A 1,128,375-nucleotide genomic window follows, 5' to 3' on the forward strand; every position below is an offset into this window, starting at 1 on the left:
GCCTGGACAGAGTCCTGACCTCAACACAACAGAACACCTTGGGGATGAATTAGAGCAAAGACTGTAGGTCAGGCCTTCTCGTCCAACATCAGTGGCTGACCTCACAAATGCACTTGGAAGAATGGTCAAACATTCCCATAGACACACTCCTAAACCTTGTGGACAGCCTTTCCAGAAATGTTGAAGCTGTTATAGCTGCAAAGGGTGGGCCAAATGAGTTTTGGACTTTAGATCGGAAGCTCATTGCAGCCAGGGACTGATGTTAATGTTTATTAGCCCTAATCATGCCCAGGGACTTGGACATTTCAAATTTTAGGGTTTACACTGCACGGGTACATATGCTTAGAAACCTGTTGCTTTGTTTATGTGGATGCAAATGGACTTCGATCTTTGGCCTGTAGTTGGAGATTTGATGCACATAGCCAAGGGCTAACAGAGTTGCAAATAGTATTATGTGTTCCTGCTCATCAGGTGCAATCACTTTAGACATACATGAAGAGACAGATTGAAAGATACTGGTCGGCGTGTACTTCTATTGGGTGTGTCAGTGTGCTAACAATACAACCTCTCTTATATAAAGGCCTGCAGTAGTGGGGTTCGTTTGGCCTGAGAAGGTCAGGTTTTTTGCTGTGATTTGTGGAGAGAAGGAATTATATTGTGCCTATTGACAAATGCTCAACTAGGGATATTTGCTGAAATTCTTGTGCATTTTTTCAATCAAAAGTGGGTTTATGTGGCCATGCTGTCAATGTTGTGTGTGTATTGTTCCTGTCAGATCATGCAAACATCGTTTGGAAGCATCTGCTGACCTTCTACTCTTTTTGATTCTCGTTGTTTAATCGTGTACACCAAAATGAGCTTCCAGCAGAACATGGTCACCAATGTATGTACGTGTGGATTGTGGGCTGGTGGTGGGTGTTTTGAATAAGTCTTTTTTAATATTGTGTTGGAATGCTTTGTAAGAATAATGACTGTTAAGTATATTTCTATAATCTTGCAGATAAAAATGTGATATGTTGCCCGTTATACACTGAAAGTAAAGCTGTGTCCACGCTAAGGTTTTGTCAAATTTTAGATTGTAAGCTCCTATGAGCAGGGACCTTAAAATCCTATTGCTAAATGTAGCACCATATATTCTGTCCAAATGTTTTAGAAGATAGTAAATTTGTGTGTGTGTGTGTGTGTGTGTGTGTGTGTGTGTGTGTGTGTGTGTGTGTGTGTGTGTGTGTGTGTGTGTGTGTGTGTGTGTGTATGTATGTATGTATGTATGTATGTATGTATATGTATATGTATGTATATATATATATATATATATATATATATATATATATATATATAAAAATATAATTTTTTTTTTTTTTTTTCTGCTGTTAAAATAAAAGTACATTATTGAGCTTTGTTTTTGTGGGTTGTGGTGGTTTTGGGAAAGTGCAGTATCACTTATATCTTATTTCAATATGTATTTGTGCACCAAAAAACTAATCTCTTCGCCCTGGTTCGCATTGATGCTACTTTGACATCGCACTACTTCACTTGAAGTAGCACGATTTCAAAGTAGCAAGGTCAGCGTGATTTCAGGTGCTACTTGATAGACATCCGTGTGGCTTTATACACAGATGTCTATTGAAGTCGCACCTGAAATCAGCCAAAGTCGTGCAGCGCCATAAAATTGGTGTTGCATTGATTGGAACAGTGCCATTGCTGCCAATAGTCATGCGATTTGATCTCTCAAATCACACGACAAATCGCTCCAATGTAAACCTAGGCTTCTGCACACCTGCAAGTAAATGATAAAGGTGGAATCTTTATATATAACAGCTGTGGAGAATTGCAGGTAATGAATTCAGCTGGTGGATAGGCAGTGTTGTATGTGTCAGCTCTAGTTCACATTGGTGCGATTTCACATGTCAAATCGGTGGCAATTGCACCATTTTAATTGGTGCGACTTTGGGGTGCAATTTGTATTGAAATCAGTGCAGAAACCTGCACCGATGTCTCTGAAATTGTGTGATTTCAGCTGAACTATTTCCTACCTCTGTCAGTGTGTACCAGGGCTCAAACTGGGCCTTTTGTTTTTGTCATTCACTTGCTGTTAACCCAGGGACACCATTTCTTATCAAACGCCTTTAAATATCAGTAGAAATACAAATTTGCATATCTGCAAATAAACAAAAATAATAAAATTCTAATCGTGGTTGCGATCAAAAGTTCGCATCAGCGATCAAAAGAGCGTGGTTTCGCCTTCTGACCCAGAAATAAGTCATCATAATCACCCGGTAGTTCCTGTGCTGGTCAGGATCTCCATCTAGGTGGACATGGTGAGGTCCCTCTTTAGCAAAGAGGAGGAGCTGCTCATTTTCCAGATAAGGGTATGATATGTATTTGTGCTTAATCAATGCAGGGGTGGATGTGGTAGTTAGATTTGGTGTGGGTGGGGTTCATTGATTTGTTTGGCATCCGCACACATTTGCTTCTGGCCCATGTGCACACATCACTTCCTGCATTTGTTCTGCTGATGTAAATGCAAGTATAAATGAGAGCTCCTTTCTATTAAAATATATATGACTTGTTTCACAGTTGGACGACTTTGGACCCTCGAGTTGCTTGACAAGTTGTACCCCATGATTCTCAATGATAACTATGAATGGGCCGAACACCCCCCTGTTCGGTTCGCAGCAGAACATGCGAACAGGTAAAAAATGTGTTCGAACACGCAAACACAAGTCATTTAAAAGTGTTAGCACTAGTGCTGGTGTTCTGCCGAGAAAGTTCCCCCCGGCGGATAAGGACTCCCCTGTACTGCGCAGGCGCAGCGCTTGCGCAGTACGAGATCCCGAAAATAGCCGAAGCTGAACACCTGTGAGTCAGCTGTACACAGCTTCGCTCGGCATATTTTTATTCTTACTCTATGTCCGCTTGGATGGTTGGGGTTGAACCTGGACTCGGGGCAGAATGTAGTGCGCAGGCGCTGTGTAGAGCTGACGATCAGCTGTTCAACTTCGGAGACTTTCGGCGGCTCTGTAGTCGTTCGTACTGTGCATCCGCAATACAGGGGGGTCCGTATCCGCCCGGGATACGGAGAAAGAAGCCGCCATGACATGATCCGCCTCCATGGGAGGAGCCCACTGAATGATGCTAGACCTGCCGTGACAGTTCTTAAATAGCTGAGGGTGGGGCCACCCGTGACATGCGCTGGTGACCCCGCCCCCCTCTGACGCAACGGGGAAACACCGCGGGGTTACCAGTGACATGTGCATCAGAGGGGGGTGGGGTCACCTGTACATGTCACTGGGTAACCCCGCGGTGTTTTCCCGTTGCGTCAGAGGGGGCGCGGTCGCCCGCGCACGTCACAAGGTGCCCCCCCTTAGCTATTTAAGAACTGTCATGGCAGGTCTAGCGTCATTCAGCGGGCTCCTCCCATGGAGGCAGATCGTGTTGTGGCAGCGTCTTTCTCTGTACCCCGCCCCCCTCTGACGCAACGGGGAAACACCGCGGGTTACCAGTGATGTGTGCATCAGAGGGGGGTGGGGTCACCTGTACATGTCACTGGGTAACCCCGCAGTGTTTTCCCGTTGTGTCAGAGGGGGCGTGGTCAACCGCACACGTCACAAGGTGCCCCCCCTTAGATATTTAAGAACTGTCATGGCAGGTCTAGCGTCATTCAGCGGGCTCCTCCCATGGAGGAGTTGTGTTGTGGCAGCATCTTTCTCCTTATCCCGGGACAAGGAAGTATTACATCGCTGGAATTTTTTTTTTTTTCGTTTTTAATAAAGGACTTCTCCCATGCTGTGTCTGTGTTTTTTACAATTTTTTTACACTTTTTTTGTGAAATGGTAGGAGTACAATGTACCCGTTACCATTTCACACAGGGGGGCCGGGATCTGGGGGTCCCCTTGTTAAAGGGGGCTTCCAAATTCAGATAAGCCCCCCCGCAGACCCCCACAACCACCGGCAAGGGTTGTGGGGATGAGGCCCTTGCCCCCATCAACATGGGGGCATCCTCCCCATGTTGAGGGCATGTGGCCTGGTACGGTTCAGGAGGGGGGGTGCTCTCTTGTCCCCCCCTCTTTTTCTGCGGCCTGCCAGGTTGTGTGCTCGGATAAGGGTCTGGTATGGATTTTTAGGGGGGACCCCCACACCATTTTTTTTTTTAATTTTGGCGCGGGGTTTCCTTTAAAATCCATACCAAACCTGAAGGGCCTGGTATGGAATTTGGGGGGACCCCCACGCCATTTTTTTTTTAATTTTGGTTTGGGGTTCCCCTTAATATACATACCAGCCCCAAAGGGCCTGGTAATGCACTGTGGGGGATCCCAGGCCGTTTTTATCAATGAACCTTTATGTGTATGGTCGGGACCGTGAATTCATTAATAGCCAGCACTAGCGCTAGCACTTTTAAATGACTTTTTTTCCTTTTAGAAATGTCATTTTGCTCTCAGACTGTTCCAAACAAGGGAAACATGCTCCACTTTACAGGCATACTATAGACACCCCCCAGGTACGAAATTTAAAGGAATATTACACTTTTACTATTTCACTCTAAGCATTATTAAAATCGCTGCTCCCGAAAAAACGGCCATTTTTAAAACTTTTTTTTGCATTGATACATGTTCCCTGGGGCAGGACCCGGGTCTCCAAACACTTTTTATGGCAAAGAACTTGCATATAAGCCTTCGGTGAGAAATTTGGATTTTGCAGGTTCGAGCCCCATTGACTTCCACTATTCCAGCATATGTGATCTGACAGGCATTATTGCCGGCAATAGAGCTGCTTTCCATTTGCATTAGCACTGATTTTCTGAGAGTTGAAGTCTTTCTGGCCTTTTTTGAGAGCTATTTTTTGGCACTGCAGGATAACTTTTTGGCGCTATAGTAAATGACCCCCCTATATGTTTAGTATATACAGTATCTCAAAAAGTGAGTACACCCCTCACATTTTTGTAAATATTTTATTATATCTTTTCATGTGACAACACTGAAGAAATGACACTTTGCTACAATGTAAAGTACTGAGTGTACAGCTTGTATAACAGTGGAAGTTTGCTGTCCCCTCAAAATAACTCAACACAGCCATTAATGTCTAAACCACTGGAAACAAAAGTGAGTACACCCGTAAGTGAAACTGTCCAAATTGGGCCCAATTAGCCATTTTCCCTCCCCGTGTCATGTGACTCGTTAGTGTTACAAGGTCGCAGGTGTGAATGGGGAGCAGGTGTGTTAAATTTGGTGTTATCACTCTCACTCTCTTATACTGGTCACTGGAAGTTCAACATGGCACCTCATGGCAAAGAACTCTCTGAGGATCTAAAAAAAAGAATTGTTGCTTTACATAAAGATGGCCAAGGCTATAAGAAGATTACCAAGACCCTGAAACTGAGTTGCAGCACGATGGCCAAGACCATACAGCGGTTTAACAGGACAGGTTCCACTCAGAACAGGCCTCGCCATGGTCGACCAAAGAAGTTTATCCAGAGGTTGTCTTTGGGAAATAGACGTATGAGTGCTGCCAGCATTGCTGCAGAGGTTGAAGGGGTGGGGAGGTCAGCCTGTCATTGCACAGACTATACGCCGCACACTGCATCATATTGGTCTGCATGACTGTTGTCCCAGAAGGAAGCCACTTCTAAAGATGATGCACAAGAAAGCCTGCAAACAGTTTGCTGAAGACAAGCAGACTAAGGACATGGATTACTGGAACCATGTCCTGTGGTCTGATGAGACCAAGATAAACTTATTTGGTTCAGATCGTGTCAAGCGTGTGTGGTGGCAACCAGGTGAGGAGTACAAGACAAGTGTGTCTTGCCTACAGTCAAGCATGGTGGTGAGAGTGTCATGGTCTGGGGCTGCATGAGTGCTGCTATCACTGGAGAGCTACAGTTCATTGAGGGAACCATGAATGCCAATACGTACTGTGACATACTGAAGCAGAGCATGATCCCCTCCCTTCGGAGACTGGGCCGCAGGGCAGTATTCCATCATGATATTGACCCCAAACACACCTTCAAGACGACCACTGCTTTGCTAAGGAAGCTGAGGGTAAAGGTGATAGACTGGCCAAGCATGTCTCCAGACCTAAACCCTATTGAGCATCTGTGGGGCATCCTTAAATGGAAGGTGAAGGAGCGCAAGGTCTCTAACATCCACCACCTCCATGATGTTGTCATGGAGGAGTGGAAGAGGACTCCAGTGGCAACCTGTGAAGCTCTGGTGAACTCCATGCCAAAGAGGGTTAAGGCGGTGCTGGAAAAATAATGGTGGCCACACAAAATCTTGACACTTTGGGCTCAATTTGGACATTTTCACTTAGGGGTATACTAACTTTTGTGTCCAGCGTTTTAGACATTAATGGCTGTGTGTTGAGTTATTTTGAGGGAACAGCAAATTTACATATGAAAAGATGTAATAAAATATTTACAAAAATGTCAAGGGTGTACTCACTTTTGTGAGATATTGTATATCTCATTGTCCTGTTTTACTAATTATTATTTTCTTTCTTGATTTATATTTTTTGGATTAATTTGTTGTTGTGAGCTACTTTAGTGATTGGCAGCAGTTTTCTGGCCCTAATTGGGAAAAATTAAAAAATTAATGGAGAAAAAAACGTAACCTTGGGTGGCATGTGTGATTTTTTTTTTTTTTTTTTTGACCGGTATTTGAGAGAGGGAGTGAATCCATTGGGACTCCGAGTACAAATCTTTCCATCATTTGATGTGACTGATGCCACTTTTGGTGAAAAATGGGAAAGAAATTTTACACAATGTTCTGCAACAATGATGGAAATATTGAGGGACAAACATAGGTTAGATTCGGTATATCTAGACAGGGACATTGAGACATTACGTGCCAGTGGAAGTCAGTTTGTTCAAATTCCTGACTGTAAAAAGAAAGAACAAGACCTGGTACAACATCTGGAAATACAATAAAAATTTAGTGGTGAAAAAGACCAAAAATTCTACAAGGATAAACTTGCTTTCTCGGGGGGCTATGCATACAGATGGCAGAAAGGGTCTAATAGTAGAAGAGGTAAACCTTTTAGACAGAAACCCTAATCAAGAAACATCAATGTATAGATCCGATTCTGACCTTTCTGTTTCCTCCTTTGTTTCTTCCCAGAGATCAGACGATACGGCACAGGGAATGTGGTAATGGTAGTGGGTATGACACACAAGGTGGCACCAATAAGAAGCGTATTGTTTCACCTCAGGCACCCATTCCAGGACCAAAACATGGGGGAAATATTGGGACACCAGTAGCTACGCGTGGTGAATCGGGGACGGGCACAACCCTGATGTCGATGTTTGGGGATGAGAATAATGTTAATCCAAATACATATAAAGAACAAGGAGCAACCCCAAAAGCCAATCAAACAAAACCAATTACCAACTCTTTGGGCCTAACTCACACCCCTCAAACCCCCATGGTACAGACATATATGGGGAAAATAGACCCATTTGTAGTCAAACAGATTCACCAGGATTAGATATAGTTAACCTATCCTCCTATCCTTTGTCCACAATTATAACTGAGGTACTCAAGTTGGGCCTCAGTTTTTGTCCCCTTCAAAAGATTACCAAGTTCAAATTGCTAAAAGATCTGCACTTATTTGCAAGAAATCTAACTTAGAAATATATCTTTGACAAAATAGGGGGCAAACAGGAAAACAGGAGGAGGATATTTATAAAGGTTTCAAGGAGCAGAACTTCCACACTTTAAAAACTCTCATACAGCTACTGGTGGAGCTGAGCAAATGGCTCTCTCCTCTTTGGATGAAGAGGACATAGATATAGAGGTGGAACCAGAACCAGTGAAATTTAAAGCTAAGTCTTAAAAATTCCCTCAGCTTCAGACATGCCCAGCCATCTGGGCTTTTCTTTAGCAAATCATGAAGGAAATTGATAGTTTTTCCCTCCCACACCAAATTACCAAATTATCTCACACAAGTGCAGCAACAGGCTATAGCAAGCCTCATCCAGAATGACCAGATTATTATTAAACCAGCCCATAAGGGTGGTAATGTAGTTGTGATGGATAGGAATCAGTACATACAGATGTGTGACACAATTTTGACTAACACAGAGTGGTATCAAGTGGTTTCCGAGGATTTGCTAACTGATTTCAGGTCTTAGTACAAAGCTATTATAGTTCAGGCATTTCAGAAATGTCTCATTGATAAGGATCTGCTAGAGTATTTGGAAGTTAAATGGCCCATTACATTCACCTTTTACACCTTCCCGAAGGTCCACAAAAATCTTAACAACCCCCCTGGACGCCGATAGTTTCGGGAATTGGATGCCATTGCTAAAAGATCTGCACTTATTTGCAAGAAATCTAACTTGAAATATATCTTTGACAAAATAGGGGGCAAACAGGAAAACAGGAGGAGGATATTTATCAAGGTTTCAAGGAGCAGAACTTCCACACTTTAAAAACTCTCATACAGCTACTGGTGGAGCTGAGCAAATGGCTCTCTCCTCTTTGGATGAAGAGGACATAGATATAGAGGTGGAACCAGAACCAGTGAAATTTAAAGCTAAGTCTTAAAAATTCCCTCAGCTTCAGACATGCCCAGCCATCTGGGTAAATATGTAGACAGCCAACTAAGACCCCACATCATGGGATTACCATTATATTTGAAAAACACTCTGGAGTTGTTAAAAGTAATTGAAGGCCTTACTGTTCCAGCTGGAGCAATTTTAGTGGCTATTGACATCAAGGCCCTATACTCCAGCATCCACCATAGTAAGGGGATTTAGGTAGTTTCAGGCTTTCTGAGGGAACAGGATAGAAATAATGGGTAATTATGTAACTTTGTTACAACATTGTTGGAACATATTTTGACATTCAATATCTTCCTGTTTAATGGGTTCACCTACCGCCAGGTGCAGGGGGTTGCGATGGGGGCTTTGTGTGACCCATCATATGCCAGCCTGTGCCTGGGGGGGGTGACGGTGCCTTGATCTACTTCCGCCACATCGATGATGTGCTGGTCATCAGGACAGGAACATTAAATGAACTCTCTGAGTTTATGACATTCATCTCAGTTAATCAATTTAACTTGAAATTTACTATGCAGTCAGATTCATCTAGCATCCTTTTTTGGATCTACGACTGTTTCTAAATCCATTTTACATTACTCTAGTGCCCATCCTCGTTCTCTGGTATGTAGTATTCTATTCAGTCAGTACCTCAGGCTACGTCGCAACTGCGCCAGATAGGAGGATTTAGAAACTGAAGCTAAAGCCCTTTTGGGCACTTATTAACTGCCCCTTGTGGACGAGGAGGTTCCCTTCTCCTCGGCACCCATCTGCCTATATCATCTTGGTGGATGGGTGGCGCTGTGTGCATAGCTCTCTGACCACAGTCTATGACGTGGCTGATGGCTTGGCGCATGCCCTCTTTACAGGGGCATCCGCACCGGAAGTGACATCGGTGAGCCTTTCAGTCATTTCCGGCGGGATCGTGTCCTATAAAGGCAGAAGTGACAGTCAGAGGCATTGGGACGAGTTGTGGTGAAGAAGGCACTGTTCCAAGTGAAGAACTTGTCCCTAAAATATCTCCTATATTAGGACATCACTTAGCCTCTTGATGGACTGTATATTTTATCTAATATTTATCAATTCATAATTTAATTTCACTTGCACTGTTCTCACTATTGTAGGTAGCACACTTAGTTTCTTTTTTACATTGGGACGCATACCACGGTGACAGCGAAGCACTGATCCAAGATTGAGGAACACTTGGACGTTGTTCATCCATATTACTATGCAGCATATTTCTGCCACACCGAGGTAACTAGCACTGGACCGTGACCACTCCTTATAATCACGCTTAGGCAGTTAAGATATTGGCTTTAACCACTCCTTATAAACACGCTTAGGCATTTAAGATATTAGCCCTTGCTGATCTTAGGTGGACCCTTCCAGTTCTTGGCGGGCTACATTTCTATGGCCACTCTAGCTACTGGATGTTTTTTACACTGTCCCTAATTATGTAACATTGTGGGATATGTAGGCAGTAGGTTGTATTGATAGCTCCATTTGGTTATGCTTGTGGCCCGGAGATGTATATCCACACTATTGGGTAGTCACCTTTAGCCACTTATTATGGTGGCTCTTGTTGTATCCAGTGGCGGGAGATTTTGCTTTGTATAAATGGAGATGCTTAATAGTTAACCTAGGGGGGTAGAGAGCACTGCTGTAAGGGGATGTAGGGGCCAATTCTGTTGAGGGGATAATGTAAAGGGGGGAGTGATGTGACAACAATACTGGGGAGGGCAGTGCTATGGGGGGGGTGTGAAGGGGGGTACAGAACACTATAGAGGACACTGACGTAAGAACAGGATTGTGATAAGAGGATGGGGGCTGTGATGTGAAGGACCAGAGTCATTGGGCAAACATGCGATTCGGAACTCTGCTGGAAGAAAATTTTACTGATCGGAGCTCCATGAGTTTTAATTCAATATCCCCGATATACAGTATACAGTGCCTTGAAAAAGTATTCACAATCCTTGAAATTTTCTACATTTTGTCATGTTACAAACAAAAATGTAAATGTATATTATTGGGATTTTATGTCATAGACCGACACAAATTGGCACAAATTGTTTAGTGGAAGGAAAATGATAAACGATTTTCAAAATGTTTTACAAATAAATATGTGAAAAGTATGGCATGCATTAACCACTTGCTCACCAGCGGCCGTACTTCTACTGCGGCAGGTTGGCTCTTTTGCGTGAACTGACGTACCTGTATGCCGGTCTGTGCATGTGAGATTGCGGGCGCACGCGATCACTGTAAACAGAGGCAGGACGGGAATCTGCCATTGTAAACAAGGCGGATCACCGTTCTGACAGGGGACATCTCAGAAATCTGCTGTTCCCAGTGATCGGGAACAGCTATCTATAGTTAGAACACGCTGAGGGAACACATTTGATCAACCCCTTGATCGCCCCCTACTGGAAGGTGAACCTCTGCCCCAGTCTCAAGTCTTTTGCAGACTCTAACAGGTTCAATCCCAATGCCGCATACACACGAGCGGACTTTTCAGCATCAAAGGTCCGACGGTCTTTCCGACGGACTTTCGACGGAGTTACGACGGACGTTTGAACGACCGGACTTGCCCACACACGAACGGACTAAAGTCCATTCGAAAGTCTGTTGGTTTGAACATGATGATGTACGAAGGGAATAGAATATGGAAGTTCATAGCCAGTAGCCAATAGCTGCCCTTGCGTCCTTTTTTGTCTGTCGGACTAGCATACAGACGAACTGATTTTTCATGTTCCAAATCTAAAGACCGTCTGATTTTCGACAGAAAAAGTCTGCTGAAGGTCCAATGAAGCCCACACACAGTCGTATTGTCCAACGGATTCGTTCCGTCGGACCAGTCTGGTCAAAAAGTCCGATCGTGTGTACACGGCATTAGACTGCTCTGTATTTGGCTCCATCCATCTACCCATAAACTCTGACCACCTTCCCTATTCCTGCTGAAGAAAAGCATCCCCACAACTTGATGCTGCCACCACCATGTTTCACGGTGGGAGGGTGTGTTCTGGGTGATTTGCAGTGTTATGCCCCGTACACACGGTCGGATTTTCCGATGGACAATGTCCGATCGGAGTGTGTTGTCGGAAATTCCGACCGTGTGTGGGCGCCATCGGACATTTTCCATCGGATTTTCCGACACACAAAGTTGGACAGCAGGAGATAAAATTTTCCGACAACAAAATCCGATCGCGTCAATTCGACCGTGTGTGGCCTGTTCCGACGCACAAAGTGCCACGCATGCTCAGAAGATACACACGGTCGGATTTTCCGATGGACAATGTCCGATCGGAGCGTGTTGTCGGAAATTCCGACCGTGTGTGGGCGCCATCGGACATTTTCCATCGGATTTTCCGACACACAAAGTTGGACAGCAGGAGATAAAATTTTCCGACAACAAAATCCAATCGCGTCAATTCCGACCGTGTGTGGCCTGCTCCGACACACAAAGTGCCACGCATGCTCAGAAGAAAATCTGACACGGGACAGCTCGTTCTGGTAAACTTAGCATTCGCAATGGATACAGCACTTTCGTCACGCTGCAATGTAAAAAATGGTTTAATACAGCGCACTCTCTTCTTCTTTATAATGTGACAAGAATTAAGTAGTTTTGCTGCTCATATTCACACACACTTCTCACAAACTTTTATTTGTGTTTTTTTAGTGGGATTCCCTGAATATATTGTTATTAGTTGTCACATCTGACAGTTTTATATTTTTTATGTTTTTTTTTTTTTTTTTTTTATTTTAAGCCTTTTTTTTTCTTTAATGTTTGGATTTTTTCCAAGGCTGATCTTTGTTCAATGTTGTTTTTATTTTTACTCCAGAATATTTTTGTGTGTGTTTTGTGTGTCAAGTTACCCCAACACCATTGATATATTTTATTATTTAATCTCAAGGAGATTGTTTGTTGTTGGTGACCCTTGTTCATTTCACATTGTATATTTGAAATGTACCTGAATCCTCACAAACCAACTGTCCTTTTTGAAGTAAAACACATAGGAGAGTATAATTCAAAACAAAAATCCTTTATTAAGGGATCAGAACCAAACAAAGAGGAAGGCAACACTGGATCAACAGCAGAAATTAGCGAAGCCTGGGACCCCCACGGCAGACATCAATTCTTAAACATCAAAATTGGTGGCCTGAGGAGTCCATATGTAAGGGAGGGCAGTCTGGTCCGGGATTCACAGAGACTCGGATAGCAGCAGATGACATCTGTGTCCGCAGGCTGTGGTACCACAAGAGGTTGCATCTTTTGGCCGACCAGACTGGATCCAGGGCAATCACTCTCTGGTCTTCCTTTCACACTTCCTTCCGGGCTGTGGCTGTGCAGTTGGAGATGTGGCAGGAGGAGGAGTAGGACCTGGAGGAGGAGTAGGACCTGCAGGAGGAGGAGGAGGACCATCCCAAAGCTGTGTGTGAGGTGTAATTTGGCCCCTCACACCTTTCGCCAGAGCCTCAGATATGAGGGCCTCACACATGGCTTTTTGGCCCTCCTCCATCCTCTGCATTTTATATGCTATGAATGCAGCAATGTTCTCCTGCCTGGTGTGTGGTGCTCCCAGGACCTCTGTAGCCCTACAAAAAAATCTGATAGCCGCCTCCTCTAGGGCACTCCTCCTACTGCCACTTTCTCTTTCCAGGGGGGGTGGAGGGACCTGCAGATCAGCCAGCCGGCTCGGCCTGGCCACCTCCTGGCTGAGACTTCCCTGTGTATGAAAAAGGGACATAGTTGTAATGTTTTGCATCATCAATCACAATCCTTAATTAGTACTCCCAACTAACATATAGTTCACATCATTAATTGGACAAGCAGAAATATTTAGAGGAATGCTATACCTGGCTCAATCTGGGCTCCTCTACATGTGGCCTGGAAGGCCCAGGTTGGGCGTCAGAAGCCTCAGCCGGGGGGGAAGGAAGCGTGGAAGGAAGACTGGAGAGGGATGGCCTGGGTTCAGTCTGGCCTGCCAGAAAGTGCAGCCTGTCGTAGTACAACATCCTGGGGACATAGATGTCACCTGCTGCTCCGGATCTCTGTGAATCCAGGACTTTATTGCGCTCCCTTAGATATGTGCTCCTCAGGCCACCAATGAAAATCTTTAAAAAAGTGATGTCTGCCGTGGGGATCACCTGCTTCACAATTTCACACAATTGCTCCAGTGCTGCCTTCCTCTTTGTTTGGTTCTTGTAATGGGGGTGTTTAATCTCCCACAGACAGGGCAGCTCCCTTAGCATCTCTATGAAGACTGAAATGAAGTCCTTATCTTTCAGGACCATATCCATGTTCACTGCAAGACACAACACAAGACAAAGCCTAATGTCACACCAAACTCTCCTAATCTTGTTACAATATAGGCCTCAATCTATAGAAGCAGTAGAGGCCCAAGTTTGTCTCTTACCTTCGTTCTTACGATCGCCGCGTCCAATGCTCCTTCCTCCGCTCACAGATCAAACGTAATACGCACGCGTGTTACGCTTTATATACACTGCGCATGCGTGTAACTCCGCCCGCCCCTGACGTTCTTTCTAGTGTATTCCCCGCCCCTTTTCGTTCGGCGCAGTGGGGAAAGAGCATGATGGCGGACATACAGCAGGTGCGGGCTAATTGTAGCAACGAGGAGGAGGAGGAGGAAAGGGCGGATCCAGGCACATCCCGATCCAGAAGGAGACGTTTTAAGGCCACAAATATGTCGTTTGGGGAGATGTTGGAGATGGACGACATCATGAGGAAGTCCGACTATGACGGAAAATATGGGCCTTACCCCAACCCGAACATCCGAAAGGCCAAGATCATGGCGAAAGTGGTCAGGAGTCTTGAGCGGAATTTCGGGGTACGAAGGTCTAAAGATCAGCTCAGGAAGCAGTGGTCGGACCTGAAGTTGAGAGAGCCAGAGCAGTACCGAAAGATCCGGAGAGTGCTGCAAAAAAGTAAGTAGTTGTGCTGTGTTCCTATTCTTTCTGTCTTTATTACGTTCGTTCTGCTCCATATGCTTTTATTAGTTGTAACGTTTCAAAAGGTCAACTTTAATGTTCATGGGCACATTATACGTTCGTATCAAACATTTTTCTTTCGGCCTCTAGAACACCATTGTTTAGGCCATATGCATTTTCACACATTTTTGGGGGCCTACTTGGATGCCAAATATTTGTTTGTGTAGATGGGTTTGTTACTAGAATGAAATGCAAACTAGATTGTGTGTAAGGAGAGGACACTGAGCAGCTGTTTTCACATCTGGACACTGGAGCACTAGTGTGGGACACAAGAACACCATTTTTATTAGGGGGGGCCACACAGGTGCTCCAGTGTATACTATAGGGGGGGTTACATCTGTGAAGCTTGTACCAAACAGGTAAAGTATTGCAGCTTGACAAAGGGCAATAAAAAATATATATCTTGGAACTCTGCTAAAATAGACAATTGTACCCCACTTCCAAGCAATGTTTCCTATTTCTATAGTTCTGCCATCAAATATCTGTGTGCTAAGTATACCATTTTTGTTTTACATAGGGGATAAAAGACTCGGAGGACACCCCTCATCCCAGGAGACCAGAGACCCCCCCCTCTGGAAGAAGGGGAAATACCCCCAACCCAAGAAGCTGAGCAGGAGGAAGAAGAAGACGTGGTGGAGATTGGCACCACAACAGGTGAGTGTCTGCGACCACAGACTCAGGTAAAAGAGATGGATGGTGGCAGATTTTTGAGACCTTTTTTTTTGTTCTTTATCTCTTTTTAGGTGATCGTGATCCAGAACGCTTTACATCTGAAAGTGCCCAGATACTGATCGGGGAGATCATGGGGTGTAATCTCCAACTGCAAAACATCCAGCAACAAATCAGTGATGTTATTAAAAAAAATAATAACATCATTGATGTTTTGGGGCGAATTTAAACCCCACAAAATCACCTGTTTTATCGTACCAAACTTTTTTAAATGTTTAGAAAAGCCAAATTTGGAGGATGCACACAGTGTGCCAACATGTGCTATCTGCCATCACGGGAGATCAATGGACGCGTTTTGGGGGTGCAACCCCTTCCTCAATTATAAAGTAGCGTTGAGGAAGGGCTTGCTTCCCCAAACACGTCCCTTGATCCCCCCTGATGGCAGATAGCACATGTTGACATTCGTAAATTGGTGTGCATCTTCCAAATTTGGCTTTTCCAGGGGTGATTTCCCTCCATCTGAACGCTACATCAAACCCAGTTCCTAAATACTGATGTCTGATATAGCCTTCAGGTTTTACCTAATGTGAACTTTGTAAGTTCAAGTTTTTTGGCTTTCTTGTTGGTTTTACACAGGCCTGTTTTATCTGAAATGGATATTTTGATTTTTCATAATGCTACTGCAAACATTGTTATACAACAAACATGTTGGTTTGTTTTAAAAACCTTTGGGAAATGCACATGTGATTGTGCAGGTATAAAAAAGTGCCTTACTCAAGAATGTGTGGATTATTGTCTCAACACTACAACACTTTTGGGGTGATGTAATTGTTGTTTTATGCAAAAATGGGGGTTATTTCCTAAGGGCAAATACTCTTTGCACTACAAGTGCAGGTTCAGTGCAGTTGCAAGTGCACTTGTAGTGAAATGTGTTTTTGCATTTAGGAAGTACCAGCCAACACTGTTTTTTATAAGGTTACCCAATCACAACATTTTCTGCACTCAACACATTTCTGTCAGGGTCAGCTAAAACAAACACAAGCAGTAAATGTCCACCAAGAATTTCTTTTGGTTGTTTTTTATTTGAAAAGGGTGTCACAGATTTCTGGCATATTGATAGCCCCCCTACCCGCAAAGAACTCCAGGTAGCGTAACCGGACATCACGGGCATTCAGGGAGGGCAAGGCAGGACGGCCACTTTCAAGCGCCGTCAGTGTTGATGGATTTGGGATTCCGGCCTCAGGCCCAACTGAGCCAGCATAGTTGGCTGAATGTTTTCTTAAAAAATTATGGAGAACACAGCAGGCAAGTATTATATGGTTCAGTTTATACTCCGCCATATGGATGGGTGTCATAAATAATCGGAACCGGCTGGCCAGGATTCCAAATGTGTTCTCCACCACTCTTCGGGCTCTGGCCAGCCGGTAATTAAAAACCCTCTGTTCCGGGGTGAGGGTCCTCATCGGGAATGGCCGCATCAGGTGGTCCCCCAGCGCAAATGCTTCATCAGCAACGAACACAAATGGGAGACCTTCAACATTGTCCTCTGGAGGTGGCAAGTCCAAGCTGCCATTCTGGAGACGCCTGTAGAACTCCGTCTGGGCGATCACTCCACCATCGGACATCCAGCCATTCTTCCCCACGTCCACATACAAGAACTCGTAATTAGCCGACACCACCGCCAACATCACTATACTATTAAACCCCTTGTAATTATAATAGTACGACCCCGAGTTGGGTGGTGGGACGATGTGGACGTGTTTCCCATCAATTGCCCCTCCGCAGTTAGGAAAGTCCCACCGCTGGGCAAAGTGGGAGGCCACAGTCTGCCATTCCTGTGGCGTTGAAGGAAACTGTTGAGGAAAAAAAAATAAACCTTACTATTTTTTCACAGAAACATGGCAAGCAAATTAGACACAAACATTATGGGGCAACCTCCAGATAGCATTTACTAAGGGGAATTTAACAAGGCCAAAGTATAAGGTACACCTATCATATTCCCCTCCCCCCCTCTCATGGGCCATTTCTAACATTATAGGGGGGGGGGAACTCTTGGACAGGTGGCTTGAACAGTGCTCCGTGAGCTATTGAAAGCTTGGGATATTTTTGTTTATAATCTAACCCTGCTTTAAACTTCTCCACAACTTTATCCCTGACCTGTCTGGTGTGTTCTTTGGCCTTCATGATGCTGTTTGTTCACTAAGGTTCACTAACAAACCTCTGAGGGCTTCACAGAACAGTTGTATTTATACTGAAATTAAATTACACACAGGTGGACTCTGTTTACTAATTAGGTGGTTTCTGAAGGCAATTGGTTCCATTAGATTTTAGTTAAGGGTATCAGAGTAAAGGGGGGTGAATACAAATGCTTTTCAGATATTTTTGTGTAAAAAAGTTTGAAAACCATTTATCACTTTCCTTCCACTTCACAAATATGTGATACTTTGGGGTTGATTTACTATAGGCAAATCCACATTGCACTACAAGTGCACTTGGAAGTGCAGTCGCTGTAGATCTGAAATGAGGGGGAGCGCTGCTGATTTTATCATCCAATCAAAATCCCAATAAAATACATTTACGTTTTTGGTTGTAACATGACAAAATGTGGAACATTTCAAGGGGTATAAATACTTTTTCAGGGCACTGTAACTAGTCTATAAGTAATTCAATAAATATCACAGAACAATGCAATTAATGTATCACATTCATTTTTTGGGATTAAAACTTGTCAAAACCTGTGGAACAACTAAATTGATCTGACTGACATCACAGACACATAAGGGACTAGAGTGCATGCAAGAGATAGGCCGGACGCAATTACACAGGCAAGGTTGTGAGGTGGAGAGATCCTGATGCTAGTCGAAGAGACAGAAAATGTAACAAATAATTTATTTTACTTGGTTTTAATAAAGCTTATAGAAAAGGTGAAGAGAGCCTGCAATGTGTTGTGCGTTTATTGTTATTTGTCTTTGCTTGAAATTTTGATGATAATTCTCTTCCTGGGTCCCACTACAGAACCAAATTTTTAACTTGGGCCCTCGGATTAAAAAGTTTAAAACTCCCTCAATTAGGCAGGTGTAGCAGCTATGGCCCCTCAACTGAGCAACAGGAATATGCCTTGTGTGTTAGAGGGGGGCTGTCACGTACCTGGTCTTGAAGCCGAAGTGATGAGAGGCCTCTCCTTGTGGCTAAGTGCTTTGTGTCCCTGAGGGTGGTGACAAGGAACACTGAGCCCAGAGAAGCAGGGATTACCAACTCTGTCAAGGTAAAAGATATATAAATAAGTTGCGCTCATTAAACCTTAAATATCATAAAAGTCCAAAAATTTGATCAAGTCAGTCCAAATATAAATATGGATTGAATAAATAATTAATAAGGGCATCAAAATAAAGTGCTTTGGGAAGCAAATAAAAAGAAATCCTCCATCATGTGATGTCACCAACATTGAAGTCAGGATGTGCTCTTACCACAATGGGTGGACCCTCTATTATGGAAGGTCAAATGCGCATTGGGATATACCAGCTGTTAGGTATCAAAGGAAGATACAGTGCAGATGATGCACCAGCCATTCGTCCTGCACTTCTTTAAATCGTCCAGATAACTCAGCAGTACCCAAAAATAAACAAGGGACTCCAATAGTGTAAAAACCCTTAGTGTTTATTGAAAAACAATGCACTCAGACACATGGGTGGTTATTTACGAAAGGCAAATCCACTTTGCACTACAAGTGCACTTGAAAGTGCACTTGGAAGTGCAGTCACTTTAAATCTGAGGGGAAGATCTGAAATGAGGGGAAGCTCTGCTGATTTTATCATCCAATCATGTGCAAGCAAAAGTGCTGTTTTTTATTTTCCTTGCATGTCCCCCTCAGATCTACAGCAACTGCACTTCCAAGTGCACTTTTAGTGCACTTGTAGTGCAAAGTGGATTTACATTTAGTAAATAACCCCCATGGCCACAAAATGTGCATGTAAGATAAAAAGCTGCAGTAATCTATTCACAGTAAAAAGTTGCAGTGACTGTTTAGTGAATCCTCGCCCAGGGCGAGGATACACTGAACAGTCACCGCAATTTTTTACTGCACCGTTGTGTCAAGGTAGTTGATGCTGTATCGGTGATCCCTCTGCAGATAGGCTCCAGATGAGAAGGGCAGCTGGACCTGGAATAGGCGCTGGATCATGATGGCAGCACACAGCAGCAGGATGGTACAGCAAGCTGGACACGGCAGACAAGTATATCAAGTGGATCTCAGCAGGCAGGGTAAGACAGGAGGAGTGATCAGGAGCAGGTGCCAAGGTCTGACTACCAGGAGTCAGCAAGGAGAGGATCAAAGCGTGGTCAGGCTAGCCAAAGTCAAACACAGGAAGCAGTCAGGAACAGATCCATGGAACAAGCTGAGGTCAGATCCAGGAGAGAGAGACAAGGGAGAATCCAGAAGCAAGCCGAGTCAGTAATGGGAAGTCCAGAAGTATAAGCACACGGGAACACAGACATCAGGGAGCTGAAGACCAGTCAGCAAGGTCCATGAGCAAGTGTCTCCCTTATAAAGGCAAGAGGGTGCCAAGAACTATCGCACGTGACTTGCATCAGTGCATACAAGCGTATGCGCCCTGAACAAACATCTGTGTGCAGTGAATGAATATTCGTGTGCCATAAACGAATGTGACCATGCTGGGTATTGACAAGCATGCCAGGCTTTTGAGCCAATCTTCTCTGGCTTATCCCCTGACAGGAACTCTGGACTAGCGATAAGCTGGGTTTGGTTCAAACTGAATCAGTTCTGCAGAAGTCCAGAGGTCATGGGAAGCTGTCACAAGATTACATCTCCATTGGCCCAGTCAGCTGCAGTCAGGGCATTCTCCGTTCTGTAGTTGCATGTATACAAATAGGCAGGGATGCTCATTATATAACCTATATAATATGGCCACAGGGCCATATGTGGCCATTGTCAATGGTGTTTGGACAAAACCCAACTGTGGACAAAAATAACAAAACTTTTCCCAGAATACCAGCTAGTGCTAGACAAGAGAGGAGATACAGGACCAGAAGCCATATTAGGAAGTCATAGTCTTCTGGGGGAGAGGTGCTTGAGCACTGGAACACTTTTTATTCACAGTGGAGAGATTGAACTTTCTTGAGAAGAGTTTATTTAAAATTGTTGCAGGATGAACTAATCTTTATTTGAGCACTTTTCATTCATGGTGGAAAGACTGAACTTTCAAGTTTATTTAGAACTGTTGCAGGATGGACCTATCTTTATTTGTCACACACTCTACTACTTTGGTTTTTACAGTGGTGTTTATTTGATACAATGCATCTTTTATGTCCGCAGCGTCCTTTTTTTTTTTGTTATATTGTGTTACATATGTAAAAAATATTTATCTGAAACTAATAAAAGGTCACTGCCATTTTTATTACTGATATACGTATATAGTCTGTTTGTGCTTTTATTTATGTTTTTATTTTTTTATTTTTAGGGCTCATTCACACTACAACACATACGGTAACGCAGGATCGTTGGGCTGCAGTGCATTTCTTTGTAACGCATTGTAATGTGTTGGCAAGTGTTTTACATGTGTTGCCTTTTTTGTTTATTGGGGTTTTTTTTTGCTTTGTTTATCTTAATTTCCCTTGCATTTATGCACCTTTGTGTGCATTTGAATGTGTTGCGTTGCGCTGCACAAGTAGTGCATGCTGTATGTTTTTCAGTGCTGGGCAAACGCAACGCAACAATGTTTAAGTGCTATATTATATATCCCAATATAGCTACGCTAGGTGCAACATCAAAATCTATCTATCTATCTATCTATCTATCTATCTATCTATCTATCTATCTATCTATCTATCTATCTATCTATCCCCACACAATCAAAGAAGTATATAATAAATATAGTGAATATGGTGAACCAATATGCAGTAAATCAAGTCTCCATCAATAAACTGTCCATGCAATGCTCAGTGCTCTTCAGTGTTATTTTGGTAAAACAAACAAATCTTCAGTCAAAATAAAATCACCCTTGTGCCACCACCTTTAACACAAGCAATTCACCGGACCAGCATGACCACCTATTGAATGTGAGTCATGTTATTTTCCCCTTTAAGGGTGGGGAACCCTGGATCAGCCACTCTTTTCTCCTCCAAAAGGACTGATTCTCATCTGATTAAGATGTTAGCCAAAAAAGTAAAAAAGCTTACATAATGTAAAATCCTCACTTTATTGTGAATTGACAATTAAAACCTTACAAGTTCTCGCTCACATTAAAATGTGCACGGCCCTGCACCAGGGGTTTCAGCATGCAAACACCTAAACCATCGGCTCTGCCATTACTACCGTTCTGCAGCGATAGTTTATGGTATACCTCTCTTTCCTGGGCCATGACAGCGGGATGAGGTCACTTCCTGATGGCCCTCTGATTAGTTTAAATGCAACGCAACACACTGGTGTGAATTGCATTCATAGGGAACCATTATTTTTTGATTGCCATGCATTGAGAATGTGCTCACAAATGCTCCTTAGCGCATCTGGTGTGAATTAAACCTTAGGGCTGGTTCACACTGAATACGGTGGGTTCTAATCCATACTGTATTTTTTCTTTAAAGAGATTTCACTGAATTCATTAAAGGGATGCTAGATAATGATCACGCTGAAGTTGCAGGACCACTTGAAACAGACAGGGAACACTGGTATCTACCAATGTTCGGTGTTTACCATCCACACAAACTTGACCAAATCAGAATAGTGTTTGATTCCAACGCAGAGTATAAAGGAGTCTCTTTAAATGACGTACTGTTGAGTGGCCCTGACCTAAACAATACCTTGCTAGGTGTCCTCATGCGCTTCAGAAAAGAACCCGTTGCTTTCACAGCAGATGTGCGCCAAATGTTTTATTGCTTTCTCGTCAGAGAAGACCACAGAGACTTTTTACGTTTTCTCTGGTACAAAGACAATGACAGACAAAGAAACTGCTAAGTCAGCTGATCCCAATTCTCTATCTATCCTCAACCATCTATCTGCTGACTTTGCCAAACCCATACACACTATACCCATCTAGAAATAGGTGGAAGCCTTCACTTTACCCGATTGTTGAGATGCTCTAATCAATGACAGCTCGAGCACTTCCTGATAGTGTTAGGGCTTGCCTGCTCCCTCCCACTTTTCGCATATTCCTATTGGCTAATATGGCAGCCCCGTAATAGTGACAGGCCATTTACCAGTTCCCGGTGTGCATATTTGTGGCCTCTCGACAGGTGGGCTTTTTGTGCTGAGAGCACGCTCCCGGCAAAGTTATGGAGCGGGTACCGGAAAGCTCCCAATGCATACTGCATCCGTAACACACAACTGCGTATGTGACAGGTAAGTGTCACATAATGTGCTAGTATGCGATGCATACTAGCACATTATACTTATACTTTGCAGGAGCAAAGGAAGGAAGTAAAACTAATCAGGGTTTACCTCCTCTTTAAATGAAATTTTAAATGCAAGCATTGTAACCACCCTAATTGGACAGTCAGTCTTATGCAGTCCCTGTACAGCAGAGCTGAAGAGTGAGAGGAAGAAGCAGCACAAGGACCCAAGCAGTTTGTTTACTGGCAAGAAGCGTGTTGATAAGAGAAAAAAAGCAGATTGACAGAGAGATGAGTTCTTCACTATGCTACTTCTCATTTCACTGATCAAACACAGGTTACGGTGGGTCCAAGATGGTCTGGGCTCCGAGCAAGGGAGTTGAATGATGTTGGCCATCAGACGGAGCACACTGAGTGGCAGAAAAAGAGAACAAGAATGTATTATATTGTAGTTTACCAATCTTTAGATGAGGTGGTTGCATTTGTTTTTTCCTTTATTTTCACCGATTGATCCTGCCAGTAACTCACTTTCTGTGTTGAGGTGTCTCCACTCTGCATAGAGAAGCAATAAAGACACTTTGGGCAGGAACATTGTTATGGGGAGAGGGTAGTGTTAGATGCACATTTAGGTGGAGTTGACCAACAAATTAAAACTCCTGTCAACACTTTTTAAGCAGTTACAGCAACGCTTTTTTTCCTTTTGGGATAATTTTTTACATAAATTAATAAAAATGGATCATTGTAAGCACCTCATGAACAGCAAAGGCTCACTCTGGTACCTGTCAAAATTCCTATACTGTTAGTAAAAGTGTAAAACATCCCCCAATGCGTTGAGACTTTAATGGCAGAAACGCACAAACTTACAAAAATGACATCAATCCAATTTGTATCAACAAACAAGTAAAAGTTATAATAAAAGAAAGGTTTAACGGCTGTTGTTTTTTCATACAAATACACTGAACTATTGCTGTCGTACAATCAATTACAATTTTTCTTTTTATGACAACTTGGTCTGCAAAGATTATTTCATGAAATACCAAACACGTTTCAAAGTCAAAAAGGTCCTTCTTCAGGGTTGGCTTTGCTAGAAGTGCAGTGTAGTACAATTAAGAACAAATTGGGGAATAGAAAACCAGCCGTGTCATAAAAGCGGGGTAGTTTGGCACAATTTCTCTCTCTGTGTCAGGGCAGGAGGAGGACTCTAGGGCCCAGCATCTGTCAGGGCAGGAGACGGGCTCTAGGACCCACCGTCTCCACCAGCACATCACACAGGTCTTTCTAAGGAAGCCAGCCCTTGGCTGAAGTGCTGTTTGATCATCAGCTTGTTACCTGTGTTCCCTTGCTCCTGTGATCCTTAGTTACCGACCTGGCTTGTTCCTGACCTCCTCCTGCTTGCTCCAGTCTTCGACCCCGGCTTGTCTTACAGATACCCTATTGGCCTGTACACACGATCGGATTTTCCGATGGAAAAAGTGCGATCGGATTGTGTAGTCGGAAATTCGTGTGTGGGCTCCATCGGACTTTTTCCGTCTGAATTTTTGACACACAAAGTTTGAGAGCAGGATATAAAATTTTCCGACAACAAAATCCAATCATTTAAATTCCGAACGTGTGTACACAAATCTGACGCACAAAGTGCCACGCATGCTCAAAACAACGAGAGACGAAAGCTATTGGCTACTGCCCCGTTTATAGTCCCGATGTACGTGTTTCACGTCACCGCGTTCAGAACGATTGGATTTTCCGTCAACTTTGTGCGACCGTGTGTATGTAAGACAAGTTTGGCCCAAAATCCGTCAGAAAAAATCAGATTTTGTGGTCGGAATATCTGATCAATGTCCGATCGTGTGTACAGGGCATAAGCCTTCTGTGTTTGACCTTGGCTTTCCACCTGACTTGAATGTATTACAGCAGTAGTGCAATGCATTTGTATGAAAAAACAACAGCTGTTAAAACTTTTTATTATAACTTTTTTATATAACTTTTAATTGTTTGTTGATACAATAATGTACAATGTAATTTTATTTATTTTTTTTAAACAATAAGCTTTTATTGATGCTTAGGAATAACATTTGTACAATCATATTAACATTTGTACAGGAGTATCATATGAAAATACAACAGTGTATAATTTAATTCAATGGTAGAGTATTTTACTAGTAAACCAACAGAATGGCTTCGTAATCAGCCAATCGTTACATCGATAATTATTTAGAAATACTCTAAATTTGTATAGAAAAATCTATTATTTAATTTGAAAAAAGGAATAAATTTGTGGTCCTCTGAGAGGTGCCCCTAGAAGTAAATGATATCATAAATGAAAGTAAAAAGAGAAAAAGAAGGATAAATAAAATGGAAAAAAGATATCAACCATTCATGTTTCTCTATGTTTAAAAGGTCTATCTCTATGTGAATGTGGCATAAGAATCAGAATATTTAAAGATGATCCATGGCTGCCATATTTTATTGAAATTTTCTGTATTCCCTTGTGTTGTTGCCCTGATCTTCTCCATACCTTTGAGGAGCTGTATCTCTTGCAGCCATTCCTTGATTGTAGGGGCGGTGGTGCTTCTCCAGTGTCTAGGTATCACTGTTTGCTGCTGTGATTAAGAATCTAGTCAAGGAGTTTTTGTATTTTCTCAAGGTGTAATTGGTGATATTTATAAGACAGCAGGCAGCGTCTAAATGAATTTTCGTTTCTGTAATGTGTTTTCTGATCTTGATTACTTGGTTCCAAAGGGGTTTAATCAAGTTACATTCCCACCAGATGTGGTATTGGTATTGGCCTTCTTCCCAGTTGCAGCGCCAACGACCAGGTATTGTTGAAAACCATTTGTGTAATTTATTTGGTGTGATGTACCAATTTGTTAGGATTTTGAATGATGTTTCTTGCAATCTTGCACTGATTGCACATTTGTGTGCGAACACACAAGATTGTAGCCATTGGTCTTTTGTAAAGGATTTGTTTAGGGTTGATTCCCAGAAAATGTTATGTCTGTTAGGTTCCCTTAAATCATTGGACTTGCTACCAACTGGTATATGTTAAGGAGATGTTCTTAGTGGTCGTAGTAGCCAAAAAACATATAGTTTTGAAGGGTGTTAAGGGTCTAATGAAATGTTTTTGTCTCTGCGTGTTCATGATGTAGTCATATATTTGTTGGTTTTCCCTGGGGTATAGAGGTGTTTGTCCTAAGTCTTTTTGTAAATCTGATTTAAACTTGATTTTGTTATTCTTTAAGCAATGTGCGACTATAAGTGGTGTGTCTCTGTTGCAAAGCGATTGGATAGAGCCATCCATTCCTGAGGGGAAGTCAGGGTTTGTTGTCAGTGGGGTTAGTGGCCCCATTGAAGAGGTGAGTGAGTGTCTCTGATTAATTGTTTGTAGATTTTTTAGTGTTTCCCCTATGAGGGAATGTTGTTTCCATTGTTTCGAACACAGATTCAAGGTATCCATGGAGTATGCGATATCGGGATAGGTCCTATGCTATTTTCCAGTCCCACACAATCTTTATTCTCTTTGTGGCAGGTCCATTCTATGATTCTAGTTAGATGTGTAGCTAGATAATAATTTTTAAAATTAGAAAAACCCATGCCTCCATTTTGTTTATTCATGGTAAGTAGGTTTAGTACAATGTAATTTTATAATAGTTTGTGCATTTATGCCATTAAAGTCCCAAGGCATTGGGGGATGTTTTACACTTTTGCTAATTGTATGCACCTCTATCATTGGTAAATGGTTTGTCTCAACCCTCTAACAACCAATTTCCTCTATCATTGGTAAATGGTTTGTCTCAACCCTCTAACAACCAATTTCGCTGGACAGCTTGTTCTGCGAAAGGAAGTTTAAAAATAACAGTCTTACTGGCAGGTTCAGCAGGTAAAAAATAAAGGCCTTTGCTCTACTTTGGCAGAGAGAAACACTTAGCAACCATCCTATAGCAGTTTCACTGCTACAGGGCGGCAGCTGTGCGCCGGATCACATATATATACATAATTCCAGACTACCCCCTGCAGGTGCGCAAGTGCCGCTGGTGGGCCAATTCTGCTGTGAAAATTTGCAGCAGAAGCCGATCTGCGGGTGTCGAGCACTTGCTGTTGTCCCACACCCCCGATTGCCGGTAAACTACACAGAAAAAGGATCTGCCTATGTAATCAAGGCAGATGCCAGTTCTGACGGGGGACGTCATTAATTCTGTGCTCCTGCAAAGCAGGGACTGGAATCAATGTCTTCCCCTAGTAAGAGCAGCACACATAGTAAACACAAACACTGGCTAGGCACACATTTACCCTTTGATCTCCCCTGACATTTAATCTCTTCCCAGCCAGTGTCATTAGTACAGGGACAGTGCATATTTTTAGCACTGATCACTGTATTAGTATCACTGGTTCCCGAAAAAGGGTCAGTTAAAGTCTGATTCGATTGTCCACCGCAATATCGTAGTCCCGCTATAAGTCGCTGATCTCAGCCATTACTAGTGTAAAATAAATAAATAAATGTATATTCCATAAATATATCCCATAGTTTGTAGAGGCAATAACGTTCATGTAACCCAATCAATAAATGCTTTTTTTTTAACAGAAAAGTTTTTATTCGTCTCCAAAGGGAGAAATTTAGACATACAATCAAACTTATTGCGGCTGTACGGAACATATATACAATTTACAGTAAATAGTGTCATATATGTAACGATCAAACATTTTTGTACAAAGTTATGCATGGATCATATAGCAGATATGTTTATATCATTGGAATAAAGTCATTACTGCTTACATTGGTGCATAGTAATATAGTTAACTCTACCGTATTTTTAACGTATAGTTTGTGCTAGGATCCCATCTGCCATCTGACATCTGAGGAATCTAATTGTAAGGTAGAGGAGGAGAGAAAAGAAAGGGGGGGGTAGGGAGGGGGGGGAAAGGCGAGAAGAGAGAGGGAGAAAGAGTCACCAGAAGCATATTCAAGGGTCTTTATTTCTTAGTCCATGCCTCCCAGATCTTCTCAAATTTCTTAGGGCATTTGCGGTTTATATAAGTAAGTTTATAGAGTGGTAGAGTTCACCAGGACTTTCCATTGGGAGACCATGGGAGGGTCAGGTTGCTTCCACTTAATTAAGATAGCTTTCCTAGCATTGAATGAGGTATAGAACACAAATAGTCTCTTATGCGCGTTAGGTATGACATTATAATCAAAGGTATGCCACCAAGTTAGATTATAGGGGTATTTTATCATTAATAGGTACCATTATCCTTAATATATATAAAGTAGTATTTGGTTGAAAAAGAGGGCAGCTAGGACCTCTCCAATTGAGTCCTACCTCTTTCAGAAGGTTTTTAGGACTGTTGCGGTACCAAGGGAATATAGACCAGAATATATATTAAATCTTTTAGTTTATTAAAGGGTAAGACATTAAGTCCATATAAGGACACATTTTTAGAAGAACAATAACATAATAACAAAAAACTGTTTACAGCAATGTTGACAAAGGAGTTATGTTTGTAATGCCCGCACAGGTAGATGAAGGCAGGTTATTTTGTACTTGCGGACGTGACCTACAGTTTCGCGGTCAAGCCGCTTCTTCAGGAGGCATCTTAGTACATTTTCTACAGAATGAAAAGAATCAACATTACAGAAAATCATCACTAAATATTTAGGTGAGAAGATGTATAGACATATACAGTGTTAACATTGGAGAAAATAATCATTGATTAATATGGCACTCGCCACCCTTGGCCCATGAAGGGCTAGAACGACACTGTGAGATGCCCACAACGGGCGTTCCCCCGGGGGCGAGCAAGGGGGGCACTTAGGAAATACTATTGTGAAAAATAAAATATAGAAAAAATATATATAAATAATTGTACACAAGGGGTTCTTGAAAAGAGGGAACCACCTAGGTGCATGAAATAAAAGTGGTGGGAGTGGGAGGAAAGGGGGGAAGGGAAGGAAAAGGAAACAGGAAGAGAGGAAGAAAGGGACGGGGGGGGGGGAGAGAAAAGGAAAATAAAAGGAAGGGGAAGAAAAAGATGAAAGGAGAGAGGGGGAGGGGACAGGGAGGAAGGACTGGAACAAGAAAGGGAAAGAAAACAGGGGGGGGGGGGGGGGAAGGGGAGAAGGAATGGGGGAGGGAAAGAAAAGAAAAAAAAAAGAAGGGGGGGGGGAAGAAGGCGAGGGGAATTGGAGGGGGGGGCTGGGAAAGGGGGGAGGGGGGGCTGGGAAGGAATAAAGGCAAGAAAAGACAAATGGGGGACCCTTCCACCTTACTGAAGATAGTATTAAGGAAACAGACTGGGGGGGGGGGTTTTACTAGGTACCCACTGTTGCTATGATGTAAAAGTTATAACAGGCTTGATGGCTATCCACACCCAGAAACTATGGTAGGGAACCAGCAGCCGCATAAACCAGGCGCATTATGCCATTACAGGAAGCCTTGAACGGTAAACAAATGGCATAGTATTTGTATCCACATTTGCTGAAAGAGTTTTTCAACAGAAAGAAATGCTTTCAAGTAAATAACAAAAGGCAGCTGGATAGAAATAGCAAGGGGGAAAAAAAAGGACATGGTGAAGTCCCCCCCGTATGATAGTTTACTTACAGGCTTCCAAAAAGAGGGATGCTGGTCAGCCGGGTGTGTGCCTCTCATTGCAGACAGAAAGGTCTGCTACCTTATATGCCCCCTACCCAGAAGTTAAGCGGCGCTGAAACCATCAGCCGCCGCCGTTTCCGGGTCCGGCTCCCCACTACTGCGCATGCGCGAGGAATGATCCAGCGCAAGCGCGTAGCTCCACAACTAATGATGCTGGAGGCGTCAATCTGGAGAAGCAATGGTTGCTCTGCAAAGAGCCCCGCCCACTGCCGGAGAGTCGCAAGCCCGCCGTGTGGGGGAGAATAAACTCCTCACGTCGTTCAGAAGGAGGGGAGCAAGTGCAAGTGCATAAACAGAAAGTAATTGATAATATTTACAATCAGCAGATAAATAGATAATAATTCCCTTGGTACCGCAACAGTCCTAAAAACCTTCTGAAAGAGGCAGGACTCAATTGGAGAGGTCCTAGCTGCCCTCTTTTTCAACCAAATACTACTTTAGGTATGACATTGTCGCATACTCCTAAAAGGAGAACAATTGGGTTCATATCTAATTGTAGACGGTTTATTGATAGTGTCTACCACTTGCGACCAGAATTTTTGTATAACAGGGCAAGACCACACAACGTGCATAAAAGTACTCAGCTCATTATTGCATTTAGGGCATCTATCTGTTTGGTTTGGGTATATTCTAGAGAGTCTCTGTCGCGTATAATATGCCCTATGGAGAAATTTGAGCTGAATATACCTATCCCTCGCTGAGACCATCGGGGGATATACTGTTGGATCCCTTCTTGCCAATCATCATCAGCCAGGGCAGGTAAATCTACCTTCCACTTAGCAAACAGTCTAGTCCCACCATTAGTACCATCGCATGATATCCTAAAATACAAAGAGGAAAGGATGCGTGAGTTTCTCTACCCCATGTGATTGTATGGTAACCCCTGTTGGGAACCTTACCTGTACTGCATGTCGCAATTGTAGGTACCTGAAAAACATTTTGGAGGGGAGCTAAAAGTTAGTCTTCAGTGTATCGTAGGGGAGAATTCTACACCTGACATAACTTGTTGGACAACTTTAATGTCATAGCTAGCCCACAATACCGGGTCCGGAACCATCTGCAGATGGTTTAGTTTAGGGTTGCCCCATAGTGGTGTAAATGGGGAGATGGTGTTGGGACCATTAAGTTTTACAGACATTTGTTCCCAGACTCTAATGCCCCGTACACACGATCGCACCTTCCGACAACAAAATCCATGTTTTTCTTTCTGACGAATGTTGGCTCAAACTTGTCTTGCATACACACAGTCACACAAAGTTGGTCGGAATTTGCGAACGTCAAGAACGCGGTGACGTACAACACGTACGAAGGCACTAGAAAAGGTTCAATACCAAGTGCGCCACCTTTTGGGCTCCTTCTGCTAATCTCGTGTTAGTAGAAGTTTGGTGAGAGGCGATTTGTGCTTTTCAGCCTCGTGCTTTTCAGATCGTTACTGCTCTTCAGTCTGTGCTTGTGAGTTCGTATCTGTTCTTCAGTGCATGTAGTCAGTTCGCATTTGTTTGTCAGTGCGTATTATTATTATTATAGTACGTATATGATTTTCAGTGCGTTCTTGTCCGCTTGTTTCTGATTTTCAGCTCGCTTTTCTCAGGCCTTTCTGTTTTTCAGTGCTTTCTGTTAGTTCGTTCTCACCAGCCGACCATTTTGAAGCCATGTTTCAGTTACGTACTCATTGTAGAGTTCGTGCTATGCGGGGGCTTAGTGTTGGGGTTCTTGCTTTGACCCAAGCCCAGTCCATGAACAGGGTGGGGAGGAGTTCATGGACCAAGAGTTGGTTGCTCCAGCGTGACCAATTCTCTCATATGTCTTTGTTTTCAGGAATTATCTCTGGATGATGGACCCCGTTTTTCACCGTTTGTTGGCTTTGCTGTCCTCTAATGCCCCGTACACACGGTCGGATTTTCCGACGGAAAATGGGCGATCGGTGCTTGTTGTCAGAAATTCTGACCGTATGTGGGCTCCATCGGACTTTTTCCATCTGATTTTCTGACACACAAAGTTTGAGAGCAGGCTATAAAATTTTCCGACAACAAAATCCGATCGCGTCAATTCCGACCGTGTGTGGACAATTCCGACACACAAAGTGCCACGCATGCTCAGAAGAAATTCCGAGACGGAACAGCTCGGTCTGGTAAAATTAGCGTTCGGAATGGATATAGCACTTTTGTCAGGCTGCAATGTTTAAAATTGTTTAATGCAGCACACTCTCTTCTTCTTTATAATGCTAGAAGAATGAAATAGTTTTGCTGCTCATATTCACACAGACTTCTCAAACTTCTTTCTTTATTATTTCTCGTGATTCTCTCAATATATTTTGATTTGTCACATCTGACCAAAAATCTCTCTATATTTTTTTTTGGTTTGTATTTTTTTCAAGGCTGATGGTTTTTTTTTAGTTTTTTTTTTACTCCAGAATATTTTTGTGTGTGTTTTGTGTGTCAAGTGTCCACAACACCATTATTATCTTGTATTATTTAATCTCAAGGAGATTGTTTGGTGTTGGTGTCTCTTGTTAATTTCACATTGTATTTTTGAAATGTACCTGCCTCCTCACAAACAAACTGTCCTTTTTGAAGGAGAACACACATAGGCGAGTATAATTGAACCAAAAATTCCTTTATTAAGGGCTCAGAACCAAACAAAGAGGGAAGCAACGCTGGATAAACATCATAAATTGGCGAAGCCTTTGACCCCCAGGGCACACATCAATTACTTTACAGCAAAATTGGTGGCCTGAGGAGTCCATATCTAAGGGAGTGCAGTCTGGTCCAGAAGTCCAAGAGATCATGAAAGCAGCAGATGACATGTATGTTCCCAGGCTGTGGTACTACAAGAGGCTGCATATTTTGTCAGACCAGACTGAACTCAGGGCCATCACTCTCTGGATTTCCTTCCACGCTTCCTTCCCTGCTGTGGCTCTGGTGTTGGAGGTGTAGCAGGAGGAGGAGTAGGACCTGGAGGAGGAGGAGGAGGAGTAGGATCTGGAGGAGGAGGAGGAGGAGGAGGACCATGGGTGAGGTGACAAATGTGGGTTGCACATGTGAGTTGGCCCCTCAACCCCTTATTTAGAGCTTCCAAAATTACAAACTCACATATGAGTCGTTGGCCCTCCTCCATCTGCATAATTTTGCATGCAGTTATGGCAGCAAAGTCCTCCTCCACACTGTGGGGTGTTCTGAGGGCCTCAGTAGCCTTCCAAAATATGCCTATTGCTGCCTCCTCCAGGTTACTCCTCTTCCTGCCACTTTGTCTTTGAAGGTGGAGGGGAGAGACCTGGATATCAGGCAGCCTGCTTGGCATGGCCACCTCCTGGCTGAGACTTCCCTGTGTATGAAAAAGGGACATGGTTTTAGTTTTTGCTTCATCAATCACAATCATAAATTAGTACTCCAAAATAACATCTATTTAACATCATTGATTGGACAACCAGAAATATTTTGAAGAATGCTATACCTGGCTCATGCTGGGCTCCTCCACATGTTGCTGCCTGGAAGGCCCAGGTTGGGCGTCAGAAGCCTCAGCTGAGGGGGAAGAAAGCATGGAAGGAAGAGCGGAGAGTGCTGGCCTGGGTTCAGTCTGACCTGCCAGAAAATGCAGCCTGTCATAGTACCACAGCCTGGGGAGATAAATGTCATCTGCTGCTCCTGATCTCTGGGAATCCTGGACCTTCTTGCGCTCCCTTAGATAAGTGCTCCTCAGGCCACCAATTAGGATCTTCAAATAGGTGATGTCTGCCGTGGGGATCACCGGCTTCACAAATTCCAGCAATTCATCCAGCGCTGCCTTCCTCTTTGTTTGGTTCTTATATTCAGGGTGGTTTATCTGCCATAGACAAGGCAGCTCCCTAAACATATCTATGAAGACTGGCATAAAGTCATGATCCTTCAAGATATCCATTTTAACTGCATGATACAACACAAGACAAACCCTAATGTCAGCCTAAAGTCTTCTAAACTTGTGCAAATACAGGCTTCAATCTAGAAGCAGTATAGGCCCAATGTTAAATCTTACCTTCGCAATCACGATCGGCGCCTCCGTTACTCCTTCCTCCGCTCACAGATCGTACGTACTACGCGCGCGTTTTACGCTTTATAGACACTGCGCATGCGTGAAACTCCGCCCGCCCCTGACATTCTTGCTAGTCTATTCCCCGCCCCTTCTCGTTCGTCGCAGTGGGGGAAGCCCACATGGCGGAGACAGAGCAGGTGTCTGATAATTACACCAACGAAGAGGAGGAAAGCCCGGAGCCAGAAACATCCCGGAAGAGACGATTTAAGGCCTCAAATATGTCCTTTGGGGAGATGTTGGAGATGGTCGACATCCTGAAGAAGGCCGACTATGACAGGAAGTATGGACCTTACCCCAACCCCAATGTCAGAAAAGCCAAGATCATGGCGAAAGTGGTCAAGAGTCTGCACCGGAATTTCGGGTACGGCGATCCAAGAATCAGCTCAGGAAGCGGTGGTCGGACCTGGAATTAAGGGAGCACAATCAGTATAGAAGGATCAGGAGAGTGCTGCAAAAAAGTAAGTAGTTGTGCTGTGTTCCTATTCTTTATGTTTATTACGTTCGTGCTGCTCCATGTGCTTTTCTTAACTGTTGTACAGTTTAAAATGGCAACTTTCATGTTCATGGGCACATTATTCGTTCGTATGAAACATTGTTCGTTCGGCCTAGAAAACAGCATTGTTTTGGCAATATGCATTTGAATACATTTTTAATGGCCTACTTCTCTTTAAAAAATTTGGTTGTGTAGATGGGTTTGTAACTAGAATGAAATGCAAAGTAGATTCTGTGTAAGGAGAGGACACTCAGCAGCAGTTTTCACATCTGGACGCTGGAGCACTAGTGTGGGACACAAGAACACCCGTATTATTATTATTATTATAGTACGTATGTGATTTTCAGTGCGTTCTTGTCCGCTTGTTTCTGATTTTCAGCTCGCTTTTCTCAGGCCTTTCTGTTTTTCAGTGCTTTCTGTTAGTTCGTTCTGACCAGCCGACCATTTTGAAGCCATGTTTCAGTTACGTACTCATCGTAGAGTTCGTGCTATGCGGGGGCTTAGTGTTGGGGTTCTTGCTTTGACCCAAGCCCAGTACATGAACAGGGTGGGGAGGAGTTCATGGACCAAGAGTTGGTTGCTCCAGCGTGACCAATTCTCTCATATGCCTTTGTTTTCAGGAATTATCTCCGGATGATGGACCCCGTTTTTCACCGTTTGTTGGCTTTGCTGTCCTCTAATGCCCCGTACACACGGTCGGATTTTCCGACGGAAAATGGGCGATCGGTGCTTGTTGTCAGAAATTCTGACCGTATGTGGGCTCCATCGGACTTTTTCCATCTGATTTTCTGACACACAAAGTTTGAGAGCAGGCTATAAAATTTTCCGACAACAAAATCCGATCGCGTCAATTCCGACCGTGTGTGGACAATTCCGACACACAAAGTGCCACGCATGCTCAGAAGAAATTCCGAGACGGAACAGCTCGGTCTGGTAAAATTAGCGTTCGGAATGGATATAGCACTTTTGTCAGGCTGCAATGTTTAAAATTGTTTAATGCAGCACACTCTCTTCTTCTTTATAATGCTAAAAGAATGAAATAGTTTTGCTGCTCATATTCACACAGACTTCTCAAACTTCTTTCTTTATTATTTCTCGTGATTCCCTCAATATATTTTGATTTGTCACATCTGACCAAAAATCTCTCTATATTTTTTTTTGGTTTGTATTTTTTTCAAGGCTGATGGTTTTTTTTAGTTTTTTTTTTACTCCAGAATATTTTTGTGTGTGTTTTGTGTGTCAAGTGTCCACAACACCATTATTATCTTGTATTATTTAATCTCAAGGAGATTGTTTGGTGTTGGTGTCTCTTGTTAATTTCACATTGTACTTTTGAAATGTACCTGCCTCCTCACAAACAAACTGTCCTTTTTGAAGGAGAACACACATAGGCGAGTATAATTGAACCAAAAATTCCTTTATTAAGGGCTCAGAACCAAACAAAGAGGGAAGCAACGCTGGATAAACATCATAAATTGGCGAAGCCTTTGACCCCCAGGGCACACATCAATTACTTTACAGCAAAATTGGTGGCCTGAGGAGTCCATATCTAAGGGAGTGCAGTCTGGTCCAGAAGTCCAAGAGATCATGAAAGCAGCAGATGACATGTATGTTCCCAGGCTGTGGTACTACAAGAGGCTGCATATTTTGTCAGACCAGACTGAACTCAGGGCCATCACTCTCTGGTCTTCCTTCCACGCTTCCTTCCCTGCTGTGGCTCTGGTGTTGGAGGTGTAGCAGGAGGAGGAGTAGGACCTGAAGGAGAAGGAGGAGGAGTAGGATCTGGAGGAGGAGGAGGACCATGGGTGAGGTGACAAATGTGGGTTGCACATGTGAGTTGGCCCCTCAACCCCTTATTTAGAGCTTCCAAAATTACAAACTCACATATGAGTCGTTGGCCCTCCTCCATCTGCATAATTTTGCATGCAGTTATGGCAGCAAAGTCCTCCTCCACACTGTGGGGTGTTCTGAGGGCCTCAGTAGCCTTCCAAAATAGGCCTATTGCTGCCTCCTCCAGGTTACTCCTCTTCCTGCCACTTTGTCTTTGAGTGGTTTTAGTTTTTGCTTCATCAATCACAATCATAAATTAGTACTCCAAAATAACATCTATTTAACATCATTGATTGGACAACCAGAAATATTTTGAAGAATGCTATACCTGGCTCAAGCTGGGCTCCTCCACATGTTGCTGCCTGGAAGGCCCAGGTTGGGCGTCAGAAGCCTCAGCTGAGGGGGAAGAAAGCATGGAAGGAAGAGCGGAGAGTGCTGGCCTGGGTTCAGTTTGACCTGCCAGAAAATGCAGCCTGTCATAGTACCACAGCCTGGGGAGATAAATGTCATCTGCTGCTCCTGATCTCTGGGAATCCTGGACCTTCTTGCGCTCCCTTAGATAAGTGCTCCTCAGGCCACCAATTAGGATCTTCAAATAGGTGATGTCTGCCGTGGGGATCACCGGCTTCACAAATTCCAGCAATTCATCCAGCGCTGCCTTCCTCTTTGTTTGGTTCTTATATTCAGGGTGGTTTATCTGCCATAGACAAGGCAGCTCCCTAAACATATCTATGAAGACTGGCATAAAGTCATGATCCTTCAAGATATCAATTTTAACTGCATGATACAACACAAGACAAACCCTAATGTCAGCCTAAAGTCTTCTAAACTTGTGCAAATACAGGCTTCAATCTAGAAGCAGTATAGGCCCAATGTTAAATCTTACCTTCGCAATCACGATCGGCGCCTCCGTTACTCCTTCCTCCGCTCACAGATCGTACGTACTACGCACGCGTTTTACGCTTTATAGACACTGCGCATGCGTGAAACTCCGCCCGCCCCTGACATTCTTGCTAGTCTATTCCCCGCCCCTTCTCGTTCGTCGCAGTGGGGGAAGCCCACATGGCGGAGACAGAGCAGGTGTCTGATAATTACACCAACGAAGAGGAGGAAAGCCCGGAGCCAGAAACATCCCGGAAGAGACGATTTAATGCCTCAAATATGTCCTTTGGGGAGATGTTGGAGATAGTCGACATCCTGAAGAAGGCCGACTATGACAGGAAGTATGGACCTTACCCCAACCCCAATGTCAGAAAAGCCAAGATCATGGCAAAAGTGGTCAAGAGTCTGCACCGGAATTTCGGGGTACGGCGATCCAAGAATCAGCTCAGGAAGCGGTGGTCGGACCTGGAATTAAGGGAGCACAATCAGTATAGAAGGATCAGGAGAGTGCTGCAAAAAAGTAAGTAGTTGTGCTGTGTTCCTATTCTTTATGTTTATTACGTTCGTGCTGCTCCATGTGCTTTTCTTAACTGTTGTACAGTTTAAAATGGCAACTTTCATGTTCATGGGCACATTATTCGTTCCTATGAAACATTGTTCGTTCGGCCTAGAAAACAGCATTGTTTTGGCAATATGCATTTGAATACATTTTTAATGGCCTACTTCTCTTTAAAAAATTTGGTTGTGTAGATGGGTTTGTAACTAGAATGAAATGCAAAGTAGATTCTGTGTAAGGAGAGGACACTCAGCAGCAGTTTTCACATCTGGACGCTGGAGCACTAGTGTGGGACACAAGAACACCCTTTTTATTAGGGGGTCCCACACAGGTGCTCCAGTGTATACTATAGGGGTGTCTCCATCTGTGAAGCTTGTACAAAACAGGTAAGTATTCAAGCTTGACAAAGGACAAAATATTTCTTCATCTTGGAACTCTGCCATAACAGACAATTGTACCCCACTTCCAAGCAATGTTTCATATTTCTATTTCTGCCATGAAATATCTGTGTGCTAAGTATACCTATTTTTTTTAACATAGGGGAGAAAAGACTCAGAGGACACCCCTCATCCGAGGAGACAACAGACCCCCCACCTCTGGAAGAAGGGGAAATCCCACAAAGCCAACAGGAGGAGGAGGAGGAAGGAGACGTGGTGGAAATAGTCACCACATCAGGTAAGAGATGGATGCCGGCATATTTATAATACATGGTGTGTTTTTGTTTCTATCTTTTTAGGTGATCGTGATGTTGAGGATCCAGATCATTTCACCTCTGAAAGTGCACAGATCCTGATCGGTGAGATCATGGGGTGTAATAGGGACTTGGAAAACATCCAGAAAAATATCAATGATGTTAAAAAAAATTAAGATGTTTTATGGAGAGTTTAAAATCCCTCCAAATCCCTTCCCTTAAAGTAGATGGGAGGAAGGGGCTGCACCCCCAAAACACGTCCCTTGATCCCCCGTGATGGTAGCTAGCACATGTTGACATTCGGCAATTTGTGTGCATCTTCAAAATTTGGCTTTTCCAGGGGTGACTTCATCCCATCTGAACGCAATATCAAACACACTTTGTAAATACTCATGTCTGATATTGCCTTCAATTTCTTTAAAAGTTGAACTTTGTAAGTTCAAGATTTGTGTCTTTCTTGTTGGTTTTAAACATGCCTGTTTTATCTTAAATGGACATTTCTACTTTTTCTAATGTGACCCAAAAAAATTGTTATACAACAAACATGTTGGTTTGTTTTAAAAACCTTTTACAAATGCACATGTGATTGCGCTGGTATTAAAAAGATTGATAATCAAGAATGTGTGGATTATTGTTTCAATGCTCCAAAACATTTGTTGTGCTCTAATTGGTGTTTACTGTGACAATGGGGGTTAGTTCCTAAGGGAAAATCCACTTTGCACTACAAGTGCAGTTTCAAGTGCACTTGTAGTGCAAAGTGTCTTTGCCTTTAGTAAATAACACCCAACAGTGCTTTTTAATGTTACACAATCACGCCATTTTCAGGACTCACCACATATCTGTCAGGGTCAGTTAAAAGAAACACAAGCAGTAAATGTCACCAAAGATTTTAGTAGTTAAAATTATTTTTTTATTTGAAAAAGGTTTCAGACATTGTCTGGCATATTGATGGCCCCCCTACCCGCAAAATATTCAAAGTATCTAAGACAGACCTCACGGGCACTCAGGGGGGGCAAGCCAGGATGGCCACTTTCAAGCGCCGTCAGGGTTGGTTCATTAGGAATTCCGGCCTCAGGCCCAACTGAGCCAGCATAGTTGCCAGAATTTTGCCGTAAAAAGTTGTGTAGAACACAGCATGCCAGGATGATATGATTCAGTTTGTACTCCGCCATGTGTATGGGTGTAAGAAATAGGTGGAACCGGCTGGCCATGAATCCAAATGTGTTCTCCACCACTCTTCTGGCTTCTGAGGGTCCTCATCGGGAATGGCCGCATAAGGTGGTCCCCCAGCGCAAACGCTTCATCCGCAACAAAGACGAATGGGAGTCCTTCCACATTGTCTTCTGGAGGTGGCAAGTCCAAGCTGCCATTCTGGAGACGCCTGTAGAACTCCGTTGGGTGATGACTCCACCATCGGACATCCGGCCATTCTTCCCCACGTCCACATACAGGAACTCGTAAGTAGCCGACACCACTGCCAACATCACAATACTATTGAACCCCTTATAATTATAATAGTATGACCCCGAGTTGGGTGGTGGGATGATGTGGACATGTTTCCCATCAATTGCCCCTCCACAGTTAGGAAAGTCCCACCGCTGGGCAAAGTGGGAGGCCACAGTCTGCCATTCCTGTGGGTTGGAAGGAAACTGTGGAGTCAAACAAGAAAACAAATTAATCATTTTGCACATAAACAGGGAATGCAGACTAGACACAAACATTCTTTCCCAACATCAGTATAACATTTATTTTAGGGAGTTTTGAAAGACCAAGGTATAAGGTCCACCTATCAGATTCCCCCTCCGACCCTCTCATGGGCCATTTCTAACATTATGGGGGGATTCATGGACAGGTAACCCTCTCTACTTCATTGAGAGATGAATGCCTAAATAATGGGTATTACTTTGGCCAGCCCCTCCTTAGTTACACTATTGACAGCCCACTGGACAGGTAAGAATTGTCATAATACAAAGATATAAATACACATTGTACACATTTGAGCACATCTGGAAATTCTGCTATTACCTATCAAGATAACAATAGGATACAAAAACTTTAAACAGTACCATTTGAAAGTATACAGGCAGGCCCTTGCACTACATGCTTTGGGGAATTCATCCATAAATCTGACCACAAAAGAGATGGGTATAGTGTGTATGGGTTTGGCAAAGTCAACAGATAGATGATTGAGGATAGATAGAGAATTGGTATCAGCTGACTTAGCAGTTGGGGGGGAGGGAGGGTTCCATATGATTTGGGGACCCCCCCAAAAAAAACCTCTGGCACTCTGCCTGAATTTAAAGCACACATCACATTTGTAAACATTTTAGGGGGTATTTAGGGTAAAGCACTACTATGGAGCTGATAAAATACATTGTTAAGTGACTACATGGGGTGAATATAGGGTCAGGAGAGCATGCTGGGGAGGTAAGTGAAGGCAAATATGTATTAAGGACAAAAAAATAATTACATAAAAATCCAGCATGCATGAGGACAAAGGGGACATATACAGCATATTACAATCATGGTAATTAGGGAATGAGGAAAGAAATCCAATATATTATCAAACATTAAATACAATAAAATGTGATATTAAAGGATAAAAATCTTACTTTAATATACTCCTTCTGCAGGACCTGGATGATGGCAGAACAGGTCTCTGGGATAATGATTCCCAGAGCCTGGGGGGAGATGCCTGTCGAGAACTTCAAGTCCTGCAGGCTTCTCCCCGTCGCCAAGTACCGCAGGGTGGTGACTAGCCTCTGCTCCGGAGTGATGGCTTGCCTCATGCAGGTATCCTGCTTGCTAATATAGGGGGTCAGCAAAGCCAACAAACGGTGAAATACGGGGTCTGTCATCCTGAGAAATTTCCTGAAATCATCAGGATTATTCTCACGGATCTCACGGAGCAAAGGCATATGACAAAACTGGTCACGCTGAAGCAACCAATTCTTGGTCCATGAACTCCTCCCCACCCTGTTCATGGACTGGGCTTGTGTCAAGGTAAGTACCCCAACACCAAGCCCCCGCACAGCACGAACTCTACTAGGAGTATATATATGCAACATGGCTAGAAAACAGTCGGCTGCTCAGAACGAAGTAACAGAACGCACTGAAGAACAGCAAGGCCTGTGAAGAGCGACCTGAAAAACAGCAACTAGCGGACAAGATTGCACAGAAAACTCCAATACGAACTGACTGCACGCACTGAAGAGCAGATACAAACCCACAAGCACAAGCTGAACAGCAGAAAACAATCTGAAAACCACGAGTCTGAAAAAGCGTGAATCGTCTCTCACCAAACTTTTACTAACATGAGATTAGCAAAAGGAGCCCAAAGGGTGCCGCGCTTGGTTCGGACCTGCCCTTTTCTAGTCTCGTCGTACGTGGTGTACGTGACCGCGTTCTCGGCGATCGGAAATTCCGACAACTTTGTGCGACCGTGTGTATGCAAAACAAGTTTGAGCCAACATCCGTCTGAAAAAATCCATCCGATCAATGTCCGATCATGTGTGCAGGGCATTATATTAGCAGGCAGGACACCTGCATGCGGCAATCCATCACTCCTGTGCAGAGGCTAGTCGCCACGTTGCAGTACTTGGCGACAGGGAGAAGTCTCCAGGACATCAAGTTCTCGACAGGCATCTCCCCCCAAGCTCTGGGTATCATTATTCCAGAGACCTGTTCTGCCATCATTCAGGTCCTGCAGAAGGACTATATTAGGGTAAGTTTTCTCCTTTATCATCATATTCTATGTATTTCATGTTTGCTAATGTATTGTATTCATCATTCATCATTCCCTAATTGCCATGATTGTAATATGCTGTGAATGTCCCCTTTGTCTTCATGCATTCTGCAAGCTTTTAAACTTACTTTTTTGTCCTTCATGCATATTTGCCTTCACTAACCTCTCCAACATGCTATCCTGGGCCCATACACACCTAGCCTAGTCACGTAACAATGTATTTTGTCAGCTCCATAGTAGTGCTTTAGCCTAAACACCCCCTAAAATGCTTGCAATGTTTATGTGCAAAATGACAAATTTTTATTTTTCTTGTTTGACTCCCCAGTTTCCTTCAACGCCACAGGAATGGCAGACTGTGGCCTCCCAGTTTGCCCAGTGGTGGGACTTTCCCAACTGCGGAGGGGCAATAGATGGGAAGCACATCCACATCGTCCTACCCCCCCCAACTCGGGGTCATACTATTATAACTATAAGGGGTTTAATAGTATTGTGATGTTGGCGACATATGAGTTCCTGTATGTGGACGTGAGGAAGAACGGCCGAATGTCGGATGGTGGAGTCATTGCCCAGACCGAATTTTAGAGACGGCTCCAGAATGGTGGCTTGGGATTGCCACCTGCTGAAGAGAACATGGAAGGACTCCTGTTCGTCTTTGTCGCTGATGAAGCATTTGGTCCGGGTGAACACCTGATGCGGCCGTTTCTGATGAAGACCCTCACCCCGGAGCAGAGGGTTTTTAACTACTGGCTGGCCAGAGCCAAGTTTCCATTTCATTCTAGTTACAAACCCATCTAGAAAACAAATTTCTTTTAATACAAATAGGCACGAACAAATGTAGTTAACCTGCACCTGCCAAAAACATCTTATAAGATGGCGAACTAACGATGTTTCCTACGACCGATTACTGAGCCCATGAACATGAAAGTTGCCATTTTAAACTGTACAACAGTAAAGAAAAGCACATGAAGCAGCATACAAGTAATAATAATAATAGGAACACATGACAACTACTTACTTTTTTGAAGAACTCTCTTGATTCTTCTGTACTAATCCTGCTTCCTCAATTTGAGATCTGACCATCGTTTCCTCAGTTGATCCTTGGATCGTCGTACCCCAAAATTCCTGTGCAGACTTTTCACAACTTTAGTTATGATCTTGGCCTTTCACACATTTGGGTTTAGGTACGGTCTTCTTCAAGATGTCCACCATCTCCACCATCTCTTCAAAGGACATATTTGAGGCCTTCTCCTCCGGGATCAGGACATTCGTGGCTCCGGGCTTTCGTTGTTGCTGCTCTCCTCTGCATGCACCTGCTGTGTCTCCGCCATATTCTCTACCCACTGCGCCAAAGGACACGCATGCGCATGGAGGACGGAATAGCAGAAGCGACGATCGTTATAACAAAGGTACAATTTGAAGTCCGAATTTCAGGTATTTTCGTTATCGTTTTAACAAACGATAACAAAAGTGCAGTATCCGAAAGATCCGACAAAAAAAAAATGCTTTATTTTCGTTTTCATTGCTACAACAGTTCGATATAGATAGGAGGTTCGATGATGACAATAACAATCTGTGTCCATCAAACCTGTGGTGGAATGTGCCTAACCTTAATTCTATTAGCCCAAGATTATTCTACATAGAGAGAAAAGATTCGACATAGAGAGAAAAGATTTGACGTAGGGGAGAAAAGATTCGACGTAGGGGAGAAAAGATAAATAAAAATAATGATGATGATGAATGTTATTGGCTGATTGTAACCAAAGAGGAGGAGCAGTAAAATAGCTAGAACTAAGTACACACGTACTTTGGCTTATGGTGTCTGTTGAATGTTCTAAGAAGATTCGACGGAGCAGGTAAACTATACGGCGTCGTACAGTTTACTGTAGCTGCTCCGTCAAATCTTCTTTGAACATTCGACAGACACCATAAGCCTTCAATGACAGTTTCGACCTTAATTTGGATTTTCGGACGACTGTAATTTTTAACGAAAAAAGAAATAAATAAAAACGAATTTCGGGAGTAACTAAATAAATGTATTTTTCGGACGAAAACGAAATTCCAAAACAAAATATTTCAGTCTGCATATGTCTAGTGACCTATACTACTTATAGATTGAGGCCTATATTGGGTCTAGATTAGTTTCGCCTGACATTAGGGTTTGTCTTGTGTTGTGCAGAGAAAATGGATGGGTTCAAAGACACACAGTTTCCTCCTAATATTCATTGATAAATACAGGGAGATGCCCTGTCTGTGGCAGGTCAAACAACCGCATTTTAATAACAAAATAAAGAGGCAGGCAGCGATGGAGAAACTGCTGGAGTTGGTGTTTAATCTGCTTGCAATATTTATGGTGAAGCCGCAGGTCCCCACAGCAGACATCACCTATTTAAAAAAAATTGGTGGCCTGAGGTGCACATATAATCGTGAGCGTACTAAGGTCCAGAAATCCATGAGATCAGGAGCAGCAGCAGATGACATTTATGTCCCCAGGCTGTGGTACTATGAGAGACTTCATTTTCTGGCAGACCAGACTGAAGTCAGGGAATCCCTCTCAACCCTACCTTCCACGTTTCCTTACACCCCAGCTGAGGCTTCCGACGCCCACCCTGGGCCTTCCAGCCAGGAAGAAGTGGAGGAGCCCAGCTTGAGCCAGGTATAGCATTGTTCAACATATTTCTTGTCGTAAAATAAATGATGTGAAATAGATGTTATTATTGATCACTAATTGCTGATTTAATAAAGTGTTATATATATATATATATATATATATATATATATATATATATATATATATATCAATAGATAGTAGTGGCCGAAAATGTAAGGGACAAGAATTAAAAATGCTTGGGTCCGAATGATAGTCTTTTCTATTTATTAAAATTAAATTTGCAACAGTCATTAGCTGAAATCTGTGTGTGATTGATGAACAATAAATTAAAACTATGTCCCTTTTTCAGACACAGGAAAGCCTCAGCCAGGAGGAGGCTGTGGAAAGTGGCAGACAGGAGGAAGCTGGGGAATGTGGCAGCCAGGAGGTGGCGGGGGTAAGTGGCAGCCAGGAGGTGGCCGTGCCCAGTAGGAGCCTCACAGAATCCCAGGTCCCTCCCCTCCGCCTTCCAAACAAAAGGCCAGGAAGGGGAGTAACGTGGAGAAGGCAGCGCTCAGGTTGATTAGGGAGGCTAATGAGGCCCTCAAAGCCAACCCCACTCTCCAAGACTGCATACAAATTGCAGCAAATGGAGGAGGGCCAACGCCTTTTGTGTGAGGAACTTATGGTGATCACCCAAAGTAAGGGGTTGAGGGGCCAACTCACAAAAAAGCCCACCTGTGTGAGTTCGACCATCCTCCTCCTCCTCCACCACCTCCTGCCACACCTTCAACACCACAGCCAAAGCCTGGTAGGAAGCATGTAAGGAAGACAAAAAAGTGATGGCCTGGGTTCTGTCTGGGCTGGCAAAAGATGCAGGCTGTGTATGACCACAGCCTGGGGACATAGATGTCATCTGCTGCTGTTCCTGATCTCTTGGAGTCCTGGACCGGATTGTGCTCACTATTATATGGACTCCTCAGGCCACCAATTTTGGCTGGCAAATAGTTGATTTGTGCCCTGGGGTACAAAGTCTTTGCCAATTTCAGCAGTTTCTCCAGCGTTGCCTTCTTCTTTATTTGGTTATGACCCAGAATAAATGGCTATTTTTTTTTCGGAAATACTTGCCTATGTGCTTTACTTCAAAAAGGACAGTCTGTTTGTGAGTAGGCAGGTACATTTCCAAAATACAAGTTCAAATTAACCAGGGACACCAACACCAACCAACCTCCTTGAGATTAAAAAATACAAGATAATAATCGTGTTGTGGTAACTTGACACACAAAACGAAAAAACATATTATGGAGATCACTAGAAAAAAAAAATAGGAGATCTTAAAAAAAAAAAATAAATAAATAATTATATAGAAACAAAAATTAGAAACATTATTATGGAGAGCTGATGAAAAAAATAAATAATATTATTCAGGAGATCACGAGAAATAATAAAGAAATCAGTTTGTAAGAACTCTGTGTGAATATAAGCAGCAAAACAACTTCATTGTTCTAGCATTATAAAGAAGAAGAGAATGCGCTGCATTAAACTATTTAAAAAACTGCAGTGTGACGAATGTGCTATCTCCATTAGGAACGCTAGTTTTACCAGACCGAGTGCTTCCGTCTCGTAATTTATTCTGAGCATGCGTGGCACTTTCTGCGTCAGAATCGGAATTCACGACAACGGATTTTGTTGTCGGAAAATTTGAGATCCAGATCTCAAATTTTGTGCGATGGAAATTCCGATGGAAAATGTCCGATGGAGCCTACACACGGCCGTAATTTCCGATAAAAAGCTTCCATCAAACATTTTCTGTCGGAAAATCCGACCGTGTGTATGGGGCATTACAGTTGTTCTCATGGGAGTTGTGATTTCGGCATGTGATTTGGGCCCCCTGAATACCAAATTACTCAGTGCCGAGTATGATCCCAAAATGCTTCCAGATTAATCGAGGGGTTTGATTTTGGTTGGGAGAACCACCACCTGACTGTAACAGTAACCGCTGCCCAATAGTACTGCTTAAAGCAGGGGTGTGCCAGACCCCCCCAGTGAAAGGGGGGGCTGTAGGGTGGTTTGCGCAACCCTAGGGGCCACCCCTCCCCAGACAAAGGTAGTTATTATTTGGTCCAGTTTCCTGAAAAATGAACTAGGGACAGGGATTGGAGTGTTGCGAAAGACATAAAGAAATTTACAGTAGGCAGGAATGTCATTTTAACCACTTGCTTACTAGGCACTTAAACCCCCCTCCTATCCAGACCAATTTTCAGCTTTCAGTGCTCTCACACTTTGAATGACAATTACTCAGTCATGCAACACTGTACCCAAATGATTTTTTTGTCCTTTTTTTCATACAAATAGAGCTTTATTTTGGTGGTATTTGATCACCTCTGGGTTTTTTATTTTTTGCGCTATAAATGAAAAAAGACCTAAAATTTTGAAAAAAAACGAATTTTTCCTAATTTCTGTGATAAAATTTTGCAAATTCGTAATTTTTCTTCATAAATTTTGGCCACAATTTATACTGCTACATATCTTTGGTAAAAATAACCAAAAATTTGTGGAAATTATTTGGTCTGTGTGAACGTTTTAGAGTCTACAAGCTATGGTGCAAATCATAAAAAAATTATCACATCTGATACTGGTGGCCTATCTCATTTCCTGAGACCCTAACAAGCCAGGAAAGTACAAATGCCCCCCAAATAACCCCTTTTTGGAAAGTAGACATTTCAATGTATTTAGTTAGAGGCATGGTGAGTTATTTGAAGTTGTATTTTTTTCCCACAATTCTTTGCAAAATTGAGATTTTTTTTTCCCCACAAAATTGTCATTGTAATAGCTTATTTCTCTCACATGGCATGTGTATACCACAAATGACACCCCAAAATACATTCTGCTACTCCTCCTGAGTATTACGATATCACATGTGTGTGACTTTTTCACTGCCTGGCCACATGCAGAGGCCTAACATGCATGGAGCACCATCAGGTGTTCTAGGAGCATAAATTACACATCACATTTCTCAACCACCTATTACATTTTTGAAGGCCCTGGAGCACCAGGACAATGGAAACACCCACAAAATGACCCCATTTTGGAAAGCTAACACCCCAACGTATAATCTATGAGGCATAATGAGTCTTTTGAATGGTTTATTTTTTTCCAGAAGTTTTTGGAAAATGTGGAAAAAAATGAAAACGCATTTTTTTTTACACAAAGTTGTCCATTTATAAGATATTTCCAACACATAGCATTTAGATAGCAAAAATGACACCCCAAAATACATTTTGCTACTCCTCCTGAGTATTACAATACCACATGTGTGTGACTTTTTCACTGCCTGTCCACATACAGGGGCCCGACATGCATGGAGCACCATCAGGTGTTCTAGGAGCATAAATTACACATCACATTTCTCAACCACCTATTACACTTTTGAAGGCCCTGGAGCACCAGGACAATGGAAACACCCACAAAATGACCCCATTTTGGAAAGCTAACACCCCAACGTATAATCTATGAGGCATAATGAGTCTTTTGAACGGTTTATTTTTTTCCAGAAGTTTTTGGAAAATGTGGAAAAAAATGAAAACGCATTTTTTTTTTTACACAAAGTTGTCCGTTTATAAGATATTTCCAACACATAGCATTTGGATAGCAAAAATGACACCCCAAAATACATTCTGCTACTCATCCTGAGTATGGCGATACCACATGTGTGAGACTTCTACACAGCCTGGCCACATACAGAGATCCAACATGCAAGGAGCACCGTCAGGTGTTCCAGGGACACATAGCATGCACATACCAAGAATTACACCCCAAAATACATTATGCTGAGCAAAGCGTAAACAAAAGATTACCTGTGGTTGTAGTAGTGCAGTTGTACACAGGAGGATAGCACTGGTCCAGCCAGCAGGCAGGGACTTGGTCAGCAGCAGCGAACACAATTGTCCAGGCAGCAGGCAGGGTTACTGTCCATATAAATTCCAGGGTCAGTGCAGGCAGAGATATTGTCCGCAGTGCCAAAAATATTGGTCCTGGTAGTAGGCAGGTCCATGTGGTGTGGTCAGTGCGACAGGCAGAGGCATGACGGCAGTAAGTCCTACAGGCAGAAGTAGGGCCTCGTTCAGGACAGAATGGGGACGGGGTAGAGGCTTCTCCCACCCAAATCTCTTTGAAGCCTCCGAGTCTCCAGACCCTAATCTAGGATTGAGAAAACAAAAAAAATTGTTTTCTTCATCCAGAAAAACAATTCTGGAGCCACTCACATATGTGAGACCCCTGTGTTGAATCCCACTAGTCCAGTATCAGGGTACAAGATCAGTCCAAGAGGCAGGCAAATATCATGGTCAAACAGTCCAAGGTCAGTTCCAGATCAGGCAGATGTATGTACAGAATCGTTAGGCAGAAGCATAGTCGAATAACAGTCCAGGGTCAGTTCCAGATCAGGCAGAGGTATGTGCAGAATCGTTAGGCAGAAGCATGGTCGAATAACAGTCCAGGGTCAGTTCCAGATCAGGCAGAGGTATGTACAGAATCGTTAGGCAGAAGCGTGGTCAAATAACAAGCCAGGGTCAGTTACAGAGGAGGCAGTGGCATAAGGGGTGTGAGGGTAAATTGCAGGAACGGAGGCTTACGTTTACCATACTTCACTAATAATTTAGTGAAGTATGGTAACGACGAAAACATTCACCTACGCAGAGGCCTGGTTCAGAAGGACATTGTGCACAATAATAAGATGTGTCTCTTCTGAATCCTGCTCTGGTACACACCTTACATTTTTTTTGCCGTCATTGGCCTGTTGGTTTGGGAGGGATCTTATCGGGAAAGTGGCGTTCGGAGAGTCGACTTAGAACATCTGATCGGATATTTTCTGGTGGGCCGTTCGGGAATGTAAGGGCAGTGAAAACTTCCTCCTGGTAGCCAAGGAAGCGTTTGGGGTTTTGGGTGGAGTTACGATAAATGACATATGAATTGTAGCTGGCCAAATGAAAAAAATAAATTGCGACTTTCTTATACCAATGGTATGTCCATCTTGTAGCAAGGTACGGTTCCAGCGTCTGGTCATTCAAGTCGACTCCCTCCATAAACAAATTATAATCAAAGATGCATTTAGGTTTCTGTATGGGGCCATTTCTTCTGGGGATTTCCATGAAGGTATCATCGTGGATTGAAGACAACATGTACACATCTCTTTTGTCTCTCCACTTCACTGCCAAAATCTCGTTGTTTCGTAGACTTGCCGTTTCTCCTTTTCTCAATTTCTTATTCACCAGACTTTGAGGAAAGCCCTTCCGGTTCTTTTTAACGGTACCACATGCAGGCGTCTTCTTCCGATGAAGGTTGTGGAACAGGGGCAGAGATGTGTAGAAGTTGTCTACATACAGGTGGTAGCCTTTCTCCAGTAGGGGGTATGCGAGGTCCCAAATAATTTTCCCGCTTGATCCCAAGTAGTCTGGGCAGTTAGGGTGTTGCAGCTGGGTGTCCTTCCCTTCGTACACTTTGAAGGCATACAAGTAACCTGTGACTCTGTCACATAATTTGTATACCTTCACCCCATAGCGGGCCCTTTTACTGGGAATATATTGTTTTATTTTTAGCCTGCCACTAAACTTAACAAGGGACTCATCCACACATATGTTTTTGTCTGGGGTAAACAGCAGGGGGAATAGTGCAGAAAAATAATTTAAAAGTGGCCGAATTTTGAAAAGTCTGTCATAGTTTGGGTCATTTCTGGGGAGGGCACTGGGTATTGTCATTGAAATGAAGAAACCCCAATATCATGAGGTATCTGTTTCTGGGCATTACCTTGGAGTATACTGGCATGTGGTGGAGGGGGTGGGTTGACCAATAGGACAGCAAAGTGTTTTTTTTTGTGAGTCCAATGTTAAATGTGAGCCCTAAAAAAACCTTCAACTCCTCCACCGTTAGGTCTCTCCACTCATAGGGACGGGCATAGTAGGACGTTGGATTATTCAAAATGAATTGCTGTGCATAAACTTTGCACTGGGCCACAATATTTGACAGCATGTCCTCGGTAAAAAATAAATTAAAAAAATCTATTGGGGAAAAATTCTCCGTGTTCCCCTGGACTCCTGGCTGGGCAATGAAAGGGGGAATGTTGGCTTCTCCTGAATTAGGAGGAAGCCACAAGGGGGTTCTGCAGGGCATAGGGAAGGCTGGCATGGGTCCTTGGCCTTTCTTGCCGAGGCACTGCGGTGCTGGTGGATGGGACTGCGGTGCTGGTGGATGGGACTGCCATGCTGGTGGATGGCACTGCGGTGCTGGTGGATGGGACTGCGGTGCTGGTGGATGGGACTGCCGTGCTGGTGGATGCCACTGCGGTGCTGGTAGATGCCACTGCCTCCCAACCAGAACGCCTTCATTTGGCGGGCCGAATCTCTTCCTCCTCTGAGTCACTCAGTGTTCCACTACTGAGGACTGGCTCATAATTTATGTCCGACTCAGAATCGGAGTCGGAAAGGGAATCCGAAAAAGAGAGCTCCCCGTTGCTCTCGTCGGCCTGGGACAATATTTGGTACGCCTCCTCGGCGGAAAAGCTTCTTTTGGACATGGTTGCTAAGCCTGCACTGATGGGCACTGATGAGGCGGCACTGATGAGCACAGATGGGCACTGAGGTGGCACAGAGGGGCACTAATGAGGTGGAACAGATGTGCACTGATGAGGTGGAACAGATGTGCAGATGTGCACAGATGAGGCGGCACAGGTGGGCACTGATGAGGCGGCACAGATGGGCACTGAGATGGCACAGATGTGCACTGATGAGGTAGCACAGATGTGCACTGATGAGGTGGAATAGATGTGCAGATGTGCACTGATGAGGCGGCACAGGTGGGCACTGATGAGGCGGCACAGGTGGGCACTGATGAGGTGGAACAGATGTGCACTGAGATGGCACAGATGTGCAAGCACAGATGTGCACTGATGAGGTGGCACAGCTGGGCACTGATGGGACGGCACAGATGGGGCGGCACAGATGGAGCGGCACAGATGGGGCGGCACAGATGGAGCGGCACAGATGGGGCGGCACAGATGGAGCAGCACAGATGGGCACTGATGAGGCGCCACAGATGTGCACTGATTGCACAGATGTGCACTGAGGCAGCACAGGTGGGCACTGATGAGGTGGCACAGGTGGGCACTGATGAGGTGGCACAGGTGGGCACTGATTGTGCAGATGTGCAGCTGGACACTGATCACCGCTGGGCAGACAGGTGGGCACCGATTGGCACAGGTGGGCACTGATTGGCACAGGTGGGCACCGATTGGCACTGTACTGATGGTGCACTGTAATGATGGGCACTGTAATGATGGGCACTGTGGGCACTGTAGGCACAGTAAAACGCACAGTAAAACTCACAGATTGCTGACAGATCTCTCTCTCCTCACACGCTGTCTCTGTGTGAGGAGAGAGAGCCAGCAATGAGAGATGGTCTCAAATGTTTACATTTGAGATCATCGCTCATTGGCCATGGCGATCGCGCTGTAAATGGCCGCTGTGATTGGCCATTTACAGCGATCTGTGATTGGCTGTGTCCAAGGGACACGGCCAACACAGAATTTCCCCGTTGCGCGCTCGTGAGCACACACGGGGAGCGAGGAAAGGGGAGGCCGTCATATGACGGCCTCCCGGGAATTGACATCCGCGCTGTAGCCGTCATTCGGCTACGGCCGGATGTCAGGAGGTTAAGGAGATTAATTCATCCTACAGGGGAAAGGGGAAGAGATTTCCAAGCCTGGCACCTAGCGATAAGTTTATGTAGGACCGGGTATAAATTGTCTGTCAGGTATAAAGAGGGTTCCCTTTGGATCTCGATCCCTAGATACCTAAATCTGGAGACCATTGTAAGAGGTATCAGTGGCCCCAGGGGTAGGGGAGTCTGAGATAGGGAAAAGAGGGTAAATTTAGTCCAATTAATCCGGATGCCTGAGAAGGATCCATAGTGATCGATAATTTCCAGGGGAGCCGTCAGGGACACCGATGCGTCTGGGAGGTACAGCAAAGTATCATCGGCATATAGGGAAAGTTTTTCAGTCAGGGGACCTACTACCTTTTACTGTTGGGGAGGATCAGAGGAGGATGGCTAGGGACGCTATGGCTGAGGCAAATAGCCCTGGGAATAGAGGGCATCCCTGCCTGGTTCCCCTACTCAGGGAGAAGGAGGGGGAAAGCCTGCCATTTGTGCGGACTCTTGCAGAGGGGTGCCTGTACATTAGTTTAACCCAAGAAACAAACTTGGGACCAAAGTTAAATCTGTCAAGTACTTGCCATAGAAACTCCCACTTCACGGAGTCAAAGGCCTTCTCGGCATCTAGAGAGGCCACAACATTCGGGGAGTCCACCCTCTCAGCCTGAGATATATTTGTGCACAAACGACGTAGATTTATATCTGTACCTTTACCTAGCATAAATCCTGTTTGATCACCATGGACTAAGGATAGGATGACCGAGTTCAGTCTAGTTGCAAGGATTTTAGTGGTTATTTTAGTGTCTACATTTAAGAGCGATATAGGGCGGTAAGAGGCACAGGCCACAGGGCCGCTACATTGACTCATATTTACAACCACTAGTCAAAAAAACACCATCATATTTAAAAGACACCACAGATACCATAAGACGGTTGGAGGATGTCCAGCTAAAAGGAGATTATTTGATAGCCACGGCGGACGTGGCCTCACTCTACACGTGTATTCCACACGATTTGGGGATTGAGACAGTCACGTACTATTTAAATAAGGACTTGTCACTTACTTAATACCCAAAGATTATTTATTGTGGAATTATTAGAGTTCGCCACGTCACACAACTATTTTTGGTTTGATGACAAGTTTTTTTTGCAACACAAAGGCGTAGCAATGGGGGCTAAGTTTGCCCCCAGCCTTGCAAACCTTTTTATGGCCAAGTGGGAGGAGGATGTCGTCTATTCAGAACAGAGACCTAATCTGATCCTCTTGGCTAGGTACATAGACGACATCCTCCTCCTATGGGATGGTCCCCTAGAATCCCTTGAGAGCTTCTTCTCTTTTCTCAATAGAAATGATAGGGGAATCTCTCTCACCCTCGAGTACAATTCTACCAAGGTTCACTTTTTAGATCTGGATATAGAGATCAATTCTCGACAATTTAAATTTCAAACTCACTTTAAAGCGACTGATCGCAACAGTTTTATACCTATGGATAGTTGCCATCACAGATCCTGGTTGCGATCAGTCCCTCGTAGCCAGTTTCTAAGGTTACGACGGAATTGTAGCAATACTGATACATTTCAAGTACAAGCATTATCTTTGAAACAAAGGTTTTTAGACAAAGGTTATGACTCTGTCACCCTTGAGGCTGAGATGCAACATGTTTTAGGAACAGAAAGGAGATCACTTCTTAGTCCTAAAACCCCCCGTACACCCAGTGACACCTATAAATATTCTTTGATGACTTCTTTTTCAACTCAACACAAAGATATAAAGACTATTATAGAACTCCGCTGGGAAGTATTGAAAAGTGATCATGTTTTAGGGAACATCCTACCAGCAAGACCCAAAATCATTTACAGGGGGGCTCCCTCTATACAAAATAGAGTTGCCCCAAATATAATTGATCCCCCAATACGCCCCACTTTCTTTCATGAATTAGTGGGCTATTTTCCGTGCAAAAAATGCACAGTGTGCCAATATAACACCAGTGGTAGACGTAAAACACTTGAATTCCGGTCAAATGTGACTAATTAAACATATCCAATAAGAATGTTCTGCACATGTGCAACTAAACATGTTGTTTACCTTATTACCTGCCCGTGTGGAAAACAGTATGTGGGCCGCACCACTCGGACCTTTTCCACTCAGGTAGGGGAACACGTGGCAAAAATCATTGGGGGCAATACCAAACATACGGTCCCCAGACACTATAGACAGTACCACAATCGAGATCCATCTGGAACACAATTTCTTATTATCGATAGATACATCCCTCCATGGCGTGGGGGGGCTCTAACCCGTGGTGTATCACAATTGGAAACTTATTGGATATATGAGATCCAGTCCCACTCGCCATTGGGACTCAATGTCGAGTGGGACATTAACGCCTTCATTAACCAATCTTAAGACAATTTTGCCTTCTTTTATCTGTCTTTGACTTATTCCCCTTTTGATCTACTTTATGTTTTTGTTTAATTTTAACTTTCATTTGTCACTGTACGGTTTAATATTATTAATATTTAGATTGTGATCATATGACATATACTGGTTATCTCTGAAAATATTTGATATGACGGACCTTCATGTTGGGCCGTGGATCCTTTTGAGTTTTTATAAATATTTAAAAAAAAAATAAAATGTTTTCTTTTTATCTGTATCCCTCTGTGTGTGTTTGGTACTATGGTTTATATCAAGCCATGGGCGCCATGCACATATATAGGGGACTTATTAATCTGTATGACATTTAAGAGCCAACAGAGGAGATGTGCCTTTGTGCTGCCCTCAATTTTAATTATATGTTTATATAGGCTTTTTATGGTATTGATATATCTCTTAATCAAAAAATCCTTTCGTTTCATCCTGGTTTCCAGTTTGAGAGATTGACAATTGATTCTAGGGCTTCCCCTCAATTTTCTTCCATTCTCGGATCTGTGATACAGCGTTGTGACGCTTTCCCTCACTCACACACTGATTCACAGTATTAAGATGTGGTTTAGTTTATGTCAGCACCTCCCAGTGAGCCGTGGAGCGCATGATGCTGTGACCCGTGCACTCCATTCCCTCTTGTTGAAAGCGAGGCTTGGGACGCGCGCGGCCGGCGCCATGTTGCTGATACCCGGAGGTTGTATTAGTGACGCTGTGACCTGTGAGCTCCATCTCCTCTGTCTGAGAGTGAGGTTTGGGACGCACGCGGCCGGCGCCATTTTGGTTGATACCCGGAAGTTACCCTAAATCGAGCGACGGAGCTAATTGGAGCCACGGCTCAATATGGGGGCCCTTTAGTATATATAATGGCAATGTTTGGGGTGGTGCAGCACCCCAGATGATGTCCCCTAGGACGAAACGCGTCGGGACTAGCTGCTGACACCACCAACATTGCCTGAGATCTACATTTTAACAAGCGCTGTTTTTTCTTCCAAAATGTGAGTGTTTTTACTTTCAATAAACAAGCTTTAAACCGTCTATACAGTATTATGCTATGTATCTTTGCATTTCTTCTATATACACATTGGAAGCCTGAGTGGATCTATCCCCTATACTATTTACAATATCCGTGAGCACCTGGGTCACCTGGATTAACGCTTACGCAATACAGACAGCATCGTGGATCCCCACAGTTACAAGCTAGATTGACCCAGTGGGTGTACACCCATCTGTGTCCAATCTTTCTGGTAAGCCCCCAACATAACAGGTGGTGGATCTTCTATCAACACACATACAAAAGTTTCTTCACGATTTTTTGGTGCTATATACTTTTTATGAACTTTCCTACTTTTTGCCTTTGAAGATTGTATGATTAGTGTATCATTGGCACTTCCTTTTTTTTTTTTTTTTTTTTTATTGTGGACTCATTGTGCACTGGTTTCTAATGATTACTATATACATCTATGTATCATACACATTATAATTATTGATTATGTTTATAACTGTTAGCGCTACACTTTTTTCTATTTGGTTGTAACTACAGGATTAGGTCACTTGTATGTGTTAGCTGCTTACTTACATTTGTTCTTTCTGACAGAGCGATATTTATTTATATGTATTCTCCACAGTGTCTTTGTTGGGCTTGGGTATTACCACGATCACCGCCTCCAACATAGAGGGAGGAAGGAACCCTTCCTCCAGCATGGTCAGTAGCAGGCCATGGAACTTAGGGACCAAGACTTTACTGTTCGTTTTGTAGAACTCCGCTTGGAAGCAATAAGGACCTGGAGTTTTTGCCAATTGAAGTGCTGCCACTGCGGCCTGCACCTCCTTGACTGTGATGGGGGCGTCAAGGGTACGGCGAGCCTCGTCTGAAAGCTGTGTGAATTCTATTTGATCCAAAAAGTTATATAGGCTATCAGGGGTAAAGTCAGCTCTAGATGTATAAAGGTGTTCATAATACCTAGCAAATTGAGAATTAATAACTGCAGGGTCAGGATGTATCACCCCATTGTCATCCTTAACCATACAGGGCACTTATACGCCTTCCTGCCCAGACCAATTTTCAGCTTTCAGTGCTGTCGCAGTTTGAATGACAATTGCGCGTCATGCTGCACTGTACCCAAACTAAATTTTTCTCATTTTGTTCCCACAAATAGAGCTTTCTTTTGGTGGATCACCTCTGCGTTTTTTATTTTTTGCGAAACAAATAAAAAAAGACCGAAAATTTTGAAAAAAATAAAAGTTTTGCTTTTGTTTCTGTTAAAAATTTTTGTAAATAAGTAAGTTTTCTCTTTCACTGATGGGCACTGATATGGCGGCACTGACAGGCACTGATAAGGCGGCACCAATGAGCGGGCACTGACGATGGGCACTGATGGGTGGCACTGATATGCAGCACTGATGGGCATTGATAGGCGGCACTGATGGGCACTCATGGGTGGCACTGGGTGGCACTGGTGGGCACTGATGGGCACTAATAGACGATACTGATGGGCACTGAAAGGCTGCAAAGATGGGTTCTTATGGGTGGCACTGATGGGCACTGATAGGCGGCACTGATGGGCACTGATGGACACTGATAGGCGGCACTGCTGGGCACTGATGGGCACTGATATGTGGCACTGATGGGCACTGATACGCGGCACTGATAGGCATCCCTGGTGGCACTGGCAGTGGTAGGCATTGTGAGTGGACACTGATTGGCAGCTGCCTGGGCATTTATGGGCAGCTGCCTGGGCACAGATTAGTATTTCCCTGGGGGTCTAAGGGAATACCTGGTGGTCCAGTGTGGATGGCTTCCCTGGTGGTCCTGGGCGGCTTCCCTGGTGGTCCTGGGTGGAATCCAAGGGGGGGATGTGCTGATAAACAATCAGCACAGACCCCCCCCGTCAGGAGAGCAGCCGATCGGCTCTCCTCTACTCACGTCTGTCAGGCGCGTGTGAGGAAAAGCCGATCAGCGACTCTTTCTATTTACATCGTGATCAGCCATGATTGGACACGGCTGATCATGCGGTAAAGAGTCTCCATCAGAGACTCTTTACCTAGATCGGTGTTGCGGGGTGTCAGACTGACACCCCGCAACAACGATCGCTGCGATGCGCGCCCCCGGGGGCGTGCAGCGGCTCAATATCCTGAGGACGTCATATGACGCCCAGTCAGGATGTTGAAACCACTTTGCCGCCGTCATTCTGCTATATGGCGGGCGGCAAGTGGTTAATGTGTGCAATATGTGGTGTGGAAGAGCGCTCCTTGGCCAGCCATGCCAGCAGTCTACCCATTTTTTCTCCTTGTTCATAAATTCTCTGTGACTGAGAGTTACTGTTTCCTGGTGTTCTCCCCTCTTAATAAGGATATTTCTCTGTGGAGGGACTGCATAGCATCATATGTCAGTGCGTCCTTAGTGGTCACATAACTGTCCTCTAGCAACCCAACCTTCTTTTCCGCTTCCTCTAATGCTAGATTCATATCTTTCCTTAACCTCCCAATGGCTGTTTTGTATTGCCCTCTAGTATATGCTTTAAAGGCATCCCAGAGCATCGGGGGAGGGGCCGTGCCACTATTGTGTACCCAGTAGACTCCAAGCTCCCCCTAAACCAGGGGGGCCACCCGCTCGTCAGTAACCCATAGGCCGGATAACCGCCAAAGTGCAGATCCTGCTGGCAGGTCTGTTTGTAATGTCAATAAGAGAGGTGCATGATCTGAAATGCCACGAGGCAGTATCTCCACCTCCTGTATCCGGGAGAGCAGGGAGTCAGTGGTATAGATTAAATCAATTCTGGAGAAGAAAGCATAAGTGGCCCAGTGACACGTAAATTGTTTCTTCCCCGGGAGTCTCAGCCTCCAGACATCGGTAAACCCGTAATTCTCTGCCCACTGAGATAGAAGGGAGTCACCCAGGGGTCCCGCATTAAGTCTGTCCAGAACAGGTTTAGGGGTCATGTTAATGTCCCCTGCTAGTATTACACCAGCTGAGGGATATTGTGCTATCAGTGGGGTAAGTTTCCGTAGAATGTCAGGAGTGGCCGGGGGAGGTATATAGAGACCCACAATTAGAAGTTCCAGTCTATCACACATAGCATGGAGGGCCACATATTTCCCCTCTGGGTCAAGGAGGAGATCCAACAAAGTAAATCCAAGGGACTTGTGAACCAGGATTCTGACACCCCTAGAGAAGGAAGAATGGGTAGAATGATAATGTGCTCCCACCCAGGGCTTCCGGAGGGCCAACGTCCTGCTCCCCACTAAATGAGCCTCCTGCAGTATACATACATGAGGAGTGTATTTCTTTAGGTAATTAAACACCAGTGACTGCTTGATCTTAGAGTTCAAACCATTCCAAAATGAAATAGTCAGGGGAGTCATCACAGTGTTGCTAAATATCTCAGAGGGCGACAGAGCATCATAAGCAACTTGGAGGCTATGAGCATGCACAGAGGTAACATTACATTATTCACTTGTATGAGAACATCACCATGAGGATCTCCCAAGCCACCTGGTGGAGAGAGATCAGACCCGCAAACATTCCTGAGAAAAAAAACATAAGCATAAAGTATCACAAATACATATTGGTGAAAAAAGACCCAACAGGGAGTAAAAACCCATACTCCAGCAACATCCCCCCCCACACCACCCCCCAAACTTCGGTGTGCTTTCTTCCCAAAAATAATCATGCCAATGGGGGAATGAAGAGAGGGACACCTGAGTGTCACAGTACATACAATGAGTCCTCTAGTGTTTATGAATGGATTAACGGTCCCTGCAGAATATAAAATCACCCGGAAAGGAAAAAGATTCCAGGGGTACAAAACTTAGAACTGTTGCAAACTGTTTCAGAGTTAAAAAAAAAAAATAGGTAACGTCTCTTGACGGCAGCATATAGCGCAAAAAGAAAAATTAAAGTTACGTACCGGTAACGTCTTTTCCTGTAGTCTTTCAGGACAGCCACAATAGAGAGATAGTCTCCTCCCCTTCCTCTGGAAAAACTGCGCCAGCCCATAAATTCTCTCCTCCCCTGCCGGACCTCAGTTCTTTCAAGAGTACCTCCGGCCAGCTGGGGAGACACAAGAACACATTAATAACATACCAATCAATATCATTACCATATTGCGTTCTGGTCTTTAATAAGACCCCCCCAAGCTTAGGGTGGGTAACTAGGGCTGTCCTGAAAGACTACAGGAAAAGACGTTACCGGTACGTAACTTTAATTTTCCCTTTTCGTCATTTCAGGACAGCCACAATAGAGAGGATAATCGAGCACTTACCAATTAGGGTGGGACTACAGCTTGCAGAACTTTTCGCCCAAAAGCCTGCTCACCTGCCGCCACCAAGTCCACTCTGTAATGTCTAACGAAAGTGGAGTAGCTGGACCAGGTTGCTGCCTTGCATATTTGCTCTGGCGTTGCTCCAGCCTTCTCTGCCTGGGAAGTTGCCACTGCTCTGGTGGAGTGTGCCTTTATGCCTCTAGGGATCTCCTTCCCTGCTAAAGAATATGCCTGCCCAAAAGCTAATCTAAGCCACCTGGCAATCGTGCGTCGGGACGCTCTAAGACCCTTTCTGGCCCCAGAAAACAAAATAAATAGAGAATCAGACTTCCTTATTGTTTTAGTCATCTCTAGGTATTGTAGGATACACCTCCTTACATCTAAAAAATGAAATTTTAGTTCCCTTTCACCTGAAGGATTGGGACAAAACGAGGGTAGGACTATTTCCTGGCTTCTGTGAAAACCTGACGCCACTTTAGGCAAAAAAGCTGGATCAGTCTTAAGGACTATCCTGTCTGGCAAAATAACACAAAAAGGAGGTCTAATTGATAACGCCTCAATTTCGCTGACCCTCCTGGCAGTTGTCACTGCTACTAAAAATACTGTTTTTAGGGTAAGCTCCCTTAACAGGCACCTGTCCAATGGCTCAAAGGGATTTCCCGTAAGGCTCTGTAAAACCAGAGATAGGTCCCACCCGGGAAAGGGAGGACCCCTGGTAGGTCTCTGTCTTGACAGTGCCCTAAAGAATCTGACCACCCATGGATTGGTAGCCAGAGGCTTCTCCAGATAAGCGCTGAGTGCCAAAACCTGATTTTTAAGGGTACCTACAGATAAACCCTTGTCCGCTCCACACTGCAGAAACTCCAACACAGCTACGGGACTCTGCACCGAGAAGGAGTTTTCTATGCACCATTTGTTGAAAAGGAGCCAGACCTTTTTGTAAATCCTACGTGTCTCCTTTTTCCTACTGTTGAGGAGGGTAGAGATTAAGCTCTCCGAAAACCCCTTGGATCTTAATATACCCTCCTCAGTAGCCAGGCCGCTAATTTCCACTGCTGCACCTGTGGGCAGAGGACTGGACCCTGCGACAGAAGATCCTTTCGAGGTGGAAGGAAAAGGGGCGGCTCCGCTGCTAACTGACTGAGGATTGAAAACCATGCCCTTTTCGGCCAATGTGGAGCTACTAGAATGAGAGAGGTGCTCTCTAGTTGAAACTTCCTCAAAACCGCCGGTAACAGCACCGGAGGAGGGAAGGCATAGCATGTCCTGAAATGCCAATTCTGAGACAATGCGTCCACCCCCAGTGCTCCTTCCCCTGCATTTAGGGAGAAAAACCAGGGGGTTTTCGCGTTGTCTTTTGAAGCGAAAAGATCCACTTCCGGGGGTCCCCATTTCTTGGATATGAGATTGAAGACCTCCTGGTTGAGGGCCCAATCTCCTTCCTTTAGACTCCTCCGGCTGAGGAAATCTGCGATTATATTCCTCTCCCCTCTCAAAAAAACCGCTGAGAGTGAGAGGGTGTTGGACTCGGCCCAGCTTAGAATATCTTTTGCTAGAGCCAACAGACTTCCGCTCCTGGTGCCTCCCTGCTTGTTTATATAGGCCACGGTGGATGAGTTGTCCGACCGTACCTGTACATGGTGGCCCTGGAGTTCCTTTTTGAAAAATCTGAGGGCTAGGCCTACTGCCCTCAGCTCTTTCCAGTTGGAAGACCTTTGCAGTTCGTCGCCCTTCCATGTGCCCTGCGCTAGAAGGGATCCCAAATGTGCCCCCCAGCCTTTGCCACTTGCGTCCGTGGTTACGATCTGCGGGACTGGGATAAGCCACAGACGTCCCTGTGACAAGTTCACTTCCTTCCTCCACCACCAAAGAGATCTTTTTATTTGATGGGGAACCTGTACTAAGGTGTCTAGATCCCTCTGACTGTGGTCCCATACTCTTAGTACATATGACTGCAGGGGACGAAAATGTAATCCTGCCCACTGCACCGCTGGAAGAGTAGACGTTAGAAGGCCTAACGTTGACATTATGGACCTTTTTGACACCAGATGGTTGCACTGGAGGGAGAAAACTGCTCTGTCCAGGTTTAGAATCTTTTCCCTTGGAAGGAAAACCCTCAAAAGCGTAGTGTCCAGCAGGTATCCCAGGTACACAATGCGCTGTGAGGGAATGAGACTGGACTTTTCTAAGTTCAGCAGCCACCCCAACCCTGTTAGTACCCGCTTTGTAAGATCGAGGTCCTTGATCAACTGTTCTGGGGATACTGCGAATAGGAGCAGGTCATCCAGATAGGCTATGACTGACACCCCCTGGAGTCGCAGGAAGGCCAACGCCTCTGCCAGTACCTTTGTGAATATGCGGGGCGAGGAGGATAGCCCGAAAGGCAGTGCTTGAAACTGTAGATGCAGTATTGTACCTTTCAGGTCTATTGCTAACCGGAGAAACTTTTGGGAGGTTTCTGCGATAGGGACGTGTAAATATGCGTCTCTGAGGTCCAGAGACACCATGTAACCGTTGTGTGGCAGCAGGGCCCTGACGGTAAAAAATTGACTCCATGCGGAATCTTTTGTAGCAAATTGACCTGTTTAAGGGTTTTAAATTCAGAATCAACCTGAATTTCCCTGAGGGTTTTTTCACCACAAATACATGGGAATAGAACCCCTCTCCTTCCTGCCCCTTTGGTACTCTGTGAACTACGTTCTTAATCTCCAGTTCCTTCAGGGCGTCTACCAAAGCTTCGGCCCTTGCTGTGCAGGTGGAAAGCTGCGTAACAAGGAACCTTTGCGGGGGGGGCTTTGAGAATTCCAAGAGATACCCCCTTCTTATGACCCCCAAGATAAATCGATTGGGTGAGAGGGTCTCCCACTGTGGAAGGAAGGCCCCCAATCTTCCTCCCACCGTGCCTAGAGAGTCATTGATCTTTGCGGGCTTTCTCAGGAGGGCGAAAAATTGCCCCTCCTCTGCCCTTGCCTCTTTGGCCCCAAGCTTTCTTCCCTCGTTTGGGAGATTCCTTGCCTTTTTTCGGACTAAACCCCTTCCTTGCCTGAGCTGGGGCTTTCCGTTTAAGCGGAAAGGACTTCTTTTTGTCCGCTGTACGGTCTAAGACCGTCTCTAACCCAGGGCCAAAGAGTAGATCACCTGTCAGGGGTATCCCGCACAATTTGACTTTAGAGGCGGTGTCCCCCGGCCAAGTTTTCAGCCAGAGCGCTCTTCTGGCCGAATTTGCCAGCGCCGCTGATCTGGCCGACATACGGACTGACTCTGCCGAGGCGTCTGCAATGTATGCGATTCCTCGCAGAATCGTGGGGAACGAAGCTAGGATAGTTTCCTTGGCTGTGCCAGCTTCAATATGCTCCTGAATCTGGAAAAGCCAATGTTCTAAATTGCGGGCTACCACAGTAACAGCCATTTCTGGCTTTAAATTACCCACAGTTGAATCCCACGTCTTTTTTAGAAGTGAGTCTATCCTCTTGTCCATGACATCCGACAAGGCCCCCATATACTCGAATGCCAGGTCTGTGTGTCTAGAGACCTGAGAGAAGGCGGCGTCCAATTTGGGATTTTTATTCCAAATGGGCCCTGGATCCTCTGAAAATGGGAACCTTCTTTTAAGGGAGCTAGAAAAAAAGGGTTTCCTCTCAGGATCCTGCCACTCCTTTTTAATCGTTTCCACCAGAACTTCATGTACTGGAAAAACTTTTCTTTTTTGATCTCCCAAGCCCTTATACATAAGGTCATGGAGGGATAGGGGTTTCTTATCCTCGTGTATACCGAGGGTTGTATATATTGCCCCTAAGAGGTCTTCCACCTCATCCAGGGACAATTTATACCTGGAGATTTTTCTGGACTCCCCGTCCTGGTCTTCCCCTTCTGACTCCTCATGGGAGTCAGACGTGCCACTGTCCGGTTGCCTCAGCTCCACCCCGGAAGGGCCTGACATTTCCTCTGCCATAACTAAATTAGAAGATCTGGCAGGTGCAGAGCCCTGAGCATGAGGCGGGGTTGTATCCTGCTGAATGGGTTTAGAGGGAAGCTGAAACGTCTCAAAAAACATTTTAAAGGATGAAAAGGTGGATGACAGCTCCTTCACAGAAGCTGCCAAACCAGACTGCTGTTCAGATTCCCTTTCCTTAACCAGGGAGTCTATGCATTCTTTACACAAAACCTTAGTCCATGCTTCCCCTAAACTGTCTCTGCAAGAGGCACACTTCCTTTTAGAGACATGAGTGGACTTTGTTTTTTCCGTAGATTTCTGAAATTACATACAAAAACCACATATTACATTCAGCATGTTTAAGTGGAAACAACCCTGGGAGTGTACCAGAACCACCTTAAGGGAACTGCGCACACCCCCCCCACCCCCTGACCACCCAGGGGGTCTGCCCCCCCTCTAAGTAAGGAACCATACATGAGGAGGAGCAATCCTTAGATAGAGAGGACCCTTCCCCAGGGAACTCTTACCTTTGGAAGGCTGGAGATAGCGTCCGTATGGGTTGCAGCATCTGCCTCAGACATGACTGCAGGTGGTTGCCTGTGTAGAGTCTCACACTGTCTCCACGTGTAGCGACTCACTCCAGCCTGAGCCCGGCCCCCTATCAGCACCGTGACCCGGAACCGGAAGTCGCGGATCAAAGGGAAAGCGTCCGCCCCCCACCGGAAATGACGTCACCCGTCGTCCGGCCCGCTGGTTCCAAATTTTGCAGTACAGGGAGAGCGGACAGTCTCCATGCTGCGGCCCTGTGGACGCGATAGGGGTCCCCCACGACCTGATGCCGCGCTCAGCAAGGAAGGGGTGGCTTCAGCTGCGGTAAGCACCGCCACTCTTTATCCTGGAAGCCCCTGCTTCCCTAGGGATGTTTCTTCAAAAAGAAAGGCCACAGTCTCCCTGACTGCACCCGGCCTGGTTCCTCTGCACAGTGTCTCCCCACCGGAGGAAACACTAATAACTGAGGTCCGGCAGGGGAGGAGAGAATTTATGGGCTGGCGCAGTGTTTCCAGAGGAAGGGGAGGAGACTATCTCTCTATTGTGGCTGTCCTGAAATGACGAAAAGGGAAAAAAGGGAAGGGGGGCAGGGGTGTTGGTCAGGTGCATGTGCAGGTCAAACATGCCGGTCCCTCTCCTGGCATTAATAGAGTTCCAGATCCAGACATGACTGTCTGTAGCAAATATCACCCCTAGCACATTTCAGTCATGCATACCAAGGAAGTCAGGTAGGTAGAGAAGTGAAAAAGGGTAAATCAGACATACCACATAACTCTGGATACTTGTTATCTACTAGGCAGGATCTCCAGCCAGTGTGATGCATCTTCATGGGAAGTAAAAAATCACCATCCTGGACACATAGCCTGCTGGGAAAAGCATGCTGTATTTAATTTTTTTATTGCGCAGATTAACCACTTCAATACCAGGCACTTAGACACCTTCCTGCCCAAGCCAATTTTCAGCTTTCAGCGCTGTCGCAATTTGAATGACACTTGCGCGGTCATACAACACTGTACCCAAACAATTTTTTTATCATTTTGTTCCCACAAATAGAGTTTTCTTTTGGTGGTGTTTGATCACCTCTGCGGTTTTTATTTTTTGCGCAGCAAATAAAAAAAGACCGAAAATTTTGAAAAAACAAGTTTCTTTATCGTACATCACGGGACACAGAGCACCATAGTAATGACTATCTGGGTTATATGCTACCTTTAGGTGATTGGACATTGGCAACCAATAGTAAGAAGGTTTCTCCCATATAACCCCTCCCATACAGGAAGTACCTTTAGTTTTTTGCCAGTGTCTTGAAGGTGATGGTCACGGCTGTGGAAGCTCTTTCTTCAAATAATGTCCCAGTGAGGATGTTATAATCGGATCCATTCGGATGGCGTATCATGCTAAAGTGGATGGTACCCGAGCCCTGGTTCAAGAACAGGGTTTTGCCTGTAACGTGTCCTTATGGAGCTGGAACCTTGTGATATGGTATTCCTGGTCTTTTACTTGCCCAAGGAAACCTAAAGGGTGCTTTACAGGTCCAGGGGTGTGGACCCTAAACAAAAGGGGACCCAGTCCCTGAAGGACCTCAGTGACACTACCCGCGGTGATGGGGGAAGATTGGGCCTATCTCAGGCCCTGCTGCGAGGATCGGTGAGTGCTTCCTTTGGAGGCCCCATTTATTACATTGTTGCTAAATGTTATTATGACCATATTTTGTGCCCACTGTGATAGTTCCAGAGAGACCACAAGATGCACTCAGGCGGAGTTCCCGCTCGGGGACCGCGCGCACGCAGGAAACATGTGCGTGCATTGGATTCCTGTGTGTGCTTAGCGTATGTGGGATGGCGGGGCCGCGTGCACGCAGCATAGCGGCTTGCCGCGTGTTCCCCGCGGGCTTGCGCGTGCGCAGTAAGGTTCCGGGCGTGCGTTCGTCACGTGATGGCGCACGCAGATAGAGGGAAGTCGGGCACCTGCGTGTGTCAGTGCTTGTCATATTGGCTCAGGTGAGCCGGGAGCCTGTTGCAGTGGGACACAGAGGTGGGCACGTGAGTCGGGCATTTGCAACTCTTTAAAGGAGGCTATAGTTTTTGCTTTTGCTGATTCAGCCATATAGCACAGTGAGTTTTCCTCTAAACCTTGTAAGCAATGTCTTCCAGAAAATGAGGCACGGGGAACAGGGCTAGTCCAGGGGTTAAAATGACTCCTTCAAAAACAGGAGATCAACCTCAGGCTACTGCAGCACCTATCTCCCCTGAAAGACCTGTGGCATTTGGCCTGGCTGAGCCATTGCATTTGTCAGGCGTAGTGGCCACCACCAATATCCCTGTGTCGGCTTATGTTACTAAAGATGACTTAACGTCAGCCCTAGCTGGCCTTGAAGGCAAAATAGCGGGTATGATTGCCTCAGTAACACAGGGAGGGAAGAAACGGCATAGATCTCCCTCTCCTGAGTCTGGTCCCAGTGCTGAGTCACTTGAGCACCAGGACTCCCTTAGCCAATTGGATCCTTGTGATTTGGATCCAGAATGGGCAGAGGATTTTGAGGAGGTGGCCGTAGGGAATAAAGAAGCAGAGGCTGAAGAGTCCTCAGCGGGGGAACCTGAAGAACCATCGTCGGCTTCGCAATCCCAAAAATTGTTTATCCAGTCTTTAGCTGAAATGGTGAGAGCAGGATTTAAGTTCCCCCCTGTACAGGGGCCAGAACTTTCCTGTTCTACATTGGGATCCTTGCAACCTCAGTAAGGTTCCCGGGCGTTTCCTATGCATCCATTATTGGAGCAGCTGATTTACGCTGACTGGGACCACCTGGACAGAATATACTTACCTCCAAAGAGGTTCTCTTTTTTGTACCCTATGGAGGAAAAATTCAAGAAAAGGTGGGATACGCCTTTAGTGGCTGCTGCTATTTCTTCAGTAAATAAAAGCTTAACCTGTCCAGTGGATAATGCCCAAGGGTTTAAAGATCCAGCAGGTAAAAAGCTGGAATCCTTACTAAAGGCCTTCTTTGCGGTGGCTGGGTCAGCAGTACAACCGGCTGTTGCGGCTATTGGGATCTGCCAATCCCTGAAGGACCATTTTAAAAGATTGGTCAGGAACTTGCCTGTTCAGGAGGAATATTCTGACGAATTGTTAGAACTTCCTTGCGCTTTATGTTTTGCAGTAGACGCATTAAAGGACTCAATCCAGCAGATGTCTCGCTTTGCGCTATTCTCAATACATATGCGCAGAGTCTTGTGGCTAAAGAACTGATCAGCCGAGATGCCATGCAAAAGGCTGCTTGTGGCTTTTCCTTTTCATGGGGAACGTTTGTTTGGAGAAGATCTGGATTAGTATATCCAAAAAATCTCAGGCGGAAAGAGCTCCTTGCTTCCTGTTAAGAGAAGGAATAAGCAGCCCTCCTTTAAAATTCCTAATGCTCCTGGGCCAGGCGCCTCTTCTCCCAAGAAGTATCGACGGCCTCAACCACCTGCCTTTACGAAACCTCAAGGTCAAAAGAGACCTTGGATTCAGAAGCCGAACAATGCCAATTCCAAGTCCTCCTTGTGAAGGGGCGCCCCCACTCTTACAGGTGGGGGGCAGACTGCGGCGGTTTGCAGATGCTTGGGCAAGGTTGGTGCAGGACAGGTGGGTCATTTCCACTATAACACAAGGTTACAAAATAGAATTCCAGGATTTTCCCCCAAATCGGTTTCTGGTATCAAGAGTCCCATCGGACCCAGAGAAAAAGAAAGGCCTATTCCTAGCCTTAGAACAGCTAAAAAGGCAAGGGGTGATTATCGAGGTTCCGCACAAAGAAAAATTCAAAGGGTTCTATTCGAACCTATTTACAGTGCCGAAGCCGAATGGGGAGGTAAGGCCCATTCTGGACCTCAAGTCTCTCAGTTCCTTTCTAAAGGACCTAACCTTCCGTATGGAATCAGTTCGTTAGGTAGTCACATCCTTAAAAAAAGGGGATTTTTTAGCATCCATAGACATCAAGGATGCGTACCTGCATGTGCCGATTTTCAGTCCACATCAAAGATTTCTATGCTTCGCAGTAGAGGGGGGTCATTTCCAGTTTGTAGCACTTCCATTCGGTCTGGCTACGGCCCCTTGAGTCTTCACAAAGGTGTTGGCTCCAGTATTGGCTTCTCTAAGGTCCCAAAAGATATCGGTGATAGGATATCTAGACGACCTTCTGTTAAAGGACCAGTCCTATTCCACCCTGATTGAAAACGTTTCAACTACTGTTCATTTTCTGAGATGCCTAGGCTGGATTCTGAATATGGACAAATCGGCCCTTCATCAAGTTCAAATCTTGATGTATCTAGGCCTGATCCTGGATACGACCCAGGAAAGGGTGTTTTTACCCCCCGTAAAGGTCAGCTCAATAGTGGAGCTGGTCAGGAAAGTCAAAAGGGTAGAAAGACCCTCAATTCGATTGTGCATGAGACTGCTGGGCCAGATGGTGTCATCTTTCAGCGCAGTTACTTATGCGCAGTTTCACTCCAGGTTGTTCCAGAAAACTATCCTGGAGGATTGGAATAAGTCTGTTCTAACCTTGGATCATCCAATGTCTCTATCCCCAAGGGTAAAACAGGACCTCTCTTGGTGGTCAAAGACCAGCAACTTGAAAAACGGGAAGTCCTTTCCGCCGGTAACCTGGAAGGTAGTAACTTCAGACGCCAGTCATCTCGGCTGGGGAGCGATATTGGAAGAGGCCTCCGTACAGGGAAAATGGTCCCAGGTAGAGAAGACCTTGCCTATCAATCTGCTGGAGATTCGAGGGTCTCCGGTCAGAGTCCAGTCCGACAATTCCACGGTGGTGGCATACATCAACCACCAAGGGGGTACCCGAAGCTGGGCAGCCCAAAAAGAAATAAATCACATATTGACTTGGGAGACACGTGCCGTTTCTGTCAGCAGTCTTTATTCCAGGGGTGGACAATTGGCAGGCAGACTACTTAAGTCGGCAGCAATTGTTACCGGGGGAATGGTCCCTTCACCCCAAGGTTTTCCTTCAAATATGTCAGCGTTGGGGGATACCAGAGGTGGATCTCCTGGCATCCAGATTCAATGCCAAGGTGGACAGCTTCGTGTCCAGGAACAGGGATCCACTTGCCGTGGGGACGGATGCATTGGTGGTTCCCTGGGATCAGTATTCTCTAATTTAGCTTTTCCTCAGATCCAGATGCTGCCGCAACTGTTACGCAGGATACAGGAAGAACAGAAATCAATTATTCTGGTGGCCCCACGGTGGCCAAGGAGGTCTTGGTACTCACAGATTGTGAGGATGGCGGTAGGGGACCCATTGTGCCTTCCATTCCACCCAGACCTGCTGTCCCAAGGTCCCATATACCATCTTTCTTTACGGTTGCTGAATTTGATGGCATGGCTATTGAGACCAGAGTACTAAGAGACCGTGGTATCACAGGTTCTGTTCTGTCTACTTTGATAAATGCTAGAAAGCCAGTGTCTAGAAAAATTTACCATAGAGTCTGGAAGTCGTACATCTCATGGTGTGAGAAGAGAAGATGGCACCCTCACAAGTATACAATTGGGAGGGTCCTTGCCTTTCTGCAAACAGGAATTGATTTAAACTTATCCCTAGGAACCATTAAGGGACAAATTTCGGCCTTATCGTTTTTTTTTCCAGAGGCCAATCGCATCTCATTCCTTGGTACGAACCTTTGTCAAGGGAATACTACACTTAAGGCCGCCAATTAAGCCACCCTTATGCCCATGGGACTTGAACTTAGTGCTTTCAGCTCTACAGAGTCAACCCTTTGAACTATTAAGCATATTCCTTTGATCCTATTAACTAGGAAATTGGTCTTTTTGGTGGCTATAACCTCAGCTAGAAGGGTGTCTTTTCTTGTGAAAACCCTTTTTGTTTATTCATCAGGACAAGGTGGTAATGCGGCCTCGTCCAGATTTTTTACCCAAGGTGGTTTCCAGTTTTCACTTGAATCAGGATATCATTTAACCTTCCTTCTTTCCTAAGGTTTACTTAGATATGTCAGCCCCTTTTCGGAAGTCTGACTCACTTTTTGTTCTGCCTGAGGGTCCTAAGAAGGGACAGGCAGCAACTAGTTCTACAATCTCCAGGTGGATTTGTCAAGTCATTGTCCAGGCCTATGAATTAAAACACAAGGTTCCACCTTGATATCTCAAGGCCCACTCTACCAGAGAAGTTAGTACGTCATGGGCAGTGCGCCAACAGGTGTCTATGCCTCAGGTTTGCAAAGCGGCCTCTTGGTCTTCGGTTCATACATTCACCAGGTTTTACTGACTGGATGTTAGGTCTCAGAGAGAGACTATTTTTGGCCAGAGCATGCTGCAAGCAGCTTTATAGTCTGGAGCCTAAAACAGGGGATCCAGGGATGTTATGTTCCCTCCCCTCTAAGGCATTGCTTTGGGACATCCTAGATAGTCATTACTATGGTGCTCTGTGTCCCGTGATGTACGATAAAGAAAAATGGACTTTTTAAAACAGCTTACCTGTAAAATCCTTTTCTTGGAGTACATCACGGGACACAGAGGTCCCTCCCCTCTTTTTCTGGGATATTCATTGCTTGCTACAAAACTAAAGGTACTTCCTGTATGGGAGGGGTTATATGGGAGAAACCTTCTTACTATTGGTTGCCAGTGTCCAATCATCTAAAGGTAGCATATAACCCAGATTGTCATTACTATGGTGCTCTGTGTCCCGTGATATACTCCAAGAAAAGGATTTTACAGGTAAGCTGTTTTAAAAATCAATTTTTTTCTTTGTTTCTGTTTTATTTTTGTAAATAAGTAAGTTTTCTTCTTCAATGATGGGCACTGATATGGCTGCACTGATGTGCACTGATAAGGCGGCACTGAGGGGCACCAATGAGGTGGCACCAATGAGGTGGCACTGATGAGGTAGCACTGACGGGCACTGATGATGGGCACTGATAGGTGGCACTGATGGGCACTGATAGGTGGCACTGATGGGCACTGATAGGTGGCCCTGGTATGCGGCACTGATGGGCACTCATAGGCGGCACTGATGGGCACTCATAGGCGGCACTGATGGGTACTTATGGGTGGCACTGATGGGTACTTATGGGTGGCACGGATAGGCACTGATGGGCACTGATAGGTGGGCACTGATGGGCATGGATGCACACTGATAGGTGGCACAGATGGACACTGATGGGTTGCACTGTTGACACTGATTGATGGCACTGGTGAAATTGATGGGTGGCATTGCTGGGCATCACTGCTTTATAATAGTGCCAGTCAGTGCCCATTTGTGGGCACTGATTGGCACAGATTGGGCATAGACTGGACACATTGGACACATACCTAGAGAAAAAAAGCACCTAGAAAAAAAAAAGCTTTTGAAAATTTGTTTGCAATAACTCCATCAGTATCACCAGCAAATCAGCTTCATTATTATTCCATTAAAGAAGAAGAGAATATTTGCTGCATTTTGAGATTTTATAATTTGCCACGTCACGAATGTTAATTCTCCACTACGAACGTTAGTTTACAAGACCAACCGCTTCTGGGTCATCCTTGCTTCCGAGCATGCGTGTTTGTACTTTGGACTTTTCTCCGATGGACTTGTGTACACATGCTCGGAAAATCCTACAGTAGACATTTGTCCGCGGAAAATTTTAAAACCTGCCATCCAACATTTGTCCATGGAAAATCCGACAACAATTGTCCGATGAAGCATACAAATGGTCGGATTTTTCCCCCCAACAGCCTGTCATCGCATATTTACCATCGGAAAATCTGATCGTGTGTACGCGGCTTTGGGCTTGGTTCACACTACTGCGAATTGGATGCAGATTTTCCCGCATCTAATTCGTATGTCAGGAGATTGTGACCGGCTCTCTATTGAGCCGGTTCACACATCTCCGAAGCGGCTCTGATGCAAATTGCACAGTAGTCCTGTACATCTTCTCGTTCGTTTCAGGTCTGAATTCAGCCAAAAATTCGGACCTGAAACGATAAACGCGGACGCACCGGACACCTGCTGTGAGCCACTCCGTGCTGCAGTGTGAACCCAGCCTTACCTGCTTAGTTGCAGAAGGTTTGGAGTACTACCTCTTGAGACCTATGATGTGTAGAGACGACTTTGGGTAGCTAGGGTCATTCTATCTGAAAGTATGGTAGGAAAAGTTCTTCTTTAACCACTTGACCTCCGGGAAGATTTACCCCCTTCATGACTAGGCCATTTTTTGCGATACGGCACTGTGTTAATTTACCTGAAAATTAACTAAGATTAAAACCCTGGAAGCCCATGCTGAAGATGCCGAGAACCGGAACAGAAGGTTAAATAATAATGATTTGATTTGTTATATTTTCTATATTTTTGGATGCATAGAATGCACTTTTGGTTAAGTTCTATTGGTAGATAGCATGTCTGATTTTATTTGTTTTCTTTTTTTAATGCACACTAGAAATATTGTGGAGAATAATACTTGGCTATGTGTTTTACTTCAAATGACAATTTGAAAGTAGGCAGTTACATTTAAAAAATACATTGCAAAATTGACAAGGGACACCAACATAGTTGTATCTTTGATCTTAAAAACCACGGAATAATGATGTTGTGGTAACTTGACCAAAAAAAAAAAAAAAGCATAATAATATTATTCTTTAATTTAATTTCCTGTTTTCTAATTATTTTTCTAATTAGAATCTAATTTCTAATAAATCCTTTGCAAGGATTGCAAGAGTAATCTCCAGGTACCCACTCTTCTCAGTGGTGGTAAGGGGGCCAAAGATGACAATCTGTTCGTTAAAAGTATTTATTTCCCATTTTTCACTTAGTACTAATCAACATTTGGTGATTTATTTTACATTAAAACTGTATCAGAATCAAGTGCCTAATTATACTTCTTTGAAAAAATAATCACTCTGAGAGACATGGAAGCCTCCAAAAACTTTTCCTGATTTCCAATATATAAGGAAAGAAGTCTTACCTGTCCCCTAACCATAAGAGTGGCACTTGGTGCCTTAGTGATTTTACCAGGTGTGACTTCTGTTAGGAAGGTAAGGAGCTTTATTTTGTACAGATACCAACATCCTAGCTTGCAAAGAAAATATTGTGTGGTCCAACATTGCTAGATGGTTCTCACAAAAAGGTGCAATCAAGCTTTTTGTCCAAGTATTATATTTGTTACATGTGTCATACCCAATACAGGTTTACTTTAAAGCAGAATTAAATTACATTTTTCATTTTGCATTATCCACATTCTTATTATACATATGCGAGTGGGAGGTGAAAAAATGCTGCTACCATCTGAGAGAAGTGTTTTAATCATTCCCTTATAGAATGTTCTCCATAGGAACCCTTATTATTCATTGCCAAAAATCAGATTTGTAATAGGGGAGTTCTATCCCTCTTAAAGTGGTTGCAAAGGCAGAAGGTTTTTATCTTAATGTATTCTATGCATTAGGTTAAAAAACCTTCAGTGTGCAGCAGCCCCCTCAGCCCCCCTAATACTTACCTGAGCTCCATCTTAATCCAGCGATGTTGCATGAGAAACTCTGCTGTCTGGGACTCTCCCTCCTCATTGGCTGAGACAGCAGTGAAACGCCATTGGCTCCTGCTGCTATCAAAGTCCCTTTCTTCTGCTCTTTTATTAGCCACTTTTCAGTTGCTTGACTAAAAACATCTGAAAATCATATGAGATGGGAGGACACAGGACAGGACTGTGAGTTGTAACACTGTTCTGTGCAGTAATTGTCTTTACTGTTTATCTAAATGTAGGATGCAATGACTTGTACCCATGAATGTGAATGTACCCAATCATTCACATTCATTTTCAAAAAATGTAACTCTTTCATTACATATGCTTTTCTACACACAGCACGCCCTAAAGAAAGACTTCAGGAGTACAGTATATAATGTACTTATTGATGAGAAAAAGAAAAAGTGTAGCGCTATATTGTGCAAAGAAATGTGTCATATATAACACCTGTGTGCATATCAGATACTAGGTCCTGCTAGACCCAGCAGGTGAACAGGTTATTAGTGGCCTGTATATGAAAAAATCAAGTGATCTAAATAGTCATTAGTATCAACATATAATGTAGTGAAAACATGTGGATTGTGTATACACGATATGAATAATCGCAAACCCTTAAATCAAAAACACAAACAAATATGTTGCGAATTGGGTTGGGGGTAAATGGCAAGTCCCTGGGGTATTGAACAGTTCATTCAATTTAACAAAAGAATCCTGGACCATAGATGTAAATATCACAGTAGCATCTATATCACAGTAGCAATCAAAAACACAAACAAATATGTTGCGAATTGGGTTGGGGGTAAATGGCAAGTCCCTGGGGTATTGAACAGTTCATTCAATTTAACAAAAGAATCCTGGACCATAGATGTAAATATCACAGTAGCATCTATTCCTGTTCTCAATAGACTTTTCCAATGCTTGACTCGACAAAAAAGTGATATAAAATGCCCTTACCGGACGAGGTGGACTCACAGGCCGTTGGCGGTGAGTCGTATGAGCTTGCACCGTTATGTACGGTAAGGTTACAGTTGTCCTTGATCCATGACAAAACCCCAGTTGAAGTCTTTTTAAGACGAAACGCGTTGGGTCTATGACGCCATCTCGATCATCTGTACACTGCGCTACATGTACCTTTGTTACTTTTATGAACTTTGTTTTTACCCGAATTTTTATTGGAATTTTTTTATAATGCAATAAAATTTCCTGGTAATCCGGAATTTACACTATGTGGAGCCTCTTTTCTCCTTATCCCCTTGTCTCAATTGCATGAGACCCAAACGTTCGCTGGAGGAGGAATCCGTGGTACCGTTTGGGGTTGGGAACCCTTCCAGGACCCTCTTGTCATGGATCAAGGACAACTGTAACCTTACCGTACATAACGGTGCAAGCTCATACGACTCACCACCAACGGCCTGTGAGTCCACCTCGTCCGGTAAGGGCATTTTATATCACTTTTTTGTCGGGTCAAGCATTGGAAAAGTCTATTGAGAACAGGAATAGATGCTACTGTGATATTTACATCTATGGTCCAGGATTCTTTTGTTAAATTGAATGAACTGTTCAATACCCCAGGGACTTGCCATTTACCCCCACCCCAATTCGCAACATATATGTTTGTGTTTTTGATTTAAGGGTTTGCGATTATTCATATCGTGTATACACAATCCACATGTTTTCACTACATTATATGTTGATACTAATGACTATTTAGATCACTTGATTTTTTCATATACAGGCCACTAATAACCTGTTCACCTGCTGGGTCTAGCAGGACCTAGTATCTGATATGCACACAGGTGTTATATATGACACATTTCTTTGCACAATATAGCGCTACACTTTTTCTTTTTCTCATCAATTAATACAATTAGTCTAATTGTTGGTGTTGGCTGCTTGGTTTTGTTTTGTTTGGTTGGCGCAGCAGATTTTCCTTATTATATAATGTACTTAGTGGATTGTTCAGGAGTATGTCATAAAGACACAGCAGCTAGCCACTTCAGCCCCGGAAGGATTTACCCCCTTAATGACCAAGCCAATTTTTGTGATATGGCACTGCGTCGCTTTAACTGACAATTGCGCGGTAATGCGATGCTGTACACAAACAAAATTGATGTCCTTTTTTTCCCACAAATAGAGCTTTCTTTTGGTGGTATTTGATCACCTCTGCGTTTTTTTTTGCACTATAAACAAAAAAAGACGGACAATTTTGAAAACAAAACAAAATTTTTTACTTTTTGCTATAATAAATGTCCCCCAAAAAATAAATTAAAAACATTTCCTTATCAGTTTAGGCCAATATGTATTCTTCTACATATATTTGGTAAAAAAAATAAGCGTATATTGATTGGTTTGCGCAAAAGTTATAGCGTCTACAAAATAAAGCATTGGTTTATGGCATTTTTATTATTATTATTTTTTTACTAGTAATGGCGGTGATCAGCGATTTTTAGAGGGACTGCGACATTGCGGTGGACAGATCGGACACGTTTAACACCTTTTTGGGACCAGTGACATTATTTCAGTGATCAGAGCTAAAAATAGCAACTGATCACTGTATAAATGGCACTGGCAGGGAATGGGTTAAGACTAGGGGATGATCAAGGGGTTAAGTGTGTCCTAGGGAGTTGTTTCTAACTGTGGGGGGAGTTTAGTGACAGGGAGTACAGAGAGATCGCTAGGAACAGACCATCACTCTGTACTCCCCTGTCAGAACGGGGATCTGTTTTTTAAATTGACAGATCCCTGTTCTGGCTCTCTGTGGAGCGATCGCGGGTGGCCGGTGGACATCGTGGCCGGCGTCACATGCACCTGCTATAGCTGTTAAAGGGACCGACGTACAGCTACAGCGATTCGCGCAGCCGAGCCAACCTGCTGCAGTATAACTACGGTGGCTGGTCGGCAATCGGCTAGAGAAGGATAGAGCACACTGCGCATGCATGCAGTTTAAATAGGCTGGAGTGGCGCACAATTTTAGTTTCCAGCCCATCCTGCAAATTACATGCCGGAGTGGGATTAAGGAGCTAGCAGTTTCTGCAGAGAGCCTCCCCCCAACCTCTACCATGGCTGCATACAGTATGTAAATGGAGGTGCAGCATTTGAAAATGAGGAGTGGTATGTACTATTCAGGAGAGCTGAAACCGTATAGGAGGCTTTATGTAAAATGTTGATAAAGGTGAACTTACACTTTAAATCCCCCGCATGACCCAGAAAACTAAATGTAGCACCCTCCTAGATAGGTGCTAGGGTTAGATAGATTTAGTGCTGGCTCACTGTGTTTGTGGAGCTGTATTTCTGTATAGCTTGTCACACTAATGCCCTGTACACATGATAGGATTTTCCGACAACAAATGTTCGATGGGAGCTTGTTGTCAGAATTCCGACCATGTGTAGGCTCCATTGGACATTTTCCGTTGGAATTTCCGACAAACAAAATTTGAGATCTGGATCTCAAATTTTCTGACAGCAAAATCCGTTGTCGGAAATTCCAATCATGTGTACACAATTCCGACGCACAAAATTCCACGCATGCTAGGAATCAAGCAGAAGAGCCGCACTGGCTATTGAACTTCATTTTTCTCTGCTCGTTGTACATGTTGTACGTCACCGCGTACACCGCGTCACTGCGCCATGTCAGAATTCCTGACAAGATTTGTGTGACCGTGTGTATGCAAGACAAGTTTGAGCCAACATACGTCGGAAAAAAAACATGGATTTTGTTGTCGGAAAATCCTATCGTGTGTACAGGGCATTGGTCTGGCTGCAATTGCTGTGCTAGCAAAAATTTAGTTGCTCACTGTACCAGTGCCTTTGACTAGTTAGGTCTGCTCAGTGTTCTCAGCTGCTGCTAGTCTGTTTACTCTTCCTGCTGTCCAGAAAAGCTGTGAGAACTTGGACTTGGAGCTATGCAGATGGCAGCATAAAAATGTATACAGCCCTGGCCAGTCCAAGGGAGCTAGGCCCATGCTGTCAGATGGTATAGCGTGCCTTGAAAATGTATTCATACCCTTTGAAATATTCCATATTTTGTCATGTTATAACCAAAAAAAGGTAAAAGTATTTTATTGGGATTTTATGTGATAGACCAACACAAAGTGGCACATAATTGGGAAGTGGAAGGAAAACGATAAATGTTTTTTAAAATATTTTACAAATAAATAGTGTGGTGTGCATTTGTATTCAGCCCCCTTTACTCTGACACCCCTAATTAAAATCTAGTGGAACCAATTGCCTTCAGAAGCCACCTAATTAGTAAATAGAGTCCACCTGCGTGTTATTTAATCTCAATATAAATACAGCTGTTCTATGAAGCCCTCAGAGGTTTGATAGAGAACCCTAGTGAGCAAACAGCACCATGAAGGCCAACGAACACACCAGACTGGTCAGGGATAAAGTTGTGGAGAAGTTTAAAGCAGGGTTAGGTTATAAAAAAATATCCCAAGCTTTGAACATCTCACGGAGAACTGTTCAATCATCATCCGAAAATGGAAAGAGTATGACACAAATGCAAACCTACCAAGACATGACCGTCCACCTAAACTGACAGGCTGGGCAAGGAGAGCATTAATCAGCCAAGTAACCAAGAGGCCCATGGAAATGCTGGAGGAGCTGCAGAGATCCACAGCTCAGGTGGGAGAATCTGTCCACAGGACAACTGTTAGTTGTGCACTCCAAAAATGTGGCCTTTATGGAAGAGTGGCAAGAAGGAAGCCATTGTTGAACGAAAGCCATAAGAAGTCTCATTTGAAGTTTGCAAGAAGCCATGTTGGGGGACACAGCTAACACGTGGAAGAAGGTGCTCAAGTCAGATGAGGCTAAAATTTTACTTTTTGGCCTAAAAGCAAAATGCTATGTGTGGCAGAAAACTAACACTGCACATCACCCTGAACACACCATCCCCACCGTGAAACATGGTGGTGGCAGCATTATGTTGTGGAGATGCTTTTCTTCAGCAGGGACAGGGAAGCTGGCCAGAGTTGATGGGAAGATGGATGGAGCCAAATCTAACAAATCTTATGCCGCGTACACACGGCCGGACTTCCTGACAGAAAAAGTCCGACGGGAGCTTTCGGTCGGACATTCCATCTGACTTTTTCTGTCGGCATTTCCGACGGACTCAGATATAAAACATATTCAAAATCTTTTTGTCGGAAATGCCGACGGCGTTTAGCCCATTGGCAAGTCCGGCCGTGTGTACGCGGCATTAGAAGAACCTGTAATGCCCTGTACACACAACCGGTTTTGCCGTTGGAATAAACTCTGAAGGTTTTTACGACGGAGTTCTGACGGAATTCCGCTCAAGCTGTCTTGCATACACATTATGTTTTTGATTGTAACATGACTGTGTAGAATTTCAAAGGTATAAATACATTTTCAAGGCACTGTAAATTCTCTGAGCTCATTTGGCTTTGGGTCTTTTCCTGCAGAGGATCAGTCCAGCCTGGAGGGCTTGCTGCCCCCCAGGGCAGTGCTGCCATGTGTTTGCTGTTTGTGAGGCCTTAGGTGGGTGACCTGAGGGCCTGGATGCTGAAGCTCCATAGAGCTGACTGAGGGGCTGTCTGCTGAAGATCTAGTCTGGTATCACTGGAGAAAGGAGGTTGGAAGGACGCAACCAGCTTTCCCTGGACATTTTGTGAGTACAGACTGCTGAAAGTTCTTAGAGACTTTTGGGCTGCTGCCACCCTTCTTGTGTTTGAGAGTCAGCTGTGTCCTTGCTAACAGCTGGTGTCCTGAAGAGCTTAGTTTATCTAATTCCTTGTGAAGGGACTATGCTCTTATTGTTCTAAAAGAAAGAAGCCTGTATTTAACTGCTTCTACTACAAGCCAAGTCCACAGTTTGCTATATGCAAGGACTTCTGCTTCAGCTCTGCATTTAACTGTTTCTACTACAAAGCCAAGTTCACAGTCTGCTATATGCAAGGACTTCTGCTTCAGCTTTTCAGAAAAGAGTTCACTGTCCTCAACCTGTACATAGTTTCTGGTTTTGGAGTATGTCACTCAGTTCCCTTAGCCCTATCCAAGTTCTCCAAAAATAAAAAGAACAACAACAACGCCCCTAGACTGGTTATTGAGGAAAAGTGTGTCTGAGATTATGTGCCTGGCCATGAGGCAATCCACTGGGGAAGAACCTGGGCAAATTTCCAGTGGCTCCTACAGGAGTAAGCGCTACATAAAGAAAGACTCTGAATACATGAATGCATAGCATCATGGCCATGATCCCTGAGAAGGCATCATCAGGGTGTAACAGTGCAGCAAATGGTACGGTGGTATGGTATGGAATGGTGAGGTTAGCACATCACTACATTATTGAAGGACCACAGAGCTCAAATAGAAGAGGAAGAAGAAAAAGTCTTTAGCATCACGTGACCAACCTTAAGAGTTGGAATCCTGGACCTGGAAAAACGTGAGTATATAAAGAAATTGAAAAACCTACAGCTTAAGGAGCCTTAAGTGGAAGGGGGGGGGCATTATTGGGGGGGATGAGTATATGGTTTGCAATGCTAACTGTCTTTACAATTGCTCATCACCTAGCTGTAGAACTGAGACATTGGCTTCAACACTTTTAGATTCACTGGCCTGTATATCATATATGTGGATAAGGAAATTCAACAAAAGTCATAAGTCCTTATCTGTAAGTGTGATCTGTAACGCAAAGCATTTGAGCCAGTGGGTGAACATGGCCATCAAGTAACTAGCATTTTCAGATGTATGGTTAGGAAAGGCAGTCTTCCTTTAAATCCTTATTCCTTGAGGCCTATGCAATGCTTTCGTCAATTGTACGTAGTGCGAATGAGAATATGGTATGTACAAAAGGGCTGCTATTGTTATTCATATAAGGCTCGATTCACATATGAGCCGCATGCAGCGCGCAGCAGGGGTCCGGTACGTGCTGGTTCACCATTTCAGGTCCGATTTCAGAGCGAATTTTGGACTGAATTGGCACCTGAAACGAACCAAAAGACGCACAGCATTTTTCTGCAAAACGCTTCGGACCTCCTGCGGAGATATATGAACCGGCTCCATAGAGAGCCAATCAAAATCTCCTGCTATTGTGAATTGGATGCGGTGATCCCTTATCCGATTCGCAATGATGTGAACCCAGCCTAAGACTCCTTAGCCATTTGAAATTTTCAACTATAGAAGCAATTTTTTTTTTTGCCACTAGAAACCTTTTAGTCTAACATGACAGATATTTAAATTTGGATTAGATGATTTCAGAAATTGCTTTTATGGCAGAAACTCAAGCTTGTTCTCTTTCATCTTTTTAATTAGTATTTTCTGAGCTCTTTTTAGTTGCTAATTTCACAAAGCCTGGAATAACTTCAGCCATTTTATTGTATTATTGATTGTGCTTAGAGAATTGTCAAGCTAGGCTAATCTATGTAAAATGACATAAAATATGTAAAACCTATTGTGTTTGGAATACAATACTGTGTACCTAGGTGTAACCTGACAAAATATTATAGGAAATTCTATTATCAAGCTCCAAATAGCATTTTCAAACATTACCAAACATTAAAGCATTTCTTTTCTCAAAATATTTTGTAGGATTCACTCCCGGAGAGGCTGCTGGGAATATGCCCAGGTCTCCCCTAGGTCTCCCTTAGGTTTTCCCCTTCCACACGGGGAGGGCTCCATTTAAGTCTGCCTGTTCAGCGGGTAATCTGTCTGCTGACCCCTGCTGAGCAGGTGGATGGCTGGTCCATGTCCACTCCGCTTATGCAGAGTGGACACACATGCAGACCACTCTCCTCTATGGGTAGTCGGATTTACACAGACCGCCTGTTCTTTTACACCCGACTGACATTCAATCCGATCTGCCAGAAGGCTGGGGAATGGGTACCCATCCAGGGCCATCTTTAAGGCGGGACAAATGGGGCACTTGGCCTGGGCCCAATCTTTGTTGGGGTGCGCACACTACCCACGAATTGGGGCCCCGTTGACAGCTTTGCAGTGTGCACAGAGGACACGGGAGGCTGTATTCCCGAGCTGGCCAGCAGGGAGGGGACGGGGCCGGGAGCTCTGCCCCCAGAGCAGAGCAGCTGTATTGAGAGAATGATCAGAGTGGGAGCATCAGTGGAGCTCCCGGCCCAGCCCCACTATAATAGCTGGGGAATACAGAGGTCCGGGGGCGGGGCCAGGAGCTCCACTGACGCTCTAACCCTGCCTCATGAAGCCTGTATGCTCAGGGTGGAGCAGTTGTAGTGAGAGCAGAGAGTGGAAGCCCTGCCCCTATACCTCTAAATGTATGTAGGAAGCTCGGCTGGCCAGGTATGTCCTTACACCCATAAAATGCCTGACTGCTGAAACCCTGAACTGTGTTATTCAACTGTAAAGCTGTGCATTGCTGAAAGTTCTCTGACCATCTCCTGTGGTATGTCTGCAGTATCAGTTTGTCTACTGTAGTATGTTCGCAGTCTCAGATTGTCTCCTGTAGTATGTCCACAGTCTCTGATTGTCTCCTGTAGCATGTCCGCAGTCTCTGACCCTCTCCTGCAGTATGTTTGCAGTCTCTGATGCTCTCCTGCAGTATATTTGTAGTCTCTGATGCTCTCCTGTAATATTTTGCACTCTCTGACCCTCTCCTGTAGTATGTGTATTAATGTGCCACTTTACTTGCTCAATTGTTTGGAATTGCTCCACTGCATAGTGAGTGGTAATGATGTGTATTAACCTGTAGCAACCAATCAGTTAACAGTAGTGAAAATGATGTGTTGTAACCTCTAGCAACCAATCAGTGAGTAATAATAATGTGCTGTAACCCCTAGCAACCAATTGGTGAGCTCTACTAATGTGCAGTAACCTCTAGCAACCAATCGGCAAGCAGAAATGATGTGTTGTAACCTCTAGCAACCAGCCAGTGAGCGGTAAGGATAGGCTGGAACCTCTGGGAACCAACTGCAATCGTTGCATGATCTACTGCAGTAAACTGATTTTGAGTCTACCTGCTATTTTTTGTATGTCTCAGAATGGAGGGGGGGGCAAGAAAATGTTTGCCCAGGGCCCAATTAATATTAAAGACGGCCCTGTCCCCATCCATTTATTTTTAGCAGATAGGATTGGATCGGATGTCAGCTGGTGTCAATCCTCCCTTATTCTATCCAGAATGAAAAAAAGTTTTGCCTATAGTGTAATGTAAATTTTTCAATACCAGTGTAGCTGCAGGTTCATTTACATTTGACTTCAAGCAATCTATAAAACTAACAGGAAATATTTTGCTAACGCAAAAAAAAAAAAAAAGCATTTTAGGCTTCATTCACACGATTGTAAAAATGTTACTGCTGTTGTTACATGTGTTTTCTAGGAGAAAAGTTTCTGCGTAAGAATCAGTAAAGAACTTGTGTATAGATGCATTTAAACATGTAAAGACTCGTATGCTACTTTATTTGTTCTTTGTGGCAATTGCGTAGTAATGGCTTTCTTCTGGCGACTTGAAACAGCCACACCGCATGTTTTCAGAGAGTCCTGTATTTCACCTGAAGTTATTTGTGGGTTTTTCTTTGCATCCCGAACAATTTTCCTGGCAGTTGTGGCTGAAATTTTAGTTGGTCTGCCTGACTGTAGTTTGGTTTCAACAGAACCCCTCATTTTCCACTTCTTGATTAGAGTTTGAACACTGCTGATTGACATTCTCAATTCCTTGGATATCTTTTTATATCCCTTTCCTGTTTTATACAGTTCAACTACCTTTTCCCACAGATCCTTTGACAATTCTTTTGCTTTCCCATGACTCAGAATCCAGAAACATCAGTGCAGCACTAGATGAAAGATACAAGGGTCTGTCAGGAGTTCAGAAACTCATTGACCTTTTATACACACACACTAATTACAAACAAACAGATCACAGGTGAGGATGGTTACCTTTAATAGCCATTCAAACCCCTTTTGTGTTAACTTGTGTGCATGTTATCAGGCCAAAATCACCAGGGTATGTAAACATTTGGGTAGTTTCTGTTGTGATTATGATTTAAAAATAGTAAACACAGTTGATTGATAATAAATGGCTTCAGCCAAACACTAACCATGAGTAAAAGAAAAGTTTTTGTGTTATCAGTCATAGTCTCTAAAAAATGGCCAAGAAATCATAAATTCTGTCAGGGTATGTAAACTTATGAGCACAACTGTATATACACAGTATATACTTACCTTACAGCTTCTCACAAGAGAGGGTGAGATGAAAATCCTTCCTCCAAGAACACGGGAACACTGAGTATCCCATATGTTACAAGAAGACATTGCAGCACAATGCAGAAGCATCTTCTTGTGAGATTTGTGATCCTCCGTATTTCCAGGATCTCCCTGGATGGGGATGCAGAGGCTGTACAAACAAAGATGCAGGTCCCAATTTGACAGGTATCCTGAAGCGGTTGGATGGTCACACACCAGCACCTGCATACCTGTCAAATTAGGATGCGCAGCTGTGTCCATACAGCTGCTGTGTCTCCATAGAGTAACATGCTGCCTGCACATAGCTTCAGGTGCCTCCAACAGCATAAACAATGAAGGCTGTATACAGTAAGGCCAAGTATTTGTCACCTTTCACACAGGAGGTGCATGAAAACCTAACCCATATAGCCATTTTGATTTATTATTTGCTGAATTCATAACTTGTACAATCTATAAAATACATGTTTAGTTAGCAGATCCAGCAATGATCCAAGCAATCCTTTGTAATGCACAACATTTAAAAGACTGCTGATTTGTATAAGAGTCGTTGCCCAAGACATCAGCATAGTTAAGTACACCTCGGAATTCTTATTGAAATATTTTTGAGAACATTTTAAACTAGAAAGCATATTGACAAATATGTTCTCTGAATATCTTTAAAAACGACTGTGCCCATAGAGGCATACATATTCATGATAGCATTTGTAGCTATATAAAATATTTACAGCATTTTCTTCTGAGCTTGTATTATTAGAAAGTGCAAACCTATCAAGCTGTATAAGCAAGAAAAAAGGGAAAGTAAAATGTCTGTATAGGATTTACCATCAAACATTTCATTTTAAAAGCTGCTCTCCAGTAAACTAAAAAGTCCTACTCTGCATGCAGTGGGGCTGTACCCGCACTGCAAGGGATAACTGCTTGTTTAGTCTGGGGAAAATGAAAAGAACTTTTACTTTTAGCATTAACTTTTTAACTTACCCAATCTTGCGCTTCTCAGCAAATAGCGTTCTCCTTCATTCTCGTGGTAGACTGCCTCTTGACGTCCTGATATCTAGTTGAGGGACCTGCATAGGTCTTGATGACATCAGAGGATCTTAGATGACCAGGGCACAGGAGAAGAGGCTGCAGGGACCAGTCAACAGTGTGGAGGAGCCTGCTGGAGAAAGATAAGGAAAGTAAAACTTCTTTACCAAGTTCTATTGGCAAAAAAGATGAGTTAATCCTTGCAGTGCAGGTACAGCCCCAGTGCAAGGGAGGACTTTTTAGTTTCCCAGATTTCAGCTTTAACACTGGGGAAAAAGTTGGAGGTGGGTGCCAGAACAGCAGCAATCAGTTGTTATATTTAAGCAAATTTACAGTTGTGCTCCAACTGGTTACTAATCATCTGCTTCTCACAGTTATTGGAGGCTGCCAAGGACAGGAATCAGGAACAGGTTTATAGTAGTAGCTGGGGCTTTGTGGTGGTGCAGGTCACAGAGGTGTTACTTGAAGGGTATCGGTTCCCTGAGGGTCACCAAGTGGCAGCAGAAGTAAGTGACACTGGGTGACTCTAAATACTCCAAAGTAGAAAGGAACTGGACTCAGAGTGTCTGCATGTTCAATGATGATAAGAGCCCTAAAAAGGGCCAAGCAAGACACAGGCTAAGAAGCCACCTGCTATACGCAACAGCAACCCACAAGGACTAATGAACTTTGCTGCTGATGACTCCCAGGTTGCTTTCCTCTAACTCACCCTAAAAGGAACCTCTTGAGTACGAAGTATGGGAGCATGGGAGTAAGAGAATCTGGGAGCACTAGTGCGCTGGGATCACAGGACATTGACGTGAGAGCCTCTTGCAGCACCAAACTTCTGCACCCCCAGCAAACAGCATTCTCCTTCATTCTGATGGTGGACTGCCACTTGGTGTGCTCAAATCTAGTTCAGGGCTCTGCTTTGGTCTTGATGATGTCAAAGGGTCTTAGAAAACCAGGGCACAGGAGAAGAGGCTGCAGGGACCAGTCTAGCAGTGTGGAGGATCCTGCTGGAAGAGGATCAGGAATTTAAAACTGCTTTACCCGGTCCTATTGGCAGAAATGATCAGTTATCCCTTGCAGTGTGGGTGCAGCCCCAGTGCAAGAGAGGACTTTTTAGTTTTTTCGATTTCATCTTTAACACTGTAGAAAAAGTTTGAGGTGGGTACCATAACAGCTGCAATCAGTTATTGTGTTCTATGTTATGTATGTGATGATAAGAGCTCTAAGAAGCCACATGCTGTACACAAGAGCACCCCACAAGGAGTGATGGACTTTGCTGCTGACGACTCCCAAGTTGCAACCCTCTGACTCACCCAAAAAAGAACCTCTTGAGTAGGAAGTATGGGAACACGGGAGTAAGACAACCTGGGAGCACTGATGCGCTGCAATCACAGGACACTGACGTGAGAGCCTCTCACAGCACCAATCCTCCGCTCCCCAGCAAACAGCATTCTCCTTCATTCTGGTGCTGGACTGCCACTTGGTGTCCTCATATCTAGTTCAGGGCTCTGCTTTGGTCTTAATGATGTCAGAGGATCTTAGATGACTAGGGCACAGGAGAAGAGGCTGCAGGGACCAGGCTAGCAGTGTGGAGGATCCTGCGGGAGGAGGATCAGGAAATTAAAACTGCTTTACCCGGTCCTATTGGCAGAAACGATCAGTTATCCCTTGCAGTGCGGGTGCAGCCACAGTGCAAGGGAGGACTTTTTAGTTTTTTCGATTTCATCTTTAACACTGTAGAAAAAGTTTGAGTGGGTGCAATAACAGCTGCAATCAGTTATTGTGTTTTATGTTATGTATGTGATGATAAGAGCCCTAAGAAGCCACATGCTATACACAAGAGAACCCCACAAGGAGTGATGGACTTTGCTGCTGATGACTCCTAGGTTGCGACCCTCTGACTCACCCAAAAAGAAACCTCTTGAGAATGGGAACATGGGAATAAGAGAATTTGGGAGCATTGGTGTGCTTGGTTCACAGAACACTCATGTCTTTTACAGCACTGGGTTGCTGGGAACACATAACAGTGATGGAAGAGTCTTTCGCAGAACTAGAGGACACTGATATGAGAGACTCTGAAAATACAGAGTGCAGCAATGCTGAGAGCTTATTGGGAGTACACAGGTGCAGGAACACTGGAAGTTCTTTTGGAGTACATAGGGCACACAGTTGCAGGAACGCTGGAAGTTCACTTGAAGTACACAGGGTACATAGGTTCAGGAACACTGGAAGCTCACTTAGGGGTACACAGGGCACACAGGTACAGGAACGCTGGAAGCTCTCTTGGGGTAAACAGGGACCACAGGTACAGGAATGTTGAAAGCTCTCTTGAAGTACACAGCAGGGCACACAGGTGCAGGAACGCTGGAAGTTTTTCTGAAGTACACAGGGTACACAGGTGCAGGAACGCTGGAAGTACACTTGGGGTACACAGGACACACAGGTACAGAAACGTTGAAGTTCTCCTGAAGTACTTAGGTGCAGGAACACTGGGAGCTCACTTGTGGTACACAGAGCACACAGGTACGGGAATGCTGCTAGCTCTCTTGGAGAACACAGCACACACAGGTACAGGAACGCTGGAAGCTCTCTCCATGAGTACACAGGGCACACAGGTACAGAAATGGTAAAAGCTCTTTTGGAGTACACTGGTGCACAAATACTGGAAGTCAAATGGGAACACAAGGATTCACAGAAACAAGAGACAACCTCTCAAGACTGTTGTATCATGTGTTTTTTTTAATGAATTTTTGGTTGATATTCTGTTTCTATCATTTAAAATACACCTAATGCACTTGATAAAAATTATAGACCCTTAATTTTTCTTCCTCCAAATATGGAGGCATTAACTCGACTCGCCGTTTTTGAAGGAAGAAAACTGCTGACTATGACCCTAAGAACACCATCTCTACAGTCAAGCACGGAGGTGGGAACATGATGCTTTGAGGCTATTTCTTTGCTAAAGGTACTGGCCAACTTTGCCGCATTGAGGGGACAATGGATGGGGCCATGTATTGTAAAATCTTGGATGAGAACCATCTTCCCTCAGTCAGAACACTGAAGGTGGGTTGTGGATGGGTCGTCCAGCATGACAATGACCCAAAACATACAGCCAAGGCAACAAAGGAGTGGCTCAAGAAGAAGCACATTAAGGACATGGAGTGGCCTAGTCTGAAGACCTTAATCCTATAGAAAATTTATGGAGGGAGCTAAACTTCAAGTTGCCAAGAGACAGCCAAGAAACCTTAAAGCGGACCTTCAGTCATTTTTTAAACTTTCCATCTATTAAATCTTCTGCCCTTGTTGTTTTAACTTTGGATAGTAAAACATTTTATGTTTTGCCAGTAAATACCTTATACAGTCCACTTCCTCTTTCTTGTCTGGTCATTAGCCTAGGTTTATGACATCATGCACAGCTCTCTCTCTCACTCTTGTGAGAGTTTGCCAGGAAGGGAGAGGGGATGAGTCATAAGAGGGTCAATGAAAGCTGCAGGGCTACAGAGCTGGAGGTGTGCCTCTGTGTGTCTGTGTAAATCCAGGAAGTGAACAGCCAGCAGCTTCAGCTGCCCACATTTAAAATGGCTGCAGCCAGACTTGGTGGAGGGAGATTTCTGCAGCATATTTGGCAAGTACAGAATCACAGTATATATAAAATAATATGCAAAGTGGAAGCTTCAGAATTACTAAGGTGTTTTTATTACAAACTATTCGAGCAGACTGCAGTTCCTCTTTAAGGATTTAGAGAAGATCTATAAAGAAGAGTGGACCAAAATCCCTCCTGAGAAAGTACTGTCATGTTTCGCTCGGGGATCAAATATTTATTTTACTCACTGAAATGCAATTCAATTTATAACATTTGTATCTCTGTGTTTTTTTCTGGATTTTTGGTTAATATTCTGTCTCTATCATTTAAAATACACCTATGATAAAAATTATAGACCCTTCATTTCTTTGTAAGCGGGAAAATTTACAAAATCTGCAGGGGATCAAAACATTAATTTCCCCACTATATGTACATTTTTTTACCGTGATAGTATGAACGAGCCCTGGAGCTCAAACATGTAGCACAGTGCTACCTCATCAGTTCTTTCTCAAGCAGTGAAAAGAGACAAAACGATGAGGTCAGCAGTATCAAAAGCAACAGATACTAGCCTACAGTGATTGTATTGTGGCATAGGCCAAACTTGTTTAAATTGTTATCACTCTCCCTCCCTTATTGTTGGTTTCTGCCTCCTTGTAATATCCTTCATAAACTACGAAACCTCTCCTTTTCCCCCTTACTTTTGTTTGGAACAAGAAGTGCATTTTAGCTGCAGTCGTGTGCCCTGCTCCATGCACACCACATATCTCTTAGCCCATAGTCCATAGTCCATTTTGGGAGGGAGAAAAAAAGGGTGGTTACGTTTTTACATACTGAGGGACTATGGAGAACGTATGTACAATAGCCACCCTCTATCTATCAGATCACAGCAGCAAAAAAATAAATAAATATAGATATATATATATATATATATATAGGAAAGGATAAGGTACTAGCACAAAAAGCAATAATTCATACGAATGGAAATTAAATAAATAAATAAAAATAAAGTCTATAAACATGCGTTATAATTCCATCAACATGCATTCAGATCTTCTGTGTGCCAATAAATGATCTTCCCAACGTGCCACCATAAATCACCAACCACAGTGAAAAGTGGGCACTCACCATCAAACCAGCATCATAACGCATTTTTATGGACTTCATTTTTTTTTTTTCATGTTCATTTGTGTTTCACTTTTTATGAATTATTGCTTTTTGTGCTGCTTTGTGCTAGCACCTTATCCTTTCCTTTATTTTGCTTATAGAGTGTATTATTTTCACTTTAAAGGGGGCAGCTTCACTGGTTTGAATTTAAGGGTATAAAATGTATAGTTTAGATCTTTGGAAGAGGCTGAGAGCAATAAAAGATACTTTTCAGAATCAAGAATACAAACCTAAATAAAACATTAAAAAAAAAAAAAAAAAAAAAAAAAAGAGTTGTTAGTGTCACCTTAAGGCTAGGTTCAAACTAGCCTGCACAGTAAAACGCAGTCTTTTACCATGAAATCTAAAGTCTGTCAGCACCAGCATGGAGCTGTGCCATGTGCGCACCAGTGTATCACGCAGCTATTTTACATTTTTTTTCTTACTAAAACTTTGTTTATGTCACTGCACACCAGTGTGGTGCATTGGGCTGCTGTATGGTGACATGCGATAGCGATCCAGTGTGGTGTGGGGAAATGCAGACATGCTGCATGTTTCTTCACTGCACTTCAGCGTGCATCACACTCCAGTGTGGAAAAACGCAGGTCACATATGCATATGGTGTGAACGAGCCATAAATCAGTGGAGGTTCTGCAGCATCTGTAACTTGTAAGGGCTCATCCGCAGGGGCGTACTACAGCGTGTATACCCGTGAGAGAGCTACATTTGCCCGCACACGGATGCATGGGTGTTCTGTGTATCCCTGTGCAGCCAATCCTATTCATGCCAATTGGGATGTAGCGGTCGTACAGCCACCATAGCCCCCGCTGACAAACATGGCCCTCGCTTGGGTGTACGATGTGCTACACCTATGTGAACGAGGCCTGACTGACAACTGACCTCCTGAATTAGTGTAAAACATTAAAAAAAGGCAGACTTGGGCTATCTCCTCCCAGCAATCAGGCCACCAAGCAGGCCGAGCAGCTTCCTATTCACATGGAATAGATGTATCAGTTGGTCAGGGGAAGTTGTAAGCAGTCTGTTGCTATGGTTACCATGCCTGCACAGCATGTTTCAGTTTCCTAGTGAAATTCCTATGGGAGTTGTGACTAAGCGGAGCTAGAGGGGTCTTTATATAATCCCCATAACTCACAGCAGGCTCAGTCATTTCTATTGCCAGGTATGTGAAGTGTCCATTTCTTTTTGTCTGTCAGGGGAATAGCACAGAGATTGACAGAGTTAATTGCAGGGCAGGGAGCGATACACAAACACACCTTGTGGTCTGTATGTCCCATAGCACGTTACTTAGTTACCAAAGTTTAGACTGACGCTTTAGAAGTCATTCAGCTCAGGCTTGTATCTAGCACAGGCTGGCTAGTTAGACGCGGCGCAGTAAAAAATAATCCTAAATCTAGACGTGTGATGGGACATTGGATAGGGAAGAGTTGCTGATTTGTACTCAGATTTTGCACTTCTGTCAAGAAACCTTCACATTACAATGCAGTCCTCACTGACTCCGAGGCTGCTCAAGGTAAGGCCATCTTCCTTTTATTAGTCGCTGACTGCTTTAATGTTCGCTTTCTGCTTGACCTATAGACCCCTTTTACACTGAAGGCGTTTTAGCGCTAAAAATAGCGTCTGTAAAGCACCTGAAAAACGTCTCCCCAGTCTGAAAGCCTGAGTGCTTTCACACTGGGGCGGTGTGCTTGCAGGATGATAGAAAAAGTCCTGAAAGCAGCATCTTTGGGGCGGTTTGGGAGTGCTGTATACACTGCGAATGGGCAGCGCTGCTGCAACACGAGCGCTTTTAACCCTTTATTTAGCCGCTAGCAGGGGTTAAAGGAGCACAGCTAGTGTCCGAAAAGCACCGATAAAACTAGTGGCGCTTTACCGCTAACACGGCTGAGCGTGAAAGGGGTAATAATGATCTGGTCATATGCAGCTGTTTGCATTTAAAAGAGGCTGCACTAAGGTTGGCACCTCATCCCTTTAAAACCAAACATATATTACACAGGTTCTGTGGCTGATTAAGATGGTAATTAAACTCACCTGGTGCCTTATTTGCAATAAATTAGCCTCAGAACCTGTATAATTCATATGTATTTGGGTTTAAAGGGATGAGGTGGCAGCCCTAAGCTGCACACGTGCAAATGGAAAATGTAGTGCTTGACCAGAAAATGCCACATTTTACTTGCTGTGCCTGCAATTGAAATTCACCTTTAAGTTGAACAAAACTTGAGAAAATATTCACTACCACCTTCCAGTGATGAGATGGTTAAATCCTGTACCGGCCGCTGTCATCTTCCCCCCGGGCTACCTCCAGATACCGAGTTTCCAGTATCTTGATTGGCTGGAGAGGATGATGTTCATGCATGTGCACAGGAGTCCGTTATTCTGCCACAGTTAGGGCTCGTTCACACAGGAAGTGCCCTCTAAAGAGTGATCTGCATTTGGATTGCTCTTCAAAGGGCATTTGAAAGGAGGTGAGGAGGCGTTATGTTATGTCGCCTTATTTAATCCATAAATGTCACACTACTGCACCGTAATCAAATATAGTTAAGGGGTAGTTGCGCCACAGCTCCATAGGCTTGTATGGGTCGCAGTACCCGCCAAATGTGATATGCGGTTACATTTTTGCTGCCACATCTATACAGATCTTAGCGGCTGCATTTCAATGTTCAGGCAGGCAGTTAGGGGGAAGTAAAACCGCTGCTCAACCACCCGTTTTTATTGCCTTCTAGCCTTTAGAGCTCCCATACGCAGCTTGGTATAATACAACAACAGAAGCCTGGTCAGGAGGCAGCGTGTCTCATTGCAGAAAAGACATGGCATATAGAGCCACCACTCAGTTTTTTACATTTACGATTTAGTTCTGCTTTAATAGGCCCCAAAAAAACACAGTGCAACGCAAAGCAGATCAAGCGCAGCCTCTAAACCGTCACATGTACTCTCCACTAAAGTCAATGGCAAAATGCTGATCTGCGTTTGATGTGTGCTTCAATCACATGCAACATCTCCCACTGACATAAGCCCTAAATACCATTATAGGCTCAACTCACTAGGATGAAAGTCATATTAAATTGTTACTAAATCTAAAAATAAAAACTGCTAAAATAGTAGCTTACCTGCCACTTGTTCCAGCAACAACATTGATTTTCACATTAGCCTCCTCCTGTGTTTGGTTTTTTTAAATGCAGGAGAAATATCTGGGAAGAATAAACACACATTATGCTTTCCAGATCGAGTTCTCCTGTGTTTAAGAGCTCATGTACATGGGTGTATTGGGCCATATAGTGTACATTATTACAGTATACAGCTGTATGCAGGCATACGCTTGTATTTGCATAAGCCTCTGGGCTTTAAATCTCAGTTCAGAGCCATACATCTGTATGTATCTCTATGTATCTGTATGTTCTGTATGTGTGTTCACCTGTACATGTATTTACGCAAGCTGAAATATTCTATTTACACTATATATTTATAGTACACTATATGGTGCAATGCGCCCATGTTCATGAGCCCTTAATATGTGTTTACACACATTTAGATGCATCAGAGTATCTTATCTGCACCTGGACGCACATCATTCTATTTCCGCTAAACTGAATGTACCTAATGTTCAATAAACGACGTGAACTGTAGCATTTAAAATCATTATATGCAATAATTTGCATAGAGAAATGTCCTATAAAGTATGTATAGCAGTGCCAGTATAAATGAAGCCTAAATAACATTATAACCTCAGCTCACTTAGGCCCCTTTCACACTGAGGCGCTGATAAACCGCCAGTAAAACACTTTTGAAGAGCTTTTCAGGCGCTTTTTTTAGCGTAAAAGTGTCTGAAAAGCGCCTCAGTGTGAAAGGGGTCTTAGGCCATTTTCACACAGGCTTTCCAATCAGGTCCGCCTGTCAGTATTTCAGGTGAGGTAGGCCAATGAGGAGGGAGCTACAATAGTCAAGGCGCGAGATAACAAGGGAGTGGATAATGTTTAGTGGTCTCAATGGTTAGAAAGGGACGTATTTTGGAGATATTTTGGAGGTGGACAGTGATTGGATTTGGGGTTGAAAAGGACAGGTCAGAGTCTAGGATTACACCTAGTACCTTGGCATGAGGGGAGGCACTGATGGTTGTATTATTGATCTTGATGGAGAAGTCAGGGGGAGGGGCACGGGCTGGAGGAAAGATTGAGTTTTAGAAAGATTAAGTTTGAGGAATTGGTGTGACATCTATATTGATATGTCAGTTAGTAAAAAAAAAAAAAAAAAAAATGTAGACATTTCTAAAACTCTGTTTTCACTTTGTCTAAATGGGGTACTGAGTGTAGATTACCACTTGCTTACTGGGCACCTAAACCCCCCTCCTGCCCAGACCAATTTTCAGCTTTCAGCGCTGTCACTCTTTGAACAACAATTGCGCGGTCATACAACACTGTACCCAAATGAAATTTTTATCATTTTTTTCCCACAAATAGAGCCTTTTTTCATGGTATTTGATCACCTCTGGGTTTTTTATCTTTTGTTAAAAAAATAAAAAAAGACTGATTTAAAAAAAAAAAAAATACAAAACGGTTTTTATATTTTGTTAATAAATTTTGCAAACAGGTAATTTTTCTCCTTCGTTGGTGTACGCTGATGAGGCTGCATTGAAGGGCACCGATAGGCTGCATTGATGGGCACTAATAGGCAGCATTGGTGGGTACTGTTAGGTGACATTGGTGGGCACTGATGGGTGACACTGGGCGGCACTGAAGGGTATTGATAGGTGGCACTAATAGGTGGCACTGATAGCGGGCACTGATTGGTGGCAGTGATGGGCACTGCTAGATGGCACTGATGAGGCACCACTGGTGGACATTGATAGATGGCACTCATGGGCATTGATAGGTGGCACTGATTGCTGGCACTTATGTACTGGTGGGCACTGATTCATGGCACTGTGGACACTGGCAGGTGGCACTGGCGGGCACAGATGAGGCGGCTTCGCCTCTTCCTCTTCGGGACCGATGTCCCTTGCACAGAAGCCGGTGATCGGCTTTTTTTCTCCTCACGCTGAGGAGAAAAAGATGATTACCGATCTTCTGTTTACATCACTTGATCAGCTGTCATTGGCTGACAGCTGATCACGTGGTAAGAAGCTGGGATCAGCCCCTTACTCTGAGCTGTGATCACCCAAGTCTCACCCAAGTCTCATTGACTTGGTGAGCACAGCAGAACTCCGCTTTAATGAGAAAGTAAAATGAATTCAAACAACTGTAGTATCAGGCAGCAACATGACAAAATTGAAAAAAGTGAAGGGGGTCTGAATACTTTATGAATGCACTGGACTGTATACATTTGTCACTATGTTTGAGGAAGGAAACCCGCGTGGCACTAAAATGTTGGCATTAGCTTTCCAATGCAAATTTTTTGACAATAAAACACTAACTTTCCTATGCAGTGCTGGTGACCTTTTGATGCTTTACAAAACTGTTTGCAGAGGAACTTCATCCCCCTTACTTTTTTTGCTCAACATACAGTACTAATATGCCACGAATATCTAGCATAGTCCTGCTGAGATCCGCAGCTCCACCAATACATGCCATTATGAGCCAGCTGTCACTTCCAGGTCTTTACAGCTGCCCCCCAATGACAAGACTCTGGGTCTTTCTCCCTACAACAGATCATTTAACTTTGTGCCACTTTAAGTTGACCATACATTGGTAGATTTTTGAACAAAAATTCTTATGCCGCGTACACACAGTCGGACTTTTTGTCTACAAAAGTCCCACGGACGCCAACAGACCAATCCGATCGTGTGTGGGCTTCCCCGGACTTTCAGCGGACTTTTCCAGCAGCAAATCTGATGGACTTTAGATTTGGAACATGTTTCAAATCTTTATGTTGTAACTCCGCCGGACCCAGAAATCCGCTCGTCTGTATGCTAGTCCGACGGACAAAAACCGACGCTAGGGCAGCTATTGGCTACTGGCTATCAACTTCCTTATTTTAGTCCGGTGTACATCATCACGTACGAATCCGTCGGACTTTTGTGTGATCGTATGTAGGCAAGTGCGTTCGTTAGAAAGTCCTCCGCAAGTCCGCCAAAAGTCCGTCGAAAGTTTGTCGGACGGGCTGTCGAACTTTTGTAGCCGAAAAGTCCGACCGTGTGTACGCCCCATAACAAACTTTCCTACGAAACTTCTCAGTACATTTGATGACTTGACAAATGTCATTTGAAAGTACTTCAAAAATGTGTCTGCTTTTAACAATTGATTTTTGAAATGAATGGACTTTAATAAGCGAAATACACTGTTTGAAACATGTTGTTTCGAGAAACATGTCCTGCTTTTTCGAATTTTCTCGTCACTGTATTAGAAAATGAATGTCGACTTGACCCCACTGATAACTGAAAAATTGAATGAACTTTACTAAAATTAAAATTTTTTAACAAAATTTTACTAGATCATGGCCAGTTTTATTGATTCTTTCCAGTCCACAATCTCTTTATTAACAGTCCCCAGCCCGATGCCCTGTGTCAGGGATACATTAATAAACGTCTTTCCCTTTTGAGAGTCAGCAGTCTGAGAGCTGCTAGCTCCCAATCCTGGCTGTCACTGACAGCTGAGATCTCCATTGACGATTGGAATCCAGTCAGCCCATGGTGTTGAGCACCGATTTATTGTAGAGCAATTGTCCCTGGAAAGTTTCTTCACCTCCATTTTCTGCGTCTCCCGTGGTGCTCAGTGCTCACCCTTTGACCACCTATATTGCTACTGTGTCCTTTAGTGGTATGGGGGGGGGGGGGGGGGGGTAGTGGGAGTAACTGAGTGCTGTGGGAAATACAGGAGATGAATACTGCTGGAAGTGCTGGTTTTTGAAGAGTCTTTGGAGGACATTTTCTCTGTAATGGATCAGTGTTTTGTGTCATGGGTAGCAGGAGTGCTACCTTCTTTTGACTCCTTTCTTACAGGCTTTCCTGTCAGTTTTTCATACAAGGCTATGGGTAGGTGGGTATAAACTAGGGTTGCACCGATACCACTTTTTAAGACCGAGTGCTAGTACTGATACTTTTTTAAAGTACCGATTAGCGATTATTTTTTTAAAATGTCATGTGACAGTGGCACTAATATGCAGCACTGATAGGTGGCACGGATGAGCACTGGACGGCATTGGTGGTCTAAACAGACCGCCGACTATGGTGAGACCCCTGACATCTCCCCTTTGAGACAGAGAAAGGGACTGAGGATAGAGATTCCCCAGTCCCTTTCTCTGCAGCCTCAGCTGCACTGAAGATGAATGGACAGGAGACAGAGGCTCCTCTCCATTCCTAAACGGAAGCCTCGTAAACACAGTTTACAATGCTCAGTTATGAATGGACAGAGTCAGTGACTCTGTCCATTCAGAAAAGAAGGGAGCCGGTAAACGACATATATACCGCCTCCTTCCTCCACTCATCATCCTAAAAGATCTGGGAGGGGGGGGGAGGGAGCACAGAGGGGGATCAGGGAAGGACACGGGGGGACCGGATGAGCACACAGAGGAGCACATGGAGTAGGACAAAGAGGGGGGACCAAAGGAGGACACGGGGGGGGGGGGGGGGACCAGATGAGCACACAGAGGAGCACATGTCGGAGGACACAGAAGGGGACCGGAGAAAGACATGGGGGGGACCGGATAAGCACACGGAGGAGGACACACAGGGGGACCGGAGGAGAACACAGAGGAGGACAAAGGGGGGGACTGGACCGGAGGAGGACACGGGGGGGGGGGGGACTGGACCGGAGGAGGACGGGGGGGGGAGCACACGGAGGAGGGCGCAGAGGGGGACCGGAGGAGAACACAGAGGAGCACACAGAGGGGGACCGGACTGGAGGAGGACATGGGAGCTTGATGAGCACACAGAGGAGCACATGGAGGAGGACACGGAAGGGGACCGGGAGGACACGGGGGACCAGAGGAGCGCATGGAGGACACAGGGGACAGTCAAGAATGATTAGTGTGGCGATGGGGTGAGTTACAATCACCGATCTCCCTGCGCGGCTTTCAACAAAGCAGCTGAAAGCCACAGAGGAGGAGACGGAGCTGTCAGCTGCTTATTTGAAAGCCATGCACGGAGATCGGTGATTGTAACTCTCCCCACCACCGCACCGATCATTCCTGACTGTCCAAGTATCAGGTCAAGTATCGGAGCATTTGCACGAGTACAAGTACTCATGAAAATGCTCGTATTGGCACCGATACCAATACTAGTATCGGTATCGGTGCAATCCTAGTATAAACGGCTGTGGGTCTGCTTACATCCACCTACCTCTGAGTCTGTCCAGGTATTTTTTTGTTTCTCAGTACCTAAACATGACAGTTTAGCAGTATAAACAGACACAATTCCATTTACAAGCCTATAGATCTAACACAGGTCTGCAAATGCACATTGTCAAAATGTGGACAATAAACCTGAATGGACATCTTTATTTGGAATTCCATTTAAGCAAGAGGGTTGCTTTTAAGTGTATATACTGGCAACATAGCGTAAAAAGACTGTCTTCTCTGATCCTTCCCTTCTTCCCCAGTCCCCAAACCATCTCTAGATAGTACAGAGGCTAGGGGACAAGCTCAGCACAAGCACATGCTCAGTTTGGTGTGTATTGCTAGAGGGTTTTTTTTTTTTTTTTTTTTTTTTTTTTGGGAGGGTGCATGTGATTAGCACAGGATCAATCAGCACTGTCCAGACAGCGGGTCAGGGTCCTGCATCCTCATAGGACAATCATAGAAGAATGAAAACTCCTCCTACAAGCTTTAACCAGACACTGATAGAAGTCACAAGACTGCTCTAACTGCTGATGATAAAAGGTATTTAACAGTTTATATTTACTAAAACTATTGCATTTCTATGTTCTGTGTACTGTGGGAGACCAGATATAGTGAAGGCAGGGTCCTGGGTTTAGTAACACTTTAAATAGCATATTGTATTCTGTTTTATTTATTGCTTTACTGCTAAACATACCAGTTGATCCTGGCAGTAAATGAAGGAGTTTGAGCTTTTTGTATAACGGTGACGTTACTTATGCAGCCTTTCTAATTCTCCACAGTGATGTAAGTTTTTAGTCTGTGCAGCAGCCGCAGAACTACAAGATCATGTGGTGATGCATCCTCAAGGCTTTATGGAAAATGAAAATTAATGTTCATGCCTCAATTGGTTTAGCAGCTTGTATATTCAGTAAGATCACTTGACTGTGTCTTTTAAGATCCCCTTTTTTGCCTCCAGGTATCATTTACTTTAATTGAAGGCCATAATGTAATTTTGTTTTCTGACATTCCATAAACGTTTCCTAGCTACTAAACAAATGTCTCAATTACACTGGCTTGTGGTTAGAATGTTGCCTACTTGCTGGTAAGACATTGGGCATTGGAGGTGGAGGAGGAGCTGTAAAGAGGGTTGCTAGAGATGGAAGAAAGAAGCAGCACACAGGGGTGTTTGAACCGGAGGGGGCAAGGGGACATAAGGGACAATGGAGGTACAGGAGGGGAAAGATAGGAAGAGCAGTATTGTGGTGGAGGAAATAGGTAATATGATGGGGGGTTATCAAAGACACGAGGAACGGTATGGTTGGTGCTGGAGGCAGATGGGAGAAGAAATTCACTGGCGGCACTGAAAACAGATCAGAAGAGCAATACCAGGGGGATGCTAAGGAAAGGGGAAGTATCCCAGATAGCAAGCAATTGAGCTGCAAGTTTGAAAATGACTTGCTAAGCTATTGCTAAACTTTCCAGGCTTCACAAGCTTGTTACACAATTGCAGCAAGTCCACATTGCATGACTCCGGGTCAACTTTCTTTGCAAACATTTTGCAAGTCTGCTGCAATTTCTGGTTCAGTTACGTTGTGCAATAGGCATCCCACCACAAGGGTCACTGTGGCTGAATGTTCATGCTGTACACTTGCAGAGCTCTTGCTGTGGACTCACCACTGCAACTTTGCTCTTGCTAGAGACTTGGCACACAAATGTGTTACACATTGGAAAAGTGTCAACTAGAACTTGTGCTTCAAGTGTACAACTTGCCAATGAAATTGTGCAACAAGACTTACAATTCAACACTGCTTCAAATTATTGGCAAGCTATACTTGCTATTTGCGATAGTGGTGCTGTATATAATTTCTGTATTTTCAAAAAAAAAAAATACATTCAATTTCTTTTTCTGCCTTTAAATATTAATAAATTGCATTTATATTTAACCTAAAAATTGTCTGCCATACAGCAGCAAAAACATCTAAAGGATTTCTTTGTCAAATTTTGTTTATTGAAGTTTTATAAGTCAGGGAACAGGTTCAAAAGCAATACAGGAATATACAATAGTAAGGTACAGTATAACATTATTATATGACAAAAGATAAAGTTGTCTCTTACTTTAAACAAAAAATTGTCAACTTACCACTGACCACGCAAATATGCCCTGAGCTAGAAATACAATAATGTAGCAGGGGTTCCCCAAGACATGAAAATGATTTCAAGGGTATTAAAAGTTTGAGAAAGTTTGCTCTAAATTGTGAGGATTATTTTCCTGTAGTGACATCAAGGAATATGCTTCCTGGTTTTGTGTGTTTTGTGTTGAGGAAGCATGGCTGATTTCACAATGCTGTTTGCAGCTGCCACAGCTGCGTCTTCAGTGTCTTATTAGTGTAGCCAAGTCCCGGGGCCCCTGAGGCCTAATGCCCCGTACACACGGTCGGTTTTTCCGAAGGAAAATGTGTGATAGGACCTTGTTGTTGGAAATTCCGACCGTGTGTAGGCTCCATCACACATTTTCCATTGGACAGACAAAGTTTGAGAGCAGGATATAAAATTTTCCGACAACAAAATCCGTTGTCGGAAATTCTGATCGTGTGTACACAAATCCGACGGACAAAGTGCCACGCATGCTCAGAATAAATAAAGAGATGAAAGCTATTGGCCACTGCCCCGTTTATAGTCCCGACGTACGTGTTTTACGTCACCGCGTTTAGAACGATCGGATTTTCCGACAACTTTGTGTGACCGTGTGTATGCAAGACAAGTTTGAGCCAACATCCGTCGGAAAAAATCCTAGGATTTTTTTCTGCGGCTTTTATTTTTTGCAATATAAACGGAAAAAGACCGAAAATTTTGAAAAAAAATGATATTTTCTACTTTTTGTTATAAAAAAAAAATCCAATAAACTCAATTTTAGTCATACATTTAGGCCAAAATGTATTCGGCCACATGTCTTTGGTAAAAAAAATTTCAATAAGCGTATATTTATTGGTTTGCGCAAAAGTTATAGCGTCTACAAACAAAGGGTACATTTTCTGGAATTTACACAGCTTTTATTTTATGACTGCCTATGTCATTTCTTGAGGTGCTAAACTGGCAGGGCAGTACAAACCCCTCCCAAATGACCCCATTTTGGAAAGTAGACACCCCAAGGAAATTGCTGAGAGGCATGTTGAGCCCATTGAATATTAATTTTTTTTTGTCCCAAGTGATTGAATAATGACAAAAAAAAAAAAAAATACAAAAAGTTGTCACTAAATGATATATTGCTCACACAGGCCATGGGCATATGTGGAATTGCACCCCAAAATACATTTAGCTGCTTCTCCTGAGTACGGGGATACCACATGTGTGGGACTTTTTGGGAGCCTATCCGCGTACGGGGCCCCGAAAACCAATCACCGCCTTCAGGATTTCTAAGGGCGTAAATTTTTGATTTCACTCCTCACTACCTATTACAGTTTTGAAGGCCATAAAATGCCCAGATGGCACAAACCCCCCCAAATGACCCCATTTTGGAAAGTAGACGCCCCAAGCTATTTGCTGAGAGGCATGGTGAGTATTTTGCAGCTCTCAATTGTTTTTGAAAATGAAGAAAGACAAGAAAAAACATTTTTTTTTTTTTCTTTTTTCAATTTGTAAAACTTTGTGACAAAAAGTGAGGTCTGCAAAATACTCACTATACCTCTCAGCAAATAGCTTGGGGTGTCTACTTTCCAAAATGGGGTCATTTGGGGGGGGGGGGGGGTTTGTGCCACCTGGGCATTCCATGGCCTCCGAAACTGTGATAGGCAGTGAAGAGTGAAATCAAAAATTTACGCCCTTAGAAAGCCTGAAGGCAGTGCTTGATTTTCGGGGTCCCGTACGCGGCTAGGCTCCCAAAAAGTCTCCCTGTCTCAGGAGAAGCAACGGAATGTATTTTGGGGTGTAATTTCACATATTCCCATGGCATGTTTGAGCAATATATCATTTAGTGACAACTTTGTGCAAAAAAAAAAAAAATTGTCTCTTTCCCGCAACTTGTGTCACAATATAAAATATTCCATGGACTCGACATGCCTCTCAGCAAATAGCTTGGGGTGTCTACTTTCCAAAATAGGGTCATTTGGGGGGGGGGGGGTTTGAACTGTCCTGGCATTTTATGCACAACATTTAGAAGCTTATGTCACACATAACCCACTCTTCTAACCACTTGAAGACAAAGCCCTTTCTGACACTTTTTGTTTACATGCAAAAATATTTTTTTTTGCAAGAAAATTATTTTGAACCCCCCAAACATTATATATTTTTTTAAAGCAAATGCCCTACAGATTAAAATGGTGGGTGTTTCATTTTTTTTTTCACACAGTATTTGCGCAGCGATTTTTCAAACGCATTTTTTGGGGAAAAAACACACTTTTTTAAAATTTTAATGCGCTAAAACACACTATATTGCCCAAATGTTTGATGAAATAAAAAAGATGATCTTAGGCCGAGTACATGGATACCAAACATGACATGCTTTACAATTACGCACAAACGTGTAGTGGCAACAAATTAAATACATTTTTAAAAGCCTTTAAAAGCCTTTACAGGTTACCACTTTAGATTTACAGAGGAGGTCTACTGCTAAAATTACTGCACTCGATCTGACCTTCGCGGTGATACCTCACATGTATGGTGCAATTGCTGTTTACATTTGACGACAGACCGATGCTTGCGTTCGCCTTAGTGCGAGAGCAGGGGGCGACAGGGGTGCTTTATTTATTTTTATTGTTATCTCAGGGAATGTAAATATCCCCTATGATAGCAATAGGTAGTGACAGGTACTCTTTTTTGAAAAAATTAGGGTCTATTAGACCCTAGATCTCTCCTCTGCCCTCAAAGCATCTGACCACACCAAGATCGGTGTGATAAAATGCTTTCCCAATTTCCCAATGGCGTTGTTTACATCCGGCGAAATCTAAGTCATGAATTGCTCGTAGCTTCTGGTTTCTTAGGCCATAGAGATGTTTGGAGCCACTCTGGTCTCTGATCAGCTCTATGGTCAGCTGGCTGAATCACCGGCTGCATTCTCAGGTTCCCTGTTGAGACAGGAGAGCCAGAGAAAAACACGGAAGACAGTGGGGGGGGGGCATTCCCTCCCACTGCTTGTAAAAGCAGTCTAGAGGCTAATTAGCCACTAGGATTGCTTTTACATGAAAGCCGACCGCTGGCTGAAAAGAATGATACCAAGATGATACCTAAACCTGCAGGCATCATTCTGGTATAACCACTCAAAGTCGTGAATTGCATACCTGAAGACAAAAAAATGGTTAACAATAAAACACAGTAAACGGTAAAGTATAAAAAATTGCATACCTGAAAAGCAAACATGATAAAACATAATAACAATAAAACATTGCAGAATAGAATACAGTAAAAAAGAGCAGAACAATAGAGAGAGAGAACAATAAAACGACAACTATTTTTTTTTTATTTTATATATATATTTTTTTTTTTTTACACTTTTTTTTTGTAACTACCGTATTTATCGGCATATAACACGCACTTTTTTCCCCTGAAAATCAGGGGGAAATCGTGGGTGCGTGTTATAGGCCGATCCCCGCCGATTTTGTGTTATCGGAGCGATCGCGGCAATTGCCGCGGTCGCCGCCGACATACACAGCCGTGGGTAGATTCAAATATGACGGAGCCGAGATACACATACCCGAGTGTTCTCGGCTTTTTTCGGCGCCGCTCACAGTCACGCCCAGTCCCGCCCTATGATGGATATAACACAGGTCCAGGGGCGGGACTGGGCGTGACGGCGGCGCCGAAAAAAGCAGAGAACACTTGGGTATGTGTATCTCAGCTCCGACGAATCCCTGCAGTCTCGGCGCCATATTTGAATCTAATCTATCACAAAGCTGCACTGACATGGCTGGATTGGGGCAAAGTTGCACGGGCAAGGCTGCACTGGGGCAAAGCTGCACTGACAAGGCTGCACTGACAAGACTGCACTGGGGCAAGGCTGCACTGACACTGAAAAGGCTGCAGATGGACAGATAAGGCTGCATTGATGGGCATTTTAATGTAAGTTTTTTTCCTTAAACTTCCCTCCTAAATTTTTTTTTCCTTAAAATTCCCTCCTAAACTTGGGGTGCGTGTTATACGCTGGCGCGTGTTATACGCCGATAAATACGGTAACTTTTATAACTGTAACCGGTTCCAGGTTCGGGTCTCTCAAAATGCGATGGCATCTTGGGAGACCCTGTGAAAGTGTGCCTAGTCTGTGCAATGCTGTACCCTACGTTAATACTCAACTAGTGTATGGTAGCGTTCAAAACATTCACCAATGCAAAAACCAGGATTGTCAGGACAGGAGGGACAATAATAGGAGGTGTCACGCCTATATCCGCGCTTGCTGCAGACACAACATCTTTTTTGGGGGGGTTCCTTGGGTAGGGGTACTCGGGAGGACATAAAAATGCCTCTCATGCAGCCGACTGCATTTGGTTGGGGATGTGAATGGGGGAAGTACGTGTGCTGCAGAAGTGGTGGGTTCCTAATTAGGATTGGCGAATGCAGCAGGAAGGGCATTATGGGCACGACGGGCCTGTGTTTGTCTTCTTCTTGGTGGCAGCAGGACAGTACTTGTGCTTGCCACCTCACCAGCTTGAACTGCACTTATGGGACTCGCCACGTCACCAAGTGTTACTGCAGTGCTGGTTTGACTACGACCGGGGTATACTAGGCCGCTGGTGCTTGCCAGTTCACCAAAACGCTGCCAAAAAAACTGTTAGCGATCGCAGGGATCAGGCCTGACTCTGCGAACGCTGCAGTTATGCGTTTAGTGTTCTGGGCGGAGGGGCAAACCGTATACTGCTGGGGACGCTAATATAGATCTGATCGGATCAGATATTGATCCGTTCAGGCACTATACCACTAAGGGAGGCGTATGCTGCGTGCGTGGGTGTTAGCGGTACTGGCGCTAATCTGAAGCTGCCTGGGGCAACGCATATCACCGCCGGGCGATCAGGGGGCTAAACCTTTATTCGGTAATAAACAGCGGGTGCCCTGACACTATAAAAAATAAACGAACTAACCAGCGTCACCCGTAACGGTTATACGGTGATCAGTGGTGAAAGGATTAACTAGGCGGCAATCAAGGGGTTAAAACCTTTTATTAGGTAGTATATGGGGGTCCCTGACGCTATAAAACGCTGACAGCGAACCTAAATATTTACCTCCCTAACTAGCGTCACCAGTGACACTAATACAGCGATCAGAAAAACGATTGCTTAGTGACACTGGCGACGGGGGGTGATCAAGGGGTTAAAACTTTATTAGGGGGGGTTAGGGGGGTACCCTAGACCTAAAGGGGGCTAACCCTAACTGCTCTAACACACTAACTGTCACAAACTGACACCATGCAGTAATCAGAAAAAAAAACTGCTTGGTGTCAGTGTGACAGGGGGGGGGGGAGGGGTCATTGGGGGGTGATGGGGGTGGGGTGGGGGGTGTTTTGTGTGCCTGGCATGTTCTATGGTGTGTGTGTTTTACACTCACAGTGATGTCTTCTCTCCTCGGCGCCAGAACGGAAAATACTGAGCCGAGGAGAGATGACATCATTTCCTTTGCTGCTGTTTAGCATACAGCAGCATAGGAATGATTCGATTGGCCAGCGGCGATCGCGAGGGGGGGGCCACGAATGGATGGCCTCCCCCTCACCTCCGATCGCCGCTGGACAAAAGCCGACCGCCTCGGGCACCGGGGGGGGTCCGATCAGACCCCCCACCCGCGGGAGGCAGATCACGTACAGGTACATGATTCTGCTTGCCCGTGCCATTCTGCCGAAGTACATCGTCGTGAGGCGGTCGGCAAGTGGTTAAACAGAACTGTGGGAGAGAGGGTTGGGGCCAGGACACCCTTAAGTAGGTGCAATGTTAATTGGAAGACTCAGAGACTTCTATTGGTAGACAACCTTGCAGGGAAAGGTATCTAGCCAGACACCACATCCGCATGTCTCCTATGGCAACAGTCTTGTAACAGTTTTTCTAACATAGTTTGGAATGACCTCTTCCGCTTCTTCTACAATCTCCTATTGTAGAACTTCACTTCCACTGAGCCCTCAGTCTTTCACTAGACTTACTGATCCACTGCCACTGGATCCCCTGAGCTCTTCCAATTTAGCACTCAGTATCTTCCTCAAGCGTCACCCCCGCTTTACTGCTAGGTCCCTGGCTTGGCACTCACAGATACTCCGCAAGCTTCACCCTTGCTGACACATTAAGTCCCTGGCTTGGCTGGCACTGATGGGCAGCATTGAAGAGCACTGATGGGCAGCATTGAAGAGCACTGATGGGCAGCATTGAAGAGCACTGATGGGCAGCATTGAAGAGCACTGATGGGCAGCATTGAAGAGCACTGATGGGCAGCATTGAAGAGCACTGATGGGCAGCATTGAAGAGCACTGATGGGCAGCATTGAAGAGCACTGATGGGCAGCATTGAAGAGCACTGATGGGCAGCATTGAAGAGCACTGATGGGCAGCATTGAAGAGCACTGATGGGCAGCCTTGAAGAGCACTGATGGGCAGCATTGAAGAGCACTGATGGGCAGCATTGAAGAGCACTGATAGGTGGCACTGATGGACGCTGTTAGGCGGCATTGATGAGCGCTGATAGGCAGCCTTAATGGGCACTAATAGGTGGCATTGATGAGCACTGATAGGTGGTACTGATGATTGGGGCACTGATTATCAGTGTAAACAATTTACTGATGTTCTTGACGGTTAACGGCAGTCCTTTACTCACACAGACACAGCGTGGGAGGAAAGGGTTGCAGATAACTGGCAAGTATGTTTACATGTGATCAGATCAAATGGTAAAAGGCCGCTGTAATTGCGCTGGATGCAGGTTTCCAGGGGACACGCGGGAAGCAGGGTTCTGGGAGGATGTCCATGCACACCCTCCCAAAATTGGAAGCCCGGGGCTCGGATGGAAGGGGGGCCCATCATGGTTTCTTGCATCGGGGCCCTGAAGGTTTTAATTACACCTCCTAGAAGTGGTAGAGCAGTGGATCCAGGCATTCAGGAGACGATACTGATGTAAATATGTGTTTTTCTCATGAGTGCAGCACAATCCTATTGCGGAATGGAACTGGGGGGATATGGGGAATAATTTTGCTTTGCAGCCTCCGCATGTGTACAACCCCAAGCGACTACATAATATTTTTTTTAGGTGGGTTCAACCGCCTGTGCTTTATTATACATGTTTTTTGTGCATTTTAAAGTACATATAAAAATGTGAACCAGGCCTTACAGCTAATGGATTTAAGATCCAGACCAAAGCAGGGTCCTAAATTTTTTCTTCTACCCCATGCATTTTGGAAAAGCATATGTGCTGCTTAATAGGTGTTTACATATGTATGTGCATCCAAACTGTATGTATGTGTAGGCTTGTAGGTGTGTATGATGGTAATTATTTTTTTATACTTTCATATTTTTTAATCCCCCCCTAGTGTGGGACAGATTGAACCTTCTACTGGTGGGGGGCACCAACAAGGGGAACAATGTAATTGAATATAAATGATTTAGTTGGGCTACTTCATTGTGCTACTCCCAGTAATGCAAGTGTGAACTATGTGGTGTGATTAATTTCAGCCCCATTGTTCAGGTGGAAAGATTCTGAACTGTCTGCCAAGCACTTTCATTTGCCACCCATGTAAGTCCAGCCTTAGTGCCAAGCGACCCAGACAGTTTAGTTACTTGCTACAGTGTAATTTAACCTCTTGTCTGCAACCATGTAATTTAGAGCACAATGAAAGTAGTGTTTTGAAAATAAAGTGACCCCTGACAAGTGCTCATTAGCAAATGAATTAAATTTCCTGTGTAGTTTAGCTGGCACAAACAGCAAGGAATATCAACGCAAACCAGAACAATTAGTTTTTAAAGCTTTACTTCGGACAGACACACACACATATATACAGTCAGGTCCATAAATATTGGGACATCGACACATTTCTAATCTTTTTGGCTCTATACACCACCACAATGAATTTGAAATGAAACGAACAAGATGTGCTTTAACTGCAGACTTTCAGCTTTAATTTGAGGGTATTTACATCCAAATCAGGTGAACGGTGTAGGAATTACAACAGTTTGTATATGTGCCTCCCACTTTTTAAGGGACCAAAAGTAATGGGACAGATTAACAATCACCCATCAAACTTTCACTTTTTAATACTTGGTTGCAAATCCTTTGCAGTCAATTACAGCCTGAAGTCTGGAATGCATAGACATCACCAGACGCTGGGTTTCATCCCTGGGGATGCTCTGCCAGGCCTCTACTGCAACTGTCTTCAGTTCCTGCTTGTTCTTGGGGCATTTTCCCTTCAGTTTTGTCTTCAGCAAGTGAAATGCATGCTCAATCGGATTCAGGTCAGGTGATTGACTTGGCCATTGCATAACATTACACTTCTTTCCCTTAAAAAACTCTTTGGTTGCTTTCGCAGTATGCTTCGGGTCATTGCCCATCTGCACTGTGAAGCACCGTCCAATGAGTTCTGAAGCATTTTGCTGAATATGAGCAGATAATATTGCCCAAAACACTTCAGAATTCATCATGCTGCTTTTGTCAGCAGTCACATCATCAATAAATACATTGGCAGCCACACATGCCCACGTCATGACACTACCACCACCATGCTTCACTGATGAGGCGGTATGCTTTGCATCATGAGCAGTTCCTTTCCTTCTCCATACTCTTCTGTTCCCATCACTCTGGTACAAGTTGATCTTGGTCTCATCTGTCCATAGGATGTTGTTCCAGAATGGTGAAGGCTTTTTTAGATGTTGTTTGGCAAACTCTAATCTGGCCTTCCTGTTTTTGAGGCTCACCAATGGTTTACATCTTGTGGTGAACCCTCTGTATTCACTCTGGTGAAGTCTTCTCTTGATTGTTGACTTTGACACACACACACCTACTTACTGGAGAGTGTTCTTGATCTGGCCAACTGTTGTGAAGGGTGTTTTCTTCACCAGGGAAAGAATTCTTCGGTCATCCACCACAGTTGTTTTCCGTGGTCTTCCAGGTCTTTTTGTGTTGCTGAGCTCACCAGTGCGTTTTTTCTTTTTAAGGATGTTCCAAACAGTTGATTTGGCCACACCTAATGTTTTTGCTATCTCTCTGATGGGTTTGTTTTGTTTTTTCAGCCTAATGATGGCTTTCTTCACTGATAGTGACAGCTCTTTGGATCTCATATTGAGAATTGACAGCAACAGATTCCAAATGCAAATAACACACTTGAAATGAACTCTGGACCTGAAAGTCTGCAGTAAAAGTACATCTTGTTCGTTGTATTTCAAATCCATTGTGGTGGTGTATAGAGCCAAAAAGATTAGAATTGTGTCGATGTCACAATGTTTATGTATGCGTGTGTGTGTGTGTGTGTGTGTGTGTGTGTGTGTGTGTGTGTGTGTATATATATATATATATATATATATATATATATATATATATATATATATATATATATATATATATATTTATTATATGTTATGTACTCATTAAAAATCAATAAAGCAGAGCAAAGTTTTTTTTTTTTTTTTTCTAAATGCAAACATTGAACTTGCAATTTGAAAATATAGCATTCACACTAACACAACTCAGGGGTATTCAATAAAGCCCCAAGGACACTTTTTCTGGTGGTATGGCCCTTTTAAAATGGCCTATGCCAAAATAAGATTCCTGCTGCCTTTCTCAGTAGCTTAGATTTTTGGGTCAAAGCTTAATTGAACAAGCTGACGTTAGAAGCTGATTGGCTACCATGCATGGCTGCATCAGATTTAGCATTCTCCATTTTTAGTAAATCAAACTAATGTCTCAGCTGGGAGGATTCCTTTTATCCACCTTGCTTGTGTGGATAGAGGAATCCATTTGTTTTTATGCTGTGTAGCAGGCAGCTTATTTTTTGCCTCTACCTCCTCCCATTCCACTTGTCACTGGACATTAAACCCTTCGCGCCTAAAGGGTAAAACAAATCTTAATGCCTAAGCCCAATTTTGCAAATTTGACGTTTTAGTAAACCTGTACATATCATAACAACTACTTTTGTGCATCCAGTTGGATCATACCTTGTTTTTTCAGGACAAATTTGGCTTTTATTTGGTGGTAAATGATAATGGATATCTCCTGATTTATTATTTTATTTTTTATCTAAGGAAAACTGGTCCAAAATAGTAAAAAAAAAAAAAAAAAAAAAAAAAAATTTTAAATGTAACTGTATATTTCTTGATCTAGGTATTTTTTTTATTTTTATTATTTATTTAATATATTTTTTACACACATTTTTTTTTTTTTCCTATCGCTGCAAGGACAGGGAAAAATACAATGCATCTGACTCATCCATTCACAGAAACAGAAAACACGGGGGCGGGCTTCACAGTGACTGATCACTGTGATCGCTGTGCTAGCCTCTGATTGGCTATCGGGTAACCCGGAATTGGACATTCCAAGTCCCAGTTGTTGGAACGGGGCCCAGGGCTCTCGGTGAGACCCCAGTCTCTGTACTGGGAGTGCGCCATGCGGAGCGCTCCCAGCACAAAGGGAGATGCGCAAATATGTGGCCCCACGAAAAAAAGCCCAGTCCAGTGGGGGCCGCATATTTGCGTACAGTCGGCACAAAGGGGATAAGAATGCTGTCAGCTTCACAGCCGAAAGCCTCCCATAAACCACTAATGTAGTGGGTGGAGCCACATGGGGAAGCTAAGACATTAGTTCCCAGTCAGTTCTGCTCTCTCCTTGTTATTCACAGCAAACAGTGGGTGGATTCTATATACATCAGGCCATGGATCCACCCATTGCTTTCAGTCACTCACAAGGGGAGTAGACCTGATGGGGAACTAGCATCTGTGAATTCCCATCAGGCTCCGCGCACCCCACCTTTAAATCTCCTCGGCACTGTGCTGTGACAGCTGCAGCAGCAGGAAGAAGCTCAGCTGGACTGAGGTTGACGTATATTATCTGGGAACGTCAGAATTCTAAAGAGTCTTAGACACTTTTTATGAATGCCCCCACTGTCTTGTACTATTCCATAAGGTCTCCCAGCTGCTGTGCGATCACCCGTCGGAATAAACTCTGAAGGTTGTTCCGACGGAATTCCGCTCAAGCTGTCTTGCATACACACGTTCACACCAAATTGCGACCGTCCAGAACGCGATGACGTACAACACATAGGATGGGACTATACAGTACAATAGCCAGTAGCCAATAGCTTCCGTCTCGTACTTGCTTTAGAGCATGCGTCGTTTTTGGTACGTCGCAACAGCATACAGACGAGCAGTTTTTTCCCGATAGGAATTGGTTCCGTCGGAAAAATTTAGGACATGTTCCATTTCTAGGTCCATCGGAAATTTTTGACATAAGAAGTCAGATGGGGCATACACACAATCGGAATTTACGATGAAAAGCTCCCGTTGGACTTTTTCTGTCGGAAATTCCGCTCGTGTGTACACGGCATTACTATAAAAGTGTAAGGTCAGACCGGCCATACTGACAATATACTTTGCCTGTGATAGAGAAAGCATAGGGAGATCTGGCGACAAACTGCAGGAGAGATTAGTGTAAGGCTTGCAGGTCCGTTAAAGTAGATGCGCACCATTACTGAATGTCATCCCTTGGTGAATATAATGTAGGTAGCAAAATGCTGCATATCTTATAGAACTTGGAATGAGGTGAGGGAAGGGTTTTTCCTTTTTTTTCCATTCATTTTTTCATCCTTTAATTCTCAATGCTGCTGATGTCCTGCAGATGCTTTACAGCCTGTCCCTGACCACATGCACTGCTGTGATAACAGGCTGCATATGTTTTGTTTCACATGACCTATTTCCTAATTGTTGCTGGTTGCAATTGCTTTTTTTTCACAGGCCTAGCGATTTTATATAGGAACAGCAGCCTATAGTTTTCATTGGCGAGCCTATACAGTGATTTATAGGCAGGAGAATATGCAATACAGGGACAGAACCTGTTAAACCCATTACACAAAGTGTCCACACTAGGACCTTTTTATTAGTATAACCAGTTATTTTTTTTAATGATATATAACAATTAAAGTGAAAATAAGAATAAACTTTCTAAAAAATTTAATAAAAATAGTCATGTTTTCTGCTCCAGCAACTGGGGAAAGGAGAACCTTTCCCCAGTTGCTGGGGAAGGTTGTTACTAGGGATGGAGGGGTGTTGGCGAATGCTGCTTTGAGCATCAAGGCTTCACCCTGGAGAAGGGTGGGCATCCTATGGTTGTAAGATTTTATATATAATTTTGTTGCTACCTGACCTTCCCCTTATGAACCTGGAGAAAGCCCTACAGGAAAAAGCCAAGTAGGACTGAAGGGGGATGAAACTCCCACCAGTGGGTCCCACTTGTAGCATTGGTCCCAGCTGCCAATATTTTACTCAGTTTAGTTTGCTGTGTCTGGTAGCTTGACCATTGCAGAGATGGCCTTACAGGGGAAAAAATAAATTATCCCTAATCACCACTGTGGTGAACGTGGGTGTCAGATCCCTGCCCTCCTCGTAACTTGTGACAAAGGACCGGCCAACCTCACACCACGCTCTCACTTACGTAACAACAATGCCACTCTCAGCTGCACCCAGCACAAAGATTTTCCAGCTTGTGGGACCACAATCTAGGTGCCAACAGCCTGAGAGCGATTGTCACTGGGCTAATTACACAATTAACCCTTTAACTGCCACCGCCCCCATTTTAAAAGACAGCAATACCAATTATGATTTTAGAATAAGCGTCTGCAACACACACTGCCACCACAGACAGGTCTGCTCAGAGGCCTTACTCTACAACAGTAGCGCTCTTAAAGAGGCAGGTTCGTTTTAAAGCTTGCACTAGGAGCTTTAGAGACAAGGTTAGCACTTTTCAACATAAGGGTTTATTATGAAAAGGTCAAAGTTGGAGCAAATAAAACATTTACAGAAAAAAGATGTGTCAAAGAGATAGACAATATACAGCCACAAGAAAATAAGAGAATTGGGGAAGAAGAATACTTGGGAGGGGTTGCAACACAAGGAGCTTGGACAAAGTGGGACCTAGACCACCAGACTTGGGACAGTTTTTTTGTGTTTTTTTTTTTCTTTGCAGCTCCAGATAGCAGCTGAATCCCACTGCCATTTGGAGCTTCACTGTACAGCTACCCATTTGCATCCTTTCTAAGTGCTCATGTACTGTCCTAACACTATATCAACTATACTAATAAACGGTTTTGCCACTGGCTAATTTGCAAAAGTTTCGAAATGTAGCTTTTTTTTTTTTTTTTAAGCGTAAACTTTTCTAAAGTTTTTAGATTTGTTGTGACTGCTACTTCCACTGATTTATTCAGGCCTATTGCCACTTGATTTGCCTTGCCGCAGCCAAAACCACCATAAAAAAGCTTTTATTTAAGATGATGGAATTAAATCCGGTAGCTGCTGTTGCAGGTATTGCAAACCAAATGTAAATATTCTTGTACTTTTAGCTGCAGTCCAGTCACAGTGGTCCAAAACGTATCTGACAAAGGTGCCTGGACCAAAAGACAATCCAAAAGAGTTAAAAATTGACATGAATAAATGCCTAAGAATAATGCATATTGTTTCCTTATGCGCATACCTTTAAAATTATTTTAAGTCTAATGGAATTCTCTGACATAAAACTGTTGGTACATAGATGAAAAGCAGAAATGTCAAAGTATTTTTTGATTAGAAAAACTGCTCTTCCAGCATCTCGAGGCTGTACAAATCAGGACTTGGGGGTGGAGATCGACTTGAGTGACTGGTGGAAGTGGTCTCCTCGTATGTCTAAGGGTATCATGAATACATCCCTGGTAGAGGGAGGATATAAAGTACCTTCTAGATCAGGGGTCTCAAACTTGTCATGACTCCCACAGGCAGAGAAATGATGGGACTTGTAGTTCTGCAACAGCTGGAGGGCCGCCATCTTGAGACCCCTGTTCTAGATGATACCTGGTGCCAGACTGCCTCTTGAAAATGTACCAAGGGGCTTCCTCTCTGTGCTTTCAGGGATGTGGTCAACCTGGTACAATGTTCCACATGTGGTGGACCTGTTCCAAGGTGCCCTGGTTTTGGAACAGAGTTCATTTCCTGATCTATTCAGTGACAATGAATGAATATAGTTAAAAACCCTAGGGTGGCACTTAACGAGCCTGTTGCTGACGCTCCTAAATATGTTCAGACGTTAATCTACTTTATGTTTCTTGCGGCAAAAAACGATGTAGCGACCGCTTGGATGAAACCAGTGGTATATTTGGCTATTATGAAAAATAAGTTGACATAGATCATGCTCACTGAAAAGCTGGTCAGTATCTTGAAGGATAAGTCTGCTATGTTTGACCGTGTTTGGGATCCTTGGATTAAGTATCACCAAAGTCCAGCTGACTGAGGGAGTGTGGACAATGGAGGTGGGCGTTCGGACGGTCTTTCTTCTTTCTCCTTTTGTGTTATTTATTCTTTTTCCCTCTTTCTTCTTTCCTGGTCATTTTCCTTTCTTTGTCTCTGCTTGCCTTTTGTTCTCACTTCTCCCCCCTTCTTTGTTGAACTTGCACTTCATTTTCATTTACTTATTTTGCTCACACCTATGTGCATTTTGTAAACTCACAAACATACCGGCTAGCCGGTGGGTGGTGGCGAAGCATAGGTTCTAATATTTCCCCTAGCAGGGTTTTCTTAATAGGAGCGTTGTATGCTTTATAAGAACTTTTTATCTTTTGTTGACCTTCTACTTTATACGGCAACCCTTTGGGGTTGGTTTAGTAAAGGCAAATCCATTCTGCACTTGAACATGCACTTGTAAGTGCAGTCGCTGTAGATCTGAGGGGAAGCTCTGAAATTAGGGGAAGTTCTGCTGATTTTATCATCCAATCATGTGCAAGCAAAAATGCTGTTTTTTATTTTCCTTGCATGTTCCCCTCAGATCTACAGCGACTGCACTTCCAAGTGCACTTGCAATGCAAAGTGTATTTGCCTTTAGTAAATAAACCCCTTTGTGTTGAAAATTACTGGTGGCATACTATTTGGATCCTTCTTATACTTGTTCCTAATGTTTTGATATGTTCCACCTGCATTGTGGACCTTATCCCTGATGTACCGTAATTCTTTGCCTACAATTTGTGTCCCCTTTGGAAAAAACTTTCAATAAGCATATTAAAACAGAAAAACTGCTATTCTGCTTCCCCAGGCTGGTAATAACTTGATTTTTTTTTTTTTAAGTATTGAAAGCTTTAGGATGTTTTATATGTTTATTGTGGCAATGGAAAATGGCAGCACACAAATATTTTATCTGTTAGCGAAAGATCAGAGTGCATTGCAGCTGAAAAGGTGTCATGCTAGGGGTGGCCTAGCATGCTGGATTAGCTGTTCTGGGAGAGACCACTGCATCTCAATCTGACACATGCTTCCCCAAAATGGCTACTAGAGCAGCAATTAGGGTGGCTACCTGGCTTGTATTTTATTGCCCTACATGCTAAAATTAGGACTTCTAGCCAATGTTATTAGTAGGAAACAGATCATAAAGCTTGTCCCCCCCCCCAAAAAAAATAAAAATAAATAAAAATAAAATACAACTGGCAATCAATTGAATGCAATCTGTCCATTAAGCTGATTTACTAGGATTAATTCCATAAAACATGGCCCCTGCTGCAGCATTACACAATGGCCAATAGCTGCATAAAGGAGCAGAGTGGCAGAGCCATTTGTGAAAGTCTGTTGGGCATTGAGGTGGTACCAGTGGGGCAGAGTGCATATTACCCACCTGAGGCAAAACTTAGCTCTTTATCTGACACATTTAAGTACATTTGCAATATTAATGCATATTTCATTATTAAGAAATTCTGTCTTATACCTCACTTCGAGTGAGGATGATCAAATCCCTACAGTACTGAATGAATCAAAAATTTTGTGTTTGACCTAATTTTCCTTTTCTGTTAAACAGTGACTCATTTCCTACTAGCTGCTTTTTTCAGCAGTTATTAACACAGAAGAACTAAGTGCATATGTAATATAATCTCATTCTTTTAAAAAAAATAAAATGTCTTTTCTTATTCAGTTCTGTTATAATTTTGAATAGAGTGGGGAACAGTTAGAAAGTCTGTTTTCGGTTTTATTGATGTCTGTGTGTAATGATTCTTGTGTGTTTTCCCATTTAAAGTTGTACGTTTGGTATGTTTTCCACATCAGGGCTTTTTTGTCATTCTGTATTTGTGTCTTTAACCTGTGGCTTGCACATTTTGTTTTTGATGCTATGCATCTTAAGGTGTCTGGAGTCATGAGAGAGTTGCATCTAATATCACTTTAAGGTGAACACTGAAATAGCTGAAAGGATGTGCTCACTGAAAATACATTGTAATTTTGATTTAAACTGTGCTATTTGTTACCACATATCATCCCTGTCATAAATCCTTTTGCACAGCAACTGAAAGACAGAGAGCAGGACTGATAAACCGCAGCCTGCATTGTCTGCTTTAATAATCTCTGGTTTATCATACCAGGAGGGACAGATAGATGTTAAGTCTGTATGCAGGTAGGGTAGGTTGGATTAATGTGTCAGCTGCATTGTGGAAATTGATGGAACCAATGACTGCCTGCACAAAAAAAAATTACACAATGGCCATTGTGGAAACTAGAAAAGACTATTGATTTTATTTTGACAGGTGGTCCCCTTTTTAAAAAAGTTTCAGGCTGGGTTCACACTGGGACTACACCACTGTTGTACGACGGTCATCCTACTTTGCACTGTGACATGGGTCCTACATCGGTCCTACTTCGGTCCTACTTCCATCCGACTTGATTGAACAAGATAAGATTTTGCTCCGACTTTGAGATGGTCTGACTTGTCCTTTGACCAATCAAAACAATCCCAGTGTGAGATAATTTCCTTTTTACTTCTGCTGTAATCACCATGTCAGATGTCACAAGTCGGATGGTTAATACAAGGATCCGACTTCAATCCGGCTTCAATGATATTCAATGGGCTGAAGTAGGACCAAAGTCGTACCAAAGTAGGGCAGGAACCTTTTTCAAAGTCGGACTGACTTGTGTCGTCAGACCAGTTAAGATGGCTCTCGTAGGGAATCATTGATTTACACACGTCATGTGACAGGAGATCCCAATGTCGGAGCGTTTGTTGAAACAAGTGTGAACCCGGTCTTACTCATATCAGAAGTAAAAATTTTAACCCGATTCAAATCCTTTCATATTTACGATGGTATCATTTTTGTTAGAAATATGACGGCCCCAGCGGAAATGTGGTTTCACGTGTTTTTTGTTTTTTTTTTTACTTTTTCAATTACATGTAAAGCCACACCGCCATGTCAAGGCACCGCTCTAAAGTGTGGTACCTAACTCTAATCTGAGCAACAATACATTGAAAGCAGGTATGTCTAGATCAATCCTTCAGTCCAGTAATATACCAGAAGACCAAACTCACTCAAAGTAGATAAAGTCAGTTTTCTCAATGGTTGATGTCACAGAGATGGTGCACGCACGCCCACAAACTAATCTCTTCCTTCCCCAGTGGTTTCTTCACATGCAGGACATCTTTCTTCAGTTCTCCCTCCTCACATTGCCTGCAGCCTGCAGCCTGCTTTTTCAGGGCAGTGGGCAGCATTCCAGCATTCAGGAGTTTTCTGGTCCTCTGACTTCAATGACATTTGGTCACACAACCATACCTCTCTATGCACCTTTGATCCAGAGATTCTGCTCAGCTGTTTCTGCATTTATGTATACTTGAGTGTTTTTTTGTTTTTTTCTTGGCTTCTGCTACATGTCTGTCTGTGGCCATCGGAGAACTGCTCTAAATTTTTGGGCAAACTGTAGACTCAGTACCCCTTTTGCAACATGTTTAAATCTCAGTTAGGCCCACAAAATGATTGTGCCATCTGTGATTCTTATAGAACCAAACTTCAGATCCTCACAGGTCTTCTGTACCAAGGTGTTCTTGATCCTAGCTGCTATGGCATAATGGATTCAGGGCTTTTACCCAAGCCTCTAGCTTCTGTGAACATCAAGGACACTGACCTACATGTGCATGTCGCAGTTTTTTTTCCAGCACATCAGTGTTTTCTATGCTTTGCTGTCTGACCTCTACTCTGCCCTTTGACCTCTCATCTATACCTCTAGTGTTCACTAAAGAGCTGGTCTAAGTATTAGCCCTACTGCACTCTCGGACAACCCCATTTTGGGATACTATGACAACCTTCTGTTGAAGAGAACAATGTTGTGGGCCCAATAAGACAATGTGGCTTTGAATATCCAAACAAAAGATTTTGGATGGATCCAGAAATTTCAGAAATCGTTGCTTGAACTGCTTATCATTTGGACTATTTGGGTCTAGTTCTGGACACAGCTGAAGCAAAATGTTTCTTAACAGGAGAAAATTCAAATTCTTCAATGTCAGATTCAAGTTCTCCAGTCCTCTTGTCATCCAACTTTTTGTTTTGGCATAAGAGTTCTGGGTCTGATGGCCGCCTTCCTCCAGGTAGCCCTATTTACCCAATTTCAATCCAGACCACCAACATGTAAAATTCTGTTATCCGTGGGCAAGTTAATGGAATCCCTAAATAAACCAATTAGTTTGGTACCAAAAACCTGGTTGTCCCTGGCCTTGTGCTCAGGAATTTAGGTTGGAAGTCCTTCATTCCCATCTTTTTGAGGAAACTCTTAACAGATGTCAGCCAGGTTTAGAGGAGTCCTATGCACCCTGTTGTGTAGGTTTAATATTCTGTTCAACATCCTGGACCTTTGGGCAATTTGGCTGTTTCTGTAGCATTGGACCATCCTACTGGAACGTAATCTGATTTGGATTCAGTTGGAAAATACCATTATGGTGGAATACATTAACCACCTTGGGGAAACCAGAAGGTAGACCGGATCATGCCCTGGGCAGAAATTCACATTCCCACCTTGTTCTCCATGTATATCCCAGATGTAGACCATTGGCATGCAGACTTCATCAGAAGATAGTGCTTGGACCCAGGGTAGTGGTCTCTACACCTGGAGGTGTTCTTCCAAGACCTGTGTCCTAGGTGGGGGATGCCAAATGTGCACCTTCTGACCTCCAAATTTAACAACAAACTGGACAGGTTTGTCTACAGGTTCCAGTATCCTCTAGCAGAAGCAGGATATGCTCTAGTGGCTCCATGGGATCAACGCACCCTGATCTATGCTTTTTTCTCTCCTGAAACTTCTACCATGTCTGCTTCACAGGATTGAGATGAAGGGCATTCTAATAATCCTAATTGCTTCGAACTGACCCAGGTAGATGTGGTGCGGCAGCTTAGTAAGACTCTTGGCAGACGCTCCATGGGCTCTGTCAGATGGCAAGGATTGCTGGCCTGGATGTTGAGGACCTGTTGTGCTTCTTTTTTTTTTTTTTTAATCAGAGGCATCTCTAAATCTGTTAGCTATAATGCTAACAGCTACAAAGGCTACTTTTACCTGTAAGGTCCATCATTGGACATGAAAGGCATACCTCACTTAGTGTGAGTCTCTGACCTTCCACCCATAGAGTTTCTCAGTGCAGATTTTTTCCTTTACTTCTTGTCTAGAAAATACAGCAGAAAATTAAAAGAAATCTGAGTGAAGTGAAAGAAAACTGCACTTTTTTGATAGCTGTTACTGAATCAGTTTCCCCTGCTCCATGACAATTGTGAATTTTTAAGTTTACCATCACCTTCTATACTTCTGACAAAGGTCAAAAGGAGAGTGAAGCTCCCCAACCAGGACACAGTTAGAGGTTCTAATACTTTCAAGACAAGAAGATAAAAATTATTTGCAGCTATTTCAAGTTTTTGTGTGTTCTTTGCTTTTCAGATTTCCTGCTCCGAGAGCTGTCAGATCTTGCCTTTAAGTCTGACCTACCCTTTAGTACGTATCTATGAGCAGCCTTAGATTCTGTTTTCAGAGCTCCATTATTTCTTGGAATCAGAACACTCAGGTTTGGTGATAATCATAATACAGTATCCTGGAGGAATATCCTAGTAGCACATTTTAGGTACATTATATGACATCCTTAGGACATGACTTTTGCATCCTTGGCCTGCTTTTTGATTTAACTGGTGATAATGAACAACACTGAGTGAACAAATCACATCGAAAACTATTGTATTAATAAATTTGAACATCTTCATGATTTTTGTTATATTTGATTGTTTTAATGCCAGTTGGAAGGACATAAAACAGAATTTCTCAAAAGGACTATGGGCTCCATTCATCCCATGCGGTATTTAGGTGTCCAGACACATTTTCCCTAAATATTGCATGCGATCCTGAAACTGTCAATTCACTCTGCTGTTTTGCAGTATTTACAGCAAAACGCTGAAACCGCTTGCTACTTGCCGCTTAAAAAGGCATTAATCTTAATTCACAGAAGAAAAAAAAAAATATTTAAATGTGTGCAGTAATTAAGCAGTGGTCCAGACATGCAATATTTAAGGAATATTTAAATATAATAGCCAAGTTCTCTCATAAATAATGCGTATAAACCTAAATATGGAAATCTTTGGGGTTGATTTACTTACTGTATAACTAAAAGAAAACCTTTTTCTTTTAGTTTTGGATAGGGTGGAGGTGGGGTAAAACACCTGTCATGTTTTTATTGTTTTCTGTGCCCCCATTAGGGAGATTCACCCTCTGTATTTGTCCTGTTTACCATTATGATTAAAAGTGAAAGTAAAAGAAAATCCCCAATTTTGGTTCACAGATGGCAAAAACTTAAAAAATAAAAACATGACAGGGGTTATAATCCTTTCTTACTCTATCCTTTATAATCCTCCCTTACTCTATACTTTAAGACGAATAGACTTAATTTTTCAAGTTGCTGGGGGTCTGTGTGTGGGGCGATTTTTTTAAAATTTGGAAGCCCCCTTTAATAAGGGGGCCCCCCAGTACCCCCCCATGTGAATGAGTATGGGGTTCATAGTACCCCTACCCATTCACCCCAAAAAAAAAAAATGTGTAGTGTAATAAAAATATGAGACGTTTTTGACAAGTCCTTTGTTAAAAATGACTAATGTCCCCTATGATAGCGCCAAAGTCAATCACGATGTCTTCTTCATCCGCCGCTGCCGCCGACCCACTGAAAAAAAGAACGCTCCTCCGACGCTGGCTCTCGCCATTCTGTCAGCTCCAGTGTCAGACTGTTCTTATAGAACTTTGAGGCGTGGCCATGCGGTGATGGAACTCGGAGACCCCACCCCCTTGAGACATCCCAGACCCATCATGCCTGGGTCTGTGATGTCATCACAAGGGGGCTTGGTCTCTAGGTTACAGCACCGCACGGCCACGTCCCATAGCTATATACGAACTGTCGGACATGGGAGCTGCCAGAACTGTGTTATCATTTGGGGGGGTGGAGCATTTTTTTTTTTTATCGGGTCGGCGGAGGAAGACCTTGTAATTGACATTGAGGCTACATCAGGCGACATTTATTTTTAATTTTTAAAAACTGCCTCATGTTTTTTGTTACACTACAGTTTTTGGGTGAATGGGTGGGGGTACTATGTACCCCCTACTCATTCACATGGGGGGCTGCGATCTGGGGGGCCCCTTTCCTAAAGGAGGCTTCCAGATTTCGATAGAACACCTTCCTGTGGGCAGGGGGCTTAACTGTGGGGGGATGGGCTTCCACTGACATGACAGCTATCACTGCTCCCGATGACAGGTAGCAGTAGATCTCTGTCATGTCACTAGGCAGAACAGGGAAATGCCTTGTTTACAAAGGCATCTCCCCGTTCTTCCGCTCCGTGAAACGATCACAGGCCCCAGGCGGACATCGAGTTCGTGGGACCGGCGGGCACGGTCACAGAGCACGTGGTGGGCACGCGCCCACAATGACATGATTTAAAGGGGACATACCTGATATTACCATTTGCCCAGCCGTGCCATTGTGCCGACGTACATCGTCATGCGCTGGTCAGCTAGTGGTTAAGTAAATACAAAATATATAAAGTATAAAAAAATATCAAACACATATGAATACCCTTCTTCCACCAATAAAAAAGACAACGTTTAAGAAGAAGCATATTTTTATGTGTGTGTGATGGTTGATACTGTTTTCATTCAATATTTGACATTTATAGAGATATTTTGTATTTACTTAATTTAACTAGTTGTTTTTGATACACCACGTGTGCCCCGTGAAAGCAGCTTCCCTTTGATTGGTGTCCTAGTCATCTTTTTTCTTTTGTACTAATACATATGCTGCAGGGACCACACTGACTTAGTGAGTTGGCATATTTCTACGGTTTATACCATTTTACCTCTTTATTAGCAATAAAATCTGACAGGGGTTCTAATTCTTCTCCACTGTATCCATGCCACATGATATCGATGAGAAAATACTGCATTGTTTAATGAGATAAATATTGCATATTTTGGAAAAATACTGCATGCAGTACCACTTCAGCCACAGAAGATTTGGCTGCTCAATGACCAGGCCATTTTTTGCAATATGGCACTGCGTCGCTTTAACTGACAATTGCGCGGTCGTGCAACACTGTACCTAAACAAAATTTACATCCTTTTTTTCCAACAAATAGATCTTTCTTTTGGTGGTATTTGATCATCTCTGCGGTTTTTATTTTTCTGCGCCATAAACAAAAAAAGAGCGACAATTTTGAAAAAAAACACAATATTTTGTACTTTTGGCTATAATGAATATCCCCATTTTTTTTTTAAAACAAGCACATTTTTTCCTCAGTTTAGGTGTATTCTTATATGTGTATTCTTATATGTATTCTTCTACATATTTTAGTAATAAAAATTGGAATAAGCGTATATTGATTGGTTTGCTCAAAAGTTATAGCGTCTACAAAATAGGGGATAGATTTATGGCATTTTTATTATTTATTTATTTATTTATTTATTTTTTTTTTTTTCTGCGACCTTTTTTTTTTTTTTACCGGGACTGCGACTTTATGGCAGACACATCGGACACTTTTGACACATTTTTGGGATGATTGACAATTATACAGTGATCAGTGCTATAAATAAATGCACTGATTACTGTGTATATGTCACTGGCAGGGAAGGGGTTAACACTAGGGGGCGACCAAGGGGTTAACTGCATTCCCTAGTTTGTGTTCTAACTGTGGGCGGAGGAGATTGACTGTAGGAGATGAGAGATCGTAGTTCCTAGCTATTAGGAACTCTCGATCTGTCTCTCCTCGCAGAACAGGGATTTGTGTGTTTACACACACATGTCCCTGTTCTGCCTCTCATGCCCATGATTACTCGTAGCCGGCGGTCATCACAACTGCTGGTCACGAGCATTGGCACCCCCGCAATGCTGCGGGCACGTGCACCTGCTATCCCACTTAAAGGAGCCTACGTACAGCTACGACGGTTCGCGGGATTGCGCCGACCTGCCGCCGTATAATGGCAGTGGCTGGTCGGCAAGTGGTTAAAAGCATTTTTTAGTGAATGCCAACATTTTTTACAGCATTTCTTAAAGCGTTAGATACCGCTTTGTGAATGGAGCTCTACGTTGGCCAAAACATCTTGTCAAAAGTGCAAGTTTTACTATACTGCTAAGGACTCAAAATGACAACCCTTCTTCTTTTTTATATGTCACACATACAGTAGATTTTGTGACCAGCATCAATATTCCATAAATAGATTCACTAAGGGTCCTTTCACACTGGGGCGGTTTGCAGGCGCTATTGCGCTAATAATAGCGCCTGCAAACCGACCCGAAACAGCCGCTGCTTTAATTTCAGTGTGAAAGCCCCGAGGGCTTTCACACTGGAGCGATGCGCTGGCAGGACGGTAAAAAAAACGCTCCTTTACCGCTCCTGCCCATTGAAATCAATGGGACGGCGCGGCTATACCGCCGGCAAAGCGACTCTGCAGAGGCACTTTGTGGTGGTTTTAACCCTTTCTCGGCCACTAGTAGGGGGGTAAAACCGCCCCACTAGCGGCCGCATACCGACGGTAAAGCGCCGCTTACAATAGCGGCGTTTTACCGCCGACAACGCCCCCGCCCCAGTGTGAAAGGACCCTAAGATGATAGAAAAGTAAACAAAGTCCCTTAGCTGATTCAATTAAAGTATTTTGTAAAAATTGTGAAATGGAACAGGGGTTTTCACCCCAGGCCCCACTTGGTGGGGAGACTAATCATTATCCATGCAAAAATCAAAGTGTCTCAGGTGTCCTCCATACATGTGTCTTGTGAGTTCTTCCTACAAGACCTCCTTCCACAAGGAGCTCCATGCTAAAATTCTCACTACATCACTTTGGATATATTATGGTATTAAAGGCCTTCTGTCTCTTGAAGTATCACTACGCCCTACTTCAGACAACAGGTATGATTCTCTTTACAATCTTTGTGTAATATGTACAGTTTGGAGGTGTTTTTATCTTAAATTAGAAAAGTGAGGAAAAGTATTTTTTTCTGAAATGTCTAGCACTGAAACTCAGTTCTGTTCAAATGGAACTTGGAGCACTTCTAGATTTTGATCTGCTAAAAGCTAAAGCTCGGGCAAAAAATAGAAACTAATCAATCAAAAGTTCAGGTCCCACATTGTGAGATCCATCATCCCAAGTCTGCATGTCATGGGTTGGAAAATAAACCTCACTGGATTCTAGTAAAATCAGGCAGATGACCTTTTAACACAACAATGTTAGTTATATGGGATCTGCATTAGATGAGGATGAATTCACTGCATGCAGCAATGAGCAGGAGCCTGTTTTAATAGTTTTAGATACTGGAGGAGATTTGCTAAAACTGGTGCACTCAGAATCTGGTGCAGCTGTGCATGATAGTCAATCTGATTCTAACTTCAGCCTGTTCAATTAAGCTTTGGTAATGAAACCTGAAACCTGAAAGCTGATTGGTTTCTATGCATAGTTGCACCAGATTTTTTCACACTCCAACTTTAGTAAATAACCTCCACTGCATCCTAACAACTTGGATGGATTGCACTTTTTTAATTGATAAGCACTTTTCTATAACAATTCAAGACAAAGACCTTAAAAAACCCTATACATTGCATTACACCGTTCTAAAAATGAATGCAAAATTATTGGTTACAGAAATCTTTAAAGTGTTTGTTACCCCAACACTTCATATTCCTGATATGTGCCTGCTGTTCCATGTACTTGTATGAAAAAGTATCCTGTTCTCTTTGTATTGCTTCCTTTGTGTGAAATCTCTGGTGTTCCTGCCAGTCCCTCTGATTTCCTATTAAAAACTGACCACACTAAGCAGGAGAACACAACGTGGTCAGTTCCCTAGCTGTGCTGGGAGCTTGGTGTGCTCTTCTCCAATGATCAGACTTGTCGTGACATGCCCCCCCGCTGCACAGCCATTCACTGGGAAGCTCAGTGTGCTGCTGCTTCTCCTCCTCCCCTAGCTCTTAAGCAGCTGAGAACAGAGAGAATGTGATCGCTTATTTAAAAAAAAGGGGGAAAACTGTATTTCTAATTTTTTTTTTTTTTTTTTTATAGCTATACAAAAATATTTTGCCTTTCAGTTTTGTTTTAAACTGAATGGATTGTTTTACAAGGTGATCGTTTACAATCACTTAAACAATTGAAATCATGCACTTAATGGCCTTGAAGCCATTTCAGACTACTCCATGACCCTTCCTCTTGGCTGCCTGGGTAAAGAAACACAGCTTTGCCAAACACCCCATACTTCTGGTTGTTGAATCTAAGGGTGGATACACACTATAAGAAAATTGGGCAAACAATTGTGCGGTTTTCCTTATTGTTTCACAGCAAGTCAAAACTGAGGATGGAGGTAATGTACTAAAATTCCTGTACGACAAAGGCTTTTTTATTATATACACAAACATATTTGGGGGGGCACACCCTAAAATGCGTTTAAATTCAAGATGGTGCTGCTATAAGACCAACAAACAGTACAAAACAGATTACAGCGCACACATTCAAGAATGACATTTCCTGCAAGGCTAGTTAAAAACACCTGAACATATTCAACAAAATACGGGGGTTTGGTCACACTATATGGTCATATAGTGCTAAGCCCACTTACTGCAACAAAGTACCCCGAATTAGTGGGTCCTACACTAGTAATAGAATGGAAGATCCTTTGTCTCAACCATGGGAGCTGAACTCCTCCATGTGGGAGAACTGAAGGGGATTGACTTTGTTTATTGTTTCTGATCATGCAAAGTCTTTTGTATCGTATTTTTCTCATATGACAGCTATACAAAAACAGTACACATTTAACAAAAATCATTAGTTTTGTTCACGTACGAGAAAAATTTTGGAGTTCGTCCCTTTTGAAAATTTTCATTTGGAAAGTCTGAATTGGATGTTAATAGTTGTGTACAAACTATTAAGAAAATCAAACAATCATGCCTTGTACGGAATTATTCTTCAGACTTATAGTGTGTACCCTACTTAAGAAGTGTTTGCTTTGGCAAGACTGATTAATTGATCAGTTGATGTTGGTGATTGGAGAGAGGTTACAGTTGCAAAACATTTTTCTGTTTAGGGCCTTTAAGGTTGCATTTACCCCTGAGCGTAGGGTTTTTGAGTGTTTCTTCCGACGTTTTGTTGCGCGTTTTTTCTGGCATATTTGCACGTTGTCCGGCGTTTTTGAGCTTTGGCATTTTTTTTATTAGCCAAAAGGAAAAATGATCATCTGTTTCATCATTTGTTACTATGTTGTTAGATTTTGTCATCTGCTTCCTGCTCCAAAAACGCCCAAATCTGCCCGGTTCGCGCGACAAAAAAAGGGTCCAGAACTTGTTTGAGCTTCAGGCGTAACGCTCAGGTGTAAATGGGCTCTAAAGGGCCGTACACACGATCGGACTTTTTGACAACAAACATGCAAATTAGCTGTTTTGGAGCAACATCCGACCATGTATACGCTCCATTGGACAAACTTTTTCTGTTTCCATCGGACTTTTGTTGGCTGTGCAAACGGACAAACTTTCCGGCAACAAAAGTCCGATGGAGCAAAGCCTGATCGTGTGTACACAAAGCCATCGGACTTTTGTACAAACTACAGTACGCAGCCGCGAGAATGTTTCCAGCGCAATTGGCGGCAGGGTACTGTACATCTCGCGCTAGCTGCAATAGGAAAAACACATTTTCCTACTGCGGCGGGCGCGAGAGGGAATTCCCCTCTGGAGAATACCAAGCCCTTCGGTCTGGCATGGATTTTAAGGGTAACCCCCTACGCCGAAAAAACGGCATGGGGGTCCCCCCAAGATCCATACTAGACCCTTATCCGAGCACACAGCCTGGCCAGTCAGGAAATGGGGTGGGGACGAGCGAGCGCCCCCCCCCTCCTGAGCCGTACCAGGCCGCATGCCCTCAACATGGGGGGTTGGGTGCTTTGGGGGAGGGGGGCGCCCTGCGGCCCCCCCTCCCCCAAAGCACCTTGTTGACGAGGACAAGGGCCTCTTCCCGACAACCCTGGCCGTTGGTTTTCGGGGTCTGCGGGTGGGGGGCTTATTGGAATCCGGGAGCCCCCTTTAATAAGGGGGCCTCAAGATCCCGGCCCCCCACCCTATGTGAATGAGTATGGGGTACATCGTACCCCTACCCATTCACCTAGGGAAAAAAGTGTCAATAAAAAACACAGTACACAGGTTTTTAAAGTAATTTATTAGGCAGCTCTGGGGTCTTCTTCCGACTTCGGGGGTCCTCTTCTGACTTTGGGGGTCTTCTTCCGACTTCAGGGGTCCTCTTCCGACTTCGGGGGTCTCTCCGGTGTCTTCTCCCGGTGTCCGCATCTTCTGCCGGCTCCACCGCTATCTTCTGCCGCTCTTTTGCAAGCGGTGGCCCGGACTTCTGGATCGTCTTCTTCCCTCTTCTCTTCCAGAGATGTTGACACGGCGCTCTCTCCGGCTGGAATGCTCTCTGAGCGCTCCGCAACAGACTTATATAGGCAGTGACCCCGCCCCTATGGACGCCCCGGGGCATGCTGGGACTGTGAGGTCATAAGGGGGCGTGGTCATAGGATGACATAATGATTTTCAGAAAATATGCATTATGAAGTTGGTCACAAAAAAGAAAAAAATGATTGTCATATGAACAGTCAGACTCCTTTTTTCAGAGAGCATTCATGCCTGATGAGTGAGCTCATGCCAGACAGTAAAATTTGGTGTAGGCTTATCTCTCTATTATCCGTCACAAATTATGTGAGAATAGAAAAAAATTTCCTGCCTATTCAATCAGTGTTTCTTGGAATGTTGTCTCCAGAGATGTAATAATTTTTACTCTGTATGTCATGTTGTTGCTTAAAGCTGAACTCCAGGCAGCAAATTTATGACTCTAATAATGGAAGCAAAAAAAAAGTCTTTGTTGCTCCTTTTTATATAGATCATACAGTATTTGAAGATCTAATCCCTGTAACACCATCACTGGGTCTCCAATCAAATTATCACTAGCTGAAGTCAGTGGGAGGTGCTGGAAGGGTGCCCAGCATGTCTTCCTGTGCCTATAGGGCACCCTATAGAGCCAGTAAGAGCTGGACTGTGTTGGCAGAGACAGCAGTGCCAGGACAAGGCACTCTGGCACCCAAGGCAAAGATGTTATAGTGCTCCCACCAGCTCTTTAATAATTTTGGCACTCAACTCAGCTTGTCCCTGAATAACGGGGGAAAGAGAACTCCCCTTTCAACAATGCAGCACCTTGTTATTTAAATGTGAACTGTGTCCTAAAACCAACTCTGTGCCCCTGTATAGCAGGCCCAATGTAGAGGTGATATGTCAACCACAATACTACTATTCTTTTACCCTGTTTAGCCTGTAAGAGACCTGGAATGGTCCGTGATTCCCGCCAAGCTGACTCAGGTCTCACCCTGCCCTACTTTTTTTTCAAGATGGGATATTGACATTCCTGCATTTTTGGAGGAACTCCACCATCTTTTGCCACTAAGTCTCCTTGTTTGAGGCCCACCCCCTCACACATTCCTTGCCTAAGGCCTGTTACCTGAAATAAAGAATAAACGGGGAGGGGGAGGCGCCGACCTGAGTGTAGTATTAAAATGATGACTTTAATAGAATAAGATTAAAAACACTGACAAGATGATAGAAGATGCATGCTCGTCAAAGTAAAGTGCAGTCCTGGCATTTCACATGGCTCTGTATGTCAACGAGCATGCATCTTCTATCATCTGTTTTTAATCTTATCCTATTAAAGTCATAATTTTAATACTACACTTAGGTCGGCGCCTCCCCCTCCCTGTTTTTTCCTTACATGTCTTGCAGAGTTCTGGACACACTCTGAAGGATGGCTGCCTTCCTTTTTAACCCCTTATACCCCTTTCTATGGATACATCACCATCCAGCTATTACAACCACAGACTATACCCCTAAGGATTACTCCATCTGGAGCGCCAGATAAACACTGACTATACTGCTAACTGAAATAAAGAATGTCCAGTCCAAATGATTTTTCATTGATTTATTGCATCAACTAAAGCACACAACACATCTCCTTTACAGTGTATTGTCTGAGCACAAAACACTTAGTATCACTATACAGTTTCATAATATGACTTCCGGAACTTTACAGTGTCTTTACAGTGCAAAGCACAGTACCTCTATTACACGACCTACCAAGCAATAGTCTTTACAGTGAAAGAACACTTTAATGAAGCTAACTCAAGCTCAGAATACAGCCATCTTCCCAGTTGTTTCCAATATGTCCCCCTAAGGTGGTACCACACACCAGGTGCTCCTCGGTCCTAGGCCCCAAGGCTGTCCTAAACCAAGTCACAAACCTGCTAAAGGGGCGCTACACCTGTCAGCAAGCCTTGGTGATGTTTTTGCTCCCTACTTACCTTCCCTCCCCCACCACCCTATATGGCAGGCACATTATGTGGATGAGCAAAAGGGAACAAAACCACTGTTATAGTGAGCTAAAGGTTGGGAGAGAGAGGTAGGTGATGGTTAGCAGACATGCATATTGCTGTTCTGCTGCGTCTGCCTCATTCAACAATGTCAGTATTCAGGCAACTACAATATTTTAGCAGCACTGGGCAAGGCAGCAGAACAGCAATGTTGTTGGTCCCTGTTCACCTTTCCCTTCCTCCCCATTATGGCAGGCTCATTGGGGTTGATTTACTAAAGGCAAACAGACTTTGCACTTTGCAAACTGCAGTTGCTCCAGAGCTTAGTAAATGAGGTAAACCTTCACTTTGCAAAGAATACCCAATCACATGCAAGGGAAATAAAAAAAACAAAAAAACAGCAGTATTGCTTGCACATGATTGGATGATGGAAGTCAGCAGAGATTCTGTTCATTTACTAAGCTCTGGAGCAACTTCTCTTACAGAGTGAAACTGCACTTTGCAAAGTGCACAGTCTATTTGCCTTTAATAAAACAACCCCATTGTGAGAACGAGCAGAATGTAACAGCAGAGGCCAGGAACAATAAGACTAATGTCAACTGGGTGACTTGGCTGCTAGCAATCCTGCCACTGGTGATTTGCTGAAACTACCAGCAGCAAGATTGCTAAAGGGCTGCCTGTTGTTCCCTAAGGAATCAGTCCCTCTGTAGCTGAAGCAGTGAGATGTTGCTCCCATTGTTGGCGATCGAGATTCAGCAGTGCTCAGGCAAATGACAGAGCACCCTTTCACATCTACATCTGACAACAGAGGGAGCAATCTCATATAGGGTTGCCACCTTTTCTTCAAGCCAAACCTGAACACTTTAGCGGTGGCATTTTGTTTTTGGGGGTATACGCTATACGATTGTAAAAGACCTGGGACACTTTTGGTGCTCCTGAAAGAGAGTAGTAATGTGGTGCACAGCGCACCGCGGCAAACAGTGCGCGTGGCTGAATTTTAAGTGCTATGCACGAAATGCAGTGGTCAGAAATATTTAATGTACAAAATGCAGGGGTCAGATATGTCCTGGGGAGAGGGCTAGTGCTAGCAGGGGGGTGGGGGAAGTTAGATATGTGCTGAGGGAAGTCTTTGGGAGGGGAGAGGGCTAGTGCTTACGGGGGGGGGGTTGGATGTGTGCTGGGGGGATGATTTTGGAGGGGAGAGGGCTAGAGCTAGCAAGGGAGGGGCTTAGATATTGGAGCAAGAGGGTAGGATATGTGCTGAGGGGGTGCTTGGGGGGCAGGATATGTGCTGGGGGTAGGATATGTGCTGGGGGTAGGATATTTGCTGGGGGGGTAGGATATGTGCTGGAGGGAGTCTTTGGGAGGGGAGAGGGCTAGTGCTTACAGGGGGGGTGGATGTGTGCTGGGGGGATGCTTTTGGAGGGGAGAGGGCTAGAGCTAGCAGGGGGGACTTGGATATGTGCTGGGGAGTAGGATATGTGCTGGGGGGGCGCTTGGGGGTAGAATATGTGCTGGGGGCGCTTTGAGGGTTGGATATGTGCTGGGGGGTAGGATATGTGCTGGGGGGTGCTTGGGGGGTTGAATATGTGCTAGCGGGTGCTTTGTGAGGGGAGAGGGCTAGTGCAAGGAGGGGTAGGATATGTGCTGGGGGGGGTGCTTGGGGGTTGGATATGTACTGGGGGGTAGGTTATTTGCTGTGGGGGTTAGATATGTGCTGGGAGGGCGCTTGGGGGGGTAGGATATGTGCTGGGGGGTAGGATATGTGCTGGGGGTGGGATATGTGCTGGGGGGGTGCTTGGGGGTTGGATATATGCTGGGGGGTAGGTTATTTGCTGTGGGGGTTAGATATGTGCTGGGAGGGCGCTTGGGGGGGTAGGATATGTGCTGGGGGTGGGATATGTGCTGGGGGGGTGCTTGGGGGTTGGATATATGCTGGGGGGTAGGATATGTGCTGGGGGGTTACATATGTGCTGGGAGGGCGCTTGGGGGGGGTTGAATATGTGCTGGGGGTGGGATATGTGCTGGGGGCGCTTGAGGGCTTGGATATGTCCTGGGGGGTAGTATATGTCCTGGGGGGTAGTATATGTGCTGGAGGGTGCTTTTGTGAGGGGATAGGGCTAGTGCAAGGAGGGGTAAGATATGTGCTGGGGGGGTGCTTGGGGGTTGGATATGTGCTGGGGGGTAGGTTATTTGCTGTGGGGGTTAGATATGTGCTGGGAGGGCGCTTGGGGGGGTTGGATATGTGCTGGGGGGTAGGATATGTGCTGGGGGGGGTGCTTGGGGGTTGGATATGTGCTGGGGGTTAGGATATGTGCTGGGGGGTTAGATATGTGCTGGGAGGGCGCTTGGGGGGGTTGAATATGTGCTGCGGGTGGGATATGTGCTGGGGGGGGCGCTTTGGGGGTTGGATATGTGCTGGGGGGTTAGATATGTGCTGGGAGGGCGCTTGGATATGTGCTGGGGGTGGGATATGTGCTGGGGGGCGCTTGGGGGCTTGGATATGTCCTGGGGGGTAGTATATGTCCTGGGGGGTAGCATATGTGCTGGGGGTTCGATATGTACTGCGGGGTGGGATATATGCTGGGGGGGTGCTTGGGGGGTTGGATATGTGCTGGGGGGTGGGATATGTGCTGGGGGGCGCTTTTGGGGTTGGATATGTGCTGGTGGATTAGGATATTTTTGGGGGGGGGGGGATATAAGGTTGCCACCTTTTCTTCAAGCCAAACCCAAACACTTTACTGGCATATGGCATTTTTTTTTTGTATACACTATAGACAATAGTATTTTAAAGACGTTGGAGTGAGAGTGGATGAGGAGGTAGTGAGATGTACACCAACAGACTTTGAGGGATGGAAAGATAGGACGGCGTGATTGCTTTATTGTCAATCAGCTACAATTTTTTTTTTTTAAAAATAAAAATTCTTGATGGTATTTCACTATTGTGAGTTCTGTTTCTCCTTGAAGTGCTTATATGGATTTTTATCTGTGAGATCTGCTTGCACTGTCTGTGGTGCTTAGTGTGGCAGTTGCCCCATGGATAGATGCTGAAGCGCTGTATTACATTACATTCTGATTTGGGGGGGTCAAAATTATGGGGGAACTGCTGTCTTTAGGTGTGAGGCATGGAAGAAGAATTTATCAATTTTAATATTTTTTCACATGAATGGACTTAAGTTATTGCACAGTTGGTGTTCAGTTGTTTTTAGGTATATAGGTAAATTATTAGTAATTAATTGTATGAATTATCAGATGTTCACATCAATGGAGGATTATAAATTACATACTTAGATATATAAATATCTTTAGTTATTCACATGCATAAACACACACTCAAATGCGTACAGATACTGTGGGATACACATATGCTCAATTACATACAGTACATGCACGCACATATATACACACTCAGATGTACACAATTACATGTGTGTATGTGTATATTTATTTATTTATATATATATATATATATACACATACATACATGCACTCAGATACACACAAACATGCATAAATACACTAGACACAACCACAACACACTATCAGAGGAATACATACATATGTAGTTTGGTAATGGACAGCCAGCTCCTGTCCTCCCCTCTCTGTCTTGCTGTTCCCACACTCACATCCCAGTCCATGCAGCTCCTTCCTCTTCCTGCCCACACTCACAGCTCCTCTTGCTCGGATCGGACTATCAGAGTGAGCAGTCCTGAGAGGGCTCCAGTAGCCGGAACTATAAGCAGAGCAACAGAAACTGCAGCCAGGAGGTTCTGTATCCCTCCACAGAGACAAACAAGTCCCTTGTAACTAGAACTGTTTGCATCCAGACAACTAAAAATATGTAAAGGTGACATTCTGATACATGTAATAGATGCTAGATTCTGATTAAGCTTTCATGGGGGTGTTGGAAAATTTTTTGCGAGTTCCTTGGTGTCCGGGTGTCAGGCAGCCAGAAACCTGTACAGAGGATGTAAAAAACAGACTGTCCGGGTGAATCCTGGACAGGTGGCAACCCTAATCTCATAGGGACAGACAGGCAGTCTCTGTAGCAAACCGACTGATGGCAATTTGTCTCTAGCAGAATTGCCTGTCTGACATCATCCTAGAGCTGGCCATACACTATACAATCAGATTGGACATTATCAAAACTATGTAACTATAGACAAACCTAAACAATCCATTTAATTTGTATCCAATCAGGCAGGCCTTTGTACTTTATAGTTGATGGTAGATCTATAGTACAGTAATAGATAGATAGTATAGTAGGCAATAGTACAATAAGATTGTATAGTGTATGGCCAGCTTAACACTGTTCTACTACCTTGCTGAGGATCCCTGACAGATCAAAGCAAGGGAGCAGAGCATCAGACTACCATCTACTTCCAATCACTTTTGGATCAAATGTGAAGTACACAAGAGCGGGATGGTGCTGGGCACAGAGAAGCAGCGTAAACCCTACCCATAGCTCCTCCTAACAAAATGTGACGTCCGTGCTGAACAGCAAAGGGAGCAGTGAGCCAGCCTGGCACATTTGCCTTTAAAGGTTTGACTACATCAAAAAATTGATTAAACGCATGTTCTACCTGTTGTTCAGCTTTAATTGCACTAAAACATATGACGTACAAAATTCTCAGGGTATGGAAATCTTTAAGATCAAAGACAGTAGCTACTGCATATCTGCATAACAACAATTAATGGAATGTCAAAACATAAAAACCTCTTACTCTAATAGAGAAGCCTAACATCAAACGCTGAAGCAAATGTGTCACATTGAAAAAAGATCACTGTGTTTTAGACACACTAGGAGAATTCAGACATTGCGTTTTAACTTTTTAGATTCATGCTGGTATTGCCAAGAAAACTGCAACAAAAATGAATCAATTTTCCTCACCCTTTATTTAATTCTTCATCAAAAAGCTGCAGAGTCAGAACGCTGAACACTGTTCCGTGCCTGTGCACTACAGACTATTGTTTAACATACTCAGAGTGAATGTATCATTACATTAGAAATTTAAATCAGTGTCCCTCGGAAAAACTGCTACCTTCTCTAAAAATAAAATGCTTTGACTGAAGTTAGGCTTTAAATGAAAACTAACACCTTTTGAGGACACCTTAAAGTGGTTGTTACCCTAAAACCCCCCGCCCCCCCCCCCCCCCCCCAAAAAAAATTGCAAGACAAAGGCATAATGAGCCAGTATGCATAGCTTACTAGCTTATTATGAATTACTTACCTGAGATCGAAGACCCACATCGGTCCTCGTTCACCACTCTGGCGGCCGACAGCGCTCCCGGGGGTTGCTTACGGGTATCGAGGCTCCGGCGCTGTGATTGCCCGGAGCCGAGATGACGTGCCATTGCTTCAGTTTGCTTAAGTGCGCATGTGCAGATGACGTCAGCACATGCAAATACAGGGGATATCTCCTAAACCGTGCAGGTATATCCAGTGTAGCTTCAGGTAATCCCAATTATAGGCTTGCTTGTAGTAAAAAGTGGTTGTAAAGGGTTTACAACCACTTTAAAGCTTTAAAGACTAACTCTCCACCCCTCGTTTTTGGATATTAACATTTTTTTTTCTTCTATCATACCTTTTTATGAAGTACAGCCTGTACTTCCAATCCATCCGGTCCATGGCGCAGGACTTAATTTCCTTTTGTGCGCCGAGCCCCCCCCCCCTGCTGTCTTCTGGGACCTGTGTGTGTCCCAGAAGATAGCTGGCCATTCACAAAGTGCCACGCAACTCGCGCATGCGCAGTAGGAAACAGGCAGTGAAGCCGCAAGGCTCCACTGCCACTTCCCTTAGTTAGAATGCCAGCGCTTGCACCTGATCCGATGGACGGATCAGCCTTGGGGAGCCGACATCGCTGGTTCCCTGGACAGGCAAGTGTCAAAAGTCAGCAGCTACAGTGTTTGTAGCTGCTGACTTAAAAAAATAGCTTTAAAGTGGTTGTAAAACCTTACTTATACCCAATGATGTGATTGGCCTCAGGTGATGCACAGAGATTAATCCTCCTACATAAGTTGTACCTGTTTATCTGCAGCTCTCTCTCCTCTACATCCATCCAAACTTCAGAATTTCTAAGTTTGTCTGAGCTTTCAGAAAGTGGGGACGCAGAGACGAAGAGCTCAGTGAGGAGAGCTGAGCGCTGATTGGAGGGAAAGGACATGATTCCCTTCACATATCACACAGAAACAGAGTAGGGTTGCCACCTGTACAGGATTCACCTGGACAGTCCGGGTTTTGAATCTTGTGTCTGGGTTTCAGGTGGACTGAAACCCGCAAACATTATTCAGACCAGGCTGTGGCTCCTCAAGTAACCCAGATAGTCAGACACAAATCTGTTGCTGCCAGGCAGCTGCAGACGGCTGTCTGGGGGCAGGTCTGGCATCACTGGGGGGCAGGGTGATGATGTGAGCAATTTGGCCACACCCACTGTTCGCTGCGGCATGCTATGCGCACCACATTACTACTGTCCTTGGGGCACCCATAGGTGTCCCAGGCCCCTAAAGTGTTTGGTTTGAAGAAAAGGTGTCAACCCTAGAACAGAGATGAGGCTGTCAATCACAGGATGTGTGCTGGAGCTCCCTCCCCGTCACCTTTTTTTCTTTTGGTGTCAGGAAAACTTGTCAGAAATGACTCATGCAGTCAGCAGAGGAACAAGGCAGCAGACAGAAATTACACTTAGTGCTCTAGATTGAGACACCCTTTTGAGTGATATGCTTTGTTCATATTTCATGTCAGAGGTGTACAAAAAGTAAAGATTATATATTAATGGTGCTTGAGCAAAAAAGACCCTTGTTGTCTTGAATTCCTCCTAAATAATATTGATGTACTTACAGTACTGTCAGCAATGCCTAGCAAACAGCCTAAGGGTTTACACACATGAGCAGTTTGGCCCATATGGATTTAAAAAAACAGTACAAAACTATGATACCCCTTTCACACTGGGGCGGGTTTCAGGCTCTTTAGCGCTGGAAATAGCCTCTGCTAAGCGCCTGAAAACCGCCTCCCATTCATTCAAGTGTGACTTTCCACACTCGGGCGATGCGCTTGCGGGACGTTCCGAAAAATTCTGCAAGCAGTATCTTTGGTGCAGGTTGGGAGCGGTGTATTTAGTGCTCCCAAAACGCCCTGCCCATTGGAATGAATGAGCAGCACTTCGGAAGCACCACAACACGGGAGTTTTTAACCTCATCTTTGGGGTTAAAAGCGCCCCTGCTAGCAGCCAAAAAGCGCCGCTTAAACAGCAGTAAAGCGCCGCTAAAACAAGCGGCGCTTTACCGTGATCGCAGCCATGGCCCCAGTGTGAAAGGGGTCTAATAAAAGTTTTGCCTTTTAGGACATTTTAGTTGACTAAAATGTTCTGGAGATTTAGTCGACTAAATACGACTAAAACTAAAACAATTGCAGGAGACTAAAATGGGACTAAAACTAAAATGGCATTTTAGTCCTAAGACTAAAATTAAATCAAAATTTGCTACCAAAATTAACACTACTGTAGGGTGACGTATTTCTGCTGCACACTGGGCTCTTTTTATATATCATAGGATGTACCCATCCTGACATAGAAGGAAATGTTATTTTCACATCGGGCCCTGTCTAGTTGCTTAGTTGATTACAGGCAACCAAATACATTTATAAAGGCAGATGAAATTGGAAGGTAATATCGGGCTGTTGAAATCTGGTTGAATCTCCTTTCCTGGCATATTTTATGCTTCTGGCATTATGTTTATTGTGTTACTTGTAACTGGTTGTCTGTGTAGATGTAGCTTGCCTGCAGTTTTATTATGCATGTGAAAACAAGCAACTTCAATGATTCCAAAATAAAGACATACCCATTTTATGCTAATACTGAGAAATGAGATGCAGCTGCTGAATGATTGATTTATGCATTGAATGCAATTATTCTATTATCGCCAAAAACTCTTATAAAAAAATTCTGTCTTGTTTGTTCACCAGGCACTAGGGTTAGAAGCTGAAACGAGGTTTTATTGAAAAATTAGCTAACTAATAAGCTAATGGAACATTACAAATGCAAAATATTTCTAGAATATGTTGCACACTTAGGCGTTATCTATAATTACGTACTATATACCGTAATAACATAACACATGCCGACATAATGGCGCATGTGCAGTGGGCAAGCGGCTGTGAAGCCGTAAGGAGTCACAGCTGGCTGCCCACCAGTGAAGAGCAGACACTGAGGTGTAAGGATTCAGGATGGCAGTGGGTGACGTCAGGACGTGGCTCCTCCCCTGTACGCGTTACGTTTGCAAGAACTTTGTTCTTGCGAACCCGCTGACTAAGTTCTTGCAAACGTAATGCATATGGGAGAGAAGCCACGTTCTTATGTCACCCGCTGCCATCCTGGATCCTTACACCTCAGTGTCTGCTCTGATATGCGCTGTTGCAACAAGCCCTTGTGAGTAGCCATTTTATATCAATAAAGCTTTTTGAAATACGATACCAGTGAGCACTTAGATTTGCTTTTTTCTCACCATACATACCCCTGGGGACATCATTTGGAGGTCTTGGACAATTCCTGTAGGATATACCCGCATGAGACGTGTTGTTGACCATCTGTTATTTCAGTGGTGGGGAGGTCAGCCTGTCAGTGCTCAGATTATACGCCTCCTCCCTCTCTCCCTTTCTACTGTCTCTCCCACAGCTTTATCATTTAACCACTTGCCTGCCAGGCACTTTCACCCCCTTCTTGCCCAGGACAATTTTCAGATTTCAGCGCTCTCACACTGAGCCCTGGTTCACATTGGAGCAATTTGGCATGCGATTTGACATGGCACTGATGGGCGGCACTGATGGGCGGCACTGATGGGCACTGATAGGCAGCACTGATGGGTGGTACTGAAGGGCACTGATGGGTGGTACTGAAGGGCACTGATAGGTGGCACTGATAGGCGGCACTGATAGGAGGCACTGATAGGTGGTGGCAATGATGGGCACTGGTAGGTGGCACCGATAGGCGGCACTTATGGGCAGTACTGTTTTGCACTGATGGTTGGCAATGATGGACACTGAAAAGCAGCACTGATTGGTGTCACTGATGGACACTGATTGGTGTCACTGATGGGCACAGACTGGCATCACTTGCTGGGCACTGCCTGTAATCAGTGCCTGATTATCTGTACAGTCTCCCCTGTGAGGAGATGCTGCTGATTGGCTCTCCTCACACTCTGTCATTTACCTGTGATTTGCTATTACTGGACACAGCTGATCACATGGGTAAAGAGACACGTCATTGGCTCTTTCCCAAGATTAGGGTCATGCTGTGTCATATTTGTCTTGCTTCATAACATCAATATCCATTATAAAACCAGGTGGGCATGGATGGTGAGCTGATACGGTGGTACAATGGGCCACTCGAATGGACTTGCCACTCAGGCTTAAAGCTGTCAGCCCTCCCCTGAAGACAAGTGTGTCTTGCCTACAGTCAAGCATGGTGGTGGGAGTGTCATGGTCTGGGGCTTCATGAGTGCTGCCGGCACTGGGGAGCTACAGTTCATTGAGGGAACCATGAATGCCAACATGTACTGTGACATACTGAAGCAGAGCATGAACCCCTCCCTTCGGATACTGGGCCGTAGGGCAGTATTCCAACATAACAACCCCAAACACACCTCCAAGATGATCACTGCCTTGTTAAAGAAGCTGAAGGTAAAGGTGATGGACTAGCCAAGCATGTCTCCAGACATAAACCCTATTAAGTGTCTGTGGGGCATCCTCAAACGGAAGATGGGGGAGCGTAAGGACTCTAACATCCACCAGCTCCGTGATGTCGTCATGGAGGAGTGGAAGAGGACTCCAGTGGCAACCAGTGAAGCTCTGGTGAACTCCATGCCCGAGAGGGTTAAGGCAGTGCTGGAAAATAATCGTTGACACACAAAATATTGACACTTTGGGCCCAATCTGGACATTTTCACTTAGGGATGTACTCACTTTTGTTGCCAGCGGTTTTGACATTAATGGCTGTGTGTTGAGTTATTTTGAGGGGACAGCAAATTTACACTGTTATACAAGCTGTACACTCACTACTTTACATTGTAGCAAAGTGTAATTTCTTCAGTGTTGTCACATGAAAAGATATAATAAAATATTTACAAAAATTTGAGGGGTGCACTCACCTTTGTGAGATACTGTATAAGATCGTATCACCAGACTCCCTAATCAAAAAGTATACACTCTCATATAAACACAATGTGTTCAGTGCAGTCCCTTCAAACAATACAGTGCAAATCAAGTAGTGAAATGTCAAGGGCCACATAGGGCCATCCAAACACACATGTGCTTCTAGTGTTACACAGTCTCTTTGTGTGTAAAAAAAAAAAAAAAAGCTTTCAATTACACCTGGTGCCACTCAAACTGTTCACCTTAAAAATAGACCCCTTAAATGATAGGAGGTCCATTAGTGCTTGGTTAATACATGCAATAAGTCCATTCACAGTTGGGCTCAGATGCAATAAAGGATTAACATCAGATTGCTCCAAGGATAGTATCACTCATAAAAGGGAACAGAAACCGCAGAATAAAACATTCACAAGATCGTCTTTTGGGTCATACCCTGTTATTTTAACATCTACTCCACAGTGGAGTTTTGGGGTTTGAGTGTCCATGCAATGGACACACCATCCTCAGAGAATGCAGCCCTTTGCTAACTAGGATACTGTTTGCTCTACAGCCAACTGCCCCATAAAGCTGAAAGGTTTATTTAAAGCACTTGTAAGAATTCTTATTTTCACTTCTTATTTTCACTTTTCCAATGTATTGGAGCCTTTTAATATAAATACTTGACAAATACAAGGGGGTACCAAAAAGTAACGCCTTTGAATTATGGAATATTTAATTATTCATAGATGAAAACAATGAATAGGCTATAAATTCATAGGCTATAAATTCATAGGCTATAAAATGCTCTACTCAGAGCTACCCTTTTACATAGTCACCACCTGTTTAATGAATTTGCACCATCATTTTGCCCATGCCTCAAATCCCAGTTTAAAAAAATCTACAGAGTACCCTTTGCTCCATTGTTTCAGAGCTGTTTTAATTTTCTACAGGTCCTCAAATCTTGTGCCTCTGGATGTAATCCTTCAATGGCACAAACAAGTAGAAGTCAGAAGTGCCAAACTTGGGCTGTACGACCAGCCTATTTTGCCATTCACCTGACTGGTGTCCTAAGAACTGTGTGGGCATGCATTATCATGATGCAGCTGTATAACATGGATTTTTTTCTGATGTTAACTGCTTTGGAATCCACTTCGCACAGACTTTGTGATTATCCTAAACTCTCCACCATGGCCTCTGCTGATCCATAAGACATGCACTGCATCAGAAATTTCTTGAGTGGTGATACATCTCAAATGAGATGCCGAAATGGCTCAGACTATGTGGTATCTCCTCTTTTATGGTTATATGTAGTGTTGTTGTTTAGAATCACAATTGTATGCGAATTGCACTTTTATGAATATTTTTTTCTATTAAAAGTGAATTTTTATAAAACAATTTTATTCTTTTTCTGTTCCATACCCATTATTGTATACTGATATTGAGTACCGTAATAGTCCCCTCCCTTCCTCCTGTTGGGGGTTGAGACGCTAGCTGACAGTAGCAGCAACTGCGGCTACCGCTCTACCCTCTTACTTTCCTTGATTATGACATCTCAAATGAGCTCATCATGAGGAATGAGCTCAAGCATGCTTGGATCCTAGTCCAAACCTACCTGAGTGATCCTTCCAAGAAGCTGTCACTGTACTTGGCCAATCTTACATGCCCCTTGTATATGTGCAGCTGTGGGGTGGAGAATGACTCAGCCACTTATGATTGCCATGGTACAGGTGATGGCTTCATGGTATGATTGCTCAAGTGGGCTCGAACTAGGATATGGACACACCTGAGCTCATCCTTACTTTTCAACCTTGCTGCAGTTTTCATTGGCTGAAGTTGATGAGCGACCACTCCTCGGCTTGTGAACAATTTCAGTTTCTCCCTTTTTAAACCCAATGCCTAACATTGCTGTTTGTATGGCTCTTGACAGTCGACCGTCTTTGTTTCAACCTTTTAATCCATGGTTCACTTGGTTAAATCTGACAAACAAAAGTACAGAATGGTTGAGTTACAGCATATGTATGACATATATCAGGCATTTTATCATTGTAACACTGTCCCCTTGTGCTTGCTGAGTGATGGCTTCAAAGGTCTCTCCCTGGTTACCTGCAGCTGGTTGCCGATGGTTCCCACTTTAGTACAGAGGGTTCCCACTTTGGTGCAGAGAGTTTCCCACTGTTGCTAGGGAAATTTCCACTTGGTTGCTAAGGCTTTCTCACTGTGTTGCTAGGGGTTCCTGCTGTTTGGGCTCCTACTTAATCCACCCCTTACTCCTGTTTGCTCATTACTCAAAGACCAGTCCAAGGTATTTGGGTTTTTGTATTTTATTTGGAACTTGGATGGGAGAAAGTATGAGTGGGATACTCCAACGTAAACTATTGATAAAGGATGAGCACAACTCTCATTTGACCTCACTGGATTAGTAGTAGAAGCAGTCACACTGCTTTGACCATACAGCCACATGTATGGAAGCGGTTAAGTCTTCTTGCTCTCACTAGCAGCAGACTTTATGAACTATCTTATCTTGAGGACACTCTCTAGCATCTCCTTTACCAAGACCTGTCCACTGACTCTTCTAGATGAATGGGGGGTGGCCCTCACTGGACAGGCCCCCACTCGACAGGCCCCCAAAGACACCGATCTGTACTCACAATAGGCAGAAGCAGATTATTCCTTGTGTCTCCCTTCTAGTCAGCTTTGCAGGACTTCTGGGTTCAGCTTCTCTGGCACTCTAGGCCTCTGGTTTGAGCACCCAGGGCTGCATGGCCTCCACAGGGGAGATGGCATTCGCCCCTCTCCCTCCTAGGCTTTGTTCCCTGGCTCAATGCACACTCGGCACATGTACTCTGGTATTTTATACAATATCCCACAATGCAATGCAGCACTTTCCCTCTGCCAATTGCCAGGGCTGTAATAAAGCCTGTGCACCCACTTGCCAGGTTCACTCCCACTGTCCAATATGCCTCCCTATTGGACCAGTGGGGGACAGTCAGAACAATCTGAGCTGCACCTGAGTACAATGAGCAGACCTAATTAATAGATCATACTCCCTGGTAGGCAGAGAGCACACTAAGTTTTACCTAACCATCTTCCTGGTAAGCAGAAAGACCAAAAACTATACTCTCTTCTAGCACCTACCTAGGAGGGTGCTACATCACAAATTCACATGAACAACAGATATGACACAACTTTTTGATACTTTTGTGTGTGTATATATAGTCATTAATACAATTGTTTATTCCCTTAAAAATTATGAAATGTATCTTGCATACAGCAAGCATAAGAGCCATAATCTGGCTTTATATCAATATCTGTGATCATTTGTACAACAGTATTCAGACTAAGTACGAGGGAGCACACTGAGCCAATCAGACTCTATTATATGACTATAGGTCCTTAATTCTTAGGGCTTGTTCACGCGGGGAGCTAAGGGGTGGTAAAAGCAGGCGATTACCAAGCTAAACCAACCTAAACAAAGACATGCAACTGCCCAAGGCTATGATGCTTTACTTTGTGGCTGCCATGCAGCAACTGCCTTGCAACCACACGCAATCCACATGCTTGCAACGCAGTGGTTCAGGCTTTTTAGGGTAAAACAGGCAGTGTTTTAATATAATGTATCACCTCCTTGCTGCCTGTCAAATACCCTCTGAAAAGTAATCCACCAATCTCTTTAATGGGACACAGATAGCAAAAAAATCTTACAGGGGTTATAACCCTCCTTTACTCTATCCAAAATGAAGTAAAACATTTTGCCTTTAGTTACACTTTAAAGCAAATATGTAAAAATGTTCTCTCTAGCAACATATTACAAATGTAAGTGGATATTTAATAATTGCATAACAGTAGGAAAACCACTATTGACTCATCTAGTCATTGTACCAAGATGGAATGATAAAGATCTTTCTTCAGAAGACCTAGCATAACAAAAAACATTGCTTTGTTTTCTGTTATATTGGATTTGTACTTTGGACTGCTAAATTAATGCATTTTCATAAACTTGCTATTTACAACATAATGCAGCTAGTGTTCATTTGCAAAATTTATGTTATATCAGCAGGCTGCAAAGACTAAAAAGATCTGATTTGAAGCAAACATTTTACTTAATATGAAGAACAAGTAAATAAAATGGACTCCAAAAGTAGTTTAAGTATCCCTGTACTGTCTCTAAGGCCACTTTCACACTGAGGCGCTTTACAGGCTTCACAAAAGTTTGGAACTGAATGACAAACCCCATTGAAGTCTATGGAACCTGAACGTGAAAAATAAAACGTTCTAATCTTGAAGGCTTGCAAGTAATTGGGCATACAATGGCTATGGGAGTCCGGGTCCTGCCCTGGGGGACATGTATCAATGAAAAAAAGTTTGTGAAAAAAACGTCATTTTTAAATGAGCAGTGAGTTATTGATGCTTAAAGTGAAAGCATAAAAATGAAAAATTATTTTTAATATAGTGCCTGAGGGGTCCCCTTATTCAACCTATAAATTGACACATCTGCATTGTGTCTAGAAGCTGCTGCAGCAATAGTTGCATTTTTAAAGCTCAAAAATTGAATTTTCCCTGCAAGCTTTCTTTATTTTGTAAGCAATGGCTTAGGGAGCCAGTCTGTATGATGAGGCCACAATGTAGTGTGCTGGTAACAAGATTAGAGATTTTTTGTATAAATTTGGGTCGAAAAATTGGTCTTTAGGTGTCGGTGGCACCTTCACACCATAGAGATACTCTTGATGAAAGTAAGAATTGCCCTTGCTGTCAAAAATTGCAATTATATGCACCTGTCAAAAAAAAATTGGTCTTTGGGTGTTAATTGTGCCCATGAAACCTACACCAGAAACATTCTTCCAGATAAAATCAACACCCACAACACTAGGCAGCCTAGAAGTCTTGCAGAGATTCCACGTCCCAAAAACACTTAATCGGTGACATCGGCATCAGGGGCTTCATAGCTGCTGGTAATCCAGGACTGATGCATTTTGATAAAAGTCAGATGGTCCACGGAGTCTGTGGACAGATGTGTTCTATGATCAGTAAAAAAACTCCAGCAGCACTGAATACCTTTTTCCGAAAGCACGATGGATGCAGGGCAGCCCAGTAGCTCAATAGCATACTGGGCAAGTTCTGGTCAGAGGTCTATTCTCATGACCCAGTAAGCCAGTGGATCGTCTACTAGAAAGCTCTCCATCTCTGTTTTTGCCCCTAGATAATCATCCACCATGTGATGCAGTCGCTGCCGATGGGATGTGGAAGTTGACAGCCCTGGGCGGCGAGGACTAAAAAAATTGAGAAATGCATCATTTAGGCGGCCACCTTCATCACCACCACTCTCTTGACCAACAGAAGCCTCAAAACTACATTTTCCACAACACTGTAACCTACCAGAGTTGGGAAAAGCATTCAATAAACTCCTCTTTAAGGTGTCCTCAAGAGATTTCAACTTCTGAGGACTGACCACGTTCATCTTTGTCTGTGGACACATACGCTACTGGCCCCCTTACAGTGCCATGGGAACGTCTGCCTCTCCTTGCTGTCCTTTCAGACGTGATTAGGGGGGGGTGCTTATTAACAAAATGTATTAAAGATGTGTAAATGTGTACATGTATGCACTTTAATCAATGGAAAGTGGTGTTTGGTGCACTTTAATTTGAGTATTCACTTCCCAGACACACTCCACTCAAAGGTACAGTGTTGCACAGAACTATATGGCATTAAACTTGCAGTAATGCAATGAAATATATGGCGTTGAACTTGCAGTAACGCAATGAAATGCACAGCGTTAAACTTGCAGCAATGCACAGAACTATATGGCGTTAATTTGCAGTAATCCAATGAAATATACAACATTAAACTTGCAGTAATGCACAGAACTATATAGCATTAAACTTGCAGTAACGCAATGAAATATATGGCGTTAAACTTGCAGTAACGCAATGAAATAAACAGCTTTAAGCGTGCAGGAATGCACAGAAATGTACTGCATTAAACGGCAGGTAACGCACTGAAATATACGTTGTTAAACTTGCAGTAACGCACTGAACTGTACGGTGTTAAATTTGCAGTAACGCCACTAAAATATACTGTGTTAAGCGTGCACTAATGCACAGAGATGTACTGAGTTAAATGGCACGTAACACACTGAAATGTACTGCGTTAAACTTACAGTAACGCAATAAAATATACTGTGCTAAGCGATCACTACACTCGCACTGACTGAACTATCCCTACATTCACACTAATGTAAAGATAAATAGTGGTCGCACTACTCACACTGAACTATCCCTAGATTCACACTAAACTGATATTCTACACTGACAATAGAATCAGAATAGCACACTAACTAATAGAACTGAACAGAGCCCTGTTCTATCTCTGTCCACACCGCTATCACACTACAAATGGCCGCTATGGAAAGAATAATTTTATAGGTTGGGGCGGGATTAAGAGCAATGAGCCATGATTGGATACAGTCATCATGACAGCGTCCAATCATGGCTCTGACAGTGCTATGTGCCCTAATTAGGTGAAGCTTTCATTACTTCAGCCAATAAGGACTTTCAATGCACTGTGCGGTGGCGCAGTGCATTGTGGTTGTTCGGTGGGCCGAACAAACGGTCGAACGACCCGATAATTCGGTTGTTCGGCGAACGACTGAACAGCCAAAGTTCGGCCCAAACTCATGCTCGGGCTGAATGGTTCGCCCATCCCTATTCCACAGGTTAGGTCATTTACTGAGTTATCGCTAGGAAAGGTAAGTTGGAACACCACTATGAAAGAGGACCATCATGAGATGCAAGAGTTTCCAAACGGTGAAAAAAAAGAAGCTAAGTTTAAAAAAAAAATTAAGGCCAAAAAGACAAGTTACAGGGAAGGCTTAAGAGAGCAATAGAATTTCCAGATTTGTTCTATAAAGTTATGTGATACTGTTATACTAACTCCGAGTCTAGGAGACAGTGTGTGAGGTCAGACATTTAACATAGGTAGCAATTCTCGGACTTCAGCTGACCTGCTTATTACTGTCCATTTTACTGCTTACCAGAACAATATCCCCAAATAAGTTGTCAGCCCAATTGGACTTTATTGGCAAATCTGTTTGGCTACCTAAGCTTATCAAGGCTACTGCTGTGCTGATGTAAACAACCATGGTTGAGTAATGCACAGTATGTGATACTTTTTATTTGGGCTGACAGGTCATTTTTCAGGACAAAGTTTTCAAGAGTTCCACTGCCTCGTTTTGGGTATACTAATATACAGGGGTTTAATAGGAAAAGAAAATTCTATGTTTAAAATAAAAAATTCTACAAGTTTGTTAAGAGTACTAAAATGAGCTATATAAGGATTAAAGCTAATCTCCAGACTCTTGCATGCCTCACACACTCCCCCCCACACTTTTCTAACTAATCACTGGCATATAAAAAACCATACCCAGATGCCCTTTTTACCCACCTAGATCTGCAGTCACATGACATATAAGTCCCAAGCCTGCTCTTTTTCTGTGTACAGGAGGTAGGGTTCTTTCTTTGGGGGCCTGCATTATGTGGGCACTTCCTGTTGACTATCCAGCGGAGGGGTTTTCTCCAGAAGAGGAGCCTGCAGCAATGATGTCACCAAAAAGGGGACCAGCACATACGCATTGTTGGATTACAGGTGCCTAGCAACCAGAAACAATGCCAACAAGGGACATGGATGGCAGACTTAGGTGAGAAAAACAGTGCTTCAAAAGGTATTATAAAAAAAATACCAGAGGAGTGAGGAGGTACTTGCATTTTGCCTGGAGATAGGCTTTAAAGAGTGTGCCATGGAATGAAAGAAAAGAACATAATCCTAATTCTAGTTGTCACAAAATATAATGGACTCAAAGGTTTTCCTTCCCTGAAAGGCCCTGGTTGTTGGACATTGCCTAATAACCATACCAGCCGTATGAGGTTGCATTTAGCATAAATTCATAGACTGGCCCACTTATGTAAGGGGAAGGTGTGCTCCCTGTTTCAAGCATATTTTTCTACTTAGAATATGCAATAGCCACACACTACTAAATCTTTTTTTTTTTTTTTTTTTTTTTTTTTAATCGTTTTGTTTTTGTTCAATGTATTTTTTATTGCTCATCGAAAAGGGCATCTGGTAGGGGGCTTCCTCCTCAAACAATAATGTTTATTAAAAAAAAATTTTGAGTCATGTGTGGCTGCTGTGTATTCTGTGGATTGTCAGAAGTAGATGGACCCTGCTTAGTCTTAGTACCTGTGCCTGGGAAGGGAAAGCCAGAAGTCTGCTTACAATATCGAGGAATTGTTTACAAGTTTTTCTATCTACCTGACCAGAATAACAGTAATTAAAAAAGATGTGTTAAGAAGCTTTTTAAGCTATAATAAGTATGCTACAAAAGTTTTACCGAGTTTGCCAGAACTAAATAATAATGAGGTTGTTTTTATCAATGTCTCAATAAAAATACAAAATAAATTGCGTACCAATAAACCATCACACAGTTATACTATAGTCATGTTAACTGATCTCTTTATGCATTCAGTATATTAACTCTGAAAAGTAGTCATTAACTTGGTATGGTAAAGTTTTTATTTTCTGCCAAAACTGTGTTGATTGTTGTTTTAAGAAGTTAGGAGTTCTAAAAGTATGAAAAGAAAAGGGAAATCATTGCACAAATAACATGTTGATTTCCATACCAAAGGCATCGTCTGCATTGAGTGTTACAATAGTTGCCCCCAAGCTCACATTGGTTTTCTGGAACTACTCTGGTTTTCTCCCACAATCCAAAAATATACTGGCTGGTCATTGATATCTGCACACGTCAGCTCTTGAGGACATTATCTGATTTTAATGGGTTAGGGTAAAACACTGCAAAATTTGGTAATGACATATGCATAAAACTAGATTCTTTTTATGCCTGTGTTTAAAGACCAGTCACACTTGAGTGTATTTTATATGCACTTTCAACATGTACAATTTGTACGTGGACCAACCCAAAAATTCCAGTGCAAATATGTCCACAACAAAGGCACATGATCGAGTGACGTAACACATAGAGAGGGGCCGATGGCGTCACTCCACAACTGGAAGATAGCGGAACACTATCTTGGAGCAGTACCTACAGGCTTTACATTAAAGGGAAATACAAGCTGTTATTTCTGAAGTGCACCAGACTTGTGTACAACATTATGTGAGTGAAATTTTAAAAGAAAAAACAAAGGTGAAAATACAGTGTGCATTATCAGTATTATTCTGTTTTGGGTGGGTTGTGATATTATCTCCATAAATGGCTAAGGATAGCGGTGGATAGAGTTTCCAGGAATTGGTGCAGGAGAGACCAGCTGGAAATAATAGACCCCTTTAAAGGGGACAGTGCAATAGGCCTGATTAATTTTGAGTCAAAATGAGAAAGTGAGAGCAGAGGAGTGTTGGTGATGGAATAGCATGGTGTATGAGCACATAAATTGTATATGAATAGAATTCACACGGTGTGGGTTTATATTCACAGGCACAAATAAATAATATTGCATGGAAGGATATTTATTGTATGATTTTAAAGAAAGTTTTCTGTATACCGTAATTGTATCATCATTATTTTCTTTTGTGCTTATGAGGTTTTTAAAAATTTTTTATAAATGTCTCAGTAGATATATTTGAGATATTGCACTGCACTGTTTGCTATAAATTTTATATGTTATAAAGAAAGCTTGTGTTTATAGTTTTATTAAGCAGGCCTTTAGTCATGCCTGCAGACAAATTTAAAATTCTTCTTGCATGCTTTGGGAGCCCTGAGACACTTTAAGATCTTTCTAACATTTACTTGTAATGTCTAGAGCTGGTCAGCCTTCTGCGCTTTTTTATTCTGGTGTTTTCTGTGTCACTTTGTTGCTTATCTTCATGTGATACTGATGTGGAATGTCCCTCATTTTGAAGTGTTTGTGTTAGTTCATGAAATTTTGAATACCCTGAAGTTTCAGCGACAATTACACTTATACTGATTTTTACCTTGTTTTTTGTCTTGGTGTTGAATTATGTATCCCTTTTTGAGATTCACTGTACTACACAAGTACACCTTCCTTTGCGCAAACGTCCCATTTTGTACATTTTTCTTTTGGGATGTGCACATAGGCTTTGATTCATTCCACCGTTCATATGAAGTTTTCTCAATTGCTTTTCCTGGTAGTCGATTTTGGTGATAGCTTGCAGTCATAATTGCCCCTTCCCCAGTATGTGGTTGGCATATCTCCATCAAACAGCATGGTTCTTCCACTCTCGCATAAAGTACTATTCATTCTTTTTGCAACCCTGTTTTTTCTGGGTTGTATGATACAGTAGTTTGAAATATTATGCTATGCTTTCTGAGAATCACTTGTGTGTTATCGCCTGTATATTCAGTTCCATTGTCTGTGCGCAATGCACTCAGCAAATTTGTTGCTTTTACCTGAGCCAAATACTGTTCAAGTTTTTCTGGTACTTCACTTTTGTTGTGTAAAAGATATAGTGTAGTATACCTGGAGTAATCATCTATGAAAGTGAGAAAATACCTCTTCTTTTCTGGAGTAAATTTTTCCATTGGACCGCAAAGATCTGAATGAATTAAGTCCAGAGGTTTCTTAGCTTTGCTGTTACTCTGCTTTGGAAAGGCTTTTCTTGGATTTTTTTCCTTTTAAACAGCTGGGGCACTTCATTGTTTGATCACATGTACTTATTGTTATTCCACTTGCATAGTCATTCTCAGTTAATTTCTTTATTATGTCAGGACTGTACCCAGGATGTCTGTGCCATGTGTGAATGCAGTTTGAATGTTTTTCCTCCTTGGCAGTATTCCTCATTCCTGGTGGCAGTTCAGCTGCTGCAGTTCATCTGTAATTGTAGGCTTTGCAAGTAAGATATCCCCCTAGGGGACGTTTTTTACAGGTATCTTTCTGGTGACACTCTGGGAAAATAGGACAGTAAAGAAAACTGTCTCCCCTGCCTTCTGATTCCATTATTTGCCCATTGGCTGTGGTGATTTTTTTCTGTTTTAGTCTGGTCAAGGTGAATAAACAAATTTCTGTCATTTGTTTTGTGACTCGTAGCTCCTCAACACACCGTGCCTGCAAAGATGAGGTGCAACTTTTGGATTTAAAAACATATTCATTATCTGAAGCAAATCAGTTTCTTCCTTCACACTTTTGGCCTTTTGTAGTTTAGTTTGTTTATGCCTTCTAGCTATCCAGATTCTTGGATTTGCCTTTAAATGACCTTGTTTCTTGCTCACAAAACATTCACGTGCTTTATTTTTGCATGTTACTGTTTTTATTCCTATTTTTCATCCTTAAAGCAGACTCTGCAACAGAAGCACCGTCACTATTAATGCTTTCTGTTTTACCCTTATATTCATTCACAAGCTTGCCTTTAACATATTCCAGTGTCAGATCATCATTTGGTCGTGCATCAAGTGCTGTGACAAGCATTTCAAAACCTTCTGGTAAGCCGCTGTGTATTAGTGCTGCAACATGAAACTCTTTTTATGTTTTAATGCTTGTTGCTTGATTGACTGCTTCCTGGGCAAACCCTGCTAAATGATTTCTGCATCACTATTATTACCTGTATACTGGAAAACATTTACTAGCAACTTGTTTGCTTTTCTGTTCATCTATTTAAAACCTAATCAATCCTAAATTCAACTCTTGATGCATGCCAAAAAGAAGAATAAAAAATAAACTGATAGAGCTAGCCTGTGGTTCATTTGATAAAGAATATACAAGACAACAATATCAGTAATGACTACAGTACTTTGCTTGCATTTTGCCTGTTATAATTGGACAGCTGAGACTCTAATTACTTTTTTGCTAGAATGGCAAAAGGGCAAAATCAGAGCATTTTGCACTGGACACAAAGAATTTCACAAATGTAATGGTAATTAAAGCTTTTTACTAAATTGAATATTTCAATTATTTATCTCTGAAAGGCATACAATACGCTTAAAGTCAGAGTGTCTTTGGCTTGATCGACTTCACTTGTTTCTCCATCTATGTATATTTTTTACACAGGTATTATTTGTAATAAATTATTCTTGCAGTTTATTCATTTTTGATGTATTGTAGGAGACAACATTCTGCACCTACATGCGTAATTACAAGCCTATCTTGTTACAGGACCCACCAAATATTTACATTTAATAACTTACTTATCACTGGGAGATTCATAAATTATTAATTTGCTGACGTCCTGAGATTTAATTGAAACATATATTTAAACCCATAATCCAGGAAACTGCTTATGTTGCTTTCTGCTGTGTTAACTGTGTTAACAAATGTTTATTGCATTCTAAAACTTCCCTGGTGATATTTTATGCATGTTGATATCATCTCTGCTGGTACATAATGGTGGGGTTTTGTTCAGCGTATGATATCTGGTTGTATAGTGAGGGACGACTACAAACCGTTATGTGACTTGGTGATTTGTCTTATAGTATGTATTGATTTGGAGCTTAGTATACAGCTAACATGCTTTTTAGGGGAAGTAGCCTCCCCATTCTTCAGGGCTAAGATAAAAGAACAGTAAACAATCAGAAAAATAATAGAGTTTGAGTTTTGGTGGAAGAAGTATGATATGATGGAGGATAGAAGATGAATTGAATTCCTGAGATAATTGGATCTGGAGAAACATCTGAACTTATACCTTTCTGGTTTAAAGGGAAAAGCATTTTTTGACCTAACATTAATTTGGGTCAAATACTGAAGGTGAAGGTATATATTTGTCAGTGAAGGGAAGAACACAACAGTTGGAGGAATAATCACGAGTTAAATACATGGATTTCTCATTAATCGATTAATTTGCATGAACTAATTAGGATATGAATAACATCTTTGGCACATTTATATATCAGCACTAACTTTGAGCCACACAGACTACATAGGAGGACTATACAGCTCTTACTGATTGATTAATGACATTCATTTATAAAGAAGGACATTATGCATGTTATTTAAAGTGGATGTAGACCCTCTCCTATACTCAGTGAAGTAAACAGCCTCAGATGATACACGGAGATGAAACAAATCTCCCAAAATAAGTTTTACATGTATATATGCTGTCTTCAGCTTGCTATAGTCTTTAGAATTCCAACATTATGTTAGAATTTTTACTTCCTCATTGTGCAGTAGGAGTGGTGTCTTGACATACACTGTGTGACAGCTGATTGGAGGAAAGGAACACCCCCCCCCCCCTTCCACATAGGCAGAGGAAGGAAGGAATGTGCAGAGCTGTGCTGTGAATAGACCAGCTCTCTGCTAATCTACCGACACAAATTTCAGGCTGGTTTTATCTCGGTTGTCGGAGAATTTGTCAGAAGTTATCATGCTGATAACAGAGGAATGAAACCGCAGAAAAACACAAGACTTAGGGCTTTGGAGAGAGATAAGTAAACACTGCAGATATATGTGCCCGGGTCATTTCATGAATCGGGTTTATATGCACTTTAAGTGAATATTTTATTAATGGAATTTGTTATTTTGATGTAGGTTTTGTCACACATGTTATGCTTTGAGCATGTTTGATCACATATCATAGGACAGCACTGCACTGAGATGACGGTATATTCTGATGCTTCTGTGGGAATGCATGTAGTGCTAGCTGCAGTCTAAACGCATGTCAGTTACAAGATAGTACATAACTGCGCTGAAGTTTAAAGAACCACATGGAATAAAGAAGTGTGTATGAGGCAAATGTCTTTTTTTTTTTTTTTTTATAATGCATTTTATTAATAAGATTAAGATTCATATTATTATAGGAAGAGATATAGAATGATAACAAACAATATAAAACAATATAAAATAACACAATATGAAAACAATAAACAACCTCAACTAGTTATTGTGCTATAATCAATGCCATTCAGTTCCACCCATCAGTGCCACCTATTAGTGCCCACCAGTGCCACCTCATCAGTGCCCACCAGTGCTGCCTATTAGTGTCCATCAGTGCCGCCTTATCAGTGCCCATCAGTGTCGCCCTATCAGTGCCCATTAATGCAGCCTATCAGTGCCCATCAGTGTAGCCTCATCAGCATACATCAACGAAGGAGAAAAATTACCTGTTTGCAAAATTTATTAACAAAATATAAAACGGTTTTGTATTTTTTTTTTTTTTTTATTAACAAAAAATAAATATCCCAGAGGTCATCAAATACCACCAAAAGAAAGCTCTATTTGTGGGGTAAAAATGATTAAAATTTAATTTGGGCACAGCATTGCATGACCGCGCAGTTGTCATTCAAAGAGTGACAGCTCTAAAAGCTGAAAATTGGTCTGGGCAGGAGGGGGGTTTAGGTGCCCAGTAAGCAAGTGGTTAATCCCTTTTTACTGGAGTATTCTGTTTCTCATAGGAACACACTCTACCGATTCACCTTATATTTTATTACATTATTTTGTGCAACCACAATCTTCATAAGTGTTTATAGAAAGAGGAAGCATCTTCTCTACTAAATAAATGCTTCAAAGCATTGATATGTATAACTTTGTCAGATGTCCAATAAATGCCTCTACTTAATCAAAAATCATACATAGAAAATTCATAATAAAACGTAATTGATAGTAATAAGTGGGGATTCATAATACATATTTCAGGTTATGAGACCCCTAATCTCCCAGGCCCTTTAAGCTTTCATCCTGGATTGCTGTGGTTATAGCTATGCCCTTTAGCATCCTACCCAGTACTGTGTTTCCTGTCCGTTTTTGACAGGCACTCACTCCCACTTTGAGCACATGAGTGGTAGAGTGCCAGCTGTGAAATAAACCAGCTACAGGAAGACAGCGCTGGACTCCAGGAACTGGTAAGTACCTCATTTTAAAAAGTCAGCAGCTATAGTATTTGCAGCTTTTTTTTTTTTTTAAACGGTGAAGTTCCTCTATAAGCTTTAGTCTGTAGTATGTTTTCATTCTCAGTGTATTGGAATTGCTTTCTCCCTAATTAAATCATAAAACTTGCCCATGATATTAAACTATATTTTAGAAACCCTTTCTTATTCTCATATGACTTATTTTTTTTATATATGCCATTTGTTGTTCCAGTGTTTTTTTTTTTTTTTTTTTATTATTTAAATTTATTTTTTACATTATTATTCTTTGACTTTGCTGATATTGTATTGTATATTGATATTGTTATTATATTGATATTGATATTGTAGTAATATAAATAAACTTTTTATTTTTTTTCAGCCAAAGGTGGACTCCGAACACAACATGAGCCTCAACAAAGGACTCTCAGGGTTACCTCCTTTGCATGAAATATCCACTAGAGAGCCATCAGATTTATATCAGGTCTGTAGAGCAACTAATATTTTATTTGTTAGTCCTCATGCACACGGACGTTTTTACAGCTGCTTTTTTGAGCTTTTTTTGCAGCTTAAAAAGGCCTGTCTATGTTAGTCTATGGCTTCATGCCCACCTAGGCGTTTTTGAGCTGCAAGTGGCATAGGCGTTTTTAAGCTGTAAGAAAAACCCAGGACCAGTGGGTTCTGAGAGACGTTTTTCAGCTGTAAAAACGCTCTAACGCTGAAAAACGCTCAAAAACGCTCAAAAACGCTTAAAAACGTCATTCACCAACGTTTTTTAGCGTTTTTGATCCATTGAAAAAAAAAAAAAAAATAACGCTCAAAAACGCTAATGCGGAAAAACACTCAAAAACGCTCAAAAACGCTAAAAAACGCTAATGCAAAAACGCTGAAAAAAGCTGAAAAAAGTAAAAAAAAAATCACTGCAAAGATACTGGCGTTTTCATAACGTTTTTTTAACAGCCTGTGTGCATGAGGGCTAAAATAAGAACTTAAACTGTTCTACACTTTTTTCAAATTGAAGGTCAAAGTCACAAAAATAGATATTTAGGAATATATTGTGTAGTCCAGTAGGCACCAGAGAATGATCCAGCGTACTATGTATTTTAACAGACCTAGTCAGACATGTTTACTTACAATTCTGTGTAAGGATGCCTGTAATGAGAGTGTGGCTGCTATATGCCAGTCATAGAGCTCTGGAGTGGAAGGTAGGAAGAGTATTTCTACTAAGAATAAAAACATATTTAAAGAAGAATCCCAGCCTTCTGGAAGTGACATGTATTTCTGTGAGCTCAGATTGTGTAAGAATGTATCCCCAGACAGAGATGAAGCTAGACATTCTTTCACCCGGGGCAAAGACTCAGTTTGGCTCCCCCCACCCGAAGAGGACGGTGTCAGTAGGGCAGAGGTTGGTGTCAGTAGGAAAGAGAATGATGTTAGTAATTTTTTACAATTAAATTATTTTTTAATAAGAGTCTCACAGATATGTATAATCCCTAGCACAATATTAAAAAAATAAAATAAAACTCTTCCATTACAAATGATTTTGCGTACACTGAAAATACTTAGAGCTAACATTTTATGTAAACCTACCTTAAAGAAGACCTTCACTAAAATAGTAAGGGACTGCTTAACTACCAGTAACTGTTGAGACAATTAACACTTTGGTGAGAAATACTGTATGTAATGTACAATATAGTGCAAGAGTGTGTAATGTACAATATAGTTTATATAGTGCAGGAGTGTGTTAAACGAGCCATAGATGGTTTGATTTTTCACAACTACCCTGCCCCCTTAGCTCAGCCCACACAGCCCCCTCCCCAGTTCGGCTCACACAGTCCTCCCCATCTTAGACTGCAGAGCATCCCCATCTCAGTCTGCAGAGCCTCCCCATCTCATACTGCACAGCCTTCCCCCCTTTTCAGTCTGCAAAGCCTACCCATCTTACTCTGTCCGCAAAGCCTCCCCATCTCACTCTGCACAGCCCCCCAGCTCAGTCCACACAGCCCCCATCTTAATCTGCACAGTCCCCCAGCTTTGTCTGCAAGATCCCCTAATCTTACTCTGAACAGCCCCCCCAGCGTAGTCTGCACAATCCCCTAATCTTACTCTGAACAGCCCCCAATCTTATTCTGCACAGCCTCCCCATCTCAGTCTGCACAGCCTCCCCATCTCAGTCTGCACAGCCTCCCCATCTCGGTCTGCACAGCCTCCCCATCTTACTCTGCGCAGCCCTCCCCATTCAGTCCACACAGCCCCCATCTTACTCTGCACAGCACCATCTTAATCTGCACAGTCCCCCAACTTTGAACAGCTCCCCAGATCAGTCTGCACAGCCTCCTTATCTTTCTCTGCACTCCCCCCTCCCCCCCAGTCTGCATAGCCTCCCCATCTTACTCTGCACAGCCTCCCCATCTCAGTCTGCACAGCTTCACCATCTCAGTCTGCACAGCCTCCCCATATCTCAGTCTGCACAGCCTCCCCATATCTCAGTCTGCACAGCCTCCCCATATCTCAGTCTGCACAGCCTCCCCATCTCAGTCTGCACAGCCTCCCCATCTCAGTCTGCACAGCCTCCCCATCTCAGTCTGCACAGCTTCACCATCTCAGTCTGCACAGCCTCCCCCCTTCTCAGTCTGCACAGCCTCCCCATCTTACTCTGCGCAGCCCTCCCCGCTCAGTCTGCACAGCCCCCCAGCTCAGTCCTCACAGCCCCATCTTAATCTGCACAGTTCCCCAGCTTTGTCTGCACAATCCACTAATCTTACTCTGAACAGCCCCCCCAGCCTAGTCTGCACAATCCCCTAAACTTACTCTGAACAGCCCCCCATCTTACTCTGCACAGCCGCCCTAGTTCAGTCTGCACAGCCTCCCCATCTTACTCTGCTCAGCCCCCCTGCTCAGTCTGCATAGCCCCCCAGATCAGTGTGCACAGCCCCCCCATCTTACTCTGCACAGCCCCCCATCTATCTCAGCACAGCCACCCTAGCTCAGTCTGCACAACCTCCCCATCTTACTCTGCGTAGCCCCCCTCACTCAGTCCACACAGCCCCCCATCTTACTCTGCACAGCCCCTTATCTTACTCTGCACCAGCCCCCCAGCTCAGTCTGCACAGCCCCCCATCTTGCTCTGCATAGTCCCCCAGATCAGTCTGCACAGCCTCCCTATCTTTCTCTGCACTGCCCCCCCATCTTACTCTGCACAGTCCCCCAGATCAGTCTGCACAGCCCCTCATCTTTTTTTCACTCAAATAATTGTTATTGAATTTTTTTATTATACAACAAAAAACGCATAAAACGTTTTTTCCATCTTATATCCCAACCCAACATCAATGCCTAAAGAAAAAAAACAAAAAAACTTCCATATCTGCGCTCACCAAACTATATTACAATCTTTACTCAGACCCCTCCAACACATTACTCTGCACAGCCGCCCCTCCAGCTCAGTCTGCACAGCCCCCCCATCTTATTCTGCACAATCCCCCCCAGCTCAGTCTGCACAGCCCCCCATCTTATGCCCCGTACACACGGTCGGATTTTCCGATGGAAAATGTGTGATAGGACCTTGTTGTCAGAAATTCCGACCGTGTGTGGGCTCCATCACACATTTTCCATCGGAATTTCGGACACACAAAGTTTGAGAGCTTGTCGGAAATTCCGATCGTGTGTACACAAATCTGACGCACAAAGTGCCATGCATGCTCATAATAAATTAAGAGACGAAAGCTATTGGCCACTGCCCCGTTTATAGTCCCGACATACGTAATTTACGTCACCGCGTTCAGAACGATCGGATTTTCCGACAACTTTTTGTGACCGTGTGTATGCAAGACAAGTTAGAGCCAACATCTGTCGGAAAAAATCCATGGATTTTGTTGTCGGAATGTCCGATCAATGTCCGACCATGTGTACAGGGCATTAATGTAACTTCCGCAAACCTACTACTATTATTATTCTTTTGTTTTGTTTTTAGGGTTTGTGATTTCTTTGTGTGAGATATATGTTTTTAATACTACTAATAATTCTGTTATTTGCTCATTGCGACTGTTTTGTGCAACCCCCCCAGCTCAGTCTGCACAGCTCCATCTTACGCTGCACAACCCCCATCTCAGTCTGCACAGCTCCCCAGCTCAGTCTACACAACCCCCATCTTACTCTGTGCAGCCCCCCATCCTAATCTGTGTAGTCCCCTAATCTTACTCTGCACAGTCCCCTAATCTTACTCTGCACAGCCCCCCATCTTACTCTGCACAGCCCCCCATCTTACTCTGCACAGCCCCCCATCTTCCTCAGCACAGCCGTCCTAGCTCAGTCTGCACAACCCTCCCATCTTACTCTGCGTAGCCCCCCTCGCTCAGTCTGCACAGCCCCCAGATCAGTCTGCACAGCCCCCATCTTTTTTTTTCACTCAAATAATTGTTATTGAATTTTTCCATTACATACAATAAAAAACACATAAAACATTTCCATCCCATATCCCCACCCAAAATCAATGCAAAAAGAAAAAAAAAACTAAAAACTTCCATATCTGCGCTCACCAAACTATATTACAATCTTTACTCGGACCCCTCCAACACATTGCTCTGCACAGCCCCCCAGATCAGTCTGTATAGCCTCCCTATCTTTTTCTGAACTGCCCCCCAGATTACTCTGCACCAGCCCCCCAGCTCAGTCTGCACAGCCCCCATCTTACTCTGCACAACCCCTAAGCTCAGTCTGCACAGCCCCATCTTACTCTGCCTAACCCCCATCTCAGTCTGTACAGCTCCCCAGCTCAGTCTGCACAGCCCCCATCTTGCTCTGCGCAGCCCCCCATCCTAATCTGTGCAGCCCCCAAGCTCAGTCTGCACAGCCTCCCCCAGCTTACTCTGCACAGCCCCCCATCTTTCTTGGCACAGCCAGCCCAACTCAGTCTGCGCAGCCTCTCCATCTTACTCTGTGCAGCCCCCCCCCTCAGTCTGCACAGCCCCCCAGATCAGTCTGAACAGCCCCCCAGCTCATTTCACACAGCCCCTTACTCTCTTACTCTGCACAACCTCCCATCTTATGCTGTACAAGACCCCCAGCTCAGTCTGCATAGCCCCCTCTCTTACTCTGCACATTTCCTATTACCCGAGCATAGGAGTAGTAATACCGCTGTTCCTACTCTTGTCAGCAGTGGCACCCTTTTCAGTACAGTGCCCAGGGCATATACCCCTCAGTTTTGGCCCTGCCCCTATGGATGTGTCCATGACAGCCAGTGCCGGCACTCCCACTAGAAAAACTAGACAGCCACCTAGGGCACATTGCCACCTAGGGGCGCAACCACAGCCGCTGGATCGCCTCCAGAGGATCGGATCCCCCCCGGTGGGTGGTGGCTGGTGCGGTGCGGAGTGTGGCGTAAGGCGGCTCCCATGGCTGGATGCAGAGTGGCTGGGTGGGGAGAAGGTGCAGGCAGATCCCCCTCCCCTTCCCCGGAGCCAGGGGCGACCATGCTGATGTCCAGCAGCCGTGGGTGTCAGATCTCTGCCCACCCCGCCTCCCTACCTGGGTGATGTATAGCCACTGGAGGAGCAGGGCGGGCAGCATTGTGCACAGAGACAGCCGGGGCAGATCCACCTGACTCCATCCCCCCACCTGACGGCACACCCCCTCCTATCCACCTGGCTTATCCCTCCACCTGACTCCACCCCCCCCACCTGGCTGTACCCCTCTCCTGTCCACCTGGCTCCATCCCTCCACATGGCTGCACCCCCCTCCTGTCCACCTGGCTCCATCCCCCCACATGGGTGCACCCCCCTCTCCTGTCCACCTGGCTCCATCCCTCCACCTGGCTGCACCCCCTCTTTTGTCCACCTGACTGCACCCCCTCTCCTGCCCACCTGGCTCCATCCTTCCACCTGGCTGCACCCCCTCTACTGTCCACCTGGCTCCATCCCTCCACCTGGCTGCACCCCCTCTTTTGTCCACCTGTCTGCTCCCCCTCTCCTGTCCACCTGGCTCCATCCTTCCACCTGGCTGCACCCCCTCGTCTGTCCACCTGGCTCCATCCCCCACCTGGCTGCACCCCCTCTCCTGTCCACCTGGCTCCATCCCTCCTCCGGGAGTTCTGGTACTAAAATTATTGAATTCACTTTGATTTTTTTGGGGGGGGCGCACAAGTAGCTGGTGTCGCCTAGGGTGCAAAATAGTCTAGCACCGGCCTTGATTACAGCCTGGGATCACAAAAAGTGCTGGACGTCATTCAACCTAGAAGATGAGCACTACGTTCCATTCTAAATGTTTGTTAACTTTATATATTAGACACTATCATTAGTATAATTTTATTTGATCAGCAGTTTGAAAGTACAGAGAATATATTAACAATGAATCTGTGTGCTTCACATAAACCACTAAGTTCTATATTAATAATATATTACAGTATGTATTATCCAGACTGGTTAGACTGGTAAAGCGGTGTGCTGCATGAATTGCCATCAATATGTAAATCCATCCTTAAGTGTCTGTATTAGACCTTTTATTAAAATTCATTTAAAAGCCAATGCAACACAGAAAGATGCTCCCAGGAGACTGCAGGCAATATTAGAGGAAAGCAACGCTTATCTTCAGTAAAGTCATAGGAGAACTTACCAGATGTGCTGGACCGTGCAGGTACAGAACTTCATTTCATAGCATTACGTCACTAGGTAGTCCAACATGGAATCTTACGGAGCTACAGGGGTGAACAGAGAAGAGAGAAGAATATCAGGGGCAGGGGGTTCCTACATACAAGAAAACCTTTTCCCTGAATAGGCAAAGTGTCAGACTCGATTTACCTTGATATTAATGCTACATATTTGCTTTACTTAAAAGCTGTTATTTTGTATATAAACTTACTAAAAATAATATATAGATATTTGAAATTTCATTGATAAAATCATCAAAACTAGTGAATCATTGAATTTCCCCCAAAAAAATTATCTAAAGCTTAATAATTATGTGGTGCTAACCCAAAATATTTATGAACTATAATAAGTGTTATATTTGTAACCAACTATATAAATGAACTATAGATATTAAATGATTATTATTGATCATATTCAAAAGAAGTTTGTATTTTAATATTATGCTGTATTCTGCAGTACATGCAGTACTTTGGCCCATCTTCCTAGGTACTGTCTAAAGGCTCGTGCACACTATAAGAAAATCGGGCGAATATTTTCGTCAGAGGAACTTTCGTACGGTTTCCGTATAGTGTGTGCACAACTTTCGACAGCCAATTCCGACTTTTCGGACGAAAATTCCCGAAGGGACAAACTCCAAAATGTTTCTCATACAGGAACAGAATGAACAATTTTCTTTTTAACCACTTCAGCGCAGGAAAATTTTACCCCCTCCCTGCCCGGATCACTTTTTGCGATTCGGCACTGCCTCGCTTTAACTGACAAATGCGTAGTCGTGCGACGTTGCACTCAAACAAAATTGATGATTTTCCACAAATAGAGCTTTCTTTTAGTGGTATTTGATTGCCTCTGCGGTTTTTATTTTTTGCGCTATAAACAAAAAAAGAGCGTAGATTTTGAAAAAAACGCAATATTTTTTACTTTTTGCTGTAATAAATATCCCCAAAAAATATATAAAAAAACATATTTTTTTTCCTCAGTTTAGGCCGATACGTATTCTACATATTTTTGGTAAAAAAAATTGCAATAAGCGTATATTGATTGGTTTGCACAAAAGTAATAGCGTCTACAAAATAGGAGATAGTTTTATGGCTTTTTTATTATTATTTTTTTTACTAGTAATGGCGGCGAGCTGCGATTTTTATCGGGACTGCGACATTATGGCGGACACATCGGACACTTTTACACATTTTTGGGACCTTTGGCATTTTTACAGCGATCAATGCTGTGAAATTGCATTAATTACTGTAAAAATGTCACTGGCAGTGAAGGGGTTAACCACTAGGGGGCAGTGAAGGGGTTAAGTGTGTCCTACTCTGTATGAACAGACGATCTGTCTGTTCTCCCCGCAGAGAACCAGAAACTGTGTTTACACACACAGATTCCTGTTCTCAGTGTGCCCCGAGCGATCGCGGGAGCCCGGCGGTGATCGCGACTGTCGGGCACATGCAACGGCTCTGTGGGCGAGCAGGGGGCGTCCTCCCCCCCGCTAGTGGCCGTCTATGGTACCGACGTACAATGATGGCGACATGTTGCCGCAGTACAACTGTGACGGCTGGTCGGCATGTGGTTAATGTGTACCATTTTCATACAAGAAAAATCAGAAAAGAAAGACTATGCATGATCTACGAGAACTTTCATACAAATTTTTGTTCATCGGTTCCAATTTTCTGTGAAACAACAAGGAAAATCAGACGATTATTCGTACGATTTTCTTAATGTGTACTCCACATTAGGCTAGCTCCGAGGTTGAACCAGATGGAACATTTCTTAATTTATGTGATATTTGAAACGCTGTATCCCTTTCTCACTGCCCAGCTGATGCTGCTTTTAGCAGAGAGATGAAGCAAAGTGACATCTTCAGGTACAAACTTCTACTGATCACCACAATAGAATGTCACGGTCACTAAATTTTCTGGAACCACACTATTATTTCCCAATAATAGACCCCAGAAGAGGATGTTCAGGGCCACTGTGCAAAACGAGCTGCACAGTGGAGGTAGGTATGATATGTAAAAACGAGCCTTTACAATCACTTTAAAGCGGGGTACCCACTTAAAAAAAAAAAAAATTAAAAGAAGCAGCTACAAATACTGCAACTGCTGACTTTTAATAATCGGACACTTACCTGTCCCAAGGTCCAACGATGTGGGGGATCAAAGCTCCGCTCATCCCCCCCTCTGCTCGGCAGCGCCGGCATTTTAACTGTGGGTGCCTGGCTGTGGCTTCACAGCCAAGCACCCACTGCACATGCGCGAGCCACGCCACGCACCGTCACTGGCCGCGCAATCATTTGGGACCGGTCACGTGTGCCAGATGATTGACAAGAGGGAGGGGGGAGAGGCTATCTCCCTACCTGCGCCAAGGGAATTGACGTCAGGAGCCCAGGCGCTGAAAGAGGCAGACTACAAGGGACCCCCTAACAGGCATTTAGAGGTGAGTAAAAAAAAAACATTTTTTCTCCAAATGTTTTTTTTTATTTTTTTTAAGCACATTCATTTTTTTTTTTTTTTGGAGGGTGAAACTCCACTTTAAATTTAGCTGTATATTTTTTACCACCAAAGAACAGCATAAAATAAATTCTCCTGCTCCTATCACAGCGATACCACATGTGACGGACCCCAAGAGTACTCAAGAGTATGTCCATCGTATAAGCTTCCCTTGCACGGTACCAGAACAATCCAAGATCCCCAAAAAAAACAGAGAAACACGTGTGAGAGTACCTAAGGCTGCACAACCCAAAAAAAGTTCAAAAAATGGAAAGTTTCCCCAGGGAGTTTTTTAAGCAGCAAAACATTTAAATATAGATATAAGAATATGAATAGATCAGAAATTCAAGAGAGATTCAAATATGCAAGGGTTTATTATAAAATACAAACTCCGGTTCACGTTAACAAACAACATAAAACATCACTCGTGTTGCATTTACAACATTAATATCCACATGAATACCCCAATGCATTTCGACCCATTCTGGTCTTCTTCAGGGGGATTTAGATTCTAGGGAAATGTATAAAAAAAAAAATACCCTTGCACGGTACCAGAACAATCCAAGATCTCTTAGCCCACCCAGTCACTTGCCTGGACACATCATAGGGTGGCTTGAAAACATCAACTGTTTATTGAAACACAGGCACAAAGAGATGTACACTCTGGGGACAATCCCCCCTTCTTTGCATAATGACACAGGACGGCGTAAACTGTATATTCAGTAACATGAGACATAGGTATATTCAAACATTTCAACAAATACTTAGTTAGTAACTGGGCATGTAGACGGGGATATAAGTCAGTAACTGGGCACGTAGACAGGGATATAATTAACATGGACTAATTAACTAGGCACTTAAACCAGCCTAGATGACCAAACTATTCGGCCCTGCAACCCTGAATACAACTTTCTGTACAATACACATTCTTATAAGCATAAAACATAACATCTCACGCTAGTTCCATAACAAGTTTAAGTGATCACAAGATTAATCTCATCTACAAGAGATGCTCGCAGACAGAAACAATAGAACAATGGGAATGACCTACTTTACAATAAACACATAACAAACCCCACCCCACTGCAATGAGACAAAGCTGATACAATGTCCCAGCAGTCTGATAAGGTGGAATTAATTTATCTTCATATATTTCTTGAGGGATATTGTTGATAAATATTACTGTCCCAAGTGAAGGAGCCTCTCCAACTTTCAACACAAACCACACATATAAGACCCAGCATAACAGGGGTAAAACAAATTGCTGGCTCCATTGGGGTTGTACTGGTTAGGGCAGACCAGACTGGGCTTCTCGGTCACCCTGTGCCCCTAATAGACACAGGGTAACTTGCACATAAAATAAGCCTGGGGAGCTGAAAAATACGTTTCCCGACCTCTCTAAGGTGAGCTGGGTTCCACGCCCCCCCCTGCCCAAAATGACTCCCATCACACCACATAATTGTAGGTTAGTTGTTGTTTGTACCCGTAGTAAAGCCCAGAAACAATGGTGTGCATTTTGCATTTTTTTTGTCCTGCCGAAGACATATTGACACTGATACTAATTTATTATTTTAATTCCACCCAAAATATGCTGACCATGACATTTGACCCTGACCTTGACCTTTGACCCCGACCTTGACCCTAGCACTAACCCTGGCAAACCCTGATCTTGCTCTGTTTTCTTTATCATTTTATTTTTATTATTCTTTATTTTACATTTAAATTTTTTACACACTTTTTTTTAATTTACAGATTTTTGTATTTACAATATATCATCCTCTCCATTCAGAAGAGGTAGTAAACATGGGGGCGGGCTCACAGTGACTGATTACTTTGATAGCCAATCGGAGACTATCTTAGCGATCAGGTGACCCGGGACTGGGAGTTTTGGGTCCCGATCGTTAGGATGAGACCCAGTTCTTTCCCAGCACAAAAAGAGATACCCATATACAGTATATGGCCCCAGGGAAAAAGACCCAATTCCGTAAGGCTGCATATATGCATACTGTCAGCGGGAAGGGGTTAAAGCAGAGCTAAACCCAAGGGAAAAAATGTATATATTTTTAGTGGAATACTGTGCCTAATGCCCCGTACACACGGTCGGACTTTGTTCGGACATTCCGACAACAAAATCCTAGGATTTTTTCCGACGGATGTTGGCTCAAACTTGTCTTGCATACACACGGTCACACAAAGTTGTCGGAAAATCCGATCGTTCTAAACGCGGTGACATAAAACAAGTACGTCGGGACTATAAACGGGGCAGTGGCCAATAGCTTTCATCTCTTTATTTATTCTGAGCATGCGTGGCACTTTGTCCGTCAGATTTGTGTACACACGATTGGAATTTCGGATTTTGTTGTCGAAAAATTTTATATCCTGCTCTCAAACTTTGTGTGTTGGAAAATCCGATGGAAAATGTGTGATGGAGCCTACACACGGTCGGAATTTCCGACAACAAGGTCCTATCACACATTTTCCTTCGGAAAATCCGTCCGTGTGTACGGGGCATTAGGGTGTAGCTTCATGTCTTGGAGTCATCTAGTTTGGTGAGATATAGTAAAGCATGTTTAAGACTTGCAACCTCCAAAGTAAGAGGGGGATTCTAAATATCAGGAGACAGGTACAGAGACACCCGCGATGGGTACCATTAGATGCCTCAAAATACTCTGATCTTATCTCAGTTACTTTAACCACCATAACTTATTTGGAGCACAGTGTATTTGTTCTGCAAACAAATACACTTACCTGCCTGTTCACAGGGTCCGCCAGCGTGGAAACAGAGCTGCACATGCGCAGCTGAGCTTACTGTGGCCAGCCCGATCTCCAGTGTGCCAGAATAGTGGTCTTCTGCACATGCGCAAGAGTGGCATCATCCCGCGCTGCCCAATGAAGATGGACGATAACTGGCATACAGGAGAAGGTATTGGCAAGGGACAGGACCATTGGAGAAAGTGAGTATAAAAGTCACGTGCAAGGAAAATCATAGAACAAAAACAAGGTTTTTTCTTGCATATGATTGGCTTTGTGCACACTGGGCATTTGGACTTGGTGCATGAGGCTCTGTCTTTTATGTACAGGTGGAAGGCATGGGTGCACCATGCAGCCCTGCAGCAGATATCCTCTAAAACTCAGCTGACAGCTGTGACTGGTTGGAGCTGATAAATACGTTTGGGGCAGTATGTGCCCAGGAACAAATGCTTGGCGCACAGACTGCTGCGTTCTAAGCATTCAGCCCTGGGTGCATACTGTCCCAAACGCAAGTACCGTTAGGTGCACCGTCCAGCCATAGCAGCTGTCTGCTTCTCATAGACTTGTAGAGGCTGTCAGGAGCAGGGCTAGGCGGTGCACCTGTGCCTATCACCTGCAGCTAAACACCGGAGCTGCCTGCATTAGTGCTAACCACCCAGTGTGCATGAGGCCATTAGATGATATAAGTCCACAGAGCTTCACCTCATTTGCAAAGTGAACAGCCTATTTGCCTTTAGTAAATCAACTCCTAAGTGTCAATTGTCATTAGACACATGGTCTGCCAGTAAACCATAGCTTGGCCATATAGCTTATTTTCAATTTTTGCACTCATAGTTGTACTGTTAATGAAAAGTTAAATGAATACACACAAAACATGTTTATATTTACTGTTAACATGTACTCAATAGTAAACCAGACATACAGTTTCAGTGTGATCTCTGTGCTGGTTTCATTGTGCTATGTCTGGGCTCTGGGTGTTAATTTCAGATGCCCGCATGGTCTGAATTATCTGTTGTTGCAGAGCTCTGTGGATTTTCTTGTCCACAAAGAAAATAGTTTTAGCTCATTTAATGTTTTTTTTAATTATTACTATAATAAACTTTGATAACACTGCTGATTAGATAATATTTAACACACTTTACTTCAGTTATACAATATGTATACTATAATGCGATATACTAGTGTTCCATGCTACTATTCCCTGACTGTATCGTCAGCTGCTATAATATTATCCAAATATATTAATATACTGTATGTAAGTCACAAATACAGCGCTCATAACCTGAACCCTTCAAATACAAAATAACTATTGACTGTAAATCATCCTTATATAAAGTGCGAATGAAAAATGTGCATACAGTATATGATTTCTCCAATAAATTAGAACAAATTAATACTTATAAAGTGCAATAAAAAGCATTAGTGTAGTCTAAAATAGTGTATTAAATAATAATAATAATGATAAAGTCTATAATTAGAGCAGTCCATATAAAGTGCCAAGTCCATCTAAAGTGAAATAAACGTTTTCCATGTAAAACATAAATACTCTTCTTCAATTTAATAGTGCTTCCACTTCAGATTCAAACTTGGGACTTTTGCCTGCACACTATTTTCCTTTCAGAGATAAACTCACCAAAATATACTGACCTCTTAATTTAATATATAGGTCACAAAAACTTTTGGATATCTCCAAAAGAGATGACGTAGGTCATCATCTACTTCACTTTCCTCCAACATTCCAGCTTTTCTGGCATATATACAGTGCATTAACCTACCATAAAAGAAAGCAATTTTAATCACGCAAAAACATCTTCATTAACCTCCCTGGCGGTATGATTATTTCGGATTTTAGGTGCTGAAAGCGGTACAATTATTTTGCATGGAAATTTGGCGTTTTATATTGTAGGTCTGTAATTCTTAACAATAACACACTTAAATCTGTCCAAACAAGAGTCTAGTAGATATCCCGGGTATGATTAAGTTTGAAACACAAAAACATAAATTATAATATAATAAATAAAAATAAATAAATAAAAAAAAATTAATAATAAAATAAATTCACTATCGCTCAATTCTGCAAGTGTTCTAATTTACTATCGCTGTTTTCTAGCTGGTCTAAAGCCACTTTTGATGTAAAGGGACACTTTTTGGTTGCTATGGACAATCTCCAGTTTCCAGGCAGAAAGAACAGTATATATAACATAAAACTGCATGCAGGGCATGGGCCAAAGCACTGGGGACAAAAGGGATGTGAAATCATTTCATACAGTACTGTAATCTGTAAGATTACAGTACTGTATGTGTTATGATTTTACACTTTTTTTAATTTGCTGCCAGGCTCCGCCCCCGCAGGGAACGGAGCCTGGCATGGAGAGGCTTCGGAGGAGGACAGAGCCCGCAGACACAGCGGGGGACATCGCAGGATCCCGGGGACAAGGTAAGTAAAGCCATACCAGGATCCTGCGATGTAATCCCGAGTGTGGCTCGGGGTTACCGCTAATGGTCCTGAATTTTAACCCCGAGCCACACTCGGGAAAACCGCCAGGGAGGCTACAAGCATTCCTTAAAATGATTCAGTTTAAAACTCACCCACCCCACAAAACAGTGTCCTAATACATGCCCTGTACAGCAGTGCTCATCAACCTTGTTGTCAGGGCCCACTAACAGGCCAGGTTTGCAAGATAACTGAAATACATCACAGGTGATATTATTTGCTGCTCAGTGATTGCAGTATTCTAGTCTGCATCTCCCCAAGGTAATACATAAAACCTGGCCTGTTAGTGGGCCCTGAGGACAGGGTTGATGACCACTGCCGTACAGGATGATGTCACTATGCCATTATTCCACCCATTTATTGCTCTTTATTAGGAATTTTAAGCTTTTTTTTAAAGTCAAAATTCTATTTTTATTAAAATAAAAACGTTTTTTTACTTACCTGCTCTGTGCAATGGTATTGCACAGAGTGGCCCCTTACCTCCTTTTCTGGGGTGCCCCGTCGGTGGTCTCTGCTTCTCCTCTTCTGCGTGTGCCCTCATAGCAAGATTCAGAAAACTAGAGGTGCCGCTGCAGGCTCATTCACCACTGGTCCCATCCGGTGGCTCACACTTATGCCCCATACACACGATTGCACATTCCGACAACAAAATCCATGTTTTTTTTCCAACGGATATTGGCTCAAACTTGTCTTGCATACACAAGGTCACACAAATCTTGTCGAAAATTCCAATTGCCAAGAACGCGGTTATGTACAACACGTACGACGAGCCGAGAAAAAAAGTTCAATAGCCAGTGCGGCTCTTCTGCTTGATTCCAAGCATGCATGGAACTTTGTGTGTCAGAATTGTGTACACATGATCGGAATTTATGACAATGGATTTTGTTGTCGGAAAATTTGAGATCCAGATCTCAAATTTTGTTTTGTCGTAAATTCCAACGAAAAGTGTCCGATGGAGCCTACACATTGTTGGAATTTCCGACAATAAGCTCCCATCGAACATTTCCTGTTGGAAAATCCGACCATGTGTACGCGGCATTAGGGTGCTGGCTGGGGAGAACCTGCCCCAGCTCAGTGCACTAGATCCAGCAAGAGAAATGTTATGATTGCCACACACCAACATGCCAAACAGTCACTTAGGTAAAAGCAGCCTCTGTCCATGCGGGTGTGCTTCCAAGCTGAGCTGTGTGTGTCTATAGACAATACACAGCATGGCTTGGCCCCACCTTCTGCTCCCTCCCTTATAGATTCGACTGACAGCAGCAAGAGCCAATGGCTCCAAATGCTCTCAGTGAAGCCTGTGAGAGAGGTGAGAGCTACAGTGCTGGATCGATAAAGGAATGTTTATGGGATTGGGGGGGGCAGCTAGTGAAAGAATGCATTGGGGTAAAAAATCTTTTTACTTTAGAACCACTTTAATTTGTTCTGGTTTGTTGGAGGTATTAAATATAAACATTTTTGCATTTGTACTTTGGAGTGTAGGGATAATTTAAAGGTTACTAGTTATCTTGTATTTGAGGGGTTCAGGTTATGAGCCCTGTATTTCTGGCTTATATTTACTTCAGTTATGTTTTATCATAATATAAAATAATTTTGTAGACATGTGACTATCCATCTTCTGAGTACCACTAAAATGTCTCTTAGGAAGCTGACCTTCTTCTTTTTTGTTTTTATTTTTTGCTTGTTTGTTCAAGTAGTCTAAAAACACATTGACAAAACAGGAACACAATGAGACATTTATTCCCAGGTAAATTATTTATCTGCAAACTCATTTTTATTTGAAACGTTCAGTGTCTAAAGCAGTGTTTGAAGCATTGCAATGCAGGAAGTTCTAAATGTACTCAATAGCACTTGGTTCTGTCATCAACACTATCTATCCATATATCAGGACAGATTCAGTTGCAACTCTCCTGAATGGGAAGTCAAAACTACTGCATTAAATAATTCATTGACACTGATGTGTTTATTATTCACCCAATAGACCAAAACAAAGCTATTGCTACCTATCTCAACGGTACTTAGGATGAAGGTTTATTTGAATCATGCTAGGCAATGGTGGCAGTGATGCATACTTGATAACAATTCCCTTTTAGAGATGATTACTGATAAGCAGCGCCTTCTAGAAACTGCCAAGTGACAGTTCTGAACTGCATTGTTAAAAATGTGCAGACAACTGGAGTTGGCACAATAGCTATAGAGCATCCCAAAGGCAACATATAGATAAATAGTCTGAGAAAGATGTAAGATGACAATATCTAAGATGCTCAAAATGACAATAAGAATTTAAAGATGTTGGCTTATTTTTTATTAAATTTGAAAAGTGTGGTGGTTTTGCTTTATGGAGTAACACATTTATTTGATTATAAAGGAACATTGTTCTACCTTTAAAAAATAACAAATGTAATTTTATTGTGTTCTAAGTACTAGAACGCTCTGAGGTTTTCGAACCCACACGATCAGACCCTTTTTGTATTTTTGCAGTGCATCACATAGGACTGAACTACAGCTAAAATATTAAAATCAAACTACAGTTGACTGCAGACAGTGACATTAATTTTATGATTAATTGCCAAGATCTGCATTTGATTATTTATAACACATCTCATATCATCGTGATTAACCACTTGCCTACTGGGCACTTTTACCCCCTTCCTACCCAGGCCACTTTTCAGCTTTCAGCGCTGTCGCACTTTGAATGAAAATTGCGCGGTCACGCAACACTATACCCAAATTAAATCTTTATAATTTTTTTTTTCACACAAATAGAGATTTCTTTTGGTGGCATTTATTCACCTCTGTGTTTTTTACTTTTTGCTAAATAAACGAAGAAAAATACTGAAAAAAACAAGCAAACATTTTCATAGCTTGTTATAAAATTTTGCAATCAGGTAATTTTTCTCTTTCACTGTTGTGTGCTGATAAGGCTGCATTGATGGGCACTGATAGGCTGCACTGATGGGCACTCATGAGGTGGAACTGATGGGCACTCATGAGGTGGCACTGATGAGGCAGCACTGATGGGTACTGATAGGTGGCGCTGATGGGCAGCACTGATAGGTGACACTGACGAGGAGGCACTGATGGGCACAGATTGGCAGCACTAGTAGGCACTGATTGACAGCACTGGTGGGCACAGATTTGTAGCACTGGTGGGCAAAGATTGGCAGCACTGGTGGGACTGCACTGATAATCAGGACACTGAAAATTAGTGCCCTGATTATAATGGTAGATGTCCCTTTTAGAGAAGCCGGTTATCGTCTTCCCCTCTTCTCATTTCCTCAGCATGAGGAAAGGAGTACCGATATCCGGCATCTGTGACTGGACACAGCTGATCACGTGGTAAAGAGCTGCTAATTGGCTCTTCACCTCAATCTGTGATTAGCAGAGTCTGGAGGACACTACGATCACAGAGCGCGCTGCCCACGCCAAGCAGCGGGCAGGATCACGGGAAGCTGTCATATGAACGGTGGCGATCTGCGATTTTTATCAGGACTGCTACATTGCGGTGGACAGATCAGACACTTTTGACAACTTTTTTGAAACCATTGACATTTATACAGCGATCAAAGCTATAAATAGCCACTGATTACTGTTTAAATGTCACTGGCAGGGAAGGGGTTAACACTAGGGGGCGATCAAGGGGTTAAATGTGTTCCCTGACTGTGTGTTCTAACTGTGGGGGGAGGGGACCGATCGGTGTTCCTATATACTAGGAACACACAATCTGTCTCCTCTCCCCTGACAGGACTTGGATCTGTGTGTCTACACACACAGATCCATGTTCCTGCTTTGTCAGGAGCGTTTGCGGGTGCCCGGCGGACATCGCAGCCACCGGGCACACGCATCAGCTCCTCAGTGAGGCGACTGGCGCGCCCCCTATGCCAGCAGGAAGCTGAGGACGTCATATGACACCCGCCCAGGATGGGAGATCCCACCTGCAGACGTCATTTGACTATATGCGGGATATGAAGTGGTTAAAGCATATTCCCTTGGTAAATTAATATAGTCCTTTTACTAGCATATATTCATCAATAAAGAAAGGTTTGTACTTTAACCACTTCAGTTCCGGAAGATTTTCCCCCTTAATGACCAAACCATTTTTTGCGATACGGCACTGCATCTCTTCAACCGACAATTGCGCGGTCGTGCGACACTGTACCCAAACAAAATTGACGTCCTTTTTTTTCCCTCAAAAAATAAACGACAATTTTGAAAAACAAAAAACAATATTTTTTACATTTTGCTATAATAAATATCAAAAAAGCAAAAAAAAAACCACATATGTAAACAACATTGAGCTCCAAACCCTGAGAGGCGATCTTGCTGTTTTTTTATTCCCTGCAAAGCTGGGGAAAAAATCTGCAAAATTGCTTAGTAAAAGCAGCACATAACACACACAGTGAACATTGTTAGGCACACCTTTAACCCCTTGATTGCCCCTAGATGTTAACACCTTCCCAGCCAGTGTCATAAGTAAAGTGACAGTATATAGTAGTAGCACTATTAGCAATAGTATTAACAATAGTGCCACTATTGATGTCACTGTCAGTTTGTCAGTGTACCACCCAGCCACCATCAGCTAGTGTGAGATTGCCCGCCATACTATCACTGTCCCACTATAAGTCACTGATCACCGCCATTGCTAGTATAAAAAAATTAATAAATAAAAATTCTAGCATCTACGCTATAAGACGCTATAACTTTCAGGCAAACCAAATGATTTTTTTTTTTTTTTTTTTTTTACCAAAGACATGTAGCAGAATACATTTTGGCCTAAATTCATGAAGAAATTAGATTTTTAAATTTTTTTATTGGATATGTTATGTAGCAGAAAATATATATATATTTTTTTCTTTTTCAAAATTTCCCATGTTTTTTTATATTGCAAAAATGAATGAAAGCTCTATGAAGGGGTAAAATATTTCCAGAGGACAAGTGGTTAAAACAACAAACATTTAAACGTGTACAATATCTTTAACATACCACCTACAATATTTATTAAATTGCACATTTACCAAGCTAAGATGGGAAGTCACTGCACATTTCAAATAAAATGATGGTTACCTATAGTGATCCCAGTGTCCAGAGTTCTGAAAGGAGTTGTAAACCCTCATGGTTTTTCACCGTAATGTATTCTATGCATTAAGGTGAAATACCTTCTGCCCTGCAGCTGCCCCCCAGAGCTCCCCTTTTTCTTACCTGAGCCCGAGCCTGAGCCCGAGGTCGAGCACAGCAGCTCCAACCGCTGTCTTGTGTTCTCATTGGATAGAATGATAGCAGCGAGAGCCATTAGTTACCGCTGCTGTCAATCAACTCCAGTGACACAGGGGACGGGGGGCAGGACAGAGTCCTGCTGTCTGTGTCAATGGATACAGCAACAGGACTCAGGACCGCGCCCGCATGTGTTTTCCCCATGGAAAGTTGCTCTCCGTGGTGGCACTCAATGAAGAGGAGGAGCCAGGAGCGCTGCTGGGGGACCCCAGAAAAGGAGGATCAGGGCTGCTCTGTGCAAAACCCTTGTACAGAGCAGGTAAGTATGACATGTTTGTTATTTTAAAAAAAAGAACCTTTACAATTACTTGAAGCTCAGCACTTGAAAGTTCCATGTGTGTTTTTTGTTGTTGTTTTGTGTGTGTTTGTTTTACTGATAATAAAATGTCTTTCATCATTCAGTCCAAAAATAGAGTAGCCCCTTTAGGCAATGGTGACTGATGCTGAGGGACACCTGGCTTTGCATGATCATTAATGCCTAAGACAGAGGTGCTGATATGGGGGGTTTATGTACCTCCTGTATGTCACTATAGCAATTAAGGAAGTTATTAGCTTTTCCCCGTAAAATATATAACGTGAAAAAGTTAAAATGAACCCATTAAGCACCAAACTGTCATTATGCAGGAAATTTGCATGGGTCAAATGTGCAGTAAATGTTATATTGTCCCGAAGTCTCTGTTGTAATTAAATTTGTACAGTATGTATATACTCCTGGTACCTTGTTTCCATATAAATGTCCATATAAATGTCTTGTAGTGCCATTGCTGTCTATGTGAGTATAAAACAAAATATAGCCACCATTAATTGACCAGTAGTCATTGTCTGTTTAATGGTGCATGATTCAAGCTCACAAACATCTCTAGGCTTGTTTACAAAGGTATAGTAACTGTATGTAGCGCTAGCCTGTTTAGGTGAGTGCTATAATATAAAGTTAGGAGTAAAATAGGCCAAAAATGTCAATATTTCACCCTGTAGTGTATACTGGTGGGTTTGATGGGCATGGGTATTTTGCTAGAGTAGAGGAGGGTGTGACCCCTTGGCACTCTGCTTGGACAGCTTTATTTTCTAGGGGTTGGCTTGGAAGATAAGAGGAATACAAGTTTGGAGTGACAGGCAGATTTGGAAGACCCCTTTGGACCAATCATTAATTTGTTTGGGCGGAGGTGGGACTTCTATTTAAGGCTTGGTCACATGTTCCGGAGGTAGTTGGGTGGTTGGTGTTCTGTCTGTTTGGAAGATGTAGGAGTCAGGAGAATCCGTGAGTGCTCTCCCCTTCGGGGGAGAGGGACATGCTTTCTGGGCCCTTACGCTCATGGGAGTTGGAGAGATTCAGATGGAGGATGCGTATATCGGTACAGCTTCAGTGCTTTTCCCCTGCGGAGGAGAGGGAAGGCCAGATATGCAGATGAAAGAGAGACTACAGTAAACCCTTCTAAAGGTTGCCATTACTGACACACCAGGACTGGGGAAGGATCTTCTGTGCGCGGTATGGATGATCACTTGGAAACACATGTGAGTGTAACCCAGGGGAACAGAACTTCTGAGGGACTTTGTTGGGATTAGTGTGCGGGTTCAGGAGAACAGAGCTGGGCCTTAGAGAACTAATACCCTGGAGGAATCCGAAAGTCATCTCCTGAACGTTATTCAGAGTATCGTTCATGGAGTTAGAATCAGAAGGACTGTACAGTCAGGAAGTGGTGGCTAACAGGAGGTAGGAAAGATGCATTACCTTGTGAGGATCCAATCCAGATAGAAGCTTCACTAACGCGGGGTTTCACTTATTCTGGAGTTAAAGTTGTGTTTCTCATCTCTCAAAAAGATGCATTACCTTACAAGAATTCATGCAAGAAGGAAGTTTACTAATAAGGGCTTCTTATAATCTGGATGCAATGTTGTGTGTTTTCATCACTCTAAACACTGGAAGTTATTCAGAGTGACTTCCAGTGCAGTGCAGCATTTTACGTGGAAACCGTAATAAAGATGTACATAGTTTAACCGTTTAATGACTGTCTGTGTGTCATACTTGGCTGGGAAAGAAGGGTAATGGAAAGCGCTTCAAGCTAGAACAAACTTTTAGCCGCTCCTACGGGAGTAGGGCGCTTCATGTACATCAGCAGAATAATTGTAAATCTTCATAGTAATTGTAACTCTGTTTTAACCACGCCTTGAAGTGGATCATCTCTTTCAAGTTTAATTTTCCAGCAGCAGTTTTCTTAACATGTTATTTAGGCACAGTTACCAATTCCACTGGAATTACTTCTGTTAGAATTTTGATTTGCTATACTGTATTCATAAAAATATACCAAAAGAAAACATGGAGATTGTGCTTTCCTCAGGTGTATTCATTGAAAGCAGTGTGGAATTTGATTTTGCATTGTTGGCTACTATCACTATTGACGGTGTTAGTTACTGTACTATACAAAATTAGATCACTGTATTTTTTACCAACTGACCATTGCAATTAAACCATGCCCTCTGCCAGCCTCACAATCTCTCTTTTAACATTAATTTCAGGCTCATTGACTATATAATTAAGTGAAACTCCCATGAAAATAGAAAATTAGCTTGGCTGATAGCCCTGCACCAGGTACATAAACAGCAGCAAAAAATACAGCATTTAATTAAAAATATGAAAAAATGACCTTGCAAATTAGCTTCCAACACTCGTGGGAAGCATTATGATGTCCCCTTGCTCACTACTACTTGCAATAAGAGCTGGGTGGTTGACATCCCACGAAAATGTTTTTCATACTGTTTATGTACCTTTTTTCTACAGGTGGTGCAAGGCTGTTATAAATATACAGTATGTCACAAAAGTGAGTACACCCCTCACATTTTTGTAAATATTTTGTTATATCTTTTCATGTGATAACACTGAAGAAATGACACTTTACTACAATGTAAAGTAGTGAGTGTACAACATGTATAACAGTGTAAATTTGCTGTCCCCTCAAAAAAACTCAACACACAGCCATTAATGTCTAAACCGCTGGAAACAAAAGTGAGTACACCCCAAAGTGAAAATGTCCAAATTGGGCCCAAAGTGTCAATGTTTTGTGTGGCCACCATTATTTTCCAGCACTGTTTTAACACTCTTGGGCATGGAGTTCCCCAGAGCTTCACAGGTTGCCACTGGAGTCCTTTTCCACTCCTCCATGATGACATCACGGAACTGGTGGATGTTAGAGACTTTGCGCTCCTCCACCTTCCGTTTGAGGATGCCTCACAGATGCTCAATAGGGTTTAGGTCTGGAGACATGCTTGGCCAGTCCATCACCTTTACCCTCAGCTTCTTTAGCAAGACAGTGGTCATCTTGGAGGTGCGTTTGGGTTCGTTATCATGTTGGAATACTGCCCTGTGGCCCAGTCTCCGAAGGGATGAGATCATGCTCTGCTTCAGTATGTCAAAGTACATGTTGGCATTCATGGTTCCCTCAATGAACAGTAGCTCCCCAGTGCCGGCAGCACTTATGCTGCCCAAGACCATGACACTCCCATCACCATGCTTGACTGTAGGCAAGACACACTTGTCTTTGTACGCCTCACCTGGTTGCCGCCACACATGCTTGGCACCATCTGAACCAAAAGTTTATCTTGGGCTCATCAGACCACAGGCCATGGTTCCACCAATCCATGACCTTAATCTGCTAGTCTTCAGCAAACTGTTTGCAGGCTTTCTTGTGCATCATCTTTAGAAGAGGCTTCTTTTTGGAACGACAGCCATGCAGACCAATTTGATGCAGTGTGCAGCATATGGTCTGAGCACTGACAGGCTGACCCCCTACCCTTTCAACCTTTGCAGCAATGCTGGTAGCACTCCTATGTTTATTTTCCAAAGACAACCTCTGGATATGACACTGAGCGGGTGCACTCAACTCCTTTGGTCGACCATGGGCAGGCCTGTTCTGAGTGTAACCACGATATGGTCTTGGCCACCGTGCTGAAGTTCAGTTTCAGGGTCTTGGCAATCTTCTTATAGCCTAGGCCTAGATTATGTAGAGCAACAATTCTTTTTTTCAGATCCTCGGAGAGTTCTTTGCCATGAGGTGCCATGTTGAACTTCCAGTGACCAGTATGAGAGAGTAAGAGCGACATCACCAAATTTAACACACCTGCTCCCCATTCACACCTGAGACCTTGTAACACTAATGAGTCACATGACACCAGGGAGGGAAAATGGCTAATTGGGCCCAATTTGGACATTTTCACTTAGGGGTGTACTCACTTTTGTTGCCAGCGGTTTAGACAATTATTGGCTGTGTGTTGAGTTTTTTTGAGGTGACAGCAAATTTACACTGTTATACAAGCTGTACACTCACTACTTTACATTGTAGCAAAGTGTAATTTCTTCAGTGTTGTCACATGAAAAGATATAATAAAATATTTACAAAAAAGTGAGGGGTGTAATCACTTTTGTGAGATACTGTATATACTATGTATGTGTGTGTGGGCAGGACCAAAGAGTTGGTAAGAAATGTGGAAGAACGGTACACAGAGACCCAAAGAAATTGGCACAATTATTAATTGGTTAAATTATAAGCAAACAAAAAACAAGTACGGTACAGCACGAAAATTATTGAATTAACAGCTCCATGAAATCTATAACACCAGGAGCACAATATCAGAAGAACACAGTTGCAGAAGTTCCAGCAATGTTAGCTTTACATTGGCAAGAGTCCAGCAAATAACAGGTTGTCATTTAAGTAGGCTTACATGACCAAAGCAGCATCTGAGTAAAGGGGGTGGCTGTAGGCTAGTGGCAGAGTATCGGCAAGCAGCAGATTGATGTTAACAAATCACAGCTCAGGAGTTCTGATATTACCAGTGCTGGCAGCAGTCACCTGTTTTGTCCCTCCTCATCAGAAACCTTTACCTAGGCTATCCACTTTGCAACTGCACTCCAACTACAGCAGGGTGATGTTATTTATTAACATTGCCCTCACTAAAGATGGCTGCTGGGGCCAACCAGTGTTGCAGCATCCAATCGGAACACCACTCTCCTGGTGACACCTACAGAGGTTGCAGAGGAACAATGCTCCTCTAATCCTCAATTCCTTCTGTACATCAGTCAGCACCACATACAGAGAGGAGAGTAAACAGCACCTTCTTAAATGTTTGTTGTAGCCCCTACATGTCACAACATCTACATAAGAGAGCAACAAAGAAGTAAGTAACGTGAAACCTCCTGTATGAGTGCCTCACATACTAATGCTAATCCAGGGCAGCTTAATAACAAGTCCCTGGTGGGTGTGTCCTCGATGCCCTGGATTCACAAGAAAGTGTATAGAATAACTTTTAAAATACACAACGTTATCACTATAAGAAAGAGGGACAGTATCTACCATCCTCTTCTTTTTCTTCACAGCATTATGCTTATTATGCAAACCCTCCTATGAAATAACGCAAAATCTTTACTGCTGTTAATGGTAAAAATGTAATTTGTGTGTAGCCAGGTGCTTGGCTAGAGACAGGGAGCAATTAAGGGCACTATGCTGCAGTGCTTTGTATGTCTTCGCTGGACTTCAGGCTGAATAGGTTAACACTACCTTGCCTGCATCCACCACTCGGAGCTGACAAGCAGAGGGAGCTCAAGATAATTCATTGTGGGCAGCTTTGAATCATGCCAGATCTAGTTCAGGGGAAAGATCATGCTATGAGAGTTAATAGACTATAGAACTACAATTTCCAATGGACAGTTGCAATAAAAAGTATGTGAACCCTTTTGGAATTATATGGATTTCTGCACAAATTGGTCATAAAATGTGATCTGATCTTCATCTAAGTCACAACAATAGACAATCACAGTCTGCTTAAACTAATAACACACAAAGAATTAAATGTTACCATGTTTTTATTGAACACACCATGTAAACATTCACAGTGCAGGTGGAAAAAGTATGTGATTGGAAAGTATTGGATTTAATAACTGGTTGAACCTTCTTCGGCAGCAATAACTTCAACCAAACGTTTCCTGTAGTTGCAGATCAGACGTGCACAATGGTCAGGAGTAATTCTTGACCATTCCTCTTTACAGAACTGTTTCAGTTCAGCATTATTCTTGGGATGTCTGGTGTGAATCGCTTTCTTGAGGTCATGCCACAGCATCTCAATCGGGTTGAGGTCAGGACTCTGACTGGGCCACTCCAGAAGGCGTATTTTCTTTTGTTTAAGCCATTCTGTTGTTGATTTACTTCTATACTTTGGGTCGTTGTCCTGTTGCAACACCCATCTTCTGTTGAGCTTCAGCTGGTGGACAGATGGCCTTAAGTTCTCCTGCAAAATGTCTTGATAAACTTGGGAATTCATTTTTCCTTCGATGATGGCAATCCGTCCAGGCCCTGACGCAACCATGATGCCCCCACCACCATACTTCACAGTTGGGATGAGGTTTTGATGTTGGTGTGCTGTGCCTCTTTTTCTCTACACATAGTGTTGTGTGTTTCTTCCAAACAGCTCAACTTTGGTTTCATCTGACCACAGAATATTTTGCCAGTACTGCTGTGGAACATCCAGGTGCTCTTGTGCAAACTGTAAACATGCAGCAATGTTTTTTTTCGACAGCAGTGGCTTCCTCTGTGGTATCTTCCCATGAAATCCATTCTTGTTTAGTGCTTTACGTATCGTTAATTCACTAACAGGGATGTTAGCATATGCCAGAGACTTTTGTAAGTCTTTAGCTGACACTCTAGGATTCTTCACCTCATTTAGCAGTCTGCGCTGTGCTCTTGCAGTCATCTTTACAGGACGCCCACTCCTAGGGAGAGTAGCAGCAGTGCTGAACTTTCTCCATTTATAGACAATTTGTCTTACCTTGGACTGATGAACAGCAAGGCTTTTGGAGATACTTTTATAACCCTTTCCAGCTTTATGCAAGTCAACAATTCTTAATCGTAGGTCTTCTGAGAGCTCTTTTGTGCGAGGCATCATTCACATCAGGCAATGCTTCTTGTGAAAAGCAAACCCAGAACTGGTGTGTGTTTTTTATAGGGCAGGGCAGCTGTAACCAACACCTCCAATCTCATCTCATTGATTGAACTCCAGTTGGCTGACACCTCACTCCAATTAGCTCTTGGAGAGCTCATTAGTCTAGGGGTTCACATACTTTTTCCACCGACACTGTGAATGTTTACATGGTTTGTTCAATAAAAACATGGTAACATTTAATTATTTGTGTGTTATTAGTTTAAGCAGACTGTGATTGTCTATTGTTGTGACTTAGATAAAGATCAGATCACATTTTATGACCAATTTGTGCAGAAATCTATATCATGCCAAAAGGGTTCACATACTTTTTATTGCAACTGTAAGACAGGTATAAAAAGAGCGAGAGAACTGTATTTTCACAGGCTGAATACTGAAGGATTTCCTCTTTGGCTGTGAGCTGATTTAGGTGTGCACATCGCTGCTCCTGTGTGCGCATCAACCTGCTACATGCCTGCAGCCTTGTTGCTGAGGACTGGAGTCACTCCAGGCAGATTTACAAGTGAGCGGACATCTGACCAGCAGGAGCCCTGTTGCTGTATCACTGGGACTGGTGGAAGTACACAGCTGCATTAACCTGTTGATGCTAGCAGAGATTGAGCACATAGGGACTGGCCATCTAACTAGCAGCATTATTTATTGCATGCAGACTTTACTGGGACTGTATTCACATGCACCACCGTAAATAATGGGTCTCAATGCCTACCGGCTGATGAACTAGGGTTAAAGACTGCTCACTCAGCTGATTCACAAAAACTTTGCAGTTTGTCTATAGTAAGAGAGACCTCTTTAGGGAGTCTTAAATGTTATTGCTGCCATTCATATATAGAGTGCACTCCAAAGTTACATAGTTACATAGCAGGCGAGGTTGAAAAAAGACACAAGTCCATCAAGTCCAACCTATATGTGTGATTTTATGTCAGTGTTACATTGTATACATATCCCTGTATATTGTAGTTGTTCAGGTGCTCATCTAATAGTTTTTTGCAGGGCTTTTTTTCAGGGGGAACGTGGGGGAACGCAGTTCCGGCACCTCCAGTACTAAATTTATATAATGGCAAGGGGTGTTGGGGATGTGCTGGAGGGTCTATTGATGATTGCCGCTGGCGGATCTATAGTCTATAGCGACTACACTGGTGGGGTTCTATTTTTGCGCAGGGGTCTATTGTTGCTGGTGGAGGATCTATTGTTGCTGGGGGGGTTCATATTCCTGGGGGGTCCATTGTTGCTGAGAGGAATCTACTGTTGAGAGAGATGTCTATTGTTGCTGGCTGCTGGGAAATCTGTTGTTGCTGCTGGGGGTCTATTGTTGCTGGGGTGGATTTTTGTTGTGGGAGGGCATTGTTGTGTGAGGGATCTATTGTTGCTGGGGTATCTATTGTTGCTGGCTGCAGGGGATCTATTTTGCTGCTAACAAATTCTATACAATTTACTTAGCTCCACAGAATGATACTTGGTTCTGTATTCTCTAAAAGGGGCGGTACTGGGAGGTGGGTAAGGGGTGGAACCAAGGGACGGTGCTCGGAGGTGGGTAGGGGGTGGAGACAAGGGGTGACTTAGGGGGGTTCCTGCACCTATTCTCTGAGAAAAAGTTTTTTGAAATTATCGATGCTCCCCGCTGAAACCACTGCCTGTGGAAGAGAATTCCACATCCTAACCACTCTTACAGTAAAGAACCCTCTACGCAGTTTTAGGGTTAAACCGCTTTTCTTCTAATTTTAGTGAATGGCCGTATGTCTTATTAAATTCTATTTAACGGAAACCTTTTATCCCTATTGTGGGGTCACCAGTACGGTATTTGTACATTGAAATCATATACCCTCTCAAGCGTCTACTCTCCAGAGAGAAGTAGTTCAGTGCTTGTAACCTTTCCTCATCATTAAGGTCCTCCAGTCCCTTTATTAGTTTTGTTGCCCTTCTCTGGACTCTCTCCAGTTCCAGCACATCCTTCCTGAGGACAGATGCCCAGAACTGGACAGCATATTCAAGGTGTGGCCGGCCCAGAGTCTTGTAGAGTGGGAGAATTTTTCTCTGGAGTTAATCCCCTTTTTAATGCATGCCAATATTCTGTTTGCTTTGCTTGCAGCAGCTTGGCATTGCATGCCATTGCTGAGCCTGTCATCTACTAGGACCCCCAGGTCCTTTTCTATCCTAGATTCCCCCAGAGGTTCTCCCCCTAGTGAGTAGATTGCATTCATATTTTTGCCACCCAAATGCATTATTTTACATTTTTCTACATTAAACCTCATTTGCCATGTAGTAGCCAGATCTTGTTCAGATCTTCTTGAAAAGTTTCCACATCCTGCGGAGAAGTTATTGCCCTGCTTAGCTTAGTATTGTCTGCAAAAAAAGAGATTGAGCTGTTTATCCCATCCTCCAGGTCGTTTATGAATAAATTAAATATGATTGGTCCCAGGACAGAACCCTGGGGGACCCACTTTCCACCCCGGACCATTTGAGTACTCCCCATTTATCACTACCCTCTGAACTCGCCCTTGTAGCCAGTTTTCAATCCATGTACTCACCCTATGGTCCATGCCAACGGACTTTACTTTGTACAGTAAACGTTTATGGGGAACTGTATCACATGCTTTTGCAAAATCCAGATACACCACATCTACGGGCCTTCCTTTATCTAGCTAGCAGCTCACCTCCTCCTAGAAGGTTAATAGATTGGTTTGGCAAGAACGATTCTTCATTAATCCATACCGATTTCTACTAATGATACCGTTGTCATTACTAAAATCTTGTATATAGTACCTTATCATCCCCTCCAAGAGCTTGCATACAATTGATGTTAGGCGAACTGGTCTGTAGATCCCAGGAATGTATCTTGACCCTTTTTTAAATATTGGTACTACATTGGCTTTTCTCCAATCAGCTGGTACCATTCCAATCAGTAGACTGTTCATGAAAATTAGGAACAATGGTCTGGCAATTACTTGTCTGAGTTCCTTAAGGACCCTCAGGTGCAAGCTATCTGGTCCCGGGGACTTATTAATGTCCTCTTTTAGCCATGAGGGTGCTTCCTGTGACATGTCATGAGGATAAACATTGCCCTTTTGGTTACTGAAGCCCCCCGATTCCCTCGTGAAGACTGAGAAGAATACATTCAATACCTTCTCCATCTCTCCATCTTTAGAAACCAGATTCCCTTCATCATTCTTTATGGGACCAATATGATCTGACTTTCCTTTCTTACTATTTATGTACTTAATTATGTAAAGAATTTCTTGGGATTTTTTTTTTACTCTCCTCCACTATGTGCCTTTCATATTCTATTTTAGTCGCCCTGATTGTACTCTTACATTTCTTGTTGCATTCCTTGTAAAGTTGGAATGCTGATGATGATCCCTCAGCCTTGTATTTTTTTTACAAGGCCTTCTCTTTTGCTTTTATATGCATTTTTACATTGGAGTTAAGCCACACAGGACTTTTATTAGCTCTTTTAAATTTATTTCCCATTGGGAAGCACTGGCTAATGCCCTTATTTAATATGCTCTTAAAACATACCCATTTTCCTCCGTGTTCTTTGTTCCTAAGATTTTATCCCAATTAGTATCTTCTAGCAAGGATCGTAGTTTAGGGAGTTTGGTTCTTTTGAAATTCAGTGTCTTTGTTATGTTTCAGTGTCCCTTATGTTTCCTATTTCCTATAAAGTTGCTATAGCCTAATGTTTACAGAGGAGTTTCAGTATCTATTATCAGTGCTGTTACTTTTTTCTAATGCCATTACTTTCACTGATTTTGTGTGCCTTTTTGGATGAAATTCAAATGCAAATTTAAGAAGTGGTATATAAATGTAGGTTCATTAGAAGTACACTTAAAGAGGAAGTCCTACTACACTTTCTATGCTTTTGTCTCCCAGGCGACAAAGTGCATGTAGCCATTTGTTACATCTTTCTAGCTTGTCCCAATGTGTAGTCAGCAGTATGCAGAGGTACGGACACGTAAGCTCCTCTGTTCTATCCCAAATATTGGTTACCAGGATGCAGAGGACCATTGGAACCACCTGCTGCATCCTAGCAAGCAAGTGCACTAGATGGCAGGAGCCACCTGTGTCCTAACAACAAATAAAAAATCAGAGGTAGTGAAAGAGGGGAACTGCATGGGAGCTCAGTTCCCCTCACTTAACTTAACAGGAGGAGCTCAACCTTAGTGACGCCACAAATCGGGCTTCTATTAGGGGAAGAGCAGAAAAGCTGGAAAGCAAGAAATAAGGTGTGTTCTTCACATTTGAATACCATTTCACTGGAGAAGATAATATAAGTATTTAGACATGAATGTATGGACCTATATTTCGTTTTTAATGCTCATAAAAGCCCAGTTGTTTAGGTTAATTGTGGTTGTTTTCCTAGCATCCTAGTTTTATATATCTTACTGTACATGTAGTGCTACCCTGCAGGAGCCACATGGTAGATTGGGTTCTATGTTCCTCTTCCTTGACTCGGAGAACAACCTCCGCCCCTCTCACACACCAGGGTAAGCAAATGGTTAAGCAATGCTCCAAAAGGCTCCATGAGCTACTTTGCTGCATTTGTTGCACGTAGCACGACAAACACAGCAAAGTAGCCCATGACATGATTTTGAGTGCATTGTGGTTTGCATATTTTTTATTATGCGTTTATGACATGTTTTTGCACTCCACAAAATGCTCACTTGTTTCCACGTTTGGGGTGCAAGAAACAATTAATGGAACCAAAAGTTACAACTAGTTTTTAGATGCATAAAGGTGTCCTAAGGATGAATACCCGGAAGTAGGAGAAGTTTTCTATAGGCAGTGGCATTGCTATGGGGGTGCAGAGGGGTGACACAAGGCCTGGACAGACAACGGATGATGTTGCAAGGGCTGTGGAGGCACAGGGGCAGCACACTGCACTTGCTGGTGACAGACAGCACCTCATGAGGGCTGGAGGTCAGTAGGGGGCCGCGTAAAAGTCAGAGATAATTTAGGCAGCAAGGACTTAAGAAACCATGGAGGAGGCTGACCGGGAGCCCAGGAAAAGGGAAAAGACTGGAGAGGAGGAGCCGATGAAGGGACTGAGTGAATAATCCTTCATCCTTACAATACCTGACACTGTACACAGCTTGGTCCGGGGGCGCACACACACACAGCACATGCCATTCCCTCAGATGAAGTCTCAAGCTCTGCTGTCTTTGACCCCAATGAGGATGGCAGAGCCAGGAGTGTGCCTGGACAGGATGTGCAGGAAACCACTGAAGGGTAAGGCGAGGGGGGGAGGTGAGTAGGGGGAAGAGTCTCATCCCCCTCTCTCTCAACCCCCCTCTCTCTCAACCCCTCTCTCTCTCTCCTACTCACTCTCTCTCTCTCTCACCACCCCTCACTCACCCCCTTCTCACCCCCCCCACCCCCTCTCTCTTTCTCACCACCCCACCCCCTTCTCACCCCCTTCTCTGTTACCCCCACTTTCCTCTCTCTCTCTCTCTCTCTCTCTCTCTCTCTCACCCCCACCCCCTTATCTTACCTCCCTATCTCTCCCACACCCCATCTCTGTCACCCCTCACCCCCCACCCCCTCTCTCACCCCCCAGGTCTCTCTCTTTAAGCCCCCTCCCTCTCTCCACTTCATCCATCTCTCTCCTACTTTCCTATCTCCCCATCTCTCTCCCTTCTATCCCCCCTTCTTTATCCCTCTACCCCCTCTTTTTCTCTTAGGGCAAATTCACACTGAAACATCATGAAATTGCAGAGCAGTAGAAGCAATTTGGCGCTTTAGCCGCTCTGTGTTGTGGGCTGCTAGGTGCAGTGTGATGCACAATTCAGTGCTCTCCCTTTTCTTTTGTGCACAAGCTTTATTTGCAGTGTACAAAATGTACATTTCATTCCCCACAATGTCAGGCAGCATTTCAGGTTCTCAGTAAAAAAGGCATTCTGTCAGTAGATTTTCCATGTTTTCCCAGTGGGTAAAAAAAGTTGTGAAGTGTTGGCAATGCTGTGTTGGGGGTGGCGTTTCAGAATTCTCTGCCTATAGGCTCCTGAGATGCAAATCCAGCTTTGGAGAGAGAGGGGGAGGGGGCAACAAAGAAAAAGGGAGAGAAAGAAGTAGCGACAGAAAGAACAAGAAAGATGGATAGAGAGAGACAGAACAGGGAAAGAAAGGAGAACAGAGAGATAACAGTAGGGCAAAAAAAGATGGGAACAAAATTATTTGGGGGGTGACACCACGTTCTACCGCATCAGGTCACACCAACCCTAGTGATGCCACTGTCTATAGAAGACTTTGGATGCTGAAATTAAGCCTGCTCTAGAATATAAAGAAAGCGTTTTGTTTTCTAAAACAAAGGTACTGTAGCGCACAGATTTGTCTTGTGGTTTGATCCCTGGTTCCACATCCCACCCACTTGAGTCAGTAAACACACGGTGCAGTTCTTCTTTTGGGAGGGTTTTATTTTTGGGTAAGACTTGAATAGGGTAATGGTGAGGGCTACACCAATAACTGTAAACTTGAAAATGAAGGCACCCCCTTTTAAGTATATAGATGAACAGTACAAAACAGGGGACACGACTGGAATACAGTCCTGAGTCTACACATACTAACTGCTGATCTCCCAGAAAAGCCAAAAAAAAGCCTAAAAAAGCCTTTAGGTCCAGAAGACTAGTACTCACTGTTTCCTGATCACAGTGCAACCACATTCAAGGTTAGTCAACTTCTGTACTCCAGTTGCCTGTGCCCTGGGTTCTTATAAGGCTTAAATGCTCCAGGAGGATAGAACAGAGTTCCTTCCACCCAATGTGTCCCAGAGTCCCCGGGGAGACAGGGCGAAGTAATTGAGCCCATACATACAAAGCCCAGGGCAGACCTAACTAATCAAATAAAAAAAGATAAATTTAACAAACTGTAGCTATGTGATATATGTTCTATGATATATTGGTACATAGAGAAGCTGAAATTGGAAAAAAATAGGTGAACGTAGCCTTTAACCTTTTACAAACTCTGGAGTAATGGGTAATTTTTTTTTCTTTGATCTAATCAAAGCATGTTTCCCTTCTGTTTGCTTTCACATCAGAATAATGTTAAAGCTTGAACTTTGTGAAGCCTTTGCCTTTCTGTTTCTCAAAAACGTGTCACTATCTGGTAACGATTACCTTTAATAGTAAAACAGGTAATTCGTTTATTTGTACCCCAGAGTAACTCTTTACAGCTGTAGCCTTAGGTGATCTAAAGTGAAGAAGTTTAAAATTACTTATCTCCAAATTGGTCTCTGAAGGACAGTAAGAGCAATGGGTGAAGTTTAATCAAACTAAAAAGTAAACCGCATTGTATTTCATTCAGATCTTTTCTGCTCCTTTGCCTTCAGAATGTACCATTTTGATCAATAGTCTACTTTTATCTTTTTATAGCTCAGTGGAGTGACAACAAAGGATACCCTAGGGGCTTAAAGTGGGAATGAATTAAAAAAAGTATAGAACTGTTGTTATAGAGATAGAAGAAAACCCGCTCTAAGCGTCTGTACCTGAAAAATCACCTTCCCTGCTAAAGGGTGCTGGCTCAGAATGTATGATGCACATGAGCAAATAGGATCCGGATAGCCGCACTGATAGTGATTACCCAAACAGCAAAGCTTGAACTTAACTGGTTGACGTAAAAACCCTCATAGTTTGGATATGGTACCACAATCAATCTGAATATATGGAGGCTAAATGATATGCAAAATGCAAAAAAAAAAATAAAATAAAACTTTATTCAGACAGAAAATGTAAATATAAATATAAGCACCTCTATCATTGTTATAGAGAAAAACTCCGAGCTCAGGATAGCAACAATATTATAACAATATTATAACAGGTTGCAGCCTCCCCTAATCAGTTCCTGAGATGGAACTGAAGAAAGTAATGATATGCAGGTGTGGGGTTGGTGGCGCTACCTACTGGCTAACATATAAGGATAAATATAGTTTACATAATATAATTTTTTCCATTTTTCCTTTCTTGCACACATTGGTATGGATGCACAGAGCCTGCATTATCAGGGCAATCACAGAGCACAATGTGATAATGTCACATGTGAAATACTGGAGTATCTTGAACATGTGTGTGTCTTATGTGGTAATGATATTCTTCAATTAATCTTATCACGACATTGCAATAAAGTGTGTGCTATTTATAACACACTATAAAAATATAATCTCCTACTAATATAAGCGTCGCCATATTCGAATCCACATGTGGATATTCATTCATAAAAATGGGAAACGTCCCATTCAAAGTTCATACCCGCTGGTTTCCTTGTATTGAAAAAATAGGATTTCTTCGTCATACTTACCTGTAAAACCCTTTTCTTTGAGTACATCATGTGACACAGAGTTAGGCTAATATTCATTGCCTACTGGGTTATACGCTATCTCTAGGTGAATGGACAAAGTCTTAGACAGGAAGTGATCCCCTATATAACCCCTCCCATACAGGAAGTACAAGTATGTGAAGGATCAAGTATGGTTCCCTGCACGAAAGGGCCACCAACTCCACCAACTCCGACACCCTTCTAGCCGAGTTGATGGCCATCAGGAAGGCTAGCTTGTGTGACAGCAAGTCTAATGGAATTTCCTTGATAGGCTCAAATGATTGTTTCTGTAACACAGACAGCACCAAGTTCAAGTCCCAAGGACACATAGGTGACCTAATGGGGGGAAGCAAACGAGTTGCCCCTTGCATAAAGTTTCGGATCAGCAAATGGGAGGCTAAAGGCCTTTGGAAGAATACTGACAGGGCCGAAATCTGACCTCTGATTGTACTCGAAGCCAATAGGTCGACCTCTGGCCATCCCCAACGCTGACAAATTTCCTGGCACACCCCTGTGTGTAGGGACCATTCCCCCGGGCAGATTTGCTGGCGGCTGAGATAATCTGCCTTCCAGTTCTCTACTCCCGGGATATGGACTGCCAATAGAATCGGCACATGTCCCTCTGCCCAGGCTAGTATGTGGTTCACCTCCTTCAGAGCTGAACGACTCCTGTACTGCCTTGGTGGTTTATATAGGCAACTGCAGTGGCATTGTCAGACTGAACCCTAATAGGGTAACTCCAGGATGTTGATGGGCAGGATCTGTTCTGACCATTTCCCCTGAGCTGTGAGCCCCTCTAGGGTCGCTCCCCAGCGTGAGAGACTGGCATCTGTGGTCAGTACTCTCCAAGTTACCGGGAGGAAGGATCTTCCCTTTTGTAGGTTCTGATTCTGCAACCACCAATATAGGCTTAAGCATGCCCGAGGAGATAAGAACATTGGATAATCCAGGGCTTGTCCTCTTCTGTTCCAAGCCAAAAAGATGTCTTGATGTGCATAGGCCTGGAATGGAACTGGGCATAAGGCACTGCCTCGAAGGAGGACACCATCTTTCCTAGAAGACTCATACAGAGCCGAATGGAGGGTTGTCTGGTGCCCTTTATCTGACACACCTGATCCTTCAGGGCACAGATCCTTACGGGTGGCAAAAATACCCTTGCTTGGATCGAATCTAGGATCAGACCTAAATACTTCAGACTTTGAGCTGGTCTCAAGGCTGACTTTTCGGTATTTATGACCCAGCATAAGTTTTCCAAATAGCCCACCGTGCAGGTTATGTTGTGTTCTAGAGCTTGTAGTGAGTGATCTCTGAGCAGGAGGTCGTCCAGATACCCAAACACCAAGATTCCTTGGGCCCTTAAAAGACAGTACTGGTGCTAAGACCTTTGTGAACACCCGGGGAGCTGTGGCAAGCCCAAAGGGTAGAGCCACAAACTGAAAATGACGGCTAGAAAGTCTCCCATCTGGAATGAGGCTACAACTGAGCAGACAGACTCCATCTGAAAGGACTGGATGAGTAGATACTGGTTCAGGGATCTTAGATCCAAAATGGGCCTTGTGCCCCTGTTTGGTTTTTGAACCGTAAACAGGTTCGAATAAAACCCTGCGCCCCTTTCGGATACAGGAACCTGTAAATCACTCCTTGATGCACTAAATGTTGTAGTGCCTGAAGCAGTAAGTTTCTTTTTGGAGGATCTGAGGGAATGCTGGATTTTGGAAACCTCTGAGGTGGAACCCCCCATAACTCCAGCTTGTAACCGCGGGATATAGTCGAGGTGACCCACTCGTCCTGAACCACTGTTCTCCAAATGTCCGCAAAGTGCAGCAGCCTTCCCCCACCCGATGGAGTGGGGGAGTACCCTCAAAAGGAGGGCTTGGTGCTGGGTTTAGAAGAGCTTTGGAGCCAGGGCTTTTTCTGGCCTTGGCCTTGCGGCTTGCCCTGGCCCTAATGCCCTGTTGGCGGTGGAGCTGCCTTGGCGCTGAGGCACCTGAGGAAGCAGTCCCTGAGGTTTTAGGTGGGGGACGCCTGGTGCTTCTCTTTACAGGAAGTAGAGAGCTCTTCCCTCCGGAAATCTTTTGGATATATTTGTCCAAATCATCGCCAAACGTTCCCCATGAAAGGGGAAACCTGCCAATAACAACTTATAAGGAAGCTTGGCTGACCAGTTCTTAACCTCCCTGGCGGTATGATAATTTTGGATTTTAGGTGCTGAAAGTGGTACAATTATTTTGCATGGAAATTTGGCGTTTTATATTGTAGGTCTGTAATTCTTAACAATAACACACTTAAATCTGTCCAAACAAGAGTTTAGTAGATATCCCAGGTATGATGAAGTTTGAAACACAAAAACATAAATTATAATATAATAAATAAATATAAATAATTAAAAAAAATAATAATATAATAATAAAATACATTTCCCAACGATTCACTATCGCTCAATTCTGCAAGTGTTCTAATTTACTTTCGCTGTTTTCTAGCTGGTCTAAAGCCACTTTTGACGTAAAGGGACACTTATTGGTTGCTATGGACAATCTCCAGTTTCCAGGCAGAAAGAACAGTATATATAACATAAAACTGCATGCAGGGCATGGGCCAAAGCACTGGGGACAAAAGGGATGTGAAATAATTTCATACAGTACTGTAATCTGTTAGATTACAGTACTGTATGTGTTATGGTTTTTACATGTTTTTGAATTTGCCGCCAGGCTCTGCCCCCGTGCGTCGCGGCGCTCGCAGGGAACGGAGCCTGGCATGGAGAGGCTTCGGAGGAGACAGAGCCCGCAGACACAGCGGGGGACATCGCAGGATCCTGGGGACAAGGTAAGTAACGCCGCACCAGGATCCTGCAATGTAATCCCGAGTGTGGCTCGGGGTTACCGCTAATGGGACTGAAATTTAACCCCGAGCCACACTCGGGAAAACTGTCAGGGAGGTTAAGCCTACAGTCTGTGCATATGTACAGATGAGAGCCAAACGAGAAACCTGCTGTATTGAATCCTTTAAGGCATCAACAGCAAAACACAGCGCTCTAGGAGTATCTGTCTTATTTTCAGCAAGATCAGCCTGGTTAGGCCTGTCAGGGCAGAAAAGGAAGCTTTTAATAATGACTCCAGTTTTTTGTCAACAGGGTTTTTCAAACCCTGTGCATTATCCACCAGACAAGTTAAGTTCTTGTTCAAAGAAGACACTGCTGCATCCATGGCTGGCATGCTCCACTTCTTAGAGCCCTTTCACACTGGGGCGGGCGTCGGCAGTAAAGCGCCGCTATTGTAAGCGGCGCTTTACAGTCGGTATGCGTCCGCTAGCAGGAGCGGTTTTACCCCCCGCTAGTGGCCGAGAAATGGTTAAAAACCACCGCAAAGCGCCTCTGCTGAGGCGCTTTGCCGGCGGTATAGCCGCGCCGCCCCATTGATTTCAATGGGCAGGAGCGGTGAAGGAACGGTATACACTCCGCTCCTTCACCGCTCCGAAGATGCTGCTAGCAGGACTTTTTTTACCGTTCTGCCAGCGCATCGCTCCAGTGTGAAAGCCCTCGGGCTTTCACACTGGAATGAAAGCAGCTGCACTTTCGGGTCGGTTTGCAGGCGCTATTTAGCGCAATAGCGTCTGCAAACCGCCCCAGTGTGAAAGGACTCTTAATGAACTTTTCATCCATGGGATATAAAAGGGAAAACCTCTTAGGAAGAAGAAAAATCCTGTCAGGATGTTGCCAATCAGAATACACCGCCTGTTCCAACAGTGAGTGTAAGGGGAAAGCCTGTGCGGCCTGAAGAGGCCTCAGGGACCCCAAAGAGTACCAGGGGGGCTCAGTAACCTCTGCAAGAGGAAACTTAAAGTGGAGTTCCACCCACTTTTACAACTCTTCAGCATCCCTCACTAAACTGTGCACTGTAAACAAATTGGATATTTTTAAATTTTTTTTCTCAGCACCTACTGTATATCTACTGTATTCATTATTCACTTCCTCCTCCCTGGCCGCGGCCCATCGCATCATTTCCTGTTTGCAATGCCTTCTGGGAAGGGGCGGCAACTTCCTCTGAAACTGCCGTTGCTATGGAAACCTGACCTGAAACCTATTACACTGCTTGTGCTGCACTGAGCATGTGCGAGATCTGCAAGGATGAGATCCAGGAAGAAATACAGTCTGGCTTTAGATGCCCACACTTAAGATGGCCACGGCCTGCTATAAGTTTATAAAATAACAAACTACTGCTATAAACTAACAAAACAGACCTTAGTTTACAAACTAACTTTACTAGAATACATTAAGCTTGTGTATTATAGGGGTATTTTTATTTAAAAAGTATAATTTCGGCCGGAACACCACTTTAAAGGCAGAATGAACCATCTCGGTAAGAGTCTGGATCTAAAGCCTTTGTGACTGAGAGGCAGACACCAACTGGATATCTTCTTGTGCAGATTGCTCAGAAGCAGACTCATCCACCAGGCCCTACACCGAATCCTGAGCTTTTAGCTCTTCCCCATCCTCAACCCATTCCTGCTCCAAACTAGGGGGCTCAGGGGAGGGGGACCTGTCACGCTTCTTGCCACCCTGCGGGATGGAGGCAATCATGCCAGCAATCCTGTGCTCTAACTCGGCTAGGGCAGAGGACAGTTTATCCTTGGTGTTAAAGGGTGAAGCAGCAGCATTGACTGTAGGCACATACCAGATAGGTGCAGCGGCTCAGATTGCCCGGAAGCCTCTGGTGTTTTAGGGGATACAACACTAGGGATACGACTAGGTTCATCAGAAGCTACTGATGACATCAGTGTGCCCTTCCCTGTAGTGTTAGTCCCGCTCCTCTTTTTTGAAGACATTTACAAGCCACAAAAACCGAGTACCTGGGTGTAGTATTAACCAACCACAGAAGGGAGACCCTTTGATAGGACTCACCAAGCCCCTATGCAACAATCCTGCTAAGCACCTTAGCCTGCCAAGCAACACCTGGTGACTCACGTGACCCAGGTAAGGAGAAATGAAACCGCTGCAAATACCTGTTTCAGAGCCTGCTCTGTGTCCCACAGCTTCCTTCTGGAAGCACCGCATGCTTGGCATACACCGCTTAAATAAGCTATCTGTGCACCGGTACGTTCCATGTGCACGCACGCGCACGGTCCCGGCAAATGGGCGTGGCTGTATTCGCGTATGACGCAAATCTTTGTGCACCCAGAGTAGACTATGGCGCATGCGCGGCTTCGAGTGCGCATAACGCCCATGGTGAAGCCGCGTGCACCATGGCTGCCAAACAAACTGCTGAGCACAGCAGCACTCTTGCGAATGCACATGTGCCATTGTGAACCAAGAGGCGAAGAAACATACAGGTAAAAAACAGCCAGACACAAGCAAAAAAGGTACACTTTGCAAACACCCACAGCTATCCCAAAACTCCCCCCTTTGGTCACCACACACAGGTATCCAGCCTCTACCTAGCTTTACTGATTGTTACAATCACTGGGACACCCCACAATATGTAAATAAAGGGGTTTCACTTACCCATGCAGGTGCAGAGCAGCTTAGAAACGAAGAGCCTAATCTTCACCCATCACGGCGGGTTCCTGTCACTTGAGGACCTTCAAGGTCTGGGTACCCTTTTCATGTTTAGGGTCCACTCCCTTGGACCTGTACAGCACCCTGCAGGAATGCCTTAGTGCTGTGGTGTCCAAGGTTCCACTTCGCAGGGTCCAGTGCCCGGAGGTCACATTACAGGCAAAACCTTGCAGGATTTTGAGTGGTCTTTGCGAGGCTCGGGTACCATTTATCTAAGCATACAGAGCCTGTGTCAAATGGATCCGATTGGTCAATCCCTTGATTCATTTAAGAACCGTTTGTGGGAATAGAGACCTGGAGCTCAGAGAGCTCAAACAAATGTGCCCATCCACCTTGCAGACACTGGTAAAAAAAATGATGTACTTCCTGTATGGGAGGGGTTAGATAGGGGATCACTTGATGTCTAAGACTTTGTCTACCAGTGTCCATTCATCTAGAGATGGCGTATAACCCAGTAGATAATTAATATTAGCCTAACTCTGTGTCCCATGATGTATGAAAAATAAATAATATCCAATATACCTCTTGTTTACATTAAATTATGAATTTGTCTCCACCTCTAATTGGCATCATGATCTTTTATCTTTTCAACTGCTTGAATGCCCAAATCAGACACATCCTTCTGGCGTATGTCATTCCAATGCCTAGCTACATTGGTGTTATGATTTTTTTCAATATTTTATAAATGGTCATGAAGACGATCTCGCAACCGGCTAGTCATCCGACCGACATACTGGATTTGACATGATTTACAAGTAATGACATAAACCAGATATCTTGTGTTACAATTGATAAATGATACGATTTTAAATGATTTGTCAATAGCAGTGGCCTGGATAGTCCCACCTTTTAAAATGTGGGGACAATATGAACACCCATTGGACCCACACCTTAAACTTTAGCCAATGTGCCCGTGGTTTACTGCTTGTAAAGAGATTGGGTGGTAACGTTCCACCCAGAGAAGGGGCTCTGCGTGATACTGTCATTACTCCTTTTGAAAGAATCTGGGCATAAATAGTGTCATTAGATAAGACAGGTAGATATTTAAGGATAATGCTCCTAATTTTATCAAACTCTGTGATAAACGAAGTTGAAAAAACTGGAGTTTGGATTTGAAAGGGAAGTTTGTTCCTACCACCATTCTTATTTTTATTTTTTTAATCGTTTTTATTTCATAACTTATTCTCATGTAATACATTTTCACGTAGTGCTTTATTGGCAATCTTCATTGCTCTATGCAGAACGTGCTTAGAATAGTCTCTACTGACAAAGTGTTGAAACATATCCAATGCTTCTTGTTGGTAGTCACTTTCTTCACTGCAAAATGCGCTTTAACCTCAGGAATTGTCCTACTGGGATGCCCCCAGAGTGTATGTTTTGGATGACTGGAATCTGCTCATAAGAGCGTGTTGCCTGCCATTAACTTCCTGAAAAGACTTGAAACTACCCTATTCTCTTTTCCTTTCAAATGTACATCTAGAGTTCTAGAAATGTCAGTTGTGCCTAAGCATTACCCTGAAACATTTACCTTTTTCTCTTGAGTTTCTTCTGAAAAATATATGTGCACTTCCTGTGCCTTAAATCTAAGGGTTCATGCACCAGGGTTACACAGGTATTTTAGATGCCTAGAATAGTTTCTCTGTGCTTTCCAATGTTGGGAGGCCCTTACATGCTGCATATAGCCTGCCATACAAGTGAATATCTGCACACTCCCATGTGCTTGCAAATGCTAGTGCTTCTCTGCACGTGCAGGTAAAAGTCAATAAAAAGAAGCATCTTCATATACAAAAGTACAGTCACAGCTATTTGTACTGCAGGCTGTATTCAGCATGTGCAGTTTACTGCACACAGGAAACTGCACCAGGCATCTAAAATGTCTTTGTAAGCTCTAAGTGCATGAACTCTAATAGTGGCCAAACCTATATCGATATGATCATTCAATCAATCATTTATTGCAACTAAACCAAACATGTTGGATAATAGTTGCAAACCATTTCAAACCCTCCATTTGATCGATTTAGTGAGTTTTCAATAAATTTTGACTCTGCCAAGTCAATCGGCCATAGCAGAATTTTTACGATCAATTGAACAAATACTGTATCTACATGTGTGTCAGAGTACTGATCATAATTTAGAACAATGAAATGACAATTTTTTAATAGAATGTTCGAATTTGTAACTGAGAAATTGTATTTTCTGGCAATCTGTATGCTTTGCATCATTTTAATATTTGAATGCTAAATCATTTGTTTGCAAACCCTCATACCTGAATCAATCACAAATCACTATCTGTATGGCCACCCTAAGGTGCTAGTCCCATATGTGGAGAGGCAACCCTGTGTCACTGGGTATATTAGCAATTTCAGCCTGGTTTTTACAAAGACAGGCATGCTGATTGCACACCTGTGGGCTCGGTTTATATTCTTCGCAGGATTAGATCTCAGGGCTCAGATTTGGAGACAGCTCCACCCGGCAGACAGGAAGTCTGGCCTAGGAGGTCAGGAGTGTCCCAGTAGGAGACGGCTCCAGGAGAAAGATAGGAGGTCTCGGAGTCTAATGCCCCGTACACACGATCGGACATTGATCGGACATTCCGACAACAGAATCCATGGATTTTTTCCGACGGATGTTGGCTCAAACTTGTTTTGCGTACACACGGTCGCACAAAGTTGTCGGAATTTCTGATCGCCAAGAACGCAGTGATGTACACAACGTATGACTAGAAAAGTTTGGTGAGAGACGATTCACGGTTTTTCAGACTCGTGGTTTTCAGATCGTTTCTGCTGTTCAGTTTGTGCTCGTGGGTTTGTATCTGCTCTTCAGTGTGTGCAGCAAGCTACGCGTGACCCTGTCATTGTGTTCTTGTTCGTTCGTTACTGTTTTTCAGGTCGCTCTTCACAGGCCTTGCTGTTCTTCAGTGCGTTCTGTTACTTCGTTCTGAGCAGCCGACCGTTTTCTAGCCATGTTGCGTATACGTACTCCTCGTAGAGTTTGTGCTGTGCGGGGGCTTGGTGTTGGGGTCCTTACCTTGACACAAGTCCAATCCATGTACAGGGTGGGGAGGAGTTCATGGACCAAGAATTGGTTGCTCCAGCGTGACCAGTTCTGTCATATGCCTTTGCTCCGTGAGATCCGTGAGAATAATCCTGATGATTTCAGGAACTTTCTCCGGATGACGGACCCTGTATTTCACCGTTTGTTGGCTTTGCTGACCCCTTATATTAGTAGGCAGGATACCTGCATGAGGCAAGCCATCACTCCGGAGCAGAGGCTCGTCGCCACCCTGCGGTACTTGGCGTCGGGGAGAAGCCTGCAGGACTTGAAGTTCTCGACAGGCATCTCCCCCCAGGCTCTGGGGATCATTATCCCAGAGACCTGTTCTGCCATCATCCAGGTCCTGCAGAAGGAGTATGTTAAGGTAAGATTTTTATCCTTTAACATCACATTTTATTGTATATAATGTTTGATAATGTATTGTATTTCTTTCCTCATTCCCTAATTACCATGATTGTAATATGCTGTGAATGTCCCCTTTGTCCTCATGCATGCTGGATTTTTATGTAATTATTTTTTTCTCCTTCATACATATTTGCCTTCACTTACCTCCCCAGCATGCTCTCCTGGCCCTATATTCACCTCATGTAGTCACTTAACAATGTATTTTCTCAGCTCCATAGTAGTGCTTTACTTTAAATACCCCCTAAAATGTTTATAAATGTGATTTGTGCTTTAAATTCAGGCAGAGTTCCAGAGGCTTTTTTGGGGGGGTCCCCAAATCATTTTAACCCTCCCTCCCCCCAACTGCTAAGTCAGCTGATACCAATTCTCTATCTATCCTCAATCATCTATCTGCTGACTTTGCCAAACCCATACACACCATACCCATCTCTTTTGTGGTCAGATGTATGGATGAATTCCCCAAAGCATGTAGTGCAAGGGCCTGCCTGTATACTTTCAAATGGTACTGTTTAAAGTTTTTGTATCCTATTATTATCTTGATAGGTAATAGCAGAATGTCCAAATGTGCTCAAATATGTACAGTGTGTTTTTATATCTTTGTATTATGACACTTCTTACCTGTCCAGTGGGCTGCCAATAGTGTAACTAAGGAGGGGCTGTTCAAAGTAATACCCATTATTTAGGCATTCATCTCTCAATGAAGTGGAGAGGGTTACCTGTCCAAGAGCTCCCCCCCCCCCCCATAATGTTTTTTTTTTTTGTTTTTTTTTAACAGAAAAGTTTTTATTTATAACAAATACGAAATAATACAAAACAAAACAAAACACGGTACATCATAAGTACATCATAGCAATGTATCCTATCTAGAAATAATATATCACATTTAATTAGTACGAATGAAAGTTGACGATGCTACATAATACTACTCTGGAGTATGAGACGGAGCATGACATTCCTGCCTGACATTTGTGCTGGCTTATAACCCTAGCCTACAATTGGTAGGGGGGGATGGGAAGAGGAGAGAGGAAGGGGGATAGAAGGGAAGGGGGCTACATTGGACCCAGTTATAGTATTGCACCGTCTTGGACGTATACTTGATCATGGCAGATCAATCAAGCTCGCCGGTTAAATGCATAAAAAAAGAAAAAAAGGGGCTCACCAGTCAAACAAAACTTTAAGGGAAAGAAGAGGGCTTCATTTATAGGTCCCGATGGTTCCTAACTCATTTATATCAGCATAACGTTACAACCCAGAGTAGGTAGGCAAGCAAGGACTATCTCCATTATTTAGTTTTTATCTATGTTTCAAGGTCTGGACAATCAACTCATGTAACCCAGCAGTATCATTAGTTATTAAGCTATCTTCGGAGGCCGCCTCAAACCGAGAGTGATCTAGTGGTCACCCATGTTTTCCACACCCTATCAAATTTTTGAGGGCATTTACGGCCCAAATACGTCAGTTTATATAAGGGTAGCACCGCATCTACCATGGCACGCCATTGAGTCACCGTGGGGGGAATCGCTAGTTTCCATTGTTGGAGGAGAGCTTTTCTGGCATAGAAGCATAAATAAAATAATAGTAATTTGTCATACGTAGAGTGAGTTATCAATTCTGTAATTCCTAAAATAAGGATCCTAGGATCCAAGGGCACAGACAGGTTGGTGACACCCCCCTATAATGTTAGAAATGGCCCATGAGAGGGGGGGGGGGAATCTGATAGGTGTACCTTTATACTTTGGTCTTTAAAAACTCCCTCAAATAAATGTTTTCTTGATGTTGGCCAAGAATGTTTGTGTCTAATCTGCTTTCCCTGTTTATGTGCAAAATGACTACATTTTTTTTTGGTTTGACTCCACAGTTTCCTTCCACGCCACAGGAATGGCAGACTGTGGTCTCCCACTTTGCCAGTGGTGGGACTTTCCTAACTGCGGAGGGGCAATTGATGGGAAACACGTCCACATCGTCCCACCACCCAACTCGGGGTCGTACTATTATAATTATAAGGGGTTCAATAGTATTGTGATGTTGGCAGTGGTGTCGGCTACTTATGAGTTCCTGTATGTGGACGTGGGGAAGAATGGCCGGATGTCCGATGGTGGAGTCATCACCCAGACGGAGTTCTACAGGCATCTCCAGAATGGCAGCTTGGACTTGCCACCTCCAGAAGACAATGTGGAAGGACTCCCATTCGTCTTAGTTGCTGATGAAGCGTTTGCGCTGGGGGACCACCTTATGCGGCTATTCCCGATGAGGACACTCACCCCGGACCAGAGGGTTTTTAATTACCGGCTGGCCAGAGCCAGAAGAGTGGTGGAGAACACGTTTGGAATCATGGCCAGCCGGTTCCGCCTATTTCTTAAACCCATACACATGGCGGAGTACAAACTGAATCATGTTATCCTGGCGTGCTGTATTCTACACAACTTTTTACGGCAACATTCTGCCAACTATGCTGGCTCAGTTGGGCCTGAGGCTGGACTTCAAAATGAAACAACCCTGACGGCGCTTGAAAGTGGCCGTCCTGGCTTGCCACCCCTGAGTGCCCGTGATGTCCGGCTAAGATACGCTGAATTCTTTGCGGATAGGGGGGCTATCAATATGCCAGACAATGTCTGAAACCTTTTTCAAATAAAAAAAAAACAAATAACTACTCCAATCTTTCGTGACATTTACTGCTTGTGTTTGTTTTAGCTGACCCTGACAGAAATGTGATGAGTCCTGAAAATGGCGTGATTGTGTAACCTTACAAAGCACTGGTGGGTGTTATTTACTAAAGGCAAAGACACTTTGCACTACAAGTGCACTTGAAACTGCACTTGTAGTGCAAAGGGGATTTTACCTTAGGAAATAACACCCATCGTCACAGAAAACACCAATTAGAGCACCACAAAAGTGTTGGAGCATTGAAACAATAATCCACACATTCTTGATTAACAATCTTTTTAATACCAGCACAATCACATTTGCATTTAGAAAAGGTTTTTAAATCAAACCAACATGTTTGTTGTATAACAATTTTTGGGGTCACATTAGAATAAGTAGAAATGTCCATTTAAGATAAAACAGGCATGTTTAAAACCAACAAGAAAGACACAAATCTTGAACTTACAAAGTTCACATTTGGTAGAACTTGAAGGCAATATCAGACATGAGTATTTACAAACTGTGTTTGATATTGCATTCAGATGGGGTGAAGTCACCCCAGGAAAAGCCAAATTTTGAAGATGCACACAAATTTACGAATGTCAACATGTGCTACCTGCCATCACGGGGGATCAAGGGACGTGTTTTGGGGGTGCAACCCCTTCCTCACAGCTACTTGATTATTGAGGAAGAGGTTGCACCCCCAAAACGCGTCCATTGATCTCCCGTGATGGCAGATAGCACATGTTGACACACTGTGTGCATCTTCAAAATTTGGCTTTTCTCAAATTTGTCAACAAATGTCAAAAATTTTTAGCACACAAAAAACAAAGGGATTTTAAGGGGTTTTAATCTCTCCCTAAAACATAAATTTTTGAATAACATCATTGATGTTTTTCCTGATGTTTTCCAAGTCCCTATTACACCCCATGATCTCCCCAATCAGGATCTGTGCGCTTTCCGAGGTGAAAGGATCTGGATCCACAACATCACGATCACCTAAAAAGATAGAAACCAAAAAACACCATGTATTATAAATATGCCGGCATCCATCTCTTACCTGAGCCTGTGGTCGCAGACACTCACCTGTTGTGGTGCCAATTTCCACCATGTCTTCCTCCTCCTTCTGTGTTTGTTCTGGGTGGATTTCCCCTTCTTCCAGAGGTGAAGGGTCTCTGGTCTCCTCGGATGAGGGGTGTCCTCCGAGTCTTTTCTCCCCTATGTAAAAAAAAATAGGTCTACTTAGCACACAGATATTTGATGTCAGAACTATAAATATGAAACATTGCTTGGAAGTGGGGTACAATTGTCTGTTTTGGCAGAGTTCCAAGATGTTGCATTTTTCTTGTCCTTTGTGAATCTTCAATACTTACCTGTTTTGTACAAGCTTCACAGATGGAGACACCCCTATAGTATACACTGGAGCACCTTTGTGGCCCCCTAATAAAAAGGGTGTTCATGTGTCCCACACTAGTGCTCCAGCGTCCAGATGTGTAAACAGCTGCTGAGTGTCCTCTCCTTACACAGAATCTAGTTTGCGATTCATTCTAGTAACAAACCCATCTACACAACCAAATTAGTTTCACACAAGTAGGCCCTAAAAAATGTGGGCAAATGCATATGGCCAAAACAATGGTGTTTTAGAGGCTGAAAGAAAATGTTTGATACGAACGAATAATGTGCCCATGAACATGAAAGCTGACATTTTAAACTGGATAACAGTTAAGAAATGCACATGGAGCAGCACAAACATAATAAACACAAAAAGACTAGGAACACAGCACAACTACTTTTTTGCAGCACTCTCCGGATCTTTCTGTACTGCTCATGCTCTCTTAATTTTAGGTCCGACCACGGCTTCCTGAGCTGATCTTTCGATCGACGTACCCCGAAATTCCTGTCTGTGGTCAATTAATAAAATTACATAAAATCGCATAATAAATCGCATAAATAAGTGTTGACACTAAAAAACATTCAAGTCTTAATAATCAGCATCATGTGTATGTGAAAAAAAGTGCATAAAAAATCCTTTTCAATTGGTATATACTAAATGACAAAAAAATTACATGTTAAATCGCATAAATAAGTGTTGACACTAAAAACATATAAATCTAGATAATCATGTGTTGGTGCACAAAGAGACATAAACACTACTTCATGTGAATAATTCTAAATAAAAATACATAGAATAAATCAGAAATAACCATCAAAAACATATCCTTATAAATGGTGCAAAACGTACAAAGTGCCAGTGCTTAAAGGCGATCTAGATATCGCAAATAAAACACATCAATCCAACGCAATATGGATAATAAATAATATAAATAAATGTCCCAATAATAGTGATATAAAATATATTGTGCTGGCCTGCGAAACAAATGACCAATGACATGCCAGTAAGTGCAGCAAACTTAAAGTGTCAGTGTAAAAGTCATTGAAGGTGCAAAAGCAAGTTCTGGTGTATTCAATAAAACAACAGTGGGGTGTCTGGGATGCAATTCACTCAGTGTCCTCTTCGTGCATAAAACACTAATGTAAGCAGTGGCCCCTTACCTAGCGGTGCTAGGTCAACCGCATGAATTGTAGCTAAAACGCCAGGTCCTGAGCCTCAATCGCGTCCCTATATCCACGCTTGCCGGTGTTGGGTTATCCTAATGGCAGCTGATTACAAGTGGCTATGGTCCTATCAGGGGTCCTGGACCAGCGTGGATCCTAGCTCAGCCTCCACATCTCAGGTATGTATGTACAGGAATATGCAGGACAAAAGTACTTGATAGTGAAGTATGTATTAACCAGGTAATGCTTTATTAAAAGTCTTTAAGTAGATGTACTCACATAAAAACAATGCAGAGCAAACCTCTCTCCTACGAGCAGCGAACTCGTTCTGTGTCTAGCAATGTGAAACAGCCTATTCCGTCCCTACGCGTGACATCACCGATCACGTGACTTCTTCAGGGGATGAGCAAAATAGGCTTATTGTGGTCTTAAATAATCTCTCCCATAGTGATTAATGGGCGGCCATTTTCTCGTAGCCACGCCGGCCATTACATCACATGGGTGCAGCCATTTTGTAGGTTAGAAACGACTACCTGATCATAACAAAGCTAATAACTAGGTGTCTGATGGGCGCCGCCATTTTATAGGTTAGAGAAGACTTTATACTCATACCAAGGCAAATAGATACCGAATTGGCTGTATGTTTATGTAACGATATATTGCGTTGCTCATAAATATGGCTTAATGATATACAGAGGGGCTAATTGGCCAGAGACGGACGCATAGGTGGGCATATATTAAAAAAGAGAGAGAGATCCCGCTGTATTGGAAGCTAAAAAATGCCAAATGGTCGGAGGCTACCACTAAAAGTGCATACATGGAAATTTTAATTCGTAAAATATATTGAAAGGTAATAAAAAGGCTAAAATTAAATTATTTAATGAAATATGATTAAAAATATATGCGGGGTTAAGGTGCAAATAGCTGGAATATCCAGTAAAATTCAAATTAAAATAGCCGCGGAGGGATGATGGAATGGGCTATTTCATATCATGTATACTCGTATAAATATCACATGGAATACCTACAATCTCAACTACAGTGCAATCATAAGGAAAGGGAGGGGAGGTAAACGGGGGGGGGGGGGGGGAAGGTGGTGGGGGGAGAGGGGAAAGGTAGAGGGGGGGACGGGAAAGGGAGGGGGAAAAGGAGGGGGGAGACGTAAAGAGGTAATGGAAGGAGGGGGGGGGCGGGGGGGTAGCGAATAAATCTATAATGATAAATCACAACATGTACTATTAATAACAATATCCAAGGGCATAAGAAGAGAGAGAAGGAGGGCCAAAGCATATTCTTAAAATACTGGTGAGAGAAAAAAGAGCTGGTAATGTACACTCCTATTAAAAATCGCTTAAAAAGCAGTTCAAATCAAATTCGATGTTCAAACCTCTGGGTGCAAAAGTATCTAGGGTGAAAATCCACTTAGATTCGAGCTGGCTGAGGGTCCTAACCTTATGTCCCCCCCCGCCAGTGTCTGACATATGGTTCAATTCCCTAAAATTTTAATTGTGTGGGGTCTTTGTTGTGACACAGCAGGAAGTGTTTAGAAACACTATGTTTGTCATACCCATTCAAAATATTCTTCACGTGTTCTTTGATCCTAACTCGAAGGGGTCTTTTTGTGCGGCCTATATACTGTAGGCCGCAACTGCATTCTAGGGCGTATACCGCTCCTTCCGTGTTACAACAGATAAATTCTTTTATTTCATATGTCTCCCCTGTACTAGTCGACGTAAAGTGGGACTTCTTCTCATTGGGGCGCCTAGTTCTCAAACATGCAAAGCACCTTTTGCAAGGGAAGAAACCATTCTGGGTAAAGAAGGAGATTACTTTCTTTGGTGGATCAATTATGTTTTTCACAATTTTGTCTCTAAGGGTAGGTGCTTTCTTGTAAATGAACCTGGGATTGGGGGGTAACTTATCCTGTAATTCCTTATCTGCCAGAAGTATATGCCAGTGTCTCTTGATAATCTTCTCAATTCTCTTGTGTTGGGCGTTGAAGTCCAAGATTATCGGTGCTACCGCTAATGTCGTTTCATTTCTGGTTTTATCTCTGATTAATTCTTTTCGGTCCATTTCCTTGACTTCCAGTATTTTGTCTCTTATGAATTGTTGGTCGTAGCCTTTCTTGGCGAATCTCTGCGCAATCAGTTCTGCTTGTTCTAGATAAGGTGGGTACAGTTCCGTCTTACCCTCATAAGTTGACCTTTAGGGACATTGAACAGCCAATTCCTGTGGTGGCAGCTTTCAATAGGGAGATAACTGTTCCTGTTCACCGTTTTAAAGTGCGTGCGTGACCATAGTATACTGTTTTCTTGTATGATGTCTAAATCTAAAAATGTCACTTTTTCATCACTGGCCTCCCAAGATAATTTAATATTTCTATCATTGATGTTAAGGTTTTCCAAAAAACTGGTGAGCTGATCCAGTTCATCTTTCCAGAGTATAAAGACATCATCGATATTTCTCTTGTAAATGGCTAGTTCGGTGGGCCTGTCTCTAAAAACATTCTGTTCCTCCCACTGGGCCATGAAGAGGCATGCCACGCTTGGGGCAAATTTAGCTCCCATCGCTACTCCTGTTTGTTGATAGTAGTAATTCTTGTCATACCAGAAATAGTTGTTCTTGAGGCAGAAGTCTAAGCATTTCACTATGAACTTCCTTTGGACGCATGGTAGCTTGGTGTATGACCTAAGGCCCCATTTTGCGGCTTCGCATGCTTGATGGTGAGGTATCACTGTATATAGGGATGAAACATCCGCGGTAGCCATAATCCTTGGACCTGTTTCTTTTGGGACATCTTCTAGTATTTGCAACACCTGCTTGGTGTCTCTGAGGTATGCCTCTGTGTTCTGGACCGCTGGCTGTAGGAAATAATCTATATATTGCCCGATTCTCGACGTCAGTGAGTCTATCCCATTTACAATGAATATAGAAGGGGGGGAGATTTGGGACTTTAGATGAGGCACAATAATGTGCCTCCATCCCGATATATCGGTACACATAAAGAGGGAAGTTGGGACTTTAAATGAAGCGCTTGGGTAGTGGAGGGGAGATAGACCATAGTAGAAATGCATTAAGAAATGTTTATTGATTATAAGGAGTACCAAACAATAAAAGAGTAATCATTTCATATACAGTAAACAATTCATAAATATATGCATAGGTAATGTAGCATAGCATAAATGTAGTAAAAATTGTATATACGTGTAGCAGCACAGGGTCCAATATAAATATAAATACAGCAGTAATAAGGCGTAGTATTGCTAGCGATAACAAGCCTGATACCAACACATGCACCCACATGATAAATATGCATTTCTTAAATAAGGAAAGAGTTGATGTAATAGAGGAAAACGGATGGTAACAATGGTTCCATGTAGGATGTAGCTGGGGCATCATAAATGTAAAGCTCGACGCGTTTCGTGGGTATGTTCCCACTCATCAGGAGCTGATGCGATTGGGTTTCCTAAAGGATATATATATAAGAGTATAGTGAACCATAAAGTTCATATAAGGTAAAAATCAATATTCGATATCTATAGCTGTTTATACCAAACGGACTCACCGACTCAAGCAAAGTGCAGTGTGCTGTGGTGGGAGCAGGGTGGGCCAGGGCCATAGCCTCTCCACGGGAGCTGAGGCGGCATAAATGTAGATGCGACATCGGGCAGGAAGAAGGAGATAGAATGGAGTAGAGAGTGTCCACAAGTGAAAATGTATTGTCGTAAGAACAGGCAATTCTGGGAACAAAACAATATGTTTCATTAGGTGTATATCTAATTAATAATGATATTAAGTAAGTAATAAAAATAGATAATGTACCCAGGGAGTTCCAAAAGCGGTGATAATGTGAATAGAGAGTGTGTGTATATAGAGATCTGTGTTTATAAGTGAAGGCATAAGAGTGGGGGTAGAAGTGACCAAAGGAAGTGAAGGCGTGAGAGCAAAGAGTGTGGGAGAAATTAGAAAAGAATAGTGACAGATAAGAGAGAATAAGATAAGACCACCATAGAAATAAACACATATACCAAGAGAGAACCAAAAAACAAAGCAGGAGGGGAAAGAGAGGAAAAGGGGACATAGAACCTACCCAGATGCAGCATCAAAGGCACCAGCAACCAAACATGCAACGTAGGGCTGGTCTGCATAGACCCCAGAAAGAGACTGGCCGTGTGAACAGCCAGTTCCAAGTGGGGAGTATAAATATGCCGCCAACGCCACGTGGGTGACGCAGAGGAGGAGTCGCCGCACCTGAACCGAGTTACACTCAGCCGTCGGTGTGGAGAGGCTCCTCCCTAAGGGCACCGAGATGGAAACACGCTGAACGTCGGAGCAGTGACGTCAAAAACTGACGTCACGCGCACGACGCAGGGGGCGTGGCGCCGATGCGCAAGGGGGCGTCCGCCCGATCCCCCGATCATGCAGTAGATGGGGAGAATGGGAGGACCCACTGGCGCATCGCAGCTCCCGTAGAGAGGAGAGCCCAGCACCACCTGCACGCCCAACCATCACACACAGAGCACAAATGCTGGTCAGGTGGCAGGTGTGTCTGGGGCATATGTAAGAAAAAAACCAAGTGGGGCATGGGATCAGTGACCAAGTTGCTGCATGAAAAAAAGGTTGAAATAAAGAGTAAATTAGACAATAATATGTCCACAACTAGGGAACGTATGTGTCTGTTCACGTATAACCGGGACACTGTCCTATACATAGTGATCCCCTATGAAATAGGGGCGAACCTCACACAGGGATGGTAGGGGAACACTACCAATCCCATATAACCAATTGCTTCCATCCCGGTAATATTTGAATATAAAAGGGGGGGAGATTTGGGACTTTAGATGAGGCACAATAATGTGCCTCCATCCCGATATATCGGTACACATAAAGAGGGAAGTTGGGACTTTAAATGAAGCGCTTGGGTAGTGGAGGGGAGATAGACCATAGTAGAAATGCATTAATTAATTAAATGCATTATACTCCCCACTTGGAACTGGCTGTTCACACGGCCAGTCTCTTTCTGGGGTCTATGCAGACCAGCCCTACGTTGCACGTTTGGTTGCTGGTGCCTTTGATGCTGCATCTGGGTAGGTTCTATGTCCCCTTTTCCTCTCTTTCCCCTCCTGCTTTGTTTTTTGGTTCTCTCTTGGTATATGTGTTTATTTCTATGGTGGTCTTATCTTATTCTTTCTTATCTGTCACTATTCTTTTCTAATTTCTCCCACACTCTTTGCTCTCACGCCTTCACTTCCTTTGGTCACTTCTACCCCCACTCTTTTGCCTTCACTTATAAACACAGATCTCTATATACACACACTCTCTATTCACATTATCGCCGCTTTTGGAACTCCCTGGGTACATTATCTATTTTTATTACTTACTTAATATCATTATTAATTAGATATACACCTAATGAAACATATTGTTTTGTTCCCAGAATTGCCTGTTCTTACGACAATACATTTTCACTTGTGGACACTCTCTACTCCATTCTATCTCCTTCTTCCTGCCCGATGTCGCATCTACATTTATGCCACCTCAGCTCCCGTGGAGAGGCTATGGCCCTGGCCCACCCTGCTCCCACCACAGCACACTGCACTTTGCTTGAGTCGGTGAGTCCGTTTGGTATAAACAGCTATAGATATCGAATATTGATTTTTACCTTATATGAACTTTATGGTTCACTATACTCTTATATATATATCCTTTAGGAAACCCAATCGCATCAGCTCCTGATGAGTGGGAACATACCCACGAAACGCGTCGAGCTTTACATTTATGATGCCCCAGCTACATCCTACATGGAACCATTGTTACCATCCGTTTTCCTCTATTACATCAACTCTTTCCTTATTTAAGAAATGCATATTTATCATGTGGGTGCATGTGTTGGTATCAGGCTTGTTATCGCTAGCAATACTACGCCTTATTACTGCTGTATTTATATTTATATTGGACCCTGTGCTGCTACACGTATATACAATTTTTACTACATTTATGCTATGCTACATTACCTATGCATATATTTATGAATTGTTTACTGTATATGAAATGATTACTCTTTTATTGTTTGGTACTCCTTATAATCAATAAACATTTCTTAATGCATTTCTACTATGGTCTATCTCCCCTCCACTACCCAAGCGCTTCATTTAAAGTCCCAACTTCCCTCTTTATGTATCCCATTTACAATCGGTCTTGGTGGTGGGTTAATTTTATCTTTATGAATTTTTGGCAATGAATATATGATCGGGGTCCTACAGGAATCGGGTATCAGATATCTGGCTTCTTTTTTATTCAGTATGTTTCTCTTTACTCCTAAGCACACCACCTTTTCTAGTGCTTTTCTGCACTTGAACAATCTGCTGTAAGTCGTCTCATCTCCCAGCATCTTGGTCATACTGCTGTGGTATTGCTCTTTCGATAAAATAACAATTCCCCCTCCCTTATCTGCTGGTCGTATAACCAAGTCTTTCCTTCTTGTTAGTTTCTTGATACCACTCTTTATGTGGCTTGGTTCTTCTCTTTTCTGGCAGATAAGGAATTACAGGATAAGTTACCCCTCAATCCCAGGTTCATTTACAAGAAAGCACCTACCCTTAGAGAAAATTGTGAAAAACATAATTGATCCACCAGAGAAAGTAATCTCCTTCTTTACCCGGAATGGTTTCTTCACTTGCAAAAGGTGCTTTGCATGTTTGAGAACTAGGCGCCCCAATGAGAAGAAGTCCCACTTTACGTCGACTAGTACAGGGGAGACATATGAAATAAAAGAATTTATCTGTTGTAACACGGAAGGAGCGGTATACGCCCTAGAATGCAGTTGCGGCCTACAGTATATAGGCCGCACAAAAAGACCCCTTCGAGTTAGGATCAAAGAACACGTGAAGAATATTTTGAATGGGTATGACAAACATAGTGTTTCTAAACACTTCCTGCTGTGTCACAACAAAGACCCCACACAATTAAAATTTTGGGGAATTGAACCATATGTCAGACACTGGCGGGGGGGACATAAGGTTAGGACCCTCAGCCAGCTCGAATCTAAGTGGATTTTCACCCTAGATACTTTTGCACCCAGAAGTTTGAATATCGAATTTGATTTGAACTGCTTTTTAAGCGATTTTTAATAGGAGTGTACATTACCAGCTCTCTTTTTTCTCTCACCAGTATTTTAAGAATATGCTTTGGCCCTCCCTCTCTCTCTTCTTATGTCCTTGGATATTGTTATTAATAGTACATGTTGTGATTTATCATTATAGATTTATTCGCTACCCCCCCCGCCCCCCCCCTCCTTCCATTACCTCTTTACGTCTCCCCCCTCCTTTTCCCCCTCCCTTCCCCGTCCCCCCTCTCCCTTTCCCCTCTCCCCCCACCACCTCTTCCCTCCCCCCCCCCCCCCCGGTTTACCTACCCTCCCTTTCCTTATGATTGCACTGTAGTTGAGATTGTAGGTATTCCATGTGATATTTATACGAGTATACATGATATGAAATAGCCCATTCCATCATCCCTCCGCGGCTATTTTAATTTTAATTTTACTGGATATTCCAGCTATTTGCACCTTAACCTCGCATATATTTTAATCATATTTCATTAAATAATTTAATTTTAGCCTTTTTATTACCTTTCAATATATTTTACGAATTAAAATTTCCATGTATGCACTTTTAGTGGTAGCCTCCGACCATTTGGCATTTTTTAGCTTCCAATACAGCGGGATCTCTCTCTCTTTTTTAATATATGCCCACCTATGCGTCCGTCTCTGGCCAATTAGCCCCTCTGTATATCATTAAGCCATATTTATGAACAACGCAATATATCGTTACATAAACATACAGCCAATTCGGTATCTATTTGCCTTGGTATAAGTATAAAGTCTTCTCTAACCTATAAAATGGCGGCGCCCATCAGACACCTAGTTATTAGCTTTGTTATGATCAGGTAGTCGTTTCTAAACTACAAAATGGCCGTGCCCATGTGAGACCTAGTAATGGCCGGCGTGGCTACGATAAAATGGCCGCCCATTAATCACTATGGGAGAGATTATTTAAGACCACAATAAGCCTATTTTGCTCATCCCCTGAAGAAGTCACGTGATCGGTGATGTCACGCGTAGGGACGGAATAGGCTGTTTCACATTGCTAGACACAGAACGAGTTCGCTGCTCGTAGGAGAGAGGTTTGGTCTGCATTGTTTTTATGTGAGTACATCTACTTAAAGATTTTTAATAAAGCATTACCTGGTTAATACATACTTCACTATCAAGTACCTTTGTCCTGCATATTCCTGTACATACATACCTGAGATGTGGAGGCTGAGCTAGGATCCGCGCTCGCTGGTCCAGGACCCCTGATAGGACCATAGCCACTTGTAATCAGCTGCCATTAGGATAACCCAACACCGGCAAGCGTGGATATAGGGACGCGATTGAGGCTCAGGACCTGGCGTTTTAGCTACAATTCATGCGGTTGACCTAGCACCGCTAGGTAAGGGGCCACTGCTTACATTAGTGTTTTATGCACGAACAGGACACTGAGTGAATTGCATCCCAGACACCCCACTGTTGTTTTATTGAATACACCAGAACTTGCTTTTGCACCTTCAATGACTTTTACACTGACACTTTAAGTTTGCTGCACTTACTGGCATGTCATTGGTCATTTGTTTCGCAGGCCAGCACAATATATTTTATATCACTATTATTGGGACATTTATTTATATTATTTATTATCCATATTGCGTTGGATTGATGTGTTTTATTTGCGATATCTAGATCACCTTTAAGCACTGGCACTTTGTACGTTTTGCACCATTTATAAGGATATGTTTTTGATGGTTATTTCTGATTTATTCTATGTATTTTTATTTAGAATTATTCACATGAAGTAGTGTTTATCTCCCTTTGTGCACCAACACATGATTATCTAGATTTATATGTTTTTAGTGTCAACACTTATTTATGCGATTTAACATGCAATTTTTTTGTCATTTAGTATATACCAATTGAAAAGGATTTTTTATGCACTTTTTTTCACATACACATGATGCTGATTATTAAGACTTGAATGTTTTTTAGTGTCAACACTTATTTATGCGATTTATTATTCGATTTTATGTCATTTTATTAATTGACCACAGACAGAGATTTACAGGTCTGGTTAGCGCAGCACCTCCCCCCCTATACCTCAGTTTGATTTTGGGCTTATGTCTGACCATTGCTTCGGTGCATGCAGCTGTCCAGTCGCATACGTGCGTTTTTACTATTTTTCTGAGTTCTTGTTTTCTTTTCTTTTTCCAATCGGGACGTTTCTGCCTCTGAGCTTTCCTCCTCCTCGTTGGTGTAATTATCAGACACCTGCTCTGACTCCGCCATGTGCTCTTCCCCACTGCGACGAACGAGAAGGGCGGGGATTAGACTAGAAAGAATGTCAGGGGCGGGCGGAGTTTCACGCATGCGCAGTGTCTATAAGGCGTAACACGCGTGCATAGTACGTACGATCTGTGAGCGGAGGAAGGAGTAACGGAGGCGCCGATCGTGATTGCGAAGGTAAGATTTAACATTGGGCCTATACTGCTTCTAGACTGAGGCCTGTATTTGCACAAGTTTAGAAGACTTTAGGCTGACATTAGGGTTTGTCTTGTGTTGTGTCTTGCAGTGAAAATGGATATCTTGAAAGATAAGGACTTTATGCCAATCTTCATTGATATGTTCAGGGAGCTGCCCTGTCTATGGGAGATAAACCACCCTGAATATAAGAACCAAACAAAGAGGAAGGCAGCGCTGGATCAATTGCTGGAATTTGTGAAGACGGTGATCCCCACGGCAGACATCACCTATTTGAAGATCCTAATTGGTGGCCTGAGAAGCACTTATCTAAGGGAGCCCAAGAAGGTCCAGGATTCCCAGAGATCAGGAGCTGCAGATGACATTTATGTCTCCAGGCTACTATGACAGGCTGCATTTTCTGGCAGGTCAGACTGAACCCAGGCCAGCACTCACCAATCTTCCTTCCACGCTTCCTTCCACCCCAGCTGAGGCTTCTGGAGCCCAACCTGGGCCTTCCAGGCAGCAACATGTGGAGGAGCCCAGCTTGAGCCAGGTATAGCATTCCTCTAAATCTTCATGGTTGTCCAATCAATGATGTTAACTAGATGTTAGTTTGGAGTACTAATTTATTATTGTGATTGATGATGCAAACACTACAACCATGTCCCTTTTTCATACACAGGGAAGTCTCAGCCAGGAGGTGGCCGGCCCAAGCAGGCTGCCTGATATCCAGGTCCCTCCCCTACACCTTCAAAGACAAAGTGGCAAGAAGAGGAGTAACCTGGAGGAGGCTGCCATAGGCCTCTTTTGGAAGGCTACAGAGGCCCTGAGAAGCCCCCACAGTGTGGAGGAGGACTTTGCTGGCATAACTGCCTGCAAAATGCTGCAGATGGAGAAGGGCCAATGACTCCTGTGTGAGTCCTTAATTTTGGAAGCTCTCAATAAGGGGTTGAGGGGCCAAATAACATGTGCTACCCACATTTGTAACCTCACACATAGTCTTCCTCATCCTCCTCCCCCAGGTCCTACTACTCCTCCTACTCCTCCAGGTCCTACTCCTCCTCCTGCCACATCTCCAACACCAGAGCCACAGCTGGGAAGGAAGCATGGAAAGAAGACCAGAGAGTGATGACCCTGGGTCCAGTCTAGTCTGGCAAAAGATGCAGCCTCTTGTAGTACCACAGCTTGGGGACATAGATGTCATCTGCTGCTTTCATGATCTCTGGGACTTCTGAACCAAACTGCACTCCCTTAGATATGGACTCCTCAGGCCACCAATTGTGCAGTAAAAGAATTGATGTCTGCCCTGGGGGTCCAAGACTTCGCCAATTTATGATGTTTCTCCAGCGTTGCCTCCCTCTTTGTTTGGTTCTGAGCCCTTAATAAAGGATTTTTTGTTTCAATTATACCCGCCTATGTGTGTTTTCCTTAAAAAAGGACAGTTTGTTTGTGTGGATTCAGGTACATTTCAAAAATACAATGTGAAATTAACAAGGGACACCAACACCAAGCAATCTCCTTGAGATTAAATAATACAAGATAATAATGGTGTTGTGGTAACTTGACACACAAAACACATAAAAAAATATTATGGAGTAAAACTAAAAATAAAATAAAACAAAGATCAGCCTTGAAAAAAATACAAACCCCCCCCCCAAAAAAAAAAACGGCCTTGAAAAAAAATAAATAAATAAAACAACAAAAAAGAAATTTGGTCAGATGTGACAAATCAAAATATATTGAGGGAATCCTGATAAATAATAAAGAAAGAAGTTTGTGAGAAGTCTGTGTGAATATGAGCAGCAAAACTACTTCATTCTTCTCACATTATAAAGAAGAGAGTGCGCTGTATTAAACCATTTTTTACATTGCAGCGTGACGAAAGTGCTGTATCCATTGCGAACGCTAATTTTACCAGACCGAGCTGTTCCGTCTCAGAATTTCTTCTGAGCATGCGTGGCGCTTTGTGCGTTGGAATTGTACACACACAGTCGGAATTGACATGATTGGATTTTGTTGTCGGAAAATTTTATAGCTTGCTCTCAAACTTTGTGTGTCGGAAAATCCGATGGAAAATGCCCGATGGAGCACACACGGTCGGAATTTCCGACAACATGCTCCGATCGCACATTTTCCGTCGGAAAATCCGACCGTGTGTACGGGGCATAAGACTGTAGGTGGCAGCATGTGTGTGCAAGTTTGTAGCAGGCAGATGTGGCCCGCGACCGAACAGCACAAAGCTGATGGTGAGTAAGCCAGGAGGCTGAAGTTTGTGTTTATACAGTGATGGTGGAACCCCCCTGCGAGGGAAGATTACTGTTTGTTTGAACTTTTTTGTTACCTTTAAATAAAAATGGGCTGCCATGTACTAAAAATACAGTCTGGAGTGGCACGTTTCTGGAAAACTGCATGCACCACTTTACCTAATCACCACTATATCTTACACACTATATTTGGAGTGAGACTTGGTGATGTCACTACTGTGCTTCTTGCTGTTTTCCTTGCTGGAGAGAAGGCTTCATAGCAGGCATCTCCCTGCTTCATTCGTTCTGTGTATCTGTGCTTTCTGAACCATGCTTTTGCTTCTTGACTAGTTGCTTATCAGTCATTAGATCATTAATCATCTGACATGAGGAAGCAAAGCCCTGCAGTGCAGAACAAAGTATTGTAAGCCAATAATAGGAAAAAAATTAGCTGTAGTGAGCCTACAAGCAATACATGCAACTAGCCATCTGCTTACTTTTTTCGCTACACTTTTAACAGTTTTGCTCCTCTTTACACATCAATATGCAATGACTGCTTGAATGATACAGTGGGGACGGAAAGTATTCAGACCCCCTTAAATTTTTCACTCTTTGTTATATTGCAGCCATTTGCTAAAATCATTTAAGTTCATTTTTTTCCCTCATTAATGTACACACAGCACCCTATATTAACAGAAAAACACAGAATTGTTGACATTTTTGCAGATTTATTAAAAAAGAAAAACTGAAATATCACATGGTCCTAAGTATTCAGACCCTTTGCTCAGTATTTAGTAGAAGCACCCTTTTGATCTAATATAGCCATGAGTCTTTTTGGGAAAGATGCAACAAGTTTTTCACACCTGCATTTGGGGATCACTTCGCCATTCCTTCTTGCAGATCCTCTCCAGTTCTGTCAGGTTGGATGGTAAATGTTGGTGGACAGCCATTTTTAGGTCTCTCCAGAGATGCTCAATTGGGTTTAAGTCAGGGCTCTGGCTGGGCCATTCAAGAACATTCACAGAGTTGTTGTGAGGCCACTCCTTCGTTATTTTAGCTGTGTGCTTAGGGTCATTGTCTTGTTGGAAGGTAATCCTTCGGCCTAGTCTGAGGGCCTGAGCACTCTGGAGAAGGTTTTCGTCCAGAATATTCCTGTACTTGGCCGCGTTCATCTTCCCCTTGATTGCAACCAGTCGTCCTGTTCCTGCAGCTGAAAAACAGCCCCACAGCATGATGCTGCCACCACCATGCTTCACTGTTGGGACTGTATTGGACAGGTGATGAGCAGTGCCTGGGTTTTCTCCACACATACTGCTTAGAATTAAAGCCAAAAAGTTTTATCTTGGTCTCATAAGACCAAAGAATCTTATTTCTCACCATCTTGGAGTCCTTTAGGTGTTTTTTTAGCAAACTCGATGTGGGCTTTCATGTGTCTTGCACTGAGGAGAGGCTTCCGTCGGTCCACTCTGCCATAAAGCCCCGACTGGTGGAGGGCTGCAGTGATGGTTGACTTTCTACAACTTTCTCCCATCTCCCAACTGCATCTCTGGAGCTCAGCCACAGTGATCTTTGGGTTCTTTTTTACCTCTCTCACCAAGGCTCTTCTCCCCCGATAGCTCAGTTTGGCTGGACGGCCAGCTCTAGGAAGGGTTCTGGTCGTCCCAAACGTCTTCCATTTAAGGATTATGGAGGCCACTATGCTCTTAGGAACCTTGAGTGCAGCAGAAATTTTTTTGTAACCTTGGCCAGATCTGTGCCTTGCCACAATTCTGTCTCTGAGCTCTTCAGGCAGTTCCTTTTGAACCTCATGATTCTCATTTGCTCTGACATACACTGTGAGCTGTAAGGTCTTATATAGACAGGTGTGTGGCTTTCCTAATCAAGTCCAATCAGTATAATCAAACACGGCTGGACTCAAATGAAGGTGTAGAACCATCTCAAGGATGATCAGAAGAAATGGACAGCACCTGAGTTAAATATATGAGTGTCACAGCAAAGGGTCTGAATACTTAGGACCATATAATATTTCAGTTTTTCTTTTTTAAGAAATCTGCAAAAACGTCAACAATTCTGTGTTTTTCTGTCAATATGGGGTGCTGTGTGTACATTAATGAGGAAAAAAATGAACTTAAATGATTTAAGCAAATGGCTGCAATATAACAAAGAGTGAAAAATTTAAGGGGGTCTGAATACTTTCCGTCCCCACTGTATATAGATATGTGAGTACTGTGCTACCAAAATGTTTGCACATTTTCCTATAATGCCTGCTTTGTCTATTAAGCGTTTTCCTGTGGCCTTTTCTTACATTGGGGAAACCTCACAACTTGTAAAGAATAGAATATCATATTAAAACTATAATATAATATTAAAAGCTTATATATTCTATTTCATTTTTCTTTGTTTGATACGTTATTATTTAAGTAAAAATTGTTTAACGTGCAAAACTGATTAAATCCTTCCTTTCAAATTAGTGTAGTATGCTTTGTATCAAAAGATCAGCCTGCCTTTTATATTCTTGGTATATGTAGATGTTTATTGTGTATATCAAGCTGATCATTTCAGTGTGGGTAACATTTGTAATGACATCCAAGATCATTACATAAACTTAAAGAAAGCGTTTTTAACTTGTTATATAATCTTTTGCAGACGATCCTCAAACACAGTAACTACCCTCCACTAATGCAAAGCCAGTCTTGGACTTTGGCAGCCCCTTTCAAAGAGCAGCGTTTTCACCGCAACCCCAGCAACTCCATAGCAAATAACTACTCACCCACGGCACGTGACCTAAAGCTTGGAGAAATATACAAGAAGATGCCCTCTCCGAGACCAGGAACAGCTAGAACATCTCCTAGGCATAAAGCCTTAAACTGTATCCTTGTATTAATAGTAATACATTACTTTATCAATGTGGCTTAAGGTTACACCATTTTATCACAATGTATTATTGGTTCACAATGAAAAAGGGTTACTGCATGAATTGTGCAGTTGTGGGAATTAAGTAACCCTGTGTTTATGCATAGTTTGCAGAGTGCAAAGGTATAATGGAGCAAGGTAAAGAAACCCTGTCAGATCTCAATTATTTCCAATGGCAGGTCCTTGTAGGAGAAAAGGTAGTATACACACCTCTCACCTTCCCTCCGTTCTAGCGCCAAAGCCTCCATAAGACTCATCAGCATTCAACACTTTTAACCACTTCAGCCCCGGAAGAATTGCCTGCCAGGCCATTTTTTGCGATGCAGCACTGCGTCTCTTTAACTGACAATTGCGCTTTCGTGCGACGCTGTACCCAAACAAAATTGACATCCTTTTTTTCACACAAATAGAGCTTTCTTTTGAGGGTATTTGATCATCTCTGCGGTTTTAATTTTTTGCGCTGTAAACAAAAAAAGAGCCTCAATTTTGAAAAAAAAAACACAATATTTTGTACTTTTTGCTGTAATAAATAGCCCCAATTTTTCTTAAAAAAGCAAATTTTTTCTTCAGTTTGGCCGTTATGTACTCTTCATATTTTTGGTAATAAAAATCGCAAAAAGCATATATTGATTGGTTTGCACAAAAGTTATAGCGTCTACAAAATAGGAGATAGATTTATGGCATTTTTATTATTAATTTTTTTTTACTAGTAATGGCAGCGATCAGCGACTTTTATCGAGGCTGCGACATTATGGCGGACACATCGGACACTTTTGACACATTTTTGGGACGACTGACATTTGTACAGCCATCAGTGCTATGAAAATGCACTGATTACTGTATAAATGTCACTGGCAGGGAAGGGGTTAACACTAGGGGGCAATCAAGGGGTTAACTGTGTTCCCTATGTGTGTGTTCTAACCATGGGGGATGGGACTGACTATAGGAGATAAGAGATCGTGGTTCCCAGCTTGTAGCAACTCACAATCTCTCTGTCCTCTCCTCACAGAACAGGGATGTTTGTGTTTACACACACACGTCCCTGTTTTTCCTCTCGTGCCCGTGATCGCTCGTGACCGCCGGCCACGAGCATCGGCACATCCGGCAGCGCGCACGCACGTGCCTGCTATCCCCTTTAAAGGGACCGACGTATAGCTACGGTGGTTCATGGGATCGTGCCGACTTGCCACAGTATAATGACGGTGGCTGGTCGGCAATTGGTTATTCATGCACCTTGGCACCCGGAGAAGGGTGAGGATGCCACACACAGTGGGTATGGTCAAAATTTTGCTAACAGTGGAAGGACATAAGAGTATGATTAAATATAACCTGAGCCTACACTGTGCAGGAGTAAGTAAGGCACAGTGTGCAGGGTACAGGAGTAAGTAACGCACAGAGATCAGGAGTAAGTAACACACGGTATGCAGGGGTCAGGAGTAAGTAATGCACAGTGTTTAGGAGTAGGTAACACAGGCCAACAATGTACACACATGCCAAAGCCAAAATACTCCTAATTACTCTGCTACATGGGAAAATCTCATATAGACACATAAACATAAGTAAAAAGGATCATGATTTAAAAAAATAAACTCTTACATTACATAAGCTTTTCTGCACAAAAAATCTATCACTTTTTCTAAGCCTACCTTAAGGGTTCATTCACACTTGCGAAAGCATCGTAGTACAAATACATGTGAGAACCCCAGTAGGGGTTCCCGCAATTACCTGCGAGAGACAGCCCCATTGAAAGCAATGGGAGGGTGTCAACTCTCACAGCTAATCTCGCTCACTTGCATGTAATCTCTCATGCAGCAATCACATACAAGTGATTGGCCCTGGACGCAGGCAGGTATTAGCTGCGAGAACCGGCTGCCTTCCATTGCTTTTGGAATGGGGCTGCCTCTCACAGCTAATTCAGGGAACTTCCGATGGGGATCTCACATGTAATCAGACTGCGGGTGCATTTGCAAGTGTGAATGCACCCTAAAGAAGAACACCTTCTCAAACAGCAGCTAGATAGGGAGAGGGAAAAAGAGGGGCAAGAGGAGGCTGGTAGGGGATGGGGGGGTGTTCAGAGAGGGGGTGAGAGTTAGAGCCCATTCACACAGGGGTAACACAACTTCCAGTGTGACTTTGGGAGGCAACTTAGACACGACTTGAGTATGAATCACAGCACGACTTGGGTCAACTTTAGCGTGACTTACAACATGACTTGAAGTCACCTCCAGGGCAGGGAACTGAACATACCAGGCTCTTAGGTCTGGTATGGATGTTAAGGGGAACCCCCTATGCCGAAAAAACAGCGTGGGGGTCCCCTCAAAATCCATACCAGACCCTTATCCGAGTACGCAGCCCAACCAGTCAGGAAAGGGGTTGGGAACAAGCGAGCGCCCTGCGGCCCCCCCACCCCAAAGCACCTTGTCCCCATGTTGATGAGGACAAGGGCCTCTTCCTGACAACCCTGGCCGTTGGTTGTCGGGGTCTGTGGGCGTGGGGCTTATCGTAATCCGGGAGACCCCTTTAATAAGGGGGCCCCTAGATCCCGGCCCCCCCAACCTATGTGAATTCACCTGGGGGAAAAAAGTGTCAATAAAAAAACACACTACACAGGTTTTTAAAGTAATTGATTAGGCAGCTCTTCTTCTTCTTCTTCCAACTTCGGGGGTCTCTTCCTACTTCTCCTCACTCTCCGGCCTCTTCTCCCTGTGTCCGGTTCTTCTCCCGCTCTCCGGTTCTTCTGCCGGGCTCCTCCGCTATCTTCTGCCACTCTTTTGCTAGCAGTGGCCCGGTTTTCTCCGTCGTCTTCTTCCCTCTTCTCTTCTTCCGATGTTGACACGACGCTCTCTCCCGCTGTAATGCCGTGTACGCGGTGTGCAACGACTTATATAGGCACGGGGCGTGGTCACCGGGTGATGTCGCCCGGTGACCCCGCCCCTTATGACGTCACAGTCCCATAATGACTGTGGTGTCATAAGGGGCGGGGTCACTGGGTGACATCACCCGGTGACCACGCCCCATGCTTATATAAGTCGTTGCTCACCGCGTACACTGCATTACAGCGGGAGAGAGCGTCGTGTCAACATCGGAAGAAGAGAAGAGGGAAGAAGACGACGGAGAAGACCGGGCCACCACTAGCAAAACAGCGGCAAAAGAGCAGGAGATAGCAGAGGAGCCCGGCAGAAGTACCGGAGAGCGGGAGAAGAGGCCGGAGAGAGCGGAGAAGTCGGACGAGACCCCCGAAGTCGGAAGAAGACCCCCAGAGCTGCCTAATAAATTACTTTAAAAACCTGTGTAGTGTGTTTTTTTTATTGATACTTTTTTTTTCCACCAGGTGAATGGGTAGGGGTATGATGTACCCCATACTCATTCACATTGGGTGGGGGGTCAGGATCTGGGGGCCCCCTTATTAAAGGATTAAAGGATTCCAATAAGCCCCTCTGCCCGCAGACCCCGACAACCAACAGCCAGGGTTGTCAGGAAGAGGCCATGGGGACAAGGTGCTTTGGGGTGGGGGGGCCGCAGGGTGCCCCCCTTCCCCAAAGCACCCACTCCCCCATGTTGAGGACATGCGGCCTGTGACAGACTCACCAGGGACAGAGGCTATTGGAGAGGACTGAATGCAAGCCTCTTGCCCACCGATTATGGGCCCTAGCATTTGGGAGAATGGTGCTCTCTGTGAGCTGTATGCCTGGGGACCCTGGGGTTGGTGTTACTTTGGATTCAGCTCCATGTCCCCCCAAAACATACAGACTCTGGGAACCCTTTATATGCCATATTAGAATGATAAGACTGAATTATACTGTTGGGACACATCCTGTGAGGAGATGTTGGTGTCATCAACTCCAACTACCTGTGTTTATGTTAATTGAGTGAGCTGATCACATTAGCCACCAGCACTGGCTAGGAGACGAACTGTTGATGACTAGGCTGAGGAGGGGGGAGATTGTTGTTTGTATTGTTAATTGTAATTAGCTCCAGCTATTGTGTTTATACTACTGTGTGAAGCTAGGTGCCCACAAGTCTGTCATCTGGTCTGGGTAAATGTTTTAGTAAATTAGCTCATGTTAATTAGGTTAGCTTTGAGTCAGCCTGCTGTATAAATGTGTGTGAGATCTCAAATAAAGAGTTAGTTCTGATGTAAAAAAAAAAAAAGAAAAAAAAGTGAGTTCATGTTAGCAACAAGCAAGTGTCGCCTTGTTTTGTGCTCAGAGAGGTTGGGATATCTGTATACAGACTGGGAGGAAGTGGGATATGACGGAAGCACTCAAGCGGAGTGTGGGACGTTCCGTGGCACGGCCTGGTACAGTTGAGGAGGGGGCAGGTGCTCGCTCGTCCCCACCCCCATTTTGGGGGGACCCCCACGCCGTTTTTTCGGCATAGGGGGGTTCCCCTTAAAATCCATACCAGACCTTAGGGCCTGGTATGCTCTTGGAGGGCAACCCATGCCGGTTTTTTATTTAAAATTTGGCGTTCATGAGTTCACCCTCATGATTCATACCAAACACATGTCAGTATTGCTTGTCGCTCATTGGGAAAGGAAAAAACAAATTTTTCCTTTCCCGATGAGCGAGCCAGCTCGACGCTGGCATATCGCGGTCACTCTTCCTGGATAAATTCTTTTCTTTTCCGACTTGGAGGCGACTTCCATTGAAATCAATGGGTACAAGTCACCTAGAAGTCGGACTGAAGTAGTACAGGAACCTTTTCTGAAGTCGGAGCGACTGCAGTAGTGTGCATTTAGACGGATCCATTCACTTACATTGATTTTTTCATGTAGCGCGACTTGGGGCGACTTGAAGTCGGATCCAAAGTTGCCCCTGTGTGAATGGAGTCTTGGGGGGGGGGGGGGGGGGAGAAATACTATGGATACAATGTTTGTTCACTTTATAGACTGCATTGAAGAGGCTGTTTTTTTTAGTATTGAGTTCTCAGACAACTTCATTGCATCATCAGTTAGAAAAGTGAAAATCTATTCAAATACATTTCTGGCTTATCTGCCACAAGATGGTTTTCATGAAAGAAACCAAAATATCTGCGGCAAGCTGCTGCAAATCTTAAAGACATCTTCACTTACATAACAATGTGTTATGAGTTTTATTAAAATCTCCTGTTAAAGAAAAAAAATTGTTTTGAAAGATTATTTCCTCCATGTATTGTCCTGTGAAAGCAAAAGGGAATCTTTAAAAACTAATATCAGGGGAAAGAATAGCTTAAATAGGAAAACCAGATGCATCATACACTAATGTAAAAACAATTATTCATTCATACTTTACTGAGAGTTTGAGCTGCTGTAGATAACCAAGTAAAAGTAAACATTAGAAGGATCAAATCTTTCTTGGCTTGTGTACTAACACTTGTTACCTAAATCAATAAGTGTTCTGCAATGTCTGGCTGTAGGATGGTTGCAAAAGTATCAGTGGCTATATCCTCTGGGAGATATCTGAGATCTGTTTTGGTAGGCATGCTCCCTGCTGTAAACCTCACCACTGCTGTTGAAAAAATGATAGTATCTACCACACGTCCCACCCCCACAAGTTAAAGAAAAAGAGAATAAAGTGTACATTAAACACAAAGCCCAAAAAATGTTATGGTTGTAGTGCAGCTCAGGAGCTTGCCGTTGAAGTCCAGAGGGAGGCTTCCCATAGGAAGATTTTTTATTTGTAGCCAATCTGCAGCCTTCCAGAGTTTACACACAACTAGGTTTTTGTTGGGCTTACACTTTAACAACATACATAATCCTAGTGTGCTAGATCTTTCTGTCCTAGTGGCAGTGAACTACAGGAACAGAAAGTGATTAAAAAAATCAATGGGGACAGATACAGCAACAAAACCACATTTTAGCGGTAGCTTGGAGAAAGGTTAGAACACCTGTGAGTGAAGTTATTCGTTTATCCTGGTCATGGTATAGCAGCAGCTAGTGGTATTTTGTCCCATTCAAAGGACATATTCTGTAATATTGAACATGTTATGTAACTTCACTAAGGATAACTTCTATAGATAGAAACATGGCTGTGTTATGGGATCACCTGTATCTCCCTTTGTAGATAACCTATACTGTATATGGAGAAGGAGGAGTAAAGAGTCTTTAACTCTTTCAGGGGGAAAGTCATTGGTTCAGGTAGGTGGACAACATGTGTCAACATTAGAACATCAGAAATACATGCTTTTAGTGAGCAAATAAACAAAGTGGCAAAATACATCAAGTTTACATGGGAAGAGGTGACAAATTACTCTTTTAAACTGTATGTTACATGCACCCACACAGACCAGTATCTGCTTTTTGACTTCCACGACCCATTGGAACACTAACTGGTGTTAGAAAGCTGCAAAATCAGGATGAGATGGTAACAACAAACAGAGTCTAAAGATAAATAGCACAGAGTTCTCAGGAGTGCTGTCAAAGTTTTTGACTACCCTCATTAAAACATCCACAAAGTCCATCAAAAAACATAGGACCAGAGAACAGAAGCAGAATACATCCAATGCCCCATCATCCCATGTAGCTGGAATGTCAGAAAAAAAATTGCAAGAGTCTTTAACAAACATCAAATCTGTGGGCGAGATATACTAAAACTGGTGTACACAGAATCTGCAGCAGCTGTGCAGAGTAACCAATCAGCTTCTAACTTCAGCTTTTTCAATTAAGCTCTGACAATACAACCTAGAAGTTGATTGGTTACTATGCACAGCTGCACCGGTTTTAGTGAATCTCCCCTAATGTGTCATTCAAGCCCAGCAATACTGTCAGAGAAAAGCTTGCACAGACGACCCAATACCCAAACACAAGAAAAGTAACTTAAAAAGGATGTAAACCTGATTCATGAAATTTGTATCTGCAGTGTTTTGTTATCTTTCTTCAAAGCAATATGTCCCGTAGCTGTCTCCTGCTCTGTTCTTCTACTATCAGCCTGATAACTCCTGACATGTTCTCCGTCACATATAATAAAAGCAGCCAGAGTTTTGTGTTGGGGAGGATGCTATAAATAGATTAGTACAGAGCTCAACTATTCAACAAACACTACAGAGCTGAAAGTTTCTACCTATGAGGAGAGGGGGTGTGTGCCTTTCCTACAATCAGCTGTCTTGGCTGTATGCCCAGGCTTCACTGCAGCGTTAACCAGGAAGAGAATATCTCCTAACACAATGTGCACTTTCTAAACAGTATATAAAGCTGAAGACAACAGATATACAAGTAAAACTTATGTAGGGAGATTTGTTTTTATCTCTGTGTAACATCCAAGGCTGTTCACTTCACTGGGTATATGTGAGGGTTTACATCCACTTTAATATATGCAGTGCAGTATGCATAGACCTGTATATTGGGGAGACAAAACAAAATTTCAAGGAACTAAAGGCCCAATATAGAATGCCAAATTCAAAAGGTCAAGACCTAGCAGTTTTCTATACCTTAAAAAGATTGTAAATGATCACCTTGTAATACAACCCATTGAGTTTAAAATAGAAAAGAAAGTCAAAACATTTTTGTATTGATATAAACAAAAAAAAACATTATAGATACTATGTTTCCCTTTTTTTTATCAGTGTGTACCTTCCCTCTGTTCTCAGCTGCATAAGAGCTGGGGGAGAAGCAGCAGCAGTACACTGAGCTTTCCAGTGAAAGGCTGTGCATTGGGGGCATGACAGGGCAGATCTGATCATTGGAGGAGAGCACACTGAGTTCCCAGCATAGCTAGAGAACTGACCACGGTGTGGTCAGTTTTTAATGAGAAAGCAGAGGGACTGACAGAAACACCAGGAATTTCACACAAAGGAAGCAATACAAAGGGAAGAGCATACTTTCTCATACAAGTTCATGGTACACCAGGCACATATCAGGAATATGAGGTAACAAACACTTTAAAGAAAGGAAAATCATGTCAAAAACAGTGGACTGTACATCTTAGCCAGAGGGGGCAACTGGTTCACAAGCGGCTTGACAAAGAGGTGTGGAGGCCTTTGACACCATTTGGCTTCCACATATATATCTGTTTTAACAGTTCTATCACAGCTGGAGTATCAACCTAACGTGCACTAGAACAGAAGAAGTAGCTTGAAGAAGCTACATCTTCAACATTACAGAAGTGGTCCAGTTAATTGTAACTAACCAGCTACAACACCTGTCAGTTTTATGTTTGTCTGTATCATTCTGTCCTGATGAAATCTGTTCCACTCATGTCTTTTCCTGGTGTCACTGGGAAATGAAGCAAGCAAAAATCTGCCTTATGGGGGTCACAGACACTACTAAAAAACAAACAAAAGCTCTAATTTTCCACACTCTACTCAATAATCAATGATATACTTTGGCTTGAGTTTTAAAGAAAGTTGAAATCTAGTTGCTATGGTTAACTTGCACATCAGAACTGTTTAGAATGTTATTAAACAGTCAATATATGACAATTCATAGTTGTCAAACCTTACCTTATCATTTTGATAGATGTATAGAGAGTGTATGATGTGTCATGTGTTTGTGTGTTGTAATCAGGTTCACGCCAACCAACCAAGTAGTTTAATTGGTATCCATATCAAACTGTCAATTCCTTCATACTGATCTTATCAATTCTGGGATGGTGCGTTATCAAAGGGTGATCTGTTCAACCCCATGTAATTTGTTCCAAATGTAAACAGAAAATGATGTGTGTCTAGTTAACATTTCTAACATTAACACATTCTAAAAGATTATAATTCAAATCTAGTGTTATTTGTTCCAAATGTAAACAGAAAATTATGTGAGTCTAGTTACGTTTCTAACATTAACACATTCTAAAAAATTTGAATTCAAACCTAGTGTTATTTATTAGAGGAAGTGTTGACTAGTTCCCTGCATTTAAAACATTTCCTGTGTTCACAGTAATAATTCTGACACATACAGTGTCCTCTAGGTGTTCATTCTTTTGTAGTATCAAGATGTCTGTCAGTTTCCTTAACTAGTGAATTCAGCTTCAAAGGATGCATCAAACGTCCAGAAAAAGTCAAAGCTGTCTCCCAGGTATAAAAATAAGTATGGCAGGTGAAAAAAAGCTTGAAACTCAAACAAGCCCTAAGCATCTACATATTCTTCTAAGGAAATATTATGTGATACAAACCATAGAGAAAACGGAAAATTTATTATCAAATACATACCGTAATTTTCCTTTCCTGATGGACTCCATAGCAGCCTACATGTGGGTTAACCCCACCTCCTATCCAATGCTATAGGACCCCACTCCCATAAATTTGAGCTTACCGCTAGAGACTGCGTTCCTTAAATGGCCAACTCTTGACCAATAGATGGGACCTCTGTCTGCCATGGAGTCCATCAGGAAAGGAAAATTTACGGTTAGTATTTGATAATACATTTTCAGTTTTCCTGACAGACTCCATGGCAGCCTATGTGTGGGAAATAACTAGCCAGTCCACACAGGTGGGTATGCTGATCAAAGAAAGAAATGTAATTCAATCCGTCAACTGACAGGGCTCTTAAACCAAAGTTCACAGAAGATAGAGACGCAGACTCTATACAGTAATGTGACATAAAGGTATTAATGGAGGCCCATGAGGCTGGTGACATCTGGAGCCACATGCCAGGCTACTGCCCACAAAGCCGCAATACCCCTGGTGGAATGTGCTGTCGCCGCCAGAGTGCAAGACAAACAGGTAGTCGGAGCGTCTAAAGGAGGAAGTAGCTTGCAGGTATTCCTTCAGTAATTCACCTACATCCAGAGGATGTGCTTCAGTGGACCCTTGGGCCCTAAATGTAGGTAGGACAATTTCCCGATTTTCATGGAACACTGAGGAGACTTCTGGGTTTGAGCCGAGCATAGGGATGAGGACCACCTGGTTCGGGGGAAAAAGTCAGAAATGGTTCTACATGACTCAAGGACCCGATCTCAGAAACCCTTTTGGCCGAAGTGATGGCAACTTTTGCAGAAAGGTCCTTGACAGAAAGAGGAGCAGATCCTAAGGTACTGGAGACAGACAGTGATTTAAGAACAAGGGGAAGATCCCATTTGGGGAATCTCGGTCTTTCTGCCCCACGGAAGAACTACGGGATTAGAGGATAAACGGCCCCTTGATGTTCCAGAGAAGGCCGAGACTTGGACCCTTATGGAGCTGATGGATAGAGACAGATCTAGGATTCGAGGAAACTCAGGCTATCCTGACCTCCTGGATCTCTGAATGATCTGCCCATGGAGGATGAGAATGCACGAACTTAGCCCATATTCTCCCATAAACCTTACTGGTGCTCACCTTTCTCAAGCTCATAAGGCTGGAAATCACTCTTGAAGTGCACCTGAGAGATTCTAGCCTCTCCCTCTCAAGAACCAGACCATCACTAACCTGCACGAGAAAAGCCTCAATACCACTGAACTGGAATTGAAAACTCTACTCTCTTCTGCCTACTACCTGGAACCCACTGCAAGAGGACCCATTGAAACACATATAACGTACTGTCGGCACCTTCACTTACCCTATGCAAATGGATATTAAAATAGTATCCTTCAATGTAAACTGCCTTAACCACCCGGCCAAGAGTACCTCGGTTTGGAGAGAGGAGCTCAAACTCCAGGCCGATGTTCTCTGCATCCAGGAGACCCATTTCTTAGCCTGCAATACTCCCCACTTCTAACACAAAAAATTCCCTCACACCTTTCTGGCCTCCGCCCCTATGAAACAAAAGGGAGTTCTCATTGCCATCAAGGACTCTGTGGCCTTTACCCTGCAAGAAACCCACATTGACCCAGCAGGACAATACCTAATCCTTGTTGGAGAACTTAACAATAAACCCTACACTATTGTAAACTTGTATGCACCCAACTCCCATCAAATCCGCTTCCTGAAAAGAATGTTCCGCAGAATTGCTACCATCCAAAAAGGATCCCTAGTAATGTGTGGATACTACAATATAATGGCGTATTATACGATAGACACCACCTCTAATGCCAAATGTCCTTTTACCTATGCTACAACCTTTACTACACTCGGAAGACTTCTACGATGCCTGGAGGTGCCACCACTCGAACGAACGAGAGTACACCTTTCACTCTTCCAGGCACAATTCATATTCTAGAATTGATTTGATCCTTGTAGATAAGATGATGTTGCAAGCAGTGTCCTCCTCCACCATACACAACATCACGTGGTCCGATCATGCACCTGTGGTGGAGGGGCACACTCCAAGTCCTGCATATATATGGCGTGCCTACTCTCTTATATTTCAAATGCCTTCACATGCTGCCAGCATTGTAAAAAACCTAACTGAATTTTTTTCGATGAACACCCATTCTGTATCTGACCCTGTGATGCTGTGGTGTGCGCATAAGGCCTTTATTAAAGGAATTATCTTGCAAATCTGTTCACGGGAGAAGAGGCAGAGGCTGCAGAAACTGGACCAACTCCTCAGTGAAATTAAAACTCTAGAGTCCCTAAACAAAAACAGTGCTAATGCACATTTAGCACAGAAACTCTCCCAACATCGCTCTGATCTCAGGCTCCTGCTCATTGAGTAATATGATAAACATATCCAATCACTCAAATTATCCCACTACTCCTCCAAAAATCGCACTGGTAAATTTCTTGCCCAAAAACTCAAGATATGCAGAACCAAATAAATCCCATCCTATCAGAGAACAAAAAAATATTTAACCCCAGAGAAATTGCAAACTCTTGCTGAATATTACTCTTAATTGTACAATCTGGAGAAAGACCCCAATACTCCACAACCAACTGATGAAAGTATACAAGCTTTCTTAACAAAAATTAACCTCCCCTCCCTCTTGCAAGCACAACTTACTTCGCTTAATGCACCTATAACGGAATCTGAAATCAAGAAAGCGATTAGAACCCTACCATCGGGCAAATAACCAGGCCCTGATGGGTTGCCAAATGACTACTATAACATTTTTCAAAACAATTTATCACCAAAATTAAAGTCGGTCTATGCTGATGCAATGTCCAGACCATCAGTCTCAATATCACCGCACAAGGGTGCAGGACTGCCCCCCGAGAGAGAGGGTCCCGGAAGCTGAGCTGGATCAGGAGGGGAAACCATGGCCTGTTCGGCCAGTAAGGTGCTATCCCCACCACTTCGACCGCTTTTGTTTGGAGTCTCTGAAGAAACTTGAAGATGACCGGGTGCGGGGGAAAGGCGTATGCCCTGTTGAAGTTCCACTGATCCGAAAGAGCATCCACTCCGAAGGCCTGGCTGCAACGGTCCCGAGTGTAATACTTCTTGATCTTGAAGTTGCAGGGGGATGCAAATAGGTCCACTTTGGGATTGATTCCCAAAGACAGAATCCATTCGAACGTCTGCACATGAAGAGACCACTCGTTGTCCAACTGTTTGCGAGACAAGAAGTCCACTTGGACGTTCTGAACTCCTGGGACAAAAAACGCTGAAATGTTGGCAAGATTTTTCTGTGCCCAGGACATGATGGGCTTGACTTCTTGGAGCAGGGTGGCACGCTGGGTGCCTCCTTGCCTCTTCACATAGGAGTCTGCTGTGGTGTTGTCCATTTTCAGTAAAACCGACTCCCCTTTGATGAGATGAGTGAAAGATTGGAGGGCACACCAGGCTGCCTGTAGTTCCAGGATGTTTGGGCCCGGGTTGCGAAGATGGGCATCCCACTTGCCTTGAGCAAGCCCTGACCTGCAAAGGGCTCCCCATCTGGCACCACTGGCATCGGTCGTGACCGTGACCCATGAGACAGGGGCAATGGTGTGACAGGTGAGCAGATTTCTGCTCTGGAACCACCAGAAGAGACTGTTCCTCATCACTGAGGATATGTGAATGGACTGATTGACTTCCCCTGAATTCCATTGTTGAAGGAACCTTGTTTGAAAAGGGCATAACCTCCATAGAGACCATTTCACCATTGGGGTCGTAGAGACCATCGTGCAGATGATTCTTAGGCACTGTGAGGCTTTTAGGCATGAGGAGCTTAGAGCCTGTGAGTTTCTCCCTCGGATGATTGGGATCTTGTCCAGTGGGAGAGAGATGGTGTTTTTCACTGCGTCGAACTGGGCCCCGAAGTATACCAGGCGTTGGCGTTGGTCTGGTTCCAGATGGCTTTTATCCAAGTTTAGGAGCCACCCAAATTCGGGCAGAGTGGAGATAACTTGCTCCCTGTGTATCAACAGCCACTCCTTGTCCTGGGACAGTAACACGAGGCCATCGTGGTACAAGGGTATTCCCTTTGTTCTGATGAGGGCCACCATGGCCAGAAGAACTTTCAAAAAGACTCAGGGTGAGGTTGTCAGCCTGAAAGGGAGACCTTGCCCGACTCTGAACCGGAGGTATTTGTGGAATTCTTTCGCCACAGGCACATGAAAATAGGCATCTTTCAAATCGATTGAGATTAGCCAATCGCCTGGCTGCACTGCTTGTTGGATGGTAAACAAAATCTCCATTTTGAATTTTTCGGATATTATAAACTTGTATAGGTAAGTTAAGTCTATCACCGGGCGCCATGAACCCTCTTTCTTCTGCACAAGAAAGAGAGGGGAGTATACCCCCTGAAACTCTTAGTTTTTTGTAACAGGCACCGCAGCTCCCTGTACTAGCAGTGAATCCACATAGGTCAGTAACACATGCTTCTTTTCTTCTGACTGTGGTTGCAGGGTAGAAATGAATCTGGGGGGGAGGAATACTGATGAAGGACCATGTGTGGCCTGTGGAGACCGTCTTTATGATCCAGTAATCCAAGATTGAAGCCACCGAGACCTGCCGGAAGAGAAGAAGACTTGCCCCCACCCGACCCTCCTGGGCGGGCCCAATCTTAAAATGACTTAGCTGGCTCTTGTCCACTAGATGCCTGGCTCTTTGGAGATTTTCGGAAAGAAGTCTGACCTCTGCTCCAATTCCTTCTAAATTCCTGGCTGGGCCTGTAGGAGCGTGCTTCTCTTGAAAGCTCAGTACTGTGTCTTACACGTTGGGGCTTCTTCTGACCAAACAGAAGCCTATCCTGGGGTAGGAAGCCCGTGGCTTGGGCTATAGTGCTATCCAGCCTGTTACCAAACAACGAGGGTCCTTCAAAGAGAATCCTACACCAGGCCTGCTTAGATGCTGGATCAGCAAGCCAAAGGCTCAACCATAAGACTCGCTTAGCCGTGACCTAGGATAGCATAGTCCGGGCCAACAAACAGATCAGGTCGATTGAAGCTTCCCCCAGGATGGCCACTGCCAGCTTCAATTCCAGAACTGCTGAGCCCCTGGCCAGCTCTTCTGAGACCCCTCTAAGTACAGAGTCCACATTCTCTGTCCAGGCTTTCATAGCCTTCAGCATGGCTGTGAGGGCCAAGGCGGGTTTGCAAGTCATACCAGCTAACCCGTAAATTCTTTTGGGATCTTGGTCTATTCTCCTCTCTAACCCATCCTTGAAAGGTACAGCATCTTCTAAGGGAAGAGTGACGTGTTTAGCCAGACTCATCAGTGCTACGTCTATGAGGGGAGCGTTTTTCCAGATGTTTCACTTCCTCTGCCTTGAAGGGGTATAATCTGGAAGTTTTGCTTGACATAGAAGTCTTCTTATCTACCTTGCTCCACTCCTCATCAATAATATCCTTCAATTCAGAAAGGAGCGGAAAATTTCATTGTTCTTTTCCCAGATGTTTAAAGAACTTCCTCTGCTTAGCCAGAGGAGTGGAAGGGTCTTCTCACTTGAGGGCCTCTTTTGACCACCTTAATTAGTGGAGAAACCAGGCTGAAGTCGAAGGCACCGACAAATTTATCTCCTCCAATTCGCTGTCTGAAGAGCCAGGGGAGGCATAAGGCTAGAATGGGCCTGGATCCTCCTGGGCCTCGTCAGCCACAGAGCCAGATAGAGTGGTGGACTGGCTCTGCGTGCAGGTTGTACCCCATTCCTTTAGGGATTGCTGCACCACACGCTTAACAAGAGACTCCATCTGTTGGTTCTCCGTCTTTCTCCCCAACCGCCCAGGCTTAACACTGATCACAGAGTGACTTGCCCTCCGGGACTCGTGTCCCACATCCCCAGCAGGCTCTGCGATCAGAGCGGCTGTCATGGCGGTGGGTGTGGTGTCTGGAGGAGCAATGGGAACATCTCCTCTGCTGATGGGTCCTAGATGGAGAGTCCCGTCTGGACCTAGATGAGGAAGGTTGACGTTGCGGCCTGGCAAGGTCCCTGTTGTCTTGGACAATAAACTGGTGATCCGACCTGTAAGGGCTAAAAAGGAGAAGGGCAGAAAACACATCACGTTAGGGGATACAACCATCCAACGTGAACCTGGCCCCCTACCCTCACACACTCCATGTACCTAGAGCGTGGGGGCTGGCCGCACAGAGGTGGTGACTTGTCCATGGCACCCTGGCGGACGATAGTTGACAATCCTGCAGCTTGTAGGAACACACGTACGTCCTGGAGAAGGACTGCACCATAAACCCCCAGGCCAGCTTACCTTAACCTAGGAACTCTGGTGCATGAAGAAGCTATCACAAGGTGCCCACAGTGATCCCCAGTGTGACAGGGGTTCACAGGGATTTAAATATCCTGCCGTAATGACGTCACCGCCATGCCTAGCACGCCTGCGCGACTGCCGAGACCCCGGCCGTACTGTGCATGCGCGAATCCAAGCCTCAGTTTCATCCAAGGATCGTACATGCGCAGAAGCGCATCGGAGCCGCAAGCCCGGAAGAGGGAGCCGTGTCCTGAAACACACCTGCGTTCCAGGCACCATAGAGGATAGAGAGGGGAAGGGAGGGAAGACAAACAGGACAAATGTACAAACACAAACTAGCTGCCATGAAAAAAGAAATGTTCAGACCTGCCAGCCGATCAGCGCCTGGGCATAGAGAGGCCGTCCCCACCACCGGACACAGAGGCCTGAAGCCAAGCAAATGCCCATGACTGGGCCCTGGGCTATCTTGACACTGTTAAGGGTATGCCCGGCATTAACCTTGATCGATTGGACGTCCATAAACGTAAGTGCACTTATTGTAGGTCCAAATGAGGGAAAAAAAGGAACGCAGCCTCTAGCGGTAGGCTCAAATTTATGGGAGTGGGGTCCTATAGCATTGGAGAGGAGGCGGGGTTAACCCACACGTAGGCTGCCATGGAGTCTGTGAGGAAATGTAATGTTTTGAGGTTTGATGTTGCTTTAACTGTTTTTTACTAGCCATTTTTCTTTTTTTCAGGATTTTCTTTTTTTCTTTATCAAGATTGTATCTTTATCAAGAATGTATACACTGCTTCAGTTGGTCTCTTATGCAGCTAACTTTTATGGCGTATCCCCAGAAACAGCTTTGGAGGCTGTACCTGGACCCCACTGGACTGCACAATCAGGGCCCTGCCTGGAATGTGGCCTTCAGGCACTGGGCTTTACTTGTGGTGCTTTCTAGACCTCTGTGTACAGTGTTAGCGACAAAGCACTTTCAAGGTCCAGATCTGTGACACAGCCTCTGGTGTGACCCAGTCTGTGAAGACTCTTAAATGAATAGGTCATGTGGGCCTAGCCCTGAAAGCTACTTGTGTGCAGTTGGAGAATTGTGCACACTTTTACTGTCATTCAGTATGCGCTAGCAACCTCCCGTCAATGCTTATTGCCGACTGTGACCTGGTTACCTCCAGACATTTAAACGTGTCTTCTTTCCAGCAGTTCATTAGTGCTCACGGTTTTCCCTTTTTATTAGAGCTAAGCTTTCCTTGCTTGAAGTGCAACATGTTGGATTGCAAACACAAGAGGAGAACTCCTACTATATCAGGTGCCTCAGATCTGGTAGATTGATGTCTCCTGCTTGAATCCCCGCATTACTTTGAGTCCTGTTTGGATATGTCAGGGTTGATCCCCTCTTTGGTTTTAACCCAGAAGGATTTCACCACAGTTGTGCAGGGTTTAATGGACCAGATTGCAGTTTTAATTGCTGACTCTAATTGCAGAAGATATAAGGGTGCATCAGTGTCTTACCCCTGCTGAAGCATTTTCTGACCTGCATGCAGCCTCTTAGCCTTTGGGTATGATGTTCTATCTAATTAAGGGTCCCACAAATCTTTGCAGAATGACATTATCTCTGAGGAATTGCTGGTAGCCCTCCAAGACTAGGAGAGATCATTTTGGCTCTTATTGATTCCAGGCATGATGCCATTCTAAAGATGGAGAAGCAGCCTGTGGCTTCCACAAGTGCTAGGACCCCTAAAAAGCCCCAAGACTACTAAAGCTTTTTCTATGCACACGCTGTTTTTGGGTGTTCTGTATGCTGACTGTGAAAGAAATTCTTTATTAGGAAGATGGACTGTTCCCACCGTTGATCCAGCAATGTCCCACCTTAGTAAAACACTGACTATTTCCGCAGAGGATGCGCCAGTGTTTAAAGATCCCAAAGATAAACATTTAGAGAGACTCTCCAAATCATGGTTTTCTCTAGAAGGGTCTGAATTACAACCTGCCATGGGCATGATGTTAGTGTGTCAAACATTAGGGGAATGAACTAAATGCAATGCAAGGAATCCAGCTTTACTCTACACCAGTGGTCTCCAAGCTGTGGCCCAGGGGCCGGATGTGGCCCTTTGCTTGCCCTTATCTGGCCCTCGGGGCACTATTTCACCAACGGACATCAATGATGGGGCACTATTCCCCCTACTGACACCATCAATTGGGCATTCTTCTTCCATTGCTACCAACAATGGGGCACTCTTCTTCTATTGCTGCCAACAATGGGGCACTATTTCTCCCATTGATGCCAATAATGGGGCACTACTTATCCCATTAAAACCAATGATGGGGCACTATTGTTGGGGCATTTTCTACTCCCACTGGCCACAGTCTGCCCCCCCTAAAGCTTAAAGGACAGTAAACTCGCCCTTTGCTTATAAAGTTTGGAGACCCCTGCTCTACACTAATGCTCTATTTGTAGAGTGTTTCAAGTTCATGCAGACAGCCCTACACAACTGTCTAAATGGGTTACAGTGTGTTTTCCATCTGCACATATGAGTCTCCTATCAGTTAACATTGAGAAATTGAGAACTTTTTTGTTAAAATATTGGCTTGTGGAGAAAGTATATGATAAGTGCTTATTGTGCATGCCCTTCAAGAAACAATATCTTATTTAGAGCTGCTCTGGATACCTATCCCAGCAGAAGTAACCTGAGCCTCAATCTGGAAAAAAAATCACCCTCCCACATCTCGTTTGAGGCAAAAAAGAGTTTATTTTGTTGCACTCAGGCTCTGAAGTCCTCTATGGCAGCAGTCCCCGACCTCCCTGGCATCAGGGACTGACCTTCAGAGATGACAACCCCTTCATGGCAGACCAGGGGGGGTTGCCGGATGGGTGTATGGTTTGGTGCTGCCTTTTAAATCCGGGGGGTGTGCAGCCTTTTACCCCTGGGGGAGATGGGTGTGGGTGTTGCCTTTTACCTCCAAGGAAGGAAGGAGTGTGTGCAGCTTGTCACTTGGAGGCAGCATGTGTTGGTGCAACCTGCCACCTCCCGATGGTGTGGGCGTGTGCAGCCTGTCACCCCCAGGCCGGCCCGGCTCGGCTCTCCTTCCTTCTCCACCGTCTTCTCCATAGGTAAGGAGACTACAGAGAGGGAAGGAAGTAGTTGTGCTAGGAGAAGGGGACACCATCTGGTGGTGGGAGGGTGGCAGTCATAGGCGTGCGCACAGGGTGTGCCTGGTTTGCCCAGGCACACCCTAATCCCCCCATGTGCATTAGTGTTATTGTTCTGTGTAGCAACAGGAACATGGGAAAGATCTTCCTCTTACCGGCTCTGCCATAAGAGAAGTGTTTATCCTTTTCTCTTTCACTGTGCCAGCAGGGAGATCAGTGTGACGGGGGTCATATATATGTAGATACATACACATACATGTGTGTTTTAGCTTAAGGGTGCACACCCTAATGCATTAGGCTGCGCACACCTATGGTGGCAGTGCAAGTTGTGCTGGCTAGCTCGCCTGCCGCCCACCCCCAGCCATGCAGCCTGGCCCCCAACAGGCCACAGACCAGCACCGGTCCAGGGCCATGGGGTCGAGGACCCCTGTTCTATGGCATAAAGGGAGGCCTTTTCAAAGCGTGGGGGGTGTCTGTTTTGTGAACAATTGGACAGGCAGCATCCCAGATGCTTGAGTTCAGTAAAAGGTGTCACAGGCTTCAAAAACATGAAATCGCTTTACACTTCGCATCAGAATCACATTAAGGCCTGCCTCACGCTAGTGTGATTTCTGATGCGATTTTAGTCCCACATAATCACATGACAAGCAGAATAGCATTGTTTTTAATGGTGCCCCGACTCATCAAGGAGGTTATTTTTTAAAAAAAAAAGCTTCCTGTGCTACTTTCATGCGATTCCAATGCAATTTTGCCCCCATAGAGATCCATGGAATCGCACAGAAATCACACACACATCACTGATGTAATTTTAAAAGCGATTTCTCCTTCCAGCAAAGTAGCAGCAGAGACTGACTACTAGAGATGAAATAGCATTAAGATCAGAAAGATTAGAGCGAATTTATTCCCTCTTGAGAAGAGGAGATAAGGGGGGGATATGAACAACATGCACAAATACATAAGTTGTCCATATAGTAAACTTGGTGTTGAGCTATTCACTTTAAATTGGTTGTAAACCCACTTTGAAAAAAAAAAAACCTAAAAACTAACACCTGCAAAGGCATAATGAGCTAGTATGCATAGTATACTAGCTCATTATGTAATACTCGCCTGAGATTGAAGCCCTCGCTGCGGTGCCTGTACACAGCACCGGCTGGCGACATCACTCCCGGAGGTTACTTCCAGGTATTGCGGCTCCGGCGCTGTGATTGTGCGGAGCCCCGATGACTTCACTCCTGCCGGTAACGCCACACTCACTGAAGCAAATGGCACATACGTGCCATTGCTGCAGTTTGCTTCAGTGTGCATGTGCCGGCACATGCAAATACAGGGGATATCTCCTAAACCTGCACGGTTTAGGAGATATCCTGGGTAGCTACAGGTAAGCCTCATTACAGGCTTACCTGTAATAAAAAGTGGTCTGTAAGGATTTACAACCACTTTAAGGACATTACAGAGGACAAGGGGGCACTCTTTACGTAAAGAGGAAAAATGATTTCATCTCCAAATACGGAAAAGTTTCTTCACAGTAAGAGCTGTGAAAATGTGGAATATAAATACATCCAAAACAGCGCTCGCAAATAAATTTATATTAAAATAATAAACTTCAAAAATCAAACTATCCTGTTGCAGCTGCTAGATAAAAGTGCTGACACTTTAGTAATATATAAACGACAATCTGCGCTGGCAACTCACCAAATAATCAAAAAAAAAAAAAAATTATTATATGCCAAAATCAAATGATAAATGCACTATACAAATAGTTGTAAATATGAGAAAAACAAAAATAAAATAAAAAATTGAATCTTACACAATTTACTGTGTGCCGGGTGAAATTGTACACAAATACACTAACAAATAGGGTGACTGTAATGTGATAAAAGGTATAATGAGTGATGCGGTTTGGATGGATAATCCGAAGACGTATAAACACCCAAACACTATGCAACTAGAAGTATCGCTATACTGATACAGAAAATATATATCATCTAAATATATTCGTGATCATAAATACCAATAAAGTGAGTCCCTATGAGGAATATACACCAAAACAATTAAAATAATATAAACCAAAAAGTCAGTTGAATCAAAATTTGCAATTTGCAAATGACAGAGTATCTATTGGATCAAAAAGTTCCTTCACAAAAGGACACTCAGCAGACTTCCAACTTTTTCATCCATATGATAAGTCAGGGCAAGAAGGTATGCTGATATTGATGATGGTTAGGAGGAGACTTTTAGGACCATAAAACTCGCATTCCACCAAAAGAAAAGAGAAAACATATAGTGTAAAACCTTTTGATACTGTGGGGTCACCTGCGCATATGTGCGCTACTCACGGGACCGGCGTGCAGAGCAGGCATTCAGATACTAGGTCGGTGTTCGCCGCTGAACGGCGTGCGTTCCACCAACTCCAGGAAGTGATGTCACTGGTTAGCAGGCGTAGGCAGGATGTTACGTCAATGCGTTTCGCCCCTCCCCCAGGGCGTTATCAAAGAATGTGAATAGACTCCCTCCAGAGGTGGTTCTGTAAAGTTCAATAGATTGCTTTAAAAAAGCCTGGATTCTTTCCTAAATGTACAGAATATAACTGGGTACTAACATATATATATATAGGTAAAGTTGATCCAGGGAAAATCCTTCCTAAGCCTCTCGGGGATTAGGAAGGAATTTTTTCTCCTGCTGTAGCAAATTGGAGAATGCTTTGTTTGGGTTTTTTTGCTTTTCTCTGGATCAACTGTAGGTTAAGGATTGTGTATATGGGATTGTATTATTATTATTATTATTTTATTTGTTTGTTTATTTATTTTTTGGCTGAACTAAATGGATTTTTTACAACCTAACTATGTAAGATCGAAAGGAGTAAAATCACGTTAAAATTACTCACAAGTTGCACTATGTAATAGTGCCTCAAAAACGCATTGCACTAGTGTGAATCAGGCCAAACATGCAATTTCTATGTGATTCCATTAAACTCTATGAAATTGATGTGAAAATGCACCATTGAAAACAATGTGACTCCCATTGTCATGTGATTCTGTGCATCTCAAGTTGCATCAGAAATCACACTAGTGTGAACCAGACCTTAACCAAAGTTGTCCAAAAGCTAGGTTCCCACTTAACACTTTCACTTAAATTATGTTTTTTTTAAGCATTGGAATTGTTTTTTATGATTATAATATATATTAGGGTGGCACAGTGGTGTAGTGGATAGCACTTTCGCCTAGCAGTAAGAAGGGTTGCTGGTTTCGAATCCCAACCATGACACTATCTGCCTGGAGTTTGCATGTTCTCCCTGTGCCTGCGTGGGTTTCCTCCCGGCTACTCTGGTTCCTCCCACACGCCAAAGACATGCTGATAGGCTAATTGGATCCTGTCTAAATTGTCCCTAGTATGTATGAATGTGAGTTAGGGACCTTAGATTGTAAGCTCCTTGAGGGTAGGGACTGATGTTAATGTACAATTTATATATGTAAAAGCGCTGCGTAAATTGACGGCGCTATATAAGTACCTAAAATAAATTAGCCAACTTTTATTATGGGCAGAAAGATCAGTAGTGTAGCTGGTATACATAAATCCATGTAATGAATTCTACATATATCGTAACCAGCATATGCCCATTTTTTTTTCTTCTTTTTTGCCAAGAAGGCTACTGAAGCAAGTTTATTCACTTACTAAAAGCTTCCATGGTTTCACTGACAGTAAAAAAAAAATTGAAATGAGAACAAAGTATACCTTCACTTCCACTTACCATGTTTTTGTACATAAAAAACACAAGACTTTACCCACCGGAAATTGTGCTTTTTTTCAGCCCCTTTCACACTGGGGCAGGGGCGGCGTCGGCGGTAAAGCATCGCTATTGTTAGCGGCGCTTTACCGCCGGTATTCGGCCGCTAGCGGGGGCGGTTTTCCCCCCCGCTAGCGGCCGAGAAAGGGGTTAAAAACCACCGCAAAGCGCCTCTACAGAGGCGCTTTGCCGGCTGTATAGCTACGCCGTCCCATTGGTTTCAATGGGCAGGAGCGGTGAAGGAGCGGTGTATACACCGCTCCTTCACCACTCTGAAGATGCTGCTAGCAGGACTTTTTTTCCCATCCTGCTAACGCACCGATTCAGTGTGAAAGCCCTCTGGGCTTTCACACTGGAGAGACAGCAGCGGCTGTTTCGGGTCAGTTTGCAGGCTCTGTTTTTAGCACAATAGTGCCTGCAAACCGCCCCAGTGTGAAACGGGCCTTCTAGCTGCAAACCAATTTTCATTTTCGATTCACACACTTTCCTGGGAAAATTAAGGGGATTAATATCATCGGTTGCTATAGAACAAGGAGCACCTCTCTTTCAAGCAAATTTAAAGTGATATTAAACCCAAAAGCAAACATTTATTATATTTAAGCCAATTCTTAGATGTGATGGTAGCATTAGTTTTCTGTTTTTTTAGACTTTCTTTCCTTTATTTTCACTTGGTGATCACTGACACGGGTGCTTTCAATCATCAGCTTTCATTTATTTAAAGCTTTTATCCCAAAAGGAAAAAACTGTTGCTGCAACTGCTTGTGTAAGTGCAGTGAAAGTTAGAGGTTGGCCACCGTTTTTTAGTGTATCTAAATCTGCTGGAACATATAATGCCGCGTACACACGGTCGGACTTTCCGGCATACTTGGTCCGGCGGACCAGAGTGTGCCGGACAATCCGCCCATGTGTGGGCGGCGGCGGACTTTTCCGGCGGACTTCTTCCCAAAAGCCCGCCGGACCTAGATTTTAAACATGTTTGAAATCTTTCCGTCGGACTCAGTTTCGGGCGGAAAGTCCGCTCGTGTGTGTGCTGGTCCGACGGAAAGCCCGCTCGTGTGTAGGCTGGTCCGACGGACCAAATACGACACGAGGGGATGGTATTGCATCTCGCGCTCGCTGCAATAGGAAAAACAAATCTTCCTATTGCGGCGAGCGCGGGGCATACCAGGCCCTTAGGTCTGGTATGGATTATAAAGGGGAACCCCGCTACGCCGAAAAAACGGCGTGGGGTCCCCCTAAAATCCATACCAGACCCCGATCCGAGCACGCAGCCTGGCCGGTCAGGAAAGGGGGTGGGGACGAGCGAGCGCCCCCCCCCCTCCTGAACCGTACCAGGCCGCATGCCCTCAACATGGGGGGTGGGTGCTTTGGGGGAGGGGGGCGCCCTGCGCCCCCCCCCCCCAAAGCACCTTGTCCCCATGTTGATGAGGACAAGGGCCTCTTCCCGACAACCCTGGCCGTTGGTTGTCGGGGTCTGCGGGCGGGGGCTTATCGGAATCTGGGAGCCCCCTTTAATAAGGGGGCCCCCAGATCCCGGCCCCCCACCCTATGTAAATGAGTATGGGGTACATGGTACCCCTACCCATTTACCTAGGAAAAAAGTGTAAGTAATAAAACACACTACACAGGTTTTTAAAATATTTTATTAAACAGCTCCGGGGGGGATCTTCCTCCGGCTTCGGGGGTCTTCTTCCGGCTTCGGGGGTCCCTCCGCTTCATCTTCTCCCGGCGTCCGGTTGGTTCTTCTCCGCTCTCCGGCCTCTTCTCCCGGTGTCGCAGGTCTTCGGCCGGCCCCTCCGCTCTCTTCATGTAGCTCTATTGCGAGCGGAGGTCCGGACTTCTGGGCTTCTTGGCTTCTTGGCTTCTCTTCTCTTCTCTTCCCCCAGATGTTGACACGACGCTCTCTCCGGCTGGACTGGTCTCTGAGGGCTGCGTTGTGACTTATATAGGCGGAGACCCCGCCCCCATATGATGTCACAGTCCCTGGGCATGCTGGGACTGTGACGTTTTAGGGGGCGTGGTCGACCACGCCCCCTAAAACGTCACAGTCCCAGCATGCCCAGGGACTGTGACATCATATGGGGGCGGGGTCTCCGCCTATATAAGTCACAACGCAGCCCTCAGAGACCAGTCCAGCCGGAGAGAGCGTCGTGTCAACATCTGGGGGAAGAGAAGAGAAGAGAAGCCAAGAAGCCAAGAAGCCCAGAAGTCCGGACCTCCGCTCGCAATAGAGCTACATGAAGAGAGCGGAGGGGCCGGCCGAAGACCTGCGACACCGGGAGAAGAGGCCGGAGAGCGGAGAAGAACCAACCGGACGCCGGGAGAAGATGAAGCGGAGGGACCCCCGAAGCCGGAAGAAGACCCCCGAAGCCGGAGGAAGATCCCCCCCCGGAGCTGTTTAATAAAATATTTTAAAAACCTGTGTAGTGTGTTTTATTACTTACACTTTTTTCCTAGGTAAATGGGTAGGGGTACCATGTACCCCATACTCATTTACATAGGGTGGGGGGCCGGGATCTGGGGGCCCCCTTATTAAAGGGGGCTCCCAGATTCCGATAAGCCCCCGCCCGCAGACCCCGACAACCAACGGCCAGGGTTGTCGGGAAGAGGCCCTTGTCCTCATCAACATGGGGACAAGGTGCTTTGGGGGGGGGGGGGCGCAGGGCGCCCCCCTCCCCCAAAGCACCCACCCCCCATGTTGAGGGCATGCGGCCTGGTACGGTTCAGGAGGGGGGGGGGCGCTCGCTCGTCCCCACCCCCTTTCCTGACCGGCCAGGCTGCGTGCTCGGATCGGGGTCTGGTATGGATTTTAGGGGGACCCCACGCCGTTTTTTCGGCGTAGCGGGGTTCCCCTTTATAATCCATACCAGACCTAAGGGCCTGGTATGCCCCGCGACGGGGCTAGCAAGGTGTCAATCTCGCCGATAAAAGCGGCAAGATTGACATCCTTCTCTAGTCCCGTCGCACCTGAGTCACGTTCAAAATGAACGGACTTGTCCGTGTGTGGGCAAGTCCGTTCATTCTGAAAGTCCGCCGGAACTCCGGCGAAAGTCCGTCGGAAAGACGGGCGGACTTAGCCCGCCGGAAAATCCCGGCGTGTGTGGGCAAGTCCGTTCGTTTTAAAGTCCGGCGCACCTGGCGGACAAAGTCCGTCGGAAAGTGTGCCGGACCAAGTAGGATAGAAAGTCCGCTCGTGTGTACGCGGCATAACACTCCCATCCCTCAGACTGACAACTCTGCTGTCCAAAGATGCCCCTGTGCTTCTTCATCCAGAATAGGGGTACTCTAATACAGAAGGTGTGTTACTGGCTGGATCACCAGGTAAAAACAGAAAGAAAAAAGTAAAAAAAAAAGGAAGCAAATGCAGCCACCACATCCAGTTATTGGTAAATTGCAATATATTAAATTTTTAGTTTAGGATTTAATACCGCTTTAAGCTTGAGGCCTACCATTTCTATGCACGAGGGGCTTCCACTTTTCCTAATGATTTCAAGAACGGCAATGTACTAAAAGGCCTATAGACCCCTCTTATCAATGGCCAGTAGAGCAGGTTCTGTCCAAATATGCGCTGAGATACATCTTTTCCCCATGTGGTACTTACAACATAGTTTAACATTACAAAAAGTGTATACAATTCTAGAGCATCAGATATGATGGCAAAATAGTCCTTTGACTCCAGTAATCCGAGATATCATTTTGTTTTCACACCACTGTTCTCATCATTCAGTAACCTCTATTAATCCCAGAAACAATGCTACTTTACCCCATATTACAGGGACAATATTCATTGATTTTATTAAGCAGCAAATTAATAATTATTGTTTTGTTTTTTTTTACTACCCAGGTCTCTAGTGCTCAAGGATAATGCTAAAGAACCATTGTCTGTGACAGAAAACCTTCCACAGACAGACTCCAAAATTCATTTAAACAGCACACCATTAACACCAGAGGAGCAGTTACAGATAATGCTGAAACATGAAGAGGAAATAGAAAGACGATGTGGGAAACCAACTCAAAGGGACCTGGAGGTAGGGCTCGCTAAACTACAATAACATTAGATAGCGTTACTTGGAAAGATATTATTACCCAGTTTTACTGCTCCATTTAAATAGGGTATTCAATGGACAGTTAAAAAGAGTGTAGGCTAAAGGTTGTTTTTACTTGAAGGCCTTTTATTCATTAAGGTAAAAATCCTTCTGCATGCAGCCCCCCTTAAAATTATCTCTCGATACAGAGCTGTGCACAAGAGCAGAGGCTCCCTCTGCTCTCTCCTTCCTAAGAAGGGGAAGGAAGATGGGGAAGTGGAAAGTGAAATCTCCCAGGAGGGTGGGCAGTCACCCTTGATCTCTCCCTGCTTAAAGAAACAATAAAGGATTTGCTGGAGGAAGTGTCCTCCTCTTTGAGGTTAACACCATCTCCACATACTGGACCTAAAATCACCAGTATGGATCCTTTCCCAAGACATAATAGGTCCTTGACAGTTAATTTTTTAGTACAGAATGTGCTGTTTGAAAACTGGCTAAGGTCAGACAACATGATCCTCCCACTGTGGAATTGATCTGAGATACATTATCAGATATCTGGATTTCCTTCTCTTTAAGGATCACTCTGCCCCAGCCCAGGTAACCAATGTGTGGCAGACAATACAGACACTTTAGAGCTTCAGAAAAGCTTAAAGAGTCTCATCTTACAGAAATCTGTGTTGGATCCAACCCACCACTTGCAATACCTGGGCTAAGTTTTGCAAACAGCCCAAGCCTCGGTTTTTCTGCCCCGGGAATGAGTGTTGACTCTCAGAGGTCATGTCCAGGCTCTACACTCCAAAAACCATCCTGCGGTCTGATTTTAAATGATCTTTCTGGGCCTTATGCCTCAATCGAGGCGGTGATGTTTGTCCAGTTTTACTCCAGGGCTTTGCAGCTCAATTTGCTGACTACATGGGATGAGCTCCCTCAGGTCCATGTGCCTATGTCTCAAGGTCAGGATATCTGTGCTGCACTTAAGTAGGGAAAGTTCTTTCTCCTGTTAACCTAGACAGTCCTCATGACAGATGCCAGACTGCTGGGCTAGAGTGATGTCCTAGGGACAGCAATGATCCAAGGGAGATGGTCTTTGAGAGAGTCCAGACTTTCCATCAAATTTCTCAAGCTAAGGGCCATCCACCTAACTCTGCTACGTTGGATCAACCAGTTTCAGAGGCAACTTGTAGTCAGATGCAGTCTATTTTCTCCACTGCAGGTGGCGCTCAACCACAGCAGCAGTGCAGAGGAAGGAGAAGTCAAGAGGCACATGGTTTCGCTATGGTTTCCTTGGTCACTGGGGCAGTGATCGAGTTGGGTCAGCAGTCAGCACATGTGAAAACAATAATAAGGGACCTCTGCGCTACTAAAAAGTGAAAATGTGAAAGTGTGTGTAGTGCTGCAAAATCTAGTGGTATACACCAATCTACCAATGGAAAATATAAAGAAAAGAGTGATTTCGTGCAAAACAATACATCAATAGTGATTACTAATGGTATGAAAAAATATATATAATATAAATAGCCTTGTGAAAAAATGTTAGGCCTCTTTCACACGGGGCAGATCAGTCATGATCCGCCCCGTGAACACACGCTGGCTCAGCGGGGATCGCTCCGCCGATCCCCGCTGAGCAGGAAGATGACAGGTGCATCGCTGCACGCTGTGCAGCGACGGACCTGTCAGAGCGCCGCTCTCCCCTATGGGGGGATCGGATGATGACGGTCCGTAGTGTCCGTCGTCATCCGATCCGATCCGAAAACGGAGGGAAAAGTAGGTTTTTCCTCCGTTACACTTTTCGGATCGGAGCGGGGTCGGATGTCAGCGGACATGTCACCGCTGACATCCGACGCTCCATAGGGATGACTGTATGTCCGTTTTTCATCCGAAAACGGATGGATGAAAAACGGACATACGGATCATCCGTGTGAAAGAGGCCTTAGAGTTAAACTCCTAAATGCTATATAGCCAGATAAGAGGCTCAAAACAATGTGAACATGTAAAAATTAAACTAATTAGTGCCAAAAAATATGTAGGTGGTCAAAAATAGTGAAAAACCACAAAAATATGGTGAAAATCCCAATAAAAAGAGTCAATCAGTAAATGAGTCCAAAAATCAAAAACATTTGAGTGTGAACGTTGAGCATATGTGTTGATAGATCTTCTCCATACATGTGGTAGGTAACAGTAGATGATACAGGAGTGTGCTCACAGAGCCCTTACATCAACAGGCATAAGTAAAAGCCTTAATGATCGAGATGGTAGACAACAGTGAAGACCAATGGATGTCTCCGGCCGAGGTAAATTGATAGTAGAGCTGGGTCAGGCTCACCTCCAAGTCCGGGTGGTATATAGAGAGAAAAGAGGAAAAAAAGGGGGCCTCCAATTGTGTAGTAATGGTAAAAAAAAATCCAGTTTATTAAAAACCGCTGTACAGGACATTCAAAAGGTACAGCACAGCACTGAATGGCATACCGCCGTCACCTACTATGAAACTTCCGGTCCGCGACAAAAACAACCGGGTCAAAGGTGATGTCTTCCGGTTGCGTCGGCTCACATGTATCCTACGCGTTACGTCACGCACCCTCGTGACTTCCTCAGGGAATCTGATTGGCTAAGCAATCAGTTCATCAGTTCATTTATAATGGTGGGACAGGAAGTAGCACGGACGCCATTTTAATGGAGCCCAAGGATAATCTGGATATGTATTACTACAGCGGTCAGTTTAAAAAGTTTAAATTAGGGCAAATTAAGTGCTTTAGATTAAAAATTAAAAAATGTTAAAAATAGTAGTAGTGTACATAAAAATTACTAAATAGAAAAATGAAACGAAAACTAAAAAGACAATGATGTCTGTTCCAACAGATTGAAAAAACACTTACTGTGGACATCTTGTGGTGATTTAGGTAACTGCATTTCAACCTATATCCACAGTGCAACAGTCACTCATGGCTAATTAAAATAACTAATAAAATTATAATAAAATAAACTAAACCTATTCCATACATCTTAATAATGAACAAAGGGCCGTCATAAATACCAAACAATCTGAAGTTTAAAAATGAAAAGAAGTCTAGAGTTGAAAAAAGGGGGAAGCGTACCGGAAATTGCGTAAAAGGTTCACATAGACAATAACAAAATTAAAATCAAAAATCACTAATAAAACAATTCAAATCGAAGTCTATATTTAACCCTTTGGGTGCAAGTGTGTTCAGTTTATAAATCCATTGGCATTCTTTCTGACTAATGCTTCTAATTTTATGATCCCCCCTCCAGGATTTGTGATATCTGTCTATGCCCCAAAAGGTAATTTCAGTTGGATTACTGTTGTGGGCTGCAGCGAAATGCCTCGATACATTGTGTTTTGGAAATGCTTTCATAATGTTTTGAACATGCTCTTTAATTCTGACTCTTAATGCTCTTTTCGTTCTTCCTACATATTGTAGTTTACAAGAACATTGTAAGACATATACAACACCCTCTGTGTGGCAGCTGATGAAATCGTTGATGGGGTGTGTATGTCCAGTGCTTGTTGCCAGAAACTCGGTCTTCTTCCCTTGAAATTTTTTTGAATGCTGACATGCAAAACAATATTTGCATGGCAAAAATCCTTTTCCATTAAAGAAAGAAAAGGGACTATTAGAGGGAGGGTCCACTACATATTTCACAATTAGATCTCTTAGTGTGGTGGCACATTTGTATAGAATTACTGGTCTATCTGATAAAACGCTTTGAAGGTTTTTATCACCTTTCAGGATATGCCAGTGTTTCTTAAATATTTTTTCTAGGTCTTTATGCTGTACATTGAAGTCAAGGACTAAAGCTGGTGCTTCCAATACTAGTTGAGACTTTTTTATCAACATGAATCATCAGAGACCTGTCAAGAGATTGTACCGATTGAATTTGTTTATTGACAAATTCTGGGGTATATCCTTTCGCGATAAATCTCTTGCCAATAAGATCAGCCTGTATCTTAAAGTCTGAGTCCTTAGTACAATAGCGTCTGATTCTGACTAGCTGACCCTTTGGAATATTAAACAGCCATGGTTTGTGATGACAGCTAGTGATGGGTAGATAGCTGTTTCTCGCCACCTCTTTGAAATGCGTTTTAGTGAAAAGTTTATCATTTTCAATATGAATTTCTAAATCTAGAAACTGTATTTGTTTTTCGTCAATCTGCCAAGTAAGAGATATATTTCTGTCATTCTGATTCAATTTGGACAGAAATCTTTCCAGTGAATCTTTATTACCATTCCATATAATTAAAATATCATCAATAAATCTTTTATAAAGTTGTAGTTGACAAGGTGTATTTTTGTATACTGCTTCTGCTTCCCATTGGGCCATGAACGCATTGGCCACACTTGGGGCAAATTTGGCCCCCATGGTAATCCCAGTGGTCTGTTTATAGAAATCACGGTTGTGCCAGAAATAGTTATTTTTAAGAGAAAATTCTATGCATTTAATAAGGAACTTCCTTTGTATACATGGTAAATTACTGACTTTCCTTAGAACCCATTTCGTGGCCTCACACACTTGGTGATGTTTAATAATCGTGTACAAGGAGGACACGTCGGCTGTTGCCAGTAGGGTTCTTCCTTCCAGGACAGTTGGTGATTCCAATAACTGTAGGACATGTTTCGTGTCCTTAAGGTATGATGTTGTGCATTGTACAGCCAGTTGAATAAAGCTGTCAATGTACTGGCCTAATCTTGATGTTAATGAGTTGATGCCATTGACAATGGGTCTCCCTGGTGGATTCTCTTGATTCTTGTGTATTTTTGGGATGGTATAGATCACTGGAATTCTGCATGATTCCGGTACTAGGTAGCGGGCTTCTTTACTATTCAAGACTGTTTTCTTTACTCCTAGGCAAACAATTTGTTCTAATTCTCATTTGACTTGCGTCGTGGGATTCTTTAAAAGTTTGATGTATGTAGTGGAATCTTGACGCTGTCGTTCAATTTCATTCAAATAATTTAATTTACTTTGCAACACCACTCCTCCCCCTATATTAGCTGGTCTGATTACTATATCTTTTCTAGCAGCTAATGATCGTATACCTCTCTTGATATGGGTGAGTTCCTTGACTTTTTTGATTTTTAATTCCTCTAAGTCTTTTAGATCCAAATTTTTGAAGACTTCAATATGTTGGTCATCGTGAACCTGAGGGTTAAACACCGATTTGTTGCATAAGGTACTATGCTGTACCATCCCTTGGGTTGATGATCTGGTGGTGTCCCTCGTTTGTGGATTACTCGAGATCGCTTTCTTTATATTGATTTTCCTTATATACTTGCGTATTCCAATATAGGCATCAAATTTATTTAGATGCTGTACTGGGGCATATTTAGGACCCTTAACTAGGACAGCTAGCTCCTCCCTGCTTAGCTCCTGTCCACTAAGGTTAAAAATGCCTTCTCCAACTCTTCGCGCTTTCTTTTGGATTCTCTTTCCCGCTCGCTTTCCTCTCTTGGTTCTGGAGTTCTTCTTGGATAATCTTCTTGCTGACGCCTCCTTGTTGAATTGTGTGATTCTTGTTGGTGTCTTCTTGGGGACTGGCGTGTCTGTTCTTGTCTCCGTCTCGGGGAATAGTCCCTCCAGCCTCGATCTAAAAAATCCCCCTTTTGTCTATCTTGTTGGTAGTAAGGTTGGCGATAATAGGAGTTGTGATCCGTCTGATGTCTCAATGGTTTAAACCTATTATAGGTATGAATCGGGCTTCTCTCCCATCTCACTTGTGGGTGTGGATAGGTATATTCTCTGGTGTCTATGTGGTGTCCTTCATAGTGGGATCTTTCTTGTTGAGGTCTTTCATATATATAGCCATTGTTGTACTGTCTATCTTGTTCAGGTCTTGAATAATAGCCATCATTTGGATGAGGTTTCTTGAACGTTTTTTTAAAAGGTTTTTTTCTATTATTTTTAGGGGTTTGATACCAGTTATTCTGATATCCCTGATAGTCTTGGTTTCTTCTCGGTGTCTGATAATCTTCCCTTTTCCATCCACCATATGGTGGAGGTTGTTGAGAAGTACTTGCTATCGGTTCTTCAATTCGTACTTCGCGTTCGGGAGTAGAATAGACTGAGGTTACCAATGGTTCCTCTAATTTACTTTGCCATTTAAAAACCTGATCCGCCTTGTAGTCTGAAGTATCTCTTTGATACTTTTTCATTTTTCTTTGCTGGACTTCTAGGTCTTTAGCAATGAGATCTTTATGCATTTGATTAGCTAATAGGCTAAATTCAATGGAGGACTTATAGGGTTCCAATTTGAGTTTTAAATCTTCTATTTGTTGGTCAATATACTGCATTTTTCCACGTTTTCTTCCCAAGAGAAATTCTAAACCTTCTATACTTTTCTTATTAAAGAATTCATACCACTCATCGATGGACTCTTTATCCGTGAGTCCATCGTTTGGTGGTAATTCCCATCTGAGCCTTCTGGGTACTATATTTTCTCTAAGATAGCGTTCAAAAGTATTAGTATCCCACCATAGACTGACTTTTTTCTCCATGGTGTGTCCAAGTCTACGCACCAGACTGGCTAGATCACTATTAGTTTTAGTTTGTGTGGAGAAAATCACACAAATCATCTAGATTAATTTTTCTTTGTTCCATAAATTTGAATGCTTCCATAGTGGCTGCAAAGGTGAAACAGTGATGGACTAAAATAAAAACAATAATAAGGGACCTCTGCACTACTAAAAAGTGAAAATGTGAAAGTGTGTGTAGTGCTGCAAAATCTAGTGGTATACACCAATCTACCAATAGAAAATATAAAGAACAGCGTGATTTTGCGCAAAACAATACATTAATAGTGATTACTAATGGTACGAAAAAATATATATAATATAAATAGCCTTGTGAAAAAATGTTAGAGTTAAACTCTTAAATGCTATATAGCCAGATAAGAGGCTCAAAACAATGTGAACATTTGAAAATTAAACTAATTAGTGCCAAAAAATATATAATGTAGGTGGTCAAAAATAGTGAAAACCACAAAAATATGGTGAAAATCCCAATAAAAAGAGTCAATCAGTAAATGAGTCCAAAAATCAAAAACATTTGAGTGTGAACGTTGAGCATATGTGTTGATAGATCTTCTCCATACATGTGGTAGGTAACAGTAGATGATACAGGAGTGTGCTCACAGAGCCCTTACCTCAACAGGCATAAGTAAAAGCTTTAATGATCGAGATGGTAGACAGCAGTGAAGACCAATGAATGTCTCCGGCCGAGGTAAATTGATAGTAGAGCTGGGTCAGGCTTGCCTCCAGGTCCGGGTGGTATATAGAGAGAAAAGAGGAAAAAAAGGGGGCCTCCAATCGTGTAGTAATGGTAAAAAAAATCCAGTTTGTCAGCACATATGACCAGGCTCGGATTTACTCCCTTTGCCGCCCCAAGGCCGGGTCCTACAATGCCGCCCCCCCCCCCCCCCCCCACACACACACACACAAACACACACACACACCACCATTCTCGTCCTTTATCGATGACTGCTACAATAGATCAATTAAAAACATATTTCCACACACGAGAACACTGAAAATAACTGGCTTTAATTGTACAGACTGAAAATACTCTGTAATGCAGAAAATGCCTTTTAAAGATTATAGCAGTAAGAAACTCCCTACAGTTTTTTAGTTCTAACTTTTCTTTTGGCAAACTCATCGATAATATCTTCGTAGGACAAAGTATTTCAAAGTTCTGACTCAATGGCAAGTAAAGCTAAACTGTTCAGTCTTTCTTGACCCAAAGATGATCGTAAATAGTTCTTTATGCAAATACATTTCATTCATTTTTATGCACCACAGCTCAGTTGCAGTGCATAGAAACCGTATGCATTTTGCACCACACTGCTCAGCACGCAGTGACGCTGTTGCAGTGTGAACAGGACACATAGAAAACAATTGTTTTCTATTACCCTTGCAGAGACCTGTGTTTTGCTAGTGCAGAAATCACAGACCCCCTTTTACATCAGTGTCTTCAGTCCCCCCCTTCACATCACATCACAGACCTCCTTTTACATCAGTGTCTTCAGTCCCCCCCTTCACATCACGACCCCCTTTTACATCAGTGTCCTTAGCACCCCCCCCCTTACGTCACATCCCCCCTGCCTCATCATAAACCCCCCATTACAGACTGACCCATCACAGACTGACCCCCCCATCACAGACTGACCCATCACAGACCCTCCCATCACAGACTGACCCCCCAAATCACAGACCCCTCATTACAGACTGACCCCCCATCACAGACCCCCCATTACAGACTGACCTGACCCATAGCAGACCCCCCATCATAGACTGACCCAAACCCATCACAGACTGACCCCCCATCACAAACTGGTCCTGACCCATCACAGACTGACCCCTCAAATCACAGACTGACCCCTCAAATCACAGACTGATCCCCCCAATCACAGACTGATCCCCCCAATCACAGACTGAGCCCCCATCACAGTCCTCCCTCAATAGCCTTTACAGCACAGCACTCCCCCCTCCCCAAAGAACCCTACCTTATTCACACAAGACATGGAGCCTGGCCGCTCTGGACAATGGGCGGGACTTTTCACATTAAAAGTGAGTGATTTATTGCTGGTACTGCCCCGCTGCCTAGCAAGCAATCACCCACTTCTTAACTTAAAAAGTCCCGCCCTTTGTCTAGCGCTTCATGTTTTGTGTGAATAAGACAGGCAGCGTGGGGAGGGGGCAGTGCAGTGATATTAGAGAAGGCACGGACCTGCCGCACCTGCCATGCTGCCAGGGCCGATCCTAGGGTCACAGACGCCTGGGTGCAGAAATATTTCTGGCGCCCCCACATGGGCGTGGTCATCTTACCAACTCCTCCCCTTTACAAATGTTTCTATGGCAACAACTCAAACACAGAGATGCTCCCCTTAGAAGTCTTCGTTACCTTGGGATCCTCCCATGATCTCTTAACAATAAAGAAAATACAGGAAGAGAGTACACTAATGAGACCTGGAGGGGAGTCTTTCTGATGCACATACAGAGGGCTGTCTGTTAGAAAGAGCCCCCAGACATAATACGGTCAAAGATTGCAGACATGATACAAGAGACAGTCAGAGACTGCAGACATAATACAGGAGACGGTCAGAGACTACAGACGTAGTACAGGAGATGATCAGAGACTGTAGACATGGTACAAGAGACCGTCAGAGACTGCAGACATGGTACAGAAGCTGGTCAGACTGCAGACATGATACAAGAGATGGTCAGAGACTGAAGACATGATACAAGAGATGGTCAGAGACTGTAGATATGGTACAGGAGATGGTCAGAGACTGCAGACATAGTACAGGAGATGGTCAGAGACTGCAGTTCCTATGGATGTTAGTAGATAATGGCCGATCGGCCCTCTCACCTGACCCAGCGATACAGCAATGGTTCCTCTGATCAGGAGTCAGCTCACTCTGAATTGCCCGTGGCAACTCCGCTGGGTAGCACCCAGATCTGTATTCCTGCAATGACTCCATTCCTTTCTCCGCCAGGGATGGCACCAGGCTGTGTGGCTTTCCCTCTGTTGGCACAGGGCAGCGGGGTTCTCTCTCTGATGGTGTTCTCTCCGCACTGCCCTCTCCCTCTGGAGCCCTGGGTGTACTTTCCTGGGTGTAGACCCCCCAGGACAAACCACCACCCCTCCATTAGTACAGACCCCCCCAGGACAAACCCCCCTCGCTTCATTAGTACAGACCCCCCACCCCAGGACAAACCCCCTCCCTTCATTAGTACAGACCCCCCCATCCCAGGACAAACACCCTCCCTCCATTAGTACAGACCCCCCCAGGACAAACCCCCCTCCATTAGTACAGACCCCCCAGGACAAACCCCCCTCCATTAGTACAAACCCCCCCTCCATTAGTACAGACCCCCCAGGACAAACCCCCCCTCCATTAGTACAGACCCCCCCCAGGACAAACCCCCCTCCATTAGTACAGACCCCCAGGACAACCCCCCTCCATTAGTACAGACCCCCCCAGGACAAACCTCCCCCAGGACAAACCCCCCCTCCATTAGTACAGACCCCCCTAGGACAAACCCCCCCATTAGTACAGACCCCCCAGGACAACCCCTTCTCCATTAGTACAGACCCCCCCAGGACAACCCCCCCTCCATTAGTACAGACCCCCCCAGGACAAACCCCCCTCCATTAGTACAGACCCCCCCAGGACAAACCCCCCTCCATTAGTACAGACTCCCCCAGGACAAACCCCCCCTCCATTAGTACAGACTCCCCCAGGACAAACCCCCCCTCCATTAGTACAGACCCCCCAGGACAAACCCCCCCTCCATTAGTACAGACCCCCAGGACAAACCCCCCCTCCATTAGTACAGACCCCCAGGACAACCCCCCCTCCATTAGTACAGACCCCCCCAGGACAACCCCCCCTCCATTAGTACAGACCTCCCAGGACAACTCCCCTCCATTAGTGTACATAAAGCAGATGGCAACAGGATTGGGTGGGAGTGAGCGACAGAGGAGGAGAACACGTCGGGCACGGACCGCCCCCCCCCAGCGATGTCACTCCGATCTCCGGCAGCTGCTCTCCTTCTCTGACAGGAGGAGGGAGGGGGGACGGGCTTGAGCTTGGAAAATTTCAGTAGCGGCGGTGGTGACCTGCGGAGGGAGCCGCCTCAGTCTGGACACAGAGAGGAGAAGGAGGGAGGGGAGCACTCTGGCGCTTCAGCGCCCCCACCTTTCTGGCGCCTGGGTGCACTGCATACTGCTATGTTAGTGTGGGGGGCAGCCAAGAAGTCGCCGCAGGAGCGGCGCCGCCCCTGCACTACTGCCGCCCCGAGGCCTGGCCTGGGTGGCCCCGTGGGAAACCCAGCCCTATGTGTGACCCTGGTGGCTATCTTGGGTCGGACAGAGTCGGACAGAGCCTATTTAAGACCCTGGCACCTGAGTTTGGCATGCATTTAGCATGTGGATATTGTAGGGACTGTCAGGGACAGTAATAGTGGCAGGGAAATGTTCCAGATGCGTAGGGAAAGCCTAGGGATCCACCACTCTTCCTGGAAACCTCCCCACTTGGGCACGGAACTTCCATGCCACATTCCGCCCCGCAAAACAGCTGCTGTCAGTTCGGCTGAGATCTGCTCTCCTACAATCTGCTGTTCATCCATGAGTGTTCTCGGCCGAGTTGCCTTTCCATGGGGCTTGTTGTGAACTGTTAAACTCTGGCTACAATACAAGTTGTTTCTATTACATCTGGACTGTGTGTATGTTACTGCTGCAGCACCATGCTGCACTCACGCACAAACTGACAAAGGTTCACAGCCATGTATTAATTAACATGGCAGCAGTAGAAGCTGAGAAGCAGACCTAAGTTTTGATTGGGCCAAAAGGCACAGTCCAGCCTTGTCCACATTCCCAGAGGTGGACTTTCTCAGTCATAAGCCCCTGGATACAAGGGCATTCTGGTGATCTTAGTTGACCCAGAAGAACTTGGTACTTAGACAATCTATGACTCCTGGGAGATGGTCCATTAGCATTTCCAGACCAACCAGACCTTCTGTCACAGAGATAACCATCTTTCTTTACAGATAATGGCCTGGCTGTTGAAACCCAAGTCAGGGAGATAGACCATACCCTGTGGGACATGTCCTATCCTTTCTCCAATGTGGGCTGGAGCAATATTTTGGTTTTGGGCATCCAGAAGGGTCAAGTTTTTCAGACGAACCCAGACTGAGCCACAATTTATATCTATAGGCAAGGTAGATTTGATTTAAACCAAGTCAATTTGAATCGCTAGTAAAAAGGCTTGATTTAAATCAACTTGATTTAAATCGTAATTTTTAACCGCTTCCCGACCGCCTCACGCAGATATACTGCGGCAGAAGGGCACGTACAGGCAGATTAACGTACCTGTACGTTGCCCTTTAAGAGGCGGCTCGCAGGCGCCCGCCGGGAACTTCGTGACCCCATGTCCGCGGGGATACCCGCGATCATCTCACGGTGAGGAAGAATGGGGAGATGCTAATGTAAACAAGCATCTCCCCATTCTGCCTAGTGACACTGTCACTGATCTCTGCTCCCTGTGATCGGGAGCGGTGATCAGTGTAGTGTAGGGTTGCCACCTGTCCAGGATTCACCCGGACAGTTTGGGTTTTGAATCATGCGTCCGGGTTTCAGACCACCTAAAACCCGGACACATTATTCAGACCGGACTATGGCTTCCCAGCAGGGTTGTTGGCTGCAGAATGTCTGTTACACTTTCTTTCACACTGCCCAAAGCCAGCACTAACATCCCCCCCCCCCCCAGACGGGAGAGGAGGGAAGGCTTGACCTGCTCCTCTTCCTCCCACCCCTACACCTCTGTGTCTGCCCACACTGCAATCCCCAGCGCTGTGCCTCAGGAAAGGAAAGTGGGGGTAGGAAATTTGAAGTTTAGCAGCCGCAGATACATCTGGATGAGAGGTGCTGACTACCAAGGGGTGAGTGGGCTCACCATCCATCCCTGTCTGTGAATGAAGTCTCCCCCTTCTCTCTCCTGCCTCTGAGTGAGTACACTAAGGTAAATCGGGGTTCTCAGAGCACCCTTTACATCAGAGTTCCCCTTTACATTAAAGTCCACAGAGCTCCCCCTTAAAGTGTAAGGGGGAACTCTGATGTAAAGGGGGCTCTAGGAACACTAAAAAAAGGGGAATACAGGAAACTCTGATGTAAGTGGGGCTCTGGTTACCAGAAACACCTTTACATCAGAGTTCCCCTTTACAACAGAGGGCGCAGCGTGCCCCCTTACATTAGAGTCCTCTCCATACAGAGTTCTCTGCGTTCACTTATGTCTCCCTTACAGAGACTGCAGAGTCCCCAGTTACAGTGTAAGGGAACTCCGCAAGTTCAGATGTAAGAGGAAACTCTGAGGATTCAGGTGAAAAGGGGAAATCTGTGGCCTCTTGTGATTAACTTCATATGATTAGAAATGTTATTTAATCGCAAAATATATGTATAGTTTATACTATAAAAAAAAATTTGCTGTGCGCCTCTAAAGTGTTCGGGTTTGACTTGAAGAAAAGGTGGAAACCCTAGTGTAGTGTAACACAACGCCCCTCCCCCCCACAGTTAGAAACACTCCCTAGGACACACTTAACCCCTACAGTGCCACCTGATGGTTAACCCCTTCACTACCAGTGATATTTTTACAGTAATCAATGCAATTTTTTAGCATTTATCGCTGTATTAATGCCAATGGTCCCAAAAATGTGTCAAAATTGTCTGATGTGTCCGCCATAATGTCGTAGTCACAATAAAAATCGCTGTTCGCCGTCATTACTAGTAAAAAAAAAAATTATCAATAAAAATGCCATAAAACTATCCTCTATTTTGTAGACGCTATAACTTTTGCACAAACCAATCAAGCGCTTATGGCGATTTTTTTTTTACCAAAAATATGTTGAAGAATACGTATCGGCCTAAACTGAGGAAAAAAAATGTTTTTTTAAATATTTTTTGGGGATATTTATTATAGCAAAAAGTAAAAAATAATGCGACTTTTCAAAATTGTCGCTATTTTTTTGTTTATAGCGCAAAAAATAAAAACCGCACAGTTGATCAAATACCACCAAAAGAAAGCTCTATTTGTGGGGAAAAAAAAGGACATTAATTTTGTTTGGGGGCCATGTCGCACGACCACGCAATTGTCAGTTAAAGCGACGCAGTGCCGAATTGCAAAAAGTGCTCTGGTCAGGAAGGGGGTAAAATCTTCCGGGTCTGAAGTGGTTAAAGAGCAACAGTAATCTCTGTCTGGCTGGTGATGCTGCAGTGACACAACAAGGTGAGGGACGTGGCGGCAGCAGGTGAGTGGATGCCCACTAACAGGCGCTGCCGTGATGGGTCTGAAATGACAGGTGCTCTTTAAATGTAAGGACTCATTCTTGCTGGTAGTTAGAATCTTTAATATTTGCAAACAAAATTAAGGCTTCCTATTTAGAATAATAATCTGTCAGGTTAGCAAAACGGCAATATCGGAACCAATTCAATCATACAGTTTGTAGTGTTTGAAACTATTTAAGTTTCTGCATTGGCCATTCCCCTTCTGAGACTACTGGCCACTTATTTTCTGATAAAAAGCCTTTATTCAAGGGGTGGCATACCTTGATATCCTTGTTTGTACACCTGTTTCACTATGGGAGCTTAATTTGGTCATTTTGACTTTACAGAAGCCTCTGGTTAAACCTATTTGGGATATTTGCTGGGTTGACATTACTTGTACAGTGGCTATTACAACTGTGAGAAAGGTCACAAAACTGGTGCCCCTATCATGTAAAGAACCCTTTCTTGTTCTTCATAAAGACAAGGTGTTTTTGAAGCCTTGAGCCTTATTTCACCGTAAGGTGGTTTCCTCCTTCCACCTTAATCAGGAAATCATCCTGCTTCAAAGCACCCCGATGAGATATTGTTACATTGCTTATATATTATATATAGCATGTGCAGTGCGAGTTTGTCACTGAGCCACTGTATCAATCCAAATCCAAGATTCGATGTTTGTCCTGTCTTTGAGCACTCGCAAGGGCTGCTCTGCATCCTGTTTCACCACCTCTAGGTGGATTAGGTAGGTTAACATTAAGGCTTATGCCCTGATGGACATAAATCCTCCTTTCCTTATCGAGGATATAGAACCCAAAAGCAAACATTTATTATACTGCAGCTACCATTTCTTAGATTTGTGCATTAGTTTTCTTTTAGGCTTTCTTTCCTTTATTTTCAGCTGCTGATCCTGCCAGTAAATCTATTGTTTTTCAAACCCAGCATCCAGGTTGTATTAGTAACAGGAATGTGACAAACCATTTAACACTGACAGGGACACTTACAGTGATCAGCTTTTACTTATTTATTATGTAAAACTTTTATCCGAAAATAAAAACATCTGTTGCTGTAACTGTTTATAAAGGATTAGCTGGAGTTTGGCTTCAGTTTGTTAGTGTATTTAAATCTGCTAGTACAATTCCCTTTTGTTGAATGCTCTTCACCCTGATCTCCTACCCTACACGAAGGCTTGGGAAAAAAATCTCCAACACTCCATCTCCCCCATTGACTGGCAAAAATGCTTTATTCTAACACACAAGCTCTCCCTAGCCACTAAAACTCAAGAAAAGGGGTATAAACTGGTAACGAGGTGGTATAGATGCCCTTCGACAGTACATCACTTCAACTTGACAAATCCAGATACTTGTTGGCGATGTTTAAACTCCAGGGGCACCATGCTCCACATTTGGTGGGAATGCCCACCCATACAAAAATTCTGGCAACAGATCTTCCTACTATACTGCAGGCTGATGGCAACGGCTCTCTCTCCTTCACCCGAGATAGCTCTCTTGTCCATACTCCCGGGCACACTCAAATCCATTAAAAAAGATGTATTACGCCATTTCTTGGCTGCTGCTAGAATAGTGATCCCAAGATATTGGAAGTCAAGAACTGTACCTTCCCTGGGGGAGTGGGCTATTGAGGTGGACCGCATCAGGGACCTTGAACGCCTGTTGGCTGAGGAATCCAATAAAGACAATCAGTTCTCTCTTACATGGACTTCGTGGTCCATGTTCCGATACTCATCGGACTTCATCCCCTGGGCAGAGGGCAACCTGGACAGTACCGCCCCGTGACCATGCTGGAGCGACTCCTGTTCCTAACCTTTCTGTTTTTCTACTTTCCTCCTAACCCTTCTCCTTTTCATATCAATGTATTCCTTAAAATTTAGATGCAGAATATGGCCCGCACAAGCTAATCCTATACAACATAACAGGTTCCTGGAATAAGTTGATTGTAAACACACACGAAGTTTACTTGTAATCCCCTCCCGTATATAGTGAGGGCTCTTTGGTTATCCTTGTTATATTTCATTATGCTAATTAAACAATGTTTTTTCCTTGTGATCTGCACACATAACGTACTACAATATGTATCCTGCGAATACATTGGATCTATTGATATCAACACTACTACTACTAATGATGTCTATGTGAAGTACTTTTTCTTGTATGTTTTTTCTTTTTCAATAAAATCAGATTGAATTAAATCTGCTAGTACAATGATACTCCCCTCCCCCACCAGACTGACAGTGCTGCTATCCAAAGGTGTCCCTGTGCTCCATCACCTGGAGTGTAGGCACTCTAATACAGGAGGTGTGTCACTGGCCTGATCATCAGGTGAAAACAGAGGGGAAAGAGCATAACAAAAGAAAACTAATGCAGCTACCACAACTATTGCCACGTACACATGAGCGGAATGTCCGACAGAAAAAGTCAGACGGAAGCTTTTCATCGTCTATTCCGATCGTGTGTATGCCTCATCAGGCTTTTTTTTCCAAAAATTCTGACGGACCTAGAAACGAAACATGTTCTAAATATTTCCGACGGAACCAATTCCTATCGGGAAAACCGATCGTCTGTATGCTGTTCCCGACGGACCAAAAACGGCGCTTGCTCTGAAGAAAAGTACAAGACAGAAGCTATTGGCTACTGGCTATTGCACTTCCTTTTTCTAGTCCCGTCGTAAGTGCTGTACGTCACCACGTTCTGGACGGTCGGACTTTGGTCGGACTTTGGTTTGACCGTGTGTAGGCAAGACCACTTGAATGGAATTCCTTTGGTGTTCCGTCGGAGAAACCTTCGGAGTTTATTCCGACGGCAAAAGCAGTCATGTGTACAGGGCACAAGGATTTGTAAGATGCAATATATTCTATATTTGGCTTTGAGTTTAATACCACTTTAGGACTCATGCTATTCATTCAGTTGGTGCCTCTTGGGCTATTCACATGTTAGTAAAGTTCTACCAGGTAGATGTACAGCTTTCTGCTGATGCCAGTTTTTGCCAAAAGTTGCTTCAAGCTGCACTTTGCATTGGGAGCCTGGTTTTCTTGTTTTTGACCTGTTGGCTTTGTCCATCCCTCAGTTGTACATCCTATGGTCAAGATTTAAAGGAGCCTGTGTCCTGTACTTTACAATTAGGAAAAAGGATTGATGACTTACCTTCAATCCTATAGGACACTGGCCACCCTCCCCTCTCCTTTTGTGTTTCTTCCTATGATTTTTTATTTTGCTAAAAAATGGAGGACTGCTGGGAGCAGGAGTAGTTACATGGGCTGTATTAAACAACTTTGTTTGCTATGTCCTCACTTGAAGGTAGCAGCATATAACCCAAGGTCAAGACTGTACTGTACTCCAAGAAAAGTCAAAGAAAAAAAATGTCCCTCCTATAACTGTACTGTATATGGAAGGGTGGTTTGTTTCCAAGCTGGGTATTGCATTAACACTGTCCTCAGTTGTTTTATAGAAGCTAATAAGCTAAAGAATATAAAGCGTTGAACCATCCCCATAGGAATAAATGGAAATTGTTTAAAGCAGAACTAGTCCACAATAGTTACCTCTCCTTCAACAGTCCAAGGTCCCTCGCTGTCATCTTTTACCTGGCTTCTCCCAGGTGCTGGGTTGTGGCCATCTGGTCAGTGCTGAATGACATCACTTCTGTGCATATACAGGAGTTCGGTTATTCTGATACTCAAGATCTGTGCTGGAACATAAATTGAGCTGCAATTTCATGTGAAGCACAATGTACATTATAAATAAGGCTGTGAGCAGGCAGGTACTGCGAGAGTCTGCCTGCTCACAGTTTCTTAAATGAAGACTTTAACTCTTTAGAGGTAAACCACTTTATTTCCTACTGTAGAATAAAAGCTGCAGTGCACACTGACACCGAGGTGGTTCTGGCTAGCTCAGTAGATTGCTTTTAAAAAGGCCTGGATTCTTTCCTAAATGTACATAATATAACATTTATAGATAAAGTTGATCCAGGGAAAATCGGATTGCCTCTCGGGGGATCAGGAAGGCATTTTTTCCCCTGTAGTAGCAAATTGGATCATGCTTTGCTGGGGTTTTTGCCTTCCTCTGGATCAACTCTGGGTATAGGTTTGTGTATATGGGATTGTATTATTATTATTGTTATTATTATTTTTTTTTTTTTTTGGCTGAACTAGATGGAATTGTGTCTTTTTTCAACCTGACTAACAATGTAACTAAGATCAGCAAAGCTGCAGTGCATATTCAGCATTGTGGAACTCAATTGCAAATCATGTCCTGGGTAAGAAGGGTAATACTGAGACAAGACATCTACATTTATCTCCTGTTTTTCTTTTCTTCTCTTCTAGTAAACTTAGCAGAGTAGGTAAAATAATGTAGACCCGAAAGAGGAACTCTCTTATTAAAGTGGCTGTAAACCTGTGACATGAAATATGAACAAATCATATCCCTCTATAGGGATTTTCCAATGGAAAATGTGTGATAGGACCTTGTTGTCGGAAATTCTGACCTTGTGTAGGCTCCATCACACATTTTCCATCGGATTTTCCGACACACAAAGTTTGAGAGCAGGATATAAAATTTTCCAACAACAAAATCCGTTGTCGGAAATTCCGATAGTGTGTACACAAATCCGACGGATAAAGTGCCACGCATGCTCAGTATAAATAAAGAGATGAAAGCTATTGGCCACTGCCCCGTTTATAGTCCCGACGTACGTGTTTTACGTCACCGCGTTTAGAACGATCGGATTTTCCAACAACTTTGTGTGACCGTGTGTATGCAAGACAAGTTTGAGCCAACATCCGTCGGAAAAAATCCTAGGATTTCGTTGTCGGAATGTCCGAACAAAGTCCAACCGTGTGTACGGGGCATAAGTGTTATTTCTGTCTGCTGCTTCATTCCTCTTCTATCAGCATGAGTTACTTCTGAAAAGGTTTCCTGACACCAAGAGAAAAAAGGTGACAGGGGAGGGAGCTCCAGCACAAAACTTGTGATTGACAGCCTCAGCTCTGTTCCTGGGTGCTGTGTGATGGGGGGAGGGGGTGTCCCATCCCTTGCCTTGCCTTGCCTTCCCTTCCCTTCCCTCTAATCAACTCTCAGAGCTCTCCTCACCGAGCTCTGTGGTGTGTGTAATTTCAGCTCTCCTCCCCTGTTTTCAGACAGCTCAGACAAGCGTTATAAATTCAAGACTTTGAACAGCTGTAGAGAATACTGCAGATAAACAGGTTTAACTTATACACAGAGATTAAACAAATCCTCCTGTATCACCTGAGGCCAGTTACTTCAATAGGTATATGTGGGGGTTTACAATCACTTGCACCTTTTATTTAATCATAAAGAGGACCAAGTGCAGTTTGTCCAATTCAAATCAGTGGCCTTGTTTGGAATTAAAAGCCCCTCTTTTTCTGGCTGTAGCTCCAATCTATTCTTAAACTGGAAGAAAACCCGCCTATCTTTTTGAAGCTGCTATCTTAACTTCTGTTTGATCTGCAGTTCCCATGGTACTGCGCATGTGATCAGCTTGACAATTTGGTTTAGAGCCCAAGCAAATGTGACAGTTATCATTTGCGGGATGCCTCGAATGGGAAAACGTTAAATTGATGGGTTTAGTTCCATTTTAAACCCCAAATATTGGTGTTCTGTGGTGGGAGGTTACAGCCATCATTGAGCCCAGCCACCTTTCTATTTTGGCTGATCTTGTACTATTTTGAATGAACAATTAGTGCTGATTGTTCATTCCCAGGGCTATTTTTTTTTTAGAATATAGGTGCAGGAACTCCCCCCTTCTAAGTCATCCCTTGTCTCCACGCCCTACCCACCTCCGAGCACCGTCCCTTGGTTCCATCCCCTACCCACCTCCAGTACCGCTCCCTTTAGAGCAGGGATCTCAAACTGGCGGCCCTCCAGCTGTTGTGAAACTACAAGTCCCATGAGGCATTGCAAGGCTGACAGTTACAAGCATGACTCGCACAGACAGAGGCATGATGGGACTTGTAGTTTCGCAACAGCTGGAGGGCCACCAGTTTGAGACCCCTGCTTTAGAGAATACAGAACCAAGTATCATTCTGTGGCGCGAAGTAATTTGTATAGAATTTGCACACAGCAAAATAAATCCCCTGCAGCCAGTAACAATAGATAGCCTAGCAACAATAGTTCCCTCACACAACAATGCCCCCCACAACAAAAATCTACCCCAGCAACAATAGACCCCCAGCAACAACAACAGATTTCCCAGCAGCCAGCATCAATAGACCCTCAAGCAGCCAGCAACAATAGACATCTCTCTCAACAGTAGATTCCTCTTAGCAACAACGGACCCCCCAGAAATAAAAAAAACCCTCCCAGCAACAATAGATCCTCCACCAGCAACAATAGACCCCCGCGCAATAATAGAACCCCACCAGCGTAGTTGCTATAGACTATAGATCCACCAGCGGCAATCATCAATCGACTCTCCAGCACATCCCCAGGTTCCCTTGCCATTACATAAATTTAGTGCCAGAGGTGCCGGAACTGCGTTCCCCCACGTTCCTCCTGAAAAAAGCCATGTTCATTCCTATTGGTCAAATACAATATCACTGTGCTATTCTTTGTGATTGGCAGTGCTGGTTTCCAGAGCTTGTCACTCATACATCTGTCTCCTTTCCAGTAGCATGGTTAGATGAGGTTTGGGGGTGGGGAAAGTCTGACCATGCTGCTTAACAATGGCAGGATAAATTCTACGAGGACCAAGTGCTATTTGCACTTGCACAAATGGTTGAAAGAAAGTTAAAAAGTCTAATGAGACGTCTTTATTTTAACAACAAAACGGTGTCTCAAGAGATTACATGCAAAAAACGGACACTTTGGTCGAATGCTCCACCTTTTTAGTTATGGCTTTGAAAATGGGGTTCTTATAGATATGCAATTATTCCATTTACAGTCATGAAAGTTGTACAATACAATTTGTATTGCAAACCTTTAAAAAATAGGCAGTGTCCTTAATTGAACTGGCTTATTATTTAAAGTGTTACTAAATCCAGGACCCTGCATTCACTATATATAGTCTCCAGCAGTACACAGAAACTGGAAATGCAATAATTTTAGTAAATAAAACTGCTAAATACCTTTTTCTCATCAGCAATATATATCAGTCTTGTAACTTCTATCAATGTCTGGCTGATCACTGGTTAAAGCTTTTAGGAGGAGTTTTAATTCTTCTCTGATTGTCCTATGAGGCTGCATGACTCCTGACCCTCTGTCTGGACAGTGCTGATTGGCTGATCACATGCACCCTCCAATAAAAAAAAATAAAATAAAATAAAAATAAAACCTCTCTAGCAATACATACCAAACTGAGCATTTGCAGAGTGCCTCCTAGGGTTCTGTGTTATCAGCAGATGGATTGGGGACTTTGGAAGAAGGGGAGGGTCAGAGAAGACGGGATCAAACAGCCTTTTTACACAATGCAGAGAATTAACCCCTTAGGTTCCACAGTGAGTGTAACAAACATGCTTTACTGCATAAACAGACTGATTTTACTGATGTGGGTTTAATTACGCTTTAATTATTAAAGCAAAGAGCAATGTGAAATAACCCATTGCAACAAATTGAGTATTACATTTTACTGATCTTGCTACAGTGAAACGAAAGCTAGTTGGTTGCTATGGTTTACCTCTTATCTGAATTACTTTTTCCATTGTTCTGTTTAACAGTACATTTATATATGTTATTTACTTTCAATTGGGATTAATGTACATACGTTCGCTTTATAAGAATACAGTTTCTTTAATCCACAGGTTTTTGCTAGAGATAAATCTAGATTATTATGGCAGTTCTTGAGTGTAAGTGAATTTACATAATGAGGGCAGATCATCACTCTGTACACAGCACAAGAGCATCACGAGTTACTGAATCAGCTCAATTTACATGCAGTAAATATTCTTCTAGGTGGGATCTGAGTCTAATTGTATAATTTACATCTCTATACTTTCTAAATCTATCATGTTGTCAAGGGGTGAACATTAGCATACTTCTTGCTGTTGGCATGTGAAAAGTCCACTCTACATCTTAATATGCCACAGCATATACTCTGGTGCCACACAATGCAAAGAGAAATACTTCTTAATGATCCACAGTATAACAGCTTAAAGAAGAATTCCAGGTGTAGATATGCATTGTGAATACAAGAAGTTGGCCATTTAAAGAATGCTTTGCATTTTCTCAAGTAATGTAAAGCATTTTATTATTATACATGGTAGAGAGAATCATGTCACCACCCACCTCTGCACCCTATCCACCCAGAGAACACTTTGCATCCATTGAGAAAATAAAAGGGGTCTCTGACTGGCGCCCATGCCAAAGCTGCCAACCTACCTTGTTCATACTGCATCACGGTAGCTGCTTGGCACAGGACCCAGAAGCTAGTGGAGACCACTGTAGTAGCGATGTTTACTACAGTAATTTCCCACTTCCAGATGGACCCCCAGGTACATGTGCATAGTTGCATTGGTCCAAGCTTGATCAATGTAACTTTGAATAAATAGCCATACCTGAAATTCTTCTTTAGCTTTAGGCAGCTTAGGGAAGGCAGAATAATGAAAGCTGATACTTGAGTTTCATAAAGTGGTTATGTGACATAACCTCATTACTTGTATCCTCTCTGTTTTTATGAAGTTCTAAAGTACTGTGTGTCAGTTTTTTTGTTTTTTTTTTAAATAATAATCCTAAATACCCTTTCTTACACCACCGCTCTGTGGTCACGTGATCCCCCTCTGCTCTCCTTCCCCGATCTAAGAAGAGCAGCAGGAGGGGGCAGAGATTCCCCTCTGACATCAGCCGGCCAGCAGAGGGAGGTCATGTGACCACAGAGTGGCGATGTGAAAGGGGGTATTAAGGACTGTAATTTTCAAAAAACTGACACACAATACTTTAGATCTTCCTAAAACAGATCGTCTCTCACTACACAGACTGGGCTGACAGGCAGGGAAGGAGGGGGAGAGACTGTGGGATGACAGAGGCATGTAAACTGACCACGGTATCATGGATCAGCAGCCATGATTACCGTGGTCTGTTCACATAGGAACAGGCAGGATTAACTAGGTATTTTAGAACATAGAAAGGAACAAATTACACTGCAACAGCACTATGCTGTTAATCGTGCTTTAAAGGAACAGGAGCTTTGTTTGTTTTTTTAGGGTTACAACTGCTTTAAGTTTCTCCAAACTGTTGCACATTATTTTATGTTATTACAGTATCAGCCCTGGATTTGTGCTGTAAGTCATTTGTGCCAGAAATGTTTGTTCTAAAACTTCTTCCTGCGTCAGAACAGCCAAACCAGTTTTGATTAGCCAGACTTTATCTTTCCTCACTACCCCGAGAACAATAGAATCAGAAGAATTCTGATTGCATCTCACGTTTGTTAACAATTTAATTCTCTACTATGCTAAATAACTACTCTGTTTTCTTAGAGATATTTTCACTACATACACCACAAGATTCAAGCAGAAATGCTGGCTCCCCAAGAGAAGAAACAGATGGACGGAATCTTAGCAAATGTTCCCAGCCAGCTTTTGAAAAACCCAGCTCTGAAAAAACTGCTTGAAGAAATAAAGGAAGAGATTGTAAATGATTACCACACTAGCCTCAGGAAAAGTATTGGTAAGAGCTCCTTTATCTGATGCTGTTATCTAGCTTAGGAACATCACACTATCAAGGAAGTTCTGTCAGGTCTTTCTTGGTAAATCCCATCCGTGCTCATCTCTAAAGCTGATCTCACATCAATTATATTTAGTTTATCCTAAAAGTTTGCTTGCTAAGAAATACATACAGTGTTACAAAAAACACAGTCACTTCCAGCGCTAATAGGTCTTCCAAGGTGTGGAGTAACAGATGTCAGATAAAATGGCGGTGTGAAAGGTATATATGGTATCCAAAACTGGGTGGATGCTGCCTTCTTCAGATGGGGTAATCCGAAAGGAACTACAAGAAAAACAGACATGGAGGGCGCGCACACCTAGTGCATTACCAAAGATAATTTAATAATAAGAAATCTTTGTATAAAAGTGGGTACTCACAAAATGCAACAAACAAAAGGCCATAAACACAGTGCATAGACATGCACAGAACACTGGGTACAGCTAACGCGCTTCGGGGGCGCACCCCATTCCTCAGAGCTAGGCTAGCTCTGAGGAAGGGGTTGCGCCCCGAAACGTGTTAGCTGTACCCAGTGTTCTGTGCGTGTCCATGCACTGTGTTTATGGACTTTTGTCAGTTGCATTTTGTGAGTACGCAATTTTATATAAAAATTTCTTATTATTAAATTATCTTTGGTAATGCACTAGGTGTGTGTGCCTTCCATTTCTGTTTTTCTTGTAACATTAAGTGTATTAGAACCTGAGAGATCGAAAGAAACAATAAATGTTCAATAAATTGGGGGCAAAATAGTGGGGCGAGTAGTGTTCTGCAGCAAATTATGGGGATGAGGCCAAAATATTTTTTTTAGGGGCATGGTTTGATAGTAGCAGTCCTGCAAGAGAATACATTATAGTAATATGGTTCAAAGAACAAACAACACTGACTTGACAATATGTTGGCAAAAAATTACAATTCTGTAAATATACTGGCTACGAATGGACAATTTTGACAATAGCTGGACAAAAAAACTTTTATTTATGGCAATGTATGGATAACATATGGACTACCCTTACAATTTGCAGGCAAAAAGGGTAATCCTTCCAATATATGGACAACAAACAGGCACTCATTACTATATTTGATCAAAAAAACAATATTGTTACAGTACATGAGCAGTGGCAATAATGGTGACAACTGGAGCTTGGTCTGCCTCCCTCTCTAGTTTCCTTACTTTTACCCCAGACATCTTGCAACAGGCTGAAGTTTCCATGACATTTGTGTTGAACTTTTACAGCACAAATTGTAACTTTTGTATGACTCATCACAGTCTTTGCAACCTGTGATACAGTTAGGCATCCTTCAAACTTGTAAAACACTCAAAAAAACACCCAACAAGCAAAATCCCATTCATTTCAATGGCACCTGTTCACATCTGAGCGTTTTGTCACCTGAAGCAAAACGCCTGAAAAACGCCTTGAGCTCAAAAAAGAACATGAGATTCTTTGGGGCAGATTACAGGCGTTTTTCTGCCTTTTACATTGGTGACCTTTACAAAATCGCGGTAAAAACGTGCAACTTTGAAACGCTCAGGTAATAATGCAGCCTTAACCACATACCCAGAATCAGCACATTCCTGCAGCTGGAATGACAGATGCATGCATGGACATAGATAAGGGGAGGGGATTGGGGTGTCTGTCAGGTGGGGGGCGGGGCGCTCCACTGACACCCCTGCTCGGCCCGGATGGGGGGGCTGCTGACAGTTCTAATTATCTACTGTAGTCAGTCCGCAGTCGTTAATCATCTCCTGTAGTCAGTCCGCAGTCTCTAATTATCTCCTGTAGTCTCTCCCCTGCTGTCTATAAGCCCCTCCCACAATAATTTTGGCCACACCCAATTTTTTCCCAGGGCGCTACGCGGGCCGCAGGTCCTTCTTTTTTTCCCTAGCATAACCCTCATTCTCAAGTTCAAAAGTTCAGAGGTATGTTTTGTATGAATGAACTGTGCACAGTACCATTTCTCTTGTCTGGTATACCGGGATAACAAAAAATCAGTGATTGTGCTGCCTTCCACAAGATGGTTCCCTTTGCACCTGCCCAGTAAGATTGGCTATTACAGTGCACCACCCAGTGATAGCCACTCCAATGGCTAAGAGCACTGACAGCTGTATTCTGGTGGGGCGTCCCCTGTCAGAACACAACAGCACAGCGTGGGAGATCGCTGTACTAACACTGCATGTATTAGTACAGTGATCTGTCAGGTTTTTTTCGTTCAGCCCAGCGTGTGACAGTGTGTACCAGGCCTTAGACTGGACAGTAGCCAACCTCACTGCAATCTTCATAAAAACTGGAAGAAGGCAAGACTGAAATCATGTTCAATTTGATCGGATAATGTAGAATTAAGGATGTGATTGCTTGCTTACTATGAGCACATAGTTTTTCCTTTTCTAGTCTTTATGAATTTGGTGCAATTTGTTTTATTTAAAAGACTTTTACTTAGTACCTGCTGCTGAACCCCCCCAAAACCAAAAATTTTCTACGGCCCTGGATGCATGGGAATAGCAGCAGCCATTCAAAATATTAACAGCCTGACAGTAGCCATTGCTGTTTGAATGTAGCCACACAATAACATCATAAAGCAAAGCATCTGCTCTATGGGCTATGGAATAAAGATTGGTGGATGTAATTTTATTAGTGTCATTTTCAATTTATTTCACAGCAAATTGGAACTTCCTGGGAAAAAGTGGAAGGGTACCAATACTTTTGACTATAACTGTATAGACTTACATGCTAATATCAAATTTTACTGAACTCTTGGAAACGACAAGGATTCCCATTTCATGATGTGTCAAACTTACATGCATTAATTTGTTCCTCTTCTTGGCCCAAGTTAATACTCAGCCAGTGTTTAGTCCCCCTGGAATGTCCTGAAAAATAAAAACTGACACTTCAAATTCTGATGGATGAATCAATTACTAGATTGGATACTAGATAGGCCAATAAATCACTCAGCATGTAAATTCCCTGCCAGTGGTACTGATCTACATTTCTACAAACCAAGTCAGGGAAACAGGATGTAGAGTGCTGAAAAAAACTCAAGGACTATAATTAATAAATTCATACTGTTTAAGTAAAAAAGAATACCTGACATGTTTACAATTATTTGGATTTAAATTGAGAAGAGCAGTGTGTGCAAATTAAAGATAATTCCCAGTGGAAAATCCGATCGTGTGTACAAGGCTTTAGACTGCATAATCTAAGACCTGCCTCTGTTAGCAGACCGAAACCGTGTCTCCTTACAGGGATATTTTTAGTACCCCTGAATTTGTTCTACTGTCTGATTGTGAAATGTACTTTCTTGGCCTACCCCACAGTGAACAATCCTGGTCCTGTTTATAGATATTCAGATAGCCACCTTTCTAGAGTCACTATTTACATAGACAAATTCAGGAGGGCTATTGGTGACATCTAGAGAAACCACTGCTACAAAAAAGGTGTGATCTAACTGATAATACTATCAACTACCAAATGCAGAATTCAGTTTATGCAGTCTATGATTAAGGCCAGGCTTAAACGGTTTAAATCTTGGCCGGTTCAGCAGGAATTACTTCCTTGTATTCTATCACACAAATTCCTTATGCCTTGTGAGTAGGCACTGCTGTGTCACAGAATTCAGAGTCTGCCTTCTGCACTACAGAGGTGCAGAGAGGAGGCGTGTCAGGAGGCGGAGTCAGCATAGGAATCCCTGCTTGCAGGCACCAAGGTACCATGGGATATGTAGTTGTTAGAAATGAAAAGTAAACAGCAGAGGAGAAGCTGCAATGCATGCAGGGATTTGTGGAAAGATATGGCCAGCAGACAGGTAGCACACATGAAAAGAGATTTTTCAAGAAATCTGATATTAGATTGTCAAAAATAACTATTATTTGGATAACTTTTAGGCCCCTTTCACACGATCGGACTGTTCAGGTCCGCCTGTCAGTTTTGACGGCGGACCTGAACGGGCGCTCCATGTTAGCCTATGGAGCGACGGATGTCAGCGGAGATCCGCTAAAGGCAGACGGATGGCCCTACGTCTGGATCCGTCGCTGGCAGATCGGATCGGGTGAGATCTAATGAAAACGTTTTCATCCGATCCCTCCATAGGCAGCAGCGGTGCCTGACAAGCCCCTCCCCGCTTAGTGAGCAGCGAGGGACCTATCATCCGCCGGCTCAGCGGAGATCAACGGAGAGATCTCCCGCTGAGCCGGCGGACCGAGGCGGACTCCGTGGAAGCGGAGTCCGCCTCGTGTGAATGAGGCCTTACACGGCTGAGGTTATAAAATTAAAGTATATGCTGTGACCAAAGAACTCCTTTAACAATGTGCTATTTTGTTGCACATGGAAACTTGCTGCAAGGGTTATAGTGCTTTTGTTCTGGGATTGATTTTAATTTCTAAATTATTTTATTATTGAAATGCATCATTAATGTGATAAACTGATTTGTGTTATTCCCCAAGAACAGAAAGATGTATTTTTTTGCACATTTTTGTAATGGTTAGCACCATTTTCTTTCTGCATGTGCAGCTTACTTGGAAAGGGAGAGTGAGGGGAAAAATTGTGTGTGCATGTTGGCTGTCAGTATTTAGATCTGAACTCTGTTCAGCTGATTAAAAATCTCATCAATCACTCATCAACATTCCAAGACTGGAGGGAAGCAAAGCGAGGAATAAAGTAAGTATTCCTATCTGTTATATCCCCCTAGACTAAATTAGCTCTAGACTCTTTCTATGCAGAGCATGTCTCTACCAAAACAAGATTTTTTTATAAGCTGACTAGAGTTCATTAAATGCAAAGTAAGCTTATTACACACTGGCCCACCTCCTATCCAAAGATACCTGTAAAAAAAAAAAAAAAACCTGTGAAGAAAATATATAAATTGTACACACCTAAGCAAAAGTGACACCACAAGCATTATGGATGTTGACTAATGGACCCTGAATAAAGGACTGCCTGTGTGTGTAAGGTAAATATATATTTTTACTTTTCTCAACAATTGAATTTATTTTCACATATAATGCAGCGTTTTAGGTTGGTGGTGGTAGCTAGTATGTCGTTAGTATGTATAAAGCAGGACAATTTAAGTGCAAGGTTCACTTCAACAGTGAACATGAGATTTTCATTGTGTGCTTGTCTCATGTTAGCTCCTGTGATTCTATAAAAAGGTGTGATTGTACTTCCCCCCCATGTTCTGCCTCTCCAAGAGTGATCTTCATAACTGATGCAATTGTGGCGAGATTGCAATAACTCACAATCTCAGTAGCATTGGCAGACAGTGACTCGATCCAAATGGCATCTTGCAGATCGTAAAAAATGCTTTAGTCCAAAACTTGTAAAGATCTTGACAGAAGCACATCGGATAGTTCAAAAAATCATATTATGTCCAGCTCCAGCAGTATATATGTGTTCAGAATAGAAACTAAAGGCACAGTGAAAAGAGGGTGCAGTGAAAAGAGGGTGGGACATACTATACAGAGCATCCCCCAGCTAGGAAGTGAGGTAGGGAAAAATATTTCAAGTGAACAAACACACATTGCATCTGTAACATGATAAAGTATTTATTGCATAACTTAAAATGGCTGCTTCTACAAGTTTAAACACACAGGTATTTTGCTCTGTGACAGATGCTAATTCCTTTCTAAATTCCTACTTGAAGGCTGCCGCTGTTATATTTCTAGGCTTACATACCAGACTTTATTTATGTTGCATAGAGGGGATGTGCAACTTTGTCTAGTGTGGGGATGTGTTAGAACACCTGTCAGCTTTTATTTGTTGTGTGTCCCCTTCAGGGAAAGTTCTCTTCATTCCCTGTATTGGTGTGTATGCGCCATCGGACTTTTGCTGGCTGAATTCCAGCCAGCAAAAGATTGAGAGCATGTTCCTAATTTTTCAGTCGGAAAAAGTTCCTATCCGAAAATGCGATCGTCTGTGGCAATTCCGACGCACAAAGTTCCTACGCATGCTCTGAAGCATTGAACTTCATTTTCTCGACTCGTAGTAGTGTTGTACATCACCGCGTTCTTGACGGTCGTAAGTTCAGCGAACTTTTGCGTGACCGTGTGTATGCAAGGCAAACTTGAGCGGAATCCCGCTGGAAAAGCCAATATATCTTTTTTCAACGAGAAGTCAGATTGTGTGTACGTGGCATTAGCAGGCCTTCTTGGCCTACACTTCATGAGAGACTGTCTTTTTGGCTCTTTGTTTGACAAAACCATTAGGGTCCTTTCACAGTGGGGTGGTTTGCAGGCGCTATTGCGCTAATAATAGCACCTGCAAACCGACCCGAAAGTGCCGCTGCTTTCATTCCAGTGTAAAAGCCCCGAGGGCTTTCACACTGGAGCGATGCGCTGGCAGGACGGTAAAAAAAGTCCTGCTAGCAGCATCTTCGGAGCGGTGAAGGAGCGGAGTGTATAACGCTCCTTCACCGCTCCTGCCCATTGAAATCAATGGGACGGCGCGGCTATACCGCCGGCAAATCGCCTCAGCAGAGGTGCTTTGCGGTGGTTTTTAACCATTTCTCGGCCGCTAGCGGGGGATAAAACCGCCCCGCTAGCGGCCGCATACCGACGGTAAAGCGCTGCTTACAATAGCGGCGCTTTACCGCTGCCGCCGCCACCCGCCCCAGTGTGGAAGGGCTCTTAAACTTGTTTTGAGGAGTAAGGTTTTTTTTCTTAGCCCAGTTAAGCACATCTAAGGATTAGTGACACTGGTACAGTAAACACCTTCCATCCTGCATTAGAATAATCGTTTTGTTCCTCCAGGTCAGGTTTCAGTTTCTGAACCCCCAAGTTAGTTTCACCCTCTAAATTTCAGTGGGTTCTGAGTATCTGTGGCATTCCAAGAGACCCAAACCTACGTATAAATCTGCTACCACATTTCTAGATTGTAAGCTCTAACTAGCTGGGCCCTCTGATCCCTCCTGTATGGATTTGTATTGTAAGTGTACTGTCTACCCTCATGTTGTAAAGCGCTGCGCAAACTGTTGGCGCTATATAAATCCTGTATAATAATAATAATAATTATAATAATATATGAAGTGTAGGGAAGCCTCATGGCTTTCACAATGATTTGGAAAGCTCACTTAGCCGGAAAGTCTTTAGTTTTTACATGCTGAGTTTCAATTTTTTCTGTATGTGACAATATATCCCTACATTGCCTACAAACTGTGGGCTCCAAAAAGCAGATTTCACGATGAATAGTAAGATCTTATTTTTGGTAGCCAATCCCATACAGCAAGGCTCTAATGGTATTTAGTCAATAAAGAATTATCTATTACTCACAGACTTCCTCCTCACAAGACGACCATTCCCACAAAGTCATTCCTTTTTTTCTAGGTTGTTCAGCTGTCCCTTTGCCAACCTGACTGTATATAATGAGAGTGAGAGCAAGATCCTTGAGCGTGACTGATAGCCTTTGATGTAGCTAAACAAGTTGTCAGGAGCCATGATAAGTAGGAATATCCTACACTGCATACCAAAATGATTACAATTATTTTAAAAAAATACAGTTTTAAACCCAGATGATGGAAAAACGTACAGAATTAACATTTTAATAAGTTCAAATTTGTATGCCTGACATTTGTCTATACATACAGTAGGTCACTTCATCTTAAGCTCCTTTCATAAGGGCAGACCCGATCGGACCCTTCATTATCCTCTATGGAGCGACGGACATTTGTCCGTTTACACCTGCTAACATCTAATCAGATCTGTTGCCCATGCGTCTAGCAGATTGGGTCGGATGGCAGTCGGGTGTAAGCCAAAAGGCGGTCTGGTTTTATATCTGACCACCCATAGAGGAGAGCATGTTGTGTCTGTGTCCGCTCTGCATTAGTGGAGCGGACATGGACCAGCCATCCGCCTACCCAGCAGGGATCAGCGGACAGATTCCACGCTGAGCTGGTGGAGTTCACCCCGTGTGAAAGGGGCCTTTGACTACATACAAAATATTAAGGTAAATAAATATTTAAGTAGTTTTAATGTCAAAATAATATAATCGTGAACTTGTTTTGTAAATCAGGGGAGACCTACCAACAATCCCGTCTTCTGCCACTAAAACTCTTCGTAATTTTCCCTAAAAGTTTCCATCTCACTCCTCAGCAGCTAAATGCAGGGTTCAACAAATCCCAGGTGCCAGGTCGCAGTGGTGACTAGAAATTGCATCCTGATACCTGGGTTCACATCTATGTGTACTGAAATTGCAATGTCATTCCGGTTTATGTGCGAATGTGGCTGTTCTCTCCACAACTGCCTTGACTTCATTTGCTTCAATGCAAAATTACGACCCATTGACTTCAATTCAAATATACCTCGCATTGACTTCAATGCAAAAACGCATGTTTTAAAACACATCCAGAATCCCATATGTGTGAACCAGGGTGGCTCCTTTTAATCCTGGGTATTTTGGGTATGTAGCAGATTGCAAAACACAGATTCAGGTGCCCAAATTTTCAGTGGTACTCCAAACGTAGTGCGGTTTTGCCATGATTGTCGCATGGCAATCGCATCTCGTGAAGCTTGTCGCACAAAAGAAGCTCCTGCTCCTTTTTGGGTGACAAGCTATACGCAATGCAATTTGTCGCAGTTTTACCGCAATGGCACCGGAACCTGTGTTTTGTGGTTGTGGTGCATTTTGAAATTGCAGGAAGAATCGCAGCAATTCTGCCACAATCCCAAAATGCCCAGGTGTGAACGGGGCCTAACAGAGCAGCGTTCCCCCCTATATAAAATATTTATTGTCACTTTTCCGGCCAGTCTATAACCTTGACGTAAGAAAAAAAAAAAGGGGGGGGGCGCCAACTTAGTTAACGTGTACTAAGGATTTCAGTTAAGGAAGTGTACGCAGAGAACGACATAGTCCCATGGGTAAAAGGATGCCCATCAGAGGATGAGTCCTGGGGTACTCAGATGTTGCTCTGCGGTCTCAATTGCCGGTCCCCTGGTCGATAGAGATGTGAATCTTTTCTCCACTTGTCTGTGTAAACAAGAAAGACAGGAAGCTCCATGCTGACCCGTCTGGAACATGGAAGCGGAAGTGACGTGACCGGAGGGCAGACATCTGAGCTGGCCAGTAGAAGGAGCTGTGAGCTCCGAGCAGGTAGCCTGTATTGTTCTTTGATTGACAATCCCCAGCTTGGATGTCTGCCTCCAGCGATGTCACTTTCGCTTCCGCGTTCCAGACAGGTCAGCGTGGAGCTTCCTGTCTTCCTGTGATGTGTCATGAGGATAAACACAGCAGTTTCAGTTACTGAAGCCCCCTCGATTTCCTCGTGAAGACTGAGGAGAAGAATAAATTCAATACCTTTGCCATCTCCCCATTCTTTGTAACCAGATGTACTTCCTCATTCTTTATGGGGCCAATATGGTCTGCCCTCCCTTTTTTACTGTTTACATACTTAAAGAATTTCTTGGGATTTTTTTGCTCTCCTCCGCTATGTGTCTTTCATGTTCTATCTCAGCCGTCCTTATTGCACCCTTACATTTCTTGTTGCATTCTTTATAAAGTCTGAATGCTGATGATGATCCCTCCACCTTGTATTTTTTGAAGGCCTTCTCCTTTGCTTTTATATGCATTTTTACATTGGAGTTAAGCAATCCAGGACTTTTGTTCGCTCTTTTAAATTTGTTACCCAATGGGATGCATTGGCTAATGCCCTTATTTAATATGCTCTTAAAGTAAACTCATCTCTCCTCCGTGTTCTTTGTTCCTAGGATTTTATCCCAATTTATGCCTTCAATGCCTTCACAATGGGGTTTATTTACTAAAACTGAAGAGTGCAAAATCTGGTGCAACTGTGCATGGTAGCCAATCAGTTTCTAACTTCAGCTTGTTCAATTAAGCTTTGACAAAAAAACAAATGGAAGCCAATTGGTTTCTGTGCAGACCACCAGATTTTGCACTCTCCAGTTTTAGTAAATCGACTCCAATGCAACATTTTAAAACCAGCATTATCACCTGAAAATAGGTGATGATTCTGACTCAAAATGCTCATTCACAACTGCAAATTTTAAAGCGTCTGTCATGTTTAGCAAAAAATAAATAAAAAATCAGTTATGATGTCATTGAAGTACAATGTTAAAGAATTAGGTTTGAATGAAAAAAAAAGTAAGCACATTACTATATGTTAAAAAAGAAATGTAAACTAATTTTACGCTTAAGTGATCTGGGCTGTTTATCAAATTGTACTTTTGTATGCTAAGCACTTAATCTGGCTACCTCTATCAGGACAGTCTGATTTTAGCTTCCATGATAATAGTTATATGGACAAAATGGGAACTTTCACTTATTTAACTCCCCACCATCACCTCCACCTCCCATCAATGTAATGTCTGCAAGCTCCTCCGCTGCAGCCAAAATCTTTGCCCAGTATTTTGGCTTAGACAACTTGAACTATCTTAATTGGCTGGCCATGGGATGTTGTAATTGCCACACAGAAACTTGGGAGTTAATTTATCTTGACTTATCTTGGCACTAAGGCATGCCAAGAATGTACATTCAAAACATGTTTGGGAGCCGGTAGGTAATAAGGTTTTATTGCAGAATTGTCATAGTATGTCTCATCTGCAATAAAAGACCTGTCTGCCAAAACTTTTTTGGGAAGGCAGGGTTCCACTTTAACAATATTGGGGAGAATCTTGTATTCCTTAGGGCAGATTTATCCCGAAAAATGGACCAGCTTAGAACGAAGTAGCTGGAATCCAGACTACAGAGTACTATATTTTTTTTGCTACCATTAAAACCCTTATGCTGGAAATTCCTTATTTTACCTAAGTAGAATTAGAAATGATATCTATTTTATAAAGACATATATGAGGAGTTTATATGCAGTGCATTTATCATACATTATATGTAACACTAACTTTGCTCTATATAAGAAGAAAATTATGGGTAGCCTCTACAAACAATGTTAAGAGATAAGCATAATCAAACAAGGGTTGTACCATCATCCAAGAAATTTGTGAAATAAAGGTGTTGGGAGCCTGGTCCCCAACCAAGCCTCACCAAAAAGAGAGAATGGGGGGCAAGTGGACTATCTTGGTACAATGCAAAAGGGGATACAATCAAATATATGAGCAATTGTATAAAATAGTACAAAAGTTTATTGATATATAATACATGACAGAGGATGTCGATAGTAAATTAAAAACATAGGCGACTTGGTCATGGACAGCATTTCAACTAGTTTCGTGGACTGGGCCTTTGGTGAGGTCTGGTTGGGGACCAGGCTCCTAACCCCTTTGCTCCATATAACATGAAGGGGATTTGCTCTTCATTTTAGAGGATAAGGAAGAAAAGCAGAAAGCAAAGTACAGTCTTTAATATTAGAACCTCATTCGCAGTGAGTCATAGAAATAAAGTCCTTGATGGATTATTGCGAAAGGCGGAGTAAGGGGATTTTTTTAAACAGAAGGTATTTATATATTCCTTACTAGTTTTCTTGACCACACAAATGCTAATGAATCAGAGAATGGTGGATTTACTCTTATGAGATTTTAAATGGAAACAGGCAAATTGCCTTCTGCAGACTATGCAAAATAATACCAGTACCAAAGTAGCAGATAGCTGCAATCCCTTTTATACTTACTTTTGGGACATACTATAATCCTGAACAGAATCTGTGAAAAATAATACAACACATGGTTCTATCAATTCCCAGTTTATTACCTTGTTCTTCCACTGATACTGTCTGTTGTAGCAGCAACATATGGTTAATCAACTGTTAGATTATTTCTATGCTGTGCAAATAAACACCTTTATGTTTTAAAATATGAGGTAAAGAAAAACAGCCCTAACCTTCCTTCCATTGTAATTTCAAAACCCAGCTGGAAGTTCATGGTGCCTTTAGGATCTGACAGTCTTTATCAAGCACTAACATAGATTTTATTGCATCTCCTTGTGATTCTAATAACATCCAGTGCTCAAGCCCTGAGGAAGGCCTTTCCTCAAAGCGTTTTGGCTGCATATTTGATGCTCTTGCTCTTAACCAATACACTTTTCAAAAAGTTTTCTGAGTGATATGAACTTTTGTACTATGCTTTCCTTATGAATTAGCGACCTTCCAGGAATAAGTGGTATTAAGTAAAAATGAGAATAGTTTTTGGAGTCCCATGCATGTGAAAGAATTCAGAAAATGTTGTGTATAGCCACACCATAATGTATTGTATTGGGATTTTATGCACTAGACCAACACAAGTGGCACATATTTGTGAAGTAAAAGGAAATGTGATAAATGGTTTTCAAAATTTTTTACAAATCAATATGTGAAAAGTGTGGCATGCATTTGTGTTCAGCCCCCCTGAGTCAATACTTTGTAGAACCAAAGTCTTTTTGGGTATGTCTCTACCAGCATTGCACATCTAGAGAGTGAAATGCCTATTCTTCTTTGCAAAATAACTCAAGCTTTGTCAGATTGGATGGAGAGCGTCTGTGAACAGCAATCTTCAAGTCTTGCCACAGATTCTGAATTGAATTTAGGCGTGGACTTTGACTGGGCCATTCTAACACATAATTATGATTTGATCTAAACCATTCCATTGTAGCTCTGGCTGTATGTTTAAGGTCTTTGTCCTGCTGGAAGGTGAACCTCCACCCCAGAATCTACTCTTTTGCAGACTCTAACAAGTTTTCTTCTAAATTTGCCCTGTATTTGGTTCCATTCATCTTCCCATCAACTCTGACAAGCTTCCCTATCCCTGCTGAAGAAAAACATCCCCACAACCATGTTTCACGGTGGAGATGGTGTGTTATTTTTCCGCCAGACAGAGCGTTTTGCTTTTAGGCCAAAAAGTTAAATTTTGGTCTCATCTGACCAGAGCACTTTCTTCCACATGTTTACTGTGTCCCCCACATAGCTTCTCACAAACTGCAAAAGAGACTTGAAGGTTGAAGGTCAATTGCGCAATCATATGACTGGTGTGGAGGCAAACTACCGGCTTGACATTTGTCAAAGAAATTGCTAAAATCGCGGTACTCCTCCAGCAGGGAGGAGAGTGAAGAGATGCACAGGACCTTAGCCACCTTCTGAAAGCATGTCTTACTGTATTGTGGCAACCATTAGAGAACCTCAGCATGAAGCCAATCGAAAGAGGGGTTGTGCCTCTGTAACCAAGGATAACCAATAACCAGAGGAAATTTAGATGAGGAAATAATTTGGAATTTAATTATCTCATATTGAAGAGCCCCTACGGCCATGGACAATGGAGCAGTCTCATGAGTCACATGGGCAGGCTGTAGAGGTCTCCCGTCAAGAGCCTCAATGGCAAGTGGAGTGGCACGCAGCTGCAGCGGAATCGAGTGCTTTGATACAAAGGCAGCATCAATGAACAGGCCTGCAGCCCCAGAGTCAATTAGAGCCTGTATCTCGATGGACGACTCAAGAAAGGGTAACCGGAACCAGGGTTATCTTTCTGGATAACTGGGGATGAAACAATACCACCTAAGGTCTGTCCGTGACAGGACCTCAAGGTTCGGGCGTTCCCTGGACAGGTAGGACAAGACTTCAAAAAGTGACCTGCCTGGCACAATCTCTCCCTCCTCCTAAGGGTTCTCTCATCCGCAGAGAGACGCATGAAGCCCAAGTGCATGGGTTCACCTTCATTGACCGACTCGGTACCAGGAGGCATGGGAGGTGAGGGAGGCAAGGGTGGGACTGCAAAGCTCAGACACAAATGTACAGGAAGCTTCTGCAAATGCTCCTTAAAAGAGAGTCTTTGAGTCAATGAGGATGGCAAATGTAATCAACTTCTCCAGCTCAGTGGGTATATCTCGGGCTGATATCTCATCTTTGATGTTATCCGAGAGACCATGAGAAAAAGCAGCCACGAGGGCCTCATTGTTCCAAGCAACCTCTGCTGCCAAAGTACGGAATTCAATGGCGTAATCGGCAACAGTTCTCGTACTCTGATAGACATGAGGCACTTGGCAGCAGAAGCGGAGCATGCAGGAACGTCAAATACCCTTTTAAAAGAAGCCACAAACTCTGGGTAACTCAGGACAATGGGTTTTTGCGTCTCCCATAGAGAGTGTGCCCAGGCCAAGGCTCTCTCAGAAAGCAAAGATATCACAAACCACTACTTTGCTTCTGTCTGTGGGAAATGCCTGGGGCAGCATCTCAAAGTATATCTCATACTGGTTGAGAAACCCTCTGCATTGGACCGGATCGCCCCCAAATCGCTGGGGAAGTGAAGTGGAACCAGACATACCTCTTATAGAGGTAATTCTCGAGCCGGGTGCCTGCACAGAGACTGGAGCAGCAGCAGGGACGGCCTGCAACACAGGTTGTACTGGAGCAGCCACAGTGGGAGATTCCAGGTGAGCTGCGCAACTAAGGAGCGTCTGTAACGCCATGGCAAACTGATCCATGCAGTGATCATGCTCATCCAATCTGGAAAAAATATTACCAACAAGTGGATTGACTGCATCTTCTGAATCGCCTACTGTCAGAAACCATGAATCAGACTGAGACAGATGTACAGTTAAATCACACTTGTTTAATAATAAAAGTAAATAGAACAAACGTAGTCAAAACATAGCCAAATTTCGGTAACCGGATCGGATAGTCAGACAAGCCAGAAAGTCAGGAAGTCAGGAATCAGCCTAGTGAAACAGCAAGCAGGATCTGTAGCCAGAAGGAACGTGAGCCAAGCAAGTCTTTAACAGGCACGTAGGAGAGAATCTCTGTGATGTTGGCCAGGTGAAGACAGAGATCATCTGGGCTGGACAGCTTAAGTAAGCAGGACCGACGAGCAGGATATCAACAGGTGAGTCACTGTGGAGAGATAGGAGCTGGCAATTAACTGACAGCTGAGCGGCCAGCTCAGAGAAGGAAGGGCTGAGCACAACCCTGACAATTTTGGAGTGCACGACTAATGATTGTCCTGTGGACAGATATTCCCACCTGAGCTGTGGATATCTGCAGCTCCTCCAGAAATACCATGGGCCTCTTGGCTGCTTTTCTGATTATTACTCTCCTTGCCCAGCCTGTCAGTTTAGGTGGATGGCCATGTCTTGGTAAGGTTGCAGTTATGCCATACTCTTTCCATTTTCGGATGATAGATTGAACAGTGCTCCATAGGATGTTCAAAGTTTGGGATATTTTTTATAACCTAACCTACCTTAAACTTCTCTACAACTTTATTCCTGACCTGTCTGGTGTGTTCCTTGGTCTGCATGATACTGTTTGTTCACTAAGGTTCTCTAACAAACCTCTGGGGGCTTCACAGAACAGCTGTATTTATACTGAGATTAAATTACCCACAGGTGGACTCTATTTGCTAATTAGGTGACTTCTGAAGCCAATTTGTTCCACTAGATTTAGGGGTATCAGAGTAAAGGGTGCTGAATACAAATGCACATCATACTTTTCAGATATTTATTTGTAAACATTTTTGAAAACCATTTATCATTTTCCTTCCACTTCACAATTATGTGCCATTTTGTGTTGATCTATCACATAAAATCCTAATAAAATATGTGGATTAGAGTGATAAAGACACAGACTCAAACAATAGGCACCATCATCCCTTAAATGAACACAGAAGAGAAACCATATCGGGCATATATATCGTCTCTCTCCCAATAAAATACATTTTACATTTTTGGTTGTAACATGACAAAATGTGGAACATTTCAAGGCGTATGAATACCTTTTCAGGGCACTGTACTGTAATAATGAGGTCCCACTATATCCATACTCAAATTAGCTGTAGAATGGCTGCTGTTCTGATAAAATTGGGTATTTAATTGCGATTTGAACTTTGCCCAAATCCACAAAACCAAATGCAAAATGTAAATAAAATACATGACCTATAAAACTTTTGGGGTCAATCCACAAAACTAATGACCTATTGCTGGGAAAGCTTTAAGCCACTTGCACAAGCAGGAAATTACATTTCTGGGAAGAACTTTGCACAAACAGTGTATAAAACACCCCCGATGTTGGCATAGTTGCTTTAGTTAAAGGAAGCAAGCATTTAAGGTTTTTTAAAATGGCATCTAGCTTCAGATTGACATAAAAGATACTTTTTAATAGCAAACAAAATGACAAAGTATGTATGTAGCAGTTATAAATGATATGTCAATTATTTAATGACATTTATAGTTTCATCTAATGATGACATTTCAATTTTCAGTTGATTATATCCTGAGGGATCCAGAGGAGAAAGACAGACTCCAAATAGGCAACATACCTCGTTATTTTCCACTTCGGGTAATCCGTGCTGAAGTTCCATGGCACTCTTCATACAGTGATGCCCACAAATGGAATGAAGACCACTTGTTCACAGTGAACGCCATGATGCTAGAATTACAACAGCTCTGGATTACACAGTAAGCAGTTGACACACATTCCACATTGCACCTTTCTTTTGCTGAAAAAAAGCTTTATGTTTCACATATTTAAAATATTGATCTTCTGATTAAATTTCTCTCTCATTTTTATACATTGTTTTCTTGATTACAAAAAAAAACTCTATACCATATGACTGTATTTACACTGTTCTGTGCATGTTGCAACACCTGTTGTAACACACATGGCTAAGTGTGAATGATCCCATATGATTTCCCGTTTCCTTTCACACTAAATTAAACCACATACTATAGATATGAACCAGCCGCACAGGAAAGAATGGGATTTTTATTTCATAGTCATATAAGTGAATAGGATCTAAATGTTCACTGCAAATTCTTCTTCCCACGTTTCCAATTTGTTTGATGCATGCAATTTTAATTTCATAGTTATTGATGTTCTGGTAAAGTCAACTAAATTAAAATCTGTTTGCTAAGATCAACATTCCCAACATTTAATATGATACATTTCAGAGATTTCATCTGTTTTGGATTCGTAATTGCATAAGTATTCTTCTCTGTGTTTTTTATTGCAGATTCAGGGATGTAAGGTTTGTGCGTACCAATGAAATGCTATCTAGCCACCTGCCTCTGCTTCCTGCTGAATTTGAGGAATTAGTTCAAAAGCATTGTTTAGAAGCCCGTGCTACATTACGAAATAAGTAAGTTCATTGTGAAACAGTGTGGGCTGCATTTTGGAATTGTGTGTCTACAGTTAATGACAATTATTAACATGCAATTACATACAAAACTTGCGCTATTAAAGCTACTTATTATTTGTAATCTTTAATCCTGCTGTAAACTGGAATGCAATACCTAATGCTTTGTTATCCTTTTTGGCTACAAATTGATTATAAAACACCAAATAATCTGTATATAGTGAAAATTGGACGCCTTTTAGGGCTGATTTTGTGTATTATTTTTATATTGAGCATAATGCACATAAATTCAGTTCTTTTAAAATCTCATCAACTCTTTTCTTATCAATGACTGTTAGGCATAGCATTTTAATGTGGTCAGTCACTAAATTTACCCATACTAATCAGACTGTATGTGCAGTAATCCATAGCAACTGCTACATATTTGCCAAATATTTGCAAAGGGGAGGTTTCCAGTACTCCCATTTCTTGTAAACCAAATAATTGATTTGCAAGTCATGTGCAGTAACTTCTGCATCAGAAGGTGAGTATTTTTGAGTTGAAAGCCTGGTACACACTATTGTTTTTTATTTTTTTTTGTACAGCCCAGCGGGCTGAACAAAAAAAATTTGACAGATCGCTGTACTAACACAAGCGATGTTAGTAGAGTGATCTCCCCCCACTGTGCTATTTTTTTCTGACAGGGGGACTGCCCCCCCCCGCCAGGACACACTGATCAGCGCTTGCATCCATTGGCTGATCCGATGATGGTCGGCTTCGGGTTTTCTAGCATGACCGTTCGACAGAAGCCGGACATTAAGCCAGCTTCTTTTGGACAGGCTGCTGTACACACTGGCCGATTGTGGGCTGGTCTCTTAGTCGATATTTGGGCTGTGTGTACCCAGCTTTAAATAGAGGCTCATGAGGGAGGACATTTAATTTTAGAGGGGAACCGAATCACTGAGTTGCAAGTCATGTGCTGTAATTTCTGCATCTGAAGGTGAGTATTTTTGAGCTTAAGATTGAGAGGATAGAGAAAATCATGAGGAATGAAATGTAATTTTAGAGGGGAAGCTGGAAATGTATTCCTTAGGCTCCATGCACACTGGCTTAAAATATGTTGCTTCTACAGGAGTTTTGTGTTCTGCCTGTAGAAGTAGCTCAATGTTATCCTATGTGTCCATGCACATTAGGACGTTAAGAGGCATATTTTGAGTTTAACGTTTAGAGGCAGAAAAAAAACCCTTCTGGTTTGCGTTTCTGATTGGAGCTTGGAGGCAGAAAAAACTTAAAACTCATCTAAACTTTGTAGAAAAAATGCTCTATAGGAGCGTTATTTACTCCTGAGAGAGCAGACTTTTTTTAAGCCCAGTGTCCATGGAGCCTAAAACTACAAAATGGAAGAGTTAGCAGATATACAAAGAGGATGTTAGAAAGATTTTATATTACAGGATTACAGGTAGTACCCAATTATTACAAAAGGTGCTGCTGAAAATACACAGACCTGATGGAAGCTTTGGAAAGACATAAAGCAGATATCCATAATAACATGAGTCCATTAGTTTAGAGCAATTGGAAACAATGAAAGATGACTTCTGATTGCTTGTCATGGGATATTCTACTGTTTTCTGTCTTGTTAAACACAGTATTATTTTTACTCATTTTACTTAGTAAAATATGTGTGTAAGATAGACCAATATTTTTTGTCTGTGCAAATTATCTGTGCATCATATATACAAAAGATCTTGGTAAAGGTTGTCTAAAGAATTGTCACTGTATCCTATATAATGTCTCTGATTATTTTTCATCTCAGGTGGATACCAGCCTGTGCTTCATTGTTCATGTCACATAAGGATAAATGGATCCATTTAGTGCCCCAGAATGAGGAAGATTCAGCTGTCCAGGTTCAGGAGTTTTTTGCATGTGTGTCATCTCTGATGTCTTTACAGCTACGTGAAATGGTCATCAACTCTCTTAAGGATTTGGTTTCTTTTTTTAATATACACAAGGTAATTAGAAAATGTAGATCATCTAAAATGAGGTACTTGAATTTTAAATACATAAAGGCCAAAAACTGCAACAATGCTAACAAATAGTTTTTTTTATACATTTATGTAGTCATGCAGAGACCAGACATAAGCATAAGCAAGTGCCAAAAGCCTATCAAATATTCATAAATGCATGCTTCAGGCTTGCTAAAAAGAAGTTGAGCTGTTATGCACACAGCTTTCATCAGGTGTAGTTGATGTTTATGTCTGATTCCTGATGAACCAGATGAAAATCGATCAGTGGGTGATTTTGTCTACATCACTCCAGGTGACATCCTTTAATTGAAAAATCTAAGGAGCTTGGCGGAAAATTGTCAACTGGACAGCGCCTTCACCCAATCAGATGTTGTTCAGATATTCCAAATACAATTGCCTGCAGCAGGAGATTCATCTGTCAGATGCGGTCACTGTTCAAGTGTTCTGACAGTTGGTGGAACCAGTTGTCAGAAAACAATGGCAGAAGCTTCATCTATCTGCACAGTTAGCATGGATAGAGATACCTTTACATGTATGGTCAGCTTATTGCAGAATCACAAGCACAAGTCCCCCAGCTGGAGACTTAGCAGATTTTAAATGTTTTAAATGTTTCTAGTGATCCTGCTACACTGTACTAGGGACATTCCAGGTGCCTTCTGATTTTTGCTACCTAATGCAGCCATTTTTGTACCCCTCAGGCATGGCCAACAGCATGCTGGCAACCATGCCCTCCCATGTGTATCCAAAACAATGTTACTGAGCTACAGTGAGGATGGAGTGTCCAGTATGTGTACTCTGGCCTCAGTGCCACCCCCAGAAGTGCCTCCAGGGACAGTTGCCCCATTAGCGACATGTTCCTATGCAAGCCCCATAGTCTAATAAAACTAGACGAGGGTGCGCTACCCTGCGCACTAAATGCCATTTGTCTAAAACTTTTATTGTAAATCATAAAAGGTATGTGTATGACTATAGATATGCCTGTAAGGTCATGTCTATCTCCCGGATATGCAATAGGGGTACACTCATCCATGTGGACACAAATAACCACTGATGGACGAGCCACATATATCACAATATCCACAAAAAAGCTTCTCTCTTCATCAAGACTGCATTGACACAAGGCATATCTCACCCCACAAAAAGGAAAAATGGAGGAAAAACAAAACAGCTCTATAGTCTGTCACAAAAAAAAAAATACACTCTCACAGGCTAGCACCACTAACGAGTAATGGGTTTGCAATAGTTCCATGTCAGAAAACTTTGCTCTTTAGCAGATAATAGGCTGATTAACTAGTGGGTGCAAACACACTTGCTTCTTTATCTAGCAGTTAAAAATTAGCTAAACCAGCCACTTAGAAAAATAAAAAATAAAACTGCGCTAAAGATGTGAAAACAATATAACGTGAACCAATAATCGTGAAAGCAGCAATTCAAAATATATGACACACATATACCCAATCAAAATTAGAAAACACCTGAATCGCGCTAATAAATAATCCTGGGATTATTACGTGCTCAGTGATGAATCTAATATGACCCAAAACTAGATAAATTGAAATAGAACCAATAGGTATATGACCTTATTATTGATAAACATCAAGTGCACAGGTAAATAACAAATAATAAAAAGAAGAAAAAAGTCTCTCAATAAGTGATAAATAATCCACCCATGAAAAACACAGATTGCAAAAATCCATCCATAAGGGAATCTTCAATTGATGTGCGGCAAGAAATGTGATCCACCACCAGTATAGAAGGGGTTACTTCTTACCGGACATAAATGATCCCCCATTACAGAGGATCATAGCAGGCATATCAGCTGTATAGCTCCGTGCTGGTCTGCTGCGGCTGTACCTCAGATCGTCATATGGGACCCGATCAGTGCAGTGGTAAATTTGGCATGTAACACAAAGTGGGAAGCTCCAATCGTGTAAAACCTCTTAGCAGTATTAGTCCAGATATCAGGGATGATGTGCCAGTAAGAGCATCATAGAACTTTGGAGTCAGTGTACTGATAAAAGCAGACACGGCCAGCACGGTCTTGTAAAGGCGGAGCGGAGCTCGGAAATGGTAAAGAAGAAGCAGGCCCGCCAGCAGCAGCAACCAGCCACTTACACCTACAATTCTAGTGAAGACTGCAGACACACATACAACAGCAGATTTTGCTCATCTTATTGATTTTATATTTATTATCCTTAAAGGGAGGGTGGTGCTTATTTGTCACAATTTAACAATGGGCTGCAAAACAGCTGTTTAAAACAAAAAGGATTTTAAAAAATACAGAAAGATTACCTAAATGCACATCTCTAGGTACTCTCTACTCTCTCCAATTCAATGTGAGGGGCCGTTGTTTGCATGCAGCGCTAATTTTCATAGGTATGTTTCAATTTAGGAAATAGCTTTAAACCCTCATAAATGAGCAGAATTGTGGTGTAAATATGCTTAGTGATTTTAGACATGTTAATAATCTTTATAAACCTCTCCATACAGTCTTTTACATTCGTTATGAATATAAACTGCAATATATGGAAGGGTATTAAATGGTTTTTGAAGTGGTATCTTGTATTTTGCTAAATAAATGTATATGAATAGACAGAATAAAAGGCCTACCAGGTATCCTGGACACTTTACATCTTAAGCTTTAGGTAATTATCCCCTACTGGGAATATATCTTCATCAAATGCATATTCTCTTTGTTTAGCATAGTGGTTTTAAAAAGCTGTTCATACAATATGATTACACCCCCAGTGATGTTGGTTAACCAATGATATGCTGACTGATGTCAGAGCATTACAATTGTGTTTCAGCTACACTAGAGTTCAAAACTGTAAATATGTATTAATGCAGAATGGTAAAAAGAGTTTGTCTATTAGGGAAAAATACAAGGTAGTCATTTCTTAGAGTCAAATCTAATTGGGGGGTAGAGGTCACTTTTTAACACACTGAATTGCTTGGTGTCTTTAAATCAGTGGCTTAGGATGATTCATTATTAGAAGATTAATTTGTACTACAAGCAATCTGCTGTATTTTTGCCATTTGGAAAAGTAATGTGGAGGTAGGCAGCCCTACATTTTGACAGCGATAGATCTTTAACAGCAGTACTCCATGCTGTGCTGGATCTTTGGCTCAACTCAGTGGATTCTGTGGCGCATTGATAAAATAATTGTTTTTAATCATCTGCTTAGAGAGCATTTATTGTTGCCTAAGAGTTAAACTTGCATTCATTGACACACTTCATGCAGTTTATTGTATTTGGCCAAAAGGAAAATGCAAAAAAAGCAGAAGGTTTTCTCCCTATGTGCAATGCATGTATTAATGTATAACAATAAACATTAATATTTATTAATTGCAATGTTTAAACTTTTCAGACTGGATATTTCAACTACAATTATTTAAAAATACACATCTTAAGGTTTCAAATCTGTTCCGATAGCAGTTTCACGTGGCTTAAATTAAAGCATTATTGCTTATTGTTTTATATTTTTGGTTAGGAGGGAAATGACTTTGGTGACACATATGATGAAATTAAATTCTTTACACCACAAATCCTCATCATCAAGCTTAAGGTGGAAGAACCCAAAATTGTATTTGACCCAGTTCTGGAGGAATGTTGGAATTTAATAAAACACTGCTTCCTGGAAATTATTAAGAGCGCGGAAGGTCTTCCAAAAGTATGTAATAAGAAACTACATTTTGTACAAATCCTATAAATATATGTATGGTTAGTTTTTACTGCTGGTTAAAGCTTGAATTATCCACCCAGTTATTAAATCTCTAACATTCTAGTGGTAAAATTGCAGAAGCTTTCACTTTATTGATTATGTGATCAGGCAAGTGTCACCAAGTATGAGGCTGATGACCAGCTTTACAGAGCTGAAATCATTGCCCAGTATCCAAGATGGTGATATCATGCACTATTGGAGTACTCCAGTTTCCTACCTCACTCCAAAGACGTGCAAGTAGGTTAATTGGCCCTTTTCTAAATTGACCCTAGTATGTGTATAAGGCTGCTTTCACACTGAGGTGCTTTACAGGTGCTATAGCGCTAAAATAGCACTGGCAGGATGCCAAAAAAAGTCCTGCAAGCCGCATCTTTGATGGGCTGTAGGAGCTGCTCCTAAAGCTCCCCTGCCCACTGAAATCAATGGGCAGCGCCGCCGAACCACCGGCAAAAGCTCCGCTGCAGTGTCGCTTTGTAGACAGCTTTAACCCTTTTTCGTCCACTAGCGGGGGTTAAAAATCACCTGCTAGTGGCCGAAAACGACTGTAAAAATAGCGGTGCTTTACTGCCAACGCCCCCAATGCCCCAGTGTGAAAGTAGCCTAAGTGAAAGAGAATGAGATAATTTATCAAGGATATCAGCATAAACTTGGCTGATATCCCTCACAGTGTTCAGTAAAATAAGGGCTCTTAGAAGATCCTATCCAATCAAAAATCCTAAGATTTTTATAAATAGACTGGCATATTCAGATATTGTTTTTCAAAGTTCAATGTGTTTCCTGGAATATATCAACTTCTTCAGGGGTTATAAATGGGATAGATGAACAACTCTAGGAATAGAAAATACATAAAATTACAGCATGTTCATGAAGTACATATTTTTTACTAGTACTTCTGTGCATATCACCTAACATTTGTAGTTACCTGAATATGCACCAAACAGGGCGAGGAATGACCAGAGGCCCAAGCACTGGAAACAAATCACCCAGAGTACCACATGTACAAGATGGCCCCACACAGGTCAATAGGCCAAACGTGGTTCCTTGGGTGGGCTCCTGCCCTCTGATTTGTTTCCCCTGCTTTGGCCTCTGGTAGTTTCTCCCCCTGTTTTGTGCACATTAAGGTAACTACAAATGTTATGTGACATGCACAAAAGTACTAGTATAAATTATGTTCTTTATGTACATGCTGTAATTGTATGTATTTTCTATACCTAGAGTTGTTAATCTATCCCATTTATAGCTCCTGAAGAAGTGGATATATTCCAGGAAATGCATCAAGCTTTGAAAAATAATGTAAAATGCTACCTACAGCTTCACAAGAAAACAACACTGCAAATGGTAGTTTCATTCGTTTACAGCCTGCAGGTATAGCCACATGCTCCCTGTCACATGCTATACAGCACTGGTCTCCAAGCTGCAGCCTTGGGGCCAGATGAGGCCCTTTGTTTGCTTTTATCTGGCCATTATTCCTGCCATTGACACCAACAATGGGGCCTAATTTCTGCCACTGACAACAAAAATAGGGCACTTTTGCACTACTGACACCAACTATTTCTGCCTCCAATATCAAAGATTGGGCATTGTTTACTCCCACTGGGCACAGTCTGGCCCCCCAAAGGTCTGAAGGACAGCAAACTGGCCCTTTCTTTATTAAGTTTGGAGACCCCTGCTAGACCCCAGCATTCCTTATGTGCCAGTGCTTACATAATAAGCCAGCAAGTGGAGCTTTAAGCTCATTTTCACATGCATTCAAGCCGTCTAACCTTAGTGTCTGTGTGGCTGGAAAAATGCCTTTCTAGGAGGCACTATATAGCGCAAGTGAATGACCCAAAAATTATTAATCCAATTATCAGACTCCAATATATTCAGTCTTTTGTCAATAAATCCGTTAGATAAGGCTTAGTCGTCAGCTTCCTAGTAAGTTCACGTCTTAAGAAAAATAACAAGTAGACAAATGACAAGAAGATAAAAAATAATACTATGTTTACTGTGCCCCAGGATATAGTTTTCAATTGTTATCCAGTCAGGCAATAATTTAGACCCTTCTGCCTCACTTGCTAAAGAAGCTGGCTGTGCAAATCCCAGCATTACAAGTCCAGGAGTAAGTGACTGACCTCCAGAGCCCCAGATACATTATACCATTTGTTACAGTGCCCCAGGATATATATATATATATATACAGTCAGGTCCATAAATATTGGGACATCAACGCAATTCTAATCTAATCTTTTTGGCACTATACACCACCACAATGGATTTGAAATGAAACGAACAAGATGTGCTTTAACTGCAGACTTTCAGCATTAATTTGAGGGTATTTACATCCAAATCAGGTGAACGGTGTAGGAATTACAACAGTTTGTATATGTGCCTCCCACTTTTTAAGGGACCAAAAGTAATGGGACAGATTAACAATCATCCATCAAACTTTCGCTTTTTAATACTTGGTTGCAAATCCATTGCAGTCAATTACAGCCTGAAGTCTGGAACGCATAGACATCACCAGAGGCTGGGTTTCATCCATGGTGATGCTCTGCCAGGCCTCTACTGCAACTGCCTTCAGATCCTGCTTGTTCTTGGGGCATTTTCCCTTCAGTTTTGTCTTCAGCAAGTGAAATGCATGCTCAATCGGATTCAGGTCAGGTGATTGACCATTGCATAACATTCCACTTCTTTCCCTTAAAAAACTCTTTGGTTGCTTTCGCAGTATGCTTCGGGTCATTGTCCATCTGCACTGTGAAGCGCCGTTCAATGAGTTCTGAAGCATTATGCTGAATATGAGCAGATAATATTGCCTGAAACACTTCAGAATTCATCCTGCTGCTTTTGTCAGCAGTCACATCATCAATAAATACAAGAGAACCAGTTCCATTGGCAGTCATACATGCCCACGCCATGACACTACCACCACCATGCTTCACTGATGAGGTGGTATGCTTTGGATCATGAGAAGTTCCTTTCCTTCTCCATACTCTTCTCTTCCCATCACTCTGGTACAAGTTGATCTTGGTCTCACCTGCCAATAGGATGTTGTTCCAGAACTGTGAAGGCTTTTTTAGATGTTGTTTGGCAAACTCTAATCTGGCCTTCCTGTTTTTGAGGCTCACCAATGGTTTAAATCTTGTGGTGAACCCTCTGTATTCACTCTGGTGAAGTCTTCTCTTGATTGTTGACTTTGACACACATACACCTACCCCCTGAAGAGTGTTCTTGATCTGGCCAACTGTTGTGAAGGGTGTTTTCTTCACCAGGGAAAGAAATCTTCGGTCATCCACCACAGTTGTTTTCCATGGTCTTCCGGGTCTTTTGGTGTTGCAGAGCTCACCGGTGCGTTCTTTTTAAGGATGTTCCAAACAGTTGATTTGGCCACACCTAATGTTTTTTGCTATCTCTCCGATGGGTTCGTTTTGTTTTTTCAGCCTAATGATGGCTTGCTTCACTGATAGTGACAGCTCTTTGGATCTCATATTGAGAGTTTACAGCAACAGATTCCAAATGCAAATAGCACACTTGAAATGAACTCTGGACCGTTTATCTGCTCCTTTTAAATGGGGAATAACACACACCTGGCCATGGAACAGCTGAGCAGCCAATTGTCCCATTACTTTTCGTCCCTTAAAAAGTGGGAGGCATATATACAAACTGTTGTAATTACTACACCGTTCACCTGATTTGGATATAAATACCCTCAAATTAAAGCTGAAAGTCTGCAGTTAAAGCACATCTTGTTCGTTTCATTTCAAATCCATTGTGGTGGTGTATAGAGCCAAAAAGATTAGAATTGTGTCGATGTCCCAATATTTATGGCTCTGACTATATATATATATATATATATATATATATATATATAATATTTTTTTTTAGTCATTCAGTTACATACTTTGGGCTTTTGTGGATTACTTGCTAAATCAAATGACAGCCTAAATCCCAGCAAACCGCATTATCAGTCCAGTCCAGAAGTGAGCAATTGACTCCAACATAAATTATACCATTCTTACTGTGCCCCAGGATATACTTTTTAAACATTACAGTAGTTGGTCAATTATTCAGATTACATTAGGTTTTTCTTGATTCACTTACCAAAGAAGATGCATGCCCTCTGCAATGCCACATGTCTCTTCCTTCCCATACAGCCAGGCAGCTCAGCAGCTTGGTCTCCTGCAGCTCCCATGCGTCTGTGCAGGCTGCTTTTTGTTCATTTTGCAGATACTGGGACGTTGGTCTATTCCTTATGCAAGTAGTTAGGTCTCTGCCTAGAAATGCAGGATGCAGGTAAAGCGGAAGAGGGAGGGTGGATTGCAGCCAAGCATCAGTTGTCACTTTTGTTAGTGACTCACTGAAGTTGCTTTATACATAAAGTATTGATGACAATGATATAGCTGTGGGCCCCATATTGGTTCAGAAGGCAGACATGACATTGACAGGAATGACGGATAGAAGTACAGACCCCCACTAGATACTTTCTTTTTTTACTACATATTAGGGGGGCACTACAGGATCCTTCACTCCGCCAGCAGGACAGTCTGTCCCTGCCTCCTGAATATATTATTTACAAAGTGATACTTTTGCCACTTCTGTTTTGTTTAAAATCACAATGGTAAAAGTCTGATCCCCTCTTAGAAATATCTGTTTAAAATGTGGTAGATTTATTATTGCATTCCTAAATACTATATAAATAAATCATTGCTTTTCATAGCAGAAAGATTATAGAAATTTTCTAGTATATCTCAAGAAAAAAAAGCTGTCATTCACTTGGCCTGCTCTGATCTTTACTTCCAGGTAGAAGTGGAGCTTTTTCCAGACCTTCAGATGAACGAAATTGTCCTCAGTTCTGTAAGACAAGAAGAATCTTTGGTCTCCCATTACGTCAACAAAACACGGAAGATATTCAATATGAACACAATCGGTCCCCAAAAGTAACTTTCTCACATCTTTTAAAAACTACCACACAGTGGGGTTGATTTACTAAAACAAGAAAGTGCCAAATCGGGTGCAGCTGTGCATGGTAGCCAATCAGCTTCCAACTTCAGCTTGCGCAATTAAGTGTTGACAAAAAAACCTGGAAGCTGATTGGTTTTTATGCAGAGCTGCACTGGATTTTGCACTTTCCAGTTTTAGTAAATCAACCTCAGTATGAATCTATGGTCAAATTTGGCACCTGCTCTTCTCAGACGAATCTAAAGTAAGCCTGAATTGGTCTAAAATGTTTCTGAGGAAGCAACAGTGATAAATTTCAGCCCTTGTCTGCTAGCACCTATATTCCTAGCAGTTGCATAAACATGGGTAGGGCTTGTCAAGGTGTTGCAGAGCTCAGATGTTGTATCTCTGTTGTATCTCTGTATAGTCTGGGCCTAAAGTTTGTAATAACATTGAAGTAAAGATATGATTTACGTATCGGTGATTCCATATATACATACAATTCAATTGCATCAACTAAATAGTGATTCTTGAAAGTGTACAGACAACTGTGATCTATTTAGTTTACTGTTGTTCCACTAGTTCCATCCTTATTGTAATTAGGGTAACTCAGGAACAAGATTTTTTTTTGTTTTTAAATTTTTAGACATCTCTTAAAGGATTTCTAAATACAAGAACAAAATGTTAAATATTGTAGCTTGCCAGTTGCTTGTTGTAGTGGCTGTATTCATTTTTTTTTTTCATAGTTTTGTTATAGAGTTTTGCAAACAGGAAATATTTATCCTTCACTGATGGGCACTGATAGGCTGCACTCATGGGCACTTATAGGCTGCACTGATGAGGCGGCACTGATGGGCATCGATGGGCACTGATGAGGCGGGACTGGTGGGCACTGATGAGGCTGCACTGATAGGTGGCACTAGTAGGCGGAACTGATAGATGACACTGATGAGGAGGCACTGATGGGCACTGAATTGCAGCACTGGTGGGCACTATTGGGGCCGCACTGATAATTAGTGCCCTGATTATCAGTGTACATGTCCTTTTTAGAGAAGCCAGTTATCAGGTCTCTTCTCCTCTCCTCATGCTGTCGGCATGAGAAAAGTAGTGCTGATAACCGGCTTCTGTTTACATACGTGATCAGCTGTGATTGGACACAGCTGATCACGTAATAAAGAGCCACAGATTGGCTCTTTATCCCAATCTGTGATAAGCAGTGTCCTCCGGACACTGTGATCACAGAGCACGCCACCTGCACCCTGCAGCGGGCACACGGCAGGCATTATTACATGAGGCCGTCAGAACTAGCTGGCTGCGCTGTAGCCCTCATTTGGCTATAGCGTGGTCGGCAAGTGGTTAAAGCTGAACTCTGGTAAATATACAGTAAAATAAATGCACGAAGTTATGTATTTATTAAACATAATAATGGATTTTTCAGTGCAGTTCAAAATACCCAAAGCTAACTTGATTTTAAACTTTTGTAATCCCCTGTGCACTGGGAGACCCAGTCAGGCTATGCTACTTATGATGACAAGGAATGTGTTACATAATTAGGATGAAAAAAGTCACTAGTCCATCTAGTTCAACCAATAGAAAATAGAAATACTCCATATACACAATCTTATATCCAAAAAGAATCCTTCCTGATCTCCCAGAAGGCAATCCGATATTCTCTGAATCAACTATCCTTGGTATTACTACCTATAAATGTGCTGACAGGAGGAAGGAGCAGAAGGATGGCCCAATCAGTTTGTTACTTCTCTTTTACTGCTGGAGACAGAGAGGTGTCCTAGCTGCATTGTTTAAAATTATTGTAAAGGCATTTTTTTTAAATAATAAAGATGTCATGCTTACCTGCTCTGTGCAATGGTTTTGCACATAGTAGCCCCGATCCTTCTCTTCTGGGGTCAACCACTGTTGCTGCTAGCACCTTCCCCCTTCTGACTGTCCCCATAGCAAGCCGCTTGCTATAGGGGCACTCGTGCAGGCTCGCTCCTGAATCGGGCTCTGTGTATTCATTAACACACACAGCACGGTTTTCTCCACCCCCTCTCTCCTCACAGGCTGTGATTGACAGCAACAGGAGCCGATGGCTCCAGCTTCTAGATCAATCAGTACTGAGTGGACAAAAATACAAATCCTTTGGCAGGTTACACATCTACAATACTTTTTATGTACAACATTGTATATAATATATATATATATATATATATATATATATATATATATATGTGTGTGTGTGTGTATGTATATGATTTCTTGGCCATTTTTCAGAGAATATGAATGATAACACAAAAACTTTTCTTTCACTCGTGGTTATTGTTTGGCTGGAGCCATTTATTATCAATCAACCGTGTTTACTCTTTTTAAATCATAATGACAATAGAAACTACCCAGATGACCCTGATCAAAAGTTTACAAACCCTGGTGATTTTGGCCTGATAATATGCACACAAGTTGACACAAATGGGTTTGAATGGCTATTCAAGGTAACCATCCTCACCTCTGATATGTTTGCTTGTAATTAGTGTGTGTGTATAAAAGGTCAATGAGTTTCTGGACTCCTGACAGACCCTTGCATCTTTCATCCAGTGCTGCACTGACGTTTCTGGATTCCGAGTCATGGGGAAAGCAAAAGAATTGTCAAAGGATCTGCAGGAAAAGGTAGTTGAACTGTATAAAACAGGAAAGGGATATAAAAATATATCCAAGGAACTGAGAATGCCAATGAGCAGTGTTCAAACTCTAATCAAGAAGTGGAAAATGCAGGGTTCTGTTGAAACCAAACCACAGTCAGGTAGACCAACTAAAATTTCAGCCACAACTGTCAGAAAATTGTTTGGGATGCAAAGAAAAACCCACAAATAACTTCAGGTGAAATACAGGACTCTCTGAAAACATGTGGTGTGGCTGTTTCAAGATACACAAAAAGGAGGCACTTGAAGAAAGATGGGCTGCATGGTCAAGTCGCCAGAAAAAAGCCATTACTGCAAAAATGCCACAAAGTATCCCACTTACAACACGCCAAACAGCACAGAGACAATCCTCAAACCTTCTAGCACAAAGTCATTTGGAGTAATAAGACCAAAATTTTGCTTTTTGGCCACAACCATAAACGCTACATTTGGAGAGGAGTCAACAAGGCCTATGATGAAAGGTACACCATTCCTACTGTGAAACCTGGAGGAGGATCGCTGATGTTTTGGGGATGTGTGAGCTACAAAGGCACAGAAAATTTGGCCAAAATTGATGGCAAGATGAATGCAGTATGTTATCAAAAAATACTGGAGGAACATTTGCATTCATCAGCCAGGAAGCTGCGCATGGGACGTACTTGGACATTCCAGCATGACAATGATCCAAAACACAAGGCCAAGTCCACTTGTCATTGGCTACAGCAGAATAAAGTGAAGGTTCTGGAGTGGCCATCTCAGTCTCCTGACCTCAATATCATTGACCGTGTTAATTTTAGTCTTAGGACTAAAATGGCATTTTTGTTTTAGTCCCATTTTAGTCTTCTGCAATTGTTTTACTTTCAGTCGTATTTAGTCGACTAAATCCAGTACATTTTAGTCGACTAAAATGTCCTATGTTTTAGTTGACTAAAAGCTCTAGTACATTTCAGTAATTGCAATTTAGTTTTAGTCATAGTCTTTTGACTAAATGGCATTTTAGTTTTAGTCTCATTTTAGTCTTAGGACTAAAATGGCATTTTAGTTTTAGTCTCATTTTAGTCTTTTGACTAAAATGGCTTTTAGTTTTAGTCGTATTTTAGTCATCTCAATTGTTTTAGTTTTAGTCGTATTTTAGTCGACTAAAATAGTATTCATTTAGTCAACTAAAATGTTTTAGTCGTTTTAGTTGACTAAATTAACACTGATCATTGAGCCACTCTGGGGAGATCTCAAACATGCAGTTCATGCAAGACAGCCCAATTATTTACAGGAACTGGAGGCTTTTTGCCAAGAGGAATGGGCAGCTTTACCATCTGAGAAGATAAAGAGCCTCATCCACAAATACCACAAAAGATTTTAAACTGTCATTGATGTTAAAGCGGGCAATACACGGTATTAAGAACTGGGGTATGTAAACTTTTGATCAGGGTCATTTGAAAATAAATGGCTTCAGCCAAACACTAACCATGAGTGAAAGAAAAATGTTTGAGTTATATATATATATATATATAGTGGTCCAGGCATCTGGGTGAATACTGACTTTAAAGTTAGGATCTTTCCACAGCCTGGACCATCAGAACGATGTCAGCTGACAGTGGGCTATAGCTGGCTGTCGGCTAAAAATGGGTCACAAAAGTGCAGAACGAACTGCACTGACATCACCAGCTGCTTTCCATGTGAATATCTCCTAAACACCACATGTTTAGGAGATATTCACTGTACCTACAGGTAAGCGTTATTATAGGCTTACTTTTAGGTACAAGTTCAAAAGCTGGGTTTACTACAGTTTAAGACTGAATAAAAGCCAACCATATTGACCAGGTGCAACCATCCTGTGGTAGGCAGTGCACAATATATATATATATATATATATATATATATATATATATTTTTTTATCTCTTAAAATATTTCATAAAATTTCTTAGGACACAGTTTTTTAAGGTTTAAATAAATCACTGAATTTACTACCTACCACAAAATGTTGCTCCTTGCACCTGCTCAACTTGCACAGTAAGGTTAGCTAAAATCCAGTCTTGGGTCATGCTGCACCATGGTCATGTAGGATGTAAGTATACTGCAAATACCTGCACCCGGGATCTCAGATGTTCCAATATCTACTCAGCCTGTACACCTGAGTGATGGGCTGAAAAGTGCCAAGGCTGCTGCTGTAAACATGTATCCACATGTATCTGCACATCCAGTGGTTACCTGCAGATAGGGATACAGTTTTGCCCTTTGGATAAAATCTCTCTGCATCCAGGTTCAGAAATTTGTCCCTAACAGCAGGTAACCACTGTGACCCACGATTTGCTAGTGTGTCGCTCAGGCTCAGTCGATGTGGGGAGTAATGTAGATGATACCGAATGTGCTGCAGGAGTGCCGGCAAGGGATGGAGGTCATCGAAGCTCCAGTAGTCACTGAAGGGAAGAGAGAAAAAAACATCCCTGGCGCCGCACATCCACAGAGTCCTATGGCAATGTGTTTTGCTTTGTCCCCCGGAGCTTAAACATGGGGACCACTGGATGTGCAGATACATTATAACAGCAGTGGCTCTTTTCAGCCCATTACTCAGGTGAACAGGCTGAGCAGTTGACAAATATTGGAACATCTGGGATCCTGGCTGTAGCTATTCATGGTATATTTGCCATTCCATGGCCATTTAGAACATATGAATGAGATCTAAAGCCTGGTTAGCACGGTGAGTTTTTTTTCTTTAGTTCAACCCAGCGGGCTGAACGAAAAAAAATTAGGGAGCTTAGGAGGAGCTCACTGTACTAATGAGTACACTACCGCACCGCAACTACGTGCATTGCGTTCTATTCAGTGGAATTGGGATAATTTTCTTTCTCGAACATCACGGGACACAGAGCCACAGTAATTACTGATGGGTTATATAGGTATCACTGGTGATTGGACACTGGCACACCCTATCAGGAAGTTCAACCCCCTATATAATCCCTCCCCCTTGCAGGGATACCTCAGTTTTTACGCCAGTGTCTTAGGTGATGGACGTGTAAAGATGTCCTGTGCTGAGCTCCAAAGGGAATATCCTAAGATCCTATACTGGGGCAAGCCAGGCGAACCGGATCCATTCAAAGTGTCTTTTCATGGCCGAATTGAATGGTACCCGGGCCTCGTGTCCGAAGAAACAAGGTTTTACCCGTAATGCTTCTCTTTTTAGAGAGCTGGACCCTGCAGATCAGAAAATGGCTTTAAACTTCCTAATTTCTGGCGAGGTGCTTTACGGTCCCAGAACTGTTGGATGCCCCTACAGATGGGGGCCCCAGTCTCTGACGGTTTTTTCAAACGGAGCCCACCGTGAGAGGTGAAGATTGGGTCTGTGTAAACAGCACCCTGCGGCTGGATAAGGTAAGAGGAGATTTCACAGAATTTTTGAGTTCTAGTGGCTTTTCTCCTTTAAGGTAAATGCACGCTATGCCTATTGTGACCACCGGGGGCTGCCAAGAGCACAAACCTACACATGCTGACTGACTGTCTCAGGTGTTCAGTGCTGATTATGTCCCAGCATCTCAAAGCAGGCTGCAAACAGGTAAGGTGGAAAGGGGGATTTCTCATGTTTGAATGTTCCCCCCAGGCTAGAGAGGGGCCACAGGGGTCTAGAAAGTGGTTATACCACCCGGGCTCTGCGGCCTAATGGCCACCATCTCTGAAGATAGCCGTTCAGGCAGATCTTGTTACCAGTCTCCCTCCTTCCCCCCCCCCATCCCCAGCCTTTTCTCCAGAAGCATGACAGGAGAGTCGGCAGTGCGGGAAGCGCTCGTTTTTTTCAAAACTCGAGGGGGGGGCGGTAGAGGAGGGGGCGGGATGTCAGCACAGAGTGTTTAGACTCCCACTCAGGCCAGCTGCAGGCTATTAAAGGCACTCTGTACAGGTGCACTCAGCCTTCTGAGAGACACAGAGCTGACGGTCGCATGTAAGGTGGGACACAGGCATTCTCCTAGGCAGCATTTACTGAAGTAACACCAGACTGAGCATTGGGTAGCAAGGCTTTTAGCCAGACTACATCGCTCAGCGGGCAGTGTTCATTTGTATACCTCACACCTTGTTGCTTTGCACTATGGGTAGAAGAGGTTCAAGCACCCCAGGAACCAGAGACACTAGGGGATCTCGTTCAGGTTCTGAGGGCCCCCTGTCGGCAGCATCCTCCCCCCCTAAAAATGGGCCAGGGACGGCTAGCCAGGGAGAGCCATCGGGGTCAGGGGCTACACCTGCTTCTGGCACTTCAGCCCCTGTATATATTACACAAGAGGTTTTTTCCTCAACCATTAATGGTCTAGAGGAAAGATTAATGGCCGTGATTACGTCTTCACTCAGTGGAAGAAAACGCACTAGGCTTTCCTCTGTTCCCCAAGACCCTCAGACAGAGGAGCTCTGGGATAAAGGAGATGAATCCCTTTCAGAGGATCGGGATGGGATGGATGATTCCTCTTCGGAGGATTCAGGTGGAGAGGGACCCTCTGCGACTTCCCAAGAGGAGAAAGTCTTAGTGCAGATCCTCACTGGATTGGTCCGCTCCACATTTAAGTTGCCCATACCTGAAACTGCTAAAGAATCCTCTTCTGCTTTGGGGTCACTGAAACCTTTCCAAGCAGCACATGCTTTTCCTGTTCATACTTTACTTGAAAAGCTTATTTATTCTGAGTGGGATCACCCAGACAAACGTTTTTTTTCCGCCGAGAAAGTTTTCAACACTTTATCCGATGGAAGAAAAGTTTATTAAAATGTGGGGAATACCGGCTATTGATGCCGCCATTTCCTCCGTAAATAATAGCCTGACTTGTCCTGTAGACAATGCTCAGATGCTCAGGGATCCTGTAGATAAAAGGATGGAATCCCTATTGAAGGATGTTTTCTCCTTACCAGGATCAGTGGCCCAACCTGCAGTAGCAGCGATTGGAGTCTGTCAATACTTAAGAGACCATGTTAAGCAGGTCATCAAAGTATTACCTGAACAGCAGGCCCAGGGGTTTGCTAACCTTCCAGCGGCCTTATGCTTTGTGGTTGACACCATTAGAGATTCTATCGTGCAAACCTCCCGTCTTTCACTGGGGTTGGTGCATATACGTAGAATCCTATGGTTGAAAAATTGGTCAGCCGAAGCACCATGTAAGAAGCTACTGGCTGGGTTTCCATTTCGTGGTGCAAGGTTGTTTGGAGAGGACTTGGATAACTATATCAAGAGAATCTCTTGTGGGAAAAGCACTCTCTTACCTGTCAAGAAGAAGAGTAAGCGTCCCTCTTTCAAACGGACTCTTTCCCCAGCGCCGGGGGCTTCAGCCTCCAGGCAGTCTCGACGGCCGCCTCCATCGGGGTCCAGAGACAAGAGTCAACCCCAGGGACAAAAGAAGTCCTGGGGAAAGAAGCCTACTAGGCAAAACACTAAGACCTCTGCATGAGGGGGCGCCCCCGCTCACTCGAGTGGGGGAAGACTGCGACAGTTCTCAGAGCTCTGGCACGAGGACTTCCAGGACAGATGGGTAGTCTCCACGGTAACCTTAGGGTACAAGCTGGAGTTTCAGGAATTCCCTTCTCCTCGGTTCCTCAGATCAAATGTTCCCAGAGACCCAGAGAAGAAGCAGTCGCTCCTTCTAGCGTTAGAGCGACTTTTGTCGCAGGAGGTCATTATGATAGTTCCCGCAAAGGACCAGGGATTGGGCTTCTATTCCAACCTTTTTACGGTCCAAAAGCCAAATGGGGATGTCAGGCCCATTTTGGACTTAAGGGATCTGAACCGATTCCTGAGGATTCAATCCTTCCGCATGGAATCAATTCGAACAGTAGTTCCCACCCTGCAGGGAGGAGAATTTCTGGCATCAATAGACATCAGAGATGCATATCTGCATGTGCCCATTTTTCCTGCTCATCAGAAGTTTCTGCGCTTCGAGGTAGGAGGGCGCCATTTCCAGTTTGTGGCTCTGCCTTTTGGGATAGCCACTGCACCTCGAGTGTTCACAAAGATCTTGGCTCCTCCTCTGGCCAGATTAAGGGCTCAGGGTATAGCTGTCATAGCATACCTAGACGACCTGCTCTTGATAGACCGGTCGGTAGCCTCTTTGAATGGCAACTTGAGGACCACGGTCAGGTATCTAGAACACCTGGGTTGGATCCTCAACTTAGAAAAGTCTTTCCTAAAACCAGTAAGAAGACTGGAGTATTTAGGTCTGATTATAGATACAAGCCAGGAGAAAATATTTCTACCCCAGGCAAAGATCACTGCTTTGAGAGAGCTGATTCTGACAGTAAGGACCAAGAAGGGTCCCTCAGTCCGCCTTTGTATGAGGCTACTAGGGAAGATGGTGTCTTTATTCGAAGCAGTTCCCTATGCTCAGTTTCACTCAAGAATGCTGCAACACAGTATTCTGTCGACCTGGAACAAGAAGGTTCAGGCATTAGACTTTCCGATGCACCTGTCGCATGCGGTGCGTCAGAGCCTCAATTGGTGGCTCATACCCGAAAACCTGCAGAAGGGGAAATCCTTTCTACCGGTTACCTGGACGGTGGTAACAACAGATGCCAGTCTGTCAGGTTGGGGAGCAGTTCTGGAACAGGCTGCGGTCCAAGGGGTATGGTCCAAGACAGAGAGGACCTTACCCATCAACATTCTGGAGATCCGGGCGATACATCTAGCTCTAAAAGCCTGGACTATCAGGCTACAGGGTTGTCCGGTCAGGATCCAGTCCGACAATGCCACAGCAGTGGCTTATGTCAATCATCAGGGAGGCACCCGGAGCCGAGCTGCTCAAAAAGAGGTGAACCAGATCTTAGTCTGGGCAGAGATGCATGTGCCATGCATATCGGCAGTTTTCATCCCGGGAATAGAGAATTGGCAGGCGGACTATCTAAGTCGCCAGCAGTTACTTCCAGGGGAATGGTCTCTGCATCCCGATGTCTTTTGGGCCATATGCCAAAGATGGGGGGTTCCGGATGTAGATCTCTTTGCATCCCGATTCAACAAAAAGATAGACAGATTTGTGGCAAGGACAAAAGATCCTCTTGCATGCGGGACGGATGCGTTGGTGATTCCGTGGCATCGGTTCTCACTGATTTACGCATTCCCGCCTATTCTGCTACTACCACGACTCCTTTGCAGGATCAGGCAGGAAAGCAAGTCGGTACTTCTGGTGGCCCCCGCTTGGCCCAGAAGGACTTGGTATGCAGAAATAGTAAGGATGACGGTGGGTTCCCCGTGGACCCTACCGGTACGCCCAGACCTGTTATCTCAGGGTCCAGTGTTCCATCCTGCCTTACAAACGCTAAATTTGACGGTTTGGCTATTGAGACCCACGTTCTGAAGAGTCGTGGGCTCTCCGGTCCTGTCATATCTAGCTTGATTAATGCAAGGAAGCCAGCTTCCAGGATGATTTATCATAGAGTCTGGAAGGCTTATATAACCTGGTGTGAATCCAGAGGTTGGCATCCCAGGAAATATGTCATAGGTAGAATCCTTGATTTTCTACAGATGGGATTAGAGATGAAGCTGGCCTTGAGTACCATCAAGGGCCAGGTTTCTGCTTTATCAGTATTATTTCAGCGGCCACTTGCTTCGCATTCTTTGGTCCGAAACTTTATGCAGGGGGTGATGCGTCTTAATCCTCCGGTTAAAGCGCCTCTAAACCCCTGGGACTTGAATTTGGTTTTGGCTGTGTTACAGAAACAGCCTTTTGAACCAATAAGTCAGATTCCTTTGGTCTTGTTGACAAGGAAATTAATTTTTCTGGTGGCCATCTCTTCTGCTAGAAGAGTATCAGAATTAGCAGCTCTTTCCTGTAAGGAGCCTTATTTGATTATACACAAGGATAGAGTGGTACTACGCCCTCATCCTAGTTTTTTACCGAAGGTGGTTTCTGATTTTCATTTAAACCAAGACATTGTTCTACCTTCCTTTTTTCCAGATCCCTGTTCTCCGGAAGAGAGATCTCTACATACGTTGGATGTAGTAAGAGCAGTTAAGGCCTATCTAGGGGCAACTACTCAGATCCGCAAGACGGATGTTTTGTTTGTGCTGCCAGAGGGTCCCAATAGAGGACAGGCAGCGTCAAAAGCTACCATTTCTAAATGGATTCGACAGTTGATCATTCAAGCTTACGGTTTGAAACAGAAGATTCCTCCGTTTCAGATCAGGGCACATTCCACAAGGGCTATTGGTGCTTCTTGGGCAGTGCATCACCGGGCCTCTATGGCTCAAATCTGCAAGGCCGCAACCTGGTCTTCAGTTCATACATTCACCAGATTCTATCAGGTGGATGTGAGAAGGCATGAGGATATCGCCTTTGGGCGTAGTGTGCTGCAGGCAGCGGTACAGGGTCCTCAGGTCTGATTGCACCCTACTTGGTCGTGGTTCCCCCCCCTCAGGTAGCATTGCTCTGGGACATCCCATCAGTAATTACTGTGGCTCTGTGTCCCGTGATGTTCGAGAAAGAAAATAGGATTTTTTAAAACAGCTTACCTGTAAAATCCTTTTCTTTCGAAGGACATCACGGGACACAGAGGTCCCGCCCCTCTTCTAATACACTATATTGCTTGGCTACAAAACTGAGGTATCCCTGCAAGGGGGAGGGATTATATAGGGGGTTGAACTTCCTGATAGGGTGTGCCAGTGTCCAATCACCAGTGATACCTATATAACCCATCAGTAATTACTGTGGCTCCGTGTCCCGTGATGTCCTTCGAAAGAAAAGGATTTTACAGGTAAGCTGTTTTAAAAAATCCTATTTTTGCTGCGCTGCATTGCAAATCCTCATGGCCTCACTCTGCTGTCACATGTTTTTACCCTTCCCCCCCCTCAACATAAAAGTGTAAATGATGCCTTTGAGTTTGAAAGACCTGAACCCCCCAGGAAAACAAATTATCTACTGCCCTGGAACCATGAATGCCAACATGTACTGTGACATACTGAAGCAGAACATTATTCCTTCAGAGACTGGGCTGCAGGGTAGTATTCCAAGATAACGACCCCAAACACACTTCTAGATGAACACTGCCTTGCTAAAAAAGCTGAGGGTAAAGGTGATGGACTGGCCAAGCATGTCTCCAAACCTAAACCCTATTGAGCATCCGTGGGGCATCCTCAAACGGAAGGTGGTGGAGCGCAAGGTCTCTAACATCCACCAGCTCCATGATGTCTTCACAAAGGAGTGGAAAATGACTCCAGTGGCAACCTGGGAAGCTCTTTTGCTCTGTTACCCCATGAGGGTTAAGGCAGTGCTGAAAAATAATGGTGGCCACACAAAATATTGACACTTTGGGACATTTTCAGTTAGGGGTGTACTCACTTTTGTTGCCAGCGGTTTAGACATTAATGGCTGTGTGTTGAGTTATTTTGAGGGGACAGCACATTTACACTGTTATACAAGCTGTACACTCACTACGTTACATTGTAGCAAAGTGTCATTTCTTCAGTGTTGTCACATGAAAAGATATAATAAAATATTTATAAAAATGTGAGGGGTGTACTCACTTTTGTGAGATACTGTATGTGTGTATATATATTAAATCATAATGCAACATCCATAAAGGTTATTTGCTACAAAATAATTTTTTAAAGTTTAAGGAAAAAGCACTAATGGAAAGTTCATTAAGCTTATCCTATTAAAAAGAATATTTTTTTCTATAACGTAAGTAATACCTCTGCAAGCTGTTATGGAACAACACATTTATCAATCTTTTACACCACTAGGCTTTTATCTCCACATTTCGCTCAATGTACTTCTTTTTGTAGCTAAATTCCTGTTAAGTCAGAAGGCTTCCATTTTAATCATGTATTATATTTGTACACTGAAGTATTGAAATTTGAGGGAAAACTAATTATCTTTAGTACACTGCCATTTCTAAAGCTCTGTGTCCATCTCTTTTAGGTACTTAAATGTTTATAAAAAATACAGTGACCTTTTAAATCAAAAAGCTCAGCAGGATGTAATTGCGTTTCTCAAGGAAGAACATTCTCTGCAGGCCTTTACTAAGGTAATGAGATACGGCATTCTACAGCGAACAAGCCTTGTTAAAGACTAGCTATACTTCTATATTTGAAAAAAATTTGTTTTTTTTTTGTAAGGCTACTCCTATGTTGCTACCTGAAAAGCCCTTTGTGGTTGATTGCTAGTCAGAAGGCAGTACAGGTGTGCCTGACACACTGCCACCCTAAATGCCTGTTCCTTTTTTTGACAGATAAAGTTTTTTTTTTGTTTTTTTTTAAATGGGAATACTGCTCCTCAACCATGCATTACACCACAATAGGTCGGATTCAGTGTTGGAACTGCCCGCCAAACATGACACGGGATAATTTCATTCAGGCATAAATGTAAATAACTAAATATTTGTTTTGTTTTTTTGTTTTATTACATTTAATAATAACACACATCATTTGCTAAACAGGTTCCAGCAACTCACAACAGTTTATTTCTGGCCCATTTTTGCTCTCTCTCATTACACATTATGAAGAATCAGATGCCAGCACTGCTATCAAGGCCTTGAATAGCTATCTCCCAACTTTCGCATTTGCCAGAGAAGAAGCTTGCATATTTTCTGAGCTGTCCTTGGTTTTTGGACTGCTCATATACAGTCATCCTAGTTTGATTCTGGGCACTAGGCAGAAGTTAATATCATAATAATGCACTGCACCAAAGCACCTATTCATACTTGACCATTTTCCTGCAGTAAAATGCATATGTTTTGCTGCATTTAAAAAAAAAAAATTCAAGTAGAAATAACAGAGCTTTGTCCAATACCTTCCTAACAGTAATGTCAGTTAAATGTAACAGCTTTTTTGTCCCAGTTCTGATAGGTAATGTGTATACATATACACAAGTAAAGTCACAGGATCTTCTGCTAGCAAGAACTTGGGTTCCATGCAGAAAAGACGCAAGTGGCCATGTGAATGACATCATATAGCCTCAGTTGACAGTGAAAACATGACATGGCTTTTAATCCTTCTCCACTCTATCTAAATTTGAAAACAGCAAACAAGTTTTGGCAACACTCGGGTGTAATATTAAGGGAGTTGAGAACGGAATCAGGTTTACAACTTCTCGCTTCGCCAGTTTAATGACAACATTCAGTGACTTCTTCCCATTCATTTATAAAGCAATTGTAGGGACCCTGCCCTAAGCAGGAGTGTCTCTTTGCTAAATCTAGTTTTGCCGTTATTCTTTGGTCAGCGGCACTTAAATTTGGTATAGCTCTGCTTTCATTAGGTTTCCACTTGGCTACGATTTTATTTTTTACTTATGCTTGCTAAAAGAAAAAATTGTTGTGTTTTGGGACTTTATATGAGGCAGTGACCTAAGTAGGTCATATGCCTTCATCCCTGTTTATGGCGAAAAATGGGGGGGGGGGACAAAAAGTTGGGACTTTAAATGAAGCACATAGCTGCAAAACAGTACAATGGTTTGGTAAAAACATATTTATTAATTAATGAAATCAATAACAGAGTAGAAAATAATAATGCATGTTAATGATAAATTCCATAGAGTAGTTCATAAGTACAATCATACTAAAGGATACAAGAAAATCTATAAATAACAGGATAATAGACAAGAATATATGATCATAATAAATAACGTGTTGTAATTCATATATATACAAATATGCACATAGGGGATGATACAATTCAATGGTAAGTTGGTTGATTGGGTTTAACCTTTATACTAACTCCTCCACATAGACTGCAGTGGAATAGAACCCCATGACACATTACATGTGAATCCTATAACCACATGATATCAAATCAATATGGCTTAATGGACGTTGTAAGATTGGGGTGATCAGACTCAAGCGGTAGGTGCGTTTGAGTGAGGTAGTCAAAAACTGTATTTTCTTTCTCGTACATCACGGGACACAGAGCCACAGTAATAACTGATGGGTTATAGTGTATCACTAGGTGATTGCACACTGGCACACCCTAACCAGGAAGTTCAACCCCCTATATAACCCCTCCCCCTACAGGGATACCTCAGTTTTTTAGCCTGTGTCTTAGGTGTTGGACGGGTAAAGATCTCCTGTGCTGAGCTCCAAAGGGAATATCCTATATCCTATACTGGGGCAAGCCAGGCGAACCGGATCCATTTCAAAGTGTCCTTTTCTAGGCCAAATTGGATGGTACCCGGGCCTCGTGTCTGAAGAAACGAGGTTTTACCTGTAACGCTTCCTCTTTTTAGAGAGCTGGACCCCGCATTTCAGAAAATGTTTTTTCTAGCCTTATTTCTGGCTGGGTGCTTAACAGGCCCAGAACTGCAGATCCCCCTATCCATAGGGGGCCCCAGTCTCTGAAGGTTTTTCCAAACGGAGCCCACCGTGAGACGTGAAGATTGGGTCTGTATAAGAGAACCCTGCGGCTGGATAAGGTAAGAGGAGATTCCACAGAATTTTTTTAATTCTACTAGGTTTCTCCTTTAAGTAAATGCATGCTATGCCTATTGTCGCCACCGGGGGCTGCCAAGAGCACATACCTTCTCATGCTGACTGTCTGTCTTGATGTTCACGCTGCACAAGCTCCTCCAGCCGATCCCCAGGTAGGATGGGATGTGGGGTTCTCCTCTGGATATTCCCCCCAGAATAGGGGGAGGCCGCAGGTGGTCTGTGAGGCGGTAGTATACCGCACTACCACCGCCGCCGCCGCCATTGCCACGTGCAGGCCCCATCACTGCCGGCCTCTCTCCTTCCTTCCCCACCCCCAGCCTTTCCTCCACTCTTGACCCAGAGGATTGGCTCATGCGGGAAGTGCACGTTTGTTTGAGAAATGAGGGGGGGGCGGTAGAGGGGGGGCGGAGCGTCAGCACAGCGTCCAGCGTGCTCAGACGCCCACATAGCTGCAAAGCTATAAAAGGCACACTTTACAGGTGCACTCAGCTTTTGGAGGGACACAGAGCTGACGGTCGCATGTAAGGTGGGACACAGGCATTCTCCTGGGCAGCATTTACTAAGGAAACACTAGACTGGGCATTGGTAGCAGGGCTGTTGCTAGACTACATCGCTCAGCAGTCAGTGTTCATTTTGTGATACCTCCACCTTGTTGCTTTGCACTATGGGTAGAAGAGGTTCAAATACCCCAAGAACCAGAGGCTCTAGGGGATCTCCTTCAGGTTCTGAGGGCCCCCTTTCTGCAGCATCCTCCCCCCCTGAGGGGCCAGGGACGGCAAGCCAGGGAGAGCTGTTGGGGTCAGGGGCTACACCTGCTTCTGGCACTTCAGCCCCTGTATACATTACACAGAAGGTTTTTTCCTCAACTATTAATGGTTTAGAGGAAAGATTAATGGCTGTGATCACATCTTCACTCAGTGGAAGAAAACACACTAGGCCTTCCTCTGCTACCCAGGACCCTCAGCCAGAGGAGCTCTGGGATAGGGGAGAAGAATCCCTTTCAGAGGATCGGGATGGGACGGATGATTCCTCTTCTGAGGAATCAGGTGGAGAAGGGCCCTCTTCAGCTTCTCAGGATGAGAAAGTCTTAGTGCAGATCATTGCTGGATTGGTCCGCTCCACATTTAAGTTGCCCGTATCTGAAGCATTTAAGAACCCTCTTCTTCTTTGGGGTCACTGAAACCTCCTCAAACAGCACATGCTTTTCCTGTTCATAATTTACTTGAAAAGCTCCTTTATTCTGAGTGGGATCACCCAGATAAACGTTTTTTCCACCGAAAAAGTTTTCAACACTTTATCCTATGGAAGAAAAGTTTATTAAGATGTGGGGAATACCGGCCGTTGATGCCGCCATTTCCTCCATAAATAAGTCTGACTTGTCCTGTAGACAATGCTCAGATGCTCAGGGATCCTGTGGATAAAAAGATGGAATCCCTGTTGAAAGATGTTTTCGCCTTAGCAGGTTCAGTGGCTCAACCTGCAGTAGCAGCGATCAGAGTCTTTCAATACTTAAGAGACCATGTTAAGCAGGTCATCAAAGTCTTACCTGAACAGCAGGCCCAGGGGTGGGCTAACCTTCCAGTGGCCTTATGTTTTACTGTTGACGCCATCAGAGATTCTATCATGCAAACCTCTTGTCTTTCACTTGGGTTGGTGCATATGCGTAGAATCTTATGGTTAAAAAATTGGTCAGCTGAAGCACCATGTAAGAAGCTACTGGCAGGGTTTCCATTTCGTGGTGCAAGGCTGTTTGGAGAAGACTTGGATAACTATATCCAAAGGATCTCTAATGGGAAAAGCACTCTTTTACCTGTTAAGAGAAAGAGTAAGCGGACGGACTCTTTCCCCAGTGCCTGGGGCGTCCTCCGTCTGGGTCAAGAAACAAGAGTCAACCCCAGGGACAAAAGAAGTCCTGGGGGAAGAAGCCTACTAGACAGGACACTAAGGCCTCTTTATGAAGGGGCTCCCCTGCTCGCTTGAGTGGGGGGAAGACTGCTACAGTTCGCAAAGCTCTGGCAGGAGGACTTCCAGGACAGATGGGTAATCTCCACGGTAACCTTAGGTTACAAACTGGAGTTCCAACAATTTCCCTCTCCTCGTTTCCTCAGATCAAATGTCCCCAGGGATCCAGAGAAAAAGCAGTCGCTCCTTCTAGCGTTAAACCGGCTTTTGTCACAAGAGGTCATTATGGTGGTTCCCACAAAAGATCAGGGATTGGGCTTCTATTCCAATCTTTTTACGGTCCAAAAGCCAAATGGGGATGTCAGACCCATTCTGGATCTAAGGGATCTGAATTGCTTCCCAAGGATTCGGTCCTTCCGCATGGAATCAATTCGTATTCGCAGTAGTCTCCATCCTGCAGGGAGGAGAATTTCTGGCATCGATAGACATCAGAGATGCATATCTGTATGTGCCCATTTTTCCTGCTCATCAGAAGTTCCTGCGTTTCGAGATAGGAGGGCGCCATTTCCAGTTTGTGGCTCTGCCTTTCAGGATAGCCACTGCACCTCGAGTGTTTACAAAGATCTTGGCTTCTCCTCTGGCCAGATTAAGGGCTCAAGGTATAACTGTCATAGCATACCTAGACGACCTGCTCTTGATAGACCGGTCGGTAGCCTCTTTGAAAGGGAACTTGAGGACCACAGTCAGGTATCTGGAACACCTAGGTTGGATTATCAACCTAGAAAAATCTTTCCTAAAACCAGTAAGAAGACTGGAGTATTTGGGTCTGATCATAGATACAAGCCAGGAGAAAGTATTTCTACCTCAGGCAAAGATCACTGCTTTAAGGGAGCTGATTCTGGTAGTCAGGACCAAGAAGGGTCCTTCTGCCCGCCTTTGTATGAGGCTGCTAGGAAAGATGGTGTCTTCATTCGAAGCAGTTCCCTATGCTCAGTTTCATTCAAGACTGCTGCAACACAGTATCCTGTTGGCCTGGAACAAGAAGGTTCAGGCACTTTCCGATGCACCTGTGTCATGCTGTGCGCCAAAGCCTCAATTGGAGGTTAATACCCGAAAACCTGCAGAAGGGGAAATCCTTTCTACCGGTTACCTGGACGGTGGTAACAACAGACGCCAGTCTTTCGGGTTGGGGAGCAGTTCTGGAACAGTCTGCGGTCCAGGGGGTATGGTCCAAAACTGAGAGGACCTTACCCATCAACATTCTGGAGATCCGTGCGGTATAGCTAGCCCTTCAATCATATCCTTTTTATTGATTTTTCAAGTTATACATTGTTCATCGTAACCGGTGTAACGAACAAAAAACGCATATTACAATATATGTTTCCCCATATCACCATCAATAACAAAAATATCTTACCCTTCCTTTTTCCGTTAGTCCCTCCCCCCTCCCCTGTTCCCCTATTCACCCTCCCTCCTCCCCACCAGTTGCTTATATTAAAATAGTCGTATCCTAAGCTTGGCAAGACTTACTACCCCAATAAGAATACTGTGCACACTACTTATTCCCTAATATCTGTTCCCTCGTGCAAATCTTCCTTTCCTCATTACGATTTTATATTTCCCTATTCTCTCCCTGACACCACATACCCCAGATCCCTATGAACTTCCCATAGCTTCCCCTTCTAGTATAAATTGTCCTTTCTGTTCCCACTAGTGCGTTCATTGTACTAACCCATTCTTCCGGGGTAGGGGGCGTTGTTGATAACCATGCTTTTGCGATCAGTTTCCTGGCCTGGTATAAGCATCGTACGATTGCTATTCCTGTGTGGCCTTCCCCCATATCCTCTTTAATTAGCCCCAGGACACAAACCTTAGCCTCGAGCTCCAGCCTTATCCTAAGCCTAGCCTCTATGATGTTTAGGATCTCGGTCCAGTACCTAACTAACTTCGGGCATCTCCACATAATGTGTATAAGATCGCCCGTATCTAAGCATCTGGGGCATTTGTCGTCTGGTCTACGACCAATTCTATGCAGCCTCTTGGGGGTGTAATAGGCTCTGTGCACAAGCAAGAGGTGTGACGCCCGCTGTGACGGAGATAGGGACACCAGTGGACCAAGCTCCAATATTATCCTCCACTGATCATCGCTCAACTCCCCCACATCGGCCTCCCATCCCTCTCTTGCGCGCGAGAGTGGGGCTAGACTAGTTGCCCTGGTCGTTAGTTGGTCATAAATTCCCGATATTAGCCCCTTAAGGCTATGTACCCTTACCACCTTATTAAGAAGTGATGCACTACACCATTCCAGTGCGTTAGTCTTAAATTGCTTGTCTAATGCGTGCCTGATCTGGAGATAAAAGTAAAATGATTCCTTGGGGATTCCAAACTCCCGTCTCAGGTCCGCAAAGGATTTTAGTATATTGCCAACGTATATTTGTGCCAGCCTAGTTATTCCCGCCCTTTCCCACATCCTGTTTACTCCTATCGCCTGCATTTCTTGTAGCTGCCTATTATGCCATATAGGTGCGAACTCCGTAACCCCCTTATATCCCATTTCGATCTTTACTGACCGCCAGACTTTTATAACCAGTTTGTTTGTTGGAGATGAGCATCCTAATGATCCAGCTTCCAATGCCCCTACCAAGGATTTATGCGGGTTCCCCGACAACATGATTTTTACACTGGAATCCACCTCCCCCCCACGTTCGCACCCACCCAGGTGTTGCAGCTGGGCCGCCAAGAAGTACCTGTATGGGTGGGGCACCGCCAATCCCCCCTCCCTGTTGGGGCGTTGCAAGGTCTGGAGACTAATCCTGGCCTGGCCCTTTCTCCATATTAACTCACGAAAGATAGAGTTTATTTTTAAAAACCAGTCCCTCCCTATCCATATCGGTGAGTTATGTAATATGTACATTAGTTGAGGCATCCAAATCATCTTAATCAGATTTATGCGCCCCGCCATAGATAGGGGAAGCCGAGACCAGATGTCTTTCTTCCTTCTAAACTTTTCTAACAGCGGAGCTAGATTATCTTTAATATACTGCATTGGGTTATTGGTCACCACTATACCCAAATATTTAAACTTCTCCACCACCCTGAGACAAGGTACCACCTGAGGGAGAGAGCCGTTGGTCGAGTCAAGCGGGAGGAGTGAAGATTTCTCCCAATTGACTATTAGCCCCGATACTCTCCCAAACCCTTCCACCAGCTGCATTGCCTTTACTAACGATGGCCCCATGTCCCCCAGGAATAACAGTACGTCGTCGGCATATAATGCTATTCTATCCTCACCCCCTTTCCTTTTATAACCCTGTAAACCTGGTGATTTTCTGATTACCTCCGCAAAAGGCTCTATTGCCAGGGCGAATAGCAGGGGCGACAAGGGGCACCCCTGCCTAGTCCCCCTCTCAAGAGAGATCCCTTCCGAGTATGTGTTGTTTATTTTCAATCTAGCACTGGGGTGTCGATATAAAATCTTAAGCCACTTAATAAATAGGGGACCAAACCCAAATTTTCCCAGTACCCACCATAAATACTCCCATTCCAGGGTGTCAAATGCCTTGGCAATGTCCAAGGACAAAACCACCCTGGAGCCTGCATTCTCTACCGGGGTCTGGAGGTTCAAGTAAGTCCTTCTTATATTTTTACTGGTAGACCTGTTCTGCATAAACCCTGACTGGTCCGGGTGAACCAAAGTAGATATACATCTATTCAGCCTGGCAGCCAGGATCTTTGCCAGAATCTTGACGTCTGTGCCCAGCAATGAAATTGGTCTGAATGACGAGGTATCTAGTTGACTATTCTCCTCTTTCTGAATCAATACGATAATAGCTTCAGACATTGATAAAGGCAAGCTATCAACTGCAGCCGACCAGTGTCTTCCAAAGTTCCGGAGCCAGCACCTCCCCATATTGTTTGTAAACCTCAGATGGCAATCCATCAGGGCCTGGGGACTTTTGGTTCGGCATGTTCTTTATTGCTTGCCCGATCTCTTCCAGTGTTATCGGTGCTTCCAGACTATTCTTATCTACGTCTGACAACACCGGCAAATCAATACCTTCCAAAAATTTCTCCATCTCTGCTTGTTCAGGGCTATGACGCGTCTTATATAGATCCCTATAGAATTCTACAAATGTTTTATTAATTACCCTAGGATCTGAAGAAATATCCCCTTCCTTTGTTTTGATCATGGGAATTGTTGAAGACGGCGAATTAGTTTTGGCCAACAGGGCCAACGTCCGACCTACTCTTTCCCCCTCCTCAAAATTCCTCTGCCTCTGAAAAACCTTCCTGTTCTCTGCTCTTCTAATTTCTTCCTTTTTGTATTTTTGTTGTTTCAGTACCCAATTTTCCCGATTTTCGTTTGTTGGGTCTAATACATACTTTCTTTCTGACTCCCGAACCTCTTCCCTAATAAGCTCTCCCCTTGCCCTTGTTTCTTTATTTTGGATATCTGTTGGATCAAGAGCCCTCTGAGGTATGCTTTCAAGGAGTCCCAAATCACACCCTCCGAGGCAGTACCGGTGTTAAATTCAATAAATTCTCTCAATCTTAAATTAATTTCATCTCTATTCCCCACTAGGTCCAACCATGTTGGGTTTACTGACCACAATCTGCGACCACCATCATCCTGCATGGTTATTGTCACTATCAATGGCGAGTGATCGGACACCCCCCTTGGGCGATATTCAATACTACTTATTAAAGGTTGGGCTTCCTGGTTACCAATGGCCATATCAATACGGGATAAAGTATGGTGGGTCCCTGAAAAGCAAGAATATTCCTGACTATTGGGGTTACGCGCCCTCCACATATCACACCACCCAACCTCCTCTAAAAACTGTGCCAGCCTTCCCACCGACCCTCCACCTCCGCTAAGTCCTGGGGGGAACCTATCTAGCCTGCTGTCAAGCACAGTATTAAAGTCCCCTACTATGATAACTGGGACCTCTCTCTTCTCCTCCAGGAACTCTAGCAGCAGGAACAATATCTCCATTTTGAATGGTGGAGGAATGTATAAATTTGCTATAACAAAAGATCTACCCTCAATTAAACAATGCAAAAAAATAAAACAACCTAGTCTATCAATACTGACATCCCTGCAGGAAAACGTCAACCCCTTCCTAATCAGGATACTCACTCCCCTTGAATAGGAGGAGTACACTGAGTGGTATTGTGTCTGAAATTTATTATTTTTAATTAATAATTTAGTCTCACTGGTCAAGTGCGTTTCTTGCAAGCATTTCACTTCGGCAGCACAAGCATCTAACTCCTGGAATACAGTGGCTTTTTTCACATAGTCGCTCATCCCCCTGATATTCCAGGAGCTTAAACCAACTGTTCTAGGCTTCATTCAAAATTGTACATCAACAAATACCCGCTATGCAAATACCAGGGTAGGGTTACCCTTCTACTTATATATTGGAAAGTCACGGCTGTGAATTGGCACTGTTCCGAAGAAAACTACAAAGAAAACGTTTCCAAACTCTGTTCTGATTTACCACATGTGCCCACATTCCCCTTTTGTTCTTGTGCTTCACCTCCTCAATGCTCCTACCTACCACACTCAGTGCTATTATTATGGGAAGGGGACCGAGCGGATCCGGGGGACCTATACCCCCACACCCCTCCCTCCCACCTCCATCCAAAACAGTGTTATTAAACCTACTAAATCTTATAATCTTTAAGTATTTACACTTCATTTCTTTTATCTTCAACACATTTTTTAACAGTGCTCTGTGCATTTTTACCTTTATTTTTGCAACTGTGGTACCCCCTAATTTAAATAAACCCTTCTCCCCCCCCCCCCCTGTGCCTCACTCGGCGTGCCCTAGGGGCCTTCCTTGTGACCTTACTACTCCCCTCACCCCACTTCATCCACCACCCCTCCCCCCACACTCCCCACCCACCACCCCCTTCCCCCCTCCCCCCCAATAGGCCCATCAACCCGAGGGTTAAAAGAACCCACGTCACCAAACTAAGCATTTCTTTCACTCTTCACTTCATCCACCCAGCTCTCTCCCTCCCAACCCCTATCTAGCCCTAAAAGCCTGGACTCTCAGGCTAAAGGGTTGCCCAGTCAGGATCCAGTCCAACAATGCCACGGCAGTGGCTTATATCAATCATCAGGGAGGCACCAGGAGCCGAGCTGCTCAAAGAGAGGTGAACCAGATCTTAGTCTGAGCAGAGAAGCAGGTGCCATGCATATTGGCAGTTTTCATTCCAGGGATAGAGAACTGGCAGGCAGACTATTTAAGTCGCCAGCAGTTACTCCCAGGGGAATGGTCTCTGCATCCCAACGTCTTTTGGGCCATATGCCAAAGATGGGGGGTCCCAGATGTAGATCTCTTTGCATTCAGATTCAACAAAAAGATAGACAGATTTGCAGCAAGGACAAAGGATCCTCTTGCATATGGGACGGATGCGTTGGTGATTCCGTGGCATCGGTTCTCACTGATTTATGCATTCCCGCCTATTCTGCTACTGCCGCAACTTCCAACTTCTGCGCAGGATCAGGCAGGAAAGGAAGTCGGTACTTCTGATAGCTCAGGAGGACTTGGTATGCAGAAATAGTAAGGATGACGGTGGGTTCCCCGTGGACCCTACCGTTACGCCCAGACCTGTTGTCTCAAGGTCCGGTGTTCCATCCTGCCTTACAAACGCTAAATTTGACGGTTTGGCTATTGAAACCCACATTCTGAAGAATCGTGGGCTTTCAGGTCCTGTAACATCTACCTTGATCAATGCAAGGAAGCCAGCTTCCAGAGTAATTTATCATAGAGTCTGGAAAGCTTATGTATCCTGGTGTGAATCCAGGGGTTGGCATCCCAGAAAATATGTGATAGGTAGAATTCTTGATTTTCTACAATTGGGATTAGAGATGAAGCTGGCCTTGAGTACCATCAAGGGCCAGGTCTCGGCCTTATCAGTATTATTTAAACGGCCACTTGCTTCACATTCTTTGGTCCGAAACTTTTTGCAGGGGTTGACGCGTCTCAATCCTCCGGTTAAGGCGCCCCTAAACCCCTGGGACTTAAATTTGGTCCTATCTGTTTTACAGAAACAGCCTTTTGAACCAATACGTCAGGTTCCTTTGGTCTTGTTGACAAGAAAGTTAATTTTTCTGGTAGCCATTTCTTCTGCTAGAAGAGTATCAGAATTAGCAGCTCTTTCCTGTAAAGAGCCTTATTTGATTGTACACAAGGATAGAGTGGTATTGCGCCCTCATCCTAGTTTTTTACCGAAGGTGGTTTCAGATTTTCATCTAAACCAAGATATTGTTCTGCCTTCCTTTTTTCCAGATCCCTGTTCTTCGGAAGAAAGGTCACTACATTCCTTGGATGTAGTAAGAGCAGTCAAGGTCTATCTGGAAGCAACTGCTCAAATTCGCAAAACGGATGTTTTGTTTGTGCTGCCAGAGGGTCCCAATAGAGGACAGGCAGCGTCAAAAGCTACCATTTCTAAATGGATTAGACAAATGATTATTCAAGCTTACGGTTTGAAACAGAAGATTCCTCCGTTTCAGATCAAGGCACATTCCACAAGGGCTATTGGTGCTTCTTGGGCAGTGCATCACCAGACCTCTATGGCTCAAATCTGCAGGGCTGCAACCTGGTCTTCAGTCCATACATTCACCAGATTTTATCAGGTGGATGTGGGAAGGCATGAGGATATCGCCTTTGGGCGTAGTGTGCTGCAGGCAACGGTACAGGGTCCTCAGGTCTGATTGTACCCTACTTGGTTGTGGTTCCCCTCAGATAGCATTGCTCTGGGACATCCCATCAGTTATTACTGTGGCTCTGTGTCCCATGATGTACGAGAAAGAAAATAGGATTTTTTATAACAGCTTACCTGTAAAATCCTTTTCTTTTGATGTACATCACGGGACACAGAGGTCCCGCCCCTCTTCTAATACACTTATATTGCTTTGCTACAAAACTGAGGTATCCCTGTAGGGGGAGGGATTATATAGGGGGTGAACTTCCTGGTTAGGGTGTGCAGTGTCCAATCACCTAGTGATACCCTATAATCCATCAGTTATTACTGTGGCTCTGTGTCCCGTGATGTACATCAAAAGAAAATAATTTTAAAGGTAAGCTGTTATAAAAAATCCTATTTTTAAGGGCCTGGTAGCCCACTTTTATTTAAAAGCACGGAAAAGTTTACAAAGACATCAGTAGCCCATGCAGAGGGGTTCCACCATTATTGTATCTTGCACACTCAATACTTTAGCCTCCTGGCTTACATTCTTGCCACACGGCTGCTTCAGGCTTCTCCTAGCTTACTCCTGATCAGCGCCTTAGTGCTCTTTAACCAAGTACATCTGCCTCCTGCAGACATGAATGCTCTGGCTGCACCCATGCAGCCTCTGACTCCTGCACAGGAATGGAAGTCCACCTGACTCCCATGCACAGACTTTCTGTCTGTTGGGTGGGGCCCTGAGCCATAGTCAGGTCACAACTAAATAACCCAGCACACAGCTGTGCAATCAGCATGCCTTTCTCTCCAAAATCTGGCGTAAACCAGCAATTTTCCAGGTAGCACAGGGTCCCACTGCCATAATGTGTATTCACGGGAACTGTGGGAATGTGATCCATGACCGCAATCCAAAGCACCACCAGGGGCAGACAAGCATCTAAACTGTCTGGATCTTCCTGAACTCGGGAGTTTGGGAGGAGCAGTATCTCAGTGGCTTCTGTGAAAATGAGTAAACGATACAATTACCATGGTACACAGTGTACCCCAATGATAATTTAGAGTAAACAAGAGTACAAGTATACTGATAGTGCTACAAGTGAAGGGGGAAGTACATGAAGAATAGTATGGTGCATGAGGTAGGATGCTAGTGGGTGAAAGTATTAAGCCAACCATTGGGGCTATATAAAACAAAAACAATTACAAAAAAGTTTGTGGGCAAGTGAAGAAAACAAACAACATTACCTCAAAATTAATGAAAAACATGAGAGAGCCAAACAAAGATACTGGGCCATCCAGAGGTAGGCTTATATGGATGCAGCCACAGCAGAGGAGGGCGTCACCATCTGGACAGCATGGTCACTCAGCAGTAAACGCCAAAGTTAATTTAAAGTCCCAACTTTTTGTCCTACCCCCCTTACTTCTGCTTGCTGTCAGGAAGTGTCAGCAGAGGCAAATAAATGCAATAGTTCTGAGTTATGAACATTTGTCTCTCTGGCCATCCACTAGGAGGTTTATTGCCTGTTTTACATGCTGAGGAAGATATACAGTAAATATTTGGGATGACATTTCAGAAGGGCCCTTGGCTCCTGGCTGCTTCCAGGACAGTAGACTGTGTTGGGGTATCTGCCTCCCAGGCTTGCTGCCTGCGGAGGGTGAAGCTAAGAGTTGGCCTGTGTCTCTGAGCATGAATGATTATATATTGTCGTTCTGGAGGGGACATTTAGGATGAGTTGAGCAGGAAGAAGGCTGCCTGTAGGGAGCATCTTTAGGTGAAAAGCCCTGCTAAAGAGTGTCCTGGGGAGCTGGGTATAAGCTGCTGCCAGATGACCTTGCAGGAAGTTAGAGCTGCTCATTCCAAAGGTACTCATTCTGCTTGGTGCTATCCTACAGTTGGAAGAGTACAGCTTGTCAGTCTTGAGTTAAATGCTCTTATCTCAGTACTGACTGTGATTAGAAGTCTGAAGTTGCATTTTTGTCAATTTGTCAAGTGTCCAACATCTTCCATCCCACAAAGTGTCAAAGATTTTGCCCTGTGGTTTGAGATGCTAGCCCACCAAGCCACCTGGGGGTTCCAAACTCCCTTCCAGGGGTAAGGGAGTGCTAGGTATTAGCAGGGTATTGAAATTGTGCTTTTCCAACATTAGGCAGGGGTAATAAAAATGACATGGTTTTTCAATATTAAAGATACATTTTTAATAAAGGTTGAACTATAGGTTGTAGAACACAACCTCTAAACTTTTATATAGAAGGAAAGGCTTAGATAACAATTTGATATGCTACTGTTCTAATAATGTGCGGGTCCTGTTTTAGCAACAATCACATTTTCCCAATTTATAAATGTAGTGAATTTTACTAGAATACATAAACAGAATACAAAAACAAGTGAATGAGTTACATGATTGGATTGCTGTCAAGGTCCGCTCAAAAAGAAGCTTATATAAAAAAGGTAAAAATGTGAAATGGCAAAAAAAAGAGCAACTACCGTATTTATCGGCGTATAACACGCACCGGCGTATAACACGCACCCCAATTTAGGAGGGAATTTTAAGGAAAAATAAACTTTTAGGAGGGAAGTTGAAGGGAAAAAAACTTACATTTAAATGCCCATCATTTCAGCCTTCTCAGTGCAGCCTTGCCCCAGTGCAGCCTTGTCAGTGCAGCCTTGTCAGTGCAGCCTTGTCAGTGCAGCCTTGTCAGTGCAGCCATGTCAGTGCAGCCATGTCAGTGCAGCCTTGTCAGTGCAGCCTTCCCCAGTGTCCATTGCAGCCTTGCCCCAGTCCAGCCTTGCCCCAGTCCAGCCTTGCCCCAGTGCAGCGTTGCAGCTCGCTGAGCTTCAAAATCGCCGACTGCGATTTGAAAATGGCGCCGAAATACACAGAGCCGGTCCTCGGCTCTTCTCGGCGGCTCTCGTTCACTTTCGACTCCACTCGGGATGGGCGTGACGGTGAGCGGAGCTATCCGAACCTAGCCGAGTACACTCGGCTAGGTTCGGGCGGCGCTCGAGTGAAGCCGAAAGTGGCCGAGAAGAGCCGAGGACCGGCACTGTGTATTTCGGCGCCGGCGGCGCGATTTTTTAGATCTGACAGCAGGGGTTTGCAGGGGATCGGCGTATAACACGCACCCGCGATTTTCCCCTGATTTTAAGGGGAAAAAAGTGTGTGTTGTACGCCGATAAATACAGTAATTAAAAAGACCCCTTGAGCAGGTGCCAGATTTATAAGTGTGGTTGTACAAACGTGATCAAACCTGATCTCAAGCAAATAAAGCTAAAGGCAGTTGAGCAGAGCTGCAGTTAAAATATATGGAAAATAGTGGAACCTGGTGCCTTCTCATTCACCAAGTAGCTGGCTTGCTTGGGAGACACCCATAGACATAAGACTGAAAATAACTGGATCAGTTTTTTTGTTTTTTTTCTGGACTTCAGTCTCCCCAAGGACCTGCATGCTAACTTTTTTTGGCCTGTAATACATCCTGCAATCCAGTTATTCCGTCACAACACTACTGATGCCTTGAAAATTGGCTTTGTATATAGGTGGGAGTAATTTCAATGCAATCAGATGTAGATGTACATTCATTTCCATCAGGTGGGAAAAAAATAGATTATCTTCAAGTGCCTTAAATTCAATCGTGCAATTAAAGTAAAGTAAATCTACATTCACCATGCCTGAGAATGTACTGTATTTCTATGTCATTATGTAGCAGTCATATGTGATATAGGTGAAAACTGTCTTACAAATGATGGAGAAATTGAAATCAAAGTAGTTTTTAATTGTATGCGTGTTAACAATCAAAACAGTCCAGCCCTTTTGAAAGTGAATGTTAATAAGCCTGTGATCATGCGCCAGAGTTAATACAGTGGTGTAAGTTAAATTAAAACTCTCCAACCATTATCTAACTGTACTCCCTTTACTTGAAACAAATTACAAATTTTCTGAAAAATAATAGTAACCTATTACATTTAAATACAAAACAGTGGTGCGCTATATTGCTATAAATTCTTATAGATAAATACTACAAATCAACTGTATATAATGTAGTTCACCCCTATTTGTGAAATGTATTAAGTGCCCATAAACTCAAAAGTTCACTATTTGTAAAAATCCACCATGTATCACAGTCCATGTCCTGTATTCCCACCTTTATTTTTGTTAAAACTAATAAAACGCCACTGACATAGATCATTTTAAAAATACATCCTGTGATCTTTGATTAACGTGCGTGGCATTTTATTCCTTTCAACAAATATATAAGTTGGAATACAGTAAGCACTATTAGTATCATTCTCTTATTTGTATGAATGGTGACATTATTTCACCATTCGCTCCCAGCCCAAGACTCAGTCTTGAGTCTTGGGCTGGATGCTGGAGTGAGCGGTCACAAACTTTCATCAGTTGTGGTGCTTGTGGCCCTTTTACTATATAACAATAACCCTTCTCCCTGTATAGCCAAGCAACTTCCACGCACCTTTTTGCAGGGTCTTTCCTGTTTTTCGGCCTCAGTGGGTCCCCTGGCTTTTCCCTCTAGGGTTGGTGCTGTGTGTATGTGGGGGAGCTGGACCAGCATTTTTGGGCCAGGCACCTCCTTACTTTTGAGGTATGCCTTTGTGTTGAACCCTCTGGCTCAAGCAACCTGGAAGCAACTTTTCTGTGTACCCTGATGTTTTTAATCGGCAACAATTGTCATTCCATGATATAATACTGATTTTCTTGCTTAAACTATATCCCTGAAGAAGGAGAACTACATATTTACTCCGAAACGCGTTGGGTGCAAGAACTATTAGCCCATTGCTTGTATTTTATTTTGGATGACAACACTGTAATGTTCACTTCAAATGCGCTTTTTATTACATGTTTTGTATTTTCCACATTTCAATAAATACTTTTTCATACTAGAATATTTTTTTATAACCTTTGTGCCTTAAAAGTCCGCCACCAGGGGACCATATTTTGTGTAACACTGGATGTGGCACAATTATATGTCCAATAATAACCGACTTACCTTTGCAAAATCTCAGAGGAATGTTTTCAACACCTTGTTGAATCTATGCCACAAAGAATTAAGGCAGTGCTGAAGGCAAAATGAGGTCCAACACGATACTAGCCAGGTGTACCTAATAAATTGTTTGGTGAGTGTAAACGTACATAATATTAGGTTAATAGGGGGTAGTATTTGCACTGGGGTGTTTTTTGGTTATTTTTCAACCTATTAAACTTCCCTTAATTGATATTGGTTAGAGATCCCTGCACGTAAATGATCTGTTGATGTGTTGAGGAAAATAGGGTATATTTTGCTATTTTCCTTTAATGATACAGTGAAATGTAATGTGTACCATGAGGCCTATTACCCACATAGCCACATTTACATATGCTGACTTGTAGCTAATAAGGGGTTGTATGATATATGCAAATCACTTAGTAAATTACAAACCATAAATGGTTTTAGATATGACTGTGTTGCAGAATATATTTGGACAAAAATAAACATAAATTATGGTCTACAGGTTATATAGGATGTGGTTAAAATGCATGCTATACTAACTGTGTAAAACGGGGCATAGTTCTTGTTGGGGATTTAGTATGTTTGCTATTATTTATAGTACTTGAATCCTGAAAATACAAGCCATCTATATTTTAACTAAAATTCATAATTTTAGTTTATCTACCTTTAGGTGTCTATCAGATGAGTACAATTTTTTAAACATTGATGTATCACTTTTTCTCTTAACCAAAAATAGAATCAATTTAATTTTAAATGTTAATGGTTTTCAATGTTTGAACTTCTGTAATACAAGTCTTTTTTCTTCTCACAGAAAATCAATAACTTATCACAGCTTCAGGGAGAGATTGCATCCATGCAAATCACAGTACCTCTTGCCATGTTTTGCCTGGATGCTTTACGCTTTAATGAGGATCTTTGTGCCAGAGCTCAAAAGTTAAAGGATCGGCTTATCCAGTATGAAGTAGATGAAAACAGGGAGTTGAATATAAGGCAAGTACTTTTGTTTGCACCAGTCTATGAATGTCAGATTTAATAGACTACTGACAAGAATATACGTCTTCATGTGAGACGTGGATCATTAACTTCTTATTCAATCAGATAACTACTCAAGGCAAATAAGTTGTCATACATTATGACAGTAAAATGTGTGTTAAAAGCATTGGACATCATCATTTTAACCTAGAAGAAAAGTAGCCCATTAGGATTTTAACTTTTTTTTTTTAAGTGTTACAATATTTCATTGGCAAGTTCACAGCATGATATGCGTGTAATAAAAAAGTCAAGCTGTAATTTTCTAGTAAGAGAAATTAATAATTTTGTAATGACATAATTACCATTGGAATCACTGTAGCATTTAGGAATTGTTACTCTGATTTGATGAATGAACAACCAAGTATATTTATAAATGTTTTCTCCCAAGATTCACGCATTTTCTAATTAGATTAAATTAGAAAAATGTTTGAATCCTGGATGAAAAAATGTGTGAAAACATTCATAAATAGCCCCCCAAGTGTGACTAGTTTCATTGTTAACCACTTGCCGACCGTGTCACGCAGATATACTGCGGCACAATGGATCTCCTGGGCGAATCCCGTACGGGTACGTCCTACCCTTTTTTTCGGCCACCAGAGGGAGTGCACGCGCCGCTGGCCACACGCGATCACAAGCACAGGGATGTGTGTGTAAACACACACATCCCTGTGCTGTCAGAGGAGAGGAGCCATATTGTTTGTTCCTACTAAGTAGGAACAAACAATATGGCTCCTCTCCTAGTCAATCCTATCCCCATTCAGTTAGAACACAGTGAGAGAGCACACAATTAACCCCTTGGTCGCCCCTAGTGTTAACCCCTTCCCTGCCAGTGACATTTAAACAATAATCAGTGCATTTTTATAGCACTGGTCACTGTATAAATGCCAATGGTCCCAAAAAATTGTCAAAAGTCTCCGATCTGTCCGTCATAATGTCACAGTAACACTAAAAATCGCACATCACTATTACTAGTAAAAAAAATAAAAATAATAATAAAAATTTTTTCCCATAGTTTGCAGATGCTATAACTTTTGCGCAGAACCAATCAATATACTTATACTTATTGCAATTTTTTTTTACCAAAAATATGTAGAAGAATATATATTGGCCTAAACTGATGAAGAAATTTGGTTTTTTTCTTTTTTAATTGGGGGATATTTATTATAGCAAAAAGTAAAAAATATTGTTTTTTTTAGCGCAAAAAATATAGCGCAAACAATAAAAACCACAGAGGTGATCAAATACCACCAAAAGAAAGCTCTATTTGTGAGGAAAAAAAGGCCGCAAATTTCATTTGGGTACAGCATCAAATGACCACACAATTGTCAGTTAAAGCGATGCAGTGCCAAATTGTAAAAAGTGCTCTGGTGAGAAAGGAGGTAAAATCTTCCGGGGCTGAAGCCGTTAACCGGTTCCCGACCGGCGCACGCCGATGTACGTCGGCAGAATGGCACAGCTGATCAAATGGGCGTACCCGTACGTCCCTTTAAATTTGCCGCCATGCCATGCGCACGCTGGCCGGGAGCTCCGTGAGTCGGGTCGCAGGTCCCGCAGGGATACCCACAATCGCCTCATGGAGAGGACAAACGGGGAGATGCTAATGTAAACAAGCATCTCCCCGTTCTGCCTAGTGACAGTGTCACTGATCTCTGCTCCCTGTGATCGGGAGCAGAGATCAGTGACGTGTCACACGTAGCCACGCCCCCCACAGTTAGAAACACTCCCCAGGACATACTTAAAGTGGTGTTCCGGCCAAAATGATACTTTTTAAATAAAAATACCCCTATAATACACAAGCTTAATGTATTCTAGTAAAGTTAGTCTGTAAACTAAGGTCTGTTTTGTTAGTTTATAGCAGTAGTTTGTTGTTTTATAAACTTACAGCAGGCCGTGACCATCTTAAGTGTGGGCATCTGAAGCCAGACTGTATTTCTTCCTGGATCTCATCCTTGCAGATCTCCCACATGCTCAGTGCAGCACAAGCAGTGTAATAGGTTTCAGGTCAGGTTTCCATAGCAACGGCAGTTGCAGAGGAAGTTGCCGCCCCTTCCCAGAAGGCATTGGAAACAGGAAATGATGCGATGGGCCGCGGCCAGGGAGGAGGAAGTGAAAAATGAATACAGCAGATATACAGTAGGTGCTGAGAAAAAAATAAAAAAATATCCAATTTGTTTACAGTGCACAGTTTAGTGAGGGATGCCGAAGAGTTGTAAAAGTGGGTGGAACTCCACTTTAACCCCTACCTAGCCCCCTAGTGGTTAACCCCTTCACTGCCAGTGTCATTTACACAGGAATCAGTGCATTTGTATAGCACTGATTGCTGTATAAATGACAATGGTCCCAAAAATGTGTCAAAAATGTCCGATGTGTCCGCCATAATGTCGCAGTCATGATAAAAATTGCTGATCGCCGCCATTACTAGTAAAAAAAAATTAATAATAAAAATGCCATAAAACTATCCCCTATTTTGTAAACGCTATAACTTGCTATGCGCAAACCAATCAATAGCTTATTGCGATTTTTTTTTTTTACCAAAAATATGTAGAAGAATACGTATCGGCCTAAACCGAGGAAAAAAAATGTTTTTTTAAATATTTTTGGGGGATATTTATTATAGCAAAAAGTAAAAAATAATGCGTTTTTTCAAAATTGTCACTATTTTTTTGTTTATAGCGCAAAAATTAAAAACCGTAGAGGCGATCAAATGCCACCAAAAGAAAGCTATATTTGTGGGGAAAAAAGGATGTCAATTTTGTTTGGGAGCCACGTCGCACGACCGCGCAATTGTCAGTTAAAGTGACGCAGTGCCGAATCGCAAAAAGTGCTCTGGTCAGGAAGGGGGTAAAATCTTCCGGGGCTAAAGTGGTTAAATACAAACATGCTTTTTTTTTTTTTTTTTTTTTTATAATCTTTATTTATCCAAACAGTTTTACAATATTTAACATTATACACAAAACAAATACACATCTAAAACTATAGCAGATCGAATGTATCATTATCCAAATCTTCTTCCTATCTCTTTATCAATCATTACAACCTTAATTTATAAATGTGTATACCCCCGACTCAACCCCCCTACCCCCCTTTCTAACACACACACATGCACACATGAGAAGGGAAAGAAAAAAAAAAAAGGGAACCTACATCCCCCCCTCCCTCCACCCCTTGAGATCCTGTCCTATCATGCTTCATTAAGCTCCTCTCTCTCTCTAAGAAGTTGCGAGGAGGCCCTATACTCTGTCCATCTAGACCATGTATTTAGTATCTGTTTACTTAACCCTTCTTCTAAAACCTTTCTCTCCTCCAAGGCACGCATCTCCGTCATCTCACGCTCCCACTCCATCATGGAAAGCACATTTATGCTTTTCCATTTTCTCGCTATACTAGTGCGAGCTGCAGTCAAGAAGTATTTCAGTAGTCCTTTCTTTATGCTTTTCAAAGATCCAGGGATCATAGATAATACAGCAATTTGTATATCTGGATATAAATCATTCCCAGTCATAGCCCTATAAATCTCAAAGATTTTTTGCCAGAATGGTTGGATTTTGGAGCAATAGTACCAGATATGTGACATTGTGCCCTTTGCTTCATGATACCTCCAACAAGCTTCCTTATTAACCAGATTTATCTTATGTAAATCCACAGGGCACTTATACCACCTGGCTAAGATTTTGAAATTTCTTTCCTGATGTTTAGTAGATAATGAGAGTTTATGAGTTACTATAATAGCCTTTTCCCATCTTTTCTTAGGGATTTCCAACCCAAGCTCTACCTCCCATTTCTTAATATAGGGTAACCCCTGAGTTTGATTTTCTGTATTCAAATATTTATAGACCCTTGATAAGACATGTAAAGGTCTACACTCTTGAATCAAGATTTTCTCTAAAACTGTCAAGGGCCTGTCTATTTCGGCTTCTTTTATCACAGACGAAATATACCGTTGGAGTAACCCATGTTGCATCCACTCTTTTTTGTGTTCCTCTCCCATAGCCTCCAGTGGAAGAACCCTATTCCCTACCATCGTTTCTATTATCCTGGTGTCTCCACATCTTTTCCATTTAAGAAATGACTTAGCTTCCAGTGCAAGTGGGAATTCTGGGTTACTAAATAGTGGGGTCATAGGACCTCTAAAGGTAGATCCAAACCACCTCTTTATCATGAGATCCCATGCTTTCAGTGTAGATACAACTAAGGAGGGCATAATGCCTTCCTGTGGTCTCTGTTCTCTTTTAATCCAGGGCAGTGATTTCAATTTTAAGCCTGTGATCTCTTCTTCCAGTCTCACCCATTATTTACTATCTCTATTGTGAAACCAGTCTACTATTCTAGTTACCAGTATTACTCTGAGATACATTACTATGTCTGGGAGGGCAAGGCCCCCATCTTTTTTGGTCTTATTTAACACCACTCTACTAATTCTGGGAGTCTTGCCTGCACAGACAAACTGTCCGATCACCCTGCGCAGCTTTTTCAGGATAGTTGTTGCAGGAAAGATGGGGATCGTTTGTAAAATATATAATATTTTGGGGAGTATGTCCATTTTTATGATGTTTATCCTGCCCATCCATGAGAATGTTCCTTTTTCATATTGCTGTAATGTTTTCTTATTTTTTGCACCATCGGGACATAATTATATTCCTGTAGTTTATTCAAATCAGTGGGGATATAAGTACCAAGATATTTAATTGCATTTTCCTGCCATTTAAAGGAAAAATCCTTTCTGAGCAGTTCCATCATGGTATTTGATAGATTGATATTCAGTGCTTCAGATTTACTGTAGTTCACCTTAAAATTGCTCACCACACCAAATCGTTTAAATTCTGATATCAAATTTGGTAATGATATCAGAGGATTTGTGATATAAAACAATATGTCATCTGCATATACAGACATCTTGTACTCTATATCACCCACTTTGATTCCTTGTATGTCTTTATTCTCCCGAACCGCTATTAATAAATGCTCCATCACCAGAATGTATAATATTGGAGACAATGGGCAACCTTGTCTAGTTCCATTTGATATATGTATTTCCTCTGATAAACCACTATTCGCCCGGATCTTAGCCGTTGGGTGCTGATATAAGGCCATTATTTTATCCAACATTTTAGAACCCAACCCCCATTGTGCTAATGTCTCTTTAAGGAAGCTCCATCCCACACTGTCAAATGCTTTCTCAGCATCTATTGCTAGTAAACAGGATGGGCTGGAGCCTCTCTGTGCATATTCCATTAGTGTGAGTGTTTTTAAGGTATTGTCTCTCGCCTCTCTACCTTTTATAAACCCCACTTGATCTAAATGTATATGTGCGGGTATTATGGGGAGTCTATTAGCAATAATTTTAGAGTATAATCTTAAATCGATGTTCGTTAAAGAAATTGGTCTATAATTGCCACACAAAGTATGGTGCTTGTCAGGTTTTGGTACAAGAGCGATGTATGCCTGCATACTCTGTGGGACAAAGGGCACCGTTGTAGATACTGCATTAAAGGTCCGCTTGATTATGGGCGTAAGCTCTTCTTTAAATATTTTGTAAAATTGTGGGGTAAAGCCATCTGGACCTGGACTTTTCCCAGGTATTAATGAATTAATTACCCTTTGTATTTTGCCTTCAGAAAATTCTTGCTCTAACTGTGTTGTTTCTATTGATGTTAAAACCGGGAGTGCAGTGTCTTTTATATATTGTATGCTTTGTTGAAAACCCTCTGGATCACTATTAGCCTTATAATTAGGTATATTATATAATTTTGTATAAAATGTCTGGAACTCTTTCAGAATCCCTTTTGGGTCATATCTCAAGTCCCCTGCTTCTGTCTTAATTTTAACAATAGGCGACGTTTTACCCCAATTGTTTAAGGCCCTTGCCAGAAGTTTGTAGATCTGTCTTCAACTCCGTTAATTCTATTAGAGTTTCCTGTATTAGGTTTTGTTTATGTTGAGTTTCAACGTTCGGTATTTCTTTGAGTAATTGATTTATTCTATTATTTTTAATTTTTTTCAATCTGGCCCCATGTTTTATGAATAGTCTTCGAATAACACATTTTAATGCCTCTCATTGAATCGGAAAAGATGTATTATCTCTAATATGATCGTTTGAAAAGTCTATTATTGCCTTCCTTATCTCTAATACACATGCCTCATTATACAGCAAATTATCATTAAGTCTCCAATTTCCCCTACTATTTTCACCCTTAAGCATATCAATTTTCAAAAATACTGGCGCATGATCTGACCATATAATACTACCTATCTCGGCCGAGGTAATGACATTCACCCCCTTCTGATTGATCAAAAAGAAGTCTAGTCGATGACATGACCCATGAACTTTTGAATGGAACGTAAAGTCTTTCTCCAATGGGTGCAACATCCGCCAGATGTCCACCAACTGGCACTTTGCCATCATTTCTTTAAATTTTTTCTTATCCTTACTGGTCTGTACTATCGAAGGTGCCGTGGTATCCAAATTTTTATCCATAACAAAATTAAAATCTCCACCAATAATTGTTATTCCTTCCGCCCTTTCCATAAGTTCACTAATCAATTGTGACCCTGTTTTAAGCTGATTTTGATTAGGTAAGTATAGATTAATAAAGGTATATTTTCTACCATATATATTGAGTTTAAGTAATATTGCTCTTCCATATCTATTACGCCATACTTCCAACACTTGGCAGGGGATTGTTCTATGTATTGCGATAGACACACCCTTTGACTTAGAGTACATATAAGAATCATGATACCATGTAGTGTAGTGCTTTTTAACCAAACAAATGCTAAAATCCTTTTCATGCCCTAAAAAGGGCAATCTAAAATGTATTTGGTATCCATTTTGAATTGTTCATATACAAGACCATTAATTTAGTCTTTTAAGCTTATTGATGATTATAATAGAAACATACTTCGGAATGTATGTGTACTCACATTGCACAGTTTTATAGCTAAAATTGCACGTATAATATCTATTACATTTCAAAGCAGATGTACAGTGTTGCGGAAGTAAGTAGGTTATATTTATACCAGTGATAGTTGTTTTCCTTTCATTAAATGTGTTCCATGTACTATGGTAATTTTTTCATTTAATCTTGTCAGATGTGTTAGCTTTGTATCTGTTTATTTGATCAAACATGATAGCACTACATTATTTTTAATTAATTGTATGTTGATGTGACATGGCCTTTGATTAAGGTACTATTACATTTAGTTGAAAATGGCTTGCACAGATACATCTGTAGGATAAGTTGTTCTATTTCATTTTTGAAATGTGTTTTTTTTACTTTCTGTTTTTACCTTGGCCCATGACTACTGTATAACAGATGTCACTTGTTTACCCTTAAACTTACACCATCACACCCCTGCTACGTACCCCTTCCTTTTACCCCAATAATTGAGACCACACCCATCTGGAGGGTGGGAAGCTCGTTCCTCCTGACCAACTGAGCTGGGGAGGGATCTGCTCCACCCCAATTGCCCCCAGCCCACCAATCACAACTATTCTTTAATAAAATCCCTCATTTTAAGTTCCCCTATTAACTCAGTCATGCCCGCCCTTTGCTTATTTTTTTTTATTTCTTTGCTCCGGGCTTCCTTGACTACTGTATAACAGATGTTACTTGTTTACCCTTAAACTCACACCATCACACCCCTGCTACGTACCCCTTCCTTTTACCCCAATAATTGAGACCACACCCATCTGGAGTAAAATATTGGCCGTAGCAGCCAATTATCTTTATTAATAATAACCAATATAATAATTTAACATCAACTTAACATAACTGTATAAAACACCTGACATATCAGTTAACTACTCCCGTTGGTCTTTGCAGGGAAAAACCCACCAATCTTACACTCGATCCACTCTGGCACTGCGGTACTATAACTAAAAATAGGCCTCCAGCTGACATGCTAGCTTGGAGACAACAAACCAATTGACCGCAGTGCACCCAATAATCAATTCCAGCTAAACCCCTGTTAGCTGAAATCCCACCAACGGGCCTCATACTACCGATGGGTCCCGATCTCTTCCATATCTGGGGTTTAATCCTTCACCCGCAAAGACCAACACCATGCCACAGCACACACCAGGGGAAAACCTTACCCTTGTGTGCCCTGTCAAACCCTCAATGCGTGCTGGATCCCATCCTGCAAACCCAAAGCCCACAGGTCGATCCCCACATCGTTCAGGTGTACTCCATCTCTCCTCAAGTAACCCCATGTATCCACCTCCAATTCCATGTGCCGGATAGCCAACCGCCCATTTCTAACCACAAAACCACTAACTTCCTTGTTAACCGTCTTCCGGGCCTGGTTAATCTTATCCACCGACCTGGCCAGCCTCCAAGTGGTTCGTGCCACGATGTCCGACCACACAATAAGCATATGTGGAAAGGACATCCTAAGTTGCCAAAAATCAAATTTGATATCTCGCACCAAATCTAACATTGACCGTAGCCCTAGATCATTGCCACCTACGTGTAACACCAACACATCAGGAGGCCTATCCAGACGTGCAACTTTTCGCACCTCCGACACCGTCCTTCCCCAAAGCATACCCGGCACCCCAAACCACCGGAGACAAGCTTCCTGTCTGGAAAAACCCAGCTGTCTCCCATCCCGTCTTACATCTTCTCTCCTTGCCCCCCAACATACATAAGAGTGGCCCACTATCCAGACCAGGCACTGTGTTCGTCCTGAAAGAAAAGAAAAACAAACCCCCCAACAAATCATTAAATACCCAGCACATAATAATCATTCAATGTACTACCTCAAACCTGCCCTTACTTTTTTTTTTAAACATTCAATAACTGAGGGCGAACATAAGATCTAAACCGTCGAAATTCCCATCTCCCAATCCTTTTTACCGCTGCCTCATCCAATCCCCAGCGAACCGCTTCCGTAGCCCCCCTATCAGAAATGAATGGGATGAAAACTTTTGATCCCCCAAACCCAATGCCCCCAAACATTTTTTGAAAAATGCAATAAATTGAAAACGAGATAAAAACAACCCATCCTGATGTACCAAAAGCCCCCCCCCCCCCGGGCGTATAGCTAGAAACCCTCACACCAAGTTTACTGGGCACAAGGGAGAACCTGGCAGAGAAAAAAACCTGCACCGTCTTTCCCTTGCCCCGTTGATCCGTTTTAGATTTTCTAACCAATATTGACAACCTGTCCTCCCCACATCTGACATCCATCACACCCAACCCCCTTTTTCCTTTTTAGAAGGACTAACTAATTCACTAATCCTAAACGCCCCAAAAAACGCCAAAGCGAATACCGCCTTGAACAACACCACCTCATATTCTGAGGAACATGCAGTGTCTAACCGCGTCACTATCCTTCCCAACATCTCAAACGATGCAGGGCGCCTAGCATCCCTCCCCAGCTTAGCACGCCGGTAACCCTTCAGTGCCTGCCTAACCCAAAAATCTTTAGTTAGATCAGGGAAACCTTGAAACTTTAACCAAAATGCCAAACCTGCCAACTTCTTTTCCAACCCAGACACCAACACCCCATCCTCCAGATTCCTTGAAACAAAATACAAAACTAGCAACCTGAGATCTTGGTCCTTATGTCCTTCCGCCACCTGTTGCAGCAGAGATATCCATTCCTGCCATACCCTGTTGTATGCAGACCACGTTGCGTCGCTCACCGACTGTTTTATCCAGCCCGCTACTCCTCCAAGGCAATGCTCCACAGCCACTCAGGACAAGGGACCCCTTTCCGCTCCGCCCCTGGCGCCAGCTCCAGGGAATCTGTCCCACTGAAAGCGAGATAGTGCATCAGCAATGACATTTTCCACTCCGGGGAGGTGAACAGCATAGATAAACACGTTCAGCTGCAGACATCGCAATACAAGGTGTCTGAGCAAACTTACCACCGGCGGTGATGCCGCTGACATCTTGTTAATCACCTGTACCACCCCCATGTTGTCCCCGTGAAACTTAACTTTTAAATTCCTGAATGATTCACCCCCATAACTCTACCGCTAATACCACGGGGAACAATTCCAACAATAACATATTCTTCACCATCCTTGCATCCTTCCACGACTGTGGCCAAGGCCCTGCACTCCACTTACCTTGGAAAAAGGCTCCAAAACCCGCAGAACCCTCCGCATCCGTGTACAGCTCCAGATCAAAATGGCTAACTGGCCCTGACATCCACAGCGCCCTGCCATTGAAATTAGCCAGGAACGCGTGCCATACCGTCAGGTCCTCCCTATGAGCCTTCAGCAAACGCACATAGTGCTTGTGGGACTCAAACCCCGCCATACTTGCAGACAGCCGCCTGCAAAATACCCTTCCCATGGGCAGGATGCGACATGCAAAGTTCAACTTACCTAGCAATGACTGTAAAGTGCGCAACTGAACTTTGCGAAGTCCCATGATCCCCCGAATCTCCGCTTGCAACGCAGTCAGCTTATCCTCCGGCAGCCTACACTCCATGGCCTCAGTGTCTACAACAATGCCCAAGAAACTCAACACCGTCTGTGGACCCTCCATCTTTTCCGGGGCCAGAGGGATGCCAAACTTATCTGCAATATGTTCTGGCGTGGCCAACAGGACAGCACAGACTTCTGACGCAGGTGGGCCCACGCAGAGGAAATCGTCCAAATAGTGAATGATGGAATTTAATCCCACGATGTCCTGCACCACCCACTCAATAAAGGAACTAAACTGTTCAAACAAAGCACAGGATATCGAACACCCCATAGGCAGGCAGCGATCTACGTAGTATTCTTCTTGTCAGCAACAACCCAACTGATGAAAACTCTCTGGATGAACCGGTAGCAAGCGAAAAGCCAACTCTGTCAGCTTTTGCCATAAGTGCCCCCCGCCCATACCGCCTAACCTAAACTACCGCTGCATCAAAGACCGTATATGATACCGCACATACCTCCGGGTCGATGGCATCATTTACCGAACCCCCTTTTGGTTATGACAAGTGGTGTATAAGCCTAAATTTGTTAGTCTCTTTTTTTGGCATGACCCCTAGCGGTGACACAACCAAATCCGGTATTGGCAAAAAATTAAAAGGACCACTCATGCGGCCTAACAAGACTTCCTTCTGCAGTTTCTCAACAACCACGTCCGCATGTAGTAAAGCCGACCTCAAATTGCATGACAGCGGGGGAGTATTGACCAGGCGAGAAGGTATTCTAAAACCCTCCAAAAATCCCGGCCTATCAACCGCGCTGCCTCCTTGTCAGGGTACCTATCTAGGAAAGGTTGCATCCTTCCCACTTTCACCGGCGTTGTCCCCTTTACTAACAGACTCACCGGTACGGCCTTTTCCTTGTGTAAAATACCGGGACACAGGGTGTCCACTTCCACAACCTGAACATTCGTGCTTGTATTTGCACGACCCCCCAAATCTGCAGGAGCCTTCACTAAATTGCCAGCAAACTCCTTTTTTCCTTGTGGCCGATTGTCTGGAGTTGGCTGATCCACCCGCCCCCCCTTGAAAAAACTGACCCATCGGCCTAGCCGAGGTCATATGGCGCATCCATAGGCTGATGTCCTTATGATCCCACCTGAGCATATAGCCCTCCGCTGCCTAAATTGCTCATCATACCGTAGCTATGCTGTGCCCTCGTAGACTCTGTGTGCCTCTCCCACGGCATCCAAATAGCAAAACAATGCAGAGCAGTGTTCTGGGTTCTTTTCCCCAATCACACTCGCCATTATCGCAAAGGCCTGCAGCCAATTCGTGAAAGTCCTGGGGATGAGCCTATACCTCCTTTTTTGCTCATCCTCCTGCTTGTGATCCTCTGGCTTAACCCTATCCAAATTAAACTTTTCCAGAGGTAGGAGTGCAAAAATCTCCACGTATTTCCCCTTCCAAATTTTTTCCCTCACTTCAGGCTTCAGGTGTGCTCCGAGGGGCCCCTCAAAACACACATAAACTTCGCATTTTGCTGCATCCGCCAACCTCACTAAGTCTTGTGTTTTCACCTCTTCCCCAGTTACCACCCCCTCCGGCGGCTTAGGAACCACCTCCTGAACTGCCACCCCAGTGACCTCCGTCACGGGCACCGCTTGCTCTGTACTAGGCTCGGGGGAGTCCCCGTGCCCTTTGCCAACCCGGTCTGTGACCCCCCTCCGACCCCAGGATCCACCCATGCTGCCGCAAGTGACTGAATTCCTCTTGGCCCTGGCTCAAACTTTTTCACTAAGTCCCTCAAACCCGCTAAAAATTCCTGTAACCCCACTTTCTGCCGTGGCGCGGTCTGCAACCAGAGCGGACGGATTGGGAGGCACGGTCGCATCCGACCACCCGCCGTGCTCTGACCCTCACTGCTAATCTCGCCTACCTCCCCCACATCAGTACCCACAACACATGAAGCAATACGTATAGACTTATCAGGATGCCTGGAAGGGGTCCCACCAGCTGAAGGTCCCGTCTCTACCGCTGCAGGACATCCTCGCTGCCCATCGTCGTCCGACTGCGACAGCTCACCCTCCGACCGATCTTCTACCATCTCCTCGCTCGCCGATGGCCCTCCAGCAGCTTCTTCACTGGATGCCGGGGATCCGTGGTCCTCCCAACAACTCCTTCACGCTCCAGATCCACCCACCGATTTGTGGGTCGCTTTCTTATGCCCACCGACTTCCATCCTGCGGTGTCGTGCCAGGCCACTGCCCATTGCTATCCTCCGCCTGTCCAGGCCACCGGCCCCGGAATTGGGGTGTCCGGCTGCCGTTGCTATGTTCTTCCTCCGAAGAAGCCCCTGCTGTATCAAAGCCCGGGGCCTTGCTCGCAGTTCTTTTCTCTCCGGGCCCTGCATCCGCTCTAGGACTGCTGGAGCTGCTCCCCGATGCTCCATGGCCTGACTTCCTCTGCTGACCCTTCCCCCCCCAACTCGTGCACCACCGCGCACTTTACGGGAGGCCCTGAAACCGGCCGACCCGCCCTGCTGTCTCTGTACTCTTTGAGAGAGGGATCCGAAGAGCAGTGAGCTCCCCCTTCATGCGCCGCCGCGTGCTTCGCGGGCAGCCCAGAACCCGGCCGACCCGCACGGCTCCGCTGACTTTGCACCCTGGTAGGGAAGGGTAGAGGGGGTCTGGTGAGAAGTGAGCTGGCGGCCTGGATCACCTGCCTCTCGCAGACTCACCACCCACGGAAGTGGTCGCTGGGGCACTCTCACCCAGCGCCGCAGCCAGTCTACTCTCAAGCCATCCAGGTCGCCCGGACGCCACCTCGGCCTTCAGCCTCGCAAACAGGTCTTCCACAGCGGCCATGCTACCAGCTAAGCTCGTTCCTCCTGACCAACTGAGCTGGGGAGGGACCTCTCCCCCAGCTCAATTAACTCTGCTCCACCCCAATTGCCCCCAGCCCACCAATCACAACTATTCTTTCATAAAATCCCTCATTTTAAGTTCCCCTATTAACCCAGTCATGCCTGCCCTTTGCTTATTATTTTTTATTTCTTTGCTCCGGGCTTCCTGTAGTGGGTTTGTTAATAGATGTAAATCAGATTTTTGACATCTATATTTTGAGTCAACACAGTTTCACTGTCGCCTTATATGCATACAGAAGTAAAGTGAAAAAAATGTGTTTTTTGGGGAAGATGATTTAAAAAAGTATACAATGGGATGAGCAATTAAAGAAATGCATCCATTAACATAGTGGTTGTCCCTAGAATTTGGTACAGAGCCGCAGGTGTCCTTTCCATCGGGTCTGGTATGGATTTTGAGGGGAACCCCCATGCAAATTTTTTTTTAAAAATAGCGTGGGGTCCCCCCAAAATCCATACCAGACCCTTATTCAAGCATGCAGTCCGGCAGGTCAGGAGAGGGGGGGAGAGCACGCGCCCCCCTCCTGAACCATACCAGGTCACATGCCCTCAACATGGGGTGATATTTTGGGGCAGGGGGGCTCTGCCCCCCCAAAGCGGCTTGTCCGCATGTTGATGGGACAAGGGCCTCTTCCCCACAACCCTGGCTGGTGGTTGTGGGGGTCTGTGGGCAGGGGCTTATCAGACAGGGCATGCTGGGTCAGTCATGTCACAAGGTGGCGGGCCACCTGGTGATGTCACCAGGTGGCCCTTCCCCTTAGTTTATTTAGTGGTGGAAAGCGGCAAAGCTGTCATTTGGAGTGGGGCTTTTTTTGGGGGGGGTCAGCAGCGGTGGCAGACATCGCGGGGCTTTTTTTTTTTTTGGGTCAGCAGCGGTGGCAGACATCGCGATTGACATTGGATCTACACCAGGGGATAATTTTTTTTGTTTTTTTAATGAAGGACTTGTTATGTGGCCTGTTATGCTTCAGGAGGACCTGCTGGGCTGCATACTCAGATAAGGATCTGGAATGGATTTTGGGGGGGACCCCACGCCATTTAAAAAAAAAAGTTTGTGAGGGGTTCCATTCAAAATCCATATCAGACCTGAAAGGCCTGGTATGGATTGGGGGGCTATAATATTGAAAGAAATTCTTGCGCTTAGATCAACACTAGGCCAATACCAAATCTAAAACAAAAAATTGTGTGCTGCCCCTTTAAATAATAAACAATTAGTCATAAACTAAAATCGATCTGTAGTTTCAAGGTGAAAAAAAAGGCAAAAAGGATGTGCAAATTTCAGCAAGTTTGTGAGGGGTTCCATTCAAAATCCATATCAGACCTGAAAGGCCTGGTATGGATTGGGGGGCTATAATATTGAAAGAAATTCTTGCGCTTAGATCAACACTAGGCCAATACCAAATCTAAAACAAAAAATTGTGTGCTGCCCCTTTAAATAATAAACAATTAGTCATAAACTAAAATCGATCTGTAGTTTCAAGGTGAAAAAAAAGGCAAAAAGGATGTGCAAATTTCAGCAACATATAATTGACTACACTGATAACAAACGTGTGAAAGTAATATTTTACAATAAATACAATGTATTAAGATTTAATACACCTCAGTGAAAAGTTCCTGTTGTGTAACCCAACCGCAAGTTTCCCTGCCTTCTATTATACAGGAGTTTAAGAGATATGGAGATGTTAGTAACTTTAAAGTTAATCATAGTAAGTCAGAAATCCTCAACATTTCACACCCAAAAGCGGCTCTCCAACAGCTCTCATCCTCTTTTCCCTTTTAAGACAAGCTCCACATCTATTTGTTATCTAGGAATTCATATCCCAAGGGATGCATCCCAACTATTCTCCAGCAACTTTACTCCTCTACTTCTTAGAACGCAAGCGGATCTGGCTACATACGCATCTAAACAGCTCTCTTAGTTGGGTAGGGTGAATGTTTTGAAGATGGATGTTCACCCTCGATTCCTATATCTTTTTCAAACCATTCCTATTCCTATTTCTAAATTCATATGGAAGGGAAACCGCCCCAGGATAAAATACGACACAATGATCCTCCCGAAGGCCCAGGGGAGAGCGGGGGTCCCAGATGCCTCTACATATCATAAGGCGGTGGTACTCATACGTATCGTGGATTGGTTTCACCACCCCTCCTCCAAGCTCTGGGTTCAATTGGAGAGATATCTCAATGAGATTGATCTTTGCGACCTGCCGTGGACCCCTACGGCCCAGCGTAAGGATAGTACACTCTCTACTGCGTTTACTCGTCAAACTTTTCAGATTTGGGACCGCCTAATCTTAACTGGTAAATTATCTAAACCTCAAGGCCCAATGACCCCTCTCTTTGGGACTCCGGCCTTCCCCCCCAGCTGTAAGTAGGTGGAGATTTGGACCCTGGAATAGGGATAGTCATAAATGCTTAGTGCAGGTTTTACGCGCTGACCCATCTTTGAGAAAAGACATACCCTCCCAGATGGACCTAGGGCCCCCAAAAATGTGCTTACAGAGGGGTCAATTAATGTCATACATACGTACTTTCTCCTCCATCTCAGAGATCTTAGATGACCCATCAGAATTTGACTAGCTACTTTTACAATCAGACCCACCAACCCACGTAGTATCACTGTTATATTCCCAATTACTGAACGTTTCTGCCCCTGACCTTCCAACATACACGTAGAAATGGGAAACAGACTTACAACACTCCATCTCCCCTGCTGATTGGCAAAAAAGCTTTATCCTGACGCATAGGATTTCCTTAGCAACTAAGACTCAAGAAAAAGGGTTTAAGCTATTAACGAGGTGGTACAGATGCCCAGCGACTATCCAATGGTTTAACCCTTCTTTGTCAGATACTTGTTGGCGATGCCTGTCCTCTAGAGGGACAATGCTCCACATTTGGTGGGCTTGCCCTCCAATTAGGAAACTTTGGCAAAAGGTCTTTGATCTATATGGCAGGCTGATGGCGACCTCAATTAAGCCCACACCAGAGATAGCCCTACTATCTATGCTCCCAGGCCCCCTCAAGTCGATTAAAAAAGATATATTGCGCCACTTTCTGGCCGCAGTTAGGACAGTGATTCCCCGACATTGGAGAACAGCGGATGTGCCTTCCTTGGGCGACTGGGCTGTCGAGGTGGACCAGAAAAGAGATCTGGAGCGCCTGTTGGTGCAGGAAGCGGGGAAGGAGGAACAGTTCTCCACCACCTGGACCTCGTGGTCGATGTTTCGATACTCCGATCACTTTTCTATATGGGTCAGGGATGTCCCATCCTCATCCACCGGCTAGCCATGCTGGGGTGTCTCCCACCTTCTTCATCATCATTCTCTTCTCTCTCTTTGCTTACTTTTCTCTATGTACTGAACCAATCACTCAAACATATGAATAAAGGTCATATACCCAGAATAGTTCAATGACTTCAATACCTATTAAAGGTAAATAAAAGATCCTGACAGCATATCAGCCTGAATTAGAGGATCCCTCTGATAATACCAACACGCAAAACCATAAGGGTAAATATATGTTGGAACCCACACGTATGTTATTCTTCTCTTATGTCTAAAGGCTTTTATATACAATATGATATTTTGTTGTTTCACCAGAGATTATATGTCAAATTGTATAAACCTGTTCATCTATAGTAAAGATTCATCTCATTATTCTTTGTATAATGTATGTAATATTACATTGTAAAGAACTTTCTTCTTCTGTTATACTTTTATCTTGAAATAAACTAAGATTGAAAAGAAAAGTTCCTGTTGATAAAGTCCATATATCTCATATATGATCCTGTGGAGAGCAATTCTATGAGGCCATGAGGGCCGGTTCTTTATGATCCATTTCAGTCCACTGGGAAACTATACTCTTATGATTCTATTTGATATGGGAGCCTTTTACCTGGAGATAGATGTCATGCTTTTGTGATCCTGTTCATTTGGTAAGCAGCCATCTTCTTTGTAGGAGCACATTTGAGCACTTCAGCACTTTTTGAGCACTGGGCACTTTCATCACCATTACTTGTATATGGACTTTATCAACAGGAACTTTTCAGTAATGTTCATTAAATCTTAATAATACATTGTATGTAATGTATTTTTTGTAAAATATTTTTTTCACACATTTGTTATCGTTCAGTGGCGGCCCGTCCATAGGGAGCGCATGGGCGCCGCCCCCCCAAAGCCAGTCAAAAAAAAAATGTCCCTTTAAAAAAAAAAAAGTTTCTTTAAGAAGTGCACTGTGTTCCGGGCAGGCGCCGGACACGGTGCACTATGGAAGCGTCATGCCAATGCAATCCCGCGATTGCAGGCAAGATGCTTCATTTGCTGTTTTTTTTGTTGCCCCGTGGCGCTGTGCAGTGCGCCTCTAGATGCTGATTGGGGCATTCTCCTTCATGGGCGGTGCTGTCACCGGGCGGCGTGTCACTTCCTGTTTCGGCTGGTGTGAATGGAGAAGCAAGGTAAGTTTATGTGTTACTATCAGCCTTTGTCTGTCCACCGTGTTATACTCTTAGTATGTGATCGGAGGGTGGAGGGAGCTGTGCTTCACCTCTGCCCTGCCTGGAATCAACCTCCGGTCCAGCCCTTCACCCGACAATCTGCTGGAGCCTTAATTACACATCTCCTGTATGTGTATATCACGGGGCTCCCAGCACTGCGTCCTACAATCATGCTGTGCATTCTATCATCTCATCTCATCTCATCTCATCTCATCTCTCTCTCTCTCTCTCTCTCTCTATTCTATCTGTATAACTGCATATCTCTCTATCTAAGTGTCTATCTATCTATCTATCTATCTATCTATCTATCTATCTATCTATCTATCTATCTATCTATCTATCTATCTATCTATCTATCTATCTATCTATCTGTATAACTATATATCTGTCTGTCTGTCTGTCTGTCTATCTATCTGTATAACTATATATCTATCTGTATATCTATCTATCTATCTATCTATTGGCCCCATCACGGGCGAGTGACGTGGGGGGGGGGTTGGTTGAGATTTTGTTGGCGCCCCCCTAAAAAAATGGAGCACCAGCCGCCACTGTTATCGTTGTATTCAATTGTATATTTTGGGCACTTAAGGTCTATATATTGCTGAAATTTGCACATCCTTTTTGCCTTTCATTGCACTTTGAAACTACAGATTTATTTTAGTGTACGATCAATTGTTTATTATTTAAAGGGACAGCACTTTATATTTTGTTTTAGATTTGGATTGGGGGGACTGCTGTTTTTTTCCCTGATTTTTTTTTTTTTAATGCCGGTAATTCTTTTTGTTACATTCAGGTGTTAGCGGGGAATCCCACTGACAGCTGATGATTCATCGGTTGTTAAGGACACAGCAACGCCCGCTCTTTAACAGTTACTGTGCTTAAATACTGCATACCCAGACCACTGCTTAATTACTGCATGCATTTAATTATTTATTTCCTTCTGTAAATTGAGTTTAACGCCTGTTCATGCAGTATTAACCGAGCGTTTATTGATTAAATGTATTATTAACAACTTGCAAAAAAAAGAATTTATGATTGATCATGAATTGTTACATATAGGGCCAGCATACCGCTCTACACGTATGCTGTTACCCACCGACTTTAGCACCAGCACTAATAAAACGGGTTTGCAGCTGTAGATCATTTGAAGTGTAACTCCCCTACATCAATTACACTTTTCTTTATAATCACATAGCTTGCATGTACTAGTTTAGGCAGTGTTTTTTTTTTTGTAAATCTCAGGTATTCCCTGTAAAGAGCCATTAAGCTGCATCTTAGACAGATGTGATTTAGTTGACACATGCAAAGGGTGGGCGTTTGGGGCTGAATGTTCAATTTATGCATAAAATCCATCCACAAACACTACTAACAGGATAGTATGATCCAAACAATATGGATTAGAAGAATCTTACCTTGTCCTTTACGATTGTTTGTGAAGTTTTCCTGTCCTCTTTCACCCTATTTGATGAAAGTTACTTTGATGAACTGGTGGTTTGTGCTCTAGCTTTTGTTGACATTGTAGTTTGTCACATCTTATCTTGGCTGTAACCTTTTGCATCTCCCTTTAGCAACCTTATCCCTTTATAATTAGTTTAATTGGGCCTTGCAAAAGCAAAGGGAAAAAATCTGAATTTTTTTATATACATTTCTTGTACAAGTCTCAGTATAAATTATTGCAAGTGTATTAACTGACGGGTTATACTAAGGTTATTTGTTTTCTCCTGTAGCATTTGTTCCAAATACAGCAAAATAGCAGACAGAGTTCGTGAAGTTCCAGCTACTACGGCAGACTTAGTTGCATTGATAAATTTCCTTAGAACATCAAGTGATGTTACAGTTTATAAACTAAAGGATGAGATCTCAGAAGCAGCCAGTCGCTTGGCATTTCTTTTGGATTACGCCACTCTCCAATGTAAGTAAAATTGTAAGAGGTGATTACATACTTTCACATTATTATGGAACAAATTATTTGTGATGTAACCCATGGCAACCCATTCCATAATTTCAATAATCCATGATGCATAAGGTTAGCAATTCAGCAATCACTAGCCCCAAAAGCATTAATTTTACGCAACAAGTTGGGGCACTTTTTGGTGCTTCCTGAATGTCAAGCTAAATCTAGCCTCTGAAATTATGCCCTTAAATGGTATGCAGATAAATCATGCAAAATCTGCATCAGGAAATTTTTTCTTAAAGTGGTTGTATTGGCCGCTTGGTCATTTTTACCTACAGGTAATCCTTATTATAGGCTTACCTGTAGGTAAAATGAATATCTCCCAAACCTGTAAGGCGGCCCTGTGGGAGCTTTGTTCTAAGGTAAGTAATTCATAATGAGCTAGTATGCGGTGCATACAACCGCTTTAAGCAATCAACAGAGCAGCAAGCTGTTGAGGCCAGGGTGTGCTTCCTGAGAGAAGAAATTCACTGTTCCCTTCCTGACAAGGTTCACCCTCTGTGTGTAAAGTAGGGCACCCTGATATTTTAACTGAAAAGAGTACAGGAAATAAAGTTAAATTCAACCCCTACTATCCCCATACTACTGTATAGTAATACAACCTGTGGCGCTTGTAACAGACTCTTTATAAATTGTAAAACATGCAATCACCTTGAGTTTCCTGTTGTTCATTTGCATCTCTTACTGTTGTATGACCCAAATCTTTAATTATTAAATAATTACTGTTGTAATGGAAATCTAAGGTTCAGCAATGTAAGTTTGTCAGTTGAGCCTAATCTATAAAGTATTTGCTATACCAGAGAACAGCGTTCACACAGGCACCAAAGTAGTGTGATGTTCAAGCCGTTCTAAGGTAATGAACAAAAAGAGTGAGCTTATATATACAACGCCTTGAATAAGTATTCACACCCCTTGAAATTTTCCACATTTTGTCATGTTACAACCAAAAACGTGAATGTATTTTATTGTTTTTTTTTGTGATTGCCCAACACAAAGTGCCACATAATTGTGAAGTGGAAGGAAAATTATAAATGGTTTTAATTTGTTTTTACAAATAAATATCTGAAAAGTGTTGCGTGCATTTGTATTCCGCCCCCTTTACTCTGATACCCCTAACTAAAATCTAGTGGAACCAATTGCCTTCATAATTTACCTAATTAGTATATAGAGTCCACCTGTGTGTAATTTATTCTCAGTATAAATACAGCTGTTCTGTGAAGCCCCCAGAGGGTTGTTGGAGAACCTTGGTGAAAAAACAGCATAATGAAGGCCAAGGAACACACCAGACAGGTAAGGGATAAAGTTGTGGAAAAGTTTTCAAGCAGATTCAGGTTCTAAAAAAATATCCTAAGCTTTGAACATCTCACGGAGCACTGTTCAATCCATTATCCGAAAATGGAGTGCAAACCTTCCAAGACATGGCCGTCCACCTAAACTGACAGGACGGGCAAGGAGAGCATTAATCAGAGAAGCAGCCAAGAGGCCCATGGTAACTCTGGAGGAGCTGCAGAGATCCACAGCTTAGGTGGGAGAATTTGCCCTTGGGACAACTATTAGTTGTGCACTCCACAAATCTGGCCTTTATGGAAGAGTGGCAAGAAGAAAGCCATTGTTAAAAGAAAGCCATAAGAAGTCTCTTTTGCAGTTTGAGAAAGCCATGTGGGGGACACAGCAAACATGTGGAAGAAGGTGCTCTGGTCAGAGTCGACTAAAACTGAACTTTTTGTCCTAAAAGCAACAAAGCTATATGTGGCAGAAAACTCACACTGCACATCACACTGAACACCCCATCCCCATCATGAAACATGGTGGTGGCAAAATCATTTTGTGGGGATGCTTCAGCAGGGACAGGGAAGCTGTTCAGAGTTGATGGGAAGATGGGTGGAGCCAAATACAGGCAATCTAAGAAGTCTGCAAAAGACTTGAGACTGGGGTGGAGGTTCACCTTCTAGCAGGACAACGACCCTAAACATTCAGCCAGAGCTACAATGGAATGGTTTAGATCAAAATCATATATATGTGTTAGAATGGTCCAGTCAAAGTCCAGACCTAAATCCAAATGAGAATCTGTGGCAAGACTTGAAAATTACTGTTCACAGACGCTAAAATTTTGAAAACAATTTATCATTTTCCTTCCACTTCACAATTATGTGCCACTTTGTGTTGGTCTATCACATAAAATCCCAATAAAATACATTCACGTTTTTAATTGTAACATGACAAAATGTGGAAAATGTCAAGGGATGTGAATACTATTTCAAGGCATTGTATATCAGTTAGGGAAAAAATTACAACAGTATTTACACGGTACAGGCGGTCTCCTAGTTACAAACATCCAACTTACAAATTACTCCTACTTACAAACGGAGGGAGACAACAGGAAGTGAGAGGAAATTTACCCCTAGGAAGGGAAATTCACTCCTGTAAGAGTTGTATGGGAAAAAGGTACCTCCACTGATGCTTTATCACCAAGACTTGTTTCCACAACAACCCAAAATTTTCTAAATCCAGTTGTCATCGGGACAGGAAGTGAGGTGAAATCTTCTGAACAGGGGCACAGACAGCAAAACAAACGTTACAGGGGTGTTAACCCTTCCCTATTATAAAGAAATAAACTTGCGCGCTACTATGTATAATTTTAAAGAAAATATAAAATATAAACCATCAACCTACAGTGAATAAAATCAAAGTAAACTCAGGAAAGAAATAATATATATAACTAAGTGTATAGTAACCGTGAATTAGCTGCAACCACTTGGTAGTGTACCCAAAAAACACTGCGTAATCAAATGTAAAAAGAAGAAATAAGAGTGGTCCGCTTATTCAGTAACGTGACGTGAATTAATATACTTAAAGAATGAATATGATAAGTATCCAAAACATACAAACAAATAAATGTGAATAAAAGTCCAACTAAAGCCCAATGGTAGGAGTCAGTTCATATAAAAATAAAAATCTCATAGGGTCGCTTGGGACCTGGATGTCTTCACAGATCCATCAGCAGGATTTCTTATCTGACTATCTGATGAGTCTTGTTTGACCTTTGGGTCATTTTTGGAGGTGAGGGGTCAATTCATAAATATAACAGTCGATGTTTGGATTGATGTGCTGTCTGCTTTTTTTCTATCAAGTTACCCCTATAACATTTTCATTTTTATATGAACTGACTGCTACCATTGGGCTTTAGTTGGACTTTTATTCATTTATTTGTATGTTTTGGATACTTATCATGTTCATTCTTTAAGTATATTAATTCATGTCACGTTACTGAATAAGCGTACCACTCTTATTTCTTTTTTTAACCCTTCCCTATGCTAATTGGCTGTGCGCCTAAATCCTGTGTAGTGAATGGCCTTGCAAACTTTAACAGAAATTGGTTTAATTGTAGAAACTGTCATACCTACAAACTAAATCACAAATTCAAATACACTCTGACTAGAAATTACATTACAACTAGAATGATGTACATGAGGTTTAGCACCACATGAAATGAAAGCCAAACAACTTTGAAACAGCTAAACTACTGCTAAGTCACATATACTGTGTATATAGTGTGTGTGTGTGTGTGTGTGTGTGTGTGTATATATATATGAATAATTAGGGGAATGAAAAGGGGATTATGACAGTGCCAGAGGAAAATATAGAAGTAGAATATTTAAGGTAAAATTGCAAAAATACTTTATTAAACAAATGTCAGCACATACAAAAAAGACATGGGTTGATAAAATTTTGGATGCACTTTACACATAAATTGTACAAAATCAAGATTTTGATTAATGTCTAAACCGCTGGCAACAAAAGTGAGTACACCCCTAAGTGAAACTGTCCAAATTGGGCTCAAAGTCTCAATATTTTGTGTGGCCACCATTATTTTCCAGCACTGTCTTAACCCTCTTTGGCATGGAGTTCGCCAGAGCTTCCCAGGTTGCCACTGGAGTTCTCTACCGCTCCTCCATGACGACATCACAGAGCTGGTGGATCTAAGAGACCTGGTGCTGCTCCACCTTCCGTTTGAGGATGCCCCACAAATGCTCAATAGGGTTTAGGTCTGGAGACATGCCTGGTCAGTCCATCACCTTTACCCTCAGCTTCTTTAGCAAGGCAGTGGTCGTCTTGGAGGTGTGTTTGGGGTCGTTATGATGTTGGAATACTGCCCTGCGGCCCAGTCTCTGAAGGGAGGGGATCATGTTCTGCTTCAGTATGTCACAGTACATGTTGGCATTCACGGTTCCCTCAATGAACTGTAGCTCTCCAGTGCCCGCAGCCCCAGACCCTGACACTCCCACCACCATGCTTGACTGTAGGCAAGACACACTTGTCTTTGTACTCCTCACCTGGTTGCCGCCACACACTCTTGACACCATCTGAACCAAATATGTTTATCTTGGTCTCATTGGACCACAGGACATGGTTCCAGTAAACCATGTCCTTAGTCTGCTTGTCTTCAGCAAACTGTTTGTGGGCTTTCCAGTGCTTTCTAGTGCTTTCTTGTGCATCTTTAGAAGAGGCTTCCTTCTGGGACAACAGCCATGCAAACCAATTTAATGCACTGTGTGGCGTATGGTCTGAGCACTGACAGGCTGACCCCCCACACCCTCAACCGCTGGCAGCACTCAGAGGTCTATTTCCCAAAGACGACCTCTGGATATGATGTTAAAAACGTGCACTCAACCTCTTTGGTCGACTATGGCGAAGCCTGCTTTGAGTGGAATCTGTCCTGCTAAACCGCTGTATGGTCCTGGCCACCGTGCTGCAGCTCAGTTTCGGAGTCTTGGCAATCTTCTTATAGCCTAGGTAATCTTTATGTAGAGCAATAATTCTTTTTTTCATATCCTCAGAGAGTTATTTTCCATGAGGTGCCACGTTGAACTTCCAGTGACCAGTATAAGAGAGTGAGAGCAATAACACCAAATTTAACACACTTGCTTCCCATTCACACCTGAGACCTTGTAACACTAACGAGTCACATGACACCGGGGAGGGAAAATGGCTAATTGGGCCCAATTTTCCACTTAAGGATGTACTCACTTTTGTTGCCAGCAGTTTAGACATTAATGGCTGCGTGTTGAGTTATTTTGAGGGAACAGCAAATTTACATTGTTATACAAGCTGTACACTCACTACTTTACATTGTAGCAAAGTGTCATTTCTTCAGTGTTGTCACATGAAAAGATATAATAAAATAATTACAAAAATGTGAGGGGTGTACTCACTGTTGTGAGATACTGTGTGTGCGTGTGTATATATATATATATATATATATATATATATATATATATATATATATATATATATATATATTTACATAGGTGAGGTTGAAAAAAGGCACAAGTCCATCAAGTCCAAAAGTCCAACCTATGTGTGATTATGTGTCAGTATTACATTGTATATTCCTGAATGTTGCGGTCATTCAAGTGCTTATCTAATAGTTTCTTGAAGCTATCGATGCTCCCCGCTGAGACCACCGCCTCATATCCCCTCTCAAGCATCTCTTCTTTAGAGAGAATAAGTTCAGTGCTCGCAACCTTTCCTCATAACTAAGATCCTCCAGACCCTTTATTAGCTTTGTTGCCCTTCTTTGTACTCGCTCCATTTCCAGTACATCCTTCCTGAGGACTGGTGCCCAGAACTGGACAGCATACTCTAGGTGCGGCCGGACCAGAGTCTTGTAGAGTGGGAGAATTATCGTTTTATCTCTGGAGTTGATCCCCTTTTTAATGCATGCCAATATTCTGTTTGCTTTGTTAGCAGCAGCTTGGCATTGCATGCCATTGCTGAGCCTATCATCTACTAGGACCCCCAGGTCCTTTTCCATCCTAGATTCCCACAGAGGTTTTCCCCCCAGTGTATAGATTGCATTCATATTTTTGCCACCCAAATGCATTATTTTAAGTTTTTCTATGTTGAACCTCATTTGCCATGTAGTTGCCCACCCCATTAATTTGTTAAGATCTTTTTGCAAGGTTTCCACATCCTGCGGAGAAGTTATTGCCCTTCTTAGCTTAGTATTGTCTGCAAATACAGAGATTGAACTGTTTATCCCGTCCTCCAGGTCGTTTATGAACAAATTAAATAGGATTGGTCCCAGCACAGAACCCTGGGGAACCCCACTACCAACCCCTGACCATTCCGAGTACTCCCCATTTATCACCACCCTCTGAACTTGCCCTTGTAGCCAGTTTTCAATCCATGTACTCACCCTATGGTCGATGCCAATGCACTGAACCTGAAGTTTCCTCCCCGAAGAATCAAGATGGGTTGCTATGGTTTCAGGACAAGATTTTCATTCCTCAACAAGTGAAACTCTAAGTCTTAAGAACCTTCCATGACCACAAGCTTGCAGGTCATTTCGGGGTACAGAAAACATCGGACCTTATACGGTGCTCCTTTTGGTGGCCCAGTTGGAAGCAAGATTGTAAGAATTATGTCAGTTCCTGTACCACGTGCCAAGGCAACAAAGGGTCTAATGCCAAGTCCTGGGGTCTATTACGGCCTTTACCCATTCCAGAACAGCCCTGAAGGAAGATCTCCCCTTCCACCATCCTGGTGGCAGGGGATCGCCTCTCAAAGATGGCACGTTTTTTACCAATGGTTGGCACACCCTCTGCCTCAGATACAGCAAATATTTTTATCAAAGAGATCGTTAGATTGCATGGGGTCCCCAACAATATTGTTTCTGACAGAGGAGTACAATTTACTTCCAGGTTTTGGAGAGATCTTTGCAAATCCTTGGCAATAGAAGTATCTATTTCAACAGCATACCACCCACAGAGCAATGGCCAGACAGAAAGGACAAATCAAACCTTGGAACAATACCTACGGTATTTTTGTACCTGCTTTCAGGACAACTGGGTGTCCCTTCTTCCGTGTGCAGAGTTTGCTTATAATAATTCCTTGCATACTGCCACCAATCAATCCCCCTTTTGGGCAAGTTATGGGTTTCATCCCCCCTTTTTACCCAATTACATACCAGAAGCTTCAGCACCTGCGGTCCAGAATCGGATAAACTTCATCCAGACCAATTACCAGCAACTCTGAAAAGCCATGCAACAGGCCCAATAAAACTATAAAAAATGCCATGACAAAAGAACACAGCCCTGTTTTCAAAGTAGGAGATGAAGTCTGCTGTAATTCTTAGGATCTCCTGCCCATCACGGAAATTAGGACCAAAATGTATTGGGCCTTTCAAGATCAAGAGAATGATAAATCCAGTGGCCTTTGAATTGTCACTACCCGCCTCTTACAAGTGTCACCCAGTTTTTCATGTCTCGCTACTAAATCCGGTGGTCCCAAGTCCCTTTCCCAGGAGAGAAGAACTACCGCCACCTCCAGTTCTGGTAGAAGGCGAAGCAGAGTTTGAAGCGGAAGCCATTATGGACTGCAGAAAAAGAGGGAGGCAAGTACAATACCTCAGCAAATGGAAGGGGTACCACCCAGAAGATATTTCCTGGGAGCCCTCTAGCAATGTGCATGCTCCAGGTCTTATACAAGCCTTCCACAACAAACATCCAAGAAAGATGGCTAGCTTGGGCATCCGGCGGCTGCCCCTTAGGGGGGCACTGTCAGAGAAATAGCCTCAGCAAACATTACCAGCACGTTTCCGCGCACATGCTCGGAAGAATGACGGTTCGGCGCATGCGGGTGCGCGACAGAGCGAGACGGCGTGTGTGCGATGGCGTGTGCATTGCGTGACAATCGGGACTCTCTGCTGGCCTATAAAAGGCTGCCCATACCTGCATCAAATTGCTGGATTGTCTTCAGCTCTTCCCTGTTCCTGAACCTGTGTAATACTTCCAAGTAATTTGCTATACTTGCACCTGCCTGATTACCAGTGTTTGACCCCCGGCTTGGCTCACTGACTTTGCTATACTTGCATCTGCCTGATTACAAGTGTTGTCCCCTGGCTTGGCTCATGGACTTACCTGTGATTGACCCTTGGCTGGTCTCACCTCAGCCTCCCATCTGCTCTCCTGTGTTCTACCCTCAGCCAGGCTTTTACTGAGTGTCTGAAATTCTCCTTGGTGTCGTCATAAATAAAGTCTCCAAGTGATCATCAGCTCAAGCCTTCTGCTGACAACCTGTACTTCTTTGAGTCCTGTACCACCTCTAGGGGTATACTGTGCTTAGCTACAAAGGGAGCCTCTCTCAGCATCTTGGCCTCGGAAAAGGTACCTGACACTCCCATACTGGTCACTGGAAGTTCAACATGGCACCTCATGGCAAAAAACTCTGAGGATCTGTAAAAAAGAATTGTTGCTCTACATAAAGATGGACTAGGCTATAAGAAGATTGCCAAGACCCTGAAACTGAGCTGCAGCACGGCGTCCAAGATCATACAGCAGTTTAACAGGAATCAGAACAGGCCTTGCCATGGTTGACCAAATAAGTTGAATGCATGTGCTCAGCGTCATATACAGAGGTTGTCTTTGGGAAATAGCCATGCAACGCTTACTCCCGAAGGAGCGGCTTAATATTGGCTATATCTGTAATTCACGTTTACTACTCAACCCTCACAGCCCATAGATTTAATAGTCACAGTCCTTAATGCTTTTTCTTAATGCTTTATTCATCAACATAAACTGGGATGGGAGAAGGACTTCCTTTGAGATGCTCTTCTGTTACATTGTCATCTTTCAATGAATCATACAGGAAAATCTGAGTACAATTGCGGACAGTCAAGAAATCATTTTTCAATGATCTCTTCAATCAGGGACGATGGAAGCAGATTTGATAGAGAATGATTTGATAAAGAGTCACTCTGAATAACTTCTTCATCTGGATAACTTTAAAAGAACGATCCATATCTCTACATGTGTGCTTGCAGCTTCACCGCTACCTCTTTACCACTACTTCCCACCGGCATGGTACTTCCAAATTTAGCTAAAGGAGAGCCAATCTGAATAACTCCTCCCGCATGACTGATTGGAATCCCGAGGCAATGCTGAACTCAAAGTCATAGGCCATTACTGCCCATCTCACTGACTTGTGCACCAACAACCCTCAGTCTCTGGCAGTACCTTTCCCTTGGGCTTTCACTCACGTGATCAATAGTCCATGTGCCACTCATAAACGATCGATCGCCCAGTTTCCTTCCGCTTTGTTGCTACTTCATCCACAATCCTCAGTTTTCTCTATCTCTTTGTGGCCCGTTCCCCTCCGGCCTACGACATCCACGACTACACGCGGCAAGATGTCGTCTGTTCCTCCATGAGGACCGGATCTCCACCCATCTCGCTAAGGTGAAGCTCCGTTGGCTCCCCGGAGGGGAAAACCTCCAACTTCCCCTCCGGGAACCAGGCTGGCTCTCTCGCTCCTCAGAGCAGGACTGGACTCGAACTCCCCCGGGCACCACGTGACCCCCTTTTTTATATGAGAGTGCCGGGATTACCAAGCAAATTAATGATTGGCTGAGACCAACACATAAACCACCTGTCACTCAAATATGGAAATCAAACAAAACAGGCCTGCTGCAAATAGCATCAGCCTGTCTAAATTTACCTGTAACAGAAAGCTAACAAGAAAGGTCACCTGCTTAAAAGTAGGTGCCCGCTACAGACATATGAGTGCTGCCAGCATTACTGCAGAGGTTGAAGGGGTGGGGGGTCAGCCTGTCAGTGCTCAGACCATACGCCGCACACTGTATCAAATTGGTCTGCATGGCTGTCATCCCAGAAGGAAGCCTCTTCTAAAGATGATGCACAAGAAAGCCTGCAAACAGTTTTCTGAAGACAAGCAGATTAAGGAAAGGATTACTGGAACCATGTCCTGTGGTCTGATGAGACCAAAATAAACTTATTTGGTTCAGATGGTGTCAATCGTGTGTGGCGGCAACCAGGTGAGGTGTACAAAGACAAGTGTGTTTTGCCTACAGTCCAGCATGGTGGTGAGAGTGTCATGGTCTTGGGCTGCATGAGTGCTGCCAGGTCTGGGGAGCCACAGTTCATTGAGGGAACCATGAATGCCAACTTTTACTGTGACATGCTGAAGCAGAGCATGATCCCCTCTGGGGAGACTGAGACTGGGCCGCAGGGCAGTATTCCAACATGATACTGACCCCAAACACACCTCCAAGACGACCACTGCCTTACTAAAGAAGCTGAGGATAAAGGTGATGGACTGGCCAAGCATGTCTCCAGACCTAAACCTTATTGAGCATCTGTGGGGCATCCTCAAACGGAAGGTGGAGGAGCGCAAGGTCTCCAATATTTACCAGCTCCAAGATGTCGTCATGGAGGAGTGGAAGAGGACTCCTGTGGCAACCTGTGAAGCTCTGGTGATCTCCATGCCCAAGAGGGTTAAGGCAGTGCTGGAAAATAATGGTGGCCACACAAAATATTGACACTTTGGGCCCAATTTATACATTTTCACTTAGGGGTGTAGTCACTTTTGTTGCCAGCGGTTTAGACATTAAAAGCTGTTTGTTGAGTAATTTTGAGTGAACAACAAACTTATACTGTTATACAAGCTGTACACTCACTATTTTACATTGTAAAAAAATGTCATTTCTTCAGTGTTGTCACATGAAAAGAGATAATAAAATATTTACAAAAATGTGAGGAGTGTACTCACTTTTGTGAGATACTAAAATAAGTATATAATATAGATGAGAAGGCCTGGCTCGCATTCTCTGCTCTAATTCATCCCAAAGGTGTTCTGTCGGGTTGAGGTCAGCACTCTGTGCAGGCCAGTCAAGTTCCTCCACCCCACCTCGCTCATCCATGTTTTTATGGACCTTGCTTTGTGCACTGGTCCAAATTATTTGGTAGTGATGGTGTGGAGTTGTTTTTCAAGGGTTGGGCTTGGCCCCTTAGTTCCAGTAAAGGAAACTCTTAGGGCATCAGCATACCAAGACATTTTGAACAATTTCATGCTCCCTACTTTGTGGGAACAGTTTGAGGATGGCCCCTTCCTGTTCCAACATGACTGTGCACAAAGCAAGGCCCATAAAGACATGGATGAGGTGATCACTGTTAGGGCTATAATCCAGAAGTGGAAAGAACATAATTTCACCATAAACCGGTGATGATCAGGTGCTCCTCGCAAGATTTCTGACAGAGAAATTAAAAGAATTCTCAAAAGAATTGTCCAAGAGCAAAGGACCACTTGTGGAGAGCTTCAGTAAGACCTGGAATTAGCAGGTACAATTGTTTCAAAGAAAACAATAAGTAAACTTAACACTTAACCGATATGGCCTGTATGCACACTCACCACGAAAGACTCGATTGTTGAAAAAAAAAGCATGTTGAAGCTCGTTTAAATTTAGACAAGACTGAAATACTTGGAGAATATTGTCTGGTCAGATGAGACGCAATAATTTTGCGTTGAGGATTGTCACTCAGTGGCATTGCTTTATTTCATGCCTCCTGGTTTTCCTTTGTCAGGCACAGGTCCCTGTGCAAGTCCTCAGGCTAGACCAAGCAGCTACTGCGGATCTGTCAATGTGGGACGAGTGCCTTGAAAACCAGAACAGCATGTCAGTGTTCATCCCAGTGGCATCAGCCTCTTTACCTCACGTAGTAACAAATGCAGCAGCCTCCACAGACTTTGCTGCAATTTTTGGCCCTTATTGGTTCGCAGGCCCATGGCCACAAGAGATCCTCTTAGTCCTGGGTTTAGCCAGACATCCTCCTTATTCGAACTCTGCCCCATCGTTGCAGCAGCTCATGTCTGGGGCCACACCTGGGTGGGGCAGACTGTGGTCTTCTCCAGACAAACTGGCCATGCCTGAAATTACCAGCAAGCCAGGTCCAGGTCCCTGGCCATCATGTCCTTCCTACGTAGGCTGGTGCACATATCTCTTCACTACAAATTCAATGTGCACTGTATCTACATTCCTGGCAAGTGCAATCTCGCAGTGGACACACCGTCCTACCTTAATTTCCTGTTGTTTTCCTACAAAAACCCGGAGCTGACACTACCTCTTCTCCTATCCCACCTTGGTCGCAGCTGACAATTGGCTGAAGGACCACATTCACAACGCAACCCTACTCATAAACCGTTTACTGTCTCACAACACACTGAAGGCCTACCCCGTTGCCTGGAACACCTACTGCAGGTTTTTAGCCACATGCTCCGGATTGGGGACAGGCGACATCAAGCACGTCCTGGCGTTCGTGTCATGCTGCTACACGCAGCTGACTTTATCCCACAACGCTATCAGGCTGTACTTTTCTCTCCATAAAGGACCCTGGAAATCCTTCCTTATTCGCTTGCCCATATCAAGTGCCACATTCCAGGACATGTTGGCCATCCTGTCACGGTCCCCTTTGGGTTACTGCCCAGCCTGGTCATCCAAGCGGCTGTCTACCTTGCCTTCTACGGTCTTCTACGACCAGGCAAGTTTACCCACAGTGACCCCAGTTGCCAGGTTCAATGCAGGTGCCACCTGTCCCACCTCAATGACCATTTAGTTCTACACCTAACAGTATCCAAAACCCGGCACTGGGGTCGACACCAAGTTCTTCCAGACCCTCAATGATTGGTGCCCAGTAGCGTTCCTTGAACAGTTGTCGTCACACCTGCCTAGTCAGTCTATCTCCAGCCTGTTGTTGCCTTTCCCTACTAGCCTCCTGAGTGCTATCCAGTTTATTGGGCATGCTCGTATCCTCCTGGCTAACCTAGGCCTCAACCCCCGCAAGTTTGCCGGGCACTCATTTCATATCGGAGTGGCCTCAGCCGCCTCCCGACATGGGGTACCAGACCACATCATCAGAAAGTCAGGCAGGTGGCTGACCACCTGCCTGCTTTGCCCGGTACATCCCGAACTCTCAGGTTAAAATCTTGCAAGCCTTCACCAAGCTTGCTCTATAAGTGTCTTGCCCAATAAAACATTAATTCCCTATCCTGGTATTTTTGCCCCCTTTTCTGGCATACCGACAAGCTGACCAGGGCACATCTCAGGTCTGTGTTCTGTTGTGAGTCTTGCACCATCTCTATGTGGTTCCACATCTGTCTAAGTTGGAGGGCGCCGACCACTAATAAGATGGCCAGTATGGTGGCCTAAATTTATGGGAGGAGCCTGGAGGGGTATTTAACCGCTTCCCGACCAGCCGCCTCAGTTATACTGCGGAAGGTTGGCTCCCCTGCGCAAACCGTCGTAGCTATACATCGGCTGGTGGGGCCGGGATAGCAGGCATGCGCGCGGCACAGCGTCAGTGCTGATGCTTGTGGCCGGCGGTGTAAATACACACTTCCCTGTTCTGTTCTGAGAGGAGTAACAGATCGTGTGTTCCTATTAGCTAGGAACCACGATCTGTCACTTCCTCTAGTCAGTCCCCTCCCCCTTCAGTTAGAATAACCTCCCAGGGAACACAGTTAACCCCTAGATTGCCCCCTAGTGTTAACCCCTTCACTGCCAGTGACATTTTTACAGTAATCGGTGCATTTTTCTAGCATTGATCGCTGTATTAATGCCAATGGTCCCAAAAATGTGTCCAAATTCGCCATTACTAGTAAAAAAAAATAATAAAAATGCTATAAATCTATCCCCTATTTTGTAGACGATATAACTTTTGCGCAAACCAATCAATATACGCTTATTGCGTTTTTTTTTTTTTTTTTTTTACCAAAAATATGTAAAAGAATACATATCGGCCTAAACTGAGAAAAATTAGCTTTTTTAAAACAAAATTGGGAATGAAAAATGGGGATATATATTATAGCAAAAAGTACAAAATATTGTGTTTTTTTCAAAACTGTCGCTCTTTTTTAGTTTATAGCGCAACAAATAAAAACCCCAGAGGCGATCAAATACCACCAAATCTAAGATCTATTTGTGGGGAAAAAAAGGACGTCAATTTTGTTTGGGTGCAACGTCGCACGACCGCGCAATTGTCAGTTAAATTGACGCAGTGCCGAATCGCAAAAAGTGCTCTGGTCAGGAAGGGGGTAAATTCTTCCGGGGCTGAAGTGGTTACCAGCCCACTCACCTGTATGCCTTGTCGGTCCAGGTGCGCGATACTCCCACCCATTCCCCTTTTCAGGGCACTTCCTTGCATTTCCCTCTTCTACAATCATCTATTGCATATCTTGGGTATGCCCCCTATTCTGGAATGCTGACCAGGGCACACCACGGCACACCACAGGTCTGTGTTATGTTGTGAGTCTTGTGGTGTCTTTATGTGGTTCCACGTCTGTCTTGGTTGGTGGGCTCCGACTATTAATAAATAAATAAATAAATAAATATATATATATATATATATATATATATATATATACACAGATGTTAAAAATGTATTTCTCACTGTTAAAGAGGTTGTAAACCTCCCTTTACACTTTGTACATATACAGTATCTCACAAAAGTGAGTACACCCCTCACATTTTTGTAAATATTTTATTATATATTTTCACGTGACAACACTGAAGAAATTATACTTTGCTACAATGTAAAGTAGTGAGTGTACAGCTTGTATAACAGTGTCAATTTGCTGTCTCCTCAAAATAACTCAACACACAGTCATTAGTGTCTAAACCGCTGGCAACAAAATTGAGTACACCCCTAAGTGCTAATGTTAAAATTGGGCCCAAAGTGTCAATATTATGTGTGGTCACCATTATTTTCCAGCACTGCCTTAACCCTCTTGGGCATGGAGTTCACCAGAGCTTCACAGGTTGCCACCGGAGTCCTCTTCCACTCCTCCATGGCGACATCATGGAGCTGGTGGATGTTAGGGACCTTGCGCTCCTCCACCTTCCATTTGAGGATGCCTCACAGATGCTCAATAAGGTTTAGATCTGCAGACAGGCTTGGCCAGTCCATCACCTTTACCCTCAGCTTCTTTAGCAAGGCAGTGGTCATCTTGGAGGTGTGTTTGGGGTCGTTATGATGTTGGAATAGTGTCCTGCGGCCCAGTCTCTGAATGGTCTGCTTCAGTATATCACAGTACATGTTGGCATTCATGGTTCCCTCAATAAACTGAAGCTCCCCAGTGAGAGCAACACTCATGCAGCCCCAGACTATGACGCTCCCACCACTTTCTTGTGGCTTTCTTGTTCATCATCTTTAGAAGATACTTCCTTCTGGGATGACAGCCATGCATACCAATTTGATGCAGTGTGCGGCGTATGGTCTGGGCACTGACAGGCTGACCCCCCACCCCTTCAACCTCTGCAGCAATGATGGCAGGACTCATACGTCTATTTCCCAAAGACAACCTCTGGATATGACGCGAAGCACATGCACTCAACTTCTTTGGTCGACCATGGCGAGGCCTGTTTTGAGTGGAACATGTCCTGTTAAACCACTGTATGGTCTTGGCCATCGTGCTTCAGCTCAGTTTCAGGGTCTTGGCAATCTTCTTATAGCCTAGGCCATCTTTATGTATGTAGCACCCTCTACCAATAGGTATGTGCTAGTGTGGATTTTTTGCTAGGGAGACTGTCAGCACAGGTAAATTTAGGCTGGCCTGTGCTTTGAGCTAGGCCTGTTTGTTTTGATCTGGGGGCTGGGAGTGGTTAGTGTAGCAGTTGGTGTGACCACCTGTGATCTAGTTCTGGGGGCGCCCCCCTGCTTCCAGGGAGAATGTTCTGGAAGAGGGGCAGAAACTTAGACTGGAGTGGCAGGCAGCTCATGTGGGTGCCCTGACCAATCCCCAATTGGCATTGGCAGGGGGCGGGCCTCCTATATAAGCTGAGGTAACATGCCACTGGTGAGTTGTCGGTCGAGTGAAGTGGAAAATGAAATTCTAGACAGCAGCAGGAGGGCACCCCCATCGGGGGGGGGGGGGTGCGCCGATCGTAGGAGGAGGCCCAGGTAGAACTGTGAAGGAACTTTGCCTTTACACGGTCATTGGCAATGTCCTCATCTTTACACAGTCAAGGATGAGAAACTCCTGAAGCAGAAGGGCAGGTGAAGCTGTCGGAACGTATGGTCCGGTTAAGTTCTCCATTAAGGACTCGGGGCAGAGAAAGGTCTGTGAGTATACCACAGTGGAGGACTGGATGTTCCAGGAAGTCTGTGAGGGAACTTTGCTTCTACGCGGTCAGTAGTGAAGTCCTCATCATTACACGGTCAATGATGAGGAGCCCTGGATCAGAGGAGAGACCATGGGGAGTTGTGTCAAATCGATGTGGCCTGAGGGCACTGGATTTGCAAGCAGGGCTGGCTGGGAATAGTAATCCATCGCTCAACATGTGCTTTTAAACTCTGGGGAGAGGTACTGTCGGCCTCTGGCCTAGTAGCAGTATGCATCCAGAGTCTGCATTAGGAATCATTCAGAGTGGGTCCTTTTTGCTTAAAAGAAGATGTGACATTACACTAATAATTACAGTATAAGTTTGTGCAGGAGGAAGAAAGGATTTCTGGGAACATCACCCTTACATGGTCAAGGGTGATGTCCTCATCCTTACACAGTCATGGGTGAGGAAGTCCTGGAAGTAATATTCTGTGGGAGTTAAGCAGAGGAGGAGCAATAGTCTGCATGGTGATGCAGGGAAAAGACTGTAATTGTTAAACCGTGTACATCAATCCTTCAGACTCAAACTATGTGCTAATCAGTGAACAAATCTCTAAATATGATGGAAAAGTGAATTATTCTATGGCCATCCCATGTACCCCCTTTCCCCAACCAAGTTGTACCCCCCCAATAAAAAAAACAAAACCAGCAAAGGATTGTTCATTGTCTCTGCAAGTGATGTATGGAAGTCTGGCAGCGGGGTGATTTGGTGGATGTTTTGTTACTAGTGGCAACTACACTGCTACATGTAGAGCAACAATTCTTTTTTTCAGATCCTCAGAGAGTTCTTTGCCATGAGGTGGCATGCTGAACTTCCAGTGACCAGTAGGAGAGAGTGAGAGTGATAACACCAAATTTAACACACCTGCTCCCCATTCACACCTGAGACCTTGTAACACTAACGAGTCACATGACACTGGGGAAGGAAAATGGCTAATTGGGCCCAATTTGAACATTTTCACTTAGGGGTATACTCACTTTGGTTGCCAGCGGTTTAGACATTAATGGCTGTGTGTTTAGTTATTTTGAGGGGACAGCAAACTTATACTATACAAGCTGTACACTCCCTCATTTACATTGTTGATTCTTCAGTGTTTTCAGATGAAAAGATGTAATAAAATATTTACAAAAATGTGAGGGGTGTATTCACTTTTTTGAGATACTGTAAGTGTATCCAAACAAGCAATATTGGCCTCAAGTTCTGCTTCACTTCCTGTACGCGATGACGTTACGGGGGCGGCACTGCCTGACATGTTTCATCATAAACAGAGGTCTTTATACACAATGTAGTGTAGTATGGTATGACCGTTTCCCATCCCTATACCACCAGAGAAAATTACTTTCTGTCCCCCGGTCATAAAAACAAGTACATCTTAGCTCATAATATGTATAGTTACTGACCATTTGTATTTTATTTTGTAGTTGCTGATGATGATAGGTTGCTATAGATAGTGCCCTTATTTTCTCTAGTGCTTATAGACTTAATACTTACATGTTACTTATTTGTGGTAAACATATTATTTTAAAATATAAATGATCTCTTTGTGCTTTCATGTGTTATGGTTTTAATGTCCCTTGTTAATTTGGCCTAAAAAAATGTTTATTTTATAATTGCTGTATTTCTACTCACTGCAATAGCCTTTTTTTAATTTGTATTTGATTGCAGATGATGATTTAAAACTAAACAGTGCCGTGTTTCATTGGCCGGAACAGATAGAAACAGTGTTTGAAGTCAATAACAACCGTTTAATGGCCAAAAGAGACCAAGCTGAAGATGAGCTGCGGAAAAGGTGATTAAATGCTAATATATCGTGGGTAATGCAAAATCCAGCAATAAACAACAATAAACACATTGCATTTGATGATTTTACAGGTACCTTTGCGCTTAAAGCTTATCAAAACCCAAGAAGAAAACTGTAATATATAGCAGCTTACATAGTTACACAGTTACATAGTTAATCTGGTTGAAAAAAAAGTCCATCCAGTTCAACCAACAGAGAAAAATAGAAAAACACACACAAATCGAAAACCTCTATATACACTATCCTATATTCACAGTTGAGGGAGGCAAAAAAAAAAAAAAAAACAGTAAAGCAATCCATAACTTTTTTAATACAAGAGAGATTTTTGCTTGCTTTGGAAACTGCATTCTCAAAATGTGGTGGCTGCAATAGTTTTAAGTTTTTCATGTTTTTTTTTTACCTTAATGTTCACCTGATGATCCAGCTAGTAACATAGTTCCTGTCTTATGCCCCGTACACACGGTCGGATTTTCCGACGGAAAATGTGTGATAGGACCTTGTTGTCGGAAATTCCGACTGTGTGTAGGCTCCATCACACATTTTCCATCGGATTTTCCGACACACAAAGTTTGAGAGCAGGATATAAAATTTTCCGACAACAAAATCCGTTGTCGGAAATTCCGATAGTGTGTACACAAATCCGACGGACAAAGTGCCACGCATGCTCAGAATAAATAAAGAGATGAAAGCTATTGGCCACTGCCCCGTTTATAGTCCCGACGTACGTGTTTTACGTCACCGCGTTTAGAACGATCAGATTTTCCGACAACTTTGTGTGACCATGTGTATGCAAGACAAGTTTGAGCCAACATCCGTAGGAAAAAATCCATGGATTTTGTTGTCGGAATGTCCGAACAAAGTCCGACCGTGTGTACGGGGCACTAGGGTGACAAATCTCACTCACCACACTGCATAACATGACGAGCAGAGTTGTCACCCTAGGCTACAGTCCTGAATTGGACTACAACACCTCTCCTCTCCTCATCTCCAATACATAGAGGGCCATTGTTTTGTAGTTCACAGAATATAGCTTGGAAAGCTACTGACATTGGTTAAGATTTCAGTTCAGTGCACAGAAGGTTGCACGGATGCTAGGTTTCTGACAGTAACAACAGGTATTTTTCTGAACTTGCAGAAAGTGTACTTGGAAAAACTTAAACATATTACATTTTTGTTAATGGGTTAAGACAGGGGTAGGCAACCTCTGCCCTCCAGCTGTGCTGAAACTACAAATCCCATCATGCCTTTGCCTCTAGGAGTCATGCCTGTGATTGTCAGGGTCTTGCAATGTCTCATGGGACTTGTAGTTTCAAAACAGCTGGAGGGCCGAGGTTGCCTACCCCTGGATTGAGATATCCTTTGAACAAAATATTTGGTCTTTTAATTAAAGTCTAGATAAACAAAATAGAGATCAGCATGATGTAAATAATCTTATCTATAGGGACTAATGTTGTTTTTATGTATAATTGTTATCCACTTCAGTGGCGGTGCGTCCATAAGGGTGCACGGAAGCGGCCCCCTCTCTCCTGCCACCCCCACTAGCACCAATAGATAGATTCATGCATTACATGAATCTATCTATGGCCGCCGCTGCCACCCCCTATTCAGGCGCCTGGCCCCTTTTCGCTGAATTATAGCGGTGGGGGAGTGTTTTGAAGCACCTGATTAAAGCCAAAGGCTCTAATAGGCGTTAAAAAAGGTGACCTGCGAGCGCCATGCTGGGCGCTCGCAGGTCACTCAGCTGTGTTAGAAAAGCGAATGAATATTCACTTTCCTAACACTAAACTGCGTCCCTGCCAATCAGGTGCTCAGATCTGTTACCCGTCACCTGATTGGCTGAAACGACAGGCGCTGTGATTGGACGCCTATCAGGCATCCAATCATAGAAGAGGACAGAAAGAGAGGACGGGGAAAACATCGAGGAGCTGTCCCACTGAGACAGGGTAAGTGCGGGCGGGGGGCACACTAGCAACATTTGATATGGCACAGTGGTTGCGTTTGATGAGGCACAGTGGGAGCATTTGATGGGGCACAGTGGCAGCATTTGATGGCACAGAGGGAGCATTTGATATGGCACAGTGGCTGCGTTTGATGGGCACAGTGGCTGCGTTTGATGGTACAGTGGTGGGCAATTGATGGGCACAGTGGCTGCGTTTGATGGTACAGTGGTGGGCAATTGATGGGCACAGTGGCTGCGTTTGATGGTACAGTGGCTGCGTTTGATGGGCACAGTGGCGGCAATTGATGAGCACAGTGGCGGCAATTGATGAGCACAGTGGCTGCATTTGATGGGCACAGTGGCTGCGTTTGATGGCACAGTGGCTGCGATTAATGGGGTTTTTTCAGAATTTTTCACTTTGCTTGCGCCCCCGCCAAAAACTTTGAGCACCAGCCACCACTGATCCACTTGCTGACCGCCCACAATACATTTACTACAGGAAGGTGGCACGTACAGGCAAAGCGATATACCCGTACATAATTTTGCCTGCACAGATACAAGGGGGCGCTGTGTACCTGCTGGGGCACGTGCCACCCCCTTCCCCAGTGACCATACACAGCAGAAAGCAGATCTAGATACTCAGGGCCAGGTGATCATGTGATCGGTTTGCGATCACATGATTTACAATATCAACAAAGCTGTCATGAATCAATATGATTCATAACAGCTTTGCTTCCTTTGTTAGTGAGCTGTGATTGACCCACAGCTACCACATGGTGCCTGGGCAAATCACAGCACCCTGTACTATGTGATTAGCTGTAGCTAATCACACATCACTAGTATTCACAGCTGTCTAGAACTTAACCCATTCATGACAGTTGAAAGCATTGCTAGAACAATGATCTTCACACACTGAGATTTACATGATATTCCTGGACTAGTATCTTGAGCCTCATTTTCATTTGTGCAGTCTGCAAGCACATATGTACTTATGCATTACATGAAGGCAGTCTATTAAACTAAATGGCACTGCAACACACCTTGTACATGCATTGTGGTAACACACATTAAAGTGGGAGTAAACTCTCTAGTGCGATTTTTACCTATAGGTAAGCCTATAGTAAGGCTTACCTATAAGTACAGCAAATATCTCCTAAACTTGCACCGCTTTGGAGTTATTCACTTTAGATGCAGCCAGTGACATCACCAGCGCATGAGCTCTGAAGGAACAGCATACCCATGCCATTCCTTCAGAGCCGTGGCGTAAACAGCGACTTGGGCGACATGCACAGGAGTGATGTAATCGCCAGCTCAGAAGCCCATAAACCCGAAAGAAAGATGAGTGAAGATATAAGCGCCTTCAGCAGTGACAGCGTGCCGCTGGAGGGCTTTGTTTTCAGGTAAGTCTGTCATAATGCGCTAGTATGCGATGCATACTAGCACATTGTGACTTAAACTGCCAGGGGCAGTGGCTTACTATGGCTTAAAAAATGCAGGTTACTGCAGTGCATATATGTTACATAGCTGGTAAGGTTGCATAAAGATACCAGTCCATCCAGTTCAACCTGTGGGGTGTGTGTGTGTGTGTTAATGTCAATAGTATATGAAGCTGGAAATTGTCTCAGACATAGATGCTGAGAGTGGATGATCTCAACAAAGACCGTGACAGCCTTCTGAAAGTTGGCAGTGAGTTCTGGTTGTCACTTTGAGCAAATACCCCTGAGTGCTAGCTTGCATGCACTTAATCTGAAAATATATCGGATGCCTTGCATGCTTTAAATTACTGTTGCCCACACAGACCTTTACATTTTATTTGCTTTTGTTGTGCAGGTTATGGATTCAATTTTTTTAGGCTAAAGGAGGAATTAGAAGTGTCAGGTGGCTGTATTTATCTATCATGTTACTGTACAATTTATTGTGCACAGCAATATGTATTACTGTCCAAATATTACAGAAGAATATTGATTAATATAAGGATCGTATCTAATAAGACATTTTTTAAAATATGCATTTTATTTAACAGACTTGTAATTTATGGTACCAAGCCTTTTTTTAGCAACAACAAAAAAAAGACCATTTTTTTTTTTCTGCTATTGGCAGTAATCTCTGCCTTAAACCATTCATTTTGAAAGCCAAGGTTAGAAATTCAGCACAAGGTAGAGCCTTGTGAAAAACAAATTCTTTCCACTAGCTATTACACATCAAACATGTTACCTGTTATTTTTGGGAGCAGAACCTCTTCAATCATTGCAATGCTGAGATTTTCCTGCAGGCACTCGAAAGTATTGTACTGTTGTGCCAGTTACAGCAATGTAAGCCTACTGCACTGTCATTGTATGACAAGATAAATCAAAATAATATTTAAAAATAAATCTTTTCGCTCCAATAGTGTTTGTCTAGAAAAAAACTTAGGGGTTTTTTAGTTTTTAGTCCTACTTTTTAGTTCTACTTCAGATATTGTTTGGGTATTGCCAGTTGTATAAACTGAAAAAAATGGAGCTTTGAGATAGGACACCAATTTGAATCCCATGACTCCAAGCTGGTGAAACTGTAGTTCCTTTTCTTTAGTGAATGTAAATTAGTTTATCTAGATATTGCTAGATACAGGGGTACAATTATTTACCTGTCTTTTTTATAGATATTTCTGTACCAAAGCAAAAATATTCGCTATTCACACAATATTATATAAAAGAGAGGCGTACCACCAGCACCATGGAAAATAAAAAAAAAAGTGTGACCAAAATAAAAATGATCATGTTGCTGTTCCCCAGCGCCCTTTGAATACCAGAAATGAATACGCTATATATATATATATATATATATATATATATATATATATATATATATATATATATATATTTTACATATAGATGAGAACTGTACTTGATTCATACCATATAATTCATAAGTGTGTTACAGAAATCAAAACATATGACATAAATAAATGTGAATCAATAAACCATATACATATAAACCAAAGTAAATCTTCCATATAATGCAATATATGCAGTCATCACAGTCCTGTGTATACATCAAATGTCCGTGCTGAAGGTGCCTGCTATCCTCACAGAAGAAATGCTCCATGCAGTGTTCTAGAAACTCCAAAGTAATTAAACCCCTAATGTGCCCACACTTAAAACTAACCGGAGGTTTAGACCCTTGGAAACGATGGGTCAGTATACGCTTATTGAAAATGCCAATCATCCCGGCTTCATGATTTCAACACCATCTGGCCCGGATATCTGTAGCTCCTTTCTGAATCAATGCTCAGAACCAAAAAGAAATAGGAGAAACAGCCTTCATTGGGCACCACATCTTATTTTATCAGTAATTAAACTCACATTTGAAAGTGCCTAATATTGGCACCATGTGCGTACAGCATGTATATAACGTCCCCACTGCTGCCCCGTAAATTTAGGAGCCAGCTAGTGGTGACAGAGAGGGAGAAATGATGCATGCCCAGACTTCGCCTCAACACGTTTCACCCAATAGCTGGATGTCTTCAGGAAGCTATGGGCGTCATTTTACTTGTGGTATATATACCCTTTCCGGACTGGATCCAATTGGCACAAAACTAAAGGCTATTTTTGATCATACATGCTGAACAAATTACAACATGGTCTAATCTCTAGAATATTTCTATAATATTGGATACTAGCAATATAAATGAATGGGGTATTGTCCTAAGGGTGCCCCCCAGTGGCCAAATAACAGAATAACATAGAATGCCCTGGAATAAGATTAATCATCAACCTCTGTTCTAAAAATTTCTAAAGATACCCTCAATAGTAAATAAAAAAATGTATAAAAATATATTTTAGATAATATGTGAAATACCAGTTGATTTAATATGCCCCCTAAAAAGGCAATTATCCTCAAAAAAAATAAATAAAAGGTTTATATCTATGTTCATTCCTTGGGGAGTCATGGTTTTTAATTCAAATATCCACCAGGTTTCATTTCGTGAAACCCCTGCCTCGTATTAAATGCCCTCCAATGTATCTTCACCCTGAATGCTTACGCCAAACATTCTAAAATATTTGACTTGTAAATGTAGATCACAGAGTGTAAAACTTGTTTGACACAAACAGAGAACATAAACATTTTTTTAAAATAATAACTTGCTTGATTGCTTATGATAGATCCATTCATTTATTTGGCCTTTTGTGGATCAACCCTTCCAACTCAGGGTGAATAATGACAAACTTGACAAGACATTACTGATTTATCTGTAACCTTCACCCTTGAAAAAACCCACTTAAGATCGAACTAAACTGTATCAGAACACCACAAACCGAAAACGCTTTTTATATAATTTCTACTATTCAAACACACTGTCAAGTCTGTAGTGTGAGGCTGGGTTGCTGAGAGGGCACCCCTTGCGGCTGAGTGCAGCGTGTCCCTGGATTTGGGTACAGTGAATGCGATGCACAGAGGTGCACGGGTTGCCAGGGATACTGCAAGCTGGCTGGTTGGCTGTAAGTAGCTAGAGTGCGTTGTGGCAGCCATGCGGAGAGAAGTCTTGGACGGTAACAGCAGGGTAAAACAGGAACAGGGTCTGCAGCCAGGCCAGGGGTCAGATACCAAAAGACAGTCCGAGAGAGGTACAGGAACAAGCCGGATCATACACAGAGGGCAGAAGATCGGAGAGTAGTCAGCCAAGCCGGGGTCAGAGTGAGGAGATAAACAGGAACACAGGTCAAACTGAGCAGAGGTCAAGCAGGGGTCTTCAGAGTATACAAGGCACAGGAACACAGGAGCTGTTTGATAATCCAGCAAACTTCAAGTGTCAGTGGCAGTTTTAAATAGGCCGGGGGGGTGTGCCCACAAGATCAGGGTGTGCTCACTAGACTCGCCTGCCACCATGACGGTTACTGGCGGCATTGCTCACAACACGGCCATTTCCCTGACACACACTAATCCATCCATTTTTCTGTGTTTTTTTTCTGTTGAGAATCACTTTGAAAAACACTCCCCTAGCATTTCTGGCCATGGCCATGTCCATCTTGAGTAAAGTCAGATTATTCATGTTGCATTTACTTCCTGGAATTTATCTGCTCTTAGGCCAGGCATGCAGGCAGAAGAGTGTGCTTAGCTGAGAAAGCCCCTCCTCCCCTGGAGAAAATACCAGGAAGACTCCAGGGGTGCGTGACATTATTTTGGCCTAGACCAGAAATTGGGAAGCAACTGAAAAAATTTAAAAAGTTTAAAACAAATATAAATAATATACTTCACTATCTATTTACTAAGGGTAGGCACACATAAGGATTAACATGGTTTATATTGATTGAGTTTAGTTTAACTCTAATGGTAATTGTAGGACTAATTGGTTTGCAAAATAATTAATGAAATAGCACTGTATCACTATTTGTTTTTCAGACGTTCAGACTTTGAGAAAGTACTTAATCGCTACAATGCTGAAATTGAGGCTTTTAGAAAACGAGAGATGATGACTTTGGATGAAATGAGAAATAACATGGAGAAACTAAATGATCTGGATCAGAACTTGAATAAGGCACTTCTAGAGTTTGAGGTTTGTGTGTTAAATAGACATGTGCACACTGAAATATTTTGTTTTGGAATTTCGTTTTCGTCTGAAAAATACATTTATTTAGTTACTCCTAAAATACGTTTTTATGTATTTTGTTTTTCGTTAAAAATTGCATTTGTCCGAAAATCCAAATTGATTAAGGTTGAATCTGTCATTGAAGGCTTATGGTGTCTGTCGAATGTTCAAAGAAGATTCGATGGAGCAGCTAAACTGTACCACGCCGCAATCATACATTTCCGGTTGAATTTTCCGCCTACAAGCTAGCTGTAGTAGAATTCTAATGTTGTATGACTAGTAATATATATATAGAATCTCAATCTATAATATAAAATCTATAATAATAAATCCCCCCCCACAACGCAGGCAGCCTCTGAGGCTATCACAACACTAGCAACACTAGTATCACTATCAAGTTCACAACACTAACACAATAGCAGCAGATTATTATGAAAAAGTTAAGTTGAACTGTAGCTTGCTTCACTATTGTTCTGCTGCTGTGCTTATGCTTAACTGATAAATAATTCAGGTTCTCTGACAAACAGACCAGCTAAGATTGACTGTCTTCTGAAATGATTCAGTGTGTGTGTGTGTCTCTCTCTGCTAGCAAATCGTAAGTGAAAGTAAGTTCAAGTTGGCTGTACGTGTGTACTTAGTTCTAGCTATTTTACTGCCCCTCCTCTTTGGTTACAATCGGCCAATAACATTCATCATCATCATTATTTTTATTTTACTTCCCCCACCCAATTCCAGCAGCAATCTTTTCTATCTATGTCGAATCGTTTCTTTCTATGTTGAATCTTTTCTCTCTATGTAGAATAATCTTGGACCAATATAGTTAAGGTTAGGCACATTCGACCACAGGTTCGATAGACACAGATTGTTATTGTCAGCGTCATGTTAAATCTCCTATCTATATCGAACTGTTGTCGCAACGAAAACGAAAATAAAGCATTTGTTTATGTCGGATGTTTTGGTTTTTGGATTCTCCGCTTTCGTTATCGTTTGTTACGAAAACGAATACACATGTCTAGTGTTAAATAGGGATGGGCCGAATGAACCCCTGTTCCGTTCGCATTAGAACTTTCGAACACCGATAAAATTCGGACTCGAATAACGAACCCAATTAAAAGTCAATGGGAACCGAACGTCAAAAATCAAAAGTGCCCATTTTGAAGGCTTATATACAAGTAATTGGGCATACAATGGTTATAGGGGCCCGGGTCCTGTGCTGGAGGACATGTATCAATAAAAAAAAAAAAGTTTGTGAAAAACATTTTTAAATGAGCAGTGAATTTTTGATTTTTAAAGTGAAAGCATACAAATGAAAAATTCCTTCCAATATAGTGCCTGGGGAGCCCCCTTAGTCTACCTGTAAAGTGGGAGATCTGTACCATGTCTAGAATCTGCTGCAGCAATAATTGCATTTATAAAGCCAAAAAAATGCAAGCTGCCTTTATTTTGCTCAGCAACATCTGGGGAGCCAGTGTGTATGATGAGGCCACAATGCAATGCACTGGGAACAAGATTAGAGATTTTTTGGATACATTCTGGTGTCACTTTGATTTTGGGTATAAGTAACGGGTGTTGGTGGTACCTTCCCACTGTAACCCTATAGAGGTACTCTTGATAAAAGCAAGAATTGGCCTTGCTGTAAAAAATTGCAATAATATGCACCTGTCAAACAGGTGCAGAAAAATTACTCTTTGGGTATCAGGGGCGCCTTCCCACCATAACCCTATAGAGGTACTCTTGATGAAAACAAGAGTTGGCCTTGTTGTAAAAAATTGCAATGATATGCACCTGTCAAACAGGTGCTGAAAAATTGGTCTTTGGGTGTTAATTGTGCCCATGAAACCTATACCAAAAACATTCTTCCCGATGAAATGATTGAACACCCTCAAAGCTAGGCGGCCTCGAAGTCCTGCAGAGATTCCACATCCCAAAAAGACTTAATCAGTGACATCGGCATCAGGGGCTTCATAGCTGGTAATCCAGTACTGATTCATTTTTATAAAAGTCAAACGGTCCACGGAGTCTGTGGACAGACGCGTTCTCTGATCAGTAACGAAACCTCCTGCAGCACTGAATGCCCGTTCTGAAAGCATGCTGATTGCAGGGCAGCCCAACAACTCAATAGCATACTGGGCAAGTTCTGGCCAGTGGTCTATTCTCATGACCCAGTAAGTCAGTGGATCGTCAGCTGGAAAGATCTCTATCTCTGTTTTGGCCCTGAGGTAATCGCCCACCATGTGATGCAGACCCTGCCAATGGAATGTGGAAGCGAGGACTAAAAAAATTCCTAAATGCCTCACTTAGCCAGACGCCTTCTCCAACACTCTTCTCTTGACCAACAGAAGACTTAAAACTACGTTTTCCGTGACACTGTAACCTACTGGAGTCAGGAAAAACTTTCAATAAAATCCTCTGTAACGGCTTCCTGACCGCCTCGTGCAGATATATTGCGGCAGAAAGGCACGTACAGGCAGATTAACATACCTGTACATTGCCCTTTAAGAGGCGGCTTGCTCGCGTGTGCCTGCCGGGAGCTCCGTGAACGTGATCGCGGGTCCTGTGGACTCGATGTCCGCGGGAATACCCGCGATCGTCTCACGGAGAGGAAGAACGGGGATATGCTAATGTAAACAAGCATTTCCCCGTTCTGCCTAATGACACTGACACTGATCACAGCTCCCTAATCGGGAGTAGTGATCAGTGTCGTGTCACATGTAGCCCCTCCCCCCCACAGTTAGAATCACTCCCTAGGACACACTTAACCCCTACAGCTCCATCTAGTGTTTAACCCCTTCACTGCCAGTCACATTTACACAGTAATCAATGCATTTTTAATTTTTTTTTTTTTTTTACTTAAAATATGTAGAAGAATACTTATTGGCCTAAACTGAGGAAAAACATTTTTTTTATATATTTTTTGGGGATATTTATTATAGCAAAAAGTTGTCGCTCTTTTTTTGTTTATAGCGCAAAAAATAAAAACCCCAGAGGCGATCAAATACCACCAAAAGAAAGCTCTATTTGTGGGAAAAAAAGGACATCAATTTTGTTTGGGTGCAACGTCGCACGACCGCGAAATTGTCAGTTAAAGCGACGCAGTGCTGAATCGCAAAAAGTGCTCTGGTCTTTGGGCAGCCAAATGATGCGGGGCTTAAGTGGTTAACGTGTCCGCAAGAGATATTATCTTCTGCACTCTCTGTGGGGACGGGATGAGTTCTGAGACCTTCCTCTTATAACGGTGGTCAAGGAGGGTTGCCAACCAGTAATCATCCTTCTCCTTTATGCCACGTATTCTTGGGTCCTTTCACAGGCTTTGAAGCATGAGGTTCCCCATGTGCCTCAAATTTGCAGAGGCTTAAGAAGCAGACTCCTCAGGGTCACTCAGGATGGCAGCATCTGGAACTTCCTCCTCCCAGCCACGTACTACTTCTAAGGGTCCTGGGGTTGGAAAGTCATTGCTTACAGATTGACGCTTCTTCTTCTTCAAAGCCTATGAAAGTACCGGAATCCTCCTCTTCATCCTCCTCCCCTCTCTCCTCTTGTGTGTTCTGTGACATAGGAATGATGGTGTCTGGATAAAATTGGCCTTGAGAGGAAAGGAAGTCCCCCTCTTCCTCCTCCTGCTCTTCCTCCAGTGCCCTGTCCATAATGCCACGCAGAGTCTGCTCCAGTAGGAACACAGGGATTGTGTCACTGATGCATACACTGTCAAGGCTCACCATCCTTGCGGCCTCCTCAAATAGCGACAATACAGTGCATGCATATTTAATGATCAGCCATTGGCGTGGGGAAAAAAAGCAGAGGCGGCCTGAACCTGTCGTCGTGCCGTATTGGCACAGGTACTCTTTGATGGCCCTCTGCTGCATGTATAGCTGCTGCAGCATTCCCAAAGTTGAGTTCCACCTGGTGGACATGTCACAAATCAGGCAATTTATGGGCAGGTGGAACTCCCACTAAATTTCAGCCAACCGAGCACTGGCTGTGTATGAATGCCTGTAATGGCTACAGACTCTTCTGGCCTGCTTTAGTACATCTTGCAACCCTGGGTACGTACTTAGCAAATGCTGCACCACCAAATTGAGGAATGTGCTAGGCATGGCACATGTGTCAACTTTCCCTGTCTAAGGGCGGACAGGAGGTTTGAGACATTATTGAACACCACCATTCCTGGTTCTAGCTGACGTGGAGTGAACCACCTCTGTCCCTGCAGAGCTGTGAGTGAGGTTCCTGTCCCCTAAACACACCAGCTGAAGCACTGCATGGCACCTTTTAGCCTGACTCTGGGAATAGCCCTTTGAACGCTTATGGGGTACCTGATGTTCATAGGACAATTCTGCAGAGGAGGGCATGGAGGTGGTGGAGGAGGAGGAGGGGGTAGAGCTCACAGGTCTGGCATTATCACCACCAGCTGTATGAAGACGTGGGGGCACAACAAGCTGCAGCACAGAGCCCTGTCCTGCATCCTTTCGCATTGCAAGCAGCATTACCCAGTGTGCTGTAAACGAAATATATCTTCCCTGCCCCTGCTTGCTGGACCATGTGTCAGCAGTAAGGTGGATTTTAGGGCTGACTGCCCTGCCCAACGATGCCAGAACATTCCCTTCCATGTGATGGTAGAAAGATGGAACGGCCTTACCCAAATGGTTGGTGTTTTTGCCACGTTTGATGTGCCTGAGACACAGTTTGAAGATAGCAACAGTGCGATCTGCTGCAGATGTGCTGAAAAAAGCCTAGACAGCTGAGCTTTGGAGAGTGGGCTGGGAGATAACAGCTGCAGAATGTGATGGAATAGGGTGGCTGCTCTCTACTCTTTCTTGATGTTGGCCTCCTTGGGGTTGTGCCGCCTAACCTTTAGCCTGGTTTCACACATGTGCGGTGCGAATTGAAGCTCAGGTTTCACTGGGGAGATAACAATCTCCTGTTCAACGGATTCATTGCGTTTTTGCTCAGGATTAGAGAGCAGGGAGAGGGGGAGGGAGGGGGGGGAGAGAGGGGGAGGTGTAGTGAGGAGAAAGAGAAAATCCTTGTTCAGAACGCAATGCATCTGCGAATCAGATGCGTTCCCATAGGAGATAATAGGCTTGTAGTTCGCACCGCAATGCCCAAAAAACGCACACGTTTTTTGTGCAATGCGCAGTGCGAATGCAACGCACATATGTGAACCAGATACATTCATATGAATGTATTTTAAAATGTCCTGCGAATTAGATGCGGTGTAAGCAGCATCTAATTCGCATAGGTGTGAACCCGGGCTCAGTTTCCTCCTCTGCTCTATCTGGCACCCAAGTCGCATCAGTGACCTCATCATCATCATCATCGGCACAGTGGTGTAGTGGGTAGCACTCCCGCCTAGCAGGGAAAAGGGTTGCTGGTTCGAAACCCCAACTACAACACTACCTGCCTGGAGTTTGCATGTTCTCCCTGTGCCTGCGTGGGTTTCCTCTGGGTACTCTGGTTTCCTCCCACACTCCAAAGACATGCTGGTAGGTTAATTGGCTTCTGTCTAAATTGGCCCTAGTATATGAATGTGAGTTAGGGACCTTAGATTGTAAGCTCCTAATATTCTACACTGACAATTGAAGCAAATAGCACAGTATAGCACACTAACTAACTAATAGCACTGAACAGAGCCCTGTTCTATCTCACTCCACGCCGAAATCGCACTGAAAATGGCTGCCATTGAAAGAATACTTTTATACCGTGGGGCGGGAATGAGCTGTGATTGGATAAAGTCATGATGACAGTGTCCAATCATGACTCTGACAGTGCTCTGATTGGCTGAAGCTTTCACTGCTTCACTGCTTCAGCCAATCAGGGCTTGCAATACACTGTTCAGTGCCGCAATGCATTGTCGAACGACCCGTTTGTTCGGCTATTCGCTGAACGACCAAACAACGAATGTTTAGCCCAAACTTATGCTCGGGCTGAACCGTTCGCCCAACCCTAGTGTTAAAGTCTTTCCTAAACTTTGGTCAGTGGTGTATGAACACTACAACCTTTAAGCTGTTATGAAAATTGTATTATTAAATCATCCACATATGCTAGCATAAACCCATTTGTTTTATCCCAACCCCTTTCCAGTTTGTCCATAAACTGAACAATTCAGATCCTTTTTGACAGTTCCTACAAACCAACAAAACATTTTAAATAACCTACTAATATCTTGAAGTTTGGAAAATAACTTTAGCCGTACTGGTTGTCACAGTATTTGGATTCATTTAACGATTTATCTCAAACTCATTCTACCTAAAATTTCTCAGGCAATTTCTCAGGCATGCATCCGCTTCATTGCCTTCAAAAATGCCTAAAGTCCTTTTCTCCAAATGTTTGTTGGAGATCATGGAAGTAGACTCTTCTAAAATATAGGTAAAATCAAACTGCTCTCACCAATGGAGCTAGTGCTGGCCATTAGTAAAGGTTTTGATCCCTACTGAGAACAATTTACACTGCAGAATTTGTCTTTCACTAAGATATCCTTAGAATTTAAAGCATAAAATTAGAATGATTTATTTTAATTTAACTTCAAGTGAATGCGTGAACAATGTATCCTTTGGAACTCTTCACACCACTAAGTTGCTGGTATGGTGCGTTTTTAAAAGTCTTGCATGCTGCAGTTTTGGTGCATGTTTCAAAAGCGCACCAGAAACGCACCTGAAATTAATAGAAAACACATAAACATGCATCAAGGTGGCGTTTTTGGTGCACTTTTTGAGTCACATGTCCATGTTTCATAGGTGCATGATTGGAGTCAGGCAACCAAAAAACGCACCAAAAGGCATTAAAAACTAATACAGTATAGGCTTTATGACTTTTTGTCAATGGAGCAGTGTGGAAGGGCCCTTAGTGTTATTGGAAACTGAAAAATGGGAGATTATAGGAAAAAAAAAATGTACATGTGAGGCACAGTCGGCTCTCAGGTTGGTAATAACATTCAACATATTTACTATACATGTCAGATATCCATCCGACTATAATTGTTCATTCACTGAGTTTAGATCATGTGTTATACATTGTGTACAGGTACATCAAATAACATGAACAGGTGTGTGAAAAATACACATTTTGCTAGGAGTGCAGGATAATTGTTCATCAGAGATAAGAATAAAGAAAGGGTGGGATATTAGGAGGGGATGAAAAAAATAGGGTTCAGAGAGTAAAGGGGTGCTCTAGTTGAAGGTCCCTAGCTTATGTAGTATTTTTCCATTTATTTTTTTTTTTTTTAATTCAAAAACAAGGAAAAAGGGAAGGCTCAATATTAAAGGTATTACATTCCAAATTGAATATGCATAGAATATGTAAGAAACCCTGACGAGTCAAAATTATGGGACTTTAGGTACCACATCACAACAATATTGATTAAAATCATGTTTTATTCATATTATAAGATTTATAAAAAACACTTGCTGATTGCTGTTCCAGATAGACATAACCTTAGTATATACTATTGTGCAAATGTTTTAAGCAGGTGTGAAAAAATGCTTTAAATTAAGAATGCTTTCAGAAATAAAAGTGTTATTAGCTTATTTTTATCAATTAACAAAAAGCAACATAAATGAACAGATGAGAAATCCAAATCAAATTAATATTTGGTGTGACCACCCTTTGCCTTCAAAATAATAATACATTTTTCTAATTACACTTGCACGCAGTTTTTGAAAGAACTTGGCAGATAGGTTGTTTCAAGCATCTTGGAGGACTAACCACAGATCTTCTGTGGATGTAGACTGCCTCAAATCTTTCTGGTAGGGAAAGTCTCAATGCAGAGACGCTACCAACATGAGGTTCACCATCTCTGTTGGGACCAAGCCCACCAACTAGCCCAAAATGTCTGTCGTTTGCCATTTTCTATTACAAATATAAATTTGAATTGGGTTTGTAGGTTTAAATTGAGTAAGAAAAGATTAGGGTTCGGACGGTCTTTTTGTTTCCATGCTGCTACAGTCTTCTTGGTGGGGCTTATGTAGTGTACAGTGAAGGGAATATGATTTGAGTAGAAGTAGATCCATAGTTGGATCTGGTTGGATGTTGGAGTTAGTCACTGATCAAATGAAAATATGACTCCAAAAAGAGAAAAGCTAGGGGCATGACCACCAAGTGTGGATAAATGTATCCTCAAACATGCAGAGAAGGAGGAAATAAACATTTTTTAAAGGTGGAAAGGGGTGTAACACCTCCTACGTGTTTGCTTAAGTGAAGATTTATAGTGGGAGATGCAGCTGTGTTCCTTAGAAGAAGCCTTTTAGCTTTAATCCATTGAGAAAGAGAAAAGTTTTAGGTTGTGGGTGTCAAACACATTTCCACTATGCTACTATTGATGGTCAGCCCTACCAGGTATGGGTCACGTGTCAGGCATGTGTGGGAAAATTGTAGTGTGTGAGGATAGCTAGAGTATACAGGATTTTAAAACTTTGAGGGGCATGGCCAACCATCCATGCTATTTGATGCATGCACTGGCCATTCCTGTAGGTATATCCTGTGTTCTCTGCAAAAGCGCAACCAAACTCAGTTTCATGTGTGCCCTCTAATAGCAGCAGCATTTAGGAAACAGAAATTATAATACCTTTTGCCACCTCAGATATTAATTAATTAAAAAATCAGTTACATTAAGTTTTGTATTTTTAAAATTGGTTTAAATAATACTAATTATGATAAATTTCTATAGGCTATCAATAAAGAAGAGGAATTACTGGAATGGGAGAAAAGTCAATTCCCTTCATTGCAAGTGGCAATAACAAACAAAGTGCCTTTTGAACAACTCTGGGTAACTGCATATAACTTCCAATGTAAATCTGAGGAATGGATGAATGGTAAGTCTGTTGCTTTGTCAATGCAAATTGATCTCATAGTGGCTTAAAGCGTATTTCCACATTTACAGTCAAATTTGAGAAAATCCCATTATATGATTGTTATGTTTTCCCATTGACACAGCTTGCCTCATGAGCCGCTGGAACAGTTTCTGAAGTGGTGCGAGGGGACGTCCTCCTTCCCGCCGCTCAAAAGTGTTTCTTGGGTTTACCATGGAGGACCGAAACGGCGTCATGTTATTTCCGATCCAGGCTGAAAAAAAAAAAAAAAAATTAATAAATATAAATTTATTATATTTTTGTTTTTTCAACCTTCTCTTTTAAATGGTAAAGAAGACATTTGGGGTCTTTTTGACCCCAGATCTCTCCATTAAGAGGACCTGTCATAATTGTTTCTAATACAAGGGATCTTTACATTTCTTGTAATAGGAATAAAAGTGATAAAAAAAAAATTAAAAGGGACTGTGTAGAAATAAAAAGTAAAATAATAATAAAAAAAAAATCCCTCCGTGCTTGCACACAGAAGCAAACACACATGTAAGTCGCGCACGCATATGTATGCGTGTATAACGGTATTAGAAAAACACATGTGAGGTATTGTCGTGAACGTTAGAGTGAGAGCAATAATTCTAGCACTAGACCTCCTCTGTAACTCTAAACTGGTAACCTGTAAAGGTGTTTAAAGTATCACCTATGTAGATTTTTAAGTACCGTAGATTGCCGCCATTCCACGAGCATGTGCAATTTTAAAGCGCGACATGTTAGGTATCTATTTACTTTTTTTTTTATTATCTCAAAGCTTGTGCACGTGAACAATTTGCATCTTCACTCTAAATTCCTAAAAATAAACAAACTTTAAGACAGGTGGGTTGTGGGCTGTGTAATCTCTGTATACAACACATTCAAGTATATATATAACAGCAGTTACAGTATTCGATCTAATACCAGTTCCACCGGAGCCAGCCCCGGTACGTTCAACCATGGATCCCAGAGCTTAGCAAATTTTGCCGCACTACCCCTATGTTGGTAGATAAGCTTAGTGTGTTACCCATTTGCTTTATCCATTCCCTCACACTAGGTGGTTCAGTTGACTTCCAGTGCTGTAAGATCAGCAACCGGGCCTGAAAAAGGGCCCTGGCAATCGCCTGACGGGGCACCTCCTCAATCAAGTCGCCCTCAATAATGCCTAACAAGCAAGATTTGGGATCATTTTTAATTTGAACCTGGAAAGCTCTTGCAATGAGCTCCAACACCCCTGTCCAAAAAAACGTGTAACTTGGGACATCACCATAGAAGGTGTATTAGGTCACCATGATCCCGCTTGCAATGAGTGTATGAGGGGTCGTCTAGTATTCCCATTCTAACCAACTTGGCAGGAGTATAGTGGACTTGCAATAATATATATAATTGGGACAAGCATTGTGCAACATTCAAAGAGCACTGAGAGACTGCCAAAAGTGCCCCCTCCCACTGTTTCTCTTCAAAGGCTCAACATCACTCACCCATTGAACCATCACCTTACGGGTCAGATCAGGTAGGCACATATTAAGTAACATAGTGTAGCTACACGGTATGAAACCCTTATAAGAAGACATCCCTGTCATATAGTTAAAGATAGGTGTGCTGCTTTGAACCCAGGCATCCACCCCACTTTCAGCTTTTATAGCATGTTGTAATTGTAGATAGTAAAATTGCATGGACCCTGGGAGTTGATATTCCTCCTGGAGAGCGGCAAATGTCCAAAGCTCACCATTACGGAATATTTGGGATAAATAATTGATTCCGTATTGCTGCCATTTTTTGCTATACTTTAATTTCTCTAGCTCTATATAGCGTTTATTTTGCCATATAGGACTATATGTAATAAATCCCTCTACCTGTTGTAATGCTCTAACTTTATTCCAGACTTTCTGCATTAAATTGTATGTGGGGTTTAATTTATTCAATTTACCAAATTGAAGTGCTTCCAGCTCCCCTGCCGCTCCCCTTCCAATAGTGAATGTAAGAAGTAAAGTTCAACTCCGAGGCGGGTGCCGGATTAAGTGCCCTGGCTATATGTTGTAGCTGGGAGGCCAGATAGTACAACCACAGGTTTGGCAATGCCAATCCACCCATCTCCTTGGGTTTTTGAAGTTGTTCCAATTTTACCTTAGCAGTAGAGGAGTGCCAATTAAGAGATCTGAACAGCGAATTAATGATTCAAAATTGCTTCAAGGAGATCACAAGCGGGGAATTATGTAGGACGTATAAAATTTGTGGCATAGGAATCATTTTTATGAGGTTGATCTTACCTACTGGCGACTTTTCAATCTAGACCAGACCTTAATTCTATCACGGATACGATTTAGCAGGGGAGTAAGATTCAGCCGAATATAGTCCAACGGGTTAGGAGTGACCTGTATGCCAAGATATTTAATAGTCTTAGACACCGGGATATCGAGAAGTGCTGGCAGTTGTCTGTGCTCGCATCAAGTAACATGAGCGAGGATTTATTCCAGTTCACTACCAACCCAGAATACATACCGAAGGTCCGCACCACCTCCATGGCTTCATCCAGTGACTTCCCGGTATCCCCTAAGAGTAGCATGGTGTCATCGGCATATAACATTAACTTCTTCTGTATTCCCCTAAATCGGAAGCCTTGAATAGTAGTGTTGGAATGGATAAGTGCCGCTAGGGGCTCTATGGCCAGAGCGAACAAAAGAGGGGACAGTGGGCACCCCTGCCTAGTACCCCTATGTAACTGGAAGTCCTGTGATACTCTACCCGCCTCTCTAATGGCAGCCTTAGGGGCGTGGTACAATAGTTGCACCCAGGCTACAAACTCCCCTCCAAACCCAATTTTTTTCAAGACAGCCCACAAGTACGTCCATTCAATACTGTTGAACTCCTTGTGAGCGTCTAAGGACAATAGTGCCCGGTCCCCCTTGTTATCGGCCTCAGTCTAAATATTAAGGAAAAGTCTGCGCAAGTTTATTGCTGTAGACTTTTGGGGCATAAACCCTGCCTGATCCGAATGTATAATAATGGATATCACTTTGTTTAAACGCATAGCCAGGACTTTTGCTAGAATCTTCACATCATTCTGCAGAAGGGATATGGGTCTGTACGAGCCCGGGTCTAGTGGATCTTTGCCTGGTTTCAACAGCAGCACTATGATAGCTTTGGTCATGGATGGGGGGAGACTTTTGTTTCTCTTAGCTTCCTGGAATACATTCAGTAGTCTGGGTAACATACCCTCAGCGTATTGCTTATATACTTCAATTGGAATACCATCTTCCCCTGGTGCTTTAGAGTTAGGGAACATTCCGGTCGCCCACTGAAGCTCCTCCAAAGTAAGAGGAGCCTCCAGCTGCTCTCTAGCAGGTTCTGGGAGGTCTATCATATCAAGGTATGTTTGCAGGGAGTTCATTGAATAAGTCTGCTTGGATTGGTACAAAGTAGAGTAGTAGGAGACCAGCTTGGACATTATGTGATCAGGATTATTGGTTACAGCTCCCGCCTGAGTTCGAAGTGTGCTAATGGAAGGTGAGTGCTGTTGTGAGTGTGCAATTTTTGCTAATAGGCGACCGGTCTGCTCCCCCTCCATAGTAAGCCAGTTTATTAAAAAAGCGTTTCCGCTCTGCAGTGGATGTATTACAGTGACTGAGCGCCTCACTGGCAGCTAACCAGGAGTCCTTATGTTCCTCAGTGGGATCAGATATAAACTTCGCCTCCAGATCATTCACCAGTCGCTCCAATCCCTCCCTTTGAGCATTAGTATCCTGTTTGATTACATTAATCTCTCTAATAAATCTGCCGCGGAGGAAGGCCTTAAATGCTTCCCATATATTCTCTATTGCATCCTGATCTTCACCCTCCAGAACTCCTTGATTTTGGTCTCTATTTGGGCATGGGATGAAAACAAGTTGAGCCAAAAGGCATTCAGCTTCCATGGGGCTCTTACCATACTAGAGATGGGTTTCACCCCAAATTTGGTAATCACAGGGGAGTGATCAGATATACTGCAAACCACATATGTGATTTCTGATATGTATCGGGAGGCTGTCACTGAGCAAATACTGATATCTATGCGAGATAGGGACATATTTAGTAAAACAGGAAAAGCACTTGACCCCTGGGTGTCTATCACGCCAAGTGTCAGTCCATCCCACTTCCTCCGTAAATTTACGCAGCGGAGTACGGCATGAACCGCGCATCCTGTCTACAGAATGATGTTTATCTAGAGCAGGGTCCAATACACAGTTAAAATCCCCCATAATGTATATGGGAATGTCTTGGTGACTTAGCTGGTATTCTAACACTATTTTGAGCACTGGTGATTGTATGGAGGCAGAATGTATACAAATGCCAGAATACATTTCAGAGTATATATACGACATAACAAAATGACAAATCTCCCCTCTGTATCTGAAACACACTCTATCTCTTGAAAGTCCAAAGAACTATGTATCAGTACACTCACACCTCTCGAGTAAGAGGTGTGAATGGAGTGATAAGACCATCCCACCCATGACAATTTTAAACATGACAATGACTCAGGGGTCAGATGGGTCTCCTGTAATGCGCAAATAGCAGGCAGATATTTGCAAAGGGAGGGGAACACCATGGTGCGCTTCAGGCTATCATGTATCCCCCGTACATTCCATGAGATCACCGGGACCGCTGCCATTTTTGATCTATCCATAGTGTCATACCCACATAATCTAGAACATATTTTCCTTTACCAAGTAACTAGAAGATGCATGCACAAAATTATTAACTCTAATGAAAAGTCATGTACCAGAAAAAAAAAAATGAAAAAGAAAAACCGAAATTGAAAAAAAAGGTGCCACTGTAGCCTCCGGATAGTCAGTCCATCTATTGTAGTCGACTATCAGATCGCAACTCAACAGCTGCCAGTCACTGAGCCCAAGCCCGGACCATGAGGCCCGTTGATTGGCTTCTGCAGTAGTTGGTAGCACCTTCCAAACCATAATAGGACAACAGGTCCTCTTCTGAAAATATTGAATGGGGCCCAACAGAGGCCAACTTATCCCCATACTGAGGATCAGAAGAAATGGATAAAACATTTCACGTGTTGTGAACACTCTCTTTTTTGTGTCACCGAAAATCGCTCTTTTGGAACAAAGGGTAAGTAGGTTCCCGTTTCCTCATGTAGGTACAGCTGTATCATACTGGAGAGAAATCCAGCCGGTCTTCTTTTTAAAATTCCCCCCCCAGATAGGAAGGACCGAATTCACTCTTCCTCCGCCGCTTGTCTGTTGGGCCTAGGAAAGGCATTCTCATTTGCGTCCAGCCACTCCGATGCATCCCATGCATTTTCGAAAAAATGCGCTTGTCCCCGTGCTGTAATCCGGAGCCTGGCAGGGTATAACATAGCGTAAGGGGCCTGCAATTTTTGTAATCGCCGCTTCACCTCAGTAAAGCGAGCCCTACGCTTTTGCACATCAGAAGAAAATAGAATGAGACTCGCACACCATTAAATTGGATGTTTTGCTTTTCCCGAGCCAGACGTAGGATAATCTCCCCATCTCTGTAATGTAGAAGCCGCGCCAGCATAGGCCATGGCGGGTGTCCAGGTGGTAGAGGGCGTAGTGGGACTCTGTGCGCCCTTTCAATGGCATACAGGGTAGTAAAGGCTTTCCTCCCAAATATGTCAGCAAGCCACTGCTCCACAAATTCCGTCGGGTCTCTACCCCCTACTTTCTCCGGGAGACCCACAATACGTACGTTGTTACATCTCATTCTATTTTCGAGATCGTCAGCTCGCATATCGACCAATTTAATCATTCTGGTATTTGCTTGCATCTCCCTGAGCGGGGGGGGGGGGGGGGGGAGGGGGGGGGGGCTTATCTTCTATGTCACTGATCCTGCTTTCAGCTGCGATTGTCCTTTCCCTGATTTTTTGCAGGCCTTGTCTAATCAGGGTTACTTCCTCCTTCAGACCACCAAAGCGTGCCTGTAATGTATTCACAGATGCAGTGCATTTATTTACAGCTCTTAGTATAGCAGCTAGGGTTGGTTGTTTAGTATCTTCATCTCCCTCTACCTCCTCCTCCTCAGGATCAGAAGTGAGTGTCTCAGATTGCTCTGCTCTGACTGTCAGCTCCATGCCTCCGACCCCCACCTCCTGCTCTGTGTCCTCTCCCTCTGCCATATCCTCAGGTACAATCTTATCAGCATGTGTGGCTGGCTCTGTTAGTTTTTGAGTATAATATCTCATGTCCCTGGGCTAGTCATTAGGGGCCGTTTTCTGTGACTTTAGCTGTTTACTCACAGTGTCCTTCTTGTCTGTGTTTCTCTGTGCACGCTGCTGTGGAGTCCCTGGCGGCACCATGTTGGTTTTCGGGCCGGTCCGCTCTCTTTTTCCTGGTAACCATCATCTTTTTCAGGTGCCAGACGGATCAGGGTGATCAGCGGGTGTTCCGGTACCAGCTGGTACTAAATAAATGGTCCTACTGAGCCGGGAACAGGATCAAATACAAGGTGTCAGTTGGGCGCTCTGGGAGAAGCTGCTGCTCACATGCCGATCCTGGCCACGCCCCCCTGTCTACAGGTATCTATTTACTTGATGTAAGATCGTCTTTCACATTATACAACAGAAATTGGCAAAACGTATGTGGTTTTTTTTTTTTTTTTAATTCATTAACCATTAGCCGACCGGCTCACGCCGATATGTCGGCAGAATGGCTCTGCTGGGCAAAACAACGTATGGGTACGTTGTTCCCTTTAAGAGCCGCCGGGGGCACGCGCTCGCAGGACAGCGGTGGACCCGCGATCGAGGGCTCATGAGCCAGCACGGGGATTTGTGTGTGTAAACACACAAATCCCTGTTCTGTCAGGGGAGAGGAGACATATGGGTTGTTCCTACTGTAGGAACAACCCATATGTCTCCTCCCCCAGTCAGTCCTATCACCATACAGTTAAAACACATCCAGGGAACACACATTTAAGCCCTTGATCGCCCCCTAGTGTTAACCCCTTTCCTACCAGTGATATTTACACAGTAATCAGTGCATTTTTATAGCTCTGATTGCTGTATAGATGTCAGTGGTCCCAAAAATGTGCCAGAAGTGTTCGATCTGTCCACCGCAATGTTGCAGTACCGCTAAAAATTGCAGATCACCACCATTACTAGTTAAAAAAAAAATAATAATAAAAATGCCATAAATCTTTCCCATAGTTTGTAGATGCTATAACGTATGCACAAACCAATAAATATACGCGTATTGGGGTTTTTTTTTTACCAAAAATATGTAGAAGAATATGTATTGGCCTAAACTGATGAAGAAATTTGTTTTTTAACCACCTCCCACCCGGCCACTGTACATAAATGGCCATGAGGCAATTTCCTCGTTCTAAGTGGACTTTCAGGAACGTCCCTCAGAGCGAGTACTCGCAGCGCGGCCACGGCTCGATCCTGTGATAATTATGATCACAGAGTCCAGCTGAGCAGAGATCAGGGATATAGGCTTGTGATTGTCCCTCCCGATCACGTGACGCGTGTCTCTGTGACAGTTCTCCCCGCCGAGCTCAGTGAGAGCTCAGTGCGGGGTGGGGGTGGGGGGAAGAGGGGGAATCTGCAGATCTGTGACAGCTCTCCGTATGAGGATGATTTTACGCAGAGAGCTGTTAAAGATCACCCCACAAACAGTACGCCAAGCACCACTGATATCCCTGTCTCCATACATATTTCAGTGTCCCCATAAAACATCTGTCTGTCCCCCATCACTGCCAACACCAAATAAACACTGATTTGGGTTATTTATACTAATTATTATATACTAAAGAAATGTAGCAGCATAATTTTTGGTCAAAATTTATCAAGAGAAATTACTTATTTGCAAAATTTTATAACAGAAACTCATAAAAATGCCTTTTTTTAAAAAAAAATTGGGTCTTTTTTTGTTTGTAGCGTAAAAAATAAAAACCTCAGCTGTGATTAAATACCACCAAAAAAGCTCTATTTGTGTGAAAAAAAATTATAAAAATTTAATTTGGGTACAGTGTTACATTACCGCGCAATTCTCATTCAAAGTGTGACAGCGCTGAGAGCTGAAAATTGGTCTGGGAAGGAGGGGGGTGAAAGTGTTGGTATTGGAGTGGTTAAAAACATTTTTGGGGATATTTATTATAGCAAAAAATAAAAAATATTGTTTTTTGTTTTTTTTCAAAATTGTCGCTCTTTTTTTGTTTATAGGAAGAATAAAAAACGCAAATACCACCAAAAGAACGCTCTATTTGTGGGGAAAAAAAGGACACAAATTTTATTTGGGTACAGCATTGCATGACCGCGCAATTGTCAGTTAAAGTGGTTGTAAACCCTTTACAACCACTTTTTGCTACAGGTAAGCTTACCTGTAGCTACACTGGATATCTCCTAAACCTGCACAGTTTAGGAGATATTCCCTGTATTTGCATGTGCCGATGTCATCGCACATGCGCACTGAAGCACCGTCACCGGCGGGAGTGAAGGTGTCATGGCTCTAGCCAATCACAGCGCCAGAGCCCGCGATACCTGGACGTAACTCCGGGAGCGATGTCGGCCGCCGGAGCAGGGGCAGATACCGTGTGACATAAAAAATTGCAATGATTGACATTTTATTCCCTAGGGTCTCTGCTAAAAAAAATTATAATATTTTAGGGTTATAAGTAATTTTCTAGCAAAAAATACTGATTTAACCACTTCAATACAGGGCACTTATACACCTTCCTGCCCAGACCAATTTTCAGCTTTCAGCGCTGTCGCAGTTTGAATGACAATTGCGCGGTCATACAATACTGTACTCAAACTAAATTTTTATCATTTTGTTCCCACAAATAGAGCTTTCTTTTGGTGGTATTTGATCACCTCTGCGGTTTTAATTTTTTGCGAAACAAAGAAAAAAAGACTGAAAATTTAGAAAAAAATACGTTTTGCTTTTGTTCCTGTTAAAAATTTTTGTAAATAAGTAAGTTTTCTTTTTCACTGATGGGCACTGATAAGGCGGCACTGACAGGCACTGATAAGGTGGCACCGATGAGGTGGCACCAATGAGCGGGCACTGACGATGGGCACTGATATGCGGCACTGATGGGCACTGGTAGGCGGCACTGATGGGCACTGGTAGGCGGCACTGATGGGCACTGGTAGGCGGCACTGATGGGCACTGGTAGGCGGCACTGATGGGTGGCACTGATATGCAGCACTGATGGGCATTGATAGGCGGCACTGATGGGCACTCATGGGTGGCACTGGTGGGCACTGATGGGCGACACTGGGCACTGAAAGGCTGCAAAGATGGGTTCTTATGGGTGGCACTGCTGGGCACTGATAGGCAGCACTGCTGGGCACTGATGGGCACTGATAGGCGGCACTGATACGCGGCACTGATAGGCATCCCTGGTCGCACTGGCAATGGTAGGCATTGTGAGTGGGCACTGATTGGCAGCTGCCTGGGCATTGGCAGCTGCCTGGGCACTGATTAGTATTTCCCTGGGGGTCTAGGGGGCATACCTGGTGGTCCAGTATGGATGGTTTCCCTGGTAGTCCTGGGCAGCTTCCCTGGTGGTCCTGGGCGGCTTCCCTGGTGGTCCTGGGTAGGATCCAAGGGGGGGCTGTGCTGATAAAAAATCAGCACAGACCCCCCGTCAGGAGAGCAGCTGATCGGCTCTCCTCTACTCGCGTCTATTAGACGCGAGTGAGGAAAAGCCGATCACCGGCTCTTCCTATTTACATCGCGATCAGCCGTGATTGGATACGGCTGATCACGTGGTAAAGAGTCTCCGTCAGAGACTCTTTACCTAGATCGGTGTTGCGGGGTGTCAGACTGACACCCCGCAACAACGATCGCCGCGATGCGCGCCCCCGGGAGCGCGCAGCGGCTCAATATCCTGTGGACGTCAAATGACGCCCAGTCTGGGTATTGAAACCACTTTGCCGCGGTCATTCTGCTATATGGCGGGCGGCAAGTGGGTAAATTTGAAAGCAAAAAGTGCCAGAAAAAGCCTGGTCTTCAAGTGGTTAATCAATATATGTTATACAATGCTTTCTATACATTTAAGAGAAAAAAAAAAATGTATATAGAGGCTTTGAGGGGTTGAGATAGAAATCCCTGTCTTTCATAGTCATAGGTGATTTTGCACAACCAGTTGGCTGGTATACTAAGGCATTGCCACAATAAAAAAATCCCTGAGCAGATAAGCAGCATTTGTCACAGTATATCCAACTGGCATTTGTGTTTGACTAAAATGCACCTTTAAAATTTAGGGCCACTGAAAACAGGTTCAGTTTTCAATTGACAAAAGCAGGCACCTTCTCAGGGAGTAGTGATGTGATCTCTCCACTGCTCCTGCTTTGTTTTTTCATGAGGTCAAGCTAAAGCCAGCCATAGATTGAGCAATTTTCTTTCCTGCGACCACAGGTCAATTTTCATATCAACACAGTCAGTGTTGATGTAAAAATCCCTCCAGTGGAGCCATTGTGCTCTCCCAGCAGGGGGAGCCATCCTAACCGGGAGAACACAGCGATTACTGCTAGCAGCTATAAAATCTCACAGGCTGGTTTCCTGCCCATACATGGTTCGAATCTTGGCCAGTTCAGCAGGGATTTGACCTGTCTAGGGCTGGCTTAACCACTTCAATACAGGGCACTTATACCCCTTTCCTGCCCAGACCAATTTTCAGCCTTCCGCGTTCTCACACTTTGAATGCCAATTGCAACACTGTACCCAAACAACATTTTTGTCATTTTTTTCATACAAATAGAGCTTTCTTTTGGTGGTATTTAATCACTACTAAAAAGAGCGAAAATGTTGAAAAAAAACCCTTTTTATAGTTTCTTTGATACATTTTTGCAATCAAGTCATTTTTGTTCATAAATTTGGGCCAACAATAATAATACTGCTACATATCTTTTGTAAAGTTAGTGTGAAGGTTATAGAGTCTACAAGCTATAGTGCAAATCATTGCAAATTGATCACACCTGATTTACTGACGGCCTATCTCATTTCTTGAGGCCCCGAAATGTCAGGAAAGTACAAATATCCCCCAAATGACCCCTTTTTGAAAAGTAGACAGTCAAAGGTATTTAGTAAGAGGCATGGTGAGTTTTTGAAGTTGTAATTTTTTCCCACAATTCTTGGGAAAATTAAGACAATTTTTTTTTACACAAAATTGTCATAAGTTATTTCTCACACACAGTATATGCATACTTCCAATTACACCCCAAAATAGATTCTGCTACTCCTCCGGAGTATGGCGTAAGACTTTTACACAGCCCGGCCACATAGAGAGGTCCAACATGCAGGGAGCACTGTCACCGTCTTTTTCCATGTCAGGGACTGGGAGGAAGGATGCCACTTACATTGGCAGTTAGCAGGAGGAATAATGCTTCTTATATTGGTGATCAGTGGGACAAAAATGTCTCTTACATTGGCAGTCACTGTCAGGAAAAATGTTGCTTAGGGCCTGTGTTGACAGAATTTTGTTTGCTTTAGAGGCGCTTTGTATTCTCACACAAGGCTTAGAAGAAGGTCAACTGTAGTCCAATACATCTGTCAATGAGCATCTCTCTCTCTCTCTCTCTCTCTCTCTCTCTCTCTCTCTCTCTCTCTCTCTCTCTCTCTCTCTCTCTCTCTCCCTCTCTCTCCCTCTCTCTCCCTCTCTCTCCCTCTCTCTCCCTCTCTCTCTCTCTCTCTCTCTCTCTCTCTCTCTCTCTCTCCTCTCTCTCCCTCTCTCTCTCTCTCTCTCTCTCTCTCTCTCTCTCTCTCTCTCTCTCTCCCTCTCTCTCCCTCTCCCTCTCCCTCTCTCGTCACTGATGCGACTTGGGTGCCAGATAGAGCAGAGGAGGAAAGTGAGGGTGAGGCACAACCCCAATGAGGTAGCCATCATGGAACAGTAGAGAGCAGCCACCCTATTTCATCACATTGTGGAGCTGTTATCTTCCGGCCCACAGCTCAGCTGTCTGTGACCTTTTTAGCACAGGTGTATCAGGGCTGGCTCAGCCCTTCCTTCTCTGAGCTGGCCACTTAGCTGTCGGCTAATTGCCAGGTCCTTTCTCTGCACAGTGACTCACCTGTTGATGATCCTGCTCGCCGGTCCTGCCTATTTAAGTCATCCAATCCAGATGATCTCTGCGTTTGCCTTGGTCACATCTATAGAGACGCTCTCCTGTGTTTCTGTTAAAGACTTGCTTGGCTGACATTCCTTCTGGCTCCCTGATGTTTTGGCTTGTCTGACTATCCGTTCCTGTTCCCGAACTCTGGCTGTGTTTTGACTACGTTTACTCTGTTTACCTTTTTTTTTATTATTATTAAACAAGTGTGATTTAACTGTACTTCTGTCTCAGTCTAATTCATGGTTTCTGACAGTAGGCGAAGACCATGAATTCAGAAGATGCATTCAATCCACTTGTTGGTAATATTTTTTCCAGATTGGATGAGCAGGATCACCGCATTAATCAGTTTGCCATGGCATTACAAACACTCCTGAGTTGCACGCTTCACCTGGAATCTCCCACTGTGGCTGCTCCGGTACAACCTGTGTTGCAGGCTGTCCCTGCTGCTGCTCCAGTCTCTGTGCAGGCACCCGCCTCGAGTATTACCTCTATAAGAGGTATGTCTGGTTCCGCTCCACTTCCCCATTGATTTGGGGGCAATCCAGTCCAATGCAGTGGGTTTCTCAACCAGGTTAAGATATACTTTGAGATTCTGCCCCAGGCGTTTCCCACGGACAGAAGTTTCGTGATATCTTTGCTTTCTGAGAGAGCCTTGGCCTGGGCAAACCCTCTATGGGAGACGCAATAACCTGTTGTCTTGAGTTACCCTGAGTTTATTTGACGTTCCCGCATGCTCCGCTTCTGCTGCCAAGTGCCTGGTGGTCCAGTGTGGATGGTTTCCCTGGTGGTCCTGGGCGGCTTCCCAGGTAGTCCTGGGTAGGATCCAAGGGGGGCTGTTCTTATAAACACAGCCCACAGCAATTCCGTACTTTGGCAGCAGAGGTTGCTTGGAACAATGAGGCCATCGTGGCTGCTTTTTCTCATGCTCTCTGGGATACCATCAAGGATGAGATAGCAGACTGAGATATACCCACTGAGCTGGAGAAGTTGATCATGTTTGCCATCCTCATTGACTCAAGACTCTCAGAATATTCTCTTTTAAGGAGCGCTTGCGGAAGCCTCCTGTACATTCGTCTCCGAGCTTTGCAGTCCCACCCTTGCCTCCCTCATCTCCCATGCCTCCTGATACCAAGTCGGTCATCGAAGGTGAACCCATGCACTTGGGTTTAACGCGTCTCTCTGCGGATGAGAGAACCTTTAGGAGGAGGGAGAGATTGTGCCTTTATTGTGGCCAGGCAGGTCACTTTTTGAAGTCTTGTCCTACCCGTCCAGGGAACGCCTTGAGGTCCTGTCAAGGACAGAACTTAGGTGGCGTTGTTTCATCCCCAGTTATCCAGAAGGATAAGCCCTCGGTTTCGGTCACCCTTTCTTGAGCTGAGTCGTCCGTTGAGATACAGGCTCTAATCAACTCTGGGGCTGCAGGCATGTTCATTGATGCTGCCTTTGTATCGAAGCAATGGATTCCGCTGCAGCTGCGTGACACTCCACTTGCCATTGAGGCTCTTGACGGGAGACCTCTACAGCCCGCCCATGTGACTCATGAGACTGTTCCGTTGTCCATGGCCGTATGGGCTCTTCACCATGAGATAGTCCAATTCCACATTAGTTCCTCTCCTAAGTTTCCGCTGGTTATTGGTTATCCTTGGTTACAGAGGTACAACCCCTCTTTTGATTGGCTCCGTGCTGAGGTTGTCTCCTGGTCGCCACAATGCAGTAAGACATGCTTCCAAAGGTAGCCAAGGTCCTGTGCACCTCTTCACTCTCCTCCCTGCCGGAGGAGTACCGCAATTTTAGCGATGTCTTTGACAAAGGTCAAGCCGGTAGTTTTCCCCCACACCGGTCGTATGATTGTGCAATTGACCTTCAACCTGGTGCCATACCCCCTCATGGCCAGGTTTACCCCTTGTCGATCTTGGAGGATAGGCCGTGGAAGAGTATGTTGCAGATGCACTTTCTCGAGGTTTCATCTGCAAATCCTCGTCTCTTGCTGGTGCTGGTTTCTTCTTTGTGAAGAAGAGTGGTGAACTGAGACCTTGTATTGACTATAAGGGTCTCAGTCGTTTCACGATTTAAGAATGCCTATCCGATTCCATTGATTAAGGAGTTATTTGACCACCTCAAGGGAGCAACGGTTTTCACGAAGCTTGATTTGAGAGGGGCATACAATCTCGTGAGGATTAAGGAGGGGGACAAGTGGAAAACTGCTTGTGATATCATTACAGGCCATTATGAGTACCTCGTAATGCCTTTTGGCCTTTGTAACACCCGGCAGTTTTCCAGGAATTTATTAACGATGTCCTCAAAGATTTGTTGCAGTTATGTGTGGTGATTTATCTCGACGATATCCTCATATTTTCCAAGTCCCTGGAGAACCACCACACAGATGTCTGTCGTGTGCTTCAGAAACCAAGAGAGAACAATCTCTATTGTAAATTGGAGAAGTGCAAAATTCCATCGTGAACAGGTTAAATTCCTGGGTTATGTCATTTCCACTGCTGGTTTTTCTATGGACCCAGAGAAACTTTCATCAGTCCTACAGTGGCCCCGACCCATGGGTTTACATTCTCTGCAGTGTTTTCTTGGCTTTGCCAACTGTTATTGGAAGTTTATTTGTAACTTTTCGTCTCTGGTCAAGCCCCTGAATGATTTGACCAGAAAGGATGATAACCCACAGAGTTGGTCTCCGGAGTCCATTAAGGCTTTTGAGAGTCTCAAGGCTGCCTTTGTTTCTGCTCTTGTTTTGGCACATCCTGATCCTACGTTACCTTTTATCCTTGAGGTGACTCACCTGTTGATGATATCCTGCTCGTCGGTCCTGCCTACTTAAGCCGTCCAGTCCAGATGATCTCTGCCTTCGCCTTGGTCACATCTATAGAGACGCTCTCCTGTGTTCCTGTTAAAGACTTGCTTGGCTGACATTCCTTGGCTACCTGACGTTTTGGTTTGTCTGACTATCCATTCCAGTTCCTGAGCTATGTTTTAACTACGTTTACTACGTAGTTTACTCTGTTTACCTTTTTTTATTATTATTATTATTATTATTAATAAACAAGTGTGATTTAACTGTACTTCTGTCTCAGTCTGATTCATGGTTTCTGACAATGTTCAGCTGATCACACTGTTGCAATTTGCAAACTTTGTCTCAAGCAGATCAAACGCTGACAAAAACACCATTTGATACCACGTGCTTGACAAGGCATTTAACCTCCCACCACCCAGCCGTTGGCAAGAGCACATGAAAGCTACACAAAAGGGGTGCAAATCTGTTCTCCTCCTTACTCACCTCAGTCTGCCCCCGCTATACCGCATGACCTCTCAGCAGCGTCCACTGACAGGGATGATGGTATAGTGCAGGGTGTCCCAGGTCCTTGCAGCACACCACCAGCTGTTGACTATAGCCAGCACATTTCTCTGCCCCATCTGCTGCAGCCCAGCGTCTGAATGCAAGCTCGTCAAAGCTGCTGACTCTACAACTTCTGACTTTCCGTCTGGTGGATTCTGCTCCCTTCCGTAAATTTGCAGCATGGGCTGTACCACAATGACAGGTTCCCAGTCGCTATTTCTTTTCACATAAGGCCATTGGGGTCATGGTCAGGGACAATATATTTAATTCACAGGACTCGTTGCAACTGGGAAGGATACAGGACAGGGCTCAGTGCTGCAGCTTTTTGTGCCCCCACATCTCCATACAGCTGGTGGTGATGATGTGAGATTTGTCAGCTCTACCCCCTCCTGCTCCTCCTCCTCTTCCTCAATGCATCAGAGTACGAGAACTGTTGCCGATTACACCATTGAATTCCGTACTCTGGCAGCAGAGGTTGCTTGGAACAATGAGGCCCTCGTGGGCACTGGTGTGCTGGTGACAAATTTGCCACTTTGCATGTCAACGGTTTCCAGCTGGTGGTCGCTGTACATGGTGGTCACTGACATCTAACAGCCGTTTCTCAGGAATGTATGCGTTGGGAATATTGTGTCTATTGTGTATTGGGGCTAAGGGGGGATGGAGCCCCGAGTGGCCCCCAAAAAGCCAGAGTCTTAGGCATTCACAAATCTATTATTAGCCCAGAGCCTGAGTGGGGACCAATCTGACTCCGAGCGTGGTCAAGTGACATAGCAGGTCCCACCTTCTGGAGCCTGCAGTGCCTATGATGGACATCCCACTGGTCCAATGCCAGGACCGCGGGACATGCGATGTCCATCATAGGCACTGCAGGGTCCAGAAGGAGGGAATTATAATGCGGCCTCATCACTATGAGAAGATCCCCACTCGGTGCTCGGGCGGGTGGCTCTCCTCTCCTATCCTCTCCTGTCTCTGGCTGCCTGCTGTCTACTGGGATGGGCGTGCCGGCGGCGGACACTACAGCTGAGCTGCAGGAGGACCCGGAGGTCACTGTCACCTGAAGTCTGAAGTCACATGTAATGGTCAGGTAGGTCAGTGCATGTCAGTGTGTGTCAGTGTGGGTCAGGTAGGTCAGTGTGGGTCTTGGTCAGTGTAATGGTCATTGTATGTCAGGTAGGTCAGTGTGCATCAGGTAGGTCAGTATGTGTCAGTGTGGGTCAGTGTAATGCCTCGTACACACGAGCGGACTTTTCAGCAGACTTGGTCCGACGGTCTTTCCGCAGGACTTTCCAGTGGACTACCTGAATGGACGGACTTGCCTACACACGAACGGACTTTCAGGCAGGCTAATTCCACCCGTCTTTCCAACGGACTTTCAGAATGAACGGACTTGCCCACACACGGACAAGTCCATTCATTTTTTATCGGCGAGATTGACACCTAGCGAGCCCCGTCGCGGGGCATACCAGGCCCTTAGGTCTGGTATGGGGTTTAAGGGGAACCCCCTATGCCGAAAAAACGGCGTGGGGTCCCCCCTAAAGTCCATACCAGACCCCGATCCCAACAAGCAGCCTGGCCGGTCAGGAAAGGGGGTGGGGACGAGTGAGCACCCCCCCTTAAACCGTACCAGGCCGCATGCCCTCAACATGGGGGGGTGGGTGCTTTGGGGAGGAGGGCGCCCTGCGGGGCCCCCCCACCCCAAAGCACCTTGTCCCCATGTTGATGAGACAAAGGCCTCTTCCCTACAACCCTGGCCGTTGGTTGTCGGGGTCTGCGGGCGGGGGGCTTTTCGGAATCCGGGATCCCCCTTTAATAAGAGGGCCCCCAGATCTCGGCCCCCCACCCTATGTGAATGAGTATGGGGTACATGGTACCCCTACCCATTTACCTAGGGAAAAAGTGTCAATAATAAAACACACTACACAGGTTTTTAAAATAATTTATTAGACAGCTCCGGGGGGTCTTCCTCCGGCTTCGGGGGTCTTCTTCCGACTTCGGGGGTCCCTCCAGTTCCTCTTCTCCTGGCGTCCGGTTGGTTCTTCTCCGCTCTCTCTGGCCTCTTCTCCCGGTGTTCCAGTTCTTCTTCCAGCTCCTCCGCTGTCTTCATGCCGCTCTTTCGCCAGCGGAGGCCCAGACTTCTTGTCATCTTGGCTTCCTTCCTCTTCTCTTCTCCGGATGTTGACACGGAGCTCTCTCCGGCTGGACTGCTCTCTGAGCGCTCCGCTGTGACTTATATAGGCGGAGACCCCGCCCCCTTATGCCGTCACAGTCCCAGCATGCCCAGGGACTGTGATGGCATAAGGGGGCGGGGTCTCCGCCTATATAAGTCACAGCGGAGCGCTCTGAGAGCAGTCCAGCCGGAGAGACCGTGGTGTCAATGTCTGGAGAAGAGAAGAGGGAAGAAGCCAAGAAGTCTGGGCCTCCGCTGGCAAAAGAGCGGCATGAAGACAGCGGAGGAGCCGGCAGAAGAACTGGAACACCGGGAGAAGAGGCCAGAGAGAGCGGAGAAGAACCAACCGGACGCCGGGAGAAGAGGAACTGGAGGGACCCCCGAAGTTGGAAGAAGACCCCCGAAGCCGGAGGAAGACCCCCCCCCGGAGCTGTCTAATAAATTATTTTAAAAACCTGTGTAGTGTGTTTTATTATTGACACTTTTTCCCTAGGTAAATGGGTAGGGGTACCATGTACCCCATACTCATTCACATAGGGTGGGGGGCCGGGATCTGGGGGCCCTCTTATTAAAGGGGGCTCCCGGATTCCGATAAGCCCCCCGCCCGCAGACCCCAACAACCAACGCCCAGGGTTGTCGGGAAGAGGCCCTTGTCCTCATCAACCTGGGAACAAGGTGCTTTCCCCAAAGCACCCACCCCCCCATGTTGAGGGCATGCGGCCTGGTACGGTTCAGGAGGGGGGGCGCTCGCTCGTCCCCACCCCCTTTCCTGACTGGCCAGGCTGCGTGCTCGGATCGGGGTCTGGTATGGACTTTAGGGGGGACCCCACGCCGTTTTTTCGGCGCAGGGGGTTCCCTTTAAAATCCATACCAGACCTAAGGGCCTGGTATGCCCCGCGCTCGCCACAATAGGAAAATGTGTTTTTCCTATTGCAGCGAGCGCGGGATGCAAAACCCTGCCCTTGCGTCGTATCTGGTCCGTCGGACCAGCATACAGACGAACGGGCTTTCTGTCGGACCAGCATACAGACGAACAGACTTTCCGTCAGGAACTGAGTCCGACGGAAAGATTTAAAACATGTTTCAAATCTAAAGTCTGGTGGACTTTTGGGGAAGAAAAGTCCGCCGAAGCCTACACACGATCGGATTGTCCGGCGGACTCTGGTCCACTGGACCAAGTATGCCGGAAAGTCCGCTCGTGTGTACGCGGCATAATGGTCAGTGTGGGTCTGGGTCAGTGTAATGGTCAGTGTAGATCAGTGTATGTCAGGTAGGCCAGTGTGCGTCAGGTAGGTCAGTGTATGTCAGGTAGGTCAGTGTGGGTCTGGGTCAGTGTAATGGTCAGTGTATGTCAGGTAGGTCAGTGTGCGTCAGTGTGGGTCAGGTAGGTCAGTGTGGGTCTGGGTCTGGGTCAGTGTATTCTCAGGAATGTATTGTAATATAACACAAAAATACAGTGCATTATTTAAAAAAGATGACTGCCTTTCATTGATTCACTACATTTACATTTTGATGAGTTACTGCATTGAAGGTGTAGTTAATCTAAACCAGTGATGGCGAACCTATGGCACGCGTGCCACAGCTGGCACGCAGAGCCATCTCTGTGGGCACGCAGGAGGGTCCAGGTTCACGGCGGGGAGGACACGGCAGCAAGCAGCGGCGAGGTGCAAGAAATTATCTGCATGAGTGAGTGGGCGGCTCCGCAGCCTCTGCGCGGAAGGCTACAGGCCTAACAGCTTGGGAGAGAGAGAAGCAAGCAGCGGCGAGGTGCAAGAAACTGCACTAGTGAGTGGGCGGCCCCGCATCCTCCGCGTGGAAGGCTACAGGCCTAACAGCTCAGGAGGGAGAGAAGCAAGCAGCGGCGAGGTGCAGGAAACTGTCTGCACGAGTGAGTGGGCGGCTCCGCTTGGTAGACTACAGGCCTGACAGCGCGGGAGGGAGAGAAGAGCTTCACCGCTTAATTTTATGGCTGAAGAGGGGAGCAGCATCCCTGGCACCTTCCGGAGCCCGGACTCCTCAAACCCCCTTCAACAGTGAGTCCTGGAGAACAGACTGACTGTGGGCCTGGAAGACGAGGACAGGCGAGAGGCGCAGGCTGTGAGGAAGCCGCTGGATGGAACAGAGCAGAGGGCTCTCCCGGATCAAGGATGGAGACAGCTACCGGGCACAATTATACACTGAATACCTGCAGACAAAGACTGGGGCAAGGAGGCAGAGCAGGGACAGAGCTAGAGGTCTCCCTTTCTCTCAGCTCGCCTCTTTTTCTGTCCACCCTCTCTCTCTGCCCCCCTCTCTCTGTTCTCTCTCTCTCTTTCTCTGTCCCCCCTCTCTCTCTCTGTCCCCCCCTTTCTCTCTCTCTCTCCTCTGTGTGCCCTCTGTGTCCCCTCTCTCTCTCTCTGTGTCCCCTCTCTCTCTCTCTCTGTCCCCCCCTCTCTCTGTGTGTCCCCCCTCCCTCTGTGTGTCCCCCCTCTCTGTGTCCCCCTCTCTCTCTCTCTGTCCCCCCTCTCTCTGTGTCCCCCCTCTCTCTCTCTGTGCCCCCCCTCTTTCTCTGTCACCCCCTCTCTCTCTCGCGCGCGCACACACACACACACACACACACACACCCTCTCTCTTTCTCACAACCCCCACTCTCTCTTTCTCTCTCTCTTTCTCTCTCTCTCACACAATCTTTCTCTCTCTCTTACACAAACCCCCTCTCTTTCGCTCAGCACCCCTTTCGCTCACGTATTGCCGCGTTTTCACTTTGCAACACAAAACCAACTTATTTATTTCAGTTTGGGCACTCGGGCTCAAAAAGGTTTGCCATCACTGATCTAAACTTATTTGCTGTTCACTGGCTCCATTCACATGAGCCTTGTTGCTTGCTGGGCAATAACCTTTTATGGGAGTAAATGACTAACTCTAAGGATTTTTTTTTTTTAATTCAGCATAAAAAAATATTTTATTTACTGCCATGTAGGGATTATTGCAATTCATAACTTGCTTGTGAAAAAAAATATGAAAACGTTCTGACTAAATATTAATACACCACAACTGTATGCAAGGGATTTTATATACATTACTAGCAGTAATATATGATAATGTGGCATAACAGTGATTTTTGATAGCAAAGAAAAAGCCAGCATATACAGGGGTCTCAGGAGAGACCTGTAAATAAATACCATTTACTCATAATCCTGAAAGAATCATAATCTTTTCCTTTTGTCTTGATTTCTTGAACAGGTGCATTCCAGGATTTAAATGCAGAGGACATCTCAGAGGAAGTGGGGAATATGTGGAGGACGGTGTACAAGCTGGCTAAGACATTTGCTGACATGCCAGGACCCAGGAGAGTAGCAGAGAATGTGAAGCTTAAAATTGACAAGTTTAAAGTGCATCTTCCTATCATCTCTGTCATCTGTAACCGAGGCATGAAAAGTCGCCACTGGGAAGAGGTATAACATCTAGTTTGCAGTTTACATGCAGCTCCATCTATGAAATATACCTTAGGCCCATTTCACACTGCTGCGACTTGAAAGTTGCACGATTTTGCCACGCTTTTACTGCGATTTTGTGGCAGTGATTTTGACATGATTTCATGGAATACCTGTGTAAACTTAAGGTCTATGGACCTCAACTCGCATCAAATTTAGACCAAAGTAGTGCAGGAACTACTTTGAAGTTGGTGCAAGGTGCCTTATACTAACTGTAAATTAATATTGTGGTATACTCAATTAACTCTATATCTATGCACTTCTTCATATCCATATCAAAATGGATTTTTATTGTTGCAGTTTTTCAGTAAACATACTTAGACAACTATATATCTTACCCACATATGGATCCAGGCGTGTTTGAAACACTGAATTTGCCCACTTTGTTAAGTTTTTGGTGGATCTATAGGCTATCTATGTTGAAGCCACAGTGAATGTATATTTAAGTAAATAAGAAGTGTGTGTTATTAGAAATACACTTCCCAACATTGTTTTGAATAGCCATGAAGTGAAGGTGGGGTTGTAGACCAGGAACAAGCAGATGGAAAGTTGCTGACATAAGTGGAGGGTTTCACCTCAAGTTGATGTCCATAGGCACGTATAAGTAGGGTTGGACTGGGACATTGGGGCCCACCAGAGAAAGTTATGCCCCGAACACACAATCGGACATTCCGACAACAAAATCCATGGATTTTTTCCGACGGATGTTGGCTCAAACTTGTCTTGCATACACACGGTCACACAATGTTGTCGGAAATTCGGAACGTCAAGAATGCGGTGACGTACAACACGTACGACGGCACTATAAAAGGGAAGTTCAATACCAAGTGCGCCACCCTTTGGGCTCCTTCTGCTAATCTTGTGTTTATCTCGTGTTAGTAGAAGTTTGGTGAGAGACGATTTGCGCTTTTCAGCCTCGTGCTTTTCAGATCGTTACTGCTCTTCAGTTTGTGCTTGTGGGTTCATATCATTTTTTCAGTGTGTTCTTGTCCGCTCATTTCTGTTTTTCAGCTCACTCTTCTCAGGCCTTTCTGTTTTTCAATGCTTTCTGTTAGTTCGTTCTGACCAGCCGACCGTTTTTAAGCTATGTTGTGGTTACGTACTCGTAGAGTTTATGCTGTGCAGGGGCTTGGTGTTGGGGTTCTTACTTTGACCCAAGCCCAGTCCATGAACAGGGCGGGGAGAAGTTCATGGACGAAGAATTGGTTGCTCCAGTGTGACCAATTCTCTCATATGCCTTTGTTGCGGGAGATCCGTGAGAATAATCCTGATGATTTTAGGAATTATCTCTGGATGACGGACCCCGTTTTTCACCGTTTGTTGGCTTTGCTGTCCCCTTATATTACGAAGCAGGACACCTGCATGCGGCAAGCCATCACTCCCGAGCAGAGGCTAGTTGCCACATTGCGGTACTTGGCGACAGGGAGAAGTCTGCAGGACATCAAGTTCTCGACAGGCATCTCCCCCCAGGCCCTGGGGATCATTATTCCATTCTGCCATCATTCAGGTCCTGCAGAAGGATTATATTAAGGTAAGATTTCTCCATTAACATCATATTCTATGTATTTCATGTTTGCTAATGTATTGTATTTCATTCATCATTCCCTAATTACCATGATTGTAATATGCTGTGAATGTCCCCTTTGTCCTCATGCACGTTGGAAGCTTTTAAACTTGCTTTTTTGTCCTTCATGCATATTTGCCTTCACTAACCTCCCCAGCATGTTATCCTGGGCCCATACACACCTAGCCTAGTCACTTAACAATGTATTTTGTCAGCTCCATAGTAGTGCTTTACCCTAAACACCCCCTAAAATGTGTACAAATATTATTTGTGTGCTTAAATTTGTACAGAGTGCCAGAGGCTTTTTTTAGGGTCCCACAATCATTTGGAACCCTGCCTCCCCCCAACCGCTAAGTCAACTGATACCAATCCTCTACTCTAAAAAGTTTGTTCTGGTGTCCCACACTAGTGCTCCTGTGCCCAGATGTGTAAACAGCTGCTGAGTGTTCTCTCCTTACACTGAATCAAGTTTGCATTTCATTCTAGTTACAAACCCATCTAGACAACAATGTACTAAACTTATTTTAATACAAATAGCCATGAAAAAATGTAGTTAACTTGGATGTGCCCCAAACATCATATTAGTGGGCGAACTAACCATGTTCACTACGAACGATTACTGTGCCCACGAACCTGAAACTTCCATTTTAAACTGTACAACAGTAAAGAAAAGCACATGGAGCAGCATGCAAGTAATAATAATAAAAGGAACACATGTCAACTACTTACTTTTTTGAAGAACTCTCTTGATCCTTCTGTACTGATCCTGCCCCCTCAATTTCAGGTCTGACCATCGTTTCCTCAGTTGATCCTTGGATCGCCGTACCCCAAAATTCAGGCGCAGACTTTTCACAACTTTAGTCATGATCTTGGCCTTTCTGACATTTGGGTTTGGGTAAGGTCCATGCTTCCCATTATAGTCAGCCCTCTTCATGATGTCCACCATCTCCACCATCTCTACAAAGGACATATTTGAGGCCTTAAATCTCCTCCAGTATCGGGACGTTCGTGGCTCCGGGCTTTCGTTGTTGCTGCTGCTATCTGGATGTACTTGCTCTGTCTCCGCCATGTGCTCTCCTACTGCTTCGAAAAACAAGGGGTGGGGAATAGACTAGAAAGAACGTCTGGGGCAGGCGGAGTTTCACGCATGCGCAGTATATATAAAGTGTAACACGCATGCGTCGTATGTATGATCTATGAGCGGAGGAAGGAGTAGCGGAAGCGCCGATCGTTCTAACGAAGGTACAATTTTAACTTGGTGCATCAGTGGCCTATACTGCCCAGGATTCCATGAGATCAGGAGCTGCAGCAGATGCCATTTATGTCCCCAGGCTGTGGTACTATGACAGGCTGTCATTTTTGTCAGACCAGACTGAAGTCAGGCAATCCCTCTCAACCCTTCCTTCCACTCTTCCTTCCACGCTTCTGTCCACCCTAGCTGAGGCTTCCGACGTCCAACCTGGGCCTTCCAGCCAGGAAGAAGTGGAGGAGCCCAGCTTGAGTCAGGTATAGCATTGTTCTATATATTTCTTGTCGTAAAATTGATGATGTTAACTAGATGTTATTATTGATCATTAAATGCTGATTTAATAAAGTGTTTTACATATCAATAGACAGTAGTGGCCAAAAATGTTTGGGACAAGAATGAAAAATGCTGGGGTCAGAATGATAGTCTTTTCTATTTGTTAACATTCAATTTGCAACAGTCATGAGCTGAAAATTGTGTGTGATTGATGAACAAGAAGCTAAAACTATGTCCCTTTTTCATACACAGGAAAGTCTCAGCCAGGAGGAGGCTGTGGAATGTGGCAGCCAGGAGGAGGCTTCGGAATGTGGCAGCCAGGAGGTGGCGGGGGGGAAAGTGGCAGCCAGGAGGTGGCCGGGCCCACCGAATCCCAGGTCCCTCCCCTCTTCCAACCAAAAGGCCCAGGAAGGGGAGTAATGTCCAGGAGGCAGCACTTGGGCTGATTCGGGAGGCTAAGGTGGCCCTCAGAGCCACCCCCACTCCTCAAGAGGCCTTTGGCTGCATGACTACCAGCAAAATGCAGCAAATGGAGGAGGGCCAATGCCTCATTTGTGAGGAAATAATATATACGACACTAAATAAGGGGTTGAGGGGCCAAGTCACAAACAAAACACACCAGTGGGAGTTGGACCATACTCCTCCTCCACCTCCTGCCACACTTCCAACACCACAGCCACAGCCTGGAAGCAAGCATTTAAGGAAGAGTGGAAATAAGACAAGAAAGTGATGGCCTGGGTTCAGTCTGGTCTGACAAAAGACGACCACAGCCTGAGGACATATGTCATCTGCTGCTGTTCCTGATCTCTTGGACTCCTGGACTGGATTGTGCTCGCTATTATATGGACTCCTCAGGCTACCAATTTTGGCTGGAAAATACTTGATGTGTGCCCTGGGGTACAAAGGCTTCACCAATTTCACCAGTTTCTCCAGCGTTGCCTTCCTCTTTATTTTCTTATGACCCATAATAAATGGCTATTTTTTTCACAAATACTTGCCTATGTGTTTTACTTCAAAAAGGAGAGTTTGTTTGTGAGTAGGCAGGTGCATTTCAAAAATATAATGTCAAATTAACAAGGGACACCAACACAAACCAACCTCCTTGAGGTTAAAAAAAATACAAGATAATAATGGTGTTATGGTAACTTGACACACAAGAATAAAAACAATATTATGGCGAGCACTAGAAAAAAAAAAAAAAATCTTGATAATAAAGACACTATAAACCAAAATTAAATACATTATTATGGAAATCTGACACAAAACAAAAAATAAAATATTCAGGAGATCACAAGAAATAATAAAGAAATCAGTTTGTCAGAACTCTGTGTGAATATGAGCAGTAAAACAACTTCATTATTCTAGCATTCTAAAGAAGAAGAGAATGCGCTGTCCGGATCCAGTTCTCAAATTTTGTGTGTCGGTAATTCCGATGGAAAATGTTCGATGAAGCCTACACATGGTCGGAATTTCTGAATAAAGCTCCCATCGAACATTTTCTGTCTGAAAATCCGACCGTGTGTACGGGGCATAAGGTTTTTGAACCTTCTTGTCCAATCATTATTTTTTTTTTTCAAAACAACACAACAGTGGTCATCAAGCAACATTGATTTTATTCCTGATGCCACAACATGAAATTTAAAAAAATATATTTGTATTTTATCACACAGTGGTGCAATTATATGGCAAATCTGCTTACAAGGAAGAATAAATGTTTGTTCCTTGAAAATATACACAGTGCTGCAGGTTTACAACACCAAATGTTTGCATCTTGCAGTTATTTGCTTTATCTTAGTCAGTTCAAGAATGAAATACGCAAAAGAGTTCTTATTTCCTCTACCACTAGACTGCAAAAAAGAGAGAGAAGAGACTTGGGCCTCATCCAAACAGTACATACAAAACTTTAAAAAAGTAACCAGCGAAACCCCCAGTAGCCTACAATGACGGACTATATCGGTCACAGAAGGGAGACATGTTAACTAAAATCATCATATTTTTATTTAGAAAACAGTTTAAAATATTTTGAAATAGATAGTACCCCTACAGGGGAAATGGGTACCTAAAATATACATACAATACAAAATTAACATATGCAGATTAGGTAAACATGGTCCATACAGTGGTATGATATGATGTTGTCTGTACGGTCGACGTTTCGCCATTAACTTGGCTTCTTCGGGACCCAGACACATGACCAAGTTACCTAGAACCACACAGTGTTAGTAACACGTCTTTATTGTACAACCCATGTGTACTTTACCACAATAGTATTTCATGTACTCCTACCAATAAAGCTCAGTAGCAGGTCGGTCAGCCCAAACGCCTGGGGTGGGCATAGGAGCACACCAGGTGCAAACACCACAGTGTGGATGGTAAAAAAGACACCACTCCTAGATAAAGAGATGAATAAATCATTTAAATTAAAAATTAAGGGTAATATATAACCAGCCAAAAAAGAGCATCCAGCTTCATTTCTGTGAACTTACTTTGGTCAAAACGCAGTATAGAGTATGTGGCAGCAGATAATACAACCGGAAAATAGGGGCAGTGGGGCCTACAAGATTCAATGGGATATCTTAAAGCAAAACACATACAGTATATATTTATATTTATATATGTTTAAGTAAAGGGAACTTACAGAAAAAGCTAATTTGGTAATGCCTGTAGTGAGAGTAATACTCACTGTCATACAATGCAACAGGCTCATGGGAGCAGGTATATAGGATAGACCTCAGAAACACTTGGTCAGCTATAAATCGCATTGGATCATCAAGTTATCCATCTGCAAATGGCTCTGTGATGCAACAGCGTTCCTCTGGAATCCACAAAACATATCAATATAAATAAGCTAGTCTCCATCTCGCACCCATGCAGTCTTAGCATATGCTGTGTCCTTCAAACCCCTTACCACGCCACATCCATAGGTGTGCGCAGGGGGTGTGCCAGGTGTGCCTGGGCACACCCTAATCGCTACGTGCTGTGCAGATTGCCCCCAATGCCTGGACTTCCCCCCTTAGTTGCTTCCACCTGCCTCGCGGTGCTGCTTGGCTTCCCTCCTTTCAGAATGGAGAGCAGGGGCAGGGCTAGTAAATATGTAATTCGCTGGCCCCTTCCTTTTCTAAATGAACACAGTGAACACACTCACTGTGTTCATTCATAACTAAAACATAGCAAACGGTGTTTACTATGCTTCATATTGTGAATGAACAAGAAGCCGCTCAGCACAGAGCACTTCCCATTCAATCACTGTCCAATGCAGCTGAGACTGCAGAGAAAGGCATGTGTGTTAGAGCTTTGGGGTGCACACCCTAATGCAATAGGCTGCGCACACCTATGGCCACATCCTAAGAGACTGCCCACTGCTAATGGAAAGCCACTCACTGAACACTGGGGGACGCCGAGTAATATGCTCCCGCCGCTCCCCGCGTCATTAGCCTGTGGCAACCAGCGGTGACGTCAGCACGCAACGTGTTCCGAAAGCTGCGCGCGGATGTGTCTATGGCAATCGTCCCGTGCCAAAGGCGCAATCACAGAAGCCAAACGAAACACGGCCGAACATCCAAGGATGCCTATGCCTCCCACAATGGCGAAGGGGCCGACCAGCCACACCGTACATCAGGGAAGGAATATCAACTAGTAACCAAACTTACATAGAATCTTATAAGAAATTTGTGAAAACATATAATGTGCCAATTATTTTTAATTTATCTTTTATTAAGATTTGACTCATAGTACCTCATATTACATGACAAACGGGAAACATACAACCCCTGGCAAAAATTATGGAATCACCAGTCCCTGAGGATGTTCCTTCAGTTGTTTATTGTTGTAGAAAAAAAGCAGATCACAGACATGGCCAAAAACTAAAGGCATTTCAAATGGCAACTTTCTGGCTTTAAGAAACACTAAGAAATCAAGAAAAATAATTGTGGTGGCCAGTAACAGTTAGAGTTATAGAACAAGCACAGGGAATAAATTATGAATCACTCAATTCTGAGGAAAAAATTATGGAATCGCCCTGTAAATTTTCATTACAAACACTAACACCTGCATCAGATTAAATCTGCTTGTTAGTATGTAGGTAAAAAGGAGTGATCACACCTTGGAGAGCTGTTGCAACAAGTGGACTGACATGAAGCATGGCTCCAACACCAGAGATGTCAATTGAAAAAAAGGAGAGGATTATCAATCTCCTTAAAGAGGGTAAATCATCACGCAGTGTTGCACAAGATGTTGGTTGTTCACAGTCGGCTGTGTCTAAAACATGGACCAAATACAAACAACATGGGAAGGTGGTTAAAGGCAAGCATACTGGTAGACCAAGGAAGAAATAAGAATTCATCTAGACCAACACAAAGTGGCCCATAATTGTGAAGTGGAAGGAAAATGATAAATGGTTTTCAAATTTTTTTCTTTTACAAATAAATATCTGAAAAGTGCAGCGTGCATTTGTATTCAGCCCCCTTTTACTCTGATACCACTAACTAAAAACTAGTGGAACTAATTGCCTTCAGAAGACACCTAATAAGCAGAGTCCACCTGTGTGTAATTTAATCTCAGTATAAACACAGCTGTTCTATGAAGCCCTCAGAGGTTTGTTAGAGAACCTTAGTGAACAAACAGCATCATGAAGGCCAAGGAACACACCAGACAGGTCAGGATAAAGTTGTGGAGAAGTTTAAAGCAGGGGTAGGTTATTAAAAAGTATCCCAAGCTTTGAACATCTCATGGAGCACTGTTCAACCCATCATTCAAAAATGGAAAGAGTATGGCACAACTGCAAACCTACCAAGACATGGCTGTCTACCTAAACTGACAAGCCAGGCAAGGAGAGAATCAGGATCAGGCAAGGAGAGGCAAACAGAGAAGCAGCCAAGAGGCCCATGATAACTCTGGAGGAGCTGCAGCGATCCACAGCTCAGGTGGAAGAATCTGTCCACAGGACAACTATTAGTCGTGCACTCCACAAATCTGGCCTTTATGGAAGAGTGGCAAGAAGAAAGCCATTGTTGAAAGAAAGCCATAAGAAGTCCCATTTGCAGTTTGCTGGAAGCTATGTGGGGGACACAGCAAACATGTGGAAGAAGGTGCTCTGGTCAGATGAGACCAAAATTGAACTTTTTGTCCTAAAAGCAAAATGCTATGTGTGGCAGAAAACTAACACTGCACATCACCATGAACATAACATCTCCACCGTGAAACATGGTGGGGGCAGCATCATGTTGTGGGGATACTTTTAGTCAGCAGGGACAGTGAAGCTGGTCAGAGTTAATGCGAAGATGGATGGAGCCAAATACAGGGCAATCTTAGAAGAAAACCTGTTAGTCTCCAAAAGACTTGAGACTGAAGCGGAGGTTCACCAGCAGGACAACGACTCTAAACATACAGCCAGAGCTACAATGAAATGGTTTAGATCAAAGCATTTTCATGTGTTAGAATGGCCCAAAGTCCAGACGTAAATCCAAATGAGAGTCTGTGGCAAGACTTGAAAATTGCTGTTCACAGATGCTCTCCATCCAATCTGACAGAGCTTGAGCTATTTTCCAAAGAAGAATGGGCACAAATGTCACTCTCTAGATGTGCAAAGCAGGTAGAGACATACCCAAAAAGACTTGCAGCTGTAATTGCAGTGAAAGGTGGTTCTACAAAGTATTGACTCGGGGGGCTGAATACAAAGGCACGCCGCACTTTTCAGATATTTATTTGTAAAAAAAATTGAAAAACATTTATCATTTTCCTTCCACTTCACAATTATGTGCCACTTTGTATTGGTCTATCACATAAAATCCCAATAAAATACATTTACGTTTTTGGTTGTAACATGACAAAATGTGAAAAATTTCAAGGGGTATGAATACTTTAAGGCACTGTATGTCTACCAATAAATTTTCTTATCGTACATCACGGGACACAGAGCCATAGTAGTTACTATGTGGGTTATAGGCCACCTTCAGGTGATGGACACTGGCACGCCCTAAGACAAAAAGTGCACTCCCTATATAACCTCTCCCACTGCTGGGAGTACCTCAGTTTTTTCGCCAGTGTCTAAGGTGTTGGTCATGAGTAAAGATGTGCTGTGCTGAGCTCCACTGGAGCAATCCTTGCTGGGGCTAGCCATCCATTCAAAGTGTCTTTTTGGCCGAATTGAATGGTACCCAGGCCTCGTATCCGAAGAAATGAGGTCTTGCCTGTAAGGCTTCTCTTTTTAGAGAGCTGGACCCCGGGATCCAGTACTGTTTTGTAGTAAGGCCATAAAGTTTTACTGGCGGTGGTGCTAATACAGGTCCAGGATTGTGGGTTTCCTCGAGGATCCCCAGCTCCTGAAGGTTTAACGGAACCCACCGTGAAGGGTGAAGATTGGGTCTGTTGGTTTACCACAGAAAACCCTGCTGCGGGAAAGGTAAGTGGAGTTTTCTAAGAAATTTTTAAAATTTTCTTATGAATGTCTCCTTTAATTTAGTAAATGTTGCCATGCCTATGTGTCACCACTGGGGGCTGTATAGGGCACTTACCGTCTCATGCTTCTCAGAAACCTCACAATGTGTCCAGGAAACAGCAGTTTTCTCTTCCTCCGGACGGCAGCAGACCTCTGGTAAGTCTGCGGGGGGTTTACCTCCCCACCAGATGCCCCCCCCGTGCTGTTTTTCTCCCCCTCTTCCTGGGGAAGGAGCACTTAAAAAAAAATTTTATTGGCGTGAATGGCACGCCGCTGAGCGACTTCCAGGCCCCCCCTTTGCCATTACTGCCTCTCTCCCTGCTGATCCAATGGGATTGGAGCTCGCGTGGGAAAAATCTCCTTTTGAAAGAAGAAGGAAGGGCCGTAGGGGGCGGGGCTTAGCGCAGCGTTGGCGTCCTCCAACACCCAGCGCGGGCAGGTATGTAAGGCACCATTGTTGCTGGTGCAAGCTGCAGAGGAACATGAGCAAAGGTGGCATGTAAGAGGTTTTGGTAACACAGGCATTCCTTTTGACACATTTACTACTGCATCAGGCTGAGCATTAATAGCAGCAGCAGAGCTGGACTATTGCTCCAGCAGTGGATGCATTTCTTCTGGTAGTACCTCTGCTTTGTGCATCGGGCTATGGTCGGAAGGGGAGGGTTAAAAACACCTCAAAAAAGGGCTCTAGAAGGACTATAGTCACACGGCAGCCTAGACCCATCTCAAAAAAGATGGCATCCTCCCCTGAGAGTAATATGGATGGTCAGAGTGAGTCATCAGGAGGGGCAAGTGTTGCAGCTGCTCTTAACACTGCAGCCCCTGTGTATATTACTAAGGAGGTTTTTTCTTCAACCATTTTTAGTTTGGAGCAAAAAATTGATGCTTTAATCGCATCTCAGAGTGGAACTAAGCGTAGCAGGTCCCCGTCCATTGCTCATACTGAGGAACAAGGGGCGAGAGATGACAGATTTCTCTCAAAGGACCAGGAAGAGGCTGATGTCTCCTCTTCCGAAGAACCTAATATGGAAGGATCAGGGTCGCAGGAAAGGTTGTTGGTACAATCCTTCACTGAATTGGTCTGCTCCACATTTTTACTGCCAGTAACGCAGTTAGTCGATGAGCCCACTTCTGGTTTAGGTTCATTAAAGCCTCCACAATCTGTTCATGCTTTTCCTATCCATTCATGGCTAAAAAAAGCTTATGTATTCTGAGTGGGAGATAAAGAAATGGTAGATTACCAAAATACATGGAAAATGATTATCCGTGTATACACAACCAGGGGCGGACTGACCATTGAGCCACTCGGGCACTGCCCGAGGGCCCTGGGCCACTAGGGGGCCCCATCAGGGTTGCCAGCCTCAGTAAAACCAGGGACAGTATGTATAAATCTGTGTTTTTTTTACATCTGTCTGTGTATACTGTGTGTACATATATGTGTACACTGTGTGATTTTATACTGTGTGTGTGTATACTGTGTGGCCCCATAATCTCTGATTGCCTGGGGGCCCCCATAATCTCCTATTGCCCGGGGGCCCCATGAGTTATCAGTCCGCCCCTGTACACAACCCTCCACCTCATCCCAAAATTATAAAGAAAAATGGAAAGAAGTTGCCCCAGAGATCTTATGGGTGGGGGAGGAAAAACTATTTAAGAAAATAGTAGGTATGATTGGTATAAAACAGGTAATCAGAAGTAATAAAAAATATACTTTATTCAAAAAATTAATTACATGAAATGTTTAGTTAAAAACAATGAACGGCTCATACAAATATACTGCTACATCATGTAACTGAGGGTTCTAATGAAAGAAACACATACAGGCATGATGTGCTAGAAGTCTATGTAAGCCTTGTATTCTGAGTGGGAGCACCCAGATAAATAGTTTTCCTCTCCGAAAAAGTTTTTAATACTTTATCCTATGGAGGAAGAGTTCTATAAGAAATGCAGAATTCCACCAATTGACGCTGCTATATCCTCTGTGAACAAAAACCTGAATTGTCCAGTAGACAATGCTAATATGCTAAAGGATCCAACAGATAAGAAGTTGGAATTCCTTTTTAAAAACTATATCTCACTCGCAGGTTCAGTTGTTCAGCCTGCGCTGGCAGCGACCGGAGTATCTCAGTCCTTAAAAGACCATTTTATAGAGTTACTCAAGGTTATTCCTGATCAGCAGGCCCAGGATTGGGCCTGGGTATCAGAAGCGTTGTGTTTCACAGTAGACACTATGAAAGATTCTATTCTCCAGGCCTCACGGTTCATGCTAGGGCTGGTACATGTGCGTAGAATCTTATGGTTGAAAAATTGGTCAGCCGAAGCACCATGCAAAAAGCTCTTGGCCAGTTTCCCATTTCATGGTGAACGATTATTTGGAGAAGATCTGGATAAGTATATCCAAAGAATTTCTAATGGGAAAAGTTCCCTTTTACGGGTTTAGAAGAAGTTTAAGCATTTTTCTTTTAAACGTGCTTCTTCCCCAGTGCCAGGGGCATCAGCCTCCAGGCAGTCACGATGTCCTCCACCGTCAGGTTCAAGGGGTAAACCTCAGGGTCAGTCCCAGGGCCAAAAGAGAACCTGGGGGAGGAAACCCACAAAACAAAATACTAAAGCCTCCTTATGAAGGGGCACCCCTGCTCGCTGGAGTGGGGGGGAAGGCTTCTACAGTTTTCAAAGGTTTGGCAGGAACAATGTCAAGACAGATGGGTGGCTTCCTCAATTTCTCTAGGTTACAAACTAGAGTTCCGAGAGTTCCCGTCTCCTCGTTTTCTCAGATCAAGCGTTCCCAGAGATCCAGTTAAAAAGAAGTCTCTTTCTAGCTTTGGATCATCTCTTGTCTCAAAGAGTGATATCAGTGGTCCCCTTGGTAGAGCAAGGATTGGCGTTTTTTTCAAACCTTTTCACGGTTCCAAAACCAAACGGGGATGTCAGACCCATTTTGGATCTCAAAGATCTAAACCAGTTTTTGAATATCCGTTCTTTTCGCATGGAGTCAATCCGATCAGTAGTCTCCATCCTACAAGGGGGAGAATTTCTGGCGTCAATCAACATAAAGGATGCTTATCTCCATGTACAGATTTTCCCCACTCACCAGAAATTTCTATGCTTCGAGGTAGAAAATCTTAATTTTCAGTTTGTAGCTCTGCCGTTCAGTCTAGCCACTGCACCTCAAGTATTTACAAAGGTCCTGGCTCCTCCTTTAGCCAGGCTAAGAGCTCAAGGTAAAACGATACTAGTCTACCTAGACGATCTACTCTTGATAGATCAGTCGGTAGCCCACTTAAACCAAAGTTTGGTCACCACATTCAGCTACCTGGAATCCCTAGGTTGGATTCTCAACCTAGAGAAATACTCCTTAAAACTATCAAGGAGATTACAGTACTTGGGGCTGATCATAGATACAGTTCAGAAGAAGGTGTTTTTGTCCCAGGAAAGGATCAGTTTCATAAAAGAACTGATTCAGTTGGTCAAAACAAAGAAGAATCCTTCTATTTGACTTTGCATGAAATTATTGGGAAAGATGGTGGCTTCTTTCGAGGCCGTTCCTTATGCGCAGTTTCATTCAAAACTGCTGCAAAACAGTATCCTGTCAACTTGGAACAAGAAGGTCCAAGCTCTGGACTTCCCAATGCATTTATCCCCCGAAGTGCGTCAGAGCCTCAATTGGTGGTCGATGACCAAGAATCTTCAAAAAGGAAAATCCTTTCTACCAGTTACCTGGAAGGTGGTAACAACAGATGTCAGCCTTCTGCACTGGGGAGCAGTCCTGGAAGAAGCGTCTGTCAAAGGGAAATGGTCCAAATCAGAGATGACCTTGCCCATCAATATTCTAGAGATTCGGGCAGTATGCCTGGCCCTAGAGGCCTGGACGCTCAGACTATGGAACTGTCCTGTCAGGATCCAAGCCCGACAATGCCACAACGGTGGCCTATATCAATCACCAAGGGGGCACGAGAAGTCGTGCGGCCAAGAGACAGGTGAATTTTATTCTATCTTGGGCAGAAAACGACATTCCTTGCCTATCAGCAATTTTCATTCTAGGGATAGAGAATTGGCAGGCGGACTACTTGAGTCGCCAACAATTGTTCCCGGGAGAATGGTCCCTTCACCCCAACACCATCTTGTCAATATGTCAAAGATAGGGAGTTCCGGACATGGATCTGTTTGCGTCCAGGTTCAACAACAAAATCGCCAACTTTGAGTATCAGAGTTGGCTGCTCTTTCTTGTAAAGAGCCATATTTGATTATTCATAAGGATAAGGTTGTATTGCGGCCTCATCCAAAATTCCTACCAAAGGTAGTGTCAGGTTTTCATTTAAACCAGGATATTGTTCTGCCTTCATTTTTTCCAGAACCTCGTTCTGTGGAAGAAAGGTCACTATATTCTCTTGATGTGGTGAGAGCGGTCAAGGTCTATTTGAAAGTGACCGCTCAGATTCGTAAAACAGATGTTTTGTTTGTGTTGCCAGACGGTCCTAAAAGAGGACAGGCAGCGTCGAAATCTACTATTTTTAAATGGATTTGTCAAGTGATTGTTCAAGCTTATGGTTTAAAGAGGAAAATTCCTCCTTTTCATATTAAAGCGCACTCCACCAGGGCTGTTGGTGCTTCTTGGGAAGTGCATCACCAAGCCTCCATAGCTCAGATCTGCAAGGACTCAACTTGGTCTTCAGCCCATACATTTACCAGATTCTATCAAGTAGATGTAAAAGGTCATGAGGATATCGCCTGCTATGATATTGGGCGCAGTGTACTGCAGGCTGCAGTATAAGTCCTCTAGTCTCTTAGTGCCCTACTTTTGTTGTGTCTCCCTCCCTTCATTTGTCATTGCTATGGGACATCCCACATGGTAACTACCATGGCTCTGTGTCCCGTGATGTACGATAAGAAAATAGGATTTTTATAACCTGTACCTTTTTATAAGTTTACCTGTAAAATCCTTTTCTTTGAAGTACATCATGGGACACAGAGGTCCCTCCCTTCTTGGTATACACATGTATTGCTTTGCTACAAAACTGAGGTACTCCCAGCAGTGGGAGGGGTTATATAGGGAGTGCACTTTTGTCTTAGGGCGTGCCAGTGTCCATCACCTGAAGGTGGACTATAACTCACATAGTAACTACTATGGCTCTGTGTCCCGTGATGTACAGTCAGGTCCATAATTATTGGGACATTGACACAATTCTAATCTTTTTGGCTCTATACACCAACACAATGGATTTGAAATGAAACGAACAAGATGTGCTTTAACTGCAGACTCACAATACTAATCCAGCGCCAATGTGTGTAAACCCAGGGACCTCAATCAAGGCATGTAGAAAATAATCAAATAATACAAATGTATACCATATACCATATAGTCAGTCATCCATGTGACACATAATATGTACTAAGTAGATTGACAAGACTTAAAATGGGGGGGGGGGGGGGTTGGGGGAAAGGGAAAGGGAAATCAATGCAGCTGGACTAGCCGTAACTGATAGATACAGATTTAAAACAATAACCAAAGAATGTCCAGCGCTCTGAATGTCTCATAAACAGTTGCCAGCAGTCCAATAATAAAGGTTAAGAGATTTAATGTTTGTGTATAATAAAAACACTGTAATAAAAGCAATAAATGAACAGTATGTCATCCTATGTTAATAACACTGTAGGACACTTGAATAAGAAAGTTTCTAACAGCCAGAAGTTCCAATCAGCAGCAGGCAGTTTAAGACTGGAGATCCATCCAAAAAACCTAACCCCAGGCTGGGAAGCAGATGGAAGGGAGTTGGAGGGGAGATGGAAGCCCCAGCCCGCCAAACTCAGGGGATCCACACTGTAAAAATCAGCTTAAGATGGAGAGGCTCACCGAATCCGGAGGACAGATCTGTGGATGTGATGTGAAGGCAGGCTGTGAATCCACCGGGAGGGAAAGGTCTCGCAGACGCTCTGTGTCAGGGGATGATGACGTCAGCCCAGCTGGAAGAGGAAGGCGCGGCTTCACACAGGGGAACCGCCGGAACAACAGCTGATAGCGCTGGGCAGCTGCAATGCCGGTCTGTGTCCCCTCTGACTGGAAAAACCTCAGTGGGAGGCAGTGACACTTGGTGAAGCCGTAATGGTAGTGATAAAACTTATCAAGAGGTGACAAGGTGGACAGGAAGCCACCAGGGGACAGGCTGGGGGCATAAACCAATGAGTCTGCCGGTTTGTGTCACCTCTGCATGGAGTGAACCTCAGGAAAAAGTGATGGCAATCAGGAAGTCTAGTGAACCACATGGGCTGCCAGCCAGAAGTAGATAGATGGAATTGGCAGGCGAATGGGAGAACGCTGTGTGTGGACCATATGAGGCTCCCACGGGTGGGTAAAAGAGAGGATGGATTCACCGTGGTATGGTGCTGAGTGGAAACTCTGTTAGTAGTTGCCTTGACGACGCGTTTCGCGCGTTTGCGCTTTTTCATAGTCCTATAGTACTATGAAAAAGCGCAAACGCGCGAAATGCGTCGTCAAGGCAACTACTAACAGAGTTTCCACTCAGCACCATGCCACGGTGAATCCATCCTCTCTTTTACCCACCCGTGGGAGCCTCATATGGTCCACACACAGCGTTCTCCCATTCGCCTGCCAATTCCATCTATCTACTTCTGGCTGGCAGCCCATGTGGTTCACTAGACTTCCTGATTGCCATCACTTTTTCCTGAGGTTCACTCCATGCAGAGGTGACACAAACCGGCAGACTCATTGGTTTATGCCCCCAGCCTGTCCCCTGGTGGCTTCCTGTCCACCTTGTCACCTCTTGATAAGTTTTATCACTACCATTACGGCTTCACCAAGTGTCACTGCCTCCCACTGAGGTTTTTCCAGTCAGAGGGGACACAGACCGGCATTGCAGCTGCCCAGCGCTATCAGCTGTTGTTCCGGCGGTTCCCCTGTGTGAAGCCGCGCCTTCCTCTTCCAGCTGGGCTGACGTCATCATCCCCTGACACAGAGCGTCTGCGAGACCTTTCCCTCCCGGTGGATTCACAGCCTGCCTTCACATCACATCCACAGATCTGTCCTCCAGATTCGGTGAGCCTCTCCATCTTAAGCTGATTTTTACAGTGTGGATCCCCTGAGTTTGGCGGGCTGGGGCTTCCATCTCCCCTCCAACTCCCTTCCATCTGCTTCCCAGCCTGGGGTTAGGTTTTTTGGATGGATCTCCAGTCTTAAACTGCCTGCTGCTGATTGGAACTTCTGGCTGTTAGAAACTTTCTTATTCAAGTGTCCTACAGTGTTATTAACATAGGATGACATACTGTTCATTTATTGCTTTTATTACAGTGTTTTTATTATACACAAACATTAAATCTCTTAACCTTTATTATTGGACTGCTGGCAACTGTTTATGAGACATTCAGAGCGCTGGACATTCTTTGGTTATTGTTTTAACTGCAGACTGTCAGCTTTAATTTGAGGGTATTTACATCCAAATCAGGTGAACGGTGTAGGAATTACAACAGTTTGTATATGTGCCTCCCACTTTTTAAGGAACCAAAAGTAAGGGGACAATTGGCTGCTCAGCTGTTCCATGGCCAGGTGTGTGTTATTCCCTCATTATCCCATTTACAAGGAGCAGATAAAAGATCCAGAGTTCATTTCAAGTGTGCTATTTGCATTTGGAATCTGTTGCTGTCAACTCTCAATATGAGATCCAAAGAGCTGTCACTATCAAGCCATCATTAGGCTGAAAAAACAAAACAAACCCATCAGAGAGACAGCAAAAACATTAGGTGTGGCCAAATCAACTGTTTGGAACATCCTTAAAAAGAAAGAACGCACCGGTGAGCTCAGCAACACCAAAAGACCCGGAAGACCATGGAAAACAACTGTGGTGGATGACCGAAGAATTTTTCCCCTGGTGAAGAAAACACCCTTCACAACAGTTGGCCAGATCAAGAACACTCTCCAGGAGGTAGGTGTATATGTGTCAAAGTCAACAATCAAGAGGAGACTTCACCAGAGTGAATACAGAGGGTTCACCACAAGATGTAAACCATTGGTGAGCCTCAAAAACAGGAAGGCCAGATTAGAGTTTGCCAAACAACATCTAAAAAAGCCTTCACAGTTCTGGAATAACATCCTATGGACAGATGAGACCAAGATCAACTTGTACCAGAGTAATGGGAAGAGAAGAGTATGGAGAAGGAAAGGGAACTGCTCATGATCCAAAGCATACCACCTCATTAGTGAAGCATGGTGGTGGTAGTGTCATGGCGTGGGCATGTATGGCTGCCAATGGAACTGGTTCTCTTGTATTTATTGATGATGTGACTGCTGACAAAAGCAGCAGGATGAATTCTGAAGTGTTTCAGACAATATTATCTGCTCATATTCAGCAAAATGCTTCAGAACTCATTGGACGGTACATCACAATGCAGATGGACATTGACCCGAAGCATACTGCGAAAGCAACCAAAGAGTTTTTTAAGGGAAAGAAGTGGAATGTTATGCAATGGCCAAGTCAATCACCTGACCTGAATCCGATTGAGCATGAATTTCACTTAATGAAAACAAAACTGAAGGGAAAATGCCCCAAGAACAAGCAGGAACTGAAGACAGTTGCAGTAGAGACCTGGCAGAGCATCACCGGGAATGAAACCCAGCATCTAGTGATGTCTATGCGTTCCAGACTTCAGGCTGTAATTGACTGCAAAGGATTTCCAACCAAGTATTAAAAAGTAAAAGTTTGGATGATTGTTAATCTGTCCCATTACTTTTGGTCCCTTAAAAAGTGGGACATATACAAACTGTTGTAATTCCTACACCGTTCACCTGATTTAGATGTAAATACCCTCAAATTAAAGCTGAAAGTCTGCAATTAAGGCACATCTTATTCGTTTCATTTCAAATCCATTGTGGTGGTGTACAGAGCCAACAAGATTAGAATTGTAAAATGTATAGAAAATACAGCGCTGTCAATGAGAGTTATATGACATGCAAAATATGATCTGCTATCTGTACATATCATTAAGCTGCAGTTAAAAAATATGGGATACCCACATAAAACAAGATAGTAACAAAAAGGAAACTGCGCTAGAAAAAACAAACAAAACTCAGTGTATGCACACATAGAGTTTAGAGTCCATCCGTAGTATATACACAGGTATCAGTTAACGGTCCGTGCAGAGTTCACAAAGGCATCTGTCCACATTTCTTAACAGGGTGACAGCACACTCTTAACCACCGCAGAAACAAGTGTAGAAGATAGGACAGTCCTCCACCTCTAAGTCAACTGCCTCTTACCAGCTCCCTTGATCTCTGGTAAGGAGATCACAGACGCTTTTTAGCTTATGACCCAGCTACAGTCTTGGGATGGAACATCAGATAAAATCTCCGTGGTTTCTTTACGTGAGTCTCATCAACATATCCATGGGCCAGTCATATGAAAAAAAGAAAGGCTTCCATAGTGTATAACGTCTAAAACTTTTATTGTATAAAAAAGTAATGCACTTACATCAATCCAGATAAGATAAGGCATCAATCAGAAGGCAAGCCGGCCGGCTCTCTAAAAACAAACGCCCGTAACTTCCGGGACTGCGTGTTGGTATGTTGGTGGCGTCAGCACGCCGCTCTCCCTACGCCGTTTCGTCAAACCTGACGTCGTCCAGTGCATTACTTTTTTATACAATAAAAGTTTTAGACGTTATACACTATGGAAGCCTTTCTTTTTTTCATATGACTGGCCCATGGATATGTTGATGAGACTCACGTAAAGAAACCACGGAGATTTTATCTGATGTTCCATCCCAAGACTGTAGCTGGGTCATAAGCTAAAAAGCGTCTGTGATCTCCTTACCAGAGATCAAGGGAGCTGGTAAGAGGCAGTTGACTTAGAGGTGGAGGACTGTCCTATCTTCTACACTTGTTTCTGCGGTGGTTAAGAGTGTGCTGTCACCCTGTTAAGAAATGTGGACAGATGCCTTTGTGAACTCTGCACGGACCGTTAACTGATACCTGTGTATATACTACGGATGGACTCTAAACTCTATGTGTGCATACACTGAGTTTTGTTTGTTTTTTCTAGCGCAGTTTCCTTTTTGTTACTAAGATTAGAATTGTGTTGATGTCCCAATATTTATGGACCTGACTGTACTTCAAAGAAATGGATTTTACAGGTAAGCTGTTATAAAAATCCTATTATTTCTGGCATAGTAGACATATATACTTCGTCAAAATTGGCGTATAGTTTTGCTTATATAATAGGCCCCACATTCACAGAACATGATATAGACAATCCCTGGAGTTTTACAATCGACCTAATGTTTTATTTGGTGAAGTTTGCCATTCGGAAGATAAAAGGCCTGATTGACCAAGATCCATTCACAGAATCCACATGACCCAAATGGCCAAGTGCCCCTTAGCCTCCGTTCACATCGTCGCGATTTGACGTGTCAAATCGCAGCCTTTTGCCGGCAACGATACTGTCCCAATCGGTGCAACGCCAACTTTGTGGCACCACACCGATTTCCAAAAGTAGTTCCTGCACTACCTTTGGCAACTTCGGGAGCGGTTTCAATAGACATCTGTGCATGAACCTGCACAGATGTCTTTCAAATCGACCCCGAACCCGCACTGAAATGCGGGTTTTAAATCGTGCGATTTTAGCTGAACTTGCACACATTTTTCAAACCTGCGATCAGTGTGAACGAGGGCTTAGATTGGATACTAGAGTAAGAGAGGAAACAAAATGACTAACTGTAACCCTGTCTCTAATGTATTTGGCTTTTTTTAAAGTAATTTCAGGTGAATCTTTAACCACTTCCCGCCCGCCATATAGCAATACGACGGCCGCAAAGTGGTTTCATTATCCTGACTGGAAACCATATGATGTCCAGCAGGATAAGCCACCTACGTGCACCGGCGGGGGCATGCAGCGCAGCTATCGGTGGTGGGGTGTGTCAGTCTGACACACCGCATCACTGATCTCGGTAAAGAGCCTATGACGTAGGCTCTTTACCATGTGATCAGATGTGTTCAATCACAGCTGATCACATTGTAAACAGGAAGTGACGTTTATCAGCTTTTCCTCTATTCGCGCTGACAAGGTGAGGGTAGAGGAGAGCCGATCGGCTCCTCTCCTGACTGGGAGGGTCTGCGCTGATAATCAGCGCATTGATTATTAGTGCAGAGCCCACCAGGAATGCCCACCCATGACCACCAGGGATGCCAATCAGTGCCCTTTAAAGGTGCCAATCAGTGCCTATTTAAGATGCCAATCAGTGTCCATCAGTAATGTCTGCCAGTGCCTCCTCATCAGTGCTGCCTATCAGTGCCACCCATCAGTGTCCATCAGTGCCGCATATAAGTGCCCATCAGTGCCACCTATCAATGCCCATCAGTGCTGCATTTTAGTGCCACCTATGAGTGCCCATCAAGGGCAAGGAGGGGCTGGGGGTTGGTGCCTTAAATACCCATTCCTATCATGTTGTACTTGTGTATGACCACCAGATGTCCTCAACACACACTCCCCAAATAAACACTCATCACATCTATAGCACATACATAGAGTATTTCCTAAATCACAAATCCAGGGCAGCCATAAGAAATTTTGGGGCCTCTTACACAGCTTTAGGCCTGCCCCCCCCCCCCCCTGTCTGACTACCAAAATTTCCTAGGGCCTACCCACTGGCCGTACCACCGAATCTGCTCACTGACATCCCATACCAAGTCCCACTCCTCCTCTTTCCCATGTCCTTCTCCTCCTCCTCCTTCAGTCCCATCTCCCCACATTATGTCCTCCTCTTACAATCTCATCTCCCTCATCCCATGTCCTTCTCCATCCCATGTCATCTCCTCCATCCCATGTCTCCTCCTCCTTCTCCATCCCATGTCTCCTCCATCCCATGTATCTTCCATCCCACGTCTCCTCCTCCTCCTCCATACCATTTCTCTTCCTCCTCCATCCCATGTCTCCTCCCCCTCCATCCCATGTTGTCTCCTCCTCCTCCATCCCATGTCTCCTCCTCCATCCCATGTCTCCTCCTCCTCCTCCATCCCATTTCCTCCTCCTCCTTCCCATGTCAGTAGGGCAGTTAACGGTGTCAGTCATTTTTTATTATTGTTTTTTAGAGCCCCGGCAGCAGAAAGAAAGTGATAAATCGACAGAAAGTAATAGTAGCAAAAGCTGATATCCAACATGGAAAATTGGTAAAATGCAGCAATCTATAAGGGCCACAGTCCCTCCACTAGGCATTAGGCAATCACAATGATGTCATCAAGACTTGATATTAGGGAGTCTGTATCCTTGCTGGAATATCTGTGCAGCACACTGTAGTGATCACAATACTGAACCAGGCCCACATAGATTATAAACATAACAGAAAGTATAGTGAAGGGAGATTAGATGTGAGCATGAAGACCATAGACAGAAAGCAATAAAGCCACTTTCCCACTGAGGTGCTGGCCGCGTTGACGGTAAAGCGGTGCTGGTTTGAGCGGCATTTTACCGTCGTTTTAGCAGGTCTTTTCGGCCGCTAGCGGGGCACTTTTAACCCTTTTTTGGCTGCTAGCGGGAGTTAAAAGTGGCCCGTTAGCAGTCGAAAAGTGCTGCTAAAACGGCGGTAAAGCGCTGCTAAAACCAGCAGCGCTTTACCGTGAACGCGGCCAGCGCCTTAGTGTGAAAGTGGCTTTATTGCTTTCTGTCTTTGGTCTTCATGCTCACAGCTTCGGCAGTGCTGGCCATTGTTTTCAATGGCAGGGGCAGTTTAGGAGCGGTGTATTCACCACTCCCGAACCGCCCCAAAGATGCTGCTTGCAGGACTTTTTTTCCTGTCCTGCAAGCGCACCACCCCAGTGTGAAAGCACTCAGGCTTTCACACTGGGGCGGCAGAAGAGGCAGTTTACAGGCACTTTTCAGGCTCTATTTTAGTGCAAAAATGCCTGTAAAACGCATCAGTGTGAAAATGGCCTAACAGGACAGATTCTATAATTAGCAGACCCACATGAAAAGTTACCTGGGGGGGAAGATACATAAATTGTGAGATATCAAAGTAATTCGGACACTACCTGTAACATAACATTCCAGTACATGCGTGTTCAGACACAGCTACTCACCAGCATCTGCAGGGGAGAGGAGCCAGGACATCGATGTAGAAAAAGGGGTAGAAAGGAGCCCTGTCATTGCATGCTGATGAATGGAGGGGCGTGTCAGGGAGAGCTCTTCCTGCCAATCACCTCTGATCTCTCCCCAGCACTCCGCTCCCCATGTCCTCCATCTGCTGCAGGGATGAGCTCCATGGCATGTAAGCAATCTCTGTCTTCTCCTGCTGCCCAATCTCCTCAATGTCTGCAGCTCCACCACTTGTGATGTGAAGGAGATCAGGCACTGGGGGGAGCGGCAGGAGGAGAACATCAGATGAGACCAGTAGGTGCCCCCCCAGTTTCAGTCCTGTTCCCAGTCACAAGGAGCTGTCCCACCATGGCTGTGAGACCCTCTATACTTTCGGCCACTGCGCCACACTTCCTGGTTGCCGGGGCAACGGCAAGCTCACTCCTCACAGGCGCCGCCGATTAGAAGCCTCTGGATGCACTTCTGCTGCAATTGGTGGAGGGGGAGGTGAGCAGAAACTTTTCCGCCCACCCCCCCCTCCCCCAATCCCACCAGAAGTGTATCCTGAGGCGTTTAATCGGCAGCGCTGTGAGGAGTGAGCTTGGCATTGCCCAGGCAACCAGGAAGTGTGGCAGAGTGGCCGAAAGTGGCTGTCAATCATCCAGCCATCAGGCAGCGGGTGGAAATACCTTGGGGGCCCGAGTCGCTTGGGATGCCAGGGCCCCTTACATGAGTGTGGGCTGTACCCCCCTGATGGCGGCCCTGCAAAGATCAGTTGAAGATACACTTCGTAATTGTATACATCTCTGAAGAAAAAGAACCTTAGATAATTAAAAGTTGAAAATAGTAGTAAAGCACACACAAATATACCAAAAAATAATCTACACATATATAATAAAGCGCAAACGGCAGAAGGATTAAAAGTGCTGAGCGACAATGATAAAACAAATTAGTGTTCACCACCAGGTGTCAAGGGGGCTTAAAAGTATCTAATTTCTTATTGGTTACATTTCTAGAAATGTAGACAGATTGCATTCTTTGTTTAACCCATTTGGCATAAGCGTACCCAAACAGAAAATCCACATTTTCTCTTTTTGTGTGAGTATATCAAAGTCCCCTCTTCTGAGTGGGAGATTCAGAGCATAGATTCCTTTACCTTTCAACCCATCTGGGTTACCATCATGAAACTGTTGAAAATGCAAAGCTAGTGGACGTTCATCGTCCTTCTTTCTAATACTACCAATGTGTTCGCCTGTCCGGATTTTTAACTGTCGCTTGTTCTTGCCAATGTAGGCTTTTCCACGTGGGCAAGTGAGCTTATAAACCACTTGTGTAGTAGAGCAATTTATAAAATCACGGATCTTGAATTGTTTTTCCCCATCCAAACTGGCAAAAACATTCGTCCTGTCTACATAACCACAGATAGCACATCAGCCACATGGATACATTCCACACAGTGGCGGAAGCTTGGTAAGCCAATTAGTAGTCTGTGTCTGTCTGAGCTCCTATGCCTCCATTAGGCGCTTGGACTGACCGACCTGCTACCGAACTGAGAATTTTAGATGAAACCCTGTGAGCTGCGATATAATACCTAGAACCAATGTCACTTCCCACACTTTCAAATATGTGATAATGCAGAATATTTAAAATAAGTGCAGCGCTATTACAAATATCAAAAAGTGCATAAAAATATATGCGTAATGTAAAGTGCAATCCTCTATAAAAAATTTTTAACAATAAAGTGCAATGTGCTCCATATTCCACTCGGTGTCCTTATAAATTCCAATAGATAGTGCAAAAAAAACAGTCCTTTTGTTGATTTGTGATATCACTATACATGGAGTTAAAATCTTCACATTTATCTACCTCTATGCATCTACAAATATCCTTGTGTCACCACCACCGGTTGTGCCCTCACCTTATAGGCTTATTAATAGCGCCTTCGTTCCCAAGCCCCTCCCACTAGTTTTGTCACACCTCATGACTTCCTCTGGGCTATATGAAGGAGGAAAATCTAAGGAGGCCAATCAGAGGAGTGATTGTGATCTAAGGCGCTATTAAAAAGCCTATAAGGTGAGGGCACAACCGGTGGCAGTAACACGAGGATATTTGTAGATGCACAGAGGTGGATAAATGTGAAGATTTTAACAAACTGCTACTGAGCTTTAATGGTAGGAGTACATCATATACTATTGTGTTGAAGTACACATAGGTTGTATAATAAAGATGTGTTACTAACACTATGTTGTTTTAGGTAACTAAAAAAACTGGGTCCTGAAGCGAAGTTAATGGTGAAACATGAATCGTACAGACAACATCATATCGTACCACTGTACGGACCATGTTTCCCTAATCTGTATATGTTCATATTTTATCGTATGTATATTTTATGTACCTATTTCAACTTTAGGGGTACTATAAAACCTTTTCAAAATATTTTGAAATAAACTGTTTTCCAAATAAAAATATGATAATTTTATTTAATGTCTTCTTATTGTGGATATGTGATTACAGGGTGGTGGTGCGATGTTGGTCTATTGAGTGAGGTGGACCCACATCCCAAAATTCAGGGAGAATGGAAATTTTGTTCCTCTTATGGGACTTTAAAGGGGACACCTGCTCATAAGTAATAGAGTATAATAAGGAGTATAATAACTATAGTTTATTGTGGATATAGTCCATCATTGTAGGATACTGGGTGATTTCTCCAGGTATTAGTTTTGTATCACTAGACAGCAATCACTGAGCACAGATACAGTATCTCACAAAAGTGAGTACACCCCTCACATTTTTGTAAATATTTTATTATCTCTCTATTATCTCTTTTCATGTGACAACACTGAAGAAAGACACTTTGCTACAATGTAAAGTAGTGAGTGTACAGCCCAAATTGGACCCAATTGGCCATTTTCCCTCCCCAGTGCCATGTGGCTAATTAGTGTTACAAGGTCTCAGGTGTGAATGGGGAGCAGCTGTGTTAAATTTGGTGTTATCGCTCTCACTCTCTCATACTGGTCACTGGAAGTTCAACATGGCACCTCATATGGCAAAGAACTCTGAGGATCTGAAAAAAAAGAATCGTTGCTCTAGATAAAGATGGCCTAGGCTATAAGAAGATTGCCAAGACCCTGAAACTGAGCTGCAGCATGGTGGCCAAGACCATACAGCAGTTTAACAGGACAGGTTCCACTCAGAACAGGCCTCTCCATAGTCATCCAAAGAAGTTGAGTGTACACGCTCAGTGTCATATCCAGAGGTTGTCTTTGGGAAATAGACGTATGGGTGCTGCCAGCATTGCTGCAGAGATTGAAGGGGTGGGGGATCAGCCTGTCTGCTCAGACCATACACCGCAAACTGAATCAAATTGGTCTGTATTGCTGTCATCCCAGAAGGAAGCCTCTTCTAAAGATGATGCACAAGAAAGCCACAAACAGTTTGCTGAAGACAAGCAGACTAATGACATGGATTACTGGAACCATGTCCTGTTGTCTGATGAGACCAAGATAAACTTATTTGGTACAGATGGTGTCAAGCGTGTGTGACGGCAACCAGGTGAGGAATACAAAACAAGTGTCTCTTTCCTACAGTCAAGCGTGGAGGGAGTGTCATGGTCTGGGGCTGCATGAGTGCTGCCGTCACTGGCGAGCTACAGTTCATTGAGGGAACCATGAATGCCAATATGTACTGTAATGTACTGGAGCATAGCATGATTCCCTCTCTTCAGGGGGCTGGGCCACAGGGCAGCATTCCAACATAACGACTCCAAACACACCTCCAAGACTGCCTTAATAAAGAAGCTGAGGGTAAAGGTGATGGACTGGCCAAGCATGTGTCCAGACCTAAACCTTATTGAGCATCTGCGGGGTGTCCTCAAATGGAATGTGGAGGAGTGCAAGGTCTCTAACATCCACCAACTCTGTGATGTCGTCATGGAGGAGTGGAAGAGGACTCCAGTGGCAACCTGTGAAGCTCTGTTGAACTCCATGCCCAAGAGGGTTAAGGCAGTGCTGGAAAATAATGGTGACCACATAAAATATTGACACTTTGTGCCTAATTTGGACATTTTCACTTAGGGGTGTATTCACTTTTGTTACCAGCCGTTTAGACATTAATGGCTGTGTGTTGAGTTATTTTGAGGGGAAAGCAAATTTACACTGTTATACAAGCTGTACACTCACTACTTTGCCTTGTAGCAAAGTGTAACTTCTTCAGTGTGGTCACATGAAAAGATATAATAAAATATCTACAAAAATGAAAGGAGGTGCTCACTTTTGTGAGATACTGTGGATGTGCCTGTGTTAAAGTGTTTGTTTTTTGTTTTGTTTTTGTTTTTTTTATTATGCTTTAAACAGTCCCAGCTGAAAGTGCAAAGCTTTAATCTGAGACAAAGTCTGCAAGGAAAGCCCTCTTTAGAAAACTTACAATGATTGCAATGTGTAATGGCTACCCCATATATGAAATAGGCCAACAATTTAGCATAGAAATATAAATTGTTTTAAATATTGAGAGAGCATTCCATCACCACCAAGGATGAACCGAACCCCCCCCCCCCCCCCCCACAGTTCAGTTTTCATCAGAACATCCGAACAGGCCAAAAATTCGGAAGAACACACGAACACCGTTAAAGTCTATGGGAAGTTTATGTGAAAAATCAAAAGTGCTAATTTTAAAGGCTTATATGCAAGTTATTGTCATAAAAAGTGTTTGGGGACCTGGGTCCTGCCCCAGGGGACATGAATCAATGCAAAAAAAAAATTTAAAAACTGAAGTTTTTTCAGGAGCAGTGATTTTTTTTAATGCTTAACCTCTTCAGCCCCGGAAGAATTTACCCCCTTCCTGACTAGAGCACTTTTTTGCGTTTCGGCACTGCGTCGCTTTAACTGACAATTGCGCGGTTGTGTGACGTTGCACCCAAACAAAATTGTTGTCCCTTTTTTCCCACAAATAGAGTTTTCTTTTGGTGGTATTTGATCGCCTCTGCGGTTTTTATTTTTTGCGCTATAAACAAAAAAATGCAACAATTTTGAAAAAAACACAATATTTTGTACTTTTTGCTATAATAAATATCCCCATTTTTTTTTTTTTTTAAAGCCAATTTTTTTCTCAGTTTAGGCTGATATGTATTCTTCTACATATTTTTGGTAAAAAAAACGCAATAAGCGTATATTGATTGGTTTGCGCAAAAGTTATAGCGTCTACAAAATAGGGGATAGATTTATAGCATTTATATTATTTATTTATTTTTTTTTACTAGTAATGGCGGTGATCTGTGACTTTTATCGTGACTGCAACATTATGGCGGACACATCGGACAATTTTGACACATTTTTGGGACCATTGGCATTAATGCTATACAAATGCATTGTTTAATGTAAAAATGTCACTGGCAGTGAAGGGGTTAACACTAGGGGGCGATCGAGGGGTTAAATGTGTTCACTAGGAGGTGATTCTAACTGAAGGGGGAGGGGACTGACTAGAGGAAGTGACAGATCGTGGTTGCTAGCTAATAGGAACACACGATCTGTCACTCCTCTCTGAACAGAACAGGGAAGTGTGTGTTTTCCCTGTTCTGTGTCTCCTGCTCACGATCGCTCGTGGCCGGCGGTCATCACAAGCATTGGCCACGAGCATTGGCACCCCCGCTGTGCAGCGGGCGCATGCCTGCTATCCCGACCCCACGAGCCGATGTATAGCTACGACGGCTCGCGCAGGGGAGCCAACCTGCCGCAGTATAACCACAGCGGCTGGTGGGGAAGCGGTTAAAGTGAAACAATAAATATGAATTGTTCCTTTAAATATTGTGCCTGGGGGTGTCTATAGTATGCCTGTAAAGTGGCGCAGTTTTCTCGTGCTTAGAACAGTACCACAGCAAAATTACATTTCTAAAGGAAAAAAGTCATTTAAAACTGATCGCGGCTGTAATGAATTGTCGGGTCTCGGCAATATAGATAGAACTCATTGAAAAAAATGGCATGGGGTCCCCCCCAGTCCATTACCAGGCCCTTTGGGTCTGGTATGAATATTAAGGGGAACCCCGAACCCAAAATTAAAAAAAAATTGCGTGGGGGTCCCCCCAAAATCCATACCAGGCCCTTCAGGTCTGGTATGGATTTTAAGGGGAACCCTGCGCCAAATTTTTTAAAAAATGGCGTAGAGGTCCCCCCCAAATCCATACCAGACCTGAAGGGTCTGGTATGGATTTTAAGGGGAACCCTGCACCAAAATGTAAAAAAAAATGGTGTAGGGGTCCCCCCAAAATCCATACTAGACCCTTATCTGAGCACACAACCTGGCAAGCCGCAGGAAGAGAGAGGGGGACGAGAGCACGCACCCCCTCCTGAACCGTACCAGGCCACATGACCTCAACATGGGTAGGGTGCTTAGGGGTCTGAACCCCAAAGCACCTTGTCCCCATGTTGATGGCGACAAGGGCCTCATCCCCACAACCCTTGCCCGGTGGTTGTGGGGGTATATGTGCAGGGGGGCTTATCAGAATCTGGAAGCCCCCTTTAACAAGGGGACCCCCAGATCCCGGCCCCCCCATGTGAATTGGTAACGGGGTACATTGTACCCATAGGATTTCACAAAAAAAGTGTCAAAAATGGTAAAAAAGACAAGAGACAGCTTGGGACAAGTCCTTTATTAAAAGATAAAAAAATAAAAATGTCCAGTGATGTCCATTCATCTTCCATCATGCTGCTGACAAGCCAAAAAAAGAAAAAGAAAAATGCAACACCTTCACCTTCATGGGAGGCTCCCGCCGAGTGACAGTTCCCATTGGTGACAGCTGTTATATAGCTGAGGGTGGGGCCACCTGATGATGTAAACGGGTGACCCCGCCCCCTCTGACACCACGGGGAAGCCCCTGTGGCATCAGAGGGGTGCGGGGTCACCTGTTTACATCACCGGCAGGCCCCGCCCTCAGCTATATAACAACTGGGTTTTTTTAATGAGTTTTATCTATATTGCCGAGACCCGACAATTCATTACAGCCGCGATTAGTTTTAAATCACAATATGTCATTTTGCTGTGGTACTGTTCTAAACATGGGAAAAATATGCCACTTTACAGGCATACTATAAACACCCCCCCCAGGCATGATATTTAAAGGAATATTTCATTTTTATTGTTTCACTTTAAGCATTAAAAAAAATCACTGCTCTGAAAAAACGTGTTTTTAAACCAAAAATTTGCATTGATACATGTCCCCTGGGGCAGGACCCAGGTCCCCAAACACTTTTTATGACAATAACTTGCATATAAGCCTTTAAAATGAGCACTTTTGATTTTTCATGTTAGTGTCCCATAGACTTTAACAGTGTTCCGGCGGCTTTCGAATTTGCCCCAAATACTGCATATTGTTTGGTGTTCGCCCGAACATCTGAACAAACAACGTTCGGGCCCAAACTAATGCTCGGCCCGAACCGTTCACCCATCCCTAATCACCACTACATGTGAATGATGATGACCTCACTAACCAACAGAAATACCAGAGACAGTCCAGGCATCCAGCCATGCACCCTAGCCTCCTTGAAGTACTACCACTACCCCTCTTCCCCAATGCAATTGGTGTCTGCCCTGCTACATCCTTCCTGTGACACCGCTGTGGCTCAGTGTTCTTACATTACAACATTACATCGAGGACCATAGCAATTAGTATTGTCTGGAACATCCACCATAAGCAACATTTTATATTTATGACTGATAATATAAAAGCATTTCATGATGTTATTTGCCAATATGTTGCATTACGATTATTATTCAACATTTTAAAATCAGGGTACCTAATCATTCTCTCTAATCTACCAAAATCCTATTTCCATCTCCCCAAATCACAGACAAAATTACATCCAATGAAATGGGTAATAAAAGCTTTACATAAACTGCAGTAACATTTTTTTATTCGGTAGAGCAACATTCTTCTACACAAGAGGTAGATAATAAAATACAATGAACTGTCAAACATGACGGCATAATCCTGAAAATATAATGTTTTCTTCATGACTAGTTTTTATCCATAATTGTCATTGCCTTGCACACCAATATATTATTTAATAATTATAGCATTTTATTTTACAGATAAGTGAGATTGTTGGCTTTGATATCACTCCAGAACCCAATACATCTCTCATTAATATGTTGGAGTATGGATTGTCCAAATTCATAGATAAGTAAGTTTTTCTTAAATTATTTTATATAAGAACAAGCCTCACTGGGTTGTTTTGCAATTATTGCTTCCTATGATGGCCACAGTCTGACAAATAATGTTTAAGAAGGTGTTTGCACATATACAGTATCTCACAAAAGTAAGTACACCCCTCACATTTTTGTAAATGTTTTATTATATCTTTTCATGTGACAACACTAAAGAAATTACTGTACACTTTGCTACAATGTAAAGTAGTGAGTGTACAGCTTGTATAACAGTGTAAATTTGCTGTCCCCTCAAAATAACTCAACACACAGCCATTCATTGCTAAACCGCTGGCAACAAAAGAGAGTACACCCCTAAGTGAAAATGTCCAAATTGGGCCCAATTAGCCATTTTCCCTCCCCAGTGTCATATGACTCGTTAGTGTTACAAGGTCTCAGGTGTGAATGGGGAGCAAGTGTGTTAAATTTGGTATTATCGCTCTCACTCTCTCATACTAGTCACTGGAAGTTTAGCATGGCACCTCATAACAAAAAACTCTCTGAGGGTCTGAAAAAAAGAAATTGTTGCTCTGCATAAAGATGGCCTAGGCTATAAGAAGATTGCCAAGACCCTGAAACTGAGCTGCAGCATGGTGGCCAAGACCATACAGAGGTTTAATAGGACAGGTTCCACTCAGAACAGGCCTCGCCATGGTCGACCAAATAAGTTTAGTGCACATGCTCAGCATCATATCCAGAGGTTCTCTTTGGGAAATAGACATATGAGTACTTCCAGCATTGCTGCAGAAGTTGAAGGGGTGGGGTATCAGCCTGTCAGTGCTCAGACCATACGCCACATACTGCATCGAATTGGTCTGCATTACTGTCGTCCCATAAGGAAGCCTCTCCTAAAGATGATGCACAAGAGAGCCCGCAAACAGTTTGCTGAAGACAAGCAGACTAAGGACATGGATTACTGGAACCATGTCCTGTGGTCTGATGAGACCAAGATAAACTTATTTGGTTCAGATGGTATCAAGCGTGTGTGGCAGCAACCAGGTGAGGAGTACAAAGACAAGTGTGTTTTGCCTACAGTCAAGCATGGTGGTGGGAGTGTCAAAGTCTGGGGCTGCATGAGTGCTGCCGACGCTGGGGTGTTACAGTTCATTGAGGGAACCATGAGTGTCAACATGTACTGTGACATACTGAAGCAGAGCATGATCCCCTCCCTTCGGAGACTGGGCTGCAGGGCAGTATTTCAACATAACTACCCCAAACACACCTCCAATATGACCACTGCGATGCTGAAGAAGCTGAGGGTAAAGGTGATGGACTGGCCAAGCATGTCTCCAGACCTAAACACTATTGAGCATCTGAGGGGTATTCTCAAATGGAAGGTGGAGGAGCGCAAGGTCTCTAACATCCACCAGCTCTGTGATGTCATCATGGAGGAGTGGAAGAGGACTCCAGTGGCAATCTGTGAAGCTCTGGTGAACTCCATGTCCAAGAGAGTTAAGGCAGTGCTGGAAAATTATGGTGGCCGCACAAAATATTGAGACTTTGGGTCCAATTTGGACATTTTCACTTAGGGTGTACTCACTTTTGTTGCCAGACATTAATGGCTGTGTGTTGACTTATTTTGAGGGGACAGCAAATTTACACTGTTATACAAACTGTACACTCACTACTTTACATTGTAGACCGGAAGTGGAAGCCGGTACCTGTCAAAACTAGGTACCCGCTCCCCCCAAAAAAAAATGACATGCCAAATGTGGCATAGGAGAGGGGGAGAAAGGCTTAAAGAGGAACTTCCCCTTTTGGGTAGAGCTCCGCTTTAAATCTGCTAACAAAGCACACAGGGTGCAAACTGGATGGGTCTACTCATTTTATAGGATTAAAAAAATATATATTTATCTTAAAAAAAAAAAATGATTTTTTTACAAAACAATGCCAATAGCCAAAGCCAATAGCTAATGATTTTTGCCCATTTTCTTTCATCTAAAGCGGTCTATGGTCCAAAAGTTATTTTTGCTGGATTATTTTTTTTAAAGTTGCCAAATTGACCCAGATTATCTTGATTTTTCAGTATCCAAGTAAATAGTGAGCAAGAGCTGATATTGCTGGGTATGGCCAGCATTAGTTACCTATGTGGAGGGGAGAACAATTCTTAAGTAAACAGTTAGTGAAGATAGCCTGTGCCAATTCATCAGGCATCTTCGATCCAAGATAGTGATGTTTTCCCCTGAGAGTTTCATTTGAGTTCATTCTGTTCTCACCTGACAGATTGCTATAATTTCCTGTTAACTAAAATTTTGTTGACAGTTAATTCTGGACGGTGAAAACTGCAGATGTAACCAGGGAAAGAAATACCAACCAAAGAATCTTCTCACTGATCGATCTTTATAGCTAGACTGCAAAGTAAAAACATAGTATACAGCTATCATAACCCATAAAGTCATTTAAATTAAGGGTACTGTGGAAATGCAGAATAGTTTGCACACACTGACAGTTGTAGTTTTTGCCTGTCAGAATCATTGTTTTTTTAAAGGATCACTTAAAAAAAAAAAATCATATTTTTTTTCAATGTCAGGCTTTTGGAGGCTCTCACTACAGCTGTCTACCTGAACATCCCGTACGGACAGACAGTTACTGTAGATTAGGAAGAATAAATTAAGCACTTGCTGACCAGCCCCCTTCATTACATGGCGGCAGGTTGGTTCTATTGTGTGAATCGCTGTAGCTGTACGTTGGTTCGTGCAATAGATACAGTGGGTGCACAGCGCCAGAGCTAATGTGCGTGACCTGCAGACAGCGATGTCCGCTGGCCACCTGCAATCGCTCCACAGAGAGCCAGACCAGGGATCTGTCAATGTAAACAAACAGATCCCTGTTCTGACAGGGAAGTAGAGAGAGATCATCTGTTCCTAGTGATCAGGAGCAGCGATCTCTCTCTTTCTCCAGTCAGTACACTCCCCCCACAGTTAGAAACACCTCCCGGGGAACAGATTTAACCCATTGATCTCCACTAGGGTATATACAGTATACAGTGATCCGTGCATTTTTATAGCGCTGATCGCTGTATAAATGTCACTGGTCCCAAAAAAGTGTCAAGTGTCCGACCTGTCCACCGCAATGTCCCAGTCCTGCTAAAATCACTGATCACCACCATTACTAGTAAAAATAATAAAAATGCTATAAATCTATCCCCTATTTTGTAGACGCTATAACTTTTGCGCAAACCAATCAATTTACGTAAATTGTGATTTTGTTTTTACCAAAAATTTGTAGAAGAATACATGTTGGCCTAAACTGAGGAAGAAATTCGTTTTTTTATATTTTTATGGGGGATATTTATTATAGCAAAACGTAAAAAAATCTTGCTTTTTTTTTTTCACTTTTTTTGTTTATAGCGCAATAAATAAAAACTGCAGAGGTGATCAAATACCACAAAAAGAAATCTCTATTTGTTGGAAAAAAAAGGACATAAATTTTGTTTGGGTACAGCATCGCACGACAGTGCAATTGTCAGTTAAAGCGACGCAGTGCCGTATCACAAAAAATGGCCTGGTCATTAAGGGAGCAAATCCTTCCGATCCTTAAGTGGTTAACTACCAGTGCATTCACAAGTGCCCTTACTGAAATCATTGAGAGCTACAAGCTATCTGCTTCAGTAGAAAATTGGACTTGTAGTTCATTCATTCATTCACAGAACTGTGTGAATGAATGATGTGGCTGTGTGTAATGATCTTATATCGTTTGTAATTATAGGATGGAGCAGATTGGGGCAGCAGCAAGCAAAGAATACTCCTTAGAAAAAGCAATGGAAAAGATGAAGGCTGAATGGTCTAATATGATCTTTAACTTTGTCCGATATCGAGATACGGTAGGTAACTCAAGATATTCAATAACAGAGGGATGTATGCCGAAAATAATTTGCATTTTAAAGCTTTTGTACATATCAACCAGTCACGCTCCTTTGTTCTAGTCTGATTGAAAATAACCACTCTCCCCATTATTTACATTTTTTCTTAAATAAGCAACTTTTTTTTAAACCCTGAATTTGTTGCAGAATTATCAGAGACAGAATTTTACGTGTGACACAATTTACTTTAACATGATGCCTCATTTACCTCCACTTTTCTTACCAGTGATGTGGCGGTGTTTCACTACAGGTAGGCAGAGATTTCACTGTGAAATTTAAAAAGTAATAATCTGCGCTTACTGTTCAAAAAAAATTGAGAAAAAAAAGCCTTAGACCCCTTTCACACTGGGGCAGGTTTTTTAGGCACTTTAGCGCTAGAAAAACCCTCTGCAAAGCACCTGAAAACCGTCTCCCATTCATTCCAGTGTGTCTTTTCACACTGGGGCGGTGCGCTTGCGGAACATTCTGAAAAGTCCTGCAAGCAGCATCTTTGGGGCGGGTTGGGAGCGCTGTATTTAGCGCTCCGAAAACACCCTGCCCATTGGCATAGGTGTGCGCAGCCTACTGCATTAGGGTGTGCACCCCAAAGCTCAAACACATGTGAGTTTATCTGCAGCCTCAGCTGCATTGGACAGTGAATGAATGGGAAGTCCTCTGTGCTGAGCAGCTTCCTATTCATTCACAAACTAAAGCATAGTAAACACAGTTTACTATGATTCAGTTTTGAATGGACCCGGTGAGTGAGTGTGTTCAATGTGTTCATTTAGAAAAGGAAAGTGCTGGTAAATTACAACTAGCCCCTTCCCCCCGCTCTCCATCCTGAAACACCTCCCACAGAAGCCGGGGGGGAGGGAAGCTAGCAGCACTGCAGGGAGGGGCCAACAAGAGGGGGGAGCTTGGGCAGTATGGGGGATCAGCACCGCACATACAGTGCCTTGAGAAAGTATTCATTCCCCTTGAATCATATTTTCATGTTACAACTAAAAATGTAAATGTATTTTATTGGGATTTTATGTGATAGATCAACACGAAGTGGCACATAATTGTGAAGTGGAAGGAAAATGATAAATGGTTTTCAACATTTTTTACAAATAAATATGTGAAAAGTGTGGTATGCATTTGTATTCAGCCCCCTTTACTCTGATACTTCTAACTAAAATCTAGTGAACCCAATTGCCTTCAGAAATCACGTAATTAGTAAGTAGAGTCCACCTGTGTGTAATTGAATCTCAGTATAAATACAGCTGTTCTGTGAAAGGTTTGTTAGAGAACCTTAGTGAACAAACAGCATCATGAAGGCCAATGAACACACCAGACAGGTCAGGGATAAAGTTGTGGAGAAGTTTAAAGCAGGGTTAGGTTATAATAAAAACATCCCAAGCTTTGAACATATCACAGAGCACTGTTCAAACCATCATTCAAAAATGGAAAGAGTATGGCAGGACTGCAAACCTACCAAGACGTGACCGTCCACCTAAACTGACAGGCCGGGCAAGGAAAGCATTAATCAGAGAAGCAGCCAAGAGGCCCATGGTAACTCTGGAGGAGCTGCAGAGATCCACAGCTCAGGTGGGAGAATCTGTCCACAGGACAACTATTAGTTGTGGACTCCACAAATCTGCCCGTTATGGAAGAGTGGCAAGAAGAAAGCTATTGTTGAAAGAAAGCCATAAGAAGTCCCATAACCTCCGCTTGTAGTTTGCGAGAAGCCATGTGGGGGACACAGTAAACATGTGGAAGAAGGTGCCCTGGTCAGATGAGACCAAAATTGAACTTTTTGGCCTAAAAGCAAAATGCTTATGTGTGGCGGGAAAAAAAAACTGTACATCACCCTGAACACATCATCCCCACCGTGAAACATGGTGGTGGCAACATCATGTTGTGGGGATGCTTTTCGTCAGCAGGGACAGGGAAAATGGGCAGAGTTGATGGTTCACCTTTCAGCAGGACAATGACTCCAAACATACAAAAAGAGCTACAATGGAATGGCTTAGATCAAAGCATATTCATATGCTGGAACGGCCCAGTCAAACGCCAGACCTTAATCCAATTGAGAATCTGTGGCAAGACTTGAAAATTGCTGTTCACAGATGTTCTCCATCCAATCTGACAGATTTGAAAACCATTTATCATTTTCCTTTCACTTCACAATTATGTGCCACTTTGTGTTGTTCTATCACATAAAATCCCAATAAAATACATTTCCGTTTTTGGTTGTAACATGACAAAATGTGGAAAATGTCAAGGGGTATGAATACTTTTTCAAGGCACTGTAGTAATTAAGGTGTGCCCAGGCACACCTGACACACCCCCTGCACACACCTATGCCCTTTGGTATGAATGTGTTGCACGTTCGAATCGCCTTAAAAGCAATTTTAAAGCGCCGCAAAATGGGAGTTTTTAATCCTTTTTTTGGGTTAAAAGCGCCCCGCTAGCAGCCAAAAAAGGGAGCAAAAGCAGCGCTTTAGCGTTAACGACCGGCGCTTTCAGTGTGAAAGTAGCCTTTGAAAGCTGTATTTACAAATATGTGAGCACAGACATACTGTATATGGAAAACTAAAAGAAAAACTGTTGTGCTATCATTTTAAGAGTGTCAGTGAAGAACAATTCACAATAGCAAATTTAATATATGAAACACACTCGTACCACCAATATAACTTAGTGCAGCCACTGTTCCAAACCAATTAAGTTGTGTTTTCCTTAAAATAAGACCCACCGGTTAATTTGCTATTGTTCAAAATAAGACCCACTGGAGTATTCATTGTGTGCAAACAGCACTGGCAATTTTTAAATCAAACAAGTGAATAAATAAAATTATATGTAATGTGCAAATGTTCAAATAAACACCAGAATTTCAAGAAAAAAAATATTAAAAATGCTCAGTCCCAAAAAATTATGACATGGAATTGACTTGTCTTCGACATGTGATAAAGTGGCCTGTGCTTTTTAGCACAAAGTACTTTATCACATGTCGAAGACTTGTCAATTGCATGTCACAGTTTTTCGGGACTGAGCACTTTTAATATTTTTATTACTTGAAATGATGGTCTTGAACATTTGCACATTACATATAATTTTATTTATTCAGTTGTTTGATTTAAAAACTACAAGCGCTCTTTGCACACAAGGAATACTCCTGTGGGTCTTATTTTGAACAATAGCAAATTAACGTGTACAATAATTCACTATACATATGCTCTATAAGCACAAAACATCACGCGCTGTGCATCAATAGAGTGAACTTCCAAAACTGTGACTAAACAAAAAGTCTGCACTTTCTTTTTTTTATCTCCAAAACAAATTTTTATTAAACAAGCATGATACATCCATTACTGGCTTTAGAGCAATACAATTTGTTATACATTCACAAATCTTAATTTCACATAGGATACTGAAAGTTTCAAACGAACATGTGCAGTATAAACATCTACACCTTAGAAGCAATGATCAGCAAAATGTGACATATGTGCAGAGATCTAATTTGTATCTACACAAAGTTGTACAGACATAAAGGCACAGCCCCCCCCCCTTTCGCGTTGGGCGTGAGCCGGGGGCCCAAAAAATGGTAATGCCATGTTTATAGCAAACGGTCCTAAACAAGTTCCACCGGTGCCAACCCAGGTACGCTCAGTCATGATTCCCATAGCTTGGCAAACTTTGCTGTGCTGCCCCTATGTTGGTAGATATACTTTTCTAGCCTTAAAGTGTTACTCATTTGTTCTATCCACTCCCGCACTGTAGGGGGTTCTGTTGATTTCCAGTGGTGTAAAATAAGTTTCTGAGCCTGAAAAAGGGACCTAGCTATCGCCTGCCTAGGGACCTCCTCCACCAAACCATCGTCTATAATACCTAGCAGACATTGTTTGGGATCCTTTTTAATCTGAACCTGGAAAACCCGGTTAATAACCCCTATAAACTCCACCCAGTAAACATGTAATTTGGGGCAATGCCACAAAAGATGTATCAGGTCGCCATGGTCCAGCATGCAGCGAGTACATGATGGATCATCACGCACTCCCATTCTAACAACTTGGCAGGAGTATAATGGACCCTTAAAAGTATATACAACTGGGACAGGCGCTGGGCAATATTTAAAGAGCACTGTGATACTGCCAATAGTGCCTCCTCCCATTGTTCCTCCTCAAAGGGCCCAACATCCCGCTCCCATTGGAATATCACTTTTTGGGTAGAATCCGGTAAGGACAGATTAAGTAGCAAGACAATACCTCTGACATGTAATTAAAATAGAAGTAGTGTTTTGTACCCATGCCTCTACATCATTTTTGGCCTTTATCGCATGCTGGAGTTGGAAGTAGTAGAACTGCATGGACATGGGAAGCTGGAATACTGCCTGAAGAGCAGCAAAAGCATGCAGCTCTTCATTGCGGAATATTTGAAGTAAGTAGTTAACCCCATATTGCTGCCATTTTACCGGTCATTGTGCCATATAGGACTAAACTTAGTAAACCCAGTGACCTGTTGTAGTGTTCTGACTTTATTCCAAATTTTTTGTATTAGGTTATACGTGGGGTATAATTCAGAAAACATGGCTACAGCAAATAGAACACATTGGCATGAATGATGAACTATAATTGCATAAGTATTTTGGGAAAAAATAATTTAAGTGCAATAAGTGAATTGGCAGAACTGTTGAAACTGACTTTTAACCATAAGACGGCCCCAAAAAAATGCAATTTTTAGATTCATGCTGTACTATTATTATTATTATTATTATACAGGATTTATTTAGCGCCGACAGTTTACACAGCGCTTTACAACATTAGGGCAGACAGTACAAGTACAATACAATTCAATACAGGAGGAATCAGAGGGCCCTGCTCGTTAGAGCTTACAATCTAGGAGGGAGGGTCAAGTTATACAAAAGGGTAATAGCTGCGGGGAATGAGCTAATGGAGAAAATAGTGCAGTTGTTAGGTGAAGGCAGGATAGGCTTCTCTGAAGAAGAAAGTTTTTCAGGGATCTAGACTAATATAAGTGTTGGGTACCTATCTTCAAGGATTTACCACTTTTTTTTACTCCATAAACTTTTTAAAACGGGTACAGGAACAGTGCCTATAGAATTCTAGCAATTTGTTCAAATTTAACCTGGTCAAAAGTTATAATTCCAATGACTTTTATTCAAAGCTAGAAGCCTTTGACACTATACATTTATTCTTAATACTGACCAAGAGCCAAATCGCAATGGCCTTTAGTATTTATTCAAAATTCATTCTCTGTAGTCAATCCAGTGCAGAGTTGGTTCTGCTTGGTGGCACTAAACTTTATTACTGACACCATTTTATTGAATAATGACCTAACTCACATGTATTCATGTGTCATTTTCAAATATTATTGGACTGAATCCTTACGTATCCTTAACCTGGTTTGTTAGATTTGTGAATTGAGACCTAGGCGTCTATTTATCAAAAATTTGATGAGCAATTCATCTAAAATTCACAAAAACCTCTTTGGTTAACATTATCCTATATATTAAGGCAAATTCGTGGACATTCAACATTTACCCAACATTCGCATAAGGATAATTACATTAATTGGCAATTGGCAACAACTGTTCTTCAAAAGGAAATGGTCTTTACTGTGACATAGACCCCGTATTTAAGAAAATAGTGAATGTTACCTTTCCTGCACATTCACCTGACATTTCATCAAGCTGTTATTAACTAAACTTTTACTAGTTGAGCTGTAAAATCATTGCAGTTGCTACCGAAAAGGAAACTGAACATTCTCTTTTCAATTAATTTATTAAAATTTAACTAAAGATAAAAAGAAATTGTGAGCAGGCAGCTTTTTATTGCAGAAAGAGACATGCTAGGTCTCTTCTGCAATAAAACAAACTTGCCTGCCTTTTCAGTCTTCTACTGAATGTACAGTAAGCTGCTTATAAGCATGATGATATGATATTACATTCTCGGCATGGTATCAGAATGCTGGGAGGAATGACCTGCACATGTGCAGGAGTCATTTCACCTCCATGGGCCAATCAAGAAGCCTAAAAACACCAGGTATAGGTCTGGGGACATCTCAACAGCTGGCAAGGTATCCAGCTGTCACATCGCTGGAGTAAAGAAGAGACTTCTGCAGACATTAGTTCCTCTTTAAAGTCCAGACCAACCTAAGGACTGTTGCACAGCTTCAGCTTATATAAGAGCAGGATGAACAGCAAGCTTTTATGAAACATTCAGCAAACTTTATATCTAAGCCTTTAATGCCTCCTACACACGAGCGGAAATTCCACCAGCAAAAGTCCGATGAGAGCTTTTGGTCCGAAAATGCGACCGTGTGTATGCTCCATTGGACTTTTGCTGGCGGAATTCCAACCAGCAAAAGATTGAGAGCATGTTCTCAATTTTTCGGTCGGAAAAAGTTCCGATCTAAAATTCCGATCGTCTGTACCAATTCCGACGCGCAAAATTCCTACGCATGCTCGGAAACAATTTGACACATGCTGGGAAGCATTGAACATTTTCTCGGCTCGTCGTAGTGTTGTCGTCACCGCGTTCTTGGCGGTCGAAAGTTCAGAGAACTTTTGTGTGACCGTGTGTATGCAAGGCAAGCTTGAGCGGAATTCCGTCGGAAAAATCTTGGAAATTCTGCTCGTGTGTACACGGCAGAAGTGCCCCTTTCCTGTTTGGAAATGTTATACACAGAGCTGCTATCAGGCTTCAGCAGGCTTCAGGAGCTGAAGGGTGCTTTAAAAACTTTGCTGAAGTTCTACAAATGCTGTCTAAAGCCAAGTTTACACTTTTAATTGAGGGGCTGAAAACCCCACGGTTGAACCACATTTTTATCGCCCCCTCAACCACTCCCCCTGTTACTGCTGAGGCAGGGGCCTAGGGTGTACTGTACATATGCTGTGGCCGTAGCAGGAATTATAACCCTGTCGTGCTCAGCAGACAGTACTGAATGGGACCACACTGCAACCGCCATGCACAATGCACGCGGTTGCGGCACGATTTTCTGGTAATTAGGGGGTTAAAACAGGTGGTGAGGAGGCAATACAATGCCTTTTTACTGCCTGTCTATTGCTGTCTGAAGAGGTATCCAAATGCAGATTGCGCCTCAGACAGCAAAGAAAGTCTAAACAAGGCCTAAAAACATACTGTTTACACTGCTCTTATATGCTGAAGCCCTTGTAAAACAGGTAGTTCCCACAAATAATGCTAAGCCAGTTCTTGATACTATATCTTACTACATTAACCACTTGCTTACAGGACACTTAAACCCCCCTCCTTTCCAGACCAATTTTCAGCTTTCAGCGCTGACGCACTTTGAATGACAATTGCACGATTATACCACCCTGTACCCAAATGAAATTTTTATAATTTTTTCCCCACAAATAGAGCTTTCTTTTGGTGGTATTTGATTACCTCTGCGGTTTTTATCTTTTGTTAAAAAAATTTAAAAAGACCGAATTTAAACATTTTTTTTTTTTTTTATATTTTGTTATAAAATTTTAAAAAAGGTAATTTTTCTCCTTCATTGATGTAGGCTGATGAGGCGGCACCAATTGACACTGATAGGTGGCAGTGATGGGCACTGATGGGTGGCAGTGATGGGCACTGATTGGTGGCAATAATGGGCACTGATCTGGTACATTGATCTGCAACACTGCTAGGTGGCACTGATTGGCACCAATGGTGGGCATTGTTAGGTGGCAATGGTGGGCATTGATAGGTGGCACTTGTAGGCATTGATAGATGGCACTCATGGGCATTGATATGTGGCACTGGTGGGCACTGTGGGCACTGTGATGTGGCAATGTCAGGTGGCACTGGCAGGGGGTACTGGTGGCACAATTGAGGCATTATTGCCTCCTCCTCTTCGGGACCGATGTCCCTTGCTGCTGAGCCGGTGATTGGCTTTTTTTTCTCCTCGCACTGTCAGCGCGAGGAGAAAAAAAAAACGATCACCGAGCTTTTGTTTTGATCATGTGATCAGCTGTCATTGGCAAGGGTAAGGGGCCGGGACCCGCCCCTTACTTGGATCAGTGATCACCCGAGTCTCAGTGACTCGGTGATCACAGCGGGGCGCGTGCACAGGGGAGGCCGTCATATGACAGCCTCCCAGGAATTCAGGTCCGCACTGTAGCCGTCATTCGGCTATAGCGCGGATATCAAGTGGTTAAAAATTATTTATTGTTGTTCATACACTCCCTTTTATGCTATTCATCCCATTTCTCATATTCTTGATGTCTTCAGTGAAATATCATGACTATAATGAATTGCGAAGCAGAAGTTTTTGTCAGGCAGTACTACTGGGCTAACTCATTTTTAGGCTGGGTTCACCCTAGTATGGTGCTAATTCCAGCTCCAGTTTCTCTGCGAAGAGAAAAAGCAGCTGTTCAGCGGTTCCTCTCTGTTGTAGCTGTGGATCAGCTGACCTGAGAAAGGGGGGAGTAGTGAGGAGGGGGAGAGAATTCATGTTCAGAACAGAACGCATCTGCGAATCAGATGCATTCTCATAGAAGATGATGTGCCTGCAATTCGCACCACAATGCCTAGAAAACACACGCGTTTTTTGGACAATGCGGAGTGCGAATGCAATGCACATATGTGAACCAGATTCATTCAAACGAATAGATTTAAAAATGTTCTGCAAATTGGATGCGGTGCAAGCCACATCCAATTCACATAAGTGGGAACCAAGCCTAAGTCTAGGGGCAGCAAAATGCACAGTATTAGTTATTCATAACTGCAAATAATGACATTTTGTAGTAACTTGCATAATAGATATGATTTGAATACTGCCTGCTGTATTTTGAATCAATATGAAGGCTGCTAAAAGCCTCCAGTAGGAAAGATTTGATAATAGCAACAGGGATTCTTCTAAATTGCTTTTCCCTCCGTGTCCAGAGAATGATGATTTGTGTGAAACAGTTTGTAAATCTATCTTTTTAGGGCCTGTAATTACTCATTAATTACATATTCAATGTAATTGACTAGACTTCCTAGAGCTGATGATCTCTTAAACCCATTAAAATTGAGGAAGAATCTTTTCCAAGGATGAATGACCTTTTATAATCAAAACTTTCACGGACAGACCAAATTTTGCTGTTTGGTACATCTAGGGCCCCCATTTGGTAATTAGTTTTTTAAAATGCCCTCAAATTATTTTATTATAATAGTCAGAGAATTGGACCAAAATATGCAAAAACATTTAACTTTTTAGGTTATTTAATGCCTAACATATTTTTCTAATTAATTCTGTTCTAAATATAAAAACATTTTATATATTTCTTATTATTTTTGATGCATACATTAGCTCTGTATGGTTGATAGACAAGTGCCTATACTTTAGATTTTTAGCTATAAAGTTGTTATTAAATTGCTTAAAAATACGCTCTAGGTCAAATGACAATTGAACGGCAGCAGCTACTTAATTACCTGTGATAGTACATAAATACGCTGCACTAATAACAGGTGCAATAAAGCAAAATAAATAATAAATTGAAATGAATAAACACATACAAAGTGCAAACGTGCAACAAATTGGTGTATAAATGGTAAGCCCTCGAATATGCAGACCCGAAATTTGGTCAGTACAAAGTGCAAACAGTCCATTTAAATACAGGTAAATTAAATTTTGTAATCCAGAAAGTGCAATTGTGCAATGGGGATAAGAAGGAATCTCCCTCCAGGCATTAGCAGTTGACAGATGCTTGCACCAAAAATATATAATTGGTCAAACTCTCATGTGTCACAGCATAAAAAGGATCGGCATCCAGTGGAGACAATTGCCACACAGCAATGGATTGAGATGTAATGCGGAAGTGTAAAGAAACAAACTGCCATAGTGAAGCCCCTTTAAATTCTTAACCATTTATTTGCAAAGTCCATAATCAATAACCTCAGAATGGTCATTATCCAATAAAACAGAGATGCTCCAGCAGGCTGATGGCTCCCATGAATACAAAGCCACGGACAACAGCAAAATGTGCATGATGAGACAAGCCGCTCCTTACGCATTTTGTCACCAATGACGTCTTGGGGGGACAGGCTGTATGACGGACAACACGCACAGAGTCCGCTGGAGACAGCCACTATGTTAAAGGCTTGATTAATAATTAGAACTAGCAGGCGCCCTCACATGAAATATTAAATAAAACACTTACACAGAAAAAACATTACCACCAGGGTGCTTACAAAGAAGTCAGCCCCATCTAGTGGATAAAAAACAAACCAACCTGCTATTACAATGAGTACATGGTAACAAATATGTAAATGTATTAATTAATTAACATAAAATTAAAACATCAAGAACGGAACGTGTTCTGATGAAAAGATATATAAGCATGAAAGTTAAATTAAAATGTTTTAAAAACTGATAAATTGATAAAACATAAAATAAAAATTATAAATATTATAAAGTTATTATTTGAAATAGTCATGCAACTTATATTGCTGTACCTTAAAGAGTATATAAACCCCAAAACAGATATGTAATACATTGCAGCTTATCAATTCTTAGATGAGGTGGCTGCATTCATTTTCTTTTTTAGGCTTTTTTTCACCTGGTGATCTGAACAGTAATAAACTCTGTCTTGGGGTAGCTACAATAAACTGCTGTATCTATGGAAGAGCATGGTAACCACCCTTGAACAGCAGTATTTTCAACCTGTAGAGAGGGTAGTGTTAGATGGACTAGTAGATTTAGATGGACTTTTCATAAATAACTAACAAATTTAACCACTTGCCGACTGCCTAACGCAGATATACTGCGGCAGAATGGCACAGGCAGGCAAAATCACGTACCTGGTGCATCACGCCCCCCCGGTGCCCGAGGCGGTCAGCTTCGTTAGGGGAGCGCTCCAGGCTGAGGGGGAGGCCACTCATTCGTGGCCACCCCCTCGCGATCGCTCTCAACGAATGACAATCTTTTTCTGCTGCTGTAATGTAAACAGCGGCAGAGGAAGTGATGTCATCTCTTCTCCAGTCGGTCTTTTCGTTCCGGCGCCGAGGAGAGAAGGCATCGATGTGAGTTGCACCAACACTACACTAACAGTAGAACACACTAGGCACACTTTTCACCCCCCATCACCCCCCGATCACCCCCCTGTACTCCCTGTCAGTGTTTTATAGCATCAGGGACCCCCATATACTACCTAATAAAGGTTTTAACCCCCTGATTGCCCCCTAGTTAACCCTTTCACCAGTGATCACCGTGACGCTGGTTGGTTAGTTTGTATTTTATAGTTTCAGGGCACCCGCCGTTTATTACCTAATAAAGGTTTAACCCCCTAATTGCGGTGATATAAGTTAAGTCTTAGGTCAGATAAGGTCTGCGTCACCCCAGGCAGCGTTAGGTTAGCGCCAGTACCACTAACACCCACGCACGCAGCATACACCTCCCTTAGTGGTATAGTATCTGAACAGATCAATATCTGATCCGATCAGATCTATACTAGCATCCCCAGCAGTTTAGGGTTCCCAAAAATGCAGTGTTAGCGGGATCAGCCCAGATACCTGCTAGCACCTGCGTTTTGCCCCTCGGCCCAGCCCTGCCCAGCCCACCCAAGTGCAGTATCGATCGATCACTGTCACTTACAAAACACTAAACACACATAACTGTAGCGTTCACAGAGTCAGGCCTGATCCCTGCGATCGCTAACAGTTTTTTTGGTAGCGTTTTGATACAGTCGCTAACAGTCAGGAGCTTTTTTACCTGTGAGTCTCACTAGTGTACCACTAAATTTAGAGCCCAAAATGGCAAATCGAAGGTACACTACTGAAGAGGCCTACACGTTTCTGAGCATGACAGATAGTGAAGAGGAAGTCACTCATCTGTCAGATTCAGGCTCAGAATACGATCCTGTAGACAACAGCGGCTCCATGACAGATAGCTCTGACGACGGAGTTGTGGTCCCTGCCAAGGTCAGGCATACCAGACCCCGAACTTCTTCTTCTGTCGTTGATGTGCAAGAACCGCAGGTCCCTCGTATGGAGCAGAGCAGTACTAGCGCCGCTATTCCTTCTGGTGAACTGGCAAGCACCAGCGGCCTAGTACACCCTGGTCGTACATCCAGCACTGCAGTATCACTTGGTGACGTGGCGAGTCCTATAAGTGCAGTTCAAGTTGGCGAGGTGGCAAGCACAAGTAGTGTCCCGCTGCCACCAAGAAGACGAACACAGGCCCATAGTGCCCTGCATTCGCCAATCCTAATTGGGAACCCACCACTTCTGCAGCACCCATACTTCCCCCATTCACTGGCCAACCCGGCATTCAGGTGGAAACAGTTGATTTTACGTCACTTGATTTTTATTCGCTGGTTTTCACCAAAGATCTCTATAGATCTATTGTGGACCAAAGCAATTTGTACGCTGGTCAACACAACGCCACTATTCCCCAGTGCTCCCTTGCCAGAGATTGGAGACCAATTACAGTCTCTGAATTTAAGCTCTTTTTGGGCCTCAACATGGGCATAATCAAAAAGAGTAAGTTGCGGTCATATTGGTCCACTGACCCAATTCACCATATGCCCTTGCTCTCTGCCTCCATGACCAGGGTACGATACGAGCAGATCTTGCGGTTCATGCATTTCAATGACAATGAACTCTGTCGTCCTCGTGGAGACCCTGGATACAATCGGCTCTACAAAATTCGGCCCCTCGTAAACCACTTCAACCAACGTTTTGCAGACTTGTTTACTCCCCATCAAGTTGTCTGCGTTGATGAGTCCCTGATTAAGTTTTCTGGCCGCTTGTTATTCAAACAGTACCTTCCCAGCAAGCGTGCCAGATACGGGGTCAAGATGTATAAGCTCTGTGACAGGGCCACAGGCTATACATGTGGTTTTATGGTTTACGAGGGAAAAGATAGTCACGTAGAGCCGACAAACTGCCCTGACTACATAGGAAGCGCTGGCAAGATTGTGTGGGACTTGGTGTCACCCTTATTTGGAAAGGGGTACCACTTGTACGTGGACAATTATTACACAAGCGTGCCACTTTTTAGTCACTTGTTTGAACAGCAGATTGGAGCATGTGGCACTGTGCGACCTAATCGCCGGGGCTTTCCCCAGCGGCTTGTAGATTCCCGTCTTAGGCTGGGGGAGAGAGCCTGCTTGCAGTGTAATAATTTGCTCGCTATGAAGTGGAGGGACAATAAGAATGTTTTCGTTCTTACCTCCCTTCATGCAGACACGACGGTCCAAATTCCTACGGCGACTGGTGTTGTGCAGAAACCCCTCTGTGTCCACGAATATAACCAAATTATGGGAGGGGTGGACCTCAACGACCAGATGTTGGCGCCGTACCTAGTTGCCCGTAAGGCCAGACGCTGGTACAAAAAAGTGTCTGTTTATTTATTTCAATTGGCTTTGCTGAATGCTCATGTGCTATACAGAGCTTCAGGACGGACTGGATCCTTCCTTAAATTCCAGGAAGAGATCGTCAGAGCCCTTCTGTTTCCAGACGGTGCTCCACCTCACCTTCCCCAACCAAATGCAGTAAAAAGTAAAAAAAAAAAAAAAAAAAAAAAAATATATAAAATAAAAAAAACAAAAATAGTTGTCGTTTTATTGTTCTCTCTCTATTCTCTCTCTCTATTGTTCTGCTCTTTTTTACTGTATTCTATTCTGCAATGTTTTATTGTTATTATGTTTTATCGTGTTTGCTTTATAGGTATGCAATTTTTTTATACTTTACTGTTTACTGTGTTTTATTGTTAACCATTTTTTTGTTTTCAGGTACGCCATTCAGCAGATTTATTTATCTTGACAGCAACAGCGTTTGCTCCCATGATAAATAAAGCCGTGACTCCTGTCGGAGGTGATTTCACCACCACAGTTACATACTTCAGCATATATGCCGAAGCATGAGGGCAGCAGGGGCAGAGGAGACGATTAGCTCCTACCTTTTGCGGGAGGATGCCCCCATGCTTCGGCATATATATATTTTAGGCACAGGCTGCGTTAAATGTTTTATTTTTTACTATTTTTTTTTGTATTTGCTTTGCAGGTATGGTAAGTCTTACTGTTATACTGTAATATTACTTTGTTTTATTGTTAACCATCATTTGCTTAGCAAGTACGCCATTCAGTTGCAGCGCGGATTTATTTATCTTGACAGCAACAGCGCTTGCTCCCACGATACATAAAGCCGTGACTCCAGCGCTGTAGGAGGTGATTTCGCCACCACAGTTAAAAAAAAGGGCATATATGCCAAAGCATGGGGGCAGCAGGGGCGGAGGAGTGATTTGCTCCTACCTTTTGGGGCAGATGCCCTCATGCTTCGGCATATATAAACGTTGCATGTATGCCCATCATTAGAAGTGGGTGGATGAAGGGAGGTATTCTAATGGTGGGCATACCCACCGATAAATCTCTTTTTTTCGTTCAGCCCACAGGCTGCATGAAAAAAAAGTTTACAATATATGCGCAACAAGGACCAGCAACGTACTGGTATGTTGCTGGACTTTGAGTGGTTATACCAGAATGATGCCTGCAGGTTTAGGTATCATCTTGGTATCATTCTTTTCAGACAGCGGTTGGCTTTCATGTGAAAGCAATCCTAGTGGCTAATTAGCCTCTAGACTGCTTTTACAAGCAGTGGGAGGGAACGCCCCCCCACCGTCTTCCATGTTTTTCTCTGGCTCTCCTGTCCCAGCAGGGAACCTGAGAATGCAGTCGGTGATTCAGCCAGCTGACCATAGAGCTGATTAGAGACCAGAATGGCTCCAAACATCTCTATGGCCTAAGAAACCGGAAGCTACAAGCATTTCATAAGTTAGATTTTGCTGGATGTAAACAGTGCCATTGGGAAATTGGGAAAGCATTTTATCACACCGATCTCGGTGTGGTCAGATGCTTTGAGGGCAGAGGAGAGATCTAGGGTCTAATAGACCCCAATTTTTTTCAAAAAAGAGTACCTGTCACTACCTATTGCTATCATAGGGGATATTTACATTCCCTGAGATAACAATAAAAATGATAAAAAAAAAAATGAAAGGAACAGTTTAAAAATTAGATAAAAAAGCAAAAAAAATAAAGAAAAAAATAAAAAAAGCACCCCTGCCCCCTACTGCTCTTGCGCAAAGGCGAATGCAAGCGTCGGTCTGGCGTCAAATGTAAACAGCAATTGCACCATGCATGTGAGGTATCACCGCGAAGGTCAGATCGAGGGCAGTAATATTAGCAGTAGACCTCCTTTGTAAATCTAAAGTGGTAACCTGTAAAGGCTTTTAAAGGCTTTTAAAAATGTATTTAGTGGGGGGCGTGGCTTAGCGATGGCCGTGTGAGGAAGACTTCTTTGAGAGCTCCTGCCGTTTCCCCTTTCTGTCCCGCAGAATCGATGTTTTTTCTTGAGTAGAGCATGGCATGACACCTACCACAAGGTACGGAACAAGATCGACGGCTAGAAATATCCAGCCATCAACCCCACGGAGCAGGATCCAAAGATATTTCAGGGACTCACAGAAAGAGACTCCGGGCGCCATAGAGACAGCGCCACGTGTGCAGTCTATGGTAGAGACCGTTGCGCCAGAAATATCAGCTTTCCCAACATCATCTATCTCCATGGACTGCTTTTCGGAGACTCCCGTGACCCTCCAAACAGTGATGGCGGGTTCGTCACAACGACTGAGCGGTATACCTGAAGAACTCCGGGTTATACTCCAGGCTCTCCCTACCAAGGCGGACATTGAGGCCCTCCCCTCCAGATCTGACATAGAGTCCCTGATACTACGAGTGGAAGAGGCACATAACCGGGAAATTCAGAGAGGAGATTCATGGGCTCACGGAGCGGGTGGAATCTAATGACACTTCAATTATATCCCTCTCTCAGCGGGTCTCTGCCCTGGAACGATCGCAGACATCACAAGCAGCCACAGCCATAGACTTGCAGCTCCATCTGGAGGATTTAGAGGACCGCAGTCATCGCAATAACCTGCGGCTGCGAGGCATTCCTGATTTTTCAAATAATATTGGGAGCCTATCCACCGCATCTGGAACTTGATCGAGTTCACAGAACTTCGGGACCTAAACCAGCAGATCCGGACAGGCCCAGGGACGTGCTTTGCAGGCTCCACAGATACACCCAAAAAGAGCTCATTATACGCAAAGCCTGGGATCATGGAGAGCTGGAATTTGATGGGGCAACAATTAAAATTCTCCTGGATTTGTCAAGAGCTACGCTGCAGAGAAGAGCCCTCCTGAGACCAGCACTGGAATTGACCAGAAGGCAGGGATACACATATCGGTGGGACAACCCTTATAGTGGTGACTTTCCATAAAGGAGCCGCTTCCTTCACCCTGCGTACTCCAGCGGAACTGCCGGACTTCTTTGCTTCCTTAGTAGTGGAACCGATCGCGGTTCCTGATTGGCTTGCCTTTATCCCTAAACCAGCGGGCTGTCCGGGACCTACAGCTCAACGTAACCACCAACCCCCCTGTCAACAGAGGTCCAGAAGGAGACACCGGACACCCTCCGCCGAGGGAACTCGTGAGTCCTGATCTGAGCACAGATCATCAGCCTAAGCACAAACCTACATTTTATTGTTTTACCTCACCCCTGACTTGTTAACTGTGACCCATCCACCCGTGTTAGTGGCCCAGCGACACCCGCAGTACTTTCTTACTTCCAGTCACTGGAGTGGCGGTACACCGAAGGACGGACACCCAGTTTCCCCTCCCGACCACTGTCCGTCATGGATTACCCCGGGAAAGTGACCGGAGTAGGCTGAGATCCTTTTGCTCAGGGATACAGGCTTAAGAAACTTTTACCAGGCTGATCTGGGTTTATCGCTTATGCCTCTGCAGCCGTTCTTGGTTATGTCCCTCATGTGGTCTAGCGGTCGGCAGATGGCTGACGCAATGTTTGATTAATATGCACCAGAATCCCTGCCACTGAGATCAATTTGTTGGACCAGGACATACCAATTACAAGAATTACTACAAATCAGGAGATGCCTGAAAAGCTCCAACATGAACTTTGCATCTGGGCGGCAATGAGTTTAAGGGGGGTGGGGGGTGGGATTGGAGCCATTCTCGGATATCATGCAATCCAGGACCCATGATCACAAGTAAGGGGAGGTGATAATGCGGAGTATGCCTGAGTAATAGATGTAGGGTCATGTTGTATGGGCACATCCCTCTCCCCGTGAAGAACATTAGCAACCCGACAGGGTCACTGGGCATTCCCTGGTGTTAAGGTCGTGGGGCCACATGCAGGAATACACTCAGTCTAGATCGAAAATAAGTTTGTCCTTTACCTGCATAGGTGGGGGGCGGAGGACTTTTATAGCCAGGTCATGGGAATGTGGTCACAAGTTTGAATTTATTGTGTAGTGGTTATAGGGGGTAGACGTGTTTAATGTTGCAGGTTCTAGCTTGTAGGCTGAATTTTGAATGTTACCAAAATAAGCATAAGTAAATCTAATCGGTGATCTGCACCTGTTCCTTGCAATCCTTAACCTCAGTATTATTTCTGTTTTTTGTTTTGCTTTACAAATGGTGCTGCATATACGATGACACACATCGCTGCTCTATGGGATGGAGAGGGGTGTTCGGTGGGATCCTCGCTGGCTATCTCTCTCCACAAACCCACTTAGGCCTACGCTCGATTACCAGTTCAGTGCTGGTGAGCGTCTTAGCACTATTGTGCTACTCCTTTAGAGTATAATAGATCTAGCACCCACTAAATGCGACTTAGATACTCTATTCCCCTCTGTCTTGTCTCCTTTCCACGTTCATTTATTTTTATTTTTCATTTTCTCTCTTCCTACTACCTCTAGTCCCTCCCTCCCCATTTGTACCTTCTGACCCCAGTTTTTCTCCCCACAACTGGGGACCATGGAGGCTGTGCATGTACTTTCACTGAATACAAAGGGCCTAAACATGCCTGAAAAGAGACGTATGTTACTACATGACTTACGACATCACAAGACGGACATAGCATTCATCCAGGAGACACATTTTAAAGACTGTAAATTACCCATATTGAAAAACAAATTTTTCCCGGTGGTATATCACTCCACGAACGGGTCTGCCAAGACCCGTGGAGTGTCTATACTCATCTCCCGTAGTGTCCCTTGGAAATGTATTGAGGTGGAATCCGACCCGGAAGGACGTTTCTTGTTTCTTAAGGGTAAGATTGGCGGGGTTCGGGTGACCCTAGCAAATATTTATGCCTCTAACAATCATCAGGACCACTTCTTCACTAAAATCATAGATACCTTATTGGAGTTCACAAGAGGGCACCTGATAGCAGGAGGCGACTTTAATGTCCCGTTAATTCTTTCGGAAGATACCTCCGCTAGGCATTCCTCAGTCCCACCTAAAACCAGGAAACGAATCGCTCGCACATTTCACAAAGCACAATTGACTGATGCCTGGAGACTTCTCCACCCGACTGAAAGAGATTACACCTTTTATTCCAATTCACATAAACAATACTCCAGGATAGACTACTTTCTACTTCCCCACACCCAACTGCATGCCCTCCGTGACTCCTCGATTGGGTCCATTACATGGTCTGACCATGCCCCTGTTCTGTTGACTTACGCCCTGACAAACAGTTTCACCTCCAAAACAAAGACCTGGAGACTTAATGAAAGTCTTCTACAGGACGGAGAAGTACTTAAAGATGTACTCAGGGAACTGAATAGTTACTTCAAAACCAACAACACTCCTGACAGTGACCCTGGCATAGTATGGGAAGCCCATAAAGCGGTGATCCGCGTAATCTTAATTAAGCACGGGGCTCGTATCAAAAGATTAAGGTCGGCACAGATGACGGCACTCCTTCATGATTTACACCTAGCAGAAGCCAGACACAAACATGCCCAAACCCCATCGGGGGAAGCGGAAATTCTGCTCTTACGTAACAACAAAATTAATGACTTATTGCAATTCCGAGCCAAAGCCGCGCTACAAGTATGTCGACGGGTATCGTATGAGTCGGGGAACAAGTGCGGTAAATTATTGGCCAAATCTTTGAGAGAACAGACCCTTGCAAATTATATTCCCCATATTGTGTCACCCTCGGGTCAGGTCACACTACCACAAAAGATAGCAGGGGAATTCAAAGATTTCTATAAATCCCTTTATAACTTGCAGAAGACACCATCCTCACAACTGCAAATAGAGGACTACCTAAACAAATCTGGTATGCCCAAACTGTCCGCCGAGTTCAGTGAGTTGATAGACGAACCGATTACCATGGAAGAAATTCAGACGGTAATCAAAAACATGAAATCAGGGAAAGCTCCAGGCCCGGATGGCCTTACGGCCCAATATTACAAAATCTTACTGCCGTCTTTAGGAGAGTTCATGCATAAACTCTTCAATTCACTGGACTCAGGCGCACACATCCCGAGAGACACCCTTATAGCACATATAGCGTTAATCCCCAAGGCAGGGAAGGACACTACTGTCTGTGGGAACTTTAGGCCAATTTCACTGCTTAATGTGGATCTCAAAATCTTTATGAAAATATTGTCAACTAGGATCCAACGTTTTCTGCCATCTCTGATCCACTTGGACCAGGTCAGGTTCGTCCCAACCAGAGAGGCTAGGGACAACACAGTCAAAGTCCTAAACATACTACATGTGGTCAATCAGAACAAGACTCCCTGTGTTTTCTTAAGCACGGACGCAGAGAAGGCCTTTGACAGGGTGGATTGGCACTTCATGACTTCTATTCTAAGACATGTAGGCTTGGGGGGCAGGATGCTAAACTGGATTAACTCGGTTTATACTGGCCCCACAGCCCGGGTCCGTGCGAACGGGGTTTTATCAGACCCCTTTGCGATCAGAAATGGAACACGCCAGGGGTGCCCATTGTCCCCTCTCCTCTTCACCCTGTCACTGGAACCCTTCTTGCGTACAGTGCGTGCCAATCCGGACATAACTGGAGTATATATGGGGGAATCACAACAGAAAATTACTGCATACGTGGATGATATGCTGTTTACCCTCACTAACCCGATGGTTTCCCTCCCTAACCTTATCCAGGAATTCAAAACTTATGGAGGTTTTTCGAATTTAAAGATTAACTTCAATAAGTCTGAAGCAATGAATGTAGGAGTGCCCTCGAACCTTCTTACTACACTCAAGAATAGCTTTAAATTTAAATGGACTACCACAGCCCTGAAATATTTGGGCACACACATATCCCCCAAAATGTCTCAGGTATTTGCCCTAAACTTTCCCCCACTGTTGTCAACTGTCCAAACTCTACTCGCCAAATGGCTCACAGGATTACATTTGTGGTTTGGTAGATGCAACATCCTTAAGATGTGCATTCTCCCGAAGTTTCTATACCTTCTCCAGGCCCTACCGATCCAAATCCCATCACGCTACTTTGATCAGACTACTGCCCTTTTCTTTGACTTCATATGGGCACACAAAAGACCCAGACTTAATAAGCGACAGCTAATACTACCCAAACTGTATGGAGGATTGGCTGTGCCAGATCTTCACAAATACCAACAAGCAACTCATTTGACCAGACTGATTGACTGGAACCGCCACCAGTCTACTAAACTATGGACCCAACTGGAACAGACTCAATGTGCCATACCCTTGAACAGAGCTCCCTGGTGCCATGAATCATTACCAAGAAACATGAAAAATCATCCTCTGATAGGGGTTACGATGCGAACATGTTCGTCTCTCTTTACACGATCCCGTCTCACGTCTATTAACTCGCCTCTGCGCCCGATCTTGGGATCCCCAGAATTCGTTCCGGGGTACACAGACCCAGTGTTTCACTCCCTACGAGCCTCAGGCTATTTTCAGGCGTCCCATTTCATTACAGACGGTCGGTGGCCCTCCCCAGCTGCCCTTATGAATTTAGAGGGACCATTTCGCTTAGATTTTTGGAGAGCCCTCCAAATCGATCACTTTCTCAAAACTCTACCCCCTCCGGGAAACTTTGAGCAGACTTTGACTACATACTAAACTCACTGTACAGAAGAGGTAGCTTTACCAAATACCTTGTCTGTCTCCTACCAACTGTTGATCACGCCACCAGATGGCCATCAAATGCACGCCCTCACAGCATGGGAAAGGGACTTACAATGTACCTTTACGTTACGGCAAAAACAAAATATTCTTTACTTTACATATAGATCTTCAATATGCACTAAGATGCAGGAAACCAACTATAAGTTAGTCACCAGATGGTACAACACTCCCGTGAAAATACAAAAGTTCTTCCCTTCTTCCTCGGGTCTCTGTTGGAGATGCCGGGGAGATCGGGGAACGATCCTGCATGTTTTCTGGACCTCCCCCAGCTTGGGGCAGTTCTGGAAGACCTTTCAACATACCGTACAGAAATTCACGGAACGTCCTATCCTGGCGGATCCTGCTTTCTTCCTCCTCCATGCATCCAATATGTCAGGTAAGGCCTACAAAAAATCGCTGATCAGACACCTATTGGATGCAGCAAAGGCATGCATCCCCCTTTTATGGAAATCCACCAAACCTCCGACAGTGGGCATGTGGCTCAATAAGGTGGAGGAAATCAGGAAAATGGAAGATATGGTTCTTACGGCCAGACATCAAAATGAAAAGTACACCAGGACCTGGTCCAGGTGGCTTATTTTTATATATTCTACTGAGAGACAGACCCTTCTGGAGAGGGATTAAAGGCTGGAGTGGGCTGGTGGGATCCACCAGCCGCCGTTACGAATACAGGCGACCCCAGTCACGTGCATGTACCGCTTCCATATGCCCCCTAAACCCCCCCCATCCTTCCCTCTTGTTTCCTCCTCCCCTCTTCTTCTCCAACCTTTTTTCCACTCCTACTATTCTTCTTTCATTTCTTACTCTCTATTTCTGTTTCTCTGAAAAAGGAAAATGGCAAAGGAAAGGGCTGAGCATTTATATATGGGGAACATTACAGGGTTGAATTTTCCATACTCTCTTCTGTAGAATAGACATTTTATCAGGAATGGAATATGTTATTACCTTGTTTTCAGTTGTGATGAAGAAAGAGGCTGTGTCCTCGAATTCTATATATGTTATTGTAATTTCATTAAGGAATTGCCCTTTCTTGAGCTTTAATAAACTTACCGTATATTTCGAGAAAAATTTATTTAGTTTGTCGCCACTGCACGTTTGTGCGCAATTTTAAAGCATGTCGTGTTTGGTATTCATGTACTCGGCCTAAGATCATCTTTTTTATTCCATCAAACATTTGGGCAATATAGTGTGTTTTATTGCATTAAAATGTAAAAAAGTGTGTTTTTTCCCAAAAAAATGCGCTTGAAAAATCGCTGCGCAAATACTGTGTGAAAAAAACAAAAATGAAACACCCACCATTTTAATCTGTAGGGCATTTTCTTTAAAAAATATATAATGTTTGGGGGTTCAAAGTAATTTTCTTGCAAAAAAATAATTTTTTCATGTAAACAAAAAGTGTCAGAAAGGGCTTTGTCTTCAAGTGGTTAGAAGAGTGGGTGATGTGTGACATAAGCTTCTAAATGTTGTGCATAAAATGCCAGGACAGTTCAAACCCCCCCCAAATGACCCAATTTTGGAAAGTAGACACCCCAAGCTATTTGCTGAGAGGCATGTCGAGTCCATGGAATATTTTATATTGTGACACAAGTTGTGGGAAAAAGACAAATTTATTTTTTTTTTTTTGCACAAAGTTGTCACTAAATGATATATTGCTCAAACATGCCATGGGAATATGTGAAATTACACCCCAAAATACATTTTGTTGCTTCTCCTGAGTACGGGGATACCACATGTGTGAGACTTTTTGGGAGCCTAGCCGCATGTGGGACCCCGAAAACCAAGCACCGCCTTCACGCTTTCTAAGGGCGTAAATTTTTGATTTCACTCTTCACTGCCTATCACAGTTTCGGAGGCCATGGAATGCCCAGGTGGCACAAACCCCCCCCCCCCCAAATTACCCCATTTTAGAAAGTAGACACCCCAAGCTATTTGCTGAGAGGTATAGTGAGTATTTTGCAGACCTCACTTTTTGTCACAAAGTTTTGAAAATTGAAAAAAGAAAAAAAAAATGTTTTTCTTGTCTTTCTTCATTTTCAAAAACAAATGAGAGCAGCATAATAAACACCATACCTCTCAGCAAATAGCTTGGGGTGTCTACTTTCCAAAATGGGGTCATTTGGGGGGGTTTGTGCTATCTTAGCATTTTATGGCCTTCAGAACTGTGATAGGTAGTGAGGAGTGAATAAAAAATGTACGCCCTTAGAAATCCCGAAGGCAGTGATTGGTTTTCGGGGCCCCGTATGCAGCTAGGCTCCCAAAAAGTCCCACACATGTGGTATCCCCGTACTCAGGAGAAGCAGCAGAATGTATTTTGGGGTGTAATTCCACATATGCCCATGGCATGTTTGAGCAATATATCATTTAGTGACAACTTTGTGCAAAAAAAAAAAATTGTCACTTTCCCGCAACGTGTGTCAAAATATAAAATATTCCATGGACTCAATATGCCTCTCAGCAAATAGCTTGGGGTGTCTATTTTCCAAAATGGGGTCATTTGGGGGGGGGGGGGGGTTTGTGCCATCTGGGCATTTTATGGCCTTCAAAACTGTGATAGGTAGGGAGGAGTGAAATCAAAACTTTACGCCCTTAGAAATCCTGAAGGCGGTGCTTAGTTTTCGGGGCCCCGTACGTGGCTAGGCTCCCAAAAAGTCCCACACATGTGGTATCCCTGTACTCATAAGAATCAGCAGAATGTATTTTGGGGTGCAATTCCACATATGCCCATGGCCTGTGTGAGAGATATATCATTTAGTGACAACTTTGTGCAAAAAAAAAAAAAGTTTGTAATTTTCCCGCAACTTGTGTCAAAATATAAAATATTCCATGGACTCAACATGCCTCTCAGCAAATAGCTTGGGGTGTCTACTTTCCAAAATGGGGTCATTTGGGGGGGTTTGTGCCATCTTGGCATTTTATGGCCTTCAAAACTGTGATAGGTAGTGAGGAGTGAAATCAAAAATTTTATGCCCTTAGAAATGCTGAAGGCGGTGCTTGGTTTTCGGGGCCCCGTATGCGGCTAGGCTCTCAAAGTCCCACACATGTGGTATCCCCATACTCAGGAGAAGCAGCTAAATGTATTTTGGGGTGCAATTCCACATATGCCCATGGCCTGTGTGAGCAATATATCATTTAGTGACAACTTTTTGTAAATTTTTTTTTTTTTGTCATTATTCAATCACTTGGGACAAAAAAAAATAATAATAAAATGCTCTCAACATGCCTCTCAGCAATTTCCTTGGGGTGTCTACTTTCCAAAATGGGGTCATTTGGGGGGGTTTGTTCTGCCCTGCCATTTTAGCACCTCAAGAAATGACATGGCATTGGCAGGCATAAACTAAAAGCTGTGTCAATTCCAGAAAATGTACCCTAGTTTATAGACGCTATAACTGTTGCGCAAACCAATAAATATATGCTTATTGACATTTTTTTTTACCAAAGACATTTGGCTGAATACATTTTGGCCTAAATGTATGACTAAAATTGAGTTTATTGGATTTTTTATATAACAAAAAGTAGAAAATATCATTTTTTTTCAAAATTTTCGGTCTTTTTCCGTTTATAGCGCAAAAAATAAAAACCGCAGAGTGATCAAATACCATCAAAAGAAAGCTCTATTTGTGGGAAGAAAAAGACGCAAATTTTGTTTGGGTACAGAATTGCATGACTGCGCAATTAGCAGTTAAAACGACGCAGTGCAAAATTGTAAAAAGTGCTCTGGTCAGGAAGGGGGTAAATCCTTCCGGGGCTGAAGTGGTTAAAGTGTAACCTCATCTAACACTTTTAAGCAGTAACAGAATATTTTTTTCCATTTGGGATAAAATTTTTAAGCAAATGAATAGTTTAGTGTTAAATGGTATGACCTACTCAATAAAAGCTACAATAACAATATCTGCTAATAAAACCAAATGCAGCACAGCTGCTGAAAATGTTCAGCCTATATCCCCACCTATACCTCTACTAAAGGCTACAAATCAAAGCGGCCTGATTCTACTGTGCCGCTACTTTTGGAGATAAGCGGATGCGATAGCATATGTCTTTCTTTTCTCACCACAATAAATGAATCTGGTGCCTGACATGACTGGGTCATAGTGTATATGTGTCACAGAATTCAAGGAAGTAAATGTGTGAGATACTTCACAAAGTATGTATACAGACTTCAAGATTGTTTAGAATAACCACTCCTTGAATGGAGGGTACAACAAATCCTAGCACCTGAACACAGTTTTGCACCTTTGATATGTATTAGTATTACTGTATATAATGTATCCTCACAACTACTTGTGTATCAAGCTGAATTACAGTATACCTTGTTTTTTATCAGGACAAATTGGACTTTCATTTGGTAGTAAATGGTAAAGGACTTCTCCTGTTTTTTTTTTTTTTTTATTATTATTTTTTATCAAAGATGATCTGGCACAAAATTGTAAATATTTTTTTTATTTTATTTTTTAGCTGGTTATTGCTTTTACCTAAACCCACCACCAAAGGGCAACCTAAAATAAATCTTTTTTTTATTAAATTTTTTACTAAATTTTCCTGCTTCTGATGACCACAGTGATACCACATGTGTGTAGCTTACTTGTTATTTGTACCCATAGTAGGGCCCATAAACAATAGTGGACATTTTTTTAATCCTTCGTAAAAAGATACTGGCAGTAACTGACACTGATAAATTAAAACATTTTTTAATCCTACCTAAAAATACTGTTGGTGTCTTTTACATAGGATTAAAAAAATGTCCACGGCTCAAACATATTTAAAAAAAAAACCTAGATTAGGGCATTCAACATTATAGCACAATTAATTCCACAGTAGTGATACGCAATACCATATACCACTGCACATCATATACGATTCAAAGACAGTTAAATATGGAAAGGGAAATCCAACGTGTTTTAAAAATATCTTCATCAGGGATGTATATCGCCACCCTGCAATGTAGAAAAAGCTACCAATAAATTGTATTTACATCAGTCATCATCTCAACAATAAGATGTAGCTATAGCTACAAATGTACTCCCATACAACTAGAATGTGCCAATGCCTAAGAGTCTACCCAGGCAAGTCCTCCTGTTTGGTGGGTGCCTCAGGACCCTATAGGAGGAGGAGTTTCCTGGGCAGACTCTTTAAAGTGATTGTAAATTCTCATTTTTTTTTGTGTTTTTTTTAAATAACAAACATGTTATACTTACCTGCCCTGTTGCAGTGGTTTTGCACAGAGCAGCCTGGATCCTCCTCTTCTCGGGTGTCTCTTCTGTACTCCTGGCCCCTCCTTCCTGTCAAGTGCCCCCACAGCAAGCAGCTTGCTATGGGGGCACCTGAGCTGCATCTTTGTGTGTTCATTCAAACACGGAGCTGCCTTTCGGCCCCGCCCCCTCTCTCCCCTGATTGGCTAACTGACTTTGATTGACAGCTGCAGGAGCCAATATCGCCGCTGCTGTGTCTCAGCCAATTAGTTCCTGCATGGCCGAGTGATTGCCTCAGCTCTTGCCTGTCTGTGAAGACTCACTCAGGGAATAGGTAAATTAGGCCTACCTCATTTTACATAGGTCGCTGGGCACCCTAATTCCCCATTCCTAACAGAAGGGGTTAATGCTGTGAGACAAAGCATTTAGATCATCCCCAGGGTTGAGTTTAAAACATGTGCATTCTGGGGGTTATTTACTAAAGGAAAATCCACTTTGCACTGCAAGTGCACTTGAAAGTGCACTGAAACTGCACTTGGAAGTAAAGTCGCTGTAGATCCGTGGGGGACATGCAAGGAAAATTAAAAAACAGAATTTTAGCTTGCACATGATTGGATGATAAAATCAGCAGAGCTTCCACTCATTTCAGATCTACCCCTTAGATTTAGAGTGACTGCACTTGAAAGTGCACTTTTAGTGCACTTTCAAGTGCACTTGCAGTGCAAAGTGAATTTGGCTTTCTTAAATAACCCCCTCTGATACAGTTTCAAAGAAGCATCTCCCCTCTGCTGCTCCTGCTTGCAAAGAGCCGCATAGAAATTCATTCTTTGACCTGTTCCTGCTGTCCAGCTACAGTGACTTTGGTCTCCTCTGGTCATCCAAATTTTACTTTCTAATAGCTGTCCAGGTTTTGTGAGTACTTGAGCTCTTGCCTCTTGCACTTAGTGAATAGGCAAATTAGACTTACATCATTTTACATAGGTCGATGGGCACCCTAATTCCTGTCTTGAGCCTATACATTGTATTATCGCTACACAGTCCCAACATGTCTGATTCTAAAGACAGAGGGGACCAAACAGATTAGCAGATCTCCACTGATCTATTGATTCCTTTGAGGTCTTCTTGATCACGGTGCAATTTCTCAGATTTCTGTGACAGTACAGTTTCAGTGATTTTACCCCAGTCTCTTCATTGTTCTTAAGTCCATGCTGGATCTCAAAGCTTTGAATGTCTTCATTTGGGTTCAGAAAATCTAAATGGAATCTATAAAACCTGTTATCCCCTCCTTTCACTAGGAAGACTTTTGTACTTCTGAGGACATCAAAGAGGTTTACCTTTCTAGCAAATTGTTACTGAAACTGACTCATTATCTAGAGTATCTGGGTCTAGACGTGTATTCGGCTCAGACCAAAGTGTTCCTTCCACAAAAAAATTTTAGACACTTTGGCCTACAATTCAAACATTCCAGTCTAGTAGCTATCTCCATCTTTGCTTTTGGGAGTGTTGAGCTTGTAGGTAGCCTCTTTTAAGGCTTTTCCATTTGCCTAGTTTCACTTCAGACCTAAAGGGAGGTCACAAAAAAATAGTTTACTAATCTACTTTATAAAAAGACTATCATCAGTCATAGAAGGCATTTTTCACTTGGTGTAAGTTTCAGGGCTTCCATCCCAGGATTTTCTTCACTGGATTTTTCCCTTTGTGTTCTGTTTCAGAGACCATTGGCCTGCTTGAATTAGACCTATTTACATGGGTTTCATATACACTGTAGCTCCCCCCATCTGTTCCCCTCTGCCTATTATGGAGCTGAATCTGGTTCTCTCAGAGTTTCAGAAATTTATGTTTGAACCTATTAGACACAATCGTCTCTCTACTCTCACTCACAAGGTGGTGTTTCTTGTAACCATCACTTCTGTGAGGCAAGTGTCTAAACTAGGAGCCTTTCCCTGCAAAGAACCCTTTCTGGTTTGCACAGGGGCAAGGTGGTGTTGAAGCCAATGACTTATTCCTGCCTAAGGTAGTTACTGATTTTTAGTTTAAGTAGATCATTGTTCTTCCATCTCTCTGTCCAGCTCCAGTTCACCAAAGAGAAATATCCCTCTGTTTGGATGTGGTTTGGGCTGTGAGAGTCTTTTTCTCGGCCACTGATTCTTTTAAAAAGACGGATACAGTTGTAGTCATCCCAGATGGAGCCTAAAGGTGCACCAGCTTCTTGTTATAACATTTCTCGGTGGTTGAGGCAAACCATCATTCAAACTTATGGTCTCAAGGACCAGGTTCCACCATTTTCTGTCAAGGTACACTCGGCTAGATCTGTAAGTGCTTCTGGGGCTTTTTGGCATCAAACAACGGTTTACCAGATTCACAAGGCTGCCATCAAGTTTTCTGTTCAGTTATTCTCTTAAGTTCTAAAAGGTGGATGTTTTGACCTCATCTGGCCCAGCTTTGGGAGTGAGATCCTTCATGTGACTCTTTGACCTGCAAGCAGTCTCCAGTTCATTTGTATTTTCTTGGACCTGTTAGCGTTTTGTTTGCTGTCTTGCCCACCCCTCAGTTGAACTGCTTTTGGATGTCCTTAAGGTAAAGACCTCTTGTAACAGCAGGTGCACCTGACAGCGAGCGTTATCACTGGTCTTCTTCAGGGGGGGAAAGAGAAGAGCAGGAATATTGAATGAATAACCAGAGATTAGGTTTTTTGGTGATTGCTCTCCATTAATAGTGGCTCCATAAGTGATCATTTAGGCTTTCCTTCAGCAGGCTGTTTTTGACCTCCTGTAATTTAAGGGGTCATAATCTGAGGGTAAGCGTCCAGCTGGGTGATGGTGTAGGTCTGTAGGAGATCAAACATTGGTGATTGTGTTGTGAGAGGTGGACATCTCTATCACGGTTTTATGCTTTTCATGAGTCCTTTTTTTTACAAAGAGTTTATATAAGGACACGCTTAGTTGCATATGCATTATATATATAATTTTTGTGGGTGTATTTATATATGCACTGGAACATTTTAACAATATCATTTTTGATATTTTATATGTACAGTATATCACTTTTTATATATACCATAAAGTTTATCTTATTGATATAAGTTGTAGTTTAATAAGACTTGTTATTAAAGCGGACCTTCAGTAATTTTTTTCAACTTTCCATCTATTAAATCTTCTGCCCTTGTTGTTTTAACTTTGGATAGTAAAACATTTTTTTTTCTGCCAGTAAATACTTTATACAGCCCACTTCCTGTTTCTTGTCTGGTAAAAAGCATAGGCTTATGACATCATGCACAGCTCTCTCTCACGCTTGTGAGAGTTTGCCAGGAAGGGAGGGGAGATGAGTCATATAAGGGCCAATGAGAGCCACATGGCTGCAGAGCTGGAGGTATGCCTCTGTATGTTTGTGTAAATCCAGGAAGTGAATAGGCAGCAGCTTCAGCTGCCCACAGTTAAAATGGTTGCAGCCAGACTCAGTGGAGGGAGATTTCTGCAGCATATTTGGCATGTACAGAATCACAGTATATATAAAAGAATATGCAAAGTGGTTGTAGGGAAGCTTCAGAATGGCAAAGATGTTTTTATTATAAATTATGTGAGCAGACTGCAGTTCCTCTTTAAGTGTGGAGTGCTGCACTTTTACGTTTTTTTTTTTTATAGTTTTAGTGTGCAAACAGTCAACTCTGTTTTCCTGTACCGCTTTTTTACAACCCTTTAAAAATGACAGTGGCAAAAAAAGCCAGGTAGTGATGGGAGAGGATAGTAGTGAATATAAGGCATTACCAGGGAGCCTTGCAGAAATCTGAATACATTGCTAACATTTTGTTGCAAACCAACCAATAAATGCTTGGCTTTGGCTATGATACCATATGTCATGTATTTAAAGTAGATCCCATAATTTTATTGAAAAAGGTCCATGACCAATTTCATTTGCAGTTGATCTTAAAATGGATTAAAATATTTTAGAGGGTTTAATTTGTGAAACCCTGATGTAATCTGTCAAGAAACTGGTAAATTAAAACATTTTGTACTATTTTGCAGAGCACAAGCATCCTATCAGCTGTTGATGACATTCAGTTATTGCTTGATGATCACATTATTAAAACACAAACAATGTGTGGTTCTCCATTCATTAAGCCGATTGAAAATGAAGCCAGGGTAAGTGGAAATTTCAACAGTAATTACCCCATCTATTTTAATGTGCTGATTAATTGTTCTCAATGAGGCACTTCACACTGAATACATAATTTGTGTTTTATTTATATATAGAAAGTATTCAAACATATACTGAAAAGATACACATTTCATTTATACCTAATATCTGTATAAAAAACTATGATAGTTTTCTTTTTCATATTACTAAATCACTTACTCTATTATTATGCCAACGTTATTAAAGGTGCATTGGTAAGTTTACCGGAAGTGTAAGAATAGCAATCACACAGGAGTCTGTAAAATATACATAGGCAATCAACCCAGCTCAAATTATATTCTTCCAGAGGCAAGAATCCTACAACGGACCCCTACAGAGTAGAATAAAAAAAGGAACTGCACCATACTTCTTTTCCAAAAGTAGTTGTTCTCAGTGTTTCATCATTTAACCTACTTCTTCTGAGCCTAGGCTGTCATGGACCCCCACCCCCCCAGCCTGTGACTGGACAGTGAAGTCTGCACTCCTAAACGTTTGTGGTATGGGGTCCCTAAAGTTCCTTACATCAGCTAAGACCTTTTTAGTTCACAGGTAGGTTAAGTATGTCCTATATGAAGAATGACCTCATGTGGAGAAGTTTTTTTTGTCCCCTAAAACAGTTTGCTCAACAATATTCTATTGAGGAAAGGTTCCTTAATAGATGGGCAATTCCTGTGGTAGATCTGTCCATTTCTTATATTAACAAAACCCTTGCTGCACCCCACCCCTCATACGATAATCACACGTTCAAAGACCCAATAAATAAAAGGTTAGAGGCCCTCCTTAAAACTATCTTTACGGTGGCAGCACCTGCCATGCAACCCACAGTTGTGTCTTTGGCACTCTATCAGACCATTGCTGCCTGGTTTTAGCATATGACCCAGAACTCAAGTTCTATCCCTACTAATATCACTCTGTCTATAGTAGTTGGAACTTTTGTCTTCTGTCTTCTACTACTGTGTAAAATGGCCTTACCCCTTGAAACAAAATGCCTGTTTTTGATTCCTTGATGGATAAGCATATCAAGGAGAAAAAGGCATGCACTTCTACTATCAAGTCTACTACTCCTAGGGTTAGGATGGGTTCATTTTGTGTCTCTCAATGCTTAGTCAAGATCATGCTTTTGCAAGAAGATATGGCCTTGCAAACTAGCCAATTCCGAAGCCAAGGGGTGGGGCGCGTCTATGTCAAAGTGGGCGTCCCGTCCCCACAAAGTGGGAGGTGCCTGTTAGCGTGTCAGAAACCATGAACCAGACCGAGACAGAAGTACAGTAAAATAACACTTGTTTATTAATAAAAATAAAAAGATAAATAGAGTATGCATAGTCAAAGCATAGCTAGAGTCCAGTAACCGGATCGGGTAGTCAGCCAAGCCAGAGTTCAGTAACCAGATCGGGTAATCAGCCAAGCCAGAGTTCAGTAACCAGATCGGGTAATCAGCCAGGCCAGAAGTCAGGGATCTAAGTAGAGGAACAGCAAGCAGGATAAGGAGCCAGAAGGGATGTCAGCAAGCCAGTCTTTAAACAGGAATACAGGAGATGGTTTCTTGTGATGTGACCAAGGTGAAGGCAGGAATGAAGTGAGCTGGAGATCTTTAAGTAGGCGGGACTGATGAGCAGATCCACAACAGCTGGTTAACTGTGGAGAGAGATAAGAGCTGGCAATTAGCCGACAGCTAAGAGGCCAGCTCAGAGAAGGAAGGACTGAGCCAGCCCTGACAGTACCCCCCTCCTCAACGACCCCTCCTCCTCGGAGGACCACCGGGCTTGAGGGGAAAATGTCTATGGAAATCACAGAGGAGGGCAGGAGCATGTAGGTCTGAGCATGAGACCCAGGAGCGTTCCCCCAGACCTTACCCCTTCCAATGCACCAGGTACTGTATGCACCTACGGGAGTCAACAATGGATTGTACCTCATACTCCTCATGGTTCTCAACCTGTATAGAGTGAGGACGTGGCACCGAGGTGGTAAAGCGGTTGCAGACCAACTGTTTCAATAAGGAGACATAAAACACATTTGAGATGCGCATACTAGGAGGAAGGTCCAACGCGTAAGCCACTGGGTTAATCCTGCGAAGGATACGCAAAGGCTCAATAAACCGAGGTGCGAACTTCAGTGAGGGATTACGAAGTCGGAGGTTGGGAGATGACAGCCAGACCCTGTCCCCAACTTGGCAGGAAGGCACAGGCAGGCGTCTGCGGTCAGCATGGAGTCTGTACCTATCATTAGCATGACGCAAAGCCTCCTGGACTTGTGCCCAAGTGGAACGAAGACCACGGAGACGCTCCTCTAGCGCAAGAATACTCTGCGGAACAAACGAGTCAGGCAACATGGAAGGTTGGAAACCATAATTCGCCATAAACGGAGACAATTGGGAAGCAGAATTCAAGGCACTGTTGTGAGCAAACTCTACCCATGGTAATAGGTCTGACAAGTTGTTGTGGTGGTCAGAAATATAGCAACGTAGGAATTGCTCCAAGGATTGATTGGCTCATTCTGAGGCCCCATTAGATTGCGGGTGATACGCAGAGGAGAAAGCAAGCTGAATTCCCAGCTGTGCACAAAAGGCTCGCCAGAACCGGGACACAAACTGACTACCCCTGTCCGAGACAATCACCTTGGGTAGCCCATGTAAGCGGAAGATCTCCCGAGCAAAAATGGAAGTCAGGAGGAGCATCGACCTGAGCAGCAAGAATTTTGTCACCCAAAGGAGAAGTAAGACTGGTGCGAACCGTGGCCAGAATACGATCAGGAGGAATCATAGGAACCGGAACCGACTCCAACTTGGAAGTGGAGGAAAATTGGCGTGACAAGGCGTCAGCCCTTACATTCTTAGTACCGGGTAAGAATGAGACAATGTAATTGAAACTTGAAACGCGCCCTTCTGGGAGAGAGGCGTTTAGCCTCAGACAAGAATGTGAGATTCTTATGGTCAGTAAGAATGAGAATCGGCACAGTGGTACCTTTGAAGAGATGTCTCCATTCTTTCAGGGCTAAAATGATTGCCAAAAGCTCTCTGTCATCAATCTCGTATTTGCACTTGGCAGGTGACAATTTTTTGGAAAAGTAGCCACAAGGATGCATAGCACTCTGAGAGGTAGGACGTTGAGACATAAGGGCACCAACACCAGTCTCAGAAGCATCAACCTCAAGGATAAAAGGTAATGTAGGATCAGGATGTGCCAACACAGGAGCAGAAACAAAGGCAGCCTTGAGACTTTCAAAGGCCTTAATGGACTCCGGAGACCAACTCTGTGGGTTACCGTTCTTTCTGGTCATATCAGTCAGGGGCTTGACCAGAGACGAGAAGTTACAAATAAACTTCCGATAATAGTTGGCAAAACCCAGGAAACGCTGCAGAGGACTTAACCCTACGGGTCGAGGCCACTGTAGGACTGCCAAAAGTTTCTCTGGGTCCATCGAAAAACCAGCAGTGGAAATGACATAGCCCAGGAATTTAACCTGTTCCCGATGGAACTCACACTTCTCCAGTTTACAATAGAGATTGTTCTCTCTTAATTTCTGAAGCACACAACAGACATCTATGTGGTGGCTCTCCAGGGACTTGGAAAATATGAGGATATTATCGAGATAAACCACCATACATAACTGCAACAAATCTTGGAGGACATTGTTAATAAATTCCTGGAAAACTGCCAGGGCGTTACTAAGGCCAAAAGGCATTATGAGATACTCATAATAGCCTGTTCTAGTATTAAACGCAGTTTTCCACTCGTCGCCCTCCTTAATCCTCACAAGATTGTAAGCCCCTCTCAGATCAAGCTTAGTGAAAACCGTTGCTCCCTTGAGGCGGTCAAATAACTCTGTAATCAACGGGATCGGGTAGGCATTCTTAATCATGAAACGATTGAGACCCCTATAATCAATAAAAGGTCTCACTTCACCGCTCCTCTTCATCACAAAGAAGAAACCAGCACCAGCAGGAGACGAGGATTTGTGGATGAAACCCCGAGAAAGTGCGTCTGCAACATACTCCTCCATGGCTTTATCCTCCAAGACCGACAAAGGGTAAACCCGGCCACGAAGGGGAGTAGTACCAGGTTGAAGGTCAATTGCGCAATCATATGGCCGGTGTGGAGGCAAACTACTGGCTTGACCTTTGTCAAAGACATCGCTAAAATCACGGTACTCCTCTGGCAGGGAGGAGAGTGAAGAGGTACACAGGACCTTGGCTACCTTCCGGAAGCATGTTTCATTGCATTGTGGTGACCAGGAGAGAACCTCAGCACGGAGCCAATCAAAAGAGGGGTTGTGCTTCTGTAACCAAGGATAACGAATAACCAGCAGAAACTTAGAAGAGGAAATCACTTGGAATTGGATTATCTCATGGTGAAGAGCCCCTATGGCAATGGGCAATGGAACCGTCTCATGCGTCACATGGGCAGGCTGTAGAGGTCTCCCGTCAAGAGCCTCAATGGCAAGTGGAGTGTCACGCAGCTGCAGTGGAATCAAGTGCTTTGATACAAAGGCAGCATTAATGAACAGGCCTGCAGCCCCAGTGTCGATTAGAGCCTGTATCTCGATAGATGACTTAGTCCAAGAAGGGGTGACCGAAACCAGGGGCTTATCCTTCTGGAAAACTGGGGACGACACAACACCACCTAAGGTCTGTCCATGACAGGACCTCAAGGTTCGGGTGTTCCCAGGACAGGTAGGACAAGACTTCAAAAAGTGACCTGCCTGGCCACAATAAAGGCACAATCTCTCCCTCCTCCTAAATACTCTCTCATCCGCAGAGAGACGCATGAAGTCCAAGTGCATGGGTTTATCTTCACTGACCGACTCGGTACCAGAAGGCATGGGAGGTGAGGGAGGCACGGGTGGGACTGCAAAGCTCGGAGGCAAACGTACAGGACGCTTCTGCAAGCGCTCCTTTAAAAAAAGTATTTTTCTGAGTCTGGAGTCAATGAGGATGGCAAACGAGATCAAGCTCTCCAGCTCAGTGGGTATATCTCGGGCTGCTATCTCATCCTTGATGGAATCCGAGAGACCATGAGAAAAAGCAGCCACGAGGGCTTCATTGTTCCATGCAACCTCTGCTGCCAGAGTACGGAACTCAATGGCGTAGTCGGCAACAGGTCTCGTACTCTGTTTGATGGACATGAGGCACTTGGTGTCAAATACCCTTTTAAAGGAGGCCACAAACTTTGGGTAACTCAAGACAACAGGTTTTTGCGTCTCCCATAGAGGGTTAGCCCAGGCCAAGGCTCTCTCAGAAAGCAAAGATATCACGAACCCTACTTTGCTTCTGTCCGTGGGAAGCGCCTGGGGCAGCATCTCAAAGTATATCTCAACTTGGTTGAGAAACCCTCTGCATTGAACTGGATCACCCCCAAATCGCTGGGGAAGCGGGGCGGAACCAGACATACCTCTTATAGAGGTAATACTCAAGGCAGGTGCCTGCACAGAGACTGGCTCAGCAGCAGGGACGGCCTGCAACACAGGTTGTATCGGAGCAGCCACAGGGGGGATGCCAGGTGAGCCGTGCGACTCAGGAGCGTTTGTAACGCCATGGCAAACTGATCCATGCGGTGATCTTGCTCATCCAATCTGGAAAAAATATTACCATCAAGTGTATTGACTGTATCTTCTGAATTTATGGCCTTTGCCTACTGTCAGAAACCATGAACCAGACCAAGACAGAAGTACAGTAAAATCACACTTGTTTATTAATAAAAAATAAAAGGTAAATAGAGTAAGCATAGTCAAAGCATAGCCAGAGTCCATTAACCAGATCGGGTAGTCAGCCAAGCCAGAGTTCAGTAACCAGTTCGGGTAATCAGCCAAGCCAGAGTTCAGTAACCAGATCGGGTAATCAGGCAGGCCAGAAGTCAGGGATCCAAGTAGAGGAACAGCAAGCATGATAAGGAGCCAGAACAGATGTCTGCAAAGCCAGTCTTTAAACAGGAACACAGGAGATGGTTTCTTGTGATGTGACCAAGGCGAAAGCAGGAATGAAGTGAGCTGGAGATCTTTAAGTAGGCGGGATTGATGAGCAGATCCACAACAGCTGGTTAACTGTGGAGAGAGATGAGAGCTGGCATTTAGCCGACAGCTGAGAGGCCAGCTCAGAGAAGGAAGGGCTGAGCCAGCCCTGACAGGGTTCTGGTCCTAGAAAATCTAAAATGCCTGGGTTCAGAGTGTTGTATCCAGGGGTTACAAATTGGAGTATCTGTGGAAAGTGTGAGACAATCAGCGCAGTCACTATTAATACAAAATACCATAAACTATCTGTGGCATATGTAAATTAATCACAAGCAAATCAATGTGCTCACAAATCTGTGAATACTTAGTTGCTGCCCAGCACCATTAGGCGTTCTCACTCCAACCCTCTAAGATATTTTACAAATAATGATGCAGCACAACTAAAACAGTGTCTCTTAAATAAATCAGTCCTAAATGATGAAACAAAAAAAAGGCCTTAAATATGTATGTGTGGCCAACCACCAGTGTAATCTAGATATCCCAGACTTCTCTTCAATGGATCAATCATGCGTCACATGCATAACACCCAGTGAACCATATGCACTCACCACCTGGGCTGGACCTTAATCGCAATCAAGGTCAAACTCACTTTTGCCCCTCTAGGGCTATACTCCTACTGGCTCCTGGCTCCCAGTAACAATCACAAGCACCGACACATGGACTGTGTCAGAAACTGTGAATCAGACCGAGACAGAAGTACAGTTAAATCACACTTGTTTAATAATAAAAGTAAATGGAACAAATGTAGTCAAAACATAGCCAAAGTTCCATAACCGGAAAGGATAGTATACCAAGCCAGATAGTCAGGAAGCCAGAGATCAGCGTAGTGGAACAGCAAGCAGGATCTGGAGCCAGAGGGAATGTCAGCCAAGCAAGTCTAACAGGAACGCAGGAGATAGTCTCTATGATGTTGAGCTAGACAAAAGCAGAGATCATCTGGGCTGGACGGATTAAGTAGGCAGGACTGACGAGCAGGATATCGTCAACAGGTGAGTCACTGTGGAGAGATAGGAGCTGGCAATTAGCCAACAGCTGAGCAGCCAGCTCAGAGGAAGGAAGAGCTGAGCCCAGCCATGACAGTACCCCCTCCTCAACGACCCCTCCCCCTCAAAGGACCACCAGGCTTGAGTCAACAATGGACAGTTATCATAATCAGGGCCTTTTTTTCAGCAGGAACGTGGGTGAACGCAGTTCCGGCACCCCCAGAACTGAATGTATGTAACGGCAAGGGGTGCTGGGGTGTGCTACAGAGTCTATTGATGCTGGCTGCTGGGAAATCAATTTTTTCTGGAGGGAATCTATTTTTGCAGAGGAAGGGGATCTATTGTTGCTGTGGAGGTCTTCTTCTGTTGCTTGTGAGGGATCTATTGTTGCTTGTGGGGGATCTATTGTTGCGTGTGGGGATCTATTGTTGCTGAGGGCGGGTCTTATGTTGCTGGGGGGGTTAATCGTTGTTGGGACGGATCTACTGTGGAGGGAGGGTTTTTTGTTGCTGCTTGTTATGATGGTCAGAAATATAGCAACATAGAAATTGCTCCAAGGACTGATTGGCTCGTTCTGCGGCCCCATTAGACTGAGGGTGATACACAGAGGAGAAAGCAAGCTGAATTTCCAACTGTGCACAAAAGACTCGCTAGAACCGGGACACAAACTGACTACCCATGTCCGAGACAATCACCTTGGGTAGCCCATATGAGCGAAAGATCTCCCGAGCAAAAATGGAAGCCAGTTCCTTAGAAGTGGGCTGTTCTTAAGTGGAATACAATGGGACATTTTCTAAAGGGGAGATTTTCTAGCCTCCATCGATATAAAAGACGTGTATTTACACATACCTATCTTTCAGCCTCATCTCCTACCTTTTGCAGTAGAGGAATGTCATTTTCAGTTTGTGGCTCTACCTTTCGGGCTGGCTACAGCTCCCCCGGGTTTTCACAAAGGTCCTAGCACCAGTACTGGGTCTTTTAAGAGCCCAAGAGATAAGGGGCACCAGACAACCCTCCATTCCGCTCTGTATGAGTCTTCTAGGGAGGATGGTATCTTCCTTCGAGGCAGTGCCTTATGCCCAGTTCAATTCCAGGCCTTTACAACAAGACATCTTGTTGGTCTGGACCAGAAGAGGAAAAGCCCTGGATTATCCAATGTGCTTATCTCCTCGGGCACGATTAAGCCTAAACTGATGGTTGCAGGATCAGAACCTGAGAAAGGGAAAATCATTTCTCCTGGTAACTTGGAAAGTACTGACTACAAATGCCAGTCTCTCAGGCTGGGGAGCGACCCTAGAGGGGCTCACATCTTAGGGGAATCGATCAGAACAGATGCTGCCCATCAACGTCCTGGCGTTATGTGCAGTACATCTGGCCCTACGGTCCTGGACGGTGGAGCTTCATGACTGCCCTATCAGGGTTCAGTCTAACAATGCCACTGCAGTGGCCTATATGAACCATCAAGGCAGTACCAGGAGTCGTTTAGCTCTGAAGGAGGTGAACCATATATCCACCTGGGCAGAGGGACATGTGCCGATTCTATCGGCAGTCCATATCCCGGGAGTAAAGAACTGGAAGGCAGATTATCTCAGCCGCCAGCAGATCTGCCCGGGGGAATGGTCCCTACACCCAGGGGTGTTCCAGGAAATTTGCCACTGTTGGGGATGGCCAGAGGTCGACCTATTGGCATCCAGATTCAACAACAAGCTACAGCAATTTGTGTCCCCAACAAGGGATCCTCTGGCAATCGGAGCAGATGCTCTGATAAGTTCCATGGAGACAGTACTCCCTGGTTCTCCTTCCACATTTGTTGCGCAGGATTCGGAAAGAGGGGGTTCCAGTCATTCTGGTGGCACCAGCCTGGCCCAGAAGGCCCTGGTTCCCGGAGATTGTGAGACTGATAATAGACGGGCCATGGACACTTCCATGTCGCCCTGATCTACTGTTCCATATTCCACCCCAATTTACAGTCTCTAAATTTGACGGCATGGCTATTGAAGCCAGGGTGCTGAAGGACCGTGGCATCTTTGGACCAGTAGTGTCTACCCTAGTGAATGCTAGAAAAGCTGTAACTATGAAAATTTATCATAAGGTCTGGAAGACTTATATTGCTTGGAGTGAAGCATCCTCGGAAATACGTGATTGGGAGAATTCTTTCTTTTCTACAGTCAGCTGTGGAAATCAAATTGGTTTTGGATACAATCAGAGGTCAAGTTTCGGCCCTATCAGTATTCTTCCAAAGGCCTTTAGCCTCCCATTCACTGAACTTTATGCAGGGGGTAATTCGCTTGCTTCCCCCCATTAGGTCACCTTTGTGTCCTTGGGATTTGAACTTGGTGTTTGTTACAGAAGCGACCATTTGAACCTATCAAGGAAATTCCATTAGAATTGCTGTCACACAAGCTAGCCTTCCTGATGGCCATCACCTTGGCTAGAAGGGTGTCGGAATTGGCGGCCCTCGTGCAGGGAACCATACTTGATCCTTCACCACGACAGGGTCGTGTTACGACCTGTTCCATCCTTTTTGCCAAAAGTGGTGTCGGACTTTCATTTAAATCAGGACATTATTTTGCCTTCTTTTTTCTCTCAGCCTCGTTCGGCGGAAGAGAGGTGACTGCATTCTTTCGACGTTGTCCGGGCAGTCAAGGTTTCTTTGTCTAGATCTGCGGAGATCCGAGGATCAGACTCCTTTTTTGTTTTACCAAAAGGATCCAAGAAAGAGCAGGCAGCTTTCATTGCCAATTGGTTACATCAATTGGTCATTCAGGCCTACGGTCTGAAATGTAAAGCTCCTCCCTTTAGGGTGAGAGCTCATTCTACCAGGGGTATAGAAACCTCCTGGGCTTTTCACCATCAGGTATCTGTGGCTCAGATTTATAAGGCTGCTACCTAGTTTTCAGTGCATACGTTCACAAAATGTTTTTAAGTGGATGTTTGTGCAGCCGAGGATTCGGCTTTCGGCCGCGGTGTACTGCAGGCTGCCGCATAAGTTCTGATGGCTATTGTTTGGCAGGGTGTCTTCCTCCCCTCAAGGCTATTGCTCTGGGACTTCCCAGTAGGTAATGAACATTAGCCTGACTCTGTGTCCCATGATGTGTGAAAAAGAAAACAAGATTTTTTCCTCATACTTACCTGTAAAATCCTTTTCTTTGAGTACATCATGGTACACGAGATCCCGCCCCTCTTTTTTTTTTTTTGAGGATTCAGTGCTTGCTACAAAACTGAAGTGCTTCCTGTGTGGGAGGGGATATATAGGGGATCACTTCCTGTCCGAAGACATTTGGTCTACCAGTGTCCATTCACCTGATGATGGAGTATAACCCAGTAGGTAATGAATATTAGCCTGACTCTGTGTCCCATGATGTACTCAAAGAAAAGGATTTTACAGGTAAGTATGATGAAAAAAATCCTATTTTTGTAGACTAAAATGTACTGGAGATTTTCATAGGCTAAAATGTACTAGAGATTTAGTCAACTAAATATGACTAACACAATTGCAGAAGACTAAAATGGGACTAAAACTAAAATGCCATTTTTGGTCAAAAGACTAAAACTAAATCGAAATTTGCTGCCAAAATTAACACTGAACGTGGCGCTGTGCACTTGGCATGATTGGCTATCTTGGTTCTTGAGTGGGGCTCCTTGGATCTGCTGAGGCATGGAGGCCTGACAGACTGACAGAGAGTGGGGGAGAGTGAGTTAGAACTCTGCAGACTCCTCCGACTGTACAGCTGGGAATCTTTGATCTGCGTCTCTTTTGCCAGAGATCAATTCTAGGGCTGCCATTTTAGAGTGGGGGAAAAAGGTCAGGAATCAGGAGAGGCACAAATACAGTACATACAAACACATGCACAAAGCTGGGGTAAGGTTGGGAAAAAGAGAGAGGGGATTGGGCTGCTAAAAGAAACCCCTTTCTTTACATGTACAATTGTACATAATAGCATAGGCATATTTGGTATCAAACTGGTTATCCAATTTCAGGTAAAAAAAAGCCAGAGTTTCCAATGTGTATTTTCCTGCTAGACTATTTTACGACTATTTACGATAGCTATTAGCAGGCTCTGGCTTATTGGAGATTCACAACGCCCAATTATGAACATGATACAGAGCTTTTTAAGAGCCTGTTCACGACAGGGCTTAAAAATACAGTGCCTTGAAAAAGTATTAATACCTTGAAATTTTCCACGTTTTCTCATGTTACAAATAAAAACGTAAATGTATTTTGTGGGGATTTTGTGATAGACCAACACAAAGTGGCACATAATTGTGAAGTGGAAGGAAAATGATAAATGGTTTTCAATATTTTTTACAAATAAATATGTGAAAAGTGTGGCGTGCATTTGTATTCAGCCCCCCTGAGTCAATACTTTGTAAAACAACCTTTTGCTGCAATTACAGCTGCAAGTCTTTTTGGGTATGTCTCTACCAGCTTTGCACATCTAGAGTGACATTTTTGCCCATTTTTCTTTGCAAAATAGCTCAAGCTCTGTCAGATTGGATGGAGAGCATCTGTGAACAACAGTTTTTCAAGTCTTGCCACATTATCTCAATTGGATTTAGGTCTGGACTTTGACTGGGCCATTCTAACACATAAATATGCTTTGATCGAAACCATTCCATTGTAGCTCTGGCTGTATGTTTAGGGTCGTTTGCAGACTCTAACAAGTTTTCCTTTAAGATTGCCCTGTATTTAGCTCCATCCATCTTCCCATCTTACCAGCTTCCCTGTCCCTGTTGTAGAAAAGCATCCCCACAACATGATGCCACCACCATGTTTCACAGTGGGGATGATGTGTTCATGGTGATGTGCAGTGTTTGTTTTCTGCCACACATAGCGTTTTGCTTTTAGGCCAAAAAGTAAAATTTTGATCTCATCTGACCAGAGCACCTTCTTCCACATATTTGCTTTGTCCCCCACATAGCTTCTCCCAAACGGGACTTCTTATGGCTTGCTTTCAACAATTACTTTCTTCTTGCCACTCTTCCATAAAGGCCAGATTTGTGGAGTCACGACTAATAGTTGTCCTGTGGACAGATTCTCCTACCTGAGCTGTGGATCTCTGTAGCTCCTCCCACGTTACCATGGGCCTCTTGGCTGTTTCTTTGATTAATGCTCTCCTTGCCCGACCTGTCAGTTTAGGTGGACAGCCATGTCTTGGTAGGTTTGCAGCTGTGCCATACTCTTTCCATTTTTGGATGATGGATTGAACAGTGCTCTGTGAGATGTTCAAAGCTTGGGATATCTTTTTATAACATAACCCTGCTTTACAGTGCTCCGCAACTTTATCCCTGACCTGTCTGGTGTGTTCCTTCATGATGCTGTTTGTTCATTAAGGTATTCTAACAAACCTCTGAGGGCTTTACAGAACAGCTGTATTTATACTGCGATTAAAGTACACACAGGTGGACTCAATTTACTAATTAGGTAACTTCCAAAGGGGCAATTGGTTCGACTAGATTTTAGTTAGGGGTATCCGAGTAAAGAGGGTTGAATACAAATTCACGCCACACTTTTCACATAGTTATTTTTTTTTTAAAACCTGAAAGCCATATATAATTTTTCTTGTACTTCACAATTATGGGCCACTTTATGTTGGTCTATTACAAAAAATCCCAATAAAATACATTTACAATTTTGGTTTTAACATGACAAAATGTGGAAAATTTCAAGGGGCATGAATACTTTTTCAAGGCAATGTAAGTTATTTGCGGTTGTGCAGACCCTGGGCTAAGTATTGTTTTACCAACTTGTTTTGCTCAAGCTGGGTGGCTGTAGTGTGGGTTTTTTAAAAATGTCAGTTCTGGCCATGGGCACGCAATCTAAATTTCACATTCACACTGAGAGCGGGTTTGAAATCATGTGAGTTCAGCCGCATTTCATTGCGAGTTCGGGGGTGTTTTGACAGACATCTGTGAGGGTTTATGCACAGATGTCTTTTGAAATCGCCCCCAAAGTCCGCAAAAGTAGTGCAGGACCACAAAGTCGGTGGCGCACCGATTTGGACGGTGCTGTAGCCGGCAATAGGCTCTGATTTGGCATGCGATTTCGCAAGTCAAATCGGATTTAAAATTGGCCCAATATGAGCATAGGCTAAATCTTCTTTTGTCGCTAATTGCGAATTTTGAAGAGACAACGGTGGCACTGCATTCATACAAATCTGCATTCTCCTCACCCGGTTAAGGGTTAGTAAGACCTGACTATCAAGAGGAACTTTATATACTGCAAAAAGTTTTGTATTTGCAGCAGGCTGTAAGTTATGGTCATACCAAAACTTATAAAAACAAGTAAGATTTTCCCCACGTGCTATATGTTTCTAATCAGTGAGCTTGTCATTCTTAACTAAATAATTCATGATATTCTACGTAGGGGTCATGGTTTCTTTGGAACTAGATAATTTTCTTTGAAACAAAGAAATTCAACTCTAAACACATTAGCGAAATGTCCGTCAGAAAAAGACCAAAAACGACGCATGCTCTTAAGCAAGTACGAGACGGAAGCTATTGGCTACTGGCTATTGAACTTCTTTTTTCTTGTCCCGTCGTACGTGCTGTACGTTACCGTGTTCTGGACGGTCGGACTTTGGTCAGACTTTGGTTTGACCGTGTGTAGGCAAGACCGCTTGAATGGAATTCCGTCGTAGAAACCTTTGGAGTTTATTCCGACGGCAAAACCGGTCGCGTGTACGCGGCATAAGTTGAACAATATTCACTTCAGCCAACCATGCTACAGTTTGCAAAGCTCTGTTGGAATGTGACTTTTAGCTGACTAAACCATTTGAGGGCTAAATAGGACATAATCATGGATTAAAGTTTCATTTTTGGAGAATATTTCAACCAGACTGTTTTTTGCCTGTTCAATAACTATATAGAAATGCTGCAAATAAAAGCATTCCAAGAAGTTCATGCCGTGACCTGCTTTTTTCCCCAGAGAGCCTTTTCTTGGGTGAATGGTTTTTTAAATGCAGCATTAACAGAGTGCTCTAGAAGGTACTTTATGACCAATGATTCCATTAATGTAGTTAGTTTGAAAAAAATCCCTAAGCATAACTTGGTGTTCGGTCATTTCCCATTTCGCCATGCCTGTAAAACATCTCATCTACATGCTTGCAAATACACTAGCAATATCAAAGTATTACAAGAACAGGAATCAGACAAGCAAAATTTCATATAGTCTACATGCATAAGGCCTCATTCACTTGGGTGCTTAAACCTGTAGTCTGAGAATGGGCCATGCCTTTAAGTAGTGGAAGCTGCCAGGTGCTGCATGCAGGCAATCTATTTAATGTAATTACTTGCTGATTACCTTATTTTTGAAGGCAAGTAAGTGTGACATATTGGAAACACATAATTAATATTAATGGAAATGCCTAAGCAAAATGTTCAGTATGTGTACAAGTGTAGTACCAAGTTTGTAAAAAATGTTGATGCTTGCCTCTCAGTATAGGCCTTTCAGCCTGGTGATGGCCCTTGGGTTGGAGAGACCAGTCTTTCAAGAAAATACAATTTTTGATGAAATTACGCTTTAAGACACTACTGATTTTTTGGCTCAGTGTAAGATCAGTTTGGCAGGCCTACCTGTAAAAAGGCTGACAACTTCTGAAGGTCATCTCTGTGTTAAATCTTTATTGGTGAATGTTGGCCTCAGGATGATATTGGGAATGGGGCATTGCTGCTGTAGGACAACACTGTGAAACATCCTGACTGGTTCATGCTAATTTAGGGATGGCATCAGGAATGGGGCAGTTCTGCCGGGCTGTTTGGAGGACATCACTGTGTTACATTATGTATTGTGTTCTTTGGCCTGTAGATAGGCATAGGAATGATTCTGTTGCAAATTCTAAGGTATTTTAATATTACAATTCCCACTGGAGTTATAAGCTTTTCAGGATTAAATACTTGTATTTAACAGGATTGTAAGAACTTAAAAATAAAAAAGTTGAAATAATTGAGAAAAAATGATAGCTGCAACATTTACAAACATTGAAATTTAGTCACACGAACATACAACATTGCAAATGGAAGTTAGTTAAATTCTTATGAAGCCAGCAGATGGATCTCCATGTCTTGTCATATGATGTATGTATATGATGTATAGGCTCCCTGCCTGTGCTCATAAATTGCATATTCAGCCACCAAGTACAGCTATTAGCTCATTTTCACAAACATAAGAGTAGAGTGTGGGTGTGTGGTTAAAAAAAGTAAATTCTAAAAGCTTTGCATAATGCAAGTAATTAAACCCAAAATAGATTTTACCATTCTCACATTTTAAATTAGTCAATTATTAAAATTACGTTCGTTTTTTCTCTTTCACTTACTAGTAAAAATGTCCATTAAAATCCCACTAATCCAGTCCAGAGTAGGGATGGGCCCGATGTTTGAGTCGAACGTAAGTATAGCGAACAATTTTGGGTGTTCGGGGCAAATTCGAAAGCCGCGGAACACCCTTTAAAAGTCTATGGGAGAAATCAAAAGTGCTAATTTTAAAGGCTTATGTGCTTGGTATTGTCATAAAAAGTGTTTGGGGACCTGGGTCCTGCCCCAGGGGACATGTATCAATGCAAAAAAAAGTTTTAAAAACGGCCAGTGATTTTAATGCTTAAAGTAAAACAATAAAAGTGTAATATTCCTTTAAATTTCGTGCCTGGAGGGTGTCTATAGTATGCCTGTAAAGTGGTGCATTTTTCCTGTGTTTAGAACAGTACCACAGCAAAATTACATTTACACAAAATGACATTTCTAAAGGAAAAAAAGTCATTTAAAACTATTCGCTTAGTGAATATTCGCATATAATGAATTGTCGGGTCTCGGCAATACAGATAAAAGTCATTGAAAAAAACGGCATGGGGGTCCCCCCAAAAATCCATACCAGGCCCTTTGGGTCTGGTATGAATATTAAGGGGAACCCCCGAACCAAAATTTTTTTTTAAATTGCGTGGAGGTCCCCCCAAATTTCATACCAGGCTATTCAGGTCTGGTATGGATATTAAGGGGAACCCTGGCCAATTTTTTTTTAAAAATGGCATAGGAGTCACCCGCAAAAACAATAAAAGACCCTTCAGGTCTGGTATGGATTTTAAGGGGAACCCCGCGCCAAATTTTAAAAAAAAATGAGGTAGGGGTCCCCCCAAAAATCCATACCAGACCTTTATCCGAGCACGCAACCTGGCAGGCTGCAGGAAAAGAGGGGGGATGAGAGAGTGCCCCCCTCCTGAACCATAAAAGGCCACATGCCCACAACATGGGGAGGGTGCTTTGGGGTAGCTCCCCAAAGCACCTTGTCCCCATCCCCACAACCCTTGCCCGGGTTGTGGGGGTCTGCGGGCGGGGGGCATATTGGAATCTGGGAGCCCACTTTAACAAAGGGACCCCCAGATCCCGGCCCCCCCGTTTGAAATGGTAATGGGTACATTGTACCCCTACCATTTCACAAAAAAAGTGTCAAAATGTTAAAAAACCACAAGACACATCTTTAAAAAAATTAAAATGTCCCACGAAGTCTATTCATCATCTTCTCTCGCTCTGCCGATGGACAGGAAAAAAAAAACCCCCACACATCACAACCGATCTGCCTCCATGGGAGGCACCCGCCGTAATGACCGTCCTCTCAGGTGACAGTTCTTTTATAACTGAGGGCGGGGCCACACAGGGACGTACCCGGGTGACCCCGCCCCCTCTGACGCACCGGGACATCCCAATGGCTTCCCCGTGGTGTCAGAGGGGCAGGGCCATCGGTTTACGTAAACGGGTGGCCCCTCCCCCCTCTGATGCCATAGGGAAGCCATTGGGAAGTCCCGGTGTGTCAGAGGGGGGCAGGGTTACACAGGTACGTAAACAGGTGGCCCCGCACCCCTCTGACGCCACAGGGAAGCCGTTGGGAAGTCCCCGTGCGTCAGAGGGGGGCAGGGTCACCTGGGTACGTCACTGCGTGGTCCCGCCCTCAGTTATAAAAGAACTGTCACCTGAGAGGATGGTCATTACTGCCTCCCATGGAGGCAGATCGGTGGCGGCGTGCAGTGTTTTTTTTTTTCGGTCCATCGGCGGAGCAAGAGAAGATGAATGGACTTCATGGGACATTTTAATTTTTTTATTTTTTAATAAAGAACTTGTCCCAAAGCGTGTCTTGTGGTTTTTTAACATCTTGACACTTTTTTTGTGAAATGGTAGGGGTACAATGTACCCGTTACCATGTCAAACAGAGGGGGGCTGGGATCTGGGGGTCCCCTTGTTAAAGGGGGCTTCCAGACTCCGATAAGCCCCCCGCCCACAGACCCCCACAACCACCGGGCAAGGGTTGTGGGAATGAGGCCCTTGTCCCCATCAACATGGGGACAAGGTGCTTTGGGGGGCTACCCCAAAGCACCCTCCCCGTGTTGAGGGCATGTGGCCTGGTACAGTTCAGAAGGGGGGCGCTCTCTCGTCCCCCCCTCTTTTCCTGCGGCCTGCCAGGTTGCATGCTCGGATAAGGGTTTGGTATGGATTTTTGGGGGGACCCCTACGCTATTTTTTTAAGAAAAATTTGGTGCAGGGTTCCCCTTAAAATCCATACCAGGCCCTTGGTATGGAATTTGGGGGGATCCCCACGCAATTTTTTTTTTTAAATTTTGGTTCGGGGTTCCCCTTAATATCCATACCAGACCCAAAAGGCCTGGTATGGATTTTTGGGGGGACCCCATGCCGTTTTTTTTTTAAAGATTTTTATCTGTATTGCCGAGACCCAGCAATTCATTATAGCCGCATCTAGTTTTAAATGACTTTTTTTCCTTTAGAAATGTCATTTTGTGCAGGGACTGTTCTAAACACGGGAAAAATACACCAGTTTACAGGCATACTATAGACACCCCCCAGGTACGAAATTTAAAGGAATATTTCACTTTTATTGTTTCACTTTAAGAATTATTAAAATCACTGCTCCCGAAAAAACGTCCGTTTTTAAAACTTTTTTTTGTATTGATACATGTCCTCTGGGGCAGGACCTAGGCCCCCAAACACTTTTTATGACAATACCATGCATATAAGCCTTTAAAATTGGCACTTTTGATTTCTCCCATAGACAATTCATTATAGCCGCTAGTAGTTTTAAATGACTTTTTTTTCTTTAGAAATGACATTTTGTGCAGGGACTGTTCTAAACACGGGAAAAATGCGCCACTTTACAGGCATACTATAGACACCCCCCAGGTACGAAATTTAAAGGAATATTTCACTTTTATTGTTTCACTTTAAGCATTATTAAAATCACTGCTCCCGAAAAAACGGCCATTTATAAAACTTTTTTTTGCATTGATACATGTCCCCTGGAGCAGGACCCAGGTCCCCAAACACTTTTTATGACAATAACTTGCATATTAACCCTTAAAATTAGCACTTTTGATTTTTCACGTTCGTGTCCCATAGACTTTAACGGTGTTCGCGTGTTCGATTGAATTTTTTGCCTGTTCGCATTTTCTGCTGCGAACCGAACCGGGGGGGTGTTCGGCTCATCCCTAGTCCAGAGTTACATAGATACAATTCTTACTGTGGCCCAGGATATACAGTCGTTTTCCAATTGTTGGTCAACTATAATTTTACTTTAGGATTTTCACTTACTAAAGAAGATGGCATCTAAAATTTACCAGTTACCAGTCCAGATGTAAGCCCCAGAAATATTACACCATTCCTGCTATGCCTCAGGATATAGTTTGTTTTTAGATTTTTAGTCAGTCAAATATTCAGATTTCTTTAGGCTATTCTGGTTCACTTCCTAAACAAGAGGGCCACCTACCCAAATCCCAGCATTACCAGTCCAGAAGAGAAGTAAGTTACTGACCAACAAAATAAATTAAACCATTAACTATGCCCCAGGTTTAAAGTTTTTAATGATATTTAGTCAATTAGTCAGTTTAGTTTAGACTGTTCTTTGTTCACTTACTGTAGTAAAGAAGATGGCTGCCTTCTGCCATATTGCATATTTTCTTTCCTGGACACCCGGCCAGCCAACTCTGCAATGCAGTGTCCAGAAGCTCCCAGGGCTCACCTGAGCTAGCTGTTTTTTATTTGGATTGCAGGTAGTCCCATATTGGTACTTGTCACTGCCTAGCAACGAAGGGTGCAATCACACAGCGAAATATTGAGGCTAGGTTGCAGCCAAGCAGCTGCAGCCAGTCAAGTTAATCACTTGCTAAAGTTGCTGTGCACAGTGAGAATTGACAGAATGACGTGGAAGGGGGCTCTAGAGGTGGAACGATCGGCACTGAAAGACAGGAATAACATTAACAGGAATGACAGATTCAAATGGCAGACCTTCACTAGGTAATTTTTATTTAATTTGTTGGCCATATACTCAAGACCAACCAGGGGATGCCCCAGTCTCCAGTGGGCCAGCCAAGGCTGAAATGCAGTAGCTCAATAGCTGAGGTATTTGACCGTATTTCTAAAATCTGTGGAAAAATAATTTTCTCTTGCAGGAATGGGAACAGACACTTGTTTTGATCCAAGATATATTGGATTCCTGGTTAAAGTGTCAAGCGACCTGGCTCTACCTGGAACCTATATTCAGCTCTGAAGACATTATAGCTCAAATGCCAGAAGAAGGGCGGAAATTTGGTATTGTAGACAGTACCTGGAAGGACCTAATGTCTGAAGCGGTATGTAAAATAAACTGTTGCTTTAAATGATCAATCTTGTAAAGCTAAACAATGAAGCAAAGAGTAGAGTAATATAGTATAATTTATTGTATGAAACTGAAAATAAACCTATAAACAATATAGTTTGTCTTTGCCTATGCCAGATTACTCCATAAAAACAGCAAATAAATAGGTATGGCAATGTTAAACTGTCCCCACTATAGGACTCCAGAACATAATACCCACTGAGTCAGAGGATTAGCGCAAACCATTATCGTCTTTCATTTTTACAAATATAGAGAGAGTTTTTCTGAAGTTCTAATGAAATTAAATTAAAGATAACGTAGGTAACCTTAATTCAGTTGAAAAAAAAAAAAACTTCTGCAATGAAAACAGAAGAATTTTACTAACAGAATAAATGCAATTTGTGCTGTCTATTCAAGTGAACTTTGTGTAGACAAGTGCTTGTGGAGACAATTCCACAAAGCACAATTAGTCTGCAATGATCAAAGGAAAAAACAAGATGGTTATACTTTATGGCAGCATCACAAATTATTGTACACTACTGAATAGTATGCCTGTAAATTGTGATGCCAGAAAACAAATGCACTGAACTAGTGCTAGAGAAAATTTTGAGAGTATCCAATCACATTCTAGCTATCATTTCTCAGGTCTAAAAGAAAATTAAAGGAACCTTCTGTTTCACTGCAGTAGGCAATACAAGCTTAACCCCAATGTTCCTATCCTTTATTCCAACAAAGTTTAGGGCACACACAATATAATTTGTGTATATGTAGAACTGTGTTTTATGTTCTTCTTTCAAAAAAACATTTCTTCTGAGAAACAAACACATTTGATTTTTTTAAATAAGTCTAGTGGGCCAGTGTCTAAAGGCAGAAAAGTAGAAGTTGCTCTATTAAATGGCTTTACAGCAAGACATTTTTTATTTCTAGCGTACCCCTTCAAGTGTGGGTTAGTATTTTGCCCACTAAAAATGTAATATAGTACTGACTATGACTGGAAGTCATGAACTTCTTGTCATAGTCTGTGATAAATGGCAGAATGGGTTTTGATAAAGTCACCTCTGTTCTTACTAGATTATATGACTTCGGTGAGCTTAATTACATAATGGAGCGATCTTTAAATAGGTTGTAACTGATGTGAATAAAAACCAAGTGCTTTTAATGCTTACTATAAATTATGTTGATGATTAGGTTGTTATGGTATTATATGCAATAAAACCTCTTTGAAACATGAACACCAAGAAAACAATAATAAAGATGTGATATTATATAATGCCACTATTAAATAAATAAACTTAATAGAGTGCAGTATCATCAATTTGAGTTTCATATTAGAAGATACTGCTGTAGTACTTTGCTATACATTTATTTTATTGTAAAAGTCCATTTCAGTTATATATTTTCTTACTCCCATGTGTCAGTGGTGTCATAAGGGGGTGCAGTTCACAGTGGGTGCGTACTCTCTTAGGGTGCTGTGGCAGCCTGACATTTTTTTGTGTGTGTTACACAGCACTGCACCACTAAATCTTCCGCCACAGTGCTGTGCAGCACAAGAAAAAGAAAAGTCAGGTGGCCACAGCACCCCCAGCGAGTCTGCAGCCGCTGCTTCAGTGACAGGGGAGCTCAGAGGGAGAGAGCTCACTCTGCCAGAGTCAAGAGCAACCCTTTCTCTCACTCTCATCTCATGCTGCATGGTCTGGTGAGTTTGGGAGGGCGACGGTTCAGGGGTGTCTGTACTGTTGGATCTGTACTGGGGTAAGAGGGGTTTTTTTCTACTACTGAGGGGTCTGTACTGGAGGGTAATGGGAGGTGTCTATATTGGGGTGGTTGTCTGCACTGAGGTGTCTGTACTAGGGGAGAAAGACGGTTTCTACTTCACATGGGGGAGCGATGAGGGGTGTCTGTTCTGAGAGGTCTGTACTGTGGAGTGGGGAGTTGTGAGAGGTCTGTAATGTGGGGGAAGGGGGGGTTCTACTACCTAGGGGGCTGTTCACACGTGAGGTTGTGGGGTGTCTAGGGATAGTGAGTGTAGTGAGGAGGACCATCATTCAACTTTGCATAGTGTGCTGCTAGAGTAGGGACAGCTCAGATAGTATGACTGTAGTGTAGTGAAACTGTGTCATTCATACATACATTAGCGTAGAGTAGGGACAGCTCAGATAGTTTCAGTGTATTGTAGTGAGACCATGTCAGTAATCTTTACATTAGTGTATAGCTAGAGTAGGGACAGTTTAGATAGCGTCAGTGTATTGATGGTTGAACACCATCTATTTGATTGCGTTACTGCCAGTTTAACGCCATATAGTTTTGTGCATAACTGCCAGTTTACTGCCATATGCTTCTGTGTGTCACTGTACGTTTGGCGCATTATATTGCAGTATATTATAGTGTATCCCTTGAGTGTGTCTGTGTAGTGTGAGTACTCAAATTAAAGTGCACCAAACACCTCTTTACATTGATTAAAGTGCATCTATGTACAGATTTCAAGTTCTTCTTTATATTTGCTTATAAGCACCGCCCCCTCCCTCCCAATAATGGCTGGGAGGACAACAAGGAGAGGCAGACGTTCCCATGGCACTGTAAGGGGGCCAGCAACAAATGTGTCCACAGGCAAAGGTGGATGTGGTGGTTAGTCCTCAGGGAGGGCATCATTTCCTCTGTTTAGTGAGTTTTCCCATGCTATCCAGCCACAGCATGCAGAGGAGGTGGTGGACTGGCTTACTAAACCTTCCTCATCCTCCTCATTCTCTGTCACGCAAGCAAACACAAGTGTGCAGTCCCCTGCAGTTGCCGGAGTGGATAAACCTGCCTCGTTGTCCACATCTATTCCTGCCATAGCCCCAACATCAGCCATTGAGGAGTCAGCTAAATTATTTGACCACAGCATCAGGTTGAGATAACAGGAACATGAGGCTAGAGAGAGGGAGGAACACTGGTAGACAAATTGGCATTCTTGTTCCCCAAGCCACAGTGTATTGCCAAGTTGTCTCCAATGGTAATGATGAAGATGGAGGAGATGAAGGTAATGATGATGAGGTCACTGATGCAACTTGGGTGCCAGATAGAGCAGAGGAGGAAACTGAAGGTGAGGCAGTACAACCCCAATGAGGCCGACATCAAGAAAGAGTAGAGAGCAGCAGCCCCATTCCATTACATTCTGCAGCTATTATCTCCCGGCCCACTCCCCAAAGCTCAGCTGTCTGGCCTTTTTCAGCACATTTGCAGCAGATCGCACTGTTGCTATCTGCAAACTGTGTCTTGGGCACATCAAACGTGGCAAAAACACCAACCATATGCATATCATTGCAATTTTTTTTGCCTTCATCAAGAGCACCTCTATAGGATTAAGGTGGGAGGGTGCCCCCGATACCCAAAGAGTAATTTTTCTGCACCTGTTTGACAGGTGCATATCATTGCAATTTTTTACAGCAAGGCCAATTCTTGCTTTCATCAAGAGTACCTCTATAGGGTTACGGTGGGAAGGCACCACTGACACCCAAAGACCAATTTTTACGCACCCATTACTTCTATACAAAGTCAAAGTGACACCAGAATATATAAAAAAAATCTCTAATCTTGTTCCCAAAGTGCTACATTGTGGCCTCATCATACACACTGGCTCCCCAGCTGTTGCTGAGCAAAATAAAGGCAGCTTGCAGGGAAAATGTCTTTTTCTTTTTTTTGGCTTTATAAATGCAATTATTGCTGCAGCAGATTCTAGACATGGTACACATCTGCCATTTTACAGGTGGACTAAGGGGACCCCCCAGGCACTATATTGGAAGGAATTTTTCATTTTTAGATTTCACTTTAAAAATAAAAAAATCACTGTAAAAATGACATTTTTTTTATGTATACATGTCCCCCCAGAGCAGGACCCGGACCCCTATAACCATTGTATGTCCAATTACTTGCACATAAGCCTTAAAAATGGGTACTTTTGATTTTTGACGTTCGGGTCCCATTGACTTTAATGGGGTTTGTTATTCGGATCCGAACTTTTGGGGTGTTCGGAAGCTCTGGTGCGAACCGAACAGGGGTCTGTTCGGCCCATTCCTATTAAATAGTACCTATGGATTCTTAAACTACTACTACTTACAATTATTAGCAAGCATCTCCAGCTGCCCGTCAGTTCCCAATTCATACACAGTACCCTGAATTCTGGAGAGCTCAATATACGAATAGAAACCAGCTCTTCTGATTGCTTTTTGCAAATCACTTTGACCTGTCACTAAAATGGGCAGCTTTACTAATCAAAAGTGAAATGCAGAAAAGCAAGGGTTGGTAAACATAGGAAATGTTCACTCTTTGCAAATTGCATGTCACAGTGTGCTGGTATCTGGGGTTTTTGGGGCAATTTGCAATAAAAGAAAACAGATTGAGATTGCTTAAATACATTTTAAAAAAATTCAACATTTACACAAAGCTAAATTCTGTCTTATGGACACACAGAAGTGAGGCTTGGGAGCGAGCACACATGAGCATCCTCATAACTAGTGGCTTGCTATGGGGGGCCTCTCAGGGGAGAGGAGCCCATATCGCCGTTGGACCCAGGAAGATGAGGATTGGGGCTGCTCTGTGCAAAAACCATTGCACAGAACAGGTAAGTATAACATGTTTGTATTTTATTTTTTATATTTATTTTTTAAATTCAAGTCTTTTAGTACTTTAGTAATTTTCCACTTGCCTGCTATTACTTTTATTAGCCAGAAGAAACTTGTGTGTGCCCTTCTGACGTTGGCTTTATTCTGCCATTTAGGAGTTAAGGTGCTGACTTTCACCTTGTGCTAGGAGCTGCTAATACAATTGATATAAAAAGTCTACACACCCTTGTTAAAATGTCAGCTTTATGTGATGTAAAAAAACGAGACAAAGATAAATAATTTTAGAACTTTTTCTACCTTTAGTGTGACCTATAAACAGTACAACTCAATTGAAAAACAAACTGAAATCCTTTAGGGGGGAGAGTAAAAATAAAAAAAATAAAATAATGTGATTGCAAAAGTGTGCACACTATCTTATAACCGGGGATGTAGCTGTGCTCAGAATGAAGCAATCACATTCAAACTCATGTGAAATAGGAGTCAGTACACACCATGGATCATTTAATGTGCCTCTGATTAACTCCAAATAAAGTTCAACTATTCTAGTAGATCTCTCCTGACATTTAGTCGCATCCTACAGCAAAAGCCATGGTCCGCAGAGAGCTTCCAAAGCGTCAGAGGGATCTCATTGTTAAAAGGTATCAGTCAGGAGAAGGGTACAAAAGAATTTCCAAGGCATTAGATATACCATGGAACACAGTGAAGACAGTCGTCAAAAAGCGGAGAAAATATGGCATAACAGTGACATTACCAAGAACTGGACGTCCCTTCAAAATTGATGAAAAGACAAACTTGTCAGGGAGGCTGCCAATAGGCCTACAACAACATTAAAGAGCTGCAGGAATATCTGGCAAGTACTGGCTGTGTGGTACATGTGACAACAATCTCCCGTATTTCCATATGTCAAGGCTATGGGGTAGAGTGGCAAGATGGATGGCTTTTCTTAAGAAAAACATCCAAGACAGGCTAAATTTTCCAAAAACACATCTGAAGTTTCCCAAAAGCATGTGGAAAAATGTGTTATGGTCTCATGAAACCAGGGTTGAACTTGTTGGCCATAATTCCAAAAAATATGTTTGGTGCAAAAACAACATTGCACATCACCAAAAGAACACAATACCCACCGTGAAACATGGTGGTGGCAGCATCATGCTTTGGGGCTGTTTTTCTTCAGTTGGAACAGGGGCCTTAGTCAAGGTAGAGGGAATTATGAACAGTTCCAAATATCAGTCAATATTGGCACAAACCCTTCAGGCTTCTGCTAGAAAGCTGAACATCAAGAGGAACTTCATCTTTCAGCATGACAATGAACCAAAGCATACAGTACATCCAAATCAACAAAGTAATGGCTTTACCAGAAGAAGATTAAAGTTTTGGAGTGGCCCAGCCAGAGCCCAGACCTGAATCCGATTGAAAATCTGTGGGGTGATCTGAAGAGGGCTGTGCACAGGAGATGCCCTCGCATTCTGACAGATTTGGAGTGTTTTTGCAAAGAAGAGTGAGCAAATATTGCCAAGTCAAGATGTGCCATGCTGATAGACTCGTACCCAAAAAGACTGAGTGCTGTAATAAAATCAAAATGTGCTTCAACAAAGTATTAGATTAAGGGTGTGCACACTTTTATTTTAGTTGTTCAACTGAGTTGTACAGTTTATGGGTCACATTAAAGGTGTAAAAAGTTCTGAAATGATTTATCTTTGTCTCCATTTTTTTTACATCACAGAAACCTGACATTTTAAGCAGGGGTGTGTAGACTTTTATATCCACTGTATCTGCCCTTCCACCATGCCTATTTTTTTTTTTTAAAGAACAGAGTATCTATTAAAGTGTTTTTGAGAAAAGAACAGACACCCACACATATCTGATAATTGCACAAAGATCTTGTGAGCCACAGATGGATAAATGCCTATAAAGTGAATTCCAATACCTAAATCAGCTGCACACACTAACCACGTTTCATATCATGTATGTGACAAAATCAAATAAATTATTGTGTATGCGCTAGGAAAATAAGCTAATACGTGATAAAAATTAAATTAAATAAAATAAATAGATTTGAAATACATTAACAAATACAATATTGTAAAATCTATAAATCACAGTGATAAAATATTCAATATTAAATGCTATAAGCAATAATCAGTGCCAATCGCCTGTGAAAAAAATCTATAAATCACAGTGATAAAATATTCAATATTAAATGCTATAAGCAATAATCAGTGCCAATCGCCTGTGAAAAAAATATAACTAAATATATAAATCAACATGCAACATGCAAAATGTGGAAAGTCCAGGTGCTAATTAGTATAATAATGAAGTGTCCAACAATTCAGTTCAAATCGATTCATAAAAAATATATATAAAAATATAAAGTGCAAAAATTAGTGTCCAGAAGAGTAGACATTCCTCATGCTCTTCCTATATGGTGTGCAAACAACGGCATGCTTCAGTGCCCTCCAGTGACCCCCAATTGCTCATGCGCTCACCTCTGAGCGTGTGACACAGTGGTTAAACAGTGTCTAAACACGCATTGGAGCCACTCCTGGGCTCATACAGAGTCTGCTGGTAATGATCTGCACCTCGCTCAGATAAACGTCAATGGCATAATGCAGAATCAGTTGGAGCCCTGAGCGTGTCACTAGCCACATCACCTGCCACCAGATGCCATCAGGTGTCCCCAGCGGAGTCTGTCCTTACATCAGGTGCCCCCAACGGAGTCCCTCCTTACATTCAGCCTGTGTCCCATCAAATGCAGCCTTATTCAAAAGCAGTAGGAGAAGGCTCAACCAGCCTGATCTCATCCACAGATGGATGCCTACTCTTCTGGACACTAATTTTTGCACTTTATATTTTTATACATATTTTTTATGAATCGATTTGAACTGAATTGTTGGACACTTCATTATTATACTAATTAGCACCTGGACTTTCCACATTTTGCATGTTGCATGTTGATTTATATATTTATATATTTAGTTATATTTTTTTCACAGGCGATTGGCACTGATTATTGCTTATAGCATTTAATATTGAATATTTTATCACTGTGATTTATAGATTTTACAATATTGTATTTGTTAATTTATTTCGATTCTATTTATTTTATTTTATTTAATTTTAATCACGTATTACCCACACATATCTGGATATTAGAGATGGTCCGAATGACCCCCTGTTAGGTTTGTGGAAAAACTCTTAAACATCGGGAAAATTTGGAGCCGAATAACGATCCCCATTGAAGTCTATGATCCCCGAACTGGAAAAATCAAAAGTGCCAGTTTTGAGGGCTTAGATGCAAGTTATTGGGCATACAAAGGGTATGGGCGTCCAGGTACTGCCCTGGGGGACATGTATCAATGAAAAAAAAGGTAAAAAACATCAATTTTAAATTAACAGTGATTTTCTGATGCTTAACCACTTCAGCCCTGGAAAATTTTACCTTCCTGACCAGAGCACTTTTTGCGATTTGGCACTGATTCGTTTTAATTCAATCTTATTTTTATTGAGAAAAAGAAAAAAAATGTACAGTATACATTTATGTCATACAAAAACACAAAAAATAGAAATAGACATCAATGCGATACTGGTAACATATCATCTCATGTTTTAAACAATTTGTGAGCTCTTAATGATTTAGTTTGATATTTAAGCCTGTGCAGTTATACCGTCTAAGCTGATTAAAGTGCAGGTGAGCACCACTATCCACTCAACGAGCGGCGTCCACCTATTGTAAACGCTAGGGCTATTGTTGCTGTGTTAAATGTGTTTTCTCTGTTGGGGAAGCTCAATGTGTGTCATATTATTGGCCTGATGAGGTTAGAGAGTATGATTTAGGTGATCGTGTAACGCTGTAACATTTAAGGGGAGAAAGGGAGAAGGAAGAGTAAGAGTAGAGGGGACAAGGGAGTAAAGAATACAGAGATTAAGAGAAAGAGATTCCACTCTGGTCACACAGTTGCATTGGTGGAATCCTCTGTAGCCCATGAAATAAATTCCGCAGAATAGCGGAAGATAGTCCACGAGGTCCAGGTCTTGGAAAATTGTTCCTCCTTACCCATTTCCTGCGACAACATCCGTTCCAGTCTATTAATTTGGTCCACTTCAATTGCCCAATCCCCCAGGGAAGGCACGCTTGTCGACTTCCAATGTCTGGGCAGAACCGTTCTAGCTGCCGCCAGAAAGTGACGCAGAACGTCTTTTTTGACCGATTTAAGCGGGCCAGGGAGCATAGATAGCAAGGCTACCTCAGGAGAGGATGCAACCGAGGTCGCCATGAGTCTGCAGTACAAGTCGAGGATCTTTTGCCAGAACCTCCGCACAGGGGGGCACTCCCACCAAATGTGGAGTAAGGTTCCCTTTGATGACAAACAACGCCAGCAGGTATCTGGGAGCGCCGGGTTTATGCAGTGTAATGTCGAGGGGCATCTATACCAACGGGTCAGTAATTTGAATCCCTTTTCTTGCGATTTGGAGGCTAAGGATATTTTATGAGTCAGAATGAAGCACTTTTGCCAATCTACAGGTGAGATGGGGTGACCCAAATCTTCCCCCCAGGCATGTGTGTATGGGGGGAGGTCAGGATTATAGACCATATGTATGAGAGAGTATAATTGGGAGACCACATGCGTAGGAGGGTCGATCTGGAGCAGCATGTTCTCCAAGTCTGTTGTGTCAGTAAGTACATCAGGTAATGATGGGAAGGTTCGAATAAAAGATAGCATCTGTTGCCTCTGCAGCCAGTACATCGAAGTATGGGGAGGTGGGCCAGAGGGAACGTCCTGAATCAGAGAAGAATCTGAACGCAGGATTTGGGCAAGTCGTCTGTGGTCCTTCTTGCACCAAGGGCCAAAGCTCTCCCCTTGTAGGGCCGGTGGAAAAGCCGGAGTTCCAAACAGTGGGGTCATGGGTCCTTTCAGAGGAGATAGGGTCTTGGAGGAATTCATTCGGGTCCAAATTTGTATAGTTTGTCGGGTGAGGTCACTCAGGGGTATTCCCCCCTTAAGGAATTCAGTAGGCGTCCACGGTAGTGCGCGGAGATCTATTGAATTGAGATGGCTCTCTATTTGTACCCATAGTTTGGTGGGGGAATGATGGAACCAGTTAACTATACGTGTTAGTACTGCTGCTCTATAGTATATAGAGGCATCTGGAGCTCCAGGTCCACCACGGATCTTGGGAAGCGACAGCGTCTCATAGCGTATCCGAGGACGAGCCCCCCCCCCCATATAAAAGAGGAGAACATTTGGCGGAGTTTCTTAAAGAACCAGGAGGGTATTGAAATAGGAATTGTCTGGAACAAATAAAGAAACCGAGTGAGGACGTCCATTTTTATAGCATTCACTCTCCCTAGCCACGATAGGCGTTTTTTCGTGTACTTTGATAGATCAGTCTTGGTTCTGAGCAGAAGGAGAGCATAGTTCAGAGAGAACAATTGGGACCTTTCTGTGGGTATTTGGATTCCGAGGTAACGGATGGAAGTGGATCCTGTTTTAAAGGGAAACTTAGTGGAGACTTGGCGGAGGGCTTCTTGGGATAGAGAAATGTTCAGGATTTCTGACTTAGTATGATTCACTTTGAAATTGCTCAGCTTCCCAAACCTCATGAATTCCTGCATAATATGTGTTAAAGATATATGGGGTTGGGTTACAAACATTAGTAGGTCATCCGCAAAGAGAGCCAGTTTGGAATGAATAGGGCCTATCGATACACCCGAGATGTTAGGGTTATTGCGCAAGGCAATTGCCAGGTGTTCCATGACAAGGACATAGAGAAGGGGAGATAAAGGACAGCCTTGTCGTGTCCCGTTATGGATGGAAAATGAAGGTGATAATGAGCCGTTCACCCGTATTCTAGCAGAAGGAAAGGAGTAAAGGGACATAATTCGGGATAGCATTTTGGGGCCCAGTCCTATCTGTTTCAAAGACATCTGGAGGAATTGCCAGTCAACACGGTCAAATGCCTTTTCCGCATCGACCGTCAAAAGACATAGAGGGACATCATGGGTGCGTGCATAGTCGGTAAGAAGCAGAGTTTTCAGGGTGTTATCCCTTGCCTCGCGACCGCTTACAAAACCCACCTGGTCCAGGTGTATGAGGCGGGGGAGAAGCGGCTTCAATCTAGTGGCTAAAATTTTTGCATATATTTTCAAGTCTACTCCAATTAACGATATGGGCCTATAATTAGCGCACGAAGTAGGGTCCTTATCTGGTTTTGGGATAATGGTAATGTGGGCTTCAAGTGTTTGTGGAGGGAACGCCAAGCCTTCCGAAGTCAAGAAAGGGGTCAATAGGGGAGCAAATGTCTTGTAAAATTTAGGGGTGAAGCCGTCGGGCCCGGGGCTTTTACCGGACGGGGTGGCCGCTATCGCCCCCAAGACCTCATCCGCTGTAATTGCCTGTTCTAGTTCTTCTACAGTATCGCCGTCTAGTGTAGGGAGCTCCGTCTCCTCAATATAAGACTGTCTATCGGTGTCAGGTGTAAGGGTGGGGCTAGAAGAGACGCCGGGCGAAAGATTGTATAGTGTTTGGTAGAAATCTCGGAATGTTTGTGATATCTTGGAGGGTTCACTGAGCATTTCTCCAGAGGAGGCCCGAATCTGGGGTATAAATGTGGAAGACGTGTTTGGATGAAGGGTGCGAGCTAACGGTCTACCGCATTTATCCTGAAAATCGGTACTGATGTAAGGCAAGTCTGTCCGCATAGGTACGCGCCGAAGCCTCATATAAGTCCTTTAGTTGGGATCGAGCTGTTGAGACCTCTGTAAGAGTCCCCACCGTTGGAGCTCGTTTATGTTGGGTCTCAAGGTCTCGAAGCTTTTGCATTGCTGAGGTTATTGCGGCTGAGCGAACCTTTTTCAAACGGGTCCCAATCTGAATAAAGATTCCTCGCAGGACAGCTTTAAGTGCCTCCCATGTATGGGTAGCGAGGTAGTGTCCGATGCATGATCTATTAAAAAATTAGAAATGGTTTCTGAGACCTTTTGGGAACAGTCAGAGTTTGTGAGAATGGAATCATTTAGCCTCCACGTCCACTCCCTCACCGGCGTGGAGGGAATCATTAGTGTCAGATATATAGGCGAGTGGTCAGACCAGACCATTGAGTCTATCTCGCATTCAGGTGACCAATCCAAACAGCTGTGGTCAAGAAGAAAATAGTCTATACGACTATAAGAGTGATGGACCTGCGAGAAGTGGGTATAGTTGCGATTTTTGGGGAACAGAACCCACCAGATGTCGATTAGACGTAAGTCGTATATAGCCCGTTTAAATGCCCTTAACTTAGTAAAGGAGATGGATGAGCGAGAGGTTGATGAGTCTAAGAGTGGATCCAGGGGGGCGTTAAAATCCCCGCCTATGATTATTTTACCCTCTGCAAATTCCGACAAGATCCTCATGTACCGCAGAGCAGACGATATTTGATTAGTATTTGGTAGGTAGAGGTTGGCAATAGTGAATTTCGTGCCCCATAAGGAGAATTTTACGAACACATACCTTCCCTGGGGGTCCGAGACCTGGTCTATCAGGTCAATCGGGAGCGTTTTGTGGAATGCAATAGAAACGCCTTTGGTTTTCTGAGACGGGTTTGTACTGTGAAGCCATCTGTTAAAGTACCTGTTGGAGCAGGAAGGGGTGGAGTTTGTGTGGAAATGAGTTTCCTGTAACAGTAACACATTGACCTGTTGTTTATGCATTTGGTAGAGGATTTGCCCTCTCTTAGATGCTATATTGAGGCCATTTACATTGTAGGAGCAAAGTTTCAGGCGAGGATGAGATAGTACCGTGTGGGCCATAGTGGAATGAGAAAAAGAGAGTCAGTCTAGAGACAACAGAGGGAGGAAGAGGGATGGGAGGGGGGGGGAATTATAAGGTGGCAAAAATATACCAGGACACAGCTAGGTAGGGGGACACCTAAATAAGGAGCCTAATAAATCTAAGGGGTCCACGAAACGGGACACCACGTGAAAAATCACGTACAAAGGCACTATCCGTGCCCGACCTATTGAGGGTGGGAGGTCGAAGTGGAGAGTCTGAGCCGTGAGCCCAGTAGCATGACAGGCATATGTAGCTTATTTGAGGCACATCAGTGTAACAAAACAGTTAAACAGTAGAACACACATCAGATCGTCTGTGAAGGAGGGTGGGGGTCTGCGTGGGCAAATGACTTCGTACAAGCCCACCCGCCCTCTCTCACAGAGGAGATATCAATCCGTAAAATAACATCATGGGAAGGGGGAAGTAAACATTTTCAACATATGCTATCCATAAACCCCAACAGGGGCCTTGGAAACAAATCTGTGTAATAATTCTGAAGTCAGTAACAATGTGTAGTAACATTTTAAGGTGAGACTAAACGGTGTATGAGAAACCGTATACGGAGAGCTAGAGGTGTCCATGTGGACAATGGCAGGAGACCGTGGACCCATCCAGTCCATCTATCGGCCCCTCTACCTGTATCCAGGTGGAACAACTCCACTAAATACCTAAATGTAAGGCCAGTGTGGTAAAATATGTTAGAAGCTCAATAATAGCGTAACCAAATCAAACATCAGAAATTTGCAGTCCTTTAGCCTTTCCCGAACCCCAGCCAGGTGTAATACACTAGCGAAGGGCAGGGAGAAGGCCTGTCAATGTATTGCTCCCTCTATCCTGAGACATTGGGGTACGGAGCATGTCATCTTGTCTCCTATCGTAACATATCTTGCTGAAATCAGGTGGAACAAAGGAGGAAAAAAACAAAACAAAATTTCTGTAAAGGGGTAGTGGGGATTCCAAACCTCATCCTGATCATGAGACAAGAGATGAGCAGCGCTCTGAGAGGGTGCTAGTCATGTGGGGAATGCTGAAATGGCTTCATGTAACGTCTTAGAGGTACCTTAAGCTTCTGGGGATGTAGGCCGACGTATTCTGGGGCCTATAGAATGTGATCTGGACCTCGGTTGCCTGCGTCGTTGTGGGAGAGGGTCCCGTATTTGTACCCTGATGCGGTCATCCGGCGGGTCCAGCCAGTTCGGTATCTCGATTGGGTCTTGTTCCAGAAAGCTGAAAAAGGCTGGGAGTTGATCTGGATTGGATAGGGTAAATTTGTGCTCAGCTCTGGTCACCTTGATACTGAAGGGGTGTCCCCACGTATAAGTTGCTCCGGCTTGACGTATCAGATCTAGTAGTGGGCGGACCATTCGGCGCATGTGGAGAGTGTTGCGAGAGAGGTCTGGGTATAAGTGGATAGCAGAACCATCAAAGTCCACGGGACCCAAACGCCATGCTTTGCGCATAAGTTCTTCTTTAAGGGTGTAATAATGAACCCTGCAGAGGACATCGCGTGGGCGGTCACTTTGTTCTCTCCTCGGCCCCCCCACTCTGTGCACCCGGTCTATTTCAATAGGTGAAGAAACCTCTCTGCCCAGGACTATGTTGAGGATGGCAATGACGGAAGGTTTTAAATCTGTACCCGCTGTGGCCTCCGGTATGCCTTGTAACCGTATATTATTCCTGCGGCTCCTATTTTCTCCATCTTCTATGCGCAGTTGATGTTGTCGTATACGGTGCAAGTGCTCCCTGGAGGCCTGCTCAAGGGACGTGATGCGGGCTGCATGATCAGTTTGAGTGTCAGTTAGGGCAGACACTGCGGTCTTATTAGTCGAGACCTGCTGTTGGAGGGCCTGGAGGTCTTTATGGAGTGAGGTCTCCATTTTGATCGCCCAGGACTCAAACTCCGCTCTGAAGGCCGCCAGAAGGGTCGAGGTCTCGGATCTATTCGATCCTCCTGAAGCTTGAGGGGCCCCATCTCTAGGACCCATGTCCGAAAGAGGGGCAGCAGGGGTCCCAGACCTGGATGCCACATCTGATAGGTCCGAGTGCAGGACGGGAGGGTTATCCGAATCCTCGCTGCTGTCTGTCGCCGGTTGAGTGTGAGGGGGAGGCTTGCCCTTCCCCGGGTTTCGAGCGGATGCCATCTTGTCCTTGGGAGTGCGGGAATCAGATTGAGATGTGCGGAGCAGATATCGTTGGATTGTGCCTTGTTGCAAGTCCGTGGACTCAGTAGATCGAGCACTGTGTGTGGACATGCTTTTCAAAGATGTGCGACGACTGGAGAATAGCCTGTCAGCTACGGGCAGTTGCGGAGCTCAGCAGCTCATTGCTTAGCCATATATGGTCTGTTCTGCTTTTCTGCAAAGTTGTATGGATGGGGACTACTGGTGGGCGCCGACCCCGCTGGGCTTCTCTTGTGGCTGTGCAGGGAGCGATCCAGGCTCAAAGAGGTAACAATACCAGGAGCGTATGTAGATACCGCAGCTTGGGTGGTGCAAGATGGCCGCCACTCGTGTTCAGGGCCGTGGTGACAGTTCGTGTACTTATGGGGGTAGATGCTTGCTACTTTCCCCGTCTAGGGCCACAGTCTGTCAGCTCAGGGTGCCCCCAGGAGGTGGGTGAGGCTAAGATTAGGCCCAGAGGAGACAGGGGTTGCCGGGGTGTAGCAAGATGGCCGCCACATTCAGTCTCTGGAGCTAGGGCAGCACCGTGAGTACATGCTGGGGTGGATGATCACTAAATATCCCCTTCGGGGGTCTCAATTGGCCAGGCCAAGGTATTTCTGGGGATGGCGGGGGTTCAGATTGGGCCCAAGAGAGATGGATAGGCCGCTGGGTGTAGCAAAATGGCCGCCGTCACTTACCAGGTCCCTCTGGCAGGTCTCTTAGAGCGGTACGGAGGGGATAACAGGCCCCCAGTAGCAGGCTGAGTGTCCTCAATAAATGTGCAGGAGGCAGGGCATGCGTAGCGGCCGGAGACAGGACTGGCACGGCCTCTGGGTGAAGCAAGATGGCCGCCGTTCCCCGTGAGTAGGCCGGAGCCGCGGCCTTTCCTAATAGTCGGCCCGGAGCTCCGCGATCGTCGCGGATGCCGCGATCCCGGTCCCAAAAAGCTCCCTCCTTGTCTATGTGCCTGTCTGAGGCTCAAGCAGGATCAGCGCTGGTCCCTGGGTGAGTATATCTCCAGGTGTGTTCTTTGCCTGGAGGAGCTCACCCCAGGCACGTCTGCTCAGCTCTCCGTTCGGCCACGCCCCCCCGGCACTGATTCGTTTTAACTGACAATTGTGCGGTCATGCGACGTTGCACCCAAACAATATTGACGCCCTTTTTTCCCACAAATAGAGCTTTCTTTTGGTGGTATTTGATCATCTCTTCGGTTTTTATTTTTGCGCTATAAACAAAAAAAGAGCGACGATTTTGGAAAAAAACACAATATTTTGTACTTTTTGCTATAATAAATATCCCTTTTTTTTAAAAAAAAAAGCACATTTTTTCTCAGTTTAGGCCAATATGTATTCTTTTTTTTACATATTATTATATCTCTGAACATATTTTTGGTAATAAACATCGCAATAAGCGTATATTGATTGGTTTGCACAAAAGTTATAGCATCTACAAAATAGGGGATAGATTTATAGCATTTTTATTATTTAATTTTTTTTACTAGTAATGGCGGCGATTTGCGATTTTTATCATGACTGCGACATTATGGCGGACACATCGGACAAATTTGACTCATTTTTGGGACCATTGGCATTAATACAGCGATTAGTACTATAAAAATGCATTGATTACTGTAAAAATGTCACTGGCAGTGAAGGGGTTAACACTAGGGGGCGATCAAGGGGTTAATTGTGTTCCCTAGTGTGTGTTCTAACTGAAGGGGGGAGGGGACTGACTAGGGGAGATGACAGATCGCTGTTCATACTTTGTATGAACAGACGATCTGTCACTTCTCCCCTCAGAGAACCGGGATCTCTGTGTGTTGTACACACAGAGATCCCGGTTCTCACCGTGTTACGATCGATCGCGGGAGCCTGGCAGTCATCGAGACCGCCGGGCACTCGCATCAGCTCTGGGGGCGAGCTGCCGGTGTGCGCCCTTTAAGGAGCGACGTAACATGACGGCGATTTACCTGCCCGTGCCATTCTGCTGCAGTATAACTGCGGCAGCTGGTCGGCAAGCGGTTAAAGTGAAACTAAAAAAATTTAAAATTCCTTTACCTATAGTGCCTGGGGGTCCCCTTACACTGCCTGTAAAGTGGTGCATTTGTACCATGTATAGAACCTGCTGCTGCAATAATTACATTTATAAAGGCAACAAAAAAAGACATTTTCCCTGCAAGCTTTCCTTATTTTTTAAACAATAGCTTGGGGAGCCAGTCTGTATAATGAAGCCACAATTTAGTGCACTTGGAACAAGATTAGAGATTTTTTGGGATAAATTCTGGTGTCTGTTTTGCAGACTTTGGATAGAAGTAACAGGTGCGGAAAAATTGGGCTTTGGGTGTTGGTGGTGCTTTCACATCATAACCCTATCCTTGGGTGTTATATGTGCCCATGAAACCTATACCAAAAAGTTTCTGCACAATAAAATCAACACCCACAAAGCTAGGCAGCCTAGACAGTCTTGCACAGATTCCACATCCCAAAAACACATAATCGGCAACATTGGCATCAGGGGCTTGATAGCTGCTGCTAATCCAGGAATGATTCATTTTGATAAATGTTAGCCAGTCAACAGAGTCTGTGGACAGACACACTCTTTTATCTGTCGCAAAAACCTCTGGCAGCACTAAATGCCCGTTTGGAAAGCACGCTGGATGCTGGGCAGCCTAGCAGCTCAGTTGCATACTGGGCAAGTTCTGGCCAGTGGTCTATTCTCATGACCCTGTAACCCAGTGGATCATCAAGGGGAAAACCCTCCATGTCTGTTTTCGCCCCTAGATGATCTTTCACTATATGATGCAGACACTACCGATGGGATGTGGAAGCTGACAGCCCTGGGCGCCGAAGACTAAATTTTTTTTAAAATCCATCACTGAGGTGGCCCCCTTCTCCACCACTCCTCTCTTGGCCAACAAAAGCATCAAAACTAACCTTTCCATGAGACTATAACCTAACAGAGTCTGGAAAGGCATTACATAAATTCCTCTTTAAGGTGTCCTCAAGATATTACATCCTCTGCTCCCTCTGTGAGGATGAGATGAGTCTTGAGACTTTCCCCTTGTAACAGTGGTCAAGGAGGGCTGCCAAACAGTAGTGAACCTTCTCCTTGATGCCACAAACTCTTACGCAGGCTTTGCAGAATGAGGGAGCCCATGCACTGCAAGTTTGCGGAGGCATGAGAAGCAGAGTCAGTGAGGATTACAGTATCTGGAACTGCCTCCTCCCAGTCACGTACTATTCCCAAGGGTTCTGGGGATGGAAAACCATCTCTTAAGGTGTGACGTATGTCTTCATCTGCTTCAATGTTTCCAAAACTGCCATAATCCTCCTCCTCCTCTTGTGTGTTCTGTAGCATCGCAATAATGGTGTCTGTATAAAGCGGGCCTTGAGAGGAAAGGAAGTCCTCCTCTTCCTCCCACTGCTCTGCTGCTAGTGCCCTGTCCATAATGCCACACAGAGTCTGCTCCAGCAGGAACACAACAGGGATTGTGTCACTGTTGTATGCATTGCCACGGCTCACCATCCTTGTCACCTCCTCAAATGGTGACAGTACAGAGCATGCATCCTTTATCCGCAGCTATTGGCGTGGGGGAAAAAAGCAGAGCCAGCCTGAGCCTGTCGTTGTGCCATACTGACACAGGTACTCATTAACAGCCTTCTGCTGCATGTGCAGCCACTGTAGCATTGCCAAAGTTAAGTTCCACTTGGTAGGCATGTCACAAATCAGGTGGTTTACGGGCAGGTGGATTTCCCACTGAATTTCAGCCAACAGAGCACTGGCTGTGTATGACAGCCTGAAATGGCTACAGACTCATCTGGCCTGCTGTAGCAGATCTTCCAACCCTGGGTACCTGCTTAAGAAATGCTGCATCACCAAATTGAGAACATGTGCCAGGCATGGATGGACAGGAGGTTAGTGCCATTATCGCACACCACCATCTCCGGCTCCAGCTGGCGTGGCATGAATCACCTCTGGGCATGCCCCTGCAGAGCTGAAAGAATCTCTGCTCCGGTGTGGCTCCTGTCCCCTAGACAGACCAGCTGAAGCACTGCATGGCATCTTTTAGCCGGACTCATTGAATAGCCCCTTCAACGCTTAGGAGGTACTAGTGATTCATAGGACAATTCAGCAGAGGAGGGCATGGAGGAGGAGGAGGTGGAGCTAACAAATCTTGCATCATTACCACCAGCTGTACAGTGACGTGGCAGAAAAACAAGCTACAGTACTGAGCACTGTCCTACATCCTTCTAAGTTGCAAGCAGAGTTACCCAGTGTACTGTGAACAAAATATAGCATTCCTGACCATGCTTGCTGGGCCACGTGTCAGCAGTAACGTGGACCTTTGCTGCAGGTCGTGACCCCCAGAATCTCCCAGCTCACGCTCACGGTAGGCTACTGGAGGATGGAGAGGGAGCAGCAGACCGGGACAACAAGGGATAGTCAGGGGATAAGCCAAAAGGTTGGGGCAATGAGCAGACAGGGGTAGTCAAAGAACATGCCAAAGTTCCGGGTATGAAGCAGACAAGGATGGTCAAGAACAAGCCAAGGACGGTAAACAGAATCAGACATAGAGCACACGGCAAGAAGCACACATTAAGCCAAACACAATATTGATCAGCGAGGCTTGGCTGCAGTACACAGGTTAATATAGTGTTAGAGGTGTGGAGCCATGCTTGAGGGAAGATTACTTAAGCAGACAGGTGAACAGGTTCGGTCTCTAAGCTGAACACAACAGGGAGGTAAGCAGACAGACATGAACATTACTGCAGACTCATGACAACAACATTGCCTTGCACGTGATGTACAGAGCTGGAATGGCCTTACGTGCAAAGAAAAAGCAACTGGGAACCTGTCATTGTGGTACAGCACATTCTGCAAAATCAGGGAAGGGGCAGACCAGATGGAAAGGCAGGAGTTGTAAAGCCAACAGCTTTGATGAGCTTGAATCTAGACACTGGCAATGTGAGTGGCAGTGACTGTATTTTTATTTTCACTGCAACAGCTGGGGCAGAGAAATTTGCCTGCTCTAGTCTACAGCTGGTGGTGTACTGCTGGCAGACGTGCTGCAAGGACCTGTGACACCCTTCGCTATATCATCATCCCTGTCAGAGGAGACTGCTGAGAAGTAATGAGATATAGTGGGGGTAGACCTGAAAGGTAAGGAGGAGGACTTCCAGGTGCTCTTGCCAACGGGCTGAGTGGTGGGAGGTTAAATGCCTTGTCAAGCATGTGGTACCCAAATGGCTAGTGTTTTTGCCAGCTCTTGATCTGCTTGAGGCAAAGTTTGCAAATCACAACAGTGCAATCAGCTACACATGTGCTAAAAAAGGCCCAGACAGCTGAGCTGTTGGAAGTGGGGGTTGTGCCTCACCCTTGCTTTCCTCCTCTGCTCTATTCGGCACCCAAGTTGCGTCAGTGACCTCATCATCGCACCCTCCATCCTCATCATCACTCGAGACAACTTGGCAATACGCTGCGGCTGGGGGAACATGATTGCCAATTTGTTGTTTACTAGTGTTCTCCCCTCCCTGTAGGCTCATGTTCCTACCTTCCTCAACCTCAGAACCAACATCAGAATAAAGTAATGCCTGTGCATCGTCAAGGGGAAAGTGGCTGACGCTGTGTTCAAATAACTCAGCTGATTCCTCCATGCATGATGCTGGGTTATGGCAGGAGTAGCTGTGGACAAGGAGGCAGAATAAGCTGCTCTGGCAGCTGCGGTGGACTGCACACTAGTTTCTGTTTAGGTGACAGAGGATGAGGACAGTTTAGTAAGCCAGTCCACCACCTCCTCTGCATGCTGTGGCTGGATAGCACGGCCAACATCACCAAACGGAGAAAATGGTGCCCTGCCTGAGGACAGACCAGGTTCACCTTTGACTGTGGACACAGACGCTGCTTCCCCCCCTCATAGTGCCATGGGAACATCTGCCTCTCTTTGTTGGCCTCCCAGACATGATGGGGGTTTATTACTGAAATGTAATGGAGAAGGGGAAATGTGTACTTGGATGCACTTTAATCAATGGAAAGTGGTGTTTGGTGCACTTTAACTTGAGTACCAACTACACAGACACACTCCACGACACACTACAATATACTGCAAAAACTGCACTGACGCACTTCAATATACTGCAGTAAAAGTGCACTAACGCACTTCAATATACTGCCATTACGGTGCACTAAGGCAATTCAATATACTGCAATAAAACTGCACTAACACACTTCAATATACTGCAGTAAATGTACACTAACACACTTCAGTATACTACCATAAACGTGCACTGCATAGAGGGTTCTTTACTGTAAAAGCGACAAGGATGTGAAATTCCCTTCAACAGGCAGCGGGTTCAGCGGGGAGCATCGATTAGTTTAAAAAACTATTAGATAAGCACCTGTACGACCACAACATACAGGGATATACAATGTAATACTGACATATAATCGCACACATAGGTTGGACTTGATGGACTTGTGTCTTTTTTCAACCTCACCTACTATGTAACTATGTAACTTCAATATACTGCAGTAAAAGTGCATTAAGGCACTTCAATATACTGCTGTAAAAGTGCACTAAGGCACTTCAATATATTGCTGTAAACATGCACTAACGCACCTCAATATACTGCAGTAAACATGCACCAATGCAGTTCAATTTACTGCAGTAAACATGAAATAACGCACATCAATATGCTGCAGTAAACGTGCACTAATGCACATCAATATGCTGCAGTAAACGTGCACTAATGCACCTCAATATAATGCAGTTCATGTGCACTAACGCACCTCAATATACTGCAGTACAGGTGCACTAACGCAGTTCAATATACTGCTTGTAAACATGCACTAACGTACGTCAATATACTGCAGTAAAGGTGCTCTAACGCACGTCAATATACTGCAGTAAACGTGCACTAAGGCACATCATTATACTGCACTATGCATGCACTAACGCACCTCAATATACTGCAGTAAATCTGCCCTGAAATATTAAATTGACACTAAAGTAAAAGTGAATGGTCACACTACACTCACACTAAACTATCACTAAATTCACTCTAAACTGACACTCTACACTCACAATAGAATCACAGTAGCACACTATAGCACATTACCTTGCTAGTAACAATGAACAGAGCCCTGTTCTATCTATTTCCACTCCAATATCACATTGCAAGTGGCTGCTGTGGGAAGGATCCTTTTATGGGGGGGGTCTGTCTATGAGCAATGAGCCATGATTGGGCACAGTCATCATTACTTTCGGCAGGCCAAACAAATGGTCGAACGCCCCAACAATTTGGGTGTTCAATGAACAGGCAAACACCAATGTTCAGCCCGAGTTCATTCTCGGGCCGAACCATACGTCCAAAACACAAGAAGAGTTGCATGTCAAGATAGATTGTAGTTAGAACTTATTTTTCAGACTTTGGAGTTGCATGTTCTAACAAATAGCTTAAACAAAATAATAATAAATAATAAAGAGATTCCTCACCCAATATATATAGTAATGCTGTGATTAGATTTGGTAATAATGGGCATAGCCTCTATGTGTGGCTTATGTGCATTTTTACCTGCATTTTTAGCAGCAAACCCACTAACGTCTATTATGTTGTATATTTTTGGCACGTTTTTTGAAAGTGCACCCAGTCTTAGGCAAGTTCAATATTAGATGTGCTTTTTTATTTTGGGTAAAAAAAAAATCTATTAAGTTTAATTGTCCATAATCCCCAGCAGTTGTCATTAGGCATAAAACCTATATTAACATTGATTTTTTTTCCTGCTATTTTACCACCCATTTTGCCTTCGTGATCTCAGGTTTATGTAATATTTTAATGTAGAAATGTTTCTAAGATGTATTATATTGTATTTATTATTCTGTAATTTTGTAAATGTGTAGATTTTTTTGCTAATTTCTAGGCAATGTCCTAAAGTCCAACTTCTAACAACACATTTTTCATAGTTAAAAAGAGTGGAAATGGTTAAAGCTTCTTCCAGGGCTTTTATTACAGGATGCGTGTGTGTCTATTGGGAAGTGTTCCCTTCTCTTCCTGTCCCACTGTCACTGCAACAGGAAATGAGAAAATATCTTAAACAACTAAACAAACAGCAATAAAAAATCCTTTTTTTTTGTATTAATAGAAAAGGGTAAAAGCTCCTTTTTTTAACATGTTAAATATTACACCTGTATATAGCATATTACAAATCAAATATCACTCACCTACTTGCTAATATGAAAAAGAAAAAAAAAAACTGTGGCACACAAAGCTACCAACTTTCAAAACATTACAATATAAGAAAAGTGTTGTGTTGTTACATACTTCAAAGTGTATTAAAATTAAAAAAAAAAACTGTAAAAAAAAAAGTGTGAAAAATCTTCCATCAAAATCCACTGTAAAATCACACTGTGCTAGTGAAAAAAGTCCACCACCAAAAAGCAAAGGATGGCCACTCACCTCATATTGTGAACCTTAAATTTCCCTTTAATCAGCTTAAAACAACTGACTTTCTGTAGTTAGTTTTCTCTTCCCTTATAACCAGCTCCAAGGTGGGTCAATGCAGCTCAAAAAACAAAAACGAGACCCAGTAGTGCTTACTGTAAAAAAAATAAATCTCTTTAGTTTTTTATTAAAATCTTAGAATTGCACTCACAAAGCAAGTTAAAAGTAAATGCAGAACTGCAGTTCACAGCACAAGTTAACACTCGCAACTCCCCACTAGGGATGAGCCAAACACCCCCACGGTTCGGTTCGCGGCAGAACATGTGAACAGACCAAAAATTTGTGCGAACACGCAAACCCGTTAAAGCCTATGGGACTCGAATGTGAAAAATCAAAAGTGCTTATTTTAAAGGCTAATATGCAAGTTATTGTCATAAAAAGTTTTGGGGACCCGGGTCCTGCCCTAGGGGACATGTATCAATGCAAAAGAAAGTTTTAAAAACGGACGTTTTTTTTGGGAGCAGTGATTTTAATAATGCTTAAAGTGAAACAATGCAAGTGTAATATTCCTTTAAATATCGTGCCTGGGGGGTGTCTATAGTATGCCTGTAAAGTGGCGCATTTTTCGCGTGTTTAGAACAGTCCCTGCACAAAATGACATTGCTAAAGGAAATATAGATATGGAAAAATGCAGCGCTAGTTATGTATGACAAGTGAAAGTGTGATACTATACATCAACACCTCTAAATGATAAACAATAATGTAAAGTCCACCATATGAGGGTGAGATGAAATATCACTGTGCTAGTGTAGTGTCTGCACCACAGTAAATAAATAAAAAGTCCAAAGCATAAAACCACAGTTTAAAAATGTCCACTTTAATGTGTGATCCAGCAAATATATGTGGAAATCCGACCACTGATGTGACCCTTAAGATGGAGAGACAGCCAGAAACACCACCACCACAGATAGGAGGAGGCTTACCAGATCACAATGACTTGGAGAGGCGTTTACCACCCAAGTCCTAAAGGCTTGTTAGGTTAAATAAACCCAATGGAGGCAGCTGGTCCTGGATCCAACATCGGTTGATCAGCATCAAAACATCAATGGGATATGGAATATAGACACCAAAACTTCATGTGGAGGATAGAGGATTTCTAAAGGAAAATAAGTCATTTAAAACTACTTGCGGCTGTAATGTAATGTTGCCCCCCCCAGCCCATTACCAGGCCCTTTGGGTCTTGTATGGATATTAAGGTGAACCCTGCACCCAAATAAAAAAAAAAAAAAAAAGGCGTGTGGCCCCCAGGCCCTATATATTCTGAACAGCAGCAGTATACAGGCGGTCCCCTGGGTTACAAACAAGATAGGGACTGTAGGTTTGTTCTTAAGTTGAATCTGTTTGTAAAACAGGTACATTTTGTAAGTGTAGCTCCAGCCAAAAAATCTATGTTTCAGCTTTTTGGATAACATAGGGAAGGGTTATCATCACCCCTGTAACATTTGTTTTGCTGTCTGTGCCCCTGTTCAGAAGATTTCACCTCACTTTCTGTCCCAATGACAATTGGATTTAGAAAAGTTTTGGGTTATTAGGGAAACAAGGATTGGTGATAAAGCATGAGTGGGGAGACACCCTTTTCCCATATTAACTCTTACAGGAGAGAATATCCCTTCCTAGGGATAGATTTCCTCTCACTTCCTGTTGTCTCCCTCCGTTTGTAAGTAGGAGTCGTTTGTAAGTCGGATGTTTGAAAATAGGGGACCGCCTGTATATATTATACGGCCTGCCCTATACACTCTGTGGATAATTGGGTCTTAAGCGTTAGTGGTACCAGAACACTGTAAGCCCTCACAGTTACTCTTGGGCGCTGGAATGAGCCCTGCTGTGAAATATTATATCAAGAATTGTAATTACGCGCCCCTGTTAAACAGGGACAGAAAAATTGGGCCTTAGGCGGTGGTGGTGGTGACACAACACTGTAAAGCCTCAGATACTTTTGTTAAACGCAGGAACAGGTCCTACTGTGAAATATTAGATCAAAAAATGTAATTATGTGCCCCTGTTAAACAGGGGCAGAAAACTTGGGCCTTAGGTGGTGGTGGTGGTGCCACAGCACTGTAAAGCCTCACAGATACTTTTGTTGAGTGCAGGAACAGGCCCTGCTGTGAAATATTAGATCAAAAGTTGTTACGGGGCAGAAAAATTGGGCCTTCGGTAGTGGTGGTGGTGCCACAACACTGCAACCCCTCACCGATACTCTTGTTGAGCGCAGGAATGAGCCCTGCTGTTAAATATTTGATCAAAAATTGTAATTACACGCCCCTCTTGGACAGGGGCAGAAAGATTGGGCCTTAGGGTAGTGGTAGTGGTGCCCTGAACCGAAAATATTTTTAGAAGCTATCATCATGAAACTTGAGGAGGAATAAGATAGTCACTCAGCATAATAGGATAGTCACTCAGCATATGCAGTCTTCAAGGGATCCCACATCCATAGAAAAATCATTTGGTTACATCAGAACCAGGTGCTTGGTAGCTGGTGATCCAAGACTGATTCATTTTTATGAATTTGAGCCGATCAACAGAGTCTGTGGACAGGCGCACTCTGTGATCGGTTACAAAGCCTCCAGCAGCACTAAATGTGTGTTCAGAAAGAACGCTGGATACAGGACAGGTCAGTAGCTCAATTGTATATTGAGTAAGCTCTGGCCAGTGGTCCATCCTCAAGTCCCAGTAACCCAGTGGATGTTCTGGTGGAAAGGTCTCCAAGTCTGATCTTGCCCCAGATATTCCTGTCCCATGTAAGTCAGACGCTGGCGATGGTTGCTGGAACCGATCAGACCTGGGCGCTGAGGACTGAAGAATTGCCTGAAGGCATCGGTCAGCCGCTCACCTTCTCCACCGCTCTTTCTGTGACTGAACGAAGCCTCCGCAACACGTTGTCCAGCACCAGGAAATTGTAACCTCACAGGCTCTGGAAACGCATTGCGCAAACCTTTCTGCAAGGCCTCCCAAAGATGTTTCATCCTCTGCTCCCTCTGCGAAGGCTGGATAAGTTCTGCAACCTTACCCTTGTAAGGTGAATTAAGAAGGGTTGCCAGCCACTAATAATCCCTCTCTTTGATACCACAAATCCTAGGGTCCTTTCGCAGGCTTTGCAGGATCAGGCAGGCCATGCAGCGTAGGTTTGCAGAGGCATTTGATCCTGAGTCCTCTGAGTCACTAAGGATCACATGATCTTCAACCACCTCCTCCCAGCTACATACAACTCCATGGGATTCTGGGGACTGCAAACGATCCCTTGAAGACAGCTGCTGATGCTGAGTGTTATCCTCCACCTCCATGCTGACACAATCTACCTCCTCCTCCCCTTCTTCCTGTGTGATCAGCAGGCCTGCAGGAATACTAGTATCTAGATAAAGGGGGCCTGGAGAGGTAAGGAAGTCCTCCTCTTCCTCCCGCTGTTCTGCCTCAAGTGCCCTGTCCATTATTCCACGAAGCGTGTGCTCCAACAGGAAGACAAGAGGGACAGTATCACTGATGCATGCACTGTCACTGCTCACCATCCTCGTGGCCTCCTCAAATGGTGACAGGACAGTTCATGCATCCTTGATCAGTAGCCACTGGCGTGGTGAAAAAAAGCCAAGCTTCCCTGACCCTGTCCTGGTGCCATACTCACACAGGTACTCATTGATGGCCCTCTGCTGTGTGTGCAGCTGCTGCAGCATGGCCAACGTTGAGTTCCACCTGGTGGGCATGTCACAAATGAGGCGGTTATTGGGCAGGTTGCATTCTCTTTGAATGTCAGCCAGCCGAGCACTGGCATTATCTGACTGGCGGAAATGACCACAGACTTTCCTGGCCTGCCTCAGGAGATCCTGTAAGCCCGGGTACCTGCTCAAGAACCACTGCACCACCAAATTCAGGACGTGAGCCAAACAGGGAACATGGGTCAAGTGTCCCTGTCGGAGGGCGGAGAGGAGGTTGGTGCCATTGTTACATACAACCATTCCTGGCTGAAGCTGGCATGGCGTCAACCACCTCTGAGCCTGCCCCTGCAGAGCTGACAGAATCTCTGTCCCAGTGTGGCTCCTGTCCCCTAAGCAGACCAACTCAAGCACCGCATGGCATCTTTTTGTCTGAGTGCTTGCATAGCCCCTTGAACGCCTACGGAGCACTGCTGGCTCAGAGGAGAAATCTGCAGAGGAAGAGGCCATAGAGGAAGAAGAAGAGGAGGGGGTGGAGGAGAGAGCTGTGGCAGAATCACCACTAGCACAGTGCCCCATGAAAGAAAGGCAATGTCCGTGTCCATACCTGCTGGACCACGAGTCAGCAGTAATATGCACCTTACTGCTGACCGCCCTGTCCAACGAGGCCAAGACATTGCCTTCCACATGCTGGTAGAGAGCCAGAATGGCCTTCCGTGAAAAGAAACGGCATTTGGGAACCTGCCACTGAGGTACCGCATATTCCACAAATTCACGAAAGGGGCAGAGTCTACCAGCTGAAAAGGCAGCAGTTGCAGTGCTAGCAATTTGGCCAAGCTAGCATTCAGACGCTGTGCATGTGGATGGCTGGGACCGAATTTCTTTTGACAGTTTAGCAACTGGGGTAGGGAAATTTGCCTGCTAAAATCCAATGTTGGTGTACCCCTAGCAGATTAGCTGCAAGTACTTGGGACACCTATTTCTATACCTTCATTCCTCTCAGTGCAGGTTTCTGAGAGGACTGGAGGTATAGTGGGGTTGTAGATCCCAGCTGATGAGGAGCAAGGAGAGGTCCGCCTTGTTCTTTGATGTGAGTCGTTCAAGTGCTGTTGCCAACGGACTGCATGGGAGGTCATCATATGTCTGGTCAAGCATGTGGTGCCCAAGCAGCTGCTGTTTTGGCCACACTTGATACACTTGAGACATATGTTGCAAACAGCAACGGTGCGATCTGCTGCACACGTGTCAAAAAAGGCCCACACTAAAGAACTTTTCAAAATATGCGGGGAGTCAGCAGCGCCCTGCACCTGCTTAGCTCTGCAGTGTGATGCAATAGGGTGGCTGTCCTTAAGCTGCCCCCTGGAGGCTATCCTACCTCGTTGGAGATGTTCCTCCTCCTGCTCCTCCTCCTCCTCTCTTTTATCAGGCACCCAAGTTGAGTCAGTGACCTCATCATTCCCTCCCTCCTCGTCACTGGAGCAAACTTGGCAGTATGCTGCAGCTGGGGGAACATGACTGCCAGTTTCTTGACCTTCTTGGGCATACCCTCTCTCTAGGCTGATGTTATTCCCTTCCTCAACCTGGGTACCATCATCGGAACCTTAAAATCGCTGCGCATCCTCCTGCAGCATGTACCCGACACTGTGGTCGAATAGTTTGGGGGACTCCTCCGTGTATGATGGTGGGGCTAGGAAAGGAGTGCCTGTTGACATGGAGCCGATGGAATAGACTGCTTTGGCAGCTGCATTGGCAGGCAAACTACTCTGAGCCTGGGTGACAGAGGGTGAGGAGGATGAGGAGGGCTTTGTTATCCATTCCACCAACTTTTCTGCATGTTGTGACTCAATAACACGGCCAGCTGCAGGAAAAAAGGATAAGCACGCCCCATGGCCATGTGCTGAGGGTGCACCGTGTCCACGACCAGCACTGTCGACTGTAGACACAGGGCCTGCTTGCTCTCTTTTAGTGGCCTGTGAGCGTCTGCCTCTCCTTGGCGGCCTTCCGGACATGCTGTAAATTTTGTTTTGCAAAAAAAAAACTACAATGTATTGTGTACTGTGTACACCACCAGGAAAGTAGTAGCAACTGCACTAGGGGTGCAGGGTACTGTGTACACCAACAGAAGTATAATAAAAACTATGGGTGCACTGTATGTATTGTGTACACCACCAGGAAAGTAGTAGTAACTGCACTAGGGGTGCACGGTACTGTGTACACCAACAGAAGTATAATAACAAATATGGGTACACTGTATGTATTGTGTACACCACCAGGAAAGTAGTAGCAACTGCACTAGGGGTGCACGGTACTGTGTACACCAACAGAAGTGTAATAACAAATATGGGTGCACTGTATTGTGTACTGTGTACACCACCAGAAAAGTAGTAGCAACTGCACTATGGGTGCACGGTACTATGTACACCAACAGAAGTGTAATAACAGCTATGGGTGCACTGTATGTATTGTGTACACCACCAGGAAAGTAGTAGCAACTGCACTAGGGGTGCACGGTACTGTGTACACCAGCAGAAGTTTAATAACAACTATGGGTGCACTGTATGTATTGTGTACACCACCAGGACAGTAGTAGCAACTGCACTAGGGGTGCACGGTACTGTACACCAGCAGAAGTTTAATAACAACTATGGGTGCACTGTATGTATTGTGTACACCACCAGGACAGTAGTAGCAACTGCACTAGGGGTGCACGGTACTGTGTACACAACAGAAGTTTATTAACTATGGGTGTACTGTATTGACCACCAGAAAAGTATGAGCAACTGCACTATGGGTATATATACAAGACTGACTGTATACATATATTAAATACACTGTAGCTAACTGAATCACCTGCCTGCCAGAAGTATATTAGAAACAGTACACCAGGAACGGCCTGCAGTGGGGTATAGCTAAACTGTATGCAGTGGATATATATATATATATATATATATATATATATATATATATATATATATATATATATATATACAAGACTGACTGTATACATATATTAAATACACTGCAGCTAACTGAATCACCTGCCTGCCTGAAGTATATTAGAAACAGTACACCAAGAACGGACTGCAGTCAGATCTAGCTAAACTGGATACAGTGGATATATATATACGAGACTGACTGTATATATATATATATATATATATATATATATCTATATTAAATACACTGCAGCTAACTGAATCACCTGCCTGCCTGAAGTATATTAGAAACAGTAAACAAGGAACGGACTGCAGTCAGCTCTAACTAAATATATATATATATATATATCCACTGTATATATATACACGAGACTGACTGTATATACAGTGGGGACAGAAAATATTCAGACCCCCTTACATTTTTCACTCTTTGTTATATTGCAGCCATTTGCTAAAATCATTTAAGTTCATTTTTTTCCTCATTAATGTACACAAAGCACCCCATATTAACAGAAAAACACAGAATTGTTGACATTTTTGCAGATTTATTAAAAAAGAAAAACTGAAATATCACATGGTCTTAAGTATTCAGACCCTTTGCTGTGACACTCATATATTTAACTCAGGTGCTGTCCATTTCTTCTGATCATCCCACACACCTGTCTATATAAGACCTTACAGCTCACAGTGCATGTCAGAGCAAATGGGAATCATGAGGTCAAAGGAATTGCCTGAGGAGCTCAGAGACAGAATTGTGGCAGGGCACAGATCTGGCCAAGGTTATAAAAACATTTCTGCTGCAATTAAGGTTCCTAAGAGCACAGTGGCCTTCATAATCCTTAAATAGAAGACGTTTGGGACAACCAGAACCCTTCTTGGAGCTGGCTGTCCGGCCAAACTGAGCTATCGGGGGAGAAGAGCCTTGGTGAGAGAGGTAAAGAAGAACCCAAAGATCAATGTGGCTGAGCTCCAGAGGTGCAGTTGGGAGATAGGAGAAAGTTGTAGAAAGTCAACCATCACTGCAGCCCTCCACCAGTCGGGGCTTTATGGCAGAGTGGCCTGACGGAAGCCTCTCCTCAGTGCAAGACACATGAAAGCCCACATAGAGTTTGCTAAAAAAAAACAACTGAAGGACTCCAAGATGGTGAGAAATAAGATTCTTTGGTCTGATGAGACCAAGATAGAACTTTTTGGCCTTAATTCTAAGCGGCATGTGTGGAGAAAGCCAGGCACTGCTCATCACCTGTCCAATACAGTACCAACAGTGAAGCATGGTGGTGGCAGCATCATGCTGTGGGGGTGTTTTTCAGCTGCAGGGACAGGACGACTGGTTGCAATCGAGGGAAAGATGAATGCGGCCAAGTACAGGGATATCCTGGACGAAAACCTTCTACAGAGTGCTCAGGAACTCAGACTGGGGCGAAGGTTTACCTTCCAACAAGACAATAACCTTAAGCACACAGCTAAAATAATGAAGGAGTGGCTTCACAACAACTCCGTGACTGTTCTTGAATGGCCCAGCCAGAGCCCTGACTTAAACCCAATTGAGCATCTCTGGAGAGACCTAAAAATGGCTGTCCACCAACGTTTACCATCCAACCTGACAGAACTGGTCATGATCTGCAAGGAGGAATGGCAGAGAATCTCCAAATCCAGGTGTGAAAAACTTGTTGCATCTTTCCTAAAAAGTCTCATGGCTGTATTAGATCAAAAGGGTGCTTCTACTAAATACCGAGCAAAGGGTCTTAATACTTAGGACCATGTGCTATTTCAGTTTTTCTTCTGTAATAAATCTGCAAAAATGTCAACAATTCTGTGTTTTTCTGTCAATATGGGGTGTTGTGTGTACAATAATGGGGGAAAAAAATGAACTTAAATATTTTTAGCAAATGGCTGCAATATAACAAAGAGTGAAAAATTTAAGAGGGTCTGAATACTTTCCGTCCCCACTGTATATATATTAAATACACTGCAGCTAACTGAATAACCTGCCTGCCTGCTCAGTCTAAATGACACTCTATCTCCGTCCATGCCAGCAATGACACACTACACGAGGGCGATGTGCAGGCGGTCTTATATAGTGTGAGCTTGGACTTAGTCCCCATGAGCCATGTTTGGCCAAAGGCACCCTGCCTTTGGCCATTTATGGCTCTCTTAGCTGAGGGCGCTGTGATTGGCTAAAGCATGCAGGTCATGGTGCATGCTCTGGCCAATCATCATACAGCAATGCACTGCGCTCCTGCAGTGCATTATGGGCCGTTACGCGCCACTCGAATTTGCCGGGAATGGCCCATAATGTTCGGTTTTCGGCGAACGGTCAGACAGCCAATGCTCGAGTCGAACTCATGTTCGACCCGAACAGAAAGCTCATCCCTACTCCCCACTCACTGTAGTCTCTGCCTGACAGCTCTGATGTAAATACAGGATGGACTGTGGCTGCTGAGAAGAAATCATTAGCTCTGGACTTGTGCCTGAAACTCAAGCTCCTCTCTACTGATCACGTCAGGATTGATTTTGAAGAAACGTATTCCAACGTAACGCATAGGGTGGAGCTTAAATCATTCAGTCTGGGCACGTCCCTGAAAATTGAGCTCCACCCTACACATTCCATCTGTCAGCCAGAGACTACAGTGAGCAGTGAATCGTGGGTGTCAACTTGCTCTGTGAACCGGTGTTCTGCATTCACTTTTAACTTGCTTTGTGAGTGCAATTCTAAGATTTTAATAAGGGAGTTATATTTTTATACTGTAAGCACTATTGTGTCTTGTTTTTGTATCTTTTTATGAGCTACATTGCCCCACCATGGAGCTGGTTATAAGGAAAGTGAAAACAAACTACAGAAAGCCAGTTGTTTTAAGCTGATCCCAGCTATTAAAAGGAAACATGCGTAGTGAGACCTTTTATAGTTTAAAAGTCCATAATATGAAGTGAGCTGCTATTCTTTGCTTTTTGGTGGTGGAATCTTTTCATTAGTACAGTGGTGGCCCGTCCGTTAGGGGTGCAGGGGCGTGCTTCCCTATCCATGCATCCAGCCCCCTAATCTACATGCAGGGCACCGGAGGGTTTTTTTTTTTTTAGGCACGTGATTAGAGCCAGAGGCTCTAATAGGCTTCAAAAAAGGGTAGGCTTGTGGCGCCCAGAGCACTTCACCCTAAGCCCACCCAGTTACATTCGCTATTGTCACACTGATTCTCCTCCCGGCCAATCAGGAAGCGGGTTGTGAGACCCGTTTCCCGTTTGGCCTAAAGGAGGAGCAATCAGATTGGCCTATGAGGAGGAAGGAGGAGGGAGGAGACGTACGGCCGTGATGCCGAGATGTATGGGAAGCCTGACCGATAGAGCCGGGACACTGAGAGGGTAAGCAGCCGCTTCACCTGTCAGTCCGGAGGCAGCACAGGGTTAGTGAGCTGGGGGGTGTGAGTACGGTGCGTGGTGCGGGCTAGCGTGATGGGGGTGTCCGTCTGCCACCCCCTGACCGATGGAGCACCATTTTGATTTTGATGAAAGATTTTTCACACTGCTTATTTGCGCTGTTTATGAACTGATATACGGATGGATTTTTTTATTATTGGTTTACAGTGAATAATACATTGCCTAGAAAAAGTATTCATACCCCTTGACATTTTCCACATTTTCTCATGTTACAACCAAAAACATAAATGTGTTTTATTGGGATTTTATGTGATAGACCAACACCAAGTGGCACATTCTTGTGAAGTGGAAGGAAAATGATAAATGGTTTTCAATTTTTTTTACAAATAAATATCTGAAAAGTGTGGCGTGCATTTGTATTCAGCCCCCTTTACTCTGATACCCCTAACTAAAATCTAGTGGAACCAATGGCCTTCAAAAGTCACCTAATTAGTAAATAGAGTCTACCTGTGTGTAATTCAATCTCAGTATAAATACAGCTGTTCTGTGAAGCCCTTAGAGGCTTGTTAGAGAACCTTAGTGAACAAACAGCATCATGAAGGCCAAGGATAACACTGGAAAGGCCAGGGATAGCATTGTGGGGAAGTTTAAAGCAGGGTTAGGTTATAAATATAAATATTGCAAGCTTTGCACATCTCACGAAGAACTGTTCAATCCATCATCCGAAAATGGAAAGAGAATGGCACAACTGCAAACCTAGCAAGACATGGCCGTCCACCTAAGCTGACAGGCCAGGCAAGGAGAGCATTAATCAGAGAAGCAGCCAAGAGGCCCATGGTAACTCTGGAAGAGCTGCAGAGATCCACAGCTCAGGTGGGAGTAACTGTCCACAGGACAACTATTAGTCGTGCACTCCACAAATCTGGTCTTTATGGAAGAATGGATAGAAGAAAGCCATTGGTGAAAGAAAGCCATCAGAATTTCTGTTTGCAGTTTGCAAGAAGCCATGTGGGGGACACAGCAAACATGTGTAAGAAGGTGCTCTGGTCAGATGAGACCAAAATTTAGCTTTTGGCCTAAAAACAAAACACGATGTGTGGCAGAAAACGAACACTGCACATCACCCTGAACACACCATCCCCACTGTGAAACTTGGTGGTGGCAGCATCATGTTGTGGGGATGCTTTTCTTCAGCAGGGACAGAGAAGCTGGAAATTGAATGGAGCCAAATACAGGGCAATCTTAAAAGAAAACCTGTAATGCCGTGTACACACGATCGGAAATTCGGCCAGCAAAAGACAGATGTGTATGCTCCATCGGACTTTTGCTGGCAAAATTCCCGCCAGCAAAAGATTGAGAGCAGGTTCTCAATTTTTCAGTCGGAAAAAGTTCCTATCCAAAAATATGTTCGTCTGTATGCAATTCGGACTCGCAAAAAATCACGCATGCTCGGAAGCATTGAACTTCATTTTCTCGGCTCATTGTAGTGTTGTACGTCACCGCGTTCTTGACGGTCGAAAGTTCAGAGAACTTTTGTGTGACCATGTGTATGCAAGGCAAGCTTGAGCTGAATTCCATTGGAAAAACCATCCAAGTTTTTTCGGACGGAAATTCCGATCGTGTGTACGTGGCATTAGAGTCTGCAAAAGACTTGAGACTGGTGTGGAGGTTCACCTTCCAGCAGGACAACAACCCTAAACATACAGCCAGAGCTACAATGGAATGGTTTAGATCAGAGCATATTCATGTGTTAGAATGGCCCAGTCAAAATCCAGACCTAAATCCAACTGAGAATCTGTGGCAAGACTTGAAAATTGCTGTTCACAGACACTCTCCATCCAATCTGACAGAGCTTGAGCGATTTTGCAAAGAAGAATGGGCAAAAATGTCACTCTCTAGATGTGTAAAGCTGGTAGAGATCTACCCAAAAAGACTTGCAGCTGTATTTACAGCGAAAAGGCAGTTCTACAAAGTATTGACTCAGGAGGGCTGAATAAAAAATGCACACCACACTTTTCACATATTTATTTGTAAAAAAATTTGAAAACCATTTATCATTTCCCTTCCACTTCACAATTATGTGCCACTTTGTGTTGGTCTATCACATAAAATCCCAATAAAATACATTTATGTTTTTGGTTGAACATGACAAAATGTGGAAAATTTCAAGGGGTGTAAAAACATTTCAAGGCACTGTAATAGACAATTTCCATATTTAGGGTGTAACATGTAACCTGCTACAAATGACCCCATGCACCCTCACAATATTCCCTCCATAACCCCCTGACAATATGCAGGGGTTCTCCTCGCCCACAGTTAATTTTATTTTTAACTTTTGCAAGATGGTGCTGGGCTCTGCCCATACAGTTGTGACATTCGTTCACGGGGATCTGTGAATGAATGACCTACAAGTCCTGTCCAGTAATCAGTGCACTGAGGTACAGGTAGAGAGCCGAAGTGTTGGCTCCTTTAAAGAAAGTAATAAACACACATTTTTCCCTGCAAAAATATGTGCATTTATTTTTTTAAAGGCGCACTTAACCTTTAGGACTACATTGCTGTTGTTTACCCATATCAAAATAGGAAGTCAGGGGAAGTCTCTCCAATGTGATTTCTTGCCTTTTCCCAATGTATCCAAAATTAAAAAATAATACTTTGGCTTAAAATATATGATCATCATAAGCCACAACTCTCGTAAATTTACTTTCCTGATAACATGAATTTATTCTGTATATTAAATAATTAATTTCCTTTGTTAATTTTCCTCTTACACATATATATCCTGTATAATTCCAGCCTGCCTTCAACTGAACTCAGTGATTACTCTTCCAAGGGCCAAGTTAGTGGGCTGTTGAGTAATGATGGATTTAAAAGCCATTTATGACAAAATGTGTAATTTTCAGTGCACAAAACAACCTCTCATTAATATCAGGGTCTTCATTTTATCAGGTGAAAGATACCAGAGTGCTTATCGCAACAAAACAGCAGAACATGTTAGAAAGGCTTCAGGAATCCAATATCCTCTTGGAAGAAATTCAGAAAGGTTTAAATTCCTATTTGGAAAAAAAAAGGTTATTTTTTCCAAGGTAAGTGACTATTGAGAAGAAATCAAATAATCTCTTGTGTCTACCACAATGAGTGAGCACATTTTTATTTTTCCCCATACCTAGTCTAAGCATGTGTCCTCATTGATAGCTATTTTAAGTAAAATGTACCACATTTGTGCTGTTTTTTTTTAAATATTTTTTTCTGATTTAAAAATATTGGACTACTTCAAAGGAACTGTTGATTTATTCTGGACATTGAAATTAAAAACGCTCAAGGGCAAAACGCACCTAGCGCTTATGCGCATTTAACCACATTTAGGCGTCTTGGGCAGTGTTTATGCGCAAAAGCTCCTCTAATATGTGCAACTTTGGTGGGTTTTTTTCTGCCTCTAAATACCCCTGCCTTTAAACTCCTGTAAATGCCTACAGTGTGCATGGACACATAGGCTAACATGGAGGGGTGTTTAGAGGTAGAAAAAAAATAGCTCCAATGCCTGTTGAATCGGTGCTTTTGAACTGTGCATGAGGCCGTAAAAGTAAACATACCTGGACTAGTCCTACAATCTCATTGTACAGTCTCTGTATTAATTGTCTAATTTAGATTTATCTACAACTACTCAGTGGTAATGCTTGTCTAAACAATCTATTCTATTTATATTTAGTCAGAGAGACCATTGCATGCAGCCGGATTAAAGGGACCATTAATCTCTTCCCACCCACAGTCTTTTATTAACACTCGCCAGCATTATACCCTGTCCCAAGGATGTGTTAAAGCGGCATTAAACTCAAAAACAAACATTTATTGAATTGCAGCTTACCAATTCTTTCAATTTCTTTCCTTTATTTTCAACAGGCAAACCAGACAGTAAGTTGTTTTTCAACAGACCAAGCTATCCTGCAGATTTAGCAGTTAGAGGGTTGAAGCAAACCATTTATCACTAACAGGGGTGCTTACATTGGTCAGCTTTTGTTTATTTATGTAGAATGTAAAACCTTTATCCCAAAAGAAAAAAAAAACTGTTATCGTATTTTTTAATAAAATATAGTACCAAAAAAAAGCCTTACATATGTATAAAAAACGTTATATTCAGGTATTGAAGTCATTTGTTAATTTAATCGTCATATGCTAACATTGCCAAATTTGGCCTATGCACCAATGACCTTGGAACACAAAAAGATTACTAAAAAATAATAAACTCAGACATCTTTTAAAAGATAAGTCTCTAACTTTCAGGCTTCAGCACTTTCTAATTTTCTGACTAACAAATATACTATTTGGTTTCCCTGGTGTGCAAGGTTTTTTTTCTTTTCTACCCAAAAGGGGAAGCTCTGCTTGTCTGCACCCCCCAAGCCCCCCCCCCCCCCCGCTGCCACATTTCACACCTTTTAGGGGGAAGTGGGTATCTGGATGTAACAGGTACCCGCTCCTACTTCCGACTGAGTTTGCCGCAGCCCCCCTCCTACTTCCCTCACAGCCGTGGCCATTCATAAAGAACAGTGGACAGGTAAGTGCTCTAATATTAAAAGTATTTGTAGCTGCTGGCTTTTAATTTTTTCTGAAGGAGCCTGAAGCTCTGCTTGAAGTGTACTTTTCATAAGCACGCATTTTATATATGTCTGCTCTTAAAGAAAATGCCTCCTATGTTTTTTTTCACCAAATTTCTTTATTGATATCATACAGGTTTTTCTTCCTCTCAAATGATGAACTTTTGGAAATCTTGTCTGAAACAAAGGACCCGCTGCGAGTGCAGCCTCACCTAAAGAAATGTTTTGAAGGAATTGCCAAACTGGAGTTTACTGATGACTTAGAAATCACTGGAATGATCAGCTCTGAGAGGGAAACTGTCCCCTTAACACAGAAGATCTATCCAGCAAAGGCAAAAGTAATTATTCTTTATTTAATTCATTATGCATAGCACACTTGCTGTGGTTATTTAGCTTGCATGCTGGGAGAAAGAAATGCTTTATTTTATTGCTAACACTGAATTATAGCACACTCAGCTTTCAGAATTCATATGATAAACATACTTACTGTTTTTCATGGCAGAATGCCATAGAATGAGTGCTATATAATGTAAGTACGCAGGAGCTTTTACTGTACATAATAAAACACATTATGCCTGACCTTAGTAATATTAAATCAAATCTAACACTAGCAAGCTAAAAGTAGCAATAGAATTGCTTAAGTAAAAAGAGATTACATTTCATCCTAGCTAAGGAGATGAGGTACAGCCTAACAGCACATAAATGTGGTGCAATGCAGTTTTAGTAATATACTCTTATTCCGAGAATAGTTAGCAGGGATATATGAGACCAGTGTAAGGTTAGGAGCCCACAAGTGATACTTAGATCTGGGTAATGGTTTGTGTGAACTGGCTCATTCTTGGTGTCCTTTTTTAAGTGATAGGTAATCTGAGCAATAGGAGGTATGAATGAATTGAGACATGTTCAGTAGAACTTTTACTTTATTTGTCTTTGTCTGACCTCCTTTTGAGCACAAACAGCAGCACAACTGGAAGGGTGTATAGCGGCAGAGGTTATCAGAGGAGTCACAGGACTCTATAGCGTAAGATCAACTTTGCTTTTTTTTTTTTTTGCAGGTTCCTGATTTGTGAACTGTAGCCCAAAGTTCTGTACAAAAATTTGACAGAATTTAAATTCTTGGATAACATTCATGTGATATGGTTCATTAAATGTCGAGACTTACTACTTGAGTTGTTTGAAACTTGCATCTCCTCCAGCTGCTACCAGTAGCCCTATCCACTGCCATTTGTGCTCATGTTTTTCTAGATGTCCAAAGAAGGTCAGGTGACACAAAAAGAATAGAAAAAGAAAGATGCTATTGCCAGTATTTTGCTTTGGGTCTGTTTCCTTTTACCCTATAGCCCGATACTGACCCTCAATGTTTTTTGTTTTTTTAAATATGGGCTTGGAAGAAAACTCTAAAAATGTTCCTGAATTATCAATATAATATTAAAGATAGACCACTATGTTTCATGCAACACTAAATATAACACAAGAGCAATACACATACAGTGCATCCGGAAAGTATTCCCAGCTCTTCACTTTTTCCACATTTTGTTATGTTACAGCCTTATTCCAAAATGCATTAAAGTCATTATTTTCTTCAAAATTCTGCAAACAATACCCCATAATGACAATGTGAAAAAAGTTTGAAATCTTTGCAAATTTATTAAAAATGAAAATTGAAAAAAATCACATGTACGGTACATAAGTATTCACAGCCTTTGCTCAATAGTTTGTTGAAGCACCTTTGGCACCAATTACAGCCTCAAGTCTTTTGAGTATGATGCTACAAGCTTTGCACACCAGTTTTGGGCAGTTTCTCCCATTCTTCTTTTCAGGACCTCCCAAACTCCATCAGGTTGGATGGGGAGCATCAGTACACAGCCATTTTCAGATCTCTCCAGAGATGTTCAGTCAGGTTCAAATCTGGTCTCTGGCTGGGCCACTCAAAGACATTCACAGAGTTGTCCCATAGCCACTCGTTTGTTATCTTGGCTGTGTGCTTAGGGTTGTTGCCCTGTTAGAAGATGAACCTTCGTCCCAGTCTGAGGTCCAGAGCACTCTGGAGAAGGTTTTAAGCAAGGATGTCTCTTTACATTGCTGCATTCATCTTTCTCTCGATCCTGACTAGTCTCCCACTTCCTGCCGCGGAAAAAAAAAATACCCACAGCATGATGCTGTCACCACCATGCTTCACTGTATGGATGGTATTGGTCAGGTGATGAGCAGTGCCTGGTTTTCTCCAGAAATGACACTTGCCATTCAGGCCAAAGAGTTCAATCTTTCAGCAGACCAGGGAATTTTGTTTCTCATGGTCTGAGAGTACTTCAGGAGCCTTTTGGCAAATTCCAGAGGGGCTGTCGTGCCTTTTACTGTGTGGCTTCCATCTGGCAACTCTACCATACAGGCCTGATTGGTGGAGTGCTGCAGAGATGGTTGTTCTTCTGGAAGGTTCTCCTCTCTCTCTCCTCTCTCCACGGAGAACTCATGGAGCTCTATCAGATTGACCATTGGGTTCTTTATAACCTCCCTGACTAAGGCCCTTCTCCCCTGATCGCTCAGTTTGTCGGGGTGGCCCACTCTAGGAAGAGTCCTGGTTGCTCCAATCTTTTTCCATTAACAGATGTTGGAGACCACTACTCATTGGGACCCTCAATGCTGCCAAAATTTTTCTGTACCCTTCCCCAGAACTGTGCCTCGATACAATCCTGTCTCAGAGGTCTACAGACAATTCCTTGGACTTCATGGCTTGGTTTGTGCCCTGACATGCACTGTTAACTGTGGGACCCTATACAGACAGGTGTGTGCCTTTCCAAATCATGTCCAATAACCTGAATTTACCACAGATGGACTCCAATCAAGTTGTAGAAACATCTCAAGGATGATTAGTGGAAACAGGATGCACCTGAGCTCAATTTTGTGTGTCATGGCACTCACAAATGTGCTTCTGGAAGAATGGTCAAACATTCTCATAGACACACTCCTAGCCCTTGTGGACAGCTTTCCCAGAAGAGTTGAAGCTATTATAGCTGCAAAAGGGTGGGCCAACTCAATATTGAACCCTACAGACTAAGACATTTTTATTAATAATTTTTTTTTTTTTACTAGTAATGGCGGTGATCAGTGATTTTTATCATGACTGCGACATTATGGCAGATCAGACACTTTTGGCGTTATTTTGGGACCATTCACATTTATACAGCAATCAGTGCGATTAAAAATGCATTGATTACTGTGTAAATGTGACTGGCAGTGAAGGGATTAACCACTAGGGAGCACTGTAGGGGTTAAGTGTGTCCTAGGGAGTGATTCTAACTGTGGGAGGGAGGGGCTATGTGTGACACAACATTGATCACCACTCCCGATTACAGGGAGCTATGATCAGTGTCCTGTCACTAGGCAGAATGTGGAAATGCTTGTTTACATCAGCATTTCCCCGTTCTTCCTCTCTGTGAGACGATCGTGGGTATCCCCGCGGACATCGAGTCCCCGGGAACCGCGATCACACTCATGGAGGTTCCGGCAGGCGGCGGCGGCGCGTGTGCACCCGCATACCACTTCTTAAAGGGCAACGTACAGGTACGTTAATCTGCCTGTGCGTGCCCTTCTGCCGACATATATTGGCGTGAGCTGGTCGGCAAGCGGTTAAAGTACATGTACGTGTAAAGGCAGGTGTTCCAAAACTTTTGGTATTATAGTGTGTATGGCCTTGAGTAGCAAAATGAATCTCTGTCTGTACATTGTCCTTGACACACTGAAGTAAAGTGGTCTCAGAACAGGTTAAATGTGGATGCAGTTAATGAGTTAGTTCACACAAAGCATTACTAGATCAAACCATTATTTGAAAGTTCCTGGCCCTATATTGGGCTCATTTACCACTACCACTCATCCAGATACAAATGTTCAAAAATATCTAGTGCAGTACAAATGATAAATATGGCCCTGTCTGGCTCACCCCTATGGCGTGACGTGTGTCATACTCTTAATTACAGACTTGGGAGCAGAATGGAGGATCACCACTCACATTTACTATAATGATGACCTTAACTGTTGTAGACCAAGATGATTACTGGCTGATATTACCTACATATTTGTTGGAAAAGAAAAAGAAACCCTCTAGGTCGGATTTTGGAAGCAGATTGGAACAACAATATATTATCTTAAAAAATGTGACTTTATTAAACATAGATGCATAAGAAAAAAAACAGTATAAAATTATAAAAAGGTATCATCCATTGACAGCCATGCAATGGCCAGAAGAGACAGGCGTTACATATACCCAAAGAAAGAAATTATGTTTCAACAGTATGGCATCGGAAACGTGTGAGCCCCTGTGCGTCAACACGTTTCGCTGGATCGCTTCCTCACACCATTACCTCTTATTTTACCTTTGCTCTTGCAGTTTTCTGTGTCATTGGTCTGCTTATTGCACAATGATTAAGTAATGTTGTAGCGGTGAGCTGTTATATTCAATGAGCAGATGAAATATTTCTATTTGGATACCACAATGTGCACTACCCTTGCTAAGTAATTCATAAGCACGAGCATGATCCTCATAACTGCATCTAAACACCATATGCATTGGGCCTACTGGATTCTCCAGATACTAGATCTGCAAGTAACTTAAATTGATTGGCAGTAGCACCAGCTACTTTTACTTCCAAATATGGAGGTAAATACTTTAAAATGAATCACTCATGTGCTACATCCGCAAAATTCATTGGAAAAGAAAAAGAAACCCTCTAGGTCAGACTTTGGAAGCAGATTGGAACAACAATATGTGATCTTAAAAAATTTGATTTTATTAAACATAGATACATAAGAAAAAAACAGTATAAAATTATAAAAAGGTATTGTCCATTGACAGCCATGCAATGGCCAGAAGAGACAGACGTTACATATACCCAAAGAAAGAAATGATGTGTCAACAGTATGGCATTGGAAACATGTGTGAGCCCCTGTGCGTCACTGCGTTTCGCTGGATCGCTTCCTCAGGACACACTTTGGGGGTATAGAACAGGTCTCACTACATGGAATAGAAGAACACATCATCTCACAACATATATATATATAGATGGATAGATGGATAGATAGATAGATAGATAGATAGATAGATAGATAGATAGATAGATAGATAGATAGATAGATAGATAGATAGATAGATAGATAGATACACACACATATAGAAAGTTATACAGCACAATATGTAAAAAACACATTATATTTTACAGTTCTGTCAAAATTGGTTCATATTTAACTGATCCGGGCATAAGCCACTGTCTACATAGGACTCTCCCTGGATGAGCATCATAACACCAGAATAACCCAGGCCAGGATTTCAAATTTGAAATATATACCAAAAGGTGGCTACAGAGCAAAAGGTCCTTAAAAAGTTCCTTAAGGAGGTCCTTAAGGAGAGCAAGTCTGTTACAAGATGCATCCGTTTTACCAAACTATTCTCCTCTACATGTGTTTGGTCCCATGTAGGTGTTGACCTATTTGCATACCACCCCCCCCCCCTCCCCCCGGGTGGATTTATGCAGTCACAGCTTTCAAGGGGAAGATATATAGGCAAATATTACAGGTATGTTCAACTAACCATGTTGAGCTGGTTATAAGCTGCAAATATCTCATTAGCTGTGTTAAGATTACTAAGCTTGCTATAAGGTGTATTGGTTTTACAAAAACATAGTTGTACTTGTAGTTATCTCTCTCCGAATGTATACAGTGGAGAGGTGGAGAGGGAAGGGGCCTCTGACCCGGGCATGTATTGGCTTCACTCTTCAGTGAGTCGCTCTGCTTCTACACTCTTGCCGATACATGCCCAGGTCAGAGGCCCCTCCCCTCTCCACTGTATACATTCGGAGAGAACTACAAGCCTCAGGGAGATCCTGCCACCCATGGACACAATAAAGCTGCCGATTGTACATCCCACCTCCCCCCAGGTGGGGGGTACAGAGAAGTGCTGGGGGTTGGAGGTGCACAGCGGAGACCAACCAGGTACAGGGGAACCTCTGGAAGGGGGGGCTCTCTGGGGACCCTGATGTAAGGGGGGGCCCTTTGGGGACCCTGATGTAAGGGGGTCTCTCTGGGGACCCTGAAGTAAGGGGAGGCTCTCTGAGGACCCTGAAGTAAGGGGGACTCTCTGGTGACCCTGATCTAAGGGGGGCTTGCTGGGGACCCTGATGTAAGGAGGGGCCCTCTGGGGACCCTGATGTAATGAGGGTCTCTCTGGGGACCCTGATGTAAGGAGGGCCCTCTGGGGACCCTGATGTAAGGAGGGCCCTCTGGGGACCCTGATGTAAGGAGGGTCTCTCTGGGTACCCTGATGTAAGGAGGGTCTCTCTGGGTACCCTGATGTAAGGGGGGTCTCTCTGGGGACCCTGATGTAAGGGGGTTCTCTGGGGATGCTGATGTAAGGGGAGGCTCTCTGGGGACCCTGAAGTAAGGGGGTCTCTCTGGAGACCCTGAAGTAAGGGGTGGGGCTCTCTGGGGACCCTGATGTAAGAAGGGGCTCTCTGGGGACCCTGATGTAAGGAGGTTCTCTCTAGGGACCCTGAAGTAAGAGGGGCTCTCTGGGGACCCTGAAGTAAGGGGTGGGGCTCTCTGGGGACCCTGATGTAAGAAGGGGCTCTATGGAGACCCTGATGTAAGGAGGTTCTCTCTAGGGACCCTAAAGTAAGGGGGGCCCTCTGGGGACCCTGATGTAAGGGGGTTCTCTGGGGGCCCTGAAGTAAGGGGGGCTCTCTAGGGACCCTGAAGCAAGGGGTGGGGCTCTCTGGGGACCCTGATGTAAGAAGGGGCCCTCTGGGGACCCTGATGTAAGGAGATTCTCTCTGGGAACCCTGATGTAAGGAGGGGCCCTCTGGGGACCCTGATGTAAGGAGGGTCTCTCTGGGGACACTGATGTAAGGAGGGGCTCTCCGAGGACCCTAAAGTAAGGGGGGCTCTCTGGGGATGCTGATGTAAGAAGGGGCTCTCTGGGGACCCTAATGTAAGGAGGGGCTCTCTGGGGACCCTAATGTAAGGAGGGGCTCTCTGGGGACCCTAATGTAAGGGGGGCTCTCTGGGGACCCTGATGTAAGGGGGGGCTCTCTGGGGACCCTGATGTAAGGGGAAGGCTCTCTGGGGATCCTGATGTAAGAAGGTGCTCTCTGGGGACCCTGATGTAAGGAAGGGGCTGCCTGGGGACCCTGAAGTAAGGGTGAGGCTTTCTAGGGACCCTGATGTAAAGGGGAGGCTCTCTAGGGGTCCTGAGGACCCTGATGTAAGTGGGGGCTCTCTGGGAACCCTGATGTAATGGGGGATCCGCACTCAGCTATGTAACAATATTTTATATATATATATTATAAATACTTACATAAACACACATGTATATTATATACATGTGTGTGCCCGCCCAAGCGTATGACTTTCTTTACTTCGCTGCTATGGGCTCTAGCCTGAGATCCCTTCAGGGGCCCTTCATGGTTTCTTGCACCGGGGCCCTGAAGATTCTAGTTACACCTCTGACTCCTTTGTTTTTGTTTTTTGTTTTCTGTCCTCTTTTCTATCTCTTTTGCTCTGTAGCCACCTTTTGGTATACATTTCAAATTTGAAATCCTGTCCTGGGTTATTCTGGTGTTATGATGCCCATCTAGGGAGAGTCCTGTGTAGACAGTGGCGTATGCCCGGATCAGATGAATATGAACGCATGACCAATTTTGATAGAACTGTAAAATGTGTTTTTTACATATTGTGCGGTATAACTTTCTATATGTGTGCGTGTGTGAGTGTATATATATATATATATATATATATATATATATATATATATATGTTGTGAGATGATGTGCTCTTCTATTCCATGTAGTGAGACCTGTTCTATACCCCCCAAAGTGAGTTCTGAGGAAGCAATCCAATCCAGCGAAACACGTTGATGCACAGGGGCTCACACATGTTTCCGATGCCATACTGTTTGTCACAAAATAGTACTCACCGAGGCCGAGATGCCGAGAGCGGTTTTGCCTTTGCGACTAAGCGCAGTCCGCCCCCTGGAGTTGGGACAGGGAGTGAACGGCACGAAGAGGCACAAGCTCCCCAATGGACCGCAGGTGACTTGCTGGTGAGGTCTTGATAGAGAGGAGCCGCTGTGCAGGTACTGGTAGGCAGGTACAGGCAGGGGATCAAACACCGGGATAGTACTATGGTACTGCAGGATCTGCAAGGCAAGGTGACAAGATCAAGAGAGTCCAGGTACAAGCAGGAGGTCAGGCTAGGAGACAGGAGACAGTCCAGGTAACAGGCCGAGGGTCAAACACAGGAGATTGGTGGGAATCCGATTAACAGGCAGAGGTCAGGTCCAGGAGAGAGGCAAGAGAAGTCCAAAAGGCAGATCCAGGTCACAACGGGTAGTCAAGCAGAGGTTCAGGAGACAGGTTCAGGTAATACAGGAAGCTGAGACAAACCAGCAATTTGTTTGACCCTCTGAGCGCCTTTTATAGGCAGCCCAGGGAATCACGTTGGGTGTGCACCAGTGCGCGTGCGTGAGCGCCGTAACGCTGAGCCGCGAATGCGCATGCGCCGGAACGCCGTTCCGCCGGGAATACGTAAAAAACGACCGGACCGGAACGAAGGCTTCTTCTGACAGTGCCCCCCCCCGAGGGGTGGCCTCTGGACACCCAAGGTTGACATCAATTCTGGATGTTCTCGGTGAAAAGCCTGGAGAAGTTGAGGAGCATGTAGATTCCTGGCTGGTTCCCAAGAGTTATCCTCAGAAGGATAACCCTTCCATTTGATTAGATACTGCAGCTGTCTGCCATTTTTCCTGCAATTTAAAATTTTTTCTACCTCAAATTCATCTTCTCCGTTGATTAGAACTGGAGGTGGTGGAGGTTTTTCTCTGTCAGGAAAAGGGCTGGGAGAAATAGGTTTTAAGAGGGATGCATGGAAGACTGGGTGCACCTTGTAAGCATCAGGAAGAGCTAATTCAAAAGCGACGGGGTTGATTACCCTTTTTATTTTAAAAGGACCTATAAATTTTGGCCCCAGTTTCCGGGAGGGAATTGGCAGTCTGAGATGGATAGTTGACAGCCACACTTCTTCGCCTACCTTAAAGGCCGGGTTCTCCTTCCTTCCCTTGTTGTAGTACCTTTGGTAGTCATCCTGAGCCTTTTGCATCGCTGCTTTGATCTTTTGAAAATTTAACTGAATAGAGCTTACTCGATCCTGCACTGCAGGGACAGACAATTCAGGAATGGAAACTGGAAGAAAGGAGGGGTGAAATCCAAAATTGGACCAGAAAGGTGTCTGGTTGGTAGCGGAATGGATGGAGTTGTTATATGCAAATTCTGCATATGGTAGAAGGGAGGACCATTCATCCTGGGAATCTGAACAGAAGCATCGGAGGTATTGTTCCAGGGTTTGATTTGTCCTCTCCGTCTGGCCGTTACTTTGAGGATGATAAGCAGAAGACAAGCAAATTTTTATTTCCAAGGTCTTGCATAATTCCTTCCAAAATTTAGAAGTAAATTGAACTCCTCTGTCAGAGGTGATGCTCACTGGGGTACCATGAAGCCTGATAATTTCTTTAAAAAAAATGTTAGCAGTAGCAGAGGCAGAGGGGGTACCCACCATAGGCAGAAAGTGTGCCATCTTTGAGAGCCGATCAATTACGACAAAGATAGTTGTGAATCCCCCCGATGGAGGTAGATCCACAATAAAGTCCATGGAGATTTCCGCCCATGGGCGTTCAGGGATAGACAAGGGCTTGAGCAGGCCCCATGACTTTGCATTTGAGCCCTTGCTGCGCTGGCACGGGATGCAGGATGAAACATAGTCTTTGCAATCTTGTCTCCAGCCTGGCCACCAAAAGAAACGTGAGATCAATTCCATGGTCTTTTGTGACCCAAAATGGCCTGCTAGCTTGTGGTCATGAAAGGACTGTAGAGTTAGGAGCCTAGATTCCAGCGGGATGAAGATTTTTCCATGAGACCAAAATAAATCATTACGTTTCTCCATAGAAGATACTTGGGGTTCAGAGCATTGAGCGGATGTGGATTTGATTGCGGACATTAGGTCTCCTTGAGTAACTAGAAGGAAATTCTGAGGAGACAAAATGGTACTTGGCTCTGTTACCTGGGAAGTTTCATGGAACATCCTTGAAAGTGCGTCCGCTTTTCCGTTCTTTGTACCTGGTCTATAAGATATGTGAAAATTAAATCGGGAAAAGAAGAGGGCCCATCGGGCCTGCCTGGGTCTTAGACGTTTAGCAGTTCGCAGGTACTCCAGGTTTTTGTGGTCAGTAAAGATCATGATAGGATTGGACGCCCCTTCCAGCAAATATCTCCACTCCTCTAAGGCGAATTTAATGGCCAGTAACTCTCTGTCGCCTACATCATAGTTTCTCTCGGGAATGCTTAATTTCCGGGATGCAAAAGCCACGGGATGTAATAGAGCCTTGAGCCCTTGTCTCTGGGAAAGGATGGCACCAGTAGCAGTCTCGGAGGCATCAACTTCCAGAATAAAAGGCAAGGCAGGATCCGGGTGTCGTAAGACTGGTGCGGACGAGAATAGTGCTTTCAATTTTAAAAATGCTTCCTGAGCCTCCAAAGACCATTGAAAACGACTATGCTGGCGTGTCAGTTGAGTAATGGGAGCCACGATAGTAGAAAACCCTACAATGAATCTCCGGTAGAAATTGGAGAAACCTAAGAAGCGTTGTACCCCTTTTCTGTCTACAGGAGCTGGCCATTCCTGGATTGCTTTGACCTTCTGGGGATCCATTGCAATGCCGTCAATTGAAATTATGAATCCTAAAAATTGCACTGTAGTCTTCTCAAATTCACATTTCTCTGCCTTGAGGTATAATTTGTGTTTTCTGAGAATTGAGAGAACCAGTTTGACATGTACCCGATGGAGTTCAATGGTGGCTGAAAAAATGAGAATGTCGTCAAGGTAGACTACTAGAAAGTTATCAAGATATTCACGAAAGATATCGTTCACTAAGTGTTGGAACGTGGCCGGGGCATTACAGAGTCCAAACGGCATTACCAGGTACTCATAGTGTCCAAACCTGGATCTAAAGGCAGTCTTCCATTCATCGCCTGCTCGGATCCGGATGAGATTGTAGGCGCCACGCAAGTCTAGTTTGGAAAAGATGCGGGCAGATCTGAAACGTTGGAATAATTCCGGGATGAGAGGAAGCGGGTACCGATTCTTGACGGTAATTTTATTTAATTCCCTGTAATCGATACAAGGTCGGAGGGATCCGTCCTTTTTTTCTACAAAGAAAATACCAGCTCCAGCCGGTGATGAAGAGGGGCGAATGAACCCTTTTTCAAGATTTTCGTCAATGTACGTTTTAAGAGCCTTTAATTCTGTTTCGGACAAAGGAAAAATGCGGCCAAAAGGAATTTCCGCACCCGGCAACAGGTCTATGGGGCAATCGTAAGGCCGATGAGGTGGTAGACAGTCTGCCTGTTGTTTATCAAATACATCTCTGAATTCTAGGTAGCTTTCGGGTACATGTTGCAGATTGTTAGACATGGTTGAAATGGTAGAAACAGAAGCTGGGGCCGGGAGAAGGCAATGTCTGGAGCAATATTGAGATGAGAAAGAGACTTCTCTCTTATTCCAGTTGATCTGTGGTTCGTGGGCTTGAAGCCATGGGAGTCCCAGGATTATAGGGAACATTGGAGAAGAAATTATATCGAAGCGGAGGTATTCCTGGTGGCCAGTATCAGTAGTGGTAAGGATGGGTCTGGTTTCCTGCGTGATGGGCCCAGAGCGGGGAAGAGACCCATCGGCAAGGTGGATCCGTAGACTTTGGCTCTTCGTGATCAAAGGGACATGCAAGCTTGCGGCTAATGAGATATCCAAAAAACAGCTACACGCTCCAGAGTCAATTATGGCGGGTAGGTGAACCTCCTTTTCCGGAAGCTGTAAAGAGACAAAAAGAGTAACGTAAGGCTGGGAAGAACCGGTAACTTGTTGATTAATAGCAGGCCGTAGGTAGGACTTACTGGGTCTCACAGGGCAGGAACGGAGAAAGTGTCCAGAACCCCCACAGTAAAGGCACAGATTGCCCTGGCGTCTACGTAGTCTTTCCTCTGAAGTGAGTGGGGCACGGACTAGACCAAGCTGCATTGGTTCAACTTCAGGAGTGGCAGAAACCGGTGGAGCTGTGTAAGGTGGATGGACAGGAGTCGGTTTAGGCGTCATCCAAGTAGGGCGAGGAATCTGAAAACGCTCTGTGCGTCGCTCACGCATGCGACGATCCAATTTAGTGGTAATTTGGATGAGGTCTTCCAAAGAATCAGGGGTCTCGATCCTGGCCAGTTCATCCTTCAGTGCTTCAGACAGCCCTTGACGAAACTGATATTTAAGGGCAGGTTCATTCCAACCAGTATCAGCTGAACTTTTCCGGAACTCTACAATATAGTCCTCTACAGGCCTTCGTCCTTGGCTCAGGTTATGCAATAAGGTTTCGGCCGTGGCCGTGCGCTGGGGGTCGTCGTAAAGTTGTGCCATACCCTCGAAGAAGGCATCTACTGAATTCAGGATAGGGTTCCTCTGTTCCATTAGGGTATGCGCCCAAGCTTGTGGTTCATCGGCTAAGAGAGAAATGATGAACCCAACTTTTACCACTTCTGACGAAAAGGTCCTGGGTTGCAGAGCCAAATACAGAGAGCAAGCGTTTTTAAAAGCCCTGAACTTCTTGCGATTGCCAGCAAAACGCTCTGGTATGGGAACCCTAGGTTCTGGAGCTGCCATGACCACAGTGGGACTGGTTGGCATCTGAGGAGAGGATGCTCCACTGGGAGGTGCAGAAGCTGCGGCAGGGGCTGGAGATGGTCCGGAAAGCTGCTGAAGGCGGCCATCAATTTGGGCGTAACCATCTTGCAATTTCTGGACGGCCTCAGTGAGGGCCGAGACCTGCTGACACAGGATCTCCAATGGGGAACGCGCTCTGTCGGCCTCAGACATGGCTGGTTTGTACTGTCACAAAATAGTACTCACCGAGGCCGAGATGCCGAGAGCGGTTTTGCCTTTGCGACTAAGCGCGGTCCGCCCCCTGGAGTTGGGACAGGGAGTGAACGGCACGAAGAGGCACAAGCTCCCCAATGGACCGCAGGTGACTTGCTGGTGAGGTCTTGATAGAGAGGAGCCGCTGTGCAGGTACTGGTAGGCAGGTACAGGCAGGGGATCAAACACCGGGATAGTACTATGGTACTGCAGGATCTGCAAGGCAAGGTGACAAGATCAAGAGAGTCCAGGTACAAGCAGGAGGTCAGGCTAGGAGACAGGAGACAGTCCAGGTAACAGGCCGAGGGTCAAACACAGGAGATTGGTGGGAATCCGATTAACAGGCAGAGGTCAGGTCCAGGAGAGAGGCAAGAGAAGTCCAAAAGGCAGATCCGGGTCACAACGGGTAGTCAAGCAGAGGTTCAGGAGACAGGTTCAGGTAATACAGGAAGCTGAGACAAACCAGCAATTTGTTTGACCCTCTGAGCGCCTTTTATAGGCAGCCCAGGGAATCACGTTGGGTGTGCACCAGTGCGCGTGCGTGAGCGCCGTAACGCTGAGCCGCGAATGCGCATGCGCCGGAACGCCGTTCCGCCGGGAATACGTAAAAAACGACCGGACCGGAACGAAGGCTTCTTCTGACACTGTTGAAACATCATTTCTTTCTTTGGGTATATGTAATGTCTGTCTCCTCTGGCCATTGCATGGCCGTCAATGGAGGATACCTTTTTATAATTCTATACTGTTTTTTCTTATGTATCTATGTTTAATAAAATCTAATTTTTTAAGATCACATATTGTTGTTCCAATCTGCTTCCAATGTCTGACCTAGAGGGTTTCTTTTTCTTTTCCAATGAATTTTGCGGATGTGGCACATGAGTGATTCATTTTAAAGTATTTACCTCCATATTTGGAAGTAAAAGTAGCTGGTGCTACTGCCAATCAATTTAAGTAACCTGCAGATCTAGTATCTGGGGAATCCAGTAGGCCCAATGTATATGGTGTTTAGATGCAGTCATGAGGATCATGCTCGTGCTGCTGAATTACTTAGCAATGGTAGTGCACATTGTGGTATCCAAGTAGAAACCACATTGCTTAATCATTGTGCAATAAGCAGACTAATGACACAAAAAACTGCAAGAGCAAAGGTAAAATAAGGGGTAATGGTTTCATCCTCATTGGTATGTAGTGGATCATGAGTGTTTATGAGATGTGCCAAGTTTGTGGTAATCTGAGGTACAGTATTTGAAGTCAGATGTGGTTTAAACAGACATTAGGATTTAATTGCTTGTTATTTATGGCCAGATCCATAAATTTGTATGTGGGCTACTTCTAAATTATACAGCTTACAAAACCATTAAACCTCACCAGAAATTTTGATCACTTGTATTAGCTAATACGAGCTAACTCGTATTAGCTCTCTCTGGTCAACCTTTTTTTTTTTTTGATATACTGTACATAATATAGAGAAGTTGCCAGATGATGTTCTTCACTTAAAACTTAATATGAACTATCACTTGGTTTGTACTGATGTGTACAACACTTTACTTTGCTAATCATTACCTGTGAGAACTATGTATTGATTTTGGTTTTCAGGGAATGGTTGAAAAGTGGCTTTTGGAAGTAGAAGAAAACATGTTGGCCAGCATAAGGCGCGTCATTCAAGATGGAATAGAGGGATACGTGGAGGTAAGGTTCAGAATATTAATAAAGCCCTAAATTAAACTGGAACTCCCCAAAATTTGTGTTGAAATTAAAAGATTCTCTATTACTTCAATGGTCAAAGTTATATTTTCAAATTCCAAGTATTATTTTCCAGGACAAACTTGAATCAAATAGTACAAGCAACTTAATGAAACTTTTGTGGTCCAGAATACTTACTGTCTGTACATGGAAGCAGCTGCTAGGAGACATTTATAAAGCTAGTTCCGCAGAAGAACAGCAGAGTGCAATCTGTAGTATATTAATGTATTTAATGTGGTGAAAAGACAAATGCAACTCACATTTTGACAATTAAAACCCGGTTCATCACATAGTAAGAGCTTCCAGTGGACTTCTCACATCAGAAACCTCAGACCAGGATAGAAACACTGGGTGGATGGATGGATACACTTGCAGGACCAAGAGAACACGCCAGGGGGTGCAAAAATAAGTGTAGCTTTAACCACTTCAGCCCCGGAAGGTTTTACCCCCTTCCTGACCAGAGCACTTTTTACAATTTGGCACTGCGTCGCTTTAACTGCTAATTGCGCGGTCATGCAATGTTGTACCCAAACAAAATTTGCGTCCTTTTCTTCCCACAAATAGAGCTTTCTTTTGATGGTATTTGATCACCTCTGCGGTTTTTATTTTTTGCCCTATAAACGGAAAAAGACCGAAAATTTTGAAAAAAAAATTATATTTTCAACCTTTTGTTATTAAAAAAATCCAATTAACTCAATTTTAGTCATACGTTTAGGCCAAAATGTGTTCAGCCACATGTCTTTGGTTAAAAAAAAAGTCAATAAGCGTATATTTATTGGTTTGCGCAAAAGTTATAGCGTCTACAAACCAGGGTACATTTTCTGGAATTTACACAGCTTTTAGTTTATGACTGCCTATCTCATTTCATGAGGTGCTAAAATGGCAGGGCAGTACAACCCCCCCCCCCCCAATGACCCCATTTTGGAAAGTAGACACCCCAAGGAAATTGCTGAGAGGCATGTTGAGCCCATTGAATATTTTATTTTTTTGTCCCAAGTGATTGAATAATGACAAAAAAATATATATATTTTACAAAAAGTTGTCACTAAATGATATATTGCTCACACAGGCCATGGTTAAATGCGGAATTGCATCCTAAAATACCTTTAGCTGCTTCTCCTGGGTATGGGGATACCACATGTGTGGGACTTTTTGGGAGCCTAGCCACGTATGGGGCCCCCGAAAACCAAGCACCGCCTTCAGGATTTCTAAGGGCGTAAATTTTTTATTTCAATCCTCACTACCTATCACAGTTTTGAAGGCCATAAAATGCTAAGATGGCATAACCCCCCCCCCAAATGACACCATACCTCTCAGCAAATAGCTTCGGGTGTCTACTTTCCAAAATGGAGTCATTTGGGGGGGGGGGGGGGTGCCATCTGGGCATTCCATGGCCTCCGAAACTGTGATAGGCAGTGAGGGGTGAAATCAAAAATTTACACCCTTAGAAACCCTGAAGGCGGTGCTTGGTTTTCGGGGTCCCGTACCCGGCTAGGCTCCTAAAAAGTACCACACATGTGGTATCCCCGTACTCAGGAGAAGCAACAGAATGTATTTTGGGGTGTAATTTTCACATATGCCCATGGCATGTTTGAGCAATATATCATTTAGTGACAACTTTGTGCAAAAAAAAAAAAATAAATTTGTCTTTTTCCCGCAACTTGTGTCAAAATATAAAATTTTCCATGGACTCGACATGCCTCTCAGCAAATAGCTCGGGGTGTCTACTTTCCAAAATGGGGTCATTTGGGGGGGTTTTATGCACAACATTTAGAAGCTTATGTCACACATCACCCACTCTTCTAACCACTTGAAGACAAAGCCCTTTCTGACACTTTTTGTTTACATGAAAAAAAAATTATTTTTTTTGCAAGAAAATTACTTTGAACCCCCAAACATTATATATTTTTTTAAAGCAAAGGCCCTACAGATTAAAATGGTGGGTGTTTCATTTTTTTTTCACACAGTATTTGTGCAGTGATTTTTATAACCACTTATAACTGTCACAAATGACACCAATGCAATAATCAGAAAAAAAATAAACTGCTATTGGTGTCAGTGTGATAGGGGGTACAGGGGGGTGATCGGGGTGGGTGATGGGGGGGTGAAAAATGTGCCTAGAGTGTTCTACTGTAAGTGTAGTGTTGGTGCAGACTTACTTGATGCCTTCTCTCCTCGGCGCCAGAACGAAGTGACTGACACGAGGAGAGATGACATCACTTCCTCAGCTTCTGTTCAGAAGCCGAGGAAGCCTGTCATTCGCCAGGAGCAATCATGAGGGGGTGGCCATGAATCAGTGGCCTCCCCCTCACCTTGGATCGCTCCTGAGAAGAATCTGACCGCCGCAGGCACCGGGGGGGGTCCAATCGCGGGCAGGCAGGGACGTACAGGTAAGCCCTTATGCCTGCCCGTGCCATTGTGCCGATGTACATCAGCGTGCGGCGGTCGGCAACTGGTTAAATGTACTGAGAAACACTAATAAATGACAACTCGCATAAGAAGAAGAAATGGCACTTTTGTACGTTATCCGTGAGTGGTAGGCTCATGCATCGGAGATGGGAAGGCTTTTCCTAACATTTGCAGCCTGGAAAGTCTTTGTTATCTTGAGAAAGAGGCTTGGGCGGTCATGAAATGCATAGTTTCGCCCCCTGATGTGCTGATGACATCACTTCCAGTCTGTTCTGCATCCCACAGAAGCCCTCCACCATCTTGTTGGTTTCCACTTCCTCATCAAAGCTGTTATCCAGCCTGATGTCTGGATATTCCAGGCTGCAAGTGTTTGGAAGAGGCTTAAAGGATACCTGTACTAAAAGTATAAGGAAGTATAATGCAGTTATCCTTTAAAATAAAGGCTTAAAGTCTTTAAGGGCCTATTCGCAAATACAGTATCTGTTGTGGTGGTGCATGGTAAAACCTACATTAAACTTACGAGTATATGCGTCTTGCTTTGCAGAGCTATTCATTCTGAATACAAAATATAAAGTGCAGCTCTAGAGTTATACTGTGCAATTCGTGATGACACAATGGGGGTTATTTACGAAAGGCAAAACCACTTTGCACTACAAGTTCAAACTACAAGTGCAAAGTGCACTTGGAAGTGCAGTCGCTGTAAATCTGAGGGGTAGATCTGAAATGAGGGGAAGCTCTGCTAATTTTATTATCCATTGGTAATTGGCCATTCGTAAATAAACACCAATGCGTATATATAGCATGTGATGAACTATAAAGTGCGAACGTGCAATAAACAATATGCAATACTAACTATGACTGATATGCAATAACAATACAAATGTAAAAAAGTTGTGAAAAGAATGTTTAGCATGTAATGAACTATAAAGTGCAAACATGCAATAACATTATGCAATGTCAACTGTGACCAATGTGCAATATTGAGTGACAGTACAAATGTAAAAAAGTTTAAAAAGATATAAAGAAAAAAGTTCATATATGGCTGATATTCAGTAGCTGATATTCAGTAGAAGAGATCCCATATAAGGTGTGGAACGTTGATCAGGTGCTTGGCAGTGTGATACCTATCACCAGGGCTTTTTTTCTGGCAGAACGCACCGGAATGGCGTTCCGCCACCTCTGGCAAAGGTAGTGAGAGAGAACTTTTTCTCTTTCTCATTTACTTTACTAGGTCGCCAGCCGCGGAGTAAGCTGGAAGCCGCATAAGCCGAAACAGCTTCTGTATTGCCTGCTGCAGCCCTTACAAGAGTGGAAGGCGGAGTGATATCACCTGCACTCCGCCTCTCTCTGCAGACCAGATCGCTTGCTCCTTTTTGGCGCCAATCACAGCGGTCAGGAAGAGCTGCAGTACGATGTGCTAGCCTGGTAAGTTAATTATTCAGTGTTGCTGGATGGAGGTGGTCTATTAACGCTGCTTGTATATGGTTGCTACCTGGATGTCTCTTTGCTGTATAAGGAATGTCTCATGCTGCATATGGGCTGTCTATTGCTGGATAAGGAATGTCTCTTGCTTCATAAGGGCTGTCTATTGCTGGATAAGGAATGTTTCTTGCTGTATATGGGCTGTCTGTTGCTGGATAAGGGCTGTCTATTGCTGGATATGGGCTGTCTCTTGCTGGATAAGGGCTATCTATTGCTGGATAAGGGCTGTCTATTGCTGGATAAGGGCTGTCTATTGCTGGATAAGGGCTGTCTATTGCTGGATAAGGGCTGTCTCTTGCTGGATAAGGGCTGTCTATTGCTGGATAAGGAATGTCTCTTGCTGGATAAGGAATGTCTCTTGCTGGATAAGGAATGTCTCTTGCTGGATAAGGAATGTCTCTTGCTGGATAAGGGCTGTCTACTGCTGGATATGGGCTGTTTCTTGCTAGATATGGGCTGTCTCTGGCTGGATAAGAGCTGTCTGTTGCTGGATAAGGGCTGTCTGTTGCTTGATAAAGGCTGTCTGTTGCTGGATATGGGTGGTCTCTTGCTGGATAAGGGCGGTCTCTTGCTGGATATGGGCTGTCTCTTGCTGGATATGGGTTGCTGGATATGGGCTGTCTCTTGCTGGATAAGGGCTGTCTCTTGCTGGATAAGGGCTGTCTCTTTCTGCATATGGGCTGTCTCTTGCTGGATATGAGCTGTCTCTTGCTGGATAAGGGCTGTCTCTTTCTGGATATGGGTTGCTGGATAAGGGCTGTTTCTTGCTGGATATGGGTTGCTGGATATGGGCTGTCTCTTGCTGGATAAGGGATGTCTCTTGCTGGATAAGGGATGTCTCTTGCTGGATATGGAATGTCTCTTGCTGGATAAGAGATGTCTCTTGCTGGATAAGGGCTGTCTCTTTCTGGATATGGGTTTCTGGATATGGGCTGTCTCTTGCTGGATATGGGATGTCTCTTGCTGGATATGGGATGTCTCTTGCTGGATATGGGAGGTCTCTTGCTGGATATGGGAGGTCTCTTGCTGGATATGGGAGGTCTCTTGCTGGATATGGGAGGTCTCTTGCTGGATATGGGAGGTCTCTTGCTGGATATGGGACGTGTCTTGCTGGATATGGGATGTCTCTTGCTGGATATGGGATGTCTCTTGCTGGATATAGGCTGTCTCTTGCTGGATATGAGCTGTCTCTTGCTGGATAAGGGCTGTCTCTTTTTGGATATGGGTTGCTGGATATGGGCTGCCTCTTGCTGGAGATGGGATGTCTCTTGCTGGATAAGGGATGTCTCTTGCTGGATAAGGGCTGTCTCTTGCTGGATATGGGTTGCTGGATATGGGCTGTCTTTTGCTGGATATGGGATGTCTCTTGCTGGATATGGGCTGTCTCTTGCTGGATATGAGCTGTCTCTTGCTGGATAAGGGCTGTCTCTTTATGGATATGGGTTTCTGGATATGGGCTGTGTCTTGCTGGATAAGGGATGTCTCTTGCTGGATAAGGGATGTCTCTTGCTGGATAAGGGATGTCTCTTGCTGGATAAGGGATGTCTCTTGCTGGATAAGGGCTGTCTCTTTCTGGATATGGGTTGCTGGATAAGGGCTGTTTCCTGCTGGATATGGGTTGCTGGATATGGGCTGTCTCTTGCTGGATATGGGCTGTCTCTTGCTGGATATGGGCTGTCTCTTGCTGGATAAGGGATGTCTCTTGCTGGATAAGGGATGTCTCTTGCTGGATAAGGGACGTTTCTTGCTGGATATGGAATGTCTCTTGCTGGATATGGAATGTCTCTTGCTGGATATGGAATGTCTCTTGCTGGATATGGAATGTCTCTTGCTGGATAAGGGATTTGTCTTGCTGGTTAAGGGATGTCTCTTGCTGGATATGGGTTGCTGGATATGGGTTGCTGGATATGGGCTGTCTCTTGCTGGATATGGGCTGTCTCTTGCTGGATATGGGCTGTCTCTTGCTGGATATGGGCTGTCTCTTGCTGGATATGGGCTGTCTCTTGCTGGATATGGGCTGTCTCTTGCTGGAGATGAGCTGTCTCTTGTTGGATAAGGGCTGTCTCTTTCTGGATATGGGTTGCTGGATATGGGCTCTCTCTTGCTGGATATGGGATGTCTCTTGCTGGATAAGGAATGTCTCTTGCTGGATAAGGGATGTCTCTTGCTGGATAAGGGATGTCTCTTGCTGGATAAGAGCTGTCTGTTGCTGGATAAGGGCTGTCTGTTGCTTGATAAAGGCTGTCTGTTGCTGGATAAGGGCTGTCTCTTGCTGGATATGGGCTGTCTCTTGCTGGATATGGGTTGCTGGATATGGGCTGTCTCTTGCTGGATAAGGGCTGTCTCTTGCTGGATAAGGGCTGTCTCTTGCTGGATAAGGGCTGTCTCTTTCTGCATATGGGCTGTCTCTTGCTGGATATGAGCTGTCTCTTGCTGGATAAGGGCTGTCTCTTTCTGGATATGGGTTGCTGGATAAGGGCTGTTTCTTGCTGGATATGGGTTGCTGGATATGGGCTGTCTCTTGCTGGATAAGGGATGTCTCTTGCTGGATAAGGGATGTCTCTTGCTGGATATGGAATGTCTCTTGCTGGATAAGAGATGTCTCTTGCTGGATAAGGGCTGTCTCTTGCTGGATATGGGTTTCTGGATATGGGCTGTCTCTTGCTGGATATGGGATGTCTCTTGCTGGATATGGGATTTCTCTTGCTGCATATGGGATTTCTCTTGCTGGATATGGGAGGTCTCTTGCTAGATATGGGATGTGTCTTGCTGGATATGGGATGTGTCTTGCTGGATATGGGATGTGTCTTGCTGGATATGGGATGTCTCTTGCTGGATATGGGATGTCTCTTGCTGGATATAGGCTGTCTCTTGCTGGATATGAGCTGTCTCTTGCTGGATAAGGGCTGTCTCTTTTTGGATATGGGTTGCTGGATATGGGCTGCCTCTTGCTGGAGATGGGATGTCTCTTGCTGGATAAGGGATGTCTCTTGCTGGATAAGGGCTGTCTCTTGCTGGATATGGGTTGCTGGATATGGGCTGTCTTTTGCTGGATATGGGATGTCTCTTGCTGGATATGGGCTGTCTCTTGCTGGATATGGGCTGTCTCTTGCTGGATATGGGCTGTCTCTTGCTGGATATGGGCTGTCTCTTGCTGGATATGAGGTGTCTTTTGCTGGATAAGGGCTGTCTCTTTCTGGATATGGGTTGCTGGATATGGGCTGTGTCTTGCTGGATAAGGGATGTCTCTTGCTGGATAAGGGATGTCTCTTGCTGGATAAGGGATGTCTCTTGCTGGATAAGGGATGTCTCTTTCTGGATATGGGTTGCTGGATAAGGGCTGTTTCCTGCTGGATATGGGTAGCTGGATATGGGCTGTCTCTTGCTGGATATGGGCTGTCTCTTGCTGGATATGGGCTGTCTCTTGCTGGATATGGGCTGTCTCTTGCTGGATAAGGGATGTCTCTTGCAGGATAAGGGATGTCTCTTGCTGGATAAGGGACGTTTTCTGCTGGATATGGAATGTCTCTTGCTGGATATGGAATGTCTCTTGCTGGATATGGAATGTCTCTTGCTGGATAAGGGATGTGTCTTGCTGGTTAAGGGATGTCTCTTGCTGGATATGGGTTGCTGGATATGGGCTGTCTCTTGCTGGATATGGGCTGTCTCTTGCTGGATATGGGCTGTCTCTTGCTGGATATGGGCCGTCTCTTGCTGGATATGAGCTGTCTCTTGTTGGATAAGGGCTGTCTCTTTCTGGATATGGGTTGCTGGATATGGGCTCTCTCTTGCTGGATATGGGATGTCTCTTGCTGGATAAGGGATGTCTCTTGCTGGATAAGGGACGTCTCTTGCTGGATAAGGGACGTCTCTTGCTGGATAAGGGACGTCTCTTGCTGGATAAGGGACGTCTCTTGCTGGATAAGGACGTCTCTTGCTGGATAAGGGACGTCTCTTGCTGGATAAGGGACGTCTCTTGCTGGATAAGGGACGTCTCTTGCTGGATAAGGGACGTCTGTTGCTGGATAAGGGCTGTCTCTTTCTGGATATGGGTTGCTGGATATGGGCTGTCTCTTGCTGGATATGGGATGTCTCTTGCTGGATATGGGCTGTCTCTTGCTGGATATGGGCTGTCTCTTGCTGGATATGGGCTGTCTCTTTTGCTGGATATGGGCTGTCTCTTGCTGGATATGAGCTGTCTCTTGCTGGATAAGGGCTGTCTCTTTCTGGATATGGGTTGCTGGATATGGGCTGTGTCTTGCTGGATATGGGCTGTGTCTTGCTGGATAAGGGATGTCTCTTCCTGGATAAGGGATGTCTCTTGCTGGATAAGGGCTGTCTCTTTCTGGATATGGGTTCTGGATAAGGGCTGTTTCTTGCTGGATATGGGTTGTCTCTTGCTGGATATGGGCTGTCTCTTGCTGGATAAGGGACGTCTCTTGCTGGATAAGGGACGTCTCTTGCTGGATAAGGGACGTCTCTTGCTGGATAAGGGACGTCTCTTGCTGGATAAGGGACGTCTCTTGCTGGATATGGGCTGTCTCTTGCTGGATAAGGGACGTCTCTTGCTGGATATGGAATGTCTCTTGCTGGATATGGAATGTCTCTTGCTGGATAAGGGATGTGTCTTGCTGGATAAGGGATGTCCTTTCTGGATATGGGTTGCTGGATATGGACTGTCTCTTGATGGATAAGGGATGTCTCTTGATGGATAAGGGATGTCTCTTGCTGGATAAGGGATGTCTCTTGCTGGATAAGGGATGTTTCTTGCTGGATAAGGGATGTCTCTTGCTGGATAAGGGATATTTCTTGCTGGATATGGGCTGTTTCTTGCTGGATATGGGTTGCTGGATATGGGTTGTCTCTTGCTGGATATGGGCTGTCACTTGCTGGATATGGGCTGTCACTTGCTGGATAAGGGAAATCTCTTGCTGGATAAGGGATGTCTCTTGCTGGATAAGGGATGTCTCTTGCTGGATATGGGTTGCTGGATAAGGGATGTCTCTTGCTGGATAAGGGATGTTTCTTGCTGGATAAGGGATGTTTCTTGCTGGATAAGGGATGTCTCTTGCTGGATAAGGGATGTCTCTTGCTGGATAAGGGATGTCTCTTGCTGGATAAGGGCTGTCTCTTGCTGGATATCGGTTGCTGGATATGGGCTGTCTCTTGCTGGATATGGGACGTCTTTTGCTGGATATGGGATGTCTCTTGCTGGATATGGGCTGTCTCTTGCTGGATATGAGCTGTCTCTTGCTGGATAAGGGCTGTCTCTTTCTGGATATGGGTTGCTGGATATGGGCTGTGTCTTGCTGGATATGGGATGTCTCTTGCTGGATAAGGGATGTCTCTTGCTGGATAAGGGATGTCTCTTGCTGGATAAGGGCTGTCTCTTGCTGGATATGGTTTGCTGGATAAGGGCTGTTTCTTGCTGGATATGGGTTGCTGGATATGGGCTGTCTCTTGCTGGATATGGGCTGTCTCTTGCTGGATAAGTGATGTCTCTTGCTGGATAAGGGATGTCTCTTGCTGGATAAGGGATGTCTCTTGCTGGATAAGGGACGTCTCTTGCTGGATATGGAATGTCTCTTGCTGGATAAGGAATGTGTCTTGCTGGATAAGGGCTGTCTCTTGCTGGATATGGGTTGCTGGATATGGGCTGTCTCTTGCTGGATATGGGCTTTCTCATGCTGGATATGGGCTTTCTCTTGCTGGATATGGCCTGTCTCTTGCTGGATATGAGCTGTCTCTTGTTGGATAAGGGCTGTCTCTTTCTGGATATGGGTTGCTGGATATGGACTGTCTCTTGCTGGATATGGGATGTCTCTTGCTGGGTATGGGATGTCTCTTTCTGGATAAGGGATGTCTCTTGCTGGATGAGGGATGTCTCTTGCTGGATAAGGGATGTTTCTTGCTGGATAAGGGATGTTTCTTGCTGGATAAGGGATGTCTCTTGCTGGATAAGGGATGTTTCTTGCTGGATATGGGCTGTTTCTTGCTGGATATGGGCTGTCACTTGCTGGATATGGGCTGTCACTTGCTGGATAAGGGATATATCTTGCTGGATAAGGGATATCTCTTGCTGGATAAGGGATGTCTCTTGCTGGATAAGGGATGTCTCTTGCTGGATAAGGGATGTCTCTTACTGGATAAGGGACGTCTCTTGCTGGATATGGAATGTCTCTTGCTGGATAAGGGATGTCTCTTGCTGGATATGGGTTGCTGGATATGGGCTGTCTCTTGCTGGATATGGGCTGTCACTTGCTGGATAAGGGATATCTCTTGCTGGATAAGGGATGTCTCTTGCTGGATAAGGGATGTCTCTTGCTGGATAAGGGATGTCTCTTGCTGGATAAGGGACGTCTCTTGCTGGATATGGAATGTCTCTTGCTGGATATGGGCTGTCTCTTGCTGGATATGGGCTGTCTCTTGCTGGATATGGGCTGTCTCTTGCTGGATATGGGCTGTCTCTTTTGCTGGATATGGGCTGTCTCTTGCTGGATATGAGCTGTCTCTTGCTGGATAAGGGCTGTCTCTTTCTGGATATGGGTTGCTGGATATGGGCTGTGTCTTGCTGGATATGGGCTGTGTCTTGCTGGATAAGGGATGTCTCTTCCTGGATAAGGGATGTCTCTTGCTGGATAAGGGCTGTCTCTTTCTGGATATGGGTTCTGGATAAGGGCTGTTTCTTGCTGGATATGGGTTGCTGGATATGGGCTCTCTCTTGCTGGATATGGGTTGTCTCTTGCTGGATATGGGCTGTCTCTTGCTGGATAAGGGACGTCTCTTGCTGGATAAGGGACGTCTCTTGCTGGATAAGGGACGTCTCTTGCTGGATAAGGGACGTCTCTTGCTGGATAAGGGACGTCTCTTGCTGGATATGGGCTGTCTCTTGCTGGATAAGGGACGTCTCTTGCTGGATATGGAATGTCTCTTGCTGGATATGGAATGTCTCTTGCTGGATAAGGGATGTGTCTTGCTGGATAAGGGATGTCCTTTCTGGATATGGGTTGCTGGATATGGACTGTCTCTTGATGGATAAGGGATGTCTCTTGCTGGATAAGGGATGTCTCTTGCTGGATAAGGGATGTCTCTTGCTGGATAAGGGATGTTTCTTGCTGGATAAGGGATGTCTCTTGCTGGATAAGGGATATTTCTTGCTGGATATGGGCTGTTTCTTGCTGGATATGGGTTGCTGGATATGGGTTGTCTCTTGCTGGATATGGACTGTCACTTGCTGGATATGGGCTGTCACTTGCTGGATAAGGGAAATCTCTTGCTGGATAAGGGATGTCTCTTGCTGGATAAGGGATGTCTCTTGCTGGATATGGGTTGCTGGATAAGGGGTGTCTCTTGCTGGATAAGGGATGTTTCTTGCTGGATAAGGGATGTCTCTTGCTGGATAAGGGATGTCTCTTGCTGGATAAGGGATGTCTCTTGCTGGATAAGGGCTGTCTCTTGCTGGATATCGGTTGCTGGATATGGGCTGTCTCTTGCTGGATATGGGACGTCTTTTGCTGGATATGGGATGTCTCTTGCTGGATATGGGCTGTCTCTTGCTGTATATGGGCTGTCTCTTGCTGGATATGAGCTGTCTCTTGCTGGATAAGGGCTGTCTCTTTCTGGATATGGGTTGCTGGATATGGGCTGTGTCTTGCTGGATATGGGATGTCTCTTGCTGGATAAGGGATGTCTCTTGCTGGATAAGGGATGTCTCTTGCTGGATAAGGGCTGTCTCTTGCTGGATATGGTTTGCTGGATAAGGGCTGTTTCTTGCTGGATATGGGTTGCTGGATATGGGCTGTCTCTTGCTGGATATGGGCTGTCTCTTGCTGGATAAGTGATGTCTCTTGCTGGATATGGAATGTCTCTTGCTGGATAAGGAATGTGTCTTGCTGGATAAGGGCTGTCTCTTGCTGGATATGGGTTGCTGGATATGGGCTGTCTCTTGCTGGATATGGGCTGTCTCTTGCTGGATATGGGCTTTCTCATGCTGGATATGGGCTTTCTCTTGCTGGATATGGCCTGTCTCTTGCTGGATATGAGCTGTCTCTTGTTGGATAAGGGCTGTCTCTTTCTTGATATGGGTTGCTGGATATGGACTGTCTCTTGCTGGATATGGGATGTCTCTTGCTGGGTATGGGATGTCTCTTTCTGGATAAGGGATGTCTCTTGCTGGATGAGGGATGTCTCTTGCTGGATAAGGGATGTTTCTTGCTGGATAAGGGATGTTTCTTGCTGGATAAGGGATGTCTCTTGCTGGATAAGGGATGTTTCTTGCTGGATATGGGCTGTTTCTTGCTGGATATGGGCTGTTTCTTGCTGGATATGGGCTGTCACTTGCTGGATATGGGCTGTCACTTGCTGGATAAGGGATATATCTTGCTGGATAAGGGATATCTCTTGCTGGATAAGGGATGTCTCTTGCTGGATAAGGGATGTCTCTTGCTGGATAAGGGATGTCTCTTGCTGGATAAGGGATGTCTCTTGCTGGATAAGGGACGTCTCTTGCTGGATATGGAATGTCTCTTGCTGGATATGGAATGTCTCTTGCTGGATAAGGGATGTCTCTTGCTGGATATGGGTTGCTGGATATGGGCTGTCTCTTGCTGGATATGGGCTGTCACTTGCTGGATAAGGGATATCTCTTGCTGGATAAGGGATGTCTCTTGCTGGATAAGGGATGTCTCTTGCTGGATAAGGGACGTCTCTTGCTGGATATGGAATGTCTCTTGCTGGATAAGGGATGTCTCTTGCTGGATATGGGTTGCTGGATATGGGCTGTCTCTTGCTAGATATGGGCTGTCTCTTGCTGGATATGTGCTGTCTCTTGCTGGATATGGGCTGTCTCTTGCTGGATATGAGTTGTCTCTTGCTGGATAAGGGCTGTCTCTTTCTGGATATGGGTTGCTGGATAAGGGTTGTTTCTTGCTGGATAAGGGATTTCTCTTGCTGGATAAGGGATGTTTCTTGCTGGATATGGGTTGCTGGATATGGGCTGCCTCTTGCTGGATATTTTCTGTCTCTTGCTGGATAAGGAATATCTCTTGCTGGATAAGGAATGTCTCTTGCTGTATATGGGCTGTCTATTGCTGTATATGGGCTGTCTATTGATGGATAAGGAATGTCTCCTGCTGGATAAGGGCTTGTATATTGCTGGATAAGGGCTTGTATATTGCTGGATAAGGGCTGTCTATTGCTGGCTATTGGCTGTCTCTTGCTGGATAAGGAATGTCTATTGCTGGATAAGGGCAGTCTATTGCTGGATATGGGCTGTCTCTTGCTAGATATGGGCTGTCTCTTGCTAGATATGGGCTGTCTCTTGCTGGATATGGGCTGTCTATTGCTGGATAAGAGCTGTCTCTTGCTGGATAAGAGCTCTCTCTTGCTGGATAAGGGCTGCCTGTTGCTGGATAAGGGCTGCCTGTTGCTGGATAAGGGCTGTCTGTTGCTGGATAAGGGGTGTCTGTTGTTGGATAAGGGCTGTCTGTTGCTGGATAAGGGCTGTCTGTTGCTGGATAAGGGCTGTCTGTTGCTGGATAAGGGCTGTCTGTTGCTGGATAAGGGCTGTCACTTGCTGGATATGTGCTGTTTCTTGCTGGATATGGGTTGCTGGATATGGGCTGTCTCTTGCTGCATAAGGGATGTCTCTTGCTGGATATGGAATGTCTCTTGCTGGATAAGGGCTGTCTCTTGCTGGATATGAAAAAACAGACAGTGCAGCGCTAATAAATGAAGATAAAAAATATATGAGGAATAAAAAACAGGATAGAGCACAATATAATCCACCACAGTGTGTAGACAATCATAAAGTCAGGTCCTAATAAATCTTCAAGATTGAAAAAACGGCATGCTTGCAAAAAGGTGATTCCAGGAGCCCACCACCACGATAACAGATGGCCTCTCACCTGATGTTGTGGACCCTTTAGTTATAGAGGGTCAGAAAATGCCTTATTCATTTAACCAAATGATATGCAGCATAAATAGATCTCCGTCAAGGACCCGGTACAGGACACTCCAATATGGCCATATAAGAAATGAAAGTGGCAAAAAGATAGTGCTCTCCGTATGTAAAACTCTTTAATCAATGAATAAAAACATCATAACACTCACATAAGTAGTACTTGATACAGGCAGACAAACAGTAGTGGCGAACTACCGATCTTCCGAACAACAGAGCGGATGCGCAGTGGCCGCGGGTGACGTCACGGCGTTTCCTCGTTGCGTCCCAGTGGGCGGGGACTTCATCAGCAGATGAGGAACGTCGTGGGCACCCGCGCTATATACCAGGTACGTATCCATGGCAACACAGCATAAACAACCTCAAGAACACCCTGAAGTCAATGTAACCCCTTGTAGAGGAATATAAAATAAACGGAAGTATCACTCCCAGAAATACTAAAAAGGGCAAAAATTTAATAAAAAATGCATCAATCCTAAAAAGGACATGTGCACTAGTCCCAAAGGGAGTTTGTAACAAACCTGATGAAGTCCCCGCCCACTGGGACGCAACGCGTCCAGAACGAGGAAACGCTGTGACGTCACTACTGTTTGTCTGCCTGTATCAAGTACTACTTATGTGAGTGTTATGATGTTTTTATTCATTGATTAAAGAGTTTTACATACGGAGTTTACAACATCAGGTGAGAGACCATCTGTTATCGTGGTGGTGGGCTCCTGGAATCACCTTTTTGCAAGCATGCCGTTTTTTCAATCTGGAAGATTTATTAGGACCTGACTTTATGGACTGATTGTCTACACACTGTGGTGGATTATATTGTGCTCTATCCTGTTTTTTATTCCTCATATATTTTTTATCTTCATTTATTAGCGCTGCACTGTCTGTTTTTTGATGTTTGTTGAGGGATTCGAATTTTGACCCTAGTGTTCAGCTGCTGCTCTTGTTGTATACTACTTCGCGCTGATTCATTTTTTATCTTGTTATCTGTGCAATTTTCAGTAATCAAGCTGCGATATGGAAGTGTTCAATTATTTTGAAAAGCGAGATATAAAGATTAATGAGGTATTTTCTAGGAATCCCACCCTAGAACCCATTAGTGATTTACCTCAATCTTTCAGAAAATTGGGCTACGTTTATGAAAAAAAGATTAAGACCTGGTGGGACATCACATCTTTTGAGCAGTATCTTGCTGCCAGACTTATACCCAGATGCCTGCGGTGGGATTTACCCCCCAATGATGGCTTAACTGATGTCCAATCTATGTCTGAATGGAGTGATTTTTTCATCAAAAGAGGTTTTGAATTGTTGGAGTTTCTCTTGATCCGTAAAAGAAAGAGGATGGCCACTCTTGATTCACAGATTGGAGAGATTACCAAGAATGTTGAAACTTTTAAAGATAGTGAGGAGTTTATCAGATTATCTGGAGAACTCAAAAACAAACTCAGCAAATGGGATTTAGAAACACAAAATAAGAAACGTAAGAAATTCATTAGGGATTTTGAAGATTTTAATGGGGGGATAATCTTCAAATGGCAGGATTCTCCAGGTACGGAAGACCCTGCTCCAACTCCGGCTAACACTCAGGTAGCCACAGGAGGGACTGAAAGTTATGCCCCCAGAAACAATCCCGTTTATGAATATGATCACTCACATCATACTAAACTAGCCCCTTCCCCCTAATACCTATGGCCATAAGAGAAAAAATAACAAAAGAGGTAATGCTAGAGGAAGGGGCAGAGGTAGTAATAGGCCTTACAATCATTATGAGACACCCTATGGTCAGAATGGTTACCCAGCGTATGAAGAAAGTAGGGAACACTTTGAGAGAGGAGGACGTGACCCCCCTTATAATAAACCTATTCCCACGTCTAACCGTTTTGCTCCATTAGCTGTCCACACCCCTTATAAAGAAAATTTTTTTTAGGCCAACGGGGGGAACAGAGATACCCCCCTCAGTCCTTTCAACCACAACAAGGAGAGCCGTGGAGACAGGCGATACCTTACACTCCATCAAACGCCGGCCCTCGCAAGCGAAAAGAAAGAGAGGAAGGAGAGGGGGCAGGAGAGTACAAAAGGCCCAAACCACGGTAGGGAAGGGTATATATAATCTGAGTCAAATTACTCTCAGTGACGATGAGATTAAGGTTTTGGATCGAGGTTTAAAATTTGCCCCCATTAAAAACCTTAACAAATTTGACACATATGTTAATATTCAGAAATACGTCAGGTCCCTTAATATGAAAAAATATTTTTTGGCCCAACCACATCAGGGGACCAGACCGTCTAGTTCCCAACACTCATCTTTACAGAACAAATCCACGTTTAACCCGCAGAATACTGATATTAAGCATTTAGAAGTGTTTAAAAATATGGTTTGTCATGATTTGAACCAGTTAAAGGTTAAGAAAATTGTTGATCCTTTATATATTAAACGTGGGATACAATTGCTCGCTGAGCGGAAAGATATTGTTATCCGCCCCGCCGACAAAGGGGGGGGTCTGGTCATTTTAAGCAGGGACTATTATCAGTCTGAGATGAGTCGCCTGCTTTCTGACCAAGATACCTATAGGATTCTTAGTAAAGATCCTATGTTAATATATAAGGATGAATTGCATGCAATTATAGAGGATGGCAGGGATCAAAAAATCCTCACTAAGAAAGAAGCAATGTATCTGGACCCTTTATTTTGCAGAACCCCAGTGATTTACTTTCTGCCCAAAATTCATAAAGACATCATCAACCCCCCCGGTCGACCCATTGTTAATGGGATCGACTCAGTGACAGCACGCCTTGGGCAATACATTGATGTCTTTTTGCAACCGCTTGTGACCAAAACCCCTGCATACCTCAAAGACATCAAGCATGTCATTCAGATCTTGGAAAGTCTAGAGTGTTCATCACCCACCTTTTTGGTTACAGCAGACATCAGCTCTCTGTATACCATCATTAGTCACAGAGATGCTATGACGTCTGTCGAATGGGCTCTATCCTCTTCTTCATTGTCTGGGAGGCATCAAGAATTCCTGTTGAGTTGTTTAAATTTTTGCTTAACCAAAAACTATTTTTGGTACAATAGGGATTTTTATTTACAGACGAGGGGAGTTGCTATGGGGGCCCGTTTCGCTCCCAGTGTGGCTAATATTTTTATGGCCCACTGGGAGGAAGAGGCAGTTTTTGCCAATAGACCCCCAGAGCTCATCTGTTACCGTCGATTTATTGACGATCTTGTCCTGATATGGAGAGGGGATAGGGATAAACTCGACTCGTTTATTGACACTCTCAATAATAATCACAAGAACATTGTCTTGACTTGGACGATCGACCACGAAAAGGTTGTATTTTTGGATTTGACCATCAATATTACACACAACCGTTTCACTGTGACCAATTATTTCAATCCCACTGACCGCAACTCGTACATTCCCCTGGGGAGTTGCCACCACCATTCGTGGCCCTGTGCTTCCTGACCGCCCCCAGTTTATTTACAAGAAGGCTCCATCATTAAGGGACCGTTTGGCCCCTAGTGTTCTGAACCCCCCTGTCCCCTCCTCCGATAGGTTATTTTCTTTTCTTGGAGGTTTTTACGCATGCGGTAAATGCATTCCGTGTAAACATGCTAAGGGGAACAAAGAAAAGGAAAAAATTCCTAGCCTCTGCTACTGGTAAGGAATATGAAATCAAACAGTTAATCGCCTGCAATACGGTAGGGGTCGTGTATATGCTGGAGTGCGGTTGCGGGCTCCAGTATATTGGGAAAACATCTAGACCCCTACATGTGAGGCTCGCTGAGCATGTTAACAATATTAAAAAAGGCCTGAAAACCCACAATGTCTCTAGACACTTCAAACTCCACCATCATTAGAACCCAAAAAGTTTGAGATTTCGGGGTATAGAGAGGGTCACGAGACACTGGAGAGGGGGTAATTTCATAAGGCAACTGAGTAAAAGAGAATCATATTGGATCTTTGAAACCAGGGTTCTTTGCCCTGAAGGGTTAAACGTGGATTTCGACACAAATTGTTTTATATCAGACCGTTAATCGTTTTTTATTTGATTGATTTACTATGATTTATCGGATGACAGTGGCCGCGGATGACTCACATTTTAAACATTTAAAAGCGTTTTGAAAATGTTTTGATAATATTTGTTGATAATATTTTTTGATATATCTTTTGATATTTTATAATTATTAAACTTTTCCCTGGGTTTGTTACAAACTCCCTTTGGGACTAGTGCACATGTCCTTTTTAGGATTGATGCATTTTTTATTAAATTTTTGCCCTTTTTAGTATTTCTGGGAGTGATACTTCCGTTTATTGTATATTCCTCTACAAGGGGTTACATCCGGATTGACTTCCGGGTGTTCTTGAGGTTGTTTATGCTGTGTTGCCATGGATACGTACCTGGTATATAGCGCGGTTGCCCACGACGTTCCTCATCTGCTGAAGTCTCCGCCCACTGGGACGCAACGCGTCCAGAACGAGGAAATGCCGTGACGTCACCCGCGGCCACTGCGCATCCGCTCTGTTGTTCGGACGATCGGTAGTTCGCCACTACTGTTTGTCTGCCTGTATCAAGTACTACTTATGTGAGTGTTATGATGTTTTTATTCATTGATTAAAGAGTTTTACATACGGAGAGCACTATCTTTTTGCCACTTTCATTTCTTATATGGCCATATTGGAGTGTCCTGTACCGGGTCCTTGACGGAGATCTATTTATGCTGCATATCATTTGGTTAAATGAATAAGGCATTTTCCGTCCCTCTATAACTAAAGGGTCCACAACATCAGGTGAGAGGCCATCTGTTATCGTGGTGGTGGGCTCCTGGAATCACCTTTTTGCAAGCATGCCGTTTTTTCAATCTTGAAGATTTATTAGGACCTGACTTTATGGACTGATTGTCTACACACTGTGGTGGATTATATTGTGCTCTATCCTGTTTTTTATTCCTCATATATTTTTTATCTTCATTTATTAGCGCTGCACCGTCTGTTTTTTGATGTTTGTTGAGGGATTTTAATTTTGACCCTAGTGTTCAGCTGCTGCTCTTGTTGTATACCACTTCGCGCTGATTCATTTTTTATCTTGCTGGATATGGGCTGTCTCTTGCTGGATATGGGCTGTCTCTTGCTGGATGTGGAATTTCTCTTGCTGGATAAGGGCTGTCTCTTGCTGGTTAAGGGATGTCTCTTGCTCAATAAGGGATGTCTCTTGCTGGATATGGAATGTCTCTTGCTAGATTTGGAATGTCTCTTGCTGGATAAGGGCTGTCTCTTGCTGGATAAGGGCTGTCTCTTGCTGGATATGGGCTGTCTCTTGCTGGATATGGGCTGTCTCTTGCTGGATATGGGCTGTCTCTTGCTGGATATGGGCTGTCTCTTGCTGGATATGGGATTTCTCTTGCTAGATAAGGCCTGTCTCTTGCTGGATATGGGTTGCTGGATATGGGATGTCTCTTGCTGGATATGGGATGTCTCTTGCTGGATATATGATTTCTCTTGCTGGATAAGGGATGTCTCTTGCTGGATATGGGATGTCTCTTGCTGGATATGGGTTACTGAATATGGGCTGTCTCTTCCTGGATAAGGGCTGTCTCTTGCTCGATCTGGGTTGCTGGATATGAGATGTCTCTTGCTGGATATGGGCTTTCTCTTGCTGGATATGGACTGTCTCTTGCTGGATATGGGTTGCTGGATATGGGATGCCTCTTGCTGGATAAGGGATGTCTCTTGCTGGATAAGGGATGTCTTTTGTTGGATATGGGATGTCTCTTGATGGATAAAGGATGTCTCTTGTTGGATAAGGCCTTTTTTGCTGGATATGGGTTGCTGGATATGGGATGTTTCTTGCTAAGTAAGGGGTGTCTCTTGCTGGATAAGGGATGTCTCTTGCTGGATATGGTTTGCTGGATATGGGCTGTCTCTTTCTGGATATGGGCTGTCTCTTGCTGGATAAGGGCTGTCTCTTGCTGGATATGGGTTGCTGGATAAGGGATGTATCTTGCTGGATAAGGGATGTCTCTTGCTGGGTATGGGCTGTCTCTTGCTGGATAAGGGCTGTCTCTTGCTGGATATGGGTTTCTGGATATGGGCTGTCTCTTTCTGGATATGGGATGTCTCTTGCTGGATAAGGGATGTCTCTTGCTGGATAAGGGATGTCTCCTGCTGGATAAGGGATGTCTCTTGCTGGATATGGGATGTCTCTTGCTGGATATGGGATGTCTCTTGCTGGATATGGGATGTCTCTTGCTGGATATGGGATGTCTCTTGCTTTATATGGGATGTCTCTTTCTGGATATAGGATGTCTCTTGCTGAATAAGGGCTGTCTCTTGCTAGATAAGGGCTGTCTCTTTCTGGATAAAGGATGTCTTTTGTTGGATATGGGATGTCTCTTGCTGAATAAGGGATGTCTCTTTCTGGATAAGGGATGTCTTTTGTTGGATAAGGGATGTCTCTTGCTGGAGAAGGGATTTGTCTTGCTGAATAAGGGACGTCTTTTTATGGATAAGGGATGTCTCTTGCTGGATATGGGATGTCTTTTGCTGCATATGCGTCTGTTGAAATTGTCTGCAAGTGCCTATGAGCTTACTTTGGTAATTGGATATTTCCAATGTTTTGTAAATTTTACTCCATTGCTTGCTTTTGTATTAACAAATTTTATACAAATTACTTGTATAGCTCCCCCCACTCCAAATTATACTTGGTTCCCTGACCTCTAAAGGGGGCGGTGCTAGGTGTATAGGGGTGGAGAAAGGGGTGGTCCTAGAGGGCGGGTAGAGGCGGAGACAGCTATTATCTATGGGAGAAAGGTGAGTTCCTGCACCCTTTCTCAGCGAAAAAAAGCCCTGCCCATCACCATAGTAAGATTAAAGGCTTACCAAAAAGCCTGCGACCACCCATTCTCTTGGGGGTCACAAAGTACTTTGTTGGATCAAAGATCCACTGAAGAGATGTCCAAGCGTCTTCCACCAGAAGCCTCTGTGTGTACCGGCGATGGTCAAAAGTAGGGATGAGCCGAACACCCCCCTGTTCGGTTCGCACCAGAACATGCAGGAAAACAGGAAAAAAGTTCGTTCGAACACGCGAACACCATTAAAGTCTATGGGACACGAACATGAATAATCAAAAGTGCTAATTTTAAAGGCTTATATGCAAGTTATTGTCATAAAAAGTGTTTGGGGACCTGGGTCCTGCCCCAGGGAACATGGATCAATGCAAAAAAAAGTTTTAAAAACGGCCGTTTTTTCAGGAGCAGTGATTTTAATAATGCTTAAAGTCAAACAATAAAAGTGTAATATCCCTTTAAATTTTGTAGCTGGGGGGTGTCTATAGTATGCCTGTAAAGGGGTGCATGTTTCCTGTGTTTAAAACAGTCTGACAGCAAAATGACATTTCAAAGGAAAAAAGTCATTTAAAACTACTCGCGGCTATTGCATTGCCGGTCCGACAATACACATAAAAGTTCATTGATAAAAACGGCATGGGAATTCCCCACAGGGGAACCCCGAACCAAAATTTAAAAAAAAAATGACGAAATGACGTGGGGGTCCCCCTAAATTCCATACCAGGCCCTTCAGGTCTGGTATGGATATTAAGGGGAACCCCGGCCAATATTTAAAAAAAAAAAATCACGTGGGGGTTCCCCTAAATTCCATACCAGACCCTTCAGGTCTGGTATGGATTTTAAGGGGAACCCAGCGCCAAAATTAAAAAAAAAAACGGCGTGGGGTCCCCCCAAAAATCCATACCAGACCCTTATCCGAGCACGCAACCTGGCAGGCCGCAGGAAAAGAGGGGGGGACGAGAGAGCGCCCCCCCTGAGCCGTACCAGGCCACATGCCGTCAACATTGGGAGGGTGCTTTGGGGTAGCCCCCCAAAACACCTTGTCCCCATGTTGATGAGGACAAGGGCCTCATCCCCACAACCCTGGCCGGTGGTTGTGGGGGTCTGCGGGCGGGGGGCTTATCGGAATCTGGAAGCCCCCTTTAACAAGGGCCCCCCAGATCCCAGCCCCCCCGTGTGAAATGGTAAGGGGGTACAAAAGTACCCCATGCCTTTTTTATCAATGAACTTCTATGTGTATGTTGTCGGACCGGCAATGCAATAGCCGTGAGTAGTTTTAAATGACTTTTTTCCTTTGAAATGTCATTTTGCTGTCAGACTGTTCTAAACACAGGAAACATGCGCCCCTTTACAGGCATACTATAGACACCCCCAGGTACGAAATTTAAAGGGATATTACACTTTTATTGTTTGACTTTAAGCATTATTAAAATCACTGCTCCTGAAAAAACGGCCGTTTTTAAAACGTTTTTTTGCATTGATCCATGTCCCCTGGGGCAGGACCCGGGTCCCCAAACACTTTTTTATGACAATAACTTGCATATAAGCCTTTAAAATTAGCACTTTTGATTTCTCTTTTAAAGGGTGTTCCGCGGCATTCGAATTTGCCGCGAACACCCCAAATTGTTCGCTGTTCGGCGAACTTGCGAACAGCCAATGTTCGAAGCTCATCCCTAGTCAAAAGCCTGAAGTTCAGACAGCCTCAGCAACAGGATGTTTAAATATGCAAAGAGACAAGAGACTCTAGCTAGTGTGATATTGTCTCTTTAAGCAGTTTTTATTGGCAATGCTGCAGTGCTGCATACACAGGTTCAAACTCAGAGTATATCTCCAGTACGAACAAGCCAAAAGCAATTCCTTACATGTTACAGGCCCATAAAATCGATTGCGCATGCCCAGGGCGTGTGAACAGGCTTTCTGGTAAGCCTTTAATCTCACTATGGTGATGGGTATCACACTGCCAAGCGCCTGATCCACGTTCCACACCTTATATAGGATCTCTTCTACTGAATATCAGCTACTGAATATCAGCCATATATGAACTTTTTTCTTTTCATCTTTTTACTTAAACTTTTTTTACATTTGTACTGTCACTCAATATTGCACATTGGTCACAACTGGTATTGCATACTGTTATTGCATGTTTGCACTTTATAGTTCATTACATGCTAAACAAGCATTGTGTTAGTCATATATGAACTTTTTTTCTTTTCACTACTTTTTTACATGTTGGTGTTGCATATTGTTTGCATGTTCGCACTTTATAGTTTATCACATGCTATATATACGCATTGTTCATCATGAATTGCACAGTTTAACTCTAGCGCTGCACTTTATATTTTGTATTATACTTTTGTGCCCAATATCTGGGTTATAGTGTTCAGCTGCTGACTTACCTTTATTCACTAAGCGCAGGTATAATTCTACATTTATTCATTCTAAATGCTACCTCAATACAGCTACCAAAAACACACCTGCACTTTGAGACACCACAAAATTTTTTTGAAACACTTAGTGTATATTATACTGTTATACTCGTTAAACTTGATGGGCAGATGTCTTTTTTCAACCTATGTAATTTTATTATATTGTATAAATATTTTACTCCTAGGTTCCTCGGAAGCAGTGGGTCTTACAGTGGCCTGGTCAAGTAGTTATATGTGTCTCTTCAATTTACTGGACCAAGGAGGTATCCGAAGCCATTACTGAAGGCACTTTAACTGTAAGTAAAATCCTATGGATATCTGCATTCACATTCAGTGTTCAATGGCAGATCATTTTATAAGTAAAAAAATATACAGTATATAAAAATAATTTGGTTAAAAGATAACTGTATTTTTAGGCAAAGCATAGCTATTATTTATGCTTAGCCTTCCTTAAAGTGATTGTAAGTCTCTTTTTTTTTGCTATAAAAATAACAAACATGTTATACTTACCTGCTCTGTTGCAGTGGATTTGCACAGAGCAGCTAGGATCCTCCTCTTCTCGGGTCCCTCTTCTGTGATCCTGGCCCCTCCCTCCTGTTCAGTGCCCCCACAGCAAGCATATGGGGGCACCCAAGCCGAGTCACAGCTCCCTGTGTCCATTTAGACACGGAGCCCCGCCCCCTCTATCACCTGATTGGCTAGCTGACTTTGACATTAGTGGCAGCCAATGGCATCACTGCTGTGTCTCAGCCAATCAGGAGGGAGAATCTCGGATGGCTGGGACACTAGTGGACGTTGTTGGACAGAGAGGGACCTCAGGTAAGTGTTAGGGGGGCTGAGGGGGGCTGCTGCACACAGAAGGCTTTTTAACTTAAAGTGGATGTAAACCCAATGTCATCCTTTCTAAACTACTGCCATAGGGGTTATCTATAAGGATATACATGCCTCCTGCATGTATCTTTACCTGTCAAATGTCTCCCCTCTGTCTGTTATTAGACTGCTTATTCTGTGGGTGGGTCTGTTGTCTGGAGCTCGGTGGGTGGAGTTGTGATGTCGGTAGACTCCCCGCCCACCTCTACCTTGTCAATATTCATTTTCTCCTGTGTATTTCTAACACTGAACTTCTGCTATGATCTCTAACATCCAGTGAAAAGACAGGAAAGTAACCACATGACTTCAGCATGCCAAATCATGCTGAGGTGTAGAACAGCCAATCCTTGCAGAGCTGCTGAAGAAAGGAGTGGGGGAGGGAATTAAAAAATACTGCACGTCTCTTAGGCTAGTGCACGAGATGTAAATCACCTGTCACTCACAGCAAGGGGGAGGATTTGACAAAGTTTTTCTCAATTTGTCAAGAATTGTCTCACTGAACAATAAAAGAGGATTGCTCAGAGATGGATTAACTCTGTGTGGCAAGACTGGGTTCAAATGATAGCAAATCTTATACTCTACAGTATGATAAAAAATAAAAAAAATAAAAATAAAATTGGGTTTACATTCACTGTAATGCATAGAATGCATTAAGATAAAAAAACCTTCTGCCTTTACAATCACTTTAACTTTTAACCTATATGCACCCCAGGGGCATACTTACTGTATCTGAATCTGATGGCTGTGACCTGCAGCAGTCATCAGATTCTTGGGCTAATTTGTCCTTGAAGATGGCCAAGTCGATTACTTTTGTTAAAGTGGGAATCTAGGCAAAAAAGATAACTGGAAGCATTGATAGGATCTTGTAGTTGTTGCTCTCCTGCATTTGCCAGCTTTACAGTAGGCCTCTTGCAAACTGCTGCCTAAAAACAAAACATTTTTAAGCATACAGTTTTTTTTGTTTTTTTTTATTGATGTAAATTAGTTTTCAATGTGCCTGTACACACATGGGATCTGATGTAAACATGCACTGCATATAGATTATTAAAAAAAAAAACAGAAATCTGCATTGCGGTCAGTATTTTTGCACATATAAACGCAAATATGTGCATATACTCACAAATACATGCATATACAGACAGACACCACACTTCTTTCAAGCTAGAAGAATTTTTACATTTGTGTGCATGTCTATGCAAATACGTGCAAATGCTGTAAGTCCATCCTCAAGTTTTTTCTGCCAGGAATGCAGTGGCGTATCATCCATGTGTGCAGGGTGTTCACTGCACATGGGCCCCCGAGGGGGGACCACTGTGACCCACACTGCACCCATAGATGATCGTCCCTGCTTGACATTCGGTGATGATCAGTGTGGGGGGGGGAGGGTTGCAAGCACCCATCTCCCTGTATAGTTTTCAGTGATATACATAAAAAGATTTGCGCTGCGCTTAATTATATATCATAAGGGGTAATATCCAAAATCGCTTGTGAAATTTAAATTTAGTTTTCAGTGAAGCAGCTGACAGCCATTTCTCCTCCTCTCCCTCCCGCGGCTGTCAGCTGAAAAGCCATACAGGGAGATCGGGGGTTGCAGCTGTCCCTCCCACTGCACCGATCCTCCCCGACTGTCCCCCGTGTGCTTCTCCTCCGCCCCGTGTGCTCCTTCCCCTTCCTTGTCCCCACGCATCCGGCTTCCCTCCTCTCTTCTCCTGCCAGCTGCTGTGGGGTATCTGTCAGGAGGGAGAACAAAGGAAGTGGGCGGTAAATATGTCATTTACCAGCCCCTTCCTTTTCTTAATTGGACACAGTGAGCGATCGCTACTAATCACTCCTTTGTCCTTTGATAACTGAGCATAGTAAACTATTTACTCTGCTTCAGTTTATGAATGAACAGGAGCCTCTATTCACAGCACCTATTCACAGGGTATAGTGAATAAGTTTCAATGCATTCAAAGTAAATGTGTGGGACTCTTCACAAAGTAGGTTTTTAAACTTCAAGATCATTCAGATTAATAGGAGTAGGCTATAAATAATTAAAATACGATGTTGAAATGAGTATAATTTTACATTTTGACCTTTGATATACTTTAAAGGGTTGATTTACTAAATCTAGAGAGTGCAAAATTGGGAGCAGCTCTGCATAGAGACCAATCAGCTTCCAGATTTGGTTGTCGAAGCTTAATTTAATGTGGTTGTAAAGTCTGAAGGTCTTTTACCTTCAAGCATTCTAAAATGCCCCCCTAATACTCACCTGAGCCCCCTCTCAATTCAGTGATGTAGATGAGAACCTCGGCTGTCCTGGGACTCCCTCTCCTCATTGGCTGAGACAGCGGTGGGGGCCATTCACAGCCAATCACAGCCAGTGAGCTAATGAGGAGACAGTGGGGGCGGGGCTAAATCACTCCTCTGTGTCTTATGGATGCATAGAACAGGCTTGGGAGCGAACATGCACCAGTGCCCCATAGCAAACTTCTTGCTATTGGGGGCACTGGTCAAGGGAAAGGAGCCAGGAGCGCCCGCCGAGGACCCGAGAAGAGGAGGATCGGGGCTGCTCTGTGCAAAACCACTGCACATAACAGATAAGTATAATGTTTGTTATTTTCTTTATTTTTTAAAGCCAAACCCTCAATACCACTTTAACAAGCTGAAGTTAGAAGCTGATTGGCTACCATGCACTGCTGCACCAGATTTTGCACTCTCATATGACATGAAGCTGTTTAATTGTCCATTGGTATGAGCTTTTTTAAAATAATAAGTCACCCCCCAAATCAGCCTAATTGAGTTATCATTTTTAGGAAGAGTAATCTGATTGATCAGTGAGCTCTTTCTCATGGTAAACCCTTGCAATTAAAACAAAAGAGATGCTCTGGTTGAGGTGCCTGCTTACTAGTATGCAGAAATAGTTATAGTGTAAACATTTAATTGGCGGTTGAGTTAGTGTAAGAATACAAAATAATAGAATAAAGATTGTGATCATTAGACATATTTAATCTTTTAAATTCTAAAATTCAAAAAGTGATTTGATTACTTAAACTATTTTAAAGGCAACCAGTCCTCCTTCATTGCTGACCTCCCCCAGGAAATGCTAATGACCTGTCTGTCTTTAGCTTAAAGTCCATGTACAGTTTAGGAAATCCATAGTAAAGTCATAACTCTTAATCTGCATGCTTATTTTAGGTCAGTGATTTAGAATCTACTAAGAAATACTGAATACACTGGATTGCCATAGCAGCAATAGAACCAACATGTTTTGAAAGAGAGGTCAGCATTGGCAGTTTTTATGCTTCCTTGGGACTTGTTTTCCTAAAGCTAAACTTCTGCAAGAAGTAAATGCTTGTTATGTCTAGGGGGAGTGATTAAAAATGGGATGGATATACCTTATTTCTCACTCCCACTGGCTTCTTCCTCTTTGTAAGATATTCCCTTCAAAGGCACTCCTCTTCTATACTTAATCAGTCACAGCTCATCAATATCATCATGTACACCGCAGGACACATCCTGGGAGTGTTGGACAGCAGAGAGAGGTATGGTATGTCATTATCCCCTGGAAAACAATAGCATTTAACCCTTGCAGTTGGAGGTGGACCAACTGTGAGGATAACTTTCTCACACCCAGAGTTCATCTTTAAATGGTAACTGAGACATAGCTATATTTCTTGCTTAATCAGTGTTTACCACAAAATGATTGCCTAATGGAACCAGCTCCTATACTTCCTAAAGAATATTCTTTTATCACTGAAAAATAACTTTTTTTCTTACTTCAGGGCTTCTTGGACAAAAGTAATAAACAGATCGGTGAGATAGTTGAGCTTGTCAGAGGAAAATTGTCTGGTGGTGCCCGTGCTACTTTAGGAGCGCTCACGGTTATTGATGTGCACGGTAAGAGCTATCGCCAAAATAGCTTTGATGAAAAATTGAAGGTATAATGGTTTGTTTTCAGATTGGAACAGACATCAGGTTGTTTAGGTATGATTACTTTATTTGAAAGTGTCATACAGAGAACTGTAGGTTGTTAAGTTGACCTCATAGATGGGTAGTTTCTGTGGAGAATGCACGTAAAGCATATTTCTGGAGGGATTGGAGAAAGATGTGACAATCTCCAAATTGCACAGAGCTATTTGACTATATAGCTTACTTTCCAGATCATTTATATCATAGATGAACATGAGTCTCTTATATCTTGCAAACCGCTTGCTGCCATTAACTTTCTTTAAATAACTGCAAATCTGTATTGATCTATAATTGCACATAGAATCATTACTTATTTCAGAATCATTTATTGGAGGAATTTTTTTTTAAATGAATCTGTCATGCCATTGCTGGGCTCTTTTTTTGACAACATGAGTTCCCTGGCCGTCATTCTGATGCTTTGGCTCCAATGCTTTCAAAGGTTCTGACCTGGAACAAGTGTAAAGATAAGGAATAGCGTTTGGGATTAAAAGTACAATTTCAGGGTTTGCAGGTGACTCCAAGTTTATGTATTGGTATTTTGTCTGTACAGGATGTCTCCAACCTACAAGCAGAACTCAATTGGACAACTATGGGGCAAATGAGGTTTAATGTTGATAAATATAAATGTATGTACTTGGGGGGGCTAAAAACATGCATGCATCTCACATCTGGGGGAGTCAATAGTCAATGGTGGAGAAGGATTTGGATGTTCTGGTAGATCATAGACTTAACATTAGCATGCAATTCCAAGCTGCAATTTCTAAAGCAAGCAAAATATTGGAAAACTAGAGAAAGTACAGAGAAGGGCAACCAGACTGATAAGAGGCATAGAGGAGCTCAGCTATGAGGAAAGACTATGTATTAAAACAACAGCGCCACAGGTGCGTGTGCATAAAATTATCTACTGGACGGCTGCTGCTCAAATTATTGAAAGTATCAATAAAAAATAAAAATGTAATAAAAGAAGCGCGGGTCCGCATATCAACCTAGAATGTCATCAGTGCTAATATGCAAATAAGTGCACAAATAAAAAAAACTAGTGTAAACATAAATCATTAATACATGCCCTTGTGCTCATAGCATTTAGTGCCTATATAAAGTGCAGATAAAGTGCAAATGCAAAATTGTGCAACTCCATATTTGCAAAATTCACAATAACATCACTTAAGTGCTTATATGACAGTCCACAAATTAGTAATAAAGAAAAATGTGAAAAGAAATTGTATAGAAAAATATATTCAAATAGCGTTCAAAAATTAGTATTGATAACTGTAATATAAACTCCCAAAAGTTCTTTGCAAAAATCCCCAAGTTGCTCCGCCACAGCGTGAATCCTTCACCACTTTCATTAAATAAAACTCACCAGATTAATATGCTGGTAAAATTATAAACCAGCAAACAAGCCAAATCTCTCCCAGCGATTATCAGATGTACTCCTCTTTCTTCCTAGGCATCGATCAGAATCCCATCTCACCAATCTCAGCATTCAGTGTGGGGAGTAAAAAGAAGGAAGGAGGCTTCTATAGTGTAAAAACGTAACGACAGGTTTCATTTAAAAATTATACATTTTCCACTCACATGTTAAAAGTGCCTGCCCGGCACTAGAGAAAACACGCTCAGCTGATAGAACGTCCACCTCTGGTCCTTATATCTGGTCAAATAACCAAGGTGAAAGTTCTATTCAGCTGAGCGTGTTTTCCCTAGTGCCGGGTAGGCACTTTTAACATGTGAGTGTAATACTTGGGATTCTGATCCATGCCTAGGAAGAGAGAGAAGTACATCTGATGATCACTGGGAGCGATTTGACTTGTTCGCTGGTTTATAATTTTACCAGCATAATCATTTGGTGAGTTCGATTTAGTGAGAATAGTGAAGGATTCACGCTGTGGTGGAGAACCTTGGGGATTTTTGCAAAGAACTTTTGGTATTTTATATTGCAATTATCAACACTCATTTTTGAACACTATTTGAATATATTTTTTATATTTACTAATTTGTGAAATGTAATATAAGCACTTTAGTGATGTTATTGTGAATTTTGCACATATGTTTGATTTGCACAATCTTGCATTTGCACTTTATCTGCACTATATAGGCACTAGATGCTATGAGCACAAGGTTAATTTATGTTTACACTAGTTTTTTTATATGTGCACCTATTTGCATATTAGCACTGATGTAACACTATATTTTTATGAGGAAAGATTAGCTCAACTGAATTTATTCCCTCTTCAGAAGAGGTGATTGAGACCCCTTACACACTGGGGTGGGGGGGCGTTAGCGTTATAGCAGCGCTATTCTGATGCTGGGGGCGCTTTTAACCCACGCTAGCGGCCGAGGAAAGGGTTAATAGCGCCCGAATAGAAGAAGAAGTTTATTTTTCCCCTGCTGGAGTAAATGAACCATGCTTTATATGTTTTTTTGCCTTGCTCTGGATCAACTGTAGGTAACTGTGGGTATTGAAGTCTATAATTGAAGATTTTCTATCTATTATATATTTTTCTTTTTTTTTCCAAATAACAATTTTTATTGATCATAGCATCACATAAGTGAACATGAGTCAAGCACAGTAGTGTACAGTTATCACTGGGAGAGTAAGAGAGCCAGTTCATGTATAAGAGCAGTAAACAGTATATTATGTTGTAGGTATATGCAGCAGTCACATTACGTGTGCTGTCAATCAGTAAGTAGCATCTGCCATAGGCCATTACTAGGCCAGAGAAAGATAGAGAGAGGAGAGAAGAGATATAGAGAGGAGGAGGAAAGGGCTAGGGAGATAGGACAAGAGGGAGGAGGTGGAGTTCAGGGGTAGGGGGCTCAACCATCGGCTCAGGGCGGATCCTCCCGTCAATGCCATTCCGTCCAGACCTTGTCCTGCATGTCCAGCCTGTCTTGAAGCCTGGCTGTCATTTTTTCCATAAGTTCTATATCTTCTATAGTTCTAATTCTAGAATACAGGTCTATCTGGGAGGGTGGGGAGGGCCGTTTCCATTGAAGGGACACCAGGCATCTTGCAGCTGTTAGAATGTGTCTAAGCAATCTTTTGGATGATTTGGAAATTTGTAGGGGGGAAACCCCCAGGAGGAATAGTTTTGGGGACATGGGGCCTGTACCCCCAGGAGGCGAGACAGCAGGGACTGAGTTTCTGTCCAGAAAGGCACGATCTTAGGGTAATTCCAGTATATATGGTATAGGGTGCCTTTATCTCCCTGACAGTGCCAGAACCTATCTGAGCAGGAGGGATAGATAGCGTGGAGGACATCTGGCGTCAGGTACCAGAAGTAGAGAATTTTATATGCGTTCTCCTTGTAGAGCGTGCAGAAGGAGCTTTCAGCCGCCTGAGACCAGATTGTCCGATATGTTGCCTCCGGGATATTTTCTCCAAGTGCTTTTTCCCAGTGAAGCATGTAGGCATGCTTGCCCTGGTTTGAAATGGAGTAGGCATTGAGCATCCGGTAAATGTCAGAGATCAGACCTCGGCGTGCGGATCCCTCCATTATAATGCTCTAGAAGGGGGATGGGGCTGAGAATTGGAGATTGGGGGCAAGAGATTGGGCATTGTGCCGTATTTACAAATAGCCATAAAACACCTGGCGAGGTAAGTCATGTTTTCTCTGAAGCTTGGTAAACGATAGTAATTTACGTGATCTAGGGTCCACCAGGTGGCCAAAGTGGAACAAATTTCGTGTTGCCCAGGGTAAAGACATCTGGCGAGTGAGACCAGCCGGCATCTCAGGGTTATAGAGAAAAGAGGTCAGCAGCGACTTCTCGGAGCTGAGCCCATGGGTATGGGAGAGTTTACGCCAAAGTGATCTAAGTAACGTCATAGATCCCAGAAGCCTCTCCGGGTCTACCTCCGCGCTCGCACTCCAGAGTAAGCTATTTGGATGGGTGTGTGCTAGCCAAATTTTTTCAATTTCCGTCCATTTGTTATATGAGCGTTGGGGGAACCAGGAGGTCAGGGCACGTAGTTGTGTCGATTGGTAGTATTTTTACTAAACCGGGAACGCCAGTCCCCCATCCGAGCAGGAAGTCAGCAGGATTGAGCAGGGTATTCTATGCCTCTTATAATTCCAGACAAAGCGCACCAAATCCGCTTGAAGTTTTCTTAGCTGTATATAAGATACTGGGATGGGCAATGTCTGGAACAGGTACAGGTCTACTGTATAAGGTATACTGTATAAGGTCTCTGGAGCTGAACAAAGGAGGGAAGTTTGCCTGATATAGGGAGGTAAAGGACGGGGTGATCTGGACTCCCAGGTATTTCAGGGCTGATGTTTTCCAGTTACATGGGAAGCACTGCTAAAGGTGCTGGACTTCCGCAACTGGGGTGTTAATCGGGAGGACTTCTGATTTAGTTGCATTTATTTTGTAACCTGAGAGGGACCTATAGGTGTCCAGTTCTGCATGCAAGTTGGGCAATGAGATCCTAGGTTGGGTAAGAGTGAGTATGATATCGTCTGCAAACAATGCCAGTTTAAACTCCTTCCCTCGGACCGGGACACCTTGGATGTCCTACGAATGGACGCCGCCAGGGGTTCAACGCACAATGCGAACAGTAGAGGTGAAATTTTCTGGCATTCATTGTTCTGTTTGTTATGGGGGTCTGACTCATTGAAGCCAGAGACATCCTAGCAACTAGCCTTTTCACAAGAGAAACCGCAATTGCAACCCCTTAACTTTTCTTATTGCAGAGTCACTTTAATTGTGAAATTACATATTTGCTAATGCATAGATAAAAATCCTAATTAAAATAGATTAAATTGTGGAAAAGCCAATCTTACTTAGAATTACTGGATTTGCAGAAGTTAATGCTTTGTAAGTATTTATTTAATATTGGTATATCTGTCTTATTTATTGTTATTCATATTTAATTTGAAATATTCAGTGTCTCATTTATTAAATAATAAGGTGCATTTATCTGTCTGAAATTGATATGCACCTTCTATTAACTGTATATTTCTTGCTACACTGAGCAAAGTGAAATTTTCCACAACATCAAAGAAAGACAAGGATGACATTAAAGGGCTAATCATAAATTCACAAAGCATGAATTGATTATAGTGTAGTTGCAGGAAAACGGTAGTAATTTTCTGTGTTGGCAATCACATCAAGACTACATTTAATGATTTCAAGCCTCTTTTTAATACCTTTGGGGTTATTTAATATGGCAAAGTCTAGTATTTTAAATGCAGTAACAAATAGTAGTCCGTCAGTGGATAAAAAGTGTGATCTTATTATGGATCATTGGTAGATTAGGAAAAGTTAAGCTGACTATAGTTTGGAGGCAGAGGCGAGGATGATTGTAGCTGGCAGAGACAAGGGTAAAGTAGTTCGCTGGCAGGAGAGAGAAGACAAAGCAAAAACTAAATGTAACTGAGGGGAGAGAGGAGCAGCAGTTAATCATGTGAGTATTCAGAACAGAAGCTGTTCATGGACTATTATTCCTCTCCTGAGAGGGGGAGGACTGAGCTGGAGCATTTGCCCCAAAGCCAGTAGAATTAATATACTGTATGTTTGGCTGTGACCCTGTGTGGAGATTCAGGGCATTTTACAGTTTCCTGCTCCCTTTTCAGACCTGTATTTACAAGAGCTGGCAGAGGGAAGTCTTCCAGTAATGACTTTTTTGTGGCTCCGAAAAGTGATGTGAGCAAGTTTAGAATGTATTGAGAATGTAGTACATAGTGTGGAGGAAGGGGTGATGCCAAGAAATCCAATGGTGAGATTGTGGAAAGAGCTGCAACAGAAGCAAATGGTACTTGCACTGGGTTTGGGAAGGCTGGCAAAGCACATAGTTTGAAGCATTGGTGGGAGATGCCAGGAAATGTAGAGCTGACACTGGGGAAAGGTTGTCAGAGCACATAGTTTGGAGATAGGGGGATGCCAAGAAGTCTAGTGGTGACATTGTGGAAAGAGCTGCAACAAAAGCTAAGGCAGAAACCGAATTGTGATACAGATGTTAAGAGTGTGTTAAGGGAACATTGAGTGCTATGGATGTAAACATTAAGGATAAAATGAATAAATCTACCTTAACAAGGTATGTGCTGACCAACTGTCAGCATTGCAATGCAGAAATTTGGAAAGTGTTGGATTTGAAAACAGGTATATGTGCTTTCCTACTAAATTCATTCCTGGAGGCAGAATGCTCTAGCAATGGAAGAAATAGTTACAATCTCTTTAAAAAGAGTAAAAGCAGAATTAAACCTGGTCTTATTTCTTTATTATTATTATTATTATTATTATTGCCCCTGGGTGCTTTTTGCCTATTGCACTAATAACTGCTTGAAACAGAAAGGCAGGTTACGCCAGTGTTTGTGATTGCAGCAAAGGATCTTGCCCTCTTGAAACTGTTCTTAAGCGTCTTAAGTGTGTCTGAGTCTGTTTATGCACAAAATTCTTAAGCCTTGATAAAGGAGAGTGTGTTTGGCCCCCAAAATGCATTGGATTTATTCTGCTATGATTAAACTTTTATCATTGAATTACCTTGGATATTTGTTTAATGATCTCATTGGATTGTTTATAAATGATGTGGTTTCTCAACTCTGGGTCGTTTCTCTGTACATGAGGATAGTCCCTATTTTGTGGAGTGCTGCTCAACCGGAGCCAGTGTGCCCAGTGGCAATTTCAATGACCCTGAGAAAATCTGAATCCAGCACCCAATATATTTCTTGTGTTTGGAGTTTTAGCATATTAGGGCAGACATACCTGCCAAACGATCCACTCCAGCTCTGCAATGCCTGCAATCTAGGCTGCCAAGGGTGCTTCCATCTTTTCCCCATCTTCCTTCCAGGTTCAGATCCTTTGGTTGCTTGATTGGCTGGCTGTAATGATGTCACACTCGTGCATGTGCATAGAAGTCATATCATTATCATATCACTGTACGCTAAGCTGCGCATGTTCATTAATGCTGACAGGCAAGGAAGAGACAAACATGTCTCTTCTGTCATAAAAATCCTACCTGTTGACATTTTTTGAGAATTTACTTCCGCTTTAAAATGCACTTAATGCGTGCTAAAAATGCCTATCAATTAATATTGACATACCTTATTTTAGCATGTATTTAACATGCCTGTAATGCCAATTTACTTTGGTTAATCAGGGCCAGTGTCCTTAAAATAAATATAAACTTTGCAATACTAGACAAAGTAACAGGTTCTGTGAATGGCAGGCACAGAAAATTGTCTATACTACACCTTTTCTGCAAACTGCACCACCCCAAATACTTAGTATTACTGGGTGTGCGTTACACATGACCTATCCCTTTGCCTCCAACATGCAGTGTTGAGTGCCTGAGCTGTTCAATGCCAGTCATGAGCAGTGGTGGCTGGTGAAGTTTTAGGATGGGGGGGCGCCAGGCCCCGCCCTTCCTTTTGACCCATCCCACTTGGTGAAAATGGGCATGGTTTCAGCAAAATAGTGGGCGTGGCTCTAAGGTGGTGTGGTTAGTGCCTGAGATGAACGAGGGGTAGAGGGAGAGAGGGATGAAGGGACAACAGGCCCAGGTCTTACACAACAATAGAAATATGTGTATTCTAGAAAGTTTAACAATCAGATAAAGATACTCCAAACATCTGGTGTTAGCGCTTCAATCATCCCGGCACCATGGTTGTTATGGTGTCAGGATGATTGAAGCGCATTATTTCTATTATTACATTGTAATATAAAATGAAATCATTCAACTCACTATAATGCAGAATAAGTGGGAGCCCTGAGCATGTCACTAGCCACGTCGCCTGCCACCAGATGCCATCGGGTGTCCCCAGCGGAGCCCCTCCTTACATCAGTTGCCCCCAGCGGAGTCCCTCCTTACATGCAGCCTGTGTCACATAAAATGCAGCCTGTGTCCCACCAAATGCAGCAGCATGTGTCACCACAAATTGCAGCAGCATGTGTCACCACCAAATTGCAGCAGCATGTGTCACCACCAAATTGCAGCAGCGTGTGTCACCACCAAATTGCAGCAGCGTGTGTCACCACCAAATTGCAGCAGCGTGTGTCACCACCAAATTGCAGCAGCGTGTGACACCAAATTGCAGCAGCGTGTGACACCAAATTGCAGCAGCGTGTGTCACCAAATTGCAGCAGCGTGTGTCACCAAATTGCAGCGTGTGTCACCACCAAATTGCAGCAGCATGTGTCACCAAATTGCAGCGTGTGTCACCAAATTGCAGCGTGTGTCACCAAATTGCAGTGTGTGTCATCAAATTACAGCGTGGGTCACCAAATTACAGCGTGGGTTACCAAATTACAGCGTGTGTCACCAAATTACAGCATGTGTCACCAGACTGCAGAGTGTGTCACCATATTGCAGAGTGTGTCACCATCAAAACCCCCCTCCCCCGGTTACTTACCTTGCTGTGTATTGTCCTCTCCAATGGTGTCTCCTGGAGAGCTCATACTTCCTGCTTCTCTCTCCTGGGCACAATTGGAGTGAAACAGGAAGTGACATCATACTCAGATGTCAATCAAACCGCCCGACCCTAGTAATAGATACTAGGGCCGGGCGGAAACTACTCGGCGCTTAAGGAAGCAACGCAAGGCGGGCTAAATCGTGATTGCATAGACGTGGCGCTTCCCATAAGTGTACTGTGTCCGGCTTCGCACTGTATCCGGCGTCCGAACACAGGGCACTTAAGGACCTTTTTGTGTTTTTTTTTTTTTTTTTTTAAAGGGCCAGCTTTAAAAAAAATTTTTTTTGACATTTTTTTTAGACTGTAAGGAAGATAGGGGGCGCTAGATACCATATTATTCAAGTGCTCTAAATAAATAAATCTCCTGCATTACCAAAAAAATGGAAATGTAAGAAAGCTAGGGGGCGCTAGATACCATACTATTCAAGTGCTTTAAATAAATAAATATCCTGCATTACCAAAAAAATGAAAAAACATAATAATGACAAATCATAATTAGATTACACATAGAAGTGCCCACAATAGTGAAAAAAATATATAGTGATTGATTGTCCACATAAAAAAGTGTTTTGAAGTGGTTGAAATGATATCTTTCAATAATATCCCAATCTTGTTGCTGTAAACGAAAGGTTTTCCATCACCAAAGGAAAATAAGAAAAAGGAAAACACCTCGAAGTAGTAGATATCTGCTTACCAGATACCAATGACTCCTTTAGTTAAAAAGAGAGTCACTAGCGCTTGTGCAGGGTTGTGCCTGCTCACATGGATGGCCGGACTGTGGTTGGTATTATAGGCATGGATCGTTCCCGTCAAGCTCATTCAAGATAGGATAAGGATACATAGGAAACAAAAACAGTCTCCATAGCGTAAAACCATTTATTAAAAAAGTAAACAAATTAAAAAGCCAAATGGCCACTTACATTGGTGGGTGCCTACCCGGCACTGGGGCTGCTTGCATGTCAGGGTGACTTCACAGTCAGAAAAAGCCTTTCATGTCTCCTCCACGCTGGCGTGCGTTCCAGCTTACACAGGGGGGCAGCCAAAGGATCCGGATGTTGTTGGGTGATAGGACATGTGACCACGTACCGCTCCCTCACCCAACAACATCCGGATCCTTTGGCTGCCCCCCTGTGTAAGCTGGAACTCACGCCAGCGTGGAGGAGACATGAAAGGCTTTTTCTGACTGTGAAGTCACCCTGACATGCAAGCAGCCCCAGTGCCGGGTAGGCACCCACCAATGTAAGTGGCCATTTGGCTTTTTAATTTGTTTACTTTTTTAATAAATGGTTTTACGCTATGGAGACTGTTTTTGTTTCCTATGTATCCTTATCCTATCTTGAATGAGCTTGACGGGAACGATCCATGCCTATAATACCAACCACAGTCCGGCCATCCATGTGAGCAGGCACAACCCTGCACAAGCGCTAGTGACTCTCTTTTTAACTAAAGGAGTCATTGGTATCTGGTAAGCAGATATCTACTACTTCGAGGTGTTTTCCTTTTTCTTATTTTCCTTTGGTGATGGAAAACCTTTCGTTTACAGCAACAAGATTGGGATATTATTGAAAGATATCATTTCAACCACTTCAAAACACTTTTTTATGTGGACAATCAATCACTATATATTTTTTTCACTATTGTGGGCACTTCTATGTGTAATCTAATTATGATTTGTCATTATTATGTTTTTCATTTTTTTGGTAATGCAGGATATTTATTTATTTAAAGCACTTGAATAGTATGGTATCTAGCGCCCCCTAGCTTTCTTACATTTCCATTTTTTTGGTAATGCAGGAGATTTATTTATTTAGAGCACTTGAATAATATGGTATCTAGCGCCCCCTATCTTCCTTACATTCCTTTTTTTGATTATCTATTTTTTTGATTATTCAAAAATTGGGGAGCAGCTTACACTGATTGTTTATATATTTCCACAAATTTTCTTTATTGTTGGGAATGTTTTCTTACTAGATGTATCACCAGTATATGTAATTCATATATATTATCTGCTATCGACACCACTGGCGCGAAGGTTTTTACTATTTTCTATTTTTTTTAGACTGCCTGGGGGGGGGGGATTGGCGGCGCCCCCTATGGACAGGCCGCCACTGGTCATGAGCACTGTAACGGGAGTATACACATCCCTTTGTAAGTTATTTTCAGAAGATGTGGTGGTGGAAGGATGGGTGGAAAACAATACTGGCAGCTTACTGTGCCTGTTATTCAGTTAACCTGCTACTTGGTCTATTATGAGCAAATTTCAAGTTCACTGTAGTAATTTTGCAGATGCAGAAATTAATATTTAATTGGTATACTAAGAAAGGCTTACCCCTATCTTTGTCCTCCTGGCAAGCTCCAGCTCATTGATTTGGACTGTCCTCCTTCCTGATCTGGAGTTCAGGGGTCAGCAACCAGCAACTTTGATCCTCAACACTATTTGGTCATCTCTGGTGGGCTGCTGACATATGATATGACACATGGCCAGGTATAAACTTTCTCTGCTGAAAAGTAAAGGGTGATCCAGCTCATGACCAGGGTACCTTAAAGGAAATGGGCTCACAAAAGCAAAGAAGGTACTGTAAATGTGAGTGTAAGTGTGTCTGTGCTTTACTGAAGCCAAAGGAAGGAGTAGCTTTGCTTGGTCAAGAGGCTAAAGCAGCATACAGTCAGAGTGCATCTGTATTTTTTTCAGCTGTCTAATTATTTCAGTAAACCAAAGAAACAAACACAGTAGTATATTGATGTTTCTTTAACTAAACAATGATGATGCATCTACAAACCGTTCACTATTGAAGGAATACAATACAAGACACAGAGTGCTACAAATGACATACACTATTTAGCCTTTCATAGCAAGTGAATAGTCTTTATGCAATAGGGATACAAGAAAAGTCACTTAGCTTTTGTTATAGGTTCTGTAAGAAGCTGCGCTAAAATTATTTAAAAGTCCATATAAATGACATCACCCTAGTAGTAGATTGTCACTACTGCTTAGAAGTGCACGGTGGTGGTGTTTTCATTTTGAATAAGGAATTGGAGAAATCCCTTTGATGTCATTTATATGGACTTTTAAATAATTTTAGCGCAGCTTCTTACAGAACTCTAGATTTTGGTGTGATCGCACTATATGCTGCTGCTTATATGCTTTTGTGTTAGCGCGGTTCTTTGCCTATACATTTTGTTATAGGTGGTCCACAATGTTCTTATCGCACAGGACTCTGGGCATTAAGCAACCACAGGAAAACAGTTTTTTGCTCTTGGCAGGTTCTTTTACACTTGTACAATAGCCATTTTCGCACACACTGCACAGTTTCTTATTAACAGTCTTTATTATCAAAATGTAAAGATAAGTTTGACAAATTCTATGCTATCTGGGCGACATGGACACATTATAAGTCTAAGGGAACGGCGGCTCCTCCTCAGGCTTCCCCTGGGGCTACTTCTTGTAGGTCAGACGTTGCTGGAGTTGCTCTTTAAATAAGTATAGAGGATGAGACCCACAGCATACTTATATATTCCCCAGGTTCTACATAATGTTATTGCACTTTTAATACACACAGATGTGCTGGCTATTAGACAGATGTGTCAGTGATTATTAGATATACCCATCAACCTTTCCCCCCCTTTTTTCAACCCCTTTCTCTACCCCCCCCCCTTCCGGCTAGGATCTAACCCTAAGTCACTAACAGGATGCTGTTTTCTTCACACGATTATCGTTAACCTGTTTAGATGTATTGGTTGTTTCAAATATAGATTCCGTCTCTATTATGACGGTGGACACAGGTTGAAGAAGTCTCATTACACACATACATCAAGGTTTTCGTAAGCAGTTTGCACCACATGTTCTTCTCTCTCTTTAAAGCACATCCTTTTAACATGTATGGTTATGTATACTTTTATGGTACTACACTGTGATTTTTTTGGATCCCCCCCCTTTTTTTCCCTTTTTTCTTATTCTGTACCCCCTGTATTATTATTTGTTATATTTGAAAATAATATATAATAAAGATTATATAAAAAAAACAGTCTTTATTATGTCCATAATTATAGGTGATCCCTTCACCCTTTCATATGTCGCTTTTTTTTTGCCCCAAATATCCTGATTGCTTGTGGGCCTGATTGGAAGTTCATCAAGGCAGGATCAATCGACAGAACAGCAGCCACCTTTACAATCTCATCTGCCACTCTCTTGTAAATCTGGGAATAAGGGCAAATATGCGTCAACATGCCCACTTTTTATTTTGTGGGAGTTGGCTTCCTTCCAGATGTAGGTCCAAACTTCCTTGAACCTGCACACCATTTCCAGTCATTTGACTTTCATGTGGGCACCCAAGTTGTCATTCCTTTTGCCCAGATGTCAGTGTAGAGAGTGACATGGGAAAAAGAATCCTCCTGAAGAGTCATTACTACAGCTTTTAACTCTGCATACTGACCAAATCCTCTGATTCTGGTCTCCTGCAAGACAGTGTCAATACTTAACTATGGATGAACTGCCAGTAAACCACGCTGACTCATTCTCATCTTTTGACAGAGAATCAAAAGGTGGAGATAGTTGATGCCTCATAAATGTGACTAGCTCTGCTATTTTCTTTGAAATATCTCTAACATTATTGGCTGCAATACTGCCTTGCTCCTGAAGGTACCACTTCTATTTTATCAGTGCCTGATTTTGGTCCACAGTTATCCTAATGGTCAGTCCATTATCTGTCACCCATCCTTCTATTGGTAATGCAGTATGGATGGTGATTGGGTCTTTTCCTGGTAATGGTCCCTATATATTAAAGAGCTGTGAAGCTCTCAAACTGGTACTTCTCCATAGGAGTGTATCTTTTCTGTGCCACTTTAGTTAATTGGACTAAACTCCAATGGGTGTTGCCAGCTATTCTTTCTTTCTTTTCTTTTGGCTTCCACAGATTCCAGGATATGATACCATCCTGCTCTTCTACATTCAGCAAAATGGTACCCATAGTCTCACCAGTTCCAATCTCTAGTGCTGTTAAATGGCTTCTAAAGCTCCAAGGAATGTTGTCCATTGTTCTGAACCCCGTGAGAACTCTTTTTCCAGGTTACATTATCTATGTACTTGAGGATCAGTCCAAGATGTGGGGTGAACCAGAATCCCACAACTCCAATGAAATTCTGTGCCTCCCTTTTGGTAATCAGTGAAATGTCCTTGAATAGTTTGCACAAATGTCTATAATTTTCCATTGTGACCCGGTCCATATGATTTCCAGAAATTTCACCTCTGTGGTAGATCCCTGGATTTTGTTTCTGTTTACAGCCTATCATCTGATCTCCATGTGCTGTTTTATCCTCTTTGGTCACCGAGATCATGATTGCATCGGCATAATGAAACACAGCAACTTTAAAAGGTATAATAAAAAAAAATAATAAAAAGCTGGAACACTCCCAGGGACGTGCCTTGCTGATGTCATTGCGTTACACATACTGCTACTCCAACAAGCAATTTATCTATCCAAATGTGAGTGTTCCAACTTTTATTATACCTGCGGGTTTACACTATGTGGAGCATTTGTTTCTTTTTGGTCACACCGTGTGAGTATATGAGGAAGATATGGTCCACCCTGATTTGAGAAACACCATCCACATTTGGTCACTGTCAATTGGAGCCATCCAAAGTTTCTTACACACTTCTTGGGAACTTGAATTTCCTCCAGCCCCCTGGACTCGCTAGTCACCTCAGCTTTCCCAGTTCCTCTGGACCTACATAACTGTCCTGACTTTCCCAGTCCTTTGGGAAAGAAGTCCTCCCAACTTGGGATCTCATCTCCCATACAAGTGTCCCCTCCTGGCTGGAGCACTACTATCTTTAAATTTTTCTCATCAGTGTCCAAAAAGTTCTCGCCAGACCTGGCTTATAATGAGCATGCACACCTAGACAAAAACAACCTGTAGAACATCAGGAAAGCCTGGACAGAGGATTGAAGGTTCCATCCCACCCAAGACACTTTGGAACTTTCAAACTTCAGTCCACGATTGAGGACTACCAAACCAAGAAAAAACACGGGTTTCGCTGCTCACAAAACACATGCAGAAGCTTCTCAGACTACAAATCTGAGAATCCTGTGTCATTTTTACAACCTTTACCTAAATTCACATAGTGGCAGGACCTCGCACTGTCATACTCCCTTGCAGTGGCGTCGCTATGGGGGGGCGGGGGGTGCAGCCTGCACTGGGTGACACCTCCAGATCTGCAGCGGAGCGGTGAGAGCAGGCTGCCTATAACACTCCCCAGTCAGTGAAGCTAACCCTCGGGGATCTCCAATATCTCCTTCAGCCGAGGTTGGTGGGCGGAGCTGGGGATGTGGCTGCCTCCTCCACTTCTCCCACAGACTTCTTTACTCTAGCTGATCCCGTGGCTGAGAGAGGAGAAAGAGGGGAGGACATAGCAGCCTCGAGTGTCTTCATCTGCAGCTAAACACAAAAAAAAACAAAGTCAGCGCTGACCCCACAAACAACTCTCAAATGTTCACAGTCTATATAGAAAAAGTTCTCTTGCTCTAGGTGCTGCAGCTCTCTCAAAGATCCACTGGGTGGCAGACTTAATCTGAAATATACAAGGAAAAGGCCTCCTTTCTCAGGTCACACCCTTACCACCTCTAGCCTGTCTTTATATGAACCCTCCAGCCCCTCCCCCCTGAATGTGTTTCCTGTTGTGAACTCAATGCTCCTGGTCTGTCAAATGGTATTGGCTGTCCCGGGGGAGGGGCTGAAGGGTTTATATAAAGACAGGCTAGAGGTGCACTCATAAAAAAAGTATTTAAAACAAGCGTTACAATGTAAGCAGTCCTGTCACATTCGGTTTTTTGCTCTCACCACCTAATAGATTCCTCTCGCGGCGGTGCACCCGGGTTGAGCTTGACCGTTATGTGTGCTTTCTTGTCATGAGTGACACATAGATGGAAGGACCAGTATTTGCTGCTCCGTGAAGGGATCATCATTCAGGCTTATTATCACCATTCATCTCATGAGTTCATGACCATAGGGGTGTTAATTCACGAGGTGTGGTGACAGTTGAAATATAAGATAAAGATTGCATGGAAGCACATGGATGAACTTTCATTGATTTATTTATTTATTTTTCATATATGTGTTCAAGTCCTTTGAATATTTAGACGGCTTCTATCATGGACTCTTGTTAAAATGATTTTGAGAGCTGCTAATGCTGGATTGTATGTTAGCATATTTTTTTAATATAAGCATGTGCTTACCATGCCTAATGGTAAATATGGCCCTATATATAGAATAAAATAGGATATGTAATAGAATATATTACTTTGTCATTGGGTTAATCTGTGAGACTATTGCTTGTGTGACTGTTGCTTGCGGCTAGGGATGAGCTTCCTGTTCGAGTCGAACCCGTGTTCAACTCGAACATCGTCTGTTCGCCCGTTCGCCGAATTGCGAACGATATGGGCCGTTCACGCCAAATTTGTGTGGCGCGTCACGGCCCATAATTCACTGCGGCATCGCAGTGCATTGCTGTCATAGCTATGAGTAAGCGCTCGAATTAGAGTGCGAAACGCGTCAGCTGTGTCTGTACTATCTGCCTGATTGTCCTGTATTTTTGATGATTCAAGTTTTACAATAAAGAAGATTTTTCAACTTTATCCGGTGTGCGGCATCCAGATTTTTCTGTTTCAAACCTTACCTGTAGAAGGTTGGTGGTGTTTTCCTGATCCTATCACTATCGCAGGCAGCTACATTATTTACACGTTAGTGTAGTACGTCCTCTGAACAGTGTTCAGCTAAAGCTACAAGTTAGTGTAGTGCACAGTGTTCAGCTAAAGCTACAAGTTAGTGTAGTGCGTCCTCTGAAAAGTGTTCAGCTAAAGCTACAAGTTAGTGTAGTGCACAGTGTTCAGCTAAAGCTACAAGTTAGTGTAGTGCGTCCTCCTCACAGTGTTCAGCTAAAGCTACAAGTTAGTGTAGTGCGACCTCTGCACAGTGTTCAGCTAAAGCTACCTGTAGAAGGTTGGTGGTGTTTTCCTGATCCTATCACTATCGCAGACAGCTACATTATTTACACGTTAGTGTAGTGCGACCTCTGCACAGTGTTCAGCTAAAGCTACAAGTTAGTGTAGTGCGTCCTCTGAACAGTGTTCAGTTAAAGCTACAAGTTAGTGTAGTGTGTCCTCTGAACAGTGTTCAGCTAAAGCTACAAGTTAGTGTAGTGCACAGTATTCAGCTAAAGCTACAAGTGAGTGTAGTGCGACCTCTGCACAGTGTTCAGCTAAATCTACGAGTTAGTGTAAAGCATCCTCTGAACAGTGTTCAGCTAAAGCTACAAGTTAGTGTAGTGCGACCTCTGCACAGTGTTCAGCTAAAGCTACCTGTAGAAGGTTGGTGGTGTTTTCCTGATCCTATCACTACCGCAGACAGCTACATTATTTACACGTTAGTGTAGTGCGACCTCTGCACAGTGTTCAGCTAAAGCTACCTGTAGAAGGTTGGTGGTGTTTTCCTGATCCTATCACTACCGCAGGCAGCTATATTATTTACATGTTAGTCTAGTGCGACCTCTGCACAGTGTTCAGCTAAAGCTACCTGTAGAAGGTTGGTGGTGTTTTCCTGATCCCATCACTACTGCAGGCAGCTACATTATTTCCACGTTAGTGTAGTGCGACCTCTGCACAGTGTTCAGCTAAAGCTACCTGTAGAAGGTTGGTGGTGTTTTCCTGATCCTATCACTACCACAGGCAGCTACATTATTTACATGTTAGTCTAGTGTGACCTCTGCACAGTGTTCAGCTAAAGCTACAAGTTAGTGTAGTGCGACCTCTGCACAGTGTTCAGCTGAAGCTACCTGTAGAAGGTTGGTGGTGTTCTCATACTACAGGCAGGCAGGTGATTTTGCTAGCTGCAGTATCAATATACCAATATATATATATATATATATATATATATATATATATATATATATATATATATATATATATATATATATATATATATATATATCCCAGGTTAGTGCAGCTACATCTCACTGCAGGCCATTAGTATGTCTGGAAGGCCAACAAGGAGAGGTAGACAGTCACAAGCCAATAAAAGAGGGCAAGCAGGCTCTGTGTCTAGAGGCAACAGTGCTGGTCATGGAGACGGTGCATCCTTATCAGCACATGGCCGTGGGACACGCTTGGCCTTTTTTTCGGCAGCTGGCCGTGTTGAGTGGATGACCAAGCCGTTCTCATCCTCCTCATCCTCTCACCCATGCTCAGGGTATTTTGTCTGGCAAAGCAGCTGCCAACGCGGCCTCTTCCCTCGGCTCAATGGCATCAGTGACTCCTTCCCTAGCACCACCATGTCCTCCTGAGGAGTCCCTCGAATTGTTTGACCACAGTGTTGGGTACATGCTCCAGGAGGATGCCCAGCGTTTAGAAGGCTCTGATGATGATACTGAGCTAGATGAAAGCAGTAATGTGAGCACGGACAGAGGGGGTGCCCAAGAAGGACAGCAATCTGGCAGTCATGCCCCCCCTGCTGCAGCATACTGCCAGGTTTGCTCTAGTGATGAGGAGGGAGGGGATGATGAGGTCACTGACTCAACGTGGGTGCCTGGTAGGAGAGAGGAGGAGGAGGCACATCACCAACGAGGCAGGATGCCATCCAGGGGCCAGCCTAAGGGCAGCACACTGTATCACACCGCAAAGCTCCGCATGTGCAGGGCGCTGCTGTCTCTGCGCGTTATTTCAAAAGTTCTTTGGTGTGGGCCTTTTTTGAGATGAGTGCATCAGATCACACCGCTGTTATTTGCAACATATGTCTCAAGCGTATCTCGCGTGGCCAAAACATCTCCCGCTTGGGCACCACATGCTTGACCAGACATATGTTGACCTGCCATGCAGTTTGTTGGCAAGCGTATCTAAAAGACCCACACCAAAGAACAAAGAGGACCTCTCCTTGCTCCTCATCAGCTGAGATCTCCAACCCCACTATACCTTCAGTCCTCTCTGAGACCTGCACTGAGAGGAATGAAGGTGTAGAATTAGGTGTGTCACAGCCAAGTACTTGTGGGCAATCTGCTTTCGGTACACCGACGTCAGATTGTACCAGGCAAATTTCCCTGCCCCAGCTGCTGCACCGCCGAAAGAAGTTCGCTCCCAGCCATCCACATGCCCAGCGGTTGAATGCTAGCTTGGCAAAATTGCTAGCACTTCAACTGCTACCTTTTCAGTTGGTAGACTCTGCCCTCTTCCGTGAGTTTGTAGAATGTGCGGTTCCTCAGTGGCAGGTACCCAAACGGCACTTTTTCTCACGGAAGGCGATTCCGGCTCTCTACCGGCATGTGGAAGGCAATGTCCATGACTCGCTGGACAGGGCGGTCAGTGGTAAGGTGCATATTACCGCTGACTCATGATCCAGCAGGCATGGACAGGGACGTTACCTAAGTTTCACGGTGCATTGGGTGACTCTGCTGGCAGCTGGGAAGGATGCAGGACAAGGTGCAGTAGTATTGGAGGTTGTTCCGCCACCACACCTCCAAAATGCCACTACTAATGATTCTGACACACCTCTCTCCTCCACCCCCTCCTCTTCTTCTTCCTCCATGGCCTCTTCCTGTGCTTTGTCCTTAGAACCAGCGGTGCTCCTTAGGCGTTCAAGGGGCTACGCAAGTATGCAGGCCAAAAGATGCCATTCGGTGCTTGAGCTGGTGTGCTTGGGGGACAGGAGCCACACTGGGGCAGAGGTTCTGTCAGCTCTGCAGGGGCAGGTTCAGAGGTGGTTGACGCCACGCCAACTTAAGGCAGGAATGGTGGTTTGCGACAATGGCACCAACCTCCTCTCCGCCCTCGGATAGGAACAAATGACCCATGTGCCCTGTTTGGCTCATGTCCTTAATTTGGTGGTGCAGCGGTTCTTGGGCAGGTACCCGGGCTTACAGGATGTCCTGAGGCAGGCCAGGAAAGTCTGTGTGCATTTCCACCGGTCATATAATGCCAGTGCTCTGCTGGCAGACCTCCAAAAGGAATTTAACCTGCCCAAGAACCGCCTGATCTGTGACATGCCCACCAGGTGGAACTCAACGTTGGCCATGCTGCAGCGGCTGCACACCTGTGCGACTATGGCACCAGGACAGGGTCAGGGGAACTTGTTTTTTTTCCCCATGCCAGTGGGCCATGATCAGGGATGCATGCACTGTCCTGTCACCATTCTAGGAGGCCATGAGGATGGTGAGCAGTGACAGTGCATGCATCAGTGACACTGTCCCCCTTGTCCACCTGTTGGAGCACACGCTGCATGGAATAATGGACAGGGCACTTGAGGCAGAACAGAGGCAGGAAGAGGAGGAATTCCTTAGCTCTCAAGGCCCCCTTTATCCAGACAGTGTTCCTGCATGCCCGCCGATCACACAGGAAGAGGACAAGGAGGAGAAGGAGGATTGTGTCAGTATGGAGGTGGAGTCTGGCACTCAGCATCAGCAGCAGTCTTTAAGGGATCATTTACAGACCCAAGAAACACATGGACTTGTACGTGGCTGGGAGGAGGTGGCTGTGGATCATGTCGTCCTTAGTGACCCAGAGGACTCCGGACTGAATGCCTCAGCAAACCTACGCTGCATGGCCTCCCTGATCCTGCAAAGCCTGTGGAAGGATCCTCATATTCGTGGTATCAAGGAGAAGGAACAATACTGGCTGGCAACCCTCCTTGATCCACATTACAAGGGTAAGGTTGCGGACCTTATCTTGCCGTCGCAGAGGGAGCAGAGGATGAAACATCTTCGGGAGGCCGTGCAGAAAGGTCTGTGCAACGCGTTCCCAGAGACTGGGAGGTTACAAACTCCTGTTTCTGGACAACGTGTTGCTGAGGCTTCGGTCAGTCAAAGAAAGAGCGGTGGAGAAGGTGGCCGTCTGACCGATGCGGTCAGATAATTTTTTAGTCCGCAGCCGCAAGGTATGATCGGTTCCAGCAACCATCGCCAGCATCTGTTTTACATGGTGCAGGAATACCTAGGGGCAAGATCTGACTTGGACACCTTTCCCACCGAAAATCCTCTGGGTTACTGGGTCTTGATGGATCACTGGCCAGAGCTTGTACAGTATGCAATTGAGCTACTGGCCTGTCCTGCATCCAGCTTTCTTTCGTAACGCACATTCAGTGCTGCTGGAGGCTTTGTAACTGATCACAGGGTGCGTCTGTCCACCGACTTGGTCGATCGACTAACCTTCATAAAAATGAATCAGTCTTGGATCACCACCAGCTACCAAGCACCTGATGCTGATGTAACCGAATAAATTTTTTTGAAATGTCAGATCCCTTCAAAGACTGCCTATGCTGATGCTGAGTGACTATCCTGTTATACTGAGTAATTATCCTCTTCCTCCTCAGTGATCATGATGATAGCTTGTAAGAACATTTTTGGTTCTGGGTGCCGCCAGTCCCGCCACCAGTGCCTAAGGCCCAATTTTTCAGCCCCTGTTTAACAGGGGCATGTAATTACAATTTTTCATGCAATTCATTGCAGTGGAGCTAGTTCCTGTGCTCCAACTAGAGTATCTGTGAGGGGTTGCAGTGTTGTGGCACCGGCACCAGTGCCTAAGGCCCAATTTTTCAGCCCCTGTTCAACAGGGACATGTAATTAGAATTCTTGATCTAATATTTCACAGCAGGGCCGTTTGTGCGCCCACCAAGAGTATCTGTGAGGACTTACAGTGTTGTGGCACCAGCACCACCACCACCAAAGGCCCAATTTTTCTGCCCCTGTTCAACAGGGGCATGTAATTACAATTCTTGATCTAATATTTCACAACAGGGCCCTGTGAGGGCTTACAGTGTTGTGGCCACAACAACACCTAAGGCCCAAATTTCTTCTGAGTATATAGGGCAGGCCCCTACTTTCAAACATTCAACTTACAAACGACTCCTACGTGCAAACGGAAGGAGACAACAGGAAGTGAGATGAAATCTACCCCTAGGAAGGGAAATTCTCTCCTGTAAGCGTTAATATGGGAAAAACTTTTCTCCTTTCCACTGATGCTTTATCACCAATCCTTTTTTCACAAAAAAACCCAAATTTTCAAAAAACTTGTCATTGGGACAAAAAGTGAGGTGAAATCTTCTGAAGAGGAGCACAGACAGCAAAACAAATGTCACAGGGGTGATAACCCTTCCCTATGTTTTCCAAAAAGCTTAAAATAGATTTTTTGGCTGGAGCTAAACACGTTAAAAATGTACCAGTTCAAAATTACAAACAGATTATACTTAACAACAAACCTACAGTCCCTGTCTTGTGTGCACCGCCCATATACTGCTGTTCAGAGTATATAGGGCCTGGGGGCCCCACACCTTTCCTTTTTTAATTTGGGTGCGGGGTTCCCCTTAATATCCATACAAGACCCAAAGGGCCTGGTAATGGACTGTGGGGTACCCATGCCGTTTGTCTCACTGATTTTCATCCATATTGCCAAGACCCGGCATTACATTAAAGCCGCCAGCAGTTTTAAATGACTTTTTTTCCTTTAAAAACGACATTTTGTGCAGGGACTGTTCTAAGCACGGGAAACAGGCGCCACTTTACAGGCATACTATAGACACCCCCCAGGTATGATATTTAAAGGAATATTTCACTTTTTTTTTTTTTACTTTAAGCATCATTAAAATCACTGCTCCCGAAAAAATGGCCATTTTTAAAAGTTTTTTTGCATTGATACATGTCCCCTGTGGCAGGACCTGGGTCCCCAAACCCTTTTTAGGACAATACCATGCAAATTAGCCTTTAAAATGAGCACTTTTAAATTCGAACGTTCGAGTCCCATAGACGTCAATGGGGTTCTAACGTTCGTGCGAATTTTCGGTCCGTTCGCAGGTTCTGGTGCGAACCGAACTGGGGGGGGGGTGTTCGGCTCATCCCTACTTGCGGCATAGTAAATACAGTATGTTTGCTGGGTATACAATAACCAGGCTCAAGTTTTATTAAACCATGCCTCTTTAAGCCACACCCTCTGTTTAAGCACATTATATCTATGTATACCAGTCGTTAGAGGATGCCTCAGATCTTTTACAATGCTAGCAACATCTTTAGTTGATAGAGGTTCTAACTCCTTCCCATTCTTCTAAATAGGTGTTTTTATGGCTTTTTGTGTGTACGTCAACAACTAACAAGAACACAGCTAGGAAAAAAAAAGGATCCTGATCCTTTCCTAGTCTATCCTAACCAAAAAACTTTTTCGTTGGAGTCAAGTGTCAAGAATTAAAAGATAAAATTTACTTTCTTACACACCCGACTCAAGATTCCATTCATGAATATTATGTTTTTGATGCTTTTTTTATGGCAAGTATGATATGATGGCAAACTAAAAACTTGAATCTAATTTAAAAGAATGTGATTATGAGAAATAGACTTTTTATAACTGAAAAAATAATTGTTCTGTTTTGCCAAAATAAACAGCTTGTAACTTTAGCCACTGGGGTGCCTCATTCACAATATGTAATGACAGTTAAGTCTTTCAAAGAAAGACCATTTTTAAGAAAAGAATATTCATTTAAAATAAATGGGCAAAAAATAATATGTACACACTTGGATAACAACAAAGATAGGCACATCTGTCAGTCCTGTTGGCATCTGCAGTCTGTCAGGAAAGCGTTGCAAGGCAGTGCATAGTATGTTGCAGGAGGTGGCTGGGTGCATGGACATCAGTAGAACCAGATTGCAACGCACCACCAGATTGGAAACCAGAAGTTTGATGTCAGACATCCAGGTGTGGGAGCTAGGTGACATCAGTCATAAGGGCGTGGCTATGTGTTTCAGGGCCTGTTGCAGAAAGAGGCTCGGTGCATGGATACTAGTAGAACCAGCTTGGAATGCACCACCGGACTGGAAGCCAGACGTTTGATGACACCAGACATCCGACATCCAGTCATTGAAGTGGGATGACATCAGTTGTAGGGCCGTGGCTATGCATTCCATAGCCTCTGGAAGCGCCCATTTTTCAAGCCTAGAGGCTTATTGACACTATATATGACCTAAGGAACTGGTAATTAATGATATTCACTAATATAAGGAACATGAAAAATATAAAATAGTTATTAAAAATAAAAAAATATAAAGAAATAAAATAAAGGAGCAGAAATGAAAAAAATGAACAGAAACAGATGATTGAATGATTGATGTTTATTTTTCTTCAGTCTTGCTCCTTATATTAGTGAATATCCATAATTGCCAGTTCCTCAAGTCATATTTAGTGCCAATAAGTCTCTAAGTCCCTGTCTAGAGCCAATATGACGTGTCCTCATAAAAAATCAATAGCTTCCCCAGACCCTTCCTCTATAAATTCTAGTGATTCTCCTGTGCATCTAGACTTGAGAAAGGGGCATTCCGAAGCCTTGAAATGCGTGGCCACACCCTTATGACTGGCATCATCCTACTCCCATGTCCAGACATCCGATGTCATCAAACTTCCAAGTTCCAGTCCGACAGTGCTTTCCAAGCTGGATCTAATAGCATCCATGCACTCAGCCACTTCCTGTAACACACTGCATTGCCTGTCAATGTTTCCTTGGTGAACCCTGCAATGTTATACCTCCAGTGAGTGCATATTGTTTTTAAACCATTTGTTTTAATAAAAAAATCTACACTTAGATGGTGGCGCCCCCTTGTCCTATTATTCTTTTTACAGTGAACAAGCACAGGAGATCCATAGGGGTGCTGTAGCCATTATTAACCCCTACCCTGGGTAGACGTCATGTGATGTAATTTACTTTGTGAAGATATCTGGATGATGCAGCTGCAGGCGTCATCCAGATATCTTTTTTTTTTCAGCCAGCGATTCTCTACATTGTAAAAGCCATCATAGCAGCTGTTTAGCCACTTGATTGCTTTTACAGGCAGCAGGTGGGGACGTCTCCCCCTTCTATGATTCTGAGGTCCTCTATGACCCTCGGAGGCCAAAAGCGACGTCACGACTTCCGGCTCAGGCAGATGTAAATACTGCCATTTTTTGCTGAAAAGCCTGAGATCAATTTTTTTTTTTTATTCATCTCAGGCTTTTCAGCATAGAGGAGAGATGTGGGAACTTGTAGACCCCCAGGATCTGTTTGTAAAGGGGACCTGTCATGCCCTATTCCTTTTACAAGGGATGTTTACATTCCTGTAATAGGAATAAAAGTGATAAAAAAAATAAACGGAAAGTGTAAAAAATAAAAAAAATAAAAAAATAAACAATAAGAAAAATGTTAAAGTGCCCCCATCCTCTCGTGCTCACATGCAGACGCGAACGCATACATAGGTCACGCCGGCATATGTAAACAGCATTCAAACCACACATGTGAGGCATCCCTGTGATTGTTAGAGTGAAAACAATATTTTTAGCATTAGACGTCCTCTGTAACTCTAAACTGGTAACCTGTAAACCTTTTTAAATTGTCGCCTATGAAGATTTTTAACTACTGTAGTTTGGCACCATTCCATGAGCGTAACAGGTTTGGTATCTATTTACTCGGCGTAACATCATCTTTCACATTATACAAAAAAATTGAGGTAAATATTGTGTTTTGGGTTTTTTTAATTCATAAAAGTGTTTCTTTCCCAATAAATCACATTTGAGAAATTGCTGCTGTGTGACATAAAAAATTGCAATGACCGCCATCTTATTCCCTAGGGTCTCTGCTAAAAAAATAATAATAAATAATGCACCCCCAAATATATATATACAGTATATAAAAAATTATGATTTTTACATGTGGGAGAGAAATACCAGAATTGGCTTGGGTGGCAAGTATGTCTGTCTAATTGGGTTGCCCATTTAGTGGACTATTTTATTGAACTTCCCTCCACTCAACTCTTGAGCCATACAACTGTTATACTTTTTCCTGTAGTTTTTCAGAAATAAAATATGTAATGCAGTATAGAATATCCTTAGATTTTAGTGAAAATGTAAAGAAGTACAAAGTGAGAACAAAACTGTATTAATTAAAATCTGACATTATGTGTGATAGAAACCGGCTTTTAAAATTATGTAAGCAGGATCGATCTTTTTCATATATTAGAAGGTGTGATTGTAGATAACATTTGTGTGGATATAAGCACATTTGACAGAATATAATTAAACCATAACATTAAATTACATGATCCATTCCTTTGTATGCGTTCTTGAAATAATAACATCCATAGATATGATCTTTAACATGGCCTTGCCATAATGTAAAGCCTCTTTACTATGCTAAAAAGCCTTTAATTGATTATTTGCTTCTAGAGTGCCATTAAACTCCATTTGAAATTTTGCAGTGTATTCCTATAAGTAACTTTGCTTTTGGGAATTATGGGTAAATGTGAAGGTTAGGATTAAATAATCTTTTGTAATGATGTATATTTGTGACTGTTTAAAACAGGCACTCACCAAGCAATTAGTATTGTCACTAAAAATAAATACTATATGTTTTATACTAAGCCATACAATGAGTCCTCAGTTCAAAGAGTAGTACACAATTAAAGAAAAGTAAAGAAAAGTTAAAAAAAACAGTGAGTTTTTGTCTGGTATGGAGAAAACAAACTTGTTTTTTTCTCAGAATCTTAACTCTTGGCCTAGGTTTTGGCAGCGGTAGACAGTGCTTGAAACAGGGACACCTAAGAACAGCTCAAGCAGGTTTTTCCTGCACTTTTTTTCAGTAAGGCAGCAAACAAACAATTTTAATGCTTTGGGTAGCGAATCTATAGAATTAAAAATAAAATCTGCTCGTGTAAGGAACTAACTAAGCTCATATCAGCTGCTGATTGATAGGATGCTCCCCAATACGTGTTTTGCCAGAAGGCGGCCTTTTCGCCCAGCAGCAGGCTCTCATAGTAGAGTCAGTGATTTTCTGGACCAGTTAACTCCTTGGCTTAGCTTACATGGACCGCTCCTTTAAAAAGATGCAGGGCTCACCTGTAATGTTTTTTTTCACAAGAAAAAACTTTTTTATTCAAGATTTTAACATTACAAGCGATGCATAGGCACATTTAGATATGATAACAGTATATATGTAGTCACAAGATAGATGATTACTTTTTCACATAGACAATAGAAAGAAGTATGAGAGCAGTACATGACATTTCAGCAAAATATTGGTGTAGAGGTATCAGATTAGACCAAATCAATCAAGAAGGTCTTGTGGGAGGGGATGGGGGGAGAAAGGGGGGGGGCAGATTAAGCATACTTAAAAGATGAGGGGGGGGCGGGAGGGGGAGGCAAGGAGGGAACCACAAATACCTCAATAGCTTAGCTGAGCATATACATTAGGTGAAGTTTAAAGAGAACTCAATCATGTTGTATAATCATACAGCTGGTATCTCAGCGTCAACTTGGACATCATTCACAACCTCAGCACCCCATGTGTCTATCCAACCCGACCATATCTTATCAAATTTCTTGGGGCAGTTACGATTAAGATATGTAACTTTATATAGTGGGAGTATAGAATTCATTGCTAGGCGCCATGAAGATACTCTAGGGGGTGATGCATCCTTCCAGTGGAGAAGTATTTATTTTCGGGCATAGAACGTAGCATAGCTCAAAAATAGTTTGGCATATTTACCTCTAACATTGGGATTGAAAATGTTCAACAGCATTGCCTTAGGATGAGCCCCCACATCTAAGGAGGTAACCTGATTGAGAGTGTTAGCTATTTCCGTCCAATAGTCTCCGAGACGAGGACCAGACCACACCATATGGAGAAAGGAGGCGGACTCTAGACCACACCTGGCGCATGCCACTGGGCTGTCAGGTGTCATAATTGTCAGACGTTTTGGGGTGTAATAGGCCCTGTGGAGGAACTTGACCTGCATAAATTGGTCTCTAGCCGATATCGTGTTAATCACAAAGGAGGATACACACGCTTCCCATTCCTCCTCTGATAAGTCAGGAATGTCTGCTTTCCACTTGACCAGAGTTTTCTCAAGTTTCTTTGTAGGGGGTATGGACATATGAAAATATAGAGTAGATAATGGTCTATCTATGATTTTAGCTGTAAGTAATCTCTCCACAGGGTCTGATTCTAACTGGAGGAGAGATGGAAACTGTTTCTGTAAGCATGTCGGAGTTGATAATATCTAAACGGCATCAAACCTGGTAGTGAGTAAGCGTTTTTGAGATCAGAGAAAGTTCTTAATTTGCCACCCATCACAATGTGTTTTAGCTTAACAATTCCCTTTCTTCCCCAGACTTGGGGGTCTGGGACCAACTTCAAATGCGGCAATCTAGGGCTGCCCCACAGGGGGATGTGCGGGGAGAACCTCTCTGGATTGTTAAAACTATTCCTGGCCCTGTTCCAAACTGTAATGGTGGTGTTCATCATATTCGTAATGCCAGGGAGGGATTTCATCCCTCTGAACACCACATTGCTAAGAAAGGAGTAGGACCCCATGATGGCGGCTTCCAGGGTCACTGCCGGGTTATCACATGGTTGAGAAAACCACCATCTAACCGTCACCAGGATGGCTGCCCAGAAGTATACCTGGAAGTCCGGCAAGGACAAACCCCCCTGAGTAACGGGCAGCTGGAGAGTAGTCATGGCCAGTCTCGGGGGTCTTCCGTTCCAGATAAAGGAGGATAATATACTTTTCAATTTAGCAAAAAATGAGGCTGGGGGTATCAAGGGTGAATTTCAAAAAAAGTAAAAAGTACAGAAATTTGGGCAGGTATATCATTTTAATTAAGTTTACCCTCTCTACTGGAGAGACGGGAAGGGTTTTCCATGTTATACATTTTTGTGAGAGATTCTTCAGTAGTGGCTGAAGATTCAGTTCAAAATATGTAGACAGTGGAGCCCTTACTCCTAAATATTTAAATTCAGATGTCCAGTTTAAGGGGGTACCTGTCGGTGGGTTTTGACTGGATGCACTTAATGAGAAAATTATCGATTTTCCCCAATTTACCCTAATGCCCGAGAACATGCCAAACTCATCAATTATTTGAAGTACTGGTGAGAGGGAGGATATGTCTTTAAGAAAAAGTAGGGTATCATCAGCATAAAGGGATATTTTGTCTACCACTACTCCTACCTGGATGCCCTGTACCAAGGGGGTGGCTCTAATACGAGCAGCCATGGGTTCCATGGCCAGGGCAAACAGTCCGGGAGAAAGCGGACAGCCCTGCCTGGTACCCCTAGATAAAGGAAAGGACGATGATAGTGAGTTATTTGTTCTTATGCGTGCTGAGGGATTATGGCATAGCATCTGCACCCAGCCAATGAAGCGAGGGCCAAATCCAAATTTGCGCAGGACAGCCCAGAGGTAGCGCCACTCCACCGAGTCAAAAGCTTTCTCGGCATCAAGAGAGGCCACTACCTCCGGACCGTCCCCGCCTGCCCTAGAAAGGTGTGTAAGGAGACGTCTGATGTTTATATCTGTCCCCCTTCCTGGCATGAATCCAGACAGGTCTGGATGGACCAGTGCCGTGATCACAGTGTTCAACCGTCTAGCCAGTACTTTGGCCAATAGCTTGGCGTCCATGTTAAGGAGTGATATTGGCCGATACGAGGCGCACTGATCAGGGGGCTTGCCAGGCTTAAGAATGACCACAATGACCGCTTCAGCCATAGTTGGGGGTAGTGAGCCCCTCTCCGTGGCTTTTTGGAGCATTAACCTAAACGACGGAAGAATTTCTTCAGCGTATGTTTTGTAGAATTCGGCTGGAATTCCGTCTGGACCTGGTGTCTTACCATTTTGCAAGGAGGCTACTGCTCGCTGAACTTCTTCTAGATGGATCGGGCCATCCAATGCTTCCCCAAACGTGGATGTCAGGCAAGGGAGCTCCACCCCGTCGAGGTACGCAATCAGTTACTCATCCGAACATCCCATCCGAGAACCATAGAGGTTCCGATAGAATGATGCAAATTTATTGTTAATGTCTGCGGGATCAGTCAAGATCGTCCCGTCCGAATCACAAATAGTTGAGATAGTCACCGGGGAGGAGCTTTCCCTCGCCAGCCATGCCAGCATACTGCCTGTTTTTTCTCCATGTTCAAAAATTATTTGTGACTGGTGTAAGAATTTGGTTTTTGTGGCCGTCGTACGTAATAGAAGAACATCTCTCAACGCTGCCTGGAAGTCTGAGTATATCCCAGGGGATCCCCTCGTGGAGTATTCCGCCTCTAATGCTGCCACCCTTCCCCCAGCTGTCCGTGTTTCCCTCCTCAGATCCTTCCGGATCTTACGGATATGTGTTTGAAAACGGCCTCTAGTAAAGGCCTTAAATGCATCCCAGGATGTGGTCAGAGTCACAGATTGGTCTAGGTCTCTCCAATAATGTATCGCCTCGGATCTATAGGGTTCAGATACTCTAGAGTCAGTTAGCCAGAATCTGGACAATCTCCATAGATTCTCCCCTGGGGCATTGGACGCACAGAGCTTTAAAGCAAGCGGGGCGTGGTCGGCTATGCCATGGGGGAGTATATTGATGTCTCGAACCATGCGCAGGACAGACCCCCCCACATATGCAAGATCTATTCGTGACAGGGTCTTGTGGGAGGCTGAGTGACAAGTGTAGGCACATCGAGAAGGATGACGCCACCTCCACACGTCGGTCAAGTTAGGCGCCTCAGGCCATGAGGACAGCTCTGATGGCGAACCCCTCCCCGGTGTGAGCCTGTCCATTGCAGGGTCCGGGACCAGGTTGAAATCCCCCAGTAGTACCACATTATCTGTACCAAAGGCAGCTATTTTAGAGATAATTTGGTTAAGTACCCTTATAGAGGCCGGGGGGGGCAGGTACAGTCCCACCACCACCAACTCTAATCTGTCTACAATGGCATGTAAGATTACAAACTGACCGTCAGGGTCAAGCTCCAGCGCCAGCAATCTAAACGGTATGGATTTGTTCACTAAAATGCTAACCCCCCTGGAGTAGTTAGTATATGTGGAGTGGTATTGGTGTCCTACCCAGGGTCGCCTTAAACTCAGAAGTTTGCTTCCCATCAGATGGGTCTCCTGTAGTATGCAGATTTGGGGGTGGTATGTTTTGAGGAATTGGAACACCAGTGACCTTTTAACAGAGGAATTCAAGCCAATTCCAATCAGTACAATCAGCCATCTACACTCGAGATCACATTTTCCATCCATATATCACCATATAAGAACAGATGCAAGGCCCGGACCCTTAACAAGGTCAGGACATGGCACCTGGCGCATCTTGTGACAAACATAAGTACATTGCTTGTGAAAAAACAACAAATCAACAAATTATAACAAAACTTTCCCAACCAAGCCCCCCACCCCCCACCCCGCCAGCCCCGGCCCAAACCTCGGGGAGGCTCAGGATCCCAACTCAGAACCAAGGCGAACACGCCTGTAATGGGGTACCGTGAGCGGAACAGCAACCACAGTGCAGCAGTCAGATGATGGAGAACATCCAGTCCTCTGCTGGAGATCGGATCATAGTAAGTGGGTCCAGTCTCCCGGCAGCAGCCGGGGGTACAAACTTAAACCTTAACGTTGCAGGAACAGTTATATTTTCTTGGCCATGACCGACATTATCAGGGAAATTGAGGGGGGGGGAGGATATGCAAAGAAACAATCGACTCCCACTCCTCCTGTTAGAACAGCTCAGGGAGCTAATAGATATCTTGGAAGCCAGTGGACCCCCTGGCTCCCGTCTACCATAAGGCACATTGGTATAAATCGCATAGGGAGCCGTCTGGGTCAAGGGTGTTGATCAGGAGGCACGTCTCTAAATCATCAGTCGGCCATGGCACACGTAGCTAGAAATAAACAGATTTTCTTGTGTGGTGAAACTTATCTGCGAGGTAGCGTGTCGATCCACCTGGAGGCATCCTCAGGAGAATTGAAGAACCGCACCGATTCACCATCCTCCACTTGCAATCTCGACGGAAACAGCATACTGTATTTGATATGCTTGGCTCGAAGTCTGGCTCTCACTGCGTCAAAGGATTTCCGTTGTTTCTGCGTTTCCAGTGAATAATCTGGAAAGATCAGGAGTTTGGCATTTTCAAAGCGGAGTTCTCCCTGTGACCGACATTATCAGGGAAATTGAGGGGGGGGGAGGATATGCAAAGAAACAATCGACTCCCACTCCTCCTGTTAGAACAGCTCAGGGAGCTAATAGATATCTTGGAAGCCAGTGGACCCCCTGGCTCCCGTCTACCATAAGGCACATTGGTATAAATCGCATAGGGAGCCGTCTGGGTCAAGGGTGTTGATCAGGAGGCACGTCTCTAAATCATCAGTCGGCCATGGCACACGTAGCTAGAAATAAACAGATTTTCTTGTGTGGTGAAACTTATCTGCGAGGTAGCGTGTCGATCCACCTGGAGGCATCCTCAGGAGAATTGAAGAACCGCACCGATTCACCATCCTCCACTTGCAATCTCGACGGAAACAGCATACTGTATTTGATATGCTTGGCTCGAAGTCTGGCTCTCACTGCGTCAAAGGATTTCCGTTGTTTCTGCGTTTCCAGTGAATAATCTGGAAAGATCAGGAGTTTGGCATTTTCAAAGCGGAGTTCTCCCTGTGCCCTCGCCTCCTTCATCACCAGGTCACGATCACGAAAGTGAAGTAATTTAAAGATGAAGGTGCGGGGTGGCGCACCTTGTGGGCCCTTGGTGAATGGTATGCGATGCGCTCTTTCCACGGTGAAGAATGGTAAAAACCGCGCCAAGGGGAACAGTTGTTGCAATAGACGTTCAGCAAACGCAGTGGGGTCCGTACCCTCTGCTCCCTCCGGAAGCCCCAAAATTCACAAGTTGTTCCTTCGGTTGCGATTCTCGGCATCTTCCGCCCTGGCCTCCAACACTTTAACCTTGGTTTTTAGCACATGCAAATCAGCCCCATGGTCACGTACCGTGTCTTCATTTTGTGAGACCCTCTGCTCCACCTCGTGCATGCGGCCTCTCAGGGTATCAAAATCCTTCCTGATAAACTCCACATAAGTATGATCCACTTTTTCTGTTAGGGAGGTTATGGCCTGCATTACAGCTTTGAAATCCGCCGCCGGGTCCGGGAGCCCTCCGGTTCGGTCGATCTGCCGGCCTGGTTCTCCATGTGGGCAGGGAGTTTAGGCGAGAACGCGGCTTCGACCCTGTCCGCGGTTCTCAGCGGCACTGCCTTTTTCCGAGCTTTTTGCTGGGAGTTCCTCCTGTACATACCCCAGAAGTGTCTCAGAGATGAAGGGGGCACAGGATGGTCGTTTTGCTGGTGTTTGCACCCCAAGGAAGAGGATTTATTTCCGGTCCGCGCTGGCCTGGTTCTCGATGTGGGCAGGAGAATCAGGCGAGGCCGTGGCTTCGGCCTAGTCCGCGGTTCTCGGCGGCATGGCCTATTCCAGAGATTCTTGTTGGGGGATTTCTCTTGTACACATCCTAAGGTGTCTCAGAGGTGAGGGGGGTACAGGAGGGTCTTTTCCCCGGTGTCTGCACCCCAAAATAGGAGGATTTTGCTCCGATCTGCGGGAGCTCAGGCCTCACACATCTGCTCCCTCTGCCATCCCGGACACGCCCCTCACCTGTAATGTTACTTCAGGCCCTGGATCCTGTGTCAAGTGCTCACCTAGGCCTATAGTGCAAAGCTTTAAGTTAGCCATATGTTATACAGGTCCAGGTCAGTAATACTACTTCCTGCTGTAGCCCTGTTCCTGAAGAGGTAAATAGAAAACACCGCACTAACCAGTAAAATGAATGAAAGCTGCTGCATACAGTTTGACAAAAACAACAAAATAGGCATATGGAAAAATGCAGCGCATGTACAAATGAATATAGGTCTTTAAAATGGTGAAACAGTCAAGAAATAACTAATTGACCACAGGTGCCTTGAAACACAAACGTCCATAGATGGATGTAAATGTCCAAGCGCACAGGAGGTATAAGTACTCCAAGGGGTGGTGATGGTCTGATGGTTGTCAGAAAACACCTGGCATCATACAGCGACTTCCCAACCGAGAAACCGGGTCCCAATGGGTCATTCAGAGAAAGTGCAAAAAAGCCTCTTACCAGATCCTGTGGATTCCCATGTCAGCGACAGGGAATTGCATGCGCAGTTTGTCACAAATGACGTGGAATGGGAGCTCAGGAATCGCCAATCTCTTGGATTGTGGTCTGTATGGATCTCGGCCGGCAACCGGATGGGTCCTCACAACGAACCGTCCTCACACCGAACCGTCCCAGCGTGCTTTAGAAGTTTCACAAACGGTCCCCCGAAAGGAGCAGTTGGAGGGACTGGATCTCATGCGGTAAATGTGGAAACAAAAAGAATGTGCCTCCACATGGTGCAGATAAAAAAGGGTGTTTTTATTGACAAAAACGACCATACACAAATAAAAGCGTGATCACGGTGGATAAAAACAAATGGGCAACAAAGAGAGTGGTGTATGTACCCGACGCGTTTCGACCTAGGGGTCTTCAACAGGGGCATAGACCACTCACTCCAAGTTGCCAAATATATATAATAAAATTATTTAGAGAAGGACCAATCACAAGGGCTGAAAAACCAGGAGATTGGATTGGGTGAATACAATCACATGACTTGCTTGAATGTCTAGACATAAAGATCATACACAATTTCTATATAAATAAATGAATGACATTAAGGTGAAGCTCAGGAGACTGTATAAAGGTCTACAAGCAGAAAAATATATCACTCTATGATCTCTCTAACAAAAATAAAGCATTTAAAGATTAAATGAAAACAGCACTCCTCTGCTGACAGTCCGGCAGAATGTACCGCCCTGTCAGCCAGAGGAGCCAATCCTCAATAGGAAGACAAAAGGTGTTAAATAAAGCTGACCAATAGGCCGCTATGTATGAGCCGGCCTCTATCCCTGAACGCCCACATGACCAGTCTGTGTAGGAAATGATGTCACGTCCGTGGGCGTGTCTGACGTCTCCCTCTCACATGACTCACTGGGCCAATCAGAGAGCAAACATCCCACTCAACTCTGCTGTACGTACAATCAGTACACCGCAGAGGGATGGGACTTAAATAAATACACCTAGCGTCCCGGCAATGCAATCCAGCAAGCAACGGACGCTGAATGAGACAAAACAGCATCTCTATGGTGTCTGTGTAAAAAAATGTGTTATGCAGCAGACCGGGACCCGATGACCCGGAAGTGTGCATAGAACTCCTGTGAACCGGAAGTGTTCACACTTCCGGTTCACAGGAGTTCTATGCACACTTCCGGGTCATCGGGTCCCGGTCTGCTGCATAACACATTTTTTTACACAGACACCATAGAGATGCTGTTTTGTCTCATTCAGCGTCCGTTGCTTGCTGGATTGCATTGCCGGGACGCTAGGTGTATTTATTCAAGTCCCATCCCTCTGCGGTGTACTGATTGTACGTACAGCAGAGTTGAGTGGGATGTTTGCTCTCTGATTGGCCCAGTGAGTCATGTGAGAGGGAGACATCAGACACGCCCACGGACGTGACATCATTTCCTACACAGACTGGTCATGTGGGCGTTCAGGGATAGAGGCCGGCTCATACATAGCGGCCTATTGGTCAGCTTTATTTAACACCTTTTGTCTTCTTATTGAGGATTGGCTCCTCTGGCTGACAGGGCGGTACATTCTGCCGGACTGTCAGCAGAGGAGTGCTGTTTTCATTTAATCTTTAAATGCTTTATTTTTGTTAGAGAGATCATAGAGTGATATATTTTTCTGCTTGTAGACCTTTATACAGTCTCCTGAGCTTCACCTTAATGTCATTCATTTATTTATATAGAAATTGTGTATGATCTTTATGTCTAGACATTCAAGCAAGTCATGTGATTGTATTCACCCAATCCAATCTCCTGGTTTTTCAGCCCTTGTGATTGGTCCTTCTCTAAATAATTTTATTATATATATTTGGCAACTTGGAGTGAGTGGTCTATGCCCCTGTTGAAGACCCCTAGGTCGAAACGCGTCGGGTACATACACCACTCTCTTTGTTGCCCATTTGTTTTTATCCACCGTGATCACGCTTTTATTTGTGTATGGTCGTTTTTGTCAATAAAAACACCCTTTTTTATCTGCACCATGTGGAGGCACATTCTTTTTGTTTCCACATTTACCGCATGAGATCCAGTCCCTCCAACTGCTCCTTTCGGGGGACCGTTTGTGAAACTTCTGATGCACGCTGGGACGGTTCGGTGTGAGGACGGTTCGTTGTGAGGACCCATCCGGTTGCCGGCCGAGATCCATACAGACCACAATCCAAGAGATTGGCGATTCCTGAGCTCCCATTCCACGTCATTTGTGACAAACTGCGCATGCGATTCCCTGTCGCTGACATGGGAATCCACAGGATCTGGTAAGAGGCTTTTTTGCACTTTCTCTGAATGACCCATTGGGACCCGGTTTCTCGGTTGGGAAGTCGCTGTATGATGCCAGGTGTTTTCTGACAACCATCAGACCATCACCACCCCTTGGAGTACTTATACCTCCTGTGCGCTTGGACATTTACATCCATCTATGGACGTTTGTGTTTCAAGGCACCTGTGGTCAATTAGTTATTTCTTGACTGTTTCACCATTTTAAAGACCTATATTCATTCGTACATGCGCTGCATTTTTCCATATGCCTGTTCCTGAAGACCCTCTAGGGAGTATGTCTGCCAAAGAAACAAAGACAGTCTGCATAGGCATGCTGTTTCTACATTGCGCCTTTTTGTACTGCTTTGTTGGTACCCTGCAGGGGCTCAGGGGCTTAGCCCTGTTCTATGGAGCCTGTACTTCAGGGCTAGTGAAAGCAAGGGGACTGCAACACTTCATGTGTACAGACTCCTCTTATGGGAAACCTTGATACCTTTTTTCTTAAGTCAGACACCTTTATGGCGAGGCCAGAACACTTTTTTAAATGTGCAGCGACACACCTACCTGCTCGGGGGCCTACGATGACCTAGTCACAGACTGGCTTTACCTCTCCTGCTCTGCAGTTGGTTTATAAGGATGCAGACATATGTTGGTATGGGGGTCTGAGGTGTCCTAGCCAAAATGGCCAATTACCCTTCCTGTCCTGCAATGTGTTAATGTTGGGATGGTCTCTCTTGTATACTCAGTCATAAAGGGCCTATAAACCCTTCTGGTTTGCTGTTGGTCTGTGAGTAACCCTTATGGGTGTTAGCTTACCTTAATACTGCTGGTGTGGCAGCTTAAGGTGTCCTAGTTAAAATCAGGTGTTGACCTTTCCTGCTCTGCAGATGTTCTATGAGTAACCCTTGTGCATATGGTTTCACTCACATACTGTATGTATGATGGTCTGCAGGCTCTGGGTGAGGCAGCCATTGACCCACTGTGCTATGTAGTCAGTCGGTGAGTAACTCATGCTTGTACTCTCTCACATACTGGTTGAATGGAAGTTTGGGTGATCTAGTCACAGGCAGCCATTTATTGCTGTTGCTCTGCAGATGGTTTGTGAGCAACCCTTGCCAGTGCTGTCTCCCTGCATGCTGTTCATATGGTGAGCTAACGTGTCCTAGTTTAAATCGGCCTTTAACTGCTGCTGCTTGCAGTTGAGTAATGCTTGATGACAAGGTCTCACTTATTTATTCTAATTCTAATCGAGTCACAAGCGGGCTTCTTCATCCTAACTTCGATAGTCGTAGTCTGAACTTTTTACAGCTGCAATTTGCTCAGCTGGGTGTATTGAGGAGTGCACTTTATCCTCTGCATAAGTTGGTACAGGGGGAAATCTAGTCTGTCATAACTCCTAAGCTTAAGTGTGTCTTTTTTTTGGGCCCATGTCTCTAATCTGTTGATCAATTTTCAGTGCTCTCACTATTGCAGCTGGAGTTCATGCTTAAGTTATCCACATGGGGTTTCCTGTTGGGGCACATGTCAGGGACCATTGGGGACTAAACTAATCTGTGGACTTTCTGGTGTAGACACACTTTGCATATGCCTCTTTCTATTGAAAGATCTATCCTTTTGGTGCGCCCTTGGGCAATTATTTAAAGGAAGGTTCCTTTTTAGTATGTGGTATATAATGGCTACAAGATGGAACATCGGTTTCTACCTCCATCCTCACAGGATTAGGGAACCTTCTGCTGCTCTGGTGCAGCTCCTCTCTCAGAAGGTCAAAGTCATTGTCCCCGGAAAAAAGAGAAGTTTCTAGGTTTCTGCTAAACCCTGTTCACTGCCCCCACAGCTAAAGGGGGCACCCACCCTGTTTCTGATTTGAAGGTTCTCCATACCTTCCTCTAGGGTAAAGGTTCCACATGGAAGATTCATGATATGTCAACTCTTTCCTTCCCTGGGTGACTTCCTGGCTTCTGTGGAGATGCTGGCTCATGGTGAGGCATGGCCCATACCTCCATGTGAGCAGCAGCAAAGTAGCAGAGTTCTCTCAGCTATATCCTTTCAGTCCTGGCCCAGAAAATCGAGGCACAGACCACCTGAAAGGGTGTGCCTTCTCTAGCCTACAACAGTGGTGCTGCTATTTGACATGACCGGCTACAATAAGGAAGAACCAGGAGGTCTGAACTGGTAGAATACTATGGTACCATTGCGATGAGATCTCACCACCACAAATTGTCTTAGTCATTCATGCCAATAGAATAGACAACTTAGAAAAAGGCCCGAGACTGAATAAAGTCCACTTTGTCGGCATGAAAGAAATGGTTCTGTGCATTTCATTGAAACCCGTTTGCTTGGCTCTTTTTCCCATGAGACACTCTCACTTATATTTGCAGTGAAGTGGGCACCCAGGGTTCCTTCCCTCCCAATGCCCCCTGGTAATCCATTTACAGTGTTCCTTATCAAGCTGCTGAACTATAAGGATAGAGAAATCATTCTTAGAAAAGTGAGAGAAATTTAGAATTTACAGATTAAGGGGTTTAAATATCTGTCTTTCCTGATTTTTTTCACCAACGTACAAAAACAAACACTGAAATGGATGTGAAATGACTTCTGCCTACCCACCAGTTATACCGCTTAATGCTATACCCTGCAAAACGTAGAGTTGTGGCTATTGGAAATGCCCACTTTTTTGAGTCTGCAACATCTGCAGCAACCTGGCTTGATAGGAATGAAAATTCCCTCTGTGCTGAAAATTCTCGTTAATCTATTTTGCCTTGCTCGCACATGCTTCTGCTTACTTTATACGTTATTGTTTGATGGATGAGCCTCACTGCATAAGGTGCTTGCTTGTTACTTTTGTACTTATGCAAGTCTACTTCTATACTCTTGTCTGTTGAAGGTGCATGTACACCTATCTTTTCCTCACTGTTGTATATCCAGCGTGGAGTGCTGATTGGAAACCTCGAGGGGTGGGGTCTCCACATGTGTTTTTTGCTTGTGAGCAGTTGCAACTGTTTGATTGTTACAGGGCAGCACCTTGTTCCTCCACCACTGGATTTCTACAACATGATGTCAACAAGTTTATTGTGCTAATAACACCTGCACTATCTACTACCCAATATGGGTTACACCACCATATGCCACTTGTGCATCCATAACAATTCTGCATGAAACTATTTGTCAACAATCACTTGTGGGCCATACAAGTGCCTCCAGCAGAGATTGCCATCTTGTTCCTTTTTTCTTTTTCTTTTTTTTTTTTAGATCTTTAATATTATTGATCAACAAAAATTTCCCTTTTACCAGCAGGCAGGCTAAGCTGGATTCTCAAAATGATTTATATTTCTGTATGCCTCCATCACTGCAAACATATTCCTCCATGTTCCTCCACCATATATACCAGAGGTACTTAATTGTTTCATTTCATTCTGGATGGACCAATGTGATGTAGCAACACAAATGTAAGTTTTTGGTGGGTGATCGCCTAGGCAGTACATAGTTACATAGTAGGTGAGGTTGAAAAAAGACACAAGTCCATCAAGTCCAACCTATGTGTGTGATTATGTGTCAGTATTACATTACATATCCCTGTATATTGCGGTCATTCAGGTGATTATCTAATAGTTTCTTGAAGCTATCAATGCTCCCCGCTGAGACCACCGCCTGTGGAAGGGAATTCCACATCCTTGCCGCTCTTACAGTAAAGAACCCTCTACGTAGTTTAAGGTTAAACCTCTTTTCTTCTAATTGTAATGAGTGGCCACGAGTCTTATTAAACTCTCTTCTGCGAAAAAGTTTTATCCCTATTGTGGGGTCACCAGTACAGTATTTGTAAATTGAAATCATATCCCCTCTCAAGCGTCTCTTCTCCAGAGAGAATAAGTTCAGTGCTCGCAACCTTTCCTCATAACTAAGATCCTCCAGACCCTTTATTAGCTTTGTTGCCCTTCTTTGTACTCGCTCCATTTCCAGTACGTCCCTCCTGAGGACTGGTGCCCAGAACTGGACAGCATACTCCAGGTGCGGGCGGACCAGAGTCTTGTAGAGCGGGAGAATTATCGTTTTATCTCTGCAGTTGATCCCCCTTTTAATGCATGCCAATATTCTGTTTGCTTTATTAGCAGCAGCTTGGCATTGCATGCCATTGCTGAGCCTATCATCCACTAGGACCCCCAGGTCCTTTTCCATCCTAGATTCCCCCAGAGGTTCTCCCCCCAGTGTATAGATTGAATTCATATTTTTGCCACCCAAATGCATTATTTTACATTTTTCTACATTGAACCTCATTTGCCATGTAGTCCCCCACCCCATTAATTTGTTCAGGTCTTTTTGCAAGATTTCCACATCCTGCGGAGAAGTTATTGCCCTGCTTAGCTTAGTATCGTCTGCAAATACAGAGATTGAACTGTTTATCCCATCCTCCAGGTCGTTTATGAACAAATTAAATAGGATTGGTCCCAGCACAGAACCCTGGGGAACCCCACTACACACCCCTGACCATTCTGAGTACTCCCCATTTATCACCACCCTCTGAACACGCCCTTGTAGCCAGTTTTCAATCCATGTACTCACCCTATGGTCCATGCCAACGCACCTTATTTTGTACAGTAAACGTTTATGGGGAACTGTGTCAAATGCTTTTGCAAAATCCAGATACACCACGTTTACGGGCCTTCCTTTATCTAGATGGCAACTCACCTCCTCATAGAAGGTTAATAGATTGGTTTGGCAAGAACGATTCTTCATGAATCCATGCTGATTACTGCTAATTATATCATTCTTATTACTAAAATCTTGTATATAGTCCCTTATCATCCCCTCCAAGAGTTTACATACTATTGATGTTAGGCTAACTGGTCTGTAATTCCCAGGGATGTTTTTTGGGCCCTTTTTAAATATTGGTGCTACATTGGCTTTTCTCCAATCAGCTGGTACCATTCCAGTCAATAGACTGTCTGTAAAAATTAGGAACAACGGTCTGGCAATCACCTGACTGAGTTCCCTAAGTACCCTCGGATGCAAGCCATCTGGTCCCGGTGATTTATTAATGTTAAGTTTCTCCAGTCTAATTTTAATTCCGTCCTCTGTTAACCATGTAGGTGCTTCCTGTGTTGTGTCATGAGGATAAACACTGCAGTTTTGGTTACTGAAGCCCCCCGATTCACTCGTGAAGACTGAGGAGAAGAATAAATTCAATACCTTTGCCATCTCCCCATCCTTTGTAACCAGATGTCCTTCCTCATTCTTTATGGGGCCAATATGGTCTGTCCTCCCTTTTTTACTGTTTACATACTTAAAGAATTTCTAGGGATTTTTTTTGCTCTCCTCCGCTATGTGTCTTTCATGTTCTATCTTAGCCATCCTAATTGCACCCTTACATTTCTTATTGCATTCTTTATAAATTCTGAATGCTGTGGATGATCCCTCAACCTTGTATTTTTTGAAGGCCTTCTCCTTTGCTTTTATATGCATTTTTACATTGGAGTTAAGCCATCCAGGATGTTTGTTCGCCCTTTTAAATTTATTACCCAATGGGATACATTGGCTAATGCCCTTATTTAATATGCTCTTAAAGCAAACCCATCTCTCCTCCGTATTCTTTGTTCCTAATATTTTATCCCAATTTATGCCTTTTAGCAAGGTTTGTAGTTTAGGGAAGTTGGCTCTTTTGAAATTCAGTGTCTTTGTGTTCCCTTCATGTCTCCTATTTGTGTGATTTATACTGAAACTAATTGACCTGTGATCGCTGTTACCTAAATTGCCCCGTATTTCCACATCTGTTATCAGGTCTGTATTGTTGGTAATCAGTAGATCTAGTAATGTTTTATTTCTAGTTGGTGCGTCTACCATCTGACCCATAAAATTGTCCTGCAAGACACTAAGGAACTGGCGAGCCTTAAATGAATGCGCGGTTCCCTTCGCCCAGTCTATGTCTGGATGATTAAAATCCCCCATTATGATAACACTTCCCATCCTTGCTGCTAATCCAATTTGTGATAGGAGATCCGTCTCCACTTCCTCCCTCAGGTTAGGGGGCCTATAGCATACTCCCAGTATTATTTTCCCCTTAGCTTCATCCCTTTGGAGCTCTACCCATAAAGATTCCACCTCCTCCCTAGCCCCCTCAGTGATGTCATCTCTCACATTCACTTGTACATTATTCTTGATATATAGGCATACCCCACCCCCTTTTTTACCCTCTCTGTCCTTGCGGTATAGGGTATACCCTTGAATGTTTGCCAGCCAATCATGAGAGCTGTTGAACCAGGTCTCTGAAATTCCCACAAAATCCAAATCCTCCTTGTAAAACAGTATCTCTAGTTCACCCATCTTGTCCGCCAGGCTCCTGGCATTGGTGAACATGCCACATAGTTTAGACCGGTCGCATATTGTCCTCGTATTGGGTGTTTCAAGATTGCAACTTGGACTTGCTACTATACTCACCTTGTGTTTTTGTGCTTTGGTTAACCTACCACTAATGCCCCCAATACTACCCTCTGGAATATGTTCCGCACTGGCTATCACTGTCTCTGGACCCTCCCCCCCATCGCCTAGTTTAAAAACCCCTCTAACTTTTTGGCCATCTTCCTTCCCAGCAGATCTGCACCCTCCTCATTTAGGTGCAGTCCGTCCCTTCTATAGTACCGGTTACCGACTGAGAAGTCGGCCCAGTCCTCCAGGAACCCAAACCCCTCCTTACTACACCAGCTCTTCAGCCACTTGTTTACTTCCCTAATCTCCCTCTGCCTCTCTGGTGTGGCTCGATGTACCGGTAGTATTCCTGAGAACACTACCTTGGAGGTCCTTTTCCTCAATTTAGCTCCTAAGTCCCTAAAATCGTTCTTTAGGACACTCCATCTGCCTCTGATTTTGTCATTGGTGCCAACGTGCACCATGACAGCTGGGTCTTCCCCAGCCCCTCCCAGTAATCTGTCCACAAGATCCGTGATGTGCCGAACCCGAGCGCCCGGTAGACAACATACTGTTCGGCGCTTCAGGTCTTGGTTACAGATTGCCCTCTCTGCCCTTCTAAAAATTGAGTCCCCTACCACCAGAATCTGTCTTTCCTTTCCCTTTGCTGCCCCCCCACTCTCACTGGAGGAGTTCTTCCCCTGGCAGCTAGGAGAGTCCCTCATCTCCAGCAGTGCTGGTCCCTGACTGGTTACACCAATGTCACTCAATGGAGCGTACTTATTGGGATGCTCCAGTCCTGGATCGGCCTCCCTGGCACTTCCCCCTCTACCCCGCCTGACTGTCACCCATCTACTCTTTGCTAGTGCCTGCACCTCTTTGTCTCCACCCGCCTCTGTGCTGGCCCCTGCCGGCACCTGCCGTGTACGTTCCTGGCTCACCTTTAGTATGGAGGGACTTCTCAGTGCTGACAGTTGCTTCCCCAGATTCAAAACCTGGGCTTCCAGGGAAACAATGTGCTTACATTTTGCACAGCAGTATTCGCCCTCGATCGGATGATCAAGGAACGCATACATGCGGCAAGATGTACAAAGAGTCGCCTCTCCACACCCGCCGGGCATCATACCTATTAAATTTGGTGAGGATTTGGGGATTTTACCCTGTCCAAATTACCTAACAACTAGCTTCCTGGCACTAATACTCAAGACAATACACAGGTACACGACAAGACAATACACAGGTACACAATACACAAGTACTAACGATCCACACACACTACTCAGACAACACTCAGATACTCACACTACACAGGTACTATGACCCCTGTTATAACCTCCTGTTTTAAACTCTTGTTTTTAACTCCCACTTAATCCAGCTCCACTTACACCAAGCTCCACAGCTTCAAACTGAGCACGCTCAGACTGAGTCCTACAACAAGTTAAATAGGCACCTGTGAGCAATTAACCACACCCCTTAATTGATAGACTGATGAAACAAGAAAAAAAAAAAAAAAAAGCTATTTAAAAAGTGACAGCAAAAGGCAAATTAAAAACTAAAAGGAAAAGTCCCCAAAATGCAACCCAGCAAACACCAACAGACAGCAAACACACACCAACAGACAGCAAACACACACCAACAGACAGCAACACACACCAACAGACAGCAAGACTTGTATACTCTAACACTTGTTTTTAACTCCCACTTAATCCAGCTCCACTTACACCAAGCTCCACAGCTTCAAACATGCTTGACCTCCTTCACAAAAGTGATCTCTGAATTAGGGTTGTTAAATATATGGACAATCTGTCACTCCTCTGAAATGCAATATTCATGTTTTTCATGGACAGATATGTCCTTATCCAGAATTGATCCTGATCTGGTCAATTAAATGTTTTCTATGACTGTACATGATGTTTTTTTGTCAAGAAGCCTCTCTGATCCCTCTTCCCTGTTACTGATGTCCTATTTGAGCCATCTTGCCCATAGAACTGGATGGAATTTAAATTAATTTTGGCTCACACTCCCACTGCCATTGGACCCAATATTCTCTAAGCCTGAGGAATTCTTATCTCCGAATAAGGGTTCAGCTTCCAGGAAATATGAATCTGAATTTATAGACTGTTGATGCTGAATGCTAATATGTTCCAAATCCTTATTCTAGCACCCAGGTACAATGGGTGAATGTCCAAGTTCTGCTTAAGGACATGGCCCTGTTGACGGCTGAACATAGGTGCTTCTTTACACACCAGAAGTATTTCATAGGGAGCAAACTGATCATTTATTAGCCAAGGTTACCCAGACTCAGAGGTATTACAATTTTATTGGACATATTATATTTACCTCTGGGGATAGTTTACATCGTGATACTCCAGATATCCTAAATTAACTCCATTCCTTCTACTTACACGTATATACCTTCAAAGCTTGATACAATCATCAGCTTGCTCTTAGAGCAGATCTTCTTTCCAGTAATTACTACCCATGATAGAGAGATGTTAGATGCACCCTTAACATTGGAGGAATTTAAGGAATTAATTCACTTCTCACAAACAAGGCACTGGGCTCTGATTGCCTGCTGGGCAAGCTCTATAAAAAGTACCATGATACTCCTTGATACTCTGTGCTGACTTCATTATCACCCAACTTCCCACTTTCATGTAAAATGTCACCTTAATTGTATTTCCTAAACCAGGAAAAATTATGTGACTAAGCCCAAGATTTTCCACTCTCACATTCAGACTCTACAGTCCTGGAGGCAACTGACTTTTCTCTTTGCATGTGGGCATTTGGCCTAATGGTGTTCTCCCTTGAGGCAGTTTCATGGTTCAATTTTTGTTTTGGACCATTGCAACTCTACATACCAGCAGAGTGGGACAAGAAGGTGCAGTCTCCAGATTGTCCCATATGCATGATCAGAAGAACCAAGCTTTCTCTGGCTTGGTGGGGCACAGATTTGGCAGTGAAATCGGGAAAATCATGCGTCCATTTAACTTAAAAGGTACCCACAATGGATGCCAGCCTATTGGTATAGGGAAGATCCCTAGAAATCAGTTGTCCTCTCAACCTCTTGTCTGCATTAGACAATGCCACGGCTGTTGCATGCATCAACCATCAGGTTGGAGCCAGTGGTCTTGCAACTCGCTGAGTGATAGATCACTTCATTCAATCCTTGGCTGCTACACATATTCAGGGTGGGGTAAAATGGCAAATGGACTTATTCATCTGTCGACGTTTTAATTCTGGAACACCAAGGGGAATTCTAGGCTGCTGTTAAATGCTGGGGAGCAGATTTGTCTCCAGGTCTAAGGATCATCTAGCCTTTGCAGTGGGTGCTCTGACAAATATCGTCTTTCACAATTCTTTCTTGCCTACTTTGCAAGATCCAGATGGAGGGCATTTTGGTAATCCTCATTGCACTGAATGGCCTACGGGGACATGGTACTTGTGCACTTGTGCATACTCAGCTTTCTGGCAGCCTCTACTTGGGCCTTCCTGGGGGGGGGGGGGGGGGGGGGGGAGTCGGCATCTAGCTTCTTGATTGTCTTTGTGATATAGCTTGGCTGTTGACAGGATTCTATTGGTTTTTGTCATCCTTATGTTCTTAGTAAGGTAGAGAATCAACTCCTACCAAGTTTACCATTGCACTTGGATAGTGTATTCTTTTTGTGCAAGGTTGGGGAATCCCACTCCAGAAAATATTCTGTGAAACAGTCTTGAGTCCCCTCAAGGGTAATTTTCTTGGTCCTAACCATTCCTATTCAATAACCACTTGCCTCCTGCTAATTTGTAAAAGCCTGGTATGGGGTGTCCCCAGTGACATCAGCAAGTGATTAAAAATGTATATTTCAGCCAAGATTATCTAAAGGTAACCACTTAAATAATAATGAAAATGATGTCCCTCTTAGCTCTCTTAGCTCATCCAGAAGCAGATGAATATAGATTTTCAATATTATTACTAGCTAGAAGGGAGTTTGGGCCGTGCCGGGTTAGTGTATTGTATGTGATGGCTTGTTTACTGTCCACAGCACAGAGAAGCAGAACCTAATAGGCTTCCTTTCCAAATACAGAGATAACATTTTGGAATAGTACATATTTTCCTAAGACGTAAAAAAAATAAAATAAAAGCAGTCATGAGTATTTATACTGAATAATAATTACTGAATGTAGTGTTCGCCTGAAGTTCTGTTTAAATATAGAGCACCTTTCCTATGCCCTGTACACACGATTGGACATTGATCACACATTCCGACAACAAAATCCATCAGATTTTTTCCGACGGATTTTGGGCCAAACTTGTCTTGCATACACACGGCCGCACAAAGTTGTCAAAAAATCCGCTCGTTCTGAACGCGGTGACTTAAAACACGTACGTCGGGACTATAAACAGGGCAGTGGCCAATAGTTTTCGTCTCTTAATTTATTCTGAGCATGCGTGGCACTTTGTATGTCGGATTTGTGTACACACGATCGGAATTTAAACGATTGGATTTTGTTGTCGGAAAATTTTATATCCTGCTCTCAAACTCTGTGTGTCAGAAATTCAGACGGAAAAAGTCCGATGGAGCCCACACACGATCGGAATTTCCGACAACACAATCCGATCGCACTTTTTCCATCGGAAAATCTGACCGTGTGTACAGGGCATTAGAGTCCTCGTAGAGGGTTTAGTTAGGTTTAGCATCTTTAATATTGCATTGTTATGACATAGTACAAATAGGCAACTTTGGCTAATTGTGGTTTTGGAAAAGATAACGCGCCCTAAAGAAGAATAAATACCAAAATGCAGTTTATCTCTATATTGTTTACTTAATAGTCAGAAGCCTTGAGCATCTGTCAGTTCATGAACTATATCTTTCATCATACAGTGCATTTAAACTGTGGCTTCTTCCATCAGAGCATACTGTGTAGTAATGTGCAATCACTGATAGGTGTGAAAGAAATAGATGAGTTTGGTGTCATATGCACTCCTGCTGATAATGAGAGATGCAGTTTTCTATTGTGTGGCTGTATAAGCCGGACTAGAAAGATTTTTCTTTCCAAAGGTTTAAATTGTTTGCGTGGCTCATCTAGTATCCTCCGATGAGGTAGTGATAGCATGTAAATATGCAGTACTGTGCAAAAGTTTTAGGCAGGTGGGAAGAAATGCTGTAAAGTAAGAATGTTTATTTTTATCAATTTACAAAATAAAATGCAAAAGTAAGCAAACAGAAAAAAAATAAAAATCAAATCAATTTGGCTCCAAATTAGCATTAATTTTTACAACTGCACACAGTCAACAGTCACAGTCACACTGACTGTGTGCAATTCTAAGAATTAATGCTAATTTGGAGCCAAATTGATTTGATTTTGATTTTTTTTCTGTTTGCTTACTTTTGCATTTTATTTTGTAAATTGATAAAAATAAACATTCTTACTTTACAGCATTTTGATGGATTAGAGTCAGGTATATGATTAACCAATTATACCAAGCAGGTGCTAATGATCATCAATTTCATATGTAGTTTGAAACACGGTCATAAACAGAAGCAGCTGTGTAAGAGACTTAGAACTGGGTGAAAAACAGCCAAACTCTGCAACTAAGGTGAGGTTGTGGAAGACCGTTTCATGTCACAGGTCATAAACCATGGCAAGACTGAGCACAGCAACAAGACATAAAGTAGTTATACTGCATCAGCAGGGTCTCTCTCAGGCAAAGTTCTCAAAGCAGACTGGGGTTTCAAGATGTGCTGTTCAAGCTGTTTTGAAGAAGCTCAAAGGAATCAACGAAAAATCACCAGCCTTATTTCTACGTTTACTCCAGAGTAGGATCCTAGCCTTTATTTGGGTCCAAATACTACCTGACTGCACAAATTTCACAACTCACAATGCTTCATGTGACCTTGATTACTCCCTTATGGGTGTTTCTAGAAATCCCCAACTACACCCCTATCCTGGTTTCGGTTCTTCTGTGGCTCCCCCTAAATTATGCCCCTCCTCCCTGAGCCCCCTTATGGCCCATAGTTCGCGCCTCTGGGGCTCGGTCCTTTACTCTGGCAACCTAAGGTCCCCCTTCCTTCCACTTCTCCCTCTCCTGAAAAACCCACTCTTTCCGCTTTTCCGCCAGGGTTGGACCAACCCCAAGCCTTTGTTTGGTGGCCTGCCCAAGGCTATTCTCAGGTGTGCCACTTCCTGGGATCCCACACTTTTCCATTTTGGGTCTTCTATCTGTGAGACTCACACCGTGCCCTCTGCAGAGTTGTATTGCTACCCACAACTCCGCCACTGGATTTCTGGCCTCCATCGCAATTCCTCTTTCCCGTTCCAGAAAATGGCCTTTAAGCACAATTGCCTCCGCTCACCTGGAGTCCATGGGCACTATCGCCTCGATCTACTCCTCCTTAACTGCTGGAGGGGTTCATCTGGTTTCCACCCATATATTTCCAAATGGGAGTGAGACATAGCGGCTCCTATAGACTTAGAGAACTGTAGTAAAACATGGTCAGTTGTAACCAAATGTTCCACACAGTCATCGTGGAGGCAGCTTAAAAGGTCCTCCTTTGCTGGTACTGGGTTCTGGCCTGCATAGCTCACTCAAACCTGTCATATAGTGATAGATGTTTCAGGGGCTATAGCCAACATGGAGATCAGATCCATATTTGGTGGTCCAGCCTTCGATTGGTGGGATTCTGGTCAAGGGTCTACAGCCACCTATCAATGCTTTTTCAAGTTCTTTTCCACAAGGACGTTCGGCATGCACTCTGCCATTGCCCCCTTCCAGGCCTCTTCTCAAACCAACAGAAGTTGGCCTTGTACCTTTTTATAGCTGCAAAACATGCCAATGCTACAGCCTGGAAGAAGCCCTCTTTTGGGTTTGCAGAGGTGAAGAGCATTTTAACTACCCTCATGATCCATGAGAAAATGATCAGTATTATCCATGACTCCCACTCAAAATTCCTCAAAGTGTGGAGCCCATGGTGATCTTATGCTCTCCCCACTTTGCCCCTGACCAGTCTGGGTATCCCTCTGCAGAGTGCAGTCCAGCCCTTACTTCCCTTACTTGTCTTGTCTATCCTTTTCTTCTTTTTCGCAAGACTACTTGTCTGCCTCTTCTCCCCCTATTCCCTTTTCCCTCCCAACCCCCCTTGGTGGTGTTTCTGCACTTTTGCTAACCCCCCAAAAAATGCTTCTTTTATATTTACATGAGCTTTTACTTGTTTTGATCCTCTGCGTGGAACTCATATGCTTAACTTGTACTTTGTTGTGTTGTTATTTTCAATAAAAACTATTGTACCTGAAGAAATACAAAGAGTCTGGCAACATTGAGAATCAAAGACACAATGGTCGGCAAAGGAAACCTAATGCAGCAGATGAAAGACAGATCTGTCACGTACCTGATAGGAGACTGAAATTACAAGGTGGGCCTCTCTTGCATCTACTTCCTGGGCCCCACTGAAGGTGGAACAGAGGGTACCAAGGAACAGGAGAAACATAAGTTCCTGCAGATGTTGATGGGAGAACTTGCAGCAGAAGATGTGGTCCCAAGGAGACTGGTAAACCAATGGATCAGGAACAGTAGTAATGTTCAGAAGTCTAGCCCAGGTTAAAGGTGCACTCCGCTTATGCTGTTGGTTCAGGATGTGTGGCTTGTCGGAGCTCTCTGACGACTTGAGGCAGGAACATTCAGTGGTGCACAGAGCTGGTGCAGCAGACAGCCTAACAGGCATTTGAACAGGACAGGAAGAAAAGATCAGAGACACAATAGTGTGGTCACAGGAATAGCCAGGGTCATCAACAGGCAGGCAGCAAGGTACCAAATCATGAGCAAAGCCAAAGTTCGGAACGGAGCCGGGTCAGAATTAACAACAGGTCAGAAGCAGAATCTAAGATTGGGTCAGAAGCAAGCCGGTCAGCAACAAGGGAATCGTACAGGATAAACGCAGGACACAGGGAACAGCTGAAGATCAGTCAGCACAGAACATGAGCATATTTTAAATAGGTAGTCTGGCACCAACAGGAATTTTTGCATGCATGCACGCACCTGGTAACCATGCGAATATCTGCACACCAGACATCTCACAGAGATTCCCAGACAACATCATACTTTTTTTTTTTTTTTTTTTTTCCACTTCAGAAACCAATAAGCAGAGGGCTAAATCAGCTCGATGTTCATTGACTGGTCGCCTTCTCCGGTTTACATCATAGTGGATAATGCGTTACCTCTAATTCCTTTTATATCGTCCCTCTGAATACTTTAATGTACCAATTTAGCAGCAAGTCCTCCCTTGTTCCCAACTCCTAAGCTCAATCTGTAGTGGCCCTAAAGCCCGGTGACTGATGAATCTTTATCATTTTCTGGGTCTGATTAAAGGGGGAAGGGACTCGTATAAGGAAGTAAAAATGTAGAAAAGATAAAGGAAAATCAGAAAAGGGATATATAATAAAAGACTTATGGGCTCCCCATGCCCGTTCTTTGCTAAACTGCCCAGAGTTACACAAAAAGTTTACTTATTCCCAAATCAACCCCCCCCCCCCCCCTCAAAATTTAACCTGCTAACCATCAAGATTATTTATTTAATCAAAATAAGAAAGAACAATAAAGAAGAAAAATAGGACACGCAATTAAAAAAAAAAAAAAAAAAAAAGAAAATATGCGTACCAAAATCACTTCACTATAGCGCTCCTTGATCTCAAGGATCTCAGTTACCTGTATAGTTACATGAAGCCCCTCTCTTGGACTAATCCTTCGCCTTGCCTACTAGGGACCACCTACTTTCTCTAGCCATGGCTTCCACATGCTTTCAAATTCTTGAAGGTTGCCTCTCTTTATATACTCCACCCTTTCCCTACTCAGAGTATCATTAATAGTAGAGATCCAGTCCTTCACCGAGGGGGGGTCTTTTGATTGCCATCTTAGTGTTATCATCTTCCTAGCCTGAAACAAGGCCCGCGTGATGGCCAGTGTGGTGCTTAGTCTCTCCCCCAGAACTCTTCTATGCCCCAGGATACAGGTTATGGCCTCTTTTACTACTGTAGTGCCAAAGATACTTCCCAGGTTTCCGGTCACTTCTTCCCAGTATCTAAATAGCTTGGGACACCTCCACAGCATGTGGATGAGGTCTCCCGACCTCTGACATCTGGGACAGTTGTCATTAGGCCTTCCCCCAAATTTAAAAAGTCTCTTAGGTGTATAGTAGGATCTATTCAACAAAAGTAGATGAGAGAGCCGCTGTAAAGGGGACACCGAAACCTGTACACTCAGTTCCAAGGTTTTCGCCCATTGTTCCTGGGTCATTCCCCCTATATCCTCTTCCCATTTGGCTTTTAGTCCGTGGAGTATCCCCCCGCTATTATCTGGTTTACTTAGTTGATCATAAATTCTTGAGATTAGACCTCTAGTAGGGTTTACCTGCAATATGCACTGAAGTAGAGGCATTTCTTCCCAGCGCGGAGTCTGAGCTTTGAATTGTGCTTTAAGAGCGTGTTCTAGCTGGAGATATAGGAAGAAGGAGCTCTGAGGTAGTTTGAATTCCCCTACTTATTCCGGGAAACTCTTTAGCTTGGTGTCGTTATAAAGCTGGCTTAGCCTTCTGATGCCAAGGTTCACCCATTCCCCAAAAGTACCTATTTTAAGAACTTCCTGTAAATTACGGTTATTCCAAATAGGAGAATAAACTGTTGGATCATCATATCCCATCATTTTCTTGACAGTTTTCCAGAGTTTAATTAGCAGCTTGATAGTTGGATAATTGTCATGGAACATATCCGCCTCTAGAGCTTCAACTAGGGTGTTATGTGGAGTACTTAGCAATAGCAATTTGCCATTGGGGGTGCCAGCTTTCGGTATCCCACATCCTAGCAGCTGCTGTAGCTGAGTTGCTAAGAAGTAGCGCTCGGGGTGTGGGAGGGCAAAACCCCCCTCCCGTGTGGATAGCTGAAGCACTCGAAGTCGAATCCTGGCTTGCTTCCCCTTCCAAATCAACTCCCTAAAGAGGCTATCAATTCTTTTGAACCACTTCTTGCCTATCCAGACTGGCGAGTTGTGCAGGATGTATAGCAATTGTGGCATCCAAACCATTTTTATTAAGTTACATCTTCCTGCGGCAGACGGGCAGGCGCCTCCAGATTCCTATTTTTTGTTTCAGCTTTATTAAAAGAGGGGCGAGGTTTGTACTGATATACCGGGTTGGATCCTTCGTCAGAACTATTCCCAGGTATTTCAAGGCGTCCACCATTACCATCTGGGGTATATCGCATGCTGTTAACTCGCTGATGGGATCTATCGGCATAAACTCGGACTTCTCCCAGTTTATCTCTAAACCAGAGAAGCTGCCGAAATCCTTCACTATCCTCATCGCACTCAGTAGTGAATTTCTCGAGTCCCCCAGGAATAACAAAATGTCATCCGCATATAGCGCGATTTTTTCTTCGCCCGATTTTCGCAGAAAACCAGTTATCGCTCTGCTTTCCCTTATGGAGATGGCCACGGGTTCCATCGCCAACGCGAACAGCAAAGGAGAGAGAGGACACCCCTGCCTAGTCCCCCTTTCCAGCTCGAACCAATCTGAAAATTCGTTGTTAATTTTTAGTCTTGCCTTAGGGCGGGTGTATAACATTCTAATCCACCTTATAAAAGACGTACCAAATCCGAATTTCTCCAACACGTGCCATATATAGCCCCACTCCACGCTATCAAAAGCCTTAGATACATCGAGGGTCATTAACACTCTCGAGCCTACATTTTCCGATGGTAACTGTAAATTCAAAAACGCTCTTCTAATGTTCAGGCTCGTAGATCTATTGGCTATAAAGCCCGCCTGGTCCTCGTGTATCAATTTATGAATAACTCCGTTCAATCTTACTGCTAGCACCTTGGCAAGAATTTTTAGGTCAGTACAAAGTAGAGAGATTGGTCTATAGGCGGTTACATCCAGTGGGTCTTTCCCTTCCTTCTGTAATACAGTAATTGTTGCTTCTAACATTGAAGCAGGCAACTGGCCCCCCTCAAGTGACCCCTCCAAGGTTTTTAGTAGTTCAGGGATCAGCACTTCACCATAGCCCGCTACTGCTTGTTGCAGTTCTGCTACCGTTATTGGGGAGTCTAATATGGCGCTTTCTTCCTGTGATATCATAGGAATCGCTAGCCCCTCCAAAAAGTCCTCCATCATCGCCTCCTTGCCCTTTTTCTGGGAAGAGTAGAGTTTTTTATAATACCCCCTGAAGGCTTGTACAATTTCTGGGGTGCTTGAGGTTATATCTCCACTCTGTAATCTAATAGCGAGGACCGTGGATGGAGCTGCATTTGATTTTACAAGCATTGCCAATGTTCTTCCTACTCTTTCCCCCTCCACACTAAATTCCTGTCTCTGAAGAAGGCGCCTAATCTCTGCTTTCTGCATGACCACTAATTTATACTTTTGTTGTTTCTCTTGCCAGGTGCTTTCCAGCTCCGGGGTTGGATTTCTGATAAAGTTATTTTCGGCCTTGAGAGCATCCCTCAGAGTCCCCTCTTCCTCACTCCTAGCCTCTTTATTAAATTTAGCCATCTGCTGTATTAGGACCCCTCTAAGAAATGCCTTGAGGGTGTCCCATAGCACAGGGGGAGCCGCCGAGCCCTGATTGAACTCCACGAATTCCCTTAAAGTGGGGAGAATCCCATCCGATTTTTTAATTACTTCGAACCAGTGTGGGCTCACGCTCCAACTCTTCCTAGGCTTAGACTCTCCTACATTTAATGTAGCCACCATAAGGGAATGGTCTGAGATACCTCTTGGCCAGTATGCAATTTTTCCTAGCAGCTGGAGTGCCCTGGGATTTCCCAGGACTAGGTCTATCCTTGAGAGCGTGGAGTGTGACAGCAGGTGTATTGCAACGCGCCTGGGTTTCGCACCCTCCATAAATCTACTAACCCTACTTCTTCCAGAAATAAACTTAAACGGGTCTTCCCTGATTCCTCTGGGAGTTGTCGTATCGGGAATCTATCCAATTTTCTATCTAGGACCTCATTAAAGTCCCCGACAACTACTATCGGGCATTCCTTTTTATCCAACAGAAATTTATGCAATTTAAACATTATATCCAAATTAAAGGGGGGAGGGATGTATATGTTTGCCACTACAAACATGACGCCGTCAATAGAGCAGAATAAAAAAATATATCTACCCAAATCGTCTATACTGGTCTGTCTGCAGGAAAATTTTACCCCAGCTTTCACAGAGATACTCACCCCCCTACTAAAAGAGGAGTGAAATGCATGAAATTGATATTGAAATTTTTTCATTTGTAGCTGCTGGCTGGTATCCCTAGTTAAGTGGGTTTCCTGCAGACAGACCAGGTCCACCCCAGAACTCTCCAGCACAGAAAACACTGCCAGCCTTTTAAGAGAAGAACTCAGGCCCCTAATATTCCAGGATCCTGTTTTCAAGGGCCCGACTAACATCTAGATTCTAAAGAGCCTGTCTTGTGACAACAAGTATTACCCTATATGTCCCTATTGTTTTTATAAAGTGAAATTTATGCGCCTCTTTACTCAAAAAAAAAAAAAAAAGAAAAGGGAAGGACATAAAGAGAAAGGAAGATTTCTCCCAGCAACTGCTGTATTAATTCCAAATATGTGCATATTATGGATTCTAAAATACACGCTTAATTTAGTCAAGTCTACCCTGCTTTATTAAAATATACTACAAAAAGTGCCTGCATGTGTAACAATAATCTGTAAGTGGAGGCCAGGAGGCCTCCAGTGTGGTTTCTAATGATGTAGGTGTTCGTAACAAGTAATTTTCCCACCCTATTTCCCTTCCCTCCCAAATTCCCTCCCCTTCCCTTCCCACCCCGCCTAATCTCCCCTACCCTCCCACCCCATCCCCCACCCCACCCCCATATCCCTACCCACCTCTCTAGGTGTATCCCCTGGGGATTTACCATGACCGTTACCTCTTACACTAACACCACCCTTTTACACCAATTCTTCCACTCACAACCCCACACCGCCCTTCACCCAAACAGCTGTGTGCACCCATCCCCTCCCGTCCTTCATAACAAAAACCGTTAACAGGTGCCGGAAAAGGGTAAAATCTTTAAGAGGCACCCCCCTCCGGAGCAGAAAAGAATAAGGCAGAACAGAGGAACAAAGACAAGAATGCAGCCCCTATACCTCCCAGTGCCCTATCGTATCATCCTATCAGCTCCTCGGCCTATTATATCCTCCCCCATTCTCTACGTGGGTAATTTTTTCTCTATTATCTTCCAGCCACTTCTCAACTTCAACGGGGGAGTTAAAAAACAGAGTCTCCTCCAGGGCCACAATCCGCAACCTCGCTGGGTAAAAAAGAGCATAGGGCACCTTAAGTTTTTGTAGGTTGCGTTTTACCTGGGTAAACTCTGCTCTACGCCTCTGCAAGTCCGGAGAGAAGTCAGAATAGAATGATATTTTTGCCCCTTTAAAAAAGACCTCCCCTGCTTCCCTAATCTTCCGCAGTAAAGTCACTTTATCCTGGTAATTAAGAAATCTCAGGAGTAGGGGTCTCGGGTGACCCCCCCTCCTGTGGTGCCCTGAAAGGGATCCTGTGAGCTCTTATGATGGAGAACGAAGCCGAGAACAATTCTTTCCCGATTAGCTCCCCTAACCATTTTTCTAGAAATGCAATTGGATTAGCGCCCTCACTCCTTTCAGGTAGACCTATCAGTCTCACATTATCTCTTCTACTCCTGTTTTCCATCTCATCCATTTTAGAGGCCTGCTTAGATAACTGTTCCTTCAGCCATTTTATTTCTTTGATTATTGGGTGCACATTGTCTTCTAGCCCACTAACTCTTTCTTCCAGGGCGGTTGTTCTCTCCGCCGTCTTCTGTAGATCTTGTCTAACCATTAGGAGATCTGCTTTAAGACCTTTCATCTGTTCACAGAGATCTTTGAGCGAGCTATTACACACCCCTACAGCCATGAATACATCCATTAAGGTTGGTTCTTTATTCAGGGGTAGATTCGGGTCGTTTATTAGCTCCAGGTTCACATTTGTGTTTTGATCACTTAGCTCTGGCCCTTTATTACATGTTAATTTGGAAGACTGGGTAGCCAACACACCCCCTAAGGGCTGTGAATGTGGCTGGCCCTGGCTTTTCCTATCCGATGTCCCCCCCTGTTGGCCCTTTTGCTGCGTCCCTTTTTTTGGAGGGGTCAGAGCAGAGGCATGAGCATATTGCTCCAGTTTTGCTGCTGCTGCTGCTGCCGCAGCGTGTTGCGAATTTTTCTCTTTAGAGGAGCGTAGGTTCTGCATCATTCACTCCTATAGATATACTTATAGTTAAACAGCAAGAAATTAGCAGCACCTCTCCACACTCATCCACCCGCTGAATAGAATAACCACCTTATTACTCTAAAAATGGAGTGTGTGACAGGTGTATGGAGGGGGGGAGCTCTCTCCCCAACACACCCCGACACGGGGGAAAGAGAATTTCAAACAAGGGGAGACTACAGTACCTTAAGTGGCTGGGGTGGGGTAGCTCCCCTCACCCATGAGCACCTCAGCTACGGCAGTACTTAATGCAGCCTCCCTCCTTCACCGCAGTTTTTCGCAGCTGGTTAAATGCTGCTAAGGCAGTCGCCAGCAGTCTACGGTTGGTAAGGTATGTACTCAGGTATGCATGCAGTCACTGAGGAGCCAAGGGTTTTTAGCTAGCTTATGGCTTATAATGGCCCCACCTAAGAGTAGGGGGATTGGTATAATCTTAGTAACAAGGGGACCCCCCACTACCTATCTTCCCCCGCCCGTATCGGCAACTCACCCAAAAAGGGAGAAAAAAGAGGAGTATATTTTGTTTCCTGTATTAGCTCACTCTGTTCACACATTTAGTACTACCACAGCAGCAGGTGAGACAAAATGCTGACACTTAGTTATGTTACTGCACAAATACCAAGTTGCCAGAAATTACCAAGGAACTACCAGGGATTACTTCTGAACCAGGGATTGTCACACAATTTTTACAGCAGAATCCGGTTACCATATAAATGACCCCATGCTATACTATACCAGCTCCAGCCGACTTCTATTCCGTGCTTAGCATGAGAGTGTGGGAGTGAAAGTGAAAGCTGCTGCAGCGTGTAGGGGATGACGTCTCTCCCAGAGGATTCCTCAGCATTCGCCGGACATTAGGAGGTCAAGAGAGCTCTTAGCAGAGAAGCAGAGGGGTCAGCACGGCACCGGGCTCGTGGATACAGGCATCTGTTGAGGAGCCATAGCCGTCCGAGGCGCCGTTCCTGTGGCCGGGGGGAGCGATGAGAACGGGGGTGGGACGGAGCACACAGCGTCCTTGCTCTCACTCACTCCATGCGGCCGCTCATCAGACACCCACCCTTCCGGTCACGCCCCCTCCCCAATTCATCACTTTAGATGGATTTCAAATTCCGACAACATCATACTTACTTTCCTTTAACATCCGAGGATGTCCAGCAGTGCCATCAGCACAGAACTGATGGAAACCGGTGGGACCCAGGCACACCCATCTACTGTCTGGTGAAGTCTGGCCAGAAGTGGTCTTCATGGAGGAAAGCCATACCTCTGACATGGAAACAAGGTCAAAATTTGAAATGTTTGGCTGTAGCAGGAGGCAATTTGTTCACCAAAGGACTGGAGAGTGATACAATAAGGTGAGCTTGCAGGCAACAGTGAAGCATGGTGAAGGTTCCTTGCAAGTTTGAGGCTGCATCACTGCAAATGGAGTTGGTCGGGATCAATGGTGTCCTCAATACAGAGAAATACAGGCAGATGCATACCATCAGGGAGGTGTGTGATTGTCCTGAAATGTATTCTGCAGCAGGACAACGTCCCCAAACATACAGCCAATGTCATTAAGAACTATCTTCAGCATAAAGAAGAAGAAGGAGTCCTGGAAGCAATGGTGTTGGCCCCCACAGAGCCCTGGTCTCAGCATCATCGAGTCTGTCTAGGATTACATGAAGAGACAGAAGTATTGCAAGCAGCCTACACCCACAGAAGATCTGTGGTTAGTTCTTCAAGATCTTTGGAACAACCTACCTGGCGAGTATCTCAAAAACTGTGTACACAAGTACTGTGCGTATCTAGGAGATTTGATGCTGGCTTGAATGCAAAAAATATTAATTTGATTGAATTTCTCTTCTGTTTATTTACTTTCAATTTTGTTAATTGATAAAAATAAACTATTAACACTTCTATTTCTGAAAGCATTTTTAATTTACAGCATTTTTCACACCTGGCTAAAACTTTTGCACAGTAGTATATACACATATATTCTTATTTAAAGTGATAGACAACTATTAAATAGTGTCTATAAAAATTGTCTGTGAAAATTATAGACAACCAAGAAATAGTGTGTTCTGAAAACCGTATGAAGCAAAACATGATCGTATTCTGTACATAAGTTCCTTTGATGCACTGGGGTTGATTTACTAAAACAGGAGAGTGCAAAATCTGGTGCAGCTGTGCATGGGAGCCAATTAGCTTCTAACTTCAGCTTGTTCAGTTAAGCTTTGCCAAAAAAACCTCTAAGCTGATTGGTTTCTATGCAGAGCTGCACCAGATTTTGCACTCTTCAGCTTTAGTAAATCAACCCCACTGTGTCAGTTTAGCTGCACAGATCAACACACGCTCAATACTAGAAATTGAGACAAAAAAAGGACAAAAAAAGATAAATAGTGCCTTGCCATTGGAACAATGCAAACACTGTCTCCCCCACCAAGCTGCACACATTTGAGTGCGTGGGCTGATGTGAATTAACCCTTTTTTTTCTTCCACTTTTACATGCTGCGAAAGCATGTAACAACTTTTAAACAACTTTAAATTCCTGTACACACGATACCAAAATCGGATGGAAAAATTTGTACGATAAGCTGTCTGCCCATTTTTCGCATCGTTGGGTACGGTGCTTTTGATAGCCGATTTTGCTTTTTCGTCGGACAAAAGCTGGATGTGCAGACTATAAAATTTTTGTCGGATGTAAACTCAATGTCCGATTTTTGTGTAATTAGTACTGTTTTCGTACGAATAAAATCGTAAGAGCACGACTGCGCATGCTCAGAAACAAAAGAATACATACAAAACTATTCAACACATTACGTCACTTCTGATGTTGTTGTATTCTGTCATACGAAAATTTTAGTTTTGTGAGTAACCTCTTCACTTTCGACATAAGAGTAGCATACCACAAAAAATGGACATTCGGTCATCTGAAAATATAAGCTTGTGTACGAGGCTTAATTCATATGATAACAATAATTAAAAAAACTATAGCTGCTGCTCCAGCACACCTAGAAGTGGTTTAAGGCCTATGCACACTACACCAGACTGCGCTGCAATGCACACATTTTTGCATATTGAAGCGCATTGTTATAGCTAGTCCATTCAAAATAAATGCTGTGATGCTCCTCAACCTACAAAAATTTAGTGCATGCTATATTCAGAGCACCACAATACACATACCATGCATTGTGATGTGCAGGTTCCTTGCGATACCATTCAAGTATAATGGAATTGCAACCAACACACATGTACCACACAGTATGGTACCACATACACTTCAATACATGTTACCACAAAATGTAGCTATTAATGAGCCCTTAGTTGGACTCAAGCCATGTGAGCAAATTCTGGGTACTATATTCAAATGCAACAATATGATGAATCTAAACAAGTTTCAATGAGGTTTACAAACAGGTAACATAATAATATTGTGCAATTTTCCACAGCTCGTGATGTTGTTGCAAAGCTGGCCCAGGATAAAGTGACTGACCTAAGTGATTTCCAGTGGATCTCCCAACTGAGATACTATTGGGAAAACCGAGACGTCATGGTCAGAATGATCACTACTGAAGCCAAGTATGGTTACGAGTATCTTGGTAACTCCCCGCGTTTAGTGATAACTCCACTAACTGATCGCTGCTACAGGTATGGATGTGAAATACGACTCAGTGTCCTGTGTTGCTAAAGTAAATCCAGTAATTGGAAAGAAATAAGTATAAAGGAGTTTAATATTATGAAGTAGACTTTTTACAGATTTAATAATGAGTTACATGCAATACCTAAAATGATTCTGTAAGCCCATTCCCTCCCATCAGTGCACAATTAATTGTGTTTATTCTGACGTGCACTTGTTTTCTATAGCTGTTCCTTGCCTTTGTTTTCTAATATTACTTTGGATACTTCAATCATCATTATTAAAGGTAATGACATTGATGAGAACTTCAAATTTATGAAAGATTTCTCGCCTCTCTTATAGAACATTAATGGGCGCATTGAAGCTAAATCTTGGTGGCGCGCCAGAGGGTCCAGCTGGAACGGGTAAAACAGAAACTACAAAAGATCTTGCTAAAGCACTGGCCAAACAGGTAATCTTTTTTAAATAGTAACTTTACAGATCAATTTGTTTAGTTTTGGGGGCAACCTGCAGCCTGTGTATGTTTCTTTATATAAATGTAGCAAATATATGTGTCTATATGCTATTTAGACCTTTTTCATTTTCCTGTTATGCCATTCTGTCATCCTCTTGTGGCTACTTGTATATTTACTCTTTCAATATCATTTTAATTTATCCATAGGCTGGGTTGCTAAATAAGTCAGAGATATACTTAAAGTTATTGTAAACCTCAGACATGAAATATGAACAAAGTATATCCTTCTATAGTGTGTACTTGTCTCAATTAAGAGCTTTCCAGGGGAAAAAATGTCAGTCTTTACATCTGATGGAGCTGGAAGTGATGTCATGACCTCCCGGGATCATAGAGATGGCCAAAGTCTTCAGCCTGCTCTGTGGTAACCCATCACTGAATCGGATCTCAGGCTCTCTGATCAAACGGGAGAGCCCAGAGAGGTGCCGATGGGTGTCCCCTCCTGCTGCCAGTAAAAGCAATGCAGTGGCTAATCAGCTGCTAGGATGGCTTTTACGTTAGGGGAATTGCCAGCTGAAAAGAAAGATGTCTGGGATGATGCCTGTAGCTGCATGCATCATACAGATATCCCAACTTCAAGTCCAGGACAACATCTGGCGTCCTACGGGTGGGAAGTGGTTAAATGAACAATACAGTGAAAGTCCATGTCAATTTTGTTTGAACCTATTTGTCTTATTTTGTTTGTTTTTCATTAGTATGGTATATGGTTTAGTAAAAAGTACTAATGATATGCCAAGTACAAAAAAAACATTTCAGCTAACCATATTTTAACTTCCTTGAGTTTGGATCAGTCAGAGCAATGACAGCTGCCTGATATAGCTCATTGTATTTTGCTTTTTTTTTTCTTTTTTTTTTTGTCATTGCCCATATGAATTTGTAAACATAACACACACACATAATTTGTATCCTGTATACAATATGCAATATCTCTAACACCTCTGTTACTGGACACCTCAGTTTAGACATATATTGATAAGACATTTAAAAGTCAATATAGCATTACATTCATTTTTCTAATTGTTTTTAGAAGATTAGACGGCATAGCAGATAGAAAGATAAGAACAGTTTTATTCACCTTTTTTTTAGTAAGGTGTTAATCAATAGTAAACAGCACGATAAAATGACAGTCTGCTTTTCTTTTGATTTCCCACACAGTGCGTTGTGTTTAATTGCTCAGATGGCCTTGACTATAAAGCTATGGGTAAATTCTTTAAAGGTCTAGCACAGTCTGGAGCCTGGGCATGTTTTGATGAATTCAACAGAATTGAGGTAAAAATTCAAAGCGAAAATGTGCTAATAATTTTGTTTTTAAATGTTTGCATTTACAGGAGCAGTCCACTGAACAGGTTTAAATAGAGGAGAGTATAAGTGAAGTTTGTAAGTCTTTATCATCTTCATGATGTTAGGCAGTTTGGGTTCTCTTTGCTGTCTGTCTCCATTTACCTGCTCTAAGGGCCCACACACACTACCGCTTGAATGTCACAGCAATTTTGAAAAGGTGCCTGCACTGATTTTGTGCAACTTTTGATGTGACTTTGGTCCAGAGAATGTAAAGTTGGATCAAAGTTGCACCAAAAGTTGCTCCAAAGTCACACTGGAATTCGTGCAAGTTTGAAGACACACTAATGTGAATGGAGCCTAAGTTGCAGACCCATAGCAGTGCCTGGATGTTCTAATATCTAAATAGAATTTGCCGAATGACAAGGACACACAAAAGTCACTGCATAGCAGTATCGAATGTAGGACAAAGATAATGGCAGCAAATGTGTGAGGTCCCATTACTGGCAATTGATGTATTTAAGCCAAATAAAATTGAACCTATGGCTGTACTTAAAGAGCATCATTAAAGTTGATTGGATGGGTCATAAATTGGTAATGTTGATGCTATCCTGTTGGATCTGTAAAGATCTTTGTAACTGTCAGCATAGAATGGGCAGTAAATAATTATTAATACTAATAAGGGAACATGTCTAGCGTTCTGAGCTTCTATAGTTAGCAGCTCAGAGATAGAGATGACAACTCCCATGGAGACGGAAAAGGGTCAGGGCCTATATGAGATACAAGGTGGAATAACGCAATTTTTTTCGTTGATTGCAGTGTAGCTAAAATTGGCATTGACAACATATTTTTTTCCTGTTGAGGGTGCATTTACTGATAGAATATGTAATTGGGAAACATGCTTCATAAATGTGATAAAATGTGGAAAGATAATAATCCAAATATTTTCAAATCTTACATTGATTTTGTAAAATACAAGCTGCCCTGTAACAGTCTCTCTTTATGTAGGTTGAGGTGCTGTCAGTAGTGGCCCAGCAGATTCTCAGCATACAGCAGGCAATCATAAGGAACATGAAGACTTTCATGTTTGAAGGAACAGAACTGACCCTCAATCCAACCTGCTGTGTGTTCATCACTATGAATCCTGGATATGCAGGTCGAGCTGAACTTCCAGACAATTTAAAAGTATGAAATTATTTCTTCCAATAAGCAACATTGTACAAGGCAACAATTATGAAGTTCTGTTTTGTTGATTTAATGTAGTCAGAGCAAAAAGGCCATATCTCATTGATAAAGAGTATTTACTTGATTACTATCTGGACTACATTATGGAGCATTATGTGTCCTTGGTTAGCAATGGGAAGCTTTGCTGCAACAGCACTGACACCCTTGTACTGTATTTTGTTTAGTATTAGGCTCCGTTCACACTGCTGCGATGCAAGAACCCATGCAAATCCAGTACAGGTTCCCGCATCGCATACAACTCACAGGTAGTTCACACTACCTTATGCGAACCGCTACGGGTGTCAATACAAAGTTAATGACACCCCCAGATCGGTTTGCATATCGCAGTGCCAACTGTCAATTCGGACAGGAATCGGATCACATTGGTGTGAACATCCATGCGACCCGATTCTGGTGTGGACCAAAGAAAGGGTCCTGCATGACTTTGGCGATGCAAATTCAGCCATACAATCTGTATGGCTGAATTTGCATTGCACAGACATCGCATGTGATTTGCACAGTAGTGCGGTGTTAATCACATGCGATGTCTGACATTGCACCAGTGTGAACCCGGCCTGAGTGATTGGCGAATCTGCCTGAGTTTAATTCGCCAAGAGTATTGTGAATCTTTTTTTGAATTTCAGCAAACCTGAGCTTGAATCCCATTGAAGTATATGGGGGCAAATTGTGTTAAATTCTGGCCATTGCTAGGGCTAATAGGCCAACTACTGTAAAAAATAAAGGCATGGGAAGCTGGACACAGCAATTGGGGATATGTACCTATGAAACAAATGAAAACAAAAATACCATACAGTGGGAAGAGGGTCTTTTCATGCAGCTTTGAGGACATTATTGAAAATACACAAAACCATCAAATAATATGCTTGGGGTGCCTTAAAGCTGTATGTGGTGTTGCAGAACAGTATGATTTTCACAGTCTCAGTGACAGCATACACTGATGGCTCATATTTGGCTGTGGAATTGATGTTTTTTTTTCATACTATGTGGATTATACGCCACCAATAGGTGAATGGACACTGGTACACTCTAAAGACAGGAAGTCCTCCTCCCTATATAACCCCACCCATACCGAGAGTACCTCCGTTTTGGTTTCTGCCTGTAATGCTTCTCTTTTGGAGAGCTGAACCCTGGTACCCGGCACCTTGGTCATATTTACTATACCAAAGAGTTCTCTGGCAGGGTGCTATACTGGTCCAAGGGAGTGGACCCCTTAAATAAAGGGGACCCGGTCCTTGAAGGTCTGTCATGACACGGCCCGCCGTGATGGGTGAAGGCTGGTTCTGTCTGTGATTCTCCAGCAGTATCCTGCGGGTAAGTCAGAAAGATCCTAAGGAATGTTTAAATGATTCACTTTTAGTCGATGCCTTGCCTTTGTTTTGCCACTAGAGGGTGTAAAACAACATACCTGGCGTCCAGCATTTCATGCTTTCCCTGTGTTTATGCTCAAGTGTCAGCAATCGCTTCTGCGGACAGCATTGCTCCCTCTCCACTCTGTCAGGCCATGAGTAGGGCTTTGGAGGACCATCCGCCTTCAGCACAGTGGTTAAGGCTCCCCCTGGTGAGTACTCCTCGCCCCCCCAAGCTGTCTCCGCCATAGGACCAGGCCTGTCCTTGCGCGTGCATGCGGGCGAAAAGGCGTCCTTTTTTCAAAAAGGAAATAAATAAAGGGGGCGGAGCTTTCCTAGCACCGGGGGCGTGGCTTAGACGCCGCCGGCGTGCACGTGGAAATGGTGTGCACGTGATACACTGCGCAGGCGCAAGGCTTACTGACTTCATAAGCTTTTCACTCTGAAAGTGTCTGGTTGGCTGACGGAGGGACACAGAGCATACATAGGTGTTTGGATACAGGCATTTGTTGAAGGCACGTCTACTTAGCATTTAGATTGAGCATTTATAGCGGCATAATATTCATGTTAGTGCCTCTGCTTTTTGTGCTTAGGACTATGTCTTCCCGTAAAAAGGGGAATGCAACAGGGAGGAGCGCAAGGTCCCTGCGGTCAGAGTCTGAGGCTCCTAGTCGCACGTCCGCATTTCAATCCTCCCCTGAAGGACCTGGAGCATCTGGTCAGTATGAGCCACCTAGACTCTCAGGTATTGTAGTTGCCTCCAACATTTCAGCCTCTGCATTCGTCACTAAGGACGATTTAGCCTCAGCGCTGGCTGGTTTGGAAGGGAAAATAGCTGATATGCTCGCATTCTCCTCCCAGGAGGGGAGAAAATGCGGCAGATCCCCTTCTCCTGCCCTTGACCTTCCAGTATTGGAACTGGAATGGGCAGGAACTACTGAGGTTCCTTTGGGGGATCAGGCAGAAAAGAGTTCGGATGGCACCTCTTCTGAGGGGTCATCATCTGAAGAACCTTTCTCAGCCTCACAATCTCAGAGATTGTTAATTCAATCCCTTACGGAGTTGGTCCATTCTGGATGTAAGTTGCCCCCTGCAGAGGTGGATGATGATTCCTTCTCCTCTTTGGGTTCGCTAAAACCCCCACATGTTTCGAATGCTTTACCTATGCACCCGTTGCTGGAGCAACTGATTTATGCTGACTGGGACCACCCAGATAAGCATTTTTTACCTCCCGAGAAGTTTTCTCTTCTTTATCCCATGGAGAAAAAGTTTACAAAGAGGTGGGATTTGCCAGCAGTAGATGCTGCTATCTCCTCTGTAAACAGGTGTTTAACTTGTCTGGTGGACCATGTCCAAGTATTTAGAGATCCATCTGATAAGAAGTTGGAATCTTTGTTCAAAGCCTCATTTGCTGTAGCTGGTGTAGCCTGCAGTAGCAGCAATAGGCATTCGTCAATCAGTTAGGGACGAATTCAAGCAGGTTATCAAGAGAGTGCCTGCTTAAGCTGAAGAGGCCCAAGTTTTAGCTGAACTACCTAGGGCCTTATGCTTTGCAGTGAACACTATCAACTATTCTATCCATCGGGCGTCACGCCTTGGGCTCATGTTGGTACATATGCGTAGGATTCTGTGGCTAAAGAACTGGTCAGTTGAGTTACCATGCAAGAAGCTCTTGGCTGGGTTTCCATTTCATGAAGAAAGGTTGTTTGGGGAAGATTTGGATAAATACATCCAAAAGATTTCTGGGGGTAAGAGTACCCTTCTGCCAGTTAAGAGAAGAAGTAGACGTCCTTCATTCAAACATGCTTCCCCTCCGGTGCCAGCGGCAACAGCATCCAGGCAGTCTCGACAGCCTCCGCCGTCAAGAGCAAAAAGTTAGTCTCATGGCCAAACACAGGGACACAAAAAACCCTGGGGTCAGAAGTTCACAAAACAGAGCCCCAAAGCTTCCTTATGAAGGAGCGCCCCCGCTCGATCGAGTGGGGGGAAGACTTCGGTGGTTTTCGGAAGTTTGGCAGGAGGAGATCCAAGACAAATGGGTCCTCTCTGCGGTAGCCCTAGGCTGCAAACTAGAACTCCAAGAGTTTCCACTGTGTCGTTTTCTAAAGTCAAACGTTCCCAAGGACCCAGTAAAGAAAAAGTCCTTATTTCTGGCATTGGATCGGTTAATGTCTCAGGGAGTAATAATAGAGGTCCCCTCAGAAGAGAGGAACATGGGGTTTTATTCAAATCTCTTTACGGTACCAAAACCAAATGGAGATGTCAGACCCATTCTAGATCTCAAGGATCTGAATCACTTCTTGAACATCTGCTCCTTTCGCATGGAGTCAATCCGGTCTGTCGTATCCACCCTAAGGGGAGGAGAAGTTCTAGCATCAATAGACATCAAAGATGCGTATTTACATGTGCCAATTTTTCCTGCTCACCAGAAGTTTCTGAGGTTTGCGGTAGAACAACGTCACCTTTAGTTTGTGGCCTTGCCCTTCGGGTTAGCCACTGCTCCCCGGGTATTTACAAAGGTTCTGGCCCCAGTATTAGCAAGACTAAGGGGCCCGGGTATAGCAGTAATGGCATACCTAGATGACCTACTAATGGTAGATCAGTCAGTAGCACAGTTAAACCAAGAGGTGTCCAGAACGGTCAGTTATCTGGAACACCTGGGTTGGATTCTCAATCTAGAGAAATCATCCTTATGACCGGTAAGGAGACTGGAGTATTTGGGCCTGGTCATAGACACAGCCCAGGAAAGGTTTTTTTTGCCTCAAACAAAAGTCACCTCTCTAAGAGAGCTGGTCCAGGTGGTCAGGCAAGGAAGGATCCTTCCATTCACCTTTGCATGAGGTTGCTAGGGAAGATGGTGGCTTCATTCGAAGCAGTCATCTATGCCCAGTTTCATTCAAGACTGTTGCAACACAGTATTCTGTCTGCTCGGAACAAGCAGATCCAAGCCTTGGATTATCCAATGAATCTGACCCCAAAAGTGCGCCTGAGTGTCAGGTGGTGGTTGATGACCAGGAATTTACAGAAAGGAAAATCCTTTATACCAGTTTCCTGGTAGGTAGTAATGCCAGCCTATGGGGCTGGGGTGCAGTTCTAGAAGAGACCACTGTTCAAGGGAAGTGGTCAGAGTCCGAGAAGACCTTGCCCATCAATATCCTAGAGATTCGGGCAATACGTCTGGCTCTAATAGCCTGGATGTTCAGGTTGTGGAATTCTCCCATCAGGATACAATCCGACAATGCCACAGCAGTGGCCTATATCAATCACCAAGGGTGCACCAGAAGTCACGCATCCCAGAGGGAGGTGGACCATATTCTGTCTTGGGCAGAGAATCATGTTCCTTGCCTATCTGCATTCTACATTCCAGGAGTGGAAAATTGGCAGGCAGATTTCCTGAGCCACCAACAGTTGTTCCCGGAAGAATGGTCTCTACACCCGACATCTTTCTGGTCATATGCCAAAGATGGGATACCCTGGGCATAGATCTAATTGTGTCCAGGTTCAACAAGAAGCTGGACAACTTTGTGGCAAGAACAAGAGATCCACTTGCACTCGGAATAGATGCGTTAGTGACCCCGTGGGATCAGTTCTCACTGATTTATGCATTCCCTCCAGTTCAGCTGTTACTGCGGCTGCTTCAAAGGATCAGGGAAGAAGGGAAGCCGGTAATTCTAGTAGCTCTGGCATGGCCCAGGAGATTCTGGTATGCAGAGATCATGAGGATGGCAGTAGGGGAGTGGTGGACTCTTCCATCTCGCCCAGACCTGTTGTCACAAGGGCCGATATTCCATCCTGCCTTACAGTCACTAAATGTAACGGTGTGGCTATTGAAGCCCACATTCTAAAAAATCAGGGGCTTTCAGGTTCAGTAGTAACCACCCTGATTAATGCCAGAAAGCCAGCCTCTAGGACCATCTATTATAGGGTTTGGAGGGCCTATGTTGCCTGGTGTGAAACCAAGGGTTGGCATCCTCGAAAATATATCATAGGAAGAATTCTGGCCTTTCTACAATTGGGAGTAGAGATGAAGCTAGCCTTGAGTACGATCAAGGGTCAGATTTCGGCCTTGGCAGTGTTTTTCCAAAGGCTGCTTGCTTTGCATTCTTTGGTCCGGGCTTTTATACAAGGGGTAACTCGGGTAACTCTGCCAGTTAGGTCCCCCTTGTGCCCATGGGATTTGAATCTGGTTTTGTCAGTGTTGCAAAGACAACCCTTTGAACCTATACGTGATATTCCTTTGTGCCTTTTAATAAGGAAATTGGTATTCCTAGTTGCAGTAACCTCTGCAAGAAGAGTATCAGATTTGGCTGCTTTTTCCTGTAAAGAGCCATATTTAATTATCCATAAGGATAAGGTGGTGTTGCGTCCTCCCCCAACCTTTTTGCCCAAGGTAGTATCAGGTTTTCATCTGAATCAGGATGTCTTCTTACCTTACTTTTTTCCAGAACCTCGTTCTGCAAAAGAAAAATTGTTATCCTACAATCTCTTGATGTAGTGAGAGCAGTCAAGGCCTATCTGAAAGCAACAGCTCAGATACGGAAAACTGACATTTTGTTTGTACTGCCAGAAGGCCCCAGAAAGGGCCAGGCAGCATCAAAATCAACTATTGCTAAGTGGATTCTTCAGGTGATTAGTCAGGCTTTTAGTCTGAAGAAAAGGGTTCCACCTTTTCAGGTTAAAGCGCACTCTGCCAGGGCAGTCAGTGCTTCAAGGGCAGTGCATTACCAAGCCTCTGTGACTCAGATTTGCAAGGCCGCGACTTGGTCATCAGTACATACATTCACAAAATTCTATCAGATGGCTGTAAGTTGGCAGGAGGATGACGCCTTCAGGCGCAGTGTGCTGCAGCCAGCAGTATAGGTCCTCATGCCTGTCGGGGGCTGCTTTTGTTTGTCTCTCCCTCCACTCAGATGGCATTGCTTTGGGACATCCCACATAGTAATTACTATGGTGCTCTGTGTCCCCTGATGTACGAAAAAGAAAATAGGATTTTTATATCAGCTTACCTGTAAAATCCTTTTCTTGGAGTACATCACGGGACACAGAGGTCCCTCCCCTCTTCTTGGGATATATGTATATTGCTTTGCTACAAAAACTGAGGTACTCCCAGTATGGGAGGGGTTATACAGGGAGGAGGACTTCCTGTCTTTAGAGTGTACCAGTGTCCATTCACCTATATGTGGCGTATAACCCACATAGTAATTACTATGTTGCTCTGTGTCCTGTGATGTACTCCAAGAAAAGGATTTTACAGATAAGCTGTTATAAAAATCCTATTTTTTCTGTTACAATTAGCTTGGCTTACATATAGCAGCAGCTCACTAATACCAAACTGTTTAGCTGCTGGATAACTTTTATCAAGCTCATATTAAGAATAAAGAGAATTCATATAATACAGCAGTCAAATATCCGCCAGTAGCAGGACATTTTAACGAGCAAAGCTAGGCCCAATTTAAATTTTTAGAGACAAAGAGCACAGGCTAGGGTTTTACTTTAAGAATTAAAATACTGCAGATGATAAAGCAAATATATAAGATAATAATAGGCCTAGCTGGTGTATGCCTACATTTTTAACATGCTATTCAAAGTAGTATGCTCTTTCTCACTGGAATAATGAAAACTTTTTAGCATGAGAACATCCTTTAAATAATGTACTGTTTGTTGCTTAAGGTATTTCTAAGGCAATGTCAAATTTTATATTGTAATCTCTCAAAAGCAGGTCCCTCCTAACCCTCTTGTCTTGAATCATATTTTAATTATATTGTATCTCTTTATTCAATAAAGTGCTGCTGGCCAAGCTGTTGATGCTCTGTGAATCCTGAATAATAATAATATTTTTTCATAGGCACTATTTAGAACAGTGGCCATGATGGTCCCGGACTATGCACTTATTGGTGAAATATCACTTTACTCCATGGGTTTTTTGGATTCTAGAAGGTAAGTTCAAGTTTATATAAACAATATATTATTCCTAATATGTCAGTAATGAAATCAGAGCCAAGGGTAGTCTATAGAGAATGTCTCAGCCTAGCCAAATAGGCGTGAAAATATCATACCACATAACTGAGTGTTTACAACAAATAGCTTTTACTCATATAGCTTAAACATAAAACAATCTATTGGTGTAACTGCTAAATAATATTAGCTGGAGTTGGGCTTTAATTTGTTCCTTAACCAGTTGAGGACCTTGGGCCTTGTCCTTTTGCCCTGTTGCCACTCCCTTCCTCTCATTTCTCAGCAATTTCTGTCTGCAAAAACCACACAAGAGGGCACAACTCTTTGTGCATTACCATCATATAATTTCTTAAATTCCAAATCGCAAATGGATACTCACAAACATAAAAAATCGACAGACTTATAACTCATATTCTTCAGCTTTGGACGGTAGGTCCCATCACAAAATCTAACACATTTCGGGGGTCATGCCCCCTTCCTCAGCTGAGCTTTGAGGAAGGGGGCATGACTCTTGAAACACGTTAGCTTTTCCATCTGATGATTTTGTGATGAGACCTACTGCCCTTTGCTGAAGCATATGAGTTATAAGCCTGTTGATTATTTGGAATTTTATAAATTGTATGGTGGTAATGCATAAGAAGTTACGCCCTCTTATGTGTTTTTTGGAAGTTGATTTGAGATTTCCCAAACTGTGGAGGGCTGTACCTGAACCTGAAGAAGTATTGCGCACCTTTATATTGTCTCCTGGAGCACTGTGAATGAGCACTGGAGTGTTTATTTCTATCGAAATGACAGCTGGGAGTTGCTGTGTAGATACAGCAGCTATTGCAACTACTACTGCTACTTTTGAAAACTGACCTGCTGACACAGTGTTTATAGGACTGTTCAGGACTGAAATAGAAAGATACAAAGCAACATTGTTACTTTTGTATTTACTCTGTTCCATTCTTCTTCAGATCAAAGGGATATGTTTCAATCTGTGTATGATGTCAGTTAAAGCAAACTGACAATTATTATAATTTTTTTGTTCCTATCATCCTCCTATTAACCCTTAATTTGCCGTAAACAACCCTAATTAACTTTTTTTTTTTTTTTTTCTGCTGAATTCCTATTTTTCTAACCCTTGTCCCTTTCACTGCCAGAGTCATTTTTTTTGCACACATGTTTAAAAAAATCATTTTAGGCCAGAAGATTAGATAAAACCCCAAAGCATTATATATTTTCTAGGGCACAGAAATGCATTATATTACCGATTTTTTAAATAAAATATAAAAAAATGAGGTTGCACTGTGTAAATAGATAGCCAATATGTCAAGCCTTAAAAATGTATGCGCTTGTGAAACTGTGACAAACGCTGTTACCCTAAATTTTTTATGAGCGACACTTTAAAAGCCCCACAGTTCACCAGTTTAGAGTTGACCATGGGCCTAAAATGTGTTCTCGCTCCTGAACGCATTGTGATTTGTTGTGTAGTGCAAGTGGCATTTCTGTGCATGGGAGACGTATGCATTTACATGCTTCTGTGCGTATACATAGGGGAGGGTGTGCTCAATATTTTGGGGGCAGGGTTTTAAGTGCTTGGGTATAACTTCTATTTTTTATAGTTTTTTTTATTTATTTTTTCGCTTTTTTTACTATGTGATATAATGTTGTGTATATTGTTGTTTTGTCCCTTTAATGTGACAAAGGGCAGAGGATCTAAGAAAAAAGGGGGCTAATAGCACTCATTCTACAGATGGCACTGAAAAAAAAATGAAAAACACTCAGGGTGATAGCTGTTTCCCTGCATCAAAGCAAGATCTTATAATGACAACGCTCCTTTCCTCTAATTCTCACTTCCTCTCAAGTGCACAAAAGATGGCTTATCTAACTAAGGCAGATTTCTCGCAACTATGTCTATATTCTATAAAAAAAAACTCTTCAGGGCCCAAAAGTGCTCTTCTGCCTCTCCGCCACTTGAATCTATTCAGGAGTATGACCCTGAATCTCCTAAACCCTTTGAGGAAAATCTTGAGGAAGGTGAGGTGGATGCAGAAGGGGATCCTGCAGAGGTCTTTTCACTTCCTGCATGTTATGAGGCACAAGCTAAGGCTTCACACCTTATGCTTTTTACTGTAAACTCATTAATTGATGTGGTGAGTACTAGCTGTTGCCTAGCAGCAATGGAATCTCTTCATCCTAAACAAGTTCCAAGGGCACTATATGGCTGGTGAAGTCTAGAATAATTTTGTCACCCTGTTCAAGAACTGAAACACATCTACTGCCAGGATCATCATGTTATAAAACTATATTTCAAGAGAGTCTCAGAAAAACAAAACTGCTCTAGAAATACTGTTTATAGTTCCACTTTAAGAACAAGTAGATTTTTTTTGAAGGAGAAAGTTTTTCATGGACTTCAACTGTATAGTGTGTAAAAGCTAGTTTTTTTTGTGCAGCACTCATAGAAAGCTGATGTTTACTGAGACAGATTTCATTTACTGCTGTGGGACCAACATTTTAAGTATTTAACTTCTCCAAAAATAACATATAGTATATATTCAAAAAAAAGAAAAAGTTAATGTTATCCTTAAACAGTGCATCTGGAAAAAAAAATACAGTAATAGCTATTAGCCTTGCATATTTAGTCATATTTTAATCATGGGACAAGAAAAGGAAACAAAAAAGGTGGGACTTTAAATGAAACATGCACTCCAGGAGACAACACAACAACCATGAACATGGCAGGTACCCAAAATAGAATAGAACCAAAAACGTTGAATGGAAGCATCACATGACATCAATTGGCATTAAATGGTTTAATGGTATAAAATTGTAACAAAAGTACAAATAGTAACTTGATTCATGCTGATACTATAGAAACCCAGATCTATGAAAGACAAGTCTTACATTATACATAGACAAAAATACAATGTAATAACATAATTAGTTTATACTGTAAACACTGTAGAAGGCAGTTTCATAAAAAGCAGGTCTCCATGATAATAAATTGTAATCTTAGCTGGTTGGTAAAATCCAATTAAATGTAAAATAAAAAAGGGATGCAATATTAGACATAGGGGGGCAAATATTGACTCACAATCCCCTAGTAAAACAACCTAATTGGTTCGTGCCATACATATTGTAGATAGCCAAATTCACTGAAGTGTGTCTCCATGGTAGATAATTATAGTAATAGTTGATTGGTACAGTCCAATTGGTATGTATACAGTAATAGAGTGATAATAGTATGGTATAAACGGAAGGGCATCTATTGGTTCAACGCGTTTCGTGGTGACCGCCACTCTTCAGGAGCAGGTATGAGGTGGGTTTCTATAAATATTAAAAACATATATATTAAAGAAAATTATAAAGTCATTCTATATAAATGGGGAGGAGGGGAGGGGAGAAAAGGGGGGGTAGAGCCCGATTCTCAAAACTACTTACAGGTAATCCTATGAGGTTGGGCATAGGCATGGAGGGCTTTCTATTCTATTTTGGGTACCTGCCATGTTCATGGTTGTTGTGTTGTCTCCTGGAGTGCATGTTTCATTTAAAGTCCCACCTTTTTTGTTAATTTTTCTTGTCCAATTGTCGGGGATGGAGGCGCTTGTCTCTACACACCTCGCGCCTCATTCAAAGTCCCACCTTTGCTGCTCATATTTTAATCATATTTTAGCAGAAAAGTGTTTTTTTTTTTAAAGAGGAAGTAAACCCTGACTTCCTCTTTTTTCCCCTGCAAAGTAAAAGCATAAATTCCCCTGCAAACGAAGCCCGCGCTGTCCCCTCTGGTGGCCGAATCAATCTTTGCCCCGCTTCCTTCCAGGGACGCGGACTCTGGCGTGCATGCGGGAGCTGTCAGTCACAATACTTGCTAGTGAAGAAACGGCACAGAGGGCCGTTCCTTCACAGCGCATGCGCCGATGACATCATAGGCGCACTACTAGGTAGATATCTCCTAAATGGCGCATGTTTAAGAGATATTTACAGTTCCTATAGGTAAAAGTGACAATGAGAGGTATACAACCACTTTAAGCAAGTACAACACACTTTTTAAACCGCAGTGTAAAACAACGACAATTCACCCAGTACATACATCAAGGTGAAGACCAAGACTGCTATTATTCTTAATACCATCAGCCTGGCCATGCTGCAAACACTGTGCAAGCCCCAAGTATTGTAGGAAGAGTCATATTTTAGCAGAAGAGCTTTTTTTTAAGCAAATACAACACACTTAAAAACGAGACAAGGCTCCAGTTTCAAATGATACATTTATTCCATTTACTTGAAACCTCTTCACATAAAATAAAGGCTTTGCCTGTCAATTCCCTACATTTCTCCACTAAATAATGCAGCTGAGAGATGAACTACCCTGATTATCTTGCTGTCTAAAATGTATAATGCGATTTAACACTTTAATATTGGACTGTGTTTCCATTCAGTTTAGTTTCTCTGTACGAGTATTAACTAAAGTTCTGATCCATGACTGAAGGAATCTATTCAGCTGAGAGAATTAACATGTTCTCTAGTTTTAATCTGCACTTTCAAATAAATTGTGCAACGGCTTCAGGGCCCTATTTTTGTAACACAAGATATCCAATTAATCTGTCATTTAAACTATCCAGCATTTTGTAAACCATAAACTCTACGCTGTGACACATCACATTTAAGAAGAACTGCTTATCTGGATAATCTCCTTATATTCTGACATTCAGGAAATATAGGAATACATTTGGAAAAATGCCATGTCTTCAGAAAGAACCTAAAATGTGTTTTGCTACAGATAAACTTAGTTCAGATTAAAAAAAAGAATGCAAATAGTTGCACCGATTAAAAAAGATGGTGTTTTGGGCATTGTGAGTAGCAGGTTTATTGTGAAGTTTAACTGGCAAGATAAGTTTATGGCAATAAATCATATGTATCTTATTTTAGATTTACAGTACAAGAGTGATAGTGATTGGCTTTGTGCCTTCAAATAAACATTTAACTGGTTAGAGAAAACATTGTAGAACCATAATTGTAGAACCATAGTTCAGAGGAGTGAAAAACGGTTTATTTGAGACTGCAATAGAAGAAACTCCTGTTTCCACAAAAGAGTTTATATGGAGGTAGGCGCATTAGTGGAAAGAAATCCTATAAAACTTTACAGAAGGGATTGGTGCCTAGATAACAACCTATAGACAAAGACTGGTTTATGCTGTATTAATAGGCAATAATATTAGGCACTCCACCGGCCACCCACTTTGTCTTAACCTTCGCATCAGAAGATCACCTTTAGAAAGTGTTCCTGCCACTGTACAGCCAACGTTTAGGAATGGGGGTCTCTTCTATTACAGGTCACTGGTAATGCACTCCAGAAACTATATAAATCCAATCATTCTTTAAAGCAGTATTAAACTCAAAAGCAAACATTTATCATATTGCAGCTTACCAGCCATGCGATGGCTGCATTTGTTTTCTTTTTTAGGCTTTCTCTCTTCTATTTTCACCAGGTGATCTGGACAGTAGGTCTGCTGTTTTTCAAAAGAACAAGCTCTCTTTCAGATGTATCAGTTTACAGGGATGAGATAAACCATTCGACACTGGCAGCGGTACTTACAATGATTCGTTTTATTTATTCATGCAAAACCTTTATCCCAAATAGAAAAAGAAAAACGGTTTGCTGTAACTTATGGCGTTTGGGCTCAATTTGTTAGTGTATCTGTTATTACATATAACAATGTATTAAGGCCAGCACTTACCGAATAAACCAACGTGCCTCTTATATTAGTCCATGAAGTATTCCCTTAGAATGCTCTTCAATAACATTTGTGTCAATTATTGAATAACATTCTGAGGGAACACTTAATGGACTAACGAAAGAGTCACAATGATCTAGAGGCGCTGGTCTTAATACATTGGTGTTTTCTTCTGCTGGGATGGCACAGTGTGTTCAGCTGCTATGATTATCAAAGAAATGATAGCTCTATTGCGCTGATATCTAACATTTAGTACATATAACAGTCCCCTCCCTCCCAGACTAACAATGCTGCTATCTGCTGTGCCCCCTATGCTCCTTTATCCAGAGTGGAGGCACTCAGCCCGTGTGTTACTTGCCAGATCACCAGGTGAAAACGGGGAAAAAGCCTAAAAAATACTAATAGAGATACCAAATCTAATGATTGGTAAGGTGCAATATATTACATTTTTGGTTTTGGGTTTAATGCCGCTATAAATTTCAGCTGCAAATGAAACTTGTCTCAGAAGATGTGCTGCTGTCAATTTGTCGACAGGAAATTGTCATTACACTGAATGCAAGTTCACTCATCGTTGGCCCCTTCCCTAGATTAAAGGATGCTCTTGAAATTGATTTGTTACTTTACCACCCTATTCATGCCAGTTTATTTGCATGCAGCCTTTATGTGATTTTAATTCATGCAAATTGCAGTTAAATATTTCATGTGATTGTCAGTAGGTTTATTCACCTGTATGCACCTGTAAGCTGCAGTTTAAAAAAACAAATACTGTATGCTGTCATTTAACCTTCATGGTATATTTGAAAATGCCATAATTATGAATACTGATTTTGAGTTTTCTTGGACTGAGCCATTCAATAGACACATGTTTTTCATAGCAGGTGGTAAAGAGACAGAAAAATACATGTGAAAGGTAATCTAAAGCTTCACATGCTGAATGAATACTCATTGGCAATATTTTAAATGTACCTGTCCTTTTTTTTTTTTTTTTGTCTGGCCATAAAAATTATAGTAGAACTAAAGGCAAAACTTTTTTCATTTTGCATAGGGATGACCCCTATCAGTAATGTTTATTTTTATTTTTTTGGCATCTGTGTTCCTTTTGGGGAGATTTCCATCACTTTATGCCCATAAAAGTAAGTGAGAAGAAATCCATCCAAAGTGAGGGAGCCCCTGGTTGCCACCAGGGTCACCAGAACACCCGTCGCCAGTGTCACTAAGCGATCATTTTTCTACATTGGAGGATTTTACCTTTATTATTGTTCTGGGGACAACCCAATATTTGGGGTGTTCTATCACTTTTTGTCATGTACCTGGTCTGAGGCCAATTTGATGAGAGGGCTTCCTTTATAACAAAAACTGACAGGTGTTCTAATCCCTGTCCACTCTATCCAAAACTAAAATTTTGCCTTTAGTTATTATACTGAGTACTGCTTGGACCTTGAAGAAGGGGACATACCCCGAAAGCTTGTCCTGAAAAATTGTATGTTAGTGCAAATAAAAAAAGTATCACAGACAGTACTCAATTTTCTCTGCCTTTAGTTAAACTAGAGACAAAACCACTATACTGCATCTGTGAGTGCTGAATATAGACTTTAACCGCTTGCCGACCGCCTCACAACGATATACGTCGGCAGAAGGGCTCATACAGGCAGAATCACGTACCTGTACGTTCCCCTTTAACCACTTGCTGACCGCCTCACGCAGATATATTGCGGCAGAATGGCACGGGCAGGCAAAATCACGTACCTGATACGTGATTGCCTTCCCGCGGGCGGGGGGTCCGATCGGAGCCCCCCTGGTGCCCGAGGCGGTCAGCTTTGGTCTGGGAGCGTTCAGAGATGATGGGGAGGCCATCCATTCATGGCCCCCCCCCCCTCGCGATCACTCCCAGCCAATCGGATCATTCCCCTGCCTCTGTATAGTACACAGAGGCAGAGGAAATGATGTCATCTCTCCTCGGCTTGGCATTTTCCGTTCCGGCGCCGAGGAGAGAAGACTGCAATGTGAGTGTAAAACACACACACATCACAGTAGAACATGCCAGGCACATATAACACCCCCCTTTACTCCCCCCCCCGATCACCCCCTAATCAACTAATCAACCCCCCCCCCCCCGGTCACACTGACACCAAGCTGTTTTTTTTTTTTTTTTTTTCTGATTACTGCATGGTGTCAGTTTGTGACAGTGTGGTAGGGCAGTTAGTATTAGCCCCCTGTATGTCTAGGGTACCCCCCTAACCCCCCTAATAAAGTTTTAACCCCTTGATCACCACCCGTCGCCAGTGTCACTAAGCGATCATTTTTCTAATCGCTGTATTGGTGTCACTGGTGACGCTAGTTAGGGAGGTAAATATTTAGGTTCGCCGTCAGCATTTTATAGCGTCAGGGACCCCCATATACTACCTAATAAATGTTTTAACCCCTTGATTGCCCCCTAGTTAACCCTTTCACCACTGATCACCGTATAACCGTTACGGGTAACGCTGGTTAGTTCGTTTATTTTTTATTGTGTCAGGGCACCCGCCGTTTATTACCGAATAAAGGTTTAGCCCCCTGATCGCCCGGCGGTGATATGTGTCGCCCCAGGCAGCGTCAGATTAGCGCCAGTACCGCTAACACCCACGCACGCAGCATACGCCTCCCTTAGTGGTATAGTATCTGAACGGATCAATATTTGATCCTAACAGATCTATACTAGCGTCCCCAGCAGTTTAGGGTTCCCAAAAACGCAGTGTTAGCAGGATCAGCCCAGATACCTGCTAGCACCTGCGTTTTGCCCCTCCGCCCAGCCCACCCAAGTGCAGTATCGATCGATCACTGTCACTTACAAAACACTAAACGCATAACTGCAGCGTTCGCAGAGTCAGGCCTGATCCCTGCGATCGCTAACAGTTTTTTTGGTAGCATTTTGGTGAACTGGCAAGCACCAGTCCCAGGCAGCATCAGGAGGATAGTGCCAGTAGCGCTAACACCCACACACGCACCGTACACCTCCCTTAGTGGTATAGTATCTGAACGGATCAATATCTGATCCGATCAGACCTATACTAGCGTCCCCAGCAGTTAAGGGTTCCCAAAAACGCAGTGTTAGCGGGATCAGCCCAGATACCTGCTAGCACCTGCGTTTTGCCCCTCCGCCCGGCCCAGCCCAGCCCACCCAAGTGCAGTATCGATCGATCACTATCACTTACGAAACACTAAATGCATAACTGCAGTGTTCGCAGAGTCAGGCCAGATCCCTGCGATCGCTAACAGTTTTTTTGGTAGTGTTTTGGTGAACTGGCAAGCGCCAGCGGCCTAGTACCCCCCGGTCATAGTCAAACCAGCACTGCAGTAACACTTGGTGACGTGGCGAGTCCCATAAGTGCAGTTCAAGCTGGTGAGGTGGGAAGCACAAGTAGTGTCCCGCTGCCACCAAGAAGAAGACAAACAGGCCCGTTGTGCCCATAGTGCCCCTCCTGCTGCATTCGCCAATCCTAATTGGGAACCCACCACTTCTGCAGCGCCCGTACTTCCCCCATTCACATTCCCAACCAAATGCGGTTGGCTACATGAGAGGCATTTTCTTTATGTCCTCCCGAGTACCCCTACCCAACGAACCCCCCCAAAAAAGATGTCGTGTCTGCAGCAAGCGCTGATATAGACGTGACACCCGCTATTATTTTCTCTCCTGTCCTGACAATCCTGGTCTTTGCATTGGTGAATGTTTTGAACGCTACCATTCACTAGTTGAGTATTAGCGTAGCGTACAGCATTGCACAGACTAGGCACACTTTCACAGGGTCTCCCAAGATGCCATCGCATTTTGAGAGACCCGAGCCTGGAACCGGTTACAGTTATAAAAGTTACAGTTACAAAAAATGTAAAAAAAAAAAAAAAAAAAACAACACAAAAAAATATAAAATAAAAAAAAATAGTTGTCGTTTTATTGTTCTCTCTCTCTCTCTCTATTGTTCTGCTTTTTTTTACTGTATTCTATTCTGCAATGTTTTATTGTTATTATGTTTTATATAATAATAATATTTATATTTATGTTTCAGGTATGCAATTTTTTATACTTTACCGTTTACTGTGTTTTATTGTTAACCATTTTTTTGTCTTCAGGTACGCCATTCACGACTTTGAGTGGTTATACCAGAATAATGCCTGCAGGTTTAGGTATCATCTTGGTATCATTCTTTTCAGTCAGCGATCGGCTTTCATGTAAAAGCAATCCTAGCAGCTAATTAGCCTCTAGACTGCTTTTACAAGCAGTGGGAGGGAATGCCCCCCCCCCCACCGTCTTCCGTGTTTTTCTCTGGCTCTCCTGTCTCAACAGGGAACCTGAGAATGCAGCTGGTGATTCAGCCAGCTGACCATAGAGCTGATCAGAGACCAGAGTGGCTCCAAACATCTCTATGGCCTAAGAAACCGGAAGCTACGAGCATTTTATGACTTAGATTTCGCCGGATGTAAACAGCGCCATTAGGAAATTGGGAAAGCATTTTATCACACCGATCTTGGTGTGGTCAGATGCTTTGAGGGCAGAGGAGAGATCTAGGGTCTAATAGACCGCAATTTTTTCAAAAAAGAGTACCTGTCACTACCTATTGCTATCATAGGGGATATTTACATTCCCTGGGATAACAATAAAAATGATTTTAAAGAAAATGAAAGGAACAGTTTAAAAATAAGATAAAAAAAGCAAAAAAATAAGGAATAAAAAAAAAAAAAAAGCACCCCTGTCCCCCCTGCTTTCGCGCTAAGGCGAACGCAAGCGTCGGTCTGGCGTCAAATGTAAACAGCAATTGCACCATGCATGTGAGGTATCACCACGAAGGTCAGATCGAGGGCAGTAATTTTAGCAGTAGACTTCCTCTGTAAATCTAAAGTGGTAACCTGTAAAGGTTTTTAAAGGCTTTTAAAAATGTATTTATTTTGTTGCCACTGCACGTTTGTGCGCAATTTTAAAGCATGTCATGTTTGGTATCCATGTACTCGGCCTAAGATCATCTTTTTTATTTCATCAAACATTTCGGCAATATAGTGTGTTTTAGTGCATTAAAATTTTAACCACTTCAGCCCCGGAAGGATTTACCCCCTTCCTGACCAGAGCACTTTTTACAATTTGGCACTGCGTCGCTTTAACTGCTAATTGCGCGGTCATGCAATGGTGTACCCAAACGAAATTTGCGTCCTTTTCTTCCCACAAATAGAGCTTTCTTTTGATGGTATTTGATCACCTCTGCCATTTTTATTTTTTGCGCTATAAACGGAAAAAGACCGAAAATTTTGAAAAAAAATGATATTTTCTACTTTTTGTTATAAAAAAAATCCAATAAACTCAATTTTAGTCATACATTTAGGCCAAAATGTATTCGGCCACATGTCTTTGGTAAAAAAAAAGTCAATAAGCGTATATTTATTGGTTTGCGCAAAAGTTATAGCGCCTACAAACTAGGGTACATTTTCTGGAATTTACACAGCTTTTAGTTTATGACTGCCTATGTCATTTCTTGAGGTGCTAAAATGGCAGGGCAGTACAAAACCCCCCCAAATGACCCCATTTTGGAAAGTAGACACCCCAAGGAAATTGCTGAGAGGCATGTTGAACCCATTGAATATTTATTTTTTTTGTCCCAGGTGATTGAATAATGACAAAAAAAAAAAAAAAAATTTACAAAAAGTTGTCACTAAATGATATATTGCTCACACAGGCCAAGGGCATATGTGGAATTGCACCCCAAAATACATTCAGCTGCTTCTCCTGAGTACGGGGATACCACATGTGTGGGACTTTTTGGGAGCCTAGCCGCGTATGGGGCCCCGAAAACCAAGCACCGCCTTCAGGATTTCTAAGGGCATAGATTTTTGATTACACTCCTCACTACCTATCACAGTTTTGAAGGCCATAAAATGCCAAGATGGCACAAAACACCCCCAAATGACCCCATTTTGGAAAGTAGACACCCCAAGCTATTTGCTGAGAGGTATGTTGAGTCCATGGAATATTTTATTTTTTGACACAAGTTGTGGGAATGTGACAATTTTTTTTTTTTTTGCACAAAGTTGTCACTAAATGATATATTGCTCACACAGGCCATGGGCATATGTGGAATTGTACCCCAAAATACATTTAGCTGCTTCTCCTGAGTATGGGGATACCACATGTGTGGGACTTTTTGGGAGCCTAGCCGCGTACGGGGCCCCGAAAACCAATCACCGCCTTTAGGATTTCTAAGGGCATAAATTTTTCATTTCACTCCTCACTACCTATCAGAGTTTTGAAGGCCATAAAATGCCAAGATGGCACAAAACCCCCCCAAATGACCCCATTTTGGAAAGTAGACACCCCAAGCTATTTGCTGAGAGGCATGTTGAGTCCATGGAATATTTTGTATTTTGACACAAGTTGCTGGAAAGTGACAATTTTTTTTTTTTTTTTTTTGAACAAAGTTGTCACTAAATGATATATTGCTCACACAGGCCATGGGCATATGTGGAATTGCACCCCAAAATACATTCTGCTGATTCTCCTGAGTACGGGGATACCACATGTGTGGGACTTTTTGGGAGCCTAGCTGCGTACGGGGCCCCGAAAACCCAGCACCGCCTTCAGGATTTCTAAGGGTGTAAAGTTGTAATTTCACTCCCCACTACCTATCACATTTTTGAAGGCCATAAAATGCCCAGATGGCACAAACCCCCCCCCAATTGACCCCATTTTGGAAAGTAGACACCCCAAGCTATTTGCTGAGAGGCATGTTGAGTCCATGGAATATTTTATATTTTGACACAAGTTGCGGGAAAGTGACAATTTTTTTTTTTTTTAATTTTTTTTTGCACAAAGTTGTCACTAAATGATATATTGTTCAAACATGCCATGGGCATATGTGGAATTACACCCCAAAATATATTCTGCTGCTTCTCCTGAGTACGGGGATACCACATGTGTGCGACTTTTTGGTAGCCTAGCCGCGTACGGGGCCCCGAAAACCAAGCACCGCCTTCAGGATTTCTAAGGGCATACATTTTTGATTTTACTCCTCACTACCTATCACACTTTTGAAGGCCATAAAATGCCAAGATGGCACAAAACCCCCCCAAATGACCCCATTTTGGAAAGTAGACACCCCAAGCTATTTGCTGAGAGGCATGGTGAGTATTTTGCAGCTCTCATTTGTTTTTGAAAATGAAGAAAGGCAAGAAAAACGTATTTTTTTTTTCTTTTTTCAATTTTCAAAACTTTGTGACAAAAAGTGAGGTCTGCAAAATACTCACTATACCTCTCAGCAAATAGCTTTGGGTGTCTATTTTCCAAAATGGGGTCATTTGGGGGGGGTTGTGCCATCTGGGCATTCCATGGCCTCCGAAACTGTGATAGGCAGTGAAGAGTGAAATCAAAAATTTACGCCCTTAGAAAGCCTGAAGGCGGGGCTTGGTTTTCGGGGTCCCGTACGTGGCTAGGCTCCCAAAAAGTCTCACACATGTGGTATCCCCGTACTCAGGAGAAGCAACAGAATGTATTTTGGGGTGCAATTTCACATATTCCCATGGCATGTTTGAGCAATATATCATTTAGTGACAACTTTGTGCAAAAAAAAAAAAAAAAAATTGTCTTTTTCCCGCAACTTGTGTCACAATATAAAATATTCAATGGACTCGACATGCCTCTCAGCAAATAGCTTGGGGTGTCTACTTTCCAAAATGGGGTCATTTGGGGGGGTTTTGAACTGTCCTGGCATTTTATGCACAACATTTAGAAGCTTATGTCACACATCGACCACTCTTCTAACCACTTGAAGACAAAGCCCTTTCTGACACTTATTGTTTACATGAAAAAATTATTTTTTTTTTGCAAAAAAATTACTTTGAACCCTCAGACATTATATATTTTTTTAAAGCAAATGCCCTACAGATTAAAATGGTGGGTGTTTCATTTTTTTTTTTTCACACAGTATTTGCGCAGCGATTTTTCAAATGCATTTTTTGGGGAAAAAACACACTTTTTTAAATTTTAATACACTAAAACACACTATTTTGTCAAAATGTTTGATGAAATAAAAAAGATGATCTTAGGCCGAGTACATGGATACCAAACATGACATGCTTTAAAATTGCGCACAAACGTGCAGTGGCGACAAACTAAATACATTTTTAAAAGCCCTTAAAAGCCTTTACAGGTTACCACTTTAGATTTACAGAGGAGGTCTACTGCTAAAATTACTGCCCTCGATCTGACCTTCGCGGTGATACCTCACATGCATGGTGCAATTGCTGTTTACATTTGACGCCAGACCGACGCTTGCGTTCGCCTTTGTGCGAGAGCAGGGGGGGGGCAGGGGTGCTTTTTTTTTTTTTTTTTTTTTTTTTTTATTATTTTTTTTGCTTTTTTATCTTATTTTTAAACTGTTCCTTTCATTTTTATTTTTTTTTTTATCATTTTTATTGTTATCTCAGGGAATGTAAATATCCCCCATGATAGCAATAGGTAGTGACAGGTACTCTTTTTAGAAAAAATTGGGGTCTATTAGACCCTAGATCTCTCCTCTGCCCTCAAAGCATCTGACCACACCAAGATCGGTGTGATAAAATGCTTTCCCAATTTCCCAATGGCGCTGTTTACATCCGGCGAAATCTAAGTCATGAAATGCTTGTAGCTTCCAGTTTCTTAGGCCATAGAGATGTTTGGAGCCATTCTGGTCTCTGATCAGCTCTATGGTCAGCTGGCTGAATCACCGGCTGCATTCTCAAGTTCCCTGTTGGGACAGGAGAGCCAGAGAAAAACATGGACGACGGTGTGGGGGGGGGGCATTCCCTCCCACTGCTTGTAAAAGCAGTCTAGAGGCTAATTAGCCGCTAGGATTGCTTTTACAAGAAAGCCGACCACTGGCTGAAAAGAATGATACCAAGATGATACCTAAACCTGCAGGCATCATTCTGGTATAACCACTCAAAGTCCAGCAACATACCAGTACGTTGCTGGTCCTTGTTGGGCATACATTGTAAACTTTTTTTTCATGCAGCCTGTGGGCTGAACGAAAAAAAGATATTGATCGGTGGGTATGCCCACCATTAGAATACCTCCCTTCATCCACCCACTTCTAATGATGGGCATACATGCACCGTATATATATGCCGAAGCATGGGGGCATCCTCCCGCAAAAGGCAGGAGCAAATCGCTCCTCCACCCACTGCTGCCCCCACGCTTCGGCATATATGCTGAAGCATGTAACTGTGGTGGTGAAATCACCTCCGACAGCGCTGGAGTCGCGGCTTTATGTATCGTGGGAGCAAACGCTGTTGCTGTCAAGATAAATAAATCCGCTCTGCAGCTGAATGGCGTACCTGCTAAGCAAATGATGGTTAACAAAAAAACAAAGTAACATTACAGTATAACAGTAATACTTACCATACCTGCAAAGCAAAATACAAAAAAAAATAGTAAAAAATAAAACATTTAACGCAACCTGTGCCTACCTAAAAAATATATATGCCGAAGCATGGGGGCATCCTCCCGCAAAAGGCAGGAGCAAATCGCTCCTCCACCCACTGCTGCCCCCACGCTTCGGCATATATGCTGAAGTATGTAACTGTGGTGGTGAAATCACCTCCGACAGCGCTGGAGTCGCGGCTTTATGTATCGTGGGAGCAAACGCTGTTGCTGTCAAGATAAATAAATCCGCTCTGCAGCTGAATGGCGTACCTGCTAAGCAAATGATGGTTAACAAAAAAACAAAGTAACATTACAGTATAACAGTAATACTTACCATACCTGCAAAGCAAAATACAAAAAAAACATAGTAAAAAATAAAACATTTAACGCAACCTGTGCCTACCTAAAAAATATATATGCCGAAGCATGGGGGCATCCTCCCGCAAAAGGCAGGAGCAAATCGCTCCTCCACCCACTGCTGCCCCCACGCTTCAGCATATATGCTGAAGTATGTAACTGTGGTGGTGAAATCACCTCCGACAGCGCTGGAGTCGCGGCTTTATGTATCGTGGGAGCAAACGCTGTTGCTGTCAAGATAAATAAATCCGCTCTGCAGCTGAATGGCGTACCTGAAAACACAAAGGTGGTTAACAATAAAAAAAACAAAGTATAAAAAAATTGCATACCTATAAAGCAAACATGATAAAAACATAACAATAAAACATTGCAGTATAGAATGCAGAACAATAGAGAGAGAATAGAGAGAGAATAGAGAGAGAACAATAAAACAACAACTATTTTTGTTTTTTTTATTTTATATTTTTTTTGTGTTTTTTTGTTTTTTTTTACTTTTTTTTGTTTTTTTTACACTTTTTTTTGTAGCTTTAACTTTTTTAACTGGTACCAGGTTTGGGTCTCTCAAAATGCGACAGCATCTTGGGAGACCCTGTGGAAGTGTGCCTAGTCTGTGCAGTGCTGTACCCTACGCTAATACTCCACTAGTGTATGGTAGCGTTCAAAACATTCACCAATGCAAAGACCAGGATTGCCAGGACAGAGGGGACAACAATACCGGGTGTCACGCCTAAATCCGCGCTTGCTGCAGACACGACATCTTTTTTGGGGGGTTCGTTGGGTAGGGGTACTCGGGAGGGCATAAAGAAAATGCCTCTCATGCAGCCGGCTTACTGCATTTGGTTGGGGTTGGTGAGGTGGAGCACCGTCTGGATACAGAAGGGCTCTGACGATCTCTTCCTGGAATTTAAGGAAGGATCCAGTCCGTCCTGAAGCTCTGTATAGCACATAAGCATTCAGCAAAGCCAATTGAAATAAATAAACGGACACTTTTTTGTACCAGCGTCTGGCCTTACGGGCAATTAGGTACGGCGCCAACAACTGGTCGTTGAGGTCCACCCCTCCCATATTAAGGTTATATTCGTGGACACAGAGGGGTTTCTCCACAACACCAGTCGCCGTAGGAATTTGGACCATCGTGTCTGCATGAAGGGAGGTGAGAACGAAAACATTCTTCTTATCCCTCCACTTCATAGCGAGCAAATTATTATACTTCAAGCAGGCTCTCTCCCCCAGCCTAAGACGGGAATCTACAAGCCGCTGGGGAAAGCCCCGGCGATTAGGTCGCACGGTGCCACATGCTCCAATCTGATGATCAAAAAGGTGGCTAAAAAGTGGCACGCTCGTATAATAATTGTCCACGTACAAGTGGTACCCCTTTCCGAATAAGGGTGACACCAAGTCCCACACTATCTTGCCAGCGCTTCCTATGTAGTCAGGGCAGTTTGTCGGCTCTACATGACTATCTTTTCCCTCGTAAACCATAAATCTACATGTATAGCCTGTGGCCCTGTCACAGAGCTTATACATCTTGACCCCGTATCTGGCACGCTTGCTGGGAAGGTACTGTTTGAATGACAAGCGGCCAGAAAATTTAACCAGGGACTCATCAACGCAGACAACTTGATGGGGGGTAAACAAGTCTGCAAAACGTTGGTTGAAGTGGTTTACGAGGGGCCGAATTTTGTAGAGCCGATCGTATTCAGGGTCTCCACGAGGACGACAGAGTTCATTGTCGTTGAAGTGCATGAACCGCAAAATCTGCTCGTATCGTGCCCTGGCCATGGAAGCAGAGAACAAGGGTGAATGGTAAATTGGGTCAGTGGACCAATATGACCGCAACTCACTCTTTTTATTCAACCCCATGAGGAGGGAAAGGCCCAGAAAGATCTTAAATTCAGAGACCGTAATTGGTCTCCAATCTCTGGCAAGGGTGGACTGGGGCATAGTGGCGATGTATTGACCAGCGTATAAATTGCTTTGGTCCACAATAGATCTATAGAGATCTTCGGTGAAAAACAGCGAATAAAAATCCAGTGGCGTAAAGTCAACTGTTTCCACCTGAATTCCGGGTTGGCCAGTGAAAGGGGGAAGTACGGGTGCTGCAGAAGTGGTGGGTACCCAATTCGGATTGGCCAATGCAGCAGGAAGGGCACTATGGGCACGACGGGCCTGTGTTCGTCTTCTTGGTGGCAGCGGGACACTACTAGTGCTTGCCACCTCGCCAGCTTGAACTGCACTTATGGGACTCGCCACGTCACCACGTGATACTGCAGTGCTGGATGTACGACCAGGGTGTACTAGGCCGCTGGTGCTTGCCAGTTCACCAGAAGGAGTAGCGGCGCTAGTACCTCTCTGCTCCATACGAGAGCCCTGCGGTTCTTGCACTTCAAGGACAGCATAAGTTCGGGGTCTGGTACGCCTGACCTTAGCAGGGACCACAACTCCGTCGTCAGAGCTATCTGTCATGGAGCCGCTGTCCTCTACAGGATCGTATTCTGAGCCTGAACTTGACAGATGAGTGACTTCCTCTTCACTATCTGTCATGCTCAGAATCCTGTAGGCCTCTTCACTAGTGTACCTTCGATTTGCCATTTTGGCCTCTAAATTTAGGGGTACACTAGTGAGACTCACAGGCAAAAAAGCTCCCGACTGTCAGCGACTGATTCAAAACGCTACCAAAAAACTGTTAGCGATCGCAGGGATCAGGCCTGACTCTGCGACCGCTGCAGTTATGTGTGCTTAGTGTTTTGTAAGTGTCAGTAATCGATCGATACTGCACTTGGGTGGGCTGGGCTGGGCTGGGCCGAGGAGCAAAACGCAGGTGCTAGCAGGTATCTGGGCTGATCCCGCTAACACTGCGTTTCAGGGAACCCTAAACTGCTGGGGAGTATAGATCTGATCGGATCAGATATCGATCCGTTCAGATACTATAGCACTAAGGGAGGTGTATGCTGCGTGCGTGGGTTTTAGCGGTACTGGCGCTAACCTGACGCTGCCTGGGGCGACGCAGACCTTATCTGATCCTAAAAACTTAACTTCTATCACCGCCGGGCAATTAGGGGGTTAAACCTTTATAAGGTAATAAACGGCGGGTGCCCTAAAACTATAATAAACTGTAATAAACTGTAATAAACTACAAAAAACAAACTATCTAACCAGCGTCACCCGTAACACTTATACGGTGATTGCTGGTGAAAGGGTTAACTAGGGGGCAATCAGGGGGTTAAAACCTTTAGCAGGTAGTATATGGGGGTCCCTGTCGCTATAAAACACTGACAGCGAACCTATATACTTACCTCCCTAAACTAGCGTCACCTGTGTCACTAATACAGCGATCAGAAAAACGATCGCTTAGCGACACTGGTGACGGGGGGTAATCAAGGGGTTAACTTTTATTAGGGGGGGTTAGGGGGTACCCTGGACCTAAGGGGGGGTACCCTAGACCTAAAGGGGGCTAACCTAACTGCCCTAACACTTATAACTGACAAACTGACACCAATGCAAAAAAAAAAAAAACACTGCTATTGGTGTCAGAGTGACAGGGGGTACAGGGGGGTGATCGGGGGGTGATCGGGGGGTGACAGGGGGGTGAAAAGTGTGCCTGCGTGTTCTACTGAGCGTGTGGTGTTGGTGCACTTACTTGGATGTCTTCTCTCCTCGGCGTCGGATCAAAAAGACCGGCTCCAGGAGAGATTACATCACTTCCTCTCCCTCTGTTTACATTACAGAGGGAGAGGAAGCATTTGATTCGTGGGAGCGATCGGGAGGGGGTGGCCATCAATGGATGGCCTCCTCCTGACCCCTAATCGCCCGCGAACAAGAGCCGACCACTCAGGGCACCGGGGGGGGTCCGATCGGACCCCCCGCCCGCGGGAAGGCATCACGTATCAGGTACGTGATTTTGCCTGCCCGTGCCGACCTGCTCACGTATATATGCGTGAGGCGGTCGGCAAGTGGTTAAAAAGTGTGTTTTTTCCCCAAAAACTGCGTTTGAAAAATCGCTGCGCTAATACTGTGTGAAAAAAAAAAAAAATGAAACACCCACCATTTTAATCTGTAGGGCATTTGCTTTAAAAAAATATATAATGTTTGGGTGTTCAAAGTAATTTTCTTGCAAAAAAAAAAAAATTTTTTATGTAAACAAAAAGTGTCAGAAAGGGCTTTGTCTTCAAGTGGTTAGAAGAGTGGGTGATATGTGACATAAGCTTCTAAATGTTGTGCATAAAATGCCAGGACAGTTCAAACCCCCCCCCCCCAAATGACCCCATTTTGGAAAGTAGACACCCCAAGCTATTTGCTGAGAGGCATGTCGATATTATATATATATTTTATATTGTGACACAAGTTGCAGGAAAGAGACACATTTTTTTTTTTTTCTTTTGCACAAAGTTGTCACTAAATGATATATTGCTCAAACATGCCAAATACATTCTGTTGCTTCTCCTGAATACGGGGATGCCACATGTGTGAGACTTTTTGGGAGCCTAGCCGCGTACGGGACCCCGAAAACCAAGCACCGCCTTCAGGCTTTCTAAGGGCGTAAATTTTTGATTTCACTCTTCACTGCCTATCACAGTTTCAGAGGCCATGGAATGCCCAGGTGGCGCAAACCCCCCCAAATGACCCCATTTTGGAAAGTAGACACCCCAAGCTATTTGCTGAGAGGTATAGTGAGTATTTTGCAGACCTCACTTTTTGTCACAAAGTTTTGAAAATTGAAAAAACATTTTTTTCTTGGCTTTCTTCATTTTCAAAAACAAATGAGAGCTGCAAAATACTCACCATGCCTCCTGGGCATTCCATGGCCTCCGAAACTGTGATAGGCTGTGAAGCGTGAAATCAAAAATTTACACCCTTAGAAATCCTGAAGGCGGTGATTGTTTTTTGGGGCCCCGTACGCAGCTAGGCTCCCAAAAAGTCCCACACATGTGGTATCCCCATACTCAGGAGAAGCAGCTAAATGTATTTTGGGGTGCAATTCTACATATGCCTATGGCCTGTGTGAGCAATATATCATTTAGTGACAACTTTGTGCAAAAAAAATTAATACATTTGTCACTTTCCCGCAACTTGTGTCAAAATATAAAATATTCCATGGACTCAACATGCCTCAAAGCCAATAGCCTGGGGTGTCTACTTTCCAAAATGGGGTCATTTGGGGGGGGTTTGTGCCATCTGGGCATTTTAGGGCCTTCAAAACTGTGATAGGTAGTGAGGAGTAAAATCAAAAATTTACGCCCTTAGAAATCCTGAAGGCGGTGATTGGTTTTCGGGGCCCCGTCCGCGGCTAGGCTCCCAAAAAGTCCCACACATGTGGTATCCCCATACTCAGGAGAAGCAGCTGAATATATTTTGGGGTGCAATTCCACATATGCCCATGGCCTGTGTGAGCAATATATCATTTAGTGACAACTTTTTGTAATTTTTTTTTTTTTTTTCATTATTCAATCACTTGGGACAAAAAAAATAATATTCAATGGGCTCAACATGCCTCTCAGCAATTTCCTTGGGGTGTCTACTTTGCAAAATGGGGTCATTTGGGGGGGGTTTGTACCGCCCTGCCATTTTAGCACCTCAAGAAATGACATAGGCAGTCATAAACTAAAAGCTGTGTAAATTCCAGAAAATGTACCCTAGTTTGTAGACGCTATAACTTTTGCGCAAACCAATAAATATACGCTTATTGACATTTTTTTTACCAAAGACATGTGGCCGAATACATTTTGGCCTAAATGTATGACTAAAATTGAGTTTATTGGATTTTTTTTTATAACAAAAAGTAGAAAATATCTTTTTTTTTTCAAAATTTTCGGTCTTTTTCCGTTTATAGCGCAAAAAATAAAAACCTGCAGAGGGGATCAAATACCATCAAAAGAAAGCTCTATTTGTGGGAAGAAAAGGACGCAAATTTTGTTTGGGTACAGCATTGCATGACCGCGCAATTAGCAGTTAAAGCGATGCAGTGCCAAATTGTAAAAAGTGCTCTGGTCAGGAAGGGGGTAAATCCTTCCGGGGCTGAAGTGGTTAAGAGGTGCCCGTGGCAAGTTCCGTAAGTCGGGTCGCAGGTCCCGTGGACTCGATTGCCCCGGGGGGGGGATACCCGCGATCGCCTCACGGGGAGGAAGAACGGGGAGATGCTAATGTAAACAAGCATCTCCCCGTTCTGCCTAGTGACAGTGTCACTGATCTCTGCCCCCTGTCATCGAAGCAGAGATCAGTGACGTGTCACACACAGCCATGCCCCTCACAGTTAGAAACACACCCCTAGGACCCACTTAACCCCTACACTGCCACCTAGTGGTTAACCCCTTCACTGCCAGTGTCATTTACACAGGATTCAGTGCATTTGTATAGCACTGATTGCTGTATAAATGACAATGGACCCAAAAATGTGTCAAAAATGTCCGATGTGTCCGCCATAATGTTGCAGTCACGATAAAAATCGCTGATCACCACCATTTAAAGAAAAAAATTATTAATAAAAATGCCAGAAAACTATCCCCTATTTTGTAAACGCTATCACTTTTGCGCAAACCGATCAATAATCGCTTATTGCAATTTTATTTTACCAATAATATGTAGAAGAATATGTATCGGCCTAAACTGGAGAAAAAAAGTTGTTTTTTTTATATATTTTTGGGGGATATTTATTATAGCAAAAAGTAAAAATAATGCGTTTTTGTTCAAAATTGTTGCAATTTTTTTGTTTATAGCCCAAAAAATAAAAACGGCAGAGGTGATCAAATACCACCAAAAGAAAGCTCTATTTGTGGGAAAAAAAGGACATCAATTTTGTTTGGGAGCCACGTCGCACGACCGCACAATTGTCAGTTAAAGCGACGCAGTGCCGAATCGCAAAAAACGCACTGGTCAGAAAGGGGGTAAATTCTTCCGGGGCTGAAGTGGTTAATAAGCTTGCAAATTTCAGCCCGTAATAATCTTTTTGCAAGCTTCAGGACTTGAGCTCTACCTTTTGAGCAGGACAAGTTGATAACATTTAAGGTCAGTCTGCCAGAAATTTTACAAGAATCCAGGCTCAGTTTTTGATAAATGTATAGAGATTAGATTAGCCATAGGCTTTCTGTATCTTTGTAGGACTCCAGAGGTGAGATCTCAGAAACTCTGAGTTCACTAAACTAAAGCCAGCAGATGAAATCTAATTCTGAGTTACTGCACATGCTATTCCCTCTCTGCTACACAACCCACAATACAAATTAATATGAATCTGTTGTATTTCAGCTTGGCTCAGAAGATTGTCGCTACATATAGATTGTGTTCTGAACAGCTATCATCTCAGCACCATTATGACTACGGGATGCGCGCAGTGAAATCTGTCCTTACTGCAGCTGGAAATCTTAAGCTTAAATACCCAGAACAAAATGAGAGCGTGCTTCTTCTGCGCGCACTGCTGGATGTCAACTTGGCTAAATTCTTAGCACAGGATGTGCCCCTTTTTCAGGTGATAACACGAACCAAGACAACAACACAATATCATCAACTAAAGAGTGTAATGTTGAACTGACCTACCCAGTGATCTATAGTGTATGCAAACCATATATAAAAATGTTTCTATAGGTTTTTAACATGCATCTGTTCATCTAGATCTCATAGTCTTTCTATCACAGCCCAACCGTGTTGCTAATAGTAACTTGGAGATATTGTCAGTCACATTATTGCACATTAAGTAACATCCTGTAGTAGGGTGTCAATGCCCATCAACTGCCTTGCATTTGAGGGTGGGAAGACCCTCAGTTGGACTACAGATAGTGTGCCTCTACTCAGCACACATCATTTTTGGGGCTTCTGGGGATTGAAGTTTGGAACCAAGCAGTGTTGCAGGGACACGCTGCTACAACTTTAGATCTTCCCACTTCCTAGTCAATGATGCATAGGTCTGAGAAACTGAAGGAGGTTTTGTGAGCACTCATAAAAACTGAAAATAAAGCTATAACACATTACCAACAGCATTGACCCATTAGTGTGAAAGGACTGAGTCTTCCAGTCCAGACTTTTAATACCCTTGTCTTGGTCTGACACACATGTCAATGTATTGTGTGTCCCACCACAAATAATTTATGCCATTTTCTTTGCTTTGCGGTGCAGAAAAATGCAGCATGCTCTACTTTTTTTTAACTGCGCTGAACTGCACTGCAATGACATGAACTATGCCCATATGATTATTAATTTTGGGCTGTCTATGCAGTTGTAATGCAGTTCAAAATGCAGCCAACTGCGTTTGGTGTGACAGGGCCCTAATAATTTGGACATTATTGAGTACTCATTGATTATTAAGGGGTTTTTTTTATTTATTCACACCAACTGTTTATCCAATTGTTTTATCTTCTTGTGTATGGGTAAACTGTCTTGTGATCTGGGTATTTTTAAACACATTAAAAGCACTTTTTTTTTTTTTTTTGTTGCTTATAGAAAGGATAAGTGCAGTATACTGCAGGGGGCTTGCTCAGGCTCTCAGTGGCATACTGAGAGGCTGGGACAGCTGCCAGTCATGAAATCTGGGTAGAACCCAGACTGTCATGAAACAGATCAGTTTTGGCTATACTTCTCCTTTAACCCTTCCCTATTTGGCTAGAAAAAGCAAAACACTTTTTTTACTACCTGCAAGCCTATTGTGAAAGTTCCCACTCAATTCCTATTCTATCTGACACCTTTTAAAAGAAAGTGAGGAGGAATCTGTTAAATGAGAACACTGAAATTAGTTATCCAACTGGTATTTTACTTCAGTAGTCTGCCTGCATCTCTGCATTTTCCTTTGTGACAGAGCTAAGTACTGTGGCTTAGGAAGTTCCTGGTGATAACTACTCAATTTATAGACCCACAAACCTTAGGGAAACTTAAAGCAGCCACTGGTTGCACAAAGGGGGGGGGGGGATTTACTAAAACTAGTGCACACAGAAACTGGTGCAGCTGTGCATAGTAACTAAACAGCTTCTAGCATCAACTTGTTCAATTAAGCTTTGACAATAAGCCCTCATTCACATTGGAGGTGGGTTTGAAATCGTGCAAGCTCAGCTGAACTTGCACAATTTCAAACCTGCATTTCATTGCGAGTCACCAAAAGTAGCGCAGGAACTATTTTTGGAAATCGGTGCGATGCCGCAAAGTTGGCTTCGCACCGATTCAGACGGTGCTGTTGCCGGTGTTCTGCCGAGAAAGTTCTGCTCGGCGGATAAGGACCCCCCTGCGCAGTAGGAGCCGGCGGAAATAGCCGAAGCTGAATAGTTGGAAATCAGCTGTACACAGCGCCTGTAAGAGGGCCCCTCGCGGGCTCGCTTTGCTCGCCACGCTTCGGGCACTGGACCTAGGGCGCAGGCGCCGTGTACAGCTGATTGAAGATTTTCGGCTATCTTCGGCGACTCATAGTAGTTCGTACTGCGCATGCGCTGCGCCTGCGCAGTACAGGGGGGGTCCTTATCCGCCGGGGGAACTTTCTCGGCAAGACACCGGCAATAGGCTCCGATTTGACATGCGATTTGACATGTCAAATCAGCCTGATGTGAACGGGGGCTAAAACTTAGAAGCTGATTGGTTACTGTGCACAGCTGCAACAGATTCTGTATGCACTAGTTTTAGTAAATCTCTTCCAGACAAGGTCTACACCCCGTGGCAGTGTACACCTTTAATATGTCACTCATATCAAGTATAAATTTCCAGTGAGTGTTAATTGTATAGCTGTTCTATATGCATGTATTCCGAAAAAACAAAAACAAAAAAAACAAAAAACAATACATCAGTTAATGTACTTTGATAGATTTTCTTTACACTTGTAAGCCTACCAATAATATAAACTCTAAGGTTTATCAATCGCTGCAATGAGAGGTAATGTTTTATCACACTTTCTGAACACATAAAGAAAATCCATAACTCACACATCTATCCATTATCTCCTTGACTGGCACTAATTACATTCTTGAGAGCTAGTTATCTGCCAGAACTAAAATATTGAAAACATTAAGATAGATTTTCTCTGAATAAAAAACATAGGGAGTTTTCAGCTAAGTGACACTCTCTGATAAGGCAGTGCTGGGGATGAGGGAAACCTTTTAGCAGTAAATGTACATTTACACTGTATAGTTTACCTTATTAGAAAAGAGGGGCTGGCAGTAATCCTACTCTTTGACTTTACAACCACTTTAAGAAGCCAAATTACAGTGACAATTAATAGTCTTGTCTATCCTTCATATTCACAAGCCTGTTCACATCTGATGGTAGAAAATCAGTCACAATACCAGGGCTTTATTTCTCAGAAAATAGGTGCAGGAACTCGCCCTCCCAGCCCAAATCCCTGCCCACAACCACACCCAAACTCCATCCCAAACCACGCCCAAACTCCACCCCCAGACACACTTTCCTTAGAGTAGAGAAGTACAGTGGCGTCAAATAACTGTAATAAGTGAGGCCTTAGAACTACGTATCACACATGGTTCAGGAATGTGTACCACACAAAGTACAGGACTCAGGACTTTATAACACACAGGGCTCAGGAGTGTGTATTGTGCAATTGTGAGCAGTGCATATTACACAGGGTGCAGAAAAAAAAAGCAGCAAACAGGATAGTACTTACATTCAATGCGAATACATTGATTATTCTCATTACATACATTACATTGTTCTCAGAAATATGGAGCATATAGCCCTGTGTACAGAGTGCAGGGGTCATAAATATGTAACACAGAGCCCAGCACACAGAGAGCAGTTGTAAAGTGTATAATATGCATTCCAGCATACAGAGTGCAGGGCTCAGGGGTATGTAATGCAAAACCCATTGTACAGAGTACAGCATTCAGGAGTACCATACCAAGGCCTTAGATATGTAACATACAGCACAGAACACAGAGTATAGCGGTTCTGAGTATGTAATGTACAAGGTGTTACATAATTCATACCACTGGACCCTGCACCCTGTGCCATACATTACGTACTCTTAGTCACTAAGTGCCCGTTCACACAGGGGCGACTTGTCAGGCGACCTATCCGCCTGACAATTCGCCTCACGTTCTGTACAATGGAACCGTTCTAATAGGAGCGACGCAAGTCGCTCCGACTTAGAAAAAAGTTCCTGTACTACTTTGGGGGCGACTTGAGGCGACCTGCATAGACTTCTATACAGAAGTCATTTTGCAAGTTGCCGTGGAAGTCGTGTGCAGGTCGCCTCGGTGAGGCGACCTGCAAGTCGTGCCGCCCCTGTGTGAACCGGGGCTAACTCTGTATGCTTTAGACCCCTTTCACACTGAGGCGCTTTACATGCATTTTTGCACTAAAAATAGTGTCTGTAAACTGTCTCTTCTGCAGCCCCAGTGTGAAAGTCTGAGTGCTCTCACACTGGGGCGTTGCACTTGCAGGACAGGAAAAAAAAAGTCCTGCAAGCAGCATCTTTGGGGCGGTGGAGGAGGGGTGTATACACCCCTCCTCCACCGCCCCTGCCATTGAAATGAATGGGCCAGGGTTTCAAAGCGCCTTAAAAGCGGTTTGAAAGCAGTGCTAAGTGGTCGCTTTTAACCCCTTTTCAACCCCTTCATGGGGGTTAAAAGCGCCCCGCTAGTGGTGCCAAAGCACTGCTATAACAGCAGTAAAGCGCCGCTAGTTTTAGCACTTTACCACTATCGCCTGCACTGCCCCAGTGTGAAAGGGGTCTTACTGTTCCCCAGCAAATTTCCCTGGTCTTCCCCTTCAAGTATCCCCCCAAAAGTAACCATCAAATCCTCACTTCTGCTTATCTCTTTGCTTACCTCTGTGTGCCCCATCCACACCTAACCTCTGCAACCCTCATCCACAGCTCACCTCTTCTTTCCCTGTCCACAGCTCCACTCTGCACCCCTATCCGCAACTCACCCCCCCCCCCCCCATCACACATCTTACGTCTGCACCCCTCTAACTACAGCTTACACCCCCAGTCCACAAGTCATCTCTGCACCTCCATCCATATTATCTCTGCACCCCCATCTAAAGCTCACCCCAATCCACAGCTCTCACCTTTGCCACCCACCTCTGCACCCCCAGCTTCCCCTACAGCTCTCACCTCTACACAACCTCCCCCACCCTCCACAGCTCTGCCTTCTGCAGCTCTTACCTCTGTACAAAGCTCCCTTCCCAGTTCTCCTCTCTGGACAAATTTCCACCCCCCTTCCCTTCTTTCACAGTTATCCTCTCACTGTGAACTCAGTCTCTGGAGGGCTCCCCCCCCCCTTTTTCATTCAGAACTCCCTCACTTCTTCCACTGCTGATCCAGTGCTCCAGTCCATGTGTTATGCCTCATACAATTGAGAACTGTAGCTGGGGCGGAGTTTCAGGGCTCCTTTGCTCTCTGCTCTCTGCTCTGTGCCACAGTGTTAGAAGAGGGAATGGAAGCAGCTGCTTGAATCAACACAGGTAGCTGTATGTTGCTGTGCTGGGACCCGAAGATCTCAGCGCTAGTGTGAGATACATGACAGATCAGAGCAGAGAGGGCTGCCTGTTCCGCCGAGTTCCGGCGGAAAAAAAGGCCCTGCACAAGACCAACCATGGTGAATGCAGTGGGTTGGGCCATGGCGGGAAGTTTGAAGGATAGCTTGGCAAAGGAGGTAGCAGAGTAGATCTCAGAGATGTCAGAGAAGAGAGGAAATGAAGTCAGCACTGCTCATATTTAAAAAGATTTAAAAAGGGTCAGCCCAATTTTCAGCAAAAATATTACAGTAACAAAACAGGTGGGTTCTTTGGTCCTGGTAAAAGTTGTATGAAGTCAGATATGTAACTTGTAACCAGAGCACCCATCTTACTGTTACTTGAAAACCTGGTTGAGCCATTAGAAGCATCAAGCCAGATGGCTGAGTTATCCCCAAAAAGAATATGCTCGGGTATAGTGGGGTGGTGCATTACCATAAGGTTTAGAAGCTGTCAGTTAAGATGGCTCCATCCTTTGAGAAGCGATTGTGTACTGGAAGAGTAAAATTCAAGGAATACTGGCTAATGCTTCTGTTAAGTGAATCTAGATACTTTGCTCATACATTTATTGTTAGAATTTTGTTTGGGTTTTAAAGTAATCAACTACGAGTTACATTCTTGAGGGCATAACTGCTCGTCCAAGACCATTGGTTTCTACTGGTGCTAATATTTTAAATTAAATCTGAAGCTTTATGAGGGTTAGTAATACATTTTAAAAAAATATTTTGTATAAACCAGTTTAGAACAATGAATGACAATGTAAGTTATGTTTAGTAAACATGCCAGGATAATGATCAAAATGAAATGGAATGTTGGTCCTCCAATCTAAATGATTCAATAACAGCAAGCCTAAAATCATAATTTCTTTTGAAGAGGATTAAGGTAATAATAGGGAGGCAGGACCATGTAAGGAAGAGTTAAAAGGGAACAACCAGAAGAGAGGCCAGAAGAATGCATTATAAGCAGGGAGTTGCTGGACAACTTGGTCTGCATTGCATGTAATATAACGGCATATAAAGTCATTAATTTTTATACTGAATACTATCACTACATATGTTAACCCCATACATTTATCAGACTATGGCACTGTTTGCAATAACAATCCTTTAAAATAAACCTCACATTTAAGCACAATTTCTACTCAACAAAAAAAAAAAGGCGGGGATGTTCTTGTAAAAGACCCCTTTTACACTGGGGCGCTTTTCAAGCATTTTAGTGCTAAAAAAAGCGCCTGTAAAGTCCCTGAAAAGTGCCTCTCATGCCTCCCGAGTGTGAAAGCCTGAGTGCTTTCACACTGGGGCGGTGCACTTGCAGGATGGGAAAAAAAGTCTTGCAAGCAGCATCTTTGGGGAGGTATGGGAGCGGTGTATACACCCCTCCCAAAATGCCCGGCCTATTGAAATGAATGGGCAGCGCTGCCGAAGCGCCTCCAAAGCGATTCAGCAGCGCCGCAACACAGGCTCTTTTAACCCTTTGCTCGGCCCCTAGCGGGGTTAAAAGCATCCCGCTAGCAGCAGAAAAGCGCTGCTAAATCAACCGTAAAGCACCGCTAAAACTAGCGGTGCTTTACCGCTAACGCACCCCCGTCCCAGTGTGAATGTAGCCAAAAGGTTAGCATATCCCTGCTGTAGAGGAAACCTCAAGACTCATGGGTTTCAGTAACATTTTGACTGCCGAAGCCAAATTAAAAATAGATGTTTTTATTATACAAGCTTGTAGTTTAGCTACAGGCAATGAGAGCAGCACAAGCACAGTACATGTTAGTTTCAAAAGAATTGCTCTGTCTAGCTAGGGCCTTGTAATACAATTTATATGTCTTAACAAAGGGTGGAAACTAGCTAGCTAAAGGGTCTTTGAAGTCAAATCTTGATTGAAATGCAGAATACTTGGTTCACATAAGTTTGTCATTTCCAATGGTCCTTGGCTGAACAGGTCTTAAAAGGCCTGAGATATCAATCTTTGCAAATGAAGGTGTAAATAGCATTTGAACACAACAGCTGTTACACAATATGGCTTCTAACAATTTGGATCAAATATATCTGCTTAATCAGAAATACATATTTTGAAAATCATAAATAAATGTTTGATAAATGAAATGGCTATTCTATTTTACCCTATCAATACTATCACAGATATTACTGTGTTTCATTTTTATGGGAAGCATATATTGTTAATGTTTTTCCCAAGAGTCACACAACTTTCACCTGAGATTCACTCATTTTTTTAATTGGATTCAATTGGAAGAATCCTGGGTGAAGGTTGCAGGAATCTTTTGTGAAAAATTTCTAAGTAGTCTCTATAGGATAAAGAGAACTTGAATAATTCTGTTAATGCTGAGTTGGAAAGATATTTTTTTTAAAGCTGTTTTGAATGCGCTTTCAAGTAAAAATGTAAGGTTCATTTTATATGAGAACATTTTATTTCCTTTATAAATGTCATGCATTTTCTTTTGTCAGGGTATTATTTCTGATCTGTTTCCTGGAGTGGTTCTACCTAAGCCAGATTATGACCTTTTCATCGAGGCACTAAAAGAAAATATTGCAAAAATGAACTTGCAACCTGTTCCATGGTTTATTGAAAAAATAATTCAGGTAACTGACAGCTTGATAACACAAAATAGAACTATTCAGTTTATTTTATAAATGTTAAGAAGCTTAACTGAACTATTTGTGTAGTGGTTAGAATAATACTGCAGCAGATTGGCTCGGCTGCATGACTCGCTGTACCAGTACGGCGCTCGTGCCCGCGGCAATCGGATTCGTTATAAAACCGATCGATCTATAGGCCCAGGCCAATGATTTCTAGCCTGTACCTGCTGATCGGTTCTGACAAATAAGAGACTGTCCTCTGCCTGTGTAATGTAAACACAGGCAGAGGAAGTGATGTCACCTCCCCTCGTGGAGCCCTTTTCAGTTCCAGTGCGTGAGGAGAAGACATCTACTGTGAGTACACCAACACCACACTAACACCAGTATATTTAGGCACACTTTTCACCCCTCGATCACCCTCTAATCGCTGACCCAGTTAACCCTTTCACTCCCTGTCACAGTGCCACCTAGTGCAGTCTTCAGATTTTTCACTGATCACTGTACTGGTGTCACTTGTGACACTAATCAGCGTTAGGGCAGTCGTGGTAGGCCCAGGTAGGTTTAGGGTGCCCCCCCTTAACCCCCTAATAAATGTTTAACCCTCTGATCACCCCACAGTTAACCCTTTCACCCCCTGTCACAGTGCCACTAGTTTAGTGTACAGATCTCTTTTCTGATCACTGTATTAGTGTCACTTGTGACTCTAAACAGCGTTAGGGCAGTTAGCGGTAGTCTCAGATAGGTTAAGGGTACCCGCCATATAGTCCCTAATAAAGGTTTAACCCCTTGATCACCCCCAGTTAACCCTTTCACTCCCTGTCACTGTGGCATTAGTATAGTGTACAGATTTTTTTTCTGATCACCGTATCAATGTCACGGGTTAGCTAGTTAGCATCAGTTAGGTGTCGGCATCAGCGTCTGTAAACAGTAAAAAAGGGAGGACAGACCATATTGGCCCCATAAAGAATGAGGAATGAGGAAGGTCATCTGGTTGCAAAGGATAGGGAGATGGCGAAGGTATTGAATTTATTCTTCTCCTCAGTCTTCAAGAGGGAATCGGGGGGGCTTCAGTAACCAAAACTGCAGTGTTCATCCTCGTGACACATCACAGGAAGCACCCTCATGGCTAACAGAGGACAGAATTAGAATTAGACTTGGGAAACCTAACATTAATAAATCACCAGGACCGGTTTGCTTGCACCCAAGGGTACTTGGGGAACTCAGTCAAGTAATTGCCAGACCATTGTTACCATTTTTTACTGACAGTCTACTGACTGGAATGGTACCAGCGGATTGGAGATGTAGCCCCAATATTTAAAAAGGGCCCAAAATACATCCATGGGAATTACAGACCAGTTAGCCTAACATCAATAGTATGCAAGCTCTTAGAGGGGATGATAAGGGACTATATACAGGATTTTAGTAATGAAAACGGTATCATTAGCAGTAATCAGCATGGATTCATGAAGAATCGTTCTTGCCAAACCAATCTATTAACCTTCTATGAGGAGGTAAGTTGACATCTAGATAAAGGAAGGCCCGTAGACATGATGTATCTGGATTTTGCAAAAGCATTTGACACAGTACCCCATAAACGTTTACTTTACGAAATAATGTCCGTTGGCATGGACCATAGGGTGAGTACATGATTAAAAACTGGCTACAAGGGCGAGTTCAGAGGGTGGTGATAAATGGGGAATACTCGGAATGGTCAGGGGTGGGTAGTGGGGTCCCACAGGGTTCTGTGCCAGGACCAGTCCTACTTAATTTGTTCATAAACAAACTGGAGGATGGGGTAAACAGTTCAATCTCTGCATTTGCGGATGATACTAAGCTAAGCAGAGCAATAACTTCTCGGCAGGATGTGGAAACCTTGCAAGAAGATCAAAACAAATTGATGGGGTGGGCAACTACATGGAAAATTAGGTTTAATGTAGAAAAATGTAAAATAATGCATTTGGTTGGCAAAAATATGAATGCAATCTATACACTAGGGGGAGAACCTAGGATGGAAAAGGACCTGGGGGTCCTAGGAGATGATAGGCTCAGCAATGGCATGCAATGCCAAGCTGCTGCTAATACAGCAAACAGAATATTGGCGTGCATTAAAAAAGGAATTAACTCCAGGGATAAAGCGATAATTCTCCCGCTCTACAAGACTCTGGTCCGGCCGCACCTGGAGTATGCTGTTCAGTTCTGGGCACCAGTCCTCAGGAAGGATGCACTGGAAATGGAGCGCGTATAAAGAAGGGCAACAAATCTAATAAAGGGTCTGGAGGACATTAGTTATGAAGAAAGGTTGCGAGCACTGAACTTTTTCTTTTTGGAGAAGAGACGCTTGAGAGGGGATATGATTTCAATTTACAAGTACCATACTGGTGACCCCACAATAGGGATAAAACTTTTTCGCGGAAGTGAGTTTAACAAGACACGTGGCCACTCATTAAAATTAGAAGAAAAGAGGTTTAACTTTAAACTACGTTGAGGGATCTTTACTATAATAGGGCGTACACACGGTCGGACTTTGTTCGGACATTCCGACAACAAAATCCTAGGATTTTTTCCGACGGATGTTGGCTCAAACTTGTCTTGCATACACACGGTCACACAAAGTTGTCGGAAAATCCGATCGTTCTAAACGCGGTGACGTAAAACACGTATGTCGGGACTATAAACGGGGCAGTGGCCAATAGCTTTCATCTCTTTATTTATTCTGAGCATGCGTGGCACTTTGTCCGTCGGATTTGTGTACACACGATTGGAATTTCCGACAACGGATTTTGTTGTCGGAAAATTTTATCTCCGTACTTTCCAACTTTGTGTGTCGGAAAATCCGATGGAAAATGTCTGATGGAGCCCACACACGGTCGGAATTTCCGGCAACACGCTCCGATCGGACATTTTCCATCGGAAAATCCGACCATGTGTACGGGGCATAAGAGTGGCAAGGATGTGGAATTCCCTTCCATAGGCAGTGGTCTCAGCGGGGGGCATCGATAGTTTCAAAAAACTATTAGATAAGCACCTGAACAACCGCAACATACAGGGCTATACAATGTAATACTGGATGGACTTGTGTCTTTTTTCAGCCTCACCTACTATGCCAGTATCGCTGCTATCCCAGTAGCGCTAACACACACGCACACACCATACACCTCCCTTACTAGTATAGTGTTTAAATGGATCAATATCTTTGATCTGATCAGATCTATACAGTACTAGCAACCCCAATAGTTTAGTGTTCCCAAAAATACGGCGTTAGCAGGATCAGCCTAAGACACCTGCCAGCACCTGCAGTTTAGCCCCTCTGCCCAGCTCACCCAAGTGCAGTATCAATAGATCACTGTCACTTACAAAACACAGCACACAAAACTGCAGCATTAGCAGAGTCACGCCTGATCCCTGCTAGCACTAACAGTTAATTTTCTTGTAGCGATTCAAGCAGTCACTGACAACTGGTTGCTCTTTTACCTGTGAGTCGCACTAGTTGTACCTATAAATTTAGTGACCAAAATGTCCAAACAGTGGTACACTAGTGAAGAGGCCTATACGTTGCTGAGCATGACAGATGAGAGCGAAGGGGAAGCCTCACTGTCAGATTCAGGCTCAATATACAAACCTGCAGAGAGCAGCGGCACTCTGACAGATAGCTCTGGCAATGGAGTAGTGGTCCCTGCTAAGGTCAGGCGTACCCAACCCCGTTCTTCTGTTATTGAGGTGCAACAACCGCAGGGTTCTTGTATGGAGCAGAGAGCCAGTACTAGTGCCACTCAACCTTCTGGTGAACTGGCAAGCACCAGCAGCCTTGTACATCCTGGCCATAGACAAACCAGCACTTCAGTATCACTTGGTGACGTGGCACATCCCATAAGTGCAGTTCAAGCTGGTGCAGTGGCTAGCACAAGTAGTGCCGCGCAGCCACCAAGGATACAAAGACAGACAACTTCCCAATGCAAATGTAAAAGGAGCCGGCTGCATGAGAGGCATTTTCCGGATGTCCGCCCTGGTACTCCTCCCAAAAGATCACCCCAAAGAAGATGTGTCTACAGAAAACGTGGATGTAGGCATGACATCCGCTTTTAATGTCCCTCCTGTCCTGACCAACCTGGTCTCTGCATTGATGACTGTTTCCATCGCTACCATATACTAGTTGAGTATTAGCATAGGGTACAGCACGGCACAGTCCTAAGGCACACTTACACAGGGTCTCGAAAGATGTTAGATGGCCATCGTATTTTCCCCTTAAAAGAGCAAAAGGGGTTGCTATTGGGTTTTCGAAAGCATCGAATTTCTCACTAGTAGATAGAATGACGGACCCTGATGGTCACTATATTTTATTGAAAGGCAAAATGGGGAATAGGATGTTTACCTTGGTGAATGTATATTGTCCCAACAGAAACCGACAGTTTTTTTGGGACAAGTGCTGACAAAGCTCATGGAGTTTAGGGAGGGGGAGGTGGTATTGGCGGGGGACCTCAACTTTTGCCTGGATCCAGATCTGGACAGCACGTCCCGTGCCCAGGGGATAAGAAAAGCTTCGATCCGCTCAATTGGGCGGAGGTTATTTCGCTGCCAGCTAATGGATGCATGGAGAATGCAGCATGCCAAAGAGAAAGATTTTACCTTTTTTTCCCCTGTGCACGGGACCTACTCCAGACTGGATTATATTTTTGTGGACCACAGTATGTTGGAGTGGGTAAAGGAAACCAGAATAGAAATTTTATCCCTTTCTGATCACTCCCCGGTAGTGATGAAGGTGAACATCCCAGAATGGCAACGACAACCTTTCTCGTGGAAACTTAACGAATCCATGTTGAAGGATCCAAAGGTAGTTGAAAGGGTCCAGGAGGAAGTGGACTTCTTCTTTAAATCGAACGACACAGGAGAGGTATCCCCCTCTATCTTATGGGAAACACACAAAGCCTACATTAGAGGGATCTTCATGTCTCTGGGAGCAGGGCTGAAAAAAAAGAGAAAGGAAGAAAGGGAAAGGTTAATAGAAGAAATTTTCTCTTTGGAACAGGTACATAAAAAGTCTAAGGGGCAGAGTCAGGATTGCTATCGCCAATTAATCGCCAAAAGGGAGGAGTTGAGGGATCTGATGGAGCAGGATACTATGAAAGCCCTTAACAAGATAACGAAGGATAATTATCTCTGGGCGAATAGGTCGAGTAAACATCTGGCTGGAGTAATAAGAAAAAAAAGGGGGCGAAATTTTATTGAAAAAATTCAAAATAAAAAAGGCGAGGTAATAGTGACCAGTAGAGGCATGGCAGAGGAATTTAAAAAGTTCTATACGTCTTTGTATTCTATTGGGCAACATGGAGCAGAGGACCCCACGCGTAGTAGTAGAGGGGAGGAATTTCTGAAGGAGTCGGGATTGGCGGAGTTATCTCAGGAGGAGAGATCTATCCTGGATAGACCTATTGAGGAGGAGGAAATATTTGCCGCATTAAAAGATTCTCCAAAGGGTAAGAGCCCGGGTCCAGATGGATTCCCCACTATCTATCTTGAAAAATTAAAACGTATATTGGTACCCAGGCTGTGTCACTACTGGAACGAATTAGGCACTAACTGTGAAATGGAGAGGGAAGCTCTAGCCGCGACGATAACGTTGATTTTAAAAGAGGGGAAGGATGCCAGGCTTTGCTCAAGTTATAGACCCATTTCGCTGCTGAACACAGATGTTAAACTTTACGCGAAAGTACTGTCCAATAGACTGAAGGAAAAAATATCCTATCTGGTTCACCCAGACCAGGCAGGTTTTGTACCTGGGAGACAGAGTAGGGACAATGGGGTGCGAGCGGTACTCCTGGGGGAAGCCAGCAAACAGGGTGGGCCCCCAGCTCTATTCCTGTCGATTGACGCCGAAAAAGCGTTTGACAGGGTAGACTGGGGGTTCATGACGAAAACTCTTGAAGCCATGGGAATTGGACCGAGGTTTATCTCATGGATCAAAATACTCTATAATAATCCCACGGCCTCTGTCAAGGTGAATGGAGCCCTTTCAAAGCCCTTTAGTATGTCAAATGGGACTAGGCAGGGGTGCCCTCTCTCCCCTCTTTTGTTTGTGCTGACTCTCGAGCCTCTACTGGCCACTATCCGTAACAATCCTGACTGTAGTGGAGTGAAGATAGGAACTGAGGAGCATAAACTCGCGGCATTTGCCGACGATGTTCTGTTCTTCATCACGAACCCCAGAATTACGCTCCGGAACCTGTGTCAGATTCTTAGAGTTTATGGGGACATCTCTAACTTCAAAATAAATGTAAAGAAGTCAGAGGTATTAAATATCAGTATAGGAAAACAAGAGGAGGCCCACCTAGCTGAAGTTTTCCCCTTCCCGTGGAAAGAAGAAATCAAGTATTTAGGGATAAAATTAGCCAACACTTATAAAAAACTGTACTTAAAAAACTATATCCCATTGTTGGATGAGATCAGGCAGGAAGCTAGGAGACTATCGTCAAGACCTCTCTCCTGGTTTGGACGCGTAAACGCGGTAAAAATGGTACTGACATCTAAAATATTATATAAGTTTCAGATGGTACCCATCCCTCTGCCCAGGTACTATTTTAGAGCTCTACGGGGCTTGATTGCGAAATTTGTCTGGGGAAGCAAAAAAACACGTATTTCTTATGCAACTCTAAGCAGGGGGAAAAAAAAGGCGGGCTCGCCTTGCCTGATTTCAATAGATATTATATAGCTGTAGTTTTAGCACGAGTTATTGATTGGTCTAAGAAGGAATCGGAGAAAAGATGGGTAAACATAGAACACAATTTAAGTAACACTAATCTAGGGCACGTTTTGTGGAATCCACCTAAATTTAGAGCACTTAGTAGTAATACGGCAGTCTTGACACGCAACACTTTTAAATATTGGGATTTAATACACAAGAGAAATAAATGGACATATAATTCAGCATTGATTTACATGAAAAATAATATATTGTTTGAACCCGGGAGGAGGGAGGTGGGGGGGAATTGGTTGAAAGATGATTGTATTCAATTAAAAAATTTTTTGAGTAAAGGGAAAATTCGCACGTTAGATGAGTTAGGGAAGGAATCGGAGTTCTGGGTGATAGATGGTTGGAGGTTCCTCCAGCTTTCGCACTTCATAGACAAGCTACCAAAACCACTAAGAAGTGAAGACGAGTATAGACCGCTTGAGCGGCTCTGTGCGAGGGGGCAAACAGGCGGTGTGATCGCTCAATTATATAGGATCTTGGGAACGGAGATGGAACTAGAGGGGCCTCCTTACATTAAAAGGTGGGAGCAGGAGTCGGGGTCACAATGCAGTAAAGCGTTATTAGAAAAGATCCTGCAGTTGGTACACTATTCAGCACTAGACACAAGAAGAACGGAAACTCATTATAAATGTCTTGCAAGATGGTACGCCACCCCAGATAGACTAAGCAAAATGGATAGCTCGAAATCTAGTGCCTGCTGGAGGGGGTGTGTATGTCTGGGAACAATGGCTCACATGTGGTGGGAATGCCCCACCATTAGGATTTACTGGGAAAAAATCATATCCTTGATTAAAGAGATCACTGGAGAAGAAATAGCAGAGGACCCTTGGGTTTGTCTCTTCCATGGTACAACGATGTCGGTAAAAAGATACCGGTCCTCCCTGGTCCCTATAATGCTCGACGCAGCTAAAAGACAGATCGCCAGGAAATGGCGGGAACTGTCAAATCCAAATACACGAGACTGGCTATTTAACATAAATGAAATATATAATATTGAGTGTTTGGACGAGAGGGAACTGGTACCAGACGAGGGGGGAGGAGCGGACGGGGAAATGGGCAGGTTGGCAAAGATTTAAAAGGTCTTGGAGTTACTTGGAGGAGATAACAAACACAGTATAAATGGCGGAAGGTCATTGGAGACTGGCTAGATTTAACTTAGAAGGTGGTCCCTTGGGTAGTCCTTCTGCAGGAAAGGGGGGAGGGAGTGGTAGGGGTTGTAGGTGAATGTGATTAATATGTGATCCTTGAAATGTAATGGTAATGGTTTTGGTGGGATATGGTTTTTGTATTGATAAAACTACAAATAAAGAATTAAAAAAAAAAAAAAAAAGATGGCCATCGTATTTTGAGAGACCCTAAGCTGGAACATTTATAATTACAATAAAAGTATAAAAATAATATAAATTAAAAAAAAAGCCAAAAATAGTTGTCGTTTTATTGTTCTCTCTCTATTGTTCTGCTCTGTTTTACTGTATTTTATGCTTAACTGTAAAGATTTATTGTTACTGTGTTTTATCGTGTTTATTTTGCAGGTATGTCCTACTGTTATACTGTAATGTTACTTTGTTTTATTGTTAACCATTATTTGCTTTGCATGTACGCCATTCAGCTGCAGCATGGGTTAGTTTATTTTGACAGCAACAGGGTTTGCTCTCATGATACATAAATCTGTGACTCCAGTGCTGTAGGAGATGATTTCACCACCACAGTTAAAAAAGAACATATATGCCGAAGCATAGGGGCAGGGGTGGACATTAGGGGTGGATTGCATATATTTTTATTTACTTTACTTGGCAGAGATTTCTTTATACACATGGTCTGATGTGAATAGAGGAATCTGTTAGGTTCTTTTTGTTTCCTCAGCCCATGGACTGAATGAAAAAAAAGAATTGTGCATGTATGCCCATCATTAGAAGTGGATGCAGGGCGATATTCTAATAGTGGTCATACCACCGATCAATCAATGTGAATGGAGGAATCTGTTAGGTTGTCTTTTTTCATTTAACCCACAGGCTGCATGAAAAAAAAAGCATTACAATTTACAGTTGTGCTCATAAGTTTACATAACCTGGAAGAATTTATGATTTCTTGGCCATTTTTCAAAAAATATGAATGATAACACAAAAACTTTTCTTTCACTATCAATCAACTGTGTTTACTCTTTTACATCATTTTGACAACAGAAACTACCCAAATGACCCTGATCAAAAGTTTACATACCCTGGTGATTTTGGCCTGATAACATGCACACAAGTTGACACAGAGGGGTTTGAATGGCTATTAAAGGTAACCATCCTCATCTGTGATCTGTTTGCTTGTAATTAGTGTGTGTGTATAAAAAGTCAATGAGTTTCTGGACTCCTGACAGACCCTTGCATCTTTCATCCAGTGCTGCACTGACGTTTCTGGATTCTGAGTCATGGGGAAAGCAAAATCATTTTTAAAGGATCTGCAGGAAAAGATAGTTGAACTGTATTAAACAGGAAAGGGATATAAAAAGATATCCAAGGAATTGAGAATGCCAATCAGCAGTGTTCAAACTCTAAACAAGAAGTGGAAAATGAGAGGTTCTGTTGAAACCAAACCACGGTCAGGTAGACCAACTAAGATTTCAGCCACAACTGCCAGGAAAATTGTTTGGGATGCAAAGAAAAACCCACAAATTACTTCGGGTGAAATACAGGACTCTCTGAAAACGTGGTGTGGCTGTTGCAAGATGCACAATAAGGAGGCACTTGAAGAAAGATGGGCTGCATGGTCGAGTCACCAGAAGAAAGCCATTACTACGCAAATGCCACAAAGTATCCCGCATACAATACGCCAAACGGCACAGAGACAAGCCTCAAACCTTCTGGCACAAAGTCATTTGGAATGATAAGACCAAAATTGAGATTTTTGGCCACAACCACAAATGCTACATTTGGAGAGGAGTCAACAAGGCAGGTACGGAGGTGAATCACTGATGTTTTGGGGATGTGTGAGCTACAAAGGCACAGGAAATTTGGTCAAAATTGTTGGCAAGATGAATGCAGTAAGTTATCAAAAAATACTGGAGGAACATTTGCATTCATCAGCCAGGAAGCTGTGCATGGGATGTACTTGGATATTCCAACATGACAATGATCCAAAACACAAGGTCAAGTCGACCTGTCATTGACTGCAGCAGAATAAAGTGAAGGTTCTGAAGTGGCCATCTCAGTCGCTTGACTTCAATATCATTGAGCCACTCTAAGGAGATCTCAAACATGCAGTTCATACAAGACAGCCCAAGAATTTACAGGAACTGGAGGCTTTTTGCCAAGAGGAATGGGCAGCTTTACCACCTGAGAAGATAAAGAGCCTCATACACAAACACCACAAAAGACTTCAAGCTGTCATCGATGTTAAAGGGGACAATACACGGTATTAAGAACTGGGATATATAAACTTTTGATCAGGGTCATTTGGGTAATTTCTGTTGTCATTATGATTTAAAAAGAGTAAACACAGTTAATTGATAATAAATGGCTTCAGCCTAACACTAACCACGATTGAAAGAATTGTTTTTGTGTCATCATTCATATTCTCTAAAAAATGGCCAAGAAATCATAAATTCTGCCAGGGTATGTAAATTTATGAGCACAACTGTATGCCCAACAAGGACCAGCGACATACTGGTATGTTGCTAGACTTTGAGTGGTTAAAACTGCAGGTTTAGGTATCACCTCGGTTTCCTTTTTTTCAGCCAGCGGTCGGCTTTCATGTAAAAGCAATCCTAGCAGCTAGTTAGCCGCTAGACTGCTTCTAAAAGTAGTGGGAGGGAACGTTCCCCCCGCCGTCTTCCATGGTTTTCTCTGGCTCTCCTGTCCCACCAGGGAACCCGAGAATGCAGCTAGTGGTTCCGCCAGCTGACCATAGAGCTGATTGGAGACAAGAACGTCTCTGATCATCTCTATGGCCTAAGAAACGGGAAACTACGAGCATTTCATGACTTCAGTTTTGCCGGATATAAACAGTGCCATTGGGAAAGCATTTTTATCACACTGATCATGGTGTGGTCAGATGCTTTGAGGGAAGAGGAGAGATCTAGAGTCTAATAGACCCCATTTTTTTTTTTTAAAAAGAGCACCTGTCTCTACCTATCGCTATCATAGGGGATATTTACATTCCTTGTAAAAACAATAAAAATGCTAATAAAAAACAATAAATGAAAGGAACAGTGTAAAAATAAAATAAAATGGCAAAATAAATAATAATTAAAAAAACCTAAAGCACCCCTGCCCCCTCGTGCTCATGCGCAAAGGTGAACGCAAGCGTCGGCACCATGCATGTGAGATACCACCGCGAACATCAGATCGAGGGCAGTAATTCTAGCTGTAGACCTCCTCTGTAAATCTAAAATGGCAGCCTGTAAAGGTTTTTAAAGGCTTTTAAAAATGTATGTAGTTTGTCGCCGCTACACGGTTGTGTGTGATTTTAAAGCATGTCATGTTGGGTATCTATGTACTTCACATAAGATCATCTTTTATATTTTACCAAACATTTGGACAACATAGTGTGTTTTAGTGCATTAAACTTCCAAAAAGTGTTTTTTTTCCCCAAAAATTGAGTTTGAAAAATCGCTGCGATTTTGGGGGTTCAAAGTAATTTTCTAGCTAAAAAAATATATTTTTTCATGTAATCAAAAAGTTTCAGAAAAGGGCTTTGTCTTCAAGTGGTTAGAACAGTGGGTGATGTGTTGCATAAGCTTCTAATGTTGTGCATAAAATGCCAGGACAGTTCAAACCCCCTCAAATGACCCCTTTTTGGAAAGTAGACACCCCAAGCTATTTCCTGATAGGCATGTTGAGTCCATGGAATGTTTTATTTCCTGATGGCATCCATGACAGTCTACGTGTGGGGTTTACCACGCCTCCTCTCCAATGCTATAGGACACCATTCCCATAAATTTGAGCTCACTGCCAGAGACTGTGTTCTTTTTTTGTCCTCCTCTTGACCAACACAGCATATGCACTTATGTTTCGTTTGATGTCCAGTCCAGATGAACGAGCCCCCAGCGGGCCAGTCGGGCATACTGATAAAGCGGTGCGAGAGCCCAGGGCCCAGCCACAGCAGGTGAGTGGCTCCAGGCATAATGTCCCAGTGGTTGGGGGCAGCCTGTGTATGCCCAGGATAGTACGTCCAGCATGGTGCAGCTGACTGGCAGGGTCTGAAGACGGTTCCTGGCACAACGGTACTCCTCCATGGCAGCGGCTTATGTGATCTATGCTCTTTTTTTCTCTCTCTTTCTCTTTTCCCTGGCTCTAGTGTTTTTGGCCTCTCATGGCGGCTGGAATGCTTCTGCGCACTTTTCATCTAGGTCCAAACGCCATGAATCCCCATCTAGGACCTATCTACTACAGGGGAGATGTTCTCATTCCTCCTCCAGACACCGCACCCACCACCATGACAGCTGCTGGGGATGTGGGACACAAGTCCCAGAGGGCAAGTCATTATGTAAACCATGTTATGCCTGGGCAGTCAGAGAAAGAGAGACTGGAAACCAACAGATGGAGTCTCTAGTAAAACGTGTGGTGCAGCAGTCCCTAAAGGAATGGGGTACAACCCACACGCAGAGCCAGTCCACCAATATTTAAGGCTCTCTGGCTGACTAGGCCCAAGAGGATCTGGGTCTATCCCAGCCATATGACACATCTCCCAGGTCTTCAGATAGCGAGGTGGAAGGAGATGAATTCCTCGGTGGCTTTGAATTCATCCTGGTCTCACCACTAATTAAAGCGGTCAAGGAAGCCCTGAAATGGGAGAAACCTACAACACCCCCAGATAAACAGAGAAAATTCTTCAGGCATCTGGGAAGGTAACGTTCCAATTTTCCACTCCTCGTGGAGGAGTGAGGCAAAGTAGACAGAAAAACCTCTCTGTCAAGCAAGACTTCAAGGCTCTACCCATTTAAAGCTGAGGATGTGAAGCACCTGGAAAATGCCCCTCTAGTGGACACAGCACTAATGCGTCTAGCAAAACATGTTACGCTTCCTCTTGAAGATGCCATGTTCTTTAAAGATGGGCTCAAGAGAACACCTCAAGAAAATCTATGGCTTGGCTGGTATGGCCTGTAAGCCTGCTCTGGGCCAAGGCAATGGAAGCTTGGATGGAAAATGGGAATTCGGTGCTCAGGGGCATCTCGGAAGAAGTGGCCAGGGGCTCGGCTGTGCAAGAACTGAAGCTGGTATTGGCTTTCCTGGGGGGAAGCTTCAATTGACATTATGCACCTGCTGGCCCGGGCTATGCTATCCTCGGTCACAGCTAAGCGGGCCTTGTGGTAGCACCCTTGGCTCGCCGACCCGGCGTCAAAACAGGCCTGGTGCAGGATCCCCTTTGAGGGGCCCTCGTTATTCGTCAATAAGCTGGATAGCGCCTTAGCCCGGGTGGGAAGTCGGGTTTTTTTGCCCCATAACAAGCGCCTATTTGGCCAGAAGAGGCCCCAGCAGAGAAGATGCAGGGAAGCACACTTCTATAAGCCGGGCCAAGACTTTAGAAGGAGCTGGAGGAGGGGGCAGACGGCCTTCCAGAAGTCCGCCAAGAATCAGGCGTCCAGCGAGCGTGAGCCTTCCAAGTTGTTTTGAGATTGGGCCTCGATCTCGGACTACTGGACCATCAGGACAGTCTCGTCAGGTCACACGTGGTCCTTCACCAATACTCCTCCCCTCAGGTTTATCCCTACACTGCTACCCCGGGCAGAAGAACAGAAGCAGGTTCTGTTGTCCTATGAGGACTCGCTAGTGGCACAAGGAGCCGTGGTGCCCGTTCCAAAAGGTGAAAAGTTTCAGGGTCTGTATTCCCCTCTTTTTTTGGTGATAAAGAAAAATGGCTCATGGAGCTTGGTGATATGGTGATAGATTTGACATACCTGAACAAGTTCATAAAGTACAAAAGATTCAAAATGGAGACCCTATCTACCATCCAGCAAGCCATGCAGCCAAGCGACTGGCTAGTCTCAAAACGCCTATTTCCACGTGCCGGTAGCTGAAGAGTTTTCCCAAATACCTCCGGTTTGCGGTCGGGTAAGAACAACTACAGTTCAGCTGCCTCCCATTTGGGCTGACAACCTCGGGTCTTCTCGAAAGTTCTTCTGGCTGTGGTGGCCTTCATCAGAACAAAAGGAATACGGCTATACCATTATTTTGACGACCTTCTGATGCTATCCCAAGACAAGGAGCAGCTGCTGATCCACGGAGCTCAAGTCATTGCGACACTGCTCAAGTTCGGATGGTTATTAAACCTATAAAAAAGCCATTTGGAACCTGTACAGCGCCTGGTGTACCTAGGAGCTCAGTTCGACACAATCGAAAATACCATCTCTCTGCCAGTAGAGAATATCCCAGTCATACGGGACTGGGTGAGCTTGGCCCTAAATTCCTCACATCTGAGGGCCTCACAATGCCACCTACACAACCCAGGCTCGAATATTCTGGAACTACGTGCAGCCTTTTGCACCCTTTGGGCCCTTAGTCACCTCCTAAAATCAGCATTGCTAAGAATGGACAACACCACAGCAGTCTCTTTTGTGAAGAGACAAGGGGGGACATGGAGCTCCTTACTCCAAGAAGTTCAGCCAATCATGTCATGGGCCCAGGAGAATCTGGCCAACATTTCGGGAGTCTATCAACGAGGAGGACAGAGTGTCCAGGCGGACTTTTTGTCCTGAGTGCAACTAGACAACGAGTGGTCGCTCCACACAGACGTTCAAGTGTATTCTGCCCCTGGGAGCCGATCCCGAAGTAGACCTGTTCACATCCCCCTGCAACTTCAAAATCAAGAAGTAATACACCTGGGGTCATTGCAGCCAGGCCTTCAGGGTGGGTGCCTTAACAGATCGGTGGTGCTTCAGCGGGGCGTATGCCTTTCCCCCATTCCCGGTCAGCCTCAGATTCCTGCAGAGGCTCCGTGCAGAGGCCGTTGAGGTAGTAGTAGTAGTAGTAGTAGCTCCTTACTGGCAAACAAGCTGTGGTTTCCCCTCCTAACCCAGCTCAGTTTTGGGACCCGGTACCTCTCCCCCTCAGACTGGATCTCCTGTCCCAGGAGGCAGTCCTGCATCCATGCCCAGCGCTAACGAAGTTGATGATCTGGTTCTTGAGAGGGAGAGGCTGAAAGCCCTTGGCTGTACTTCAGGCGTCATTTCCACACTCAGGAGTTCAAGGAGGGCAAACATGAACAAAGTCTATGGAAGAATATGGGCCAAGTTTGTGAAGTCTCTCCTTTGTGGGAAGATCATACAGGGACCCAGGAGTGCAAGACATCCTAGAATTTTTACAGTCTGGACTAGATCTGGTCGGTCAGCTCCCTTAGAGTCCAAGTCTCAGCCCCATAGCCCCTCTTGGTAGTCTCGCGGGCCTTTCACCCGCTGGTCCGGCAGTTCTTCAGAGGGGCGGCAAGACTTAGGCCCCAAAGGAAGCCGAGATTCCTCAAATGAGATCTTTCCCTTGTCCTGGACTCACTCACAGAATCTAGTACCAGGGAATCTGACCCAATTTCCATTAAAGATCTCTCAGCGAAGGCTGCTTTCCTTGTAGCCATCACATCGACCAAGAGAGTTTCAGAGACCGGGCCCTCGGCCACAAAGAATTGTTTCTCACCTTTTTTCCAAACCAGGTGGTGCTCATACCCATGCTCAATTCGCAGCCTAAAGTCACATCAGTCTTCCACGAGAATCAGGAGATTGTCCAGCCCACATCAAAACTCCACTGGCCTCGGAGGCTCATCCACTAGACATAGGGGAAACACTAAAAGATTATCTTCAGGCTACCTTTAGGCGCTCAGATCATTTGTTCATCTTGTTCTCTGGGAGAAACAGAGGGAAACATGCTGCTTCCCAAACGATAGCATCCTGGATCGTCCAGACTATCCAGCAAACCTACAGGGCTTGGCTCCTCCGGAGGCGGTGATGGCACATTTGACCAGGGGCATCGCAACTTCCTGGGCGATGGCCCGACACCAGGCTCCAAATGTCATCTGCAGGGCGGCCTCATGGGCCCCCATCAACACCTTCATGACGCATTATTGTGTGGAACCTGCATCCTTATCTTCTGTAAACTTTGGTTAAAGTATCCTGACAGTTGACGGGAAAAATGCCCACCCGTGTGGTTTGGTTAGTTATTTCCCACACATAGGTTGCCATGGAGTCCATCAAGAAAACTGAAAATTTCCTATCAAACACTTATCGTAATTTTCCTTTCCTGGTGGACTCCATGGCAGACAGAGTTCCCACCCATAAATCAAGAATTGGCTAGTTACAAAACGCAGTGAGCTCAAATTCATGGGTTTATGGAAATGGGGTCCTATAGCATTGGAGAGGAGGATGCGTAGGCTGCCATGGAGTCCATCAGGAAAGGAGAATTATGGAAATTATGGAAATTTTCCATTATTTTGCCACAAGTTTTGGGAAAATTACATATTTTTTTTTTTTACAAAATGTTGTCAGTAAATGATATATTGCTCACACGTGGTATAAGTATATGTGAAATTACACCACAAAATGAATTCTGTTGCTTCTCCTGAGCATGGGAATAGCATATGTGTGAGACTTTTTAGGACCCTAGCCATGTACAGGACCCCGAAAACCAATCACTGCATTCAGGCTTTCTAAGGGCGTAAAACTGTGATTTCACTTTCTCACTACCTGTCAGTTTCGGAGGCCCTGAATTGTTGAATTGTCAAGATAGCACCCCCCCCCCCCCATGACCCTATTTTGGAAAGTTGACACCCCAAGCTATTTGCTGAGAGACTTGTGGAGTCCATGGAATATTTTATATTTTACCACAAGTTTTGGGAAAATGACTATTTTTTTTCTTTTACACAAAGTTGTCACTAAATTATATATTGCTCACACATGCTTGAGGTATATGTGAAATGACACCCCAAAATACAGTCTGCTGCTTCTTCTGAGTACGGGGATACCTTATGTGTGAGACTTTTTAGAAGCCTAGCTGTGTACAGGACCCCGAAAACCAATCACCGCTTTCTAAGGGTGTAAAATGTAGATATTACTCACTACCTATCAGTTTCGGAGGCCCTGAAATGTGTGAGTATTTTGCAGCTTTCATTTGTTTTGGAAAATGAAGAAAGAAAAAGAACTTTTTTTTTTTTTTTTAATTTTCAAAGCTTTGTGACAAAAAGCGGGATATGCAAAATACTCAACATGCCTCTCAGCAAATAGCTTGGGGTGTCTACTTTCCAAAATGGGGTCATTTGAGGCGCTTTTGTGCTATCTTGGCATTTCATGGCCTCTGAAACTGTGATAGGTAGTGAGGCAAGAAATCAAAAGTTTACGCCCTTGGAAATCCTGAAATCCTGGCAGTGATTGGTTTTCGGGGTCCTGTACGGGGCTAGACTGCCAAAAAGTCTCACACATGTGGTATCCCCATACTCGGGAGAAGCAGCAGAATGTATTTTGGGGTGTCATTTTACATATACCTATGGCATGTTTGAGCAATATATCATTTAGTGACAACTTTGTGTAAAAAATAAAATAAAAAAGGTTGTAATTTTCCCGGAACTTGTGGCAAAATATAAAATATTCCATGGATTCAATATGCCTCTCAGCAAATAACTTGGAGTGTCTACTTTGAAAAATGGGGTAATTTGTTTTCTTTTTGTGCTATCTTGGCATTTCATGGCCTCCGAAACTGTGATATGTAGTGAGGAGTAAAATCAAAAATTTACGCCCTTAGAAATCCTGAAGACGGTGATTGGTTTTCGGGGTCCTGTACGTGGCTAGGCTCCCAAAAAGTCTGACACGTGGTATTTTGGGGTGTAATTCCACATATACCCATGGCACAAGAGACAACTTTTCAGTGACAACTTTATGTAAAAATATATATATATTTTTGTCATTTTTCAATCACTTGTGACAAAAAAATTAAATTTTCAATGGGCTCAACATGCCTCTCAGAAATTTCATTGGGGTGTCTACTTTTCAAAAAGGGGTAATTTGGAGGGGTTTTGTACTGCCCTGCACCTCAAGAAATTAGATAGGCAGTCATAAACTAAAAGCTGCGTAAATTCCAGTAAATGTACCATAGTTTGTAGAAGCTATAACTTTTGCACAAACCAATAAATATACGCTTATTGAAATTTTTTTTACCTAAGACATGTGGCTGAATACATTTTGGCCTAAATGTATGACTAAAATTTAGTTTATATTGGATTTTTCTTATAACAAAAAGTATAAAATATCTTTTATTTCAAAATTTTCTGTCTTTTTTCATTTATATCACAAAAAATAAAAATCCCCGAGGTGATTAAATACCACAAACAGAAAGCTCTATTTGTGAGAAAAAAAGGATGCAAATTTCATTTTGGGTACAGCACTGCATAAACGCGCAATTACCAGTTAAAATAGCACAGTGCCAAATTGCAAAAAGTGCTTTGGTCAGGAAGGGAGTAAATCCTTCTGGGGCTGAAGTGATTAAAGGAAGTTCCATTTAAAAGTTTAATAACAATGCTACATATCTGTACAATTTTTTTGTTGTACTATGCTGTTAGTCTCTGTCAGTCTCTAGTAACTTATAGTATATAGCTATTTTAGCCTGGAGTAAGAAGACTATACTTTCCTGCAACTAAATTATTTCTGTTAGGGATCTTGACCCTTTCTTGTGATGTGCCTGAAGCTTACAGTCCTACTTAAGTTCTACCCACCCTGAATAAAACATCAGACTACCAGGACTGGAGATTCAGTCACTCTTTTCTGCCCTCCAGCAATCTGAACTTGGCAGCCAATGCATATATTCTCCTGTCTAACCCATCTAATATTTTAGCCAGTATGCAGGATAAGATGGGAGACTATTAGACAAGATTTTTTAAGTGACAATTGGTTTGACAAGAAATTCCTATAATTTATGCCTGTAACAGAAGGGTTACAAGACCACATGTAGTTAACAGCGTTTATGCTAATTGGGATTATTAATTTTATTTGGAGAAAAAGGGATCGTTACCATATACAGTATATCAAAACCAAGGAAAAGAAAAAGTTACAGATCCAACTGGGTGTTTAAAAAAAAATGATGTTTATGAAAGCAAATGATTTGTTCAAGACATCTACTAAAAATTATCAATTTGCTCACCTTTGCTCTTAAAATAGACTGTTATTTATTCCCACGTCGTGTCTGGGGGTCACACCTACTTAATTCCAGAAAAAGATGACGGTACTTCGGAATGTGACATTATAGTAATGCAACATTCCATGTTTAATTCCAGGAATACGGGCCATAAAAGATTTCCTAAAGTGTTTGGTAGAAAAATTAGTCTAACTTATGAGCTGGAAAACAGTTGGTATGCATTTTTTTTATCCTTAAACTACTAAGGGCCACAAAGAAAGCCATGTGTGGTATAGAGGCTACCGCAACGATTTTATATTGTGGAATATTTCTTATTTCTATTATGAAGACTGATGATTTAATCTAAACTTTTTCTACTTTACAGTTTCATTAAAAAAAAATGATGCAGTAGTGAGTCAAAAATATACCGTATTTATTCGCATATAACACGCGCCGGCATATAACACGCACCCCAAGTTTAGGAGGGAAGCTTAAGAAAAAAAACTTACATTTTAAATGCCCATCAATGCAGCCTTATCAGTGTCCATCTACAGCCTTGCTCATCATTGCAGAATGATCAGTATCCATCTGCAGCCTTGCCCATCATTGCAGAATGCTCAGTGTCCATCTTTTTTTTTTTTTTTTGCTACTTCAGCGATTTCCTTGAGAGGTATTAAAAATCACCATTTAGCTCATTTTTGTCCCCTCTCATTATCGTCACATCATAGTAGCATGGCCTTCGCTTTTGTTTAATTTTTATACATTTTTAAAAAAATCTTTGTTTATTCTTTACAAAATTAACCAAACACACCACCAAAAATGAACCCAAAGTATGCTTCGTGGCATCTCAACCCCAACCCCCCCCCCCTCCTGCTGCTGTCGTGCTTCAATATAACATGTATCATTGCAAGAACTTCTCAGCAAATCTCCCTGATTTTTTAAAGAATCTCCACTTTGCCCACTTATCTCTATCCAGGTCTGTTTCAATTTCAGGCCAAGTGTCATCACACTCCCCCGCCTCTAAAATATAGCTTTCATTAATCCTTATTAACCATTCTCGGATATTAGGGTCCTCCACCTCTTGCCAATTTTTTGGGATTAGAATTTTTGCAGAGTTAAGTAATACCGGAATTAGAGATCTATTGTATTTTCTAGTGTGACCGTCTGTCCCATGGAACAAGCACACCCAGGGGTCCACCTTAACCTCACTACCCGTTATCTCCTGTGTGATCTTAATTACCTCCTGCCAGAAATTTTTTATAATTGGACACTCCCACCAGAGGTGGGCCATCGTTCCCCTAATCGCGCACCCCCTCCAACAGTTTCCGGAAGTTTCCGGTTGAAGCTTATTTATTCCATTTGGTGTCATGTACCATCTGGCAAGACATTTGAAATTTGCTTCTATCGTTCTCGTGTCCACTGCTGATTTATGTGTTGCGTTAAAAATGGCCTCCCAAGTCACTCCGCTAGATGCAGATCCAGTTCGGCTTCCCATTTAATGCAATATGACGGTTCCACTGCTTCCCCCTCATCTCTCGATAATTTTTATAGTTCTGTTATGTTCCTTATTGTTCTATTCTTCAGGAATAATTTCTCCAATGGCCTGAGGTTCTTCTTATCTCTAATGGGACCAGGGAGGCTTTTAATAAAGTACGCAAGCTGGTTATATCGCCACGTGTCTATTTTCATTAAGTCCTTGAGCAGGTCTAACTCCTGAAAAGTGACAATTTTACCATTTTTCATTATATCTATCAATTGTGTATCTTTATTTTTTATCCAATTCCCTCCCAATTTCCTCATCCCTGGCTGAAAAAACTCATTATCTTTTAAATAAATAAATGGCGAGTTAAACTCCCATGCATTTTGTTTGTGTAACTGATCCCATAACTTCAAAGTGTATCTTGTTATATTGTGTGCCTTGGGGCCTAATTTCCTAAAGTGTGGGGGATTACAAATTAATTGGTGTAGTTTTGCATTACTCAAATCTTTTTCTAAATGTACCCATCTTTTATCTATCGATTCCTTTCCCCAATCTAACACCCGTGATAATACTATCGCTCTTTGATATTTTTTAAAGTCTGGAAGAGCCAGACCACCCTGTGCTTTACCCCTGGTCAGGACTTTGAAAGCAATCCGTGGCTTCTTATTTTTCCATATAAATCTAGTGATAATATTATTTAAAACCCTGAAAAAGGTCTGCGCTAAAGGGATTGGGAGTAGCTGCATTTTATACAGGATCTTCAGGGCCAGAGTCATTTTAACCGTATTTACTCGACCAATCCAAGAGATTGGTAGATGCATACTTTTTTTAGTTTCCTGCTGGATCTCGTCAAGGAGTGGGATATAGTTTAAGCGATACATTTTCCTGGGAATTTGCTAAAGTAACTCCCAGATAACGAATTTTTTTACTCCACGGAAAATGGAATATTTCCTTAAGTTTAATTACTTCTTGTCTATCAACGTTGATATTTAAAACTACTGACTTACTAAGGTTAACCTTATAATTTGATAGCTCTCCGTATCTCTTTAGGGTAGCAAATAAGTTGGGGATCGAGATTCTCGGCTTGACAATGTAGAACAATATATCGTTGGCAAAAACCAAAAGCTTGTGTTCGTCACTCCCCACTACGCAACCGCCTATGTCCGGGTTCTTACGGATCAAGGCCAGTAGAGGTTCCAGGGTCAGGACAAACAGGAGGGGGGACAAAGGACACCCCTGCCTGGTCCCATTTTTCATTATAAACTCCGCCGACGGTGTCCCATTTACTCTAACAAATGCAGAGGGAGATTTGTACAGTGCATTAATCAGCATAGAACCACCCAGACCGACTGCCCTCAACGTCCTCAGCATGAATCCCCAGTCTACTCTGTCGAAGGCTTTCTCAGCGTCAATCGACAGAAGCATACCGGGGGTTCCATTTGCTTTCATCGCATCCATAACCAGGAGCGACCTGACACCATTGTCCCTCCCCTCTCTCTCAGGCACAAAACCCGTCTGATCTGGATGGATCCAATACGACATTTTGTCCTTTAATCTACTGGCTAATACCTTGGCGTATAATTTAATATCAGCGTTCAGCAGTGCTATCGGCCTATAGCTCGAACACAGCGAGCTATCTTTCCTTTCCTTAGGTATTAGTGTTACTGACGCAGTCAGTGCCCCCTCACATAACTCTTCCTGACCCCCCAACCCATTCCAAATCTGGCAAAGCTTAGGAATCAAAGACTCATCCATCTTGTCCTCTCTTTCCGTGATACCTATCCCACCTTGCCTAACCTTATAAAGGGATGCATAATAACTTTGATAATAACTTTGAAACTCTTCGGCTATGTCTCTGGAAGTATATTTCAGTACCCCCTTTTTGTTTTGGATCCTAACTATATAATTGGCCCCTCCTTTCCTCTTCAAAACTGATGCCAAGCGCCTTATTACTCCATCTGAATCTCTCTTTTAAATTTTTGTTTAAAATACGCTTAGATTCTATCTCCATTAGGTCTTTTAGTTCTTCTCTTTTTATTATTAGCTGATGTAAGAGCACATTATGATTCCCTCGAGTGGCCTTATGTATCTGTTCAAGGTGATGTATTTCTTCTATGAGATCTATTTTCCTTTTTGAGCTTGCTTTTTTCTCATTTGCCCCTACTGAGATCAGAATGCCCCTTATGTAAGCTTTAAACGCCTCCCACAGGACTGATCCAGAAATCTCACCATTGTCATTTATCGAGAAAAACCCATCGATTTCTTCCTGAATTTTGCGACTGATGTTTGGGTTATCGATGAGCTTTTCATCCAAATGCCATGAAAGTGGGGACCTCCGGAAACCCGGGATCCCCACTCTCATCAAGACTGGGGCATGGTCAGACAATGTGATGACTTCGATCTTTGTATCCTTGACGTATTCTAACAATCTATGATCAACCATAAAATAATCGAGCCGAGAGTAGGACCCGTGGACTGAAGAAAAAAAAGTGTAGTCCCTGTCCTTCGCGTGCTGTACTCTCCATGCATCGATCATTTGGCAGTTATGCAACTTTTGTCCAATTTTTTTTAATAGCTTCCCACTTACTCCCTGTACTCTGGCTGTACTATCCAATAATGGATCTATGCAGAAATTGAGATCTCCTGCCAGAATCACCTCGCCTGCCCTAAAATCCATCAACTTGTTCAGGACCTGGGACAGGTATTCAATTGGATTTTTATTAGGGCAATATATATTTGCCAGAGTAAAAATCCTTTCTCCAACCCTCACCTTCAAAAAGAGGTAGCGACCCTCCAGATCTGCGCTCCTCTCCAAGAGCGCAAACCTGGTCTTTTTGGAGAACCCAATTGCCACCCTTTTGGCCCTCTTTATCGGAGAATCACTATAGAACCAATTAGGGAAGCAGTTGGAAAACAATCTAATGTGAGTGTCCTGTGAAAGGTGGGTCTCTTGTAGAAACACCACATCTGCATTGAGGTGCTCCAATTCTCTTAAAACCTTGTGTCTCTTATGCGGGGAATTCAACCCTTTTACGTTATAAGTCAAGCAAGTGAACTCTGTCATTCATTCTTTGAGTAGAACTTCATTGCAATGACGCCTGAAGCACTTTGGACTCCTCTGCGGAACCTCTGCAGGACCAGATCACACACCCCCACCTCCCGAAGATAGCTTTCATTTTAGAAGGCAGGTCTTCGCCATGTTGTTCTGGTAAGGCACGCAGTCTCAGATTTTGTCTGCAACTTTGGTTTTCTTGCTCTTCTATTTTATAGAGAGTATCTCATTGGACCAATTGCAGATCCTTTACTTGTTGTTTTATTTCGGCTATTTCTCAATTCTGTTTCTCTGAGGCCTCCTCCACTATTTCCACTCGCTTCAGCAAGTGGCCCATGTCAGTTCTAACGTTGTGGATTTCTGTTTTGATTACAGTCTGCAGTTTGGCGAATATCTCCAGTAATTCAGATTTTGTTAATAATGCTTCCACGGTGCTGTCTTCCGCCGTGCAGGGGACTTCCCTTTCCTCCCCGGATGTACCGCCGTAAGCACCTTGGTTCTTCCCTGGTTCTTTCTTCTTGTCCTTCCCACTTTGCTGTTTGCTTTCTTGAGCTGGGTTTTTAGGACTTCCCAGATTTGCCTCCTTCAGGTACTTCTGGATAGAACTAGAATTTAGGCTCTCTCTCGGCTGCTTCACTTCCGCTCCACTTTGAGGGCGCCCTCTCATTTTCACTGCCGCTCGCAAACCTCTTCTCTCTCTCCCCGCCCGCCAAATTTGTTCGCTTCTCTGTTTCTTGTCCCCACCACACTCCGTGCCTCCCCACCAATCCTTAGTGCTTATTTAACACGGAACCCTGCGATACCCAGCGATCTGCAAAACACTCTGAATCTTTTGGCGAAACAGTTCTTTAAGCTCAGATAAATTCAATACTGACTACTCTTACACACCCTGTAATCGATGATACTCAGGCGGTGAGAGAAAGGACAAAAAAAAATACATAAAAAAAAAAAAAAAATCCCCTTTTCTTGTCTTCCTTTATCTTCCTTTAAAAGCGACAAGGTTTGACATTAACTATAACACCACCTCCTCCATAAACCTTTTAGGACATTGATCTATGCAGAAACCGAACAGCACTTCACACATATTTGTATTGGTAACTACGGACAATACATTTCTTTTAGTGAACCTGCTCTCAATACAGAGTTCTCAACGCGTTACCTCAGAGACCTGAAATGTCTTCCCAGGGGTTCTATCCGGGGTCTCGCTGATGGCACCACACCTGTCCGCTTCATAGGTTGGATTCCCACTGAGGCTTTTCAGCCAGCCTTCAACTCAGGCAGCGCCCTAGTATAGCCGGAAGATTGTGAGATTACCCTCTAGCAGGCCGCTGCAGCTCGCCCTGCTTCTGGGATGCAGTGAGAGTAATGTGCTGCCCGGTCTGTCTGTAATCCGGAAGAGACACAGGGGTGTCAGAGAGGCTTATGGGCGGGTGGGAGGGGGGACGACCCGGGACGATCGTGGAGGGCGACTCAGACCCAGAGCAGGTCCGGTATGGTGGATGGGGAGCGGGAAGGAGAGCCCGCCCCGTGCGTCCCGGCAACCCGGGATCTACTGCCAGGAGCCGCAACCGCTGACCTACTTACGGCTCCGGCGGGATTGTCGGTTCCTCGTCTCGTGAGCAGCAGCTGTTTGCTTCCCGAGCTGCTCCGCCGGCCGCTTCCTTGGCGCCGCCATCAGGCCCCTCCCCCAGTTCGTGTACGTCACATCACGCACGGCCTCCGTTTTTTGTGTTTTAAGGTTCACTCAGTGTCCATCTGCAGCCTTGCCCAATAGTGTCCAGCTGCAGCCTTGCCCAACAGTGTCCATCTACAGCCTTGCCCAAAATTGCAGTATGATCAGTTTTAAATTGTTACCGCCGCCGAGATATACAGAGCTGGATGTCCTGTGTACTCGGCTCCTCTCGCAGTCCTGCCCAGTCCCGCCCCTTGGCCCGGCTCCTATGATGGACACAACACCGGTCCAATGGCGGGACGTAAATGCTAGGAGGCCGGACTGGGCGTGACTGCGAGAGGAGCCGAGCCTAGCTGAGTACACAGTACACTCGGCTCTGTCTATTTCGGTTGGCGCTCTTTCCCTCCTTCCCCTCCGTGGCAGCTTTTCGCCGTATAACACACACCCACGATTTTTCCGATTTTAAGGGGAAAAAAGTGCGTGTTATACGCAGATAAATACGGTAATTGTTAGGACTAAGTTCACCTGCTGGTGGCACTGTGCTAATCTGGGCTATTTGCTGCAGGTGTCTCCCAGAAGCCAGCCGCCTGTAATAATCAGTCACACCTGCGTTCAGCTATTAGGTGGCTATTTAAGGCTCCTCCTCCCTTTCCCTGACTATTCTGTTTGCCTCCTTGTTGCCAGAGATCCTGTTCCAGCCTGCACCCTTCTGTCTTGCTCCAGTCCTCCTCTGCCTTGCTCTGGCTCCCTGCTTAGTACCCCTTTGTCCACCGCTACCATGCATCACTGCATTCCCTGTACCCTTGTCAGTACATTGTATATAGTTGTACTTCGTCAGTAGTTTAGTTCTTTAGCTATTTTGTCAGTGGGGTTTGGTTCTGTTTGCTGGGGTTGTTTATGTTCACTGTTTGCTGTGTTCACTGTTAAAAAAATCTCACTTTTAAGTATATATAATTTTTGTTTGGTCACAGTATCTATGTGTAGCTACATGTCTGGTCTCCTTGCTGCAGAAACCTGACAGTGGTTCTATTTTGTTTAAATATAAAAAGAAAAAAAAGGAAACTGCATTCACCAAAAAGAAATCCATAAAGGATACTTAAGTAGCTATCTTAATGTCAAAAACGTAAGTCAGCGCCAATTCCCAATCAATAGTAAAAAGAACAATTCACCCATAGATAAAATATAGCAATAATCATTATCTCATTATCATTATCACTATATATTATTGTTATAGTAGACAATTAGTCCCTAAACACAGTGCTCTCAATTCCACAGTTGACTAAATGGTTCTCCGATATATAAAAATAAAGTGTCCAGATTAAGGTATAACAAAGCGTGTTCTCCCAGGAAAAAAGTAAACCACTATCCGCTTCCACCACATGTATCAAAGAGCTTCCGAGCAGCTGTGACCCTCTGATTAGGAGAAGTCATAGAAAGCATGTGTGTGATCATATGGATCCTTCAGGCTGCTATCAGACTCTGTGTCACAAAATTTGAGGTACTTCATGCAGTCTCTTCCTCACAAGAATGATGGTGTGTAAGGAAGAAAGACCCACACATCTTTAACATGATTTTTTTATAAAGACAAAGTATTGCACTTACATATGTTGCCAAAATACAAACAACTCCAAACATCAGCCGGCATCAGAACAGTCCCCTGATGACGTCAACTCATGACAAAATGCATAGGGGTGTGGCCTACGCAGTGATGTCAGCACGCATGCTTTTGCCTTCCATTCTGATGCCGGCTGATGTTTGGAGGAGTTTTCTTGTATTTTGGCATCAAGACTCTGACAGCGCCCTGAAGGATCCATATGATTTATTAATTTATGTTTGTCTACTATAATGATAATACACAATTTTTGGTATAATGATTATTGCTATACTTTGTCTATGGGTGACTAATTCTGTTTTGTTACCACTGTTAACACTTTAAATAGACAAATTATTTTGTTGTTAAATTTGTTTTGCTTTTTGTAACACTGCAGATTTATGAAATGATGCTGGTGCGTCATGGTTTTATGATTGTCGGAGACCCCATGGGGGGAAAGACCTGTGCATATAAGGTTCTGGCCAAAGCCCTTGCTGATTTACATGCAGGTAAGGGTGACAGTAATTATGTGGTTAGTTGATCCAGGTTCTCTTTAGGGAAGCATTTACAATTAGGATTCTAATGTACACTTACCATTTCAGTCCATCAGAAATGAACATTTATGGGAAAATTTTAATAGTCCTCATCACTTTCTTGCTTCCTATATTAGTATTTCCTATATTTGTATATCAACACTTTGACTTTGCCACATGCAGAATTCTACTCATTCAGCCCCTGCAGAATGCAGTTTCACTTCACATACAGTAATATTAAAATGTTGACAAACGTACAGCAAGGCATAAGAAGCCTTCTACAGTGGGCACATCATATGAAATGGCAACTCACTGCCAGAGTCCACAAACTAGTCATGTGGTCATTCAAGCAACATTTTAATACCTGGTTACGTAGATTGTCTTGTCTTTTAAGCAAATCATTATGATGATAGTTTTCTTTACCCATGCCATTACCTTTCAGCTCATGCATCTTTAGACCCCTTATGGACCAGAGCAATATTTAATATATCGGCCTATTGATTCAGCACTAATTTTCCTATGATGATCCAAAATTAATACATTGTATGAATATGAGTTTTTTTTTAAAGGAAAACCAGGCTTTCTTTTAAAGATATTGTCTTTCAAAAATAAAATATATTTTTTATGCAATTAACAGCAAAAATATTTAACGAAGTGAAAAAATGCCTGTATTTCACTTGTAAATGATTTTGCAATGCTTTGTACCAGAAACTTAATTTTAGTGTAAAAAAAAAGGACACATCATACAATATGGACATTTTATCTACAATAACAAGAAAAAAATGAGCACAAAAAAATATGAATCATTAAATTTGTAATGTTTACCTAAAGCCAAACTTTGTGTTGGATAGATTAGACAAGATTTAGGGCCTCATTCACACCATGTGCAGAGACATGAGTTTTTCTTCACGTGTTCTAGAGGGGCATAAAGAAAACAATTGTTCTCTGTACCCTGTTCACAACACTAATATTACATGCAGATTTTCTGCACATGAATCTGCAATATGTATGCAGTTTTCTGCACGGAATGGTGCGATGTCCATCTGTGCATAAAAAAAAAAGCGCTTGAAAACTGATGTCAACATGCATAAAAACTCACTGAAAACTAATGTAAACTTGTGTCTCTGCAAGTGAAATCTGCATGGTTTTTACATATGTACAGTGCACATATGGTGTGAACAAGACCCCAAACTCCTGTCAGTTTTTTTCATTTTTTTGCAAACTGTGTCCCGTTGTGAAATTTTATCTTCATTTTCTGTCCTGCAGACCTAACACGAGTGAGAGAAAACATAGACATAGAACTAAACAACCTGAAGTGAGGTCATTTTACAATAATTTTACGATTTCAAGCACTGCCCCAAAGACTTTGCAATTCTATTTCAAAGGCTTGATGAACTTGCATTGGCAGACTGCTGGAGGGCATGGTATCCTACTTATAAGACCTACTCATATTTTACACGTCTACAAAAAATATTTCAGATTAGATTTTTTATGCCATATAATAACTTAACCCCTTTTTTCCTTTAAGGCTGGGCTTTTATGCTTTATATAGCCAACAAATATGGTGGCAAAATGACCTACTTACCAAACCCATTCAATATAAAGTAAAAATAACCAAATAGATATGCAGCACCCCTGCCCTAGGCTGACTAAATTTAGTGTGTGTCTCTGCTGTAGCCAGCTAAGCTGTAATTTATTTTCCGGGTCTGGTCCCTAAACCTGGGGGATGATATTAGTGTTGCTCCTGCCTCTCTCTGAAGAATACTCCAGAAGTGCGGGAGGATCAATCCCTGGGCTACAAATGTTTATTGGACCCTAGCCAATTCCTAGAAGGGAGGGCCCAAAAGGTGTGGCTGGGGAGAAAATAAAGGTTTGGGAGGGTCTGATCAGAGCTCTTTCTTTCCTGGGGTCTCTTCCCAGGGAAGCAGCCTGTGTGACAAAAGAGCTATTGTTGTTAGACCTCAATATGTGTTTGGCTGAGGGTCTCTGATTAAGCTGGACCTAAAGAAACTTACTGGAAGACACTACTTATAGAAGCTGGGCTGGAAAGGGGCAGCTGGTTAGGGAGCTGACTCTGGACATTGTGAGAAGGACCTTTCTCCTAGGGTTCAAGCTTTTCCCGCATCCAATTCACATGGTAGGAGATTGTGACCGGCTCTCTATGGAGGTGGTTCTCACATCTCCGAAGTGGCTCTGGTGTGAATTGCACAGGAGTCCTGTGCATCTTCTGGTCCGTTTCAGGTCCAAATTCAGCCAAAAATTCGGACTGAAATTGGACCTGAAACGATGAACAGGGACGCTCCAAACCGCTGCTGTGAGCCACACCGAGCGGCAGTGTGAACCCAGCCTGATGGTTACTGTAGATTTAAAACAAATTTTAACCCTGCAACAGACCAGATGGTGCCATGTTGTAAATATAAATGTGTGCCTTTTATTGCCACCTGCAAATTTTTTACCTCTTCTGAGCTTGCTTGCTATGTCGTTAGCAATGAGTGTGGACTGGATGCATAACTCAGAAGAAGAATGGGGGAAGAAGGTTTGTCTAAGGCTGATAATTATTCACTATGGTCTGAGCTAAGACAGGCCCAATTTTCCTTCCTCTTCACAGAGTACATGTACAGTAAGTACATTCTTTCTGGTCAAGCAGCACAAACACACATGCAGTTTTTAGGGGAATGCATTTGCATTCTAAAGTCACATTTTATTGTATGTACGTTTTATAAAATATATTTTGTTTGTTTAAAAAATATATTTTGTTTGTTTAAAAAATATATTTTGTTTGATATGTCACGCCAAACTATGTGTTGTACTGATATTGAATAAATTAGAAGTGATCAACTTTAATGAATTGTTTTCTTGTTTTCCTAGCTAAATCAATGGATGAGTATGCAGTTGAGTTTAAAGTGATCAATCCTAAAGCCATTACTATGGGACAATTATATGGATGTTTTGACCCAGTAAGTCATGAGTGGACAGATGGAGTACTGGCAACTACTTTTCGAGAACAAGCTTCTTCTACTACAGATGACAGGAAATGGATTATATTTGATGGCCCCGTAGATGCTGTCTGGATAGAGAATATGAACACTGTCCTGGATGACAATAAGAAGGTAATGGCTTCATTGTGGTAACTTATGATAAGACCTGGCGGTATATTTCAAAAATAGTGAATGTAACATTCACAAACATTAACTTCAGATGAATCAATTACATAACACACATGCACCAAGAAGCTACAACCACAGTGAATGTCACATTCACTGCTTTGTAAATATACCCCCCAGTCTTTAATGTTAAGACTGTAATTAGGGATGCACCAATACCATTTTTTTTACAATGAGTACAAGTACCGATATTTTTTTTAGTACTCACCGATACCAATTACTGATACCTACCGCAACTGTTTTGTTTTAACTTCAGCTGTCAGTAATGGTACAAAGCATTGAAAAGTTATTTACAAATTAAATAAATTGTTTTTTTTTTAATTTAGCGCTTTTTCAATGTGAAATGTGTAAATATATGTTAATATATATGTGTAAAAATATTCACTAACAAAGCAAACAAAAAAAAGTTTTAATTGTTTATCGTTTATAAAATAGATGTGAACAAAAGAAAAAAAGCAGGAAAATAATTAAATGGTGGAGAATAGGGAGTTAATTAAGGCTGATTAGAGTAAATTAAGGGTTATTAAGGGGTTAAACAGAGGAACATGTGTTCATCCCTGATCTGCAGATGAAGAAACAGAAATATACAAAAATAAACAATGTTTCTTTTTATTTTAGTGTTTCAGGGCTGAGCAATGTTGTTAATAAACATTGCCGGCTGCTTTTTTTTTTTTTGACAGCTCCAATTACCGGACTTCTTTAACACTGGGCAGACCCACTGACAGCTCAAAGAACCGAGCCCGAAAGTATCCATTTCAAGTATTGGTGCATTTGCACGAGTACCAATACTTGTGCAAATACTCGGTATCGGCACCGATACTAGTATCGGTGCAACTCTTACTGTAATTATGCTGTCCAAATCTCAGTCCCTTAATTGCCATACATACCCGTAGATTTGATGTTGGTACGAGATACAGTATGTCCGACTTTAAAACTGATAGCATGATAGCAATGACCACAGGAAAGGATTGGCTTCAGTGAGTTTTCCAGCTGTCAAAAGTGCTTGTTATCACACACCGATATTATTCACATTGCTGCAAAATCTTTAGAGGAAGATGGAACAAATGTTTCTCCTTTTGTGTTCTAACACCCGATAGCCAAGTCACAGTTTTAGTATTGTACTATGTTCAAAGACAGGTCAGGTAGATTTCCCCCAGACTCAGAAACTGCTCTATTAAGTGATGCAATATATTGAAACAAAATGAGCTTCACTTTCTTTAACAATATATATTTCTATGCAATGAATGTGATTGTTTTTAACTTTAACTTGATTTAACAAATGCCAGCTCAAGGCAAGTAATACGAAGTAGGAGTTTTGATGTACTAAAAATGGTCAAACTGCAATAATTACATTTATACCCTTGGTATGTTTTCCCTTTTCCTTTTCATTTTTCAGCTGTGCTTGATGAGTGGTGAAATTATTCAGATGAATGCAAAAATGAGCTTAATTTTTGAGCCTGCTGACTTAGAGCAAGCTTCCCCGGCAACTGTGAGCAGGTAATTAGATTTTACTTCAGATGGTCAAAAAGGGTAGTAACTATCTTATTTTGCTCAGCATGCATTATCTTTTGCCTGAGGGTGTTTCATTCCTCTCTTTTTAACAATTCAGGTGTGGAATGATCTACATGGAACCCCATCAGCTCGGATGGAAACCTTTGAAAGATTCCTACATGAAAACGCTGCCTGAAAGACTCACAACTGAGCACAAGGAATTGGTGAGTCAATGAATGACTCAAAATTAATTTAATACAAGCTACACAGGCCACAGCTTTGGTGATTTGCTGTCAAGTATTCAGCAGAACTGTTTCTTATTGCAAGTGGGAGATGACACTTACACAAAACTTGATTAAATTGTGACATGCCTTACAAATATCAATATGGAAAAAATAAAACTTGTTGGCGGGTCTGCAGGGAATCATATATCTAAAATCGATCCTGGCTTTGCTGATGTTTAGAGACACCGTGATGGTTACTTCAAGAATTTGACACATAGGAGGAAATAAATTGCTTCTGTTTTCCTATTGTGCATATTTATAATGTTTAGAGTTCATTAGTGCTATAAATGCACATACAGTATGTAGTTAGATGGTAGCTAGTATGCCAGTTATTTGTAGCAGAGCAGAATTTATAAATCAATATAGCATATGTAGTAATTGTAGTAAAAATACTGCACAATCTTAGAAACAGGTAGGGTGTTTATAATATAATCACTGTTATACCATATACTGTAGGAAAAGCAGAGAGTGTTAAAGTACATGGCAGCAAAAGAAACCTTGCATTTTACAAAATGCTTTCTCCCCATTCTGAACAATTGCTATATCATGGTGAACTGAAAAGGTCCAAACATTCACAATCATGACCTGAAATACAGAAACCATGAACTAGGGTCACCTAAGTCTTAAACTTGGGTCACCTAAAAATTTCCAGGAAAGCCAGTAATGTTAAATTTATAGTAAGAAAAAAGCCTGAACGAATCCAGTTTGCATAGATAAGTTAATATGTGTACTTACAACACACTTTATACCAATTATTGTCAACCTTTTTAAAGATAAGACCCCATGTGCAAGAGTGGCACGGGAGCCCGGGGAGTTGAATAGTTTTGTATTTATTCTTTTGTTTCTGAGCATGCGTAGTTTTGTTCTTACGATTTTTTCCGTACAAAAACTATACTAATGAAACAAAAATCTGATGTTGAGTTCACATCCAACAAAAATTTTATAGTCTGCACATCCAGCTTTTGTCAGAGGAAAAAGCAAAATCGGCTGTCAAAAACGAATGATCCGAAAATCGGCAGACAGCTCGTCGTACACATTTTTCCATCTGATTTTCGTATTGTGTGTACAAGCCTTTAAGCCTGGCCACACTTTAGGAGACTACCATCATGTGTGCTGGTCTCTGCCAGCATTGTTATTTCTGTGGTGGTGCACAATAGCATAGAACCAATCACAGAGGAACAGTCATTAAGTATGCAAACATTGTTCTTTAAACTATATTTTTGTGCAGTATAATGTATGTGTGTGTGTTTGTAAGTATGTATATTGAGTATGTGTCTTTTTTTAAATATAGTTTGTCTATGAACAAATAAAAAGAACCACATATAAATTATCCATGAAGCAGTTCTCTCCTATAGCTCCCCTTGGACATAAAATAAGAATTGTGGCACTGAAACATTTTCTATGGTCTCAGTATAGAAAAAATGGTCTTAAGTCATGTGCAAACTTTTGATTTACTAACAAATATGACATGTATTTAAGGCTTTTGTTCACAGTTTTTTGATTTGTTGTAAGCATTTTAGTTTACTTTGGCTTCACGGTGATGGTATTTCCAAACATTGTACTTGATTTTACTTTCAGATCAATGACATGTTTAATTGGCTCATTCAGCCGTGCTTGAATTTTATCCATCTGGAATGTAAATTTCTCATACAGACGTCTTCCATCCACCTGACATACAGTATGATGAGACTCTACACCTGCCTGCTGGGTAAGGCTGTACATTACATTTGGGGTGAGGATAATTACATAAAACAAATGACATTTCATTATTTTAACAACAGTTGTTTCTTTAGTTAACCACTTGCTGACCGGGCCATAGCCGAAAGATGGCTACAGCGCAGTCTGGGTGGGCGTCCATGGACGTCCTCCCAGAACCTTGCTCCCGTGCACCCCCTGGGGCGCGCACCCGGGTACAACCGTGACCGCCGGGTCCGCATCACGGATCACGGTAAACAGCCGCTGATAGCGGTCCCCCCCCTCCCCTCTCTGTACCGATCTGTACAGTGCAAGGGGAGAGGGGGAGAGATCGTTTGCAGCAGCACTGTGGGCTGGATATGTAGTGCCCACAGCGCTGCTCAGTGCCCATACTCTGCAGTACTCTGCCCATACTCTGCAATACTCTGCCCATACTCTGCCCATACTCTGCAATACTCTGTCAAAACTCTGCAATAATCTGCCAATACTCTGCAATAATCTGCAATACTCTGCCAATACTCTGCCAATACTCTGCCAATACTCGCCCAATACTCGCCCAATACTCGTCCAATACTCGCCAATACTCGCCAATACTCTGCCAGTACTCTGCAATACTCTGCAATACTCTGCCAATACTCTGCCAATACTCTGCCAATATTTTGCCAATACTCACCAATACTCTTCCAAAACTCGCCAATAAATTTTAACAAAAAAAATAATTTTTTTTTTTTCCTTTTTTGATTTATAGCGCAAAAAATAAAAAAAACCCAGTGGTGATTAAATACCACCAAAAGAAAGCTCTGTTTGTGTGAAAAAAAGGACAAACATTTTATTTGGGTACAGTGTTTCATGACTGAGTAATTGTCATTCAAAGTGTGAGAGCACCGAAAGCTGAAAATTGGTCTGGTTAGGAAGGGGGTTTAAGTGCCCAGTGGTCAAGTGCTTAATGTGTGATATTCCTCGACACCTTTTTATGGAAATAAAAAAAATCACACTCTGAAAGGTGCTTTGTTTTAAATCTCTTTCTGATAAATATACATTTTTTCTCCGTGTTCATACCAATGCAAAGCATCTGTATGTGTTGATGTACTTATCTATTTTCTTATACAGCCTAATTTTGGGGGGGAATGAAAAATAACTCTCCATAGCGCACTAAACCTGTAGGTAAATAAGAGAACTAGAATCTTCACTAAGTTAAGTGCTTCCTGTCCAGCCAGTGTACATAAACAGCAGGGTGGGTGCCCTGTTATCCCAGCAGGACGCATAGGTATGCCCCTCTGTTTGCGTGCCTCAGTGCCCAGTGTCTCTGATCACCACCACACCATTTACAGTGTCCCTGATCACCACACCAGTTAGTGTCTCTGATCACCGCCAAAGCAGTCACGGTGTCTCTGATCACTGCCACAGCAGTCATTGTGTCACCATAAGGATTTCTTCACATGTGCAATGCTCTCTGAAGAACCATCCATGTTCGGATTAATCTTTAGAGAGCATTTGACAGGCAGTGTGGAGGCATTGTATCGCCTCTTCATCACCTGCTTTAACTCCTTGGACACTTGGACTTGGAAACTCCCGCACAAGCAACCCCATTTACTTGGATGGATCACGATCAGCAGGCGTACAGAGGGTACAATTCCTTCCACAGCTGCAGACCATTACAGCCACGGCAGGTGTGCACCCCAGCCACTACCTCTGCAGCTAAAGGGGGTAGTGGTTGAGGGGTGCTTCAAACTCAAGGTTTTGCTAAAACTAGCTGTATAATCCCATACCAGAAGGGACAGGGTTAACTAAAATAACAGGAGCTGCATATAAACTCTGTTGCAATAAACAGGTTCATCTATGTAACAAGCCCCTGCTCGCTCGGTTCCACTCCTCTGCGGCTATTGAATCAGATTGCAGATCGCAACATCTGATGGTTCGGTCATCCGATGCTCCGGGATTCGAACTACAGCTATGTGCCGTTCTAATCCAGTTGTGATAGCTCAGAACAAACACCAGGCAGGCTGTATGTAAGTTCAAACAGGAATCTCACTTTTATTGATGCACACAACACACTTTTATACACAGCAGTTTGAACACCCTGCCCCCAACAACCACTTTCCTATTGGTCAATTGTAAAGTACACTAGTTTTCACTTAGGTCCTCTTGTCCATGCAAATGAGGACTTGAAACAGGGTCAGCAGAGATTGGTCTGATAGCTTGAATAGGATTACTGATATGTATAATGACACAGAGAAGCCCCAGGGGGTAATTAAAGTACATAAACAAATGGTCAAACACAGAACAATGCCCTCCTTCCAGACCATGGAGCCGTCTGGAGGGGGTTGGCCTTAAGACAGGGCAGAAGACCCCCCACTGTGTATTAGAATCAAAGGAGAAATACTTCAGTATTCCAAGCTTCATGACAATCCAGTATTCCAAGGTTCATGACAATACTCCCCCCTGGGAAACAGTCCAACAGCCACAGTGGGACCCCAAACAGGTCAACTCGAGGATGTTGGAAAAGTAGTCTTAAGGTTCCAGGTCCGTCTCCCAGGATAACCCATCCGCATTCCCGTTTTGAGGCCCTGGCCGATATTGTATGGTGAAATTGTACGGTTGCAACGCCAGGCTCCACCTTAGTAATCGGCCGTTCTCTCCTGCCACCCGGTTAAGCCATATCAAGGGATTGTGGTCCGTCATGATGGTAAAAGAGCATCCATACACGTAGGGTTGCAATTTCTTTAAAGCCCAGACTAAGGCCAAACACTCTTTTTCCACGGCAGCATATCCATCTTCACGGGGTAACAACTTGCGGCTGAGATACGCCACCGGGTGCTCTTTCCTGTCATCGCCAACTTGACTTAGTACGGCTCCCAGTCCAAACATGGAGGCGTCTGTATGAATGACAAAGCATTTGTTAGGATCGGGTGCCGCCAGTATGGGAGCTTGCGTTACGGCGTTTTTTAACTGATGAAATGCTGTCTCGCACTCCGGGGACCACAGGATCTGTCTAGGGAGAGTCTTTTTGGTCAGGTCCGTCAGGGGTTTGGCTATGTCACTATAGTGGGGTACCAATTTTCTGTAGTACCCTGCTGTCCCTAAAAATGCAAGTACCTGGGTCTTGGTTCTGGGAACCACCCAGTTTAGGACGGCCTCGATTGTTGCAGGTTCTGGTCTCTGCTTCCCACATCCCACTCTATGTCCCAGATATTGCACCTCAGACATCCCGATATTACATTTGTCTGGCTTCAGGGTCAGGTTAGTGGCTCGGATCCTATCTAGCACTATTCCCAGGTGTCTAAGATGTTCCTCCCATGTCTGGCTATAGATTGCGATGTCGTCAAGATATGCGCATGCAAAATCTTGCAGACCATCGAGGAGTTCATCTATCATCCGCTGGAAGGTAGCCGGAGCATTCTTCTTCCCGAATGGCATTATCCGAAACTGTTAAAGGCCGAACGGGGTGATGAAGGCCGACTTTGGAATTGCTTCCGCTTCCAAGGGAATCTGCCAGTAGCCCTTACATAAGTCAATAGTCGTCAGATAATGTCCCTGAGCTATTTTGTCCAGCAATTCATCCACTCGGGGCATAGGGTAAGCATTTGTCACAGTACAGTCATTCAGTCGCCTATAGTCCACACAAAATCGGGTCGTGCCATCCCATTTTGGGACTAATACTACAGGGGAAGCCCAGGGGCTTGCCGATGGTTCGATCACCCCTAACTCGAGCATCTCCCTAATCTCCGCTCTCATCCCTTCTTGCACTGCTCCGGGAATCCTATAGGCTGGTTGCCTCAGGGGCTTCTGCCCAGGGGTCTCTACCTTGTGCACAGCTATGTGAGTGTACCCAGGGAGTGCCGAGAACATCTCCTGCCGGTCCTGGAGTAATTCTCTGGCCTGTTCTTGTTCTTGGGATCTTAATCTATCTCCTAGCCGTATTTCCGCCATTCTCCGCTCATGTTGCCGCTCTAGTTCTCTCTCTTGTCGCTCATCCTGTAGCTGGATGTCTCTAATGGCATTCTGTATGGTGGTCTCTGATGGGTTGGCACCATATAATGCCAACCGCTCTCAAACTTGTTGCTGAAACAAGTCACCATCCCTCTGATCCATCTTGGCTAGCTCACTGATCAGGGTGGCCTTGTTCTTTGTCCCACCGGTCCCTCCATGGCTCTCAAGTAAGTCTTTCAGCGTGGCTCTCCTGCAGGCTGCATAGCTGGTCATTCACTGTGGTGGTTTGGAGTGTCCCAGTAACTGGAGAGCAAATCCCATCGCTGCCAACCAATGTAATGAGCCCCTGCTCGCTCGGTGCCACTCTCCCGACACTCCTCTGTGGCTATTGAATCAGATTGCAGATCGCAACACCTGATGGTTCGGTCATCCGATGCTCCGGGATTCGAACTACAGCTATGTGCCGTTCTAATCCAGTTGTGATAGCTCAGAACAAACACCAGGCAGGCTGTATGTAAGTTCAAACAGGAATCTCACTTTTATTGATGCACACAACACACTTTTATACACAGCAGTTTGAACACCCTTCCCCCAACAACCACTTTCCTATTGGTCAATTGTAAAGTACACTAGTCTTCACTCAGGTCCTCTTGTCCATGCAAATGAGGACTTGAAACAGGGTCAGCAGAGATTGGTCTGATAGCTTGAATAGGAGGACTGATATGTGTAATGACACAGAGAAGCCCAAGGGGGTAATTAAAGTACATAAACAAATGGTCAAACACAGAACAATGCCCTCCTTCCAGACCATGGAGCCGTCTGGAGAGGGTTAGCCTTAAGACAGGGCAGAAGACCCCCCACTGTGTATTAGACTCAAAGGAGAAATACTTCAGTATTCCAAGCTTCATGACAATCCAGTATTCCAAGGTTCATGACAATCTACTAATATACTGAAAGGTGACTACTACACACATACAATAGCATAGATCTAACTATCTGGCACTGTGCATGTGAGATAATAACAATAGGACAGATATGAGTCTGTCATATGGATTTAGATCATACTCAAGAAATTATGGGCTTAAACTATTAGAACATAGGAATACTTGTCCAATAGTCTCTGCTTCAGGTCTGGGTGAAAATACAGCAGTATCTGTAAACACAGTTCTCTGTGTTTACTTCTTGTAATCTCTCTCTCTCTTTCTCTCTCTCTCTCTCTCTCTCTCTCTCTTTCTCTCTCTCTCTCCCCCCTTACACAACCATCTCTGTTAACATCCAGCAGAAAATCAATGGCCTGTATATTAGTACATGAGAGACAATAGAAGTGGCTGTCTCTGCTGAGGCATCCATCTTTCTGCAATGGCTGTGTGCTCAAGAGTGCATTGCTTTCTCTTTCATAGAGATCATAGGTTCTTCTCTGACTTGCTTCATCCCTGACAGCAGGAATGAAATGAGGGAAAGCTAAAGCGCAATGGGTGCAATGACATTGATGTACTGGTACCCTAATGTGAAAATGTCTTTGTAGGCCAACCTAATTCAGCCACACACAAATGGTTACTGTTTGTTTATTTTAATTACATTTTTTCATACTCTATGAAACTCAGTACAAGCATATAAATCCAGTTAAGTGGGTAGATTTGCAAGAGGTTTATGCACTTGCTGTATTGCACGTATATATATATGCTTTAAAAACATGTGCTTCATATTGGTTACATCTGTTGGTCATGGTTCTGCAATATTTCAGATGAAATCATCAATTCTGGAGAGGAGGGTAAAGAGCCCATGTCTAGTCAGCAGATCACTTTGTGGCTACAAGGTCTTTTCCTTTTTGCTTTGGTTTGGACCATTGGTGGCACCATAAATGCTGACAGCAGAAAGAAGTTTGATTGTTTCTACCGGAACCTCCTGATGGGAATGAATGATCAACATCCTCGACCAAAGAGTGTTAAATTAACCAAAAACAACTTGTTCCCAGAGAAAGGTAAACTAGAATCTACAAAAATGTGTTTTTTTTTACATACAAAAGGTTCCAAAAGTTTTACATGTTGTGTCTTTATATGTTTTAGTTTGTATAATGTAATGCAGCTCTTTTGAAGTTTGTTCTGTGTTATTTGTCTTTAATCTTAATCCAACCTTTTGGTGGGTTGTTTGTTTTAAATATCCAACCTCTCACTACTAATAAAGAAATATCTCAAATTACAGGAACTGTATATGACTTTTATTTTCACAAACATGCCAGTGGACAGTGGAATATGTGGACTGATTACATTACCAAAGAGGAAATGACCATTTCTCCCACTGCCAAGGTAACTATTTACTTCTAGTGATAATGTTTTTTTATGTTTATTTGCAGTGAAAACACATTTTCTATATATCCATACAGTGATTCTGGTTAATTTTCTTAACCACTTCCCGCCCGCCCCATTATGGATTGACGTCCGCAATGTGGCTCCGTTATCCTGACTGGGCGTCATACGACGTCCAGCAGGATAAGCTGCTCGTGCGCACCCCTGGGGGCATGCAGTGCGGCGATCAGCATCTCCGATCGTGTTAAAGAGCCTATGATGTAGGCTCTTTACCACGTGATCAGTTGTGGCCAATCACAGCTGATCAAAGCGGTATCCAGGAAGTTCCGGTAATCAGCTTTCCTCGGTTCGCGCTGATAGGTAGAGCCGATCGGCGGCTCTCCTGTCAGGGGGGGGTGTGCTTAGTGCATTGTTTGTCAGCGCAGCCCCCATCAGAGGTGCCCACCACAGCTGCCAATCAGTGCCCATCAAAATGCCAGTCAGTACCCATCAAAGTGGCAATCAGTGCCCATCAGTATTGCCTGTCAGTACCTCCTCATCAGTGCTGCCAATCAGTGCCATCTATTAGTGGCCATCAGTGCTGCCTATTAGTGCCCATCAGTACCACCTATCAGTGCCCATTAGTGCTGTATATCAGTGCCGCCTATCAGTGCCCATCAGTGCTGCCTATCAGTGCCCATAAATTCTACATATTAGTGCCTCCACATCGGTGCCCATGAGCGCCACCGTATCAGAGCCGCCTCACCAGTGCCGCCTCATCAGTGCCTGTCAGTGCAGCCTCATCAGTGCCCATCAGTGAAGCCTTGTCAGTGCCTGTCAGTGAAGGAGAAAACAAAGTTTTATAATGGAAATGAAGAAAAACTCTTTTTTTTTTTTTCTGTCTTTTTTAGTTTGTTTAGCAAACGATATAAAACCCCAGTGCTGATCAAATACCACCAAAAAAAAGCTCTATTTGTGGGAAGAAAATGATAAAGAAATTTGTTTGGGTACAGTGTTGCATGACCACGCAACTGTCATTCAAAGTGAAAGCTAAAAATTGTCCTGGGCAGGAAGGGGGCAAGTGCTCTTTATTGAAGTGGTTAACTAGAACCTAATCATTAGTACTGCTTTGTTTCCTTAGGTGTCAGATCTTATTATACCAACAACTGAAACTGCCAGACAGTCATTTTTCTTAAATATATATGTAGAACATTCAGTTCCTATACTGTTTGTGGGACCCACTGGAACAGGGAAATCTGCAATAACAAACAGTTTCTTGATAAAACTTCCAAAAGATAAGTATATTGCAAACTGCATCAATTTCTCAGCAAGAACCTCTGCAAACCAGACCCAGGATATCATCTTCTCGAAGCTGGATAGGAGGAGGAAGGGCCTATATGGCCCCCCAGTAGGGAAAAAAGCTGTTGTATTTGTGGGTAAGGAAACATTTTTTATATTAGCTTTTTTTCATTGGGTACAAAGTCAGCACTTATTGTTGTGCTACAAAAGATAGATTCCACATGTTTTAACTTTGGTGCAAGTTAAGAAACCCTCTTTCAACATTACAGAGGTCAGTTAATACAATTTATAATAACGGGAACAGATTCTGTTTACCACCCTAGTTTGGCCTGAATAAATGTGTTTTTTAGCTTACTACAAAATGTAGCCCTATATGATCGTCATAAACACCGTACAACTATATGTTATTAAGCACAAGATGCATTTCTCCCTATCAATAACAGCAGGGTGGTGGTTGTATTGTTTTTACATTAGGATGAATAGCATTGATGTAATGGTACAAGAAATAAGCATGGATACTTCCCTAGGACTTATGATTCTTCCCCATCCCTCCCAGCTCAAACCACCTGCAGTATTTTTCATAGGACTGACAGTTGCTCACTTAATCTTCACTTAATTTTATTGGCACATTTCAACCCAAGGGCTGAGTTGAAGAGTAATTTCTTTAGAAAATGCGATGGCAAAGTGAGGTCAATGTAATAAACCTCCACAGATGCTAGTTTCTGCCAAATAGTTTAATATCCTTGGTTCCTTTTTGTTTTGGTGTTGGTCTTGCCGGGCGCATGCATCTATGTTGTTTAGTTGTCCCTCAGTGTGGACTGCTTTGGACATTTCCAGATTGATTATTATCAAAGCTGTCTCTCAATGAGCAATATAGAAAAAGGGACTTATGCATTCCCTTTTACACAAAAGTATTTTGTGTAAAATCCTTTTCTTGGGGTACATAGGGGAACACAGCTCCTTTCCTTCATTTGTTTTTGTTTTTGGCGTGCTTATTTCAACTGAGCAGGTATGAGGGGCTATATCCTTAAACAACTGGCCTTCAGTTTTCTATCTGCCTAGCATCCATTTCTCAGGCAGCAGTATAACCCTACATTGCTTATTATCAACAAAGCTGTGTCCCTCAATGGACTCAGAGAAAAAGATTTTAGGATGTGTACAAAAATCCTATTTTTCTGGCAATATTCCTAATTTTCATTTTATTATGATTCTTTTAGACTGGGTTCACACTATTGCAAATTGGATGCGGGTTTCGCCACGTCGAATTTGCATGTCAGGAGATTGTAACCGGCATTCTATGGAGCCGGTTCACACATCTCTGGATCGGCTCCGGTTTGAATTCTGGTCCCTTCAGGTCCAAATTCAGCCAAAAATTTGGGCTAAAATTGGACCTGAAATGGTGAACCGGAGCCCTGCTGTGAGCCGCTCAGTGCTGGGATGTGAACCCAGCATCAAGATTTGGGCCTTATGTGCAATGATAATGTCCAAAGTTCAGTAGAAATCTCACTTCACCACTCTACAGATCAATGAAAAAAGATTAATTACTTGCTGTAGGTTACTGTACTTTTTTTCTCTTAGTAAAAGAAAAAGCCTGAGTGTAATAAATACAAAAAGCTATGCTGCCACAAACCTGAGAGGTTCAAACAATGCATGCGATGAAAACAATCCAGAAGCAAACACACCCACATAGATAAATTATAAATTATGCTCAAACCTTAAATGTCCCTGTAAAAATAGCATTTGGCCCTTCTCACCCATCCCCTATGCATTCCTATCCAGTCTTTTAGAGCCTGTACACACCAGTTGTATCCAAGGTGAGTGTTTAATGTACTCGTGTTTAAACAGGCTACATAACGCACCACAATGGACACTAAAACTGAACCAGCTGCATTTTGCTAGCACAGCACACTGCAATGTGTTACCGCATTATTCAATGCACATCAACAAATGCACATTGTAAAGGTGCTTCAGGGTGCCATTCACAACTAATGGCAATGCAGCACACCAGATATAACATGTTTCCACAGCACAGTGGAGTTGAAAGGGTCTCGAATGTGAGGACAACCATCACCGAACAATAGAAAGGCTCAAGAAGCAATTGTTACAGGGGAGGAGGGTTTGTATGTAACCTCAGTTGCTTATAAATCTGTATCTACAGATCATTTTCAGTATTCACTGAAAATAACATCTACCCACACTTTTCTTTTCAGCCATATGCTTTTTTCAGTGTCCCGGGTTTGAGACACATTTCCTTTGTATTTGGGACCACAGAGAAGTTATTTAAAACACCTATGAGATGCTACATAGGTCTTTTGTCATGGAAAATTGCCCTGAGATTTCCCAAGGAAGAATATGTTCTGCAGAACAATCTACAGACGCCACTCTGCATTCTGTGACCAATTATGTGTCTTGTTAAATTTTATAAAGAATAGAAGAAGTTGACTTAACATCACTCCTTCTGTTACCAAGCATTTAGAACAGTGGTTGTCAACCTTATTGTGGCCAGGAGGATCCAGTAAATTCTTTCAAAATCTTTAATGTCCCAAAAGTAAAAAAGAAAGTTCATACTCACACAGGAATGCTAAATATACAGTATATTAAAATGTAGGAGGGCTCTGCATGGGGCTGTGGTCACTGTGGGCATATGGGGCGTTCTGGAGGGAGTTAGAGGACACTGCAGCAGACAAAGAGTGGCCATAGGTGGATGGAAATTCAGCCAGTTGAGTCAATCAGTGTGTGACTGTCCCTATTTTCGATAGAAGTCGATTGTTAGATTGACTTATGTCAAATGAATACACTTGAAAACCTGTCAATTAGCGGCTGCAGGAGGGGGGGCAGCTTTGGGAGGTTTGAGGTAATGTCAGAGCAGGAAGGCATTGTGGTAGGTTTGGGGATCTGCAGCTAGCTGGGGGCCTGGGAAGAGAAAACACTTGGTCAACACAAGGTCAACACAAGGAAAATGTTCATCAAATGGCACACAGCAAGCGTTAGTACTGCTGTGTTAAAATAATTTGAACATATCTTATGGTATAAAGTAATCTACTTCTGAACATTTCTTTCTGTTTAATGCTATCTGATGTTGCCGCAAACCCTTCCTAAGAATTCCTAAGAATTTGATTAAGTTCATTTAACAGAGAAAAAAGTAGACACTCACGGGCAGAGTGCTTTGCACTGATAGTGGGTTATACTGGAGTATCTGTGAGTGGTGAATGTGATTTGTATAAGGTTCTGATTCATAATTCTAGCAACTATATAATCATCATAGCGAACTCATGACCGCATTATATAAGCCCTGTACTTATGTTGACAGATGATCTAAATATGCCTGCAAAAGAAGTTTATGGAGCCCAACCACCCATTGAACTATTAAGACAGTGGATTGACCATGGGCATTGGTATGATAAAAAAGATACTTCAAGGATGGATATTGTGGATGTCCTGTTAATTTCGGCTATGGGGCCCCCCGGTGGTGGAAGAAATGACATTACTGGTAAGCATGAATTTTTAGCTTAGATTTTTATAAAGATAGTAAATCTTGTTATGGGATAATACATTACTATGATAGCAGTTTGAAGACTTTTATTTTAAATAAAAACTCAGAGCAAATGTTAAAAGCATTTAATTCTAATTTTGTTTTAGGTATTTACTGAAATATTCCTGTATGCATCGGTAACCCATTAGTGTCCTGGTGTAACTGAAACCTTTGTTACCAGACCACATTTTCACATTTTGTAAGCTTACTCTAGCTTGCTAACTCTGTAATCATTTCAATTCTTTTGGCAGGACATGTAAGGTTTTTCTTTGGAAGATTGTTTTAATAAATACATAAAACTTTGTTTTATTATAAGGAAACAAATTGACAAAATGTTAATTCCAACTCTAACAACGGAACATTTTTTGTTCCTCCATATAAAATTTTTTTCCCAACATGTTTTATTTTACAAGTAATTATGTTATATGTAAAAGTGGACAGTAAGTAAAATGCCCTGCATTTTATTTACAGTTTCTGATTATAGGTATCCTGTATGCTTGTTTTTATTTTATTTTACAGTCATGAAAAGGTAAGTATGCCCTATGGAAATTGTTGACTTTTTATGCATATTTAAATAGGCTAACATTCGATTTTTATTTGAACAGTGCCTACAGGTAAAGATGATTTAATTGAATAAAAGATTTAAAATTTGCATTTTCAATCATTATTTAAAAATAAAATATTAACAGATGTAATGGTGTACTGTGGACAAAGTAAGTACACCCTTTTCCTTAGAAGCTGGTATTGCCCCTTTTTGTACAAATTACTTATTTTTTACAAGCTTTTTTGCAAAACTGCCAACCAGCTTCTGACATTGACTTTTTAAAATGTGTGGCCACTCCTCCGTGTAAAAATTTCTTCAGCTGCAAGATGTTTTATGGGTTTCCTTGTATGAACTGCGCATTTGAAATCTCCCACAACTTTCCAATGGGATTCAACTCAGCACTTTGGCTAGGTCAGTCCATAACCATTTCTTATTTTTTTAATCATTCTCTGATGAATCTGCTAGTTTGCTCTGGAGTATCATTTTAAAAGATACATTGTTATTAAACTTTAGGTGGTTCTAAAGCCTTAAACAGGTTGTAGAATCTTCAGGTGCTGCAGCTGCCCCCAGAGCCCCCCTTTTTCTTACCTGAGCCTGTCCGTTCCAGTGGTGTGCACAAGCCCAGCAACTTCAGCCAATGTCTCATTGAATAGATTGATAGCAGCAGGAGCCATTGGCTCCTGTGCCAAAGGATGCTCCCCAGCCACCCCCCCCCCTTATACTTACCTGAGCACATTCTTGATTCAGCGTTGTGCGTGAGAGCAGTGTTTTTTTCCACTCTCTCCCTCCTCACTGGGCAGATTGATAGCAGTGGGAGCCAATCAATTTCAATCAAATTCTTTGATGTGCGAGTGGGGTCAGGGCCAAGCTGCCCTGTCTGTGACTATAGACGCAGACAGTGTTGCTTGGGATTGAGCCTGTGTGAGTGCCCCATAGAAAACAGCTTTCTATGGTGGGCACTCGCAGAAGAGGAGGAGTCGGGAGCGCCCGCAGGGGACCCCAGAAGAAGAGGATCGGGGCTTTTCTGTGAAAACCATTGCACAGAGCAGGTAGGTATGACATTTATTTTTTTAATAAAAAATTAATTGAAGCTTGCAAATCACTTTAATTTTCAGACAGATGGCCTCACATTCTCATCGAACAGACTTGATATGATGCAGAATTCATAGTTAACTAGATGACTACAAGCTAGACAGGCCTTAATTAGCAAAGCATCTGCCTACCATAGCAGTTCCCCCATGATACTTCACAGAGGGTGTGATAAGGTTCTTCTCCTGAAATGTTGTCTTTAGTTTGTACCACACATGTCTACTGTTACTGTGGCAAAACAACTAGCTTTGATTCATCAGTCCACAACACATTACTCCAGATGACCTAGTCCTTGCCTATACGTTCAGAAGCAAAGTCTTTCTGATGGTAAATGCATGCACTTTGACACAAATTGTTGCAAGAATGACTGCACATCCTGCAATTCAATCTTGGGGTTCTTTCAGACATCTGTTAGCATCAACCAGTCAGCTCTTTGACTGCATTTGCTAGGCCAGCCAGTCCTGGACAAATTAGAAGTCATTTGAAATCTTTGCCACACGAAAATTATTTTTCTTACAGTAGAATGATTGCTTTTAAAGTGGATATGAGGTGGTGGTGAATGTCTGGGTGTACTCCTTTTTCCACATGAGAGAACTGCATTTTCGTTAATTTAAATTAGAAGTACAAAAGTGTCAGTTTCATGTATCATTTGTTCAAGTATATCACCTTTACTTTTGTTAACTGAAGATCTATTGTATGCTTATTTCAAGTAAAGAAATTCAGAAATTTCCCTGGGGTGTATTTAATGTTATATGACTGTATGGGCATATAGGACCTAAGGTTAAAGCGTTTGTTAAAAAAAAATGGATCCTGCTTCTTTAAAGCATTTTATACAGCACAGTGCTTGTGCTGTATAATTTGGACCCCTGTAACACCTAAAAAAACCTGGCTGTTCCTGCCAGTTTCTCCCCTCCCTTATGCAAACAGACCAAGATAATCATGGCTGCTAAGCCCCTGACATTGTGGTCTGTTTGTGTGCCTCCGTCATCCGCAGCCTGCTCTCCTGTGTCTGTCTCCTCTAACCCCCCCCCTCTCAGAGTGTCACCTAGTAACAGTGCCGCCCCATCCCCCTCCTGCTGCAGGAATATCCAACATATTTTAATACTATCCGTTTTGTTTCCTAATAGAGTTCCCCCCTGTCTCCTTGTTTTATTAAAAAAAATCCTCCTTTCACGTGACAGGCTGTGCCTCCTCTCTTCTCTCGTCCCGCTGATGTCAGCGGGGAAACCTCGGCCTTGCCCTCTGCTTCTGCAAGACGGGCAGAGAGGAAGATATTAAACAAGGACTGAAATATATTTGTCAGTTGAATAACAAAAGTTTGAATTCGCTACTTGTTTTAAGCACCTGTCTTCAACTTGATTGGTGGGATTTCCCAGCAAAAGTCTGTGTCTTATTCTTATATAAGACCATTTAAAACATGACAGTCATTTATACTTGAATGCTCCTGTTCAGTATGCCTTATGAAGAATATTTTTTTAAGAGAATAGGATGCACCCACTTAGCATTGTACTTGCATTGGCAGCTGGGCAGAATTGGTAATCATGGTGAGGATATCTCCCCAGAAAGATAAGCTGTCAAAAGAAGTTTTCGCAGAGGTAGAGGCTGAATCACAGAAATGCCTAACAATGTATTTATATGTACTGCAGTTAAAATGTCATTTTTGATGAATTTCCTGGCAAGAACATTGTAACTAGTCACGTGATTATGTAAGAGCCTCCCATTAATTACCCTGAGCAAGTGCACTGACAATGCCTATTTCAACAATTAAGAAACACACATGGGTAAGAATCTGCACTAAATGCTTGAGATGTGAACCTGGCCCCGCCAAAATGTTGGACAAACTGTAAACAACATATTTTTTTATTTTTACCCCCTGTTAATCCCTGTGGGTGCCCTAAGAAGGTGATATTATGTTGAGAGTATAAACATTAAATTAAAATTTTCTATCAGGGAAATTGATACTGTGTTCAAATCTCCCAAAACAGTAGTTCTTCTCAAAGCTGCTGCCAGTATTTCTATGCCGAAAAACATGTTCTGATTTTCCCAAAGCTTGAAAGGCAGCTGCATCCACTATCAAGAATCATCACAGTAGTGGCATACTTTTGGCTTATGCTTCCCCAGTTTCTCTGTATACCTCTTCCTAGCCAAATTGTCCTTCTTGGTGCTCCTCTCACTATATATACAGCGCCTTGAAAAAGTATGCATACCCCTTGAAATTTTCCACATTTTGTCATGTTGCAACCAAAAAAGTAAATGTATTTTATTGGGATTTTATGTGATAGACCAACACAAAGTGGCAAATAATTGTCAAGTAGAAGGAAAATGAAAAATGTTTTTCAAAAGTTTTTACAAATAAATATGTGAAAAGTGTGGCAAGCATTTGTATTCAGCCCCTTTTGCTCTGATACCCCTAACTAAAATCGAATGGAACCAACTGCCTTCAGAAGTTACTTATTTAGTAAAGTAAATAGTAGGGTTGCACCGATACTGGTATCGGTGCCGATACTAAGCATTTGCACGAGTATTGCTACTCGAACAAGTCCTCCAATACCCGAAACCGATACCAGAAGTGACGTCAGCTTGGTCAGATCTTCGCTGTAGCTGCTCACCCCTCTCCCTCATCTTGCACACATCAACCTAGCCTTGGTCCATTGTCCCGGGATGTCTGTGTCCCGGTGGGCTGGGTCCTGATTTTCAGTAATGTGCCATTCTTGCTGTTTCTCCTGGTCACCATGGTGACCGGACACTAAGGATCGAATCTGATCTGTGGCGAGACAGCGAGCAGGTCTGTAGACACAATCCCTGCTAGGAGCCTGCATAAAACCACACCCTGCTCCCGCCCTCTTCCCAGCAGCACAGTTTGTTTTGGGTGGTCTAACTACAGAAAGATGATCTCTTAACTGTAAGTCCCAAAGTAATTGCAGGCAGTAAGAGCGAGTGGTGACAAGGATTTGTTAGGGGTACAGAGGTATGCAAGAGGAGTATTGATGGCAGTGGTAGAAAGGGGAAGTGCAGTGGTGGCAGAGGACACATGGGTGGCATAGACGTGTGGGTGTAGGAGGGGGTACAGTGTGCAGAGGTGTTTGTTGGGAGGAACAGTGCTGGCAGCAATGTTTTGGGTTCTCAGTCTCCTCCTTCCCTCCTTCCCTCTGCCAGCTGTCATTTCTGCCCCCATATCTTTCCAGCTCCCACCTCCCCCACACCCACAAGCTTCCATCCCTCCCAACATTGTCCTCAACTCCTAAAGCCGCCTACTCTTATCCACTGCTGCAATTGAATAACTGGCTGACCATACATTCCTTTAATATGTCCACAGCCACCAATACATAGCCCAGCCCTCATGTCCTATCCTCTACCACCCCAATTTATCCAGAGGTCCCTTCTGGCCATCCAGCAATCTCCCAATGACCCTCCCATCCCCCTCTTCTCCCCCCCCCCCAGTAATCACAGCCTTTTCCATCCCAACCACTCCAGCCCTCCCATCCCACAACCCCTATCCCAAACCACCCTCAACTACCCTGCCCTCACCAATTACTCCCCTTCCTCTCCACCTTCCAAACCACCCCTCTACCTACTCTTCCTAGGCAATAGGTATTGGTAATTGGTACTTTACAAAACGTATCGGTACTCGTACTCGGTGTTGAAAAAATGGTATTGGTGCATCCCTAGTAAATCGAATCCACCGGTGTGTAATTTAATCTCAGTATAAAAACAGCTGTTCTATATTCAGAGGGCGTGGTCTGGACATGGCCGGATAGAGACGTGTGTCTGCTGAGTTCCCGTCCATCTCCTATCCACCCCAGCCTTTTCAGTTTGATCCTACACAATATCTACTCCTCTAAGAGGAAAGCCAAGAGGAACACCAAATTCACAAAACCTACTCCCTCTACTCCTTCCACGGGTTAGATTGAGCGTTTTTTTCAGCTGCAATCCCTGGAGCTCAAGAGGGTGGATCCACGTGCTGCACCCTTGGGGAACCATGCCTCCCATGACTCGCCTGCCTCGCCTGCAGCATCCTCAAGCTCAGAGGCTTACCCTGACATCCCGCCAGCCTTCCGGTCAGACCCACAGAGATCGTCACCCTACCCACCCGCAACCTACCGAGTGGACGATGAACTGCGGTCACTCCTCCAAGCCCTGCCAACTAAGCCCGACATTGAGGCTCTCATCAGTCAGGTCGAGGCAGCCCATAGGCAGGAACTCCGGGTTTTGAAAAAGGAGGTACATGCACGCTCAACTAGACTTACAACAGGGGAAGCCTCGCTCTCCACACTGGACCATCGTTGGAGGCATTACAGAGCACACACGCAGAGGCGGCAGTAAACCTGCAGTTGCACCTCAAGGATATGGAGGACTGGAGCCGCCGCAACAATTTGCTGTAATCTACATTACTAGTAAAAAAAAAAAAATAATAAAAATGCCATAAATCTATCCCCTATTTTGTAGATGCTATAACTGTTGCGCAAACCAATCAATATACGCTTATTGCGATTTTTTTTTTTTAACCAAAAATATGTAGAATACATATCGGCTTAAACAGAGGAAATTTTTTTTTTTAAAGTTAAAGATATTGTTTCTTTTCAAAATTGTCGCTCTTCTTTTGTTTATAGTGCAAAAAATAAAAAATGCAGAGATCTAATACCACCAAAAAGAAACTATTTGTGAGAAAAAAGGACATAAATTTTATTTGGGTACAACATTGCATGACCGTGCAATTGTCAGTTAAAGCGACAAACAGCCGTATCGCAAAAAATGGCCTCGTCATTGAGCAGCCAAATCTCCTGGGGCTGAAGTGGTTAAAGACCCCGCAGGACGCTATGTTTTCCTTCAGGGTTTTATAGGTGAAGTACAGGTAACCCTGGCAACTGTATATACCCCCAATGAATGCCAAGATGCTTTTCTCCATAATACCCCGAAAAGGCTCCTGGATTTCGCAAAAGGACAGCTGATCCTGGGTGGAGACTTTAATGTCCCTTTGATCCCCTCGGTGGACACTTCCTCCAGCTCTTCCTCAGTCCCACCGGGACCCTTGAGAAGGGTAACTGACTCGATTAATGGAGCCCAATTGATTGACATTTAGCGGCTGCAGCACGTTTTACTCTTCCCCACACAAAATTTAGGATAGGCTATTTCTTGATCCCCCATGCTCAGCTCCACGCTGTGAGTGACTCATCAATTGGCCATATCACATGGTCTGACCATGCTCCTATCTGCCTGACATATACACTTTCCAGAGCATCCTCCCCCAGGCACCGCTTTTGGCGCCTGAGTGAGAGCCTCCTCCAGGTACTCAAGGTATTAGCAGATGTATCTAGGGAACTGAATTATTATTTACAAACAAATGACCACTCAGATTCTGACCCAGGATCCTTATGGGAAGCTCACAAAACGGTTCTTAGAGGTGTACTAATTAAGCACAGTTCCCAAATTTAAAAGAGAACGTAATGAACAACTCTCTCGACTTCTTAACAAACTGTTTATCGCTGAGTCCCGACACAAACACGCTCCCTCTCCTACTTTGGACATTGATCTTGGGCTGCTAAGCAAACAGATCACCGACCTATTACACAAGGCTAAAGCAGCACTACAATTCTGCTGTAAAACGAACTATGAGTCAGGAAACAAATGCGGGAAACAGTTAGTGAAAATGGTCAGGGAACATAAGCTATCTACTTATATCCCCCAAATAATAACCACTAGAGGCCAGAAAGCTGTATTACCCACGCAAATCACACAGGAATTTAGAGATTTCTATTCCACACTCTGTAGCCTACCAAACAGACCACCGCCCCAAATTACTATAGTAGACTATATAGCGTCCTTCCAATTCCCCTCTCTTTCGTCTGAAATTCGGGAAGAATTGTATTCCCCAATAACTTTAGAGGAACTCCAGCAAGCCATGGGAGCAATGAAACCAGGTAAAGCCCCGGGCCCAGATGGCTATACAATACAATACTACAAAACACTTCTCCCGATATTAGGCCCGCACATGGTTAAATTTTTTAATGCAGTCAGATCTGACACAATCTTCCCTAGAGATACCCTAAGGGCTCACATCTCTGTAATCCACAAAGAAGGGAACGACCCCACATCTTTTGGCAGCAACAAACCTATTTTGCTCCTAAATGTAGACCTCAAGTTGTTCACCAAGATCTTGGCTACCCGACTGGCTAAACATCTCCAGAAGCTGGTCCGCCTATAGATCAGGTGGGCTTTATCCCGTCCAGAGAGGCAAGGGACAGCACAACCAAAGTATTGAACCTCCTTCATGTAGCAAACTCTACAAGCACACCATGTGTTTTCCTGAACACTGATGCCGAGAAGGCATTCGACCGAGTGAATTGAACTTTCATGTTCTCGGTACTTCATCATATCGGCCTAGGAGAGACAATGTGCAGCTGGATAGCCAAGATCTATTCCAATCAGACAGCCTAGGTGAAGGCGAATGGAATCCTCTCTGATCCCTTTCTTATCAGCAACCGGACGAGACAGGGATGCCCCTTATCCCCTCTCCTATTTGCTCTTTCTTTAGAACCATTTCTCTGTAAAATCAGACTAAACCCAAACATACAAGGCTTGGTGGTCGGCGGAACTCAACATAAGATCTCAGCTTATGCAGACGATATGCTCTTCTTATTGACAAATCCTGCGATATCCCTACCGAACCTTCTATGGGAATTTGACTTATACAGCACACTTTCGAACCTAAAAATAAATTTTTCTAAATCTGAAGCTATGGAAGTGGTGCTGCCCCCACATAGCCTACCAAATCTACAATCTAATTTTCGCTTCAAATGGACGAAGTCCTCCTTGAAATATCTGAGTACTCACATCCCATCCGACTTGTCCCATATCTATGAACACAACTTCCCACTGTTACTAGCCAAGACCCGGATCCTACTGGACAAATGGCATAAAGGCCTACACTCCTGGTTTGGTAGATGCAATCTCCTAAAAATTAGTATCCTACCAAAATTCCTGTACCTTCTCCAAGCTCTACCCATTAGAATACCTCCCTCTTATTTCCAGTCCTTATTTTAAGTCCAAACTCTTTTCACCCGCTTCGTTTGGGCTCATAAAAAACCCCGCCTTCCCCGTACTCCATTATCTCCAACAATTTGGTGGTCTGGCATTACCCAATGTTCGAATGTATTACCAAGCAATCCATCTTGGCAGGGTCATCGATTGGCAGTGCCATTCTGTGTCCAAACTCTAGGTCCAGATAGAACAAGGCTAAACTAACATCCCCCTGCAGAATGCATTATGGTGTTACGAATCCCTTCCTCAGAAGCTAAAATCTCACCAAATTATAGGGACCACATTAGTGCAGGGCTCCCAAGCAACTCAGTTGGCTTCACTTACAACAAGAGATTCACCACTATCCCCGATCCTGGGACACCCCCGATTTCCACCAGGACTCCACCAGGACAAAACTCTACGGAACTCAAATTCTGAAAACGCCTCTAAATTCATGGTTGCTGGATAATGGCCCTCCATGCTGGAGTTAATGGATACCTCAGGCCCATTTCAACTACAATTTTGGAGTGCAGCACAAATACACCATTTCCTACACACCATACCTAACCCCCAGAACTTCGCTCGTCAGTGAACTACCTTTGAAGAATATTTCTCTGGTACAAATCCCCAACCCCAGGTCCTCTCCAAAACATATTCACTTCTGAACACACCCCAAAACAACCATGTTTACCATGTCTAGTAAGATGGGAGACAGATCTACACCACACTTTCGCTTCAACATAAAAACTAAATATTATCAGGTTTTCCCTCAAATCATCTATATGCACCAAAATACAAGAAACCAATTTCAAAATACTAACTAGGTGGTAACTCACTCCCAGTAAACTTCATACAATCTTCCCTGACACATCAGACCATTGTTGGCGATGCCGAGGGGACAAAGGGACAATCTTACACATCATCTGGTCCTGCCCCAAACTGACAGATTTCTGGACGGCTGTCCGCACTGTTACTCAGAAGTTCACTAAACGCAAGATACCTACTGATCCAGCATTCTTTCTGCTACATGCATCAAACATACCTGCTAAAGCCTATAAAAAGTCCATTATACAACATTTACTTAACGCCGCTAAATCTTGCATCCCTCTTTTCTGGAAACAACAATGCCCGCCGACCATGGCGACTTGGCTGGGGAAGGTGGAGAATATCAATAGGATGGAAGATCTAATTCTTACTGCGCAAAATAAACACGAGACATATACAATGACCTGGAGTCTCTTGAACATGTTCACACTCTTGGATGAGGGAAAAGCCCTCTTTGGAACATAAGTAGCTCAATAGAATTACGCCACTACTTGTCTACGTTGACCTGAACCATCGTCGTCCCGTCCCCTACCTCCCTTCCCCTCCCTCCCCTTCCTCTCCCCCTCCTTCCTGGTTTTCTCTACTTTACTCTACCTTTTTCTCTCTCTTCTTCTCTGTTGTATTGTCGTATTTAAGGAAAAGTGAAATTAAGATTGGGCAACCCTGTTTCCCTATTTAGTAACCATATAATAGTTACTGTTATTGTGTGCGACACTAGCGGACAAACTAACCGCAAATCTTCTATGATGGTTCTCAACTTACATTGTAATCATTCTCTTTACATCACATATCATCAGATTATGATAAATCGGGATTATAAATTCAACTAATTGTATATTATTCCTGTATCATCTGGGTTCTCCCCTTTCTTGAAGTTTAATAAAAATTATATTTGAAAAAAAAAAAAAAAAACAGCTGTTCTGTGAAGCCCTCTGAGGTTTGTTAGAGAACCTTAGTGAACAAACAACATCATGATGGACAAGGAACACACCAGACCAGTCAGGGATAAAGTTGTGGAGAAGTTTAAAGCAGGGTTAGGTTATAAAAAAAATATCCCAAGCTTTGAACATCTCATGGAGAAAAGATTATGGCACGACTGCAAACCTATCAAGACATGGCCATCCACCTAAACTGACAGGCCAGGCAAGGAGAGAGTTAATCAGAGAAGCAGACAAGAGGCCCATGGTAACTGGAGGAGCTGCAGAGATCCACAGCTCAGGTAGGAGAACCTGTCCACAGGACAACTATTTGTCATGCACTCCACAAATCTGGCCTTTATGGAAGAGTTGCATAGTTACATAGTAGGTTGAAAAAAGACACAAGTCCATCAAGTCCAACCTACAGTATGTGTGTAATTATATGTCAGTATTACATTGTATAACCCTGTATGTTGTGGTCACTTAGGTGCTTATCTAATAATTTTTTGAAACTATCGATGCTCCCCGCTGAAACCACCACCTGTGGAAGTGAATTCCACATCCTTGCCGCTCTTACAGTAAAGAACCCTCTACGCAGTCTAAGGTTAAACCTCTTTTCTTCTAATCTTAATGAGTGTACATGTGTCTTATTAAACTCCCTTCCACGGAAAAAGTTTTAACCCTATTGTGGGGTCACCAGTATGGTATTTGTAAATTAAAATCATATTCCCTCTCAAGCGTCTCTTCTCCAGAAAGAAAAAGTTCAGTGCTCATAACCTTTCTTCATAACTAATATCCCCCAGTACCTTTATTAGCTTTGTTGCCCTTCTCTGTACTCACTCCATTTCCAGTACATCCTTCCTGAGGACTGGTGCCCAGAACTGGACAGCATACTCCAGGTTTTGGTTACTGAAGCCCCCCGATTCCCACGTGAAGACTGAGGAGAAGAATAAATTCAATACCTTCACCATCTCCCCTCCTTTGTAACAAGATTTCCTTCCTCATTCTTTATGGGGCCAATATGGTCTGTCCTCCCTCTTTGACTGTTTATATACTTTCTTGGGATTTTTTTTGCTCTCCTCCGCTCTTTCGTGTTCTATCTTAGCTGCCCTAATTGCACCTTTACATTTCTTGTTGCATTCTTTTTGGAAAAGTCTGAATGCTGATGATGATCCCTCAGCCATGTATTTTTTTGAAGGCCTTCTCCTTTCCTTTTATATGCATTTTTGCATTGGAGTTAAGCTATCTGGGACTTTTGTTTGCTCTTTTAAATTTATTTCTCAATGGGATGCACTGGCTAATGCCCTTATTGAATATGCTTTTAAAGTAAACCCATCTCTCCTCCGTGTTCCTTGTTCCTAAGATTTTATCCCAATTTATATCTTCTAGCAAGGTTCGTAGTTTGGGGAAGTTTGCTCTTTTGAAATTCAGTGTCTTTGTATTCCCCTTCTGTTTCCTATTTGTGTGATTTATACTGAAGCTAATTGACCTGTGATCGCTGTTTCCTAAATTGCCTCTTATTTCTACATCCGTGATCAGGTCTGTATTGTTGGTAATCAGTAGGTCTAGTAACGCTAAGAGTGGCAAGAAGAAAGCCATTGTTGAACAAAAGCCATAAGAAGTCCCGTTTGCAGTTTGCGAGAAGCCATGTGGGGGACACAGCAAACATGTGGAAGAAGGTGCTCTGGTCAGATGAGACCAAAATTGAACTTTTTCACTTAAAAGCAAAGCATGGTGGTGGCAGCATCATGTTGTGGAGATGCTTTTCTTCAGCAGAGACAGAGAAGCTGGCCAGAGTTGATAGGAAGATGGATGGAGTCAAATACAGAGCAATCTTAGAAGAAAACCTGTTAGAGTCTGCAAAAGACTTGAGACTGGGGCAGAGGTTCACCTTGCAGCAGGATAACGATCCTAAACATACAGCCAGAACTACAATGGAATGGTTTAGATCAAAGCATATTCATATGTTAGAATAGCCCAGTCAAAGTCCAGACTTAAATCCAATTGAGAATCTGTGGCAAGACTTGAAAATTGGTGTTTACAAACGCTTTCCATCTAATCTGACAGAGCTTGAGCTATTTTGCAAAGAAGAATGGGCAAAAATGTCACTCTTTCTAGATGTGCAAAGCTGGTAGAGACATCCCCAAAAAGACTTGCAGCTGTAATTGCAGCGAAAGGCGGTTCTACAAAGTATTGACTCAGGAGGGCTGAATACAAATGCACGCCACACTTTTCAGATATTTATTTGTAAAAAATTTTGAAAATTTTGAAAACCATTTATCATTTTCCTTCCACTTCACAATTATGTGTCATTTTGTGTTGGTCTATCACATAAAATCCCAATAAAATACATTTATGTTTTTGGTTGTAACATGACAAAATGTGGAAAATTTTAAGAGGTATGAATACTTTTTCAAGGCTGTGTGTGTGTGTGTGTGTGTGTGTGTGTGATTTACTGAATCTGGTGCACTCAGAATCTGGTGCAGCTGTGCATGGTAGCCAATTAGCTTTTAACCTCAGCTTGTTAAATTAAGCTTTGGCTATAAAACCTGGAAGCTGATTATTTTCTGTGCAGAAGTGAGCCTGATTTTGCACTCTCCAACTTTAGCAAATAAATCCCAGTATCTCACAAAAGTGAGTACACCCCTCACGTTTTTGTGAATATTTTATTATATCTTTTCATGTGACAACACTGAATAAATTACACTTTGCTACAATGTAAAGTTGTGAGTGTACAGCTTGTATAACAGTGTAAATTTGCTGTCCCCTCAAAATAACTCAACACACAGCCATTAATGTCTAAACCGCTGCCAACAAAAGTGAGTACACACCTAATTGAAAATGTCCAAAATGGGCCCTAAGCTGATAGCGGCCCTGGGTGTTAGACTCCGCCCCCACATCTAACACACATCTTTGCAGCAGCTCCTGGAAGCGTGTACTACAAAAAGATTGCCGTGCTCTGCGAAAGTGTTCGGGTTTGGCTTGAAGAAAAGTTGGCAACCCTACTTCGAACACACATCTTTGCAGCAGCTCCTGGAAGCGTGTACTACAAAGAGATTGCCGTGCGCCGCAAAAGTGTTCGGGTTTGGCTTGAAGAAAAGGTGGCAACCCTACTTCAAACACACATCTTTGCAGCGGCTCCTGAAAGGCTGGGTGACAGCAAATTCCTAAGAGATGGTGCCCTTCTAGATACAGTGCGTATCCCGCCAGCTTATATATTTCTTAGCTCTGGTGAGTTTAACCCCCTGAGGGGAGCGTGTTCTCACATGGTGGAATTGGATTGACCGGTGGAAGATTCTGCTTTATGATCACCTATGAACACTCTCTGAACCACTTTTTAAACTCCTCACTACTCTTAAAGGACTTTCGTGTGAAGTTGGCCGCATGCTTGTGTGTTTTTTAGGGCTGCAACTAACGATTATTTTCATAATCGATTAGTTGGCCGATTATTGTTTCGATTAATCGGTTAATAAACGTAAAAAAAAGTGTGGTGTATAATTTAGTTAATATGTAAAGTTTAAAAAAAAAGGCAATTTATTCTTAAATATCTCTATGCAATGGTAAATATAAACAACCAACTATATGGTTGGGGAGCAAAATATCTAATCCACTCTGAGAATAACAGACAGAATATACTGTATATACTATTAGAAGAGAAATACTGTATATACTATTAGAGGAGAGATATACTGTATATACTATTAAAGGGTGAATCTGGTAAATATCATCAGACTCCGATTGTTTGTTTTTTTAAATAAAAAAAATTTGATATGTCTAACTTAAAAAAAAAAGTAATTTTAACGGGAAAATTTAGAAATAATAGAAAACTTCTTGGTGAAAGGAATTATCAGACAGTGTATGTGGTTTTCGTTCAGAAATTACATTCATTTTAAAAGCAGAATGTTAAAAACAAGTGAAAATTTCAAACATTCATTCAGCGAATGTACCAAGATTTTTCGTATGAATATTCTCGTCTGAAAATTGATCTGTGTGGCCAGCATAAGACTCGGTACACACATATGCAGTTTGCTTTTGATCTGTTTCTGCAGTGCTTTTTGCTGTGCGTTTTTATTTTTGCGCACGTGATTTTGCTGCGATTTGCATTTTTTCATTTTTTTGTTTGGCCAATTTGTTGTTGGGCAATTAAAAAACATAAATTGCTGCAAAATTGCATTACATGCGTTTCTGCAGCTTCTCTATTGAAGTATATTCCTTTGAAGTATATTGAACCAAAAAAGCACCGTTTTGCGTTAAAAAAAAGTCCCTGACCTTTTCCAAATAAGCAGTGGCTGAAAAAAGCATAGATGTGAACGGGTCCCATAGGAGACCATGTAAATGAACTGTAGTGCGTTTCTGCAAAAAACACCAAAAAACACATAGACGTGAACCAGGTCTAAGACGTTTATTAACATAATGGGGTTATAAAAAACTAAAATTAGCCCTTTATAGTACAAAAAAAGCAGATAATCACTACTGTAAGGGTTTTTTTTTTACTGTAGAACTGTGAAAGTAATATTTACAGTAACGATTATTTGCTCTTTTTGTACTATAAAGGGCTCATTTTAGGTTTTTTTAACCCCATTATGTTACTGGCCGATTAATCGATTATGAAAATAGTAATCGATTAATTTCATAATTGATTAGTTGTCGATTAATCGATTAGTTGTTTCAGCCCTAGTGTTTTTGCTCAACAATAGCGCTGTTTGTAGTGTACTTTTATAGTTCAATTTATTGATTATATTATACTACTTTTTATTATAAATTTGTTTATGGTTTAAACGGCTGCTTTTATTAATATACTATCTTAATCTCTTGCCTTCTTTGCGATAGCAAAATGGGCATTACCTGTATTTGTATCAACAGTTCCTGTTTCTGCTTTTGAGCAGCATTTTTTCCCTGGCGCTGAGAGGTGTACTTTGGGTCCGAGTGAACACCTTTGTTTATACTTTTCAGTAAGCCAACATTTCTGCATTAAACAGCCTTTTTTTTTTATTGGTCTTATGTAATATTCTAATTTTCTGAGATACAGAATTTTGGGTTTCCACTAGCTGTAAGCTATAATTATCAAAATTATAAGAAAGAAATGCTTGAAATAAATCGCTCTTTTTGAATTGAATTGCTGAAATAAATGAACTATATATTCTAATTTTATGAAATGCATCTGTATGTGTGTGTATATATATATATATATATATATATATATATATATATATATATGTATATAAATATATATATATAAAATATATTTATATTGTGTAAGGGATTAGCTCAGTAGATGGGTCACAGCGCAGTGAATTAGGCACGGACAGACAGCAGGATCTTTGTGGAAACAAAACAGTGGTTTATTTTCAAGTCTGTGGTTACAAGTGCAGGTATCAAAAACAGCAAAATTAAAACAAAACAAAAAGTACATCCTTGTCACTTTGGGCGTCTAACTGCAAAACACAGGAACCTATCTACCAGGTCTGGAACAGCCTACCACTCCCCAAAAACCTGTCTGACACACAGAAAAACAGAGTCCTTTAGTCATACAGACTTAATCTCACCACTCAAAAGAAGCTGCTCCCCACTCTTATGCAGGATTCCGGTTCCAGGGTGGAGCCCCTTGTTGAAGCAACTTGGGAGTTTTTTAGAGCCCTGAGTGCTTTACACCCGATCTGTTACACCCGAGCTTGTTAACCCTCATTGAGCCCCAAACAGGCTCACTACCCAGCAGAAACCCAAAAGCAATCAGTGTCCAGCATAAAAAAAATAAATCAAAAAGATGTGATTTCATGAATACGACATCCACCTGCTACCTGGTTATCTGGAGGAGTCCCTTGCCTTTGGACCTTTTTCATTTATCTGCTGACCCATATGAGATTGCTTGTTTGATCCTTGTGACCAGGTGAGAGGCCATTTGGTTCATGGTGAAGGGTTCCATTATCAGCCACACATGTTTGCTGTGATCATCACGTTTGCCTGGTGGATTCATGTCTTCATATTTGGACATTTTACATTTGGACATTCTTTGTGCTCTTTATCTATTTTAGTTTTATCACTTTGTTATTTCCTTCCCCTGGGATTTTAGCACTTTTATATATTCTCTATGGTTGTTTTATTGATTTTAGCGCTGCACCTTTTTGATTTATTTGTTTAGAGGGATTTGACCGTTTGACCCTGGTGTTCAGCTGCTTCCAGTTTTTTTGTCATACGTGCGCTGATATATATTTTCATATTCAGTGTCCAGCATAAACCTGGGACAAATATATCTCCCATTTTGGACCTTGGACACAACACATAGATTTTCCTGGCTTCCTGTTACATACCCTCCCTTGTTGCACGTTGCGTGCACTCAGGACAAAGCATCTGCATTTCCAATTCTAACACGGGGGTGAGGTTTCACTGTAAAACTGAATTTGTGAAGGTCCAGCAGGAACCACCTATTCACCCTCCTATTGGTCTCTTTGTTCTGTGCCATCCACTTTAATGGAGCATGATCTGTTACCAATTCATATTGTCTACCAAAGAGATAGTACCGGGGAGAATCTAAAGTCCATTTTATCACTAAATATCCTTTCTCAATGGTGGTGTAATTTTCTTCATAGGCCTTCAATTTCCGGCTGAAGTAAATTACAGGGTGTTCTTCCCCCCTGAAAACCTGAGACAACACAGCTCCTAACCCAACATTTGATGCATCAGTCTGGACCACAAAGTCCCTTGAAAAGTCAGGCAAGTACAATACTGCTTGACTACATAAGGCCTGTTTTAAGGCCTCAAAAGCTGCTTCTGCTTCAGGGGTCCATTTGATCATGACAGACTCCTTCCCTTTTGTCAAATCAGTCAGGGGAGCAGCCTGTGAGGCAAAATGGGGAACAAAGCGGTGATAATAGCCAGCGATTCCTAAAAATGCTTGAACCTGCTTCTTGTCAGTGGGGCGTCCCCAACTCTGAATATGCTCAACTTTGTTTACTTGGGGCTTTATTAGACCTCTCCCAATGGTATATCCGAGATATTTTGCCCTTCTAGCCCAAGGGTACTTTTTTGGATTGGCTGTAAACCTGGATTTCCAGGTGGAATCTAACACAGACTGAACCTTTGGTAAGTGTGAGTCCCAATCCTCACTAAGGATGACCGCGTCATCTAGTTATGCAGCAGCATAGGCTCGATGAAGCTGCAGGGTCTTATCCATTACCCATTGAAATATGGCTGGAGCATTCTGTAACCCAAAAGGCATCCTCCGATACTGGAAAGATCCATCTGGAGTTACAAATACTATTTTTTCCTTGACCGATTCCGAGAGAGGAATTTGCCAACACCCTTGGTCAGATCTAACTTAATGATTTTATTCAAGTGGCGAAAGTCATTACAAAACCGCCAACTTCCATCTGATTTAGGCACTAACACAATAGGTCAAGACCAACCACTATTTGACTCTTCTATAACCCCCAGCTTACGCATTTTTTTACTTCTTGGCTAATTGCCTCTCACCAGGCTTTGGGAATTCAATAAGGTTTCAATTTCACCCTTTTCTCTGGTGTGGTGACAATGTCATGTTGAACCCCAGACACCCAACCTGGCAATTCTGAAAATGTCTCTTTATGTTGGCGCCCAAACTCTCTAGCTTCCTGTTGCTGAGTTTTGGACAGAGTCCCCACTATCCCGACTTCAGGGATAACCAGGTTAGATGAAGCAGAAAGTGGGGTAGTCTCAGTGACCAAGGAATACCTATTCTTCCATGGTTTTAGCAAATTCACATGATATATCTTCTCAGGCTTTCTTCTTTCTGGTTGACTAATTTTATAGTTCAAATCACCCATTTTTTCCAACACTTCATAGGGACCCTGCCATTTGGCTAGGAATTTACTTTCGACCATGGGGACCAACACCCTATCACCAGGTGTAAAAGAATGGACCTGGGCCCCACGATTGTAAATCTTCTGCTGAGCCAACTGGGCTTGTTCTAAATGTTCCTTCACAAGAGGCATCACTTGCGCAATTTGTTTTAAGGTTTTGTTAAATTTTCCAACCAGCCCATTGTGTTTGAGGGTGATACACTGAAGTACATAATTGGGTCACTTTCAGAAGTTTGCAAAGCTCTTTGGTTACTCTAGACATAAACGGGGGGCGCTGGTCAGTACTTCTTTAGGAAGGCCCACACGGCTGAAACCCTAAAAGAGCACCTTGGCAATGGTTTTGGCAGATAGAGGTGTTTCGGAGAGAAATTGCTTCTGGGTAACGGGTAGCATCCATTATCACCAAGATGTGCTGGTGCCCTCTAGCGGACTTCAGTAGGGGCCAGCTAAATCCATGGCGATCCTTTCAAAAGGGACCTCAATGATGGGCAGGGGTACCAAAGGACTGCGGAAATGTGGCATGGGTGCATAAATCTGACACACTGGACAAGAGGAACAGTACATTTCCACTTCCTTAGTGATCCCAAGCCAATAGAACGTCTGGGTGATTCTTTCTGGGGGGTTTTCAGCTCTTAAATGTCCCCCAAGAATGTGCCCATGGGCCAGTTCTAAGACCAACTTGCAGTAAGGTTTAGGCACCACCAGTTGCTCAATGGTTTTCTCTACCCTCTGTGACACCCGATATAACAGGTCCCTTTCCATGATGAAGAAGGGGAAGGCAATCCTCTCGTCAGGGTTAACTAATTCCCCATCTATTTTCACTACATTCTCCCGGGCCCTTAGTAATGTGGGTTCCTTCAATTGTTCAGTGGCAAATCTTTCTGTGTACCTTTAGATCATCAAACACTAGACGTCGCTGTTCCTCTTTTGAGGTTGCAGGCTCTTCCCTAGGCCCTGTTGTTTCCCTTGCTAAGACTGACAAGGGAAACTCAGGAGAATTCTCACACTTAGAGGATTCCTTAGTAGAACCTTCAGGCTCTGAAGAACCACTTAATGGTGAATCTGGGCAATCCCAGAGCTCCCAGAATTTTGGGAAATCCCTTCCCCCAATGACATCATGTGGTAGTTGGGGAACCAAACCCACCTGGTGACACAGGTTTTCCTAGGGTGAAAGGTTTTCCCCATGACCAGTTCAGTTTTTACCAAGGTAACCAGGCTACCTGAATCCAACAACATTTTTACCATCTAAACACATTTTGCATAAAGGTTTCTCATTTCCCTTTACTGCAGTGCATGTAGTTGCAAATAGGGACTGCCGTCTCTCTGTAAGAAAGTCAGTGCATTGGTTCATCAATAGCTGGGCAAACTGCCGATACATGTCCCTCTTCCCGGCAACGGTAACAAATTAACTTTCTAGTCCCCTCCTGTGGGATTTGTCTTCCAGGCCGCTCTCGCCAAACATTAGAAGCAGTCCCAAAAATACCTTTAGTTCCCCCTTTTTCCTTCTCTCCAACCTCAGTCTTATCCATAGCTGGGGATGATCTGGTCTTGGAGTGGAAAGTCTGAGGGAAGATGTCAGATTCTCAGTCATTAGGTACCTTTCCACAAGGTCTACAAGTTTGTCTGCTGTTTCCGGATCTCCATGGCTCACCCATTTCTGCAAGGTGGTAGGGAGAGACCTCAGAAATTTGTCCATGACTAACCCGCTCCACAATTTTTGGTCCGAACAGAGTTTCTGGCTGTAGCCATTTCCTGGTCAAGTGGATAAGGTCCCATCAAGGCCCCATCAAGCCTATGCTGCTGCATACCTAGATGACGTGGTAATCCATAGTGAGGATTGGGACTCACACTTACCAAAGGTTCAGTCTGTGTTAGATTCCACCTGGAAAGCCGGGTTTACATGCAATCCAAAAAAAATTACCCTTGGGCTAGGGGGAGACAAAGTATCTGGGATATACCATTGGGAGAGGTCTACTAAAGCCCCAAGTAAACAAAGTTGAGGCTATTCAGAGTTGGCCATGCCCCACCAACAAGAGGCAGGTTCGACCATTTTTAGGAATCGCTGGCTATCATCGCCACTTTATTCCCCATTTTGCCTCACAGGCTGCTCCCCTGAACCAATTTAACAAAAGGGAAGGAGTCTGTCATAATCAAATGGACCCCCGAAGCAGAAGCAGCTTTTGAGGCCTTAAAACAGGCCTTATGTAGTCAGCCAGTGTTGTACTCGCCTGACTTTTCAAGGGACTTTGTGGTCCAAACTGATGCAGCAAATGTTGGCTTAGGAGCTGTGTTGTCTCAGGTTTTCAAGGGGGAAGAACACCCTGTAATTTACCTCAGCCGGAAATTGAAGGCCCACGAAGAAAAATTATGCCACCATTAAGAAAGAATGTTTAGAGATAAAATGAGCTTTAGATTCTCTCCGGTACTATCTCTTGGGTAGACAATTTGAACTGGTAACAGATCATGCCCAATTAAAGTGGATGGCACAGAACAAAGAGAGTAATAGGAGGGTGAATAGGTGGTTCCTGGTCCTTCAAGAATTCAGTTTTACAGTGAAACATCGCCCTGGTCTTAGAATGGAAAATGCATATGCTTTGTCTCGAGTGCATGCATGCCTGGCAACCTGTGTCCCAACCCTAGGTTTGAAACAAGAGGAGGAGATATTTGACAGGAAGCCAGGAAAATCTATAGGTTGTGTCCAGGATGGGAGATATATTTGTCCCAGGTTCATGCTGTACATTGATTGCTTTTGCGTTTGTGCTATGTAGTAAGCCTGTTTGGGCTCAATGAGGGTTAACAAGCTCAGGTGTAACTGATAAAGCACTCAGGGCTCTATAAAACTCCCAGGTTGCTTCAACAAGGGGCTCCACCCTGGAACCAGATCTCTGTGCACAGCAGACTGGGCAGCAGCAATACCTCTGAATGGTGAGATTAAGTCTGTGTGACTAAAAGCCTCTGTTTATTTCTGTGTGACCGCCAAGTGTCTGGGCTGCGGTAGGCTGTGGCAGAACAAGTAGTCAGGTTCCTGTGTTTTTGTAGTTAGACACCCAAAGTGGAGAAGATATAGCAGTATAAAAAATATAAATTTATTGAAAAATACAATATCTAAAAAAGAATGACAATTGTAACATATAGCATCTATGGTTATTGTGCAGTGAGCCCTTGTATGTCTACGTGTTTCACCATTAGGCTTCCTCAGGACACGGCCAAGGTTCACAGATGAGACAGAGAAGGAAATATGTCTCTCTATCTAGAATGAGATATAATGTCATTAGACACACACAACTAACACATAAACAAACTGTTAACGATAAAAATCATGCGCTAAGCAACTGCGAGCATAGGAAAGAACACCAAGCCGGTACCTTAAATTGGAATGCAAAATTATGCAAGTCACGGTAGCATGAGAAAGTTCAATCAGCAGTAAGAAAGCTGAAATTAAAGCAAATTCAACCAGCGTAAATCAGCGAGAATATGCATTTGGGCAGAGAAAACTTTATAGGTTTGTTAAAGAACGAGACTTACTATATTAGATATAGCTAAATATCTCAGCAGGGGCATGTAAACAATATTCCTAATTAAGGGAGCGGCCATTAGAGGGAGGAGGGCCAACACCGGATTCACCATTTAGATCCTGGATTTAGTCTCAGCAATGCTGAAGGCTCAATACAATCCCATCGCTGCATCTATAAGCATATAATGACAGATTAAGCTAAATATAGTAATCTCATGTAGAAATTTTACTGCAGCAATGGTGATAGCATATAGGGCATTTGATGCAGCAAGGGCCAAGTGATAGTATATAGCTAAATACTTACATTCAGGATACAAATAATCCAGCGTGCCCCTGGGAGACAGCAATACACTGCAAACTGGACGAGCAGCAGCTGACAGATATTTATATCCTTGATCAGTCACAGCTGATCCTGAGAACTAGCATCATGTGATTCCAGGATAGCAGATTGAATTATGGGGATTGTAGGCCAACAGCAACAAAGCTTTCTGCACATATGCAGGAAGATATCCCCCCCAAAAAAGTCCTATCTGTGAAGAGAGCTGAACCAGTACAGCGTCCGAGCGAGAAGACCTCGCACATACGCCGGCTCTTAGTGCATTGAGGGCATTGTAGGATAGTGCCTCTGTCCAATACTAGACTTTCGATCTGTATCGAAATAGGCGGATTGCCAGTGTTGCAGTGACATCGCTATCTAGAAAACGCATGAACCTCCAGAACTCTGCGCAATCATTTGTTGTCTCAGCTATGATTAGCAAAGGTCAGCAGGTGCTAAACAGTAAAAAATCTCTTTAAAAATATACCGTGATCAGTATGCTACACCATCGCTATCTAGAAAACGCATGAATCTCCGCACAATCATTGTTGTCTCAGCTATAATTAGCAAAGGTCAGCAGGTGCTAGACAGTAAAAAATCTCTTTAAAAAATACCGTGATCAGTATGCTACCCCAGACATACATATCTGAGGAGCTGCATACTTGAAAGTAGATGAACAGCAGGTACTCAGCTTCAGATATTCCATCAATATCGCTCACAGGTGGATAGCGCATGATACATCATAAAAACATGATACACATATATATTAGAACAATGTCTAGACCATGCGTGAATTCTCCAAATCATATTCAGTTTATGATTAATGCTCATTATGCGTACATGACATTATATAGGTATATATGTCGATATCTCCATTCAAATCATCCACCAAATCTTACAAATGATACAAATACGGACTAAGTCTGTTTAACATATGTTACCTTATCTAAAAGGAACAGAAAGGGGAAAAGAGGGGATGGGGGGGGAATAGGGAAGCAATACACAAGAGCTGCAAGTGAAGCAAATCGCATGGTACAACATAGGATGACCGTATTAGAGAAAGGGTTTGAAACTGATCATGTCATTCATGCCTGGATAGACCATGGCTCGTAACTTATGTATCCATTTCACGCTGGAGTACTTTTTTATCAAAATCGCCCCCACGGGGGTCTGCGTAGACATTGTCAAGAGCTGCAAATTTAAACATCACGGGGTCATACATATGCTTGAAGGCTATGTGATAACCCATTGTGGTGTTTAAAAGACCATTTGTAGCATAGTATACGTGGTCTTTAATTTTTCTCCAGAAGGGCCTAATGGTTTTGCCCACATAGAAGGCTCCACATGGGCAAAAGATGATGTAAATAACTCCTTGAGTTTGACATGTGATGTGGTGCCGTAGGACGTGTTTGTGTCCATTTGGGAGAGGAACCGAAGGTCCTGTCGGTAGCAAATTGCAAAAGTCGCATTTGCCACATTGATGATTTGAATGGAGATATCGACATATATACCGATATAACGTCATGTACGCATAATGAGCATTAATCATAAACTGAATATGATTTGGAGAATTCACGCATGGTCTAGACATTGTTCTAATATATATGTGTATCATTTTGTTTATATACTGTGTTATATGCATCTTTGTTCTGTTTTTATGATGTATCATGCGCTATCCACCTGTGAACGATATTGATGGAATATCTGAAGCTGAGTACCTGCTGTTCATCTACTTTCAAGTATGCAGCTCCTCAGATATGTATGTCTGGGGTAGCATACTGATCACGGTATTTTTTAAAGAGATTTTTTACTGTCTAGCACCTGCTGACCTTTGCTAATTATAGCTGAGACATCAATGATTGCGCGGAGATTCATGCGTTTTCTAGATAGCGATGGTGTAGCATACTGATCACGGTATATTTTAAAGAGATTTTTTACTGTGCTTTTACTGTGCTTTTTGCGCAGAGTTCTGGAGGTTCATGCGTTTTCTAGATAGCGATGTCACTGCAACACTGGCAATCCGCCTATTTCGATACAGATCGAAAGTCTAGTAATGGACAGAGGCACTATCCTACAATGCCCACAATGCACTAAGAGCCGGCGTATGTGCGAGGACTTCTCGCTCGGACGCTGTACTCGTTCAGCTCTCTTCACAGATAGGATTTTTTTTGGGGGGGGATATCTTCCTGCATATGTGCAGAAAGCTTTGTTGCTGTTGGCCTACAATCCCCATAATTCAATCTGCTATCCTGGAATCACATGATGCTAGTTCTCAGGATCAGCTGTGACTGATCAAGGATATAAATATCTGTCAGCTGCTGCTAGTCCTGTGTGCAGTGTATTGCTGTCTCCCAGGGGCACGCTGGATTATTTGTATCCTGAATGTAAGTACTTAGCTATATACTATCACTTGGCCCTTGCTGCTGCTGCATCAAATGCCCTATATGCTATCACCATTGCTGCAGTAAACTTTCTACATGAGATTACTATATTTAGCTTAATCTGTCATTATATGCTTATAGATGCAGCGATGGGATTGTATTGAGCCTTCAGCATTGCTGAGACTAAATCTAGGATCTAAATGGTGAATCCGGTGTTGGCCCCCCCTCCCTCTAATGGCTGCTCCCTTAATTAGGAATATTGTTTACATGCCCCTGCTGAGATATTTAGCTATATCTAATATAGTAAGTCTCGTTCTTTAACAAACCTATAAAGTTTTCTCTGCCCAAATGCATATTCTCGCTGATTTACGCTGGTTGAATTTGCTTTAATTTCAGCTTTCTTACTGCTGATTGAACTTTCTCATGCTACCGTGACTTGCATAATTTTGCATTCCAATTTAAGGTACCGGCTTGGTGTTCTTTCCTATGCTCGCAGTTGCTTAGCGCATGATTTTTATCGTTAACAGTTTGTTTATGTGTTAGTTGTGTGTGTCTAATGACATTATATCTCATTCTAGATAGAGAGACATATTTCCTTCTCTGTCTCATCTGTGAACCTTGGCCGTGTCCTGAGGAAGCCTAACGGTGAAACGTGTAGACATACAAGGGCTCACTGCACAATAACCATAGATGCTATATGTTACAATTGTCATTGTTTCTTAGATATTGTATTTTTCAATAAATTTATATTTTTTATACTGCTAGATCTTCTCCACTGGTTCTTAGCCTAAAAAGTCCGCCTCCCTGGTAATACTCAGTACTACCTTCTTTTGTATCCTCAATGATTTATGGACGTGGCTTATTTTTGGTGCACTTTCCTCTTTTTTTTGTGTTTTTATTTTACCTGTTTTGATACCTGCACTTTGTAACCACAGAGGTGTAAATAAACCAGTTTTTGGGATCCTGCTGTCTGTGCCTACTTCACTGTGCTGTAACCCATCCAAGGGGTCCTGCACACCCCGCTACTGAGCTAATCCCTTTCTATATACAGTATCTCACATCCCTTACATTTTTGTAAATATTATATTCTATCATTTCATGTGGCAAACCTGAAGAAATTATACTTTGCTACAATGTAAAGTAGTGAGTGTAGAGCTTGTTTAACAGTGTAAATTTGCTGTCCCCTCAAAATTATTCAACACCCAGCCATTAATGTCTAAACCGTTGGCAACAAAAGTGAGTACACCCCTAAGTGAAAATGTCCAAATTGGGTCCAATTAGCCATTTTCCCTCCCCGGTTTCATGTGACTCGCTAGTGTTACAAGGTCTCGGGTGTGAATGGGGAGCAGGTGTGTAAATTTGGTGTTATCGCTCTCACTCTCTCACATTGGTCACTTGAAGTTCAACATGGCACCTCATGGCAAAGAACTCTGAGGATCTGAAAAAAAGAATTGTTGCTCTACATAAAGATGGCATAGACTATAAGAAGATTGCCAAGACCCTGAAACTGAGCTGCAGCATGGTGGCCAAGACCATACAGCAGTTTAACAGGAAAAGTTCCACTCAGAACAGGCCTCGCCATGGTCGACCAAAGAAGTTGAGAGCATGTGCCCAGCGTCATATGCAGACGATGTCTTTGGGAAATAGACATATGAGTGCTGCCAGCATTGCTGCAGAGGTTGAAGGGGTGGGGGTCAGCCTGTCAGTTCTCAGACTAGATGCCGCACACTGCATCAAATTGGTCTGCATGGCTGTCATCCCAGAAGGAAGCCTCTTCTAAAGATGATGCACAAGAAAGCCCACAAACAGTTTGCTGAAGACAAGTAGACTAAGGACATGGATTACTGGAAACATGTCCTGTGGTCTGATGAGACCAAGATTAAACTAATTTGGTTCAAATGGGGTCAATCGTGTGTAGCGGCAACCAGGTGAGGAGTACAAAGACAAGTGTGGCTTGCCTACAGTCAAGCATGATGGTGGGAGTGTCTTGTTCTGGGGCTGCATAGGTGCTGCTGGCACTGGGTTCATTAAGGAAACCATGAATGCCAACATGTATTGTGACATACTGAAGCCGAGGATGATCCCCTCCCTTCGGAGACTGGACCGCAGGGCAGTATTCCAACAAAACCTCCCCAAACACACCTCCAAGGCGACCACTGCCTTGCTAAAGAAGCTGAGGGTAAAGGTGATGGACTGGCCAAGCATATCTACAGACCTAAAGCCTATTGAGCATCTGTGGGGCATGCTCAAACAGAAGGTGGAGAAGTGTAAGGTCTCTAACATCCACCAGCTCCGTTAAGTCATCATGGAGGAGTGGAAGAGGACTGCAGTGGCAACCTGTAAATCTCTGGTGAACTCCATGCCCAAGAGGGTTAAGGCAGTGCTGGAAAATAATGGTGGCCACACAAAATATTGACACTTTGGTCCCAATTTGGACATTTTCACTTAGGGGTGTACTCACTTTTGTTGCCGGCGGTTTAGACATTAATGGCTGTGTGTTGAGTTATTTTGAAGGGACAGCAAATTTACACTGTTATACAAGCTGTACACTCACTACTTTACATTGTAGCAAATGTCATTTCTTCAGTGTTGTCACATGAAAAGGTATAACAAAATATTTACAAAAATGGCAGGGGTGTACTCACTTTTGTGAGATACTGTATGTATGTGTGTGTGTATCTATCTATCCTATCTATCTATCTATCTATCTATCTATCTATCTATCTATCTATCTATCTATCTATCTATCTATCTATCTATCTATCTTATTGACATTGATTGTTTTCACTCCAGGCAAAACTATTTTTATACTTTTGAGTGCAGTAGGCAAGAATAAAGGCTTCTTTCAGTTTTTTGTTTTTTTTTTTTGCTAGCTGTATCTCTGTTTAGGAGATTTCTTCTCACTTTGTTGGGACAGAAGCCTGTCTAGTGAGGTCACAGACAAAAACACATTTTTAGTGGTGTGTGGAAAGATAAAAACATCTGACAATGTTTTTATTGGTTTCAATGCCTTCCTGTCTTGGTGACAATTACATCCTGCATTTTCTGTCCTGGGAATACAAGGATAGAAAATATGCTAAATCTATCCAGTGAGGTCACAGAAACACATTTTCTGAAAGGAATTTTAGCTTTTCCCTCTTCTACCCAAAATGAAAAAATGCAACTGGAGTTACACTTTAACTGGAACACAGTGGGTAAAGTAAATATAATTTTAGTTAGACACCTTTGTCACTTTTAAATCATAGGACCAGAAACAAATAGCAATTATTTGTCTCAGTATGATTTGGACAGCTCTTACATTTTACTGTCAAGGTATATACCATGTCTTATTACACATTAATATGTCCAATCAAGCTTTCGGACACCATATGGGGATTTATGAGACTTTTATTAATCAGAGTAAAGGGTAATTCAGAAAGTAATACTAATTACTGATTCTTGAATATTCGGCGGACTCTCATGAAATAAAAATAGAATTAGTTATGTGTGATGAAATTTCTTGACACCTACACAATAACTAAATGAAAAGTACGAGACAAAGGTACTATGAAATGTCGGTAGTTATTACAAACAAAACACAGCAGGGGCTTGACACCAACACTAAAGGTAAATTTACAGAAAGGCTAAAATAATAGAGCGTCAACTAACATTCACATTATGTAGTTATAACAAAACACAGAGGTATGAGGAGCTATTGTATTTCCATTTAGTATGCAGCTGAAGGCATCCTAGTTTCCATCGTTTTCATTTCCATCAAAAACACATTGAATGTGACAGTTTGCAGCAACTTCAGCCTTTTCAATAAAAGTATCTGAGGTTTGAATTGTACTTGTTGCCCACAGCAACCAGTCAGTGTCACCTTCTACACAGTAGTCTAAGATAATACAGCAATACCCCATAATGACAACATGAAAGAAGTTTGTTTTGAAATCTTTGCAAATTTATTAAAAATAGAAAACAAAAAAAAAATAAATAAATAACATGTACGTAAGTATTCACAGCCTTTGCTAAATACTTTGTTGAAGCACCTTTGGCACCAATTACAGCCACAAGTCTTTTTGAGTATGATGCTACAAGCTTGGTACACCTATTTTTGGGCAGTTTCTCCCATTCTTCTTTGCAGGACATCTCAAGCTTCATCAGGTTGGATGGGGAGCATTGGTGCACACCCATTTTCAGATCTCTCCAGAGATGTTCAATCAGGTCCAAGTTTGGGCTCTGGCTGGGCCACTCAAGGGTATTCACAGAATTGTCCCATAGCCACTCCTTTGTTCTCTTGGCTGTGTGCTTAGTGTCATTGTCCTGTTGGAAGATGAACCTTCGTCCCAGTCTGGGGTCCAGAACGCTCTGGAGCAGGTTTTCATCAAGGATGTCTCTGTACATTGCTGCATTCATCTTTCCCTTGATCCTGACTAGTCTCCCCGTTTCTGTTGCTGAAAAACATCCCCACAGCATGATGCTGCCACCACCATGCTTCACAGTAGGGGTGGTATTGGCCAGGTGATGAGTGGTGCCCAGGTGGGCTGTCATGGGCCTTTTACTAAGGAGTGTCTTCTGTCTAGCAACTCTGCCATACAGACATGATTAGTGGAGTGCTACATAGATGTTTTTTTCTTCTGGAAGGTTCTCCTCTCTCCACAGAGAAACGCTGGAGCTCTGTCAGAGTGACCATTGGGTTCTTGGTCATCTCCCTGACTAAGGCCCTTCTCCCCGATCACTCAGTTTGGCCAGCAGCCCGCTCTAGGAAGAGTCTTGGTGGTTCCAAACTTCTTTCATTTATCGATGATGGAGGCCACTGTGCTCATTGGGACCTGCAATGCTGCAGACATTTTCTATACCTTTCCCCAGATGTGGAGATCCTCAATACAATCCTGTCTCGGAGGTCTGCAGACAATTCCTTGATCTTAATGGCTTGGTTTGTGCTCTGGCATGCACTGGTAACTGTGGGACCTTTTATAGACAGGTGTTTGCCTTTCCAAATCATGTCCAACCAACTGACTTTACCACAGGTGTACTCTAATCAAGTTGTAAAAACATCTCAAGGATGATCAGTGGAAACAGGATGCACCTGAGCTCAATTTTAAGTGTCATGGTAAAGACTGTGAATACTTATGTACATGTGATTTTTTTTTATTTTTACATTTTTAATAAATGTGCAAAGATTTCAAATGAACTTCTTTCATGTTGTCATTATGGGGTATTGTTTGTGGATTTTTTAGGAAAATAATTAATTTAATCCATTTTGGAATAAGGCTGTACAATAACAAAATGTGGAAAAAGTGAAGCACTGTGAATACTTTCTGGATGTACTGTAAGAGAGCCCAGCTAGGGATCAGGGTGAACTAAATGTGAGGTCAAGATAGAGGTATGCTTGTACTGTTGACCCTTATATAGAGCACCAGGCCTTGATAAAAATGCTTTAAAATTGCCAGCATATAAAAAAACTGAATAGTGGTTCCTGCACATACCTGTCACAGGCCCCAAAACCCTGTCCTTATAGACAAATTAACGATTAAAGCAACCTTCTGTGCTCATATGTGGTGCTTAGAGACCAGTTGGTTTCCACTGTTTCAATTCACCCCACCACGCCTTGCTGCCCTCTTGGGACTAAGGATGGCCTGTTATGCATTAATATATTCAAAGATACAGATGCCAAACTTGCAGCACTTGTTCATCAGCATGGAAAGAAGCCACCCTGGTACAGTATGGCTGATGCATTTCAAGTGGTAACCCCTCTTCATCAGAGCCAAGCAGTTGTACATAAAAGTTCTAAAAGTTCTGTTGTACAATGGAGCTGATAAAAATATGAAGAAAAAAACACCTAGCCTCTAAAGCATGACCCCAACTTTATTTCACCATTCCATAGAATTCAATGATCTGTTTTTTTTTTTGTATAATCAAGTTTTATTGGTTTTAAACATAATAAAAGGGAACAGTACAAGTGTTCTCTGAAAATATACAATATACTGCTTGACATGCATAAGAACAGGCCCTACACGTTAATAAACAATTTAATAAACCATGAGTCTCTGCGACTGTCGTCTCTTCTGCAGTATGCAGAAACCCATATGAAGACAAAGCAATACAACATGTAAAAATACCTTGTTTACAGGCAGGGTAGCTCTTTGACTGAAACATGACCGAGAGCTAAAATGGGGGGTAGGATAGAAAGGGTAAAGATAAAGGGGAGAGAATAAGAGAGAGAGAAATTATCTGCCTGTTACCCAAGTACAATAAATTCTAACTTAAATGGATAAAGCATGATGTTAATCTGTTTCATGACATACAAATTGGTCACCAGAAGATAAGAGAGAAGACATACTCAATCATTTGGCATCGCTTTCGCATAGTACATCCACCCTGTCCATACATCTTGTTGGTCCCTAACAATGTGTATTCAGCGTTCAGCCTCCATACTGTCATCCACTTTCCTTTTCCAATCAGATAGAATAGGGCAAGCAGACTGTTTACAGAATCTGGGAAATAGAATCTTTGCGGCATTTAACAGATGAGGTATTACACTTCTCTAAGCCTTCATAGAAGATGGTATCCCACGAAAGAGGAGATGGAACAGAGAATTTATGATTGGTCTAAAGGAACATTTTTTTTTATCCAAGTGATAATGGCTTCCCAGAATAATCTATTCTTAGGTCAGGACCACCAGATGTGGAGGGCAAGCGGAAGGGGGTCTTGTACCATCTGATGAAGAATTTAAAGGAGGATTCTTGGGTGTGGGAACTTTATAGAGGAGGTATGAGTCAATTTAATGATCCATTGGATCTGGGGGGGTACATTTCAGTCCAAGCTCCCTCTCCCATTCCCAAATGTAAGGGACCGTCTTTGAGCAGTCGCTCAATACCAATTTATACATTTGGGATAATAAATGTCTGGAGTCAGGGAGGTGTCCACACATAGATTCAAATATTGTAAGACTCACACATAGATTCAAACATTCTAAGACTCGTCACAGTGAGCAGTTTGTGTGCTAACTTAGAAATAAAATCAGTCAGTTGGCGATGCATGTCATAAAAAGAAAGGTACCATAGGAAGATTGGGCAATAGAGTTCCTTGAGGGGCCAATTTTACGCATGTTGTATATTGTGCACCCCATGAACAAAAGAAACCAGATTCCCCACCTGGTAAAAACCATGGGAATCCCCCTAAAAGGGCTAGCAGGGACATTGGATGAGCATAATGATTAATCCTATTCAACAAGTCCCAAACATTCAAAGTTGATCTGGTCATAGGGGAAGGAACATGGACTGGAAGTAGCTCAGATTTACCCTAATTAATCTAAAAGTTTGACAGGAGGCCAAATCTGTCCAGCTCTTGCCTAAGAACTGGTAGGAAAATATGCGGCTTCGAAAAATAAAAAAGGTCATCAGCATAGGCCGAAACTTTATGTTCCATGGAGCCAATGCTGATCCCCGAAATATCTGTATGATTTCTGACCCGCCTCAGAAAAGGCTCCAACACCAGGGCATATAATAAAGGAGACAATGGGCAGCCCTGCCTTGTCCCATTATGAATATCAAAGCGATCCGAGAGGATTCCATTCACTCTTACGTGAGCTTGAGGACCTCGATAAAGTGCCAAAATCCACCCCATTATCCGTTCACCAAGGCCGAGTCCACAAAGTAGTTCCGCCATATAGACCCAATTGACTAGATCAAAAGCCTTTTCTGCATCCATTGATATAGCCAAGCAGAGTACTCCAGCATGACCATGCTGAGCCCAATGCAAAATATGTAAGGCCTGGATAGTATTATCCCTGGCCTCACATCCCACAATGAAACCAGTTTGGTCCGGATATACTAAGGCTGCAATGTGATTCTGTAGGCGTACTGACAGTATTTTGGCTAACAGCTTGGTATCAGCGTTTACTAGGGAGATGGGCCTATAACTGGTGCAACTCTGTGGGTCCCTGCCCGGTTTTGGTAAAACTGTTATGCATGCTAATAGCGCCTCGTGAGGTAATGAGTTGATGGAGTTAAAATACTTATTAAGGGGGCTAGCTAGAGTAGAAAATATTTTTTTATAATATTGGTTTGTGAAACCATCTGGTCCTGGGCTCTTGCCCAATGGAAGATTAGCCACTGCGATGCAGAGTTCCTCCACAGTGATTGGGCATTCCAATTCCTCAATAACCTGATCAGAGAATCGGAAGGGCCAATTGCTGTTGATAGGCCCCAGCCTTATCTTTAAAAGACCTGTCAGCATTAGGAGGGTGGGAGGAAGATAGATTATAAAGGGAAGTGTAGAACCGCTGAAATTCTGTAGCACTAGAGTGGGTGTCCATTTATCTGCTCATTTTGAACCTTGAAGCTAGGCACATGGCAAACAGCCTGCCATTTTCTGCAATTGTCTCGCTAGAAGGCGACCACATTTGTTTCTGTGCTCGTAGATACAATGCTCATAAAATCTAAGTTTGTCCCTGGCTCTCCAATCTAAATGAGCTAGGGTAGTGCATAAGGCGTATAGTGATCTGTTTAAATAAGCTATATCACTCATATGCCGCATCTTTCTGGATGAAGACCAATTTTAAATGATGTCAGGATTAGAATGTGTGGGGTGGTGATTAATTTTGTCACCAACCATTCTCCATTGTTGAGAAATAGATTTTTTAAGCTACATATTTTTCTTTGTACAAATTTTGAAAAATGTCATTTCTAACCAAAGTACTTTGAGGTACATAAAAAAAATAAAGCACAGAGGTGATAATAAGCTATGAAACATAAAAGTTAGATCCGATCTCTGTTGTTGAAAAAGACTGGCAGGTGGAAGTTATTTTGCATTCAGCTAAATAATATACATAAACACAATTGCATCAAGTTCTGTCTATTATAATGGTTGCATAATGTGAATTTGATTGCTGTATAATGTGAATGTCATTTGCAACAGTTTTGTATTTATTTGCAATGAGATGATATTGGTCACATTTCTGTATGATTCTTTTTTTTTTAATGACTACTTTGATAACATAAGCTTTAGTGCTTTGTTTTGCTTTTTTTTTAGTTATTAAAAATAATCATTTTGCCATTGTAAGGCTTTCTGTCAATTAAACCAAATATAATACCAATTATTTAATTTCTAAAAGTAGAGCGCCACCTACAAATGTTGGGTTCAGAAAGATTGGTGCTTATTTTATTGAAAATCATTATTTAGAAATTATAAGGCACTCTGTCAACTAAACCACATATATAGTATGTGATCATTTGTTTTTGTAGATAAAAAAAAAACTGGGTGCAGAAAGGTTGGTGCTCATTTTAAAGTAGCTCTAAACCCATTCAGATCTTATATGGGTCTCATATCAATGTTTTCACACAAGTCACACAACTTTCAGCCAGATTTCACACTTGTTTGTTACTTTAGATATGGAAAATGATTTGATTCTTGAGTGAAAGCATTTAAAAATAGCCCCCATAGAAGCTTTAACAAGTTAAAAACATTTCAAAAGTTGTTTTCAATGCTAACCTTTTTAATTTTTTATCTTTTTAAAGCGGACTCAAATATCTGTCAGAGCTGTCCCTTGCTGATCTGTCACCCAGCACCGCCATCCTCTCTACCGCTTCTTCCAGGCCCCAGATCATTCATCTGCACCCATTGGGTGGCATTACTTACAGATTCCATATATTAGCTGGAGTGTGCACTATTTGTGTACCGCAGACAGTGTACACTCATTTAAAAATTGGAAAGACGGGAAAGGGTTTCTTTTTAGCAGTACAGACAAGCCAATTATCTTACCATTTTGTTTTAAATTACCTAAAGTTATTCTTTAATGGCTAAGTCTACCTTTAACAAAAATAATTAATGCCCACACATTTGTAGAAATTTGTTTGCAAATGAACCTGAAAAGCATTGCAGTTGCAAACCAATAAATTCTGGATGTAATGCACAGGCTCCTGCAGACTCTTCCTCCAGCTCTTTGTCTATACCAAGGTAAATGGAGGAAGCATTAATGAACTATGAGTGTGGTAATCACTGCACTTGTGTTCAATTGATAACTGCAAAACCAACTGCACAGGCAAAGCAATGCACAGCTACACAAAATTCTAATTTTACAGCTGCTGTTATGGTAAATAACTCCAGTGCACTGTCTGCACTATCAGGGGATTCAGTTTTGGAGTGCCTGGAGTTGTGGAGTCCCTGAGCACCATGTTAAAATATATAACCTAAATAAAGTGGATCTAAAATGGTTATAAAGGCTGAAGGCTTTTTTACTTTAATGCATTCCATGCATGAAGGTAAAAAACCTTTTGTGTGTGTTTCTCCCCCCCACAGCCCCTCAATACCAGAAACCCTTCTCGATGCAGCAATGTGCATGGGAGTCTTGGCTATCCCAGGTCAGGCCATTGGCTCCCACTGTTGTCAATCACAGCTAGTGAGCCAATGAGGAGAGAGCAGGGGGGGGGTGGTGAGCTGTGGCTCTATGTGTCTTATGGGCTTGAGAGCAAGCAGCTTGCTATTGGGGGCACAGGTCAAGGGGGAGGAGCCAGGAGCACTGGCAGGGGACCCAAGAAGAAGAGTAGTGGGGCTGCTCTGTGCAAAACCATTAGGCTGATTTCTCACTGGGGCGTCGGTGGTAAAGCTCCGCTAATCTTAGCGGCGCTTTACCTTTGTTTTTGCAGAGGTTTTCGGACGATATCAGGCCTCTTTTAACCCCCACTAGCGGCCGGAAAAGTGTTAAAATGACCAGCAAAGCGCCACTGCAGCGGCGCTTTGCCAGGGGTTCAGCGGCACTGCCCATTCATTTCAATGGGCAGGGGCGCTTTAGGAGCGGTGTATATCGCTCCTTCACCGGTCCAAAGATGCTGCTTGCAGGAGTTTTTTTAACGTCCTGCCAGCGCATCCCCTCAGTGAGAAAGCACTCAGGCTTTCACACAGAGACTGCAGGGGAGCCGTTTTTCAGGTGCTATTTTTAGCCCAAAAAAAGGCCTCAGTGTGAAAGGGGTCTTACACAGAGAAGGTGAGTATAACATGTTTGTTATTTAAAAAAAAATTAAAATAAAAATGAACCTATAAAATTACTTTAACCACTTCCCTACCGTGCATAGTCATATGACGGCGGCAGGAACCCTTTGACCCCCGGGCCTCCGTCATATGTAGTCTTATCTTCCTGAGCCTCTAGGGGACGCATGATGTCCGCCAGGCATCCGCGATTGCCCGTGAACACAGCAGGACCGTGGATCTGTGTGTGTAAACACATAGATCCATGTCCTGTCAGAGGAAAGGAGACCGATGGTGTGTTCTCAGTACAGAGGAACACTGATTGGTCTCCTCCCCTTGTGAGTCCCCACCCCCTACAGTTCGAATCACTCCCTAGGAAACATAATTAACCCCTCGATCACCCCCTAGTGTTAACCCCTTCCCTGTCAGTCACATTTACACAGTAATCAGTGCATTTTTTATAGCACTGATCGCTGTATAAATGTGAATGGTCCCAAAATAGTGTCAAAAGTGTCCGAAGTGTCCGCCGCAATATCGCAGTCATGATAAAAAACGCAGATCGCTGCCATTACTAGTAAAAAAAAAAAAAAAAAACAATAAAAATGCCATAAATTGAATCTATTTTGTAGACTCTATAACTTTTGTGCAAACCAATCAATATACGCTTATTGCGATTTTTTTTTTATTTTTTTACCAAAAATATGTAGAAGAATACATATCGGCCTAAACTGAGGAAAAAATTGTCTTTGTTTTTTTAATGTGATATTTGTTATAGCAAAAAGTAAAAAATATTGTGTTTTTTTTCAAAATTGTCGCTCTTTTTTTGTTTATAGCCCAAAAAATAAAAAACGCAGAAGTGATCAAATACCACCAAAAGAAAGCTCTATTTGCAGGGAAAAAAATGATCAAAATTTCATATGAGTACAGTGTTGCATGACCGCGGAATTGTCATTTAAAGTATTATGCCCTGTACACACGGTCGGATTTTCCGACGGAAAATGTGTGATAGGACCTTGTTGTCGGAAATTCCGACCGTGTGTAGGCTCCATCACACATTTTCCATTGGAATTTCCGAAACACAAAGTTTGAGAGCAGGATATAAAATTTTCAGACAACAAAATCCGTTGTCGGAAATTCCGACCGTGTGTACACAAATCCGACGCAAAAAATGCCACGCATGCTCAGAATAAATTAAAAAACGAAAGCTATTGGCTACTGCCCCGTTTATAGTCCCGACGTACATTTTTACGTCACCACGTTCAGAACGATCGGATTTTCCGATAACTTTGTGTGACCGTGTGTATGCAAGACAAATTTGAGCCAACATCCGTCGGAAAAAATCCATGGATTTTGGTGTCGGAATGTCCGATCAATGTCCGACCGTGTGTACAGGGCATAACAGCGCTGAAAGCTGAAAATTGGTCTGGGCAGGAAGGGTTGAAAATGCCCTGTATTAAAGTGGTTAAGTCTTCAGCTTTCATTGAAATAATACTTGCTGATCCTGCAGTGGTTGTCTTTGTTCAGGCACTTACTATCATGGGGTGACAACTGTTTTCCAATTGTTCTCTTGCATTGTCACCCTGTCATGCATGATTCCACGGCTACAAGCAGCCATTACAAACACACATTATGCAGGCATGAGCCACTGTTGTTAACATCAGGAATTCACTTCAAAGGAATGAACTGCAGCCATCACTGGAGCACATGCAGGTAAATAGGAGGTGACTTCAATGTGGCTGAGGGAGATAAGCAGCCCTGAAATAAAAAGTAAAGAAATATAGCTATATACTGTGTGTGTGTATGTATGTATGTTTATATATATATATATATATAATATACAGTCTATATACAATCTCACAAAAGGGAGTTCACCCCTCAGTGGGAAATAAATGAATGAAACAAATTTAACTAAACTAATTTATGTAAATAACGAATTGAAACTAAACACATTTTTTCGTTCTCTACATGTCTAGTTTAAACACTAATGTCTGTATGTTGAGTTATTTTAAGGGGACAGCAAATTTACACTGTTTTACAAGCTGTACACTCACTACTTTACAATGTAGCAAAGTGACATTTCTTCAGTGTTGTCACATGAAAAGATAGAATAAAATATTGACAAAAATGTGAGGGGTGTACTCACTTTTGTGAGATACTGTGTATATACAGTATATTTTGTTAAAATAAAATAAAAATGTTTTTAAATTAAAGTGAAGGTCCACACACCACTGCAAAAATTAAAAGCCAGCAGCTACACATACTGCAGCTGCTGGCTTTTACTAATAGGACACTTACATGTTCTGGAGTCCAGCGATGTTTCCATCAGCTGTCGGGTGCTGCCGCCACCATTGCGGGTAAGGGAACCCGGCAGTGTAACCCTACTGTGCATGCGCGAGGCTCAGCTCCTCTCTCCTACTTGCCCGACGGGGGAGGACGGAGGAGGGAGGAGGAGGGAGCTGACTGGTGATGTCAACAGCCACGGCTGTAGCTCCCAGAAGTGGGAACTGTTCCCTCCTCCCCCCCGAAAGGTGCCAAATGTGGCACCGGAGGGTGGGGGGGAGACAAATGAGTGTAAGTTACATTTCTGGATGGAACTCCGCTTTAATAATCTTTAATTTTAATAATAACCAGGGTTCTTTCCCACTAACATAGAGGCTACCAGAACACCAGAGCACCAATTCCATGCACACTGACGAAAGAAAGCCGTCTAGGGGAATGTCTTTTAGTGATTTATTGCTGATAACTGGAGCGGTGGGAGAGGCTACAGGGTATAGGACATTCTAGACTATGAGTCTCAAAAGCAGGACACTCTTCTCTGAACAGTCTCTCTGCTGAGCTTCAGTAGTCAGTTACACTTGAGAGACTACTGGAAGGCCAGAGATAATGACCCTACGGGGCGGATTTACTTAAGGCAAATAGACTGTGCACTTTGCAAAGTGCAGTTGCAACAGAGGTTAGTAAATGAGGTAAAGCTTCAGTATAAGTAAAGTATATCCAATCACGTTCAAGGAAAATAAAAAAAACAGCATTTTTGCTTGCACATGATTTTATGATGGAAGTCAGCAGAGCGTCTGTTCATTTACTAAGCTCTGGAGCAACTGCTCTTGCAGAGTGCAACTGCACTTTGCAAAGTGCACTGTCTATTTGCCTTTAGTAAATCAACCCCTGGGACCTTGATGACTGTCAGATTGAATCAGTAGAAATGCCTGCTGGGAGGGGGACGACATCAACAGCAGCAGGAAGACCCAGCTGTTCCAGAGCCCACACTATTTATTACCTTCCCCAGCCACCTGTTGGTCATACGTCCCAGGGATTGTATGTAGTTCAATAAATATTCAGGCTACCTATTTGACTATCCTAGGTTCTAGCAACATCCAGAAAGCAGGAGGGAGCAAGCAAATCTGCAGCTTGTGAACTCTAGAACAGCCCAAAGTAATTGAAGGGCAATCTACTGATTACAGTGAGACCAGGAAACAAAAAAATGCCTACCACCTTGCAGCCTACCTAGGAGAATATATACAGTGCCTTAAAAAATGTATTCATACCCCTTGAAATTTTCCACATTTTGTCAAAAAGGCAAATGTATTTTATTGGGATTTTATGTGATTGACCAACATAAAGTGGCACATAATTGTGAAGCGGAAGAAACATTTTATAAATAGTTTTCAATTTTTTTTTTTACAAATAAATATCTAAAAAGTGTGGTGTGCCCAACACGCGAAATATTAATGGAATTAACAGAAAAGAAAACAGAATTAAAAACTTTAATAAATGAGCAAACGTTACGTATAAGAGATAGGAACCGTTCCTTATATTATCAACTGGGTAATAAACCAGGTAAACTTCTTGCAAGAGCGTTGAGCCATAGGGGCAATATATCACCTATTGTTAAAATCAAATCAGAAAAAGGAGACATGAAATATGAGCCAAATGAGATACTAAAGGAGTTTCAGACCTTCTACACGAAATTATATAACATACCTAAAGATGGCACAAAAAATGACACGGAGGGACTTCAACAAAATATTTATCAATATATAAGAGAAACTGCACTCCCTGTCCTAGCACCGACAGAAATTGTACAATTAGAGCAGGATTTCTCTGAGATGGAGATACAAGAGGTAATTGACGCATTGGTACCTGGGAAAAGCCCAGGCCCAGATGGCTTCACCCCAAGATTCTATAGAATATTTAAAGAAGAACTCACCCCCATTTTAAAACGGACCTTTAATGCTGTTTCTACATCAGAGCCTTTTGTCACACAGAGCCTACAAGCGTATATTTCACTCATACCCAAACCAGAGAAGGACCATACCCTATGTGGAAACTATAGACCAATTTCCCTTACAAATATTGATCTTAGATTATACTCTAAAATTATCGCTAATAGACTCGCCTCTATAATACCGGCACATATACACCTAGACCAGGTGGGTTTTATAAAAGGTAGAGAGGCTAGAGACAACACCTTAAAAACACTCACACTAGTAGAATATGCACAGAGAGGTTCCATCCCATCCTGTCTACTGACAATTGATGCGGAGACAGGGTGGGATGGAACTTCCTTAGAGAGACCTTGGTTCAGTGGGGGATGGGCCCTGTACTTATAGATAGAATAATGGCCCTATATCAGAATCCAACGGCCAGGATCCGGGCGAATGGAGATTTATCGGAGGTAGTACCTATAACAAACGGAACCCGACAAGGATGCCCGCTATCCCCATTGTTATATATATTAGTGATGGAGCACCTGTTGATAGCAGTTCGAGAAAATGAGGATATACAGGGTATTAAGGTGGGAGGTATAGAATACAAGATGTCAGTATATGCAGATGATATCTTGCTTTACATTACAAACCCCCTGATTTCAATACCAAACCTGATATCTGAATTTAAACGATTCGGCGCACTAAGTAATTTCAAGGTAAACTACAACAAATCTGAAGCCCTAAACGTTAATTTGCCAAGCGCTATGGTGGAACTCCTTAAAAAGGATTTCTCTTTTAAATGGCAGGCGAAGGCAATTAAATATTTAGGTATTTACATCCCCACTGACCTCAATAAACTACAGGAGTATAACTATGCCCCGTTGGTACAGAAAACTATGAGATCGTTACAACAATATGAAAAAGGTATGTTTTCCTGGATGGGTAGAATGGGTATTGTAAAGATGGATATAGTACCTAAAATATTATATACCCTACAAGCAATACCCATTTTTCCCTTAACAAATACCCTGAAAAAACTGCATAAGTTAATAGGAAATTTCATCTGGGGAGGCAAGACCCCCAGAATCAATAGATCGGTCTTGAATAAAACTAAGAAAAACGGGGGCCTGGCCCTTCCAGATATAGATATGTACTTGAGAGCAATAATGACAACAAGAATAGTGGATTGGTTCCACAATAGAGATATCAAACAGTGGGTGAAGCTTGAAGAGAAGATCACAGCCTTAAAATTAAAATCACTACCCTGGATAAAAAGAGAGCAAAGACCGCCGGATAGTGAATTGCCCTCCTTAGTGGTATCAACATTAAAAGTATGGGATATTATGATTAAGAGAGGGATTGGATCTACTAATAGGGGACCTATGACTCCACTATTTAGTAATCCAGAATTTCCACTGGCACTAGAGTCTGAAACATTTCTTAAATGGAAGAGATGTGAAGACACAAGGTTGGTGGAAACGATGGAAGACAACAGGCTCCTCCCAATGGAAAGGTTGGGTGTAGAACATAAAATAAAATGGATGCAGTATGGGATGCTACAACGGTATATCACATCTCTAATAAAAGAATCGGTAATAGATAGGCCCTTGACAACTTTAGAAAAAATCTTTTTACAAGAACATAGACCCACCCACGTCCTCTCTAAAATCTATAAATACCTGAATTCTGAAAATAAAGGACAGGAGCTACCTTATATTAAGAAATGGGAATTAGAGATAGGAACTGAAATCCCCAGGGAATCATGGGAAAAGGCAATCATAGTAACCCATAAACTCTCGATATCTGCCAAAGATCAGGAAAGAAATTATAAAATACTAGCCAGATGGTATAGGTGCCCTGTGGACTTACATAAAATGAACCCTGACAACGAGGACATCTGTTGGAGATGCCATAAAGCACAGGGCACAATGTCACATATCTGGTACTATTGCTCAGAAATCCAACCATTCTGGCAGAAAATATTTGAAATATATAGAGCCATGACCGGGACCGATATGTATCCAGAAATACAAGTAGCGGTACTATCTATGATCCCAGGATCGGTTAAGAAAATAAGAAAAGGAATATTGAAATATTTTTTGACAGCAGCACGAACCATCATAGCAAGAAAATGGAAAAGCACATGTGTGCCTTCTGTAGTGGAGTGGGAGTGTGAGATGGCGGACATGCGTGCCCTGGAAGAAAGAATGGTGATAGAGGAGGGGGTGAAGGTACAATTACTTAACACATGGGCTAAATGGGAAGAATTCAGAGTCTCATCTGGGCTATTGAGGACTATTATATAGAATCTAGTAGAATAACTACAAGAGGGAAATTCCTTTTTTTTTATTTTTATTTATTTTTTTTTTTTATTATTATATATTTTTTTCTTCTTTTTTTTTTTTTTTTTTTTTTTTTTTGTCTGTTGTTGTTGTTGTTGTTTGGCAGTATGAATGGATGATTGAGTAGAAAGAGAGGGCATGGGGTGGAGGGGGGAGGGGCGGTAGGAATAGGGGTTACACATCCTTGCATCAATTAAGTAAATAACTAAAAGGTTAATGAAATTTGAACTATTGCTTTGATAAAGAAGTATAGAAGTATTGTATGTTTTGGATGTGTACAACTTTCTTTTTTTTTTTTTTTTAACTTGTGGTAAAAATGTTTTGATAAATAAAGATTGTAAAAAAAAAAAAAAAGTGACATTACACTATGAATATGAAACAGTTGTCAGCCCTTCTGTTAACCTGCTAATAAAATATTTATTAAAAAGTGTGGTGTGCATTTGTATTCAGCCCCCTTTACTCTAATACCCCTAACTAAAATCTAGTGAAATCAACTGCCTTCAGAAGCCACCTAATTAGTAAATAAAGTCCGCCTGTGTGTAGTTTAATTTCAGTTTAAATATAGCTGTTCTGTGAAGCATTCAGAGGTTTGTTAGAGAACCTTGTGAACAAACAGCATCATGAAGGCCAAGGAACACACCAGACAGATCAATGATAAAGTTGTGGACAAGTTTAAAGCAGGGTTAGGTTATAAAAAAATATCCCAAGCTTTGAACATCTCACAGAGCACTGTTCAATCCATCAGCCGAAAATGGAAAGAGTATGGCACAACTGCAAACCTACCAAGACATGGCCGTCCACCTAAACTGACAGGCCAGGCAAGGAGAGCATTGATCAGAGAAGCAGCAAAGAGGCCCATGGTAACTCTGGAGGAGCTGCAGAGATCCACAGCTCAGGTGGGAGAATCTGTCCATAGGACAACTAATAGTCATGCACTCCACAAATCTGGCTATAAGGAAGAGTGGCAAGAAGAAAGCCAATGTTGAAAGAAAGCCTTAAGAAGCCCCGTTTGCAGTTTGTGAGAAGCCATGTGGGGGACACAGCAAACATGTGGAAGAAGGTGCTCTTGTCAGATGAGACCAAAATTTACTTTTTTGGTTTAAAAGCAAAACGCTATCTGTGGCGGAAAACTAACACTGCACATCACCCTAAACACACCATCCCCACTGTGAAACATGGTGGTAGCAACATCATGTTGTGGGGATGTTTTTCTTCAGCAGGGACAGGGAAGCTGGTCAGAGTTGATGAGAAGATTGATCGAGCCAAATACAGGACAATCTTAGAAGAAAACCTGTTATGCCGCGTACACACGATCGGACTTTCTGGCATACTTGGTCCGGCACACTTTCTGACGGACTTTGTCCGCCAGGTGCGCCGGACTTTAAAACGGACGGACTTGCCCACACACGACCGGACTTCCCGGCGGGCTAAGTCCGCCCGTCTTTCCGACTGACTTTCGCCGGAGTTACGGCGGACTTTCAGAATGAACGGACTTGCCCACACATGGACAAGTCCGTTCATTTTGAACATGACTCAGGTGCGTCGGGACTAGAAAAGGAAGTCAATCTTGCCGCTTTTATCGGCGAGATTGACACCTTGCAAGCCCCGTCGTGGGTCATACCAGGCCCTTAGGTCTAGTATGGATTTTAAAGGGAAGCCCCCCACGCCGAAAAAACAGCGTGGGGTCCCCCCTAAAATCCATACCAGACTCAGATCCGAGCACGCAGCCCGGCCGGTCAGGAAAGGGGGTGGGGACGAGCGGGCGGGTCCCCCCCTGGAAAGGGGGTGGGGACGAGCGGGCGGGCCCCCCCCTCCTGAACCGTACCAGGCCGCATGCCCTCAACATGGGGGGGTGCTTTGGGGGAGGGGGTGCCCTGCGGGGCCCCCCCACCCCAAAGCACCTTGTCCCCATGTTGATGAGGACAAGGGCCTCTTCCCGACAACCCTGGCCGTTGGTTGTTGGGGTCTGCAGGCGGGGGGCTTATCGGAATCCGGGAGCCCCCTATAATAAGAGGGCCCCCAGATCCCGGCCCCCCACCCTATGTGAATGAGTATGGGGTACATGGTACCCCTACCCATTCACCTAGGGAAAAAGTGTCAATAATAAAACACACTACACAGGTTTTTAAAATAATTTATTAAACAGCTCCAGGGGGGTCTTCCGCCGGCTTCGGGGGTCTTCTTCCAGCTTCGGGAGTCCCTCCGGTTCCTCTTCTCCCGGTGTTCCAGTTCTTCGGCCGGCTCCTCCGCTGTCTTCAGGCCGCTCTCTTGCCAGCGGAGGTCCGGACTTCTGGGCTTCTTGTCTTCTTCCCTCTTCTCTTCTCCAGATGTTGACACAACGCTCTCTCTGGCTGGACTGCTCTCTGAGGGCTCCGTTGTGACTTATATAGGCAGAGACCCTGCCCCCTTATGATGTCACAGTCCCTGGGCATGCTGGGACTGTGACGTTTTAGGGGGCGTGGACAACATCACCCGGTGACCACGCCCCCTAAAACGTCACAGTAGCTGTGATCTTTGAGATGCTTCTGAGCTTATGTGTGTGGGCTGGGTCATCTTTGCCCTGCACATGGGGGTACCTTTCATGCGGAGCGGGCTCATCAGTGCCTGGGACAGGGCGGAGACTGCGATCATGTGAAAAATCTAACATTAAGTCAGTTCCACAACTTAGTGATGTCACTACACACTGTAACTTATATGTGGGTTGCATTAGGAGGGATGTGCTGTCCACTCCACCAGTCCAGAGTACCCTTGTCACCTCACTCCCAGTAGTCCTGCTGTGTACTTATTAACGCTTCACCTCCCGTACCTCTTGACCAGGCCATAGGTCTCCATATTGTAGATTTGGATATGGTTACTATGGGATACCGACCACTAGGGAGGGATCCAAAACATTGACTCCCTCGTTATTGGAGGACATGTAACCTTAAGCCCGGGTTCACACCACAACGGGCTGCGGATCGCACAGGAGCGCTGTGCGTCCCTGTTCCCCGTTTCAGGGACGAATCAGGGCCGATTCTATGCCTGAATTCGGCCCTGAAACGCAGCCAAAGACGCACAGCGTTTTTGTGCAGTGCGCACCGCAGCCGCCCCGGAGATATGTGAACTGGCTCCATAGGGAGCCAGTCACATTCTCCTGCTATGCGAATTAGAGGTGCGGAAACGCACCTCTAATTCGCATAGGTGTTAACCCGGGCTAACAGATACTGTGCCAAAAACTGGTTGCTTGTAGCTTGAACTTGTGCTGGTTACTCTTGGCAACTACACTCCTCTTCATGTCTTGCTGAGTTAACAATACTTCATACACCTTAGTGCTTAACGGACCCTTGTTCTTTAGATGCACCAGAACCAACATGTAGCCCTTTGAATAACTTCAGACCAGCCTCATAACGGTTAATGTAACTTTACTGAAGGAATGTAGCATAAGAGTTCAATGTGGACAACATCTTTTCCCTGACTCTAACTATAGTAGTGTGACTTCCCAGGCATGCCTCTGTGAGGAGAGAGTCCATTACAGCACTGTCCATGAGCCTGTGATGCCTGTGATTTTAATTCCCTTCTCCTTTTCAAATTCCCCCTTTCCCCTTCTCCTCCCCTAGGAAGAGTGGCATAGAGGTATGATTAATGGTACAACATAGTATTTAAGGTAGTGGTTTATGGGTTTGGCTCTGAGGAAGAGGACTCGATCCTTGAAACGCTTTAGCTGGTTGGACCTTGTTCCAATGTGTGATGTGATGTATTAACAATCTGAAGCTGAATTTGTTCTGACAAGCTTTTGCTTACATTGGTATGTGAGTATATCACTTATTATCGGATTTTAATTAATAAAAGATATCTGAAGAGTGCGCTAGTTTGGTGCGCCCTCTGTTTTCTATATGGTTATAGTTTGTTTAGACTACCCTGGTCTGGAGAGGCCAGGATGGGAATATAGAGAAAAGAGCCTGCAACATCTGAGACCCACTCTTAAGTGCAGGAAAATGTTTGTTTAGAGCCTGTGAAGTATCTGGAGATTACATGCTGTGGCTTGTCTGTGTCTTCTTCCCATGCAGACTGCTCTCTGTATAGTGCCCTTTCCCCTTTTATTACAGCACAGGTGAGAGTCAGATCCCAGAAAGACTGGGAAGCTGCAGAAACAGGTTTAACCCCTTCCCAGCATGGGCCAGCCGATAATTTACTAAAACCACACACAGATCAACCTGCCTACATGCCTGTTGGAGGATATCCCTTTTGTTCCCTTGGGAAATATTCTGTCTGATGCCCAGCAATGCAAAGCTTGCCAACGGAGGGCTGGGTATAGAAATCTTAGGATGGGACATGGTTGGTACTTGCATTTTTATTACAAGATTGCAGCAGAAACAAACATTCAAATGTAGTTCATCATAGAATGACTAGGACCAGTCTGTATCAAGATGTGTTTGAAACACTTCCAGCAGAACTGTCCTGAAGCTGCACATAAGGGTTCTGTGAACCATAACTGGGTGTGCTTGGTGTTTAGATAAAGGCTGTTTATAGCTAAAAAGTTGAGACAGATCAATGGTATATAAAAGGCATATACTGCCTATGGGGTTCAAAGGATTCAGAAGAAGTCTAAAGAGTATACAGTGCATCTGGAAAGTATTCACAACGCTTCACTTTTTCCACATTTTGTTATGTTGCAGCCTTATTTCAAAATGGATTAAATTCATTCTTTTCCTAAATTTTACAAACAATACCCCATAATGACAACGTGAAAGACATTTGTTTGAAATCTTTGCAAATGCAATGATTTAAGTGGTTTGACATTGTTTTTAAAACTTTGCAGAATATGGCATAGCCATATAATAAAATAAATATTGCTAAATAAAACTCAACCTCTGTAAACTAGATAATACTGTGTGGTTAAACTGACTTTTATGAAGAAATATTTTTTTAAAAAGGCTTAATCTTCCTATATTTTTGTTAAGATATGACAATGTAAAGAGAAGGCAAAAGTGAAATATTGTTCTAAAATGTATTCAGTCATTTTACAGCAGCTCGGTAGGGGGATTTTCTACATTGCAGTAAACAGTCATTTTTACACTTTATTCTGTTTTTGTCCCTTCTTTGTATGGAAAAAAAAAAATCTCCCCATGGCTATACTTTTGTGCTGTCACTGTGAGCACTAACCACTTTCTAATGCCCTGTACACACGGTCGGATTTTCCGATGGAAAATGTGTGATAGGACCTTGTCGGAAATTCCGACCGTGTGTAGGCTCCATCACACATTTTCCATAGGAATTTCCGACACACAAAGTTTGAGAGCTTGCTATAAAATTTTCCGACAACAAAATCCGTTGTCGGAAATTCCGATCGTGTGTACACAAATCCGACGCACAAAGTGCCACGCATGATCAGAATAAATTAAGAGACGAAAGCTATTGGCTACTGCCCCGTTTATAGTCCTGACGTACGTGTTTTACGTCATCGCGTTCAGAACGACCGGATATTCCGACAAGTTTGTGTGTATGCAAGACAAGTTTGAGCCAACATCCGTCGGAAAAAATCCATAGATTTTGTTGTCGTAATGTCCGATCAATGTCCGACCGTGTGTACAGGGCAATACACTTTTGAAGCAATCACTCACTTTGACGTGTGTGCTGTAGTACTGAGAAATAAGCATCTCTCTCTCCGTCATTCTCCTTTACGGTTGGTGATAAAACCAATGGAGCAGCTCTAGTAGTTCCCTGTGTGATATAGAAGCAATGGGATATTGTGTGCTTCAGAAAACTTTCAAGTACTTTCTCTGACATTTTGTCTCTACTAACTGTTTTTTGTTTTTTTTTTTTCCTTTTGCAGTTCGTTTCACGCGTCACTTGAACGTAGTCTCCATAAATGCGTTTGATGATGAAACTCTAACAAAAATATTTTGTTCTATTGCTGACTGGCACTTCGGCAAAGGATTTGATATTGCATTCTTGAGGTACTTATATGTTATATATTTATATGCTCTGTTATTGTTTCTTTAGTGCTGCACTGTAATTAACTCTTCAAGGACATTGGGGTTGTGTTAGAGACAGGGTTCAGTAGAAGAGCTGCATCCTGTTAAGCTGACTCCTACAGCATCAGGGAAAAGATCTGTTTCGCATAAAACAGATCTGTTTGAGCACACTCTTGCTTTTTCAAGTGCAATCTTATAAGAAATCTTGTAATATGAATTTGCACTTAAGGACCCATACACTCACTGACACATACAGTAGGTGTCAAAACAAATTATCAGAAACACCACGTTAAACTTGGTACATGGACTTACTAGGATGAATGAAGACTATTTTTCACCTCTACAGTAAATAAAGGTTATCCTGCATATTAAGCAAAGATCAGTGATGCACTTCAGCACACACATAACCAAACCTCCATGCATTGTAAGTCTCGAAGTACATTCCATCACAGACTAGGACTGAAGCTTTGTTCACTGTAAAGGTCAATGGGTGCTATCCTGATTTCAATGACATACGTCCTAGTACAATCCTGTATTGAAATCAGGTTGGTTCCTTGATTGTACAGTTTTTTTAGCATGTAAAGAAAATAACAATCTGCTTCAGTTCGTAAACCTTGGTGGTTACCTTAGTATGCTGTATACTGTACATCACAAAAATGTAAGAAACATGCAACACCTAAATTTCAATGACCTCAATGAGCTTTAGCTCTCTGAATCTGTATTTAATCCCTGTCTACATCAAACACCTGAGCTTTAACTACAAACATTTATCTCTTTTCAAAACGCAGCAATCTCTTTTCATGCTGTAACAATTTCATAAAGCACTTGCTATGAAGCAGCTTGATTTCCCATTTGGTAAAAAATCACTATCTTTCTGGTGTGTGGATATAATTAGAGACAGTGGTATAGAAATGACAATCTAAACAAAATTCCTGTTTATTACTAGATTCTTTCCCATATTCAAGGTACAGTAAATAAAAAATATATGGGAAACTAGAGCCAATAACTGTAGATGTGTAAATTAAATACTCTTATGTTAGGCCCTAGTATGTGTATGTATGAATGTGTGTTAGGGACCTTAGATTGTATGCTCCTTGAGGGCAGGTGCCGATCTGAACGTACAATATATATGTAAAGCACTGCATAAATTGACGGCACTATATGTAAGTACCTGTAATAAATAATAAACATGATATTGCATCCAAAAGCAAAAGTACATCAACTAATAACAAACAGAACTAACAAGAAAATAAAAATTAAAACATTAAGCTATAGTTCCCCAGTTACACCGAGTGTCCTTACCAAAATTTAAGCTATTCTAAACTTATGTGCACTAATAATTAAAAAATACCCCCAATAACTTACAAATAGTGAATTTGTGATACCTACATCCCATACATCACATTAAAGTATTATGCCCTGTACACACAGTCGGATTTTCCGGTGGAAAATGTGTGATAGGACCTTGTTGTCGGAAATTCCGACCGTGTGTAGGCTCCATCACACATTTTCCATCGGAATTCCCGACACACAAAGTTTGAGAGCTTGCTATAAAATTTTCCGACAACAAAATCCGTTGTCGGAAATTTTGATCGTGTGTACACAAATCCGACGCACAAAGTGCCACGCATGCTCAGAATAAATTAAGAGGCGAAAGCTATTGGCTACTGCCCCGTTTATATTCCTGACGTACGTGTTTTACGTCACTGCATTAAGAACGATCGGATTTTCCGACAACTTTGTGTGACCGTGTGTATGCAAGACAAGTTTGAGCCAACATCCGTCGGAAAAAATCCATGGATTTTGTTGTCAGAATGTCCGATCAATGTCCGACCGTGTGTACAGGGCATTAGGGAGGGCTTTCCTGCTGTTCTGATGGGGGTCGGCGGCTGCAGTTGAAGTAACAGGTTGTTCAGATGGACGTCTGCAGCTGCAGGAGGTAGCTCAGTCACTTTCAGCAGATGCTGGTGAGATGCCAGGGCTGTATCGTAGATGACAGGATCCACCAATGGGATGTGAAGGAGCAGACGAACATCCCTCCTGCATGCCACCGCTTCACAGGCACTTCTGTCTCACTTATACCAGCCGTTCTCCACACTTGTGCGAGACCCACTGCCAAATCCCCCCCGACCACAAATAACCAGCATTTTTCTCCACTTCCAAAAGTGAGTTTTCTCCATCATTTTTTATCATTATGTTTTCACCACACTGTTCCTATAGGTTGGCGCCCTCTTCCTCCCATTCACAATAGAAATGTATTTGGCTTGGAACAAGGAGTCAAGACATGGCTGCCTGCCAGAAAGTAAACAATGACCTCACCTTTGCAGCTCAACAGTATTTGCATGGAACCACTTTCTTATGTCACATAAATTGCAATAGCAATCCACTCATTCCCCCATTAGGGACATCAAAGCAACAGTGAAAAAAAAAAAAGTTTGGTAGCCATGAATTGATAAGAGCATATTTTCTATATGGTCTCTGTCCTGGCCTTGCCCCCCGTACTCCCAGAGTCTATGGCTATACAGGCAGATGACCCTTTTCTGCTCACACAATAACTGCCGACTGCCGTTTCTTGTCTGTGTCTTTTATTGGCACGTTGCAGATTTTAATATATGTGGGAATGACACATGTGCTATGCGGTAAAACTGAAAACAACAAGAATAATATAACATTACAATACAATAGTAAACATCACATAAAGTAATAACTGAAATGACTAATTCCTTTCCCTAATAGCCTCTGGAGGAGGAAAGAGAAGATTGCTTACCTCCAATGCCATGCACGGGGAGAGATAGCATCTAGGCTGCTGCCATGAGATTGAACATTCTAATCCCTATAGCTGTTTCACTTCCTGACTAAAGAGGATGTGACGATTTTTACATCACATCCTTAAGTGGCTGGATGGCTTTGTTATAAAATATTAAACTATTTATAAACTATTATTGTTTGGCCAGTAGGTGGCGCAAGCGTAACAGCTAACCTGGCATAAACATAATTTAAAGCTTAATAATGCAACAACACAAATTATGTATACAAATTAAATGACAAGGTGAATTCTGTTTTCTGAACCTCAGGAGAGAGAAAGGTATCCCGGAGACATAACATTCTCTACTCGCCAGGCATGCTGACTTGTGGCAGCAAACCAAAACCAGGACCATTATGTAAACAGGGACACAACAGGATGTTCAATTTCAGAGATGGGTTAGTATTAGGGATGTGTAGGCCTGTCTTTGACATTTAATAGACTAAGACACATAGCCAGGAGACTAAAAAAGTCGCATTGTCCTGTTTGTTTTGCTAAATGCTCTGCTGAGCAGAAAACCAACCATGGAAGAGACTCGTTGAGCTGTGTGACAACAACTTTTACTAGCTGTAGACTATTTTTTATGGCAGCAGGAGGTAGTGATCTTCAAATGGGCAACTTCACCAACTATAATTGATGCTTTGGAGTGCAGTTTTACTTCTCAAAGTCTTTTAAAAAACAGTGTAGGGAATATACGAAGACTGGATCAGACATAATCTGGAGCAGTTGCTCAACCAACCAGTTTCTAGTTTAATTTTCAAAGCCTAACTGAACAACCTGAGGCTGGAAGTTGAATACAGGATGTAGCAGCCAGGAGTATGTAACACACGGAGTGCAGGGGGTCAGTAATATGAATCGTACAGAGTGCAGGCATCTAGTTTATGCAGCATACAAAGTAGAGGAGACAGGTGTTTTTAATGTGCGTCCTGCAGGGGTCAGATGTTTGTAATGTACATAGTGCAGGGTTCAGGAGTATGTAGCATATATAGTGAAGGGGTCAGGTGACTGTAATTTGCATAGGGCAGAGGTCAGAAATATGAAATGTATAGAGTGCATGAGTCAGGTGTATGTAATGTACAGGGTCCAGGAGTTTGTAACATACAGAGGTCAGAAATATATACAATCCAGAAAACAGCACCACCTATAATGCATTTCTCTATACCTCCTTGCGCATACATAAACACACACTATATGTATGTGTATATATATGTGTGTATATATATATATATATATATATATATATATATATATATATATATATATATATATATACACATACACACACACACACACACACACACACACACACACACACACACACACACACGTTGTATACCCATACCTAGACAAACATTGTATAAACATAAGCACACACATTGTTACACATACACACACACTCAATTACTTACCTTCTGGTGACATGGCTGGCTGTCCCTTTAGTTCCCCATGCTCCCACTCTCTCTGCATCTGGAAAGCATGCAGATGGCAGTGGTGAGGAGGAGCACCATGATGGGCGGTGTCCTCTTTAAGACCACCTTCCTTTGTATACAACTTGTTAGTCACAGGCAGTAAAGAAATGTCATGGGCAGCAGCATTGTGGGGATCCATGGAACCGGTCAAGACATGGGAGGCATGTGCCCTGGGTGCCTGGCGCTAGCGATGCCCATGTCATTCAGAATCCCTTTGTGGTGACAAATTAAGGACCAAGATTCTTGGAATTATAGCCCACCCTTCTAAGGCTATGGGACATTTCCAAAAGGTTTATAAGAACAAGAGGTTACAAGGCCTGTAGCAATTATCTATGACTTAGTTACATATATATATATATATATATATATATATATATATATATATATATATATATATATATATATATATATATATATATACAGAAGCTTTCACACGCAGAAAGAAAGAAGCAATACTTGAAGCCAGTCAGGTATCCTGCATTCACAAGTCCTGACAAGGAGCATGCTGACAGGAAAAAAAAAAGCAGTGAGATGACCTCATCAGGTTGTTTCTGCTCCTTCACTGTCCAGTCACAGGCAGCAGAGTGGTGACCAGGCTGTGTTACTTATTTGAAGCAGAGAAAAGTCAGATGTATAGGCCTTGCCATTCTGTGTGACTGACTCTTGGGAGTCAGGGGTGGTTCCGTGGGGCAGTCCTAGGGTTGTCACCTTTTCTTCAAGCCAAACCCGAACACTTTAGTGGCAACTTTTTTTTTTTTTTTGGAGTATTAGCTATACGATTGTAAAGGAACTGGGGCTCTTTTGGTGGCCCGAAAGAGAGCAGCAATGTGGCGCGCATTGCGCGCCGTGGTAAACAGTGCATGTGGCTAAATTGTGAGTGTTCTGCATGGAATGCGGGGGTCAGAAATAATGCACAAAATGCGGGGGTCAGATATGTGCTGGGGAGAGAGCTAGTGCTAGCAGGGGGTGGGGGGAGTTAGATATGTGCTGGGGGAGACTTAATGGGAGGGGAGAGGGCTAGTGTTGTTGGGGAAGTGAGATATGTGCTTGGTGGTGCTTCAGGAGGGGAGAGGGCTAGTACTTGCAGGGGGGGTCGGATGTGTGCTGCAGGGATGCTTTTGGAGGGGAGAGGGCTAGTGCTGGAGGGGGTGAGGGTCAGATATATGCTATGTGGTGCTTTGGGAGGGGAGAGAGCTAAAGCTAGCCGGGAGCTTGAATATGTGCTGGGGGTGCTTTGAGAGGGGAGAGGGCTAGAGCTTACAGGGGAGGTGGATGTGTGCTGGGGGATGCTTTGGGAGGGGAGAGGGCTAGAGCTAGCAGGGTGCTTGGATATGTGCTGGGGTGCTTTGGAAGGGGAAAGGACTTGTGCTAGCAGGGGGGGCAGATATGTGCTAGGGAGATGCTTCGGGAGGGGGAAAAGCTAGAGTTAGCAAGGGAGGGTCAAATATGTGCTAGTGGCGTTTTGGGAGGGGAGAGGGCTAGAGCTAGCAAGAGAGGGTCATATATATGTGCTGGAGGGCGCTTTGGGAGGGGAGAGGGCTTGTGCAAGCGGGGTCAGATATGTGCTGGGGGGCTCTTTGGGGTCTGATATGTGCTGGGGGGTGCTTTGTCAAGAGACTCTGCCAAAACCCCCCCCCCCCAGCACATATCCTCTTAACCCCCCCCCCCCAATCGCTACACATTTTTTACGTGGTTCTCCTTCCCAGGCACTCTTTCCCCTCCTTCCTGTCCATCTACAGAGCATAGAAAACTTTGTGCAGACCTCAATCAGCGCGTGTCCCTGCTCCCCCCCTCCTCCTCCTGTGTATGTTTATACAGAACGGAGGAGGAGGAGGGGGAGGAGGGGGGAGCTTTAATCTACTGATAACCGGTGGTTCTGAAACAGGCTGCTGTCGGGAGGGGAGACAGATCAGATAGCGAGCAGACTTGTCACTTCCGGTGCAGTCCAGTGTGAATGATGTGTCCGGGTCTGAAGAAGATGGAAACCCAAACACATCATTCAAAAACCGGACTGTCCGGGAGAAAACCATACAGGTGGCAACCCTAGGCATTCCTGTGAGGTAGCCTTCGGGCTACAGTTTGGAAACTGGCAGGGTAACAGAGAGCTTCAGTCCTTGTTTCACGTTATCAATAGGCAGAGAACCAGAGCTGGCAAGGAAAAGCTGGAAATAACACAAGCATCTCCAACAGTGATCTTCCCACTGTATTGGTAACACCAGCACTGACCACAGTAGCATTTCAGAAGGGCAGTGAGGTGGCTGGTCAGACTGTACCTAGTCAGCAGTTGGAGGTGTCCAGTCTTGATGCCATAAAATAGGTGCCTATTTCGTCTCCTTAGAAGCACTTTGCAAAAATAGGACTTTTTTTTTTTGCCTGGAGACCAGCTTTTCCATGAATTTTAATCAATAATGTTGTTTTTTTGTAGATCTGGCAAACTTATGATACAGGCCACCATGGCAATTTACAAAACAGCTGTCGAAAAATTCTTGCCAACTCCATCAAAATCTCATTATGTTTTTAATTTAAGAGACTTCTCCCGGGTTGTGCGAGGAGTGTTGCTGTGTCCACATACACATCTTCAGGTAAGATAGGATGTAAAAACACCTTGAATAAAAGTTTTAAATGATCGTTTACAACTCACGCCAGTATAGCTGTACTTAATGCAATTAACATACCCTTAGTGTGAGACTATTTTAACCTTTAGGCATTATATTCAAAAACCTAAATTTCTTCAAAACTCACATAAAAATAACGATTAAAAGTAATAACATACAATCTATTTGCCATACACATACAGTATAAGACATGAAATACTCATACTGTTGAACTCAATGGACTTGTCTTTTTTCAACCTGACTATTTAACTACATAAAATGACAAACTATCAATGATGTACTGTTGATTTTTTCTTTTTGTGTATTTCAGGACAATGATAAATTGATCAGGCTCTGGATCCATGAAGTTTACCGTGTATTTTATGACCGTTTAATTGACCCCGAAGACAGACAGATGTTCTTTAACATGGTAAAAGAGACAACATCCAATTGCTTTAAACAAAGCGTTGACAAGGTATGATATAACTATGACTTTTTTTTTATTAATTTTTTTCAAAATGCCGCTGTTTGGCAGAGGTTCTCATGTGACCTAAGGATTATGTTAAAATGTGGTTGGTGGACAGAACTTTCTAAAATACACCATCACTGATACAAAATATTGTGAACACAATTCTCTGGCATTTAAGTAGTTAATTGCTTCGGGTGTGAATAAATAAATATGTGTAGGCCTCTTGTTAGATGAAGCCTGCCTAGGTTTGATACATACTTTTTTGGTGCTTGGTCTCACAATAATGCGGCTTCATGATGTTAGAGATCCAAAAAGCAGACTGCACACTGTAGCATGCATTGTAGCTTGTTTCCATGAATTTTCATTATTCTATTGGGAATTATAGTGCATTAAAATGCACAGAATAAGACATGCCTCATTTTTTAAACTGCACTGCACTACACCACATAGATCTAAACACCTCTTCCACCCATTGCTTTGATCAACTTCCATTCTGTTTACTTTATGCCCCCCTTATCCACAGCTAGGTGCTATTCTGTCTACTTTTTCTTCTCTCTTGATCCATGAACAGCATTGGTTTGACCATTCTCCCAGTAGTCTGAATGAGCTCCCTCACTGCCTCCTAAATCCCTTGTTCCACCATCAGTTAAATTTTCACATCCCAACTCCAAGTATTAAAAAAAAAAACACCCTTGACTTTGCAAGGTTTTTTTTAATCATTAAATAGATCAAACGTACATATTGACTGTTGGTTTGCTGCTCTGTGCTGCACAACCCCCTTATGGCACACATATAGGTCTCAGCTATTGCAGGTCTTACTGGCCACTTAATTTTCATCTCTTTGCAACCACTCTGTGTGAGGTAAGTATTTCAGTTCTCTATAAACTTAGGTTGATAAACAAATTCAGCTAGATTTTAGGTGCATTCAGCCCATACTTGAGGTCAGTATAAGATGCTTATGAAATCATTTAGAGTCAGGTGCAGTTGACCTATAGTTGCTTTAACCTGTTACAAGCTGTTTTTGCATTCCCATTGATTTGTATGGGGAGAGAAGCAGCTCTAAGGGTCGGTTCACACTAGGACGACTTGTCAGGCGACCTAGCCGCCTGACAAGTAGCGTCCCGTTCTGTACAATGGAACCGTTCTAATCGGAGCAAAGCAAGTCACTCCGACTGAGAAAAAGGTTCCTGTACTACTTTGGGGGCGACTTGCATAGACTTCTATATAGAAGTCGTTTTGCAAGTCGCCGCCCCTGTCGTGTCCAGGTCGCCTGAGGTAGTCGCGCTGCAAGTTGCGCTGCCTCAGTGTGAACCGAGAGTAAGGTGAACAAAAGTAGGTTGATACAAACCTGTAACTAGATTATGCACACTAAAGTATGGACATATTTTCAACAAGCAGTCAAAGCACTTTAAAACAAACCCTCATCCACCTCTGTATCTTTTAGCATTGTAGAGAAATTGTGGTTGTTTTGCAAAGTGCACATATAAATTTGCTTACAGAGAGATGCAATGTCAACAATATTCTGAATATTCTGCTGCTACTTAGTGGGCCATTTTGGGAATGTGGGAGTAAAGGGTCCCACACCAGGTTTAAAGTATAACTAAGGGCAAGATAAAAAAAAAAAGAAATCTCCCAATGGGGACACTTGTTCACTTGCCAACTGTTAAAGAGGAGCTTTCTTTTAAGCTACAGGACAGAAGAGCAATCTCTCTAATGAAACAAAACTAAAACAACTGCCATTGGTTTAAACTCTTCTTTACTCTATCCAAAATGGATGTACCCAGCAGTGGGGAGTGGAAGAGAGAGAGAAAGCCAGAGAGGCTGTAATGGAGTTAGAGGAGGATGGCTGCGAGCTCTACACAATTCTCACTCGTCACCCGATTCACTTCTTCCTCCCCTTCCTGGCCACAGAAAAGGACCAATAGAGGGGCAGAGAGGAGGACCAATCAGCAGAGGCAGAGGGGAGGAATTTAGGGCATGTAATCCCAGGAGACAGGCTGCACCTTTTGGACAGAAAAACTACAGCCCCAGCATGCTCAGCCGAAGTGGGGGGGGGGGAGAGCAGGAGCCTGGAAAAAAAGCTGGCAGGGCAGTGAGACCAAGGAGGAGGAGAGAGGACTGTGCTGGGGTCACCATCAGAAGAGATAAAGGCCAAACGTCCTGGTACCATACCAGAGAGAAAGCTGAAGAACATAGCTGCTGCCAATGTACAGATATGCTGCTTTACAGACCAGAGTCGCCCAGGCAGCCTGAAGTGAGTGAACATCCAGCCAAGGATATAATCGCTGAGGTATCGCAGTGTCTGGTGAGAGGGCCTGTTGGCCATCCCTAGAGGCTGAGGCATTAGGAATGACCTTATCAGCTGCTCCATAGTTCTAATACTGCCTGCAGACCTTATTGACTACCTCAAAGTGTGTCAATGGTTTAAGAGCTCCAAGTTTTTAGCCAGCTGAAGAGTCAGGACTAAAGACTGCCCCTAACCGTTGCTTCCCAAAAAGCCTTTGCACTTTTGCTAATTAAAGAGGTACCTCTTAGGAGACATTGCGCTACACCCTTCGGCCAATCCCTAATGCCCCGTACACACGGTCGGATTTTCCGACGGAAAATGTCCGATCGGAGCGTGTTGTCGGAAATTCCGACCGTGTGTGGGCTCCATCGGACATTTTCCATCGGATTTTCCGACACACAAAGTTTGAGAGCAGGAGATAAAATTTTCCGACAACAAAATCCGATCGCGTCAATTCCGACCGTGTGTGGCCTGTTCCGACGCACAAAGTGCCACGTATGCTCAGAAGAAATTCCGACACGGAACAGCTCGTTCTGGTAAACTTAATGGTTTTTTTTTTAATTTTTTTTTTTTTGGTATTTTAAGCTATTTTTGTTTTAGATTTTATGTTTGTATTTTTTCCAAGGCTGATCTTTGTTCAATGTTATTTTTAATTTTACTCCAGACTATTTTTGTGTGTGTTTTGTGTGTCACGTTACCACAACACCATTGATATCTTTTATTATTTAATCTCAAGGAGATTGTTTGGTGTTGGTGTCCTTTGTTCATTTCACATTGTATATTTGAAATGTACCTGAATCCTCACAAACCAACTGTCCTTTTTGAAGTAAAACACACATAGGCAAGTATAATTCAAAACAAAATTCCTTTTTATAGGGCTCAGAACCAAACAAAGAGGGAGGCAACGCTGGATCAACAGGAGAAATTAGTGAAGCCTGGGACCCCCACGGCAGACATCAATTCTTGAACATCAAAATTGGTGGCCTGAGGAGTCCATATGTAAGGGAGGGCAGTCTGGTCCAGAGTTCGCAGAGATCCAGAAAGCAGCAGATGACATCTGTGTCTCCAGGCTGTGGTACCACAAGAGGCTGCATCTTTTGGCTGACCAGACTGAACCCAGGGTCCTCACTTTCTGGTCTTCCTTCCACGCTTCCTTCCGGGCTGTGGCTGTGCTGTTGGAGATGTGGCAGAAGGAGGAGTAGGACCTGGAGGAGAAGGAGGAGGAGGAGGAGGACCTGCAGGAGGAGGAGGAGGACCATCTGTGAGTTCGCAAAGGTGTGTCTGAGCTGTAATTTGGCCCCTCATACCTTTGTTAAGAGCCTCCAATATGAGCGACTCACACATGAGTTGTTGTCCCTCCTCCATCCTCTGCATTTTTGAGGCAATGATGGCAGCAATGTCCTCCTCCACGGTGTGTGGTGCTTCCAGGGCCTCTGTAGCCCTCCAAAAGAGTCCTCTGGTAGCCTCCTCTAGGGCACTCCTCCTCCTGCCACTTTCTCTTTCCAGGTGTTGGGGAGGGACCTGCAGATCAGGCAGCCGGCTCGGCCCGGCCACCTCCTGGCTGAGACTTCCCTGTGTATGAAAAAGGGACATGGTTTTATTTTTTGCTTCATCAATCACAATCCTAAATTAGTACTCCCAACTAACATCTAGTTAACATCATTGATTGGACAAGCAGAAATATTTTGAGGAATGTTATACCTGGCTCAAGCTGGGCTCCTCCTGCCCTCCTCCTGGAAGGCCCAGGTTGGGCATCAGAAGCCTCAGCCGGGGGGGAAGGAAGCGTGGAAGGAAGACTGGAGAGGGATGACCTGGGTTCAGTCTGGCCTGCCAGAAAATGCAGCCTGTCATAGTACCACATCCATAGATGTCATCTACTGCTCCGGATCTCTGTGAATCCAGGACTTTCTGGCGCTCCCTTACATATGTGCTCCTCAGGCCACCAATTAAGATCTTCAAAAATGTGATGTCTGCCGTGGGGATCACCTGCTTCACAATTTTACACAATTGCTCCAGCGCTGCCTTCCTCTTTGCTTGGTTCTTGTAATGTGGGTGGTTAATCTCCCACAGACATGGCAGCTCCCTTAACATATCAATGAATAGTGACATGAAGTCATTGTCTTTCAATAGCATATCCATGTTCACTGCAAGACACAACACAAGACAAAGCCTAATGTCAGACAAAACTCTCCTAATCTTGTTACAATATAGGCCACAATGTAGAAGCAGTATAGGCACAAGTTTGTCTCTTACCTTCGTTCTTACGATCGGCGCGTCCAATGCTCCTTCCTCCGCTCACAGATCGTACGCGATACGCACGTGTGTTACGCTTTATATACACTGCGCATGCGTGTAACTCCGCCCGCCCCTGACGTTCTTTCTATTCTATTCCCTGCCCCTTTTCGTTTGGCGCAGTGGGGGAAGAGCACATGGCGGAGTCACATCAGGTGCGTGCTAATTACAGGAACGAGGAGGAGGAAAGCCCGGATCCGGACACGTCCCGATCCAGAAGGAGACGATTTAAGGCCACAAATATGTCCTTTGGGGAGATGTTGGAGATGGTCGACATCCTGAAGAAGGCCGACTATGACGGAAAGTATGGGCCTTACCCCAACCCCAATATCAGAAAGGCCAAGATCATGGCGAAAGTGGTCAAAAGTCTTCACAGGAATTTTGGGGTACGACGATCGAAAGATCAGCTCAGGAAGCGGTGGTCGGACCTGAAATTAAGAGAGCCCGAGCAGTACAGAAAGATCCGGAGAGTGCTGCAAAAAAGTAAGTAGTTGTGCTGTGTTCCTATTCTTTTTGTCTTTCTTATGTTCGTGCTGCTCCATATGCTTTTCTTAATTGTTGTACAGTTTAAAATGTCAATTTTAATGTTCATGGGCCCATTGTTCGTTCGTATCAAACATTTTTTGGACCCCTCTAAAACACCATTGTTTAGGCCATATGCATTTTCAGAAATTTTTTAGGGTCTACTTGGATGCAAAATATTTGGTGGTGTAGATGGGTTTGTTACTAGAATGAAATGCAAACTAGATTCTGTGTAAGGAGAGGACACTGAGCAGCTGTTTTCACATCTGGATACTGGAGCACTAGTGTAGGACACAAGAACACCATTTTTATTAGGGGGGGCACACAGGTGCTCCAGTGTATACTATAGGGGGGTCTCCATCTGTGAAGCTTGTACTAAACAGGTAAAGTATTGCAGGTTGACAAAGGCCAATAAAAAAGCGACATCTTGGAACTCGGCTAAAATAGACAATTGTACCCCACTTCCAAGCAATGTTTCCTATTTCTAGTTCTGCCATCAAATATCTGTGTGCTAATTATACCATTTTTGTTTTACATAGGGGAGAAAAGACTCGGAGGACACCCCTCATCCGAGGAGACCACAGACCCCCCACCTATGGAAGAAGGTGAAATACCCCCAACCCAAGCAGAGCAGGAGGAGGAAGAAGATGTGGTGGAGATTGGCACCACAACAGGTGAGTGTCTGCGACCACAGACTCAGGTAAGAGATGGATGGTGGCAGATTTTTGATACCTGTTTTTGTTTGGTTTCTCTCTTTTTAGGTGATCGTGATGTTAGGGATCGAGATCCTTTCACATCTGAAAGTGCCCAGATCCTGATCGGGGAGATAATGAGGTGTAATGTAGAATTGCAAAACATCCAGAAAAAAATAAATGATGTTATTCAAAAAAATAATAACATAATTGATGTTTTGGGGCGAATTTAAAACCCCACAAAATCACTTTTTTTAGTGTGGTCCAATGTTTTAAATATTTTAGCAATGTTTTGAAAAGCTGAATTTGGAGGATGCACACAGTGTGCCAACATGTGCTATCTGCCATCATGGGAGATCAATGGACGCGTTTTGGGGGTGCAACCCCTTCCTCAATTATAAAGTAGCGGTGAGGAAGGGCTTGCTCCCCCAAAACACGTCCCTTGATCCCCCGTGATGGCAGCTAGCACATGTTGACATTCGTAAATTGGTGTGCATCTTCCAAATTTGGCTTTTCCTGGGGTGATTTGACCCCATCTGAACGCAATATCAAACACAGTTCCTAACTACTCATGTCTGATATTGCCTTCAAGTTTTACCATATGTGAACTTTGTAAGTTCAAGTTTTTTGTCTTTCTTGTTGGTTTTACACAGGCCTGTTTTATCTTAAATGGACATTTATATTTTTGATAATGCCACCCCAAAAATTGTTATACAACAAACATGTTGGTTTGTTTTAAAAAACCTTTGGTAAATGCACATGTGATTGTGCAGGTATAAAAAAGTTTGTTAATCAAGAATGTGTGGATTATTGTCTCAACACTACAACACTTTTGGGGTGATGTAATTGCTGTTTTCAGCGAAAATGGGGGTTATTTCCTAAGGGCAAATCCTCTTTGCACTACAAGAGCATTTTCATTGCAGTTTCAAGAGCACTTGTAGTATAAAAAGTGTATACGCCTTTAGTAAATAACAGACAACAGTGCTTTGTATAAGGTTACACAATCACGCCATTTTCAGGACTCCCCACATTTCTGTCAGGGTCAGCTAAAACAAACACAAGCAGTAAATGTCCACAAAGATTTTCATTTTTTTGCTTTTTTATTGGAAAAAGGCTTCACAAATTTGAAGGCATATTGATAGCCCCCCTACCCGCAAAGAACTCCAGGTATCGTAACCGGACATCACGGGCACTCAGGGAGGGCAAGCCAGGACGGCCGCTTTCAAGCGCCGTCAGTGTTTCAGGTATCACTCCGGCCTCAGGCCCAACTGAGCCAGCATAGTTGGCCGAATGTTTCCTTAAAAAGTTATGGAGAATACAGCACGCCAGTATAATATGGTTCAGTTTATACTCCGCCATATGGATAGGTGTCAGAAATAGGCGGAACCGGCTGGCCAGGATTCCAAATGTGTTCTCCACCACTCTTCGGGCTCTGGCCAGCCGGTAATTAAAAACCCTCTGTTCCGGGGTGAGGGTCCTCATCGGGAATGGCCGCATCAGGTGGTCCCCCAGCGCAAACGCTTCATCAGCAACGAACACGAATGGGAGTCCTTCCACATTGTCCTCTGGAGCTGGCAAGTCCAAGCTGCCATTCTGGAGACACCTGTAGAACTCCGTCTGGGCGATGACTCCACCATCGGACATCCGGCCATTCTTCCCCACGTCCACATACAAGAAGTCGTAATTAGCCGACACCACTATTGAACCCCTTATAGTTGAAATAGTACGACCCCGAGTTGGGTGGTGGGACGATGTGGACGTGTTTCCCATCAATTGCCCCTCCGCAGTTAGGAAAGTCCCACCGCTGGGCAAAGTGGGAGGCCACAGTCTGCCATTCCTGTGGCGTGGAAGGAAACTGTTGAGGAAAAAAAAAATTACTATTTTTGCTCAGAAACATGGCAAGCAGATTAGGCACAAACATTATGGGGCAACCTCCAGATAGCATTAATTAAGGGGAATTTAACAACGCCAAAGTATAAGGTACACCTATCATATTCCCCCCCCCCCCCCCCTCTCATGGGCCATTTCTAACATTATGGGGTGTGTGGAAATCTTGGACAGGTAACCCTCTTCACTTCATTGAGAGATTAATGCCTAAATACAGGGTATTACTTGGAACAGCCCCTCCTTAGTTACACTATTGGCAGCCCACTGGACAGGTAAGAAGTGTCATAATACAAAGATATAAATACACATTGTACACATTTGAGGACATTTGGACATTCTGCTATTACCTATCAAGATAATAATAGGATACAAAAACTTTAAACAGTACCATTTGAAAGTATACAGGCAGGCCCTTGCACTACATGCTTTGGGTAATTCATCCATACATCAGAGCACAAAACAGATGGGTATAGTGTGTATGGGTTGGGCAAAGTCAGCAGATAGATGATTGAGTATAGATAGAGAATTGGGATCAGCTGACTTAGCATTTGGGGGGAGGGAGGGTTACTAAAAATGATTTGGGGACACCACAAAAAATAAGCCTCTGCCACTCTGCCAGAATTTAAAGCTAATATCACATTTCTAAACATTTTAGGGGGTGTTTGGGGTAAAGCACTACTATGGAGCTGATAAAATACATTGTTAAGTGACTACATGAGGTGAATATAGGGCCAGGAGAGAACATGCTGGGGAGGTTATTGAAGGCCAATCTGTATGAAGGACCTAAAAAAATAATTACATAAAAATCCTGCATGCATGAGAACAAAGGGGACATTCACAGCATATTCCAATCATGGTCATTAGGGAATGAGGAAAGAAATACAATATATTATCAAACATTAAATACAAAAAAATGTGATATTAAAGGATAAAAATCTTACCTTCGTATACTCCTTCTGCAGGACCTGTATGATGGCAGAACAGGTCTCTGGGATAATGATCCCCAGAGCCTGGGGGGAGATGCCGGTCGAGAACTTCAAGTCCTGCAGACTTCTCCCTGTCGCCAAATACCGCAGGGTAGCGACGAGCCTCTGCTCCGGAGTGATGGCTTGCCTCATGCAGGTATCCTGCCTGCTAATATAAGGGGTCAGCGAAGCCAACAGACGGTGAAACACGGGGTCCGTCATCCTGAGAAAGTTCCTGAAATCATCAGGATTATTCTCACGGATCTCACGGAGCAAAGGCATATGAGAGAACTGGTCACGCTGAAGCAACCAATTCTTGGTCCATGAAATCCTCCCCACCCTGTTCATGGACTGGACTTGTGTCAAGGTCAGGACCCCAACACCAAGCCCCCGCACAGCATGAACTCTACGAGGAGTACGCATACGCAACATGGCTAGAAAACGGTCGGCTGCTCAGAACGAAGTAACAGAACGCACTGAAGAACAGCAAGGCCTGTGAAGAGCGACCTGAAAAACAGAACGAACAAGAATACAATGACTAATTAAAGTCACGCGGAACTTGCTTGCACGTACTGAAGAGCAGATACAAACCCACAAGCACAAACTGAACGGCAGAAAACGACCTGAAAGCCACGAGTCTGAAAAAGCGCGAATCGTCTCTCACCAAACTTTTACTAACACGAGATTAGCAAAAGGAGCCCAAAGGGTGCCGTGCTTGGTTCTGAACTGGCCTTTTCTAGTCTCGTCGTACGTGCTTGACGTCACCGCGTTGTTGGCGATCGGAAATTCCGACCGTGTGTAGGGGGCATTAGAGTGCACTCTAAACCAGTGTAGTATTACAGTAATTTATACTGTATTTAAAGTTTATTGCTGGCCTGCAAATGTCAGTATTGACTTTAATTAGTGACATAAAAAGTGGGGTTTAGCAATTTTAGCATAGTTACTACTCTGCTTGGCAGGTCACATTGAACTTTATCTGCTATGTGTGCATTTATGTTCTACTGCTGTTTATACTAAGCTTTTGCCAATATAGGAAGTATGTTTATTTTAAGCCGGTGTGTGTCTATTTACTGGCAATAATCCACAGCCAGGGTAAAGGTATTTTCCACATATGACCTAATATGTTTGCAATGATTTGCACTTAACCAGGTGTGTCAGAGGGGTAAGGTTGTTCTTGGAGTCAAGGTGCAGAACAGAGAACCCAAAGCAGCTCCTTCAGGGGTGGCAGTGGCGCTACATTTATATGTACTTAACTGCAGTTGTTTAACCACCGGACCATTTGGCTGGCCAAAGACCAGAGCACTTTTTGCGATTCGGCACTGCTTCGCTTTAACTGACAATTGCGCGGTCTTGCGACGTGGCTCCCAAACAAAATTGACGTCCTTTTTTTCCCACAAATAGAGCTTTCTTTTGGTGGTATTTGGTCACCTCTGCGGTTTTTATTTTTTGCGCTATAAACAAAAATAGAGCTTCAATTTTGAAAAAAATGCATTCTTTTTTACTTTTTGCTATAATAAATATCCCCAAAAAATATATAAAAAAAAATTTTTTTCCTCAGTTTAGGCTGATATGTATTCTTCTACATATTTTTGGTACAAAAAAAAACACAATAAGCGTTTATTGATTGGTTTGCGCAAAAGTTATAGTGTCTACAAATAAGGGTTAGTTTTATGGCATTTTTATTATTATTTTTTTTTTACTAGTAATGGCGGTGATCTGCAATTTTTATCATGACTGCGACATTATGGCGGACACATCGGACAATTTTGACACATTTTTGGGACCATTGTCATTTTTACAGCAATCAGTGCTATAAAATTGCACTGATTACTGTAAAAATGACACCGGCAGTGAAGGGGTTAACCACTAGCTGGCTAGGAAGGGGTTAAGTGTGTCCTAGGGAGTGATTCTAACTGTTAGGGGGCGTGGCTACGAGTGACACGTCACTGATCATAGCTCCCGATCACAGGGAGCTATGATCAGTGACAGTGTCACTAGGCAGAACGGGGAGATGCTTGTTTACATTAGCATCTCCCCCGTTCTGTAGCTCCATGAGACGATCGCGGGTATCCCCGTGGACATTGAGTCCACGGGACCCACGATCCTACTCACGGAGCTTGTGGCAGGGTCGCGCCTGCCAAAGGGACATACAGGTACGCCCATTTGCCCAACCGTGCCATTCTGCCAACATAAATGTACATGCGGCGGTCGGCAATTGGTTCATTAACTGCAGTTAACTGTCTGGCTTAAAGCGTATCTAAACTCAAAAAAATATAAAACAATTTGCAGCATACCAGTCTATAAATGTGGTGGCTGCATTCATTTTCTATTTTTAGGCTTTTTTTCCTTTTATTTTTCCCTGGTGATCTGGCTAGTAACACACTTCCTGCCTTGGGGTGGCTCCACTCTATGGAGGAGCAATAAAGCCACCCTTGGACAGCAGCATTGTCAACCTGTGGAGAGGGTAATGTTAGATGCACTAGCAAATTTATTTTGATTTGACTAACATAATAAACCCGAACTCCAGAAAAACCGTTACTGCAACAATTTTTTCCTTTACATAAAGGTTTCACATAAAGGAATAAAAGCTGACTATTGTAAGCACCCCTACCAATGTTAAATGGTGTATCTCAACACTCTGGTTGCCACTTTTGCGGAAAATAAAGTAAAATGAGTAAAAAACAAAATGAAATGCAGCCACTACATTTAAAGATTGGTAAGCTGCAAAATATTACATTTTTGCTTTTTGGATTTAGATACGCATTAACTGCAGTTTAGTAATCAGAGACATTCAGCACCTGGCATTTTTATGTGACTGGGGTAATTGGATTAAAGGGCAGACTGCAAGTCCATTGGTAGGTAACACAGTTGAGAATTATGTTTTTCAACCAGTCCTCTGGTAATAAACTTGATATAGCTGTTGTAATTTTATCACTTCAATAGAAAGTCCCCAAAGAAGATGTTTTTTTTTTTTTATATAATTTTTTGAGAGTATGCAGAGAAATGAAAATCTTCCCTTTGTATATTTGTGGCCAGCTGTGCATTCAGAACCTCTGGCGTATGGCACAGTCACATCCTAAATAAACAATTTATCCAAATTGCATACAGCTGTCTAAGTGTCTTTGCTATCATCAATCCAAGATACATGAGGAATAATTTGTTTTGAAGTTTAGCAAAAGCAGGTAAATGACTTGCTAAAAATGTTTGACTTTATACTATGGATGTTTGCGATTTGTTTAATGCACTAGACCATGAGGGGGACATTCTGAAGACACCTATCATTTTTTGTAAACCAGGCTGAGTTCCGATCCATCCAGCCTGATTTGGTTGACCTTTTTTTTTTACTTTCGAGAAAGTACACAGTTAATGGGATTTACATGTATGCTTTGATCTTTATTCTCCAGGTTCTAAGCCACTTGGCACCTACAGGAAAAGTGGTTGATGATAATATTAGAAGCCTCTTCTTCGGAGACTATTTTAAACCTGACAGTGATGTTAGAGTATATGATGAAATCACTGATCTGAAGCAGCTGACACATGTCATGGAATACTATCTGGATGAATATAATAATGTCAGCAAAGCACCAATGTCCTTGGTAATGTTTAAATTTGCTATAGAACATATCTCAAGAATTTGTCGGGTGTTGAAACAAGACAATGGCCACTTGCTGTTGGTTGGGATTGGTGGAAGTGGGAGGCAGAGTGCAACCAAATTGGCCACTTTCATGAATTCCTTTGAGCTCTTTCAGATTGAGATATCAAAAAACTACACAATAAATGAATGGAGAGATGATGTAAAGAAAGTTATGGTGCAAGCAGGTGTGGCGGGCAAGAGCACAGTCTTTCTGTTCTGCGATAACCAAATCAAAGACGAAGTGTTTGTAGAAGATATCAACATGCTGTTGAATACTGGGGATGTCCCTAATATCTTTCCAGCAGATGAGAAGGCAGATATAGTTGAGAAAATGCAGTCCATTGCTAGGACAGAGGGGAAGAAAATCGAAGCAACTCCTTTGGCTATGTACAACTTCTTCATTGAGAGAGTCAAGACCAATTTACACATTGTGTTAGGTAAGAACTCAGCAATGTTATCTAACTCTAACATATCTAATGTTTACAGTGATGGGTTAAAACAAAAATCCACACAAGACTGAAAATACTTTAACAATGTTTCCAAATTATGTTTTTTTATGAATGCTGTTCAGGTTGATCAAGATTTTTGAGCACTTTTACAACACACTTTTTCTAGATTTTTGTTATGCAGTATACAATCTTTTTATAACATATTCCCTAAGGAAGAAGAGCAGCACTTTAATGTAAAAGTCTTTGAGAATTAAACCTTTGATCTAGAAGGACATATTTAATTAAAAAAAAAAATGTGTAAAGTGTAACATTTATATGCTACTCGGGTTACTTGGTGCCCACATCCAGACTTTCCTTCCTTGAGGCCCCTGGCAGTACTTTGTGCTTTTTTCCAGATATCTTGAGGCTGGTCATGGGGCATGCAAGGTCCTTATCCTCTCTAATATTCTCCCTGCACTAGGTGGTTCTTGAAGAAATGGATCTTATGATGTTAGTGCTGCTCTTTGCAGTAATACAACTGTTAGTGCGGGGCACCATGGTGACATACTCTAAGGGGAAGGAACCATGATGCCTTGCACTCATAGTGTGTGCTCAAACTTCTGAGTTGAATAATACAAAACTGAGATGCAAATTAAGATACAAACATTTAAAAACAGTATTCTTTTAAATGATAATTGCTTGAAATATGCAGCACTTTAGTAAACTAATTGTCATTCAAAAAAGTGGAAGAAACGTGGAATTAAATTGGAAGAAAAACATAACACTAACTTAAAAAATGTCCTCTCACCCCCTTTCCTACGTATCTTGCTTACACTGTGTAAAAAAAAGATCTGTATACTCACCTCTTGTTAATTCTCTCTGGTTTGTTCACGCAATCCTGTAGCTCTGGCTTCCCTGTGTAAGGGAGCGCTTGAGAACAGCTGTGAATTCTGGGATTCGCAAAGTCGCCCATAGCCTTTGCCTGTACTCCTTCCTCTTCCCTGCAGCAGCCGCTTACTGATGCAGGTGAGCCAGAGCTGCAGGATCATGTGACTGGACCAGAGTGGATTAAAAAGAGGCGAGTACACGGATATTTTTCACATAGGGTATGCAGAATAGACAGAGGAAGGGAGGATGGAACATTTTTAAGAATACTTAGTGTTAGGCTTAGGTTTGGATCTACTTTAACAAACACTAGTTTCAGTCCAATATTAGGAGCTTTAAAACACAAACATCCTGTCAGTTTTTCTGCATTCCCTCATGGTTTCCTGGCGTTAAAGCGGTATTAAACCCAAAACCAAAAATTAAATATATTGCAGCTTACCAATCATTTGATGTGGTGGCTACATTAGTTTTCTTCTCTAGGCTTTTTTCCACTTTGTTTTTACCTGATGATCTGACCGGTAAAACACCTCATGTATTAGAGTGTCCTCACCCTGGGTGAATAAGCACAGGGGGCACAGCAGACAGCAACATTGTTAATCTGGGGGGAGGGGAGTGTTAGATGGGTTAGCAGATTTAAATATACTAACAAATTGAAACCATACTCAAGCTCACACTTTATAAGCAGTTATAAAAATGCCTTTTTCTTTTTGAGATAAAGATTTTACATAAATAAATGCTAATCATTATAAGCATCCGTTGTCAGTGGCAAATGGTATGTCTCAACACTCTTAACTTCTACATTTCAAGTTAAGAAAACAATTTGTTGAAAAACAATAGACTTACTGATCAGATAACCAGATTTAAAAAAGGCAAGAAAGAAAACAAATCCAGCCACTACATCTAAGAATTGCTAAGCTGCAATATATTAAATGTTTGTTTTGGGGTTTAATACCACTTTAACTTGATCAAGGGCAGTGGTTCTTAACCATTTTTTTGAGTCATGGATTTAAAGCAGAACTGTACTTGTCTTCTCTGCAGCGCTGTCCTGTCCCGGAGCTCCCCACTGTCACTGTCATCTTCGGCCAGGCGGCTTGTGAGTACCGATCTCTGGCCATTTTAATTGGCCTGGCAGAGGTGACCTCACTCCTGCGCATGTGCAGGAGTTCAGTCAGCTCAGCATTGATTAAATTGCTCACTGCACTGCACATGTGCAGCCCACTGTACAGCAGAGGACAGGCAAATAAGAAACTTTAATGCAGAAGAGACAGTGATTTACTAAAACTGGAGAGTGCAAAATCTGATGCAGCTTTGCAGGTTCTTCAAGGTTCTTTTATCAAAGCTTAATTGAACAAGCGGATTGGCTACCATGAACAGCTGCTGCGAGTTTTGTCTTCCCCAGTTGTAGTAAATCATTACGTCTTATGTCTCTTTTGCCATAAAAATCCTGCCTGTTCAACTTTTCTAATGTTTTTACTTAAAGTTCTACTTTAAGAATCTGATGAAGCTATGGACATCCTCCCCAGAAATATTGTTATAAACACAACTTTGTATGCAATGAATATATGTACGTTCTTTTATTGAAATATGACATAGACAAAGATTGAATACTTTCAATTCAAACAATCTTAACAAAAAACTCACTACTTTTCATGCAAAAGGTACAAAAATGAAACACAATCATCAAAATAAACAAAACAATTTTCATTCTGCTCAAATCTACTACTACTATTACTACTACTAGACAATGAGAATTATTATTTGCTATTATGGAGTGGCACAAGAAGGCATTTGTGCAGAGACTGATGATACAAATTTAAATAGTAAACATGAGCCAAGGGATGCTTAGGGGTCGTGCAATAAGCAGTGGCAGGTTGTGTTTTCTTTATTTTTTCTTACAATGGGAAACCATTGATTGGGACAAGGGGAAGGGCTGTATACTGAATGTAAATGTTATTTATTTCTTTATTTTTTTATATGGCTTTCACCGACTCCATGAAACCCCAGGTAAAGAACCCCTGATCTAGAGGAACTGCTTACTTGACATTGTTTATGGACAGCCCACAGTTCACAATGTACAGTCAGTATGATAACATAATTTCTGTTTCTGGCCCACTAGCTATGAGTCCTATTGGTGATGCCTTCCGCAATCGACTGCGAATGTTTCCTTCACTGATAAACTGCTGTACCATTGATTGGTTCCAGACATGGCCAACTGATGCTTTAGAGATGGTGGCCAACAAGTTCTTGGAAGATGTGGACCTCGATGATGACATTAGGAAAGAGTAAGTGTTGTGTTTATAACACTATACCCCCATTTAGAACTATGTTGTCTAGGAATACTATTTTCCTTAGATATATGAACAGGTTTTTTCAGTTGCATTAAAACATTAAAACAATATGTCAATTATAAGGAGAAAATTACTTGAAGCTTTTCAATGTTTGCAACTTTTCTCCATTGGGAGCTAAATCCATTCTTCTGCTTGAGCAATGACACTCATAACTGAATTTGAAGAGGAATAATAACTTGCTTGTAAAACCAGGTTAAGAATGTTAAAGAAATATGTACAGTATCTCACAAAAGTGAGTACACCCCTTACATTTGTGTAAATATTTAATTCTATCTTTTCATGTGACAACACTGAATAAATAACACTTTGCTACAATGTAAAATAATGAGTGTGTAGCTTGTATAACAGTGCAAGGCCCCTTTAACACTTGTACGACTTGTCCTGCGAATTGGGACTACAAAGTCACATGACAAGTCGTTCCCCCTGATTTCCAATGAGAACCATTCATATTAGTACGACTTCAAGTTGTGTCGACTTCAAAGTAGTCCCTGCACTACTTTGGTCCGACTTTGATCCTACTTCAGCCCATTGAATATCACTGAAGTCGGATCGCTGTCTTAACTGATCCGACTTTGGCATGTGACTTTAACTCTGATTATCTTGAAGGGGAAATCCACGCCAAATTTAAAAAAAAACGGCATGGATTCCCCCTCCAAGGGCAAGCCAGGCTCTTTGGTCTGGTATGGATTTTAAGGGGAACCCCCACACCGAAAAAACAGCGTGGGGGTCCCCCCAACATCCATACCAGACCCTTATCCGAGCACACAGCCTGGCAGGTCAGGAAAGGGGGTGGGGACGAGCGAGTGCCCCCCCCGAACCGTACCAGGCTGCATGCCCTCAACATCAGGGGTGGGTGCTTTGGGGCAGGGGCAGCCCTGCGCCCCCCACCCAAAGCACCTTGTCCCATGTTGATGAGGACAAGGGCCTCTTCCTGACAACCCTGGCCTTTGGTTGTCGGGGTCTGCAGGCGGGGGGCTAATTGGAATCTGGAAGACGCCTTTAACAAGGGGGCCCCCAGATCCTGGCCCCCCACCCTATGTGAATGAGTATCGGGTACATTGTACCCCTACCCATTCACTTAAAAGTGTCAAAAGTGTCAAAAATAAAACACATTACACATGTTTTTAAAGTAATTTATTAAGGCAGCTCCGGCGTCTCTTCCGATCTCTTTTCCCCTCTCCAGCTCTTCTGCCTCCTCCACTGACGTCTTCTGCCTCTGCCGGTTCTTCTTCCCTCTCCAGGTCTTCTCCGCTGATGTCTTCTGCCCTCTCTGGTTCTTCTCCCTCTGTCCGCTGTTATTTGCCTCTGCTGGGTCTTCTCCGCTATCTTCTCGCTCTGTTCTTCTTCCGATGTTGACTTGATGCTCTCTCCCGCGCTGATGCTGGGTGCGCGGTGTGCTACTACCTATATTGGCATGGGGCGGGGTCTCCAGGTGACATCATATGAATGCCCCGCCCCTTATGACATCACCACCCCATCATGCCCCGGGTGGTGCATCCACCCCCCTATGAGGGCATGCGGCCTGGTACGGTTCAGGAGTGGGGGGGGGGGCACTTGCTCGTTCCTACTCCCTTTCCTGACCTGCCAAGCTGCATGCTCGGATAAGGGTCTGGTATGGACCCCACGCCGAAAAAACAGTGTGGGGTCCCCCTTAAAATCCATACCAGACCGAAGGGCCTAGTATGCTCTTGGAGGGGGAACCCATGCCGTTTTGTTTTTTTTTCAAATTTGGCGTGGAGTTCCCCCTAAAGATTCATACCAGACACAAAGTGCCTGCATTGTCGGGGATCAAAGTCGGATCCCCGTTCATTGAAGTTGGACGCATGTCGGACTTCAAGTCACAGTGCATTGTCTGATCCACAGTTGTACGACTGTCATGTCGTACCAGTGTGAAAGGGGCCTAAATTTGCTGTCCCCTCAAAATAACTCAACACACAGCCATTAATGTCTAAACTGCTGGCAACAAAAGTGAGTACACCTCTAAGTGAAAATGTCCAAATTGGGCCCAATTAGCCATTTTCCCTCCCCGGTGTCATGTGACTCGTTAGTGTTACAAGGTCTCAGGTGTGAATGGGGATCAGGTGTGTTAAATTTGGTGTTATCGCTCTCACTCTCTCATACTGGTCACTGGAAGTTCAACATGGCACCTCATGGCAAAGAACTCTCTGAGGATCTGAAAAAAAAGAATTGTTGCTCTACATAAAGATGGCCTAGGCTATAAGAAGATTGCCAAGACCCTGAAAGTGAGCTGCAGCACTGTGGCCAAAACCATACAGCGGTTTAACAGGACAGGTTCCACTCAAAACGGGCCTCGTCATGGTCGACTAAAGAAGTTGAGTGCACATGCTCAGCGTCATATCTAGAGGTTGTCTTTGGGAAATAGACGTATGAGTGCTGTCAGCATTGCTGCAGAGGTTGAAGAGATGGGGAGTCAGCTTGCCAGTGTTCAGACGATACACCGCACACTGCATTAAATTGGTCTTCATGGCTGTCATCCCAGAAGGAAGCCCCTTCTAAAGCTGATGCACAAGAAATCCCACAAACAGTTTGCTGAAGACAAGCAGACTAAGGACATGGATTACTGGAACCATGTCCTGTGGTCTGATGAGACCAAGATAAACGTATTTGGTTCAGATCGTGTCAAGCATGTGTGGCAGCAACCAGGTGAGGAGTACAAAAACAAGTGTGTCTTGCCTACAGTCAAGCTTGGTGGTGGGTGTGTCATGGTCTGGGGCTACATAAGTGTTGCCGACACTGGGGAGCTACAGTTCATTGAGGGAACCATGAATGCCAACATGTACTGTGACATACTTAAGCATAGCAGGATCCCCTCCCTTCGGAGACTGGGCCGCAGGGCAGTATTCCAACATAACAACCCCAAATACACCTCCAAGATGACCACTGCCTTACTAATGAAGCTAAGGGTAAAGATGATGGACTGGCCAAGCATGTCTCCAGACCTAAACCCTATTGAGCATCTGTGGGGCATCCTCAAATAGAAGGTGGAGGAGCGCAAGGTCTCTAACATCCATCAGCTCAAGTGGCAACCTATGAAGCTCTGGTGAACGCCATGCCCAAGAGGGTTAAGGAAGTGCTGGAAAATAATGATGGCCACAAAAAATATTTTCACTTTGGGCCCAATTTGGACATTTTCACTTAGGGGTATACTTACTTTTGTTGCCAGTGGTTTAGACATTAATGGCTGTGTGTTGGGTTATTTTGAGGGGACAGCAAATTTACACTGTCATACAAGCTGTACACTCACTACTTTACATTGTAGCAAAGTGTCATTTCTTCTGTGTTGACACATGAAAAGTTAGAATAAAATATTTACAAAAATGTGAGGGGTGCATTCACTTTTGTGAAATACTGTATATGCCTTTATGCAGCAGACATTTGAAGGAGTCAACTATTAGACCCATAGCCAAACCCCAAATCTCAAATCGCTTAGGGAAATTAAATTTTTCATTTTCTTTGCCTGCTCCAGAAAAGATATTTAATAATGGTGTTAAAAAATGTGATTAGACAGCATGACTTCCAGAAACAGTATAAAAACTGAAGTAAAGTAAACATCTGCAGCATCATGTGTGGTGATATGTCTGTACCGTAACTGCACTGCTTGCTGCAGTCAACTAGCAGCAGCCCCAAGGAGCCTTGACTGTGTTAGATAACAGCCATTCTGAGAGGTTCGGTTGAAATTAGTACTGTACTGCTATGCATACAGATCATACTATATATCCTCTACACCAGGGATCCTCAAACTACGGCCCTCCAGCTGTTGCGGAACTACACATCCCATGAGGCATTGTAAAACTCTGACAATCACAGACATAACTAGGCATGATGGGAATTGTAGTTCCTGAACACCTGGAGGGCCAAAGTTTGAAGACCCCTGCTCTACACTGATACATTACCACACAATATATATTGCTATAGTGTTAGCGCTACTGCTAGTAATGAGAGTCTATACAGGAAGTATATATTTATATATGATTTACCCTGTACTTTTAATTTACCCCTGTAAAAAAACTAACATCTGCATATTATAAGTATATCTTTGTAGGTTTCATGCAGGTACCATTCTACTACTGGTAACATACTCCCAGATTAGTCATCCCTTTAGCACAGTGGTTCTCAACTCCGGTCCTCAGGACCCACTAACAGGCCAGAATTTAAGTATTACCTTGGGGAGATGCAGACTAGAATACTGCAATCACTGAGTAGCAAATGATATCACCTGTGATGTATTTCAGCTATCTTGCAAACCTGGCCTGTTAGTGGGTCCCGAGGAAAGGAGTTGAGAACCACTGCTTTAGCATGAATGTTGGTCTATGTGACTGTCATTAAATGACAAGCTCCCTTTTACAGGCAGGAACTAATACAACGGTGTATGTGTTTTCTATAGACAAATAATGTTAAGGGCCTATTTTTGCTAGATGTGCTAAAAAAGAAATGTCATAACACATGATATTAATATAAGGTTGAGCTGCCGTGCATTTTTGAGCGTGTTGAGTTACATTTTTAGAGGAATCCATTCAGTTGACTGAAAATGCAATGTATTGCACCAAAAAGAAAGCATACACGTATAAGGGGTTCCCATGCTGTGGGTGTTCTCTAAAGCTGAACTCTAGGCAGATATATTAGGCATAAAGAAAACGCTGTAATCCTTCATGCATCATCGATTGTATTTTTTAAAATGCAAGCAGTGTAAGCAAGGCTGCCATCAGGGGGGTACAGGCAGTACTTAAGTAAGGGGCCCGAGTGTCCCAAGGGACCCGGCTGGCCAGGGCCCGCTCCACCTACAGCAGCATATGAAATTAATCTATCACCTGTGCCGACGCTAGCCTGCAGGGTGCCTGGCCGCTATAGGGCCTCCTTTCACTTTCACTAGCAGTCCCTCCCCCCACTGTAAAGAAGTGGAGAGAAGCATTACAGTGAGCCTTAGCCGGCTGCCGCCTTCCTGACTAACAACCCTCCCAGCAGGTGATCGCGGCCAGCACTCGCTCCTCTTCCTTCCCTGCTGAGGCAGAGCCTGCTAGCTGCTGCTAAGTTGGTTTACAGTGTGATTGGCCGGGACACGGGCAGGGGGTATGGTCAGCTCGTCGTCATCTATCTGCATGCACCCAGCCCTATCAGGTGCATGCAGATAGATACCAGAGAGCAGCCTGGAGGGTAAGTCACAAAATTAAGTGTGTGCTGCTGTGCCCCATGTGCTGCCTGTAGATTTAGAATGTATTTAATATCCTTCTCCTTGGATGGGACACCTGGGGGCCGAGGCTGACAAGCTGACATCAGTGGCATGATGGAATTGCATTGTGGAAAATGGATGAGGATGACTCTGGGTGGGGATGAGAGTTACAATGTGGAGAGCCTCTTCACTATGTAACTCATCCCCACCCAGAGTCATCCTCATCCATTTTCCACAATGCAAGTCAATCATCCTCATCCCCACCCAGCACCATCCATCCCTCCAGTCTCCACAATGCATCCCCATCCACACCCAGCACCATCCATCCCTCTCCACAATGCATCCCCATCCACGTCCAGCACCATCCATCCCTCCAGTCTCCACAATGCATCCCCATCCACACCCAGCACCATCCATCCCTCTCCACAATGCATCCCCATCCACGTCCAGCACCATCCATCCCTCCAGTCTCCACAATGCATCCCCACCAACACCCAGCACCATCCATCCCTCTCCACAATGCATCCCCATCCACGCCAGCACCATCCATCCCTCCAGTCTCCACAATGCATCCCCACCCACACCCAGCACCATCCATCCCAATCCACAACGCATCCCCATCCACGTCCAGCACCATCCATCCCTCCAGTCTCCACAATGCATCCCCACCCACGCCCAGCACCATCCATCCCTCTCCACAATGCATCCCCATCCACGCCCAGCACCATCCATCCCTCCAGTCTCCACAATGCATCCCCACCCACGCCCAGCACCATCCATCCCTCTCCACAATGCATCCCCATCCACGTCCAGCACCATCCATCCCTCCAGTCTCCACAATGCATCCCCACCCACGCCCAGCATCATCCATCCCTCTCCACAATGCATCCCCATCCACGCCCAGCACCATCCATCCCTCCAGTTTCCACAATGCATTCCCATCCACGCCCAGCACCATCCATCCCTCTCCACAATGCATCCCCATCCACGTCCAGCACCATCCATCCCTCTCCACAATGCATCACCATCCATGCCCAGCACCATCCATCCCTCTCCACAATGCATCACCATCCATGCCCAGCACCATCCATCCCTCTCCACAATACATCCTCATCCACGCCCAGCACCATCCATCCCTCTCCACAATGCATCCCCATCCACGCCCAGCATCATCCATCCCTCGCCACAATGCATCCCCATCCATGCCCAGCACCAGCCATCCCTCCATTCTCCACAATGTATCCCCACCCACGCCCAACACCATCCATCCCTCTCCACAATGCATCCCCATCCACACCCAGCACCATCCATCCCTCTCCACAATGCATCCCCATCCACGCCCAGCACCATCCATCCCTCTCCACAATGCATCCCCATCCACGCCAGCACCATCCATCCCTCCAGTCTCCACAATGCATCCCCACCCACACCCAGCACCATCCATCCCAATCCACAACGCATCCCCATCCACGTCCAGCACCATCCATCCCTCCAGTCTCCACAATGCATCCCCACCCACACCCAGCACCATCCATCCCTCTCCACAATGCATCCCCATCCACGTCCAGCACCATCCATCCCTCCAGTCTCCACAATGCATCCCCACCCACGCCCAGCACCATCCATCCCTCTCCACAATGCATCCCCATCCACGTCCAGCACCATCCATGCCTCCAGTCTCCACAATGCATCCTCACCCACGCCCAGCATCATCCATCCCTCTCCACAATGCATCCCCATCCACGCCCAGCACCATCCATCCCTCCAGTCTCCACAATGCATCCCCACCCACTCCCAGCACCATCCATCCCTCTCCACAATGCATCCCCATCCATGCCCAGCACCATCCATCCCTCCAGTTTCCACAATGCATCCCCATCCATGCCCAGCACCATCCATCCCTCTCCACAATGCATCACCATCCATCCCTCTCCACAATGCATCCCAATCCATGCCCAGCACCATCCATCCCTCTCCACAATACATCCTCATCCACGCCCAGCACCATCCATCCCTCTCCACAATGCATCCCCATCCACGCCCAGCACCATCCATCCCTCGCCACAATGCATTCCCATCCATGCCCAGCACCAGCCATCCCTCCATTCTCCACAATGTATCCCCACCCACGCCCAACACCATCCATCCCTCTCCACAATGCATCCCCATCCACACCCAGCACCATCCATCCCTCTCCACAATGCATCCCCATCCACGCCCAGCACCATCCATCCCTCTCCACAATGCATCCCCTTCCACGACAAAGCACTAATCATCCCTCTCCACAATGCATCCTCATCCATGCCCAGCACCATCCACCTATCTAGTCTCTACAATGCATTCCCATCCACACCCAGCACCATCCATCCCTCTCCAGGATTTTGGGTGTGGATGGGGAAACATTGTGGAGAGGGATGGATGATGCTAGGTATAGATGGGAATACATTGTGGAAGAGGAATGGATGATGCTGGGCATGGATGGGGACTCGGTGGGACAGCCAGTGGGCGGGCTCTGGGGAATGTTGGTGGTCAGGCCCCGGGGGGCCCAGGCCTAAATCTGTGTAAGGGGCCCCAAAATTTATGATGGCTGCCCTGAGTGGAAGTACCTGCATTTGACCTGGTATCAACCTTTTGCAGTCCATGTTCAACAGAGTTGAAATGTAAGAAGAAGTTGCAGGACAACAAGCATGCTGATAGGAGGAGAAAGTAGTGTGACGGGATAAGCTTATTACTGTTCTGCTTCTGCTGGGGTGGATCCAGGACACTCTGGGCTCAGAGGAAGTAGGTTGAATAATGCTGGCCATCACACTGAGGACATTTTGTGTAAAGTACTGAGGAGGAGGGTTCCAGACTGAATTGGAATATTACTATAAAATCTGTTTTTTATTTTACCTTTGATAGGCTATTCATTTTTATCCTTATGTTGATTTTGGATGGTGTTCTGCTTTAAACTGAGCACTATATTTTATAATTGTTCTACAGTGCCTTGAAAAAGTATTCATACCCCTTGAAATTTTCCACATTTTGTCATGTATTGTATTGTATGTATGTCATGTATTTTATTGGGATTTTATGTGATAGACCAACACAAAGTGGCACATAATTGTGAAGTAGAAGGAAAATGATAAATAGTTTTTACAAATAAATATCTGCAAAGTGTGGCGTGCATTTGTATTCAGCCCCCTTTACTCTGATACCCCTAACTAAAATCTAGTTGAACCAATTGCCTTCAGAAGTCACCTAATTAGTAAATAGAGTCCACCTGTGTGTAATTTAATCTCTGTATACATACAGTTGTTCTGTGAAGCCCTCAGAGGTTTGTTAGAGAACCTTAGTAAACAAACAGCATCATAAAGGCCAAGGAACACACCAGACAGGTCGGGTAAAGTTGTGGAAATGTTTAAAGCAGGGTTAGCTTTTAAAGAAACTATCCCAAGCTTTGAACATCTCATGGAGCACTGTTCAATCCATCATTCGAAAATGGAAAGAGTATGGCACAACTGCACACCTATCAAGACATAGTCCAGCTAAACTGACAGGTCGGGCAAGGAGAACATTAATCAAGGAAACAGCCAAGAGGCCCATGATAACTCTGGAGGAGCTACAGAGATCCACAGCTCAGGTGGGAGAATCTGCTCACAGGACAGCTATTAGTCCTGCACTCCACAAATCTGGCCTTTATGGAAGAGTGACGAGAAGAAAGCCATTGTTGAAAGAAAGCTAAAAAAAAGTCCTGTTTGCAGTTTGTGAGAAGCCATGTGGGGGACACAGCAAACATGTAGAAGAAGTTGCTCTGGCCAGATGAGACCAAAATTGAACTTTTTGGCCTAAAAGCAAAATGCTATGTGTGGCGGAAAACTACCACTGTTCATCACCCTGTACACACCATCGTGTTGTGGGGATGCTTTTCTTCAGCAGGGAAAGGAAAGCTGGTCAGAGTTGATAGGGAGATGGATGGAGCCAAATACAGGGAAATCTTAAAAGAAAACCTGTTAGAGTCTGTAAAAGACTTGAGGCTGGGGCGGAAGTTCACCTTCCAGCAGGACAACAACATACAGCCAGAGTTACAATGGAACGGCTTAGATCAAAGCATATTCATGTGTTATAATGGCCCAGTCAAACTCCAGAGCTAAATCCAATTGAGAATCTGTGGCAAGACTTGAAAATTGCTGTTCACATACGCTCTCCGTCCAATCTGACAGAGCTTGAGCTATTTTGCAAAGAAGAATGGGTAAAAATGTCACTCTTTAGATGTGCAAAGATGGTAGATACCCAAAAAGACTTGCAGCTGTAATTACAGTGAAAGATGGTTCTACAAAGTATTGACTCAGGGGGGCTGAATACAAATGCAAGCCACACTTTTCAGATATTTATTTGTAAAAAATTTGGATATCATTTTCCTTTTACTTCACAATTATGTGCCACTTTATGTTGGTCTATCACATAAAATCCCAATAAAATACATTTACATTTTTGGTTGTACCATGACAAAATGTGGGAAATTTCAAGGGGGGTGAATACTTTTTCAATGTATAAAAGAAACCTAAACATAATATAGAAAAACTGAAATCATGTTAGCAGATTGCTTTCTGTGGGCATTAACTAGGCATTAAGCTATTTTTAACATCAGTATAGTTTCTGTAACCACCAAGAGAAACAAAGAATTTCTTTTTGCTGTTGGAAAACCAAATGCAGTCGAAAAGCCTTTAAATCTGGAACACGTCACTGTGGAAATGTTGATTTATAGAAGCTTCCTGACAAGTTTTAATGTATGTATTGCTGTGTAGAAGTATTATGGCAGCCCTCCTTGTGACAAGCAATATATGTATTGCTGTGTATTATTCAGGTGTTTCTCGTGACAAGAATTAATTTATGTCTCACTGTGCGTATATATTTTACAGGGCTTTCCTGTGGCAAGCAATAATATATGTCTTGCTGTGTATATGTATTATACAGACCTTTTTTTTAATGATGAGCAACAATATACTTTATATACTGCTGTGTATATGTAATATGCAGTTCTTACCCAACAGAAGGATTGATAGTATGTATTGCTTTATGAAATGTCTTAGGGTTGTTTCCATGTGCAAATATTTCCAAGAAAGCGTCAAGGAGCTGTCAGACAGTCTCTACAACACACTACGCCGACACAACTACGTCACCCCAACCTCGTACCTGGAGCTGATCCTCACTTTCAAGACTTTACTAAACAGCAAACGTTATGAGGTGGACACCATGAGGAACCGATACCTTGTTGGTCTTGAAAAACTAGAATTTGCATCATCACAAGTAAGCACAGAAACCGCCAGGATAATGTGCAGTTGTTATTGCTGTAATAAACAGGCTATAGTTCGTTTTTCAGACCCATTTTAGCCAAGTATATAACCTAACACTTTTCACGTTTAGGTAGATTGGCTTTATTTGACTGAAAATATACATATGGGTCAAATCATATCCAGTACATCTTTCTAATATGAGCACATTTTGTTTTGTCTCTTTAAAAATGCTGCAAGTACAGAAAAATACCTTGTAATCCTGGCAGAAATCAAGTGAGCTTGTGACTTCCTTATCAGTTATCAGTCCTGTTTAGTTGATTTCTGTGGGCTATAGAACACTCTTTCCCCCAATATTATGGTAATAAGTAGAAGGGGATGTGCCCTGTAGTCCTAACACTTTTTCTGCCCTAGGCTGACAGTGCTGCTTCTCCATTAAGCTGACCAGGCCTTTTCTGGAACTTTTTGTTTACAAGTTTAAATTTGTATTTTTTGCTAGAAGATTACTTAGAACCCCCAAACATTATATATTTTTTATATATTTTTTTATATATTTTTTTTTAGCAGAGACGAAATGGCGATCATTGCAATATTTTATGTCACACTGTATTTGCGCAGCAGTCTTTCAAATGTAATTTTTGGGGAAAAAATACATTTTAATGAATTAGAAAAAAAGAAACGCAATAGTTACCCCATTTTTTTTGTATAATGTGAAAGATGATGTTACGCATAATAAATAAATACCCAACATGTCATGATTTTAAATTGCGCACGCTCGTGGAATGGGGACAAACTACGGTGCTTTAAAATTTCCATAGGCGATGCTTTAAAAATGTAATTTTTTTTTTTTTTTAATCACTTTTTTTCCTATTACAAGGAATGTAAACATCCCTTGTAAAAGAAATAAGCATTACAGGTCCTATTTATTGAGAGATCTGGGGTCAAAAAGTCCCCAGATGTCTCATTTACCTTTTAAAAGCAAAATAAACATTTTTTTTTTTTGTTTTTTTGACATTTTGATTAAAAAAAAATAGTGTTTATGCCCAAGAAGTGACGTCAGAGGTCACTCCGGTCCTCCAAGGGCATAGAGCTGAGTGGGAGCCATCTTGCCCTCACTTGATTTCCTGCCCAGCACACGGACGCATCGGATCACTTCCGGGTTAATTAACGGCTCCGGTAAGCTTGGAGCTGACTGGCAGGGGGCACCTCTCCAGCCACCTATAAAAGTGATTCCTTGGCTAATGGCATATGAAGGAAGGGTTTGGATTTCTAGAGCACTGGGCTGACTTTTCATTGGAGTGCAACCTATATGCTAAAGATGGGCAGACAGGTCAGTTAGGAGTCAGACATTAATGGAGGGTGGAATGGGGATAGATGGGAGGAGGGTTATAGCAGGTGACAAGAAGGTTTCCATGTTGCAAACAACCCTTGGAAATTATAGTGCTATTTGTACTACTAAAAAAGATATGCAAACACCAGAGAAAAATGTTATAATGCATTAAAGTGTTCATCCATTCCAGACGTCTGCCAAGCAAAATAGGTGAGTTGGAAGCCCTGGTGCACGAGGAGAGCTATAATTTAATCAGTATTGCTGAATCTTGGCTTCGTTCTTCACATGACTGGGCTATTAATATTCCTGGCTATGCACTCTTTCGGAAAGAGGGTAAAAAGGAAAGGTGGCGGTGTCTGTCTCTATGTGAGAAGTGATCTCAAAGCGAGTGTGAAAGAGGACCTAGTTGATGGAGAGTGTGATATGGCTGAAGCATTATGGGTAGAACTGCATATAGATGTGCATAGTTCAAAGTTAATCATTGGAGTTTGTTATAGGCCACCCAATGTTAATGAGGAGGTGGAGACTCCACTCCTTGCACAGATGGAAAGGGCTGCAAGGGCTGGGACACTGATAATAATGGGGGATTTTAATTACCCGGAAATTGACTGAAGTAATGGCACTGCTGGAACAGTTAAACCTATTACAGGACAATTTTATGGTACAATTCATAGAGGCCCCAACTAGGAATGATGCTCTGTTGGACCTGGTAATCTCAATGATCTCAATGATCATATAAAGGAACATCTGGGTAGCAGTGACCATAACTTGATTTCATTTAATGTTAGCTGTAAGCAACAAACACATATGGGAAAGATAAAAACACTTAACTTTAAGAGTGCAAATTTTCCAAGGATGAGGGCTGCTCTCCATGACTTAGACTGAGAGGGAATATTGGCATCTATGAACACAGAACAGAAATGTGAATTCTTCAAAGCAACTGCATGTGAACTCACTGCAAAGTATATTCCCATGGGCAATACGTTTGAAAGGTTAAAAATTAAACGTTTGTGGCTCACGGACAAGTTTAAAAAAGTTGTAAATAGTAAGAAAAGAGATTTAAAAAAATATAAAAATGAAGGAACACTATCATCGTTTACAAAGAAAATAACAGAATATGTAAAAAGGAAATCAAGGACGCAAAAATTCTAAACGAACGACATATTGCAAAAGATAGTAGGACAAACCAAAAAAATTCTTCAAATATATTAATAGTAAAAAGGTCAGGTCTGAGAATGTAGGCCCTTTACAAAATAATCTAAAGTGGGTGACTGGGGACAAAGAGAAGCCAAATTTATTAACCACTTGGCATCCGCGCTATAGCCTAATGACGGCCACAGCGCGGACCTGAATTTCCGGGAGGCCGTCATATGACGGCCTTCCCTTTGCACGCTCCCCGCACGCACTGCAGGGTGTGCACAGCGCGCGCTGTGATCACCGAGTCCCCGAGACTCGGGTGATCACAGATCCGAGTAAGGGGCCGAACCTGGCCCCTTACCACGTGATTAGCTGTCAGCCAATGACAGCTAATCACATGATGTAAATAAAAGCTTGTTAATCTTTTTTTTTCTTCTTCTCACGCTGTTAGCGTGAGAAGAAAAAAACGATCACTGGCTTATGTGCAAGGGACATCGGTCCCGAAGAGGAAGAAGCAATTCTGCCTCATCTGTGCCCACCAGTACCCCCTGCCAGTGCCACCTGCCATTGCCACCTGCCAGTGCCCACCAGTGCCACCTATCAATGTCCACCAGTGCCACCTATCAATGGCCATTAGTGCCCCCTATAAATGCCCACAAGTGCCACCTATTAATGCCCACCAGTGGTGCCAATCAGTGCCACCTAGCAGTGCTGCCTATCAGTGTAACCAACCAGTGCCGATCAGTGCCCATCACTGCCACCCATCAGTGCCCATCACTGCCACCTATCAGTGCCCATCAGTGCCGCCTCATCAGCGTACATCAATGAAGGAGAAAAATTACGCATTTGCAAAATTTTATAACAAAATATAAAAATATATAACATTTAAAAAAAAAAATCAGTCTTTTTACATTTTTTTTAACAAAAAATAAAAATCACAGAGATGACCAAATACCACCAAAAGAAAGCTCTATTTGTGGGAAAAAAATGATAAAAATTTCATTTGGGTACAGTGTTGTATGACCGCTCAATTGTCATTCAAAGTTCATCAGCGCTGAAAGCTGAAGATTGGTCTGGACAGGAAGGGGGTTTAAGTGCCCAGTAAGCAAGTGGTTAAATACTTTCTTCAGCTCTGTTTATACAAAGGAGCATGGGGGAGCTCATGTCCATAATGGGGATGGTACTGACAAAGCCCCAAACAATCCACAATGGCTCAAAAGCGATATGATCCAGAAATATTTAGACAGAATAAAGGTGGATAAAGCACCTGGACCAGATGGCATTCACCCACGGATCGTGAAAGAATTGAGCTTTGTCATTTCAAAGCAATTGTTTCAAATTTTTAGGGACTCATTAATGACTGGAATAGTACCACTGGATTGGCGTAGGGCCAATGTGGTGCCTATATTTAAAAAGGGATCAAAGTCTTTACAAAGTAACTATAGACCTGTTAGTTTTACTTCTATAGTTGGGAAGATACTGGAGAATTTAATAAAAGACCACACAGACGAGTTCTTGCTGGAAAAAAATATTTTAAGCAACAGACAGCATGGATTCATGAAAGACAGAAGTTGTCAGACAAACCTGATTTCTTTTTATGAGGAGGTAAGTAAAACCTTGGACAGAGGGGTGGCTGTGGACATGGTATACTTGGATTTTGCAAAAGTGTTTGACATAGGGCTGATGTGTAAGGTACAGTCTACAGGTTTGGAAAGATCGGTTTGCAAATGGATAGAAAACTGGCTAAAAGACCGAATAGAGAGTAGTGGTTAATGATTCATACTCTGAATGGTCTAAAGTTATAAGTGGTATACCCCAAGGTTCAGTGTTGGGACCCCTACTTTTTAATATCTTTATAAATGATATAGGGTCTGGGATTAAAAGTACCATTTCAGTGTTTGCAGATGACACCAAGCTATGCAGTGGAAAAACATCCTTACAGGATGCAGGGGCGTAACTAGAAATCACAGGGCCCCATAGCAAAATGTTGTATGGTGCCCCCACCCCCTGCAAACAGCCCCCCCCCCCCAAAAAAATAACAAATTTACCAAAATTATGTAGAAGAATAATACATATCGGCCTAAACTGAGAAAAAAAATGTTTTTTATATATTTTTGGGAGATATTTATTATAGCAAAATGTAAAAAATATTGCGTTTTTTAAAAAATTGTCGCTCTTATCTTGTTTATAGCGCAAAAAATAAAAATTGCAGAGGTGATCAAATACCACCAAAAGAAAGCTCTATTTGTGGGGAAAAAAGGACATCAATTTTGTTTGGGATCCACGTCGCACGACCGCGCAATTGTCAGTTAAAGCGACGCAGTGCCGAATCGCAAAAAGTGCTCTGGTCAGGAAGGGGGTAAATCCTTCCGGGGCTGAAGTGGTTAATACAGCAGTTACTGTGACCAGTGCAGGACATTTACCCGCCTCCCCCCGCCATGCTGCATATTAAAAAAAATCAGACATTCACATCACAGACAGTTCATAATCTTGAGACTGCAGTCCGGCTGTATGGCATCACACTGCATTATGCATCAGCTTAATTTAGCTTGTGCTTGCTTGCTTACTTACCTGTGAAAAAAATGTGAATCTGGACTCTGTTTCTCTGTGTCTGCAATAAAGTGGGTCACGGACAGTGCATTGGGGTTCCTCATCGGCGGCGCTGCCTGGCTCCTCTTGGTTGCGGGCTGCAGTACAGTAGCTTGCGATGCTCCTCCCATCGCACCTCTGGCCCAGTGACGTTACGCCGCTGGGACGGGGATGGCGCCGCTGTTCTGTCTAACGTGCAGGACAGGAGCTTGCCGATGCTGAGCCCCGAGCCACTCGGCAGCGGGCCCCACTCTGCAACGGGCCGCGGCTGAGGGCCCCACTTGGCAGCGGGCCCCACTCAGCAGTGGGCCGCAGCTGAGGGCTCCACTCGGCAGCGGGCCCCACTCAGCAGTGGGTTGCGGCTGAGGGCCCCACTCGGCAGTGGGCCCCACTCAGCAGTGGGCAGCGGCTGAGGGCCCCATAGCGAGGGGCGACAATTTTGAAAAAAACACAATATCTTTTACTTTTTGCTTTAATAAATATCCCACATTTTTTTTCAAAAAACAAATTTGTTGCTCAGTTTAGGCCAATATGTATTTTTCTACATATTTTTGTTTAAAAAAAATCGCTATAAGCATATATTGATTGGTTTGCGCAAAAGTTATAGCGTCTACAAAATAGGGGGTAGATTTATGGCATTTTTATTAATACTATTTTTCTTACTAGTAATGGCGGCAATTTGCAATTTTTATCGGGACTGCGATATTGCGGTGGACAAATTGGACACTTTTGACACATTTTTGGGACCATTGACAATTATACAGCGATCGGTGCTATAAAAATGCACTGATTACTGTATAAATGTCACTGGCAGGGAAGGGGTTAACACTAGGGGGCGATCAATGGGTTAACTGTGTTCCCTAGTGTGTGTTCTAACTGGGGGCGATGGGACTGTGTAGGAGGAGAGAGAGATCGGTGTTCATACTTAGTATGAACGCACGATCTGTCTCTACTCCCCTGAAAGGACTGGGATTTGTGTGGTTCTTGCTCTGTCACGAGCGATCGCAGGTGCCCGGCGGTCACTCGCATTGGCTCCGGGCACACGATGCGCACGCGCGCCCCTAGTGGCCAAAAGGCGGAGTGACGTAAGGTAACGTCGATTTGCCCAGCCGAGCCAACCTGCCGCAGTAAAACTGCAGTGTCTGGTCCGGAAGTGGTTAAAGACTGCATTTTGTACTTACTCGGGTTATTTTTGTGTAATAATAAAATTTGTTTGATGATCTGAGCCAATTAAGTGTGACAAACATGCAAAAGAATAAATCAGAAAGGGGCAAATACTTTTTCACACAACTGGTGTGTGTATATATATATATTTATTATTTTATTTATTTCAGGTGCTTATATAGCGCCGTCAATTTACGCAGCGCTTTACATATACATTGTACATTCACATCAGTCCCTACCCCAGGGCCGATCCTACCCAGGGTGCGAAGGGTGCTTTGCACCCAGGCACCTGCAGTGGTGGGGGCGCCGAAGAGCCAGAGTTCTCCCCTCCCTCCTTCTCTCCTTGTGAGTGTCCATCCAGAACTCCAGTGTGAGCGTAAGGCAGCCGTACAGCCTGGCAGTGCTCGGGGGAGGGGCGCTCCTCTTCCTGACACGGGAATGAATTCCTCACACTGGGATCCCGCACTGTCTCTACCAACTCCAGTTGGAATGCCTCCCCCTCCCATCTCTATCTTGGGCTGCACGGAGAGAGAACTGAGGTGAGTCAGTGTGCTGTGTGTGGGAATGGCATCCCCAGCACACCTTTAGATGTGCTCTGGGCTGCCCCTGCTAGGAGATGTTTTTTGGCATGATAGATTACATAGGATACACAGGCCCTGTCCCTTCCTGCACCTAAGTAGTCCATCTACAGATGTGATGTATAATGAGATGTACTAAGAGCCCTTTCACACTGACAGTGCAGGGGCATCGGCGGTAATGCGCTGCTACTTTTAGTGGCGCTTTACCGTCACTTTAGAGGTACATTTAACCCCCACTAAAGGGTTCAAAGGCGCAACTGCGGAGGCACTTTGCAGGCACTGCCCATTGATTTCAATGAGCAAGGGCGCTTTAGGAGCGGTGTATACACCGCTCCTAAGGCGCCTCAAAGAAGCTACTTGCAGGAATTTTTTGGATGTCATGCCAGTGCTCTGCTCCAGTGTGACAGCATTCGGGCTCTCACACTGGGATTGCAGATAAGGCTTTTTCCAGGCGCTATTTTTAATACTAAAGCACCTGAAAAACGCCTCCAGTGTGAAAGGGGTCTAATGGACCATCTCCTGTACTATGTCTGCAGTAAGGATGATCTCCGGCGTGTTCGCAAGCTGCACGTGCCGAGCCCGCCAGGAACTCGACACTGCACAGCGCTAATCACAAGTAGTGAGACATTTCCTAATCTGCGGCTGCAGAGATTGGGAAATGTCTCATTGCTTGTGATTAGCGCAGCACATTGCCAACTTCCTGGCAGGCTCGGCACGTGCAGCTTGCGGACACGCCGGAGATCATCCTTAGTCTGCAGTCTCGGATCATCTCCTGTAGTATGTCTGCAGTCTCTGACTATCTCCTGTACTATGTCTGCAGTCTCTGATCATCTCCTGCATTATGTCTGCAGTCTCTAACTGTCTCCTATATCATGTCTGCAGTCTCTGACCATCTCCTGTACTATGTCTGCAGTCTCTGATCATCTCCTGTATTATGTCTGCAGTCTCTAACCGTCTCCTATATCATGTCTGCAGTCTCTGACCATCTCCTGTAGTATGTCTGCAGTCTCTAACCGTCTCCTATATTATGTCTGCAGTCTCGGACCATCTCCTATATCATGTCTGCAGTCTCTGACTATCTCCTGTACTATGTCTGCAGTCTCTGATCATCTCCTGCATTATGTCTGCAGTCTCTAACTGTCTCCTATATCATGTCTGCAGTCTCTGACCATCTCCTGTACTATGTCTGCAGTCTCTGATCATCTCCTGTATTATGTCTGCAGTCTCTGACCATCTCTTGTACTATGTCTGCAGTCTCTGATCATCTCCTGTATTATGTCTGCAGTCTCTAACCGTCTCCTATATCATGTCTGCAGTCTCTGACCATCTCCTGTACTATGTCTGTAGTCTCGGACCATCTCCTGTATTATGTCTGCAGTCTCTGACCATCTCCTGTACCATGTCTGCAGTCTCTAACCGTCTCCTATATAATGTCTGCAGTCTCTGACCATCTCCTGTACTATGTCTGCAGTCTCTGACCATCTCCTGTACTATGTCTGCAGTCTCTGATCATCTCCTGTACTATGTCTGCAGTCTCTGACCATCTCCTGTACCATGTCTGCAGTCTCTGACCATCTCCTGTACTATGTCTGCAGTCTCTGATCATCTCCTGTATTATGTCTGCAGTCTCTGATCATCTCCTGTACTATGTCTGCTGTCTCTGACCATCTCCTGTACCATGTCTGCAGTCTCTGACCATCTCCTGTACCATGTCTGCAGTCTCTGACCATCTCCTGTACTATGTCTGCAGTCTCTGACCATCTCCTGTACCATGTCTGCAGTCTCTGACCATCTCCTGTACCATGTCTGCAGTCTCTGACCATCTCCTGTACCATGTCTGCAGTCTCTGACCATCTCCTGTACCATGTCTGCAGTCTCTGACCATCTCCTATACCATGTCTGCAGTCTCTGACCATCTCCTGTACCATGTCTGCAGTCTCTGACCATCTCCTGTACTATGTCTGTAGTCTCGGACCATCTCCTGTATTATGTCTGCAGTCTCTGACCATCTCCTGTACCATGTCTGCAGTCTCTAACCGTCTCCTATATAATGTCTGCAGTCTCTGACCATCTCCTGTACTATGTCTGCAGTCTCTGACCATCTCCTGTACTATGTCTGCAGTCTCTGATCATCTCCTGTACTATGTCTGCAGTCTCTGACCATCTCCTGTACCATGTCTGCAGTCTCTGACCATCTCCTGTATTATGTCTGCAGTCTCTGATCATCTCCTGTACTATGTCTGCCGTCTCTGACCATCTCCTGTACCATGTCTGCAGTCTCTGACCATCTCCTGTACCATGTCTGCAGTCTCTGACCATCTCCTGTACTATGTCTGCAGTCTCTGACCATCTCCTGTACCATGTCTGCAGTCTCTGACCATCTCCTGTACCATGTCTGCAGTCTCTGACCATCTCCTGTACCATGTCTGCAGTCTCTGACCATCTCCTGTACCATGTCTGCAGTCTCTGACCATCTCCTATACCATGTCTGCAGTCTCTGACCATCTCCTGTACCATGTCTGCAGTCTCTGACCATCTCCTGTACTATGTCTGCAGTCTCTGACCATCTCCTGTACTGTGTCTGCGGTCTCTGACCATCTCCTGTGCTATGTCTGCAGTTCTCTTCCTGTATTTTGTTTATTGTACCTGTGAGGATCCCAGGGTAATGAAGACTTTGTGGTGAAGCATCTCTGTGGTTGAGTCATTGCCATAGAAATATTTGTAAAGGGGAGGAGTTACTAAAATGACCACGCCTATGTGGGGGCGCCAGAAATATTTCTGCACCCAGGCGCCTGTGACCCTAGGATCGGCCCTGCCCTACCCTCAAGGAGCTTACAATCTAAGGTTCCCAACTCACATTCATACATACTAGGGACAATTTAGACAGGATCCAATTAACCTACCAGCATGTCTTTGGAGTGTGGGAGGAAACCCACACAGGCACAGGGAGAACATGCAAACTCCAGGCAGGTAGTGTCGTGGTTGGGATTCGAACCAGCAATCCTTCTTACTGCTAGGCGAAAGTGCTACCCACTACACCACTGTGCCATATATATATTATTATAATTTTTTTTATTTTAAATGTATTGGTTGAACTAGACGGACTTGTGTCTTTTTTCAACCTGACTAACTATGTAACTATGAATCCGCCCACGGAACCACTTTTATCTTGTAGAGAATCGCCCACAGTAAATAAGAATACTGGGGTTATGGCAGCTAGCTGCTGCCATAACATGGGCATTTAACGTCAATGTAATGACGTACTGTATGTTTAGTGTGGGCAGTCAGCAAGTGGTTAAACAGTACATGAGCTTTATCATCCTAGGACAGAAAATGTGTTACTGCGTGTATTGGGCTTTAGGAAAACAAAAATCTACTAGCTACCCTACAGCTTCTAGGTTTATTATACTCTTGTATAATTATTGATCAATCTTATACATTATACATTTTATAGTATAAAATGTGGTGGCTAGGTGGTGCCTGTAACGTTAAAAAGGAACTCCAGCAGAAGATATAGATTAAATAATGCTCTTTTGCAAAAACAGACCAATTTTATTTTTGGGTGGACACATCCTATTTTGACTAAGTACACTGACACATCATAACAATAATCACATAATTACATAGGCTGAAAAAAAGTCAAAAGTCCATCTAGTTCAACTAAAAAAATAACAAATAGAAAACCTCCATATACACAAAATTCTTTACTCAGAGTTGGTTCAGAGGAAGGCAAAAAACAAAACAAAAAAAAAACAATAAAACATTTGCTCTAGCAAAATAAAAAAAAATGCATCTTGATCTTCCAGAAGGCAGATATTCACTGATAATTTACAAAAGAGATCTTCTCACTGATGTTCTGTCCTGGTTTTAGTACTATACCTCTGTGGCACCTTTCAGAGCCAACATAATTCCTAACATATTTTCGAATATTTGTAAATGCACCATACATGATACTGGTAAAACCTTTATGAACAGAAGAACTTCGTATTCTCCAGGAACTCATAGGGCTTCTGATCATTGCATTATTTTGTATATGCTCTGTTGGATGTGTCATCTGTTGCTGGGTTCCAATGAGTGCTACACTCTGCACCAAAGGGTGTTCATCCTGGGTATGTTGGACTGGATAATATTTTAAATACTCCTCCAATAATACATATTACTATGATTACAACATTTTTACAATTACAACATACAGGATACAGCACCAAAATGTTGTAACTAGAGTAATGTGCTTCATTGGAGGAGTATTTTAAATATTATTCAGTCCACTAATACCACTAATGCCAGTGATGACCCTTCCATCATCCACTTTTTAAGTGTCATGGTTATGCAGTAATCTTTCTCTGTCAGCTTACCTCTCCTCCATGTGAGGCCATCCACCCTCACCTGACTGCTTATATAATCTTCCCTCAGCATAGCTCCACCTCAGCCTTTAATTAGGAACACTATATTAACCTGTGCATTGCAAGCCAACCTGGCTGATCAACCATTATGTGTTTAGCTTTCATGTGCTGTGTCTCCTACGTCTGATTCTAGTTACCGATCTTGGCCTGTTCTTGACTATCCCTGTCTGCTTGTGACCCTGACCTTTGGCATGTTCCATGTTTATCCTTGTCTGCTAGTCATCCCGACCTTGGCTTATCCCTTTACTATCCTTGTTGTTCCAGCCTGCTGCTTCCTTCCTCTTTCTCCTGTAGTCTACCTTGGGCGTGAGCTGTGAGACCCTGGGGGCCGCGACCTGGAGCCAGACTCAGCACAGTCCATCCTCACCCCTAGAGGCTCTGGTGAACACCTGCTGGCTCTTAGACTCCGCGCCCTGGGCAATCTATGCTCTAGCTCCCTGTGGGATCTGTGTTGATGCTCCAGTAGACCTGCTTCTTGAACCTCCCAGAGTTCAATCTGCAGCAGTCAGTCCTAGGGTTCACTACCTTAGCGGTGCACTCCTGACTCCTACGGAGTGCATCTGTCACCTGGACTCAGGTGACCTGACAGTTTGATCAGCCATGGACCCAGCTGATGTGCCGCTATCCGCAGATGATCCATTGCAGGGCCTAGTTCGCAGACTTGAGACCCAGGAATCTAATCAGACCCAGGCGATGTGATTCCTTCAGGATTTGGCCTCCTGTTTGGAACAGGTTCAGGCCTCCTTAGGACCCCCAGTTCAATAACCTCAACCGCTATCTGCTGCCGCATCTATTCCTTTCACAGCCACGTCCACAAATTCTTTGCATTTACCTGCTCCATCCCATTACTCTGGGGACCCCAAGGCCTGCAGGGGGTTCCATAGCCAGTGCACAATTCATTTTGAGCTTCAGCCCCAAAACTTCCTGTCCGATCGGGCAAAGGTAGCCTATATTGTATCCCTCCTGTCTGGTGAGGCGTTAGCCTGGGTTGCCCCTCTGTGGGAACTGAATGATCCAGTGGTATCTAGCCTGTCTGACTTCCTGAAACTTTTTCAGAATATCTTCGAGGAACCGGGTCGTGTCTCCTCAGCGGCCAGCACCCTTTTACGTCTCCGTCAAGAGTCCGCTTCTGTGGGATAGTGCGCTCTTCATTTTATCGTATTTTGACTGCTGAACTGAGCTGGAATAATGAGGCTTTAGTTGCAACCTTTTTACATGGCCTCTCTGATTTTTGTGACACTTGCTCTCTTCGTCCGGAAAAACACTCGGGGCTAATACATCTGGAAAGTGGAGTATTGGACCCGGAAATATCGCCTTCTCGTCTTCTCCTTTCTGTGTTCCTTCATGTCGGTGCTTCCTCTCATTCAGTCTCAGCATATCTGGATTCTGGAGCCGCTGGCAATTTCATGGACTGGAGAACTGCATCTTCCATACGGCTTACCCTTTTGCCCCTCACGACGCCATTGGTGGTCTTGGCGATTGATGGCACTGTTCTCCCAGGGGGCCCTATCCGCTTCCAGACTCTCCCTGTTAAGATGTCGGTAGGGACACTCCACCAGGAGTGGATATCCTTCCTTGTCTTACCTAAGGCTTCATCTCCTATCATTTTAGGTCTTCCTTGGTTACGGCTCCATTCTCCGCACGTTGACTGGACTGCTGGACAGATCCTGGCATGGGGTTCCTCCTGTTCCTCTTCCTGCCTACTCAAGGTTGCCCCAAAAGAGAAACTTCCTGTTGCCACCATTCCAGTATCTTCTGCTCTTCCCGCTGTATATAGAGATTTCTGGGATTTGTCCTGTAATAGTCGGGCCGAGGCACTCTCTAGGTCATGTGGCACTCTGGATGAGGAGCCCACTTGTGAACCTGAGCCAATCATTTACTCCAGTTTGCATAACCATTTACCCTTGCCTGTCCCTAAACTCCCTTGGACACACAGCCAGGTTAACTTGTCCGCAAGTTCCACAGTCGCTACGTCCTGCGATGCAATTGAGGTAGTCGCTACACCTGGCAATGCTATTCAGTCGGCCTTTACGCCAGTTATGCCAGCCCAACCCATGCCCAGTGAGCTTCCTGCTTTTTCCTATTCAGGACCTTCTGTAACCTGACCTCACCCCCCTACTACTACTACTGCGTCCATTCAAACTTGTCTAAGAGGCTCAATCCATCCTTTGGATAGACTGCCTCATTCGGCCAGGTGGGGTTTTCAACCTTTCTTTCTGGAGTCTCTGCATTCTGCTTGTGTTTCAGCTATCCAGCTTGACTCTTGTGACACGTCACCTTCTAACCAACCTAGTCTCAGGGAGCCACTGACCTCTGCCCAGCCTGATGGTCCTGTTCTGGATGTCCAGCTCATCTTTAAGGGTCTGGGGTACCCTGCTCAGACTCCTGATGGTCTCCTCATGCCCTTACTCATTCCTAAGAAGCCTTTGTCCTCAATAAGTCCTCTCATCCTCACCCTACCTCGGTTTCGATCTCTGAGGATAATCTAAATTATGAGGTTAGCCAAGTTCTGGATTCCCGGTGCCGTAGAGGCATTCTTCAGTACCTCGTACATTGGAAAGGGTTTGGTCCTGAGGAGAGGTCTTGGATCACTGCATCTGAGATCTTTGCACCTCGTCTGTTGAGGAGGTTTCATCTGGAGTTTCCCTTTAAGCCTGGGCCCAGGCGGGGGGAGGGGGAGGCCTCGTAAAAGGGGGGTACTGTCATGGTTATGCAGTAATCTTTCTCTGTCAGCTTACCTCTCCTCCACCCTCACCTGACTGCTTATATAATCTTCCCTCAGCATAGCTCCACCTCAGCCTATAATTAGGGACACTATATTAACCTGTGCATTGCAAGCCAACCTGGCTGATCAACCAATGTGTGTTTAGCTGTCGTGTGCTACTTGCTGTGTCTCCTACGTCAGATTCCAGTTACCGATCTTGGCCTGTTCTTGACTATCCCTGTCTGCTTGTGACCCTGACCTTTGGTGGCGTGTTGCATGTTTATCCTTGTCTGCTAGTCGCCCCGTACCTTGGCTTATCCCTTTACTATCCTTGTTGTTCCAGCCTGCTGCTTCCTTCCTCTTTCTCCTGTAGTCTACCGTGGGCGTAAGCTGTGAGACCCTGGGGGCCCGCGACCTAGAGCCAGACTGCAGCACAGTCCATCCTCACCACTAGAGGTTCTGGTGAACACCTGCTGGCTCTTAGACTCTGCACCCTGGGGAATCTATGCTCTAGCTCCCAATGGGATCTGTGTTGATGCTCCAGTAGATCTGCTTCCTGAACCTCCCAGAGTTCAATCCGCAGCAGTCAGTCCTAGGGTCCACTACCTTAGCGGTGTACTCCTGACTCCTACAGAGTGCATCTGTCACCTGGACTCAGGTGACCTGACATTAAGTAGTTAAATCTTCCCATTGATAAAGGTGTCTGATATAGGAGCTCTATATTAGACGACCCGCGGCCTCTACTATGGATCACCATGAACCGGGAAATAGTTATACACGTCAAAATACAAGAATGATCATAGTCTTACTGCAGAGTTGTATGTGTAAATTTTGATTATTTTGATTCTGATTCCAGGATTGTGAGACAAATACATAATACGATAATCTAAATGCTTTTTTTTTTTTGGGTTACCAGCCCTCGTGTTTATTATCTCCACTGGCCTCTGACAACGTATACATGATGTCTATATGTAGTAATAGGGAAGCCCCATAGCCCCATGCATGACCTCATGTTTCCAGGCCTCACTCACTGTCGAGTGTGGTAAGAAGGAAAGTGGAGGGAAGGGTGTTTTTTTTCTTTTTCTTTTTTTTTTGTAATGGTTTGTTTTGCACTGGGAGTAGACATTATATGTTAGGGGCTATGCTTAGGCATTTCACATATGCCTCATTGCCTTCCTTTCCCCCACCTGGGCCCCCCCCCCCTTTCACCCGCTCTCTATTTTTGGGTGGAGGCAAGTGGGGATTACGCCCAGGATACTAGACATATTATCTATCATATCTCCTATCCTTCGCTCTCTTTAAAAATCAAAGGGAGTAAGTATTTTGATATCTCGCCAAGTTCCCTGGCAATTGAAAGAAGTGCTGGATTTGGAGGCTGGCATATTATTAATAGTCAAGGGCACTCTTCTTGAACAAAATGTCACGCTGGTGAACCTGTATTTGCCAAATAGCAATCAGGTCAACATTCTAGAAACACTACTAGACAAAATTATTCCACATATCGAGGGGATGCTGATTTTGGGTGGAGATTTTAATATTGCCTTAGACCCACTACTTGATATGTTTAAGGGAACCTCACATTTATCATTCATCAAAAACTATGCGAAGCTAAAGGAATTTTACATAATTTAAGATTGGTTTATACCTCAAGATCAGTTCATCCTGCTGATGAAGATTTTACTTTTTTTTTCTAATGTCCATCAATCTTACTCGCGTATCGAATACATTTTTATTTCTTATATAACATTGTGACTTAGATTGTGATACAATTTTCCCTGAGGAAAACTTTTCTTGAAATATGTATGTTGAAACACATTTGAATTCTGCTACTTGACGCCACCTCTTTGAATTTGTGGTGATTGTATCTTGTAGTATGATGTATCACGTACTTGCATTTTTTTCAAAATGCATTGTGCTTTTTCTAATATTGTAAGGTTTATGTAATGATAAGTTCTATTTATCAAATTTTGTTTCACGTATTTATATCTATATTTAAAATAAATGATATTGTACTTAATCGAATTATTTTCCTTGCCTTAAAAATCCCAGTTAGAGGTTTGCACAGATTTTGAAATCACAACATTTATTGTATATATATTTATTGTAAATGCTATCCAGGCCTACTTTTTTTTTTTTTACAATTGCTATCCAGGCCTATTTAAAGAGACCGTCCCTTCCCAAACTTAAACTGACTAATATAGCAAAAATACCCCCAAAGGAGTGGGATTTTAACGGCAACACAGAGTAAAAAGTAAAATCATTTATTACAAATTTTATACAATATATCAAACACTCTACATCAATACCAGTATTACAAATTCATTAAAAACAATGGTGTCGATGGTAATGATAATCCAGAGGGCCCAACGCGTTTCGGGACTGTACAAATATCCCTTTATCAGGGCAAGGTCATGGAATCGAATCATACTGTATAATGAAATCGAATTTTCAACATATTAAATAACATATTATATACATCAGTCTAAGGAATAGCTTAAATTCAAGAGCACACAGTAAGGTAATTACATAAAGGGGACATACCCAGAGAAGGTCACCATGAAAGTCTCACTGCTGGAACCATATTGGCAACTATATCATATATCCACCGCCCCAAGATCGAGAAGATAATGGGGTCAGTCGTTGGCCCCCGCCTGTCCACACTGCTCCACCCAATTGTCTTCCCAAGGTCCACAAAAATTTGTTGTTACCACCGGGAAGACCAATAGTCTCGGGGAATGGGGCTATTATGGAGCATCTGAGTTTGTATGTTGACACACATCTTAGAGCATTTGTTAAAAATTTACCCTCCTATGTACGGGATACTATCAATCTATTGCAAAGTCTTGATGGTCTACATATATCCCAGCGAGCTCTATTGGTAGCCATTGATATAGAAGCTTTATACAGCTCTATCCCTCACCATCTGGGACTGGCTGCCATTAGACATGTGATCTCACAAACGCACAGAGATGACAAAAAATTGAATGAATTTATTATTATGTCATTGGAATTCATACTTCAACACAATGTTTTTTCCTTTGATGGCTCCCACTTCCTCCAGGTGCAGGGCGTGGCGATGGGGACGTCTTGTGCCCCATCGTACGCCAACCTGTACCTGGGGGAGTGGGAGCAGTCTTTTCTGACTGATGAGTCTGTTAAAATTTATTCTCATCATGTAGCGGCTTGGTTCCACTATATTGATGATATTTTGGTATTATGGGAGGGTTCTGTGTCAGAACTGGAGGAATGTATTTCGGTAATGAATCAAAATGCATTGAATTTAAAGTTCACTGTAACTTACAGTGAGACCAGTGTTACTGTTTTAGACATTACCTTAAACAAAAATGAGGATGGTAGCCTTTCGAGTGGACTTTATTGTAAGTCCACGGCAGGCAATACAATACTACACGCCTCCAGATCGCACCCTCAGCCCCTCCTTCGTTCAATTCCTTACAGTCAATATTTGAGACGCAAACGGAATTGTTCCAGTCAGGAGTCCTTTTTACAGGAAGCTAACGCCCTCAGATATAGGCTTTCGTCCAGAGGCTATTCTCATACTGCCCTGAAGAAAGCCTTCAGGAGGGCGAATGGACAAACACGATGCGAGTTTTTGTTTAGCCATCAAAGGAAAATTAATGACTCTTCGACTGTCAGAATTATTACAAGATATAACAATCAGCATCAAAGTATCAGGTCTATTTTTAGCAAGTTCTGGCACTTTCTACATGCAGACCCTACATTCAGCCCCCATTTATCTAAAAGCCCTGCGATTACCTACCAACGCGCAATTTCACTTAAGGACCATTTGGTTCAAAGTGAATTTGTGGGTGAATTTCGGAGGGATCCTTGTAAGAGACTGATCACATTTACATGTTGGGGGTGCCCTATATGCCAGTACATGAACACCAGACAAAATAATATACTCCCGAATGGATGACCTTATAAACCCAACCATTTCTTCAACTGCAAAACCGAGGGGGTGGTGTATCTCCTCACTTGCCAATGTCAACAATTTTATGTGGGCAAGACTAAACTTAAATTCCAGCTATGAGCCTCTAGACATATAACATCAATGAAAAAGGCAAATCCTGAGCTCCCTCTGGGAAGGCATGTCATCGACAAACATCAGGGTAAATTTCCCAGGATTAAGTTTCTGATCTTGGATAGGGTCCACCCGAGCCCGAGGGGTGGGGATTGGAACAAGATCCTCCCGCAACTTGAGACCCGTTGGATTGCGGACCTTGGGGCAACCTCACCCCCTGGGCTCAATGAATTATTAAGTTATAGACCTTTCCTGGAAGGTTTTTCATCGGGCGGATGTGAGAAGGATTGAAACATTTCTTTTTGCTGTATGGGTTCCTCCCTTTTTCTATTTTTTCATTGCCTTTCCCATTTTCTAAACTCAAATTTTGATATCTGCTCCAGGGTATTGATTATGTATTTATTTCTCATTATGTCATGTTTGTATTTTATGGATCTTTGACTGATCTCTTTCTGGTTATTTCATGTTTCACCCCTGCCTGATCCCTTAGCTCCAGAGGTCTCCCTGTTTGGTCCATTGGTAGCTGATTTGGGTCATATGACATCTCTACGTTGACCCCCCCTGTCCCACCCGGTGCAGGGGGGCCCCCAGAGGGGTTTTCCCTGGGGGGCCCTTTATTTGCAGCCAGATTGGGGGCGGTTATGATGCCGGGGTACCTTTGGTGCCCTCTGATTTTTCTCGCCCCACTTGGCTGCCTACTTGCGTCGGTGGGCTTCCACTACAGGGCGCTGCTCCGTGCGGCTTATCTTTGATGTGCTGTGTCCCCCAGGGGGGTGTCCTGCAGTGGTGGCTCGGGGTTCCGCCCTGCGTGATCTGTGTGATGCCATGAGTTTGAGATGTGTGCTCCAATTTCGCTTACGTTTATACTTTGCTGTGGCTTGGTTGCTATGCAACCGGGTCATACCATTTCCCTATTTGCCTTTCTGCACATGCGCACTCGAGATTTGGAATACTCCGGCCGCTGTGGTTGTGTATGTTACGGTGACATCATGACGCTGCAACGCCGGTTTTACTTAGCGACGTCACACTTGTCACAGATCCCAGCCGCAGCGTCTGTGTATGATGCGGTGATGTCGTGACGCTGCAACGCCGACCACTTAGCGGCGCCACTCTTGACGTCACCGATGTGAGTGTATTTAAATCCACGCTAGATGTGGCTTGTTGTCGCTGCGACCTCCGATGTGCCATGGCAGTACTTTTGTTGTCGGACCACATGCTCTTTTTTAAGGTGGGTTTTTGGCTCCATGTGTGGTGCGCTGTGACATCTCCCCCTTGTTTATATATCTTTATCATTTGTCATAACTATGTAATTCCCTCTATTGTTTTTCCATAGTCTACCGCCTATTGAATAGATGTGTATCTAGCAGATCCATTTGGGAGGGTTATCTACTCAGTCTCCCTTTTCCTATATATTGTTACAACTGTATGTCCATTCCTATTTGGACTAGATGGAGGTATGAGATGTTTCATGGTGTAAACTATCTTGTTTATATCTTTGGTCTATTATTTGATTATATTACTACTTAGTTACTTAATAACTTTTTGTGCATATATTTTTATAGATTTTCTATCGAACCAACCAACTATGGTAGTTTTCAATGGCTACCAATAGAGCTTGCTGGGATATATGTAGACCATCAAGACTTTGCAATAGATGGATAGTATCCTGTACATAGGAGGGTAAATTTTCAACAAATGCTCTAAAATGTGTGTCAACATACAAACTCAGATGAACCAAAAACTGAAGAGAGAGATAAAACTCTCTCTAAAAAAATTGGATTTTTATGGGGAGATAATGTGTCTGTTAACAGTGAGCCAATCCAGCGATGGTTAACATAAAAGTATACATTTTATTTAAACATATTTAAAATATACATTACAGACTTAGCAATCAAACGTCAGGATGACCATGCAATAGCTTGTGTTCAGAAAACATTTGTGATCAGCCAGCCAACATGTTTAGCAGGGCATTAGGGACATCACTGATTTTCTCTAATCTATTGCAAGTCGGAAAGACAAAAGAGTAGCCACCTCCAAAACCAGGTGCCCCCTAGTACATCACCCAGAGGAAAAAACCCATGAGTGCCAGATCCCAATGGGTAGTGCCGACAGGGGAACTGAACCGTGCAGAAGAATGGGCAGAAGTCTAATGGTAGATCATAAGGTCCTGGTATTTAGCAGGGACAGCCAGCGCCTGCCACTTCCGACGTGGGATCGAGGGGTGCGTCTGATGCTCCATAATAGCCCCATTCCCCAAGACTATTGGTATTCCTGGTGGTAACAACAAATTTTTGTGGACCTTGGGAAGACAATTGGGTGGATCAGTGTGGACAGGCGGGGGCCAACGACCGACCCCATTATCTTCTTGATCTTGGGGCGGTGGATATATAATATAGTTGCCAATATGGTTCCAGCAGTGAGACTTTTATGGTGACCTTCTCTGTCCCCTTTATGTAATTACCTTACTGTGTGCTGTTGAATTTAAGCTATTCCTTAGACCAATGTATATAATATGTTATTTAATATGTTCAAAATTTGATTTCATTATACAGTATGATTTAATTCCATGACCTGCCCCTGATGAAGGGATATTTGTACAGTCCCAAAACGCATTGGGCCCTCTGGATTAAAAGGGATCTTGCCAACTAGCAACAGAGTACCTTTACCTGGTTTGGTCGTAAGAGTATTCTCAAAATGAATGTAATGCCCAGGTTAACCTTTTTCAGACGTTACCAATCTCTCTTTGCTCCTCTTTCCTCAAAGACCTATGGTCCACTTTTCTAGCCTTTTTATGGGCTAAAAAAAAACCCAAGAATTTCTTTCCATATTCTTAGCTTTTAGAAACATAAGATCAACTTCCCTAACCCAGTAAGATATTACAAGGCGTCTCATCTGGCTAGAATATTGGACTGGAACATTTCTTATTCCTACAAGCCCTGGATCCAACTTGAGCAAGAATTTATACTTTTGCTCCCGAGAGGCCTTTCTTGGAACTTGACACAGCTTCAATTGAACTTTAAAGGGTATGTTCACCTTCACAGAAAATCTGTAAAGTGAACTTACATTGGACCCCCTCCCCATTCCCCCGGTCCCGCTGTACCAGACATCAAGTAGCCGCTTCACCGGTCAGGGGATTTGAAATCCCCTGCGGCTTAATCTCCTAAAGTGTCTCGAAAGGTACGTATAGAAGGCATTCCAATTGGTCGGTGCCATCACATGGACGGCGCCGACCAATCACAACCCACCTAGCCCATCCTGTCAGTGCTGGAGAAGAGGGGAGAAAGCCGCTGGGATTTCAAATCCCTGGATCTGTAAAGTGACGACCTGATGTTTCACAGCGGGTGACAACAGGATCAGTGTAAGTTCACCTCACAGATTTTCTGTAAAGGTGAACTTACACTTTAAGCACCATCCATTGATTGGTACTACATGTATGGTAGCTCAAAAAAATATTCAATTTGCTTCTATTTGTTCACTACCAACTCTCTCCTATTTTGAGCTGTTCAGCCTTTATCCCAGGTTATGCGAATTCTAAGTTTCCTAACTTAATCCTTGCTGGTATACACTGTGTGTTGCATTTTACTTCGGAGGGCCCATTTTACACAACTGGTCAGCTTAGATTGCATTTGCATTCCCAATTGTTGGGAGATTGGCGTTTGTTGCAATTGACCCATTTTGTTTACGATCTATACCCCTTGATAATAACCTGTTTTGGGATACTACAACATTCAAAAAATTATGTTAAAGTTCTTCTCCACACAGGCACACACTCTCTTTATTTATATACTATTCTTCAAGCTATGGAAACCTGTACACCCCCTTCATATATTCGAGCTTAGGGAAAAAAATCTCAATTATACTTTTACACAAGGTCAAATAAATCGTGGCAGGCTATAAATTATTAACTAGATGGTACAGGACCCCAGATCTTTTGAATAGAATGAACCTCATGTCTGTCCTGTATGTTGGCGCTGTAAAAAACAAGAACACTCCTACACATATTTGGGGACTGTCCTGTCATTACAGCTTTCTGGTCTTCAGTCCAAGTATTATGCTATATGCTCACAGTCAAGTCAATCTGGGCGATGCCCCATTAGCATTTCTTCTGCACATAAAAAAACATTATTAATTCATCTGATAAATGCAGCTAGGGCCACCATTCCTAGTCTTTGGAAACAGACTTGTTCACCAAATTTGTCCCAGTGGTTTGCCCTGATTAATGGAATTATGCAAATGGTAGACTTGATGGGCTCTCTCTCTAATACTAAAATAGAGAGGAGCAATTTAACCACTTCAGCTCTGGAAGGTTTAACCCCCTTCCTCACCAGGCCATTTTTTGCGATACTCCACTGCGTTGCTTTAACTGACAATTATGCAGTCATGCGACACTGTACTCAAATAAAATTGATGTTCTTTTTTTCCTACAAATAGAGCTTTCTTTTGGTGGTATTTGATCACCTCTGCGGTTTTTATTTTTTGCGCTATAAACAAAAAAAGGCTGACAATTTAAAAACAAAAACAATATTTTTTACTTACTGCTATAAAACACATCCAATAAAACATTTTAAAAATATTGATTGGTTTGCACAAAAGATATATTGTCTATAAACTATGGAATAGATTTATGGACTTTTTATTTTTGTAATTGTTTTTACTAGTAATGGGGGTGATCAGCGATTTTTAGCAGGATTGTGACATTGTGGTGGACAAATCTGACACTAAGTGACACTTTGTAGGGACCAGTGACATCAATACAGTGATCAGTGATAAAAAAATGCACTGTTACTGTATAAATGACACTGGCCAGGAAGGGGTTAACATCAGGGGCGATCAAAGGGTTAACTGTGTTCCCTGGGACTGTTTTCTAATTGTGTGGGGGATGGCTTAGCTGAAGAAAGACAGAGATCCATGTTCCTGCTTAGCAGAAACACAAGATCTGTCTTTCTTACTAATAGAATGGCGATCTGCTTTGTTTACATAGGTAGACCACCGTTCTGCCTCTCTATGAACAATCGCCAGGTTCCCAGTGGACATCGCATCCACCAGACCCGCTGATTGACTCCCGCTGTGTCCAATCACAGTGGGAGCAAGTCTCCCCAGACCCCGAAGGAATCACGTACAGGTACATGATTTTGCACTCAAGGGGCCGCCCTGCAGTAAATGTTCGTGGGGCGGTCCTTAACCAATTAAAAAGACATGGTCCCCCTGGCGTGAATTCTGTATGACCTCTGACTATAGCTCTCATCTTCTCAAAGTCTTCTCATGAGTTATTTAGGTCGCCATACTGCCTGGTTTTGTTTTTTGTTTTGTTTTTTCTTTCTTTTTTTCCTTTTTTTTTCTTTTTCTCTTTACATATTTTGATGGAGGAACTTAACTCAAATCTGTTTTTCAGTGGGATCCAATTTTTTTTTTTCCTTTTTTTTTTTTTTCCCCTTCTAAATAAGGACTGTCAAATATGGGAGTAACTGTAAATTGTGTAGGTTATGCTCTGTGTTTTAGTTTTTGTTTACAGTGTTGAACTGTGGAAGTGTAGTACATTCTATTTTGACGTTTCAGTTATACAACACTGTTATTTTTCTTGCTTTCGGTTACTATACAATTTATTCATATTTCATTTATAGACCTTTTTGAAATAAACAAATGATAATATATAAAAAGAAATCTTCCCATTGATGCACAAGTTAATGCCAGTCACTAACACTGGATGGGTTTCTGATTGAACTAAAATATTCAAATGTGTACATCATCCATCATGGCACTTAACTAAACAGGTTTCTTTAGAAAACTGTTTCCATTGCGTACAGTTAGTCTTGGCTTTACGAACCTGAAAAAAGTCTTATTGCAAGCTCAGCAGGTCATGAAGGTTAACGCAAATATACCTAATTAGAATATGGCTGAGATGTCTTTACATATCCTTGCCATTATATGCAAAATATATTTAAATTTATACAATAAATATTTGCAAAAATACCAATCATACCAATACCCCATGAGCAACATACATTGGTGTAAGATGCTACTATTGTAGCATTACTACATAATTACATTAATTAAGTACATTTATACCATGTACATGCGCTGACCTACATTGATAAACACATGCTAGCATATCTGATGTGAATAGATTCTAAATAGTATTTTTGTCTTCTAAAAAAAATATTTTATAAGGGTAAAAATCACCTTATAAAAATATTTTATAAGAGTAAAAAAGAAAGAGAGAAAGAAAGAGATAAAGAGAGAAAGAAAAGGAGAAGGAAAGGGAGAAAGAAAGGGAGAAAGAGATAAAGAAAGAGATGGAGGGAGAAAGAAAGAAAGAGATAAAGAGAGAAAAAAGAAAGCGATAAAGAGAGAAAGAAGAAAGCGATAAAGGGAGAAAAAGGAAAGAGATAAAGGGAGAAAAAGGAAAGAGAGAAGGAAAAATTAAGAAAGAAAGTAAGAAAGAAAGAAACTTTTTTTGCAAGTAAAGCATTGCACCAGCGATCAGCAGACCGCTGATGCTATACAGGACTCCAGTAGACTAGAAGTGTAATCTGTCAGTCCGTACATTGTACCGGCAGGCAGTTTCACACTGACAGTAAAACTCAATGAACTACCACAGCGCTCAACAGCTTGGTGCTTGTAGTTCATTCACAGAACTCTGGAGCAAATGGAGTGCTCTTTACAAAAAGTGACAGCTAGTACGGGGAACTTCTCCCCATACTGCTGCCACACACAAGGCTCAGATCACCAAGCAACTACAGGAGCTGGAACATGTTACATGTTCCACCCTAAAAATGGGTAGAATATGTAGCATGTTCTCAAAGGTGAACTTATCCTTTAATTGCTATAGGTTGCACTATATCTTCCCAAGAAAGGATTGGTTGGGATAATCAGGGAACAACTACATGGAGAGGAAAGTTAAAATCACTTCTGAATTGCATTTCTAATTGTATACATTATATGAATTTTGTTGGTGTCAGAATATCAATGTATTCATTCTCCTGTCTAATCTTGCTCTTATAAAACCAATAAAAACATTGAAAGATAAAATAAAGGATTTGAGTGAAGCGTGACAGTATAAAAGGAAAATATCACTCTGAAAACTGAAAAATTAAGTATCTGACAGCTTTTTAATATCTTTTGTTATGTTCATTTTTTCACTATGCTTTTTTTTTTTTTTTCTTTTTTAACTTTTAGAAATGGGTACAAAGAAAAAAATACTTATAATGTATAAATAATGGAATGAACTAACAATGGGAGTGAGTTGTATTCAGCTCCTTTGTTGTGTTATGTTCTGATCTTTATCGAGCCTTACATTTGCTAATCAGCACTATTCTTGATGTAATTTGTATTAGGTTTCAGTTATGCAGAAAGAGCTCACTGCGCTTCAACCAGAATTGATTAAAACTTCAGCAGACACAGAGAAGATGATGATTAAAATAGAAAAGGAGACTGTGGACGTTGACGCTAAAAGAGAATTGGTGTCTGCTGACGAGAAGGTGGCTAATGAGGCAGCTGCAGCCTCTCAAGCAATTAAGGTAATCACGGGATCAGTGTTTGGTTATAGTGTGTTAATTGTATTAGTGGCTACCTGTTAACTGAGATTTTAAAACCATTTTGTCAACAAGTTTACAAATGAATCTCAATTTACCAGTTTTTGCAGTGGTGAACTTGAGGCTAAATGTAGGCAAAGAAGATTTTCCACTCACTTGTAGCTAAGCACTACCTATTTTGTTCCAGACAAAAGTAAATCATCTATGCACCATGCTCTTTTTTACTGGGCCCATTAAAGTGTATTTATACTTTTGCATCCAAATTGCGATAACAACTGTAGTAGATTTGTTACATGTACTCATTCACATAACATAATTTTAAAATAGGCTGCTTACATATTACGTACATTTTAAAGTGTGGTGCGGTTAGCTCTTCTGTCATCTATTTATTGCTATTGGTATACCTGTTTGGGAGATTTATTTTCTCTTCCTCTTTGGACAAGACAGGAAAGGAAATTTCTCCAACTGAGACCCAGAGAGTTAAAAACAATGTTTCTTTTAGAGTGGAGAAGTGTTAGAACCTCATTGTGTCTTCTATAGGGCGATTCCCTTTGACTACCTGGACAGGTCATAGTGTCATTCAGAACAGGAAGTGACATGTCTGCAGCCAACTATACAGTGCGTATACATACTGTAATTGTGAAGTGAAAGAAAAATGATAAATGGTTTTCAGTTTTTTTTATGAATAAATATCTGGAAAGTGTGACATGCATTTGTATTAAGCCCCCTCGAGCCACAGACTCCCTATTGGATTTAGGTCTGGACTTTGACTGGGCCACACATGAATATGCTTTGATCTAAACCATTCCATTGTAGCTCTGGCTGTATGCTTAGGGTCGTTGTCCTGCTGGAAGGCGAACCTCAGTCTCAAGTCTTTTGCAGACTCGGAACAGGTTTTCTTCTAAGATTGCCCTGTATGGCTCCATCCATCTTCCCATCAACTCTGAGCAGCTTCCCTGTCCCTGCTGAAGAAAAGCATCCCCACAACATGATGTTGCCACCACCATGTTTCATTGTGGGGATGGTGTGTTCAGAGTGATGTGCAGTGTTAGTTTTCTGCCACGCTTTCTTTCAACAATGGCTTTCTTCTTGCCACTCTTCCATAAAGGCCAGATTTGTGGAGTGCACAACTAATAGTTGTCCTGTGGACAGATTCTCCCACCTGAACTGTGGATCTCTGCAGCTCCTCCAGAGTTACCATGGGTCTCTGGGCTGCTTCACTGGTTGATGCTCTTCTTGCCCAGCCTGTCAGTTTAGGTGGACGACCATCCATGTATTGGTAGGTTTACAGTTGTGCCATACTCTTTACATTTTCAGGTGATGGATTGAACAGTTCTTCGTCAGATGTTCAAAGCTTGGGATATTTTTTTATAACCGAACTCTGCTTTAAACGTCTCCACAACTTTATCCTTGACCTGTCTGGTGTATTCCTTGGCCTTCATGATGCTGTTTGTTCACTTAGGTTCTCTAACAAACCTCTAAGGGCTTCACAGAACAGCTGTTTTTATACTGAGATTAAATTAAACACAGGTGGACTCTATTTACTGATTAGGTGACTTCTGAAGGCAATTGGTTCCACTAGATTTTAGTTAGGGGTATCAGAGTAAAAGGGGTTGAAAACAAATACACACCACACTTTTCACATATTTATTTGTAAAAAATTTTGAAAACCATTTATCATTTTCTTTTCATTTGACAATTATGTGCCACTTTGTGTTGGTCTATCACATAAAATCCCAATAAAATACACTTATGTTTTGAGTTGTAACATGACAAAATGTGGAAAATTTCAAGGGGTATGAATACTTTTTCAAGGCACTGTATATAAGGCTTGTATGTATGGGTGTTCTATAACCGCTTCAGCCCCGGAAGATTTTACCCCCTTCCTGACCAGAGCGTTCTTTGCAATTCGGCACTGCGTCGCTTTAACTGACAATTGCGCGGTCGTGTGACGTGTCCCCCAAACAAAATTGACGTCCTTTTTTTCACACAAATAGAGCTTTCTTTTGGTGGTATTTGATCGCCCCTGCGATTTTTATTTTTTGTGCTATAAACAAAATAAGAGCGACAATTTTGAAAAAAACGCATTATTTTTTACATTTTGCTATAATAAATATCCCCAAAAATATATAAAAAAACATTTTTTTTCCTCAGTTTAGGCCGATCGTATTCTTCTACATATTTTTGGTAAAAAAAAATCGCAATAAGCGTTTATTGATTGGTTTGCGCAAAAGTTATAGCATTTACAAAATAGGGGATAGTTTTATGGCATTTTTATTAATAATTTTTTTTTTTACTAGTAATGGCAGCAATCAGCGATTTATATTGTCACTGTGACGTTATGGTGGACATGTCGGACATTTTTGACACATTTTTGGGACCATTGTCATTTATACAGCGATCAGTGCGATTAAAAATGCACTGATTACTGTGTAAATGACACTGGCAGTCAAGGGGTTAACCACTAGGGGGCGGAGAGGGGTTAAGTATGTCCTAGGGGAGTGATTACTAACTGTAGGGGGATGGGCTAGCAGTGTCATTACTCTGATCACTGCTCCCGATGACAGGTGCTGTGATCAGTGACACTTGTCACTAGGCAGAATGGGGAGATGCTGTTTACATCAGCATCTCCCCGTTCGTCCTCTCCGTGAGGCAATTGCAGGTATCCCCACGGCGATCGAGTCCGCAGGACACGTGACCCGACTCACGGAGCTCCCGGCCGGCGCGCGCACCACCGGCAGCGCGCACGCAATGGCACGGCATGGAATTCAAGTGGGTGTACCTGTAAGTCCATTTGCCCAGCTGTGCCATTCTGCCGACGTACATCGGCGTGTGCCAGTCGGGAAGGGGATAATCAGATATGCTGCAGGCTTTATAGCAAGTTTGTAAAAGTGTGATGTAAGAATGGTCTATAGTGTTCTGCAGCCACCAAGGTTTAAACTTTAATTCTCCATTCATCATTTGACAATGTAATATCCCACTATCAAAAATTGCCAGATTTTTCTATAGTATAGTAAATAACAAAGAAATGTATGAATTTCATCAATGCCTATCACAAAAGTATACGTTAAATTCTGCTGTCATGCATTCTTCAGCAAGAATTTACTTTGCATGCTTGCATATATTTTGTGCCTTTAAAAGTTCTTGTTTGGCCTTACAAATCTCACAAAAGCACTGCAGTCATGGTTCCTTCAGTCATATATTGTCTTTGCAACTCCAGCTTTTTTTTGTTAAAACTTAATTCTATCCAAATTGTATTTTTCAATTTTTGTACGAGTTCAACCCTCTCTGATTTTAATACAGTAAAATGTGCTTATATTTCTGGAGTGATTGCTTATCGTTTTCTATTCTTCTGCAGAGTAGGGACGCCAAAAAAAAAAAGAATGGGGTTTGCACCTTGGCACATGCTGTCCACCTATCATGTACTCTGCATTGTTTTGACCAAACTGAAATATTCCAATTAAAAGAGAAGTATGTTTTTTTTTCATACTTACCCAGGTGGATGCATGCGACTAGCTGTCGCCCGGCGCCTCTACACTGAGAACCGAGCAAATGTACACTGCCGATCGCTCGGTTCTCAGTTTCCCAAGCAGAGAGCTGGTGACTGTCAGTGGAGGGGGTGGTGGAGGGGGTAGTAGTGGCTGGCTCAAGCTCTAAGTAGCTCGCTAAAAGGCTGGGCTGGGTGTCGGTCCAGGGATCTAGGAGTATCCCGACTTTATGGTCGTGACTAAGGATGGGCTTGAGCTCGTTCGCACACCCCACGCGCAGAGCCCACCAGGTAGTTGGCACGGCGCTGCGCTAATCACAGGCAGTGAGACATTTCCCGATCTCTGCAGCTGCACATCCGGAAAATGACTTCCTGGCGGGCTCTGCACGTAGGCTGTGCGAACACGCTGGAGTCCATCCTTAGTCGTGATGACACCTGAGCCTGCACCAACTCTGTGACATCAGCAGAGAGCGGACTTCAGCCCGTTCTCTGCTGAAAACGAGTCACAGGAGTGTAAAGCTGACTGCACTTCTGTGATCCACAGGAGAAGTACAGCCAAACAAGCTTTGGCTGTACTTCTCCTTTAAGGTTGCATTCTCAGTTGGACTCAGTTTCTTTGGTTGTTTTGCAGGCTGTTTTCTTTTTGTTTGTTTGTTTTTCTGTATTTGTACAGGCATTTTGCAGGCATCTGAGGCATTTATTAAAATACTTTTTAGTCAATGGAAAGCTAGTTATTAGGAAATAAAAAGGATTGATGAAGACATTTTCAAGCTTATTTTGTTTAGGCATGTTCGCCTGTTTTTCAGGCTCTCTCATTGAAGACTATTGCGGACAAAAATGCTTATGTACAAGCTTCAAGTGACATTATGCTTAGGTATTATGCCTCTTTTGGCCCCTTACAGCCACCAGTACACAGCAGCCACAGTACACATAAATGTGAACTCACTGAAGTGGGTCTTCTTCTGTGGAACAGCATATATTCATACAGTGCCTTGCAAAAATATTCACCCCCTTGGCTTTTTACCTATTCTGTTACATTACAGCCTTTAGTACAATGTTTTTTTAATCAGAATTATATGTGATAGATCAGAACACAATAGTCTAAGTTGGTGAAGTAAAATTAGAAAAATATATACATAAAACTATTTTTCAGAAATAAAAAAATGATAATTGGCATGTGCATATGTATTCACCCCCTTTGTTATGAAGCCCATAAAAACCTCTGCTGCCACCAATTGCCTTCAGAAGTCACATAATAAGTGAAATGATGTCCACCTGTGCACAATCTAAGTGTCATATGATCTGTCATTACATACACACACCTTTTTGAAAGGCCCCAGAGGCTGCTACACCTAAGCAAAAGGCACCACTAACCAAACACTGCCCTCCAAACAAGTAAGGGACAATGTTGTTGAGAAGTACAAGTCAGGGTTAGGTTATAAAAAAATATCCAAATCTTTGATAATTCCTAGGAGCACCATCAAATCTATCATAACCAAATGGAAAGAACATAGCACAACAGCAAACCTGCCAAGAGATGGCTGCACACCAAAACTCACGAACCGGGCAAGGAGGGCAGTAATCAGGGAGGCAACATAGAAACCGAAGGTAACTCTGGAGGAGCTGCAGAGTTCCACAGCAGAGACTGGAATATCTGTATATAGGACGACAATAAGCCATATGTTCCATAGAGTTGGGCTTTATGGCAGAGTGGACAGAAGAAAGCCATTACTTTCAGCAAAAAAACAAAATGGCATGTTTGCGAAAAAGGCATGTGGGAGACTCCTAAAATGTATGAAGGAAGGTGCTCTGGTCTGATGAGACTAAAATTTAACTTTTTGGCCATCAAAGAAAACGCTATGTCTGACGCAAACCCAACACATCACATCACCCAAAGAACACCATCCCCACAGTGAAACATGATGGTGGCAGCATCATGCTGTGGGGATGTTTTTCAGCAGTCAGGATTGGCAAACTGGTCAGAGTTGGGTTAAAGATGGATGGTTTCTAAATACAGGGATATTCTTGAGCAAAACCTGTACCACTCTGTGTGCGATTTGAGGCTAGGACGGAGGTTAACCTTCTAGTCAAAGCCCAGACCTCAATCCAATAGAAAATCTGTGGTCAGACTTAAAGATTGCTGTTCACAAGCGCAAACTATCCAACTTGAAGGAGCTGGAGCAGTTTTGCAAGGGGGAATGGGCAAAAATCCTAGTGGCAAGATTTGGCAAGCTCATAGAGACTTATCCAAAGCGACTTGGAGCTGTGATAGCTGTAAAAGGTGGCTCTACAAAGTATTGACTTTAGGGGGGAGAATAGTTATGCACATTGACTTTTTCTGTTATTTTGTCCTATTTGTTGTTTGCTTCACAATAAAAAAAAAAAAACATCTTCAAAGTTGTGGGCATGTTCTGTAAATGAAATGATGCAAATCCTCAAACAATCTATGTTAATTCCAAGTTGTGAGGCAACAAAACATGAAAAATGCCAAGGGGGGCGAATACCTTTGCAAGGCACTGTACAGAACCCAGCACAGAGACTGGGTTCTCACAGAAAGCCCCTAGTCTCATACCAATGATTGAGAATCGGAAGGCTCGGTTTCCAACCTCCTGATCACTGTAATGTCCTTTGAATGGCAGTGATCAGTCACTGTACAGACCACTCTTGTTTTGTTTTTTCTCCTCTGAATGGAGATAAAATATTGTATTTCTTTCTTTCTGCCAGAGAGAACTGTAAACAAACAAAAGTGTGGTAAAAAAATAAACAAAAAAATAAGATAAAATAGCTAGATCAGGGTTTGATCTATGTCAGGGTTTGGGTTAGGGTCAAGGTCAGGATCAAAGGTCAATGTCAGAGTCAAAGGGCAAAGGTGAGGGTCAGTGTATTTTAGGCAGGATTTTTTTTTAAAAAGCATTCTTTAAATTACTATCAGTGTCAGTTAGTTTTTTAGCGTGTTGTATGTAAGATAAAGCAAAATGCACACCATTGTTTCTGGGCCCTACTACAGGTACAAACAACAAAGAATATACACATATGTGCTATCGTCAGGAGCAGGAGAATTCATTTGGGGTTGTTCTTTGGCAGTAGGCTATGGTAATAGCAAGAAATATTCAGCTAAATTAAAAAATATATTATTTTTTTTTACTATTTTGGGCCAGTTTTCCTTTGATACTAAAAAAAAAACCAGGAGATATCTATTACCATTTGCCACCAAATGAAAGCCCGATTTGACAAGGTATAATTCACCTGGATACGGTAAGTAGTTGCAATGATATGTACAGTTTTACTAACTCATGTCAAAATTGCAAAACTGTGTTCAGGCCTTAGGATTTGTTTTACCCTCCATCATGAAAGGGTTAAGCATTCAGCTGTGTGAAGGCAATGCTTGCCCTAGGATGCACAGGTGTTCTGTGCTTCCACATGCAGTCAGTCACATTCATGTCAACTAGGACGCAACAGCTGCACGGGCACAGCAGCTGCTCCCAATTTGACTTCTTGCATGAGGAAGCATGGAACACATGTGCATCCTTTGCAGGCAAACATGGCCCTCACACATTTGTATGCTTAAGTGTACCTGTGTGATCAAGACCTTACCGGGCACAACTAAAAATCAGGTGATTTTATATGTTGAGTGTTTTTGGAGCTTCGACTTCCAAAACACGCACGTGTGAATGGGTCCTTAGGCTCAACCCTCCAGTAGAATATATACTTCATTCACACTTTAACCTTTCTACTGCCAGCCTCTTTTGGATACGTGAATAGTGTGGCAATACAAGGGGAAAAAGTTATATCCTAGCAATCCAGTTTTGAAATATACTCTGTTACTTACTATGAATAGCCATTACTGCGGCCTTTAAGGTAACCAGTGTCAGCAGTTGTTTCCAATGTCTGTAATGATTATTTAATAGACTGTGCTCCTTTACCAAAGTTATTCTGAATTATACATAAAAGAGTTAACACATTCTTCTCTTTTCAGAATTGTATGCCTTCAATTATATTCCCTTTTAAGATGTTATTCAAGAATATTTCAGAAGGAATAGAAATGACAAAAAAAACTATTTCCACAATCAGTTTAGAGATATGCCACTTTAAATGTGCTTTGAAAATTATAATGGCCTAACCATTTTTTGTTATTATAACTAGCTCTAACAACTGTATACTATAAATATAGTATATGATATACTGCATAGATATTTTAGAAAGTGCATTGCCAAACTCCAACCTGCCTCAGTTCGAAGAAACAGCTCCAGATTTCAAATCTCTTATGCCCTGTACACACGACAGGTTTGGCCCTCGGAATAAACTCTGAAGGTTTTTCCGACGGAATTCCGCTCAAGCTGTCTTGCATACACACGGTCACACCAAATTCTGACTGTCCAGAACGCGGTGACGTACAACTCGTAGGACAGGACTAGAAAACGGAGGTTCAATAGCCAGTAGCCAATAGCTTCCGTCTCGTACTTGCTTCAGAGCATGCGTCGTTTTTGGAAAAGCATACAGACAAGTGGTTTTTCTGATAGTAATTTGTTCCGTCATAAAAATATAGAACATGTTCTCTATCTAAGTCCATCTGAATTTTCGAAACAGAAAAAGTCCAATGGGGCATACACACGGTCGGAATATACGATGAAAAGCTCCCATCGGACTCTTTCTGTCGGAAATTCCCCTCGTGTGTACATGGCATAAGGGTAAAGAGCAGTGTTAATTTTGGCAGCAAGTTTCGATTTAGTTTTAGTCTAATGCCCCGTACACACGAGTGGAAATTCCGCCAGCAAAAGTCCGATGAGACCTTTTGGTCGGAAATTGTGACCGTGTCTATGCTCCATCGGACTTTTGCTGGCGGAATTCCAGCCAGCAAAAGATTGGAAGCATGTTCTCTATTTTTCGGTCAGAAAAAGTTCTGTCTGTACCAATTCCAATGTGCAAAATTCCTGCACATGCTCAGAAACAATTCGACCCATGCTCGGAAGCATTGAACTTCATTTCCTCGGCTCGTCATAGTGTTGTACGTCACCGCGTTCTTGACGGTCGAAAGTTCAGAGAACTTTTGTGTGACCGTGTGTGTATGCAAACCAAGCTTGAGCGAAATTCCATCGGAATCCAAGATCTTTCTGACGGAAATTCCGCTCGTGTGCACAGGGCATTAGTCTTAAGACTAAAATGGCATTTTAGTTTTATTCCCATTTTAGTCTTCTGCAATTGTTTTAGTTTTAGTCGTATTTAGTTGACTAAATCTCCAGTACATTTTGACTAAATCTCATTTAGTCATCTAAAATTGAATGGGTGTTAAAATTAAATTAAATTGCAATGCATTAGTTAACATTTCTCTACAATTTCCAAACTCATTATATACTGCTGGAGTGAAAAATCTCATATGTTATTATTTTTGGGTTAGAGGTATGAACATGCATTACAGACCAATGTTAATTTTGAAGTCAAATTTCAATTTAGTTTTAGTCTTGTGCCCCGTACAACACGGTCGGATTTTCCGACGGAAAATGTGTGATAGGACCTTGTTGTCGGAAATTCTGACTGTGTGTAGGCTCCATCACACATTTTCCATCGGATTTTCCGACACACAAAGTTTGAGAGCAGGCTATAAAATTTTCCGACAACAAAATTCGTTGCGTGTGCACAAATCCGACACACAAAGTGCCACGCATGCTCAGAATAAATAAAGAGATGAAAGCTATTGGCTACTGCCCCGTTTATAGTCCCGATGTACGTGTTTTACGTCACCGCGTTCAGAATGATCGGATTTTCCGACAACTTTGTGTGACCGTGTGTATGCAAGACAAGTTTGAGCCAACATCCGTTGGAAAAAATCCTAGGATTTTGTTGTCGGAATGTCCGATCAATGTCCGACCGTGTGTAATGTCATTTTACTTTTAGTCATATTTTAGTCATCTCAGTTTTTTTAGTTTTAGTCGTATTTTAGTCAGCTAAAATAGTATTCATTTAGTCGACTAAAATGTTTTGGTCATTTTAGTTGACTAAATTAACACTGGTAAAGAGGGTAGTTGGTATTAGCATGGCTCTGGCCATATGGCTATATGTCATCAAATAAGACAGAGCTTAGTCAGGTCTGTGTAGCAGTTGACAGGCTGCCCAAATATACACATAGCCTGAGTATGGCTGGATAATATAGAATTATATTATTCCACTAAATGTGACATTATACTACTTAAATATTAGTATAGTGGTATATTTACTATATCATCCAGTAGCACTTTATACAGCCAGTAGCATTGGTGCCTACGCAAACTATTGACGCCTAAGCACTATCATGTGGGTGGGCATGTGTATTCTTATGCAAATACCAGCATTCAGAAAGTCTATCTATGAGTTTGATTTTAGGGGCTCTAGTATAACATTGAGTAGGTGATTAGGACTAGCAAAGTAGGAACAGACATTTTACTGTGCTAAACTTTGTGTACTTAGTATCATGTGATTACAGGTTAACTTGAATAATCTTTGCAGTAGGAACAATTTACTCCTCAATACAATAGCTATAAACTGGTACAGTAAAGCAGTAAGTAGCTATGACGGTAAATATGGAGAAACAAAGATTATTTGATAGGTACTGTATACTTTTGCTACATAATTTTATATAATTTAATTTTACATGTATTTATGAATGTATTTGTAGCAAGATCCCGGGTCCCCTTTGGTCTAATGAGAACCTCCAGAGTTAGGGACAGCTGACATCCTTCTGTGTAGAGTGAGTTACAAGGCATGGTGGGTGGAATGCAAGGTAGATTCGTGGGCACCAGACACTTCTTGAATGCAAAGAAATGTATTTTCTCTTGAACAGAACTGTGGGAGAGAGGGTTTAGGGCCAGGACACCCTTTAGTAGTTGCAATGGTAGCAGACTCCAAGGGAAAGGCACCCTACAGGACACCACGTCTGCATATGTAGGATTGCTGTCTCCTATGGCACAGTCTTATAACAGTTTCTAACAGAAGTTGTAACAAACTTCTGTACTTCCTCTACAATCATTTCTTGTAGATCTTCACTCCACTGAGCTCCCAGTCTCTCTCACTAGACTTGCTGATCCACTGCCAATGGATCTCCTGAGCTCTTCCAACCTTCTCACTGAGCATCTTCCTCAAGCGTCACACCCCCTTCCCTGCTGGGTCCCTAGATTGGCACTCACAGGTAGTCCTCAAGCGTCACCCCACTGGCCTGCTCGGTCCCTGGCTTGGCACACAAGGCTGCTCTGCAAGTGTCACTTCCTCTGGCTGGGTCCCTGGCTTGACACCTGCTGAAGTTTCCCAATTCTTCACCGTCCCCGGTTGGTTAGAATACTGCTCCGCTACTTGCTTAAGCTACTCATTGTGGTCCCTGGTAATAAAGTGGATGGTCCGTTAGTGGCGACAGCTTCCCTTTTACCTCCGACCAAGACAGGTTCTCCGGCCAGCAGGACCGTCACTTCTGTTGGGACTGCAAGCCGCAGTCCCAACCCTATGCTGCTCTCTTGCTTCTGGATAGGCTCTCAGACAGCATAGCAGCCAGATGTCCCCAGGATAGGCCTCAGGCTCTGGCCTAGCAGCACGGTGCAGCACAACACACATCCACCCAGACAGCTGTCCAGGTGGCACAGAACAGCGATCACCTGACCTCACCCAAATAAATAGGCCCTCCCAGCAGGCCAAGGGACCCAAGAAGATCCCTGCCCATTGGCTGAGATACCCCATCTATTCCTAATCTGTCCATGCAATACCCTTGTCTTAGCTAATGTCACCAGATACCCAGCCATCTAGTGACAGAAGAGAGATGTGCAGCAATTCCAGAATTAGGGTGGAATCAATTGATCTCCTATCAATTGGCCAAGGCAACTATACTTGGCAGGTAAATTTACTAGCAACCCTGCCTAACCATCAGGGTGCTACATATTTATTCATATAAAATGCAATGTGAATGTTAAGGGTATTTCTTTTTTCTATTAGTAGGACACAATTTAAGGGAAAATCTTTCAAATAATATAATCCACAGCAATAAAGACAACTTTTATAGGTTAAATACAGCAGGTTTGATTGCTGTTATTATTCCACCCTTTTATGGTGATACCAAGTTGCAATTGAGCGGACATACCCCCATCATGTACACAGACAGCATTTAAACACCTTGCAGATGTTCAAACCTTACCCCTCCCTATCCAAAACTAAAAAGTTGCATTGACGTTTGTAGTCTTTCACTTTGTAACATTTATAAATATTATTCCCCTGACATCTGCTTAGAATGGAGAGGCATGGTTTCTTTCTTGGAGTGTATTTCCAACACTTTCTTAGTTTTTTTGGATTATGAAGGGAGCAAATGGCTTCTTTATATACCTGGATATAATAAATGGCCTGTTATTAGTTGTCTGGTAGGGGTTCTTGTTACTCTATATTGTTTTTCTTATGTTTATAAGCTGCCCTAATAGATATTTCATGAGTTTACTACCAAAGAATGTAACTTCTTGCTGGCAACTGATTCGTCTTCAGCATGCTAAAATCAGGGCCATGCTAATGAGATGACTGTCAACATTTTAAAATATATGCATTAAATCTCTGCAATACATGCACATGTCCCAGGGTTATATCCATTTAAAGACCCTGCAAGAACAAAAAATACACGTTGATCCTAGCAAAAATTCACCTAGGTCCTATTTTTCCACTGTGTATGAATTTTCTTGTCTGAATTCAGAAATTGTATTAGCTTTGCCCAGTTGTCTTGTGCTACACCAGAGGATCCCTCCCATTATCACCACAGCATATGGTGTAATTGCATTGCAGTTCAAGAGAGGAACTAGGGGAGCTGGTTAGATTCATTGAAATTACAGATGCAGGGTGAACAGAACCAGCTGTTAATTTCTTACAGGATCAATAGGTATTTGCTTCGGTCAATTAAAAAAAACACTTCCTATGGTATATTTAACTGACCAAAAGGGACAACGTTTTTCATACACTTTGCACCTCTCCATAGCAAAGGGATTTAACTGCCCCTTTAGATCAGGCCTAAGTCTGTATAGAGAGAATTCAATCAATCATATGTAGTAAAAAATCCTGTTATGCTAATCCAGTAATTTCCTTAATTTAAATCATTGACCCAAAACAAATAAGCAAAACTACACTCTGATTTGACTTGCTGCACACTTTAAGACAGTCAGACAGCTACCATTTTCTGTAGCCAGTATAGGTTGCTTACTTAATTCCCACTGGTTTCCTTTAAGTGCAATAACCCCGAACAGCCAATCAGAGTTCATCTTGTATTGCTCTGATTATAGCAAAGTGTTTTCTGATTGGTTGCAATGCACTGTATTGGACAGAGGGTGTAAAAAAATGCAAGATCTCATTATGATTACCACAGAAAAAACCTGATATATCTGATCTGACTACAGTAAACTGGTTGTTATACCTGTCTAATTCCTTTTAAAAAATCCCTTTTGTTCTTTCTGTTAACACATTTGTGGAAACTTTTCATCTCTGTAGGATGAATGTGAAGGAGACTTAGCTGAAGCCATGCCAGCTTTGAAAGCTGCAATATCGGCTCTTGACACACTGAACCCTTCTGATATTACACTTGTGAAAGCTATGCAGCATCCTCCAGCCCCTGTGAAGCTGGTCATGGAAAGCATCTGTGTGATGAAAGGTATAAGGCCCGAGAGGAAGCCTGACCCAACTGGAACAGGTGAGAATGTCTGTGCTACATAATAATGTGTGTGCTACATAATAAGATTTATTCTCATTGCTTTCATTGATATTTCTTCATAGAAGACTACAACTAAAACACCACCAAATGCTATAATCAATAAATACAGATCAACACAGTTGAGTACTGTTTATGATCCCAGGCAATTTGAATCGTGGGCAAAATCGCAGCGAGTCTGCCCGCGATTCCAAATTGCAGCAAAATGCAGGATGCGTTTGCGATGCCATTACTTCTTAATGGCACCCCAATCGCGGTGCAATTTTTCTCGTTATAAATCACGATGCAATCGCAGCAAAATTGGGCATCAGCATTGTTTATCACATGACAATTGCAATCGGGGTGCCACTAGGAAGTAATACATCACAAACGCGTCCCACATTTTGCCGCTATTTGTAATCGCGTGCAGAATCGCAGCACTTCTGTCTGGGATTCAAATCACCTAAGAGTGAATGGAGCCTAATGCCCTGTACACACGGTTGGACTTTCCGATGGAATATGTGCGATCGGAGCTTGTTGTCGGAAATTCCGACCGTGTGTGGGCTTTTTCCATCGGAATTTTCCGACACACAAAGTTTGAGAGCAGGCTATAAAATTTTCCGACCACAAAATCCATTTGCGTAAATTCCGACCGTGTGTGGACAATTCCGATGCACAAAGTGCCACGCATGCTCAGAATAAATTAAGAGACGAAAGCTATTGGCTACTGCCCCGTTTATAGTCCTGACGTATGTGTTCAGAACGATCGGATTTTCCAACAACTTTGTGTGACCGTGTGTATGCAAAACAAGTTTGAGCCAACATCCGTCGGAAAAAATCCATTGATTTTGTTGTCGGAATGTCCGATCGTGTGTACAGGGCATTACAGTTACTTTTTCAGCAGAATCTTTTAACGTGTCCCATTCTTTTTAGTTCAAACAGTACTGATACACAAAGATTTAGCAACTGGTTAAGAAAAAAATCTGCAAAGGCAACAAACTCTGGGAAAAAAGCACACGCACACACAAGGCAATACAATATAAGTCAGTCAGGGTAAGGAGTAGAGAGGAGGGCTATAAAGGTGAGAATGGTCATAAAATTGGTTTATAGTGGTTTCAAAGGCTGAGGTCCACATTTAGTCTGTCATCTCTTGTACCAAACAAAATTATCATTCGTAGTTCAATGCAGGGGACACCCCCGAAAAGCTTTTCCTGAAAATGTACGTGTTAGCATTGTGATATGGGGATTGGTTAGCACAGGTGGTAGATGCATTTTTAGTGATGTTGATGCCAGTCCAAACTGTGTTTTAACGGCTTGTCCGGTATTTTTTCCCTTTATTTTCTTCTGGTGATCTTGTTTGTAACACAACATCCTGTCCTAGGCCGACAAGGCTTATGCCGCGTACACACGAGCGGACTTTACAGCAGACTTTGCCCGGCGGACGGGATTTCGTCGGAAAATTTGATCGTGTGTGGGCTCCAGCGGACTTTGTTTGCGCAAAAGTTGGACGGACTTAGATTTGAAACATGTTTTAAATCTATCCGACGGACTCGAGTCCAGTCGAAAAGTCCGCTCGTCTGTATGCTAGTTCGACGGACAAAAAGCCACACTAGGGCAGCTATTGGCTACTGGCTATGAACTTCCTTATTTTAGTCCGGTCGTACGTCATCACGTACAAATTCGACGGACTTTGGTTGATTGTGTGTAGGCAAGTCCGTTCATTCAGAAAGTCAGTCGTAAAGTCCATTGAAAAGTCCGCCGGGCAAAGTCTGCCGTAAAGTCCGCTCATGTGTACGCGGCATTAGTATACAGTATGTATGGAAAAGTAGCAGTATCTTCACCCTAGGCTGTTAGCTCCTGATTTGGACTACAAACCCCTTCCCCTCTTATCTTGCTACATAGCAGGATGTGTTCTGTAAGCCACAGAAGAGAACTGAGAAGGATGATATTGTTTGAGATTTCAGTTCTGTGTACAGGAAGTTACAAAGACTCCAGATTTCTGGCAGGATCAGTAGATATTTTTTAACTTGCAGAACAGATACTTAGCCTGAAAAAGAAAACTAATGCAGACACCACGTGACATTTTTGTTCTTGAGATTGTGTTGTATGTGTTTTTTTAGGTGTGTTCATTTGCATGCCACATTTTTCATTATATTTTTCTGTTTGTATTAGGCAAAATGGTGGAAGACTTCTGGGGTCCTTCAAAAAAAATACTTGGAGACATGAAGTTTCTGGATAGTTTAAAAGCGTTTGATAAAGACAACATTGATCCTGCCTGTATGAAAAAGATCCGTGAGAAATTTATCAATAATGAAGACTTTCAGCCATCTGTCATTAAGAATGTGTCATCAGCTTGTGAAGGTTTGTGCAAGTGGGTCAGAGCTTTGGAGGTGTACGATCGTGTGGCAAAAGTAGTTGCTCCTAAACGTGAACGTCTTAAAGAAGCTGAGGCTAAGCTGGCTGTACAGATGGAACAGCTGAACATCAAGCGAGCTGAACTAAAGGCTGTGGAAGACCGCCTGCAAGCTTTAAATGATGATTTCAATGCCATGAATAACAAGAAGGAAGAACTGGAAAAGAATATTGAAATCTGTTCTCAGAAACTGGTCCGTGCTGAGAAACTCATCAGTGGACTTGGTGGAGAGAAAGACAGGTGGACTGAAGCTGCACGACTCCTAGGGAATAAGTACATAAATCTTACTGGAGATGTCCTTCTATCTTCGGGAACTGTGGCCTATCTAGGTGCTTTCACTGTAGATTATCGTCAAAAGTGTCAAAGTCAATGGCATGTATTGTGCAAAGAAAAGAAAATACCCTGCTCAAATGACTTTAGCTTGAGTAACACCCTGGGCGAGCCTGTTAAAATCCGTGCTTGGCAGATAGCTGGTCTCCCAGTGGATTTTTTTTCAATAGACAATGGAATTATTGTTTCAAATTCAAGAAGATGGGCTTTAATGATTGATCCTCAAGGGCAAGCTAACAAGTGGATAAAGAATATGGAGAAAACCAACAAACTCTCTGTCATCAAGTTGTCAGATTCAACATACACAAGAACATTGGAGAATGCAATACAGTTTGGGTATCCTGTTTTAATTGAAAATATTGGGGAAGAAATAGATGCCATTTTGGAGCCTTTGCTTTTAAAACAAACTTTTAAACAGCAAGGGGTTGACTATATTCGTCTTGGTGAAAATATTATAGAATACTCAAAAGACTTTAGGCTTTACATGACCACTCGATTAAGAAACCCGCATTATCTCCCAGAGGTGGCTGTGAAGGTGTGTCTTCTCAACTTCATGATTACCCCTTTAGGTCTTCAGGACCAACTTCTTGGCATTGTAGCTGCAAAAGAAAAGCCTGAACTAGAAGAAAAAAAGAATCAACTAATTATTGAAAGTGCAGCCAACAAAAAGCAGCTAAAGGAGATAGAAGACAAAATATTGGAGGTACTGTCATCTTCAAAAGGAAACATATTAGAAGACGAGACTGCTATCAAAGTTTTGTCCTCCTCAAAACTGCTTTCTGAAGAAATTTCAGAGAAACAGCAAATTGCTTCTGCCACTGAAAAGGAAATTGATGAGACCCGAATGGGATACAAACCTGTTGCTATTCATTCATCCATTGTATTTTTCTGCATTTCTGATCTGGCCAACATTGAGCCAATGTACCAATATTCACTTACCTGGTTCATTAACCTTTATGTTCACTCACTTGCTCATAGTGAAAGGAGTGAATACTTAAACACCAGAATATCAAATATTATCCAACATTTTACTCAAAGCATTTATAAGAATGTCTGCAGGTCCTTGTTTGAAAAAGATAAGCTTCTGTTTTCTCTTCTTCTTACCATTGGCATAATGAAAGGAGAAGATAAAATAGATGATGAAGTATGGCGCTTCCTCTTGACTGGTGGAGTAGCACTTGACAACCCTTACCCAAACCCAGTTCCCCAGTGGTTGTCTGATAAATCCTGGGCAGAAATTGTTCGAGCATCTAACCTTCAACCACTTACTGGCTTTATGGATCATTTTAAAAACCATATTTCAAAATGGAAGATGATTTATGACTCCTTTAAACCTCATGAAGAAATATTTCCAGATGAATGGCAAGAATTGACAGGATTAAGTCGCATGGTGATACTCAGATGCCTAAGACCTGACAAAATGGTTCCAGCAATACAAGAATTCATTGCAGAAAATATGAGCAAAGCTTATATTGAGCCACCAACATTCGATCTTACAGGAAGTTATAATGATTCTAACTGTTGTGCTCCATTGATTTTTGTGCTATCTCCTGGTGCTGATCCTATGGCAGGTAAAACATTTTACATCATTACTTGTTTAGGTAAATTTATAATAGCGTATCCTAATGCAGTTTTTGGCTGACTTATTCACATTCTCTGATTTGTGTAGGATTTTTATACCTTTAACAGTGCAAAAGGCCAGCAAATATTAAAAATATCAAAATAAATAAATGTGTACAAGTTTATTTGCTTCCTGCCCACAATCTGAAAATAATGCTCAACCCCTACCTTATGCTAATGGAATGATAAGCAACACTCCATTTTAGAACTAGAAATCTGCAACAGTGCTACCTCTCACTTCTGAAAGTACATTGTCTCTGATGGCTCTGTTGAATAATCAGTAACCACTCTGAATAGTTCCATATTATGTGATCTGATACATTTATGTACAAGCAAGCATGTCAGCTCAGCTGTTAAGGTGCATCACAGAACGCCACTTTGACAGCAGCAGCCAGAAGACTAAAGCCATTAAAGTGTCATTTAGACTGTAAAACAAATAGTTAAAGAATTCTAGACAAATTAACTGACACATACTAATATGTATTCATGCCATGTGATGGAGAGAAACTTCTGATGACAATACAGTTAAAGGTATTTTTTAAACAAAAAAAATCACATTCAATAATAATTAGGGTATATATAGTTCATTACATAACATAATCATTCATGCCTAAATAGTAAACACATAACACAATGAGTTTATCCAGTATATGCCCCTTAAAGAGAATTAATGGTTATCCTGTAATTATCTTAAAGTGTATGTACAGCCAAAATGTTTTCTTTTTTTTTTTTTCGTTTCAGTTATGTAGCACACCACTCATAAGAGCTGCTGAGTTAGGGTTCCCCACTGCTGCACAGCAAGTCACTTAGCATTTCCTTCATTCACTCCAACACAGAAAATCAGTCCTTGGCTTATTTTGTTGTTTTATTAACCACTTAAGGACCAGCCTTGTTTTGGATTGTAGGTGTTTACATGTTTCAAACAGGTTTTTTTGCTAGAAAATTACTTAGAACCCCCAAACATTATAGATTTTTTTTTCTAACACTCTAGAGAATAAAATGGCGGTCAATGCAATACTTTTTTTCGCACCGTATTTGCGCAGCAGTCTTATAAGCGCACTTTTTTTGGAAAAAATTCACTTTTTGAATAAAAAAACAAGACAACTGTAAAATTAGCCCAATTTTTTTTTTATATTGTGAAATATAATGTTACGCCAAGTAAATTGATACCCAGCATGTCACGCTTCAAAATTGCGCCTGCTCATGGAATGGCATCAAACTTTTACCCTTAAAAATCTCCATAGGCGATGTTTAAAAAATTCTACATGTTGCATGTTTTGAGCTACAGAGGAGGTCTAGGGCTAGATTTATTGCTCTCACTCTACCGGTCGCGGCGATACCTCACATGTGTGGTTTGACCACTGTTTTCATATGTGGGTGCTACTCATGTATGCGTTCGCTTCTGCGCACAAGCTCGTCAGGACGGGGCGCTTTAAAAAAAATTTTTTTTTTCTTATTTATTTTACTTTATTTTATTTATTTTTCACTGTTTTTAAAAAAAAAAAAATTGGATCACTTTTATTCATATTACAAGGAATGTGAACATCCCTTGTAATAGAAAAAAGCATGACAGGTCCTCTTAAATATGAGATCTGGGATCAAAAAGTCCTCAGATCTCATATTTGGACTTAAATGCAAAAAAAAAAAAAAAAATAATAATTTTAATTTGAAAAAATGACAACAAAAAAATATGCCTTTAAAACGTATGGGCGGAGCTGACGTTATGACGTTGCTTCTGCCCTTCTATGGTATGGAGACGGGTGGGGGCCATCTTCCCCTCACTCGTCTCCATACCACAGACGTGAAAGGTCCCGATCACCTCCGCCGCTACCGACGGCTCCGGTAAGCGGTGGAGAGCGGAGGGAGGGGGGTGGCACCTTTCCCGCCGCCGATAACAGTGATCTCGCGGTGAATCCGCCACAGAGACCACCATTATCGTAAACAGAAACGCCGGCCCTAAAGAATGGATACCTCGGTTGTGGCAGCAGCTGCTGCCGTTACCGAGATATCCACCTTCAAACTGATCACGTATATTTATACAGTGGCCGGACGGTAAGTGGTTAAGGGACGATAACTTGGATGGGGTAAGAAAATTATGGGATGCCCAACTTGAAAAAGTTCAAACACAGGGACAACTTCCTCCCTATTTACACATCTTCTTTTTCCTTCCTTCTGCGCAAACTCGGTTCCTCTGTACAGCACCTGCTGTTCACTCCTGGTGGAACTAGCAGTATATTGCTAATTCAGCAAAGGCCCATTACAGGCAAGAACTCGGTCCCTTGACAAAGGTACCACAAATGGAGTGAACAGCATAACATCTCTCCTTCTGCTTCCCTGTGGCCCTGCGACTCTGTGAGTTTATCCTTGGGCCAGGAAACATTCCTTTTTCTTAAACTCACTTCTAGTGGCACATACTAGAGGGTGCTACAATTAGATGAGGGGATTGTTAAAAACCCAGGTTATTTTTTTATGTATTCTGCAAGGGGCATTTCCATTTGTGTCCTTGCTGGGGAAGTAACAGGAAATTATAGTAAATCTCACCAAAGTGTGGAGTTCCCCCATAGATACCGAAACATTTGTCTCCAACTAAAGTTTTGGATTTCCAAAAGCCTTTCTGTCTTAGTTACAAAAGTGACCAGGGTGAATAGCAGCCCAACATGGACAAAAACCGCAACCAAAAATATCATACTCTAAATTAGAAAAAAATAGCCTTTAGGCCCCTTTCACACTGGGGCGGTTTGCAGGCATTATTGCGCTAAAAATAGCGCCTGCAAACCGACCTAAAACTGCCGCTGCTGTTTCTCCAGTGTGAAAGCCCAAGGGCTTTCACACTGAAGCGGTGCGCTGGCAGGAGAGAAAAAAAACTCCTGCAAACAATATCTTTGGTGCGGTGAAGGAGCGGTGTATTCACCGCTCCTGGCCATTGAAATCAGTGGGGCAGCGCGGCTATACCGCTGCTGTAGCGGCGCTATGCAAGCGGTTTTAACCCTTTTTCGGCCGCCAGCGGGGGTTAAAACTGCACCGCTAGCGGCCGAATACCGCCGCTAAAACGACGGTAAAGCGGCGCTAAAAATAGCGCCGATTTACCGCCGACGCCCCCACCGCCCCAGTGTGAAAGGGGCCTAACAAACGCTTTGCTCTTCAATCTTGAATTGTTATAATGCAGGGGACTTATCTCTGAGGGGTCCTTGATTTTTTATATATTTGTTTTCTCTCCCTATCAGAGCAAACATTATAAGGCTATCTATTCTCCTAAGCTCAGTGCTGATGACAGACACTCAAAATACAAAAGTGCTGTTAAAATCACATAAAAAAACTGTAATTGACAGTTTTAGCCTCTCCCAGCAGGCCAATTGAGCTCAGGCAGGAAACAGGTCAGCTTCCATTGGGGCCTTTCACCCAGAAATGGGGCTAACAGGAGAAAATACAAGTGCGTAGCACAACAGGCCTATTATATCAAATGTAGGCTGCAATGTAATAACAAATTTAGAGATCATGTATAAAAAAAACTACTTGTAAAGCTGTCAAAAAATGAAACCCCTTGTCCAGTAAACCATTGGACTTTGCTAAGTATGCCTGATTTGAATTTTTACACTGTGCAGACTTCTAGGAAAATAGAAAGCCAGGAAAGGAAAATCTTGTAATCAATGTGAGTGCCATGGAGAAGGACTTTCTGGCAAACATTGTTAAATTGCAAAGTAACTTGTATAGCAATTATATATTGTATATCCATAGTTTAACAAAATTGGATTTTAATCTAAAACTCCATATTTTTCTTCTCTTAGGTTTGTTAAAATTTGCAGATGACCTTGACATGGGAGGGGAAAACATCCAGACCATATCACTCGGGCAGGGTCAAGGGCCCATAGCAGAAAGGATGATCAATCAGGCCATAAAAGATGGGACCTGGGTGGTCCTCCAGAACTGTCACCTTGCCACCAGCTGGATGCCCACTCTGGAGAAGATCTGCGAGGAGACTATTGTACCAGAAAATACCAATGATAAGTTCAGGTATGGAGCCCTAGTCCGTGCCATGTTAAAGCAGTTGTGGACCAATGGTGGAACAATTTAAAGGGAGCCTCTGTGGATAGAAGTATGGATGCTGCCTTTCCTGACTTATTTTAAGGGCTTGTATAGAAAGAGAAACTGCATTTGGGACATAAAAGCTAGTCAAATGCAATATGCTTTCCAGTGCTTAAGGAGTCCTTTCAATTTATCCCTGAGTTGCATTGAGTTCGTATTGCATTCATAATGAATTTATGGGGAAAGATAGGCAGTTAATGCCAAATCGTTGCCCTGATCCTGCTATTTTTTTAATTTATTATTGTGGATAGGTCACAACACTGCATATAATGAACATAATCCAATAGAATAGAAATGCAGCAAGTCGACAATTACTGTAAAAGTAGAGAAGACAAAAGAAGATAATTTCAAAAAGGTAGAGTGAGTCACAGAACACCATCAACAGATCACTTGGTCTGCTCAACACACTAGGATTTCCTAAAGACCAGTGATGGCCATAACCCAGATATATATGAGCGAACAGAACTTATGATGAAAGAGTGATACACAGAACAAAAGAGAGAAGGTTCACATAACCAGTACACTAGCTGCATGTAATTATCAAAACATGTTGTATATCATTTAGGGTAAAGTGAAGACTTTTAAAGCGTTGACTATTAAGGGACAGATGTATGGGGAAAAAGCAAAAAGGAATAGATAGATAAAGAAAAAGCAAGCAGATTACTCCCTAGGGAGGAGTTACAGCAATAGGCCAACGGGCTGAAAAGAGGCCGATGGGTGACTCAACTCGATGTTAAACCAGAACAGGTCAGTTCCTGTAGATAGCCATCAGTACAAGTAAAGTATCTCCAGGGCCTTCACCTATCACTGAACTATTCCCCAGAGTTGTTGAGAGTGGTGGTCAGTTCTTTCATATGATGGATGCCATTGATTTTGGAATACCACAAGACTCTAGTCAGCTGTTGTGTCTGCTTCCACATAGATTGAACACAGGCTTTTTCCGCATTAAGTAAGTGGATAGTGAGAGATTTCTTCTATTTCTGGATGGGTCTTTCCATCAAGTGGTGTAAGCAGGCAGCCAATTTCCCACTAAAATCAGCAGAGGCAAAGTGTTTAATGGTGGTCTTCACGTCCTCCAAAAAATCCTTAAGCTGGAACACTACCAGAAAATATGGGACATCTTACCTATCTCCCTATTGCAATGCTGTCACGTGTGTGGAACTTTACTATCCATTTTGTGGAGCATGTAAAGTACCCAGTAGCATATAGAGTATTTTGTACCCAACTTCCTGGTACTGATTTGCATTAGATGATTTGTGGGCTAAAAGGAGTATTTTTTCAGCTTGTTGTGGCATTAACTGGATTCCACATGTGATTACCATTGGTGCACGAACGCTGGGTACGGGTCATCAGTGGGCTCTGCCAGGTAACCATATAGGAGTGAGAGCATTTGCCTAGACTGTTCTACTTTCCTGCAAATCAATTTGAAATTTCTGAGTTTACGTGGGGTGCAGTGAGCTCTCCAAAACATCTGTAAATAATGTCTGAGTTGAATAGTGCTCCAGCAATCTAGAGGTGGGTCTAAAAGCTGGGTAATAGAAGGAGAGGGAAACCTGCCTTGCAGCCTGATCGTGTCTTTACTACCTAGTGACTAACCATTTTGAAACAAGCATATAGGTTGAGAATGCAGACTTCCCAGACTTCATTGGCTGCAACTCAGTATTGGTGCAATATTTCTATCTTCACTAGTTCACTTTAACTAGGCTGCATAATTAAACAATAAAACATTATATACTTTGTTGCAACTCCCATTCTTTTCACAAAAACGTTAAAGGGAAAAACAAAAAACTGGATTTTGTTGGTAGAGTTATAGACTACACAAATATTACAGTTAAAAACAAAGATTACTTTTATTCAAGAAGCAAAGCATATTACATAAGTCATACCTGTATATCTTCAGACTCTCCTCCTCTACAGTCAATAAAAGTATAGAGTTTGCAAAGTATTTCTGGGCTCCAAATGGAAGGGGGCAGGGTTCTGATGTCACACACTGCACAGCATAGAGGAGGGACCTGAGTGTAATCTGAGCCCTGAGTGGAGGGAAAGAACACCCCCCCTCCACACAGTCTCATAAGGAAACGTGCACAGCTAAGGCTGTCAATTACCTGTTGTATGCTGGAGGGGGGGGGTGGGGCTGTCTCCTGGGATTGGTGGTCAGAAGTGACTCGTGCAGATAGTAGAGGAATGAGAGAGAACACGGAAATCAGACTAGGTGCTTTGCATAGAGACAAATATACACTATAGAAGAATATGCTTTGTTCATTTCAGTGGTTTACAACCACTTAAAGACATGCACACTAACGTGTGTTAGGTTAGGGCTGCCCATTTATTTAATTGTGCCGCCTATGGCACAAAAAACAGGGCATTTAGCATTGCACTCCTCTGCAATGCATGTCCGTCTGCACTGCAACATGTGTACACATGTAACACATGACAGTAGCAAGAATGAACCCTAACAAAAAATGGCATGAATGCAATTGCAAATGTTTGTTCTTAATCTAAACTGGGTCTACATGGCTCTGCAGTGTTTTATAATTATTTCTTTCTTGTGGGTCTAAAAGGAAGTTCTAAGAGAAATAAACATCCCCTATTTGTTTGGGACCTTTCCAAGAAGTAACATGGATGGGTTCCTACCAGCAACAGTCAAACCTGCTTATGTTACTTGATGGACTGGAGTCTTAACAAACCAGGCCACTATTCAAACATAATCTAGAAACATTTAAGTATAGGGATTTTCTGTATTGTAGATGTGTTAAAGAAAACATGATGCATCTTTCCACAATATTGTCTGCTGCATTCAACACTATACACTTTTTCATATTCTGGTCTTTGTATAGTGCCTCAACTCTGTGTCCTATGGCTTTTGCTGTCCTTTTGTGTTCCAGCATTTCTATCATTTTGGGTTCCCCATTTTTTAAAATTCTGTCCTTTTGATGGTATGTTGTCTATCCCCAGCTCTATCCCCAGTTTCAAGGTAATCCACCAAGAAAATATCAAATGCCATCTGCCATTATTTACTGTATGTATGCTGGAGTTCGCACCCTTTCCCACTAAGTACCAACCCTTTGGCCCACCCATTAACAGAAATGCATCATGCTGCAAACAGATGCACCACTACACATCATGAAAAGGGTATGAACTGCCATTCCTGGCTCTGGAGAAAGAAATGAGGATTCATACATGAACCCTTGCCCTAGTCCACGACCAGCAACCTCCTGTCTTTTCACTCTCCAGCAGCACATGACCAACTCCTTCGCTGCATTCTCTCCCAGTGGAGGATCTTTAGGCCTTCTGTCAGATTTGTATTGCTGACTGCTGAACATTCTTGTTGATTCCCTTCCTTTTGACCACCAGGGTGTTTTCTGTGATTGCCTGTTTTTCCTCTCAGAGGCCAATCCTCCATATATTCTTTTGGAGAATCCACAGTGTCACAGTGACAGTGACATTGTCTTTCTAGTGGATTATTTCTATGAATAGATGTATAATGCACTAATGAGAATTTCAGCTCACAACAATGCACTGGTGGTAAATGAGGTGGGCATAAGGGAAAGGTAAAGCAGACAGCAAGACAAGCCTAATGCCCTGTACACAAGACCCGTTTTGCCATCTGAATAAACTCTGAAGGTTTTTCTGACGGAATTCCGCTCAAGCTGTCTTGCATACACACGGTCACACCAAATTCCGACCGTCCAGAACACGGTGACGTACAACACATACGGTGGGACTAGAAAACGGAAGACCAATAGCCAGTAGCCAATAGCTTCCGTCTCGTACTTGCTTCAGAGCATGCGTCGTTTTTGGTGCGTCGGAACAGCATACAGACGAACAGTTTTTCCGATAGTAATTTGTTCCATAAGAAAAAGATAGAACATGTTTTCTATCTAAGTCCGTCTGAATTTTCGACGGAAAAAGTCCGATGGGGCATACACACGGTCAGAATATACAATGAGAAACTCCCATCAGACTCTTTCTGTCAGAAATTCCGCCCGTGTGTACGCGGCATAACTCTGCACCTTGTCACGTTCTACTCTATACAAAACTAAGAAAAAAGTTTTGGATTATATTTCACTTTAATGATGTGTTGCTTTTTTGAGGATTGGTATGGCCTAGTTTCCAATTTTTTTTCCAAGGCTTTTGTTGGTGATTTAAAGAAGGCTTATGTAATAGAGCATGGATGCCTTGAGCTTATTAATGAAACTACAGATGTCTTCTGATGAGCTGCAGCACAAGCAAATCATACAAGACATTTAAAAATGATATCCTCTAAGGTTTATCAATGTTTAATATGGCCACACAACATAAGCACATTGATATCCTAGAAGGAAGTGTAACCATTTCTGTGAATAATATATTATTCTGTGCCCCTAAGGCCTCATGCACACAGGGCATTAAAAAATGAGCTGCAAAGCCAGTACCGACATCAGGAAAAAGCGGCTGTAAAAACGCGCTTTTAGAAGCGTTTTGCATTGGAGTTAATGCGCATTTAGCCGGGTTACTGTTTAGCAGCGTTTTTCTGCACTCTTCTATTTTCCACTCCCAATTACCAATTACTACTGTTTAAAAATGCCTGACGCGGCTTAACGCCGTACACAGCGTTAACACACGTTTAGCCGCATCAGGCGTTTTTACAGCTGTAACGCTGCTGCTCTGCACTGGCCCTGGGTTTTTTTCAGCTTGAAAATGCCAATGCCACTTAAAGCTCTTAAAAGCCTATGTGTGCATGGACACATAGAATAACATGGAAAGGCGTTTTTAACCACTTTAGCCCCAGAAGATTTTACCCGTTCCTGACCAGAGCACTTTTTGCGATTCGGCACTGTGTCACTTTAACTGACAATTGCGCGGTCCTGCGATGTTTCACCCGAACAAAATTGATGTCCTTTTCTTTCCCACAAATAGAGCTTTCTTTTGGTGGTATTTGATCACCTCTGCAGTTTTAATTTTTTGCACTATAAACAAAAAAAGAGGGACAATTTTGAAAAAAAAGCAATATTTTTTACTTTTTGCTATAATAAATATCCCCCAAAAATATATAAAAAAACTATTTGTTTCCTCAGTTTAGGCTGATATGTATTCTTCTACATAATTTTGGTAAAAAAATCTCAATAAGCGTATATTGATTGGTTTTCGCAAAAGTTATAGCGTCTACAAAATAGGGGATAGTTTTATGGCATTTTTATTATTCTTTTTTTTTTTTTACTAGTAATGGCGGCGATCTGCAATTTCTATATGGACTACGACATTATGGCAGACACTTCGGACAATTTTGACACATTTTTGGGACCATTGGCATTTTTACAGCGATCAGTGCTATAAAAATGCATTGATTACTGTAAAAATGTCATTGGCAAGGAAGGGGTTAACACTAGGGGTGGATCAGGGGGGTTAATGTGTTCCCTAGTGTGTGTTCCCTTCTAACTGAAGGGGGGAGGGACTGTGTAGGGAAAGAGATAGATCGCTGTCACTTCTCCCCTCAGAGAACCGGAAACTGTGTGTTTACACACACAGATCCCGGTTCTCCGTGTGCCCCGAGCGTTCGCGGGAGCCCATCGGTGATCGCGACCACTAGGCACTCGCATTGGCTCCGTGGGCGAGCAGGGGGCATGCATACCCCTAGTGGCCACAGGGTGAAGCAACATTACATAACATAGTTTCGCCCAGCCGAGCCATTCTGCCGCAGTACAACTGCAGTGGCTGGTCGGCAAGTGGTTAGGCTGTAAAAAAAAATGCCTGACGCTGCTAAAATTGGCTGTATAAACACCCTGTGTGCTTGAGGCCTAACTGGCAGTTATATATTGTGAAACTTGCACATACATTATGGTTTGTGGCTACTCAGTTTATCATCAGTATATCAAAGCTGAGCAGTTTAGGTCAGGGCAAAAAGGAAGGTGCTTGGACCTAGATTCTGTACTGGTTTTCAATTCATTTCTCTAGGCTAACTACTTCTAGACTTTTCCTGTGCTTTTCCATTGTAACGCTGATCCCCGCAGGAGACGCTGGTGAAGATGATTCCTCTGTTCTGCCATGACTCTCTACACTGCTCAGTCCCCACTGACACACTTGGTCATATACTAAAGCCATCAACTTTGGTGGACCTATGGATTAGCAGTCTACCACCCTTTTAGAATACACAAGAATAAGGTCACAAACTGCTTAGTGGTAAATCAATTGAAAATATTATGGCAATTCAAACCAACTTGGTATAAATCAGCAAACAGACAATTATACAGACATAAAGGCCCTTTGGTCAATGACCCACTTACTGGCACTCAAAGGCTATAGCAACATTAAGTTAAACAACAACAGATGCAACTAGAGTCTCTGTAGTGACATCAACTAGCTAATAAAAGGGAAACTGCTCCTTGTGCACACACTCTGTATGTAACCTTTATAGTGCATGGGTGTTTGCGTCTCTAGTGAATGGGGTACGCCTGAACGTGCCTGATATTCAACATTGGCCAGCTTTCAGTGGGGCCCTTCTTTAGGTGGTGCACTGTCCCTTTAAGAGTGTTAGTAGATAACAGAGGATAAGCAGCTAAGTGGGAGCAGTCTCAGTTTGGGCTAACAGAGTATGGCGGGTGTTTAGGACATGTAATTCAGCTAATCTGGCCACAAAGGCTTGGCAATCAGTAGTTCCCAGCAATCAGGTCCCAGATCTTCACACGGGACTACAGTCTCTCAGCTTGGACCATGGCAATGCAGCGACTTTCTCAATGAATTATCTGAAGGCAGCTCTAGTAGGCCCAGGTGCAGATCCATCCTGTCTCCCTGACATGGGGTACAGGCACAGTAACAAGTCCTCTTAGCTCATCTCTAATGGCTCCGGTCCTCGGCTGTGAGGCACAGACCCTAACCGCAGGTCTGTCACTGTCACTCTCTTCCCAGGACTGCCACGATCAGAACTACAATTCTCATCATCCATAGCACCTGCACAGTGAGTCCTTACTGATGCTTCCACTGGCTCCCTCTCTCCTGCTCTCTGATAGGATCCAATTCATTTGCCAGGAGGGAGGAGCAGAGGAGTGAGTGGGGATTGAGACAGGGCCCACTCTTGTCTGCAGCCCAGCTGTCCGGTCACGCAGGAGTCTTTAAACACAGCAGTCCAAGTGGAGGGGAAGAGAGAAAAAAGCAGCACATAGAAACCAAGCCCCACTCCAGCCACTACACACTGCACCAGCGGGGGAAGAGCCAGCCAGCTCGCACAGTATACAGAGTCCCTGGCTGCTGTGTACAGTAAAGTGGCTCTTGGCGCTCGGCTACACAGTGAAAAGAAGTTTGACTTTTTTTGTGGAGTCCAGGTGAATCTTTTGCTTTCACATACTGAATGTCTGAAAAAGAGGTTTAGCAATTTACACACCCTTCACTGCTTCCTACTGGCATAGGTAATACTTTTCCTTAACAGGTTAAGGCTTTCTCAAAAATATCAGTGGGCTGGTGCAGTCCTGATGGGAGGTGGGATCTTTGAACAGGCAAAGGCATGGAGTGACTGTCTCTGAGTCCAATTGAAGTCACTGATTCTGCTGCATGTCTCATTACCTTTATTCATTTCAAGTACATCTGCCATGGAAGAAATATGGGGTCTCCTTCTGAAAATGTTAGTTACTTGGCTGTGTGTGGCTTCCTTACCTCTGAGTCACAAAACTTAAGCAAGCAAGCAGAACATGTTAAGGAAAAATCAAGATTTCTTATCTTTGTAGTTGTTACAAATCAGTAAATCAGATAATATTGTAGTCATTACACAAGCATGACAGCCAAGCAACTGGTAACTTTAGAGGCAGAGGTCAGCTATGGTAGCTTACATATGTTAAAAAGAGTGTACCCATATTTTATTTGGCTGTAGGAGTAGGATTTATCTGTAGGATCTGTATTTATCAGTAGGCCACTCACACTGGCATCTAACTTTTTTTTATACTCAGAAGCCAGTAGAGGCTCTCTAACTGTAATCCAGGATTGAAAATGTTCACTGATATGCAGAGGAATAAGGAAATTTAATATTATGAAGGTTTTTTATTTGATTTTCATGGTTGTCACAAAAGGGCTTCAAATGACAGAATAGATGATAAAGGACGTGCATCTGTTGCTTTGTAAGTTAAAGGGCTTCAGAGGAAAACAGAAGAATAGACAGGCAGTTGTATTTCTGTCTAGGTAGGGCTTTGAAGTCCGGCCAAGACAGGAGTGGGTAAGTTCTATTGCCATCACTTCACTCTAGGTTTCTTTTACCTGGCCAGGAGACAAAAAAAATGTGTCCTGTTTAAAGTACCCACGTGTGGGGAGATTTTATGTTGAGGTCTCTGCCTGTATTGCCATCTGTGTGTGCTGATCCCTTACAAAGCATTGGTTCAAGATGGAGGAAAAACTAGTACAAAAATTAAATAATATAAATAAAAAACTGCCAAGCACAGTAACCAAGAATTCATTTCAAATTAAAATATGATTGGTTACTATTGATAAATGCAAATGTCTTTATTTTATTATGCATATCAACGATTTCTCTTTCAGGCTCTGGTTAACTAGTTATCCTTCAGACAAATTTCCTGTGAGCATCCTCCAGAATGGTATAAAAATGACCAATGAACCCCCTAAAGGACTGAGGGCCAATCTGTTGCGATCATACCTGAACAATCCTATATCAGACCCAGTCTTCTTCAGCAGCTGCCAGAACCCCAGGATGTGGCAAAAACTCTTATTTGGCCTGTGCTTCTTTCATGCTCTAGTTCAAGAAAGAAGAACCTTTGGCCCATTAGGTATGGGAGTTAATGTCAAAATCGTGTTGTGTTTCTAGTAAATATTCATTTCAAGCTAATATTGTGAAATGTATTCAATAGTCATGTTTTACATGCTTTAATTTATTTGCTTGCTTTGCCATCGTTTCAAAACGATACTGTACTTCATATAGAAATGTGTACCACTCAGTATGTCAGTTGGTTCAGTCACCAGTCATAAACTGAAGTAGAAGGTAAGAGTGTCCTTGTATGTGAAAAAAAAATAAAAAACACACCAGCCTTTACACTGAAAATGTTGTCACACCTTTTTCATTTCTTTCACCATTTCCCCTGATTAAAAAGAAACATATTCTACATTGATATCTCTACGTCCCCCTTCCTTTAGTCTTTTCAACAATCATTGCCTACCCTTAAGCCAAGCTTAGTACCAGTGCCCTTTGGAAGGTCCTTGTGTCTCCATATCTGGCTCAGCATTACTTTGTATGAGCAAACCTCCATGCACTGAGAGAATTAAGCTGGATACACACTATAAAACTTTTGTTGTTCAATTTACTTTTGATTTACCTTCAACTATGTAGTGCAAGGGCCTGCCTGATTCCATACAAATTGAAAGATCGTAAGTGTTTAGGTTTGACCTCATATTATATGGTTTTGGTAAATCTAATGGAAAAAAAATCTAAAGAAAATTGTATAGTGTGTATCCAGCTTTAGACTCCTTTGGGAGTTTTGTATGGATTTTTTTCTTTCTTTATGTTTTTATATTTTATATTTGGAGATAATTATCACAGATTTGTTTGTGATTTAAATATGTTGCACTAATTGTTGTATTATTATTTTTTTAGCATTATACTATATTTGTCTATGTTTTGTATCCATATTCTTAGAGATATCTATACAGCATATACTTATTTGTAGACTTATATTTATTAGCATGTACCCAATATAATATATAATACAAATCATACATTTGTAAAATCTACACAACAAATATTTTGTTTAGAAAAGGTATATTGGCGACCCTTGCACCTGCAATTCTGGACAGCCAAATGAGAGTTTTGCAAGGTGTGTGACACACATAACACTGAAGATGAATCAGAATTTCACTCCAAGACACACAATTTACAGTTGGAATAAGCTGTGAATTATCTTGTGTCATGAGCAGCTGGACTGGGGCTGTGAATAATCATATACTATGGGTAGCTGGTGTGGGCTGATCATTCAGATGTTGGCTCTGTTTAGGGAATGGAGACTTGTCAGGTAGCACGGCCAGAATCCTTTGTGAAGAAAGAAAGTTTAAAGGAATTCTTTGATCACAGCATACACTTTCATGTTATAACATCATAACAATAGCTATTTTTGGTATATAGATAGAATGAATCTCCTCCAACCCAAGCCCCACTCTGGTCTCAGCACTGGGAGCAGGAGAATCAGGAAGCCATCCATGCTCCAACACATTAACAAACAGACATTCTCCACAATCTGATATCGCATCGATCCGATTTACTGAAGCAAACAATCACCATGAAGTCCTCACCTTTAGGATCTCCCCATTAACAAGTTTTACCCGAAAGGGCTTACTCATGGGGATCTCTATACATAAGCCCATTTCCAGTGAAATGTGTTAGAGGGAAGCTCGCAAAGGCAGGGACTTCATAGTGATTGTTTGCTTTAATAAATCAGGATTCATGTGATGCTATTGGAATGCAGAATGTCTCTGTTTGTTCAAAAGTTATTTTTGACAAAACAAGATAAGCTTGCTTTAAAATTCTCCTTTCATGTTGCAAGTTTTTCTTGTCTGCTGGCCATCTCTTTCCACAACTTACTGGATTCCCTACATACTTTTCAGCTTCTCCCCTACTTTCAATTTATGCGGACTATATATCCCATGGTACCTTGCTGCCCACAAGCAACAATTTTTCACTTCCTGATACTACTCTTCTCTGCACCTCTGTAGTCCGGAGGGCAAGCTCTGTGAAATGTGTGATGTAGCGTAAGCAATTTTACAAACTTCAAGATCATTCACAGTAGTAGGTGTGGGTTACAAATAATTAAAACAAAAGTTGAAATGAATATATGAATCTACATTTTGACCATAGATACGCTTTAAGTCCATCAACTTTTCAGGTCTTTAACCGCTTCCCATCCAACCGCCGCAGTTATACTGTGGCAGGTCGGCTCCTCTGCGCGAGCCCTCATAGCTATACATCGGCTCGTGGGGTCGGGATAGCAGGCGCGTGCAGGGTGCCGATGCTCGTGGCTGACGGTCACGATGACCGCCGGCCACCAACGATCGTGACCAGGAGACACAGAACAGGGACGAGTGTGTGTAAACATACACTTCCTTGTTCTGTACTAACAGGTGTGACAGATCGTGTGTTCCTATTAGCTAGGAACCACGATTCATCACTTCCTCTAGTCAGTCCCCTCCCCCTTCAGTTAGAATCACCTCCCAGGGAACACAGTTAACCCCTTCACCGCCCTCCAGTGTTAACCCCTTCACTGCCAGTGACATTTTTACAGTAATCAATGCATTTTTAATCGCACTAATCGCTGTATTAATGCAAATGGTCCCAAAAATGTGTCAAAATTGTCCGATGTGTCCGCCATAATGTTGCAGTCACGATAAAAATCGCAGATCGCTGCCATTACTAGTAAAAAAAAAAATAAAAAATAAAAATGCTATAAATAACTTTTGCGCAAACCAATCAATATACGCTTATTGCAATTTTTTTTACCAAAAATATGTAGAAGAATATATATCGGCCTAAACTGAGAAAAAAATTGCTTTTTAAAAAAAAAAAAATGGGGATATTTATTATAGCAAGAAGTACAAAATAATGTGTTTTTTTTTTTTTTTTTTTTTAATTATCACTCTTTTTTTGTTTATAGCGCAAAAAATAAAAACCGCCGAGGCGATCAAATACCACCAAAAGAAAGCTCTATTTGAGGGAAAAAAAGGACGTAAATTTTGTTTTGGTACAACGTCGCACGACCGCGCAATTGTCAGTTAAAGTGACGCAGTGCCGAATAGCAAAAAGTGCTCTGGTCAGGAAGGGGGTAAATTCTTCTGGGGCTGAAGTGGTTAAAGGCACGTGCATATTTACATAGCAGCATTGTCTCTTTCCATTACAACAGATTACAAAAATAATTGCTGTTGGCCAATGCCTGTCATTTTTTATTGGCCTAGGGATACATTACTTGTATGCATTCATGGTGCAGCTTGCAATTCCTGGCCATAACAATGTGCACATCCCATGTATTTCAATTAAAACACAATACATGTGTATTCATATGAAGATTTACATAAGTTATCTAAGATTTGGTCTTCTATACATGCATCTATTTGAAGTCTTGCTTTCTAATGTGATTTTCATTTTCTCTTTCCTAATTCTAACAGGTTGGAATATCTCATATGAGTTCAATGAATCAGACCTAAGAATCAGCATGAGGCAGATTCAGATGTTCCTCAATGAGTATGAAGCGGTTCCTTTTGAGGCTCTTACTTACCTGACAGGTAATCCAGCACAATCCAGCACTCCCATATTACTTTAACAACCCTGAAGGTTCTGTGTGTATTTTATTTTTTAATGGATTCCAAATTAACAATGTAGTTGTGTAAAAAATTGGGACTGAAGACAGATCCAATTTTTACTTTTTAAAGTGCATTCCTTTTTCACTAGTGTTGGTAAATTGGTGTTTCCACAGCTCTGCACATTTTTCATTCACTAAATGAAAGCAGTATTAAACCCAAAAATCAAACATTTTTTATGTTGAAGCTTACCAATTCTTAGATGTGATGGCTGTATTAGTTTGTTTTGTTTAGTAAAAGCTCTCTTGCAGTTACAGGGATGAGACAGCCCGTTTACCACTGGCAGCTTTTATTTATTTATGTAAAACCTTTATCCTAAAAAGAAAGGAAACTGTTGCTCTAACTAATTATAAAGTATTAGTTGGAGTTCAGCTTCACTTTGTTAGTGTATCTAATACTGCTAGTACTTCCAACACCCCCTCCCCCTAGAGTGACAGTGCTGCTGTTCAAATCTGTGCCTTGTGCTCATTCATCCAGAGATGGTGTCTGTATAATACAGGTGATTTATTGCTGGCTAGATCACCAGGGAAAATGGAGAGGAAGAAAAAGCCTAGAAAAAGAAAACTAATGCAGCCACCACATCTATTGATTGGTAAGCTGCAATGTCACATTTTTTGGTTTTAATATTGTTTTATTTATTGCAAAGGTGCAGTATACTAGAAGTACTAGAAGCTACAGATAGTCCTTTCAGTCCTCAAATACCGCGGTAAATGACACAGAGGCCAGCTAGCAGAGTTTCATTAAGATGAATTCCAGAGCTGGGATAATGATGGGGGGGGGGGAGCTACTCCCGTGTTTTAATGTGAAAGTTTGCGGTGGAGATATTCTGTATGGTGGGATGCTTCACCCTTCTCATCACCTGAGAATTAACTTTCCCTTGGACATGTCAGATTTTCCTGTAGGCTCCTCTGGCTCTGTTGCCCAGCTATCTGCTCCTCCCTCTAATGGTAGCCTACTGTGGATAGAAAAGAGGGGAGGGACATGTGCCCACTGAGAGCAGATCTCCTTATTAGTATGGAAGCCCACTTGGGAGGGTGGACTTTCTTTGATTTTCTGCATGTCATGTGATATATCACATGACTTCATTCCCATGCTGAAGAGGAGGTGTAAACTCTAACTTGTCCAAAGTGTCTTGGTATGCTGACGCCTTAAAGTGTTTGTTAAGGCACAATTATAAGTCACTGGCAGCCCCTCTATTATACTCAGGCATAGCACACTGTATATGTGTTTTCTGAAAATGAGGCTTGTAAATACTTATTTAGAGCTATCTTCAGGCTGGTCACGTGACTCACAGCCGCTTTTCAGCTCCAATAAATATACATATACTGTGTACTATGCCTGAGTATCACAGAGGGGCTGCCAGTGACCATTTCAAAGTTTTGAATTAGTACTAATAGCGGTGGGGGGGTGGAGACGGAGACACACAACAAGGAGCTGACAGATGGATAGGGGGAGAGATGAGAGTAGAGCAGGGCTGCGGATGACGCAAGGACATCTCAAACAACGATGATCAGGGCTCAACAGCCCTGATTTTCATGGTCAGAGCAGAGAGGGGATACAGGAAGTGGCAGGCTCAGGATTTAGGATTTTTTTTTTTTTTTTTACAGTTTAGAGGGGGGCAGATTACATAGCACAAGCACTGTGCTATGTAATCTTCTTTAAGGGACCAGGATATCTATTTTTTGTTGTTTTTTGGGTTAACAAACACTTTAAGAGTTCCCTTCACTGGAACTAAGGGGCCAAGCCCAACCCCTGAAAAAAAAACCCCACACCATAATCTCCCCTCCAACAAACGATTTGGACCAGTGCACAAAGCAAGGTCCATAAAGACATGGATGAGCAAGTTTGGGGTGAAGAAACCTAAAAGACCTGCACAGAGTCCTGACCTCAACTCGATAGAACGCCTATGGGATGAATTAGAGCGGAGACTGCGAGCCAGGCCTTCTCATCCAACATCAGTGCCTGACCTCAGACATGTGCTTCGGGAAAAATGGTCAAACATTTCCATAGACATTCCTAGACCTTGTGGACAGCCTTCCCAAAAGAGTTGAAGCTGTTATAGCTGCAAAGGGTGGGCCAACTCAATATTGAACCCTATGGACTAAGACTGGGATGCCATTAAAGTTCATGTGCGTGTAAAGGCAGGTGTCCCAATACTTTTGACAATATAGTGTATCTCAAAGTGTAAAAACTCCTTACATTTGGTCACTATTTGTAACATGGAACAAGCAGTGGCGGCTGGTGCTCCAAATTTTTTTGGGGGGGCACAAAAAAATTTTGAAAAAAAACCATTAATTGCAGCCACTTTGCCATCAAATGCTGCCACTGTGCCCATCAAACACAGACACTGTGCCCTCAAATGCTGCCACTGTGCCCTCAAATGCTGCCACTGTGCCATCAATTGTAGCCACTGTGCCCATCAAATGCTGCCACTGTGCCAAACATTGCCACTGTGCCATCATACATTGCCACTGTGCCCATCAAACGCAGCCACTATGCCCTCAAATGTTGCCACTGTGCCATCAATTGCAGCCACTGTGCCATCAAATGCTGCCAGTGTGCCCATCATATGCTGCCAGTGTGCCCATCAAATGCTGCCAGTGTGCCCATCATATGCTGCCAGTGTGCCCATCAAATGCTGCCAGTGTGCCCATCATATGCTGCCAGTCTGCCCATCATATGCTGCCAGTCTGCCCATCATATGCTGCCAGTCTGCCCATCATATGCTGCCAGTGTGCCCATCAAATGCTGCCAGTGTTACACCCACCCCCCCGTGGATGAATCGCAGGACATCACACAAACTCCCCACCCCACAGATGGATCGCGGGTCACCCCGGCCCACGATCCATCACTGACCTGCCTCCTGATTGGCGGGGAGGCAATGCGGTGTTAAATTAGCGAATATTCATTCGCCATGGTCACACAATTGGGTGGGATCAAGGCGCACTCTCTGCGCACCGAGCCCAGGCCTATTAGAGCCTTTGGCTCTAATCAGGTGCTTCAAAAAAATGCACCCCCTCCCGCCCCCGTCATAGGAGTCCATGCGTCCGGCGTCCTGAAAGGGGCCGGGCGCATGGATAGGGAGGTGGCAACAGGGATAGGGGGGCGGTGCCCGTGCGCCCACAATGCACGGGGCGCCACTGGGAACAAGTATAAATCTTTTAATTAAAGTATGCAAATCAAATTTACTATTTGTGCTGGTGCAAGCTGGATACACTATTTCCCAGAGTTATGCAATTATTTATACAGTTCTGTGTGCGAACAATACTTCAGTTTTCAAGAAAACATTTAAGAAATGCTTACATAAGCATACATTCCTTCATCCACATTTTTAAATCTTAATCTGTTACAAAATGATTGATTTTCATGAATATGTTCATGTTACATTTTGCTGAAATACACTGCATTAACCGCTTCAGCCCCAGAAGATTTGGCTGCTGAATGACCAGGCCATTCTTTTGCGATTCAGCACTGCGTCGCTTTAACTGACAAGTGCGCAGTCGTGCGGCGCTGCACCCAATCAAAATTGATGTCCTTTTTTCCTCACAAATAGAGCTTTCTTTTGGTGGTATTTGATCACCACTGCGGTTTTAATTTTTTGCGCTATAAACAAAAAAAGAGCGACAATTTTGAAAAAAACACAATATTTTGTACTTTTTGCTATAATAAATATCCCCCTTTTTTTAAAAGCTTTTTTTTCTTAGTTTAGGCCGATATGTAATATTTATGTAAATTTTTGGTTAAAAAAATCGCAATAAGCGTATACAGTTATAGCGTCTACAAAATAGGGGATAGATTTATAGCATTATTATCTTTTTTTTTTTGTTTTACTAGTAATGGCGGCGAGGTGCAATTTTTATCGGGACTGCGACATTATGGCGGACACATCGGACACTTTTGGGACCATTGGCATTTATACAAAGGTCAGTGCTATAAAAATGCACTGATTACTGTAAAAATGTCATTGGCAGGGAAGGGGTTAACACTAGAGGGCGATCAAGGGGTTAATTGTGTTCCCTCTCTGTGTTCTAACTGAAGGGGGGGTGGGACTGTCTAGGGGAGATGACAGATCAATGTTCATACTTTGTATGAACAATCAGTTTCTTCTCCCCTCAGAGAACCGGTTCTTGACGTGTCGCGAGCGGTCGCAGGAGCCTGGCAATTATCGAGACCACCGGGCACTCGCATCGGCTCCGGGGGCGAGCAGCGCGCACACCCCAAGTGGCCACAGGGCGAAGCGACATTACATAACGTTGTTTCGCCCAGCCATGCCATTCTGCCACAGTAAAACTGCAGCGGCTGGTCGGCAAGTGGTTAATGGGTACATTTTGTGCATAAAAAGAGCATTTAATTTTGTCAAAATATAGAACACAACTCATTACTGTTTTGTTCTTAAAAACAAGCATACTGATAGATTTCTATGAAGATACAGAACATAAGAAAATGTAATGTACAGTGGAACCTTGGATTATGAGCATAATCCATTCCAGGAGAATGCTTGTAATCCAAAGCACTCGCATATCAAAGCGAGTTTCCCCATAGAAGTCAATGGAAACAAAGATAATTCGTTCCGCATTGACTTCTATTGCATGCAATACCGCATGTGGCCAGAGGTGGGGGGGTGCTGGAGAGCCTCGGAAATACTCGGGGACAGCTTGGCTGAACTCGGAAAGCCTTGGAAAGGCCCGGAAACACTCTGGAACTGAGTATTTCTGAGTGTTTCCGAGTGATTCCGAGTATTTCAGAATGGCTCCGAACCATTCTGAGTGTCACCAGCGCCCCCGCACCTCTGGCCAAATGCGGTACTGCACACCCCATTAGCTTGAATTCTGCTTGTTTTGCAAGACAACACTCGCAAACCGAGTCAGAATTTTAAAGAAAAAGTTGCTCGTCTTTCAAAACGCTAGTTAACCGCGTTACTCGTTCCACTGTATTTTTTCTTGTCCTGGAAAAGTACCAAAAGTAATACAGTGCTCTTTGCATAAAGTGTTTATGTTTTCATTTTTTTCCTAACCCTAACATTTGACACATACAGTACCTCATAACTAAATGTCTTCTATTTGGTCAGTTTTGTTTAATACAGATTAAAAAATCAATACGTAATTTTAACTTACATTTTATTTAAAAATATAATTAGTGTAGCGCTGGTAGATTTGCGATCTACCATACGTTAGGTAAATTTAGTAACTTGTTCGTTAAATAGGTTAGGTTTGCCTCTGTTTCAGCTTGGCTGACGTTGTGTGTGTTTCCATACTGACCGGTGGGTGTCGCTGTTATCACTAGTCAGTGTTGGAAAGACAACGTGTTGAAGCGTATGGATGCTCTTCTGTCCCGGAGACAATTCGGTGGAGGTGGTCCTCCGAGCTGCATTCTGGGCGAGGGTATTTATGGGACAGACGCCATATTGTGGGGTTAGTTTTTACAGCCACCTGCTGGCCCTCCTGGCCGACAGGTATGTGTTAGAGAGCTATCTCGTGGTCCTCTGTTCCGGAGGCCCACGTCGCTGCGGCGCAGGGGTGGGCCCAGAAACTAGTCAGGGGCCTGCCACTGCAGCCGAGGAATGGTCCTGAGCTGTCTATCCAGAGTGAAGAAGCTGGACCACCGAGGAGATCCCAGAGGAGGACCCGTCATGGAAGGATCATGCAGAGTGCTGGTCTGGAGAGGGGCCTGGTGACTCGGTTGGAGGACGTATCCTAAAAAGTAACTATACAGCATAGTGTTGCCGGGTTGGCTTAAAGGTTCAAGCACTGTGACTGACGTTCATTGCAGAAAACTAATACATCTTGTGGCAGAGGATTGTACAGGTTTATCCCAAATAAGTCTGTGGCAGAGACTTTTGTTCGTGCTACGTACTGGCTGCTAGGCAAGTGAGAGAGGCCTATCCAGGCGAGCAAAGAGTGTGTCCCACGAGGGGAGTGCATCCTATTATAATATCCAAATTCTACCAGGACATTTATCAAGAATTTCATAAGAAGATATTTGAGTTTCTTCTGCAGTTTCCCTTCTGCCTCTTTCCTGCTACTTCCTTAGTAAATCGTTTAATAAAGCATTGAAAACGTATTCAAGTTTTGGTGCGTGTATCGTCCAGAGGTAAGCTCAACGGAACCCTAGACCCGGTGCCGGTAAATCAGAGGGAAGGAGAGTGAAGGTAACAAGCCCGCTTAAACCAGCAGCTCCACCAAGAGTTAGTGCTACATTAGTAATACTGTTGCTTCGATATTTTTAAAAGGTCTCAAATTCAGTCATTTAGTTATGATTTATTTATATTACATTACCTCTCTCCCTCATTTTTGGACTTTTGTCCTACTTTTGCTGTAGTGGCATATCCATATTCCTAACTTTACGTAATTATGCACATTGGAAAGACTCATGCTGATGGGTATCACAAGCATTTGCTTGAAAAGCTAAGAACGTGTTTATAAGTTTTCCGTTGTATTTTAAATATCAAAAATAAAATATGCAATTATTCTGGTGTAAAGCACCTGTTAATTCATATTCACACTTTTTATTATGTATTACAATTCATCTTTATGACAGGTGCACTTTTGTAAAACCACTGTAATGTTCATGTGTAGTCATCAGAGATACTGTAGCTGCACATTAGAGCTGCTCTTCAACACCTGGGCACATCTAATAAAATATAAGGATACAGACAGAGTTACTGTATGCATAAATTACTGGGTATATAAAGAGTCTCAGTCTGTGGGCTCAACTAAGACTATTAGCCTTTGACTTCTGCAATGTCTTAGCTGAAGGCCATTACAAATAAACATACTATGTGCCTCACATTACATCCATTAACGAAAATCTGTGTCAAAGGTATCCGCAATTGCCCTTATTAACTAGAAAACCATCCCCTATAGCTGCTAAGTTGTTTTCACTTTGTCACGAAGGGTTTGACTTTCTCGACCTTGAGACGATGATTATTCTTAGCCCGTTATTAGGAACGTCAAACCCTTGATAACCAAATTAAACCAGCAACAAAAGTGCTCACAGAGGCTTTCTAGCTAAAAAAAAAAGATAACAGCAGAAACATTGTGTTCAAAAGTTTAAATGGACCAACATGATGTATATGAACCAATGTCCACGCTACATGCCGTAGAAAGAGGGAGCAAGTTTACAAAGTACCTGCAAAGTGTAAATCTAATTTTCTTTGCAGGGGAATGTAACTATGGTGGAAGAGTAACCGATGACAAGGACAGGCGCCTCCTTCTGTCCCTGCTTTCCATATTCTACAATGAGGATATACAGCAAGATAACTACAGACTTTCCCCCGGAGACCTTTATTATATACCTCCATATGGCACATATCAGGTACTGAAATTATACATGAGCTTACTGTTAACTTATTCATTAAATTGCTGACATAACAAGCAGTCAGGAAAGAATTAGGACTTGAAAAGATAGTTTATTTCTGCATTCTAAATTCTAAATGTCCTGGGAAAAGTATGACAAAAAACAAGCAGCAGATTCAGAGATAAATAAAGCTAAAGTTATATAGAAAACTGGACTTTTCCTGCAAAAATTGAGATTGGTCTTCTCCGTTTTCCCTTTGTTTGAAATTACCTAGCAAAGCAGAATAATCAATTGTGAGGGCCCAACTTATCCCCAAAGGAAGAGGTCTCTGTCTTGATAGTAGGAGATATTTTATTCAAAAGTTGGGAGGAGATAATCCTTTTTTTGTGTACATTTTCTTCATCAAAGCTACAAAGATCAGGGCTGCACACATTAATCGTGTGGTACAAATAACATTGCATTTTAGGAAATGTGAAATAGGGAAATTGTAGTAAAAACATAACCATAATAGTTCATCATAAATTCACAATTGATTACAACAGTATTGTATAAAATGTTAACAGAACAATAGGAAATATTATATATAAGGAAGGGGAGTGGTGCACTTATTCAATATAATGTGCTGTTAACATAAAACCCAAAAATAAACTAAACTAAAATAAAATGCAAAAAAAAGTCCAAGTAAAACCCAATGGTAGGAATCAGTTTATATAGAGGTGGATGTCTCATAGAACAGTAGCTTGATAGAAGGAAAACAAAGAATCAATTCAACATCGATTGTAAAATTTATAGATTGGCCACTCACCTCCAACGATGACCACAAGGTCAAACAAGGCTCATCAGATAGCGAATGGGGAATCCTGATGGGTTTACTTCTTCTTAGTTTCCCTGCAAAGGTAAAGCATAATGGGCTACTATGCATCGCCTGCGATGTCACCACTGTCCCCTCTTCCACAAATCGTCCATCTTCCTTCCAGGTATCGCTTCTCCGGAGCTGTGAGTGGCCGGAGCAGCGATGACGTCACTCAGGCGCATGCGCGCGGGAGCCGTCAATGACGAAATGTTAGCCTTCACGGCATGCTCGGTGTGCTTGCACCGTAGACATCGGTGCCCCTTTTTAGGAAAATATCTCCTTAACCGTGTAGGTTTAGGAGATACTTCTTGAACCTACAGGTAAGCCTTAATCTAGGCTTACCTGTAGGTTAAAGTGGTCTGTAAGGGTTTACAACCACTTTAAAGGCACAATGTCACGAGAGATTAATGGAAGCTTCCATTGCTGCACTTTCCTTTGAGAATATTGGTTCCCTGGCTGTTATTCTGATACTTTGATTTTAATGGTTTCTGAGTTGCTGACCCAGAAACAAGTATAGAAATAGGTAGTTTTAAAACTTTTCTGAAACCTATTTATAGCATGCTTGTTTTAGGACTGTGAATGAAACACACGGAGGTCAGACACAGCCAGGCATCCAGCATTTTCAGAAGGCCTGCAATGGCAGGCCCCATACTTCTGCCATGATAGAGTGACTTTGATAATTAGCACAGCTACCAGTACCCACAAAATGAGGTATTCACTAACTCACCATGGCCTGCTTTTTGGATTGCTTGGTGTTTTTGTATACTCTTTCCTATACTCTCTGTACTCTCTTTGTTAAAGTATAACTAAGGGCAAAACAGTTTTTTTAGTTTTGAATATAGTGGGTTAGAACCCCTGTTAGGTTGTTATTGCTACTTCTGCCCCCACTAGGGAGATTAACCCTCTCCATGTGTCCTGTTTGCCATTATCATCAAAAGTGAAAGTAAAAGAAAATTTTGGGTAATCGCCAGAACAGTAATAGAGAGGATATCTTCCAATGAGGACACTAGTTCCGGGGCCCTGGGGCTATGGACTCCCTTAATTTGCAGGGATTCCTCTCCCTTCCTCTTTTGGTTATGGGATGGGAAGTGAAGGTAAATCTCCCCAATGAGACAAAATGGAGGTGGATGAAAAAAAACAAAAAAACTGACAGGGGTATAACCTTCCCTTACTCTATCCAAAATAAAATGAAATGCCTTTGGTTCTACTTTAATGTTGCACACCTGGGATCTCAGTGATTTTTCTTCAGCAACTTCAAGGTACAGATACTTCTGTATTATTGGTTGTGATTTCTTTTTCATTAACATTGTCACGGAGGAGGGCAAGTGCAGTCTGCAGATAGGACCCTCTGGCCTGGAGACTGACATTGCAGAGGAAAAAGCAGGAGGAGAGATTTTAAGAATACAGGGGTAATCACGTGGGGAGGAAATGGCGTTAAAGGAAGAATGAAAATGAAGACATGTTAAAAAAAAAAAATGGCTGAAATTAGGCTTTTAGGTTGTAAACCCATAAAAAAAAAAACTGCAAGACAAAGGCATAATGAGCTAATATGCATCGCATACTAGCTCATTATGAAATACCTTAGATCGAAGCTGGTGCAGCAGTCCCCCTACACCGCTTTGACGAGCGACGTCGGGAGCCGCGGGTCACGGCATATCAGCTGAATAAATGGCACAAACAAGCTGTTTCTTCAGTGGGCATGTACCAGTGACGTCGGCACATGCTGATACAGTGGATATCTCCTAAACCGCGCAGTTTTAGAAGATATCCACGGTACCTACAGATAAGCCTTATTATAGGTGCTGTGTAAGGGTTTAAAACCACTTTTAAAGTGTCACTAAACCCACATCATAAAAACTATCAATAAATGCTGTATTACATCTGTTCATACTCAGTCACTTTAAGATTTGTTTTCTGCATTCTGCAAAAAAGCCTGGTGGATCTTGCTGTTCTCATTCTCCCCTTTCTGTCCAAGCCCCCAATTCAGCTATAGATTTTGCAGAGCAGTGTTGGCAACTCTGCACATGCTAAGTTTTCAGTGAGTTTCTATGTTGAGCATTTCCTCCCTATCACATCTGAGCAGCCCATGTGATTATAGAGTCACATATGTGGGTGTATACACAGTGGTAAATGTCATCCCACTCCCTCCCTCCTCCTCCATGCCCACTAACCAGCTAAACACAATAGGGGTGGGATATTACGTGTATATTGTTCTAACACACAGGCTGGAGGTGTGTGACATAGCCTGTGCCTGGCAGAAATCCACCCACACCATTTTATTGCTAAAAAATAATAAAGATTTGATTTCAAATATATATTTGTATGACAATTTAAAACAGTTTATTGATATTAATTATTTTTACGCTGTATTCCAAAGGCTGTTTTTGTTTTGATTTTAAACATGTGACCAGCAGCAGAGGACTAGAAGCTCCTCCTGCTTACGTTTCCCTGCAGACATTCTGGGAAAGGGCTGGGATATGTGATAGCTGTATATTGATTAGGAAAAAGGTACTTCGTTTTTTTTTTTATTAATTAAAGTGCTATCGTCCATATACAGAAATAAAAGGGACAATGCAATTTAAACAGTGTGTGTTTAATATCACTTTAATGGTAAAATATTTTTTTTTAGGGATTCATATGTTCTATATAAAAATGTTAATTAAGGAGCATTATTCAGAACACTTACATATCTATATTTTACATATCATATAAGTATTTTATTAAGCTATGAAGGGTAAACAAGTCTGAGACAGAATCATAGGAGTTGTACAGGTCAAGTGGCTGGGCCTTCTTTCTGGCACTTTTTTTCATGAATTGTAATAAATAGGACTTGTTAAGAGATTCCACCAAGCACACCCAAAAATGGCAGCTCTGCGCTTTCAAGTGTCAGGCTTTTTGTTGTTGTTTTTTTTTTTTTTTAAGTCATGGCATGGTTATTGTAAGCCAACTATGAGCATAGCATGTATATTGTTAGAGAAGGACGGTGCCCTCTAAATGCAGCATGTATGATAAAAGTATTTATTACAATGGATAAAAAACACTCACATTTGAGTTGTTAAAAAACCATATTTATATACATCCTTTCAATCTATATAACATACGTGTTTCCATCTATCACGATCAGGGTGCCATCCCCCTCCATTATGACCTCCTTCCCCCTATTCCACGATCTATCTCTGTATTTAGAAGTATACAGTCATATCATTTTTCACCATAATATTAATTTACCACCATATAGAGCCACAAAGTTATCCCATTCCACCCCCTCTGTTTCCTCGCTTCCCCCCCCCCTCCGCCCTCTCTCACCTCCCCGTCCCCCCCTTCACTTCCCTTCTGTATTATGTACACCTTGTCCCCATGGTTACTTACGCGCCCTCTCATTACACATAGTTCCGCCCTCCACCGAATCACCTCTCCACCCCTCCCCTCGCCTATGGTATTAGTCCCAACACTCAATATGGCCACCAGCACAGCCTGATGAAGGAGCACGCATGCTCCGAACGCGAATCACCGCCCGCCTCACATCGTTCCCGGAAGTGAAGACACAGGACAGCACGGCGCTCCATGGAGGATCCATGACCAACATCCTAGCTGCCTGGAGGCTCTGAACACCCACGGCACCACCGGAACAGCTACCAGGACCCAGGTCACAGGATTCACATCCCAGGATCCCCTCCACTGGCCCGTGACACCCACATCCTCCGGGAACACGCGGATGACATGACATTACTGTATATGCTGGTTTTTTAACAACTCAAATGTGAGTGTTTTTTATCCATTGTAATAAATACTTTTATCATACATGCTGCATTTAGAGGGCGCTGTCCTTCTCTCTCTTGTATTGTTTCAGAGCTCCTTATAGCTTTTATAGACCTTCTATATACTCAGCATCCTTTTATCCTTACACGGACAAATACCTGAACTTGTTGTGAAACATTAACTACTACCACCAAGTTCCCCCTCCCAGCCCACCCTTCGCCCCCCTGCCTACCCTTCGCCCCCCTGCCTTTATAGTTATATGTACCTAGCTACATTCATTGTGCGCCATATTAACCCCCTGCTTGTATATTGTTAGATAATACAACTTGGATTGTGAAGTTAGGGTGCTGTATTACCTCTTACGTATGGTATTCATTCATATATTGAACCAGGTATTCTATTTTATTTCAGTCCTTTGTGGATTATATAAGAAATTTACCTCTTATCACTCACCCAGAGGTGTTTGGATTGCATGAGAATGCTGACATCACCAAAGATAACCAGGAGACTAACCAGCTGTTTGAAGGGGTCCTTCTCACTCTGCCCAGGCAAACATCAGGGAGCGGTAAATCTTCTCAAGTAAGATTTTTTTTTTTTAACAATTTCTGTTTATTTCTGCTCCAGATACAGTGATATTTATACATGCAGAGGTAAGACCAGAAAAGTACTAATCTTCTTCAAAGTAAATTGTAGGTCATAGACATGCTAAAGTAATGCAAATACTAACATACTGTACATATGAGGCATTTCATAAAGGGTGTAGTAGGCACCCTTTAGAATCTTCTTGGGGCGCAGCACCGAAAGCGTTGGTGCTTGCACTAAATTCTTTCACCTGTCACAGACCCTGACAAGCACTTGGCCAAAGAGTTTTATACTAGGGGTGGGCTGAGCCCGATGTAATACTGAGAGACTCGTTACATATCAAGTCTGGTCCACTCTTGATTTACAGCGCACGGGAGTGGGCAGATCCATAGCTGCTATTCGGTTCAATATCAACTTTCAATCCACCCACTGCTGTGCAGATTCAAAAGTAAAGTAGACCTGATGGGGTCCTAGTCTCTTAGTTCTCCATCAGACTCCGCCCACCCAGTGACAAGTCATTTCCAAAATATGGGCATTGCCCATATTTGGATAATGACACCAGCTGTATCCCTGGCCTTTTTGTTTACATCTAGCTTTCGGCAAGGGAATGACCCGGCCGAACAGTTAAATGAGGCAGGGGGTACAGCACTGTGGGGGAAGCTGTCACATATATGACAGTTTCCCAGCACAGGCTTATGGCCCGCTCTGAGTACAGGAGTACCTCTGTACACCATATCAGAGTTGGTCTTAATTACCACCATACTGTGGGGCAGAGTTGTGTAGATCTCAGGACTGGAGGAAAAATCCTTTTGCAGGTAAAACAGCTCCCATGAACAGTGCCTTGAAAAAGTATTCATACACCTTGGAATTTTTCCACCTTTTGTCAGGTTGCAACCAAAAACTTAAATGTATTTTATCGGGATTTTATGTGATAGACCAACACGAAATGGAACATAATTATGAAGTGGAAGGAAAATGATAAATGGTTTTCAAAATTTTTTACAAATAAATATCTGAAAAGTGTGCCCTGCATTTGTATTCAGCCCCTCAATATTTTGTAGAACCACCTTTCACTGCAATTACAACTGCAAGCCTTTTTGGGGATGTCTCTACTAGCCCTTTTTTGCCCATTCTTCTATGCAAAATAGCTCAAGCTTTGTCAAATTGGATGGAGAGTGCCTGTGAACAGCAATTTTCAAGTCTTGCAACAGATTTTCAATTGGATTTAGGTCTTGACTTTGATTGGGCCATTCTAACATATGAATATGATTAGATCTAAACCATTCCATTGTAGCTCTGGCTGTATGTTTAGAGTCGTTGTCCCGCGGGAAGGTGAGCCTCCTTCCCAGCCTCAAGTCTTTTGCAGACTCTAACAGGTTTTCTTCTAAAATTGCTGTGTATTTGGCTTCATCCATCTTTCCATCAACTCTGGCCAGCTTCCCTGTCCCTGCTGAAGAAAAGCATCCCCAGAACATGATGTTGCCACCACCATGTTTCACAGTGGGGGTGGTGTGTTCAGGGTGATATATGCAGTGTTAGTTTTCTAGTTAGTTTTGCTTTTAGGCCAAAAAGTTAAATGTTGGTCTCGTTTGACCAGAGCACCTTCTTCCACATGTTTGCTGTGTCCCCCACATGGCTTCTCGCAAACTGCAAACGGGACTTTCGTATGACTTTCTTTCAACAATGACTTTCTTCTTGCCACTCTTCCATAAAGGCCAGATTTGTGGAGTGCACCACTAATAGCTGTCCTGTGGACAGATTCTCCAGAGTTACCATGGGTCTCTTGGCTGCTTTTCTGATTAGTGCTCTCCTTGCCCGGCCTGTCATGAGATACTCAAAGCTTGCGATATTTTTTTTAAACCTAACCCTGCTTTAAACTTCTCCACAACTTTATCTCTGACCTGTCTGGTGTGTTCCTTTGCCTTCATGATGCTGTTTGTTCACTAAGGTTCTCTAACAAACCTCTGAGGCCTTCACATAACAGCTGTATTTAAACTGAGATTAAATTACACACAGATGGGCTCTATTTACTAATTAGGTGACTTCTCAAGGCAATTGGTTCCACTCGATTTTAGTGAGGGGTATCAGAGTAAAGGGGATGAATACAAAGGGGGGCATGGACCATAGGGTGAGTACATGGATTGAAAACTGGCTACAAGGGTGAGTTCAGAGGGGGGTGATAAATGGGGAGTACTCGGAATGGTCAGAGAGTGGGGTCCCCCAGGGTTCAGTGCTGGGACCAATCCTATTTATTTTGTTCATAAACAACCTGGGGATGGGGTAAATAGTTCAATCTCTATATTTGCGGACGATACTAAGCTAAGCAGGGCAATAACTTCTCCGCAAGATATGGAAACTTTGCAAAAAGATCTAAACAAATTAATGGGGTGGGCAACTACATGGCAAATGAGGTTTTAATGTAGAAACATTTTAAAATAATGCATTTGGGTGCCAAAAATATGAATGCAATCTATACACTGGGGGGAAAACCTCTGGGGAAATCTAGGATGGAAAAGGACGTGGGGGTCCTAGTAAATGATAGGCTCAGCAATGGCATGCAATGCCAAGCTGCTGATAACAAAGCAAACAGAATATTGACATGCATTAAAAAAGGGATCAACTCCAGAGATAAAATGATAACACTTTAAATGCAGTATTTGGAGCACATCATTAACAGTAATTATCTCAGGTAAGTTTTTTTCCTTATTCTTTCTACATCCTGATAAAGCAGGCACACCAAGATTTTGCTGAAACTTTAACTGCTGAGCTGACTAATAAAGTATCTGTTACAAAGCTGTTTTATTTGCATGAAAGAAACTTTAACAGAAAGTTCCTATTTATCATAAATGACCATGACTGTCAGTCATTGCTTTCTGGCTTTGATTACATTATGATGTATTGATTGATTGATGGAATTAGCAAGGAAAGGGGCAGAAGGATCATATATCTGTATTCCTTCTCACCCTGTCATTACGACTGTCATCATGTGAACTGTATTTTATTCACTTTCCCCTTTGCACATCTAATGATCCTTCCAGAGACTAATTTCTACTACAGTTACTGAATATGAAATAACTGAATATGAAATAAACACAATTAAACAGCTGCTCTGTGTAATTATTCTTAAAGGAAACCTATATTGAGAGTAAGCTGTAGGGTGCCATTGTAGTAATGCTGATTTAGTGGTTTTAATAATTTCTGAATCAGTGATCCAGAACAAGTATCCAGATCAGTTCTGACTTAACCGGTTATATGCTTGGCTTAGGTCAGTATTCAAAAAGCTTTTGAAAAATGGAGAGAGGCAGGTAAATATTATCTTCAGACAGAGTTGGATCATTCACAGGGCATCCTAGGAATGAGCTTAGGGCTAGTGGATGTCCAACTACATGGTTTATGTTTCTGCAGTTAATCGGGAGGTTGGTGTACTTGGTTAAAGCTGTGCACCTGCCTGTCACTCTACAAGGGAGCATGTATTTTAGGCAGTTGGTGTCTGATGGGGCCATGCTTGTACAGACAATGCAGATGGGGACACTTCTCTGTGCATATTGTAGTCCTAATCAATGTCAGTTGAAGAGATGGAGACCAAAGCTGCAACCTTGTCTAGGGCCCCATTCTACCTTAACTTATCTCGCTCTTCAGAAGTCAGCTAGCCTGACCCCAGATGACCTTCATTACAAGTTTACTTTAAAGTATACCTGTCACTTCATTAATCTTTGAAAACTAATCCCTTATAACTTTTTTTTTTTACAAAGTCTAGGCATCACCAAGTTCCAGTTGGTACTACTGGTTTAGTAAAATGTTGCTGCAGGGTACTTGGACCTGTAGTACCTATAGTATGCAAATATTAACTTTTAGGAAAATCAGTGCTAAGGCATGCCCTCTTCACATGACACAATGTAACAAGGCCTTTCAATGCCATCTCAAGTTTGGGTGCTTGCAGGTCACCTACAGCAACATTTTATTAAGCCAGTTGTGTCAGCCTGGGCTGGTGGTTCCCTCTCTTTAGCTGGGAAGTTTGGTTTTAAGAAGAAATACTAACCCTATTGTAATGCCAGTGAAACGCATGCGATCCCCCGCCCCCTTCTTGTCTCCCGCTATCCTGGTCCTGCTGTTCTGCCATTATATTTCTTCAATCCCTGTATCCAATTGGTGCCTTCTATATCCTCTCATGCCTCCCCTCCCCCTACCTATTCCTTGCTCTCCCTTCCTTTTTTGTCATACCTTAATCTCACTCCCAAAACTATGATTTGAGGCTCATATTCAAACACCATCAAATATACTTCAGAGACCGCTTTCTTTCTTTTTTTTCCATAAAGTTTTTTTTGGAAATAATAGAGAACACGCATGTGTAGAGTATCACAGAAATACATAATACAAGTCAAATGAAAATGGTCAAGGTATGTTAACATCGTAACTTACAGGTTATGAACTTCAAACTGTTAAATGTCATTAAACTAAAGAGGGGGAACCCTGTATCTGTGGAGTTAGGAGCCTGTTGGGTTAACTTTGTAAGTAAGATAGGAGTTATGGAGAGGGTGGAAATGTTTTGATTAAGTTGTTGTATATTGAGAAAGATTCTGAGTGAGTGGAGAGTTCTAGGTCGGGTTCATAGCACGGGTTTCTGTGTATCTAGAAGGATATTTAGGGGTCTGGGAGGAAGCGTATATATGCTAAGAAGGGGTAGCTATTTCGTTCTGGGGAGGGGTAAGAAGGGGTGGGATAGATAGGAGGGTCAGGGGGGTTGGGGCAATGTGGTAGGGTTTTTTTGTAGGTGGTGGTAGGGAACCAGAGGGGGTGGTTGTTGTCCATCTCTCTCTCCCTCCGGTGGGGAAATAACGGGTTATATGGGGATATGACAGATGAGGATAGTTCACCTTTTCTGATATAAGTCTGTAGTAGAGGATATCTGAATTGAGTCTGTATTTATGCAGGTGTGGTAGAGTAATGTCAGATGGGAAGTGCATTGGCAGTGATGATATCTTTTTAATCTGTTGTTGTGTGGAAGTGGGTCCAACAGGCCCATTTGGATAAGAATTTAGCAGGTGTATCATGGGCAATGCTGATGAGACCTTCCATTTCAGCTCACTTGGAGATTCTATTTAGCCATTCTTTGATTGATGGGGTACATGAGGTGCCCCAATGTACTGGAATGCATTGTTTTGCCGCGTTTACCATGTGCATGGCTAAAGATTTGAAACAGTTGCTATTCGATAAGGTGGTAAACTGCAGGAGAAATTGTGCTGGAGAGAGGTCAAGAGTGTAGGTGGTTACTTTCTTTATACTTTGGTGGACTTTGCCCCAGAAAGTTTGGATGGTGGGACAGCTCCACCAAATGTGTAGAAGGGTCCCCTTTTCCTGTTTACATCTCCAGCATATGTCTGGGATGTCTGAGTTGAATTTGTGGATGAGGGAAGGGGTGCGGTACCAGCGTGATTGGACTTTGTAACCATTTTCCTGTGTGGAGATGTTTACGGATCCCTTGTGGATGTTCAGGTAGACTCGTTCCCATTCCTCCGGTGACAGGGATATGGAGATGTCATTTTTCCCATGTTTTGCAGACCAGGCCCGTGTTAGAGGTTACGTCCATGAATAAAATGGAAGGCATAGTGGAGATTAAGTGGTTTTGGGGGGATTGCTTTGTGCATAATGTTTCAAAAGGTGATAGTGGTCTGGAGACCTTGAATTTTCTATCCAATGAGCTTATGTAGTGTAGAAACAATGGGGTTTATTTACTAAAGGCAAATCCACTTTGCACTACAAGTGCACCTAGAAGTGCACTTGGAAGTGCAGTCGCTGTAGATCTGAGGGGGACATGCAAGGAAAATATAAAACAGCATTTTTGCTTGTACATGATTGAATGATACAATCAGCAGAGCTTCCCCTCATTTCAGATCTTCCCCTCATATGCACTTGTAGTGCAAGGTGGATTTGCCTTTAGTAAATCAACCCCAATGTGTGATTGCAGGGGGAGATGTAGGTGCCATTGATCTTTGAAGGGAGTTTTTTGCCAGTGTAAAAGTTTGCCTTGTGAGAAGAAATGTTATATCTGGATATCTCTGTGTGGCCAGATGTCAGTCAGGAAGTTGTTATGTATTCCAAGAGGGAAGTCAGGATTGAGACGTAGTGGGGTGAGGGGGCCCGGTGTAGAGCATAAGGAGGTTGATTTGCAAATGTTGTGGAAGCATTTGATTGTTGGGCCAATTAAGGGGTGATTCTGAGTTTTGGGTGGTATGTGTTTTGGGATGTGCCAGGGTAGTAAGTGGAGAGGGGAGGAGGTGAATGAGGCTTTCAAGGGTAACCCAATCTTTGTATTTATAATGTATGTTCCAGTCTAGGATTCTGGAAAGGTGGCAGGAATTGTAATAATTTTTTTTAGGTCAGGGAGCCCAATCCCTCCTGACCGATTTCTATATATTTGTTAGAATATAGTTGTTTATATCACACTATATCAGTGTGGTTTGAAAAAATCCTCTAATAAAAATTACTTTGTAAAAAAAGATATATAATTTCAGGAAAACAACTTTTCATTTTTTATGGTTTTCCCATGCATCTAACTACTAGGTACATGTTGAAATTTTTTTTATCTTCAGTTTTTCTTAGGCCAATGTTCCTCCTTTTTCCTAGAAATTCATAGATTAATATTTCTCATCTAGGGGAAAACACAAGCTTACCTGCTTGTTTCTGTTTTGCCTATGGTGTCATTAAAAACTATATGAATAGGGTGGTAGTGTGACTGCACATTAAGTGCTTCCATACTGCATGGAAATGAGAGTAAAGTCCTAATTGCCTATATTTAGCTATTTCATTGGTCACCTATCTTATGTTGGTCCTTGGTTTTTAGGTGGATTGTTCGCAAATACAAGCAGTCTTATATGAAACGTCTAAAAGAAAGTGTCTATTTTATACCTTTCGGTCAAATATAATTAGAGGTTAGAATCTGATTGTTTGCTTGGGACAATATACACTGTCCTTTCAAATACAGACATGTATGTAATTTATAGGGTAATGCTTTACTATTCTGTATATTATACGTAGACCCAGTCATTGTCTGTGAACCTTTAAGATACATGTTACATTCAACTGGTTAATATTTTGTATTCTTTTTCATTCATAGGAAATTGTTGAAGATTTGGCTAGAGATATACTCAATAAATTGCCAAATGATTTCAACATGGATGAAGTGATGGAAAAATATCCCGTGGTCTATGAGGAATCAATGAATACAGTGCTTAGACAGGAACTGATTCGCTTTAACAGGTAAAATGGAAATTTCTTTAAAGGGATTGTAAAGGCAGAAGGTTTTTTATCTAAATGCATTCTATTCATTAAGATAAAAAAAAAACCTCTGTGTGCAGCAGCCAGCTTCAGCCCCCCAATACTTACCTGGGCCCGTCTTTATCCAGGGATGTTGCAGGAGTGTCTAAGCTGCCCGGGACTCTCCTCCTCATTGGCTGAGACTGCAGCATGGTGCGATTTGGCTCCCGCTGCTGTCAATCAAAATCATTTATCCAATCAGGAGAGAGAGGAGGCTGGGTCGGGTAGTGGCTTCTTGTCTGACTGGACACAGGGAGCTGTGACTAGACTTGGGTGCCCCCATAGCAAGCTGCTTGCTGTGGAGGTACTCAACAGGAGAGAGGGGCCAGGAGCACAGAAGAGGGACCCCAGAAGAGGCAGATACGGGCTGCTCTGTGCAAAACCACTGCATAGAGCGGATACATTTTTTTTTTTTAAGTGAGACTTTACAATCACTTTAAGCTCGTTAAATAGCAATTATAGAAAACTGATGATATTGGTTAAAATAACTTGTATGTAATATTAATATTATTACTAATGTATCTTGCATAAACAAGAGAAAGCCAACAGACATTAAAACTATTCTTTTTGTCACAAGAGAGCAATTAAAAATGACAGCCAAATGCTGATATTACACATTGAACTTGTGGCTCTTTAACAAGCTACAGTGCTCTGCACTTTTCTTTTTATATATTTAAATATGAAGTAAATATAATTTATAAATATAGATGCAAAGCACCTCACTCTGTTCTTCATAATCAAGTTATTATTACTCATGTACATTGCACTAAACCCAGTGTTCTGTACAGACTGTATTATACAAACAAGCGTTAATTAATCTTAAAGAAAAAAGAAATTTGTGCTAGGACCTAAATAAACTCAAAAATAAGTAGCTAACACAATACTAAGATACAAAGTATACAAAAGTTACAAACCAGACAGTATAGTGCTGTATCCAATATTACAATGTATGGTGCAAAATAATGCAATAAATAATATCATATTAATGCATACTTGGGATCTGAAAGCTTTCTATCCCTGACTTAGATTGGTTTTTGTAGCGATTCCTCCTCTCTGTGTGGATTTGTATGTCTTTGGACTCTTTTATCTTGCTTTATGGGCTTTTAAATGGACGTTTTTGTATACATATGAAATGTAATTTTTAATTTACTTTTTGCACACATTAATATGAATGTATGTATTGGTAATTGAAGTATAAGCTTTGAGCACTTTATTCATTGCATTAGTTTGCACCATACATTGAAGTATTGGATATAGCACTATACTTTCTTAAGCATTTAAGCATTAATTAATACAGTACATTCTATGTACATACAGTGGATCCGAAAAGTATTCACAGTGCTTCACTTTTTCCACATATTGTTATGTTACAGCCTTATTCCAAAATGGATTAAACTCATTATTTTCCTCAGAATTCTACAAACAATACCCCATGATGACAACAAGAAAGAAGTTTGTTTAAAATCTTTGCAAATTTATTAAAAATAAAAAATGAAAAAAATCACAAGTACATAAGTATTCACAGCCTTAGCCATGACACTCAAAATTGAGCTCAGGTGCATCCTGTTTCCACTGATCATCCTTGAGATGTTTCTACAACTTGATTGGAGTCCACCTGTGGTAAATTCAGTTGATTGGACATGATTTGGAAAGGCACACACCTGTCTATATTAGGTCCCACAGTTAACAGTGCATGTCAGAGCACAGACTAAGCCATGAAGTCCAAGGAATTATCTGTAGACCTCAGAGACAGGATTGTATTGAGGCACAGATCTGGGGAAGGGTACAGAAACATTTCTGCAGCATTGAAGGTCCCAATGAGCATAGTGGCCTCCATCATCCATAAATGTAAGTAGTTTGGAACCACCAGGACTCTTCCTAGAGTGGGCCGCTCGGCCAAACTAAGCGATTGGGGGAGAAGGACCTTAGTCAGGGAGGTGACCAAGAACCCGATGGTCATTCTGACAGAGCTCCAGCGTTTCTCTGTGGAGAGAGGAGAACCTTCCAGAACAACAACCATCTCTGCAGCACTCCACCAATCAGGCCTGTATGGTAGAATGGCCAGACGGAAGCCACTCCTCCATAAAAGGCACATGACAGCCATCCTAGAGTTTCCCTAAAGGCACCTGAGGGACTCTCAGACCATGAGAAACAAAATTCTCTGGTCTGATGAAACAAAGATTGAACTCTTTGGCCTGAATGGCAAGCATCATGTCTGGAGGAAACCAGGCACCGCTCATCACTTAGCCAATACCATCCCTACAGTGAAGCATGGTGGTGGCAGCAGCATGCTGTGGGGATGTTTTTTAGCTGCAGGAACTGGGAGACTAGTCAGGATCGAGGGAAAGATGAATGCAACAATGTACAGAGACATCCTTGATGAAAACCTGCTCCAGAGCACTCTGGACCTCCGACTGGGGCGAAGGTTCATCTTCCAACAGGGCAACAACCCTAAGCACACAGCCAAGATAACAAAGCAGTGGCTATGGGACAACTCTGTGAATGTCCTTGAGAGGCCCAGCCAGAGCCCAGACTTGAACCTGATTGAACATCTCTGGAGAGATCTGAAAATGGCTGTGCACCGACACTCCCCATCCAACCTGATAAAGCTTGAGAGGTCCTGGGAGAAACTGCCCAAAAATAGGCGTACCAAGCTTGCAGCATCATACTCAAAAAACAAAGGCACTTCAACAAAAAATTGAGCAAAGGCTGTGAGTACTTATGTACTTATTTTCCTCCACCCCAAACTCGCTCATATATGTCTTTATGGACCTTGCTTTGTGCACTGGTATGTTAGAACAGGAAGGGGCCATCCCCAAACTGTCCCCACAAAGTTGGGAGCATGAAATTGGCCAAAATGTCTTGGCATGCTGACGCCTTAAGTGTTCCCTTCACTGGAACTAAGGTACCAAGCCCAACCCCCAAAAAACGACCCCACACCATAATCCCCCCTCCAACAAATGATTTGGAGGGGTGGCCAAATACTTTTGGCAATATAGTGTGGATGAGCAAATTTGGGGTGGAGGAACTTGACTGGCCTGCACAGAGTCCTGACCTCAACCCGATAGAACACCTTTGGGATGAATTAGAGTGGAGACTGTGAGCCAGGCTTTCTTGTCCAACATCAGTGCCTGACCCTTACAAATGCGCTTCTGGAAGAATGGTCAAACATTTCTATAGACGCACTCCTAAACCTTGTGGACAGCCTTCCCAGAAGAGTTGAAGCTGTTATAGCTGCAAAGGGTAGGCCAACTCAATATTGAACCCTACGGACTAATGCCCTGTACACACGGTCGGACTTTGTTCGGACATTCCGACAACAAAATCCTAGGATTTTTTCCGACGGATGTTGGCTCAAACTTGTCTTGCATACACACGGTCACACAAAGTTGTCGGAAAATCCGATCGTTCTAAACGCGGTGACGTAAAACACGTACGTCGGGACTATAAACGGAGCAGTGGCCAATAGCTTTCATCTTTTTATCTATTCTGAGCATGCGTGGCACTTTGTCCGTCGGATTTGTGTACACACGATCGGAATTTCCGACAACGGATTTTGTTGTCGGAAAATTTTATATCCTGCTCTCAAACTTTGTGTGTCGGAAAATTCGATGGAAAATGTGTGATGGAGCCTACACACGGTCAGAATTTCTGACAACAAGGTCCTATCACACATTTTCCGTCGGAAAATCCGACCGTGTGTACAGGGCATATGACTGAGATGCCATTAAAGTTCATGTGCGTGTAAAGGCAGACGTTCCAATACTTTTGACAATATAGTCTGTGTAAATAGTACGCATAATCAAGGAATGTCAATGCAAGATTCTGTGTATATTTGAAGCGTGTGTATAAGCAAAACTTATTTTGTAGTTCTTAATAGAACAGGGAAGGGTTAGGCCCTTTGGCAAACTTTTATTGTTGCCTGCATCCCTACTAGGTAGATTAACTGTTCTTTTTGTCCTGCTGACCATTGTCACCAAGACAGAGAATAAGGGGAAATCCTAAATTTTTTACGCTATAAACAATAAAAGACCGACCATTTTGAAAAAAAAAAAATTATATTTTTTACTTTCTGCTATAAAACACACCCAATAAAAAATGTAAACAATCTAATTTCTTCATCAGTTTAGGCCAATATGTAAATGTGGGGGGTGCTTGTACTGTGGTAAGAGAGAGATCTGTGTTCCTGCTTAGCAGAAGCACAAGATATCTGTCTTTCCTTGTCACAGAATGAACGGCAGGTCCTGGCGGGACCCGCTGATTGGCTCCTGATGTGTCCAATCACAGCACAAAATGGTCGCCGGTGGCGCACGTGCGTGCTGCAGACCCCGAAGTGCAGAATCAGTAGCTGTACGTGATTCAACCTGTAGGAGCCGCCTCCCCACAGTACATATACGTGGAGCGGTCGGCAAGTGGTTAAGTTCTTGAAGTCTCTCGTGATATGTTTTATCCCCCAGACCTTTCACCATTTTTGTTACTCATCTCTGGACTCGTTTTATCTTATAAATGTCTCCAAGACACAGTATTCTAAATTAGGTCTCACTAAAGATCTATATAGGGCAATCAGGACCTCCTTCCTCCTTCTGGTGATCCCCCCAGTGATGCATCCTAGAATTCTATTTGCTTTTCCCACTGCCTGGCCACACTGCTCATATTGCAATCATCTGAAATAAGTACTCCTAAGTCTTTTTTCTCTGTAGTGCAGGCCAACACTGTACCCCCAATGTTGTACTCTCTGAGGGGATTCTTTTTCCCTTGGTGCATTATTTTACACTTAGAAACATTGAACTGCAATTTCCACTGTTTTGACCAATCTTGGAGCAATGCCAAATCATGTTCCATGTTAGACACCTCCAGGAATATCAACCCTATTACACACCTTTGTGTCATCAGCAAAGACATACCTTACCCAACAACCCTTTAGTTGTATCACTTACATAGAGAATAAATAGAACAGGACTTCGTGCAGAGCTTTGTGGTACACCACTAGTGACTGGTCTCTGTTCAGAGTGAACCCCATTTACAGCCACACTCTGGTATCTATCCTTTAGCTAACTGCATATCCACTCAACCACTCAAGAGTTAAGTTCTAGCTTGTACATCTGTTGTATTTGATCATTATGTGGAACTGTATCAAATGCCTTACTGAAGTCAAGATATTTGTCCACAGCACCACCCTGGTCCAAAACATTAGTGATATAGTTACGTGAATTCAGTCAGATTAGTCTGACATGATCTACCCTTAGTAAAGCCATGCTTCTTTGGGTCCAGCAAGTTTGTCTGTTTTAATGTGATCATTGATACCCTGTTTCTCCGAAAATAAGACCTAGCGTGATTGTCAGTGATGGCTGCAATATAAGCCCTACCCTGTTTCCCCGAAAATAAGCCCTACCCTGAAAATAAGACCTACAAGGACTTTAACTAGGGCTTATTTGGGGGGTAGGGCTTATATTGCAGCCATCACAGACATTCACGCTAGGTCTTATTTTCGGGGAAACAGGGTACTTCTTTTCAGGAGTGATTCCATTAACTTGGCTACAACAGATGTTAAACTCACTGGCCTGTAATTGCCAGCTCCTACCTTCTGCCCTTCTTGTGGACAGGTACATTATTAGCTGTCCATCAGTCATGGGGAACTGCTACTGTTAGAGGAGATTGATTAAAAAGATCTGTTAACCACTTCAGCCAGGGAAGGATTTACCCCCTAATGACCAGGCCATTTTTTGCGATATGGCACTGCGTCGCTTTAACTAACAATTGTGCGGTCGTGTGACATTGTACCCAAATAGTATTTATGTTCTTTTTTTCCCCTAAAATAGAGCTTTCTTTTGGGTGGTATTTGATCACCTCTGCGGTTTTTTCTTTTTGCGCTATAAACAAAAAAAGAGCACCGATTTTGAAAAAAAAAACTTCTTTACTTTCTGCTATAATACACATCCAAAAAAATTTAAAAAATCGAATTTCTTCATCAATTTAGGCCAATATGTATTCTGCTACACATTTTTGGTAAGAAATCCCAATAAGCGTATATTAATTGGTTTGCGCAAAAGTTATAACGTCTACAAAATAGGGGATAAAATTAGGGACTTTTAATATTTATTGTTTTCACTGGTAATGGCGGCGATCTGTGATTTTTAGCAGGACTGCGTCATTGCGGCAAACAAATCTGACCCTAAGTGACACTTATTGGTGACCAGTGACACCAATACAGTGATCTGTGCTAAAAAAAAGGAATGATCAATGTATAAATGACACTGGCAGGGAAGGGGTTAACACTAGGGGGCAATCAAGGGATTAACTGTGTTTCCTGGGTGTGTTCTAACTGTGTGGGGGGATGGGCTTACTGGGACAACACAGAGATCGCTGTTCCTGATCACTAGGAACAGCAGATCTCAATGTTGACCCCTATCAGAGCGGGAATTCCCCTTTGTTTACATTGGCAAATCCCTGTTCTCCCTCTGTGAACCGCGACCGGTGCACGCCCACACTCTCACATGCACAGACAGATGTACAGGTACATCGGTTTGCGCAGCCGAGCCGCCTTGCCGCCGTATATATGTGGAAGGCAGTCGGCAAGTGGTTAATGGTTCAAAAACCATACCTGGAAGTTCTCTTAGAACTCTGGGATGAATACAGTCAGGGCCCATTTCTTTATTAAAGCGGAGGTTCACACAAAAATTGAACCTCCACTTTTCTGAACCCTCCCCCCCTTCGGTGTCACATTTGGCACCTTTCAGGGGGGAGGGGGGTGCAGATACCTGTCTAAGACAGGTATTTGCTCCCACTTCTGGCATAGATTCCCACGGAGTCTACGCCCCCTCCTGTCCCCACCGCGCTGTCTGCTGGGACACACACGGGTCCCAGAGACAGCGGGGATCAGTTAGGAAGCGCAGCGCGACTCGCGCATGTGCAGTAGGGAACCGGGAAGTGAAGCCGCAGCGCTTCACTTCCCGACTCCCTTACAGAGAATGGCGGCGGCAGCACCCGAGGACCGAGGGACGATTCGGTCTCCGGTGCTGACATCGCTGGACCCCGGGACAGGTGAGTGTCCTTATTTTAAAAGTCAGCAACTGCAGTATTTGTAGCTGCTGACTTTTAAAATTTTTTTTCTTAGCGGGACTCCCTCTTTAAGCTTTAACCGAGCCAGTTCCTCTGCTACCTCTGTCTCCAGACATCTTAAAAATGGACCATTATTACTAGAACCAATACAATTCCCCAACTTGTTATTGCTAGTACAATTTGTTTTTGAGAAGACAGAAGTAATTAAATGGTTTGCTAATTTATAAGTGTTGTTCCCAGTTTTCACATTAGTGATCCCATTTTATTTATTCCTTCCATCGCTGATGTACCAGTTACTTAACAATTAGCATAAGTGCGCTTTATTAAATAATGCCCTTAGTTTTTACCCAAAGTAACTTTGTGACCTCACCCCTGTGAAAGAACAGCATCTTTCCTCTTTTTTTCTGGTGGCTTATGTCTTAAAACGTTGCTGCTTTGCTGCCCTCTGATCCCTGTAGGTATTATTATTATTATACAAGATTTATATAGCGCCAACAGTTTACGCAGTGCTTTACAACTTGAGGGTAGACAGTACAAATGCAATACACTTTAATACAGTAAAAATCAGAGGGCCCTGTTACTTAGAGCTTACTAAGAGGGAAGGTCAATAGATAAAAGAGGTATTAACGGTGGGGTATGTGCTGATGGAGAAAATAAATGTACAGTTGTTAGGTGGGGGCCAGATAGACTTCTCTGAAGAGATGAGTTTTCAGGGATCACCTGAAAGTGGACAAAGTAGGAGAAAGTCGGACAGATTGGGGTAGAGCATTCCAGAGGATGGGAGAGGCTCTGTAGAAGTCCTGAAGGTGAGCATTGGATGAGGTGACAAGGGAGTTTGAGAGCAGGAGGTCTTGAGAGGAGCGAAGAGAACGATTAAGTTGGTATTTTGAGACTTGGTTAGTGATGTAACTGGGGGCTAGGTTGTGGATGGCTTTGTAAGTTATACTTAGTATCTTGAATTTAATTTGTTGGCCGAGTGGCAGCCAATGGAGGGATTGGCAGAGGAGTATAACAATCGCTGAGCGGTTTGTGAGGTGGATGAGCCTGGCAGCAGCGTTTATGATGGACTGAAGTGGGGATAGCCTATTTAGTGGTAAGCCAATGAGGAGGGATTTGCAGTAGTTGAGGCGAGAGATAACCAGGGAGTGGATTAGAAGCTTTGTGGTGACATTGGTTAGGAAGGGGCGCATCTTGGTGATGTTGCAGAGGTTGAGGAAGCTAATTTTGGATAGCGACAGGATGTGGGGCCAAAAGGTTAGTTCGGAGTCCAGGACTACACCTAGGGGGAGGAAATACCATGAGCTCTGTTTTGGATAGGTTGAGTTTGAGGAAGTGATGTGACATCCAGGCTGATATGTCTGCTAGTAAGTTGGTGATGTGTGAGGAGACAGATGGAGTGAGCTGGGGGGTGGAGAGATAGATTTGGGTGTCATCAGCATAGAGATCATATTGAAAGCCATGGGAGGCAATCAACTGACCCAGGGAGGTGGTATAGATTGAGAAAAGGAGAGGTCCAAGAACAGAACTTTGGGGGACCCTGACGGAGAAAGGAAGAGGAGAGGAGGAAGTAGAGTTGTAAGTGACACTGAAGGAGCAGTGGGATAAGTAGGATGAGAACCAGCGAAGAGTACAGTCACAGAGACCAAAGGAGTGGAGTTTATTGAGGAGGAGGGGGTGGTCCACTGTGTCAAAGGCAGCAGAGAGGTCCAGGGGAAGTAGTACAGAATAGTGTCTGTTGGTTTTAGCCATTAGTAGGTCATTTGAGAGTTTAAGAAGAACAGTTTCTGTGGAGTGTTGAGGCAAAATTCGGACTGAAGGGGATCAAGAAGTTTGTTCATGGTCAGATGGTCGCTCAGCCGGTTGTAGACCAGTCTTTCAAGAAGTTTGGAGGAGAAGGCGAGTAAGGAGTTGGGATGTAGGTTATTAAGATTGGAGGGGTCCAGTAAGGGCTTTCAACAGTTCCAAGTTCCAGGTTTCATACATATGTTCATTCATTATCTATTATGGTCATTTTTTTAATATATATTTAGTCAGGTATATCTAAAATATGGAGTTTTTTTGTGTAGTCTTCTATTCAGCCAGTAGTTGGAGTCTCATTTTCATGCTGGGAGAAGGCTGTTTTGTTTGGTAAAACAATATAAGCATGCCAATGTGTTTTGAGAGTGAAACACATCTCCTTCTACAGGGCTTGAAGGTGTAGAGTTGTAAAATTAGGGATTAAAAAGGTAAATTGCTAAACAGTTGACTTGGGATTTACAAGCTGAAAATCTGGCTGGGATATGAGAACAAAAACACAGAATAAGTAAGGCTGGCCATACATGAGATTTCTTTTGTTCAGCCTGCATAACAGGGGAAATCTAATAGGTTCCTTCAAACACGCTAAGCAGTCTGGATGGAGATCTCTTCTCTGCCGGCTATTGTATTCTGACAGACAGCATCAGCAATGACAACTCACATATTTTGCCTTAAAAATGTATTTTAATAGTTTTTCCATTCAGTTTGTTTTTTCTTCATGAGCTCTCTCCTGCTGAGTCAGCTCCCCCTCCTTTTTTTTCTCTTCTCCCCCACGTCCCCTCCTTTTTTTTTTTTTTAATTAATTTACTCTGACTTGAATGTCTGGGGTTTTGGCCAGAGTTTGGCAATTCTACTGACTGAATTGAATGATTTCAATTATATTTTGTTCCGTGAGAAAGCGTGGTATTAAAAGTTGTTTATTGCTCTTTTTTTTTTTTTTTTTTTGTGGAAAACTGGATGAAACTGTGGATTTCAGCTCTGTGTCAAGGTGTATGTTATGTATTAATGCTGTTTTCTGTCTTGCTTTAAAGTGAATGTCAAGGCTTGTTTTTTTTTTTTTTTAAATAACAAACATGTTATACTTACCTGCTCTGTGCAGTTGGTTTTGCACAGGGCAACTCTGATCTTCCTTTTCTCTGGTGCCTTTTTGCTGCTCCTGGCCCCTCCCTCCTATCGAGTGCCTCCACAGCAAGCAGCTTACTATGGGGCACCGAGCTGAGCTGCAGCTCCCTGTTTAAATTCAGACATGAAGCTGCCATTCAGGCCTGGCCCTTCTCTCCCCTGATTGGCTCCTGCGGCTGTCAAAGTCAGTTAGCCAATGGGGCCAATCAGGAAGGAGAGTCCCAGACGGCTGAGGGATTTGTGGACATCGCTGGACAGAGATAACAGGTAACTATTAGGGGGTGCTGGGGAGGCTGCTGCACACAGAAGGATTTTTATCTTAATGTATAGAATGCATTAAGATAAAAAAAAAACCTTTTGCCTTTACAACCCCTTTAATAAAACAAAGTGAAAGAAAAATGTACTTTAATATGCATAACATGCAGTTCACATGGATAAAAAAATATCCTATCATTTGTATATCCTAAAATATCCTATCATTTGTAAGAGCTTGCAGTGTTTAGCTGCGTACATCCATTATGCTTTAAGGCTGGGTTCACATTTAAGCAGCATGCAACTCCCAGCAGGGGTCCGGTGCTTCCAAGTTTGCCGTTTCAGGTCTGATTTCAGCCCGAATTTTTAACTGAATTCGGACCTGAAACGGACTAAAAGACGCACAGGACCTGGTGCAAATTTGCACCGTAGATATGTGTACCGGCTCCATAGAGAGCCGGTCACAATCTCCTGCTAGTGCAAATTGGATGCGAACAACCCTGCGTCCAATTAGCACTAGTGTGAACCCAGCCTTAATGTTTTGGAGAAAAAAAAGTCAGAGCTCTTTGTTGCTTGTGAAAGGTTTTAGTTCAGCTGAGTGACAAGCATTTGTGTACATGTGACTTTGCTGACCTTGTTGTATTAAGAATCTAAAATGACTGCAGTGCCCAGAATTAGCGGCATTGCTGCTAGATTCACATTTGTTTAATCTGCCTGGGCTTTAGACATTAGTGTGACCAGAGTCACTTATAACTTTAACCACTTCCCGCCCGCCCTATAGCGGATTGACGTCCGGGAAGTGGTTGTGTTATCCTGACTGGACGTCATATGATGTCCAGCAGGATAACATGCTGCAGCGCGCCCCCGGAGGCGCGCATCGCGGCGATCGGTGGAGCGGTGTGTCAGTCTGACACACCGCTACACTGATCTTGGTAAAAAGCCTCCGGCGGAGGCTCTTTACCACGTGATCAGCCGTGTCCAATCACGGCTGATCACGCTGTCAATAGGAAGAGCCGTTGATCGGCTCTTCCTCACTCGCGTCTGACAGACGCAAGTAGAGGAGAGCCGATCGGCGGCTCTCCTGGCAGGGGGTGTCTGTGCTGATTGTTTATCAGCGCAGCCCCCCCTCAGATCACCCTACTGGACTACCAGGGATGCCACTAGGACCACCAGGGAAGGGGCAACGTGGATGGCCAGGTATGTACCCCATGGCCATCCACATGTGCCCAATCTGTGCCAATCAGTGCCCACAAATGGGCACTGATTGACACTATTATGTCCATGATATGCCCAGATCTGCCCAGCAATGCTCTATCAGTGCCACCTGTCATTGCCCATCTGTGCCACCTGTCATTGCCCATCAGTGCCCATCTGTGCCCATCAGTGCCCACCTATCAGTGCCCATCAGTGCCACACATCAGTGCCACACATACGTACCCATCAGTACCACCCATATATACCAATCAATGCCACCTACGAGTGCCCAGTGCCGCCTATGTGTGCCCATCAGTGCCACCTATCAGTGCCCATCAGTGCCGCCTATCAGTGCCCATCATCAGTGCCCGTTAGTGCCACCTCATCAGTGCCACCTCATTGGTGCCACCTCATCAGTGCCCATCAGTGCCGCCGTATCAGTGCCCATCTGTGCCGCCGTATCAGTGCCCATTATTGAAGGAGAAAGCGTACTTATTTACAAAAAAATTTAACAGAAACAAAGAAAAACTTGTTTTTTTTCGAAATTTTCGGTCTTTTTTTATTTGTTGCGCAAAAAATAAAAACCGCAGAGGTGATCAAATACCACCAAAAGAAAGCTCTATTTGTGGGAACAAAATGATAAAAAATTTGTTTGACCGCGCAATTGTCATTCAAATTGCAACAGCGCTGAAAGGTGAAAATTGGGCTGGGCGGGAAGGTGTCTAAGTGCCTGGTATTGAAGTGGTTAAACAGACTGCATGTGTCATATCTAATTTAATGGCAACAAAATATATTGTCATTTTTACTTAATCTCTATCTTGTTTCCTTTCCCAGGCTCACAGATGTTGTACGGAGCAGTCTGATCAATTTAGGCAAAGCTATCAAAGGCCAAGTGTTGATGTCAGCAGAGCTGGAGAATGTATTTAACAGTATGCTGGTTGGGAAAGTACCTACCATGTGGGCTGCCAAATCCTACCCCTCACTGAAACCCCTGGGCAGCTATGTATCTGACCTGCTCTCCCGCCTGCAGTTCCTACAGGTAAGACTCAAGAAGAATTCGGTAAAAACAGTTTCATAAATGCACTAGTTACACTGTAACTTGCTTTAGAGAAACTGTGGCTAAAAAATACTGAATCAACACACTATTAATTGTGGATTTTGTAACTAGCTGCAGTTGTCTAAATGACATGTTCCACAGGGACTCATGATACAGTAGGTGGTCACAACAGAGCTATTGTTGCAGAGTGTTTGCAACTGTCGCTGGGAAGCAATTAGACTAAACCTGATCTCCAGGCACACATCCAATTACACAAATTAAATACATATATCAGAACTTCTTCTATACATTTAGTCCTGCGGTTTTCACAGCCCCACCTCATAACAATCACCAGGAGGGTGGCAACACTTACAGTTAAGGAATACAATGGTGCCCCCTACCTGATCCCTGTCTGCTGACTGGACAATAAAGGAGCAGGAGTAGACTAAGTACAGTCTCTCCTCCTATCTACTTCTTTCTTAGGCCTTATGCACACTGGACGTTTTTACAGCTGCTGTTCTTGGCTTCAGACGCTGCACACCTGATTTGCTATATTATATATATATATATATATATATATTAGGGCTGTTACTGATTAAAGTTTTCATGTTCAAATAATCGATTTTTTTTTTTTATCGACTAATTTCGATTAATTATAATGCACATACAGATCCAACTACTTTTAGCTGATCTCCTTGCATTGCAACTCTGCATTAGTCAGTGGTAAATGTGGTATACACTATATACAATCACCCGACACTAGTTAGTTTCCACAATCCATGACTTAACTTCACAGTTCACACAAATACGTTTTAAATTCAAACTGTAGCACTGACGTAAGTAATTTTTTAAAATTAAACTTTAAGAAAAACGTAGAACGTTAGTTCAACTTTAGTATATTGCAACGGTCAAAGCCGGACATAGCGGGGCATGGCTAGGACGTCACACGTTAATCAAAAGCAAACGCCGCCGTCATGGCAACAGCAGAAGCCGATCCACACTGCAAAAATATCACAGCTTATCAGCCTCTAAGGACAACAATGTTAAAAACAGAGGTTATCAAATTTGCCTACACTTAGCTCACTGAATGATCCCAGTTAACCACATCCATATTTATCATCACTGTCCGGGCTGTCCGGTGACGTCATGGACATCGACATCACCGGACTCTTCCCCCCTTCCCTTCGTTAGCAGACGGAGGCACTTGGGGAAGGGGGGAGGAGTCCGGTGATGTTGATGTCCGTGACGTCACTGGATGTCCGACGGAACTCCCTGAAGACCCAGAAGCCGGCGGAGAGGTGAGTACCGATGAAAAGAATTCATATATATATATATATATATATATATATATATATATATATATATTAATTATATTTAATGATCTAAATAAATAATGAAGGAGCTGCATTAAATAGCTTCCTGTGTAGCTACCTGGTGTGCAGCTTTAACTGTAGTTGCAAATCCCACATGGCTTATCCATATGGCAATATCCTTTCTCTCTTCTAGTTTGCATACATTTACTGCTGTAAAAAATACAGAGAATGCAATAGTTGAGAGAAATAGTACAGAAATTAAAGGAGTATATGGAACCGATGTCCCTCAGATGTACAGTAATACTTCATCTTGGTCCACTTGCATCAATGTGTTGCTCTTTACATCCAATTATAGTTTTACATTTAGTCTCTAATATAGCACTAAGAGGATGAAAGGAAGATTTTTGAAGTAAACCTGACATAAGTGTGGATTACTTCCTACAATTACTAATTGCTGGGCTTTAATATTGACCCACTTTTTTTTTCTTGACCACAGTTTTTAAAAACAGGGTCACAAAATTCTGTAATATGTAAGATGGTAGTGGCAGATCTTAGAAACCATTAATAGAATTTTAATTAGACTGGTGTGAGAAAAAATAAAGAAAAAAAAATTATATATATATATATATATATATATATATATATATATATATATATATATATATATATATATATATATATATATATATATATATATAAAACCTGAAGATAGCCCCTGGTTGCTTTGTTGCTTTGTACGTGGGTGATTTATACCTTTCTTTTAGTCTCCTAACACATAGAGGTTTAATAATATCTTAGAAGGTATAATATCACAGAATGCTAAGTATGGGACCTTGTTTTGTAAGTCTAGCATCTAAATAAAAGCAGAGGCTTCAACTTCATACATTTGCTTTACATGAAAAGAAAATACTAAGATGCAAACATCTCATAAATGTATTGGAATAATTTCAAGTATGTTTAGTATATTACCCCTGTGTATAAACTTAAACTGACCATAAGGTGAAGTGAGTCAGCCATTGCTTCTAGAGTAAAACTTGGAGTACATCAGCAGGTTTTGACACACCTATAGCATATCTGATTGTCATTTGTAATACATGACATCTGAAGTCCTACTTAGGAAATACAGTCTAGGACAGTCTAAATCAACACACCAGCATCCTCTAGCAGCTATTTGTAGCATGTAATCAGTCTCTTGGAACATGTTAGTGTTATTACTGGGTTTTAGCTAAGTGTCAGTGGCAGGGCAGCTAAAAACAATAAAAAGCTTTGTGATTTATAGAAAAAAATATACCAGAGGGGAGGAGGTTGCTTTGTACCAAGCAACTTAAACAGAATAAAGTATAGAAGCACTCCTCTTGATAATATATAACAAACTGGTGCTTTAGTCGTAGCAGAATCTAAAGTCAATAATCCTGCTAGAAATGATACATCTTTCTTTTCCTGTAGCAAATAGATAATTGTGATAAACCATCTGCAAAGCAGAATAATTCTTTGTTTTCCATTAAAAGAAAAGTATACTGTATACCTGCACTGACTTGCTCTACTTTTTATTCTAGAACATGTTACTTTATAAAAAAGATCAGAAAGCTATGTTCGAGCAAGTTGAGAAATTACACTATGTAACTTTTGATTATTACCTGAAGGACCATGCTGCCACCTTCTGACACTATTTGTTATTAACAATGCATTCGTAAAGCTGAACCCAAGAAAAAAAAAACAATGTATAATTGCAAATATGCAAGGTTCTAATCATTAGATATGGTGGCTGCATTTGTCTTATCTTCACCCGGTGATCCTGCCAGTAACACACTTCCTTCCTATGATGACAGTGCTCACTCATCATACTGTATCTATGGAGGAACAACATTGTTACCCTTGGACAGGACTACGGAAACCTCCCCCTCTCCTCTATATCAGTGGGGAAGAGGCTCCGTTGTCAGCTGCCATGCTTTCTGGCAGGATCAACAGGTATGTTTTTGCACTTAAAGGGGTTTAAAAACCCTTGCGTTTTTTCACCTCAATGCATTATATGCATTGAGGTGAAAAACCTCTTGTAGTGCACCAGTCCCCCTTTTACTTACCTGAGCCCAATCGCTCCTGCGTCGGGGACGAGCACACCGCTCCAGCTGTTGTCTCAGGTCCTGATTAGATAGATTGATAGCAGCGCAGGCATTGGCTCCCGCTGCTGTCAATCAAATGCAATGACGCGAGAGTTGGGGGGCGGAGCCAAGTCCTGCTGTCTGTGTCCATGGACGCAGCAGCAGGATACAGGAGCGTGCCCGCATGGGTGCCCCAAGGGAGAGTGCTTCTCCGACGGGTCACTCGAGAAGAGGAGGATCGGGCCACTCTGTGCAAAACCAACTGCACAGAGGAGGCAAGTATGACGTGTTTTTTTTTTTTAAATGAAAGTTTACATATCCTTTAACAGATATACCACAACTATTTCTAAGGTATATTTAACAAACCAGATAAACAAAGTTCATTGTTAGTTTACATACCCTATATACTGTGTATATAGTATATACATTGTTTGCACAATTAGGCAAGTTGTATTTTTGAAGATTCATTTCATTATTGAACAACTGCAGTGCTCTTGGTTAATCCAAAATGTTAATAAACCTCAAACCTGAATTTTTAAGTAAAAGTGAGGTTTTGGCTTTCGTAGGAGAATATCTGTGTGCACAATTATTGGGCAACTATTAGTGTGCACAATTATTATGCAACTAGATGAAAAAATGAAAATTTCCCCATCTCACTTGTTTATTTTCATCTGTTAAAGTGAGAATAATAAAGAAACAACACAAAATTTACAAGTAAACATTTGACATTTCACAAATAAAATCAGTGACCAATATAGCCACCCTTCTTTTCAATAAGTCATAAGCCTTTCTTTCATGGAGTCTGTCAGTTTCTTGACCTGTTAACGATCAGCTTTTGTGCAACAGTAACCACAGCCTCCCAGACACTGTTTAGAGTTGTGTACTGTTTTCCTATATCTCCCATTTAAAAAGGGCCTACAAGTTCTCAATAGGGTTTAGGTCAGGTGAGGAAGGGGGCCATGTCATGCTTTCATCTTTAAAGCCTTTTACTGTATAGCCACGCAGTGGAGTATTTGATGCATGTGATGAAGCATTGTTCTACATAAATAACAAGGTCTTCTTGAAAGATGCAGACTTTTTCCTACACCACTGCTTGAAGAAAGGGTCTTCTAAAAACTGGCAGTAGGTTTGGGAGTTGATTTTGAGTCCATCTTCAACCTGAAAAAGTCCAATTAGCTCATCTTTAATAATACCAGCCCATACCATATCCTTCCTGGTGTATGAGTCGAAGTGGAGCTCTTTGCCTGTTACTAATTCATCCATCTGGCCCATCAAGAGTCACTCTCATCTCATCAGTCCATAAAACCTTTGAAAAATCTGTTTCTTGGCCCAGTCTTGACGTTTCAACTTATGTGTCTTGTTCAGTGGTGGCCGGGCTTTAGCCTTCCTTACCTTGGCTGAGCACCTTGTACTTCTGGGCATCTTCAGGTAGGTTGCAGTCCTGGAATATGACAGTTCCTGGTAGCTTCACGTTTGACCATTCTCAAATCTCTGGCAGTTAAAGTGATACAAAAGTCTCATTTTTTTTTCTTTAAAAATAACAAACATGTTATGGTTACCTGCTCTGTGAAATGATTTTGCACAGAGCAGCCTGGATCCTTCTCTTCTTGGATCCCTTGCCAGCACTTCTCATCCCTCCCTCCTGTTGTTATGGGGGCACCCCCGCCGAGCTCCAGACATAGAGCTGCGGTTCGGCCCGCCCCCTTTCTCTCCTTTTTTTCATTTAAATAATTTTTATTATTTTCCGCAGTACAAAAAGAAAGAAAACATACAATTATACATTAATTTCCATCAATCAGATATCCTTTAACAATTGATATTCAAACCAACTTCTCCTTGCTTGATACAGGCATCTCGCAGTTGCTATTATGGTACTCGCATTCCCTAAGTCTTCATTAATATAACCCAAAACACATACTTTAGGTTCTAGATCTAATTTAACCCTAAATGTAGTATTAATAATTTTTTAAATCCCTGACCAATATCTGACCAGTTTTGGGCATCTCCACACCATATGTATAAGGTCCCCCGTTTCCCGGCATCTAGGACACTTGTCATCAGGTCTATGGCCGAACATATACAATTTCTTGGGAGTATAATAAGCTCTATGTAGTAATAACAAGTGTGAAGCTTTTTGTGAGGGAGAAATTGACACCAGCGGGCCGAATTCTAGAATCCTCTTCTATTGCTCTTCAGTTATTACCCCCACGTTTACTTCCCATCTTTCTTTATTCCTAGAGGACGCTACCTGTATGTTAGTTCTGCCCGTTATTTGTGTATATATCTCAGATATAAGACCTTTGATGATATCTGCCTTAATTATTTTTTGGAGAAGTGGAATCTTACTCCATTCCAGTGGGTGGTCCCTGAACTGATTACCCAGAGAATGTCTGATCTGTAAGTAACTATAGAATGTTTTATTTGGTATCCCATACTTTTGCCTCAACAGTTGAATCCGTCGACTTATTCCATACCTTTCCCATATCTTGTTTTTCTCTATAGTTAGTAACTCTGGTAGATATTTATTATACCAGATGGGCGAATATTCTGTAAATCCTCTGTACCCCAAAATTCTCTTAACTGTCTGCCAAACTTTAGTGACCATCTTAAGTGTTAGACACTCACCTTGCAGCGAATCTGCCTCTAACGCTTCCACCATTGATTTATGTGGATTCCCCTGCAGCATAACTTTACCAACGGTGTTCCCCCCTCCCGGGGTGACACAACCTCCCATTTGCTGTAATTGAGCTGCCAGATAGTAACTATGTGGATGGGGGACTGCCATTCCCCCTTCATTGGTAGGTCGCTGCAGTGTTTGCAAACTGATCCTAGCCTGATCTTCCTTCCATATTAACTCCCTAAAAAGGGTCTGTATTTTTTGGAACCATTTCTCCCCGATCCAGACTGGGGAATTATGAAGTAAGTACAACAACTGTGGCATCCATATCATTTTAACCAAGTTGACACGTCCTGCCACAGACAAAGGGAGTCTATTCCAAATATCACTTTTCCTTTTAAATTTCAGTAGAAGTGGGACTAGGTTATCATTAATGTACTGATTGGGATCGATTGAGAGCACTATTCCGAGATATTTCATTTTCTCTGTTACTTTTAACTGGGATATTCCCCTTGGGATGGAATTGGTAAGTGGATCGACCGGCAGAAGAGATGACTTCTCCCAATTAATAGCTAAGCCCGAAAATCTACCAAACTCCACAACTATATGCATCACTTTATCCAATAAGGGCCCCGTATCCCCCCCCAAAATAAAACGTTGTCTGCATATAGTGCTATCCTTTCTTCCCCACATTTCCTCTGAAATCCCTGTAATCCAGTTGATGATCTCACCACTTCTGCTAATGGCTCCATCGCCAGGGCGAACAACAGGGGTGATAAGGGGCACCCCTGTCTCATCCCTCTCTCGAGCGGAAGCCTTTCTGAATATTCGTTGTTAATTTTTTGTCTGGCACTCGGATGATTATATAATGTTTTCAACCATCCAATGAATATAGGACCAAATCCAAACCTCTCCTGTACCCACCAAATGTACCCCTATTCTAGGCTGTTAAAAGCCTTGGCTGTGTCCAAGGACAAGACAGCCCTAGAGCCCATGTTTTCCGTCGGGGCCTGAAGGTTCATATATAACCTTCTGATATTTATGCTAGTAGACCTGTTGGGAATTAACCCAGACTGGTCCAAATGTACAAGTTTGGAAATGCATTTATTCAACCTAGTTTCCAACACTCTTGCCACAATATTAACATTGGAACACAGTAATGATATTGGTTTATAAGAGGATACTTCAAGGTGGTCTTTCCCTTCTTTCTGTATTAGTACAATATTAGTTTCTAACTTCGAAAAGGGCAGTCTTCCCCTTTCAGCTGCCCAATTCAATGTTTTTAGGAGCTCTGGGAGTAACACCTCCCCATAATATTTATAGGTCTCCAATGGTAACCCATCTGGACCCGGGGATTTTTGGTTGGACATATCGGCTACTGCTTTTTGCAACTCCTCCAAAGTTATTGGAGACTCCAACCCGTTCCTATCATTTTGCGAAAGAGACGGTAATTCAGCGTCCTCCATAAACCTATCCATATCTCCCCGATCTGAACCCTGACGTGACTTATACAGGTCCCTGTAAAATTCAGAGAATGTTTCCATAATCACAGCAGGTTCAGATGAGATTTCACCACTTGGGGTCCTAATCGTGGAGATATCTGAAGAAGGAGAATTGGTCTTAGCTAGAAGTGCCAGCATAAGGCCCAATTTTTCCCCTTCTCCAAAAAATTTTTCTCCCTGAAAGTCTCTTATTTTCAGTTTTTCTAGTAATTACCACTTTATACTCCTGTTGCTTCTTGAGCCATGTCTCTTGCATCCCTGGGGTTGGGTCTATCACACACTGTCTCTCAGACTCCATCACCTCCTTTCTAATATGCTCCTCCCATTCCCTTGATTTCTTCTTTATTTTTGCCACCTGTTGGATTAAAAGCCCCTTAAGGAATGCTTTTAGGGTATCCCACACTACCCCCGCTGGGGCTGTACCTATGTTAAGTTCTACGAATTCTTTTAATCTCAAAGTTATTTCTTCTGGGTTCTCTATTAGCTCCATCCATAGTGGATTAATTTTCCACATTTTCTGGGTATGTCTATCGTGTAGTTTTACCATTAGAATCAAAGGTGAGTGATCTGATATCCCTCTTGGCCAGTACTCTATTTTTTCTATTAGCCATAATGCTTTGCTATTGCCATGTCTATGCGTGAGAGTGTAGAGTGTGACCGCGAAAAGCAAGAGTATTGCCGGTTATTTGGGTTACGGGATCTCCAAAAATCGCTCCATCCAATCTCCTCAAGAAATTAGCCTAGACATTTTTCTGACACCCTTTCTGTCCGAGCCCCTGGTGGAAACCTATCCAGACTATTATTAACCACTTCAGTACCCGGCCATTGTCAAATGACGTCCACAGATGGGATCTCCCATCCTGGGTGGACGTCATATGACGGCCTGGGCTTCCCGGCCGCCTAGGGGACACGCGCGCGCGCCCCCCGCCCGCCCGCCGCGTTGCTCGGGACCCGGTGCATGTGCCCGGCAGCCGCGATTGCCCGTTAACCGGGCCGGACCGTGGATCTGTGTGTGTAAACACACAGATCCACGTCCTGTCAGTTGAGAGGAGACCGATCTGTGTTCCCAGTACAGCGGAACACTGATCGGTCTCCTCCCCTTGTACGTCCCCGCCCCCTACAGTTAGACTCATTCCCTAGGAAACATATTTAACCCCTTGTGTCCCCCTAGTGGTTAGCCCCTTCACTGCCTGTCACATTTACACAATTTTAATGCAATTTTATAGCATTGATCGCTGTATAAATGGTCCCAAAAATGTGTCAAAAGTGTCCGATGTGTCCGCCATAATGTCGCAGTCACGATCGCCGCTATTACTAGTAAAAAAAAAAAAAATAAATTATTTTTTTTTAAAAAATGCCATAAATCTATCCCGTATTTTGTAGACACTATAACTTTTGCGCAAACCAATCAATATACGCTTATTGCGATTTTTATTACCAAAAATATGTAGAAGAATACGTATCGGCTGAAACTGAGGAAAAAATTTGTTTTTTTTAAAAAAAATTGGTATATTTATTATAGCAAAAAGTAAAAAATATTGTGTTTTTTTCAAAATTGTCGCTCTTCTTTTGTTTATAGCGCAAAAAATAAAAACCGCAGAGGATCAAATACCACCAAAAGAAAGCTCTATTTGTGGGGAGAATAGGACGTCAATTTTTTTGGGGTACAACATCGCACGACCGCGCAATTGTCGTTTAAAGTGCGACATCGCTGAAAACTAAAAATTGGCATGGGAAGGAAGGGGGTGAAAATGCCCTGTATTGACCCGGTTAAGCACCGCATTAAAATCCCCCACCACTATAACAGGAGTATCAGCCTTATCCTCCACGAACTCTAATAATCCGTACAAGATCTCCAATTTAATTGGGGGAGGAGTATACACATTTGCTATCACATATGGTTTGTTTTCTGTTAGGCAACTCAAGAAAATATAACAACCCAGTGTGTCTATTCTGACATCTCCACAGGAAAATAACACTCCTCTCTTTACCAGTATGCTCACCCCCCTAGAATAAGAGGAGTAAACTGAGTGATATTGTACTTGGAATTTCTTACTCCGAATTTGTGATTTATTATCATTGGTGAGATGTGTTTCCTGCAGGAATATCAGTTCGACACCATGGGTCTCTAGTACCGAAAATACAGTATCTTTTTTAATGGGATCACCCATCCCCCTAATGTTCCATGAAGCTCTATTTAGGGTTTTAGACAGCATCTAAAAAAAACATGAAAAAAACAACACGGGCAAAAAGAGGAAAACAAAAAAAAAACAACAAAGACAAAACGAGAGAAAGAGAGTAAGCTAGAAACAGCCAAAGTGAAAAAGCCATTTTGTCTAGCTTTACTTACAAAGCATCCCTGTCCTTCCACCAAAAAGCATTTGATTTGTTTATTTGTGTCTCCCAAAGGAGCAATCCGTGTTAAGATTGTATCAAAAAAAGAGCAAAAAACCCCTTATAACCTATTCCCTGTCTACCTTCAGGGCCGGTCCCAGGCGGGTGCACGGGGTGCAGTGCACCCAGGCGCCAGAGAGGTGGGGGCGCTGAAGCGCCAGAGTGCTCCCCTCCCTCCTCATTCTCCCCTCCGTGCTTCTGGACACTTCTGGATAGCTCTGTCCCGCTGTGCTTTTCACTGGTAGAGCCCGTCCCCCCTCCCTCCTCCTCCTGTCAGAGGAGAGCAGCCACCGGAGATCGGAGCAGCTGGTCTCTGTGTTGAGAGAGACCAGCCGCGGCCGCGCAGTGACTTCGCTGGGGGGAGGAGGGGGGGGGGCGGCCCGACGGGCCCGTGCCTGCAGCCTGACACAGGTTCTCTCCTCTGTCTCTCACTCCCGCCTAAGCTGCTGCCTGGCTGTCTCGATCTGTTCTTCACCCGGGCGGCGCGGCTTCACACTGTCCTATCTAGCTGCCGCACGGGTGTTATGTGTCTGTACTGATAGAGGGAGGTTTGTCCCTGGGGCGGTCTGTACTAATGGGGGGTTGTCCTGGGGGGTCTGTACTAATGGGGGGTTGTCCTGGGGGTCTGTACTAATGGGGGGGTTGTCCTGGGGGGTCTGTACTAATGGGGGGTTGTCCTGGGGGTCTGTACTAATGGGGGGTTGTCCTGGGCGTCTGTACTAATGGGGGGCTGTCCTGGGGGGTCTGTACTAATGGGGGGGTTGTCCTGGGGGGTCTGTACTAATGGGGGGTTGTCCTGGGGGTCTGTACTAATGGGGGGTTGTCCTGGGGGGTCTGTACTAATGGGGGGTTGTCCTGGGGGTCTGTACTAATGGGGGGTTGTCCTGGGGGTCTGTACTAATGGGGGGGCTGTCCTGGGGGGTCTGTACTAATGGGGGGTTTCCTGGGGGTCTGTACTAATGGGGGGGTTGTCCTGGGGGGTCTGTACTAATGGGGGGGCTGTCCTGGGGGGTCTGTACTAATGGGGGGGCTGTCCTGGGGGGTCTGTACTAATGGGGGGGTTGTCCTGGGGGGTCTGTACTAATGGGGGGGTGTCCTGGGGGTCTGTACTAATGGGGGGTTGTCCTGGGGGGTCTGTACTAATGGGGGGTTGTCCTGGGGGGTCTGTACTAATGGGGGGTTGTCCTGGGGGTCTGTACTAATGGGGGGTTGTCCTGGGGGGTCTGTACTAATGGGGGGTTGTCCTGGGGGTCTGTACTAATGGGGGGTTTCCTGGGGGTCTGTACTAATGGGGGGGCTGTCCTGGGGGGTCTGTACTAATGGGGGGGTTGTCCTGGGGGGTCTGTACTAATGGGGGGCTGTCCTGGGGGGTCTGTACTAATGGGGGGGTTGTCCTGGGGGGTCTGTACTAATGGGGGTTGTCCTGGGGGTCTGTACTAATGGGGGGGTTGTCCGGGGGGGTCTGTACTAATGGGGGGTTGTCCTGGGGGGTCTGTACTAACGGGGGGGTTGTCCTGGGGGGTCTGTACTAATGGGGGGTTGTCCTGGGGGGTCTGTACTAATGGGGGGGGTTGTCCTGGGGGTCTGTACTAATGGGGGGTTGTCCTGGGGGTCTGTACTAATGGGGGGGTTGTCCTGGGGGTCTGTACTAATGGGGGGTTGTCCTGGGGGTCTGTACTAATGGGGGGGTTGTCCTGGGGGGTCTGTACTAATGGAGGGGGAGTTGTCTTGGGGGGTCTGTACTAATGAAGGGGGGTTGACCTGGGGGGGTCTGTACTAATGAAGGGGGGGATTTGTCCTGGGGGGTCTGTACTAATGGAGGGATTTGTCCTGGGGGTCTGTACTAATGGAGGGGGGTGTTTGTCCTGGGGGTCTGTACTAATGGAGGGGGGTGTTTGTCCTGGGGGTCTGTACTAATGGTGGGGGGTTGTCCTGGGGGGGGTCTGTACTAATGGAGGGGGGTTGTTCTGGGGGAGTCTGTACTAATGGAGGGGGTGTTTGTCCGGGAGGGTCTGTACTAATGGAGGGGGGATGTCCTGGGGGGGTTTGTACTAATGGAGGGGGGTTTGTCCTCTTGGGGGGTCTGTACTATTGGAGGGGGGTTTGTCCTGGTGGGCGGTCTGTACTAGAGGAGGGGGGTTTTTCCTGGTGGGCGGTCTGTACTAGAGGAGGGGGGTTTGTCCTGGGGAGTCTGTACTAATGAAGGGGGGATTTGTCCTGTGGGGGTCTGTACTAGTGGAGGGGGGGTTTTCCTGGGGGGTCTGTAGTAATGGTGGGGGTTTGTCCTGGGGGGGACTGTACTAATGGAGGAGGGTTTGTCCCGGGGGTCTGTACTAATGAAGGGGGGATTTGTCCTGTGGGGGTCTGTACTAGTGGAGGGGGGTTCTCCTGGGGGGTCTGTACTAATGGAGGGGGTTTGTCCTGGGGGGTCTGTACTAATGAAGGGGGGCTTTGTCCTGGGGGGTCTGTACTAATGAAGGGGGGCTTTGTCCTGGGGGGATCTGTACTAATGGAGGGGGGTTGTCCTGGTGGGGGTCTACTAATGGAGGGGGGTGGTTTGTCCTGGGGGGGTCCATACTGATGAAGGGGGGTCTGTACTGAGAGAGGGGTTTATACTTAGTGGGGGGTCTGCACTGACGAAGGGGGGACTAAAGTTGGTGGAAGGAGGGTGACACCATGCTATACCGCACCTGGTGACACCAACCCTAGTGCCGTCACTGCAGCTGCGGGCTCTCCTTTCGCCCCTTCCCCTCCCTCTCCCTCTCCTCCGCACGTGCACTGCTATACTAGTGAGCGGCACTGGCCAGCACAGCCTCCCACTACGTTTCTTCCCCCGCCTTTATATCAGCTAGGGAAAAATAGAATAGAAAAAGGAGAAGAGGATTGTGGGACATGTAGTCCCGAGGACTGGCAGCCCCACTGTAACACGGAAACTGCAGCCCACACAGCAGGCTCAGCTGAATGGGAGAGAGAGAGAGAGATACAGGAGCCTGGGAAAGCTTTCAGGGAAGTACACCCAGGACTCCAGAGGGAGAGGGCAGTGCTGAGGGAACACCATCAGAGAGGAAACCCCACTGCCCTACGCCACCAGAGTGAAAGACACACAGCCTGGTGCCATCCCTGGCAGAGAAAGGAATGGAGTCATTGCCAGAATACAGATCTGGGTTCTACCCAGCGGAGTCACCATGGGCAATTCAGAGTGAGCTGACTCCTGATCAGAGGAACCATCGCTGGGTCAGGTGAGAGGGCCGATCGGCCATTATCTACTAACGTCCAAAGGAACTGCAGTCTCTGACCATCTCCTGTATCATATTATGTCTTCAGTCTCTGACCTTCTCTTGTATCATGTCTTCAGTCTCTGACCTTCTCTTGTATCATGTCTGCAGTCTCTGACCTTCTCTTGTATCATGTCTGCAGTCTCTGACCATCTCCTGTATCATGTCTGCAGTCTCTGACCTTCTCTTGTATCATGTCTGCAGTCTCTGACCATCTCTTGTATCATGTCTGCAGTCTCTGACCATCTCCTGTATCATGTCTGCAGTCTCTGACCATCTCCTGTACTATGTCTGCAGTCTCTGATCATCTCCTGTACCATGTCTGCAGTCTCTGATCATCTCCTGTACTATGTCTGCAGTCTCTGATCATCTCCTGTACCATGTCTACAGTCTCTGATCATCTCCTGTACCATGTCTGCAGTTTCTGATCATCTCCTGTACCATGTCTACAGTCTCTGACCATCTATTCTATCTTGTCTGTAGTCTCTGACCATCTCCTGTATTATGACTGCAGTCTCTGACCATCTCCCGTATCATGTCTGCAGTCTCTGACCATCTCCTGTACTATGTCTGCAGTCTCTGACTGTCTCTTGTATCATGTCTACAGTCTCTGACCATCTCCTGTACTATGTCTGCAGTCTCTGATCATCTCCTGCACCATGTCTGCAGTCTCTGACCACCTCCTGTACTATGTCTGCAGTCTCTGACTGACTCTTGTATCATGTCTACAGTCTCTGACCATCTCCTGTACTATGTCTGCAGTCTCTGATCATCTCCTGTACCATGTCTGCAGTCTCTGATCATCTCCTGTACTATGTCTGCAGTCTCTGATCATCTCCTGTACCATGTCTACAGTCTCTGATCATCTCCTGTACCATGTCTGCAGTCTCTGATCATCTCCTGTACTATGTCTGCAGTCTCTGATCATCTCCTGTACTATGACTGCAGTCTCTGACTGTCTCTTGTATCATGTCTACAGTCTCTGACCACCTCCTGTACTATGTCTGCAGTCTCTGACTGTCTCTTGTATCATGTCTACAGTCTCTGACCATCTCCTGTACTATGTCTGCAGTCTCTGAACATCTCCTGTACCATGTCTGCAGTCTCTGAACATCTCCTGTACCATGTCTGCAGTCTCTGATCATCTCCTGTACTATGTCTGCAGTCTCTGACCATCTCTTGTATCATGTCTGCAGTCTCTGACCATCTCCTGTACTATGTCTGCAGTCTCTGATCATCTCCTGTACTATGACTGCAGTCTCTGACTGTCTCTTGTATCATGTCTACAGTTTCTGACCATCTCCTGTACTATGTCTGCAGTCTCTGATCATCTCCTGTACCATGTCTGAAGTCTCTGATCATCTCCTGTACTATGTCTGTAGTCTCTGACCATCTCCTGTATTATGTCTGCAGTCTCTGATCATCTCCTGTACTATGTCTGCAGTCTCTGATCATCTCCTGTACTATGTCTGCAGTCTCTGATCATCTCCTGTACTATGTCTGCAGTCTCTGATCATCTCCTGTACCATGTCTACAGTCTCTGATCATCTCCTGTACCATGTCTGCAGTCTCTGATCATCTCCTGTACCATGTTTACAGTCTCTGACCATCTATTCTATCTTGTCTGTAGTCTCTGACCATCTCCTGTATTATGTCTGCAGTCTCTGACCATCTCTTGTATCATGTCTGCAGTCTCTGACCATCTCCTGTACTATGTCTGCAGTCTCTGACTGTCTCTTGTCTACAGTCTCTGATCATCTCCTGTACCATGTCTGCAGTCTCTGATCATCTCCTGTACCATGTTTACAGTCTCTGACCATCTATTCTATCTTGTCTGTAGTCTCTGACCATCTCCTGTATTATGTCTGCAGTCTCTGACCATCTCTTGTATCATGTCTGCAGTCTCTGACCATCTCCTGTACTATGTCTGTAGTCTCTGACCATCTCCTGTATTATGTCTGCAGTCTCTGATCATCTCCTGTACTATGTCTGCAGTCTCTGATCATCTCCTGTACTATGTCTGCAGTCTCTGATCATCTCCTGTACTATGTCTGCAGTCTCTGATCATCTCCTGTACCATGTCTACAGTCTCTGATCATCTCCTGTACCATGTCTGCAGTCTCTGATCATCTCCTGTACCATGTTTACAGTCTCTGACCATCTATTCTATCTTGTCTGTAGTCTCTGACCATCTCCTGTATTATGTCTGCAGTCTCTGACCATCTCTTGTATCATGTCTGCAGTCTCTGACCATCTCCTGTACTATGTCTGCAGTCTCTGACTGTCTCTTGTATCATGTCTACAGTCTCTGACCATCTCCTGTACTATGTCTGCAGTCTCTGATCATCTCCTGCACCATGTCTGCAGTCTCTGACCACCTCCTGTACTATGTCTGCAGTCTCTGACTGTCTCTTGTATCGTGTCTACAGTCTCTGATCATCTCCTGTACTATGTCTGCAGTCTCTGACTGTCTCTTGTATCATGTCTACAGTCTCTGACCATCTCCTGTACTATGTCTGCAGTCTCTGATCATCTCCTGTACCATGTCTGCAGTCTCTGATCATCTCCTGTACCATGTCTGCAGTCTCTGATCATCTCCTGTACCATGTCTACAGTCTCTGATCATCTCCTGTACCATGTCTGCAGTCTCTGATCATCTCCTGTACTATGTCTGGAGCTCTGATAATCTCCTGTATTATGTCTGCAGTCTCTGACCATCTCTTGTATCATGTCTGCAGTCTCTGACCATCTCCTGTACTATGTCTGCAGTCTCTGACTGTCTCTTGTATCATGTCTACAGTCTCTGACCATCTCCTGTACTATGTCTGCAGTCTCTGATCATCTCCTGCACCATGTCTGCAGTCTCTGACCACCTCCTGTACTATGTCTGCAGTCTCTGACTGTCTCTTGTATCATGTCTACAGTCTCTGATCATCTCCTGTACTATGTCTGCAGTCTCTGACTGTCTCTTGTATCATGTCTACAGTCTCTGACCATCTCCTGTACTATGTCTGCAGTCTCTGATCATCTCCTGTACCATGTCTGCAGTCTCTGATCATCTCCTGTACCATGTCTGCAGTCTCTGATCATCTCCTGTACCATGTCTACAGTCTCTGATCATCTCCTGTACCATGTCTGCAGTCTCTGATCATCTCCTGTACTATGTCTGGAGCTCTGATAATCTCCTGTATTATGTCTGCAGTCTCTGATCATCTCCTGTATTATGTCTGCAGTCTCTGACCATCTCCTGTACTATGTCTGCAGTCTCTGACTGTCTCTTGTATCATGTCTGCAGTCTCTGATCATCTCCTGTATTATGTCTGCAGTCTCTGATCATCTCCTGTATTATGTCTGCAGTCTCTGATAATCTCCTGTATTATGTCTGCAGTCTCTGACCATCTCCTGCACTATGTCTGCAGTCTCTGACTGTCTTTTGTATCATGTCTACAGTCTCTGACTGTCTCTTGTATCATGTCTGCAGTCTCTGACCATCTCTTGTATCATGTCTGCAATCTCTGACCAGCTTCTGTACCATGTCTGCAGTCTCTGACTGTCTCTTGTATCATGTCTACAGTCTCTGACTGTCTCCTGTACTATGTCTGCAGTCTCTGACCATCTTCTGTACTATGTCTGCAGTCTCTGACCATCTCCTGTACTATGTCTGCAGTCTCTGACCATCCCTTGTATCATGTCTGCAGTCTCTGATCATCTCCTGTACCATGTCTGCAGTCTCTGACCATCTCCTGTACCATGTCTGCAGTCTCTGATCATCTCCTGTACCATGTCTGCAGTCTCTGATCATCTCCTGTACCATGTCTGCAGTCTCTGACTGTCTCTTGTATCATGTCTACAGTCTCTGACCATCTCCTGTACTATGTATGCAGTCTCTGACCATCTCCTGTACTATGTCTGCAGTCTCTGATCATCTCCTGTACCATGTCTACAGTCTCTGATCATCTCCTGTATCATGTCTGCAGTCTCTGATCATCTCCTGTACCATGTCTGCAGTCTCTGATCATCTCCTGTATTATGTCTGCAGTTTCTGATCATCTCCTGTACCATGTCTGCAGTCTCTGATCATCTCCTGTACCATGTCTGCAGTCTCTGATCATCTCCTGTACTATTTCTGCAGTCTCTGATCATCTCCTGTACCATGTCTGCAGTCTCTGATCATCTCCTGTACTATGTCTGCAGTCTCTGATCATCTCCTGTACTATGTCTGCAGTCTCTGATCATCTCCTGTATTATGTCTGCAGTCTCTGATCATCTCCTGTACTATGTCTGCAGTCTCTGACCATCTCTTGTATCATGTCTGCAGTCTTTGACTGTATCCTGTATTATGTCTTGGGACTCTTTCTAACAGAAGCCCTCTCTGTGTGCATCAGAGAGACTCCCCTCCAGGTCTCATTAGTGTTCTCTCTTCCTGTATTTTCTTTATTGTTAAGAGATCATGGGAGGATTTCAAGGTAACGAAGACTTCTTAGAGGAGCAGCTCTGTATTTGAGTCGTTGCCATAGAATCGTTTGTAAAGGGGAGGAGTTGGTAAGATGACCACGCCCATGTGGGGGCGCCAGAAATATTTCTGCACCCAGGCGCCGGTGACCCTAGGATCGGCCCTGTCTACCTTCACTCTCTATATTATTTCTTGTTGAATGTGAATAACATATACGTGTATGCTCTATTATTATCTGTACCCCCCCCCCCTCGTGTGTGTACAATATAATCCTCCCCTAACCCTCCCCTAGAACTCCCTTTTACCACCCTTCCACACCTCCCTTCAGTGTTATTTACCTCCCTCCTCCCCTGGTCCTTAAATAACCCCCCCCCCCATGCCTACCTAGGCTAGCCCTAGGGGCATTACTTGTGACCATTTTTTCTCCTCCAAACCATTCTGAGCAATACTCCACATCCCAAAATAGGTGTAATTTAAATTCCTTATTTTTCCATGTTTGCTCCCTCCCCCCTCCCTTCCCTTGACCCAATACAAAATTATCAAAATTACAAAAAGCACATCCTTAGACAATAACACCCCATCTTTCATTAGTGACTTTCACCAACCAAACCCTGCCCCCCCCCCCTCCCCCGGCGCCATCTTTTATTTAACTTCCTTATTAAAAAAAATATATATATCAAAAAATCTATAGATATTTCCTAAATTAACTTATATTTTTTTAACAGCTGATATCCATAACTCTATAGGTCCTTTTTGTTGTCTTCAAGCCACTTTGTTGCCCCTGCAACAGTATCAAAAAAGTGGGTTGCCCCCGAAGCCATTATACGTAGGCGTGCTGGATATAACAATACGTATGTGATTTTATAGTTCCGTAGGCTACGCTTGATATCAGTAAATTTTGCCCTACGCTTCTGTAAGTCCGGTGAGTAATCTGGGTACAGTGAAATTCTGGCTCCATTATAGAAGATATCCCCCCTCTCTCTAGCTTTTTGCATCAAAGTCACCTTATCCTTGTAATTAAGCATTTTCATAATTACTGGTCTGGGGTGACCCCCTGGTGGTGGAGCTCTAGAAGGAACTCTATGAGCTCTTTCAATCTCAAAAAGGTGCGAGAAGGTCTCTGTCCCAAATACTTCCCTAAGCCATTTTTCCATGAACTCTACAGGGTGGGAGCCCTCACACCGGAAGGCCCACCACCCTCACATTGTTCCTGCACAGCCTATTTTCCATTTCGTCCATTTTGGATTTATATAAACCTAGCTGGGTTTACATTGTCTTGAACTCTTGCTTTATTGGATATAAATTGTCCTTAACCTGGCGTAACCTCTCCTCCAGAGTAGTTGTTCTCTCAACCGTTCTTTGCAGCTCTTGACTCATTGAAAATAGCTCTTCTTTTAAGCCCTTTAACTGCTTCAGCCCCTGGAAGATTTTGGTGATATTTGATCGCCTCTGCGATTTTTATTTTTTGCGCTATAAACAAAATAAGAGCGACAATTTTGAAAAAAAAACGCATTATTTTTTACATTTTGCTATAATAAATATCCCCCAAAAATATATAAAAAAAACCCATTTTTTTTCCTCAGTTTAAGCCGATCGTATTCTTCTACATATTTTTGGTAAAAAAAAAAATCGCAATAAGCATTTATTGGTTTGCGCAAAAGTTATAGCGTTTACAAAATAGGGGATAGTTTTATGGCATTTTTATTAATATTTTTTTTTTTTACTAGTAATGGCGGCGATCACCGATTTTTATTGTGACTGCGACATGGCGGACATTTTTGGGACTATTGTCATTTATACAGCAATCAGTGCTATAAAAAGGCACTGATTCCTGTGTAAATGACACTGGCAGTGAAGGGGTTAACCACTAGGGGGCGGCGAGGGGTTAAGTCAGTACTAGGGAGTGATTACTAACTGTAGGGGGGGATGGGCTAGCAGTGTCACTACGCTGATCACTGCTCCCGATGACAAGGAGCAGAGATCAGTGACACTTGTCACTAGGCAGAACGGGGAGATGCTGTTTACATCAGCATCTCCCCGTTCATCCTCTCCGTGAGGCGATCGCGGGTATCCCCGCAGCGATCGAGTCCGCGGGACCCGCGACCCGACTCACGGAGCTCCCAGCCGGCGCGTGCACGCAATGGCACGGCGGGAAATTCAAATGGACGTACCTGAAAGTCCATTTGCCCAGCCAAGCCATTCTGCCGACGTACATCGGCGTGCGCCGGTCGGGAAGGGGTAACTGATCACACAGCTTACTCGGTGAGCCCTTACAAAAATTAACTGCGCATAATACATCTTTCAGCGTTGGTTCAACTTCTGTACATACACCTAAATCAGAAGCAATTTTAGTCATTTTTCCCAGGGGGCCCCCCTCAGGGCTTTTTTTACTCACAGTTTTTGTACTAATAGGCAATACTGATGACATTTTGCCTAGGCTCTTTCTGTCCCCAGGGCCTCCTGTCTGAGATTTCTCTTGGGGTTGTTGGTTACCCTTAGCTGGTGACGGTGTAGGGGTATGTGCGTACCTTTCCAGCTTGGCTGCTGCTGCTGCCGCCTGGTTCCCCTTCTCCTTAGTTGAGCGGGTTGATTGGGAGCTTAAGTTCTCCTGGTGCTGCTGTTCCTCTCCCTTTTTCCTTGTCATGGCCGATTGTAAAGGTATATAAGGAGATAAGTAGCTGTCAGCGGATACCAAGCTGTAGTGCTTTTACACACTTTTGGCACTATAATAGGTCCACTTACAATGGGAAATGGCTGATATTAGTCGCCGCTTTTCACCTATTATCCTCTTAGTGCTCTTATCCTCCTAATACTGCCAAGTCTGCTAGGCTATGCAGGGTCACTCCAAACAGCCACCCCACGTTGTGCACACCGAGCACTGTTTGTCTCGCTGTTTCTCGCGGGATCTCAGGCCGTTGTCAGGGCAACCGGGTCAACAATGCGGGCCGCTCGAGCTCCCCCTTGCTGTACTAAAGGCAGCCACCGATGTCATCCTCCTTCGTCCTCCCCGCTATCTTGACTCAGCGCCTCCGTTCACATAGTCCTCCCGGAGGACACGCTGAGCAGGCAAGGCAGGTGCGACCTCTTACAGGGGGACAAGGCGCACCAAGCTGGGCTGAATCGGATAGCCACAGGGGATAGAGCGGGGAGAGACCTCACACACCTCCACTAACTCCAGCATCCGGTAACGCCCCCCCATGCCCCCCTTTCTCTTTTGTTGCCTGTTTGTAACAATACGTTTCATGGTTCTGTGATCATGCCCCAATATCTTAGCATTTTCAGTTGCATCCAGTCAATTTTAGATTTTTCAGGGTCAGGTAAATCTCTTTTTTGGCCCATTTTGCGGAAAAGAAGCCTAATAATTATGCACACCTTGATATAGAGTGTTGATCCCCTTAGACCACACCTTCCCTCTTTACACAAATAAACATCACCTGATATGTTTAAATGCAATAAGCATTCAAGTTTATACAGCTTGGAGTTGGACAATATGAATAAAAATGATGAGTTAGTCACCTGCCTAATAATCATGCACACAGTGTGTGTGTGTGTGTGTGTGTGTATATATATATATATATATATATATATATATATATATACACACACACACACACACATTATTTCTAAAGCTGGGGAGACTACTATTATGCAAAGTAGCCAAGCTGATTGGTTTCTCTGCAAAACTGCAACAGATTTTGCATTCTTCAGGTTTAGTAAATCAACTCCATTGTGTGCGGTCTGTGCCAGTCTCAACTATTAAGTTCCGACATGAGAAAGCATGGTCAAGACATTTTTGTAATACTTTTAAATGTGCATGACTAATATCCAATAAACATTAAAAGAAAATGTTTCCAAAAATGACAGAGTTCATATTATGCTATATGGACCACACATATGTGGACACCACTCCAATTTATTGCGTTTAGGGGATTCCAGTGAAGAGTACTGTTAATGCTACAAAATAGAAAGACATTTCAGACAATTGTGTGCTTGTGAGCAACCATGTGGCACATTTGGGGAGGACATTTTTAATTCCAGAATGTTTATGTCTATTGCATTATATTGTGGGTTGTGCAAAGGAACTTGAGTGCCTGCACAGAGGTCTGACCTCAACCCTATTGAATGCCTTTGAGATGAACTGAAACGCCAATTGAGAGCTAGGTTCTTCTTTTCCAACATCAGTACCTGAGCTCACAAGTACTCTCTTTTGGCTGAATGAGCACACGTTCCCACAGAAAAACTTCAACATTTTGAAGAAACCCAGTTAGGAGGGAATAGGCTGCAGATGGGAAGCCAACTCCATATTAATGTCCATGGTTTAGGGACACATTGGTGTAGTCAGGTGTTCACAAACTTCTGGCCATAAAATACTTGGTTTACAATTGTTCTTGCCATAGTCTTGTTTTAAATGCAACTGCTTAATACAGGTCTTTAGAATGTTTGCAAAACCTTTTAAGGAATTAATATACAGTGACATGTACTATTCAAGATTTGCTAATACTGCGAGCCTGTATAATTGTACTGAAATTTTATCTTGAAGGGTCAGTCTACATTTAAAGCATATGTTACCTTAATATTTCATATTCCTCATATATGTCTGTTGTACTGTGTACTTGTGTTAAAACATATCCTGTTCTCCTTGTATTGCTTACTTTGTGTAAAATACTTGGAGATCCTGCTTTCCTGTTTCAAACTGACCACACTAGGCATGAGAGCACATCCATCCCATCATAGTCAGTTTTCTGGCTGTGCTAGGAGAACAGCCTGCCTGTCATCCAATGGTCAGACTTCTGCTGACACACCCCTGGACAGCCATTCACTGGGAAAATCAGTTTACTGCTTGCTCCTTCTCCACCTTGATCTCTCCAAGCTCCTTTAGCATCTAAGAATAGAGTTTATATAAATAATAATTTATATTTTTTGTACATATATACACAAATATTTTGGCTTTCATTTCTGTTTTAAATGTAAAGGGTTATTTAAAGGTAAGGATTCACTATATGTTTTAAATGTGTGGTTCCTTGTGCCAATGTCTGAATCTGATGACTTATTTCTGGACAGGATTGGATAGACAATGGTCCACCCAAAGTATTCTGGATATCAGGATTTTATTTCACCCAATCATTTCTGACCGGTGTTTCCCAGAATTATGCTAGAAAATATACCATCCCTATTGACCATATTGGATTTCAGTATGAGGTAAGTAGATGGACTTAGCATTTTGTGCATGTGCTGTTTATTTATACACTGATTTTGGGTCCCATGGTTTATATTATGTGGTGGAGATGATTATATGCAAACAATGGCAGGCCATCTTCTTCTAACATCTGGGGATTTTAAGATCTATTAATATATATACTGTATTGGTACATGGCATTATTTATTTAGAGGTACCAAAGGCTGGCTGAGTAAATCAAAGGCTTGCATTATTAAATAACATAATACTAGAGGCAGCGTTGTGTTTTTAAATGCATTTAATTGGCTCCATTATTCATTTGTTGCTTTAGGTCCCAAACTTTCTGGGTTGGTCCTGCTGCAACTATAAGCTTTTTTTTTTTTTAACAAAAACAGTGGTGCTTTATTGTTGTACAAGATAAATTAGAGTTACAGAATACCATTCAACAGAGTACAATACACAACATATGTAGATTACATATTTTAGGATAAGGAAGACAATATGCAACGCCCGCAAGCAATAGGTAGGGATAATAGTACCATTCTCAACAAGTACCGTCCACCCGCCACCCTCCAAAACCCTCCCTCTTGGGGCAGATGATCGTAATGAACTGAGTGTTCTCTACGAGGCCATCCACGGAGCCCAAACTTTTTCAAACTTCCACGGACAGCCACGGTTTATATATGTCATTTTATACATTGGGATTACTGCCTCAATCTGTGCCTCCCAGGCTGAAAAGGATGGAGGGGAAGAATCCATCCATTTCATGAGTATTTCTTTTTTGGCATAGAAAAGAAGGAAGGAAACTAGCAATTTGAGATGATATGGCCTCTGCTCATCATCATGTATCCCCAGCAACGCCATAGCCGGTAAGAGCGGAATAGAGGTCTGCAGTCTGGAGTTAATTTCACCTACTATCTTAGTCCAAAATAGTGCAATGACTGGGCACTCCCAGAACATATGTATAAATGTGCCTATATGAATTTTGCATTTTGGACACATGGGGTCTCTCTCAGGGAATATGCGATGGAGTCTCTGCGGGGTATAGTAGACCCTGTGTATAAATTTGACTTGAATCAGTTTGTCCTTGGATGCTATCACTAATTTCGGGCCATGCTCTAAACAGTCCTCCCATCCCTCTTTATCCAATGACGGAATATCAGCCCGCCATCTTTCCCATAGTTCGTTTATCTTGGGGGAATCCCTTCCCAGTAACGCATTATAAAGAGAGGATAGGGGTTTAGTCAAGTCTCCAGGAGATAGGAGATCTTCAATGGGATCCGTCTGTAACAGGGGAGTTTGCGGGAATTGAGCCCTGGCCGCATGTCTCAGCTGTATGTATCGGAACCCCATCCAACGGGGCAACCCAAATTTAGCCGTAAGCTCATGCAAGGAGAGCAGTTGTCCCCCAGACATTACGTGTTCCAACGTGGTTACACCATATCTGGCCCACACCTGTGGGTCCGGTATCATACGAAAGTGTTTAAGTCGTGGGTTTCCCCATAAGGGATGAGCCGGAGATAATTGGCCAGGTCTCAAATATCTGCGCCTAGCCGCCTCCCATACCCTCCAAGTTGCCCTAGTAGGCCCAGGGACCCCACAATATGCCCTGGGTCCTCTATAGGGAAAATTCCGAAGGTCCGTCAGTGAACCCAGGATATTCGCCTCGAGACAGGTTGCCACATTGGATCTAGAACCCTGGAACCACCAGTGCACCGTCACCAACATGGCTGCCCAAAAATATATCTGGAAATTTGGGAGAGCAAGTCCGCCCAAATCTGCAGGTAAACACAACGTAGTGCGTGCCAACCTAGGGTTCCCCCCTGACCAAATAAAGGATCCCACTATACGGTCAATGTCCTTAAAGAACGAGACGGGGACCCAAATTTTATGGAGACTAATGCGACCCAGAAGATTCAGAGGAAGATTCTCCCAGGCAGCACATTTCGAACGTAGGGTGTTCAGGACAGGGGTCAGATTTTTTATAATAAAATCAGAGGGATTTCTAGTGATCACAACACCAAGATATTTAAATTCCCTAACCCTTTGTAACGGGGAGGAGAGGGGTCCAGAGTTAGCTCCATCATCTATAAAAAATAGGACTGACTTGGTCCAATTTATTTTAACTCCCGAGAGTCCACCAAAACTGTCAAAAATACGCAAGGCAGCTTGAAGAGAGGGTCCAGCATCATTTAGGTACAATAACGCGTCATCGGCATAGAGGGAGAGGCGCTCTTCCATCATACCCACCCGCAGGCCCTGAACGTCCGGTGCACTCCTAATGGCAATTGCCAGGGCGAACAGGCTGGGGGAGAGCGGGCATCCCTGCCTCGTACCGCGAAACAGGTCAAAGGAGTCTGAGACCCAATTGTTAGTGCGAACCCGTGCTCGGGGGGAGCGGTACAGCAATCGTATTCCGTGAATAAATTTGGGACCAAATCCGAATCTACGTAAAGTCTCCCATAAAAATTTCCATTCGACGGAGTCAAAAGCCTTCTCGGCATCTAAAGAGGCAATAACCCTGGACCCCGTGTTGTCATGCGATGTTGCTAAGTTTAGGAATAGGCGCCTAATATTTATATCTGTGCCCTTACCTGGCATAAATCCTGTCTGGTCTATACCCACTAGATCTTCTATTACATGAGATAGTCGGGTGGCCAAGACCTTAGCAAAGATCTTGGCGTCGACATTAAGCAACGAGATGGGCCGGTACGATGCGCAATCAAGAGGGTCCTTTCCTGGTTTAGGAACCAGTACAATGACCGCCTCATTCATTGAGTCAGGTAGGGCTGGCAGAGTTGCAAATTTAGAGAGCAGTGAAGTCAGCTTAGGGGCCAATAGTTCAGAAAAATTGGAGTAAAATTCAGATGGTAACCCATCTGCACCCGGGGCCTTCCCTCCCCTAAGGTGTCCCATGGCAACTTGGATCTCCTCAAGTGTGACGTCAGCCTCCAGCCCCTCCCTTGCTTCCTCAGACAAAACAGGGATAGACAGGGAGTCAAAAAATGAGGACATGGATGAATCCGCTGCAACATCTCTTGAGGAGTAAACCTCCTGAAAGTATTCTCGAAAACGGTCATTAATATTACCAGGGGCGGTGAGGATCTGACCAGTATTGTCTCTAATGGAGCCTATGGGGGTAGAGGGTATGTTACCCTTAGCCAGCCATGCAAGGAGCTTCCCATTTTTACCACCATGTTCGAACACCCGCTGAGCAGAGTACAACAAGGCCTTGTCCGTCTGGGCCATCCTAAGAGTGCATAGGTCACGCAGAGCCTTTTTCCACGCCCTATACCGGTCCTCCCCAGGGGCAGAAACATATTCAGCCTCCAACCTACCTACCAATGCCTCCAGCTCATCTATGGAGCGAGTAGAGTCACGCTTGAGCCGAGCGATACTATGCCCATACTCCCCTCGTATCCAAGCTTTAAAGGAGTCCCATACAACAGAAGGGGCAGCTGATTCAACATTGTCTGTCCAGAAATTGCAGATAGAGGCCGTTAGGGGCTCCAACAGCAACTATAAGCTTATAAGCATTATTAAATCAAAGATTGTCACAAAATGCTGTCTGCATTCTTAAATGGTGAAAGGATGGCTCCCTCAAGAGGACTAAAGCACATGGATTCGTTTTCTTTGTACTTACTATACAACATATGGAAACTTCCTGTTTAATCCTGACATAACCCATAATGTATCCTCACAGCACACTTTCCCACAAGTGTGCCATTCCTGTTACCTTGGTCTGATAGAGCCAAATTATTTTTCACATTGTTCAATCAGCTTTTTTGATAGCCCTGGTGACATCTGAATAAACACACAACTGGGCTGATTAACGACAGTTAGAGAAAAAGAAAGTGTCAGCTTTTTTCAGCTGACAAAATAAATGAAATTTAAATTACTTTATATAGAGGGAACATAAACCAATTCCTTCTGTTTTTATAAACGGTTTCACAGTCACATTTTAAAGATAAAGTAGACTGAATGTATAGATATTTATAGAAAAGGAGTAGTTAGGACAGTAGCAAAAAAGCAAAGAAATTCTGGATGATATAAGCAGATTAGTGAGCTGTTAAAGTGTTCAGGCACACAATTTCTAAGGAAAGTTTAGATGTTGCATTTTTCCAATACAAGTCAAAGTTTAAGTAGACTTCACTTGTAAAAGGAGAATGTCTTGTAATAATGTGACCTGACACAATCTAATCATAGCAGTGGTAAACCTCCATCACTAATATATGTTTAAACAAAAAAGGAAGAGGAAAGAATGGGACTTTATATGAGGCATGTCACTGAATAAATATATAGTTTACGGTATACGGATCATTAAATAGTTTATTATTTCAAAACAAGTTAAAAAGTATCAGTAATCTTTGGTAAAAGACATGATATACTGTAAATAACAGTTCACTTGTATACACATACAATTATGATACAAAGTAAAATACAACATGATTAGCAGTACAATTTCATAGATCATTCATCCATTAATAATAAACTTAAGCAATTGCTCTTAGTGAGCCAACTTGTCTGGGCATCAGTTCAAAGTGTACTCAACGCACGTTTCATGGCTCACGCCACTCATTAGGTGTAAAATGCTCTGAAATTAAATCAATAACATACCTATAAATATAGGATACCCTTTAAAAAGAGAACCAACTTGCAAAAAAAAGAGGGGTCTATAACTAACAAAATGGTCCAATAGCCCAACCTATATCCAAGGGAAGACGGGGACAGGGATGATGATCTCCCCCGGTATTCCCATCCAAACCGGGGACAGCAGCCAGGTGAAGACCAGGCGACCATGTCACAATTGAATGTGAATCTTGTGTGTGCTTGAACCCACACTGTTCTGCAAGGATATGTAAATGAGACCATGTGAGATGAATGAACTTTTGATGAGGTGAACCTATAAAAGTGACTAAATGAAGGTGATATATGGTGTGTGATTGCTGCAGTGAACTGAAGTGTGCTAACTAAAAGGATTGCTATCAAAAAGGATGTGTGTGCATGTACCCATCAAAATTAAATCCTTGTCCAAACCCACCATTTGATAACTATGTGCACTCCATAATAATGGTGAAATATAATAAGTGTTACTAAAATAGACCTGAAAAGTGTTATGTGTGTGATATAAATGAGCATCTGTTACCTTATGTGTATGATTCTGTGGATGTGAGCATGCCTGGGATCCCTCTTATGTGAATGACCCATGTGGAATGGTCAGCTGGCCCGCCCAAGCCACTCTTATCCCCAGTGAGGGGCAGGTTCCCACTAACATGAAAAAACCCCACCAATGCGGCGGGGAATAGCGACAAGCTTTGGCTTCATCAGTGGCATATGAATCCACTGTGGAACCAAGCAAGTCCCAGTCCCAACTAGATGGAAAGTGGGGGGGGGGGGGGGGAGATACACCCCATGCTCAGGCATGATGACACTGATGCATAGGAGAACGTCTTTGGGATGAAAAATTAGACAAGCTAACAATACCACTGAAGTGTAGGCACTACAAGTATCTGCATGGATTCAAGGACTACTGCACAGGAAAAAAGGAATGTGTAGAACCTGGACCTTGGATTCAGGGGTCCATGTACAGACAAAATTGATGACTGAAGAAAACCTGCACAGAGAAAGAATAAATATTTACACTAATATGTCTGTTCCATAAAGCCCAGTGGTATAAGATGTATATTATAAAAATTTGTTCCTATGTAAAGCTTTATTATATTTGCAAGAGGACACTGGGGTATTCTAAGCTACCTTAGTTCCAAAAGTGAATAAAATATTTGTCATCATCGTGTTAATGAAACCAAGACTCTGTTTTAACATGCATGCAATACCTAAACCACACTGGTTTGACCATGTTCATTAAGGCATGGCCACCTTAGATGAGACATACCCACTTTTGAACCCCAATTTTTTTTTTTTTAAATAAATAATGGGTGCTGCCATTGTAGACCCCCAGGTTGTTGTTCTGGTTCATATCTTACAAAAGTGGAGCTAAGACCAGCTCTCTTTTGGCATATAGAAACTGGTGCAGACAGATTTTGCAAAGGTATCTCATGTGCATTCCAAAAGTGGCACAATGTGCATCATTCAAGTCCAAGTTTTAGACAGGGACATGAATTTGGCACATTCTGCACCACTTTTAGAATGCATGAGAGACACTTATACAACATTTGTCAGTGCCAGCCTGTATGCATTCTAGGGATTGAATCCCAGCTGGGGATCATTGTTATTTCAATAGTTTGTCAAAAATTCAAAAAAAGCTGTGTCCTTCCAAGTACAAGGGTAAAAGAAAGAGTGCCACTGTATATGCGCCACACTGATATTTTTATTTTTTTGTAAAAAATAGTTTCAAAAACTGTCCACAAGCTCTAACACTGTTTCAAGGAGGCTTTGTTCTTGTAGAAAAATTGTGCCTTTAGCTGAAGTTGACATCTGAAAATCTAGAAAAACATCAAGGTTGGTGCACCACACAGTTGGAAGAGCTATTTGTTACATACAAATAGGGGTGCCATTCTGCCCCTGTAAATAGATGTGAGCCGGTCGGGAACCAGTTAAAGCAATCTACTGAGTCTTGAGGGAGTCGATTGCACATTTTCACAGCTCTAATGCCCCGTACACACGGTCGGATTTTCTGATGGAAAATGTCCGATCGGAGCGTGTTGTCGGATATTCCGACCGTGTGTGGGCTCCATCGGACATTTTCCATCGGATTTTCCAACACACAAAGTTGGAGAGCAGGAGATAAAATTTTCCGACAACAAAATCCGTTGTCGGAAATTCCGATCGTGTGTACACAAATCCGACGGACAAAGTGCCAGGCATGCTCAGAATAAATAAAGAGATGAAAGCTATTGGCCACTTCCCCGTTTATAGTCCCGACGTACGTGTTTTACGTCACCGCGTTCAGAACGATCGGATTTTCCGACAACTTTGTGTGACCGTATGTATGCAAGACAAGTTTGAGCCAACATCCATCAGAAAAAATCCTAGGATTTTGTTGTCGGAATGTCCGAACAAAGTCCGACCGTGTGTACGGGGCATTACTGTGAAGAAACCTTTCCATATTTGGAGATGAAAGCTCTTTTTCTCCAGAAGTAAAGAGTGCCCCCTTGTCCTCTGTGATGACCTTAAAGTGAATAATTGAACACCAAGTTCACTATATGGATAACTTATGTATTTATACATGTTGATCATATTCCCTTAATTTCCTCTTAAGAGAAAAGAAATTCAGTTCCTCTAATCTTTCCTCAGAGTTGATTTCCTCCGTGCCTCTGATTAGTTTGGTTTCCCTTCTCTGCACTTTCTCCAATTCCCCGATATCCTTTTTGTGAACTGTGCCCAAAACTGAACTGCATATTCCAGAAAAATTGTGACAACCGCAGTTTAGATATCTATACACAGACTGTGCTAAAAACACTGTGATTCACTTACCTTGGGCACCATTTGCATCCTTTTGAATGTGTTAAACACCAGGATAGCGAACTCTATAGCACCTAGCAGTGTGCATAGAAAACATCTGCACAGGCTGGTGGTGGTCACTCATTCCCTCCACTCAAGTCCACACATTGTCGGAAAAGTCAGTAACTAGGGTTGCACCAATACCAAGCATTTGCACGAGTACTTCTACTCATGCAAATACTCCGATACCTATACCTTTGCAGTCCGATTTGAGCCCATACAAAATGAACGGGGCTCAAGTCGCACTGCAAAGAATTGTATGTGATTTAAACAGGTGTGATTCCAGTCCGAAACACATGCGTTTTCCCGCACCGTTCCTGTTTAAACCCAAGCTTGTCATAGTGACTTCAGACAAAAATCGCACCGCATTCCTGTTCAAATCGCATGCGATTCTTTGCAGTACGCTTCAAACCCATTTATTTTGTATGCACTGAAATCGCACTGCACCGTACTGGTATCGCTGAGTACTTGAGCACAAGTATCGGTGCTCGCTCTTAAAAAAAAAAAAACAAACAATCAAAGAGCAAAATATATATAATCAGAAACAACATGCTAGATTTACAAACTCTACTTTGTTTCACTACGAAAACAATTAAAAAGGTTCCCTTCCAACTGCATGTTATGTTTCTTAAACCCCTCTTCAATCATGTTAATAAAAAGAGTTATAGAAGTACTGCTTATTATGTTGATATTTAGTTGATATTTTAATACAATGGGATTGATTTACTAAGACTGGAGAGCGCAAAATCTGGTTCAACTGTGCATGGTAACCCAATCAGCTTCTAACTTCAGCTTGTTCAATTAAGCTTTGACAAAAAAACCTCAAAGCTGACTGGTTTCTTTGCAGAGCTTCACCAGAATTTGCACTCACCAGTTTTAGTAATTCAACTCCTTTGCTAGCGTGCCTGACTCATAAGCGTGTCTCCCACATAAACCAGTTATTCAATGTTTGCTTCAATTGGCTACACAGCATGTTACTTAACAACATAGTAAAGGTCATGAACCAAACGACAATTCAATTGTCTCTCCAGCTCCATTATTCAAAACTCAAGTCAATGTTCATATGTAGCAGCATTGCGCAAAAACCCTTTAATGGTGTCTGATTTCATTATCCCTCCACACCCAATATAGTGGGTGCAACCTTTTCCACCCTACATATCAGACCTTCCATTCTGCACCTTGAAGGAGTACTCCGGACCAACTATATACATAACTTAATCAAAAAGTGCCGGTAGTAGGCTATATAAGCTCTGGGTGGCACATGCCAGTGGCGACTATTTGTATTTTATTCTATATTATTTGCTGCACATTTTGGGCCTAAGTTTGCAATGGTTTAACCCTTGATGAAGCCACAAATTTGGCTTGTTTCAGTTGGGAAAGTTAGTATGATTTAGCTCTTTTTCAGTTTGGAGGGTGACTTTTAGGCAATTAAGATAGGGCCTTATCTACATTGAAGAGGGCAACTGGAGAATTATCTCAAAATGTGTTATGGAACGTTAATGTATGAGGAATATATAATTTCATTGCTTTCTTCCTGTAAAGGAGGACCTTAGGTGGACTTGCGATAAACTGAGATGAGAACATAATTTTAGAATTTGAAAAAGTTGAGTGATCACTATATGTAGATACAGCAGATGAGATAGGATTGGGCCTGAATATATACAAAGATTAGTATTAAATTAGTGACTCTGAAAGTCACCTGCCAAAATAGTACACACAAGCACAATTAAAGTAGTACACATCCTAATACATGACAAAATAAAGGTGGTTTCCTACTCTGATGGGGCTAGATGTGCAAAACAGGAAATGTACAGTATGTTACACCGTTTATGTGAAAATAAGATCTCGCTATACATAATGTAATAATTCATACATTATATCTAGCGTGTTTCAAATGAAATCCACAAAAAAATGTTAACATCTTACACACACACTACAGTTAAGAACAGTAGAAAAAAGTCTTGGATTGTGCTTCATAGGAATGGAGTTTTCCATTTAAACCTGGGAGGAGCGGTGTCTTTCAACTGCCATATCCATCTACTTTCTTGTCCATATCTCCTCCGCTTTCACTGGGGGACACCCTATCTAAGACCCAGGCAACCTACCACACTACCTCCATGTTCCAGGACAAAATCCCTCACTACTGGAGGTATTAAATTGTTCTAATACACAATGTTGATACAACTGCTGCCTTTGCATTATCCTACCTACTAAAATCCATATTTACCTGGTCAGTTGTGTTAGAATGATTCCTTATCTGACCAGTACCTGTGCTATCTATAATATCTTCTATATTAAAGATACATGTAGTATTATGGTTGCTTTGGTTACCCACAGTGCTGTTCCTTTACATTGTTCATGTGTTCTGCACAAATCTGTATACATTTTTATCTGTCTTCCATTTCAGGTGACAAGTTATGAGCATACCATAGACACATCTCCAGAAGATGGTGCTTACATCAGAGGACTCTTCTTAGAGGGAGCATGCTGGGACAGACAAGAGATGCAGATTGGAGAATCTCTTTCCAAAATCCTATACGATGCTCTACCCATAATATGGCTGAAACCAGGAGAAAGCGCAAAATTTGAGCACAAAAACTCATATTTCTGTCCAGTATATAAAACTAGTGCTAGGCGGGGAACTCTCTCAACCACCGGCCATTCCACCAACTATGTCCTCTCTATAGAACTTCTCACAGACAAACCTCAGAAACACTGGATTAACCGTGGTGTGGCAGCCCTCTGCCAGCTGGATGATTAATTTATGTAAAGAGTGCTGTAGGATTTCTCTCTTCCTAGTAGTTATTTTTTTGCACTACTGCTATACATATTGTTTGATAAATTTCAGATGTCACAGAGTATGTGCCTTAAAACCAGCCTGCTGTGTACAATTGGTTGTACAAATCTTGACAATAAATTTGAACCTAATCCAATTTTGTAGTCGTTGTAAATTCATTTCTTGACCCATAAGCAACATGCTTGACAAAGCCTATTATATAGTCTTCTTACCTTATTAGCACATATCAGAGATAAAGATTGGCCAAACCTAAATTCATAGACATACCTACAGTATATCTTAGATTTGTAGGGTGTTTTAATATTTAACACTTTCGGTAAGCTCTTGCTATGTTTTACATGGTGCAAGATGTGTGTCAAATAGCGAAGACAGGAAATTTATTTTAAGTGGTTTCCCCTGGGTTTTATTCTTTGGCAGCAAACTTGATGACAAAGTTTTCCCTCACAGTGGTACATAAAACAGAACACAAAGCTTAGTCTCAAACAAGGATGCATCAAATGAGAGTTGTAGAAAAATCATTATTGCTCATCTCTCTTGTTCAGCATCAGTTAGTGGTGTTAAAACTAAAACATTTTTAAGAGCAGCCAAGTTAAATACCTCCAAGTTCCATAGTTCCTGGAACTGGACAGTAGGGGGGTCTAGGCCAAGGGCAATGACTCCTGCTTCTAATTTCTGACCTCTATTCTTCTTCTTTTTACTCCTTCCCTTCTTCTCCTTTCTTCTGTTCAGTTCAATGATATTTACCTTATGGATGCAAGTGGGGAGTCCTGGAGCCTCTAATTTTTTTTTGCCAATGTGGAAACTACGTAAAGTGACTCCAAGTACCTGATCAACCTTGGTGATAAGGGCGGTTAAGATAAAGGCAGTTTGACCAAACATCATCGAGATGTTTTCCAGAACAATATTCCTGAATAGTTTATACCACAGAGAAGTTATAATTATTCCGTACGTGCCCAAACAGGCAGTAGTCTAATTCAACTGTATTTACCTTTAAGATTGTTTTTAGATTACAGTCATATGGATAGGACACTTGGTCACCTTTGAGAGTGCATGGATCTTTCTGTATCGATATATTTGTATCCTTAGACCCCTTTCACACTGGGGCGGTTTTCAGGCGGTATTGCGCTAAAAATACCGCCTGAAAACCGCCCCTAAACAGCCGCCGCTGTTTGTTCAGTGTGAAAGCCCGAGGGCTTTCACACTGAAGCGGTGCGGTGGCAGGACGGTGAAAAAAGTCCTGCAAACCGCTTCTTTGGAGCGGGGAAGGAGCGGTGTATTCACCGCTCCTGCCCATTGAAATCAATGGGACAGCGCGGCTATACCGCGGTAATACTGCGGCTATAGCCGCGCTGTACGTGGTTTTTAACCCTTTTTCGGCCGCCAGCGGGGGGTTAAAACCGCACCGCTAGCGGCCGAATACCGCTGCAAGAACGACGGTACAGCAGCGCTAAAAATAGCGCTGTTGTACCGCCGACGCCCCCACCGCCCCAGTGTGAAAGGGGCCTAAGAGATTTGTTAAACTTTTGAATAAAAATCTATTGTAAACAAAAGCAGCCAAGTCATTATTTTCAGACATCACCTATTAGGGAAGAGGACAGAGAGTCTCTTACTCACCAACCCCTAACCCACATACTCACTTTTCTGGGCTCCCAGCCACTCTAATGGTGTAGTTGAAAAATGCTTCTGGGTATCAGGAGCACGTGAACTCGAACCCGTGTGGCCAATCACCAGATGTGAACACTCTGTTGAAGGCACAAGATGGTCAGGGTTTGAGCTAGTATCAGTTAAGCTCCCCATGTGTTTTTTTTTTGCTGATTTAAAAAAAAATCTAACAAATGGATTACTGTATGCGCACAATCAAGACGGATAAAGGAATACCACCATGCCATTGTATTCTGACAGCATTCCTCCATCTTCCCCCCACTGTCAGAATACACTGATCAACGCTGCAGCCAATTGGCAGGATGTGCTGATCGAGTGGAAATGTTCCAACATTCCCATTCGAGAGAAGCCAATCTTTAGATTAACTTCCCTCTAGTGGGAACGGCCATAGAAGGATCGAAATCCATCCGATCCCTGCTGAATCAGCTGAATTTCAATCTATCTATGAACAGCTTTGGTCTTTTTAAAGCAGATCTTGCAGTAACATAGCATATTTAGGGAGGAGGCCCAACTATTTGAAAACACTTATAATAATAAAAAAAAAACCCTGCAAGGAAAAAGTAAAAGTAGAAAAATGGCTAAAAAAAATAAAAAAATAAAAATTAAAAATATAAGTAAAGGCAAAACTTTTTGTTTTTGTTTTCTTGGATGGTGGGTTTAGAACACCAGGTCGTTTTAATTGCTGTCTATACCCCTGTTAGGGAAATTCACTCTCTCTAGTTATCCTGTTTACTGTTATAACCAAGAGTGAGAAAAAAAAAAATTTGGGTTGCCACCAAAGTAGGTATAGAGGGGAAATATTCTTTTCGAGATACTAGTTTAAAGGGTAATTTTTTTGTTAAAAGGTACATTTTGGGAACACTAGCTCTGGGGGCAACCATGGATTTCCTCACTGCCTGTTGGCTATGGGAAAGAAAGTGAAGAGACGTCTCCCCAGTGGGATACAGATGGAAAAACAAAAACCTGACAGGGGTTATACAGTAACTCTCCCTTAACCTTACAGTTTGCCTATAGTTCTACTTTCACATAAATAACTAAAATCTGCAAATTAAAGACATGATGATTTTATTTCTAAACTAAAATAGAAACTAGGCTAATATAAAATAAAAACTTGGCTAAATCCTTTAAAAAAAAACCTTAAACTTACCGGTGACGGTATTTCTAGAAGTCTTTCAGGACAGCACCTGGAGAGAGCGTAGCTCCACCCAACTTCCCAGGAAACACTGCGAATAATTCCTTTTAAGGCAGCCCCCTTCCACCATGGCCTCAGTCATATACGAGAAAACTTCAGCCATGCTGAAAAACAGAATTTTACAACAAAATATACACATATAATTAAAAAAAAGTGCAAATCATATTGGAAACCACTAGGGAGGGTAATAGCTGCTGTCCTGAAAGACTTCTAGAAATACCTTCACCGGTAAGTTTAACTAAGGTTTTCTCAAAGAGTCTTTCAGGACAGCACTTGGAGAGGATAAGTGAGAAACTTACTCTAGGGTGGGACCACCGCCTGCAGGACCTTCCAGGCCGAAGGCCTGCTCTGAGGCTGACATTAGATCTACTCTATAATGCTGGATGAACGTAGTGAAACTTGTCCATGTTGCAGCTTTACAGATTTGGTCGAGAGAGGCACCAGCCCTCTCAGCCCAAGATGTTGCCACTGCCCTCGTTGAGTGAGCTTGGAGACCCTCTGGTGGTCTCTGCCCTGAGACTTTGTAGGCTTCCTCAATGGCTGTTCTGAGCCATCTTCCTATTGAGCTCTTGGAAGCATGCTGTCCCTTACGTGCCCCTGAGAGCAGCACAAAAAGGGAATTTGACTTCCTAAATTGTTTGGTCAATTCCCGATAATGCATTAGGCATCTCTTCACATCCAGCGTATGGAACTTTTCCTCTTTAGAATTGGCTGGGGATGTGCAGAATGTTGGTAGAATCACCTCCTGAGAACGATGAAAGGCGGAGGTGACTTTAGGAAGAAAGCCTGGGTCCACCTTCAGGATTATTCGATCTGGAAAGACTGTTAGGAAAGGTTCTATTATGGAAGAAGCTTGCAGCTCACTGACTCTCCTGGTGGAGGTTACTGCTACTAATAATGCCGTTTTCAGAGTCCAATTTTTTATTGTCGCCTCCTATAGAGGTTCGAAAGGATTCCCCATTAGCCCTTGCAGGAACACTGACAAGTCCCAACTTGGAAATTTTTCTTTATAGGTTTAGACTCCACTGTGATTCCGAAACCGTTTTCCTGCTCAGAAAGTTGGCCATCAGATTTAAGCTTCCTTTTAGGTGTATGGCTGACAAGGATCCCATATTCTTCTCTGCCCAGATTAAGAGCTCCCGAGACAAGGACAGGAGAACTCCTGGTTCCTCCCTGCTTTGCTACATAGGTGACTGATGTGGCATTGTCGCACAAGACCTGAACGTGTTGACCCCTGATCTCTTTCAAAAACCAGAGAAGCCCCGTCCAAATTGCTTTCAGCTCCCTCCAATTGGATGATCTTTTTGCATCTGAACTTGTCCAGATTCCCTGGGCAAAACGATTTTGTAGATGAGCCCCCCAGCCCCAGGAGCTTGCATCTGTCGTTAACCTTTTTGGCGGTAGGAAATACCCAAAGTAGGCCCTCGCGTAGGTTTAACTGGTTCCTCCACCACCATAACTTTCTCCTCACTTGCACCGGAATCACAAAACTCTTTTCCAAGGGTTCTTTGTGCCTCCAATTTTGGCGAATCACTTGCTGCAGATCCCTTGATTGAAGACGGGCCCATTGAACAGCTGGAATGGAGGATGTTAGAAGACCAAGAGTCGACATTGCTGACCACACTGTTACTGGCGAGCTTGTCTGGATCTGTTTTATTGCCCCCAGGATCTTTTCCTTTTTCTCTTCAGGCAAGAAGATCCTTTGTTGGACAGAGGCGATGCTGTACCCCAAAAATGTTATCACTTGAGAAGGGACTAAGTTTGACTTCTCCTTGTTCAGGATCCAACCTAGGTCTTGCAAGTGGTATTTTGTTCTGCTCAGATTTGCCAGCAGCTAATCTTTTAAGCTGGCGAGTAGAAGCAGATTGTCCAGGTATGGAACTATCACCATTCCCTGGATCCTCAGAGGCACCAAGGCTTCCGCCATGACCTTGGTGAAGATCCTCGGAGCTGAGGATAGACCAAAAGGCAGGGCTCTGAACTGCAGATGGGCTATCCTGCCCTCTGAGCCAATTGCCAGACGCAATAATTTCTGGAATGCTACCGCTATTGGAATGTGCAAGTAAGCATCCCTGCTCACGATGGAAGCCATAAAATAACCCCCCCCCATAGGTATTTTCCTTACGGAGTAGATCGTATCAAAGCGGAACCTTTTGGGTTTCAGGACCGATTCAGGAGTTTCAGGTTCAAAATTAAGCAAAATTTTCTAGAGGGTTTTTTTATTAGAAAAAGTGAGAATAAAACCCTAGACCTTCCTCCTCCTGAGGTACTGGATAATTACTCCCTGATGCCTCAGCTCTTCTAAAAAGGGTATCAGGGCTAGGGCCTTGTCCTGTGATCTAGGTCATAAAGAAGCGGTTTGGAGGTCTTTCCAAAAACTCCAGCTCGTACCCCTGGGAGAAGACATTAAGGACAAATAGAGTGGAGGTTACTCCCCGCCACTGAGGGAAGAAAGCTAGAAGTCTCCCTTCCACAGCAGGACCACCGTCCCTGGCTTTTAGCTGGCTGTTTGGGACGTCTGAACAGAACAGCCACCCTTCCTCTTCCCCTCTGAACTTGTCCAGATTCCCTGAGCAAAACGATTTTGCAGATGAGCCCCCCACCCCCAGGAGCTTGCATGTGTACCCCAGGGCTTCTTATATTCGGTTTCCTTGGGGGCCTGGGTTTGCTGAAGAGGACGAAAATTCTTTTTGATTAAAGGCGTCTTCTTCTTTGCCAGAAAAGCCTTTTTCTTGTCTGCGGTCCTATCTAAAATGGCCTCCAAGTCAGGGCCAAAAAGTAGCTCTCCATTAAAGGGGAGACCACAGAGCTTCACTTTAGAAGTGGAGTCCCCGGACCAAGTTTTTAACCAGAGCACCCTTCGCGCTGAATTTACCAGGGCTGAAGTCCTAGCGGACATTCTGATTGATTCCGTTGAGGCATCCGCTAAATATCCCACTGCCTTCAACAGTACTGGGATGATATCCAACAGATCCTCTTGGGAGGTACCTCCCTCGATGTGCTGCTTCAACTGCTCTAGCCAGTGCTCCAAGTTTCTGGCAACCATGGTTAAAGCCATGGCCGATTTACAATTTGCCATGGACGAGTCCCATGCTTTTTTAGAAGGGAATCGGCACATTTATCCATGGCATCCTTCAGGATGCCCATGTCCTCAAATGTCAAGTCAGTATTGCAAGAAACCTGGGAAAATGCCGCATCTAACTTTGGCCTTTTGCTCCAAACATGCACTTCATCTTCCTCAAAAGGAAACCTACGCTCAAAAGATTTTGAGAAAAACCGAGCCCTTTCTGGTTCCTTCCATTCTCGCCTGACAGCCTCTGAGAGGACTTTGTGTACTGGAAAAACTCTGTTTAGTTTCTCCCAAGCCCTCAAACATCTTATTATGCAGGGAAAGATCAACTTTATTTTCCTGGATGCTAAGAGTGGTATGAATGGTCTTAATCAATTCATCCACTTCGTCCAAAGATAACATATCTAGACACTCTTCTTTCCGACACCTCCTTGGCTTTGGGTGAACTAGCCTTGCTTGTGGCTTCCTCCTCTGAATCACTGTCCTCCCTGGAAGTGGATGGCAGAGGACTAGATGATCTGGCTTGACTCCCTGATTGGAGTGCCAGGTGTTTGTCCAAAAAGGAGCAGAATGGTTGGAAAGTATCCGTAAGTTCCTAAAAGACCAAAAGCTCTGAGCTTTGTGGGTGCTTTACTTTTCCCTGCTTGTGCTTCACTAGGTCCGCAATGCAGTCCTTGCACAGGGTCTTGGTCCAGCTCTCTTTAACCGCTTCAGCCCCAGAAGATTTTACCCCCTTACTGACCAGAGCACTTTTTTGCGATTCGGCACTGCGTCGGTTTAACTGACAATTGCGCAGTCGTGCGTCGTTGCATCCAAACAAAATTGACGTCCTTTTTATCCCACAAATAGAGCTTTCTTTTGGTGGTATTTGATTGCCTATGCGGTTTTTATTTTTTGCACTATAAACAAAAAAAGAGCGCCAATTTTGAAAACAAACGCAATTTTTTTTACTTTTTGCTATAAATATCCCCCAAAAATATATAAAAAAAAAAAACTATTTTTTTCCTCAGTTTAGGCTGATGTGTATTCTTCTACATATTTTTGGTAAAAGAAAAATTGAAATAAGCGTATATTGATTGGTTTGCGCAAAAGTTATAGCGTCTACAAAAAAGGGGATAGTTTTATGGCTTTTTTATTAATTTTTTTTTTTTTACTAGTAATGGCGGTGATCTGCAATTTTTATTGGGACTGCAACATTATAGCTGGCAGACAGCCTGCGATTTCTTAGGATAAGACAATAAAAGTATATCAAACACTCAAATGATTCTTCATAAAACAGTGATAGGAAATATATCCCTATGGTGTACAAACGAAGTGGAAAAAACAGTGCTCAAAAGAATGTGCACTACAATTGCAATAAATCCTGAAGGAATAGGTAAAATCCTAAACGGCATATAAAAAGCATACAAAAAAAGTTTCCTCCATATAGGTATATGCTGCAAATGTTCTTATAGGTGAAAGCAAAAAAGATAAGTAGTGTCCATATAAGTGCAAGGTAAGTAAGTGGGTGTATATTAGCAGTGTCAGCATAAAATGACAAAGTGCTAGTGCTGGTGACAATCTTCTGGCATAAAGTGCTGATGATAGGTGACTTCCTGGTTCCTGTGCAGAGTAATGTATAGATGTACCCTTACCTTAACGCTGTAAGGTAACAGCATGTGGGTATATCTCTATGTGTTTCTTGGCAGCCTCCCAGTATGGCGTATCCGGCTCCACTGGTGTGTGTCTCTAGTCTGGAATCAGAGTCCCCCTATTGTCCCTGGTGTGTCTGCATCCAATGAACCTCGCAATGGGGCATGGGGGGATGTAAAGAGGGATGCACGATAGTGTAGCGTTTCCAAATGTTTATTGACAAAACAGTAAAAGTAAAATCAAGGTACTCACAATAAGAAGTATCAAACAAGCTGCGAGCTCGCCCACGTTACTTCCGGTGCCTCGTGTTCCCACACGTGTTCGTCACGTCACATGACTTCATCAGGGGATAACTAGAGGTGTTGGGAAGTGTCTTTTTATGTGTGTTTTAACTGTCATTTAGCGGCCATTTTCTTGTAGATACGGTCGCTGGGAGTAAACCGGCGGCCATTTTCCCGTGGCTCCGGTCGCCGGAAGTCAGCCGGCGGCCATTTTCAAGTAGATATTTACCAAACATGATGCAAACATCCGTTCAGCTGCCATTTTCTAGTGGCTCAAAGGCCAGATAGATGTCGGTGGCCATTTTCTAGTGGCTCAGAGGCCGGAAAAAAAGCCATTTTCCTGTAGATATCTGGCCAAAAAAGTAAACAGATCATAATACACAGATCCGAGCGCTTTAATTGTCATTTAGCGGCCATTTTCTAGTGGCTCAAAGGCCGGATAGATGTTGGCGGCCCTTTTGTTGTAGATATTTGGCCAAAAAAAGTAAACAAATTATGATACACAAGTTCGAGCTTCACATATTAATAATAGGACGGGGATATATGCCGAATAACAGGTTGAAAAGAACATATTAAAAGAATAAACTGGAATGTAGTTACAGGCTACAGTATATAGGTCGGACAAAAAGACCTCTGAAAATTCGTATAAGGGAACATGTACAAAATATAATCAAAGGCTTTCAAAACACAGTGTATCGAAACATTTCGCCACTCACCACAACAAAGACCCCACACAATTGAAATTCTGGGGAATAGAACCATTGAAACATTGGCGGGGGGGGGGGGGGCACAAAGTTAGAACTTAGCCAACTAGAATCTAAGTGGATATTCACGTTGGACACTTTTGCACCTCGGGGTCTTAATATAGAATTTGATCTTAACTGCTTTATTAATGATTTTTTTCCCAAATAACATTTTATTATCAGCTTTTACATTACAAAAAGAAGAATGAGAAAATACAAATCGTGATATACATTAGTTTTTCAAGCATATGTGCAATACTTCTTCAGGAGGATCTTCATCTTAACTGAAGCGATCCGGCCTAGGAGGGAAATATGATGCTTTTTCCACTGTAGAAGCATGGTTCTGATAGAGTAGAAGAGGGGGGGGGGGATTTTCCTGGTATAGGGTGGCGAATTTTGGGGTGATGCGTATTCCCAGGTATTTCAGGGAAGCGCGTTTCCAATGGTACGGGAAATTGGCCTGTAGGTGTGTAATTTCTGATTCGGGGATGTTTATTGGAAGGGCCTCCGATTTAGATGTATTAATTTTGTAGCCCGAGAGGGCCCCATAGCGATCTAGTTCAGGATGGAGATTTGGGAGGGATATTCCAGGCTGTGTCAGGGTGAGAATGATATCATCAGCGAATAGTGAAATTTTAAACTCTCTTCCCCTAACTGACACACCCCAAATATCCGGGTTGCCTCGGACAGAGGCAGCTAGGGGTTCAATACATAACGCGAATAGTAGGAGTGAGAGTGGACACCCCTGCCGGGTGCCGTTAGTTACAGAGAATGGGGGGAAAAGAGCAAAAGGAGTCCTAACCTGGGAAGTGGGGTGTGAGTAGAGGTGCTGGATTGATCGGAAGAAAGGGCCTTTAAACCCAGCATGTTGCAGCGTGGCGAACAGGAAGGGCCATCCAAGACGGTCAAAAGCCTTTTCGGCATCCAGGCTAAGGAGCAAGGATGCCAAGTTCTCTCAGTTCGCCACATCTACCAGGTCGATCACCTTCCTCGTATTGTCACCTGCTTGTCTGAGTGGGACAAAAGTTAAAAAGAATTGCGCTAGGTGCATATAAGCTGTGAATAAATGTGAATGAAAGAGGGTCCTGCTGCTGTGCACTATAACCCCGATATGAGGGCACAAAAAACAAAATGCAATATAGAAAGTGCAGCGCTGGACAGGTGAATAAATGGTGAAATTAATAAACCAATTATTATAAATGGTGAAAAAGCTCTCAGAATCAAAATGGTGACAAAATCACAATCATACGTGATAAATATATAGAGTGCTTCATAATACATGAACACATAAACTATAGATAAGTGAGAAAAATTGAAGACTTATAAAAAACATAAACGTCCATAACAGTGTATTTGATGCAAAATGTTCTATGCAGATTTCAGGGATAAATCTTCACTGTTCAGTGTTAGCCCACCACCGAATAAATAAATTGAAGACTTACCAGAAAGCCTGTGACCGCCCTTATTCAGGGGGGTCAAAACAAGCTTAGCAGACGTGGGTGAACCACCACAGGGATACTCCAAAGGACACCGTTAGGCCGATGCGTCAGGACTCCTTGCCAGGTAGCCGACCAACCGACAGCGGCTGTGGATGTTTTCCAAAATCCTATCTTGGGGTATCCTCTCATGGGGCAAACTCAATAGCTCCTCTGCTGTTACTTCCAGCAATGTCTCCTCTTTCCTGCCACATGGAACATCTTGTCTTTTATCTTTTCACTGTTATGGACGTTTATGTTTTTTATAAGTCTTCAATTTTTCTCACTTATCTATAGTTTATGTGTTCATGTATTACGAAGCACTCTATATAATTATCACGTATGATTGTGATTTTGTCACCATTTTGATTCTGAGAACTTTTTCACCATTTATAATAATTGGTTTATTAATTTCACCATTTATTCACCTGTCCAGCGCTGAGTGGGACAAAGCCCACTTGGTCCTTATGAATGAGAGAGGGGAGGACTACATTCAGCAGAGTTCAGCAGAGCGATGGGTCTGTAATTGGCGCATAAAGCAGGGTCCTTGTCTGGTTTGGGGATCAGAGTAATAAAAGATTGTTGCATGTCGGCTGGGATGGGAGTGTCCCAGAAAAAGGCATTAAAAAGTTTGCACATGTGAGAGAGTTAAAGAGGAAGAAAGGTCTTATAGTACTCGTAAGGAAGTCCGTCAGGACCAGGGGACTTGTGGGATGGTAGAGATTTAATAGTTAATTTTATTCCTTCTTCTGTGATTGGCGCGTTTAGGGCTTCTAAATCAGTGGCTTGGAGTCGGGGGACTCCGCTGCGTTCGAGATATTGGTGCATGCAGTGAGAGAGATCTGGGGGGGTGGGGTTACTGGGAATGTCAGGATTATTGTACAGGTCTGTGTAGTATTCTTGTAAGACTGTGTTACTGTGTAGTATTCTGCAAAGGTATGGGCAATGTCTTTGGGGTGGGATAAAAGGCAACCGGACTTACTCTTAATCTGGCAGGGTGTGGAGATAAGGGAGTTGTCACGTAACTTCCTTGCCAATAGGGAATGTGCCTTGTTTCCCTTATCATAGTATACTTGTTTTAGTCTAAGTAAAGCCTTTTCTACACGGGCCAGTGCAAAATCATGTAGAGTCGCCCGTAGTTTTGTGATTTTCTTTTTTTTTTTTTTTTTTAATCAGAAAGGTTTTTATTTTGCATAATAAAAAAAAACAAACAAATACAGATAGCATACAGATACTTGTACATAACATATACAAATTTCGAAATTCTCACAAAGCATGTTATGGGAACATTTATCAGCTACCTAAAATTATTGTAAGACAGTTCCGATTATATCCTATCAGGAATATCACCTATCGTGCTCTTATCTTTTAGTTATAATATGTCTAACATGTAATATAATTCGCAAGGAGTATGACTCCAAATAAGGTACAAATTTAATCAAATACAAGCTATAATAATGTTACCCTTGTATGCTGAAAGCTCTAATGATCTCTGATCATCTTAGAGTGTAAAAATAGCGAACCGGTTGTTCATTTAACAGTAATATCAAAATCAACTCTACTGCATTATAATTCCGACAACCTTGACTTGATTCGTTATGTTTAGTTCAATATAGTATTCATCGGTAAAGTAAAGAAATAAAATAGAGGAGAAAGACAGGAGAAATAGAGAAAAGGAGAAAGAGAAAAAGAAAGATAGGAACAAAGCAGAGTAAAACCTTGCCATGCAGTACCTCATCATATATACTGTTATATATCCCACAGGGGCTGTCTCTTTTTATACTCCACACTTCCTTGCATGCGTATAATTTCTATACAGTAGTCAAGTCTACATCAACCCAAGAGTAACTTATCTTTAATTAATTGGTGCGGGGCCAAACCAGGAACGTCTAACCACGCCTGCCATATGGAGAGGAATTTTTGTGGAGCCTTCCTACGTTGGTAGGTTATTTTTTCTCTTATTAGGAGCCTGTTCACGCTGTCTATCCATTGCACTCTTGTGGGAACTCTCGGGGTAATCCACCACTGGGCAATTAGTTTCTTCGCTATGTATAGTAAACGAATAAGCGCTATACGTGTAGGTGGGGGTGCTAACTCTTCATCTATTCCCCCCAGTACACATACCACTGGAGTTCTCTCAAGAGGTATCATATATACTTCTGAAATCGTGTCCAGTACTTCCTTCCAATATCTGAATAGCTTGGGGCATTTCCAGATCATGTGGAGTAAATTTCCATGATCCCGTTCACATTTCGGGCACAGGGGTGAGTCCCTAATTCCCCATTTATAGAGTTGAAGGGGGGTTCTGTACGCCCTATGTAGAAGGTAAAGATGTGAAAGTTTCTGTGACGTAGAAATTGATACCAGGGGGGCATTCATAAGGCATATCTCCCAAGTGTCTCCATCTATTGCTCCTATATCCTCCTCCCACTGCTGTCTGCATGGTAGTCTAGAGGGGTCTTGTATTCGTGCTATAAGTGTATTATAGCATCTAGATATCATGCCCTTTTTAACTTCATCCATAAATACATCCTGTATAATCGGATGTTCTGTTGGTTGGATCCTGACAGTTCTATTCTGGGTTTGTAAGGCATGTCGCAGTTGGAGGTATTTATAAAAATTATTATGTGGGATCCCAAACTCTGTTTGGATCTGCTGGAATGATTTGAGAGTGTTATCTTGGTATAATTGTGAGATATATTTGATGCCTGCGTCCTCCCAGCTCTTGAAGCCTTTTAGTTTTTGTATTTCTTTCAGTTGTCTATTTCGCCAGAGAGGCGTGCTGGACAGAAAGCCCGTGATGCCTATTAGTTTTTTGACATAGGCCCAAAGTGAAATCAATAATTTAACCGTAGGAGCTTCCGGGTCTAAGTGCAGGAATCCCGCCTCCAAATTTGTCAGTGCTGAATAGTTATTGTCTTCTAGTATTACAAGTTTATGAATCGGGTCTTTCGGGTCCAGCAAGCCCCATCCTCCTAGTTGTTGTAGCTGGGAAGCGAGATAATACATCCTGGGGTGAGGGACTGCAAGTCCCCCCTCCTCTTTGCCATATTGTAATGTTGATAGTTTTATCCTCGCTATTTTTTTTCTCCATATGAGCTCTCTGAATTGGGTCTCTATTCTATCGAACCATTTTTTAGATATCCATACCGGGGAATTGTTAAAAATATAAAGCAGTTGTGGTGCCCAGACCATTTTAATAAGGTTAATTCTACCAACGACAGACAGGGGTAGTTTACACCAGGCCCTGCTTTTTTCACGGAATTTAGTTAATAAGGGTGTTAGGTTCTGTTCAACATAAGTGGTTGGGTTAGGGGTCACCTGGATCCCCAGGTAGCGGAATGAGCTTACTTGTTGTATCATCTCTGCACCTAATGGTAATGGAGTGTTCAGGGGGTCAAGCGGCATCAGCACTGACTTGTCCCAGTTAATGGAGAAGCCCGATAATTCCCCAAAGTCCTTAATGAGGGACATGACTGTTTGTAATGAATCTTTTGTGTCTCCTAAGTAGAGCAGGGTATCATCTGCGTACATGGACACTACGTCTTTATTCATACCTCTTTGGAATCCCGCTATTCTAGAGTCTCCTCTAATTTTTGCTCCCAGAGGTTCCAGGGCCAAGGCGAACAGCAGGGGCGACAATGGGCACCCCTGTCTGGTGCCTCTAAATAAAGGAAAAGGTTCTGAAAGTTCCCCATTAATCCGTATCCTGGCTGTGGGCGCAGCATACAAAAGCTGTACCCATCGAATAAAGGTATCTCCCAGTCCCATGTTTTGTAGTGTTTTCCACAGATAAGGCCACTCGACACTGTCGAAGGCCTTAGCTGCGTCCAGCGAGAAAATTGCTCTATTGCCTGTGTTGTCCACTGGGAGCTGTAAGTTCAGGAATAGTCTTCTTATATTTTGGGCCGTGGATCTCGTGGGGATGAACCCGGATTGGTCCCTATGTACTATTTTATGAATTACCTTGGCCAATCTGTTTGCTAACATCCGGGCCAGCAACTTGATATCGGATGTGAGCAATGAAATGGGTCTATAAGATCCCGGGGAATTCGCATCTTTACCCGGTTTTAAAATAACAATAATGATCGCCTCATTCATTGAGCTTGGCAGTGAACCCTCCTTTAATGCCTCATTGTAAACTTTCAGTAGTGTGGGGAGCATGGAATCAGCGTAGCGTTTGTATATCTCTGAAGGGAGGCCATCTATACCTGGTGCTTTATTGTTTTTAGTTTGAGATAGGGCGATATCCAGTTCTTCTGCAGTTAAAGGGGCATTAAGCATGACCCTATCTTCTATTGGCAGACTGGGGAGTTCACAGCTACCTAAGAAGTCTGTTATTGCACTGTCAGTGGGTGTAACTTTAGAAGTATAGAGATCAGCATAGAAATCACCAAAGACCGTCAGGATATCAAGAGTAGAGCATTTCAGAGCGCCCTGTGCGTCACAGATGGCGGAGATGAGAGAGGTCGATTGTTGAGACCGCGCCATTACTGCAAGCATATGACCAGTCGTCTCCCCCTCCTCAAAATGTGATTGTTGCAAAAAAAAGCGTTTGTTCTCCGCCAGCTGCAACGCTAGTTGCCCAGACATTGTCTGTGCACTCAACCATGCCCTCTTATTGTCTCCTGTGGGGTTATTAATATAATCGTTTTCAGTCTCAGTGACTCTATTTCGTACCAATAGTTCCCAAGCCTTGGTGTCAGTTTTAATCCGTGATATTGTTTTGATAAGTTGTCCTCTCAAAAAGGCCTTCGCTGCATCCCAGACCACCCCCAGTCCAGCCGTACCAATATTATCCTGTAGAAACAGTGTAAGTGCCCTGGCTATAGGGTCTGGCTCGGCAAACAGCGAGAGCCAAAAGGGATTGAGTTTCCACATTGGCCGTCTGTATCTATTTGGTAATGAGATGGTTACCCAAAGTGCCGAGTGGTCAGATATATGCCTGTCTGCATAGCCAGATTCCTCTATTAAATGTAGCATCTTGTCATTCCCAAGGCCCAAATCTATTCTGGATAACCCGTCATGTGAGGCTGAGTGGCAGGAGTATTTTTTATCGTTTGGGTGTCTGGATCTCCAAACATCTATTAGCCCTGTTTCTTCAAGTATTCTGGCAAAGGGGGTGCTACCTTTCACCTGAGATATGCCAGCAGTAGGTACAGGAAATTTATCTTTGAGAGGATTTAAGAAATTATTGTAGTCCCCCATTGCCAGTAAGGGTACTTCTGGGTATTGGGCCATAAAACCTGCTAGGTGCCTGATAACCTCTGAGTTATACGGTGGGGGTATATAGATGCTAGCAAGAATACATTTGAGGCCTGTAATTGAGCATAGAAGAAAGACATATCTGCCAGCCGGGTCAATGCGTTTTCTAATGCAATTGAATTGAGTGTCTTTTCTGAACAATATACTTGCTCCCCTTGAGTAAGTGGAGTGGGTTGCATGAAACTGGTTAGTATACAATCGTGGACTGAGGCTGGGGGGAGGGTCCGCAGAGAAATGGGTCTCCTGTAGGCAGACTACCCCCGCATTCAGCGACTTGAGATGTCTAAGGACCGCCCCTCTTTTTACTGGATTTCCCAGTCCTCTGACATTCCAAGTTACAATGGACAATTTAGCCATCCCCATCTTGTTTCAGGAGTATTGACCAGGCCGGCATAATTCTCATCAGACCTCCCAGGTCATACCATAACATATTATCTGGAAGGGGGGATAGGCCCCCTTTCCCCAAATCATGCTTGATTTCTCCTTTCAGAGAACATGTAGGTATTTGTAGACATGAAATCATGTTGCAAGGCAAAGAGAAATACATTATTAGGGTAGTATATAGGTACAGAAGACAGTAAATTGTTGGCTTAATGCATGTTACTCTGCATGGCAAGAATCTAAAGGTCAGCAGTTCACACAGCCACTTGGCTGCAGTGTTAACTTTTCCCACACAACAGGTGTGGGGGGGGTAAAAGCCTTGAAAACTCCTAGTTAACCAGTAGGTTAGTTCCCGTAGGGGTTTCACAGCTACGGTAGGCACGTATTGCTTCATTAATTGCAGACAAAAATGTGGAAAAAAAAAGGGGCAAAAGAAACAAAAAAAAACGTGGGGAGGAGGGTAAGACAAACAAACAGTTCTCCTCGACCGCCTGAACATCGAATATGAGAGTAGGAACTGTCCTCCTTAGATAACAATTGTTTTGAATCTTAAGGCCCAGGGATCTATCCCAGCAAAAATAGACCGGGTCTTGCCAGGTTTTTGCATATCTAGGACTTATCTCTTAAGCAGGGACATCTCTTTGTGGTCTGGCAGCTTTAAGGGCCCTATCCTCACGATCTAGCCATTGAGCCGCCATGTCCGGGCGTTCAAAAAAGCGGGTTTCTCCGAGTGCGACTACCCTAAGGCGGGCAGGATATAGCATCGCATATGGCAAGTTAAGGTCTCTTAATCTTCGTTTGACATCCATAAACTTTGCTCGCTGCCTCTGGAGTTCAGCCGAAAAATCCGGAAACAGGGAGATTTTGGAGTTTTCAATAGACAGCTTACTTCCCATGGTTCTGGCTTTAGCAAGGATGGCATCTCTGTCTTTGTAGTTTAAGAGCTTAAACAGAAAAGCACGAGGGTGATTGCCAGGGGGTAGTGGACGAGATGGCACTCTATGCGCTCTCTCCACCGCAAATAGCGGAGAGAATGCTTCTTTTCCAAATGTAGTGAGGAGCCATTGTTCGATGAAGGTGACAGGGTCTTTACCCTCTATCCTTTCTGGGAATCCTAAGGCGCGGACATTGTTGCGGCGCATGCGATTTTCCAAATCATCTAAACGCGCTGCATGCTGATCTGCAAGATGGCAGTTATACTTTAAATCTCTCTGCATGGGTACTAAATCATCTTCAATTACACTGACCCTGCTCTCCACTGCAGCTGTGCGCTCTCTCAGCTTTTGCATGTCCTGTCTCACAAAGGATATCTCAGCTTTAACACCCTTCACTTCATCAGTCAGGGTTGAGATGGATCTGTTGCATATAGTCACTGCAGAGAGAATGTCTCTGAGAGTGGGTTCAGCATTATCCAGGGGCATACTTGGTGTCTGAGTGCCCTGATAGGAATGTGATACTGTACTCACTGCGGCCCAGTCAGAAGGGGATCCAGCGCCATCCTCCAGTGGAATAGTATTATCCATCTCCAGCTGGCTTCCTTCTCCTTCACTGAGGTCAGATGTGGGTGATGGTAGTTCTTTTGATGATTTATTGCCAAACAGGAGTTTCTGGGCTGCCTCCTTATATTTTTCCTTTTGAGATCGCTGTGGCAGAGCACCATCTTGGGCCTGTGCTGCGGGCTGGCCTCCACCATTCTTGTCCCGTTTTGGCATGTTTTTCAGCTGCAAATCGGTCGGATGAATGGGTCTGCTGAGGCCCAGATGGCGTGTGGTTCCGATTGGAGGTATCAGCGGGCTGGATGAGTGATCCAAAGGATGATTACCAGGATTTTCGGCGGAGCTGAGGAGAAGTGTGTCCTGCTACATGCTCTGCCTGGCCACGCCCCCGTGATTTTCTTAAGTAAGGATAAGGTAGGTGACATTTGTAGTTGGTGCTCTAGGACCTTAAGTTCTTTCTCGGTTCGAAGCTTCGTGGCTAGAGTGTCCTTTTTCATGGCAGAGGACAGTGCTAGACAGCTGCCTCGAATGACCGCCTTATGGGCTTCCCAGAGTATAGGGAGGGAGATGTCAGTGGTGTTGTTTTCCGTAAAGTAGTATTTTAAGGCGGAGGTCAGCTCTGTTTTTGATGGAAGGTGCTGGAGAAGAAATGTGTTTAAAGCGGGGTTCCACCCAAATTTTTAATATCTGTATGTATTCTCTTCCTTGCCTAGATGCTGACATGCCGTTTAAAAAAATTTAAATCGCCGTAATTACCTTTTATTTTTCTATTCTTCTTTGCACTTCCTGGTTCTCCTCCCGTGGGAGTAGGCGTGTTTCTAGCCTCTCCCAGACTCCTGGGAGCTAGTCTCAGGCTTCCCAGGATGCCACTGAGCATGTGCGGGAACGAGCGGTGAATGCTGGGAGCACAGCATTCACCACATCCAGGAAATAAATGCTTGTGGGCTTCAAATGCCCACAATGAAGATGGAAACCACCTGCAGTGAATAATATAAGTTATTCTTTCCGACGAAATCTGACACAGGCGGACATATTACACACAATATGTGAGTATGTAATGCTGAGAAGAAAAGTTTGTGAATGAACTAAAAAAAAAAAAAAAACGATAGATAGATAGGTGGACCCCTGCTTTAATCTCGACTTGTAGGGCCTGGGGTTGGGGGATCCCAGATCTAAGGTGAGCAGGATGGGGGCGTGGTCAGACCAGGAGATTGGGAGTATTCGAGCTTCAAGCGTTATTCTAAGGGTGGAGTTATTAACCACTTGACGACCGCCTCACGCCGATTTACGTCGGCAAGGTGGCACGGACAGGCAAAATCACGTACATATACGTGATTTGCCTTCCGCGGGTGGGGGGGTCCAATCGGACCCCCCCCCCCGGTGCCCGAGGCGGTCGTCTTTTGTCCCACGGCGATCGGAGATGAGGGGGAGGCCATCCGTTCGTGGCCCCCCCCTCGCGATCGCCGCCGGCCAATCACATCATTCCTTTGCTGCTGTATGCTAAACAGCAGCAAAGGAAATGATGTCATCTCTCCTCGGCTCGGTAATTTCCGTTCCGGCCTGAGGAGAGAAGACAGGTATGTGAGTGCACAACACTACACACACACAGTAGAACATGCCAGGCACACAAAACACCCCGATCCCCCCCCCCCCCGATCGCCCCCCGATCCCCCCCCAGTCACAAACTGACACCAGCAGTTTTTTTTTTTTTTTCTGATTACTGCATTGGTGTCAGTTTGTGACAGTTACAGTGTTGGGACAGTTAGTATTACCCCCCTGTAGGTCTAGGATACCCCCCTAACCCCCCCTAATAAAGTTTTAACCCCTTGATCACCCCCTGTCACCAGTGTCGCTAAGCGATCATTTTTCTGATCGCTGTATTAGTGTCGCTGGTGACGCTAGTTAGGGACCTAAATATTTAGGTTCGCCGTCAGCGTTTTATAGCGACAGGGACCCCCATATACTACCGAATAAATGTTTTAACCCCTTGATGGCCCCCTAGTTAATCCTTTCACCACTGATCACCGTATAACTGTTACGGTGACGCTGGTTAGTTTGTTTATTTTTTATAGTGTCAGGGCACCCGCCGTTTATTACCGAATAAAGGTTTAGCCCCCTGATCGCCCGGCGGTGATATGCGTCGCCCCAGGCAGCGTCAGATTAGCGCCAGTACCGCTAACACCCACGCACGCAGCATACGCCTCCCTTAGTGGTATAGTATCTGATCGGATCAATATCTGATCCGATCAGATCTATACTAGCGTCCCCAGCAGTTTAGGGTTCCCAAAAACACAGTGTTAGCGGGATCAGCCCAGATACCTGCTAGCACCTGCGTTTTGCCCCTCCGCCCGGCCCAGCCCAAGTGCAGTATCGATCAATCACTGTCACTTACAAAACACTAAACGCATAACTGCAGCGTTCGCAGAGTCAGGCCTGATCCCTGCGATCGCTAACAGTTTTTTTGGTAGCATTTTGGTGAACTGGCAAGCACCAGCCCCAGGCAGCGTCAGGTTAGCGCCAGTAGCGCTAACACCCACGCACGCACCGTACAGCTCCCTTAGTGGTATAGTATCTGATCGGATCAATATCTGATCCGATCAGATCTATACTAGCGTCCCCAGCAGTTTAGGGTTCCCAAAAACGCAGTGTTAGCGGGATCAGCCCAGATACCTGTTAGCACCTGCGTTTTGCCCCTCCGCCCGGCCCGGCCCAGCCCAGCCCAGCCCACCCAAGTGCAGTATCGATCGATCACTGACACTTACAAAACACTAAATGCATAACTGCAGCGTTCGCAGAGTCAGGCCTGATCCCTGCGATCGCTAACAGTTTTTTTGGTAGTATTTTGGTGAACTGGCAAGCACCAGCCCCAAGCAGCGTCAGATTAGCGCCAGTACCTCTAACACCCACGCACGCACCGTACACCTCCCTTAGTGGTATAGTATCTGAACGGATCAATATCTGATCCGATCAGATCTATACTGGCGTCCCCAGCAGTTTAGGGTTCCCAAAAACGCAGTGTTAGCGGGATCAGCCCAGATACCTGCTAGCACCTGCATTTTGCCCCTCCGCCCAGCCCAGCCCACCCAAGTGCAGTATCGATCGATCACTGTCACTTACAAAACACTTAACGCATAACTGCAGCATTCGCAGAGTCAGGCCTGATCCCTGCGATCGCTAACAGTTTTTTTGGTAGCTTTTTATTGAACTGGCAAGCGCCAGCGGCCTAGTACACCCCGGTCGTAGTCAAACCAGCACTGCAGTAACACTTGGTGACGTGGCGAGTCCCATAAGTGCAGTTCAAGCTGGTGAGGTGGCAAGCACAAGTAGTGTCCCGCTGCCACCAAGAAGACAAACACAGGCCCGTTGTGCCCATAGTGCCCTTCCTGCTGCATTCGCCAATCCTAATTGGGAACCCACCGCTTCTGCAGCGCCCGTACTTCACATCCCCAACCAAATGCAGTCGGCTGCATGAGAGGCATTTTCTTTATGTCCTCCCGAGTACCCCTACCCAACGAACCCCCAAAAAAGATGTCGTGTCTGCAGCAAGCACGAATATAGGCGTGGCACCCGCTATTATTGTCCCTCCTGTCCTGACAATCCCGGTCTTTGCATTGGTGAATGTTTTGAACGCTACCATTCATTAGTTGAGTATTAGCGTAGGGTACAGCATTGCACAGACTAGGCACACTTTCACAGGGTCTCCCAAGATGCCATCGCATTTTGAGAGACCCGAACCTGGAACCGGTTACCGTTATAAAAGTTAGTTACAAAAAAAGTGTAAAAAAAAAAAAAATATATATAAAATAAAAAAAAATAGTTGTCGTTTTATTGTTCTCTCTCTCTCTATTCTCTCTCTCTTGTTCTGCTCTTTTTTACTGTATTCTATTCTGCAATGTTTTATTGTTATTATGTTTTATCATGTTTGCTTTTCAGGTATGCAATTTTTTATACTTTACCGTTTACTGTGCTTTATTGTTAACCATTTTTTTGTCTTCAGGTACGCCATTCACGACTTTGAATGGTTATACCAGAATGATGCCTGCAGGTTTAGGTATCATCTTGGTATCATTCTTTTCAGCCAGCGGTCGGCTTTCATGTAAAAGCAATCCTAGTGGCTAATTAGCCTCTAGACTGCTTTTACAAGCCGTGGGAGGGAATGCCCCCACCCCCCCCCCCACCGTCTTCCGTGTTTTTCTCTGGCTCTCCTGTCTCAACAGGGAACCTGAGAATGCAGCCGGTGATTCAGCCAGCTGACCATAGAGCTGATCAGAGACCAGAGTGGCTCCAAACATCTCTATGGCCTAAGAAACCGGAAACTACGAGCATTTTATGACTTAGATTTCGCCGGATGTAAATAGCGCCATTGGGAAATTGGGGAAGCATTTTATCACACCGATCTTGGTGTCATCAGATGCTTTGAGGGCAGAGGAGAGATCTAGGGTCTAATAGACCCCAATTTTTTCAAAAAAAGAGTACCTGTCACTACCTATTGCTATCATAGGGGATATTTACATTCCCCGAGATAACAATAAAAATGATTAAAAAAAAAAAAAAATGAAAGGAACAGTTTAAAAATAAGATAAAAAAGCAAAAAAATAATAAAGAAAAAAAAAAAAAAAAAAAAAAAGCACCCCTGTCGCCCCCTGCTCTCGCGCTAAGGCGAACGCAAGCGGCGGTCTGTCGTCAAACGTAAACAGCAATTGCACCATGCATGTGAGGTATCGCCGCGAACGTCAGATCGAGGGCAGTAATTTTTGCAGTAGACCTCCTCTGTAAATCTAAAGTGGTAACCTGTAAAGGCTTTTAAAGGCTTTTAAAAATGTATTTATTTTGTTGCCACTGCACGTTTGTGCGCAATTTTAAAGCATGTCATGTTTGGTATCCATGTACTCGGCCTAAGATCATCTTTTTTATTTCATCAAACATTTGGGCAATATAGTGTGTTTTAGTGCATTAAAATTTAAAAAAGTGTGTTTTTTCCCCAAAAAATGCATTTGAAAAATCGCTGCGCAAATACTGTGTGAAAAAAAAAAATGAAACACCCACCATTTTAATCTGTAGGGCATTTGCTTTAAAAAAATATATAATGTTTGGGGGTTCAAAGTAATTTTTTTGCAAAAAAAAAATAACTTTTTCATGTAAACAATGAGTGTCAGAAAGGGCTTTGTCTTCAAGTGGTTAGAAGAGTGGGTGATGTGTGACATAAGCTTCTAAATGTTGTGCATAAAATGCCAGGACAGTTCAAAACCCCCCCAAATGACCCCATTTTGGAAAGTAGACACCCCAAGCTATTTGCTGAGAGGCATGTCGAGTCCATGGAATATTTTATATTGCGACAAGTTGCGGGAAAGAGACAAATTTTTTTTTTTTTTTTTTTTTTTTGCACAAAGTTGTCACTAAATGATATATTGCTCAAACATGCCATGGGAATATGTGAAATTACACCCCAAAATACATTCTGCTGCTTCTCCTGAGTACAGGGATACCACATGTGTGAGACTTTTTTGGGAGCCTAGCCGCGTACGGGACCCCGAAAGCCAAGCACCGCCTTCAGGCTTTCTAAGGGCGTGAATTTTTGATTTCACTCTTCACTGCCTATCACAGTTTCGGAGGCCATGGAAAGCCCAGGTGGCACAAAACCCCCCCAAATGACCCTATTTTGGAAAGTAGACACCCAAAGCTATTTGCTGTGAGGTATAGTGAGTATTTTGCAGACCTCACTTTTTGTCACAAAGTTTTGAAAATTGAAAAAAGAAAAAAAAAAAAGTTTTTTCTTGTCTTTCTTCATTTTCAAAAACAAATGAGAGCTGCAAAATACTCACCATGCCTCTCAGCAAATAGCTTGGGGTGTCTACTTTCCAAAATGGGGTCATTTGGGGGGTTTTTGTGCCATTCCATGGCCTCCGAAACTGTGATAGGCAGTGAAGAGTGAAATCAAAAATTTACACCCTTAGAAATCCTGAAGGTGGTGCTTGGTTTTCGGGGCCCCGTACGCGGCTAAGCTCCCAAAAAGTCCCACACATGTGGTATTCCCATACTCAGGAGAAGCCGCTGAATGTATTTTGGGGTGCAATTCCACATAGGCCCATGGCCTGTGTGAGCAATATATCATTTAGTGACAACTTTTTGTAAATATTTTTTTTTTTTTTTTGTCATTATTCAATCACTTGGGACAAAAAAAATAAATATTCAATGGGTTCAACATGCCTCTCAGCAATTTCCTTGGGGTGTCTACTTTCCAAAATGGGGTCATTTGGGGGGGTTTTGTACTGCCCTGCCATTTTAGCACCTCAAGAAATGACATAGGCAGTCATAAACTAAAAGCTGTGTAAATTACAGAAAATGTACCCTAGTTTGTAGACGCTATAACTTTTGCGCAAACCAATAAATATATGCTTATTGACATTTTTTTTACCAAAGACATGTGGCCGAATACATTTTGGCCTAAATGTATGACTAAAATTTAGTTTATTGGATTTTTTTTATAACAAAAAGTAGAAAATATCATTTTTTTTCAAAATTTTCGTTCTTTTTCCGTTTATAGCGCAAAAAATAAAAACTGCAGAGGTGATCAAATACCATCAAAAGAAAGCTCTATTTGTGGGAAGAAAAGGACGCAAATTTCGTTTGGGTACAGCATTGCATGACCGCGCAATTAGCAGTTAAAGCGACGCAGTGCCAAATTGGAAAAAGACCTCTGGTCCTTAGGCAGCATAATGGTCCGGGGCTCAAGTGGTTAACAAAGAAGTATTCGATACGGGAATGAGTTTGGTGGGGTGCTGAATAAAAAGTGTATTGCCGATCTCCCGGGTGGAGAACCCTCCAGGCATCAAACAGAGCATATCTTCTAGAGAGTTGGCGAAAAAGCTTTGAGTCTCTGAGGGCTCGAGCCGACGATGCTCGGGGGCTCACCACGTGGCGATCAGTAGATACGGACTGGGTTAAGTTACAGTCGCCCCCCTCCACTAAGAGCCCGTGTTCAGACCGAAAAAGGCGGGTGAACAGTTTAGAGATGAATCATTATTGTTTAACATTCGGGATGTATAAGGCACATAAAGTGATCTCCTTGGCTTGCCACAGTCCCTTAAGAATGACAAAATGGCCGTGTGGGTCACTATAATGTTTCGAACAGGTGAACGGGGACCCATGTTTAATTAGTATTAAAATAAGCGTCTCTTGGACAAATATAATATCTGTGCCTGACTGTTTAACCACTTACCGACCGCCGCACGACGATGTACGTCCAAACTTTGAACGGGGATATCATTGTTATGGCAGCAGCTAGCTGCCATAACCCCGGTATCCTCGTTTTCGTGCGGCGGCCGACTTTCAGATAAAAGCGGTCCCTGCGGCGGATTTGCCGCGAGATCACTTTCATCGGTGGCGGGAGAGGGCCCCCCCTCCCGCCGCGATCCGGTGCCCTCCGCCGCTTACCGGAGCCATCGGTAGCGGCGGAGGCGATCGCTTCTGTCTCTGTCCTGTGCCTGGAGACGAGTGAGGCACCCACTAGTCTCCATGACACTGCTGGGCGGAAGCGACGTCAAAACGTCACTTCCGTTCATGCCTCTTAAAGGCACATTTTTTCAAATGTCATTTTTTTAAATGACTTTTTTTTTATCGCATTTTAGTGTAAATATGAGATCTGAGGTCTTTTTGACCCCAGATCTCATATTTAAGAGGTCCTGTCATGCTTTTTTCTATTACAAGAGATGTTTACATCGCGCGCAGAAGCGAACGCATACGCAAGTAGCGCCCGCATATGAAAATGGTGGTTAAACCACACGAGGTATCGCCACGACCGGTAGAGCGAGAGCAATAATTCTAGCCCTAGACCTCCTCTGTACTGCAAAATATGCAACCTGTAGAATTTTTTAAACGTCGCCTATGGAGATTTTTGAGGGTAAAAGTTTGACGCCATTCCACGAGCGGGCACAATTTTGAAGCGTGACATGTTGGGTATCAATTTACTTGGCGTCACATTATATTTCACAATATAAAAAAAATTGGGCTAACTTTACTGTTGTCTTATTTTTTTATTCAAAAAAGTGAATTTTTTCCCAAAAAAAGTGCGCTTTTAAGCTGCGCAAATACGGTGCAAAAAAAAGTATTGCAACGACCGCCATTTTATTCTCTAGGGTGTTAGAAGAAAAACCATATATAATGTTTGGGGGTTCCAAGTAATTTTCTAGCAAAAAAACCTGTTTTAAACATGGATTTTTTTTTTTTAAATCCTAAAATCCAAAACGAGGCTGGTCCTTAAGTGGTTAAACTCCTTCAGTGCCAGATGCCTCTTTTTGTTAGAGTTTAGGCCGCGAACATTTAAAGAAAAGATCTTAGCCATGGTATCAGGTAAAGGAGGGGGGGGGGGGGTGTTTTACCTGTTGTGGAGATGAGGGTTTCAAAGCCAAGGGCCAGGAGCGGACACAGTTCGGTAGGAGATCCAGGCAAATTCCGCAATCCACACGGTGACAGGAGAGAAAGAAAGAGGAAAGAGCTGAAAAAGAAAGGTTAGTACAAAATAAACCTAGACAGATCAGAATAGATCTTTTCACCTGACCTTGAGAGGTTGTTGAACCTAGGTCAGTACGGTTTCCCAGGGATCCACCCAACCCTAATCCAAAAGGATGGGCTAGGTGGATGCAAGGGAGCCCTAGATTGGTCATATAACATACAAAATAGGAAAACTACTGTGACTGTAATCACGCAACTAGGGGAGGGGTGAGTAAGCAAGTCTCATCTGAGACGTGCCCATAAGGTAAACTGGGGATTAAAACTGGGGCAAAAAAGGGGGGACTAAATAAACAAAAATGTCCAGGGCCGAATTGTCACCCTTGTTATATGGCAGTGTGAGCCATTAGCGGGGTACCAATAAAGAGGGGGTACAGTTAGTTCAGCCATTTCCGTGTTTAGTGCCCTTGCGGGAGGTATCCGGGTTCCGGGAGCGGTTAGATGGAGGGACCTTCTGCCAGATTGTAGGAGGTGGGGGTGATGTGGTTACCAGGTCCCATTCCGGGAGTTGGGGGATAGGAATCCCCAGAATTTCACAAAAGGTATTTAGATCCTCTGGATAACGTAAGATAGCAGATTTGCCTTGGCGTTTAGCCATGAGGCTAAAGGGAAATCCCCAGCGGTAAGGGATGTTTTCGTCTTGGAGTGTGTGCAATAAGGGTTGCAGGAGTCTGCGCTTTTGCAGGGTTATCCATGAGAGATCCGGAAATAGCTGCAGCTGGGCATCTTGGAAAGTCACCCTGCGTGCTAGGCGGGTTTGTCGCATGATGTCTTCCTTCAGGGGGAAGGATTCTACAGATAATGTCCCTCGGTTTGGAGGTGGAGCTCTTACGACGCAGGGCTCGGTGTGCTCTGTCCATTTCAATGTGTTTAGTGATAGGCTCACCTAGGAGGTTGTTAAACACATTCTGTAAAGTGTTGTGGATATCTTCAGGGCGCTCTATTCCCGGAACTCCCCTTACACGTATGTTGTTCCTGCGCCCCCTATTGTCCAAGTCCTCTATGTGGCGTTGCATGTCTCTTAGTAGATTACGATGGTCTGCTCCCTGAAGTTGGGTCCTGTGAACTGCCAACTTAGTCTCTTGTATTTCCTCTTTGGCCATTTCCACCCTATCTGCTAAGTGCTTAAGGCCTGACTGTAGCATCTGTATTTCGGAACGGCATGTGGACTTTACATCTGCAATCAGCTGCTTAAAGTCTTCCTTGGTGGGCATCGCCTGTAGATATGAGTGCCACTCCGGGGGAATGGGGTGGGTTTGGGCTGGCAATGAGGTTTGCCGAGGTGGAAGTTGGAGAGGCGAAAGCTGCTGAGAATGCGTTGCAGCATTGCTTTGGGGAGAGTGTGCTGGTCCTGGTATCAGGCTCCATGAGTCTCCCCAGGTCTGTGCCTGGGCAGGCGTGGGGGCCCCCATATCCTTTACGCCATAGAAGTGAGGGGCAGGTGATTGCACCTTCTGTGCATAGGTGGCTATATGTGCAGCCTGCTCCCCGGGGGAGCCGAGGACCCGTGAGTGCGACAGTCTCTGAGCTTTAGGTGGGGGTTGTTCATATGCTGAGACATTAAAGGCCACAGGAGTCTCCACAGTCTCTTGAGGTGTGTGGCTGGACGGGTACATAGGGCCTGGCAGAGCTGGGAAGTCAGAGGAGAGATCGGAGGAGGCCGGGGATCCAGGGTCATCTCCCAGCATGCAGGAATCTGAAGCTGTCCTCAGCAATCGAGGAAATGCATCTGAGCATTGGGTGTAGTGTGGGGGAGGGAGGCCGAGCATGGCGGACTGGGGGCCATGCGGTGAGGTCCCTGATAGAACAGAGTGGAGGGGACTCACCGCTCCTGATGGGGAGGATATGCCCAGGTTGCCCAGCGGAGCCTGCGGGGACCCTCCGAGGTCTGACTTGGAGTGGGATTCGGCTGGGAGAGCAGCGTGGAGGTCTGGGAGCGGGCCGCCGAGGCCTCTGGCGCCATGTTGTCTGTGCCGCCGGGAGGCATACCTGTCAGCGGGAAGAAGGATCGGAGGTCCGATGAGGAGCCAGGCGAGGGTTGCGATGATCCCCGAGCTTTTGCGGACCGGGTGGTTTTAGATCTGCCCATGTAGATGCGGTTGAGCATCCCCAAATTTGCTAAAATCACGGGCTGAGAGGGAGCAGGAGAGTCAGGCTTCCATCGAGGTTGGCTTCCGGTCACGCCCCCCTTATTAATGATTTTTAATGACTTTTAGCATGCATGATTTCTTATGCCTACTCTTTTACCACATTGACGTGGGCGAGCTCACAGCTCGTTTGTTATATACCTGTTTGATACTTCTTATTGTGAGTACCTTGTTTTTACTTTTACTGTTTCGTCAATAAACATTTGGAAATACTACACTATCGTGCATCCCTCTTTACATCCCCCCATGCCCCATTGCGAGGTTCATTGGATGCGGACACACCAGGGACAATAGGGGGACTCTGATGCCAGACTAGAGACACACACCAGTGGAGCCAGATACGCCATACTGGGAGGCTGCCAAGAAACACACTGAGATATACCCACATGCTGTTACCTTACAGCGGTAAGGTAAGGGTACATCTATACATTACTCTGCACAGGAACCAGGAAGTCACCTATCATCAGCACTTTATGCCAGAAGATTGTCACCAGCACTAGCACTTTGTCATTTTATGCTGACACTGCTTATATACAGCCACTTACCTACCTTGCACCTTATATGGACACTACTTATCTTTTTTGCTTACACCTATAAGAACATTTGCAGCATATACCTATATGGAGGAAACTTTTTTGTATGCTTTTATATGCCGTTTAGGATTTTACCTATTCCTTCAGGATTTATTGCAATTGTAGCGTACGTTCTTTTGAGCACTGTTTTTTCACTTCATTTGTACGCCATAGGGATACATTTCCTATCACTGTTCTATGAAGAATCATTTGAGTGTTTGATATACTTTTATTGTCTTATTGATACACTTTTATTGTTTTATCCGAAGAAATCGCAGGGCATACGATACGTTTTTATACTGCCTAGGATTGGATATATTTTGACCTTTGAACATTACCTCTTTCAACCGTATCTTTTATTGAGCACCTTTGCACTTTATTACGCACAGTATTTAGGTTCATAGCGCAGCACTACCTTCACTTTATATATTTTATGGGTTCTGATATTTCCTTCAGTGTTGCAGCATATTGTTAAAAAACACACACATTTGGTAGAGCGGGAATATCATTGTATTATATATTATGGCGGACACGTTGGACAATTTTGACACATTTTTGGGACCATTGGCATTATTACAGCGATCAGTGCTATGAAAATGCATTGATTACTGTAAAAATGTCACTGGAAGTGAAGGGGTTAACACTAGGGGCGGTGAAGGGGTTAATGTGTTCCCTAGTATGTGTTCTAACTGATGGGGGAGGGGACTTTGCAGGGGAGATGACAGATCGCTGTTCATACTCTGTATGAACAGACGATCTGTCTGTTCTCCTCTCATAGAACCGGAAACTGTTTAAACACACAGATCCCGGTTCTCGGTGTGCCCCGAGCGATCGTGGGAGCCCGACGGTTATCACGGCCGTCGGCCACTCGCATCGGCTCCGTGGGCGAGTAGCGGCGCGTACACACCCCCTAGAGGCCATTTATGTTACCGACGGAACATGACGACGATTCGCGCAGCCGAGCCATGTTGCCGCAGTACAACTGCGGCGGCTGGTCGGCAAGCGGTTAACGGACACTTTGCAGGAAGGGCACTTTTTCTTAGAAGAGGTAGGGGTATGCTTAGTTTTTTTCCCATGCCTTCTGTAATTAAGAACAGAAAAGCACCCCATTAGGACCAAAACATTATCCCTCACCTCCCCTCCCCCCACAAACCAGAACCCCCCGAAAAAAAAGAGGAGGGGGGGGAGAGAGAGAGAGAGACCATCTAAACCATGTCCCCTCAAGAGGTAACCGAAGAGACATGGAACAGGCTCCCCCTTACCCAAGCTACAGTCACCAGGGGAAGGTGGAGGGAAAAAGAAAAGCCCCAAGGTAAAAGGATCTGGGGCCTCTGCCCCAGCTTACCTGGGCTGGGCTGGCGTTTGTGGCTCCTGTTCCCGCCATCGCTGCTTGCTCCGCCGACTCCATACTGCAGCAGGAGTAGCCGCTCTGTCAGTTTTTTTAAAAAAACTCTGTCTCCTCGCCACTGCGAGGACCGGAAGTCTACGCCAGCCAGGGCCCGCCCCTGCCTTCCTCCACAGGCCATAACCGGAAGCCATTCCACCCCTTCCGGAAATGACATCACCTAACATCCAGACCCAGAACAAACGGAGACCCTGGCTCCATGCTCCAGGAAGGGGGTAGACTCTCCCGGCCGTCCCAAGCTCTCGCCGAGCGGGGAAGAAGGGGGGAGCTCCAGAGTGTCCCCCACCCGTCTGGGGGGATGCTGGGATGGCCCAGAGGACCACAAAGTCCAATAAGAAAAAGTTAAGGTGAGCGATGCACCCACACACAGGACCTCTGCCTGGAAAGAGTGCAGCCCACCCACAGTTCCTCGCAGACCTTCTACCGTGGCGGAGGAAACACTACAACTGAGGCCATGGTGGAAGGGGGCTGCCTTAAAAGGAATTATTTGCAGTGTTTCCTGGAAAGTTGTGTAGATCTACGCTCTCTCCAGGTGCTGTCGCTTTAAGAAAATGTGTTTCCATTGATATAACTACAGAGTCTTGCAAGAGGCACTTTTGCTGGTGTAAGTAAATTCTGGGTTGTGTTCAGGGACATCTATGAAGACAAATTATCTGGCTTCTACTTGTTCAAAAGTGGACAGGAAACTACTCTCAATCAAAATAAACTGGAAACCACACTACATGGAGCAGAGGTGGCAATTAGAGAAAGCACATCCCGACATTGCTTTTTGCTCTAGGCAATATAACTTCTAGCTGCTAAAAGTAAAACTGCACTGACAGCAGATTACCACAGTTAATGGTTATAACTTTAGTATTTAAAGGACAACTCCAGTCACACCTAAAAAAAAAACAGTTTAGTTTTTAGATATGAAATACAGTTCTATATAAGAAATTTGACTTTAATCCAGATAATTTGACATAGTAGAAAAAAGTTATAGCCATATTATCCTTTCAAACCTGCATAAACTTTCTTCTGTATGATCTGCCTTCATTAGAACCCTTACCACCTGTTCAGTTTCGCCATGTATGCACTGAAAGTCTATCCTGACAAGAGCAGTTATTTCAAATAACGTATCACTAAATACTACAGCAATCAGCAGAAGAGTTACATAAATAGATTCAGTTTATTCATATACATTTCACAAAAGGCATTTGTTTAAAGGATGAATATATACATATATATTGAACACAAATAAGAAATATATAACTGCAGCGCTTACAGTAACATGATGTTATTATGACTTTCCCATTTGTACATTTTTGCCCTTCCATGTTCATATTTTATAAAATACAGAGATTTGTATATTAGCCACTATAGGAAGCCTGCATATGGCTGCCTCCATGTAGATACAGAATTGCACATAGCAACAAGGATTCTAAAACATTAGCATACAGTATAAAACATTTTTGCCCCCAGCATCACTTTAAGTAGGTCTCCACACCCAGGGGGTGGGACAGGCTGCCTGATCATGTGACCACTGTGATTGGCTGATCAGGAGCTCAAGCTGCCAGCTTCTGACCATTACCATTACCATTACCAGATACCAGGAGCTATCTTTGACAGCTCAGTCTCTATGCTAAGAGCATGCAGTAAGCACAGAAACACAATAGCAGTGCAACAGACATCCATGAGAGGGTGCACAGGGGTGCCATTGAAGCTGAGTGGCAACTCACTGCACCAGCACACATAACGTGTTGCTGCGCATCACACTAAGGTGAATTTTATTGCAGTAACAGTGTATGAACTGCCCTATGGACTTTATACTAGTTGTGTTGATCAGATAAATGCAAGTACAGTGCTAAGACAGAGAAAACTAACTTTACGTGCCCTGTTCCATGCAGGTAATTTGGAGTGCATTGCATTAAAATGCAGTATCTAATTACAATGCACGGCAGGGCATCTCAACACATTGTGCACATTGTTAATTTGTTCTCTACAGGCAATGTGCAGAAAGACGACAAACAATTGAACAAATACACTAAATCAGCACACAGTAGTTCATGCTCACTTTTGCAGTCCCAGTATTGAGATCTTGCACTTCTATTTGTCTGGCTTGTATAATAGGTATACAAGATTAGGGCTACAGAAAAGGACGGTAGTCTGATTGCTGCCGCCCCCCGCCCCCTTCCTTCTGGTAGGCACTAGGAGATCCCATCGTACGATTTTAGATACAGGGGCTTAGCTTGCTTCCTCAGCTTGTCTTGTTTGTTCATTTTTTTACTGTGAGACATTGACAGCCCCATGGGAGGTAGGTGGGTCTAAGAATACAAAAAATCATGGGTTAAGCTCTATAAAAGTACTCAAAGATTTATTTCAATGCTTTGGAGATGAGGCTACCACGCTAAACAGTTTGCAGTATTTAAAGTAAAAATACATCCTAATTTTTTTCGACAGAGTGGGTACAGCTTTTTTACTGCCATCAAAAAGGTACAGAAAGTGAACTAAAGTCTCTGTATTAGGGTTGAGAAAAAAAAAATACTGACAGAGGTTCCAACCCTCCCCATACAATCAAAAACTGTACACATCAGGATTTTTTTTTTACTCACTGTAAAATCCCTTTCTGAGTTTATTGATGAACACAGCTTCTTATTCTTGACCATAGGGTTTATAGCGCCACCTACAGGAGTAGAATACTAGCAGAAAAGATACTCAGCAACGCCTATGGGCAGACCTAGCTGGTAAAAACCCCCTCTATGCTAAAGACCAGGGATCTCCAAACTACAGCCATTCCAGCTGTTGCTGAACTACACGTTCCATGAGGCATTGTAAAACTCTGACATTCACATACATGACTAGACATGATGGGAATTGTAGTTCCTGAACAACTGGAAGACCATAGTTTGGAGACCCCTGCTATAGACAAACCAGGTAGTAATAGAGCAGTACATAGAAAAAAAAAACAAAGATGGGCAAATGTTGTGTCCGTTAATGAACTCTGTTTTTTTTTTTTTCGCTCATTGGAAGCTTCTTATTCTTAAAAACAGGGATGTCCCAAAGCAGTGCCAAAAGTTGAGGGGTGGGAAACTGGAGCCAAAACAGTCCAACAATAGCTCAAACAGGCAAACCCGATCAAAAAAAAAAAAATACCCCCCACAAGGGAACAGAAATCTCAAATAGACACCTGCAACACTTTGCAGCCCAAACAAGCATCCAAAGATGCAAGAACATCTACTTTGTAAAAGGGAGAAACCCAGCCCTTAAAGTGGATGTAAACCCTTACATTATACCCAGTGAAGTGAACAGCCTCAGATGATACACAGATGAAACAAATCTTCCTACATAAGTTTTACATGTACATCTGCTCTCTTCAGATTGCTATATTCTTTGGAAAGTGAACATTGTGTTAGAGATTTTTTTCTTCCTGTTCAGCACTGGGTGTGGATTCTTGCCCCCCCCCCCCCCCCCCCAATGCAAAGGAAGGAATGTGCAGAGCTGTGCTGTGAATAGACTAGCTCTCTGCTAATCTATTTAAAGCAAATCCCCCCCCCCCCGACAATCTCAGTTGTCAGAAGTTACCATGCTGATAACAAAAGAACAGAGCAGCAGAACGACCAAAAAGACACGGGACTCAGGGCTTTGGCGATAGATAAGAAAACACTACAGATATATGTGCTTAGGTCGAATTTCATGAATCAGGTTTACATCCTTAATGGTATAAGCCTGAACCACCTGCTTATGAGGGCAGAGAGGTCAGAGGGTGCACGCCCCAAGACAGGGGCATAGTTCTTTTATATACGCCTGTTACTCCTTTATCTGGTCTTCATCCTTTGCCCATAAAATACCTGTGTTCTTCTCTATACCAGTTAGGACTGCCCATAGGTGGTGCTGAGATTCTTTTCTGACTGTCCATCTCCTGCAGGTGGCACTATAAACTCGATTGTCAAAAACAGGAACCGGTGTCAGTCAATGAACGCACGACAGTAAAAAAACAAAAACAAAAAAAAAAAAACACTAAAAGGTTTAAATTAAGATTAAAAAATTAAGAGTTCCCCTGCCCCCCAAAAAATACCGCATTTATCGGCGTATAACACGCACTTTTTTCCCCTTAAAATCAGGGTAAAATCGGTGTGTGTTATACGCCGATCCCTGCTGCCTCTGAGAGGAAGGAGGGACCAAGCGCCGCTGAAATAGACCGAGCTAAGTGTACTGTGTACTCAGCTAGGCTCGGTTCCACTCGCAGTCACGCCCAGCCCCGCCATTGGACTTGTGTTATGTCCATCGTAGGAGCCGGGTCAGGGGGTGGGACTGCGAGACATGCCAAAAGGAGCCAAGTACACAGGATATCCGGCTCTATCTCGGCGGCGGTAATTTTAAACGATCATGTTGCAAATGACACTGGGCAAGGCTGCAGATGGACACTTGGGCAAGGCTGCAGATGGACACTGATCATTCTGCAATGATGGGCAAGGCTGCAGATGGTCACTGATCATTCTGCATTGATGGGCATTTAAATGTAAGTTTCCTTAAATTTCCCTCCTAAAAGTTTTTTTTTCCCTAAAATTCCCTCCTAAACTTGGTTGCGTGTTATACGCCGGCTCGTGTTATACGCCAATACGGTACTTCCTGACAGTTGATACCGCATAGCAAGTGTACATGGGTGGTATTTCATACAGTTGGAGAGGTTCATAGCTCTTCAGATATGCATTTATTTGTCCATTAAACTATTTTAAACTATGCAAAGAAGATCCATCTGTTTCTTCAAGCAGTGTGCAGGAAGAAGACAAACAATTAAATAAATACTCAAATCAACATAAGCAAATTCTACCCGATTACAAACAGTGAGCAAATTTATTTTAAAGGAAACAATCGTTTATACAGCATAATGTAATGCAAGAATATACAGTATTGTAATGTAATCAGATTACCTCCAAAAATATCATTTTTTTAGCTCTACTTTTACTTTGACATTGTGCAAATCAGCCTCTTTCCCAGTAAGATCCTTACAGATAAAGAGGTCGGACGTTTGGTCTCCAACCAAGCCTCCTTAAGGAACAGGGGCAATTGGACTATATTGGTACAGTATAAAGGAGTAAATTCAGATATGTAAACAATAATGTTGGAAATTAATTGATACAAAAGTTTATTATTACAAAATTAATAACACATAATGTATAATCAAATACAGATTAAAAGCATGGTAACAATCCATGTGTATCACCAAGATAATGATCCCCAAGCAGGGGATCAAGTATTGTTATTGATCACTTGTCAATCAAATTACAGATATCCTCCTGACGAAGCAGCTTTAGACCGCAAAACTAGTTGAGATACTATCCGTGATCAACTATCCCACTGTGATCTTCCCCGCTTCAGGATCATTATCTTGGTGATACACATGGATTGTTACCATTCTTTTAATCTGTATTTGATTATTCATTAGGTTAGTCATTTTGTAGTAATAAACTTTTATAGCAATTAATTTCCTACATATATGAATTTACTCCTTTATACTGTACCGAGATAGACCAAGCATCCGACCTCTTTATCTCCAAGTTTCTGGATGATGGACCAATTTTTTACTTATCCTTTATAACTACTATTGTTATAGAGACTACTCCCATCTACCCAGTAAGATCCTACATCCTCCACACATAGGTCTTTCTCCGGTCTTCCGCCTTCAGGATACACACACACGTCTTTCTCCTATCTCCCCCCTTCGGGGCGCACACACACACAGGTTATTCTTCTGTATCCCTCCTCCGGCATGGGCACACAAATATTAGTCTTTTTTCTATATCCCACAGGTGAAGCATTATCCCCTCACTTTTCCACCTCAATATGCATTAATCCCTCAGTGATCTGTCTGCAGTGTATGCGATTGGCTTCAAGAGCATTTTGTGTATCAACCCCTCAGCGATGAAAATTCATTTTATGTGCATTAACTCCTCTGTGACCTGTCCCCAAGATACCAGTCTTAATCCCTTAGCACTCAGCCCCAGCTCGTGTGCAATTACCCGTCAGTGCCCATCCACCTGCACATACTGACTCACATACTGTAGGTAAAATCCCCTTCATGCATTATATTCTCAGTGCTCAATCCCCATACTAAGGTCATGTAGATTAACCCCACTTAGCACCCAATGCATGCACTTTAACCACTTGAGAACCGGAAGGTTTGACTCCCTTCATAACCAGGCCATTGTTTGCTATTCAGCACTGTGCTATTTTAAGTGGCAATTGCAACGTCATGCAACACTGTACGTAAATGAAATTTATATACATTTTATTTCACACAAATAGAGCTTTCTTTTGGTGGCATTTGATTGCCACTGGGTTTTTTATTTTTTGCTATATAAAAGTTCCTGGTATGCATGAGCAGTGAGATACTGCACATGTACATACATACATACTGTAGGATTCCAAGTATTCTGGACCTGTCCAAGACCTGCAGAATATTTTGCATGCACAGGGGGTTACACACGTGTGGGAAGACTGCGGGTCTTAGCCAGGTCCAAAATACTTGGAGGAGACTCATGGAATGTGTACGTATGCGTAGAATCTCACAGTGCGCATGCACCCCTTATTGAAACACTGTCTCCAGGGATATGTGACATCACAAGAGGTGTGCGGCGGGGGCCTTCACCCTTAACCACTTGCCGACCAGCTCACGTACATTTACTGCAGCTGGTTGGCAGCACTGCGCCAACGGCTGCTGGAGCATGCCCGCGGGTCGAGCGGACGTCCGCCGGCGACCCGCGACCACCTAGTACAAAGGCAGAATGGGGTCTGTCAGTGTAAACAAGCGGAACCACTGTTCTGACAGGGGTCATGTCAGATCTTCTGTTCTCAGTGATCTCTGTCATGTCCCAGTGATCAGTGCATTTTTATAGCACTGATCAATGTAATAATGTCACTGGTCCCCAAAAAGTTTTTGGGGTCAGATTTGTCCGCCGCAATGTCGCAGTCGGGCTAAAAGTCCCTAAATCTATCCCATAGCTTGTAGACACGATAACTTTTGCGCAAACCAATCAATATACGCTTATTGCGATTTTATCAAAAATATGTAGAAGAATACATATATTGGCCTAAACTGATGAATACATGTGTTTTTTTAATTCATTTTTTGGGATAAATATTATAGCAAAAAGTTTAAAAAAAAAAATGTTTTATTTCAGAATTGTCACTCTTTGTTTATGGCACAAAAAATAAAAACCACAGAGGTGATCAAATACTACCAAAAGAAAGCTCTATTTGTGGGAAAAAAAAAGGATGTCAATTTTGTTTTGGTACATCGTCGCACGACCGCACAATTGTCAGTTAAAGCGATGCAGTGCTGTATCGCAAAAAATGGCCTGGTCATTAAGGGAGCAAATCCTTTCGGGGCTCAAATGTGGTTAAAGAAGGAAAAGTGGTGGACTGCAACCATTAAAATAATAGAACAAAAGAGAAAAAAGGATTTTTATAACAGCTTGCCTGTAAAATCCTTTTCTTGGAGTACATCATGGAACACAGAGCCTTAAGTAATTACTTAATGGGTTATAGGCCACCTTCAGGTGATGGACACTGGTATACCCAATCCAGGAAGTTCACTCCCTATATAACCCCTCCTCCTTCCAGGAGCACCTCAGTTTTTTTAGCAAAGCAATATACTTAAATCTCAAAAAGAGGGGAGGGACCTCTGTGTCCCATGTTGTACTCCAAGAAAAGGATTTTACAGGTAAGCGGTTTTAAAAATCCTATTTTCGTTATCGTACATCATGGGACATAGAGTCTTAAGTAATTACTTAAGGGGACGTCCCATAGTAATGCTACTTGAGGGGAGGGAGACACAACCCCGAGGGTACCCCCAGACTTGAGGACCTATGCTGCTGCCTGCACCACACTGCGCTCGAAGGCAATATCCTCATACAGGATCCACCTGATAACATTTTGTGAATGTATGCACTGAAGACCAAGTTGCGGCCTTACAGATCTGAGCCATGGAGGCCATGACGACGCACTAACCACCCTGGTAGAGTGCGCCTTAACTTGAAAAGGGGGAATCTTACCCCTTAAATTATAAGTTTGAATTATAACTTGCCGAATCCACTTAGCGACAGTGGATTTCGACGCTGCCTGTCCTTTCTTAGGACCCTCTGGCAGAATAAATAAGACATCAGTCTTACGAATCTGAGCAGTTGCCTTTAACCACTTCCCGCCCGCCCACCGTCATATGACGTCCTGGGCTTTGGGCGGGTATATCTGAATGATGCCTGTAGTTACAGACATCATTCAGATATTGCCGGTTTCAGCCGGTGAATCTCTAAACCATAGGAACGATCATAGCGGCCATTCCACCGCTTGATCGTTCCTATGGGAGGCGAGAGGGGACGACCCCCCCCGCCGCCCTCCAATGCTTGTTCCGACTCACCGTTACGATCGGTGAGGCAAAGAGCGGATCCGCCGGCGCCGGATGTAGATCATAGAGATTTCTAGCGGACCAGATGGTCGCCGGAGTCTATGATCATCGGAGGCCGGGCGCGATGTTATGACGTCACGCCCGGACTCTCCATTCAAAAAAATGGCGCCGCTTCGGCTGGGAAACGGTGATCGTTTTATTTTATTTTTTTATTTCAGGCTTCCCAGCCTAGTGGTGAGATACGGGGTCTTATTGACCCCATATCTCACTATTAAGAGCACCTGACATGTCATATTGCTATTACAAGGGATGTTTACATTCCTTGTAATAGGAATAAAAGTGATCAATTGTTTTTTTTTTTTTTCAAAAAAAGTGTCAAAATAAAAAAAATAAAATATAATTAACAATAAAAAAAAAAAAAATTTAAAGCGCCGCTGTCCCCGTGTGCTCGCACGCAGAATCGAACGCATACGTAAGTCCCGCCCACATATGAAAACAGTGTTCAAACCATACATGTGAGGTATCGCCGCGAACGTTGGAGCGAGAGCAATCATTTTGTCCCTAGACCTTCTCTGTAACTCAAAACATGTAACCAGTAAAAAAATTTCAAGCGTCGCCTATGGGAATTTTTAAGTACTGAACATTGGCGCCATTCCACGAGCGTGTGCAATTTTGAAGCGTGACATGTTAGGTATCTATTTACTCGGCGTAACTTCATCTTTCACAAAATGCAAAAACATTGGGCTAACTTTACTGTTTTGTTTATTTTTAAACCGCAAAACTGTTTTTTTCCCAAAAAAAACGCGTTCGAAAAATTCCTGCGCAAATACTGTATGAGATAAAAAGTTGCAACAACCGCCATTGTATTCTCTAGGGTCTTTGCTAAAAAAAAATATATAATGTTTGGGGGTTCTATTTAATTTTCTAGCAAAAAAATGATGATTTTTACATGTAGGAGAGAAATGTCAGAATTGGATTTTCACTGCTCTCACCACATCAAAACAATGTAGTGACTTCTCTTTCCTGGAACATAGTTTTGGAAAAAACGATGGCAGGACAATATTTTGGCTCAGGTGAAAACCTGAAACCACTTTTGGCAAAAAGTCTGGACGAGGGCGTAACACCACCCTGTCCTCATGAAAAATCAAATATGGGTCTTTACAAGAAAGAACAGCCAATTCCAAAACCCTCCTTGCTGAGGATATAGCAACCAAAAATACCAACTGCATTGTCAGAAGGACTAGGGGAATATATTTTATCGGTTCAAATGGCTGCTTTTGTAACACAGACAAAACTAAGTTCAAGTCCCAAGGGTTCAAGGGAGGTTTGACTGGCGGATTAAGCCACATCACCCCTTGCATAAAACCCCGGACTAAAGAATGTGTAGCTTTGAAATAAGACCGATAAAGCTGAGACTTGGCCTTTAATAGTACTCAAGGCCAATTTCATTTCTACCCCTAATTGTAGAAAGGCAAGAATTCTGCCTATGATATATATCCGAAGGTGCCAACCCTTGAATTCACACCAGGAAACATAAGCCCACCAGACTCTATAATATATAGTTCTTGAAGCTGGCTTCCTTGCATTAATCAGGGTAGAGATAACTGACCCGGAAAGCCCACGTTTCTTCAGAATGTGGGTTTCCATAGCCAAACCCTTAAATTTATAGACCGTAAGGTAGGATGGAATATCGGTCCCTGTGAGAGCAGATCTGGCCGTAGCGGGAGGGACCATGGGCCCTCCACTGCCATCTTTACAATTTCTGCATACCATGACATTCTGGGCCATGCTGGTGCCACCAGAATTACCAGCTTTCTTTCCAGCTTGATCCTGCAAAGAAGTTGAGGCAGCAACTGAATAGGGGGGGAATGCATAGATCACTGAGAACTGATCCCTCGGGGTCACCAACGCATCTGTTGCGCATGTGAGTGGATCCCTTGTCCTGGAAATTGACAAACTTCATGTTGAATCTGGACGCTAGAAGATCTATGTCCGGAGTCCCCCATCTTTGGCAAACAGCCCAAAATATGTCGGGGTGAAGAGATCATTCCCCTGGGAATAACTGCTGGCGACTCAAGTAGTCCGTCTGGCAATTCTCTACTCCTGGAATGAAGACTGCCGATAGGCACGGAACATTCCTTTCTGCCCAAGTTAGAATATGGTTCACCTCTCTCTGCGCTGAGAGCCTCTTGGTGCCCACTTGGTGATTGATATAGGCCACAGCTGTGGCATAGTCGGATTGGATTCTGACAGGACAATCCCATAACCTGAAAGTCCAGGCCTTTAGAGCCAGACGCACTGCCCAATTCTCTAGGATACTGATGGGCAAGGTTCTTTCGGCTCTTGACCACTGTCCCTGGACAGTTGTCTTTTCTAGTACTGCTTCCCAGCCTGAAAGGCTGGCATTTGTTGCTACCGCTTTCCAGATAACTGGTCTGAAGGATTTTCCTTTACGCAGATTCTGAGTAAGTAACTACCAACTGAGGCTTTGGGGACAGCCGTATTGGCAAGTCTAAAGCTTAAATCGTTTTGTTCCAAGCAGACAGGATACTGTTTTGCAATAGTCTTGAATGGAACTGGGCATAGGGAACTGCTGGTGATCCTACCTCCAAAGGGTAGGTAATTGCACTCACATTTGTTGATAAACAACCAGCGTATATACAATGATCAGACGCTTGTATCGAGTATCTCCACACTCCGCATCTAGTATGCACAAGCACCATAGATGTCGTCACTAGGCTCCTCCCTGGTTGAGGAGCCTTGTGCACCTACCCTTTGGAGAATTTATCACAAATAGCATTGCGATGTGCTTTTCTCTTGTTTTTATGTGAGAACCATTACACACTGAAACCCTGAAAGAACAGAAAAAATTGAAAGAAGCCAGCAGGACTCTGAGTGAGGGATTGATTGATAGTAGGACCGCTGTGAACAGGCTATCCACACTCAGGTTATCCACACTCAGGTGGCTTCCTTTGATTATTGCTTTTACACCGAGGAATTCATTTCATTACTTTATCACTAAACTTTTTCAGTTTATTAATTTGATTACTATTTTGTCACGGAGGATTGCAGCACTCTAAGTGTATATATATTTTGTGTATTATTACCACTGTATCACTAATCCACCCCTTATGACATCACCACCGGGGGCATGATGGGACGGTGACGTCATAAGGGGCGAATTGACCGGATGACATCACGCAGTGACCACGCACTGTGTACACGGCATTACAGTGGGAGAGATCGTTGTGTCAACATCGGAAGAAGACCGGAGGGAAGAAGACGATGGAGAAGACCGGGCCAACGCTAGCAAAAGAGCGGGCAAAAGAGCAGAAGATAGCGGAGGAGCCCGGCAGAAGGCACCGGAGAAAGGGAGAAGAACGGGAGCGCGCGAAGTGGCCAGAGAGAGCGAAGAAGTTGAAAGAGACCCCCGAAGTCGGAAGAGACCCCCGGAGCTGCCTAATAAATTACTTTAAAAACCTTAAAAAGTGTGTTTTTTTTATTGACACAAGGGTCCCCCAGGTGAATGGGTAGGGGTACGATGTACCCCATACTCATTCGCATAGGGTGGGGGGCCAGGATCTGGGGGGCCCCTTTATTAAAGGGGGCTCCCGGATTCTGATAAGCCCCCCACCCACAGACCCCGACAACCAACGGCCAGGGTTGTCGGGAAGAGGCCCTTGTCCTCATCAACATGGGGACAAGGTGCTTTGGGGTGGGGGGCCGCAGTGCGCCCCCCTGCCCCAAAGCACCCCACCATGTTGAGGGCATGCGGCCTGGTACGGTTCAGGGGGAGGGGCTCGCTCATCCCCACCCCCTTTCCTTACCGGCCGGGCTGCGTGCTCGGATAAGGTCTGGTATGGATTCTGGGGGGACCCCCACGACGTTTTTTCAGCGTAGGGGGATCCCCTTAAAATCCATATCAGACTGAAGGGCCTTGTATGCTCTTGGAGGGGGAACCCATGCTGGTTTTTTATTTAAAATTTGGCGTGGAGCTCCCCCTCAAGATCATCAGAGCACAAGTCGCATGCCAAAGTCGGATCATGCAAGACGGCGATCCGACTTTGATCCGACTTCAATGATAGTCAATGGGCTGAAGTAGGATCAAAGTAGTACAGGGAGCAATTTCAAAGTCAGACCGACATAAGACGGCTCCCATAGGGAAAAATTGATTTTCACACGTTATGCAACATGAGCTCCCAATATCGGAGCATTTGTCGCACCAGTGTGAACCTGGTCGGTCTCCTTATATAAACCTATCCAATATAGCAACAGGTGATACAGATCATTAAATTGCAGCCTTCTTTCTAGCCACATGTGATTCACATAAACATTAACGAGAAAGAAAAAAAACAAACAGACATAAAAACTTGCACATATTTGGATATCCATTCATAAATAAAATTAATGGTAGTGATGAGGATATACCAATATAGGCATTTCATGTGCTATGAAAAAACAGGAACAAATGTGTACATATGAAGTATGTATAAAAAAATATAGATGTGTATATAGAAGAAAGAAAACATACAAATTTAAAAACATTATAACCCATTTATATCCCAATGGTTAAAGATGAATATATGTTTACCATACTCCATTAAACCTGAGTAAATACATATATATTTAACTACCCCCAAAATAAAAACATTAATCAAGGTATAAGGATGGAAAGAGGAGGAGTATAGGACGAGACAAAATTAACCAAAATCGATCAGCGGTATATGGTTCATGCAGAACAAACACATCCATTGATTACCTGTTCCGCATGACCTTAATACCATGGTCAGTCCTAACTAGATAGATGAATTCATGTACGATATATAAATTTGGATATAGATGGAACAATATGGGCGGTAAAATCACAGCCCAGATTTTAGATCGTCCCTATGCCCTTGCATGGGCCCTCTGCAACCACTAACAGGAAGCCCGTCTTACTAAACCCAACCCTGGTATTCATTTACCCTGAGAGTAAGGCCACTTCCTTAGGGTGCACTGATTTAGAGCACAGTGATGGAAGCACAAAATCCTTGTCCCTTGGATGCAGGACAACGTTATCCTTACACAACAATAAATACAGAAGCTTGCAGGAAAATGCCCCCTGTTCTGATATTCTGTGTGCTGAAGTAACAGCTAGAAAAAACACTTTCTGCGACAGCTTCAGCAGCAGGATCTTTCTGATGTTCTTGAACGCCGATTTTTGCAATGGGAGTCTTACAGGAGGAACGATGTGTGCAACTCTGTGAATGAAGGTGAAGATGGGTGGCAGCAATGTCAGTGGGCATGGAAACAAAACTTTATGAACTGTGTGCAAAAAAAAATTGCGCTTGTGCAAATCACAAAAAATAGGATTACCTGTAAAATCCTTTTCTTGGAGTACATCACGGGACACAGAGCCACAGTAATAACTGTATGGGTTATATGGCACCTTCAGGTGATGGACACTGCCACACCCTAAACAGGAAATTTAACTCCCCATATAACCTCTCCCCTTACCGGGAGTACCTCAGTTTTATAGCAAAGCAATACACGTGTAACCAGAAAGAGGGGAGGGACCTCTGTGTCCCGTGATGTACAACCAAGAAAAGGATTTTACAGGTAAGCGGTTATAAAAATATTTTGTTTATCATACATCACAGGACACAGAGCCATAGTAATAACTGTATGGGATGTCCCAGAGCAATGCCACCTGAGGGGAGGGGACACAAACAAAAGTAAATGCAATCAGACCTGAGGACCTACACTGCTGCCTGCAGCACACTGCGCCCCAAGGCGATATCCTCATGCCGTCTTACATCCACCTGATAGAATCTGGTGAATTTATGGACTGAAGACCAGGTTGTGGCCTTGCAGATTTGAGCCACGGAGTCTGGTGATGCACTGCCCACGAAGCACTAACAGCCCTGGTGAAGTGCACTTTGACCTGAAAAGGTGGAACCTTCTTCAAGCCATAAGCTTGAATAATTACCTGCCAAAACCATTTGGGCAATAGTGGATTTTGATGCTGCCTGTCTTTTCCTAGGACCCTCAAGCAACATGAACAAAACATCTGTTTTTCGAATCTGAGCAGTCGCCTTCAAATAGATCTTGACTGTTCTCACTACATCCAAAGAGTGTAGTGACTTTCTTCCTTAGAACAGGGTTCTGGAAAAAATGAAGGTAAAACAATATCCTGGTTTAGGTAAAAACCTGAAACCACCTTGGGCAGAAAGCTAGGATGAGGACGCAATACTACTCTATCCTTGTGAACGATTAAATATGGCTCTTTACAAGAAAGAGCCGCCAACTCTGATACCCTTCTTGCAGAAGAAATGGCTACCAGAAAAACTAGCTTCCTTGTCAAAAGGACCAAAGGAATATGTCGTATTGGCTCAAACGGCTGTTTCTGTAATGCCGACAGAAATAAATTCAAGCCCCAAGGGTTCAGGGGTGCCCTAACCGGTGGATTAAGCTGCGTTACCCCTCGTACAAAGCTTTGGATCATAAAATGCAAAGCAAGCGGACGCTGAAACAATACTGATAAGGCTGAGACCTGGCCCTTGATAGTTCTCAAGGCCAGTTTCATCTCTAGCACCATTTGCAGAAAGGCAAGAATTCTACCTATGACATACTTCCTAGGATGCCAACCCCTGGATTCACACCAACAAACATATGCCTTCCAGACTCTATAAAAAATTACTCTGGAGGCTGGCTTGCTTGCATTAATCAAGGTAGGTATCACTGAGCCTGAAAGCCCACGATTCCTTAGACTGTGGGTTTCAATGGCCAAACCGTTAAATTTAGCATTGGTAAAGTAGGATGGAACACTGGTCCCTGCGATAGCAGGTCTGGACGTGTTGGTAGGGGCCATGGGGCCCCTACTACCATCTTTACAATTTCTGTACACCAAGATCTTCTGGGCCACAAGAACTACTGACTTCCTTTCCCGCTTGATCCTGTGAAGAAGTCGAGGTAGCAGCAGAATAGGAGGGAATGCATAAATCAGTGAGAACTGATCCCACGGGGTCACCAACGCATCTGTTCCGCATGCAAGTGGATCCCTTGTTCTTGACACAAAGTTGTCGACTTTGTTGTTGAACCTGGACGCAAACAGATCTACATTCAGGATCCCCCATCTTTGGCATATAGCCAGGAAGATGTCGGGGTGAAGGGACCATCCCCCCGGGAACAACTGCTGGCGACTTAAGTAGTCTGCCCGCCAGTTCTCTACCCCTGGAATGAAGATTGCTGACATGCATGTTTTTCTGCCCAGGTTAGGAAATGGTTTACCTCTCCCTGGGCTGCCTGACTTCGGGTGCCCCCTTGGTGATGGATATAAGCCACTGCTGTGGCATTGTCAGATTGTATCCCGACAGGAGAATTCTGCAACCTGAATGTCCAGGCCCTTAGGGCTAGATGCGTTGCCCGAATTTCTAGAATGTTGATGGGCAAGGTGTTCTCGGTTCTGGACCATTTCCCTTGGACAGACATTCTTCCAGAACTGCCCAGTAAGAAGGATTTCCCCTTCTGCAGATTCTCGGATATCCTCCACCAACTGAGGCTCTGGCGCATTTTGCGCCAGAAAAATAATAAAAAAAAAAATCTTGGAAAATCTAGTGCCTGAATCTTCTTCTTCTTCCAGGCAGATAGGATACCGTTTTGCAGCAGTCTCGAATGAAACTGAGCATAGGGAACTGCTTCAAATGAAGCCACCATTTTCCCCAACAACCTCATACAAAGGCAAATAGAAGGACCCTTCTTTGCCCTGACCCCCTGGACCAGCTCCTTTATGGCGCTGATCTTTGCATGGGGTAAAAACCCCTTCTTCTGGGCTGTATCTATGACCAGACCCAAGTACTCTAATCTTCTTTAAAGAAGATTTCTCTAGGTTGATGACCCAACCTAGGTATTTCAGGCAATTGACTGTGGTGACTACTCTTTGGTCCAGGAGGACTACCGACCGGTCTAATAAGAGCAGTTCGTCCAGGAATGCTATTATTGTTATACCTTGAGTTCTTAATCTGGCCAGAGGAAGGGCCAGAAGTTTTGTAAACACCCGAGGTGCAGTAGCTAGACCGAAAGGCAAGGCTACAAACTGAAAATTACGTTTTTCTACTATGAAATGCAGATGCTTCTGGTGAGCGGGGAAAATAGGTAAATGCAGGTATGCATCCTTGATGCTGATTGATGCCAGAAGCGCTCCCCCTTGTAGGATGGGGACTACCGATTGGATTGATTCCATGAGAAAAGAGCGAATCTTCAGGAACCGGTTTAGATCTTTGAGATCAAGAATGGGTCTGACATCCCCATTTGGTTTTGGTACCATGAAAAGGTTTCAATAAAACCATGACCGCTGCGCATCCACGGGGACCACCATGATCACTTTTGTGACAAAAGTAGGTCTAATGCTAAAAAGAGGGATTTCTTTTTCTCTGGATCTTTGGGGACATTTGACCTGAGGAAACGAGGAGATGGGAATTCTCAGAACTCTAGTTTGTAACCTAGAGCTATTGTGGAGACCACCCATCTGTCCTGACCTTTGAGAACTGCAGAAGTCTTCCCCCCCACTCGAGCGAGCGGGGGCGCCCCTTCATAAAGAGGCTTTAGCGTTCTGTCTTGCGGGTTTCCTCCCCCAGGACTTCTTCTGTCCCTGGGGTTAACCCTGAGGTTTACCTCTTGAACCTGATGGCGGAGTAAATCACAACTGCCTGGAGGCTGATGCCTCTGGCACTGGAAAAAGAGCCCATTTAAATGAGGGACGTTTCTTAACTGGCAAAAAGGTACTTTTCCCACTTTATATTTTTTGGATATATTTGTCCAAGTCCTCCCAAAACAGCTTTTCACTGCGGAAGGAAAACCAGCCAGGAGCTTTTTGCATGGTGCTTTGGCTGACCAACTTTTTCAACCATAAGATTCTATGCATATGTACCAACCCAACCGCAAGGCAAGAGGTTTGAGGAATAGAATCTCCAATTGCGTCAATTATAAAACACAAAGCCGCTGGCATGTCAGCTAATTCCTGGGCCTGTTGTTCAGGGAATAGATCGAGTACCCGTTTCAAATGGTCTCTCAAGGACTGACATACCCCAATTGCTGCTGCTGCAGGTTGAGCCACTGAACCTGCCAAGGAGAAAATGGTTTTTTTTTTTTTTTTTTTTTTTACAGGAATTCCAATTTTTTTATCAGTTGGATCCCTAAGTATTTGTGCATTGTCAACCAGACAAGTCAAAATTTTATTCACAGAGGATATTGCAGCGTCAACTGCTGGTATACTCCCATTTTAGTCAATTTTTTCCTCCATAGGATAAAGTGTTAAAAACTATTTTGGGGGAAAAAGGGGCTTATCTGGGTGATCCCACTCAGAATACATAAGCTTTTCTAGTAATCAATGGACAGGAAAGGCACGCAAGAGGCTTTTAGTGAACACAAACAAGAATTAGGCTCTTCAACCGACTCCGTTAAGAGCAGCTTAAATGTGGAGCAGACCATTTCAGTAAGAGACTGCACCAGCAACTTCTCAGCATGTGAAACTGAAGATGGTCCTTCCCCACTTGATCCCACAGAAGAGGAATCATCAGCCTGTTCACGGTCCCCAGAGGGGGATCATCTTCCCCCTCCCACAGTTCCTCCATTTGACGACCGAATGCGTTTTCTGCCACTCTGTGAAGATGCAATTAAAGCCATTAATCTTTCCTCTAAACCACTCACAGCTGAGGAGAAAACCTGCTCAGTCATATAGACAGGGGCTTAAGTATCAGAAGCAATTGCAGCCCCTGATGACCCCCGATGGCTGCCTCTGACCAGCCTCCTTAGAACAGGATGGTGTTGCAGAGGGAGGGTCCTTAGGACCTGAGGGCGACCCCTTCGTGTCCTTGGTCTTTGTGGCATTTGAACCACCTCCTCTGGTCATAGTGCTGAGCACAAACGCAGAGGTACCACCAAAAAAAATGCACCCACTGCTGAGCAACTGCCGCTGCTATTAAGCTCAGCCTATTGCTTTAAGTAAATGTGCCTGGGAATGCCTGTGTCACCCACACACATGCCACCCGTCCGCTCTGTGTCCCTCCTAGCTGTATGCACCTGAAAAGAGCGCATTTTATAGCCATACAGCCCTCGTTGTAGACGCAGAAGCGAGCCAACACCGCTAAGCCCCTCCCCCTTTCTCCAACCACCCACTGCGCCCCCTTCCCTCATCTAATGTTAAATTAGAACGTTTTCCCACGAGAGCGGGCTCCGATCCTGACCGGACCGCATGGAGGGGGATTGAGGGAGGAGGAGAGCCGCTGAAGGGAACCGCCGCAATGGCGGTGGGAGCGGCGCGGCATACCACCATATAATGCCATGCTCCCTCTGCCTGGAGGAAAGCTATCCAGGTGGGGGGGACATTCCTAGGAGAAGAAAACCCCCCTTTCCAACGACTTTACCTGGAGCCTGGGCTGGAGGAAGCATGCAGCTTGAGACACAGAGGTGAGACTGACAAGCATGGAACAGGTACGTGCTCTTGACAGCCCCCGGTGGTGACTATAGGCATAGCAACATTACTTTAAAGGTGAAAACCCACAAGAATTAGAAAAATTCCTTAGGAATCTCTCTTACCTTATCCAGCTGCAGGGATCTGTGGTAACAGACCCAATCTTCACCTCTCACGGTGGGCTCCGTTAGAAAACCTTCAGGGACTGGGGCCCCCTTTTTATCGGGGGATCCACAGCCCTGGGCCTGTAAAAAGCACCCCGCCAGGAATATGGCTGAAAAAAAACAAATACTGGATCCCGGGGTCCAGCTCTCTAAAAAGAGAAGCATTACAGGTAAAATATTGTTTCTTCAGACACGAGGCCTGGGTGCCATTCAATTCGGCCTGGAAAAGACACTTTGAATGGATCCGGTTGCATGGCTTACCCCAGTAAGGAATATTCCAGCGGAGCTCAGCACAGCACTTCTTTACTCGTGACCAACACCTAAGACACTGGCAAAATAACTGAGGTACTCCCGGTAAGGGGAGGGGTTATATGGGGAATTGAACTTCCTGTTTAGGGTGTGCCAGTGTCCATCACCTGAAGGTGCCATATAACTCATACAGTTATTACTGTGGCTCTGTGTTTCGTGATGTACGATAAAGAAATACAATAATGTGCAAAGCAGCAACTCAACTGTGAGATACTTAACACAGTCCAATAATTCAAACATTTGGTGTAGTGGTTAGCACTTTCACCTAGCAGCAAAAAGTGTCTCTGGTTTGAATCCCAACCACGACACCATCTGCCTGGAGTTTGCATGTTCTCCCTGTGCCTGCGTGGGTTTCCTCCGGGTACTCCAGTTTCGGATCCTGTCTAAATTGGCCCTAGTATGTGTATGTATGAATGTGAGTTAGGAATCTTAGGTTGTAAGCTCCTTGAGGGCAGGGACTGATGTGAACGTACACTGTATATGTAAAGCGCTGTGCAAATTGACGGCGCTATACAAGTACCTGAAATAAATAAAATAAATACATTTAAGAGCTGCGCTACTCAAAAAGTGAATACAATAAACAAATATTCAATTGAGAAGTAAAAAAAGTGAACATAGTGCAACGAAAGACATGAAAGTCCACGTGAATAAGCAGAAAGTTCTTCTTAGAAAGTTCATAGATTGTTTCGATCAAACACAGGTCTTTTAGGAGCGTCCTATCGATCCCAGAAGTGCGGGTGTTGGATGTATTGCCGGCGAAAAATTTGTATATTGTTTGGCACTATGATCATTTTTATGCAAATGGGATTTTAAATTTTAATAAAACATTTAAGAAGGTTTTACACTATTGGCGCATTTTGTTTCTATATCTCTAGCCACAGTCCATGGGGAGGATGCTTTGGTGGAGGACCACTATTTCTTCTTTGCCTCCTACAGGGAGCGTTTTGGGTTTGCTACTAAAAGACCTGTGTTTGGTCGATTAAGATCTGAGCCTTTAGCCCTTTCTAGAGATAGAAGATCATTCATATTGAGTAAGCACGTATTTTTGCTGCCTGAGGTGAGGGCTCTGCACAAGAATGACATACATTTTACTGGTGAACTACATCTATGGACTTTCTAAGAAAAACTTTCTGCTTATTCATGTAGACTTTCATGTCTTTTGTTGCACTATATTCACTTTTCTGGACTTATCAACTGAATACTTGTTTTTATTATTGTATTCACTTTTTGGATTGCGCAGCTTTAAAATTTGTGATAGAAAAAAACTGCCAATGCTGACAACTGACCCTTAATTGTGCTTAAGGCTAGCTACTACTCCAGGAGAAAAGCAACTTTAAAAGAACACCCAGGAATTCACACCATGCAATATATGGTTCAGTGGAAATTTTGGCTCCACTGCCCCATTTTCCTGTTTCAAAAATCCTTGAAAACAAGGCGATGCCCCATTTCACATTTTCCCAGCACTGGTCCTGGAATCCATGATACAGTCCCTGCTAATAACTTAATTACATTTTGAGGTCTCTTTTTGAACCACCATTGTACCCAATTCCACTGACACATGCCTCAATTCTTTCAGTATCCACTTCACCTGGGTTCACAGTTCGTGGTGCTGTTGACACAATCCCCACCGCCATCCATGTCCCAGAATTACCTGCTTCAACCTCAGTGGGCCCATTTCCTCCTCTGTGAAGAGCTCAGCTCCCATGCTGGTGCTCTATAATTATTCAATTTTGTAAAAGGGTTGCCAAATACATATTGGTAAACATTTCTCCACCCCTGTCATTTACTGGATGATTAGTGCTTTTGTTGTTATTTATGGAAAGATCAGTAACCACTATTTGTGAGTCAAAAGATAAACTGTTCTTACTGCAATCATAACCTCCAATCTCTTCTCCTGCACATATTACCCACTGTCATAGCTTCCACAATTTTCTACACACAGGCTCAGGGCCGGTCCCAGGCGGGTGCACGGGGTGCAGTGCACCCAGGCGCCAGAGAGGTGGGGGCGCTGAAGCGCCAGAGTGCTCCCCTCCCTCCTCATTCTCCCCTCCGTGCTTCTGGACACTTCTGGATAGCTCTGTCCCGCTGTGCTTTTCACTGGTAGAGCCCGTCCCCCCTCCCTCCTCCTCCTGTCAGAGGAGAGCAGCCACCGGAGATCGGAGCAGCTGGTCTCTGTGTTGAGAGAGACCAGCCGCGGCCGCGCAGTGACTTCGCTGGGGGGAGGAGGGGGGGGGGCGGCCCGACGGGCCCGTGCCTGCAGCCTGACACAGGTTCTCTCCTCTGTCTCTCACTCCCGCCTAAGCTGCTGCCTGGCTGTCTCGATCTGTTCTTCACCCGGGCGGCGCGGCTTCACACTGTCCTATCTAGCTGCCGCACGGGTGTTATGTGTCTGTACTGATAGAGGGAGGTTTGTCCCTGGGGCGGTCTGTACTAATGGGGGGTTGTCCTGGGGGGTCTGTACTAATGGGGGGTTGTCCTGGGGGTCTGTACTAATGGGGGGGTTGTCCTGGGGGGTCTGTACTAATGGGGGGTTGTCCTGGGGGTCTGTACTAATGGGGGGTTGTCCTGGGCGTCTGTACTAATGGGGGGCTGTCCTGGGGGGTCTGTACTAATGGGGGGGTTGTCCTGGGGGGTCTGTACTAATGGGGGGTTGTCCTGGGGGTCTGTACTAATGGGGGGTTGTCCTGGGGGGTCTGTACTAATGGGGGGTTGTCCTGGGGGTCTGTACTAATGGGGGGTTGTCCTGGGGGTCTGTACTAATGGGGGGGCTGTCCTGGGGGGTCTGTACTAATGGGGGGTTTCCTGGGGGTCTGTACTAATGGGGGGGTTGTCCTGGGGGGTCTGTACTAATGGGGGGGCTGTCCTGGGGGGTCTGTACTAATGGGGGGGCTGTCCTGGGGGGTCTGTACTAATGGGGGGGTTGTCCTGGGGGGTCTGTACTAATGGGGGGGTGTCCTGGGGGTCTGTACTAATGGGGGGTTGTCCTGGGGGGTCTGTACTAATGGGGGGTTGTCCTGGGGGGTCTGTACTAATGGGGGGTTGTCCTGGGGGTCTGTACTAATGGGGGGTTGTCCTGGGGGGTCTGTACTAATGGGGGGTTGTCCTGGGGGTCTGTACTAATGGGGGGTTTCCTGGGGGTCTGTACTAATGGGGGGGCTGTCCTGGGGGGTCTGTACTAATGGGGGGGTTGTCCTGGGGGGTCTGTACTAATGGGGGGCTGTCCTGGGGGGTCTGTACTAATGGGGGGGTTGTCCTGGGGGGTCTGTACTAATGGGGGTTGTCCTGGGGGTCTGTACTAATGGGGGGGTTGTCCGGGGGGGTCTGTACTAATGGGGGGTTGTCCTGGGGGGTCTGTACTAACGGGGGGGTTGTCCTGGGGGGTCTGTACTAATGGGGGGTTGTCCTGGGGGTCTGTACTAATGGGGGGGGTTGTCCTGGGGGTCTGTACTAATGGGGGGTTGTCCTGGGGGTCTGTACTAATGGGGGGGTTGTCCTGGGGGTCTGTACTAATGGGGGGTTGTCCTGGGGGTCTGTACTAATGGGGGGGTTGTCCTGGGGGGTCTGTACTAATGGGGGGGTTGTCCTGGGGGGTCTGTACTAATGGAGGGGGAGTTGTCTTGGGGGGTCTGTACTAATGAAGGGGGGTTGACCTGGGGGGGTCTGTACTAATGAAGGGGGGGATTTGTCCTGGGGGGTCTGTACTAATGGAGGGATTTGTCCTGGGGGTCTGTACTAATGGAGGGGGGTGTTTGTCCTGGGGGTCTGTACTAATGGAGGGGGGTGTTTGTCCTGGGGGTCTGTACTAATGGTGGGGGGTTGTCCTGGGGGGGGTCTGTACTAATGGAGGGGGGTTGTTCTGGGGGAGTCTGTACTAATGGAGGGGGTGTTTGTCCGGGAGGGTCTGTACTAATGGAGGGGGGATGTCCTGGGGGGGTTTGTACTAATGGAGGGGGGTTTGTCCTCTTGGGGGGTCTGTACTATTGGAGGGGGGTTTGTCCTGGTGGGCGGTCTGTACTAGAGGAGGGGGGTTTTTCCTGGTGGGCGGTCTGTACTAGAGGAGGGGGGTTTGTCCTGGGGAGTCTGTACTAATGAAGGGGGGATTTGTCCTGTGGGGGTCTGTACTAGTGGAGGGGGGGTTTTCCTGGGGGGTCTGTAGTAATGGTGGGGGTTTGTCCTGGGGGGGACTGTACTAATGGAGGAGGGTTTGTCCCGGGGGTCTGTACTAATGAAGGGGGGATTTGTCCTGTGGGGGTCTGTACTAGTGGAGGGGGGTTCTCCTGGGGGGTCTGTACTAATGGAGGGGGTTTGTCCTGGGGGGTCTGTACTAATGAAGGGGGGCTTTGTCCTGGGGGGTCTGTACTAATGAAGGGGGGCTTTGTCCTGGGGGGATCTGTACTAATGGAGGGGGGTTGTCCTGGTGGGGGTCTACTAATGGAGGGGGGTGGTTTGTCCTGGGGGGGTCCATACTGATGAAGGGGGGTCTGTACTGAGAGAGGGGTTTATACTTAGTGGGGGGTCTGCACTGACGAAGGGGGGACTAAAGTTGGTGGAAGGAGGGTGACACCATGCTATACCGCACCTGGTGACACCAACCCTAGTGCCGTCACTGCAGCTGCGGGCTCTCCTTTCGCCCCTTCCCCTCCCTCTCCCTCTCCTCCGCACGTGCACTGCTATACTAGTGAGCGGCACTGGCCAGCACAGCCTCCCACTACGTTTCTTCCCCCGCCTTTATATCAGCTAGGGAAAAATAGAATAGAAAAAGGAGAAGAGGATTGTGGGACATGTAGTCCCGAGGACTGGCAGCCCCACTGTAACACGGAAACTGCAGCCCACACAGCAGGCTCAGCTGAATGGGAGAGAGAGAGAGAGATACAGGAGCCTGGGAAAGCTTTCAGGGAAGTACACCCAGGACTCCAGAGGGAGAGGGCAGTGCTGAGGGAACACCATCAGAGAGGAAACCCCACTGCCCTACGCCACCAGAGTGAAAGACACACAGCCTGGTGCCATCCCTGGCAGAGAAAGGAATGGAGTCATTGCCAGAATACAGATCTGGGTTCTACCCAGCGGAGTCACCATGGGCAATTCAGAGTGAGCTGACTCCTGATCAGAGGAACCATCGCTGGGTCAGGTGAGAGGGCCGATCGGCCATTATCTACTAACGTCCAAAGGAACTGCAGTCTCTGACCATCTCCTGTATCATATTATGTCTTCAGTCTCTGACCTTCTCTTGTATCATGTCTTCAGTCTCTGACCTTCTCTTGTATCATGTCTGCAGTCTCTGACCTTCTCTTGTATCATGTCTGCAGTCTCTGACCATCTCCTGTATCATGTCTGCAGTCTCTGACCTTCTCTTGTATCATGTCTGCAGTCTCTGACCATCTCTTGTATCATGTCTGCAGTCTCTGACCATCTCCTGTATCATGTCTGCAGTCTCTGACCATCTCCTGTACTATGTCTGCAGTCTCTGATCATCTCCTGTACCATGTCTGCAGTCTCTGATCATCTCCTGTACTATGTCTGCAGTCTCTGATCATCTCCTGTACCATGTCTACAGTCTCTGATCATCTCCTGTACCATGTCTGCAGTTTCTGATCATCTCCTGTACCATGTCTACAGTCTCTGACCATCTATTCTATCTTGTCTGTAGTCTCTGACCATCTCCTGTATTATGACTGCAGTCTCTGACCATCTCCCGTATCATGTCTGCAGTCTCTGACCATCTCCTGTACTATGTCTGCAGTCTCTGACTGTCTCTTGTATCATGTCTACAGTCTCTGACCATCTCCTGTACTATGTCTGCAGTCTCTGATCATCTCCTGCACCATGTCTGCAGTCTCTGACCACCTCCTGTACTATGTCTGCAGTCTCTGACTGACTCTTGTATCATGTCTACAGTCTCTGACCATCTCCTGTACTATGTCTGCAGTCTCTGATCATCTCCTGTACCATGTCTGCAGTCTCTGATCATCTCCTGTACTATGTCTGCAGTCTCTGATCATCTCCTGTACCATGTCTACAGTCTCTGATCATCTCCTGTACCATGTCTGCAGTCTCTGATCATCTCCTGTACTATGTCTGCAGTCTCTGACCATCTCTTGTATCATGTCTGCAGTCTCTGACCATCTCCTGTACTATGTCTGCAGTCTCTGATCATCTCCTGTACTATGACTGCAGTCTCTGACTGTCTCTTGTATCATGTCTACAGTTTCTGACCATCTCCTGTACTATGTCTGCAGTCTCTGATCATCTCCTGTACCATGTCTGAAGTCTCTGATCATCTCCTGTACTATGTCTGTAGTCTCTGACCATCTCCTGTATTATGTCTGCAGTCTCTGATCATCTCCTGTACTATGTCTGCAGTCTCTGATCATCTCCTGTACTATGTCTGCAGTCTCTGATCATCTCCTGTACTATGTCTGCAGTCTCTGATCATCTCCTGTACCATGTCTACAGTCTCTGATCATCTCCTGTACCATGTCTGCAGTCTCTGATCATCTCCTGTACCATGTTTACAGTCTCTGACCATCTATTCTATCTTGTCTGTAGTCTCTGACCATCTCCTGTATTATGTCTGCAGTCTCTGACCATCTCTTGTATCATGTCTGCAGTCTCTGACCATCTCCTGTACTATGTCTGCAGTCTCTGACTGTCTCTTGTCTACAGTCTCTGATCATCTCCTGTACCATGTCTGCAGTCTCTGATCATCTCCTGTACCATGTTTACAGTCTCTGACCATCTATTCTATCTTGTCTGTAGTCTCTGACCATCTCCTGTATTATGTCTGCAGTCTCTGACCATCTCTTGTATCATGTCTGCAGTCTCTGACCATCTCCTGTACTATGTCTGTAGTCTCTGACCATCTCCTGTATTATGTCTGCAGTCTCTGATCATCTCCTGTACTATGTCTGCAGTCTCTGATCATCTCCTGTACTATGTCTGCAGTCTCTGATCATCTCCTGTACTATGTCTGCAGTCTCTGATCATCTCCTGTACCATGTCTACAGTCTCTGATCATCTCCTGTACCATGTCTGCAGTCTCTGATCATCTCCTGTACCATGTTTACAGTCTCTGACCATCTATTCTATCTTGTCTGTAGTCTCTGACCATCTCCTGTATTATGTCTGCAGTCTCTGACCATCTCTTGTATCATGTCTGCAGTCTCTGACCATCTCCTGTACTATGTCTGCAGTCTCTGACTGTCTCTTGTATCATGTCTACAGTCTCTGACCATCTCCTGTACTATGTCTGCAGTCTCTGATCATCTCCTGCACCATGTCTGCAGTCTCTGACCACCTCCTGTACTATGTCTGCAGTCTCTGACTGTCTCTTGTATCGTGTCTACAGTCTCTGATCATCTCCTGTACTATGTCTGCAGTCTCTGACTGTCTCTTGTATCATGTCTACAGTCTCTGACCATCTCCTGTACTATGTCTGCAGTCTCTGATCATCTCCTGTACCATGTCTGCAGTCTCTGATCATCTCCTGTACCATGTCTGCAGTCTCTGATCATCTCCTGTACCATGTCTACAGTCTCTGATCATCTCCTGTACCATGTCTGCAGTCTCTGATCATCTCCTGTACTATGTCTGGAGCTCTGATAATCTCCTGTATTATGTCTGCAGTCTCTGACCATCTCTTGTATCATGTCTGCAGTCTCTGACCATCTCCTGTACTATGTCTGCAGTCTCTGACTGTCTCTTGTATCATGTCTACAGTCTCTGACCATCTCCTGTACTATGTCTGCAGTCTCTGATCATCTCCTGCACCATGTCTGCAGTCTCTGACCACCTCCTGTACTATGTCTGCAGTCTCTGACTGTCTCTTGTATCATGTCTACAGTCTCTGATCATCTCCTGTACTATGTCTGCAGTCTCTGACTGTCTCTTGTATCATGTCTACAGTCTCTGACCATCTCCTGTACTATGTCTGCAGTCTCTGATCATCTCCTGTACCATGTCTGCAGTCTCTGATCATCTCCTGTACCATGTCTGCAGTCTCTGATCATCTCCTGTACCATGTCTACAGTCTCTGATCATCTCCTGTACCATGTCTGCAGTCTCTGATCATCTCCTGTACTATGTCTGGAGCTCTGATAATCTCCTGTATTATGTCTGCAGTCTCTGATCATCTCCTGTATTATGTCTGCAGTCTCTGACCATCTCCTGTACTATGTCTGCAGTCTCTGACTGTCTCTTGTATCATGTCTGCAGTCTCTGATCATCTCCTGTATTATGTCTGCAGTCTCTGATCATCTCCTGTATTATGTCTGCAGTCTCTGATAATCTCCTGTATTATGTCTGCAGTCTCTGACCATCTCCTGCACTATGTCTGCAGTCTCTGACTGTCTTTTGTATCATGTCTACAGTCTCTGACTGTCTCTTGTATCATGTCTGCAGTCTCTGACCATCTCTTGTATCATGTCTGCAATCTCTGACCAGCTTCTGTACCATGTCTGCAGTCTCTGACTGTCTCTTGTATCATGTCTACAGTCTCTGACTGTCTCCTGTACTATGTCTGCAGTCTCTGACCATCTTCTGTACTATGTCTGCAGTCTCTGACCATCTCCTGTACTATGTCTGCAGTCTCTGACCATCCCTTGTATCATGTCTGCAGTCTCTGATCATCTCCTGTACCATGTCTGCAGTCTCTGACCATCTCCTGTACCATGTCTGCAGTCTCTGATCATCTCCTGTACCATGTCTGCAGTCTCTGATCATCTCCTGTACCATGTCTGCAGTCTCTGACTGTCTCTTGTATCATGTCTACAGTCTCTGACCATCTCCTGTACTATGTATGCAGTCTCTGACCATCTCCTGTACTATGTCTGCAGTCTCTGATCATCTCCTGTACCATGTCTACAGTCTCTGATCATCTCCTGTATCATGTCTGCAGTCTCTGATCATCTCCTGTACCATGTCTGCAGTCTCTGATCATCTCCTGTATTATGTCTGCAGTTTCTGATCATCTCCTGTACCATGTCTGCAGTCTCTGATCATCTCCTGTACCATGTCTGCAGTCTCTGATCATCTCCTGTACTATTTCTGCAGTCTCTGATCATCTCCTGTACCATGTCTGCAGTCTCTGATCATCTCCTGTACTATGTCTGCAGTCTCTGATCATCTCCTGTACTATGTCTGCAGTCTCTGATCATCTCCTGTATTATGTCTGCAGTCTCTGATCATCTCCTGTACTATGTCTGCAGTCTCTGACCATCTCTTGTATCATGTCTGCAGTCTTTGACTGTATCCTGTATTATGTCTTGGGACTCTTTCTAACAGAAGCCCTCTCTGTGTGCATCAGAGAGACTCCCCTCCAGGTCTCATTAGTGTTCTCTCTTCCTGTATTTTCTTTATTGTTAAGAGATCATGGGAGGATTTCAAGGTAACGAAGACTTCTTAGAGGAGCAGCTCTGTATTTGAGTCGTTGCCATAGAATCGTTTGTAAAGGGGAGGAGTTGGTAAGATGACCACGCCCATGTGGGGGCGCCAGAAATATTTCTGCACCCAGGCGCCGGTGACCCTAGGATCGGCCCTGCACAGGCTGCGCCCATGTCATTCCCTCTGCACTCCTCTCCTACATATACTGCCTGCTGTCATATCCTCTGCACTCCTCTCCTACATACTGCCAGTTGTCATATCCTCCGTACTCCTCTCCTGCACATACTGCCTGCCGTCACATCCTCTGCTCTCCTCTCCTGCACATACTGTCTGCTGTCATATCCTCTACACTCCTCTCCTGCACATACTGCCTGCCGTCATATCCTCTGCACTCCTCTGCTGCACATACAGTCTGCTGTCATATCCTCTGCACTCCTCTCCTGCACATACTGCCTGCCGCCATATCCTCTGCACTCCTCTCCTGCACATACTGTCTGCTGTCATATCCTCTGCACTCCTCTCCTGCACATACTGTCTGCTGTCATATCCTCTGCACTCCTCTCCTGCACATACTGTCTGCTGTCATATCCTCTGCACTCCTCTCCTGCACATACTGTCTGCTGTCATATCCTCTGCACTCCCCTCCTGCACATACTGCCTACTTTCATATGCTATGCACAAGTTGCCTCCTAACATATTTCTTTAGCACTGTTATATCCCTAGCATTTCCAGTTCTGGGCAGGGCATACTGATAAAAGTGAATTTCAATGTAGAAACACGTACAGGTCTGGGGTATGGGATTCCATAATGTAAACCAATTTCAATCCTTGCATTGCATTCTTCTATGCATTGCTTGATAGTTTCTTTGTGCGCTATCTAAAAAAAAAAAGTAATAAAGTCAGCAAATATTAATAGGCAAATTGCAAGCAAAGGACAGATAAAAGTCTAAAGTCAAACAAGGTCTAGAGATATAAAACTTGATCCAGAGACATTAGGTGGTATTTAAGAAAGCCAGCACTAGGGCCTCTAAAGGTTTAAAGATGCACCAAGTCAATTACACTGCTTTGTAGTGAATGTCTGCACCAGGAATCTATGTACAGTAGCTGACCACAGATGGTTAGTTTTTATCATTCATCTGAGGTGGATGGAGAAAAACTACCAGCAGGGACATTGTATTCCGACAGTGGGACCCGCTGCTGTCAGAGTACATTGATCAGAAGCTGCAGCCGCTGATCAGCAATTTTTCAGCATGTCCCGTTGAGAAACTTCTGCCAAACAGGAACAGCCACACATGAATTGAAATTCATCTGGTCCCTGCTGAAACAGCCGAATTTCGATCAGTGTATGGCCAGCTTAAGTGGCACTGAAATGCGTTGTGGAAAAATGTACATGACTGATGATGTAATGATTTTACATAAAATTAAACTTTATTGTGTTGAGACTAAAAACAAGACGGTTGGAGGAGGTCATTCACTCTTTTCCACACCTTATCTCCAAATAAGTTTAAGCATAAAGAAAAAGTAGTATAACAGGAGATATTGGAGAAGTGGAACGTCAATACGCCAAAAATAAGATATATAGATTTAAAAAAAATCTTGCTTTATTACAAATATATCTCACCGAAAATGGAGTACTCAATACAAAATTATAGGCAGGTTCCAACATACAAATCTATAGATGAATAACAGTATTGTACATGGTCTTCAAAAGATACAGCAATATACATAAACCTCTAAACATTTTTCAACATAGCATGAAAATAGATCAATCTATGTTCATGCCATGTTGAAAACAAACAGTCTTTTGATGAGGTGTGTATTAGAGCTGCACGATTCTGGCCAAAATGAGAATCACGATTTTTTTTGCTTAGGATCACGATTCTCGCGGCGTAAAAAAAAAAAAAAAAAATAAAAAAATAAATTTAACTTGAAACCAACAAATGTCAGAAAAGGTTTAGTGTTTAACCACTTCAATACAGGGCATTTTCACCCCCTTCCTGCCCAAGCCAAATTTCAGCTTTCAGCGCTGTCGCAATTTGAATAACAATTGCGCGGTCATGCTACACTGTACCCAAATGAAATTTTTATCATTTTTTCCCCACTAATAGAGCTTTCTTTTGGTGGTATTTGATCACCCCTGCGGTTTTTATGTCTTGCGCTATAAACAAAACAAGAGTGACAAATTTGAAAAAAAACACAATATTTTTTACTTTTTGCTATAATAAATATCCAAAAAAAAAACCACATTTTTTCCCCTCAGTTTAGGCCGATACGTATTTTTCTACATATTTTTGGTAAAAAATATCGCAATAAGAGTATATTTATTTATTTATTTATTTTTACTAGTAATGGCGGCAATCTGCAATTTTTATCGTGGCTGCGATATTGTAGCGGACACATCGGACACTTTTGACACATTTTTGGGACCATTCACATTTATACAGCGATCCGTGCTATAAAAATGCATTGATTACTGTATAAATGTGACTGGCAATGAAGGGGTTAACCAGGAGGGGGCGCTGTAGGGGTTAATTATGTTCCTAAGGAGTGATTCTAACTGTGGGGGGAGGGGACCCACAAGGGCAGGAGACCGATCGGTGTCCCTCTGTACAAGGAACACACCAACGGTCTCCTCTCCTCTGACAGGACATGGATCTGTGTGTTTACACACACAGATCCACGGTCCTGCTCAGTTACCGGGACCCGAGTGACGCGGCGGGCGCGCGCCCCCTGAAGGGCCTGGAGTGCAGAGGATATGACAGCAGGCAGTATATGTAGGAGAGGAGTGCAGAGGGAATGACACGGGCGCAGCCTGTGTGTAGAGAATTGTGGAAGCTATGACAGTGGGTAATATGTGTAGGAGAAGAGATTGGAGGTTATGATTGCAGTAAGAACAGTTTATCTTTTGACTCACAAATAGTGGTTACTGATCTTTCCATAAATAACAACAAAAGCACTAATCATCCAGTAAATGACAGGGGTGGAGAAATGTTTACCAATATGTATTTGGCAACCCTTTTACAAAATTGAATAATTATAGAGCACCAGCATGGGAGCTGAGCTCTTCAGAGGAGGAAATGGGCCCACTGAGGTTGAAGCAGGTAATTCTGGGACATGGATGGCGGTGGGGATTGTGTCAACAGCACCACGAACTGTGAACCCACGTGAAGTGGATACTGAAAGAATTGAGGCATGTGTCAGTGGAATTGGGTACAATGGTGGTTCAAAAAGAGACCTCAAAATGTAATTAAGTTATTAGCAGGGACTGTATCATGGATTCCAGGACCAGTGCTGGGAAAATGTGAAATGGGGCATCGCTTTGTTTCCAAGGATTTTTGAAACAGGAAAATGGGGCAGTGGAGCCAAAATCTCACTTCTTGTTGTGAGTTCTGCCTGTCTGCTGACCATCTCTTTCAACAACTTTTTGATTCTTTGCAGTTTCTCCTCTGTGGATTACTTTCAATTTCTAAGGACTATGTGTCCCATAGTACCTTGCTACCTGCAAGCAGTGATTCCTGCACTGACTCCGCCTCCTGAAACTCCTCCTCTCAGCACCTCTGTAGTTCAAAAGACAAGCTCTGGGAAATGTGACACGGCAGTGCCTATCCACAGGGCATATTAATTACGTGTCACACAAGTTAAGGAAGTAAATGTATGGGGGATCTTCAGATTGCAATGTGAAAATGAATGTATGATTTTAAATGCAAATCATAGATATGCTTTAAAAACAAGGAGCAATTTTAAGAAAAGCCATTGGTTTTGATGAATGTGGAGGGTTTCAGGGGATTTGGAGCTGATGGCACCGGCCTCTCATGACAACGGTGGTTTAGCTTAAAGTGTTAGTAAACTTTTTTTTTTTTTACCTACAAGTAAACTTGTGCCAGTTTTTTTTAATTCCCCCAAATATCAATATCCTCATTCCATATAACTTAGATGAGTGTTTACACATGGAATAGATCCTCTAACAGATTTCCTGGAACAAGGTCTGCTTTTTCAAGGATGCATGTGCGGATGGCAAATTTTATCTAATAAAGAAACAAGGAATATAGGTTTGTGAATATATACACCTCTGTCTCAAACCATAATACTGTAAAGATACATCAATATATCATACACACTAGAACTGCACAATTAATCGTCAAGAATCGTTATCGCGATCTTGACTAAAGTGTTTCACAATTCTTTCTATGCAAAGAATTCTCTCTGCTCTTCTGAAACCACAGCCATCAAAAGAAAGGAAGAGAAAAACTGGGCAATCTGCCAAGAATCAAAACATTCTTTATCAGTTGAACTTAAGCATAAACATTGTAACAATTTGTCAATGGAATAGACTTTGTGTGCAAGTGAAAAAAGTTTAACCACTTGCTGCCCACCCACCGTCATATGACGGCGGGACAGTGCAGCTGTTATCCTGGGCCGCCGTCATATGACGTGATGGCCTTTCAGCCCCTGCAGGGGGCGCGCCCGCCGCGTCACTCGGGTCCCGTTGCGCGTGCCCGGCGGTCGCGCTGTCCGCCGGGCACCCGCGATTGCCCAGTAACTGAGCAGGAAAGGGGATCTGTGTGTGTAAACACACAGATCCACGTCCTGTCAGAGGAGAGGAGACCGATGGTGTGTTCCTTGTACTGAGGAACACCGATCGGTCTCCTCCCCTTGTGAGTCCCCTCCCCCCACAGTTAGAATCACTCCTTAGGAACATAATTAACCCCTACAGCGCCCCCTCCTGGTTAACCCCTTCATTGCCATGTTTATGCTTAAGTTCAACTGATAAAGAATGTTTTGATTCTTGGCAGATTGCCCAGTTTTTCTCTTCCTTTCTTTTGATGGCTGTGGTTTCAGAAGAGCAGAGAGAATTCTTTGCATAGAAAGAATTGTGAAACACTTTAGTCAAGATCGCGATAACGATTCTTGACGATTAATTGTGCAGTTCTAGTGTGTATGATATATTGATGTATCTTTACAATATTATGGTTTGAGACAGAGGTGTATATATTTACGAAACCTATATTCCTTGTTTCTTTATTAGATATAATTTGCCATCCGCACATGCATCCTTGAAAAAGCAGACCTTGTTCCAGGAAATCTGTTAGAGGATCTATTCCATGTGTAAACGCCCATCTAAGTTATATGGAATGAGGATATTGATATTTGGGGGAATTAAAAAAAACTGGAACAAGTTTACTTGTAGGTAAAAAAAAAAAAAGTTTACTACCACTTTAAGCTAAACCACCGTTGTCATGGGAGGCCGGTGCCATCAGCTCCAAATCCCCTGAAACCCTCCACATTCATCAAAACCAATGGCTTTTCTTAAAATAGCTCCTTGTTTTTAAAGCATATCTATGATTTGCATTTGAAATCATACATTCATTTTCACATTGCAATCTGAAGATCCCCCATACATTTACTTCCTTAACTTGTGTGACACGTAATTACTATGCCCTGTGGATAGGCACTGCCGTGTCACATTTCCCAGAGCCTGTCTTTTGAACTACAGAGGTGCTGAGAGGAGGAGTTTCAGGAGGCGGAGTCAGTGCAGGAATCACTGCTTGCAGGTAGCAAGGTACTATGGGACACATAGTCCTTAGAAATTGAAAGTAATCCACAGAGGAGAAACTGCAAAGCATGCAAAGAATCAAAACGTTGTGGAAAGAGATGGTCAGCAGACAGGCAAAACTCACAACAAGAAGTAAGATTTTTCAAGTAAACTTATATTGGATTGTAAAAAATGACTATTTTTATATTGTTTTAACAATGTTGATGTTATAAAAGGAAAAGTGTATGCTGTGACTATAGATTTTCTATAAGTGGTTATATCATGCATAAACTGAGGGAAAAAACAATACTGTAACATATAAATGTGACGCCAAAATAAAACACCTGAACTTTTCCAAAGAAACTTTTTTTTTTTCCAGTTACATTCTAAACTGGTCAAACAGTGCCACACAGTGGTCAAATAATCAATGCACAGCACAGACTTGTGGATAACTGCAAACTCTTACATAAGACAGGAAAAGAGCCTATGCGGAATTAACTAAACAGATAACTCATGCTATAGATGAGGTGGTTTACAACATCTTGTGGAAATCATTTTCTCTTCAATATACTGAAATCCATGTGTTACAAATGAGATGACGGCCAACAAAGCAAATTAACCTTTCAGAAGCATATTACAAATCACCATGCATGTACATAAGGCAATTATTCAGGCAGAATAAATAATCGGTAATGTAAACATCCCTTGTAATAGAAAAAAGCATGACAGGTCCTCTTAAATATGAGATCTGGGGTCAAAAAGACCTCAGATCTCAAATTTACACTAAAATGCAATTTAAAAAAAAAAAAACGTTTTGACGTCGCTTCCACCCAGCAGTGTCATGGAGACGAGTGTGCGCCATCTTAGCCTCACTCGTCTCCAGGCACACCACAGGGGAGGACGCGATCGCCTTACCGGAGCCATCGGTAGCGGCGGAGGGCACCGGATCGCGGCGGGGGGGCCCTCTCCCGCCACCGATAAAAGTGATCCTGCGGCGCCGCAGGGACCACTTTTATCATAAAGCTGGACGCCGCACAAAAACGGGGATACTGGGGTTATGGCAGCTAGATGCTGCCATAACAACGATATCCCCGTTCAAAGTCTGGACGTACATCGTCGTGCGGCGGTCGGTAAGTGGTTAATCTAACACATTATCAGACAGTGTACATGGTTTTCATTCAGAAATTACATTAATTTTAAAATTGAATGTTAAAAGCAAGTGACTTTTTGAACAACATTTGTCTATTCATCAAATGTACAAAGAATTTTCATATGAAAATTCATACGAATATTTTGGACAAAAAATTTATACTTGTGTGGCCAGCATACATTTTAGTAGCAGCATGGCTTTTTTATCACCTATAATGATGGGAAAAGTAATAATATATATATTTATTATATATATATATACACACACACACACACACACACACACACACACACATAGTCTCAAAAGTGAGTACACCCCTCACATTTTTATAAATATTTTATTATATCTTTTCATGTGACAACACTGAAGAAATGACACTTTGCTACAATGTAAAGTAGTGAGTGTACAGCTTGTATAACAGTGTAAATCTGATGTCCCCTCAAAATAACTCAACACACAGCCATTAACGTCTAAACCACTGGCAACAAAAGTGAGTACACCCCTAAGTGAAAATGTCCAAATTGGACCCAAAGTGTCAATATTTTGTGTGGCCACCATTATTTTCCAGCACTGCCTTAATCCTCTTGGGCATGGAGTTCACCAGAGCTTCACAGGTTGCCACTGGAGTTCTTTTCCACTCCTCCATGACGACATCACAGAGCTGGTGTATGATAGAGACCTTGCGCTCCTCCACCTTCCGTTTGAGGATGCACCACAGATATGCAATAGGGATTAGGTCTGAAGACATGCTTGGCCAGTCCATCATCTTTACCCTCGGCTTCTTTAGCAAGGCAGTGGTCATTTTGGAGGTGTGTTTAAGGTTGTTATGTTGGAATATTGCCCTGTGGCCCAGTATCTGAAGGGAGGGGATCATACTCTGCTTCAATATGTCACAGTACATGTTGGCATTCATGGTTTCCTCAATGAACTGTAGCTCCCCAGTGCCGGAAGCACTCATGCAGCCCCAGACCATTACACTCCCACCACCATACTTGACTGTAGGAAAGACACACTTGTCTTTATACTCCTCACCTGGTTCCTGCTACACACACTTGACACCTGAACCAAATAAGTTTATCTTGGTCTCATCAGACCACAGGACATGGTTCCAGTAATCTATGTCCTTAGTCTGCAGCAAACCATTTGCGGGCTTTCTTGTGCATCATCTTTAGAAGAGGCTTCTTTCTGGGATGACAGCCATGCAGACCAATTTGATGCAGTGTGCGGCATATGGTCTGAGCACTGACAGGCTGGCCCACCACCCCTTCAGTCTCTTCAGCAATGCTGGCAGCACTCATATGTTTATTTCCCAAAGACAACCTCTGGATATGACACTGAGCATGTGCACTCAACTTCTTTGGTCGACTATGGCGAGGCCTGTTCTGAGTGGAACCTGTCCTGTTAAACCACTGTATGGTCTTAGCCACCGTGCTGCAACTCAGTTTCAATCAGTTAGCAATCTTCTTATAGCCCAGGCCATCTTTATGTAGAGCAGCAATTCTTTTTTTCAGATCCTCAGAGAGTTCTTTGCCATGGGGTGCCATGTTGAACTTCCAGTGACCAGTATAAGAGAGTGAGAGCGATATCAAATTTAACTCACCTGCTCCCAATTCACACCTGAGACCTAACACTGGGTAGGAAAAATGGCTAATTGGGCCCAATTTGGACATTTTCACTTAGGGGTGTACTCACTTTTGTTGCCAACGGTTTAGACATTAATGGCTGTGTTTTTTTTTGAGGGGACAGCAAATTTACTCTGTTATACAAGCTGTACACTCACTACTTTACATTGAGGTGTACTCACTTTTGTGAGATACTGTATATCTATAATATATATATATATATATATATATATATATATATATATATATATATATATATATATATATATATATATATATATATATCCCATATTTATCGGCGTATAACACGCACCGGCGTATAACACGCACCTCAATTTAGAAGGGAATTTTAAGGAAAAAAAACTTTTAGGAGGGAACTTGAAGGGAAAAAAACTTACATTTAAATGCCCATCATTGCAGCCTTCTCAATAAAGCCTTGCCCCAGTGCAGCCATGTCAGTGCAGCCTTGTCAATGCAGCCATGTCAGTGCAGCCATGTCAGTGCAGCCATGTCAGTGCAGCCATGTCAGTGCAGCCATGTCAGTGCAGCCTTCCCCAGTGTCCAGTGCAGCCTTGCCCCAGTCCAGCCTTGCCCCAGTCCAGCCTTGCCCCAGTCCAGCCTTGCCCCAGTCCAGCCTTGCTGAAGCCTCTGAGCTTCAAAATCGCCGACCGCGATTTGAAAATGGCGCCGCCGGCGCCGAAATACACAGAGCCGGTCCTCGGCTCTTCTCGGCGGCTCTCGTTCACTTTCGGCTCCACTCGGACGGTGAGCGGAGCTATCCGAAACTAGCCGAGTATACTCGGCTAGGTTCGGGCGGCGCTCGAGTGAAACCGAAAGCGGCCGAGAAGATCCGAGGACCGGCACTGTGTATTTCGGCGCCGGCGGCGCCATTTTCAAATCGCGGTCAGCGATTTTTTCGTTCTGACAGGTCAGGATTGCAGGGGATCGGCGTATAACACGCACCCGCGATTTTCCCCTGATTTTAAGGGGAAAAAAGTGCGTGTTATACGCCGATAAATACGGTATATATATATATACATAGATAGATAGATAGATAGATAGATATAGATATACACACACAGTTGTGCTCATAAGTTTACATACCCTGGCATAATTTATGATTTCTTGGCCATTTTTCAGAGAATATGAATGATAACACAAAAACTTTTCTTTCACTCATGGTTAGTGTTTGGCTGGAGCCATTTATTATCAAACAACTGTGTTTACTAGGAACAAAATATCAGAAGTGGTGAGGATCTCTGATCCCACCGCTCAAATGGAAAAGTTGTTATTTATGCACTTACAGCCGCTATTATAAAATCAAAAGGTATTTGTAAAAAATATACTCACTTAGGAGAAGAAAGTATTAACAGCGCTTAGCGTGAATAAAATATTCACCAATATGATGCCTCATATAGTGCCAAGATCACCTATTTCACACTTTTGTAGTAGGTGTTACATGGTTTAATATTGGTTTGAGTTGAAACAGCACCTCAACCTTCCTTTTCTATGTGCTCAAATCGGAACAAGACCTGTCCCACATTGACCTCGCAGACTGAAGTAAAGCCCGGTCCAGCATAGCGAAATGCTCCTTTAACACAGGAGGCTGCCTACAAGGTCCTCCTTCGCTGGTACTGGGTTCCAGCCCGCATTGCCAATTCAAACCCATCCCACAATGATAGATGCTTCCGGGGGGGGGTTGTGCGGTCAGCGAGGCGTTGAAACGCACATGGTCCTGCCTCCCACCTCATGGAATTTTGGTCAAGGGTCTGGTGGCCCTATGCATTTCCAACTTTACACCCAACCAGCCTAGGCCTTCCAAACCAGCATAACCTTAGCCCCATCTCCAGCCTGGGGGAACTTCCTTTCTCTACCTCTTCTTCGCCTCTCTTCCTTCCTACCACTTTCTTCTATTTCTTGGCCTCTAGCCTGTCGCCCCCCCCCCAATGTCATTTTTTGTTTTTTTGCTTTGTTTACTTCTGTGTCCTGTGCTTAGTTTGGTTTTGCTTACTCTGTTATTGCGGACAGGTCTGCTCCCCTGACCACCTTAGCTCCTGAGTCTGCAGGCACAGGCATCTTGTGTTGGCCCCTGGTCCTGGGCCTGAGGGTCACTGTTGGTTTATAGTTTAAATCCTATCACACATTTTTACTTATGCTTTTACGTGAAAATCTGTATTATGTTCTTGTTTATATCCCCTGCATGGGAATTTCTTTCGCATGTCAAAAAAAACTGTCTTCCTTCTCCTGCCCAGGACTACATGTACCATGATGCATTGCTTCTCACACATTCAAAAGTTCTCAGGCACTTACTGAGATGTATGGATAGTGTACTGAGCTGTATGTGTGCTGCACTGTATTTCCGGATATGTAAATAAATAATAATTCTATAATATTCTGTATGCAGGACAACTAATCGGCTGACCAACTAGTCGATTATGAAAAAATAGTTGACAACTATTTTCATAATCGATTGTTGTTTCAGCCCTAGTATGAGATCCCCATGTGACCTATCAACAGGCCCGAATATTGTCACATAGCATGTGTAAGTAACCTTATACAAATACAGAGAACTTTCCAAACCAAAATGTAGGATACATACGTGTTTATTTTTGTGAAACAAGTGCCTGGCTTCTTCAACTATATACTGTTTTTCTTTGATAGCATCTTCCTCCAGTGCAGATGCAGACTTCCATTTTCTTGCTATCCTGAAAATCTTGCGATACAGACCAAGAACTTGCTGACGTGTATTTGCTGTCATCTTAGCAAGCCATGTATATCTGCAAAGAGATTAACATAAATGTATTACATTGAACACAGTCTAATTGCATCAACAGCTTTCAGAATTTTCTTCTTCTCTTATCTTAAATGCTCCTAAAATTCCTTTCTACCAGCAGGCAACAAAACATGATTATTGTTATTATACAGAAAACCCTCTGATCTTGGGTGTGTCCTGTCTCTAAAGGCTTGACTTTGGAACTAAGCCCACCTATTGTCCTAATAACTAATCTCACTGTCCTAATAAGCCATGGAAAAATTCTGGATATAGTCTGTCAACACAATAATGTAATGCAGCAGGCATAGGCTGTAACTGGTCCATAGCAATGATCAGTTCTTTGGAGATTTCTTTAGACCGCATTCCCGGGGTCTCACCATACCACCATAAAAATACTAGATGCTTATGTTCCAGCTCCCAACACCATTATTTATTATTTAAGCCCCCTGTAATTATATTTTACAGTGGAAACAAATAGAGCATGCGCATGACACAGCTGTGTGATGTGTGCCACCACTAATGTCCTGCAAAGAGCCATCCATGCCTGCACCTCCTGTAGTCAAGAGGACTACAGCAAGTTTGTTCAAAACTACCTACGCTAGAAATGGTTGCATGACGCTGGGCCTCAAGCAACCAAGATGCAATGAAATGTATCATTAACCCTTTCATGACTAAGCCCATTTTTGACATTTGGTGTTTACAAGTTAAAATCCGTATTTTTTGCTAGAAAATTACTTATAGCCCCCAAACATTATATATATTTTTTTCAGCAGAGAATCTAGAGAATAAAATGGCGATTGTTGTAATATTTTATATCACACGGTATTTGTGCAGCGGTGTTTTAAAACGTAACTTTTTGGGAAAAGGGACATTTTCATGAATTTAAAAAAAAACAAACAGTAAAGTTAGCCCAATTTTTTTGGATAATGTGAAAGATGATGTTACGCCGAGTAAATAGATACCAAACATGTCACGTTTTATAATTGCAGCACTCGTGAAATGGCGACAAACTACGGTACCTAAAAATCTCCACAGGCGATGCTTTACATTTTTTTTACGGTTACCAGGTTAGAGTTACAGAAGAGGTCTAGTGCTAGAATTATTGCTCTTGCTCTGGCGATCACGGTGATACCTCACATGTGTGATTTGAACACCGTTTACATATGCAGGCGCGACTTCCGTATGCATTTTCTTTGTTGTGCGAGCTCGCGGGGACTGGGGCGCTTTACATTTTTTTTTCTTTCTTAAATATTTTTATATTAATAAATTGTGTTTAAAAAAAAAATAAAAATTGATCACTTTTATAGCTGTCACAAGGAATGTAAACATCCCTTGTGACAGTAATAGGCGGTGACAGGTACTCTTTATGGAGGGTTCAGGGTTCTAAAACACCCCCAATCCCTCCTTTGCACTTCAAAGTATTCAGATCGCCGTTTTTGGCGATTCTGAATACTGTATATTTTTTTTAAAACCGGCGCCATTGGCAGCCGAGTAAACGGGAAGTGACGTCATGACATCGCTTCCGTGTTTACGATTAGGAGGCTGGAACGAAGCCGCTCACGGCTTCGTTTCAGACTGTCACTAGCCGCGGGAGGCGGCGGATTGGTCATGGGGCTTCCCGATAGATTGGGAGGCCAGGTAAGAGAGGCGGGAGGCGGCGGGACGTCCCCTCCCGCTCCTCCGGTATTTTATTTTTAGCCGCATCGGTTGTTATATGTGGAAAGCCGATCGCCGGCTCTAAAAAAACAGTAACGGGATGATGCCTGCAGCTGCGGGCATCATCCCGGTATAACCCCCGGAAGCCGAGTACGCACATCTGTGTACGCTCGGCGGGAAGGGGTTAAAGTAGTATTAAACAATGTCCGCCTGGGTAAAAAAAAAAAAAAATTAAAAGTCAGCAGCTACAAAATACTGTAGCTGTTGACTTTGAATATATGGACACTTACCTGTCCAGGGAGCCCGCAATGTTGGCACCCAAAGCCGACCCGTCCCTCGGCTCTGGGTGCAGGCCCCGGCATCCTTACTAAAGGGAAACAGGAAGTGAAGCCTTACGGCTTCACATGCTGTTTCCTACTGTGCATGCATGAGTCACCCTGCACTTTCTAAATGGTCCCTGCTGTCTTCGGGGATCTGTGTGTCTCCCAGAAGGCAGCGGGGGGAGGAGGAGGGGCTGGACATTGCGTAGTTCGCCGCACAAGGTTGCGGTGATCTCTCCCCGGAAATGGGAGCAGATACCTGGATTTGACAGGTATCCGCTCCCCCCTGAAAGGTGCCAAATGTGAGGAATCCGATCCGCGGAAGTTCCATTTCTGGGTGGAACTCCACTTTAACACACTGAGCACAATAAAAAAAAATTCCCCAAGAAACTATTTGCTACAATTCTTACCCCAGCACTTGCAGTTTACAACTTACAGTGCAGTGTGACTCCTGCTCTCTCTCATTGCTGCTTTCCTGAACTTCCAGTTTTCTCATCAAAGAGTTAGCAGTGGACAGCTTGGAGAAACAAGGGAGGGGCAGGAGAGTGCCTTGCCATCCCAAGCTAAGGGGCTGTGTGTTTCTATTGATGAAAACAGCGCAGGAAGACATAATTAATTATGCAAGAGAAAGGAACCACTCTGAAACAGGAAACCTGGGGCAGCAGTCATGGCATTAGCTTAAAATGGAACATAGGCAACCATTTAAGATAAAGAAGCTGCATACTTAGTAAGTGATTAAATCACCTGCTGCAAGTGCTTACAACTGGGGGTTTAGCCACGTTCACATTAGGCTGATTTGGCATACGATTTGACATAAAATTCTCTGCACTGATGGATCTGAAATGACAGGTGCTCTTTAAATGTAAGGACTTATTCTTTCTGGTAGTTATAATCTTTAATATTTGCAAACAAAATGAAGGTTTCCTGTTTTGAATAATAAGCTGTCAGGTTAGTAAAACAGCTATATCAGAACCGATTCATTCATACAGTTTGTAGTGTACATATATTTGCACAACAATGGGATAAAGGAATATTCCTGAACTTTGTTTTATCTCACAGTTACTGTAAAATTGTGTGAATGCATCAATACAGTGCATGTTATCTCAGCTTGCAGAGCTTGGATTCATTGAATGAGTTTACTAAAAATGTAAATATTGCAGAATATACAGCCTCATACTACATAACTAAGCTCCATTTCATGCTGAATAAACACATTTTTTAATATATCTTAATTTGAAAACTATCTTTAGATAGATTTTTACTTCAAAAGCATTTTATTAAAAATCAGAAAAAGAATAAAAATCGATTTAAATTAAGAAAAAAAAAAAAAAAATCAGATTTTTTTTTTTTTAATCATTTATATCCACCCTGATTGGCCCCTTTTTGGTCGATAGGCGTTAAAACAGAAAAATGCATCCCTTTAACCGCTTAAGGACCACCCCATGTACAAATACTGAGCACAAATTCACATACCTGCATGTGATTCCTTCTTCTGGGTCTGGGACACGCGTGCCACCGGAGACCCGCTCCCGCTGTGATTGGATACCCAGCCGGGAACCCAGCGATCATTCTTAGACAGGCAGAACAACGGTCTGCCTATGTAAACAAGGCAGAACGACGGTCTGCTAGTAAGAAAGACAGATCTTGTGTTTTTGCTAAGCAGGAACACAGATCTCTGTCTTTCTTCAGTTAAGCTATCCCCTACACAGTAAGAAACACTCCCAGGGAACACACTTAACCCTTTGATGGCCCCTGATGTTAACCCTTCCCTGCCAGTGTCATTTATACAGTGACATTGGATTTTTTTTAGCACTGGTCCCCAAAAAGTGCTACCTAGTGTCACATTTGTCCGTCACAATCCCGCTAAAAATTGCTGTTTGCCGCCATTACTAGTAAAAACAAAAAAAACAAAAAAAAAGTCCCTAAATCTATCCCATAGTTTTTATTTTTAGATGCTATAACTTTTGCGTAAACCAATCAATATATGATCATTGGGATTTTTTTTTTACCAAAAACATGTAGCAGAATACATATTGGCCTAAATTGATAAAGAAATTAGATTTTTTAAAATTTTTTTCTTAGATGCGTTTTACAGCAGAAGGTAAAAATATTGTTTTTTTTTTAAAATTGGTCTTTTTTTGGTTATAGCGTAAAAAATAAATTTTATTTGAATGGCTTCAAGAAAGTAGACAAGAAAGTAGAAGAAAAAGGTGAAGCTAGATTGAGGTTTAATTTAATATTTTTTATTTGGTTTAGATGGAAAAAAATACAAATTAAATCTATTACAGGACTACAGTCAGAAGTCAGAACACAAACCAATTGTCACTGTGAGAAAAAAAAATAAAATATGGCCTAGTTTCTAAATGCCTAAAAATAAACTGAACTCTAGACCAAGTGCAAAAAAGTGCAAAAGACTAGTCATCAGCATGGTCTGTGCTCTCCCTGCAGCTGATCTTTTCTCATTACTAATTTACTATGCCTTGCACTGTATTGTCATTGTGTGTGAAGGTGGCCATCTTGGTTAAAAAAAAAAAAAGCACAGCTTTGCTTCATGAAGAACAGTAAGCAGCACCAAATACGAAATATCATAAGACAGAGGCAGTGGTGCAGATATACAGCTATAAGCCTGTAGGAATAGGAGTACCAGGGCACCCTCAGATACCAGGAAGTGAACTAGTTTTAAAAAGGAATTCCAGAAAAAAAAAAACATTTCAGGGTACTGCTTAAGCACAATTAACATTTCTAAAGTCTCCCAATACCAAACTTTCACATTTTGAGTTCAGGTCCATTGGGTACACAAAAAACACGAACAGGTTCCTGCGTCCACAAAACCAAGGTACATGCAGGAATTTCCTCCACTGTGCTTATGCTGACAGCAGGACCCTCCGCTGACACTATACACCGACCAGCTGCAAACCACTGATCGAAGGAGGTTTTTCAGCAGGACCGATTGACTTTGTCGAACTAGGAGGGCTACACAGGAATCGGAATTCGGACGGTCTCTGCTGAACTAGACGATTTTTGATCTGTGTGTACCCAGCTTTAAATACTAAATTCTATAGCCTGTGTACATCAGATTTGACACATAAAAATAACGTACAGAAATTCTGCACATGAAAAGTTATTTTAGCCGACTAAAGAGCTCAGCCATGCAAAGAGAACATCAATATCTGTCCTGCCTTATCCAGGTATTAGATAAAATATATCATTGGCATAAGCGTAGTGTGAATTTTGTTAATTTACTGACTAAATATCCTTAGCCCTATGTAAATCAATAATAAATACTGCATTGGAAGTTATACAGAGCTTCTCTCTTGGCACCAGGATTGATTGGGGGTGGGGGGGAAGGGAAGTGCAAACAGCTGGGAGCAATACTGAAGAAACCTCACTTCTTTTTCCTACATGTGCAAAAGCACAGCTTCACTTTAATGTGAACTAAAAGAAATGAAGGGGTTCTCTAGTAGGTAGTACCCAGACAAATCTACCTCCTCTCTGATAAGTAACCATGCAAGCCTTAAGCATCTTTCCTGTATAACTGCACTGTGATGATCTACACCACTGCTGTTATTTTCATAGAATATGGACTAAGATTTGGTGAGGTCCCTATTGTATATAACTTAGATGAAAAAAATCTTTAGTTTTACTCAAATTATTTGATGCAAAAATGAATACACCCCACAACAAAAACTACTACATCTAGTATTTTGTATGACCTCCATGATTTGTAAGGACAGCACCAAGTCTTCTAGCCATAAAATGAACAAGTTGGCGACATATTGCAACACCTATCTTATTCCATTCTTCAAAAAAGACCTCTTTTAGAGCCTGGATATTAGATGGAGAGTGATGTTCAACTTGTCTCTTCAGAATTCCTCATAGATGTTCAATTGGGTTCAGATCAGGAGACATACAGTACTTGGCCAATGAATCACTTTCACCCTGTTCCTCAGAAATGCAACAGTGGCCTTAGATGTGTGTTTTGGATCATTGTCATGTTAGAAAAGTGCATAAAGAACAAGGGCAGAGTGATGGTAGCATCTTCTATTTCAATATAGAGCAGTACATCTGTGAATTTGTGATACCATCAATGAAATGCAGTTCCCCGACACCAGCAGCACTCATGCTGCCCCACAGGACACTGCCACCACCATGTGTCACTGAAGGCACAATGCCATTTTCTTTGTACTCCTCACCTTTGTGACACCATACAGTTTTGAAGCAATCAGTTCCAAAAACATTTATCTTGGGCTCATCACTCCAGGATATAGAGTCCGGGTAGTCTTTTTTAGCAAGGGCCCTGACAAATTCTAGGCAGGCTTTTTTGTGCATGGGCTTTAGGAGAGGCTTCCTTCGTGGACGAAACCCATGCATGCCATTCCTCTGCAGTGTACACCTTATTGTGTAATGGGAAACACCCAGTTTGGCTTTCTACCTCTTTAGCTAACTGCAGTGAACTTGCATGGCGATTTTCTCCAAACCTTCTCATCAGAATGCTCTGGTTGAGGTGTTAACTTCCATGGACAACCTGGACATCTTTGTTAAATTTTTGCATCACTTTTGCTACGGTATTCTGACTGATAAGCTTAATCTTGTAGCCTTTACCATTCTTGTGTAAATAAATTATCTCTTTCTCAGGCCTTGTGACATGTCTCTTCCACGTGGTGACATTGCTGACAGCATGAAATGGGAAGGGGTTTTCTTTGTTAAGGAATGCCCTTTGATAGTCAACTATCTGCTGAACACCTGTTTAGGCCTGGTTTACAACAATGCAGGTTGCATATTAGAGGTCGACCGATATGGGTTTTTCTCTGGCCGATGCCAAAGCCGATATTTAGAAATTGCGGTGGCCGATGGCCGATATATGATGCCGATTTTTTTGGGCCGATATATTAGGCCGATTTTTTTTTTTTTTTTTTCCCTTCATCTCATAAAATCTAACAGTTAGACCCCTTTCACACTGGGGCGTTTTTCAGGCGCTTTTGGGCTAAAAATAGCGCCTGTAAAACGGCTCCCCTGCAGTCTGTGTGAAAGCTCGAGTGCTTTCACACTGAGGCGATGCGCTGGCAGGATGTTAAAAAAAAGTCCTGCAAGCAGCATCTTTGTAGCGGTGCATACCGCTCCTCCACCACTCCTGCCCATTGAAATGAATGCGCACCGCTGCCGAAGCGCCTGCAAAGCGTTTCGTCAGCAGCGCTTCAGGGGCGCATTTAACCCCTTCTTCGGCCGCTAGCTGGGTTATAAGTGCCCCACTAGCAGCCGAATAGCGCCGCTAAAATGTCGGTAAAGCGCCGCTAAAATTAACAGCATTTTACCGTCAACGCATGCCCGCTCCAGTGTGAAAGCAGCCTTAAGTAATAAGTGATACAGAATTTTTTTTATATTTAAACATTTATTAAACAAAACAAACCTCCAATCAGTTCACTTGTATGTAGAATTTAGATTAAAAAAAATAACTATATCTTAAATATTAAATACACAAAAACAGGTAATCAAAACTTTTGGACGAAAAAAAATGGGCTAACTTTACTGCTTTTTTTTTTTTTTTTTTTTAATTTCATTAGTGTATTTTTTTTTTTTAAATTGCGTTTGAAAGACCGCTGCGCAAATACCGTGTGACATAAAATATTGCAACAACCGCTATTTTATTCCCTAGGGTCTCTGCTAAAAAAAATATATATAATGTTTGGGGGTTCCAAGTGATTTTATAGCAGAAAATACAGGATTTTTAATGTTAAGCAACAAGTGTCAGAAAAGATTTAGTCTTTAAATGGTTAAACTGAAAACTTCTCCACAGAGTTCAGTCTATTGATAAAAGAACCTGAAAGAGATATAAATGTATCTTCTTATCAGATTTGGCAGGCTGCCCAGAGGAGGAGAGAAGAAAACTTCAGACAACTTGCAATTGACTTCAATTACAGAAGTCATTTGCAAGTCCCGCTGAATCGGCTTTTTTTTTATCAGTAAAAAAAGCCATATATCGGCCGATATATCGGCCGGCCGATATATCGGTCGACCTCTATTGCATATTGCAGGTGCATTTTTCAATATTAGTTGTTGATCCATTGAAGTCTATGGAACCAAAAACCAGAAAAAAGTCCCTGGCCCTTTCCATAAAATGCACAGATGTGAACTACATCCATAGGAAACCATGTTAGATGGACTGTAGTGTGTTTTTGCAAAACTGAAAACGCACTAAAAAAATGCATAGGTGTGAACCAGGCCTAAATAAATGGTTGAACTCACCTGTAGTTGAATTCTTGTTAATTAGGATTTTGTTGTCTAAGGCCCCTTTCACACGAACGGACCGTTCAGGTCCACCTGTCAATTTTTTTTAGACGGACCTGAACGGACACTCCATGCAGGTCTATGGAGCGATGGATGTCAGCGGCTACCATGTCTGCTGACATCCAATCCGCTAAAATCAGACTTATGGTGATACGTTCGCATCCGTCCTGGCGGATCGGATGAGATCTCATGAAAATGGACATGCTCCCGCCATAAGAATCGCCGGCGCTCTGACAGGCCCCTACCCGCTCAGTGAGCGGAGACGGACTCTGTCATCCGCCGGCTCAGCGGAGATCAACGGAGAGATCTCCTGCTGAGCTGGCGGACAGAGCTGAGCGGATCCGTCTCGGGGGAATGAGGCCTAAAACTTAGCTTTGCTCCTAAAGCCTCATACAGGCGGTACAATTGTTGGCAGGGGATTGTCTGTTGACAGACTGTTGTCCTAAAATCTTACCGTTAGTATGCTCCTTTCGACAATTGTTGTCCAACTGTCGGCCAACCAACCTTGGACGGCAGGCTAGTAAATTTCCGGCAGACAGTTTGACGTCAGATTTTTGTATGGTCAGTACACAAACTCGTCGCACAAAAGTCGAAAGTACAAACACGCATGCTTGGAATCAGTGCTCACCAAACAAGAAATTAGCAGAAGGGGCCCAAAGGGTGGCACTCAAGAGCTGAAATTCCTCGTAGTACATCACTACGTTCGTGTTTGTGGCACAACAATTAGTATGCAAGACAAGATCCTGGCACACGCCCTTTTGACAAAAATCAGACGCTTTGTTGGCCAACAATTGTACCATGTGTACGAGGCTTAAGACTTTCATTGGGTGTATTAGTTGTTGCAACATGGTCTTGAATGAATTTTGAATTTTTTGTAGTATAATGTCCCATAGAAAAATGTTGATTCTGAAAGGAAAGTAAAAGGTTTTCTGACAAATCTGTTTGGGTACACTCATTTCTTCTAAACACTGAGTAATTTTCTAGTAAAAAATCGAAGTTACTTACTGGTAAAGTTTTTTCCAAGAGTCTTTCAGAACAGTACCTATGAGAAACCTCGGCTCCTCCCTTCTCAGGAAACACTACTTCCACCAGAGCTTTAAGCCACTCCATCCCTCCAGCCTGTCAATTTTTCCACGGGTACCTGCGGCCAATCTAGAGAGACACAAGAACACATAATACCAACCTTCACACTTGTGATGCTCTCACGTCCTAGTGGCAAAATATCATTTGGGTGGGTACCAGTGCTGTCCTGAAAGACTCTTGGAAAAAACGTTACCGGTAAGTAACTTCGATTTTCCCTATTTTGTCTTTCAGGACAGCACCTATGAGAGGATAAGCGAGCACTTACCCTAGGGTGGAGCTACTACTTGCAGGACTTTACGCCCAAAGGCCTGGTCCTGGGCAGACAATAAGTCCAGTCTGTAGTGCTTAACGAAAGTCTTAAAACTTGACCACGTTGCTGCTCTGCAGATCTGTTCGGGTGTAGCCCACTCTGCTTGTGACGTTGCCATGGCCCTAGTGGAATGGGCCCTAATACCTTCCGGGACCTCTACCCCTTTAGCTATATAGGCCTGACTAATGGCCAACCTCAGCTATCTGGCTATAGTATGTCTAGAAGCTTTGGACCCCTTCCTAGCCCCTGAAAAAGAAATAAAAAATTGGATCTCTTAAACTGTTCCGTAATCTCCAGGTATTTTAGTACACATCTCCTGACATCTAACCTGTGGAAGATATGCTCCTGTTCCCTCACAGGATTTGAACAAAAAGTGGGCAAACAGAATTCCTGGCTCCTATGAAATTTAGAAGCCACCTTTAGCAAAAAGGCTGGATCGGTTTTAAAAATAATCCAATCTGGAAAAACTTGAAGGAAAGGTGCCCTCCTCGAGAGGGCTTCTAGCTCACTAACCCTCCTTGTGGTAGTGATTGCCACCAAAAAAAAAACAGTCTTGAGGGTTGAAAATTTTACAGTACGAGACTCAATAGGCTCAAAAGGATCCCCTGTAGGAGCCTGTAACACTAGGGAGGGATCCCATACAGGAAAAGGATGGAAGCTGACTGGTCTCTGCCTACCTAAGGCTTTAAAGAACCTGGATATCCAAGGATTCCCTGCGAGGAGTTGTTCAAGGAGCACACTTAAAAGCAGAAACGTGACCTTTAAGAGTACTAAGGGCCAGTCCCTTATCTGCCCTACTTTGTAGGAACGCCAGCACTGCTACTGGGCTGCGAACGTTAAAGGAGCTCTCTGAGCACCAGCAATTGAACTTCTTCCAGACCTTCAAATAGATCCTGCGCGTCTCTTTCCTGCAATTTAGAAGAGTCGCTACCAACCTTTTGGAGAACCCCTTACTTCTCAGCATTTCCTCCTTAGTAGCCAGGCTGCCAGATTCCACCTCTCCACCTGAGGGCAGCAGATTGGGCGTTGATAGAGGTGGTCTTCCCTGACCGGCAATATCCAAGGCGGTTCCACCGCCAGCTCTTTTAGGACAGAAAACCATGGCCTCCTGGGCCAGTGTGGCGCTATCAAGAACAGGGTTGTGTCTGCAATTTCCTCAAGACTGCGGGCAACAGTACGGGGGGGGGGGCGGCGGCATAGCACTTGGAAAAATGCCAGCTCTGAGAAAGAGCGTTCACCCCAATTGCCCCGTCCCACCGGTTGAGAGAGAAGAAGAGGGGAGTTTTTGCGTTCTCCCTTAAAGCGAAAAGGTCCACATATGGAACCCCCCACTTCTGGATAATCATCCTGTAGATGACTTGACTCAGGACCCAGTCGCTCTCCCTCATCTTCCTCCGGCTGAGGAAGTCTGCCATCTGGTTTAATTCCCCTTGTAGGTGTACTGCAGATAGTGACAGCACCGTGACCTTGGCCCAGTTGAATATTGTTTCCGTCAGAGCCCAAAGGGAACAGCTTCTGGTTCCCCCGTCGGTTGATGTAATCAACTGCTGAAGAATTGTCTGAGCGGACCTGGACGTGATGTCCCTGGAGTTTCGGAGGAAGCAGTGTTTTCACGGAAAAGATGGAATCCATCCGAAATCTTTTGTAGGAGATTAATCGATTCAGAGGCTTCAGGTTCACGGTGAACCTGAACTTCCCTGAGGGCTTCCGAACTACAATGATGTGGGAATAGAACCCTCTGCCTATCTCCCCAGGTGGGACCCGTGACACTACATCCTGCTGTTCCAGTTCCTCCAATGAGGCCAGTAATGCCGCGGCCTTTTTCGCACACTTTGGCAGATCTGTAACTAACATCCTGTGTGGGGGGGGGGGCTTGAGAATGCTAGTCTGTACCCCCTCCTTAAATCCCTAGTATGAACAGATTGGAGGTAACCGACTCCCACTATGGGAGGAAAACTCCAGTCTTCCTCCCACCGGGGTTAACCTGTCATTGGGACTTTCGGGGCTGTTCAGGAGATCCCCCGCGCCCCCTGCCCTTGTTGGTCCAAACTTTTTTTTGAGCCTCCGCCCTCGGAAAATTAAACTTCTTTTGTGGGCAAGTCTTCTTTCTAGACTGTTCCCCCAACTTTTTCTTTAAGGGAAAAGCCTTCTTTTTATTGGCTGTTCGATCCAGGACAGCCTCCAAGTCCGGACCGAACAGTAAATCCCCGGTGAAAGGGACTCCGCAAAGCTTGGTCTTTGAAGCATTGTCCCTATGCCAGATTTTTAGTCAAAGTGCTCTCCTGGCTGAATTGGCCAAAGCAGAGGATCTAGCAGACATGCAGACCGACTCTGTTGAGGAATCCGCAATGTATGCGACCCCTTTTAAAAGCATTGGGAAAGAAGAGAGAATCGTCTCTTTTGCGGTCCCAGCCTCAATATGTGCTTTTATATGTGTTAGCCAGTTCTCCATGTTACGCACCACCACTGTGACAGCCATGGCAGGCTTAAGATTCCCTAAGGAGGAATCCCAGGTCTTCTTGAGGAGGGAATCCATCCTCTTGTCATGGGGGTCTGATAGCACCCCTATATCTCAAAAGCCAAGTCTGTCTTTCTGGATACCTGAGAAAAAGCAGCATCCAGTCTAGGCGATTTGTTCCACACAGCCGCTTCATCCTCTGCAAAGGGGAATCTGCGTTTTAATGCTCTGGAAAAAAAAGGCTTCCTTTCTGGCTCTCGCCATTTTTTTTTATAGCGTCAACCAGAAACTCATGGACCAGAAAGACCCTTCTCTTCTACTCTCCAAGACCTTCGTACATCTGATCATGGAGAGACAGAGATTTTTTCTCCTCCCGGATACCTAGGGTGGTGTGGATGGCTCCCAAGAGCTCTTCCAGGGAGAGTTTGTATCAGGAGGTTTGAATGGATTCACTATCCGCATTCTCTCCGTCTGACTCCCTTGAGGAGTCTGAGGATGCGCTGTCAGGCTCATCCTCAAAAGCCTGTCTGGTGCCCCCAGGTAAACCTTCACTGATAGAGGGACCTGCTGAAGGACCAGGTGCGGCATCTTGCTGCACTGGCAGAGGATTAGCTGGGGGTTGCGGGGGCTGAAAAATTGCAAACAGCGTTTAAAAGATTGGAAGGTGCTGGAAAGCTCCTTAACGGACGCTGCCAAGTCAGAACCCTGCTCTGCAGAATGTTCCTTAACCAACGCCTCAATGCATTCCCTACACAGAACTTTGGGCCAAGACTCCCCCAAAGTACTCCTACATGAAGGGCACTTCTTCTTGGTGTTGTGTGGGGACCTCTTTTCAGTGGTCTTGCCCTGAAATGACAGAAAAAACCCACATCATCAGAATCTGCCAGCGCCTAACAGATCAGACCGCACCGACACCAGGAGTGCACCCCCCAGGCCCGACCACCACCAGGGTCCCAGAAGCACACCTCCTCCCCTTTGACCACCAAGAGGGGGATTCACCCGTGGAGCTAAATGGGAAGATGGTAAGGGAACACCACCCCAGGGTTCCACTTACCTTAGAGTGGCTGGTGATGGTGCACTAAGCAGACCAAGGACTCCCCAACCCAGCTGCTGTGCATTGAGAGATCTCTGTCTCTCCCTTTCAGGAAAACTCCGGCCTCAGCCTCCCCAGCTGAAAAATGGCCCTGGTTCCTAGCACCGTCTCCCCTTCGGAGGAAACACTGAAACTGACGGGCTGGAGGGATGGAGTGGCTTGAAGCTCTGGTGGAGGCGGTGTTTCCTGAGAAGGGAGGAGCCGAGGTCTCTCATAGGTGCTGTCCAGAAAGACGAAATAGGGAAAATACTGATTTAATCTTGTAAACAAAAAGCGCCAAAAAAAAGCCTGGTTCGTCAAGTGGATAAGAGGACCTGTCAGGGCTCATGTTAGTTATCCCCTGTGATAGCAATAAAGTTGATTAGGAAAAAAGGCACAGTGTTAAAAAAAATACATTTAAATAAAATAATGAACAAACTAGAAAATCTAGATCCCCTCACACACAAATGTGAACATGTATATAGGTCCTGTATGCATATGTAAATGGTGATTGCACCATACATGCGAGATATTGCCATGAACTTGAGAATAAGAGCAATAATTTTAGTGCCAGACCTCCTGTGCGACTGTAAACTAGCAAGATGTAAAGTCTTTTAACCACTTAAGGACCAGCTCTCCTGGGCGAATCACTGTCATTGAACGTCGACTGCTTTAAGACCACTAGGGGGGCGCTTGCAATGCCAGAGCCGATACGCGTGGCCGGCAGCCGCGATGCCCGCCGGCCACCCGCGATCGCTACTGAGAGAGACAGAACGGGGATCTGTCAATGTAAACAGGCAGATCCCCATTCTGTCAAGAAAGGATAGATTTCTTTAATTATTATTAATTTAATTAAAAATTAATAATTTTATTATTATTTAATTATTTAATTATTAGGAACAGCGATCTGTCTCCTCCTTCAGTCACTACACTGCCCCCACAGTTAGAAACACCTCCCTAGGGAACACTTAACCCCTTCCCTGCCAGTTACATTTATAAAGTAATCAGTGGCTATTTTTAGCACTGATCTCTGTATAAATGTAAATGGTCCCAAAAAAAAAAATAAAAAATAAAAAAAATAAAAAAAAAAAAAAAAAAAAGTGTCAAGTGTCCTATCTGTCCGCTGCAGTCCCAGGAAAAAAAAAAAATGCTGATCATTACCAGAAAAAAAAAAAATGTAAATACCGTATTTATCAGAGTATAACACGCACTTTTTTCCCCTTAAAATCAGGGGAAAATCGTGGGTACGTGTTATACGCCGATCCCCCGCTGATTGTGAGCCTCTCACAGTCCTGCGTGAGCCGGCGAAAGCCACTAAGGGTGTCCGAAAGCCGCCGAGAACGGCGGTGCCATTTTTAAACGGGAGTGTACTGACAAGTAAATGACACAGGGGCAAGGCTGCAGATGGACACTGACAAGGCTACAGATGGACACTGACAAGGCTGCAATGATGGACAAGGCTACAGATGGACACTGACAAGGCTACACTGACAGACAAGGCTGATATTGATGGGCATTTAAATGTAAGTTTTTTTCCTTAAACTTCCCTCCTAAACTTGGGGTGCGTGTTATACGCCGATAACTACATTAATAAAAATGTCAAATCTATCCCCTATTTTGTAGAAGCAAACCAATCAATAAACGCTTATTGCGATTTTTTTACCAAAAATATGTAGACGAACACATATCGGCCTAAACTGATGAAGAAATGTTTTTTTTACATTTTTTGGGGGGATATTTATTATAGCAAAAAGTAAAAAAAAAAAAATTATATATATATATATATATATATATATATATATATATATATATATATATATATATATATATATATATATATAATTTTTTTTTTTTTTTTTTTTTTTATTGACGGTCTTTTTTCGTTTATAGCACAAAAAAAAAAAAAAAACACAGAGGTGATCAAATACCACTAAAAGAAAGCTCTATTTGTGGGGGGGGGACATAAATTTTGTTTGGGTACAGTGTCACATGACTGCACAATTTTCAGTTAAAGCGAAGCAGTGCTGTATCGCAAAAAATGGCCTGGTCATTAAGGGGGCAAATCCTTCTGGTCTTTAAATGGTTAAAGCATCACCTATGGAGACTTTTAGGTCCTGCCATTCCAGGGGCGTACACAATTTGAAAGCGTGACATGTTAGGTATCCACTCACTCAGCATGACATCTTTTAAATTTGAGCAAAATTAGGTAGTATATTGTGTTTGTGTTCACTAAAATTCATTAAAGTGCATTTTTTCCCAAAAATGTACATTTGAAAAACAGCTGAGCAAATACCGTGCAGCATAAAAAAATAACACCTACCACTGAATTCTCCAGGGCCTCTGCTTTAAAAATATATAATGCTTGGGGGGTTCTAAGTAATTTTCTAGCAAAAAAAAATTATTTTTACCCCCGGATTCATGTATTCAGCAGTGTGACCATTCATCCCGCACAGCCAGAGATTGGTGGGCAAGCCGGGGATGTACAGTGTCCTGTCAAATACTGCCCCCCCCCCCCCCTAAAAAATGCCTCAAATGGGTCTGTGCAGGCAATGACAGTGAGTGGAGCTGTCAAATTGCAGCTCTGATGTCGGGGATGGGCGGAGCCGATATGCGGAGCTCCGCCCCCTTTGTCACACTGCTCTCCCCTCCTGTATGTGTGTAATGTGTATTGAAGACCCGGCCGGGGCGCAGCGCCGCCCCACTCTAGTGGAGTCCTGCTGTGTGATCTCTTCTCTGTCTGTGTAACAGCCGCCCACCACGGCCCAGGCAGGCAGTGCGTGTGGGTCGCAGGGGGAGAAGCAGTGAACAACAGGACAGAAGGAAGGCAGCCTAGGGAGCCGCCGAGTGACTGACTGAGACTGACAGTGACTCACAGCCAGAGCAGTGTAAGTTTAATGTGTTGTTCTGAGTTCTTGTGAGGGAGGAGGGACTGGCTTGGGAGTCAGTGTAGAGGCCACCCAAGTATGGGAGAAAAAGCAGAACAGAGCCGAGGAGGAGGAAGGAAGGTGCTGCTTCATCATCATAGCTGGAGCCTGGGACCTTATTAAAATAGTAAAACCTGCTTCATAGAGCTGAATGCATGAAACAATGTTTGTTGTTTGGTGTAAATCCAGAGTTTCAAACACTAGAGAATTCACTAAAATATAGTTTATAAGGAATGAGTTCTTCCCCAAGGCGATCACATTTAAGCATGAAGTGTGCAAGTTCTGGAGTTCAAAAGCACAAAGTTGAGTCACAAAAATTTCACATGCCTAAATAATTAATTACAATGTACTTTCCATAAGATTTTATATATACACACACACACACACACACTGTATGTATGTATGTATGTATGTATAATACAGAGAGGGGAGATACAGTATACATAGAGCAGTGCCGACTGGTGCTCAAAATTTTTGGGGAGGCACAAACAAACTGAAAAATTCAGAAGAAAATACCATCAATTGCTGCCTCACTGTGCCCATCAAACACAGCCACTGTCCCCCATCAAATGCAGCCACTGTGCCCCATCAAATGCAGCCACTGTGCCCCATCAAATGCAGCCACTGTAACCCTCCTCACCCGCTGTGGGACCTTGCAGCGGGTCAGACAGCAGCTCCTGTCTCCTCCATGCGTCTGCCCCCCCCTCTTCCTGATAGGCGTCCAAATGCAGCGCACCTGATTGGCGGAGAGGCGGTTCAGTGTTAGGAAAGCGAACATTCATTCGCTGTTCTAACACACCTGGATGGACTCCGAGCGCAATGCTCTGCGCTCCGAGTTCACCTTTTTTTAAGCCTATTAGAGCCTATGGCTCTAATCAGGTGCTTCAAAAACACCCCTGCCGCTGGAATTCTGGCGCCGGACGCCTGAATAGGGGGTGGTGGCGGCCATGGATAGATTCATGCAATGCATAAACCTATCCGTTAGTCATAGAGGGGGGTGGCGTCTGTGCGCCCTTAATGGACGCACCGCCACTGATACAGAGAGAGAGGGGGAGATGCAGTATCTTCTTAACATTTGGTAGTCAGATCCCAAAAAATTCTAAGAAGTAAAAACTAAAAAGTTTTCGATTTGCCAATAAAAAAAAAATATGTCCCCGGATTTCATTTTAAAAATCTGGTCACCTTACATTAAGAGCTTGTTAAAGGGACACCAGGCTGGGTGGCCAAGGGTTAAAAGAGAAGGGAACCACCCCCCCGCTTTTTTTCTTTTGGGTGCTTACTGATGCCACAGGACTACATTTAAAGGGCAAGTTCACCTTTACAGGAAAATCTGTAATGGGAACTCACACAGGACCCCCTCCTCAACCCCCCCGTCCCGCTGACCTGCAGCATGGCGAGCTCCCGTATAGCCACCTCAGCAGACCAGGGCTTAGAAATCCCCCCGGCTTAATCTCTAAATTGTCCCCCCATTAGGAGAGACGTTTCGGAGCATTCTAATTGGTTGGCGCTGGCCAATCTGAGTCCACGTAGCTCGTCCTGTCAGCGGAAAAGAAGTCAAGAGAATGCCGAGGGGATTTCTAAGCCCCGGTCAGGTGAGGCGGCTATTGCAGGGCTCACAATGGGAGATCGCCACGCTCCAGGTCAGCGGGATGGGGGAGTGTAAGTTCACCTTTTTCTGTAAAGGTGAACTGGAACTAAAGTTGAAAATCAAAAACTGAACAGGCAGGCTTTTTATTGCAGATGAGACAAAAATACACTTACCTGCCTGTCTCCCCTGTAAAATGTACACTGAACTGTCCATACATAGCTCAGTTTACATTCCAGCACACTGCCTGTGTGTTGGGATGATTATAACCCTGTGAGAGTGACATCATCCAATGCTGGCCAATGAAGAAGGCTGAAGACCGGAAGATGCCGGCAAAGGAAGCATTTTTTGAGTTACATGTCCATGCCAACCAAAAAACGCACCGGAAGCGCATCCAAAACACAAATGCTTTAATGTGTTTTTTTCAATGGAGCAGCATAAAAACACCCTAAAGCTGGATTGTGACAATAGCTGTGCTTTAACAATAGACCAGCGCAGGTGCAGCTTCTCCACCCCTTCCCGGCTGCTCAATCTCTCACAAGGAAAGCGTGGCCAGATCATAGAGCAAAATCAAGAACAAAAAGAGTATTGCTTGTGCTGTAACCATCCCCTCTAAACTTTCCAAGGCTTGGTCCACACCTTTGCGGTTGAAGCTATTTTTCCAGCGCCTTTTTGGTGTATTTTAATTTTGTGTTTTTTTGCCCAATATCACTGCTTTCATGTCACAGTATGTCAGATTGCATTTTTACTTTCTGATTCTTCCCTGTTTGTGTGTGGTGTTGCTTTGACTATCATGGCTGCAATGTTCTTATTTCTCACTGCAGCCACGGTTATTGCTGCAATATTGCTGGAAGTAGCAAAAAAAAAAAAAAAGGAGGAGGAGAGGAAAAAGCAAAGATATTGGGTGCATCCAGCGATTGCCAATAGGGAACAGAGAGGCCAATTCAGTTAAAAATGCAAAATGCAAAAAAAAAAGTCCTGCGTTTCTGCAAAAAGCATGAAAAAGGGCATTGGTCTTAATGGAGCCTGAAAGCTGATTTTGCACACTCCAGTTTTAGCAAATCACCCCCACTGCATTGTAGGTTAATCATTAACCTTTTTTTTTTTTTTTAAATCACCAACCATTTATTTTTTCACATAGTTTTAAGGAAAGGTTGGATTTACTCAGAGACAAGCTGGGGCGACAGGACACGTTTTTCAGGAACAGTATTCCACCAGTTAAAAAAGCTAAATCACGTTGAGGTAAGCGTTTTTACTTTTTTTGCCAAGACTGTCCCAACCAAAACCATATCACAAATAAATAAATGAATAAGACACAGGTAAAATTGTAACTGAAAAAAATGAGTTTGTTTTTAATTTTTATTAATAACATTGTATGAAACATTTTTCAGTATGAAGCAGTATATTATTTATTTTATTTTTTTAAATAAAAAAAAGAATAAAAACATGACATTATCCAAAAATGTAAACAATAAATTACTGTAGTTCCTCCTTCTGTCACCTATGCTATGCTTCGTATAAAGTGACTCATATATAGCATAACTCATAGTAACATCAAGCTTAGTCACAACTTTTGGTATTTCCAAAATTATAAGTGGCACACAATAAACTTGGATAATTAGGAAAAGTGGGAGTCGTTGAGTGAGGGGCCTAAGGGCCCAGTGGTGGTGTCTGCTGGGAGGTGGTTCTGGCTGGGTGGGCAGGGGGGAATAAAAGATTTTACGCATTGAATCAGTGCAATCTGCATCTCTCCCTGTAGCTCTGGAGGGACCAGATCAATATATGGTACTAAGGTATTAACAAATTGCTGAGAGAGTGACACATTGAACTAATCAGCAGGTTTAAAACCATTCAACATGTCAATAATGTTGTCAATCTGCCTAGCTGACAAGCGTTTTGAGCCACCTCCCCTCCTAGATGAGGGAGATGGAGAAGTAGGCCCCCTCTCCTCCTCCTCAACCATCATCTCCACAATCCATGAAGTAAGAGACCCTGTAGTTGGGATCTCCTGTGTTAGTACAGATGGACCTTCCTCGGGGTCTTGTTCATCACGATCCTGTGATGGGTCCCAGTAGGTCTGTGCTGCAAATCCAAACAGAAAAAAATGAATTTGTTTGATTCATTTTAATAGTTCATTTGCTTAAAAATATACACAGATTACAACTATTGAATGATCCTAGCTTACCTTCTCATCTCAAGAATTATTTTTAGGTCCTTGGCATATGTGTAGTGAGTGGATGTCTTTGCGGCTGAACCACTCCTCACACTTTGTTTTTTGTGCTTGCTAGAACTGTCCTTGGCGCTCTACCATCTGGTTTGTAACACTTTTACTGCAAAACATAAAAGCAATTTTTTTTTTTTTAATTTCAGATATCTTGCAACTGGATACTCTCTTTCAAGTTTTCATTTTGAGTTTATGGAGGGCAAATCTACTGCGAGCTATATTGCTCGGGACACCTTCTCAGTCATTTGGGAAGTACTGAAGGGTGTGGTCTTCAAGAAACCAACAGCGGAAGAATGGTCCAAGATAGCTGATTTGTTCTCAGAGCATTGTAATTTTCCCAACTGCAAGGGCTAGATAGATGGGAAACACATTCGCATAATTAGGCCACTAGCTATTGGCAAGCAACACTTTTTACAATTATTAAAAATGTTTCTCATTTGTGTTGCTTTCAGTGGCAGATGCCAATTATTGTTTCACTTATATTGATATAGGGTCCTATGGCAGCAGCTCTGACACTAGTATTTTCTCACACTCATCTGTTGGACAGCTGCTGCAACAATATAGACTGGGCCCGTCAGAGAACAGTCCCCTCTCATGAAAAAGGAGTCCTGCTATGCCTTATGTCTTTGTTGGAGTTGAAGTATTCGCTCTAGGTGAACACTTTCTGAAGCCCTTTTCCAGCCATTCATTGAGTGTACAAAGGAGGACGTTTAATTATCGCCTCACTAGGGCCAGGAGAGTGGTAAAGTGTGCTTTTAGCAATCTTGAAAATAAATGGCATTTGTTGCACTTTAACATGCAGCGTGCAATAAACGTTGTGAAAGCAACATGTGCTCTATAGAACTTTATTTGGGAACGTGACAGTTTCCAGTTGTAGGACACATTTTGCCATAATAACATGACAACAGCTGAATTAATAGCAGATCGGGGCAGCAGGAATGGTGTCACTATGGGGGATGCATTTACTTCGTACTTCATGTCTGCAAATGGTCAACTGCCATGATGCTGTTGCATAGTTTTTAAAAAGCATACAGACATTCTTTTGAGTGCACATATGAAAATGTATGTAGTGTTCATTTTTGAATATTTTCTTTGCCAATTTTCCAGGTTTTATTTTCCATGGATGTTCCATTGCACAGGTTATGTGAATTTTGGTTAAAAAAAAAAACTGTATTTGAAATAATAAAGAAAAAAATCTAAACATACTTTGGAGTGATGTTGATAGAGAGATTATTTATATATATTTAAATCAGAAAAAAAATCGTGTTAAAACATACAATGGATTAATGGGCTATTTGCAGTTATGTGCTTATCTACACTGCCCAACTTATTAGTCGCCCTACCATTGTACTAGAGAGAATGCAATGAACAACATTTCTTGCTTGGCATTGTGCATGCATGTAATGCAGGGGTCTCCAAACTTTCTAAACAAAAGGGCCATTTACTCTCCTTCATACTTTTAGGGAGCCAGATTGTGGCCATTGGGGAGTAGAAAACGTGTTGGTGTCAGTGGGACTAAACAATGCCTTATCTATGATGTCAGTGGGAAGAATAGCGCCCCTTCTTTGGTGTCATTGGGAAGATTAGTTTAGTGTAAAGAGAGTGCCTTTTTGGAGTTAATGGATGAAATAGTGCACCAAAAGCCAGATTATAATAAAAAAAAAGCAAAGGGCTGCAGTTTGGAGACCAGCAATGATAAAAAATGGTTATTACCATCAATGCATTGAAAGTGACAAAAAGTGTACATTTAAACTTGGAGAGTTTGCACTTGCATAGGTACAGCCACTTACATTTAGATTATTTTTGCTTTTTTGAGAACGACTCCCATGCTGGATATATCTCCTGTGCAATCGTCAGCCATCCATTCTCCCGTTTTGAACAGTGTTTATGGTCTGGATCCGCAGGACTGTAGAAATAGAGTCATGGTCTCCCCAGACTGATCAATACTTCAGTCTTCACCATTTTGCTTGTAGGAACTTCCTGTTTGTCTGGGAAGTTTGTTGCCCGGGGAGATCTCAGTTGCAGGTGAAAGAGAGCAAAGCGCAGAGAAAATGCATCAAAATTACCAGTTACACTTACCGGTAACGGGTTTTCTAGGAAATCTTCCAGGACGGCACACCTGAGATGAAGAGTCCCACCTGACAGGAAACACAATCAACAATAATGTTTAAAAGGCCCCTCCCTTCCCTCTGTCCCTCAGTTATGACAAAGTATAAACCCGCACTGGTGCCAGAGGGTACAATCTGTGAAACAAACAGACCACTAACATTTAGGGTTAGGGAAGTAGGCCTGCCGTCTTGGAAGATTTCCTAGAAAATCCGTTACCGGTAAGTGTAACTGGTAATTTTCTCCAGTCATCCTCCAGGACGGCACACCTGAGACGATGAACAAGAAGTTCAGGCCTACCTCAGGGTGGGACCACCGGCTGTAGGACCTTCCTGCCAAATGCCAAGTCCTGAGAGGACAACAGCTCCACTCTGTAGTGCCCCAGGAAGGTATTTTTGGCCCGTCCAAGTTGCTGCTCTGCAGATTTGATCAATCAAAGAGCCTGCCCTCTCTGCCCAGGAGGTCACCAGAGATCTAGTTGAGTGAGCTTTTAAATTAGTTGGGACAGGCTTGCCTAAATGCTCATAGGCTATAGTGATAGTCTGCTTAATCCACCTGGCTATAGTTGGCTTGGAGGCCTGAAGACCCTTCTTTTGGAAACGAATTAGCAAATGGTTTGACCTTCTGAACTCACTCATTCTTTCTAATTAGCCCAATTATTTTTTAGGAAACTGACAAAAAGAGGGGAGAATAATCTCCTGAGACCTGTGAGAATCGGAGGTCACTTTTGGCAAATATAAAGGATCCTGTCTGAGGATTACCCTATCCTCCAGGAGCAACAAAAAGGGCTCTTTAATTGTCAGAGCCTGCAGGTCGCTGACTCTTCTGGCCGTCGTGATCGCCAGAAGGAAAGCCATCTTAAGGGAAAGAAAATGAACTGAAACTTGAGCCAACGGCTCAAAAGGACCCTTAGTTAGGGCATCTAATACTAAGGATAAGTCCCAAGGTGGAAACCTGTTGGTTTTTACCGGGGTAACTCTCTCCCTAGCTGACAAAAATCTTTTTATGAGGGAGTTAAGGGCCAGTTTATTATCCAGAAAGACTGACAAGGCTGCAACCTGAACTCTGAGGGTATTGACTGCTAAACACTGGTCAGCCCCATCCTGGAGAAAATCCAGGACCGCTGGGATTATCTGAAGAGAGCCTTCTCTAGACTGAGCCCAGCGAGAGAAGACCCTCCAGACCTTAGCGTAGATCTGTCTAGTGACTGGCTTTCAGAACAGCCCTTACCTCTTAGGATCTCCTTTTCAAACTCCAGGACGTCGGGGAAAGAAAGCCGGGATCTGGGTGTAAAACTGGTCCCTGATGGAGGAGATCACAAGTGTAGGGGAGATGGAATGGAGGAGCCACCAACCATCTCTTCAGAGTGAGAAACCATGCCCATCTCGGCCACCAGGGCGCAATTAGAATAAGGCACCTGTCTGAAGGGGATAGCTTCTGTAGAACCCGGGGAATAAGCACCAGGGGAGGAAACGCATATGCTAGGGCAAAATCCCAGCTTTGGGCTAGTTTTTCTACTCCCCAGGAGCCCTGTCCCCCAGGGAGAAAAACTTGTTGTACCTTCCTGTTCTTCTTGGAGGCAAACAAGTCTATCTCCGGCTTGCCAAAGCATTGGCAAATTAGAGAAAATACCTTGTTGCTCAGCTCCCAATCCCACTGATGAATGGGTTGCCTGGTGAGAAAGTCTGCCCGCACATTGAGGGACCCTCTTATGTGGACTGCCGAGATTGAGAGAACTGTTTCCTCTGCTTCCAGGATTTCCTGGGTCAGTCTTATTAACTTGCTGGACCTTATTCCCACCTGAGGATTTAGGACACGGCTACTGCATTGTCTGAGAAGATTTGTACTTCTTGACCCCGAGTTTGATCTCTGAAAAAGCTTAATGCTTTTCCGACCGCTAGCAGCTCTCTGAAACTGGAGGAAGCTAAGGTCTGCTCCCGGTCCCAAGGACCCTGGGTGAAAATATCTCCTAGATGAGCTCCCCAGCCACTTGTGTCCGTGGTTACATTCAGCAGGTCCTGCTGATTCCAGTCCAGACAGTTTTTTACCTCCCTCGAGAGGGATACCCTTCTCCCATTCCAAGAGGAGAGAAGCAATCCCTGGGGCCACCGAGAGTGGAACTGGGCCCAATGGACAGCAAGGATACAAGAGGACATCAGCCCCAGAATACTCATAATGAACCTGAAAGAGGCCTCCACTCTCTGTTAAAGAGTGGACACGGCCCTCTAAACTTTTGTAATCTTTTCTTGGGGGAGGAAGATTCTCTGGGTCATAGAGTCTATCCGATACTCTAGGAAAATCTTGGATTGTGCAGGATCCATGGAGGACTTCTCCTGGCTGACCAACCAACCCTGGGTCTTTAGAGTTGACAGCACCCTGTCTCGGTCGGACTGGAGCTGTTCTTGGGTTGGGCTGTACGGGATCAAAGCTATCCCCTGTAAGTGTAGAAATTACACCACTTTGGCAAGGACTTTTGTAAAGCTCCTCGGACTGGCTGCTAAGCCGAAGAGGAGTGCCCTGAACTGCCAGTGTTGGACCCCCTGGTCTGTCTGAACCGCGAAACGCAGATATTTCTGGTGTTTCGGGGCAATGGGTACATGCAAATAAGCATCCTTTAGGTCTAGCGTGACCATGAAGACGCCTCCTTGGAGGCGTTTTCTGACCGTGTAAATGCTTTCCATTCTGAATCTCTTTGTACTGGTTTAGTTCCTTTAAATTTATAATTAGTCGAAACTTGCCCGAGGGCTTGGGTACCACAAATATGTGGGAGTAAAACCCCCGGCCAATCTGACCCACAGGAACAGGGACAATAACTTCCTGTTCTGCCAGTACACTGATACTCTTCAGAAGGCCCTCTGCCTTCAGTGGGTCCCTGGGGAGATGAGTAAGGATAAAGTTTCGGAGGAGGAATGGACAAAAATTCCAGTCTGTAACCCTCCTTTACCAGACATAGAATGTAAGGGCTCTGTGTGATTCCCTCCCATTGGGGTAGGAACCACAAGAGCCTTCCACCAACCCTTATGTTGGCCTCATTTTGACTCTTTGTTGGAAGGTCCGGCCCCGGAAAAAAGGATACCCCCCTTTTCCTTTGCCCTTGCCGAACCCACACTTCTTTCTAGGCTCCTCCTTTCCCTTAAAGTGGTCCTGTGACTGGGGGGCCTCGAAAAAATCCCCCCCCCCCCGGGAATTTTTTGCCCTTATCAGACGAACGGGATAAGACCTGTTCTAGGTAGGATCCGAAGAGTAAAGAGCTCTTAAAGGGTATCCCACAGAGATGTAATTTAGAAGTAAAATCCCCATCCCAGGTTTTAACCCAAAGGGCTCTTCTAGCGGAGTTTAGAAGAGCAGCCGATTTAGCAGTCGATCTAACTGTCTACTGCAGCGTCTGCTAGGTAAGCTACCGCTTTACCAATAACCTCCACCTCCTTGGATTTATTTACTCGTGCCACATGGACTAACAACCTGCTGACCCATGTATCAGCATTCCTGGTGACACAAGCGGCAGCCACTGCTGTACCCATAGCTGCAGCGTTGGCATCCCAGGCTCTGTGCAATAAGGTTTCTGACCTTTTATCCATTTGATCCCAGATGTTTCCAGAATCTTCAAAAGGAGAGATCCGAACGTTTGGAAACTTGAGCTAGGGAAGCATCCAAACGTGGAATTTTAAAGAATTTTTCTTCCTCCTCTGCTTTAAAAGGACATTTACGCTTCCAGGCCTTTAATTTTAAAACCATCCGCTCTGGTTCTTTCCATTCTCTAAGGATAATATCCTTAAGGGACTGGTGTACTGGGAAAGATTTAGCCTGAGGTCTGGCAAGTCCCCCTGAATACCCTCAGAGGTATAGATAGCCTTGAGGAGACCCTCCATATCTTCAGATGCAAGGAAATGTCCTCCCTGTCTCCACCTAGGCTCACTGTCAAAGTCAGAATCCTCGCCTTCCTCGCGAGAGTTCTGATCCGAGGCCTCTGCCTCTTCCTCATTAGAATATGGGGCCAAAACCTGGGACCCATCAGTGTGGCTTGCCAGTGTCCTATCCTGAGAAGGGGAACTCTCCCTAGTGGAAGGGGCCTCTTGCCGCTTCTCCACTGAGGCTTTAAATGACTGGAGGGTCGCTAGCATCTCAGCCTGTAGCGCCCGACATTCTTTCATAGCCTGCACAGACTCCTTTCCTGCTAACCTATAAATGCATCTAAAGTAAAAGGGTTTAGCGTGGTCTGGTGGGAGCTTCTCATTACAGTTACCACAGCCTTTCGATTTAGCTGTGGCTTTTTTAGATCTACTGGCTGACTCCTGAACAGGGCAATCAGTTTCTGAAAAACAAAAGAAAATAGAGAACACTCTGTGTCAGTCTTTTGCCAGAGTCCTGCCCAGGAGCTTTTACCCTCTAGGGGGATCCTGTGAAGGGCAGAGGGAAATAGAGCCACCCCAAATCCTCTTCCCCCACCAGCTGAGTCACTCACACCCTGTGGTGATCTCTGATGCTGCTACTTTCGGTCCGTCCTCCATCTCCATTCCTCGGATCGCCAATAGGTGGATTGCTCTGGAAAGGCTGGCGGGAAACACAGGACCACGGTCCCCTGCCCTGTTACCGCTTTCTATCAGCCTGCCACGCTGTCTAGCCGCTTTTTTGCCATAGCCTAGAGGCCGGCGGAAATGACATCATATACGTGCACCATCCATTTCCGGACATGCGCACTGTGAGCTGAACTACGCCGGCTCCCACAACGCCAAGTCTGGAGTCTCATGGCGCCACGCCAACAGACCTGAACACTCTGCATGAGGACACAAACCCCCTCAAGGGAGATACTCCAGCGGCCCCTCGTAAGCCATCCACCACTGTCAGGTAGGAGGGGAGAGTGGGATAGAAGGTCCCTGGGCCTGTGGAGACCCTCACTGTATCCACAGCCACCAGTGTCTTGGGGGGGGCTTTTCCATCGGACATCAGTAAGCGATCCCCCCCATTGTCAGGGTCCAGGGAGGCTCTTGTCAGAAGGTCCCTGGGGCTATTCACACCCACCCTTCCCTGAGACATTACTAAAAAAGGGAAATATCCCCCCCTGGAAAGAGCTAAGCTCTGCCAGACCCTGCAGCCTCCACTGACTGTTTTCTCTGACTTTCCAGGTGGAGACCTCGGTCCCAGACCTTGGCCTAAGGGAAAAATAACAAACGGTTTTGCTGCCATCCCGTGGGAAACACAATCAATAACTGGGGGACAGAGGGAAGGAAGTGGCCTTTTAAACATTATTGTTGATAGTTTCCTGTCAGGTGGGACTCGTCATCTCAGGTATGCTGTCCTGAAAGAAGACTGGAGAAAATGCAATGCCTGTATTTCCACTGCATTTTCATTGCAGTATATGGAACCAAAAACGCAACCTGCTGCAGGAAAAAAAAGTCCCTGATCCTTTCCAAAAAAAAGCACCAGTGGAAAACGCAGAGATGTGAATGTGACCCATAAGAAACCGTGTTAAATGGACTGTAGTGGGTTACTGAAAAATGCATAGGTGTGAACTAGGCCTAACAATGCATAGACCACCGCTTGGTCTGCGTAGGGAATTTGAATAGTGATACTGAAGATGCCCAACAATTCTGTTAGAAGGCAATACAGTAAAACCTTGGATTGCGAGCATAATTCATTCCAGAAACATGCTTGTAATCCAAAGCACTTGTATATCAAAGCAAATTTCCCCATAAGAAATAATGGAAACTTAAATGATTCCTTCCAACCCCATTTATAAGTCCTTCAGTTTATAGTAAATATAAAAAGATTATAGCAATGCGATAGGTTGTGTAACCATAAAATGTCCAACCACAAATGGAAACATCCACAAGGGGATTAGAAGAAAAATCCAGCAGGAGCTACGGAGTAAAAAAGAGAAAGAAGAGAGGTGCCTCTAAGTGTAGCATAATGTTGCCAAATGTTGTACCTTAATTAAATGTAACCATATTGAAACACTTAGAGGCGTCTCTCTTCTCTTTTATACTCAGTTGTGACATGACGCTACTTGTATATCAAGACATCGCTTGTATATGAAGTCAAAATTTATTTTAAAAGGTTGCTTGTCTTGCAAAACGTTCTCAAACCAAGGTTTTGTTGTACCTAAAATTGTATTGTTGTATATCATAGTTCTCCTTTAAAACTTCCGCTGCCAAAGCTGTGTCCTTTGCAACATGACAACAAAGGGGATAAAAACAAGCACACGCATTAACAGCATGCTCTTGGCTTTAACCCTTTTGCAGCCACCAATGTATGTACAGTACTGATCAAAAGTTTTAGGCAGGTGTGATGCTGTAAATTAAGAATGCTTTCAGAAACAGAAGTGTTAATAGTTTATTTTTATCAATTAACAAAATGGAAAGTAAATGAACAGACGAGATATCCAAATCAAGTCAATATTTGATGTGTCCACCCTTTTGCCCTAAAAACAGCATCAGTTCTTCTAGGTACACTTGCACACAGTCTTTGAAGGAACTCGGCAAGTAGGTTGTTCCAAACATCTTGGAGAACTAATCATAGATCTTCTGTGGGTGTAGGCTGCACCCAAATCCTCCAGTCTTTTCATGTAATCCCAGACAGACTCTATGATGTTGAGATCAGGGCTCTGTGGGGGCCAAACCATCACTTCCAGGACTCCTTGTTCTTCTTTACAATGAAGATAGTTCTTAATGACATTGGCTGCATGCTTGGGTCATTGTCCTGCTGTAGAATAAGTTTGGGGCCAATCACATGCCTCCCTGATGGTATTACATGATGGATAAATATCTGCCTGTATTTCTCAGCATTAAGGACACCACTGATCCTGACCAAAGCACCAACTCTTTTAGCAGAAATGCAGCCCTAAACTTGCAAGGAACTGGGGAGTTGGGGCAACCTACATCCACAGAAGATCTGTGGTTAGTTTTTAGTTAGATGTTTGGAACAACTACCTGCCGAGTTCCTTCAAAAACTGTGTGGAAGTGTGTACCTAGAAGTATTGATGTTGTGTTGAAGGCAAAGGGTGGTCACACCAAATATTGATTTAATTTGGATTTCTCATCTGTTCATGTACTTTTAATTTTGTTAACTGATTTAAAAAAAAAAAAAAAAAAAAACACTTCTATTAACACTACTATTTTTGAAAGCATTCTTAATTTACAGCATTTTTTTCACACCTGTGCATAAAACAATATTTAAATCGTGCTGCGCTCTAATAATATTGTGTAAAACAAACAAGAAATTAATTTTGTGCCAGTCTATAATTTTGTGGTCACAGGGGTGATCATGCTTTGCATCTGGAATATCATGTTCAACAACAGTGAACGCATATATGCTGCTCTGTGCCAGTCTTTTAGAGGTGGTTGGAGGCAGGAGATGTCAGGTAGTACATCATATCAGACATGAGTGACCATGCCAGTTTCTGCTCTGTAGGTTAGTTCCTTGTTTAGTTACACAATATAATTAGAATGCAGCACGATTTAAATATTGTTTTATGCACAAGCATATTGTTATGGGATGATGATTAGTGCCTGCAGCTATTAAGGGGGTTGTAAACCCTCAATGTTTTTCACCTTAATGCATTCTACACACATTCCCAGCTACTGAAAAGCTGACTGTTGCCTGTCGGGGGGGGGGGGGGGAGTCATCTAGCAGCTGTACAGACCCCCATTAATGTCACATCTTCCCATCTGCGGGCTTGGGACACCCATTGCAATTGTTGCTGGGTAAAAGGGAGGGATACCAGCAAATATCTGTTTGCTGAACCCCCCTTGCTAAAATGAACATAGAAACTACGTGCATTAAGTCGCTTCTTAGTTCAGCAAAAAGATCTGAACAAAATGAATGGGGTGGGCAACTACATGGAGAATGAGGTTTAATGCAGAAAAATGTAAAATAATGCATTTGAGTGGCAAAAATATTAATGCAATCTATACACTGGGGGGGATGGAAAAGGACCTGGGGGCAGTGGTGTATTTAGGTTTTGTGCTGCCCTAGGCCTGACTAAACTCATGCACCCCCTAATTTAAATACGACCCACCCCTTGCTGCCGAGGCCACACCCCTTCCTGTTTAAGACCCGCCCTATCATCTGTAAACAACACCCCTTCCTCTTTAGGCTCATTTGGCACCTTTCAGGGGGGAGGGGGGAACAGGTACCCTTCCCCACTCCCTGGAGACTGCAACTAAATGTCGACTGTTTAAAGGGTTTGCATTGATTTTAGCATGCATGGAGCACTTTGCACATGCCAGTGGCGGCTGTGCTCAAAATTTTTGGGGGGGTGCAAATAAACTAAGAAATTCAGAAAAAAAAACATCAATTGCAGCCTCACTGTTCTATCAAACGCAGCCACTGTGCCCACCAAACGCAACCACTGTGCCCACCAAACGCAGACACTGTGCCCCATCAAACGCAGACACTGTGCCCCATCAAACCGCAGACACTGTGCCCCATCAAAACGCAGACACTGTGCCCCACCAAACGCAGACACTGTGCCCCACCAAACGCAGACACTGTGCCCCACCAAACGCAGACACTGTGCCCCACCAAACGCAGACACTGTGCCATCAAACGCAGCCACTGTGCCCACCAAACGCAGCCACTGTGCCCACCAAACGCAGCCACTGTGCCATCAAACGCAGCCACTGTGCCATCAAACGCAGCCACTGTGCCCACCAAACGCAGCCACTGTGCCCACCAAACGCAGCCACTGTGCCCACCAAACGCAGCCACTGTGCCCACCAAACGCAGCCACTGTGCCCACCAAACGCAGCCACTGTGCCCATCATTTGCAGCCACTGTGCCATCAAATGCAGCCATTGTGCCCCATCAATTGCAGCCACTGTGCCTTTAAACGCAGCCATTGTGCCCCATCAAACGTGTCACTGTGCCCATCATTTGCAGCCGCTGTGCCTTTAAACGCAGCCATTGTGCCCCATCAAACGCTGTCACTGTGCCCCATCAATTGTAGCCACTGTGCCTTTAAACGCAGCCATTGTGCCCCATCAAACGTGTCACTGTGCCCATCATTTGCAGCCACTGTGCCTTTAAACGCAGCCATTGTGCCCCATCAAACGCTGTCACTGTGCCCCATCAATTGTAGCCACTGTGCCATCAAATGCCAACACTGTTCCCATAAAACTCTTATAATTTTTTTCAATAACTTTACCTGCTCTGCCGAGGAGAAGGGTCAAGCAGTGTGGAGGAGGGTAGGCAGAGCATAAGGCTCCACCTCCGCCAGTCATCGGCCGCTTATGGGGGCGTGAGTCACACGCCGCCCCCCGCATGAGAGAAAGTCCCCCCACCCGTCTTCCCGATTCCCGGCTCCCGCGCCCGCCCCCGCACACATGCAGCCCACGGCAGCCGCCTTGCTGTAGCGGGTGGCGCTGCTGTGTATGGGCGTGCTTGTCAGAGGGTGGAGGGGCGTGAGCTCTGCTAAGCACGCCCATACACACGCCCCTCCACTCTCTGCCAAGCACGCCCATACACAACAGCGCCGCTACAGCAAGGCGGCCGCCGTGGGCTGCATGTGTGCGGGGGGCGGCGGCGGGAGCTGGGAATCGGGTGGGGGGACTTTCTCTCATGCGGGGGGGCGGCTTTCTTTGCCGCCCCCCGCAAAGTGCCGCCCTAGGCCTAGGCCTTGTCGGCCTAGGCCAAAACACAGCCCTGCCTGGGGGTCCTAGTAGATGATAGGCTCAGAAATGGCATGCAATGCCAAGCTGCTGCTAACAAAGCAAACAGAATATTGGCACGCATTAAAAAGGAGATCAACTCCAGAGATATAATGATAATTCTCCCACTCTACAAGACTCTAAGGCTTAATGTACACGGGACGTTTTTACAACCTCTCCTGAACGATTTAACTTGACAGATAGTAACCCACGATTAAAACATCCATTTTGCCACGTTTACATGTCGCGTTTAAAAAAAAAAAAAAAAATTCAAAATAGCCAAAAATGAAAAACGCCTGTAAACGATGAAACGTGGCTAAACGCGAGTTAATGCATTTAACCGCGCTTAGAAGCGATTGGCGCTTGAAATACCTCTAAACTCAGCGTCTGAACTCATTTTTTTGCTTTCCAAAAAAGGCTTCTAAACTCAACTGCCTAGAAATGACTATACACAACCCTGTGTTCATGGACAGATAAGATAACCTAAAGGAGAGTTCAGGGCAGCTGAAAAAAAATGTCCAACTGCTCCTAAACGTCCGTTTACCAGCAGCAGTGTACATGAGGCCTTAGAAGCCAAGCTATGCCTATGTGAAAACCATCTTGGGTCACCCAAATTCCACTTGTTTATACTCATTTGGCATCCGACTACATAGAAGAGTTCAATTTGGCCCGAGCCAAGTGATATAAATGATAAAAATTGTCACCTTGAAAGCTATACATTTCAATGGGAAATTTTGAATAAGACACCAAGCTATTCCTATATGAAAACCATCTTGGCTCACCCAAATTCCAGGTTTTAGGGACGTACTAAACTGCATATTGGAATGATGGGATGATTGGACTACCGGCTGCAATACTGAGAACTCTCACTAGATGTCAGTGTACACACGTATATATTGTCAGGTGTTAACATGATATTCCTCCCATAAACCCCATGAGAAATAATAATTCTACCCATAATCCCATCAAAAACAGGTCAAATGTAATTTTTCCATTAGCAAGTGAACAGTTAAACATTAGCAACTGCTTCTTGCAACATTGTATCAAGCACTGCAGGAAAGAATAACATATTTTGAGAAACAACAGCGTCTTTACCATATATAGGTGTATAAAGTACACTGACATCTAGTGAGGGTTCTCAGTATTGCATCAATCATCCCAATATGCAGTTTAGTACGTCCCCTTGTTTTATACTCCTTGAGCATCCTATACAGTATATAGGAAAGTTCAATTTAGACCGAGCCAAATTGGCTGTCGTGGTGCCATATTTTATGATTTATATAGAATTGATGTTAAAGTTCACAATTTTACTTTAACCCGTTCCCGCCGAGCGTACGCAGATGTGCGGCCTCTGCTTTCGGGGGTTATACTGGGCTGATGCCCGCAACCATTTTTCAGAGCGGGCGATCGGCTTTCCAGGGATAACAAAAAACGCTCGGCTGTTATCACGGAGGAGCGGGAGGGGACATCCCCCCCCCCCCCCTCCTACCGCTCTGAACGGGCCTCCCGTCACACCGGGAGACCCGATCGACGATCCACCACTTCCAGCGGCTAGAGACAGACTGGGACGAAGCTGGAAACAGCTTTGTTCTAGTCTCTTGATTGTAAACGCGGAAGCGACGTCACAATGTCACTTCCTGTTTACTCGGCTGCCAAATGATTTAAAAAAAAATATTCAGTATTCAGAAGCGCCAAAAAGGCGATCTGAATACTTTGAAGTGCAAAGGAGGGATGGGGGTCTTTTAGGACCCCCCCATCCCTCCATAAAGAGTACTTGTCACCACCTATTAGTGTCACAAGGGATGTTTACATTCCTTGTGACAGCAATAAAAGTGATCAAATTTTTTTTTTTTCAAACACAATTTAATAATATAAAAATAAATAAGAAAAAAAAAATGTTTAAAGCGCCCCCCGTATATGGAAGTCGCGCCCACATATGTAAACAGTGTTCAAATCACACAGGTGAGGTATCGCCGCGATCGTCAGAGCGAGAGCAATAATTCTAGCACTAGACTTCCTCTGTAACTCTAACCTGGTAACTGTAAAAAAATATTTAAAGCGTCACCTATGGATACTTTTAGGTACTGTAGTTTGTCGCCATTCCACGAGTGTGTGCAATTATAAAGTGTGACATGTTTGGTATCTATTTACTCGGCGTAACATCATCTTTCACATTATACAAGAAAATTGGGATAAATTTACTGTTTCGTTTTTTTTTTTTTTAAATTCATGAAAGTGTCCCTTTTCCCAAAAAGTTACGTTTAAAACAGCGCTGCACAAATACTGTGTGATATAAAATATTGCAACAATTGCCATTTTATTCTCTGCTAAAATATATATATATATATATATATAATGTTTGGGGGCTATAAGTAATTTTCTAGCAAAAAATACAGATTTTTAACTTTTAACTTAAACACCAAATGTCAGAAATAGGCTTAGTCATGAAAGGGATAAATGTTGCAGATGATTTTTTAGTAAAAAAAAAAAAAATCACTTTTATGAATAAAGATCCAACCTGATTAAGAAGCTGGCCGAATAAGGAGCTAACTTCAGCTTCATCTCTCAGGAGTGTCCCCAGACACAGTATATTCTTTATAGACTCCATACACATCCAGACTAACACAACATCTCTCACCTCTAAAGTTGCCGACTTCTGATGACGCAATCTGCTCTGCGACGTCCGCACCTCACCTACACACACGAGAGGCGGGGATCCGAGAAAATGGGCCACTTTCTTTTTTTTCTTCCGTCCGCCTCTAGTTAATGACGTCACCCGGAGTGCGCTGGTCGCGCCGGTGGCGTCACGACGGGCGGAGAAGAGGAGGGAGAGGTGCGGACGTCGCAGGGAGACAGCTGATTGGGATCCCCGGCCCCCCCTGCACCTCTGACACAATGTGGGAAAGGAGGAAGTGATGCGGGGGACTCAGACACGGCAGATATGGTGAGATAATGGGGTTTATTCCTCCCACTGCTCTGTGTGAGGGGTGGGGGGGGGCTTTATCCTCTCTGTAGGGGGGCGCCTACACCTGGGCTGGGGTATTACAACTTGGAGGGACCATGTATGATGTGCTCTGTACCAGGACATAGGAGGGTGGGCACAGCAAGAGGAGGGCAGGCTATGTGTATGGGGTGCCATGTATAATGTGCTCTGTGCCAGTCTGTCAGATAGTGCCTCATACCAGACATGAGTGACCATGCCACTTTCTGCTCTGTGCCAGTACATAGGAGGTGGTCAGGAGATGGCAGGCTGTGTGTCTGATGTATCATACTGGACATCTGTGACCACCTTTAATCTGCTGTGTGCCAGTCAATCAGAGGTGGCCGGAGGCAGAAGATGTAAGGCTGTGTGTCATACCAGACATGAGTGACCATGCCACTTTCTGCTCTGCCAGTACAGTACATTGGAGGTGGTCAGGAGATGGCAGGCTATGTGTCTGTGTCATACTGGACATCTGTGACCACCTTTTAATCTGCTGTGTGCCAGTCAATCAGAGGTGGCCGGAGATATCAGATAGTGCCTCATACCAGACATGAGTGACCATGCCACTGTCTGCTCTGCCAATACATAGGAGGTGGTCAGGGACAGGAGATGGCACGCTGTGTGTCTGTGTCATACTGGACATCTGTGACCATGGATAATCTGCTTTGTGCCAGTCTACCAGAAGTGGTCAGAGGCAGGAGATGGCAGGCTGTGTGTCATACCAGACATGAGTGACTATAATTATCTGCTCTGTGCCAGTCTATTAGAGGTGGTCACAGGAGTTGTCAGGCTTTGCGTCTGGAGTATCATGCTCAACACCCGTGAATGCATATATGCTGCTCTGTGCCAGTCTGCAAGAGGTGGTCGGAGGCAGGAGGTGCATTATACCAGACATGAGTGACCATGCCACTTTCAGCTCTGTGTCAGATGTATCATACTGGACATCTGTGACCACATATAATCTGCTCTGTGCCAGTCTATCAAGAGTGGTCAGGGACAGGAGTTGTCAGGCTGTGTGTCTGGAGTATTATGCTCGACATCAGTGACCACATATACGCTGCTCTGTGCCAGTCTATCAGAGGTGGTAGGAGATGTCAGGTGTTGTATCAAACCAAACAGGAGTGACCATGCAACTTTCTGCTATGTGCCAATAAATAGGAGGCGGTCAGGGACAGGAGATGGCAGGCTGTGTGTTATCCCAGACAGGAATGACCATATATAATCTGCTCTGTACTGGTCTAACAGAGGTGGTCAGAGGCAGGAGATGTAAGGTAGTGTACCAGACAGAAGTGACCATGTTTATCATCTTTTATGTACCAGTCTATTAGAGGTGGTGAGAGGCAGGCGATGTCTGTTGCATCATACCAGACATCATATAAGAGAGCTCATGCACACAGGCGTATTCATTTATGCTGCATTTCTTCTGCTGGGCTTAGCAGAAAAAAATTCCTCTGTCATATGTATGTACGCACTATTATGCGAGTTTGGTTTGAGTAGGGATGCAGCGATACCGATGCGTATCGCTGCATCCCGTCACAACGATCAGCTGTTGTGACGGCGCCTGCGCACAATAGCCGACGGAAGAAATTTTTCTGTCAGATTGGGCCTGGCGCTAGCGAAGCGTGTTCATGTCAGTAAGGGGCAGATTTGTACATGTTGGGGGCAGATTTTTAAATGATAGACAGTGCTGCAAAACAAATTTTATTCTTCTATTTTTTTCTGTACGCTTGCGGCATCATTTTTAAATGATGCCTCATGTCGGTGAGGTGCGGATTTGTACTTGATGGGTGCAGATTTTTAAATGATGGGCATGCCCCATGAGCGTACAGAAAAAAATAGCAGAATAAAATTTGTTTTGCATCACTGTCTATCATTTAAAAATCCGCCCCCATCTTTGCAGCACTGCTCATAATTTTACAATCCGCCCCCAACATGTACAAATCCATCTCTCACCGGCATGAACGCGCATTGGCAGCGTGAGGCACAATCTGACAGACAAATTTCTTCCGTCGACTATTGTGGGAAGGCGCCGTCACAACAGGTGATCGTAAAATCAGCTTTTGTGCTGTTCCCTAAGGCGCATGCGCAGTACATCCCCGCTACTTCTCGATAGCGGGCACTATCCGACAGAACACAGGCACAGAAGAGTTGACGCATGCACTTGCCACCACCAAAAAATTTCCAGCAATTGCGTTTGCAAGCAGGCTGTCCTAAGATGGTTCAGGCGTACTGACAAATCTTTTTATGCCAAAGCTTTCCAGGCATTAGTTAAACGCTGGGAACAGTGTATAAATGTCGCAGGAGAGTATGTCAAAAAATAAATGCAGTTTCCACTCCTTGAAAAATGTGTTTTTTATTATATAAACTCAAAAGTTCTGGTTTGATTTGAACACCCCGCATATTTCAGTTTATCGTTCCTTAGATGTGGTAGCTGCATTTGTTTGTTTTTTTTTCATTAGGCTTTTTTTTTTTTTTTTTTTTTTGTGCCAGTAACACAATTCCTGTCTTGGGGTGTCTCCACTCTGGATGGAGGAGCAATGAAGAGACTTTTTAGATAGTAGGGATGATATCAGGCAGGTTTATACTGTAAACAGCCAATCGTAAGCCGAGGAGGCATGCCCTGAAGCCACACATGTACAAGGGGAGCAGCTGTGTTGAAGGGAATGCCTTTGCCACTAATGATTGGCTGTCCACAGTGACCACTTTCTGGCAGGATAGTTCAGACCCTTGCTCGAGCTCATCCCTGGATAGCGGCGTGGTCCGTGTGGGGAGAGAGTAGTTTTAGATTAACTTGACCAACTAATGGCTGAACTAAACCCATCAATTTCACTGCTTACCAAAATAGTTACATTGAAGACATGCCTTGAATAACTGTCCCAGTTGCTTGTGCTCTAAACCAAACAGTCAAGCCTTCAAATAGCTAGTGTCATAACTGACCACATGTGCCGCACCATGGAAACTGCAGATCATATATAGGCCAAGACTGCAGCTTCTGTGGCTATAAAGCAGTGATATGCAATTAGCGGACCTCCAGCTGTTGCAGAACTACAAGTCCCATGAGGCATAGCAAGACTCTGACAGCCACAAGCATGACACCCCGAGGCAGAGGCATGATGGGACTTGTAGTTTTGCAACAGCTGGAGGTCCACTAATTGCTTATCCCTGCTATAAAGCTTTAGGCCTCATGCACACTGCAGCTGGTAAACGGAGGTTTAGGAGCATTGGGAGTTTATTTTTTTCAGCAGCCACTGAACTCTCCTCAATGATATTTTATGGGTACATGTACACTCAGGCATTTATAGTAGTTTAGAAGTAGTTGAGGTTAGAAGCGTTTTTTAACGCAAAAATTTATAAAATGGAATTTTAGAGGCATTTGAAACTCCAAATGCATGAAACAGCTTGTAAACGCGTCTAAACACAGTAACTCATGTTTTATAAGCGTTTTGGTTTATAGGTGTTTTCAATGAGGAATCAGTTCTGACCATGTGCAAAGCTAAAAAAACAGACTTTCCATTACCCTTGTATGTTGTTGGCTGCAAGGGGAGAGAGCGAGAGAAAATTTATTTAAAGTGCAAAAAGTGACACTTCATTCATGTCACCGCACAGCAGCACACAGCGTTGCAATGCCTTCCTCTACACTGCAATTAAAATGCAGCATGTCTCTCACTGTACCGCACCTACGGGCTGTGTTGCTCTGTGAACAGTACACAAAAAATAATTGTATTCTGTGTGTTCTAGCTGTGACCTGCGTTCAATGCGGTAAAATGCCAGTCACAGCAGTATATGTGAACAGGGCCTTCATAAATAAAAGCAGACTTTTGTAAGCATTAAATGGTTTGTGTCAACCCTCTGTCACTTTTTCTGGATAGCCTGGCCTGTTAAAGGAAGTGGAAACATAACACACTGCCCAGAACACCAAGTGTTGGTCAAGCCAGATATTTGTCTTTTGTCTATAGACATTCATTGTGAGATTCTCAGACTGCAGCCTTTTTGATAACAGTGACAATCCTAAACACAGCTGTGTCATGCCTCCCTGTGCCCCCTGGGTCCTATTATGTGTAATTCAGTCTCTAGGGGCATTCTACCTCCAGCAGAGTCCCTGACATCCAGCTTCTGGTAACACTAGTGCCAGTCAGTCCATCATAGCTTGAAACCAACAATCCTGTCGGATAATTTCTTAAGCACGGGCAAAATGCCAAGATTGGCATCACATCCCTGAGATAGAGAAATAGTGAAGTATTTATGGGATTTTTAAGGTGCATAGACTATTTCAATAATCCTGTCATCAGCAACAGAATTATCTATGTGATGTGTTGGACTCCTATTCTGCATACAAACGTTTTTGTAGTAAAAATAAAAAAAATTGCTAAAACTGGCTTTTTGCAATCAGTCTGGTCATGAAGTCACCAAATGTATGTGGATAGGGGCAAAATGTACAGATGTGTAATTGTAACAAAGACATCATGTGCGTAACCAATTCCTGCCTGCCCTGGCGTCCCCTTAAAATGTTCTGAATGCACGGGGGTGGCAAGGATCGGTGATCATGTGGCTGCTGTGAATGGCTGTCCCCCCAGCAACCGCTGATTTGTGGGGACCAAGAGCTGTCTTTGACAGCTCAGTCTCTGTGCTGAGAGTACGCAGTGAGCGCACTCAGCACAGGACCATCAGTCACCCAGTGATGCATACGCGTAGGGTCACCCTTTTGCCATTGCATATATATATATATGTGTGTTACTCAAGCAGCAACAGGTTAAAGTAAATTCAAGCACAAACCAACTATATGAAAAAAAATAATAATTTAAGTCCTACCAGCACATTTTCTCCATGGATACTACCTATCCTAGAGTGACAATGCTTACCTAGTTCAGTCTTAGTGTTGTCACCTTCGTCTTCACGCTCCTGAGTCGGACTGCAAGTGGTCATAGCAATGCAGTGTGCTGCCACATTCTGCTGAAGTCACTTCAATGCTATTTTACCATTTAGGGCAAAGTGACAGGCGCTTTTAACCACTTACGGACCGCCCGCCGTCGTTATACGTCAGCTGTTTGAAGAGGGATATCATTATGGCAGCAGCTAGCTACCATAACCCCGGTATCCTTCTTCAAGCGGGCAGTCCGCTTTCAGATAAAAGTGGTCTCTGAGGTGGATTCGCCACAAGATCACTTTTATTGGCGGTGGGAGAGGGCCCCACACACACACACACACCCCCACACCCTCCCGCCACTCTCCAGTGCCCTCCGCCGCTTACCGGAGCCGGCAGGGGCGGAGGTCGATCGTGTCCTTCTCCCTCATAAGTATGGAGATGAGTGAGGGGAAGATGTCCCCCACCCGTCTCCATACCATTGCAGGGCGGAAGAGATGTCAAAACGTCACTTCCGCTCATAGCTCTTAAAGCAACTTTTGTTTTGTTTTTTTCAAATGACATTTAAATTTTTATTTAAATTTTTTTTATATTGCATTATAGTGTAAATATGAGATCGGAGGTCTTTTTGACCCCAGATCTCATATTCAAGAGGTCCTGTCATGCTTTTTTTTTTTCTATTACAAGGGAGGTTTACATTCCTTGTAAGAGGAATAAAAGTGACACACTTTTTTTTTTTTTTTTTAATAAAGAACAGTGTAAAAATGTTAAAATAAAAGGTAAAATAAATAAGAAAGCACGCCCCATCCCGCCGAGCTCGGGTGCAGAAGCGAACACATACGTGAGTAGTGCTCGCATATGAAAACGGTGTTCAAACCACGCATGTGAGGTATCGCCATGGCACGCAAAACATGCAACCTGTAAAAATTTTTAAATGGCACGTATGGAGATTTTTAAGGGTAAAAGTTTGTCGCCATTCCACAAGCCAGCGCAACTTTGAATTGTGACCTGTTGGGTTTCAATTTACTCGGCGTAACATCATCTTTCACAATATAAAAAATATTCGGCTAACTTTACTGTTGTCTTATTTTTTTATTCAAGAAAGTGATTTTTTTTTTTCCAAAAAAAAGTGCGCTTGTAAGACCGCTGCGCAAATATGGTGTGACAAAAGTATTGCAACGACCACCATTTATTCTTTAGGGTGTTAGAAAAAAATATAATGTTTGGGGGTTCCAAGTAATTTTTCTAGCAAAAAAAAAATTATTTTAAGTTGTAAACAACACGTTTGAAAAATAGGTCCGGTCTTAAAGTGGTTAATCACCTTTGTGGTGCTCTGCTGCAGAATATCCTGTGTAAGCTTTGTCACATGTCACTCGATCCTAAATACCACAACATGGGAAGGGGTCAGATTCAACCCCTATTCCAAAAAAGTTGGGACGCTGTGTAAAATCTACATAAAAACAGAATGCAATGATTTGCAAATCTCAAACGCATACTTTATTCACAATTGAAAACAAATCAAGTGCTTAAATCTGAGAAAGTGTACCATTTTTAAGAATAAAAAAAGGTCATTTTTGCTTGCACATGATTGGATGATGGAAGTCAGCAGAGCTTCTGTTCATTTACTAAGCTCTGGAGCAGCTGCTCTTGCAGAGTGCAACTGCGCTTTGCAAAGTGCAGTTTTTGCCTTTTTAGTAAATCAACCCCAGAGTGTCTCAGAAATAAAGATGTGCAGAGCTTCACTAAACCTGTGAAAAGCTACGTATAATATTTGTTGGACAGTTTCAGAATAATGGGCTCCATTCACAGAACCGGATCGCATGCGGTATTTAGGTGTTTTCCCAAATGCCATATGCAATCCTGAAAATGTCAATTCACTATTGCTTTATGCAGTATTTACCGCATAAAGCAAAAATGCTCAGTAAATACCACATAAAACAGGATTGAAAGTCAATTCACAAAAACATATAAAAAAATGCATGTGGTAAATAAGTAGTGGCCCCAGCATGCAATATTTTAGGAATTGGCAGCTGCAGGCATCCTTAACCAGTAAACAACCTGGTTGTTAAGGAGCAGGCAGCCACCGCATCCTTAACAACCAATGAGTCATCAGCTGTCAGAGGGGTTCCCTGCTGTGTAAAAATATAAAATGCTGGCAATGTAAAATTAAGAAGAAAAAAAAAACAGCGTGGGGGCTCCTCCAAATCCATACCAGACCCTTATCCAAGCATGCAGCCTGCCCTCCTGAACCATACCAGGCCACATGCCCTCAACATGGGGGGGAGGGGGGGGGGATGCTTTGGGGCAGGTGGGGCTCTGACACCCCCCCCCTCTTCATAGCACCATGTTGATGGGGTCAAGGGCCTCTTCCCTACAACCCTGGCCCGGTGGTGGTTGGGGGGTCTGCGGGCAGGGGGCTTATCGGAATATGGAAGCCCTCTTTAATAAGGGGGGCCCCCAGATATCAGCCCTCCCCCCCCATTTGAATGAGTATTGGGTACATAGTACAACAAACAGCTGTTGACAGCCTGTGTGTAAGGATGCCGGCGTTCTATTACTGCAGGCTTTCAGAAGTAAAATACTGCATGACTTCATAAAATAACTTCTGCTATATTTTAGTAGTGATTTTTAGTTAATGCCTAAAAACTGATGTGCGGTATCTTACCGCAAACTTTGATGAGGTAAGATACCGCTTTGTGAATGGAGCCCAATGTTCCTTAAAGTAGAATTGCAAAAATTATAAATATATCATCATCTACAGTAGAGCTGCACAATTAATCGTTACAAAATCGTGAACTCGATTCACCCCCAGCTCACTCAGCTGTCAAAAGAAAGCATTTGGGCAGTCTGCAAAGTCCTTCTTAGATCAAAGGGATAAACTTCTGTGTAAATAAATAATCTGGGCAGTCTGCCAAGTTTTCAACAATGTGTAAATGCAGGAAGTTGAGGACTTGAAGTCTAAATCTTTTTCTGACACTTCTTTCATAAGTTAAAATCAATATTTTCTGCTAGAAAATTACTTGGAACCCCCAAATGTCCTCACCACCCCACCCCCCCTCCGGTGTCACATTTGGCGCCGCTCAGAAAGGGGGTGGGGGGGGCTAGATGCTCGGGAAGGAGGTGGGGGGAGGGGGCTAGATACCTGTCTAAACCAGGTATTTGCTCCAACTTCTGGTGAAAGCGCCCCAGAATCAGCGGTGAACTATGCCATGTCCGGCTTCTCTTCTGCCCCCCTCCCCGCTGTCTTCTGGGAGACGCACAGGTTCCAGAAGACAGCAGGGACCATTCAGAACATGCAGTGCGACTTACGCATGTGCAGTAGGAACCAGGCTGTGAAGCCGCAAGGCTTCACTTTCTGATTCCCTTACTGAAGATGCTGGCGCCTCCACCCGGAGCCGAGGGATGGGTCGGCTTCAGGTGAGGACATCGTGGGTGCCCTGGACAGGTAAGTGTCCTTATTTTAAAAGTCAGCAGCTGCAGTATTTGTAGCTGCTGACTTTTAATTTTGAATTAATATTTTTTTTGCAGGCGGACCTCCGCTTTAAGCTGAATTTTGATCCATGTGTGGACACTGCATTTGAACAGAAGTCAATCTACTGATAGACTTCAATTCAACCACCCTGTTGGATAAAACCCACTCTTATCAGCGCTTGCACTGCTGATCTGTGCGTTCTGACAGCGGGGAAGTCTTTGTGCTTGGAGACTTCCTCAATGGCCACAAATATAAATCTGCTTTGTATGCACCAAATACCTTACCTTTATAAAAGTAGCAATGAGATCATCACTGTCTTGTACACAGCCTGTGCAGAGAGTGAACCATGCACCCACCCACTACAAGCTAACTGCAGAAAATGAAAGGAGGGGCGGATACAAGACCAGTCAGCCTGCACAAAGAGGGAGCAAGGAGTGACTGGTCTTTATTACAGGAAACTCCTGCACAAAGGCACGTTTTTATGCTTGGCTTCTGCACAGATCTGGAAGAAATACACCAAGATTAAAGAAAGAATACACCTACTTGCTTATATTTAGCTAATCCATGGATTTCAGCTTTAAAGTAGTAGTTATGAAGTAGTAGATTCGGATTGCATGTGGAAACGATAAACCCAGTCAAGTTGTTTTTTTTGTTATTTTTTTTAATTGCGGTCTTTTGAACCCTCCTTTTTTGTCCAGTTTAGCAAAGTGAAAGTGATGGGAACTCCAAAATTTTAGGGTTATCCTCAAAGTGAAGGAAAATCCCCCAGTCGGGACACTTGGTCCTAGGAATACCTGCTGTCTGGAAATTGTGTTCATTTTAGCAAAATTTTTTTTTTTTTTCTTTCTTGCTACGTCTACAGGACAGGAGGGGAAGGAAAATCTCCCCAAGGGACATACAGTGAAAAGTAACCTGACAGATTTTAACCCTTTCATATTCTGTTTGAATATGAATATTATTGAGGTTGGATTTTTTTCTTTATATAATGCTAAAGTGAATTTGTATACAAATTGCTTACTGGGAGATTAGTGAACGTATAGAGTAGAACTGCGGGCAGAAGCAAAAACTACATTTATGATGAGTGTCTGTCAATAACCCCTTCCCGCCGACCGTACGCATATCTGCGTACTCGGCTTTCGGGGGTTATACCGGGAAGATGCCCGCAGCTGCAGGCATCATCCTGGTACTGTTATTTAGAGCGGGCGATCGGCTACCCGTATATAACAACCGATGCGGCTAAAAGCCGCTCGGCTGTTATTCCGGAGGAGCGGGAGGGGACATCCCCCCCCCCTCCCGCCGCTCTTACCGGGCCTCCCGTGCGATCAGGAGGCCCAGTGTCCAATCGGGTACCTTCGGCAGCTGGGGGCGGGCTGGAACGAAGCTGTGGGCGGCTTCGTTCCAGCCTTCTCAATGTAAACGCGGAAGCGACGTCATGACGTCACTTCCCGTTTACTCGGCTGCCAATGGCGCCGAATTTAAAAAAATACATAGTATTCAGAATCGCCGTTTTCGGCGATCTGAATACTTTTAAGTGTAAAGGAGGGATGGGGGTCTTTTAGACCCTCCAACCCTCCATAAAGAGTACCTGTCACCACCTATTACTGTCACAAGGGATGTTTACATTCCTTGTGACAGCAATAAAAGTAAAAAAAAAAAACTTTTTTTTTTTAAACACCATTTATTAGTATAAAAATAAATAAAATAAATTTAAAAAAAAAAAAAATTTTAAAGCGCCCCCGTCCCCGCGAGCTTGCGCAGCGAAGAAAACGCATACGGAAGTCGCGCCCGCATATGTAAACGGTGTTCACATCACACATGTGAGGTATCGCCACGATCGTCAGAGTGAGAGCAATAATTCTAGCCCTATACCTCCTCTGTAACTCTAACCTGGTAACCGTAAAAAAAATTTAAAGCGTCGCCTATGGAAATTCATAGCTACCATAGTTTGTCGCCATTCCACGAGTGCGTGCAATTATAAAGCGTGACATGTTTGGTATCTGTTTACTCGGCGTAACATCATCTTTCACATTATACAAAAAAATTGGGGTAACTTTACTGTTTGGATTTTTTAAAATTCATGGAAGTGTCCCTTTTCCAAAAATTTGCGTTTAAAACACCGCTGCACAAATACCGTGTGATATAAAATATTGCAACAATCTCCATTTTATTCTCTAGATTCTCTGCTAAAAAAAATATATATATAATGTTTGGGGGTTCTAAGTAATTTTCTAGCAAAAAATATGGATTTTAACTTGTAAACACCAAATTTCAAAAATAGGCTTAGGTTTTTTTTTGACTCCTCCTTGTAAAGTCGTTTTATTACCCATTGATTTAGCCATTAGATCTGTTGATGTTTCACTTCCTGTGATAGTGTGACAATACTTTGGTCTGAAGGGAAATCACTGCAGCATTGTCACCCTGCGAACTGGGAAGTCTTAATGTGGACCTGTTGTTTTAAATCGACTTTACCCCCTTAATGACCAGGCCATTTTTTGCGATATGGCACTGTGTTACTTTAACCGACAATTGCGCAGGCATGTGATGCTGTACCCAAATAAAATGTATGTCTCTTTTTTTCCCCCACAAATGGAGCTTTGTTTTGGTGGTATATGATCACCTCTGGGGTTTTTATTCTTTGCGCTATAAACAGAAAACAAAGACCAATTTTGAAAAAAAAAAAACAATATTTTTTACTTTTTGCTGTAACACATATCCAAAAAAAGTCTTCATCAATTTAGGCCAATATGTATTCTGCTACAAATTTTTATTAAAAAAAAATCGTAATAAACGTATATTGATTGGTTTGTGCAAAAGTTATAGTGTCTACAAAATAAGGGATAGATTTATGGCATTTTTATTACTTATAATTTACTGTATTTATCGGCGTATAACATGCACCTTTATTTTAAGAGGGAGGTTTCAGGAAAAAAAAGTATTTTTTTAAATTAACAACTTTTTAGCAAAATAAAGGTCAGTGCCCATCTGCAGCCTCCCCATCTCCCATCAATGCAGCCTGAACAATGCCCATCTGCAGCCCATATTCCCTCAGTGCAGCCTGATGCCCATTTCCAGCCTCAATGCCCATCTGCATCCTCACCATCAGTGCAGCCTGAACAGTGCAGGAAATCACCAAGCCGTCATCTCCTGTTTACTCGGCTCTCAGTCGGCAGTCACACACACAGTTCCGCCTCCGTTATCAGCATTGGACCAGCTCCTGTGATAGAACACTGGTCCGGTGGCGATTGCAGAGGTGGGACTGTGTGTGCGACGTGAGAGCCGAGTAAACGGGAGATAACGGCTCTGTGAATTCTGGCGGCCCTCGTTACCCTCCGAGGTACACTATCGGCGTATAACACGCACCCGTGATTTGCCCCCTTATTTCAGGGGAAAAAAAGTGCGTGTTATACGCTGATTAAATATGTTTTTTTTTGTTTTTGTTTTAGTTTTTTGTTTTTTTACTAGTAATGATGGTAAGCAGCAATTTTTAGCGGAATTGTGGCAGACAGATTGGACACTTTTTTTTTTTTTTTTTTTTTTTTTTTTACACTTTTTTTTGGGATCAGTGACAGTGATCAGAGCTAAAAATATCCACTGATTACTGTATAAATTAAATTGGCAGGGAAGGTGTTAAGTGTTCCCTAGGGAGGTGTTTCTAACTGGGGGGGGGGGGGTGGACTGACAGGGAGTACAGAAAAATCGCTGATAACTAAGAACAGACAAGCTCTCTCTACTCCCGTCAGAGCTTTGTTTACACCGGTAGATCCCCATTCTGGCTCTCTGTGAATCGATCGTGCCCGCCGGCCACCCACCGCCGTTGTGTGCCTGCTATAGCTATTACATGAAGCGCCTTACCGGTATGGTGATTCACGCAATAGAGCTGCCCTGCCGCAGTATATCTGCGGTGGCTGGTCACAAGTAGTTAACTGACAATTGCGCAGACATGCGACGCTGTACCCAAATAAAATTGATGTCTTTTTCTTTTTCCCACAAATAGAGCTTTCTTTTTGGGTGGTATTTGATCACCTCTTGCGGTTTTTATTTTTTGCGCTATAAACAAAAAAGAGTGACAATTTTGAAAAAAAAATTTACTTTCTGCTATAATACACATCCAAAAAATTGTAAAAATGTCTTCATCAATTTAGGCCAATATGTATTCTGCTACATATTTTTGGTATAAGAAAATAAGCGTATATTGGTTGGTTTGCACAAAATTTATAGTGTCTGCAAGATGGGGGATAGATTTAGCAACTTTACCAGTAAAAAAAAATGTTTTAATGGTGGCGATCTGCGTGTTTTTTGCGGGACTGCGACATTGCAGTGGACAAATTTGACCTTAAAGAGGAGTTCCACCCAGGGGGTCCATTAAAAAAAAAAAAAAATTAAAAGTCAGCAGCTACAAATACTGCAGCTGCTGACTTTTAATTGGACACTTATCTGTCCATGGGTCCAGCAATGCGGGGGATCGAAGCCCCGCTCGTCCCCCCCCTCCGCTCGTCCGTGCCGGCATTCCAACTGTGGGCGCCGGGCTGTGGCTTCACAACCTGGCACCCACTGCGCATGCGGCGACGCGCGCCGTGATTGGCCGCTCAATCACCTGGGACCTGTAATGGGTCCCAGATGATTGACAGGAGGGAGGGAGCAGAGCCGAGCCCTTCCTGTGCCGAGGGGGAAGTGATGTCACCAGCCCAGGCAAAGGAAGAGGCAGACTTCGAGGGACCACTTAGCAACAGGCATTTAGAGGTAAAAAAAAAAAAAAAAAATATCCAAATTTTTTTTGTTTTTTTTTTTAGAATTTTTCAGGTATTTTTGTTTTTTTGGGTGGAACCCCACTTTAAGTGACACTTTTTGGGGATCGGTGCTACAAAAATGCACTGATCAATGTATAAATGACACTGGCAGGGAAGGGGTTAACACTAAGGGGCGATCAAGGGGTTAACGGTGTTCCCTGGGTGTGATCTAACTGTCTGGGCTTACTGGGGCAACACAGAGATCGTTGTTCCTGATCACTAGGAACAGCAGATCTCCATATTGTCCCCATTCTGCCTCTCTGTACTGCGAGCGCGGGTGGCCGGCGCTCACACAGAGACTGCAGGACCCGAGCGCGTGCTCCCCCGGCATGTAGCAGGCGTGCGCGCCCACACTATCGCATACACAGACCGACGTACGTGCTTTAGTTTGCGCAGCCGAGCCGCCTTGCTGCAATATATATGTGGAAGGCGGTCGGCAAGTGGTTAAAGTGAATCTAAAGCCAAAACATTAATTCATTTGTTACAGTAGAACAGAGTTAAAATTCTAGTGAAGTGTGTGGTGTGGGTTTTTTTTTTTTTTTTTTTTTTTTTATGCTTTCTTCACTTCCTTTTCTATACCCACAACATGAAACAAGAGGAGATCTCCCTAAAGGCAATAACTTTCCTTGGGAATTCCATCGTAGGAACAACTGTCCTAATTGGAAGATTTTCCCACACGTTTTCCTCTGGTGACAGCTCTGAAATTTTGGCCCTCCTGTCAGTTTCTGTCTCAGTGGCAATGGTCACCAGGACAAAAGGGGAGGGGTAATTCTTTTCAGCAGGGACACAGATGGCAAACAAAAACCTGCTAGGGCATCTAATCCTCTACAAATAAATCCTGCGGTGTGCTGTAGCATGATATCACAATATTTGGCCTAATCTTATTTCCCGGGGTCTTGTTGGCCAGGCGGTCCCCGGATTACAAACAAGATAAGTTCTGTAGGTTTGTTCTTAAGTTGGATTTGTATGCAATTGTGAACAGGTACTAGAGCTGCACAATTAATCGTCAAGAATCGTTATCGTGATTAATCGTCAAGAATCGTTATCGCGATCTTGACTAAAGTGTTTCACAATTCTTCCTATGCAAAGAATTCTCTCTGCTCTTCTGAAGCCACAGCCCTCAAAAAAAAAAGGAAGAGGAAAACCGGGCAGTCTGCCAAGAAACAAAACATTCTTTATCAGTTGAACTTAAGTATAAACATTGTAACAATCTGTCAATGGAATAGACTTCCTGTGTAAGTGAAAAAAGTTTAACCACTTAAACACTAAACCTTTTTCTGACATTTGTTGGTTTCAAGTTAAAATCATTTTTTTTTTGCTAGAAAAATAACTTAGAACCCCCAAACATATATATTTTTTTAGTAGACACCCTAAAGAATAAAATGCTCTTTGTTGCAATATTTTATGTCACACTGTATTTGCGTATCGGTCTTTCAAATGCAATTTTTTTTTAAATTACTTTAACCGGTTCACTACAGGGCATTTTCACCTCCCTCCTTCCCAGACCAATTATTAGTTTTCAGCGCTGTCGCACTTTAAACGACAATTGCGCGGTCGTGCGACGTTGTATCCAAACAAAATTGACGTCCTTTTTTTTTCCCCACAAATGGAGCATTCTTTTGGTGGTATATGATCAATTCTGCGGTTTTTATTTTTTGCGCTATAAACAAAAAAAGGAGCGACAATTTTGAAAAAAACACCAATATTTTTTACTTTTTGCTATGATAAATATAAATTTTTTCCTCAGTTTCGGCTGATACGTATTCTACATGTTTTTGGTAAAAAATCGCAATAAGCGTATATTGATTGGTTTACGCAAAAGTTATAGCGTCTACAAAATACAGGATAGATTTATGGCATTTTTAAAAAAAAAAAAAAAATTTTCTTTTTTTTACTAGTAATAGCGGCGAACGCGATTTTTTTTTTTTTTTTTTTTTTTTTTTTTCGTGACTGCGACATTATGGCGGACACATCGGACACTTTTGACACATTTTTGGGACCATTCACATTTATACAGCGATCAATGCTATAAAATTGCATTGATTACTGTATAAATGTGACAGGCAGGGAAGGGGTTAACCACTAGGGGGAGATGAGGGGTTAAATGTTTTCTAGAGGAGTGATTATAACTGTGGGGGGCGGGGACGTACAAGGGGAGGAGACCGATCAGTGTTCCTCTGTACTCGGAACATAGATCGGTCTCCTCTCAACTGACAGGACGTGGATCTGTGTGTTTACACACACAGATCCACGATCCGGCCTGGTTAACGGGCAATCGCGGGTGCCCGGCGGACATCGCGGCCGCCGGGCACACGCACCGGGTCCCGAGCAACGCGGCGGACGCGCGCCCCCTAGACGGCCGGGAAGCCCAGGCCATCATATGACGTCCACCCAGGATGAGAGATCCCATCTGTGGACGTCATTTGACTATGGCCAAGTAGTGAAGGGGTTAATGAATTAAAAAATTTTTTTTAAAAATCTAACCAGTAAAGTTCGCCCATTTTTTTTTTTTTTTTTTTTTTGTATAATGTGAAAGATTTTACATCGCGAGAATCGCGATCTTTTTATTCTAAGCAAAAAAATCGTGATTCTCATTTTGGCCAGAATCCTGCAGCTCTAACAGGTACCCCCTTTTTTTTTTTTTAAGTGTACCTCCAGCTCCCAAATTTTTGTTTTTTGGATAGCATAGGGAAGTTGCCAGTACCGAGTATTTTCGTAAGTACTCGTGAAAATTCTCCCGAAACGATAACTTGCAGTGCGATTTTCATCAATACAAAGTGAATGGGCGCAAGTTGCACTGCAAAGAATTGCATGCGATTTGAACAGGAATGCGGAGCAATTCCTGTCCAAATTGCATGTGACTTCCCCCACTGTGCGTGCGTGCGTGCGTGCGTGCGTGCGTGCGTGCGTGTGTGTGTGCGCGTGTGTGTGTGTGTGTGTGTGTGTGTGTGTGCAGAAGAGAAGTATCAGCTAGTGGACAGTTTATTAAGAATGTTTGAACTCAACTTTAGACCGATCTCCTTACTAAACCTCGACCTAAAAATTTATGCAAAAATTGCCAACCGACTGAATGACCGAGACCAAGCGGGCTTTACCCACGGCCGCTAAGCATCCCATGCTACTAGAAGACTTTTTGATAATATCTACCATGCTGAGTCTAGTGGAAAGCCTTCTCTGCTTCTATTCTCAGATTTGTTCACTGCACTAGGACCGAAACAACTAATCGATTAATTGACAACTAATCGGTTATGAAAATAGTTGTCAACTATTTTCGTAATCGATTTAATCAGTCAGCTTATTGGTTGACCTATATACAGAATGTATTATTTGTTTACATATCCGGAAATACAGTGCAGCACACACAGAGCTCAGTACACCATCCATACATGTCAGTAAGTGCCTGAGAACTTGTGAATGTGAGGAGCAATGTCTCATGGGACATGTAGTCCTGGGCAGGAAGTGAGTGGTTCTAAGGGCAGAAGTTTTTTTCCCCAGTTGTCTTCCAGGACAGCCCTTGAGAGATGGAGTCCCTCCCATTGACCCAGGAAACACATTGCCAAAACAGTTCAAAAAGCGGCCACTCCGGTCCCTGGCATGTCATTTGTGTTTCCTCCTTCGGAGGAACATGTTGCCAGGAACCAGGTCAGAAGGACTCCATCTCTCAGGGGCTGCCTGGGGGGAGCGGAGCCGCACAGGGGAACCGGGTCCTATCCATCGGCTCCAGATTAGTCCTACCTCTTTTTTTCTGGGCTCGGGTACCGTCCGGCTGGCAGGAGCAGACCCGTTACCCCCCTATTTCCGGTGCCGAGGTGGCCAATGGCAGGTTGATGCTTGTTCCCCTCAGGAGCGGTGTAGATGGTTTCTTCCATCTCAGCTCCGTGCTGTAAGGGCGGTGGGGGTCGGAGACGCCGAGCGTAATTTCCGGCGGAACCGCGTCATCGCTGTGTGCCGAGACTTCCGGGTCTCTGGAGGCACAAAGAGGAAGGGAAAAGCCCACGCTGGGCCTACAAATCCCGACCAGCGTCCAGCCATACCGGACTAGCGGCGGGATCCGGAATTCGAGAGGGGGACCATGGAGGCTAATCCCCAGGACACTCCGGTGGATGCAGGCACCAGCCAAACACAGGTAGGCTGCTGGGCAAGCCCTCACTGTGTTTATTTCTGGGGGTTTGTTGTAAGGCTGGGATTGGTAGTACCCCATGGTGGTGGTTATCTCACAGTCCCGGGTTTATGCAGCAGTGGTGGCAGCACGGGTGTTTTCTGCTAAAAGTTAGAGGGATTTTGATGCTAAAGATCGTTTATTCTTTATTGCAGGCTAAGGAGGCCCCAAGGGAAGACAAGTCAGGCCACAAAAAATGCCCTAATTGTGGAAATAAGTTGTCCTCAGGCTCTAATAAAGCCTTATGCAAGCAGTGTATTGCAGGCTTACTTAAAACAGAGGCAGACTCTCCCTTGGCAAAATTCCTTGGCTCCTTTAAGGATGAGATGGCATCAACCTTTTAAATCTCTCCGCGAGTTAATTGCAGATGTAGGCACGTCTGCTTCCACCAGTAAAGCAGCTGCGATTCCCTCCTCACCATGCCTTACAACACCCAGTTCTGGGGAGCCCCGTACAGTCAGGGAGCATAGCCCCGTGTTGGTTAGCCCTGAATCCTCTGACGCAGATTCAGATCAGGAGGATGATCAGGTTGTAGCTAACAAAGCAGCAAAATACAAGTTGTCTCTTGAGGAAGTAGATGAGCTGTTGAGCGCTATTTATGATACGCTGGAAATTGATGAGGAAGAAACTCAATTGACCAGACATGATAAAATGTATGAGGCTCTGGGGAAAAAGAAAGCTAAGGTATTCCCTATACATAAAGTGCTTTCTGACCTTGTCCGCATGAAGTGGGTAGAGCCAGACAAAAAGGTCTTCTTTCCAAATTCCCTTAAAAGGAGATTCCCCTTTGATGAGAGCCCAGAGGCGGTCTGGAATAAAAATCCTAAACTAGACGCCCCTCTGTCCAAAGTCTCAAAACAGTCTGACCTTGCTTTTGAGGATATGGGTCATTTAAAGGACCCAATGGACAGGAAAACAGACATAGTCTTAAAGAGGGCCTGGGATGCTTCTATGGCAGGTTTAAAACCAGCTCTAGCCACTTCTTGTGTGGCTAGAAATTTGGAGTTCTGGTTATCCCAACTAGAAGAACACCTAAAGGCAGGCACGCCTAGGGGGGGAGCTCTTGAAAACCTTCCCTTTGCTTTTTAGGGCGACAAGTTTCATCTCTGACGCTTCCACTGATGCCATAAAATTTAAGGCTAAAACCGCGGCGCTTTCTGTCGCAGCCAGGAGGTCAGTATGGATGAAAACTTGGGGGGGAGAAAAAGAAAAGATATTGAATCTGCGGCAGAGAATGTCTTTTCTTCAAAGCGGTGCCAAATGTACAGTGAGGGAGGTGATGTCGGTCTTAGGACTTATGACAGCAGCCATTCCAGCTGTACAATGGGCCAGGTTCCACCAAAGAGACCTTCAGAGGTTTCTGTTGGAACAATTAAAAGACCAGGACCTGGAAGAAGAGATTTCAATCCCCACCAGAGTAAAGCGCTCCCTCTGGTGGTGGAAGGAAACAGAGGATTTAAACAAAGGGGTTCTTTGGATCTCTCCTGTCACATCCATACTAACTACGGATGCGAGCAGCTGGGGCTGGGGAGCCCACCTCAACTCAGACTGGGCACAAGGCAGGTGGACGTCAGAGGAGAAACTTCTCTTGTCCAATTGGAAGGAGCTAACAGCTGTCCTCAGGGCTCTGTTATTCTTTCAGAATACAATACAAGGTCATCATCTACAGGTCCGCTCAGACAATATGATGGCTGTAGCTTATATAAACCAGCAAGGAGGCACCAGAAGTCATCGACTAATGTTGGTGGCCAGTCACACATTTCAATGGGCAGAATTCAATCTAGCATCCATCTCTGCAATTCACCTGAAAGGGGAGCTGAACAACACTGCGGATTTCTTGAGTCGACAACGAGTGTCGAATCAAGAATGGTCTCTACACCCGGAAGTGTTCAGCTACATAGCAGCTTACTGGGGAAAACAAGTAGTGGACCTATTTGCAAAAAAGGAGAATGCAAAAGTTCAAAATTTTTGCTCGCTACACCCAGGAGATCAGCCCTGGGCAGTAGACGCCTTACAGACCCCATGGACCTTCAGCTTAGCATATGCGTTTCCTCCGCTTCACCTCATCCCAAGGGTTTTAGCGAAGTTTCTAGTAGAGGAAATGTGTTTAATCTTAGTGGCACCGTTTTGGCCCAAGAGACCATGGTTCACAACGTTGCTACGGTTGACAGGCCAACCTCCTCTGAGGCTTCCCTGCAGGCCAGACCTTCTGTCTCAGGGACCTCTATTTCATCCACAAGTATCCATGCTGAACCTCTCAGCGTGGTTACTGAGGAGGAAATATTGAGGAGCAAGGGCCTGACTGATAGTGATTCAGACCCTGCTACAGAGTAGAAAACCTGTCACTCAAGCCATTTACAGGAAGGTATGGAGAAAATTTAACAGCTGGTTGAACAGCCGTGGTGAGGTAAACATGGATACAGCAAATATCCTATAGTTTCTCCAGGAGGGGATAGACAAAGGGCTAACCCCTAGTACTATTAAGGTCCAGATAGCGGCCTTAAGTGTGTACTTAGAGAAAAGGTTGCAAGAAGATCCTTTCATTGCTAGGTTCTGTAAAGCAATCTCCAGACGCAAACCAGTTAGAGTTAACATCGCCCCATCCTGGGATCTATCAGTCGTTCTAAAGGCATTTTTGAGGTCACCTTTTGAACCTATCTCAGAGGCCTCTCTAAGACTGGTCACTTTCAAGACAGTACTGCTTGTGGCAATCACTTCAGCATGCAGAGTTAGTGAAATCCAAGCTCTCTCTGTCAGAGAGCCATTCCTCCAAATTCTAGAAGACAGAGTGATCCTAAAGACAGACCCTGGGTTCTTACCAAAGGTGGCATCTAATTTCCATAGGTCACAAGATATTGTCCTCCCTTCTTTCTGTCAGAAGGCTTCAAACGAGAAAGAAAAGCGTTTTCATTTATTAGATGTGAGGAGGTGTATCCTAGAGTATCTTAGGGTAACCAATCCATTCAGAATCTCAGATTCACTTTTTGTTTTTTCCAGACAACGTAAGGGGCAAAAAGCTTCTAAAGTCACAATAGCTAGGTGGATTAGGCTAGCTATAGCAGAGGGTTATAAGACAGTAAACAAAGATCCTCCTGGGGGTATTAAAGCCCACTCCACAAGGGCATTATCAGCATCCTGGGCAGAAAGAGCTGGTGCCACCCTGGAGTAAATATGTAAAGCAGCCACGTGGTCAAGCTTTTCCACCTTTACAAGGCATTATCGACTAGACTTAATGTCCAGTCAGGATCAGGCTTTTGGGAGAAAGGTTCTCCAAGCCGTGGTCCCCCCCCCTAATCTGGTGAGTACTTGGGGATCCTCTCAAGGGCTGTCCTGGAATACAACTGGGGAAAACAGGAGTTAGACTTACCGGTAACTCCTTTTCCAGTGGTCTTCCAGGACAGCACGATCCCACCCTTTTTTGATTGTGTTAATGTACTAACACTATTACCTGTTATGGTTATGTTTTTGCAGTTCCATCCTTCGGTTCTTGGTAAATGACTGACCAGGGACCGCCTTTTGAACTGTTTTGGCAATGTGCTTCCTGGGTCGATGGGAGGGACTCCATCTCTCAAGGGCTGTCCTGGAAGACCACTGGAAAAGGAGTTACCGGTAAGTCCAGTTTTTAAACCTTGCTATAGGAAAGGGTCAAGGACTTTTTTTTTCCAATGCAAAACGGTGCTTTTTTCGTTTATTAGACTTTAATGGAGAAGCTGCAGAAAAGCATGTAGTGCCTTTTTGCTGCAATTTGCGTTTTTTAATCTGCCTAAAAACAAATTGGCCAAGAAAAAGCATAGGGAATGCAGAACGTAAATTGCAACAAAAACTCCAAATCGCACAGCAGAAACTTATCAAAAGCAAACTGCATAGGTGTGAACTGAGCCTTATGCTGGCCATAGATAGATAAATAGATTTTCAGAAGAAAATATTCATACGAAATATCTTTGTACATTCGCTGAATGAAAGAATGTCGTTTGAGAATTTCACTTGCTATTAACAATCTGTTTTAAAATGAATATAATTTCTGAACGAAAACCACATGCACCGTCTGAAAATTCCTTTGACCAAGAAGTTTTTTTATTCCCACCATTGTGGTCCAAAACGAATGTTGATTTGACCCCACTAGTGATTAGAAAATCAAACGAATGTTCTTAAAATGCCATTTTTTTTGAAGGAAGACATTGTTTTGTTAGGCCAGCATAAGTGACAGCAGGCACAGGGAGCTTTTATCAAGCCACTTTCCTATGACAAGGCAGTCTGTCATACATGATATATTGCAGTTCTGTCTGAAAATCGTCAAGACCTTGTTTAGTTTTTTTTTTCTTTTAAAGTAGAAGTACAGGGAAAGCTTGTTTGGCTGGGCTTCGCCTATGGGTCACAGGAGTGCAATTAGTTTTGCACTCCTGTGACCTGTTTTTTAGCAGCGAGCGTACTAAGGTCTGGATCTGCCAGGTGCCTGGACTGATACCCGACTCGGCGAGCTGCTGAGAGGCCGAGACAGCCACTCCCTGCCCCTTCAGAGAGGGGGTCAGAGAGGAGAGACGCTGATTGACAGTCAATAGCTCTCTGCTCAGGAAGCTGTGAGAACTGAGCCATCGTTGGTGTTCGATCGATCGGTTCTCAGTGCAGAGGTGGCGGGGGACAGATGCAGCATCGGACCGATGCTGCATCCATCTAGGTAAGTGTAATTATGGAAAAAAAAAGAACATACTTCTCTTTTAAATTATAAAACTTAGATCTCTGAGTCTGATGATATTCAACCTCTAATAGTACATACAGTATATCTCTTCTGTCTGTCATTCTCAGAGTGGATTAGAGGTTTTGCTCTTTACCATATACCGTATTTATCGGCGTATAACACGCACTTTTTTTCCCCTTAAAATCAGGGGAAAATCGCGGGTGCGTGTTATAATCCGATCCCCTGCGATCCTGAGCTGCCAGATCTTCAAAATCGCCGACCGCGATTTGAAAATGGCCCCGCTGGCGCCGAAATACCCAGAGCCGGTTCTCGGCTCTTCTCGGCCACTTTCGGCTTCACTCGAGCGCCGCCCGAACCTAGCCGAGTGTACTCGGCTAGGTTCGGATAGCTCCGCTCACAGTCACGCCCATCCCGGGCGGGACTATCAGTGGAGCCGAAAGTGAACTAGAGCCGCTGAGAAGAGCCGAGGACCGGCTCTGTGTATTTCGGCGCCGGCGGCGCCATTTTCAAATCGCGGTCGGCGATTTTGAAGCCCAGGATGGCAGGGGATCACAGGATCGAAGGCTGCACTGAGAAGGCTGCAATGATGGGCATTTGAATGTAAGTTTTTTTCCCTTCAACTTCCCTCCTAAACTTGGGGTGCGTGTTATACGCCGTTGCGTGTTAAACGCCGATAAATACGGTAATTGGTTATTTTTTATTTATCACTGCATAAAGATATTTAAGAATAAATTGCCTTTTTTTTAACTTTACATATTAACTAAACTATTCACCACATTTTTTTTTTTTTTTGGTTATTATCCGATTTAATCAAAAAACTAATCGGCCAACTAATCGATTATGAAAATAGTCATTAGTTGCAGCCCTACACTGCACCTATCTTCAGAGTCCTTCTCAAATTTGGCTTCAGTGGCAGAATAATCTAAGTAATTCTAGCACTCTACTCGAACCCATCAGCTAAAGTCTATACTGCAGAAATTATATCCCAACCATTCCATATTACCAATGGCACACGACAAGGCTGCCCATTATCTCCCTTAATATTTAATCTATTCATGTAACCACTAGCAGAACACATCCGAACAAACCCCAAGATCTCTGGCTTCTCAATAAGTAGAACCTCCCATAAACTCAGCCTATTTGCTGATGATGTATGTCATCCTTATGGTTACAAACCCGACAACTTCCCTGACAGAAATACAAACCACCCTCAAGTGGTTCAGTAGTATATCCTACTACAAAGTGAACAAAACAAAATCATACTTGGCTCAGGTCTGGATGCCACAACAAGGAATCTACTACAATCCCAACTTCCATTCACTTGGGGCGAAAACAACATATCATACTTAGGCATCTAGCTCACCAAAAAAGCCTTTTTTGCAACTAACTACAAAATGTTTGCCAATAATCTACAAATAGGGTTACAAAACACTAAATATCTTGGTCTGGGAGATTAGCGTTCAGGATGATTCATTTACCGCAAGTACTGTACCTTTTCAGAACCCTACCTATACCCATTCCCTATTCATACTTCAAATCCCTACAAACAATACTTAACAAATTTATATGGAAAGAGGGAAAAAACCCAGATGCGCTCACTCTAATGCCCCGTACACACGGTCGGATTTTCTGACGGAAAATGTGTGATAGGACCTTGTCGGAAATTCCGACCGTGTGTAGGCTCCATCACACATTTTCCATCGGATTTTCCGACACACAAAGTTTGAGAGCAGGATATAAAATTTTCCGACAACAAAATCCGTTGTCGGAAATTCCGATCGTGTGTACACAAATCCGACGGACAAAGTGCCACGCATGCTCAGAATAAATAAAGAGATGAAAGCTTTTGGCCACTGCCCCGTTTATAGTCCCGACGTACGTGTTTTACGTCACCGCGTTTAGAACGATCGGATTTTCCGACAACTTTGTGTGACCGTGTGTATGCAAGACAAGTTTGAGCCAACATCCGTCGGAAAAAATTGTAGGATTTTGTTGTCGAAATGTCCGAACAAACTCCGACTGTGTGTACGGGGCATAAGGCTTAATGTACACGGGACGCTGCGGCAACCTCCTCTGAGCAAATTTTTTGACAGCTTCAAACCGGCGTTTAAAAACGCCCGTTTTGCCGCATTTAAATGCCGGGTTTTGACGCGTTTTCGTCTAGGAGCATTTATTTAAGATAACATCATGGTACCCTCCCAAAGCCCAAAAAACAGTAGTATTTAACTATTTCACCTAGGGGTGCAACGGATCTTCAGCGATCCGTGAACCGAACGGTTCACCCTGTTCGGATCGGCACACATGCGCTCCGCGGAGCGTGCCGCTGCGGCCATCTTGGTACACCCGGCGACGCGCGCGCTGACATCATCACCCCTTAACCCCTCATCGTGGATCTGATCTGGCCGGCTTGGGCCTGCGCAGTAGAGGGGGGTCCTTATCTGCTGAGGGGAAATTTCTCGGCAGAACACCGGCTTCTATTCTGTATTCTGTAAGAGCCAGTAGACACTTTTACTTCCTAATTCCTATACTATACTGTATATACAGTGGGGGAGATGTGGATATTATTACAGTGGGGGGGAGATGTGGATATTACAGCAGTGAGGGACTTTTTTTTTTTTATCCGAAAATGATCCAAACCGTGACTCCTGATCCGAGGAACGATTCGAACCGTGAGTTTTTTGATCCGTTGCACCCCTAATTTCAGCCATTCTGTGAGACCAGAGTGAGTAGCAGCAGTTGAGAGAGCAGCAATGTACTTGTATCTACCTCAATTTCGGCGCTTTTACTATGGATCCCATAATGAGCATATGTGAGGAAAAAATGCTAATTTTTTAAAAATATATTTAATTTAATTGCCGTTGATTTTAGTATTGTTTGTTTTGTTTTTTCATAAGCTGTATATGTAATTTCATTTTTTCCTTTTTTTTTTTTTTTTTTTTTTTTTTATTTATTTTGTCTTTTTTATGCAAAATTTGAATTAACCCTAACCGGAAACCCTAACTTGTTCTTCAAGGGGAAACCCTAACCATAACCCTAACCATAACCTCAATGGGAAACCCTAACCCTAACATGTTCTTCAAGGGGAAACCCTAACCATAACCCCCTAACCCTAATGGGAAACCCTAAGTTGTTCTTCAAGGGGAAAACCCTAACCATAACCCCCTAACCCTAATGGGAAACCCTAACAGGAAACCATAACCCTAAACTTGTTCTTCAAGGGGAAAGCCCTAACCATAACCCCCTAACCCTAATAGGAAACCCTAACCCTAAATTTCATGCAACTATGTTTGATAAAGTCGGGGGTGAAGCTCCATGGTGGGGTTATCTGGTTGAAATCTAACATATAGGTCAATTTCCAATTATACTTTGGCTAACAGCAATGCTAGTGGAGTATTGGATTAGATTGGATCATGCTCATTAGGGGTATATAAATGGTCTATTAAGCATAGCAAGCAATTATAAGTTTTTTTTTTTTTAAATGTGTTTTTTCATCATATGCTATCATTTTTAGTTTTTTGTTGTAATGTTAAAAAATAGGGCACCTGTAAAAACGCTTATAAACTAAACTGCGGCAAAACGCCGGTACCACGTTTATCCCCGTTTTGCATCTGAAACGTAGGAATCTTTGGCATCTGAACTCATTTTTTTGCCTTCAAAGAAAAGCCTAGAAGCGCAACTGCCTAAAAAACGACATTAAACGAACCCGTGTACATGTACACATAGGATTAACATTGAATGAGTTCAGGGGCAGCTGAAAAAATCAGCCAACTGCCTCTGAACATCTGTTTACCAGCAGCAGTGTACATGAGGCCTAAGCGTCTCAAACACAAACTAGCGGGAGGTTCAGGGTATATAGACTTCAAAGACTACTACCTACCTAGCTAGCATACTAACTGAATTACGTGGGCGGTTCAAATCACCGCCCGACACACATTGGGGACAGATTGAATCTTCCTCACTCATCCGAACTGACCTAAAAACATGGCTCCTTGGAATCCCTCTAGGTATTACCATAGCAAATGCCCTCTCTCCCACAATGAAAGCCACAACTCAGGCTTGGAAAATTATAACAGACCTACCACTGACTCCTTCCCAAAACATTTCCCCTCCCATCCCACTAGAAGTATTCAAACACCTAACGCATGACATCATATTATCCCACTGGAGTAGCAAAGAGATCATAAATGTCCAAAACCTCTTCTCAGACTCAAAACCTTCTTACAACTGCAAAAAGAATACACATTGCCTAACACTGAATATTTCACATACCTACGAGTAGCCCGCTGCTTATCCACCATACCACACAACAGCCCCTGCTACTCTCTACCTACTATTGCCTGGTCATTCCTAAATAATCCGTCACATAAAAATAAAGGCATCTCTTTATTCTACAATTTACTACACCAGAAACGTGTTTTGTTAGATGCGCCTCCCAACTATGTTGGGAATTGGATCTAGAACAGTCCTATTCAGAAAAACAATGGCAGGAAGCATTCAAATCCATATATAGATCAACAAGTAATGCATCATTGTGGGAATTATCTCCAAAAATCACCCAGAGATGGTACCTAACACCCGCTAGATTGGCCTTCTTTAACCCCCAATCACGTGACACATGCTGGAGATTCCAAAAACAAAAAGGAGACTTATAACACATTCTATGGTCGTGCCCTGCACTACAATTTTATTGATCCTACATTTTCCTCATCTCGAGCAACATAGTACAATCTCATGTCCCCTTTTTCCCCAGCACTAGCACTGTTAAATCTAACCATAGAAAACATCCCTAGCGCATACAGATTGGTTATAACACATATACTACTAGCAGCGAAACTATGCATAACATGAATTGGTGTAGTTATGAGATTATGATGGCATCCAGCAGAGGTATATACCACAAAGCCAGCTCCTCATGGCAAATCTGGACAAAATGGCCTAACGCAGCACTATACCTGAAGCCAAAAAATTCTGACTGACCGAGGTTACTTTTGACAGTACCGATACTTCTAAAATCTGTAGACGTATTCTAACAGCTGACATTGTAAAATACATGCATCGGAAAGCTAATATGTTTATTATGTTCTTAGACCTGTTCTTATGTAATTTAGATCGGCCTTTGACTTTGCTTTTACCCAGACTCATACACCATTTTCTCTTATATGAACACACCCCACATCCTACCCACAATTCGAGTTAGAGTTCTGGAACAACTCCTCAGCAAACTGGAGTGGTCCCCAATCGGATGAGAATGATGACATCTACTCAGCCACAGCATGCTCCTACCTGGGGAGGTGGAATGGATGTCATAAGAATTAACAGCCACTATCCAATTATCGAGGACTCCCCCACTCTAACAAGTGCCAGCCTAGAAATCCACTAACGTTGTAATAACCGTATTTCTACATTCCACCCTTACTTGTGGGTATTATAATGTTATAATTGCAGTAGTTACCACTGTTATTAATGCTAACCGATAAGACCACCGGACTAACCAAGTCATCGTTGAATATCGTTGTGATAAACCATTGGATATCCAACTTTATATTCTGTACATTTTATGAAAAAACATTAATAAAAAATATGGATTTAAAAAAATAAATAAAATGTTTGAACTCGCATTTAATTGAAATAGTGCAAAGTGCCCCGGTCCCGCCGATGATGGCAAATCATAGGTTGAAAAAAGACACAGGTCCATCTAGTTCAACCAAATAAATAAATAAATCCCTGCTGCTGGAGGAGATGTAGGGGTGGTCTTCCCCCAAGCTGACGTCATTTCCGCCCTATAGTGACAGGGGTCCCGGAAATTCCCCAGCGGTCATGATTTTCTATCATCGGCAGGACCGGGACACTGCATTTGACCAGAGATGTACTTAAAGGGTAAAAATCTGTTAGGTGAACTTACACAGGATGCCCTGTTCCCCAACGGTCCTGCTGGCCTGGAGTGCGGCGATCACCTGCACTGACACATCAGGTCGCCGCCTCACTGGTCCTGGGGCTTATAAATCCCCTGCAGCTTAATCTCCAAAACATACCTTGTCAGGAGGTACATTTTAGAAGCATTCTAACCACTTGCCGACCAGCCGCTGTCATTATACGGCGGCAGGTCGGCACATTCCCGCAAATCCTGTACGTCGGCTCCTTTAAGAGCCATAGCAAGCGCGTGCGTACGCATGCCCACTGCACGGCTGGGGGCCCGATGCCAGCCACCCACGATCACGGGAAAGAGAGCCAGAACTGGGATCTGTTAATGTAAACAGACAGATCCTGTTCTGACAGGGGAGGAGAGACAGATCTGCTGTTCCTAATGAGCTCCTCCTCTTCTTTCCTCTTCCTTCTTCTTTCTTCTTTCTTCTTCTTCCCGCCAGTGAGATTTACACAATAATCAGTGCATTTTTATAGCACTGATCGCTGTATAAATGTCATTGGTCCCAAAAGTGTCAGCTCTATCCGCCGTAATGTCGCAGTTCCGCTAAAAATCGTAGATCACTGCCATTACAAGTTAAAAAAATTATAATAAAAATGCCATAAATCTATCCCCTATTTTGTAGACGCTGTATATTTTGTGCAAACCAATCAATATACGCTTATTGTGATTTCATTTTTTTTTTTTTACTAAAAATATGTAGAATACATATTGGACTAAACTGATGAAGAATTTTTTTGGGGGGGGATATTTATTATAGCAAAAATAAAATATTGTTTTCGGTTTCTGGGTTTGTTTTTTTCAAAATTGTCGCTGTTTTTTTGTTTACAGCGCAAAAAATTAAAACCGCAGAGGTGATCACATACCACCAAAAGAAAGCTCTATTTGTGGGAAAAAAAGGACATCAATTTTGTTTTGGGTACACTGTCGCACGTTGGGTACAGCGACGCAGTGCCGTATCGCAAAAAAAATGGCCTGGTCATTAGGGGGGCAAATCCTTTCAGGGCTAATTGGTCGGCACCTGCCAATCAGAACCCGCATAGCCCGTCCTGTCACCGCAGGCGAAGAGGAGAGAAAGCCACTGGGATTTCAAATTCCCGGACCGGTACAGTGGCGATATGAGCTGTCAGTGCGGGGGATCGCCGGACTCCAGGTTAGCGGGATGGAGAGGGGGTCCAGTGTAAGTTTACCTTACACCTTTTCTGTAAAGGTGAACTTCCACTTTAATGTGAGTTTAAACATTTTTAATAAACTAGATGGTGCTTCCCTTTCTATACACACATCGGAGCAGTGGGGGAAATCGCACCGCAAAGTATCGGTACTCGTCAATTAAAAAAAACGGTATTGGTGCAACCCTAGTTAAAACCCCTGTAATGTTTTGTTGTCTGTGCCCCTGTTCAGAAGATTTCACCTCATTTTCTGTCCCTGTGACAATTGGATTTTGAAAGTTTTGGGTTTTTGTGGAAACAAGGATTGGTGATAAAGCTTCGGTGGAGACACCTTTTTCCCATGATAATGCTTACAGGAGTAAATTTCCCTTCCTAGGGGTAGATTTCCTCTCACTTCCTGTTGTCTCCCTCAGTTTGTAAGTATATAAGTCAGATATTTGTAACGTGAGGACTGCCTGTAGTTGAATCTCTTTAAAGTACACCTTCCACAAAACTTATGGGGCTGACCTTGCAATCACACACACACACACACACCAGACTAAGCATTCAGCACAGTCACAAATCGTATTTATTTTTTCCATGTCAGTGACTGAGAAAGTATTGAAATCGGAGCAATAGCATGGCAACATGGCAGTCTACATATTTACTGGTTTACTTTATGGCAGGGAATGAAAACGTTACAAACTGCATATACAGTACATGTCTGTAATACACACACCTAGGTGGTTGGTTACCTTTAACCCTTTCGCTGGCAGAGCTGTTTTTGCAAAAAAAAATGTTGCACACATGATTAAAAAAATCATTTTAGCCCTGAAGATTACATAAACCCCCCCCCCCCCCAAAACATTATATATTTTCTGAAAGCAGACCACCTAGAGAATAAAATGGTGGAAGTTCAGATTTTTTATGTCACACGATATTAACCACTTGACCTCCGGAAGATTTACCCCCCCCCCCCATGACCAGGCCATTTTTACTTTACTTTCACTATTACTTTAATTGGCAATTGCAAAACGCTGTACCCAAATAAAATGTATGTCCTTCTTCTTTTTTCCCACAAATAGCTTTCTTTTGGTGGTATGTGATCACCTCTGCGTTTTTTTTTTTTTTTTTTTTTGCTCTACAGCGTCTACAACTATGGGATAGATTTTTTCTTTATTTCTTACTAGAAATAGCAGCGATCGGCGACTTATAGTGGGACTGCAATATTGCGGCGGACAAATCAAACACTGACACTTTTTGGGACCAGTGGCTAAACATGGTTTGGGATACAGTGATCAAATATGCACTGTCACTGGCTGGGAAGGGGTTAAGGGGCGATCAAAGGTTTAACTGCGTGCCTATCAATGTGTTTTCTCACTGTGTGGGAGGTACTTTTGCTATGGGAAGGCATTGATCCATGTGTGCCTGCTTTGCAGGCACACAGGATCAATGCCTTCCCTACTGACAAAACGGCAATCTGCCTTGTTTACATAGGCAGATCGCCGTTCTGGCTCTCTGCCTAATGATCGGCGGGTACAGGCGGACATCGAGTCCGCGGTATCCACAGATCAGCTCACGCAGTGTCTAATCACAGCGGGAGCGGGCTGCCGCCGGCGCGCATGCACACCCCAGACCAGGAAGTGCAGGATCTCGTACTAGGTACGTGATCCTGCGCAGGATAGCCACCTTGCTGTTGTGTATGTACAGTATACAGTTGACAAGTGGTTAATTACTATATTTTATTAAATGACCCCTATTTCTTTGTAAAATATATAAAAGATGAGGTTGCCTCGAGTAAATACCTAACATGTCAAACCTTAAATTTGCGCGCGCCCGTGAAATGGCGACAACTTCAGTACCCTATATTTTTCATAGGTGACACTTTAACCACTTCCCGCCCGCCCTATAGCGGATTGACGTCCGGGAAGTGGTTCTGTTATCCTGACTGGGCGTCATGTGACGTCCAGCAGGATAACATGCCGCCGCGCGCCCGCGGGGGCACGCATCGCGGCAATCGGTGTGTCAGCCTGACACACCGCTCCACCGATCTTGGTAAAGAGCCTCCGGCGGAGGCTCTTTACCACGTGATCAGCCGTGTCCAATCACGGCTGATCACGCTGTCATTAGGAAGAGCCGTTGATCGGCTTTTCCTCACTCGCGTCTGACAAACGCGAGTAGAGGAGAGCCGATCGGCGGTTCTCCTGACAGGGGGGGTCTGCGCTGATTATCACCGCAGCCCCCCCCCCCCTCAGATCACCACACTGCTCCACCAGGGATCGCCACTAGGACCGCCAGGGAAGGGGCAACATGTGGATGGACAGGTATGTACCCCATGGCCATCCACATGTGCCCAATCTGTGCCAATCAGTGCCCACAAATGGGCACTGATTGGCACCATTATGTTTTAGTTATGCCCAGCAATGCCACCAATACATTTTATCAGTGTCATCAATGCCACCTGTCATTGCCTATCTGTGCCCATCAGTGCCCACCTATCAGTGCCGCCCATCAGTGCCACCTCATCAGTGCCCATCATTGAAGAAGAAAACGTACTTATTTACAAAAAATTTTAACAGAAACAAAGAAAAACTTTTTTAAAAAAAAATTTTGGTCTTCTTTTTTTTTATTTGTTGCGCAAAAAATAAAAACCACAGAGGTGATCAAATACCACCAAAAGAAAGCTCTATTTGTGGAAACAAAATGATAAAAAATTTGTTTGGGTACAGTGTAGCATGACCGCGCAATTGTCATTCAAATTGCGACAGCGCTGAAAGCTGAAAATTGGTCTGGGCGGGAAGGTGTCTAAGTGCCTGGTATTGAAGTGGTTAAAGGCCCCCTATAGGTCATCAGTTTAGCGTTACAGAGGAGGTCTTGTGCTAGAAATGTTGCTCTCACTCCGGCATGCGTAGCAATATGTAACATATGTATCTCAATGAAAGTTTTCACATGTGAGCGCATTTACGTTCATGTGTTTTTTGTTTTTGTTTTTTTCATCACATTGGGGACATGATGATTTTTTGGTGACAGGTTCTTGTTAATGAAACATCCGGGGTCCCCCCTGTGCTCCACTGAATGTAATGCAATGAAGAAACTTCCTGTGGAGAAGGTACATTGTGATAGCTGGGCCAGAAATGGCATTGGAAAACGCTTCTATTTATTATGAAAACTGAAATTCTTCCCAAAGTGAACTTCTCCTTTAAGCAATTTTATGGGGTTGCTTTGAGTCCATATTGGGTTCCGAACATATTAAGACTTGTGTGTGTGTTTTAGATATTTTAGTGAAGACAAACAATTAACAGAGTAGGCTGATGGGTAGCATTGCCTGTGCCAAGAGTATAGTGTGAGTAGTTGAATCCTGTAATCAAATGCCCTCTGTCTCTGTTGTTTTCATGATCATAGCTTGCTTTTCTTAGGACAAAGCTGTCACATTTTGGCATTCTCATTTTTTCTAATTGCAGTTCAGTTTATGCTGGTTGCTAGGGATGGTTTGCTTCCAGGCGCTGACTGTTTTGTGGCTGTATGAGACAGAATTGCCTCTTTTCTCTAATCTGTAGTTTAGGAAGAAATATTTTTGGATAAGGACTTTCAGAATTTGAGTATGTACAGTGGATATAAAAAAATCTACACACCCCTGTTAAAATGTCAGGTTTCTGTGATGTGATTGGTTAGATCTGTGAGGTTAGGCCGACATCCCAACATAATTGAAAAAGAGAAGAGGGGTTCCCCACTACACAACTTTTAAAGGCCTATAGATAGATATCAGGATGCAACAATTTTCTGTTAAAATATCTTAATACAGATTTTTATTGAGAACAATCGTTAAAAAGAGATCAGGCTGATATCATGAAGCATAGACGGTAAGCAATAATATGCATAAAACAGTACTGTACCTTGTTAATACGTAACAAATTATGGTCCAACAATGGTCTGTCTGGTGGCAGTCCCCTATAAGCATCCGGCACATTTCAGGATCTTATCCTTTCATCAGGGGTATGGAGCAGGTCAGATGGGAAATGTTTACTCTGTTCAATGTGAAGATAATAGCTGCCAAGAAATTCCCTGTCCCTGTCTGGGAAAAGAATGGCAGGGATAGCCCAGGAACAGGCCAGTGGCTGGACTGAAATTCCCATACGGGTATCTGGGAGAAATCAGCACATCCACGTGCTTGCCTGTGAGAAGGGAAGATATATCAGATACCCAGGATCTGGCTCCAGAAGGAAAGCTTTCATGTTTACATGGGCCCGTTTTAAGTTGTGTGAGTAGAACACTTACACGGATGTCACAAAATTACCATCTATTCAGTTTGGCTTTGACCTAGCTGAAGATATGTTCACAAATCCCCTGCTGATCGGACTGGATGCCGCCTTTGTGAAAGGGCCCTTAGGCCTACTTGCATTTTGATATTTAGTTTCCCCAGGATTTATTCAACAATCTCTTATCTTTCTCCCTTGGCTACTAATTGCTGAATAAACCTTTAGAAAACCAAGCTTTTATGCAGGCAAGTATTTTTACCAGTCTAACAAAACGATTCTAACCTGTAGTTTCAACTGTCACATTAGCGCTGGTAACAAATGGGGGGTAACGTGACTGACTTTTCCAAACTGCATAATAGTGCAATTTCTGGAAGTGGTCCAAAAGAGGGGATGAAATCAAAATGACTAGACCTTATAAATTCCAAACCATTCTAGTTTACATATTTTTTGAGTGACCTTTGTGTGCCTTATGGTAGAACTCCTTTTTTTTTTTTTTTTCCCCTCCATAGTCCCACACCTTACTGGTATGAAGAGGTCTAGGCCAGAAAGGTACTGTGCATCACAACATGAAGTGGTTTTGGCCAGGTCAAGTACGCGATGGTAAGGGCTGCCGACCCAGTTTAGCCTTTGGTTTCTACTATTTTTTTTATTTTTTTTTAAAGGGTTTTTTCAAAACTGGCCCATTCGCTTTTCTATCCTAAATGTAATTTGTTAGTGTTTTTCCAAAAGTTGAAAAGGGTACCATTTGAATGTGTTGATTTAGCCTTCTTGAAACTGCTGATTGTGGTCCCCCCTACCCACTGAGTTACTGAATTGATCATATTAGGAATTATGGATTTCTCTGCTTCCTTGTCAGCCCTTTCCACTCTTGTTTTTGGCACTTTGTTGGTGGGAAGAGGCTGGTGCTATTTCTGGAGCAAACTCAGCAAGGTTTCTATGGTGCAACTTTCCCACTTTTATCTCGCTGCATTATTGTATTTTTTTGTTGCCCCGTCATTCAGGTGGAATGTCCACCAAGCTGTGGTCATTCCTTTATCTGGTAAATACTTGTTTAACCTCCTGTGATTTAGGCTTACTGGAGACACCTATTTGGGATTCTCACATAAGGGCAGATAGTGCTGTTCCAATTATCAGTAGGAAACAAAAAAAAAAAAAAGTAGCTAAAGAGGTTAAAAAAAGCAGTACCTACCCCTTAGCTCTTGTGTATCTTGTGTTGCCTGCAGACATATTTTGCAGCTCCCTTTTTGTTTTAAGTTTCATATGAAGTTCGAAAACTGGGCAACGCAGACCAGTCAGGTTCTGTAAGCTGGAGTGCCCCCTATGCAATCAGGACTGACGCCCATACTAACACTTTACAAACACTATAGGAGCATTTGTTGAACGTCAGTAATTTAGCAAGTGGCAAGTGTGGGCAAGCCCTAATTTACTGATGCATTGGCTTCATTACTTTCGGTCAATAACCTTGACAAAATATACAAATAACAAATGCCAACACTTTTTTTTTTTTTCCCCCCCCCTAGGTCTGTGACTAAAAAGTAATAAAGCCATACATCCCCAGAAATCTTTCCTTTTTAGTGCAAGTCCTGCAATGGTAGACACTCATAGTTCTCTCATGGCAGCTGTACTTTAACTACAAGGTAGAAAATGTTGCGTCTGGTGTATGTGGAATACTCTCTGGTCAATATGGGATGGAAATTTGAATATTTGGGTTCGCTTGTCCACGTACCAGTCCACATTTTAGTGATTGGTGTAACAAGAAATTCTGCATTACCTAAACACAATAGCACCTAACACAGCAAATTGGATAAATGCAATAAGATGGATACAAATAGTGAAGCGCTTATATAGAAAACGTGAATAGACACACAAGTCAGAAGTGACTCATGCTGATAACTGAGGAACAAAGCACCAGAGAGAAACACAGATTTGGAGAGAGATAAGTAAACACTGCAGATATGTGCTTTGCTCAGATTCCATGACTGAGGATTACAACCACTTTAATAATGAAAAAGTCACCCCCATTCTTAGTCACTTTGCACGTTGTCATTACCAAAAACGCACAGCTTTTTCTTCAGAGCATAAACAGGTAGAAATCTGCAACAAAGGTTTTTTGTTTTTTTTTTTTCATCTCAACAGCTACTCTGTAAGCGCCAGTTCACACTAGTGCGATGACAGACATCGCATGTGATTTGCACCGCATTGCTGTGCAGATCACATGCAATGTCTGTGAGTTGCAAATTCAGCCATACAAACTGGCTGAATTTGCATTGCATTCCGACCAAACTCGTGCATGACCCTTTTTTTTTTTTTTTTTTCCCCGCACCAGAATCGAACAATTCTTGTTCGTACTGCGAACCGATCTGGGGTGTCATTAACTTTGTATTGACACCTGCAGTGATTCGGAGAGGGTAGTGTGAACTTCTGGCGATGCGGAAACTCGCATTTGGATGCTCAGTGTGAACCAAGCATAAAGGAGGAGTACAGCCAAAGCTTGTTTGGCAGCACTTCTCCTTCAGATCACAGGAGTGCAGTTCGTTCTGCGCTCCTGTGACCCATTCTCAGCAGAGAGCGGGCTGAAGTCGGCTCTCCGCTGACGTCATAGATCAGTCCAGGCTCGGCGTCATCACGACCATGGGAGTCGGGATCCGCCCAGATTCCTGGACCGGCACCCGGCTCAATCTCTCAGCGAGCCGCTGAGAGCCTGAGCCGGCCGCTCCTGCCCCCTCCACAGCCCAGTGCTCCAGTGAGCGAGGAAGGTGCAGAGCAATAAAGCGGTGACTGACAGTCAGCCGCTCTCCTCTTCTCGGGAAGCCGTGAGAACCGAGTGATCGGCAGTGTTCAATCGCTTGGTTCTCATTGTTATAGGTCAGGGATACGCAATTAGCGGACCTCCAGCTGTTGCAAAACTACAAGTCCCATCATGCCTCTGCCTCTGGGTGTCATGCTTGTGGCTGTCAGAGTCTTGCTATGCCTCATGGGACTTGTAGTTCTGCAACAGCTGGAGGTCCGCTAATTGCATATCCCTGTTATAGGTGCTGGGGGACAGCTGCAGCATCGGACTGATGCTACATCCACCTAGGTAAGTATGAATCAAAAAAAAACTTGGTGTTTACAACTTAAAATAATTTATTTTTTTGCTAGAAAATTACTTAGAAACATCATTTCTTCTTTTTTTTTTTTTTACCAGACACCCTAGAGAATAAAATGGCGGTCGTTGCAATATTTTATGTTACACTGTATTTGCTCAGCGGTCTTACAAATGAGAATTTTTTGGAAAAATACACTTTTTTGAATTTAAAAAGTAAGAAATCAGTTAGCCCAGTTTTTTTCTATGTTGTGAAACATAATGTTACGTCGAGTAAATTGATACCCAACATGTCATGCTTCAAAATTGCACCCGCTCGCCTTTTGCTAGAATTATTGCTCTCGCTCTAACGATCGCAGCGATACCTCACGTGTGTGGTTTGAACACCATTTAGATATGCGGGAGCGACTTGCATATGTGTTCGCTTCTGCGTGCAAGCGTGGAGGGACAAGGCGATTTTATTTTATTTTTTTTTTTTTTTTATTTTTTTTTTCACTGTCCCTTTTAAAAAAAAAAAAAAAAAATTTGATCACTTTTATTCCTATTACAAGGAATGTAAGCATCCCTTGTAATAGAAAAAAAGCATGACAGGACCTCTTAAATATAAGATCTGGTGTCAAAAAGAAATAAAAAAAAAAAAATTTCCCTTTAAGGCCGTTGGGCGGAAGTAAAGCTTTGACGTCGCTTCCGTTATCCAATGGCACAGAGTCGAGTGGGGGGCCATCATTCCCTCACTCGACTTCCTGTCCATCAGGGGATTGCATCGGATTGTCACCACCTCTACCGACAACTCCGGTAAGTGGCGGAGATTACAGGGACGCGATGTAAGGGGGGGCACCTCTCCCGTCGCCGATGAAAGTGATCTTGCGGCGGAGACCACTTTTATCTGAAAGGGGACCTCCCGCTGTTGAAGAAAATACCGGGGTTATGGCAGCTATCTGCTGCCCTAACAACAGTATTTCAAAACAAAGTAGCAACGTATATCCGTGGTGGGCGGTCCGGAAGTCGTAAAGGAGTTGTAAAGGCAGAAGCTTTTTTTTTTGTATCCTAATGCATTCTATGCATTAAGCTAAAAAACCTTCTGGGTGTAGCAGTCCCCCCAGCACCCCGTAATTACTTACCTGAGCCCTATTTCTCTCCAGCGATGTCCACGAATGTCTAAGCCACCCGGGACACTTCTGATTGACTGAGACACAGCTGTGGCGCCATTGGCTCCTGCGGCTGTCAAAGTCAGCCAGCCAGCCAGCCAATCGGGAGAGAGGGGTCGGGGCTCTGTGTCTGAATGGATACATGGAGCTCTGACTTAGCTCAGGTGCCCCCATAGAGAGCTGCTGGCTGAGGGGGCACTCGATAGGAGGGAGGGGCCAGGAGCAGCAACAAGGGACCCGAGAAGAGGATCCAGGCTGCTCTGTGCAAAACCAACTGCACAGAGGAGGGAAGTTTAACCTGTTTGTTATTTAACCACTTCAGCCCGGGAAGAATTTACCCCATTCCTGCCCGGACCATTTTTTGTGATACGGCACTGCGTCGCTTTAACTGACAATTGCGAGGTCGTGCGAGGTTGTCCTGAAATCAAATTGATGTCTGTCTTTTTTTTTTTTTTTTTTTTTTTTACCACAAATAGAGCTTTCTTTTGGTGGTATTTGATCACCTCTGCGGTTTTTATTTTTTGCGCTATAAACAAAAAAAATAACGACACTTTTGAAAAAAACACTATTTTTTGCTATATTATCCCAATTTAAAAAAAAAAAAAATTTTTTAGTTTAGGCCGATATGTATTCTACATATTTTTGGTAAAAAAAAAAAAAAATCGCAGTAAGCGTATATTGATTGGTTTGCACAAAAATTATAGCTTTATTTTTATATTATAATTGCTTTATGGTATTTTTATTTATTCAATTTTTTTTTTACTAGTAATGGAGGCGATCTGCGTTTTTTTTTTTTTTTTTTTTTTTTTTTTTTACCATTGACATCTATAGAGCGATCAGTGCTATACATAGCCTCTGATTACTGTATAAATGTCACTGGCAGGGAAGGAGTTAACACTAGGGGGCAATCAAGGGTTTAATGTGTTACCTAGGGAGTGATTCAAACAGAGGGGGGAAGGTGGGACTGACTGGGGGAGGAGACTGATCGGTGTTCCTATATACTAGGAACACACGATCTGTCTCCTCTCCCCTGACAGGACGTGGATCTGTGTGTTTGCACACACATATTCTCGCTCCTGCTCTGTCATGAGCGATTGCGGGTGCCCGGCGGACATTGCAGCCGCCGGGCATGCGCATTGGCTCCTCAGTGACGCAGCGCGCGCCCCCTATACCACCGGGAAGCTGAGGACGTCGTATGACGCCCGCCCAGGATGGGAGATCCCATCTGCGGACGTCATATGACTATGGGTGGGATGTGAAGTGGTTAAAAAAAGATAAAGAAATGAGATTTTACAATCACTTTTTAAGCTTAGACAAAAAACCTGGAAGCTGTTTGCTTTCTCTCCAGAGTTACACCAGATTTTGCACACTCCAGTTTTAGGAAATCAAGCCCATTGTGTGTGTAAAGTTTGTTACTACAAGTGCTGTGTCAGCCTAGCAAGTTAGTCAGTACACTGCCAGTAAAGCTCATTGTTTGTGTTCCACCCCAGGTTCTCAGTGTGTCTGCGGGAAAAGTGCGCTACTTTATTTCTGGCCTCTGAACACATTTTGGACCTGTTACCGTGCATTGAACACAAGGGCAGCTGTGATTGTACCATTCTGAGCGTATGATTCATGAGACAAACTATGTTCAGCCGCTAGGAAAATAGAGAACTGCAGACTCTAAGTGGGAAGTGAATTTACACAATTGCTTTGTTTTTCCTGTGAAAGTTTCTAGTCTAGGAAGGGTTGGGAGACGAATGAAAAATTTGATTTGTAAAGAACTTTATCTACATTATTTTGCAGCCTTAGGCTTTCAGCTGATAAACTGGCCTGGCTTTTAGGGTTATATTGTTAGTTTGTGCTGGCTGTGTGCCACTGAACAGAGTCCCCAAGGCAGCCTGGCCACGTAAAGGGAATGTATAGACTTTCCTGTGTGTGTGTGTGTGTGTGTGTGTGTGGTTTTTTTATTTTTTTTCTAATTTGTACCTGTAATGACGGCCCATACACTCTTTGATGAAATGATCGTTTTTTTTTTTCCAATCGCTCTATAATTGGCAACTCATTTTGGTCAATGACACATACTAGAAACTGGATTTCAAATAAAAGTTGTAATATACGATTAGGTTACCAATCACGTTTCTGTTGTCACCAGGGCTTTTTTTTTTTCTTAGAGAATAGGTGCAGGAACTCAACCAGGCCCCACCGCCTAACAGTGAGAGGGTTTTAATGGGGCATTGTTAAATACCATTAGCGTGTTTTGCTCAGCGTTCAGGCTACGTACAGAGTGCAAAGATCAGAAGTGTGCTATATACATAGTGCAAAGATCAAGATTGTGCTATGTACCGAGTGCAAAGATCAGGTGTGCCCTATGGCAGAGTTCATGAGTGTACTGCGTGCAGGGTTCAGGGGTGCACTGCGTACATGGTTCAGGGGTGGGCTGCGTGCCTGCAGGGTTCAGGAGTGCGCTGCTGCCTACAGGGTGCAGGATTCAGGGGTGCGTTGCTGCCTACTAGGTGCAGGGTTCAGGGGTGCTCTGCTGCCTGCAGGGTTCAGGGGTGCGCTGCTGCCTGCAGGGTTCAGGGGGACATTGGGGATAAGTGGGAGGAGAAGGGGGACATTGGGGATAAGTGGGAGGAGAAAGGGGACATTGGGGATAAGTGGGAGGAGAAGGGGAACATTGGGGATAAGTGGGAGGAGAAGGGGGACATTGGGGAGAGGAGTCACTCCTTAATACAGAAGCCAGGCTTTTGTGTTTTATAGGTGAAAGCAGTGAGCTTCTGCCAGCGGCAAAGGTGGCGGAACAGAGTGCCACCAAGTTCTGGCTGAAAAAAAGCCCTGGTTGTCGCCATGCAATCTTATGATCTGTTTGATCAAATTCATGAACAGAGCATCTCATTGCTGCTGATCAATAAAACAGAATCAGCTTTCTACCCTGACCAATGGACTGTTTGACCAGATTTTAGCTCAATTGTTCATAAAGGAAATTATGCCTATTTTATTTGTTTGCCCATTAAATTGTTTTATCAAATTGCACATTGATGGGATAATAAAATCAAAGTTTGTATGGCCACCTTAAGAGATCAACTTGATGTAACTTCAGATATGAATAGCATCTACAAGACAGCACTGTGATTATTTTCAGTATGGAATGCAGAGTTTGGCTGTTCCTCATCCAGTTTTAAGCCTACACAGCTGTTTGTTTCAGTTTAAACAGAAGTAAAGTCCGCTGTATTTTTTTCCCAAGGCCCCCCAGGTGGGTTATGCCATAATGTACTAGTGTACACAGCATATTAGTATATTATGGCATCCTCCCAGCACAGCTCAGGCACCGACTTAGCGGGCCCTCAGTGCTTCCACTTTCACTCGCTCTTCCTTTCCGGGTCTTATAGGCCAGGCCGCGATGTCAGGTTCCTCAGGAACCAGCATGCATTGTATGGCCAGCTTTACCAGCAGGATAAGAGGGTAATAAAACCATATTATCGTGGGACACAAAAAAAACAGACTGCTGTCTTAAGGCTATTGACCGACTGCATCATATGTGTTTTTTATTTTGCCTATAGTTCCACTTTAAGCCTGGTATTCAGATATCAATTCTGGTGTGGCCTGGCATAAACAAACTGCTGTTCAACTGTGCCAAGGTCACAAGGGCCTTGTTAAAATAACTAGCTCTGTTAAATGAAGGTGTGACAGCTGCTTGTTTTCACAGTCATGGTTATGGCTCATTTTATGATTTAAAGCTATACTGATTGCTGCAGTTTTAAAATTATCTATCTGTTCCACAAATCATGCTTGTTTTCCTAATTGGGGACTTCTGTGGGTCAATTATGGCTCTCTAATATCTGACATGTCTGTTTTTTTGGGGGTTTTCTTTTTAAAGGGAACCAGTTGTGTACAGTGGTCTCTTTAGAGCACTTAATGTTCTCAGTCTTTGCACTAGGGTTGCACCGATACCAGTTTTTTAAGACCGAGTACAAGTACCGATACTTTTCCTCAAGTACTTGCAAATACCAATTACTGATACCTATTTTTACATTTTTATTTTTGTTATGTCTGCAGTGACACCCATAGCTCGGGATGGTTTGCACTCATGTCGGAACACACCAGTGCTCATCCCTGACCACCACTGCTGTAAAGGATAGGAGCATTTAGTTCTGCTTTAAGGCTTAAAGGGCAACAGTGGGTGGGTAGGAAGGGGTTAAAAACTCCTACGTGTCACACCTTGGGACCCCAATGCCCTGTCGCAAGCTGTGAGCCTGGTCTCTTGCCACAGGCTGATGACCACGGTCCTCTGTCACACCCATTCACCCTGATTTACTCTACTGGGGACACTTACCAGGTGGTATGAAGAGTGGCCTGCACTCTTCCCTTCCTCACCCCAATCCCGCTGACTCCTTTCACCAGAAAGCTCCCCTCCTGGACTGCAGCGCTCGGCACAGCTCCGGCAGGCTCCTGGTGAAGCAGACAGTCATGGGGTACTGCACATGCTTCTTTACTATCTTCCACAGAAAAATCCAGAGCTCCCGAGTCCACAGGGGCCACTCTGCTTCTTCTCCCACCTGCCGCCCTAGTGAGATTATTTTAGTGAGATTATTTTAGTGAGATTATTTTAGTGAGATTATTTTAAAGTACTCAGAGGTGTATCTTAGAACTGCATGCGGATAGTGGTATTATTTTACAGTACACGTAGGTGTACTACAGAACTGTACACAGAAAAAGTGAGATTGTTTTCTACAACTGCACTCAGTGATATTGCTGTAAAGCGCTCAGAGGTGTATTATAGATCTGCACAGAGATAAAGTGCTATTGCTATACAGTACACAGAGCACATGGATAATATGATTCTGTACAGTGCACAGAGGTGTACAAACAGTCTAGGTTCAGACTAGTACGATGCGGGAACCAGCACGATTACAGTGCCGGTTCCCGCATCGCTTCTCTCCCGCAGGCAGTTCACACTGCCCTCTGCGAACCACTGCAGGTGCCAATACAATGTTAATGGCACCCCCAGAACGATTCACAGATCGCAGTGCGAACTCGTACAGGAGTCGGATTGCATAGGGGAGGACACCCATGCGATCCGATTCCAATGCGGGGAAAAACAAGTCCCTGCACCTTTTTCTGTGCAAATTCAATGCAAGTTCAGCCATACAACTGTATGGCTGAACTTGTATTGCTCAGACATCGCATGTGATCGGCACCTGCGGGGCGGGTGCGAATCACATGCGATGTCTGAGATCGCACTAGTCTGGACCTAGGCTCAAACTGCACATGGATGAAGTGATATCCCTGTACAGTGCACAGAGGTGTCTTACACGGCATCTATAAACATTATTATTTTTCTTATTTCTCTAGTTGAGGCATCCAGAAGAATGGAACAGATTATGATTTCAAATGGTGTGTTCTTGATAGTATAATGTGTATTTTCTTTGGCTAACATTTTACTTCTCTTTTATTTTTTTAGGTTAGACAGCTTCTCAGGATGGTATGTTGACGTGTATCGCACATTGGCCGAGACAGTGTCTGGTACAAGACAGACTGCTCTAAAACTGGACACACTCAACATGGGCCAGTGTGTCACCAAGTGTAAAAATCCATCATCCACACTAGGCAGTAAAAACGGTGAAAGGGACTCTAACAAGTCACATAAGAGAAGCTCAGGACACAAGGAAGAACACACATCTGCTGGTGGTAAGGCCTCAGGGGATATCTTGGTCAATGGAACAAAGAAAGCACAGGATGCCACAGTAGAGTCATGTCCTCCCCAGGCACCAAGTGGTGATGGAAAGAAGAAAGAACCAGGGTTGGGAGCAGAAGTGTCATCCTTGCAAAGGATTGAAGAATTATTTAGGAGATACAAGGATGAGCGGGAAGATGCCATCTTAGAAGAAGGCATGGAACGGTTTTGTAATGATTTGAGTGTGGACCCGACGGAGTTTAGAGTGTTAGTTCTGGCTTGGAAATTCCAGGCTGCAACCATGTGCAAGTTTACTAGGTAAGTGTACTTTAATGCAAGAACATCACAGAATGACAGTCAATTTAAAGCCAGAAACAATAATGTAATACAGTTTACCAGTCCTTAGATGTGGCTGCATTAGTTTTAGTGTTGCATGCTTTTTTCTGTTTGTTTTCACCTGGTGGTCCTGTAAACACACTTTCTGTCCCTGGGTGGCTACTCCCAAGTACTGCACTTTAATACATTGCAATTTACAAGTGATTGTAAACGATCACCTTGTAAAACAACTCCATTTAGTTTAAAATAGAAATGAAAGGCAAAACATTTGTGTGTGTATATGTGTGTGTGTGTGTGTGTGTGTGTGTATATGTATGTATATATATATATATATATATATATATATATATATATATATATATATATATATATGTATATATGTATGTATGTATATATATATATATATATATATATATATATATATATATATATATATATATATATATATATATAGAGCAGCAGTACACTGAGCTTGCCAGTGAATGGCTGTGCAGACTGGGCGTGTCAGGACAAGTCTGATCATTGAAGGAGAGTACACAGAGTTCTCAGCACAGCTAGAGAACTGACCACGATGTGCTCTCATGCCTAGTGTGGTCAGTTTTTAATAGTAATGCAAGGGGACTGGCAGGAACACCAGGGATTTCACATAAAGGAAGCAATACAAAGAGAACAACGGTATAGCAGGCACATATCAGGAATATGAAGTGTTGGGGTATCAAACACTTTAAAGGGTAAGTTTGCCTCCCTCCTGATCACCCTTCTCACTAAATACACCAAATATATAATCAGCGTGCATAGTGTATGGCCATGTTTATACACCTAAAATTACTAGTTGTGCTTCCATTGCCATTAATTGTTAACTTCACACCAAAGACAGAAGCAAACACACATTTTGCCATGTAAAAAAAATGAGGGGCAAAACGCACAGTAAAAAGCACACAACACACAAAACCCCAAAATGTCCTATTAATCACATGTAAGTCAATTATTGTAAGTCAATTGAAATCAACAGGATGCCCCATGTGTTTCACAGGAAAAACGCTATGCTAGATGTGAATGGGGCCTTAAAGTGAAATTGGTGCGATAACACAAGAACAATGAGGCTCCATTCACATCTGTGTGTTTCCTTGCATTTCAGAAGGGTGATCACTGATTGCATTTCATTTAAAAAAACGTGCACCTGGGAATGGGAGGGTGGATGATGCAGGGTGTGTGCTAATGAGGTCAGCTGGTGAACTCCTTCCTGTGTCCTGACCTACAATCTGATCAGGAAGAAAGACATCACTAATGGATACGTCTGGAAACATGGAGGACAAGAAAAGTAAGTGACTGTAGATTTAATGGAAAGCTTTGAGATTTTTGCAAAAAAAGTATATGAATGCTATATTGGTGTATAGGGGGGCTGGAATTTAGGAAAAAAGTGTACAGAGGTGAACTTACCCTTTAACTTGTTGTACTTGGGTTTGGTTATCATTTTTTGTTTCCTCTGATCAACGGAAATTGATTATTTCATGTCAGATTGAAAACGGATAACTGCAAAGTGGTTTAAATTCATTCCAATAAAAAAAGAAAATATTTGACTGCATAAGTATTAACCCCAGTTTAAGTCCATTTTTAGTAGATGCACTTTGGCAGCAAAAGGTTTGCTTCCCCATCCCTGATTTCAGGCAACTCAATGAAAGGACATTGAGAAGCACAAATGTTTTGTCTACAATCGCTGTAAACCCCTTCGACTACAAAGAGGTCATCTCTGATTAACTATTTGTCACATTGAAAAAGAAACTGGTGATTAAACCGGAACTTCACCCAAATGGGCAAATTCCGCTCTCCCTCCTCCTTCATATTTGGCACATCATTTTTTGGGGGACGGGTACCTGTTTTTGACAGGTACCTGTTCCCTCAGTTCCGGACAGATTGCCGCAGCAATCTGAGCCGAAATTCGGCCCCCCTCCTCCCCCTGCAGCCTTTTGGGACATGTCAAAGGTCCCAGAAAGCTGTGCAACCAATCAGCACAGGGTGGCTCACACACATGCAGCGAGCAGCCGACTGTGAAGCTGCAAGCAGTCACAGCCAGCTGCCCAGAGTTAGTATGCCGGTGTCGGGGACCAAAGACTGCTGCAGAAACCAGCCAGGCGAGGACACTGCTGGATCCTGGGACAGTTGAAAGGATATAAAACCAGGAGCTACCGTTATTGTAATTTTTAAACCGAGCACTGAAGAACCGCTTTAAGACATGTCTAGTTAAAGCCTAACTCTAGCCTTGCACAGTTATACAGGCTCCTCTGCTGTATTGAAATTGCTTACTCTGATTTCACCGCGCACTGTAAGCTTCTCTCAGTGCGCTTTAGAAGCTGCAGCAAGTCACCTTATTTCCTGGCTGGCATACAGTGGATGTAAAAAGCCTACACACCCCTTTTAAAATGTCAGGTTTCTGTGATGTAAAAAAGTGAGAAAAAGATAAATCATTTCAGAACTTTTTCCACCTTTTAATGTGACTTATAAACTGTACAACTCAATTGAAAAACAAACTGAAATCTTTTAGGGGGAAAGTAAAACTATAAAAAACTAAAATGTGGTTGCATAAGTGTGCACACCCTCTTATAACTGGGGATGTAGCTGTGTTCAGAATTAAGCAATCACATTCAAACTCATGTTAAATAGGAGACAATACACACCTTCTGTCATTTTAAAGTGTCTCTGATTGACTCCAAATAAAGTTCAGCTGTTCTAGCAGGTCTTTCCTAACATTTTCTTAGTTACATCCTACAGCAAAAGCCATGGTCCACAGAGAGCTTCCAAAGCATCAGAGGGATCTCATTGTTAAAAAGGTATCAGGAGAAGGGTACAAAAGCATTTCCAAGGCATTAGATATACCATGGAACACGGTGAAGACCGCCATGAAGTGGAGAAATTATGGCACAACAGTGACATTACCAAGAACTGGGCGTCCCCCCAAAATTGATAAGAAGAAAACTGGTCAGGGAGGCTGCAAAGAGGCCTACAGCAACATTAAATGAGCTGCAGGAATATCTGGCAAGTACTGACTGTGGTACTTGTGACAACAATCTCCCGTATTCTTCATATGTCTGAGCTATGGGGTAGAGTGGCAAGAAGGAAGCCTTTTCTTACGAAGAAAAACACCCAAGCCCGGCTAAATTTTGCAAAAACACATCTGAAGTCTTCCCAAAAGCATGTGGGAAAATGTGCTCTGGTCTGATAAAACCAAGGTTGAACTTTTTGGCCATAATTCCAAAAGCTATGTTTGGCACATCACCAAAAGAACACCATACCCACAGTGGAGCATGGTGGTGGCAGCATCATGCTTTGGGGCTTTTTTTTCTTCAGCTGGAACAGGGGCCTTAGTCAAGGTAAAGGGAATTATGAACAGTTCCAAATACCAGTCCATATTGGCACAAAACCTTCAGGCTTCTGCTAGAAAGCTGAACATAAAGAGAATCTTCATCTTTCAGCATGACAAAGACCCAAAGCATACATCAAATCAACAAAGGAATGACTTCACCAAAAGAAGATTAAAGTTTTGGAATGGCCCAGACCTGAATCCGATCTGTGGGGTGATTTGAAGAGCGCTGTGCACAGGAGGATGCCCTAGCAATCTGACAGATTTGGAGTGTTTTTGCAAAGAAGAGTGGGCACATATTGCCCAGTCAAGATGTGCCATGCTTATTAGGGTTGTCCCGATACCGATACTAGTATCGGTATCGGCACCGATACCGAGCATTTGCCCAAGTACTTGTACTCGGGCAAATGCTCCCGATGCTTCCCCCGATACCTGGAGGACAGCTGTGATCGGCGCGTGGGGGAGTTACAGGATTCTCCCCCAGCGGCTTTCACCAGCTTTAGTGACATACAGCTGTGATCGCTCACAGCTGACTGTCACTGCATCCTCCTCCGTGCTCCCTCTGTTCCTCTGTGCCTCTCCGCTGTCCCCTGCATTCCTCTATCCTTATCTGTCCCCTCCGTACTCCCCCTCCGTTCCTCTATCCTTATCTGTCCCCCTCCGTACTCCCCCTCCGTTCCTCTCTCCTTATCTCTCCCCCTCCGTTCCTCTATCCTTATCTGTCCCCTGCATTCCTCTCTCATCTGTTCCCTCCGTTCTCCCCCTCAGTTCCTCCGTCCTCCCCCTCCTTCCTTTGTGTATGGATAGAGTCAGCTGACTCTGTCCATTCACATAACTGAAACATTGTAATCTTCTGTGATTACGATGTGTCAGTTTATGAATGGAGAGAAGCCGCTGTCTTCTCTCCATTCATTCTCAGTGCAGCTGACGCTGCAGAGAAAGGGACTGGGGAATCTCTATCCTCTGTCTCTTTCTCTGTTTCAAGGGGGAGATATCAGAGGTCTGTTAAGACCCCTGATATCTCACCAAAGCCCCCCAACAGGGCTGATTTAAAAAAAAAAAAAAAACAATAAATAATAAAAAAATATTATTGTAAAAAATAAAAATTGTAAAAGAAAACAAAAAAAAACCACACACACATACAACGTTCACCCCCCCCCCCCCCCCCCAAAAAAAAATAGCAAAAAAAAAACTGTCACGTGACATTAAAAAAAAAGTATCGGTAATCGGCATCGGCGAGTACTTGAAAAAAAGTATCGGTACTTGTACTCGGTCCTAAAAAAGTGGTATCGGGACAACCCTAATGCTTATAGACTCGTACCCAAAAAGACTTAGTGCTGTAATTAAATCAAAAGGTGCTTCCAACAAAGTATAAGTTTAAGGGTGTGCACACTTATGCAACCATACTATTTTATTTTTTTTATTTTTACTTCCCTCCACCTAAAAGATTTCAGTTTATTGTAGTTATACAATTTATAGGTCACATTGAAGGTGGAAAAAGTTCTGAAATAATTTCTTTGTCTCAGTTTTTTTACATCACAGAAACCTGACATTTTAACAGTGTGTGTAGACTTTTTATATCCATTGTACATCCATAGGTGAGAGGAAAATGTAGCGCATAAATTGTGCAAAAAGTCTTCAGTCAAGAAAACAGCTGAAAAATAAATATCCATGAACAGTGAACACAGCCATGATATCACTTAAAAGTCTCTCAAATGAAGGTAAATACAGTCCCGTGAGGTGGAATATCCCACTGGAAGGTGTATGTAAACGTGTGACAGCCAATGCTCAAACACAGGTAGATCGTCAAATCATCCAAAAACAGTATCCAACAACTGCATGTATCTTGGTGGAAATGGTGTGTAAGAAACTCTTACCAGATACATTGGACTCCCATGTCAGCGACAGGGAATCACTCGAGCGGGTTGCCTCTCAGGGCCTGGAAGCGGACATCACGACTCTGCGAACCTTATGGGTCAAACTCTGCATGGATCTCCCGGGGCCGCCAGGTGGGTCCTCCCAAAGGATGGCCAAGGTGCGAATCAGAGGGATCGGTGCGTCACGCATCAAACTGGAGTGGAGGTTGGTTTTATCTCTCAGATGGTATGTGGAGAAAAAATAAACAGGCTCCACATAGTGTAGATGAACAAGTAGGGATTTTTTATTGCTAAAAAAGCCGGATTACAATAAAAATGTGATCACAGGGTATAAAAACATGAATGGGCAACAAGGAGGATGCTGAAAGCGCCCAACGCGTTTCGATCAATGGATCGTCTACTGGGGCATACAGCATCCCCTCCAAGTTGCCTTATATTTATAAGTAAAAACATTCAAAAAAGCAAATTGTATGAGGTATCTAACAGCCTTCCCCATTGGATGGATGGGGTCACCTGATCGCACCTGCCTGACCAGGTGTAAAACCTCATTTATTTGCACTAATGATGTATAATTAACTTGTTAAGTGTTGTTGAGCAGACCCCACACTGAACAATGCATGAATGGCATAACTTCTCTGGTTAATCAAAATAAATCAAGAAATGAAGAAGGAATGGACTAAGAACGAGACCATCTCATTCAGTACTCCCATTGCTGACACTTCTGTGTCAGCTTAAGGCTGAAGGGGAGTCTGTGCCGCTCAGGGACGGCGTCTATGAGGGCGGGCGGAGCCGGCGGCCAATAGCTGAGAAGATAGGAAGTCTCCGTCAGCACCGCCCGGCCCCCACAAGACGAACATAGGGAAGTGACGTCAGGATGAAAAACACACCCGATGTCCTTCCCCTGTCACATGATGCCATGGGTACATCGGGGGAACCCATGGCATCATGTGACAGGGGAAGGACGTCGGGTGTGTTTTTTTATCCTGACGTCACTTCCCTATGTTCGTCTTGTGGGGGCCGGGCGGTGCTGACGGAGACTTCCTGTCTTCTCAGCTATTGGCCGCCGGCTCCGCCCGCCCTCATAGACGCCGTCCCTGATTGGCACAGACTCCCCTTCAGCCTTAAGCTGACACAGAAGTGTCAGCAATGGGAGTACTGAACAAGATGGTCTCGTTCTTAGTCCATTCCTTCTTCATTTCTTGATTTATTTTGATTAACCAGAGAAGTTATACCATTCATGCATTGTTCAGTGTGGGGTCTGCTCAACAACACTTTACAAGTTAATTATACATCATTAGTGCAAATGAATGAGGTTTTACACCTGGTCAGGCAGGTGCGATCAGGTGACCCCATCCATCCAATGGGGAAGGCTGTTAGATACCTCATACAATTTGCTTTTTTGAATGTTTTTACTTATAAATATAAGGCAACTTGGAGGGGATGCTGTATGCCCCAGTAGACGATCCATTGATCGAAACACGTCGGGCGCTTTCAGCATCCTCCTTGTTGCCCATTCATGTTTTTATACCCTGTGATCACATTTTTATTGTAATCTGGCTTTTTTAGCAATAAAAAATCCCTACTGGCTCATCTACATTATGTGGAGCCTGTTTATTTTTTTTCCACATACCATCTGAGAGATAAAACCAACCTCCACTCCAGTTTGATGCGTGACGCACCGATCCCTCTGATTCGCACCTTGGCCATCCTTTGGGAGGACCCACCTGGCGGCCCCGGGAGATCCATGCAGAGTTTGACCCATAAGGTTCGCAGAGTCGTGATGTCCGCTTCCAGGCCCTGAGAGGCAACCCGCTCGAGTGATTCCCTGTCGCTGACATGGGAGTCCAATGTATCTGGTAAGAGTTTTTTACACACCATTTCCACCGAGATACATGCAGTTGTTGGATACTGTTTTTGGATGATTTGACGATCTACCTGTGTTTGAGCATTGGCTGTCACACGTTTACATACACCTTCCAGTGGGATATTCCACCTCACGGGACTGTATTTACCTTCATTTGAGAGACTTTTAAGTGATATCATGGCTGTGTTCACTGTTCATGAATATTTATTTTTCAGCTGTTTTCTTGACTGAAGACTTTTTGCACAATTTATGCGCTACATTTTCCTCTCACATTATTTTTAGGTTGTTGTCACTTTGTATGTAGCTGCTCCTCACCATATACTTTTAGATTTTAGCGCAGTGTATACTCTTAATTATTTTGGTACATCCATAGGTGTTTTACAGGTGCATTCCTTTGCAGGCAGTCCCATTCATATTAGTTGGGATGCAGAGGCTGCATACACACAGCCATTAATTGCAATCTGACATCCATGCAGGTGCACTACCCTGAATGCGGGTAAGCATGACCTTTGCACAGGCATACGCTCATGTAAACAAGGCCTAACACAAAGCTGAAGTCAGTTGAGCATGCTGTAGAATAATCTCTTTATTCATGGCAACAATGTGTTTTGAGGTATGTTATTGGTCATCAGAGTAGTACAGATAATATACGAAGCTGTACAAAAAACATTCCTAGCTCACTTACCAGCCACTCTGCAACAAACCCAATTGACCCTGTCTAACAGTTCACTTTAAAAACAAGGGGTTTAGTCCCTCACATTTGCAAATGCATGTCTAACCTGCAGAAGCCACGTTGTGGCACCACAGTGTACTGCAGTCCTAAGGCTATAATCTGGGAGTCTCCAAAGTTGGAGCACATATATAATAATGTATAGATTAGGGTAGGCATCCCTGGAGGGAGCCCACCCCTCCCCTCCTTTTAAAGCTACAGGGAAGCACTGGACATCCAGTAATAGTACAATGGCAGCGAAGGTATCCAGTGTGCTCCTGTACCAATTCACCAACTATACAAACAAATTGCAACCACCCCAAACTATAACTAGCCTTTAAAATACCTCCCCAGCATACTTTAGTGTAATGAACGGGAAAAGCATTGTCCTATTCCCCACAGGAACAGTCCTAACTGCTATTCCAGTATAGTAATCTGTATGCAAGAAAATGAGTCATTACTTCCTGGATGACTGTGTATAAATTGGGACTCCTGAATGCAACAGTAGAAATGCCCTCAGCAAAGCTTGCTACCAGGGGTACCTTTCCTAACTGCCTAGTACCTCCCCCTCCACCCTGCTAACCAGTATTTGTCTATCCTTGCCATACACTGTTGGAATTTTCAAAAATAATTTTTTTGTTTTAATGAACTTCTTTCAGATTTGTTTTTTTCTCTTGCTTCCTTGCAGGAAAGAGTTTTTTGAAGGATGCAAGGCAATAAACGCAGACAGCATTGAAGGGATATGCAACAGGTTTTCCAGTCTCTTAAATGAAGCCAAGCAAGAAGATAAATTTAAGGATCTTTATCGCTTCACTTTTCAATTTGGCCTGGACTCAGAAGAAGGGCAGCGGTCACTTCACCGGGAAATAGCCATTGCCCTCTGGAAGTTAGTATTCACCCAGAACAAACCCCTCATTTTGGACCATTGGTTAGACTTCCTAATTGAGAACCCCTCAGGAATCAAGGGAATCTCCCGAGACACATGGAACATGTTCCTAAACTTTACTCAGGTGATTGGACCCGACCTTAGCAACTACAGTGAGGATGAGGCCTGGCCTAGCCTCTTTGACACCTTTGTGGAATGGGAACTAGAAAGAAGGAAAAAGGAAGAGGAAACCAAATGTTTAAGATCTTCAGACACAGAACATCTGAGTATAGATGAACAGACTTAGCGCAGTATGAACATCAGACCCCGTTGACCTTCATTAATATACATTTATGGACCTTCCCTGGAAATTTAATGGAAAATCCATATATTTTGTTCTGTTTTGGTTTCTTAAACTACTTTACACCTATTTCTGCCTTGTATCTGAAAGGGCTCTAAATGCTGGTAACATGTTTCAGGCACTTTCTTACTATTTGGTTATTTTAGTTATTTGTTTGTTCCTTTGTTTTGTTTTGTTTTTTTTTTTAATAGGAATATTTTATCGTACAGTGCCAGAAAGTGTTTCACCTTTATATTTCAGGTTTATCTGGCTCCAATTTAGTTAAATGGGAGCTTGGGTAGGCGGGTGGGGGGCAGGGTTTGTGACCAGTTTATTTAATTAAACCCAATTGACCGTTTCAGGTTGGAAATGGGAAAATTAGCAGAGCATTGCATTGTTGGACGTGGGCAGCCAGGTGGTGAATGTTCTGCTTATTGCAGTGTCCTGTACCAATTATTTTTTTTTTTTTTTTTTTTTTTTTTTGCTAAATATTTTATACTAACCCCTCCAGTGCCAAAGAGGCCTGCAACACATGTTGGTCTGGCACATGCAGGATTGGATCGAACAAAAAAATGCAGTTCTCAATGAGAGTGCTAGGATTGTTTTTCCCTCCCAGATCCTTTGTTGATCAGGACAGTTGTGTACAGTGTGTAGTGGTGTTTACATTGTTGGTGTTTGAGTTGTGACACTCTCTTTAGTGGGGTTGGATCAAGAACACATTTCCTTCAAACCTATATTGGAGCATTAATATATTTGCATTATTTGCAGTCGTAACAGAAAAAGGACATGGTTTTTCTATTAAAGTAAATCTGTCATCGCAATACTTTGAGAATTCTCTGGTGAATAGAGCCTCTACCCCCCCCCCAGCTGTGTAGTACTAGCGGTAGTGAAGTTTCACTTTAGCTGATGTGACTGGTCTGGGATTAGCATGCGGTCCAGCATTCAGAGGAGATTTTTGCAGGCTTCCCAGTCAAGCAAGTATATTTCCAATGGCTTCCTCCTAACAGGTGTGCAGATTTATTGCTTTAAGCCTTGCATGAAAACTGGGGGAAGAACATCATTTGCCAAACCAAGTAAATTAATATTTTTATTTTCTTTTCTAATTAAACTGAGGACCAATTTGACGTGATCATTTTTTCTTTTTTTTCTTTTTTTTTTTCTTTTTTTCCTCTTCCCTCTAGCTTTTAAGTGATTCTAAAGGCAGGCTTTTTTTTTTTTTTTTTAACCTTAAAGGGGTTGTAAACACTCAAGGTTTTTCACCTTTAATGCATTCTATGCATTAAGGTGAAAAACCTTCTGTAGTGCAGCAGCCCCCCAGAGCCCCCCTTTTACTTACCTGAACCCGATCGTTCCAGCAACGGGGACGAGCACAGCTGCTGTCTCAGGTCCTTATTGGATAGATTGATAGCAGCAGGAGCCATTGGCTCCCGCTGCTGTCAATCAAATCCAGTGACGCGGGGCCGAGTTTGTGTCTGTGTCAATGGACGCAGCAGCAGGACTCGGGAGTGTGCCCGAATTATTGCCCCCATGGAAAGCGGCTCTCCGTGTGGACACTCGAGAAGAGAAGGAGCCAGGCGCGCCGCTGAGGGACCCCAGAAGAAGAGGATCGGGGTCACTCTGTGCCAAACCCTTGCACAGAAGAGGAAGTATGACATGTTTGTTTAAAAAAAAAAAAAAAAAAACTGAACCTTTGCAACCCCTTTAAAGTGGATGTAAACTCTCACATATACCCAGTGAAGTGAACAGTCTCAGCTGATACAGAGATGAAACAAATGTCCCTACATACGTTTTACTTGTATATCTGCTGTCTTCAGCTTTCTATATTCTTTTGAAAGTGCACATCCTGTTAGAGATTTTCTCTTCCTGTTCAGCACTGGGAGTAAATGCTTGGCATACAGCCAAGACAGCTGAATGGTGGAAAGGCGCACACACACCCCTCCACATAAGCAGAGACTTGCAGAGCTGTGCTGTGACAAGGCGAGCTCTCTGCTAATCTATTTATGGCAACCTCCCTCAACACAAATTTCAGGACTTAGTGCTTTGGAGAGAGATAAGAAAACACTACAGATATATGTGCTCTAGGTCAAATTTCATGAATCAGGTTTACATCCACATTAATGCATTCTCTGTATTAAGGTAAAAAACCTTCTACATGTAGTTCCCTCCAGCCCCCTCTTGGGTAGCAGGCCAAGTTCCCGCCATCTGCGGCAATAGACTCAAACAGCAAGGCTCGAGAGCAAGCACACACAAGTGTCTCCATAGCAAGTGGCTTGGTATGGAGGCACTTGGTGGGAAGAGAAGCCAGGAGCGCCGGTGGGGGACCCCAGAAGAGGAGGATCAGAGCTGCTCTATGCAAAACCATGGCACAGAGTAGGCAAGTATGACATGTTTGTTATTTTAAAGAAAAAACGTTTAGAATCACTTTAATTCACAAGTCCATGTTTATTTTGTATGAAATGGTTTTGATGCCATGTTTTGGAAAAGCAGAAACGTAAGAATTATGTTGGTGTGAACTTTTTGTGGACCCATGGATGTTCTGTCATAACTCTCAAGTATACTTTCCATAGAAGATGGATCAGAGAGATGATTCTGTGAAGGGGTTTTCCAGGACAACATAACATTTCACTTCTGCTTTTGACTTCACTGTTGTAACATAGAGAGAATTCCTCCCTTCTGCATTTGCCTCACCTCCAGTTCATAAAGCGTGGAAGGCATTATTTCAGATTGTTGTTGCAGTCCTAGTATTGACCAAAATTTAGCATCACTGTCTAACTTTTAAGTTGTAGTCTTGATTTAAGAGCATTATAATACAGCTTTGTTAGGCAGTAGAGCAAATGTGAAGAGGAAAATTGACCTTGTAGATTAGATGGGGTCCCAATCAGAGTTTGACATTCAACAACTAGAAAAAACGTTAACATTTTTCCCCAATTTTTTTTTTTTTTATTTTTAACTTATTGCACTTTGCCCCCATATCCCTTGTATGTTTAATATTTGTTTGCATTTCCTGATGTGGTGTCAGTTAGTCTTGGCTATCAGTTTGGCTGCCATGTAATAATGTCTCGGCAAGCAAATAACTTGTGCATGATGAAATTAACAGATTAATAGTCAGACTGTGCACTCCATAAGTTTTGAAGGGTTCTTTTTGGCATCCTAATCTGTTTCTATTGCAGTTTACTGTATCATGACCCTTGTAATTTTAGAATGGATGTTATTTAATAAGTTGCTGCAGGCCGTAATGATGTCCTATGACAAACAACCAATAAGAATGTGACTGGTTTTAGTTGCTTTTGAAAGTGATCTGCCATTGCGGTCTGTGTGGTGCACACCGTTGCTCTTTGCATTAATATTAAAGAGTAAGCTCAGGTTTGACATAGCAAACATGAATTATTTGCAGTGAAACTTTTATTTCTTTCATTGTTAGCTTCATGCCTGCCGCTGTTCAGTTATCCTATTAGTTTTGTCAGTGCCCATTCAAATATACTTTTGAGGCAGTGGAACTTTAAGCCAAAATGTTTTAGGTTTGGATAAAGAATTCGAACCTACCTTCAGATTTAACTGCATTGTAGCCATTGACAAGAATACCCCTCACTTCCTGTTCCACTGTTGTCCTATTCACAGGGAAAGGAAGTGACGCAAAGTCTCCCCATTTGTTCTATTAAAAACAATAGAAACCAGACAGACAATGTGTTCTTTACTCCACTCTGTTCAAAACTCAAAGCCAATCATAAAAGTTTTGGCTAGAGGTACACTTTAATGCTGGCCATACACTAGTAGGATTTCAGACGAGAATATTTGTACAAACTTTCATACGAAAATTCTTTGTGCATTCAATGAATGGATGAATGTCATTTGAAAATTTCACTTGCTTTTAACATTTTAAACTTTTAAAATGAATGTAATTCCTGAATGAAAACCACGTACGCTGTCCGTAAATTTATTGTTTGAGAAATTGTCCATCCTGCACCTCCAAACCTTCTTGTGACTGTGGTCGAAAACAAACTTTGATTCCCCCCCAATGATTAGAAAATCAAATGTTTTTAAAACTATTTTTTTTTTAAAGAAAATCTATACTTGCATGGCCAGCATAACACTGCAAACACAAGATGTAAAAAAATTGATGGCACCACTAGTAGAAGGAATCAACGGAACGCACTTTAGTTATACAGCTATTGACACCAGCATTACAACACAATCAAGAAATAAACAGATTTTGTTTTCAGCTATGATCACACTAAAAATTAAAAGCCTGTGTACATTAGTTATTGCAGAGCTACACTGAACATGCCTATCGCAGGGACAGCCGAGGATCTGATTTGAGCATAGCTATTTTAATAACGTGTTAAAATATAACTCCACTTTGGTTGTGTTTTAAATGCTTTTTGTAGTGTAAGCCAGTGGGGTGGAGCTTATTACAGGATTCGACTGTTGTCGCTCTGAGGAAAAAGAAAAGACAACAAAATGTCAAAACGTTGTGCATTCCACTAGGAAGTGCTTATCGGAAGTGTCCCTCAAGGAAAAAGGAGTTGTATGTAACAGAATAGATCCTTCATGTTGTATTCTGGTAATATAATTGCAGTTGTAATTTAAAAAAAATAGTAATTGGAACTGGAATACATTTAACATGGGTTAGTTACAGCATTACTACCTATAATTGCCATTAAAGTGTGGATTTTAAGGAGAAGTATAACCTGAATATTCAGCATTGGATTGCTTATAACTAGCTAAATAATATTTGTAACTAAAATTTACAAATTGTATTTGAATTTGAATAGTTATGTCTTCCTCAGTACAACCCTTTGCAGTGAACTGTATTCTTTACTACCTGTTCTGACTTAAAAGGAATCTGCACTGAATTATATTACCTGTATGTGAGAAGACTCTATTAGAAGTTCTAGTCAAAGCCAAGGTGCGTACTAGTTCTAGTGCACTAAAGCATGTGTTCAGATGTACTGTGAGGTTACTGCCATGGACCTATCGTGCAGGTCCTAGTGCCTTTAGAGCAGTGGTTCTCAACCACAGTCCTCAAGTACCCCCCAACGGATCATGTTTTCAGATTTTCCTTTACTTTGCACAGCTGCTTTAAATCAATATCAATGGCATGGTATTGATAAGAGCTATTTTATCTAAGGAAGTTCCCAAAATATGGCCCGTTGGGGGTACTTCAGGACTGAGGTTGAGAACCACTGCCATTGAGGGCCTCTTGCTGCCAGAGGCTTCTCATACAGGTATGTGTCTTCAGGACAAACTTCTTTTAATTCAACTGATGTGGTCCTAGGCCTTTTATGAGTTTTAAAAGGGGGCATTTGGCATATGTTTTAAAGTGCATAGCGTGCCCTTAGACATACTGTAAGGGGTCATAGCTAATATATAAAGCTCTGCGAGTCAGTACACACCAGGGTTTGGAGAGAGATCAGCTTTGCTTTGCACTGTTGAGATGTCAGCAGGACTATTGTCTGCAGTGTCTAGGCTGCATGCAACACTGCAGGGCTGTATACTAATGTTGTTCCCACAGCAAGAGCATGTACAAGCATGGTGGAATGTGTCCTAGAACCATACAGGTGCTGGATGAAGTTCCATGTGCCATGTATGTGTTTACGGGCCCTGAATAAAGCTTAATGTTGCTTGTATTAAGCTATTACATGCATGTGGGAAAGGTTAGCAGGTGGCCCCCTTTGTATTCTATAGTTCTTTGAAAACTGCAGTTTGAAAACCTCATGCTAAGGAGGAACTAAATTACATTAGTGCTTAGTGCAGTCCGTGGGTAAAGCATCTGTCCCTGTTAATCTGTTTTGCCAAAAAGTTTTAATGAATATCGGGATAATGTATGTCGTTGAGAGAAGAGTGTAGATTTATCCATGTGAGCCATTTGCTATTTTAAAATGTATGCAGTTCAGTTGATTTAGAATTCATATTTTCATACTATATTTCACTTTAAGCAACCATTCCAGGCCAAAACATGGTGTGGTTGGTAGAACTGAGCCAAGCGTGTCATGAGTCCAGGTCATACAGCAACTTTCCTCCCTCTCTGCTTTCAAATTCTGTTCCAAAAGATACCAGAAACACAAACACAACACCATTTCTATAGGGAAACAAGAAAGCATTGGCCAAGAATGAGCAATATTTTATTTTTATATAGAGGGGAACATTTAGAACTTTCATTAAATAATTTTTATTGCAGTCGGTGACACCAGAAAAGAAAATTGGGGTGCAAGTGATACTAGAACAAATGGTCATCCTCCTTCCCTCACATGCTGTAATATAAGAAAAATAGTTTTGCTGCTGTCCCTTCTAACCCTTCCTGTCTCTGCAGAAGGGAATATTGGCTGTCTTAAGTTGGGCTTTAAAACATTGCAAGCTGCTAAATGGATGAGGTCTTGATCAGATATTATTTCAATGCTGTAGATAATACTAATACATTGGTCCTGGTGTGCATTTTATCTTGAATTTCCTCCTTCTACTGAGAAAATACATTGACTGCCATTGAACTTTTTTTTTTTTTGGAAAATGCTAGCTGCCCGACGTGTGTTGATGCAAAGACCTCTATACTCTCTGAATCACTAACCCAGAACAGTTTCTGTGGTGTCACTAACTGCATTCTTTTTCTGGGTCAGTGACTCCGAAATCATTAAAGCCAAGGGAAACCAGGTAACTAGAATTTGCAAAGGAGGTTAAGCTATGACTGCCCTTGTATTTCTCAGTACAGCATTATTTTTAAAGCTGAATCCGGGCAAAACAAATATTGTCTAAATAAAAGAGCCATGTCTATTCGTACTTGAATCTCTGTGTCATTTGTATTACTAGATCTGTATAGAATTCCAGCTTAGAACAACTCCTGCACTTTGCTTTTGTTTCCTGTGATAGTTTGGTCACTTCTGCTCTCCCTCCTTGTGCAGGGTGACTGGTTTTGTATCTACCCTCCTCCAGGCAGCCAGGCTCTCTGCACAGGCTATGTGCAACGATTGTCACCACTACTTTTACAAGGTAATATCTGAGTTTACAAAGGCATTTTGGTGCACACGGTGAGTTTATATTATATGTGACTATTGGGAAATATATTTAAAAGCAAGTACTCTTACCTTGAGTTGAAGGCTCATGTCAACATGTGCTGTGTTTTTCCATTTGTTGAAACATCAAATGCAGGTCTGAAAAATCCCATGGATTTAAACGGAACAGTACACATAACTGTTCAGAGGATTCCTTGGACTTGCTTTGCATTGCACTACATTTATGTATGAATTATTTCCTATTGAGGTGTGTTTCCACTATAGACAAAGAAGAAAAATTGGAGCCTTTTCTTGTCAAATTCGTTTTCCATTGGAGCACAGCTGTATCTATTGAAATGAGCCCTTAAGGTTGTGTTTTCCTGTTGAGGCTTCTGCCCTTTAGAATTCATTTGCAAAATCTGAGATTAACTGGAAGCAAGTACCAGGATTAATGTAGGCAAGGACAAGTGACAGATCCGAGGATTGTGTGTACAGTCCAACCATCCTTTAGCTTTTGTAAAAAGTGTTGTTATAGAGGGAAATTTTACAGGAAAAAGAACTCCTCTTATATACTGTGGGGAAAATCATTATTTTTTCCCCATCAGATTTTGTAAGTTTGCCCACTTAGTTTTTATCATAGGTATATTTTATATGCTAGAGACGGGATATCAACCAAAAATCAAAAAAAAAAAACCACACGATACAAATGTTATAAATGGAGTTACAGTTCAGTTAGTAAAATAAGTATTTGATCCCCAAGCAAAACATGACTTAGTACTTGGTGGAGAAACCCTTGTTGGCAAGCACAGAGGTAAGACGTTTCTTGCAGTTAGTGACCCAGGTTTGCACACACCTTGGGAGGGATTTTGGTCCACTTTTCTTTACAGATCTTCTCTAAATCCTTAAGGTTTCATGGGTGTCACTTCGCAATTTGAAGTTTCAGCTCCCTTCATACATTTTCTATAGTATTAAGGTCTGGAGACTGGCTAGGCCACTTAATGACCTTAATGTGCTTCTTCTTGAGCCACTCCTTTGTTGTCTTGGAGGTATGTTTTGGGTCATTGTCATGCTGGAAGACTCATCCATGAGCCATCTTTAGTGTTCTGGCTGAGGGAGGAAGGTTTTCATCCAAGATTTTACAATACACGGCCCCACAATGTGGCAAAGTCTGCCTGTACTTTTGGCAGAGAAAAGGCCCCAAAGCATAATGTTTCCACCTCTGTGCTTGACTGTAGGGATGGTGTTCTTGGGGCCATAGTCAGCATCTTTCTTCCTCCAAACATGGCGAGTTGAGTTAATGCCAAAGAGCTAAATTTTGATCTCATCTGACTACAGCGCTTTCTCCCAATCCTTCTCTGAATCATTTAGATGCATAGTTGCCAACGTTGTAAAAAATTTATAGGGACACCTTTTTTGTTTGTAGGCGGGGTCTTATAATTAGGGGTGGGGCATTTTGTTTTTAGGCATGGTGTAGCGCGGAAAGAAAAATGCGACATGCAGGGAAAATGGGCGTGGTTTAAACTTATTATTGGGCGTGACTCAAAGGGCCTGAGGTTTGAGTCTGAGCTGAACGAGGGAGAGAGGGAGAAAGAAATAGGGAGGGAAGGAGAGAGAAGGAAAGAAAGAGGGATGGAGGGACCACAGGCCCAAATCCTACACCACAATAGCAATATGTGTATTTCAGGAAGTTTAACAATTGGCAGATAAAAATACTCTAAACACCTGGTGTTAGTCGCCTGCCACCATATGCCATCAGGTGTCCGCAGCGAGTCCCTCCTTTCACCAGGCGTTCCCAGCAGAGTCCCTCCTTTCACCAGGCGTTCCCAGCGGAGTCCCTTGGCTCTGCCTCTCCTCGGACACAGTCCGGCAGTAGGCCACGGGGCGGAGGTTTGGCAGCAGCTCCATTTGTATTTGTATTTGCAGGTCTCTTTCCCCGTGTGTTCTGTGGAGAGGGGAGGGGCCACCGATCCGTGCAGCTAACTGGCTTCAGTGTACAAGCGAATTGTCTACTTGTACACTGAATAGAGAAGCCAATTGGCTGCACGGATCAGAGGCCCCTCCCCTCTCCACTGAACACATGGGGAAAGAGACCTCACGGCGGCCATATTTTTGTAGCTAGACGCTGCTATTGATGCCAAAAAAAAGTCCAGATTTCCAAGACAAAAACAAAATCCCGGGATTTTCAGCGGGACGAGGGTCCAATTATCGGGGTTGTCCCAAGAAAATTGGGACTGTTGGCAAGTATATAGATGTTCATTGGCAAACTTCAGATGGGCCTGTACATGTACCTTCATGAGGGTGGGGGACCTTGCAGACACTGCTGTATTTCAACTGCCTTGAGATCATTCACAAGCTCCTCCTGTGTAGTTCTGGACTGATCCCTCACTTTTCTCATGATCATCCTTACCCCATGAGGGGAAACCATGCATGGAGCTCCAGACCGAGGGCTATTGATGGTAATTAGGGATGAGTCCGATGTTCGCCAAATTTAGAACATTATGGGGCGTTTGCAGGAAATTTGAGCGCGGTGGAATGCCCCATAATGCACTGCGAGTTTGCTTTGGCCAATCACAGCGCGCTCTGCTAGGAGAGCTATAATTGGCCAAAGGCAGGGTGCCTTTGGCCAATAATAACTCAGGGGGCCACACCCCACACTATATAAGGCTGCTGCTTACACGGCAGCCATATATAGTGTAATGAATGAAATGAGATTAGGCAGCTTAGTGGCATGCAGGCATATAATCACGCTGCATTTAGTGTAGATTAGATATTCCGTGTAGAATCTATATTCAGTCAGTACAGGCAGTGTACATCACTGTACAGTACAGTGTATATCTCTATTGCAGCCTAGTATACACTCTGCATTTGGTGTAGATTAGATATTCAGTGTAGAATCTCTATTCAGGCATTATAGTATATATAATATACGACACCAGGGAACCCTGCGCCAAAATGTAAAAAAAAAAATGCTTGGTATGGATTTTAAGGGGAACCCTGCGCCAAAATTTTTTTTAAAAATGGTGTGGGGTTCCCCCCCAAAAAAATTCATACCAAACCCTTCAGGTCTGGTATGGATTTTAAGGGGAACCCCGCGCCAAAATAAAAAAACGGTGTGCCCCCCCCCCCCCAAATCCATACCAGACCCTTATCCAAGCACGCAACGCCGAAGGAAAGGGGGGAAAGGACGAGAGGGTGCCCCCCTCCTGAACCGTACCAGGCCATATGCCCTCAACATGGGAAGGGTGCTTTGGGGCCCCCCCTGACACCCCGCAACAAGGATCGCTGCGATGCGCTCCTTGTGATCCTGCCGCACATCATATGACGTCCGGTCAGGATATCGAAACCTTGCCGCCGTCATCTTGCTATATGGCGGGCGGCAAGTGGTTAAAAAAAATTTGGGGATATTTATTATAGCAAAAAGTACAAAATATTTGTTTTTGTTTTTTTCAAAATTGTCGCTCTTTTTTGTTTATAGCGCAAAAAATAAAAACCACAGAGATGATCAAATACCACCAAAAGAAAGCTCTATTTGTGAGGAAAAAAAGGACGTCAATTTTGTTTGGGTACAGCGTCGCACAACCGTGCAATTGTCAGTTAAAGCGACGCAGTGCCGAATCGCAAAAAATGGCCTGCTCATTGAGCAGCCAAATCTTCCGGGACTGAAGTGGTTAAAGTGTCTTGCGATGTCCATCCATCTTCAATCATGGCGCCAACGGTCCTGGGGAAAAAAAACGGAAAAGCTCCGCCTCCATGGGAGGCATCTCCGCGACTGCTGTCTTTTTGCTTTGACAGCAGTTATTTAGTCAAGGCCGGGGTCACCCGGTGATGTAAATGGGTGACCCCGCCTCCCGACGTCACATGATGTCAGAAGGGGGTGGGGTCACTCGGTTACATCAGCTGGTGGCCCCGCCCTTGGCTATATACCGTATGAGCTGTCAAAGCAAAAAGACGGCAGTCACGGGGACGCCCATGGAGGCAGAGTTTTTCCCTTTATTCTTTTTTTTTTTTTTTTTTTTTTTTAATTAGCGCCGTGATTGAAGAAAGATTTTTTTTTTAATAAAGGAATTGTCTAAAACTAAAACTGTCTCCTGTCATTTTTACTTTTTTGACACTTCTTTTGGTAAATGGGTAATAGTACAATGTACCCCATACCCATTCACGTAGGGGGGGGGCACGGGATCTGGGGTCTTGTAAAGGGACCAGATTCCGATAAGCCCCCCGCCCGCAGGCCCCCCACAACCACTGGGCAAGCGTTGTGGGGATGAGGCCCTTGTCCCCATCAACATGGGGACAAGGTGCTTTGGGGGGACCCCAAAGCACCCTCCCTATGTTGAGGTCATGTGGCCTGGTATGGTTCAGGAGGGTGGGGAGGGCGCCCTCTCGTCCCCCCCCCCCCCCACTTTGCTGCGGCCTGCCAGGTTGTGTGCTTGGATAAGGGCACTGGATTTTGGGGGGGACCCCCATGGCATTTTTATTAAATGATTTTTTTTTTTTATGTATTATGCCGGGACCCGACAATACATGGCAGCTGCAAGCAATTTTAAATTAAATTAAATTTTTTCCTTTTTTGAAATGTCATTTTGCTGCGGGACTGTTATGAACATGGGAAAAATGCACTACTTTACAGGCAGACTGAGGGGACCCCCCAGGCACAAAATTTAAAGGAATGTTTCATTTTATTGTTTCTCTTTAAGCATTATTAAAATCACTGCTACTGAAAAAACGTCCGTTTTTTCGTTTTTTAAAACTTTTTTTTTGCATTGATACATGTCCCCTGGGGCAGGACTCAGGTCCCCAAACACTTTTTATGGCAATAACTTGCATATAAGCCTTTAAAATTATTATTTTTGATTTTTCATGTTCGTGTCCCAAAGACTTTACTGGTGTTTTGCATGTTTGCACAAATTTTTTGCCTGTTCGCATGTTCTGCTGCAAACCGAACCGGGGGGTGTTCATCCCTGATTCCATTTGCGAATTATGGCTCCAATAGTTGTCTCCATCTCACCAAGCTTCTTGCTAATGGTCTTGTAGTCCATTTGCCCTCGATCTACAATCGTGTCCCTGACTTCCTTTGACAGATTTTTGGTCTTGCCCATGAAGGTGAGGTTTGAATGGAAGAAAGATTCTGTGGACAGTTGTCTTTTATACACATAACGAGTTGTCATTATGAGCACCCTAAATTGACAGGACTAATCTGTGTACCACCTGAGCACACACTGTAGCCAGTCTGTGGGAGCCAAAATTATTGTTGGTTTTTAGGGGGACAAATACTTATTTTACTCACTGAACTGCAACTCAATTTATAACACTTGTATCTTTTTTTTTTTTTTTTTGCTTGATTTTCTGTCCCTATCATTTTAAAATACACCTATGATAACAATTATTGACCCTTTATTTCTATTTAAGTGGGCAAACTTACAAAATCTGCAGGGCATCAAATAATAATTTTCCCCACTGTATTATTATTATTATTATTATACAGGATTTATATAGTGCCAACAGTTTGCGCAGCGCTTTACAACATGGGGCAGACAGTACACTTACAATACAAATCAATACAGGAGGGATCAGAGGGCCCTGCTCGTTAGCGCTTACAATCTAGAAGGGAGGGTCAAGTGGAGACAAAAGGTAATAACTGTGGGGGATGCGCTGATGGGAAGAAAAAAAAAAAAAAGTACAGTTGTTAGGTGTGGGTAGGATAGGCTTCTCTGAAGAGAAGGGTTTTCAGGGATCTTCTGAAAGCTAATAAAGTAGGAGATAAGCGGACAGATTGGGGTAAGGAGTTCCATAGGATTGGAGAGGCTTTGGAAAAGGCCTGGAGGTGAGCATGGGAGGAGGTGACAAGGGAGCTAGAGAGCAGGAGGTCTTGAGAGGAATGAAGAGAACGAGTAGGTTGGTATTTAGAGACTAAGCAAGTGATGTAGCGGGGGGCGAAATTGTGGATGGCTTTGAACGTAGTTGTTAGAATTTTGAATTTAATTCTTTGGCCGAGCGGAAGCCAGTGGAGGGATTGACAGAGAGGAGTGGCAGACACAGAGCGATTTGGTAAGGTGGATGAGTCTGGCAGCGGCATTCATAATGGATTGAAGAGGTGATAGACTATGTAGAGGTAAGCCAATGAGAAGGGAGTTGCAGTAGTCAAGGCGAGAGGTGACCAGCGAGTGAATTAAGAGCTTTGTTGTGTCATTGGTTAGAAAGGGGCGTATTTTGGAGATGTTGCGGAGGTTGAGGCGGCAAGATTTGGACAGTGATTGGATGTGTTGCTTGAAGGAGAGTTCAGAGTCTAGGACTACACCTAGAACCTTGGCATGTGGGGATGGGCTTATAGTTGTGCCATCGATTTTGACAGAGAGATCAGGGGAAGAGGCATAGGGGGGGGGATTAAAAGTTCGGTTTTGGCTAGATTGAGTTTAAGGAAGTGGTGAGACATCCAGACTGATATATCTGAGAGTAAATTACTGATACGTGAGGAGACAGAGGTTGTATTACAACAAAGGCAGCATGCATTCTTATTTTGCTGCAGTGTTGGAGAAAAATTCCTTTCTGCTGCATCATTGGTGTGGTTTCCAATAAAACACAGAAATAAATGAAAATGCATACAAAATGTGCTACGCTAAAAATGCAGGTTTGACTTATCCCTAGGGCTCTTTGTACATGCAAAAACCTCTTGATGTAGCATAGGTGAGAAACTTCATTAAAGCGTGCCAAAAGCAGTTCAACCTGATCTCAAATGCAAGGTGAATGAACCTGAATGCTTGCTTCATTTGTCCATCTACACACGCCCTTATCGTGTGTAGCAGGTACTTGAGCTAATGCCATTTACTGAGCAAGGTTGTAAGATATGTACAGCATAGATGAAGTGTATAGGTTTCCTAGGAAACACTACTTGGAACCTATCAACAACAGTAATCTAGGGGGAATTTGGTGACTGGTCTACCTGCACTTAGTATGCGTGTGGATAGATTTGTTATCGGGATCAGAGAATAGCAGCTATTGGATTGTTGCTTACTGAACAGAAAGATAATTTACAGTTAGACTGCAGTTCTAAAGGCACAACCTTTGAGGTATGTGTGCCCTTTCTTATTGGGTATGTAGAGCTTTTCTGAGGCTGAAGTTCAGCTTTAATACTATCCTCTAGTTAAGTTTTAGATTCCATGTGTTTTGTTAACACCCCATTTATCTAATTGGTGCATAACCAGTCCCCACTGACTACTAAGTTTTAGCACAAGAATATTGTCTGCATCAAGTGCTATGTGCTGTAAGTCACAAGGAATTCTGTTTTACTGAGTTCATTAAACCCTTTGGGCCACGATAGAAACATATGGATTGCTGCTTTTTGCTTGCTTAAAGTATAACTAAAGGCAAAACTTTTTTTATAGTTTGGATATAGTAGAGCGGGATTAAAACGCTTGTCAGTTTTTATTGCTGTCTGTGCCCCCGTTAAAGAGATTCACCCTCCTGTTTACCCTTATTAAAAGTGAAAGTAAAAGTAAATCCCAAATTTTGGGTTGCCCCCAAAAAAGTAATAGTGATACCTCGGTTCACAAACAACTTGGTTTGCGAAGAGTTCACAAAAATTTGTTTCGGTATGCGAACTCCGCTTCGGTTCACGAACACGAGTCGCGGCCATCTTACCTGCTTTGACACGTGGTCGTGACTTCCTGTAGGTGAGATCGTGGTCACAGAGAGACTGCAGGTGTACTGTGAAGACATTTATAGTATTGAGAAGCTTTTTGGTGTGGTTTTTAACACATACCGTACAGTACATCCCCTGTGCACACTTGCTGTAAAGCTTTTTTGGGTGCTTTTTATCACATACTGTATTGTACCAGACATCCAGTATGGCCCCAAAACAAGCATGGTGATAAGAAGAAAGTGCAGAGCGGTAATGAAAGTGACAAGAATGTGCAATAACCGCCTTCCTCCACACCAGAAGTAATCGCAAACAAGGTTAGTGTTCTCTCTCTTCATACTGTACTGTACTTTGTTTCATATTTTTGTGTTTCAAAAACCAAAAAAAATTTCAAAACAGATTAACCTGATTTACATTGAACCCTATGCGAAAATTTGCCTTGGTTCATGACCAATTCGGTTTGCAACCAGAGTAATTAAGCTTGTGAACAGAAGTATCGCTGCAGAGGGGAAATCTTTCAATGGGGACACTAGTTCTGGTGACCTGGGAGTTCCCAAGCAGTCCCCTTAATTTGCAGGGTTTTTCCTCTCACTTTCACTTTCTGTTCGTCTATGGGACAGGAAGTGAAAGGAAATCTCTGCAATGGGACACAGATGGCGAAAAAAAAAATCTGACGGGTTTGTCTATAGTTCTACTGTAATCTTTATGGTAATGCAGGAAGCCTTCTGGCAAAACTGCTCCAAATTTTAACCAAGGCCAAGCAAACAATATGCTGGAGGCTTTACTCCCATAATTATGACTTTGCACTATTTCTTTATGGGCTTGTATTTTGCTGGTTTACTTTTGTGATTCGATCTGTAACAATATAATTGTTACTACAATGTGCCACTTGATTCGGGTCCCATTAATAGTTAGAAGTTACTGATATTTAGAATATCTGCTTTAATTTAGTGGTGAGACATATTTAAAGGATACATTTTAATTGTGTTAAAGTAATCCATATGGAGCAATTTGTGAAGTTATCCCTGTATACATTTCCTTTTGCTGTTTTTACAGGGCAGTTTGTAGTAAAGGAATTAACTGGGGGGTGAAATACTGTTGCAGTTTGTGTTGTTTGAAGTTAGGCATTACAGAATATCCTAATTTAGGTGCGGTTTGCAATTCATATTTAAAATAATCCTGGCATAAAGCTGGGCAAGTCAAACCTGAGCAAAAAGGTATAGGTGTGGGTTATTAAATTGTTAAATCATTCAGTAGATGTAGTAATAAAAACAGCTGAGCTATATGCAAATATTGGCTTTTCACTTGTGCATTTCTCAAAGGCTGGTGATAAAATTGGATTTTTGAACTCTCCGTAGATCTTTTTCTTTAAGCTCATTTGAGAGATACAGAATTTAGAGACAGCTGGCTTATACTGCTACCTATCTACCCAGCATGCTTCAGTTTTGTAAAAAAGCAGTACTAAGCACAAGACCATAAACATAGAGGGGTGTGATCCTGTGTCTCGAACTTCAAGAACAGGATTTTATGGTGTATACAAAAACCCACGTTCATTTCTTGTTCATTGTGGTACTGAGGATTTACATCCAAAGGTATCCCAACTCAGGAGAGTAGGCAACATAGTAAACCTACTGCTAACATGCCCACTCTTTAAAAAAACAAATAAAAAAAAAAAAATTAAAACCGTGGATAGTCTGCAGCTCAAAATGCTGCCTCTTAAGCCCCATACACACTATCAGATTTTCTGCTGATTTTTGTCCTCAGATTTACCAAAACCATGTAGTGCAAGGGCTTCCCTGATTGCATACAAATTGAAACTGCTAAGGTTTGACCTCCATATTATATGGTTTTGGTAAATCTGAAGAAAAAAAATCAGCAGAAAACCAGATGAAGGTTGTATCAGATGAGGCCTGAACTTCCACTTGATAAGACTTGGAGAGCAAATGAACAGAACAGGTGGCAGACTTGCAAACTGGACAAACAATTGCCTGATGCCAAGAAGCACTCACAGATCTAACAGAGTGTGTTTTGACAGGAAAGGGTGGAATCTGATTCTTAGGACCTAAGGCTTGAATGACGATCTGAGCCACTACAAAAGGTGGAACAAGAAACTGGTACCCATTGTGGAGAGCATCTGGGATGATATAGTCTTTTCTTTAATCGTACATCACAGGACACAGAGTCATAGTAATTACTATGTGGGTTATAGTCCACCTTCAGGTGCTGGACACTGGTACACCCTAAACAGGAAGTTGACCTTCCTATATAACCCCTCCCACCCCTGGGAGTATCTCAGTTTTTTTGCCGGTGTCTAAGGTGTTGGTCACGAGTGAAGATGTGCTGTGCCTTGCTCCTCTGGAGCAATCCTTGCTGTGGCTAGCTATGCAGCCAGCTCCATTCAAAGTGTCTTTTAGGCCGAATTGAATGGTACCCGGGCCTCGTATCCGAAGAAACAAGGTTTTGCCTGTAACACTTCTCTTTTTAGAGAGCTGGGACCCGGGATCCAGTACTTTTGGTATTAAGGCCATAAAGTTCTACTGTCGGGGTGCTTTTTACAGGTCCAGGATTGTGGGTACCCCGAGGGTCCCTGGTTCCTGAAGGTTTGTTAATGGAACCCACCGTGAAGGGTGAAGATTTGGTCTGTTGGTTTTACCACAGAAAACCCTGTGGCGGGAAAGGTAAGTGGAGGTTTTCTAAGAAATTTTGAAATTTTCTTATGAAATGTCTCCTTTAAAGTAAATGTTGTCATACCTAAGTGTCACCACTGGGGGCTGTATGGAGCACGTACCTTCTCATGCTTTGCTCAGTCACGCTGTGTCACAGAAGCAGCAGGCTTTTTTCCTCTGGCTAGCAGGCAGACCTCCAGTAAGTTTGGGGGGTTTTGCTTCCTCCAGACACCCCCCACCTGAGCTCAACTCTTCCCCTCTTCAAGAGGCTGAGTATAAGGGAGAACCAAAAACGGTCGGCATTGCCGTTTTCTTTCACTGCCCCTACACGGCGGTGGCTTCCAGGTCTCCTCCTCGCCATCCCTCCCCTCACTCCCTCACTCAGCTGATCCCGCTGGAAAGCCTACTCATCTCTACAAATAGCATTCTCCCCTGAGAGGGGGTGGCTGGTCAGAGTGAGCATCGGGGCCATGAAATGTCTGCAACTGCTTTTAACACTGCAGCCCCTGTTTATTTTATGATATTTAAAAAAATAAATAATAAAAAAAAAAAGTTTAGCGACTTTAATCGCATCCCAGTGTGGGTCAAAATGCGACAGGTTCTCTTCCATTACCCAGGCCCCACAAACTGAGGAACAAGGGGCAGAAGAAGATGAATTCCCTCGGGACCGTGGTGAGGCTAATGACTCCTCTTCTGAGGTGTCAAATGCGGGAGAATCAGCTGTTCCAGTCTTAAGATTGATGGTGCAATTTCTTGCTGAATGATCGCGCCGCATTTATGTACCCTTAACTGAGTGTTTGGGTTCACTAAAGCCTCCTCAAGCTGTGCAGGCCTTTTCCTGTCCATTCATTGCTGGAAAAGCTTTTTTGTATCTGAGAGGATCACCCAGATAAGCATTTTTTTCCGTCCTAAAAAGTTTTCGCACTTTATCCTATGGTGAAGGAAATTCACCATAGGATAGAGTAGGGTATACCAGCAATTAACGCTGCTATATCCTCTGTGCATAAGTCTGACTTGTCCAGCAGACAATGCTCAAATGCTTAGGGATCCAACGGATAAAAAGGTGGAATTCCTATTGAAAAAAAAAACACTTTTTTTTTTTTTTCTCTGGCAGATTGAGTGTCTCAGCCTGACAGTAATTGCTTAATCATTGAGACCAGTTTAAACAGGTGTTCAGGGTTATCCTGCTCAGCAAGCCCAGGAGGCAGCTTTGTGTTTGCAATAGTTGCTATGAGAGATTCTATCCTTCAGGCCTTGCTCCCTTCGCTAAGTGCCTTGTAAGCAGCTCAAGGCTAGTCTTCCTTTTTGCGGTGAAACAGCTATTTGGGGATGTTTTGGATAATACATCCAAAGAAATTCTAGTGGAAAGCACCCCTTTTGCCATTTAAGAAAAGGAGTAAATGTATTTTCGTTTTAAAGCTCCTTCTCCTGTACCAAAGGCATCAGCCTCCAGGCAGTCACGGCGGCTTCCACCTTCGGGTTCAATCGAATAGTGGGAATTGCCTCGCTCACTAGTAATATCTACTTTTCAAGGTGTAAAATCTTGATTTTCAGTGTGCAGCTCTGCTTTCGGTCCAGCTACTGCACCTTGAGTGTTTTACAAAGGTTCTGGCCCCTCTTCTAGCCAGATTAAGGGCCCAAGGTATAACGATTATGGTTTACCTAGTCGATCTGTTCTTGATAGACCAGTCGGTAGCCCGCTTAGACCAAAGTATTTATTTTATTTTATTTATTTATTTCAGGTACTTATACAGCGCTGTCAATTTACGCAGCACTTTACATATACATTGTACAGTATGACCAACACATTCAACTACCTGGAATATCTAGGTCCGATTCTCAACCTAGGAAAAATCTTCTTTAAAACCATGAAGAAGGCTAAAATACTTGGGTCCGATCATAGGTACACGCAGAAAAGGGGATTCTTACCCCAGGCAAAGATCAGCGCCATAAAGGAACATTCCCAATGTGTCTGACTCCAAAGCCTACGTCCACATCACCCTGATAGCACCCGATCTCGTCTGATCTTGGAGGCTAAGCAGGGTCGAGCCTGGTTAGTACCCGGATGAGAGACCACCTGAAAATAACAGGTGCTGGAGGCTGGGTGCGCCACAACCTCAGTTTATGGTTAATGTCCAAAAATCTTCTTAGGGGAAAATACTTCCTTCAGTTACCTGGGAAGTGCCAACCTTTTTTGTTTAGGTTGGGGAACAGTCCTGGAAGAGGCAACTGTCCAAGAGAAGTGGCCCAGGTCAGAAATGGCCTTGCCCATTAACATTTTAGAAATTCAGGCAGAGCTCTTGGTCCTGAGGGCCTGAACGTTCAGTTTACGGTATTGTCCTGCCAGGATTCAATCCGACAATGCCACAGAAATGGCCTATATTAATCACCAAGGGGGCACAAGAAGTTGTGCGGCCCAGAGAAAGGCGAATCATATCCTATCTTGGGCAGAAAACAATGTACTTTGCCTATAGGCAGTCTTCATTCTAGGAATAGAAAATTGGCAGGTGGACTACTTGAGTCGCCAGCAGTTGTTCCCGGTAGAATGGTTCCTTCACCCCTATATCTTCCTGTCAATATGTCAAAAATGGGGGATCCCAGACATAGAGCTGCTTGCGTCCAGGTTCAACAAAGAAATCGACAACTTTGTGTCAAGAACAAAGGATCCGCTAGAATGCGGAAACAGATGCCTTGCTATTCCCGTGGAATCGGTTCTCACTGATTTATGCATTCCCTCCTATTCTGCCTGCGTCCGTGACTTTTTTGCAGGATCAAGCAGGAAGGGAAGTCATTGATTCTTGTGGCCCCCAGTGGGGCTCAGGAAATCTTGGTATGCAGAGATCGTAAAGATGGCAGTAGGGGACCCATGTACCCTACCATCACGGCCAGACCTTCTCTCGCAAGGTCCGGTGTTCCATCCTACTTTACAAACGCTAAATTTAATGGTCTGGCTATTGAGACCCACACTCTGAAGAAGCGTGGGCTGTCAGGTTCAGTAGTTTCTACCTTGGTTAATGCAAGGGAGCCGGCCTCCATAATGATATATTATGGAGTCTGGGAAACATGTCTCCTGGTGTGAAACCAGAAGTTGCACCCCAGGAAATAGGTCAAAGGTAGAATCCTTTGACCTACATCACGGGACACAGAGGTCCCGCCCCTCTTTCTAGTATACACGTGTATTGCTTTGCTACAAAACTGGGATACTCCCAGTAGTGGGAGGGGTTATATAGGGAGGTAACTTCCTGTTTAGGGTGAGCCAGTGTCCAGCACCTGATGGTGGACTATAACCCACATAGTTATAACTATGGCTCTGTGTCCCGTGATGTACTTCAAAAGAAAAGGATTTTACAGGTAAGCTGTTATAAAAATCCTATTTTTTTTTTTTTTTCCTGGAAGATGTAGCGGCACCAACAGCAGACGCTACATTCAGACAATGCAGGGAACTCTCCTCTTGTACTTGAGTCAGACGAGGAATGGAAGAGCAATGACTTTGTTTGGATGAAAGTCTGAAACCACCTTTGTAAGCCCTCAACACTACTTTGTAGATAAGACCGGAAAGGGTTCTATACAAGACAAAGCCACCAGTTCAGACATGATTTGAGTTACTGACTTTGATCTGGTCTTAGAAGGTGAAGCCTTGTAGTAACAAAAGGAACTCTGGGCCTTAGGGGTGATAAGTCTTCCCAGTTTGAGGGCTAGGTGGCTTCTATTGGGGTAGATGTGGTGCCCCCAGTGACATGCTTGATGAGCGTCCAAGGCAGCTCCGAAGAGATGTCCATTGTTGAGGCATGCTTATGACCTTTGCAATTGATCAGCAATCAAAGTTGCAGTGTAGCCCATGAAATCCTGTAGAACTGTAGTGAAATCCTCCTAGGTTAAAACTGAGGGGGCTAAGGAATGTATGGACTCATCCAGGCTTTTAACGTCAGACACTAGAGAGGAGCACTGCAGGCCATCCCAGAACTGTTAGTGGATTGTGAACCAAGGGGGCTCAGTATGGTTGGACTACTTCCTGCGTGTTTGGGATCTGACATGTTGCACTGTGAAGCAGGGACAACTTGGCTCAGAATCCCAGCAAAAACCTTGGGCACAAGTGAACTGCCTGCTGGAAGCAGGAGGGGATCAAACCACTGGAGATTATCTGATCGCTGTAGGCAGCAGCAAGGACTAACAAAGGTGAAACCATGTAACTCTTGAGATTAATAGTAGTAGTGGGAAGGTGCTACCTCATACTGAATGGTAGGAACAGAATGCAGAACATGCACAACACTCCACCTAGTGATGTAGTACTCAGTCCCTTAGTGTTTTAACCCTTTCCATGGAAAACTAACCTAAAATAAATATAAAATGGTTTCCAATTGTTCTCATAAATGCGCTAGCTCCCAGTGCTCTGTCTACACATCTTACTTGCAAATTGAGCTATCAGAAACCAGGTTACATCTGAGCCTGTGCCATAGCTCAGCCTGGAAACCACTACATGGCTAACAAATGCAGTACGCAAGGGCCTGGAAGGGCCCATTGTCCAAACGTCACATTTCAGGCAAGCCCTGCATTCGTCCAGGTAAGGCCCACAAAGCCATTGCTAAGGATATGGCGATCCAAAAAGGTACATAGAGACCAGCTCATGCAGCGCGTAGAAAAATCTTGTTTTCAGAAAATGATCTTTTTGGGGTGGCTATTTAAAATTGATTAAAGTGGTTAACCCACTTCTACTAAATCCTCTCTGTACCATAATAATAAGTGCCTGTGTTATGTAAAAAATCTGCCGGATTGAACCTATATGAGCACGGCTCCCAGCGCTCAGCTGACTGTCGGCCCTCTTCTGTCTCTCTCTGGCTCAGAGCTCCAGTGGGCGGGGCTCAGCCCACCCGCTGATGTCAGCCAGGGAGGAGGGGGAAGAAAGGAGGGAGAGAGCCGACAGTCAGCTAAGTGTCAGGGAGCCGCGCTCATATAGCTACAATCCAGCAGGTTTTTTACAACAGGGGCACAGGGACACTTAATATGGTACAGAGGGGATTACAGGATTTAGTAGCAGATATGAGAGCAGCAGGAGTGGGCGCGCAGGCAGGGAGGGAAGGAGGACAAAGCTCAGCAGCCCTTATATATCAAGGTCCGCGTACCGGGGGGAAGGTATAGCCAGGCAGGATCAGCCAGGTTTTTTTTAGGTGTTACAGGGGGCCAAATAAAACAGCACAAGCACTTTGCTGTATAACATGCTTTAAGGAAACAGGATCTGTTTTTCCCCTTTCGTCTTTCAGGACAGCCACCATGAGAGATAGTCTCCCCCTCTTCCTCTAGGAAACACTGCACCAGCCCATAAATTCTTACTTCCCCCTGCCAGACCTCAGTATTAGTGTTTCCTCCGGTGGGGAGACACTGTGCAAGGAGCCAGGCCACTCAGTCAGGGTGACTGTGGCTGGTGTTTTGTATTTTTTTGATCCAGTAATGGGAGCAGGGGCTTCCTAGGAGCAGGTGGGTACTTACCCCTCGTTCAGTTACCACCCTTTCCTAGCCGAGCACGGCTTCAGGTTGCGGGGGATCCCTATCGCGGCTACAGGGCCGCAGCAAGCAGGCGTTCGCCTTTCCTGTACACTGTACAGGCCACTCATTTTTGGAACTAGGCTGGCCGAACGACAGGCAACGTAATTTCCGGCGGAAGGGCGAATGCTTGCCTTTGACCCTCGACCTCCGGTTCCAGGTCGCGGAGCTGAAAGGGAAGCCAGGCACAGGCTGGAGACAAGTCTGGGACGCGCACAGCATCGTGGGACTTGGTAGTAGCAACCACCTGCAGTCATGTCGGAAGCAGATGCTCAGCCAACGGACTCTACCTCCAGCCTTCCTAAGGTAAGAGCGCCCTGGGGAAGGGTACACTTTATCTAGGATTGTCCCTCTATGTATAGTTCCTGTCATGGGGGGGCAGACACCCTGGGTGGTCAGGGGGAGGGAGGCTCAGATCCCCACATATTATGGAGGGTCTAGTGCACTCCCAGGGTTGTATCCTAGTTTAAAAAAAAAAAAAAAAAGTGACAAAATGTTTTGTGTTTTTTTTCATGTATTTCAGAAAGCTACAGAGAAATCTAAGTCTACACATGGCTCTAAGAAGAGGTGTGCCTCTTGCAGGAACACATTAGGGGAATCATGGACAAAGGTCTTGTGTAGGGAGTGCATAGACTCCCTTGTTAAAGAGAGGGACTCTGAACAGGAGTCAGGACTAGCAGCCTCGGTAAAGGAGCTCTCGTCCACCTTTTCTTCATTTAAAGCCTTATTTGAAAGGTTTCAGCCTCCCATTAGTCCAGCTCCCCAGGATACAACCCTGCCTCAGGCTCAGGGCTCTGCTCCTGCCCAACCTGCAACTTCAGTTAGGGCAGAGGAAGCTCCAGGCCCTTCCGGAGTGGAACAAAGACAGCCAGACAGTTCCTCCTCCGATTCCCAGGATGGTTCAGAGGGGGAGGACCAGGACGGGGAGTCCAGGAAATCCTCCATATATAAATGATCCCTGGAAGAGGTAGAGGACCTCTTAGGGGCTATTTATACAACCCTCGGTATTCAGGAGGACAAGAAACCCCTGACCCTTCATGACCAAATGTACAGGGGCTTGGGGGAACAAAAGAAAAAAGTTTTTCCAGTACACGAGGTACTGGTTGAAACTTTTAAAAAGGAGTGGCAAGATCCCGAAAGGAAGCCCTTTTTTTCTAGATCCCTAAAAAGGAGATTTCTGTTCTCAGAAGATCCTGCATCTATCTGGAATTAAAATCCTAAGTTAGATGCCGCCTTCTCCCAGGTTTCCAGACACACGGACCTGGCGTTTGAGGGCATGGGGGCCTTGGTGGATGTCATGGATAAGAGAATAGACTCCTCAAAAAGACTTGGGATTCAACAATTGGCAATTTAAAGCCTGAGTTGGCTGTCACAGTTGTGGCTCACAATCTGGAGCACTGGCTCTCTCAGATCCAAGAGCATATTGAAGCAGGAACTGCAAAAGAAACCATTCTATCTTCTTTCCCTACGATTCTGCGGGGTATCGCCTACATAGCTGATGCCTCAGCAGAATCAGTCCGTATGTCGGCCAGATCAGCGGCTCTGGCCAATTCGGCCAGAAGAGCCCTCTGGCTAAAAACTTGGTCAGGCGATAGCGCCTCTAAGGTCAAGTTGTGTGGGATACCTTTAACGGGAGACCTTCTCTTCGGCCCAGGTTTAGAGACCGTCTTGGACCGCACAGCAGACAGGAAGAAATCCTTCCCAGTTAAGCGGAAAACCCCTGCACAAACAAAAAAGGGGTTTCGTCCACAAAAACGTAAAGAAGCTCCAAAGCCGGAAGGGCAAAAGAGATCTTGGGGTCAAAAAGGCAAGGGCAGAGGAGGGGCAATTTTTCGCCCTCCTGAGCAGCCCCGTAAAAGCCAATGACTCCCCAACCACGGTGGGGGGAAGACTGGGGGCCTTCCTCCCACAGTGGGAGGCAATATCCCCCAATCACTTTATCCTAGGGGTTATAAGAAGGGGGTACCGTCTCGAATTCAGAAATCCTTCCCCGCAGAGATTCCTTGTCACGCACCTACCCAGGTGCACGGCAAAGGCCGAGGCTCTGTTGGGAGCACTAAGGGATCTGGAAGATCAAAATGTGGTTCTCAGAGTACCAAAGGCCGAGGAGGGAGAGGGTTTCTATTCAAACAACTTCATAGTGAAAAAGCCCACAGGGAAATTCAGACTGATTCTGAATTTAAAGCCCCTGAACAGGTCAGTGACATACAGAAGATTCCGGAGACAATTTTCACAGTCAGAGCCCTGTTACCCCACAACTGCTTTATGGTATCTCTGGACCTAAGGGACGCGTATCTACACGTTCCTATAGCAGAAGCCTCGCAGAGGTTTCTTCGGCTAGCAGTAGACGTAGGTGGAACAACGGTACATCTACAGTTTCAGGTGCTGCCATTCGGGCTATCCTCCTCGCCCCGCATTTTCACCAAGGTCTTGGCGGAAGTTATGGCCTTTCTTTGGCTCCAGGGAATATCAGTGATAGCATATCTGGACGACTTGCTCCTATTTGCAGCGTGTCCAGTACAGTTAGTCAAAGATCTAGAACTAACAAAGAAGGTTCTTACAGGTCTAGGGTGGCTACTGAACTTGGAGAAGTCCAGTTTGATTCCCTCACAACGCATCACGTACTTAGGCTATCTGTTGGACTCAACACTACTGAGAGTGTTTCTTCCAGCAGAAAAAGTATTAAAACTGGACAGGGCAGTGGCCGCTCTCCAGTGCAGCAATCAGGTCTCCATAAGAGTTCTGAACTCGTCCGCCGTGGCCTATGTAAACAAACAGGGCGGCACGAGAAGCGGAGTCCTTTTGGCCTTGGCATCAGACATTCTGAACTGGGCCGAGACCAACACTCTCTCACTCTCAGCAGTCTTCCTGAGAGGAGAAAAGAATGTGATAGCAGACTTTCTCAGCCGAACCAAGCTGAGAGAGGGCGATTGGATCCTCAACCAGGAGGTTTTCAATCTCATTTCCAGAAGTGGAACTGTTTGCGTCAAGAAACAACGCGAAAGCCCCATGTTTTTTCTCCCTAAACAGAGGGAAAGGAGCACGGGGGGTCGACGCATTGATCCAGAACTGGCATTTCAGAATCTGCTATGCCTTCCCGCCCCCGGCGTTATTGCCAGCAGTTCTCAGGAAGTTCCAGATGGAAAACACGTCCCTGATTCTAGTAGCACCACATTGGCCAAAGAGGGCTTCGTTCTCAGTACTCAAGCAGCTAGCGGTCGAACCTCCCTTATTCCTGCCACCTCGAGAGGACCTCCTCTCACAGGGCCCAGTCCTCTGTCCACAGGTACACCAATGGCAGTTAGCGGCCTGGCTACTGAGGAGGGTATGCTAAGAGCTAAGGTTTTTCTGAGAATTTGATCTCCACCCTCCTCAACAGCAGGAAGAAGGAAACACGCCAGATCTATAAGAAGGTCTTGGTACGTTTCAATGAATGGTGTGCAGAAGGCTCTTTTGCGGTACACAGTCCCACAGCTGTGTTGGAATTTCCTCAGTGCGGGGCAGATAGGGGTTTATCCATAAGTACCCTTAAAGGTCAGGTGTCAGCTCTCAGTGCTTACTTAGAAAAGCATCTGGCCACCAACCCATGGGTGGTCAGATTCTTTAAGGCTCTGTCTAGACAGAGACTGGTTCAAGGCCCTCCCTTTCCCAAGTGGGACCTATCCTTAGTTTTACAGAGCCTGACGGGAACCCCCTTTGAACCTTTAGAAGGGTGCCTACTGAAGCATCTTGCGTTAAAAACAGTTTTTTTAGTAGCAGTGACTACTGCCAGGAGAGTCAGTGAGATTGAGGCCTTATCTGTCAGACCTCCTTTTTGCGTTATTTTCCCAGATCAGATCATCTTCAAGACTGATCCGGCATTTTTGCCTAAGATGGCTTCTGGATTCCACAGAAGTCAGGAGGTAGTTTTACCCTCATTTTACCCCAACCCCTCAGGGGAAAGAGAATTAAAATTTCATACTTTGGACGTAAGGAGATGTATCCTTCAGTACCTAGATCTGACCAAGACGTTAAGAAAGTCAGACTCCTTATTTGTTTTGTTTTCTGGGGCCAGAAAGGGATGCATGGCGTCTCGACGCACTATTGCCAGATGGCTCAGAGCAACCATTGGTCAGGCCTATACATTAGTAGAGAAAGAAATCCCAATGGGTATAAAGGCACACTCTACCAGAGCTATGGCAGCGTCTCAGGCAGAAAAGGCTGGAGCAACGCCAGAGCAAATATGCAGGGCTGCAACATGGTCCAGCTATTCCACTTTCGTAAAACACTACAGAGTGGACCTGGTGTCGGCTAGTGAGCAAGCCTTTGGACGAAAGGTATTGCAAGCTGTAGTCCCACCCTAACTGGTAAGTGCTTGTTCATCCTCTCATGGTGGCTGTCCTGAAAGACGAAAGGGGAAAATTAAAGTTACGTACCGGAAACGTCTTTTCCAGTAGTCTTTCAGGACAGCCCTAGTTACCCACCCGAAAGTTTGGGGTGTCTTATAAAAGACCAGAACGCAGCATGATAATGATATGGGATAGTATGTTATTAATGTGTTCGTGTCTCCCCAGCTGGCCGGAGGTAATCTTGGAATATACTGAGGTCTGGCAGGGGGAAGTAAGAATTTATGGGCTGGCGCAGTGTTTCCTAGAGGAAGAGGAGGAGACTATCTCTCATGGTGGCTGTCCTGAAAGACTACTGGAAAAGACGTTACTGGTACGTAATTTAATTTTTTTTTTTTTTTGTTTGTTTTTTGGTGAAATGCTTAATATTTGGACACATTTTATTTTACTCACGGTTTCCCTCTGGCCAAGGTTTTTAGCTTAACCAAAGTTACACAGTTATTTGCTGACTCTGATAGCAGCCACAAGCTCACTCCCACACCCTGCAGATGCGTCTTCCTAATCATCGGCCACGAACTCAGATTCTGGGTGACTTCTATCCCTGACTGAAGAGCTTACTCCCTGTAGTCTTCTGCTATTACACTCAGATTTTTCGGAGATTATTTCTGCTTTAATTATACAACGCACTCCTCTCAGAAACGAGACAACCAGCCTGTTGCCTCTGCTTGTATAGTTTCCAGTCTTGGGTCTCTTTCAAAATGCCTAATGCTGCAAACTTTCTCTTTGCACCTTTTTTTCCCCAACTATTTCTCTGAGATTTGAGACCCATGATGAATGGTTATGCTCCCCCTAAGTGCTTATTAGCCTGGTAACTGATGCTGTGCATTTGTGCAGGAATGCTCATCTTACCATGGATCCAATGGTGTCGATTTTTAACTAGGTGTTTATTATTTCAGAAAAGGACAAACCTGTCATTAAGACCCAACCAATTGGTGGTTATGCCAATGGGCCCTATGACCTTTCTTTGATAAACTATGACAGGTCAAAACCCTTTAAAGTGAGTAAACCACTGCTGTGGTTTAACCCTCTCCTATAGAACAGGGTGGGGGCCAGTTGGACAGATAATTGTAGCCTTACATTTCAGGTGTTACTGTTTGCTGAAAACTTTCCTTCTCATTTCTCTAATGTATTTCTTGTTGGTACATTTGCTTAGGATGCTTTGGCTAAAGTGCTAGATTGCCAATTTCTTGCATAAGAATAATCTGATCCGCATGGCCTTCAAAAGAGTCTTTTCAGACCAGCTCTTGACAGCATTTTGCCAAAGGAAGTACACCCATCTTCCCTGGCAAAAGAGGCCTAAGGTACAGACTGCAAAGTCTTCTATTCTTTCTGGTGATAAACATGCCTGTTGTTAATCTATTTTGTCAACCTGCATGTTCTTGACTCCCTGTCCCCCCACAAGTTCTGGCACTCAATATTGGTCAATGCCTCAGACAACCCTCCCTCTGTAAGGAGGACATAAGTTAACCTTTTGCAATGGTAGAGAAAACCTTGTACAAACCAAGATATAAAAAATAGTAAACAATTTTATTCATTGCATTGCATAAAAATAGAACTCACGTTAATAAAAAATATGCTGACATCCAATATAGTACATAAGTTAACCTTTTGCAGACACTAGTTTCTTAGACGCTTAGGTGCCAGAGATGGTATCCCAGGGACAGAGGGGATCCTGCTCTAGGTGTCTGTTCCCAATTGTCTCGTCCCTCTTCAGGTGTGGGTGCGGCTCAGTATGCAACCATATGCAAAGAACAAAACAAAAATGTCCGGATGGCCGCACTACAATGACAATAATTCCTTTATTTAATGTAGATCCATACAGCAAGGTTAAAAACCACTAATGCGTTTCACACCGTTAAGATAAGTGCTTATTCATAGCTAGGTTTTTTTTTTTAAATGACAGACATATATATAATATACAGTGGGGACGGAAAGTATTCAGACCCCTTTAAATTTTTCACTCTTTGTTATATTGCAGCCTGTCATGAAAGAAGCAAGTACCAGTCTCGCCAATATCGCTGTCTTCCTTCGCACACGCATGGTAGAGCGGAACTCCGGTGCATCCCTGGGCACAATACAGCGGAGCGGCTAATGCGCAATTCAGCTAAACGACTAATGTGTGTGTGTGTGTGTGCAATTCAGTGAAACGGCTAATTCAGCGGAACGCGCGTACAATATGAGCCTCCCACTGGCCTTTAAAGCCACTCTGTGCCATGACCAGATTGCTGGTTTGTCTTTCAGCTCCCCGTGTGTTTCCTGCTTGTATCCTGACTCTTGATTACCTGTTGTGACCCGGATTGACCTTGACCTGCTCTGATCTCTGCCTGCTTCTGACCCTCGGCTTGCCTCTGGGACTTCTCCACTTCCTGTGTTTGACCCTCGACCTGTCTACGGATATTGCTTCCTGTCTCCCGTGATTGACCCTCAGCCTGCTCCTGGACTGTGCTATTGTCTTCAGTGCTCGACCCCTGGCTTGCTCACAGACTTTGCCTCCAGTTACCTGTGTTTGACCCTCGGCCTGTTTACGGACTTTGCTATCAATATTCAGTACTAAGTCATCAGCCTGCTGATAGACCTGCTAACAGTCCTTTGCACTAGACTGTTTTGCCTATCTAAAAGACTCTTACTAGTCAACGGTGTTTGACCCCCGGCCTGTTGTTGGAGTAGCTGTTCATCTTACTTCTTGAGCTTCAGCATCTTCCAGTCATGCACAGCTGTCTCCCTGCCGGTGACCTTCACGCAAGACCTGCCCAGCCTGCTGGTAACTCGTGCCTCTTTGTGCCCTTCACCCCCTGTACCATCTCCAGGAGCGGAGTGCACTTAGTCGCAAGAGCTTACCGCTCTCAGCATCTCGGCCTCGGTGAGTACCCTTATCTGACACAGCCATTTGCTAAAATCATTTAAGTTCATTTTTTTTCCCTCATTAATGTACACACAGCACCCCATATTGACAGAAAAACACAGAATTGTTGAAATTTTTGCAGATTTATTAAAAAAGAAAAACTGAAATATCACATGGTCCTAAGTATTCAGACCCTTTGCTCCGTATTTAGTAGAAGCACCCTTTTGATCTAATACAGCCATGAGTCTTTTTGGGAAAGATGCAACAAGTTTTTCACACTTGGATTTGGGGATCGTCTGCCATTCCTCCTTGCAGATCCTTTCCCGTTCTGTCAGGTTGGATGGTAAACGTTGGTAGACAGCCATTTTTAGGTCTCTCCAGAGATGCTCAATTGGGTTTAAGTCAGGACTCTGGCTGGGCCATTCAAGAACAGTCACGGAGTTGTTGTGAAGCCACTCCTTCGTTATTTTAGCTGTGTGCTTAGGGTCATTGTCTTGTTGGAAGGTAAAACTTTGGCCCAGTCTGGGGTACTGACCACTCTGGGGTACTGACCACTCTGGAGAAGGTTTTCGTCCAGGATATCACTGTACTTGGCTGCATTCATCTTTCCCTCGATTGCAACCAGTCGTCCTGTCACTGCAGTTGAAAAACACCCCCACAATATGATGCTGCCACCACCATTGGACAGGTGATGAGCAGTGCCTGGTTTTCTCCACACATACCGCTTAGAATTAAGGCCAAAAAGTTCTATCTTGGTCTCATCAGACCACAGAATCTTATTTCTCACCATCTTGGAGTCCTTCAAGTGTTTTTTTTAGCAAACTCCATGCGGGCTTTCATGTGTCTTGCACTGAAGAGAGGCTTCCATCAGGCCACTCTGCCATAAAGCCCCGACTGGTGGAGGGCTGCAGTAATGGTTGACTTTCTACAACTTTCTCCCATCTCCCGACTGCATCTCTGGAGCTAAGCCACAGTGATCTTTGGGTTCTTCTTTACCTCTCTCACCAAGGCTCTTCTCCCCCGATAACTCAGTTTGGCTGGACGGCCAGCTCTAGGAAGGGTTCTGGTCATCCCAAACATCTTCCATTTAAGGATTATGGAGGCCACTGTGCTCTTAGGAACCTTTTAAGTGCAGCAGAAATTTTTATGTAACCTTGGCCAGATCTGTGCCTTGCCACACTTCTGTCTCTGAGCTCTTCAAGCTGTTTTTTTGACCTCATGATTCTCATTTGCTCTGACATCCTGTGAGCTGTAAGGTCTTATATATACAGGTGTGTGGCTTTCCTAATCAAGTCCAATCAGTATAATCAAACACAGCTAGACTCAAATGAAGGTGTAGAACCATCTCAAGGATGATCAGAAGAAATGGACAGCACCTGAGTTAAATATATGAGTGTCACAGCAAAGGGTCTGAATACTTAGGACCATGTGATATTTCAGTTTTTCTTTTTAAATAAATCTGCAAAAATGTCAACAATTCTGTGTTTTTCTGTCAATATGGGGTGCTGTGTATACATTAATGAGGAAAAAAAAAAATGAACTTAAATGATTTTAGCAAATGGCTGCAATATGTAGACAAAACCATGATTAGCCTAATTGGGTATTGCATGCACCCACCACAGGTGATGCAATGTTCTTGAGGGATATCAAGATAAGTCAGCCAGACTTGTCCTTCACATAAACACACAATTAACTCTTCGAAAAAGAAGATCAAAACATAAGGCTGGCTCACATAGATTGAAATTATATTTAACGATAATACATACATGACATAATGAAAACCTAGTGGGAAAACATCCCATCTAAACCAAGGTTTAAAAGCAAATGTCATTTTAAAAAAAAATTTTCAATGAATTTAAGCATATACGTGTGTGTGTGTGTGTGTGTGTGTGTGTGTGTGTGTGTGTGTGTGTGTATATACATATATGTATGCGTGTGAGAGAAAGAGAGAGATAAAATACCTGTTGAGTCTTTTCACAGAGATACATGTGTGTGCTTAGCATAAAAACCTGTTCACTTGAACATGCAAGGAAGTAATAAGCATAAATGTTATAATTATAAATATTAGTCATGCACACACAGGTAAATAAAGTTCTAATTGATCAATCTCTGTCAGAAACTCATCAACAGGTAAACAGGACTCTCATCGTACATGACAGCGAAACGAGCGGTTATTAGCTCCAGACTAATAGACCAGCTAAGCCATATGCATACATATGCGACTCAAAAATTGCAGTGATTGATATCCCAGGGCTATAAAATGAAGTTTTGTTCCCTGCCTCCGACCTTTTTGTGTCATCCGCGCAGATTAGCACCCCACTGTGTAGGGCTACCACGTTTTCTCAAATTTTTTGTGTCATTGTCTTTGTTTCTGTGGTGGAACAATTTTAGGGGTTTTACTCCAAGTTGTCCACTGTCTTAAACAGGGGGACATTTACCTAATTTTAGATCTCAGCTCTGAATGTCTTCATTTTGAGTCCAGAAATTCAGCAAGAAATCTACCAGATCTATCATTATCGTACTTCGCTATGGGGAATTTTTGGCTTCTGTGGAATTTTAAAGAAGCCTACCCACAGTGCACCATCATTTCCTACGTATTGCTAGAGGAGCTTCTACACTATCAGTTCATGACCTACTCTGTCCTTTCATCTGCACCTCTAATATTTTCCTATGGGCTGGTCCCAGTACAAGCCCTGCTGCATTCTTATGACATCCCCATTGTGGGATGTTTAGATGACTTTCTGTTGAAAAAAGTCTGAGCAGCCTTCTATGACATTTTCTGTCCAGACTTTACAGCAATTTGGATGAACCCTGAACCTTTTAGTTTTTCTTGTTGCATCTGACTTTGTGATCTGTGGGTCCTTAATGCTCTGGACGGTATGGGGTAGATAGATTTATTCTGAGAAAAGTTACTGCATTTCTCTCCAAAGTGGTTTCAATTGTTCATAGGAATAATGGAGCACTGCGGCCCTCCTTTTTCTAGAACTCTCAACATTAAAGAACCCAAATTTGTTACTCTTGATATCCACAGGGGTAAAGTGCAGTGCATAGACCTCCATGGACTTAGGATGGCCAACGCCTTGTTTGTGATTTGCAATGGGCCTAATAAAGGAAGGAATTCTTAAGAATCCACCATAGTCGGATAAATACATGCAGCTGGTGATACATACATGCAAAAATGCTTTTGCTGGTGAACCTTGTCTGATTAAAAATTCAAATTCATAGCTCACATTAATGTCCTTGGGGGGGACAGAGCAGATAAGTGAGGCTGCTACATGGTCAAACCTTTTATACCTGAGTGAAATGCTATCTTTTTGACCTTCTCTCCAGTCAGGATCAGGCATTTGAGGGTACTTTGCGCAGAGGTCCCACCCTAGATAACTTTTGAAAACTCTTTTGCTTAGAATCCTCCTGGATAAGGGAGCTCCCTCCCTAAATCTTGTACATTTTAGGTGGATTTATTGGGTTTGTAGTAATCTTGAGAATTATTGAAGCTACTGGCTCTTGGGAGCCCTTTTAAACACTCTGACTTGTGTGGGTGGAGCCATCTCTCTAGTGAATGATTCTTGGAGGAGGCTATAAAAAGGTGTATTTGTTGCCCAACATGAGAAACTCTGCATAGTAACGTACTGCAGCAGAACAGAAAAGTGTGAATGGCCCTTAATGTAAAAGTTAGAGGAACTGCAGTCTACTCACATAATTTGTAATAAAAACATCTTTGCCATTCTGAAACTTCCCTCCAACCACTTTGCATATTTTATATATACTGTGATTCTGTACTTTCCAAATATGTTGCAAAAATCTTCCTCTACTAAGTCTGGCTGCAGCCGTTTTAACTGTTGGCAGCTGAAGCTGCTGCCTGTTCACTTACTGAATTTACCCAAACATAGAGGCACACCTCCTGCTCTGCAGCTCTCATTGGCCTTCTTATGACTCACCCCCTTTCCCTTTCTGGCAAACTCTCAGGAGAGTAAGAGAGAGAGCTGTGCATGATGTCATAAGTCTAGGCTAATGACCAGACAAGAAAGAAGAAATGGGCTGTATGAGGTATTTACTGGCAGAAAAAATGTAATTTTTTTTGGCACAAACGTTGCACTAAAGCAACACACTTGAGCTTTTATTTGTGCTGATTGTAGGAGGGCAAAGTGGGTGGGGTTTGATTAAAAAAAAAAAACCTGTTGTTATAACTAAAAAACCATAACAGCACAAATAAAAATTTTAGCAGCACAAACACAGCACTAACCAACAAGACCAGTTTTGTGTCTTTTGGCTGTTGGAGGGAGGCTGAGTGACCTTTAATAAATCAATAATGCAAAAATGATAAAAGATAGAATGGAAATTTAAACGGCACAAATGTGGCCATAACCAACCAGCCAGGTTTCGTGTCCTTTGTCTGTTGTAGGGGGGCTGGGGTGATGTCATAGTGTGGAAAAAAAAAACAGTTTCCAATATTGTAAAAATAAAAGCAGCACAAATGTAAATTTTTACATGACAAAACAGCACAAACGTAGCACTAAAGAAACGCACTTGAGTTTTTATTTGTGCTGGTGGGGCCAGCTTCGCTGAGCTGATATAGACAGCTGAAAATATGTGCAAATCTCAGCTGCAAAATTCTAGCTGGTTTCTGCTTTCTAACTCCTGAGCCTAATGTTAAGTCAAAGCAGGCCTTTTAGTGGACAAAGCTTAAAGCGGACCTTCCGTCATTTTTTTTCAACTTTCCATCTATTAAATCTTCTGCCCTTGTTGTTTTAACTTTGGATAGAAAAACATTTTTGTGCTGCTTTTATTTTTAAGATGTTGGCAATTGTTTTTTCCAGACTTCAATAATATGTCTATATCTGATCTGATTACTTTTTATGTGGTCAGATTTGACTAAAGGCCTGTAACCGGTATAAATTCAACATGTCCTGTCAACCTGCAACACCTAGGGTCTATTTATAAAGGATTCACTGCACCGTTCACACAGTAAAAGTTTGGTGGGCGTTCATCCACTTGTATTTTACAGCATTCTGCTATCATTTTCAAAGAGTATTTGACCATCAGCATTCAATATAATAGAGTTATTGTAATTTCAAGATGTGCTTTTAACATTTTAAAATCAAACAAAATTCATCCATGAGCATACATCATAATAGATTACAATCATAAACAAGATGTGTCTGAGAGATTTACACTCAAACTTTAAGTGTTACTAAGCCCAAAACAGTAAAATCGGTCTGTATATGCAGTAAAGCATGCTTGTTTTACTCACTGTGGAACCTAAGGGGTTAATCCTCCGCACTGTGTAAAAAGGATCCTGTTTGATCCTGTCTTCTCTGATCCTCCCCTTCTTTTACTGTCCCCAGTCCATCTACCGATAGAACAGAGCCCTAGGAGGCACTCTGCACATGCTCAGTTTGGTTTGTATTGCTAGAGAGTGTTTTTTTTTTTTTTTTTTTTTTCTTGGGAGGGTGCATGTGATCAGCACATGGCCAATCGGCACTGTCCAGAGGGTCAGAGGTCCTGCAGCCTCATAGGACAGTCAGAGTAGAATGAAAAATTATAAAACGCCTTCTGCAAGCTTTAACCAGACACTCATAGAAGTCACAAGATTGCTATATACTGCTGATGAGAAAAAGTAATTTAGCAGTTAATATTTATTCAAATAATTCAATTTCCATGTACTGTGGGAGACCAGATATAGTGAATGCAGGGTCCTGGGTTTAGTAACACTTTAAATTCAAACAACATTTGCCCATCAGCATTAATCTACAACATAATTGAGAAAGTCTAACAACAAACAAGTTACCCCCATCATACTAAAAAAAATACAAGAATCGCCCACCAGGCACTGCATTACACATAAGCAAACCCCTTAGCCGAATGTCGTAAAATACATACGGAGGAATATCCAGCAAATATTCACAAAAGATTTGCTGTAATTTGCACCATGAATCCTTATAAATAGACTTCTCCATGTTGACCACTGCACTGGCAGTGTGTATGCTTGTGCACAGCAAGCCCATTGCCCATTGGTTCTTGGAACCCTAAAAACAGTGTCAAGCCCTGCTTGGCCTAGATCACAGGTGCCAAACACCAGGCCCGCGGGACGAATCCGGCTCTCTAGGCCATTTCATGTGGCCCTCAGCAAACGGCAGCAGAGAGAACAGAACTCCTCTGCCAGATCCTGTGTTTTTCCGTGCAGCCACAGGGAGGCTCATCTTTGCCCCCATCTCAGCAGTTGGCAACAGAGAGGACAACAGAACTCCTCCTGCAGCCAGCTGCACCACCCCCTCGTCTCCACATCCAGCTAACTCCAGCCCTCCTCTGGTCCTCCTCCATACCCTGCACTTTCTGCTTCCCAGCTTCTTCCCAGCAGCAGCACATGGTAAGGGGGGATGCACTGTGATTGTAAGGGAGGGTTGGGGGACTCTTGACTTCTGATAGTGGCTGGCTACAGATAGAACTGGCCCTCTGAGGGTGACCATAATGCTGATCCAGCCGCAATGAAATAGAGTTTGACACCCCTGGCCTAGATCTTTTACAGCTTAGTAATAAACACAAGGCTTTTTAAACTCAGAACATTGTCCCAAAGCCTTGAAGACAGATAAATAGTTGCTGCACAGAATCCTTTCAGGTGCTCCAATCATAATTTTACTAAATAGCAGCCGTACCTCTATTATCTGAGTTTCCCATTGGTCAGGGGAGCAACCTAAATAATTCTCAGGGCTAGTGAGGACTAGGAAAGATATTGGTAAACTTTGCATCAAATTGTTTGGTCAAATAACCGTGGCATGTCACAGTGCTCATTTAGCTTTCTAGCATTACACAAGATGAAAGTCATCTTCATATTATTTCATTAACATATGCAGATTTAAAGTCCCTACTGGCCTGGGATTTATCCCAATAAATATTTTCATGGGGCGTTATCGTTAACATTCTGTTTTATGTTTAAACATTGGTTTAAATTGGTGCAGTTATCTATACTGTTAAAATTTAGCAAAAAGTATAATATTTTAATTTTGGAATAAACGTCTTTACACAGTGACACTGCAATCTGCTGTTTTTCTTTTGTTTTTTTTTTGTTTTTTTGTCATGATCTAAACAGCAACTCTAGGTAAGACACATGCTGTCCAAGAAACTTCTAGCCATGCTAGGTCTTCTGTTTGTCTTCTATTGCAGATGTTTCTTTGTTCTAGGTGAGTGTCCCATTATTCTTTGCTGCTCAAACACAAAAAAAAAACAAAGTCAGCACTGACCCCACAACCAACTCTCAAATGTTCACAGTCTATATAGAAAAAGTTCTCTTGCTCTAGGTGCTGCAGCTCTCTCAAAGATCCACTGGGTGGCAGACTTAATCTGAAATATACAAGGAACAGCTGCTCTAGTGTAATTCCATTTTAATTATACAAATGCAAAATCAAACAATAGAGGATTGCACTCACAAACATGGAACTTGAGATCGCATGAGCAGCAGGATGTATGTCTCCCTTCCTGGCCTGTATAACTGGGTTGGCTCCCAAGAACGAGGACTGTTTCCTCATCTTGTCAGGCTGTGTCTGCTGTAGGGCACTCGCACGGTCCAGCCGGCGCTGTGTGACGTCACTCATGGCTGGAGAGGAAGGACAAGGTGTGTGAGATGTCTCCTCTTTAGCTAACCAAAAACGGTTGCCAAGACTAAATGTTTCGGAGGAGTGGCCTCCTTCAGGTCACGCCCTTACCACTAGGGTTGCCACATCATCCCTTTAATCCAGGACACATATGAATTACACAGGTTCTGAGGCTGATTTAATGCAGATAAGGCACCAAGTGAGTTTAATTACCACTTTAATCAGCCACAGAACCTGTGTAATTAATGTGTGTCCTGGATTAAAGGGATGATGTGGCAACCCTACTTACCACCTCTAGCCTGTCTTTTTATATGAATTCTCCAGCCCGTCCCCCAGGACAGCCAATACCGTTCAACAGACCAGGAGCACCAGGAGTTTACAACAGGAAAAAAAATAAGATTTTTATAACAGCTTACCTGTAAATACCTTTTCTTGGAGTACATCACGGGACACAGAGGTCCCTCCCCTCTTTTTATACACGTATATTGCTTTGCTACAAAAACTGAGGTACTCCCAGTAATGGGAGGGGTTATATAGGGAGTGAACTTCCTGTCTTGGGGTGTGACAGTGTCCATCACCTAAAGGTGGCCTATATAACCCACATAGTAACTACTATGGCTCTGTCCCGTGATGTACTCCAAGAAAAGGATTTTACAGGTAAGCTTTTATAAAAATCCTATTTTTAGTCTCATCAGACACCTTCATCCATACATTTTGAGAGTCTCCCACATGCCTTTTCACAAACTCAAAACATGCCATTTTGTTTTTTGCTGAAAGTAATGGCTTTCTTCTGGCCACTCTGCCATAAAGCCCAACTCTATGGAGCCTATGGCTTATTGTCGTCCTATGTACAGATACTCCAGTCTCTGCTGTGGAACTCTGCAGCTCCTCCAGGTTTTCCTTAGGTCTCTGTGCTGCCTCTCTGATTAATGCTGACGCTACGACTAAGGCTGTTGCCGAAACGCGTCAGTTTGTTTTATTGTCACTCTGATGTACCAATAAACGACACTTTAAGGACTACAGTTTTGCCGGCTCTTCTTACTACTGTTGCATTGGAGTGTGTTGGGACACATCGAGCCTTGGCACCTATGAGTGGACCTGGTGTATGGATTGAGTTGTCCCTGCAGAGAGTGCTGTTGCCCTTTTTCTTTTCCAAAAGTGAGTACACTCACTTTTGTGAGATTAGTGAAAATGTCCAAATTGGACCCAAAGTGTGAATATTTTGTGTGGCCACCATTAGTTTCCAGCACTGCCTTAACCCTCTTGGGCATGGAGTTCACCAGATCTTCACAGGTTGCCACTGGAGATCCTCAGAGAGTTCTTTGCCATGAGGTGCCATGTTAAACTTCCAGTGACCAGTATGCGAGAGTGAGAGCGATAACACCAAATTTAACACACCTGTTCCCCATTCACACCTGAGACCTTGTAATACTAATGAGTTACATGACACTGGGGAGGGAAAATGGTTAATTGGGCCCAATTTTGACATTTTCACTTAGGGGTGTGCTCACTTTTGTTGCCAGCTATTTAGACATTAATGGCTGTGCGTTGCGTTATTTTGAGGGGATAGCAAATTTACACTGTTATACAAGCTGTACACTCACTACTTTACATAATAGCAAAGTGTCATTTCTTCAGTGTTGTCACATGAAAAATATAATAGAATATTTACAAAAATATGAGGGGTGTACTCACTTTTGTGAGATACTGTAAATGGCACTTGATAAATAGCTGTCAGATGCCCATTCCAATGGCTTATCACTGTGTACCAAGCCAACCTTAGACAGTACACAGAGAAAATGTACCGGATTGATCCAATGGCCTAGGTACAATATGATTGGCCCTACTATTGTTTACAGTGTTGATCCCTCCCCTTCCTCTTACAACAGAGGAAGGAGAGAGATTGTAGTGCTTATGAATGGGGACAGAATGAATCAGTGGCGGCAGCTTTATTCATTCTGTTTCATTAACACAGGAATAGTTTTTTTTTTTCTTAAACCTTTTTATGCCCCTCTCCTCTTCTACACAACTCTACTGCTGTTCTAGTGATTTGGATAATAACCCCTACCTCTTATCCTGCAAATCCGAACAATAACCCCTTTATCTCCATCCTACCACTGTATGTGACTTATACATTAGCCCCTTCATCTTTACCCTTCACCCTTTACAGTCATGGCCAAAAATATTGGCACACCTGCATTTCTGTCAGATAATGCACCACTTCGCCCAGAAAATTGTTGCAATTACAAATGTTTAGGCATTCTCATGTTTATTTCTTTTGTTCATATTGGTATGACACAATAAAGTAAAGAAACCAAAAGGCAAATCTGACACATTCCACACAAAACTCCAATAATGGACTGGACCAAATTGTTGGCACCTTCTCAAAATTGTAAGAAACAATTGTATTCCAAGTTTGTGATGCTCCTGTAATTTGTAATTAAACTTGCCTCTATCAATTAACAGGTGCTGAAATCACACTGGCAACCAGTTAAAATGGTGAAACTTTTACTTTCTGTTGTGTGTCTGTGTGCCACACCGAGCATGATGAGAAAGAGCAGCAAAGAATTGGCTGAGGATTTTAGAACAAAAATTGTGGAAAAGCATGGACAATCTCAAGGTTACAAGTCCATCTCCAGAGATCTTAATGTTTCTGTGTCCATTGTGCGCAACATTGTCAAGAAGTTTAAAGCCCATGGCACTGTAGCTAATATCCGTGGACAAAAGAGAAAAGTTTTGGCAAACTGATCAATTTATCTGAGGAAGCCAAAATCCTTTTGGGAGAATGTGCTGTGAACAGACAAAACAAAGTTACAGCCTTTTGGTAAAGTCCATCATTCTACTGTTTTCAGAAAAAGAAATGAGGCCTTTCAAGGAAAAGAATGCAGTCCCTACAGTCGGACATGGTGGTTCACTGATGTTTTGGGGTTGCTTTGCTGCTTCAGGCACTGGATATCCTGACTGTGTGCATGGCATTATGAAATTTGAAGACTACCAAAGAATTATGGCGTGCAATGTAGGGCCCAGTGTCAGAAAGTTGGGTCTCAGAGGTCATGGGTCTTACAGCAGGACGATGACCCAAAGCACACATCAAAAAGCACCCAAAAATGGATTAAGACGTAGCGCTGGAGAGTACTGAACTGGCCAGCAGTGAGTCCAGATCTAAATCCCATAGACTTTAGAGCAGTGGTTCTCAACCTCAGTCCTCAAGTACCCCCAATGGGCCATGTTTTGGAAACTTCCCTTAGATAAAATAGCTCTCAATACAAAGTCATTGATATTGATTTAAAGCAGAGGTGCAAAGTAAAGAAAAACCTGAAAACATGACCCGTTGGGGGTACTTGAGGACTGAGGTTGAGAACCACTGCTCTTGATCACCTGTGGAGAGATCTCAAAACAGCAGTTGGGAAGGAACCCTTTCAATCTGAGAGACCCGGAGCAGTTGGCGAAAAAAGAGGCCCAAAATTTCAGTAGAGAGGTGTAAGAAACTCATTGGTTACAGGAAGCGATTGATTTCAGTTATTTTTTTCCAAGGGGTGTTCTACAAAATATTAAATTGAGGGCGCCAATACTTTTGTCCGGTCCATTTTTGGAGTTTTCGGTGGAATGTGTTGGATTTGGCTTTTTGTTTCTTTGTGTCATACCAATACAAACAAAAGAAATAAACATGAGAATGCCTAAACATTTGTAAGACCCCTTTCACACTGAGGCATTTTTCAGGCACTTTTGGACTAAAAATAGCGCCTGTAAAGCGCTGGAAAAACTGCTCCCCTGCAGTCTCAGTGTGAAAGCCTGAGCGCTTTCACACTGAGGTGATGCGCTGGTAGGATGTTAAAAAAAACTCCTGCAAGCCTCATCCTTGGAGCGGTGAAGGAGCGGTGTCCTGTTTGAAATGAATGGGCAGCGCTGGCAAAGTGTCGCTACAGCAGTGCTTTGCGGGTCGTTTTAACCCTTTTTTGGCCACTAGCGGGGGGTTAAAAGCACCCCGCTAGCGTCTGAAAACCTCTGCAAAAAGGACGGTAAAGCGCTGCTGAAAAAGCGGCGCTTTACCGCCGACACCCCAGTGTGAAAGCAGCCTAATTGCAACAATTTTCTGGGCGAAGTGGTGCATTATCTGACAAATGCAGGTGTGCCAATATTTTTGGCCATGACTGTATATGATGTATCTAAGACACCATATATAGTTTTGTGGTGTGGTGCAAGTGTGGTTTACACTAAGAACAGTTGCGAGTGTGACTTACACTTGTAGGAACATTACTTGAAGCTGGTTGAATGCCTGCTAACAGCTTGTTTAAAGCGAGACAGCACTCAGGGAATAATCTATGACCATTCCCAATCTAAAGCCCAACTCCAACAAATTAGCAACCCCCTTCCACTTTCCCCTTCTAACTAACCTCTGGTATGAAATAAAAAGAAACAATCCAAATTCTTATTTTATGTACTGTACCTGAAGCCATAGCCATCTTCTTTCTTCTTATGTTTACTTCCTGGGGTTTTGGGCTGTATACATCACTACCTGCGTTATGTGGACACCTCCAATTGGTGGAGGCAACACTCCCAGGGATCGGGTCCTCTCTCATAGGCTCCAGAGGTAGGAGAACTCATGTGGGTGGTGAGGGAACCAGTGCCCAACAAGAAAACACGTGGGGGGAAATGTCTGGTCCCCATGCCACAAAATGAGGTTGGCTCATAGGGAACATTGTGACTTTCCATCACACTGCAGGATATCCTAGGAAGGGATATATGGAATCAAGAATGAGGAGTAAGGTAACTTATGCACAATAGATTTAAATTTTTTTTTTTTTTTCAAGTTTGGTTTGAGTTCCTAAAGGCTTTAACAAAGCTGGTCAAAGCTTCCTGAACGCTTTGCAAAAGCTTCCCATAGCTATACAAGCAGCTGAGGAATTTGTGAACAAGGCCTAAGACTTAGAACTATTATTTAGGGCCCATTCACACCAGAAACTGCACATAACTGCGCTTTTTTGACTGCATGTTTACATGCATTTGCCACGTGCTTGAATGCGTTTTGTGCTGCGTTTGCAGAGCAATTTTCTATACATTTTTGGGCTAGGCTTTCTTGGCTTAAAGGGGCGGAGCACAATGCAGTGTGTTTGAAGCACATTTGTAGCACATTCCCTGCATTAACGGTGCAGAAAAATACAGCATGCCCTTCTTTTTTTTTTTTTTCTTTTTTTTTTTTTTTTTTTTTAACTGCTCTGAACTGCACTGCATTGATGTGAACTATGCCCATAGGACTACGTTAGTTTTGGGCTGTCCTATGCAGTTGAAGTGCACTTCAAAATGCATCCAACTGTGTTCAGTGTGAAAGGACCCTTAAGCTCTGCTGATTTCCATCATCCAATCATGTGCAAGCAAAATCTTTTTTACTTTCCTTGCACTTGATTGGGTATTTTTTACAAACTGAAATTTTAGCACATTTGCATGCATCAGCCACTTGCTGACTACCCTATAGCAGTTTTACTGCTACAGGGCAGCAGCTGTGTGCCAGATCATGTATATATATATACAGTGCCTTGAAAAAGTATTCATACTCCTTGAAATTTTCCACATTTTGTCATGTTACAACCAAAAATGTAAATGTATTTTATTGGGATTTTATGTGATAGACCAACACATAATTGTGAAGTGGAAGGAAAATGATTTTCAATATTTTTTTCAAATATGTGAAAAGTGTGGCGTGCATTTGTATTCAGCCCCCTTTACTCTGATACCCCTAACTAAAATCTAGTGCAACCAATTGCCTTCAAAAGTCACCTAATTAGTAAATAGAGTCCACCTGTGTGTAATTTTATCTCAGTATAAATACAGCTGTTCTGTGAAGCCCTCAGAGGTTTGTTAGAGAACCTTAGTTAACAAACGGCATCACGAAGGCCAAGGAACACACTAGACAAGTCAGGAATATAGTTGTGGAGAAGTTTAAAGCAGGGTTAGGTTATAAAAAAAAAAAAAATCCCAAGCTTTGAACATCTCACCGAGCACTGTTCAGTCCTTCATGGAAAGAGTATGTCACAACTCCAAACCTACCAAGACATGGCCGTCCACCTAAACTGACAGGCCAGGCAAGGAGAGCATTAATCAGAGACGCAGCCAAGAGGCCCATGGTAACTCTGGAGGAACTGCAGAGATCCACAGCTCAGGTGGGCGAATCTGTCTCTTGGACAACTATTAGACCCCATACACACTGTTCGATTTTCTGCAGATTTTTGCCTTCAGATTTACCAAAACCATATAATATGAGGTCACACCTTAGGAGTTTCAATTTTTATGCAATCAGGCAGGCCCTTGCACTACATGGTTTTGGTAAATCTGAAGACAAAAATCTGCAGAAAATCTAATGGTAACTCTGGAGGAACTGCAGAGATGCACAGCTCAGGTGGAAGAATATGTCCATAGGACAACTAATAGTCGTGCACTCCACAAATCTGATCTTTATGGAAAGGTGGCAAGAAGAAAGCCATTGTTGAAAGAAAGCCATAAGAAGTCCCATTTGCAGTTTGCGAGAAGCCATGTGGGGGACACGGCAAACATAGAAGAAGGTGCTCTGGTCATATGAGACCAAAATTGAACTTTTTTTGCCCAAAAGCAAAACGCTGTGTGGCAGAAAACGAACACTGCACATCACCCTGAACACACCATCCCCACCGTGAAACATGGTGGTGGCAGCATCATGTTGTGGGGATGCTTTTCTTCAGCAGGGACAGGGAAGCTGGATAGAGCCAAATACAGGGCAACCTTAGAAAAAAACCTGTTGGAGTCTGCAAAAGACTTGAGACTGGGGCCGAGGCTCACCTTCCAGCAGGAAAACAACCCTAAACATACAGCCAGAGCTAGAATTGAATGGTTTAGACCAGGGGTAGCTAACCTGGGGCCCTCCAGCTGTTGTGGAACTACATTTCCCATGAGGCATTGCAAGGCTGGCAGTTACAATTACTCCCAGAGGCATGATGGGACTTGTGGTTTTGCAACAGTGGCAGTCCAAAAAAAATGCAGTGCTTCCTTGAATAAACAGAATGGGAGAAATGACCACTCACCAGATCCAAATCCTGTCTCAATCAAGAGAACAGCACACATGCATTATGCAAAAAATTGCAAACAGATCTTCAAATGGTGTCAATCGTCGTCACCTCCTTAGTATAATTTCATATGCAACCAAAAACAAAAAAAGATGTATCATAGTGCAGTATATATGGTGGATATATTTATCTGGAAGGGAAAGTCTTGGAGAATCGCCCGTGATAGTAGCAATAAATTGAATCCGTGTATTACTCCGCCATCACCACTTGCAATTCAAACTCACCAGATGGAGTATATCAACAGGCACTGTAAAGCCCAGCCAAAAAGATAGGATGGATGCCAATACTGTCTTCAATATCCTCTTATTCAGGTCTCACAATCAGATGGAGTATCCCAGTACATTTCCATGTTCTGTGTACTCGGACATGTGTGAACGCCTGCTGCTGTCAATGAAAGTCAGTGCACAGAGCAGGTAAGTATAACATGATTTTAATTTTAATGAAAAAAAAAATGAGATCACACCTGGCCATTTTGAATCATGGGTGGAATTGCCATGATTCTGCCTGTGATTTCAAAACGCTTTGCTAAAATGACAAATTGCACAACGTGCATTTCAGATGCACAGCAGTGTGCAAATCTTGTTGCCCGAAGGAAGCTCTGGATCTTTTTTTGGGTGATAGGCTTCACACGATGCGTTTGCCGTGATTTTTGGGGGCGACTTATTGCGCAACAATCGCGGCATAACTGCATTGCATTTTTAGGGGCCATTAAAATGAATGGCATCTGAAATGTGTGTTGTGCAATTTGTCATTTTAGCCCGCGATTCAAAATGCTCAGACATTAAGGCATGATGCCAAATATTAAAAACTAGATTTTGGGTTTCTACACACATTAAAGTAAACCAACAAAATCCATCATTAAAAGTTAAGGCACAAATCACACTTTGTGATTTTGTGTGAGCGATTTTCACATGATTTTGTGTGTCATGCATAGGGCAGCCTATTCACTTCAATGGGCTTCCTTATGCATGTTTGTGGCCCAAAATAGGCTCACACTCGTTTTTGGGCGACAAGCTTCACATGGTTTTTAAGGTCAAGTTTTTCTGTGATTGCAGCCACACTCTGTCTTTGTTCCACTGGAGGAATTTCACTTTGTATCCCAGAGACATAGGAGTGGATTTACTAAAGGCAAATGCACTTTTGCAGTGCACTTTGAAAGCGCAGTTGCACTCATTTTCCCCAGAGCTTAGTAAACGTGGTAATGGCCCATTAACACCAGAAACTGCACATAACTGCGCATTTTTGACTGCATGTTTACATGCATTTGACATACTCTTGAATGTGTTTTGCGCTGTTTGCATTTTTCTATTCTTTTTTTTATGCAAGGCTTTCTTGGCTTAAAGGGGCAGGGCACAGTGTGGTGCATTTGTAGCGCGTTTGTAGCATGTTCCCTGCAGTTACGGTGCAGAAAAATGCAGCATGTTCTACTTTTTTTTTTTAACTGCGCTGCACTGCAAGGATGTGAACTATGCCCATAGGATTACCTTGGTTTTGGGCTGTATATCTATCAAGTTGGAGTGCAGTTCAAAATGCAGCCAACTGCATTTGGTGTGAAAGGGCCCTTATATAGTTGAACTTGCAGAATATGTTCATAATGATTTTGGAAATTCAAAGGAAGAATGCTTTGCATATACGGGTACATCTGGATTATTTCTTAACAGCTTGCCTTTTGAACTGATCTAGCTCTGCTTACTCTTCTGTAGCTTTCCACGCTATCAGCAGCAAAGTGAGCAAGTGATTCATTCATTGCAGTATCATGCCAATAAACTGGGAGTATTCAGAGTTTCTGCTGTGCGTAGAGAAAAGAATTCTATTGTTGAGCTTTGAACGAAAAATGTCAGACTAGTACAAAGCAGTTCTAGTTACTCCCATGCCCTGTGTTATTTCATATGTCAGATCTTGCAGTAATTGGCCTACAAAATAATTCTGACTGCAGCAATATCGGATTAGCTGAAACCCTGTGTCAAAGAACAAAAGATAACAGTACAGAGAGTGATCTCTTTTCATGTTACATTTTAAATCGGAAAATAACCTTCCCCCTGCCCAAGGCTTCTGTTTTCCCATTTTAGCTTTGTAAATATTCTATGATAAGTAACCCTGTGTTCTGGGATTAGGAGCCTGTGATTCTGCAGGTCAGCAAATCCTATCATCAAACATTGGTCTCTCTGTAGCATCATTTACAGAAGAGCTATTGAGAATAATCAATCTCCTGCTATTCTCCACTGTTGCAATTAAGGTTGAAGCTATACAGGTGATATATTTGTAGCTGCTTAAAGCATAATTAACCCAAAAATGCTGGTAATATATTGCACTATACCTGTTCTCACATGTGGATGCAATAGTTTTTATTCTCTGTTGTGGGAAACAGGAATTCAGAAATAATCAGGTTATACTGTCTCGTACATGAGGTTAAGACATTGGCTCAAACAGTCTGCCCACAAAGGCTCTAAGCACGCTTCGTTGCCATCCCTGGCAGAGTCTATCTATGAGCCTCCTGAGCTCATGACTCAAACCAGGATTGTAATTTCTGATTCCAATTCTACAGTCTGTTTTAGAAGAGGCTGTTTTTGGGTCACCATAGCCTCTTGCAGTTGATGCAGGCATACAGAGGGGTTAAAACCTTACCGATGCAGTGTGTGGCACCTTGCATCTAAAGAATCAACCTGCTGTTCCAGTCCTTGGGTCTGTTAGAGCACCAATGGCTACAAAGATACTTCCACTTCAGCCTCTATTTGAGTCCTGCCTCTGCACGCTTACCTACACTTTGTGCGATGTCTCTTCAGACCTGCTTTTGACACTGTCATTAGCAACATCACAGGTGATCGAAGTGTGTTCCTGCCTCATTACACAAGGTTTGCAGAAGGGTCGGAGGAATCTTACTTTTTCCCTCATTTACTTAGGCCCTGCAGGTCTTCAAGTACTTGCTGCCACAGTCCCACTTAGGCCATAGGGCCTGAAGCCAAAGGTCTAGTAGGCCCTCTGATAATTCTTCTGCATTAGGGTGCACCTCCACTTTTACAATTGGGGGATAATGTGTACATCTGGATGGATCCTCTGGTACTTTGCCTCCCCTTCATTTGGGTGCTTTGGAGACAATTCTAAACTTATTGGCTAACCCCCAGTATGTTGCATCCCCTTCAGCTGAACTACTGATCTATGTCAGAATTGAAGTCCATAGATCAACATAACTGCCTGGAAACTAGAATTTTTAGAAGAAGTAAACAAAGCAGGCCTAATAAGAATTATTCAGTTTAACTACACTCTTGGAACCTGAGCATTATGAAAATCTAAGTTCAGGAATATGAAAAAACACACTCTTATGCCCTGTACACACGACAGGATTTTCCGACAACAAAATCCAAGTTTTTTTCCTGATGGATGTTGGCTCAAACTTGTCTTGCATACACACGGTCACACAAATCTTGTCGGAAATTCCGATCGCCAGGAACGCGGTGACTTACAACACGTAGGACGAGCCGAGAAAAATGAAGTTCAATAGCCAGTGTGGTTCTTCTGCTTGATTCCGAGCATGTGTGGAACTTTGTGTGTCGGAATTGTGTACACACGATCGAAATTTACGCCAACGGATTTTGTTGTCGGAAAATTTGAGAACTAGAACTCAAATTTTGTGTGACGGAAATTCCGATGGAAATTGTCTGAAGCCTACATATGGTCGGAATTTCCGACAACAGGGCCTGGTAATGGAATTTAGGGGGACACCCACGCATTTTTTTTTATTTTTCAATTACTTTTAAGTGTATTGTCGGGACCGACAATTCATCAATAGCCGGCACTAGCGCTAGCACTTTTAAATTACTTTTTTTTTCTTTAGAAATGTCATTTTGCTCTCGGACTGTTATAAACACAGGAAACATGCGCTACTTTATAGGCATACTATAGACACCCCCCAGGTACGAAATTAAAAATGAATATTTCACTTTAAGCATTATTAAAATCACTGCTCCCAAAAAAAGTCAGTTTTTAAAACTTTTGTTTGCATTGATACATGTCCCCTGGGGTAGGACCCAGGTCTCCAAACACTTTTTATGACAATAACTTGCATATTAACCTTTAAAATTAGCACTTTAGATTTCTCCCATAGAATTTTAAAGGGTGTTCCACGGCTTTTCGAATTTGCCGCAAACACCCCAAATTGTTCGCTGTTCGGCGAACGGGCGAACAGCCAATGTTCGACTTGAACAGATAGCCCATCCCTATCTATGAGCAGTGAGTTTATAAGCAGTGCTGTTACCTTAGTGCCATAGCTTCTCTGTGCCTGGAATTCTGAACACTGACTTTATTGCTAGATGCCTGTTGCACCTTTTAGCTATCTCTAGATATTCATAAAGTATTCAGACCCTCTTCACTTTTTTCAATTTTGCTATGTTGCAGCCTAATACTACAGTTTAAATTAATTTTTTTTCTCATTAATCTACACTCAGTACCCCATAATTTCAAAGGTTAAACAGAATTTTAGAAATGTTTGCAAATGTATGAAAAAGGAAAAACTGACATTGGCATTATTCAGACCCTTTGTAACAGCACTTTAACCACTTAAGCCCCGGACCTTTTGGCTGCCTAAAGAGCAGAGGACTTTTTAGAATTTGGCACTGCGCTGCTTTAACTGGTAATTGCGCAGTCATGAGATGTAAGTAGTTAGCAAATGCAAATAAAATAAATAAGGGGATGATAAACTGTAAATAAATATTGTGTATGGTGGTTACTACAAATGTTGTTTATAAAGCAAAATAATCATAGTAAACAGACAGTCCCAAAAGACTGACAAAAGTGTCCATAGTGATATAAAAATTCATCCACATATGCAGTGCAGTGGAAAAACAAAAAAGACGAATGTGAATGAAGCTTCCAATTCAAAGAGAAATCTTCATGTATTCGGAATCAATATATGAATGGCAGCAGTAAATACTCTTACCGGAAGAGGTGGACACAATCACCATACGGTGGAGTGTCATACGAGCTTTAAGGATCAATCGATCCCAGGGGTGCTTTGCTGGAAGGCACTCGTGGTAGGTTCCATCTAGGACAACTGTGGCTGTAAGGTGATGTGCAGATCCACAGCGGATGGATGGATGACCTTCAGAGGAAGCAGACTGCTGGGGGAGACGACTTCCACCCCATGGAAGTTCAGTTCATAAAGAAAGAAAAAATCTCCACATAGGGCATGAATCCGATATATAAAAGGTTATTTTATTTTAAAAAAGTGCCAGCAAATTCTTGACAGACACTGAATAAATGGATAAAAAAGTGATCACAAAATAACTATAAAATCCCGTGGTGACAAGACATCAAAAGCTTCAGCGACCCCAATTGCGCAGTCATGCAATCTTGTACCCAAACGAAATTTGCGTCCTTTTTTTTCCCACAAATAGAGCTTTCTTTTGATGGTATTTGATTGCCTCTGCGATTTTTATTTTTTGTGATATAAAGGGAAAGAGACCGAAATTTTTTTTTTAAAATGATATTTTCTACTTTTTGTTATAAGAAAAATCCAATAAACTCAATTTTAGTCATACATTTAGGCCAAAATGTATTCAGCCACATGTCTTTGGTAAAAAAAAAATGTCAATAAGCGTATATTTATTGGTTTGCGCAAAAGTTATAGCGTCTACAAACTAGGGTACATTTTCTGGAATTTACACAGCTTTTAGTTTATGACTGCCTATGTCATTTCTTGAGGTGCTAAAATGGCAGGGCAGTACAAACCCCCCCCCCCCCCAAATGAACCCATTTTGGAAAGTAGACACCCCAAGGAAATTGCTGAGAGGCATGTTGAGCCCATTGAATATTAATTTTGTCCCAAGTGATTGAATAATGATAAAAAATAAAAAATAAAAATTTTACAAAAAGTTGTCACTAAATGATATATTGCTCACACATGCCATGGGCATATGTGGAATTACACCCCAAATTACATTTTGCTACTTCTCCGGAGTACAGGGATACCACGTGTGGGAATTTTTGGGAGCCTAGCCGCGTACGGGGCCCCGAAAACCAAGCACCGTCTTCAGGATTTCTAAGGGCATAAATTTTTGATTTCACTTCTCACTACCTATCACAGTTTTGAAGGCCATAAAATGCCCAGATGGCACAAAACCCCCCAAATGACCCCATTTTGGAAAGGAGACACCCCAAGCTATTTGCTGAGAGGCATGTTGAGTCCATGGAATATTTTATATTTTAACACAAGTTGCGGGAAGGCGACAAACTTTCTTCTTTTTTTTTTTTGCACAAAGTTGTCACTAAATGATATATTGCTCAAACATGCCATGGACATATGTGGAATTACACCCCAAAATACATTCTGCTGCTTCTCCTGAGTACGGGGATACCACATGTGTGAGACTTTTTGGGGTCATTTGGGGGGATTTTGAACTGTCCTGGCATTTTATGCACAACATTTAGAAGCTTATGTCACACATCACCCACTCTTCTAACCACTTGAAGACCAAGCCCTTTCTGACACTTTTTGTTTAGTTTTTTTTTATGTTCACTTTTTGTTTGTACATGGAAAATTATTTTTTTTTGCAAGAAAATTACTTTGAACCCCCAAATATTATATATATTTTTTTTAAGCAAAGGCCCTACAGATTAAAATGGTGAGTGTTTAATTTTTTTTTTTTACACAGTATTTGCGCAGTGATTTTTAAAATGCATTTTTTTGGGAAAAAACACACCTTTTTACATTTTAATGCACTAAAACACACTATATTGCCCAAATGTTTGATGAAATAAAAAAGATGATCTTAGGCCGAGTACATGGGTACCAAAAACGACATGCTTTAAAACTGCGCACAAACATGCAGTGGCGACAAACTACATACATTTTTAAAAGCCTTTACAGGTTACCACTTTAGATTTAGGCTCGATTCACATCTATGCATGTTGCTTTTGAGCGTTTCTGGAGTTTTTTTTTGTGATGCTTGCCACGTTTTTGAGCAGCGTTTTTGCCGCGTTTTGCGTTTTTTTTTTTGTTTTTGTTTTTTTTTACAGTTTTTTTCAGACTGTATACAGTCTAAAAAAAAAAAAAAAACGCAAAACGCATCAAAAACGCTGCACTTGCGTTTTTGATGCTGGTCCATTGAATTCTATTGCATGCAAAACGCTGCATTTTGCATGAAAAAAGTTCCTGACCCTTTCCAAAAACGCAGAGGTACAAAAAGGCATTGATGTGAACATGTTCCATAGGAACCCATGTTAAAAAATTCCCATGCATTTCTGCAAAATGCATCAAAAAACGCGCTAGTGTAAATGGAGCCTTACAGAGGAAGTCTACTGCTAAAATTACTGCCCTCGACCTGACCTTCACGGTGATACCTCACATGCATGGTGCAATTGCTGTTTACATTTGACGCCAGACCGACACTTGCGTTCGCTTTGCGCGGGAGCAGGGGGGGGACAGGGGTGTTTTTTGTTTTTTTTTGCTTTTTTATCTTATTTTTAAACTGTTCCTTTCATTTTGTTTTTTTTATCATTTTTATTATCTCAGGGAATGTTAATATCCCCTATGATAGCAATAGGTAGTGACAGGAGGTACTCTTCAGCAAAGCCAATTGAAATAAGTATACAGACACTTTTTTATACCAGCGTCTGGCCTTATGGGCAACTAGGCCAACAACTGGTCTTTAAGGTCCACCCCTCCCATATTTTGGTTATATTCGTGGACACAATGGGGTTTCTCCACAACCCCAGTTGGACCGTCGTGTCTGCATAAAGGGAGGAAAGAACGAAATTATTCTTATTACAAAAACATTCTTATTATCCCTCCACTTCACAGCCAGCAAGTTATTACACTTCAAGCAGGCTCTCTCCCCCAGCCTAAGATGGGAATCTACAAGCCTCTGGGGTAAGCCCCGGCGATTAGATCGCACGGTGCCACATGCGCCAATCTGAAGATAAAACAAGTGATTAAAAAATGGCACGCTCGTGTAATAATTGTCCACATACAAATGGTACCCCTTTTCGAATAAGGGTGACACCAAGTCCCACACAATCTTGCCAGCGCTCCCTATGTAATCTGGGCAGTTTGGCGGCTCTACAGGACTATCTCTTCCCTCGTAAACCATAAAACTACATATATAGCCTGTGGCCCTGTCACAGAGCTTATACATCTTGACCCCGTATCTGGCACGCTTGCTTGGAAGGTACTGTTTGAATGACAAGCGGCCAGAAAACTTAATCAGGGACTCATCAACGCAGACAACTTGATGGGGAGTAAACAAGTCTGCAAAACGTTGGTTGAAGTGGTTTACGAGGGGCCAAATTTTGTAGAGCCGATCGTATCCAGGATCTCCACGAGGACGACAGAGTTCATTGTTGTTGAAATACATGAACTGCAAGATCTGCTCGTATCGTGCCCTGGTCATGGAGGCAGCGAACACGGGCATATGGTAAATTGGGTCAGTGGACCAATATGACCGCAACGTACTCATTTTAACTATGCCCATGTCGAGGGATAGGCCCAGAAAGATCTTAAATTCGGAAACCGTAATTGGTTTCCAATTTCTGGCAAGGGAGGACTGGGGATTAGTAGCGATGTATTGACCAGAATACAAATTGCTTTGGTCCACAATAGATCTATAGAGATCTTCGGGGAAAAACAGCGAATAAAAATCAAGTGACGTAAAATCAACTGTTTCCACCTGAATTCCCGGTTGGCCAGTGAATGGGGGAATTACGGGTGCTGCAGAAATGGTGGGTTTCCAATTAGGATGGGCGAATGCAGCAGGAAGGACACTAAGCGCTCGACGGGCCTGTCTTTTTCTTTTTGGTGGCAGTGGGACACTACTTGTGCTTGCCACCTCGCCAGCTTGAACTGCACTTATGGGA

At 43.4% G+C, this 1,128,375-nt stretch overlaps 3 protein-coding genes and 1 pseudogene across 5 annotated transcripts; 3 read left to right on the plus strand and 1 right to left on the minus strand.

The window, feature by feature from the left end:
• Positions 1-90,389: 90,389 nt before the first annotated feature.
• DNAH3 (dynein axonemal heavy chain 3) lies at positions 90,390-918,157 on the plus strand. 2 transcript variants are annotated; one of them, XM_073591059.1, is made up of 61 exons: positions 90,390-90,499; positions 154,674-154,775; positions 217,868-218,090; positions 227,072-227,120; positions 244,301-244,484; positions 267,745-267,934; positions 284,076-284,271; positions 284,826-284,951; positions 286,741-286,936; positions 290,443-290,622; positions 295,453-295,589; positions 308,142-308,247; positions 326,051-326,229; positions 345,788-345,972; positions 363,635-363,758; positions 371,089-371,242; positions 379,935-380,079; positions 400,909-401,120; positions 431,831-431,922; positions 435,653-435,767; positions 465,998-466,114; positions 485,578-485,757; positions 521,736-521,872; positions 523,515-523,716; positions 537,962-538,054; positions 561,416-561,526; positions 565,865-565,979; positions 625,796-625,994; positions 626,326-626,434; positions 627,650-627,763; positions 628,781-628,957; positions 636,209-636,300; positions 659,044-659,263; positions 666,699-666,833; positions 693,839-693,950; positions 696,843-697,084; positions 698,535-698,635; positions 698,748-698,853; positions 700,492-700,621; positions 706,283-706,519; positions 706,741-706,844; positions 707,965-708,259; positions 711,433-711,612; positions 759,402-759,525; positions 766,241-766,397; positions 766,741-766,884; positions 778,928-779,594; positions 782,587-782,752; positions 793,079-793,295; positions 818,561-818,743; positions 831,720-831,918; positions 834,088-836,229; positions 840,064-840,289; positions 848,861-849,105; positions 852,482-852,598; positions 859,833-859,987; positions 864,993-865,160; positions 872,278-872,420; positions 884,733-884,937; positions 907,649-907,786; positions 917,632-918,157. In XM_073591059.1, the coding sequence occupies exons 2-61, from the start codon at positions 154,698-154,700 to the stop codon at positions 917,983-917,985; spliced, it is 12,129 nt and encodes a 4,042-aa protein (XP_073447160.1). In that variant the 5' UTR covers positions 90,390-90,499; positions 154,674-154,697; the 3' UTR covers positions 917,986-918,157. The 2 variants fall into 2 exon arrangements, with proteins under 2 accessions (XP_073447160.1, XP_073447159.1); XM_073591058.1 differs by lacking the exon at positions 90,390-90,499 and adding an exon at positions 90,608-90,850.
• Positions 918,158-948,996: 30,839 nt separating this feature from the next.
• On the minus strand, positions 948,997-1,022,075 carry LYRM1 (LYR motif containing 1). 2 transcript variants are annotated; one of them, XM_073591061.1, is made up of 4 exons: positions 1,021,794-1,022,075; positions 987,435-987,612; positions 977,315-977,407; positions 948,997-950,150 (listed from the first exon to the last, which is right to left on the minus strand). In XM_073591061.1, the coding sequence occupies exons 1-4, from the start codon at positions 1,021,835-1,021,837 to the stop codon at positions 950,034-950,036; spliced, it is 432 nt and encodes a 143-aa protein (XP_073447162.1). In that variant the 5' UTR covers positions 1,021,838-1,022,075; the 3' UTR covers positions 948,997-950,033. The 2 variants fall into 2 exon arrangements, with proteins under 2 accessions (XP_073447162.1, XP_073447163.1); XM_073591062.1 differs by having other exon boundaries at positions 1,021,914-1,022,073.
• Positions 1,021,953-1,081,569, plus strand: DCUN1D3 (defective in cullin neddylation 1 domain containing 3). The gene is made up of 3 exons (XM_073591060.1): positions 1,021,953-1,022,219; positions 1,065,237-1,065,767; positions 1,074,282-1,081,569. The coding sequence occupies exons 1-3, from the start codon at positions 1,022,191-1,022,193 to the stop codon at positions 1,074,763-1,074,765; spliced, it is 1,044 nt and encodes a 347-aa protein (XP_073447161.1). The 5' UTR covers positions 1,021,953-1,022,190; the 3' UTR covers positions 1,074,766-1,081,569.
• A 12,494-nt stretch (positions 1,081,570-1,094,063) lies between these two features.
• Positions 1,094,064-1,094,182, plus strand: LOC141101912 (5S ribosomal RNA; annotated as a pseudogene).
• The last annotated feature ends 34,193 nt before the right edge of the window (positions 1,094,183-1,128,375 follow it).

This window comes from Aquarana catesbeiana, linkage group LG06 (genome assembly GCF_042186555.1).
Source record: "Aquarana catesbeiana isolate 2022-GZ linkage group LG06, ASM4218655v1, whole genome shotgun sequence".
Lineage (NCBI taxonomy): Eukaryota > Metazoa > Chordata > Amphibia > Anura > Ranidae > Aquarana > Aquarana catesbeiana.

Excerpts from the sequence above, each read along its gene's own strand:
- DNAH3 (XM_073591058.1), top strand. The coding sequence starts at position 90,818 with ATGCAGTCCTCACTGACTCCGAGGCTGCTCAAG. Across the intron at positions 371,243-379,934 it reads AGGCACTTCTAGAGTTTGAG|GCTATCAATAAAGAAGAGGA; the intron begins GTTTGTGTGTTA and ends AAATTTCTATAG. Across the intron at positions 700,622-706,282 it reads ACTCTACACCTGCCTGCTGG|ATGAAATCATCAATTCTGGA; the intron begins GTAAGGCTGTAC and ends GCAATATTTCAG.
- LYRM1 (XM_073591061.1), bottom strand. The coding sequence starts at position 1,021,837 with ATGAAGCTGAAGTTAGCTCCTTATTCGGCCAGCTTCTTAATCAG. Across the intron at positions 987,613-1,021,793 it reads TCGGCCAGCTTCTTAATCAG|ATATACATGGCTTGCTAAGA; the intron begins GTTGGATCTTTA and ends ATCTCTTTGCAG. Across the intron at positions 977,408-987,434 it reads TGTTTCACAAAAATAAACAC|ATAGCGCACAAAGAAACTAT; the intron begins GTATGTATCCTA and ends TTTTTTTTTTAG.
- DCUN1D3 (XM_073591060.1), top strand. The coding sequence starts at position 1,022,191 with ATGCGGGGGACTCAGACACGGCAGATATG. Across the intron at positions 1,022,220-1,065,236 it reads ACTCAGACACGGCAGATATG|GTTAGACAGCTTCTCAGGAT; the intron begins GTGAGATAATGG and ends TTATTTTTTTAG. Across the intron at positions 1,065,768-1,074,281 it reads ACCATGTGCAAGTTTACTAG|GAAAGAGTTTTTTGAAGGAT; the intron begins GTAAGTGTACTT and ends GCTTCCTTGCAG.